The sequence below is a fragment of the Mustela lutreola genome, chromosome 2 (genome assembly GCF_030435805.1).
Source record: "Mustela lutreola isolate mMusLut2 chromosome 2, mMusLut2.pri, whole genome shotgun sequence".
NCBI lineage: Eukaryota > Metazoa > Chordata > Mammalia > Carnivora > Mustelidae > Mustela > Mustela lutreola.
Window position 1 is genome coordinate 219827876 of NC_081291.1, and position 1129233 is coordinate 220957108.

The 1129233-nt window shown below is 44.0% G+C and overlaps 1 protein-coding gene and 3 long non-coding RNA genes across 4 annotated transcripts; 1 reads left to right on the plus strand and 3 right to left on the minus strand.

Annotated features, from left to right (window-relative positions):
* Positions 1-91802: 91802 nt before the first annotated feature.
* DSCAM (DS cell adhesion molecule) lies at positions 91803-841464 on the minus strand. Its single transcript, XM_059165108.1, has 34 exons — positions 841356-841464; positions 840743-841039; positions 711040-711357; positions 693842-693988; positions 398638-398784; positions 389195-389473; positions 385460-385735; positions 380296-380592; positions 379267-379542; positions 351596-351874; positions 333132-333251; positions 315191-315364; positions 228346-228542; positions 227236-227332; positions 226470-226598; positions 219426-219593; positions 210728-210798; positions 191988-192228; positions 190360-190506; positions 184144-184299; positions 174031-174164; positions 154851-155004; positions 152339-152456; positions 150900-151063; positions 149157-149255; positions 144150-144338; positions 142618-142908; positions 139082-139258; positions 126046-126076; positions 120073-120188; positions 116611-116760; positions 108609-108806; positions 106764-107066; positions 91803-92775 (listed from the first exon to the last, which is right to left on the minus strand). Exons 1-34 carry the CDS (start codon positions 841462-841464, stop codon positions 92423-92425), a joined length of 6402 nt encoding a protein of 2133 aa, XP_059021091.1. The 3' UTR covers positions 91803-92422.
* Positions 841465-883811: 42347 nt separating this feature from the next.
* On the minus strand, positions 883812-886533 carry LOC131826003 (uncharacterized). Its single transcript, XR_009351391.1, has 4 exons — positions 886288-886533; positions 885444-885558; positions 885253-885347; positions 883812-884372 (listed from the first exon to the last, which is right to left on the minus strand). It is a non-coding gene; the product is annotated as an uncharacterized LOC131826003 (long non-coding RNA).
* A 150493-nt stretch (positions 886534-1037026) lies between these two features.
* LOC131826004 (uncharacterized) lies at positions 1037027-1040032 on the plus strand. The gene is made up of 4 exons (XR_009351392.1): positions 1037027-1037092; positions 1037125-1037243; positions 1039527-1039746; positions 1039942-1040032. It is a non-coding gene; the product is annotated as an uncharacterized LOC131826004 (long non-coding RNA).
* Positions 1040033-1109879: 69847 nt separating this feature from the next.
* Positions 1109880-1112273, minus strand: LOC131826005 (uncharacterized). Its single transcript, XR_009351393.1, has 3 exons — positions 1111934-1112273; positions 1111123-1111433; positions 1109880-1110688 (listed from the first exon to the last, which is right to left on the minus strand). It is a non-coding gene; the product is annotated as an uncharacterized LOC131826005 (long non-coding RNA).
* Between the last annotated feature and the right edge of the window lie 16960 nt (positions 1112274-1129233).

The following is a 1129233-nucleotide window of genomic DNA, read 5'->3' on the forward strand; positions in this document are numbered from 1 at the left end:
TGAAGGGATCCAGTAGTACTACGGGGTCCATAGCTGCTGGGACCAGACCACTGTGGCTGTGGCAGTGCCCTGCCTTGGAGGTGGGCCAACACTGGCTGTCACTGCCTGTTCTTTCAGGGTTCAGGTATAGCTCAGGCTTTTTTGTGTATTTTGTTTGCAACAAGCCAACAGGCTCTGCAGCACAGGGCCCTGAGCCAAGCTGATGAACATAGTGGCCACAGGAGTGGTTTTGCCACTGCAGTGCTGTGTGAAGAGAGGGAGCAATGCAGGCTCTGCACCACTTATAATATTCCTCCTGTGTTCCCATCCTCCCACAGAAGTGGAGCTCTGAGCAAAGAAAGATGCACATCTCCACCATCCTCCCAGTGTAGATTAACAGTGAGGCGAGACAACTTTATTAATTTGATAACCTCCTAGGTGGGCATTCAATGGTGTGGGACCTCCATGGAGCTGTTAACAGAGTGGCTGGCTTGGTTTTTATGACTGTCTGGGTCTAAATGAACAAAGGCATTCTCCCGTTCCCCGGGGGAATTGCCAGGATCTCCATCAACCTCTTACTTACTCACTATAGCCCCTTATTTGCTTCATGCTCATAAATCAAAGAGCATTCAGTGCTGCAAACCACTGTAGAGGTCTCATCTACCCTGAATTTTATAAACAAATAAAGCAAAGCTTGGAGTAATGGAGTGGCTTATCCGGGGCCTCAAGGCCAGACCCTGGCCCAGAGTCCTTCAGGGACAGTGTGTCCTTGCAAGTTTAGACCACAGAGAGCAGATGCAGCCCATCCCAACTTCCCATTTGACACATGAAGCTGTACCTGACTACATCCTGACCCTTATAGACCCCTTGCTGGCCAGGCTATACAACCTTCTGCTAACATTACCTAGAAGTGGAAGTAGAAGGAAGATCAGAAGCAAACAAATAGTGGGCTACCCCATAGCTATTTTAGTACAAATCTTGGGAGAGTGGAGAGGAGGTGGTGTGGAGAGGAGGAGTCAGGATAAGCCCAGCTGCTTTCACCAAATACCCCAAATAATAGTGGTTCCAATAAGAGGGCTGTCTCATGTGGGGCAGTCTGCATCAAGCATTCCAGGGATGTGTTGTACCTCCTGGTGTCAGGAACAGTGTTTCTACCCACTTGTTCCACCATCCTTAGGTCCTTCCTTTCCCTTCTAATCATTGTGGGTCCACATTCCAGTATTAGGAAGGGTACATGGAGATGGAAACCTGGGAGGGCGGATACAGAGGGATAGCACATGGTCTGTGCCACACGGGTCATCTTGTGGCTTAAACTATGGAGATGGGCATATGTATGGCCCAAGTTTTCCAGAAAGTTGTCATCAGTCCACTCTTCTCAGCAAGTGTGGTCTGGGGATACGTGACTGATGTGGTGTAGCATATGTTCTTATCACCTGCCCAGAACTCTCCAGTTAATGTGACAGTCTCCTCTTTTGAGCCTCTGTGACTCCCCTGAGGCTTCTCCTGGCTAGCATACAGGGCAACAAGGGAGTGACAGGGTGTTCCTGACACTCAGTGCAGTCCCCAGCTGATGCCTGATAGGGGTTGGAGGACAACTATACCAGTTTCCTCGCTCCTTGGGTGAGCTCATTCCAAGGCTGTTCTCTAAGCACAGAGCAACCTTGGTTGGCTTTGCTCCTTCCTGTGTCATGTCCTCACTTCCCTCCCCATGCTCCCTTAGATAACCTCCCAAATAAACCACTTACGTTTCAATCCTTACCTCAAAGTTTATTGGGGGAAACCAACTCTAGACATATGGTGAGGAAGACGTGTGGGCATTTTTAGCTAAAACTCCAGGTTCTAAGGATTCTGGACCATATGTTTTGTTTATATCCTATTTTTCACAACCTCTTTTTATTAAGAAATCAGCCTCTTAAGATGAAAACAGGCAAGAATTGGTTTAGTTTTTATCTATCAAGAGTAATTTCGTTACTTTACTTGAAGAAAAAGCTTGCCTTCAGGGAGAAGGAATTTTTTTTTTTTTTTTTTTGAGTGGGATAGTGTAACCAATCTGCTTTGTTTTTGGCTCTGGATGAGTCCTGTGGGAATGAAGGAAATGAAGGAAACATGGCCTCTCTGTCCCTCCGAAGGCTGCCTCCAGTGGGAGATTGAAGATGTAAGAATATAAGGAAGCAAGTAAGGCTGAGCATGCAAATGTGTCACATGGAGCTCATTAGTATGAGAGAGAGTGTGCTCATGCAATGGCAGGGTCTCCATGGCCAGGGTGAGGGGCAGAAGCTTCTTGGACTGGAAAGATGGAAAGTGGAGAGAGAAGAGCCCAACACTGGGGTCACAAGGTCTGTGACAAGACCACATGTTCTTGCATCAACTTCAACTATTTGATCACAGGAACTTCAGTCACAAAAACCTCCCTCTGGTTCCTTGGGCATTGCATATTAACATGCATTTCATGTCACCGCAGGGACACTGCTATCTTCATTGATTTGTTATGACGTGGTGCTCAGGTCCCTGGGATATGCTAACATCTTGGGTCTGCTTCAGCATCTCAGGTTAAAATAAGGATGATATTCTCTACACAGGCACCTCCATACTTTCTCCTGGTGGTGTTACTCTCTGCCCACTCTCTCTGTTCCTCGCAGAGGTTCACTCACCTATTCTTTGTTGAAGCGCTCTAGGGGCCTTATCCTCCAGACCATTTTCAAGAAGGTTCTTGCTCCCCAAGAACAATTCCTTGTGTGTGGTCCAGTCTTCGTTTCCTCAAGACCCTTTGCCTGAGGGGTGATGCTTACCAGGAGGCTCCTTGATGCCTCATGACAGCACATCCCTGATGCACACAAACACTCAATGTTCCTGGTTGCAGAGAAGCTTGAGCTAGTAGCCTGCACAGAGCTCAGCCTTTCTCCTGGCACCTCTGTTATTCTAGAACTATGAGAAGCTACTCCAGTTAAAATCAGTTTAGTTTGGAATGTGACCGATTGCACTGTGGCCCCTCAAGATCTTCTGAGACCTGTCTCTCTACTTTTTCTATAGTTTCTAAGCCTCAGACACTGACCTTCCAGTTTTCTTAAAGGGCAAACTAACAAACTGAATTGTCTCCCAGAAAGATTATATCATCTTTATCTTGCTTTAAACTAGATGCCTGACCTGGATTGAACCAGTCCCGGGTATGCCTCTTGGCTTCCTCTGGGACCGCACTGATTCTTAATGTGAGGTCTCCCTAGGAAATCGTGTCAATGTGCCTCTGTGGGGTTTGTGGACTTTAAAACCTGGCTTTGGATTAAGTGGTCTGACTTGGTGTCTGAGCTGAGAGTGACTCAAGTAGGTTTTAGGGATAAGGTGGGACTAGCAGGGGGTTGTGTGTTTCTGTTGTGTGAGTCATTCTATCCTGGGCCCAGATTCACTTGAAAGATCCAGAACTGGATATGCCATCATGGATGAGGAGGTAGACTGCCTTCCTCCTCTTCTTCCCACCTTTTTGGCATTCAGGTCACTCTTCCTTTCTATCTCTCTCGAGTCCCACTTTAGATCCCTTAATAATAGTAGCTATTACTCAGGATAATTAATGCTTAATAATTAAAACCACATCTCAATGGTTTGATGCACAAGAAGTGAGTATCTCATTCCTATGAGGTCTCATGAGCACTGTGTAGCTCTCCTGAGCAGCTCTCCACCCAGGGGGCCACTCACAGACTCAGTCTCCATCTCTTGGTGACTCTGCTCTCTTGGATCATTTGCTTCTGAGAGAAAGAGCCTGAGGGATTATATGGTGTATTGATTTTTTAAGGCTTCCATAGAAAATTGCTGCAAACTAGGGTTTGATGACAACAGATGTTTATCATCTCACGGTTCTAGAGGCCAGAGCCCAAAGTCAAGCTATTGAGAGGGTTGGTTCCTTCAGGGGACACTGAGGGAGAATCTGTTTCATGCCTCTCTCCTAGTGTCTTGTGCTTCCTTGATTTTCCTTGTCTTGTAGACACACAGCTTCAGTCTCTGCCTTCACTTGGACCTCTTCTATATGTATCTATCCCTCTCTCTCTTTGTTTCCTTTTAAAAAAGACACCTGTCATTTGATTTAGGGCCTCCTCTAAACCCAAGATTAGCTCATCTTATGGTCCTTGACTTAATTACATCCATAACTCCCCCCCCCCACCTTTTTCCCAAATAAGGTCACCTTCACAGGTTCTAGGGCTAGGACTTGGATATATCTTTTGGAGGACCACTACTCAACCTAGCATACGCAGTTTGTTTTATTGTCAGTCCTAGAAGGGTACACAAATCTACCTACATTCCACTGGCCAGAGCTAATCACGCAGCACAGCCATAGTTGTGGGGGAGGCTGGGAAGATAGTCTTCTAGTGTATCCAGAGAGAAGAAATGGAGGAGGGAGGCACCTGACCAGTTTCTGGCACCAGCAAACACTCAGGGGGTATTTACTCTGTGTCAGATGCCCTGCTAAGGACTTTGTAATGATAATTTCATTTTAATCATTTTTTATCCTCACAAGAAACTTTTACAGTAGATAGGTAGATACTCTCAGTTATCCAATTTCCAGATCAGTAAACAGAGGCAGAGAGCCCTTTGAATGATTTCCCAAGGTTATTTGTGGATGGTGGAAGCACTATTTTTGTCTAAGCAGACTGTTTTCAAAGCCTGTCCGTTTGGCCCCTGCATGACATGGCTCCTAACTGCACTGACCCCTTGGCTATTTGTCCCTGTGAAACACAGTTGTTACCCTTCCTTGCATGTCCTCAAGCCTGTACTCTGATCTTCTTTTACTCATCGCTGGGGACCGACCTAGCTGGAGCCAAGTGCTTTTTGGGTGTTGCCTTTCCTAGGAAATGCTCATCTCTTCTCCCTGGGAGGTCTCTCAGCTTTCTTTCCCTCACAGTGACTTGTTCAAGGACATTTCAATGGACACCAATATAGCAGCCAAAGTAGTTACCTGCCAGCCCAGTAACAGGATGGAACCTACTGGCAGGAAGGACAATGCAGATGTCCCAGATTGACTGAGGTAAATGCTGACAAGTTTATCTGCCAGAGAAGAGGAACTGGCAAGTAGAGCCTCAAGAGAGGCTTGCAAGCACAATTATTGACTTTTGAGCTAGAGGATACTGTCCATTTATATCTGTTTTGGCCGCCTGCAGGACAGCATTTCGGTAGCTCTCACATAACCTACATCAAGCTGCAGAACATCAATTGGCTGCTTGTTTGAAGTGGATCCAAACTACCTTGTCTGAATAGAGAACACAGCATATTTGTAAGCAGGAAAGCCTTGGATTCACGGCGTGTGGGGAGGAAGAGATCAGGGTTACTTTCCTTCTCCCTGCTGCCCCTTCTGTTCTGGAAAATTTTCTGCTGGCTCGCAGAAGTCCAAGGAAGAAAAGATGCTAGTGTAATTTTGGAATTCATTACTGATTATTGATCCAGATCTGGCTTGTACACATAACAGAAAACAATATTTCTGTGAAGAAATAAAGTCTAGGAGAGGAGTGAGGTTGGAGGAAGGGTAATAAGAAGGAAGAAAGGAATCAGAGAAAGAGAGAGAGGCAGAAAGAGAAGAAAAAAGATACACATAAGCAGGAAGAAAGATTTCCCTTTAGCTTGGTTTTGAGGTGAGAGAAAATGTTTCTTACCAAGTCCTTGGCAAGTGCATAGTCAGGGTACATCCATGCCCACTAAAAGTTCTGTGAGTTCTCTGTCAGTGTCTGCAGATGCACTAGGCTTCATTACAGAAGCTGGAGACCTGAGACCAATCCATGGATATGGGGTAAACCTGAAGTCATGAGCTGACGGCAGTTCACCTTGTACCTGCTATGTAAGAGGCATTGTACCAACTCCTTGGGACACAGAGTGAATGATGCGATTAGTTCTCACAGTTTGCAGTGGTTAGACACACTGCTAAGGCATGACCATCTGTCTGCAAGGAGCTTGCTTTTTAATGGAGGTGATAGACATACTTACAAAAAAGATAAAATGTCAAATTCTTTGGCAGATAGATGAAGAATGGAAAGGAGTGAGATCAATTTCAACAAGAGAAAACTTCCTGGAGAAGTGTGGGTCTTGAAAAAAGCATAGAGCTTAGATATGTGGGGATAGAAAAAGGGACATTCTTGGAGGGCCAGACATAGAGGCAAGAAAATACTTGTTTGGGAGAATAATAGCTATCACAATTTGGGGAAAGTGCAGGGAGATTTGGATGGTGGGGTGGAACCAAAGCCTGGAGAGGTAGTTTAAGGCAAGGCCAGATTACAGATGGCCTCTGTGGCAGAGATGGCTTGTAGTCCACCAGCCAGTCTTCTCCTTATCTTGGAGACAGCCATTTTACACATCCCAGCCTTCATCACCCTTATATGTGACTATGTGACATGTGAATCCCAACCAAGGGAACAGGGGCAGAAGCATCTGCAAGAAAAGAAGAGTGGACACCATGGGTGGGTAAAGGGTAAGTCTGTGCAACTGCACCCCCACTTCTTACCATGCCAGTTGTCACCACCACCACCACTATCAACACTACCACCACTGTTACCATCACTACCATCAGTATCACCACCATCAACACCAACACCAATGCCACCTCTACTATCACCATTACTACCATCAATACTATCAATACTACCACCACCACCACCATTACTATTACCACCACTATCACTACCACCACCATAAACACAACCACCACCATTACATTACCACCATCAATACCACCACCAATACCACCTCTACTATCACCATTAGCACCATCAACACCATCACTACCACCACCACCACCACCATCACCACCACCATCACCATCATCACTACCATTACCATCATCACAACCATCACTGTTAATGTCATAACCACCACCACCACCAATCACCACTACCATCTCCATCACTATCACCACCATCACCATCACTATCACCACCACCACCACTATGGCAGATCCACCCTTACATCACTATCATCATGATGCCTCTACTACTGCCATCACCACTGACAGGAGTTTCAAGTGCACATGCTATACCAGGTGTTGTTCTGAGTATTCTCACATCTTATCTATCTCATTTAACCTTGACATTGACCATGTGAGGTGGGCACTATGATAAGTCCATTTTGAAGATATCTTTAAAACCACTAGTTGTGTTCTAGATTTCAGAAATTTTAGCCCACCTATGCTTTGAACTTTTTTGAAATTAATTCTTTTTTTTTAAATTTATTTTTTATTTTCAGCATAACAGTATTCATTATTTTTGCACCACACCCACTGGGTGTGGTGCAGAAATTAATTCTTGAATCATAGTATTCAGGTCATGGCTTAGGTTTTGTTTTCATTTCATTTTCATTTATTTTTTAATTTCTTTTCAGTGTTCCAGAATTCATTGTTTATGCACCACACACAGTGCTCCATGCAATACGTGCCCTCCATAATACCCACCAGCAGGCTCACCCAACCTCCTACCCTCTCCCCTCCAAAATCCTCAGTTTGTTTCTCAGAAACCAGGCTTTGTTTTCTTAATAATGTTCACCATGAATCTTGTAGTCTTTTAGTTAATTAAATACTAGACCATGGTTTTCAAATAAAAGCACATTTAGCTGCAAATGGAAGAGTTTCTAGCAAAGTGCTGAAGCATATAAATGTTTAGTGTTGTATAACTCCTTAAAACTTAGTCAGCAACAGCCATTGCTTTGATAACTGTCCTTCACTCTTATGTCTCTTGCTCTTGATGAAATTATATAGGATAAATAAAATTAGGTGTTTAGAAACTTAACCTATGGTGGAACAGAAAAGTGAAGATGGTTTTTGAAACAAAATGTTCTGATGTGAGTGCCGAATTCCTCTGTAACCTCCATTAATTCCTTCTACCTCTCTACAGCTACCATCACTCTTCATTCATGCCTTGACCATTGTCTCTAATGTCTTTACTTTACTTTCTTTTTAGTCTCTTCCTGGATCAGCCATTTCTCAGGCTACACATTCCCTCCCCCTCTTTATGTGCTGCCTGTAGATTTTAGTTAAATTTAACCTTTAAAAATGTTGTATAGTTCTACAGTTCTTATTAAAAAAAAAAAAAACAGCAATGCTCTGCCTTACCCTTCCCATCTCTATGTCCTATTTCCCAAAGGAAATTTTTTCAACTTCTTCAGATGTTTCTTTGAGCATTTACCTCCATATTTCTAAAACAAGCTTACACAGCTCTTACTATTTCAGTTTCAGATATTCTGTGTGAACTTCCTAAATCAAACACAAGTATTTACCTCCCTCTCAATCTTTTTCTTCTATTCTCTCAATATAATTGTATTTTAATTGGGTTTGGCATTTTCATTATTATGTTAATAATATAATATATATGTTATATGTTATAACAATATATTATATAACATATAATATAGCTATATATTATATATAAGATATATTAAGTTACTATAATATTTAGCTGAATAATTTAATGTACCATCCATTGTATTTTCTTTCCTGAGTTCATAATTGTCTATCTTTTTCTGCTTATGTTTTATGTACTTACCACTACTGTAATCCCAAAATTTCCACCCAAAGTGTATATGTCCCCAGTCCATTCAAATACCTCAAGTAATCTGTAGCTTCCTTCATTCTTGACATATTTCTCAATCCTCTTGCCTCATTAGGATGGCAGCACAACTTTCACCCTAGAGTCTCCATCTATCCCTCAGGAAGGAACTTAATATGTCTCCTAAGTTAAAGTTACAAACTTTTGGGTCTTATATGGTCCTCTTTCTTGGTTAATTCCTTCAGGTTGATGGGACATATCTTTGGATTCCTACTAAGGAAGAATACCTGGAAGGCATATTTTTTTGAGATTGTGTATTTAAAAAAATTTACTGTGTTATGTTAGTCACCATACGATACATCATTAGTTTTTAATGTGGTGTGCCAAGATTCATTGTTTACATATAACAACCAGTGCTCCATGCAATACATGTCTTCTTTAATATCCATCATCAGGCAACCACCACTCCCCCAAAAAACCCTAGTTTGTTTCTCAGAGACCACAGTCTCTCATGGTTTGTCTTTCCTCGATTTTCCCCCTTCACTTTTCCCTTTCTTCTCCTAAAGTCCTCCATGCCATTCCTTATGTTCCATAAGTAAATGAAACGGTATAATAATTGACTTTCTCTGCTTGACTTTTTTCAGTCAGTATAATCTCCTTCAGTCCCATCCATGCTGATGCATAAGTTGGATATCCATCCTTTCTTTTTTTTTTTTTTTTGACCTACTATAGTTAAGATTTTTATTAAGGTATAGTACATATTACATATCATAGGATTCACACATTATAAGCATACAATTTGATGATTTTTAGTAAGTTTACAAAATTGTGCAACCATCACCACAATCCAATTTTAGAACATTTCTGTCACCCCAGAAAGAAACCTCCTGCCCATTTGCAGTCAATTTCTGTTCCAACCCCAGTCCTAGGCAACCACTAACTTACTTACTGTCTGTACTTGGATGAGTAATATTCCATTATATATATGGATCATCTCTTATTTATCTATTAATCTGTTTAAGGGCATCTTGGGTTATTTTTGAATAACCCAAACTGAGTGGCAGTTTGGCTAGGTATAAAAATCTAGGTTGTGAATAATTATTTTCAGCTTTCTTATATTTCTCATTATATTCCAATTTCTTATATTTTCAGATTTCTTATAAATGCATTTTCCCCAGCTTTTTTAATACATAATTTACAGATAATAAAATTTATTCTTGAAAAGTATATTTTTTTAATTTTGGTTATTATATATAATTATGTAACCACAGCTACATCAAGATATAGAATAGTTCTCACTCTAAAGATTACCCCTCTACAGTCAGTCCTCAGGAAACTACTGCTCAGTTTTGTGTCACAATAGTTTTGTCTTTTCCAAAATTTCATATGAATGGAATCATACAGTTTATAGACTTTTGTATTTATCCTTTTTCACTTAGCATGATATTTTCAGAACTACTATAGTATATTGTTTTTGTATTAATACGTTATTCCTTTTTTATGGCTGAAAAGTATCCCACAATATATATGTACTGCAATTTGTCCCTCCACCAGTTGATGGACATTTTGTTTGTATCAGTTTTAGGATTTTATTAATCATTCTGCAACAAACATTTGCATACAAGTCTTTGTGTGCACATATGTTTCTATTTCATTTCTTTCTCTGTGAGTGGGTGAGATTTCTGGGTCATATGATAGGTTTGTGTTTAGTTTGCTAAGAAATGGCTAAACTGTTTTCCAAAGTGGCTGTGCTATTTACATTCCCACCTGCAATGTATGGGAATTTGGCTAATCTCACATCTTTGTCAACACTTGGTATTGTTTCTTAAGGTTTTTTAAAGATGTTTTTCATTATGTTACTGTCTGTACTGTTGCTGAAGAGAAGTCACATACGATTTTGATTTTCAATCTTTTATCTGTGCCCTGGTATTTTTTGTTATGTATTAAGCTTTTTTAAAAATAATTAATTAATTAATTAATTAATTTATTTTAATTTATTTTTATAAACATGTATTTTTATCCCCAGGGGTACAGGTCTGTGAATCGCCAGGTTTACACACTTCACAGCACTCACCAAAGCACATACCCTCCCCAATGTCCATAACCCCACCCCCCCTTCTTCCAACTCCCCTCCCCCCAGCAACCCTCAGTTTGTTTTGTAAGATTAAGAGTCACTTATGGTTTGTCTCCCTCCCAATCCCATCTTGTTTCATTGATTCTTCTCCTACCCACTTAAGCCCCCATGTTGCATCACCACTTCCTCATATCAGGGAGATCATATGATAGCTGTCTTTCTCTGCTTGACTTATTTTGCTAAGCATGATATGCTCTAGTTCCATCCATGTTGTCGCAAATGGCAAGATTTCCTTTCTTTTGATGGCTGCATAGTATTCCATTGTGTATATATACCACATCTTCTTGATCCATTCATCTGTTGATGAACATCTAGGTTCTTTCCATAGTTTGGCTATTGTGGACATTGCTGCTATAAACATTCGGGCGCATCTGCCCCTTTGGACCACTACATTTGTATCTTTAAGCTTTTTTTAAAAAAAATTATTTATGTATTTTTTTCAGTGTAACAGTATTCATTGTTTTTGCACCACACCCACTGCTCTATGCAATCCATGCCCTCTCCCATACTCACCACCTGGTTCCACTAACCTTTCACCCCCCGCCCCTTCAAAACCCTCAGATTGTTTTTCAGAGTCAATAGTCTCTCATGGTTCACCTCCGCTTCCAATTTCCCTCAACTCCCTTCTCCTCTCCATCTCCCCTTGTCCTCCCTGCTATTTGTTATGCTCCACAAATAAGTGAAACCATATCATAATTGACTCTCTCTGCTTGACTTATTTCACTCAGCACAATCTCTTCCAGTCCCGTCCATGTTGCTACAAAAGTTGGGTATTCATCCTTTCTGATGGAGGCATAATACTCCTTAGTGTATATGGACCACATATTCCTTATCCATTCATCTGTTGAAGGGCATCTTGGTTCTTTTCACAGTTTGGCGACCGTGGCCATTGCTGCTATAAACATTGGGGTACAGATGGCCCTTCTTTTCATAACATCTGTATCTTTGGGGTAAATACCCATTAGTGCAATTGTATTAAGCTTTTATTTTTATACCAGTATAGTTAACATTCAGTGTTGTATTAATTTCAGGTGCACATGATAGTGGTTCAACTCTCCCATACAATACCTGGTGCACATCACAATAACTGCGGTCCTTAATCCCCATCACCTCTTTCACCCATCCCCTACCCAACCTCCCCTCTGTTGACCATCAGTTTGTTCTCTGTAGTTGAGTCTCTTTCTTATTTCTTTTTCTCTCTCTCTGTCTCTTTTTTCCTTTGCTCACTTGTTTTGTTTATTATATTCCATATATGAGTGAAATCATAGCATCTGTCTTTCTCTGATGGACTTATTTTGCTTAGAATAACACTCTCTAGATCCCTCCTTGTTGTTGCAATTGGCAAGATTTGCTCTGGAAACTTTAAGGTCCTTCTCTGTATCCCAGTTTTCTGAAAATTTACAGTGATGTGCTTTGAGATACGTGTCTTTCATCCTTCTTCTTCTTCTTCTTCTTCTTCTTCTTCTTCTTCTTCTTCTTTTTTTTTTTTGATTTCTTTTCAGCATAACAGTATTCATTGTTTTTTCATCCTTGTGTACCAGTTGTTTAAAGCAGACTTTCCAACTGGAGCCTCATGTCCTTTAGCTCCTGGAAATTTTCCTAAATTATTTTTTTAAATAATTTATTCCCTTCTGTTTCTCTCTGAACACATTTTTTAAAAGCCTCTATTGTGTGAGAATTGGCTTTCTAGAACAAGTCCTTCCATTTCATTTACTTTTCTTTCATACTTTCCATTTCTCTATCATTTTATCTTACTAGCTAAAAGATTTTTTCAATTCTGTCTTTCAGTATTTCTATTGTGCTCTCCATTTTGATGTCATATTTTTAGTTTCCAAGAGTTATTTTTTTGTTGTTTGAATGTAATTATTTTATAATCACAATCTATTGTTGATTTATTAAAACAGCATCTACCCATATCTATCAGGATATTAATTGCAGCTTCTTCCCCCAGAGATAGATTATTATCCTTGTGTCATCCTTATTTCCTTTTTGCTCTTTGTTTTGGAATTTGTCTTTTCTTTTCCTGCTAGATCATGATTCTCAACAGGGCATGTGTGGGCAGTGGAGGAAGAGGAGGGGCAGGAGAGGAGGAAGAAGAGAAGGGAATGAGGAAGAGGAGGAGGATTTTATTCTCAGGCATATTTGGCAATATCTAGAGATACTTTCAGTTGTTACAGCTGGAGTGGGTGCTACCCCTCTAATGAGTAGAGGTCAGGGATGTTGCTAAACATTTTACGGGATGACCACCCCCCCCCATCCGGAGGCAAAGAATTATTCAGCCCCAAATGTTAATGGTGCAGAAGTTGAGAGCTGCTGAATGCTTTTTTTAAATTTATTTTTTATTTTCAGCATAATGGTATTCATTATTTTTGCACCACACCCAGTGCTCCATGCAATCCATGCCCTCTCTAATACCCACCACCTGGTACCCCGATCTCCCACACCCCACCCCTTTAAAACCCTCAGATTGTTTTTCAGAGTCCATAGTCTCTCATGGTTCACCTCCCCTTCCAATTTCCCCCAACTCCCTTCTCTCTAACTCCCCATGTCCTCCATGCTATTTGTTATGCTCCACAAATAAGTGAAACCATATGATAATTGATTCTGCTGAATGCTTTTGTCAAATGTCTGGTGGTCCTTGGCTGTCAGTTCATATTTAAAGTCCAACACAGTACAAACTATTTATTGGCAGAGCTTGTTGACTGACGGATCCCGCATAGAGAAATGTGGCTGGGTATTTTCATTGTTGTGTAGGTCATTGGCAGAGCTGAAGAGAAATCCTTAACTCTCCCAAGTATGAATGTGTAGGAGGCAGAGGAAGAATAGCAACCCAGCTGAGGAGGGAGAGAGTCCCAGGGTCTCAGGACTGAGTGTGTGAACTTATTTAATTCTTGTGTTTCTATCTATTCCCTGACCTCAGCTCTGTATACCTTGCCTCTGTCTCAGTCTCTCCAGAGAATAAACATCAATCTTTTGCTGGGTCAAGGAAGATAACTTAGGACATAACACCTTTACATGGACTTTCAGCCCCTGTTTTGCTTTTGCTGATAACTGGATCCCCCATTGCTTCCCTGAGCTCTAACCTCAGCCCAGCCTCCCTGGGGTTCATCTGCTCTTTCAGAGTTGCCTCTGCTGCTTTTCCACAGCAGCTGTCATGCACCCTGGGAGTACTTCCTAAACACCCACCTCACTGCCAGCAGTGGTGGCTCATCCCACCTCCTGCCTGACTTCCCAGACTGAAGCCATTCCAATGTATACCCCTGACTCCATTCCCCTTAAGGACATTTCTAAGCTGCACCATATCTCTCACTCCTGTTTATGAAGAAATATCTATTTCCTTGAAAAGGCACACCATCAACCCTGTATGGGATTAACTCCTCTGGTCTCTTAGGAAAGGTGCCCCACATTTTCACTTTTTTCTTGAATCCTTAGTTTCTCTCTCATAGCCTCCCTTTTCCCTGAGATGACACAGTTAGGTTTAAAAATGACCCTGGTGTTTCCTAAGATTTCTCTCCTTCCCTTAATGACCAAATTTCTTTTTACAAGTTGTCTGCACTACTTAAAAACACTTAGCCAACTGGTATGTGCTGACTGGCCTTTACTTCTGTCCCTCCACATCACTGGGGATAGTTTTGCCTTGCACCTTCTGAGATAACCCCATGCTTCTCCTCCCTCTTGTCACTGATGCTTCTCCTTCTTTTTGCTGATTTTTTCTGTTTCCTCTACTGAGTCTTCCTCTTGCACTAGTACTAACCAAATACCTACACTAATGCTCAGAGCAACCTCAGGATAAACTTATTTATACCCATGGCTTCTCTCAGTTGACTTTCAAATCTCCATCACCAGCTTCTAGGTTTTCAATGCTCAGACTCTGTATAAAGCACATCTGAGAGAAGTAACCCTTTGACTTTAGATTATGTTGGGGGAGGAAAGATGGTAGCCCAAAATATTGCTATAATGGCTTGATCCATATGGCAGTATGCAGTGGGCCACCAACCTGCTGGGTTCATCCCATCAAGGGTGGAAGCAGCCTCCCACCTCAGCTAAAAAGCCAGTATTTTTGCTCTTCTTCCACTCTAAATCCTTATTTACCCTTTCTTAATTTGGGACCTTTTTTACTCCTAAACTATTCACATCTGTTTCCCAAATTACTCCGAAATTACTTTTCATAGTGCATCTATAGCTTGACCAAAGAAATATGTTCAATTCAAAATGAAAGCATAATTTTGTTTATTCTGTGACTTAGAGCACAAAGGAGTAAGGCAAACCTCCTCTGAAACCCACACTCGCTCACACACTCATTATGCTGACCCTGGATTGAGTCTTGTGGCTGAGGTTGTTGGCCCTGGCTCACACTGTAATCACCTGGGGAGCTCTTGAAGCATGACATTGTTCAGGCCCCACCCCAGATCAATTATGGGCCTTGGGCATCAGTCTTCTTACAAAGCTTGTTCATGTGATTCCAACGTGCTGCCAGAGCTGGGAAACATGGTTTCAGCTGGTTTTTTTTTTTTTTTTTTTCTTTGCCCAGCTTTTATTCTTTTTTGGTCAACACTCAAATCTTACTGTAGTGGCTCTCAAACTTGAGTGGATGTAAGACTCTCCTGGAGAACTTATTAAGCAAGATTTCTGAGCCTTGCCTTCAGAGTTTCTGATTCAGGAGATCTGGCTAGGCCTAAGAATTTCCATTTCTGACAAACTCCCAGGTGATGATGATGCTGGCCTGAGGATCACACTTTGAGAACCATTGCCTTACTCTGTCTAAGAACATGAGTCTTTTGGAGTCTGCTTCTCAGCATCAGGCTGATCCATAGTCTCTATGTCCCACATCTTGGAAAATCCCTCAGTCTCAGGAAAACTGAAACAAGGGGTTACCAAAAAGATATGTCCCCATCCTAACCCCCAGAACCCGTAACTATGATTTTATTTGGGAAAAAAAGAGGTTTTTTTGTAGATGTAATTAAAAAGAGTCTTGGGATGAGGAGATCATACTGGATTATCTGGGTGGGCCCCAAATCAATGACAAGTGTCTAAAATAACGAGGTGGAGGGAAATTACAGAGAGAAGAGAAGGACATGTGGCCACAGAGGCCTAGATTGGAGAAATCAGCCACAACCAAGGAATTTCCTGGGGCTATCAGAAGCTGGAAGAAGCAAGGAAAGGATTCTTCTAGAGAACTTTCTATGGAGGGAGAAAGTGTGGATTGGTTGGATCTTTGATTTTGGACTTCTCTGAAACTGTGAGGGAATACATTTCTCCTGTTCTTAAGCTACCAAATTCATGGTAAGTTATGACAATAGCTGCAGGACATTGACAGAGTGGCCTTCACCACCGTTCCTCTGCTGGGGGTGTTTCTTGTCTCTTGTGCCCATAAAAAGTGAGCTATTTTGGAAAATACATTGCCTCCACAAAGACTGGCTGATTGACTAATGAGTCTGTTAAAATGCTTCCCAGAAAGAACAGGCTAGAAGCCAATGGATTGCAGCTAATCTGATATATTAAAAAGTTCTGAAGATTATCTCTAGTAGGTCATTAAGCAGCAAATGATGTAAATAGAAAATCTAATAATACTAAATGTGCTACTTTGTTATGCAAGATATGGCAGCCCAACAATTGTGGGCATCCTGTCAGAAATGTTCTGGAGCAATTGTGCCTGGTAACAAAAAAGAGAAGCATGTGGAGAGCCTGGAGAGTGCCAGCATGTCCTCGACCAGTGGGAAAGTTCTTCCAGCCCAGAGTCAGGGATTTAAGGGTTTTCTGTGTTCAGGGAATGTATTGGCACCTTTGCATTATTAGGCCACATAGAGACAGAGCCCAAGAGAGAGGTCTGGGCCACTCTGAGGGGCATGACTTGTCAACTACATGTCACTTGTTAGGACTTTATTCATAGTGTTTGGAAGAGGAAGGTTAAGGTACATCCAGAAATCTCCAGGAAGGGCAGGTTTTCTTGCAATGGTCTTTGGATCCCATGCCCTGGGCTGGTTCTATCCTGGAAAACTGGTGTGGGTCTCTGTGGGGTCCACTGGCTTCTTCTGAGGGGTCTCTGGCTTCTACATCCTTGCTGAGGTCTGAGTCATGGTTTTCCCGATATTCACCTTCTGGACTGCCCTGTGAATGTATCACTGTATAAACTCACTTGTCCAGGTTGCCCATACTGGTATATGTCTGGCATATACTGAGATGTGTTATGCTTTTTCTGTTTTTTTTTTTTAAATTTTTTATTTTTTATAAACATATATTTTTATCCCCAGGGGTACAGGTCTGTGAATCACCAGGTTTACACACTTCACAGCACTCACCAAAGCACATACCCTCCCCAATGTCCATAATCCCACCCCCTTCTCCCAAACCCCCTCCCCCCAGCAACCCTCAGTTTGTTTTGTGAGATTAAGAGTCACTTATGGTTTGTCTCCCTCCCAATCCCATCTTGTTTCATTGATTCTTCTCCTACCCACTTAAGCCCCCATGTTGCATCACCACTTCCTCAAGATGTCCATCCATTGTCTCATGTACATTCTTCTGCATGCTGTGATTACTAATCATTTAAGGACAATAATCAGGCCACCTGATTTTTCTTACTTTCAAAACACCCAGATTTGGCACCAGCACACAGTGGGATTGTATCTGACATATATGTATTCACTGTTCCCACTATCTTTAAAATTATTTCTGTACATTGACTTTGTATCCTGCCACGTTACTGAATTGCTGTATGAGTTCTAGTAGCTTGGGGGTGGAGTCTTTTGGGTTTTCCATATAAAGAATCATGTCATCTACGAAGAGAGAGAGTTTGACTTCTTCATTGCCAATTTGGATACCTTTTATTTCTCTTTGTTATTACTAAATCTGGTTCAGCTGTGAATTGAATGGGGTCCCCTGGATGGGCCTCAAAATGTGGCTAAATGTTCTAGAACACAAGGGTAAAGGATCAACACAGCAGGTGAGGAAGAGGATGATAGAGCCAGGGGCAGAGTTCAGTACCCAGCCTCTTTGCAAACATTCAGTGACTACGTATTGAATGAATGCTGCCTAAGGGAATTAACAGTGTCTAACATATTGTAACAGAATACTTTGTGGGTGTTTTTGCATCCAGAGAGAATCTGTTTGGAAACTCTGCAATGCCTTTTCTTATGGGACTGACTTCTTTTCTAAGACCGCAGAGGAGAAACTCTCAGTTACGTTTAGCGTCATGTTCAGCCGAAGACATAATCAGCCCAAAGGCCCAAAATGTGTTTGAAAGCTGGTGTTCTAGCTTAAAAAATCACATGAATGCAACATGGGGGCTTAAGTGGGTACGAGAAGAATAAATGAAAGAAGATGGGATTGGGAGGGAGACAAACCATAAGTGACTCTTAATCTTACAAAACAAACTGAGGGTTGTTGGGGGGAGGGGGTTTGGCAGAAGGGGGTGGGATTATGGACATTGGGGAGGGTATGTGTTTTGGTGAGTGCTGTGAAGTGTGTAAACCTGGTGATTCACAGACCTGTACCCCTGGGGATAAAAATATATGTTTATAAAAAATAAAAAATTATATTAAAAAAAATCACATGAATGTCCATTCTAATCTCCAGTGTTTGCATTGTACATTGTGCAGGGAGGAAGGTAATCAGTCTTTAGGGAAGATGTGTCATGTGTATTTCATTACTTTATTTCCACCTCCTTCTAAATCTGGGGCTCAGGGTCTTCTTGCACTGCCCTCAAATATACTGGCCCAGAGCACAACTGTAAGGAGCTGTATTAAAATAGTGATTTTTTTTTCTTTTTTTTAAATTTTTTTTAAAATAATTTTTGTTTTTTATAAACATATATTTTTATCCCCAGGGGTACAGGTCTGTGAGTCACCAGGTTTACACACTTCACAGCACTCACCAAAGCACATACCCTCCCCAATGTCCATAATCCCACCCCCTTCTCCCAAACCCCCTCCCCCCAAGGAAGTGATGTGCATAGTTTGTAATGTAGAAAGATGTTAGATCTCATACTTAGCTCTCCCAAATAACTCTACAGCTAGTGTTGCAGCATGAACTCACAGAAAATATAAAGTGCTTCTTGCTAAATATAGAAGCAATTTGTCCAGTACAAAAGGCTAGTGTGACAGGCTTTGCAACATTTTTTCTCTCTCTCTTTTTTTTTTTTTTTTATCAAGAAAGAATTGTTAGTAAGCTACAATGCTGTGGGTTTTAATTCATAGGTTTGCTATTGAAGTTTTTAATTTGGGAAGGCTGACATTAAAAAAATGCTTGGCTTGCAAAGCTATTAGTAATTTAGGTAATGTTTTCTTTGGGATTTATTTACTGATTTCATTGAGAGTTTACAGTATGGGGAAGAGAAGGTGACTATTTTTTAATGTTGTAGAAGCTATGCTGTAGAAAGGTTCTAAACTGGAGAAATAAGATAGAACAAACTATCTCCTGTCAATGGGAAGATAATTATTTCAAATACCAACAATCTTGTATTAGTCACCTTGTGAAAAAATTAGAACAACTTTTATGTCAGTTCCTTGTAAATTTTAACTGGAATTGTTACAGTACTTTATCACGAAGTCCCAAATCCAACGTGAATTTTGTAAAACGAACTTCTTGTGCTAAAAAAGAAAATGTGTATCCAAGGATAGTCATGCTTCCTCCTGATAAACACTGGCCATGCTTTCTTAGCTATTGTTCTGTACTTCTGAGATACTCTTACAAGCTAACTAGTGCCTTGAATCTTGGAAACACAAGCCAATGTAATGTACATGAAATTAAACTCAGAAAAAAGTTTCATCCTGGTTTGAGCACTCTTGATAAACATTGGGAGGTTGGGGTACCAGGTGGTGGGTATTATAGAGGACACGGATTGCATGGAGCACTGGGTATGGTGAAAAAATAATGAATACTGTCATGCTGAAAATAAATAAATTTAATTAAAAAAACATTGAAAAATAGATTTTTAAAAATGAGTTCTGACCTTTAGAAGTTATAATATTTGATAGGATAAAGCCAAAGAGAAATAGCATCTAAAAATCATGTGAACCTGCTAACTCTGCCCTGGATTTTAAAAGTACATGTGGGCACTCACTTTATTTTATTTTACGTTTTTATTTTATTTTTTATTTTTACTGTGTTATGTTAGTCACCATACAGTACATCATTAGGTTTTTCTTTATTAATTTATTTATTTTCAGCATAAGAGTATTCATTATTTTTTCACCACACCCAGTGCTCCATGCAATCCGTGCCCTCTATAATACCCACCACCTGGTACCCCAACCTCCCACACCCCCACTTCAAACCCCTCAGATTGTTTTTCAGAGTCCATAGTCTCTCATGATTCACCTCCCCTTCCAATTTCCCCCAACTCCCTTCTCTCTAACTCCCTATGTCCTCCATGCTATTTGTTATGCTCCACAAATAAGTGAAACCATATCATAATTGACTCTCTCTGCTTGACTTATTTCACTCAGCATAATCTCTTCCAGTCCCGTCCATGTTGCTACAAAAATTGGGTATTCATCCTTTCTGATGGAGGCATCATACTCCATTGTGTATATGGACCACATCTTCCTTATCCATTCGTCTTGGTTCTTTCCACAGTTTGGCGACCGTGGCCATTGCTGCTATAAACATTGGGGTACAGATGGCTCTTCTTTTCATGACATCTGTATCTTTGGGGTAAATACCCAGGAGTGCAATTGCAGGGTCATAGGGAAGTTCTATTTTTAATTTCTTAAGGAATCTCCACACTGTTCTCCAAAGTGGCTGCACCAACTTGCATTCCCACCAACAGTGTAAGTGGGTTCCCCTTTTTCCACATCCCCTCCAACACATGTTGTTTCCCATCTTGCTAATTTTGGCCATTCTAACTGGTGTAAGGCCATATCTCAATGTAGTTTTAATTTGAATCTCCCTGATGGCTAGTGATGATGAACATTTTTTCGTGTGTCTGATAGCCATTTGTATGTTTTCATTGGAGAAGTGTCTGTTCATATCTTCTGCCCATTTTTTTATATGATTGACTGTTTTTTGTGTGTTGAGTTTGAGGACTTCTTTATAGATCCTGGATATCAACCTTTTGTCTGTACTGTCATTTGCAAATATCTTCTCCCATTCCGTGGGTTGCCTCTTTGTTTTTTTGATTGTTTTCTTTGCTGTGCAGAAGCTTTTGATTTTGATGAAGTCCCAAAAGTTTATTTTCACTTTTGTTTCCTTTGCTTTTGGAGACATATCTTGAAAGAAGTTGCTGTGGCTGATATCGAAGAGCTTACTGTCTATGTTCTCTTCCAGGATTCTGATGGATTCCTGTCTCACGTTGAGGTCTTTTATCCGTTTTGAGTTTATCTTTGTGTACAGTGTAAGAGAATGGTCGAGTTTCATTCTTCTACATATAGCTGTCCAGTTTTCCCAGCACCCTTTATTGAAGAGACTGTCTTTTTTCCACTGTATATTTTTTCCTGTTTTGTTGAAGATTAATTGACCATAGAGTTGAGAGTCCATATCTAGGCTCTCTACTCTGTTCCACTGGTCTATGTGTCTGTTTTTATGCCAGTACCATGCTGTCTTGGTGATTACAGCTTTGTAATAAAGCATGAAATCAGGTAACGTGATGCCCCCAGTTTTATTTTTGTTTTTCAACATTTCCTTAGCGATTCAGAGTCTCTTCTGATTCCATACAAATTTTTGGATTATTACATCATTAGTTTTTGATGCAGTGTTCCAAGATTCATTGTTTGCCTATAACACAGTGCTCCATGCATCCTGTGCCCTCCTTAATACCCACCACCAATCTCACCCATCCCTTTGCCCCCTCCCTTTTAAAACTCTCTGTTTCCTTCTCAGAGTCCATAGTCTCTCATGATTTGTCTCCCACTTCAAAGACCTTCCTGCTATGAAACTAAGTTTCATGAAAAAAAGTGGCATTTCCAAGTGTCTCAGAGTTAAGTTTGCCTGAGGAGGAAGACATTACCGTGTACGTGTGATTAAGTCAGAAGGCCCCATTTGGAAAGGCATTTACCATACCTTCCACTCGTTACCTGACTGTGCAAGTGCCATCCCTAGAATACTTGCATACTGAGTTTGCACAGACTGCCACCCATGGGTGTAGACCACCGTTGGGTGAACACATAACATGTTTAACTGCAAGATCCAGGTCAGGGGGATGTTGTGAGGTCATGGGTGGTGCTGCACAAGTATTCTTGTCGCATTTTCCAGGCCACCCTTCTTCCAAGTCATTCCCAAAACTTGCTTCTATCAATGTTGATGTTTATAGAGAAACTGAGCTGTCAAGTTGTGTTGGATGTTCTTACTTTCTTAGTTTTTTGAAATGTGTTGACCTGATGTTTTCCACCTTGAATTTCAAGAGCCATGTGGATTTTTTTAAGTTTTTTTAAAAAATTATTTAATTTATTTTCAGAAAAAACAGTATTCATTATTTTTTTCACCACACCCAGTGCTCCATGCAATCCGTGCCCTCTATTTTTTTTTTTTTTTTCAGAAGTTCAAATTCCCTAAGTGTGTATGTTATCTTTAGCTGGGGCTCAAAAAGAAAATAGGAAAGCATTTATAAAAGGGAGACTTTTCAAAGAATGTTATTTCTATACTTTTATTTTTAACAGTTTGAGTAGACATTTAAAGAGACTCTTTCATGTCAGCAAGGGAGCTTACAGAATAAAACTTTTCTTAAAAATTAGAACTTTTGTAAAAATCCCAGAAAAAAACCACAACAATTTCACTTAGGGCAGGAAACAGAGGAGCAGAGATGAAGTATAGGACAAAGTGTATGGTTCTGACCTGGGTTCTTTCCTCAGTTTGAGAGAAATCAGTAATTTTTGACTTTTGTCTTTTATCTTTTGATATCAGCAATCTTTATTTTCATTTCTTTTCGGAAACTGTCATTCATGGATCTTTTTCTGGATCTTACAACCTGAAGGAGGGCAAATTCTTCACCATGGCTACAAACTTTGGTCTTTCCCACTGCCTTCCTCAGAAGATTCTTTTTCTCTTTATCAAACCAGTAGTCCTGTAACTAGTAGACTATTTCTTCCCATTCCACCAGCAATCTCTCCCCCAAATCCCGCACTTGGTCTGGGTTAGATGGCCAGCCATTCCAACTGTTCTCTCACTAATGTCAGTTTCAGTATCTGCTTGAATTTCCTCATCACTCATGTGGTTTTTGGTCAACATGGATTAAATTCTCGTGCATACATGCATGTGTGTGTGTGTGTGTGCCTGTGAACATATATGTGTTTTTTTATAGCCTTGATGTTGAAATTTTAGATGCTACTGGAGAAAGATACTCAATACCACAAAATTGTCTTATGTAATCCTAGCTGAAGTCGATGGTTACCTGGTATTTCTTATCATTTCTTTTATTTTTATTTTTTTGAGATTTATTTACATTTTTTAGAGAGAAAGAAAGAGAGGGAGTGGTGCTTGAATGAGGGGAGGGGCAGAGGGAGAAGGAGAGAATCTCAAGTAGACTCCCCACTGACAGTGGAGCCCCACATAGGACTCAGTCTCACGACCATGAGATCATGACCTGAGCCAAAACCAAGAGTCAGACACTCAATGGACTGAGCCACCCAGGTGCCCTTTATCATTTATTTTGGTTAATTCCTTAGAGGATTGCTTACAGTGTCTTCAAGTCTCAGACTGACTCCTTAAACTTCATTCTCTGATGGTGAACTGTGTCCTGCCCTGCTGAGAAGATAGGGCTGTATAAACTCTCCCTTACTCTTGGCTTCTCCGACCTGCATATCAGAATTATATTTCATCTATTGCTCCCTTCTCTTTTGCTAATATGCCAGAAGATGGAATAAATCTCCCCCTTTTTCACTGATGGAAAATTCTCAGCCATTATTTCTTTGAGATGACTTCTGCTTAATTTCCCCTCTTCCTTCCCCTCTTTGGGACACAAGCACAGGTATGGTGGACTTTCTGATAGTAGCCACATGTCATTTAGGTTCTTAATGGTTTTTCCCACTATTTTTTTTTTTCTTTCCACAATTTGGGTGGGTTCTAGCTCTTCTCCCAATGAGTTAACACTTGTTCTGTGTGTCCAGTCTGCCATTAAACCTGTACACTATCCATCACAACTTCAGACATTCATTATGCTTTTTGCAATTTTAGATGTTCATTGATTATTGATGAACTTAAGTTCTCCTACAAAATTCTCCACCGTTTGGTCTATATTATTATTATTTTCTTCATTTTTTTTTTCACTTTTCCACATACTTTATTTGTTACAAACATACAATTTTTAAATACAGACTGTAAAACTCCATTTGTGGAGTCTGCAATGGTGAGGAGTGCACACCAGCAGTAAGGGCTCTTCAGCTCTGGGCTCTGTGTTTCTGTCAGTTTTGCTAATTAGTGGTCAGCACGGGACCCGGTCACAGGCCCGTCAGAACCTTCCGGCTGTGCCCACGTGGCATCCTCGCTGGCGTCCACACCAGCGGGTGCCCGAGCTTCCGCCTCTGGGTCGTGAGTGCAACAGCCCGTCTACACTCTGCTTCTGAACGGTTTCCAAGAAGTGCGATTTCTGAACGGCACTGCACCTCACGGGCTCTGAACTGCCCATGCAGCAGTTAAAGTGCATTCTTCTTTTAAAAAATAAGAGGAATAATCTTTACTCTTTAACCAAGGTACTTAAAAAATGAACTTTTTGGTCTCTCAGCAGATATTCCCAAGTTGATCCTATCACTACAAATTTCGGCGTTCTATTTACAAGTATTTATAGGGTTACGGGTGGAAGGGACCTTACAAAATTAAAGGTGCAGCTTCTCTTGAAGCAGAAATCAGTTCTATAAATTCACACATGGGAACACACACTTGGTTTACGACGCACAAGCATGTGGGTATTTACAGAGATGGAAGACACCCCCAGACCCCTTTTTAAGTACCTAGCTGTCTGTCTAGATCAGGAAGTTCGGTCTCCTGCCATCAAGATTTGGTTTTACATCATTTTGAACGACTTCTGCAGAGTCCCTGCGGGCAGGACCCCAGCCCCGACTTCGGAGTGAACCGTCTAGTGGAAGGAGGCCGGGGGCTGTGCCGACGCGGAGGGCTCCTGCAGGCGGGAAGCTGTGCCTCTGGAAATGGATCAGGAGACAAATGGACTCAGGAATGATCCTGGGAAATCATTTGCATGAAGGAGCAAAAGGAAGACTCAATCCCCACCAGCTGTTCAATTACACCGATGGTCTCGGTGATCCCCCCAGCAGTGAGGGTGGCTGCGGAAGACCCAGGGCAACAGCCTCCTGCTACCGTAGCCGGTGGGGCGAGGCTTGAGAAGCGCACCCTGTGCTCGGGCTTGCATACCCCCGTGAACTCCCCCGGGCTGGAAAGCCTTGGCGCGCGGGGTGCCCTGCGGGTCTAGGCCTCCCGTCGGAGCGATGTACAGCGAAAACCGCCTGACGCCTACGACACACGTGCTTTGTGAGAGTCTGGTCCTGCAGTGTTCTTGGGCCTCTCCCTGCAGTTGTGTCTCTGAAAACGGAATTTAAAAAAAGAAGGAACATCCCACTGCCATTGTTTCCAGCCAGGCCGTTCTGAATATCCCGATCTGCCGATACCAAGAACACCGGGGATACAGTCTGCCGCTGGACCTCCCGGAGGCAGGACAGACAGACACACTCGTGCACAGGCAGCACGAAGGGGCTCTCCCGCTTGCCCTCAGCAGGACCGCCCCCAGGTCACCCCCGACGGACACAGTGGACCCTCCTTAGTCGGGATCCGCAGACCTCTCACACACAGCCCCCCGAGATTCGCTCCTGGACTCCTGACCTCAAGCTCGCTTAAGTACAGCCAGGCCCCCTCATCAGACCGTCTGCTGGCACCTCCCACGGGGGAGAACCCCCTCTTGGCTTCAAATGAAGCTTCGTTTCCCCTGCGACGAGGGGCCTGCGGAGCAGGGGATGACCCATGCGGCAGCTGCGCTGTTAAGAGAGCGAAAATATTAATCAAGTTAAATCCTTGTTTTCTCTCCCTAGTGTGTAGCTTATCTGTGTTTCTATTTCTTTGAATGTTTTTTCTATTGATTATTGGTCATTCAATCTCCCCTCTTTGCATATCTAATTTTTAAATTCATACTGTATTATAAAAAAAGAGTACATACTACACTTGATGTTATCTTCCACTCAAAAGACTTGTTCTTTCTTTTTTGGGCAGGGAGGATGAGGGGTTGATAACTTTACACAGTCAGGATTGAGTCAATTGGGTGTTGAGTGGCAATTGTAGTTAAGACTCAGTTTACATCTGATTCATTACTATTTCAGGCTTTGACTGAGAACATAATTGTTCTTTTTCTCAGCCTTGAAAAACAAGAAAGTTCAGTTCTGCCCTTCAGAGATTTTCAACTTAGTTCTTTAACTTCACACACACACACACACACACACACGTATATATAATATATAACAAGTATAGTTACATATGTCATTTATACATAACATTTATAATATATATTATATAATTATACAATTATATATATGATTATATTATAATTATATAATATATAATATTATAAATGTATGTATTAAATAGTATTATATATGATTATAATATTATATATATCATATGTATTATTTATCTTTTTCTGCAAAACTCATCTCCTCAGACATAGAAACTTAAAACAAAAAACATTGTTACCTCAGTTTCTGTGAGACAAGAGTTTGGGAGCAGGTTAGCTGGGCAGTTTGGCTGAGGGTCTCTCATGAAGTTGCAGTCAAGGTGTTGGCTAGGACTGCCATCAGAATGAAGACTGGATCAGAGCTGGAAGATTCACCTGCAAGCTGTGGCTCACTTCACTTCACTTCACTTGGCTGTTGTGCCCTTTCCTCATGTTTGGATGTTGACCAGAAGCCTCATTTCCTCACCATGTGACCTCTTTAAGGGGCACTTATGTGTTGTTATGACATGTCAGGGCGTTTTCCCCAGAATGAATGATTCAACAGAAAGACGAAGGTGGAAGTCACATATCTTTATGACCTGGCCTCAAAAGCCATTCTCCATCACACCTACCACATTCTATTCCTTAGAAATGAGTTTCTAAACAGAGTCCACACTCAAGGAGAGGAAACTATCTCTACTGAAGGGAAGGGTATTGAAGCATTTGTGAACACACCTTAAACTACCACACCTCCACAAGCATCTTTAGAAACCTGGCACATATATTAAGGGATGATCTGCCTTTTGTTTGAGGAAGACTCTCTGAAACTCTTTGCTTTTTTAGCATCAAGAGAATGCAAGAGAATTTGTTTTTTTTGTCTAGAGTGTGTGGTCTGAAGTCTCCCACATGGTCCAAAACTCAGAGAATGTCCTGAGGCCCCTCTCCATTCCCATTTGTCACCCCACTCTGGTGTGCTGCTGGAAGCTCAGCTGTTTCTCTTTCTCCTGATGGAAACCCTCTGTGGATCCTGACCACCAGCAGCCACCAGGAATGGGAAATGCTCTGGGGGAATAGTGGATGGCCATCATCACATCATCTCTGAGTGACTAATCTGTGTTTGGAATCTTAGTTCATTAGTCCCTCATATTGCTTCCACAGTTCTCAGATGCTTTACAAACATAATTTTGTAATTTCTTCACTTTTTTGTGGTTGCTACAGTAGAAGCATTGGCTTGCCACGACTGCTACAACCCACCCTGAGGCAGAAGCTGTTCTCTTCCTTTAGAAGAAAAAGTCTCCATTTGTTTTCTTGTTTCTGTGTCCTCTGGGGTCTTGCTTCATGAAGTATATGCTCTCTCCCTGGAATTTCTCTTTGCGTCTGTTCTTTACAGACAAGCAGCTTTATGTCTTTGCTCTCTTGAGTGAATCTAGTGTTTGCAACCCTGACATCTCTTTGAAACCAACCTCCAACTTCCCTTCCGCTCTAGTGTTGGAGTTCCTTTGCTTCATCTCCCATTTGGGTCCTTACCCTCTGGTTTCTCAAAGCCCCCATATAAAGTCCTATAGTGACCCGGCCCCTCTAGTGACCTTGTGACAAAGCCCAGAGGCTTCTTCTCAGTTGGCCCCACACCCAAACATGCAGCAGTGTCTACTGTTAAAAACCGCTGTTCTGGGGCACCTGCGTGGCTCAGTGGGTTAAAGCCTCTGCCGTCAGCTCAGGTCATGATCCCAGGGTCCTGGGATCGAGCCCTGTGTTGGGCTCTCTGCTCAGCAGGGAGCCTGCTTCCTCCTCTCTCTCGCTGCCTGCCTCTCTGCCTACTTGTGATCTCTCTCTCTGTCAACTAAATAAATAAAACCTTAAAAAAACAAAACCTGCTGTTCTTTGGCATTTCCCTTGACGCACTCCATTTTGGTGCATCTTCTTCCCCCTGCTATACTCTTTTCTCTCATTGTTGGATGTTCCCTCTGAATTTCACTAAAACCCAGAGCTTTCCCTTCCATTTCTATTCCAGTGATCTGCCAATTTCACTTTTGTCAACTCTTACCTTTCGCATGGGACACAAACCAGGATTCAAGTGCTTATCAGACATCTCCATATGACTAGCCCAATATTACCTTAAATACAGTATTTTGACTTGAAAATTTATTTTCAGAATCTCTGTTTATTCTTCAAGACTCAGCTCATGCTTCCCTTTCACCTACATCCTTCTGTGGTCCCACAGGTTACAGGGTGTGGGGTGAGCAGCTTTGTCTGTGTCGCCCATGAGACTCTGGTGTGGCATTCACACTCCATGCTGCATTGCTTGTCCATCTTGCCTCCCTAGAGCACAGGTTCTCAACTTGGGGGTAGGATCACACTATTCCCCTGCCCCCTAAGGAATGTGACAATGTATGAAAATGTTGTATGTGTGACTCTTCGGACACTGCTATTGGCATCTAAAGAGTAAAGGGCAGGGTGTGCTGAGCATCTTCTATTACAAAAACCATCCTCACAACAAAGAAACCCAGTGTCTACAGCTGAGAAGCCACTCAACACTATCAGTCTTTTAGAAAATAGTGATAGGTTTTCCTATCTGTGAACCCACAGTGTCTGACTCACTGTGTGCACTCAATATATGTGTATGAAATGTTGGAAAGAAATGAAACTCATTAAATGCACTCTGATGAAGTGAATTGGGGAAATCGGAGGGGGAGATGAACCATGAGAGACTGTGGACTCTTAGAAACCAACCGAGGGTTTTAGAAAGGAGGGGGGTAGGGGGTTGGGTGAGCCTGGTGGTGGGTATTAAGGAGGGCACGTAGTCCACAGAGCACTGGGTATGGTGCATAAACAATGGATCTTGAAACATTGAAAAAATAAAATTAAATTAAAAAATACACTCTGCTGCTTTATCTTCTTTTCTACGTTCTGTAATACCTTATTCTCTTTTTGTTTTCTAAAATCTTTTTTTCCTTTTTGTTTACTAAAATCTTATACACGGTTCAACTCGAATACTAGGAGCAGTCCACGGGGTCTGTCACGGCCTCTGCAGGACTCCTCTCTCTTCTGCATGCTCCCAAAGCAATGCACCAGGAACATTTACACCTCTTCTGGAGAAGTACGTGTATTTACTTCCGTTGTCACCTCCCTCAGTGATTCCTAAGTTCTCTGGGAGCAGGGTTGGCTAACTGGTCTTTTTAGAGTGCTCCCAGCACAGTGCCTCTGGAGAATGGGGCTGTGTTTCATCCTGAATAAACTGACTCAGTCTCTCTCAATCCAGGAGTCCTTCCTGGGTACCATGCCACATCCCCTAAAATGATGCAGAAACCAATAGATTATTTGAACCTCCTGATCAGTGTCCTCTGTTTTCTGATAATAAATGCCTAATTTGGGGCACTTGTGTGGCTCAGTCAGTTAAGCATCTGCCTTTGGCACAGGTCATGGTCTCAGGGTCCTGGGATCCAGCCCTGCCTCAGGCTCCCTGCTCAGTGCGGAGCCTACTTCTCCTTCTCTCTCCCCCACTCATGTTCTTGCTCAATCTTCTCTCTCTCTTTAATAAATAAAAAAAAATCTTTAAAAAAGGTAGGTCGGTGATGCCTATTGTATTTATTAAATTCCAACAAAAGGACTTTAAAAACATCTTGTTTAACAACAGCATCACTGGAATTAATACATTGCCTTTCTGTAATGATGGACAGTTTTTATTTTAGTATATAAATATCTGTACATTTGCAGAAAGAAAATAAAACATACCACTAAACAGTCACACCTGGCTTACAGCCCTGAAGGTAGCATGATATTTTTGCCCCAAAATATGCCACTTTGGTATAGGGATTATTCTGAACTAAAGACAGAACAGATATAAGAAAAGCTCTCTGACCTTGCCCAGTTGTCTAAAAGGAAGACATAGATTTGTAAAGATGCCCCCTCCTGCATTTGCTACAAGGACAGAAGTTAATTCCTGGAGACAACTCTGGACATTTACTGACCCTATGATGGCCCCAGAGGAATCTACATAGCAGGTTTTCCCAGATAGACTTATTTTTCATTGGTTTCTCCATATATTTACCTTTCCAGAATTTGCCACCTCTAGAAGCTGACGTCCTTTTCCTATATCTTATCACTTCTCAGAGAATGTGTTGTTCTCTTGTTAAAATGCTATAGATGCCCAAGTTCTAATGATCCCTTTGAGTTCCTAATTGCTGGGTACCCTTCTGTGTACATACGTGGCATGTATTAATAAGTGTCTGTCTGTTTTTCTCCTGTTAGTATTTAGTATTTTTCTCTTTCTTTTTTCTTTTTCTTTTTCTTTCTTTTTTTTTTTTTTTTTTTTTGGTCAGTCTAATTTACAGCATTCCAGGAACCCAAGATAGGCAGAGGTGCCCTATTGTACCTCCAAACCATCATGAATCAGTTTGGAGATAAGGCCGCTTCTTTAAAAAGACCTATGGGCTGGCATGAGGCATAGAGCAGGGAGCAGCATGCTCTTTCAAAGACAGACCCGTTCTTCTTGTCGTTGCCAAATTCTTGCTCTTTGATGGCGGGTTTGAATTTCTGAAATTGTCTAAAACCATTCCGAGTTGAGAAGAGAGAGCAAAGAGAGCCATGTGCCCTCTCTAACCAATCCTCAAGCTAGAAATGGGGCTTAGGTAAAACACTGAAGCCTGAATTTCTGGAGCCACTTATAAACAAGTTCAGAAAGCCGTTCCAATGTTGCTTTATACATTCTAGCACCGCCGAACAGCTTCCAGTGACTCCAAGTAGCTACTCAGAGTCTCAAACTCATGTCGATATGTAAACACAGTTGGTGGAAATCTAAGCTCGTACAGGAACTCGGGGAAACAGTATGGAGGTTCCTCAAGAAGTTGGAAATAGAGCTACCCTAGGACCCAGAAATTGCATTACTGGGTATTTACCCCAAAGATACCGATGTAGTGAAACGAAGAGACACCTGAAGCCCAATATTCACAGCAGCAATGTCCACAATAGCCAAACTGTGGAAGGAGCAGAGATGTGCTTCAACTGATGAATAGATAAGGAAGATGTGATATTGCACACACACACACACACACACACACCCCACATTGGACTATTACTCAGCCATCAGAGACTATGAATACGTACCATTTGCATTGATGTGAAGGGAACTGGAGGGTATTACACTAAGTGAAATCAGTTGGTCAGAGAAAGACAGTTACATGGTTTCACTCCTGTGTAGAATATAAGAAATAGTACAGAGGATCATAGGGGAAGGGAGGAAAAACTGAATGGGAAGAAATCAGAGAGGGACACAAACCATGAGAGACTCTTGACTTTGTGAAACAAACAGGATTCTGGAAGGGGAGGTGGGTGTGGGGAATGGGGTAACTGGGCATTGGGTGTTATATGCAGCTGGGTGTTGCACTAGGTGTTATACGCAACTGATGAGTCATTGAACACTGTATCTGAAATGAATTACTCTATGTTGGCTAATTGAATTTAAATAAAAAAACAAATTCTGTCATGATCCTATTATCTGTTAATCACACCTTCTTTTGAAAGTGTGTTTAAAGACCTTGTGAAGAGACGATGGGTCCTACTTGATTAGAAAAGACTAGAATATTCAGAAGACTGGGGCAAAAGAACATTCAACATCCTTCTCCTGAATGACTCCTTGAAATACTTTTATTAATTTAAGTCATGGTGTCTCTGTTCTGCCTCTGGCTAGGAAACTTCCAGGCATCTTAGATTAGGTTTTCTGTGCTTCCAACACAAGCATATCATTGGGGAGCTAAATTACATTTAGAAGTTGCATTTTTATTTTGATCATATATAGTTGATTGACTTCGCACTCAATTTAATAGAGTAATCATCTTGCTCCCGAGTGGCTATGACATGCTCAGTGCCCGAGGCCACGAGCCAGAACCTAGATCTGTTATAAGAAAGTCATCAAGTTTTTTCACAGAGCAAAGAAAGAGAATAGATTCTCTGCTACACACCCTCCAGCCCTACCAGCTGTTTTGAACTCATTTTCACTGGGATTCCAAAATTAATGAATTATCTTTTTCAAAACAATAATATGTTTGTACAAATTGATGTGACCTGAGTGGACAAAATAGGTGTTTGTTTTGCCTTTGGGTAGGCATGGGGTGTAATGCTGCATACTTAGTTTCATCTTCATTTTCAAAATACACACACACATGCACACACACACATACACACACACATTGCAAATTGTGATGAAAAATTCTAGAACATCTAATTCCACAGTGATGAGGTTGGATTATAGTATATATTACAGTTCTGTCTTGACTTAAAATTTACAGCTCATATTTTGTGTTTTATTTTTCAAAACAATCACTGGGGGTGGAGGGAGTAACTCACTAGAGTTGAGAACATGACCAGGTTGGGCTTCAGGGTCAGTCTTTGACTAAGGTCATCCACCCACTTCATTATAAGAGTGTTTCTCAAACTCAAATACTGGACAGACCCCCGTATGATACTTGTACTGGAGAATCCTTCTTATAAGAAATGCACAAGTGAAATACTTCCATCTTGGTGATCACCTGGCCTAATAACATCATAAATCCAGAGACTAGCATGAGCATCTGGCTCTTGGACTATGATCATGCCTTTGAAGGTTAGCATCAAAGTGAGAACACACAACGGACAAGATACAAAGGATTATAACATTTGAGTGTGCCCTGTGAATCTGGGGACTCCAAGACTAAAAAAACAACATGACTTATGACAAAGAATTTTTTTAACTTTCTTGAGTGAAGATGTAGAATTTAAATTTGAATATGCAAGCTTTGGCAGAGAGTGTGAGCCTCAGTTCTCAAACTCAAACATGGAAAAAATGCAGCCCTGTTTCCATACGTTTATCCTAAGCCCATGAAGATGGTGGTAGTGGAAGGTCCTAGTTCATTAGACATAATCACTGCAAGGTCAGGGTTTCCTTTGGAGATTCAGGGTCTTCTCTTCTCTCTTAAGTGTGAGTCTATTTCAAAGGTGGTAGGTTTAGGAAGTTCCACAGGATAGGAGGAAAGGGGCATCTTGGTTTTGGGTGTCATGGTCTACTCTTGTGAGCATCTGAGATCTCCATGTTCCATTTGGTTAGGGGTCACTGGTCCACCTAGGTCTTTCTACAGGGAGCCCTTGGCAGGTGTTTTTGTGCTCTGTTTTGTCATTACCTAAGTGATCCTCAGCAAGAGTGTTATGATAGTTAATTTTGTGTCAACTTGACTGGGTTAAGGGTTGCCCAGATAGCTGGTAAAACATTATTTCTGGGTGTGTCTATGACGGTGTTTCCAGAAGAGACTAACATTTGAGTCAGTAGACTGAGTATAAAGATCTGCCCTCTCTAAGGTGGGGGGCACCACACAATCCACTGGCAGCCTAAATAGAATAAATAGAACCAAGGACAAATTCTGCCTCTTTTGGGGACATTCATTTTCTCTCATCCTTAAACATTAGTTCCCCTGGTTCTGTGGCCTTTGGACTCGGGGGTTTCTACCTGTGACCCCCGCCCTATCTGGTTAAGATTTGAACTGAATTATTCTACCTACTTTCCTGGGTCCCTGGCTTACAGGCAACAGATTGTGGAACTTTTTAGCCCTCATAACCACAGGAGCAAATTCCCATAATACATATGTTCTTATATATATATCTATTTATCTTATTCTCTGTAGAACCTGGCTATTATAGATGGGACACTCTCATCTTATGCAGAGGTTTGTGGGCCTATCCCAGCTGTCACTTCTTCTGCAATACACTACCTGGGATGGGCAAAAAGCTGCAGATGTTGGTCTCCAGAAGAAGCAAGGCATAGGACACCTCTGCTCCTGGGTTCCTAAACTTCTCCAGGTGGGGAAGGCACATTTGTCATTCTCCCCTTGTGTAGATCAGGGTTCTTCAAAGAAACAGAACCAGTAGAGTCTTCCATAGATAGAAGGGTAGATAGCTAGCTAGCTAGCTAGATAGAGATTTATTTGAAGGAATTGGTTCATGTCATTGCATAATTGTGAGGACTACAAAGTCTGAAATCTGTAGATTAGGTCAACAAACTGGAATTCAAGTGAGTTAATATTAGAGTCCTCAGTTCAAGTCACACAGGGAAGCAGGCTGAAATCTCAGGCCAAATTCCTAGGCTGCAGACTCAATTTTGATTTCCTTCCTCTCTGGGAAAGCCACAATATTTGCCTGGAAGATCTTCATCTGATTAGATGAGGCCAACCACATTGTTATTGGATTTATTCAAAGTCTATGATTTAGATGATATTCATATCTACAAAATATCATCACAGGAACATCTAGGCTGGTGTTTGACTGCAGAACTGTGCACCATGGTCCAGCCAAGTTCATACATAACATTAACTGTGACACCCTTTCTTGCATGACTTGGCTCTATAGAACAGACCAGCCTAGGTCTGGAGTATCTTTTCAGGACAGCCACTGACCTCAAATTATCAGACATCCTTTATTGCATGCCTTCTCTCCAGCCTGGGGACATTTAAAAATTCTCACATGGGGCAGGAAAAAACTGGCTTTCACCTTATCCTATGTTCTTCCAAATTTGTTGTTTATGGTGTAAAATGTGCTTCCTTGGGTCCTTTAGGATTGTGGTCTCTGTCACTCAAGTGGCTTTTTATGTCAACTATAGTTTCTTCAGTGACTTGGAAAGGTTGATTTTAGACTCAAAAGCTGAGTTGACACCCTGGTTCTGTTGTGTTATCACAGAGGGAATGGATCACACAACAAAGGACTCTGTGATGTTGCAGCTGCTGCCGGTCCCAGGGGGAGCAACATAGGGCACAAGCAGAATCTCTGGGGTTGGGAACCCTGGAGCCAGGCCATCAGCACAGCCATGGCTGCATTTCTACCACATCCGTCTAACGGCCCACATTGTTGATGAGATCGTGTATGTGTTCTCTGCCCCTGGAACAGAGCCTTCTCTGCAGCCGCCTCTGCTGGTCATTCATCGTGCATCTACCCTGTAGTTAGGTTTCACCAAAAAGAAGCTGAGTGGAATGGAAAAAGGCTTCTAATTTTTCTCTCATACTTGATGGCCGTCTGAGCGAGGCCAGGAAGAAGACCAAGGATACATGTCTGTAAAAGAGAACCAGAATCTCTTTGTCCTCTCTGGCTGGCACTGTTCTTTAAAGTAGTTGAACGTTTCCACAACCATGGAGACCCAGGGCTTTCTGAATTTGCAACTCTCTCCACAAAGCCCTTTCCTGTGGTTAGAGAATAAGGCCAAACCCATCTTTTTGGTCACTCAAGTCAGTTATTCTAGTTGGATTTTGGGAAGTAAGAAAGACATAGAAGGAAGATCTAACTGCATCATTTAGAGCTAGTCCTCTGTGTCCTTGAACACGTTTCTAGTATCTAGCAAGAAAAAGTTGGCTCTGTGAAATATGGCATATCTTTTACTTGCTGGTGAAGACCTACATAAATCTAAGGCTGTGTGTCTTTAAACAAAGACATACTATGAATGAAGTTGCTGTGGCTGATATCGAAGAGATTACTGCCTATGTTCTCCTCTAGGATTCTGATGGATTCCTGTCTCATGTTGAGGTCTTTTATCCATTTTGAGTTTACCTTTGTGTCCGGTGTGAGAGAATGGTCGAGTTTCATTCTTCTACATATAGCTGTCCAGTTTTCCCAGCACCATTTATTGAAGAGACTGTCTTTTTTCCAGTGTATATTTTTTCCTGTTTTGTTGAAGATTAATTGACCATAGAGTTGAGGGTCCATATCTGGGCTCTCTACTCTGTTCCACTGGTCTATGTGTCTGTTTTTATGCCAGTACCATGCTGTCTTGGTGATCACAGCTTTGTAATAAAGCTTGAAATCAGGTAATGTGATGCCCCCAGCTTTATTTTTGTTTTTCAACATTTCCTTAGCGATTCAGGGTCTCTTCTGATTCCATACAAATTTTTGGATTATTTGCTCCAGCTCTTTGAAGAATACTGGTGGAATTTTGATCAGAATGGCATTAAAAGTATAGATTGCTCTAGGCAGTATAGACATTTTAACAATGTTTATTCTTCTGATCCAAGAGCATGGAATGGTCTTCCATCTTTTTGTGTCTTCTTCAATTTCTTTCATGAGTGTTCTGTAGTTCCTTGAGTACAGATCCTTTACCTCTTTGTTAGGTTTATTCCCAGGTATCTTATGGTTCTTGGTGCTATAGTAAATGGAATCGATTCTCTAATTTCCCTTTCTGTATTTTCATTGTTAGTGTATAAGAAAGCCACTGATTTCTGCACATTGACTTTGTATCCTGCCACATTACTGAATTGCTGTATGAGTTCTAGTAGTTTGGGGGTGGAGTCTTTTGGGTTTTCCATATAAAGAATCATATCATCTGCAAAAAGAGAGAGTTTGACTTCTTCATTACCAATTTGGATACCTTTTATTTCTCTTTGTTGTCTGTTTGCTGTTGCTAGGATTTCTAATACTATGTTGAACAAGAGTGGTGAAAGTGGGCATCCTTGTCTTGTTCCTGATCTCAATGGGAAGGCTTCAAGCTTTTTCCCATTGAGGATGATATTTGCTGTGGGTCTTTCATAGATAGATTTGATGAGGTTCAGGAATGTTCCCTCTATCCTTATACTTTGAAGCATTTTAATCAGGAACGGATGCTGGATTTTGTCAAATGCTTTTTCTGCATCAATTGAGAGGACCATGTGGTTCTTCTCTCTTCTCATATTAATTTGTTGTATCACATTGATTGATTTGCAGATGTTGAACCATCCTTGTAGCCCAGGCATGAATCCCACCTGATCATGGTGGATAATCTTTTTAATGTGCTGTTGGATCCTGTTGGCTAGGATCTTGTTGAGAATCTTAGCATCCATATTCATCAGAGATTATGCTGAGTGAAATAAGTCAAGTAGAGAGAGTCAATTATCATATGGTTTCACTTATTTGTGGAACATAACAAATATCATGGAGGACAAGGGGTGTTAGAGAGGAGAAAGGAGTTGGGGGAAATTGGAAGGGGAGGTGAATCATAAGAGACTATGGACTCTGAAAAACAATCTGAGGGGTTTGAAGTTGTGGGGGTGTGGGAGGGTGGGGTGTCCGGTGGTGGGTATTATAGAGGGCACAGATTGCATGGAGCACTGGGTATGGTGAAAAAATAATGAATACTGTTTTTTTGAAAATAAATAAATTTAAAAAATTAAAAAAAAAGAATAACTTGCAAAAAAAAAGACATATTATGGTATATAACTAGCACAAAGGAGGCTCTCAGTATTATCTGTGCAATAAATGAATACATGTTAATAATACAGAGGCTCATATAAAATGTAAACTAGTTACTGAGCCGCAGGAAGGAGAATTGTCCATGTGACTTAAACTATTTGGCATTGTTGACCCAGATATTACCATGCTCATTTCCCATTCTGAGGGCCTTTTTGTCCGTGAATCAATTGTCAATACCTCGAGGGTGAACCAGAGAGGAATTCACTGGAAGCTTCCAGGAATGAAGGGAAGCCTGGAGAGTCCAGCTCAGAGAAGACAGGGACTAAGGTAGATTCAGCAGCAGTGCTGGAGTCCAGGGGGCTCCAGTCTGGATGTCCATGTTGATGCTGTCACCACTCCTGGATACCTAACGCCAGTCCTGACATGCCCTAGGGGCCGAGGCTTCCCTGGACACCTGTCTTCATCATCTTGCAGCCACCATGACCACTTATCTCCTCCATCCTAGCAGATCTCTGGGTCACCTTCCTGGATGCAAGGCTCAGGCAGGAACTTCTTGGTGGTCAAATGGAAGTCGGTAGCAGTCAGGGTGGCATGCACAGCATTGCTGTCCACCAAGATTCACACAATGTGGAGATTCCAGTGTCCAAAATCCTGGTGAGCAAAACCCCCAGTGATGCTCACTGCCATGTTGCAGCTGACTCGTGAGCACATGTGGTCTTATAGGAATGAAAGTGGTGTGGTACTAAGGAAGCAACCTTATGTTTCTGTGGAGCCACTTAGCAGAGTTGGGTTCATGATAGACATTGCTTATTATGGCTGATTTATTATTCATCATTAGTAGCAATAGGCATTTGCCCAGATTTTTCAAACAGTGCGTGATAACTAATGGTCCGTGGGCTGGTTGTCTGTGAAATTGTTCAGTAGGGGAATTTTGTCTCAGACACTGCCTGTCCTGCAGTTTCCACTCTCCCACCCACCTCCTTTCCATTCCCACTCTCTTTCCATGCTGTCTGATCCCCTTCCTCCATGCAGGGTCTTGTTCTTTGCTGGTGGTCAACTAATGTTTGCTAAAGGAGTTTACACTGAGAAGGGCTTACATGCGGAGCTATTTGTATTCATACCAAGAGCTTGCAAAGATCTTGCAGTTTGCAAGGCCCAGAGAATGCATCTTTAGTGGTGACACTTACTGCCACAGGAATAAGGAGAATGCAGTAAGTAAGCACATGTTACAGGAATACGTGTTGGGTGCAGAGGGAAATGCCTTGAATGTGCTATCTCCTCCTGGGCATGGAATTGTCACAATCTTTGCGCTGGCTATGACTATTATTATCCTCTTGATTTTCAGATGGGAAAACCAAGGCCTAGAGTCAAGGGTTGAACCCACTTTTGGCCAATCCCATAGCTCAGGCTGGGAGCTGTGGATCAAACTGTCCCACCTTCCGTCTTAGAGCGCCTTCTCCCAGTGCTCATTCTTGACACTGCTGCCCACTCCAATGATAAGGAGGAGTCCTGTGTTTGTCAGGGTTCTCCAGGGAAACAGAACCACTAGGATATGTAGATAATCAGCTCACGTCATCATGGAGGCTGCGAGTCTGAGATCTGCAGTCGGCAGGCTGGGCACCCAGAAGAGCTGATGGTGTAGTTCTACTCCGAGTCCAAATCTGAAGGTAGAAGACCGGCATCCCAGCTGCAGTCAGACAGAGAGTGAAGTTATGTGCTACATAGTCTTTTTGTTCTATCCAGGCCTTTAACTGGTTGGACCAGACCCACACACATGGGTAAGACAATGGGCTATACTCAGTCTGCCAATTCAAGTGTTGATTGCATCCAGAAGCATCCTGACAGACACACCCAGAATAACATTTGACTAAATGCAGGGCACCCATGACCCCAGTCAAGTTGACCCATAAAATTGGCTATCACAAGTGCAAATCTTCTAAAGTGTTTTGAGGAGAAGTGAGTTGGCGGAAACTGGAGGGAAAGACGAATTAGGAGACACTGTAGACTCTGAGAAACAAACTGAGCATTTGGGAGGGGAGGGGGATAAGAGGTTGGGTGAGCCTGGTGGTGGGTATTATGGAGGGCACATATTGCATGGAGCACTGTGTGTGGTGCATAAACAATGAATTTTGGAACACTGAAAATAAATTTTTAAAAAATTAAGAAAAAAACATTCTAAAGTATTTTGAGTTCCCTAAAGCCAAGAATTAATTTTTGCTCTTTTTTGAAGTATTTTGTTACCTGTGAATATTCAGGACTCAGCTAGTCAAGCTGAGTTGAGTAAGTCTTTATCAGACCTTAGTTTCAGTGCACGGTGGCTGCTGGGGATGGACAATCCCAGGGGCTATGGTGAGGGATCATGTGTCCAGCAAGCCCAGGACATCAGAGCCAGAAAAGCCTGGTTTTAAGCCTTGTGTCTGCAAATAAGTAATTCAAGGTCTCCAAGTCTGCAGATGGAGGAGGATACCATCTGCTTTCTGGAGCTGCTGTGAAGATTGGAGAGAGGGCTGGGGGCACAGTGGACACGTAGTGGCCCACCATAAGCGGGTGCTGTTATATTAAGTGAGGAGGAAAATGAAATCAGCTTTCGTGGCAAGGATCAAAGATGGCAGCTATATTACCAGCTGTGCCCAAAGTCATTTAGGGAGTTGGTCCTCCCCAAGCCGGCATCCATCAACTGACCATTTAAAGATATTTTCACAATCTCTTCTGGACTGCTTCATTTAAGAGACACCCAGCATGCCTCCTTTTAAGTCATAAAGTCACTGAAAATAAGTCACTGAAAATGTGACCTTTGTGTTCTAAAGCAGCTTTTATCTCGTGCAAACAGAATCTCTGAAATACCGAGAAAACCTTTCAAGTGAGGATGTTTGCTAAAGACTGGCATAGCCAGAATAGATGACCTTTTAATTGATGGTGTACCGAGCTCTCAGAAATCAAGTTCAAAGTTAATTTGTCAAACACTGTTTCTTTAAGAACTTGAGAGCCATGACTTCTTTCTTTCTAATGACAGCATAGGGGTTTTACTTTTTTAGCCAGTATTTGCTCCTTTTTAATATCCGCCCCCATCTCCAGCATCTCTGGACTTTGACATAGAAGTTCATTCTCTGTGGTCAGGGCCTCTGTTGAGAGAACCCAGGGAAACAGAGTAGGCTTCAAGACTCACAAAGACTTACAAAGAGTTCCCAAAGGTCTAGAAGGACAAATGTTGGGTCTGATATTGCAAGTCACTGAAAATCCATTTTGGAATTATGGCGCAATTGAGACTTTCTGCTGATTCTGTTCAATTTCCCCTTGCTTACCACGCAGTGGTAAGTTGTGGCTGTTAGTGGGAATGCTTGCCCCTTGGAGGAATGGATCTGGGTACTTCCTTAGACTTGAAATAGCCTTTAGCTCTTTTATACTTGGCCAAGCTACTCCTTTCAACTTGATAATTCTTTCATTTTGCAAATGTCCTTTCTGTTCTGGACTTTCCTGGGCACCACCGCTCAACTCAGCCATGCCGTGAACTGATTCCCAAGTAAACTCTTCTGATGGGGTAACTTCTGTTCCTTTCAGTCACCAATATCTTTGTAAAGATTCATATTTGCTTATTTATGTAGCATGTATTTGAAAAAAAAAATCCAATAGAATGTTTGGCTGTGTGGATTTCTAGAATGTTCCATGTACTCACAAGTTTGTTATCTACTCCCACTTTCTGGGAGCCTTGGTTTGTCTTGAGTACACCAAGGTCATGAATACAGATGGCCTGAGGTTTGGTCAGTAATTCCATGTCTGTCCAAAGGGTAAATCCTAAAATCTTGCCATGCTGGACCCCCTATAGCCTGGAGCCACACCTTTAATAAAGCCCAGACCAGGTCCACTTCTCCCAGGAGGGGGTCATCTTTTCTTCAGCCCCTTATCTCTCTCCCCTTGAGGTGGCCCATCAAGTCAGGATACACAAACACTCTTGGTGCCAGTGCTCCTGCCCCTCCCCACAAAGTGTTCCTGCCCAGAAGGCCATTCCTGAGGGTTCTACAGCTATTTGAAAGCATGTGCAATCAACTTCAGATGGAAGGAAACTGCTTCAGCCCAGCGTACTTTTAGCTCAGGGTAGCTAAGAGCCATGGAATGCTGATTTATTTTTCATTTTTTGCCAGCAGCACATAACTGCCTCTTTAAATTATTTCAGCTAACTTCCATTGATGGTCTGTGGATAAACAAGTGTCAGTTGCACTGAATTTGTGGGGTGGTTGGTTTCACATAAAAGAGGCATGTCCTAAGTAGGAGATCTGAGCTCCAGAGCATCTAATTAGGAAAACCCAAAGACAGCCTTGGTAAATGTCTCCCAGGGAGCTCGCAGCTGGGCTCAGGCATCAAATGCAAATTAAAGATTCATAGATTCTGAGTCATTAGAAACTATGTAACAATCATAAGGCCTACAGTCAGCTCTTGGGGAAAATAGAAGGCACCATTATGGATTTAAAAGTCATTTGTCCTAGTGTGTTTGTGTGTGTCTGCGTGTGTGTGATGCAAGAATGTTCAGTGGATGACCTTTGTTTCATAGGCCTCCTGTCTTGGCCTCCTCTAGGCCCCTGGCCTCCACCCTGTACTCTGTGTCTCCCCTATAGGCACCTATATGGAATTTAATGCCTCTAAGTTCTTGTTATTTTGCTGGTTGTCATATTTGGAAAACTAATTTCCACTAAGCATTTTAGTATTTTAAACGAACACATTTTAATGTTTCAAGACATACAAGGATTCATGTCCCATAGTGGCATGTAGGCTCTTAACGAGTTGATGGAAAAATGGTGGCCAGAGGTGTCTTTTGCTCACTCCATCAGTTAGTGACCTGGGCTGAGAACAAATGATCCCCGTTGTTGCTTATAAACTGCAACAATGTATCCTCTAGGTTCCTGGGAAGGTGGTTTATAACTGCAGCAGTGTATCCTCTCCTTTCTGTAGAAGTCCGGAGTCAAGGTGTCAGCACAGCCAGGCTCCCTCCCAAACTCCCTCCTAGGCTCCTTCCATGCCTCCTCCAGCTCCTGGTGGCCCCAGGTGTTCCTTGGCTTGTGGCTGCATCCCTCCAGTTTCTGTCTCTATGGCCACAAAGAGTCACATGCATTTTATTAGTCCACACATTGGCCATAAAAGACAGGGAAAATTCTTTGTATTGTGGTTAACCACGCTTATGCTTTGTCTCAGAGACCCCTTTCCTTGGTCTTTCTCCTCACCCTGCCAGGCTCTTCCTGGAACAACATAGCCAGATGGCATCAGTCAAAAGAAGTATGACAAGAAATCAGTGGTTATGGCCTGAGAGCCAACTTGGGAAATCTGTGCCCCTTCTCCAGGGGTTTCTGAATTTAATGTTTCTTGCTCAGTCTTTTTATGTTCTGCACTCGATGGCTGGCAATGATTTTCCTTTGAGACAGCTACAGCATGGAGTTTCTCTGGGCAGAAGTCATCTTTTGGAGCCATACAAATCTAGGCAGAATCCAAGAAACTCACTGGTGGTCCCAGTGCATCTCTAGGTGATCTCTACTGAATCACAGGAGACAGAAAATTAGGTCTAAGCTCCACTGACTGCTATTACAAAGTTGGGATTTATTACAGAGCTCAGAAGTCTAGCAATCCTGGGAAATCAGGGAGGAAAGAGGAAATTCCCAGCTCTTCAGCAGAACTACTCTAGTAAATAGATACAATCCTGTCTCTCATTGTGAGCTTAAAGGAAGGACTAACTTCAGAGATCTAGAAGATTCTGCTGTTGAGGCTACTTAAAAGTGGTTGGTTCCAAAATCCTCAAGTGTTCTGTTTGTAGAACAAATGAAGTTTCAACGGCCTGTAGTGCCATTTGAATATTCATGCTAATAGGTATTTTCCATTTAGGAAATAAGGAGAGTAACCAAGAATTAATTTCAACGGCTGGCAGTTGTTAAAGGCAACTAATTTACCCAGATTCTTGACTAGAAGAAGCAAATTGCCACATCCATTAAGGAAATTAAAGGAGGCCATTCTTTTCTCTTTCACCTGCACCAGCCCCAGGGCACCCTACATATGCTGAGCATCCAAATGTCTCCCAAATGTGTTTACCAGTTTTATTCCAACCATTAAGTGCTATTTTCCACTTACTGCTACTCAGTTAACCATAGAGGACCCCAATATGAAAACCTACATTAGGTTTGAAGAGTCCAATACTTACAGCACATTATTAGGTTCTTCAGAGAAGAATGAGGCCCTACAGATGGGCAGTAAATCTTGTAGGTCACGGTTGTGCAGATCAGAATCCTGATCACTGCTCCCAGTTAAGTATGTAGATTTCAGAATGTATAGACCTGACGGGGTGAGGAGTTTGGATGCTCTCCTTTGCGTAATTGGACAAGCCAAAAAGAAAGCATTTGCAAGAAAGAACCGGATGGTCTATTTCTTTTCCAGTCTTCTGTCAGGACCATAAGAATCATTCTTGACCCACCAGCCTTCTCCCCAAATCAACATGTTAGATGTCAGAACCTCTACTCATACAACTTGTCTGAAAATAGTGATTTTTCTTTTTGAGAATCATCCCTTGAGGGTTTCCTGCTTTCCTTTTTTTTTTTTTTTTTTTTCAACTGAGACTGGCAGTCTTAAATAAGACCACCTGGACTGAGAATCAGCCTCCCTGTCTCTTAGATCTGGTTCTGCCACTAACTAGGTTGGTGGACTGATGAAAGTTCTCTATTATGCTAAGTCTCAGTGTCCTCATATCTGCGGCACAGATGTTAGGCCAGACCATTTTCAGTGTTGTTTCTAGATATTTATTTATTTATTTATTTATGATATATATATTTATTTATTTTAAAAAAGATTTGTTGATTTATTTTAGAGAGAGAGAGAGAGCATGGAGGGGAGGGGCAGAGGGTGAGGAAAAGAGAGCTCCCAAGCAGACTCCTTACTGAGCATAGAGCCTGATGCTTGATCTCATGACCCTGAGATCATGACCTGAGCTGAAACCAAGAGTTAGGATGCCTCACTCAACTGAGTCACCCAGGCACCCCTGTCTGTTTCTATTTAATACTCACTTAGACAATGGTACTTCCCCACTAGTGGAAGCTCATACCATACCAAGTCCAAAAAGACCTTTAAGTACCCTAACAAAAGAAAACCAGAGAAGAGAAAGGTTCTAGGATCTTAAGGGGAACTGAAATATCCTAGACATGGAAGTATGCCTTATACACTTCAGTACAGAAAGTTTCCCCCAGTGGTCTTCCCTATGTCATATTCTGTTATATGGAGAGCCACGTCTTCCTACTTTGCCTGCAAATGCATACTGTTTAGATAAGTACGCACAGATTTCTCCAAAATGTTTGAACTATTTTTACTCACTGAACTTCTGACACCAAATCTGTGAGGTTTTCCACACCAAGCAATTCTTCAGTTTTATGAGAAAGCCAGCCAGGTGCCCTCAATTCTGTTCAGTTCTGACACTAACCATCCAGGGTTAGGGTCAGACCCCACAGCTAAGGGCTCAGGCCCACAAGGCTGCCCCCATTTCAATCAATCTCAAGTCCAGGCCATCTGCACTTCTGACTGACCATCTGTAAATTGAAGGTTCCTATGACACCTAGCTTAGGTCACAGAACTTAGGAAACCACTTCACTTCCATTTATTAGTTTGTTATAAAGGATACAACTCAAGAACAGCCAAATGGAAACCATGCACAGGGCCAAGAATGGGAAACTTATGTGAAGCTTCCAAGTCTTCTCCAGTATTTCTGCTCCCTGAGCACCTCAATGTGGATATGTTGACCCACCCAGAAGCTCATCATTCCCGAGTTCTTACAGAGCTTAATGTCCAACCCCTCTACCCTTTTCCCAGAAGTCTGTGTGTGGGACTGAAAGTTCCAACCCTCAAATCTCTTGATCTTCCTGGTGACCAGCCCTCATAAACTATTGGTGGGGACAGGTGCTGACCTAAGTCACCTCTTGAACATAATTTCTGATGTGATTCAAAGGGGTTTGTGATGAAAAAAAAAAAAGCTTCTTTCTCTCTTTTTAAAATTTTTTTAATTAAATTTATTTATTTTCAGCATAACAGTATTCATTATTTTTGCACCACACCCAGTGCTCCATGTAAACCATGCCCTCTCTAATACCCACCACCTGGTTTCCCCAACCTCCCACCCCCCGCCCCTTCAAAACCCTCAGACAGTTTTTCAGAGTCCATAGTCTCTCATGGTTCTCCTCCCCTTCCAATTTCCCTCAAATCCCTTCTCCTCTCCATCTCCCCTTGTCCTCCATGATATTTGATATGCTCCACAAATAAGTGAAACCATATGATAATTGACTCTCTCTGCTTGACTTATTTCACTCAGCATAATCTCTTCCAGTAACATCCATGTTGCTACAAAAGTTGGGTATTCATCCTTTCTGATGGAGGCATAATACTCCATCGTGTGTATATGGACCACATCTTCCTTATCCATTTATCTGTTGAAGGGCATCTTGGTTCTTTCCACAGTTTGGTGACCGTGGCCATTGCTGCTATAAAAATTGGGGTACAGATGGCCCTTCTTTTCACTACATCTGTATCTTTGGGGTAAATACCTAGTAGTGCAATGACAGGGTCATAGGGAAGCTCTACTTTAAATTTCTTGAGGAATCTCTACACTGTTTTCCAAAGTGGCTGCACCAAATTGCATTCCCACTAACAGTGTAAGAGGGTTCCCCTTTCTCCACATCCCCTCCAACACATGTTGTTTCCCATCTTGCTAATTTTGGCCATTCTAACTGGTGGAAGGTGGTATCTCAATGTGGTTTTAATTTGAATCTCCTGAGGGCTAGTGATGATGAACATTTTTTCATCATTTGTATGTTCATTGAAGAAGTCTCTGTTCATATCTTCTGCCCATTTTTTTAAATATGATTGTCTGTTTTGTGTGTGTTGAGTTTGAGGAGTTCTTTATAGATCCTGGATATCAACCTTTTGTCTGTACTGTCATTTGCAAATATCTTCTCCCATTCCATGGGTTGCCTCTTTGTTTTGTTGACTGTTTCCTTTGCTGTGCAGAAGAAAAAACTTCTCTTTTAACTCAGGAAATTCCCAAGTGTTTTGGGAGCCTTGTTGAGTGCCAACAATCTGTCGGGTTTGAAGTGCCGAGGCGGGGGTGGGAGGTTGGGGGAACCAGGTGGTGGGTATTAGAGAGGGCACAGATTGCATGGAGCACTGGGTGTGTGCAAAAATAATGAATACTGTTATGCTGAAAATAAATAAAAATAAATTAAAAAAAAAGAATGGGGGCAAAGACCAAATATATTTCTTATTGCTTATTATCTACACTTCTTAGCTACAAAGTTGGGGGTTCCTAAAATACCCTGTCCCTTTCTGGTTTAATGATTTCCTAGAATGACTCACAGAACTCAGGAAAAACACTTTTCTTACCATTACTAATTCCTTATAAAGGATACCACTCAGAAATAGCCAAACGGAAGAGATCCATAGAGCAAGGTATGGGGGTGGGGTGCACGAAGCTTCCATGTCCTTTCTTGGCATCTTTTTAGTACCTTGATGTGTTCCTCAACTTAGAAGTTCTCTGAACCCCATTGTTTAGTTTTTATGAAGGTTTTCTTACATAAGCATGATTGATAATGTCATTGGCTATTGGTGATCGAACTCAAACTCCAGACCCTTTCCCTTCTCTTAAGGTAGAAGTAGGATGGGGCTGAGCATTCCAACCCTCTAATCATGTCTTGGTAAGTAACTCTTTCAGCAGAAGAGTGTTACAGAATGCCTTCCAGTGCCACTAATGCTAATGGGGCTGGGGCCAATGGTGCCTCCAAAGGTACTTCAGGGATCATTCCGTCAGAGAACTTTGCTTTCACTCATCATTCCTATTTTTTTAATTAACATAATGTATTATTTGCCTCAGGGGTACAAGTCTGTGATTGATCAGTCTTACAGAATTCACAGCACTCACTATAGCACATGCCCTCACCAATGTCCATAACCCAGCCATCTTCTCCATACCCCCTTCCCACAGCAACCCTCTGTTTCTTGAGATTAAGAGTCTTTTATGGTTTGTCTCCCTCCTGATCCCATCTTGTTTCCTTTTTTCCCTCCCTGCTCCCCATAACTCCCTGCCCTGTCTCTTAAATTCCTCATATCAGGGAGATCATATGATAATTGTCTTTCTCTGATTGACTTATTTCACTCAACATAATATCCTCTGGTTCCATCCATGTCATTGAAAATGGCAAGATTTCATTTTTTTTTTAACACATTGTTCCTATTTCCTAGTAATATACGCAGCCTGGATTTTATGCAGTAAAGAATAGTATTTCATAAGATTTGGTTGATGAGACTCAGAACTTAACTATCATTCTTCTATTTAATTGATTTTTTGAGAGATTTTATTTATCCATTTTTGAAAGAGAGAGAGAGAGCACATAAGCAGGGGGATCAGCAGAGGGAGAGGGAGAAACAGACTCCCCACTGAGCAGGGAGCCTGTCCTGGGATCATGACCTGAGCTGAAGTCAGAGGCTTAAACAACAAAGCCACCCAGGCACCCCTCCACTTAACTGATTTTTTAAAAGAAATGTGTCTTTGTGTCAGGGACTATGTTGTATTCTGGGGATGAAATCATGATTAAGATAGGGTTCCTAATCTCAAGGTAGGAGAGGCCGCCCATTACATACCACTGTTTAAAGTGTCATGACACAAATGTCCACACTGTACTGTGGGAGTTTATCCTGAACTTCAGACTGAGGGCCTAAATCGTCTTGCACTGAGTCGTCAATATCTGTGACTCTCGACACCATGTCCCCTCCGTGCCCGTGGAGATACAGTAGATCTGCCAAGAGAGATCAGCAGCGGTCTCCAGATTTTCTGAGTGTTTTAATGCAGTGCTTACCAGGATGGGTCATGGGAAAATCTCTAATTAACAATGGTGCTTACTTCCTACACCAAATGACCCTTAACAAGTTCATTGAATAAAACATAAGGGAAAGAAGGGGGGCAAGATGTTGGAAACTCCCTAATTTCCCTATAAGAGCACACAGAGCATCTAGGGCAGCAAAACTAAAAACCCATGGGTGTCAACTACCCTGAAACTTGATGGGAAGATAAACCTACAAATTCTAACATCTAGTGAGTCAGAAGTCTGTGTCAACAGGTATAGTCACACCACCCTTTTCTTCATCGTGTGCTCTTCATGACTTGCCATGATCGTTGTATTCCTTCCTTCTTCACTTCTTTCCTTCCTTCTTTCTTTGTTTTCTTTTTTTTTAAGATTTTATTTATTTATTTGAGAGAGATAGAGCATGCACATGAGCAGAGAGAGAGGCAGACAGAGAAACAGACTCCCTGCAGGGCAAGGAGACTGATCTGACGCTGGATCTTGAAATTGTGACCTGAACTGAAGCCAGATGCTTAACCCACTGAGCCACCCAGGGGTCCCGTCCTCCTACTTTGTTTTCTGAAACTAAAGTCAAAACCCAAGAAGAGAAACTAATACGTATTGGGCTGCTATTCTCTGCCCATCAGGGGTATACGCTGGAGTCTTATCAAACCTCCCCAAACGCACATGTTATTTTCCAGAATCCTTATGTTTTCACGTAATTTTGCTCATTTCAATAAAGTCAGTTTGCTAAAAATACACAACCAAATGCTATTTTTGTATGCTTGTAAAACTTCTCATAAATAAATTCATAAATCATAAAAAATCTTGTTTCTAAATGTGTACGAAGATCTTGGTTTGGGAAATACAATTTTTAGAGATGACACAAGGGACAAATTTAAATTGGACAGCTGGGGAAACCAGTTAGAAAAAATTCAGCCTCTACGTAAGATGGAAGGGTTTGACGGTGAAGTGTAGTTCAACAAAAGTTGAAGTGAATGCATAGGACATTTCATAGTATTGGTTTGTGTTCCTGAGACATGGCCCAGCTATGGTGAAAATTCACTGTATGCAATGCTCTGTGATTGGGGGCTGCTTCTGCACTTTGCTGCCCCCTTCCCCAGCGGCCCCACTTGCCGTGGAGCGCGCACTTCCTTCAAGTTCCTGCTGAGCCTGCTGCACTTCCTGCTCCCTCTTATTCCTGGGGGATGTCTCCATTGTTCACAATTTGTGCAAAATACCTAGAGACTCCCAAGTGTCCTCCTTCAGTCCTGCCTAGCCTCTGGAATTGCAGACTCATATCCGCATGGAGACTGGAACTTCTCAGCCTGGGTGTGTGGGTACTTTCTGAGTCGAGGGATAACAACAGGACATCTGTCCGTGAGCATTTTTTTCTGGGAAGAGGGTACATAGGTTTTATCAAATTTTCAAAGTGCCTCCCTCCACCATGCCCCCTTCACTCATCACAGCTAACGTTCAGTGAGTGCTTTCCTCAGGCCTGGCATTGTTGAAAGTCCTTTGCTTGAGCTGTGGCCTGTCAGTATTGGAGTGGTGTGCTGGTCTGTGTCCGTGGCTCCCAGTTTTGTGTGTTGGGAACTGGGATAATAGTGAGATTGGTAAGTAGCCACGCTTCCATCTAATGGATGTTAAAGGCAAGGTCCAAACTCTGACATCCCCGTCCTCCGCCCACCAAAGATAAGAATCCTAACCCTAAAGCCACACTCTCTGCTGGGCACAGCTTCATATCACTATCACCAACCTAGTTCTCTCAACTTCCCTCTCTCCCTCCTCTGTCCGGGATTTTGTTTTTGTTCTCATAGTGTCTCCTCTAATCATATTCCAACCATGATATCTGAGTTAAGGCTCTCCCCACCTCAGATCTGATTATGGCCCCATAGGGTTCACCCCTTCCCCCCCATCCGTCTACCACCTGCTGCCCTCATTGTTCTCAGAGGTATTGATTGGCTTGACTGGATCACATTCCTCTGCTCAGACACCTTTGTGGGCCCATAAGATACAATCCAGCCCTTTAGCAAGAAGTCATGTTGCTTCATAATCAAGGTCACTCTGACCTTTTTAGCAACAGCTCTGACCGGTTCCCCCCGCCCACACACACACCATGCAGACACACACATCACACATACACATCCCACGTGTAGATACAGCACACACATCACACCACACACACATACAGATGCACAGACCTTATACCGTACAGGTATACATACAGCATATCACATAGATACATACATAGATACATACATAGATAATCACACCACACACAGGCATACACGTCCCACATGTAGACACATACATCACACACACACAGACACCACAGCATGCCGACACACACATCACACACATCACATCACACCACAAACAAGATACACACATCCCACATCAGATATGCACATCACACACACCGTATCACAGACATACACAGCACGCATTCTGGGAATGACCCAAGCCCTTGAACGACCTCTCTACTTGGAATGCGACCTCCTTTTTCTTTTAGGTGATGACTACATGGTGGGTGGGGTGGGTGGGAAAGGAATACTGAAAGGGGCTTGTGCCAACAGAAAGTTTGGGGACTCCGTCTGAGAAAGCAGAAACTCTACTACTTGCAGGTCCACTGAGGGAGGAAATAATCAGCTATGAGGGAGAGGAAGCAGCGGAAAGGGGTCGGGAGGCACTGGGCAGCCCCATGCATGAAGCACCCCAGGAGAATGTGGCCCCTGCATCTTCCTTGCCCCATGGTCAGGCAGTGACTGGCTCCATTCATTCCTTGGATGCTAGCCTGGGGAGCATTTGGTGGTCACTCGGCCACCTGTGCTGGCTCTCAGCACACCCGAGATTCTCACAGAAGGGCAGGAGGACATCACCTGGCACCACCTGGCCTTGCTTCTTGGTGACAATGAGTGATGGAAATGTTGCCTCTCTCGTTCCTCCACACCCCAGGGAGACCTGGACACCATCGGGCTGTGTCCTTTTGCCCCTCCATGATTCCTGCCTTCTTGCACCCTTTTTCAGTCAATTCCCCTTCTGTTGCTCACTGTTGCTTGCTGCAACACTGCCGTTTGCTTCTGGGAGTGGGAGGGCTTCGGAGAAACAGGTATGAGGAAGAGGGAATGGTAGGTACTCAAGTAGTCTCCCTGAGGGAAGGGGTCTGGACCTTCTCCACATGCTGCACTGGCCTGTCATTGGGCATGAACTGTCCCTGGGGAGGGACAGGACTCCTGGCAGGAGGGCGCTCATTAGCTGGACGCCTCTGAGACCTTCAGCCACTGTCACTCTAAGCAGCTGGGGGAGAGACGTTCTCAGTCCTGAAGGGGGTGACCCATAAGTCACCCACCACCCTTTATCATTAAAACCCTTTAAGACTCCAAATACAAGAATCTCACAGAACCAATACAGGAATGCCTTATTTCATTAGTCAGAAAAAAGGTACAAGGAGAGGTAAAATGTCCACCCAGCGTGTGGGGACTCAGCTCCCTTGTGGCTGAGAGAGGAAGCCCTGTAGCTACGTATAACAGTGGACATCCCTGCCCTGCCCAGAATGGATGCTTTAGTGGCTTTTGGCTGATGGGCGTAGTCTCACGTTGACTAGCCACAGGCAGCTGACTTGCACGTTCCTCGACAAATCTCTGCAAAGGAAAGACTACAGAAGCTCCCTTTGTGAAGGGTCACGACAGGCCAGCCGTGTTTGCAGGAGAAGCAGAAGACACTAGGATTTTGAACAGCCTCCAATCTTCTCTGACAGTGATGGCCAATGGCTTGCAAAGTCCTGCAGGACAAGAGCCCCCGCCCAGGTGACCCCCACCGAATCCCTAGCAAAGAGCTGGCGTATGGCAGGGCCCCCCACCTTGGGCTCTCCAAGCCTATAAACCTCTTCACAGCAGCTAACTTGGTCATCTAAACTGCTAACAGGTTTTCCTTCTCCAAAGTTCCCTCAGAAATTAGCATTACCTTCTCCATTCTTATATATATCTGAAATTTTTTTTTGCGGGGGGGGTGGACAAGCTCTAAAATGAATGATGATCCATTCTACACCCATTCGCCAATCTGCTGTCCTGCCACTGGGAATATCATAACTTCGCATCTAAGGAAATCCCTGGCCAACAGGTCTGATGGGAGGGGCATGCAGGAGGTTTGCTGGGGTGTGCTCTGAAAGGGAGGAGGGCAGAGGGAGATGACGCAGGAGATGAAACTGTAAGAGGCCTCAGCTGGACTCTGGGGGCTCCTGAACTGTGCTGCCCTTGGAGTCTTCCCAAGTCAGGGCTAAGCCTGAGGACTCTGTACCCGACTCAGTCCTCGGATGCGGGTTGGTGAGGGAGGGGGTGTCCTCACAGGCAGGGCACCACCTTCCCCAACCACGACCTGTGCTGGAGAGGGCCTCAGCTGTGAGCTGGGGCTTTGGTTCTCAAGGGGCATCGGGCGGGCACACCCGGGGTCCTCTGCACTCTGTCGTTGGTTAATCTGTACAGATATAGCAGACGCACCATGGGCCCAGCAACCATCAGACAAAACACACTCTTGCCAGCTGGTGTCGGGAGCTGTGGTGCAGCCTGTTCTGTGGATGTTTCTGGGAGATGCCTCCCTCTCGGCCCACCCTCAGTCTTTCCCGCATTCCTCTGGATATTTTCCAAGGGTCTGTTTGCAAGGTCAAGACTCCTGCCCCTCTAAAAAATTCCCTTTCCCAACGTCCATCACTCATAGCCAATTTCTCACTCTCCCATCTCATCCAAATGCCCTTCAGTAACAACCGGTGATTCTGGACTCCCCTTCGGCATGGACTCTCCCCTTAGCTATGAGAAGAGCCACCAGACGGAGAGGACTGGGGTGGGAGGACTCTTGTCCCCAAACACAGAAGGTCACAGCAAAAACCTGGTACAACCATACCAAGATGCTCCAATCACCTGTGGAGATTTTGAAACATGCATCAGGATCCAATTTCATGTTATCTTTCCAAAAAAATGACATCATTTTCATTTAGAACAAATGTGCATGCCTAGCACGCTTGCGGAATTGGGGCCCCCCAGATACTGGGGTCACACTGTACCTGGTCCCTGCCCACTGCTCTCTGGCTCCCGGTCATCACGTGACTGAGGGTCAGTTCTCTAGTGGCTCCCAGGTTGCTGTGTCCAGTGGACAGTCCCCTCCATTTCTTCTCAGTCCCTTTGCAGGACTCTTTTTGCTCCTTTGTTTAGAAGATCCCCATGGTGATTAGAGGCCAGACTCTGGTTCTCTTCGTACCTCACTTACCATTCTGTCTTTGGCTCTCGGATTTTTCTTTTCTGGTTGCCTATGAAAGCATCACCTCCCTTCTTGCTCATCTCCAGGATGGTCCTGTCCACCCCGAAGGCTTCAAACACTGTGTCCACGATGTTGAGGCTCAAATCCCATCTCCAGGCTGCACTTTTTAGCTCCAAACCCTGAGGTACCTCTGCCTCCTGCATCTAGAGGCACCTGGGGCCTTGGACAAATATGTCCAAACATGCACGTTCCGCTGCTGAAAATCCTCTCCATTCCTTTGAGTAACGTTCTAATCTAAGGCAACTTCGTGTGTAGCTCGTGTGCCTGGAGGAGGGCTGAGCTCACCAGGAGCTGCACAAATGCACTCAGGGAAGAGCTGAGGCTTGTGTGGCCATGCTCTGGGACTGGCCTCACACTGCGTTCTCCACACACCCATGCATGCACCCTCACAGACTCATGCACACTCTCATGGGCATGCAGTCCTAACACTGCAAGTTGGGAGGTCAGTGTTTCTGCTGAAGGCATCTCGGGGGACAAGGAGGATGCAGGTCACATGCCACACAACCCACCTTCTCTTTCAATTCCTCCTCTTCCCCAGCAGCTCCTCTCCCAGGACAGCCCACATCCCCTTTCTCCTCCTTGTTTGTCTCTCTTGTGCTTGTTCCTCCAGCCTTTTTCTCTTGGGGGTTTTTCATCTTTGCCAAGGAGGGACATCTGGTCTCTTCTGGTCTCCTGAATTTCTCCTCTGACCAATTTTTTCCTTCAGGGACACAGCATGAGTGAGAAAAGCAAAGGGCTACTCCTGTTTAGTAAATGCACTGAGGGGCACCTGTGGCTGCAGGAATGGGTACATCCTGTCATTTTTCATTAGTGGTCCTTCCTGGATCTACTGTCACTGAATGTCACAGAAGTTCTATCTCACAGTCCCGGAGGCCAGCATCTGAAATTGGGGTGTCTGCAGGGTGGGGTCCCTCTGAGGGCTGTGGAGAAGAATCCTCTCTGGGCCACTTCCATAGCTTTGGGGGTTTATGGGTAGACGTTGGCAGTCCTGGGCTTCTAGAAGCATCACATGGGGACTTCTTTCATCTTCATGTGGCGTTCTTCCCGTGTACCTGTCTGGGTCCTTTTTATGAGGACACCACTCATATTGCATTGGGGTCATTCTACTCCAGTGGGACCTCATTTTAACTAATTATATCTGCAATGGCCCTATTTCCAAATAAGATCATATTATGAGGTTCTGGGGGTTAGCACTTCAACACAGGAGCACAACTCAACCCATAACAAGTAGGGAGGGGAAAAGGCATTATAAACATTGTCCTTACAATTTCATACATTTTCTTCCACCTCCTGCTCAAGTGAAGAAGTCTCAGAATCCCACTTGGCCTGGGATATGAGCAATGTTGGAGAGTAGAGATTTCTGGTGGTGGCCTCACGGTCCCTGGGCCAAAACAGGGTTTCCAGCTTCTATAACGCAGTAAGTCCCGGAAACTTCTTTAAAGGACAGAGCTCTCTGGAGCAGACACAGGTTGGTTCCTGGGTCTCTTGATGCATGTCTGCTTTGTGGGTACAGCGTGTGATGGGCTGGAGGTCAACGGCTGCCTCGGGGCACCTGTGGCTGCAGGAGTGGATGCATCCTGTCATTTTTCATTAGTGGTCCTCAGTGACCATAATACCAGTCCTAACACTTATCACACTTTACCGTGTGCCGGGGGCCAGGCTGAGTACTGAACATGTGTGATGTCATCGATCTTAGTTGAGGAAAGCCCGGCTGGCAGGATGAGGACACGGGCCCCCGGTGGGCAACAGTGACGCACTGAGCGTCAGCTGAGCAGCAGTGGGAGGGGTTCCTGGAAAGACCAGGTTCACCCTGTGTGGGGACGGGCTGGCTGCAGAGAAGCAAGAAATGAAACCTGCCTCTATTCCATAAGGGCATGCACACCTGTCCTCAGGAGCCTCACAGGTGTCCCTGACCTGCTCCCGAGGGGACTCGTTTCCCACTTCCTCCCTCCGCCGCTACTACCCAAACCAGAGGTTCTCAAAGAGGGGTGCACGGGAAAGCTGTATCCACGTCACCCAAGCTCTTGTTAGCGATGTGGTCTCAGGCCCCACCCAGATGCTCTGGGCCCAGAAATCTGTGTTCTTTCAAGCCCTCCAGGTGATTCTCATCCACTGAGTCTGAGAAAAGCACTGAACTAAACTGCCAGGTTGGGGGCGCCTGGGTGGCTCAGTCGTTAAACTGCCAGGTTTACCAGGCCTCTACCAAGTGCTGGTTGAGAGGAATTGGGTTTTTGATGGGGACGCACTTCACCTTGAGCAAAGGACACCAGACACTCCTGCGGGAGGGGTGGCCCACCCCAGGATCCACACCCCATCTAACTCCTTTCTGCCCTCTTGTCTCACTTCTTTTATAGTTCATGCTTCTGCATTCTTATAGCCTGTCTGTTCAACAAACAGTTTTACTTTCCATCTGCAACTGCATCATAATTTCAGCTGTGAATTTCATTTTAATGAACGGAAACCCCCAAATGCCTTGTTATACCTGTGTTCAGGGTCCCAGATAAGTGTCAAATAGGAATGCTATGGGGAGTTAGCTACCATGTTGCAGCTAATCCAGAAACCCCAGGCTCTAAACCCCTGACTCTGCAGGATCTGAAACCATCCCTTTCGGTAATTTATCTGGAGGGAAGGGAAAACACTTAGACTTGTGTATTTTGTTTGGTCCCATGAGAAGCACCCCCAACTTGCAGCCCTGTGTCACCAGCTGCCCCCAACTGGGAATCCCTAGCTCACCTGAGCAGGTTCAGTTCTACATTCAGGACAGGAGGGGTGAGTGTGGGGCTGGGGGCGCTTTCCAGCTCTGTGTCCCAACAGAAGATCTTCCTTGTTCTCAGCCCACTCTGTAATTTGAGGAGTCAAAGAGAAAGGAGTCGGGGTCTCAAGCTCTTGCTTTGCTGCAATGCTGCCCTCCCACTGTGCTGGGGAAAAGGACCAATGTCAAGGGCTGCCCAACATTGGATGCTGGTGGTGATACTTTCATTTTGAAACCGGATGCTGTCAATTTAACTGCATTATTTGATTGCATTAGATGCTCTTTTCCCTGTGGGGTTTTTTTGAGTGACACAGGGTCTTATATTTCCCCAGACCTTCAAGCTGAATGCTGGGATCCATGTGGGGCAGGACTGGAGCTGATCGACCAGGTGGAGGGAAGTTTAAGAAAGACAGGGTAGCCTAGGAGTCAAGGCCATTGGTGCTGGTGCTGCTCCTGGGTGTACATGACATGTCTGTGTCCCTGGGCATCCTCCTTCTTCCTCTAGGACTTGGTTTGCTCACCCACACACTAGAGGTGACGACAGAAATCCTGCCTCACCTGGGAGCCCCGGGGAAGGCATGACTTAAACTTTATAGTGTTTGGAACAGTAACTTGTAGAACAAGAACCCTGTGTAAAAATAAAAGAGAAAATCAAGGATGTTAATACATTTTCATAGACATTTTTCCCCCTAAAAAAGTAAGACAGAAAAATCATTCTGGTTCATGGAAACAATCGAGGGTTCTGGAGAATTTATATTTATATCAGTTTCCTGGGGCCACTAAAGCAAAGTCCCACAAGCCTTTATGGTTTCACAGTTAGGGGGTCCAGAAGGCTGTGAGGGGGTGTCTGCTCCAGGACTCTTGGCTTGTAGGTAGATATCTTGTCCATGGTTTTGGTCACATCCTCTCTCCTCTATGAGTCTCTGTGTCCAAATGTTCCCTTCTACAAGGACACTGTCAGGTTGGATTAGGGTCACCCTAATGGTCTCATTTAAGTTGAATCCCTCTGTAAAGACCCGCTCTCCTAGTAAGGTTTATCCTCAGATACTGGGGACTAAGAATCCCACATTGTTTTCTTGGGGAGCCCACAACTCAATGCATAACAATATTTAGCCATTATTCTGGTCTCTGTGCTCATCTCAGATGATTAAGATTTGGATTTCCACACGGTACACAAAGATCAACTCAAAATGGATAAAAGACCTCAATGTGAGATAGGAATCCATCAGAATTCTAGAGGAGAACATAGGCAGTAACCTCTTCAATATCAGCCACAGCAACTTCTTTCAAGATACGGCTTCAAAGGCAAAGGAAACAAAAGTGAAGATGAACTTTTGGGGCTTCATCAACATCAAAAGCTTCTGCACAGCAAAGGAAACAGTTAACAAAACAAAGAGGCAGCCCACGGAATGGGAGAAGATATTTGCAAATGATAGTACCGACAAAAGGTTGATATCCAGGATCTATAAAGAACTCCTCAAACTCAACACACACAAAACAGACAATCGTATCAAAAAATGGGCAGAAGATATGAACAGACACTTCTCCAATAAAGACATACAAATGGCTATCAGATACATGAAAACATGGTCATCATCACTAGTCCTCAGGGAGATTCAAATTAAAACCACATTGAGATATCACCTTATACCAGTTAGAATGGCCAAAATTAGCAAGACAGGAAACAACATGTGTTGGAGAGGATGTGGAGAAAGGGGAACCCTCTTACACTGTTGGTGGGGATGCAAGTTGGTGCAGCCTTTTTGGAGAACAGTGTGGAGATTCCTCAAGAAATTAAAAATAGAACTTCCCTATGACCCTGAAATTGCACTCTTGGGTATTTACCCCAAAGATACAGATGTAGTGAAAAGAAGGGCCTTCTGTACCCCAATGTTTATAGCAGCAATGGCCACAGTCGCCAAACTGTGGAAAGAACCAAGATGACCTTCAACGGAAGAATGGATAAGGAAGATGTGGTCCATATACACTATGGAGTATTATGTCTCCATCAGAAAGGATGAATACCCAACTTTTGTAGCAACATGGACGGGACTGGAAGAGATTAATGCTGAGTGAAATAAGTAAAACAGAGAGAATCAATTATCATATGGTTTCACGTATTTGTGGAGCATAACAAATAGCATGGAGGATGAGGGGAGATGGAGAGGAGAAGGGAGTTGAGGGAAATTGGAAGGGGAGGTGAACCATGAGAGACTGTGGACTCTGAAAAACAATCTGAGGGTTTTGAAGGGGCGGGGGGTGGGAGGTTGGGGGAACCAGGTGGTGGGTATTAGAGAGGACACGGATTGCATGGAGCACTGGGTGTGATGCAAAAACAATGAATACAGTTATGCTGAAAAGAAATAAAAAATTAAAAAGAATAAAAAGATTTGGATTTCCATCAGCTCTTGCTTCTCCAATGTGGGTCATTTACATTTGCGTCTGTACTCGGACCCCCTTTGGCCTCCTGTGATGTGGAATCCTAAATGCAGCTGGCCACTCCTCACTGGCTTTTACAGGGCAGCTGTACTTCCAGTTTTGAGGTCGTCTCAGAGCGGTTGTGCTTTAATGGTTTTATTTCTTTCCTGTCCAGCCAGATTGCTACAAATGCTTGGCGTTCTGGATGAGGTTTTGGGATGCTCAGATGTAAGCAGCAGGCCAGGATCTGGCTCATGTGCAGGGTGTTACAGGCTTGGAGAGAAAGCCTGATGATTAATAACAATTATCACAGGGTGGATGCTCAGAGTCAATATTATCTCCAAAATCGTAATTCTCTACAGCATCTGCTCACTTGAAATACAGGCGTGGGATTTGTAAAGAACCAAATATTCAGAATATGCTTCTTTTCTCTCCTGGGTTCTGAGGATCTAGAGTTACTTTATTTGCTAGATGTAATGTGACTCCTTGTTTTTCATGTCATTTCATGGCAATGTGGCCATCTGACCTACTGGGGAATCAGGTGTAGTTATATTGGGGTACCTGGGGTCTGGAGAGGCTAGTTCATGGACAGATGCTCTGAGGGCAGCAAGGATGCGGAAAGAGGGATGCCAATGTTTCTGACTCTTGACCTTGTGTTCCAGCTTTTAGTCATACTCTGCCTAGGCTGACCAAATTTGGAGACACCTGTCACAGCAATTTCAGTGTACGTGCTCTGATATGTGTCTTGTACCAGGCCTTCAAGGACTTTTACTGGATGGGTTTTATATTATCCATTTTTGCCCTGGAACACACACACTGGGTTTTCAAAACCTTGACATTTTGGAGTGGTTCTGCTGTCGGCCTTGTAGGCAGGATCCAGCTGAGCAGAGGGCATGGTGGACCTGGATGCCCCTTCTCTTTCCAAATGAGACCCACTGCAGCCTTGAACTAAAGAAGACAAGATATGGAGCTGCTGGGAGCGCCTCAGGAATCACATTTTTCCCATGTATGAGCTTCTGCAAAGGAGACATGGATATGTCAGTGAGGTCTGCAGCCTCTTAAATATGTGCTTTCCAATGAGAAAAATTCAAAAACAAACAAACAAACAAAAAATAATCGAGAACCCATGTAATGCTGAATTCATATCCTGGGGCCGCTGGCAATAAGTACTATAAGCTGGGTGGTTTAAAAAACAGATAGTGGGGCACCTGGGTGGCTCAGTGGGTTAAGCCACTGCCTTCGGCTCAGGTCATGATCTCAGGGTCCTGGGATTGAGTCCCGTGTCAGGCTCTCTGCTCAGCAGGGAGCCTGCTTCCCTCTCTCTCTCTCTGCCTGCCTCTCCATCTACTTGTGATTTCTCTCTGTCAAATAAATACATAAAATCTTAAAAAAAAAACAAAAACAGATAGTGATTCTGGAGGCCAGAAGCCCGAGATCAAGGTCCTGGGCAGGGGGGCTCCTTCCTCTGAGACCCTGGGGGGCACTCTTCTTGCCTCTTCTCAGCTCCTGGTGCTGCTTGTTGCCTTCAGGATTGCTTGGCTTGGACCTGTGTCACTCCCAGTCTTTCCCAGTGTCTCGTGTCTGAATTTTGCTTTCCTTATCATGATGCAGGATGCCAATCATTGGATTCAGGGCCACTCCCCACTTAATCCAGTATGACCTGTTGTTATCTTGATTCCATTTGCAAAGACCCAACTTCCAGATAAGGCCACCTTCATGGGGATGGGGGTTTGTAACTTCAACATCTCATTTTGGAAGTCATAATTCAACCCAGGATATACTCTTTCATCCTCACCTGCACTAGTCTGTCTGCTTGGTTGTCAGAAGCATGATCACAAGAATGTTAAATTCTAGGATGTACTGAAAATGATCTGACCTTGGGATGTTGAGGTTGGATTTACAGTGACCACACATCTCCATGGAAGAGATTATGCTGAGTGAAATAAATCAAGCAGAGAGAGTCAATTATCATATGGTTTCACTTATTTGTGGAGCATAACAAATAACATGGAGGACATGGGGAGATGGAGAGGAGAAGGGAGTGGAGGGAAATTGGAACAGGAGGTGAACCATGAGTACTATGGACTCTGAAAAACAATCTGAGCGGTTTGAAGCAGCTGGGGGTGGGAAGTTGGGGGAACCAGGTGGTGGGTATTAGAGAGGGCACGGATTGCATGGAGCACTGGGTGTGGCACATAAATAATGAATACTATTATGCTGAAAATAAATTAAAAAAAAAGAAAATAAGTTTTACGGTGGGTTTTGGATTTTAGGGATTAGTCTAGGGGCCCAAGAGACAGCTTTGAGCTGATTCAGCTTACTGTTGCCATCAGGGCTGCTGAACACCAACTTCCGTGGTCCAGACCATCTCGTACCCACAGCCGTATTTCATCACAGGGGTGTGAAAGAGTTCTCTGTGTGTCTGTGTGTGATCAGGCAGTGTGGGCATGACCAACACTGAAGTTAAACAGCCGAGCAAAAAGCACTGATGTTTTGTTGACAACATACTTTAGCGTTCATTAGGAGTTAGGAGATTTCATACAGAAAAGATGGAATAACTTCCGTGGTGCTTCCCATCTATGGCTTGTAGGAAGTGACGGTCTAGGGTCCAGATTCACAGCCTTAGGCAAGGAGACCCCTCTGCATGGCTTCTCTATGCTCTTGCCATTGAAGGAGTAAGGGTGACGGCCTCTCATGACCCTCACAATGTTAAGATGGTCTCCATATGGATGTTAACCTGGCAGAATAGATAAAAACATGTCCACTTCATCTTTTGAAACATTTGCTTCATGACCTTGGGCAAAAGAATCACACTCCCTCTGACTTGCTTCTCTTGCTGTGAAGGGGAGCTCACACGCAAGAAGGAAATTCACACAAGCAAGGCTTCGCTGAAATAAGTCAATCAGAGAAAGACCATTATCATATGATCTTTCTGAAATGAGGAATTTCAGAGGCAGGGCGGGAGGTCATTGGGGTGTGGGGTAAATGATACAAGATGGGATCAGGAGGGAGACAAACCATAAGAGACTATTAATCTCATGAAACAAACTGAGTTTTGCTGGGGGTAGAGGAGGTAGAGTAGGGTGGTTGGGTCATGGACATTGGGGAGGGTATGTACTATGGTGAGTGCTGTGAAATGTGTAAGACTGATGATTCACAGACCTCTACCCCTGGGCAAATAATACATTATATGTTAATAAAAAAAAAGAGAGAAAGAAAAGAAAAGCTTCACTGTATGTCAAAAATAAATAGCTGAGCCCTCCTCACAATGAGCTTTCAAGAGTACTCATTAATGTTTTCAGGATGCCAGGGCATTATGGAGTAAATTGCAAATTAGACATAAAAAATAAAATACAACCAAAAAATTATATAGATCATAACTTTTTTGGGTCAACTTTTCTACAGGTAATTGGGACTTTCTGAATACGTGGGCCGTAATGATTCCTCCATTCAAGTAATTCTTTTATGATTAAAATACCTAAAATGACAAGTACTGGGACCAGCTTTGTAGGAAGTGGTTGCATTTAGAGGATGCTTATTTATATAAATGTGGCTTTTTACACATATATTTAATGTCTTTGTAAGGTAAAAGTCATGTTCACCGAAACAACCATTGTTTGAGAATTTTCTCTCAACTGAAATTGAGGTCGCTATGAATGAAGGAAAATGGCCTTTTTTGGGTCACTTTTGAACTTCTTAGAGACACAGCAGGAAAGGAAAATAGCGTCATGAATTATGAGTCTTAGGCTTCTATTGCTGAGGCAGTGATTTGTTACTTGTTCTTTATTATTCCTTGGTAAGACACATTTGTGGTAATACTAACTAAGCTTGAGCCATAGGTTTATGTACAAGTTCTAAATTATAACTTTCTGAAATCTGAACATATCAATTTACTCACATTTACAGTGGAATTGGCCTCTTGTGAAGTGTCAGTGTGTTGAGATGATGAATGAGAAATCTATAGTTTTATTTTTACCAATATGCACCCTTCTGAGCTCTCTCGTTCTCCAGGCACAGCTCCCTGAACAAAGCCTGAAGGTCTGTGTCAGCCCCTTCGGTTCTTAGAACAGTCTCACTCTGGTGCTCAAGGCTCAGTGTTGTGCCTTTGCAGACATCACATTCAAGCTGTATGACTTCTCTCTTCTCTTCCCCACAAAATGGGTCACATGTCCTCCCCACCTTCCTCTTCTTCATCTCCTTCTTCCCCTCATCTCAGCTGTAGACACTGGATCCTCTGATGATGGAGTGAGGAGGTTGACAGAAAAAGGGAACTCTCTCCTGGATTGACTGGCCGAAATGACAGTCTGCTTTGCTTGTTATGGTTGCCTCTCTGGTGGACAGTGGTGACTTTTGGGCTTTTCCTAAGAATCCAAATGCATAGGCTGTCATGGGGTGGACCCTTGGGTAGCTCTTTGGAGGATCTTAGGGATATTTCTTTCTCTTCAGCCCCCACTTCAGGAATTCTCACCCTCCATGGTTCGTGGAGGAAGGGTGCTGCTCTGCATGGGTTGGGAGAGTGAAGGTAGGTGACACAGTAGCTGTGCTCATGGTGGAGTCTATGGACTCCTCTCCCCAACCTGAGGAGAGTAGTGGGTAGAGTTGGTATGGTGCAGCCAGCAGGCTCCTTAGGAAAAGGAGGGAGGCTTCCAGGTGAAGCTCCTGACTGTTTGCAGACAGTCATCCTCATGTGAACTACATGGCTTCTGTGTCCATCATCAGCCTTGAGTGGAAACACACTGCCTACTTAAATTTGCTTCTCACAGGAATCTCATAAGGCTGATATGGCTGAGGTCCTCAAGGTAAGGATGAAACAACATCCCACACATTTTGTATCCTTGCACAGTATCCATCTATTCTCCTACTGAGACAGAAATAACTACTTCTCGAAACCTCCAGTGATTAGGCTGACCTTTATGGTCTTTCCTCCTGGATACTTAATTTGGCACTAAGTTTAATCTATTTTCATCCTATTTTATCTAACAAATGTATTTGTCTTCTTTACCTCACAAGATGGTGAAATATTTGAAGATGAGAATCACATCTTCTAAGACTTATGCTCTCCTTTTAATTGACTAGAAAATGCTGGACATTTATTAGGTATTTTAAAAATATTTCTTGATTGACTTGAAAAAAGCAGCTCACACTAGTTTTAGAAGCTCAGACTATTCAGGTAATTCCTTTATATCCTTTTTGTTGGCAACTTTTTGTACTGGAAGAGACCCATGATTGGTGGATCTCTCCATCTCCTTTTCATTCTATTGATAAATGAATGACCTTTGGTAGATGGAACCAAGGTGAGGCCCCATTCAAATGCACTAAGAGAGAAGATTCCCTGGCCTACATTTTCTGAGATCCATAACCTATAAATGGAGGCTGGGATCTTCTGTCCTACAACCCCCTAATCTCCCTGGGAAAGGATTTCTCATTGGTGCCTTACAGAGACATCCAAGGATGTAATTAAGATGAACCAAAACTGTAGTATGGAAAGTGTATATGTATTTTAATAAGCAGGAAATGTCAGTTTGATATGGGCATAAAACACTATGCGGTCATGCAGTATGTGCCCTCCTTAATACTCACCACCAGGCTTACCCATCCCCCTATCTCTCTCCCCTCCAAAACCCTCAATTTGTTTCTCAGGGTCCACAGTCTCTCATGCTTCATCTTCCCCTCCAATTTACCCCCATTCACTTTTCCTTTCCTTCCTGGTGGTGGGTATTAAGGAGGGCATGTATTGCATGGAGCACTAGGTGTGGTGCATAAACATTGGATTGGAACACTGAAAAAAAAATCCTAAGTCGTCATAAGAACAGTCTTTCTGGTACTAAGCACAAACAGATTCTTGCCTAAGCATTAGGAGAACCTGATGGGCTCCACCTCTGTCCCATTTATGCTTTTTCCCCTCATGCAGCTCAGTGGAGACCCTGATCCTCTTTCTGGCCCTTCACTGAACTACACTGGATGGGCAAATACTTGTGTTCTGGCTGATATAAAAATGGCAGCAAAGCCTTCATCTACCCAGGAATTATGGTTTAAGTTACTGTCTCTAAAATACAGAGTTTTCATAAATTAAATTTCCACCACCATTTATGCTAAGGCATTTGTGCTAAGGTAGAGATCCCTTGTAGAAGAACCTGGAAGATTCATAAATCCACCTCATGCCACCCCACCTTGGCCAGTGTAGGTTCCTCACAACTGGCTGCCTTACCTGACTACACCTTCCCAGGAATGGCTCTTGTTTTCTTATGATTTCAGTGGCTGGGTTCTATAATCCACTGTGGTTTGGGGGCAGACAAAAGCAAAAATTGGAATCAGCCAGACTTGGATTCCCATCTCTATGATTGGTTATTAGCGGTGCCTGAGCTCATCTTTGACCAACTCATCTAATCTCACAATGTTTTCACATGACTTATGCTATGGGATCCATTTGCATATGAGTGCTAAATTACCAAAGGTCCCCAGCCTGCAGGAGCCCAAGATTGAGGGAGGGGACAAAGACTATTGTTTTGTTTTGTTTTGTGCCCGTTTATGGTGACTCTCATCTGCACAACAAACCAAAAAGTCGTGTTGCCCCATCTGATGCATGCATCAAAATATTGATGTTGATGATAATAAAACCAGAACAAACAAAGAAACAAAACCCTGACATTTGTGCCTATCTTTTCCCATGTACCATTAATTGGATTCTTTTTTATTGTTACTGAGTTTTCCTGAAAGTATTTCAAAATGTTTCCACAAGAGCATTCTTATTGGTATTTATGAACTGGGACTTACTCCTCACTTGAGTTTGAAGGAAGGCAGGGATGAGGTATACCATGACCTCTCATTGTACCCAAGATGCCACGAGCCCTGCCTTTTTGCTGAATCTGGTGTGGGGACTGATTTCAGAGCACAAAGAGTGCTGAGTATTCAGAAAAGGAAACCGAGCCTTTGGGAGAACTTAATCCATCCCAGACCCAAGGTAAAAAAGAAAAAAAAAAAAACAACAAAAAAAGAAAAACATTTAAAAAGAACTCATTACCCACCTGGTGGTGGGTCTTAAGGAGGGCATGTATTCCACGGAGCACTGGGTGTGATGTGTAAACAAGGAATCTTGGAACACTGAAAAAAATTAAATTAAATAATAAAAAAAAGAACTCATTAAACCAGAGGCATTTAAACAAAGCAAATCTTAGTCTTTCAAAATTGCTCATTTAGGTCTCAATCTAAGAGCATCCTTTGGCTGCAAGTATCAACTTGAATAGTTACTTGAAAGTCATGAAACATTAGCAGGGAAACTTTGATTAAAAATAGCCATTGCTTACTGCTTTGAGAGAATTTTCCTCTTAGAGGAGGGTCTTCAAATTACTTGCAAACTGTTTGATTTGAACATGAACAGATACTTCTCCAAAAAAGACACAGAAATGGCTAAAGATACATGAAAAAATGTTCACCATCATTAGCCATCAGGGAGATTCAAATCAAAACCACATGGAGGTGATTATCTGTTTTGTGTGTGTTGAGTTTGAGGTGTTCTTTATAGGATCTTTACAGATCCTGCTCTTTGTCTGTAGTGTCATTTGAGAATATCTTTTCCCATTCCGTGGGTTGCCTCTTTGTTTTGCTGACTGTTTCATTTGCTGTGCAGAGCTTTTGATCTTGATTAATCCCAAAAGTTCATTTTTGATTTTGTTTCCTTTGCCTTTGGAGATACATCTTGAAAGAAGTTGCTGTGGCCGATGTTGAAGAGGTTAGCGCCTATGTTCTCCTCTCGGATTCTGAAGGAATCTGCCTCTGGATTCCTGCCTCAAAGAGACATACAAATGGCTAACAGACCCATGAAAAAATGTTCATCATCACTAGCCATCAGGGAGATTCAAATCAAAACCACATTCAGCTACCACCTTATACCAGTTAGAATGGCCAAAATTAACAAGACAGTACACAACATGTGTTGGAGAGGATGTGGAGAAAGGGGCTCCCTCTTACACTGTTGGTGGGAATGCAAGTTGGTGCAGCCACTTCGGAGAACAGTGTGGAGATTTCTTAAGAAATTAAAAATAGAACTTCCCTATGACCCTGCAATTGCACTCCTGGGTATTTAACTCAAAGATAGAGATATAGGGAAAAGAAGGGCCATCTGTACCCCAATGTTCATAGCAGCAATGGCCACAGTTGCCAAACTGTGGAGAGAACCAAGATGCCCTTCAACGGACGAATGGATAAGGAAGATGTGGTCCATATACACTATGGAGTATTATGCCTCCATCAGAAAGGATGAATACCCAACTTTTGTAGCAACATGGACGGGACTGGAAGAGATTATGCTGAGTGAAATAAGTCAGGCAGAGAGAAAGTCAATTATCATATGGTTTCGCTTATTTGTGGAGCATAAGGAATAACACGGAGGACACGGGGAGAGAGGAGAAGGGAGTTGGGGGAAATCGGAGGGGGAGATGAACCATGAGAGACTGTGGACTCTGAGGAACTAGCTGAGGGTTTTGGAGGGGAGGGGAGTGGGAGGTTGGGTGAGCCTGGTGGTGAGTATTAAGGAAGGCACGGATTGCATGGAGCACTGGGTGTGGGGCATAAACAATGAATTCTGGAACACTGAAAAGAAATATAAAAAAAATAAAAATACCTTTTTCGAGCCTGGCTAGAACCTTGAGAATTGTCATTCTGAACTCTAGATCTGACATATTACCAATGTCTGTATTGATTAGATCCCTAGCCTTCGGTACTGCCTCTTGTTCTTTTTTTTTGTGTTGAATTTTTCCGTCTTGTCATTTTGTCCAGATAAGAGTATATGAAGGAGCAAGTAAAATATTAAAAGGGTGGCAACAACCCCAGGAAAATATGCTTTAACCAAATTAGAAGAGATCCCAAATCGTGAGGGGGGAGAAAGGGGATAAAAAGAGGTTCAAAAAGGAAGAAAGAAAAAAAAAGAAAAAAGAAAAAAAAAAGAAATGAAAAGAATTAAAAAAAGAAAACACATTAGAAAAATATAAAAAAGAAAAAATATATATATTAGATAAAGTAGTTAAAAAACGTTAAAAAAGAAAAAGGTAAAAGTTAAAAAAAATTTTTTACCCGAAGGCGAGAAAAAAAAACAAAAAATGAAAAAGAAAAAAATTAAATTAACTGCAAGACTAAAAAAAATCACAGGGAAAAAGCCATGAGTTCCGTGCATGGCTTTCTCCTCCTCTGGAATTTTGCTGCTCTCCTTGGTATTGAGACCGCACTCCTTGGTAGGTGAACTTGGCCTCGGCTGGATTTCTTGGACCTCAATGTGCGAAAGGGATCCATCAAAATCCTTGAGGAGAACACAGGCAGCAACCTCTTCGACCTCAGCCGCAGCAACATCATCCTAGGAACAATGCCAAAGGCAAGGGAAGCAAGGGCAAAAATGAACTATTGGGATTTCATCAAGATCAAAAGCTTTTGCACAGCAAAGGAAACAGTTAACAAAATCAAAAGACAACTGACAGAATGGGAGAAGATATTTGCAAATGACATATCAGATAAAGGACTAGTGTCCAGAATCTATAAAGAACTTAGCAAACTCAACACCCAAAGAACAAATAATCCAATCAAGAAATGGGCAGAGGACATGAACAGACATTTCTGCAAAGAAGACATCCAGATGGCCAACAGACACATGAAAAAGTGCTCCATATCACTCGGCATCAGGGAAATACAAATCAAAACCACAATGCGATATCACCTCACACCAGTCAGAATGGCTAAAATCAACAAGTCAGGAAATGACAGATGCTGGCGAGGATGCAGAGAAAGGGGAACCCTCCTACACTATTGGTGGGAATGCAAGCTGGTGCAGCCACTCTGGAAAACAGCATGGAGGTTCCTCAAAATGTTGAAAATAGAACTGCCCTATGACCCAGCAATTGCACTATTGGGTATTTACCCTAAAGATACAAACGTAGTGATCCAAAGGGGCACGTGTACCCGAATGTTTATAGCAGCAATGTCCACAATAGCCAAACTATGGAAAGAACCTAGATGTCCATCAACAGATGAATGGATCAAGAAGATGTGGTATATATACACAATGGAATACTATGCAGCCATCAAAAGAAAGGAAATCTTGCCATTTGCGAAAACATGGATGGAACTAGAGCGTATCATGCTTAGCGAAATAAGTGAAGCGGGGAAAGACAACTATCATATGATCTCCCTGATATGAGGAAGTGGTGATGCAACATGGGGGCTTAAGTGGGTAGGAGAAGAATCAATGAAACAAGATGGGATTGGGAGGGAGACAAACCATAAGTGACTCTTAATCTCACAAAACAAACTGAGGGTTGCTGGGGGGAGGGGGTTTGGGAGAAGGGGGTGGGATTATGGACATTGGGGAGGGTATGTGCTTTGCTGAGTGCTGTGAAGTGTGTAAACCTGGTGATTCACAGACCTGTACCCCTGGGGATAAAAATATATGTTTATAAAAAATAAAAAAAATTTAAAAAAAATTAAAAAAAATAAAAACATGACTTTTCTCTTTGTCTGCATTAAAAATAAATCAAAACAAAACTAAAAAAGAAAAAAAAACACAACAACAACAACAACAACAACAACACATTGAGATGCCACCTTTCACCAGTTAGAATGCTTCCATGAAACTTTTGTTTAATCATATATTCCTCCCTCAGTAAAATGGTATGAGTATCTTTTCAATTAACCGTGGGCTCTTTGTTAAATATGCATGGTTTTTCCTTGTTCATTAAGGTTCATTGATCTTCTTCAAGGTTGAAGAGACAGACTCCCATGGACTCAAAAGCAGAGATAAGCTTTGCTGGCTTATTTCTATCATCCAAATCCTAAAAATGATCCCTTAGTAAATAACACCTTGCTGTCCTCAAAGAGCCTTCGAGAAGCTTATTTCAGGTGAGTTAACCCTGGCTTTGCTATAGATCTTGTTATCCAGCTCCCCCAACTGCTGAAGGTCCCTGTCAGCTGCTCCAGTCCCTGCACATCAGCTCAGGGACCAGCATGGTGGTCAGGATCCAAGCCATGGAGTCACAACTCCTGCTATGCCCACTCGTCAGCAGTGTTGCAGAAGTGACTGCAGCTCTCAATACCTCTGTTTCAACATCAGTAAAGCAAAGATTCCTATCTCCTATGGTTATCAGAAGGATCACAGGAAGTAATGCCTGGGAAAGCATTCTAAAGCCCTGGGAAGGGCTTTCTAGGTGTCAGGCACAGGAGAGGGGACTCCATCAGCAATAGCTATTTTATTGTTATTTTTATTACAGAAACATTTACTGAGACCCTACTATACTAGGTGCTGGTCTAGGTCACTTGGGATGTTGAAAGGATACAATGGGTCCCTTAGTCTCAGCAGCTTACGGTCTGAAAGGAGCAGATGAATATATGGACCATGAGAGTTCAGGGTGAGCCTGACCTTGAGGGAGGATTCCCTGGGTATTTGGAAGGATCTGCCCAGATGTGGGCTCTGCGGGAGACACCTATAGGGAATTCTGAAGGCGGGGTAAGAGTTGGCCATACCAAAGTGTTTTCATTGACAGGAGGAGCTTGAACAAAGGTCCTGAGGCACAGAGGGGCATGGAGGGGTCTGGAGTCACTGATACAAGGTGGGCAGTGAGCATGTCCGGTCAGAGGCACCTCTGAGATGGTATTGAGGGGCCATGGGAAGTCACCAAAAAAATTAAGTGAAGGAACTAGTGGATGTTCTTCTGTCCCCGGAGGATAGATTTTGCAGGAATATGAGGAAGAGACTGGCTCCCGGTGGCTGGTTCGAGCAACACACCATGGAGAGGGGAAGCCCCTCTTGTTTGTGTAAAGAAGGGATCCCTCTCCTATGGAGCCGTGATAGGAGGCACCCCCTGAAGGCGGGAGCTGAGGTGTCTGGGGGAGAGAAGGGTGAGGACAGGGCCACCAGAATCAGCTGGCAGCATGGAGTGAAACCCTCCCCCCACCTGTAAGAAACAGCTCTGAGGGGGATGAGGTATCCGGCTGCAGGGCCTGTGCACACCTGAAAAGGGAACGAGTGTGTAGAACACGGCACCGGGAGCCAGAGGCTTGGTCAGGGGACCCAGACGGAACATGTGGCAAGTGTCATCAGAAATGTGTGAGGCCGTGTAAATCTGGAGGGGTCTGATTCGGGGTTTCACCAATTGCAGTTCTGGCCCCAAATGGGTGCTGGGCTTTGCACCCAGGAAAAGGAGTCGAATGGATCCCAAGGGCATTTTTATCCTGTCCAAGATGCAGAACCAGTTGCTATAAACGTCACTCAGATAAAGCTCAGTCCCAGCGCAGGGAGCTGGGGGCTGAGTGGGGAGGAGACCAGGCTGGAATCAGAGAAGTCTGGCTGTGACACTCATCCCTGCTGCTCCTTCCTACTTCACCACCTTAGGGAAGTTTCTCACCTTCCCTGAGTTGTGTTTGCTCCCCTGCAAAATGGGGATGGTGATGCTTGCTTTCTGGGCCACTGGGGCGGGGATTAGGGGAGATCCATGGCAAGAAATTTCAAGCAGTGACTGTATTATCATTAGGGGTGATGCAGAATAATTACAAATAGTTTTGTAGCACAAAATCAGGAGCACTATTTGGGGAAGAACAAGGTATTTTGGAGGTGCCTAGGAGAAGGGGATCATTTTTAGCTGAGATAATCAGGAAAGCCTTTGCTTGGAGGATACGGGACTTGCCCTAGTCCTGGAGGAAGGTGCAGACTGAATGGTGGCTTCACCACCGTGACATGGCCAAGTAACAGCTACGTTTCCCAGGACCCAGCACCGTACATACGGTCCAGTTAGACTGGGCCATGGGGCATTTGCATGAGGTTTTGGAGGTGAAGGAGAAGGAGCAGCCATGTTCTTCAGCCCTTAGGAGGTCCGTGAAGAGTGTCCAGATACCATCATGTCTTTTACGCACTGTCCTCACCTGCTGGCTCAGTGGTGGTGGCTCCCACTGAAAGTCTCCTCTGCTTCTCCAACTCCTGGATGGTGGTGGGCTTGGCTTTATGAGCAAAAGTGCCACCTTCGTTTGCAGGACACCCCTCCACCTATCACAGACTGAGACACAACTAATCCCTCACTTCTGGGAAAACACAGGAGAGCGTCCAGTGGCCTCACCACGTCTGCCTCCCTGTTGTGTTCCTGTAGAAAATGTCCCCTAGCTAAACCACTCATCATGGGGAGCAGGCACAGGGCCTGCTCGTTGCTGACAGCAGGCCTCAGTTCCCGGCCAGACTGCAGAATTATTCAAACAAGCCAACAATGTCCTCCTGATCCTACAAAACCTGCTCCCACAGCTTTGGTGTCTTCCTTCCCTGGCCGTGGGGGTATGTGACCAACAAGCTGCTGCCAGTCTCACATGTCCACGGTCAGGTGCTAAGTGTTTGATCCTCCCACAACCCTATGGTTGTAGTCCTTCCCTCACCAGTGAGGTAAAGAGGCCATGTTCAAAAGAAAGCCACACAGGGCTTCCAGTTCTAGCCTGTGGGTTCCATGGGATCTTGCTCTCTCCCATCTGATACCAATCCTTCCTTTCCCACTGCCTTCCTTGTGGACCTGAAGCACTGGCATCAGACACAAAACCCTCCACTTTGCAGGGACTGGTTTCCAGAACTGCATGGATCCATGCCTGGGTCCTATAACTTACCTTGTTTCCCCAGAGGCCATTTTCTGCAAGTAGCAAAAGCACAATTTCCCTCATTCCCAGTAAAGACAGTGAATATTCAGTCTCCTTGCCCACTCCCCTTCTTCTCAGAGGTGAGGGCAAATTCATTCTAAGGACCAACATGATGGCTTCGCGGCAGGGGAGGAATCGGGCCTCACTTGGCATCTGGAGACACCAGACTCTGCGACACACATGCCCCGTTGGTGCTCCTCAGTTCTGGCTGGACCATGCCCCTATCCTCAGGACAGTGACACCTGCTCTGACCCTTCCTGCCACCTCATTTGATTCCTCTCCAATCTATTAGGGATGGGGGCTCTGTGAACCTATCTTGTGCCCTTGGACTCAGCATTTCATGCAGATGGGATCCCATATCTCCTCAATCCTCCAGTCCCCACCATATCAGAGCCAATATGGCTCTGGGACACCTTCCCCTCCCCTTGGGGCCAGTCCTGGGGTAGGTTCTTGGCTCCTTCTCAGAGACCTTATGACATCTAATTATTTTTCTTTCCCTGTCTCTCTTCTGGTTTAAAGAGGACTTTTCCCTCTTAGAAAAGCAAGTAGTTTTAAAATCATTTCCTTTTTTCCTGGGGCAATAGCTTTTTAAAAAACCCTTAGACATTAAAAACTTGACATCTTTCTTCCTTCTTTCCAACTGGCTTGATGACTTTGCTTTGGAGAAATGACAGCCTCTAGTTCCAATTAGAGAAGGCCATGGGGCCAGTGGGGGATGGGGTGACACAGCATACTCCAAAGTCCCAGACAGAGGGACAAGAGAGGTGCAGAGCCTAGTGTTATGGACTAAATGTCTGTGTCCCCCCCCCCCCATTCATATGTTAAAGCCCTAACTCCCAATATGATGACATTTGGAGATGGAGTTTAGGGAGATAATTAGGTTTGGGTGAGGTAATGAGTATGGAGCCTTATAGGGGGGGTTAGCACCTTTATAGGAAGATGAAGCGAATCCAGAGGCTCTCTACCCCCTCACCTGTGTCCACTCATTGAGGAAAGGCATGTGAGGACACAGCAAGAAGGTAGCCAGACACAGGCTTGCTTTGAAAAGTTTTACTATTAATTTAAAAGAACTTAGCATGATAGACAGTGAATTCTATAGCTAGGGACACATATAGGGTGCTTCCTGTTTGTCAGGCCCTACTCACAACATTCAGTGTATATTAATTTCCTCAGTTCATGTATTAAATGTCTTTCAACTTAATTCTCAAAGCAACAATGTGAGGTAATTACTTTTCTTATCTTCATTTTACAAATGAGGCACAGAGAGGTTGGTTACTCATCCAAGAACACAGAGAGAGCTAATGGTTGTCAGGGAGACTGGTTCCTAATCACCATGTAGCACTGTCTCATACCAAATGAGTTTTCAGGATTAAAATTGGCTATGCGGTTGATTGATTAGCTGGACAGAGAAAGAAAGGATAATTACTGGAAAAGAATAGCAAAGGATGAACAAAAGGGTGGGACCCATAGCCTAAGTAGAAAGGCTGAGCTTTGAAGGTTGAGGGACAAGAGGAATAACAGACAGAGCTGGAAGGTGATAGTAACAGTGTTTGAGCACCTGGACCCAGCTGCTCCTGAAGCTGATCAGATGCATTATGCAAATTTCAGCTTGAACCAACAAAATCCTTTTCTTACTTAAATCAGGATATGTTGCATATTCACTGACTTGCATCTGAAGCATGATAACTGATACATTCAAGGAATTTGGAGTCTGGTGGTAGAGAAGAGAGGTGGAGAGCTGTCACTGCATGGTCTGACCAGTCTCTGTCTAGCTGTCTGCATTGGTGTCCCTGGCCAGTCCTAATAAGTTATACCAGCAGGCTGGCTTACATCAACAGAAATATATTCTATCAAAGTTCTGGAGGTCAGAAGTCTGAAATCAAGGTGTTGGTAGGGTCATGTTCCCAGAAAGCTCTGGGGAGAATCTATTGTTTGCTCTTGATGCTGGTAATCCTTGGTGTTGTTTGGCTTATAGATGCATCACCCAATCTCTGTCTCCAGGATCACACAGTTATTTCCCTGTGTGTCAGTGTCTAGAGACACCAATCGTGTTGCAGTAGGGCTCACCTGGGTGGATTAGGACTTCATTTTAATTTGAGTCTATTTTGAAATAAGGTCACATTTAGGGTTAGGACTTCAACATATTTTGGGGGGAGGGGCATAATCTGCACACTGTACTCTTATACTTGGCTGTATGTGACATACGATTATCTTGATTGTGTCCCCTCCATTCCTCCTATCTTTCCACAAGTGTTCAGGCAGCTTTCTATCTCTCAGATCTCAAGGGAAGAGAGAGATGATACTGTCTAGAACAAAGGCCAAATTCTTGACTTGGAGTTCCAAAACTGGTACTTGAAATTCCCTGTAAAAATAACTGCCTAAAAGCCAAGTGAATTTTGATGTGTAAGAGTTGGACTTGGTTGAAAAACAAAAGGATTTGTGAGTTTTGGCAGGAAAGCTTGGAGGGCCGAGGACAGAGAGAATAAAATAAACTGGATTTCTGGAGAAGCCACAGAATGTAATGCAATGGCTGCTTTTCAGCTACTTGCAAAGGGAAATAAGGATTCAACAAGCAGTGTGCTTAGGAGGCAGGGAGGTTAGAACAGAGCTGCTAGTAGGTGTCTGAGAAGACTCCCAGAGGTAATTTTAAACTCTAAAGGGGCAAGAATCATGCCTAGAGGTTTGAGGAGCCCAATGAACACAATCTGGAAATACTTCAAGTCTCTTAGCATGACCGAAGCAGACCCTTAAGTAGATGACAGAGGCATTTAGCCAGACAGATTCCAAGGCAGCCTCAAGGTTCTGCACATCCTAGGGAGGACCAGGGCCCCAGAGGGACCAGAGCACCTGCTATATCAGAACAGGGGAACACAGTGACCACGGCAGGGGTCACAGACCTTAGCGCTCACTGGCTGTCAATATAGAATACCAACAGGTCGTGAGGGACAGCTTCACTGAGACCCAGGCTGTAGCAGGGGCTGGAGGCCAACCCTTACTCCAGGCAGCCTGTCTGGAACCATGTGACTGTTCCCCAGAGCATACCTCCTCCCAGAACTTAGTTTGCCACAAAGATACAAAAAAGGGGAAGGAAGGAATCCATCACTTGGATAACCACTTATCCCCAGCAGGCTGAGTCATAAAATGGAAGTGGCCAATTTTCTTGTATTAAATTTTAATTTTTTAAAAAAAAATTTCTTTATTCGAGAGAGAGAGATCATAAGCATGGGGGAAGGACAGGAGGCGAGGGAGAAGCAGGGTCTTTGCTGAACAGTGTGCCCAATGTGGGGTTTGATCCCACGACCTTCAGACCAAGACCCGAGTTGAAAGCAAATGCTTAATCACTGAGCCACCATGGTGCCCTTAAACCCCGGAGCAGGATAGTTACATCTGTATACATCTGAGGCTTCTATTTTTCTCCCCTTGAACTGTATTCTTTCTTCCCTAATTCTTTTTTCTTATTTTTTAAAAATTTCTTTTGAGGCTTCTTAATATATGTATTAGTTATTTATTCCTGTGTAGCTTAGTAGCTGAGGGCAATGCATGATCAGGTTCTCACAGTTCCTGTCAGTGAGGGTTTGGGGTGGGATGTACCTGGGTTCTCAGCTTCAGGGTCTCCCCATGCTGCTGTAAAGTAGTTGACAGAGACGGAGGTCTCATGAGAATGCCCTCTGGGGAGAAGAAACTGTTTCCAAATTTGTTCAGGTTATTGGCAGAATGTGTTTCCTTGTAGGTGCAAGACTGAGGACCGACAGCTGGCTGGAAGTTGCCCGAGCTTGCAGGGGCTCCCTCCAGTCTCCTTCCCCAAAGTCCTCCCCCTGGGTGGTTCACAGCATGGCATCTATACCTTGAAGGTCCCCAGGAAAGTGAAAGCAAGGTGTTTAGAAAGGTGAAGTCTTATGAGATGTCATCACAGGAGTGACAGATGGTCACGTATGCCTTGTTCTGTTTAAATAAAAAATAAATTAAAAAAAATAAATTTAAAAAAAGGAAGGTAAAAAATACATGTAATGTGTCTGATAGCCATTTGTATGTCTTTATTGGAGAACTGTCTGTCCATATCTTCAGCCCATTTTTTGATATGATTGTCTGTTTTGTGTGTGTTGAGTTTGAGGAGTTCTTTATAGATCCTGGATATCAACCTTTTGTCTGTACTGTCATGTGCAAATATCTTCTCCCATTCCGTGGGTTGCCTCTTTGTTTTCTTGTCTGTTTCCTTTGCTGTGCAGAAGATTTTGATTTTGATGAAGTCCCAAAAGTTCATCTTTGCTTTTGTTTCCTTTGCCTTTGGAGACATATCTTGAAAGAAGTTGCTGTGGCTGATATCGAAGAGATTACTGCCTATGTTCTCCTCTAGGATTCTGATGGATTCCTGTCTCACATTGAGGTCTTTTATCCATTTTGAGTTTATATTTGTGTACGGTGTAAGAGAATGGTCGAGTTTCATTCTTCTACATATAGCTGCCCAGTTTTCCAGCACCATTTATTGAAGAGACTGTCTTTTTTCCACTGTATATTTTTCCCTGTTTTGTCAAAGATTATTTGACCATAGAGTTGAGGGTCCATATCTGGGCTCTCTACTCTGTTCCACTGGTCTATGTGTCTGTTTTTATGCCAGTACCATGCTGTCTTGGTGATCACAGCTTTGTAGTAAAGCATGAAATCAGGTAACGTGATGCCCCCAGTTTTATTTTTGTTTTTCAACATTTCCTTAGTGATTTGGGGTCTCTTCTGATTCCATACAAATTTTAGGATTATTTGCTCTAGCTCTTTGAAGAATACCGGTGGAATTTGGATCAGAATAGCATTAAAAGTATAGATTGCTCTAGGCAGTATAGACATTTTAACAATATTTATTCTTCCAATCCAAGAGCATGGAATGGTCTTCCATCTTTTTGTGTCTTCAATTTCTTTCATGAGTGTTCTGTAGTTCCTCGAGTACAGATCCTTTACCTCTTTGGTTAGGTTTATTCCCAGGTATCTTATGGTTCTTGGTGCTATAGTAAATGGAATCGATTCTCTAATTTCCCTTTCTGTATTTTCATTGTTAGTGTATAAGAAAGCCACTGATTTCTGCACATTGACTTTGTATCCTGCCACATTACTGAATTGCTGTATGAGTTCTAGTAGTTTGGGAGTGGAGTCTTTTGGGTTTTGCATATAAAGAATCATGTCATCTGCAAAGAGAGAGAGTTTGACTTCTTCATTGCCATTTTGGATACCTTTTATTTCTCTTTGTTGTCTGATTGCTGTTGCTAGGACTTCTAATACTATGTTGAACAAGAGTGGTGAAAGTGGGCATCCTTGTCATGTTCCTGATCTCAGCGGGAAGGCTGCAAGCTTTTTCCCATTGAGGATGATATTTGCTGTGGGTCTTTCATAGATAGATTTTATGGAGTTCAGGAATGTTCCCTCTATCCCTATACTTTGAAGTGTTTTAATTAGGAACGGATGCTGGATTTTGTCAAATTCTTTTTCTGCATCAATTGAGAGAACCCTGTGGTTCTTCTCTCTTCTCTTATTAATTTGTTCTATCACATTGATTGATTTGCAGATGTTGAACCATCCTTGTAGCCCAGGGATGAATCCCACCTGGTCATGGTGGATAATCTTTTTAATGTTCTGTTGGAACAATTTCTTTTGAAGTTTAACTCATAAATGCTTTAAGAAGTAGCTTTAGTTAGCTCCTCTTTATCTCCCTCCCCTCTGCTTCTGCAGCCCTTCCCCCCTCCTGTAATATATATTAATATAGTTAGTTTTAAGAACAAACGTGGCTTACATCTCCAGAAGACATGATATAAAATCAAAGAGGCACTGCATAATTAAACATTTAAACATGATTAAACATGAATGGATAAGGAAGATGTGGTCCATATACACTATGGAGTATTATGCCTCCATCAGAAAGGACAAATACCCAACTTTTGTAGCAACTTGGAAGGGACTGGAAGAGATTATGCTGAGTGAAAGAAGTCAAGCAGAGAGAGTCAATTATCATATGGTTTCACTTATTTGTGGAGCATAACAAAAAGCATGGAGGACATGGGGAGTTAGAGAGAAGGGGGTTGGGGTAAATTGGAAGGGGAGGTGAACCATGAGAGACTATGGACTCTGAAAAACAATCTAAAGGATTTGAAGTGGTGGGGGTGTTGGGACGTCGAGGTACCAGGTGGTGGGTATTATAGAGGGCACGGATTGCATGGAGCCCTGGGTGTGGTGAAAAAATAATGATACTGTTTCATGCCAGCTCTTTCTGCTGAAAATAAATAAATGAAAAATAAATAAAAAAAAATAAATGTTGTGTAAAAGTAAAAAAAAAAAAAAAAAACCATGATTAAGCACACTTACATATATGCTCTTGGGCTAGGAATTGATTTCAGTACCATGGACATTTACCCAATCCAAAGCTCCTGGGGGTGTTTGCCTTATGCTAAATACAAACATAACAAGGCACCCGGGTGGTTCAGTGGGTTAAAGCCTCTGCCTTCACCTCAAGTCATGATCCCAGGGTTCTGGGATCAAGCCCTGCATAGGGCTCTCTGCTCAGCAGGGAACCTGCTTCTTTTTCTCTCTCTGCCTGCTTCTCTGCCTACTTGTGATCTCTGTCTGCATGGAGCACTGGGTGTGGTAAAAAAAAATAATGAATACTGTTATGCTGAAAAGAAATAAATTTAATTAAAAAATAAAAATATAACAAAATGACCCTTCTCACCCCAAATATTGAAGCAGTGTTTGTAAGTGAGTGGGGTGCTTTTTGGTACATTTTCCATTGACAGGTGTTACTCACCATGCACGGTCTTAAGTAATTGGATCAAAGGCATTGTTAACCACAATCATTAACATTTATTAATAATCTATATGTGCCAAACAGTTGTTCTGAGCTTTTTACATGCATCAACTCATTCCATACTCACAATATCCCTGGAAGAAATTAATATTATTTCTCATACTTTACCTATAATGAAATTTAGACACAAAAGTTACAAGATTATCCATGGTAGAGCCCAGAGTTGAATCCAGTAATCTGACTGTAGATCTCATACTCTTAGTCACTATATTTTAAGATTCTACAAAGTCAGTACAAAAGTCTTTGAAATGACCTAAAGAGAAGTAAGACTTCTTTGAGCTATTTCATTAAGTCTCAAGATGAATTGCTTGATGAAAAGACCCTGGTGTGTTGTGGGTTCAGGGTTCAGTGGTTTCCATCTGTATAATGGGGCAGGTTCTAGTGAAGCACATTCTCCTCTATTTATTACTTTTGTTCCAAAGACTAGCTCATGTGAACTTTGTGTGAAATGATATCTCTTTTTGGCCCTCTTTTAAAATATTGTGCTCAACTCAAGTCAACAATCTCTCACCCTGTGTGTTAGCAACATTGGGCTCCTCTTAGCAGGGAGCTAAGAGGATGAATCAGCCACAAAGTGGGGTATCACAAAAAAAGCTTAAAAGAAAACCAAAATCAGATTTCTGGAAATGTTGTTAAAGGTTCTACATGTATTTCAAGACCTATAAATATCTCATCTTCTATCTTTGAAAACCTTTACTGCTGGTCCAAATGTTAATCCACATTAGGTTATAAACCTGGAAAGGATTCTGTGGTCAAGGATAAAAGACAAAAGATAAAATTGGATGCTTCCTGGCTGAGTCCAACCCTGCTGAAGAAACCAATGACTTTCTTTCCTTGACTTCAAAGCCCTGACAGATTTACTTATTCCCCAAGCCTGTCAATCCAGACGAAAAAGTCCTTTGCAGAATCCCTGCTCTAATAGTGTCCAGCCAGTTCTTCATGATAAGAAGGCCTGGGAGGGAAAGTTAACCTAGAACAAGCTTCCGCCTCACTTTTTATTGGAGACAATGCCAGTGGTCTCTCATGTTGGTTTCCATTTGCCTTCCCCAGGCTAATAGGTCAGCTTTGGAACAGACTCACCAAAGCTGGCTTCTGTCACATCAAGAATGCAGAGGAGCATTTTACAATTCAAACAGAGTAAATATGGTGGCTACTAGGGGATGGAAAGTGAGGGGTTGAAACTGATGGCCTTTAAGGGTACAAACTTATAATAGATAATCAATAAGCCATAGAGAACTAATGCACAGTATACTGAATATAGGCAGTAATAGTAATGCTGTATTATAAGTATATAATGTGACAAATACCATTACAATGGTAATGTGAAGTACCAAATGTACAATATATAAATGTACCACATGCTGTACACCTTAAATTTACATGATGTTACTTGTAAAATTTATTCAATTAAAAAAAGAAAAGAAAAAATAAAACTAAGAGAATTTGTTCTTATGCTTTGTCCCTTACTTCTGACCAAGATATACTCACATCATACATGGAGGTCAGATATAAATCAGATTTTTTTTTCTAGGAAAAATCATAATAAGATTAATAATAATAATAATGTTCCCTAATGAAAATAGTAAGAGAAAAGATATTAACACTTTGATGCTACTTATTCAATTATGTCTTTATTGCCTAATGTTTATTAAACATCTAATACATGCCAGGCACTAGGATAGGTACAGGAATAGAGCAAAATGGGAGACCTGACATTAGGTATGCATCCCTAGAAATAGAACTTGAGATGTGATTTTATATGCAAATAGTTTATGGTAAGGCTACAACGCTACCAGGGGAAAACAAAACAGAAGTGGGGGAGGGAGGTTGGAAGAGAGAAGAAGCAAGGATGTGCTGCTCTCTGACAAAGTCCCAGGTTTAGGCTGGTCTCATGTTCTGAAGCGTAAACAGCAATTTGGATTTTGCTCCATAGAGAAGCAAGGGAGCTGAGCTCCCATACTCCTGTGCTCATTAGTCACTGGGTAAGCTCTCTCCAAGGGTATTAACTTCCGGGCATGCTGGCTCTATGCTTGTAGGAAAGGTAATCCCAGTAGCTCAGAAGCAGTGCACTGATGGCAGTTGTAGGGGCTGCCTCTTGGAGAGCAGCTCACCAAAGCTAGTGTGTGGGCCCTTGGAAGGATTAAGAAGATATCTGAAGGATCTGGGTGGGGCAACCAACAAGTTCATACAGTCCAGCCCACATTCTGTCTAGATTTACTTCCTTCTTACATTATATTCCCTCCAACCTGTCATGGCTTCTTCAAGATTGGGGTTGAGTTCAATCTCTGTGGAAAGCCATGTAAGAGGAGAGTTAGTGGGACAAAATATAGCCTCTGGTGCTCTAGTTGGTCCCAAAGCAGTATCTGATGTTCGTTATCTCTTTCTGCTGGCACCTATTCTAGACAACCTTCACCATTGGTAATCACTGCTGCTGGCCTTGTGGCTTGTTTAGCAAAGTCACCATGACCTTCATCCCTGAGAGATGACTATGCCTATGATGGCCATTGTTGTAACTGCCCATGCTCTTAAAAATGGACATGAGAGTGCCAAGAGATACCCCAGTGAATCAAATGCATGGTAATATATTCCTTTCTGCACCTAGGCCGTGGAAACCCTACTTTCTCATGGTAATCAAGGTCAAGTACTCCCTCCAGGATGATGATACCTTTATTTGCCTGCTGATATGCTGTTGGAGAGACCCCAAAATGACTGGGTAGCAGCTGTAGCTTTTAGTTTAATGTGACTTTTACTGTGTCTCCTGCTGGAAACAGTTATCCTCTGGTAAGTGGGCCTCTAAAATTGTGGGGATGAAATCACAAATTTCCTTGTGACTTGGTGTAGGTGAAGGTCGGTTATTGTCATTCTTGCTTTTAAAGTTTGATTTCTGGATCCATGTACTCTACCATGGGGACTTAGTACCTTATAATGGCTGTTGGTTTAAGATAAGTGCTGCATCCTGGGGGACCACAGTACCCCAACATCATGGGGTGTTGTCTCCATTCTGGGATCTTGACTATATCTTCAAGGAACCTTTATTGTGCTCTATTATTATAGACCTAATAGGGTGAGTAGACCCATCATCATGTGCCTAATGTCACACTTTCTTTGCCCTAAGTGGTCTCTTTGTTCTAGACAACATTTTGCTATAGGGGACCCCCGTCATGGTATGTTTGTTACTCCATGAGCTCTCTGGTGTGTGGGCCTTGGCAGTGGGGGAGGAATAAAATGATATAAGTGAATCTTGATCATTATTGCTGCTTTTTCCAAGCCAGAGAAGAATAAGGAAGATGTCAAACAGGAGATAACTTCAAAGTCCTGGGCTTAGACTTGTGTCTCAGGGAGAACTGGAGTAAGGTAGAGGTCAACAGGGTGGTTGCCCTGCTCATAGGCAAGGCATCTTGGGTTCCACACCTGTATCTGCCAGTCACTGGGAAGACCTCTTAATCCAGGCATAAACTTCCAGGCACCTCCTGCCTGGGAGGAGTTTTTCCCAAAAGAGTCACATGGACAGAGTTCATGGAAGTTTTTCCCAAAAGTTTTCCCTGGGAGTTTTTCCCAAAAGAGTCACATGGACAGACACTTGAAGCCAGAGGATGGGCACAGAGGAATTGGGTAAAACAGATGTGAGGAGTTCTAGATGAAGTGCAGACAACGTCCTCCACAGACTTACAGTTCATGGCTAGCTGTGGCAGATCCTAACCAAACTGTCATAATTCAGAACAGTAGGTGTCATAACTTACCCTACAATTCCAGGGTCCCTGAGCCTAAGTCTCCTTCTTGGGTTTAAGGATGTGAGAAGGGAGAAGGACAGCTATGCCCCAGGAAGTGACCTCTGAGCTGAGCTCAGAAAGGTGGATGAGGATTATTCAGACAAGTGGAATAGGGGATATGATGTTCCAGGTGGATGAACAGTCATGCGTAAAGTCACAAGGTGGGGAGACCAGGTACAAATATTGAAGAAACTGACAGGAACATTGAGTGTGTGTCTGTGTGGAAAGGATGATGGAGGATAAAGGCGTGTTGATAGGGATGAAAGAGTTGTCTAGTTTAGACAGAATACACCAGAAGAGAACCAGATCTTGAATGATCTTATATGTTATACTGAACAGCTTGTATAGTTTACTTAAGGCAATTGAAAACAATGAAAATTGTTAAGCAATAAATTACTCAGTGAGAATTGATTGCATGGTAAGAAGAGTAGTATGGCACTGGTGTAGAGAATGAGATTGGAAAGTGTATAATATTGGAGATACTAAGACCTATTCCAGGAAGTAATTGCAATAATCCATGTGAAGAAGGACTTGAGCCAGAGCAGTTGTTGAGAGATTAAGAAGCACAGGGAAAATTGTGAGAGGATAAGAGACATGGTTAATGACTGTGGAGGTGAAGGGGAGTCCTGGATTGGATGGTAAAGCCATCACTGGGATGGGGACTCAGGAAGGGGGAGCCAGGAGCAATGAGATCAAACACAGTCATCAGTGTTCTTTGTCTGAATTTGAGCTTTGCATGGGACATCCAAATGGAGATGTCCAAGAGGCTGTTGGATGTGGACTGATAGCTCAGAGCAGAAGTTCAGGCTAGAGATATAAATTAGAAATCAGCAGAATGCAGATGATAATTAAAGCTATGATGGCAGCTGCGACGCTTAAATTGTCCAGGGTGAGAAATAAATGCTCAAGAGTAAGGGGGGAACATATGGGAAAATACACATTTGAAAGGAGCTTTGAAGAATGAGAACCTTATCAATGAAATTGAAAAGAATTATCTCGAAGAGCAGAAGAACCAGAAACCAGGAAGAAGACAATTTCTCCAGTGCAGCAGAAGAGCAAACTGAGGGGGTCATGGGATCAGACCACAAGTAATTTCTCTGTGTCCTTCAGGAGGTCCACTTCAGGGGAAAGAGTAGGTGGGAGAAGGGTGGTGAGGGCGTGTGACCTTGAACGTGTGTACACGTGTGTACACGTATTCAAGATGCTTTGTTGTGAAAGAGAGTGGGGACAGGATAGTGTCCCTAGTGAGTGGAGGGTGGAAGGAGAGATTATTTTTTTCTTGATGTGAAAAAGTTGGGTATCTTTACGTGTGAATATGAGAGAAGATAGGAGTGGACAGGGGAGTGTGGGTCTTACAAAGGTGGGAGGAGTTGGGTCCCAGACTACAGATGGACAGATGAGCTGTGGGGAAGAAGGGGCCACTTTTTCTACTGCCCTAGGAAGGCAAGAATGAGAAAGGGTGTAGGCTCAGAAGAGTTTGGGGGGGGGTATACAGAAAAAGGAAGATGTTTTCTTGGTTGCTGTTTGCTGAAAGTGAGGGCAGGAGATGGGATGGTGGTTTGGAGAAAGACTTGACAGTGTAGTCTGACCCAGGTGGAGCTGGGATAGCATCAGCAGTGCTGGCCTCCTAGGAGCCTCAGCTGTGGAACACCGGTTTCCATTTCCAAGAGTGGGGAGTGTGATTTCCTGGCACATGAGGGCTACACCCACCGAGGACAGACATCAGCCTTGCTACCAACAGTGGCAACAACAAAAATCAGTTTTCTGTGACTCTCACAAGGGTTACCGGGACAAACTTAGAAATCTGCTGAATGTAATGTTTGGATAAAGCCTATGTAAATACAAGTCTTTATTTTGAAGGAATAGAGGGAAGGTCAATCTCTTCAATACCCGTATGTGAGATTTTACGCAACACGCAGTGAAGTCTCTATTACCCTAAACCTTCAAAAGTGAAAGTTTCAGTGAAACAGGCATGTTCTCTCGGCATGTGGCCAAGCAGTCAGAATCAGGTTTCCTTACACTCCCCTCCCTCAGGATAAAGAGTACACACGCACAGTAATTAGCTGAATTTAAGAGTTTATTAAAAAGGTTAAAATCTCTCTTATACCCCATGCTTAGGCATATTTAAGAGTATCCCTTTTTGCATTCTACAAAACATCTGCACACCTACATTCACTTCTTAACCATTATTTATTTATTTATTATCTATTATTTTTTATTTTTTTAAAGATTTTATTTATTTATTTGACAGAGGGAGAGATCACAAGTAGGCAGAGAGGCAGGCGGTGGGGGTGGGGGTGGCGGGAAACAGACTCCCTTCTGAGCAGAGAGCCAGATGCGGGCCTCGATCCCAGGACCCTGAGACCATGGCCTGAGCTGAAGGCAGAGGCTTAATCTGCTGAGCCACCCAGGCATCCCCTAACTATCATCTAAAAACATTTACCAGTTTTGGCTGGTGGAGGAATTTTAAAAAAAAGAAAAAAAAAAAAAGAATGTAGTGCAGTCCTCGCCTCTCACACACACTTCCAAGGAACTCGGATATTTACCCAATGAGGTTGACACCAAGAAGGATCATCCCCTCATTGAGCTGGAAGGGCCTTGGAGAGCAGATCTCATCAGGTCTGTTTGCAGATGTCCAAACCAAATGACCAAGCAAGAGATACCACGGTGAATTCCTGGGCTTGTTGGTGCTAGATCTGAGCCTCTCTGCACAATGTTCTTGCTATTATACCATGTGCCTTGCCAGCCTCAAATCCTCTATGGCCTAACATCATTAAACAGACAACATTTTTCATGTTCAGCAGAATGGGCACATCGGGAGGCAAACAGACAAAGACATCTTGAGAACAAGAATGGAAGCTGGAGGGTTTCCAGTTGGCTCTGTAGCCACTAGAATGTCCCCTTGCCGCTTGCTATGATAACCCTTGTTGCAAGCATCTTCATTATGCTTGGTTTGATACAAAAGACCCTTAACTACTCTTAATGAAATTATCATCTCTTCAATGGTTGAAGGTTAATTCTTGCTACATGATTGGGCTGAATATCTTCACCAAGGTCCACTATGCTGAAGGTCATGAAAGAAGATAAGTGGAAGTTTCAACAGAACAGGCATGCTCTCTTGTCATGTGGCCAAGCAGTCAGGAAAATAGGTAGCGCTGGGCTAACGGTATGACTTTACCAGGCTTGTGCTTTGCTCTGCAGGTGGAAAGTACATCTCTTTGGACTGTCGTCAGGATACCTTCCTAGTCAATGACGGAGCAACTTCCCACCTTGATGGGAACATAGATGTTGGAAGGTTGCTGATGTGGTGGGTGGGACGTGTTTCTTTTGTGTGTTAATGAGTGTGAGCACAGTGATTTCATGGAAGATTGTGCTTTTGCTCAGGTCAAAGGTCTTTTTGTTCCACATACCTAAAGCTAGACTAGCATGCTGGCACCATTATTGCTCCATCTTAGAATTTGAACCTTTGTAAGACAGTTAAAATTTTGGACTTGCCCTCCATAATACCCACCACTAGGCTCACCCAACCACCCTGGTGGTGGGTATTATGGAGGACACATATTGCATGGATCCCTGGGTGTGGTACATAAATGATGAATTCTGGAACACTGAAAAGAAATTTTAAAAAATTAAAAAAAATCTTGGAGGTAGAAACTGGAAGCAACTTTTTAATAGATTGCCAAATATTTCTGCATGGAGTGGGAAAAGGAGGTCTCCTCTCTTTACTGAGGCATTCAGCCCTTAGGGGAACCTCAGAGAATGATAGGTTAAGGCAAACACTGAATTAACTCTTTGAGAACATAATTTTTTGCTCATACACAGCATGGTTGGAAATGTTGCCCCTCATCCCACAACTGTGATATCCAGCTGGTCACTGTAACCCCTCTGTGGTAGTTTGGCCCTGGGCCCCACTGTCTCAAGAACATTTCTGAGCACCTTCCCTTCATTACACACATGAATGTATATCTCAGTTGTTTTCTCTCCATAGAAGGGTTATTTCTTTGAAGTAGAACACAACCCTCTCTGGGGAGGCACAATGCCAGTGACAATAAACATTGCCTTTTTTTCTTACAGTTGGCTTGAAGTTTCTGGAACACAAAGAGCTTTCCATCTTTGCCAAGTTTGTCTTGGGAGATGAAACAGACACTCCTTGCCATGGGCTCAAAGTCACTTTTTCCCAGCCTTTCCCCCTTTCTGAAAGTGAGAGATTGAGAAGCAAAACAACAATAACAACAACATTCCCATCAAATTGCAAAAGGTCTGTCAGTAGATTACATCAGAAGTCAAAGCTGCAGAGTCCCGCTTGAGAGTGGAGGGGGTGCTAGTGTTCCCCACATCTATTTCATCTTTGTCAGGATCTGTAGAAGGTCTGATTTGTACCATAGTCCAAAGCTAAGTAGTTGGTCTGCCACAGTTCCATGGGTGCTTAAAGAGGACACGAGTCTCCTAAATCAGAGACTCAGTTGTGGTATTACTTGCAGCACAGTGATTGACATGACTGCCATACTCCCATCAGTTCCTTTGTGCCCTCAAGGCCCATGGGGTGATGCACAGGAGCTTGGTAGACTCTGTGCACACAATAGGTTTGTGTCGCAGCTTATGAACCATGAAGTTAAGAAACACCAAACACCTTTTTCATTTCAACAAACATTTATAGGATGCCTCCTATGGACCAAGTGCTGACTTATGAATGGAGGACTCAATGAGAAAAATGGAACTCTGTCCTTGTGCAGCTGACTTTCTTTTCAGAAAATATAAAGAACGAAAAATAACCATTATAAATAAGTAAATTACATAGTAAGTCAGAAGAGGAGAAGTGGATAGACTGAGAGCTAGAGAAGATGTGGGAGCAGGAATGCTGGTGCTAAGAAGGGGCTAGATGTGGTAGGGAATAGGGTGTTCAGAGAAGTCTTCACTGAGAAGACGGAATTGGAGTGAAGATGGGAGAACACAAGGGAACATGCTTGAGGTCATGTAGATAGATGGGGAACCTGGAGGATGTGGATGCCTGCATCTGATGCTCAGGAAACTCCAAACTTAAAAGGGGGTTGCTGGCAAACCTGTCACATTTTGCCTTGGAGGGAGACATTGTTTTTATTATCTTGGTCAGAAAACACATCTGCCTTTTGCCCTGCAGGGAGACATCAGTCTATCTTCCAAAGCTATTTGTTAGGTAGCCATTCCTTGGAAAGATGGAACAGAATCTATTAATGCCTTCTCTCAAAAGACAGGCACGGATGCAAGAGACTCACAAAGGATTGTTTCTCAATAGTTATTCCCCAGTACTGACGCTTGAGTGACCCAGCTAACACTGAGGTCCTTCCAGTCTTCAATACCAATTTGCAGAGGGGAAAGGGACTCAGCCAGGAACCTGTCCTCAGTTACCATTTACCTCCATCCTAACCCTGGCTCGGCAGGTTCAGACATTCCTGCTGAGAGCTCAAGAGCTCTACCATCACAAAGCTCAAATATACAGCCCATAAGAGAAAACAGACAGAGTTCTGCCTAAACCTGAGGATTTCTTGAGTTATGCCCTTGTTAAGACCACAACAGCTTGGTTTCTAAGAGCAGAAGAAAACTTTTCCTTCACTCCAGCTTCATTCCTCTGGCTGTGTTGTTTGACAGGTCACCTTGAGCCAATGGGTGAAGAATAACATGGAGCACAGAACCCCTGGATACTAAATTTCTGATACTTAATCTTCCCTAGTGAACTTCAGAGTACTGGTGATACCCTACAGGACACATTCTTTAGGCAACTGAGGAAGGCTTTTGAACAGGGACATATCATCAGCTCCCATTGAACTTTTCAGGGTAGGTGACAAGTCTAATCAACCAAGCCTTGGATTTCTAGTACTAGTTCCTGCAAGCTGTCCACCTTGGCTAGAAATAGATTTGGTGCTCACAACTAGACCACAGCCATTTATTTAAAAACCATATTGAGACGCCACCTTATACCAGTTAGAATGGCCAAAATTAATAAGACAGGAAACAGTAAGCGTTGGAGAGGATGTAGAGAAAGGGGGACCCTCTCACACTGTTGGTGGGAATGCAAGTTGGTGTAGTCACTTTGGAAAACAGTGTGGAGATTCCTTAAGAAATTAAAAATAGAGCTTTCCTATGACCCTGCCATTGCACTCCTGGGTATTTACCCCAAAGATACAGATGTAGTGAAAAGAAGGGCCATCTGTATCCCAAGGTTCATAGCAGCAATGGCCACAGTTACCAAACTGTGGAAAGAGCCAAGATGCCCTTCAACGGATGAATGGATAAGAAAGATGTGGTCCATATATACTATGGAGTACTATGCCTCCATCAGAAAGGATGAATACCCAACTTTTGTATCAACATGGATGGGATTGGAGGAGGTTATGCTGAGTGAAATAAGTCAAGCAGAGAGAGTCAATTATCATATGGTTTCACTTACTTGTGGAGCATAAGGAATAACACGGAGGACATGGGGAGATGGAGAGGAGAAGGGAGTTGGGGGAAATTGGAGGGGGAGATGAAACATGAGAGACTGTGGACCTAGAAACAAACTGAGGGTTTTGGAGGGGAGGGGAGGGGGGATGGGTGAGCCTGGTGGTGGGTATTACGGAGGGCAACTATTGCATGGAGCACTGGGTGCAGTGCATAAACAATGAATCTTGGAACACTGAAAAGAAATTAAAAAAAAATCACATGAACCTTTTGGCTTATGGAGGATCAAGGTCCCAGACCAGAGGAACCTTAACTGAGTGTGATCTCTTGCTTATTTTAAGAGCAGTATGTTTTCTGTATCTTAAGTACTATCAAGATTGTTTGTGGCAAGGACACAGAGTCAATGGGATGAGAGCTTACCCATTCTCACTTGTGATAACCTTTGTATCATTTCATTCCTCCATCTTTCCCTATCTCCACTTCTCCATCCCCTTCTCCTCGTGGGTGGTCATGGCAGATATGGATGCAAGAAAGTGAGCAAGCTGACATGTGAGCCACATGGAAGCACTGGAGTTCCTATAGATGTATGTGCAGTGAGGGCTATGTGGTTTTCTGCCAATGTATTATGAGAAGGCCTTGCTCACTTCAGATAAATAGACATTTTTCAGACTGTCAGCTGGATGGATGCCTTAGAGGAAATCCAGCTCATTGATCCTATAGCTATTGTCCATTGACTCTAAACCTATTCTCCCTTAACCAAGAGCTATCATGCATTGACTATTCTCCATTGACCCAATGTCTATTGTTCATTGACCCTCTAGTTATTGGCAGAGGATAAAGAACTTATCAGAGTTCCAGTGCTCTAAGATACATCAGTCTGTGTTCAAACTTAGCCTAACAAGATGACCTCTCAAAGATGTTATAAATCTGGTTAGAGACAGGTAGAGTTCCAGAGGAAAATTAATTATTATCACCCAATAATGGCTGTTTTACTACACAGTGCCCCTTTTAATTTATGGATCTATAGAGCTTTATGGCCATCAAGAGTGGACCACTTCCTGAGAGGTAGGCAACTGGACTTTTTGATACAAAGCTTGTGTTTTGAACTCATTTTAATGAACATCATCAAGGCAGGATTATTGAAAGTAATCCATTACAGAAGCAGGTATGATGCAGAATTTTTATTTTTGCACAGCTTGAGAGAAAAAGAAAAAAATGCTAAACTTCTAAGTTTGGGGAATATAGAAGTTTTAAACTGATGAAAGATAGTTTTAATTTTCTCCTGGAAAGTAGCACTTAATTTCTTTTGCATACAAAAGCAGTCTGTGAGTATCTGTGACATGCATCGAATCCTGAAACCATGGCAAGAAACACACACACACACACACACACACACACACACACACACACTTCACAAGCATGGAGTCGTCTATGTTCATGTCAGCAGGTGGTCTTGACTGAGTCCTGGACCTATTCTGCAGGTGCTCTGTGTCGCCTATCTATGTAGGCAAATGTGCCTGCCTGGAAAATAAGTGGAAGGAAGCAGTGATGGAAAGGAGGAGGGAGAGAGAGAGGGAGAAGAAGATAACAGGAAATACATTTCTGAATGCTCCAGATAGTAATAACTGACACCAGTCTATGCTGGTGGCTTAAATGGGAGCCTGCAGAGAATACTAGGAGAGGAAGGTACTTGTGTAGTCTGTTACCTGGGCAACTGAGCTGCCATGGGCATATGATCAAGTTTTCTGGTCAGTTCCAAACTTCTGTCATGGAGACCTGAGAAAGTCTGAGATGGAATGTGGGTGCCATGGGAGGAGAGGTTCTCTTTCCTAAGCACATTGTGTAAGGGTCATGGGATGAAGAATGCACTTCAGAGTAGTTAAGAGTAAGTTCCCTGTTAGGATGAGCCATGTGGTAAATAATTTAAACTTGGAGGAAGAAGAAGAAAAAGTTAGATTTCAGAGGAACATAACTTACTATTGGCTTGTTTTCCTCTGGGTACAGAATGAACCAGAGACAACATACACCAAGATGGTCTGTTGCAAACTTAGATACTGGTCACGGTGGTGACAGGATAGGTCCTGGAGGGTAAGATGCTTCGAATTCCCTGGTCCTCTCTTTATTTCTCCAGCAAGCTGGTGTTAACTGTGGGACTCTAGAGTAGGGGTCTGCAAACTTTTTCTGTATTGGACCAGATGGTAAATATTTTCTGGTTTGCAGGCCGTACCATTTCTGTTGTAACTACTCATCTGTGCCATTGTGGCACAGAATAGCCATAGACAACATGCCAATGATGTGCATGGCTGTGTTCCAATAAAATGTTATTTATAAAAGCAGCAGTTGGCAGGATTTGGCCCCCAGACCATGGTTTGCTGACCCCTGGTCTAGCTAGGGCAAGAGGTTCTGTGGAGAGGCAAGGAAGGAGCAGAACATCTGGGAGTTTTAGAGTACCTGGCCCGTTCCTGACTGTGGTCGGGACCAGCTGCGTCTTCTGTGCTCTTCCCAGCCATCCCTGAGAGGCTGGAATGTTGGTGCCCTCTCTGGCTTATTGAATTGGACTCTGGGTTCAGCCCTGGTGTTTGCAAACACAAGCATCAAGAGGAAGAAGGATCCAGCAATCAGTAGGAGACAAGAGAGGTAGACATCGAAATAAAGGCAGACCACCTTTTCTTTTTTATTTCGCTTAGACAAAATGCAAAGAGTGTCTCATTAAATTAAAAAATAAACAGAAAAGAAAATCAAATTGATTCCCTCCACCCCTTCACTGACGGCACTCATCCTAATTCACAACAGAAGGAGGTCAAATTGAGGACCCAGTTTCTAATGGGAAAGAAAGGTGTGCAAACATGACTAAAGTCTCCCCCCTGCCCCCAAATCAATGTTCCTTTTAAATTCACAAAGAGGGTAATTTTTTCCCCGTTTTCATTCTTAAATCTTGTGTGATAGAACTTCCAGTCAGAAGGTTTAATTAGTCCCCCATGCACTTTGTAGAAAATCAGTAAAAATGCAATAACCTGTGAAGATCATAAAACTGGACTTCTTTCCCAAAAAATCAGATGCCCAGGCAGATGGAGCTCACACTCAGACAGAAAAAAAGCAGGAGAGTCTTTGCACTGTCTGTGGTTTCAGTATTTTCTCTTTTTTTTTTTTTAATATATTTTGGCAATTTTCTTTAATTATAAATATTGGAATTCCGTAAAAAAAAGGTAGCTTTGATTGAATTTTTAAATTGTATTTACAGCCGCTGTCCAGTCATGCTGTTTGTTATACCAGGGTGTAGGATTTTGCGTAGGGATTGTTTCCTTTCAAATGGCCCCGAGAGTCGAGCAGCGATTCTTGGGAGCTGCTCATCTTAGCTGCCTGTCCCAGCTCTGCTCCCTCTCGCTGAGGTAATGTGGCCACAGCCCCCTGCTGCCACTGCTGTCCCTCTCTTGTGGAGGACGTGGAAGAGGAGGCCTCCATGGGGATTGGCTCAAGGACCGTGGGGCGCTTCAGGGTCCGACTTTTCTGAGGTTCCAAGCACGCCTGCCCCAAACTCAGGTCCCTGCTTGTGCCTGCACCGCTTCGGTTTAACAAAAAGTCCATTCTAAGGTATGGAGGCAAATGTATGAGGTCACCTGCAAAGAAACACAGAGCAGTTAGTTGGCTTTTGCTAAGCAGGGGCCGAGTGCCTTTCGGGTGTCTGAGCTGGGCATGTCACCGTACCGGGCCGTGTTTGCAAGACCCCTTGTCAGAGGTCGCCACAGAGACAGGTGGGACCGTCCTCACCTCCCGCCCCGTGAGGCATAGGGCAAGCCGGCTTTTCTATGGCACATTAACTGAGAATCTTAAGCGTCATACTTCAGCCAGAGAAAGAGAGGTAACAGGATCCTTCAAAACCTCACGAGGGACAGAAAAATGTACATCAAAGGCCAACAGTGCATCCTAGGTTATAAAGCGTGATGGGCCGGACCCTGTATGTGATCGGGAGTGCTTGGTGGAGCATGGGGCTCAAGGAGAGAGGCACGGATGCCAAGGAAAGGCTCACTGGCTAGGCCCCTGCTTCTGTCTTTCCCACATGCAGACAAGGCGTGTTGATGGCAGCAAGCTGGGTGAATGCAAGGGGCTCCTCCTGGCTACCTGGGGCTGGAGGGGCTCACTACTTCGGCTCACTTGTAACTCCTTCATGGCACACTGTGTAGGGAGCTCTAGATAGAAAACAGGCTGGGAGTGGGCTGTCCTAAAGCTGAGACTCTAGGTAAGAGGATGCACAGGTTGAGGGAGGCATGGCGGTGGCCTGAGGTCAGAGGACATCCGCAGAATGTCAGGGGGATGTAATGGTGAGGCATAAAGCTAGGCATAAAGCATCGCCTACCTTCCAAATGGAGGATGGTGTGAGGGTGATGGGAAGGAGGTGTGGATTTTTATATATTCAATTTCCTAAAAGCAATGACCTGTCTTTTATTCTTAAGAGTTTAATGAGCAAATGACATGAATTTGCTCTTTTATTTACTTTCATGACAATGACTCTTTTATCATTTTGTTCACATACTTGAGAAAATGTGGAATTCATTTACCTCCAGGGTTATTTGAAAATGTAGGTCAAGAGGGCCTCATGCTGTTTCTGAGACCCAACTGAATTCTGAACACTTGACATATTTGTAATGTGTTGTCACAGATTTGGGAATGAGTCTCTGTCCCAGCTACTCCCCACTGAATGAACAGGGCTTATTAAGCTCTGGAAAAACAATAGGCTGTTGGTCCCAGCTGGATTGCAGGATGCTCAGGTCCTAGATTAGGTGGAACAAATGTGTTTGAAATTACAGACAAATCTCATGATAGCTGCCCTCTGCCTGCAGGGGCTTTCACACTAGGTTCAGTGATCAGGAGGGCTGGGGTAGCTGAAAAAGGTGGGTGAGAATTAGAAATCCTTAATAATGGAAACACTACGGTGCCCACATCACGTACGAGGGTTACTTGTGTTTGCTAACTTTACTGCAGGTCTGCCGACAACCTCTGAATATCCAATATCTCTGAGTGATCCAGGTTTTCAAGCAAAGCTTTACTAAGTTGCACGATGCTCTAATTAGCCCTTTCAACAGTGTGAATGCTGCAAATGTGTTCTCTTAATAATTCATGCACTTATGTGGAAAAAAGCACCAGAGTAATCTGTCATGAGCTTTGTTTATTAAAGGCATTTTATGTCCATTAAAATCCCAACCCATGTGCCGCTCCAAGGACCACTTGGGAAACTGGGATCTCTAATCACCCATACATCTTCCATGTTTTTCAGGTGCCTACAGATCTGAGGCAACACATGTGCTTATTACTCCAGCCAGAGAAGAGGAATGGAAACCGTGGCGACTGTCCTCTGGATGTTGGCACATCTGCTTTTCTCAGACTCCCACCCTCCATCTGCCTGTTTCCATGGGAGAAACTAAACAAGGATTCTAATGGTGCGGATTAGGAGGAGAGGTCTGGGAGGCATTGCCTGCATTTAATCTGGGCTCAGTCTCCTCACTCATAAAATGGGAATAATAGTAGAATCTACCACATACAGTTGTGGCGCAGGTCTAATTAGGTAATGCATGTGAAAGGTTTTCAGCCAGACATGTCCCTTCTCAGAAGGTCTGAAGTTAGGGACTGGAGACTGGCCAGGGGTTTCTACCTTGGTTTCTGTCTTCAGTGGGTTGATTAGTGTCCACCACTTCCAAAAGATAGGTCCATGTCCCAATCCTCAGAATCTGTGAGTGTGACCTTTGTAGGAGAAAGTCTTTGTAGATATAATTAAATTAAGGATCTGGAAATGATATCATCAGGACTGCAGGTGGGCCTAAATCCAGTGGCAGGTGTCCTTATAAGGAAAGACAGAAGGAGACTAGAGACAGAGAAGACGAGAAAAAACATGTGAAGAGGGAGGGAGAGATGTAGCCACAAGGCAAGGAATGCCTGGAGCCCCCAGGAGCTGGAGGAGGCATGGAAGGGATTCTTTCCTAGAGTCCCGGGAGGGAGCACAGTCCTGCTGACACTGGATTCTGGAATTCTGTCCTTAGAACTGTGAGAGAATAAATCCGTGTTGTTTGGAGCCACCCAGTTTTTGGCCCTTTGTTACGCCAGCTATGGGACACTCACATAGATGTCCTTTCTTCTTGGCTGGGAAAACTTCACTTGGGACCTCCTGGAATGCATCTACTGTATGGGAACCATGTCTGCTTACGTCAGTCACAGGAAAGGAGGGGGTTTCTCTTGAGAGACCAGTAACTGCAGCCAACAGAGTTGTGGTTTATGGGGTCTCCACCCTGTGCTCTGACCTGCCACCTGCCCTTCTTCCCTACAGAAGCCAAGGCAGCACCTCTTCCCCTGGTTCCTCTGCTCCCTGCGGAGGCAGACACCTGTCCAACTGACCCCCAAAGACCCCCTGAGGACTAGGTTGGAGGTAGCTTCCCTGAAGTCTCCTTCAGGAGGGAGTAGAAGCCTCTTCAAAGGCATCTGAACCCACAGGGAACAGGTGTCTTGGTTCCTCACTGCCAGCCACCCCCAGGTGACCCACTCCTGGCTGCTGAACCCTCTCCAACTCTGTGGGGCAACATGCCCTAAAGCTAATCTGCCAGGACCCTCTGGAGGCGTCCCATACTTGTGAAAGCAGCAGTGACCTAGGAGACATTCAAAGATCTTTTTTTTTTTTGCCTTAAACTCTATAATCACCTCTACCAGGCACACACAGCCCTTGGCATCCTGTGTGTTGACACACTATTGCCACAAACATAGGCAGAGCCAAACCCTGACCTTAGAGCATGTTCTGGAAAACCAGCTACAGTGGAGTTCACCTCTACTTTCAGCAAGGATTGAATCATTGAATCATCTGCGTTCCTCCTCTCTGCTTTACTCAGCCTTACCCCTCCCCTTTCTCTCTCTCTCCTTCTTGTTTTGTTTTCCTTACGCCGACACTCTCCTCCATGGAATGAAGGTAGAAGGAAGATGTGAGAGAGACAGTGCAAGCAGGTGGGGGGACGGAGCTGGCAGCCGTGTGCAACGCAGATGCCAGGGCACCATGTCAAGGAAAGTGTGTGGCATTTGTGTGTCTACACATGTGTATGCGTATCTGTTCATGTGTGTATGTGTTTGTGTGTCTATCTGTGTACACATGCATATGTGTTTCTGTGTATGTGCATATGTGTATTTGTGCATATGCACATGTAAATGTGTTCATGTGTAGGTGTCTCCATGCGCATGTGTGTGCACACATGTGCCATCTGTATGTGTGTTCATGTGTTTGTGTGTATATGATGTGTATATGATGTGTTCATGTGTTTGTGTGTGTAAGTATGTGTATATTGTATGTGTACATGTGCGTGTGTCCATGTGACTGTGTGTGTATGTGTGTGTGTGTGTGTGTGTGTGAGACTGTGTGTATGTCATGAGGATAGAGGGGAGGAGATCCTGGGGGGAGGGACAGATACCACAAGGAGAGAATGAGGCATCCAGGAGAAAGGGACAGGCGGCAGGAAGACCTAGTCTTACATTCTGACCGCTGGAAGGGAAAGGATCTGGGAACCACAATGCCTCCTTCCATGTTTTCCTTCTGCCCTATTTACCTAACTAACTACACTTCTAGCACTTTCCTAGTTAGCTAAACCCATTAGCTACTTTCCCAAACCCAGCATGAGTGCAAACGCAGTGACGGAGGCTAGGAGCCCCAGATGAGCCTTTGGGACACACTCCATCCACTGGTTTTTGTGATGCTTATTCATGCACTTGTGTGTCATGAACACCCCTCTGTGCTCTGCTCCTGAGGCCCACAGCCCTTGAGTCAGAGACATGGGGTGGCGGCACAGCTGGAGGGGCCGACATACCCTTGGGGAGAAGGGGCTCTGAGAGGCTGAGCTGAGGGGCCATGGACCTTGGGTACCACTAGTATCTCCGAAAGTTCACATGAAACAAGTGGCATCGATTTCTACCTCTGTCCCTAACTACGTTGCTCATGGGTACCTTCCTAACTCCTCACCCCCAGATGCCCTGACGGTCCCGCATCCACCAACAGGTAGGTGCTCAAAGCTTGCCATCCTCCCCGAGGGAGATTTCAAGCCACGGTTGGCCCCACCACATGAAAACTCACAGTAAACCAGCCTCACTCATCTGAAACCTTCCTATCTGGAGACCCAAATTTCCTAAACGTTCTCGGTAGCATCAGAGGCACACATGAAGTCTGAATGCACTTTAGCTTTGGAAGAAGGATGGTGAAAATCAATATTGAAAAAGAGCAAGAATGCATCCATTCAGAAAATCTATGATGGATGTGCGTTCCACGAATCTATTCTCAGATGGTGCTTCCTGCCATTCAGTGTGCACACACTTGGGAATGAAATGTCTAAAGTTGAGATCAGTGGTTCTCAGCAAAGAGGGACTCTGCCCCCAGGAGGTGTTTGGCCATGTCTGAAGACTATTTGGATATCACAGCTGGGGTGTGGCTGTCACTGGTTTTTCTTGGACACAGGCTAGGGATGCTGTCCAACATCCTACAAAGCATAGGATGCCACTGCCTGCCCCTCACCCCCATGCCTTTAGTGCTCACTGTGTTGACCCTGAGAAGCCATGGTTTAAAGGGGCTAAAGTTCACAATTCCATGTGGACCCTTATTTTGCTTTAATTTTATTAGAAAAACATTTCATTCTATCAAATAAGTAATTATACTGCTCAGTATCTACTAATCCAAAAGGAGTTATGGTCTCCATTCTTGGGAGAAAGTGAGGGATGGGTCTCACGCAACGGCAGTCACAAGGTCTCCCTCTTATTTGGTCTGAAGAGGTGGGAGCTTAGAATGGGATAAGAACATGAGCTGGAGAATTCTGAGCTTCCTGCTAAAATCCTGCCTTTACCTGTAGATGGTTCTGTGACACCCTTCAAGTTTTGCATCTTATCTTTAGGCAGGTGAAGGGGGCACGGTCATTTCTAAGGGCACTCTCAAGTCTGTAAGAGTCTTTCTTATGCTCTTTACTATCTAACCTGTGAAAATTGAGCAAGAACAATGCATTAGGAATTTGAGGATAAGTACAAAACAAATGAATGCATTTTGGGGAGCCTAAAATTCTGAGGCACATGGCAAAAGCTTTCTTCCCCTTCCAATGCAATACTTCATTAGCTCCTGTGAAAGCATGTATAAGTACGTGTAAAAGGAAAATGAATCAGAGTCTCTGGGTCTTAGCTCTCCTCTGAGGCCATATAAAAAGGAACTTTCATCCATTTCTAATAAGGCTTCATATCTGCCCTTGGATGGAGTTGGGTATTGATGCAAAGGTAAGAAGCAAAAGATGCTTACCTTGACTTCTAGCAATTTCAATAAGAACCACACAGATCAGACTTGTAATGATGACAGCATTAAACAGCTAGTTAAAAGGGGAGAGAGTATGGAGTCTTCCCATTCTGGAGGCAAAAGAGATCTAACACTTTTTTAGTTTAATATTAATGCTGCAAGGTAATGAAAACTTGTAAATGAATCTCTCTTGGTAAATGAATCTTCACTCCCAAATGGCCCCCAGGAAAACCCCTAAATAAATAATGAGAGATTGATACCAGAGGTCCATGTACGTGGATTGTGTTACCATTCTTGGCTTGTATTTAGGAGGCTTCATGCATTTTTAAGAGCTCATCAATATTGTGATCCTCCTACTCACTGGTGAACTTTAAAAACTACACTGAGATACAAAGTGGGGCTTTGAGTTTGTTGCTGCTCATGATTTTTCTGAAATAAAATAGTTCTGAATGAAGAGCAGGATTGGAAAACCTGACCCAGCGTGGAGACCAGGTCAGAATCCCTTAGCTGGGTGTTTGGAGCACCCAGTGAGAAAGGGTCCATGAGGTTCAAAGAAGCACCAGCTCCCACCTAAGATCTCTGAGGACCCACACACTGGGGACTACTGAGGAGGGAGCCTGCTAGGAGACCTGCCCCTGCTCCACTGTGGGGCTGGCAGACCTGTTTCAGCAATCCTGTGCACCTTGGGTCATCCTACGGAAGGACAAAGTTAACCTGGAAATGAGAGGATTCTAGGCAGATGGAATATACATTTGGGGAGTTTAGGAGTCCAGAGAGCAGGAGTCATGACCAGTGAGGAAGACAGGTCTGGTTTCTCAAAACCCTGTGAGTCTCTATCCTGAGCAATGGACAGCTACACAAGGGATTTCAACACCAGAATGTCACCACACACTGGAATTTAAAGCTCGTTGCTTCCTAGTTTGGGATATAGGATGCATTAGAAGCTGGTGCCAGCTGTGCCCACACAGGGCCCCATGGAAATATGATGGTCTTTGCTGTTTTCTTGCAGTTTTGTATATTCCCAGCACCTTCAGGTTATCATGACCTCTCACAGGAGAGTGTGTGTGTTTGTGTGTTGGGGGGTGTGTGTGGTCCCTGTCTTCCAGAAGCTGAATTTTGCCTTGTTTCTTAGATTTCCTTATTCATCTGTTTTGTATCTATAGGTCTCTGCTGTTTAGGATACTACCTGCTATTCTGACCAATTAAGGAAACTGTGGGAAGCATTGGTTTAATATTATTAACACTTTTATGTCTTAGGATAATACCTGATACAGTATCTTTTTATAGAGAAGATATTCAATAAATATAGGTTGCATAAATGAGTGTAATAGATTTCTGTTTTCACAGGGACTTTTTGGAGATGCACTTTCACTGTGATTAAGCCTTTTTGCTTGTCATCTGTGCCACTAGAATCTAGAAACTTTCTTCTGGCCACTCTGCAGGACACAGATGGGCTTCCTACCTCTCCCTTACAAGTTACCAGGCACAGACCTCCTCCTTACCTTGTACCACCCATGGGATCCCCAGCAACTAAAGCTGAACCCCAATAAACTAACCAAGAAAAACAGTGAGCTAAGGGGCTTGGAGTCGGAAAAAAGGCAGTCTGAACAAAACACACACTTAGGAATTGGAAGATATACATAAGCAGCAGTGTCTACGATAAAACCACAAGAGCTCTCAGAAAGTTGAGAAGACTTGGGCCCTTGAAACCAGAGGCAGAAAGAGGAGGAGGCCAGTGCAAAAGGCAAGTGGGCTTGGAGTTCCAAGTTTGGGACCCTGCATAAGGAGTCCTACCATCACTTCATGTGTCCTGGAGACATCAAACTAAAATAACAAGACAGTCTTGTCGAAGACAGTTGAAGAAGGTGAAATCGCCAATACGCGTTAAAGAGATCAGTGAGGAGAAGGGAGTTGAGGGAAATTGGAAGGGGAGGTGAACCATGAGAGACTATGGACTCTGAAAAACAATCTGAGGGTTTTGAAGGGGCAGGGGGTGGGAGGTTGGGGGAACCAGTTGGTGGGTATTAGAGAGGGCACGGATTGCACAGAGCACTGGGTGTGGTTTAAAAACAATGAATACTGTTACGCTGAAAAGAAATAAAAAAATTAAAAAAAAAAATCAGTGTCCTAGCAGTGAGCCAGGATGAGCATGGTGAAATATTTAGGTCCACCCATGGCAGGTATGCGGAGCAATATTCGGAGGTGCTGTTCATGGCCCCCAGGTCTTTCTAACTTTAAATATTATGGGAGTATTTGAAAGTTTGTCAGCTCAGAGCTAACTGTTGCTATGGGTGGTGAATGTGAGGCTCATTCCAATCTCCTGCCTTTGCTCTTCCTCTGTGCACACCACTGTCACCTTAGGATGTCTTCCGGAGTTTCTTTGCCCCATTCACCTTAGATCTCAGTTCACAACTCATTGCTCCAAGAGGACTTCCTGGACCATTCTCCCCAACCCCTAACCCCTGCCAGACTTGATCCCCTATCCCATTACTTCCCTTCCCAGCACTTATCATGATCTGAAACTGTGTTGTTTGCTTATTTGATCACTGTATGTCTTTCCAACCAGGAATATAAACTTGCTTAAGATGAGGTCTTTGTGCATCTTGTCTATCGTATCTCCAGCTCTGAAAGTGGGACCACCTATTGAGTGGGAGATCAAAAAAGACATGATGAAGTTAGAAAGGAAGCTGGAAGTCTGTGAGGGAAGAAGCAGGGGCATCTCTGGAAGGATGGAGGCCAGAGAAGCTCAGTGTGCGTGGCATGCGTGCATGCATGTATGGGGTGCACATCTGTTTGTGTCCATGTGGAAGTATCAAAGATACTTGCACTTGAAAGGAGACCCTTTCCATAGTTCTTAGAATAACATCCATAATAGAAATTTCAAAATCTCATTGTACTGAGTGCAAAAAAGAGGAGAAGATTGCAAACTTGAGACATAGGACCTCCCATTACCTAACCCAAAGGGGTGAGGGGAGGGGAGATACAGAACTGTTTGAGAGGAACCCACTGTGGTGCCTTGGGTCAGGAGGAGGGAGTCCGTGCCAGGTGACCTGCCGGGAGCAGAGCTCATTCTGCAGGTGGTGAGGTAGATGCAGGTAGAATGAGTCTGTGGAGAAGGATTTTTGGCAGTGAAGATCTCTGGAGTCTAATTCTGATTCAAGAGCCAGCATGAAAACCACATGGGCTTTGGAGGTGAAACAGCACAATCACAGAGACAGCTGAGAACAGGAAGATCAGCCTTCATTGGAGGGCGCTGCTGGAGCAGAGGTCGGCTTGTCCTTCAAGTAAGCACCTCTTACTCCATACTCTCCCTTTTGATTAAAGAAGGGTGTGAGGGACAGTGTGAATGGATACAAACACTGGAAGCCAAAAACTGCTTCAGGTACCTGGTTGTTTAGAGAACCAACAAGTTGGCAGCAGTCTGTGATCATCTGCGGCTGGAGAATGTCAAGTATGTCCATCATGGGAGGGGCCAATGAACATATATTTAAGGTTAGGACCCCAGAGTGTGAGTGCAGAGATATAAAGGGGCTGACACTTCTCTTGCTGCTCGTGGGGCCAGGATGCATTCGGTTGCATATGTGAAGCTTTAAATTGATTTAAGTAGCTTTGTGCAAGGGTATTTCTTGATTGCATAGGATAAACTCATAAATGGAGGTGCAGCCACAATCCCAAGAATGTTAGAAGCTGGCTCAGAGTGGTATCTGAACCCAAGAACAGGTACTGTAATCAGAGTATTGGAAGTAGTCTTGACCAAGAGAGAAATTTCTTAGAGGAAGATAGAGTTTTATTTGTTTGTTTGGTTTGTCTTTTGTTATTAAAGTTGGAAAAAAACATCCATTATTGTAGAAAATAAAACCATAGAATAATTGGCATTTTATTTAAAGTAAAAAAGTCCCCCAAATTCAGTAAATTCAAAATTCAGGTATAGTTAAACATCTAAAACGAGATTCTGATGTTTGCCTTCTCTGTGAGGTGTCACATGCCATGGGCAGCTCCCCTTTACCTGTAGAAGAGGTTTCCTCTTAATTTGTGAAGAGCAAGACTAGAAAATAAGTCACTTTATTTAAAGGTAAGCTGGAAGGTGGGGTTGACTTAAACGTTCTCTTTATTTTACTAAGAATTTCTAATAATTGTCACGTTTTAAAATTGGCCAGTCTTGTCATCAATACAACGGTGATAAATGCACTCCTTCAATATATTTATTAAGTACCTACTCTATGTATCAGACACAGTGATAGAAGCATATATTCAGTGCTTAAGTCATTTAAAATATTTCTTGAGTGCTGCCAAATTACCTGCTAGACACTGGAAGAGAAGTAAGAAAGCAATAAAGACACGTTTTCTGTCTTCCTAGAGCAAGCATCTGGCCATGTTGATTTAGCTTGATCCTAACTTGATTTGTGCAGTGTTTAAAAGCTTTGGACTACAAGTGGAAGAAAAGACCATCACACAAGAAGAGCTGATGGTGAGGAGAAAAATGCAGAGAGATTGGGAACTTCACTGAGGCACAGGCTGACTGATGCCATCTAGAGCCATGGTGACAAAGGTGGGAATGAGGTTTGAAAGTGCAGCTCAAGGAACTGATAAATTTGACACAGCCTCCAGTTAGCAGAATAATAAATTGTAGCCTTGGCTTTTGTGCCTGTTGTTGAATTTAGTCTCATTATAAGGAGACAATAGAAAGGCTTTCCAAAAAGCATATCAAATGTTCAATAATAGTAATACAGTAATCTAGAGTGGACAAAACCAAGTTTGTGGATATTTGGTCTTGCATTGACTTAAAAAAATGACTCATACCTAAAGTTATAAAATCATTTTAGTCTAAATAGCATTTTAAGACTATGCTACTTCAGTTAATTGTGATCTCTCAATTGTTCTGATGGATCCAGGCAACAATGTCATAACAAAATTTCAAACTTTTTTAAAAAATTGAATCTAACAAGAGGAACAACAAGACATTGAAAAAGAAACTCCACCAGAATCCTAGAAGCAAATATAGGCAGTAACCACTTCGACACTGGCCACAGCAACATCTTTCAAGATGTGTCTCCAAAGGCAAAGGGAACAAAAGGAAAAATGAACTTTTGGGATGTCATTAAGATCAAAAGCTTCTGCACTGCACAGGAAACAGTCAACAAAACAAAGAGGCAAATGACATTACACACAAAGGGCTGATATCCAGGATCTATAAAGAACACCTCAAACTCAACACACACAAAACAGATAATCATGTCAAAAAATGGGCACAAGACATGAACAGACACTTCTTCAATGAAGACATACAAATGGCTACCAGACACATGGAAAAAATGTTCATTATCACTAGCCATCAGGGAGATTCAAATCAAAACCACATTGAGATCCCTCCTTACACCAGTTAGAATGGCCAAAATTAATTAAGAGAGTACACAACATGAGTTGGAGAGGATGTGGAGAAAGGAGAACCTTCCTATACTCTTGGTGGGAATGCAAGTTGGTGCAGCCATTTTGGAAAACAGTGTGGAAATTCCTTAAGAAATTAAAAATAGTGCTTCCCTATGACCCTGCAATTGTACTACTGGGTATTTACCCCAAAGATACAGATGTAGTGAAAAGAAGGACCATTTATACCCCAATGTTCATAGTAGCAATGGCCACAGTCACCCAACTGCAGAAAGAACCAAGATGCCCTTCAACGGAAGAATGGATAAGGAAGATGTGGTCCATATACTCTATGGAGTATTATGCTTCCATCAGAAAAGATGAATACCCAACTTTTGTATCAACATGGACTGGAAGAGATTATGCTAAGTGAAGTAAGTCAAGCAGAGAGAGTCAATTATCATATAGTTTCACTTATTTGTGGAGCATAAGAAATAACATGGAGGACATGGGGAGATGGAGAGGAGAAGGGAGTTGGGGGGAATTGGAAGGGGAGACAAACCATGAGAGACTATGGACCTGAAAAAACAATCTGAGGGTTTTGGAGGTGAGGGGGCTGAGGGATGGCTGAGCCTGGTGGTATTATGGTATTGTGGTATTATGGTATTATGGAGGGCATGTATTATTGCATGGAACACTGGGTGTGGTGCATAAACAATGAATTCTGGAACAGTGAAAAGTAATTTAAAAAATAAATAAAAATTAAAAAAAAAAAAGAAACTCAAGCCTTTAATTAATTCAAAGTTTGCACAAGTAAGACCATCATTTCTCCCAGGAGCTACTGTATGCAAGGGAAGATGGCCGCCAATGGAAGCATGGCATATGTAACTGGGTGATACCCAAATGAGGCAGATGCTTCCCAGGGTGTCTGTGGCCACCGAAGAGAAGTAAACAAAAGAGGGAAGGAGGAGAGGAGCCAACGGCTCACCTGGAGACCACAATAGTGTCGCCATGAGAGTACTAACAACAGCATCAACAAGGCAACAACAAAAACAACAACTGCTAACCATTTTACCCAAATTAGGCTACACACATCTTACACCAAGGTCATGCCCATTTTACAGATGGGGCAACTGAAGCCCACCAAAGTTAAACAATGTGCCCAAATGAGGCACATTTTCTTCTTTCCTGTGTTCCTCTGTCTTGGGCTTAACGGCCACAAAGAGCTTATGTTTTTATCCTATGTTTTTCTGCATTTGCCTTGCAAATAAATGCCAACAACAAGAAATGCTTGAAATAAAAACACCCACAAATAACAGCTCATCTTCTCCCTGAGGAGGTAGACAGAATGAGAATAAATGAAGCCATCATTCTTTATTGTATGCTGGCATGAATTTTGACTCAGTTTGGAAGATTAGTTGCTGGATAGACAATTCTTATTTTATATATTTTTATGCATTTATAAGGCTCATTTCAGCTGGGCTATATGCCATAAACCTCAAAGGAATTGCAGTAATTTAAAAGCAAAGATAAATTTTTGAAATAGGACTAGTAGAATAGTTCAGAAAATGGGAAAAAGGGAAATAAAACTAGATTCAACAAGAAAGCATAGGCCAGTCCACAAAGAAAAGTCTACAGGCAGCTCTTTCAGGGTGAAGAGGAAGAGTCTTCAGATGAGAAGAACCACTGGCTGCCATGGTTGGATTCAGTATACAGACCTGTTTATTTGTCCTCTACAATGGTTTGCAGATATCTTGTTTTTATTTAAAAAAATATTTATTTATTTATTTAACAGAAATCACAAGTAGGCAGAGAGGCAGACAGAGAGAGAGGAGGAAGCAGGCTCCCTGCTGAGCAGAGACCCTGATGCGGGGCTCGATCCCAGGACCCTGGGATCATGACCTGAGCCAAGGGCAGAGGCTCTAACCTACTGAGCCTCCCAGGCGCCCCGGTTTGCAGATATCTTACCCAACACTTGAAAACTGCGGCTCTTCATAGGAAACCAAGATTTCTGGCTTCTCTTGAGAAAGTCACTTATCCTGGCCCCCCATTTTCACTTGAGATGAGTTGGCAGGAAGATGCTGGAGTCTCTCCCCTTTAGACAGTCTGTGAACTCAAACTGTCTTTCATGAATCATTTCCCTTCTTCATGCTCCCCATTTCTTCACTTATGCACATGATCTGCCAGGCCCTGGAGACCTTAGAACTCAGAGCTGCTATCTACACACCCAGTCCACTCCCACATACCCAGTCCACTCTCATGTGCTCAAGGCAAAGACCGAACAGTGGCTGACCAAACCCCAGGCAGTCATTGTCACTTTGGGTAGCTCGATGAAACCAAGGCCCAAGCACTAGCCCACCAGTGAGATCGCTCTCCTCCAAAGTCCTCAGAACAACAGCTTTAAAACTCAAGCCTCTTGTGTTTGAGCCTCCTCTCATCCCGTGGTGGTGACTCTCTCCAACCTGAGCTCCCTGGGCTCTTTGATTGCTTAAACAACAGAATATGACAGAAATGATGTGTCACTTTCCATGCCCAACCTTAAGAGACTGGCTATTTCTACTGTTTGTCTATAGGACCCCTGCTTAAGAACGAAGCTGCCATGATATGAAGAAGCTGGAGACACACTGGGGAGAAACCCACCCGGGGAAGACACGACCAGCACCAGGCTGCCAGGTGAGGAAGGTGTCTGGAAAGGCTCCTCCAGACCTGAGTGAGCGTCCCCAGTGACACAGCTGGGCAGCTGTCCCCGCCAAGCCCTGACTACATTGCAGATTTGTAAACAAAATAACTGACTGTCACTTTTGGAAACCCATAAGCTTTGGGGTGGTTCATTACACAGCAACCTGTAAACAGAGCCCCACGTCCAAACACCAGGACCTGCTTTCATAGGGGACGGGTGTGAATCAGGAAGACGCGTCTCCTCCCCAGTGGTCCATGCACTGCTTTGCTCACCTGGCCGATGTGCCTTTGGAACCGCCATGTTCATCACTCGACCTCCATCCTGAGGTTTGGGGGGAGATGCAGTGAACCTGCATATCCCCGATTCTGAAGGGGTGCTGGAGGTCAGACTGTCTGTGTACTCATTTGTCCCTGCCGTCAACTGCTCCGATGATGTGTCTGATATGAAGCATTCCGTGATGGTGAACTTGGCGTGCCTCAGTTGCTCTTCCATCTTGGCGTGCTCATAGGCCCTGGCCAGTTCTTCGTACGTGGAGGAGGCACTTTCTGTAGAGACCATGCTGCTTCGTGCTCGATCTGCCGTGTGAAAGAGAGAGAACAAGACGGGTCAGTGATGGCTTACGGGCACACCCACTGGACAGTCGTCTCTAGCTTGTGGCTGCTTTTCCCAGATCCTTGCACCACCTGGCTGGGGTCCTGAGGGGTCTTTGGCTGAGAACTGCCTTTGTCACTATGGGGCCTGCCCTGTGTGCCTTGGTAAATTGGGCTCATGGAACTTGGTTTCAGCTGAAATTTTCCCAGCCTGGGACACTGTCGTCAGCCAGCAACGCTTAAAAATTTCTGTGTTTCAGGGCGTCTGAGTGGCTCTGCCACTGAGTGGCCTGCCTTCGGCTCAGGTCATGATCATAGGGTCCTGGGATCGAGTCCCACATCAGGTTCCCTGTTCGGCAGGGAGTCCGCTTCTTGCTCTCCCTCTGCCCCTGCTTGTGCTCTCTCTCTCTCTCTCTCTGTCAAATAAATAAATAAATAACCTTTAAAAAATTCTGCATTTCGTTAAAATAATTGGGAACATGGTGAATAATTGGGAACATGGTGTACACGGACGGCAGTGTCCACCCCTGCTCTGACTTGTGAATCAGCCTGTCCCACAGAGATTTTAATTGACGTGAATGATTTGAGCTCTGTTGTTAGGCTCCTCCAGCCCCAGGCTGGCAAGGAGGGCGTGATGGTGGTTGGAAATGAAGCCCGTGACGCTGCACAAAACTGGCAGGTAGGAAGAATTGCCCCTGGTCCCTCAGACTCATCCTTTGTGATCACCACCCTTTATGGGGCCCAGAGAGCCATCAGGAGCAAAGGAGGAGTGTCTTGGTCAGAGGAATCTCTATTTTACACACTAAAAAGTTTTGTATCACCTCTGTGGAACTCTGAGACTCTTCTGAGAGAAATAACAGCCATAAAAATAAATGTACAGGGTAACACTCCACCTTTGGAACACTATTTTTAAAGTATATCAGCCAGAACAAAAGAAAATGAGTATGCAAATTTCCTACAGCTATTAGGTTTAGATATAATTTCTTTTCAAAAGTTAAGGTGGGGGGTGGGACAGGCCGGTGCTATTCTTAGGCCCTGTCTTCTCTCTGAAATGAAATCTTGGTGGTTGATGGCACAGACTGGATGACTTACCTTATAATCAGCCCCTGTTTAATTGTCAAGAGGATCAGCCTATGTTCCCTATAGAGGGTGCTATGACCTTGCCATGAAATTTCAAGTGAAGCCTCTTAAACCCAGAGATGGTAGTGGGTCATGTGTGCCCTCAGAATATAATCAGGAATTATTGCAATCGTGTGGGTGAAAATTTTAAAGTGTCTGTGTCTCTCAGTGGGGTAGGAACTTTCCTGAGATTCAGGACACCTGCAAAACAGATGCCTTTGGAGTTTGCTTTGCAGAAATCACCGGGCCTTGGGCATCATCAATGCTGCCTGGTTGTACTGGTACCTGTTACATAAGCAGCCTAACAATTTGAAAGTGACCTTGAAGGAGCATAAGTAGGAGTTTCTGAAGCCCATCTGTGGGCCATGCTCATCCGCAGGGTTGCGGAGGAGGTGTGCAGACTCCTACCTGTGTCTTGTGAGGGGCTGACACTGTAGCTGTCACTCTCCTTGTCCATTGATCCCGCAGCCCTGGGCGTCGGCAGCCTCCAGTCTGTGGTGAGGGTGTGTGCTGAAATGGTGGGGTGGGGTCTGTTAAGGGTCCACTGGCTGGCATACCGGTTTCTTGCTGTGGGTCCTGCCTTTGCATTCCTCCTGGTGGTGGGATCTGCAAAGAGCCAAGAATAACGTATTTCTTAGTGTCTAGGAGTATGCTCAGTCATGAACAAAGTGTTGAGCGTGGTTCTCTCCAGCCAGCTCTAAGAAACCCCTGCAGGACTCTTGCCTTCAGGAAGCCTTCCCTGACTGCCCCTGTCCAGAGAATCCATTTCCTTTCTCTTATGGACTGAGACATTAATGTGAAATGTAGACATTCTAAAGAGTCCTGCTGGATAGAGAACATTAGATCTGGACTCAGGAGTTACGGACTCAAACCTTCCTCTCAGTCCTTAATGTTTTTCTGGCTCAACACACATCACCCAAACTTCAAGAGAATAACCACCATCTTCCATGTTAGGCCAAATATGCTCCAAAATGGCCTCTTTTTTATAGTTCTCATACCTTAAGGGGTTGTTATGGGTTGAATCATGTCTCCTTAAAAGATATGTCCACATCCTAATCCCTAGGACCTCCAAATGTGACCTTATTTGGAAATAGGGTCACAGAAGATGTCATTAGTTATGATAAAGTCAGACTGGAGTAGGGCAGCCTTCAATCTAATAGAACTAGTGTCCTTCTAAGAACAGGAGACAGACACTCAGAGGGAAGACAACCATGGAACAAGGGAGGCAGAGATTGAGGTGCTGGGGTTGTAAGCCAAGGAATGTCAAAGGTTATCCACAGTGATCACCAGAAACTAGGCAGAAGTGAGGAAAGACCCTTCTCTACAGATTTCAGAAAAAGCGTAACTCTGCTGACATCTTGCACTTGGATTTCTGGGTCCCAGAACAGTGAGACAAAAAATTTCTGTTCTTTTAAGCCACCCTGGTTTGTGGTATGTTGTTACAGAAGCTCTAGGAAACAATATAGTTTTATTGTGGTTTTGCATTTACTCATTGCCTTGAGTAGGATTATTTTACTCATCAACTAAATTGCAACTTCCCAGAAGAGAAGAATGACACCTTCCCCTTAGTCCTTTGCATATGGTAACATCTTTTTAAGAGAATTGTCTGAACTTTGTCCAAGACATGGGACGTTCAATGCAGAGCATACACAGTTAATCGGTATCTGGATTTTGTAACTGCCACCAAGATGGTCTGGCCATCTCTCAAGACCACAGTCAATATTGACTAGTCAGCCCTAATGGAGCAGGACCAAAAGATCAACACTGAGATGGAAAACCCTTAGCATTGGGACAGTGACTTACTAATATGCCTTCGTGGACCTGGAGGTCTCTTTGGGGCAGGGGTAAGGGTGTTCATCCTCAGGTCCATTCACAGAGCCTACAATAATATCCGGTACACAGAGTCCCCTGGATGAACCCACAGAGCCCAAGATCATTTTATGGGTGAGGCAGTGGAGGCAGAGAGAAATGATACAGCTATTAAGTGGTAAATAGGGAGCCCAGGACGGCATGGGTTGGCTCAAAGATTGTCTACCACTTGACCACAGATATCCCCACCCTGGACATCTAAGTGTCTAATACAGTGTTCCTGTGACATTGCCTCCTTTGTAATGCCAGTTTGGATCATGGGAGGCAGACACTTAGAAGTGGTAAAAGGACTTTCCTTTTAAATGTAGGATTTTCCTCTTTGCGAATTCTAGTCATTGGACTTTGAATCTAATCCATCATTCTACAGTGCTGGAGAGAAGCATTAAGATGGCAGCCAAATCGATATATTTTAAGATTTCCTGGGTCATCAAAATGCTTCATCTCAGTGCATATTCTTTGGGGCATTGATTTTAAGACAGGTTTCATCCCTTCCTTGCAAAATTCCACAGAAGAATTTATTGGAAGATATATTTTTTTTTGCCTTGATTAGAATGTAAATGTGTTAGGCTCGAGTGCCAGGCTCTCTGGACAGCAAGGCATGAATGATAATTGTGCTTCTCCACTGAAATGCTGAGAGAGAGGTCCTCAAAGAGATAGAAAAATATTCTCATGGGTAGGAGGCTAAGTATCTTCCAGGTACGATGGACTTCCCAAGGAGAGCTTCAATAAATGAAGCTTGTTATTTAAATGCTAATGAAACTTTTCCAAAAAATTACCCTATCCCTTACATAAGACTTGAGGATTCTCATTTTTTAAAAAAATTTTTTGGAAGGTTCTCACTTTTGTTCTTTAAGTTTCTTGCAGCAACAGTCATGGATCAGATTTACTCCTGTCACGGATGCTTGGGTGGTGGGGTGGGTGGGTATCCGTTTGATCTTCCCACCTCAAGGACGCTGTTTTATCAAACCCCCAAACTCCCTCCTGTGTTTCCTCCCACTGACCTGCCCACCCATAGTGGGGCAGGACTGTAGCCTCTTTCTCACTGAGATCACCCTGTGTGGAAAATTCCATGGTCACGCTATACATGCCAACCTCTATTCAAAGCTGGAACTCTTTTCAAGTTAATTTTGTTCATTATCCTTTTTTTCTAGATGAGGACAGTTTTATCAGTGGCCTGATAATGCTGGAAATATAGGTCATGATATTACTTTCCCTAAATCACAGGCTGCAATTCTGTTCTTCTCTAAGCAACCATCCTAGAGGCAGAATGATCTCAGTAGGTAGAATATTGAGGTGGTTGACACACTTATTTTTTTTTTTTTTATAATCAGGTTTTGGGAGCTGTTTTGTACCTGAGCTGAACTCTTTGGTATGGTAGCTCCTAAGATAGCAGCTGAAGTGAAAATCTGACTTGGCATCTACTTGGTAGTCTCCTTTGTAGGCCCTACCAGGTAATCTACTAAAGAAATGTTGACATTTACTGCCCCTGCATGGAAAGCATTTTATTTGGCTCCCTACCATCCTGATACAAATGCAACTTAGTGATGAGCCATCATGCTTGCTCAACAGCCAACAAATTAGAAGATAAGTGACACAAATAACTCTTGGCCTTTCAAGACTGGGTCTGAACCTACATTAAGCTTTTCTGCCCAGTGAATCAAATTATTTTAATCATCCTGAATTTGGGATAAGAGAGGATTTTGTGGCTAATAGGGTTATAAAACATGTCATGTGTACTGTGATCTGGGTATTAATCTGCTTTTATTCTCTGGCATTTGCTGGCCTATCTTGTAGGGACTGTGGCCTCCGCTGCACGTGGTGATGACGCCGAGGGGCCTGAGCATTCCCATCACGTAAGGAACAAATATTTACCAAAAGCTCATTATATACGGGATTTCCTGGCCTATATCAGGTATTTTCCCGTAGTATGGTGTTGAGTACAGCTCTGGGTGATAGAGTGTGCATTGGTTTTCAAAGACTCAGTGAAAAAAGAGTCGATGCACGCCGGGACCTCTCCCTACTTCTATATGCAAATCTGCTCAGTCCCCAGATGTCCCCTAAGAAGCACCCACCCCCCTGAGACACAGAGCGGCTGAGTTAGGTTGCCTGCCTTTGACCCAGTTTCACTACTCACTGGCGGTGAGCTTCTCAGATGTGCCCACTTCCCTCATCTCGGAGAGCAGACTTATCACCTCACCTACCACAGGGCTGATGCGACACAAGGAGGGAGGAGCTCAATAGATCTCGGGGCCTGGCCTGATTCCTGGGTGACAAACACTTGGAAAGGGTTGGAGCACATCCTGCTTATTGGGAAAAGGGTGGGAAGAGATTCGGTGCATGGATCAGGAAGGTTAGAAACTCTGTTTAGAGAGGCTTTCGTAGAAAAAATACACTCATTAAAGAATCAGAACAAGGGGCACCTGGGCGGCTCACGGGTGAAGTGTCAGCCTTTGGCTCATGTCATGATCCCAGAGTCCTGGGATCAACCCCCCCAGCCCCCGCTGGGGTTCAGTGGGAAGACTGCTTCTCCCTCTCCTGCTCCCCCTGCTCATGATCTTTCTCTTTCTCTCTAAAAAATAAATAAAATCTTAAAAAAAAAGTCAAGACCAAATGCTGGAGAGTTCCCATGCTTCAGCTGAAGGGTAGAGCTGTTAAGGACAGGAGTGCGTCCTAGTCATTCCCAATCTAGCCCTCTTTGCATCAAGGGTGCTTGTACATGCTCTTGGTCCAGATGGGTGGGTGGTGACAAAGGGATGGCTTCCATGTAAATATGACCCCAAACCCCAGGTCAAGTCTAACACATTTCACTTCTTATGTCTTTGTACCCTTGCACAATTTGTTTGTGCCCAAGAGAGTTGATTCAAGTTCTCCTGTGATGATCTCATTGGTCGTCTCCATGGACTGCGCTGGGAGACCCTGCGTACATACCTGCAGCCTCCAATCGGCTGGGTCCAGACCTCCAGCCTATCAGATGTCTTACAAAATGGAGAACAGAGAGGCCAAGTGGACTGCCTGCGTACTGTCTAAAAGGTTAAACATCCTTTCTTTTCCATCCCTTTTACTCTGATTTCAGAACTTGACAGTGGGCTGATATTTAAGTCTGTTTACTGAGTGCCTACTGTGTGTCAGACCCTGCAGCTGGAGCTGGGGGCAGGGGACACAGACACAGACACCAAGAGACGCCCCTCTTTGTCCTGTACCCTAACCCACAGGGACAGACAGGGACACAAACAGAGCTGCAGACACAGCCAATTTCCTCTCATTGAAGAGTTACATAGCCCACTGTTGGGATTTCTCCCAACCTAATAATGAATCTTTATTGCAAGTTGGGAAAACTAAAAAAAAAAAAAAAAAAAAAAAAGCCTAGAAACATAGCTTCTACAATGAAGTCATGATAGTGTGCAAACAACATATCGTACATGCTCTTCTTTAAACTAGAGAGGCCTGACCTTGACCACGCCGTCCTAGAATCATTAGAACAGAGTAATAATGCCGCCTGCTGCTGAGGAAGCAGACTCTAGATCCTTCTCTGCACATGCGCTCAGCTGTGGTGTGGAGAACCAACCACATGGGACAGAGAGGAGAGGCGTCTGCATGTGGGCACCATGACAGACTCGGGGGCACAGGGCGCAAGCGGAGAGCTGGGGGTCATCTGTGGGTGTGGGAGGCGGATCCCCCACTGTTTCCACTTCTAAATGAAAAATGCGATTTCTTCGTCCCTCCTCATGTGGTTCTGGGAGGAATATTTAAGGAAAAGCTAATCCCGAAGATTGTTTATTGATAGAGAATGTTGTGCAGACGTTATGAAAGGAATAGCTCTGAAGTTGGTTGGTTGGTTGGTTGCTTTGGACTAGAGACTGAGGAATGCATTTGAGGAGCTCTGCCCAATGTTTGTAAACACTGCGGGATGAAGTTCATCCCAAAGGAAGGAAGCAGCGTTCTGGAAGCTGTGGTTGCTTCAAGGTGACGGGGTCATCAGGCTGAGCCCTGTGCAGAGCCTCCCAGGTCTCCCAGCACGACAAGCAAACTCCCGAGGTTGGCCCAGGAGGCCTGGCGACCAGGCCAGCTTTCTCGCTGGCGCCTCCCCTCCCACCTCCCCTGTGGCTCACTGCGTTCCTGGACGCCTCTGCCCCAACAGGCCTTAGGAGCTTTTCCTTCCCATTCCCTCTGCCTGGCAGGCTGCCTCCTGGCCATGACTCAGATTTTCTCCTCAATGGCGGGCTCCCCAGACTCGTGTTCAAAGCCGCCTCTCCCATCCTCTCCCCCACACACCCCCAACTCACTCTCTCACTGTCTCTTCCTCATATCCTGCTTTCCCCGAGTTCTCTCAGGTAAATGAAAAATGATGGTGTTCGTTGTTTGCGTCTGACTCCTGCACTAAGATGAAGTCAATGTCTCTTTGGGTCTCAGGACGTGTCCCCATCACTGGGCCATATGTCAAGTAAAATCTTAGTACGTAATTCTGGGTCTGAATGTCCGCATCCTTGTAGCTCCCCAGCTATGCTTCTGGGGTGACAGGTCTGAGAGTCGTGGACGTGCTGCCCATCTGCCTCCAGCTTTCCACTTGCCTCTTGCTGGTTCTAGTGTCTGCTTAGGACCGACATTCACATCTCTGCTGATATTTTAAATGTCCACGAGTCAATACGTCCATTAGTCAGGTGGGGGTGTGATCACGCAGCTGGGAGGTTCCCAGTGCTTTGGTATAAGTTCCCTCTCCTCTATCACGGCTGGCCTCTGTCGGCTCTGCCAGTCCCACATTGAAGGGGAGGTGGGAATGCTTCCTCGTTTTTCCCGGCAGAAAGAAATCAAGTGCTGTGAGTGTGGCAAGCTTGAGAGGTCCTGTACCATGGCATTAAAGGCCAGGGACACACACAGGTCTAACACTTGGGGAAGTATTTCTCTAGAGGGCTCTGGACAATCAGCATCAGAATCTCCCAGAATGTCCTTTACAATGCGGACTCCTGGGCCCAGTGGGTCAGAGCCTCTGGGGATGGAGCCCTGGAATGGGGTTTTGAACAGACATCCTGGGTGATCCTGATGCATTTAAGGGTCTGGGAACCACTACGTGGGCACCTGCCCTATTTCCTCTGCCTCTTTCCTATTTTCCTGCTAATGTCTCCGTCTGCTTCCATGCTGCCTGGCCGTGAACCTCTGAGGTCACGAATTCATCCATTTTAGTCCCCCGGGGTCTGTAGTCTTTCCTCCACTGCACAGCAGACAGTGGCTCAGAAACCCATCTGGGCAGCCTCCTGAAGTGTCCAGACCCTGGACCAGGCAAATGATGAGAGGGAAGCCAGTAGCTGGAGAGAATACCAAGGACCATGAAGCAGTTCCTAAGGGCAAGGCTCTCACTCCTACTCCCTTGCACAGTTAACTCTCTCTCATGGCTGCTCCGGTCTTCAGTGTGTGCGGATGTCATTAGGGAAAGAAGGGGGAGAGGTTAGACAAAAGAGGAAATAAAAGATATCTTTAGCATGTTCTTGAGGACAATTTTTCAAATGAATTTCAGTAACACTTCAAACCATTTTCAAATTATGATGTTATTAGAAACCAACTGGTTTCCTTCATGGTGCTTGATGCATTTCACAAATGCCTTTCGAGTCGGAACTTATGAAAAGTGGTTTTTAACATCGTAATATTTATTTTTCTAATTTTAACACTCTGAGAATCTAACTTTTTGCAGAGTGATTAGAGATTTAAAAGCTAGACATCAAAGCTTTCAAAAAGATAATAATCGGGACATCAATTTCTCAGTCCTTAAAGAGATTTAGAAACAATTTCAATTATGAAGGAGTGAGAATGTCTAATTAATAAGCTCTGGATACATATTAAGAGATTTAATTTCATTTCAGTAATTAATTCCCATATATTATGGATGCAGATATTAATAACTAAGTCAAACATAATCCCCGGATTAGCCAAGACTACAATTTTTCTGAAAAAGCATGTGCAGGAGGAAAGCACAAGGTCCAAAGACAGACCCACAGCTCAATCTTGGCTTCATTCTGCATTGTGTATACAACTTTGGGCTGTTTACCTAACTTCTCTGAGGATCCATTTTTTTTTTTTTACCTGTAAAAAGAGGCTATCATATCTATTCATATCCATTATAAGTAGGTACCTTGCAGGGCTGCCTTACAGATAACGTATAGGACATAAACTTTTAATCCCAATCCTGTCACAGAGTACATACTCACTAATGTTAATTACCTTCCTGTTTTCTAGTGTCATCCAAATTAAAAAAAAAAAAATACCTTGACCTGGAATTTCTAGCACTTTCATAGTAAATCACTACCAAGGGTTACTGGGTTCAACTGACACAATTTGGATACCAGCTCAGATCGGACAGTAAAAACACACTGTCCCAGTGAAAGCTACTATCATAGGTATTTATTTCTGAGACAAGGGGCCAGTGAGTCCCACCTCCATCGGACGGGGACAGAGCGTCCATATCTTGTCGGCACTGCCAGCACACACACACACACACACACACACACACACACACACACACACACACGGTCTGCGCCATCTGACCACTTACTCGTTCCTGGCCGCGCATCTGAAACGTCCACCAGGGGCCCAGTGGCTTGCGACACTGACTGGTAATGTACCGTGTGTGTCACCGTCAGGGACTTCTGCTTCGCTGCCTCCCCAAAGTCAGCATCCGTTAACAGGACCGTGGAGCGATCGTCTGCAGAATGGCAGGGACACAGGAAGCCAGACAGGTTTACCCTCTTTCCGCGTCTCCCTCGCCTTCCCTCCCCAGGCCCTTGTGTTATCGCTCATTACAACAACAGTTACGACCTCGGCTAAAATAGCAAAAACAAGTTAAAATGCAAGTGCTGCGTTAGAACCGCTGCAGAATACTGAAAGGAGGTTATCTGTAGGGGTTGGCTTTCTGAGCGTGGACGTGAGAGAGGCACGCACCTCAGAGGGCCTCCTCACGAGGCGAACACTGATTTGGGGAGGCTTCTTGTTGCTGTTGACTGTTTAACAGAGTTCGGGAATTCTGTGTTTGGCAAAGCCTCAGATGGAGCTGTCCGCAGAGAAGCCGGCACCACCCCATGATGGGGCTCCACTGCAAGTCAGCTCTGTCTGCAGGCTTAGAAGAACCCCACCATAGCTGTCTACACTCGAGGGGCTCTCACGCCCCCAGGTTGGGGGAGTGGAGGGGGAGAGAAGGGCTCTTCTTCCGAGTTTATTGATTCCTCCATTTGAGAGAGTCTGAGGTATGTTCCTTTCCTTCTCACCTCTTCTGAGCTTTAATTACTCTGGAACGTCCTTTAATTAACTTCTCGAAGTGACTCACTTGTCAGGTTTCCAACCCTAGTTGGCTTCCTAAGGTTAGGGAAGCAGGAGACTGGGTTCAGATGGATCGAGAGCATTTTAGTGCATGGAAAGGAAGCAGTTGGTTGAGCTGTGTGTCATTATTTGGTTGTCTCAAGATTTTCATTACTTTGTTGTGATACTTTCCACACTTCCTTGAGAGCTCTTTTACTCCAAGGGACGCTTCCGTTAGGATATGTGGATATATTCATACATTTTCAAGCACCGTAGCCCAGGATGTTGTTCATAGGAGTTTATCAGTCAGCTGGGACCACGCTGCGGCATGCCTTGAGACAGGAATGGTGATGTGAAAGTCATAAACAACACAGTTAGACTTCTGTGCCCAAAAAAGGCCCTGAACAGAATGAACCTTACAAAATCCAATTACTCAGGCTCTGGCAGGAGAGGAAAGCCTCTTGAAGTTAGAATAAAATTTTTTGGCAGGAAGACAGAGGAGAGACTGCCAAGGTGTCTGCTGGCATCCCAGCGTGGGGTGTGCAGTAGGAGCCACGACTCGGCGCAGGGGGTCACGCCGCAGCCTTCCCCTGGTCCCCACACTGGGTGGCCTTTCTCCAGAAACAGGTTCTGACAATTGGACCTGACAGCAGAAGCCCAATATCTACATTTGTTTTTCACTGATAATACTAATGTGCTCTGGTTGCCGACACGTAGCCCTGCAGAGAGCACCCCTGATTATCTGTGGCACTAGGGTATAAACTCTTAATGGGAAACTTTGGGTGCCTGTCAGTGGGTGAGGCTAACCTTTCCTTCTGGCTAGAAATTAATGGCACTCTCCTATTGGATTCTTGTAGTCAGAGCCCAGAGTGTTTTAAAGCATCACATTTCTACTTCCCAATAATTAGAAAATGCCATCGACCAACTGTCAAGCATCACCGGGAGGTCAACGATTCTTGGTGATCAATGATCCTGTAAATAATAGGACACATTTCAGGTGAAGGGAAGTGACTCTGGACAGAATTATGGGCAGACCTTTCTCTGGTATTGGGCTAGCAATGACTACCTATTTGAACCACCGTGGGACAAGGGTTAACAAATCTGATGAGGAAGATTTACCAAATGTTGTAACTATATTATAAGGTCAAAGGAATTATATTTTGATTTTTGAACTGATGTTTCAAAGGAAATTTTGGTTTTCGTGCCTAAACTGTTGAGTTCAATAAGAGAGATTCCAGCCATACTCCTGGAAGATAAAGATGGTCAGGAACAAAGCATGGTGCTTTGTCTTGACGTGAGCTAGCGAATAAAATCTTGTATATTTAGGATGAGTAGTGAGCACTCAGACGACACGGGTAGTATTCAACTGAATTTGGTTGACTGAGGGCCATACAGGGCTTGACCAACCTTCTTTAAGAGCTCTTATGCCTGGGCCAAACTTAAAGCCAGCAAGAGCAGCTCAGGCCTTAGGATTCAGGAGCCTTTAAGCTGAGGTGTCTCTGCTGTTCTATTAAAACATAATCATGCAGGAAGGGGGCAAAAAGCGATGGAGATGTTCTGCCAATCTGGCCATTTACTACTGTTTTCCTGGCAGGAGGCTTCTAGCATAGGTGCCAGGAGTGGGGTACTTTTAGCCAAACCACAGGATAGGGCTGCCCTGGGACCAAGTGCCAGCAAACACCTTCCAGAACAAACACAGAGTGAAGTTTCAAAAGGGCCAGATTGGGCAACCTGTCTCAGAATCTGTTTCCATGGATACTGGAAAGCTGAATGATATTTCTAAGGTGAGGGCTTCTGGGAAGTAGCTTATTGATACAGAATCAGGTGGTGACAGTCCAGGAGGCTAAGCTGGCGGCTGGGTGGGTGTCCTGCCTGGTTCTGCATAATCTCTCAATGTCCCAATTACAAAGTAGTATCTTTTTCCTACATTGATTGGGTGGGTTAAATGAAATGATGCACATAAAGTGCTTATAAAATAGATGACATTAGAGAGCCCTCAGCAAACGTTAGCTGTTCTGATCATTATTGCAATGGGAATATGAAGTCTCTGATTCTGGCTTGAATACATCTGAGGCAGAAGGCAATAGGGAATGGCAGATTTTGAATGGGATGGCTGGTAGGAGTCAGGACAGGGGGGTTCTGGGAGAGCTGGGGACGGCTGGAAGGAGTCAGGACAGGGGGTTACTGGGAGAGCCAGACATGGAAGTCCTCCAAGTGAAACACAGATCTGGGTGTTTCCCAAAGCACTGCCAAGGAACCCATTCCAGGGTGTCTGCAGGGTGTTGGAAGATGATGAAGAGGTGGCTCGTGCAAAGACACTTGTATGTTAAATGATAAGTAGAGTTTACATGTTTTCTTTAATGAAGGCCTGGGAGCTGAAGAAGGCACTGAGTGGATTTCCAGAGTGGGCTTTAATGTGTGGTCCTTCTAGGTTTATTTGATTACAGGTGTTTGTTCTTTGGAGGATCACCAATAGTGCCTCCAGGAAAGACCCAACATGGATCAAGGTTGGGGAACTCCTGTTTCAGGTGACCTCTGAGCCACGTGTGAGTTAATTTCCCCTCCACATTTGCTGGTATTTATTATTATCCTCAATAACAATCATCTTCCTTCTACTTTGCTCATGTAGCTCTCAAGATGTTCCCATAACTCCTGGGGTTTGGGCTGAGAGGGCATGGCTGTAGCAGACACATTGTGTGAAGCCATGAACAAGGCCCCTTACCGATGGTCTCCATTGTGTCTCTCTCTTCAATCAAAAGCTGAGCCCTGGGTATGTCAATGTGCATCCTCAAGGTCTGCTGTTGCTTGCTCAAGGTGTCCGAAGTCCGGGTATTCTTACTGGGGATAAAATAGAGGGGATTTATGAACAAACGCAGTTCAGACTTACATGATGCTGGAATGTGCTTATATATCAACTAGGTCTAGCATCACATTATTTGAATACCTTGTGGGAAGGGGAGGGGGAAAAAAGCAAGGAAGGAAAAGGAGGAAAGGAGAAGGAAAAAATATTTTCCCTCTTTCAAATGATATTTATAGTATGAACCTCAACAGTCAGTTGCAAGATTCAAAGAATGAAAACTGTCAATAGAAATTGGTTCCATTTTGATAGAACGTTTGGAATTTCCCCTTCTCATGTAACGCTAAGTAAAACAAACAAGAAAAAAAAAAAAGGTGATTTTTAAACCAGCAGCACTTCCATTTGTCAGACAGGAGATGTTCCAGTGGTGGCAAGGGCGAAAGCATGTGTGCTGGCTGCTGGTTGGGTGGGGTTTCGACTAATGGATTTGTATTTACATCTGGTGTCACTTTATTTTTGTTCCAGTGACAAATCTTAAACCGTGTTAACTTCCCTGATACTAGTTTATCCTAACTCATATCACATTTTAGAATTAAAAACAAAACCCAACTACTGTAAGAATTTGTGTACCAGAAAATTACTCTCAGAGTGAGCTGTCTTCTAGAAGTAAATGAAAACAGGTGGTAAAATGGCATGGGACAATCAGATTCAGTCAAAGCCTCCAGGAAAAGAAAATAATAATCTGCACGTTTCACAAAAACACACAAAAAAGTCAACAAAGGCTTTAATTAGAAATCTGCATCCCGGGAGGGATTGAGCAGTTTTACAGAGCTGTAAGGATTGAGAAGATTTCAAAATAATGTAGAGCTGACCCTTGAAGAGCACAGGTTTGAACTGGAGGGGCCCACGTACATGTGGATTTTTCTCCATAAACACAGGCTGGTACTGTAATATTTTCTCTTCCTTATGGTTTTCCTAAAAACATTTTTTTCTAGCTTATTTTATTGTAAGAATGCAGTATATAATACATAGAGTATGCAAAACATGTGTTAACTGAGTGTTTATGTTATGGGTCAGGCTTCGGTCAACAGTAGGCTACGAGCAGTTAAGTTTTGGGGAAATCGAGAGTTATGTGTGGATTTTCAACTGTATGCAGGGGTCAGCACCCGTAATGCCTGCATTATGTCACCTGTATATTCAAACAACTTCTAAGGAACAACAATCATTCAAATTAATTCATTGATGTGATAAAATATGGCATCCATAAATCTAAAATCGACTTTGAGAAAAATTTCTACTTCACTCCATGATTTACCTCTTCATTAGTTACTTTAGTAGAAAACAATAACAGGGTATCCGTACTACGTCTGAAATGTTTTTTTTTTTTTTTTCTCAACTAAGCGTTCGCCAGGAGTCCTGGATCCTTTCTTATTGACGACAACTCACCTACCTTTGAACCCTTTGAACCCTGTAGCTGAAGGAATGTTAATATTCTGAAGGTCAAGTTCACACAAGAACCCCTATAGACATTTGCATGTTGAAGACTGGGGTGATATTCTGAATATTTTGTAATGGCCTTTCCCTCATTTGAGTATAAACAAAAGAATCTATAGAAACGACATCTTCTGAAAGGTGCATCATTCCTACTTAGGACTTGATCTTGAACCAGATTTCTTGCTCTGCAGAAGAGTAACTGGGTTACGTAGCTAGCGCATGCTAATTATGCAGAGCCCAAATTCAAACGTTTGGCCTGAATTTCTCACATGGTCTATATGCTTTCTGAAATTATTTACTTAACTGCGCTTTCACTCTGGGTGTGTGTGTGTGTGTGTGTGTGTGTGTGTGTGTGTGTGTTTTACAGCATAGTTTCTAATACTTGTGTGAAATGAAGAACATTTTGGTGACTTGGGGGCTGCCATTTAGACAAGCTCTATTTCCACAAAAACAGATGGGGAACTGCTCCTCTGTGAGTATCTGAAAGGTCTGTTTAGAAACTCCACTAGGGACTTGAGCTTGCCTTGCACCAAAAATAGAAATGTGAGCTAGTTCCTTCTGCTCATCATGAATAATTATGAGGCAGTCCACGGCTGCTCTATTAAACACTATGAACCCAAGCGCAGACTGTACTTAACAATAAGGGGACCACTGTCAGACCCACACAGGGAGTATGCTAAATAGCCACTGTGCCCCACTGCGGTGGGCAGAGGACTTAGAATATGATTGAACTTCATAGACAAAGACAATCAAAGCTGGAAGTAAGTTTTTCCTCCTCCCTGAAGGAATGCATGCTGTCAAGTTCTGTAACAAAAGGCATAAACATGGCCCAACAAACCTTGAGCTTCAGAAGCTAATTCTTCCTCTCTCCCTTCGCACTATTGTCCCCTTTGCTTTGAGATAGTGGCCATGTGGCTCCTCCCTCCCTGGCTTCAGGGGTTGGTGCAGGTGCTGTCTTCTCAATAGAGCCAGGCTGGTCCAGCTCTGGGCACTGCTGATGCTGCCCCTCCCCGCCCTCTGTTGCATTTTGTTTCCTCAGTGCTGAAAACTCTTGAGCATATGTTTAATGAACTTATCTCATTTGTGATCTGTCTCTTCTGCTGGGATAGGAGCTCTTCAAGGGGTAGCCCCTTCCTTTCTGCGCCTATATATCCCTGCGACTTAGAGCAGTATGTGGTCGGAATAGGTGCTCAATAAGTGTGTTGAAGCTTGTTGAATAAATCCTGTTATTTGGGGGGGTACAGTGGGAGTGAGTGACAAGTCCGAGAGGCAGTAATATTCTTCTCATTTAATGGGTTATTAGGTCTCAGCTTTCTTAATGTGGCTGCCATAGTCTATAATCTATGGTTCTAGGAAGACTGAATCTCTAAAATTACAATAATTGGTCACTAAAACAGCAGCAAAACTTCTCTCCCACCCCCCCCCCCAAAAAAAACCACCACACACACACACAAAAACAAACAAACAAACAAACAAAAAAACCACTTATTTGAGGAAAACTCATTTGTGAAAAGATTCTGGATGTTTTCACTGTAGGAACAAAATTGCATCTTTTTATGATACGGGATCATGCCAAGTACGTTAGTTATTATTGAAATATAATCTTCCACTATCCATTTGCCCTCTGGTTGTCTGATTAAAATGACAGAGAGCTGACCCTCGTTCACCGAGTACGGTATTTCCGAGCTTAGCCAATAAATTACTTGCAGTTTTTAAAACTCTTTAAAGTCTTAATATTTCCTTAAGCTTTGTGAGGGAAAAAAAAAAAAAAAAAACTAGTGAAAAAGTCTGCACATCACCCACCTTCCCAAATATGATATGAAACATTCCATAAGTTTAGAATAACTAACTGTAGGGCTATCAGGAACTCATTATAATAGTTCAAATTTTTTTTTTAAACTCTGTGTCTTAAAATAGGAACATCAAAAAGGCTAAACTCATTTACATTCACAGTTTGAACCCTTCTCCAGGCTTTTCCACTTTCAGCTCTTTACAATACTGGTCTTTGGATGTTAACCACGTATGGGCTAATACTTCAGAGCAGCCTAGTCTTACCTCTTAGAAGGCTGGTATTTTGCTTTAAATTATATTCACGTCATCATAAAAGAAAGAAAGTCCTTTCTATCTTAGGCCTGGTGGATAAAGTCTCTCTTCTTCCTCTGTGGGGGGTGATTTGCTTGGATGAAACAGAGGCATATGCAGAAGCACGAAGCCCCGTGACAGGAGATGGGGGACGACACTGTGTGGGGGACACCCTGGCACCAGCTCATCTGTGTTTGTCCCACAGTAGCATCTGCCTTCCTGGACCTTGGACAGCTAATCCCACTAAAGTATGCAGATATACTTTTTGTGGAACATGGCTGAAGAATATGTTATCTTCACCAAGATCCCAGAATGGTAAAACTAGGAACAATTGCAAATTGTTAGCTTTAGATGTGGAAAGTAGAGCATACAGGGGGAAAACGACTGGCCCAAGATCACAGAACCAGCCCGTGGCAACATGAGGTCTACAACGCAGGCTTGCGGCTCTCTGTTCTCACTGCACCAGCCTGCCAAGTTCTCCATTTCCCACGCAAGCAGCGTGAAGATGAGAGACAGCAGTTCTGTAGCCTTCTCTACACCAAGAGATGTGACTTGCCTCGACTTTCTGGATCGCATTCAAAATATGGTTGGCCCTTCGATCTCCAGGTAGGTCACAGGGTCTTTTGATGCTTGGCCCCACCAACTTGCCAAACTCAGATTGAACTGACCCTTCATGATGAAAAGCATTGTGTTTACTTCTAAATTAATCCCATAAAAATCTACCTATTTGAGAAGCTTGGAAATTCTCTCCCTTTTCAATCGCTGTACCCTCTGGGGGAAAACCACCTCAACCTCCTTAAGTGGAAGTAATTATTAGCTTGAATGGTCCTAATTTCATGTTGGCAACTGTTAACCTCAAATACCACTATTAATTCCTGTTTTGTTCAGCAGGTGGTCTTTCAACCACACTGATTGACCTATTAATGAAGAAGATGCTTTTTGATGTCTTCCTTGGGTCTAATAAGAAGGGGGAGGGATGCATTCTAGGACATCAGAGAAGCTAATACCGACTCATCCTAACCAAACAGATGTTGAACATGTCAGAAACCACAGATTCCAGTGTCATGGGCTTTGGGAAGAAACATGATCTCTGGTTGAAGAGAGGCCTGGGAGGGCTGCAGGACGTAGGCTGTGGTACAAACCACCAGTGAAGTGGACTGGGGTAGAGACAGGGATGGTGACCTGTTACACAGAGCAGAAGTCATGCCCAGTCTACAGGGGTCACTTGATAACCTTCGGACAGCCTTAATCTCTACGCTGTGCCTAGTACGGCCAGAATATTTTCAACAGAAGTCAGAAAACCACAATTGTATATGAAATCTCTTAGGAGGTCAAGTGATGTGATGAGCACTGGGTGCTATACACAATTAATGAGTCACTGAACACTACATCCGAAACTAATGTGTTTCTAATATGTTAGCTAATTGAACATAATCATAAAAGAAAAGAAAGAGAAAAGAAATCTCTTGATTTCTAAACGTTATCAATGAGTTCATATTTTTAAGTCTACATTAGAAAGTTTATTTTGTTTGGTAAATAAGCTACTATAAATTGAATGATTGGCCTTTTTTGTTTATTCATTTTTCAGATGTTTTGTCAGATTTGCTCTGCACCAGGTGCATGTGTGTTTGGATGCCTCCCATGTGACCACAAAAAAATGTCCCAATACTTGCTTAGCAAACAAGTATAGACTTGCATTAGAGCAACTCAAGTCATTTTATATAGATTTTCATATTCTTCTCATGCAAATTTGATCTAGAAGGATGGGTCAAAGACCCATTATAAAAGATACATATCACAGGCCATTTGCATTTCTGAGTGCTCCTCTGACGTCTAGATTCCTGCTACCAGCTCTCTGACACTTTCACTGGACACTTGGGAAGCATCCCAAATTCAACATATCCTGTCCGAGCCTTTTCATTCCCATTAACATTCCCCTTTTCCTGTCCTAAAAAAAAAAAAAGAAAAAGAAAAAATGTCTCTACACTGCATCTATCTTCCTAATCCCTAACCTTAGCAAATGACACTTATATTTATTTAATTGTTCACTCCAAATATTTCAGAGTAATCCCGAGTCCTCCATATCAATATACAGTGCACGTAGTTTTAAAACACAGCAAGACCAGGGTGCTTGGGTGGCTCAATTAGTTAAGCAACTGCCTTTGGATCAGGTCATGATCCCGGAGTCCCGGGATCAAGTCCTGCATTGGGCTCCCTGCTTGGCGGGGAGCCTGCTTCTCCCTCGGACCCTTTCCTCTCTCACGATCTCTCTCTCTCACTACTTTTAAACATGATATCTGAGATGGTAGGTTTTGTTCTTACCTCATGAGCATTTCAGCTAAACTCTTTGCATCTGGGGAAAGAAAGTCAATATTAGTACATGATAAACAACTCATTAACATTCACTTAGGCACTATGACAAATATTTTACAGTCAGATGACAATAGCCATTTTTTGCCTATTGCTCTTTACAAAGTCTTGATGTTAACTGTAGAATTCAATAAACATGTAGTATTCAATAAACTGTAGTATTCAATAAAAATGTACCTGCATCACCACTTCCTCATATCAGGGAGATCATATGATAGTTGTCTTTCGCTGCTTGACTTACTTCGCTAAGCATGATCTCCCTGATATGAGGAAGTGGTGATGCAACATGGGGGCTTAAGTGGGTACGAGAAGAATAAATGAAACAAGATGGGATTGGGAGGGAGACAAACCAAAGTGACTCTTAATCTCACAAAACAAACTGAGGGTTGCTGGGGGGAGGGGGTTTGGGAGAAGGGGTGGTGGGGTTATGGACATTGGGGAGGGTGTGTGCTTTGGTGAGTGCTGTGAAATGTGTACACCTGGTGATTCACAGACCTGCACCCCTGGGGATAAAAATATATGTTTATAAAAAATAAAAAAATAAATAAAATAAAATAATTAAAAAAAAATGTACCTGCAAATCCATATACCACTAAGAACCAAAAGTTTAGTGGATTCCTGATTTCTTCGCCCTGAGAGAATATACTTAATATTTTTGATATATATATACTTGAAATATATATTTTTAAAGTATATACATATACATAAATATATATTTCCAAAAAAGTATAATACTTTAGGACCATAAAAATTCTCAGACACCTGCTAAAGTCTCTTTACAGTGTATTTATTTGCCAATTTTTTTTAGTAAATCATTTTATTTTATTTTATTTTTTTATTTCTTTTCAGCATAACAGTATTCATTGTTTTTGCACCATACCCATGCAATCCGTGCCCTCTCTAATACCCGATTTAATTTCAGTAGTCAGAAAATTAACATTTTCAAGCTAGTTTATTTATGTAGTACATATTCTACTCTTTTTGTTATCAAAAAATAAAAAATTAAAAATGTATGACACTATAGATCACTTTAAGAAAGCATTATTATAGAGATGTAAGTCCCTAAGGTTGATTAAAAAATTACATAAATGGCATATCTTGTGTCTAGATGTTTATTTCAAATTCCAAAATAAGAAATTTTCTCTATTTTTTTTTGTCTCTGAGGACACTATTTACTAAGATTTTTGGTTACCACTCTGACAAAAGAAATTCTGTCTAAAAATTATGTAGAAAAAAATTCTACATTTTTGGTGGCATTGCTTTGAAATTCTCATCTCCCTTAAAATATAATTTGTTTTTCTTTTTACACATTTTGTCCTGGCAAAAGATGAATGTTTCCTTTCTTAGAATATAAAAGCCCTCTTCTTGCTTTTTTTTTTTTTTTTTTCCTATTGCTCTTTAAAAAGTCTTGATGTTAACTGTAGTATTCAATAAACAGAACTTCCTGGAAATGGATTCAGCTATGTGACTGGCTCTATCGTGGAGAAATGCAAATGCTGGAGAATTTTCATTTCATCTTTCATCTTTGGGGGCTGACATTTAAGCGCAATCATTATCATGTTAGAGGAGCATGGGATTACTGAGGGGTGAGGGGCATGGGCAGTCAGGGGGATAACCACCCATGGGCTGGTGTCTCCACGAAGCCAGGCTCTGTCCTTCAAGTCGGCCATGCCAGCTGCCATCCAACCTCATGATGGGGCCCTGGTTTTGTGCACAGATGGGTTCAGTCTGGGAAATGAAACACTGCCTTCTACCCCACCCATATGGTGAAGCAAATAAAGCAAACCAGCTTTTAACTTCCTAGTTCATGTCTTTCTCTGCAAAGACCAAGCAGATATGAGTTTCTTCTCTTCCTGAATGATTTAACACTTGCAAAGTAAATATATATTATCATGCCAAAAGCGTGGGATTAATTAGCTCTATGTAACAGCCAAGCAGTGGCTAGCTCAACAGTCTAAAAAAGAGGGGGAAATGTAAGGAGTACACACTGTACTTCAGCTCGTGATTGGAAGGTAAGTTAATCTCCAGCATCTTCAGAATGGACCTGGTTTCCTCATCTTGCTCGTTGTCATCATGCTTTTTCTGTTCCTGAAGTCAGCACATTTTCTGTCCCATGATTTTTTTTTTTTTTTACATCCATGTGCTAAGGAATTGCAGCACCCGACATGTGGGTGAGAAGCAGCTCTCAAACACCACCTTGCTTTAACTGTAAGTTCTCTTTATCCACAACTAGCAGGCGTCTTCACTGTGGTTACACTGATCCACAGCTGCAGCCACCCTGAACCATTTTGGTCCATGCTTTCCTAAGCTTATCATCTTGCAACAAACCCCTTTCTCTTTCTGTCTGGTTACTACGTCCTCCTCCTGATTTCATCTGAAATTCTGAGAAAAATGCCATTATTTGAAATATACTTCTTCTGTGAGTTCACATTCGAATGTCACCGGTAGAATTTCACTCACAGTGATGGGGGTTCAACAGCACAAGGGGCACTGGGGACTGAGTGCGAATATCTCCTGGGAGTAGTAGACACAGGGTGGGCTGTGGTCAAAACAGAGCGTGCACTAGGAATTTGGATGTGTCAGTCTATGCCTGGGAATTACCATGCCCTCCTTCAGAAACCAGGAAATAGAGACCCAGATACATTCCATAATCTGCTGTAGGTGAGCGGGAATTCATAACCAATGTCTGTTGGTACAAACTATTTTTCCATCACTATCCTTAACTAGGGCCACATCCATCTAGTTCATGTCAACCTGAACATTGACACTCAACGTCAATCTGGAAAAATCCAAGACTGCCCCCACTTTAAAGGGACCACGGGACCCAGGGAGCATAGACTCCAATGGGAAGAGAGCTCCTTGGCACAAAATTCTGGAATTCGAGCTCCTTCAGGAAGCAAGGAGTAGGTCAGTTTGATTGGAGAGTGAAGTTTCCAAGCGTGGTTGTGAGTTGAGGTTGGTCAAGGCATAAGGAAATGAGGAGGTGTGACTCTGTGTTACTGGCCATAGTCTGGACCAAGAGGAGGAGTGGAAGGAGGGCAGAGGTGGTGATGGGTGGGTGTGGGTGCTGTGTACTAACACTGATCCATCCAGAGTGTGTGGCATGGGGCCTGGGGACAGGGACTTGGTAGTGAAGGTGAGAGGCTGGGAGGATTGGCAGCAGTGAGGATGGGGGTGGGGAGCATCTGACGCTTGAGCAGATGGATGGTGTCTGCAAGAATCGGGACTTGCTGGGTGTGGAGGGGACCACTGGAGAGGCTGTAGGGAGTCCAGGGAAATGGCGAGATTGAGGATATGCAGGGCTGGGTGTAGGGTCACACAAGCCACAGCACAGGAGTCTGGAAGGACATGGAAGCAGAAACGCGGTTGGAGCCGGAGAGTTTGGCTTCAATCCCACCACAGTACTCGACCATGTTAGTGTCGGTGGTGGGACAGGAGGGGAGGCTGTTCAAGGCAGAACTGGAATCGAGTTAGAAAGAGATGTCAGGACTGAGATGGAGCCCAGGGTCTTCATATTCAGGTAGGGACAGTGAAGGTGACAAAACATGGGACACATTTTTGTTTAGGGGTGAGAAGAGAGTCTGGGGCACGTGAAGAACACTGACAGTCATGAAATCATGAAATTGCAAGAGCACGAGACTCTTCCAGTCAACCCTGCAGTAAACATTTGCCTCTTGCCACTGTGTCTTGGGCAGATACTCAAATGAGCTGGGACACTGAACACTCCAGTGAGGGGGTCGATGCTGTCGCCCACCTCCCCTCTCAGGTCTGACTCACTATCAAGTCTATTGATCTGTCACCTCAACACGTCCCCGTGGGATATTTGCTTTTTTCTCTCTGCTCAGTTGGAATCTCACGACACGTTAGCAGCCTCCTCCCAAGCCTCCCCACCTCCAGTGTGTCAGTTCTCTGAGTGACATGAGCCTGCAGGAAGGGGGATGGACCTGAAACACACCCCTCATGTGTCACACTTGCGCTTTGCAACTCTCAAAGGGACCTCCCTGCCAATAGAACTCAGCACAGAGCAAGAGCCTTCGCGTGCTGGTCCCAAATGATCTTTCCAGCCCTGCTTCCCCTCACGTCCAGCCTTTAGCCCAAGGTTCTAACTCTTGCATTCTCTGCAGACTGCATAATGGGGCTCCTGGAAAGCTTCCTTCGTCACTGCATCATATTCAGATGTGACTTGCACTGTGAAGCCCCCCAAGCCCCTCCAGGTGAAGCTGGTGCCTTGGTTCTCCGGCCTTCAGGCACCCTTCTGCACTATGTCCAGCACAGCCTTTCCCACTTGACATGGTGGCCTCCTCTTCCCATGTCCTCTCTCCACTGGCTGAGTCATCTTCCTCTCCAGGCTCAGTCCAGTCCCTGCTAGGCACATCATGTTCTCCTGGGGATACGCTTCATTGTGAGACATATCTTTGTGCTCTTGTGCTGAGGTCCCTTGATGTAATTTCTACCTGGACATAACGAGGACACCTGGACCATTCACAAGCCATGGGAGTATCTCCAACAGCTGGGAGCCACCTGTCTCTTTTCCAAGTTGAAGTTTCTAATTTTCTCCGTCCCTTCTCAGGTGGCATAATTTCTAGCTAATTCTCTTCCTGAGACTCTCTTCTGTGAAAGACCTGTGATTTTTTTATTGTCCTTCATTAAATGAGGCCCAGTGAAGAAACTGGTCATTTTTTGAAATTCTCTTTCTCACACACCTGTGAGGATGCAGTGCTCATTATGTGGGTTGCAAATGAGTTTTTACAAGTTATGTAGATTTTACAATGATCCCTATTACATTTTATCTCTTTTTTTCCAGCCTTTCAAAAACTCTTCAAATTTGGAGTCTTCCCATTAATACATTCTCTTTCCCCCTTGGAGTTCTGCCACCTCTAAAATGGTCTCAGCCTGCCCAGATTTCAACCTGGCTCTCCCTAATTAGTCAGCCCCATCCCAATGCTAGTGGACTTTGTCTGGGCCTCTGCTGTTCCCTATAATTTCCTGATTGCTCACAAATCAGGCTTTCTATAACCTAGTCTACTTTATTTCAATCTGTAATTTCTAGAATTTACTGTTTTTGAAAATGGGTTTGGAGTATAACTAGTTTCCAACACCTTTAATTTGACTGTTCAAAGATTATCCAGAAATATTTTGGGATTATGTCGGGAAAATATTTGTCCAGAATCCTAAGTCATCATCCTTTGGGGTCTAGGGACCAGTATCACATGATATCCTTCCTAGTAATTCCTATGGGGAAAGAGTCTTCTCCTTCAGTGTATCATCATAGCATTTACTGGTGTCCACATTATGTTGCCCATCATTTAGAATTCTTGTGATAGTTTGTTGTAAACATGCCTTCCTTCCTACTAGCAAGAGATAAAAACTATTATTTTATGCAATTTCCCCTCTTTTGCTCCCATAATGACTAGAACATAGTAGGTTTTGAAAGAATAAGTCAATTTAAAGAGTCAGGGGCTCTATTTATTTTCTAAAGTTCCTTCCTTCCTACCTTCCTTTTGTCTTTTTCTTTCCCTCCCTCTCTCCCTCTTCTAACCTATCTTCCTTCCTGCTCCCTCTCTGTCCTTTTCTTCCTTTTTTATAATTCTTCTTCCACATTTTATGGTTTGAATAGCACTTCTCTTGGTGCATATCAAAGCGAAGCAGACATTGAGTCGTTCTTTCTACCTGCCATCTGTTAGTTAATATGAGAACATCATCTCAAGTCTTGTTCTTGCTAAACAGTCTCTTGTGTTGCCTGTCACATTTTTTCCCCACAAATTTCAGCTCAATCTGAGATTTAGACTTTGTGACACCTTTCCTAAAGTCCTTTGCTACTCCTACATATCCAGCCTTGGCTCTGTGTTTCCCCGTTAATCTTTTGGGCTTGGGCGTGATAGAGAAATATCACCAGGATATTTGGAAGGAAGGGGTTTCAAAAAATAACATTTGCAATGAGTCCTAGCAAACGGTATCTGGAAGGAGAATTTGGTGATTAGGAGGTAACTGGTCATCTGCCTTCAGGAGAACATGTGGAAGTGAGACCATGAGGGTTCAGGAGCTGGTTAGAAACAGTGCTGCTGAGTATAGAATCGTCTTCCAATAATCTAGTGAGGAGAAGCAGCAGACAGAAGGGCATCAGGCAGAAGACACGGAAGACAGACGTTTTGACGGTAGAAATAAAAAAATCCACAAATTATTTTCTATGGGAAAATAAAATTAGAAAGTAACTGTTGATTCTGTGTTGATACATCTTCTAACTTCAGGCTTCACTGACAACCCTTTCAAAGCCAACCCAGTTGATGGGACGTCCTGTTTCTTTTTTGACCGTTCTCAGATCTGAGGAAGTTTCATGGAAAGAGGGCTAGGATAGGGCAGTAGCAAGCTGGGTGCTCTCTCTAGCTCCGCCCTGATATGTGATTTTGGACAAGTTCCTTTAAGTTTCCATATCAGCAAAATAGGGCATAATATACTACCAAGTTTATACTCCACTTGTTTGCACTGCTATGGAGAGACTGAGACAAGGCAGCATCATGTAAAGCGTTACGGAGCTGGAGGAAGGGGAAAAAGTAGAAGATAGTCCTCTATTGATTACTGAGTGACTCAGTGGGCTCTTGGGAAGAGGCACCCCTGTTGGATTAAGAGTACTACAGTGTGGTCTTGCCCTGTTCCCGTATTTTTTTGTGGACCACTCTTCCCTTCGTGGGTCTGCACCCAGCACATAGGTTCTCGCCCACCAGGCAGCACCACTGCAGGGCGTCAGGGGAGCTCAAGGCAAGCCTCAAACACCACAGCTGTGCCAACCCAGAGTCTGGGCCGTCTCATACTTCATGGGCCCAAATGTTTCCTTAAAAAAGAGAAATCCCATTATTGCCACATGTCTACACTTTCATTCTGACATTCTGGTTAGGTAGACTGGGGCATGCTTAGCTTTACCCTGCTGTCAGGCAGGGGCTAGCACACCCCCCCGAAATGAACACCAGCGTGGGAGTAGCAGATTTTACCTAGATTTATGATCCTACCAAGAGTTCTTTGTAAGCTCCCTGACAACAGTCCCTGCTTTTCTGTGAAATTGAAATGGATCTCATCAAGTAGCTTTTTTCATAAGGGCTATGAGTCTGCATTTATATATTTTTTTAACCAGATGACAAATAGGACTTTTAATCATCAGTGTGCTATGAAAGCTAATCCAAAAACCACAACGAAATAAATATTCAATAAAGAAAACCATATATACTTGCAATCTGAGAAAACTGCAAGTACAAACATGGACCAACTAGAATACCCAGGTGGGGGAGGCGCCAGGTCCGACGCCAGCTCTCTCCCTCCTGACGGCCTGCTCTCTGTCCCTCACTCCGCTAGCTGCCCATGGCTAGGCCCTGCTGCCCTCCTAATGTTCTTTTAATCCCTACCCTCTGATACAGAAACTCCTTTTACAACATTCTCCCATTGAAAATTTGGAGTTTTGAAATAATAATTTTGTTAAGAAATTAAGGTTTAAAACAATCTGAGGGGTTTGAAGGGGCGGGGGCGGGGGCGTGGGAGGTTGGGGTACCGGGTGGTGGGTATTAGAGAGGGCACGGATTGCATGGAGCACTGGGTGTGGTGAAAAAATAATGAATACTGTTTTTCTGAAAATAAATAAATTGAAAAAAAAAAAGAAATTAAGGTTTAAAAAAAGAAAAAAAAAAAAGGAAGGAAGGAAAGGAAACTTTCAGAACACATGCTTCTGATCCCAGATAAACCACACTTGGACATTTATTAGCTTGGTGAAGTTGTGGTTTATTTGGGATCGGAAGCTTGAGCTGCTTCTTTAGATTATTGAAGTTCAAACACATTTTTGGTCCTACAATTAAGGAAAGCATTTAGCTCATTTGCAGACCAGATGAAAGGGATGTTGGAGCTTAGCAGACAATAGCCATCCCTCATGGCCTTCATCTGTGCCCATGTAGATCCACGAGGCCACATCCACATGTGGCCACATTCTCTCTGGGAATGGCCTTCCGGAACTGGTCTGTTTTTATAATATTAACCCATTTCAAAGCAAGCTTAAAATAACTAGGTTTCTCTTCACAGGATGAAAGGCATTTTGCCACAGAAGCGTGGACAAATTTTATACCCTCCATTGATTTTTATTTGTAGCTTATTTGAAGCTCCAAAAGTGGTTTTTAGGCTTGGCACGCCAGTAGACCCAACTGACTGGTGCCAACATAACTTTGCACCTTCTTGGGTAGACTCACACTAAAGGAGGAAGTTTTTAGTGATACTGGTGTTGATTACTTGACGTAGGAATCAAATTTTTACAAGGTTGGGGCTTCTAGGATTATGGACCCAGCCAGGGATTTGTTCTGTAAACTTACACTTGAAGGATTTAGTAGTGGGGAGAAATCAGGGCATGATTATAAGCAAAATGTTGCTTCTGGACTCCTGGATATGGTTACAGATTTTTTTTTTAAATGTAGCATTTGCAGATAATTCAGACTTTAGAAGATTCTATGCTCTAAAATTAGTGAAGTTCTCAGGAAGAAATAAATACAGATTGGCTAAATTGCTTGATTCCTTTCTTTCCTTCCTTCCTTCCTTCCTTCCTTCCTTCTTTTCATCATTTTTACCTAAAAGAATGTTGTGTTATATTCACCTAACTAGGTTGTTAGTCTACATGGTAAAACATACTTTGCTTATAAACATTTAGTAGTTTCTAACAATCAAACAATTAAAAAATATGAAGTTGACCTTAAATAGTAACTCTAACAGTGTCCATTAGGGATCCCACAATATTTTTATATAATCCAAATTTTATTTCCAGTTTTGATACTCATTGGTGTTGCTCAAGCAACATTGACATTTTATTAGAAATGTCCTTATTTGGGATGATAACAATATTATATGAAGCAACCCTATCTTTTGAATCTGTAAATATATTAGAACTCATTCTAATCCAGGTCCAGGATCTGTGCCTTACGTGGGTCAGGTTGAAACTGGGTGACTGACTCTACCACTGAGCTCTATTTTATATGGAAGCACCTACAACACTAAGTTTTGGCTACAGTTTTCCTCTATGAGTGAGTTGGGAAAAATTGATGTTATTAACCAACATTTTGGGGGCTCTGCTGGACTAAAAGAGAAATGTTTGGGGGAAAGTCCATCCCCCCTCCCTCCCCAATAACTCACATCACCTATCCTGTCCTTTCATGGTGCACTTTCACAGTTAGAGAAAGATGTCTGTCTCTTGTCAGCCTTCCTCACTGTTAATAGAACGTCAGCTTCTGTGGTTCTGGGACAGGGCTGTAGCCCTCATTTTTCTCTTTGGGACCTAGCCAAACACTTGTGATCAAATAGAAGTGGTTAATAAGAATATTTCACGTTTCACTTAAAAAATGGTGACGGCCAGCTCATGGCAGGTGATCGACAATGGTTTGTTGAATTGAATTCACTTCTGTGCCTCCACATTAAAATGTGCCCTTGGGAAGCAGCTGGAGTTGGGGCCCCCGTTCTTTGCACTCTCGCGACCATCTTGTCCGAAGCTTGGTTTGGAAGGCTTTGTGAAGCGCGTGCAAAACACAAGACGACAGACACTTTTGTACTCCAGCAAGCTACTTCCTGGGACTCTTTGCTCCCCAGCATCTCGCTTAAGTACACCTTCTTTCCCACAGTTCTTGTTTTCTTCCTGCTGAAACCTTTGTGCAGGCTCTGTCTTTCCTCAGTCACAAAGAAAACAAAACTGTTTCTGGGGCGGGAAAGGCTGTGCTCTCCGATGTGATGTATTGCTTTCTTTACCAAGAGCCACTACAAAATACCAGTGTCTAGGAGTAGAGATGTCCACAGTGACAATGCCAGTCCCAGGATATCGTCTGGTGGGAGCCCTTGCGAAGGAATCCCTGAGTGATAAGGCATTGCACTTGTGAGGAGCACCAGATGTTGTACAGAAGTGATAAATCACGTCATTCTACACTTGAAACTAATACACTATATGTTAACTAACCAGAATTTAAATAAAAACTAAAATAACAACAACAAAAGAATAATAATAAGGTGTGTGGGCCTGCTATCAGTACCCAACATGTTGGTAAGAGTTAGCAGCACCTTCAGCATCTTTAGAGACTGGGGAGCTCAGATTATGGGTAGAATGGGGCAAATTACTTTTGATGGCTGCATAGTATTCCATTGTGTATATATACCACATCTTCTTTATCCATTCATCTGTTGATGGACATCTAGGTTCTTTCCATAGTTTGGCTATTGTGGACATTGCTGCTATAAACATTCGGGTGCAAGTGCCCCTTTGGATCACTACGTTTGTATCTTTAGGGTAAATACCCAGTAGTGCAATTGCTGGGTCATAGGGCATTTGCGACAACATGGATGGAACTAGAGCGTATCATGCTGAGCGAAATAAGTCAAGCAGAGAAAGACAACTATCATATGATCTCCCTGATATGAGGAAGTGGTGATGCAACATGGGGGCTTAAGTGGGTAGGAGAAGAATCAATGAAACAAGATGGGATTGGGAGGGAGACAAACCATAAGTGACTCTTAATCTCACAAAACAAACTGAGGGTTGCCGGGGGGAGGGGGGTTGGGAGAAGGGGGGTGGGGTTATGGACATTGGGGAGGGTATGTGCTTTGGTGAGTGCTGTGAAGTGTGTAAACCTGGAGATTCACAGACCTGTACCCCTGGGGATAAAAATACATGTTTATAAAAAAATAAAAAATTAAAAAAAAAAAAGAATGGGGCAAATTAAACCACAGCTGGGAAGGAAGGAGTGATTCAACAGGGCTGGGGGCTGGGGGAGCGGACGACGATCTTGGCAGAGGGTGACAGAGTACCGGGAAGGAGTGCCTTCATTTTTAATGCACTTGCTGCCAAACCCTTGTGACCGAGTGGAAATGATTAAGACAAAAAACGAATTACTGTTGTTTTAGAAGATATTACGTGAGAAATTCATAGCCTTTGAAACGCAGCTAGTTAGATCTGGCCATCTAAATGTAACAAGGAGCTCATATGATAATTGTCTTTCTCTGATTGACTTATTCATGCAACATAACACCCTCGAGTTCCATCCACATTGTTGAGAGGCAGGGCAGGGGGTTGGGGGGGGTAGAGAAGGGAAAAATGAAGTAAGATGAGATCAGGAGGGAGACAAACCATAAGAGACTCTTAATCTCACAAAACAAACTGAGGGTTGCTGGGGGGTGGGAGGGCAGAATAGGGTGGCTGGGTTATGGACATTGGGGAGGGTATGTGCTATGGTGAGTGCTGTGAAATGTGTAAGCCTGACAGTTCACAGGCCTGTACTCCTGGGACAAATATTACATTATATGTTAATAAAAATAATTAAAAAAATAAAAATAAATGCAATAAGGACAGAACCTTGCTGGTCCGTCAGCTATTGGTTCCTCAATAATATTGTCTCTAAAGTCCAGAATGTAGGGTTCTGTTGTCTGTGAAAAGGTTAGAAAAACATCCTTTTGTTATCTTAGTGATGAGCACTTGTGAATGTAATCCAACACAGTTCGCCTTACACTGGGTTTCTCAACAGAGTAAGCAGTATGTGGCTCTTATGTAGCTCCAAGATGGCGTCCCCGTCTCTCCCCAGTTGGGATTAATTGCTCCCTCTTTTGTGGGTAAGTAGGATTTTTTGAAGCCCTATTTTGATATTCATGACATTTTTGTTCTTTTCCTGGTAGAAGTTCATGTCTCTGCCTCCTACACTAAACCCAAAGTTCAGAAGGCTCTTTCTCTTTCTGATGAAACAAAAAGCACAAAGTATGGTGCTTAGGATATATAGGATTTACCAAGGTAAGTCTCCAAAATTAAGTAAGTGGTTAACTGGATTTAGCAAGGATATTTCAGTGAGATCGACAGCCCATCTGAATCATGGGGCTGTGGGAAATTTAAACGGAAGGGCTATTAACATGTACAGAGCATGATGTACTTTCAGTATTCTAATTTTTCGGTCAAGTGGAAGCAAATTGATAGGAAAATGTGTTAGGGCCATGTAAAGAGAAATGCTTCTCAGAAATGCAGATGGGAGAAAGTACCACCATGTTCTGCTGCTCTCACGAGATGGCAGTGAACTGAAGTGTTTGCAGAAGATGTCCGTGTTTACTGTGTGTATCAGTGATGTCTGGGGATGTCCGAGATAAGTCCTGGGACTGGGTTCCCAGACTTGTTCCTCAGGTATAACTTTTAGAAATATGCAGAATGCTGGATGATTCTGTCCACACTGGACTAGTTAAATGAGAACATCGTGTCCATGCATTTTATCAAAAGAGGGACTTGGTGGAATACTGTGACAGGTGAAAAGTGAAGGGCTCAGAACCGTTCTTCCTGACGGGGTCATGTTGGAAAGAGCTCGTTTTCCTCACACTGTGGTGCAAAGGCAAGGAAGGGCTCTCGGCCAGAAGCTGGAAATAGCTTCATCACCGGGACCTCACAGAGCTGGACATGATAATAATGGTGCCTGCTCACAATAGTGCTCGTCTGGCCAAGGCTCTTGTCTTCCGTGGTGTTTTTGTTGTTTGAGTGAAACTCTTACACTGGGCTTTCGCTCACATATCTAATTTGGGGAAATGTGTGTTTTTTGCCTCACAATGCTTTACTATAAGCCCCCAATTTCCTCTTCCTGGCAATAAAATAGTTCTCATTGCCATAGCAAATGTGATTGGTCTTTTTAAAGGACACCATAATTGATGGCCTTGCTGAATAGCTGAGAAAGCGAGCAGAGTTGAAAGACCCATGAGAAAATAATTGTCTTTGCTTATTGATATCTATGGGTTAGGAAACTGGTGTGAGGCTGACTCTCTCTCAGTGTCTGACTGTGTTGGGTAGTAACATGGTATGACTCTTCCCCTAGGGCTGCAGCGCCGCTGAAGGCATATCATAGAGTCAGGCCATGGGGAGACCCGGCCTGGAGAATAAAAGACCTCTCCTGGGGAGTAGCTCCCGCCAGGCCGGCTGTCCATAGAGAGTGGTGCAAGCAGGTGACTGGGGGCCGCCACTCACCTCTCAGCCTCTTTAGCCTCTGCTCCCGCCTCCTCCGCCGCACCACCAGCAGGAGTACGAACAGCAACAAGACCCCCACCAGGATGCAGGAGATGGTCACAAGCATCTTGAGCCCCTCGTTGGTTGTCAGGCCTTCTTCGCTTTGCACAACTGACTTAATGAGTGGAGGGATTGTACCTGAAAGCAGGGCCATGGTGTTAGATGACTATTAATGAAGACGGCATGGTGGAGGGTTTAGGGATGACGGTTACAAGAGGCGCGCTGTGTGATCCAAGGGTGTCCAGGGTGATGAGAAATGAAAGGAGGTCTTTATCTAGGTCCTGACTCATTGATTTACTTTCTCATGCCCCTCCTCTGCCCAACTTGCAACTTACTTGACAAAACATCAAATCAGGATTTGCACCAAGGGTGAAGCCCATTTCTTTGAAAGGGACTTCATTTTGCACTGTACTGCTGGGTGCAGGCATTGAAAGCACAATGTCCAGGCTAGGTGCTTAAAAAAGCCACATGCGTTTCCCTGAAATGGTCACCCAGAGTACAACTGCTTGAAAACCCGTGCATCAAAGGAGGAACAATAGGTCTGGCCAGTGCACAGAAGTCTGCAGGGAGACTATACCAGTTATACTGGCTTAAAGAAGCTTTGCATCCCTTTTGGTCTGGCGACTCACTGGCTTTTTTTCTACTTTAGAAGCTCTCATTTTAGGGTTAAGAGCTGCAGACAACTTTTCAAAGAGGAAGCATCTAGGTCTCCAAACAAGCTCCTGAGTGATCAGGCATTATTATACAGCATCCAGAGATTCGGATTATATAGAATCATCAGGAAACACCTAAGCAGACTGAACTCTGAGCTTTCTGAAGCTGCTTTCTAGGCAGAGGCTGAAGACGGTGGGTGCGGAGACTCAGACATACACCCACACTATGTGGAGCGTGCATTCCAGCACCTTCCCTCATGTGAGATGCTCCATCCCACGGTATTTTCCACGTGAAACAAGGGCCAGGAAGTCAGTGGTTCAGGAAAAATGATGCAAAAATAATGCAATTTCCATCTGAGCAAAAATGATCTTTATCCTGCACTTAGTAAGTAGAGCAGGGATAATAGAATCCCAGTCCCCTATGTTATCGGCCCAGGTCAGGAAAAGTGTTCTTCTAACTGTGTCATATTTTTAGCTGGAAACCCACATCTGGGATGCTCAGAACCCATGTAATGGGATGCAGGTGAAGCTGGTCTGCAAAACCAAGGCAACACAGGGATATGTGCAAATGTTTGGCTAAGGAAATGGCAGAAGAAAAAGTCAAATACAGACATGGGAGAATCTGAGATCTGACTGGTGTAGGTGTGAGGCTAACCGTCAATGTTTGTTTCCCTCCAAATGAAAGGAAAATCTTCAGTCAGATATGACAAAAGAGATATTAAAGCTATATATCCATGAGATCAGTTCAAAGAAGTCCATAATCCTTTTCAAGGATCAAAAAATACATATTTTTATTTCCTAGTGTAATAAAATTATTTCAGACTTCAGGCACTTAAATGTAGCTCACAGAACCTTTGCATGGTTATAATCTAAGTTCATGGATAAAATGCAAACATAATTTTTTTTAAGAGGACAGCATTTAAATTCTTTGGTGTGCTCTGTAAGTTTGAATCACATTTCAAATTCTTCATGTGAGTGGTTTCTAGTTAAAAGATTATCATGACCATGTCACCAGTGTGCACACTAGAGCCCAGCACTCTGGTATCTAGAGATTATAGAGAAGCTCCGTGCCAGCATGTGATTATTTTAAGTCAATTAATGTAAGCCAATAAGCTAAAGTAAGAACTATGCTTCCTGCCCAAATGTGTACCTGCTAGCAGAGGACTTTGGGGAACACTTAAATGCAAAGTAAAGAGTTTGGTAAGTCAAAGTCCTTTATTCTGTAAGGTTAAAGAATTAAACCATGTTGAAGAGAAAGCCAGTGGGAGGGCTACTCTGCCTATGGGTGGTGCTTTGGGATGGGACACTTTGAGTGACATCACTTGTAACTGAAGGCTAGGAAATTAGACAGAGGGTGCCCACAAAAAGCATTGGTTCTTGAGTAGTAGGTTTGCATTCCAGAAGCTGGGCAAGCCATTCCAGGGCTATGGAGGTAGAGTGCACTGCAGAGGCAGGACTCCAGGCTGGTATCAACAATATCAAGAAAACTTCTACCTAAAGATCTTCCTACATGCAGGAGGTTGGAAATGCTGGAGGCCAGACAGGCTTCTGGCTGGGGAGGACTTCGTGGTGACATGGCCCTGGGCAGGAGACTTGGGGTGAGTTTCCAGTGTGCCAGAGCAGGAAGAACTTGTTCTGGGCCCTCCAGGAGAGTCCCAGAGAAAATGACCAAATGAGGATCCCAGTCTACATCACCTCATTAGCTCGAGTGTCTTTGGGTTCACAGACACTATCCTTGGGATAGTATAAACTGCACTCCCAGTGAGTGGGAGTTTGCTGGAGCCTTAATTAAGCAAGATCCCAAAGTACACACAAGCAGAGGAGGGAACCACTCTTTAGCATGCCTACAGATGAATACAGTAGGGTCTTTGCTTGGATGCAGACTTTCTAGACCAAGCCATCCAACACTGTGCTCTGACCTGGTCAGTGGAACTGGCCAGAAATCTTGGAAGGGTGGGGGCTGCTAAGCCAGGATCTCCCAACATCCTGAAAAATCGTGGCAGGTCCTACCTTGTGATTGAGTACCTAACTGAGTCACCACTTTACCCTGAGTGAAAGTCACTGCAAAGCTGTAGAAATCAGCACCAACATATAGTGCTTAAGACTTTCTAAAGCTCCCTAACCTCATAACAATCAATGGCCCTCTGTCTTTCAGCTTCACTGGGTTGGGCATTTATGCAGATATCAATCAATGGCCTTGATACTGGTTGTAGGAAAAAAAAGAGAAAATTTCCTATTGCTTATTTTTGGTGGGCTAAACAGCACAAGATACCTTGCCTGGTTTTCAGAAAGTCCAAGCAAATTGCACGTGTGGTGGGGGGAGGGGCAGGACGCACACCAACATCCTATGATATTATATTACTTTCATCAGTGTCTGCATTTCTGCTCAGGGACTACCAGAAGCTCTGGTACCATGAAGACTGTTTCTGCCCATGCAGTCTAAAGGCTAAATGAGAGCAAAGACGGAGTTATGTGGGTTGGGATGTGGTGGGGAACGGGTGGGGAGACAACAAAAGCAGTGTTAGCACAGAGTCATTGACGAACGCACAGAACCACGTGTTTGGTAAGGGAAGGTAAAGAATCCTTCAGCCCGAAGAGAAATCACTCCTGCACCACGATTCCCTAAGGAGATTCCCAGTGGCTCTCAGGGCCTTATTTCTGGAGCAGATCCATGGTCCCGTGAACACAGTGAACTAGGGAATCCCACAGGGAGCCAGCTGAGTGGCTCTGAAGCCTAAAGGGATCTGTGGGCACTGGTCACTCTGTGGCCAGCATGAATGTTGAATGGGAAAGGGGCTGTAAGCACATGCATGTGTGGGAGGGCCACAAAGCCAGCCAGCTTACTGCCATCGTAGTTGAGCGTGGCGAAGTTGGCCTGCTTCTCCGCACAGCCAGCACTGTTGCACACCCTCATCTGCAGCTCGTACCACGTGGCTTCCTGCAGGTCATACAGGATATAGGACTTGGAGAGAGAGGTCCGCTGAGCTGTGGTCCAGACCGTGGTCCCAAAGGGTCTGTACTCCAGTGTGAAGGAGGTGATTGGACAGCCACCGTCATTCCAACCGATGAGGTTTAGCCTCACGCGTGTGGTGTTGATGCTGGCGAAGAGTTCTTGCTCCTTGGAGAACTGGGGTTCTGTGGGAGAATGCACAGTCATTCAGCTCATGGGACCAGCTCATGGGATACGGGAATGCCGGTCATCAGTATTGTCATGCATTTCCCCTTGGCTGCTTTCCCCACCTGGGTGAGGAGCTCAGTTCAAATCTGGGTCATAGACCAGTCCCAATTTGTCCACTATCTATAGGGACCTATGGACCAGTGGGCTGTCTCCAACTATAATAACCTAGGTATGAGAGGGAAAATTGGGTGGGTAGAGGTTATGGTTATGCATGTCAGAGTTCCTAAAGAAAAATGTTATTTTCATATGTGTGTTTCCTTGAGTGATTCTGAAGGAACCGTACTATGTGCTGAGATGACCTATTTCCACTCTTGTGTGGAGGGACGTGACTCAAGATAAGCCTAATTGGATTTGAGAAGTTCCAACTTGTGTCTCTTGCGGCCCAAGCACTTCTTACTGGAGCCCAGGGACCTAAAGGATATATTTCTCCATAAATTAATCCCTCATCCTCTGAACCCTTGTTGAATCTTAACCAAAACTCAGGGGCCAGACCCAAGTAACACCTTTGCCTTCCCATCTCTGGCTCTTTTGCTATCCAGTGTGGCCCTGTGCACCAGATGAGAGTCAGATGTGAGGGGAAGCTCCAAAGACCCTCTCACTGCCTCACCTATACTTCCATGCCACTGTACCCCTTCCCTTACTGGTGCCCCCGGACTACAATTTCACTGCTGAGCACCATTTCTGCCTCCCACCTCGCACCACCCAGGAGTTTATCTCCTCAAAGATTTCATGTTTCAGATTAAAAAACCAACTCACATTAATGGTCGACAGTCTTTCCCATTCCATTACTACCTGAAAAGTGGGTCCTTGGAGACAATGGGAAAGTTATGGATAGTTGAAGCATGGGGTGACGGAGGGAGAAGCTCACACTAGAAGGTATGAAGGTAAGATGAGAGGGTAAATGACGTATTTCATGGTGACCCAGTCAGGGCAATTTATGTAGGCACCAAAGCCCTTGGTTTGCAAATGACACTCTCCATTCTTACTGTAAATGGGATAATGAAGGAAGAGAACCATGTACATCCTCTGAGGACCAGCTATCTCTCTCATTACACTGCAAACATCCAAACCCGTTTTGGGAATAACAAAGTTCAAACTCACAAACAAGCATGCAAATATATGATGCATTATCTGTGATTACAATGCCCCATTCAGTTAGGGAAGCAGAGGAAATGCAGACAGCAGAAGGCATACATACCTTTCCCCAACGTTTTCGCTTCTATGATTTCACTGATGCGTCCCGGTCCCACTCCATTTTGGGCAGTTAGAGTGAACTTATACCAAGTACCACACTTCAGATTTTCCAGGCGGTAAGAACGTTCACTTGGGCTGATTGGAAAACTTCCCCACTGTTCACTGTTATCCTCGGAGTACTGCAATATGTACCCTACAGAACACAAGAAATATTCAAAAGAATCTTATTTTCTTTCTACTAGGAGTTGGTGGATGTTGGCATTTTGTATGGAATGAGAGTTCTCAGCCTTGATGCATCTCTGGAAGAAAACATCTGAAGTCTCCCTGATGCCAAGAAGTTGAACCCAGGCTGGGAGGAGTGATGTGATGATGTTCTGATTAGTATTTAGTCCATGCCAGATATTACTATGGTGTATTGCTAATTGGTATGGTGAAAATAAAACATCTTTCCCTCATTTCCTTTTTTTTTTTTTATAATTTTTTTTATTTTTTATAAACATATATTTTTATCCCCAGGGGTACAGGTCTGTGAATCACCAGGTTTACACACTTCACAGCACTCACCAAATCACATGCCCTCCCCAATGTCCATAATCCCAACCCCTTCTCCCAAACCCCCTCCCCCCGGCAACCCTCAGTTTGTTTTGTGAGATTAAGAGTCACTTATGGTTTGTCTCCCTCCCAATCCCATCTTGTTTCATTTATTCTTCTTCTACCCACTTAAGCCTCCATGTTGCATCACCACTTCCTCATATCAGGGAGATCATATGATAGTTGTCTTTCTCTGCTTGACTTTTAAAAGGTGTAGCAAACAGCAGAGGATGGACACTAAGTCTCTAGAAATCTGCCCTGAGCCCACATGTTCCTGAATCTTTGGGTATCAACATGGTCAAAAGTGGAATTATTTTTTTTTAATTACATTTATTTATTTTCAGCATAACAGTATTCGTTATTTTTTCACCACACCCAGTGCTCCATGCAATCTGTGCCCTCTATAATACCCACCACCTGGTTCCCCCAACCTCCCACACCCCCCACTTCAAACCCCTCAGATTGTTTTTCAGAGTCCATAGTCTCTCATGATTCACCTCCCCTTCCAATTTCCCCCAACTCCCTTCTCCTCTCTAACTCCCCATGTCCTCCATGCTATTTGTTATGCTCCACAAATAAGTGAAACCATATGATAATTGACTCTCTCTGCTTGACTTATTTCACTCAGCATAATCTCTTCCAGTCCCGTCCATGTTGCTACAAAAGTTGGGTATTCATCCTTCCTGATGGAGGCATAATACTCCATAGTGTATATGGACCACAGTTTCCTTATCCATTCGTCTGTTGAAGGGCATCTTGGTTCTTTCCATAGTTTGGTGATCGTGGCCATTGCTGCTATAAAAATTGGGGTGCCAATGGCCCTTCTTTTCACTACATCTGTATCTTTGGGGTAAATACCCAGGAGTGCAATTGCAGGGTCATAGGGAAGTTCTATTTTTAATTTTTTGAGGAATCCCCACACTGTTTTCCAAAGAGGCTGCACCAACCTGCATTCCCACCAACAGTGTAAGAGGGTTCCCCTTTCTCCACATCCCCTCCAACACATGTTGTTTCCTGTCTTGCTAATTTTGGCCATTCTAACTGGTGTAAGGTGATATCTCAATGTGGCTTTAATTTGAATCTCCGTGAGGACTAGTGATGATGAACATTTTTTCGTGTGTCTGATAGCCATTTGTATGTCTTCATTGGAGAAGTCTCTGTTCATATCTTCTGCCCATTTTTTTTTATATGATTGCCTGTCTTGTGTGTGTTGAGTTTGAGGAGTTCATTATAGATCCTGGATATCAACCTTTTGTCTGTACTGTCATTTGCAAATATCTTCTCCCATTCCGTGGGTTGCCTCTTTGTTTTCTTGACTGTTTCCTTTGCTATGCAGAAGCTTTTGATTTTGATGAAGTCCCAAAAGTTTATTTTTGCTTTTGAAGTGGAATTATTTTTAAGAATACCAAAGCTCTGGAAAAGGGGTATGTTGTCAAGGGGGTAGGAATCTCCTCAACCAGAGTCTACACAGTCTGCAATCCCTAAGGGAACTGGCTTTAAATCCTATAGATATCCCAACATTTCTTTTTTTTTTTTTAATTTTTAAAAAATTTTTATTTATTTATTTTTTTCTTTTCAGTGTTCCAGAATTCATTGTTTATGCACCACACCCAGTGCTCTATGCAATACGTGCCCTCCATAATACCTACCACCAGGCTCACCCAGCCCCCCAACCCCTCCCCTCCAAAACCCTCAGTTTGCTACTCAGAGTCCACAGTCTCTCATGGCTCACGTACCCCTCCAATTTCCCCAAGTCACTTTTCCTCTCCATCTCCCCATGTCCTCCGTGTTATTCCTTACGCTCCACAAATTAGCGAAACCATATGATAATGAACTCTCTCTGCTTGACTTATTTCACTCAGCATAATCTAACATTTCAACAGTCACCTGACTTCTCCTTAGTCTGAAAAATCCCTCCAAAAGTTCGATTCGGTACATGATAACTGTCACCTATATTTACATGATCATGAACATCAAGTGTCCTTTTCTTGAGTGCTCACCAGGTGCCTGCTCTGTCCTTTGCCCGCTGCATTTATTACCTCACATAACCCCCTAGAAGATAATTATTATTGTTCCCATGGTGCAGAGCAAGACACTGATGTCCATATAGGTGAGATGACCATCCAAGGGCCCTGTAAGTCAGTGAGAGTCAAACCCCACCTTCAGAATCTGAAGCCAGCTCTCCTGGCCCTTGTGATGACTGGGACATTCCTCCTTGTTATAGTCACAATTCCTGTTAACTCAGTCACTTCCTGGGAGGGGGAAGATGGTCCAGTTTTCTCTGTCCCCATCTCCTCCATGTTCACACCCAGACAACCCAGGACCAGCCTGCCTGGTGCATGGTATCCTCATGCTGGTGGACTGCTAACATCCCTCTGGCCTTTGGGGCTATATTTTTTTAAACACAGGTAAACCGCTTCTCAGCTCCACACTGCAGAAGCTTTTAAGCCCACACTGGCAGCATCAAATGTTCTGCAGACCTCTCATATGAAGGTCACATATCCTCATTTCTTCTGTGGTCAGGGTGTGGATCTTCCCTACTCTTTGCTCCTTCTCACCCCTCTGGCCCTTTGCTACCTTGCGATCCCTCTTCTTTTCCAAACCTCATTTTCTATTTGAGTCTCCTTGATCTGTACTCCTCAAAGCTCCTGCAGTACCTGACAGGTGGGTGAGGGATCTGGGTACCCCATGCTCCCACTGTCATTACCTGGGTTTCACTTCAGCTCTGTCCAAACCACCTCCCTGCTGCCATGAACATCATGGGAAGAACACTTCCCTTCTGATTTCTTCCAACCAAATCACATCTGAGAAGTTCTTGTAACCCTTGGCAATAGGAGCACCCATGTCAATGGCTGTGGCTACCACGGTGTTTCAGGGACTCCTGGTTGTCTTTCCTTGGAAACTCTTCATTACTAAAATGGCTTCACCTTCAAGATCTTCTGCTCTGACACTTCCTGCACCACCTTTCCCAGGCTCTCACACTTACAGAATCCAAACTCTAGTTGAGTCTTGAATTCCAAAGTCCATTGAACTCTTGCCTCAATGCCCCATTTTTCTTTTCCATAATGATGTTCTCTAATCAGTCTAGAACCTTCTGTAGACTATTTCCACAAGGAGCCCATTTTCACACACTACTCTAACTCTAGTCACATTTTTTCTGCCAGTTAGCAGCTCTGGTAAGCAACAATCCACTCTTCCTCCTAGGTGCCCAGCACCACTTGACAAAGTCATGAGACTGTGAAATTGTGACCACCACAATTTGGGCTGTTTATACACAGCTGGGGCCTCACTCCCTCTTGACAATGGCTTTGTTGGTCTATTAATGACTTCCGGTGCATTTTACATGGTAGCTGTTACAAATCTTCCCCCACACTCCTCCAACCTACAAACACAACCTCTCATCCCCAATCAGCCAACTATTAAAAAAAAAAAAATCTTTTTTTCACTGTTTTCTTTAAAAAAAAAAAAAAAGGAAGATCCTCCCCTTTACTCAGACTGACAAATGTTTAACAACTGGCTGTACAAAAAAAAAAAAAAAAAAAAAAAAAAAAAAAAAAGCCTTGACTAGTAGTAGCATTTCTCATTCTGGGGGCATGTAACTATCCCCACCTTGTGTGTGTCACTGGGTATAAGGGGAGAAAGAGATCGGACAGCTAGCTTGCTCTCATGAGCTGTAAGGGGCTAGGTCTAGCACACTGCTGGCTTCACCCTGAAATGACCCCCTAATTCCAGTTGTCTGTTCAACCTCTCCACACAGAAGAAGGGATGTCCTCAGCTTTTGGAAGTCCCCTCCCATGTGCTCTAGGATCAGCCCCCAACTGCTGTGCATTTTTGGTATGTTCCTCTGGGTTCTCGTCCTTCCCTGTGGCCACAGCTAGCTCAGAATGAGGTTTCTCCAACTTTACACAGGCTAGTATTTTCACACTATGTTCTTTTCTGCTATGGACTAAATGTAAAACTTCGTGCAAATAGATCATTTCCTACCTAAACTCTAGGTTCCCCATCTTTTCGTGCTTTATAAATGAGAAAAATAACTGTTTAATTAGTAATTAAATTGTATTAGTAGTTACTAATTACTTGAATGAATGATTGAATACAGGGGTGAATGAATGATGGAGTACTAACAACACGGGGAAGGAACAGTATGCAGAATCATGGGGGATAGATTACCAAATTCCTTCTTTTCTGCCTTTGTTAATCTTTCACTCAGATTGGAGGAATGATGGCAATTTTGTGAATGAGATGTCTTGGCTGAATGATAGGCTTAAGTAAATACCATAAAAATAGATGTGTGGCTTGCTGTTTAAGTAGTGGGGAATTAATTATAATGAACACATAACAATTATTTTGTGGAGATGTGTCACTTATTAGCCTAGGGGCTGTTACAGTCAACTACTGTGGGCAATGTGTTGCTCATTACCTCTGATGGAACTGCCCCCATTGTCTCCAGGGAGCCACGAGAGTGTAATGGAAGAAGATGTCGTTTTGGACACGGTAAGTCGAGGCTGATCGGGTGGAACTGGATAGGAAACAGTTTTTAGAAAACAAGAATTAGTTTTTCACATCTTTAATCTGCTTGAACAGCCATTTACCAAATCATTTTTAACAGCCATTTATTAAATAAGTGTTTTAGGTTGCCAAAATATGCAATTCACTTCTGTCAAAATGTCTATTTAGTTGATGTCCTTGGTTAAAGAGATAGAGCAGAGTGAATCTATTATTTAATGAAAATTTAACCACATTTCTACTTGGATTTATATCTAACTCATTTCCTCACTGATCCCTTGAATTTCTGAGTCGTTCATCACTGATTTAAACTAACTAAGGATGCTTGCATTACTCTGAATTTCAGCCATGACCCAAGTGAGAAAGATAAATGGCATCCACTTAGCTGCTCTGTTCTTAGGGATGTGACAGGGGAAGGAGGAGTAGGGGAGAGGAGATTGGGTGAAGGAAGAGTAGGGCACGGAGGGGAGGAGGGGAGAGTGGCTAGTGCAAAAAAGAATTGCAAAAATTTCCACTTTTTTTAGCTACTCCCCCAAGATGCAACACACACACACACACACACACACACACACACCCTCAGCTCTGGAAATCAAAGGTGTGCCATTGAGAGGCTGTCCATGAACTTGCACACTTGTACAAGGTTTGAAGAGTACATGCTTCTAACCAGTGGGCTTCAATATTAGCTTGGATCAGCACCAAGGACAGAAACACTGAAGAAATGCATAATCACGTTATGCAAATTATACAGAAACTTCCCGTAAAATGTCCATCTCATTTTTATTGAGAGAGAGGCCCATATATATTAACCTAAAGGTATGAAAACCTGACCTATGTAGATTCACAATATCATGTCAATCTTCTGAAAAACCACAGAATTCTGTCGACTCCAATTTACTTGAAATTTCAGATCAATTCTGCATTATTATCTTTTTAAATATAGTTGTTCTCCTCCTGTTCCCCTCCACTAAGGACAACCTGATTTTATTTTTACTCACTGTGATTTATTAATGTGACAGCACTTAAATCCAAAGAAGCACACCCTTTGGTTTTTCTACTAATAAAATACCACTCTTCACCCAACCCTGAACCCAGTCAGTGGCCATTTGGGATTTTACACATGATTTTAATTTAATTATCTTGAATTTGTCACATACATTTTGTATTTGATGTCAAGAAAAACCACATATGCTGTATTAAAGATCCAACTAAATATTAGGGCAATATTCTTAGAGTTTCAGTTGGAGACTTTTTAACGTACATTGTATATAAAAGTTTAGTTAATTAACAGATAAAAGACCTCAATTCAGACTCATTTTTGGTTTGTGTTTTCCGGGTTCCCCTTACACATACATAGAATAAACCGTGCAATTAGCAGAAGTTATCAAGGAATTTCTCAGTGATGCACGCATCAAGAAAAATGAGAACAGCCTCTCTATATGCAAAACTGTAAATTGTGTTATCTTTGGGATTATAAGTGTTTTTATTTTCTTTGATTTGCTGCAGTACATTTTCCAAGATGAACGAGCATATCTTATGGCAATATGAAAATAGCAATTAGCTCTTTAGAAAGGCTGATCTTTAAGTTTGTTCAATTTTACTCTTTGCATATAGGCATACATATAAAAATATCATTTAAAAGAGCCTTCAAACTCTGTACCTTGCACTTGCAAATTTAAAATAATTTCATCCGATCCCCAGTTGTTATTGGCAATGCAGCTGTAGTAGCCAGAGTCCTCTGCCTTCACGGTGCGGATGACAAAGCTGCCGTTGCTGAAGACGCTCCTCCGGCCATCAATCGTTACTAGGCTGGGTGTCCCGTTACTACCTCACAGGAAGAAAAGGGCACAGATTAAAGAAATTACAATCCAAATTAGCTGAGGCTGGGGAAAAGCATGAAGACTCTCTCTGAGGTCAACCGCACACTTGGAACGAAATTATGATGACATGACAAAAACAATGAAGTAGCTGGATTTCATTCTGCGGAGGTCAGACCTGTGAGGGGGCTTGGGTTCTGCCTTTCCTTCCTCCACCGTGCAGGCACCGAGCCACCTCTTCTTGGGAATTCCTTCTGGGGCAGAAATGCCATTTTGACCCACTCACTTAGGGACAACTAAATGTGGGGGTCTCTTGTGGACTTGCTTAAATTTATAGTTGTTAATGATTTTGACCCCCCAAAAAGTGAACTGTGGTCTCTCAGGAGGGTGACGGCGTTGGTCCTACAATACAAAGAATTCCCTTGCCAGTATAACCGCTGCCATGGTGGCTGCTGTCCAGCCATCCCCAGAAGCAGAATGCCTCTTTACCCTGGGAGCTTATTTATTTCCTTGGATTAACTGATTTCAAAGGACGAAAAGTGGTCCCTGGACCAAGACCATTATTTCAATAGTTTATGTCTTGTAAGTGCTTTTGTTTAAAATAGGCACTCTTCTGAATCTATTTTATATCAAATCTCCATGCTCATTAGTGAATTGTCAGCTCTTTATTTATATCCTAATTTCATCCTCTGAACATAGGGAAAGCACTTAGAAAAGTTACAGGATAGAATACATCTCACCCACTTTCTGCCTCCTTTCTCGACTGCTATTATATTAATAATTACTACTGAGTATGGAAAACTAGATTTTATATTAGCTAAGTCCTACTGTGTTCCGTCTCTTAAAGTCATTTCTCAGAGCATTTGAGGTAGGGTTAGTTGAACCATCATGTTGGAAGGAGAAAGGCAGGTACAGGTCTCCTATGAAGTCTGGCGTGTTCATCTCAGTTATACAGGAAATTTACATGAAAAAGTGCAGAGATTATAGCTTGGTTAAACTATTTTCCCTGCAAGTATTCTGTTGTGAATGAAAGGTTCTGAATTTATGGAAGACAGACACAGCACACCAGGCCCCTTTTAGCACTAACTCTAAGATCCCACACCCCCACCCTGCCACCTCTCCCATCTCAGAAGAGTTGGTGTTTCCTGGAATTTTCATGAGTGGAAATGAATACAACGTTAGACACCAGACCCAACCTAGTATGTCTGATGTCTGATTACATACAACCTAGTATGTAATCTCTTAGAGTTTCACTAAAGGCATATATTAGGTTACTGGTTACCTGTCTTTCATCCATTTTACTGCAGGAGAAGGGTCCCCAACAGCTTTACAAGGCAAGGCAATGTCCTTCATCCATGGGGTAGTCACTGTGCCGCTGAAGGTCAGGATTCGTGCTGGAGCTGGAGCACCAAACATAGCAGAAGCCCCATCAAGCCACAGCCGCATCGACACAAAAGCCAAAATGACCATCCCCCATATAGGGACACCCCCCAAAAGGGTAAATGCAGCACAGCCAATGAATGACATGCCTGCCGACACTCCTCTTTGGTGTCGGGATGTGTATAAGGGATTTTTCTAGTAAGAACATACAAATAGTTGGGAATCCCTACGGCAGCGTTTCCCCCCTCCCTTGACTAAACATGAAGAGCCCAAATTAAATATCTGCATCTTCATATACCCAGCAGCCCCAACCTGTGTCTTCTATGAGCCCAGTTGTTTGTTGAGCCCTTTATTAAACAACTTATCTCAACACCAAGAACCTCCTGTTAAAATGCACTTTTAATATCTGAAAGAATAGACCTTTCAAGGCATAAAGTGCTAAAAGAAGGACGAGTAACATGGAACAACTTCTCTTTATCAATTTTGTGGTATGCTCCTGACTTTATTGTGTCAGCTTGATCTTCAGCACAGACGTTAAGGAAAATAAATGCTTTCCAAGAAGCTTTTCTTGAAGAACAACTGTTTGCTTGGGAGAGTGATTCAGAGGCTCCTATGAGAGCATTGGCCAGAGGCATCTGGCACCAGCACAGTCCCAAAGCAGCAGTAGTAGAGAGGAAAAATCTCAGGTGGACCTACAACAGCAGGGGCTTTCTTGAAGACTGAGGAGCCTGGCACTGAGAGATTCTTAGCCCTACCTTCCTGAGGGAGACAGAGAAGCTGACACCAAGACCCCAGCTTTCCAGAGGCAAAACAATGTGTCCCATCTTTGCCTCGCATTGGGATACTGTCTTCTGGGAAGCTCCCTCTGGGAGCTCAGCCAGGCCAGAGGAACAGTCACTGAAACCAGTTATGAAAGGCGGCCCCAATCTGATTCTGGAGCCATAAGGATGGGACCAGTGTTGGGACACTGAATCATCAGACCCCCAAGGGTTTGGATTGGCCAGTGGCCATAGATGGAGCCAAGTCATTACAGAGGCATTCTGACCTAGAACACAAGCCTTGGTCATTAAGGTCTACCACAAAACTCTTATTTCTGTTGTTCTAAGTACGTTGGACCAGAGCTGATACAGAAATGAAACACCATTGGGCTCAGAAGCTGGGTCCGTTTTGCGCAGCAAGCGTTACCACAGGATCTTCCTTCTCGGAGCAGAGTCTACAGAGATGGTTCATGGATGGCAAAGACCACGTTTTCAGTTATTGACCTTCTGATTTCTCATCATAACAAAAATACCCTGGCCAGGGAGCATCATATTTCTGCCATTGGTGGTTTGGCATCTTCCATTTCAAACCCTTCAGACCATCCTTCTATAGGATGAGGAATGTTTTTGCAACAAAACTGGCATGATTAGGAAACCCAGCTAGGGTTAGGGGCTTCTAAGCTTTTAGACATCCCCCTTCCTACACACTGAATCCAAAAAGCTATGCGCATGGTGGGTTGTGTGTGAGTGAAGACAGATGTATTTACTTTCTATCTGCAATTGTATTCAAAATGGGGCAGCATTCTCTTTTTCCCCTCGCTATTTTATTCTGTCTTTTTCTTAGCTATCACATTAATAAGAATGACATCAAGAGTTCTTAAAAGTAAAACTGGAATCTTGGAATGTTCTTTTACATTCTCTTTTAGACACCTAGCAGGCTTGTTAGTAATAAATTGCCAGTGTGGTATATTCCAAAATCAGGGGGCATTTCCTGCTGGCCTAGAATTGTGAGGTTAGTACACTTATTCATGAAAACTGCTAATTTAGTGGTACCCTAAACACTGAGTGGTAGCAATTATCAGAAGTAGAATAAGAATATTCTGTGCCTATATGTGCTTTTTAGGACCAGTATAACACCTCAACGTGCAGATTCTTTATTGGTTTTTAGGAACTTTTATTCTTTAGTGACTCTGACTTCCCACTGTTAATTAAGGCCTTTGTGTATAGTATTCTATCAATAGAAGAAGAAGTAAATATTTTATTATATTTATAAATTTCCAAATTCCATATTTTCTGCTTTAGAAGTTGGATGCTTACTTTTGATGTAAGAAGGACTTCCTTGGGAAGTTGCTATGTGGTGATTTTCACCTACCCAAGGGGTGAAGATAGGCTCATTTCCCTTACTTTCTTTAAGACTCTCTGAGTTGTAAACCACCCACACTTAGCACTGTGTTCACTTCTAGGAGGATTCTTTTCTGCTTTGCACAAGAGTTAGTGCCAGCTAGCAGCAACCTTATTTCTTAAGCTGAAATGTGATAGCACGTGTTCTGATTTTCTGGTGATTTTTAGGGCATCATAAGCTTTGTTTCTGGTAGAGGAGGGATTTAAAACAGTACAATGAGAGTGGGAAATGAGATCTTTCCTACAGTGGCGCACCTTTAGCTAATGGCTCCACCATGATGATTTCGCTGCTGTTGCCTCTCCCAGCTGAAGTCACAGCTACCACCCAGACACTGTACTGATGGTTCCGACTCAGGTTGGGAATTCTGTAGGAAAATGAGTCAGGAGAGGCTTCAAACTCGCTGATCACCTGTGAGAGGAGACATAAATGTTCCCACATTCAAGGAGGCAAATGGCACACATGGATTTCCTAAAGGCACAGTTATTAACATGTTATCTATCATAAGAAACAAAAGCTGCGGCTAATCCTTTTCTAAAAGGCTGGGATATAAGATATTGATATACGTGTAAAGAGCTTACGTTTCTCTATGCAGCAGCTTTCACAGCTACCAAGGAGAGATTTAAGCCATGAAATTACAGGTTATGGCACATCTGTTTTATGCTGTGATAGAATAATGAAAACAGATTTACCCTCCTACCCAAAACAACCTTAGAGCACTCAAGAGTATATGAAACCAGTCTCAAAACCATTGCACACCAGGTAATGAAGAACAGAGCTCTCTGAAATATGGGAAACAGAGAAAGTGATCCTACAATTGTGGGGTTTTACATTTTGGGAGAGTCTCCAGGCCATGGCACAGAGACGGAGCCCAGGAGGAGCCCAGAGGGTTCCCTGAATTGAGAATTTACATCTGAGAGACTGGGAAGAAGCTGGAACTCAGAGGACAGAGCTACATGCAGAGAGAACTTCGGGGATTGGAAGAGGGTCCCACATGGGTATTCAGCAGAGTAGATCTGTGCAGGTATGAGAGGAAACTACCAGAGACTAGAGAAAGAACTAACTGAACAGACTGGAGGTCACAGTGCCCAGCATTTACACAGGGCTGGGAATACTTCCTGTTCCACCAGGCACATTGGGAGACCTCAAGGTTCACTGGGCATTGGATACAATGCATCAGGGTCTTACCTTGGTGGTGGGGAATAGTTAGGCCTAGACTGAACACCAACTGGTACTGCCTAACAAATATTAAAAGCAAAATTTATATGGATGAAATTGTCATAAAGTAACTTAACTGCATCTCAGACCAAAAGTCAGAATATTTACAGCAGTAAAAATATCCAGTACTCAATAAGGTAAAATTCATAATATTTGACATCCAACAAAAATTTTCCAATAAGAATGACCCAAATACCCATCAATTGATGAGGGATAAACAAAATATGTGTTGTATCCATACTAAAGACTATTATTCAACAATAGAAAGAAGTGAAATACTAATACATGTTAACTTGGATAAATCTTAAAAATATTATACTAAGTGGAAGAAGACAATCACAAAATATAACATACTTTCCATTCCCTTTTAATGAAATTTCCAGAATAGGCAAATCTAGGAAGATAGAGAGTAGACTAGTGATTGCCAGGGGCAGAATGTGGAATGATTGCTATGGGGTATAAAATTTCTTTCTGGGATGATGGTGAATGTACTAAAATTAGATAATGGTGGGTAATTCTGTGAATATACTAAAAGCCACTGAATTACATACTTTTAAAAGATGACTTTCATGGTATGTGAATATTTCAAAAAAGCTGTTAGAAAAAAAATTCAGGAATGCAAAAAAAACATAGAGAAACATTTCTTTCATAAAGAAAATATGATTTAATCCTCACTGACCTATTATTGACACAGATATTAAATTTAACAGAAATGAGCATTATAATAGTTACTATAATTGTATTATAGCTGTATTTTAATTATAGATAATTAAGAATTTAAATAGGTACATGAATGATAAAAAAATACCCACATCAAACTTGAAGTGGATTTACAATATGTTAAATGAAAGATGCACTGGATTAGATTAATAGTAGATTAGATTTTCAGAAATAAAGGTCAGTGAACTTGTAGATATATCAATATATTAAAAAAAAAACAGAAAAAAAGAGGGTAAACACTTCACAAACTATCGTGAGTTATGGGACAACATTGAGCAGTGTAACACACATATAATTGGAATCACTAAAAGAGGGAAGGGAGGCACAATAGAAAAATGCTTGATGGAACAGAGGCTGAAATTTTTCCAAATTTGATGAAAAATATAAACACAGAAAGCCAAGAATCTCAGTGAACTCTAGACACAAAAATATGAAGAAAACCATACCAAGATGTAATCAAATTGCTCAAAACTAGTGATAGAAAATCTTAAAAGTAGTCAGAGAAAGGATATGTTTATGTGAAGGAATAAAAATTAAAATGTCAGCAGACTTCCTGTCAAAAAGGATCCAAATGTTTCCTGTCTTGCTAATTTTGGCCATTCTAACTGGTGTAAGGTGATATCTCAATGTGGTTTTAATTTGAATCTCCCTGAGGGCTAGTGATGATGAACATTTTTCCATGTGTCTGATAGCCATTTGTATGTCTTCACTGGAGAAGTGTCTGTTCATGTCTTCTGCCCATTTTTTTTTACATGATTATCTGTTTTGTGTGTGTTGAGTTTGAGAAGTTCTTTATAGATCCTGGATATCAGCCATTTGTCTGTACTGTCATTTGCAAATATCTTCTCCCGTTCTGTGGGTTGCCTCTTTATTTTGTTGACTGTTTCCATTGCTGTTCAGAAGCTTTTGATCTTGATGAAGTCCTAAAAGTTCATTTTTGCTTTTGTTTCCTTTGCCTTTGGAGACATATCTTGAAAGAAGTTGCTGGCCAAAAATTAGCAAGACAGGAAACAACGTGTGTTGGAGAGGATCTGGAGAAAGGGGAACCCTCTTATACTGTTGGTGGGAATGCAAGTTGGTGCAGCCACTTTGGAGAACAGTGTGGAGATTCCTTTAAAAAAATTAAAAATAGAGTTTCCCTATGACCCTGCCATTGCACTACTGGGTATTTATCCCAAAGATACAGATATAGTAAAAAGAAGAGCCACCTGTACCCCAATGTTTATAGGATCAATGGCCACGGTCCCCAAACTGGAAAGAACCAAGATGCCCTTCAATGGACAAATGGATAAGGAAGATGTGGTCCATATACACTATGGAGTATTATGCCTCCATCAGAAAGGATGTATACCCAACTTTTGTAGCAACATGGACAGGACTGGAAGAGATGATGCTGAGTGAAATAAGTCAAGCAGAGAGAGTCAATTATCATATGGTTTCACTTATTTGTGGAGCATAACAAATAGCATGGAGGACATAGAGGGATGGAGAGGAGAAGGGAGTTGAGGGAAACTGGAAGGGAGGTTGAACCACGAGAGACTATGGACTCTGAAAAATAATCTGAGGGTTTTGAAGGGGTGAGGGGTGGGAGGTTGGGAGAGCCACGTGGGGGATATTATGGGGAGCACGCATTGCATGGAGCAGTGGGTGTGGTGCATAAATGATGAATTCTGTTACGCTGAAAAAAAAAATCCAAATGCTAATGAATGTTTCTCCCAAATTTGTACACTGAAAGCTCATCCCCAAGGTGATGATATTAGGAGGTAAGGTCCTTGGGAGGTAATTAGGTCACGGGATTAGTGCCCTTATAAAAGAGACCCCAGGGAACTCCCTTGCTCCCTTCCACCATGTGAGAACACAATGAGAAATCTGCGATGCATAAGAAGTCCTTCACCATAACCCCACCATGATGGCAACATGATCTCAGATATCCAGCCCTTAGAACTGTGAGAAATAAATCTCGGTTATTTATGAGCTACCCAATCTATGGTACTTTTGTTATAGCAGTCTGAGCCGACTAAGACACCAAGGAAGAAGACAGTGGAACAGCATTTTTAAAGTATTGAAAGAAAAAAAGAAGTCAACCTAGAATTCTACACCCAACAAACAAATATTTTAAAACTAAAGAGAAATAAAGACTTCTTAAAAATTCTAAAAAGCTTAAAGAATTTATCATCAGTAGACATACACTATAAGAAATGTTAAAGAAAGTCCTTCAGTCAGAAGGGAAATGATACCAGATTGAGATATCAATGTACACAAAGGGATGTAAAGTACTAGAAGTGATAACTGCATAGGAAAACATATGATTTTTTTTCTTATTATCTAAAGCTCATTAAAAGATCATTGATAATCAAAAGATCATGATTTAGTGTGGGGTTTGTAACATAAAAGTAAAATATTGATAACAATTGTGCAAATATTGAGATGAAAAAAAAACAGAGGCACACTGTTATAAGGTCTTTATATATGCAGTGTATACTATCACTAGAAAGTAGAAAATGATAAGTTAAATGTATATGCTTTAATCCTAAAGGAATCAAGGAAATTACAAAATAAAGAAGAAAATAGATCTGAGCCAGTCAATTAAACAAAATGGAATTATAAAAAAGTATTCAATTAATTCAAAGGAGGCAAAAAAGCAGAAAGGAAACAAATAGGACAATACAAAACCAAATGGGAAGATTATAGACTTAAACTTATATTAATATATCAATTAATTATATTAAGGGTAAATGATCTAAAAATCTTAATTGATAGCAGCGATTATAAGAATGGATATAAAAGTAATACACAACAATAACCTGCCTACAATAAATCTTTTTCAAATATTTCTCAGATATTTCAAATACTGCTGACAATGCTGAATTGTGTTCATGTTTTAGTTTTTGTGGAAGGTAAAATACACAAGGGATGAAATTGGACATTTAGCTAAGATTTCTAAGGGAAGTATAGACGTTAACAACTGTGGTTCCTCCTGACTGCTTATGGTAAAATGCAAAAAGCAAGAAATGAATTGAAGAATAAATTGTTAAGTAAAGAGGAACCAGAACTTAAAGATTTGGGGAATTCTTAGCCTATCTATCACAAAAAGAGGAGAAAGTACATGGAGCACTGGGTGTGGTACAAAAACAATGAATACTGTTATGCTGAAAATAAATAAAAAGTAAATAAAGAAAAAAAAAAAAAGAGAAAGAGGAGAAAGTGTGTTGCGGATGAGAACATTAAGGGTGTGGAGCAGCAGCCATGCGAGAAGGAGATTGGCATGGGTGTGAGCCCTGGACTGAATGAGCTAAGGCCCAGGAACACTGCCAGTCTGCACTGAGATGAGATAGAGATAAAGAGAGTTGTCCAAGTTCTTTGGTTCTATAGGCCAGGATGATTGAGCCATTTGGCCCTGAACTTGTGCTGTTCTTTAAGAAAAGGGAAGAATGCCTCTGAAGGATATTCAGAGATCATCTGGGTCACTGCCTTGATTTCAACAGTCCAGAGAGTCTCTGTCTTAAGCCTTGAGGATAGGACCTCCCAGAACTGAGTTGGGGAGACCCCTGCCTGAAAGAGCCCTGGGGGTTCTACTCTGGCTTACAGAACTACAAAATGGACAAAGCCTCTGTAGAGAGCTGAAGTGTGGGCACAGCCCCACTGAGTAGTCAGGGAGGCATTATAATCCCCAGAGGTCTTGAGGGTAGAGCATTGAACTGAAGAGGATTATTCCTTTGCCTTAAGATCTAGTGGGGTAAATACCCAGTAGTGCAATCTGCAGGGTTATAAGGAAGCTCTCTGTACCCCAATGTTTATAGCAGCAATGGCCACGGTTGCCAAACTGTGGAAAGAACCAAGATGCCCTTCAGCAGACGAATGGATAAGGAAGATGTGGTCCATATACACTATGGAGTATTATGCCTCCATCAGAAAGGACGAATACCCAACTTTTGTAGCAACATGGATGGGACTGGAAGAGATTATGCTGAGTGAAATAAGTCAAGCAGAAAGAGTCAATTATCATATGGTTTCACTTATTTGTGGAGCATAACAAATAATATGGAGGACAAGGGGAGATGGAGAGGAGAAGGGAGTTGAGGGAAATTGGAAGGGGAGATGAACCCTGAGAGACTATGGACTCTGAAAAACAACCTGAGAGTTTTGAAGGGGCCGGGGGGTGGGGGGTTGGGTGAGCCTGGTGGTGGGTATTAAGGATACTCCATGTATTGCATGGAGCACTGGGTGTGGTGCAAAAACAATGAATACTGTTATGCTGAAAAGAAATTAAAAAAAAAAAAAAAAGATCTAGTCGGTTTGCACTGTGAAGTTTTGAGCTTACATGGGAGCCCAATCCTTCCTTCTTTGCTATTTCTTCCTTTTGGAATGGGAATATCTACCCTATGTGTGTCCTACCCTTATATTTTGGAAGCATATAACTTTTGTGGTTTCACATATTCACAGCTGGGGAGGATTTTGCCTCTGGATGAATGTACCTGCAGTCTGATCCATACCTGATTCAGGTGGTATGTAGGTAAGACTTCGGGCTTTACAGTAGCTGCTGGGATAACTTAACACTTATGAGGCTCTTGGGATGGAATGAGTATTTTGCACTTGTGAAGGACATGGTCTTTGTGAGGCCAGGGGGGAGAATGGATGGAATGTCTGTGTCCCCCCAAATCCGTATGTTGAAATCCTAATCCCAATATGATGATACTAGGAACTAGGTCATGAGTGTGCAGCCCTCATGAATGGGATTTATGCCCTTATAAGGAGACAAAGAGACCAGAGGTCAGTCTCTCTCTCTCTCTCTGCCATGTGAAGATACAATGAAAACCCAGGTAAAAGGCCCACACCAGACCCTGGATCTGAGGGTGCCTTGATCTTGGACCTCTTGGCCTCTTGAACTATGAGAAATAAGGACCTGCTGTTTATGCCACCCCATGTGGGATTTTGTTAACAAAGTGGACCCAGGCAAGAAAACTAAGGTACAGAGTAAGTGACTCACTGCAGTCAGAGTGGCAGACAGGCAGACAGAGGCTCAAGCTCAGTGCCTCTGGTCTGAGTCCCTGCTGCCATTACAAGCAACCAAACACTCAAAGGGCTTACTTTGACCCTTGCAAGCTGTTAAGTAGACCTCACGTAGGTCAGTAGGTTTCATGAGCTGCAATACCAGCTCTACAATTAATCAGTGCAAATGTTAATATGCCTCCTCCTCGTCACAGATCCCATGCTTACTCAATAAAAAATAGAGAAAGGATTTCCCCTGGTCGAATGTTTGACTACTGTACATGCAGTGTCCAATGAATAAAGGGACACTATAGGGCTCTTCCACAGTTTCCACAGATGTGGTGCATGTTTTCGTGGGCATGCGTCCTTGTCACCCTACCTTCCCCCTTCACCACCCTTCCTCTCACGCATGCCAGTCCTCTCTTGTGCTTAGAAAGTCACAGGAACATCGAATCCTTCTAGAATTTTAGAGGGAAATTGGCTTGCTTCCTAGCAATCTGAGGAGACAATCCCAAGACTGTGTGTATTTGTATTCTGTAATGCTCCAAGGCTCTGTTGTTGCCAAATTAATTCTAAAAAGCTTAATGATGTGCAAATTATAACAATCACTCCAATTGAACATTAAGCATCAACAGAGCATTAAAATATATTCAGAAAATAAGGATTTTCTGGGAAGAGAACATAGCTTTTAGTTAAAACTCAGTAAGCATCCTGTCTGTAAGGGACAATTGGTACTTAACTACCTCCAAAATAAACATTTTATTTAATTTTTTACCTGCAACCCAAGGTGCACCTAAAATCAATGATAAAAAAATATATAATTTCTAATGCAACAATATTTGTTTCACTGTTTATGTAGAAGATCGACCAAAAGCCAAAGTAAAAATGTTGATCTATAGAAACTTCTTCCTTTTGGAATGAAATTTCCCTATATGGATTGGAGTAAGAAATAGGAGTCAAACTGTCCAGGGGTTCCTGTTCTCTATTTGGGAAATTTAGTTGCACTGGTGTTATCGCCCTCTGATGCCACTCTATTCCCTGGATTGCTGCCATAATTAGGCACCATTTTTCGACTCTCAGAAGTGTAAGCAGAATGTTGCCAACCGACCCATTTAAACAATTTGAAGAGGTTTTTTTTTTTTTTTTTTCTTTATAACATGTGTAACTGGATATTAAATGTGACTTTTCCTGTTGTCTTAAAATTTTAGCAACTGTCTTAACAAGTGAGAGTAGTCCCCCAAATGCCAGTACCTTCTCTCCAAACAAAAAATGTGAGGGCCTACACAGGGCTTTCTGATATTTTGTCCATCTCCCATCTCTGAGCTCGAGTAGAGGCTAAGTCAGGAATAGGATATTCTTTTTTTTTTTTTAATTTTTTTTTTTTTTTTGAATAGGATATTCTTGTGGAGAGCAGTCTCTGTGCATTCCCACCTAGGGGTGCCAGGAATTTTGAGCTCCAAGCAAACCCCTCGGGGAGCTTGGAGTCTGGAAGCTTATAGAGATTGGTGAGTCACACCTGAGGCTACGCAGAGTGGCAAAGGCTATCCCTGCCCCCAGCGGGACAGCCGGCTGTGCTGGGGCTGGCTCTCACTTCCAGTGTGGTGGGTTAAGGATGCTTCTGTGTAGGCCCTGCAGAGGAGGGCAAGACTGATGTCTTGGGACTGGATGTCTCCGGAGGTGTGAGATGCCTCCCGCAGAGGGCTGTCCTGCGACTCTCATAATCACGCGTCCATAGATGGTGCAAAATTCAAATATTGTTAACAAGCTCAAGAGGTGGCAACAGGTAAGAGAAAAGGAGCTAAATGGAAAAAAAGAGCATCAGAAGTTCATGTGTAATAAAGAAGCAAATTTGTCTAAAGTCTCCCCTTAATGCTCAGTCAAAAACACTTGTTCTAAGAGGGAGGATGGGTATTGCTTACTTAGGAAACATTTTCCTCGATAGTTTTGATGAACTATAATAACTGATTATATTTACCTTCCATCAATTATGTCTTTATTGGATACCAAATTTCCAAACACAATGATCTAATTATGTTGGGGCTGACTTGTTAATTTCTTTTTTAAAAAATTTATTTTTTTAAATTTCTTTTTTAAAATTTCTTTTCAGCATTCCAGAATTCATTGTTTATGCACCACACCCAGTGCTCCATGCAGTACGTGCCCTCCTTAATACCCACCACCAGGCTCACCTCCTGGTTCACCACCGGGCTCACCTCCTCAACCTCCCACCTCCTCCCCTCCAAAACACTCAGTTTGTTTCTCAGAGTCCACAGTTTCTCATGGTTGGATTTGTTCATTTCTATGTGCATCCTGTTATGTGCCATTCCCTCCCAAACTCTGTTCAGTGAGGAGGGATCGATTTTATTTCCAGATTTCTCCTGCTATTTCCATTACATTAATGTAATGTTTCAGAGACTCTGGAACATTGAGAGTGTGCAGGGACTAGACCTTCAGGGGAAGCAAGACAGAAAGTTGTAACCTAAAGAAAAGCACACCCCAAAAGAAGGTTCCTAGGATTAATGAGTCAAAAGTGGCAAAAAGAGAAATTGTTGGGGAGGAGAGACAGACGCTTTTCTGAATATTTAAATATTTAAATCTCTAAATATTTAATTTTCTGCTGGCAGATCTATAACTCTGTCGTCTCATCTTCAAAGTTAAGACAGAGATATTAGCCACACTAGAAGATTTGATTATGCCTGCAGTGTGAATTGATCTTGAATGGATAGCTATAACTAAGCTGATAAGGGATGGCCAGAGCAATAGGACACCAGGGGACAACCATGAGAACTCACTGGACTAAAGATCTCTCCTTTGGATCTTGCAAAGAAAAGGTATGCGAGAGCTCTTAGCATGATGCCCATAATGGGAAAAACTAATAAAAAATAGTTACTGTTTGTATTCACAGGCATTTACTGAGTTCAAGTCCAGTGTGTAGACTGTAAGCTAAGTTCCTTCCCCAAAGGAACAAGAAATGATCATATCATAACCTGGCAAACAGAGGATTAACTGAATGAGGCATAGTAAGAACCTGACAGGTTCCTGCTAAAATGTAGAAATAAAAATAATTTCAATTCCCTTTCTAAAACTCCAGTCATAGTTGAGGATATGATTAATATATACATATAAAATGCCTAAGAAAATAAATAAAACTTTGTGTATTTGATTTTTAAAAATATTTATAGCAAGTTTCTTTTATAAACCTTCAGACATGTTGGCTTCCCAAAAATTGTACCAGGAGTGGAAATTGCAGCTCATGAGATAAACCTTGCAATATTGAGAACAGATAGTTCTCATTCACTTGTTCTGCCTTTCTTATTATGCTTTAGTTCTGATGCGTGGAGTCACAGAATTCTGAAGAACTCAACAGTTTGCTCCTTAAAAGAATGGAGAGGTTGCTGGAAGGTTGGTTTTCTCCCTGTGTCTCAGTGTCACTCGCGAAAAGCCCGAGTCTATGGCATCTAGTTTCACTACAGAATTATTTTTGCCTCGTGGTTTTGGTGCAATCATCTTCCTTTCATATTTAAGATACTTCTTAATGGTAAATAAGATAGAATAAATAAATAAATAAATAAATAAATAAATAATAAAAATAAATAAATTTTATTTTAAATAAAAATAAGAATTAAACACAATTAATTATTTTAAATGCTCTTTAGTGATTTCTATAAAGCTGGATATTTATCCAATAATTGCTGGATTCATTTCCAAATCCCTCATGCTATTTAGCTTGATGGATGACTTGCAAAGCCTGTAGCCTTTTCTCAGCCCCTCCACTGGCCACATCTGTCCTTGGTCTATACATCATGTATGGTCCTGATCTTTATTCTCCTTTGGATTACAGTCTCTCATGTCCTCACCATCTCTCCCATGCCGGATGGGTTTCAAGCTGCCTGAAGGTGGCCTGGCTGCACCCCTCCCTCTATGATTTCCTGGGGATCGTAGGTCCCAGCATTGCAGAGTCAGGACTCACCTGCTACTAACATAAAAGGAGGAAACATCTGTTGCATTAAGTTGACTAATGACCTAGAAATTATTTGAATACAATCGAGAATAACTATATAGAGAATGACTATGGATTCACAGGCAGCTCAGACCAAATTATTCAGCGTATCTCATGGATATAAAAAGAATTCCACTTAAAAAATTTCAATTAACTTTTTAATGAAAAACTAATTCTATCAAAGAAGTATGGTGCTTTAAAAAGCTCTGATATCTAATTGTTTTTTTTTTTTTAAGACTCGAATGTTCTGATTTTCTGGATAGTATGTTCACAGCAGTGATTTAAAAAGCCTCCCCCTGAGCAGAATAAGCAAAATAGGCAGCTCTTTTAATTATTGGACAATGACTCTTTGAGGACATATAAAATCTTTCTGTTTAGTGGCAGAGGAATGACCTGGATGACGTTATGAATAAGGAGTTAGCTGGATCAATTTAGGATTTGTCTTTGTTCTTTAAGTTCTCATGTATAATACATTCTGATCTGATTTTCCTTTTATTTCCCTATTTTCACCTCCAGAAGAAGATAATGGATCATGAAGGCTGCCCCATAGGGGTAAACTGGGAGGGTCTGTATGCGTAGTGGGGAGAGGGTTTTCAAGCTACTTGCTTCATCCATGTCAATTTTGATGGTTTTCTCTGAACTTTCCTGAGATGATTGTCATTGTTGTTATATCTGTGTCTGTTGGATACTTTTTAGAAAGTCTTCCAAACAACATATTTTGGCCTTCCAATAATAGAAATTATCATTTTGTAGGGGATTAAAGTTGATGTGCAGAAAAGCACAGAAGAAGCCAGAGTCTTCATATTACTGTTTTAGAATCAGCACCGTCCAATTAGCCAGACTGGCATCACAGGGTACTTTTTTTTCCCAGGCTCTTTTTTTTTTTTTTAAAGATTTTTTGTTTATTTATTTGACACAGAGAGATATCACAAGTATGCAGAGAGGCAGGCAGAGAGATGGGGGGGAAGCAGGCTCCCCCGTGAGCAGAAAGCCTGATGCAGGGCTTGATCCCAGAATCCTGAGATCATGACTCGAGCTGAAGGCAGAAGCTTAACCCACTGAGCCACTCAGGTACCCCTCCCAGGCTCTTTTTAAAAAAAATCTTCTTCATTCACTATAATTTTGCCTCATCTCTTCTCTGTGGTCACCCCACCTGCCATGCAAATGATCTATCTATAAAAATGTTTTATTAATCTGACTTGATCACTATCACTTATTTGATGATGAACAAGCAATTCATTGCATTCTTAGCCCTTGGATTCTTAGCCAACTTCTGGCTATTCCATAATTTCTAGCTTTGCCATCACAGAAAAGAGAGGGCCACCATTAGGTCTTTCAGACAGAACTATGGAAAGATAATTTCTATGTCAGTGATTTAAAAGCACAGCATTTTACCTAATTCCTTGTGAGATTGAAAGCATCTCCAAGTACATAAGATACTTTCCTGCCTTATGAACCAGAAATTTCATTATACAGTTTAACCTCTATTGGATGACCCATGGCCATTATCTATAAAATTTAATTCAACACAACATTTGCTGAACATCCACTATTTCAGAATAATACCAGGCTTTCTAAAGGCAGAACAGTGACTAGCTGGGGGACTGCCCTTCAGCTGACAAGCCACTCTGGGTGGCCCAGTACACCTCCATTAACAATAATGCAAAAGGTTGTAGTTATGCCAAAATGAGGCTGAAAAGCAGTGCTGGGGACCCCTCAGGTGAGACAGAGCCAGCTTCCCAGAAGGCCATCCGCTGTCAGGGTGAAGGGCCTGGACTCTGAGCTCAGACACCTGTGGGTTGCAACCCCTGTCTTTGCCTTGCAACATGCATGTCCTGGCCAGATGGCACATGCTCCACTTCAGTGTCACTATGGCGAGGTCCTAATAACCCCACCTGTATGTGGTAATCATGAAGATTAACTGATGAAAATAAGTATCATTTAAGATGTGGGTCATGGAAGCAATTTTGTGAGTTATGACAATCATTTACAAAATAAAATGGAAAAGGAAAAAAAAAAAACCTACCAGAAAGGGAAATATCAGAGTGCATCACATGGAGCAAGAGTAAACTCTGTTTATGAACCTTTTAGTGTGTGGGTGCTAGATTATGCTTGTAAGATGCATTTCTTGTTGTGAGCCATGAAGAAATACATTTAGAAATCCTAAGCATAAAATGTTTAGTGTATAGCAAATTCTCAAAAATGGTGGAATAAATAATATAGCATTTAAGTTAAAACTTCAGGATAAAGACTTTAAATGAGAGGAGGATGAAAGCGAAAAGGCAAGGAGGACCCAGGGCATGCACACACACGTGCACACGTGTACACACACACACACGTGCACACATGTGTACACACACACACGTGCGTGTGCAAGATCGGGGATGGCTCAAGAACTGGCTGGGTAGGGTAATGGAATAGGAGATAGGAGACTGGACAGGAGCTGGAGCTGGACTGTGGAAATCTGTTCAGGTCATCTTGAGGATTTATGCAAAATGGGAGAAGATCTAGAATGTGAACGAATGGTGATGACAGCAATGCGGACACCGGACTGGCCCTTGAGACTGGCAGTGGGAAGGCTTCTGACCTAGTTTGGTTCCCTAGGTGAGGACCTGAACCTGGGCAATGGTGGTGGACACGGGAGAAGGGAGAGGATTGAAAAGATACTGTGCAAACGACATTACAGATAAGGGGCTGATATTCAATATCTATAAAGAACTTCTCAAACTCAACACTCAAAAAACCAAAAACCTAGTCAAAAAATGGGTAGAAGACATGAACAGACACTTCTCCAAAAAAGACATAAAAATGGCTAACACACACATGAAATACATCACAAACCAAAACCACAATGAAATATCTCTTTACACCCATTAGAATGGCAAAAATTAACAAACAGGAAATAAATGTGGCAAGGATGTGGAGAAAGGGGAACCCTCTTACACTTTTGGTGGGAATGCAAGCTGGTGCAGCCACTCTGGAAAACAGTATGCCAGTTCCTCAAGAGGTTAAGAATAGAGCTATGCTATGACCGAGAAATTGCACTACTAGGTATTTACCTCAAAGATACAGATGTAGTGAAAAGAAGAGGCATGTGCACCCCAATGTTCATAACAGCAATGTCCACAATAGCCAAACTGTGGAAGGAGCTGAGATGTCCTTCAATAGATGAATGGATAAAGAAGATGTGGTTCATATACACAACGTAGTATTACTCAGCCATCAGAAATGATGAACACCCACTATTTGCATCAACATGGATGGACCTGGAGGGAGTTATGTTAAGTGAAGTAAGTCAAGCAGAGAAAGACAATTATCATATGGTTTCACTCATATGTGGAACGTAAGGAATAGCATAGATGACCATATTAGAAAGGAGGGAAATCCAAAGGAGGAGAAATCAGAGAGCTAGATGAACCATGAAAGAATATGGACACTGAGAAACAATCTGAGGGTTTCAGAGGGGAGGCGGATGGGGGAGGGGTAACAGGGTGATGGGTATTGAGGAAAACATGTGCTGTGGTGAGCACTGGGTGTTATACCTAACTAATGAATCACTGAACACTACACCAAGAACTATATACTATACAGTGGCTAACTGAATATAATAAAAAATAATGTAAAAATGGTTTAAAAAAAAAAGAAAAGATATTGTGGAGAGAGGATTCTCATGACACTTGTCACTTCACAGATGCTGTTCCCTCTGGTTGTAATACCCTTCTGTCCAGTAAAATGTCCCCCCTGCAAGCCAGGGTTATATGTACATCTCAAAAAAATGATTCTGATCCTACTGTTTGAGTGACAGCCCCTTGCCTGTGCTCCATGTCATTCTGTCCTCTGTATGTCCCGCTGTGTCCTTTGCCACATCACAGGAACAGTGACCATCTCTGGTATTTTCTGTCCTCCCGAGAACCAGGAACTCCTCAGAGAAAGGCAGACACTCTATTCTTTATCATGGCTGTCCCATGGTCGCCATTGGAGTTGTTCTACAAGCTGCTCTGGTTTTCCTGTCTTCTGGGTTTATGTTGGGATTGGATTCCTTGTTCTCTTGTGGTTGGGGGAAGCCCATGTTATGCCTCTGTCAGACCCTCTGGAGGAGTACTTCTCTCTGCCATAAAACCCGATGTGGACAATATAGAGGAGAACTACCACCAACTCACAATGGATGTGGATGTGAAAGACACATAAAGCTGTTTGTGTAAATCCCTGAGACTCGAGGCCTCTGGTCAGAGGTCAAAGGGTATCGTTACATCATTAGCTTAGCTGGGAAACAGGGAGAGAAGGGGAGCAAGAATGAATTTGGTTCTGGACACGTTGTATATGGTGGAGTCTTGACAGAGACATGGATGGAAGTAAGTAGGCAATATGGGACCAAGTGGTCCTCTAAGATGGTTGGGGTCGGAGAGAAACATTCTTGACCTTTGCAACTTTAGATGATAATTAAATTATAGGAACAGATTCAAGGATTCATGGAGATAATAAAGATTAAGAAAAGAGAATGAAGAGTGTTGAGAAATGTGTACATTTAAGTGTGAGTGTCGAGGGGGAGGGGTCAATGGCCTTGGACAGCCAGTGGAGGCTTCAGAGACAGGAGCAGTGTCCAGGGACACAGACAGTTATAAATAGGGACAGTCAGGAGACCCCACTTGACGGTTCCATCGTGGCACTCCTGTTTGACTTGAGACTACTCGACAATTCTGGGTTTCTGAAGCCACTGTCTCTTGTCTTCAGATCCATGATTTATTAAATCCAGGCCTTAGGGAGGGGATGGCAGGTATAGGGCAAATGCACATCTGCTACTTTGGCTCAGAAGTTACCTAGACCTGGCACAGGTTACTTTCTTTGCCTCCCTGAGACTTGCTTACGTCTATGTTGTAGGCTACACTGCGGGGAGTTTAGTTGCTGGAAGTCGTCTTCTGGATAAGAAGAGTCCAGAACGTTCTCCTCTGCTCAGGCAGCACCGTCAGCTGAACACCTGGGCGGTGCAGGGACTGGGTCACGTTAACCTCTGAATCCGGAGGAACTGATGTGGGGCACGGCTCGTTGATATCATTATTTCAGGCTTTCGGACTTCGTTCTTCAGTGCTGAGATGTTTGTGTGCCTGATTTCACTGTTTCGTCCGCTTAGCACTGTGAAAGAGACTCTTTCTCCATCCTCACGCTTAGCGAACACACGGGATTTCCCGCGGCTGCTTTCGTGCTAGAGAGCAGATCGGCCTCGCTCCTTTCTCTCTGGGACCTTCAAGTGTGTGAACTGATCATTCCAACCATCATCTATGAAAGAAAACTAATAGTCACGGCCCCAAAATTACATGGGTAAGTTCCTGCATCAAATGAATCTTAAGATTTTGCAGCTCGAATCTTCGCCTGGGAAAGAAGGTCGACGTGTCAGGCGCACCTGCTGGTCCCTCACAGTGAGCGTCCCAGCACCACCAGACTTGAGGTGAATTTGCAGCTTCTGTCTGCAATTTCCAATCTGAGTATCTTTGACTAAGCTGTCCGGAGAGGACACAACGATACCAGTGCCTGTGATTAGACAATAGGCTTTGCGCATTATGGAGAAGAGCCTGGAGCTTGTCACAGGTCCTTTCCCTGGGGTCTTTAGAGGACATTTGTATCAGCGAGGAGGTTAGCTGAGGGAGTCCCTTACAGGGCAACAAATTGCAGAGTGTGTGGTGTCCTCGTTCACCTCCCCATGTTCTACATTCAACTATGAGATCATGTCAAAGCACAGAACGCTGGAGAGATGAGCGAGAGAAATACACAGAGCTCACACTGCCCTCTGCTGTTTATGCGGCCACATAGCGGACGCGTCAAAGCGTCGCAGGGGGTGCCCCCAACCAGTCTTCGGACTTCTCAAACCACAGAAGCTCAGGAGGAAACAGTAATTTATACTCTTCCTAATTCCATGTGAAAAAAAAAAAATAATGGGTCGTATTCTCAAGTGTTTCCCTCCGAAGAGAAATGCATTAGTCCTCGCTGCTCTTTCCTTAGAATATATTATTTTATTTTAAAAATCGGTTTCCTATGGGAAATCTCGGTACCTCCCACTCAGTTTTTCTGTCACCCTGAAAGAGCTTTAAAAATAATGTCTATTAAAAGATCAGGGCCTTGCGGTCTTAAGCGAGGTTTGAAGTAGATGAACAGCCATGTGGCTCGAGAGACGGACTGCCTGATTCTGGTTCACTTCACATTACTGAGGTCCGCTCCGGGACTCTGGACCTTCCTCCAAAAACTTACATGCTGCTGCCTGGAAGACCACAGGCACCTCATAACGGTCCTATTTCTGGGTCCATAGTACTCTTTAATATTGTCAAAAGCAGCATAGAGACACCTAGCTCGTGGCAGTCAGATACTAAATAGATGAAAAGTCTAATTGTTCCTTCCCATCTTTTCTGGTTAGTTGGATCTTACGATGGTCGTTTTTGGAAGGGTCTTGTTGGGAAGGTCCTGGGTGGTCGAACTCCAATGTCCTGTGCTTGGAGAGACCATGGAAACCCCTTCCTTCTCCACCCTGCGGACAGTTTGATCATGGCTTCTTGCTAGTCTATGGTGCGGAATTCATTGGCTGGAGGACAAGGACTAACGTGGCACCCGGCATCCGCACGTGGGACTGTCTCCCCCATGCATCGGTCTGTCTGCACCAACTGCAAACGATCCAGGTGTGGTTGTTAGCGTAGAGATAAAAAGCAGATGTGGGGAGGTGCTGTTGGTGTTCTGGGTACCCTGCTGCTCTCTCTCTAGGCTGTTGGACTCAGAACAGCAGGTGTGGGTCCTACAGGAAGTAGATGGATGAACAAGCAAAGAGAGATAACGGAGCGTTCCAGATTCAAGTGGAACGCAGGTGAGGCTTACTCTAGCAATGGTTTTGTCTCTCTTTGGAAGAACAGTTCTATGTTGGGGCTGAGGAGAGAATCAGGGTCTGTGCAGGGGTCCTCCGTGAACCGCCTCTCTGAGTAGCAGACCACGACTGCCGGGCGCTGCCTTGCAGCACTGATTAGTGAGCATCTCCGCGCTGTGAGGGTAGGATGGCAGGTGGGAATTAACAGCATGTTTGAAACCAAAGAAGGAACCCGCAAGAAAGTCCTGGAGCCCATGTTCGACCATTTACATGTGGATTGTTACTTCAGCTCCAGAGGGGCTGCTGCTGACCGGCGTTCTCCAGCAGAGACGTGGGCCTCTGCGAGCTTAGCACACACTCTCCATCTCACCGCCGCTAGTTACACTCACTCTCTGGGGTGCTCCAAGGCCTGGGGGCTCCCGACAGACTCCAGACTTTGGAAACTGTATCACTTTAATTGGAGAATTAATTAATTAAATTAGTTGAGAATATGAGTCAGCCTTAAAAAGGAAGGCAGTCCTGACAGCTGCTACAGCATGATGACCCTTGGGGACACAGTGCTCAGTGAGGTGAGCCGGTTGCAGAAAGACAAGGGCTGTCGGGTTCACAGAGACAGAAAGCAGAGAGGTGGCTGACGGTGCTGGCGGGAGAGGACATGGGAAGTTCGTGGTTCAGGGGCACGGAGTTTCAGTTTGGGAAGATAAGAATGTTCTGGACGTGAACGGTGGGGACGGTCTCCTGATAGTGTGAATGTGCTTAACGCCACTGACCTGGGCGCTCAGAAATGATGAAGATGGCAAGTTGTATGTGAGGGAATTTTACCACAATACAAACCAAAGTTAGTTTGAGTATTCCTTCCACAAGTGCTTCCTGAATGACTGTGCATGTCAGGTTGTATGGCCCAGCGGAGGAGGGGTCAGCCATGGTGCCTACCTCTGAAAATGCCTTACATATTCCTATGTAGATATCACAAGTATTTTGTCCCATTTTGGCTTTCTTTTCTCTAAAATTTCCCATTTGGATCTGCTTTTGTATCTGGTCCGCAATATAGGTTAGGTCTATAATTATGACTCGGTAGTGATAATATTAATGAAAATAAATACAGCACTGGGAAGCATTAATTACCCTAACTTTTAATTCTGTCACAATGAATGAGGCGGACCACGTAATTGTCAGGGTCACAGATCCTCAGCAGAGGCCCCCATGTCTGACACAAGAGGGACTTTCTCGCTCTCCTTCAGTGGGGGATGGGGCTCGGCAGGAGGAAGGGGTGGGAGGTGGGAACACAGGAGGGAGGGCGGAGGGAAGGGGGGAAGCCCACGGGGGCCTGGGGTGCACATAATGACGAGTCCAACAGCAAAATCAATAGGTGCTGTCCACTGACTATCAATTAAGGCACAATTAAGACCTTCGGGTTTTGATTTTGAGAAGCCGGCTGGCAGTTTTGTGGGAAGTCACCAAATAAACAATAATTCTAGACAATTGTGTCCCTTATAATGATTCAGGCATAAATGAGGATGTTGCTTTGTGATGGAGACAACGGGAGAAAGAATAAAACCCCTGGAAGACCTAAGTAGGTGGAAACAAAGGAACGGAACTGTCCCCAGGGAGCCCTCGCAGCTCATTTCTGGAAGGTGCTGGAAAGGCACTTGGTTATTTACCAACTTACTGTGGGGTAGGGGTGGGAGCAGAACACGGTGTACTTCCGGATGATGCCGTTCAGCTTGAGAGGGGGAAGCCAGGACACAAACACCATGGAGGCTGAGGCTGCGGCTGCCTTCACTCCTGCAGGAGGACCTGGAACTAGAAGAGCAGTGCGTTTAGTCACGGTGACGGGGCTTCCCCTGGCGCTCACCTCACGCTGCCTGATAAGACCCTCGCTCCAGCTGGGCCCATGGTCAACTCTTCGAGGATCAGTGCTGATAGGAGACAGAGCTCCACCGGGTCCCCTCGGAATCCACATGCATAAATCCCAACCCCAGAAGCTCAGATTGTGACCTTATTTGGAGAAGGGGTCTGTTGAGAGATGATCTATTTAAATGGTGGTCTTTAGGTGGCCCTCACCTAGTAGGACTGGGATCCTTATGGAAAAAAGGGAAATGTGGACACAAAGATAAAACGATGACAGAGGAAGAAGTTGGGCATCAACAAGCCAAGAAGTCTGCAACAGACTCTGCCTCACAGCCCTCGAGGGAACCAACCTGGCTCATGCCTTGATTTTGGACTTCTGGCCTCCAAACTGTGAGACAATGCATCTCTGTTGTTGAAGCCCCCTGTCTGTGGTACTCTGTTCCAGCAGCCCTAGGCACTGACAGTCTCTCTCAGATGAGAGATAGGTGAGCCCCACTAGCTCTGTCCTCTGCCCAACTTTAAAAAGAATTCTGTTAAGTCAGTTCAGCCAGAATCCCCTCAATAATTGATCACTCTTGATACACAATCAACATCTTCATTCTCTACCATACCCCAGGTAATACCTGATCATCCTCGCGTGCCTTCAGCAAAACCCCTGCTCGGTCCATCTAGTCAGAATGCCCCTCATCTCCTGTCCATAATTTTCCACCCAGAGACCCTACTTCTTCCCTCCATCTCTTGGCTGTAAATTCCCCCTGTCATTTGCATTTGAAGTTGAGCCCAGTCTCTTTCTCCTACCAGGAATCACCACTAAGGTGATCCCCACAAGTATACCTCACAGCGGTTCCCCTGAATAAAGTCTGCCTTGCCACTCTTTAACAAGTGCCACGAATAACCACGTCTTCCACAGATCTCATACATTTGGTTGAAGACCCTGTCTTCCCAGGAGCCGTCCCTCCCCATTGTAGCCCCTTGTGATGTCCTGCCTCTGAACAGCTGGGTAATTTAACTTCTTGTGCTACTACAGAGTTTGGCCTTGAACGGGCTGGGGATGTACATCTTGCCTCCTGAGTTAGAGAGACATGAGGACAAACTTCCACAGTCATCATGGACCACTATTCCTTGCCCCATACACTTGGTAATGGCATCCTTTTGGGCTGAGGGAGGCATAGAAATACTTTTGATGAGGATAGACTTTTGTGTCGGAGATTCCCAGTTTGCGTAGACAACACACACTCTTCTGTAACCCATCTGAGAAGGCAGGATATGGTGTTAACAATATTAAGCATAATTTGGGAGCAAGCTTGAATGCCTGTACCCTCCCCCCATTGTTCTGTTTTCCAGATTGAAGAGGGAGGATGCAGTGAGGTAGGCAGACTATAGGGGGAGGGGGAAAGGGCATTAATGTTGCTACTAGATAAGCCTTGAAGATCTTGTTTTGTTCTTCACTGGCCTGAATATCCACGTGGAGAGTGGTTCCCACCTTGATAGCAGTGTTTAAATTCCAACCAACATACGTCCCTTGTGAGCCCTTGGAGGAGTCTTTGAGTCTCTTCCTGCTGCAGTAACAACATGACTGCTTGGTAAACATTTCTGGAGTTGAATGTGTGTCTCACGATGGGCATCTCAACTCTTCCAAGTCATAACAACAAAACCAGTGAACACAGTGAGAGCTAACTTGGGTTGAACATCGTCACCACTTAAAAATACGAAATTTCAGGAGCAGTTTTTGGCAAGCCCTGCTGATGGCAGAGGTCTAGAAAAGGGGACACGTGTAAGTGATGACACTCAAATTACTAAATCCTTAGGAACAAGGCACTGTTGTCCTGAGTAGGGAGGGCATTTGTGCTCAGGCTTCCTATTGGTGAGGGTAACAGCCAAGACATCCACCGGCCTGCAACCTGGATCAGAACCACAAGGGCTCCTCCTGAACACCAAGGATAGAGTGCACACTTTCTTGACTTTTTCATCCTAGTGGATGCCCCAGATTCACCAACACTCTCCATTCCTTCTGCAAAGCCACCACCTTGCTGGGGTTTGCCATGCCTAGCACTACCCCTGCCAGCTTCCTTCTAGAAGTCCAAGTGCTTGGGCAGCAACCACGGGAGGCTTCTTAGCAAAAAGTCAGTCATGCTTATTTCCACCTTGTTTGTGACAATTACCCTCATCATGGTAACGCGGTTTAATTCAGTATGTAAACCAATGAAATGTGAGTGCCAAAGAAAGCCATTTCCGTGACAATTAATAGGATTTCTTTGGAAAAGCTTTCTCAATGGTAAGTTAAAAAAAAAGAAGGTTTGGGTGCACCTGGGTGGCCCAGTCATTAAGCGTCTGCTTTCTGCTTAGGTCATGATCCCAGGGTCCTGGGATCGAGTCCTGCATTGGGCTCCTTGCTCAGTGGGAGGCCTGATTCTTCCTCTCCCTCTACCTGGTTGTGCTCTCTCTCCCTCTGTCAAATAAAAAAAAAAATCCTTAAAAAAAAAAAAAAGAAGGTTTGGCAAGTTTGGGGCCAAGATCACTGAGAAAAATGATACATATAGTGAAAATCAAGATGAACTGGTTAAAAAAAGTGTAGCAGAGAGATTGTTGGTGCACGGCGGCATGCTTTACTCCACTCTCAGGAAGCCTAAGCCGGAAATGGCAGGTGATCCACGCTGGAAACAGTCATGGAACTGATGACGTAGAGATCTCTTCACCCAAAACTTAAAGAAATGAGACCATGTTATTTAATTAAAGAATGAGCAAAGACAATCTGAGGGCTTTGGAGGGGTGGGGTTTGGGAGGTTGGGTGAGCCTGGTGGTAGGTACTATGGAGGGCATGTATTGCATGGAGCACTGGGTGTGGTACATAAACAATGAATTCTGGAACACTGAAAAGAAATTTAAAAATAAATAAAAATTTTTAAAAAAGGAATAAATAGAGAATAAATTTCTATTTGGATAAGTTAAAATAAATGTACATTAAATGTACCTTAAAGTATGTCTCTTGGTCACTGTAAACCTTAGTGACTCTTTGCTTTCTTTGATTATTTCCATTAACTCGTCTTGATTATATCATGTCAAAGGGTTTTCACTGTGTTTACTGTGTAAATCCCCATCTGACTCCTCATACACTGATGTATGATCTGTCTTGTGTAACCTTTCCTTCTAGGGTTGTTAGAATTTTACACAAAACAATTTTATATCACTGTGCAGGAAGGTGTGAATGCTGCATTCTCCCTGAGGGCTTCTGTTCAGTTCTACCTCTTAGTTCTCTGTCCTGGCCAAATTCATCATTTCTCCAACAAACCTTAGTCTCCTCATCTATGAAGTTGGAACAGTAATTGTACCTATTTACAGTTTTAGTGCTAGGATTATGAGAGATACTGCCTCTAAAGAATTTATATGGAGTTTTGCATACAGAAGACACCAAATAAATCCTAGTGATCATTTGTAAGGACAATCTTCATTTCCTTATGTTGCACATCACTAAAGGATCCCAGCCTTTACTAGGATGTGACCCAGTGTGGAACTATAAACACCAGATGTTGAGAGTTACAGAAAACAGATGGTGTAGGATGGTCTGTCTGGGACATATTTTCTTAAAACATTCTTAGTCATCAAGTTACATTTTGTTAATCTGCTCTTCAGTAAAGAATGCTGCTCCAGAGAACCTTTCTCCTGTGTTCTCCTGATTTGCCTATGCCTCCCTGCTGCATTCCAGAAGCTCTTACAGCTCACATAGTCAATCCCCATGGAGATCTCCACTCAGATTCACAGGCACCTTAGACCTATCATGTCCCAAACTGGGATCACCATCTCCCTTTCCAAATCTCCTCTCCTCCTGTACCCATGGCAGGAGATGGCACAGCGATGTGCCACTTCACAGTTGCAAAAGCCAGAACCTAGAATCTCCTCGCCTACCATCCCCCGCAGGATGTGGAAGGTTAGGGAACCCTTGAGACCTTCACGTGGACATGGTTAGTCACTGGCTCTCCTCCTGGCTTAGCGTTCTGCAGTATCAGACCACTGTTTAGGTCCCTGGAAGTGGTATGCTTGTCCCACCCCAGGACCTTGACACAGGATGATCTGGGGTCTTAGGTTCCTTCTGTTTAGAATCTTTTCCTACTCTTCTTCTTTTCCTTGGCAACTCTTATGCATCCAGCAGTTTCTACTAAATATTACTTCCTTGAGAAAACCTTCTCTGACCATGAGCCTAGATGCATTCAGGGCTCCCAGGCTATCTCTGAAGACCCTTCCCTGTGGAACATGTCAGGATCCACTCAAATCTCCTCCAGCAACCTGCAAGCCCTACCTGGCCCATCCTGTTTTCTATTGTATCTCCAGTGTCTGAGTCTGGAACATACTTAACTTCAACGCAGACTTTCAAAGTGAATAGAAAAATGATTTCATCGACTACAGTGTGGTAGGAAGAATTTTAAGATGGTACCCAAGATTCTCTTCCTCTGATAAACATGCCTGTAAAATTCCTTCCTATTGTATGTAGGTGGTAACTGTCACTATGATGGATGGGTTATTCCTGTGATCAGATTATGTTATGTGACAAAAGTGAAGGGATTTTGCAGATATAATTAATGTCCTAATCAGCTGACTTCAAGTTAAACAAGAGGAGAGTATTCTGGGTGGGCCTGACCTAATCAGAGAATTCTCTTACAAGAGGGTTTAGAGGTCAGAGACTGAAGAACTCAGAGAGATTTGAAGCAGTAGTGATACACTCCCATGGGTCTTGAAGAAGCAAACTGCCCCTCTGGGGAGGGCCTATGTGACAGGGAACAAAAGGTGGCCTCTGGGCACTGAATTGATGGTACCAGTCCCCCACACACAAGAAGCCCAACCCTGCCAACATCCAGTGAGCTTGGGAGAGGACCTGACCTCAGGTGAGCCCCTAGCCCCAACCAACACCTTGACTTCAGCCTGTGAGACCCTGAGCAGGGGACCCAATTGACCTGGACCTGGACCCCTAACCCATGGAAATGGTGAGATAATAAAGTTGTGTTATTTTAAGGTGCTAAATTTGAGGTGATCTGTTAGCATAAAAAGTGAGTCCGTACAGTTAAGGCCCCTGATGATGTGTTTTAATGTAAAATGTCAAAGCCAGTGCTTTGAAAAAATACTGTTGTGATTTGAAGTATAAGTCTGACTACGAACACAGATGCTTCAGCCAACTTCTTTATTGTCATGATCACTTCTCTGGCCTTGGTGATCAGGCAGAGGCAGGGAGTGTGTGTGTGTGTGTGTGTGTGTGTGTGTGTGTCACAGGTGGTGTCTGCATGTGCATGTGAGCCTGTGTTTATGTGATCTATCATGGCAGCCAGACCCACCTGAGCCCAGTGCTGCCGAGTTCCCCCCGAGCCAAGCGCAGACTGTCATCCATGACAGCCATCACGGTCATGCCACGCACACGTCTCTTTTCTAGTCTCATTTCCACAAGATGCTGCTGTTCCTGGCCTCTGCTCTTATAAGAGCGGTATTGTCTACACATTCTTTAAAGGAGACCAGTCCTTTCACAGTGGCATTGTGGGGGGAGCCAATACGCAAGCACAGGTGGACGTGAGTGGCCCTTCTTACATGAGAGTGGGCCGTGGGGCACTCCCCACGGGGTACCTCTGGGACATTGCCTGGTTATCGCTGCAGTGCAGGGAACTCGAAATCTGCGTGGGGGAGGCCTCCTGGGACACCCTGCTCTGTTGTGTTCTCGGGGCACCTACTGCACACGGAGCCCAGCACTGCTATGTGCTCAGTATCTGTTCATGCAGGAATGGCACTTCAGGTGGTCAGGCAAAGAGACACTCCACTGCTTTTCAGGCACAGCAAGGTGTGATCACACAATCACCCGAGAACAGATGACCCATGCCTTCAGGAGAACGTATAGCTCAAGATCTGGGGGCTCCAAGGGTTCAGAGAGAGCCTGATGCCTGTTGACTCTTCACTTGCTCTTAGCTCCGTTTTCCATGCACCACCCTTCCTGCAAGGAGAGTGGGAAGCATGGGGCGGGGAGCCCAGATCCCTACCGCACCTCCCGATGGCCTTCTTCCCATATAAAATGATTTACAGAGTTATGTGCATTAGTAATGTACTCAGCAAATATTTGAACTTAAACACAACCATCTCTATTTATACATATACAATGTTTACTTTTGCAGAAAAGGATCTGCGCTGTAAGTACCTTATGCCTGCAGAATAAAAATAACAATTGGAAAATTAATAGATTGTGTTTTGTTTGTGTTCTCTTTCCCCACAGCTTTGCTCAGATTATAGTCTCAGCAAATAAAACGGTATTAGGATTTCACAAACCCTTTAGAATTCAGAATTAGCTGTCTTGTGTTAAAAAAAAAAAAAAAAAAAAAGCAAGCCAGATCAGAATTCTTTTGCATTCTTGCAGAATAATAAAGGAGGTACAAGTTTTGATGGATAGAACAGTCCTGGGAAGGGAATCTGAAGCCTGAGCAGTTCTCACAGACCCTGAAAATATGTCCACAGACCCAACTGAGGCCATGTCTGTGAGCCTAAGAGTATGCTTATAGACCCAAGAATTTGTCCACAGATTTATGAATCTGTCTCCTGGCCCAGCAATCTTTATGGAAGCCATGAAACTTCTTAAGGCAAAGGTAATTTGTTCTCTGAGTAAACAGAATTATCCCTGGCAGAAGTAAACTTTTAAAAAAATGTTTTAATTTTTGATTTGACTTATTTATCTTATCTATTGTTAGTTACCACCTTATTCTATTTTTGTATACTTTATATGCAAGCGATATGCATCTTTCCTTCCTAAGATGATCAGTGACATAAGAACACAACTTAAGCCCTGGGCTTCCTGACACTGGGGGTTTAGGGACCTTGTTTAAGAAATGTATAGGGCACAGAGGACCAAACTGAATGTTTGGTGTCAGTGCACTAATATTTCTTTCCCCATGAGAATATCAATAAACACTGAAACTTCTCCCATGCCTGGACTAGTGCCTTACTGAGAAAGAACTTAATGAATGTTGTAAATTGTTATTTTACTTGAAGTTTATCCACAACCTTACATCATTTTAATTGAAACTGGCAGGTTAATTCAAACTTTCCAAACTCTACGATTTTGTAGCAGAAATTTAAATAGGATCTATATTCTCAATTTGACTAAGCATTCCTTCTCTGATAATTAGCCTTGCCCCTTCTTTCAATTAGACACAAAATTGCTTTCAGTTTTATAAACTGCTCAAATGCCTATTTCTGTAAGGTATTGAGTTCATAAAGGTGGCTGGCACAAGTCTTCACCCTCTCCAAGTCGTGAAGTTTTCATGTGTGTCTGGGGGAGAGAAGCTGATTGTTATGCCAGTTTTCCTCACATTGCTCTTGTGACACACACCAGCACGCGTGGGATTCTCCACCTCCTTCCTGGGGGAACGGCTAGACCCAAGGCAGGGTCTTTCACCATCAATGGCGTCTCCATACGCCATCGCATGGGATACAAAAGCAGAGAATAATTGATTGATAAATTAGACCTTAGGTGTCAGGGCCAATCTTTTTGTGAGAACCCCATGATTCCTAAAAGTAGAGGATTAATTAAAGATGATCCAGAGTCAGCAGTCAATACGCCGTGGGGGAGCCTTCCCTTCTTCGTGGATTTCCATACATTCTTCTGAAAAATGCAGGTGTCAAAATTCATGTTGCTAGTCAATTTGGTCTTTAAGTAATGATTCCCATGACATTCATGTTATTGCTTAGCAATGCAAAAGAATGTGTCACCCCTGCTCTGAATGAGTGGGGATCAAATAATCAAACATCCAGTGTCAGGAACCAGCCCACTACGTGTCAAGCTAGCTGTTTGCACACATCACTTGACTTTCTCTGTCTTAACTCTGTGCAGAGTGATCATAATGGCAATGTTGTACACGGGTTCAGTTCAGGGGGTAGGTGAGGTGCCCCAAGTCCCATGGACAAGTGACAGCCGACATCTAGACACAGCTTCTTGTCTATTGCATTTTCTTTTGTCTTAACAAATGAATGTTTTTATTTCTTATATAAAATATATATCTTTTGCTTTTTAAAGTTTCTTTTCAGTGTTCTAGAATTCATTATTTACGTACCACATCTAGTTCTCCATGCAATACGTGCCCTCCACAATACCCACCACCAGGCTCACCCAACCTCCTACCCCTCTCTCCTCCAAAACCTTCAGCTAGTTCCTCAGAGTCCACGGTCTCTCATGGTTCGTCTCCCCCTCCAATTGCCTCCAACTCCCTTCTCCTCTCCATCTCCCCATGTTCTCTGTGTTATTCCGTATGCTCCACAAGTAGGTAGAGCTGTATGATAATTGACTCTCTCTGCTTCACTTATTTCTCTCAGCATAATCTCCTCCAGTCCCGTCCATATACACTATGGAGTATTATGCCTCCATCAGAAAGGATGAATACAAACTCTCGTGTCTACCGCATTTTTAAAAAACTAAGTTATGACCACCTCCACTTAGGACATAGCTTTGTAGATCTCTCCGTTAATGTGTAACTTCCTAATGGCATTTCATTTTGCCCTAAGATTTCCCTAAATGATCCAGTTCCTTTGAGCAGAATTGGTTGATACCTGCACATTCCTGGGAAAACATTACCTGGGTGTTCTGGACAAGCTAAAGGTCATGATGCTAATTTTTGTGCATCCCCGGTGAAGCAAGAAGGACTCCAGAGATGGTGAGAAGACTGGGCGAGGGTAGATGGATGGGACAGGTTGGGGGAGTAAGGCTGGGCCTGCACAGGTGATGGCTGAGAGTAAGATGGGGTATGGTAGGCTGCTGGTGTCAGAGAAGCTTTGTAAGGGGGCAGAAAGGCTGAAGAAGGAGTGATCTGGACCTCAGAGCCTGAGTCCCCTGCCTTGCTTTCCCTGGATGGACTTGTGGGAAACTAATGTGTTTGGGATTCCACATAGAATAGGAGGGTGCATAAGCATCTAGCCTGCCAATGGGAGGTCATGTCCCCTACTACACTCTGCCCAGCTTCCTGGGAGCAGAGTCCTGGAAAGAAGACAAAGTTGTAGAGCCAAAATCTGTACTGAATTTTAGGACACTGGTGTCTCATTGCCACCCTATCTCTGGGACTGTTCTGGGCTCTGATCTGGGGAGTCCCACATGGGTATCGTCTGACAGAGTTGCTTCTTCCTTACTTAAGGTGGAGATGGCTTTTTCTCACTATTGCTGTGTTTATCAGAACTTTACATTTTAAATAGGCTCAGAGATGGTATCTCAGAGTTTCCCTTAAAATAATGCAAAAAGCACCCCCCCCAACACAAAAACAAAACCCACTTGCCATATCATTTTTGCAGGTTTGGGGAAGAGTCACACAACAAAGTCTACATTGAAGACAAGACATTGGAACAGCAAGAATTAATGGCCTGAACCAAAGGGAGCCGTAATTTAAAATTTTGCTAAATCATTATGAATTTCTCTAAGTAATTAAAAAATTAATAAGAAACTCTCAAACTAGAGATTTATTCTAAAGTGTTCTAAAACCGGCATAGAATAATATGGCTTCGACCGTTACATAATCTTCCAGGGGAAGGATGGAAATCATCTGAGCCTACACTACGAGTTGACGAGTCAAATGGAAATTCTCTGGATGGGATATAAAACAGGTGCAACGTGTTTTGCAGCTCTGGGATAAAAACCATTTTTGTGTAAAGAATACTCAGCCCACAGTTTGTAGAAAGATGACAAGTTCCAGGGGAGAGAAATGATGGACGCATCGAACAACAGTGACCTAAGACGGCGATGTCTGGACTGTGCTGGCATATTCGGGGAGGGCGGCAGGAGGCTTGCCGAGAGCAAAGTCAAGGACAGGCCCACGGAGGAACGTCGGGCTCTGGGACCAGCCCTCTCAACACCAGCTCCTGCCCGGGATGCTGTCACCCCAGGGAGCCTCGGGTGTCCCCTCACACCCACACCGGCCCCATCTCTCACCATCCTCTTTGGTCCGGGTGAAGATCTGCTCACTTCTGACGCCGTCCCCGGCGCGGGTGAAAGCCAGCACTTGGATGCTGTAGTTGGTGTACTTCTCCAGGCCGTCCAGCTCCAGGGAAGGCTGCGTCGTGGTGACGTTTTTAATCTCGCCCAGCTCTGGAGGACAAGAGAACACGACCTGGTGACTAGCGGTGGGCTCACTGGGCGTGCTGTCCAGCCCTGGGGCTCGCCCTCCAGCCGCCACCCCCTGAAATCCCTCTGAGGGGCTGTGCCCAGCCTCATCCACATGGGACTGCCCAGGACTCAGGGCGGATTGTCATTCAGGAAAACACAGTGACTCACTCCAGGTGAAGCGTTAGAGCCCAGTGCCCGCGGCCAGAGCCCAGCATCCCCCAGCAGCCAGTCAAGCGCGTCCCCCACAACGGACCCGCGGAGCCTGAGCCTGCATGTGGCTCCCTCCGTGCATACATTTCTAATTGCTCCTTAAGAAACTTCTGCAAGTCGAATTTCGTTTTTTGTGTATAAAGCAAACAAACTCAACTCTTACGGTCATGCATTTTTAAGGACCTAACTTCTCAGATGTTTGAACTGCCAGCTGCTCCTCTTACCTGGAGTGAACCACCCCCACCCCCAGCCTCCCTGCTGAAGTGACACACTTATGTGTCAGAAACGTGGCATTAGCTAAAAATGCTTCATCTCCTGGAGTGGGATCAGCTCATCGTATTCAAAGGTGGAATGTTATGCTCTCCCATCTCAGACATATTAGACAGGACAATTTGAGAAAACCTACAATGATGTGTTAGAGAGCTCCATGGGTGTTCTGGATTTTGCAATGAGCCACCTACAGAGCACTTGGAGCAGGAGAGAGAGGGCTGAGGACTGCTCACCCCCACACAGGACCCTCTGCAGTGTACTGGCCCTGCCTGCGAGCCTGTGTGCCCAGTTACTAAGAGGACGGGTGGGAACCAGCCTCGCTGGGTGGCTGGCTGTTGCGAAGGTCACCTGTGCATACGGCCGCTTGCAGGGCTGTCTGCCGGCTCCTCTCCCTCTTGCCTTGGCGATGACAGCCGCCATCCCTGCAGGCTCACTTACGGGTCAGCATCGTTCTGGGTTCAAAGCTAACCTATTTCACCCGTGCACCAATCCTATTATCTTCATGACCCTTTCAGGTTACAGGTAGGGAAACCAAGGCAGGGGCAGGGTCAGTGCCCTGCCTCAGGTCATGGTGTTTAGCAGAGTGGCCAAGACCATCGGCCGTGGAACCACAGTGCATGGCCTCATGTTCATGGGTCACGGTCTCAGCGTTCTGCTGTGGTCACTTGGTGAAACTGTCACACTGGCCAGATTAAACGAGCTTTCTCTTCCTGTCCTCTGTCTTTCTGTCCTCCTGTCCTTCCGGCATGTCACACAGATGGCTGCTTATTAATTAACAACATGGTTTTTTGTTGTTGTTGTTGTTCTTGTTTTGTTGTTGTTAGTGATGACTCCAGAATGTCTTTTTTTGTCTTTTTGGTTTTCATCAGAGCTGGACATAGGCGAAAAGTTGAAGCTCAAAAAGAACTGGAGTGGCCCAGGCTTGTCATACACCTGCCAGGACCCCTGGGTGGGATGCGGGGTGCGGGGGAAGGGGCATGGGAGGCAAGGTAGGTCATAGACTCAGCTGCAGGCCTGAGGGTGAGCCCAGGGCCCGTCACCACCTTGAGCAGATCCTGGGCCAGTCCTTTGGCCGGACTCTGTGCTGGGGAACAGTGAGCAAGGAAGGGAGTCCCCAGAAGGTGCCTTTGGCCTGGGGTCTCCTGGGGAGGCCAGCAGGGTGAACACTATTCGGGACCACAATCTGGAAGCCTCAAGAGATGGCTTTCGAGAGTGAGAGGATGTTTGCTCATGTGTGGGGTCGCTGCACATTCAGAGAGTGGACAGCCGTTAGGCCTGATGGGTCAGGAAGCCTCCCCTCGGAAGGGAGGGTCCGCTGGTGGCCACCAGAACGCGCCTCGTGTTCTATTAGTCACTTAAGATGCTTGTTTTCCTGAATGGATCTAATACGGGTCAAGTGGATGAGGATGAAGAAAAAACCCAAAAGCTAATGGGAAAAATGTAAGTGTAGTCTCATCAAGACCTCTTCAGATTAGGGACTTCCACACTGTGCCAAAGATGGATCTCTCTCTCTCACACACGGTTCCACAGAGCTGCAGGCCCGCAGCTCGCTATGAGACCTTGTCTATGTCACCGACCTCTGGGGACTTCGGGTTTTTGCATTTGTATTTAAGTTTTCATCTTTAAGAAGGGCCCGGGCTGTCTCCCTGCTGGTTGCAGGAGAAGGTGGCACGGATGCATCAGGGCCACTCCTGGGTAAGACGCCGTGATGGGGAGGGGGAGGGCCCCAAGGAACAAGGTGAAGTCGGCGCTCCCCATCTTTTTAAAGAAAGAAACAACTGAAGCAGAAAAATTCCATCTACCCATGAAGCGCAATGTGGATTAGAGTTAACACTTGGATGTTTACTTGTCTTGGGGTTCATATTGCTTTGACGAAATGATTTATTCAGAATCCTCATTCAAGATGGCCCCCAAGAGGTTCACGACACGGTCCGGGTGGCACACTGGGTGTTTTGCTGACTGGCAGGTGCTTGATGCTTAGGAGATGCGGAGAAAATAGAAAGGGAAATCATGACAAAAAGCCCAATCAAATCAGCATGCTTCATTTGTCATTTTTTCAAGCTTTTGTTCTTTTTTATGGTTTAAGCAGGATTTCTAACATCTCCTTCTGACAGACTCCATGGGGTTATTAAAAAGAAAAAAAAAAACCCAGGAACTAAAGGGTAACATTCTGCTGAAATCATGAATAAAATAATATGAGATGAATAAATAAAATACATTTAGACATATAAAAATTTTTAGCTGTTTTAAAACAAATTGTTTTATGTATTCATACCCTCCCTCCTACTCCAAGAGTCTCAAGGCAAAAAAGCAGGGGTGGAAATGACATTTCTGAAGTACCGCCAACTGAGCCGTTAGGGAAGCAAACATCCGGTCGGCACAAATGCCGCCTTGCCTCAGAAGCACCGTGTTGTCTCCGGCAATCGCAGACGAAATGACAGAGTTCAGACGCAGATGGAGATGGGACTTCAAAGCGTACAGCTTTTCTAGCAACTGCAGATGAATGGCCTTGTCACGTCTTGAAAAGTATCGAACTTTCAGATCATGATAACACTCCGAAGTTTCACCAGCTTACGGCACGGTTCGCCTCTCCTGTCACATGTACTCACCACTATTATCCGACCACACTAACAATAAAACGCCTTCCCGTATTGTATTTGAGGCAACTGCTAATCAGCGGTAGTAACAATCTGTGTCTCCCAGTCTGAGTGTACCTGTGTGCGTCTGTGTGAGAGGATGTATGTGAGTGTTGTGTGTGAGTTGTGAGTGTCTTGAGTGTGAACAGATGTATGTGTGGGCGTTGTGTGTGAGTCTGTGAGTGTGATGGGATGTATGTGTGGGTATTATGTGTGAGTCTGTCAGCGTGTGTGCCTGTGAATCTGTGTCTGTATGAGAGGATGTATGTGTAAGTGTTGAGTGTGAGTCTGTGAATGTGTGCCTGTGTGTGTTTGTGAATGTAAGTAGAGGAATGAGTGAGGGTTGTGAGTCTGTGAGTGAGCGTGAACAGATGTATGTGTGAAGGTTGTGTGCGTGCCTGTGAGTGTGCATCTGTGTGAGAGGATGTATGTGTGAGGGTCGTGTGTGGACCTGAGCGTGGGTGTCTGTGAGCATGAGTAGATAAATGTGTGAGGATTGTGTGAGTCTGTGAGTGTGCCTGTGAGTGTATACCTTTGAGTGTGAGTGGATGTGTGTATGTGAGGGTTGTGTGGGAGTCTGTATGAGGGAGTGTGTGTCTGAGTGTGTGTGAATGTGAGTGTGAGTGTGAGAGTGTGTGTGTGGTGTTTTCTTGGGGTTAGTGGGTCCGGCGCTTTACATGGTCACACGTTTTCCATCTGTGGGGACCTCGGGGCAGCAGCCTGAGGAGTGTCTGTGGAAGCATCCAGTAATCTCATGGAATTACCTGCTAACTCATACATGTCACCTCTTCCAAGTAGCAGGTGAAGAGAGAGTGTTCGTAGCAGGTTTACGTCTCTAAGGGTTTCCTTCTCATCTTCCGGAGATTAAGTGTAGACCTCTTACATTAGGCATTAAGCACACCACTTTGATCTTAATACAGTGAGCAAAAGCATCTCTAGGAACTGTAGGCATTTCCAAGCAGTCTTTATTTAAAGACTTTCATGTTTTTGAATATTCACGTTTTTCAAGCTTTAGAAGCATCAAGCCAAAAGAACCGTATTAACCACATCAGCCTTCGTGGAGCTGAGGTGCCGACCGACGGTATGAGTGATGAGGGGAAACGTGGATGACACGGACGAGGAGCCGTTTTTCCCGGATCCTGGGAATACTTCCAACAGGAGCAACAACAGAACCGTCTCAGTGCCACACTGCCTCCAGGTGGGTGTGCAAACGCATTTCGTTCCGTCTCATTCTGGACGAGGATGGGCACAAGTACCCACGATTGTATCATACGGCAGTGTGTCTATAAGATGGATACTTGTACACACGTCACTGCTCTGCACTTTACGTTATGGGATTTTTAAAAGCTTTTCTTGAGTCACGAGAGGGGGAAGTTGCTGCAGAGTCATCTGTGTCGATCTGTCCGTCTCTGGGGCTGGCTGAGCGTTACTGGGCTCCATGCTCCCTGGATTGTCCCCGGCTCACTGGTTTGGAACATCCAATATGGGAGACTCGGCCTTCCAGGAACCCATACAGAGGAGATGCTCAGCGAGCACCTCTGCCTTGGGTCAAGCAGGTGAATCTTTACAGAAGGGCTCTAGGGCTGGGTGCTGTGTGAGGTGTTATACCCAACAGCAGGAGGAACCAGCTCTGGTCCTCAGCCCCGAGAAGCAGGTCTGGCATAGACATAAGGAACTACGCCTCCCCAGACTGCTCTTTCTTTAGCAAGTGGTTCTTATTTAGCCAAGTGCCTTCATTCCTTTATTCTGGCACCAATATTAGCTCCCCCTGCAGCCTCTGAGGCCCTGTGTGTTCTGTTCATGGGGTGGGCACAGCCACCAGCTTGGCAGAGCAGCCCCAGGGGGCCTGAACAGGGGTGGGTTAGATCTGGCAGCGCCGGCTCTGTTTGCCCAAACTCAGAGGTGAGCTCGCACTTGGAGTCCACATGCAGGCAGAGGGGTTGAAAGAAGCCCCAGGCATTGTCCCTGGGGCAGGGGTGCGAGAGTCAGCTGGAGAGGAGGGAAGGGGAGGGCGCAGGTGTGGGCCACACGGGTCTTGGGCTGCAGGGATGAGCGGAGCTCAGCAGCTCCCCTGCGAATGCTGCAGGGTGGGTGCGTGCCGATCCTGCTGCTGACGGAGCGGGGCTCCGTCTGGTTCAGCTGCACCCACGCCACGAAAGCACCACCACACTGAGACGCGTGCTCCCCCAGAAACTTCTGGCTCCGATCTCGCCGCTACCTGAGGGGTCACGCTGTCATTCAGTCTTGGCCAAACACACAGACAGATTTTGTCCTATAATCTGAAATAAAGACACACACGCACACGCACGCACACGCACGCACACGCACGCACGCACACAGAAACCAGAAGAACGAAGGAAGAGAACAGGAGGAGGGGAAGGACAGTAACATGGGAGACAAAATGGAGAATTTGGGGTGGAACCGCTCCTCCTGAGAATGACAGTATTCCCGGCGAGGCGTCCGGCATTCCCTCTGAACCGTCTCATGGGTCAACTGCAGGGATTTAGGAAGTTCCCCTGCTGAGTCTTACTGGGAAATTGGAAGGGGCCAACCTTTTAGGATACACATCACATAGAACTTTCTAGAGCCAGATCACTGTCCTAGTGCTGCCTGCAGAGGCTTGGCATAGATACTCATCTAGGAAAGCACATCCAGGCCTACATTTCCCAAGGGCCAAAGGGCCATCCCCCCCCCCATACCTCAAACTGCTTCTTGAGGCTACATGTGGTTTCAAGCAGCTGTACACCCCTGTGCGCACTGAAGACGAGAGGTAAGAACAGAATGACGGGGGGGGGGGCGAGTGGACAGTGTCCACTGATAAAGATGCGCCCTCCATACCCTAAAACCCACACTAGGAGGTGGGTCGGCTAATACCATCACACATCCTCTGGGGCAAACTCACAGCCCTCGTTTTTAATCCTCTTACCTCCGTCCATCAGGTTGGCCCAGTAAATGACTCTGAACCCCTGGAGAATTCCATTCAAGGCTTCCTTGGAAAGTGTGGACCAGGATATTGATATGCTTTCTGGTGATGTTGCTATGGCTTGGACATTTTCAGGGGGGTAACTGGGCACTGAAATGAAATAATTAGAATCTGTAACAACCGTGGGTAGTTTAATTAGCAAAGCAATACGGAATAAACAACATTACTTTGACGTTTCAACATGCAAGCAAAAGAAAAAAAACACACTCAATCCACAAAAGTAAGGGGAAATATGAGTACCATTTCCCTTTTCAAATAGTACGATAACTTTCTCTCTACCCAACTGAACTGCCTCGTGTTGAAGAAGGTTGCCCCAGCACGGAAGGGCAGAGAACACTTCTGATCTTACTGCAAAAGTCAAAAGCCTTTGCTTCTCTAGTATATTTCCTCATCGCTCTCATGACAGAGGTTAGGGTTGCTTCACACAGCGCATGCCCTCCACAGTCCACAGGATCTGGCATACAAATGGGAAGCCTGGCTCCTGAGAGGTGCTGAAAAGCAGACACGTGGTCAGAGTGTCCTCACTGCCCCTCCCTGGCCAGCTGCCCTTGCAAAACTATAACGTGGCGTCGGAGGACAGAGAGTCAATGGTCTGAGATGTGGGCTCTTTGAAATGCTTTTCACGTGGTTTATCCAGACCTTAAACGCTGTGCCTGGGAGAAGGGACAAAATATCACCGGACCACGCACATCAGTGAAGCATTAGCATTGAGAGGGAAACCAAAAGGCATATGCAGTCATGACAGCAAAGATCGTGATCCTGGACAGAAAATCCCAGTCTCTGTGTTTCCGGTTTTCTAAGACGAGGATTCTCTCCCTATAGAAATGGTCAGAAATTATGGAGGCAAGTCACCCTGTGCCTCCTCACACCTGTGACCACGTGTCTAACTGCACAAGAGGCCATGGCGGTGCAAATTTCGTACCTTAAACTCTGCACTTACTGCTGCAATGAAGCCTGTGTCTTACACTGTCTCTAACGGGGGTCCCTGGACCCAGAGCTCTCCTTTGCTTTTCCAGCCCTCCTGACCGGTCAGGGGACAAGGCGAATTAACCCCTTGTGGTCAATAGGGGGCGCTCAGTCACCGTGAGATTTGTGCCAGGAAGGCTGCTCATTCCTTGCTCTGGTCCAAAGTGCTTGGGAAGAGGAAGCAATCATAAAGAGAAAGAAAAAGGAAGATGGGAAGGAAGGGAGGGAGAGAGGAAAGCTTCCTTAACACTGATTTGGAAGAAATTCTTAGGAAATCGGATTTCTGCATTCTGGTCAGGCTTCTGCAGTCCTAGTGAAAGCCTTCGATGCACCTGGGAAAAGCCCAGTTCTCGCGCCTGGAATGAATGAGATGCTGGAAAGGGAAGGATTTGGGCTTTGCATGCAAGCTCTGTCAAGGGCAAGACCCAGTGTGTGCAGCTGGTGAGCGAATGAAGGCAGACTTCCTGGAAACGGAGCCGCAGTCCCCCAGGCCTGGCACTGTTGTCACAGCAGGGCCGGCAGGAGCCAGGCTGTGGGGGGCCCGAGTGGCGACCAGAGCACACCCTTGAAGAAGGAAAGGCGCGCGCGGCAGCCTCCAGACCTACCGTCCTCGAGGGTGGTGGTGATGATTTCCTGAGAAGAAGGTCCTGTCCCGGCCCGGTTGCAGGCCTGCACCACCAGGCCGTACTGGGTGAACTTACTGAGGTTGTCCAGGGTGTAAATCTCACTGTCCCCAGTGGTGTCGATACTGATAATGTTGAACTGGAAGTTGCCCCCGGTGCTGTACTCGCGGTAACCTATTTGGTAGCCACGGATAATCCCATTTTGCAAATGTTTCTTGGGAGCCTAAAGAGGAAAGAAAAAGAAAACACTAAGGAACCCTGCAGGGACAAGAGGGAAGCCAGCGGCACCACCACCACCACCACCACCACCCCCCGTTTGGGAAAGCAGAAAACAGTCTGAAGGTCAGGGTAATAATAGCAGTAGGTGTCCTGGTGAGAGTGGTGTTGGAGTGAAGCAGCGAACCCTAGCTCTTGGCCGGGCCCCCTTCCTCCAGAAGTCGGAGACACTGGGCGCCTTCGCGGCGTCTCCACTGCGCCGACTGCCGTCGCGTGGGCACGCTGATCTCCACACCTTCACCAGGGGGGACCTACTGAGCTGGAGCTGCTCTGCCGGGCTGTCCAAGGCACTGGGGAGCGGAAATGCTTTTGTACAAAGTCCCCTGCCCTTGTAGGGACTATGGGAGCTTACACTCCCATAGAATGTTCCAGAATAATCAAGGTGTTTCCAGTAGGAAGCTGCGTGCGAAAGGAGTCCCCCACCGACATGAAGACACACATCATTTTGGAATCACTTCACGGTGATTTAAACCGGGCAGGGCTGAGGCGATAGTGAGCTACTCTCTGCTAATGACAGAGCATGTGCTGCCTTGAAGACAGAACATTTTTGCCAATACTGTGGGTTTTTATAAGAAACAAAACTCTTTTCAAGTATGTTATGAGAACAACACAACAGTGATGAAGTAAAGGTTCTGTAAAAATTTCAGGTAGTCAAGAGACGTGTGTGTGCATGTGTGAGGGTACTTGTGTGTTTGTATGTGAGTGTGTGTACACATGTGAGCGTGTGAACAAGTGTGCTATGTCTGTGTGTGCATGTGCGAGAGTATATGTGTGCATGTGTGTGTCATGTGTGTGCACACCAGGACACGTATGTGCCATGTCTATCTGCATGTGTGAGTACATGTGTGTATTGTGTTATGTTTCTGTGTATTGTGAGTACATGCGTGTATGTATGTGAGTGGGTGGGTGGGTGCAAGCATGTATGTGTGTATGTGTTATGTCCGTGTGCATCTGAGTACATATGTTATGTGTGTGATGTCTGTGTGTGCATGTGTTATGTTTATATGTACATACGTGAGTGTGTGGACAAGTGCGTATGTGTGTGATGTCTCTGTACATGTGTGTGAGTTCATGGTGGGTCTGTGTGTGCATGTGTGCAAGTACATGGTGTGTTTGTATGTGAGTGTGTGCAAGTGTGTCTGTCTGTGTATTTGTGGTATGTCTGTGTCTGTGTGAATACATGTGTGTATTCATGTGTGTGGTTGCAAGTGTGTACATGCATGTGTGTGAGCCCATATGTGTGTATGTATGTGTGTGTGTGTTTATATTTAACTAAAAACTGTAGATTTAGATTTGTCAGGACCATGAAAGGCTTTCTTTCTCTGTCCCCAAAGTGCTGACAGGCCAGTTGGAGAGAGAGAGTAAACACTTAAGAAACCACAGAGAATCTCAGATGTCTAAGCGCCGGGCACTGGAGGGCGAAGGCCAGTGCACATCCAGAAAGTGACAGACTCAGAGTGGTTTGAAGAGGCCAGCTGTCCCCCAACCCTCGGGGGCTTGGAAGGATGGCCAGGGTCTGGGACTGGAAGGGGAGGAGGTGATGCGTGCTGTATGAATTGCCTAATATGCCCCCTGCCCAGTGGAATTAGATGGCACTAAAATCACATTTTTAATCAAGTTTCCCCATTTTTCATTTTCTTGGATTGCAACGCCTTTGCTCAACAATGAGACTGACTTCATGCATACACACAGTTCCAATGGAGATCAAGGAAACATTCCTCGATATCATGATGTTCCTAGTCATGCTGGCACGGTTGGACCCTGACATGAGAGCTCATCCCTTTTTTACAAACAAATCTCTGGGCAATCTTATTTTTCCAGTGATGAGCTGTGACTTTTCACTTTGTATGAAATCAGATCTAAAGATTTTAGATTTGAGAATTTGGTTCCACAGAAATTGTCTTACCACAACCGCTGAATTTGCATTTATGTCATTTAATTAATGAATAAAATTATTTCCCTGTAAGAGTCATCTATAAGTCAAATTTAAAACATATACCTTTGCTGATTTCACAGAGTTTTTAAATGTTAAATATGGGACTGGAAGAGATCGTGGTGAAACAAATATAAATGATACATATATTTAAAGATTGGTTTATGCCCATTAAATATTCTTATTTTTCAACTGGTTCCCTGTGTAGGCTTAGGACCTCCTCAGATACGAAGTCGGGATCACAGTATGGTGGTTATGGCATCAGGTCAAGAAGCAAGTGAAGAGAGTAGAGACAAATGCCCATCAGAAAATGTTTACTAGAGAGGCAAACAATGTAGCTACATGTTCCAAAGCAAGGGGATCGGCTTGTTGACTTCCAGTTTCTTGGGTTTAGGATATGGTTGCACAGGTGGAGGAGTTTTTTTATTTTCCCCCTCCTGTAGATGAAAGTATGTTCCAACTAGCCTAACTTATGATGGCATTTTTAAAAGATTTTATTTATTTGAGAGAAAGAACATGAGCAATGGGGAGGGGCAGAGGGAGAGGGGGAACCAGGATCCCCACTGAGCAAGGAGCCCAATGTAGGGCTTGATCCCAGGACCCTGAGGTCATGACCTGAGCTAAATGCAGACGCTTAACCCACTGAGCCACCCAGGTACCATGTGATAGACATTTTGAATCAAAGAAACATTTAACAAATCACATGAAGAGAAAGTGCTGTTTTCATAAATAAAAGCCAAAATTCTAACTATGGCAGGCAAAGTTTATGTTTTATTATTACTTTGTAGGCTGGATGGCCCGATTTCCCCTTGGGGTATATTTACATTAAAGAAGTCCTTGAGAACATATTGAAAACTCAGATCTCTTTTTAAAGGTCCACAAACAGAGGGATCCTGTCCGTTCAGTCTAGGAAATTGTAGGGACTGTGGGGCAAGTTCCAAGGTTTACTGAAAGTGACCCTGAGACTTTCTGAGTTGAATGGACAATAAGCTGGTGGGGGCAGGGCATGTGGAACAGTCTGGCAACGGGCTTCATGTCATCCCAAGACAAATCAATGTATAATATTCTTTACTTTAAAATATGTTTTGGGTGGCACCTGGGTGGCACAGCCGGTTGAGCCTCTGCCTTCAGCTTAGCTCATGATCCCAAGGTCCTGGAATCGAGCTCCACATCGGGCTCTCTGCTCAGTGGGGAGCCTGTTTCGCCCTCTCCCTCTGACCCTCCCCTCTGCTCGTGCTTTCTCTCCTTCCCTCTCTCACATGAATAAATTTTTAAAAAAACTTAAAAAAATAAAAATATCTTTGGATGATGTTTTAAACATCCATGCATTGGAGCATGTGTTTACCTGGGATAAAGGTAGGTGTATGTAAGGGAGAAACCCTGATGGGGAAGGCAGTTTTAGAATATAATTCTCTGGCCACTAAATAGCATCAAATTGTGATTGACAAAATGGGTCAAAAATAATTATTTGTTTCATGAAACTAAATGAATGAAATTAATGGTGGTTTAGGAAGAAAAGAGAAAGAGGAAATCAGGTAGAGACCTTGAACATACTTTGAATCTGTGTTGCAGATACTGGAAAAGGAAAATTTCCCCAGATACCACTTTGATCATGTCCCTTTCTCCCCAGATCTCAGCAGTACCCGCAGTGAGATTCAAACCTGGTTGTAGTCTTTCCAGGCCAATGCCCCCTGGATGTTACCTGGTGACCTAGGATTCTCTCTAGTTGTTGGAACAAGCATGGGAATTCCAACTCTCTTGGGTTTTCCCATCTCACGAAAACCCTCATCAGAAACCACTCTTCTTCCTCCTCTATCAAAGCCCAACTCATTCTCCAAAGCCGGCTCAACTTCCGGCTCACCTGCTTCCTTCAACTGCCTCCGTCCAAGGGGTTCTCTCTCCTCTGGCCTCCACCCACATGCACCGATTCGCCTTCAGCTCCGCAAGAACTGATCAATTTCATCCCCTCCCGTGGCCTCTGTTCCATATCGAACGTCAGGTTTCCGAGGACTTGACTGTAAGCTCCAAGTGCCTAAGGATTCTCACAAACATGTTTGAAATCTCATCCACTCCCTTGTCCAAAACAGGGCTTCAGCAGAGCGGACATTCTCGGGCAATGTTACTGTCGACGCAGGAGAGAATGGTCTCGAGCACATGGGAGGCGCAAAGACATCTCTTGATGGTCCGGGATGACGTCATTGCAGGTGTGTAACCGGACTAGGTACAGGACCACCGAGGTTGGTTTGAAGACAGAAGAGATGCTTGGACTCCAGGTCCATGATGAAGCTGTCTGTCAGAGGCCTGGACGAGCCAGTAGAGAAGGGTCGCTCAGGACCACCGTGCAGTTGGATCCAGGTTGAAAGCCGGCTTCCCTGCGGTCTCTCAGCATGGCGGCTCATGCATCAGGATGAGGGGGGTCCAGCTTCCCTTCCCAGACCCATCAAGGGAGGAGATGAGCATCTGAGGAGCCAACTTGTTTGCACAAAGTCATCCTTTTTCTTTTCCTTATTAAAGCAGGGATCCTGGAGTTCGTTCACTTGTTGGGCCATCTCATGGGTGACATGTTTTTAGATCAAGAATAATTTACGGCAGACCCACAGATTCATAGCAAATCTCACCTGGCAACCCGTCCTCTTGCTATGTATTAAAGGAGGACTCTGGACAGTTAGTGAATGGAAAAATTAAAAGGAAAAAGGAAAAAAAGAAGAGACATCTAGGGCTCACTGCATATTGCAGAAGGCGACCGACGATGGCATTATTTACAGACGGCTCTGACTGACACGTGTCCTGTTTCTCCCTTCCCCCAGCCACGGTGAGTGTGCCACCATTCTGGAAGGATCCCTTCTCTCTTCATGGTTGTGCTTCTCATATGGGGTTAATTATTTCTCCGTGTTGACTACTATTCTTCCTTTCATTTACCTTAGGAGCAGGTAACGAGCCTGGGTTCTTTATCTGCCATCTGGGGAACTCTCTCCCTTTTCTAGCCCTGCAATTTTTCTCCTCCTCTAGTCCCCCCTAAACAGCTTTTTCTTTCATCCTTCCAAGTGTCCTTACTCTAGCCTCCGGCCCCCCCCCCCACCAACCCCCACTTCCTTAAGAAACTGTCTCTGTCCATCTCCATGACAACAGTAGCACGGTGTCAGTGTATCTGTGGTTTGCAAGCGTCTGCATTTTATGTGTCCGTCCAGAGGAGCCTGGGAGCTGCCTGCGGCAGATACAGAGGTCTTTGAAAAGCTAGCGAGCATAGGATGTGCAAATGCTCACAGCATCATCAAGGGTGTGGGTGATTAGAGCAGGCCTCTCTTCTCTAGAAAGCCACCAGCCAGGTCCTGTTCCTGCACGTGTCCCTTTCCCTTCCCAGCGCAGGTGAGCGGACTCGGCTCAATGCTAGGGTTCACCGGCCGACCAACTGGAGCGCGAAAGCCTCTGCTGCAGATTTCTGCATTCCAAGAACACCGTGTTACTGGGGCATGTTGAGGAACTCAGGTGAAAAATGAATTGAACGTTCTCCTTTTAGGATCTTCCAAATTCACTTGAAATGTAACTTGTCCTCATTTCCCTTTTCTTCCGCGGGCAGTGGACTGTCTTTCTTACCGTCATGTCCTCCTTCTAGTCCCCGCCCCTGTTCCCCAGCATCAATGGAAGCTACTCGGTAAGCTTGCGCGGTGAGTGGATGCATTCGCTGGAGCGGTAGGAACTGGGGCCCATCCTGCACAAGGGGAGACCGGCAAGGGAGCCCATGACGAGAGCAGTGTATGTGCTTGCAGTGCTGAGGGATGCCATGGGGTATCACGGAAGGGAAAGGGGGAGAGGTGCCTTTCCCCATTGTGGCAGAAAGACTCCCAGATTCCCAGAGAAGGCGCATATCATCTGAGCCTCTAGGAAGACCGACCAGCGCTGAAGAGGGACAGCCTTGCAGGAATACAACCAGCCTGCCCCTCTGCACCCGGGAGAGTAACCAGGGCTGGCCCTGGGAGGAACAGCTCCGAGTGACCCTTCGGAAGGGTTCTGTGCTGACTGTGCCGGTAGAGATGGCAGGAGCTACTCCGCGCAGGTCTGAGAAATTTAGGATGAGTGACACAACGATGAAGGAGGCACAGTATTGAGAAGCCAAGAAGTTTGACTTGAAGCTGATCGTCACTGAGTCCTCGTCAGTTCTGGCAGCTGGAGTGGAGGCGGCGGCCAAGTGTGCGATCAGGCTTGGGAAACACATGCAGAATTTTAGAAACAGGCTCTTACAGTTTTGCGGGATGAAATTGAGGTTAACTGTTGCATCACAGGACTTCATTAGTTTCTCAAGTGTGGGGCGGTTCTCGTTTCGTTCACCCACTCATTCATTCCTTCATCCAACCCATAAACATGTTGAAGAGCTGCTCTTGCTGGGTCCCCTCCTTTTTCTGAATCGCACTGTTGTCTGCACAGCACACTTTCTGGTAACCATACACAGCATTTCTCACCAGATTTAATGGCTTATCCAGGGGTTTCTGCCGGAGAACTAACAAAGGAAAGCATAGCACATCCGCAGACCCCAACTGGTGTTGGCTCTGAGAGCTGGTCTCCAGAATATCCCACATTGAATGTCAGGGCCTCTAGATGTCCCAATGTTTCTGGGAAACAGAGTTGGCCAGAGGGTGATTGGTGTCCCAGAGTCTGGGAGTGGAGTCCGTTGAAGAGAATGACAGAGCGGGAATCTGTCCAGGTTCAAACCAGGGAAAAAGCAGAGAGACATGGGAAGGGGCTGCAGGAGACAGGTCCATGGGCCACCAAGAGGCGAGGCCAGGGCCCAGCCAGGAAAGAGTGCACACTTAGAGACTCTGAGGCTTTGAGAGACAGATCTCACCTGTGCATCTAGACTTTGCACAGGCAGCGGAGATGCAGAGGATAAGGGGTTTGGGGTTGGATGCCAGGAGGGAGTGTGTACCAGTCTGTGAGCACATGACTGGGACCCCAACTATTCAGCAACAGCTGAGTGATCTCAAAAAGCTTGGCTCCTCCAGAGGGACCCAACCTGAAGTAGATCCCCTGTAGGTAGTGGGAGCCCCTGAGAATGGCTGGGTGGCTGTGGAGATCCGGGGGTCCCACTTGATCCAGATCTGCTCAACAAGAGAAAAGCCAGTATTTTCAAAGATATCAGAGTCTTTGTAAAGGAATGGCCTGCTTCAACCATAGGAAGAATTACTACTGTCCTAGTCTTTTTAACTTCTGCTTGAGTAAGTTCTGTCCAAAAGGACCACAGAAGATCCGCAGTTCAGAAGGAGATGCTGAATGGAAGGAAGGCTCTGACTTCACTCCTGGGAAGAGTCCGCTGGTCCTTCAGCTCTCTGCTGGGAGAGCCACGTAACAGGAAGCTATTCGTGACATATTCCAGCGGCCCATGTCTGTCTCCCAGGTGTAGTTGTGTTCAGTATGGCCTGGCTGACAAACTGTGGTCCTGTGGCCATATTTGGCTGTTCTTCTATATGGCCCTTAGCTAAGAACGCATATACTTTTTATGTATTGATATGTCTGCAGAATTCGAAGGAGGAAGAGTATTTCGTGACACATGAAGATTACATGCACTTCAAATGTCAGTTGCCTGAGTAAGTTTTACTGGCTGTCTGCCTCTGTGCTATAGTCAGTAGAGCTAGGAGTTAAGACAGAGACTCTGGAGCTCACAAGGCTGGAGATCTTTGCTCTCTGGCCCATGACAGAAAGTTTGCAGACCCCTGGGGGACTCAGTGTGTGGACTGAATCAGCGTGCAGGTTGGGGGGTAGAATTCACGGGGTGAGCTGGGATTGGAGGTGGGTGAGGATGGGAGGAGAGGCACCTTCATGAGAGGAAGGTTGGAGAGAGGCCAAGGCTTAGGGTGAGGGCTTGATGGAGTCAGTCCCCTTTCTTGCTGGGATGGAGAAGTCCTAACCCATGTTCTGTCAGAAGAAGACCAGTAATGTCTGCATCAACAGCAGACTTTTGGTCATGGATTTAATATCTACCATGGATACTTTATGTCATGATTGAAACATAGAGGGGCATTGCTTCCATAGAACTACCTACCTTTGTCTCTTATCTGTGCTTGGGTGATGAGAAGCATTAACCTCAACTGAAGGAATTTCAGGCATGAGCAGTCTTAAATGGTTAATGGAGGAGAAGAGCATGGAGAAAGTACTCAGTAGGATCATCTCTCCTGTCAGGAACATGCTATCCTGGGTGTGGGATTCCCCCAGGAACCACTCTGGTTCCCAGATGGGGGATGCACCTGACATGTGCCCAAATGCAGAGACAGCCCCAGGTCCTGTACAGAGCCTCCAGGAGTGACACTGCCCATTCTCTGGCTCATCCCTTACTTTTTGGGAATTCTGACCTCCACAAGTCAATTAGAATACACCTGAATTCTTCTGTTTAGATAAAAACAGGGCTTATTTCCAACTTTAGATTGTAACTTTCAGAAAAAAAAAAACAGAAATGATAATATATCTTTAAAAGATATATTATTTCATGTATTTCATTTCCTGTATTTCTATGATTACTCAAAGCATATAGCAGTTTTTACATCTCACGTTAAAATTTTCAAAAGAATGTGCTAATGGGAGGAATCTATCACAAGAGTTACAAGACCGTATCATGCTTAGCGAAATAAGTCAAGCAGAGAAAGACAACTATCATATGATCTCCCTGATATGAGGAAGTGGTGATGCAACATGGGGGCTTAAGTGGGTAGGAGAAGAATCAATGAAACAAGATGGGATTGGGAGGGAGACAAACCATAAGTGACTCTTAATCTCACAAAACAAACTGAGGGTTGCTGGGGGGAGGGGGTTTGGGAGAAGGGGGTGGGCTTATGGACATTGGGGAGGGTATGTGCTTTGGTGAGTGCTGTGAAGTGTGTAAATCTGGTAATTCACAGACCTGTACCCCTGGGGATAAAAATATATGTTTATAAAAAAAATAAAAAATTAAAATACAAAAAAATATATAAAAAAATAAAATAAAATATTGCCTTGTGATACAGTTAGTTGGGTACATCTTAGTGCATTAGGTTAAATGTATTTGTCCTGGCGAAATGAATCTGAAAGCATACGTGTGTTTTCCTGTTCTGTTTCGTATTACCATGAAAATGGAATGTGGAGACTAGATGCAGGGGAGTCTCCTGCAACCACTGGCTCACAGCTGTCCTGGCCAGAGTTCTTCCTGAAATAGACCACAGGGAACTTTGTCCAGCCTGGTTTTAAATCATGGAAAGAACATCAGATTTCTTCATTTGCCTTAGGAGACATGTCCATGACATAACAGGTGTCATCTGAATTCTTGGTTGTGCATGCTTTCGATTATTCCTTTGATTTTTCCTCCTAACATCTGTGTTCATTTACTAAATATCTACTTTATTTGATTTTTCTTTTTTTTTTTTTTTTTTGAATCTTCTCTTTATTTATTTGGCTGCCAATTACATTGGCTGCTTCTAATCCAGAAGTATCATTATTTAACATAAAATCCTAGTCCTAGAAAAACAGATATTGCTCAAAACTTAAAACTCTGCATCCTTATTCTAAGTAGGATGAGTGTCCAGGCCATTCTTTTGACAGTCAAAGCAGCATTCTGCTTTCCCCAGTAGCTGTACCTTGACATATCTGTTTCGTTTTAAAAATAAAAAAATAAAAAAATGTGTTCAGTAAAAGTTTTTGTCACCACTGCATCAACTTTGTGGATTATAAATTGGCTGCTATCCATGCAACATTAACAACACTGAATTCTGGGTGAAAGCAAAATATTTAAGAAGCTATTCCTACTGCTCTTACACATTTTTTTTTTTTTCCTACTAAGGACAGCAGGGAAAAGTTAAGTACCATGAGAAATTGAATTTCCACAAAGTCGATGCAGTTGTAACAAAAAGGCTTTTACTGAACACTTTTTTTTAAACAAAGTACTTTTTTTTTAACTTAATTTTATTTTTTCAGTGTTCCAAGATTCATTGTTTATGCACCACACCCCATGCTCCATGCAATCCGTGCCCTCCTTAATACCCACCACCAGGCTCACCCAACCTCCTACCCGCCTCCCGTCCAAAACCCTCAGTTTATTTCTCAGAGTCCACAGTATCTCATGGTTTGTCTCCTGCCTCCTAAGATGTGGTATATATACACAATGGAATACTATGCAGCCATCAAAAGAAATGAAATCTTGCCATTTGCGACAACATGGATGGAACTAGAGCGTATCATGCTTAGCGAAATAAGCCAAGCAGAGAAAGACAACTGTCATATGATCTCCCTGATATGAGGAAGTGGTGATGCAACATGGGGGCTTAAGTGGGTAGGAGAAGAATCAATGAAACAAGATGGGATTGGGAAGGAGACAAACCACAAGTGACTCTTAATCTCACAAAACAAACTGAGGGTTGCTGGGGGGAGGGGGGTTGGGAGAAGGGGGGTGGGGTTATGGACATTGGGGAGGGTATGTGCTTTGGTGAGTGCTGATTCACAGACCTGTACCCCTGGGGATAAAAATACATGTTTATAAAAAAAAATTATTTGATTTTTCTGATGAGAAATGTGTTATTAGCAACATGGCTTAATGAGTGCTCTCTAGGAAAACGAGGCACACAAAACAATGTATATTCATTTACTCACTCGCTTGATGGGTGCCAATCAGCGCATTTATAATACTTAGTTCCATATTCACTGTAACTTGAATTCTGATTTATTCTGTTAAAAGTAGAGTCAGTGTTTTATGAGAACCAGTAAAACTATACCCGAGACGGTCTTGTGAATATTTTTCTTAAAATCATTACCTATCCAGCAATTATTAGGTCATTTAAGATAAGTTTGTTTGTTTGTTTGTTTGTTTATTTATTTATTCAGGCAAATTTCAAAAGATTGACATTTACTGGGATGTACTGTCAGTAGAAAAGGCTGTGCTATCCAGAGCCACTAGGGGGCCAGCATCCAGGGAGGACACCAAAACCAAGTGTGTCCTTTCAGGCCATCCCTCAGGTTCCCAAGTGCCCTCACATCCTTCATCCTCCCTGTTATCAAGTGATGGAACTAGTGTAAATGTTGTGAGTTTCAGCAAAGACAAAGTAACTTGCTTGAGGCTATTAGGTATGGAAGTGGGAGTAATATCTAATTTTCCTGAAGTCTAATCCAATACTTTTTATATCATATCATATCATATCATCATATCATATTCTTATTATATGCAATTTACTTATTGTAGGTGGATTTAACTTATGTTAATCCTACTCTATGTCCAGTGATTTTTTTGTACATAGTCTTCAATCCCTGTAAGACTTCATAGCTAAAATTATGCACAGTGTACTTAATAGACAGTAATTTTCAATATTATTCAACCATGAGCAATTTTTAGTGGAATGTCCCCACTTTAGGACCTAATTCACTTACAAAATGTGATGTTGACGTATCAGACAAAGAAGACCTATGACTGGTCATCAACTCATGTCCAGAATGCTCTTTTAGTTATGACCTCGTGATTCTTACGCACTACTCATATTTGCATTTTTGACGATAGGTTCTCTCTCAAGGCAAAAATACCGCCCTTGCCTCCTGACTCACTGTACCCTAGCAGTTTATAATGTAACAGCTCTGAAAGAGAACAGCGGAAGTGCCTGCTCTCAGATGCCTTGTCTTGTCAGGGTCATCCAGGCTCAGTGTGAAGCATTCAGAATAAACCATCTGAAAGGACTGCCAGTTGATGAATGGAGATGGCCTTGGTTCTAGTTCTTAGTCCAAGCCCAATTAGCTGAAGAGGTACACTGGGATGGGCCTCCTTATACTGAGTCTGAGCCAACCTCTCCAGCATGCCTGGTGTCAGACCTGGACCCATGCTCCCGGCGGCTGAGCAGCCTTTGGGAATGTGGCCAGCATTTTTTTCACTACACCTGGGGGTTGGGAACTAGGAGAATTGCCTGCTTAGGTTGGGAGGCCAGCCAGGACCCCTTGGGCAGCTTGGCTTGAGGCTCTTCTCTGGAGCAGAGAACTGGGCTCACTGGGGAAGGCCAATCCCATGCCTAAACCAGGAAGGCTAATCCAAGGGATCAATGGGGAGAGATGCCAAATACATGCCAAGTGAGGCAAATGAGCAATGAGTGGTTTTATTAAAGGGATTTGTGTATTTTACACCTGCACACAAATAGTAAGATGTGCATATAGTCCAAGGGTTTCCAAACGAAAAGGTAGCCCCTATCGATACAAATATTTTAACAGGAATGTATACAATGGGAATGTCTCATGTATTATTTGACAAATATTTAAATATACTCCTACTGGGGATCTAGTGGACAAACAAAGTAAAAGTAAAACACACCCTCTACCCTCACAGAGCTAGTCAGCTGTAAGAAGTTGAGAGAGAAGAATCACAGGGTATGCAGACAACCGAAAGATTCTGAATTCAGTTCGGATTTTCCTCCTCTTGTTAGAGGGGGAAGAGGCTGACTCGCTAATATGAGAAGGGCAGACGGTTCCTTAAATATTTGTAAGGCATGTTGGTCATTGGGATTTTTAATAAAGCTGCTGTAAATCCAACTCTAGAACAAATTGATGAAGAAATGTAAATTTTGTAATTTTTCATACCCTGAGGATTAAAGTAACAGTCAAGGAATGAAGTAAAATTAATTTCAAGGCAACCCGTTTGAATGTCAGTGGATGTTAGGAAAAGGGGTGTTGACTTACTACTGCACATATGCTAGGCTAAGTTTACATTTGGAAAGAAAGAGGGATAAGGTTGAAATTACGTTTTTCTTATTTTCTGTAATATTAAGGTTGAGTAAAATTTATAACATGAAGTTGGAAGGAACAGGACAAGAAACTAATATTTGTAGAAACTTACTATGCACAAGACACCATCTTGGCACCCTGTGTACCTTAGCTTATCAGTTGCTTAGAAACCAGTTGGAAAACGTTGGTGAGGGTCCTCGACCTGACAGTCCCAAGCCCTCAGATTTTGGGCAAATCCCTTCTAGGTCAGGAGTTTGTATGAAGCCCGATATACCCAGTGCACAGATCTAACGGTCTAATGCACGCAAAGTTGAGCACAAAGCCTGGCTAACAGCAAGTGCTCGGAAAGACTGGTTTCCCAGGGACCCCAGCCAGGAAATCGCATTCTAGAAGACAGTCCTTTCCCAACATGGCGTGCCATTTCCTGGGTAGAGGGATTTAGATGCCGGAGTCAAGTGGAGGCTGCAGTTCATTAAACCATTATAATGAAGGTCACTGGCAATCAGGCGGCTCTGTTTTAAAAAGACAAGCTAAGCCATTTTCCCATTGTAAGAGCTCATCTGGGAAACATAACATATTGCAATGATGCCTCAATTAGTTGGAATTACTGGGGATTGTGCAGATGTGATGTTTTAGTTAAAAGTATTACTGAAATTTAATTAAATCCCTAAATACGAGATGTTCAAATTTTATGGAAATCAGGTAATCTCTTCTGCAACATTGTTCATTCTAAATGAAATTCAGCCAAAGGGTTGGATACAGAGGGGCAAGAAAGTGGCAAAATTATTCTAAAATGTTGTCCTGAGTTGTCAGTCTGGACAACCATTTTTAGTACTGTAACATTTAAACAATTGAAATATTCATATTTTTGGAATAGCATATGGCTCTGAAAAGACTTCTCATTCAAAACAAAAGAAAATATTTATATCAAGAGGAAAAAAAAATCTCTACCTTACATTGCATCCTCTGGAGAAATGTTTTGAGATACTTGTAAGAATTAAATATTTCAGATACTTAAGATTTTATGCTATGAACACATACAGATAGCAGGCAATCAAACTGCCCTTCATTTGCGATAAAATGGGACTGGTTGATTCTGAGACTGACCAGAAGAGAAGGTGACAGGTACTGTCAAAAGAGACTTATTCTGTCAGTATTTCGACACTTAGGGAGGTAGACTAGAACCATGATTTTCTGAAAAGCCAAAAAATTCTCCGTGAGGTTTATGATTTTGAGGTACTTAATTAAATATATTATCAATAATCAGTAGCTTTAAATATTCTGACTTTTTAAAAAGACTTTATTTATTTATTTGACAGAAAGACATCACAGGTAGGCAGAGAGGCAGGCGGGGGGTGCGGGGAGCAGGCTCCCTGCTGAGCAGAGAGCCCGATGCGGGGATCGATTCAGGACCCCGAGATCATGACCTGAGCCGAAGGCAGAGGCTTTAACCCATTGAGCCACCCAGGTGCCCCTCTTTCTGATTTTTTAAAGATTTTATTTATTTCTTTGTTTCAGAGGAGGGGTGTGGAGCTGTGGGAAAGGGGCAAGCGGACTCCAAGCTGAGCTCCAAGTCCGCCGTGGAGCCGGACCCCGCGACCCTGAGACTGTGACCTGAGCTGAAATCAAGAGTCAGGTGCTGAACTGACTGAGCCAGCCAGATGCCCCCATATTCTCTCTGATTCTGAATAACCCCAGCAAAAACGGCAAGAAACTGCATTTGCTTATGCAAACTCTTCTGTTTTTCAAAGGGGAGGAACAAGAGCTAGAAAATGAATCTTTATTATCATTTACTTCCTTTTTAGTTATTTGGAACCACTTATGCTATCTCTCGAGTTCCTGTCAAGGCACTGATCAGGGTTTTTATTTAACTCCAAATACTTAAAATTATTAAAAGCCCGATTTAATAGGGCACGGGTTCTTGGACATCTTCCTGAAGGCTGACATTTGATGTGATGTGCAGAGGGCCATTTCCTCTGACACTTATCACGGATTTTTTGAACCATTACTGTCATGTATTTTTTCAGTAAATTACAGGAGAAGCCCATTGGCAAAGTGGTGGGTCCCTGGGCTCCACGGAGCGGGATGGCAGTCTTGGGCACCCACTGTGGGGGGCTCAGGGAACTTCATGGCAGCGTGAATTAGACCCCACGATAGTACAGGCTGGAGCTCGGAGCTCCTCCCAGCTGGGGGTGTTCTCCGTGGCAGTTCCTGAAAGACGGAATGCTTGGGAGGCTGCTGTGATTGGAACACTAGGGCTGTGGACTCCTTTATTCCAACTCACAGATGTCCTCACCCAGTCATTTGTTCCCTCTCTCATTCATTCATGCAAGCGTGCCACCCACTGGGGACCAGAGGTGAACGAGGCCCTCCCTGACCTTAAACAGCTCTCTGAACCACAGAGGAGGTCCAGGCATGTGGAAGGTAGAACCTATGGGACGGGGCCTCACTGAGCTGTCACCAAGAGTGAGGGTCACATGGGGGCTCAGACAGTTCCTTCCAGAGTCATGCAGGTCTGGATGGGGTGGGGGGTGTGAGAAACAGTGTCATCGGTGACAGCGAAGGAGGAGGGAGAAGCTAGCTCTGGGCACGTGGATGGCCTGTTGGAATGGGGGCAAGGTGGGGAGGGACACCTGCAGCCAATGCTGAATGGCCTCTTGAGTCCAGTGGGTCTTGGTCTACATTCAGTGGGTCATGGGAAACCTTCACCAGGCTTGAAATTTTAAAAGCTTGGACCTTTTCCGTGGTCAAAGACATGGCTAAAATAAAAAGGGGAAGTTGTGCTGTTTATTTGGTTCAGTGGGAGGGATATGTCACAGAAGGGCTGCTTATACTATAATTAAACAACCAGGATCTAGCTCCAGTATTCAAGGCTGCCAGAGTGCCTGGGACCCGTCAGAGGTCAAGAGTCTAAAATGGCTGTTTTCCCACCAAAGCCATGGCACCATTCTCCCTCTGTCTCCTCTCTCCCGAGTGCAACTTTCACTTCTGTCTGTCATCCTGCGACCCTGAATGAGCGCCGAGCGCGCTGCCTCCTGACCGTGGTGTTGCTGTCCTGTCCACTGGGGCGCGACTCCCTCTCTGGGTTAATGTGATGCTTCCTTCTCCCCTTACTTCCTTCTGTCTTTCCCTCTCTGGTCAGTTTCCTTACACAAAATGCAAGTCTTTGGTGTTTACACCATAAAATCTAGGCACATTTCATGCAGGAAAATGTCCTTTACATATACTTTGGATTGTAGAGAAAAGTCCAGTTGAACCAGGGATGCGCTCTCATGATGTAATCAGGCCGATGTGCAATGACAAGCCAGAGAACGGGGGGGTCCTTACCTGGTTCAGTCTGCTAAGTCTCCCAGACACCTGTCCGTGCTGACAGGCCCCACAATACCCGCCCACAGCTCGGAGAGAAACCGCTGCTCCATGAACTGTGCATTGCCACTGGCTCATGTCTAGTGGGAGCAGGGCTTTCTTTCCATACGACATTAAGAAGAAATACTTTAACAGTGATTTACTGAATTTAGCTTTCTTTCTCTTCTGGAGACAGAAAAGACACCATGTCTGGAAAGTCTTGAAAGTTTCCATTTTTAGGTGCATGAGTTCTGCGAACAGACACCTTTCTCAGGCAGGACCCAGAAATCTTGAGGGGCCACAGGAGTAGCTGGCCTTCCTCACTGGCGACGTGTGAGACTGAGCAGAGCCAGGGCTGAGGACTCACAGAGCCGTTAACTGAGGCAGAGTGAGTCAGCATTCCATCTGCAGAGTGGCCAGGACGGGTCCAGGGTTATGGCTCGCTGAGGGCCTTTCACTGTCTGTTGTGTGATGCTCGAGCTGGCGGATACGCTTACAGACATGCCAGCACTTCCCACGCGCTCGGCCTGTGCTGTCTGTTTGGCCGAACACTCCGGCCTGCTGTCCTCCGGAGCCAACCACCGGCTGGGGTATAAGGGCTCGCACAAAGGGGCTGTGGCATCGGCACTGAAGATGGTGGCTACCCTGACAACGAGGAGTTTTTTGTTACAGAGGCAGCTCCCTTTACAAAATGGCTGGCACCAGAAGGAAAACACCAACAACAGGGGTGATGCGCTAGGCCTTTATGGTTTTAGGGGCGAGCCCCCCGAGGACCCCACTTGGGTGTTGGCTTCTGCTCTTGATGAGGGAGCAGGAGGCTGGCTGAGGACAAAGCAAGAGCTGGCGCCTTGCACCCCCCCTTTCATCCGCTCCCCTCCATAGGTGTAGCATTCCTCAGGCACCCCTGACTGCCATAAAATGATAAATAGTTAACTTGCTGAGATCACAATCCTACAAGAGAGGAGTCTCCCTTGGTTTGAAAATGTCCTTGAGATTACAACAAAGAAGTTACCTTATCAATAGCCCAATTTCCAAAGACACAGAACTCAGTTCCTCAAGCCCTAATGTCACCCTCCCCTCCATAAAAAACCGAAGGAGGTGGAGGTAGAAGGAAAAGTAAATAAAGTTAAATTTCTTCTAAACCTAAATCTCATTAACAAGGATGCTTGATAGCAGGAATGTAACATTCCACCAGGAGACTCTCAATTGTCCTTACTTGATAGCAACTAAGCCTTCAATATCCTGATAGTATTCTTTGCCCCAATAGCCCTTCTGAACACCCCTTTGTCCTCACCTACCCAACTCCTGTGTATATAACCAGCCACTCCTCACAACCCGGGGCAGCAGCAGCTCTTCCTGCCCACGGGTCCTGTCCCCGTGCTTTAATAAACCACCATTTTGCACCAAAGATGTCTCAAGAATTCTTTCTTTAGTCGTCAGCTCCGAACCTCACCCCACCGAACCTGACTTAGGTTCTGGGACTTCATCACTCTGAGGGAGGATGCGGGGAAAGAGAGACAACTTTCTATAAGAACAGGAATAGAGTGAGGCCATCAAGTTTCTGGGTCTTATTGCCAGCAGAGGAAGGGGACCTCAGAACTGGAAGAGCCGGTGCAGCCCACACAAGTGGGGACCCAACAAGAACATTCTAAGTAGAGTCCATAGTCACCGTCGGCAGGAGCCCATCCAGGGATGAGTGATTCCCAAGACAGCTTTCCCCGCTGGGTGAGTGACTTCAAGATCCCTAGGGCAGTGACCTGTGCCCAGCATGCTCCAACACGTAACCAACGCTTCCTTCACCAACGCCTTTCACAGTTTTTCAATGCTGTGAAAAACATGGCGGCCGTACTGGGCGTAACCATGCTGCCTGTGTATTTGTTTGCTCTGTCGCTCAAGCGTCTATCCCAGTGACCAGCCACAAGCCCTCGGCTGACCAGTGGCCAGCCCACATCTGCAGCCACATGTGGGCACCACTGCCTTGGATGGCAGCTGGCTCCACAGGCCACCATGCTGAGGAGGAAGGGAAGGGCATTCTCGAGGACATTGTTCGCTGGTGGCACAGTGAGGGTGACAGTCTTTTCTGCCAGTTCCGTGGGCTATCTGCCATGCTCGGATCTGCCACTTTGGAAAAGCACTTAGGAAAAAGCTTCCCCTGGACCAAAGCTAGGTGTGCCAAGCACATGTCTTCTCCTACTTGTGGAGCAGCCAGCTCTTGGGACCCCATCAGATTCAAAGAATGAAAACAAGACATGCCAACCCGCTCTCTCTGCAAACGAAATTGGCTGTAAAAGTATTCAGAATGTGGATACATATACTGGACATCAAGAAAAGAGCTTTTAATCTAATGTGGCAAAACCAAAGTTTCACACAATGTCACTGTCTTGGCATCCTCACACGGCATGTACGTGACGTGCTCACCCCGCAAACACCGTGCAGGAATACAAGGGTTGGCTCAGTTTACCTTCCAGGTGACCCTGATGCTCTGAGATGACAGGGGCTCCAGGTGCACCTCCTGAGGCGGGCCGTCGGGAGCTGTAAAGACCAGAACCCACAGGTTAGAGCCCATTTCTAGACAGGCTGGTATCTACACAACACGCCGGCCCAGGAGACAGGCCCCCGGCAGCACAGAGAAGTGTGTTTGCAGCTTTAGTGAGCAGACCAATCTGGCCAAGTTGTTGGTACTGAATTCACCCTGTGCGTCCTCGCTCCCACGAGAAATGAACCTTGAGGACCTGCCCTTGCATTCTTCCTCACCACACCTTTGACAACGTGATTAATCTACTCAAGTCGGAGCAAGTTCCCAGGTAAGACAGGAAGGGGTAAGACAACATGGCTTTTATGAAACCCTGTGGTGCGTATCAAAGACCCTTCTTTTTCCCTTGGAACTCATGTTTAGGGAAAATGGCATTGGGATCATGGGGGAAAAAAATCAGGATTCTTCTGCTTTTGAGTCCCTTTGATGGCTTTGGGTTTTCACGCTTTGTGCTTGAAAACTCTCATGAACCAGGAGTGGTAGCCTCAGAAAGCAGAAGCAGAGTTAAAGAGTCAAAGCATGCAACTCACACCACCCTATTTCCAAGACTTGTAGGATTCCAATTACCTGCCGGTTCCAGTCAGTCACTGGGTATCAGAAACGTGTGAGCACCAGGCACACAGTGTAGTACTAAGAGGCAGAACACGTTTTAGTCCACCGAGAGCTCACGTGTTACCAGAACAGCAGAATGCATGCACTGTGAGAGAGAAGAGTCTGCCAGCCTACAGCACGGAGGACATGGAAGCATCTTGCAAGAAGCAGAAGCAAGAGGGAACTCGGGACTCGGAGGGAGAGACCCCCTTTGGGGTCCTGTGGGATGGACGGTCCTGCTATCCCTGCTGAGCTGCGCAAGGGCCGTTTCTGTGGATGTGGAGATGCCCCTTGGCGGAAGAGGGAGGAGCACAGGGCAGATGAGAAAGTGGCAGTACTGATTGTGAGCTGGTTTGAAGGGTCTGGAAATCAGTGGAAGGGTAGAGGTGAAGGTCAGATTAGGGGAGAGGCAAGGTCAAGGGAAACATGATCTTGGTTCAGGAGAAGAAGTTTCGAGTAATAAAGTTGCTAGGCTGATGGGTGTTTCCATCTTTCTGAGTCCAAATTCTGGCTATCTCACTTAGCAGCTGTGTGGTTGCTTAATTCCTCTGTGTCTCGGTTTCCTTCTGTGTAGAACAGGACAATAAAATGCACGTCATAGGGTTGTTATGAAAATAATGTACTCAGTAAATACAAGCAATAATAATCATTATCATTGGGTGTTTGACACAAGGAGAGATGAATGAAAAGAAAAGGTATGCTTTTCTTTTTCTATTTCATAGAATGAAAAGAAAAGGTATGCTTGAAGGAGCAATGTCTGAACACAGAGGCAAGTGTACTGTCAGGAATGGAGATGGTGGGGTCCTGGGACACCAGAGTGACCATCTCTGCGGTGGGAGGAGGGGGGAAACAATGGGGGAACTTTGGGGGAACTTGCTGGTTGTGTTTTCTTAGCAAATAACAAGAGACAAGGTCAGGGGCGCCTGGGGGGCTCAGTTGGCTAAGCAGCTGCCTTCAGCTCACATCATGAGCTCAGGGGCCTGGGATCGAGCCCTGTGTTGGGCTTCTTGCTTTGCGGGGAGTCTGCTTCCCCATCTGCCCCTCATTCATCTGGCTCCTGCTCTGTCTCTCTCTCTCCCTTTCAAAGAAATAAACAAAATGTTTCAAAAAATAAAAATAAAATAACCTAAGAGGCAAAGGCAAGAAATCAGAAGGAGAAGGAAGGCGGGCCGTGACTTTAGGAACGCAAGGACTCAGGGAACGGTGGAGGCCGATGGAAACATGTGCCCTGCACAGCACAGGGAGCACGGAGCTCCTGTTTGACTTGTGAACATAACACAGGGAGAAGTTGTCTGTGGGCCTTCACGACGGCATCGACAGGTGCAGACGGAGTGTGCAGGTAGACTGGAGAAAGCATTGGCACTGGGCAGGAAGAAACAGGAGCCCAACTTCTTCTCCTGGGGGAGGGGCAATGGGACCCTCCCTCTGGCTCCCTACATGAGCAAGAAGGCAGGGGTTGGGGGCGCTGACTCCAGAAGCCCAGCCTGGCGGGACTCGGAGAGAGTGAGAAGACTAAGAGGAGAAGCTGGTTTGCCAGAAAAGATGGTTCATTCTTTTTTGCAAATATGAACTTGAAGGGAATTGCAGATATTGGGGCAGGAAGTGTTTCCAAGGGCCGGGAGAAAAAGAGAGGGAAGTCAGCTTCTTTCTCCACACCTCCTTCGTCCTGCTAACACCGGCCTGACCTCTCTTCTGTATGTCTCCTCTTTGTGCTTGGTCTGTCGGTGTCCCCACCGAGGCTCTCAGCCTCACTGGACAGCCTGCCCCAGTCTGGCATCCATGGCTGGTGCCAGTTTTTATTTGGGTCCTAAGCATTGATCTGGTTTCCGCTTTACCTCTTTTAAAGGGGACACGGGCCCAGAACACCCTTGAAGCCACTCGGTCATCACACTCACTTTCCTGTGTTCTTGCGTTCTGTGTCCTGCCTCCCTCTGCATGCTCCCTCTGCATGCTCTGTTCTCCACCCCACCCCCCATAAACCACACCCCCACCCCCGGGGCCCAGCCACGGTCAACATCTCAGTGGAACCCAAACACACCTGCCCTGGACAGATCTGACCTTCTGTCTTCCAGCTTTCTTTTCCCTCTACCAGCATTGCCTGCGCACATCTGGGCGTCACCCCCCCAGTCTCCCCCACCTCAGTGTGGGGACCATCACAATCACAGTAGCACTGGGCACTTGGTGCAGAGACACCTTTGCACCAGGCTGTCCTCCCCCAGCTGACTCCGAGCTGCATGGCCTCCCGATCTGGGTCCGGAGCAAGTCCCTGCTTTGAAGGGTAAAGCAACGTGCCAACCAGAATGCACAGCACACCTCTTTCACCCGGCAGGTCCTGGGGACAGCTGGTTTTCTGGGGGTGCTGCAGGCTCTTGGGTCTACCCATGAGTCCCCATGCGGGAAGGCAGTGTTAGCACTGACGCCGACTCCAGAGCAGGGACCAAGGGAGGGGCCAGCATCCAGTGATCTGCCATCATTGTTCTTATAGCTCTGTACCTAATTTCTTCTCCCAGGGTCATGCCCTTCAAGCAGGTCTGCCTTTGGATACAAGCTCCCATGGAGATCTGCAATTTCTCTCATGTTGATAATTCTGTGGTCATCGAGAAACATGGGGTTCATTCACAAAAATCCTTCTTGAGAAAATGATTCTGAGGTCTGACAGCTATATGGATGCTGCATTATTTTAATTTAATTGTGCTAAATCAGACTTAAAGATCTTGTCGGTGAGGAACGGCAGGTAAAGTGGGGACAGTACCTTATCCTGCTTCCTTTGGGTGCCTCTGGCTGTGGCCTTTGATGGGGCATTTTGGAGGCAGGGGGAGGCTGGGAACGTAGGCATTACAGCCTCAATATGATACAGTCACGCTTAAAAACAGAGACAGAAGGATAGTGTTTGCAAAATGACCTTGATCCTATCAGAAAATGTAAAGTCAATGATGCAGCCATGAATTGGGGAGAATTTGTTTTTCCGATCTAGTCCAGACCTCTCCCTCAAAAATAAAGGGATAGAAACAATGTCCAAGAGAAACTCCAAAAGATTTTAATCTATATGCATACATTAGAGTCATGCCCAATATAATTAGGAGGCGTTTTGTTTGGGAACTGAATTTTCCATTCCTCTAAAGCATTAGAGGAAAAACTTTTAAAAATTATATATATATATAATACTGCACGGAGCACTGAGTGTTATATGCAAACAATGAATCATGGAAACTACATCAAAAACTAATGATGTGGAGCACCTGGGTGGCTCAGTGGGTTAAGCCTCTGCCTTCAGCTCAGGTCACGATCTCAGGGTCCTGGGATCGAGCCCCGAATCGGGCTTTCTGCTCAGCAGGGAGCCTGCCTCCCCCGCCTCCGCTTGCCTGCCTCTCTGCTTACTTGTAATATCTCTCTCTGTCAAATAAATTTAAAAAAAAAATCTTAAAAAAAAACTAATGATGTACTGTATGCGACTAATGTAACACAATAAAAAAAAAATGAGTATGCTTTCAAAAATTTCATGCTTTCCTTAAAGCTCTTGAACTATAATTATTCCACAGGTCCTCATCTTCTGGCAAGTAGACAATTTCTGTAAAATTTAATCCAAGACAGACTGAATTCCCCAAAGCTGAAAGTATTCAAGATCAACCATTGGGTACTCACTTATTTAACTAACTTTGAAAATTGTGTTGACGTCTGACATTCAAGAATTTATTTTTATGTTCTTGAGCTGAAGCTTTACTATATATGGAAAGCGTAGTTTCTTCTTCTGTTTTTAAACCAGAATATTTCACTTTTTCTCGTGAGAGGAGAAGGATAGGAGGTAAGAATTAATAATGAAGGTGGTTTTCCAAAATAAATAATCTCTGCATTTCTGCAGAAGCCAAAATTGTTCAATCTGCAAAACAGGAATAACTGAAGATGATATGTGCTGTTCCTAACGCTCTTTCCAGGCAAGGCAACGTTTATAAATTCTGTTTGGTCAAGACAGTGCTGACGACCCTTCCTGAGTGCCCGACACGCAGACCTCGGCTCTTGTTTCTTCTCCCAAGTACCGGGCCTGGCTCTCCTCCCCACCTCCTCAGCGGGCTCCTCTCCTGCCTCCTGCTTCCCTGACAGTCACTCTTCACGGATGGTCCTCTCTCTCACTTCTAGTCGGTGAATGCAAGACCTCAGCCTCAGAACTCCCCTCTGCCCTTGAAATACCCTCCTCTCCACAAAGCCATCTCCTGGCTTCTGCAGAGTCTCGGTGCCAAATCCATCATTTACCCTGGCTGAACCATCGCCGTGGGAATCACTCCCAAATTTCTCTCTCTTATTGGGGGATTTACTGAGGGCTTACTCTTTTTTGAAGGTCCAAAAGTCGGCAAGGACTAGGCACAATCATGGGTTCCTCTGCTGGAGGCAGAGGGGTGAGAAGGATGCTCTTCACTGGGCAAAGGAGACCAAATGGTGTTTGATAAAAACCAGATTAAACAAAGAATAGTTGACCCCAGACAGGGAAAAGAGGACTTCATGTAATAACTATTTATCAAGTAAGTAGTTTATTAATTTAAACTATTTATCTGACACGTATTATGTGCCAAACACTGTTCTTGGTGTTTGGGTTACGGCAATGGACCAAACAGGCAACCATTCCTGACCTTGTGGGAGGGACCCAAAATAGACCTAAACAAAATAAATTGGTAAAGTATATGCAGGTTTTTACTCATTTTTTTCAGTTATTTTTATATAAATTATGTGGTATGTTGATGGTGATGTGATGTTATTCCTACAAAGGAGAATATTGAGGGAGAGAGGGTGTCCAGTGTGCCAGAGTGGGTAGTGGGTTGGACTTTAAATAGGGGGGTGGTCAAGGTAGGACTCATTGAGATGACCTTTGAGGAAACACCTGAAGAGGTGTGGGAAGAGGGGGAGGAATTCCAAAACATTCCAGAACATTCTTAGGTTAGCCAAGGAGTGTATACAGAGCATCAATGAGGGGCAGTAAGGCAGCCAGTGATTTGTTTGGTTTAATTTCCAAAGTCTCTAAATGGAAGCTGGAGAGAAACGATGACTATGGAGGCAGACTGCTGAAGGCTCAGGTGCAGGGCATGCCTGGTTCTTCCTGGTGGGCAGACCCTGTGCCTTTGACATCCCCTGGAGGAATACAGTTGATGCCACACCGGGCCCTACTGTGCGCCACACTTCACATTTACTGTTACATGTGGATGCCTTTTCTTCCTTAGGCCTCATCACATCCTGTCTCCCTCCTCCTCCCAGCTCAGCACAGAGAGGGGGCACTTCCTCTAGATTGGAGCTGCTGCTCTGGAATGTGATAAGGAAGGGTGCAAAAGAGATGTTAATTTAGTGCCGGATCCAACGGAAACCCGCAGACTCCATGTGGCGACTCTTCTGTAATTCCGACCTTCCACTCTGAGGCATCTGAAAATATTCAGTGCTTTCCCAGCGAGCTTCTGAAGAACTGAATGTCCAGGTTCTAGGGGCAGATTCGTAATGAAAGAGTGAAGGAATCAGCCATCCCAAACTTGGGCAGAGGCCATAGGTGACATGTGACCTTTAGGGGAAGTTGGTCTTGGTGACAGTCACCTGGGGATGGGACATGCTCATGGGTCTTGAATGAGCCTGGCAAGTCAGTGCATTTCTGGTCAGTTAGGGTCTAATCCTGTCGACTTCTGACAGTGTCTCCACTGTCTGATGAGGGGACCTGTGGCCAGGACAGTTGCCCTATCTTCATCATGAGTCACAAGTCAGAAAACTTGATTTCTGAATGTCAGCCACAAAGCCTATGCACCAAGACAAAGACAAATTCTGTTTTGGAGCTTCCCTTTGCTCTACCTGCTCCCCTCCTTGCATTTTCCTCTTGCTCATCTAAATAGCAAATCAGAGAGGCTCCATGGGACCCCCAGCAGCCCGTGCACAGGGCAAATCCCAGAGGTCATCCCTGGAAGCCAAGACACTGTCTGCAGAGGGCCTAGGGAATGGTCCTGCAGGCCAGGAACCTGGAGTGGCTATTCACCTGGCCTTCTGGCTGGGAGACAGATTTGCCATGGCAACTGTCAGATGCAGCAGAGGCCACAGAGAGCCCAAGAAAGAGCACCAGCAGCAGGACTCATTATGGCCATCTCGAAGGCCGCCACCAGAGGCAACATTGGAAAATACTGTTCTTTTGAGAAGGAAGTTCAGATGCGGCACAGTTAGAGCAAGGGTTAAGAAGGAGGAGACAGTTGAGCAGTGTATCCAAGATTACATTTGGGGTCAGCATCTCCTTCCTAAATACACAACGTGGTGAAATTCCAGGAAGTTCGGGGGCTGTTTAAATATTTAAAGAAGATTCTAGTTCTGCAGGAGCCCGTTGACGTTCACTTCTCACTTGTCTCTGAGAAATACGAAGTACTTTTAGAGCTTGCATTCCCCCTCTCCCCCTAATTACCCATCTGTTTGTGGTGAGGAGGAGAAAGGCATCATTATGTCCATTTTGCAGATGAGAAATCATGTAGAGTTCCTAAGCAGTAGAAATGGCTCATTCTCAGACACTCAAGAATAAAGCTGTCCTATCACCCACCCTTGAAAACAATTTTCCAGAGCCGGTGTGTTTCCAGGTGGAGAATGGAGGGCTCGTCCCACTGCTGGGAGAACCGTCCATGTCACCCATTTCTCATGGATGGTACTGACTACACGTAGCAGTAGAGTGGAATGTTTGCTTTTGTTTTGGCCCAGCAATCTCACTGCTTGGAACTTAACCTGAAAGCATAATCGTAAGTGTCAAAAAACAGGCCACAAAGGATGCTCATCACAGTGGCATTTGGAGTAATAAAAAATGGGAAACAACTGATATGTCTACTAGTATAGGATTTGTGAAATAGATGGTGGAAGGCATCTTTATGAATTGGAAGCAAGTACTTAAGGGGTCTATAGAGTGACATCATCTTAGAATGCCATCGATGAGGGTTAAAGAGAAGGGGATGGAGGGAAGACGTCCAGAACAACACTCATTCCCCAGCTGAACACTGAGACAATCTTCCTGTGCACTCACTCATCTGGGGAGGACCACCTTAAACCTGGTGATGAAGATGGGATCTGAGCCTAAGTTCTGATTTCACTGCAGTAGAAGGTAGTGGCTGATTGGCTCTGATTAGGGAATGGAAAGCCAGGTTTGAGGTTGGACACTCTTCCTCCCAAGATATGAGCCAGGCCTGGGTCCTTGCCTTTCCTTCTCCAGAGCTGCTCAATGGCAGCTGGCTTCCGCTTCTCCCGCCAGGACGTGGGTTGACAGCCAGCCTTCACTGGCACTGCCCAATGGCTCAGACCCCCACAAACTGGTCAGTTCACTCTTGGTAGCCATGTGCTACCATGTGGTGGACGGGGTGGGGTGGCGGACAGTATGTGCACGCATGCCTGTGTGAGAGTTTGTGTGTGTGTGCGATGAATGATTCAGTAGGTGATAGCGCCATGCCCACAGGTAGCCGTAGGTGGTGGGATTGGGAAAGTGGTTTTGCTTTCTTCAAAATGCTTATCTCTAACTTCTAAATTTTCAACACTGAATATGAACTTCTACATAATAGGAAGAACAATAAAGTTTACTATAGAAATATTGACATTTCTAGTCAATAAAATATCATCTACCGCTGTCTCCCCAACTCCTCACACACAGAATGTTCTTGTCATTTCCTAGTTAAACTACTGTCTCACACCTGGACTCCATCAGGCCTTGGGTAAGACATACACTCATGGTTTCCTGTCAACCCCGACTCCATGCACCCAAACAAAGGAAATGTAAAAATGGCTCAGCTCTTTAAATATCACCAGACTGGCAGTCTCCTATGTCTGTGTTTTAGTTCTTGTATGTGAGAACCCTGAACGAAGTTGCAAGAACAGTGTCTTCAAAGTAGAAGGCAGAGTGCTGTCTGAGTCTCTAACAGGGCCTGGTGCCACGGGGGCATTCTTCAAAAGGCCTCCATTAGGCACAGCCAATGGCCTGATTCTGTATTAGTCATCTGGGCCCAGGGGCCAGTACCAGGGCTCTGGGACGTGGGCCTCACCCACTCACACGCACCTGCCTCGTCCGCGGTGATGGAGAGCTCGTTGCTGGGCTCGCTCTTGCCAATCCGGTTCTTGGCGTACATGCGGATGCTGTAGGTGGAGGAAGGGTGGATATCAATGATGGTGGCCGAGTTCAGCTGAGGGGAAACATCTTTGGTTCTCTGAGCAGAATCCCAGGAGTCTTTTGGGTTTTGTTTTTCAAAAAAGAAGAGATAGAGACGTGAGTTTTTTTCCTCTGCCTCTGAAAGTTCACAAGTAGGAATTAAACACACGCACACACGTGCACACACACACACACAGAGGAAGGAAGAAGGAAAGAAAGAATAGTTACAACTCAAAGTGAATTCTCAAAGCAATGCTCCCAGTGCATTGGGGGGGGGGGGTCACCATCAGAGGGGGACACTACATACTCATTACCCATGCTAAGGGGGACAAGGGCCATGGGCAGCCAAGGGCTGGGGTGGGGAGGGAACGTTTGAGGCACTGGTAGATATCAAGGAGGAAGGTGCAAGAGATAGGATCATGCATCAGTGAACTAGGAAGTGGCCACATCAAGGCACTCATTGGATGAGACGGTAAAAGGAATTATGGTTTGGACATTGCCCCACACCATCCCCCCCCCACACAAAATCTCTGGGTCTCAAAGTTATTGGAAGACCAGTGAAACCTCTAGCCATGTCAGATCCTTCCTCCTCCAGAAGCACAGCAGTCAAAATGAAATTCTTACATAAAAACTAATCTCAGTCTCCAGCATAAACACTTAATCTCAAATACTCAATGGTGGGAATAATTTTCAGTCACGGCTAATTTTCACAAGAGCACAGACTCATAGGAAGAATTATCATTGAATAGGTGACAATTTGTACCTGCTGCATTTAGAATTTCAGCCCATAAGGAGTAAATGGTTCTCCTTTCAGAAAAGGTTCGGGCCATTGTTAATTGTGGGCTAAGGGTCAAGAGATGAAGTCAGTTGCGGGAGAATAAGAACTGAAGGTGGTGGACAGAGATGAGGCTTAGACAGCCCTGCAGTCCCCAGTGTCCTCTTGGGTGGTGCTCAGCACCCCGGTGGGAATCTCATTGAGGTACTGTGCTCCCTGCTGGGTTCTGAGCTCCGTGGCAGCAGATACCATGCTTGCCATGTTCACTGACACGTCCCCAGTGTTGGCACAGTGCCCGATGCCTAGCAGACAACACATCATATATGCTGTTTAACAGATGAATGCATAAAGGGCAAATACACAGACTTCTGAGCCCTGGGGATGGTTCATTTCCCCTTCCACATTCATGATGAGCATGGAAGCTTAGAGGACTGGTGTGCCTACTACAGGTAGCCATAAATGTTAAGAGGTCTTCTGGAATTGTACAAAAAATGTGTCTCTTCCAGGCTGCCTTGGAATGCTGTAACCAACCAGGGAACAGAACATAATCAAGACTAATGATGACTCTTCCACCTAAAAGGAAATGTATCACTTGGGTCAAGAAGATTGAAGGTGGGAAAACACTGATGTAGATAAAGAAGATGTAAAAATTCAAACGGTGGGAGAGGAGAAGACTATGACCCAACAAAGGACCCCGTAGTGGGGGTTTAGGACCAGTGGGAAGACACATAAACATGGACCCTGTCCCACGAGGAGAAAGCCAAGCCTTCTGGAGAAGATGTCTAGGACAAGAGAGGAACCCTCAGGAGCCATAAGGTGCAGAGGGGTGGCTAACCAGCCTGGGAGGAAGCAGGTACTTGTCGTGGTTGATGGCTCTGGCCATCTTCACTGAGGATATGTCTGGGAGATGGCAGAAAGGTCCGAGGAAGCCTGTGTGTCCACTCACTGCCTCCTTCTCCTGCCCGTCAACTCAAGAAGAGCCCATGGGGGCGTGGCCAAGGCAAGGGTTAAAGGGCAAAAGCGCAAGGTGCTTAAGAAGGGGTGGTGTTTTTAGCTTCTTTCCTGCGGTTACTACAGTTTGATTGAAAAAGATGATATCAACGATCAAGATTATTAGAATAAGGTTCAAAACAACACAGGATGGATTTTGAGTTAAAGTTTAAGAAGATGGGAAAGCATGCTTTATCCTGGAGGGTTTGAAAGTAACTGAATAGAGAGGGAGAAGCAAATCTTGTTAAATCCCCAGACACCTTCTGGCAAATGATACGGCATCGAAGGAGAAATAAAAACAAGGAGGTGACCACTCAGGAGAAGAGAGTCAGGACAGGGATTGGAAACACTGCTCTGATTGTAGATGCTGATGTGCAGGCAGGCAAGATGTGGATTATTAGCAAATTATGCCGAAAAACGTAACATGGGGCAGAGCGATCCTGACCCTCAAGAGGTTGGAAATGCAGATTGAAATACGAGTACACCTGGGAAGGGCAGACCACAGACAAAATAAACTCAGGCGTGAGTCCCGAGCAGAAATGCAAGCTTGCGAGTCCAAGAGCCGGAGGAAGCATGGGAGTGCTGGGAAGGGAATGACGGGAAGGGCAGGAAATGAAATTGTCAGGGGGATGTATCACATGTGTCCGTGCCCCGTGGAGGAGGGATGGTGCTTTCGGGGGTGCAGAGAACAGATGTAGTGTCAAGGAGGGCTCATAGTTCACCCTGGAAGGTCCTTCACAAGGGGACTAGTACAGAGGAACTTGCAGGGAATGCTAAGGCTCCCAGCATTTAGCAAGAGTGGGGAGCTGCTCCCTCTGGGGTCAGGAGAGTCAACGGGAGGGGACAGCATTGCCAGAGTCCAGACAGGGCTGGGACCTCAGAAGAGGGGCCCCTGACAGAACGTGACCACTGCCAGGATCCTTGTCTGAATCATTCTTTGTGCCTGCTCCTGGGTGAACCCAAGGGGAGGGCATAGGGGGAAAAAAGAAAAAAAAATCTGCATGTTGTAGCCGATGCGGTTCAGCTCCCAAAGAAGGGCAGACAGTGGGCTTGCGGGGAACGGCAAAGTGGCAGCCGGAGAAAACCCAGGACTGGAGGGAGCTCAGGCTTGCAGAGTTGTATCTGCTCTCCCGTTGCTGGGCTGGGCATTTTGTAAACGTGACTCCCGCGGTCCCCAAATGGGTACAGGGGAAACACCTCGGAGTTTTGTGACATCGGCACTTTCAGACCCACAGAAGCAGAATTACTACGTGACGGTGCCCAGACACCTGCACTTTGCAAAGCCTCTCTCTGGGCCATTCTGGTGCACAGGTAGAGTTCTGCAGGCTCTATCTGATGGAATTATTACAACATCCTGGTGACGTAGGGATTTTTATTTTCCTAAGAAACGCAGGCCTGTTACACGCCCGGCATGACATGGGGCTGGGGTTTGACCTCACCTGTGTTACCCTGAAGCTTAAGGTCATATTCTGGTAGCACGTGACCTCCACATAGTCCCTATGGGACCCCTAATGAGACAGGAGTTCAATCTCCCAGACATCTGGATGTCTCTACGTCGGGATCAGACTGACAAGGGCTTGATTTGGCTTACTGGCCAGGAATTCAGCCAAGTGCAAGGGAGGGGAGCAGAATTACTGCAACCCCTATGAGTGTATGGGGTGGGTGTGGGGAGACGTGTGCAAGGGTAGACGTGGCCCCTGGTTTAGCAAGAAGATGTCAGGGACGTTCCCTGAACCAGTGGGCGGGGTTCCCCGACATGCCCCAGAGAGATGGGTAGAGGAAGGGGATGGGGAAGTTCAGACTCACATTCCTGCTCTGAAAGGCTCAACAATCCCACGGGAGGTCTGAGTGAGCCCACAGGGACCAGGGTGCTTGTACTGGGTGCTCGCTGGGGATCCCTGCTTGGGGGCCCCTACCCTGAGTCAAGGGGGGCAGCAGATCACAAAGGACAAACATAAGAAGGGTAAATCTGATCTGAAGAAATGTTGTAGAGGCCAAAGACCAGGAGGAGTGAGGGTGACCAGAAGGATGTTCTGGAGACAAAATGACTCTGAATGTGGAAAATTTACGAGGCAGTTCGGAGAAGGACCACTTCTACGGCATCGGTTACTGGAAGGGAGGGACAGGGCACAGGTACAGCCCCTTTCCTCTGTCTGCTTCATAGAGGAGATATTCTCAGGGTGAGATGGGGAAGAGAGGTTTGAGAAAGAAGGTTCTGGAAGACGGCTCCTAGCTGCATAAGGGGGTCTGGGCTTCCTGGGCTGGATGGTTACATTCTAGGACAAGAGAAGTTCCGAAGGACTGGAGCCCCCTCAGCGATCTGTGGGGCACGGTGCAGGAGGAGACAGGGCCGGAAGGAGGACATGTGCACAAGGCAGGTTGCCTTCCAAAGAAGTGAGGGATGGATTTCCACAAAGGACCTGAGCAGCTGGAGGCACACACACGGCGAGACGCTGGGACTGGGTGGTGAAGGGGTTGTGTGTCCACTGAGAGGAGAAGCAATGCTCTCTTGGAACCTGGTCACATGGCAGCCAAAGCCACCAGTGGGACGGTGGCCTCCACGAGGCAAAGCTGATGATATGGGCAAGACGGGATCAGAGTGGGTCAGGGGGTGGTTATAGGAGATACACATAAAGGGACTTGGGATGTTTTATTTTTCCTGGCAAACAGGGAAGCAAGAGAGTCCTCTGCCTCCCAATCCTGGAAGGGGTCTCGTTTGACCAGAGGGGTGGGAAGAGTTCCACTGGACTCAGGGAGGTCTGTTCTGGTGCGAGAAATGTAAGAACTTGTGACCGTCACGGCCGGCCCAAGGCAGATGTGTGCTTTCCTGGGGCTAGTGAGTTTCCGTTGCGGGAGCTGTTCAAGCACAGACCGAGTGACCCCTGGTAGGGACACACTCTGTTACGAAGGCCAAGTACAGCAACACCTTACATTCTTGGCAAATTAACGAAGAGAAGTCCACAGGAGTCCCATGTGGGAAAAGACCCAGTGGGACCCATATCTCCCAGCATATATGAGAATCAAGTCGGAATGAATCAGAGATCTAAATGCAGGGGCGAGAGCAAGAAGCCATACAAGCAGAAAGCACGGGGGAGTTGTCCAGAGCCCGGCCATACAGAACAGCTTCTCTAACTTGGCTTAAATTCCAGATGCAACAAAAGAAAATGTTCATAAATTTGGGGGAAAACAACGACAATGACCCGTAATCACAGAAACAACTGTCTGACAGCCATGACGGCCCGGCCGGGAAAGAAAGCAGATGATGCTGTAGGCAGGCGTGACGGGAGGCCTGGCCTCAGGGCTGGGCCAGAGGTAACATGAGACGGGGGGTCCAGAGAGCAGGTGGGAGTAAGTGTAGGGGTTACGGGGTCCAGGGAAGGGGTGCTCTCGCCGAAGGGCAGCCTGTGGCCCCTGAGGGACTCTTGTCCCAGGAAGAGGCTTTGGTGTCCCATTCCACAGCAGGGAATGCTGAGAGCAGGGGGCAGTGAACGCACACTGCTGGGTGGAGACAGGCTTGGGGAGCCAAGGGATCATCACCAGCACCTGGAAACGGCCGATTCCCCTGAAGATAGGCAGGCACTGAACCGCTCCCCTGAGAGGCCCCGAGCACGCTCGCCTGGAGCACAGAAGCCAGCCGTCCTGTGGTGATGCTCAGCCAGAGAGACTTTCAGGGGCTGCCCCGCCTGGGGACGCTGCAGACTGTCCCCACGATGGGTGTCTGCCTTTCCCTGGAGTCTTCCTTGTGACCCTCCGTGTCTGGGCCGTTCTCTGCTGGAAGGCGCTTGCCTCACCTAAGAAGGGTTTCCTTGACTTCAAGATGAGTGTCTCGGAACTTGGCACCGAGACAATTCCTTGGCTCTTTCCTGGCTGCTGTGTCTACAACAAAGGCAGGTGTCTTCTCTTCCCTGTGGCCCCCAGGGGACCCCCTGTGTCCTAGCTCCTGAAAGAGCCCCATTTGGGCCAGTGCTGTCTTCCGCTAGCTCACCGCGGCCGCATCCCCCGCCGCCAGCCCAGGCCGGCTCTCCCGTTGCAGCCCCTTGGCTCCTCGCTGGAGCTCCCGCAGGCCTGGTGGCTGCATGCTACTGGGGCCCTGCCGTGACTCGGGGCCAGTAAGCCGCGCTTCTGGGCGTTCCCGACGCAGCTGCGTACGTACTGCAAGACTCAAGGGCTGTTTCTAAAACCACCGTTCTGGGTGGGAAGCATGCTCACGTGTTGCTGCTGGGACTCCCCCTCAGCCGCCCCCTCCAGCCCCTGCCAGGCCCTTGCTCTGCCCCTTACATGCGGGTCTGGAAACGTCCCTCACTCAGGGCCTGCCTCCAGCTGCCAAGCCTCGTTGGCACTACGGCCTCAGCCCAAATATCCTGAGTCGGTCAGCACTGTGCAACCCGGTGCAACCTGGTCACGAACGGAGCCCAGAAAGTGAAAAGTAAGGCTACGTGGGGGTCTGTGAGGATTTTGTTAACCCTACACATGCTAGTGCTGCTCTGACGCCTCCTCTCTTTTATAAGCCTCAAAGTCCCAAGAGGAGGCCACAGTGGCGACTTTCTACCCTCGGCGTGAGTGGCTCGAGCTCCAAGGGACGCAGGCGCCGTCACTCTAACCGGGTAAACAGACACACCTGCTGTGGTCTATTTTATTCACGGCCCTTCTGGCCCCAGGGAAACTGATGAGGCTCTGAGCAGGAGCAGGTGCCCCTGGCCCATCCCTGAGGCCCGTCCAGAACCTCCCTGCGGGTCCATGCGGGTCTCCACACGGAGCAGCTCTCCTGTCTCCGCACAGACCCCGCTTACAGACTCTGAGCACAGCGGACCTCCGGGCTCTGGCCGGAAGATCCTGTTTAGAGCAGCCCCCGGCTGGGGAAATGGGCCATGAAGGGGGTGGGGACAGAAAACAGAACACACAAGCTTGCAGGTTGGTACCACTAAGGGTTCAGGTGACGGCGGGCGGGGAACGAGCCTGGGGTCCGGAGGGAAAGAAGGGAGGGCGGAGGTAGAGTCAGCCCCGCACACGGACCCCACCCGCCAAGGGACCTCGTGTGCTCGGAGCAAGGCAAGACAAACTGGTGAAAAGAGCGTCCTGTGGTTTTCTCGAGTCGGGGCTTAGTCTTACAGGTAATCAGGAATAACCGAGGAAAACAATGAAAGGGTTTTTCAAAGTGGAAATGAAGCTGGAGGAAGTAAAGGACTTACCTGATTTATTCTTGCATTCAATGTCATAGCCCGTAATGGGGCTGTTGCCGTCAAACCCCATGGTCCACCTGAGGGTGATCGTGCGCGCCTTCACGTCTTTGATCTCAATTTCGGGAGGGTCTGGGGGCTCTGTGCAATCGACAGGAAAACCAGGCTTAGTTCAAACACGGCTCAGACAGAGACGCGGGTGGAAATGCTGAGGACCGCTCAGAAGAGCGTCAGCCTCTGACGGCGGCTGACACGCTTACTGGGAGCATTTTTTTCCCGAATTGCATTTCCGGGAGGAGAAATTCCACTTTCCCAAACAGCCCGGTGTTTACTGCAGGGTTCTATGGCAGCCTTGGACGGCAGTGCTGGGCCCAAGTGGGGTGTGGATTAAATGTCCCTCCTCTGGTTTAGAATCCAGAACTCAAAAAAAAAAAAATACTTCGGCTTTGAATGTGAAGGTTTCCTTCTCCTTTGGATCGCCTAGCACAAGCATTCCCACCACTTGGCTAAGCAGGTGCACTCCTGCATTCATGCCTTCAATGGGACTGCGGGGTCACCTGGCCCAATTCCTTTCAGGACTCTGTTCCCCGTGTTTTGGGGGCTGCACCGTGACACGATCATACACACGGCCAAATACTGTTTTAACACCAACTTGGAACATATTCAAAACTTCCTGGGAGTCAAGAGGTGTTACATAGCCACACACAGAGGTCCGAGCCTGGGCATACTCTTACTGTCCTAAAAGCGGTGTTTTCCCCCAATTAGGTCTCCTTCCTACCTTGTACTGTGAGCTGAATTATTCCACGGTCCTCCCCGTAAGAATTGATAGCATGACAGGAGAAGAATCCAGAATCTTCTCTAACAGTTGGCAAAATCTATGTGTAAAGCAGAAAGAAATCCATCTTATCCAGTAGCATGCAACCAGGACAACTAAAAGGGGTTTTGGCTGTAAAAAAATCTCTCCACTCCCACTCTTCCTACATCCCCAGCACGCGTGTGCACACACACACACACACACACACACACACGCAACCCTGACAGCAAATGATCTTCTTGCAATTGTGATGGACAGATGACAGGTTCGACGTACATCATCAGTGCCAGTTGCCAGCTCATTAAACTGGACGTGTAATTTATGCCGGGGCCATGGTCAGGTGGATGTGTATTCCACAGACGCATTTATTTTTTCGTGCTGTGCCTTTAGTGCATCCAAAACAACGTTGCCCGAAGAAGCGGATCTGTAAATCCTGCGGTAGATGTCTGGTGCTGCAGGACCCTCGTTAGAGCTCTCTCTAGAAGGACCCCAGGACTGGAGCTGCCCCGAATCAGTGTCAGTGGTTCAAAGACGGGGCATTCTTTTTCCCCGGGTAGCTACAGAGCCTCTTCTCCCCCAACTACAAACACCACTCAGTTAATTACTGACAGTACTAAAAAATATAAGGGGCTATCATACTTTTTGTAGCTTTTGTGATCCTCTATGGAGGAATGAAGTTTTTATGTTGGATTTTTCCCCAAACAGTAAAACATATTTCCTTATAAAGGCCATCTAACTTCTGTTTCTGCAGGACGTTAAAACGGAGCACAGGGTAGGCGGTCATTTCTCCAGGATGAACTGTCATTAAGAGACCCAATTCACCCCATTTTTTTATTCCAGTTGGGTTCCCTGGCATGTGTGTCATCATTCTATTCATAACACGTAAGGTCAAGCCCTAGTTTTGCAGGCGACTCAGTAATGTCGCTGTAAGGAAAGGGAGAGAAGTGGTGCGCTTCTGTAAGTACTGAAAGACTACTTGCTGTCTTTCCCCCACGTGCCCCCGCTTAGATGGAAGGACAGGACTATCCCGCCGGTGAAGGTGGACTCCGATCTCTCGCGTTCACCGTGTTTTACCTGCAGAGTGGAGATCACCTCCTCGCCCACCTCCTTGGTGGACACGAGGTAACGGGCCATCTCGGGGTTAATGATCCGGTCCTCCTTCTCCCAGCGCACTATGATGGGCTTCTCGCCGTGGGCTGCGCAGCTCATTTCTTTCTTCTGACCCTGAGTGGCCAGGGTTGTGTTTGGATAGGACGTTATCATCGCAGGAACTGAAAACCCAAGAGGGACACGACTTACTTGGCAAAGAGGCATTCCTGATTTCCCCACCGTAACACTCGGCGAAATCATGCTGAACAAGGGGTTTCTTTTAGAAATACAATGTATTCAAGAAACTGCGGAGCAAAAATCATGAACAGAAGAGAGTGGGGAGGTGCCAGAAAAATGAAACCTGGGGAAATGAACCGTCAGCTCACTTATTTAGAAGCTGCTGCAGGATTTCACATGGGGGGGGGGGCGCGTTTCCTCCCCAGCGCACTCTGTGGTCTCAGAGCACAGCCCATGTCCCCTCGGACACAAAGGGAAATGATTTTACTTCTGAATACACTGGAGAGGGGCCTTCCATTAGAGGACAGTTTCTAACTACCATTTTCAACCCTGGAACTCTGAATCTTACTAATCAACTTAGGTTGGAGCCCTGATCACTGCCGACCACTCCCTGAGGTGACTTCTAGCTAGCTCATCTCCCACAGTTGTTAGGAACTGTCACGGTCACCAGGAGACCTCAGACCCACCCCTGTCCCACCACATGACAGGGAATCTCATCTCCAGTTCACCAAGAATATATAAAGCTTTATTTGTGAACTTCTCAGGTTCCCCACTCCAACCTCAAAATTAATCTTAAGACCTCCATTCTTGGCACCATGCTGGGTGACTTAAGACCCTGTTCCCATTCTGCACACCAGCTAGAAATGCAGGGCAGCACAGAATGTGCATCGTTTTGAATGCATGCTGAGCTTATAAGAGAGCGAGAGAAATCCCAGGAGCTGGGGACAGAAGTGGACGTTGAAAGACCAGAAGTATTAGGATCCTGACTACCTGAGAGGCAGGGAGTTAAAAGTGGGCCCTTCAAACCAGGCTCCTCAAAGGGCTCTACCTTCAGAGCAAGTAACTGTAACAATGACAAGAGCCACACAGGCGAAGTGAGAAGGGAACTGCCTTGGCTCGTGTTACGAGTGAAGGAAACAAGTATCCCCTGAGAATCCATAGCTGGTCTGACTCTACGTGGGTTTGGAGTTGGAGTCATGCTGAGAGGCTGAGATGCTGGTGACCCTACTTTGGCCACAGGCCTGAAGATCCTAGCACAAGAAACACAAACACAGTCCAGAGGGAGGCTCCATCGCAGTTCCCCCAGATAAGCCTCTGCCGAACTTGAGCTAACAAACCAGAAGTATGAAACAGGTGAGACAATGACCCACCATCACTGAGAACCAGCCCAAGCATGTCTGATGCTAGACTGATCAGACACAGTTACATACAGAATGTTTAAGGATTTAAACACACACACACACACACACACACACACACACACGAAGGAAGAAATACACTCTGAAAAAAGGACCAGGAGGCTTGAAAAACAACCAAATAAAGCTGTATTTTTACATGGTTTTGGCCTCATTTCTAAGATCATGGGGAGAAAGGCCCTTCTTCCTTTCTAAGGTCAAGCTCACATTGAGTACTTTGTTGGCCACCTCAGAAGCCCTCCACTGCTCCTTGGGCAGGTGACCAGAGAAGCACTGTGTCTTCTTTTCAGACTGGCAGTACTGAGTCCCATCTTCCCCCACAGTGCACCGAGGTGGTTTGAGACGTACCACAACGTGTAAAAAGTCTCCCAGTTCTGTAGCCTGGATGCCTACAGAAGAGCCCACCCTCAGTCAGCATGTGTGTGGCAGAGAGGCAGAGGCACGGAGTGAACAGCACTGCGAGTCCCTCGTTTTAGCCACAGCTGCGGAGAGATCCCTCCTCAGCACACGTGTGTGGGAGCCAGCCTGCCTCCTGAGCCCCGGCCTTCTGTCCTGATCACCCACTTCCTCCAGCCTGTTCCAGAGAAAATTGAATTATCTCAACAGCTTTATTGAGGACTAATTTACCTACCATAGAAATCACCTGCTTTAAGTGTACAACTGAATGGGATTTCTTTTTTTTATTATTCAAAAATATTTTTTTAAATTTCTTTTCAGTGTACCAGAATTCATTGTTTAGTCACCACACCCAGTGCTCCATGCAATCCGTGCCCTCCTTAATACCCACCACCAGGCTCACTCAAAACCTCCACCCTCTCTCCTTCAAAACCCTCAGATTGTTTCTCAGAGTCCACAGTCTCTCATGGTTCGTCTCCCACTCCGATTTCCCCCAACTCCCTTCTCCTCTCCATCTCCCCATGTCCTCCGTGTTATTCCTTGTGCTCCACAAGTAGGTGAAACCGTATGATACGTGACTCTTTCTGTGCTTGACTTATTTCACTCAGCATCATCTCCTCCAGTCCCACCCATGTCAATACAAAAGTTGGGTATTCGTCCTTTCTAACAGAGGAATAGTACTCCATAGTGTACATGGATTTCTTTCATTTCCTAGGACAGCTGTAACTGACCACCAGGAGCTGGGGGGGCTTTCAACAGCAGAAATCTGTTCTCTCACAGGTCTGGAGGCCAGGCCAAATCAAAGTGCTCACAGGGCTACACTCCTTCTCGAGTTCTAGGGAAGAAGCTTTCCTTGCCTCTTCTGGCTTTTGGAGGCCTCTGCTCCTTGGCTTGTGACCGTATCACCTCATGTCTGCCCCCATTTTTCTGCCCCTATTTCCTATCATGCTCCCCCTTGAGGGTTTTGCTGTGTTTTCGTGTGCATTTCTTGAAAGGACACCAGTCACTAGATTTAGGACCCACCTTCAAACATTGTGATGTCATCTTAATTAATTAAGATATCTTCAAATAACTTATTTCTACATGAAGTCATATTCTGAGGTTCAGGTGAGTATGAATTTTGGAGGGCAACACAAGTATATTTACATTATCCAACACACACACACACACACACACACACACACATACAGTAACAGCTCAACACAAGTATATAGAGTTGTATATCACCACAACAAGTTTTAGAACATTTCCATAACCTTGAAAGGACTTCGCACCCCCACCCACTTATAGTCCTTTCCTACCCCAGTCCTAGGCAATCGCCAACTGACATTCATCCTTCTAGATTGGTCTTTTCTGGACATTTCCTGTACATGGGATCCCACAGTAGGTATTCTTCCGTGTCTAACTTTATGGCTTTTTCTCACTGAGCATATTTTCCAGATTCATCCATTCTGTAGTGTGTACCAGTTCTTTGTTCCTTTTTTGAGCTGGGTAATATTGCATTGCATGGGATTTCCACATTCGGTTCGCTCATCCACCGTTGATACACATTGGCATTGTTTCCACTTTGGGGATATTATGGACAATGCTGCTGTCGACATTTGGGTGCGGTTTCTTGCAAGAATCTATGGTTTCACTTTTCCCAGGTAGGTCCCTACGAGGAACTGCTGGGTCACATGGAAATTCTGTTTAACATTTTGAGAAACTGCCACCTGTCATTCCAAATGGCTGGCTTCACCATTTTCCCAATGTCTGTGTCAGAAGACAACACAGAAGAGGAAAGGGGGAGGTGGTTAGGATTCAGTTTATGATGCAGGGCAGGAATATTCCCCTTCAACCATATGCAGGGCAAAGCTGGGAGGTGAGCGCCAGCTTAATACTCACTGGCTGGAGAAACCCCAATGGCCAATACAGTGCTGCCCTGCAGAGGAGCTGAGGGTCGTGAGGAAGTTGTCAGCTGCCGGGAAAGGTCGACACATGCCACCTTAGAGAGTAAAGCAAATACAGAGGCTGAAGCTCCTCCTTCTCTGAGATCAGGCAGAAGGCAGAAGGCTTCCTGTGGCAGCCTGTGCAGCAGCATGAGAAAGGGGCTGCTGAGCTCTGAATCTGGGACACCAGATGGGGACCTTTGTAACCTATTCCACTTCTCCATCCCACTGGGAGAAGGACTAATGCCCCAGGAGTTCAAGGGCCCCTTAGATGGTCCCACTTCTCACAAGCTGAGGGGCCCTACCCAGAAAGGAGGCTGAATGGACACTCCACTGGGAGGGGCCAAAGGGAGACATGGAATCCTTCTCCAAGGATGTCCTCTGTAGGAGAGGAGGCCATAGGGAGGCTCTGGGGGAACAGGGGGCAGAGCAGACCACCCCCACCCCCATCAGATACTCTTGCTTGCCAATTTGCACCCTCCACCATCAAAGGGTTCTGAATATTACCGAAAAGCTTTGAATAGCAGGCATGGAACTTAAACATCTGGTGTGTGGAAGGACCAAGAGGCAACTGAACAGGAGCACTGAATATGTGTGCCCCAGGGGCAGTGGGGGCACATCTTCTTTCTTGCATGGAGCCTTATGTGTGATCCCGCCCTGTCTGGTACACTGTGATGCATGCTCATTATGGTGTTGGGGACTACTTCCCTGAACATAGTTATGGAGAGAGGCTGAACCAGCCTGTGTCTCCTTATCGCTTTCCCTTGAAACAGAAAGTGGGAATTGTCTTTAGAGTGTGGCATGATTTCAGCAAACCTCAACCATAGGAAACATGTATGGGAACTTCTCCAGGGGAAAAAATGAAGCAATCATAAATAGTGTCTAAGAACTCCTAAATAGCCCTAAGATAGTTACAAAATGCAAACATTCTAGCAGTGGGAGAAAACTCTAGATGCTCTAAGTCTTTTCTTGTTTATATGAAGGACAGAGGAGTATGGTTAAATGGTTTTCCTGCCTGAGCAACAGACTGTCCTCGTTGAGCCACTGAGAAGCTGAAGTGAGAGAAGATGGCGGAACAGCACACACCTCAAGACCATGGTGGCCACAGCCACTTGGGGTTGGTAAGCACAGTGTGCCTTCCCCCCTCACCCTGTACTCAACATTCCCCACACCCGGAAGACTGTCATCATGGGTTTTCAAATGTTGATCCTCAAACCACTGAAAAAAAATGTTAAATTGGTCTGGTGTGGTTTGTTTACTAAGAGACGGAACTACTTTCTTTCTTTCTTTCTTTCTTTTTTTTTTTTTTTCATTCCTTAAGATTTCTCTCCAGAATTGCTAGTGAAAAACATCTTATGTGTCTAGGAGGGTAGGAGAAGTGTGTTGTGTGGACATTTTATTCATGTGAAGGTAAGGACAGACTCAAAATCTCTCCATAAACATCACTTGATGTCATCCCTTGAAAATATACCAGAAGAAAGGTGGAAGTGCCACTTTCCCCCAAGAGATTTGGAGGAAGAATCAGGAGAACCTGTTGAATTCTGGTCATGCTAGCGGTGAGTGGACTCTTGGCACGTCCTCAATGGTGGAGGACTGGCTATTTAGGATGCATTCAGGTATGTTCAGTGTGTTAAGTCGGGGTCTTTCCTACTGGTGAAAAATTCTTTTCCACGGTAACAGTAAACTCCATATTTGTGTATAGTGTAAAATTAGTTACAAATCTGAAATGCAGTGGAGTTTCTATTTTTAAAAAGTATGTTTTAAGGAGCTAAATTATTTGAGAATCTCCTAAGATGTTTTCTTCTTTTCCTACAATTACTTGATCTTCTAAAGATAGGAATTGGTTGCCTATTGTAAGATTCACTGGATAAAACTGAGGGCAAAATGTGTGGATGAAAATAGGAAAAAAAAATTCAAGTATCCAAGATAGGGGCAATCTCTGTTATATTTAGCCCATAATTGTCAACTTATTGTTATAGAAGACCCTAGGAGCAAAATATTTATGCTTTCACTGGGATGTATGTCGATGTGTAGATTTACCTGAGTTTAAAGTGAGGAGTCACTCTCCTGCTTTGCCCCCACTGGGTCTGTGATGATGATTATGGACCTCACTCTAACCGACATTGAAAAATGGAGGTGTCTGGGGTGAGGGAGTAAGAGAAGGAGTACTGGGGGACATGTGTAATGCTGAATGCTGGCCCCGGGCCCCCAGGGATTTGGGGTCCTGGATGGCCTTGCCTGGCAACTCGGGGAGATACTGGTGGATTTGTGTAGAATCGACTGCCAGGGACCTGTGGGACTTAGGAGTTAATGAGTCAGTGTATGCTACACTTTTGTAGATGCTATGCATCAGGCTTGGTTTATTGTCTTGTGGATTGTCTGGATTTAAGAAAAAGATGGAGAAAAAGTTAATAACAAGACAAAGTGTCTGAAGCTATTGCATTTTATGTAGCTCCAAGTATTGAGACATGATTCTTCTAGTATGCAAGATTTAGCAAAGGAGTCTGGTTCATCTGATTCAGCAAACAATTCATTCACACCATTGATAAAGGAATGACATTGCCTAATTAGTCTTCCTGTTTCGCTTCCATCTTCCCTGTTACTCCAAACAAAAGCACTGAATGACCTTTGTGTTGGAACAACACTGGTTCAGAACAGCAGCCATATGGTGGTTCCAGACACGAGAATTCATACAAAGGCAACTGAAGTATTTTATAAGAAGAAATTTGCTCTACAGAAATGACAGTGCTGAATATGATATATTTTATTATTATTTGTACATGTTTTTGGAGATCTGGTGGTTAAATGTTTCCTAGCATACTGTTGGATGTATGCAGAAAAATTTTCAAACCAGAAATATAATAACAAGAACATCATTAAAAAACTGGGGCTCCAGCAGCCAAAATGGACCAGGTGGTTTTGGGGGGAAATGCTCCTCACTCATGCTTCCATGTGGGAGGATCGTTGATAAAAACAACACTCCTGACCCTTCTCCTGAATGGAAAGGAAGTGACTAACCTAACTTGAGAGGTGGAGAGGAACAGTTAAGTGTGATCAGTCCCTTCCAGTTATCTGTTGGCAGAGGCCACATGGTCTGATCTACAAACTTCCTGTAATGAAAGAGGTTGTGTCCAAGCAAGATGTGTATATGTCTCCAGCTCTGGCAGAGACTGGGTAGCTAAATCTCCCAAATTCTGAGTGTAGCATCTGCAAACACACATTCTCCAGAAAGCCAAGATCAAACCATCCTACTCCTGTTCCTTTCTCTTGCTCAATTTGGGCTCAGGGGTATTATTATGAGGACCAGTAGTAAGGACTGTGGACTGTGCAAAAATTTCCAGTTGCCTCTAGAAGCCCATTTTCCCTCTTTCCCCAGCTTTTATCAAGGGACATTATAAGGAACATTATTAAAAATACACCTGAATAAAAGAATGTGTTTCCAATTTTTTCCTACAGTTGGGTACTGCCACTTCAAGACAATGATGCATCTAGGTCTCCTGGGAGACGAGCTTTGCTGGTTGGAATCCCTTTGGGCTTTCTCTGTTTCCTCCTGTTCCAGCCTGACATCAGGATATAATACTTGGAGTGCCAGCTGTCATCTCGGACCATGAGATGATTCTGGAGATGGGAGCCTGGGTCCCTGATGACACCATGAAGCTATCATGTCCAAGCTAGCCTGCCTCACTCCAGAAAACATTCATATGAGAAAGAAGTATAAACCATTATATTTATTAATTATTATTATTTTGAGTGTTTCCACAATAGGAGACGAAGAACTGTTTTTGAGCTGACCTTAATCCTAGGTCTTGGCTCTTTGGGGGAAATATGGCAGATGTTCCATTTTGAAAGCAAACAAACAACATAATTTCTATTGGATGGCTTTGCAGAGAAAGATGTACTGTACAGCACATATAGTTTCCAAACTAACCCCCAGTTTCAAAATCGTTGTTATAGGTTGGGTAATCATCAGCCGGTACCACTTGGTGTTGCACAGGCTGAGTGTGACTCTCAGATGCACTCCTTGCACACTGTGTGGCCCCAGTCACTCATCTGCTCTGTGCCTCAGTTTTGTTCTTGTCACAGGGAGAAGATTATTGTTGAGAGGATTAGCAAAGCCGGCCCGCAGCACAGAGTCGGTGCCATAAAAGCATAGACTGATGGCTTCTCCATGCCTCTGGTGGCAGGCACTTACTTCTTCATGCCCTGAAGGGGGAGAGGTCTTCAGATGAGAAATGGATGCAGACTTTCGTTTGGGGTCTGCGGTCTGCTCAGGATTTGGGGCACATCTCCTTCCTAAAGCTTCTTTCCAAAGACATTTTCGGCTCAGGCTCCAATCCAGTAACCAAGGTTTTTCTTCTCACAAGAACGAAGTGCTAAGTCACGATAATTAAAGATCCTGCAGCCACCAACTGTGACCTTGCAAAACTGAGAACAAATCTGTTGTGTATCCAAGAAGCATATACTTACTTTTCATTCTTTCTCTCGGAGCTGGGAAACATGAGTCAGAAACTGTGAAACTCACACAGGATTGAGTTTGAAACGTGACCCCCTGGTCTCTCCAGTCGGGGGCCTGATTCCTGCAGCTCCCTGAGCAGAGCACAGGATGCAGGAGCTCTGGTGGCCGAGCTGGGTTCTAGAAATCAGTCCATGCTAGTGCCTCACAGTGTCAGGGGCATGTAAGCCCTACAATGGGGAGTGTTTGCTGCCAGACAGGAGGAAGAAGTTTGCAAAGTGGCAGAGAATGAAAACAGAGAGATTTCCCGTGAGGACACAGCAAGTCAAGGGTATTTTGTCATTTCTTCTTCTTCTTCTTAGGAGAGTGAACCAATTCTGAAATAATGGGTTTCTGTCCTACCTTATGAGCTTCTATGCAGGGGAGGAAAGGCACTCTGAAGATTGCTGTTACCAGAAGGTAATTTCCTATTTCTTTAAAACAATCCACTGGAAGAATGTACTATTGCTCCCTAAGAAAAAATGCAGCATTGCTCTGAGGACCTGTTTTCTGTTCTTTCCTTGTCCTAATAAAGAAAAGCTTAATTGCACTCCATGTGGGAGCCATGCCTTGCCGAAATCATCACCCTCTGGCTTGTTCGTGGTTTGTCCATCTTACTCTGCAAAAGATGTTTCTTTTTCTACTCACATACCTCCTTTGGAAGAGTGTCCCACCAAAACAGGTATTTTGGGTCTTGTGAATAAACTCAGTATTTGGTTTGAAATGTTCTGACCAGCCCACATTCTCCAATCCCACCCAAGTATTTGTAGCCCTGTAAAGAAATGGGCAAAAAGACTTTTTAAAAATGGATCATTATCATGGCTCTTTGCAATGCTAATGTTTGAAGTATGACCTTTCCGCCTGTCATGGTCATGGTTGCTGAGAGATGACAACATGTCAGCAGAGCAGTGCTTTTTGCAAGGATTTCTGAGGCATAATAAATGGAGGGGGTAATTTAGCAGGGACTGGTACCAAGCAGAGGCAGTGGGGGCAAAGGAAATCTAGACCAAGAGAGCTCTTGTTCAGAGACTGTGTGCTCGGTGCTTCTGAAAAGTTACCCATTAAGCAAGGTGCCATTTGACACCATGATGCATTGGTTTATCAGTGTCCATCATAAACCGTGGTATCACCTAACAACATCTCAATCTTCTGGAAGTTTGCATTCTTATGACACAAGGGAGTACCCTCTGACCTACTTTCTTGCAGCAGAAAGATGCAGTGGTGTAGTGGAGCCCCTTTCAGCAGCCAGGGAAAGTGGGACACCCTGTAGCTCAACTCACACTCGAGGGACGTGACCTACTTTACCTGAAATTGACAACAGTGGGAGGATTTACACCACCGACATTGGCAAACACTAGAAATCAGGGCTCTCTCCCCTGCCTCCACTGCCAACAGCTTTTGCTGTTTTACACTGACCAGAAGACTGCCTCGAGGAGTGAGTCACCATATTGATGCTTTTCAGGAGTGTTCCCACAATACAGGGACACTGAGGAGGTGGTGAGTTGACCTGAGAGCATTAGCTAATCTTATTCATAACAGTAAATCCTACGGATGTGAACTGCACATCACTCTGTGTTTGACAGGTGATTCAGCAAAGAGTTGATGCATATGTTGCTTTCTCAACTCAGGGATACAGGAGGGTGGACATTTCTATTAATAAACTGCTGATATTCAAGATTAGTTGCAAACATTACTCTCCTCTTTTAATGGCACAAAATGGATTTGAATACATTTTTATTTCTTTTTTCCCTCCTCGGCTCTGCTGAAACTAGCACTGAAAAAGAAACAAAACAAAACACCAAGAAGCCTGGATAATCTCTAACTAGACAACCTGCCCATCATGATCATCTGGTTTGATTCCTTCCTTTTAGAGAAGAAAGAGAAAACAAGAATAGAGAAGTGGGTGTCAAAGGCTTGGAGAGGAGTCAACCAGGATCTGACTTAAAAGAGTCCTATTCTCAAACCAACATTACTATCCTCAGTAGTGACCCCAGTAAAGAGTGGCCAACCTTCCTGGGTGCCTAGAACTCCCCATATTTGAGCAGGAAAGCCCTGCCTCACTCCTGATGGGGGAGTCCCTTGGTCCTTCACTTAGTCCAAACAGAGGTGGCAGAAGAGGGTGTGGTCCAAGATTGAGGCAACAAGGCTGGAAAACAGAGGCAGGGACAAAGGGTGGGAGAGCCACGGAGGCGGATATTTTCAGACGAGATGAAGACATATCTTAAGCCAGCTTCTTCAAGTACTTTCTTTTTTTCTTTCTTTTTTTTTTTTTTTTTTCTTTTTTTTTTTTTTTTGAGAGAGAGAGGAAGTGTGAATTTTGGGGGGTGGGGCAGAGAGAGAGAGGGAGAGAGAATCTTAAGCAGACTTGGTGCTGAGCACCGAGCCCAGTGCAGGGCTCAGTCTCACAACCCTGAGATCATAACCTGGGTCTAAATCAAGACTTTGATGCTTGGCTGAGCCACCCAGGTGCCCCTTTAAGTACTTTTTTTTTTTTTTTTAAATCCCCCTCCAACATTTGACTGGAAAAATTTCAAGCATATGGAAAGTTGAACAGCCATATACCCACTGCCTGGATTCCACAATGAATATTTCATGCACAGATTTGAATCTAAATTTATTTCAGTGTTACCTCATCAGCAAATCAAAATTTACTGAATATAGAATTTTCATTATTTTATTTTAAAATAGACTGGGTGAAAACATGAATCAGTGAGCATCTCAAAGATCACCAAGACATTAAGGCACTAAGATGGAAGCCCCCTTCTTGAATTCTGCTGCTCGGGGCTGAAATCCATTGCATGTGCCTTACTCTGGACTCTGTAGATATGATGGGGTGTCTGGTGCTGCTCTCACAAATGTCATATCGGAGGGTAAAGTGTGAAGGGGATTAGGAACACAGAGCCTGGGCCCTAACCTCACACCATCCAGGACAGGGAGTGGGCAAGACCACTGTCCTGATTCCTAGGGGTGCTGAATGGGACGGGACACTCTGAACCTGGGCTGCATCTCAGAAGCTGTAGTCACCTGAGTAGTTAATAGACTATTGCCCAGGCCCTATGCCAGACCAACAGAGGCAGGGTCTCTGGGGGTGGGGCTCAGGAATGGCTCTCTTTGAAGCTTTCCAAGTGATCCTAATATACAGCCTGGGCCATAACAACTCTATGGGTTGATCTCCTGGGCCATTGATAGCTTGAATGCTCCTTCACTTTCTCTGTCCTTTTCCTTCCCACTCTGCCCCTTTATTGTCTTTCTCTTCTTCCTTCCTTAATTTTTCCCCTTCTTCTCTCTCTCTCTTTCTCTCACAATTCAGCGACAACAATAGGAATACCAGTAACAACAATAGCTAACTTACTTGAGTGCGGATTCTGTGTTGGAAACTTTCTCATATGCCCCACATATATTTTACCCATAAAACAACCTGAGGGATAGACGTTCTGACCCTAGACCTACTGATAAATTCCACTTTAAATAAATTTTATGTTTTGCTACAAATATATGTGAGAGATGTAGAAATAATATTTTTAGCAGATTCATTGGATTTAAAATTTATATTAACATATGCCCATGCAGATGATCTGAGACAACCAGGTACTAAATACTTATCTTGAATTGGGGAAAAATGAAAAAGAGAGTGTAAGTAAATGCCCCGATTCATTTAATATCCGGCATCTTCTTCCCTTCTGCCTTATTTATAATCAAGGACCAGAGAACTAGAGGGTTTAAGACTGACTGCATTGGGACACATGCCCTTTATGCCATTTTCCTACCCCTAATTCAAAGATCTATCTCAACTTGTAGGATTTTTTTTTTCTTAAAAAGCATCTTTCTTTAAAATTTTTTTAAAATTTAAATTCAATTAACATACATGCATGCCAATGTTTATAGCAACAGTGTCCACATCTTGTAAGATTTTTAAAACATCCATTTCACTGTAAAAGTACTACATCAATGTTATCTTCTGACATGAACAGTTTTCCCTAACCTGTCCTCCCTGGAATTCTTCTTCTTCCTCATTTTTTAAGGGTTTTCATTTATTTTTGGGAGAGAAAAGAAGAGAGAGAGAGAGAGCAAGCACAAGCAGTGGAAGGGCCAGAGGGAAAAGCAGACTCCCCACTGAGCAGGAAGCCGGATCTGGGGCTCCATCTCAGGACCCTGGGATTATGACCTGAGCTGAAGGCAGACACCTACCAGACTGAGCTGCCCCTCCCCTGGAATCCTTAATTCCATTTACCCATCCTAAAAGAAGATCAGGGAAGTGAAGTAATAAGCCTAGAGCCATGCAACCAGGAAGTAAATGGAAAATCTAGAAGGAAGGAGATCGTAGATCTCCTGAATCCAAGTGCAAATCCTCTTTGTCCAACCATAATGGAGGACCAGGCACAGGCCCACCTCAGAACACAGGGCATGGGGCAGCCCAAGTATACTTGCATTCTCCTGGACCTGGGGCTGGATCCATTGGGGAGACTCCCCATGACATCTCTGATGGCCCCAGTTCCTCTGCTGCAAAATAACATCTCTCCTGTAAGCCTGCTGCATATTTGAGACTGCTTGGCAGGACCGGCTACGTGAATTCTGGACCCAGAGCAAAGCACAAATGTGAGGCCCTTTCTCCACATCCTCTCCAACACATGTTGTTTCCTGTCTTGCTAATTTTGGCCATTCTATGTGGTGTAAGGTGGTATCTCAATGTGTTTTTAATTTGAATCTCTCTGATGCCTAGGGATGATGAACATTATTTCATGTGTCTGATAGTCATTTGTATGTCTTCATTGGAGAAGTGTCTGTTCATATCTTCTGCCCATTTTTTGATATGATTATCTGTTTTGTGTGTGTTGAGTTTGAGAAGTTCTTTATAGATCTTAGATATCAATCTTTTGTCTGCACTGTCATTTGTGAATATCTTCTCCCATTCTGTGGGTTGTCTCTTTGTTTTGTTGACTGTTTCCTTTGCTGTGCAGAAGCTTTTGATCTTACACGATTGGTGGGAATGCAAGTTGGTGCAACCACATTGGAGAACAGTGTGGAGATTCCTTAAGAAATTAAAAATAGAGCTTGCCTATGACCCTGAAATTGCACTACTGGGTATTTACCCCAAAGATACAGATGTAGTGAAAACAAGGGCCATCTGTACTCCAATGTTTATAGCAGCTATGGCCACAGTCACCAAAGTGTGGAAAGAACCAAGATGCCCTTCAGCGGACGAATGGATAAGGAAGATGTGGTCCATATACACTATGGAGTATGATGCCTCCATCAGAAAGGACGAATACCCAACTTTTGTAGCAACATGGATGGGACTGGAAGAGATTATGCTGAATGAAATAAGTCAAGCAGAGAGAGTCAATTATCATATGGTTTCACTTATTTGTGGAGCATAACAAATAACATGGAGGACATAGGGAGATGGAAAGGAGAAGGGAGTTGGGGGAAATTGGAAGGGGAGATGAACCATGAGAGACTGTGGACTCTGAGAAACAATCTGAGGGTTTTGGAGGGGAGGGGTTGGGAGGTTGGGTGAGCCTGGTGGTGGGTATTATGGAGGGCATGTATTGCATGGAGCACTGGGTGTGGTGCAAAAACAATGAATTCTGTTATGCTGAAAAGAAATAAAAAAAGAAAAAAAGAAGATGTGGTATATATATACAATGGAATACTATGCAGCTATTAAAAAATCTTGCCATTTGCAATAACAACAACAACAAAAATGTGGGGCCCTTTGTTAAAAGAGCAGGAAAAAGATGCTGTTAAATTTCTAAAACATAAAGCTTTCTTCATTCTTTCGTGTCCTCTCTCTCTCTCCATGTGTAATAAGGGTTTATATTTTCTAATTAATTTTTCCCCTTTTTTAGAAATTTGAATTATATTAGCCAATATATAGTTCCTTGAATTTGGGGCTGGCCAAGTGCCAGCTTTCCCAGGCATCAGGACAAGGCCTGAAACTTGGCATGCATACGCATGTACCCCGACCACCTGCCAAGTCCCCCTTCCACAGAGTGACAGCCATAGCCAGCTCTTGGAAGGGTGACCCCAATGGTATTCTGAGCCACCTTCTGAAAGCTCCTGGCCAAGCATGGAGGTGCTTGGAGATGCTGTGTGGAGCCTGACTTTGATCTTCCAACACACCCTAAGGTCCACAGGCCAGGAGGACCTCAAGGATTGTTGAATGGGTGATTGCAGGAAAGGGGAGCCTGGGGCTCCAGGAGTGTTAGAACGGGGAGAGAGGTGGCAGTGGGAGGTGGAAGATACTGAGACGAGGTCCCAGCTCCCCAGTTCAAGCTCCACTGATCTGTCGGACTTCACTTACAAACACAAACTGAAGACAAAATTATTAAGAATTTCAAGGTGGTGGCTGAAGAACATTAAACTCCAAGCTCAGGGCTCTGGAGAACTCAGGGGCCCATGCCAGGGGGCAAAGAAGCTGGGAGGAGACAGTCTCTTGGACTGGAAGTCTGGAAGACGGAACAAGGAGCTGCAGCCTTCTTTTTCTCTACTGCCGTAATGAAGATGGTGCACACAGGGCAAATCCTAAGGAGCGCAGTGGTTAGTCTTTCTCATCTAGTAGAACCCGTCAACATTATTTCTCACGATAATGTGGTTCCTGTCCTGGCATCCTCTGGGGGCATCAAGGAGTGCACACTCCATCTCCCAGTCCCAGTGAACACACGTTCTCCCCAGCACACCTAACATCAAATTTACCATCTTAACCGTTCTTAAGGGTGCAGGTCAATGACATTAAGTACACTCCCGCTGTTGTGCAACCTTCCCCACCATCCGTCTCTAGAACATTTTCATCTCCCCAAACTAAAAGTGTGTCCCCGTTAAAACCCAATTGCAATCCTCTCTCTCTCAGCCACCATTCTACTTTCCATTTCCATGGATGTGATTTTTTTATGGACTTCACAGAAGAGGAATCCTGCAGTATGTGTCCCTCTGGGACAGGCTTATTTACTTAGCATCATGTCATCACGGCTCATTCATATTGTCGCATGTGCCAGGATACCCTTCCTTGCAGAGCCTGAGTAACATTCTATTGGGTGCTTATGCCACCTTTTCTTTATCCATTCCTCCATCCAGGGACCCTGGCATGGCTTCCACCTTTGGTTCACTGCAAATAATGCTATTTTGGACATTATTCTTGAGAACGTCTATGGCGCTTTGCTAGAGAAAACGGTTTCTAATTCTGGGCCCCCTTGTTCTCCAGGCATTCAAAGGCTGAGTGGCTTTTTCTCCGTCTGGGGTCCCTGCCTCTCAGCTTCATCTCCATTTCTTCATCTGTAAGAACAATGAGACCTCCAGCCTCCTGAGGCTGTGATCAGGATTAATGAGATTATGTTAGTGGAACCCACTGAGTGTGTTGGAAGAAAGGCCCCACAAAACACAAAGTGCTATTATCACTGCCGTGGAATCAAAAATTCCTCCTGTCCAAATACTTATTGTTCATAAAAGTTTTAGCAAGTGAGGCTACCTACTGGGCAGCTCTTATCCCCATAAAGAAAATGATTTCTCCAGCCAGGAATTAATAAGTTCTTAACACATACTAAAATATCTTCTTGGCTGGGTTATGATGCTTACATAATGAAGTTACTTTGATTATAACCATTAATCAAATCCATGTTTCTGAGCTACCGTGGGGTGTACTGGAGGTTGAACTTTAACAAGAGCGGCAGCAGCTCCACTTCCAGATAGCTCGGCTGGGGCCTCGTGACATGATTAAATGTGTCAAGGCAAAGACAGAAAACATTTAGGATTCATAGTATATTCACTCTGTACTTGTTTCAAGTGACATTATTAGAGGAGTGTTAGTTTATTTCACATGAAAAGTGTGACTATTAAGCAAAAGATATTCAAAACAGTATTTCCCCCCAATTCACAAAACATTTCTTCCTTCTTCTGCCCCCTGCCTGGCCATGTGCACAGAAGGTACATTCTGGCTAATAAGATTTCCTAACTATTAAGGTAGAAAGAAGGAAAATAGAAAATAAACTTTGATTTCCTTCTGACAGTGATGGTAAAAATAAATTTTAAAATGTAAAAAAATGGGCTATGTCATCATGAGAAATTGGATGAAGTCTATAATATTCATTAGAAAAAAGCAAACAAACAAAAAACCTACAGTGTTGGCCATCCCTTGGGGGGATTCCCAGTGGTCCTCACCTCCTGGTTTGCAAATCCTTGAACAGCTCCTCCCACATTTTACCAGAGTCCCCGGTCCACGTGACCAAGAGCATCTGGCAGAAGTGGTGGTAAATCACTCAGATTAGGTTATAGACTGCAGCTTCCATCTTGGGCACGGGAGCATCTCTGTGTGTGTGTGTGTGTTGCTCCAGGGAAGCCTGCCATTGTGTTGCCAGGACACGCAGGTGGCTGCTAGAGGACCGTGAGGACTGGAGGTTTCTGGCCAACAGTCTGTAAAGATCCCAGGTCCGCCTGTGTAGGATCTGGGAAGTGGATGCTCCTTCAGTCAAGCTTTCCCTCTTCGTATGCGGAAAGAGTTCTTGGAAGGCAAGAAGTTTCCATGGAAACAGAACTAGCAGCTTCCGGGGGTTGGGGGTGCACATGCAGATCAGTTGGGTCCAAAGCCATGTTCTAACTTTTGAGCATTTGCGCAGAAGCACACAGAGAGAAGATAAGCCATTATCCCCACTGACACTCGAGGTGGTGGACTCAGCCACATTCTGCTGCTTCAGCTGTGATCCGTATTGCCTTCTGGCCCCCGGCGATGCAGGCGGTGTCTCCTACAGCTGAGATCACACCACCTCCCTCCCTAGGGCACCCCAGAGTGCCGAGACAGGCTAGTGCCCAGGACCTTGAGCCTGCCTTTGACCCTGCAATCCCCACCCTATGTTTAATTTCCGATATGCTGCTTTTTCCCTAAAGCCATTTTGACCACCTGGTTTTTGTCCCGAGTCAATATCCATTCCCACAGAGCCCTCTTTCTTTGGCTCCTCATGTATGTTTCCGTTTGCTTGCATAAATGCACATATGTTTTTCTTAATTTGGTTATCTGGATTTGGTTATAACATTTGGTTTATTTTATTGAGTTATCATTCCCCACCCTCTCCACACACGCACATCCTTTTCATTTGTTTGTGCTAGTTTCAAGGACATAAAATGTCCTTTGAAAAACATCTGGTGTGATACAGATGATGATAATTATAGTTAACATGTATTAAGCCCTATGTTGAGAATTTTATCTGTTTTTCATTTTTATAGCAACCTTAGGAGGTAGATGCTATCTTTTCCCCGATTTAGGTGTGCAGAAATCGAGGCAGAGACACACTGAGTGACTCAGTCAAGGTCACACAGGCAGTAAGCAGTAAGCAGGAACAAGAATTATAACATAGACAGCCTAGACTACTCCCACCTGGTTCTGTATCGAGGAACTCCTGAATTAATCTTGCCTGTTCTTTTTTTTTTTTTTTAGGATTTTTTTTTTTTTTTAATTTATTTGAGAGGGAGAGAGCATAAGCAGGGGGAGTGGCAAGCAGAAGGAAGGAGAGGGAAAAGCAGACTCCCCACTGAGCACGAAGCTGATGTGGGGTTCCATGCCAGGACCCTGAGATCGTGACTTGCCCAAGGCAGATGCTTAACCCACTGAGCCACCCAGGTGCCCCATTCTTGCCTGTTCTCAAACTATATATCCAATAGGATCATACCGTCTGTACTGTTTGGTGTCTCCCTTCTTTTATTCGGTGTTAGTTTACATGATGTCTACAACATATACACAGAGCCTTCAAGTGTTTTCACTGCTGTATAATATTTTTTTGCATGAATTTACAATGGCTTATTATTTCAGAAGTTTCAGATTCCACACGACTACCAACATATCTTTACATGAACCCCAGAAACTTATACATGACTTTCTTTAGGGAACATATAAAAGAACATATAAAAGAGCTAAAGTATGTGTATTTCTTTAGACTTAAGAGAGAATACCAAGCAGCTCTGAAAACGAATTGTGCAAATTTACAACCTGACCACCAATTTTTGTGGTCAATTTGTCGACAACAGTGGTTCTTCAAGAGTGGCTCCTGAACCAGCTGTAGGAGCAGCACCTGGGAACTTGCTAGAAATGCAACCCTGGGGCTGGCTACCTCAAAAACCGTCCATGAGATCCTGGTGCATGCCAGAGCATGAGAACCATGGCTCTGGGGCTGTCCTGGGCATGGGCCCCGCCACCTGTCACCTGGAGCCTTGCTCTAAGGTCCTGTGAGAGTGTCGTGCAGGAACAGCGCAGAGATCAGAATCAGAAGGGTTGACCAGGTTCTGGCTCTGCCGATTAATGAACCATAAGCTTCAATGAGTATTTATACTCTGAGCCCAATTCCTCAGTGGGTACCATGGTGATGCCTCCTCAGTACAGAGGTGCGGCAAAGATCAAATATACAGGAAGGCCTTCCGAGACGGCACAGGCTTATAGTGTTAGTTACTTTTTCTCTGGCTGATATTTGCATCCATGACTTATTTTCCCGACTTTGATTTATATTCCACTAAGGCTGAAGAGCTTTCCATATATACATATATAGGCAAGGGCCAGAAGGAAAAAAAAAAAGAAAAAGAAGTCAGCATTAGGGTGATGGGATTATAGAGATTTTAAAGATCTAACCATGTCATGTGGTTTTCATAAGGTTTGAGCAATAAATAAAACATGTATAAAAGTGGATTTCACGTTTGTAGGTTCTAAATGAAATATTAATGGATTTGGTAAATAATATAATGGTTGTGAAATATTAATGGATTTGGTAAATAATATAATGGTTGTATCCATCTAAAACTGACATCATAAGTTAAAACAAAAAGGAAAAAGAGAGTGTTTTCTAAATTCTAAATTCTGGCCCCTTGATATGAAGAGAATGGGGTAAGGGCTTGCTTACTTTCCAAGAAGAAGGTTTTGAGTGTTATTCCCAAAGGGATTATTGCCGTAGGTTGCTAGAAGGGTCTGTCTGTGTACATGTGTGCATGCGTGTGCACGCAGGCCTGCCTGTGAGTGAGTGTGTGATGTGCATGCATTCTTCTACGTGTGCACGGTGTGCATGCGTGTATAGGCGCACAGGCGTGAGAGTACCTGAACCTCTGTGTGCTGGAGGCATACAGGGCAATTCCTGAGCCACTGGGGGACTTGAATCCTCTTAAATTCTTTTTCCAAATTTTATATGAAAGCCAAAATGACAATTTTTAACAACGTTTATCAGAAAATAAATATGCCATTACGTGTTTCTTTTTTAAGAACTTTATCTTTCAAAAGGAGAGAAAAAAATAAAAAAAACTAAAGTGCTTGGATGGTCTTTTGCCCTATTTTTTGGATTTGCTAAAGCCATGTCTGTTTGGAAAGGAGCTTATGGAGATACAGAATAGCACCAATGACTCTGCAGACAGAAAACCACCTTTCCTGAAGGACCAAGCGGCACCGTTAAACGGCCTGTGGGAGCCTGAGCCAGCTGCTTTGCTTTTCTTAGCTCAAGGTGAGGGAAATTCCCTTCACGCCCTGAACCACAGGGTTAATGATGCTGAAGGCTGGTGGTCACGTCCTCGCTCCCAAGTAAATGCCAGGATACGTGCGTGCACAGGCACACGCGCGCGCACACACACACACACACACACGCACTGACATGAACACACAACCAAGCAGCCCAAATCAGTGCTTCTCCCGACTTTGTGCTGTGGCCTTGTGAGTCGGATCCAGACGTAAAATCAGCGAGCCCTCCCAGGGCAAGCTTGGGGGATATTTTCCGTATAAGCGCTGGCAGGCGGCAGCTCTCGGGGTCTCCTGTTTATGGCAGCTGATAAATCTTACAAAGGAAGAAACAGAACAGAGCCAGGAATGCTTGGCAACAGGACTGTTAATCAGGAGACATTTTATGAGCGAGTGCCTCTCAGGGGGCTTTGAGATTTCAGAGGCTCGTGAAGTGAAATGTGGAACTGTCCCTCCCAGGGCAGGCGAGCAGGCACTAATTGAGGTATTGACGGCTCTAAATGAAGCAGAAACCCGCTAGGAAGACTCTGCTCGGGCGAGATGAGTGTTGCCAGCGGTGCATGCCGGGACATCAGTGGTTTTCACTCACTGCTCGTTCATGCAAGTAAGTGTGCGCTGAAGCACGGAGCCCTGGTCTCTTGGAGCACACAACCTGAGCTGCAAAGCCACGAGAAGCCATCCGCGTATTAAACACCTCTCCTTTAGGATTTCCCCAACTCGTTGTTTGTACAGATGAATGTTTATCTTGTGCATTTCCCCTAATTCCTATAGAAAGCAGGCATGGGAGGTATCTAAGTCTGTCACAAGACAGTCAGGCATATTAAAGAGTATTTAGTAGCTCCCATGAAGAAGGAGGGTAGCCGTGGTCTCTCCATCCCGTGTGGAGGGTATTTAAGCAACCTCATTTGACCTTTAATATTTAACACGGAAGTGTCATCCGCAGAGGCACCTGCTTCCTTCCCAGAGAGCCTTGGATGAGAGGAGGGATCCTAGGCTGCCTCAGCATTCAAACCGTGTCTTTCTGAAATCTGCTCGTTCCAAGAAAGAGTGACGTCAGCGTGCGTATGTAATGAGGGCTTTCACACACGGGTGTGTTTGTGTGTGCATGTGTCAATAGCCAAGGAGCAGTAAGGAAAATGCCCTCATCTGAGCCGACGTCTCCCTCATGACAGGGACAGTGGGTAAGGGTTAAGCCATTGGAAGCTGCTGAGGGGAAAGTGCACACAAAGTCCTGGGGGCAGCTCTGTCTGCAGCAGCCAGAGTAGTGGTGTTCAGACTGGATCCCGCCTCTGAATCAGTGGTGGGCCTATAGCACAGGTGACCTGGCCTTGCTTACTGTCTGGTCCTGCAGGTCTCGGGAAGGACCCTGGAGTCTGCATGTTCCACAAGTTCCCAGGGACCACACGCTGAGACCCACTGGGCCAGAGGAATGGGTAACTGGCTCCCAGTATGCCCTGCCCACTTTGACATGGGTAATTGGATATGCTCCATCAAAAAATATAAACACTGTTGTTTTTTAAATTCCACATCACAATGTAGCAAACATCCTTGACCTCTGCTTTCCCCTTGATATTTACTCTAAAGAAATTTAGGTAAACACTTTGGAATACTTTAAGAAGAAGAAAAAAATTCTGTGCATGATATCCAAGACAGAAACTGTGTAGTAAAGCTTAGTAGATCCCACGACATAACAATTTAAGATTTGTTTGTACTGGGTCACCTGGGTGTCTCTGTTGGTTGAGTAACTGCCTTTGGCTCAGGTCATGATCCTGGAGTCTCGGGATAGTGTCCCGCATTTGGCTCCCTGCTCGGAGGGGAGCCTGCTTCTCCCTCTGACCTCTCCCCTCTCCTGCTCTCTCTCTCTCCTTCTTTCTCTCTCAAATAAATAAATATTTTTTAAAGAATTATTTGTACTGATAAGCAAACCATGAAGCAAAACAAAATGACAAATGGGAAGAGATATCATAACACATACCAGAGAAAGGATCATCAGGTGATAAATATCTAGAGAAATGAAACATCGGAAAACAGTGAAGAAGGATTCAGAGGGGACGAGGTAACCGGGTGATGGACATTGACGAGGGCACGTGACGTAACAGGAACTAGGTATTGTTTAAGACTGATTGAGTCACTGACCTCTACCTCTGAAACCAATAATACATCATATGTTCATTAACTGAATTTAAATTAAAAAAATGAAAAAAAAAGAAGAAATGAAAATTTCAGGAAGCAACTATCAGGCTACTCAAATTCTTTGCTATGAAATTAAGTGATCGCTTTTGCCGACAAACGCAGAGCAGGTTAAAGACTGAAAGTGTCGGGTTGATCAGGAAGCAGAGGGACTGAAACCTAAGTCCCACAGTGGAAATGCCAGCCTGTTTGGCCACGTGTGCCGCAGTGTTGCACGAACACGTCTTTTGACCCTGCAAGTCCATTTCTCATACCTTACCCTGAAAAATGATTAGATTTATGCGCATGTATGAGGATGCTTCTTGCCAACTTGCTTATATTAAAAACCTTCAGGCACAGCATAAATACTCATGATTGTTTAAGTAAGTGATTACATAGTCATAGAACGGCATATGACTCAGCCATTGAAACAGTGAAAACATACCTGTACTAGTTTGTTTCGGCTGCTGTAAGAGCCCACCACAGACATGGGGACATAAGTCACAGACAACGTCCACACAGCTCTAGAGGCTGCTAGTCCAAGACAAAGTTGCCTGCAGGTTGGGTCCCTCCTTGGCTTGCCAATGGCCGCCTTCTCGCGGTCTTCACATGCTCCTAGTTCCACGTGTCACATCCGTGAGTCCCCCCGCTTCTTAAAAAGGACACCAGCCCTTTTGGATTAGGGCCTATCCTAAAGACATCATCTAAACTTAGTGATATTTTAAAGGCCTTATCCCAAATGCAGTCACACTGGGGGTTTAGGACTTCAAAACACGAATTACAGGAGCCTGGATTGCTCAGTTGGTTAAGTGTCTGCTTTTGGCTCAGGTCATAATCTCGGGGTCTTGGGACTGAGTCCCTCATTGGGCTCCCTGTGTCTCCCTCTCCCTCTGTTCCTTCCTCCGGCTTGTGCTCTCTCAAATAAATAAGTTAAAAATCTTAATTAAAAAAAATACAAATTGAATTGGGGGGGGCACAACTCAGTCCATAACAATACATTATCTATTGAATAAGAATGCCTAGAAGTCGTAATTAGTTTTTGTTCTTAAAAATGAATTTAGGGGGCGCCAGGGTGGCTCAGTGGGTTAAGTCTCTGCTTTTGGCTCAGGTCATGATCCCAGAGTCCTGGGATCGAGCCCTGCATCAGGCTCTCTGCTTGGCAGGGGGTCTGCTTCCTCCTCTCTCTCTGCCTGCCTCTCTGCCTACTTGTGATCTCTGTCAAATAAATAAATATAATCTTTAAAAAAATGAATTTAGGGGCACCTGGGTGTCTCAGTCAGGAACCTGACTGGATTTTGACTCAGGTCGTGATCTCAGGGTCGTGAGATTGTGCACCGTGTGGGGTTCCATGCTCAGAAGGGAGTCAGCTTGAGGCTCTCTCTCCCTCATCCACGGCCACTCTCCCTGCTTGCGTGCTGTCTCTCTCAGATACATAAATAAATGAAATCTTCCAAAAAATGTACTTAATAATCTCTCTTCTTTCTCACTCTCTCTTCTCCCCTCTTTGTATACAAACAAATCTACATATTTATATACAGGAATAAAAATTTAAAAGTCCTCAGAGATAATAAATTTATTAACCAGAAAAATGATAGGTATATTTGCTACACTTATCTCTTTATTATTTTCATTATTCATTTACTTCTTTAATTTGTCTGAATCTTTTTCAATAAATGTATTTTTTTGAGCAGAAAATGTATTGTTTTTTTGTTTTTTGTTTTTTAGAGTAAGTGATATCTTTTTTTTTTAAAGATTATTTATTTATTTATTTATTTGATAGAGAGAGATCACAAGTAGGCAGAGAGGCAGGCAGAGAGAGAGAGGAGGAAGCAGGCTCCCCGCTGAGCAGAGAGCCCGATGCGGGACTCGATCCCAGGACCCCGAGATCATGACCTGAGCCGAAGGCAGCGGCTTAACCCACTGAGCCACCCAGGCGCCCCGTATTCTTTTTTTTTTTTAACATAATATGAGCTTAATGACTTGAGTTTAAGTCCCATTAAAATATCTCAGATTCAAATGTGAGCAGCACAGAGACCTTTTAAAAAAAAAAAAAAAAAAAAAGGGTGCCTCAAAACACCTTTAAACCCTGGTGGAAGACTTCCAGAGGTGTCACCGCAGGGCTGAATCAGGCCACATTCCGTGTCAAACAAATGACAGAAAATCTCAAGAGGTCTCCGGCTGGACACACAGAGTGTCCCACAGAGCTGGGGTTTTGTGTCTTTTTTTCCAAGGAGCTCAAATTGTTCCATGTCCTCATGTTGCTAAATGGTCAGAGGTTCTCCTCCGGCTGGGAAAAAGTGGCACTGTCTCCTGTACATCTCACCTGCGAAGGAACGTTTCGAGCGTGGTGAGAACATGCAGGATGTTATCCCTAGATGACCACTCCCCATAGGAAGGTCCGATTTAGCTCCAAATGAAATTCTCTTCGGTCACACAGCCCAGATGTGGGTTAGGCAGCTGCGGCCTCCCGTTTGGAAACGTCCCCACCCGCCACCCCCCCCCCCCTTCTTAAAAACCAAACAGCAACATTAAACAGGCTGATCTGATCCTCTAGGGAGACCTAAGAAATGTTTGCTGGTGATGGGACGCATCCCTCTGCAACCAAGGAAAAAGCCCTCATAGCAAACAGCCCCCAGGAAGAGGACTGAACCACTGCGATTTCCTTCCGGAAGCTCTGAGTGCGAGGGAGCTGGCAGCTCAATGAAGGGGCACAATTCTGAGAACTTGCAATCAGGATTAATTGTGGAGATGAGGTTCTGTGGGTTTAGAGAGGCTGCCCGTAGCCACTTGGAGAAAGAGCGATTTCCCCCGCATCTCTCCTGCCAGGGGCACTCAGGGCTGGTTGCTAAGGCTGCTGACGTGCGCCTGACAACAGCCTGTGGCAGGAGCTTGTTAAGGAAGCCGTGGGGGCGAGTGAGCGGCTTGTGCAGGCTGTGCCGTAAGCCTGGACCTGTCTAGGATGATGTCAAGCTTTGAACAAAATGACAGAGGAAGGAGGAGGAGGAGGAGAAGGGGGACGGGAAGAAGGTCCTTTTTTTCTTTTTCTTTTCTAGATCCTGTAGCGGGATGTCTGCTCACACAGGGGCTTCTGACCCTCTCTCCTCCATCGCCCTCTCTCCTGTCTGGGCCTCGCCTTGCAGCTCGCATCTGCGTGGGCCGTAGCAATGCGTTATTCTGAAGGAGTGACCCACCCGTCTTTGGCTGCCATGTCACACCGCTGGAAGTCAGCCAGACATTGGCAAGTGGACGGCCTGGCCCGGTTTCCATGTGGCAACTCTCCCCCCGGATGCCCCCCCTCCATTCCTGCCTCCCAAGCTCAACCTCGGACTGACTTCCAGTCCCCGTGCTCGTCAGGGACAGGGGCCTGTTTGGCGAATGTTCGTGGAAACGTTCAGATCAGAGGTGTCCTTGGTCTCCCAACGGCCGCCGCAATCCAAGCCTCCATCTGGAAGCCTGTGCTGGGCTGGGACCAGTGTTCGCATCGCTTTGCTTGCCCCGTACTGTCTGCCCCAGTCCAATCTATTCCAAAGCTCTGCCTGGTTCATCGTCCTCAAATGTCACTTCTAGTATGACAGTGGCTTCTCGCTATCTGTTCTCTGTCTCTACAGCGTAAAGTCCAAGACACCTGGAATTTTGCTGCAGCCTGTGTTCCCATCGGCCTGTTAACCAAACATTCTGCTCTTGCACTCAAACCCACTTTGTGTGCTCCTCCATCTCCCCGATCCCCTATGGGAACGCTCTTTCCCATTTCCAGCACAGCTGGTTGGCCCTGCTCTACCTTTTCCACCTTTCCCAAAGCACCTCCGTCTTTCCAATCTGACTGCCGTCCACCCTTCTGTGTTAACTCACGTCCCATCCCGCACTGAAAACCTGCCCGGACCTCACCTCTCCAAGACGATCTGTCTTCTCCAAACTCCCACAACATGGCCATGTCTGTATCACGTGCACTCACCATAATCTACCTGCTGTCCTTCTGCATCTGGCATTGTTTGGGGGGATATTACTTATTAAAAACTCTTTAACTTGAAAAATAGACTCACAGGGATTTACAAGAATAGTGTTGTGTCCTCTGCACCCTTCACGCAGCTTCTACCAATGCTGAGATTTTACATAACTGTGGCACGATATCAAAACTGGGAAACTGGCATTAGAACAATTCTATTAACTGAAAAAAATACATATATTTATTCATTTTTCACCACTGTTAAACTCACATTTGTGTGTGTGTGTGTGTGTGTGTGTGTGTGTGTGTATGTGCACCCAAATGCCTGTGTGTCTATGTTACTTTATCTAATTACAGATCCAGACACCTGCCACCATGGTCACAATACAGAATGGTTCCCTCACGACAAAAGAAGTCCCTGTTGCTACCTTTTTGTGTTTGCACCTGGCCGCACCCCAACCTCTTTTCCTGTCCCCTATTAACCACTAAATCACTCTTCATCTCTGCAGTTTTGCCCTTTGAGAATGTTAAACAAGCAGAACCTTTTGAGACCAAGTGTTTTCACTAAGCTTACTCAGTTCATCTAGGTTGTCCTGTGTACACATAGTCCCTTTCCTGTTATTGCCGAGTATCTTCCACTGTCTGGTTGGACCAGAGATTTTTCAACCATTCACCTGTTGAAGGACATTTGGGTTTGTCCCAGAATTTGACTATTAGGAATAAAGATTCTATGAACGTTCACGAACAGAGATTTTTGTGAACATAAATTCTCATGTCTCTGGGATAGATGCCCCAAAATGTGATTGCTGGATCATATGGTCAGTACACATTTAGTTTTATGAGAAACTGGCAAACTATTTTCCAGAGCGGCTGCACCATTTCACACCTCCACCAGTAATGTGTGAGACATCCTGTTTCTCCACATCTTTGCCAGCATGCGGTATTATAACTTTTATTTATTTATTTATTTATCTATATATTTATTTGTGCTGCTTTTATAAATGTCTAGTGAGTCATTACATTTTGAATGTGCCAACAGATCTGCTCATAAATCAGGTGATGGGCTGAACATTTCCAAAGGCAGCACTATGCCCTATGCAGCTTACAGTACTCCCCAAATTTCTGTGCATTGACTTTAGTTTACCTGGAACTCCCGTCTCACCTTCCAGTTCATGCTCTATCATGGAAGCTTTTCATCTGTGCCTTACGCCTTTCTTGCCCCTCTACCCTCCAGACTGCAAACTCCTTGAGGTCAAAGATTATGTCTTAATTATGTATACTTCAATTATTGGCATCTAGTAGCTGCTACACAAATATAGCTATTTGTCATACGAGAATAAAATACTAGAACTTCCATCCAGTGGAAGGTGTTCAAGGCAGGGAGAGAAGGGAAGGGCATTCGAAGGCACAGAAGTGTCACCATGTGGCTCTGGTGAGCCATGGAAGGGGTTTCTCTGTCACCAGAGTGCAGAGTAAACATCAAGAAGGGGTCAGACTGAGGTGTAGGGCAGGCTACGAAGCACCTCCTAGCACGGGTCATGGAATTTGGATTTGACATGAAGGAAATGAAGATCTCCTTAAGCATACTGAGCAGGAGTCGACACACTGTCGTCAAAGAACATAGAGTGTATAATTTTACTTAATTTTTTAGTTTGAAATGGAGTTTCCTCTTAGACTTTGATATTCTGTTATGTATTCCATTATTTAAGTCCCCTATGCATTTATTTTATTTATATTAAGGGTTTTTGGTTTTGTTTGGTTTGGTTTGGTTGTTGGTGTTTTTTTTTTTTTTTAGGAGCATGGAGACTCTTCACAGACCTCCTGCCCCTTTCTTTGGTTCCACTTTGATGAGAGGCATGTGCTGAAACCCCTCGGCCCCTCGGCATTCTGATCCGGTTACTTCCTGCTATATTTCAGCTGCTTTTTCATGTTCAGATACAACAATTAGTGTATAAAGTCTCCCTCCTGCACTCTGTGAATTGTCGTCTGTCCATTTGGTCGATAAAGCATCATCTTATTTTTCTGGGTACGTGCTTTCTTCCTGGGTTCTATTTTGCTTGAGATAAAGGCGCTATTGTTTGCTTTTCGGTGTGCATCTCCCTGACATGTCTTTGCCACCGTTTCTGAGAAGCCGTTTTCTCCCCAAAGGCTTTCTGCTTCTGACATGGCAGAGTCTCTGAAGAAGAAAAGACATTGTACTTTGGATTCTTCCAAGCACTGAGGTTCTTCGAGATTTTTTTTTTTTTTACCAAAAGATGAAGACTGTCTTGTTCTGTCTTGTTTCTGCACCATGGGCATTAATGAATCGCCTTGCACTCTCAAATCTTAGAGATTTGATAAAATAGCTTTTGTTTTTTTTGTTTTTTTTTTTTTTTTAACAGCACAACTCCAGCCTTGTGAGATTCTATTTCCATCTGTGGGGCATTGGAATGAGTGTCCTTTCAGAGATGCCTATGGCTTTATTCCCTCATCAAACTTACCTGTCTCTTTTCCCCTAATGAGTCTGTGGTACAGAAGGACCTCCAGCAGATGTGCTCCATCAGGCTTGAATGTATCTGAATCCTAGCAGTTGACGTAGCAGGTCAATGTGACCTGCTATTGTGATTGTCTGCGAAGGCTTCAGAGTGCAGGGTATACCAGATGCCCATCTGTAAGCCAGCAGCTTTCCTACAGATCAGCTTTCGCTTCCTCCCTGGGAGTTATGGTGCGAACGTGGATGATCACATTTTCCATTAACAACATGAACACTCACCCAATTTGTCATATTTTTATACTGAATGCAGTTATCTGTACTCTTATAATTTATTAGGAAATACTTCATTATAAAGAGAAATAGAGACTCACAGATGAACATTCATATGCCTTCATGAATAAACACTGCCATCATGTGGCCCCAGGTTACTGCCCATCTCTACTCTCCTGACCCTCATTTTTTAACAGTACATCAGGGTCATTCAGTCTGGGCTATACAGGGAGAGGTAACAACAATTTTTTTTTTTATTGTTGCTATATTCTAATGTGCTAAGTTTTTAAAAGAAATTTTACTTTTTAGATCAGTTTTAGGTTTATGATATAATTGAGATCAAGGTACAGAGATTTCCCATATACTTCTTGCCCCGCAGTTGCACAATCTCCCCCATCATCAATATTACTCACCAAAATGGTGCGTTTTTTTTTTTTTTTTGCTGTTTTTTTTTTTTTTTAACAATGGTAGATCTACATTGACATATTGTAATCACCCAAAGTCCTTAGTTTACCTAAGGGTTTACTCTTGGCATTATATATTCAATGAGTTTGGACAAATGTAAAATGGTATCCATCCACCATTATAACATCATACAGAACACTTTCACTGCCCTAAAAATCCTCTGTGTTCTGCCTGTTCATCCCTCCCCCTGCCCAACCCTGGCAACCACTGAACTTCTTACTGTCTCCATAGCTTTGCCTTTTCCAGAATGCCATAGAGTTGGAATCATATAGTGTGAAGCTTTCCCATATTGGGTTCCTTCACCCTAAGTTTTTTCCATGTCTCTTCAGGGCTTGGTAGCTCATTTCTTTGTAGCACTGAATCAGATTCCCTTTTCTGGTTGTCACAGTGTATTTTTCCATTCACCTACTAAAAGGCATCTTGGTTGCTTTGGCAAGTTTTGGCAATTATGATTAAAGCTGTTCTACACATCCAAGTGCAGGTTTTATGTAGACATATATTTTTAGCTCCCTTGGGTAAAGACAAAGGAGGGATATTGCTGGATAGCACTGTGAAGGGGATGTTTAGTTTTGTATGAATATTTTATAGAAGGTATGAGAGTTTCTGTTGCTCCACATCTTTGTCAGCATTTGGAATTGTCAGTTTTCTGGATTTTGTCCATTCTAATAGGTGTGCAGTGGTATCTCGTTGTTTTAACTTACATTTCCCTGATGACACATGGTGTAGAACATCTTTTCATAGGTTTTATTACCCTCTGTATATCTTCTTTGGTGAGGTATCTGTTAAGATATTTGGCCCATTTTCAAAATGGTTGTTTGTTATCTCATTGTTGGTTTTTAAGAATTCTTTGTAGGGATGCCTGAGTGGTTCAGCTGGTTAAGCATCCAACTCTTGGTTTCAGCTCAGACCATGATCTCACCATGGTGGAATTGAGTCCCATGTCAGGCTCTGCCTTTAGCACAGAGTCTGTTTCGATTTTCTCCCTTTCCCTTCTGTGCTCTCTCTCTCTCAAAAAAAAAAAAAAATTGTGGGGCACCTGGGTGGCTCAGTGGGTTGAAGCCTCTGCCTTCGGCTCAGGTCATGATCCCAGGGTCCTGGGATCGAGCCCCATGTCAGGTTCTCTGCTTGGCGGGGAGCCTGCTTCCCTTCCTCTCTCTCTCTGCCTGCCTCTCTGCCTGCTTGTGATCTCTGTCTGTCAAATGAATAAATAAAATCTTTTAAAAAAATATACGTTTTTACTTTTTTTTTACTTTTTAAAAAAAATTTTTTTTCAGTGTTCCAAGATTGTTTATGTGCCACACCTTAAAAAATAATTTTTATATATTTTTGATAACAGTTCCTTATGAAATGTGACTTTCGCAAATACTTTCTCCCAATATGTGCCTTATCTCTTATTTTTATTTATATTGTTTACAGAAAATAAGAAGTTTTTAACTTTAATGAAGCCTCCCTTATCAATTAATCCCTTGCATCCCTTATCAATTAATCCCTTGCATGGATCATGCCTTTGGTCTTGTATCTAAAAAGGTATCACCATACCCAAGGTTATGTAGATCTTCTCCCATGTTATCTTCTAGGAATTTTATAGTTTTGCATTTTACATTCAGGTCTATGATCCATTTTGAGTTAATTTTTTGTGAAGGGTATATGACTTGTGTCTATATTCATTTTTTAGAAGTGGAAATATCCAGTTGTTCAGCACCATTTGTCAAAGGGCTATCTTGCTCCCTTGCATTGCCTTTGTTCCTTTGTCAAAGATTGGTTGACTATATTTATGTGGATCTATTTCTGGGTTCTCTATTCTGTTCCAGTGATCTAATTTTTGCCAGTACCACACTACTTGATTACTGTAACTTTATAGTACGTCTTGAAGTCAGGCAGTATTAGTCCTGAACCTTTTTTCTTCTCCTACAATCCTATGTTGGCTATTCTGGGTCTTTTTTCTATCTGTATACACTTTGGAATCAGTTTGTCAGTATCTATAAAATAACTTGTTGATATTTGTATTGGATTGCACTGAATCTATAAATGAACTTAAGAAGAAACTGACATTGCATCATCCTGTTCATGAACATAAAATATATCTCCATTTATTTATTTGGTTTAGTTTATCAGTTTTATAACTGACTTCATTATCATCTTGTATATATTTTGTGATATTTATACCTAAGTATTTCTCATTTTGCACACTTTGACAAAGTAATTTTTGCATCATTTAGTGGCATTGTGTTTTTAATTCTAAATTCTGGTTATTCATTGTCTGTATATCGGAAAGTAATGACTGTTGTTTAACAACATACTATTCGGAAATTCTGCTTTAAACACTTTTTAGTTTCAGGAGTCATTTTGTCCATTCTTTGAGATTTTCTACAGAGATGAACATGACACCTGCAAACAAGGGCAATTTTGTTTTTCTTCCCAATCCACATTCTCTTTATTTCCTTCTCTTATGTTACTGCATTATCAAGGACTTGCAGAACAATGTTGAAAAAGAGTGGTGAGAAAGAACATCCTTTGGTCCTGAGCTTAGGGGGAAATCGTCATGTTATCACCGTTAAGTATGGTGTTAGCTGAAAGTGTTATAGATAGTCTTTGCCAAGGGGCACCAGGATGGCTCAGTCGGTTAAACATCTCGCTTCTGCTTGGGTCATGATCTCAGAGTCCCAAGATGGAGCCCTGAATTGGGCTCCCTGCTTGGTAGCAAGTCAGCTTCTCCCTCCCCCTCTGGTCCTCCCCAAACTTGTCCTCCCTCTCTCGTGCTTACTTTCTCTCTCAAATAAAAAAAAAATCTTAAAAAAATTTCCCTCTATTTCTAGTGTATTGGTTTATTGAGAGTTTTACCATTACATGATGTTGAATTCTGTCATTTTTTCCCTACATCTGTTGATATGATCATGTGATTTTTCCTTTTAGCCTGTTGATGGGATAGAGTACATTAATTAATTTTCAAATGTTGAACCAGGGATAAATGTCACATGGTCATGGGGTATACGATTTTCTTTCAAACCTTTCGAGATCCGACTAGCTCATGTTCTTTTGATAGCCTTTGCATTTTTCATGAGACACATTGGTTGCGATTTTCTTTTCCTGGAATATCTTTGTCTGATTTTGGTATTTGGGTAATGCTGGCTTCATAGAAAGAGTTAAGAAGTATTCCCTCTGCCTCTATTCTCTGGAAAAGATTGTAGAGAATTGGTATAATTTACTCTTTAAATGTTTGATGTAATTCAACAGTGAAGCCCTCTGGACCTGGTACTGTCTGCTTTGGAAGGTTATTATTGATTCAATGTTGTTAATAGATACAGGCCTGTTCAGATAGTCTATTTCTTCTGAAGTGAATTTTGGCAGATTGTGTCTTTCAAGGACTTAGTCCATTCCATCTGGCTTGTCCAGATAGACCTAAACTAGGGTGGGTAGGAGCAGAGCGAACTGACCCTGCTCTGTAGCATATGCTCAGATCTCATGACCGGTCAGCCATGGCCAGAAGTATGATGCACGTGCCCTGCACCCTGATAATAAGCTTGATGAGGAAGTGTCCACACGTGTCCATTCAGAACCCTGTGGAAAGTGTTATTAACTCTCATGTTTCCAGAATGTCCTTTCCTAAAAGATTATCCAGCTCTTAGATTACCCTCTCAAAAAATAGTTTAAGTTTCCTTTCTTACCTCCCACATACAAAAGCAGACTGTGCACAAATAAATTTGTTAAGTGTGATTTATTTTAATTTATGTATGTAACAATTAAAAGGGAACTACTAGTTATAGTTCTTCAGCTTTGTCTACTGGTAGAGGGGGTGTGTTTCTGTTTCTAGTGCTCTCTGTTCTGATTCTAATCATGCCAACCCCTCTCTGGAAGCCCTTGGACTTCTTGTGTGTCTCCATCTACTGAAAGCGGGGACAGCTACACTTCCCATGAAGTAATCAGTCTCAGGTATTTGGCTGATTTGAGGACAAGCCCACCATCAATGTCCAAACGCAGTCCTGAACTGAGGATCGAGGGACACAGCAAGCTCACCCGGGCATTGAGTGATGCCCTGTGGGATTTCTTGTGAGGAGATACTACCTATAGTGCTTGGCATCACTGCGGAGTGGGCACCTCTTCTAGAAGCTCACTGACTGTGCAACAGCCAGGGCTGCTCTGTAGTGATAGTAATCTGTACTGCTCATAGATCTGACATTCACGGGGATCTTGTAATACATGACAATGGATTTCTGGAGATCAAAAACAGGGATGCCACCGTAAATGCACTGTAAGCCCTTCTGTCACTCTCTCCCAACAGTATCCTAAAGGCAAATCAGTCCTGCTCATTTTTCCAATGAACCTAATGAAGTTAAATTGTTCAGGCAGTCATCACGGTGCCAGAAAGGAAGAGACAGTGAACTAGGAAATAAGGCTTGAAAATGTTCCGCTCATTCCAGCATTCTGTGTGGAGTTTTTAGGGCACTATCCTTCCTGGGAAATATTTTCAAGACAACTACTATTGTTTTCTTCCTGAGCCACGAGAATGCGTATCACTCACAGCAACAGGATGACACACTCCTCCGCACATCGTAAGTTGCATCTCTGGTTTCCTACCAATGTCACACAAGACCACACATTCTCTTTGTGAGGCCTCACTGGGTTACGGTGACACCAAGGCATTTACATATTGGAGGATCAATATTTTCCATTTTAATTTTCAATCCCTGCAGTGGGTTGAATTGTGAGCCCCAAAATACATGTCTTCATCCTCAACCCTGGATCCCCAGAATGTGACCTTATTTGGGACAAGGGTCTTTGCAAACAAAAATAAAGTAAGGCTCTCCAGATCAGAACATCTGAGATTAGGGTAGGTCCTAAATGCAGAGAAGGGTGTCTTTACAAAAGACAGAAGAGGAAAAGGACACAGAGATGCAGGAAACAAAGCCACATGTGGTCAGAGACAGATACTGGGGTGTCACACCTATGGGCCAAGGACCACAAAGAATTGTAACAGCCTCCAGAAGCTAGGAGACTGGTAAGAATGAACTCTCCTTCAGAAGCTCCAGAAGAAACCAACTCTGGTGACATCTTGAGTTCAGACTTCTGGCCCCCTGAATTGTAAGAGATTTAATACCTTTCTGTTGTTGTAAGGCACTCATGTGTGGGAATTTGTTCTGGCAGCCCTAGGGAATAAATGCGATTCCCACATGATTTAAATAACACATGAAATTTCATGTCTTGAAAACTTTACTTACTATTTCATTTTTTTTAAATTTCATATTGTATGTATTGCTCTATTTTGTGAATCAAGATCTCTGAGATTTATTTTTCTCATCCTAGGATCATGAGTATAAACAGATGTGGCTAAAGAGTGCCCCCTGAGACCTACTGCTTCTTCATGGCCTCTGCTTCCCCATGTATCTCCCTGGTTTAGAGTCAGGCACTGCTGTTAAGAGGGCAATGAAAGTGCACATGGTAAGACATTTGTTTCCACCATATATTTCTACTCATCTATCTATCTATCTACCTACCTATCTATTATCTATCATCTATCTCTGTATAGATGATACTATATACAGAGATATCTATCTATCATTATCAGCTCTCTATATAGGGTAGACATGAGTAATATGTGATGGCTATAGAAAAACCCCATTTAACTCTGTAGTTTTCACTTGGATTCTATGCAGGAGGCATTTTAGATGGCCACTATAGATTATTTGTGGACACTATGGGACACTGGTAGTTTGCTGACTTGGAAATGGAGGGGAGGAGAAGGTAGGACAGAACTGGTTAAAGAAGACACGGAAGGATGATTCCTGCTCTTGAACATAAGCTGAGACAAAGCAGGCTCCTGGAAGAGGGGGTAAGGAGGCCAGCTCCAGCAGTGGCTCAGGGTTTCTCCCCTGAAAGGATAACGCCTGGGTCCCTAACTTTTGGCTTTTGCTCTCTAGTGGCACCTTAGGGCCTTCACCTGGTCAGTGATGGTCATTCCAGTTGGCAGCGAAGGGAGAGCAATGTTGGAAGACAAAGTCTCCTTAGCAAACTCTGACACTGCAGGCACCCAGACCCCAGCCTTCAACTAAATAGCACAATGCTCTTCCTTTTCCATTTTCTTTCCAGAACCTTCCTTTAGGCAGATGTAGGTGGAGGGAAGAGAGGGAAGCAATTCATGCTTCTTTTATTTCCATCCAATTAACTTCCAGTCCTTTCTTCCTGCAACTCACCTTGTGTGGGCCAGTAGGGTCTGGACACTCGGTTTGCTTTTGACTTTAGTCTGAGTTTGTTGGCTCCACAGCTGCTTTGCCCCTCGGGCCTAGCTATGATGTTCATCTGAGTCCTGATGGGGGACTCACTGTCCTCTTACTTTTCCCACAATCAGCCCTAATACATAAGGTTGTCCCTCCACAGACATCCACTTCCTCTCTCTCTGAGCTTCCTTTGAGACTGGACTGCAGATATGAAGATGCCACATGAGCCCCAAATACACTCTTGTCCTGATTAAACCACCACTGATTTAGGGTGTTTTTAATTGCTACCAAACCTGTGTTCTGATTTTTGTGCCACCACCTGTCTTTGTCTTGGTTTTGCCCCATTTTTCTATGGTTGGAGCAGGGAAGTTTTTCCTCTGAAGACATTATCCCTGTCTTCGGGGTCTCATGCCTCCCTGCATATGTCTTTCCCTTACAATGTACCGGAGCTCTGACCCTTTTCTGCTCACGGCCCCTGTCGACATTCTGGTTTTCTGATTTTGGTTTGGGTTCAAATGTTGGGCAGTTGCTAAGCCTCTGCCAGTATGTACGGGGTGGTGTGCACGGGCTACTTGGCATGCACTCCCTCCTTTTAGCTAGTTAGCTCAACCACTTAGTTCTTCATCCACTCCCTCATTCATTCCTTCAGTTTTACCAATATTTATCAAATGCCCACTGTGTCGGGCACTGCAGCAGGTGCTGGCCCCTGGGCAGTGGTCAAGGTCATCAGAGTCACTGTTTCTCTGCAGCTTCCCTCTCTAGACAGACAATGAAATAATCAATACACACAGGGTGAGGTGTCGGGCGATCAGTGACACCTGGGTTTGCAAAACCGTGCCTCCATTCCACTCCTGACGCTTTTCAGGTGGTTTGCTGCCCAGCCGATTTTGCCTGGACAAACACTGCCTTCTGCTCAGCCAGTCACGATGGTCAGCCAGCCTGGCCACCTCAGAGCCATCCTCCCACAGGGACTTCTAATTTAAATATTTGTGGCACAGTCTTTCACTATGGATTTTTAAGTCCCCCAGACTCCACATTTCATATGTTGTGTTGTCTACATACCCACCGTTTTGGATCTTGTCTACATACTTTTAGACTAAGAGTGTCCTCAGAACACGGGCTCCCTATTTCTATGAAGACTTCCAATGTTGGGTTTGTTTGTTTGTTTGTTTGTTTGTTTTCCTTACTGAGCCATCTTGAGTCTCAGCCTCCCATTTCCAGAGCCTCCAAAGCTCTGGTCCTTCATGATTCCCCCCACCCCCACCCGTCCGTATCCATACCACTTTCTCAAGAAACTGGCACTGTTGTTTCTCGTCCATGGTATTAGAGAGTAAAGGAGGCTCAGCTTTGTGCAATTCATCTTCCCAGACCCCAGCATCTGCCAAGGGGCTGCTCTCGACCTTGAAGACAGAGTGCCTATGGCTCAAAGGCAGCACCCATGGAACACAGCAATTCTGGCCAGAGGGACGCAACTCAGGGAAACTGACGCCCCATAAACTGGTCATAACTCCCCACCCCATTGGACACTGGATGAGAGTGAGTGGCTCCCCACCTCCTCTGCCATGGCCCAGCATCTAGAACAGAGCCAGGCTCACTACTCATGAATGCATGGGTGAGGAATGAATTCCTGGGGGCTAAGACACACAGACTGATGTATAGGCATGTTTGTTAACTTGAATCCAGGAGAATGTTATGGCAAAAACAGATCACTGGCTTCGGGGGTCCAGAGATCTGGGTTCTCTGTTAAGGCTGCCTCTCTGACTGTGGAAATAATTTATAAGGGGTCCCCTTCACCTCCCTCTGGTCATCTATATGATTTGGGGCTTGACTGTATGGTGTTAAGGCCCTTCCAGCTATGAGATGCTCAGACTCCACTGAACACTTAGAGCCTCCTGCCAGAAGGGACTCTGGAGGGAGTTGTTCCAAATCTGGGATAAGTAAGGCAACCATATTAGCAAAGGGAAAGGGAGCTGCCCACCCTCACATGGGCACAGAGCTGGGTCACACCTGGGAAAGAGGTAGGCACTAGAGTAATACAAACAGGAGAGAGGTCAGCACTCATTTCACCGAAGGTGACATGGCCTCACGGGACAGTCTCTGTAGAGCACAAACTCTGTTTAATATTGCTTCTTTTATTCTCAGACAAGAGTCCAGAGCTCTTTATAAGAAATTAGGTGGGGTTCCTCTCGTCTCTTCTGTGGTCAACAGCAGTCTATTAAAAACTCAGATGTATTGTTGAACACTATATGAAAAACTAATGATGTACTATATGCTGGCTAACTGAACATAATAATAATAATTAAAAAAAAAAAAAACTCAGATGTTGCAAACCTGAGCAAAAAGACCAAGTCAAGGATAAGTGATGACCATTTGTGTAAAGCTACCTATTTTCTTTCTTTTTTAAACTTAGATGTTCATATTTAAGACTTTCTAGACAGGGAACCAGACATTAAAATGTATTTCATTCCAACATTCCTTCTGCGGAATAAGTGATAAGTGGAAGAACATCAAGGTGTGCCATGATTTCTTCTGGTTTCCTATCAAACCCATGATCCATTTTTTAATGAAATTATATGAAATCAGGTCCTTCCTGAAAAGCTCTTAAAAATGTCCAGAGGGAAGGTTGGCTGACTTTAGACTGTCGCGGGAAATCACAGAGATTTCTACATGTGGATATTTATAATCCAGACTTTCTATCAATCTATAGTCTGATGTACCACCAGAGTGAGTGCCACTGGGGAGGAGGTAAGGGACCTGTCAATACACCATTGAGAGCTAGGTTTGCGTAGCCCTGAGCACACTCATGGAAAGAGCTCATCAGAGGATTGCAGAATTTTGCAACTGGCAAGCAGGACCTGGATAATAGCGCAGCATGGGTGACGCCCAGCTACGTGGATGGGGGACTACCTTCCAGATGACCAGAGTAGCCTGTGGATGAGAAGGTGGGATGATGTCTGGCGTCTCACCTGGAGCTGCTGTCCTGCAGTGATGACACCCCTCAGCGGGGCTAAAGGGCAAATGTCTCTCCCTGGCTGAGCATTTAATGTCATTTGCCTTATTTTTTCAAGTTAGTTTCCAATTTTGGAAAACAAAGATCACGGGATCTGAACTAACTGAACAGAACTGATTGACCAGAACGAATGACATCCCCCTCATGTGGCAAGAGGCCCAGTGGACAGATACCCTGACTTTCAACAAGAGAACATTTCTTGTCCCTTTTTAAAACTACATGGCAAAGATTTTTATCATTTCTAGAATCATTTCATTTTCAATGACTCCGAGGACAATGCATATTTCATATCATTTTATTATGTTTCTTGATTAATTGTCCCTGATGGTAAACTAGAAGCTTGATTTAGAAAATCTGGAAAATGCAGAAAAATATAAAGAAGTCTGTCATAGTTTGGGTTGTCATAAAAAAATTACCACAGACTGACTTTTTAAACAACAGAAATGCAATTTCTATAGTTCTGGAGATTGGGAGTTTGAGATCAGGGTGCCCACCAAGCTGAGTTCTGGTGAGGACCGCCTTCTTAACTGGCCCCTTTCTCACCACAACCCATCCCCCCACCATGGCAGACAGGGGGCCCTCTGGTCTGTTGCTCCTCTTACGGACACAAATTCCATCCTGGGGACCCCACTCTCCTAAACTCCTCCATACCTAATTACTTCCAACAGACCCTGCCTCCACATACCATCAGATTGCGGGGCGGGACTTTAACCTATGAATTTTGGGGAGACACGTTCAGTCCACAATGTAGCACCAAAATACACCATCCTTAATCATGACCCACAGAAGTGAGCATTTTTAACACCGGCATCTCCTGTTCATCTTTTTCATATGCTTCCCTCACACTGTCAAGATTATACCATTTATACATTCCAGATCCTGCTTTTTAATAATTTAACTATATCATATGACTCTTACCTGCATTAAGGTAACTTTGTAAAAGCATTATTTAAAATTACCACATACTGTTTACTTATGTTGAGGCACCATAAAATTCACATGTACATTCATTTAATTGGTTATGTATGCAAAGAGAAATTTTTTTATTATTATAAAGGACCATGTTGACTTATTTTACATAAATCTTTGTCCACTCTTTATTTCTTTGATATGGATAATTAAGGATGGAATTAGTGGATCCATAGAGATGAACATTTTTATGGCTTTTGATATATGTTAGAGAACCCATCCTGTCAAATGGTATATCAGAATACACATCTTTGTACATTTCTGCCAACATCCCACTTTACCAATTTTTTGTTTCTCTCCATGTTTTATTAATAAAGTCAATGCTCAATAAATTGTCAAATTAAGTAAATTTTAAAAAATAGTATTCTACTTCATAAATAATACACCTTTTGTGAATTAACACGTGTCGATAAACTAAAATTGGCCATTAGTTTTATATAGAAAATAACATTATTTGGATATGCTGGATGCAGATCAGACATAAATTTTCTTTCTCCCCATAAAAGATACTGAATAGTTCTGGGGAAATTAGTGTTAATCATCTATGGAACAAAATCTCTTAGAAAGTCTTTATAGGGTTAAAGCATTATCTCAGCATCTGTAAACTGTTTACAATAGTTGTTGAGTTTAGACTCTGTCTTTCTTCCCTCTGCCCCCTGGCTTGAAACACTGAGTGACATTAATTTGCTTTTGGTTTTGCCTCATTTTTTTACTGCTCTGGACTCTTGGGGACAGGTACCAGATGTGGACTCCATGCGCTCAAGCAAGAGCGGACGGATGTCTATTTATGTACAGTCATCTACCTTCTTTCTCTGCAACTGACCTCAGGCGGCTATTTTCAAAACATAACCAAGCCAAGAATCAGAAAATTCTAGAGTGAATTTAACTTAAATTAATTTAATTTTAAAAATGTAAAATAAAGATGCTGAACTGAATGCAGAATAAAATCTGAACGGAATTCACTCTTTTCTCTTGTCTAAAAACACTGTATTTGTAAGCACAGTTTGATCCTGAGTTTTGAGATTAACATATTTGGTATTCAACAGAGAATTTAGCTAATTCTACCTTTTAATTAAGATTATTTTTCCCCATGATGTATACATCGATTATAAAGGAACATGATGCCTTAGAAACTCTGCTGTGACAAACTCTAATACCTCAGAATTCTATTTATGAAAAATCTCCATAATCTTGGTACTGTGCAGTGACGAGAAGGTGATATGAGAGCTCTTCCCATGAGAGTTCACTGTTGTCACCAAGGAAACACCCAATTCTTCCCTCCCACATTAGAGTGGACAGGGGTGTTTGTACACTCATGGGGCACGCCCCACCACCCAGCCGGAAAGGAACCATCCTGCCTGTGTTCCTTTCTGTGGTCACTGGACCACGAGGCTGGAGACTATTTTTATGAGGAGTTTTCTGAAATCTCTCCCCAGAGGATCTTCCATCGCATTAATCTTCAAACAATCCTAGGACTGAACTTTGTATGATCTCCATTCCACAGATGCAGAAACTGAGAGGTTCAGACACGTGCGACACACAAATCACACAGCTGGTGAGGAGCAAAGTCAGGATTTCAGTGCGTTTGTGTCTGACTCCAGGGCCCCTGTTCATTATTATGCAAAAGGATGCAGCCTCATTAGTGTCACACAAATAACAGATCGCTTCCTCCAGCACCACACTATCTGCTTGGGCACTTCACCCTATGCCCTGCTGGGGACCTCAAAATTCAAACTGGTTGGAACACTCAGATTTGAAATTTGTATAACCTGAAAAGATATTTAAAGATATCTATAAACACACACACAAAAAGTCATCATGGAGTTATTCTCTATCAACTGTTCTCAGACCACCTTGGGTATAGTCAGCACATACCGGGCATCCCCAGGAATCTTTCAGGGGACCTGCGAGGTGAAAGCTGTTTTCAGGATAAAGCTAAGAAAGTATACACCTTTTAGAATGGACGGTGGCCACACTGCTGGGGTGTTGGTGTGATTCAGGTGGCAGTGGCCACCTGCCCCAGTGGCCTGTGTCCTCACCACCACACATTCCCAGTAAAAACAAACAAGTCAGTTGCCATCTCCACTTAAGTGTGTCCTTGACAAAATAGTAGAAGTCACTGCACATCATTCTATTTTGACCCTGGAGGACACGTCATTTTCATCTTTCGTGTGACAGAGAGGCAAGCATGTATGAAGCACACACACGTGCTCAAGAGAAGGCACTGGGATGTGACTCGTTAGCTGCTTTCCTCATGCAACACCATTTTTACTGAGAGAAAATTGACTGACCTTTTTGTTGGGGTATTGGACATTTTCTCTAAATGAATGAATTGAGCTGTCATGTCAAGGCAAACCAGAGAACGTGTTCGTTGCCAATGAGAAAAATCTGAGCTCTCAAGTCAAAATTTGATTCTGAAAGTCTTGCATTCTCCATCATGCACAAAATACAACTTCTTAGTATTTAAAGACTTTTGGGTGATTTTAGTGATCATATTAAAAACTTCGTTTTTTAAAAATTATTTTATGTTAGTCGTCACACAGTACATCATTAGTTTTTGATGCAGTGTTCCGTGATTCACTGTTTGTGTATGACACCCAGTGTTCTATGCAATCCTGCCCTCCTTCATACCCACCGCTAGGCTCACCTGTCCCCCCAAATTCCCTCTCCTCCAAAACCCTCAGTTTGTTTCCCAAAGTCCATAGTCTCTCATGGTTCACCTCCCGTTCCAATTTCTCCCTCTTCATTTTCCCCTTCCTTCTCCTAATGTCCTCCGTGTTATTCCTTATGCTCCACATCTAAGTGAAACCATATGATAACTTGACTCTCTCTGTTTGGCTTATTTCACTCAGCATAATCTCCTCCAGTCCCGCCAAGTTTATGCAAAAGTTGGGTATTCATCCTTTCTGATGGCTGCAGACACAAAAGAAGTTCTGAAAACTGATTTGAAATCACCGTTTTGTAAGAGACTTTTACACATGTAAGGTAAATCTCCATGTGTAAGGTGTTTCCCTCCCAGTACCAAGAAGGGAGAAATGACTAAACCTCTAGAAATTATTATCAGTGGAGTTGGCAGGGACCTAACTCTGCAAACAACCTTACCTTGCTCACTGTGCTTTCCTTGGTCACTTCCCATAACTGACCTCCCCACTGCCAAAATTTTGTCTTTAGTTGAAGATGGGTTAGAAGGCAATGGCCTCAGCCATTCCAGTGAGTCACTCAGTTTTCCTGGGTCTCTTCCATGTAACAAGGAGGAATGCAAGTTATCAAACTTCTGTTTGGTTTTCTCCTGTTAGTCTGTCTCATGTCAATTTGATTCTTAGACCAGCCAAAGAAACTTGAAGGGTAGAGGGAAAATTTCCCATGCCAGTACACACAAGTTCACTCTTTGGGTTTTGTGTCTGTGTGTGTGTGTGTGTCTGTGTGTGTGTGTGTCTGTGTGTGTGTGTAACTGGGGAGCAGTAAGGGAGATTAAGATAGAGAGATTAAAAATCAGTGAACCCTAAGATCTTTAATATGCAATTAATGCCACTCAGTCACATGTGAAGATCAGAAGGATTTCTGGCTATGAACATGACAACATCTATGTGAATACACCTAAAGACTTCTTTGCAACAGGTGGGACTCAGAGAAGTAGCACTTCCCACCTATTCCGATAGGCTGCGGACATGAAGGATGGAAAGTTTCAAGATGTACCTCCTCACCCCCAAACACACTGGAAGTCCCTGTGCATTTCCTAGATTTCAGGTTAAAGAAGAAAGAATGAGGGGCACCTAGATGGCTCAGTCAGTTAAATATCTGACTCTTGGTTTAGAGCAAACACCGTTTCAAACTAGATTTGGTTAAGTTACATATGGCACTGCATCTGGGGGACATAGATACATACATACGTATCTCTGGTAGCTTTGGGTTTTGTTAATAGTTTAAGTGATCTTTAATAAGAAAGGAAAGAAATAGATTTGATCCACTACAGAAACAACTACAATTACTTTGAAATAAATATGTTTATCATTTACAACAGTTTGTGAAAATGTTAGGTGTCAGGATGGAGGCCATGAAGACTCTTCTGATTGAGAAAAATGACCCAGAGAACCCAGCCTCCACTGTATACACCAAGATTATCTACAGCACCAATGAATGTGAGTCTAATTCCATATATAAATATTAATGTTTACATTTGCAAAGTGCCATATTTGGCAGCAAAGAAATCCCTCAAATTCTTATTGGAAGTTTTTATACAGTCACTAATTAAAAAGTTAAAAACTGATTTTTGGGGCACCTGGGTGGCTCAGTCAGTTAAGCATCTGCCTTTGGCTTAGGTCATGATCTCAGGGTTCTAAGATAGGGCCCTGCATCAGGCTCTCTGCTCAGCAGGGAGTCTGCTTCTCTCTCTGCTCCTCCCTCTGCTCATGCTCTCTCTCTCTCTCAAATAGATAAATAAAATCGTTCTTTAAAACTCCAAAACTGACTTTCATCTTTTCTGAAGTTGGTATTTGAGACTTCATATCACTTTGAGTGACAATAATTAGGACAACTCTCTGAGGGCTAGAGACAAACATACACAATCACACCAGAGAACTTCCAAACTAAAAATGCCACCAACTTCAAAAAGATACATGAGTAATGCCTCTGGCCTTCTATATATCATATTATATTATATATATTGTTGGTCCCTTTAATATTTGCTGTCTAGTGTTGTTGACCATGGGTTCTTGATAACAGGAGTCGGACTGGAGTAAAGACTACCTTTTTGAAACCATGCTGTACATGCTATCATGTGCTGGGCATGACATACACACGTAACACCCTCAGTTGGATTGTTGATAAATGATGCAAATTCTTAGTCCAAGGGAGTCTGGACAGGACAACTGACAACTTCATGAAAGACACTGCCTATTCTCTGACTCAGATCTTCCTTCCCACCATGCCCAGAAGAAATGGAAATGCATACATATACATACACATTTTTCTCTCCTGTCTGTTGTCTTTGTTCCCATTTACAAAAACTTCCCTCAATACATGACCTTCACTACCACCTGGGGGCGCTTTGGGTCTAGCCCGAGAAGCCCACCTTGGTTTGGAAGCTCATCTCCACTCAAGCCCCTAAACATCTCCCGGCCATTCCCAGTGTTGCTCTCCAGCACTCTACAAATTCTCATTTTCCCACCTTCCCATATCTTCAAAATTGCCTGAGACCTAGTCTCTGTGAAAGAAGCTGTGGCACCTTCTTTCCTGTGAGCCTGGCAACCATCTGCATGTCCCTCTGTTACAGGGCTACACATCAGCTCTGATAAAATGCAGAATGTGAGGGTACAATCTCTGCTGTGCTTAGGAGTCAAATTGCTTCTTCCTTCCCATTCCTTACCGCTGGGGCCTCTGGGGTCCACTTCATCTTCACCGGGAAAATGGAGAGAGAGATAGCTGCCTCCTTCATTGACCTCCTTAGTCTCTACTTGTGACAACACCTTCTTGGAATCAGAGACAAGTATGCTAGTGCCCCTCCACCAGCCATGTATCCTCAGTCCACTCACAACATCAATGTGTTCCACCTTTGAATGATTCTGATTCTAGCATGAAAATACAATCATTCTTGCCTGGGTGTGATAATAACCTCTTGTATGTTGGCAAAACCTACTATTAAGTTCTTAACATACATATTCTCTTGTACATCCACACATCAGTCCAGGGAGGTGGGGTCTCATCATCTCTGTGGTAGAATAGAGGAAACCGAGGCAGGGAAAGTTAATACGTGGTAGATACGACATCTAAACCCAGGTAGTCTGGCTCCTAGAATCTATGTCCTTGATTGTATCTCAAAATACTGGCTACCTGTGAAATTAAGCATGCACATAGAATGCACAGGGAACTGGGGGACAGAATGTCGACACATCATTTTGCTTACTCTTTGGTAAATAATTCTGTGTAATTCAGTGGGTTGTCAATGCTTTCGTGGGCTGAGACAGAGATTTTTGCCTTGAATACTGACTTTAGAATAGCTCAGTCCACTGTCTCACATTTCTTTAGGGAGCCATATTTCACTGCTGAGAGAGATAACAAGCAGCAGAAAAGATGTGATATTAGGATGACACTGATGATTCCACTTGGCTACACAATAAAAGAAAGACAGTTGTGTGCTGAGTGTAGGAAGCCTGCAGGCAACAAAATGTTCCAAAGCCATGCGTCCATCCACCAAGACCCAACTGTGCCAAGCTGTAACACATGAACCCAAATCATACTCAAATATCCTGAAGCCTCTGTGAAGTGTAGTAACATATTTTAAAAGGTGAATTTGGTATTTTTCTTTCTTATGTTTACACAGTCTCTCAGGCTTTTTGGAAGGGAAGAAATCACTTAGGGATCAAGCACCCAGGCTCATATGAGTCGTGGGCAATGAGTCACAGGACATGCAGAGGCTCCATCCTTAACGATGCAGCACTCGAGTGTGTGGGGGGCTTCCAAGCTTTCAGAGAAGACTGACAACCTCAGCATAAGAACATAGTCTCAAATTCCCACTTTCCAGAAGACAGTGTAGGGCAACTCAGATCATTTCAAGCAAGTCTTCAGAAAAGGACCATCTTTGCAACTCATCACAAACCTGAAGCTTATGGAAGGGAGTGCTTTATAATACTAAGCAACACGTAGGGCAAACTGTTTGCTAAATGTCCAGCATTTGTGACCAGGTCCTTCTGTCATTCTCTCAGAATTGGAAATGCCCCACCTCTATCCTGAGATCAGACAGATGTTTTAAAGACTGTAGCTAAAAGCATTTCTGCTTCCCCACTCCCACCTGACTCATCTACCTGGGGAGGATTCCTCTTCTTTGCTGGCTCCTTTTCTTTTTTTCATGTAAGTTCTATGCCTAGGTAGAACCCAATGTGGGGCTCGAATCCACAATCATGAGATCAAGACCTAAGTCAAGATTAAGAGTCAGGCATCCAACTGACTGAGCCACCCAGGTGTCCTTTTTTATGCTGGTTTTTTAAAAAAATAATAATAATAATTTTTACATTTTAGAGTGTACTTAGATTTACAGACACATTATGAAGATAATACAGGCTCCCCAGTTATATACCTCACACATTATACAATGATTAAATGGCTACTGACCCATGATTAACTGCTGTCCAAATTTTATTCAAATTTCCTTAACTTTAATTCACATTTTCTGTTACAAGATCTCATCCAGGAACATTATATCCAATCATTCCGTCTCCTTGAGCTCCTCTTGGTTATTAACAGTTTCTCGGATTTTCCTTCTTTCTGATGACTGACAGTTTTAAAGAGTACTGTTCAGGTATTTTGTAGAATGTCCCCCAGTTGGGGTTTGTCAACTGCTTTTCTCCTTATCAGATTGGGGTTCTGAGGTTTTTGGAGTAGGGGGCAGCAAAGGCATGGTGCCCTTTCACCACAGCATGTCATGTGTCCATGCTGTCAACACAACTCATAACAGTTGGTATTGACCTTGAACACCTGGCTGAGGTCCTGTGGGTTGGGTTTGCCCACTGCAAAGTTACTGTCCCCACTCCATGTTCCATCTTGAGTACTTTGGGAACACCCACCACCTACAGATTACACCTAGGGAGTGAGAGTCATGCAATGACTTTGAGGTGATGTAGCTACATAAATTATTTAGAATTCTCCTCCTGGGGAAATTTGTTGATGGCCTTATTTATTCATTCAATTTTTATTTATATAGGCATGGACTCACAGATATTTATTTTACACTTTGGATTATAATCCAAAACTACTTTAATTTCTTGACCAAATTGTTCCTCATTTAGCACTGGGTACTCTCTAGGTTGGTTCCTGAGTTCCTCTGACATACCAACATTACTCTTTTCCCTTTTTCTTTTCTTTCCTCCTTTAATGGTCTGCAATAGCACATGTTTACAGAATGGAATTTTCCCATTTTGTTGATCAACATATCTACACCCTGAATGGTAGCCAGACAAAGCCATGCATCATACACTAAGCACAGAATTATATTTGTTGTTACGACCCTAAAGACAGAAGGGATATGAAAAGAAGTAAAACATAATAGAGCCCAAAATGGATTTGTTGTGTCAAAGTAAGTGGTTTAGCAACCTAAGGAATGAAAACTTCCAGAGGAACCATGGAGTCAGGCAGTGAGTAACATGGCTTTAGGGTACATGGAGAATGACGAACACCATTTGAGGATCTTTGATGCAACAACCATAGGACAGTTCAGGATTGAGTTTCAGAAGCAGAACCAGCCACTGTCTCTATAAGGGGTTTCCCTGATTAAGAAAGATTAGTCCACTAGGGCGCCTGGCTGGCACAGTCGATTGAGCATCTGACTCTTAATTTCAGCTCAGGTCATTATCTCAGGGTCCTGAGATGGAGCCCCACATCAGTCTCCATGCTCAGCACAGAGTCCACTTCAAACTCTGTCTCCCTCTTCTCTACCCTCCCCCCGCCATGCTCATGCTATCTCTGTCTCTCTCCCTCTCTCTCTCTCTCTCTCTCTCTCTCTATATATATATATATATATATATATATATATATATGTTTTTTTTTTACACATATATTTTTTTAAAGGAAGTTTAGTCCACTGAGAAAATACCCCTGAAGATGCTGAGGAAACTGCCCCCTACAATCGTTGACATGTTATATTTTCTCAGCAGATAAATATCTCCTAGCTCCAGAAAGATTTAGAATATCGTACAGCAATGTTTTAGAGAAGAAAATTCAGTAATTATTTTTGTAAGAAGTACAGTTTAAATGTTTATTAGATGTATTAGTGTTCCACATCAGATTTGTAATTCTAATTTTAATGTATAATGGAGTAATTGATTTAGAATGGTAATAGTAGGTGGAACTCTTACTGAGGTAGGATACAATAATATAACATTTAAACAATTATGAGAATAGCTAAATTTACTTGTAAGTTTAATTTATTTGATTTATAAAAGTTATTTGGATGCCCAGCAAGCTTTAATCAGATAATTAGAGTACTTAAAAAAGGAAATCAAATGTATTTAATTTATAAATATAGTTTAGTCTACAAAGATGAAAAATGAACTAAGTTTATACATGGAACAAAACATTAATCAAGGGCCCCTTAAAAGTACTTGTTCAAATTTGCTAGATATATATACAATGAGATTTTTTAGTTGAATTAAAGTTAAAGGAAATTAGGGGCATTTGCATTTATAGCTTAAATAAATGGCCACATTAATTTTTAAGACAAAATAATAATATAAATATTTTTTTCTGCATTCAAAAGTAACTGAAGGCTGTGTATCATACGGTTTCACTCATATGAGGAATTTATGAAATGAAACAGAAGATCATAGGGAAAGGAGGGAAAAACTAAATAAGATGAAATCAGAGAGGGAGACAAACCACAAGAGACACTGAACTCTAGGAGACAAATTGGAGGGGAGGTGGGTGGGGGATGGTGTAACAGGGGGATGGGCATTCAGGAGGGCATGTGATGCAATGAGCACTGGGTGTTATATGCAACTGATGAATTATGGAACACTACATCTGAAACTAATGACACACTATGTGTTAACTAATTGACTTTAAAAAATAAGATATAAAAAGTACCTGAAGACTGCAAGAAACTTAAACAAATACACTTAAATTTGAAGACTAAAATAAAGACCATTTAAAATTCAGCCATCTCAAGTGTAAGAGGGTTCCCCTTTCTTTCTCCACATCCTAACCAACACCTGTTCTTTCCTGTGTTGTTAATTTTAGCTGTTGATGGGAATACAGATTAGGTGCAGCCACTCTGTAAAACAGTGTGGAGGCTCCTCAAAATGTTAAAAATAGAACTATCCTATGACCGAGGAATTACACTACTAGGTATTCACCCAAAGGATACAAAAATACAAATTCAAAAGGGAACATGCACCCCCATGTTTATGGTAGCAATGTCCACAACAGTCAAATTATGGGAAAAAAAACAGTGCTCATTGACAGATGAGTGGATGAAGAAGAAGTGGTGTACACACACACACATACACACAGGAATATTACTCAGCCATCAAAAAGAATGAAATCTGGCCATTTGCAACAATGTGGATGGAACTAGAGTGTATTAGGCTAAGTGAAATAAGATGGTCTGCGAACGACAAATACCACATGATTTCACTCATATGTGAAATTTAAGAAACAAACCAGGTGAACATAGGGGAAGGAAAAGAAAAGATGAAAACCAAAAGAAACTCTTAACTATAGAGAATGAACAGGATTGATGGAGGGAGGGGAGCGGGGGATGGGCTAGATGGGGGATGGGCATGAAGGAGAGCACTCGTGATGAGCACTGGGCTCTCACTGTAAGTGATGAATCACTGAATGTACATCTGAAGCTAATGCTCTTCTGTATGTTAACTACCTGGAATTTAAATAAAAATTAATTAAAATAAGACAAAATTCAGCTACTTGGAGACAATTACTGTCAAAATTGTGGGGACGGTATGTTTACTGCCCTCTTTACATATACAGGCACACATGTGCATGCACACGTTCATACGACTGCATAAATGGAGCTGCGCCTTGTATGCTGTTCATCTGATGACGGGCATTTCATTTCTCTCTCTCCCTTCCATAGGGACACTCTCTCTCATCCCTGCCCTCAGGAGACTCACAACCTCAAGTATGTCCTTCCACATTTTTCTTTGTATTCACACAATCTCCCTTCCCCAAACACATGCACAGCACACATGAGCACTTAGCATAGATTTTTGGTCATAGCTCATTTGATGATAGGGTGTCTACTACACATATTTCTCTGTGTATTACTCTTCTCACACAGCAATAGCTCCTGGAAATTCCATGTACCCCGGTATAGTTCCAATTCCCTTTTATTCACTGCTGTGTAATGTTCCTTACAGGTTCAGATGTCTCCAGAGGGGTCAACATCTGACAGCTCAGGGAAGGGCTGCACACTTGTCTCTCCCTCGCTGTGCCCCATCCACCTCTCCATGCCTCCTGTCTCAACTCCCGGGTGGCACACACTCACAGTCCATAACCAGAAGGCCCATGCTTAAATATCTGTGCAAAACAGCCCTTGTACAAAGTCTGCCTGCAGAGCTGGGGAGACCTGAATGTGACTGAGTTCCCATAAACTCATCCTTGTCTTATGATCTCCACTTGGCTTATTTTTCCCTTTTAGGGATGAAGTTATTGTTTGGATGACTTTGTGTTAGGTGTCAGGGCAAATTAAGTTGTCCTGCTGATTGGAACCCAGTCGAGTTAAATTGTCAAGGTGAGTGGCAAAGAGGCTGGACTAGATGGGGCTGGGCATGAAGGATGGCACTTGTGGTGAGCAAAGATGATAAGCCAAATCCCGTCTGCTGTACGGAACAGCTCTGTGGCTTTGGGCAAGTTGCTCAACATCTCTGAGCCACAGTTTCTTCATCTGTAAAATGGATGTCATGTTCATGTCCCACCCTGGAGGCTGAAGAAAGGATGCGCAGGTTAGAGGAGCAGAGCAGGTGCCACTGGGCCTGGCTCTCGCTGGACAATTAGCAAATCAAGCAATTATATGCTTTTCTGTTCTTGGTCATGTTGGTGTAAGATAGGGTTGATTTCTGAATTTTAATAAAATAAGGCAAATGAACAATTCTGTGACTGTCTAAATTCCTGTCTGCTGTGGCCTTGTTGCCTCCTGCTTCCTCTCTTTGCTTCTTGCTATTCAGGGATGTTTCTCTTGATCTGGCTCATTGCCTCACTCTTCTCTCAATTTTCTGCAATGTCATGGTCTTTGTCATCTTCCCGAGGCTTTTAAAAGCATTCAACTGGCAGTTCTTCAGGTGCATATGTGTTTCTATTTTTATACTGCCTCCCATATCCTGAACCACATGCCTGAACTGTTTCTCCTAAAGGGCAATGAGAATAAAATGTGTCCATAAAACTTGGGACTGACGGCAGGTCCTGACCCCCAAGTGAGGGTCTTCTCCCCTGTCTCAGATAAGAGGCTTCAATCTGCTCAACTTCTCAGTCCCCTTCCAGCTCCAAACCTTTATATAAACACCACAGATACCATGAATCCATTGTCTGAAGTCTACATCAATGGTCAATTTTGTTAATAAGATCACTAGTACCTGCCCATACCCTTATGAAACTAGCCTTTTCAGAAATGTGATGATGTTAGGGATAATTTCCACTTCTATGGGGCTGGAGAACCCCCTACAGACTGACTACACACAGCAGATTGGGTATTTTCACATTGCTCTGTAGCTGGGGTGACCTATTACTAGGTCACCTTCAGCCTACTGAGGCAGCAGGCCACTTTTGGGGGCCAACATACCTACAGAACCAAGACATACATGAGCCCTCAAAACAGCAAGCAGCCTTATCTTCCACCAAAACCATCTGCAAGAGCCCCAAAAGGTACACATTTTATTTATGAAGCAGGAAGACACAAGAGGAAAAAATGGCAGGCTTTCACAAATATGATGTATTTTCTCTCATATGTAATTTGGACAATGTTACAGAAATGCCAATAACTCTGACTAAAAGAGCTGCTACTTAAAACTCAGTAAGTTTCTTTCCAATCTCTTTGTTCGCCTTGTCCCTTTCAGTAAGAGAGCCCAGTTGATGGTACGAGAAATAGAACTGAGTCCGTTTGGAGAGAAGGAAATGGTACCACCTCCACGAGAGTCCACCACTTCCATTCAAATCTCACCTTTTCTTCCCCTGCTTAGGGGCCCTCTCATCTGTCACTCCTTCAAATGTATTCATTTGCAAGCAAATTCAGCTTCACTCTGGATAACAATGCAACCAAAAAGCTAAAAACAATACATCAGGCTTGTAGTATTTTTTTTTTTCAGGAAAAAGAAATCAGATCTATTTACACCACACTGGAGGCCACTACCATTATATTTAAGAGCTCTACCACTTTAGATAGGATAAACATATGTTTGTGTCATAAATGGAGCTAACAAAACAAAACAAAACAGAAAACTCACTACTGCATGAGTAATTTTTTCATCACTCACAAGGTAGTTTGTTTTGCTCAAATAAAAATTACCAAAGGGGGGAAAAAAAAATACCAAAGCCCTAGGTGAAGAGGTACCATTCCCAATATAGTGTTATTGGGAATGGAAACGGTGTCCTTCCTTTGGACATCTGCTCTGATCTACACACCTAAGTAGAAACTGACTTGTTTCTCCCTACACAACAGCATATATTACAAAGGGATTCTAAGCCTTGAACTTGGCTGCCATGTTTTCTATCCACATTCTAGAAATAGCTTCTCCTTCTTTATGGTATTCCAAACACAGAGCCCAGGGTTGGCCCAAAGTGGAGACTCAACCAGTATCTGATGAGTGGATAAATCAAAATGTGTTTCCCAAAGTCCCACTCTGAAGAGTACTTGAGCCTCCAGGTCTTTCAACTATGTTAGAAGGTCACCTTAGTTAATGGCTTTCTGGACCTTTTCTATTCCAATGATTGTCCATGCATGCAGGCTGATTTCTTCCTGTGGAACAAGCATGTGAAATAAGAACGTATACCTCTTGGTTCCTGAGGCTGAAGGGAGGAAATGCTGCAGCCCAGTGGGGTTGCAGCAAGTGAGGGTGTAGACCAGGACCGCTGGGAACACACTGCTTGGACACACATCCTGGCTCTGCTTCATACAAGCCCAGTGGTCTTAGGTAAGTTCTCTGGGTCTCAGTTCCCTCATTTTAAAAATGTGATTAACAACTGTACCTACAGGGATGCCTGGGTGACTCAGTTGGTTAAGTGTCTGCCTTCAGCTCAGGCCATGATCCCAAGGTCCTGGGATCAAGCCCTACATTCAGCTCTCTGCTCAGTAGGGAGTCTGCCTCTCCCTCACCCTCTCCCTCTGCCTCCCCGCCACTCCAGCTGTGTTCTCTTTGTCAAATAAATAAATAAAATCTTAAAAAAAAATACTACCTACAACATCATGAGAGAATAATGATTCAAAAAGTTCATATTGGGAGCACCGGTGTGGCTCAGTGGCTTAAGCCTCTGCCTTCGGCTCCGGTCATGATCTCAGGCTCCTGGGATCGAGCCCAGCATGGGGCTCTCTGCTCAGTGGGGAGCCTGCTTCCTCCCTCTCTCTCTGCCTGCCTCTCTGTCTACTTCTGATCTCTGTCTGTCAAATAAATACAATCTTAAAAAAAAGTTCATATTGTTAAAGAGCTTGGGGGAATGACTGGTACACAGTAGGCATTAAATAAGTGTCCACTGAATTACTATCAGATCAGTGTGTTACAGGTGCTCCATCTTAGCAATGCCTGAGAAGAACCAATGGCCACTGGTGTCACTGGGCTGGGCATCTGGAAGAACTGGATGGGAAGCCATGGGGAAGCTTTATTCTAGCGTTGTCATCAAACATGTCACACCAACTGGATACATGTCCAATTCTCCTGGCAATGCCTGGAGCAGCAGAGCCCCAGTGCCTATCACTCACCCCCAGAGCTTGCATGTTGTCTGATGCACAAAGACTGTTTATCCTGCTTTGCTAGAAACAGTGTTTCAAAAATGATGACGGGTTGTATTAGTTTCTACTGCTGCTATGACAGGTTACCACAAACTTAGTGATTTAACCCAAATGTACTCTCTTATGATTCTGGGTGTACAGAGTCTAAGATCAGGGTGCCAGCCTGGCTGTTTTCCTTCTGGAGGCTCTAAGGGAAAAATCTGTGTCCTCATCTCTTCCAAGCTTTAAAGGCTTCTGCAATCCTTGGGTCACAGCCCCTCCTCCACCTTCAAAATCCCCCACTCCAATTTTTGCTTCCATTGTCCCATCTCTTTCTTTGACTTTGGTCCTTCTACCTCTTCTACATAAAGAACGCTTGTGACTACCTTGGGTGCCCCAGATAATCCAGGAATTTCTCAATATCAAGACCTTTAACTTAATCACAAATGTAGGTTCCACATATTAAGGCATAGACATCTTTGGAAAGGCCATTACCACCAAGGTTTTAGAAGTTTGAGAGGAAAAAAAAAAAATTAAGGTTTGGGTCTGTGGGAGTAAAAATTGGAAAGCTGAGGTTTTGAGATAGGAATGATCCAGAGCTGAGTGGTCATAGAGAAAAATCATTTTTTCTGTAGATTTTATTGGTGGATCTGTGGGTGAAGGTCTACATCGGCATGAGGAGTGCAGTTTAACCCCAAAGCCAATATGATGACTGACAGCCAGGGTCCAGGCTTCTCTAGAAATACAAGACTTGAAAAATTAGAGATAATGAAGAAACTAGGGTCAAATAAGCAAAAACCGGCAGTGACCTCACGAGTCAGGTTCGATAGAGAAGCCAAATAATGAGAAGAAAGGAGAGATAAGGAGCAGCCAGGAGACATTTGTGATTGTTTAGGCAATGTATATCTGTGCACCTGTCATTAACTCAATCCTGAATGTATGGTTGCAGCCCCTTGAATATCTCCCCTTGCATGAAATAATGTAGTATCTTGAATGTATTTCATGCTGCAAATGCGGCAGGCACACCATAGAAGGGAGGTCACAGATCCTCACTGCAGCAAATCTGGAGATTAATGGGAAGGAAATGTAAGCAGGAGCCTACCACAGTGGAGCATGGTGGGTGGGAGAGCATATGTCAGAGAGCACTTTTTTTCAAGAATAACTCATAAGCATTAGGGGCAAGACCTAGAAAGGGTACTAGATTGATTTAAATACAGAGTTTCTCCTCTAGGAACAAGAGGACTTTGAGCAGTTGATACATTGGTCATCATGGAATTGCCTTCAATGAACCTTACCTGGAAACCGACTTTGATTCTTGGGCTGAGTGACTGGGAAAATCACATCTCCTCTCTGAGACCTGGTTTCAGGGTATGGCATGCAAGATGAGGCTAATCATACAATTCTTGTGGGTGTTTTTTTAATTATGAGAATAAAATGCCATCAATTTATAAAGTCTCATCTTAGAGATCAGTTGGGAGTGACAACTGCCCCTTACTTGTGTTTTGTGTTCATTTGGTCTTAGGGACACCTGACTCTCAGTGGTTCGAGGCTGTGGGTCTCCTGCGACCACAGTCTTCAAGGGCCTGACCCTCAGGGGATCCTCTTGCTTAAGTGGTAACCCATAGTCTCTGGGATTTGGAACCAGGTTGGTGGAAGAGATGGATTACTTTTGAGGACATTGGGTATAACAGTGAGGAAAGGGTAGTGGTGTTTGTCCCCCAAACTCCACATGGCAGCTTGAATAAACTTTAAACCGATGGACTTGGCCTGGGTGGCCTCTGGGGGAAGAAGAATGAACAAAATGCTTCAAGTGGGGAGACTTTGGTTTTCTCTCCTACACTCCATGAGATATTTTCATGGCTTCAGGAAGAAAGGAAAATCAACTAATTTGTGTGTTGTCTAAGTAAACAATGATGTCAGGTAGCATGTCCTTCCTTTTCCATGCCTTAACTAAATCTAATCTAACCACTGGCTTAGTATGGATGTAATGGGGATCCACCGTTCTTTTTTAGGACAGCCACCAGGAGTGACAGCACAGTGTCTGGGAAGAACTGGAAGATCTTCCATGATTTTCTAGAACCTTACCTTTTCCTTCTTTTTCTTTTCTCTTCTTCTTTTTCCTTTTCTTTTCCTCCTTTCCTCTCTTGCCCTTCCCTTTCTTCCCCTTTTCTTCCTTCCCTTTCCTTCCCTTTCCCCCCTCATCTCCTCTTCCCTTTGAGTACAGTTAACACACAATGTTACATTAGCGTCAGGTGTACACAGTGAGGTGACAAGTCTATACAGCATGCTACACTCACCGCAAGGGCAGCCACCATCTGTCATCATATACACCATTACTAGACCACAGACTAGTTTCCCTATGCTGGACCTTTCATCCCTGTAACTTAATCATTCCATAACTGGAAGCCTGTATCTTCATCACTCATCATCAGTGAAATGCAAATCAAAACCACAATGAGCTATCACCTCACACCTGTCAGAAGGGCTATACTAAGGAATGCAAGAAATAACAAGGGTTGGTGAGAATGTGGGGGAATAAAGGAGCCCTCGTGCACTGCTGGTGGGAATGCAAGCTGGTGCAGCCAATCTGGAAAACAGTATGGAGGTTCCTCAAAAAATCAAAAATATGACTACCATCTGATCCAGTAATTACACTACTATTTACCCAAAGAAATAGAACCTTACCACTTTCATTTAAGAATGATTGTGCCCTTCTCACCCGAGTCTCTGAAAGAGATATGAGCCTCCATACCAGGTGACTTTCCCACTTCCCTTGACTTGGGAAGAGTAGCAGGACCTTTCCAAAAAAGAGTGAGTTTTAATATGTTCATCACATGTGCCAGTCACTGTCTCATTTATAATCTTTTAAATTATACCCATGAATGACTTCAGATATGGAGAGCAGTTATGTGTCCAGAGGGGTATCAAGCAATTATGATGGTTTTCACTGATTTCCCCATCCTTAGAAGGTCTGTTTCAAAGCTCTTTTCTGCAGAGAAGAATGTGCAAAATTTCAGGAGGTCAAAATCCTAAATCCTATTAAGATAGTTAAGATACTGAAAGATCATTTTGGCTCTAGTAAAGGAGATAGAAATTAGTCTTTTTTCCAAACTGAGGAGAAATCACAACAGTATATATCAGAAACAGAATATTTGACATCACAAATCTCTGGATGAGAGCCTACAATGATTTTGCTTTAGATCACAAGATGAAGAAGGGGACATGTTTCATGTAAGTGTTTCAAAGACACATTTTCAAAATATGACTTAGTCAGCTTTTGTGCAGGATGAAACCAGCAAAAAGCAATGGTGAACTAAAGGATACCATCTACTTTTTTTTTTTTTTTTAAGATTTTATTTATTTATATGACAGACAGAGATCACAAGTAGGCAGAGAGGCAGGCAGAGAGAGAGAAGGAAGGAAGCAGGCTCCCCGCTGAGCAGAGAGCCTGATGTAGGACTCGATCCCAGGACCCTGAGATCATGATCTGAGCTGAAGGCAGAGGCTTTAACCCACTGAAGCACCCAGGCGTCCCCACCATTTAAGTGGGTAAATAGCCTATAGAGAAGAAACAAAATGTAGTGCCTTTTTCCAGCCTCAGGCGGATGGTACTGTTTAGATTAGATAGCTGCGCTATGCTGGTGAGAAGTTAACTAAACATAAATGCCTAATATCTTACAGAAAACTTACAAAAGCACTTGATGTAGGACAGGTGAGATTCAATATGGCTGCTTCCCTCGGAAGTGGCACAGCTAATGGGGGTAGTTATGTAATCCAGCTCTGAAAAGGCCCACAAAGCATTCAAAGTTGGTAATAGAAATTGGAGAAAGACTTAGATATTTGAAACATTTTAATAGTGACCTTAAGTGCTCTTATACTGGCCACTTTTTTAATGTGTTCAGTACTTGCCTAATCCCTGTCAATTTCAGAGGTCTGTCTGCAGAGTCCTGGTTGTACTTCCCCTAGGGTGATTGTATCAGGGCTCGTAGCCAAGTAAGGTTAAATGCAGTCATAAAGGTGGAGCTCCAAACTGATAGCATAGTGGTCTCATCGGCAGGGGAAGAGGAAGAGATTTCTCTCTTTCTCTTTCCCTATGTATGCACGAAGAAGGAGAAGGAGGAGGAGGAGGAGGAGAAGGAAGAAGCAGCCATGTGAGGACAAAGCAAGAAGATGGCTATGTGCAAACCAGGAAGAGGGCCCTTACTAGGAACGGAATTGGAGCACCTTGATCTTGGACTTGCAGCCTCTAGAAATAAATATCTGCAGTTTATGTCCTAGGCTACGGTATTTTGTTCCGGTGGACTCAGCACACTAACACACTATAGCTCCCCATACTTCAGTATGCACACAAATTGCCCAGGGATCTTGACAGAGTGCAAACTACTGAGCCCCACTCCAGGAGAATTTGCAGAGCCCAGTGATGCTGTGGGTCCCAAGACCCCACTTTACTCGATTATAAATGGGAGCCATCAGCATTAAGTCTCAACCTAAGGAGGGGAAAGTTTATCCTGTGGGATATGCCTACCCCCCAGAAACCTCCGTTCTTCAAGTTCTGTCTCTCTATTGACAGACACACCCTTCCTCCAGGGAGCCGTTCATCTCCTGTGATAGTTGGCCAACTTGGCCCATATCAAACATTGCCCAGATTAAACATTATTTCTGAGTGTATAATGCGGGGGGTTCCAAATGAGATTAGTATTTGAATCAGTGGGCTCAGGAAGCTAGATTCCCCCTGCAATGTGGGAGCCATCATTCTCTCCAGTGAGGGCCTAAGGAGAACAAAAATGTGGATGAAGAAGGAATCTGCCCCTCAGACTGGAATTGGTTTTCTGGCAGATGTCAGATAGTGGGAGTTCTCAGCCTCCATTATGTGAGCCAGTATTGCATTATCTGTCTGTCTGTCTCTCTGTCTATAGATACCCTATGAGATACAGATAGACTACATATCTAATCTGCATCGGTATCTCTATTTCCTATTGGATTGGTTTCTTGGGAACTTAGACTCCCTGTGCAGGTGATTACCTTTCTAGTGACTGCTATGTTTGAAGGTTCCAGGGGACCCATGACTGCTCCCTCTTTGTGAAAATTAAGAGTCCATGGGGTGCTCAGAGTTGCCCCATGCTGGACCTAGAACTGCTCTCCATGGGTGCTATCTTCTCCCCTTTCCCCCTTTCTTGTCTGGTCGTTGTCATTCCCGTTGACCTCCCCACCTGACACTCTTATCCTGCCCTGCCCTCCCTATTCCCACTTTACCTGTGGGGAGCAGACCTGCATTAGATTATTGCAACAGCCTCCTTACTGGCTTTCCCTCCACTTCTATTCCACTCACTCCAACTCTTCCAAACCATCTTGCATATAGACAGCTGTTAACTACTTTTCCATCAGAACTTCTCTGAGACCTTCTCTATTTTCACTAGTATTCAGCCTCTTCCAAAGGTTGACAGTAGAATATGTGTGCTCCTTTCCAAGCTTATTTCCCAGCTAAAATAGTTTATTTTCTAGACTCTAGGTTTTTGTTCTGGCAATTCCCAATGTCTGAAACACCTTCCCCATCTTTCTCCTTATCTCTGTTTATTGCAACTGCACACGTTCTTAATATGAAGCTCTGAAGCCATCTCCTCTATGACAAGTTCACTGATGTCCCTATGAAAAAGGTTCAACTTCCTCCCCTAAACTCCCATAGCAAATTGCCTACATGATAGTCATGACATCTGGGACACATGCCATGGACAGAGTATGTGTAGCTCCCCAACTGTAGCAACGTTTAGCAGGACCTCCTGCACATAGGAAATGACTCTTTGTTAGAGGAACTCTTGGAGTTATGGATGGAGGGTTGGGAAGACAGAGGGAGGAATGGAGGGATAGATGGATGGACAGATGATCAAAACACTCAAGCACTCAGGTAAAAACAACCATATTTTAGGCTGTGCAGGGGTCATGTATGCTGTTCACCAGAGTCCTCAGGTCTTCTACCTACTGAACATAAGCTCTCTATCCTCCCTGGTATCAGCCTCTGGGTCTCTCTTATTCCCTGCTCATTTCCATCTCCTGGTCAACCCTTCTAACCATAACCACATCCATCTTTCCCCCACCTCTGACCTTGGTGATGACCCTTCCTTACCATTGTTGTTTGGTAACCTGACAGCATGCCCTTGTGTCTCAGGCTTTGCATCTTATTTTCTGTTTACATCTAGTCACTTCTAGCCCTGTAGTTCACATCTGGGCTGCCTGGGGGCCCAAACTCTGGGGTCACCCCCAATTTCAATGTGCTGCATACAGCTGATGTTCTTGAATGTTCATGACTACTCTGAAACACTGCAGTTCGAGAGGAAAGGTCTTCCTGCAAGAGTCTTGTTACATTTTACAGTTTAGAATTAGAGCAAATGAATAAATCATAGAGAAAGAGAAAAATGTAGCAAAGTGCTTTTTTTCCCCCAGAAATAAAAATAAATCTTAGGGGGAGGAGATTTTGAGGATTGGTAGACACTGGGTTTTTTGGATCATTTGGCTCTGGTAAAAAGACCTGGGACTGTTTTTTTTTAAAGATTTTATTCGTTTATTTGACAGAGAGAGACTGCAGAGTCCTGGTTGTACTTCCCCCAGGGGAAGTGGTGGAAGAGAGGGAACACAAGCAGGGGGACTGGGAGAGGGAGAAGCAGGCTTCCCGCTGAGCAGGGAGCCTGATGTGGGGCTCAGTCCCAGGACCCCAGGATCCTGACCCAAGCCAAAGGCAGATACTTGATGACTGAGCCATTCAGGCACTGCTATTTTTTTCTTTTTTAACTAGTGAAAGGTAATTAAGAAAGAAAGAAATGAACATTTTTAAAAAGGCTAGTTTCATATCTACTGCCAAACAATGTGTGATATAATTTGCAGGACTCAGTGCAAAATGAAAATGTGGAACCTCTTTTCAAAAATTACTAATGATGAAAAATAAACATAAACAAATTTTCATCATAAACAGATGAACGAAGGGGAAAGGGAGCAAAAATAAAACAAGATGAAATCAGAGAGGGACACAAGCCATGAGAGACTCTTTTTTTTTTTTAACCATTGGATGATTATTTTATCTTCCCCATCTTTGTAGCACATTGTTGAATTGATATGAGAAATAATATTGTATCTCCATATATGCCCACAAAAGTAAAGTGTTACCCCTCCAGTTCTTCCAAAGTTTTAATTATGAGTGTAATTACATTGGCCTAATGTGCAAAATATTGTGACATTTCATTTTCAATTATTTAATTCTATTGGCAGACGAGGGACCACGATGCAGATATGCTACAGTACCCAAAGATACAGATGTAGTGAAAAGAAGGGCCATATGTACCCCAGTGTTCACAGCAGCAATGTCCACAGTCGCCAAGCTGTGGAAGGAGCTGAGATGGCCTTCAAGAGACTCTTAACCATAGGAAACAAACTGAGGGTGGCTGAAGGGAGGTGGGAGGGGGGAGGGGGTGACTGGGGGATGGGCATTAAGGAGGGCACGTGCTGGAACGAGCGTGCGATTGTATAAGACTGAAGGATCACTGACCTCTACCTCTGAAACTAATAGCACACTATGTTAACTAAAGTGAGGAAATAAAATAAAAAAAATAAAAGCCTTAGACCTATAGCCACATGAGGCTCGTAGACAATTGAAATACAGTTAGTCCAAATGAAGCTGTGCCAAACGTATAAAACACACATCAAATTTTGAAGAATTAGGACTCCCACAAATTAAAATAGTTCTGAAATAATGTTATTTCTGATTGCATATTGAAAGGATGGTATTTAGAATAAATTGAGTTAAATGATACAGATTACTAAAATTAACTCTATTTGCTTTTTTAACATTGCTATCAGAAATGTTTAAATTACACATGTGACTAACATGGTGTTTCTGCTGGACAGCGCTGCCGTAGAACATGAATGACGTCACGGATCATCGCACCCCTCTGGCTGGTGATAAGAAATCAATCCTGATGAAGTTGCTGTTAGTTTGTCAGGTTCTTGCAGGCAAAAGCATTCCTGACATACACAAGAACCTTAAAGTGGCATTTCAGGATGGCTGGGGCTGTAGGAAGGCCTTTAAACTTTGGGGAGCCATGAACGGAGATCTTTCAGTCAAGTGCAAGCTGAGGGGGCCCAGGAGCTCCTGACAGCCTCACTGGGCAGCAGTCGCAGAGAAGAGAGGAACATCTCCTTAGGAGAAGAGCCTACTGACCCCTGGATCTCCGTGGTTCCCAGATTGCCATGCACCAGTATCCAAAAGCCTCCCAGAACCCAAACGGTGCTTAGAAGGAAGCTGAGTGAGGAGAGGGACTGTCTGGACTATGAGATCATCCTCCAGCCTAGACAAGAAATCACTGCAATGAGAGATAGGACACAGACTCGCTGCCCTCGGGGAGTGCTGAGGATAAGACCACATCTCCAAAGTGCAGGAACAAGTTGGAGTCAAGCCAAGCAAGGCCTTAAGGCTGACACGTGGGCAGGGGGACATCAATGCAGAATGTCACGCACAAGATGAGTAGTGGGGACCCCCTTTTGCCCTGCCGCCAAAGAGGCGTTTACACAAGCTTCTGGCAAATTCATGAAACTAGGAGGTCGTTACACTGATGTTACACTGATGCGCCTACAGGAGCAAACCAGAACCTGAGCGTGGACATGGCCCAAGGTTACAAAATCAAAATGCTAAGGACAATCAAACACAGATAGCCATCTAGGCATTAAGCTGTAGACAATCCAAATCCAATACCTTCCTTTCTTTGCTTCTGCACCTTCCCTGTATGTGTTTCCCCTGATTCCTGTCCACAGAGTGCTCCTAACCACTTCTGGTTTGCCACTGCCCCCACTGGAATCAATTTTTGCTCAAATAAACTCTTAATTAAAAAAATAAACTAAATCAAAAAAGAATTCCAAACAGTAAGAGTAGAGCTTTGACTCAAGCATGAGACCTTTCTGGGCACTGAGCCCTTTCCTTGCAGAGTCAGCCCCTCCTGCAACACAGAAGCCTTGTATGACTCCAGGACCCATGTCGCTCTCACCCACTTTGTTCCTGCATTATCATCCATGAACAGAGAGGGTGGGACTGTGCAGCTGTTAGACCAGCACCTCTGGAGGAGAAAGGGATGATGCAAACAAGTGAGGAACCCCCTGTCCAGCAGCCACTAGTTCTTGTCCTCTCACTCATGCCCTGTGGTGACCCAGAAAAGGCCTCCTGTGACAACGGTCAACACAGGCAGCAAAGGGAAAGACATCTCAGGGGTCTACCCTGCAGTTCCCAGCTGGGATGTTGACCCCTGAATGCACAGCTAAAGGGAAAAGGAAATAAATGCTCCTCTGTGCCCAAATGAAGTCTTCTTTCGACATTGAGGCAGCATGTGGAGGAGGCCATTTCTCAGCCGGTATGCTGCTGTCTGGGCATGGACCGCTCTCACTGGGGTCTAATATCCCACCTCTTTTAACACCCGGGCTGCAGTCACACTGCTGTTCTCTGCTTAGTCAGTTTCTTAAGACCCCAGGCCTGTTTTGCCTCTCATGCTTCATGATGCAGAGCCAAGAGAGCTCCGAGATAGACTGCAAAGGAGTGGGGGCTGCAGGAAAGCTGCTAGAGGTGTGCTTTGTCAAATCTCGATAAGCAGGAGCGTGGGCTACAAAGGAGCAGCCCCAGGAGGTGGGAGCCTTGCTCAGAATCAGGTGCCAGAGGTGGGAAGTGCCAGGCGGAAACGCCCCAGTCGCCAGACATGCCTAGCTTTTCTCCAGCAGCCAGCAGTGGGGTGGACGGAGACAGTGTCTTAAAAAGCAAGCAAGCTCAGTGCTATGATGCCTGGCACGCAGAAGTGCTTGCATTTCTGTCCTGGAAATTACTTCACAAAACAGAGATTTTTCTGCTGTTTGCCAGCTCGACCCCATAAGAGTCTAGCCCACAGCAAGGAAACCAAGAGAGAGGAAGAGGGATACTCCTCCTTTCGACTGGCTCCTTGGAACCCACACCCTTCCTCCTAGCTGCAAAAGATGCTGTGCTGTCCTAACAATGGCCAGGCTGTGTGGAACAGCTGAGAGCAAATCAGCAGTGGGTTGCCCCAGCGGCTTTCCGTGCAATTTATTGGCACCTGTGTCGTGCGGCTGCTACTGCCTGTCAGGCTAATGACACATGATCGGTGATTAAAGTGTACGTCCTTAAATCAAAGCTGTGCCGATGGTCAGAGACGGCAACAAACAGCCCTGGGAGCTTGCTTACCCCTCTGAGCAGGAGGACCTCATTAGGAAAACAAAAAACAAAACAAACAAAAAAAGGGACTGCCACCCTAACAAGAGCAAGTTCTGCTCCTGGGAACCTTCTCCTTTTTGCAGATTTACCCGAGCTCCTCCCTAGCACCTGTGAGAAAGGGGGAGCTGTGGGCGGGCCCAATCAGCCACAGCCCGCTGGGCATTCGCCTGGTTTGGTGGACCCCCATCTTCACCTCTCCTGCAGGGAGACCCCAGAGGACAGGGGACACAGGACAGGAGCAGGCAGGGAGAATTCCCAGAGGAAATACAGCTGCCTCACTCTGTTTCCCTCCCTTTGGGGTTTGTGCTTGAACAAGCAGAGTTCATCATTTCCCCTTTCCCTTCCTCCCAGGGCTCCATGACTGAGGATGTCATATTCTGTAGGGCTCTCCGAGCTGGTAAGTGCACCTCTGGCATGCTATAGGCTCAGCACCTTGCAGCGCTCTAAAGCTGGACAGACCCCTGAGGTTTTCAGCTGCCATGCTGCTGCAGCCAGGGGCAGGAAAGGGGGACCCAGGCAGAAGGACAGGTGTGGCCCCATGAAGAACGGTCCCCGAGTTCCAGTGAGATCCAGGTTCCTGTTCCTTTATGTCTCATCAAGAAGCATGTCCAGGGGCCAGTGTGAGTATGAGCAAGAATCCCTGACCACTTCCCAAATACCCAGCAAAGACAGGGATGGCCAAAAACGGAGTTCCCGGCAGAACAGGACTCTGCCGTGGGTGATGCTTCATACTGAAGGACTGAAGGTCGATGAGAGCCAAGACGAAGGGAAAGCAGTAATAGTAAGACAGTCAAGAGAAGCATTAGAAGAACAGGCAGACACTGACAGTGTGTAGCCTGGAAGGCCAAAGGTTCATATCTCAGTTCCTTAATCCACCTGCATGAGGAATCCCCAAGATGCTGGATGCTTCATGCTAAAATTGAGAGTCCCAGGCACACCAGGATGGTTGATTGCCCTGTATGTTATCTTGAGCCCATCTTTGACCTTGATGAACCCAATCTCATCTGAAATATGACAAATGCAGTGATGCAAATTAGCATACAAGTGTACTGGAAGTGTCTGGTATGTTCCCTAAAACAACGAAGGGATTCAGCAGTAGTATTATAAAAATAGTATTCACGATATTTCAATTAGAATAAGATGTCTCTAAAAGTAGTGAGCTCTCTGTCAACAGGCGCATGTAAGCTGTGCCCAGAGCAGACCCTTCCTGGGTGGCTGAAGGGGTACAGGACCAGGGGACCCGCTGAGGTCCTGTCCCTCTGGGGAGTGCAGGGCTTCTAGGAGAGAGGGTCTGTGTGCTGTGAACAAGGATATGTATGCACTTTCTTAAAGTTTCGAGGAGGTTGTCTGAAGGCAGCTATTGCTCTGAAGTGTAAGATGAGCCAGGTTTCCAGGTTTCCAGGCACAGCCTGGATGCTGGGATTTAAGTCTAGGGAGCCCAGACTTGAGGTGGACATGACCTCCTGGGAAAACACTGTGCAGCCAGGAAGGTGGACAGCCAGCCCCAGCGATGATGCACGATGGAGAGGGGAGGTACACCACTCCAGGTTGTCTGCCATGGTGAGTGAGCCCAGGGATGGCTCTGGCTGGTGGGCAAGAGATTCCTCCCCTTCTGGAGGCTGCATCAAGGGGCTGTCCTCTGGGAGACAGACTGCCCTGGGGCAGGACCCTTGGGGTGAGAGGCCCCCACTATGACCTGGATCTCAGGCTTGGGTGGAAAGGTTTTAAATAAAGGCACTGGCCTCCTTGTTGTCTTTTAAGCCCCAGCACACCATCGCCTTGTGCAGTTTTTGAAGAGGTTCTGCTCATAGTGACCTTGACTTCACAACCTTTGAATTCAAATCCCAGAATGCTCCTGTCCTTGCTTGGGTCCTGCAGTTCCAAAGCTCAGGTGGGTTAGGACGCCCCCCTCTAGAAGGCTGGGGATTCATGGACTCTGTGGTGAGCTTAATCCAGGCAGCATCTTGGAATGTCTACAATATATTCCTACAAGGATAAGGCATTTTAAGGAAAAATCAGGGGCATGGGTCAGGAGCGTGGAAAAAGGGGGACAAGGGCCGTTGCATTTGAAGATATCAGGAGGATGGGAGAACCTAGGCCAAGGTAGGAAAACGGTGCTATATGGTGAGCTGGGAATGAAAATTTTAGGTTAGCTTGATGCATATTTTGTAGCTGGTTTCAAATTACTTTACCATCCCAGGTTCACAGTGGACATGCATGATGGAGGGCCAGCTAATCCAATGCAAACCGATGTTATTTGACATTTCCTTTGCATGGATCAACCCAGAATTTCTGAATCCCCAGACAGCCTCACTATGGCCTCCTTTTATCTCAGTGGCTGATCAGTGAAAGAGCAACACCCACATTGAGATACCTTTGCAACACCGGGGCCAGCTCAGTGATAGCTGCTGTGTTGTGCTGGGCGCGGCCAACGTGCCCAGCCTTGCTGCTGATGAGAGCATTTGAAAGACTCCTGACAGGTCATGATCCTGGAGTCTCAGGATCAAGTCCTGCATCGGGCTCCCTGCTTGGCAGGGAGTCAGCTTCTCCCTCTGACCCTACCCCTTCTCAAACTCTCTCTCAAATAAATAAATAAAATCTTAAAAGAAAGAAAGAAAGAGTCCTGACAGGCCATGTCCACAGAGGCTGCCAGAAGTAATTAGGTGCAGCTTCAATGACGGGCTCCATCCTCCACACATCTAAGACGAACGGAGGAAGAGTGAGGGTGTGACTGTGGCTGTGAGCGCTGTTACCTGCCCCAGCCTCTACAAGACCTTCTCCTTCCCGGTGCCCTTCCCTGCTCAACACGCCCATTCTGGGGATGCTGAGGCCACCGAGCACCTTGCTTTCCCTCTCGTGATGCCTTGAAAGGCAGTGCAGGCCTTTCTACCCATTTCTGGACCCCCACATCTTGTGGCTTATGGGAGTGGAATGTGCGCAGCATGCCAGGTTGTTGATGCAGCTTGGAAATGGTAAGAAGGTAGAGCTGGCTGCGGGGCCAAGTGGACACAGGGCCAGCCTGTGATGGTGGCCCCCACAAAGCACATATCAGAAGAATACTGAGTGAGAGAACAGTGTTGCCAGTATGTAGACGGAACTGGGTAGATGAACTGTCCTTTCCTCTGCCTTTTCTTGGGCGCCGGCAGCCCCTAGGAAACATGTGCCTGTGATGGGCAGATTCTGTGACAGCTCCCAGTGACCCTGCCTCTGGGGCTCATACCTCCATGGGATCCCTCCCTCTTGAGGGTGGGCAGGACCTGCGAGTCTAACCAATAGAGCATGGCGAATGTCATGGGATGTTGCTTCTGTGTGTAGGTTACATTTCCGTCTTGTGACTCTCTTGCATGTTTTGGTAAAGAAGCAGCCACAGTGGAGACATCTTCATTGCAAGGAATGGAGGGCAGGCTCTGGCCATAGGCCAAAAAGGATCTCAGGTCCTTAGTCCAAGTGCTGAGGAGCAATGGATCCTGACACCAGCTACATGAACTCGGAAGCAGGGCCTTCCCTAGGTGAGCCTTCAGATGAGACCTCAGCTGTGTCTCACACCTTGACTGTGGCCTTGATAGACACTTAAGATGGCTCAGATTAGCTGTGGTTGGCTGCCTGACCATGAATATTGGGAAATGATAAATGTACACTGCTTCAAGTTGCTGAGTCTTAACTGCCATGCAGTTAAGGTATGCATGGCAGGTCTATGCTTTGGTAAGGCAGAAAAGCTGTCAGGAATCTCCTTATGTTTAGGACTGACTGTGTAAGTCTGTTGAATTTTTGGCTCAAGTTAAGAAAGTCACTTGCCCATAGATATGAACAGCCTCATCTCATATGAGTTTTATCAGCAACAAATGAGAGGCTATTTTTTTGACTCCTTTGTTTCTTTAACATTTTTTCAGAGCTGGATCAGGACAAAGAGAAATACTGCTATGGGGTCTCCTTTAAAACACCGTATTTGAATACTGGGATCAGGGAAGATTTTTCTTTCACTTATCACTCCATTTTAAAAATATTTGGGAACAAGCACAATTAATATAATAAGAAAAAGTATTTTTACTTAAAAAGGCAAACTAAGTGGCCAAGAACATACCAGTGGGTGCTGAGAAGAACTTACACTCTTATCTCAGATTTCATTTCTATGACTCAAGGTTGAGGATCAAGGTGTCCTGTCCTTCAATTTTCAAAGGAATACCAGAACCAGTTTCCCACTATTTTGGTACTTACAACCATTATGCCAGACCCCTTTCCTTCCTAGTGCAGAAAATAAAATTGGGGAACATCAAGAAGGAAGACGAAATTGTCCCCAAGTTATAAGAGAGTGCGAAGACTTGTGTCATTTGCTGCCCACCCAAATCCAAGCAAAAGAGGCTACTAGAGAAACTTCTAGAGCTTGGGAGTGGAAACCAATAGGAGAATTAAATTCATACTCCCCCATTGCTACTTTCTGCCATACCTGAGTTTATGCTAATGACTGATGGTTCTCAGGTAGCCTGAAGTAGGGGCTGGCCATGCCAAGAGGACAGAGCATGTGATTAGAGGGTTGGAACTTTCAGTCCCACCCCCTGATCTCTGTGGAAGGAAGGGGACTAGAGTTTGAGATCCATCATGATAATCAGTCATGCCTCGGCAATGAAATTTCTAGAACAACCCTGAACAGCAAGGCTTGAAGAACTTCCTGGTTTTGAAAATATCTGTGTCCTGGAGTGACAATACATCTCAACTCTACAGGCACAGAAACTCCTGTACTCAGGGCTACCCCTGATCTTGCCTATGTACCCATTCACCTGGCAGTTAATTCCCATCCTTTTTAATAAAACATTAATTTTTAAGCATAGTGTTTTCATGAGCTCTGTGAGTCATTCCAGAGAACTCCTGAAATAGTGGGTCGATCATGGGAAACTCCTAATTCGTAGCTGGCCACACAGAAATAGGTGGCCTGGGGACCCCACTTAGTGCTAGGTTCTGAAGTTAGGACAGTCCTTCAGGACTGGGATGAGACACCAACTCGGTAATTAGCATTTGAATTGAACTGAATTACAGAGCACCCAGTTGGTGTCAGAGAAAGGGGTTGGAATGTAGGCTACAGGCTTTGATGGTTCAGGTATTAGAAAAATCACCATAGCTAAGATTACAAAGCCTCCTTTGTCCCTCACTCTCCCCTCTAATAGTCTGCCAAACAAAAGACCCAGCCCTCCATCCAGGGGCAGGATAGAATGCAATGGTTTAAGACTGACTGACCATTACCACATGAAGGAGTTAATAGAGAGCTCTGGGACCTGTCTGAGAAGTTGTCAGAGGAGCCTCAACAGAACCAGCTGAAGACCCTGATGGGAGAAAAGTAAAAACTGGTTCACTCTCCCACGTCCAGTAAAAACTGGTTACTTCTCCCACGTGCCCCCACCTCAAGACCAGAATTTTCAGTATGCTCATGACTAGAATATGTACAGCCGGCAATATTAAATGCTCTTAATTATTATAATCAGAAGGTTTTCTAACTACCTAGGGCAACATCAGACCTGCTTCCAAGGGATTTGAGGCACACTGCAACTTAACACAAGGACCAAGGCAACTGGCATAAGTCCCAGAAGTCCAGCCCCAACTTCAGATGACTCCTGATGACCTGTCCAGCTTCAGAGTGCTGTGCAGCACTAGCCGGGGCCTGCGTACAGCCACACCCCAACTTCTCCCTCTGTCCCTGCTCTCTCCTATCCCCCCAAGATGGCTCCTAATTGGTGTTGATCCCAAGACTCTCCCACCAGCTTTCTGCCCCCAAATTCTCATGTTAGAGTCTGTTGCCCCTGGAAGCCACCCTATGACACACTCTTTGTTTTTTTCATTTCCCATTGAAAAACCAGCTTCCTCAAAGTCTCCTCGCTTATGAAGCACATGCCAAGGGCAGAGTACCATTGGCTCAATTAGTACCTCCTCATGCCATTAATCCTTGCTTTTAACTACACCTGTTTGCCTCTGATTGTATTATCAGTGCCAGCCTGTTACCCGCACGAGGGTGAGGGCCCCCGGTTTACTCACCATCACATCTGTAGGGCCCTGCGTGGAATGACGTATAGAGCGCATTTTCAGGGAATGCACATGTCAGCAAAAGATGTTAAACCACGCTAAGCAGATGATTTCAGTAGATTTCATTTTTTGGCCCATATTCCCTTCTACCCACCCATTCACTCAATCACTGAGCACCTACTGTGTACAACATGCTATGCTGGGTATTATGGGTCAGGTGGCAACTGACCCATAATAATAAAATAAAAATGACCCAGGTGGCAAGTGACCCACTTAGCACTCTCTCATAATATTTATTTATAAAGTTATAAAGTTATAAAGTTGTTATAAAGTTATACTGTGTGATTTCAGAAGCAAGCTGCTACTCCGCACCTCGCTGTTTTGGTCTACAATGGTGTTATGACACATCTGTCATGAGTGTATGGCCCCTTCCTCCAGTGGGTCTGTCAGGGCTGTGAGGACATTCATAGTCCAGATCACAGCAAAGTCAACAGGCCCAATAATGGTGCCCCAAAGATGTCCACACCCTAAACTCTGGAGAATGTATGTTACGTTTCACGGCCAAAGATATTTTGCAGGTGTAATTAAGGTTGCTAATCAGATGACTTTAAAATAGAGAGAAAACTCAGAATTATCTGGGTGGTTCCAATGTAATCACATGGGTCCTGGGACCCTGGTCCATAAAAGTGGAAGAGGAGTCAGTTAATTAGATGTAGCTGCAGAAGAGGCAGGAAGAATGAGGTAGAAGGAGAGTCAGAGGGCTTTGAAGTATGAGAAGGACTCAACCCACACTTGCTAGTTCAGGGATGCAAGTGATTCTATGCATGGAACAAGAAGAGGCTCCTAGGGGCCAAGGGTGACACCAGGTGACAGTCATCACGGAAACAAGGGCATCAGTCCCACAGGCACATAGAGTGGAAATCTGCCAAGAGCCTGAATGAGCAGGTAAGCAGCTCCTGCCCCAGAGCCTCCAGGAAGCAGTGCACCCTGACACCTTCATTTTGGATCTGGGAGATACAGTGCAGAGACAATAGCTGAGCCCACCAGATTTCTAAACCTGCAAATCCTGAGATAATCAATGGGTATTTTTTTTTTTTTCTCTTGAGTTAAGTTTTTGGTAATTTATGATAGTGGCCAAAGAGAACAAAGACAGTAGGCATTCAATTGATATTTCTGACTTGAGCTTTTAAACCTGGATATTCCCAAATTAAAAGGCAGCAGACTCTGAGTATTTATAGAGAGAACATTCTCAGTTCCAACTCTTAGTAAACAATGTGGAATTCCCATGGAGCGTTAAAATGCATGATTTTGTGGAGGGAGATGTTTAGGTTATAAGTGCTGAAAAGCATGTGTGTGGAAATATAATCCTTCCTGAGCAGCCAGACCACCTGCTCCAAAATCTGTATCAGTCCGGGTCCTCCAGAGAAACAGAACCAATGGGACAGATACATGGATAGACAGATTGAGGTTAGGAATGGGCTCATGCAGTCCTGGGGACTAGAATCTGCAGGGCAGTCTGGAGGCCCAGGGGAGAGTCAACATTGTGGCTCAAGTCTAAAGGCAGCTTAGAGGTAGAAATCCTTCTTCCTGCAGAAAACTCTTTGTTTTCCTCTAAAAGTTTTCAATGGGTTGGGTGAGCCTATTCACACTATAGAAGGAAATCTGCTTTACTCAAACACTATGAATTTCAATGACAATCACATTTAAGAAATACCTTCACAGCCACATCTCTACTCATGGCCCAGCCAAACAGACATGTAGCATCAATCATCAAAGTCTACCACTTGTCAATGGCACCCACACACTTCCTTAAACCATACTTCATCTGCAAATAAAGGTAATAGCAAGGTCATACTTTCATCTAACATGATGCAACTATCCTGTATGAGAGCAAAAACGCTAATCCCTCCCCTCAAAGGGGATGCAAAGACAACTCAGGAAGCATTAATTTTCTTAGTGGTCATGCACGTCCCTAACATGGCCAAGGCAAGTCATTACTGACAGCATGGTGTGAGGACAGTGACAACAAGCAGGGCACTGTGTACTCACTAATGCAATTGAAGGACAGGGGATGCCCCTTCTCCTCATTCTCTTCACAGGGGGGTGCACCCTCCCCTTGGTGCTGATCACTTTTTACCTAAAAGTGCCTTTCTCTCCTCTCTACCATCCCGAACAAATGGCTACAGACTCAGAGCCCGCGGGGCATTCTGATTTGACCTGTTTCCATTTACCAGCGAGGTCTCGTTCAGTATCAAATCTATAATGAGCCACAGAAGATGGGGCATTTGTGTTGCATCTTTGGGGGAAAATATTGTTCTCTAGTACAACTCAACAGTATGCAAAATGCGCAGAAGGGGCATGTATTCTGAAACTTCCCCCTCAGGGTCTTCTGTGGTCCGGCCTCAGCTCTCCTGCTCCCTCTGTCCTGTAGGTTTCACACTGTAAGCAGTGGTAAGAACCTATGACCCAGGGCTCAGAATAGGCTATTCTCAAAGGACGTGAACCCACGAAATCATTTCCATGCTGAATGTCCAGTAAGAGATAAGCCAATCCACACAATGAAACCTGATGCACCATTAGAAAGAATAAACAGGAACTATGTGTATTTATGTAGAAAGACAATTAGGATAGGTTATCAACTACAAAAAAAAAAAAAAAATCGACCAAAATATGTTGTGTACTTTAATTTTTTTTTTTAAAGGAAAAGCTGACACATACTGATACACCCACTACGAGAAAAAAACAGAAGAGGCTGCACCATTAACCTGTACTGCAGTGCCACATCCTTGTCGCTCTGTAAGGACTTTGTCCCCTCTTCCTTGAACTCTACTGTTTCTCCCAGCAGCATCACTGAAGAACACACTATGTTTTTCTTCTGCCTTAGGGCCTTTGCACTGGCTATGCCTTCTTCCTGGAATGCATACTTCTTCCCTATTCAGTTAAGAGTCCATGCTGAGCAAATACAGAAGCTAAGTAATAAGCAGAAAACAAGATTGAGACTTCCCAGTAAAGACCAGATTCGACCAGACCAGTGATGAGAATCAGGTCAGGACAACAGGAAGTCGTGCCTCTGGCCCCTAAGTTAAGGGTTCTCTCCATTTCCTAAGAGAAAAGACTACAATTAGAATCAGATGCATTCCATATATCATTCTCTTTAGAGAGAACAAGATCATTGAGACAGCTGTTGTTGACCAATGTGTCTGCTGTGTGTATAAAATCATGTACGGTCCTTTGGTGTATAATATACAACCCTGACAATTACAGTTTTTCTCTTGGGCCCAGAATGAGCTAAAAATCATCAGAGGAGGTTCTTTTTGGCCTATGTGTATAGGGGCTGTCCTCCTCCATAATGGGCCTTAAAGTCAGCAGATAAGTGGGCAGGTACACATGGGACTACCTAGCTTGAGGGGATAGAATTAAATGTTAAAGCACGTGGGGATTTAAATATATTTAAATAGGTGGGGAAATAGTATATTGGAAGGCCAACAGCCAGCCTGGCTCCTTGTTTCGGCTGTAGTGGAACTGCAAAGAGCAGATGGCTGGTCACTGCCCTGGTGGCCATGGGCATCCCGCCATGACCTACCACGACATCACAAATGTTCATCAGCAAGCTCTTCTCTGAGGTTGTTGCCTTTGGATGTGTCCTAACATGAGGAGTTCGGATTGTCCCTGCAGAGGGTCAAACCTGGTGTCCCCAAGAGAAAAGTGAGCATCGCAGCCCAGACATCATATTCTACATAGAATAAATTATCCAAGGGAAATCTCCAAGCCTCACCATCTACAAGTTTATGTCTGTGCACCTGTTCACGAGGTCCATGGAAGGTCAGATGATTCCTAAGCTCGCTGCAGCTGAGCTTGCAAAAACAACAAACAAACCAACCAACCAAACAACAAAATTGGCCTGTACCCTTGGGGACATTCTGGAGCTGACTTTCTTTAGGTGTGACTAAACAAAATTATCCAATATCTTCTGCATCCTTTTTGAGATGAATTGGATTAAAACCATTGAGGTGGGAGGAATGATTCAGAGAAACGAGGAAGAAAAAGTAGCCCCTGACGTCCAGGGGTTGTCTGGGCGCTCCCAGGTGGGCCTCTGTGTTCTCTTGCTGAGAGTAAACGATTTCACACAATGCCGGCACCGGACCAGACCTCTCTGTGGCTGAGATGGATCGAGATAAAACACACCCGCCCCATCATGTCTGAACACAGGCAAGAGCATGAACATTGCCCAAATAAACCACAGCATGACGAAATATCCACTATTCTGCCTACTGTGAGAGGCTGCCGCATCTTTGCTAAGCTTTGGCCTGGGCCCACCCGTGCCCACGTATAGAAAAGCTTCATTAGAATGCCGGATCCAGGAATTGCCCCCTTTCTGGATAACATCCAATCTAGTGCCAAGCTCTGCTTCCCTGATCCTTTGCCCAAATCACCTCACACAGACCCAGCCACATAATGTATCTTTTCCAGCACCTTCTTATGGAGACACCCCACTGGCACCCCATGGCGTGCATTCTCCCTTATATCAACAATACACCCAACATGTTCCACTACCAGTGTGGCTGATTAGTTCTGGCTGCAGGGCATCGACAGAAAGGAGGTGGGAGGGAAGAGGTTTGGGGATCCAGCTCGGATGCTCGAGTGACTCCCTGGCACACGGCAGGAACTCAGCAAGTGTTTGTTGAATGAATGAAAGACCTAAGCAATGGCTTTTACTATACAGGTAACAAAGGAAGCCAAAATATAGATACAAAATGGCATATAGACTTCAAAATTCTGTTTGGGAAAAATAGTAAAATATGTCTGGGTCCCAAATGGAAAGAAAAAAAAAAAATGTGCGTCTCCAGTAAGGGACCTATACCTAGAGAGGAAGGAGGGCAGTCCCAAGTTTCTGCTTGTGAGGCCTCAATATTTTACAGATGTGGGTTCCTACCCCATGGAAAGATAAACACAAGGGCAGAACACAGACAATTTCAAGTAACGGCAAAGGGAAAGGGCTGGAAGTGGAGGGGTCAGAGAGAGGAAAGGCTGGTACTATGGCACATTTCACAGGTTATTAAGATATGATTATTTAACCAAGGGACATGGGTGTGGACATTAAAAAAAAAAAAAAAAAAAAGCTCAGGGTGTTTGGGTGGCAGTCAGTTAAGTGTCTGACTCGGTTTCAGCTCAGGTCATGATCTCAGGGTCCTGAGATCAAGGCCCATGTCAGGCTTTCGGCTCAGTGTGGAGTCTGCTTGAGACTCTCTCTCTGCCCCTTTCCCATTTCGTGCTCTCTCCCTTTAAAATAAAGAAATCTTTATTTTAAAAAAATGCAAAACTCGGGGCATCTGGGTGGCTCAGTGGGTTAAAACCTCTGCCTTCGGCTCAGGTCATGATCCCAGGGTCCTGGGATCAAGCCCCGTATCAGGCTCTCTGCCCAGCAGAGAGCCTGCTTCCTCCTCTCTCTCTGCCTGCCTCTCTGCCCACTTGTGATCTCTGTCTGTCAAATAAATAAATAAAATCTTTAAAAATAATGCAAAACTCTATGCACAAGTATCCACGAGCATTTAGGATATCAGCAGAATAGCTTCCACTAATTAGGAGTCCATCCTCACTCATTCTGTAGACATTCTACAGGGAAAATATTCTATCAACAAATGCCCACAGCTCTGGATAGTGCACGCAATGATTTCCGTCTTATAGATAAGGAACCTGGGCCTTGGAACACTTGGGGAACATAACTAAGAAGTAGTAGAACTGGGATTTGAAACCAAATTGTCCAGTTTCAAATACCAGACTCTGAACACCTGTTATGCCAGGATTTAAAAAAATATATATACCCTTATTGAGGCTCGATTCACATACCAAATGCACACTGTAAAACATGAGTTTCATGATATGTGAATTCTATCTCAATAAAAGTATAAATTTTTAAAAAATCCCAGGATACTTAACAACTTCTCATTGGCCTGCATAATAGTTCTGAAGAGTCTGGGTTTTGAAATTAGATAAATTAGAAATTCAGCAAAGAAACAGAATCTATATTTAAAAAGGAACTAAATAAAGTCCAAGAATTGAAGAGTACACTAACTAAAATGAAAACTTTAGTTCATGGGCTTCATATACACTGGAGAGAGCTGGAGAAAGAGTTAGTAATGATAAAATAGATTTAAAAATGGGCAGTATGGGGTGCCTAGGTGGTATAGTCATTTAAGCACCCACTTGGTTTCAGCTCAAGTCATGATCACAGGGTCATGAGATCAAGCCCTGCATCAGGCTCAGCACAGAGTCTGCTTAAGATTCTCTCTCGCTCCCTCTCCCTCTGTCTCTCCTCCACCCCCAAATAAATCTTTTTTTTTTTTTTAATAAGGAATGTTATGACAGAAGGAAAAAACTGAAGAAAAATGATTTAAGTATCAGAAAACTTAGTCCTGGGCCAATACCAAGCGGACTAACACATGCGTCCTAGAATGGCAGCCAAGAGAGAATAAAACAACAAAAAATTATGTGAAGAAATAATGGCTGAAACCTTCTCAGGTTTAAAGCAAATCCTTAAACCACATCAACATAAACACAAAGGAAACAACATATAGGTACATGACAAACTTTGAAATCCCAAGAGAATGAAAATCTTAAAAGCAGCCAGAGAAAAAGGACCCATCAAGTGTAGGAGGGGTCACCCTGAATTGACACAAATTCAAATTCTTAGAGAACTGAAGAATAGTTCTCCAACTGGTCCTCTAGTCAGGGGCTTCTATCAATCAGGGACATATCAATCAGGGACAATCAAGGCATATTGGCTTAGGACCTGTTTCCAGGAGATCTAGTGAGTTTTCAAATCTATCCCATGGTTATTTCCCCAGTTCTGGAATGTGGCACTCGGTAACAGCAGAATGCCCACATGGTTCTCCAACTGTTGAGTTAGGACTGTTATGCTAGGGAAGGCTGAGTGGAAGCTAGGAGAGCACAGTAAACCAAAAATAAAACCACATTCCTAGAAGGACTGCAGAGATTAGCACACTGGGGACATGGGTGGTGGTGGGAGGTGGAGATGGAGCATAGCAGGAGAGATAGTCCCTGAGGAAGGTCCCATCAAGGAGCCATGGGCTCAGCTCAACATGGGGGCTGGAGGGATCCTTCTGGGTTTCTATTAGGCAGCCTTTCTAAACAAAGGTCATGAGAAGCAGAATCCAGGCAAATCCCTGAGCCCCAGGGCAGATGCATTTCCTCCAGTCTCCTGGGACTGCAACAGGTCCACCACTCACTCTGCTAGCAGCTTCTCTTGCCTCCCTGAGAGTCTCCCATTAAGTCAGATGCAACTGAGGTATTTGAGTGTGTCAGAATCAGACAATACTTGTGTTTATAATAGATTAAAGCTGTCATTGTTCTAATACTTTTCCTCTGCTCAAAATCCTTCAGTAGTGTCTCATCATCATTGAAATTAAGCTCGAAGTCTGACCATGGGTCTAGCCCCTGCCTAGCTCTCTTGGTCTCAGTGTGTACCTTGCGTTCCAAGAACATGGACTCCTTGGGGATCCTCAAATGTAACCAGTTTCTACTGGAACCTTTGCATTTGCTATTCCATTTGCCTGGAATGCTCTCTCCAAGCATAGGCACACCTTATTCCTCCGTTCATTTTGTTCTCTGCTGCGCATTATGTTGTATACCTACATGCCTGCCATTTTCTCCATGGCAATGTAAGCTCCATGACAGTAATCTAGTTCTGTCTAGTTCTGTCACTCAGTATGCAGCATATAGGACAGTCCTGTATGCTAGTGGGAGCTCAGTGGGTACTGCTGACTGGACAAGTGGACAGATATGACAAAGGACAGCCAGAGGACCAAAGGAGGCAGCTAGGAAGTGACCCCATGACTAGAGACCAGATGGGAATGCAAGCATCTCAGTGGGTAACCGCATGGGGGGGTGACAGCTAACTGAAGACTCAGAACACTGATGCCAACACCCACAGCCTCCCATGGGGGAGGATCTTAAATCAACTGAGAAACCCTGAAATAGCTGAGATCACCCCTACAAGGCAAAAATAACTTTTCTGCTGCTGGGTAGAAAGGAGTCTCCAAACAGGAGGAGGAGGAAGAAGAAGCAAATAAGTAAAAGAGAAAAGTACACTTTCTTTTCCTCTGAGGAGTGCCAACCATTCCAAGAAACATTTTTAAAAGTGCTATTTGTAGTAGCCATTCTCTTTCCACCAGGCACTGCCCTCCTGACTTTGGGACACCAGGTGTTCCTCAGGCCTACACATTGTCATTGACCCTCAAACGCCATTCCTTCCCCAGACCTGTCCTACCCCAACCTAAAGCATCACGCTTTATGAATCCTTATAATAGTTCCTCAACCCAAAGAAGGCTCCTATTCCTTCAGAGATGTTCATTTCAGGCTGAATTAATTCCCGTGAATTGTTGATGATACTCTCTCTTACCTATTTCACTGGGATGTCTCCAGCTGCAAATGAGAAAACCCTGATCCACATTGTTTAGATGAAAGGCAACCAAGTAATTGGTTTTCTTATTCAACTATGAATTTGGAGGTTGAAGATTCTAGAAACAGTACGTTAGTGGTAAAACTCCACTTTTCCAGTTTTCTTGACTCTACCTTCCTCTGTGTATTGGTTTTATCCTCAAGATAATACCAAAATGGCTGCTACGGATCAAGACGCCCCTCCAGATAGGGTCAAGAATGAAAAGAAATGAGCATCTCTTACAGAGTTCCCTATTAAGAAAAAGGAAATCTTTTTCAGAAGATCTCTTCTTACCTTTCATTGGCCAAAACTGGGTCTCTGCACATCCTGAAATCAATTACCTACAAAGGGAATAGGCTGCTCCTGGGTTCTTCAGACTAGAATTCACATCCACTGACTTAGACAGATTAGGATTCACCTGCTGCAGTAGGTGTAGTGAGCGTGAGCTCCCCTCAAACACAAGACTTCCTGAAGATCTCTGTTATCACTGAGTGCTTTAGTGTTCTAGGCCTGCTGTAGCAAAGCACCACTAACTGGGTGGCTTAAAAATGGCATATATTTATTCTATCAGGGTTTGGAAAGCCCAAAATCTGAAATCAAGGTGTTGGAGGGTTGTTCTCCCTCTGAAGACTCTAGGGCAGTGTCCTTCCTGACCCCTTCCAGTTTCCTTTCGCATGTGGCAACAGCACTCCTATCTCTGCTTGTCCTCACGTTACCACATTTGGTCTGCGTCTGTGTCCACATTTCCTCTTTATGTAGGGATATCAGTCATACTAGATTAAAGGCCACTTCATTCCAATAAAATCTCATCCAAACTAATTTCATCTGCAAAGACTCTATTTCCCAATAAGGTTACATCCTAAGACACTGGGGGTCAGGATTTCAGTATATGAATTAGGGGGCATACAATACAACAATTAACACTGAGAGACAATACAGGGAGATTGAAACCGGAGTTGGCAACAAATTATAGCCTCTTGGTCCGTCTTCCCAATTTACAAATTCCTTATTGACCCCAAAGAATCTTCCACTGGTAGAATTTCAGACTCATTTTAGCAGTGAAATCCAAGTGTTAGGTGGAAATAAAATGCTCTACCTGGAAGGAGTCATCACCCATAGAGGGTCTTCTACCAGCTGACATTGCCCACAGCCCCCGAGTTTCCATTCTTACTCTCCCATGCTTCTTCCCATCCTCTAGATGGGAATGCTAGACATCTCCATGGAAACTGCAGATATGTTTGGCACTTGGACTTCAGAGGGGAAAGGACAAGGGATATGAGTGTGAGCGTATGTGTGGAATAAGTTGGAGTGGGGGCCAGTGGATGCTGAAGTCATGAAAATGTGTCAACTGGGGGTGTTTGAATCAGGGACACCTGATATTCTATCTCAGCACTAATTTGTCTTATTGGTGGGGAGTACTAGACTGGAATTCAGGAATGAGGGTGATAACTGTGACAATAGCACTAACATCAACCACAAAAGTGGCCGCCATTGCTCTGCCTCAACCAGACGTGAGGAATTTTGCCGAGTGCTTCACTGATGGCTCATGCCAGTCTTACAAGGACCCTACAAAAGACGTATGCTTGCTGTCTTTGGTCTAGGGAGGCTCCGTGAGAGGGTGAGTCTCTTGTCCCGGGTAAGGGAGCTGGGAAGGGGTGGAGCCCAGGCAGTGTGTGTCTGGAGCCTAACTGACAACCAGAGTTAACTCACTCTGATTCATTTGCATCACGGAGGGCGTCAGGCCACGGTAAGTGTGGTCATGAAGCAAAGGCAGTGCAATACCCAAACCTACTTTTCAATGGGACCCTGTCTTTTTCGTGACTCGTGGTTGCTGACTCCTCCTTAGGCCCCTATAAACTCTCATCGTGAGCCTGGTTGCTCGCAGTCCAGTGCTCTGAGAGGGACTGCTAGGAAGACACACCAAGGTCATCCAGGGTGAGACTTTCCAGAACAGTAGTTCTTGATGCTTTGTATCATGGATCCTTCTGAGGGTATCAGGAAGGTCACAGTGTTTCCTCTTAGAAAAAAGCATATATTTTTGCACATGATATCTAGGGATCCCAGAACCCTCTTGGGATTAGCCACAGCCTACAAGAGCCCATAAGTCAAAGCTTGATTTAGAAGCTCCTGAATTAAAATATTGGGGAAAACAGCATGGATTAAGACCCACTCCATTATCTTGGCAATTTAAGACATTTTTTTAAAAAATGTAGTTTAGTAATGCTCCATATTCAATCTCTCCTTCCCCTTCCTCTGTGAGGACAAAACAGACAAAACAAGCCTTCATCTTGTTCTTAAAGGAAAGGGTGTCCTGTCAGAGTGACTGTGAGGAGATCAGAGAGCATTCTGTGGCACTGATTAAGGCCATCAAAGCTTCATGGAGGGACAACTCGGGACCATGCTCCTTCCTTTTAGGCATCTCACAGAGCAATCACCAGGACTAGAGGAGATTTTTATATAGAAATCTAGTTATAAGGCAAAGATCTGAGTGTCTTGGGGACAGAGTGTAAAGACAGGAAGTCATGGAGATTGAGTGGAATATCCAGGGGTAGAAAAGGATTCTCAGAGGCAGGGGTAGATTAATGAATGCCATCTCCAATATCTCCCTGGCAATGGCAGAAATGAGTGGCCTGAGGTCCCACCCCATTACCAAGGTTTGTCCAGGAATGGCCAAGCTTCTGAAGACTGACCAGAGCTGACGTGAGCTGGTGGGTGTATACGCAGAGCAAGGCCCATGTACCTAAATTCTGGCAGCCAAGAGAGGTGGGCCCCGCACCCAGGGACATGTCCAGGATGAGCCTGGTGGAGGGAGGCCTGGGGGCCAAGGCCCCCTGGAGCCTGAGGGTCAGCTCTGGGAGGGGTGTTCACTGGATTCTGAGAGTAACCAGCTCTCCAGGGAAGCTCCTGCTCCTGTTCGATAAGGGATGCTCTTTTTCCGCTGCATGCGGAGACAGAAGAGGAGCAGACTGTGCACTGAGGCCTCAGATCCATACAGAAGTCAGCACTCCTGGGAGCGTGCCTGCCTGCAGGCAGAAAGCTGTGGAAGAGGGTGCAATTTTGGTAGCTGGGAGAAACATGAGGGACCCAGTGTTTGGGGCAGCTCTTTTCTTACAACAAAGACAAGATGCCCCAGACCTCACATGGTCTGGGTGTGGAGGGAAGAGGCTTTGCCGTCCCCAGTGGGCCTGGGGTGAGGTCTGTGGCATTGTCACCAGAGGCCAAATAGAGAGAGGATCCTGGTCCCTCTGTCTTTTCTGGCAAAGTCCTTAATAACGTCTGATGCTTTGAGTCCCTATTCGGGGATGAGTTTTGGTAAAAACCAAACTATAATTGAGATGGTAGTGAAGAATCAGAAACAGTAAGACCAACAAAGTTGAAAGGATTTGCTCTGCTTATCTTTCTATCGCACTGATTGCTGTCCCCAACTGTGCATCCCCCACGTGATTGCCTCATCTCTGCCCACAGACTGCTTTGCCTCATCTCTGCCCACAGACTCCTCCTCACCTCTGATTTCAAAAATGTGTGTGTGTGTTGAGGTGGGGCAAGGTTCACTGTGCAAACTATTGCAGGAAGCTCAGCCTGTACGGATCCCCACATGCCCTCTGAGCCCTCGACAGGATGCCCAGGAGAGAGAGTGAGTTCTGGTCTGTAAAATGTGTGTAAAACCCAGCACCAGCCATCCTGGGAATCCAGACTTCTCATCTGAGAACCTCCCTTCACGTCCTGACATCGCTTAACCAGGCAGAAAGTCCTCGCCTTTTAAATTCAGAAATACTTGCTGCTTACGTTTTTATATGACTTCTAGAAATGAGAGAGTACTTCACATTTTTTATTTAAATAGTGTAATTTCCTTTCTTTCAAAACATTTTTTTTTCAGTTTGAAATCTCCAAACTTTTTGAAGTCAACTGTGCACAAACTTCAAATCAACTTTTTGAAATCAACTTTTTGATGATTCGTCAACAACTGCAGTTAGGGAAGACAGTGGCCGTCAGAGTTTCCAGAGACACTACTCCTGGGGGTCAACGTCACACAGACAGTGAAAATACTTGCCCCTGGCTCTTGGAGGTCATCTTTCCTCTTCCTTCTTCCTACCCTCCAACTTTTAATGTTCTTCTTCAGAGTGACTTTCTGGAAATGTGCCAGTGCACAGCACCATCAGGCTCTATGTTTTCTCTCTCTCTCTCTGAACAACAGGATCACCTGTATTTGTGCATGCTGGCATACGCAGGCAGAGTACTTTCTGTGTTTTGCTGTATCTTCACAGATGTTATTCCATTTAATTTTCATAATAACCCCCTGAGGAAGGGGTGGTTCTTCCTATTTTACAGGCGCAGAGAAGTAAAGCAAATTGTCCAAGATCACTCATGAGAAATGGAGAATCAGAAGAACCAGACTGCTTTGGGGGTGCAAACCCAGAGGTTTCTGGGTCCCTATTGTTTAGACCATGTTCTTTCCTTTTTTTTTTTTTTTTTTAAAGCTTTTGTTTATTTATTTATTTGACACAGAGAGAGAGAGATATCACAAGTACACAGAGAGGCAGGCAGAGAGAGAGAAGGAAGCAGGCTCCCTGCCAAGCAGAGAGCCTGATACAGGACTCGATCCCAGGACCCTGAGATCGTGACCTGAGCCGAAGGCAGTGGTCCAACCCACTGAGCCACCCAAGCACCCTGATTACACCATGTTTCACCCCTCCATGCCCAACACACACAGGCTTTGAGGACTTTAGTCCTCAAATTTTGGCCCAGAACATAGGATTCCCTGTTTTTCCCCTATAAGGTTTTCATTTAGGGTCTCTTGCTTGAAGGGGGTCAAAATAGTGATTACCACCTCAAAGTAGACTTGTTGCCAGTTTTATGTGATAAATTCCAACAATACTGAGAAATTCTTTAGAGTCTGAAAGATTGTAGTCAACCGTTTGGGGAAAAGGGGAGAAAATTTCATCCCTTCTTTAGTGATCCCAGACCATGGTTTTCTCAGGGGGTGGCCAGTTGTGTCTCTGTTAGGATGTTAATACTGTCCTGCTACAGTTTGAAAGGGTAGTTAGTTCATTTGGGATTATTTTTCTGTGTCTGCATGGAATGTTGTGTGTGTGTGCGCGCGCGCGCGTGTGCGCGCGCACGCGCGTGACTTAGGTACATGCCATTTTTAGGGCCATATTCAGAGATTAAAAGAAGGGATGCCTCAGTGGCTCAGTCGGTTGAGCATCTGATTCTTGGTTTTGGCTCAGGTCATTATCTCAGGGTCCCAGCCCTTGCGGTGGGCCCCACACTGGGCATGGAGCCTGTTTGATTCTCTCTCTCCCCCTGCCCCATGCTGGCTCACTCTCTCTCTCTTTCTCAAAAAAAGAGAGAGATTAAAACAAAGGATGATGGGATGATGTTCTTCCTCTTCTTGCTTCTACCTGGAAGGCATCTGGGTCCGGTGGATGCACACTGTAGATGCACATATGCTTGTGGGTGCGTGTCTACATTTTAGCATACCCCTTCTCTCATCCATAGAAGTAATAGTAAAACAGTAAAGAATGCACCTGATGAAGGTCTGGTAGTTTCAGATAAGAAGGGCCTAGAACCTGCCTTTCTGCAGTGTCAGGTATAATCCTGTTCCCACCCAGAGAGACGTAAAATCAGCTGGCTGTGCTCTGTGCTCCAACGTCCTTTCTGTTTTCTTAGTAAACCAGCTGTACACCAAGCAGCAGTCCTCCCAATGCTACATGTGTTGCCTCCACATGTTTGTTTTAATTCACTTAATAGTCTTCTCAAACACACACACACAAATCCAGCTCACCCCTTTGTTTGTTGTTGTTTTCACAGTGTCATTTGAGAAACAGACCTACTTAATGGATATCTCCTGTCTCTGTGCTTTGATACCTCTTTCTTAAGTTTTTTTTTTTTTTTTTTACTTTTCAGAATTTAAATATTATGATTATAAAAAGTTAAAAATACCAGGCATTGAAGCTGAATTAATTTATAAAATCACCAAGGGCTATTAAAAATTGGTAAAATTAACTGTCACATAAATGCGCCTCTCTGCTAATAGATGGTATGGTTTGAGAGAATCTGAAACTGGCCAACTCTAAGAACCATTTCCCTTTGATGGGTGCTCTCTTTAAACATTTCACTGTCTAATCCCCTCCATGGACGAGGTACAACATTCAGACAGAGATCCCATACGGAAATGGGCAGCCTTGGGAGTTTCGTTTTTATGTACATATGAATGTATGCATTTTTAAGTAGGCTCCATGCCCAGTGTGGAGCCCAACACAGCACTTGAACTTACAACCCTTAGACCAAGATGTGAACTGAGACCAAGAGTCGGATGCCGCACCAGCTGTGCCACCCAGTGCCCTGCCTTGGGAATTTTAATTTTTTTCCTATCTCCTCTCAGTTCCCTCTCCTTCATGCACCTGTGTCTACACTCAGGGCCTGTACCTGTTGAAATCCTCTGCATCCTCTAGGACTGAACTTAAATGCTATGTGTTTTCATTCTCTTGTTGCTGATCTTATATAAATATATATAATAATATATATAATAATACAATATACAAATATAAATCACACCCTTGTCTGTGTGCCTCCATGTTCTGCACTTTTTTCTAGTGCATTCTACTAGACAGGAATTGTACACACCCATTCCTGATCATCCTACCAGCAAGAATGTTCACTAAGGGCAGAGAGACATCTTTGTGCCCCTCCCCTGCCAAGTTCCACTACCAGCATCACAGGTGTGGACAGAAGAAATATGGGGAAAATCAGATTCTGCATTTTTAAAATTCTACTCACTTGTAAAGATATTTTTCCCCATGAAGTTCTCCTTAATCCCCTCAAATGACAGTTCTATCCTTCTCTGAAATGCCCATCTGTAACACATATTATATTATTCTCCATCTTGCATTAATATTAGTAAGCTCTACATTCTTCCTTGTTATCTCCTCTTCCAAAACCTAAGCTCTTTCATTCATGAGGGTAAAGCCCATGGATGATGTATTTACATCCTCCATATCTTGTATCCTTGTATCTATTAGAGCACAAATACATACTTATGGAAGGGTAAGATTTTTATGATTTTAAAATATATTAAAGTTACAAAATATAACCAAATTTATAAAACAAATATATTTGACTAAATATAACCAGATTACAAAATATATTTCTTTTATTGAGGAAAGATGGATCAGTGTTGGTTCACATTGGTCCTCAGCTCTTGGTTTTCCTTAGTAGCTCATCCATTATTATTTTTGAATTACCATTCCAGCTTTGGACTTAGATGTTCTAACCATTTGTCTTCAGATTCTTGCAGATCAATTCCTCCATAGTATAAATTTAGAAGACAAATTTATATACTGGACATCTATAAAACATATTTTAAAGCAACCCTATTTCAGAACTGTAATTTTTTGATGATATAAAAGTATAGCAAATAAATGAATTCTGGAACATTAAAGAGAAATTTTTTAAAAAATTATATCAAATAAATAGCTTGATATTTTTATTGTTATGTTGGAAATAATAGACTAACTAGAATAAATTCTTACTGAAATAGGACAGAGACCAGTCTTTGTGCAACCAACTTAAATATATTACACACATACACAGACACACACACACACACACACTACTCAGTTTCACTTTTAAATTCAATCCCCCTTATAAGTGATATGGTAGAGGTCCTTTCCAGTCTATCCATAATACAATTAAAATTAAAAAAAGGAAAGGCTGATCAAAGCCTTGTCAGGATGAAATCACAATTTATCCAACAGAAAATTATATACATGGACAAAGATGTAAGTCATTCGCTATAAATTAGATGCACAACCATTTGTTAAAAAGCAGCACACAGTGAAAGTTGGCCCATTTAATGTCCTTTCTTTGATGGTTCAGTTACCAAAGTACAAAAATAATTTCATTATATGTTGCTTTCCCTATAAAATGGGTCAGCAACATGGACCCTAGGCAGGGTGTTACATGTGACCATCTCATAGTTGTGTGTCTTTGGTAATGAGGTTTCTGGTTGCTCGATTTCATAAGGATCTTTAAAAGGAAACGCATGGCCAAGGCAGTTTGCCAATGATAGAATGCTTGGAAACAGACCCTGATAAGAGCACATATGACACCATGCATTAGGCTCTTCTGCAATAAAATCAACAGAATAGGAATGTGGGTATTAAAGTCAGAGGCCCATTCACTTGTTGGGCTGCCCAGAGCCTGTACCCAAGGCCATGGCAACCAAAGGGGGAGGAACATGTGGCCCCAGACATGGGGTCACATGGTCAGGCTATTATGTCTGGCTGGATTTCTGCCCTCATCTTCAGTAGTGTTCCCAAGAGAGCAAAACCTCAAACCTCAGCTGGAGTGAACCAATGTTTTGTTTTGTTTCTAAACAAGTGGTATAGGAGACAATGGAAAATTGAGGCACAGAAAGACCTATTTAGGTAAAACAAAGCATTCTTCTTCCTTACTTTTGACCGTGAGGTACATGGACTTGCTGACGTCCGCGCCCACATCGTTGCTGACCTTGCACAGGTAGTAGCCGCTGTCTTCCTCCACGACGTGCTTGATCAGCAAGGACCCGTTGCTCAGGACCTGAATTCGGCCATTGAGGGCAATGGGTTGGAACTGGGGAACCCCAGCACCTGGAGGAGAAGGAAAGGAGGGAGAATGATGCAATGTGATGCACAGTGAGTTCAAGTTCACCCAGATGAGTCATGAGAAGGGAGGGGAATTTATATCCAGAGGGCAGTCATGGGATCCACCATTTCCCCCCCCTCCCAATGTGGACATCCCTGTTTGGAGAGAAACACACTTACTTCAAATGACACTAATTCAAACTCTGGGATAAAGAGGAAGAGAACTTACAGGTCATTTCTACACACACACACACACACACACCCCAAATTTGATGAGTGTTAAGTAGCTGATAAATTATTCAAAGACATCCCATGCAACAAGCACAGTGGTTGTCTCTCCTGAGACTCAACAGAAGCCTTGTGTGCCCAGGGAATTCATACATGGGTAAACAAGGGATTAACCTGCTACATTGCTTCCCCCTGTGTGAGGGGCATTGTTTGGGACTAGGAGGGTATGATTTAAGCTTTGAAGGGCTGACAGAGCTTCTCTATTTTGCGGCCTGAGTCTGTGGATTTGGGGAGAGGGTGCAAGGGTAGGGACCAATTGCATGTGTCTGGAGAAAGCCCACAGCATGAGCCATGCACATGCTCTAGAGAGGGCCTGCTGGTCTCTGTGGCCCCAGATCCTGTGTGGGAGCCGAGCACATGTGCCATCACCATACTACTCATGCAGGAAACGTCAGCCTTTATATCCGGGGATGGAGAAGGAAGATACTTCCTCCTCTTGTCTCTACGCCAAACTGATCACTTACCTATTGGCATCCCTCAGCCCACAGCGACAGGGACTGTGGCTGTGCCTTCCCTTCCTTCATTTCTACACCAAGTGTCTCAGCCCCACCAAAGGGATGAAGGAAATCTGTACTGTATCAATGGGACACTTCAGACTGAATAAGAAGGACAAGCAGAATCCCTACAACAGGTGGTTTCTGTCAAGCAGAAGCGCTACAGAGGACATATGAAAACGTGAACTTAAAAAAATAGAGTTCCCCGACGGCTAAGGATGGAGGAAGACACAAATGAATGCCACTTTCATTCTAACAACGAGAAAGAGAGGCTGTTAATCTACAAATCACTCTTCTCTGAGTAATTCAGAAGGTCACAGGTGAGTAGGTAAACTCAGTTGCAGAGAGTTAAAAGTCTGGCAAGGATGTGTGGGTCTATAAAGAGCTGCATCTTTGGCACAGAGTGGGCGGCCAAGGACCTCGGCATGAAAGCAGATGGGAAATAAAGAACTGGAAGTAAATGTGACCCACCACGGTCTCGACTTGAGTAAAATACGGAGACACGCACAAAAAAGCAAGAAAAAAGGACCAGAGAGATATGTATCAACAGAATTTGACATGGAGCTCCTCAGACAGGGCTTTTATGGTAATTATGATTAATATCCATAAACAGGTGGGGTGTTCAGAAAGAATCCTAAAACTATTAAACTATGAAAGAGACAAAAATGATGAAAACAAAAAACACAGTATTAGAGATGAAGAAATCCTTAAACAAGCTAATCACTGGGTTATACACAGTAGAGGAAAAAATTAGTGAATGTGAAGCTAGGTCAATGGAAAACACCCAAAGATAAAGTGCAAAAGAGTGAAAAATACAAAATGGATTGTCCTGGAGTTCTGAAACTATACCAAATCTTCTAACATTGAAAATTAGAGTCCCAAAAAGAGAAGAAAAAAAAAGAAAAGGCAGAAGAAATAAGACTTGAAGTACAGAAGACTTGAATACCATTATTAATCAAGTTGATTTAACCAACATCTACAGAACTCTGTATCCCACAATAGCAGAAGACATACTGTTTTGAGGGCATCTATTTTGACACTTACCAAAATAGATGATATTGTTAGTCATAATGCAAATGTCAATAGATGTTCTGGGGTAAAAATAATACATGTTATGTTCTCTTTCCACAGCCAAACTAAAATTGAAACCAGTAACACAAATACATCTGGAAAAACACCCAAATATTTGAAAATTAAACAACACATTTCTCAATAACTCATAAGTCAAAGAAGAAATTACCCGAGTAATGAGAAAAATACATATATTTGGAGTTGAACAAAGATATAAAATACCACAACAAAATTTGTGAGGTGCAGCTAAAAGCAATAGATAAAAGTTTGTAGAATTAAATTATGGTATTAGAAAAGGAGGGGGGAACAGATCTATCTAATTGTCCACTTTAAGAAGCTATTCTGAGACGGGCAAGGAAAACCCAAAGTAAGGAGAAAGAAGAGAATGATAAAGAGGACAACTGAAATCAGTAAAATACAAAACAGAAAAACAATAGAGATTATTGATTTTATAAAACGAAAAGCCAGTTTTTTTCTTTGGAAAATAAAAAACAAACAATATCATAACTAAGCCTCGAGAGGGACTGGTGAGAAGAGAGGACAAAATTTACAAATAACCATAATGAGAGAGGTCACTGCTACAGCCCTTGCTTGAATGGAAAGGATGACAGCAGCATATCAGGAATAACTTTGTGCCAGTGAATTTGAAAACTAGATTAAATAGATACATTTCTTGAAAGACACAAACTATCAAAGATCAATCAGGAAAAAGTGGATGAAGTTAATAGTCATATATCTACAAATTAATTTATACTTTAAAAACCTTCCACAAATAACACCAGTTTCAGTAGCCAATATTACCTAATACTTAAAGAAGAAATAAAACCAATTTTACACACTTACAGAAAACGCAAACTCACTTTACAACTGATTTTATAAGGCCAGCATCATCTTGATACCACAATCAGATGAAAAGCATATAAAACAACAACAACAACAACAACTAGGACCAATATTCCTAATGAACACAGACATAAAAAGCCTTAATAAAACAATACCAAATCAGATATATCAACATACACAAAACAATGCATCATGGCCAAATGAGATTTACTTCAAGAAGGCAAGTTTGGTTTACATTCAGAAATTAATCGGGCGCCTGGGTGGCTCAGTGGGTTAAGCCGCTGCCTTTGGCTCAGGTCATGATCTCAGGGTCCTGGGATCGAGTACCGCATCGGGCTCTCTGCTCAGCGGGGAGCCTGCTTCCTCCTCTCTCTCTGCCTGCCTCTCTGCCTACTTGTGATCTCTCTCTGTCTAATAAATAAATAAAATCTTAAAAAAAAAAAAAAAAAAAAGAAATTAATCAATGAAACTCATATCAACAGACCAAAATAAAAACACAAGATGACCTACTGAATAGATACATTTTTTTTTTTTTTACAGAATTCAACATCCTGAAAAAATCTCATAGCAAACTAGGAACAGAATGAATTAACCTGATAAAAGATTTCTATAGAAAACTCATAAAGAAATCATATATAGTCAAAAAGAACTTCCAAAAAATTGCTAGAATCATAGTGAGCTTAGCAAAGTCATGGCATATCAATATAAACAATTTAAAATTAATTTTATTTATACATATATTAGTTACAAGCAATTGGAAATGAAAAATTTAAAAAATACATTTCTAAACATGAAATGTTTAGAAATTCATTTGAAAAGATATGTGGGAGACGGGCCCACTAAGGACTACAAAAGTTCTTGCCAGCAATTAATGAAGACCAAAATAAACAGAGCATGACAACATGCTCCTGGATAAAAATTCGCAATATTTTTAGACAGCAGGAGGAAATCTTTTCTTATAAAGAGCCAAATAATAACTATTCTAGGCTTTGTAGGCCACACTGTTAAAACTACATACTTCTGCCACAAGAGTAGCCATAGAAAATACACAAATAAAGCTGCCTGATTGGGCCCCAATAACATCTATTCAGAAAGACTGCATGTGGGCAGGATTTGACTTGTGCCCCACATCTGGCTGATATCTGGTTTAAAGGTATGGAAGAAGTAAATGGCTATAATTATAAATTTGGAAGGCAGAGGGCATACACATTTGGATTCGTTTTATGTCAGGCATCTGATGTATGAAATAACATAACATTTTAAGTAGAAAACTTTAAATTTATCTTATTCATGAAGAATTCAAAAACAGGGATGAAAAGTTTTAAAGACATAATAGTATTTTTCTAATTGCAACACATCGGGGCATCTGGGTAGCTCAGTCAGTTAAGTGTCTGCCTTCGGCTCAGGTCGTGATCTCAGGGTCCTGGGATTGAGCCCTGCATCCAGGCTTTCTGCTCAGTGGGGAGCCAGCTTCTCTCTTTCCCTTACCCCTCTCTCTGCTCATGCTCTCTCTCTCTCTCAAATAAATAAATACATTATTTACTGCAATACATTACTTTCCACAGCATCAGCTACTATTTTCCAAAGTGAGACAAAATGAACGAAACCAATCTTATCCCTAAATCTGTTCACTCTTTGGGAATAAAGAAGTTGTCAGAATGTTGAAAACACAAATTTAGAAACATGTATAATATGGATCCTTTAAAACAATTCACGGAAGATTTTAACAAATGTTTGATGAATTATGAACATGGCAGAAAGTGAATGATTAGTTTTGAAAAATAATTAATGAAAGCTATCTGCCAGCTTGCTATGATGGTGCAAACTTGAGAATCCCATATCCGGCATCTGAGAATTTTTTCTAAAAAATAAATGTCCTCTTCTTTCTCAAGACCCAAATCCCATAATTTCCCTTCTTAATATTTTATAAGTTCATATAAAAATGTGCTTTGTTTTTACAAACAGTTACTGAGCAACCACTGGAGTGGCAGACACTGCACATAGCTATGATCACAAAAGACTACAGACCCTCTTTCAGTCATCTCTGAAGCTAGCGGTCTCACTGTGGGGAATGTGAGCTACCCTATGGAGAGGTACCTGTACGTATGTCCTCCAACCAGCACTCTGTGAGGACCTGAATCCTGACACACAAGAGTGAACTTGGGAGGAGACTCTTCTTGGGTTGATCCTTGGCATGACTGCATCCCTGACCAACACCTTAACGGCGATGCTGGGAGAGACCTTGTACCAGATGACTCAGCTAAGCCATACCCAGATGTCTAAACCCAGACATAAGGAGAGAATAAGTGTGCATTATTTCAAGCCACTAATTTGGGGATAATTTGTTACAGAGCAACAGATCACCCATACACTGAGAAACTAGGTAATAAGGTAATCTTAAACCATAGTGAGCCCACAATATTGCTTTTTAAGATTTCTGGTTATAATTATTTTATGATTAGTTGACTTTCTTTCTTATTCCACAAGATAGGACCATGTTGCAAGGAATATCTCCATTTATTAATCAAGGCACTAACAGAGTGGAAGGTGATCTCCTAGGTTAATGCTTGGAGTGAAAATCCGTACTTTTAGTGTAGAAATGCATGAGTAACATGCTTACTGAAGGACACATCAATTTCATTTCAATAAGTGCTGGCTGAGGGTTCATTTTTTCGTCACACATGTATGTGATTGATTGTTTTGACCTTCATCAATAAATTATATATCTCATTATTTTAATTTGCACATTTTAACTATTTTTTGCATATTTCTTTGTTTTTGAGCATTTTTTCCACAAATGTATTGGCAATTTTTATGTGTTTTCTTGGTGAACAGTCCATCCATAAGTTTGGCCTATGTATCTACCCAACTTTCTGTCTTTTCCTTCTTCATTTGCCAAAGCATTTTGGATCTTAAAAAGCATTTCTATACTCTTATTTTACACAAATCTAATATTTTTCTTTTTTTTTTTTTAAGTCATGAATAGATGTCAAATATTAGCAACTATTTTTCACTATCTGTTGAAAGGATCATATGCTTTTTCTCCTATAAAAGTTGACCATTTGTTTTAAAATTTTAGTTTTATACATTGTAAAATTCCTTTTCATGGATCACATGTTCCTTAGGGTGAAGATAAGAGGATATTATGGAACTTATAACCAAAGCAAAAGCCTTTAATTTTTTAAGTGCTTAAATTTGGTCCACATTTTGAAAACCTGTAAAGGCTATTGATGTCCTTCTCAACATTAACTTCAAGAAAGGAGCCAGATCTAGTCCAATGCACACAACCCAAAAATTCAGCCACATGTAGGATTTAAGCAATATATCCATAAGTCAGAAAACAGGAAATCTGAAGATGTAATAGGATTTATATAAATTACATAAAACCGTGTATAAAACTCTAAAAACTCTAATGGAATGTTGATAGAGTATGAGCCAGTTATAGGATCATTCATGTCAAAAACATGTATGTTTGCCTTTCCTTAAAGAATTTCCACCAAAAAAATACATGTAATATTTGACACATTTATACCAAAGAAATACAACATAGACTTTTACTGTGTTGCTAAACTGTCTCTATTAAATAGGGGAAAAGGATTATCTATTAATTCCTATCTAGAGTGAGAGAAGCCTCTTCATTCCTAAAAGGTCTTAACTAAGACAGAAATAAAGCATAAATGTATTTGGGAAAAAAAAATTAAATGTTTTTTTCATGAGGAAATGAACCTAACTTGAAGGGTCATACAACTTATAAATCTGATCATAGTTGCTAAACAGAATAATAGTGAACCAATTCATCTACCATAAGAACAGCAAGCCCAAGGGTTAGTATTTGTTTAATTTTGGGGAAGCAGACCTTGTCACAGTTTGATGCAATTATTGGTCATCCACTTTAGGTTCATCATTATTGTAAAGAGCAAAATTTAACATGGCGTGTACAATATTCAAAATTCTGTAATCTTGTTGGCATGAGGTAAAGCACTGTGGGTAATTAGCTAGAAGATATACTATAGCAGCCAGAAGTCATTAATTAAAAAGCTGTCGATTTTATGTGGATAGCTAGGGTCAAGTGGGGACAATTTTAATGCTCTATTACACGAATAGAAAATGTTAAAGCATTATGTAAGGCACATACTGAATTACTGGGTGTGTTAATGCTGTGTGACCTTTCTTATTTATGGAAAGATATGCTTAGCGGTGTCTCCAAGGACTGAAGGAGTGGTCACAAGGAAGAGAACAGCCAAGGGCCAGCAAGAGAACCCACTTGGAAGGCAGCAGTGAAGATGCTGATTGATTCATCTTTTCTTCCACTCTTGAGTCATTACTGGTCTTGAGTCATTACTAGCCAAGAGAGTACTTGGCTAAGAGTCAGAATTGGAACTTACAGACTATGCCCCTGAGAAAATAGCTTATTTTCTCTGCACCCTTAACTTCACTGGATATGAAACAGGAAGAACAATGCATTTGTATGCTCTGTCAGTTCTTGTTCACCAAAGGCAGCAAGGCTGTGTGAATGTGAGCATCCATGTCTACATTAAACGAAGAATTTGGCCAGCGACTACCTGCAGAGAGTCTCCAAATCTGTTTGATTTGAAGTCAAACAGAACAGTGCAAAGGAGACCTCTCTGTGCTCCCTGGGCTGCACCCAGATGTTTAGGCTGAGAGCACACCCCTCTCCTCACCAAGAAATGGAAGTCACAATCCCTTTTATCCTTCTGCGGGGGAGGGGTGGTGTTTCCCTGAGGAATGGGTTTGTTTTGCTTGCTCAGGGAAGTGGCTCTCCTCCTCCGGGAAGGGCGGGTGGGTGGCAGGGAGTGAGCAGCTCCACAGACAGATGTGGAGATGGAGGGGAGATGGAGAGCAGGCAGCAGCAGTGGCAGCCGCAGTGGCTCCAGGGGGAGTAGCTGCAAATGGAGCCGTTGCTCAGTGACCAAGTGCTGAGCTCTGGCGTCTCGCTCTGGGGAAGAGCCCGGAAGTGGACAGAGGCCGGCCGGAGGCTCTGGTCCAGACCCAGGCTCAAAGGAAGACGCTTCCAAGCTCCACAGCACGTGCGTGTGACATTTGTCCCTTTGCTCGCATGGGACATTCTGTGTCCATCCTCAGCCTCCTGATACTCTTCCGATCTCCTCCCTAGACTACAGGGACCTGAAGCCTGAAGAAAATTATTCCCCGCTGAATTGTCACCAGGCTCTGATTAGATTTCACCGGTGAGAGGTACTTGAATACAATTCGGAAGGAAAACCCGCCATTCTCCTCCAGAAGCAACAAGCCGGGGCAGAGGCTGATGCCAGACGTCACTTCCGGGATAACGTCACGTCCGCGATAACGTCACTTCCGGGATGACGCCACTCCCGGGATAACGCCACTCCCGGGATAACGTCACTTCCGGGATAACGTCACTTCCGGAAGAACGTTTTCCCTGCTCTTGAGCGCAGCGGTGGCTGCAGCCACAGACAGGAGTGGCGTCTCCTAGTTCCCGTGTTCTGGAGTTATAAGTGGCAGCTGGTTTTCTCCCACCCTTCCCCCAACTTTTCACGCCTCTAATTCCTGGTGTTGTCTTCTCACAAATGACCACACCCTAAGTGGGACAGCGTCAGGGTTTCCTGCTTTGTAAATCCGAGGACGCTCGCCCTGCAATTCTGTCCCCTCCAGTCCTTTAGGTCTGCACCGCTGGCCCCTCTCCTGCGAAGACCGCCTCGCTTGGGGGGAGCAGCTTCATGCCCGCCCCGGGCTGGCTACCGCTCCCAGCTCACTAGCTCGCACGCCAGCTTCGTGACTTTAACTCTACACCCCACTGGCAAGGATTCCTTTGTACCGTTCAGGTGGGACACCGGCCCCTCACTCACTCGCCAGAAAGTAGGGCCATGGACTGACACCGTCAGCAGGGAGCTCAAGTGACTCCCTCATGCTGATTCCACTGTCGCATTGCATGGCGACTGTGGGTCTCAGGGGCCCCTGCAGCTGCATCCGCCCCACGAGGCCTTCACCGTGTCCCTGGAGCTGGACATCCCCGAACATTTGCCCTCAGTGTGGTGAGAACAAGGAGAAAGAGAGCAGAGGGAGGAGCAGAGAAGAAGAGAGAAGGGCGGGCAAGATAGGCCTGGGGCCTCTGGTCCTGGGGACCCTACCAAGGCTCAGGGAAATTGCAGATTCTTTGGGTAGGGGTAGAGGTATCTTGGAGCTCCTCCCAGGGCCACTAGACGCCACTTATTTTAGCCCAGAGGAAGACCGGAGATTTTCATCCCTGGTGAATTTTACTCTACCATCAAAGGAAGAAAATAAGATAATATGTTGAGTATCCAGCCTTTATTTTCACCACTATGTCACAGAGAGGCGTTGTCTTCTTTTTTGGGTTCTTTGAGCTCTTCCTGGTTTTAATTCCAGATTATGGTGCTGTTGGGGACAGGGACACTGGATAACAGTTGGGCCCAAGAGCCTGGATGAATGGATGAGCCTGGCAGATGAGCTTGAAGCAGGTGTTGCTGGACCGACATAAGAGGTTTGCTATTGGTCCAGAAAATCAGTGGCTCAGAAGAGGTTGAATGTGAGGTTAGAGACTCAGGGCTCTCTGCCCACAAAAGGAACAGGGTAAGTGGTGAGCCCAGGAGTGCCTGCACACATGCACACGTGTTCTTCCTGTCATCCTGAGACACAGGCCTTGGGGACTGTGGACACTCCTGAGATATCACCTTGATCTTGGGAGAGAAAGGCTGAGCAGGGTCAAGGTGAGGCATTTCAGGAAAAGCCCCTGAAGTAGGAGGAGGCTCTCGAGGTGTCACCTGAGCAGTTGGATCAGATACTGAGCAGTGTTTGTGTCTTGGTCTGACACTGAACATGGCGCATGGAAGCAACCAGGGAACTGTCGCAAGCGTCTGTTTTTATTTCTACAGATTTCAAAACAAAAGAATTAAGGCCCTGTTGGCTCCTATAATGAGTCTGCAACAAGAGAGGAGGGTTTGGATAGGGGGTGCTGAAGCCAAGCGACACTTGGACACTTGGGGGACCTTGGTGGTAAGGGACAGTCAGGCTCTCTGATAGACTGCACCTATAGGTGCAGAAATGACCACTGTGAACGGCTTTCTGGGGACCATGGGTGTTGCCTGAACACAAGCAAAAGTGCCTTCCCTAAGCAGCAGCCGATGCTCAGACACCTCTGAGGAAAACTGGAACTGGGGGAGCGAAGCCTCTGCTGAGGAGGGAAGGACACAGGCAGGGGCGGGGCGGGGGGAGGCAATCTGAGAGAAACAGGCAGAACAAGGAGGGCCCCACCCCTACCGCAGGCCTCTCTGTGTCCTAGAGAGAAGAAGAAGACAGGAACTCTCCCAAATGAAGGGCAACCTGTCCCTCACTGGAAGAGGAGACATGGGTGGCCTCAGAGGATTGACAGACTGTGGTTATGGATGGGCCGCTTTCCACCCAGAAAACTGCAGAGAACCAAACACACTTGCAGGCAGAAGCTTAAAAATACTCATAGCTGCCGACACACAGAAAGAAAGCAATTAAATTATAATGGACGTTTTACAAAGATTTAAATAGGGTGCCTGGGTGGCTCATTGGTTAAGCATCTGCCTTTGGCTCAGGTCGTGATCCCATGACCCTGGCATCAAGTGGGGGTGAGGGGTCCTGCTCAGCAGGGAGCCTGCTTCTCCCCTCCCCCACTACTTGTGCTCTACCTCTTGCTATCTTGTGCTCTCTCAAATAAATAAATGAAATCTTAAAAAAAAAAATTCATTGGCTGGGAAGGCCTGATGTTTTAATGAGGTCCCTGTTCTCCACGTTAACCTTTAAATGTATTACAATCTCCCAAAGTTTTCAGAATAAATTTTTCTGGAACTTGGTACAATTATCCTGACATTCATCTAGAAGAACTAAACAGACAAAACTCCATGTGAGAAAGTCAGGATAATTTTAGGTGTGTGGGGGGATGGGGTGACTGGGGGCTGGGCATTGAGGAGGGCATGGGATGTGATGAGCACTGGGTGTTATGCACAACTAATGAATCACTGAGCAATACATAAAAATTGAATGATGTACTATATATTGGCTAATTGAATTTAAATTAAAAAAGGGAAAAAGAAAAAAATACAGGACATTTTTAGAAAATAAATAAAGACAGTGTCATTGTACTAGATATTAAAATATATTTGGAAGAGAGAACCCTCTAATATACATGGTCCCGATGCCAGTGGACAGATCAGAGTAAAAGAAAAGATACAAAACAGACTTCAGTGGACACATTTTTTCTTTCATGGACTATAAAGCGGTACATGTTCGTGGGGGAAGGTTGGGTTACCCATGGTTTTAAAACCACTGGTATCCATATAAGCTTAGGATGATGACCATTGATGTTACTGACTAATTGCTATGTGCCAGTCGCCAGGATTAATGCTTTCTATGCGCCATCTTACTAAATTATCCTATAATCCCCCTTATTTCATCTGCCAGACACATGAAGAAGCTGTGGTTCACACAGGTTAAATAATTCTGTGCAGTAACATAGCCAGACAATGCTGTGTCTGGGGTCTGAACTCAGCTGACTTTCTTAACAGATGGTTTCCTAACTACTTCTCCTAGATTCCCAACTTCATTTATTTTCTCTGGGGGGGGGAGCCCAAATTCAATACAGCTTAGTGTATAAACAATAGGGTTTGAGGTTCAAAGATGGCAGCATAAAACCAGCATTTCCTCTCTTCCTGAAAACCAACCTCATAAGCACAAATAGGAGAAAGAGCGATGGAATAGCTCAGCCACAAAGGAGGTAAATGGTCAACGAGCAGAAGTATGTGCAGAAAGACAGGGACAGACGACCGTGGGTGTGAATCTGAGCAAGCACCGACAGAGGATGTGTCGTCAGAGTTGGGGCACATCCAAGGGGCCCAACCAGCACCCAGGACCATAGGGTGCCCAGACTGGGTGGGGCTGGAGCTTCCCCTGCACCTGCTGTGGCTCTTAGAATCAGACCGACAGGATGAAGCGAGAAGCCACGTCCTTGGACAAAGTCATCTCTTTCTGGGGCTGTGAATTTTCCTCAATCGGGAGTTCTCGAAAGGAAGCCAGCATGTAGCAGCGACACTATGATAGAAACGGGAAAAGCAACCAGGTAATGGGATTGCACCAGAAAAACGTTGCCGTGAGTTAGATGAAAGCTGTGAACAAAACAGCCGCTTGTCTAAGAAGCCAGAGCTCAAGCAAGAGTGAAATATGAACCAGCAGAAGTGGTGAAAGGTGGAGGAAAAATAAAATCACCAACGTGAAGGAAAAACTGGAGCGAGTGTAAAGAAGAGCAGACTCGCTGGGGTGAAAGGTGGAGAAAATAAACATGGGAAAACCATACTGAGTCAACGGCTAAAAACCCAGAGAGAAAACAGCTCTTGCAACGGATGGGGACGCCACAGTGGGGAGCCTGCAGAAGAGAATGAAAAGCAGGGAAGGGAACCAATATTTACAGAAGCGATTTAAATCCTGTTTTCTTAAATTAAAGATGTTTAGAATCTGTTGTATTAAATGGCACACTGCCGTGGTGCAACACCAGGCCCAGACGACGCAACCGCCGGCTCTGAAATCAGCTCTTTGGTACATGCCGCAGAATGATTCAGTCCCTTCTATCGGGAAGTCAGGCAGGCCCCATTCCCTCCCAGGAAGTAATGTCAGCCCCCGTCTCCTACTGGCCCAGCCAGCTCTATGTGTGCAAAAGGAACAGACAAGCCATCGTGAACAGAGCAAAGCTTGGAATAGGGCTCACTGGGAAAGGGTGGCTAAGGACCAGTGGCAGCACAGGGTTGATGTCGCAGCAGAGGAAAATCCAGAGTTCGGCATCAGCGGCAGACCAGCAAGTGGAAGGTATGAGCTCTGACAGTGCAGAAATCATTTATCCAAAAAAAGAAGAAAGAAAGAAAGAAAAGAAAAAAAAAAAAAGAAAAAGAAAAGTATACTTGGGAAGTTCCTCTTTGCTTATCCTGGGGATTGAGGGCTGTGTCCACAGAGATGGAAGCCCGCACTTCTGAGCTGACTGCAGTCTGACTTGCCCTCCAGGGGTGGGAGTGTGCCATGTCTTCTCCTCTTGGCTCACAGCCACAGCCAGCCCAGCAGCCTGGCAGATTCTGAGCAGCTTCTCCTCCTGCCCTGCTGTCACCCAGACCCGAGCCCTGTTAAGGCTCGGGGGCTCCTTGCGGGCTCCAGCCGCAGGTCCTGTTTCCACATCCTGCTGATGCACAGACACCCCACCCTTCCCGGGTTGTTTCAGCAGCCTCCTAGTTTGGGGTCAGCATGGCAGCAGAAGAAAGGGGAGAGCGTCACTGTCCCAACTGTGACCCCCACTCACCCCCACCTTGGCATCACCACACCCTTGTGATGACTGAGGGACAGCTGACCTCTGGGAAACTCTCAGATCTCCTTTCACTCTGGCCTTCAAGGTCTTCCTCCATGTTTCTGGAACATTCTGGGCACAAACACATTTCTGCCCCTGCCTTTGGGACCAGCTGGATCCCTGACCTTCCCCGCTTGCCCTACAGACGTGCACAAATCTCGTGTCCCCTCTCTTTCAGGCTTCACTGACATTCCCTTCTCCCCGGCCTTCCCTAACAACTTGACCTGAAATGCACACTTCTCCCACTCCTCTCCAACCCTTACACACCCAGGCATGCTCTGACTCTTGCCCTTGAATGTTTCCATGACGATACTTTTCTGGGGTCAGAAGTACCCTTGTCCCTTGGCAGAGAGCAAAGGATGCCCCAGCAGACCATAGGCCAAGCACTGACTGATGCAGCCCCTCCTTGGGCCTGAGTGGCTAACAAGGGGAGGGCCCTCAAGACAGCAGCTGAAACTCATTCCTACCACCAAACATTTCTGGGAACACAGATGAGGCCCACTATGGTATTCAGCCCTGATTTAAAAAAAGAAAAATCTCTTTAGACAAGAAGTCTTGTTTGTCCATGTTAAAGGACAAAAATATCACAGACAGAATTGGATGTTTCAGACTTAGTGCATCCAGACCCAAGGTCCAAGGTCAAACTGTCAGATGCTGTCTTCCCACAAAGACTGCTTCCTTCCTGCACCAGACACCCTCAAGCCACTGCATTTACTCTGGAACTCTGCAGCTTCAGGGTTAAACTGTTACAGCTCTAAGACGAACAACCCAAGTCTCTTTTGTTTACATCTTTTTATTACACATAAGGAAGGTGCCCTCATGTTCTTAGTAAATATTTGATTATTGGGAACATGTTCCATAAGCAAGGCTAAATTTTTCCTAAGAAACTTCTTTATCACTTATATAATTAAAGTGATAATATACAATCTCCCTCTTTGCTATCAGAAGATATTTAAAAATAAGTATCGGGGCACCCGGGTGGCCCAGTCAGGTAAGCTGCCAACTCTGAGTTTAGGCTCAAGCCCTGATTTCAGGGTCCTGGGATCAAGCCCCACACCAGGCAATGCTCAGTAGGGAGTCTGCTTGCAATGTTCTCTCCCTCTTCCTCTGTCCCTCCCCTAGCTCATGTACTCTCTCCCTCTCTCTCTCTCAAATAAATCTTTAAAAATAAGCAGACCTAGGGCATCCGGGTGGCTCAGTTGGTTAAGTGTCTGTCTTCAGCTAGGATCATGATCCTGGGATCCTGGGATTGAGTCCTGTATCAGGCTCCCTGCTCCATGGGGAGCCTGCTTCTGCCTCTGCCTCTCTCTCTCTCTCTCTGTCTCTCATGAATAAAGAAATTAAATCTTTAAAAAAAATAAGTAGACCTCTTATTTAAAAAAAAAATAATAAAAATAAGTACAACCCCTGGTGTTATTTTCATTATAGGAAACAGGCAGTAGTGTGACCTGTGGAAGGTTGATACAGAAATCCAATTCTGGCCAGTGGCCAAGGGATTTTGAAAGTGATAGAAATTGCTTGCTCTGAGCCAGCAATTCTACTGGTAGAAATGTATCCCTGGGAAAGAATGCACACCTACAAAGTTCGGTGAGATAGAGTCACTGTGACATTTTTAGGATAGTGAAAAGGCAGAAGGAAGCTAACATACACTGTGCAGCAAAATGTCGGGCACACCCAGCTGCCAAGTGTCCATCCTGCCCTTTTATTTCATGAAATAGCCCAAGTTGTAAGCATGGCTGCCGTGTGCGCAGCTACAAAGCATCTGCAGACCTCTGGGGGTTGTTGTTTGTTTGTTTGTTTGTTTTGATGCTTATTACTTGGTTTGTTAGAGAGATCTCCCTTTGAAGTAAAACGAAGAGAGGGGCGGCAGGGCGGGTTTTCAACTATTCCCCGGGGCCAGCAGCAGCAACACAGAGAGGCCCTTGCCTCTGTGTTTAACCAGGACAGCTTTCTGTGCCTGATGAGGACTGTCACACGCCAGGCCACCGGGGCTGAGGACATGGAACCCACGGAATCGTGGTTTGCGGTTCCACCATAAAAATGAGTTGGAGGGGGGCGTGATGCCAAGGAGACACCAGAGAGAAGTGGGGGAGGGGCTGGCCCCCGGAGCAGACCAGCAGAACTGATTTACGGACATTCTGGAGAGGTTCCTGTGGGGGGATGACTCAAGTCGGGTGGCAGCTCTCTCCCTTCCGTGGAAAAGTTAGAAGTGGCCACGGAGCTCAGCAGGAGGAGCTGCTTGCCAACAGGGACAGAACAAAGGTGTAAGCAGTTTGGGTCCCTGATACCCTAGAGGAAAAAACAAACTGGTCTTGAACTGTCCAGACTCCTCATAAGAGAAAGAGTAAACCCTTGTGGCTTCAAGTCACTGAGCCCAATCCTTACAAAGGCAAAGTGATGGAGGGATCTATGGAAGTGTTAATGGGAACACTACACAGTGATTAAAAAGTCTTAGTGATCACCCATGCTTATTGAGACAGAAAGACATTAACAGCATATTGATAACTGAAGAAAGGAGATCATAAGTCTGGAAGAATCATGATCAATGAAAAAAGCCTGTAAAATTATATGAAAATATATATATATATATATATGTTTGTAGGGTGGCAGGTCTGAAGGCTAGCCAAAAACACTAAGAGTAGTTATCTTTACCTTTGAATGATGCTATTTGGAGGGAACTTAACTTTATAAAATATTTGTTGCAATTTGTTTATTTCTTGGTTGACTTCATATTGCACAAAAATGTTAAAAATAAAAAAAGGCTACGGTAACTTACTTTACCCATCAGTGATGGGAAGGAATAAGATGTCATCAGATCCATGACTGATGAAGCACTATGCGTGTATGAGAAACACTCTATCAAACAAATAAGACATGGAGAGAAGCAAGTAAGTAACACGAATAAGAAACTTCCCAAAAGGGAAGCAGAAGTGATCAGTCAACAGAGGATAACAATGTTTCAACATTGTTAGTAATCCAAACATGCAAATTAAAACAGAAAGTGCTTTCAACTATCACACTGTAAAGTTTAAGAATAAAAAGATACTTCCGAATTGGTGGGAGGCAGGGGCACACACGACTCACCCTGCAGTATTTTCCAAAGGGCCCTGGGCCAGCACAGATCGGAAAGGCATAAATGTGGTCATGCTACTGTGCTTCTGAGGACTTCCCTAAAGAAGACAATCACACAATGCCCCACATGCATATCCAAGGCTGTTTATCCCGTGGAGTTCATAGTACGGAGAAACTAAAAATAATCTCATGGGGAAAGGGGGAGACTTGCACAAGGGCAAATGTTAGAAATAATTCTGAAGAAGGTGAGTGTTGTGGGGAATGTTCGTAATACCAGACATGACATATATACAAACTAAGTTAAAGGCATGCTGTTTGTTTTCCTGTAATGTGTAACATGCGGCTTCAAATACAACCTAAAATAAAGTCCTGTGGGCAGATACTCTGAATAATAGGCATTAGCTTTTTGAATAAACTGCTTTCACATGGACAATGCATATGGCAGCCTATAGGGGAGTAGCCTCAGGGAATTCTAAAAAAATTTAATTGATTTCCTCCTGTAAGGAAGCAGCTTCTAGCACCCTCTTCCCCTGCTCCCTTCCCTCTCCCTCTGGAAGGAAATATATCGGAAAGGAGGTGTAAGTGGCCCATTTGTTTTGCTTTCCTTCTGTTATTTTCATAATAAGGAAATGCAACAGGTTACTTTAAAAAGCAACACCTGGAACACAAACCTTGATAAAGTGAACAAATAAATAGTACACTCAGAACAATTAAACACACATAATAGGTTTTAGATTGTTAAGAGACTGTGATTTATTTGCTTGTTTATCTCACACATGTGTGTTTGACCTTCAACCATTTGATCCATAAATTATTGAGAAAAGATGAGTGAATAAGAAAAGAGAGAGAACTCTAAAATGCTGGTGAGCCCAGGGAAGAACCCTTCCCTGGAGGAGACTGTAAGATGGACACAAATGATCTCTATGGTGTCTAGAATGTTCCCCATTAGCCTGCCTGTCACATGTTTCTATTTCTAGAACGTTTACAGCCTTACAGTAAAACTGGCGAGGCCACTTTGCTTTTGCAGAGAAAGCATGATTCAAATACGATATTTAAATATGACAGACACATTCAAGCAAAGAACACTGGATGCTCAACATGGGACACAGGTGTGAGTGTTTTGAAAAGACTGTACCAGACAAACAATATGGAATTTGTCTATTCTAAGATAACCAGGTAAATAAATCAATCAACAATTTTATTTTTAATCTTCTAAACCCGCTTAATGTCATATGTATACATTCTGGGGAAATGCTTTTCAAACAATGAGCAATTCTGACCATTGGTTCTTTCATCCGCATATGGAAGGGTGTGTGGTGCTCCCCCAGCAGATCACAGTCACACCATTCAAGCGGGCAACACAGACCTTTCCCGGGAGCTGAAATAACTTCCACTGACTCCCTGCCCCAGACGTGATCTTTCCCAGGGCAGGCTATACAAGACCAGGCAGGCACTCCTGGTCCAAACTAAAAACACTCAGATGGACCAGTAGGGGTAAGCTGAGAAGACAGAGTTGGTGAAGGTGGGAATGTATTTCCTTGCCAGAAGGAAGTCTGGAAGGATTTGAAATGTTCCTCTAAGTCTTTAGATTCAAACATAAACGTTTGGCAGGCAATGAGCAAACCAAGTAACGTCATACCTTTAGAGAACTTCCACACTATGGTGGGTACAGGGTAGCCCTCGGCAGAGCAGTTGAGGACGACAGCCTTGCCATAAATCCCGTCCTGGTCCCGTGGTTGAACCACAAATTTGGGAGGAACTGAAAAGAAAGAAATGTCACCTTTAGTTCAGACAACAACACAACTTATTTTAATACCTGTAGGTATGGATTTGAAGAATTCCAAGAATTTTAATGAACATTAAAATACAAACAATGTTTGTATGTTAAGATACATGAAAAATTGGAAAACAATATTTGTGAGCTAGAACAAATTAGGAAAATGACCTCATTTTTCCTAATGAGGAATAAATCATTTTCCTAATAAATCAATGAGATTCTTCAAATTGAAGTTACTTTGCACCTGGAAAAACTGGGCTCATGTGTGGAAGTTGACTAAGCCACAGGTATGTGACATTCTTTTTTATCTGTGTTACAGAAAATCTTCAGCAATCCAATCCATGGCAAATAGAATCAGGACCACAATTGGAAGAACAAAAAGTAATTATTGATAGTAAGTATTCCTCTTGGGTGTGCACTGCTCAAAGCATTTGTGTTTGTTCTTCTTCTAACAGAAGATGAAGGGAAAATTAATAGGCATCCCCTAAAGACAATAAAGAACATAGCATGGTATTGAACTTTGCCCCCAAATCTGATGAAGACACATAGACCATTATTCTTGATGTCAGCACTCTCCTGGGCCAATAGGTACAATGGAGGTTAACTAAAGTGAGGTACCATGATGACTTTATAATAAGTGTACTTATCCAAAAAAAAAAAAAAAAAAAAAAAAAAAAAACCAGATTAAATAACTGAGTATTTGGTAACTTTTGTGAGGAGCCGAAAAAAATGCATCCCTACCCAAAACATACACATGCCCTCTGTGTAGAACATACCTGTCAAGAGAAGGCAAATGCCTTGTTAAGTTATTGCTATTCTAAGAGTATTTGGGCTTCCTCTGAAAGAGATGGTACAGGTACTGCTAGAAAAGGCAGCATGTGAAGGTATTAGAATCTCAGAAACGTTTCCATCAAAATCAGAATCCCAGAAAATTCTTCATCCCAAAATGATTAATTATATGATGAACTTCCAAAAAAGCAATCACAGTACTATGTAAGAGGATATGGACTGTGTCCCCTGTATGTCAGACCCTTAACAAATATGAGTGTTCTTCCTCTCCTTTTCATAATTCATGGTAAAAGCTAATCTTGTCTGCTTTGCAGATTCCATAATTCTTGCTTTAGACAAAAATGGGCCTATGTGTTATAAATCAAAAGGGAGTCCAACCATCACATGAATGGACTGATAGAAAGATCAGAATCTAGGTGAGTTAGATGCTTAAAAGCATGTTGAAATGATATAAACCATAGTGAAGATCATTGTGGTCATAAAACACCCTAGGAAGAGGAAATGGTAGACATGAGAAGCAGCAGGAGATGGAACTCTCTGCTGTTTCTGAAAGAGATGACAGTGATGGCTAGGAGTACAGAGCCAAGGACTAAACACCAGTGCTTGAGCTCCAACTCTGTTTCTTCCAGTTGGATGATCTGGTGCAAGTTATCAAATATCTCTTGGCTTCAATTTCCTTATCTGTAAATTGGGAATAATTATAGCACTGATTTTATCAGACTGGTGTGGGGATCAAATGGATTATGATTGCAAATGTCTCAGAACAGTGCCTGGAAGTTATGGAGTACTCTAAGTGTGCTGGTTAATTTAATAAATGTGGGTATGTCCAGCTTTAACATATCCTTAACAAACACAAACCCCAACTTGCAAATTAAATAATTTATATGGCCAATAGGTCTCTTCAATATTATTCAATTTTATTTCATTTAGATGATATCCCGAGACACACATATTCAATAAAATGTAAATATATTTAAATTGGGTGATAAGGGATGACTCTTCCATGCTCAGAAAGTTATTTCTAGGAAAAATGCTGGAGATTATTAGAGCAAAGTTTCTAGTAAAATATAATCAACCTCAAGGATAGATTGCAAAGTTTGAGGCACCATACCAAAATCACTCTCGCCAGGTGGAAGGAAAATATACAGTCATCTATAGTCTATGCTCTGGCTCAAATTCTGCTGATAGAAGAAAACCCTTTGTCAAATGCGTAGGGTAACTAATTGCTTGCATTTCCTCTGGAAACATGTCTAATTATAATTGATCCATGACCCTCCCCTCAATTTGGTTCCAATCCAAAGGGACATTACTTAAAAACTGATCAAAAGGTTTACATGGGAAATAACCATTGACATATTGCAAGTGGAAGGTAATTATAGGTGGAAATGGCCCATAAAACCGCAAATTATCTTCCATATCTTCCTCTTTCATCTCCTTGTATCAAATGCTCATGGCTCTTCCTCCAAACTCTATCACATATCCTCAAATTCTCTTCATCTCTTCACTGCCATGCTCTCGTCACAATGGGCAGGCAGGGTGTGTGGTGAAGTGCCACACACGCTCCCTCCCTCTGGTTTCAGCACACCAAGGGCTGGACAGTTCCACACACCTGCCAGGGTGCTCACCAAGAGCACGAGTCTCTCTGCTGTCTGGGGCCTCCTCGGGAGTCATACATTCTTCCTCACTTTCACTGGTGCGACACAGAAATGTGGGAGACAAACATGTAACAATGAGAGGGCGGGGCGGGGAGTGCCCCTCTTCTCCAATCCATCCTGTGGAACAATTCTGAGGCACATTCTATGGCTGTGCTTCTCACACATTGGAGGGCATCACAATCACCTGAAGAGCTGGCTCAAACATGAGTTGCTGAACCCTATCTTCCAAAGTCCTGACTCAGTGGGTCTGAGGAGGGATCCAAGACACTGTCTTTCAAATAATCTACCAGTGACGCTGAGGCTGCTGGTCCAGAGACAACACTTTGAGAATCACTGTTCCATGGGTCTCCTCAGGATTCTTCAGAGTACCAATGAGTCCCAGAGGCCCACAGCATCAACCAGCTCATTAAAACAACTTTAACTGATATCTTCTCTCTCCTTCTGATCTCATTCTCACCGCCCCCATTTCTCACTCTCGAACCCAGGAATCACATCTCAATCATGGACAGCCAATCAGCAGCCAATCATGGACCTTGAACTCTGCTTTCAGAGGAACTCCCCTTCAACAAGGCCGATATTGGTTCTTAGCTGGTTCCTGGAGCAGCCTGCTAACAGATCTACTGGCACCTACAGGCCGACTTCAATCCGTTCCTCACACAGTGGCTGGAAGAATCCAAGACACGGACTGGATGAAGTGAATCCCTGCTTCAAACCAGCAGTGCATTCCCATTGTTCCTTGATACAATCCAGACTCTTACAACACTCTGAAGGCTCTTTATGACTTATTTGACACTCCCCTCTAGCTGTTGTAAGACCCCATCTATCCCCACCCCCATGACTGCTTTTGCTGCTGAGTCTTCACATAAGCTTCTTATGTCTTTGTTTAACAGATTCTCACTTATGGTTATTTACATCTCAGCGCAAAGTCCACTTTGTCTGGAGCCCCTTACCGATGCTGTGGATGAGATCAAGTGCCCCCAGAGAATGCTGTGTTACCTGCTGTTGCCTTTACTGAGCATGTCTGATATTGCTGCTCTCCCTCATCAGGCTCTGCCCTGCAGGAGAATAAGTACTGTCCCTTTCCCACAGACTATTGTACCCCAGCATGGCGCATAGCGATAGGACACAGAAAGCTCTCTGAAAACATCTGTGGAATGGACTGACAAATAGGTATTATTATTCCATTTTTACAGAATAGAGAAATAGATTTTGTCCAAAGTAGCATGGCTGAGTTAATACCACAGATCAGAGTGGCCCCAAACCCCAAAACCTTTGAGAATGACAGATCTACTTTCTTCTGATGGTGGAGAGTAGAAAGCATTCTAGGAGGATTCTGGGCAAGGAAACACATACCGAAAGTGGAACTGTTGCAATTTGAGCTAAAACTTATGATAGGACCTGAAGACATAACACTCTGTATAGTCTGGGTTATAGTTCCCCAAAGTTACTGGTTCCCTTTGTAAATATTATATTTGGGTTGTTTCTGGATGGTTCAATTCATTAAGTGGCTCTTGGCCACTGGCTCAGGTCAGGGTCTTGAGGTCAAGAGATCAAACCCCGCATCTGCCTCTGCGCTTAGTGAGAAATTTACTTCTCCCTCCGTCCCTCCCTCTACCTTGTGCTTTTTCTCTCCCTCTCTCTCAACTAGATAGATAAATAAATAAAATCTATCAAAAATAAAATTATATCTTGGTTTCCTTTTATTTGTATAACACTTTATTTGGTACATTGTAGTGAGCATATATGCCAATCTTGTTGACTTTTCAATAGAAAGTGGAGGAGAAGGGTGATTAAGGAAATAGAAGGGATAGATTTAACCAAATAATTATGTCACATTCCCAAAAGGTAACATAAGTCATTCTTGCCATATACCTTTGTATCATGAGACCCATGTAGTCTGACAGTATCTCAAGACCCCAGGGATTCCTTGGAGGGAGCTGAATACTGAAAATTATCTGGAATCTGTGCTTAAAAATGTGCAAAAATGGGATGCCTGGGTGGCTCAGTGGTTAAGTGCCTGCCTTTGCTCAGGTCATGATCCTGGGGTCCTGGCATCAAGCCCCACATGAGGCTCCTTGCTCTGTGAGAAGACTGCTTCTCCCTCTGCCTGCCTCTCCTCCTGCTTGTGTTCCCTCTCTCGCTGTGTCTCTCTCTGTCAAATAAACAAATAAAATCTTTTCAAAAAGTGTGCAGAAACTAAAATTTTTTTGAATGTTGTGTGTTGTGTTTTCAACTTGTAACTTTTACAAGTAATTCTGCCTTTTTAATAGTTTTACAAAAAAGTTCTGAAGAGGCTATAAATCTATTGAATAAATGAAAAAAATAAGGGCCATTTAAAATAAAGTGATCTTCAGCTTGGTCTGCTCAAGGAAGGAATTATTTTTGTAGTTTTTAAGAGAGGAAGAGTACTATGCTTCTAATAGAACAGGTATTTCTCGATGTTAGAGGCAATTTTTTTTTTTAATGTTTGAAATGCAAGGCCTCCAAGGAGCTATATATTTCCAAAGGATGTAAGCTTCCCTAAGCTGTCAACAGAGACAGGGATTCTGTTTTACTGAAGGCAAACCTGGAAGCTATTTGGTGGGGAGAATGGGGCAGGTACATAAATATTGCCGTTCTCTCCTGGATGGCATTTAGTCAAGATGGTAATTGGACAAAGCCTCGGTAAGATTTAATTTATGACACTAGAAACTAAAATCCAATGGCTTCCCATTACAACCAGAAAGATGGCCTAGCCTTTGCCCTCAATGTTTTCCCTCCTCCCTTGCAGAACACTGAGCCCACTGTTCTCTTGCCACTCTTTGAACACACAAAGCTCGTTCCTGACTTGGGTTCTTCATGCTTGGTCATTCTGCCTGGTGCTCGCTATGCCTTGTTCCCTCACCTTACTCAAGTCTGCTCCAAAATCCCTTGGAAAAGTCTTCCTCTGTCCACCTGACCCGACCCAACATACCTTTCCTATCCATATCACTCTCAACCCTCCAATTTCATAGAACATGTAGATACCTGACATAGTGTGTTATCTCTTTCACTGGAATGTGAGTTTTATGGGACAGGAACTTGGGATCACTATTTTGATCACCACTGTACCCCAGCACTCAGAATATCTGGTGTAAAATAGATGCTTAGTAAATATTTGTTGGAAGAATCAATGGATCAAGTAAAATGATAGCACAAATATGGTATCAAAAATTGGATCACTAAACATAGCAATAAGGTAGTGGCCTCATGTAACTTTTAGTTTCCTTGCCAAATAAAGGTCAGCTCAAAGTCTTTGGCATGATGTTTGTTTTCTGTGTGGCAGCTCATCATTAAAAGCCAGAAACAGCAGATACTTCATAGGACATAAAGAAGTGTGAGAACAGGGGCACCTGGGTGGCTCAGTGGGTTAAAGCCTCTGCCTTCGGCTCAGGTCAAGATCCCAGGGTCCTGGGATCGAGCCCCACATCAGGCTCTCTGCTAGGCAGGTAGCCTGCTTCCTTTCCTCTCTCTCTGCCACTCTCTCTGCCTGCTTGTGATCTCTCTCTCTCTCTCTCTCTCTCTCTGTCAAATAAATAAATAAAATCTTAAAAAAAAAAAAAAGTGTGAGAACACAAACCTCCTTTGGAATCACAGAAAATCATCGCATCAGGGGCTTTCTTCTCAGTGATGCAGAGCCAATAATAGGAAGCAAAGGGCACGTATGTTCTGTCATTAATTCTAGTACTTTCCCTCCAAAGGGCTTCATTAATGCCAAGGTCACCCAACTGAGCATGACATTAGGGAGATCATCGGTCCACAGCAAGTGTAAGCCATGGGGCACACACATAAAAGCTAAAGGTTGTTTGGTTCTTTTTTCTTTTAATTTCCCTTCTGATAACAGCTAATGTATTTTAAATTAAGTCTCTATAAATCTTCCCAATGACCCAAACAATCAAAAACTGTGCTAAGCTCTATAATGATCTGAGGTCATAAGACTGTGATAGAAGGGATGACTAAGAATTGGGCTCCAAAACTCCATTATTGTCATACACATTCACTCTGCATCTCAGCTAAATTATCTTAGTTGTCACCTTCATCTCCTATAAGCAATTTACCCCCAACTGCTATAGTTCCCTCAAAAAAAAAATGTACTTTTACCTTTAGACTACATTCCCAGACCTTCATTCTAATTAATCACCCAATGCACGGATTTCCCCCATGGTCTCTTCTGTGGAATGTGTCTTCAATCATGTTCCAAAATCATGTGGATGTGAGTGGCACGAAGAGACAGACAGAAAGTGCAGAAGGTGTCATTACTCACTGAGCGCTTAATATGTGCCAGGCACTGGGATAAATACAGGATTTAAGCCCCAGAAATTCCTAGTACGTATCATTCCATTTTATGAATCAGAGAATGGAGGTAAAGAGAGGTTAAGGAATTTACCCAAGGTCCCACAGCTAACAGGTGTCCCGATCATGATAGGACTGAAAGGAAGAAAAGAGGAAAGAAGAGATGCAGGGAAGAGTTCTGGGGATGCACGTTTGCAGGCTAGTGGGCTTTCCCTTGGCTCTCCTGTGCACACAGCACAGTCCATCACCTGCCTCCAGACTGGTCTTCCTGCCTCAAGGTAATCTGCTCAAAGACATTTGTAGTTCTCCATCACTTCCTCCATCAAGCCCATATTTGTTGATAATAGCAGGCAGATGGGTAAAACTCGGACCATGGCACAACCTCTCTATCTTAGCTGTCACTATCCCTCCCTGACCTCAGAACATATGCCTGGACACCTGTGTCCCCTCTACTCATTCATGGAGAGTCATCAGAGGCCTCTGTTGCCAGCCAGGAGCCAAGGTCATGCTGACTGTTACCTTGTTACCTAATTAAATTGTCTCAGCATCTCCAAGGCGTAAGTCTCACTGTTCCTATTTTACAGATTAGGAGATTAAGGATCAGAGAGATTCAGTCACGTTCTCAAAGTCACCTGAAAAATGAACAAGCAGAAATGTGGACCTTGATTTTCTTGCTGAGAGACTAAATGTTACATTTTTATTCTCTTTCTAAACCCTACTCACATCAAGGCTGACGGAGCTCACTCGTTCCATGAAAACTTCATGGAACATATCAAACACTGGTCTCTCCCTTATTAGAACTCATTCTGCTCTTGTAATTACTAGTCTGTCTCTTGAAGGCTTCCAAACCACCCTCTTTGTGACAAGGCGATTTCAAGGTCTCTAAGCTCCTCACTCTGATTCTGGTTTTTTCCAAACCACATCTCAAACCAAAAACTTTAAAACCTCCAAGAGAAAAAAACATTTCTAAACTCGAGTTAAAGATTTAAATAAAGACCTTTATAATTATTCTCTAATACTGATTGCTATTTTTGAGCGGGTTATGTTTCCCTAACTATAGCTTTGCTTTTTTTTTTTTTTTTTTTTTTTTTTTTGGTGAACCAAGTAACAACTGTGTTCCAAAGTTAATGTTAAGTCTACATTTTGCAATATGAATGCTCTCTCATTCTAAATGACATAAAATGATAAGATTCTTCATCTTACCTAAAACATCTATTCAGTTGATTCATAACAAGATCCAGCTGAAATGATGATAAAATTCAACTACTTGACCACTTAAATTAAAAGCTGAAATTAGAGCAGCTGCCTGATTCCTAGCCGTTGAAGACAAGAGGCTGTCACTCACAGCAGGCATTATCCATCCACAGAGAAAGCTCCCTGTCCCAACTATTATGTACTGAGGCCAGAGGGAGAATGGAGGAGACAATAAGATATCTCATTTCCCACTCCAACACCCAGCACAGTCTTCGGCCAGCTACTCTTGGGGAGAATGTCTGTCATCAAGGCTTCTCATACATTTTTCTCAATTACTTAGCCACAGATTTCTGCAAAGTATCTTCTGAGTTAACCCTAGCTTTGTCATCCCTGCTACCACCACCTTAACTCCAACCGTAACCACTTCTCATGTGGACCACAGAGCCTCCCCTCTGGGCTTCTGGACTCCTGGTCTCACTTTAATCTGTTGATTTTTTTTTTTCTTTTGTTTGGATCTCCTCATTCAATTCCCATGGCCTCTAGACCTCAGGACACAGAAACTTCCAGCTGTGAACCAAAGTTAGCTGTGTGTCTTACCCTCGTCCGTGCTGGTCTCTAGCCACTCCATCCTACCACATCAGGGAAATAAGTGTGTCTGCTGTCTAAAGCCTCCCCACCACCACAGGTGACAGACTTTCTTCCAGGAACCCATTACCTTCCTTTCTCTCTTTTGTAAGTCCCTGCTGTATTTTCTAATGGCTCAGGAACCCCACTCCCTCCCTCCGGGAACCTGCCTCATGTGTCTCCTAACCTAAATTTGGTTAAGTTTCCTTTCTTCTTCATAGTTGCCCTGCAGCTTGTCACACAGCCTGTGGGACTGTCACCTGTCTCTCTCCCACTACATGGGGAGCTCTCACTGTGAAGAAAGAAACATTCATCCTCTCAGGGACTATTACAGGGGAAGCTACTATTTATTGGTTTGAAGCCAGTCACTAACCTGTGACATCTACTGCTTTTCCATAGTCCCTTCCAAAACACCATCCCATTTTTAACAAAATTCTCTTAGTAGAAAGTTGTTATTTTGTAAAGTAAGTTTCTTAATTATTTCATTTCTGAGGAATTTTGAACCTTAGGAAGGTTATCTTTTAATATTAAAAAAAAACTGAAGTACAATTTATATACAGTAAAATACATAACTTTAAAGCATATAGTTTGATACATTTTGACAAGTGCATAAATGTACAAAACCCACATCCCATCAAGATTTAGAATATTTCGGGGCACCTGGGTGGCTCAGTGGGTTAAAGCCTCTGCCTTCGGCTCAGGTTATGATCTCAGGATCCTGGGATCGAGCCCCATATCCGGCTCTCTGCTCAGCAGGGAGCCTGCTTCCTCCTCTCTCTCTGCCTCCCTCTCTGACTACTTGTGATCTCTCTGTCTCTGTCAAGTAAATAAATAAAATCTTAAAAAAAAAAAAAAGATTTAGAATATTTCCATTCACCCCAAATGTTCTCTCCTTGTCAGTTCCCAAACCCCCTTCCTGCTGGCAACATTCTGATTTTTATCTCTATTGATTAATTTTCTATCTTGGAAGCTCTTGTAAATGAATATAAATTGAATACATGACAAATATGTTATGAATAGAATACAATACTCATTTCTATGTGTCTGGCTTCTTTTACTCAGTGTACTGTTCTTCAGAGTTGTCTGTATTTTGTGGGAATTCGTAGTGTATTCTATTTACATTTAAACTAATTATTATTGATAGGGAAGGACTTGTTCTGGACATAAACAAAATGTTTTCTCTGTCTTGTTCTTTTGTCTCATTTCTTCTGTTACAGTGTTCCTTTGTGTGTGTGTGTGTATGTGTGTCTCTCTCTCTCTCTCTCTCTCTCTCTCTTTTAATATTGACACACTTTAATTTTGCCTCCTTTCTCTTTTTCTTTTGTATACTGGTATATTTTTTTAATTTATTTTTTATTTGTTTTCAGCATAACAGTATTCATTATTTTTTCACCACACCCAGTGCTCCATGCAATCCGTGCCCTCTCTAATACCCATCACCTGGTACCCCAACCTCCCACCCCCCGCCACTTCAAACCCCTCAGATTGTTTCTGAGTCCATAGTCTCTCATGGTTCACCTCCCCTTCCAATTTCCCTCAACTCCCTTCTCCTCTCTAACACCCCTTGTCCTCCATGCTATTTGTTATGCTCCACAAATAAGTGAAACCATATGATAATTGACTCTCTCTGCTTGGCTTATTTCACTCAACATCATCTCTTCCAGTCCCGTCCATGTTGCTACAAAAGTTGGGTATTCGTCCTTTCTGATGGAGGCATCATATTCCATAGTGTAATGGACCACATCTTCCTTATCCATTCGTCTGTTGAAGGGCGTCTTGGTTCTTTCCACAGTTTGGCGACTGTGGCCATTGCTGCTATAAACATTGGGGTATAGGTACTGGTATATTTGTTAACATTTTTCTGTACACACCCATATCATCAGCACATGTAGGCACATTTTGTGCCTTCTATCACAAATGCCATGCCTTCTATTTCTTATTCTTGTCTAAGCACAAAGGCTATGACCAACTAAAGCAGTACTGATAGAAAAGCTGAGAGCAGACCTGCTTATCTCATTCCTAATCATGAGGATAAAGAATAAAAACACTATGGATTTTTCCTAGGTCCCTTTTATTCTAGTGAGAGAGTTACAATTTTTTGTTAACTGGGAGGTTTTTTTTTTCTTAAATTAAGAATAAATATTGAATTTTAGTAAATTCTTTTCATCTATTTTAATGTGTGATTTTTCTACTTTATTTTTTTAATATAATAATATTATAATATATAATAACCTATAGATTAATTTTGAATGTTAAACCAAGTTTTTATTCCTGTAATAAAGCCCACTTTGTCATGAGATGTTACATTTTCTTTTATTGCTGATTTGACATGGTAGTATTATGGTAGCAATATTATATTGAAATGTTATATTGACATAGTAGTATTACGCCACTATTTTTGCACCTATATGCATGAGCAGTAACAGTTTGTGAAATTTTTTGTGTGCCATGACTTTATCAACTTCTTTATCTTGAGGTGATGCTGTGTCTAAAAATTTGGGAACTCCTCCCTTTTCCTTGATTACCTGAAGGAGTTTGTATAAGGTGCTGTTTTCCTTAAATTCTATAAAAACTTACAAATTAAGCTCTCTCCATCTTCAGTTTTTGTTGGAAGGTTTTTATAATGAATCCAAACCTTACAACGGACATAGGGCAAGTCACATGTTCACTTTTGTATCTATTTGGATAATTTATATCTTTGAAATCATTGATCATTTGATCTAAATTATCAAATATGCTGGCATAAAATTGTCCAAAACAGTTCTTCACTGTCCTTTTAATTAATGGCTGTAGGAACTGCAGTTATGTTTGTCTTTGCATTAGTTTTCTATAACTGCTACAATAAATCACAACAAACTTAGTGGCTTTAAATAACAAAGCTTAAATTCTTATTGTTCAGGTGATCAGAATTCTAGAATGTGCATTCTGTAGTTGTTTGATATAATCTATAAATACCAACTAGGTTACTTGGGTTGTTGGTATAGTTTAAGTCTTTTTTTTTTTTTTTTTTTTTTTGCTGATTTTTTGGTGTTTGTACTATTAGTTAATAAGAAAGGAGGGTTGAAATCCCCCATTGTCATTGTTTATTTGTCTGTTATTCTTTTCAGTTCTATTCTGTAACTATGTGTTTGGATTTCTATTATTAGGAGTATCTGTATTTCAGATTTTTATGTCTTGATGAATTAACCCCCTTTATTATTTTAACATGTCCTTATTTGCCTAGAGTAATATTCCTTACCCTGAGATTTACATTTAATTTAATATTTTACTTAATATTAATACATTCAATTAAGCTTTCTGTGATTTGTGTTTTATACAATTTTAATTTTTACTACTTATGTCTTTATATTTAACAGGTACCATGCATTTGAATCTTGCTTTTTTTTTTTTTTTTTTTTTAAAGATTTTATTTATTTATTTGACAGAGAGAGATCACAAGTAGGCAGAGAGGCAGGCAGAGAGAGAGGAGGAAGCAGGCTCCCCACTGAGCAGAGAGCCCGATGCGGGACCCGATCCCAGGACCCTGAGATCATGACCTGAGCCGAAGGCAGCGGCTTAACCCACTGAGCCACCCAGGCGCCCTGAATCTTGCTTTTTAATCATGATTGATAATTTTTCCTTTTTAATTGGTATGTTTAGTCCATTTATACCCAATGAAAGATTGATATAGTTGTATTTAAGTTTTCCATCCATTTTCCATCTCTCCTTTGTATTTTGTCCCTCTTTTCCTACTTTTTTCCCCCAGCTAATTAAGTATATTTTAATGTTCACATATCTGTTTTGTTGGATTAATATCTATACCTATTTGTTTCATTTTTGATAATTGCTCAAGAGTTTGTATTGAACATATTTAGCTAACAACATCTATGTTCACATAGTATCATACCACTTCATGGATAACATAGGATAAATTTTACAAGACTAAAATTCCACTTTCCTTTTTCCTGTTCTTTGTGATATTATTTTCTATTTTATTTTTGCATGTTATAAATTATTATTGTTTAAACTCCTAAATATTTTAAAGGAAATGAAAATGATAAAAAGGTGTATCTTATCTTTAGCCATAAATTTATTATATCAAGAGAACTTCATTCCTCTTGTCCATCAGTTTCCATGGAATTATTTTCTTTTAGCTTCAAGAACATTCTTTAATATTTACTGTAGTAAAATCTAGCTGGTAATTAATTCTCTAAACTTTTGTCTAAACATTTATTTATTTCTCCATGTTTGAAGAACATATTTTGCTGGTTACAGAATCCTAGACTGATGCATGTTCCCTTCCATCGTCTCCTTTCAGCACGTTGAAGATACTGTCCCATTCTATCCTAGCTTGAATTGTTTCTGATGAGAAGCCTGAAGTTTTCGTACTTGGTCCTCTTGATGTGACTAGTCATAATTCTCTGGCTACTTTTGACATTTTATTATTAGTTTTGAACAATTTAATTAGAATGTGCCATGGAATGGTTTTTCTTTATGCTTATTTTTTGAGAGTTCTATTGTTCATTTTGATATGTAGATTTATATTTTTCTTCACATTTAGAAAATTTCCAATCATTATTATTCAAATGTCTTTTTTCCTTCCACCTCTTTTTAAGAGTCTATGTATATGTTGGAATATTGGACATTTTCCCAAGTTTAGTGAGCCACTGTTTACTTTTTTTCCATCTTTCACCTCTCCATGAAAATACCTGAATAATTTCTCTTGCCCTCTTTTTAAGTTCAGTAATCCTTTATTCTGCAGTATCTAATATCTTTTTTTTTTTAAGATTTTATTTATTTATTTGACAGACAGAGATCTCAAGTAGGCAGAGAGGCAGGCAGAGAGAGAGAGGAGGAAGCAGGCTCCCTGCTGAGCAGAGAGCCTGATGCGGGACTTGACCCCAGGACCCTGGGATCTTGACCTGAGCTGAAGGCAGAGGCTTTAACCCACTGAGCCATCCAGGCACCCCTGCAGTATCTAATATCTTATTAAATAGATCCAATGACTGTGGAAAGAGCTGAGATGCCCTTCAACAGACGAATGAATGAAGAAGACATAGCCCATATATACAGTGGAATATTATTCAGCCATCAGAAAGGATGAATACCCAACTTTTGCATCAACATGGGTGGGACTGGAGGAGATTATGCTAAGTGAAATAAGTCAAGCAGAGAGTTATCATATCATATCAGTATCATATCATATATCAGTCAATTATCATATGGTTTCACTTACTTGTGGAACATAAAGAATGACATGGAGGACATTAGGACAAGGAAAGGAAAAGTGAAGGAAGGGAAATCAGAGGGGAAGACGAACCATGAGAGACTGTGGACTTCGAGAAATATACTGAGGGTTTTAGAGGGGAGGGGGGTGGGTAGATGGGTGAGCCTCGTGGTGGTTATTAAGGAGGACACATATTGCATGGAGCATGGGGTGTAGGACATAAATAATGAATCTTGGAACATTGCATTAAAAACTAAAGATATATTATATGGTGACTAACATAAAACAATAAAAAAATTAGCCATTCAAAAAAAATAGATCCAGTGAATTTCTCATTTCAGATATTATGTCTTTCAGATTTAGAAATTCTTTCTGGTTCTTTTTTTTTTTTAATATTTTACATTTACCTTCTTGTATTCCATAAGTATTCACTTACTGCACATAACTTTTCTTTTGAATCCTTGAAATGAGATGATAGTTGCTTGAAAAACTTGTCTGCTAATTCCAACATCTGCATGTCCATTAGTCTGTTCCTTTGTTTTTTCTTGTGTTTACAACTCACATTTTCCTCCTTCTTCACATATCTAGTTACTATGTATTAACACATTATAAATACACTGTTGAGAGTAATGATTTTGTTGACTTCCTTTAAAGAGTAATGTCTTTAATGTCTTGAAGACATTTCATTTACTGGTGAAGCTTTATCTTGTCAATTCTCTCTTAAGGCCTTTGTAGGGCTTGTTTAGAGTAGTCCTTATTCCAGGGATAGATTAGCCCTCCTCTTAGTGGCCTCCCTAAGATTTTAATAGAATTTTCGTATGTTCTTTACTCTGGCTATTCAGAACTCCATTATACCCCAGCCCTGGGTAACCTCTGATGTCTTTATTGATCTCACATTTACCTGGTGTTTCTTCCCTGGTAGAGGTCATGCAGTCTCATCCTATGCACATGAAATGTATTCAGCTAAAGACTCAAAAGGAGATTTTTAGAAATCTTTCTCTGAACAGCTCCCTACTTCTCAGTATTCTGCCCTGCAAAATCCCACACCTCAATAGTTTCTAAATTTCTGTCAGTATTCTCCACCCAGAAAGATCACTGTTATCTATTTAGGCTCTGTATCCCTCTGCCATTGTTTGGAATGTGCCCCAGGCAGAAGTCTGGGGTAAATTTTGGAGCTCAATTTATATACTTCCACTTTTTCAAGAATCACAACCCTTTGCTTCCTGTTCCACTGCCTGGAAATTGTTGTTTTATAAATTTTTCCCCAGTTTTATAGTTTTTTTTTTTTTTTCATGATAGACATACAAATCCATTACCTGTTACTGTTTGATGGCCCCATTCAATAAATGTTATACTTTGTTTTTCAAGTTACTTGAACCAAAATCTGCCTCCCTGAAATTTCCAATCATTTCAGTTGGTTCTGTATTTTGGATTACCCCCACAATGGTTCTTACCATAGTGCTTTTAATATATGTTATTGATGCAAAGAATCCAATCCCAATTCATTAACTCAAGGACTTTGATCCTGTAATTATCTCCTCTTTATCTTTACCACATATTTCTCTCCTCTTTACTGACTAATTCCCATTGGATGTAAGTTTCTCTTGTCCCATGCCCTATGTCCTCTTCAACTCCCTCTCTCTGTTTTTCTGCCTCCCATCATAGCAATGTCTCTGAAAATATTAAAATAATTGTACATATTTCCTTGAATTCCCGCACATTAATTCGTCTCCCTTTTATGTTCATTAGCCACACTAATCAGACTTTCATTGCAACCATACCACTCTTCATGGTCATAAACAATGTCCATCTCCCTAAACCAAATAACCAGTTCTTATATTTCCTTTTTCTCTTTCCAGTGGGATTTTATACACATTATTACCTATGTTTCCTGATATATTTATTAATTTGCTTCCAGGGCACCACTTACTGGACATCTTTTTACTCTACAGCCTTCTCCTTTTCCCTGTTTCTTTTCCTGATTCCTAGAACTTCAAATGCTAGAATGTTTTGTTTTTCCCACATCATTGTTCACCATGTCACTGCTATTCTTTGTTTCTTCTCTACTTCTGTTAAAGACTTCTGTTTACCTTATTAAGCAATAAATGTTATTCCTCTTATTTGCAACATTCACTTTATAAACTTTTTATTTTTTTTATTTTTTTGCTTTGCCTCCAAAAGATATCTCAAACTCAGTTCCTTCCTCTTACTTTAACCATTGCCACCTTCATACCTTCATTAAGGGCACTTTTTTATCTTACTTGAACTTCCAAAATGGACTCTTAATAACTATCCCTACTATCTGGACCAGTCCATTCTTCAAACAACTGCTAGTGTTATAATTAAAAAGATAAATCAGGCCATGTCACTTACCTGGTTAAAGTCACTAAAGTCACTCTTCACATTTAGAAAAAATCCAGACTCCTAAAATAGCATATTCAAATAATTCAGAGTGTTAGGACTTGACTTTGCTGTATGCTAAGTCCACTTGGGCCATTCTACTAATGCCTGAGCCCCACCTCCAAAGATGGCTCTTTAGTTAGTTTGGGCTGCAACACAGACATTAAGAATTTTAAATATCCCCATGTAATTCTAAAGTGTGATTTGAGAAACACCAACAAGAGATTTTGGGGGGTAATCAAAAGAAATACCTCAGAGATCTGAAAGATGGATCTACTCCCAAAGATTATGTTTCAATTGGGCTTAACTGGGACCAGAAAAGAATTATCAGTGTTTTCTTAAATCTGTTAAGAGATTCTATGGTTAAATCTAGATTAAGGATTACTATTCCACAACATTTTGTCCTTGACTACTTCTCCAACCACTGACCTGCTCGTGAAGCACATTCCTTTTCTCAGAATTATCTTACCTCATTGGTGATTTAATGCTAAGCTCACAGAAGTTCATTTGCCATATTTGAAGAATAACCACATGGAGCCACTAATCAGATTGTGATCAAACACATCACCCCTGAAGCTGGGCTCAACTTCAGTTCATCTGACCTTTGCCCTTGGTTACCTTCCCTACAAGGGCAAGTGATACAAAACAACATTGTGTACATTTTTGTCCAACATTTTGTTTTCTGACTTGCATCCCTCAGATGGATTCTTCAGGAGACAGGCTGATGTACTGCTTTGCCCTTCACAAATACTAGTAAGAGTCAATTTCTCTTATAAGAAAACATTTGGGAAATGGATACCGCACTGGCTCCCATTTTTATTTATCTTCAAAAAATGAGAAAGAAATTCATGTATTACTATTCTTATACTCAAAAGCACAAGGTAGATAGAAAAAAAAATATCACTTGTATATTTAGCTTGTGTGTGACTGAAATATATTTTCTTGCTCAGGGAAAATCTTTTCTTTTCACAAATACAAAGTTGGTTTCTTCACATAAAATCTAAATATGCTTCAGTCTCTTTTGTTGGCAAGTACATAGAAAGTACATTACTCTTCAGCCAGAAAGGGAGAGATGTCATGAGAACACGGTCCAAAGATTAAGGAAGGACATAGGAATCTGTTGCTCAGAAAGAATCTGCTCAGATCAACTATCTGGAAAATAATGAAAATCAACGTCTTCTAAAAGTTACTCTGAGAGCCCAATATTTGGAGACTTAAAAATGCTTAATAATTAACATTAACATAAGCCTTTAATTTTACACAGTTGCTTTTGCAATGTGGGTAAGAACTATACTAGGGCATGAATGCATGTAGCACTTAGAGAATCATAAAACCACATGTCAGTGCCCAATGGACTTTACAGAATACTAGCTGCTCATTTTGCAGATGAAGAGTAAAGTGCTCCTGGGAATTTGGTGACAGGAATACAGATTTGAAATAAGACAAATGCTTACATTTTAGATGCATTGAGTCCCCTGTCAATATCTTCTACAAGCTAGACCCCCCCCCATTTTAATTTCTAAATAAATAATCCCCTGTTTTGTTTGATTTAATAAATGTTGTTATAGTCTCCTAAATTAATGAGAGGTATAATGCTAAACAGAAGAGAGGAGCAAAACATATTTCTAAATTGAAAGTAACTTCACATTTCTAAAGCTAAAACAAACAAACAAAAAATACAAGAAGCTACTTTTTGCTATGTGTCAACTGTACTTCAGTTAAACGAATAAAAAAGTTACTATTTTATTATTCTTTAGAAAAAATGTGATCTGGCAAAAAATATTTGAAGCTTTTAAAGCCATAACCTAAAACATAATATCATAAAAAGTGCTAAATAGAATAAACACAATACAGCAAGAGCTTATGACCTTTTGCGGCCAATGTAGGAAAAGCCTCGGTTGTTCATTAAACCCTAACCCCACCTCTTCCTACACACATTTCTTAGTTGCTAATTATTTGGAGCTTCATATTTTAGGTAAATAAAATCTTGATTTGGTGTTAGTGGAGTTTGTAGTGGGGTTTATTTTAGTGGGATGACAGCAAATTCTATGAATTCTTATTCTTTCCTGTTATTTCAAGCGAACGCTCTCTGAGCATCGTTGAACTTGGCTGCGTTGACGCCACGCGTCCTATGCCCTTGTCCTTACCTCTCACGATCAACTGGCTTTGGTGCTCCACTGCTGCGGCCTCATTCCGGGCGATGCAGGTGTAATTCCCATTGTGCATGAGGGAGAGATTGGAAATCCGCAAAGAGCTTGTGAAGTCAATGTTGTCGATGGTCACCCCGAGGCTCGCTGGGATTGGCCGGCCGTCCTTCTGCCAGGTGATCGTGATGGGCAAGTCCCCTGAGACCACAACACATGGGATAAAGACCCGCTGTCCAATGGAGAATCTTGGAAACTCAAAAGGTTGGATAAAAGGTGGAACTGAAAGAAAGAAGAGAAAACGTAAGAGAGGAAGGTGAGCAAGAAACCGCGGGCATGCTCTCCGCTCTCTCTTCCTCAGCCCTCTCGCATGGCACTGAAAGAGGAACAGAGTTGCTGCTGTGGGATGTAAATACAGAAGTAGGAGAAGAGTGAAATTGTGCTATCCCGCTACTTGATTTTTCTCATCGTTCTAAATGAAAATCATGGCCTAATTTGTACCTCGGCAAACACGCTTAATTTATTTCGATAAACTTTTTAGAAAATAATCATTTTTGAATGAAAATATTTCTGACTCTGCACTCTTCATGTAAATGCTGTGAAAGAGGCATTTGGATTTGGTTTTCCTTAGAAGCTTTTGAAAATTATACGTTCAAGAAAAGATTTCTTTCCTGTTTCTCTAATATTAGCACAATCATTACCATTCTCCCTTTAATGCATTCCATGCCTTGCTAATAGGCATACTTTAAGCCTGTTCAAGAAGGGATTCTAATTTCATTGTTAAACCTATTTTTTTTTTCCTTAGGACTAGCATCCAACAAATAGCAACTGTCAAATTAAAGAGACTTTTTTATTATGTTAGGATAATCACATCTCTACTCTGTACTCCTCAATTTTGCACATTCCACATTAAATGGTGAACTGATCCATGGTCAGTTTTCTGTGCTGTTATGTGTTGTCAATGAGGACAAGGTTATAGCCTTCAAACTGGCCATCCATGGACACAGCCAAGCTCAGTCTGGAAAGCTTTTTTTCTGATTTAATTTCCCTGATAAACTCCTCTTCATCTTCTCACCTCAGGACAGTTTTTCTCAGGAACTTCCTGGATGGTCTCACAGAATTTCAGAGTCATTTCATGCTTAAAATGGAGCCAAAGAAGCCAACTTTCCTGGTCACTTATGGCTGATGGGGTCATGAACAAGTTATCCATATGGTCTCCCTATCAACCCTATGGGGTTGTTATGCATAGTTTCACTTTGTAAAGGGGGAAACTGCTTCTTAAAGATACAACCTTACCCTTGGCCATAAATCTAGTTCACTAAAGAGTGACAGCTCAGACCTTATCAATTTTATTTTAGAGACCTGGAAATATGCAAGACTGTCAACTGCAATCATTAAGCATGCAATAACTTAATATAAACCAGTTACTGTACCAGATGATTCCATAAAATTAAATCAGTAAGTAGTAGGATATCTGAAGAATTTGTTCACTAATCAATTATAGGTACATTTCAATAATCAGCTTGGGGGAGATTTAAAGGATCAAGCTGAGAAACATCTGAATGAAGGGGTGCTTGTGTGGCTCAGTCGTTAAGCGTCTGTCTTCCATTTAGACCATGATCCCAGGTGCACTGGACTCCCTACTCGAAGGGATGTCTGCTTCTCCCTCTCCCACTCCCCCTGTTTGTGTTCCCACTCGTTCTGTCTCTTTCTCTCTGTCAATTAAATAAATAAATAAAATCTTAAAAAAAAATCTGAATGAAAACCATTCATTGAGCTCCTGGTACGTGTTTGACGACCCTGTGTGCTGGGCACACAGCAATAAACATAGTACACCAGCCTCTGTCTGGTGGAGTTTTCATATACAGTCATAGGGAGCAGAGGTCAACAGAGCAGAGCTGTGGTTACTCTGCTATTTAATATTATTATTACTACTATTATTACTATATGCTTTCAAAAGCATTTAGGAGTAAGAACGCAGAACTGCAAACACAGTCAGAGTTAGTCTAGCGAGTCAATGGCTCAAGTTAGGTCTGACCAGAGAAACAAACAAATAAACAAACAAACAATTTAAGGTGCCAGTGCATTTCATGTCAAAACTGCTGACTTCTGACAGTTTGCTGATTTTCAATGGAGAGTTAGAGTTCTGGATCTGCAGTGAGTTGATCTGACACTAGGAGAAAAAAATCTTGGGATGAGCTTCTACCTGGGGCTGATAGAAAAGATCAGTTTTGATTAGGCTATGATTATTCACAATTGATATTAGGCAGGAAAAGTGCCAACTTGTAGCAAAGGTGCTCGTATTTCTCTGTTGCCCCAAATGGCATAAATATTTACTATTGATGTACATATTATTAACGCTTAATAAACTACCTTTTCTTAAATAATTAAATACATTTCCTCTTGCTTGGTTCCATACACATCAAAACTTGGTCGTCAGTCTACTTAGACAAATCTAGGCACTCAGATAAACTAAGCTTGGTGCTTGTTATCTTAATTGCAGATCATTTTTGTTTTTAAGATGAGAACTCTGGACCCAGACCACCTGGGTTTAAATCCAGCTGTGCAACTAACTAACTCTTTCAACTCCACTCTGTGTCTCTGTTTCCTTATGTGTGGAAGGAAGGGGTTGTTGTGAAGCATGGATGAGTTATCAGGGGGTTCACAAACTTCCAAGGACACCCGAATCCCTTGTTTAGCACAGGTTCTAAATTGTGAGCCTTTAAGGAGAGGAAAAAACAAAACGGTCAAGTTGAAAGATCACTTGGCAAGGGAAAGGACTCCATTTCTACCAGTTATAGTAGGGAGACGAAAAATATAAGGATTTAGATCAAGAAAGAAAGTTAAGACGAAGCATACTCTCAATCTATTCAATGAGAACACAATATGTAGGATGTAGAATATCAATGCTTATTAAATATAAGAATGTCTGCTTCTGAGAGCAAAATAAAGTTGTAGAACAGAGAAAGAGCATGTGTATGTTATTTTCAAGAATGGAGGCAAGAAGTAACTACTGAGGAATCATTTATTTGTTTGATAGTTTAGAGGCAAGTGCACCCGAGTGGGGGGGGGAAGCAGAGAGAGAGAGAGAGAGGGAGAATCTTAAGCAGGCTCCACACTCAGCATGCAGCCAACCATGGGGCTCAGTCTCATGACCTTGAGATCATGACCTGAGCCTAAATCAAGAGTTGGGTGCTTAACTAACTGAGCCACACAGGTTCTCCAAGAAGAATCATCATTTAAAAAGAAAACAAAAACAAATTCTACCCTTTCAAAATTTCTGGAATTCATTGGTTTATAGAATTCTAAGGGATATAATCATAGTCCCAGGAGTAAATTTCAGAAACTTGAACCCCAGAGTAACACTCCTGATGACCCATGCCTAAAGACCTACACCTCCAACGCAGTGAAAACAAGCATCAGGAAGCCCATGTGCTCACTGTCAACTGTGAATTGAGAGTGACTCAACTCTCAACTCTCAAACAGGAATCCCTTCCTTTCAACACGGTGCTGTGGACTATCACAACACTCAGATGTCTCATTCTTAGCCTAAACCCAAGGCTGAGAATGCAGACATGCTCATGTGGGCTCAGTGAGAAGGCAGAGTTTACAAACAAGGAGACCAGACATAAATTTATAAAGAGTAGACACAAGAACACAACATGCACAGCAGCTGTGGGACACTGCCCTTCATTGCCAGTGTGTTCACAGCTAATACACAATCACAGTATATAATTAAAGAAAGTACTTTGTTACATACTCCAAATCACAAGTTAGAATTAATGTATTAAATGGAAAAAATTTGTATCAAAAACATTTTACAATACAGTCAGCCAAGGGATGCCTGGATGACTCAGTCAGCCAAAGTGTCTGCGGTCATGATCCTGGGGTCCCGGAGTCAAGCCCTGCGTTGGGATCCCTGCTCAATGGAGCACCTGCTTGTCCCTCTCCCTCTGACGCTCTCCTGTCTTGTGCTCTCTCTCCATATCTCTCTCTTTCTCTCTCTCACTCTTAAATAAACAAATAAATAATTAAACAAATGAATAAATAAAATCTTTTTGTAAAAGTTAAAAGAAAATACAGCCAGCCAAGAATGTTGCTCTCAGCAAAACTATAATTCAAAAAGAAGTTTTGGCCTATTACTGAGAGTGGTGTGTTAAGATCCCTTACTATTAATGTATTCATATCAATATGACTCTTTATCTTGATTAACAGTTGTCTTATGTAGTTGGATGCTCCCATATTGGGGGCATAAATATTTACAATTGTTAGATCTTCTTGGTGGATAGATTCTTTAAGAATGATGGAGTGTCCTTCTGTATCTCTGACTACAGTCTTTAGTTTAAAATCTAATTTATCTGATGTGAGAATCGCTACCCCGGCCGCCTTTTGAGGCCCATTGGCATGAGAGATGCTTCTCCATCCCTTCACTTTCAATCAGTTTTTTTAAACTTTTATTTTTTTTAATTTTATTTAATTTTTTCAATGTTCCAAGATCCATTGTTTATGCACCACACTAAGTGCTCCATGCAATACATATCTTCCTTAACACCCACCACCAGGCTCACCCAATCTCCCACCCTCCACCCCTCCAAAACCCTCAGTGTGTTCCTCAGAGCCCATCGTCACTCACGGTTCATTTTCCCCTCTGATTCCTCCCCCTTCACTTTTCCTTTCCTTCTCGTAATGTCCTTCATGTTATTTCTTATGCTCCACAAGTAAGTGAAACCATATGGTAATTGGCTTTGTTTGCCTGACTTATTTCACTCAGCATAATCTCCTCCAGTCCTGTCCATGTTGATGCAAAAGTTGGGTTTCACCCTTTCTGATGGCTGAGTAATATTTCATTGTATATATGCACTATGTCTTCTTTATCCCTTCGTCTGTTGAAGGGCATCTTGGTTCTTTCCTCAGTTTGATGATTGTGGCCATTGCTGCTATGAACACTGGGGTACAGATGACCCTTCTTTACACTCCATATCTTTGGGGTAAATACCCAGTAGTGCAATTTCAGGGTCATAGAGAAGCTCTATTTTTAATTTCTTAAGGAATCTCCACAGTTTTCCAAAGTGGCTGCACCAACTTGCATTCCCACCAACAGTGTAAGAGGATTCCCCTTTCTCCACATCCTCTCAAACACTTGTTATTTACTGTCTTGTTAATTTTGGGCATTCTAACTGAGAGACAGACTTTCCCAGATAAACGTAACATAAATTCACTTCTAGGACTGTCCTACAAGAGATATTAAAGGATTTAGTTCAGGTTGAAATGAAAGGACACTAGGCTATAACACAAGGCCATATGAAAGTATGCTGTTCTCTGGTAGAAGTAAAGGCAAATATAGAATATTGTATTATTGCAATTTTTATATGTAAATTCACTTTTAATTCTTGCATAGAATTTAAAAAACAAAAGCATAAACTCTACGAAACTGTTAATGGCTGTACAACATTCAGAAATGCAGGGCTGGACACCAGGACTCTGGGATCATGACCCGAGGTGGAGGCGGAAGCTTAAATGAGTGAGCCACCCAGGTGCCCCCTAAATTTTCATAAAGTACCCCAAATCTTATATTTTGCATGCCTAAGTTATAAAATTGAAGGCAAAAAGTAAACCAAGTGATTAAAAAATGTTCATAATGACTAGCTGCTAATGCCAAACAACCTGTTTGAGACACACTGCTGGCTTTATCTCGTTCATTAGTTCACTTCTTAAGGTAAATCCTCTGAATCTTGTTGACAGTGCAAGCTTGTAATATCAGAGGACAAAAATCTGGAGTGTGGCCTACAACAGGTTGGGACATAACCTTCCTACACGTAGCATGTAAATACCTGCTAAATGTCACTGATTACCAGGTCTGTTGATACCATTCTCTGTGCCAGTGGGGCTCCTCTCTCCTAGGCAGTTGGGAGCCAGTGAATCCAGCCAAATGTTCATTTCAACTCTTTCTCTTTCTAAACTCTTAACGAAAATGTTGAGTTAGGCTAAGACATTTCTATGTCTTGTCCCTCAAGAATTAATTGTATATTCTTCCCCACATGGGAAAAAGGGAGCTTTTATTTTTGTCCCAGAGAGAAGTATGACATAGGAAATGAAACATGAGTTGGGTGTCAGCCAAACTTGGGTAATTTGCAGTGTCTTCCTGGTCCACTTTCTCTATGCCTGTAATTCTGTTTTTTCATGCATAAAATAATGACAAGGAATACAATTCATGAGTGTTGGTGGGGGCTTCCTGTAACATGCAGGTAGAGGACCAGGGGTGCACAGAAGCTGCTCAGTTTGCAATGTTCTCTCTTTCCTTTCCCTAATTTCTCTCTCTCTCTCTCTCTCTTTTTTTTTTTTTTTTTTTTTTTTTTTTTTTTTTTTTTTTTTTTTTTTTTGACCCAGAGCCCACAGTTCACTGGGAAAAAAATCAAATACATTACATGGAGTTGAGACACGTGGAGGCTGTACTGACACTGTTGTGTACAATTTCATTAACTCCACATTCATCATCTCTTCTCTAGTGGTACCTTAATGCCCTGGTCCTCCATATAATCCCCAGGTTGACAGCTCCCGCTCTCAGACTGCTCAAAGAGCCTGCCTCAAGCCAGTGTTCTGGGCTATAGCAAAGGATATTCTCATCTTCCCAGCTCCTTTTCCCCATTCCATCCAACAAGCTCTCTCTTGTCCTTCAAGAAGTTTTCATGTTTTATACTTTGCATGCTTCATGAAATGTCTACAACTTGCATCTGCAAGTCCTGCCCATTATGGGAATGCAAATCCCACAGCTGATTTCTGAGAGTTCAGTCCCAATGACATCTTTGGTGCCTGTCTCCCACTAGGCATGCCCAGGACAGGCAGAGGCTCCCAGGCCCATACTGTCCCCTGAAATGAAAGCTGTGGCTCTCAAATCACAAGGTTGATGAGTGTGTGTGTGTGACTTGTGAGTTAAGTACATCACTCGACCGTCTCTCCACCCTTAAGACCTGTTATTTGTCCAATTCTGCTATTTGACAACATGTTTTGGATTCCAAAATTATAGATTACTGGCCCTATGCCACATAGTTCTCTACTCTGTTCAACAACATGATTAAACTCTTCACCACCCACTCCAAGAGTCTACTATTCAAGACTCTATAGTAGAAAGTATCCAGGATGGCACGTGAGTATAATGTGAGTACGGCAGTCTGTGCACATGTGTATTTCCTTAAGTAGAGTGACCCAGGAGGCAGAAGTCGTACTGAATTTATCTTTACTTCCCACAATTAGAGGAATAAATAGTGTCTTGTACATTTAACTGCATAATAGTTTTTGAAAATACAATGAGCGTGTGTTTACACTCTGGACATTAGACAAGCCTGAAGTTATGAGTGGAAAGGGAAATAGATCCAGAATATAATAATGTGATGATGATAAGGACAAAGGTAAGGCTGTGTTTCATGGTCTGATTAGTGTAAGGGCTCAGGACTTCTAACTTGAGGTTCCGCTGTGCTCACTATCTCCTACTGGTAGGGTGAGTTGGGGAGATAAATTCAAACCTATCCTTGCTTCTTCAGTATGGCCATCTGGGCCAACTGAGAACAGTTATGTGAGCTTGATCTCCTGAGCTAGAGCTGCTCCTAACTCACTATGAATTGTATTGCTAGTGCTGGGCCTGTGTCTGCTGGAGAATGATGGGTGTGAGGCCAAATTCAGGAGGGCATGATGTGGGAGTAAGAAGGTTATTGGGGTCAGAAGATGCTTAAGAAATCAGAGTCTTCCACATGTCCACATAAATGTGGGTTCCTGTAAAAGCCCTTCTAGGTGTATCTGTCTGTCTGTCTGTATCTCTCTCTCTCTATATATATATATATAAAATATATATTATGTTATGTATAATATATATTAATAATTATATAAAATTATTTATATATAATATTTACCATACTAATAATTGAACAACTTAATTCTAATTATATATATAGACACTGTTGTATGTAATTTCATTAACAATATATAACTTTATGTATATATAATCATATATATAATTAGAATTAAGTTTGTTCAATTATTAATATAGTAAATATAATTTGAAATTATTTCTAAGTTAATTAAAAAAACAATAATATGTTCTCAGGAATAATAAATGCCACCATCTCTCCTTCTTATTGGTGTTTATAAAACACACACAAGTGGCGTGCCTGGGTGGCTCAGTGGGTTGAAGCCTCTGCCTTCAGCTCAGGTTGTGATCTCAGGGTCCTGGGATTGAGCCCTGCATCAGGCCCTCTCCTCAGCAGGGAGCCTGCTTCCTCCTCTCTCTATCTTCCTGCTTCTCTGCCTATCTGTATGTCAAATAAATAAATAAGATCTTTAAACACACACACACACACACACACAAGTGTTTTATGAGACTATGAGTTCATAGATCCCATGGCAAAAGGACAATGAAGGTGGGTGCCTCATTCATCCAAAAATTTATACAACAAGCTATAAAGAGGTTAAAAACCTTAAATAAGTGGTTCAGCAATTCGCTGGAGGCCTACTGATCCTACACTGGTGGAAACCCCTTTCCCCGGTGCCCCATCCTGGCCTTGCTTCCTTCCTGTTTCTCTGATGACCTCATCTATCCCCCACTCCGGATGTAAGCTCCATGCCTCTGATTCCCCAATCTACATTTTCAACCAAACTCCTTCTCAAGTTTCAGGCCTGCTTGTTTAGTTGTCTGCTACTGTCATCATCTTGATGTCCCAGAAGCATCTCAACTCCCAAACCAAATGTACTGGGTTTCCCTTGAAGCTTCATCTTCCATGCTCTCTTCCTGTCACAAAACCTCCCAGCTGCAGGAAGCTCAGAATGAGAAAAGCCTTCTTAGTCATGCATTTCTCTTTTCTCCAGCTACCAACCGACCATGGACTGCTGTGTCTCTTCAAATTCCTCTCTCAGTATCTCCTGGTCTGGCTCCTTTTCTTCCAAATATACAACCATCACGTTTTATTAAAACTTTTTCAACTGTGCCATAATGGGGCTCTCTGATTTTTTAATCTTTCTGCATGGTAATCCATTTTAGATACGTCAACCAGATTAATGTCCTAAAACACAATTGTGAGCCTGTTCTTCTGCTTATATCCCTCTGCCTCACCATTTTAGGGTCAAATAGAAGTTAACAAACACTACAAGATCTGATGCCTGTCTCTGCGCTGACTCATGCTGCTTGTCTCTACTGGAGACTTTTTGTTTCAACCTTATTGACTCTGCATGTAGGGAACTATGCCCACCCCCTAGTTCTGCCCCCCAACCCACCTGGACACCATTCTCAGCCCTACCATCTTATGATGTGAGTACTCAACTCATTCGTTAGCTACTTCAGAGACCGTTTCAAGCTCCAGATCCCTTGGAGACTCCATTCCTTTGCTCTTGGAAGCTTTCCAAAATCCAGACTTCCGATCCTACCTCACCCCCAGAACTGGCTAGATGTCATCTTCCGTATTTCTAAAAGATCTCACACATGCATATTTCTCTGATGGTGTTATGTGGAAATCAGTGCTTTTCTTATTTGTCTATCCACTGCTCTCCCACAGTGAGCTGAAATATTTCTCACCTCGTGCTGCTTCCTTTTCAAGGCATCTGCTACCTGCTGCTGTGCCATAGTTATTGGTCTGTAGGTCCTCCCACTGACTCCAGCTCATTAACAGTAAAGGCACAGATATTACCCAAATAAATTAAAGAAATCACAGGAATCTAAAGAAGTTCTCTGGCTTACAAATTGTTTTGATGACAAAAGTCTAGTTCAATTAGACTATCATCATACACTGTGATCCTTTTCATTTCTTTTTTTTTAAAGGTTTTGTTTATTTGAGAGGGAGAGCAAAAGAAAGAGCATGAGGGGGAGGGGCGGAGGGAGAGGAAGAAGCAGGCTGCCCACTAAGCAGGGAGCCCAGTTGCAGAGCTCCATCCCAGGACCCCGCATCAGGATCTGAGCCAAAGACAGATGTTCAAATGACTGAGACACCCAGGCGCCCCCCTTTTTGTTTCTTATTTGAAATGTTGGACTAATGTCATTATGGAAAGAGGGATCAATGTAAGGAAGATATATTTTTAGGAAAAGTGTTTAAGATGCATATCTCTAACTGTTTGGCATCTATGTGAGTGGCAGAAACTGATGCATATGGAGACAAGTGGCCCAGATTCCTTTTCAGGAGAGGATGTGTCCCCCAGATTCTGGGAATGATGAAAGGTAGCACTCTTTAGTTATCAGCCACTCTGAAGACTGTTCCAGGTACAGAGAGCCGTCTCTGGAAGGACAGGCTCTTTCTGGGGTGGCTACATCTGATGACTGACTGAGGAGGGAAATTATGCTCACAACAGCTCTGAAGGAACCTTCTTTCTTGGGAGCTCCCTACAGGGATGCTATGGCTATCATCAGACTGTGTCATACTGCACCTCCTCCCTGTGCCCAGTCTTTCTTCCCTGCCCTCCTTCCACAGTGTTGATTGTTGGGTGTACTCTTAGATAAACACCTTGCACACCAAATTCTCTTTTAGAGACTGCTTCCTAGAGCGGAACCTGCAAGTTTGCCTCACCTAAAGATGAAATTCATCTACTGTCAATAACAAACCCAAATCTGTTTGTAACCCTGCCAGTACATGTTCCATCCATCCATCCATCCATCCATCCGTCTGTCCATCCATCCATCCACCATCTTGTTTTTATTCACTTCAAATTGTAACCAGAGGATAAACATCATGTGTGCTGGGTTCTCTTTTAATAAGAGCTCTCTGTATTTGATTAATAGTATTTTCCTATTATCCTGCAGAATAGAAATATTCTGTCATTGATAAAAGCCAGGAAAAAATAGTTTGAAAGTGTAATTTTAAGATTACTGGCGTGTATGTGGGGGTTCAGTCCATTGAGCATATAACTTTTGGTTTCAGCTGAGGTCATGATCTCAGGATTGTGAGAATGAGCCCTGCACTGGGCCCCATGCTCAGTGCGGAGTCTCTTTCTCTCTGTTTCTCTCTCCCTCTGCTTTGTCCCTCCCCACTCATGTGCACACTCGCTCTCTCTCTCCCTAAAATAAATAAATAAATCTCAGAAATAAGACTACTGCTCATTACCTTTAAAAAAAAAAGTCTGTGTTTATTTGGTGGTTTGTCTGTACTGATTTAGGTGTCCCAAATTTAGCCAGTGTCCAGTACTGAAATTTTGTCTTTCATATGAGGTTATGCATATTCATAAGCTCACTAAAATATGTCAAACAGAAATAAAGCAAGTAAGAATTCAGTGCTAATATTGGAATAAGAGCTCAAGAACTCCTAAAAGTGTCAGTTCAGAAATACTAAAGAGCATGGTAAATATAAATCAGAACACACATATGTCTGGGAGCCCAACCATATACACACCCTGCATGCGCCAGATAAAGGGTTCCCAGCAGATGAGGTCTGAAGCATAAGGTCCTTAACCTGAACACCAGCCAACAGAGTGGTTCAGCTGACACAAAAATAGTGTAACTTTGGAATAAATCAGAGGCAAGGGCAAGTAACTCTTCTATAATGATTTTCTGAACAAAGTACTTCGGACTTTACAGATTGTAAGAACCATAGAACCATAAATAGGACAACATAAGTAGAAAGGTAAGAAAAAATAACTTTTACCCCCAGAATGGTTAAAAATTATCAATTAAGCCCATGAGAGAAAATATAATTAAAGCATTTTAGGAAGAAAAAAATCCTAAGGCATAATGTAGAATTATAATGAGAAATAGGACCTGTTGTTCCCATCAGCTGGAAAGTTACAAGTCACACATAAAGAAGAGGAAAGACAAATTGCATGGAATTTGGGCAGGGAAAAACACTAAAACTATCTCTGAGAAGGATGACAGCATTTCCTTCAAAAGCACTTTCAGGAAGAACAGGTCATCTCTGCTCTTTTCACCAATGGCTACAACAGGCTGTGTGGAAGGATCTGGGTGGTTTGGGGAGAGATTCTACTCCCTAGTCATGGGAGATGTTTCTTCATAGAAGGTGTTTCATGGCCATAGCTATGTCATGATGAAATAAGTACTTTCTTTAACATTTAAAAATAACGAACAACTTAAGAATTCATGAGAATTTCTGTATTTAATAATTAGAGTCACCTTGGACTGAGGAGGAAGCTAGGTTACTTTTCCCCTGCTTCAGGGCAGTAACAAGTTTACACAGAACGACTTGGTAATAAAACCGAGTAGTTTTCTGATGAACCCAAACTAACCCGCATCTCTGAACGTTAAAGAAAAGCTATTTGAGTCATCATGGTGTCAAGAAAATGAAATCTAGGAAGTCAGAGAGGGAGACAAATCATGAGAAACTCAACTCTAGGGAACAAACTGAGGGTTGCTTTAAGGGAGGTGGGGAATGGGGTAACTAAATGATGGTCACTGAGGAGGGCATGTGATGTAATGGGCACTGGATATTATATAAGACTGATGAATCACTGACCTCTACTTCAGAAAATAATGATACACTATATATTAATTAATTAAATTTAAATAAGATATTTAAAAAGAAAATTTACCCCAAAGATACAGATGTGAAAAGAAGGGCCATCTGTACCTCAATGTTCATAGCAGCAATAGCCACAATCACCAAACTTAGAAAGAACCAAGATGCTCTTCAACAGACAAATGGATGAAGAAGATATGGTCCATACATGCAATGGAGTATTATGCCTCCATCAGAAGGGATGAATACTCAACTTTGGGTTTTTTTTTTCCATAAACATGGATGGGACTGGAGGAGATTATGCTGAGTGAAATAAGTCAAGTCAAGAGTCAATTATTATATGGTTTTCACTTATGGTTGAGCATAAGGAATAACATGGAGGACATGGGGAGATGGAGAGAAGTGAGTTGGAGGAAATCAGAGGGGGAGATGAATCATGAGAGACTGTAGACTCTGAGAAACAAATTGAGGGTTTTGGAGGGGAGGGGGATGGGGGGTTGGGTGAGCCTGGTGGTGGGTATTATGGAGGGCACATATTGCATGGAGCACTGGGTGTGGTGCATAAACAATGAATCTTGGAACACTGAAAAAAAATAAAATAAGGTTTAAAAATAAAATAAAATAAAACCCTAGAGCATGCTAAAAAGAAAAAAAAAAAAGGAAGAAAGAAAAGAGAATAAAAAGAAAGAAAGAAAATGAAACCTAGCTTGTGTTTCACTAATCTAGGTAGAGAAAATACTCACCTAGATGGGTTGCAATTATTTTACCTGTGTTTGTGTCGATGGAAGCAAAGCCAGGTGACTCTAACCAGAGAGAATGACAGAAAGGCTACATGAAAGAGATAGGCAAGGTTCATAAAAGGACTGGCATTCATTTTAAAACGTAGCTCCGCTTCCCAAGCAGCTTTTCTTACAAGGATTATCAGTGATAAAAGGTTATTTACTTGAGAATTATTTTCCATGACACTTAGAAAAGGTCATCCTTCTTTAGAAACTTGGTTATTAATTACAACTGACTTCAAGTTGCTGCATTTCTTGAGCAAAATGTTAAAATATGGGGCACTTGAGTGGCTCAGTTGGTTGAGAATCTGACTCTTAATTTCAGCTTAGGTCATAATCTCAAGGTCATGAGATGGAGCCCCACCCTCACCAGGCTCCACACTGGGCGTTCAGCCTGCTTGGGATTCTCTCTCCGTCCCTCTAAAATAATGCTGAACTATGTCATAGTGAAGCAAGGGGATAAAAAGGTAGATACACTATTTCAGTAAAGCTCTAAGTCAATTCAATTACTTTGATAAGTTTCAGGGCGCTGAGTTAGTGATATAATGAAGGAACAGTATTGTTCAGTGCCCGAAAACAGACAGATAGCATAATCATCCCTCTGTGTTCTATCTACATAATATTCACATCTGCATAATTTTGCAGAACTGGCTCTCCAGACAGTTAGGACAGCTGTGTGTCAGTGCACCACTCTCTGCTTCCTTTCAGTGTTTTCTTGGTGAGGACTCAGGCGAGGTGGGTTCAGCAGTTACAGGTTCTGAGTCCTTGAGTGAATGAAGGATACAGAGTGAAATCCTCCACATGTTGTCATCACTCCGAGACGACGTGAAAATTCGGGTCTGAAAAACCAAGGTGTTTTCTCTGCATGCCTAGATTAATATACATAAAAAATAAGTAATTCTTTCTGGAAAAAAATTAACAAATTCTGTGACTGAACTGAATAATTAGGGAAAAGAACTTCCTATGTATGAAAATACGATTGTAACATAGTTGTGACCATTTAGGATAAACAGATCATACTGTAAATCTAACTACCGGTACTTGAGTGAGTCTACCTGGTACAGGGTAAAGGCAGAGAACAGGAAAAAAAGAGTAAATGGAAAATATGGGACTATTTATAGATGTAAAATCTAACATAGCTTTGATAGAAGATTAATTTAAGTAAACACATAGGTGTTAATTATGTGTCAAATGTCACATACACACACCACTAAAAACTGGATCCATGCAACATCCTAAAACAAACGGCTACAGAAAAACAGGAGTTGAAGAAATGGGGAAAATCTACCAGGAAGATGTGAAAAGGTAGGCAAAAAGAGAAACTTTTCAATTATATAAGTCAAGACAAAAAAGTCAGAGATTATGGCAGAAAATAGGTAAATCAACAACTACATTTAGTTACATTAATACCTGTTTGATAATTGATCAATAAAGGAACTTAAAAAACATAGAGATGAGACATAACACAATTACTGAACATAATTGAACACATACAGACATATTTATCTGCCACAAATATAAGAAAATGACAAATATAAGAAAAAGACAAACTTTAAAAAAAATAGATAAAACATGCATCAAGAAAGTTTCAGTACCTTCCACAGAACTAGAATAATCTCTGAAGACACCTCCATAGAGTCTTGGTGGGTGACGAAGAGAGGGAAGTGTGGGTCATTTAATAAATGATATTAGGAAGATTGGCTCACTATATAGAGAAGGAAGAAATTGATGCCTACTTGTACTGTATCTCCCACCCTCGGTGTGGATGGAAGACCTGAATGTGGACAGCGGGAATATAAACGTAGAGTGAGTACAGAAAATACTGTTGGAGTAGACCTTCAAGGAACTCAGAGACTTCTTGATCCAGATCCCATGGAAGACAATCAAAGGTGAAGCGGAGAGCCCAGAGACAGTCTTGACAAAGATACTCACAACAATTTCTGTGTAAGAAGAGATACGTGAAGGAACCAAGCAAAGCAGGAAGAATGATGGTAAAACGAGCAAAGGAAATTCATAGATAAGACTCCCAAATATCTAATAAGAGTATGAAGAGGGTCATGCTCAAGCTCATTAGGAATGGAACAAAAGCAAATTAAAATAAAATCTACGCTCTTTAGATTTGCAGCACTTAGAAAGGCAGATGATATCCAGAGATATGGGGAGATGTGGAGCAGAGATACGGGGAAATGTGACCTCTCCTGGGTGGCTGGTGGCAGCATAAACTGGTATTTTGGAGAGCGCTCTGCCGTCACTGGGGACACTAAGTCAATATCACACATGGGCTCACCAACAAGGATCTTCATTGTGTACCACACACAGAGTCAAAGGGCTGGAGGAAAGCCTAAGGGTTTACTTTTCATGCTTTAGTACACATTTATATGTATATCTTCAGAAGGGCATAAAAAGTAGACTTGAAATAAACCTATTAAGGGCACCTGGGTGGCTCAGTAGGTTAGCCATCTGCCTTTGGCTCGGGTCATGATCCTGGGGCCTTGGGATTGAGCGTCCTCACCTTGGGCTCCCATTAGGGAGTCTGCTTCTCCTTTTCCCTCCCCCTGCTCAGCACCTCTTCTCTCTCTCAAATAAATAAATAAAATCTTTAAAAAAATAAAATATACATTTAAAAAATAAGCCTATTAATTATGCACATGAGGAAGTGTGGACAAGACCAGAAGGAATGATAGCAAAATTGGTGGGTAGTTAAAAAAAAAAAAGATAAATTCAAGTAAAGCAAAATGTGGAACATGTATAAATTGATGATAATTATAGGGCATAAAGCAAATACTGACAAAACCAAAGTTCTCAATGGGACAGTCAGCAGCACCTCTGGGGGATTTTGTTCACGAGCCCAAAGGAGTGACTTCACAGTAGGCTTCTGGTTATGTGAAAGAATGCTTATCTTCAGGATGGTGGTGACATTCCCATTCCCCTCTTCCGGGCATTAGAAAATGCCTGGAGGGCTAGGTTTCTCTGAGAGGAGGTGGCACATCCGTCCACCCTCACAGATACGTTTGAGACAGTTTGCTGGAAGCAAAGGCTCTGCATTGGCCTTCTTTAGCTGACGTGGAAGATGAGAGCTGATGTTCAGTGCTGCCCTGGAGAGGAAAATGGGACCAGAGAGAAAAGGAACCGCGAGAGAAGGCAGATTTGTATCCAGCAGGAGGAAGAACTGTGTGGAGCTCAGGGCTGCACAGAATCAGTACGGGTTCAGTGCCTGGAGTGGTTGCAGAGAAGAGTCTGGAAAAATGGGCAAGGTGAGTACCACATGGTTGTCTCATGCACGTGAACTCCACGTTCACGTACCTCCCAGTGGCTCTATCTTTCTACCATCTCTTAATGTTATGTAGGCATCTCTATATTTATTCATGTCTATCTATGTATGGATATAATACACTACTTATGCATGGCGTTAACCCATGAGTCTGTTTTATAGTTATATATAAATAAAACACACACATATTATTTATGTCATGTATCACGTGTGCACAGACTTACACAGTTGTGTTACATACCAATTTTTACACAAAAGATCCTACTGTATGATCTTGAATAATTGAGAAGTGTTTTTGCTGACTTGAAATATCATCAGAGCATTATTGGTTAAGCACTACCTGAGGGTCTTTTACAGTGTGTATGTGTGTGTGTAGGTACGCATACATTTGTGTATATTTGCAAAAAGACTGATTATGGGTTAGGCAGGGAAGGTGTAATAATTTTCCTGTCATTCTTTCTTTTTCTCATCTCTACTTAATTGTCTCCTTCTCCAAGTTTCCATGTTTAACAAGCACCAGTATAGCAAAACACGATTTCTCCTATAATCTTAATTTTCACTGAGTAGAAACTGCAATCTTTGACTTAAAAAAAAAAAAATCCAACACACAATCTTTTTCTTTTCTTCTACTTAGAGAAAAACAGTTTGAGATACTATTTCCAAAAAAAAAAAATAATAATAATAAAATTAATGAAGTATTTCCTTAAAGAAATGTATCAGCTTCATTTTTCTAGAGTGGAAGGGGAATTATAAGAGCTTCTACCCGCAGGACAAACCCATCTGAAGAAGACATGCCAGGGGATTTTGGAGCTCAATTCTGACCCCCTAACCTAAGGGGAGTAGTTCTCTCCTGCAGGAACTTGAGAGTGTGAATCCTCAGCCACGGGAGTGAGCCCATCAAGCAGGGATGCTCCTTGGTAGTTGCACAAGGAGGAGTGCTGAAAGCCCCCCACCTCATCAGCCTTCTTCTGTCACACTGGAATATTAAATTAACTAAGGGGCATCTGGGTGGCTCAGTCAGTGAAGCGTTGCCCTCCGGCTCAGGTCATGATCCTGGGTCCTAGGACCAAGTCCTGCATCAGGCTCCCTGCTCGACATGGAGTCTGCTTCTCCTCTCACTTCCCCCACTCATGTGTGCTTTCTCTCTCTTGCTCTCTTGCAAAAATACATAAATAAAATCTTAAAAAAAACTAACCAAAGGAATATAAATTCCCATTTGAAACCATAAAATCGCACAAAAGGATTATACATTTAATGTCTTCCCCTACATTCCTCTACCAGATCTAATTTCTCCCATATTATTCATAATAGAAACTACACCTTCCCTAAGGAGTTGCTGAAAATCCACATAAACATTTTGTGAATGACTACAACTTGGGCCACACCAGACCCAACAAACAAGACCCTAAATGAAACACTGCTCAATTTTAATGAGGCACCTGAAAGAGAAAACTAGCTTGAAACACCACATGTTCTACCAACAGATGTGTAAGTGACTCCAGTAGTCAGTGGAAGAGAGAAAGAAGAACTCCATCCTTGAGCGAGGTCGGTTCTGAGCCTGGTTGGAACAGGAGACACGTGGGAGGTCTCCAGCTGGAACAGCAAAGGGGCAAGCGTTGGGAACGGGAAGTGGGAGTGGGATCCGCTGCCCATGTTGTTTCTGCGCATGGACCTGTGCCTCTGCCCAGGCTGAGCGACATCAGCCATCAGGAGCTCCTGAAGAGCAATGTCATCAGCATACAGCACTCCTGGTTGCTCACTCAGAGATGGGAGCGGACCCCATGTTTAACTGGGCATTAACCTCCCCAGCTGCAGCCCCGGCAACACTGCCAGACCACTATGGTCACAGAGCAGGTGCTGCCTACAATAAAGTGCCGCGCTGGGGCAGAATCCGTAGGTCAGACTGCACAGAACCTGGTCCCTGCTGAACACAGAGGGTCACTAGTGTTCAGCTGGACATACTGCCTATGACACCTAATGCTTTCCTCGCTTCAGAGCAAGACACGAGAAAGGCGTGTGCTAAATCAGGAAGGGAAAGTGCTACAAAGACCGTGGTGAAAAAAAATAGGAAGGAGCTGATTGATGCTGGTGACCGCTCTTGCTGTGTGTCCAGCAGCAGCATCTTATCTGGTTATTGGCAAACGTTTATTTTAAAAACTCAGGAAAAATAATTCTGAAAGCTTGATGCTTCTCAGACACTCTTGACCACCTATGGTGCCAACTCTCTCTCTCTCTCCCCCTCTCTCTACTAATGTGAACCCTCCAAATCTGCATTTCAGAGTTCCTATGGTCTGAATCCAGGAGGCTGGTCCAGATGCTTTTAACCGAACCCTACCGTCTGTAAGCCTTGCCCAAGCCACTAACACTGCGGGTTCCCTGTCTCAGCCTCTCCGTCACCCAGACCAGAACTTCTGGAGTGGCCTGGGTCCAACCCCACCCTCACGTTCCAAATCCGTTCCCCCTTTTACTGCTTGTCCATGTAACTAGATCTCCTTCCCTCTCTTAAATCAAACCATCAACAATCACACCCCCCTCCTTTTTAAATCATCTCCTTAAACTTTAAATAGCTTCCTTCCCAGGTTCTTTGTCTTAATTCCTCCTGGCTTCCACCCTGGCTTCCGACTGCAACGTGGATCGCTTTTCTGAAACACACTACAGGGTGAACTGGAGTCCAAAGGCGTGTATTTGAATCCTGACGACATTACTGGACAGTTCTGAGCAAGCCTTCCGCTCACTCTCTGTTCTGTTTCTCTGCTTATGCTTCCTCTACATTACAGAGTCACAGTGAGCATTAATTAAGGTTACACATATGAAAGTGTTTGTAAACTATAAAGTTTTATATAAATATAAATAGAAGGTGACATTTTTATGTGGCAGCCAATTAACTTTCCTGGCAGTGCTGGTCCCTAGCAATTAAAACACTCAATTAGGCACCGTTCAAGTTCACTGTGGCACCTCAAATGAGAAAGAAAACGCTTTGAAATGTGTTAAATATAACCCTGCTTGTTAAATTGAAATGAAGTGAAAAAAGGGAATTTGACTTTCATTTCTCCCGACTTGTTCAAGAGCAGCAAATTGTGCTTCTGGTTGGCTAACAGAACCCAGAACTGCTTAAGTTTTAGGCATTATCAATAATTGACATGGTGTTTAAATTGATCTATGAAGTTTTTGGGTTTTTTTTCAAATTTTGTAAGTCAATGCTACAAAATAATCAAAGGTCCCAGACTATTAGCAAAAAGGACACAACTAAAAAATAGTATTGTTTAGGGGCACTTGAGTGGCTCAGGGGTTTAAGTATCTGCCTTGGGTTCAGGTCATGAACCTAGGGTCTTGGGATCAAGCCGCATGTCGGCCTCCCTGCTCAGCCAGGAGGCTGCTTCTCCCTCTGCCCTGCCCCCTGCTCGTGCTTACTTGTCTGTCTCTCTCTTAAATAAATAAATAAAATCTTAAAAGAGAGAGAAAGAGAAACTATTTTTTCCAAATGTCATCTAATACACACTCATACACACAAACAACATACACACAGTGCTGTGTTCAGTTAGCAGAGAATCCTTGGGCAGCAAGAGGAAAACAATGTGCTCCCCCCACTTGTGGAATTACTGACGGAAACAAGGGGCCCACTTTCCAAGGAAACCAACTTGTGAGTCAACATATTTGCTCCTCTGAAATTATCTGAGTAAAATATTCACTGTGCAGAAAGGTAATCGAACTGTATTTATGTAAATAAAATAAGAACAGACTGCTTTACAACCGATTCACAGAGAGAGTAAAAAATCAGTCTTTTCCTACAATTTAGTTGATTTCTTATTTTTTCCCATATCATAATATTTATCATAATTGAAATAAGCAAATGTTATTAATCTTTTAGAAGCATGTATGGACTACAATCCCGGCCACTGGACTGTGGCTGAATTTACATATTTCATTTTCCAAACATTTTAAAATTCAAATGTAAGTGTTCAGAAGTCAATCTGGTTACAACCTTTCTAATGACATCTGAGTAAAGGCTAAAACCGTTCGTGGCGTATAATTATTACTATATATTTAAAGTTAGAAGCCATCTTAAGCAAGAAGTGCAAGTGGCCTTTTAAACTGAACTATTGAATATCTTTGCTAGGGTGCAAAGTGGGTAACTATGACCAGTGAGTCAATAAATAAAAGGGGATGTCAGACAGTAATCTTTCACCTCGGATGTCCCGGGCTTACGTGGGGTTAACCCTGTTCACCCAGCCTGCAATTTCCTCTTTTGGGGACTACAGTTTCCTCTGTCAACACAGAAAAGATGGAATAAATGTAAGCTGGGGTAGCCAACAACCGTATTTCGTTTAGAAAATGTTCCTTTTAAATCGTGTTTTGAAGCAACGATTCACCAAAAGGATATGCTCTCTCCTCTGCCCAGACATCTGCATTAAAAAAAAAATTATAGACATCTCACCAACACCAATGAACACAGTTTTTAGCAAATTCAGTGTTCCAGGCTTCCTGGCAAACCCGCTGTTAAAGTCTTCCTGATCAAATTTGTGTTAGTGCGTGGTATTCCTATGGGGGGGGGGGCTCCACGGAGAGATGTAACCTGTCATCTAGAAGGCTACCATTAGAGACTGCCCGGGACGTCTCCAGCTTTGCTCTCTTGGCTATTATAGGTTTCGTAGGAATCTGCTTGGTTTCAGTGTCATCTTGCATCCAGAGGGCTTTCTACTTTCTTCGTCCCCTTGTCTGTCTGATTTGGTTTCGGCACCTGACATCCCCCTTCCATCTGGCTCCTTCCCTCACACTTCCTTTCCTTTCCCCCTTTCTTTAAATATTTTTATTTATTTATTTGAGAGAGAGCACAAGCAGTGGGAAGGGGCAGAGGGAGAGGCAGAACCAGACTCCCCACGGAGTGCGGAGCCTGATGCAGAGCTCAATCCCAGGACGCGAGGATCATGACTTGAGTCAAAGGCAGATGCTTAACCAGCTGAGCTACCCAGACGCCTCTCCCTCACACTTTCTATCACTGGTCTTTGCTTGGCTTCCATGACCTAACATGATTCTTCTGATCCCTGGGGTTCGTTTCTTTTGGGGACAATTCTTAACCACTGGATAGAATTTATTTTCTGAGGTTTTAACCCAGGTGGGGGCCTTTTTTTTTTTTTTTTTTTTTAATTGAGCACCCGTTACTAAGTAAAGTGAATACACAGTCAGGAGTCACTCTCAGCCCTGTTCATATTTTAATTTACTATCTTAAGACAGCTTGCTATGGCTATTATTTTCATTTTCCTCCTTCTTTCAATAGTTCAACCTTCTCCCTAGTAAGGGGGTATGGGTGGAAGCAGGCAACCTGTCCAGACACTGCATGGCTCTGGCCACAGTGATTGGTCCAGGAATGGATGGTGATCTGTAGAGAGACTCCCAGAGTCCCTTATTCTGATTTCCCTATGCAGAATCATGGGGAAAAGCTCACGTGAATCCAGAGATGATGAAAGTTTTCTTGCCAAATAGAGAGGGTGCTCTGAGTGAATGATGTGTAGAGGGAAACCAAAGGAACAAAGATAAGTTTCAGATGGTAATTAAATGGCCAACAGACACATGAAAAACTGCTCCACGTCACTCGGCATCAGGGAAATACAAATCAAAACCACAATGAGATCCTACCTCATACCAGTCAGAACGGCTAAAATTAACAAGTCAGGAAATGACAGATGCTGGCGAGGATGTGGAGAAAGAGGAGCCTCCTACACTGTTGGTGGGAATGCAAGCTGGTGCAGCCACTCTGGAAAACAGCATGGAGGGTCCTTGAGAAGTTGAAAGTAGAGTTTCCTTATGACCCAGCAATTGCACTACTAGGCATTTACCCCAAAGAATACAAATACAGTGATCTAAAGGGGCACCTGCCTCCCAATGTTTATAACAACAATGTCCACAACAGCCAAACTATGGAAGGACTCCAGATGTCCATTGACAGATGAGTGGATAAAGAAGATGTGGTGTATCTACACAGTGGAATACTAGTCAGACATCAAAAAAAATCTTTCCATTTGCAAGGAACTAGAGGGCATTATGTTAATGATCTCATTCATGTGGAATTTAAGAAACAAAACAGATGAACATAGGGGAAGGGAAGGAAAAATACAATAATATGAAAACAGAGAGGGGGGTAAGCCATAGGAGAAGCTGAACTCTAAGATACAATCTGAGGGTTGTTGGAGGGGAGGTGGGGGGGGATGGGGTAACTGGGAGATGGGCCTTAAGGAGAGCATGTGATGGATGACCACCAGGTGTTCTATGCAACTGATGAGTCACTAGATTCCACCCCCGAAACTAACAAATTTTTTAAAAATAATAATTTAAAAAAATATCTAGACCAGGCCTTTCTGAGACTTATGCTATCTGCCCCTCCCAAAGCTTAGTGTAATGCAACCTTGACCTCCATCCCGACCTCTCCCCTCCTCACACTGTTACAACTGCTATTGAACCAGTCCGATTGGAGTTTCTGCTCTTTGCAATCATAGGATCATGGTTGATCCATTGATCATCCCCTTCTAGGAAAGGCAGATTTGTATTTAAACAGTTCTTGTATAAATTTCATCAGACTTTATCTTCAGACACTTGGTGAATAGGTTTTAATGTGAGTCCGACGGAGGCATCGATGAACCTGCCTCTATGAATGAGAATCTGCAGTGAAGTCCACAGCTCCTGACGGTCACACATAGGCCTGTGACTTACACATTGTTTATTCACAATGCCTCCAAATCTACTGCTCAGATTCCACCATCCTGAATTCCACTCCTGTCTATCCAACTGCCTACTTAGTGGACCCATTTAATAGTTCGACCTCAATACATCAAAGAGTAGACTCCCGATTTCTTCCCTTAAATGGCTTCCTTGCATCTTCTGCTGACTCAACTAACGGGCGAGCTCTTCTTTCCATTGCTCAGGCTGAAATTTTACCCTCTTTCACCCACATCCAATCCATCAGGCAGTCCCACTGAGTAGAACCTGTCTGCTCCTCACCCCCTCATTGCACTCCTTGGCCTAAGCCCCGACCTCTCCCCTGCATGAGCTTTCTAGCTTGTCCTTTGTCTCAGCACAAGAGTCAGACATATCCTTTTGCAATCTAGTCAGGCCCTGTGACATCTCTGTTTAAAATCATCTGATCAACCCCTTCATCTCACTCAGGAAAAACTCAACCCCTTAGAGTTCATCCCTGCTGTACTGGGTCCTACATAAAAGGGTCCTGCTAATTCTGACCCCACCCTTCTTAATTTACCCTGTGTTCACTCTGTTCCAGCCACACAGCCTCTGTGCTGGCCCTCCAGGTGGCCAAGTCTGCCTCTTTATATTCCCTTTGTCTAGAATGTTCTTTCCCTTAGATACATGCTTGGCTCTCTTGCCCTCTTCTATGTCCTTGATCAAATGTCAGCTTCTCAAAGAAGCCTTTCCTGACTGCCCTGTTAAGCTCTGCAAATCCCAAATCCCTACAAGTGCCTTGCCCACCACCAGCCATTTCCTGCCAGGCAATTGTAATGAAACACTGTGCAAAATATTATTTTCCTTTTGTTTGACAATCCTTGCCAAGGACCTGAAAATGATTATTCTATATATTATATACCTAGAAGAAAATAAATTCCTTTTTTAAAAAGATTTTATTTATTTATTTGACAGATAGCACAAGCAGGGGGAGTGGCAAGCAGAGGGAGAAGGAGAAGCAGGTTCCCCACTTAGCAGGGAGCCAGATGCAGGGCTTGATCCTAAGATCCCAGGATCATGACCGGAGCCAAAGGCAGACACTTAATTGACTGAGCCACCCAGGTGCCCAAGAAAAGAAATTCCTGAAAACAAAACCATTTGATTCATTTGTTTCCTTAAATGATGGAAACTTTGGTGATAAAAGCCAATAAATTCTCCTTTTGGGTGTAAGCTAGTTGGAGTTGGTTTCTGTCACTGGAGGTTAAAAGAATCAAGTTAATACATTGATTTAGGCTAGTCTAGAAAATTTTAAGAAGAAAAGTGAGAATTCAGATGGTCTTTGTTTGAATTTATGTCTCCTAAAAATTGGTATTAAAATATCTGTATCCATTTATCCAACGGTCACACTTCTGGCAACTTTTCCTGAAAAGTTAACTCTACAAGGAGTTAAAGGCCAATGTGTGGAGAAGCTCATTTGACACATCATCCAAAACAGTTAAATATTAGAAATAAGTGAAATAGCACTGGAATAGATATTTTTTAAATGTAGTCTGAAGACCCCGAGGAACCCCTGAGAACATTTTTAGGGGGTTGCAAAAAGATAACCATTGTTATTTTAACACTAAGAAATTACTTAGTTTTCTCATTGGCTTGACCTCTGCATGGATACACAGAAGTCACAGTGGGTAAGACCACGGGGGCCTTAGCCCAAATCATGGCAGTGGCACCAAAATGCAGGAGTCGTCCTTCTGTTGTTTACTACCACCCAATTCTAATTGCTTTTGAAACTGGTTTCTCGGATGAATCCATAAAAATAATTTTAAATAAAACTTAAACCTTGAGTGGGTGTCATTTTCAGTGTTCTCTGCTCTGTGTCACGAAATGGAAGAAGGCACAAAGCATTGTCTGCCTGCTGCACAGGACAGTTGTCTTGAAGGAAAGCAATTGTGACTTAAATTACAAGCTCCTCTAAGCACTCTTTTCATGGAATTCTATTGTTTCCTCCAAGAATGGCTACCTAAAAGCTACAGTTATTCAGGCTTGTGCAACAGGCAGACACCGTCCTAGAGGGAAACAAAACAAAATAAAAAACCCCACAAGATATAGCCTGCCTCTCCTATGATCACAACTGACTGTATTTGCTGCAAATAATGAAATTCAAACTTTTAAGCAAAAAGATAGAATTCTGTAAAACTTGTACCTGTTGCTATGAGCCTTTAGCTTCCCAATACTTAAAGACTTTTCTGATGAGAATTTGATTTTATTCAACAAATTTGTTGATATTTCAAAGATCCATGTAACTCAGCAAACCAGTAATTTCCAAATGATCAATTTATCATGTTACAAAACAAGGTGTGGGTAAGACATTCGTTCGAAGGGCATGATAGACTGATGAATTTTAAGACACTAAAGTGCCAAACACTTACTGATACAGCTCCTAATTCTCCAGGGCAGCTAATCTTTAAGATACCACCATATTTTATTCCTCCTCATTGTATTGAGTATTATAAAGTGTTTTCTGGTTCATTCACTTGTTCTGTTTGCTTACTGTTCATCTCTCTTGATTGGAAGGGGAGTGCCACAGGGGACGAAGCTTGTCTATCTTTCATCCCTGCTTTCCTCAATGCCTAGAGTAAAACCTAGCATTGAGCAGATGTTTCATAAATGGTAAAGAAATAAATACAACCAAAAATGAACTTTTATGTAGCTATCATAGTCTGGTTTACTAAGAAATTCTAATGACTTGAGAAAATTCTAAAGATATCTGGCTCTTTTTAAAAGATTCAAAATTATTGGGGCACCTGAGTGGCTCAGTGGGTTAAAGCCTCTGCCTTCGGCTCCGGTCGTGATCTTAGGGTCCTGGGATCGAGCCCTGCGTCAGGCTCTCTGCTCAGCAGGGAGCCTACTTCCTTTCCTCTCTCTCTGCCTGCCTCTCTACCTACTTGTGATCTCTGTCTGTGAAATAAATAAATAAAATCTTTTAAAAAATAAATAAAATATTCAAAATTATTTATGTGCAATATATCTATTATATTATACATATAACATAGAATACATAAAATATTACATAGATTGTATGTACACACATGTGTATGTGTGTGTCTGTGTTTATATGTGTCATGAAGAGGTAAACTGAGGAGGTTTGCAGGGAGAAAAAAGGTTGGGTATGACCAAGGAAATCCTATGTAACTCTGTACCTATAACATTAGAAAACAATTATCGGTATGTAGGAATAACTCAGACAGATAGCTTAGCAGGCAGAAGGCTATTGTTTCGTAGCATTTTAGAGTTATTTTCATGACCTGCATCATGTGGATTATTTCCAGAATTGAAAATTTTCTTTTTATATTCAGCTGAAGAAACTGATTTAAGGGATAGAAGAAACAGCTTCCCTTAAGGGTCTGCCCCTACAGGGCTGTGTGTCCTGAGGTGGGTCTTGTCATTTTTGTGGTCTTTACTGATAAGAAGACTGAGATTGAGTTGCATGACCCCCAAATTCATCTGATGGTTAGATTCTGTGATGTAAAGCATCATTTAAAAGTCGAGGAATTTTTTGGTGGGTCCCTTTAATCACATAATTCCTATATTGTTGCTCTGATCATCTCAACTACTCAAGATGAGAAGTTTATCTGTAGCCCTTATCCATTAGAAAACCTCTTCTGGTTGGATTCTGAAAGAACTTACTTTTAGGAGTTTTTAGGAAAAGAAAGATTCAGATGGTTCCCAACTTAGGATGGTTCAACTTCCAATTTTTCCACTTAATAATGGTGATATGTGTATTCTGTAGAAACTGTGCTTTTGAATTTGAATCTCCAGAGCTAGTGACATGCAGGAGATATTCTCTTGTGATGCTGGGCGGCAGCAGCGGACCACAGCCCCCAGTCAGCCTTTGGTCAGGAGGGTAAACCTCCGATACTGACTACCATTCTTCATGCAGACAACTTTTCTGTTCTTCACTTTCAGAATGGTATTCAATAAATTACATGATATTCAACACTTTATTCTAAAGTCAGATTTGCTCTGGATGGTTTTGCCCAGCTATAGACTTATGGAAGGATTCTGAGCATGTTTCAGGTCGTCTAGACTAAGCTACGGTGTTTGGTAGGTGAGATGTATTAAACACATTTTTGACTTACTACCATTTTAACTTACCAAGACTGTATTGGCACATAATCCCATGGTAAGTGGAGGAACAGCTGTACGTGCTTTAAAATGATCTGTCAGACACTAGATAACAACGCCAGTGATGTCTATTTTTTTATGGTAATACTGACAACACATAACCTCTGGAAAACCAACCCAAAAATCCACTTGAAAAGAAAAAATTACACCAACTACAGGTCTTGTCCAGATGCAGGAATAAAGAGGTCAGCACCTCTGAGGGACCCTATCATCCCTGTCTTTGTGACTGTCCTACTGGAAATATGCATCCTCTAAGGACCCCACGCCCCTGAGCACGGTTCTGCTGGAAAAGCACGGTCATGACAGGCTGTGTGGTGACGGTAAGTGCAACCTTACCTTTGACGGTCACATGTACACTCTGGCTGGTGGAGAGCTGCGGTTGAACCAGCACGTTGCATGTGTACTCTCCCTCATCCACTTCCTTTTGCACGTCCGAGAGTTTCAGAGTGCCATTGTTCTCAAATGCCACTTGGCGATGGTTGAAAGGAAGCAGATTGGAGTTCTTGTACCATTTGATGGAGTAATAGGGATAGCCAATCACACGGCAGTGGATGTATGTGTCCCGCCCTGCTATTGCTGTGATATTTTTCATTGGTCGAATGCTTGCAGGCCCTAGAGAGACACAAAGATACTCTTGAAAATACTTTAAGGGTACATCTCATGTGTGGAAATGAGTACACTTTTCCTTGAGGGGAAAAAAAAATGTAGATTATTTTCATGGAAAACATCTTTTTCAATTAAACAATTTTTTCTGTGTTTAGATTTTTCTACTAAGAAGTTCTTTATTTTCTTCTAGTTTCACTACTTTCAATTGAATGAAGTGTTAAAAACGCACATTATCAACTACTTCTGTTAAAACATTTTGAATTACAAGATAAGAGGTGATTTAATCAAAAAAGTAACTAGTCTGCACTGAAGCGTCATGCTGTTTTTGTGAAAACATGGGTAACAATTCAATTTTTAAACTGTCTCTGTAAGTAGGTTATGAAGATGGAGGTTATGTCATGTCGCACTATGAATGTCAGTTAAAATACCATGTACACGAAGGTTTACTGTGACTGTAGTAGAACAGAAGGAGAGCAGGAAGGAAAGAGCATGCAGAGCATAAACCAGGAAAGGAAAGATCAAGTGGACATATCTGAGAGGAACCAAGAGAGCAAGCTGACTAGAGAAACCAAAATGCCATTTTTCCCCCCACATTAACCCAATCAGGGCCATACTGGAGTCAGAAGGAAAGGGGAGGAAATGGGAAGCAACAGTTGATCTGTTTTGGCATTCCAAGACTCAGCTCGGTGCATGCAAAAACCTTCTTCTCCACTACAATGAGTTATGTGTGTTTTTTTGAGGAGCTGATTTGACAAGCACCTCTTACGTTTATTCGAGCCTGGTACAGGACGACTCCCGCTGAGTTGTTGGCAGTGCAGCGGTATACGCCCCCGTCCCGGACCTGAGAGCTGGAGATGTTCAGGTAGCTGACCACGTTTCCCTCCGACGTGATCATCTGGCTGATGCGGTGGCTGCCCCCCTTGAGGATTGGGTCATCATCCAAGGTCCACGTGATGGTGGGCAAGGGTGTGCCCTTGACGTTGCACATGAGGGACACGGGTTCTGTTGGGCTCACCACTTTTTCACTAAAGGCAGAAATAATTTTGGGAGTGCCATCTGCGGGAAGACAAATTATGGAAGGAAGTGGCACATACAAATAATTAAACAACTTCCAAGTCTATTTGTTTAACAATTGGGAGGTGGGTGTAAGTGCTTATTAAACACTACAAAAAACAAGTCTGGCTTTAGAGATACAGCTAAATTCCAAGCAGAACAAGATTATATTTTCAAAATGGGCAAATACAGTATCAGCAAGCTTTAATTACTCATATATTTCCGGGTTGTCATAAGAAGAACAATTATGCAATCCAGACGCCCATGTTACACAGCGTCAGCTCCCAACAAGTCTACAATCCAGAACTGTTACATCCCCAATGGAAGTTTTAAGCACAGAGGAAATTCACCCCTCTAAATGGTCATGTTAACTTTCCACTTCTTTGATAATTAGGGCTTGCTCACCAGGGAATAAAGGAAAGACTGAGGGACTGATTATCTCACCTCATTCATTTTCTTGTAAGAAATCATCCTTTAATTATTGAACTCTACATCTGAAACTAAGGATGCACTATATGTTGGCTAATTGAATTTAAATAAAAAAAGAAATCATCCCTTATAGTTTTAATGATAAATGTTAAGTTCATGTAAAAGTCTATGAAAGTTCTGAGGGTGGGTAAAAGCCAAATAGACTTTGAGCCTTCCAGTGTGTATTAAATATCTCTGTAAGTATCTTAAGTTGATGGCTATACAATTGGTCATCCAACCTGGGACACTTCTGAGAATGAAACAGAGAGGAGGAGTAATTATGCCAGGAGGACAGGCACAGTCTCAGACTATCCCAGGCAAAGTAAGTTCTAGTCTTAGGGAATTTTCCGTAGGAATTTCCAATATTTTCAACAAAGATAAAATTTTCATACTCCATTGCTGATCTATCGTATATATGAACCATCTCCCTCACACTGTATGGTAGTAATCACAAATGCATCACTGACAAATTGGAAAGCCAAACAAATGAAGGAACACATCTGAAGCCTCCTCGCAGTGCCATCCCAGAAAGGTAACTGTTAACACTCCAAAGGAATCTGAAGAGTTTCTCCTCCCCAGACCCCCGGAAACTTGGAAGCCTAGTTCTGTGGCCAGTGAGGCCCGGTATGTAGGGTTCTCCTGATGGGGTGCGGTGCTGAGCCCTCTACCATCTTTCCTCTTGCAAATTCCTGAATGTCAACTCCATTCCAATTCCTGGGTGACTGGAGAAGGCCTCCAAACTATGCTTTTTGTTTGTTTGTTTGTTTGTTTTCCCTCATGGTAAGTGGAGTATTTCAGTGTTCTTGGACTGTAAGCCTCTTGCTTTAGTACAAAAGATGAAAACAAGGACTTCATAATATGGAAGAGAAGAACCTGTGCCTTTGCCCTTAGAACACTGTAAACACTGCTTCAGCATGTTCCGCCTTAATTCATGGAGAAGTTAGATGCTGCTGTGATTGTTATTCTTTGTACATAATCAGTCATTGATGCTTAGGAATATTATTTCATTTAATCTTAAAATTCACATTTTTTTCAGGATGTGCTAAGCTGTAAACTTCTCTGCACTGATTGTTACAACATACACTAAAAACTCGTCTTCTTTTATCTATTTTTACCTTTTTTATTGTTATCCTTATCTTTATTTTTTATCTATTTTTCATCTATTTAGTAAAGTTTTCTTCAGTTATTACTTTTTTCTCTGTAGATGAAGTTTACATACCGTGAAATGTACAAGCCTTAAGTGTAAGAATGAGTTTGTTAAATAATTAGACTGTGTAACCACTCACATGAGCACGATGTAAAGCATTTCATCACCCCAGAACATTCCTAGGGCTCCTTTCAATCAACCCCCTCTCATCAGACAGAGGCAGTCACTGTCCTGATTTCTTTCACCCTGCGTTAGCTTGCCTGTTCTCGAGCTACAAATCCGTGTAGTCATAAAGTAGTGAACTCTCTGTACAGCAGGTACTCGACCTTCACCACAGCAGTCAGCAAAACTAAGAAATGTGACTTCGGGAAAGTAGGACCGCGTACTGTGTTCGTATTGACAGTCTGCCAGCTGACTGACCGTGGCCTTCTCAGCGATTTCCCCTAGCCCAACCTGCACCATACACCCCATCTATGTGTCATGCTTCTCTAGTCTCCTTCAATCTGGATCATTCTTTTGCATTTCTTGACTTTGACATTTTTGAAGACGTATTCCATAGCCGGGTGCTCAAACTGGGTTTTTTCCTATTTCTGCATAATTAGATGCAGATTATACATTTTTGGCAGGAATATCATGGAAGTAATGTTGTCTTTATGTGATTATTGGCCATTGGTGTCTCTCCTTCTCTGAAATAGCTGCTCAAATCTTATTTTATTTTAAATAAAAACTTTTAAGCCTTTGCTCATTCATCAGGGTTCTCTCAAGGTCTATTTTTTCTATTGCCTACTTTGTCTTTTGACCCCTGCTAACAGTGGCCTTTTTTTTTTTTTTTGTATGTTAAGTTGTTTTTATTTTTTTTTAATTTTTTATTTTTACTGGATTCTTCTCCACATTTTCCAGTTCAGATTTTAACTAAGTTTGTCCAGGAATTTTATTTTTAGATTTTAGAACTCCCCACTGTTTGGGATTTCGGACCACCTTCCTTCCTAGAATTTCAACTTACTTCCCTCATTTGCAGGTGATTTGACAGTGCAGACTTCTGACCTTTTATACCTAAATCCCATAAGACTATAGCTATCTGCCTTTCTTCTAGTATTCTAGTACCTCCCTTCCCTATCTCACAAAGACTGGGGAATGTCCTCAAGGGAAAAGTGGTATCAGGGCAGATATCACCTAATCCTTTCCTCTTCTTTCAAGGGTCCAATCTTTTCTTCCTGCTTTTGGGTGTCTCTCCCAAGTTTTGTTTTTCCTCAAGTTCATAATTTTTAAGTGCTTGCAGTTTAGTTAGATAACATGCTATTCTATCATTTCCTAAAACAGGAATTTTTTTTTTTAATAGGACCTATTCTTACACTTTTCTGTGATTCCATTTTCCAGTTACTGTGGTTTGATCTTGAACCTAAAATTATTAGATTTCATTTTCCTTAGACTTCAATTCCAGTTTCTTTGGCTTCATAGAAAATATTTCCAGATTCTGCATTATATCCTTGGCCATTCTTAGCTCATGGTATTGTGAGTTTTTAAAATTTACACTAATCTAAAGCTATTTCAATGGGAATAATAGGAGGCTTTATCCAAGGATACTAGATAGACACCATCTTAAGGCAAATTCTAGATACGTATTTATAATTACACTTCTGCTCTCTTTTGCTACATTATCACTGTCATCTCTCAGATGAGGGGAAAAAAAAAAAAGGTGAAGCTTCTTGTCCTGAATGGAAACTGACATGCGGTAAATAAATCTGGGAGTATGCTCAGTAGGGTCCTCTGCCCCCTTTTTTCATTCAAGTGACAGGCTTTTTTGGTGATGAAAGCAGACATTATTTTCCCAGTGAGACCCGAGTGTCTTTGAAATCTTTCTTGCTGTCATTCTCTGGTAACCTGAAATCTTTTGACATCATTATGGATTATCAATATGCTCTTTAGGTTTCCTTAGTCACACAAGATAGTTGCCACGGTAACTAGGCCTAGACAGGTATTCTCTCCTTTTTCTGCAAAGAATCTAAAAATAGTGATGTGTAAGGACCACAGCGCATCAGCAGCAGCAAACCAGCTCTGTACGAATGGATCACTCTCTGCCCTTAATTATTATGGGGATCGCAGTGTCAGGCATTTAATATGGGTTCCATGCCTTCAGCTAATTTCACCTCTGCTTTAAGAAACTGTCTGCAAGGAAATGCTTGAATCAAAATAGGAATCTCATTGCTAAGCCTGCTTCTTCTTAAAATTAGTTAAGGTTAAAAAAATAATAGAAATATCCTTGAAGAGCATCAAGACATTTAAACTTATATTCATACATAAATATTTTTTTCTCTCTTGAGGCTATATGAAAGTCATGTAATTACTTTAATCAATGTACACCAAATGAATATTCAATTATACGTAAAGACATAATTTCCAACAAGATGCACACACATACAGGTAAAAGTCAGTTCAATTATCTGGTGATAAATGTATGTCTCCCTTGAATGTTACCTTGATAGCTTTTGTTCCCTGGCTGATTGATCAGCCTGCATATGTAAGCAGGCCATTAAGAAAAGAAAATGGCATTCCTAGGACCTATTTTAACAACCCGAGGTCCTTCCTTATGAATTTTGTTAATCTAAATTTGTGAATATCTGGACCCAACTGGGGACAACTATACACATCAGGTGCCACTTTTTCCTTTCCACCAAGGACGGTGCTGAAATTTTGCTCTACATTTTTTCTGCCAAATTGTATTTCTCAACTGGGGGCAATCCTCTCCCTACCCCACCCCCCACCCGCCATCCCCAGGACATTTGGCAATGTCTGGAGGTATTTTTGGTTGTCACAACTCTGAGGGAGCACTACTAGCATCTAATGGGCAGAGGCCAGAGATGCTGCCAACCCCCCCCACCCCAGCATATAAAGTGGCCCTTCAAACAAAGCATCACTGAGCAACTCCCGTCTATGGTAATGGATGTCAACCAAACTCGAAGTTGTAAGTTTTTGCGGTCTGTATCTTGACAAATAACTAAACACAAGAATGGGCAAATCTCCATTACTTAACTTAATGTGAAGTTACTTTTGTTATGTCTACCACTTACAACTTTACCAGTACTGGCTCTTTCATTAGCCTGATTTCTCCTGAAGCATTAGGGCAGAGTTATTAGCTAGCCAGACAGAGAGAAATCTTAGCCCTAGGACTTAGCAGTACTGCTTCAGTGTTCTTCTCTCTGAGTGCTCTGGGTTTGCATTCTGGTGTGGCCGAACCCTGTAATGAGGCCCACTGACCTTCAAGGACCACCTGCACAAAGTCTTGAGCGGACAGCTTATCCTTGCGCACAAAGCACTGGTATGCGCCCCCGTCACTTTTGACCATGTGATCCATTATAAGGTTTTCGTGGTTGATCCCTGTGATCCTCACATTTTTTCCAGGGTTGAGGATTTCACCGTTTCGGTACCAGGAGAGTTCCTGGTCCTCACTGCCTGTCACGCTGCAGGACAAGGAAACCTGGCTACCCACGCTGCTTTTAACTTTCCTGGGGCTGATGGTAGCTTTCAGTGGCTCTGGAAATTTTGGTAAGAGAAAGAAAAAGAAGGTAAAAAAAATCACATATGTAGACATCATTTCAACAACATGCTGAGCTTTTGACAAGGCACCTGCATCACGGTAAGCATACTCTCTACAGTTCTCATGTTTAGCATTATGTCATAGTGCACCGTTTTGTTCGGGAGCACCCTCTTCATTGTTTGCCTTTCCTTCTCTATGTAGCAAATAGACTGGCAACGGTCACCTTGCTTTCCCAATGAGCACATGAGTAGAAACACCATGTGCTGGTTACTAGTAAGGAAAGAGGTATTTGAATATTTAAATCCCATTGCCTTGTCCCAATATAGCAGCACAGATGGGTTTCTCTGAGACATTCTCTCACATTGCCACACTTGCTCACTGCCCACCCACCCCCATGTGGTTTAACCAGGGCCAGTCATACACAGCTGTACGAAAACAGGTAGATATTAGAATTCCTGGCCATGAAAACAGGGTTTTTCTTTAAAGTGAGGCTAATTGGTTTGGACAGGGATGGAAATTTCCCATTTGAGGTTCCACATTTTCGTTCAACAAACCCAAATGGATGTAACAAGCTCATTTATTGAGCATCTATTATAAGCCAAAAACAGCGTTAAACTTGCAAGTAAGACAAAGATGACTTTTATGGTATGACTGTCATATACCAAATAATTACTAATGTCTTTTGTACATTATTTAAGTCTTGCATATTTTATCTTATCATATCCATTTTACAGAAGAGGAAGTGGCTTTTTCAGAGAGCTTAATTAACTTCACCAAATCCACTCAATAGGTAAATGGCAACAACCATTTTTTTACCCCAATTATTCCTGACATCTTGTGTTACCACACCAGGACTCTCTGATTTCAAGTTCAAGCTTTTCATGGAGGAGACCAATATAAGAGTAGACACAGTAGCCAAGCAGTGATATAGGATCCATCAGAGATATCTAATATGTGGAAAGAGATCAAGAAAGTCCTTAGATGTCAAGGATGGATAGACCGAAGCCCAGATGCAATGAAGGGGCATTTTGTGTATTAGGTGGTGCAGGAAGACTGTGTCTGCTCACTGTGGATGAAACAGCCTCTCTGTGGAAAATTGTGGGAGAAAAATGACAAAGGCAACCTGGAACAAGATTACAAAAGGCCTCAAGATTTTGGAATTAATTCAGAGGAGACTAAAGGAAACATTCAAGTATTTTTAGCAAGTGAGTATACGGTCAAACACATTTTTAGGAGAATTGACTGATCATACTGTGTTAGACAAATTAGGGATGGGTACTTGGTTCGTAAGGGGGCATGGCAATTTCTAGCTGAGGTACAATTAAGACTCAGTCTGGGACAGATGGGGTTGGGGAGTGCGGCTGAGAAACTTTGAGTTGCAGTCTCTAGGACTTGGCAGGACTTGGATGCAGAAAGGAAAGGCTTATAGAGAATCCAAGATTTAAAGTCTGCATTTGGGGGGAGGGATCAGGGGGTGAGACATTTTGAATAAGAAGAGTCATTGGCAAGGTAGAGATGGCGGAGAGTTTGGTTTGGTTTGTGGTCTTGTTGTTTTGAAGTGCCTGCGAAACATCTGATCTAAAATTGAGAGATACACTCATCTGACACTCAAGAAGGAAGCCGAGGCAAAGCATGCAGATCCACAGTTATTCTCAAAGGGGAGGGCTCTGGAGCCATGTGAATGAAGAGAGTGTGAGGGCAAAGAGATGGAAGAGGAGAGGGTGTTGGATTTGGAACCCAAGAGAATGTTTTCTGTCTAGAGACAGAAAGACAAAAATGAAGTCAGAGAGAGGTGGGAAACATTCAAGAGGCATTTGAGGCTTGTCTGATGTGGCAAAGAAGCATAGTAGTGAAAATAAACACAGTCAGAATTAAGATCTTTCCATGGGTAAGTTTTAAAATGTAGACAGTGATTAAATGCCTTTATAGAGAAAGCAATAAATTAAACCCTGAGAGCTGAGCATCAGATGCGGGGGGTGGGGATGTCTCTGGGGAGGGCACTACACTGGGCTTTGAGAGATGGGATATTTGAGACCTTCAAGTCTTTGAAAGGCATCTTCCATGTGGAGGGAGCAATGTTCAGGATAGGAATGGGTTTGTACAGAGAATAGGAAAAAGTTAGATTTAATAGGAGTAGATTTCTTTGAAGCAAAACTATGGGCAATAGGACCAGACAGGTGTACTTGGGATGGTTTGATACTATCCTTAAATATAAATTTATTCAGCAGGAAATGGGGCACCATGAAAGGTATTTTAACATAGAGGAGATTCTGAGCTTGGGAGGATACTTCTTACCTGCTGTTAGTGCTGAATCATTGCATCTAGAAGTTTCTTCAACTACAGAAATAGAGTTGTGCATATCTTATTTCCATTCCTCTCTAATCCCAGCCTAAGCATGTTTATGTGATATTTGCAACACCCGTCCTAGGTAGCTGGTCCCAGGCAGTCTCTGGGATGTCTATGCTAACAACTTCTGTTGGTTTAGAATGGTCCATGCTCAGGGTGACATTGAAAAGATAGTTCCATAAACAGGCATGGGTTTGGCAAAAGGCCAGGATAACAGACCACTTCCTCTTTCATTGTCAACTCTTATGATTTAGCTTGTTGAATTAGTTCATCAAATTAAATATATATATATATATATATATATATATATATATATAATCTTATTTTATGTGATATGCAATATTATATATAATGAAAAGAATATTCCATTCACATCTAAGAGCCACCTATTTTGGCCAAAGTTCTGCCCATCAACTGTGGCCATGTGCTCTTGGATAAAATTGAGAGTGTCAGAATAAAGTGTTTCCCGTTGCAGTCATACCCCTCCTTCCTCTGAGGCTGGCTTCAGCATCCTTCTCAACACATTACTCAAGATAGTCACTATACATATATGAAACATATCCACCATATTTGAACTAAATGATATGCAATAGTGAGTCCAAGTCTAACATTTTTATCATAATAATGATATCATAATAATAAATAATAAAATCATTTATTATTTTATCATCTTCTGATAATAGCCCCATTCAGGAACATCAAAAAGCCTCTGAAAACCAGCCAAGGTCGCACACTGTGATCTGACTACTGTTGCTTGTATTGACATCACAAGTCCGCCCCTCTTCTGTCAGTGTTCAGACAAGGTGGGCATTATTAATTCAACAGTTAGGTAATGTGATCTCAGATGCATCTCCTGTGGCCTAATGGAAATCTTGCACGTTCAGACAGACCTGAATTCGAATCCTAAGTCCCAACCTCCCCAGCTGTGTAATCTTGAGCAATCTGTCTGAGCATTCATTTCCTCATCTGCAAAATGGGGTAATACTGGTCTCAACAGGACTGTTGTGAGGATTAATGGAAGGCTTTAGTGAGAGTCTGGAAGTTATCTTGTAATAAGAGCTCCATCAAAGGTGGTCAGCATCACCATTCCAAGCTACCATCCAACTTACGTTTCACGTACAGGCGGCCTATCACCTTAGCAGTGCCGTATCTGTTGGAAACTTCACACACATAGCTGCCTGAGTCTGAAGGACGAGTGTTCTCAATGAGCAGCCCCGTCACAGTCTTCTGGAACCTTCCAGAAAGTTCCAGAGGCATGTTGTCCTTCAGCCAGCGATAATCTGGCTCAGGATGCCCAAGCGCTTTGCAAGGCAACTCCACACGCTGCCCTGCCATGGCTTTGCGATGATCAAACCCATCCAGTATGGATGGGGCTGAGTTCGCTGGGTCTGAAGGAGAAAGAAAAACTCTTAGATGTGGTGAATGAGTTGAAGTGGTCATTTAGAATCATAGGACCTCGTGTATAAGTTAATCTATACATCATGCTAACTATTGACAACAGATCTTTAAGATTTTATTAAAGAACAGAAAGAAAAACCCTATTCATTGAAATTTCTTCTATTCAGAATTTTCAAAAAGCTAAAGCAGAAAAGGTTCTGCTTTTCATTTCCCACTAAATAACTAAGAACTCCAGAATCAGCAGGCCTCTACAGGAGCTGCTGGCCCAGGCCAAGAACTGAGTTGTCTTGTGACCAGAGAACATCAGGCTTCCCCTTTCAAAAGAACAACAGTAGCAGAGATAGTGGTTTGACATTAGTAAAATTTATTTCACACACACAAAAGAGAGTTTTATAGAGAGTTATTGAATTTGAAGTGTTTTATTTATTCATTTCACAATATTGTTGAGCCTCACATCCAAGGCCAGTATACAGTCCGGAATTAGAGACTCGGTGACAAATGAGACAGGAAACCCTCATGGAGACCCTCATGGAGCTTACAACCAATTCCATGAGTGGGGCTGGCAGGCAATGTGCAAGCACACGAACACATAAAGGTGGTGTGGCCTGTAGTAGGTACAATGAAGAATTGGAAAGCCTGACATAACAGTGAGTGAAGGTGGATGTGTCAGGAGTGGGGTGAGGGGGACTTAGGGGTGGTGATCATGGATGTCTTTCACGATCTCTGAGGACAGACAAAGTAATGAAGATGATGAAGGTGTGGCAAAAATCAAATAGTTATTACATATGACACAGCCTTGCTTTTACAACACAACGGTATATAGTTCACCTGTTCTCCCCAATGAGGTTTCCCTCGTATTGAGTTCTCAAGCCTGTTGAAGAAAAGGACCAACTGCTCTCAAGAACTGGGTCAGTGGAAACCATGCAGCTGCATGACCAAGCTTGCTTTGAGGAATCAACGTTCTCAGGGCATATTATGAAGAATGCAAAAACAGAGGTCCACTTTTGGATGCCCAACATAAAAGTCAGTAACCTTTCCTTAGCCTTTCTGTTACTCTTCCTGTTCAGAACTTGTGCTAGACCACACACATGAGTGGTAGCACTGATTTCCACATGTATATACAGAACAGATATGGGCTCCTGGCTCCCGAACTCTTCTTACCTTTGCCTTGGTTAGAAAAGCACCATGGCTGTTGTGATCTGCCTACAGTAAACCCAAAAACAAAGGACTGGATATCCTCTATCCTATCAAAGAACCTTCTGGAATGGTCTCTTAAAGTGCTGTGATTCCACAGTTAGCCACCGGGGGCAGTCAGGAGACCTGAGTGAAAGTGGCAAACCCACTGAGCAGAAGCTGCTCTTGCCGGAGCTTTCCTTGGTGATCAATGGAGATAAAATCCACAACATACCGCTGCCTGTATGTTGCTATAGAGCAACATACCTTCTTGGTGCTATATGAGAACAATGTGAATGTTCTCATGGGATATGACAACGGACTCTAAGAATCTCCTTTCTAGGACTCTTCTGCAGTTTCATTGTCCATTATAACTGAAGAATTCCATAGCCCATTATTATTCTCACTCACATGGCTGGGTGCAGGGCTCCAGAGGGATTACAGACCTAAGAAACCCACAACAACAGGTGCAGAGTCCTTGCCAGCGAAGGCCTTATTGCTTCAATCCTCTCCTGAAGGAAGTTAGACAGACTTTGGAAAGTGTTGAAGAGCAAGTGAGTTTTTTATGGACCACAGAGTTACAAAATTTAGTGCTTTGCCTAGAGTGGGAAGTAGCTCTGATGGTAGAGAAGGTGATCCAAAGAAGGTGTCACTCCTTTGGTGGGCATGGCTATTTATTTGTTTAGTTATTTTGTAGAACAGGTCTACAATCCAGGAAACAAACGGTGCCCATTTTTTTTTTTAAAGGTGCCCACTTCTAATGTGAGTCACACAAACGCAATACCTAATGATTTCACTTAAAATTTTTGTTCTGCAACTAATAGTTGATAGAAATTTCTCAAATATGCTTAAAGTAGTATTGTTTAAATCTGACTTTTTTTTTTTTTTTAGAAAGAATGCAACGATTGAATATCCATATCAAAAAGAACATTTTAGAAACCTTGCCTCACACCACCTACAAAAATTAACTTGAGGGGCGCCTGGGTGGCTCAGTGGGTTAAGCCGCTGCCTTCGGCTCAGGTCATGATCTCAGGGTCCTGGGATGGAGTCCCGCATCGGGCTCTCTGCTCAGCGGGGAGCCTGCTTCCTCCTCTCTCTCTCTCTCTCTCTCTCTCTCTCTCTGCCTGCCTCTCTGCCTACTTGTGATCTCTCTCTGTCAAATAAATAAATAAAATCTTAAAAAAAAAATTAACTTGAAACAGGTCATAGATTTAAATGTGTGAGTTAAAACTTTAGAACTTTCAGATGAAATGATAAGAAAAAGTCTTTATTACCTTGGGTCTGTCAGAGTTCTAAGATATGACACAAAGGACACAAGTGTCAAAAAATCAATATATTATACTTTATGACAATAAAAATAGTTGACATTTTTCAAGAAATCACTGAGGAAAAAATAAGGAGCAACTTACTGGGAGAACATATTTGCAAATAATATTTCTGATAAAGAACCTCTTTCCAAAAAATATAAATAGCTCTGAGATCTCTATGATAAGAAAAAAAAATCAAAATTTTGACAAAAGACAGAACGAATGCCCAGGCAGCTCAGTTGGTTAAGCATCTGCCTTCAGCTCAGGTCATGATCCCGGAGTCCTGGGATTGAGTCCCGCACTGGGCTCCCTGCTCAGTGGGGATTCTGCTTCTCCCTCTGCCTGCCACCCCCCACCCGCTTGTTCTCTCTCTCTCTGAGAAATAAATATATAAAATCTTTTTTTAAGGGGCACCTGGGTGGCTCAGTGGGTTAAGCCACTGCCTTCGGCTCAGGTCATGATCTCAGGGTCCTGGGATCAAGTCCCGTGTCGGGTTCTCTGCTCAGTGGGGAGCCTGCTTCTCTCTCTCTCTCTCTCTCTGCCTGCCTCTCTGTCTACTTGTGATCTCTCTCTGTCAAATAAATAAATAAAAATCCTTAAAAAAAAATCTTTTTTTTAAAAATAGGTAAAAGATCTGAATAGATCTATCGCCAAAGAAGACATACAAATGACAAATAAGCACATGGAAAGATGCTCAGTGTCATTAGCCACCAGGGAATTGCCAATTAAAACTATAATGAGATACTACTTCATACCCACTAGGATAGTTTTAATAAAAAACACAAACAAGAACTGGTGCTCATAAGAAGTGGGGAAGAAATGGGTCCCCTATACACTATTGATAAAAAAGTAAAGTGGTATGGCCACTTTGGAAATAGTTTAGCTATTTCTCAAAATGCTCAACTTCACTTTACTACAGTGCCCCAGAAGTCTACTGCTTAGGTATCCATCCCAGACAAGTGAAATTGTGTTGACTCAAAGACCTGTTTACAGATGTTCCTGGCAGAATTTTACATAATAGCCAATAAGCGGAAACAACCTGATGTCCATCAGTTAGAGAAGGGATAAATGAGATGTGTGTGTACATACAAAGCAATATTGTTCAGCAATCAAAAATGGTGAACTACTGATACATCTTACAACATAAATGAACCACAAAAGATTGAGGAAGTGGTGATGCAACATGGAGGCTTAAGTGGGTAGAAGAATAAATGAAACAAGATGGGATTGGGAGGGAGACAAACCATAAGTGACTCTTAATCTCACAAAACAAACTGAGGGTTGCCGGGGGGAGGGGGTTGGGGAGAAGGAGGTGGGATTATGGACATTGGGGAGGGTATGTGATTTGGTGAGTGCTGTGAAGTGTGTAAACCCGCTGATTCACAGACCTGGGGATAAAAATATATGTATATAAAAAATATATGTTTATAAAAAATAAAAAATTAAAAAAATATAAAATTAAAAAAAAAAAAAGATTATGCTAAATGAAAGAAGCTTGATACAAAGCCACATGTTGTGAGATGCGATTTATAGGGAATATTCAGAAGGTGCCCATCTGTAGAGACAGGCAGTAAATTAGTGGTTACCTGGGGCCAGAAATGGGAATTAGGATTGACTTCAAATGGGTCACAGGGAGTTTTCTGGATGGTGTAAATGTTCTAAACTTGGATGACATTGATGGTTGCTCCACTTTCTATGTTTACTAAAATCACTGACTTGGATAATTAACATGGGTGGAGTTGATGGACGGTAAATTAAATCTCAATAAAGCTACTTTGCAAAAAAAAAAAAAAAAGTGGCACATTTCTTTTCTATTTTAAATACACAATTTAAGCAATGCTTGAGACAGACTCTATGGGGGAAATTTGGTCATGTACAAAATTAGTACAACCAAACAGCACTGTATTTAATTTTCATCCCCTCATCTTCAATCTGTTTATCTAATTTAAAAATAAGTTTTGATCACAAAAACTTGCAAACTCACATATGAGTAGAAAAATAATATAATGCATCTCATATATTCATCACCCAGACACAAGAGGCATTAAAAATTCTTTTATCATGTATTTGTTTATTTCTTTATAGTCTTTGCCTTTGGTGCTATCATACTGAATCAAATTGTAGAACCTATGTCATCTTATCACTATATCATTAGTATGTTTCTCTAACAAAAATAAAAGTTTTCTTATAAAACTGCAATATGAAATAAGTCAAGCAGAGAAAGTCAATTATCATACGGTTTCACTTACTTGTGGAGCATAAGGAATGACATGGAGGACATTAGGGGAAGGAAGGGAAAAGTGAAGGAAAGGAAATCCGAGGGGGAGAGGAGCCACAAGAGACTGCGGACTCAGAAACAAACTGAAGGTTTTAGAGGGCAGGGGCGTAGAGGATGGATGAGCCCAGTGATGGGTATTAAGGATGGCACATATGGCATGGAGCAATGGGTGTTATACATAGTGAATCTTGGAACACTGAAAAAATAAAATAAAATAAAATAAGAATGAATGAATAAATAAAACCACAATATCAGTAACATACAAGAGTTATAATAACCTCTTGATACCATCTAGTATCCACACCATATTCACTTTTCCTGATGAGCTAAGAACACATCATTATTACATTATTAGTATTTGTAATTGTGCTTAGTATATCAGCCTTGTTGTACAGTTTACAGTTAATGACTCTCGATTCTCTTTTCATTCAAAGCAGGCTTCCCCTTTTATCTTTCATGTCTTTGACTTGTTGAAGAAGCCAGGTGAGTTGTTGTATAGGAAACCTCCAGTCTGAATTTCTTTCTTGATGGTGTCATTGAGCATGTTCCTCTGGCAGTATTTCTTATAAACTGCAATTTAGCTCTCATGAGCAATTAGATCAAACTCAGCCCCTTTCCTCTCTCTCTGCATGCATACAACATGAAGCTCTCCTGCACTCAGTGACGCTGAATTGATCAACAAGTTCGGGTGAAAAAGTTTATCTGAATCACTTATTTCATTAGGGATTGAAATCATTTTCTAAATGCCATAGCTCCTTCACACTCGGTAGATGTAATTATTCTGCAAATAAGAACTTTTCTCCCTTAAATAGGATTCTTCAGTTATTTTGAAGTACAATAGTCACAGGAAAGATAAAGAGAATTGCGGTTCTCTTTAACCTACCAAGTATCAAAATCAAGAGTTGGTGCCCTAGTTTCCCCTACGAAGGCTCATGAGATTCTTACTGTTGCTTTGGTTGTTATTAAATAGATATGTGTGTGTATCAAAGTATATACAAATATACAATATGCATATGTACATGACAAATATACAATATGCATATGCACATGTGTGTATTCATAATGAAATCAAAAGTTTTTAAAATGTTATATGGTTATCAATCAAACACAATCATTATTTTTGAAATTCATCTCATCAACTCTCAGCCAAGGAAAACCCCTTCAGAATTTGTCCCCTGTATCATTTTGACAAGACCCCATTAATGTTTCAGGCCCATTTATACGTTTCCTGTCCCAGACACTACAATCCACCACTCTTCCAAGGAGCCATGGTCCCTTTAGGGGGAGTACTATAAGGACACTAGGATCTAGACATTAGAGGTGCTTGCTGCTGTCCACTGCCCATTGCTTCCAGGCCTTTTCAACGTAAATACCTTGGGGACCCAGTCATAAGAATATAGCAAGTGTGCACTAATAGTTTCTATTGGACATTTTAAGAAATTTTGTAGTTTTATCTTTCCTCTTACACTGAAAGTCTTGGTTCCAAATAAGAGTAGCATAAGCATGATCATCCCCTCCACCCCGTTATCCATTATAGTATTTTATAGGATGGGGCCCTCCAGGGTCTCTCAGGGCTCGTGACCACCTCTGTCACCCTTAGTAATGCTGAGTCACTCGAGTCACTCTGGCTCAATTTGACTCCTAAGGCCAGCAGTTCCCTCGGGGTGACTCTGTTCTGCTGAAAGGAGTATTTGTTGGACACTTGGGAGACCTTCGAGGAGCTGGGCCACCACTGAGTGATATGGTCATCTCTGACTGCTCTCATGGCTGTTTGTACCCATCTTCCACTCTGAAGTCAGATCGGTCTACCCGAGGGTGGTGAATGCTCCTTGATACATTTCCCAGGGGCCACTCAAGGGCAGATTTTCTGCTTTGGAGAGGAGTATCTATTGACGATTCTGCAGTTCTGTGACCATGAGGAGTCCCAGCAGCTTGGACCCGTTTGGTGCCCCCCCGCTTCTGCTACACGGTGGCCATTCCTGCATGCCCCCACTGTGGTCAGCACTCTGTCCACACACCGACCCATGACCACATGCCACTGAGTGCTCCTAGGAGGCTTTGTTCCTGTGTGTTTTCTCTTTTGCCATTATATTTGGTCTACTTTCATTTCAGGAGTTTAAGAGCATTAGAAACCTTGTCACTAGCATGCCCCCACAAGACCCAACCCCATGTGTGCATTTTTAAATGCTTATAAATCTAAAGTAAAATTAATTTTTATTTTTCCTTCAAAGTTTAGATTCCTAGAATAGTCATCTGCACTCAGTGTTGATGGTCTATTTTCTAACAGTAACAATTTCCTCCCTCAACTACATTATTAACATTTCTGTGAAAAAAGGTCCTCACAGTCATGTGCTACATACACAGACTCTCTCAAGGATCTTTCCATGGCCCTTGACTCAGTTGACCCTACAGCTACACCTCTAACCCCAAATGCTCAGAATCTTGGCATGAGACATTCCTTCATGATATTGTGCCCTGAGGCTCCACACTTCCCATCACAAATGCCCACTGGGTGACCTCATGGACCCCACACCCTTCCACATGAGTCTTGCTGTCTATGCTTAAAACATTAGTAAGACATTCTATTCAACAACAACAACAACAACAAACTTGGAATTAAGAAAAGTAAATTTGCCTCTCCAACCCTAAGACTTAAATTTGAAAATTAGTATTTAATAATTAAGAATAGAGAGAAACAAGTCCACATTTCAGGGTTCTCTCTCTCTCTCCTTCTCTCTCTCTCTCTTTTTCTTCCCTAGTTCTCTCCTTCTTTTTAGATTTTCTATTCAGGTTTCTTTTTCAAGAAAGATGGGCTTTCAGGGATGCCTGGGTGTCTCAGTCGGTTAAGCATCTGTCTTCAATGAGGTCATGATCCCAGGGTCCTGGGATTGAGTCCCACATCAGGCTCTCTGCTCAGCGGGGAGCCTGCTTCCCTCTCTCTCTGCCTGCCTCTCTGCCTGCTTGTGATCTCTCTCTGTCAAGTAAATAAAATAAAATCTTAAGAAAAAAAAGATGGGCTCTCAAAATACCATCACTTATTTCATTTTGGGGGGATGGAAGATGTTTTTTTGCTTCTTTTGCTAAAATTCAATTTAATCTTGTACCCAGATCCACCCCGTAACACTTTCCCTTTCTTGTCTCGATACTATTATGACATTCCTCTTGACTGCACATGAGATCTTTTCGAGGATATTCTGAGCAAGTAGAACACCGAGCTGTCATTAAAGCCACACAGACAAAGATCACAGAGGCCATTCACTTTCTCACTTGTTTTTCTCCAGTCTTTTTTGTTTTTTTTAAATGGGGTATAATTTTACTGCACTGACTGCTCTTGCTCTTAACAGAAGTAACAATGTAGACCTATAAAGGGATAAAGTAACAACTGGCATGAAGAAGAAGAGGTAAAGAAAAAGTATTTTTGTGTGCAGAGAAAAAAAATCTCTTGATTCTGAGTTGTATTTGCAAAGCCCCTGGAAACATGGTGGACTCTGGCTCTTTTAAGGATGTGAATGCAGATGAGAAGCCCAGCAAAAGCACAGTGAGTGGGTGTTCGGGCAGTAATGTTTTTAATTATGCCAACGGTCAACAGCTTTCTGTCCCGTCTCCCTCACGAAGCATCACTACAAATAAGATAAAGATATTCAGGTCACAAAGCAGTTTTACCTCCTAAAGCTGCAAGGGCAAAGGCCAGATTTTGCACCAGATTTCTAGGACCGAGATGGACATCTCACATTCTAATTGGGCTCCTTGAAGAGCTAGCATATCACCGGGTGAGGGGGTTGCTTACTTGTCTGACAGATGGGCCAGTGGTGAAGATTATGCAAAAGGTGGATATTTTCTCAAAGCGTAAATGCTAGAAAGGAAGGCACAAAACTGACATATTACCAGCAGAGTGGAATCAACAGCCTTCAGGTTTTCCTCCCGTGGGAATAATTCTGGACAGAAGTGGAAGGAGTGACTATCCCTTTACCTTTCAATGTGGGTTTTTTCCCCAATATTGTTAGACATAATATGGGGAACAAGAGCCATGTTCTCTGCGTCCGTGCTCTTCTCCCTCAGAGCTATGTGTCACCGAAAGCCTCACAGTGCTGGTGGACAGGACACAAACACACAGGGCAAGGAGGCATTCCCCTCAAAGCAGAAGCCATATCGGGTCGCAGGACTGTGGAATTTTACAAAACCTGAAATGGCTTCTCTTGGAATACCTATATGGGTAATGTATAGTATTAGGATTGGTTTAAAAAGAAAAAAAATAAATAGCTTCAGTTGCTAAAATATTTTGAGGAAAAAAGAACTCTTTGTTTGAGTCATGAATTCTACAAGTTTGGTTGACTTGGGTCAGGACTCTCATGAAGGAAGAACAAAAATGGTAACCACGGTCTCAAAGGACTTTTACCTGATACAAAGAGTCGAGCGCTGTTACTCTGCCGGGTCTCCCCCGTGTATCTATGCCGCGTGATACAGCGGTAGTTATATAATCCATCTTCATTCTGTACATCTTTAATATACAAGGCTCCCGTGGATGTGATGAGAAATCTAGATCCTGCAACAGAAGAAAAGGACCACCCAATTAGAACAGAAGGAAAGCAACTCAAATCTCACCAACGGAGACAGTGTCTTCCCCAACTGAAGGAAGCCTAGGCAAAGGCTAATGATGGGAGTGTGTCGGTTACTCTGAGTCCAAGATATTTTAAATTTTCAATTACCCTAAAGTAGGAGTTTCGAGTAAGTATCCTACACAGTAAATATATACTTAGAAAACCTGATCTCATGAATGAAGTTTTAAGGTCATGTTTGCTCATCAGAGCGGAGAACGGGCGTACAATGATGTTCAGTGAGTTTAACAGATTTTTCTTGGTGACTACTTCTCTCTTACAACGTGATAAATCAAGGGACTGTTAACCTCATTCGGTGAACCTCACACGAGCATGAACTTTCACCTCAGTTTGACGTGTTTCCATGAAACTCACACACGTTAGGCAGGAAAGGAGTGAAATATCCACAAACTTCCCAGAAGGACTGTCTTACCTCCTCATAATAACAACCAACACTTAACACTTGATTCTGAGACTAAGACCAGTTCCCCATTATCAGTGTTCTGGAGGCCTGTGTGGTTTCTCAGTCACGACTCCGACCATGGTCAACTATCACTTTCCCTCTGGGATGCACGCCTTTTCTGGTCTCCCCATACCGAACTGTCCACACTAAGAGACCAGATGCCAGTGCTGCTCTAGGAAGGATGAAGATGATTCTTCCTTTGAAAATGTAAATAGCTGAAGACAGTTTTTACTGTTCAATTATAATTTGATGATAAACCAAAGGAAGGCAAAGGCATGAACCCCGAAGCGAGCTGTGACACCCAGATGGGGAGTGACTCAGGATCCCACTCGCTGAAGCTGTCTGATTGTCTTACAGAATATTTCTCTGCCTGCTACAGTTCTAGTTGGGGGATAATGCAATTTTGTGACTTTTGGTAAGTGCTAATATACCAATAATTCGCTTTATTTTATTGTTTGTTGTTTTTAGGTTCATTTGAAACTTCCTTTTTTTTTTTTTTTTTTTAATTTGAGTCAGAACTTACCAGGCATCTTGACTTTGATAATTTTAGGTCTCAAATAGTTAAGTTATGAACACAATTCCTACAGCCCTTGGTTGTATTTTTATAAAGACTACACTTTTTTCCTTAACCAGTTGTTCACATAAAATAAAAATGGTTTATGGTTTCTAACCCAAGTAAGAGCAATTCAAAAGGGCATGGATAAGAAAAAAATTCACAAAACAGATACCAATCTAGAATAATCTTTGTAAAAGAATGCAAATTAACAAAAAAAGTACAAAAATCTTTAAGTAAAAAAATTCACTTTTTAAACCATTTTAGTTATTTCAGGATATATTATAAATATGGTAGATATTAGAATAACTAGAAAAGCAAATGCTGTATATTCTAGATATTTTTGCTTTATCCTCCCCCAAAGAGAAAGCAACTAAAAATACCTTTTGCCACTTGTCATATGTCATCACACACCAGCATTTCTTACCAATACATACTCTGTATAATTGAAACATTCTTTCTTTCAATATATTTTGCAAACTTACATGATGTTTTAATAACCACCTCTTTTAAAGTACTGATCCACAGACAGTAAAGAGGAACAAAAAGATCATGTGTGTCATTCCTGGCACCTTCCATCGGCAGCAGTGATATGTAAGTGGAAGTGCTCTGCGTACCGCTTGCTTAAAAGCGCAGGGAAATGCACCGGGAGGAAGCAGCCGCACGCGCTCATTACTCTGCCGATTCTGAGAAGGCACTATTCTCCAGGCACATTTAATTTAACCACTTCTTGCTCCTGTAACATCTCACTTTTTTTTTTTTTTTCACCACTTAGTACGCCAAATAAGACCCTTAAGACATGTTGTTTCAGAAGAACTTGAACTTCATTTGTTTCAAATATTCCTGAGGGGTTCATAGGAAGAAGGAATTGGCCCAGCTACTGTACCACATTGAAACTATCTCGGTCTAGTGCCTCATTTCCCACTGAAACCCGTTTCAAAATCGACCAACATTTTAAATCAAAACAAAGATGGAGAACGGAAGCCTTTGACAAGGAGAGAACCCTGAAGACCCAGGGTCTGGGTTAGTCTGAACCCCCAGTGGAATTTTCAGGCTCAACAAGGACACAGAGTCTTTGGAGCACCAGATGTCTTGTCTCCATGGTGATAAGAAATCATCTTAACGGCTCCCTAACTTGCCACCACGTGCCATTTCCTGCCTTCTATCATCGGAGCCTTTTATAACACAGAGAAAAGAAGGTTCGTTCACATCCTGAAAGGGGTTTGAAGAATGTAGCTCTGTTCAAATAAGCAAACACTGAGATACAAAATATGAGTATTAGTAATCGAAGCACACACGAACTCTGTCTCTGTCTCACATACACATATACATGCACACACACACACACACACACACATACACCCCTTTGCTACTCACAACTATCTGGTAAGATACAACTGTGCAAAAAGCCAAAATTTTATAGGTGATTTTATTTCCCTTGGAAAGCCATTAGCACTTCAGATGAACACACGTCTCAAACACAGTGCATACTTGGTGTCATGTTAAACGTGGCAGATCAGTCAACTGAATGATAGTGAATGATTTGGGGGGCTCTGGGTCATCATTATGGATATCAATTATTGAGCTACACTGCTGAGTTATTACAGGGATGTCTCAGAAGCTATCTTGGGTTCTCAACATGCACTAAATGGTTCCCAGATATTGAAGTCCCAGTTCTGTTTTCAGCAGTGTATCTGCTCCTTCCTTTGCTCCCAAGCAAACCAAGAGTTCTTCTCTCTGCTGCCCATATCCCCATCAACACATCCACAAGGTGATACATTCAGTACTCTGAGAGGTGGAAACCAGACACAGCACAGTTGTTAGAGCATTGCATAAACTAAGAATCTGTGAGTCACGAGGAAGTGTTGGTGTGGTTCTCCAGTGTTATTGATGTGAGCTTGTATGCCAGTGCCACTAACAAGCCCACAGCTTGGGTCCAGGTCAGCCAGCTCAGCACAGGGGCTAGAGGGATATTTCTATCTAGAGACCTAAAGCTAGCAAAGAAAATGGAACATCCGCACAATTGAGAGTATTCTAGGAACACTCAGTGTTTAGGTCCCGCAGCTACACTCTTCCTGTTTCCTTTTCAAGTTTTTTATGCAATAGCATCAGAGCAGAAATTAAAACAGTGGCAGTCTTAGCCATCCATTTGCCCAGTTACATGTAGCTGAAGATCTGAGCTGCAGAAGGCAGGCATCAGAGATGTCCAGAAGGAAGCACATGGAAACTGATGCTAGGAAATCCAGAGTTGAAGGATATGCCATTTAGTGGGCCAGCAGTCTCCTGGGCTCTGGGAATCCAAAAAGGAATGAGACACAGCCTCTGTCTTCAGGGGGCTTATGACCTGAAGAGATTTCGGTCTTAGGGTAGGAGACACGGCATCAAAGAGAGGAAATGATATGGAAGGGAAAAAGCTAAAGTGTGATCAGGAAACCCTGTCTCACCTGGCTGAAGGGAACTGCTAATACCAGGGAGGAAAACTGTATTATTACCAAACCTGCCTATGTCCTTGCAGATGGCTCCAACATAAATAATTAAGTTTCTGTTTAAAGCCTCCTTCATTAATCTGCTTGTTCAGTCTACTCAGCTAATTTTTTTCTCATTCTTTTTTTTTTTTTTAAGATTTTATTTATTTATTTGACAGAGAGAGACACAGCAAGAGAGGGAGCACAAGCAGGGGGAGTAGGAGAGGGAGAATCAGGCTTCCTGCCAAACAGGGAGCTAGGGAGTCTGATGCGGGGCTTGATTCCAGGAAACTGGGATCATGACCAGAGCCCAAGGCAGATGCTTAACGACTGAGCCACCCAGACACCCCTTTTTTCTTATTCTTTTTTCTTTTTAAGATTATTTATTTATTAATTTATTTGACAGACAGATATGGCAAATAGGCAGGGAGGCAGGCAGGGGCGGGGCAGGGGGCACAGTAGGCTCCTCGCTGAGCAGAGAGCCCAATACGGGCCTCAATCCCAGGGCCATGAGATCATGACCTGAGCTTTAAGCCACTGAGCCCCCCAGGTGCCCCCTTTTTTCTCATTCTTATAAAGAATCAAGTTAAAAGATCTTTTCCTTGGTACCAGGTAGAACAAGCTTACCTGCCTGTAAGGATTTCTCATTGTGGGAGAAAGAGATGGGTTTTACTCATTTGTTAAGAAAAAAAAAAAAAATGAGCAAAGGAAAAAAAAGAGAGAGCGAGAAAGAGAGATAATAAGAAACAGACTCTTAACTACAGAAAATAAACTGATGGTCAGCAGGGGGAGGGTTGTGGGGGGGAAGTAGGTGATGGGGGATCCGGAGGGCACCTGTCCTGATGAGCACTGAGTGCTCATTGTTGGATCACTACTGTGCACCTGAAAAATGACATAACACTGTAAGTTAACTACACTTGAATTAAAGTTAAAACTTAACACAACACGAAAAAAGAGTAAAAAGTAAAAACAAAGGTAACCACAAAAACTGGGTTTTAGAATCCAGTGGCTCCAGATCCCCAACCTGTCAAAGTCACCTTCCAGACAAGACATTCAGCCTCTTTAAACTTGGGCTTGTGTTTGTAGGAAAGGCAGGTGGTGAAGAGCTTCCTCTTCATTCCGGTGTTGAAGCTCAGATTACTGCGTACCTGTCATGTCTCAGGTAGTCATGCATCAAGTGGGGGTATCTAGAGAAGCAGGCATGATGTGTTCTTTTGCTGTTCTGCTGGGCTTGGTCAGTGGTCTGCCAACCGCATGAGCACAAAGCTGGCCAGGGCCATCAGCCTGCCTGGGCCAGACAGAAAAGAGCCCACAGACACAGTATTGAATTGTTCAAGTATTTGCTGACTTCTCCGAAGCAGCCTCATGTAGCAGGAAAAGCACCTGAGTGGAAACAGCCCAGCTGAGTTTTACATCACATTCCTGCCACTTGAAGCTATGTCATCATGGGCAAAATATTTCCCAAACCCCCGTGAACCAGGATCACACAACAGGGAACTGGCAGGGTGCGGAGGGACTGAACAAGGCCTGCAGAGCAGCTTGCTAAATTCCAGGGTGCGGCTGGGGGCAGAGGACGGCCGTGCCTACAGCATCCTCAGACATCCTCCCCGCAGGGAGCTGGGACATTTGTGGAAACCCAAGGTCTTCCTCTACAATCATCATCATGTGATTTGACTAAGAATATTCCCTGTATATTGGTCAGTATCTAAACACAAGACAGATATTCTGAAGTTTTCCAAAGTAACCATTTCTCACCCTTTGTATCTCATCCAAAGCAAGGTCCTTCCGTTCCTCCTTCGAAGATACATTCAGAATGGTACGCTTCCCCATCTCTGCTACACGCCCAGGTCTGGAGGTCTCAGGCTTGTCTCACTCTGTTTCTACTGCTCCTCCCAGCCTGTTCCCCATCCAACAGCCGTGGTCATTCAGCGCAGTAGATCAGATAGATCATTTACCGTCCACTGGATCCCACTCAACTGAATTATTCTTGGTGGCCTACAATGGCTCAGGCTTTGACCATATTTCCAAAAGCCATTCACCCCCTCTCTCCCTTTGCCACCACAGTCCAGCCAACCTGTCCTCTTAATTGCTCTACCTGAGGAATCCTGAGCCCATCTCTCTGCCTGGCTGACTCCTTCTTATCTTTCTAGCCTCAGTTCCTAAATCAACTTCCCAGCAATGCCAACCCACATGAACGTACCCACGGTCACTCATGCTCACAGAGCTTGATTTTATTACATCTACGTGAGGTTGCCTCGTGTATGTTTAAGATTGGCATAACATCTCTCTCCTCCAACCAGAATAGCAGAAACTTGATTTGCCTTCTCGATTTTTCATCTCCGTTACTCAGAGCGGTGCCTAGCTGTGCTATCTAGAAATATTTGTTCAGGAGGCGGGCGGCTGAAATGGTCTATCATTGCTTGTATACAAATGTGTCTCTTCTTAAGTCTGGGTAAAAAGCAAGCAAGCTGAAATACCTCTTTTTAGGTTTCAACATGTAACTGTCTCATGTATAATACATAAATACTGTATTTTTTCCCCTCTAGGAGTGACTATAATATATTCTTTTATGAAAATGAGCATATTTTAAGATTTTGCTGTTAATTATTCTTTCATTATGCTCTCTGGCTTTTTCCCATGCAGCCGGGCTATAAGCTCTTCAATAGGGACAATACTATGTTCAGGAAGATTTTAAACGCATATTTGATTTTTCACTTAGTCAGAAATATATCTTAGGGGTTTTTTGCTTTTGCAATCTGAACTGAGTTAATAGTAATTAAAAGAACAGATGGTTCTTCTAATAGGATGCCAACTGGTAGCGTAACACAATGAAACTTTTATCAGCTGTGCCTGCCACCTCCAAGTGACAGCCGGCTGTGTCATGAAACTGAGCTTTGTCCCGGGCGCTTTCCATAACAGTCTCCAAGAAATAAGAGGAAGATTGAAAGCTAAGTTCTAAGTATACGGTGCCAGAAACAAGATGAGCTTCTGAATGGATATCTTAACACTTTGGGGGGTTTGAAAGCTGAATTAGCATTAACTAAAATAGAAGTGGAAGCAGATAAATATATATATATAGTATATATATATATATACTATATATATACACACACACACACACACACACACCCATATATATAAATATGCATGTTTTATATGCATATTTATATATATTTAAAATCTATGATAAAGTTAAAGTTATTGCCTTCTCTTAATTCAGATGTAGAGTAGAATGGAATTGAAGTATTCCTTTGGTTCTGAGGTAGATCTGTTGTGTGATGTGACAGTGGATGCCAAGCCACAGTTAGATATCTGTGTGAAGAAGCAGCTACAGAAACAACTTGGACAGGTGAGTGGCCTGATAAAAATGATTGTTCAAAGAAAATTATGTTGAAAGCTACATATAAGGGAGAGGAGTAGGTCCTCAAGATAAGACTTCTAACCTGGTGTTGTGGGTTGAAGTGGGTTCCCATCCCCCCAAATTCAGGAGTTAAGTTCTAACCCCCAAGACCACATTCCAAATATGTGGTCTTATTTGGAAATAGGTTCATCACAGGTGTAATTAGTTAAGATTAGGGTGCACCTCTAATTGAATGTGGTGGTTGTCAGAACAAGTGGAAATTTGGACACAGACATCTAGGTTTTGGCAGTAGTCCTAATCAGAGCTAACAGGTATTACCTGCTTAGTCTGAACATCCTGTGTTTTGACCCATTTGGTTCTCACAACAACCCCACGAGACAGGCACTGTTATTATTCCCACTTTATAGATGAGAACGATAAGGAACAGAAATTAAGTGACTTGCCCATGTTCCTACAACTTTTGGTATCCCCACCAGCATGTTACCCTGGTATCATGCCTGGGAGCTCACAGCCCCGCTCTGGGTTGTGTCCCAAGACACAAAGCACAGGAACAGGGATAGTAGAACCTAAGTGACACATCCAGAATCATTTAAGCCAAAGAATAAACAGAACTGGATTAGGAGAAGAGTGTTCCAAGTGCTCAGTCTGAAGAATGAACAGGACTGTGATGGTGCTGACAGGCAAAGAAGCTGGGGAAGGTGTCTGTTTTCATAGGGAAGGCATGCTTCCTTATGGTGTGTGATAAAAGTCAGGCTGGAGACAGAGCTCTGGGGATCAAACTCTGCATTCCACAAAGCCCTTCATGTGAACTGATGCCCAGGAACCCCTCAGGTCAGGAGTGGAGGAAAAGGGGTAGCAAGACATAGCAAGAAAAAGGAGGGACAGAGACCCAGGAGGGCATGGAATTCTGAAAACCAGGTGGGGAGGACTTCCAGAAAGGATGGTAGAGACATAAGCATTGCATCTCCCTATCAGCACAAACTAGAATTCACATGTGACCTAAAAGGGTCTCCGTGTCATCTTCTGTACAGTGGGGAGATATTACCTTCCAGAAAATACTGCAATGTTGAGTAAGAACATCCATGTGAGTGCCTGCTAGGGAAAGCCATTCTAAAATAGTTGTAATCTGCAATAAAATGCAATGATAAAGTATCCCAATTGGCTAGGTCAATAAAAATATTAAATATCTAGCTATAGACAGCTAGGCATGTCTGCAATGAGCTTAAAGATTGCTACAAATCATTACCAAAGGGCAAAATAGTGTAAGACTTGGGTAAATGAAGAGGTATGAATCCCAGAATTAGACAGCCTGATATTGCAAAAATGTCCACCATCCACAAATGAAATTAATTGTATTTTGATTGATTTCTGAATGGAATTTATCTAGAACTTGACAAAAGTCAATGTGGATTAAAACAAGATGTGATTTTTCACCCAGGAGATTAGGAAAACATTAAAATATGCAATAATATGTAGTCTTCACAGGGCATAGGGAATGCACACATACTGTAGGAACATAAATGGGGGACGTCTCGGTTTTTGGTGGGCTCTCCAGTGGCCCATTTCAAATATAGAAATTGCATACAGTTCCCTCTAGCTTGACCCTTCAAAGAGCCTGTCCTATGGAAAGACTCAAACATGTGCACACACCAATGCAAGCAGAAGAGGTACACCTTGGCCTGTGCAAATGTGAAAAACCATAAACAAACCTAAATGCCAATCAAAGGGTGAATAAATGAACTGCTGGTGTATCCATACTATGCAGCCCTTTAAAAGACAATAAGGTACAACACCCAGTGCACCATGCAATATGTAACAATGAGTCTTGGAACACTGAAAAAAATAAAATTAAAATAAAATAACAAAAATAAAATAAAATAATAAAATAGACAACAAGGTAAATGTAGGCAGGCTGCAATACTGCATGTGAAGATTTGCAAGACATCAAATACAGTGAGTATAGGACACTTCATAATGTCCTGTATGAAAGGCAATGGATGTGTGCCTGTGTATAAATTTGTGTAAATGAACAGAGAGCAAGGTGTCAGAAGATACCCACCAAAATGTCAGCTGTAGTCACCTCTGAAGTCACCAGCAGACTAGGGCAAGGGAAGGGAGAATTACAGGTTTTATTTCATAGTCTCGGGTGTTTGAGTATCTTAAAGGAAGACTCTATTAGTGCACTGCTTGTGCCGTTGAAATTTATTCTGAAGAAGGTGTCAGTGGGTGGTGAGCATATGGACGCAGCAGGCGTAGACCAAACTCATTTGAGCAACATGACAGAGAGGAAGGAGAAAAATCTAGGATAATATTTATATTGGAGTAAATGTGTCAAAGGATGGCCTTTTGTTAAGGTTGGTTTTCAATCTGATCACATTGACGCCTACCAAAAAGCATAAGGGAGGGGCTTTCAATATTTACCCTGATCTTTGAAACCGTCCCTCCAACAATCCAACCCCAATGTCTCAGCAGTGGGTATCGGATCTCCTATCTCCCAACCCTTCTTTGGTAACACAGGGCTTTACCCCTCATTGTATTGAATCTAGTCTGTTTGCATGTGTAACTCTGCCTCCCCCAATGTCAGCAACCTCTCCAAGGCAGGTCAATCCCCGGGTTTGCCTTACTTGCCTACTGTTTCCCCCCACCTCACTCAGTGTTGAATTAAATGCTCATTTGAATACTGATGACCTACTTATTTTGGATTTTTCCCGAAAATTGGCTCAGTACACAGGGCATCATATTTTCAGGATCTGCTGTGCTTACAAAAGTGTCACCAAGATATTCAAAGGAGTCCTGAAGCACCAGCCTAGATCTTGGGTTGCCTGGAGGAAATCACTTGCTCACAAAGCATGACGTTACCCCCGCACATGGGGCCTGAAGAATAAACTAGGAACCCTGGGCTAGATCTGATAAGTAAGGAGTGATTTGGTGTACATATGTTAAATTCTCTCAGAGCAATCTAAGACATTTTTCTTATGTAAATAAAATTCTCTCAGTGAAATTCTCCTGCAGTTAAATGAGGCTCAATTATACACTACTAATTTCAGCCTGCACACTGCATTCCAACTGTATACCTAATTACCCTATTTAGTCTCTTAATGATCAGATCTTCGTTCTTGAGCAGATAGTGCAGTCTGCCATTAATCTTTCCTCTAGTTAGATTCCAAGTTATTTAAATGGATAAATCCTTGGAAAGAATAGAATTTGATTTTCAAAGGAATTATTTTAAGGATTTTTTTTTTTTTAAAGAGCCGAAGAAACTTATAAAATTTAAATTGTTATGTCTTCATTTATATGATGAACAGAACGGTTTAGGGCCCTGATATCTAGGAACAAATATTTTGGTGGGGGAGAAAATCAAAGCAAGTAAATAGACAAAGAAAATAATTACAAAATGAGATAAGGGCTCTTAAGGGAATTAAGGCATGGAGGCTGAATCCACATGAATAGAATTGCTGTTTAGACAGGGTGGGGGAGGAAGGGTTTCTGTGCAGGGTACTTTTGGCAGGAGGCACAGTGGATGGGAGAGTAGGGCTGAGAGAAAGAAAGAAAAGAAAGCATGTGCCAAGGTCCTGAGGTGGGGAAATGGTGGCACATTCAAGCAGTTGAAATAAAATAAGTTTTGAAAGTAGAATTGACTGGATGTGGATTTGGCCTGGAGGCTGGGGTGAGGTCAAAGGCAACTTGTAGGTTTGGGGGAGGGGTGCTGGCAACTGGAGAGGAAAACATTCGCTGGAAAGGAGAAGCCTTGGGGCATGGCACTGGTTGTCCATGGGTGACTTATTTTGGACTTTTGGGCTTTAACAGATTGTGGGGAAGGTAAGAAAAAGAATGCCATGAGGGCTACTTGTCATATCGGGGTAACTCCCATCTGGAAAGACGCATCAACAGTATTCCCTGTCCCATGAGATTTCTGACTTTGAGGTAGGAAGAGCATACGTATTTCATGCTGATCACCTGTTCCAGTTGTGGCTGTGTGATACCGTACTCATTAAAAAGCAACCTTTTCAGAAAGGAAAAGAAAGAGGAGAAGAACAAAACACCGTTCTTCAATCTGCAATGCCTGTGCTTATGCTGGCTGACCATGCTGTGGACCCAAGAGGCACGGGAGCCCCTGGGCTTCTTTATGAAACACACTGAAAATTAATCATAAAGTTAGTCTGCCTCATGCATATGACATATGGCTATGGGAAAGAATTTAGAAAAATAGGAACCATTAAGGCTGAAAATAGACACAGTGGCCACTTAATATTACAGGATAATGGTTCTTCCCATGGTGGGCAGTGACCTATTAATGGGCTGTGAAATCAATTTCATGGATTGTAACTTTGTTTTTAAAAAATAAAATAGAGTCGATGGAGCGGATTGGCGTGCATCACAAATAGGACGGGTAGGTCTTCTGTGAAAGCTTTGTTTGAATTCACAGGAGCCCATACAGATTGTGGACCCTATGTCTATGTCTATGTCTATAGACCCTTTGTCTATGTCTGTGTGCATGCGTCTCTGTATACATATGTGCTTACTGGGTCCCTAAAAATGTCTTTTTCCCTATGTATTTCTTACTGTGAGTAAAGGAAAAAAGTTTGGAAGAGCACTGTTAAGCATCTGGCAATCTGGCTGTTCTTTTTCACTAGGTTTCCCACCTCCAGGCAAGTCTCATGGTCTTCATCTATCTGGAATACTTAAAGTCTTCCCTACAGACGCAGACTGGCAAGGCTCTAAGGCCGCAGATCGGGTGGTCCTTACAGTCACAGTGGCAGGTGAAGCCACTGACTTCTTTTCTCAGCTGCATCATTTGAAAGTCTTGGATTACCTCTGTTTCTTGACCATGCGAGAAAGTGTCTACAGGAATTACAGGGTATCTACTGAGCATTCGTGCAAATCTGCATGCAAGTATATAGTTACAAATCTCCCTCCCCCACAACAATGGTAGAAATCATGGTGGATACAGCTCCCAGAGATTGGATACCATATCCTCTTGTTTTCAAGTGGTCTGATCCAATGGGATTGGGTAGAATCCAGTTTCCATGTCCCAGAGCCTTAGGCTGTAAGAGTAACTCAATTTCCCAAATGGCTTCTCAGCACCTAGCTGACCATGAAACCTATCGCCTGGCAGAGTCTTTCCTAACAAAACATTACTAATACAGTCATATAGCAATTGTGGAGCTGGTAATGGGGTTGAAGGTAACCCCATGGCTAAAGGCTAATTTCTAATTATAGGGAAAGAAAACTCACCATAAGTGTATGAGACATACAAAGCATGATGAAACAGTGCCAGTTCAATATACATTTGTGTTGAGGTAAAGAAACACTGAAAGATAATATGTCCATGATGAATCAGGATGAGACAGGGCCACTGTTGGAACACAGGCTGATGAGATTTTACAAAGAAATGCCATGAGAACATACATTGAGAAGTTTTTACCCGACACGTGTCATCAGTGCTTCCAAGTCTTCCACAGGGAAAGCCTCTGGAGGGCGGCCCCCACCTACCCACCAGCTGTGTGCCTCTGTCTTCCTTTTGCTCTGATTCTCAGGATATTCTGTGAGGACAAATGATCTCTGCTCCTCCCCCAACACTTGTTGATCTCCTTTTTCTTTTTCCTTAATCACAGGAAAAGTAAGCCACTGGCTAAGAGCCCTTGGAGGGCAGCTGAATCTGGCCAGAATTTAATATTACTGTTTTGTTTTCACTATATTTGCATTGTTTTTAATTTAAGAATCTTTTTTATTAAGTTTTGTATTTTAATTCCAGTATAGTTAATGTATGGTGTGATATTAGCTTCAGGTATACAATACAGTGATTCATCTCTTCCATAGGACACCTGGCGCTCACCGCAGCAGGAGCCCTCCTTCATCCCCATCACCTTTTTGGGGAAGTGGCCATCTCCAACCCACCGCCCCTCTGGGGACCATCAGTGTGTTCTTTGTAGTTAAGAGGCTGGCTCTTGGTTTGTCTCTCTTTCTCTCTTTTCCCTTGGCTCATTTATTTTGGTTCTCAAATTCCACATATGAGTGAAATTTTTCACTATATTTGTATTTGATACACACAAACACACCTATACATAGCTAACCATACTACTTAAAGGCAGCAATGCACGTATTCTTTAAGATTATATTGACTTCAGACAATATGAGTCCTGTAGACAGATAAATAACAGAGAAGATGATATTCAGTGACTGCAGAAATCGTAAAGGTGGTTCATGAATGACCAAACTTTGAGATGCACTATGTGCATGATGCTTCCAAGGAGAGTGAATTATATACATTGTTGCTTGAAGAAAAGGAAGGCCAGACAGATCTGGACTCACAGAGGGCCCAGTCAGGACAAAGCTGGTGACCTGGGAAAGCACAGGACGCGCCGTCCGTGTGTTACACCACTGAGGACGTGAGCAGTACAGTAGGCTGCTGGGAGGCCCACGGCTTGGTGCCAGGATAGTGGCAGATAGTGGCAGATGATTTCCAGATTGCAAGTCAAGAGCTAAACCCAAGTGAAGCTAAACCCAATTATGGTTGGAGAGGGAGCAGAACCGAATGTAGACGATGTTTCCAAAGCCAGGCAACAAGACATTCAGTGGCAGCGGAAGCCACTGGGGCAGCACCAGGCCAGAGCAGAGAGAGACAGGGCAGAGGGCTCAGCATCACGACAAGGGGTCCCCAGTCCACAAGGGACCTGTGCTTTAGAGGAAGTTCCGGCCTTACAGCGATCTATGTCTTCTGACTTGCCCTGCTGCTATGTCCTCAGTCCCTCTTCCTCCTTCCCTTTTTCATGTAATTAAAGAAATACAAACCGCCACAGGCAGAAAATGTTCACCTGCGTGCCCACCACACAGAGCTGACCACTGTTGACATTCTTACGTGCTCTACTTATTCTAATGAAACAAATAACGCTTTACAAAAAAAGGATAAATTCCTCTCTTTGTTCCCTCTCCTCTCCTATCTTTTCCTCCTAAAATGCCATCATTATCAGGATTTTTTAAAAAATATTTTATTTATTTAGTTGACAGAGAAGGATCACAAGTAGGCAGAGAGGCAGGCAGAGGTGGGGGGAAGCAGGCTCCCCACTGAGCAGAGAGCTGGATGCAGGGCTAGATCCCAGGACCCTGAGATCATGACCTGAGCTGAAGGGAGAGACTCCACCTGCCCCACAGGATTTTATTATATGCATTCTGTTCTGTTTTTATTCCATTGCCCACACCTACGTGTCCACCTCCATGAAGTGGACATCTATTTTTCTGTATCTTCTTTCTTTTTTCAAATTTCTGTTTACTATGGGAAAACTTGCTTTTTCCACCCAACATTATGTTTTTTAAACTATACACGTTGATACAGAGAAATCAAATTCACTCTTTTTGATATAAGTATAGCATCATATTGTCTAAATAGGAATCATGCTAAGCACCACAAGGGAGCTCAGAGGAGGCACGTGTCTTTCTGGGTTGTTTTTTTTTTCATTGCTGTCGTCTCAGCACCTGGAACAGTGCAACACACACACACACACACACACACACACACACACACACAGTAGTTGCTCATTAAGTATGAACCCAAAAATGAACGTGTCCTTTCGTTCCATGACTGGTGGGCTTTGAGAATCCACTATAGACAGAGTCTCAGACAAGCTTTACCGAGAGGTAGTCCTGACGCAGACGCGTCTTCCTCCATATGTAATTACTGGGTCGAGAACTTCTGTTTGCAGTTTTCCTGGCTTCTCCACCTTGTGACTTCTGAAAGGTCTGCCGTCTCACACCATGGGTCAATGCTCTGGCTGTCCAGACTGGTGTTTGTGAGGCACTGACAACAGGGCCAGAGCGCATGCGGTTGGTTTTGCAATGCCTCTCCCTCCCCCGTGTACATTTTTAAATTGATAAACCTTGGGGCAGCGGGATGTCTCAGTCGGTTTTAGCATCCGACACTTGGTTTCAGCTCAGGTCTTGATGTCAGGGTCGTGAGTTTGGGCCCGTGCCCAGCTCCACGCTCAGTGCCAAGTCTGCTTGAGATTCTGTTCTCCATTGGCCCCTCCCGGCTGTGTGCTCTCTCTGTGTCCAAAATGAATACATGAATCCTTTTAAAAAGGTAAACCTTTATGGGAAAGGAGAAGTGGAATTACTCCAAGTAATGACATAATCCCAAATATAAAATAAGTGGGAATAATGATTCACAGCCGGGACAGGGCTCCTCCGGGGCCAACGCGGTATGGTTGTCAAGGCCAGGCTCACGGCCTTCCAGCAAGCCGAGTCCCTTTCTAACCAGGGCTGCCGGTGGCAACACGGAGTTCAGGGTCGCAGGCGGTCCGTCGTGCCAGGCCTTCCGGGAGGAGCGCCGCCGAGCAACCCTGTGTAAAGGCAGTCTCACGCTCCATTACACTACACCCCCTCCCCCACTCCCAGCAACGTACTAGCCTTTAGCTCCAACGCAGGGCTTGTACTTCCTGTTTCCCCGAGGCCACCTCCCCGGCAAATGTAAATGAAAGGAGGCCATTGAAAAGGAACGCTTGAGTCAAGCATATTTATTTTTCTTTGTCCAGCAACTCCTAACGGGTTCTGTCACTTCCTTGGAACAATTAAAAGAAAAACACTTGCACTGTCCTAAGTCTCGGCAAGACTTTAAAATTCTGAGCCCTCAGCTGAAGGCAGCTGTATGTAGAAAGGACAAGACTCTTCCGAGACTTGCTTTGAACATTCTACTCAAGGTGCAGGGACTGGGGTGGCTTGGGGGACACCCCACCCGGCCACCTCGCCAGGCCCTAGAGCGGCCACTTCTTGGAGAGCATTGGCATCCCCTGCTGGCCTGACTGAGGCCCCACAGACTCGCCCTGGGGGACAAGACTGAACCCGTGGTGGGAAACACAGGCTCAGAACTGCTATCAGAAATGAAATCGCTGAGTCCTGTGGGATCTGCGCAACCTTAAAATCTCCTCATAATGGCACGTGGTTCCCACTTTATTGATCTCTATCTAACCAATTCCTTTTCGCTCTTTATTGGGCCCAGAGAGAAACTAGTGATCAGCAGAATTCCGTTACAACGGTACCCTATCAGATAGATTACTTTTCAGTTTCAAATGTAAGCAATCATGATTCTCAATTCCACATGTATTTCTTAATTATTACTGTTATTACCTTAGGCTAATCAAGTGAAACAGTGGGAGTGGAGAAGGAGCAAAGAAATCTGTAGCTGGCTGTGATCAATTCATTGTAAACACCACTGCACTCAGACCAGCCTCTTAATTAATTATTACTTTTAACTGCATTCTTGCTAGAAAACCATCTAATGAATTTTCCTTTAAATATTGAAATAAAATTCCTCCTTGAGTTCCTTTTGGTCATTTATGTCACAAAAACACGGCATATTATTTAGAATCATATTTTCCTATTTTTCTTTCAAATAATTTAATAAGGTCAACAAGTCAAAAGTAGATTACAGCAACATTCATTTCTGACAACGTAAAAAAATAATTATTATGAAATGCTTGCACAGAAGAAACTAGAGATGGCGGGTCAACATAATAAACATCCATTTCAATGAGCATCTGAGCTGTTGGGTAAGGAAAATTCCTTAGGGACCTAGAAGTGAGAAAGAAATCAAACACTTTCAAACATTCTAGAACAAAGATCTCGTTGATGCTATGAGTGTCGTGGGACATCTGGTCTCCTAGGAAGCAATGAGGAAAGGAAAGAAAAGGCTTCAGTCCTGGAAGAGATGAGGAAGGATCTGCAGAAAGTCAAAACCTTCCCCAGGGCAGACCAGAAGAGAACAATTCTTACCAAACACCCTCGCTTGTCTCTGCCTGGGCTTTGGGTAGGAAACATGTCTGACCACAGCACAAGACTGGCTTAGCTTTGGGGTTTAGATGTACGCTACCTACAGGGCCTAAGAAACTTTATGCCAGGAAATTAGCATAGAGTAACCCACTTCCCAAGACCAAGGGACGGAAGCAAAGGTCAATCTCCCCTGGAGAAACAAGCTACCAGGGATGTTTAAGCCCAACACTGAGTTCCCAATCCTAAACCAAGAACATCGTAAAGAACAATTTACTCTAGAAAAATCAAAAGAAACAACAGAGACCTCAGATAATGGAATAACTTGGTACAGTTATTCCATTATCCATTATATTATATCATATTTTATATATGTTTTATATATATATATACATATTCCATTATCCATTATATTATGTATCCATTATATTAATGACTAAATTAATATATTTTTTAAGATTTTATTTATTTGACAGAGATCACAGGTAGGCAGAGAGGCTTCCTGCCAAGGAGAGGGCCAGATGCGGGGCTTGACCCCAGGAACCTGAGGTCATGACCTGAGCTGAAGGCAGAGGCTTAACCCACTGGGCCACCCAGGTGCCCCTCCACCTATGTCTTAAACTGGGAGGCATCTATTTCCTATTTGAAAAACCAAACCATGTGCTTTGCTGTTTACAAAGAAATTTTATGGCCATTACTATATTGAATCTCCATAGCAAAACTATGAACATAAAGGCCATTTTAAGACATAGACCCTCATTCTCCAACGATTCCTCAGATTGTGTTCTTTGAAAATATCTGACACAATTCTAAGAAATGTCAACTTTACATTTTGAGAGTTGTGTCCAATCTTAAGAAAGCCTATGAGAATGATGAGAATGCATTCCAATGCAAATGAGGTATGGTTACATGAATTCATTGCTCAAGGGTAAGCAAGTCTTTCTTTTTTCTTTTTTCTTAAATTCCTTATATTTTCTTCCCATATTTTCTCACCTAGGAATTGCTCACAAATTCTGTGTGGAACACATTCATTTCCTATTTGTTTACATAAACATTTCTCGCAGCAAATATGGTGGACAGTGTAAGGATCCTATACCATTCAGATGCTGGGGATATACAGCATGGCAAATTCACCTTTTCCTTCAATCTAATTCAACACGTGTTTAATCAAAGCAGGATAATCCTTTATAAAGGATGAATAAAATCCCTTGCATTTTAAGATAATTTGCTCTCTTCTTGAAAGACAGTACAAAAGGGCTTTTTCCAGCATACATTTTACTCATTTGATACCCTCTGATAAATTATTCTCTTGTCATGCTGAGAAAACTTCAACTTGTCATTTGAGCGAGGATATAATAAAGTCGTTATAAATGTCGAGCACTGAAACCATCTTTCTTTCATTTCTGGATATTAAATTTTAATTAGAGAACATCCCTTTAAATAACCAGTATTTTATAGAGAGAAATAGCATAAATGAAGGCCATAAGGAAAAAGCTAATATTTTAAAAACGACAACAGACTGGGTACTACTTTTTCGCGAACTCATTCTAAAGATATCCACTGTATGTTACAAACACCACGAAGGATGATACAAAAACAAGGGTGACCCCATCACAGATATTTTAGCATTAATACTTTACAGGCTTATTTACAAAGTGCTTTGTTAAATTCCACAAATCATTTCAACCATACGAACCAAGTTGACAGGGATCATACCATCGAAACCACAGCCAGTGTATTACATTTATATAATGAAATTTTTAAAATAATATAATAAAATTATTGATTTTACTTAAAAAAAATAGCTAAAGTGCAACAGAAATCTGGACTCAGCTGGCTTAGGTTAATGAAAGGCATGAGAACAGCGTACCTTTAACTTTTGTTCTAAAAAGAAAATACACTGTATTCTAATCACTAGGTGGATAAGCACTCTCCAAAAGATCTTCTTCATGTACCTTGGCCAACTGTTGTGTCTGCTCCAATTGCCCCCACACACCTGACCATACACAATGCTCAGTCAGCATGTAGAGGAAAACTTGAGAGTGGAGTTGTTGAGAGAATGAGGAAGTGAGAGAACATCTATGTAGCTGAGGAGAAGAGATGAAATAGGAGACAATGTACCTTCAAAGAAGGCAAGTTGACATGAACTTGGGCGTTAACTGCCCTGGGGATCACCACCGTGTATTACTGAGAACAAATCCCAATTGACTCTTGTTCCTGCCCTGTGGAAACCTCCTGGGGAGGAGAGCTGCAAGCAAACATGGGAAGGAGAGCATTTGTAGGATGGTGTTTCAGGTGAGTTTTGCATAACCACATTTCCTCTGACTTCTCTCACTCCATTTCAAATTCAGACCTTCTCTGGAGGCCTGTGAGCCTAATTTCAATATTCAGTCAAAACTCAGTTTTTGTTCATTTTTTTCTCTACTGCACAGAAGTAAAGAGCATGGAGTCTATCAGTCATCTGTTAGACAGCAACGAATTTAGAAGGATCTGTAATAGGCAACCAAGAAGGGGATTGTTCGTTTTCAAACTGACAGGTGCAAAAAGCAGATATGAATAACCCATGGTGGGAGACAGAAGGCCTTTGATGAGTTGATTGCCAGTACAACTTGTTCTGTGTCTTGCCTTTGGCTTCATCTTTCAATATGGCATCTGTATTAGTTTCTTAGGGCAGCTGTAACAAAGTCCCACCAACTGGATGCTTTAAACCACACAGATTTCTTCTCTCATATTTCTGGAGACCAGGAGTACGGAATCAAGTTGCCAGCAGGGCCATGTTCCCTCCAAAGCCTCTTTGGAGACTTCTTTACCTTTTCCAGGTTCTGATGGCCCCACACACTGCTTCACTTGTGGCCATATAACTGATCTCTACCAGTGTCTTCATGTGACCATGTCCCCTCTGTGCCTGTGTCCAGTTTTCCCTCTTCTTACAAGGACACCAGTCATATTGGATAAAGGGCCACTTTATTCCAGTCTGACATCTTCTTAACTGATTGATCTATTGTTAAATACAGTCACATTCTGGGTTACTGGCAGATGAGGGCTTCAACATATGATTTGATATATGATACCGTTTCACCTATAATGGTATCTCAAAGAGCTCACCTCTGCCCATCTCATGTAGAACAAGGTCAAAACAAGAGGGAGCAAACTATAGCCATAGTTCTTTGCAAGGGAGGGAAGGTGGAGAGAGAGTTTCTCCTAAGATAATGGCTTTATCATGGAAATCTATTTCAAAATATATAGCTATTCCTATCAGATGGCTCAAGTCTCATGAAATCACTGTAGTCTTGAACACCCTCCATGGAGCTGTGCACACACAGGCGCTCTTACCCCAGAATGAGCTCTGATGTGCATTTACTCATTCCAATGAGCTTTAAACACAAAGCCAACACTACAGTAAAAGGTCTACGGGTACATAAACACAAAGCACAGAAATCTTGATGGGTGCTGAATTTTAGACAATGTGCCCACTTCCTCTTTGAGAAAAGAATGCCATAATTCTTCAGACAAATTGCAGGCAAAACATGCAGAACATCAAAGAACGCCCAGCTCAGTCTAATCGAATGAAAGAATGTGCCGCCAGTGATTTAGAAGTACAACTCACAGTCTTTTAATTTTCTTTCTTCCGGGAAGAATACTTAATTTTATCAGCTTGTGCTGAGCTTTACCCCTCTGTCCAAGGCTCATCCTCACCACGGAGTTTTCTCCTAGGCAAGTGTGAGAGTGAGTGCCATGTCAATGCAGGACCCCCAGAATACATGTTCCTTGTGAACAGGTCCAAGCTGGCATCCCCACAGCACCCCGCAGAGCGCGGCACATACTCACTCACTAAATACGTGCTTACCGCAGTGTTTAGAGAAGTATCATGCCATTGATTTCACTGGAAGTTCCTTATCACAAAGGAATTGAAGAATTGCTACCTCCATAATGTCACTTGAATGGAGGATGTTACTACAGATTGTGTATCCTAGGACTTGGAATGTGGCCTGGGTTCTTGCAGAGGAAAGGAACTGTGGCCAGCCCCTTCTCTCTTCCCCCCTGAGGGGAGGTGAAGCTGCAGAGAAGGGAGTTTGGGCTGTGCAGACTATGCGTACCAAACAGGCCCCCGGGGTGAGCCCCCACTTCACCATCCCTCCTTCAAAAGTATTTTCTAATTACCCTCTTCTGCAGGACTATTCTGCATACCATCTTCAAACATTCCATCCATTTCTCAAATCTCATACTTGAACAGGGAATAAAGAACAGGAATTCCTGATAACCAGTGCCCCTTGTTTCCCATACATGTAATCCTATTAATCCCATAATCCTACTGATGCCATAAAAGTGTCCATAAGCAGTAAATGGTTATCCATATTTATCAAAACCGTAAAAATTATTCATTGTTTATTTATTCTTCCAGTGCAGGTTCTACCTTCAGAGAAATGTAATGTAGTGAATAAACTGGCTTCTCAGTCTTGCCCATTTTTGAAAGCCACACCCAAACCCCCCCTCAACATCTAAGAATCCCTCAGGACCAAAGCACACAAAGTCTGGCCCAGAGTGACAGTCTGTAAATATTAGTTAGAAGAAAAGTGAAAAATGGAGGGCATGTATTTCATGGAGCACAGGGTGTGGTGCATAAACAATGAATTCTGCAACACTAAAAAGAAATTTTAAAAATAAATAAAAATTTGAAAAAAAAATGAATGAATTTTCCCAAAGAAGTGAGCTGGGCTGTAGACATGAAAAGACATATGCCCAGCCCTGGGGAGTTTATATTTTTATAGGAGAAAACACAAAGAAAATTCTAGCTTCTCAATTTCTATGTTTATCAGTGTATATTTAAAAAATCAAGGTATATAGATGTCCGTATGTTCATGTTTATGAGGTTTTTCAATTACATTTTTTCTGATTACAAATATAATTGAGACATACTGAAAAATCTGAAAAATAAATAACAAAATATAAATCCCTCAGAATTCCCAGAGTGGACTAGCTCGCCGCTACAACTGACAAGCACTGACTGATAATAACATTTTTGTCTATTCCTTCTATGTTTCTTTCTACATGTATATGCATGTATATTTGGATAATTGAGATTATATTGTTATTTAAAAAGCTTTCATTTGGCTTATTTTACTCAATATTTTTATCATGTGTGCACTCCATATATATTGTATGAGTGTTGAGAAATGATTTCCTGTCACTAAAAGGTTTGAATACATAATTTTAATGCTGTGTACTAATCCATTGTGTGGATATACAATAATTTAATTAACTTATCTACTCTTGGGTGCTTCTAATATTTTACTGTTATAATTAAAATAGAATAAAATAAAACTCTCCACATAGATCTTTATCTGTATTTCTAATGATTTCCTTAATTAATTCCTCAAAGTAAAGTTTCTGGGGCCAAACCTACATTTTTCTAAAGAAAGACATTAAATTGATGAAGTTTTACAATAGTTAATGAGTAAATTCTACAATCTAGCTGTTGGGTGGTTTAACAGAAGGCCAATCTGTGAAGGTCTATCTACTGCAGCAAATCCATACCCTACTTCACTCATGTGAATGTGAGGGAGACCAAGGGGTCCTTACTGATTTCTAAGTCCCAGGCATTTTGCCTCTGTTATTCAAACCCCCAACACTCTTGTGAGTTGAATGAGCTATCTATCATTTAACAAAGTCATACAACAGGAGGACTGAGGTCACGTAAACCAGGTCTGCCTGACTCTCAGTGCCACATCCTTTCTGCTACAGCAAACCAGATGGCTTTCATACAGTTAAAGTGAAAAATTATAGAACATGGACCCACATCACCCCCATGCCCCTGATAGCACCCTATCCTCTCCCAGAGCCTCTGCAACAAAGGTATTTGGGACATGGGGATGCACTGCCAGTAATCCAAGCCCTTTTTCCGGACAGAAATATTTACAAAAGAAAGAGCACAGAGGACGGCAAAGATACCAATTTCCTAGAGGAGGACAGATTGGGAGAGCCTCTATCTTGTACTGAATTTTTGAAAAAATGGATGAATTTCACTCAAAGGACAGTGAGAGGAGGATTTTTAACACAAAACTGTGGGAACGAAGGCACATGTAGGGGAGCAAATTTTGCTACCCCAAGCTTTGCTTCTTTGGCATACTTTCTGATGGCTGAAGACACAAAAGAAGCTCTGAAAACTGAGTGGAAATCACCCTTTTGTAAGAGACATTTACATGTGTAAGGTAAATCTCCATGTGTAAAGTGTTTCCCTCCAAGTACTGGGAAGGGAGGAATGACTAAATCTCTAGAAACTGCTACCAGTGGAGTTGGCAGGGACTTAAATCTGCATAACCACCTTAGCCTGCTCACTGTGCTTTTCTTGGTCACTTCCCATTACTGACCTCCCCACTCCCTAAATCTTGTCTTTAGTTAAAGATGGAGTAGAAGGCAATGGCCTCCGCCATTACAGTGAGTTACTCAAGCTTTCCTGGGTCTCTCCCAAGTAACCAGGAGGAATGAAAGTTATCAAATTTCTGTTTGATTTTCTCCTGTTTTTCTGTCTAGTGTCAATGATTCTTAGATCAGCCAAAGAACCTTGAAAGGCAGAGGGAAATTTTCACATGTCAGTACATACTTCAGGTTTTTTGTGTGTAACTGGGGAGCCGTAGGAGAGATTAAGATAGAGAGATAGGCAGTCCTAGATAGGAGAGGGGTTTAAAAATCAATGAACCCCAGGATCTTTAATACATGTTACTCACTTCCCAAGGGCACTCTAAGGCAAATTTAAAAGAAAGGAAAAATAGAGTTAGATAGCATGCACAAACTAGGAATGAGAGGTCAAGGGATGGTCATTATTACAGGTGATACAACTACACTGCATCCAGGTAGTTTAATTTGCCAAAAGACTTGCAAAATTTTTATGAAAACTAATTCCAATAAGAAATGGTAATACATTATATTTGAACTTCTTCCTCCCTTTCCTTTCATGGCTAGTTCCAAAAATAATTTGATGTGGCTCCATATTTTTAACTTGGGAAGAGGCTATTCAGGGACATTCTTTTTTATTTTATGTTTATTTTTATTTTAATGGAAAAAAATGAAAGCCATTTTTGAAGGCAAGAAATTTCTCTCTTCAAAGGTCAGGCCTATTCTTACTTTCAGATTTTTTTTTTTTTAATAAAAAATTCAGTCTCTTTGGTATCCAGCTTTAAAATGAAGCAAGTTTTCTACCTGGAGACTGTAACATTTGTTCTATATTAGGTTGGAAAGGGTGAGAGCAATTTTTAAGTTCATATTTTAGGATCACTGAAATTAGTGAAGATTGGTTTAATAATATAATTTGGAGACTTCTGGGTAGGAGCCATAATTGTCTTTGCAAGGGATTTCTCTTTCTTTTTCTTAAATCACAAAACTTAAATAAAAAATACAACACAGAAATATTCAGACCTTGTTAATAGTTTTGTGTTCTCTCTAAACTAATGAACACAAAGAAACTGGACAATAAAGCAGTTCATAAAAGAATCACTCTATAAACAAAATTCTATTAAAGATTCTATGTGTTCGTGACTTATTTTATTTTATTTTATCTCACTTATTTTTTGCTCAGGGGCCCTCCTAAGAAATAGATGTGGGGGATATTGGATTTTGCTGTGTGATTGACTGTGTGTCCTGATCATTTGCCAAGTCTTATTAAAAGTCCCTGGGATCACTCCATACCTTGGCCCTTACACTCCATCAGCCATCAATTCAGAATGTCAAACCTGATTACCAGGACTCTCTCTGAAGCCCCTTCTAAGCCATTAGTGAGGGAAAGCTGTGTCTTGGTGCCTACGTGATGTAAATGCCCTCATCAAGCCTTCCAACTCAAGGACAACTCATTATGCTTCAGAATAGCATTGACAGTGTTAACCTCCTAAACCAACAGGATATTTGCAATTTTAAATTTGAACTTATTAGGAGGATGTTGTTTATTTTTGTCTTCATTGTTCCCACATCTTACCAAAAGACCCAAAAGAAGACTTCAATTCCAATTCTAAATGATATACTTAGTTCACAAAAACAGGTTAAAAGGATGTTTAGACAGCAAACAATAACGGAACAGCATTGCACTGAAAATCACTCATAATAGAGATTACATGAAGGGGATTCTTCACAATTTGCCTACTTTCCAAAAATTTTCTAACCTTGGGAATTAGCTAAATTTAGTTACATCAGATTTAGTGCTCATTAATCCACTATAATAAGAACAATTTCCAAATGCAAGGGTGGCGTTGATTGGTTTTGGTGGTTTCAGTCTAGTGATAAAGGAAATGTCAGTTGAAAATACAGTGTTTAGGAGCAACTTACATCTGTATCTGCTGGTATGTTCCAGAACTAGGTGCCTACCACCGGTAAAATACCCAACTTGAATTGGCTGCATCTCTTCACATGAAGAAAACATGGTGAATGAAGGCCCTTAACTCCCGCTACCACCCTTCGCAAGCCCTTTTAGCTCTGCTACTTCTGTAACATCAGTAGCAGCATTAGCAATGCAATATATCTTTATAACAAATTCAGTTTACAGTGATGTCACGTACAATGCCTACTGAGGATGTTGGTGTTCAGCTGGCTGTTACTGAACACACACCTACAAAAATTCCCTGGTATAGGTCCACAGGCAGCCTACAGAACCCCTGCCCTCTAGGCACTTGCCTACTCTTTGGTGATCTGCTTCTTTTGTGACTCAATTTTAATGGCCCTTCAGTGCTTCTGAGCAAAGTGCAAATGGTTATCCTGAAGTTCAAGGTCATCTTAAACTTGACCTTGTTCCAAATTCTAACCTTTTGCAGCTGCCTCCAAATGACTCCCCAACATACCCTGCACATTCTCGCCCTAAGCTAAAGCTTTCATTCTCATTAATCATTTCCTTTTCCTAAAAAGTCAGAAGCTACCCATTCCCCGTCTTGTGTTTAAATGGGAAATAATTTGTCCCTGGCAGCCAAGCTAAGAAATCCTTACAGCTGGACCTCAGTTAAACAACATCCATGTGCTATCTGCCATGTTTATTTTGGAATTATGCTTATGTATTAATGTCTGCTCTATAAGTATGGAGTTTCTCTCAAGAAAAGACAGTGTTTGGTTTTGCATCTCCCATAGTCAGCACTCACTGCTTGAGGAACGAAGGACTCAGGTGGGAAGCCAAGGATCCCATAGCTGGTAGGTGTTTTGCACAGCTTTAGGGTATAGGGATGGAGAGCTCTGTATTGGAAACTGAGTTTCTTCTAGTTTCTAGACAGAATTAGGGCTCTTGGGAGGACCAGCCCACTTAAACTGGACAGTCAGTGTTGCTAATTCCTTATGTGCCTGGTAGTTGATTAGCATGGCCTCTTATAGTCTTTATATGTCACCATGTTTATAAGAGAATGCCTTTTGAAACTCATACATCTAAAGATGTCCTCCCGTAACCTGCCTGGCTTGGACAAACTTCCTGAATCATCTCAACCTGGTTACCTGCCTGGTGATGCAACCTACAAATATATCATCACTTGATGTTTACCTATTCATTCATTTTTATTCAACAAATACTCATATAAACTTAGTAGTGACAAGTATGTTCTAAGTGCATTACCAACACTAACTCACATAAACTTGATGCTGCCCTTAGAAGGATGTGAAATGATTATACCCATTTTTTTGGTTAGACATGGCAAGCGAAATTAAGTAATGATTTTTTTTTCTGTTTCCAAATTTCTCTGGCTCTAGAGAACATATTTCTAAATCTTACATAGATGTGTAATGAATTCTTCCAGTGGGGGATCAACACAGAATCTCAGATAAAAAATAGTCAATAATCTGCTATGATTGAAGTGGGCATTGTGGGCCGGAGTTGCCCCATTCCAGAGGCACCTTCCTCTGATACCTCATGGAAAGGTGTAAGGACCACTCTATAGATGCTTACAAATTATTGAGGACCTCAAAGAGTCTTTCACTATATGACTTGCCGACTTTTAGTAAGGCAGAAAATTTTAAAGTTGTAAAATGTTTGTTTTTCTTTAAAAAATGAAATAGTACCCATTACATGTTAATATAAATAAACATTCTTTTAATAAAAATAACTATATTTTCTAAAACAAAACAAAACAAAAAAGTGGAGACAAGAGTGCACTGTTCCACTTTGTAAGTCTTTTTAAGTCTTTTGTAAGTCTCTGCCTAATAGAAGACTGTGCAATTCTCGTATCTGCTTCTGCATTCGTCCCCCATGTTAAGTCCGTCTGGTGGAAGTCTATCAGGATGAACCAGCTTCACACATGTGTAGCTGGAAAATAAAGGAGTGTTCTCATAGCTTTCATGGATCATTGTGGATATTCTTTGGTCATTTCTGAAAGGTTGGTTGCAATGGTCTTTTCATATTCTGTTATATTAAAATTCATCACCCAAAGTTCTACCTCAGATTTGAGTGGCTCTATCATTGATGCATGAGTTTGGTATCATCATATATTAGTCATTTAGAAAAAGTCATTTATAAATCATTATAAAATGATTTATATATCACTCACCAAATTATGCCGATCTTCTAGATGTTGACACATTTCGATATATAATATCAAAAAATCATACTTATGAATCTCATCACTGATCTTAACAGAAAAGTCTTTCTGAGATCAGAAGGCTGTCAAGCACACAATGGTGGATAAAGGTTTTCAAAAATTTTAATTTTTATTTAAAAGGTCAAATTTTACCACTGAACTAAACCCTGTCGGTTATTTTCCTTGAAGTGACAGGCTCACCTTGGTCCATTTTTAAGAAAATGTCTGCTCGATATTTATAGTCCAATAATCTTAGTTTTTCTAATCATTGTCATTTTAAGTAACAGAAGTTCCCATTAAAAAGGAAAACAAAACAAAATCTGATAATTCAGCTCGCAGCTCAACTGTACTGTGCTCTCCTTGATATAAACATCCTGTTTGTGTACGTTCCCAAGTATCTTGTGGAAACTTCCCATTTTTCACACAGAGCATTAAGAAGTCAGGTAGGTACTGAAGGATGAAGATTTCATAAAATTAAGGATTTTATGGCTACATAAGGGAAGTTCCCGTGAGTGTGTCAGTGAAAAACACAGCACAATACCTGCATGAAAGGTATGTGGCTGGTCTCGGTTTGTGCAAAGACACCAGCAGTTTACCTTCATTGCAAATATCAAAGTAGTGAAGCAGCCAAAGAGCATGTTGGGATTTTTGAGAAAACATTTGGGACATTGTAGGTCCCTACAAGAGTCTTGGAGACCCTCAGGGTCTAGGGCTACATACTGAGAATGGTTGCTCTTGGGCATCAGGATTCAATGTTTGTTATGGGATCACGTCATATTAGAAGACATGAGAAGAGCAGACAGAATGGTTCCATCAAGGTCACGTGCAGAGAGCAAAATCCAGCACTCCCAAGACCCACCCCATCTCCATCTCTGGTGACATACCAAAAGCCAGTCTTGCTGGCTCTTACTTCTGTCTACAGAGGCTATCCAGCCTTGCTGGCAGCATTTTACACAGAGTGGAACGGTGCTGGAAAAGAGACAATTGTTTCACCTTTTTTAAACTCCCAGTGTGGGTGACAGGACGCCATTATAACATCTCAGTGGTCATGTGAGTTTTATTCTTTCTAGGACAGATGGCATTTGGCTCCTAAAAAGTAGTTTTAGCTATCTCAGATTATTATAAAAAGTATCTGCTTGGAGAAAAAGAATATGTCTGGAGAGTTTAAATATGAAATATTTTCTAAATGGAGAAAAGATTATTTTTCCCAAGAGAGTGAAACATCTGTGTAGTTTTAAAGTGTACTGGTTTTCTTTACCTGAGGTTATGCAACTGTACTCCCTGCAAGCAACCGAGATAAATAAATAATGGAACTACCTCAACATTAGCATCAGATTTGTCCATTAGTGTTTAATAACTATTTCTTAAGGGGAAAGTTCTAAGTTCCATTAACTATATATGTACCTGAGTGTTAATTTTAGGAAAATAGGTCTTTATTATATTCATCTTCCTTCTTACCTTCTGAAGTACAAAAGTGTAAGGCTTGATTTTAATGAAATACTAAAACTCAGAGCAACCTAGTAGCAAGTAATAAATCATTTCTTCACATCACCTGAGAGCATTAAGTTGAAGAAAAAATGAATTAACAAATTTGAGAAAATTTGGAGAATATATTATGCCTCTGTCCTGCAATCATAGTCCTTCCCTATCATGGCCCATTTAATTATCTGTCCATCTCCTTCACCTAACTGCTGAAAAGAGCCACTTCCTATAATGCGCCCACCACTGTGTCAGGTCCATCAAGCTCACACCTGACACGTGCTGGGTAGATATGTACTTGATAAAGTGCTCAGTGATGCACAATCATCAGAATGGACACAATTTTATGTCTGTGTATATGAAATGGTATCTAGAAATCTCCATTGTATATTAGTCATGATCCTTTAAAATACCAAAAAGGAAAATGTATCAGTACATCAGCATGCTCTGAGAATGCACATTCATGTATTAACATAAAATTATAATAACTTTTAAAGTATAAGTTGTTAGTAAACCTATTTTCCAAAGAACAAACTAGAGACAATGCTCACTGGAATTTTTACTGGAATTTGATATCTTAAAAATCAGATCTGTAGTTTACCAAACTATGCCCTATACCATCCTGTTCTTACATGGATGGTTTGGAAGTCTGACGTTAATACAGTGGTGGCTGTCGATAGAAGAGGTTTGCCTCCAGCAGCAGGGAAGCCTTCCAGGTATGACTTGCCTTCCAGTGACATCCACTTTGTGCTGTGACACCAGTATCATTCTTATCAATGTACACACACACACACACACACACAGCCTATGCACATGTACTTCTACTCCTAGCAGGAGCCCAGGTGTAGTCATGACAAGGCCAATCACAAAGCAGGCAGAATTCACTGGAGCCCATAATGCTGATAGGGGACCCTAGATGTGAAAGTTAATAAGCATCATAGGATCTTTACCAAAGCTTGAGAAGTGGATGTTTTCTTAAATATTTCTCAAGGGAAAAGCAGTTACAGTCTTAAATGCACAGGAAATTTGACTAATAAAATATTTTAGAAAATACTATGAAGTGCAGGCATTTCTGTTTTATAACATTAACCATCATAATCATCTTCATCATGATGACTACAATTTATTGAACTACCAGAAAAACACTGTGCCAAGTTATGTGCATAGAATATCTAATTTAATTCCCTACTCTCTCAGTCTATTCAGATTGCTGTAGCCAAAATATCATACACTGGCTGGCTTATAAGCAACAACAATATATTTCTCATAGTTCTGGAGGCTGGAAGTCCAAGATCAAGGCATCTACTTACTCTGGTGAGGGCCTGCTTATCTGGCAAGGGCCTGCTTCCTGGTTCACCAACCACCATCTCACTGTTGTCCTCATGTAGCAGAGGCACAAGGGAACTCTACAGAGTTTCTTTTTTAAGAACACTGATCCCATTCCTGAGAGCTCCTCATGACCCAAACATCTCCTAAAGGCCCCACCTCCAAAGACTATTACACAGGGAGTTAGGTTCTAACATATGAATATGGGGGGCCACAAACCCTTGGTGTACAAAATCTCACAAACTAAGTAGAAAAAGCTCTGAGATGGGTGTGTTTCTCATGTTGACTCCCTCTTACATCAGACTTCTCTCTTACACCTTTCTTGTCTTCTGTGAATACTACTTCCTTGCCCATCACTGGACAACTGTCTCACTGAGGGTTCATTTCAAAGAAATCCATCTGTGACATAAGCAAAATGCTGCTGCAAAACCTTTTACATTTGCAGAATGTAATGGGAAATGTACACACATAGCAAAAGGGTAAGGATTTAGACACAATACCTACCTTAATCTTTTAGATTCTGTGAACAAAGGGAAGGTTGCAGATCTGTTCAATTAAAGGCTTTAGAGGAAGTTTGTGACATTGGGTAAAATTTCACAAATAAGCACCTCAGAAGCAGTCTCTTGACGAGAGACCATTGTGCGCTCACATGGCCTCTCAGGATTGGAGGCCAAAGGTTGCGCACAAGGCTGAGAGCGTTTCCTTGGAAACAAGGTGCTTCTTCAATACAGCAGAGACCCCTTTGGACGTCACATGTTTTCCAAGTGCCTGCTGTGTCTAGAAATCTGCTCTATGAATTGCACTTCATTTAGACAAATAAACAGGGGAGGAATTCAACTTTTAGATATTCTCTTTAGAATGTTCTAACACTGCTTAACCTCCATTCAGTAAATAGGGTCCTTCATCTACCAGCTCTGCGCCAGCAGCTGGGAATAGGATGAGCAGAGGAGGGTGTGGTCTCCTTTTGACTGGAGGTTATCATGTTATCACCGTCTGGGAAAGGTTCTTCAGCTAGTACTCTTGAATTGTCTGCTTTGGATTCATTTCCATTTTGATTCAATGAATGAGTCCTCTTTCCTGGAATGACTGATATTTATGAGATCTGCAGGCATACTCAGCACATATCATTATGCTTATTTTATATGGCAGAATAAAATCATTGAATGAAATTCTATTTCAGCCCCAATTGTCACTTAGATCAAGAGGAATCTTCTAAGAACCTTCTGAGTCATAGGAGACAAACCTCACTCTATGCAATATGAAGAAAACAGAACAAAATCTTAGCTGTGTTTAAAACATTATTTTTCATTCATGTCCTAGAATATTAGACATGAGATCTGGGATATTTGAAAAATAATCTAATCTGGGAACCATAGGATTTTAATTTATTTCCATGCAAAATATACATTATTCAAATACAGTCACTTACTTTCATTCAGTGAACAAGTAGGTTCTATATAAAGGGTGTCATGCCAACTTTGGGAGAGTCGAAGGAGCATAGGACACAGCCCATGGCCCCCAGAAACTGAGTCTAGTGGAGGAGACAGTCAAGTAAAAAGGCGATTCTTTGACTGAGTGATACTTATATTCTGGGGGCACTGAGCACAAGGGACACTGGGAAAATGTAACAGGAGCCCTTTGCCAATCTAAGTGGGACCAGAGAATCTATCTGATCATCTTATCCTTCTGAGACCATACATGTATAATAGTTATGTTTAAATTTAGAAGTTGTGCTATTTATCGTGACCTAGAATTATAATCACTGGTGCAGTCTTGGGACAAGCCTTAGTGATACACATTTAAAATGGTCCCAAATAAATCAGGCTTCTGTGTCAACACTCTGTGATGTGACTTTGCCTTGAATCCCAGATTCAAGGGGGAAGTCTATGCCCCTCACCCCCTGAATCTGGGACAGTCTTGTAACTTGCTTTGACCAAAAGAGTGCCACACAGGTGACATCATGGGATGGTTTCAAGCCATCCATTTAGAGGTCTTACAGCTTTCTCTTTGGTCCAGGTAGAATCCAGCAGCCATATGAAAGAGTCCAAGCTACCTTGATGGAAAGAGGCCATATGGAATGGGGAATCCTTGTAGGACAAGCCACTTCATATAAACAGAAAGGTGGACCAGAACAGTTTGAGCCATGTAAGCTAAGGCTTACTTAGGCAGGTGGGAAGACTACCTTTGACACCTCAACCTGACTTCAGCAGATACTATGAGGAGCAGAGACATGTGCCCACCTCAGTTTCCTGTCCCAAGGAATCATGAGCAATAGAGTAATGTTTATCGATGGCACTAAGTTTCAGACTGATTAGTAAGCATGTATTAATAACTCACATGACCCTCCTGTATAGGAACCAGATCCAAATGAACCACTTAACAGTATAATATTGTCTTTCAAGAACCCTATTCAAGGCACCCAGTTCCTTACAAGGCTCTTTGACTACTTAGTGGGTTTCTGCCCACTGAGTTATTAACCACAGAGACACAAGATGTTGCATATCACGCCTGTCAGAAGGCTTCCATTGCTACTAAGGGATGTGGAAGATTTTGAGCCCTAGGCCATTTGACACTTTGACTATCCAACCTGAGAGTAATAAATAGTTAAAAAAAAATAAAAGTAAAGAAATGCTAATAAGGAATAAGGAATATATTAAATGAGAAAAAAAAGTAAAGAACACCAAACCTGGACTCTAGGCTAAGACTGGCAATTCTCATCAGTGGTGTCGCTGAGGACAAAGAAAGAATGGTCCATACTAGGCAGATGGATGGTTGACTTTAAGGTCACTTAGCAAGAAGGACCGGAGTCAGAAGTAAAAGAAGTGATAAAATGGGAATGGCCAGGTTTCAGAGATTGCAAAGTATTTACAAATCATATGAAGGAAAGTATTAGTCATGCAATGTTTAACAGAAAAAGCTCTGGAACTTGGAGTGAAGGAGGACAGAAGGTCACCGCTGGACCTCACACCCAGTTTTGAAGACATAAAATGAGGGACACTGGCCACCGGAACACTGAATATTTTCCAGTTCTGCCAAAACAGCAGATGTTCCACAGTCTTAAGCTGGTATTAACGCTGACTGGACATTTCCTTTATCCTACAATTCAGCTAAATAATTTATGAAAATGGACATTTAGTCGGCTTTGCTCATCAGTTTCCTCTGTGTTTTCCTTTCCCAAGTCTATTTACTCACACGGGAAGGTTTGTACAGGAACCGCTCTGCAGCACATGCAGAGTGAGGGCCACCAGCTGCACTCACTCCTGCATCCAGCACAGTAAGCCCGGTGCTCTGTGATGTCACTCATCATCTTCAGTGACATTCCTAGCATGAGGTTGGTGCCATTTTGATTAATGAGGTATTGGTTCTCTATCAGGTAGCAATTTAAAGTAGCCCATTCTCTGTGACTTATGGGATTTGAATATTACCTTCTGACCTGTCTAGGTGTTTAGGTGATTTGTGGCTATTTTATTTTCACTGAGAAGTCACTTAATATTTCTTTGAATAGAAGTGTAATAGCCCAATATTAATACTTTAATATAGTTTTAAATACTACTTCCAGATGTCCAGTCATATAAAAGTTTTAGAGTGAATGCTGATAGTACTTTCAGTTCTTGGATATTGAGAAGTTTAGCATTAAGAAGTTATTTGGATGGGCATGTGGATGGCTCAGTCAGTTATACATCTGCCTTCTACTCAGATCATGATCCCAGAATCTTGGGATTGAGTCCATGTTGGGCTCCCTGCTCAGCGGGAAATCTGCTTCTCCCTCTACCTTTCCCTACTGTTTGTGCCTTCTTTCTCTCTCAAATAAATAAATAAAATATTTTTAAAAATTATTTGGACTTTCTAAGTTTTAAATTGTATAATAATCACTTCTACATTCAGCCATGACAGAGTAACAAGGTCCATATTTACCGTTTCATCTCAAAAACCTGTGAAAAGGACAAGATCTATAAAGCAATGGTTTACAGTGCTGAAAAGCAGACACCACAGCCCAGGGAGCCCCAAGAGAAGGAAGAGAAGGAACTCCAATGACGTGGTCTCTAAGACTGCCCTTGCCTTCTGCCTGACCACAATGCATGACACAATGCTCTTCCCTGGGTTGCAAGCATGTAGATCCCAGCTTGAGGAGGCCAAGACAGCTAGGAATTACAGGCAAAAACACCAGAGGAGGAATCTGTAGTGGAAGTACCTGACAAATAGCTTTTCTGATTACCATGGAAGTGCCTGACATTGAGCTTTTGATTGCCAAGTGTCCACATCAAAGACACATCAAAGACAAAGACATTGAATAAGCATGTTACCTGCTACACAACTAGAGAAAGAGCCAGGCTGCCCCACCCACAAAGTTCTCCTTTTAGAAAGCTGTGACTGACCTAGATAGCTGGCCTCAAGTGGACCAGACCTGCTTTTCACTTCTTGTGCTTTAATTCCTGCTCTTACATGTTAAAATTTTAAAATGAATGCCCCAAATCCTAGGCACCTTATCCTCAACCCCAATAAAGGCTGAACCCCAAGTCTCTGCTCTCTCTCTCTCTCTTTCTCTCTGTCTCCCTAAGGTCTTGCTGTGTGGCCCTGGGCATGCTGTGTACCCTCCAGGATTCGTGAATAATAAACCCTGTTCTTCAAAGTCCTCTGACTGTTGATACTGAGGGGCACCTTGGAGTCATAAGATCCTCAAGAGCCAGTCCAGCCACAGCACTGGCTCTGGCTAGGGAAATGTCTGTGGAAACTCACAAGTATGGGTACAAGTGAGTAGTCCTGGCATTTACAGTTCATAGCATGACTATATCAGATCTAGTCTGAAATCACACAAAGAAGACTTATAAATCAAGGTTTAACGAGAGCATAATGATGCCATGTAACTCAACTGCATCCCAGAAAAAGGCCGAGTGCTATTGAAAGGGAAGTTAAGTAACTAAACGTAAAATTTTAAACGTCTGGCACCCAATAAAAACTTAATGAATGTGCCAAAAGCAAAAATATTAACAGCCTAAGAATAGAGTAGATGAGGAAATTAAGATAATTATAAAAGGACACCATTTATTCAGGAAAGTAGATGAAAGGAAAGAAATGGAATATATAACTGAGACCCAAGTGAAACTTTAGGAAATAAGAAATACAATATTTGAAATAAAACATGATCACTGGATGGGATTAAGAGCTCATTGGATGGGGCACCTGGGTGGCTCAGTGGGTTAAGACCTCTGCCTTCAGCTCAGGTCATGATCTCAGGTCCTGGGATCGAACCTGCTCGGCAGGGAGCCTGCTTCCTCCTCTCTCTCTCTGCTGGCCTCTCTGCCTACTTGTGATCCCACTCTCTGTCAAATAAATAAAATCTTAAAAAAAAAAAAAAAAAGAATGCACTGGACAATGCCAAAGAAACCATCAAATAATTTGAAAACATAGCAGTAGAAACCATCCAAAGTGAAATACAGACAGGAGAAAAATGCTGAAAAGAATGGACAAAGTATCAATGACCTGTGGGACAATATGAAGGAGTACGGAATATGTGCAACTGAAGACCCAGAAGGAGAGGAAAAGCAGAAATGGGACAAAAAGAATATATATATATATATATATATATATATATATATATATATATATATTTGAAGCAAATAGGAAAAATAAAGAAATAGATCCAAATTTCACAAAACTCTAAAGCCATAAATACAAAAATCTCAATGAAATCTGAAGTTAAGGACCCATGAAGAAAACAAGATTAAGAAACAGCACTATCAAATTGCCGAAATTCAGTGGTAAAAAATAGAAGAGCCAGAGTTAGCAGCACACACAGGTGACTGTAAGGATGATAATAGACTTTCCACACAACCCAGAGACAATGAAGTCACATCTGTAAAGTTCTGAAAGAAACACTGTCAACATAGAATTCTCTATCTATTAAAAAAAAAAAAAAATCTCAGAAAAAAACGAAATGAGGATTTATTAAGACTAATGAAAACTGAGAGAATTCATTGCCAGCAAACCTGCACAAAAAAGACTGTCTTTCTGGCAGAAGGAAAAGGGAACCAGATGAAGACTTGTATCTACATGAATGAATGAAGTGCACCAGAGATGAAAAATATGAGGTTAAATACAAAATATTTTTTCCTTAACTTTAAAATTTCTTTAAAAGATACTTGGCCATTTAAAATAGAAATAAGAAGATGTTGTGAAGTTTATACTATACACAGAAATAAAATGCAGAACAACGAAAATGAAGAAGCCTAGGAAGGAAACAATGAACATATGCTGTCATGATATTCTTTTTTTAAGATTATATATTTATTTATTTGACAGAGAGAGAGAGAGAGCACAAGCAGGGGTTGCTGTAGAGGGAGAGGAAGAAGCAGATTCCTTGCTGAGCAAGGAGCCCAACTCAGGATTCGATCCCAGGACTCTGGGACTGTGATCTGAGCCAAAGGCAAATGTCTCATCAACTGAGTCACCCAGGCACCCCTGTCATAATATTCTTATAACATATATGACAAGGTATAATATTAGTTGAAGAGTGATGTGTTTAGCAGGTATATTTAAGTCATAGAGAAAACACCCAAAATAAATTAAAAAATTAAAAACAAATAAAATAAACAACAAAACAGAATAATCCAAGAGTAAAGATAAAATAAAATTTTATGCAGTTAATAAAATAGATACACACCTCATCCAGAATATTGCAATAAAAGAGGAAAGCACAAAGAATAAATGGGACATACAGAAAACAAACAGCTAAATGATAGATTTAGACCCAACACTGTCAATAGTCACATTAAATACAGACAGCGAAAATATTTCAGTTGAAAGGCAGATATTGTGAGATTGCATACACACACACACACACACACACATGCATGCACAAAACAAGACCCAGTTATGTGCTGTATAGAAGAAATGCACTTTAACTCGTAAGTCACGGAAAGATTGAAAGCAGTAAGATAATTTAAAATTAAACATGTAAACATTACTCCTCAGAAAACTCACCTAGCCCAAACTATTGATATCAAACAAAATTAATAATGTCATTGCAAGACTGACAAAATGATTAATAGAAGAGACACAAATTATCAATATCAGTAATAAAAAGGGGTATATCACTCAGACCTCCTAGATATTAAAAGGATAGTAAGAGTAATATGGACATCACCATGCACCTAATTTCATCAACTTAAATGAAATAGGTCAGTTTCTCAAAAAGCTACCAACTACCAGTATTTACTTAATATGAAATACATAACCTAAAGAATCCTGTAACTATTCAAGTACTGGAATTTACAATTAAAAACCCTACCCCAAAATGCCTAGGCAAAGGTGGTTTAATTATTGTACTCTACCAAGCCTTTAAGTAATAACACAATGCTATTCCAGGTCTTCCAGAAAATAGGAGAGGAGGAAACACCTATGAACTCATTTTATGAGCCCAATGGTAATTTTATTCCAAAACCAAAGACATTACAGGAAAAAAAAAATCCCCCCCCCCAAATATTAGAAAGTTGGATCCAAAGGTGTATATGCAAAGAATAATAAACCATACCCAAGAGAGATTTATCTTGGTTAGGAAAAATAGGTTTAACAGGTGAAAATTAACCAGTGTAATTTGTTAGGTTTGCAGTCTGACAATATCAGAGATGGGGCATGCCAGTCAGATCTTTTTTCAAGAGATTCTGTCATGGATGATGTAGCTCACTGACTGCCACCACCTGACATGACTTCAGATAGAGCATAGCAGTGATGCTGAAGCCACACTGTACTCAGACTGCTCCCAGTAAAGGAGTGGAGGTGGGGACACTAAATGGGTCATTCCTGCCAGATGTAGGACACTTCTGACAAGCCGTGTTTGTTCTGGGGCTCCTCATTGGCCTGACTGAGAATTTCTCAGATAAACACAGCCATCTGTGGTTCTTTCTTCTCCATCAATCCATTCACAGGTGCACTGTGATCTGAAAGCTTCTCCACTTCCTCCTATTCCTGATGTCCTATTTCTTTAACAAGCATTTCCCTTAATACATTTTTTTTTCAACCTGCTTCTCTTTTGGCAGCTACTTAGAAGACCCCAGATGATACACATTCTGAAGAAAAACCACATGATCATCTCAAAAGATGCAAAAACAGAAAAACTAAATGTCTTTGCCCTGAGATCAGGAGAAACAAGGATGTCTGCTATCAGCACTTCCATTCAACATTGTAATAGAGGTCCTAGCCAGAAATAAAATGCATCCAGATTGGCAAGTGAAACGTAAAACTATATTCATAGGTGACATGATGGTCTACATAAAAAACAAAACAAAACAAACAAACAAACAAAAAACCTTAAGCAATTTACCAGAGGAAATACCAGAACTACAAAGTGAGTGTCAATATACCAATATACCAATTGATATGCCAGAAAGTATAAACTTTAATTCTATATACTAGCAGCAAACAACCAGAAACTAAAATTTAAAAACAAGACCATTTATAACAGGATGAATAATTGGACATACTTAAGAAAAAAAAATTAAGTACACAAGAATTATACACTAAAATCTACAAATCATTGTTGAGAGATATGAAAATTGTCTTAAATAAATGGAAGGATAAATCCCAGTCATGAATAAGAACACTCATTTTTCTATAAAGGTGTCAATTCTTCTTAAATCAATCCTTAGATTTAACACAATCCCAATCATAAACCTGGAAGACAAGTGAATTCTAAAATCTATAAAGACATTAAGATAGAGAATAGCTAAAACAACTCTTAGTAATAACGTAGTTAAAGGACTTAGACTAGCTGGCTGCAGACTATTTATAGATTTGTGTAATCAAGATTACACAGATTTATTGTCATAAAAATAAAACAGGGCAATGGAACTGAATCCAGGACATCCCACATATATGGTCAGTTAAATTTTTACTGATATACTTAGGTAATTCAATAGGGAAAGAAAAGTTGTTTTCAGAAAATAGTGCTAAAAGATCTGGCTACTGATACAAAAATAAGGCAGATAGCCATATGCCAAAAATGGGCCTAAACACTTATTTCAGACCATACATAGAATTTACTTGAAGTGAATCACCAAACTAAATGGAAGGGCTGAAACTGTAGCACTTCTAGAAGAAGACATGGAAGACAACTAAAGTGACCTTGGGCTAAAAGATGTTTTATCGAGGACACAAAATAAATGAAAAATGAACAAATATTGATGAAACAAATTTCATCACAATTTCCAAATCCACTCTTGCAAAATCACTATTTAAAAAATGAAAATTTCAACCTCAGCTTAAGAGAAAATATTTACAAAGCATCTCTCTGATAAAGGACTTGTATCTACAATAATAAGGAATTCTTAGGACCTACAGTAAGAGGGCAAATATCTCAGTTAAACCTGTAGCATGAAATACACAGATCCAGTGAGCAATACAGCCATGTGTTGAAAATCACAGGTTATTATAATCACCGTGCAGGTTAGATCTCCAACAAATTACTCGCCTGCCAACACAAACCTGCCTGAGGATACGAAATACTCAGATGAAGCACCACGTAAATGCCAAGGCCTCAAAGCTAAAGGGGTTTATCAAGGCATAGAGGAAAGGAAGGAAGAAATATTTAATACTTAGTCTATACATATTCTTGAGTAACTGAGAGAAAATTTTCTCACCCTCAATAAAAAATATATATCCACAGTTACACATAGCAGGATTTGTGATATAGACCTGAAACTTCTCCAGGATTGAGTCTACAGACACAAGGTATGATTAGTGGAAGCAAAGGAAGAAATTACTCAGGAGAAAGAGAAAACACCTAGAACTTGATCTGGACATGTTTGCCTATGTTAGGCAATCAATGAAATGTGTTTATTAATACTAATACTAAAGATGGTTATAAAAAACAGATTGATTTTTTCCAATCAAAGGCACTTTATAATTGAAAGTAAATGAGATTCATTATTTTATAACCGTTATTATAAGAAAGAAGAGAACCCACATTCTAGTACAAAATAGCAACGCAAATGCCTGAATGCCAAAGGATATTGTTTCCTATGGTCTCCTCAGTAGAGCTCTCCAAGAGTTGGTAGCCCCGTGGTTAGACTGTTTACATTGCACATGAAGTTGCTATACTAAACTTCTAGACCTATTTGAAGAAGTGGAGAAATGGTGAAGAAACCAAAGAACTTCCGGGGACTGGATGACTACTTGCAAGATGCTGGGGGACTGACCTGGTGTTTGCAAGGAGCACAGTATGGTGGGCTGCGTTGAATAGGAGGCTGTGTGGAATACCAGAATAGAGGTCTAGCGTCCTGAGGGGACAAGGGAATAGACCCATGCCTGGACGGGGAAGATGTCCAGGACCCAGAAAAAGAAAGGAGCTCTGATTGGCACAATAGCCCATAACCTTGTAATCATTAAGAGGCACCTTTCCCAGAGGTTCCCTAGTGGGCAGGTGAGACTCACCCGGGAGGCCTTCTCATGCTCCATAGACCACTTCTTCTCTCTCTGCTCTTCTCACCCCCACCATCATTCTGATACACACCTCCACCCTACCCCAGCCTCAGGAGAACACAACCCTTTCATGCATCCCTGTCATCCTATCATCCTATCCACTTCCTGCCCCCACCAGCTTTATTGAGATATAACTGAGAAATAAAAATTGTATATATATATATATTTAAGTAATAGAGTCCCATCCAGTTTTATTAATGATTCGTGTGTTATTGCTTGGATTCTCCTTTTCTTTCTTTCTTTCTTTCTTCCTTCCTTCCTTCCTTCCTTCCTTCTTTCCTTCCTTCCTTCTTTTAGGAAGAAAGAAGGTTACAACCTTGTGGCATAAGGATTGCATTTGAACTCCTAAAACTGGCATAGGAGGCTGTTCACTATCCAAACCCCATCAAACTGAGCATGCAAATATTTCCTTTCAATGAGATGATCTGCACACTCTATTTCACTTATGAACTGAGAAGTCCTGCCTTGCCTGGACATTAGGATCATTCTTTTTCTGTATTGTGCATCTTTGATGTAAATTTTTTGATTCCTACATGTTGTTCTAGACTGGGATCTCTCTTACTTCCCTATTGCTCCTGTGGTATCTTCTCGGATTCCTCACTCTGTTCTGGATTCTTTCCTATCCCCAGTCCCTGGCTACCCTCTGCTCTGCCAAACTCTTGACCTGATGTTCTCAGCCCAAGGTCATTGCTTCATTTGTCTCTACATGCTTTATCAACTAAGGAGAGGAAGAATTGTAATTGTTTGTACACACACACACACACACACTAAGCAGTGCCCTGTGCCTGGTACGTTCTTGGTTTTTAACAGATACCCATTGAATTTACGTCTCGTAAACAAAACAGACATCCTTCTGATCATTTCTTGCATAAATTTTGTTTTTCCAAAATAAACAGACAAATATTATAGAGGCAGGACTGAAACATACACTTTATAATTCAAAACAAAGTAAGATCAAAATGAAAAAAATAACAATTTGGCCTACTTCAGAAGTTTTTGGGGGAAATCATATTCAGCTATTTGCAAAGAAAATTGTGGGGACTTACACTGAGGTCAACTGAAATGTTTGAACTCGTAAAATAAAAGAAAATAATGAAGACACCATATTGAAAAATTACAGTACTTTATGACTAACGGTGTCTAGGTATTACAGTACTCTCTAGTGGTCGGATTTAGAGCAAGATACTTGCAGGATAAATGCAGGATTTTTTTAGAAAGGCAAAGAGGGCAAGATACATAACAAAATATCTTTATTTAATGAACATTTTGTGAAAAATGCTGTACAATTTTAAAATTCAAGTACTTCTTACATAACTACTACTGTATGTGCAAATCAAAGGATGCTGAAATCCTTAATGTTCCTTCAGGATTTTTCCATCAAATATTTTGTCATCTGAAAAGGTGACATTGGTCTGAGTAGTTGAGTGTCTAATTATATATATAATGCTGGTGTCCATATTTTCATTTCCTATGTCACCATCCCTAATTGAATAGAAATTTCCAAAAATTATTATTTCAATAGCATTATAGAGCTGTAAGAATTGAGTGGATATCTCTATGTTTCATGCTTCCTCTTATTTTTATTGACAATATGTACTATTTCACACAAGTTTTGTTCCTTTTGCTCAAGATCCATCTTTAATACATAAGACAAAGGAAGTAAGTGATTTCTAAATAATCATAAGGATTTTTTAAAGAAATAGTGAATTTCTGAGTACAGTAGAAAACACTAGAATTCATTTCAGAAATACGACCACAAGTTAATAAAATATTTGATTTGATATTTGATAAAGACAAGAAAGATATAGAGATTTTAGAGCCATATATTATATTCACATTGGAGAGTAAATAACTTAAATTTTATCTTACTATTGTAGACTGAAATTTAGCTACAACCAACACTCAGATATTTCTGGTATGACTCTAGGTATATGAGGCATATTTAATTCAGTATAACTCAGTAAATAATAATCACTATGCTTAATAAATTTTAGTCATAAGAAAAAAATATTTTTGAAGAAAAAGTCCCATCAGACAATATATCACCCTATGTAATGGACATATAAATGATAACAAACTTTGTCATATATATTATGTCACTTAGTCTTAAGAAAATTCCTGTTCTCCATTATGATCCCTACCTACAAATAAGGAAGATGAGGCTCCAAATGAGAAAAATCTCTTGCTTAGAGTCATTCAGTGACTCAATGGCTTACACACACTGAAACCTAGACTTTTTATTTGACTGTGTGTGCTTTTCTTCCACAGAAGGGTTTCTCAATAAAAGATGAGAAGACTCCCTTGGGAATAGCCCCTGATGTAATGGCATCTTTCTATTATCTCTGTGAACATGCAGAGGTTAAATGAGACCAGACAATCAAGTGCATCAGTGGATTTTATGTTATCTACCTCACATTCTGAATTTGACATTCTGGCAAATTGTCCAGTTGGGAAGACAGGAAAGGAAGATTGACCAGAGCAAAGGAGTCCAGGAAATTCAGCTTTTGCATGCAACCTGAGCAAAAAACCCTATATAAAAGAGCTCATGTTTAATCCATCAGTCAGTTTTGATTAAAGCTCAGATTAAAGATAAAGAGGCTCAAATAAACAATATCTGTGAATCAATTTTACAGCTCCATAGCTGGGTATAGAATTTTGTACCATTCCCAGGAAGGTGAAGTGGGATTATGGCCACAGGAAAATGGGATTTTTTTCAGTGAAGACAAGCCCTGTCTTACTGAGGACTGCCAGCCCTGGAGGTCAAAGTATGAATGTTTTATCAGAACATACACACAGTACAGGGTTTTAGAAAATGTCTTACTAATCCCAGTATAAATAAAAAAGGCATCACATATACAAAACTAGACCAATCTGCTAAAATGAAGGGACAAGCTGGGATCAAATAAATTGATTTGTTGGTGATGAAAAAAAAATGATTTCTGAATTAAACACTGTTAACAGAAGATGAAATATTGCATAAAATGGTTTTGGTGGAATAACAGAAAAAAGTTAAATTCCACTGACAATAAATAGAAATTAAAACACTGTTATAATTTAAAAACTAAGAAGAATGGTTTAAAATGTTATTCAAGACCTGACAAAATCCTACACTTCCAGCTAGGAAGAGCTCATAAAGTACCAGGCAATTTTATTGGAAATAGAAGAATTATTAAACATATATTGAAGACATTTAAAAAAATAAGGAAAAAGAAAGTCTTCTAACTATACAGGTAGATAAAACACATTATCTTTAAATGGAGCAAAAATGGAGTAGCTCTGTGAGCAAACTTCTATACCCAGCTGTATTGTCTTTTGTTGTCCGCATTCAGGATCAAATTAGCTACTCCATCCACATACCTCCTCTAGAAAAATATTCATCATATTCCAGCCTATCAAAAGATGGAGGAAAACTCAGTATCATATGTCATGACTTATAATAAACTCAGTTAAATGTAAACTATGTCCAACTATATGTTTATATGTTATGGCAACAATTGATTCTGTTGTCATCACCATCATCGTAATGGAAAGTTCCAGACTGTTGCTATAAAAAAATGGCACAGGCAAGAGGAGAATAACAAACTTAAAAGCATATTAAATTACCTAACACCCAAAAAACATACAGACACTCATAACAATTTTTAGCATTTATAACCAGAAAAATATATTTGAATGCCTCTACATAAAATTTGGGAGAGTAACCTCACCTATTAGTAGAGTAAGTACAGAATGCATACCTTTCAAGTTTCTAGAGAAAAGGTGGTTATGAAAACTAGCAATATATAGAAAAAAAAAAATGAAGAAGGACACATGAAGGGAATGAAAACAGAAAATAACAAAAACATTCAGCAGAACTTGCAGAAACCACACTTTTTATGTTTTCCAAATGAGGCAGCTATGAAACCAAACTCTCATTGCTATAGGTTTTTCCAATAGTTAAAGGTGTTGCAGAAAAAGCAAACTTCCAATATGCCCTCAAAATAATATGTAATAAACCTCAATAAAATGTGCATCTATCGACATAGACTACTGCTGTCTAATAAGGTCTTTTAATAAGTAATTATAATGACACAATTTTATCAGTAAAGGCTAAGTATCTTTATCTGAGCAGAATCCGATGAAATTAGTCCTGATGTAATAAGTATCATCTGTCACTATTAGAACAAGAGCTGTTGACAGGACTTGGGTGTCTCCGTGGCAACCCCGGTGTTCCATTCCTTTTTTCTGTAACCTTAGACACTAACAAGGCATACAAGTCCAGAGGGCATAGAAGGCATTGCCTGGATAATTTATTTACCCTCTTCCGACTTTGCCAGGCAGCAGCATATACAAGAATCTGGAGGCATTTTACATCAAGTGGACATCTGCTGTCAATGTTGACTCCGCTGATGAATATTTTGAACAGACTATTATACACAGGTTTCCATTAACAAGAAAAAAATCACAATTTTTAATTGATTTATCATCCATAAGTCATGAGAGAGAGAGAGAGAAAAAGCAAACACATATGTAAACAGAATGTGGATTTTTCCATTTCAGAAACTTGTAAGAATAAATATCCCTAATCAATGTATTCCACTAAGTATATCTAAGTATTTCACTAGAATTAAGCAATGTTAATGAAGTGCTAGCTACAGCCCAGGCCTCAGATAACATTTTTGGAGTCAAGCATCCCAAAGGGGGCGTATTTACAGCTATGCTTGAACTGACAGGAATTTGCTCTAAGACCAGAACCAATACAAAAGCACCAGGGCTCCCCGTTACAGAAGAGCTCTTGGAATCAGCTGGATCTCAGTCTCCAGCCAGAATCACACCTGAAAACATGTACACACAATTTGACAGCCTCCATTTGGGCCACATTCCGTAGTAAAATAAAACGAATAATGACAATATGTAAATGTTCCTGCTATCAAGCTTATAGGGAAAACATCTAAGAGTGGAAGGTTCTGGGGGTAGGTGAGGTTAGGGTGTTGGGATAAAAATGGAGAAGAATGTTGTAAACAGAATTTCATATTTTACTTCTTCCCCATTGTTCTTTGTTTTTTTTTTTTTTTAAGGAATAACAAATACCAGTTTTCCCAGTTTAATGAACTTATATGAAAAATAATAATTTATTTTTAAAAACATGAAGTTAAAAATGTATTTAAAAATTCTCTAAAAAAGACAACCAGGCCTGGAGCCTTGTTCATGGGCAAATACCTCAGCGACATGACATATCTTTCAAACTATATTTATGTATTTATGCCATTTTTCCATTTAGAGTTTTTGTTGTAGGTTGAATTGTGTTCCTCTCCCCCCAAAACTATGTTAAAGTGCTAACCCCAGAACCTTAGAATGTGACCTTACTAGGAGATAAGTCTTTACTGGGGTTATCAGCTAGAGGTCATTGGGGGTTGGCTTTAATCCGTGGGACTCATGATTTTATAAAAAGGGGAAATTTGGACCCAGAGACACACGGAGGGAAACAAAGTGAAGATATAGGGAAGAGAAGGCTGCCTCGTGACCAGAGGGCCCAATCTTCAAGCCAGGGATTGCTGAGGCGGCTGGCAACACCAGGCACTAGGAGAGGCAAAGAGGTAGGAAGGTTCCCCCCCGCCCCCGACCTGCCATCCCCTGAGATCCATGAGGGGTGTGGCCCTGAAGACACCTGGATTTCAGACTCGGACTCCAGACTGTGAGAGAATAAATTCCTCCTGTTTTAAACTATGCAGTTTGTGGCGACTTGTTTTGGAAACTGCAGGACACCCATAGAATTTTCCAGGAATTCCAGATACAGTATCTACTTCCAGAATATAATGCCAGTTAAGTCTTCAACAGTGATGCCATCCTACTATGCAGTGGCAGTGGGTCACTTAAATGAATGTTAGGGTAATAAAGTTAATGCTGTCTATGAAATTAAAGTTCTCTTTCCCAAAGTTTCTTGTTCAAACATAAAAAAATGGGCGTACATACAGCATCTTCTTTCTGTTTTACTAAATTATAAGATACACCTTTCCTAAATTAAAAACTAAAAAAAAAAATAAAAAAAATATAAAAAAAAATAAAATTGAAAAAAAAAAAAAAGATATATAAAGATGTCAAATATAGTTAGCCTCCCTCTATCATATATAAATAAGAGGCCAAATGTATATAAACTTAAACTTGTGCTTAGTAATCTAATGTTTAATAGTTTCTCTTAGAAATTATCTCAAAATTTAATGAATATTTTCATATCATCTATCTAAGGTTGGAAGTTACAAAAAAGATTTTGGAAATTGTTTTTAGGCAAATATAACATTAAACAAAAAAAAAAAAATAAATTTTGTAGTTCCTAATCAACCTTTATGTGTGTGTGGATATATATCCACACATACACATATACACACACAGACATGCATATATACAAACACTGTAGGTCTATACAGTATGTTTGTAGGTTTTATGTATACATGTAAGCATATACATGTTATATATGTCAGCTCTATTATGTATAGATCCATGGATATATATTCGTATACACATATATACTGAGTTTCCAGCATAAGAAAGGATAAAGATGCTAGTTTTTTCAAATTGTTTGAGGTCTTCAGAAAGATCCTTTTGCCTGCTGGTCCCAAACAGCTTTTCTGAAACTTATAGTTGATTTTTATTTGTGTGGGCAGTCATGGGCCCAAGTGCAGGACTGGGGCAAGACCAGTTTTATGCTGCTGGCAGCCCTGGAAGGAGAGGAGGGCAGCCCCAGAGTGCATCTAGCAAAGCTGGTGCAGAGACTGGGACTCGTGGCGGGGGGCTGGTCCCTGAGAACCAGGTCTGCACTCCTGGTTTCAGCCACCGCCCAGACACATTTGCCTACAATAGTCATGCAGGTTCCCACCTCATAAGACCAATGGGCAGTTTTCTAGGAAACCTCTGACTCTTCCTTTTCTCTCTTCACCCCTGCAGTGGGCCTTGAGTATGTGGACTTCTCCAGGTGGAAATGACATATGGTAAAAACACAGGAAAAAAAACACACACACACACACACACACAGGAGAGTATTAACTACTTGTTACTACTTGCCAAAATATTTAGGCACTTGGCATCTTCTTTTTTTTCAAGATTTTATTTATTTATTTGACAGAGAGCGAGCACATGCAGGGGGGGTGGCAAAGGGCCAGGGATAAACAGACTCCCCACTGAGCAGGAATCCCAGGACCCTGAGATCACGACCTGAGCCGAAGGCAGACCTTTAACCAACTGAGCCACCCAGGTGTCCCTTGGCATCTTCTAATATATTGTAAATATTTAAAGAATAACCATTTAAATAGCATCATTGACATTTCCAAGGACCATGTTTCACAATTTAGTTTTTACATGTGGATACCGTTAAAGATAATTGTAGAGAGTACAACAACAAGAGAGAGCAACCAGATAGCCTCCCAGGGGCATGAGCTGGAAGCACTGGCCTCCAGAAGATGCTCAGAGCTTTGCTCTCTGTGCCCTGGAACCACCAGTCAATGTGACAACCAAAATGGCATGGGGGGTGCCTGAAGCAGCACAAATGGGAGAACCCCCACAGTTGTTCCCTCAGTCAAACCCCAACTGCCTTTTCAGCTCATGTTTGGTCTTCCTTCACCAGTGCTTAGCTGATCCTTTAGAAGAAATCCATTGTCCAAGTTCACCATGATATTTGGAGAGAAAAACATCACCAAGCTGCTACCGGGTGTGAGCCTTGGAACCCAGGGTCCTCTGCCATTTGAGAAAACAAGGAGCCCTTGTGTTGTAATTCCAGGCTTGCGGAGCGGCCTTCCTGCCCCATGGCTTCCGTGCAAGAAGTCCCCACGAGGAGCAGGAGTGGGCTTCTTTGCCCCCGCTGCCTACCAGCCTTGGATCCAACCTTCGTACACTGATGTGCTGGAGCGCTCACAGCTCCTGTCAGCTTGGTTACCATGAAGCAGAATTCCCAAATCCCTACAAACTTAGGGCATATCCGGATGGGTATCCTGATCCTCAAAGGGGGAGGTCAAGGCCTCGGGTACAAGAGATTTGTCAAATGCACTGGCCCGGAGCAGTGAGCACCAGGGCCACCCGAGCAACCAGTGTGGGGACGGAGACCCCTGCCCCCTTGTAGTGTCCTGTTCCACATCTCTTCAGTGCAAGAGACACAGGAAAGAAGGGAGGGGATGATCGATCACCCCATACCTGCTCCATCCCTGAAAGCATGTCACGGATGCTTGTCCCGCTGCATCGGATCAAACAAGACAAAGTTCCACCAGCCTAGCCTTGACTTTTGTCTGCTGTGTGCTGCCCTGAGTGCTGTTATTTTTCCGTGAGATTGGATTGGTGATGTGATTAAGTCAACCAAGCCATTGTATCTGGGCGAATATGGGCACTCCTTCTTCCATAGGAGTTCCCCAAATAATATGGACAAATCTGCTCAGTCTTGGTGCTAAATGGTTCTAGCCTTCTACCAGTGATGCCTCAAGCCACACGTTCTCATGCGTGCAGAGGAGGCACCTCCCTCATCTCGCTTACTTGCCTTCGCAGCTCCGGTTCCATCTGATGCATTATGAGGCGCACTGGCCTCCTAAACTCCTGAAATTCCCATGAGTCTCACTTTCTAGAGGTGGGCTTGGTACGTTCATCCATCTTACCCCCAAATACATATCTGCCCACAGATCGACTGATTCTCTGTTCTCCCCACAAGGGTGCCTTCAGCTGGGCCTACAAGGAGCACACGTGCACAAATATTACTTTTGGATCAATTATTAGGGTGTGGGTGGGTCTTTAATAGAGAGTCTAATTCACCTCAGCACTGAATGGGAGGCCAAACTGTCTCCAAACAGGCTAGGCGAATGCAAGTTCCCTCTAGAGAAAATACCCCTATTTTTTAAAAGATTTTATTTATTTATTTGAGGGACACAGAAAGAGTAAGAGACAGCATGAGAGGGGAGAAGGCCAAAGGGAGAAGCAGGCTCCCCGCATAGCTGGCAGCCCGATGCAGGACTCGATCCTGGGACTCCGGGATTATGACCTGAGCTGAAGGCAGTGGCTTAACCAACTGAGCCACCCAGGCACCCAAATACCCTTACTTAATTTTGGGAATATCATGACACTTCCCTTTTCATACAGTGGCCCAATACACACCACGGACACACACACACACACACACACACACTCAACCCTCTCCGCACCCACACATGCACACGTGCAGAGACACAACCTATATCATGTGAACCCTTCATTAGAAAGATAAAACATAACCCAGAAGTTACAACAGTGTGTTCAAAATCTTATTCTTAGGCACCTTCACAAGTATTGTTCAAACCCCTTGCAACATGATTTTCTTACAGTCAACACACATTTACTGAGCACCTACTATATACCAGTTTCCAGGTTACTAGATAAACCAGCTAACAAGACAAAATCTTTGCTCCTACGGAATTTACATTCTACCCAGACTTTAGATACTATTATATGACATCTGAGGAAAATTATCTCATTGCAAACAAAACGGCAGCTTTGCAAATTTTTGTGAAGTATCATGTGAAGTGTTAACATTTATAGACCTTAGAAAGGTGGTCTTATGCCCAGTTTAAAGTGCAAACTGTGGATGCAGATGGCCCAGACTTCCACCTCAAGGTTGCCGTCTACCTACCTCCCTGCACCAGTACCTGGCCCTCGTGATGCTGACGGGAGGATCCATGAGTTAATAAAAGAACGACACGTGGTTTCCTGCCAGCACACAGTAAGGGCTCAGCTGGCTACTGTGAAGGTCCACAGGGTATGTTAACTATTTTAGTTATTTGATAAACACTTTCTGGGATTTCCATGCTAGGCACTGTTCTGGATGCTGAAACATAGAAGACAATGAGCCATGAGCTCTGCCCCGAATGGAATTTCACCCTAGAACAATTAAAAGCACTAAAACCTAGTGAAGAATTGATGAACTCAGACCACAGTCATTAAGTATTTGTGCAAAACAGATGAACAAAAACTAATGTTTCCATCATGCCAAGAGTTTAAAGAATGCTTTCTCATGCTTGGAGGGGGGCATGGCTACTGCACCCCGACCTGCACCATAATTAAACAGCTCTGTACGTACGTATTTGAGAAAGAAGTAACCCTGTCCTCACTCACAGCCCAGCTCAGAGCTTCCAGGGACACCTCCATCCAGTCGACGTTGCTGGGAAGTGGATGTCAGAGGCAACGTTTCCAGCACTCTGGGTCATCTTCACCCTGGGGGTGTTCGTGCCTGCTTGCCTCTCTGGACCTCAGTTTCAGGATCAGTGAATAGGGTCAGAACAGCTCCCCCTGAAGGAGCCGCTGAAGGGTTAGATGAGATGAAGCGTGTGATGCGCTTGGGCAGAGCTCATGCTTATTCCTGCTCATTGGCTGGTCGTACATCCACAGGGGTTGATGGGCTGGGCTGGTGGTCAGCAAAGGCAGGCCTGAGAGGGTGGGGAAAGTACTACTCCAGGAAGGTCTCCCAAGGCAGGACTGCCAGCTCAAAACTCAACCCAATTATCTCTACATCACACAGAACCCGTGCAGAGGGAAATAGAACAAAAGTAGCTACCCTGCCATGCCTTCATCATTGTTTATATTACAAGGATAATATTGTGGGACGCCTGGGTGGCTCACTCAGTTAAGCATCTGCCTTCAGTTCAGGTCATGATCTCAGGGTCCTGTGATCAAGTCCTGCATGGGGCTGCCTGCTCCGTGGGGATCCTGCTTCTCCCTCTGTCTGCCACTCCCCCTGCTATGCTCTCTCTCTCCCCCTCTCTAACAAATAAATAAATAAAATCTTAAAAAAAAAATAAAAGGATGATACTGGAATCCCTGGATGGCTCAGATGGTTAAGTGTCTGCCTTCGGCTCAGGTCACGATCCCAGGGTCCTGGAATCGAGCCCGGCATTAGATTCTCTCCTCGGCAGGAGTCTGCTTCTCCTTCTGATTCTGCCTGCCCCTCCCCCTGCTTGTGCTCATTCTCTCTCTGGCAAACAAATAAATAAAACTTAAAAAAATTAAAAGACTTATATTATGCAATAACTTTCAGAAAAACTTCCATTCATACTACTTGAAATTGGATGCAGTAGGGTATATTTTTGTCCTCTTGCTTTGGTTACAAAACACCACATAGTGGCTTCACACAAGGCCAATTCTTTCTCCCTTGTAGATCTAAAGAACAAAAATCTAAAGTCAAGGTGTGGGCAGGTCTGGTTCTTCCTAGAGACTCTAGGGGAAGAGCTACTCTTGGCCTCTTCCCTTTGTGCCATGACATTCCTTGGCTCCTTGGCCATCATTCATCTCTCTTTCTGTCTTCACAACACTCTCTTTCTCACTGATTCTCCTGACCCAACCCCCATAATCCAGGATCATTATGGGATCATCAAGATTCTTAACTTAATCACATCAACAATGACCTCGTTGCCATACAAAGTAACATTTCACAGGTTCTTGGAATTTAGGATGTGGACCTATTTGGGGGGCCACTATTCAGTTGACCAGATAGGGCACAGCTGAATATCTTACCCTGAAGCAGAAGGCCCTTTTTCATCATGAGTCAGAAAATGAGCCCTGAGTAGGTACGGTTAAGAAAAACAATAGCAAATAACTTTCATCGGCTACACATCAACTGGATGAACCTCAAAGCAACCCTGTGGTTTAGATGTGGTCATCTCCATCATTCAGATGAAGAAACAGAGACCCAGAGGGGTAAGTCACTGGCCCAGGTTCCAAGTCTGCTAGACTGGGCTTTGTACGCAGGCCATGTCAGTGTGAAGCTTATTCTCATCAAGAAGACCAACACCCTGCCCTCTTGTTTATTCTTTGTTCCTGGTTATGAAGAGCACAATTTTTCCTGTAATCGCTATACACCTTCTGCTGGTTTCAAGTCACCAGCGCCTTACAGGTTCAACAAAAATCACATTTCTCCTTTGTTAATGCATCCATCAAAAAGAAGATGAGAGCCAATGGCATCCAAGGTGGTGGCCGCTCAAGGTGCCGTATGGCACTGTCAGAGACAGCCTGGCACCTGCTGGCTCCAGCATACTCCTGCTGGGACTATCCGTGTCTTTAAGCCCCGTATGCAATTTTAGTTTTCTCAGAGAAACTAGTTTTCTAAAATCTAATTGTCAATGAAGCAAAACGAAAACTGGTTTGTTCATGCTGCTGGCTGGTGGAAGAACAAGGATTCCTCTTTCTTACTGTCCCCCAGTCTAGGCAACTGGTTAGTAAAGACTGGAAGGTATCAGCTGAGCCAAAGCCATAGGATTCCACCCCAAGGGGCTGGCAACATCAGGATGCATGTGGACTGTCTTTCTCTACTTCCCAACTTGGTCATAAGTTCTAGCCTCTCCTTGGTCTCCTGTTCTAGCTACTGTATTACTCAGCCCACCCAATCCCACAATTTTCCTTACTTCATCACTGTGTTCCTTCTTAAGAGTGTTTGCACACACATAGTGTACTTATTCTTGAACGCCAATGCCATGCGATGTCCACCAGGAGATAATATATTTGTAGTCACACTGACGGATATGTGCAAGAAGAACTCTTCCCTTTCAGTATATGCGAACAAAGGACTCAAAAGCAGGGCAGAAGGTCAACACGTCTAACACTGGGTTGCAAAAGATGGGAAACCATCAGCGAATGCAAAACAGCTGATCGGCTTCCCAGCATTTTGGGGTGAACCAAAATACCTAGCTCAAAAAACGGATTATTGGAATTCAGATTCTTAAAATCAAGTGGTCAAACTCAAAAATCCTTCTGGAGGCTGGTGCTCACTTTGGGATGGTTGCTCAGCTGGAGCTTGGGACATAGGATATTCAGCAATTCTTTCTCATAATGGCACATTATGCAAGGAAAACAGTGTGAGCAATTTTGTTAATCAGGCCATCAAGTAGAAATAATTAAACAAACTAACACGGCAGTACCCCAATTATAATTACAAAAAGCAATTCCATTATGCCCTGTGAATGGAGAAGTGAAAGGATTTTTTTTTTTTAATTTGTGTCATTAGTTACTTTTCTCAATAAACTTATATTGATCATCAGGGATACACCAGGTATCACAAGGAACACCTGATTAGAAGCCATATCAAAACCTTCTGCAGAGCATAACCATTATAAATACTATCTGCAAGACCTATTCTGGCTATCAGTCACTGGGTTATTTTCTTATAATGTTGAAAAGAAGCCACCATTATTTTCATTTGTAAATTGGGGCTAGTAGGGCATAAGGAAATAGTCTGACCCTGATTACCTGTCTATAAAGACTCACATTCCACCCCCCCCCCCCATAATGCTCTAGAAAGCCTTCCAATAATGGGAGGGATCAGCAATCATAGAATGTCAAGGGCACAGACAAAAACTTTCCATTAGGCAGGAGACAGGGCAAGATGACTCCAGGATCTGTATTCTCTAGTTCTTAGATTTAGTTGCTCAGAAGGAGTTTACATAGTCTACTGGTGGCCTCACTTTATGCTCAGAGCTCAAACCCTGACTGGCAGAAGGCCCATGAGCCCACAGTTCCCTGTTCATAATTGCTGGGGTCAGAGTATAAGCTTGTGGCTAGATAATTTGTAAAGTCCTCTCGGGCTTTCAAATTCTACCCTTTTTGTTTAATTTAGTTGAGAACATGCATTTGCTCTTTATAATTAAGCCTGTGACCCACAGTGAGTTAATTTTTGTATAAGATAGGAGATTTAGACCAAGGTCGATTTTTTTTTTTTTTTCCCTACAGATGTCTAATTGCTCTTGGAACACTTGTTGAAAAAAAGACAATCTTCCTTCCATGGCGCTGCTTTTGCACCTTTGTCAGAAATCCAGTCAGGCATATATGCGTGGGTCTGTTTCCAGGTTCTGTGCCACTGATCTGTGCATCTAGCCTCTACCAACTTGTGGAAATTTTAAACTCACCTTTATGCCAATTTAAAGTGTTTTTTATATCAATTATAGGCAATGTATTTCTTCATGTAAAAATAGTATCATAGGGGCAGCTGGGTGGCTCAGTTGGTTTAAGCAACTGCCTTCAGCTCCAGTCATGATCCCAGGGTCCTGAGATCGAGCCCCGCATCAGGCTCCCTGCTCAGTGGAGAATCTGCTTCTCCCTTTCTCTCTCTCCCTGCTTTTCCCCCTGCTCATGCTCACACACTCTTTCTCAAATAGATAAAATCTCTTTAAAATAAAAACAGTGTTATAACTCGGCAATTCTGTAATGATAAATTCCAGGAACAACCCCCTTGAAGAGATTAGCTTGTACAGACGATGCTTAAATCATATTTGTCTGGTTTGAGTAACCACTTATAGTCCTTTAGGGAAGAGCCTGGAACTGGTTATCAAAACAAGGTTAAGCTGAATTCTATCCAGCTAGGCATTCAGTATCCTGGTTGGCATGTTGACATTTCCTGGTGTATACCTATATGTTTCAGATTTGGAAATCTGGTACATACTTTTAACAATCAAGGTAAAGTCCTGACTCTACATTGAGTTTGCCTCCCATATAGGACGCAGGAAGCAGTGCACACCAGGAGACCAGACAGAGGCAGTTTCCCCAAACAGAGGCAGACACGCGGGGGTCTCAGCAGAGACTGTTTGGCACAATGCCAGCTTTTGTGATCTGAATGGGGAGGTCAAGGAGAAAAGCATAACATGCACAATTCTGTGAAAAATAAAAATGAGTACCCTCTTGTTTAGAATTACTAAGAGATTCAAGATGACAATAGAGCATTAAGCCAAGAGCTGGGTCCTTTCAGGCATATGGTCTGTGTGACTGAACAGGTCACACGCCCAGTGAAGCTGGCCCTGAGGTATTCCTTGTTCAAATAAGCTGCAGAATTCAGTTTTTGTGCCCTCAGTGCCTTCCAGAGTTTTTAGTAAACTATTGTAAATTTTGATTTCCAGGAAGGGATTGTACTGTTTTTCAGACAGATTTGACTGTGTGTGTGTGTGTTTGTGACTGTATTGGGAAACACTGTATTGTAACTATTACAGATATACCCTATACCTGTGATAAAATATAGTACCAAGACACGGGAAGTGGATGACATTTGACAGAAAATTAGGAAATTATTTTCAGAAATCCTGAAAATGGTCAAAATCAGGAATGTGGATGGAAATAACAATTTTAATGAATGCTCTACAGATGGCTTTCCATGGGAGGGATACAAACAGGCTCTCCGACATGGTCACCAATATGTTCATGCTCAGGATGGATTTCAGACAGAGAGGTCTGCACTGGAAACTTCTGCCCTGAGAATCCCAAGAGGGAAGAACTCAAGCTCTAGACTATATGTGAGTGTTCACACAGTCACAGGGGCAATAATAATAATATTGGACAAGCTTCACCAAGTGCTGACTATGGGACAGGCATAAGGCTTCCCAGAACAATCTCATAACCTGGGTGATAATCTTTTCAGACAAACTCTATTCTTATCCCCACCTTAAAAGTGAGGAACAGAGGCACAGAGAGGCTGAGTAACCTTCCTAGGTTCCACACCTAGGAAGAAAAGCTTAGGCAGTCTGGCCTCCAAGTCCAAGATCTGATTAAATTTAAGTCTTTGGCAGTCATAACAAACCCAAGACCAGGAGTCTAAGAACAAAGGGTCTAATCTGTGTTCTGCCCAGACTGACTCTGTGACCCTAGGGAAGCCACTTGGTCACTGAGCTGAAAATGAGGAAGGGGGTGCCTGGGTGGCTCAGACAGCTAGGTGCCCAGCTCTTGGTTTCAGCCCAGGTTGTGATCTCCGGGTTATGGGCTCAAGACCTGTGTCAGGCTCAATGCAAGTGGGGAGTATGCTTGGGATTCTCTCTCTCTCAAATATAAGTTATCTCACTCTCTCTATTTCTCAAATAAATAAATAAATAAACACTTTTTAAAAATGAGGAAGACAAAATAATATCTGAGGTTCTTTTCAACTCTTATTAAACACAATAAGATATACTTTGTGATTTTGTCCAAGGAAAACTAGTTCTAGAATATAAATTTCTTGAGGGCAAACGTCATGCCTTGATGTTTATCTTGGTATCGGCAGTTTAGAATAATAGCACCTGACACATAGCAGACTCTCAAACGTGTACAGAGTTGAATGAATGAATGGTGAGTAAGTTAAATAAATATGAGAACTCAATAATCCAGCACACAGCAAAGCAACATTACATACTTTAAAAAGCCTTATAAATCATGACGCCAAATAGAATCCTGCAATTTTACTTGGTCTTGGTCAACTACAATGTCAAAAGTCCTACCAGCTTTTAGTCACTAGACGTTTTGCTGGAACAGGAACTCAAGAGCAAGATCCACACAGGGTCTCTGAGGTGAACGCTTTCCTGTCAGTCTAAGGGAAAGCTTCACTTGGCCTTCATCTGGTGTCAACAACAGAAGAAGTGAGGACTGATGGAGATGGCATATTTCTGCTTTCAAAATTAGTGTATCTTCTGGCACCTTTGATACTATGCAGACCTTTACTCTCTCATGAGTCACGTAATGTAGGTGCAGAGTGCAGGGCCGGTGGAGTTAAACTTCATAACTTTAAACCCTGCACGCTGTGGATGTTGACCTCCTAATATAGAGACGTTTAGTGACCTTTCTTCTGAAAGTTGGCAATAATGCAGCAGGTTCTAATAAAATCTGTGTATTCTGATAATTCTGTGACAGATGAAAGGGAGGTCTCCTGAAGTAGTAACACCTTTGCACATGTGGGTCCCCCCAGTGAAGTCACCACTGAGTTCCCTGGTAACCTGTCTGGAGTTTTTGTCCCCTCCCCACCCCTCCCCTGCCTGTGTTCTCTCTAGTTGGGCCCACATTATTTTGATCCATAACATTTAGCAAAATTTATAAATATGCATGAAATTGTTTAGTCATCAGTGACTGTCTTCTCCTCCAGACTGTAGGTACAGAAGATGGGGGCCATGAACACAACTGGGAGTGCATATTGAAAGGAACCAAAAAACATTTGCTGGAAGAGTGAGTTGATAAACAAATATATTTGTTAATAGAGGGAGGGGTGCATTAAACAAGAAAAACATGCAGCCAAGAATACTATATCCAGCTAGGCTATCATTGAAAATAGAAAGAGAGACAAAAAGCTTCCAGGACAAACAAAAGCTGAAAGAATTTGCGAATACCAAGCCAGCTCTACAGGAAATATTGAAAGGGGTCCTCTAAGCAAAGAGAGACCCTAAAAGTAGATCAGAAAGGAACAGAGACAATATACAGTAACAGTCACCCTATAGGCAATACAATGGCACTAAATTAATATCTCTCAATAGTTACCCTGAATGTAAGTGGGATAAATGTCCCAATCAAAAGACACAGGGTATCAGAATGGATTAAAAACAAAACAAAACAAAACAAACAAACAAAAAAACAAAAACAAACAAACAAAACCGCAAACCCATCAATATGCTGCCTACAATAAACTCATTTTAGACATAAAGACACCTCCAGATTTTCCAGGGGGTGGAAAACAATTTACCATGCTAATGGACATCAGAAGAAAGCTTGGGTGGCAATCCTTATGATCAATTAGATTTTAAGCCAAAGACTATAAGAGATGAGGAAGGACACTATATCATACTCAAAGGGTCTGCCCAACAAAAAGATTTAACAATTTTAAATATCTATGCCCCTAACATGGGAGCAGCCAACTATATAAACCAATTAATAACAAAGTCAAAGAAACACATCAACAATAATACAATAATAGTAGGGGACTTTAACACTCCCCTCACTGAAATGGAAAGATCATTCAAGCAAAAGATCAACAAGGAAATAAAGGCCTTAAATGACACACTGGACCAGATGGACATCACAGATATATTCAGAACATTCCACCCCAAAGCAACAGAATACACATGCTTCTCTAGTGCACATGGAATATTCTCTAGAATAGATCACATCCTGGGTCGTAGATCAGGTCTCAACTGGTATCAAAAGATTGGGATCATTCCTTGCATATTTTCAGACCACAGTGCTCTGAAGCTAGAACTCAATCACAAGAGGAAATTTGGAAAGAACCCAAATACATGGAGACTAAACAGCATCCTTCTAAAGAATGAATGGGTCAACCAGGAAATTAAGGAAGAATTGAAAAAAATTCATGGAAACAAATGATAATGAAAACACAACAGTTCAAAATCTGTGGGATACAGCAAAGGCAGTCCTGAGAGGAAAATATATAGTGATACAAGCCTTTCTCAGAAAACAAGAAAGGTCTCAAATACACAACCTAACCCTACGCCTAAAGGAGCTGGAGAAAGAACAACAAAGAAAGCCTAAATCCAGCAGGAGAAAAGAAATTATAAAGATCAGAGCAGAAATCAATGAAATAGAAACAAATAAACAAACAAACAAACAAACAAAAAACAATAGAACAAATCAATGAAACTAAGAGCTGGTTCTTTGAAAGAATTAATAAGATTGATAAACCCCTGGCCAGACTTATCAAAAAGAAAAGAGAAAGGACCCAAATAAATAAAATCATGAATAAAAGAGGAGAGATCACAACCAACACCAAAGAAATACAAACAACTATAAGAACATACTATAAGCAACTCTATGCCAACAAATTTGACAATTTGGAAGAAATGGATGCATTCCTAGAGACATATAAACGACCACAACTGAACCAGGAAAAAATAGAAAACCTGAACAGACCCATAGCCAGTAAGGAGATTGAAACAGTCATCAAAAATCTCCAAAGAAACAAAAGCCCAGGGCCAGATGGCTTCCCAGGGGAATTCTACCAAACATTTAAAGAATTAATTCCTATTCTCCTGAAACTGTTCCAAAAAATAGAAATGGAAGGAAAATTTCCAACTTATTTTATGAGGCCTGCATCAACTTAATCCCAAAACCAGACAATGATCCCATCAAAAAAGAGAATTACAGACCAATATCCTTGATGAACACAGATGCAAAAATTCTCACCAAAATACTAGCCAATAGGATTCAACAGTACATTAAAAGGATTATTCACCATGACCAAGTGGATTTATTCCAGGGCTACAAGGTTGGTTCAGCATCCACAAATCAATCAATGTGATACAATACATTAATAAAAGAAAGAACAAGAACCATATGATACTCTCAATAGATGCTGAAAAAGCATTTGACAAAGTACAGCATCCCTTCCTGATCAAAACTCTTCAAAGTGTAGGGATAGAGGGCACATACCTCAATATCATCAAAGCCATCTATGAAAAACCCACCGCAAATATCATTCTCAATGGAGAAAAACTGAAAGCTTTTCTGCTAAGGTCAGGAACACGGCAGGGATGTCCATTATCACCACTGCTATTCAACATAGTACTAGAGGTCCTAGCCTCAGCAATCAGACAACAAAAGGAAATTAAAGGCATCCAAATCGGCAAAGAAGAAGTCAAATTATCACTCTTCGCAGATGATATGATACTATATGTGGAAAACCCAAAAGACTCCACTCCAAAACTGCTAGAACTTATACAGGAATTCAGTAAAGTGTCAGGATATAAAATCAATGCACAGAAATCAGTTGCATTTCTCTACACCAACAGCAAGACAGAAGAAAGGGAAATTAAGGAGTCAATCCCATTTACAATTGCACCCAAAACCATAAGATACCTAGGAATAAACCTAACCAAAGGGGCAAATAATCTATACTCAGAAAACTATAAAGTACTTATGAAAGAAATTGAGGAATACACAAAGAAATGGAAAAATGTTTCATGCTCATGGCTTGGAAGAACAAATATTGTGAAAATGTGTATGCTACCTAAAGCAATCTACACATTTAATGCAATCCCTATCAAAATCCCATCCATTTTTTTAAAGAAATGGAATAAATAATTCTAAAATTTATATGGAACCAGAAAAGACCTCAGATAGCCAAAAGAATATTGAAAAAGAAAGCCAAAGTTGGTGACATCACAATTCTGGACTTCAAGCTCTATTACAAAGCTGTCATCATCAAGACAGTATGGTACTGGCACAAAAACAGACACATAGATCAATGGAACAGAATAGAGAACCCAGAAATATACCCTCAACTCTATGGTCAACTAATCTTTGACAAAGCAGAAAAGAATGTCCAGTGGAAAAAAAGACAGTTTCTTCAACAAATGGTGCTGGGAAAATTGGACAGCCACATTCAGAAAAATGAAACTGGACCATTTCCTTACACCACATGTGAAAGTAGACTCAAAATGGATGAAAGACCTCAATGTGAGACAGGAATCCATCAAAATCCTTGAGGAGAACACAGGCAGCAACCTCTTTGACCTCAGCCGCAGCAACTTCTTCTTAGGAACATTGCCAAAGGCAAGGAAAGCAAGGGCAAAAATGAACTATTGGGATTTCATCAAGATCAAATGCTTTTTCACAGTGAAGGAAACAGTTAACAAAACCAAACTGACAGAATGGGAGAATATATTTGCAAATGACATATCAGATAAAGGAATAGTATCCAAAATCTATAAAGAGCTTAGCAAACTGAACACCCAAAGAACAAATAATCCAATCAAAAAATGGGCAGAGGACATGAACAGACATTTCTGCAAAGAAGACATCCAGATGGCCAACAGACACATGGAAAAGTGCTCCACATCACTTGGTATCAGGGAAATACAAGTCAAAACCACAAAGAGATACCACCTCACACCAGTTAGAATGGCTAAAATCAACAAGTCAGGAAATGACTTGTTGAGGATGCAGAGAAAGGGGAACCCTCCTACACTGTTGGTGGGAATGCAAGCTGGTGCAACCACTGTGGAAAACAGCATGGAGGTTCCTCAAAAAGTTGAAAATAGAGCTACCCTATGATCCAGCAATTGCACTACTGGGTATTTACCCTAAAGATACAAATGTAGTGATCCAAAGGGGCACGTGCACCTGAATGTTTATAGCAGCAATGTTCACAATAGCCAAACTATGGAAAGGACCTAGATGTCCATCAACAGATGAATAGATAAAGATGATGTGGTATATATATACAATGGATTACTATGCAGCCATCAAAAGAAATGGAATCTTGCCATTTGTGATGACGTGGATGGAGCTAGAGGGTATATGCTTAGTGAAATAAGTCAATCAGAGAAAGACAACTATCATATGATCTCCCTGATATGAGGAAGTGGAGATGCAACATGGGGGGGTTAAGGGGGTAGGAAAAGAATAAATGAAACAAGATGGGATCAGGAGGGAGACAAACCATCAGAGACTCTTAATCTCACAAAACAAACTGAGGGTTGCTGGGGGGAGGGGGGTTGGGAGAGGGTGGTGAGGTTATGGACATTGGGGAGGGTATGTGCTATGGTGAGTGCTGTGAAGTGTGTAAACCTGATGATTCACAGATCTTTACCCCTGGGGCTAAAAATTCATTATATTTTTATATAAAAAATTTAAAAAAATAGAGGGAGGGGTACATAATATATTGTTGAATAAAAAGTGCATTATAAAAGGGCTTAGAGACTGTGTGATCCCTTTTAAAAGATATTTGTAAAATATCCATGTGTAGAACATTTACAGGCTGTTAGAGACACATTTGTGGAAAAAAAAAAAATAAGTCTAGATGGAGACACCAAAATCCAGCTTAGTTTGTTGGCATAGAGCAATCTTATTTTATTATTTTTTTTAAATTTACTACTCTGTACCTCTTCAGTTTTCTGTAATGGAGATGCACTATTCATGTATTAAATATGTTTTAAAGGACAAAATGCCACTTAAAATCCCTGAGTTACTGACGTTTTGATTCATGTCTAGACTTCTCAAATGGTATATGCACGTTTTAATGAAAGAAACCATACAGGTTACATCTACGAATCCCTTCCTTCTCCCTCAGTATATGTGGGTATGAGCCTGAAACAAAAGCTCATTAAACAGCAGAGAGGGTGCATAAGTCATATTATTGCAAACCAGGAGGTGCGGAAACACAGAGATACATCAATCCGAATGGCAGACTTCTCATTTCCTACTTTGTGTCTGCTCACACATGTGTGGGTCTAGTAGTGTCGTCCAAGACAGGAATCTGTCCTAATGGCAGGAAGACTGTGGCTCTTCCGAGTATTGGCTAATTTATGTACTTTATTTAATCAACTTCTTATGCTGCTATAAAATGCTAACTCATTTCAAAATAAAAATTTTAAACAGGGTTTTAATTAACACTTGTATTGCTATGGGCATAAATCCACATGATGTTCCTTTCTTGGTCAATGGATTTATACTGTACTAGATCAGTAAAGCTGTTGAGAATCCCTTCTTTACTTTGGCAATATCTCATGTCTGGGAATACTAGAACATCTTCTAATTAACAAGAATGTTCATACGGCCTCCATATAAATTAGAGGTTTGAAGCCACCAGTGGATTATAGGGCTCGACTCACGGAGTCTGTGTTTGCATCTCTGTCCCTGCTGGGGGAAGCTGGCTCCCCATGGTTTGACTTCTGATTACAAGGCTACTTTGTTGCCACAGTAAAATCCAATTTTATGTCATCACCTGAATGCCCATAAGGTGTTCAATATCATCTCTAAAAAGTACAATCACACTGGCAATCTATGACCTTTCCCTTGGGTGAACATAATTCCAGGAAGACTCAAGAATAAGGAAATGCAATGGCCTCATCACAAATAATAGTAGAAGAAAGGTGGGTACTGCCTGCACTGGCCTCATGTCAGTCCTGCTGTTGTAGCCATCACGAGTGAAAACAGCATGAAATACTTCAATGTTTTCATAATTCTACCAGATTTACAGTGGCTCCACATCCCGCTTCTCTTCCCAGTTACTTTACAAAATTGACAAACAGGTATTTGTGTCAAGCTCGCTGGCTATTAGCCTAATATTTTCATTGAGAATTTAGAAGTGGGTGAAAGAAAACCCTTGAATACCTTGACTTTGTATAGATTGATGATTTCCTTCAGACAAGAGATCATGTACAGAACTGGAGAAAAAAAAAATTTTTTTTCCTTTCCTTTTTCCCCTCCTGCCTTCATAATATCCACAGAAGCTGCTCTTTCCTTCTCAACTTTAAAATATGCCAAAATATGCTCATGGGTGGATTGATAGCTAAAGTAGGAGACTCAGGACACTAGACTGTTGGTTGATCCATTATTGTTTCCTTCCATTGTCAGCCAGTTGGGAGGAAGCATGCATTTCTCTGTGCCTCGAGAGGTAGGCTTGGAAATGTGACTTACAGCCAAGATCATGCCAGCAAAATGTCTGGAACAGAGGCTCTTATGTGCTTGCTGGTTTGTCATGCTCCTGAGGCTACTCTGACTTGCTCTGAGCAAAGCAAATCCCACAACCCTGTTGGTTCACAGAGGAACAGAATCGAGTGGAGCTGACCTGGCTCCATCTGGTACCTCAAGACAAGCCCTGCCCAGCCCAACCTAGCTGAGGTCAGCCAATATCCAGCCAACTAGAAATGCAAGGGAAAGAGAGATGGATAGTTTTAGGTTTGGGGGGACTATTTGTTATACTGCATTATTGGAGAAGTAGCTGACTAATATGTATCTGTTAAAAATAAACAGAGTTATAGCATAACTTTGTTCAAAGACTGAACAAGAACTGAATTGATGGTCAGGACCTGCTCTTCTCTTTTGATAGAGGACACTGAGGCTCAAACTTGGAGCTTGCTCCAAAGTAAAGAAGAGAGTAGGATCCGGGTCTCCTGATTCTCAAGGCTTTTGCTGACTGAGCAATGGCAGATTCCAAACCGGCATGGATTTTTGTTATGAGCCCTGGATTATACTCTCTATGTCCCTGCTTCATGGTACCTCTGTCCATCCCACTCTCTTCCCTCGCCTCCCTGTGCTTCCCCATCATAGAATGATCTATATTTGTCCTCAGAGTTTGCCGTGATTTCCACTAGGTCACCTCATAAGCCGCTGCTGTGTGTTGGCTTCTGGGCCATGAGGTGACTCAGCTCACTCTGGGATAACACAAAGATGGGTCTGTTCCAAGGCTACGACTTAATTGAACAGTCTCTTTCGATCCCGTTTGATTTTCATTTGTTTGTTCTTACCCTTACTAACTTTGCAGATCTCAGAGTTAGTTTTTAGAATTACAGAATCTCACAGTTCCATGGGGTTTAGAGAGCACATCATCCCACATGTTCCCCATTATTTTAGGGGAGAGGGAGAGAGAGAGTTCTTAACAAAGCTGAGGTCTGAGTCAAAATGTCTAGAAGTTGGTAAAAATCCAACACAAATAGATTTTTCTTTTGTAAGTATAGTGGTAGTGATACTGTTCACACCAGAGCCACTTCTCTCTCCCTTGCTTTGAAAGCTCAGTCCATTGAACATTTTTCTATCTCCTGAACAGCTTCTCTTTGATCCCCTCATTACTCTCTCTAGGGCTGAAGCTTATAGTTCAAGACCTTCAAGAATCTCCTCAGTGGGCTCCCCAAAATAAGTATTACTTCTCTTTAAAAAGGTACTCAGTGCAGCCAAAGTTTTACTCTGCACGTGGTGCCCCTGCTCATAAAATGCCTTGTGGAAGCTCCCTGACCTGTGCAGGAACAAAGCCACGTCATGCGTTGCATCTCTTAGGCCAGCTCCCGTCCCTTGAGTTGACCGACCCAGGTGTGCTGACCCCCGACAGAATCACCCAGTGATCTCATCAGTGAAGGACTCCACATGTGTCTCTAGCCCATTTCTCCCACATCATTCTGTGCACAGATCCTTTCCCTTTCTTGGTTTAATGAGGGTCTCAAATCCAACTTTGAACTTGAAACAATCCCCAAGCAAGAGAGAAACAATAGCACACACTACCTACCCTCCTACTTAAATATTTATTTTACTAGGTTTATTTTTTCATCAGCAACCTTCAGTTTTGGGTTTCCCAAATGTGGAAAGCAGCCAGTTAGAGAGGGCAGAAAGCCTTGTCTTTCACTCTCCTGTAACAGCAATATGATCTCGAGTATTTATTTACCCTCAGTTTCCTCCCTCTAACTGGGCATACATGTCTCATAGTGTTCCTGGAGAATTATTGGAGCTATGAGATTGCTCATGAGAGCCCCTAAGTCATTTGTGCTGTATTTATCAAAGTGATCATGATGTCAAACTTCTCGTATTTGTTCAAAATCTATGTCTTTCTGGCACACTCTCCCACACCTGTCTATATTGAGGCAGTTTTTGGAAGCATCCAAACCAGACAGCCTCATTGAGAGGTCAGTCACTAACAGGCATTCTCTTCCCCAATGGAAGCTGGCAGCCAGAAGCTCATGGTCCATCCTGGAACACTCAGCACCAGCTCCCATTTTTCGGTCCCCAATGCCCATGGTTTGCCAAGGGCCGTGACTCACTCCACTTTGGCTCACTTCTCTGAAATACCATAAGGTTGAATGATTTTGTCTGATTTCACATCTTTGCCTTTCTAAATGCAAATTTCCTTCCATCTTCCAGAAATCCTTCTCCAAGTTATCTGATTTGCCGCTGGTCTTTCACGTTATTTAAAGGCACAATGGAACACCCTTTTTGATAAGCAATTTACAGCACTGGTAGGAAAGCTTTGTTAAACCCTTTAGGGTATATTAGCTGTGAAGCCTGGGACTGGTCCTGTATACAGCATTACTACACAGCTGAATTTATATTTAGGTTGAATCTACAGTTCAGTACAAAAGTCTTTTCTTACGGGTGTGTCCTGTACTCTTCGACTCATTTCTAATAGATAAGGGAGAACAAAACTGAGCTATGTATGCCTGGCACACAAGGTCATATATAATATCTGCTGCCCCTGAGCATCCTCCAGAAATCCAGGCAGGATTTAGAACTGTGATGGGTTGTTTTTTTGATGTCAGCTAACTTAACCCTTACTTTGTAGAATCCCCATCTCCTTCACATAACCTTCACCGCACAGTAACTACAATACTTTGCGACTAAGAATATGTATAAAGTGCTTAATTTCTTGGAAAGAGTCTTGCTTTCTCTGATGATTCAGGTTGTGCAGCTCACGTCAAAAGGATATTATCAGACTCTATTACTAATTTTCTTTTTTTAATTGAGGTATCTTTAACATACAGTCTTATGTTAGTTTCAGGTGTACAATATAATGATGTAGCAATTCTATGCATTACTCAGTGATCACCACGGTATGTGTAGTCACCATCTGTCCCCAGACAGCGTTATTACCATCTTACTGAATATATTCCCTATGCTGTGCTTTTCATCTCTGTGACTTATTTATTTTGTAAGTGCAAAGCAATATCACCTTATACCTGTCAGAATGGCTAGAATCAAAAAGACAAAAAACAACTAATCACATTATTGCGAGGATGTCAAGAAAGAGGAACCCTCATATGCTTTTGGTGGGAATGTAAACAGATGCAGCCACTGTAGAAAACAGTGCGGAGATGCCTTAAAAATTAGAATTGCCATATGATTCAGTAATCACACTACTAGGTATTTACCCAAAGAAAACAAAAACACTAATTGGAAAAGATACACGTACCCCTACTTTTACTGAAGCATTATTTATAATAGTTATTATTTATAGCTATTATATATTATATTATATATAATATAATAACTATTATGGTTACAATAGTTATTACTTATAATAGCTAAGAAATCAAAGCAACCCGAGTGTCTATCAATAGATGAATGGATAAAGATGATGTGATATATATATCTACCATAAACTGTTGCCACAATCTATTTTTTTTAGTATTTTATTTATTTATTTGACAGACAGAGATCACAAGTTGGCAGAGAGTCAGGCAGAGAGAGAGAGGAGGAAGCAGGCTCCCCTCAGAGCAGAGAGCCCGTGTGGGGCTCGATCCCAGGACCCTGGGATCATGACCTGAGCCAAAGGCAGAGGCTTTAACCCACTGAGCCACCCAGGTGCCCCTTGCCAGACTCTACTACTTTAAATACAAAGATATCCAATTAGTCTAAGAAATTCATTCCTGTACTGGAGAAAAAATATATAAAAAATATATATTAAATACACGCAGTAAGATTATATATATATATATATATATATAGAGAGAGAGAGAGAGAGAGAGAGAGAGAGAAAGAGAAAGAAGTGTGAACACATTACTTAATGAAGAGTCAACTTGCCTGTCTCAGCAAAACACCTTCAGCCCTGGAGATGAGGGTTAGACAGAAGACTTAGCTTAGTATTCCAGTCCGGGAACTGATTACCCACAGGCACAGAGAAGAGGCACCAAGAATACTTCTAAGCTGCATACAGCTTTTTGCAATGCACCTGAAAGAGTATTCAATAGTCCAAATAATGAATATTGACGTTAAAAAATAAAGACAGTTTATCAAGGTTGTTAGTATTATTTATGTAAAAATTTTGAGGCTCAGCCCTTTAGATTCCTTAAGTTGCATTAATTATGACAATCTTTTTAATAGGATTCAAAAACTCCTCATGACTTTGCAAATGGCAAGATTTCAGTCTTTTTGATGGCTGACAAATATTCCATTCTATGTGTATGCCACATCTTGTTCATCCATTCACTGGTTGATGGACATCTGAGCTCTTTCCATAGTTTGGTATTGTGGACATTGCTGCTATAAACATTGGGGTGTACATGCCCCTTCGGATCACTACTTTTGTATCCTTTTGATAAATACCTAGTAGTGCAACTGCTGGGTCATAGGGTAGCTCTATTTTTATATGCAACTGATGAATCAGTAAATTATACTGCCAAAACTAATAATATAGTAAATGTTAACTAAATTTAATTTAACTAAAAATTAAAAAAAAATCTTCATGTCTTCGCTCTATGTGAACTTTTCTCAAGGAAATTTATAATGTACTATTCTTTTGTGGGCAGGACAGAACTGAGACATCCCAGTCTTACTTAAAGGCTCTTGGTGGTGGGGGTGCTGGGTAGCTCAGGTCATGATCCCAGGGTCCTGGGATTGAGTCCTGCATTGGGCTCCCCTTCTTCTTCCCCTCCCTCTGCCTGCTGCTCCCCCTGCTTGCGCACTCTATGTCAAATAAATAAATAAAATCTTAAGAAAAAAAAAAAAAAAAGGCCCCAGGGGGTAAAGTGGTTAAGGAGCAAAACCAGAAGCTCCTGCAGAAGTGGATCATTCAGGGCACCTGGGTGGCTCAGTGGGTTAAGCTGCTGCCTTCAGCTCAGGTCATGATCTCAAGGTCCTGGGATCGAGTCCCACATCGGGCTTTCTGCTCAACAGGGAGCCTGCTTCCTTCTCTCTCTCTGCCTGCCTCTCTGTCTACTGTGATCTCTGTCTGTCAAATAAACAAATAAAATCTTAAAAAAAAAAAAAAAAGAAGTGGACCATTCAGCCACCACCATTTTGGACACCTCCACAAGGGGCTCAGTGCCAAGGGGGCCCAGGTGCCTGTGCAGAGCTGATTTCACCCCATACCTCATATGTTTCAAGCACCTTGGCAAATAACAGCAAGCGTTTCTTTTTTCAATTTTATACCTCTCTGTCTGACTCTTTTTGCTAGTTCTTGCCTTTCGTCTCTAAATAAGCCTGTGTCCTAGATGATGTTAACAGCACACTAATCTACTAGATTTATTAGAGGAAAGGAAAATTCTGTGCATCAGGCATCAGCTGGTGCCTGTAGGAGTCCCCTACTGACTTGTGTGTTTCCCCAGGTGGATGCCAGATCTCTGGGGGCAGGCGTGGCTGATGTTCCCATGATGCCCTGCTGCCAGGGGCACCAACAAGTGCTTGCCTGGATGAGGACTTGCTGGGGGCCTTGGTGATGGATGAGGGGCCATCATGAGGACCTGGCCTCCCTCTCAGTTTCAGCCACCTGTGTCTGTTTGCCAAATCAGAGAAACATGCACTATGGTGGGGGTGTGGGTAACTTCAGGGCATGGCTTACACACTACTGTATATGGACACAGAAGGCAGATATGGGAGCTGGGACAGGTCAGGTAATACTCTCGGGAGTGCGAGAGAGGAAGGGAGTGGATGCAATGAACAAGTGAAGGAGGTAGACAGAGTGGTGGACAATGTGAGCACACTGCCAGCTACAGAGGCAAGACCTCCGTTCCTCTGCTTGTCTAGAGTCTTAGCTAGACTACGTGAAATTTGCCACCTATCATAAGTCTAAACGTATATGTTTCTAGGGTGTAGAAATACTTATTGCTGAGAAGTCACCAGAAGCTTACTCTGGCCAAAAGCTCATTTTAGCATGCTGTCCTCTGTGTGTGTTTAGTGTTCCTAGGTCAGGAGGATAGGACAGTCAAGGGCTAAGCAGGCCAAGTCTGGCTGGAGGTGATGGCACTGAAGGACACTACTGGAAGCCAAGGCGAGGGGAGAGGCACCAGATATGGTTCCTGGCAGATAAGGTCAACATCATAGCCATTCATGCGTGTGCTGTGCTGTTAGCAAAAAGGGGGATAGACACTTGGGTCTGTCCTCATGAGCATAGCATCTAACCAGGTTAGAATGTAAACATGCACTCGTGTACATTACTGCATCATTAGAGGTTCTGATACTGGCAAGAGGAAAATGCTGGGCTTCAGCGGTCACAGAAGGCCTTAGTCTCTGGGTCCTTCAGGCTGAGTGGAGCAGTTGGTTAGACAAAGATGGGTTTGGAGGGAAGGGGTGGAGGCACACTTGTGAAGACTGAGTCAAGGAAGAAGGTGTCAATTTGGAGATCTGAGAGTAAGGAGTGTAGATGGAACTGAGAGCCAAGTGTGGGGGACAGGAGAGAGGCTGCAGACACAGACGGGGCCAGTTAGGAATCCTGCTTGATCCTTTAACAGAGGAGGTGTCCATACTATCCATTTTCAGTCAAAGACAAATGAGTAATAAGAGAAAACTGAGTGTCCCCAGCAACATGCAAAGCAGTCAGGTCACATGAGGAAACTGGACCACCAGGTCACTATTGCCGCCCAGTCCTGGAGCACCTGTTCTTCCACGGACCTTGCTGAGGACCATCCCTCCTGTTCTGCCTTTTCTGTAGGCCATTTAGAGATGGTAACAAAAGATGCCAGTACTTCCATGCATTGTGTGGTCTACTTTGTCCTAGAAAGTGTGGTCAAAGTCACGGGTTTATACAAATTAGGGATCTCAAGTCTACTTCAGAGAGTCAGGTTGAGTCAACAGTCAGCATGCACTGAAATGACACGCCTGCCTATCTGCTCTACTTTTTTGACTACTTCATCAGACAGAGAAACATTCGAATCTGCTAAGGCCAAGATATGGAATCTGATAGGAGGCTCAGTTCTAAGGACACCAGGCCAAGGAATGTTGGCGGATCTTGGAGGTTCTCCCCAGAAATCTTTCCCACAAGCAGTGCCTTACTGTTCTCATACACAACAAAACGTCCTCCTGGTTCTCTTCCATTTAACATCCTGGGCCTCTGTGCAAGGTAGTGCATGCTCAGCTACATTAAGAAGGAACCATTCCCAGGGGCACCTGAATGGCTCAGTGGGTTAAGCCTCTGCCTTCGACTCAGGTCATGATCTCAGGGTCCTGGGATCGAGCCCCACATCGGGCTCTGCTCAGCGGGGAGTCTGCTCCCCTCTCTCTCTCTGCCTGCCTCTGCCTACTTGTGATCTCTCTCTCTCTGTCGGATGAATAAGTAAAATCTTAAAAAAAAAAAAAAAAGAAAAAAAGAAAAAAAAAAAGGAACCATTCCCAGTCAGCGGGGCTGCTGAGAAACAGTAAAATTGGCCCAAAAAGCAAATGTACTTGGTGTGTGGTTTCCAATGGCCAGAATGGACTCAGACCAAGTCACATAGTGAATCCTGTTTAAGAATCATCCTTAGCAAGTCATGGATATGGCATTTCCCAAAAGGATATACTTCCACTGACTACCTCAAAATGCATAATGTTCAGCTCCAACCAATGAGGTAGAGCATCTGAGTGTTACCATAGATACCTGGAAGTCTCATCTTGGAAATTGTAACTGAGAATGAAAATATAAATCCTTATGACTATGAAAATGCTGTTGGTAAATTCTGGTGACAGTAGCAGCCCTCAGTGTAGCAGGGACCACACTGCATGTCAGCACATGGCAAGGATGGAATGGTTCAAAAGACCTGGGGTCTTGTTCTCTGCCAGTCAGGAAACCCATCCATTAGGGATGCCCTCCTTTCATATCATCTCCTTGTACTCTTGTGTTATATTGACTTCTTCATGCTCTGGACAGGGCTAGTATGGAAGGCTGATGGGACCTCTTTCCAGGCTGCCTTAACAGTAACTCTATGGAACCCCTTATGACAATTCTTTCTTGGCATGGACAATCACTCATCAGGTCAAAGTTGGAAGGTAGGTGAATAAAGTCCTACCCCTTGACAAACGAGGCTCTCATACCCCCGTGGGGGCCACATCATGGAAGGCATGAAAAGCCTCCATATTACCAACACAAAACCTAAGACCCATAATTTCTTTCTAAAAGCCCTAGTTCCCGTTTTGGCTCTAAAAGGTCTAGGACAAGTAAAGATAAAGAACTGAAAATAAATAGTTGTTTTTTCTTTTTTTTTCCCACAGACCAGTGAAATACTTGTTCTTTCCCTATCACTTACTGCTTCATGTACTTTATAGTTTAAAAATCATTAACAACTTCTAAGTAAGAACAGAAGTCAGTAAGAAATAACCCATGATTACAAGAACACTGTTTACATTGGAAAAAATATATATATATTTGAGACATTCCAGAACTCCTGGAACCTCCACAGCTAAATGCCATGGTCAACTGTCCTCTTTCCTTTCTAGTCAAGGTCATACTCTTCATACAACACATCACTGTTGCTCATGGTTCACCCCAAATGCCATGTGTTTGTACTTCCAGGGGCAATAAGAATCCTGGAAAGGCTAACCACTTTCCTGTTCGTGTTAACTAACAGTTTTTTCCTCCTAAATTAAACTACTTATTTGTGACAAAATCTTTTCTCACATAAGATATTCCAAGCAAGTGTTTGATACTCATATCAACCAACCTCAACCTACCTGAAATTTTTAAGGGAGAAAACAAAACAAACTGAACACTAAATCTATGTGATTGCTCTCCTCTTAAAAACCCATCTGCTTTACCCCTCTACCCAATCATGTAGGCTTCTGTCCCTATGGTTGCTGGAATATTGGCCTAATAAAACTGAATGTTTCTTGCTTGTCTCAAACAAAAGACAGTATGAAGGCAAAGTTCCTTCATTCTCTCATCATGGAAACAACGGTGTTATAGTCTATTTACTTTGCAAACATAAAACCTGTTTCTCATGTTCTGAGGGGCTGTATGTCCCAACTATTCTCCATTGCAACTTTAAAACGCAGAGTTTTGTCTCAGGGTTGAAAGAGAAAAGGCTTAATCTTATTCACATCTGTATAGATTTCCTGTTGCTGATGTAACTAACCCATTACCACACACTTAGTGACTTAAAACAGCAGGAGTTAATTATCGTATGCTTCTGTATCTTAGAAGTTGGACATGAGTCTCACTGGGTCAAAAATCAAGATGGGCCAGGCTGTGTTCATTCTGGGGACTCTGAAGGGAGATTATGTTTTTTGCCTTTTCCAGCTTCTAGGGGTCACTCAAACTTCCTGGCTGTGGCCTTTTCCTGCATCGCCAAGTTCAGTCCCATTGCCTCTCTCTGACCCTTCGGTGCTCACACCTCCCTCTGACCATGCCTTGCTTATAAGGGCTTGTGTGATTAGATTGGACCCCTCTGGATAATCTAGGATAATCTCTCCATCTCAAGGTCTCTTAATTGCATCTGTAACCCCAATTCCCTTATGCCATGTAATGTTCCATATTCACAGGCTTAAGAGAATAAGATGTAGGCACTTTTAGGAAGCCGTTTTTCTTCCTACCACAATATCTTTATATATAATTACCTCCCTGAAATAATGCCCCACCTACAAAAACTGTGTATCCCACAATGCCCAATATTAGTTCATTATACCAAGTTGTATTGTTATAGTCTCAGATGTCAGAGATAGGAAAGAAAACATCAAGTCATCATAATCACTTTTTAGGAATCAAAATAAAATTTCACCTGCCACAGATTTTCATATGTGGAAAAAATAACTGATCTCATAAATCATCAATGATGTATTCTTTAATGTTACATTCTAAATAGTTGAACAGATTTTTTAAAAGGAATTATTACTGGAGAAGATTATTTCCAAATGACATATCTGATAAAGGATATTATTTAAAATATATAAAGAACTTATAAAACTCAACACCCAAAAAATGAATAATCCAATTAAAAATGGGCAGAAGACATGAATAGACATTTTTCCAAAGAAGACATCCAGATGGTCAACAGACACATGAAAAGATGTTCAACACCGTTCATCACCAGGAAAATGTAAATCAAAACCACAATGAAATACACCTCACACTGATCAGAATGGCTAAAATCAATAACACAAGAAAAAGCAAGTGTTGGCGAGGATGCAGAGAACAGGGAACCCTCTTACACTGTTCGTGAGAATGCTGGTGCAGTGACTCTGGAAAACAATATGGAGCTTCCTCAAAAACTTGAAAATAGAGCTACCCTACAACCCAGCAATTGTACTACTAGGAATTTACCCAAAGAATATAAAAACACTAACTCAAAGAGATACATGCACTCGGATGTTTATAGCAGCATTATCAACAATATCCAAATTATGGAAACAAGCCAAGTGTCCACTGACTGATGAGTGGATACAGAAGATGTGGCATATTCTGTATGCACATTCTGTACACATGCACATACATCTGTATGCACATTCTGTATTATGGAATATTACTCAACTGTACAAAGAATGCAATTTTGCATTTTCAGTGACATGGATGGAGCTAGAGGGTATTATGCTAAGAGAAGTAAGTCAGTCAGAGAAAGATAAATGCCATATGATCTCACTCATATGTAGAATTTAAGAAACAAAACAAATAAGCAAAAGGGAAAAAGAGAGAGAAGCCAAGAAACAGACTCCTAACTATCGAGAATGAACTGGTGGTCACCAGAGGGGACATGGGGGTGGAGGGATGGGGGGAAGACGTGATAGGGAGTCAGGAGGGCACTTGTCTTGATGAGCACCGGGTGATGTAGGGAAGTGTTGAATCACTGTATATTGTACACCTGAAACTAGTAATACACTGTGTACTGACTAACTGGAATTTAAGTAAATAAATAAAAGTAAGAGACAGTAAAGTAAAAAGAAAAGGCATTTTTAGTGACTCACTTAAGCTCATGTCCATATTCTTCTGTTGGTATTTTTCTTTGGAGACACAAAGACATGAAAGAGTTTGAGTTAGAATAACCCGTGTAGCTAAAATTTAATATCTTCTTTCCTATTCAAAGTTCCCTGATAAAAGGAGCTATTTTAAATTTCTTAATAAAGGTTAGGCTTCTGGAGCACCTGGGTGGCTCAGTCAGGTAAGCATGAGACTCAGGTCATGATCTCAGGGTCAGGGAATCAGACCCCACAACTGGCTTCACCCTCAGTGCTGAGTTGGTTTGGAATTCCCTCTCATTCTCCCTGGCCCCATGAGCTCCGTCCCCACTCTCTCCTTTAGAAAAAAATAAATAAATAAAGGTTGAGCTTGCCTTTCCTAGTGAGACTACTATTATATATTTGATTTAAACCTATTTTTATTATACATCTATGGTATCTATAGCAATTAGAATCATATCCCGTAAAGGCAGAAATAAAATTAAATACACTGTTTGATTTTTTTGTTTATTGGTTTCTTTTAAGCAAGTTCTGATTGGGATATACAGAACAACAAGCCAATGAAATGGTTAATGACATTTCTCTATGGACATCAACATAGATGTCAAAAAGTATTAGAAAGTTCTAGAATGCTATACAGGTTAACAAGTTACTCTGACTTCTTTTGGAGCTTTTAGTATTTATTTATTTATTTATTTATTTATTTATTTATTAGTATACATGGAACTCAGTACGTTTATAAACCAGACCAAACCAAACCAAACCACATAAAAACAATATTGTGAGGATTTCTCTTTGTTTTGAATACTGTTCCCAATACTGAGAAAACCAGCAGAACAAACCAGATTTGCTTTATTAAAGTGTGTGTAGAGTCCAAATCTTTTGACTGTCCTGAATCCAGACTAGCACTTGAAAACAGATCCCAAATGTCTTTGATACACCATTGTCTCTTCGAATTCTAGCCAGAATCTCATTTATTCATTCACAGTACATGATGATATTCAGTGCCTTCTTTTTGGTTAATGCAACAAATGTTATTTGCCAGAAAGGCAATCTTGATGGCCTTAAAAAAGAGTCCATTCAAAGATATAGCTCTGGATTTAACATTCCATGTGGTTTTCACAGACAATGACTTCCAAATATTTGATTATTTGTCCATATTTTTATCCAGGTTTTAATTCATAAATGAAGTTTATTTTAAAAAGAAAAAGAAATAAGAAATAAAGCTTTTTGTAAATTTTTGAGCTTTTGTCTTTCATATGTATTAGGTTTATCAAAGGTATCAGGGCTCACAAGTTCAGGTCATGCATAGTTTTTATGAAGCATATTGAAACTTGACAGAAGGTACGTTTTATTGCTACTGTTCTTTTATTGCCCACATCATTCAGGTATGAAGGGAAGTGTTTAGGATGCTGCTTGATTCATGTAGAGATCATATGGAAATTTCTGGCAACATCTGAACTACAGCTATATTTCCATATCTATCTATCGTCTTATCTATCATCTATCTATCTATCTATCTATCTATCTATCTATCATCTATCTATCATCTTTTGTTTTCCTTTCGCTTCTTGGGATTTCAACTGTATTTTGTAAATCTGTGAATCTTTTGTGGTTCAACTGTCTCCTTCTTAAGATTCTGTCCCACTGGTGGGTATTCTGGCCAGTTGGCTGAGTTGGACTATTCCAGGATACACGAAACTCTGTATGCCTTGTGTGTGGGTCCATAAATAATCCTTTGGTTTTCACACAGCACACCAGGGTACGGTGGGGGAGGCAGGAATGTGGCAGATTTCTGAGATGTTTAGCAAGGCATTCAGCCTCATCTAAAACCTGCCCAGTTGGAATTTGGGGCTCCCACTGAATAGTTGAGATTTAACTGTTCAAACTCCTGGCCAAGGTGAAAGAAAAAGCCAGGCTTCAGGGTTTGTAATAGGAAGCAGATGTTATTTTAATGAGAAGAGAGTATTATAGTCCAGCTCCCCATGATGGTTTCTACCAGCTTGGACATGCCTTCTTGTTGAAAGAGATGGGAATCTTCATAACAGATTAGTAGAGCTGCTTTCATGGTATAGTGAAAGTAACAGACTTGGGGCAACAAAGGAATTTCCACACCAAATGTGTGGAGAGCCATGAAATAGATGCAAGGAGTCACGTATGCGGAGGTGCCCAGGGATTGAGGAAGCGAGACTGATTGGCTGGCTGCAAGCATGGGTGAGCCCGTGCTCGCAGCGTGATCAGGGAGAGGGGCGTGGACTAGATTGGTGATTGGCCGAGGTAAAGGATATAAAGCGGAGAGACTGTCGGGACAGTGGGAGAACTAATAAAGAAGCTTGCCACCCATCACGTTTGCGGGTCGTTCTTGTCGGCGAGAGCGACAAGTGGTGCCGAGACCCGGGACTTCGCCCGCGTCGCAAAGAGGTGATCGAGGTAGAGCAACGATAAGGTAAGGAGTGCACCAATAACTGTCTATTGACAGGGAGGTTCCCTGAAGACGATCAGAGGTAAGGTTGCTTATAAGGCTCTTCAGGGACGATAGAGAGAAAGTTTTCCCAGGATGGGAAACGATATTGCTAGGTGCAGGATAGAGGACCCTCTAAAGGATATCCTCAAGGCTGGCACCCCCTTAAAGACGAATACAGCCCGCTCTTTCTTGAGAGAAGTAGGAGAAGTTGCCCCCTGGTTTATAGAGGAGGGGCTCCTGAATGTGCCACAGTGGGAGCACCTGGGGGAGGACTTGAAACGATGCCCATTTGTAACCTCGGGAACCCTTGCTGTGTGGTCCTTGGTGAGAGTGTGTTTACAATCTACTCGAGAGCCCTTGAAGCAAGCAGTGCAACAGGGAGGGGAGGTTCTGGAGCAGGTAAAGGAGGAGTCTCATAAAGGGTCTTCCCAAGACTCCGACTCTGAAAGTGAAAGTTCGGAAGGACTCTCAGATAGCGAGTTGCAGGAAATAGGGGAGAGAGAGGCAGATAAGAAGGAGAAATCTCCCAGTCTCCAGGCATTACAGGATTTGGAAGCCATAAGACAGCAATTCAAGAGTAAGGAGGTGGAGTTGCAGAAGGCATTAGAGGAATTAAGAATGCAAGGAGAAGTAATGGCGCAGCTGAAAGCAGAAGCGGAAGCTGCAGCTGTGGCGCAGATTGGGCCAACCTGGCCAGAGCGGTTTTAAGATCACGTAGGCTCTCGATTTGAAACAAATGTTACTTGCAATTGCACCTCAGCTAAGCACATAAGTTACTCACCAATGCCCGTCTGTGTTAGAGCTCCCTTTCTCTTCATAGTTTTTAATGCTTCTACTATTAACAAGTCATCTAGTCTCTCTTGTGAGTCCCAGAATTGTCTGCTATCAGAATGTTGGAATGCCACGGTGGGAGACTCGGCAGTAATAGCCAAGATACCGACGTATATCCCGATGCCAGTACAGGTGAACCCCGACAACCTGCCGGTGCTGCTTCGACATAAACGAGACTTTGGAATAACAGCAGCCATTATTGCAGCTATTGCAGCATCCGCCGCCGCTGCTACTGCTGCTGCAGTGGCGTTGACAACCTCGATACAGACTGCAGCAACACTCAACAATGTCACCGGGAGGGTAGCTGAAGCCCTTGCAACACAAAATCAGATTAATGGACTGTTGGGTGTATACAAAACCTGGCTGGACTCTGTGTCACCCCGGTAGCTTATAATAATTTGTCTCACGCCGCAAATTTATCCAAACAACTGAGTCGCATGCTCAATGGTTCCTGGAGCGTTGAATTCCAGAACCTGACCAAACAGTTGCGAGCCCAAATTGTTATCATAAACGCCACTAAGGTACCCATTGGCACTGTCCATGATTGGGTTGTCATGCTACAACAATCACTCTTGCTCCTCAAAAACTGGGCAGGCATAGGAGCCCTCGTTATATTAATGATTCTGGCTCAAGTGCTCCTACTAAGATGCATCTGTAGAGTTGCGCGATGGCAGCAACGGCAGCAACAAGTTTTGGTTCAAGCTATGATGGCTCTAGAGGCTGGTACCTCCCCCCAGATATGGCTTAATATGTTGGATCGGTAGTCAAAGACGGGTAAGACCGACCCCACCCTATAGCAACCTAAGACAGGGACCCCTCGGCCAGGAGGGACACCCGATGATGGGTAAGCGTAGGGAGTGAGGGCGGCAACCTAAGACAGGCACGATCCCCGCCATCATATATAAATAAAAAGGGGGAGCTGTGGAGAGCCATGAAATAGATGCAAGGAGTCACGTATGCGGAGGTGCCCAGGGATTGAGGAAGCGAGACTGATTGGCTGGCTGCAAGCATGGGTGAGCCCGTGCTCGCAGCGTGATCAGGGAGAGGGGCGTGGACTAGATCGGTGATTGGCCGAGGTAAAGGATATAAAGCGGAGAGACTGTCGGGACAGAGGGAGAACTAATAAAGAAGCTTGCCACCCATCACGTTTGCGGGTCGTTCTTGCCGGCGAGAGCGACACAAATGCATGAGACATTAAGTGTTTCTTGGTCCTTGTCCATGTGGTGTATTCATAAGAATCACGGGGGAGTAAGCATGTATGCCTTGAATTGTATTAAGTCTCTACCAGGTATAGAGGGTTGTCAGAATAAATTAAATTAAAATTGCTTTCTCAACTACATCAAACATCAATGTGGTAAAGCACAAAAATGATAGCAATTTAGCCACAAGTGTTTCCAGCGTAAACCACGAGCTGGACTTCATTCAAGTGTACAGATAAATCAAAATCACTACAGTTAAGAGGTTAGGGATAGCTACACTATGTGAGTGTACTGGAAGCTATCTAGAAGGTTATTACAACTGTGATATTTAACAAGGGATTACTGCTTCACTGTGCATTCTGGGTATGACAGCGAGGTCCCTAGTAGTGTTGCTACAATCATATTGCCTCCCGAGAGGACTTCATCTAGGCAAACTTCAAGGCTAAAATTTATTTACAGATTAGTTGTTTCTTGGGTGTTCAGTTGTATCAGTTCTTTGTAGATGTTGGATACTAGCCCTTTATCAGATTTGTCATTTGTAAGTATCTTCTCCCATTCCATAGGTTGCCTTTTAGTTTGGTTGTTTCCTTCTCTGTGCAGAAGCTTTTTTTTTTTTTTTAATTTTTTATTTTTTATAAACATATATTTTTATCCCCAGGGGTACAGGTCTGTGAATCACCAGGTTTACACACTTCACAGCACTCACCAAAGCACATACCCTCCCCAATGTCCATAATCCCACCCCCTTCTCCATGCGGGGAAAGGGGAACCCTCCTACACTGTTGGTGGGAATGAAAGCTGGTGCAGCCACTCTGGAAAACAGCATGGAGGTTCCTCAAAATGTTGAAAATAGAACTGCCCTATGACCCAGCAATTGCACTATTGGGTATTTACCCTAAAGATACAAACGTAGTGATCCAAAGGGGCACATGCACCCGAATGTTTATAGCAGCAATGTCCACAATAGCCAAACTATGGAAAGAACCTAGATGTCCATCAACAGATGAATGGATCAAGAAGCTTTTTATTTTGGTGAAGTCCCAATAGTTTATTTTTGCTTCTATTTCCTTTGCCTTAGGGGACATTTTTATTTTCTAGATAGAAAAATGTTGCTATGGCCAATATCAGAGAGATTACTGCCTGTGCTCTCTTCTAGGATTTTTATGTTTTCAGGTCTCACATTTAGGCCCTTAATTCATTTTGAGTTTATTTTTGTGTATGGTGTAAGAAAGTGATCCAGTTTCATTCTTTTGCATGGAGCTGACCGGTGTTCCCAAAAACATCTGTTGAAGAGACTGTCTTTTTCCCATTGTATACATTCTTTCCTCCTGTGTTGAAGATTAATTAGCCATAGAATTGTGGGTTTATTTCCAGGTTTTCTATCTTGTTCCATTGATCTATGTGCCTATTTTTGTGTCAGGACCATACTGTTTTCATTACTACAGCTTTGTAATATAACCTGAAGTCTGGAATTGTAACACCTCCAGTTTTGTCTTTCCTTTTCAAGATTGCTTTGGCTATTTGAGGTATTTTGTGTTTCCATACTAGTTTTGGAATTATTTGTTCAAGTATTCAGATGGTCAAAGACACATGAAAAGATGCTCAACATCACTCAACATCAGGGAAATATAATAATAATAAAAATGAGATATCACCTCATACTTGTCAGAATAACTAAAATCAAAAACGCAAGAAAAAACAGGTATTGACAAGGTTGCAGAAAAAGGGGAACCCTCGTGCACTGTGGGTGGGAATGCAAACTGGGACAATCACTCTGGAAAACAGTATGGAGGTTCCTCAAAAAGTTAAAAATATAACTATCCTACAACACAGTAAACACACTACTGGGTATTTACCCCCAAAATACAAAGACTCTAATTCAGAGGGATATATGCACTCTGATGTTTATTGCAGCCTTATTTACAATAGCCAAACTATGGAAGCAACCCTAGTGTCTATGTCTGTGTCTATATATTTATATATATGTGTATACACACACACACACACACACACACATGCACCACATCTTCTTTATCATATATATATATACCCCATTCTATATTTTAATATTATTTCATTATATATAATATACGTGATGGAATATTTTTCAGTCAAAGAAAGGAATTAAATCTTGCCATTTGCAACAACATGGAAGAAGCTAGAGCGTATTAGGCTAAATGAAATAAGTCAAAGAAAGAAAAACACCCTATGATCTCATTCATATGTAGAATTTAAGAAACAAAACAAATGAGGAAACGGAAAAAAAAGAAACAAAGAAAAAGAAAGAGGGAGAGAGAGTCAAACAAAGAAACAGACTCTTAGGTACTGAGAGCACACTGATGGTCCCCAGGGGGAGGGCGTGGGGGATGGGCGAAAGAGGTGATGGGGATGAAGCAGGGCTCCTGCCGTGGTGAGCACCGGGTATTGTGTGGAAGTGTTGGACCACTCTACCGTACACCTGAAATTAATATAACACTGTATGCTAACCATACTGGAATTAAAATTTAAAAACTTAATAAAATAAAAATAAATAGAATTTATTTTATCTATCTACACAAAATCAAGATGATTAAAATATGGGGAAAAATGCGGGAGAGATATAGATACAGAGCACTAAATAAATAAAAGGTTATCTCGGAACATGTCCTGTAAATGCATCAGTCTAACTTGTGAAGTAAATTCAATATTCTAAATGGATTTGAGAAAATCATTATCTTATGCAAGCTGGTTTCGGAGAGATGTGCACATAGACATAAATGCATTTAAAATATTTTAGTGACATTAAGATATGAAATGAATTAAATTGGTTAAGAGCAGTATCACTAGTAGTGCCTGTTTTACTGTGTAAACACATTTTTATATTAAAAAGTGACTTCAATAGTTACTCTAACAACCTATTACTATGATACAAAGTATGAAATATATGACCTGACTATGGGTAAAAGCAAGGCTTTATATTTTGTTGACATAAAGCACACAATATGGGATTTTGTGCTCAGGTAAGCAGTGGGATGCTAACAGGTTACGGGGTATCATTGTGTGTGGGAGCTCTCGACCAGCAGCAAAGAAGAAACTGGATCTGTCAGGACTGTTCTCCTGAGGCATGGTGCAAATAATTCTCCACCAAGGCTCATACTTAGTTATACAGCTGCAGAGAAGGTCTAATCTAGGATTTGTGCCAAATGTTATATTCTATACAGGAAAATGGGACAAATCTGCAAAATTCTAGATGCAGCTGAAATTAGTAATTTATGTCTCAGTTGTTCAATTAGATTTAATTTGATAATTCTTATTAAATTCAGAATGACATTTAAAAAGAGTTCTGGTTATTTCCAGTCTTTCTTTTTCTACTATGAGGCAGAAAGATGGCTGCCTCCATTGCTGAACTTGGTGGACGCGATATGTGAGCGTGTGTGTGTGTGTGTGTGTGCATGTATGTACATATACACTTACAAGAACTATCACATACACATGCATAAAAATGCATAAAATAGAGCTTAATCAATGTGTACTTTCCATCTGTTTTCTGAGCTCACGGGGTTGATATGTGATGAATATGGGCCTTTGTGTCTTTCAGAATACATTCCTTCTTCAGAGGATTAGGAGGACAGACAGACTTACTGAAAAAGTAATGCATGGTTTTCTGTCAGATTGTCTTTGTGTGACATAAAACTCCATGGCATGTGTGCTAGAAAAGGTCATGATGACAAGCTTATCGCTGCAACTCTGGAGGCTTCTGTAGGGTGAATGGCGAATGACTTTATATTCTCACTGTACAGAATGCTGGCAACAACAAAATGTATGTGTTCTTTGCATTTTTGCAAACATTTCCCACAGCTTCATCTGCCCCCCACCTTCCTCCAGCCATTCTTGGGGACCATCGCCCATCTTCTGATCGAGTACATTTGGAGGAGAAATGTGCCATCCATCTGAGCACTGGTTAGTACAACATCAATAAATATGTATTATTGATAATGAGGACATATAAATAAAGTAGAACATCAGAAGTGCCACACTCTTTCCGTAGGAACGGATAATGGTCAATCAAGAAACATTTATACAGCAGTTAAAATCTTGAAGCACTGAGGTGTGTAAAGAGCAAACAGACTTTGCCCTCCTGTAAAATTATCTTAACTGGAAAGATCAAGAGACAAACGATCCCTCGCTAATAAGACTGAAGAAAAAGGAAGAGCCTTGGTCCCTGGGTTAGCAAAGGCACTTATCATGTCTAAGTGCAGAAAGGGGGAGTCCTTGGCTGGGAATTTTCATGTCGCACAAAAGCCCTTCCACTTGCTGATGGGGCCGCACGGTGGAAACAAGGTCGGTAAGTGCCCTCGGATCCCTGCCCAGGGGGGATGGGGAGTGTTGCATGCTAATAAGTGGAATCATATACTGAAATGGAAAGATGTAGATGAGCCAATTAGACAGTCTGTCACCATAGCAAAGCCTGCTTGTGATAAATAAGCGCAATTTTCTATTTTCTCGAATCTATTTCAAATGCCAAAGCTCTCACCAAGTTCTGAGGGCTGTTTCTTGTGTGTGCGTTCAGTTCCCCGCTACGAGGGTCCGCGCGCCGGAGTGAAGGGGGCTGTCCGGGGCTCACTGTGCAGCGTCTGAGCTGGGGGACACTGGCCATGGCCGCTGCGTTCCCGGAGTCTCCTCCATTAGCCTCCAAATGAGGACGACGATGCCCACTTTGAAGGATTGTTGAAAAGAGGAACGCAAACTGCGTATATGGAAGTTTTCTCTAAAGGAAAACACCCCGTTTTCTATTACCCAAATGCCCTGCCTTTAAAAATGTAGGATTAAAACAGAAAAACCAGCATAACCACTTTAGAGACACTACAGAGAACAGAAGAGCTCTACCGGAAAGACCAGGAGGATGGTGTGCACACACTTCTCGAGAGGAGAAGAGTTTCCAAGTGGAATAAATTCACCAAAAGGCGCTTTCCACATATGATTTGTCTTAAAAAACAAAAAACAAAAAAACAAACAAAAAAAAAAACCCAAAGAGATTTCCATGAACTCAAAGGACTTTTCAAAAGCCGCCGGAGAGAGAGATGAAACTGTGGGAAGTGACCACAAAAAAGTTATCTGTAGCAACTCAGGAAGAGCTAACAAAGCATCCTTCTCAAAGAGTGGGACTTAGACTACAGGGATAATTAATGGCTTAACTAATCACTAACTTCAGTAAGAAGACAGTGGACGCTAATGGGAGCTTCTCCGGAGCTTGTCCAGCCCAGTGGGACAGCAAGAGAGGTGGGGCTGGATAACTTCTATCTCCATTCTTTAAAGGGTAGCCTGCATTAGAAGCAGCCCAGGGCCTGCTGACTTGCGTCAACTGGAGAGAAGTGAAGACAAAATAACCCACCTGTGAATACAAGCTGATGTCAGAAGTTGTTTCATTATAGAGTGGGAATAATTCTTGCTAATCCAGTTATGGTTGCATTCTTGAGTAAACCTCTCTTACAAGTACCTGATCTAGGAAGGTGTTCCATCAGAAGATATGAAATAAATCCAAAAGTTCCCAGCATGGAATACACACACACACACACACACACACACACACACACACACACAAAATACATAATATATATACATATGCATAATATGCTATACATATGCACATATAATATACATATATACATATATATGTATATATTTATTTATATAAATTATATACAATTTATATTGTATATAAATACAATACAAGACAAGTTTAGGAAAAGCACAGGAAAAACAAAACATCGACACTTCACCAGGAAAGGTAGTTACTGAGTCAAATCATTTAAACAAAACATACAACAATGGATGAAAATAACTAAAGGAAACACTAAGCTTTGAGCAGAGGTAAAACCTCAGCGAAGACAAGGAGATGAAATATAAGCTACTTAAAAGCAAAGGAGGGACGCCTGGGTGGCTCAGTGGGTTAAGCAGCTGCCTTCGGCTCAGGTCATGATCCCAGCGTCCTGGGATCGAGTCCCACATCGGGCTCCTTGCTCCACAGGGAGCCTGCTTCTCCCTCTGCCTCTGCCTGCCACTCTGTCTGCCTGTGCTCGCTCTCACTCGCTCTCTCTCTGACAAATAAATAAATAAAATCTTTAAAAAAATAAAAAATAAAAAAAATTTTAAAAAAAGCAAAGGAAAAGAAAAGGAAGAATTTTTTTTTTTTTTTTTAATCACAAACCGACTGTCAAGTCATGATCGCCACAAAGAAAGTAGACCTCGTGCGTAACAGGTAGGACTAGATTAGGAAAGTAGCCTAAGTGAGTAAGTAGATAAAGAGGTGATCGAAAGCACTCAAGATGGTCAAGGAAGAAGAGAAAAAGACCCGAAGTCCACTCGATCGGTGTGCCTGAGTAAGAGAGCACATACGTGCACGGAAGAGTATTAGAAGTGTCATTTAGGGGGCGCCTGGGTGGCTCAGAGGGTTAAGCCTCTGCCTTCAGCTCAGGTCATGATCTCAGGGTCCTGGGATCGAGCCCCACATTGGTGTCTCCGCTCAGCGGGGAGCCTGCTTCCCCCCCTCTCTCTGCCTGTCTCTCTGCCTACTTGTGACCTGTCTGTCAAATAAATAAATAAAATTTTTTAAACAAAATGTCATTTAGAAAATGACACAGAAATGACAGGAGGAGAAGACTTGAATATGTAGGTTAAAATGGTTCCATTGTCCTAAGAATATTTGATGTAGAGGGGGCGCCTGGGTGGCTCAGGTCATGATCCCAGGACCCTGGGATCAAGCCCCACATTGGGCTCTCTGCTCTGCAGGGAGCCTGCTTCCTCCTTTCTCTCTCTCTGCCTGCCTCTCTGCCTACTTGAGATCTCTGTCTGTCAAATAAATAAAAAATCTAAAAAAAAAAAAAAAAAAAGATGATGTAGAAAAGTCAACAGGAAACTGGTTTCTATTAAGATGTCACAGAACTTTTAAAGATAAACTTTTTTTTTTTTTGTAATTGGGTGAAAAGAAAAACAGAAAGTCACTTAGAAGAAGAATCTACACCATAATTACACTCATCTTTTTCACAATGACATTCCCCATTTGAAGAGAGTAGGACAGTGTAAAATATTCATGAAAATAAAAGGATACACCCAATCAAAAATAGCATTTCACTATAAAGACTTTAGAGCACATTTTCAAATGGAAACATAGTCAGAAATTAGAGTTGCTGTGAAATCGTTCTGACGATCAGAAAAAAAAATAGCTAATGGAAAAACTGAATGGAGACTATTAATATTGAGCTCTAGTTAATGATGTGTTGGCTGAACTGTTCAAGAGGCTACTGATACCTGCAAATGATCCTGAAATGCATTAAGAAAGAAGATGGAGCGATGGTAGAGGAGCCTCTACTGGAGAGTCAGACGCTGAAGCATAGAGAGCAAATGCCAATCGTAGAAGCTAGATAATGCTCAGTAAGTGTTAGCTACACAACTATTTTAATTTTTCTATATGTTTTAAAATGCTCATAGTAAAATGATGGGAAAATGAATCAAGAAATCATGGGAAAAGCACTGAGTCTGCATTAGTTCATTTAACCATAGGATGAGGAGTAAAACTGGGAATTTTTAGATTCTGATTTGCTAACCATACTCCCATATTGGATCACAAATTAAATTATGTACCATTTTGTTGAATTTCAGAGGGATTAAAAGTACTGAATATTAAAAATATGGAAAGGCATATTGGGCAAAGGCAAACAGGGAAGAGCTGGTCAAGTTCTCAAGTAACAGACAAAGGTAAAACTGGGGTAGTGAGCATTAGCGTTACAAAGAATGGCCCTTTATGATGGCAAGGGGTATAATCTGCAACAAACATACAGAGGTATGAATAGAGATACATAATGCAAATATCACATCAAAATTCGTAAAGCAAAATCCACAAGAAAAAAAAAAAGCAGGCAGAAATAGTAGAAGATTTTAATTTACCTCTCTCAGCCCATAACTGATCAAACATACATAAAAAGATAATGAAGATTCACACAACACATGGAGGACGTTAGCTCTATATGTAGTTTATTGAATTCTATAACCTGAAGACAGATACTCTGTTCTCCTCTCCATCGTCCACAGAAAACCATTACCAGTCCTGAAGACACATGACACCACAGAGAAAATCACTAAGTTTCTGTAAGTGGGAATGGTGCAGAAGAGAGCAGTCTCTGGACTTAGTACAGAACCGCAACTGAACAGGGTTTCCCACATGGAACCTTCCCCGAAGTACCCACAGAAACCAGCGCAGACACTGGAGAACATCTAAAACACGGTGGCGCTGGTGGTGAGCATTGAGTGATAATGTAAGTGATGAGTCCCTGAATTCCACTCCTGAAATCAATATTTCCTTATTTGTTAACTAACTAGAATTAAAATAAAAACTTGAAATAAAAAAGGAGTTAAAATAATCGTAATGAGTATAGTTCATATTGGAACCTGTGTAATGAGCCCAAAGCAACCTTCAAAAAAAATGTAAACCCTGTACACTTATATAAATAACAAGAAAGAATGAAAATACATGAATTTAGTATCCAGTGGAAAAAAAAATCAGAAAAAAGAGGAATAAGATATATACAAGTAAAGCAAGAAGAGGAAATGAGCTAGAAATCAATGCAGGAGTCAATGTACTCAGAGCAGACTGGTGTGAGAACTATTACACAGATCAAAAGTTTTAAAATAATAAATAAAATAGAAAAAAAAAGGGTTCAGCTAATCGGGAAAAGAAGGAAAATCACACAAAACTGACAATGGCACTGAGACAGACCTAGAGTGACAAGACTGGTTACAACGTGACGAGGGGAGGACATCAGAGCAGCGTCTACTCAGATGGAGAAAGGGCTCGGCATTGCTCGCACACGATACAATTGCACAACTGAAAAGTCCGTGGGGATCAATTGAAAAACCATTACAAACAGTAAAGATAACTCCGTGAAGTGACTGAGAAAAAAAAAAAAAAAAAAAAAAAAGCAAACAAAGCTGCCAGTCTGCCTCAGTGCCACAACTACCCTCCTGAGGCCTGGATCCTATTCACAATGGGGACAGGAAGAACAAAGGTAACAGATGTGTCTGAGCCCACAAACAACATGTTGAATTGCTTCTCTGATATTCAAAAGGACCTTTGGAGAAGTGCAATGGCAGACCCTATTTAAGATGAGAACACGATACCCTGAGAAGGGCAATTCTTGAATTAATCTATACATTTCAGGCCACACTCACGAAATACCAAACACATTTTTTTCCCAGATAGATAGATAATCTGATTTTAAAGCAATCATGCAAAAACAGGCGGGGGAAAAACCCTCAAAAAATGAGTAAATAAGGCAGAAGTAGTTCTCCCAGATATTCAAATGCATTTCGAGGCTTAGCCAGGTGTATGAGTAGACTGAAGCATGGGGGGAACCAAGGGGAGACCAGGGGGGGGGGAAATATCTATCTATCTATCTATCTATATATAGTAGCATGTGATAAAAATGGTGTTGTCTATCCTTAGAAAGAAAACAATCATTCAATACATGTTGTTGAGGTCCCATTTTTCTTCCAGAGAAAAAAAAAACAAAACAAAACAAAATAAAAACTGAATCCATATCCCTACTTTAATTCATTGAATCAAAACAAGTTTTGGAGATTTAAACAACACACAATAATGTAATTATTAGAGGAAAATTAGGAAGCCTTTGTCTTCTATAACCCAAGATAGGAAACATGTTTCTAAGTATGATACTAAATCAAATACTTCTGTAAGGCAAAAATGAAAAGCAAACAAAGTGAGAAAAAATTTTGTAATCCGTATCATGGAAAAAAGATAGTTCCTGAGCTGTGATGAAATCCTATCACTTAACCATTGAGGAATGCAATTTGACAGTCAAAAGAAATGGGGAGGAGGGACATAAATTGATGGGTAATTTAAAAAAAATATATGCTTGCAAAAGAATATATGAAAAGATGCTTGATTCAATCGTAATGAGTGATGTTAATGCAGTATATGGTACTGTTTTCACCTGTCACAGGGAAATAAAGATCCCTCATGATATAAGCCAGCCCAGAATGTGTAGATACACACACACACACACACACACACACACACACAGATGCACACACTGTGCTGGTGGGAACGAAAATGGATAAGAACTCTCCAGAGCCACATTTTGCAAGAGAGATAGGTACGTAGATAGGTATCTCAGATTTTAAAATGCACATGAATATCTTTGACTCAGAAGGTTCACTTCCAGGAATTCATATAACAGATATATGGATCATGTACAGACTGGTTCATTTATAAGAATATTAGCTCCAGCTCAATCCCTAATTGCCAAGAACTAAACAGCACTCCATGTTTGTCCATAAAGGACTGGCTGGGTCAACTGAAGCACATTCAGAAAACAGAAACGTCACAGCTCTTTAAAAAGCGAGGGAGGAGACGTTAACCAAATTATTATTCAGAAAATTTCCTTCTGGTCTACCACATTTGCAAATAAATTAGGCATCTGCATAGGTTTATAAATGCATACAACATCTCCGTAAGAATCCCCCAAGAACTGGTAATAGTATTCACCTATGAAGTGGGGACCTGGGTGACAGCAGGAAAGATGCAGAACTCTTAATAAAAATGATGACGATTAATACTTTTGTAATAAGTAAGAACAGCTAAGGTTTTCTAACATCCCTTTGTCAGCATTGCATATCTATCTCTATCTCTCCATCTGCCATCTAATTAAACATCCATATATTTAACAGCATCTCCATATTATGAGGTAAGCACTTTAATTCTTTTACTTCCATACATTTAGAGAAGTTCGATAGCCTGCCCCAGGTCACACACCCCTGGTTTCTGCTGGTTTCACACTAAAGCATCTGTCTCTGTCATCGGGTGTCCCCAGCACAGGGGAGACAACGTGATAAATGTCCCTGAAGGTTTTCATGCATTAACCCCAGAAGCTGTGACCCAGTCAGCTGATCTTAAAGGAGGAAGGTGATTCTGGATCATCCCAGTTCACCCGATGTAATCGCAAGTGGAAGGGAGAGGAGACGTCGGTGTCAGGGTGGCGTGAAGTTAGGAAGACCTTACCAGCACGGCTGGGTCTGAAGACGGAGGCGGCCATGGACTAAGGAATGCAGGTGGTCTGTAGAAGCTGCGAAAGGCAAGGAAAGGGATTTTCCTCCAGAGCCTCCAGCAGGAAACAGCCCTGCCAACTCCGTGATTCTGGCCCACTGAGACTCAGCTAGCTCCCGTCCACCACTGTGAGAGGGTAACTTTGTGTTGTCTTGAGCTTCTGAGATGGATGCTTATTTCTTAAAGCAATAGGGAGTTAATATAGTAGAGAACAGAAGAATGACCGCAGGAAGCTAAGAAGATGGGCAGGACAGATGGGATTCAAACCCATTTCTCCCCTCTTGGAAATCCCTTCCTGTGAGTTTCTATGAGATTTCATGCAGGACGCATGTGAGTCTCCAGCCAGGCCACCTGCAACCGCACACATGGGCCCCTATGAGCCAGGCACAGTGCTTGGTCCTCAAGGTATGGTCCCCCGACCAGCAGCGGTGGGGTCACCCAAGAACGGGTTACACGAACAAATTCTTGGACCCCTCGTCAGATGTCTGCAATCAGACACTCTAAAAGTGAAAACCAAAAATGTGGTTTAACAAGTCCTTGGAGTAATTTGGATGGGGTGGACGTTGGAGCACCACTGACTCAAGGCAGCTGTTGGTTTAGCCTGAGCCCTGGCTCCCAAAAGTCACAGGACATTGGAATCACTGTGGGCTTTGGATGAATTCTCAACACCCTGGTTGCACCTCAGACCAACTGAACTGGCATGATTCAATGTGGAAGGTAGGTATCAGCAAAATAAGCTGTTCAAATTGATACAGATTAACATCAGAAACTGTGTCCAATTGATGTGCCCAACTGTGTCCAAAATGATGAGTTGAGTTCACACATCCCCCTTCTAGAGAATAAAATTATGTTCTCTCTTCAAGGGCCATGACAGCTAACTCTTGAGATAGTTTAAGGAAGGAACAATGACCCCTTGCTGTACCAACTTGTGGGATTATAAACACATTTGTTGAAAAATATTTTCTGCAAGCTTGTCAAATTCTAAGGTCTGTTTGTTTTTGAAAGCATAAAAATAAAAAAAGGAGTCTATGCTTGCTGTTTTGGGTGACAGAATCATGCCTACGAGGATCTCAAAAAGGCTGTGAAATATGCAGATGTGGTCACAAGGAGTGCAGTGCAAGTAGAACTGTTGCTTCGAAAGAAATGCCAGCATCCTACAGACATATGCACAAGCCCATCTGTGATTCTAAATTCATGGCTCCTGAGTGGCTAGAGAGTTCCCAGAGATCAGGAGTGATGTGTGCGGTTACCCGTTCAGAAATACGGCAACACGGAGCCCGGATACATCTATGCTCCTGGAACTGGAAACAACTGACATTCACCCCTGCTGAGACCCACCACATGCACGGATACCTTCTTCCCGAAACTCCCAAAACTCCGATTTAAACAGAAAGCCTCCAATGCCTTCAGCTTCTCCCACATGGCTGTGGATTATTAACTAACGTGGTCCCAGGGTTGGAGGGTTTGAAAGGATCACGGAGTCCAGGATAATCCCTGGAAGCTCTGACAAGCAGGTCTCCATCCTCTGCTTGAAAACTCACAGTGATCAGGAACTCACTACTTCCCAAGGCAGCCCATTTACATTTTTTTTTGTTCTATTTATTATTTATTACATCATTATTGTTTCGTTATTACTGTTTTTAATAGGAAGTTCTTCCTTATATGGATCTGAAACTGCTTCCCCACACCCAGCTTCTACTTCTGCCTTCACCGGCCAGGTGAGGAGTGGAGTCAGTTGGACCAATACGTCCCTTGACAACCCAGCCGATAACTAACACAACCCTTTACTCCAGCTAACATTCCCTCACTTCCTTCAAGGCCAGGCAGTAGTAACTTCTTTGAGGCCATCTCAAAGGCCTTCGAACTGCTGAGAGTGGACAGCAAGACCCCAGAGACACTGGGGCTCCTCTGTGACCCAGCACATAGGCTTGATTTCTGTTGGCTTCCAGGAATGCCCAGAAGAACTTAGTTGAATTTAGATGATCATCGTCTTTAAAAATAATATTTTTCCCAATGCAGTTATATTCAAAAGTTTTAGTTAGCTTTGTTCATTTTTTGTTTTAATTTTTCCTACATTTTCAGGAACTTTAAAAGAACTAGATCGCATACATCTAGAATTTAAGCCTTAGGATAAGTACGAGTTGGTCTGTTTCTGAAGGTGTTTTCACCACATCCACCACCAGAGGGCTCCCATATTTTGGTCATTAGTGCTTGACTTATAATTGAAAGCATTAAGAAAATAAAGAAAATGTGTAGAAATAGTCATCAAATTTAAACGTAAGCTGTTACTGACACAGAGACCTCAAAAAATTTTAAATGATTGTTCCTTGTTTCCTCACCCCAACACGCCGTGTCCTCGTTGCGCACGTGTACATACACAGGCACAGATTTAATCCATAAAGGAACAAATACCTAATAGCTCTTTATCCATAAGTTTGCTTAAAATTATAGGATATGCTGTCTATATCTGTAGAAACTGCCACATGACTATTTTATGTGAAAGAGTGAATACTCTATTTTCAGAAACAGGCACCTATTGGGGGTCCCGTTCAGAAGTTCGAGTGATGACAATTTGGTGAAATGAATTTACCTATCCAACGGAAGACGATGAGTCCTTCCATCTGGGAAGCAAAGAGCAGAGGGAACACTCTTGTACATACTTGTGGAAAGTGAAATTCATAGATTATGAGAAAGTAGTTTTAAAAAAAAATGCAATCCTTTGGTGTGGGGGAGGGAGGGAGGGAGAGCCACAGGAGATGAGGAGAGGGAAGGCATCGCATGCAGAGACATGGAGTTCTGCAGAGGTGAGTGGAAGGTCCACACACACTGGGTCCACGCTGTAGGGCCAGAAGTAGATGCAAGGGCAGCGGGTGTGTACAAGGAAGGATGAGTGGGGTGGTGGAAGCTTCTCTGAGGAGACATTTCTTCACCCACACGGAACCCTGGAATGCCTCAGGAGTCCAAGACACCAGATCCTTCTTCGATGTGAAGTGAGGAGGGGCTCGCCCAGGAGACGCTGCCTGGAAACCTCCAGGTCCTCCCTCCTTGCCCTGCATCCTCTGACCTCTCCTCTCCCACCCGCTCGGGAGCCTAAAGGTGTGTTCTCTAGCCTATAAGCAGAAACAGAATTTGGGGGTCGTTAAATGCTAAGTGGGGAATTTCTTTTAAGAAGGAGAAGTTGGAAGAAATGTGTGGGATATCCAACCACTATGACAATAAAATCTGGACGGCAAAAGAATAAAGACTTAAAACATCATCATCTCCATCCCGAGGGTCTGACCCCTGGATGACAGGAGTCCCAGCGTGGCAGAAGGTGGAAGGAGCAGGGAGGGAACCATCGAAGAAGCTGTACAAGGCAGGTGCCCCACCATGAGGGACAGGAGTGTGGGCGCACGAGAGACCACTCGAAGACCAGCCCCACGGATAAGACAAAGGAGGAGCCAGACACATGCTGATAACATCATGGGATGTCAGGGAAGCGGAGAAGGGCCTAGATGTTTCCAAAGAGAAAAAAACAAAACAAAAAACTAATTTACACCCAAAGAATGACAACTACCCTGGAAGCTAAAAGACCATGGGGAAAATGAGTTCATATAAAAATTATTTTATATTTCTGAGAGAAAAAGTATTTTAGAACTTAAAGTCTTTTTTTTTTTTTTTTTTTTTTTTTTTTTTTTTTTTTTTTGCAAACAGCAGTTCTTCAAAGTGCACTTCTCATGCACCCTTTCTTGGAAATGACTGGTTGGAGGTTGTGCTTCATTGAAAGGAGAGAGAAAGAGACAGTGGACGAAGAGGTATGACTTAAGAAATGGGGAAGCAGCTTCTGGGGAGGTGCGGAGAACATAGGCAGATGCTGGCCGGGCTGCCCAAGGAAAGCGGCTCCGATGGGAAGCCAGTGGGGAAGCCAGGAGATGCCTCTGTGGGGGAAACAAGCCGGACTGGTCATCTACCTGCCAGATCTGACCAGGTGTGCTCCGGAGCGTGGAAGTCGTCACTGGGCAAAGCAGGGAGTTAATAATATATACAACGGATATGATGCCTCCATCAGGAAGGACGAATACCCAACTTTTGTATCAACATGGATGAGACCGAAGGAGAGGGTGCTGAGTGAAATAAGTCAAGCAGAGAGAGTCAATCATCATATGGTTTCACTTACTGTGGAGCATAAGGAATAACACGGAGGACAATGGGTGCAGGAAAGGAAAAGTGAATTGAGGGAAATCGGAGGGGGAGACGAGCCATGAGAGACTGTGGACTCCGAGAACCAAAATGAGCGTTTTGGAAGGGAGGGAGGTAGGGGGTTGGGAGAGCCTGGTGGTGGGTATTATGGAGGGTATGTATTGCATGGAGCACTGGGTGCGGTGCATAAATAATGAATTCTGGAACACTGAAAAAATAAAATTAAATTAAAAAAAAAAAACTTCAATACAAAAAAAAAATGTCCATGTCTATGATGCATTGGCTAAAACTTTTTAAAATACTAGAAGCAGTGACAGTGGTGGCCTCTATGGACAAAAATGGGGGGATGCTGTATATGAGCTCTTTATAATGGGGTGACACTGTAATTATTTGCATGTGGTATCTGATTCTGAAGATAGTAGTGAGGTGTGCCTGGGTGGCTCAGGGGGTTCAGGGGCCGACTCCTGATTGCAGCTCAAGTCATGATCCTGTGGTCATGGGTTCAAGCCCCACCTGGGGTTCTGGGCTCAGCAGAGAGTTTGCTTGGGATTCTCTCCCTCTGCCCCTCAGAGAGCTGCTCATGCTTGGAATGAATGAATGAATAAAATCTATTAAAAGAGCCTATTTATTTATTTGACACAGAGAGAGACAGTGAGAGAGAGAACACAAGCAGTGGGAGTGGGAGTAGGAGATGGAGAAGCAGGCTCCCTACCAAGTAGGGGGCCTGACGTGGAGCTTGATCCCAGGACCCAGAGATCATGACCTGAGCTGAAGGCAGATGCCCAACGACTGAGCCACTGAGGTGCCCCTAAAATCTTTTAAAAATATATTAGAAAATAAATATTTTAAAAAAACACAAGAAAAATAACACCACCAGTGAGGGGTATGTACTCTATGGAAAAGTGTTTTAATAGGTTCTGTAGGAAAAGAAAATGTTGTATAATAATGTAATCTCACTTGGGAGGGAGACAAACTATAAGTGACTCTTAATCTCACAAAACAAACTGAGGGTTGCTGGGGGGAGGGGGGTTGGGAGGAGGGGGGTGGGGTTATGGACATTGGGGAGGGTATGTGCTATGGTGAGTGCTGTGAAGTGTGTAAACCTGGCGATTCACAGACCTGTACCCCTGGGGATAAAAATATATTATATGTTTATAAAAAATTAAAAACAAATAATTTAATCTCACATATTATCATAGGAAGAAACCTGGATAAATTCACTCCAACATGTCTGAAAATGTTCATTTCTGAGAAACAGGATGGTAGGAATCCCTCACTTTTTAAACATCATTCCTGTTTCTAAATGTTTTGCAGTGCATCTACTTTTGTTTTTTGTTTGTTTTTTACCTAAAAATGACAGAATTAATATAAATGCTGCAATGAATAAAATAATGAAATCGATATATTTTATTTATTTCAGATTTTGCGGCTTTGTCACTTAATGCGGTATGGAGAGCTTTCCGATCAGTTAGAGTTTAGTAACTATGACAAAACTCCAGGGCTCTACCGGCCCGTGAAATCCATGTTTCTGCCTCATCAGAAAAACAACAACATGGAGCCGAATGTCTGAGAGCCCTGAACTCCACAGGTGATGCCTGGGATAGGCTTACAATTATGTCCCACCAAAGCCCCAGGCACCTTTGGTGCTTACGCCGGGGGCAGAGTTGGCTCCCTGAATGAAGGCGGTTGTCAGGATCCAAGAGCCTTCTGCTCCCTGGTCTCCATCAGGGTCAACCCCAATTTGGCCCTGCCTGTCAGGGTCCCGTCGACCCTTCTTAGGGGTACCACAGTTTGAGCCCAGCACTATGGTTCCTCCATGTCACGATGCCTGGGGAGTTTCGGTTCTCTTTTAATTGATAGGATTCATTTGAGGCCAACAAAAAGCTCATAATCTTAACAAGCAGCCTCAGAACCCCGCAGAGGTAAGAAATATCATTATGAATTATTTTGGTTTTGTTTAGCAACTCTGCTTTCATTACGGACATTCCATGGTTTTCCTTCCCTAGACTCTGGTTGTCATACTCGATTTTATCTCGCCATTTCATTCCTGGTATTTTCCCTTTTGATGCATCAGAGGGGCTAAAACGTAATTGGTAAAGATCTATAAATGGCAACTTTCTTTTCAGAGGTTTAGCTGAATCCACACAAACTCTGACCAATTAGCGGCAAATTACCCCAGCAATTGGAGCTCCTTGCTGAAGTTCTGACCTTACGTGCCCCAAAGCTAGTTTATTTCATGTGCCAGAGACCGGAGCTCCTGTCAATGCTGCAAAACCACTCTGTGCCACAAGCAGGGACCAGCTGACTTAATGAGGTCAGGGCCAGGAGCCACTCCCTGTGACACAACTGAGGACAGTCTGCCCTCTTGCCACTGGCTAGTGAGTGGCAGATCTCAGCTGCCGTGATTTTTAACCCAGTGTTGGTGAAACAACCACACGGCGACTGTGTATGACCAGGGTCCCGGTCCTGATCCAAGGGCTTCACGGGGATTAAATCATTAAAACAAACAGATGAACTGCGTGCTGTTTTTTCTTGCTGTTTCGATGGAGACACTGAGATCACACACTCCAGCTGCCCGAGGACACGCAGCTTAGCTTCCAGGTAACCTGGCCCCACAGCCCTGCAAAGCTACCCTCCCACCAGGTCCTGGGCTTAGAGAGAGAAGCGACCTGTCCCATCATTTCACCAACAGGGAAAGCTTGGAGGAGCAGAGACCGTCCAAGTCACGCCATGACCTGTGGTCTGGGGATAAAGCCGGATGGGAACTCGCTTTTCTGACCCTTACTCTCTGGGGCAGCTTTTAGTTCTGCGATGTCACTCAGATGGTGTCAAGGAAGTGAGTGTGTCTGTGCATAAATATGGGGACGCAGCACTCTTCCGTTCCGAGATTTAGAACACAAGATTACATCGTGTTTCAAAACATATGTTTCTGAGGAGAAGGGTGTGAATTTGTTTCATATTTTGCATTCACGAAGAGCTATTTCAAGCAATCCTGAAGTAAATCAGATTTTGAACTACAGGAAACTCTTGGGAAATCATCATCTTTTAAGCTATCAGGGTATCAGGTCTGATTTGCATCAGTATGTTTAAGTTAACTGGAGAGACGCACGTCTCTGGTTGTATTGGACATACTGCATCTCAAACAGGAAAAAAAAAAAAAAAAGAATGATAGAACTCTTGTATTTTGAAATACCAGGTCTGTGGGAACTGGAAGGTAGTTCCAAGTCAAACACAAGAATAGTGGATTGGGTTTCACTCATTAGTCTGTTTGGAAGGGGTGGTTTATTTGAGAAATGGTTAGTTTTTGTGTGTTGATGTGTTTTTGAATAAAAAACCAAAAAAACAGGAGCCCCTAGACCTCATTTCTCAAAGCAATTACATGCTATGCCTCCTATCCTGTCCCCGTCTAGAACTCGGGCTCTCCCCAGCTGTGTGCAGGAGGCGGAAGCTGGGTGCAGACTAATGTATGCCCCTGAGAAGCCCAGCTTCCCAATGCTGATTGGCATCAACACAGCAGTGAACCTGGTATTTTTGCTGCAAAGGTCATACCGGTCAGCCCTCACAGTGGGCTATGAGCCTATTTCCCAGCCAACCAGACCGTGCATATGGGGCACTAATTTATGGGAGCAGAAGTATCAGCGTCGTTCTGGGGGAACAAAGAGGCCATTCACCAAACTGGCAGAGACACTGCTTATAAAGCAGCCATAGTCACTCAGTTTCCCTGCCGGCAGGACCACCAGCTAAGCTCAGTTCATGGATGGGAAGTCGTCAGCCCACAGACACAGACACACAGAAGGACCTGTGCTCTCGTCAGAGAGGCGCGTTCTTGCAGAACTACCGGTGATGAAGATTATGTCAAATGTGCAATGTGAATGTAATGAGACAAATACTGGGATTCGCTGTGAAACTTACTGAGGATCTCCCGCCACCACCGAAGAAAGGGTGTTTGAGTAAGACGTCCTCTGACAACAGAGCAGACCAACTAAACAATAAGCTGGGGGTAAAACCTGACCAGAACGAGGGCCCTGAAGTGAGGCGGGGTCTCCGCTACGCAGATCACATATGGATCTCAGACAACTCTTTCAGGTGATGGGCTGAATTATATCCCCAAAAATTGTATGTGGAAGCCCTAATTCCCACTACCTCAGAATGCGACTGTATTTGGAAATAGGGTCCTGAAAGAGGTGATTAAAACAAGGTCTCTGGTGTGAGCCCTAATCCAAGGACCAGCGTCCTTCTAAGAAGAGGATGCTAGGACACAGACACGCACAGAGGGATGACCATGTGAGGACACAGGGAGAAATGGTGTCCACGAGCCAAGAAGAGAGGCCTCCGGAGAAAGCAGCCCTGCAGACACCTGGACTAGGGGATTCTGGCTGCCAGAACCGTGGGCAAGTACGTTTCTGTTGGTTCAGGCTCCGCCTGTGGTCCATCGTTATGGCAGCCTGAGCACACAAATATAGACACTCATCAAAGCAGACATACACACAAAGGTCCAGAAGATTCTAGAGAACAGCCTGAGGACTCCCTTCCTATGTTTCCAGGTAGCAGATACGACCCCATCCCATTGTTTTCTAACTTTTTTTTTAGTAGACAATGCTTACTTTTGTTCATCCCAAATATGAACAAACAGTTATAAACAAACATAAAATGGCTAAAAACAGAGCAGCAGCCACGGGAGCCGCCACCCCCTCCCCTTTCCACCAGGAGCCAGCGCAGCCCCTGGGGCTCTGGACGAGCAGCTCTTGAAAAATGCGGCTCCCATTCTGGTGCCTCACAAAGATCTAATATGTCAGCAAATTACCTCAGGTTTGCACATTATCATTAATCACAGTTGTCACGGGGGATGGTAGCATTCCCCCAGACATAATAAATAATGATGACCTTAAGGCTTGTGCAGCCAGAATGATGTGTGTGTGTGTGAGTGTGTGTGTGCGCGCGTGTGCATGCGTGCGTGTTAAGGGGGTCCAAGTCCACAGAGACAGAGGGAGAAGTGCCTCTTGACACGTCCGCTGAGGGTCCTTGCAAGGAGACCCCCTCCCCCCAGGAAGGCCTGCAAACCCCCAGCGCCCACGGGCCATGAGGACCCCAGCCCGGCAGCCTCCAGCTTCTCTCCGCAGATTCTCAAGGCCGTCTGAAAATCTGCGTCGCCACAGAGAAAAAATGCCCATCAGCCCAAAGAAAAGAGGGCTTCAGTTACCTCACCCGCCCAGGGTTCTGAGGAGCCTTGAAAGTTCTAGAAACGCCCACAGCAGGGAGTCATTTTGCATCCCTCCTCCAGCAGGCCATGCACAATTCATGACCTGCTTCCTGTCTTAGGGCGTGAGCTCTGCCATCAGCCCTTCTGGGATGCTCCTGAGTTCACTCTGTGTTTAAACCTTCCAACTCAGCTCTGACTTAGGTCTTAACATTCAGACCAGCGTCCTTCAGAGGACGCGAGGGTGGGGCACTGCATCTTTGAGGGCTGACTGGCCCAGCAAGCAGATCCTTCCCTTGGACACTCTTAATGAAACGTGGCAGGCAAAGCTCCGCTTAGGATAGGACTTGTGGTCACGGGCGTGAGTCAGAAGCTCCTTCTCCCGCCTTCTTGTTACTCCATTAACTATTTGGATCACGTTACCCTCAAGTGCATCATCGCGTGTTCATTAACGAATGTGCTCACCTTTACATACATACAACTGCCCATTCAATCTGGGGGAGTTGCAAGTTTCCTGGGTTTTTCATCCATTCCTGATTTTGTGGTGAAGTCCCACTATTCATTGTCAATTAATCACCGAACACCGTAGGCTGCTTTGTTCCAGATCAGGCTTTATCTTTGTGGAAATGCTGTTTCAATGCCCGACTGGATGAGGAACCTTATGGGGAGAAGGAACTGGCCCTGGGACTTCCTTCTATTTCTATTGAAGTGTCCTCAGTAGAAGGCACTTAGTCAAGATACATTAATAAATTTTAGAAAAACAATAGAGTATGGGGAAAGCAGTTGACTCTGAGTCTGAACATCAGCATGTGAAGCTGGATCTTTTTTTTTTTTTTTTTTTAAGATTTTTATTTATTTGACAGAGAGAGACACAGCGAGAAAGAGAACGCAAGCAGGGGGAGTGGGAGAGGGAGAAGCAGTTTTCCCACTGAGCAGGAGCCTGATGTGGGGCTCAATCCCAGGACCCTGGGATCATGACCTGAGCCTAAGGCGGCCACTTAACCGACTGAGCCACCCAGGCGTCCCAGCTTAAATATTTAGAAAATGCATCCAAAATGCCTAGCTAAGTGTGTGGCACAGAGTAATCAATGTAGAATGATAATATTGATGAAGTGCACTGTAACACTTAATGATGTTGGTAGACATGATGGTTGTAAACACTTAATAAAATGTGGGGTTAAATAGAGTTTACTCACAACTTTGTCAACTACAGTGTGTGTGGACTAACTGACCAAAGAGCTTTTAAGTGTTTACAGAGGTCAGATCTAGACCATCAATTAACCATGAACGGGGAAGCAAATTTGACGGGAAGTTTAGAGAGGGCAGAGGAAGTTCACTTCCTCACCTGCATCAGGGGCCAGCGTTTTGACAAACCTGGACCTCATAAAATCCATATTTGTTTGTTTGTTTATTTATTTACTTACTTATAAATATATTATCTTAAGTTTAAATCAAAAAGCAATATATTTTCATTGCAACTAGTGAATTGTTAAACACTACATCAGGATCTAATGATGTGCTATGTGTTGGCTAACTGAATGTAAAATATATATATCTATAAAATATATAAAAATATATACATGTATATATTCAAACCTCATTGACACATACAAATTAAAAGGAATATGAAAATAATCTCTTTCACTTAACAGTCGAAAAAAAATAAAATAGTTTACAGTCTGCCATGTGAAAAGCTCCAACCTGAACTAATGAAAGTTAAAACCAAAAAAGGAATGGGGGAAAAAAGGAATCCCGTACAAGGAGGAGGAAGAGAGCAGGCTTGGGGGGTCATGTTGGGGGAGGGGAAGGGGAAAGGGGCGAAGAAAGTTAAAAAACAAAACAAAACTTGATAATGGCTAAGACGGTATTTATCTGCTAGTTTTCTTTGCAACAGAACTTTGTACTTCCTCTGATGTTCAACACTGGCATTCCAAAGGAATTAAAGTTTAATTTTCGTTAATGCCTATGAATGGTCTAGGGTTATTTTCATCATATGTACTTACATCCTTTCCAACAAACTTACCCATTAGAAGGAGCATTCAAAACTTAATGTTTCACTTTTCTCTGTTTTGGAAGGAAATGATAACCCACCATACTTCGTCTGTTCAGTTAGAGCACAAATGTGTAACTATGTTAGAATTCTATCAAAATTGTATAATTAATTTAAAATCCAAACATATTTCCATTTAAACTGTTAAAACTGTATTTGGTATTTTTCTAATTTTTTTTTAGTTTTGCATGGAGCCTAATGTGGGGCTTGAACTTACAATCCTGAGATCAAGACCTATGCTGAGATCCAGCCTCAGACACTTAACCAACTGAGCCACCCAGCCTGCCCTATATTCAATATTTTAAAAGATACAAATGATCCATTTTCTACATTGATATTTTTCTGCATTATTTTTTAAACTTGCTAGTAAAGTGTAATACACTTAAAGAATACATTTCTTTCAAGTGAAGAGTTCAATGGGAATTTCACCAACTGACCCACCCATGTGAAAAATACTTAAGTCAAGAAGCAGTAGTGACCAGCACTCCTGAGGACCCCCTCCTCCAACCTTATGCCTTTGTGGGGGTCCCCCTCCAAGGTAACCCACTCCCTGACTTCTAACAACATAGGTTCATTTTGCCCATTTTTGAACTTTATATACATAGAACCACACAGTACGTATCCTTTTATGTCCTGCTTCCTTCACTCAGTATTGCCCTTGTGAGATTCATCCGCATTGTGTGTAGTTAGTTGGTGGCCACTCATCCTTGTTTCTTTGTTAAGCATTACGTATTGTGTGAACATGTCTCGATTCCTCTCCATTCAGCTTTTTGGGGAATTCAGGTGGCTTCCTGTTTGGGGGTCTTATGAAGAATACAGCTAAGAACATTCTAGTCCCTGTGCATGGCGAACAGAAGTGAGTATTTCTACTAGGGGTGTACTTTGATGGGGAATGGCTTTGTCAGAAGTCAGCATATGACCAGCTTTATATGATACTGATAGTTTTCCATAGTGGTTGCACTTGTTTTACTATTTATGTGCCAACTAAATGAGTAAATTACAAAAAATGTCCTTTTGTACTAAAATTATGGCCATTTCTTTGTTACATCTTAAAAAGTTAATTTGTGGCAATAAGGCAGATTTATAATTTCAGGTGTTAAACAGATTTTGAACAAAAACTATATATCTAAAAACACTGGTTATTACTATTTTACCATCACTTTCACAAAATACAACTAATATTTCCACAAAATACAACAACATAACACATAGTAGTGGAACCCCTTCTAGGCACCACTCCTCTGCTGCCTGCTTTACCACAATAATGTGTTATTCTCTCAGTAAGTGTTTGGTTTCTACTATTGTCCCCCCAAATTTCCCATGATGAAACCAGATTTACAGAAAGCAGTATGGAAGTTCTGCAAAAGAATAAAATAGAAATACTATATAACTCAGTCCACTACTGGGTAATTACCAGAAGAAATCAAGAGCACTGATTTGAAAAGATATAGGCACCCCTGTGTTTATTGCAGCATTATTTAAATTAGCTAAGATATGGATGCAACCCAATAAATATCCACTGATAGAGGAATGCATAAAGAAGATGTGATATATATAATGGAATATTACTCAGCCATAAAAAAGAAAAATGAGAGCTTGCCATTTGCAACGATGTGGATGGACCCAGAGGTGTCTTATGCTGAGTAAATCAGACAGAGAAAGACAGCATATGATTTCATTTAAATGTGGAGTATAAAAAACAAAACAAATAAATAAACAAAAAACTGAAACAGACTCATAAATATGGACAACAAACTGGTGGTTGCCAGAGGGGTAGGGGGCTGGGGGATTAAATGGGTGAAGGGAGAGTAATAGGTACAAACTTCCAGTTATAAAATAGGTAAATCATGGGGATGAAAAATACTGCATAGGACTATAGTCAGTAATACTGTAACAACGTTGTACGGTGACAGATGGTGACGATACTTATCATGGTGAGTGTAGCATAATGTATAGACTATCAAATCACTATGTTGCACACCTGAAACTAATATAACATTGTATGTCAACTACACTGCAACAGAAAATTTTTATTTATTTATTTATTTTTTTAAAGAATTTTTTCTGTTTTGTTTTTTTTTAAATAGTACATTTTTTTATTTGATTGGAAGCAACAAATTTCTTTAAAAAAATTCACTTAGTGAAAACCATAAAATCTAATGCGTATTTTTAATCACAAAACTTCCCATGCCATATATATTTGGGGAGATTGACAAGTTTTTATCAAGATGCCTGGTATTTCTTTTCTTTTTTTTTTATTTTATTGTGTCCTGTTAGTCCCCACACAGTTCATCATTAGTTTTTGATACAGTGTTCCACGATTCATTGTTTGCGTATAACACCCGGTGCTCCGTGCTATCCCAGCCCTCCTTAACACCCACCACCAGGCTCACCCATCCCGTCACCTCCCCTTCCTTCTAAAACTCTCCGTTTGTTTCCTGGAGTCCATCGTTTCTCATGCTTCATCTCCCCCACTAGTTTCCCCCTCTTCATTTTTCCCTTCTCCTAATGTCCTCCGTGTTATTCCTTATGCTCCACAACTAAGTGAAACCATATGGTAATTGACTCTCTCTGCTTGACTTACTTCACTCAGCATCATCTCCTCCAGTTCCATCCATGCTGATGCAAAAGTTGGGCATTCGTCCTTTCTGATGGCTGAGTAATGTTTTAAGAAGATGCATTTTTAGCTGTTAGAGAAATTCCTTCTCTCTCATATATCCCATATTAAAGCATGTCTGGTTATATAATACGTATAATTTTGATGGCAGGAATTTAGTACTGTTGTTGCTGAAAACAACTAAGGTAGGGTCCAGGGCTACACTGCGTTATTATTCCAGAACAATGTGCGTATATTTTGAGGGCAAAAATTTATAGCTATGCATACAGAGTGTGTACACTAGGAAGGCCACCACTAATCCGCACAAAGACTTTGGATAACTGGACCTTGAAGATGATATCGATTCGAGGACAGAGAACATTCTAGAAAGTAATATTTGTATATTTTTCCTCTAATACCATTGGAAAACGTTTTAGTCAACCTAGCACATATACAGATTTGGAAAGAGTTAACAATGTCTATTCACCAAAGAAAAAAAAAAGAAATTATTTTCAAGCTATCACATTCACTTTTAACAAAAGTCTTGCTCAGGAACATGGAAATATACTAAAATATCCAATATTACTCAGTATTGGTGAAAATGCCCAAAGTAATCCAACGAAACTACAAGAGTATGATTTTCTTCCATTTTAAAAAATGTACAATAGAACCAGAACCACATTCAGTAGTGCAAACAGTAAATTATGACAATAAGGACTATCCTAACTCATGTCACTTCTTTAGAATTGGGGCTTGGGGTCACCAAAACTGACTACCCCGAGAGGCTGACAGGACGGCAATCAGGTTCCTCGGAGGGAGGCAGCTGAGAGAGGAAACTGAGCAGCCGTGAAGCTGCCAGCAAATGATAACAGAACCAGAACCAGGAGCCACTGCCCTGACTTCTGATACAAAGCTGTCCCTCACCCAGTGTGTCCATTCCTGAGCCCCCCATTGAGCAGGAAACAAGAAATCTCAGAAGTCGCTGAAATTACTCTAATTATTATTATTAGAGCCACACAACTACCATGAGAAGAACAAGAAAGCCCTCTCTTCTGCCTGTGAGCCTATCTGATGAAGTCCCAGAACCTAAGTCAGGTTTGGTGGGGTGAGGAGGTTCGGAGCCGACGACTAAAGAAAGAATTCTTAAGACGTCATTGGTGCAAAATGGTGGTTTATTAAAGCACGGGGACAGGACCCGTGGGCAGGAAGAGCTGCTGCCCCGGGTTGTGAGGGTGGGCATGTTATATACCCCACGGTTGGGGGAGGTGGTGAAGGAATGGGAGGTTTCAACAGAGTTCTCACATGTTAGGGAGGGCCTACAAGGTGCCGGAGGGGGGGGGGGAAGTCTTTGCCCTTATGGCTTGATCAATGTCGTCTTTAGGTCAGGCACTAACATCAAGATAATGGGGGATTCTTGGTGGGGCATTATGATCTGGCTATCAGTTACATTCCTTTCTACCCCAGTCTCCTCCAGTTTATGGTGGGAGGGGGACATTAGGGCTTCAGGAACCAAGAGTTATTTGCCTCTGGAAATCTGTGCTATTGATAAGGTAACCTCCCTGTTCAGGTCTCTAGGACATCTTGTAGAGCAAGGGAGATTCCTGTTCTGCAGGATTGCGATCCCTGCAAGTTAACCATTTATCGTTTTATGGCAGTCAGGGGTGCCTGAGGAATGCCACACATATGGAGGGGAGCGGGAGAAGAGGGGGTGCAAGGCGCCAGCTTTTGCTTTGTCCTCAGCCAGCCTCCTGCTCCCTCATCATATCTATGGCTCACCACCACCCTTGGGTGGCCACGCTTCCATAGAAGTGAAGATCAGTCCTGGTCTCTTCATTCACATAAGTGAATTTCTTCCTATTCTCTCTTAATTTCATGTGGCATTCTCACCAGTATTCTACACATAACTACTGCATACATATCCACTCGGTGAAGCAGCTTTTCTAATAGATTCTTAATTTTACACACTTGGAGCTATAGGAGAACACCATTAAATTGGGCCCATTTTCTTTGAACACATTTAACTCCAAAATATTAAGACTAACAATTGCTTTTGTCACGTGTGAGTGCTTCACACTGGCCTTTCCTCTCTTTCTTCTCCAGGTTCAACTTTTTTTTTTCCTTCTGTTTTCTTTTCTTTTCTTTCTTTCATTTTTTTTTTTTTTTTAAGTAGAGAATTGCTCAGAATTTTCCCTCACTACAGCTCAAGCATCGCTTGAAACAATTTCATGTTTTTGAAATTGGAAGGAAGGAAAACTTTATTGGTTTTGAGAAGAAAGACCAGAGAAATCATGGCATTTTCCCATTCTCTGAAGCCACGTCAAAAAGAATTAGAGCAAAAAGTGTCCCAGGGTCCCAGAGGTTGGGTCCGACAGGCAGACAATCAATGACCTGCTTCTAGAATGTTTGATTCCCTTTGTTTACATCCTGTGTGAGGCCCCCCGTATTTTTTCCCAAAGCATTTTAGCAAGACAATATCCAAGCCTCAGCTTAGTGCCACAACACTTGCAGAGGTGTGAGGCAGAGAAGAATGGCGGCACGGGGTGCCTGGCTTCTAACAGACAGTGCTTGAAAATGAGGTGATGATACTCTGGATACTATCAGAGAGACTAATGACATGCAGCCTGCCTAATTGTGAAAATATAATTAAGGGAGCGCTGCTGTCCTGCAGATAGGATTATTTTCAAAAACACATCTGACTGACTTGTTACACATTGATCGACTCTGTCAGTGAAAGACAGCTCATAAAATTGGACAATGAATTAGTTGACTAAAACAACACATGATTCTTCTTTGTTTCTAGATTAGAAACATAATAAAATGTAGTGTTGTGGCAAAGCAAACACACATGTGCAGAAACACATAAAGAGAAATTCTGAAAGATTTTGTGTAACATAAAATCAATTATCTATCTAAAAATTTCCGAAAGTGTTTCACTGCTCTGAGGTTCTACTTTAATTCAATTTTGATTCTATTTGCAAAGTAAAAAGGGAAGAATAAACATTTATTAGGAACCTGTTCATATAAGCATGGTCTTAGCCATTTAAAATATTACCACTGTTTCTTGTTTTAAGAGAAAAATGAAGCTAAATGGGCCAAAGTGGTTTAAGAGTTAAGTGGGTTTGGTTTTACTGTCATTGACCTAAAGAGTTTGGCAAGAAATTACAATGGGAATTACATCTTTATCAGCTACTTTCCACAAATATTGTATTGTGTGAATTGACAAACCACGATGACTTTACCCAATTAAACAACTATGAAAATTTTATCCTTGATAACATGTTATTCTCCTACATAATAGAGGCATACTATAATTAAACATACACAATAAAACTGCTTAAGCTGTTTATCAGACACATTTTTATATAATTCATTTAGCAACTATGAATGTCCAAGAATAAATGCGGATTACTTTTTCCATTGAAAGTCTCATCTCTGGGTTGGGTATGAAAGCTTGCCTGCTTTCCTTATCATTTTAATAATAGAGCTGAAACACACTTCGGTCACCCTACCAAAGACAGGTCTTGAGTACCGGGAAGCTTTCTGTGAAAAGGAGTTCCATGACTGTGGTTCTTTTAAAATTTGAATGGGACATTTAAACATTAGGTATTTAAGCATGCATCCCTTTCCCTAATCAAGGCACCAAGCAAACACTTTTTATTTTTCCAGGAATCAGGCTATTTTAATCTCAATATTTCCGTAATTCCTCAATATTTATGAATTATTAATGCTATGGAGTAGGAGGGCTCCTAGTGGATGGTGGATTTGGCGTGATTCTTGCTTTTAAGAATTTCCCAACCCCACAAGGTCTTCTGACCTTCAGCAGGTGTCCTACCTGTTGGCAGACCAAATCTAATGGCACAATGAATGGTCAGGTCCAATATTTCATCAATTCAAGTATGCTGTCAGGAAAAATTGTGAGGAATTAAAATGGGCAAGAAATGATTAAATGGGCTTTGGATGTCTTATCTCATTCACCCACCTTGCCTGTCAGTAGGTTTCTACAACTCCAAAGAGGAAGACACAACTAGAAGATAGAAATACAAACATCCTCTGTCTGTTCATGGAGGTGCAGGAGAGTTTATTCTGTAGAAAATACAAATCCTGTGAGTCAAATTCCTAACTGAACCAGTTCACCCCTTACTGGTTCGCTCATTTATAAATACGTTAAGTAAAATCTCTGACTCATGTTCATGTTTGTGTGAATGCCATGATTTTACCTGCTAGAAAAAAAACTCTTTGATGGAGTTTGTGAGTAGTTTTTTGCTCTGCTTTCCTGCTGGCCACATCCCCTTTATAGCTGACCTTTCCCCATCTCATATGACACCAAGCGTGACACACAGATTTCCCTGAACACTACTCACAGAAGGCTACTGTGGTTACCTGGCTTTATTTGGGAGTCTGGAGATGCAGTATAAAAAGGGTCCTATGACTGTGTGAGATGACATTTTAAAGTTTATGTTTTTGCCTTGAAATGCACACAGAGATCTTGTGCTCTGGCTTATAATATGACAGAGTTTTAGCTTTAAAATAAACGCTTGCATTTCCATGGAGTACTGATATGCCAGGAGACCGGAGAGTTCTTCCTTTCCAGCTTCTTCTTCTTCTTCTTCTTCTTCTTCTTCTTCTTTTTAAAGATTTTATGTATTTACTTACTTGAGTGAGAGTGAGAGAAAGACAAAGAGAGAACAGGAGAGGGGGTGGAGGGCAGAGGGAGAGGGAGAAGCAGAATCCCTACTGAGCAGGGACCCTGATGCAGGGCTGGATCCCAGGACCCTGAGATCATGACCTAAGCCTAAGGTAGACACGTAACCCACTGACTCACCCAGGCGCCCCACCACCCCTCTTTCCAGCTTCTCACATCTGCTGAGCAGCACGAGCCTGCAGCCCTTGTGCTCTTGTGCTCAGTAGCAGTCATCAAACAGTGCTTGAAATAAGCTAACATCAGGGCAGACATCTGCGGAGCAGCTGCACCCCCGTGGGCGACTCTGAGCTCCTACTTTGCTCCTTACTGGGTTTCTGCTCCTTCTGAAGCACCTGACCCTGGCTTGATGGCATCAGCACTTGCTTTAGTGACCAGGCTTATCCTCACTTTCTGTTCATTTTCTGTTCCCAGGAGGAGGCAACTCAGGAGACGGGGAGGCTCCAAGTGCTTGCCACATGAGAGGATGAAGTCAGAGGGAACTCTCCCACGCCTAAGACGCAGGATCTTCAGCACAAAGTCTCAGTCCCTTCCATGTACCCTTTTGGGGGACTCTAATTCTTAGTTCTTGCCTTTCTACTGCCACCTGAAGAACTGTTGACGTGGGAGGTTGCAAGAAAGCACAAGCCAGAACCTACTCTCCACGTGCATTGAAGTAAGATCAAGTGTCCTGGAGTCCAAGAAACTGAGGAAATGCGTAGAGATTGGAATATTATTCAGCCTTAAAAGGAATGAAGCACAACATGGGTGAGTCTGGATGCTGGGTGCTGAGCAAAAGGAAGACACAGGAGAACAGACACTGTTCAACTCTGTGTAAAGGAAACCTCTAGGACAGATAAACCTATAAAGACAGAATACAGAACAGTGGTTGCCATGGCCGCCGTGGGGAGGGATGGGTGCCCAACATGATGGATATTCCAAATGCCTCTGCATTGTTTCGTTAAAAATGATCAATTGTGTGTCAGGTCAATTCCACCTCAATAATAAAAAATAAAGTGGAAAAAATCAAAATAATGTCAGGATGAGAGAGATCTCTCCATCTCCCCCTTCTTCTCTCCCTCCCATCTTTCCTCTGTCTCCCTGTCATGTGTCCACATGTGCGTCCTCTCTCTCTCTCTCTCTCTCTCTCTCTCTCTCTCTCCATGTAAAAGTAAGCATGCCAGGTAGCCTTATGACTTACCGGGTAAAGTGCCCTATGGTAGGTTTGGGTGTTTGGGGTGTTGCACGAGGCAAGGCTGGAGGGGAATAACAACCCTTGGAAACTGGAAGCCACCAGGCAGTGTGGACTTTCCTTCAGAGCTATGGGGAGCCTCCCAAATTTTTTTCAACAGAGGAATAACATGAACATATTTGAACTTCAGCAAAATCCAAATGACTGCAGAGTAGGGGCATCACTGGAAGGGAACCAGACTGGAGGCAAAGAGATGTGCGAAGGCTAATGATAGGAGACAGAGAACCAAGCCTGTGGCCATGAGGCTGGGCAGCTTCTGGAGATCTTCTAGACAGACCCCGTGGAGAGCTGTGAGGGAGGGGACAGAAGTTTCCAGAGAGCCACCCAGGCTCTGGGGACTGAGAAGAATGGATGCTGTAGGCATTCAAGGTGTGAGAAAATTGGGGGAGCAGGGTCTTGGGGAGCAGACGGGCTGCCACCGCCAATGTGGTCGAAGTCTGAAGTCCAAGCCCCTGTGCACCCTGGACCAGCACTTCTCAAACTCCTGCCCATGCACTCTTGCTCATCTCTTGAAACACAGACTCTGATTCAGGATGTCTGGAAGTTTCTGCCTCTTGAACTAGCTCCCAGGTGATGCTGATGCTGCTGATTCAGGGACCAGATTCAGATTAAAGCTCCAGATTCATCTAAACCTTCCTCTTGTTAGGCATCTGTGCTCAATGAACCTATCCTGCACCCCAAGTGTTTTCTCTCCCTCCCCACAGCTGGAACAGCAATAGAGGCCTGTGGTGGAGACACACAACTTTGTTGAGAGAACCAGGGCCTGGAACAAAGTCTTCCCTCCCTGTACTCCTGTTTCCACAGCGAGGGATACTGCTGCTGCTGAGGCAGAGCCAAAGGTGCTGAGAGGTCTCCATGGAGACCATGGCTCCTCCCCATCCTGGGGACCAGGGAGAAGGGGATTTGGCTGCTGTTAACTATTATTTGGACACTCAGTCTTGTCCAAGTTTCCCTATCAGCATGATTGCTTGACAGTTTGGGGGAAAATAAAAAACAAAAACAAAAACCCCTTGGCTCTCAGATTTGACTCTGCTGCATTAGACGGGGAGGGATAAGGTTTTTAATCCAATTCTGGCTTCATAGACACCGAAAATCATGTGCACATCAAGAAGAAGAGAAAGCCTTCAGCCCAAAAAGACAGGAAAGGTAAATTATCCTGCAACGGACACCATGCTGACGAGGGCTCCCTTCAAGGATTACTGCCCCAAAACCTCTAACCTGAAAGGAAGAGGGAATGATTCTGACTATAGCTTCAGCAGAGAAAAGGAAAGCCTTAATTTTATTATTCTCTGCTCCAACTCCCACGCACACCCAAAGATTAACAAGATGGTTTGTTTTTCCTTGATTTCATTTCCAGAATCATCCTCAGCAAACACAATTTAAATTCTATATATCTCCCCACCAAAAGGCAACAAAGACATGTTCAGGAGAGTTCACGAATATTTGAAAGAAAATTCAGAGAGATTTGCCAGCTATGTGCAGAGAATATTCTATGAGATTCTACCACACTATGCTATACTCACTGTAACTGGGTAGTCAAAAACCACAGCCCACTCTTCTCTAGATGTACACCTGAAAAAATAATGCCATAAAATATGCATAAAGAAAAAAAATTTTTCATCTCCTAAATTTTGGACATGTCAAAAAGATAGAAGAGGGCGCCTGGGTGGCTCAGTGGATTAAGCCGCTGCCTTCGGCTCAGGTCATGATCTCAGGATCCTGGGATCGAGTCCCGCATCGGGCTCTCTGCTCAGCAGGGAGCCTGCTTCCCTCTATCTCCCTCTCTGCCTGCCTCTCCATCTGCTTGTGATCTCTCTCTGTCAAATAAATAAATAAAATCTTTAAAAAAAAAAAAAAAAAAAAAAAAAAAAAAAAAAAAAGATAGAAGATACATTGTTTCAGCCAGGATACAATGTGAGATTCTGTAGGTCGGTCTGATTTGCTAAGAGCAATGTTGTGCATGATAAATGTAGCTTGCTTTAAAAAACAAAACAAAACAAAACAAAACAAAAATAACAACAAAAAAAACCCAACAGGTCTACAGTTGGAGTCTAGGCATTTTTATTTTTTACCTAACTAAGCCCCCATAATGTGGTTCCATTACATGGATCTTGACACCATGAATTTCCCACGTTGAGGCCAATGGTGCACCATCCAGCTCCTGGTCAGATGTACTGAGAATGGTGAGTGAAGAGGGAGGAAGGAAAGGGTAGGGTGTCCTTGGGCATGACCCCCCCCCCCCAATGCCCTGTCCCTCACTTTACCACCACCACATTGCTGAGAAAAGATCTGAGCTCTGTCTGGAATTCTTCATCTCCAGAGGAATACAACCATGTGGATGTCCCAGAGGAACTAGATGGGTGGACTAATGTAGGACTTGGAAGTGCCCTCAATCTCCTTTCTTTGCTCTCCTCTTGGCCCAGGACTCTTGGCCACAGCCCTGGGATTATGTACATTTCAAATGTAATTCTCTTTACAAGAATAGATATTTTCTAGTGAAAAATCTATTTTTCTACTCGTCAGTAAATGATTCAGAGCATCGGGAAGTCATTGTTCATTGAGAACTTTTTCTCACGTCTCATATCCAGGTCATCAGCAAATGCTATTCATTCAGAGTAAACCAGGAGCATGATCCCTTCTGCCCACTTCCTTTCTGGCCCTGCCATGCTGTCCTGTACTGCCAGAACCCTTCTCACAGTCTTCTTCCTTCTAGTCTTGACCACCCCCGTCCCTACCACGGTCTTTTCTCAACTCCACAGCTACGGTCGTTTCTAAAATGGAAGTCAACTCTCTGCTTGAATTCCTGCAGTGCCACAAAGATCCTACCTGCCATGCCCTATGAGGCCCGGCCCTCCCTTTCCTCTCTGAGCTACCTGTCACCCTCCTACTTCTGCCCCACTTATTCACCCCAGCCCCATGCTGGTGTCTGTCCTGTTTATGCAACATGCCTGTCACACCCTGGCTCTTAAATCTTGCCTTGATTTCTCTTTGCTCTCAACTACTTTTTGCCAGCTACCTCTCTTGGTACTTGTGTCTCAAGTACCACTTTCTCAGTGATGCCCATTGTGACCACCTTCCCTGTCCAACACAGCCACCTGCTGAGGTCTAGGGGTCATTCCAGCTCTCCTTCTCAGCTCTGTGCAGTTAATTCCCCTATACTACTTATCTCCTCCCAACACACAGCGTCATCTGCATGCCAATGGTGTTTCACGGAGATACCCTTTCTACAGGCAGAAGTCACAGGAGTGAAGATTTTTGTCTGTTTCATTCATTAAAGTGTCCCAGATAACTAGAACAGTGAATCATGTTTAATAGGCATTCAATAGTGTCTTTTGAATAAATCAAGGTTTTTAATTTTCATTAATTTAAGAAAAAATATTAATCCAGATCTTGAGTCATTGGTAAATTCCATTTTACAATGCATAAACTATTAGGTCTAGATTACACATAATGATGATCAGTTCCATTTAAATTAAAAACTTGGTTTGCTTTGTATTTGTATGCCTTGAATAAGCATGCAGGTCAGTGAAGGACAATTATATGAAAATAAGAATGGGAGAATAATTGAGCATAAGGCTTACTTCTCACGCCCAGAACTGAAGGCTCCCAGCTGCTCTGAGCCCTCACCTTTGTTTGCATGGCTTTTAATGCCAGGATATATTTTTCCTTCATGCCCTGCCATTGCATATCAGTGAGGGTCCCCCTTGCCACTCGCATAGGGTACGGAAGCTCAAACAGGCACAGTACAGGGTCCCCAAGTCAGCTGTCTTTAGATCAAAACCATGGGGCATCCAGTGCCCATGAGATAATAGTAATATTTCAATTAGAAGGCAATCATTCTCTTTACGTGGGAGCACATTTGAGTGGTGTACTTCCAACTGGTCTTTCTGCAGTGAGCGTTTAACTAATTTATTCTCCATGACTGAATAAACATAAACAATTCAAACTATGCTTTCAAAATTTGCTACAGTTAGCACTTATTACATATGTCACTCTTCTCTTTCACTCAGCAGAAATTCAACATTGCACACTTGTGCTCCAAGGAGCTCAGATCTAAAGATAATTAGGATATTTGCTTTCCATAAAAATCAGGTATATACATTTGCCTTTGCACCGCTCTGTGTCACTAAACAGAAGCTTATTTCTAACATGGATTTCCAGCTACTCTGGGGAAATTCCACCAAGCTCTGCCAACGTGCCGCTGATTTTCAAACTTCTGCACTTGTGAAACGTGAATGGATAGATCTTCAAGGAGAGAATCTGTGGTGTGTCATCCAATGTACTCATAAAGGGGAGCCCAGGGTAGGACAAATAACACAGTGTCAAGAACGTGTGTGGGCTTTGACATCAGTCTTGGGTTTGATCCAGCGGGACTCAAGCTTGTTTGGCCTCAGTTTGTAAAATGGGATTAATAGCAACACTTGGTTATTATTGGGTTTCCTAAATGCTCAGCACAGAGCCCATGTCCACAGTGGGAGTTTAGGAAATATCTGCTATGGTTATCACAAGGATGACTGTGACCACTATTAGATGGTGTTCTGATCCTACCATTATTGACATTGGAAAGCTGACCCTACCTCAGTGGGCCTCAGGTTTGTTTTGTTTTGTTTTGTTTATGTTCAGTTAGCCACCATAAAAAAGTAGAGATAATGCCCATCTGCTATGTAAGACGAAGATGAAGCAAACTAAGGCATATAAAGAGCTGAATGGAGTGAATGGCCCATGGTAGAACGTTCAGAGACAGAGGGTCTTGAATTCCCTAATTCTTTACACAAGGCTATTTTGGACACAATTTCTGTAAGACCAGAAGAAAATTCGTGAAAATTTATTGAGATGATCAAGAAACAGCTCTCCAGGGGCACCTGAGTGGCTCAGTGGGTTAAGCCTCTGCCTTCAGCTCAGGTCATGATCTCAGGATCCTGGGATCGAGCCCCGCATCGGGCTCTTTGCACAGTGGGGAGCCTGCTTCCCCCCTTCTCTTTCTGCCTGCCTCTCTGCCTACTTGTGATCTCTGTCAAATAAATAAATTAAAAAAAAAAAAAAGAAACAGCTCTCCACCATTGTTCAGAATCTATAAGCAGATCTCTAATAAATTATATTTTAAGATTATGCATACTTATATTGTAATATAAAATATTTTATATAGGTATCCATCACCAGTATTGAGAAAAGATAAATATTAAAAGGAGAATAAATAAACACTATAGCAATTCTCAAATAGAATTTTAGAATCAACATAATGCCCAAACCTGTCAAAAGAGGAGAGATTAATTAGAACACACGAGCACTTCTCATTGTAACAAGTTGATATGCACCAAGGAAGGAGCTAAGACTCTACACAGAACATCATTAGGATGTGTAATAATTCCAGGAAAAAATAGCTGGGACTAAAACAGATCAACTCAATTAAATGAGATCAAGTAAATGTACCTAAGCTAGAAAACAGACTACAGTGAAATTCACGTATAGATACTTGCAAACTATGAAAGATTGAGAAGAAATTCTTCTATGTGTTTATGTAATCATATGGCATGAGAGAGGCAAACACAATATGGCAGATCTGGAGAAAGCCGCTGAGGAATCCCGACCCAACAACACAAGTGATTCCAGGTCTAAATTTATCAGGGCTGAAAATTTTGACAATACCAGTTCACCTCTTTATTGACTGCTCTCCTGACCTTTAACCACCTTGTGGAATACTCAACATAAAACCAAATGCAACCAAACTCCTGGAGCCCTCCTACATATGTGATGATAGTAGCCAAAACCTTCTAATTTGGGCCAACTCTAAATAAAAGATCCTTGCTCTTAATTAAGAATCCACCCACTGGCCTGGTGTATTGGGATCAGCCATGCTTCAAGATGCCTGCTAATTCACCATGAAAGTTTAGAGAAATAATTTGGGGATTTAGCTATTTCTCTGTTGCTTTTCTCCCAACCACATCTGAAACAATTGTGTCAAAGGAGCAAAAATGCAATTAAAATTAGCAAATATTTCTTGAAAACCTCCTAGAGGCATCCAAGTTCTGAGCCAGGAGGAATTGCTGAGCACCATTTTGGGGAAAGAGAACTCTAGCACAGGGAGGGACAAGCAGGAAGGCGGGGTTGCAGGAAAGAACGGTCGAGCCAAGATGTGAGTTGTCTGTTAGTTTTTCCTTTTCACTTACTCAACATTTTGATTTCTGGATTTTCTGAAGAAACTCCCTTAAAAACACAGGTTCTATAAACACAGGATTTATGGTTTTGTTCTGTGGGGGACATGGGCATTCTAGTGATAAATTGCCCTTTTCCACAGAGCTTACTTTTTTTTCTGCCCCAGCTGGTTAAGATCCCTATTTCCATTAATTCTTCCAGGAAATTTTTGGGAGCAAATATCCATTTTATAATGCAGAGTAAGTGTCCACCAGGACCTCATCATTTGAATGGTGCAGCCAGAATGCCAACTCTGCCATTTTCTCCCCACATCTATTTTTTTTTTCTTTCTAATTCATGATTTCATGATCACACATCATACACTTGACCTTGGATATGTATCACATAGCCTTCACTGTATTAAGTTTCCATCAGGGAAGAGATGGCACCCTAAGCTCAGTAATTTGAAGAGAGTCTTAAAAAGGAGTTGTTGGGAGATAAAATACATTGTTGGCACTTTTCTGCCTTTCCATCTCCCACTGGTGCCTTGCATTAGCTGAATCCAAAGGGAAGCCAGTGGTCAGGGAGCCCATTGATGCATCTAGCCACTGGAGTCCCAAAGCAGGATGGAGACAGGTGACAGAGTGGACCCAGAGAGGCATATGGAAGGTGTGCAGCTAAGGATGCTCTTCCCAAGCAGAGCAAAGTCAAAGAGAATGGTGGTTGCAAGGACATTCTACACGACCTCTTGCTACTACTGCAGCAATGATTCTTCACAATCTAGAGATAAGGAGTCAATAGCCTCTTTTTTGTAGGACTGCCAGATTTCGCTAACAGAAATGCAGGGCACCAGTTAAACCTGAATTTTGGACACCATGTAATTTTGAGTGTAAGTATTTGGGATTTGCTTAGACTAACATTATTTACTAGTTGTCAGAAATTCATATTTAACTAGGCATCCTATATTTAATCTGACAGCCCTATGTCTTTGTGTAAAGTTATGACTTCTGTCCCAGAGGAGGAGGACAAATGATGAATTTCCATCAAGTGTGTTATATTTAGTATTAATCTTGTGAGTTTCATATTTTTGCTTCTCTTTCCAATTTAATTCTCGGGTTCTCCCTTTTAAAAAATTATGCTGTCTATTTTTACTCATTGTGATATATAAAGACTGTCTCCATTGAGAATGTACCAATTTTATTCTCATTGAGGTCATCCGTGAATTGCTTCTTTTCTCATGAGAATACATTTTTTTTTTTTTAAAGGCATTAAACTTAGTGTTCTCTTGCAAGGTAGTGAAGTTTTGTTATGTGTCTTCCGTGTGCAAGTGGGAAATATGGGTTTTAAAAATGAGTCCTCATTCAAGGATCTTCAGTATGCTTCCACTGATAAGAAACAGATGAATCTATAGAAACTAATATAGGAGCAAGCAAGACAGTGGTTCCACAGCTCCGAAGGCCATCTTCAGGATGGATTAGAGCATGACCATTCTAGAAACTCTTCCATGGTGCCAACACTGCTCCTACTTGTCCAGGGTGGGAGATGCTGAGGGAGAAGAGGAGACCCCATGACCAGACCTGGATGAAGGGTGAGAAGCCAGTGCAGTGGAAGGGCACACAGATGGTGTCTGCTTCTCCCTCCCATTTACCTCTTGGTAGCTCCCATCTGAATCCCATCTCACCCAGAGTCAATCCCAAAGTCCACAAAGGACTTCTCCTGACTTGGCCCAGTAATGCTCTGACCTCAACTCTTATGTCTTCATTTTCTTACCTGTTTTCCTTCAGTGACCTCCTTAAGGGTCCTGAATTTTCTAGGTATGAAATCATGACAGTGTTCCTGACGTGCTCTTTTTACTCCCTGATCCTCCATTTCCACAGGGTCCATTTCCTTGCTCTTTCATTTTTTATGGCCTTCCCTGGCCAGCCCCTTCAAAATACTCATTCCCTGACCCTTTACTTGTTTTATTTTTCTTCTGGGAATAGACCATTACCTCCCTGTGAGATAATCATTTGTTTATCTTCTTCTGTATCTAGTATAAGCTTCATGAGACCAGTTATTTTTGTCTTTTATTTTTCCTACCTCTGTATAACTAGTGTTTCCTCATACATGGAGACAGACCCCAACAAATTGGTGTAAGGTCTCTATTCTGAGTAATATCACACCACATATTTATTCTAAAGGTATGCAAGTTGTGTTCACCTTCTGGCTTTGCAAGTGTCCATCACTTGAAGAGTTCACCTCCATATAACCAAGAGAACCACACCTGTCCTTTTTGTTTGTTTATTTTTAATAAACGCTCAAATCAAATCAAGTTGCAGTTGGGTCCTACCATGATCAAAGCCTGGTATCTCACCATGTAGACATGTAACTAGTCCAACCAATTTTGTTGTTGTTGTTCATTTGATTTCACCTTTACTACACTGTATTACCCCTTTTGAGTTTTGCTGACGGTTTTGCTGATACTTCAACAATACAAACTCACTGTCTTCTTCAGAAGATGATTGGTTATATCATCCTATACTGAAAAGTGCTTTTGACCTCTATTGACCCCTTTACCAACAGGCCTCTAGATTTCTTAAGTCTTATCTTGGAGTCACTCTTATTTTCTCTGAAAATGTTTACACTAGTTGAAGCCTCAAGACTCTTGTTCTCAGTGTCTCATCCTCCTTGGTTAAGTTCATCATAAACTAAAGGGTCCTGAGCACAAGGGGTATCAGCTCCACTGGAAACCCCATCAATGTCTTTTGGGTCTATTTAGAAATGCTTAAAATAGTAATTCCTGACAGCCATGCAGCCCTTTCAAATTTATTTTAAAAAGTTTGGATCTGGGGCCCCTGGGTGGCTCAATGGGTTAAGCCTCTGCCTTCAGCTCAGGTCATGATCCCAGGGTCCTGGGATCCAGCCCTGCATCAGGCTTTCTGCTCGGTGGGGAGCCTGCTTCCTCCTCTCCCTCTGCCTGCCTCTCTGCCTAGTTGTGATCTCTGCCTGTCAAATAAAAAAAAATAAAGTCTTAAAAAAAAAAAAAAGTTTGGATCTGTATTATTGTATTCAGTCTTCACATAGACCCAAGATGAATTGTTTCCCCAATTTCACAGATGAGGTAACTTGCCAAGTTGGAAGGGATTGAAGCAGAGTCAATGGCTATACCCAACTCCAGGGGGCTCTTATCCCACACTGTGAGTGTGAGACTGTGTGTGTGATGAATCTGGTTTTAAGTGATTTGGTCACAAATTACTTCAGTGGGAAAGGCAGTGGCATATGATTATGGAATCTAATTTGAGGCATTTTTCCCAACTGTCCTAATTTCCTATACACACAATAAACCTATCCCTTAAGCAATTTGCCATGATCAAAGTGCCTTACTGGGGAGCCACCCAGCAGACACATACACTGCTTAGATACATATTTTTCACATGAGCTAGTGAAATAGTTTCAATGAGTGGTACTTTAATTTTATATTGACTCATTCTGGAAGTGCATATTTTGGCAATGACAAAGACAAAAGGGGACTCATTGGGGTCCTCACACACAGAGACACAATCTGGTCTTTAATGATGTAAGCCATACATGAACAGCCCCAGGAGTCCCGGGTTTTAGGGCTGGAAGGGACCACAGACAGCATAGCCTCGCTGTTTCCAGAGGTCCCAGTAACTGGGACATCTCATGGTGTGTAAAGCAATATGAGTCGTAACACTAATGCTTCAGTGATAAACAGTTTCAAATATTATTTAATATTAAGCCAAAAACATAATGTGGAAAAGAATTAAATCCGCATGAATGTTTAAGACTTAATACAGGTTTCACAGATGGTTTAAGCTGGTGGTGGGCTGCTCTGGGCAGATCCCAAACTCTTTGGGGTTTTATGCTCTATTGCCCTCGTGGGGAGGCAAATGGAAGGATTTCAGAAAAACTAAGCCCCCTCAATTAGCAGATGAATAAACCTTGAGCCCCAGACAAGCTAAATGATTAATAAAGGTGTTAGAATTAGCTGTTGCATGAGATGCCATGGCTTTCCTGTCTTTTTAATGGGATAACGTGCCAAGTGTCTGAATAGCTTGAGCACCTATGGGTTAAATTTGGCTGGAGCGCGCTGGAGGGGTGGTCTTGATTTTCTAGGGATGTCAGAACTAAGAATTGTAAACGGAGTGACCTAATAACAGTTCTGGAGGCTATAAGTCCAAGATCAAGGTGTCCGCAGGGCCATGCTCCCTTTGAAGTCTCTAGGGAAGGATCTGTTCCAGGACCTTCTCCTAAGTTGTGGTTCTTCCTTGGCTTATGGCAGCGAAACTCATCTTGACCTTACTTCACTGTATGTGTGTGTATGTGTGTCTGTCTGGCTGTCCAGATTTCCTTTTATAAGGGCATGAGTCATTTTAGATTAGAGGCCCACCTACCCCAATACACCTCATCTTAATTTAACCGATTACATCTATACTGACCCAATTTTCCAAATAAGGTCACATTCTGAGGTACTACTGGGGGTTAGGACTTCAATATATGAATTTGATGTGGGGATAGAATTCAACACACAGCACACATCAGGTCCATTATGGCCCAGACTTAATGAACCAGGTGGTTCTGGGAAGGGGTAGCCTAGCTCAAAGACCAAAATGAGACTTTCTAGTGTCCAACACTTAGGCCTCCTCAAGCTCAAAATTAAAGATTATCCTCATTTCCAGAATTCACTGGACACCCCAGTGTAAGATTTTCAACTTGGTGTCTTTTTTTGTTTTCTAAACATCTTAATTTATTTTATTTCTTCAGTGTTCCACAATTCACTGTCTCTGCACCACACCCAGTGCTCCATCAACTTGGTATCTTATGTGTGCCGTACTCAAGAGTCTGTTGAAAGTTTGCTGGTCTTAGGTCAAGATATACAGTAAGAAAAGCAATGGAGGCTTGAGTCAGCTGCCTCTGAGACAGCAGAGGTCTACTTGCTCCACTGATTTCTCAAAGGAGGCCTTTCTGAGATTCCCAACTAGTCCCTAACTGATCATCAAGAGATGGAGAAATCCATCACTTTTGAGTTAATTCATCTTTCATTTTAGTGGTCTAGATTTAGGCTTATTCTCCTATCTCGTGTATTTCTACATTTTTGTGGATGAGTCAGGGAATTTGCTATAACTAAATACACAAGCCCTGGTCTGGGGGAAGCACCCAGAGAGGTGCTCCATGTCCTGGATTTACCGACATTTAAGCTTCTGCTCATCTTCGTGTATGTAAGCGACATCTGGCTACCCTCCATGGACCACCTTTTTTTGTTGTTTTTGTTGCTTTTGTTAAAGATTTTATGTATTTATTTGAGAGAGAAAGGGAGAGCATGAGCAGGGGGAGAGAGAGAAACAGGTTCCCCTCCGAGCAGGGAGCCTGATGCAGGACCTAATCCCGTGGCCCGTAATTAACTGAGCCACCCAGGTGCCCTGCCTCCACGGCCCACCTCTACCTTCTCCCAACCTTAAAGTAATGAAGATCATCTAACAATTATTACATGTGCATATTTTGTGAGACTTTCCTCCTTTTATTAAAAGGACAGCTGATTTGCAATTCTAATTCGCTCTGCAACCTTTGTCCCCCCCTTGCCATGTGATGCAACATACTCATAGGTCACAGGGAGTAGGACCCAAGCGTCTTTGGGGGTCATTATTCTGTCTTCCATATTTATATTACTACAAACTTGGTAAGTGACTTCATTATAACACGATGTACTTCGTTCTACACATGGAGACTCAACACTGTGCTGAGGAGGGGTCCCTGGGCTTTGTCAGACCTCCGAAGAGCTCCGTGGCTCTCACCAGGTTAGGAACACCTGACCTCCAGACAGTGAAGTGAAGCTGACAACGATGACCACTACTTCCTCTAATGAAGCCACAGGAGATCTTGAACGTGGTCTACTTCACTCCTACCTCCCAGCAACCTTCCACATTCAGAGGCTTTTGTAGCACTTCACTGTCCCCTGAGCTGAGAATTCTCCTTCGAGTCTTTTTACACCACAATATATTCATTTACCAACTAAGGCTAAGTATCAGTATCAGCATACAGTGTTTTCCCTCTCTTCCTAATTCATCTGAACACACTTGGAAAAAAGCTTCAAAAAAAAAAAAAAAAACACACATTCCAGTCACTTTTGTCACCAGCTTTCTTGCATTATCAAAGAAGACCTTATAAGCATGAGTTTATGAGAAGACAGTACGTTTCCTTTGCTGAACGCCATAGTAGGAGTGAGCCAGCAAGCAGGTGTTAAGACTTTCAAGGGCCTGTGGCATGCCCCCTCCACTATCTATACCCACTGCTTTGGCAGGCTATTACCTCCCTTGGGAAGCTGTAAAATCTCCCCAACAAAGTACACTGGGATCTGGAACCGGCTCTTGGTCATTGATGACTGGTCTCATTCATTGAAGTATTTAATCAGGATTCTATTTCCTCTGGATTGTTCAAGCCACAGACATTAAGATCTGGCTCTGCCTTGTTGCTGTAATGCTGGGTAGCATTACACCATGTGACTTAGAGCCTGGTGGACACACTGAGATTCGGCTCTGAGTTCAGCTCTGACTTACTGCCATTGTGGACTGATTATCCTCCATTACCACTGCTGTTTACCATCACCATTGGGTCACTGACTAGTAGAACTTCTCTTCCAAGCTGTCAAAGGAAAGGTGTTATTGGATAGTCCATAACAGCTCAAGTTTCTCATTAGCATCTCTGAAGAGAGCTGGAAGAACCAGGCCCGGGACACAGACATCTTATGCTCATTTTCCCCTGTGGCCAGCTCTAGAAGCTCACGGGCCCCAGTCCTGGGGTAGTGAGGGAAGGAAAAGGAAGAGGAGAGGATAGACAGAAGAGGAAGGGAGAGAGAGGAGGGAAGACAAGAGAAATTGCTTTGTAGTTTTCAGATATGCGAATGACACATGTATTATTTTGTTACCAGACAAAAAATATTTAAACTATTTTTTTTAGAAATACAAAGCTAAAATAACAAGATCCTATTATGAAAAAAATAAAGATGTAGTGGAAGCCTTATGCTACACCAGCTCTCATGTTCTCCTCTGCAAGACAGGAGGTGAGGCCCTGTTCATGATTTGGCTCTGGGGTTGCAACTGTACCCCACCACCTGCTTCCCTTTGCACCAGCAGTTGATATACTGTGAAGGCTTTGAGACATCTGGAGAAGAAAGAGTTTGAGGATGAGTGGAAATGGATTTAGGCCATCATGCATGAAGGGCAGCGAGACCCAACCACTATGGGCAGGTAAATCCAGAATCCCTCAGAAATTCAGCCCCATTGTAAAACTGCAACTTTGCCTCATTTTACCTTGCAAAGATAGACACAGGGGATAGAGCTATTTCTGTGTGGGCAAGTATTCTCACAGGTTGAAACTTCCTTCCAGTTATTTTTAACAGGTTTCTTTGCCATTTGACTAGAATAAGGAAGTCTAGAGATGCTTGTAATATTCATTTATACCATTCTGAGAATAAGTCCGGCAAACACTAAGAAAAATTCTATTTCTCAGGCCTTTCTCAATTGCTCTAAAATCATCTGTTGTTTCCTTCAACTCCACCTTACAGAATTCAGAGAACGCCTGAACGCAGCAAATGCTGTTGTGCATTTTCTCCACTTGATGAACACTGGATCCCTTAATGTCTCCACCTGCTGAGGGGAATGGTCATGTCCTGAGATACCCGTCTGTGGCTAAGGGAGAAGGTGGCCATCAGAACCTTCTAGCTTGAGCTATGTTGGTTAAAGTGTTCTTTGGGGATCTTGGCTCATCACATAAATTCACACAGGGAGGTGCTTAGTGACTGTGACACGCAGCGCTCCTCACAGGACGTCCCACCGTGCTTCGTGGACCCCGTCCCTCCACATGTGGTGGGAACAGCATCTTCGTCCTTTAACACTTCTCCAATAACTCTATTAATCAAAGTGTATCTTTGAAGTGAGCAAAGTAGCTATAGGTGGCTCTTTTAAATTCAAGAAGATGCTTAAAATGATAATAAGAACCAGTAAAAATGAGAAAAATGAGAGACAAAATTATCCACCATAAAGTAAAAATGGAATATAATACTCTTGCACCAACTTGTGCTTCTTCTGAGGATCTTAAAGGCTTACTACAGAAGTTTCATTGCTAATGTATTGCATGTTTGCATTTCAAAAATATGTAACCAATTTTATAAGCTACCTTGTTAATCTCAAAGACAAATGAGCATTATCAAGGCTTCCTCACCACTGATCTCAACTGCCAAGCTTGCCTGCGCTGGGACAGCAACAATGCCTGTGGCATCTGGTTTCCAGATAAGCAATAAAAAAATGGGGATTCCAGCAAATCAGATTGTCCATTTTAAGGTCTGACACCGTTTCTCAGAACCCACAACTACCCATGGCTTCCCTGATAAACACAGAAAATGCCAGTGAGTACTACTAACCCATTGACCTCACAGGGGAAAGATGAACAAAGCGAAAGTGGTTTGACCACCTATTTTCTCATCTTGCTTAACTAGAAAATCCAAGTGGTTCAAAGTCTGCTTCATTCAAATATGAAGCAATAAACTGTATTTGAGCATCAATTACTGATGGAAAACAGCAAATATGGAAGCGTTAGTAGCCCTTTCCTCACTTCTGACACCATTCTGTTCACCAAAATGTCACATCCATATATACAGCCAAAGGAAGGGGTGATTATCTAGGGGGAAAAATACATTTTTGACCTTACTATATTAGCAAAATATTAACCCCAAGTATAATGTAGAAGATACTGATCTCGTAGTAGTCAAAGGAGGAAAAAAACCCTGTATTTTGCCCCACTGTTACTAAAACATTAACCACAAATAAAGAGCATATTATTAGATAAGCTAGACTTTTATTTTAAAATAGACTTTCCTTGTTAAGATGACATCAATCATTATTAAATACCACAGCCTGATTTCGACAATAGTCTTACGTGAAGACATGCAGCTCTGCTACTTGACTTACGGATGACAAACATCACACTCACATATTTCCATATATGTTGCTCTTTTTGCGCCACAAACTCCTGCATTTCTAGTATGCCTTCCCATTGTTTAAAATACCTTGCATTTATAGGAGTTGATCAGACGTGCCCTTTAGGCAGACCATTCTGTGCATCCTCAGAGAACTGCTCTATAAAAGCACCAACCCCTAGACCTTCATGGCCAGAAATCCACAGGAATTTGTTCAATGTAGTTGTGGAAATTGGACAGAGATAAATGTTTCACTTATTTTTTTTTTCCTACAGTGGAACAAGCCTCGCTTGAGAAATCCTATTTATTCTGGGTGTAGGGAAGTGTGTGTACTAGGATCACACTGCCAGGAATAGAAGGAGGCTTTTAACTTGGGGTATTCACCACTCTGAATCATTCAACTGTGAAAGCAAATGGACATTTGCTTTTGTAACTTTTGGAAAATCGATCAATGATGAAATTGATAAAATGAAATATGTTGAGGTTTATGCTTCACCCATACTTTAAACGAGAATTACCATGCTATCCCTAACCCCAAAGAGTTTCTGATCATTAGAATAACTTATTTATAATTATTACATGCAAACTAGTAATGATAAAGGAATGCCAAGTATGGATTGATTTAAGTCACAATTTAAAATATGTTAACTAGTTGGCATTTAAACATGCAGAAAAACAAGAGTTCACTAGAAAGATAATGGCAGAATTGTGAGTTTCTGAAATAAAGATTTGGTTACTGAGTTAAGTAAGAATCTGGTAAAAATGAAACAGGGCCTGAACACAGGTAAACTGCTTAATGTCTGAGGTACAGAGTTATCATGACTTCCTCTTCAAACAACAAATTTCCTTATGAATAATTGTTGCTCTCCACTCTCCTGAATTCTGCCTATTTTTGGAAGTCACTGTTGTCCAGTGAGAGTCGTGTGTGGCTTTTGTTCAACCCTCTGTTTCCAAGAGCACTGCCATCTGTAGCCACAGAAGCAAAGAAAATAAACTACTAAGTAAAACTTAAAATGAGTACAAAGTGATGGCTGAGATGATGCCAAACCTCGCCACCATTCCCTAGCCACCTCCTGATTAGCAAAGGGTCTTCCTCCAAGACTGGTACTCCTGTGCACTGGAGAAACAGCTGGGAGATGCCTGCCAACATGCAGGGGTCTAAAGAGATTGGATTTTCTGTTCTTCACTGGTGGGTGTTGAGTGGGGAAAGATGTCTGCCCTGTGTTAATTTCACCCAGAGCCAGATGCCTGTCCCTGATTTCCCAGGGGGCCTGCACATGCTCACCCCAGGGGCAAATGTCAACACGCAGTAGGAGCAGATTGATAAGGAAGACCAGACACAAACATGGACATGGTCAGTATGCAGAGCTCCACATACAGCAGCTAGCTGGTAAAAATTCTGTTGAACAAGCATAGAGGATCACAGTAAAATGCAGGAATAGAAGCTCCAGCACAATGACTTCATGCTTCATAAGGTTAAAAAAATTGCATATGTTCATCTTGAAGCCAAAAAAACCCCAACCAACCAAACAAACAAAACTAAACCATGAAGTGGATTTTATAAGAAATGGTTAGAGTTTTATTTTTTTTCCTGAAGGACTCCAAAATGAACTCCTGAGCGTTACTAAAAAAAAAAAAAAAAAAAATCACTATGAAATCACTAATGGGATACAGCTAAATCTAATATAGGAATAAACTCTATATGGGCTCCCACAAAATGGGAGAATATATTCACAAATGACAGTACCAAGGGCTGATATCCAAGATCTGTAAAGAACTTCTCAAACTCAACACACAAAAAACAAATGATCATGCCAAAAGATGGGCAGAAGACATGAGCAGACACTTCTCCAAAGAAGACATTTGGATGACCAATAGACACATGAAAACATGTTCATCATCATTCGCCATCAGGGAGATTCAAATCAAAACCACATTGAGATACCACCTTACACCAGTTAGAATGGCCAAAATTATCAAGGCAAGAAACAATAAGTGTTGGAGAGGATGTGGAGAAAGGGGAACCTTCTTACATTGTTGGTGGGAATGCAAATTGGTACAGCCACTTTGGAAAACAGTGTGGAGATTCCTTAAGAAATTAAAAATAGAGCTTCCCTATGACCCTGCAAATGCACTACTGGGTATTTACCCCAAAGATATAGATAGAGTGAAAAGAAGGGCCATCTGTACCCCAATGTTCATAGCAGCAATGGCCATGGTCGCCAAACTGTGGAAAGAGTCAAGAATGCCATTCAACAAATAAATAAATAAAGAAGATGTGGTCCATATATACAATGGAATATTACTCAGCCATCAGGAAGGATGAATACCAAAATTTTGCATCAACATGGATGGGACTGGAGGAGATTATGCTGAGTGAAAGAAGTCAGGCAAAGTCAATTATCATACGGTTTCACCTACTTATGGAACATAAGGAATAACATGGAGGACATTAGAAGAAGGAAAAGAAAAGTGAAGGGGGAAAAATTGGAGATGAACCACAAGAGACTGTGGACTCCAAGAAACAAACCGAGGGTTTTTAGAGGGGAAGGGGTAGGGGAATGGCTGAGCCTGGTGGTGGGTATGAAGGAAGGCATCTACTGCATGGAGCACTGATTGTTATACGTAAACAATGAATCATGGAACTCTACATCAAATACTAATGATGTACTGTGTGGTGACTAACATCACACAATTAAAAAACTTTTTAGGGGCTCTACTTCAATCACAGGCAATCAAATTAAGGGAAATATTTATTAATTTCAGTGGAGTTAGTACTTTTATCGCTGATATTCTAGCTGTGTAATCAAACATGACTAGATACCACTTTCTAATGAATCTCTCTTTTATGAACTAAATAATAGCTTAATTTTTAAAATAATACATTGTTTAAGAATTAGTATCATGCTTATTTACGTATTAGAATAGAAGCAAGGCATTTTTGTTTGATAATATCATGTCATGTTCTATAATCCAAAAAATTCTTCATAAAATCCTTATTTAAAAAATTATCAAAATAATTTTGTATTGTGCACACATGTGTTAATACAGATTGGGTTTAGTTGGGTGGATAATAAAATTCTATCAATTTCTGTAATTCTGCATGTGGCATTTTTCTTTATAGTTTATAAAATGTTTTCACAGTTTCTCAGTTACTCTTGAGAAAGGAGAATAGAATAGAACAAATAATCCTGTGCAATTTGACAGATAAAAAATTAGAAAGAAATTTCCTAACAGACCCCAAAGAAACTCAACTGTTAAGAACTGATGTTAACAAATATATTCTCATATAAATATAATTAAAAATAAAAAGAATTAAACAATATAAATCATTACATGAATTTCTTTATCAGATAACATAAGAGTTACCTTTGAAAAAGAAATGCTATAGATTTAATGCATGCTGCATAACAAAAATAGTTGAAATGAGCATGGTCTTGGTTGGGCAACTTTAGCACTTCTTCAAAGAAAAGCATTCTTCAACTACAAAAGAAATGGAAAGGACTGTACCATCACTGATGTCCCTTTCTGCTCAGTTTTATAACTCTCACTGAATAAAGTCAGGGTCCTGCACTTCCACCAAAACCAGCCCATCAGCCGCCATTTTGCTTCCTTGTGGGTATCAGATTGAGGTCTTGTTTCCACAGAAAAATCTTGCACACAGAAGTTATCCAGAATGAGAACAGAGAGGGAAACAGGCCACATGGTTTTGCAATAAGAGGGTGAATGTGTTTGAATCAACCTAACAATGATCTCCTTCCAACTGAACTCCATTCAGTGACTGCCAAGGAAAAGAAAGGCTTTTGTGTACGCTGAATGAGCCCCGTTCTTTCCCACACACAAAAATGAGTGAGTCTATTTTCCTTCTTATCTGTTCACAAGTGTTAATTTAACACCTACTCACTGTGGTCCCCCTGCTGCTCAGTGGGAGATACAACAGCAGTGGACAGGCATACCCACTGTCCTTCCCAGTCTTACATCTATTACTTCTGTCTGTTGGAAATATGGGCATCTTGTGATGTCAGAGACAGTAAAATTCAATAGTCGTCAAAGCTTGTAAAAGAAGGGGCAGAAGAGAGTGCGCCAGGCTTCCTTCACACCACATGACTCCATGCCATTGATTGCCAGTAACAAGTAGATCTCAGATGGGTTCCTGCAACTGGATAGTGTTTGGGAAGCATCAGCCTCTGACTACCTGGTTATCAATAATGGAAACAGGCATCAGTTTGCATCTTTGCACGTAACCTTCAAATCATACTGTATATTTTACATTTTTATAATGAATTTATATTATTTTTTAGTTATCAGCCTTGGGAGTAGTAGTCTTCAGCCTCTTTTGTTTATACCAGGACAGCACTATTAGCTCCATTAGTGCTGTTAACAGCGCCACACTGTCCCTGATGGCTGCCCTCAGAACTGCAGAGAGGGAACCTCAGAGCTGCCCTTTTTTTTTTTTTTTTTTTTTTTGAAAGATTTTATTTATTTATTTGACAGAGAGAGAAAGAGAGAGATCACAAGTAGGCAGAGAGGCAGGCCAGGGAAGCAAGCTCCCTGCTGAGCAGAGAGCCCAATGTGGGGCTCGATCCCAGGACTCCAAGATCATGACCTGAGCTGAAGGCAGAGGCTTAACCCGCTGAGCCACCAAGGTGCCCCAGATCTGTCCAATTTTGACTAATTTCTCCAAAACTTCTCTCTGACAGCAAGCCTAAGCAGGGCATCATTGGGACCCTCGTGTTCCTCTCCTCTACCTTTTTCTTACCATCTCTCCCCTCTCCCCCATTAGTTTGTCTGTCCTCTGGCACCCTATATTTTTTAAAGGATTTTATTTATTTATTTATTTATTTTTTTTGAGAGAGAGAGAGAGAACAAAAGCAGGGGAGAGGGCAGAGGGAAAGGGAGACGTCCTGAGCAGGAGCCCAATGTGAAACTTGATCCCAAGACCCTGGGGATCATGATCTAAGCCAAAGGCAGATGTTTCACCAACTGAGCTATCCAGGTGCCTGCATCCTTTCTTTTGCTACCTCCTCTCCTTCACTCAACCAGCCTTCTCTCCCTGTCTTTCTCCTCTTTGCCATGAATACCACAAAATCCTACCCTGCGCAGATAGGTGATTCCCAACAACAGAGAGCACACACCATAACAAGGGAGAGTGATGGTTTGTCGCTCAGGTCATGCATCATCTCTCAGGAGATGCTGTTTGCCCCTGGAAAGAAAGAGGTGGGTGTTTCAGGCCATCTTGCCAAGACTGGATGGAAATTACCACCCCAAAACATATGTGCACGCTATTTACATCAGAGTGCAGGAACCACAGTGGTTAAGAGAATAAACTCCATCTTGGGAACAAACAAAAATCTAAGAGCAAAAACACGCATATGGGTGTTGAACACATGGAGAGAATACAAGAAAAATAACATATTTAGAAGGAGAATTTAGAAAACTGGAAAATGCATGTAACAATGAAGAAAACATAAGTTCAGTTGAAAATAGTCAAACGATTTTCTGGAAACCAGATCATAGATTGGACGAGGAAACAGAAAGGCACTTCACAAATTTGCAACACTCTGCTCTCAGGACCACTAGGTAAACAGTGTGGTGATAGAGGGTATTCAGGATCCACAGGGAAAATCCAAGGACATTTGTGCAAACGGGGGCAGGCATCAGCTGGGTGGGAATGAGTAGGCATACATGTGTTTTCAAAAAATTTGCCTTTCAAAAAATGAAAGCAACCTTCTGAAATAATTTAAGAGAAAAAGGACAAGAACCTAAAAATATATGTTTATAAAAAATAAAAAATTAAAAAAAAAAAAAAAAAAAAGGACAAGAACCAAGAAAATCCAACATGGTCCAACCATATTCTTTGTTCCCAAAGAGTTATAGGGAAGCTCTTGCCTCGGTCCTCTGTGCTCCGTTTGCAATTCCTGAATCACCTTCTCTCTCACTCTATGTTGTCGCTGAAACGAGAAGCCATGTGATGCGTCATCGTCCCAGGGAAAATGAATAACTTTCCCTTATTAATTTTAGCGATACATACTTATTCCTCTTAAAATGTGGCTCATTGTTAAAACTCTGCATTATTAAGAAAATGCCCCAGGCTCCAACTCAATATGTCAGAACAGAAGAGATTGTCTCCCTATTCAAAGTAAACCATGGAAACCCTGGATCTTTGTTTTCCCTCTTGACGTTGCATAAAACCGGTAAGAGTTTTCAGTAAAGAACTGTCAGACAGCGAAGGCTGTGCCAGCGTATACTCTGAGGCTCTGTGGCAATCTCCAGCATTAAGATGAAAAATCCCAACCTGCATTTAATGTTCAAGTTTTTTTCTTCATGGGGCGTGGTGATAGCAAGCACGAATGGACCCTGCAGAAGAATTTGCTTTCATTCCTGTTTTCTGTCTCATGACATAAATATGTAATGTGTCTTGAGGTGTCTGGATGGCCCAGTCAGGTGACCCTCTGACTCCAGATCTCGTCTCAGGTCTTGGTCTCAAGACCTGAGGGTCGTGAGGGTTCAAGGGTTGTGGGTTTAAGCCCCGCACTGGGCTCCATACTGGGCATGGAGACTACTTAAAAAATGAATTAATAGGGTGCCTGGGTGGCTCAGTTGGTTGAGCAACTGCCTTAAGCTCAGGTCATGATCCTGGAGTCCTGCGATCGAGTCCCACATCGGGCTCCCTGCTCAGCAGGGAGTCTGCTTCTCCAGCTGACCTCTCCTCTCATGCTCGCTCTCTCTCTCTCTCTCTCTCTAATAAATAATAAAATCTTCAAAAAAATGAAATAATAAAAAAATTTCAGAAAATACATAATGTGTTAAATAACAGTGGTTGTCAAACCACGACTAATACAGGTTTATCGATGGAGCTTATGAAATCCCATCTCCAATGGGCCTTCTGAAGGGAATGACCCAACTTAGATAAGGAAATTTGAGTGAATCATCTGATCATTTGATTCCCAAACAGTGGCAAGGGTGAGGTCTGGGATGGCAGGGGGAAGAGATGGTGAAATTTTGTTTCCAAGAAGAGGCAACGTGCTGAAGGTATTTCTGTTTTTCCTTGAAGAGGGAGCTCCCAGCCTTTGTTAAAATCTAGAACATGAATACTTACAAATTCGTCACTCCTCGGGTTTTCAGAACACAGCAGTAACTACTCTGCTGTTCCTCTGAAATAAGAGAGAGCTTTCTCTGAAGGCATCCCATTTTCTGAAGTAGCTCCATTTCCAAGCAATGTTTTCTTCACTTTGTTTCTGCAACTCTGACTCCCCTGCTTGGTGGGGAGTCTGTCTATTCCTCTGAATCCTCACCCCCACTTGGGCACATTCTCTCTTGCTCTCGCTCTCTCTCAAATAAATGAAATCTTTTTTGAAAAAGTAAAAAAAAAAAAAAAATGCTGCATACCTGGTGCCCTTTTACCTCAAATACTTCAACATTATCTTCCAAGAGTAAGGACAGGCTTTTATATAGCTATGGAACAGTGAACAATTTCAGAAAATTAAGATGTTACTGTGAATGTCTTTGGTTTTAAGTGGTAGTGTCATCGAACTCCAATCAAAGTATAAAAATACTTTTCCTTCTTTATAAACCTAGTCTTTTCTGACTCCTCATGCCAAGGAACTAAGCAAGGTAAAAATTCCTGAGGGCAATGATCTGTCTTCCTTTTTCTTCCCGGGTGCCCAGGAGCCCTCGGGGACAGCCGTATACCTTGAACATGCATAGACAGTGTTTGCTGACTGCGGAAGTCACTCTTGAAACCGTGTTAATGCCTGCTGAGTATCTTGTGTGTCTAGAACAGGTATGCAAAACGATTCTCCATGATGCTTATGTCAGAAATGCTGATATAACCCATACGTTTGGGAAATTATATATATATATTTTTAAAGGATAATATTAAACATTTTTTTCCCCACAGATAACCCTCAAACATTACCCTAACTATTGACTTATTTTTAAATATGCTGGACATTTGTGCCATTGCTTTGGATTTTTAATATCCAGTGAGAGTTACCAACAGTAACTATCCACATATTTCCATTGGTAATACCCAGGGATAAGGGGAGTTGTTGGTTCAGGTTGATTGTGGAATTATTGAACGGTATTGTCCTTTGACTCCCCCTCATTGCCACAGAGATAGATAGATACATAGATAAATAAATAAATAAATCTATCCTTCAAAAGAAAAGCAAGACTCTCCAAACTGCTTCTATTAAAATTAATTTTTTAATAACTGCTTGGTTTTATCACTACTTCCCCAAATGCTAATTAATTCTAACTCTAAGCTATGTAATTATAATACTTCTTCTGAAATACAAAGTATCTGGTGCCCCTGGGGTGAACAAGCTAGAATGTATTTCATGTTTCATTCAGCGTTTCAGGGAGCTGGGAAACAATGGAGCAGACGCTGGCTGGTTCCCCTCCCCCAACACTGGCAAGCCCAGCTCCTCCCTCTTTAGCAGGGAGACAGGAGCCGAGCTGACAGCTGGCATCCCATCAGTTAATGCCCATCTCCGTGGGGCTGGGGAGAAACGGTGGCATGCCAAGTTATTTTTGGCCAGAATCTTCAGGAGCCTTCATTTAGTCCGTGGCCTAAGTGGCCGCGATATACCTGCAGAATGTGAATTGACGTTGCCATGGAAATAGAACAACTCTTCCTGGTTCTGTCAAAATCCATCTCTCTCTGCGACCAGGCAGGGGTCAGAGGAAAGAAATGCCAGCTCCAGGGAGAAAGCCGGGGAAGGGGAGGGACTCGCAGCGCCCTACGGTGTCTGAGAAACCCAAGTGGCTTTTTCTGCTAGGATTCGCACACATTATTGCCTTTACAATTCAAATCTCTCCCTCTCTTCTCTCCCTCACTCTCTCTCCTTATCTCTCTCTGCTTCTCTCTCTCTCTCTGCTTCTCTCTCTCTCTCTCCCTTTCTCTGTCTTTCCCTCTTCCTTTCTCTCTCTTTTCTGTTAGTAGTGAATTCAAGCATCCCCTCTCTCCAGAACCTAAAACCAACCTTTGCTCACCTGCTACATATCTTCAGGGGCCCATTTCCTCCGCTGTCACAGAAGGAAGGTGAGTGACCCAGATCAAACACTAAACCACCCCATTTGAACATTTCCACGTTGTCCTTTAATGTTCTGCTTTCAGTAAATAGACATTAGCCCGTTCAGCCTGGACCTAAACAGAAATGTCATGATGTGAGCACATGAACATAGGACCAGGGATGTCAGAATAACAAACCAGAAGGGAACTCCCCCTGCCTTCCTCCTGCCTAAGCGTTGTAGCTTTGTTGTGGTGCAGGGACCTGCAGCTCAGTGCTGGCAAAGCTTCAGCTCTTGAGACCCAGTAGGAAAGCTGGAGGTGTGTGGCCCATGTCACAGGACCCTCCATTCCCAGCCGCTGGGAACCTGGAGTGGATGCCTCCTCCTGCTTTCCTGGATCCAGCCCACTGGTCTCACTCTCAATCCCCTGTTTAGCCCTGCAGGTGCCCCTGACCATTAGCTAACACCCCAGCCTCTGGGCTGATAAACTCTCATTCGAAGAGATGCTGATACTTAACACAGAGGAGGGCGCACCCAGGATCTGGTGGTGCAGGTGCTTGTGCACACACACATACACACACATACACACACACAGCCTGTTGGTTCTGTTTCTCTGGAGAATCCTTAGAGGATACATTTTTTACTAATATTTGAACAACAACAACAAAACCCAAACAACAACAAATAGGCCCCTTTGAAGCTTAACCATCAACTGGGTAATTTAGATCACAAACCTTCCCGCACGTCTGGACCCCAGCATTTGTAGCCCCTGACCCGTAATATCAGCGCACACGCATTATTTCAGACTTCTCATCTATTAGAAGACACTGAAGGACTCTGAGCCAGTATGTTGTCTGTGTGACACCTGTCATTGACCCTATGCTAGGCACAAAGTGCATTAGGTCTCTGTACAGGGATACATTTCCATTAGAAAAAATTCTGTGAGCGAGAGCCCTATAAACTTCAAGTTGATTCGCAGGGGTGCCCCGAAACACCCACACATCAGCCCATGCATCAGGTTTGACAGTAGTCCTGCCTTACTCAAATCCTCTCCTGGATGAAATGATTCTCTATAATCATCACAAGTCAAGTGGGGGGAAAGGTTAAACGCGATGCTGCCATATCCCAGCAAACGTGTTTCCCATGAAACTATTTCACAAAATCAAAGATTGTCATCAACAATTTAAATGTTTTTATAAGTTCTTGAGGGGGCAAAACAAACACACTGACAAAAACACCAATGTTAAATGGAGACTGGATGAAGACATGCACGGTGCGTATGTAAATCCCAAATGATACATCCCAAATTTGAGTTAGTAGAGTTAGTACGTGAAAGCTTGTTTGCTTAGCTTCTAACAGACTCTAATAAGATTGCAAGAGATTCTAGAAGCACCTTCTCTCCCTGTGGTCTTACAAAACTCCTGCGATCCCTCCTTTACCTAGAACACTGGTTCTCAACTGGGGGGCAATTTTGCACTCCAGAGGACACTGGGTTAATATTTGGAGACATTTTTGGTCACAGCTGGGAGTTGGGACGATGGATGATACTGACATCTAGTGGGTAGAAGCCAGGGATGCGGCTGACGATCTTAAAATGCACAGGAGAGCCCCCCTCCCCCGAAAAGCAAGAATTATCTGGCCCCAATGCCAACAGTGCTGAGGTTGACAAGCACTCTAGAACAAAACCGGGCATAAAGTATGTGCTCTCCATTGGCATGTGTTGTAATTAAACTGAAGAGGGAGGCACAACTCTTGATTAAATCAAGGGCAGCACGTACTAGGCAGTTAGTAGACAGAGACCCACTATGAACTCAAGGTGCAAAATCCGTGCCGTTCTCCCTAGGAGGGGAGCCAAGCAAACGAAGCCCATTTCAGCTCAGCTATCGTGTGCTAGCTCAAATCAACAAGAAGGGATAATAGCAATGCAATTTGTTCCACTTGATTATAGTTCATTTCACTCAACAGGGAAGTCAGATTTGATGTTCGCGATCATCAAGCACAAATCCTACAAAATGTATTTAATAAGAAGGCAATGTAGTTTTCAATGCCTTCATTAATTTGATTTTCCCGCCTTTGAAACAATAAATATTGATAACTAAATCTAAGTCACGTTATCTCTTTGGGCTTCAGCTGCTCGGTTTGGAATCTGAACAGTTCTCCTTGGCGAGTCTTTTTGAACGGGACTGCGTGGGCCCTTACCGGTGTACAACAAACATCTTCCCTCCCATAAAACTGACCAGCTGACTGATGTTGATAGTCACAAGCACAGTGAATTTCATTTTAGGAAGGTATTAAATCTCTATCTACAGGGGGCTGTGTATTAGCTAGAAAAGGTATATGCACCCTTATGTTTCTTGCAACATTATTTGCAGTAGCCAAGATACGGAATAAACCCAAGTGTCCATGAGAAATGGGTGAATAAAGAAGATGTGGGATATATACGTACAATATACGATGTACGAATACACTCAGCTATAAAAAAGAAGGAAATTTGCCATTTGTGAAAACACTGATGGACCCAGAGGGTAATATAAAATAAGGTAGAAAACGACAAATATTAGTTCACTTATGTATGAAATCTAAAAACCAAGCCAGCCAACCAACCAACCAACCAAAGAAAGTCTCATAAATACAAAGAACAAACTGGCAGTTGTCGGGGCAGTGGCGGGAGGCCTGGGGGGCAGAGGAGATGGAGAACATAGGTGATGAGGATGAAGGGGCCCAAACTTCCAGCTATAAAACAAATATACCACATCGAAGAAGGGTATAGCGGAGGGAATAGAGCCAATGATACAGAGTGACTCAAGAACCTGAGTAAACATGGGAGCTTACTATGATGAAAGGAATTTGGTTTATGACAAAATGCCACATCTACTTAAAAAAAAAAAAAAATTAGTAGCAGCAGTTTGGGTCCCTAAGAAAATTTAGATCATGAGCAACTTAGAGTTTGAATTTTCATGAACGAATTTTCCAGGTTAAGCTTTTTAAAATTTTGGTATTTTCCAACACAACTTATAAAAAAAAAAAAAAAACCCTAAAATTTGGAAAAGTAAAAATAGACAGACATTCAAAAACTTGTATCGCTAGTGTGGTTATGAGAGAACACCACAGATGAGAAGTCCCTTTATCTTTTTCTTTTCTTTATTTCTATTTCTTTATTTCCTATTCTTTATTTTTAAACTTTTCCACCAATTTTGCTGGTGCAGACACTAAGTGCACAGAAGTAACACAATAAATATTTGTAGAGTCAAGTCTCCCCCCTTTTTCTTTTTTACTTTTTTGCTCTGATTGATGTACTATATGTCAGCTAATTTGTCATAATAAAATTAGGAAGTTTAAAATACTAGATTTTTTATAATTTTTCAATAATTGTAAAAATTGTATTGTAGATATATGCATTACATATACATATAAACCTTAACTTCTTTTTTTTTTTTTAAGATTGTATTTATTTATTTGACAGATCACAAGTAGGCAGAGAGGCAGGCAGAGAGAGAGGAGGAAGCAGGCTACACGCTGAGCAGAGAGCTCGATGCAGGACTCAATCCCAGGACCCTAAGATCATGATCTGAGCCCAAGGCAGAGGCTTAACCCACTGAGCCACCCAGGCGCCCAAACCTTAACTTCTATTAATATATAAAATCCTAACTCTACATAAAATTTTATATATACACATATGTAAATATAAACAATAAAATGCATACAAACATTTTACGTAGAGTTAAGCTTTTCCAGCATTTTTTGTGTTGCCATGTATTAACATTAGTGCAATCTCTTGGTATACAGTTGTCAGCTACACATATTACTTGGACTAGCGAAATTAACCATTCATTCTTTTTGCTGAAGTTTTCTGGTGAAAGATGAATCACTTGGTTGACTCAGGGGAAGAAAAATTCATAGATACCTGTAAAATTCAAAAACATCATGTTCATTCACATGAGGCTGATACCACCACTATGCTAGAGAGAGCTCAGGAAAGCTCATCATAGCTTCACAAATAAGTGTGCGTATTTCATACCAAGATTCCAAAGCGGATCGTTCCTTGTATTTATCTTATATGAGTAGATACATACTATAGAGCATTCGATAAATATACTTGGCCATGCAAGACCAGACTTAAGATTGACACCATGCCTCCAGTTTCTGGAGGAGCAAACTCCCTGTTCCCTATGTAGCGGCGAGCAGGGCGTAGTTAGAATGCATACGCAGGGATCATCACAGAACATGGGCTTTGTGCCGCAGGCCCCAGACTGCCATGCAGCAAACACGGTTTGGGTAAGAAGGTCAGTTGCTGATAAACCCTTCCTTGAATGTATCAGAGGTTTGCTAAGGTCGTAAAGCAGTCACTTTTTAGAGTGGATTTGCTTTTCATCACCAAGATTTCTGCACACCCAGGGACTCCCTTGGGTCCCCCAACAACAGCAGGTACATCACCATTTCTTCTCTCCCATCTTTTTCTGGTTTGCTGACTTGAACTCCATTTCCACAATGTCCACCTCCTCCATCCGTAGGGCCCTCAGCCCTGCCAAACTCACTGTCCCTTTGCACAGCACACTTTGTTCTCTGGTCTTTTCTTCTCCTCTGGGGACATTGCATTTTGTGGTTGGAATGGTGCCTAGTCCAGTAAAAAAAGAACGAGGACTTTAAAGTCAGATTTAGTTCCTGGCCATGTGGGCTCATGAAGTTCGCTGAATGCTTTGAGGCACCGATGTTCCAGTTCCAGCCCAGAGGGGTCCCAGTACACTCAGCTCCACTCTATACCTACCTCTAGCCAGCAAGCAGGACGGGGAGTGCTGGCGGATCAAAGTCCCCAGGAGCCCTCACCCACAGACACAGCAGGTCCTGCGTCCCTCAGGTAGGATCCTTCCTTAAGGACGCTCTGCCAGGCTTCTCAGTGTCCCAAGTGGGGCTCAGCCCCATTTCAAATGTCCAGTAACCCATTGGACAGCAATTATGTTATTGTCTTATTTCCTCCCTCTCTCCGTCTCTCCCCTAATTCCTTAGGGTACCTTCTGGGACTGCCTCTGAATTAAATTGCTTGCACTCAACTTCTTGTCTTGGGACTTCAGGGAGGCCCCATCAGCTGCTCAAATGGGAAATGGCCCCAAATGCAGAACTGTGACGTCCCCGGAGCTAGGTGGCTCTCACCTAGATGCCCCTGAGCACTTGGCAGGGACCAGGTTTTTCAGGAGAGTCCTGAGTGTGGAGGAGAGGGAGGGCTATTGTTCAGACTGTGTGTGGCTTAGCAAAGGGCCAAACTTCCAGGGAATTCAAAATATCTCTACCCCTGTTCTGGCTTGTTCAGGCTAGGGACAGAGCGGTTCCCCGGGGGTCGTGGCCTTGTGGACCCTGGTCTTGTGATGAGAATATGAAGCAGAATTGTTCCATTATTTCTCCTTTCTAGCTATATGGAAATGAGGCATCTTTGAGGAGAGAACTGGGGCGAGGGTCCTCAGCAGGTGGGCGGAGTTTGGGGTACGGAAGACAAGGAGAGTGGTCTAAGTGAGCACCTCCTCGAGAACCAGGAACTTTGCTGGTCAGACACTGAGACAGTTTGAAGAGAACGGTACACGGCGGCACCATGTGTGGCATTGACCTATATAATGAGGAAGAAGTCACCATGTGCCAGCCCCTGGCTGGGGTTTTAGAGATCTTAAGCACTTTCTCTCTCCCAGAACATGCTGAAATGCCTCACGGCCCGCCCGGGCCAGACTGCTGATGACGAGAGGCAGCCCGCACACCTTCTTCCATCACCCAGAAACACCGCTGGCCAACCCCAAAAGCAGAGTCACCTTCCTGACCAGCAGCTGGTCACAGAATCACGCCCAAGCCCAGCCAAGCCTAACCCAGCTGCTAACCTATGGAAGCATGAGCCGAATAAGTAGCTCTTGTACAAAGACACAGAGTTTTGAGGTGGTTTATCACACAGCCACGGATAACTGAAGTGCCCTGGAATAAGTCCAGCCTCCCCATCCTACAGTGCCTATCTTGGCTGTCATACCCCCACTTCAAAGGACACTTGGGGCCACCCTTGCCTCCCAGGGATGAATGAACACTGCCCAGGAGTCTGAGACAGGAGCCCTGCATGGGTTCTCCTTCCTCGCTTAAGAACGCTCTCCTCGGAGCTAAGAGAACATGAGAGCATCTCATCCGGACATCCCTAAGATTTCCAAAGGGTAAAGGGATACATGCTGGCCACCATCTTCATGTTCCAAAATATCAGGGCCCTGTTTTAAAATTCTAAGCCAAAAAGCAATCCTTCAGCACTCAGGATGGCCTGATAAATAAGCATCATTTCATTTCACAAAGATCTCCATGGTGTGGACGTGGCCGCAGACACACGTCCTGGGCCACAGTGAGTGGTGAATTCCAGAATTCCCTTCCATGTGGAGTTCTCTTTCCTGCACGTAGCTCAAATAAGATGTAAGACACAAGACGTGACTCACCACATTAATTTAAGGACTAAAGCAGCCCCTCTAAAAACATCACAGAAGCATTCTGCTATATTAATTCCCGGCCTCTGATATTTTATTATACATATTTAGGATGTGTAAAAAATAAACTTTTTTTTTTTTTTTACAAATAGAATATGCATAAACATTTGCTCTGGATTTTCTAGGACAGCCCTGATTTAAAATATCCCCTCCCAATATATACATAGCATTCTCTCTTGAACTAAAAGAAAGAATTGTTGTAAGTTGTTGGCACCGCTAACTCACATTACTGATAAACTGTGTGTGCTTGTGCCCCATCTTTTTAATTAAATGCTCTGTTCCTTAAGGCCCACAGGCTTGAGAAATACCCTCTCATGTCTCCCCCCCACCCCACATGCTGAGGGAAACTTCCTGTGTTTTTTGCCTTCGCCGAGTGGGTCTTGATAAATCACCTTGTAAACCAATGTCTCTGGTTTCCGAATCCCAGAAGACAAAGGGGGAATAGGGTCGGAGGATATTCATGGGTACAATTAAAGACATAGTTTGTTCTTAGCAATGTCAAGTCTTTCCATTTTGGGGCCTTCCTCTTTCTCAAAGCATGCCATGGCTCTCACCTTGGGGAGGGCTCTTAAGCGAGTCACCAGAGAGCACTCACCAACACCCTTCAGCACTAAAAGGCTCGGACATGCATCTGTCACGAACTTTGTGTGTTTCTATTACAGAACATGGTGGGGTTCCTCGGTGGCTGTTAAAATTGTTTTGTTTTGTTTTTTTCCTCTTGAATAGGAATTATGTTTGCAGAGATTTCACTCCAAGTTCTAATATTTGCTTGTGTTGATTAGGAGTAACCTTATCTTAAAAGTCTTGGATCTTTTCAAAGCCTTTCAAAGCCACATGGATCCCCTTAATACTAAATATTTAGCCGATCAAAGGTCTGCACGCTGATCCTCGGAGACTGGTGACCATGTCTGTCCATCACTGGGTATTTTACAATCATCTCCCACATCAGCTCCCACTGGACCCTAATCCGGTGGGATGAGAAGTATTCAAGGTAAATCCCTAAGCTTCGTAGCCGTTGAGGTTCAAAAGACTTTAAGAACATTGCAGACCTATCTTTGGGTTTGGAGGGATGTTCGTAATTACCTTAAAAATCTACCTTGCTTCTTAGAGAAAATAGTTTTTTGGTTTTTTTCTACTCTACAGTATCCACTTCCAGTGGATTAGAATGACACTTGGCCATCTCTCTCTCTGATACCTCCTCTTTCTTTATGAATGAAAAAACCAAAACAACAACAACAACAACAACAACAACAACAACTAAGAACTTGTATTTACCTGGAAAGCACAGTCACAGGAGTTGATAAGGGCTGTGGAAAACAGGTTTGCTATTGTTTACTTCCTGCTGCCCCCAAATTACTTTGAAGAGGCAATTTTTATATCAGAGAAATACTGTTTTAACTCTGAGGGTGCTGTCTATTTCAAAGGGGCACCTTACTGCAAGGATAAAGGACCCAGTTGCCCTGGGTCCACCTCTCAGCTCCACACTGCCCTCCAAGGGGCTGGACCAAATATGCACTAGAACACGGAATTCAGAGACAGCACCGCTGGTTCTCCCGATACGTTTATTTTTGTTGAAGACCTGGACTTGATCCTCCTCCTCTGTTTGTAAAGCCACATACAGACTTGGCCAGCTCCCTTCTCCACTGGACCCTTATCGGGAAATGAGAGTGTGGGCTAGAAAATGCTCTCACATGGTCAAGAGGAGAAAGAATGCCTGTCCCTCTGGTTGACCAGTTGTCCATGATTTATCCATTGGGAACTCTGATTTCAGGTGATCCTTCTAATTGTTTTTGCACTAAAAGTAAACCCTCTGCCCCCATTGGATGTCATGTTAGGAAATTTCTGAATTATCCCACATCTATCCTATAATAGGATCCAAGTGTCTGATTTACAACAACAAATAACCTATTTCCTAGAGGAAAATATTTTCTCATATACAGTCTCCCCTCCACCAAGAAATCCTGGCGACACTTCAAAATCAGCCTCTCCAGTAACCACACTCCTTCTTCTCTGCCCAGAACTCACACTTCACCTGTTTTCCTCCCCATGAGTGGAAAGTTCCACCACCCAACCTGTACCCCGTAAGGAGGTCACCTCACCCACCCTCTTTTCCTTCTCCCTCTGTGTCAGCAGATGTCACCAAGTCCATTCCACTCTCTGGCACATCATCTCTCAGCTCTGCCAGGGTCCTGTCCTCTGGATTAAGCTCCCCCTATCTGTGATCTGGATTAAGACCCAAGCGTCAGGCCACTTCCAGAACAGGTCAGTCCCTTTCCCCCAACCACCTGATACAGTGGAGGTAGAGTGAACATTTATACTGTGAGTTTGATGGTGTCTCGCCAGCAATGAAGTCTCTGGGGAGACTTCCTCCTCCATACCTCCAGGACCATTATCAGGGCTCACAGGACATCACGGGGTAAGTGCCTGCTGGCATCTGCCCCTCCCCCAGGCCCTTCCCCACCACAAGCACACTGTGCTCTCTCTGTCCCCAGGTCCCCTCTGCCTGACACACTTCCCCTGCTATTGTATCCATCTCACCCCACATCTCCCCCTGTGTGTCAGTGTGCTTGCCTTCTACAGCCGACATACCCGTGAAACCTGACCATTTCTTCTCCTAGCACCAGCACACCTCACTGTCCCCCTGCAGCCTTGTGGGTATCACCTCTGCAGCCTGGGGAGAGGGGCTCATGTTGGTGTCTCCCACTCCTGGGCCCCATGCCTGGCGGTTTCTGGCTCACCGAGGGGCTGCTCAGTAAGCATGGAGCAAACAAAGGACAAAGTGGATTCCACCAGGGAATCTCAACCCAAAATTCCAGGGAGGGCAGGGAAGCAGGCAGAGCTGTCCACCTTGATCCCTGAGCCCTCTCCACCAGAAGTGAAACCACACACAGGAGGGAGCAGGGCTCTGGTCCTTAGAATCTGAGCCCCATGGTAGACAATGCAGGTCCTGCCCCCTCCCTGCTTCATTCCACACAGAAACTCAACGAAACTGATGGACAACAAAGTGCAATTTGACACCCTACTCGGCCCTCCATACCACTGACATGGGTGTCACTCGACCACAGGCTGCTGGGCTAGGAGACACAAATGTGGAGTCCAAGACACAGAGCCACCAGGAGGCAGAGCTGGGGTCTAACCACCCCAGACTCCAAATCCTGGCAACCAAAACACCTGTAATACTTTTAAGGTGAACATTTTCAAATACTTGAGTTTTAGTAAACTCTTTTATACTGTCATTACTGCTTAAGGATAAAAGTCATGGGGCGCCTGGGTGGCTTAGTGGGTTAAAGCCTCTGCCTTTGGCTGGGGTCATGATCCCAGGGTCATGGGATGGAGCTCACATCGGGTTCTCTGCTCAGCGGGGAACCTGCTTCCTCCTCTCTCTCTCTGTCGGCCTCTCTGCCTACTTGTGATCTCTGTCTGTCAAATAAATAAAAAGAAAATCTTAAAAAAAAAAAAAAAGAGAGAGAAAGAATAAAGGTCATAAAAATCGAGAAGCTCCAAATCAGTGTTGTTAGATAAAAAAGGTTGTTGTAAATGCTTTACATAAGGAAATTCCTTCAGAATTCACAGCGGTGGGCAACACGGAGAATGAATGATGAAGCTGAAATACTAATGATTCTCAGGTAAGACAGTTTCATTTTCTAGGAAAATTAACAGTTAACCCCCTACCCACCCGCAAATCCCCTCAACTGTTATGAGGCAGAAATCTCTCTGGCTCTATTCTATGACTGGGGATACGTCACTGAAAGAGCAGGTGACATGCATGCCCTGGACGAGAGGGACAGAAGCACCAAACAAGATAAAGGAGTGTGAGGTAGCGTGAAGGCTGCAGAGAAAGAGAGAGAGGAGAAGAAATGTCTCATGCAGTCACGATTTTAAAAACAGCAGTCATCCAGTTTAGGTGGAGGGCCACGGAGGCTCTGGACCGAAGAAGAATCAGGGAAGGAAGGTTGAGGGTGATGGGGGTGTACTTTGGTACGAGATGGTGAGGGCCCTCCTGAGAAGGTGGCCCAGGAGCACAAACCCAAAGGAAAACAGAGAGAGACAGTGGTCACCGGGGAGAAAGCATCTTCAGCGGCAACACTTACAAACAGAATGACAATGAGGTAAAAGTGTGTGGGGAGTATTTGGAAACATCCAGAAGATTTTGTGGAGTGAGCCAAAGAGACAGGGACAGAGGGTGAGTCTAAGGGCAAGGGGTGATCTCCCAGTGCCCTGGGGACCACTGAGAGAGCCTCAGTTAAGGATGTGATGCTTAGACCCAAGCCTGGATATGTGTATCTGTAACAGAAAGAATATCGTTCAACTTAATGGCTTTACCAGTAGGACAGAGAATTATCTCACTTGTTGCTGATCAACAAGGGCAGGAAAGCTGAGTAAAAAAAAAAAAAAAAAAAAAAAAAAAAGTGATTTTAAGGATCCCTAAATTATTTCAGGACACTCTAAATACAAGGATACTTCATTATCAAAGGTTATAAAGGACCCAAACAACCCTCATCTCCTGTCTGTGAGTGTGATTTTACTTATGCATGTGTAAATGCATGTGAAAATTATTTCTTTTGTTATGCTATAAACATACACACATTTAACATTTAACCAATGTATAAGCATTGTTCAAAGAAATGAATCTACCTATTCATTCCCCATCCAGCCTTTCATCCATCCACCTTCTCACACCCCCATCCATCTACATATCCATGTACACATCCTCCACCCATCCGTCCACCTACCCACACACCCGTCCATCCATCCATCCATCCGTCCACCTACCCATACACCCATCCATCCATCCACCTAGCCACGTACCCATCCATACACACATCCATCCATCCATCCATCCATCTGTCCACCTACCCATACACCCATCCATCCATCCACCTAGCCACGTACCCATCCATACACATGTCCATCCATCCATCCATCCATCCACCCACACATACACATGTCCATCCATCTACCCATACCCCCATCTGTTCTACCCCCCACCTAGCCATGCACCCACCCACCCCCCATTGATCCATCCATCACCATACACCTATCCATCACTCTTACACCCATCTACCCATCTATCTATGTTCAAAGCATTATGAGTCATTATTTTGAAATTTACTTAAATAACTTTGCTTTGACTTTATTCCTATAGAAGATAAGAAGTTTATAAAGTAGATGATAAACTCTTAATACCAATGTTCTATATTTTAAAAAATGTAAATAGGCAACTATATGGTTTTTTATCCATTGAAATTAAGATACTCCCAAGTTATGGTATATGGAAAAATTTTCTATGAAAATTGACTTTTGTAACAGGAATAGAAAATTTCACCCCAGGTGGCAAAATCAATTCAGATTCTTTTTGACATTTTCTAACCTTCAGGTTTCTTTAGGAGCAAAGTAGTTGTATAAAGATTATATTCTTGGCTATTAATTATTTTGACTAGTTTCCACAGGGAAAAAAAAAAGTGTCATTGTGACAGTGCAGAAGAAAGTCAAGGTTTCACTGTCTGTCGTTTATAAAAAAAAAAAAAAAGAAAAGGAGGAAGATCAACGAGAAAACACATGCACCTTAAATGTAGCTGAAGGGGCCTTTGATACCTTGAGAGCTTTGACAGCGTAGGCCCTGTTTCCAGATGCCAACCTGAACTCTGCAGGCCAATGGCATTCATCACCAAGAGCTTGCTTTCATGAATGTGTTTCTTTCTTTCTTTCTTTTTTTTTTTTTAAGATTTTATTTATTTATTTGACAGACAGTTCACAAGTAGGTAGAGAGGCAGTCAGAGAGAGAGAGGAGGAAGCAGGCTCCCGGCTGAGCAGAGAGACTGATGTGGGCCTCGATCCCAGGACCCTGGGATCATGACCTGAGCCAAAGGCAGAGGCTTAACCCACTGAGCCACCCGTGCACCCCTCATGAACGTGTTTCTTGACCAATGTTATTTTTATTTGAGAAGTATTTAAAAAACAATATTATCCAGGACAACTATTTAGGAGTGGTATATGTTTCTTAATTTATTCATCATTTTCTTCAGTAGTTTTCTATAAGGTAATTAGCCCCATATAGTTTTCTGTATTATCTATTTTTTACATTATTCTCTGATTTGGAAATAATGTGTAGAAGAGCATCAGATAACAGGTGGTCGTGATGATCTCTGCCAGCGTTACCGCTAAAGCCATCATGGCATCACATCGAGTCTCTGAACGTATGTGGAGTCATCTAATATAGGACAAGAAAAGTAGAGAGTTCTAGTTTGGGGAGAGAGGATGGACTTCTGTGACAGACATGCCCCGGCTGGACCTGGTTCCCCAAGACATGGTCAGGGTTGAGAGTGTGACCTTTCACCCTGAGACACCGGGTTTTGATCATTGTCCGCCATTTATTCCAGTCTAATCTGCCCCTGTGCTTACACTGTCCTTGCTCAACTGGACTCACTTATAAAGGGAATGCAATAACTTCCTATCCAAAAGATTTTTGGGGGGTTAGATAATACATGTCAGAAGGTTTAGAACAGTGCTTCCTGCAGAGTGAGCACTAAAAAGAAATGTGTATTGTGTTTATTATAACATGTAGGAACGTGGGCAAATAAATTCCTTGGACGCCCGTTCTCATCCGTCGTCAGGATGAGAGCTAGGGTGAGGAGGTCAGCTGTAATAGCTCGTGATTCATTCCCAACAAATACTGGCCAATGCTAGTTTCATCTCCGCCAGCATCAGCTTCCCCTGCATTTGCTAATCAGGACAGATTATGATATTTGATTGGGTCAAAAACTAAATTTTTACCATAAATACTGTGGTAATTCAATTAACTTCAGGTATGAGAATATATTTTTCAAAACTTTGTTCATCTCAATTATTTTTTTTTGTTGTTGTTGTTCATCTCAATTCTTAACATTAATTGAACATGTACTATATCCTGGGCACTGAATACAGGGATATATAAGAGCAAAAATCTGAGCCTAAGATTCCATGCTATTAAAAAAAAAAAAAGTTTAATTTCCCTATGGGATTCTTTTGAGGATCAGAAGGATAATATATGCTTTTTAGATCATATGCATTGGCAAATATATTGATCAGAGGGACCTGTGTGCAAACAGTATAATCTGTTGTTATAGAGTGTATTGTTATCCAAGGTGGAGAAGAGTGGTGGGCACTCAGGAGCCCTGGTCTGTCCACAGCTTGTATCATTGGTGACAAAGTCCCATGGTGCAAACCTGAGCCCATAGCAAAGCTAACAGGCACCAGAGTTTAAACCAGACATCATATGATCACTATTCCTTTTTTTTTTTTTTTAATGCAAATTTTTAGAATTCTGATCTTAAAGGCAATTCATGTTCATGATAGAAAGCTTCAAAAGAAACAGAAAAGGAATAAAGATGTGATGACTTAGATGACTAAATCATCTAAGTTCTAAGATGAATTAGAGCTAAGATGACTGAGAACTTCACAATATTCATGACTCAACCTTCCCAAGGTTGAGTATCACTGTTGGTATCACTGTTGTCTCCACTTTCCAGATGAAGGCATGGAAGCCCAGAGGAATCAGCATGCCTATCACACAGGTGAGACGTGTGCTCTGCACATTAGTATGACTTGGTAAAACCCTTTCTGTGCAACCCACTTTGTAGTGCTTCTCACAGTCCATACATTGTCAATCTGTGTCCTTCCAGTTCCTAAGTCCTCGCTGCACTCACTGATACAGCAGCTACTTTTGAGGAAACACTCACTCCTGGCAAGATCTGCCCCACAGGCTGGGGCCAGAGCAGTAAACAGAACAGCCTGCCTTCAGGATGAGGAGGCAGGGAGGAAAGGAAGAAGGTGTACACTGGGTCCAGCAGTGTTAAGGTTCCATTCCAGGGTGTCAGGTGAGGGACACAGCTGAGGAAGAACTTTGTAGAACTCTGGCTTCTCCACTAATAAAAGAGAAAGCCATCAGAGAGCATGAGCCGAGAGTATGATCTGGCTTTTATTTTCACAAAATCACTCCGCCCGTTCTCAACATGTGAATTTGGAGGCCACAATTCGGTCTTTCACAGGGTAGCATTCACTTCCCTTAATTAATTTCTTCTTGTGACATTAGACCTGCCACAAGGGAAAGAACAATTTTAGTTTTCTCACAGTTCTTCAAAAATACTGCCCATTTCTGGAAACATTTGCAAGGACAAAAGGCGATAATCCCCATTCATAACTCAGCCTCCCTCCCTCTTCTCTCCTCTCTTTCTCACGCCCACTCCCCTTTTCTTTAGCACCTATTCACCATTTCATGTTCAGCAATATTCTATTTCCAATCTCCAGTAATTTAGACCATGGTTGGGAAGTAGGGTTGCCCAAGATGTCATCAGAAAGGATGTCCTCTGGATTAGGGTGGGCCCGGCTCCCCGTGAGGATGCTGGCAAAATGGGGTGATGCAGCTACAAGCCAAGGAACCCCCAAATGTCAGTGAGCACCAGAAGCCAGGGGAGAGCACGGAGCAGATGCTCCCTCCTCACCCTCAAGAGAAACCAGCCCTGCCCACACCTTGATCTTGGACTTTCGGCCTCCAGAATAGTGACATGAGACATTTCCATGGTGTAAGCCATCAGTTTGGGGGAATTTGTGGCAGCTGTCCTAGCTAACAGAAGCACTGTCCAAGCACTTTTCTTTCTTCCACCAGGCTTTAGAGGTCCTTGGAGTGGGGCCCAGGGCCATGAACCTTCGGGCCTCAGAGAAAATGCTCAGTCAATGCAGACTGCTAGGTGAGTAAGTGAGCTGGTGAGCAAGGGGATGGCTCCAGGGACAGAGGCAGGGCTTAGCTAACACTGGGACAGGGCAGGGGCTTCCCTCTGGGTAAAGAAAGGTCTACCTGCTCATTAAACAATGAGGGGTAACCCCTCCCCCCTTGGGTCACTCACCCCTTAGAAGCCTCTGCTTTCCGAAAGCCCAAGGATTTGGGCTTTGATAGAGAACAAGGATTTTAATGTCCCTTCATTTCTAGCCAAGAGAGATGGTGGAATCCTTACTAAGCCCAAGCGAATCACAAGGAATGGTGGAAGAAAAGTAACATAGATGCAGCTGGACCCCTGCATCCATCATTGTTGAGAAAAATTCCACCCTAATAAAAGATTCTCATTTCTCCACTGTGGTGACAAGTAGAATTTGGACCAAACCTAAAAAAGGAACAATCCCTTATCCATTCATCTGTTGAAGGGCATCTTGGTTCTTTCCATAGTTTGGCGACCGTGGCCATTGCTGCTATAAACACTGGGGTACAGATGGCCCTTCTTTTCTCTACACTATGGAGTATTATGCCTCCATCAGAAAGGATGAATACCCAACTGGAAGAGATTATGCTGAGGAAATAAGTCAAGCCGAAAGAGTCACAGAGAGAGACTCTCATATCATGAGAGTCTCATATCTCATGATAAGAGAGAGTCATATCACAAGGTTTCACTTATTTGTGGAGCATAACAAATAGCATGGAGGACATGGGGAGATGGAGAGGAGAAGGGAGTTGAGGGAAATTGGAAGGGGAGGTGACCATGAGAGACTATGGACTCTGAAAAACAATCTGAGGGGTTTGAAGGGGCAGAGGGTGGGAGGTGGGGGGAACCAGGTGGTGGGTATTAGGGAGGGCACTGTGGCATGGAGCACTGGGTGTGATGCATAAACAATGAATCCTGTTACACTGAAAAATTAAATAAAAATTAATTAATTAATTAATTAAAAAAGGAACAATTCCTATGTATGAAATGAAGATTCACTCTGATACTGTGCTTACTCTCTCTTTGCCATCCTGTGAATCCTACCAATGATCTTATTTTATTTTTTTGTTTATTTGTTTTTCTCCAAGTGGTCTCTGGACCACCTGCTACTAAACTCCTCAGGGGTACTGTTTTCAAATCAGATCTATGGCCTCTCAGCCTCACTTGCTTACTGAAACTGGGAAGCAAGGCATACAGAGGGAGAGAGAGGATAGCATCATGCATTTCAATGAACTATTCAAATGATTCTACGCAATAAAGGTTGAGATCTATTTCTCCGGGTTCCATCTTTCTTACACAGGCAAAGGGAGTGGAGGATCAAGATGGCATTAAGGTAAATTAACTCATATACTGAAAAGAAACACCTGCCGTTCATGAGGCAAAAAGAAATCCAAACACGGACTTCTTATAGATCAGGATTTAGGGCTAGGAAGGAGCTTCATGATCATAGCCCAGTGGCTGTTCAGGGAGCCCCACACAACAGGAGTTCCCAGGGATTCCCAGGGATAGAACAGGTTGTGGTGGGGTGGGGTGGGGTGGGGGTGTGGGGGGAAGGGGGGCTGAGCAGACTGGACTCTGGATCCCCAGACGTTCACATGGGCTCAACCAGAGCATCAGCTAGGGATTATCCGTTAGAAAGACTGAGATTTCAAATGAGATTTTATTTGAGAAAAAGATTTTATTGCTTAAGAACAAGGCTGCCATCCTATTACCTTTTGTAAATGAAATAAACAGAATCACAGCAAGATGGAATATAGCTAAAATCACCTATAATTAGTGGCCAAGCTAGAGCGAGAACTCTGTTTTCTTTCCTGTGCATGTGCTTTTTACCGTATGAGAATGGATATTGTCATAGGTAAATTCATAAAAATCAATTTGTGAGTTTTTTGAAAAACGGAAATACGGGATAGGCGTCTACATTTAGACTAAGGCATATTCTCTGTATCTGGACATAATCCAGAGCATTCCTGGTGTGTCTCATTTTACCTAATGGCTTTATTGAGGTTTTTTTTTTTTTTTTTTCTTTTTCTTAGCGCTATGGGAAAATACAATAAAGAAGAAACAGTCTTTAGGCTCATTGTACCTATAACTTTAGAATGGATAACTTTTTGCAAGTGTTTTTACACTGAGTTGCATTATTCCTTTAGGGATGCTTTATTTTCATGTATGATCCATCCTCAATATCCTGATTAGAATTCATGAATTCCTCACAAATATTGACTAATTATCAGCTGTCAGACTTACGGGCTGTTCCTTCTACATCCGAAGCCAACTCACCTCCCCTTTCCATGCACAACCAAAACACAGAGAAACAAAACACTTTCTATTCATTAATTCATTCACTAAACATTAATTAAGGCGCATTTAGATTCTCGAGTAGGTAGAGTAGAGATCAAACAGCAATTCCTCTAAGAAGCCTCCATTGATTTTCCTGATAGAACCAATCTCTCTCTCCCTGTTCCCCTGGGACTTGGAGACTCCACGCTAACACAGGGCACAATCTGCTTCCTGTCGATCTTAATTACCAAGTCTATCCACTCCACCACAGCCACACGGGACCGAGCTTCTGGAGCACTAGAACCTTGGTTTTATTTTCTTTGTGTGTTCCACTCTCATTAAATGTGGCCTTCATTCTCCCAGATTATATGAAGCTTGGTAAAGGAGCCAACAATAGAATTTTCTAGGTTACAAAAGCTGAAAAACGTTCATCAGAAAGAGACTGATAATAAACAAGTAGGAACTTGTATACCCTTCGATCCACCCCTCTCTACTGCACCTTCTTTCTCCCAAAATGTCGTAAGAGAGTCCTCCTCCTCCTCAGCTGTCCCTGGATGCACTCCAGTCTGTTTCAGTCACATTATCTCCAGCAACAAATAATACAGAGTGAACCACTGAGTCACCAAGAGAACATACCTTACAAAAGAAATCGTAAATATATGTGAAAAAGGAAACACAGAATGTTCTGGAAGAAAATGCAGCTGCATGTCAATATCACCGTGGCACGGGAGAGGCCTTTCTATACATTGAAATATTAACCAATGTCATTATTTTTACAGGCCACCATTATGTTTTATTTTTGTTTATCTGTGTCTTCTACATATTCCAGAAACAACACATATATACCTTCACTAAGAGAAAAGGCAATTCACGTGACTGCAGTCTAACGAACCCGAAAGTTCCTGCACTGAAGTCTATTTCAGAATCAATCTGTGCGTTCAGCATCTCAGATGGAAGGTGAACTTAAAAATGGAATAACCCACATCAAATAAGCATCAGATAATGTTCTAAATACATGAGAATAAACTGCAAAGCTTAAATGCAAGTATTTTCAGAGAGGAATCTTAAGTTCACAAACCGTTGTTTTTGCTATTCTTTTGGTCTATTTTCTTCATAAATTAAAAGTTGTTTTCTTGCTAATTAAATGAATAGAGGTATTTTCCAGATCTGAACTTTTAGCCATACTCGCTAAAAAATTTTGAAATGTGTGCTTATCATTATTAGGCAGTAGGTTTATATAATTTATAGGGATGGATTTTCCTTTCTGATAGGGTCTTAAGCCTGAGGCACTCTGCATAAATGAGTTTTGTGAAGTCCTAGAAAAGAATACAGGGGGCTAGGAATAATAAGGAAAATCTGGACATCGTTAAGGAGAAAGATACTTTGGGCTAACATCTGTAATCGTGCGTTTTCAGATACAGATAGGCATATATATATATGTATGCACAGAAATAGACGTGTTATAAGACCTAAGGCCAACTTTATGAAAGTTGTAGCGTTATTAAATCTATTAAAATGGGGGCACCTGGGAGGCTCAGTCTGTTAAGCATCTGCCTTCAGTTCAGGTCCTGATCCTCGGGTACTGGAATTGAGGCCCAAGTCAGGCTCTACACTGGGCATGGAGCCTGATTAAGATTCTCCCTCTCCCTCTGCCTCTGTGCCTCCCCCACTTCTCATGCTCCTTCTCTGTCTAAAATAAATAAATAAATAAACAAACATATTAAAAAAAAAATAAATCTATCAAATTGAACTTTAACAAGTAAAACAGTAGGACTCTCCTTAAGTCCAGCATATTAATGTCCAGAAATACTTGGAAGAGATGCATGTGATTTCAGCAACATTAACTGCCCTGAACTCAGGAGAGTACAGAACAGGCACTTGAGGTAAATCTAAAGGCATGTTTACTTCGGACCTGGACATCTCACAACAGACGACAACCGTTGCTGGCTGTGCATGCCTCTTCAAACAAGAGAAGTCTGTCTGCAATAACGTGGTGTCCCTGACGCTCAGGAAAAACACGGCCTATAGAGCTCAGTAGCCAGAAACAAAGAGGGAGCAGAGCAAACCACACAAAGACAGCAGAAGAAAAGGCACCGTGGCTCAGAGATTCAACGGTAGAAACCACTTTTCTAAAAACACATTTTTGTTTCCCTTCTTTCTCCCGGAGACCACCTCTCCAGAACTCTCGGATTGACTGACTGACTTTGGCAGTGGTGTTGGGAGGCTCAAGTTCTAGAAAACAGTGCAAAAATAGATAATCTCGAAAGATAAAAGTTAAAATGGCATTTGTGGACATGGGTAGAAATGGCCTATTTGCTGTGCATCGGAAGAAAATATTATCACCGTCAGCATCATCATTATTATAAGAGAAAATGTTTAGGGGAGTAAGGATGTCACAAGGAGCACGTTTGCTAGACTGGTGCCTTCCCTCCCACAAGGTAGAAGTTGTACCAACGGTTTTCAACTTGTGCTCCCAGGGGTCCCAGGAAAATGAGGAGGGTCTTTGGATGTGGGGGCTGTGGCAGGAAAATTCAATGAGATTCCGCCAGCTCTGTTCTTGGACATTTTATGTCCTTGGTGTGCACTGAAGAACAGAAAGCTTCACATAGCTTCTGGGTTATGGGCTTTTATTCCTTTGGAGGGAGGCTCTTCATTTTTCTTTAAATTGATTAATTTAATAGAAGGCTTTATAAAAAGAAAAGACACAGAGACACAGAGAGGAGGGCCACGTGATGACAGAGCAGACACGGCGGAACACGTCTACCAAGTCAAGGAATGCCAGTGATTGTGCAGCGCCAGAACCTGGACAGGGGAGGAAGGACGCTCGCTTGGTGCTTGTAGAGGGAGCCTGGCGCCTTGACGTTGGATCTCTGGACTTCACAGCTGTGAGTTCAAACAACATTTCTAATGCATTAAGGCAGCTGTGGGGAAACGGATAGAGTAGCCTTTACTGTGTGGCTGTGGAGCCATCCCAAATGAAAGGTATCTCTTGATTTGCATTTGATAGTTAAATTGAACTCGGGAAGTAGTGTCATTTTTTATGTTCCAAATAAAAGAAGTGAGGCATGTGCTCATAATCACTTCATGAAAAGAATGCAAAGCAAAGCAGATGGTGTGGGTGGGGGCTGCAGAATTCCAGACCGAGGAACCCACCCAATGATTGTTCTTCTTCACAGATCGGGTGAACTATTTCTTCCCTGAGATCCTCCGCTGGAGATCTTAGGTCCCGTGATTTCTGGAACTTCCTTCTTGCAAATGAAAAAGCCTGGCTTGCAAGTCCCACCTGTTCTCCAGAGTTTTTACAATAAAGACAGAGAACACCATGAGAAGTAGAGAGACTGTGGAGTAGCGGCCACAAGTATGGGTTGTGCACCTGTCCCCTACCCCAAGAAGCCTCCATCTCCTCTGCCGTGAGGGCTGTGCAGGGAGTGTGACCACACTGGACACAATGCACAGGTACACAGCCCACCCAGCATGGCAGGCAGGGCTGCAAAGTTGCAGAAGAAGGTCAGGCATCCGCTATCCACCCTTACTGTGTGCACGCAGGGGAGAGGAAGGTAAGTATGGTCAGAGAGCCGACTGCTTCTGTAATTTTTGGAATGACACTAGAAGCAATTCGGAGGCAGCACGTGTGTCTCTAGGCATCCACGGCATTACTGAATATTATTCCCATTTGTCCAATGCAGTGCTCTCAGACCCCCCCAACCCCTCATGTGATGGGTGAGCCTGTGGCCTCAGCAGCAAGTCAAGGGCTTTATGGGCTGAGAGGGGCTCCATCTGGGCCTCCCCGGTAGGCATAAGGCCTTGGAAGTCTTTCCTGGCCTTGCTAAGCCTGCGTCCTTCTTCTGTTAATGAAGATCATGATAATCCCCCGTAAGAGGGTCTTCAAACTTAAATGAGGGGATGCTGTACCGGGGCCCTGCACAGGAATGAGTGCTCATTGTGTCTTCCCTTCCAACACCTCCTGCATAAAACTCAGATTGGAGATCCTCTCTCTTCTAGGACACAAGCATTGAAGAGGGCCAGTGGTCAGGAAAAGTCTGTGTCCTGTGGTATGTGGATTTCAGGCATCTGCAGGACAGTGATTTGGAGTAGGAAACCATGGAAGGGAGCAGGGCATGGCTTCCAGGAGCCGCTTGTCACCGGGACAAACAGTATATCTAGTGCAGGGCGCTGGACCAGTTAGAACATCACCAACACGTTGGGCAAGCTCTAGCTGGAAGCGAAATGGAATGTGGCTAAGGGACTACAGGCTTTGGGTGGGACACACCTGGATCTGAATGACCGCCATCGTCCAGCCTCTTGACCTTGGGTAGGTTGCTGAGGCTTCTCTGGGCCTCAGTTTGCCCAGGCAGAGAGTGGGATGATCACACCTACACCACAGGGCTGGTCCTCAGGAGCACAGCTCCTGGCACCGGGAGGACAATAAATACATGGGATCCCCTTCCCCAGTGTCTGCACAGGCCCCAGGTTGGCCTTCGGTGTGCACATTAGTTTTGTTCAAGATGCAGCCTGTTCACTTAAAAAGATAAGTTGAATTTTTTTAGTCTGTAGATGGCATTCCCTAATGCTGGATTTGATTCATGTAATAGTTATTGGGATCAAGCCCCTGCCAGCCTCACCCCAAAACTCATCTAGAAAAAAGGCAAGTGTGAGTCTTTCTAAGGAAAGTCACATCTTGCACTCCCCCAGAGTATGTTTTCGGAACAACATTGGTGAGTGTGTGGCTTCGTTCTGGTGCCCAGGGCAGGGGTGGGGTCTGGAGGACATTTTAAGAAGACTGACACCCAGCTGTGGGGGAAGGATCACTGGTGAACATTTTTTCTTGAGGCCTAACCCAGGCCCTTCCACACTCCTCCAAAAGACCAAGTAAAATCACCAAAATGGTGCCCAAATGCAGCCAACTCTTGGTCAGAGAGGAATCCTACCATCTGCTCCGGGAGGACCCCCACCACCCCCAGGAGAACATGACATCATTGTCACCGGAGTGGAGGTCTGGCTGGACAGGAAGGTGGCTCCTGCCATTTCTGATGTGTCCCTGTGCCCTGCACACCACCCCTGCAGCTCCCTTTCCCTTCTCAAGCACTTGCGACTAGAAAGGTCTTGATCCTGGTGACAGAAGGAATCATGAAAAGGCAGCTCCAACTCCACACCCGAATGAAGCCCAGAAGCCACCCTGCACCCAAACCTATCACCTGGAGGGACCTGAAAGGGAATTCCTCAAAAGTCAAATACACTCATCTCATTTTCAAAGCCCTGGGATGCAGCTGTCAAACTGCATAAAAACCATTCTCCTCAAGGTTAAAATTTTAATGCACTGTTTACACATTGAGGCAAAAGAGGTTTGCATAATTAATAGAGCACAGAAAATGGAGAGCCAGAGCACAAAATATGTTTTACAGAAAAGCAGTCTGTGAAGGATAGAGGATGCCGTCCTGACGTGTCCTATACAGCTCCAAAGAAACCCCTGGAATCTGAGGCAGTTGCCTCTCCTACTTCGAAGGGTCACAGGGGACCCCATTCCCAATACTGCCACCCTCCATAGCAAGGAAGCCTGACAACGTTCAGGAGCAAAGCTTCCCCATGCTTCAGATGGGCATCAGATCCGTTAAGCAAACTCCCGAGGTCCCTGACACAGTCCCCGGGACAATGGGATGTCCTGGGGAAACTTGGGCAGGGAAGGAGGAGGGGGCAGAGCTCGCACTCCCTCTGCAGACTTCGCAAGGGGCTCCCACAGCAACCTGAGCCTGGGAGGAATTCCTAGGCGTGTCGTCAGAAGGGGCGCCCGGCAGAGGCAGCCTGGCATATGGTGCCTCCAATTTTTTCGTGACAAGTGGCGGGCTAGCAGAGCCGTGGAGGAACAGGCAGAGAGCCGGTTGGCTAATCACTCCCCGTTGCCTGCACCCTCAGGCAGAATCATATTGCTTTATGCAGATGAGCTCATCACAGTTTCTTCAATTTGGCTTTTATATAAAAAAGTGCCAGCTCCTCACACTGTGTCAACAGCCACCCGAGGGCCTACCACTTTACAACATGAGTGTATTACTATTTAAAGACAAGCTTTTAGCTGAACATCAGTGCTGCCTTCGGAGTTTAATTACCGCCCTCCCCATGGGGCCCAATGAGCCAGTGACTCTTCCCAAGGGGGTTCTGCTTGGTGATGATCTTTAACTAAGTAAGTAAATGCCAAACCGGCTTGGCTTAAAGTGCCTGCGTCTGATTTCCTGCTCTGCTGCAGGATTGTAGGTGACTGGTAATGAGCCATGAGCAGTTTAGCATCCTGGGGTAATTAATTTCCAATTGGAAAAAAAAAAAACACACAACTAGTAGAATGTATGTGTGTATGTATATGCATGTGCATAATATATATGCATATATATAAAGTATACTACTAGAATGTAATATATCTTATGTAAAAATACATATTATTTATAACATATACTAATATATATATATTAAACATTTATTATCTCTTCTGAAAGAGAAAGAAGTCCATAGCAGGAGCTAACTCCTGCAACCATTTCCAATTTTATTAGGACAGTCGTTTAATTCTGATGCCAAGAAGAGTTTCTTCTCTTAAAATCCTTTCTCAGTTTACTGAGTCGAATGAAGAGTTTAGAAAGGGTAAGGTCAAGAATGCTTCGTCAGAAGCAAGAATGCTTCACTTTCTATTCGGTGATCATCAAATTAGTCATTTCTTCCAAAGAACCATGGAATAGACACAACTTTGGGACATGTAATTGTCTTTTACAAGATAAATTAACATGTCAAGAGTGGTACACATTGAAATTTTACCTGGAAGTGGTTCAGACAGTTAAAAATCAAATGCATTTTCCAAAAGCCACCTAAGAGTTGAAATAAGGCAAAACAGAAAGAGCTACTTTTATCTTCTTGTTTTGGGAAAATACAAAGATGAATCAAGGCATAAACTCAATTTTTAATGAAACCACGCTTGGCAGAATCCTCGTAAGGGATTAACTGAGTTCCAAATAGGTATTAAGCATTCATTCTAGAAAATTCCAGCAGGTTCTTCGCTCCTTTTGTTGGGGATCACAAAATGGACCCAAGATTGTGAAGCTGGGCTGATGCACTGACAGCAGCTAAGGAGGATAGCGGTGGTCCTGAGGGACTGTCTCTCTAAATCAAATACAGCTCTCCACGATGCTTCTTTGTGGTCAATCCGGTCACGTGTTTGGAGAGACTGAGGTGGGTGGCAGTGTGGGAGGGCTCACCCCCAGGATGGGAAGGCCCAGCTTCCAGCCCTGTCCCATCCATAGATAAGGTCTGATACTTGGGGAGAGGTCATCTGGACGTTCCTTATTTAACAGAGACCATTGTATCTGTCATACTGAGGTTCTGAGCCTCCAGCCACACCCCTGGAGACAAGGGTGGGCTGAAGGGGGGGTACAGGAGACAAAGCCCTTGGAGTAGGTCTGCTGCACGAGATGCTGCTGACAGGTACTGACCGCCCAGGCTGACAAAGGTGCCCGCTAAGACAAGACTTGACTGTGCCCGCCATGTCGGCCATGCACGCACGTTAATGAACCAAGTACCGAAGGGGACGAAATGATGAGAAGTGAAGTGAAGAGCCTGGCTTTGTGGATGTCTAGGAAGCATCGAGCACTGAGCCTGGTTCTTTATTCTTCGTCTCACTGACCTGTGAACACAACCCCATCAGAGTCCCGGCCCCGTTCACAGGAAATGCCCACTACCAACCCGTTAATTGGGCATTAGGACCCCACTCCAGACCAACAAGTAGGCGTAGGCCTGACACTCAACCTGACTTCATACCCTTTCTCAGAGCTGCCCCGCCGGTGACTTCTACCTCTCATACACTGAAAAATAAAATAAAACTAAAAAATAAAATGAAATATTAAGTTAAATCAAAAAAATATTTTACCAAGTTTAATAAAATTTTCCACAGCCTTGTAAATCTCTTTGCATATAAAAATTGCTTTTTCATGAAGAGTCCTGCTAAGTAACAATGGACCCTTCTGCTCCCCCTTAGGATGCCGCTTCTTCCACTGGAGGAGACGTTCCCAACAGATACACATTCTCTGTGGGGAGCACTTCTGGAGAATACCAGCTGCCAGGATGCATGGCTGCTGCAGGCAGACCTCGAAGATGTGCTGAGAGGGTCCTTCTAGGCCAGCAGCTCAGGGGCCTGAGGGTTACCCAAATAGGTCAAACAAGGTAACTGATGGCAGCCGGGCTGTGGTGGGGGGGTCAGGGCTCCACGGCAGCTGATGCTGCCAGACAGACCTCAGATGTCTTACTCAGGGTTGCACAGATGAGACGGGAAATCAGGGCTACCACAGGGTTCATCAGAGTCTGCCCTTCTGAAAGGGAGGGCGCTTCCAACGATGTTCATCTGCAGAGCGCCTGGGCCGCTCAGCCAGTGGAGCATCTGCCTTCAGCTCCGGTCACGGTCCCGCGGTCCTGGGACCGAGCCCTCGACAGGCGCCCTGCTCAGCGGCAAGTCTGCTTCTCCTCGGCGCCTCGCCCCTGCGTGTGCTCCCTCTCTCTCTCTCTCTCAAATGAATAAAATCTTTAATAAAAAAACAAGCACCCTTTGACAGAAGGGCCAGCCACTGGAGGGGCAGTGGAGGTGAGCTGGCTCGGACGAGGGGGGCTCCTCGGCTCATAGCTGGCAGCTGTTTTCAACTCCCTCCCTTAGGTTTGCTTGCGGACTGCTCACCCCCAGGCCCCCTTCTCTGGGACGGCTGCATGTGTCACCAGCCGTGAGTATACGCTGCATCGGGGTGGCTGCATCGGGGTGGTCGCCAAGGGCGTGAGGTCCAGTGGGGTCAAACCCCTCTCCTCCCAAGGGTGCTGTGTGGCTCCTGGGGGCTTCGGGGTCCCTGCTTCCTGCCCACACACAGGGCCTCAGGAAGAGAGTAAAGAGTGGGTCCGTCAGGGCCGAGTCAGAACAACAAGAACCCCTCTGGGACCTTCACAGGAAGAACTGGACATGGCGAATTGTTGACCGGGTACTGAGAGCAGAAGGGCGCATGGGAGGTCCTGCACCTTCAGAGAGCTGGTGACCTTGGGGCGGAGAGAACAGAAGTGGACGGGTGGAGTTACTGGAACCTGGAGGCTTGGGGAAAGGGCCACAGAGACGGACTCCAGCCTCCAAGGAACGTATGAGGTGACATCTTGGTGGCTGGCAAATGTCTGAACCTCAGGAGCTCAGAAGAGGGACCTTATGAATTTGGACCTGGAAGTAGAAGATTCTGCCGGCTGGCGTTTGTGTCTGGGAGGGGTGCTCTAAGGCTGATTGTGCAGGTGCAGAAATGACAACGCTGCAAACTGAAACTGACCGTGGCTCCAGGAGCCCTCTGCCACTGCTGGGTCAAGTGTAGATGCCACCAAGACGAACGTGAGTCAATAGCTGGGAACCCGCCCTCCCCTCTCTGCCAGCCTCCAGACACCAGGGTCCTGGATGGAGGAGCCAGGAGCCAGAGCTGGTGAAGGAGAAGGTGGATTTGCAAACTATCTGCTTTAGGATCAGCACACAGAATAGAGAGGGTGTGGGTCAGAGCTGAAATCCTTAATCAAAGAAAGGAAAGTGTCCTACCGACTATAGTTGTGCCTGAGTGTTAGTTTTCTATCATGGTGGACACCCCCGACCTGTGCTCAGCAGCTTAAAACGATGATCCCTTATTAGTGCACAGATCTGTACATGAGATGCTCTGTGGGTCAAGGCTGCATTGTCTGCTCAGCATGTCACAAGCCTGGAATCAAGGTCAGCCAGGTGGGGGTTCTCATCAGGAGGCTCTGGGGGAAAATCTCCCAAGCTCAATCTTGTTTTCAGAATTCAGCCCCTAGTGGTTTGGGAACAGAGACCACTATTTTCTTGCCGGCTGCCCCCTGGAGGCCATCTAGCTCCTCTAGGCTGCTCCCTTCCCTCGTCACGTGTCCTCCTCAATTCCTTTTCATGCTCTGACCTCGGATTCAGATTTAACGGGATCATGTGTTTAGGTCTGGCCCACCCTGGTAATCTCCCTATCTTGAGGTCAGCTTATGCGGGACCTTAATCACATCCACAGAATCCCTCTTGCCATAAAATATAACATCATCCCTCGCGGGTTTCTCAACTCTCAATGGGAGGAAACTATACAAGGACAAGTGTCTTTGGAGGTCATCAAGAATTCTGCCAGGACGCAACTAATGAATTGTTGATCACAACAAAAACTTATGAGGTACCGTGTGCTGGCTAACTGAACACAACTTAAAAAATAAACAAAACAAAACAAAACAAAACACCAGAAGCAAACAACAACAAAATAAGCAAATAAATAAATAAATAAACAAACCATTTTGGGTAGGGAAAAAAAAAATTCTGCCTACCACAAACAGCATGTAGGGAATCCCTTCTGCTCTTTTAAAAGAACTTTGAGAATTCCCAGGGAATTTTGTCATGCACACAAGGTAGGCCCCAAGCTAAGTTCTGATAAAAGTTAAAGCTAAATTCTTAGAAGAAATGCAGTCAGATCAAAACTTTAACCTCTTAGGGGCACCTCGGGGACTCAGTCAGTTAAGCATCTGTCTTCGGCTCAGGTCATGGTCCCAGGATCCTGGGATCGAGCCCCACATCAGGCTCCCCCTGCTCAGCAGGGAGTCTGCTTCCTCCTCTCTCTGCCTCTCCACCTCGTTCATGCATGTTCTCTCTCTCAAATAAATAAATAAAATCTAAAACAAAAAACAAAAACAAACCAAAAAACAACTTTAACCTCTTAGAATATTTTGAATACAAAATTAAGTTGTGGGGTCAGGAAAACTCCAACCTCGTATATCTTGGTTCCCCAGTAACAGCAGCAGAGTCCGTGAAGTGCCAGCATGATCTGTGTGTACGAGAGCTGGGCAGACATCTTCGTCTCTGGTGGGGAACACTGTGCTACACCAGCTGATCCCTGGCCTGGTTCTAAAGGATGATTCTTCTCATCTACCTGTTAGATAGAGCTTGAGAGACACGGCTCAGGAGACAGGGACCAGCAGACACAGCTCTGCGGACCTGCCTTCAGCATCTGTCCTCGGAGAGGCATTAGGGCTCCAGAAGTGGAAACGCAAACAGCCAGAACAGAAAGTGGAAGTTCCGAAGCAAGAAAGCCAGAAAAACCAGAGCGCCCACCCCCACAGCCCCGGACCCATCCCGGCCTCACATCTGTGATAAGAATCAGGCTGGGTGCCTTCCTCAACTCCGATTCAACCAGAAACTCCCATCTCTGTGAAGCAACAGGTCCCCGAGGAACCTACGTGTATGTCCCCATTGCTCCCTGCGGGGACGACTCCGAGAACCCGCCACCATGTCCTGCCATCCTCTGTGTCCTTAGGATTTCTGTCTTCCTCCACAACCTGGCAGTCAGCCTCAGCAGTCCCTTCTGCACCCTGTTGCCCAAGGTCAACTACTCTGTCAACTTACCATGGGAGCCAGAGCTCAGACCGCATTTAAATCTATTCCAGCTGACCAGATTTGCGGGGAAAATTCTCTTGCTCTTTCTTATCTGGAGGAAGTGGGTCTTGCAGACCCTGGATCTTTCTTCACATTTTTATCTACCTCTGTGAGCTAATTTCATGATGATTTAAGCTGCGCAGTTTCGAGACTGCCATTCGATTAGTGTCTTTCTGTTCACCTGACCCCGTAAACGGGCATTATCTCCCACGCTCAAGGACTTCTGAAGCGAGTGTTGGGAAAGAACATTACAGATCATCTGGAAACAGTTTTCTAATTTTTTTTTTTTTTAAGTCTAGGATTAGGATTCAAATCCCACCCGGAAATTGAACCATCCCTAAACTGCGTCTTCTTTATCTGATTACTGCTCGAAACCATCTGCACTTAATTGTAAGAAGGCAAATCGTGTAGCTGTCAGCTAGGATTAAAGGACAAACCTTCTTAGGAGCCGTGTCTGTCGGTGGAACTCAAAAATTAAAGAAGAAAGAGCACACAACCCAACATTTCTTTCCCAATTTTAAAACCCCAAATCATGGAATACTGCATCAAAACCTAATGATGTATTATAGGCGGGCTAACTGAAGGTAAGTTTAAAAAAAGAAAAAAATATACATATAGATTAACACCACCAACAACAAAACACTCCATCCAAGGTTTTTGTTGGCTATATTTGAGTGACGTTTTTATTGAAAGTACTGAGGGGCTTATCTTTATTAAATACCTTAGAAAGGGCATATGCATTTGCACAGGCACTCACAATACGGGCTACTCCTAGGCCAAAATCTAGCAGACAGGCTAAAACATTTGACTACGACCACACACAGAAAAAGACATCGGACAACCGGAACGTTTATGCTTGCCAGCAGGAGTGTGGTCCTGACATGCTGTCAGAAAACCGTTGGATGGGACGAACTCAAGACGGTTACAGGTCCCCCCTCTGATCCAGAGACTACATTCCCAGGAAGATATGCAACAGAAATAAGCACAGATACACAAAAAGGCTGATAAAAGTGTTCATCAGCAGCAACACTCCCAGTAGCCTCAATGGAACAACTCAAATATCCACCAATAGCCAATGGATACGCTGTGGTGTGTTCACACACAGGAAAGCCAGGCAGCGGCGCCAACAAGTGAACTTATGTGTTGCAGCACGGATGGCCCCACAGGCATTGTACCCACTGGGAAAAGACCAGACATGGAAGAATGTGAACTACACAACATCACCCACATCAGGTTCAAAAAGGCAAAACTAAGGTATGATGGAAAGTCAGAAGAGCAGTACCCTCTGGGAAGAAGTGAGGGGGAAGAAGTCAGGAGAGGGTAAGGATAGGGAGGACAAGTCAGACATCCGGGTGCACATCTCTTCCCCTAGGTGCGGGTTCCATTGGTCCCTTGGTGGGAAGTCTATTCCTTTTGGCACTTGGTACACAAATGTGCTAGAGTCTAATAAAAAAAGTATCCTGAGTGACAAAAAAAAAAAAAAAAAAAAAGAAAGGGCATATGCACCTTCTGCGATGTGCTTCTCCCTTCTGATAATTTCCAGTGAGCTCCAGAGACCTGCACAAATACAAGCATGGCACCTGAACCACGTGGCAGGGCTGGTGGCAATAAGCCGGCCCATCAGGGCTCTGTGTGAGAGGGCCTCCCGGTGCTGAGTCGGGGGTTGGGCTGCATTCTAACAGCTAACACAGGGACAGGCCTATATTTCTTTTCTTTAACATTTTGCAAACAAATAAGAGATACTTTTGAGGTTATTAAACTGAACCCATAGTCACCTCTTCTCTGACCAGCCCCTCCTCTCTCAACAAGACTTGTGGTAGCATGTCGAAACAGTTCCCACTCCAGATTCTCAAGATGGGACACCGTTGGGCATCCAGACGTAACCTGCACACTCATGCCAGTGGCCCTGATTGCACTTTTCAAACCCAGCCCCACCTGCAGTGTTTTCCTTATGAGATATTTCTTTTCGCCATCGTAAATTATTACTAAAACATGACTTGAAAGTGGAAGTTTCCCACGAGAAAACGGAATCCCAAAAGGTGACCTGACTTGTCTAGGTGACAGAGCCAAGCCACAGGAAATTTTTAAAAATCCCAAATCCCACAGTAGGGTGCTTGTATTGTCACATTTTTAGGAATTAAGTTTGGGATTGTGTTTCTTAATTTGATTGTTGGTTTGGTTTTTTATGATACTTCAGATTGTTATATTGAACTAACTTAAGAAGTTCTAGACCATAATGCAAGCTGAACAGAACTGGACCCTTTTCTGGTGAATTCTGACTGAGATGCAAGATCCAGGGTAGCTGTCACTCTTATACAAGTGAAAACAGGATGGCTTAATGCACCTTGGAAATGTCTGCCGCCGGCTACGGGAACTTTTGCTCCCAGAGGGTCCCTGGGGTTTGTTGCTGCATAATCCCAGCCACTTAGGCCCCTCAAGGATCTCACCGTGTGGGCAACTCTGAAGAAATCAGACTAAGTTCGAGTCATGTGGCCAGTGGTAACTGGGATTCCATTGTGTGGCCAATGTGCTCTTCAGAATGTGCATGGCGATCCCCACTCAGAGAACTACACAGAGATGATGATTCTACTCACGTATGCACTCTCCTCACAGGCTGCAGTCCCCTGAATTATGTCTGTTAAGAATTACACAAGTCATTGCTATTTTTTAGGTTTTCTTAAAAGATGGTAGACCCAACTATATGAGAGGTATGAAGTGCATTTTAGTAAACTTCTGTAGGATGCCAAGCATGATTCCCCTACCCCCAAGATATGTCACGGCTTTTCCGCAGCCTCTAACACCTTGTGCTGAAGTTTATCACTCAACACATTGTGCTGGGATTGCATATTTACGTCCCAGTTCCCTCCGCGACACTTGAAACTCATTACAGGCATCTCATTTGTTTTTTAGTACCTAGAAGCAAGCCCAGATCCTAGTATGCAGAGGGCATTCAAAAAATGGTTGACGTAGGAAAGAATCAATGAATCTATTAATGAATCCATTAATGACTGAATGAAATGATAAATACCTTACACTTTAAAACACTATAAATTATTGACGTGTAGATTTTAAAATTCAATATTTAAGCCTTCCTGTCTCCATTTTCTCAGACAGACTATGAGGTTGAGTCCCTGGCTCAGTAGAGTCTCTACAAGAGAAACCCAAAGCGTGAATGCAGGTAACACTCTCTGCTCAGGGAGCCCCACAAAGATAAAAGTGTGCATGGTCTTGAGTGCTAAAACACACAGACCTTTGCTCAAGCAAATATTTTGCACATGGATAGAAAAATTTTTTGATGCTAAAACCCAAAGGTCAAAAGTAACCCTTTCTACTAGCAGAGACCTTTCACACACCACCAGCACAGGACTGAGTTACTGAAGGCCATTTAATCAGCTCCTGAAATCTGCTTTAAATTGCATAATACTTTTATTGACAACAAAATAAAAATCAGAATGAAAATGTGATCACCAACTCCTGAAATGTTTTACTGAGTTACAGAAGATGAAATATTAAACTTTCTTATATAAAATGATTTTTCTACATGTGAAGACAGGACACTCGGACAGATATGAAACTAACTTTTGTCCTGATAGTAGAAAATTCATTAGCTGGGTGAAAGAGGTACCAACTGGATAATACTGTTAGATACTAAAGAAATATTTTTGTGCTTAAGGAAAAAAAAAAAAAGGAATGTATAGAACTAAAAGTGATATGTAATATTTGCTTCCAATATTTGTTCCAAAGACATTTATTCTTTTCCTACCTCCAAATCAAGATCGTTATACAGAATCACAAGCTTTAAGGAAAGAGGTATGTTTGATGTTAACGACAATATAACACTCAGGACTTGACTACAAACACATGGGCATCTCACTGGAACACGTCAAAAAGATCCACCATGGACCCACACACTTTGACGGCCAAGTACTAGGAATGCCTGCTTCGTGATCTGAGAGCATTCTTATTTACAGCTGTATTTGATCTGCGTGCTTTGGGGCATATACCCAAGGACAATGTTTTAAAAAAATCTTGTGTCTTTGTATTGATGACATGAGTCTCCCTAAATGACTAGTATCCAAGGATCATTAGATAAATGAATGTGCATCCCTTTCTTCAGCCTCAGAAACTTTCCAGCATGCATTTCTTTTCTTTTCTTTCTTTCTCTCTTTCTTTCTTTCTTTCTTTCTTTTTTTTTTTTTTTTAAGATTTTACTTATTTATTTGACAGACAGAGATCACCAGTAGGCAGAGAGGCAGGCAGAGAGACAGGGGGAAGCAGGCTCCCTGCTGAGCAGAGAGCCCGATGCGGGGCTCGATCCCAGGACCCTGAGATCATGACCTGAGTTGAAGGCACAGGCTTAACCCACTGAGCCACCCAGGTGCTCCTCCAGCATACATTTCTATCAATAAAGAAATGATTCATCACCAGATTATACCTTTCTCATTTATCACTAAAATAGTCTAAGTTAATCATGTTGAAACAGTCCCCACTCCCCCCCAGTAGGATGAGACGGTAGCGGCATGGGATGGTGACTATGTCTGCAAGCACAGAGGCCAGACGGCAGGCCAACGACCAAATGGTCCTGGTCCCACCGGGCAGACCTCCCTTACAGCAAGACAGAAACACTGATGGTTCTCTTTGTAACTTAATCTAGATAAAAATGAATACTGGAGCCTTGCATAGCTACATTCTAACAGAGCCGGTCTTTCTCGCTCTATACTGTGAGGCACTTCATGCTACCTTTTATCAAGTTTCCATCCCTTTCCACAGACCATCCTGGTGATTTTATCACCTCTGAAAATGATTTTAAACCTTGATCGTTCCTGGCAGTACATGGAGAAATGTCCTTCACTAGGGACACCAGAATGAAGTGAATTTATGAGCCCATACCTAGATCTGATAAGCAGGCAGAAATCATTTTTATTATGCACATAAAACAGTGCCCGATTAAAGGACAGCCATATCGTCCCCTGACAACCTGTCCTATGTCACTCCAGAAAATAGGCTTTCTTTTTTAAGGTAACCTTATAAGAAAAAGCTTAAAATGGAAAGCCTTAAAATTTAAAGAGGTCCAATTAAGCAAAGCCACAAATGCCCAATGGGAATATCTAAAAAATAAACCCACCCAGTTCAGGACAGTACAAGTGTAGACAATTGATTATAAGCAGAATAAGAAAGTGACAGAAACATCCTTCCCTATTTGTGTTCCTCACAGGGTCCACAATCTTGTCAATTTGTAAGAGTGAATCCATACCTTCCTGAGTTAAACATAAGGTCAGTAGATTTAGAGTCAAAGTAATGTTTAGAATTCAAGGCTTATCATAAACAAATACCTTAATGAGTAAGACCATACCCTAGTGGAGATGACCAAGCTGGGTGCCCCTATCATACTTTCTGCTGTGGGAGGAAATAAAAGAGAGAGAGACAAAAAATGTGACATTGTGTTTCATTTCTTTTAGGAGTTAAGAAAATTTAGTAACAGAAAACTATATTTTAAAGCCAAACATTAACAAGAAAAAGAAAAAAAATACAGCTTTGGGAGAACTAGACAGCCCAGGAACATGAGTGGGAAGAAATTATTTACTCAATAATGGCAACCATGCGAATAAATGCATTGCAGCTGTTTTTGGTTATATTTTTAAGAAGCAGGTAGAGCTATCCACTGCTTACAAGCTCCCAAATCCCATATATGCATCTTTAAAAAAGACACATATTTTGTGTGAGCCTGGTGGTGGGTATTAGGGAGGCCACGTGTTGCACTGAGTGTGGTGGATAAACAATGAATGCTGGAACACTGAAAAGAAATAAAATAAAATGAAATGAAAGAAAAACATATATGTTTATGGATATAAACGTGCATAAATATACATGTGAGTTTAGTTTTTAAATGGTCCATGAGATGACATAAGAAAAAAGAAATCAAGTCCTAACCAGCAGACAAGATCAAGGGCAGAGTCTCGGTTTCAGCAGGGAGCCTGAATCCATGTTGCCAGTTCATTCTTAAGGCTCTCTGATTCTGTGCCTGGGCACCGCTGTATGTGTGCATGTGTGCGAATGTGTATGGTGTGTGGTGGGAGAGATCTAGATGTCTGCATCACTAGAGTTCACAAGGAACTTGGTATACACTTTGAAAAATCAATGTTTCAAGATGTCCATCATTCCACCTGAGCTTTGCCAAGACCCACATGCCCAGCAGCTTTCCACTTTAGAAGCACCAAGTTCCCCACCCACCAAGGCAAGTCAGGTTGCCTCACAGAAAGGGAAGCTCTATTCCAGACAACCCCCAAAGGGCTCCTTCTTTCTAGTGAGGATAATGCACTACCTGACCCTGAATTCCTGGCTGTGTTGTTCCTGCAAGTGATGGGGGGGGGGGCGTGGTCTGCAGGGACAAGTGAATGCAAGCTGTCCTCGGAGCAGACGTGAGCCTGGGATTTTAGCTACGGAGCACCTTCTGCTCAGTGCTTAGTGACATCTCCTGATGTCCTCTTCAGCAATTCTGGGGCACGAAATATAAAAGGGACGGTTTTGGACTTCCCCAGCAGCTGTTTTGAAGATTCCCAGTGTGACCCTTTCTCTGTTGGTGGGGTTGGGGAGTGAAAGTTTCCCAGTGGGAACATGAACTGGGTATCGTAGGGAGCCTCCCTCTTTATGTCTCTTCCTGCCAGTCAATTAAAGCAAATCAAATATTAGAATGGGTCCCATTTTCTTTGACATGAAGGCAACAACAAGCAATTTGTTACCCTTTGTTTTCTCTTGAGTATCAGCATATGGTCAAGAAGAGAGAATTATTTATTGTCTACCTGACACAGCCGAAACAAATTGGAATTGCTTGAACTACCAGTTTTGGGAAAGCATACTAAAAGATTGTTTTTAGTTATTATTTTTCCTTATTTCTCCTGTGGCACATTTGACTAGTTCATTGCTAACAGAATGAGTGCGTGCGTGTTCACCACTGAAATTGTCCTGCTTTTTTTCCACTTTGCATAGATGGAATTGTATGTTGATACCTCTTTCTTTGTGGACATCAGTAGGAAGTAGAAAGGAAATGATGAGTTTCCCCCATGTATGTAGAAACAACTTATGTATATAAAAAATATATGTTTATAAAAAATAAAAAATAAAAAAAAAAAAAAAATAAAAAAAAAAAAAAAAAAAAAAAAAAAAAAAAAAAAAAGAAGTTCATGTTGTAGTTCTGGGGCCTGATGGTCTCATTTACATAACAGACAAAAATTTGCAAGCACAAAATATGATTCAGGACATACAACTCATACAAAAGCCATTACGATATCTATTAAAATGGAGCAGCACAACAATATTTAAATACTTTGTTGACTACTTATTAAGGTCTTTTGTGCTGTCAAAAATTTCTGTGTTTTAAACTCAACAACTTGGGCACCTGGGTGGCTCAGTGGGCGAATCCTCTGCCTTCGGCTCAGGTCATGATGTCAGGGTCCTGGGATTGAGCCCACATCGGGCTCTTTGCTCAGCAGGGAGCCTGCTCCCCCCACCCCCGCGCCTCTTTCTCTGCTTACTTGTGATCTCTCTCTCTGTCAAATAAATAAATAAAATCTTAAAAAATTAAAAAATTATAAATAAATAAATAAATAAAGTCAACCACTGTCATCCACCACTGCTCTTAGCCCAGTAATATGAGAAGATGTCAGAGCCGCGTGGCAGATTTCACAGGGAACCCTCCCATGTTTCCTCAATACAAGGAAGGACCTTCTGTCACTTAATGGAATGAGCTCCCTGTGAAGTAAGATTTGCCTAGAAGATCTTGGAGCGTGACTAGAAGACAAGCAGTCAGGTAGGCCAGCGGCCTTGGGGAGACTCCAGGATTGGGTGGGGACGTGGGAGACATGATCTAGAAATTCCTGGCTAGCTGCACATTCGTGACCCCATGCTCCTGCTAATCTCCACAGCCACCTTGACACTGATGTCTACCCACACTGAACCAGGTGAAGACATGGATGTTTTAGTCAATCCATTGTTAACATTACACTAAGTCCTCTTTCTTTACGGTGATCACACCAGGGGTCACAAGTCAATGAACCTCAAGGGCTTAGCCTTTGGAGATGAGGAGCTGGACTAAAGCCTGGGAAGTGTCCCCTCCATTCCCACACCCATGCACTGACCTGGACTAACAGGGGTAACCAATCTGCAATGGAAAGCCGGTCATTCAGACTAAATGTGCACACATCCAGTGCCCCCTGGTGGCCACATATCCCTCATGCAACAGACCTCTTCAGGGGAACATAAACTCTTTCAAGGTGTAAACTACAAGAATGTGTTCAGGCACATATTTTGAATACATGTTGTTTCACCATTTTCTCATAGGAAGGGTGTCTTAGGAAGAACAGAAACAGCCTTGTTTTCATTTAAGTCTGTTTCTGGTAACTCTCTTTCCACTGTGATCAATCACGGCTTTCTGGGCTGCCATTTGAGACAATTTATATGGTCACTTTTCAGCTTTTTTTTTTTTTTTTTTTGGTGGAATAACACCTCCTTTCCTCTATGTTCCTCTGTATTTTCTTCAAATGGTTTACATCCTAATAAAATGGGGGTGTGAGGTTTTGTCACAGTGAGAAGGTTTTCTTTTCTCTTTCCGTTTCTCTCTCATTTACTTGTTTTTTTGGTTTTAAGATTAGCTCATATCCTAGATCCCCCGACAGTGATGGTATTCTTTTGTGAAACGTAATGATGACAAAAGCAAGTAGACAAAGTGGTTGTTTCTGTTTTTGGAGATGGGAAGACATATACAGGGAATTACTGATATTGCTTGGGGGAAACAGAACCAATGGAAAATGCATACCTTTATGCATTCCATACCTGGAATTTGAGACCTTTCGTGTACATTTCAAGTTTCATAACATTCAGGCATAGCTTGCTTTTAATGTTTCAATTCATGTTTTTTTTCATTATTTAAAAGTGACTTCAATCATAATCGCCATAACGTGGAAACACACGAGATGCCCTTCAGTGGCGAAAGGAGAGAAACGCTAGTGCAGCAGACAATGGGATAGGATTCAGCACTGCGGAGAAACAAACGCTCAAGCTAGGAAGAGACATGAAGGAAGCTGACACACATATCACCAAGCAAAAGGGGCCAAGGAGAAGTCTCCATGCTGTAGGATTCCAACATGACATTCTGGAAAAGGTAAAACTATGAAAAGTGAAAATACGCGTAGCTGCCAGCATTTGGAGTAGGTATAGAGGGATGAGAAGGGGGAGTACCGAGGATTTTTAAGGCAATACAACACTCAGGGTGATACTATCATGATGCGCACCAGTCATTACCCCTTTGTCCAAACCCACACAATGCACAACCCTAAGAATGAGCTTGATGTAAACTGTGGACTCTGGGTAGTGATGAGATGCCTGGGCCAGGTCATCACTGGTAACAAATGCGCCTTCTGGTGGGGCTGATAGTGGCTGAGAGAGGGGGAGGCTGTGTATCAGTAGGGGTAGGGGATATAAGAAATCTCTATACCTTTCTCTCAGTTTTGCTGTGAACCTAAAACTGTCTAAAAAAGAACAATGGCTTTGCTGACTTTTGCAAAGACTGAGCAATCCTAGCCATCTGTCCATTTTGCTAACTTTCTCCACATACTAGCCTCTCTTAGTAAGGTAGATTCAATACCTCTAGCATAAGCTCACACTTTCCAACATCCACGAACATGCAGCACCGCCCCCCAGATACCCAGACACTGTCCTTGCTCAGAGAAAGCACAGGCTTCCTCGCAAGTCACTTCTTCACATCCTCCTCTCTTCCTGAACTGATTTTTCTACTATCTCTGAAAATAACAGCTTTTTAGACAGTGATCAGAGGCTGAGCAAGCAATTGAATACAATTAGGCAAAATTATACCAGACTTAAACCAGGCGCTCAGTACTGTCCGAGCATGGGAAGCCAAAGCACTGTATTCTCCTACACAGCTCTGCTGGAAGTCACCTTGATGTCCTTAAAAGGGAAAAGGGGATAGGATCCTTCATTGAAATACACACAGAACCTCATTTTTTACTGCACACTTCCCTAGAAAAGGGACCATCAGAGGTCCCTGTGGTGGGACTTCTGCAACCCACATGCTAAACATCAACAGAGAGGGAGACAGGCTAAAATAAAGCATGTCATGAATCCGGCATATGAAGGCAGTGGCCAGTGGATGTTGGGCAGGCTGACTTATCATCAGGAAAAGCTTACAATAAAGTAGAAGATAATCTGCTGTCATGGGAGAGGAAGGGGCACAATGTCTTAAAAAGACGAAGCTTTCTGGGTACTCTTGCTCACCAAAACCATTTCTAATGTGACCGCCTGTCCAGGTTTGCCCAGAATTGTCCAGGTTTTTGCACAGCAAGTTATGCATCCTGGTTACCTCCTTAGTCTTGGTTAACCAGGATGGTTAGTCATCCTGTTTAAACTCACCCGAGACTATGAGACCTAGTAATACATGCTAGAAAAGCAGCAGAGGGCCATTCCAGGAATTGGCAAACTTCCACCAGATTGATGGATTTACATAAATTTGGGAGGAACTGTAACATAGATGTATTGTAAAATTTACCACTGGATGAACACCTCTGGCTGATTAGGTAACTCACGGTTTCCAGTTGCATGTTTAAAAGACTACAAAAATGGGAAAAGCAAAACAGAAAACCCTCCTGTGAAAGTGCATCCCACTGGAGAAGCCAGGAGCTGGAGAGAAGAGCTGAAGCTCTGATTCCGAGACCCAGACACGGCGTGAGACAATGACCGGCTGGACTGCCCTGATCCTCAGCCTTCCCATCTACCCAAATCTGCCCTGCTATCTCTTTTTAAATACCGAGCGTTTAATGATTACCACAATAAAAGTATTTGGTTAGGCGTCCCGAAGATGGGAAACAAAATCCCCCCAAACATCTTTGATAGGGTTTCCCCCTCTGAAACCTCACGTCAGAGGAAAATACACAGTTATACCAGAAACAAGGAGTCTCGGGATAGTTTTCAAACAGGCCATCCTCAGGGGGAAAAGAACGGTGAAGCATGAATTTCCCCATGAGGAAGAAAACGGAAAACCACAATAAGTTTGTCTCATCAAAGTTCTTCTCAGAAGCTGAGTAAGTCATCTTCAGAGTAAACTTGAGGAAACGGTTCTAGTCTTGCACACAGACAAGTGGGAGGGAAGGAGTGGGGTGACTTCCTCATTCAGCCTCCTGTCACCCTCTTCCTTCAGCACCCCTGCTTTCCTTTGTCCTGTAGTGGACACACTCTTGGAAATGGAGGTGGTGCCAAGTACGTCCCCTGCATCCTAGCAGCCCCGCCTTCTAAGACCCGGCTCCTTGGAGCCACTTTGCTCCTCTCTCTGTCTCTCTCTCTCTCTCTCTCTCTCTCTCTCTGGGACTACCCTAGTTCATGGGATTGTTGTCAAGACTAAAGGGAAGGAACATGTAGAGCATGAACATGGTGACTGGCTCATGATAAACAGTCAATAGATATCCGCACTTTTGAGTTCTATCAGTAAAATCTCAATGGGGCAGTATCATCCTGGGGGGTTTTCTGGAGATCTATAGGTGTTTCTGTTTGTGTTTCTGTTATTACTGGGGTACCAGTGGGCCTGCCCAGGTGAGCGAGAAGCAGGAATTCTCAGTGTTCTAATCGTGCAGGCCAATCCCACCTGGCAAATAATGGCACCAAGTCTCACAAGTCTTTCAATGACCTATTGTGCATTTATATGGATGAGCAGCCTGATGATCTCTATCAGAGGCTAGACTCTAACTCTCTTGGGTTTATAAACATGAGTATTTTGCACCCAGTTCTAATTTGTAGGGACTTTTTTCAAGAACGTGATCACGGTATCAACTAAAAGAAGTTTGTATGTTTTTCAGCTCAGAACTTTCCAAAAGGCCTTTCAATCTTTTAAACATACCAGTGGCACTTTTGAAAAGCAATAAATGATATTACCTTCCTACCCAAGTAATGCTTAAACACTTGTAAAAACTTTGTATAAGTGTTCATAGCATCACCATTTATAACTTGTGAAGAGATAAATGAAATGTAATATATCCACACAATGCAATACTATTTGACAATAAAAAGGAACAAAGTGTTGACTTCACCTCAAAAACACTACGAAAAGTAAAAACCAAGACATAAAAGACCAGGGGTATGATATGATTCCATTTGCATGACATGTCCAAAGAAGAGAAATCTATAGGATATAAAGTAGTTTAGTGGTTGCCTACAGCTGGCCGTGGGATGGGGAGAGATTGCTAATGCATTTGCGGTTTCCTTTGGGATTGATGGGAATGTTCTAAAATAAGTTTCTGGTTATGGTTTCACAACTCTGGAAATATAAACAGTATTGAGTTGAACACATAGAAGGAAGTGAAATGACAGGGGAATCATGCCTGAATAAACCTATTAAAAACTCAATATAATGAATTATAACCTAAAGACAAGATAACATGAATATTATTTCACGAAATACACATTTCATTATGTAGATGCTCAGACACAGGAGGCCTGAGGTTTGCCTCCGCATCGAATGGCTGTGCTTGTGAGGTCTAGGAACACAACGATGGTGCATGGGTCAGTAATGTTACTTAGAAATTTCATGCCAGGAAGTAGAGGGCTATTCTAAAATACTTGTTATCAGAAGGGAAGATGGACTTAGTATTAGAAGCCACGGGTAGTGTTATTTCTTTCAATCACCACACACAACCTTGTGTACAATGTTGTCTCTTACAAATCACCTCAGAGAGAGGTTGAATAAACTACCCAGGCTCAGGCCCATGTTGCAAGGCAGACATGGGTCCATTCCTGGTTTATCGGCCTCCAAGGGGAGATTCAGCACCGCGCTGTGCTAGGTTTCCCACATTACCCACTCGAGGACACATTCTAAAGCTTACATGCTTCCTAAAGCATGAAACTCTCTCTTGTTTTCTTGTGGGACAAAGGCATTTGGCTCTCAAGGCTTATTCAAGGGTGAGATTTGCAGCCTATGTTGGCAGGCGGAAACAGAGATTATACTAAAAATGGCACATAACACAGAGAGAGTAATAGCCCCTGGGAGGGAGAGGGGGGAATGAATGGAATCCAAAGTCTAATGGTCAGACTATGCATGTAGCCTCTATCTCCCTGGCCCCATCTGAGAAACTCAGAAAGGCTCCCTGATCTCCTAAGCCCCCAGTGTTTCCTTCAGGAAGGTCAGGCCTTGCACAATGGGACTCACTTCCTTGGCCATGGCTGTTCAGACCTGAGACAGGTCAGTGTGGAGGGGTGTGTGCTGTGTGGCAGGTTGAATAGCACACCCTCTGTCCCAGTGAGGCAGAATGGGTGGCCTGCAAAGGATATCAGCAGACACGGATCGGGCAGAAGCTGAAAGGCAGCCAGACAGAGGTCTGGGGTAGTAGAACCCTGATAGGAAAGAAAAGTAGAGAGCTGGCTTTGGCAGGAAGATAAGAGAGAGGTGTAAGAGTTGGAACCACCATGACAGACTCACAGGGCTCTGAGACAGGAATGGAAACTGCCAGAGAAAGAGGCTCCAGGGTTCCATCCTGGGTACCAAATTTCTCAGTTTTGTGTCTTGACTTAAAGATGATTGAGACCACATTTTGTTTAGTTTTATTTTTAAATATTTTATTTATTAATTTGAGAGAGAGAGAGAGAGAGAGAGAGCATGAGCAGGGGGGAACAGCAGACTCCCTGGTGAGCAGGGAGCCCAAGATATGGGCTTAGGCTCAGGACCCCAGGACCTGGGATCATGCCTAAGGCAAACACATAACCAACTGAGCCACCCAGATACCCCTACAAGACCACATTTCATGCATAATATATGCAAGCCTGCTTTGACACAGCATTAGGGGGAGCAATTGCTTGGCATTAAGATGTACCATATTGATTCAGTTGGTCCCCATGCCTCCAATCTGGGTACCTGGAAGCTGGAGGGGAGGGAGGCAGGGGTGGGATGAGCAGGGGCAGAATACAAGGTGAACGTTACTTCCCTAAAGCAAATTACACCAAAGTGGCACCTTTTCATTAATACTTAAGGTCATATGTTGTTGAGTCTATAACATGAAGACAAAAGACGAGGGAGCCAAGGGGTGTAGCCTTTGTACATGTGTTCTCTTCTGCCATCCAAGGTATGGGCTTCTCCTCCTGGGATACCTGATCTCATGTCCCAGGGCTACTTGGCATCTAGGACTAAATGACCCAATGTGCCCAATGAGGTTTATGTCATCTGAGAGTTTAGCAGCCAGCTGAGGAAATTAGATGAGATGATGCACCACTTGGAGAGGAGAACAAGGGAGAGGAGGTCCTATTCTCACAGGAAGGAGAAGAAGCTGCTCATAATCTAAGTAATAAACTCTCAGGGGCTGGTGGTGGGGCGGGAGGGTGACCACAGGCCTTCCACCCGTTTCTACACAATCCAGGATATCAGCCTGATGACAGTTCCCACCAAAAAAATGCTAAGATGCTAATGTGTTCATGGAGAAGTCTTGTGGCACTTGTCATAGAGATAAATCTCACATAAGGAACATCCTGGGATAAGGGACATAACTGATTTAAATTGGGATTTATTTCTACAAAGCTCAATTGCTGTCCCTACCTTGTAAATGGCTTCTGAATTATCATCAACAGCCATATGTTTGCAATCAGTGCCTTGGGGTCTTCAAGATGTACAAAAACACCAGCCAGATTTTCTTATCTGTGGAGGCTCATGGCTCCTTCACATTGTTATTTCACATTATATAAAAAGGAAAGGTTTAACTTTAAGAAAGGGAAAATACATTCTGCTGAATCACTTTCACCCACACTTAGGTCTTCCAGCAAAACCTCAGGCTCCAACCTTACCCTGAAAAATTAGACCATTAGACCCCCTGTCAGCTCCACACATGCATATCCCCATCCCCAGAACACACACCTACAACATGTGTCTTTTTAAGGGCACTTGGGGGGCTCAGTTGGTTAAGCATCTGCCTTTGGCTCAGGTCATGATCTCAGGGTCCTGAGATGGAGCCCCACATCTAGATCCCTGTTCAGCAGGGAGCCTGCCTCTCCATCTGCCCCTCCCCCTGCTCAGCTCTCTATCTCTCAAATAAATAAATAAATAAATACTCTTAAAAAAAAAAAAAGGTCCTTTTAGATAAAATTCACACCAACTGATAGATGCTGGGGTGGGGAGGGAAGATACATAAGTCTCCTAAATAAAGCTAAAATGTGAGTTCTCAAACAAAAATGGTAGACATAAAAGTCCAGATTTTCAACTCAGTTCCATTTCCCCTGCTAAATGGGTCCTTTGGCTTTCACCCTGTGACACACTCACATGTTATTATCACACTGAATTTCATGGCTCCTAATAAGCCTGCCATAAGCACGTGCCTCAGGAGACAGAGCAGAAGTGTGTGGGATGCTTTTGGAGCCTGGAGAGCACAGGGTCTGGGAGAATGTCCTGAGACGGTGGCAGGGCACCACAGCCCAACACCCAGCAGAGGGAGAAGGTCAAAAGTCATAAAAGGAAGTCTTACTAACACAACCAGGGGAAGTCCATGTAATCTGTTCTCCATGAAAAGACAGAAATGGCTGAACCCCTGACCCTGAATGGCTCCTGAACAGTTTAAGACCAGCAAGACTTAGGGGCTTCACAATTTGGCTCAACATCCACTCTTCACTGCTCAAGAGTAATTTACATTGATCATGCACTGGATTTAGCAAACTTATTTCGAACTGAGTTCCAAATGATTTCTTCAGTTCAAGGCAATATGCATTATGCGGCATAAGGCTTTTAAAATGTCTGAAACATTCAGAGAGTTTGATGCTACATTCTTCTGGGGGTGGGGGGAGTCAGTTAGGAAAAGAAGAAATATCACCAATGCGCCAACCCTGGCATCCCAGGTTTCACTCCCTCACATATGCATTCATGCAGTGATTCATTTACTTATTCATTTGCCTATCCATTTACACATTCATTTATTCATCAGAGCGTTCATTCACTATTTACTCTCCCATTTATTTTTACTTATTTAATAATTTAAAAAATATTTATTTGACAGAGATTATAAACATGAGTGGGGGGAGGGGTAGAAGAAGAAAATTTCAAGTAGACTCCCCTCTGCTGAGTATGGAACCCAACAAGGGGCTTGATCTCACAATCTTGAGATCATGGCCTGAGCTGAAACCAAGAGTCCGATGCCCAACCAACTGAGCCACCCAGGAACACCCTCACCCACTTAATAGACGATGTCACATGACTACCTAGAGCTGGGTACTGTGCAAGGTGACAGTCTTGGCCTCATTGCTCCTCTGTAGACATCCCTGGATGGCATACAAGGAGGTGTGCACATGAACATGGGTTGAAGATGCCCCCAATCTATACACATAAGCATCTTTCACTCAGTGTAGAGGAGAAATGCCAAACAATAACAAAACAAAAAGAGGGGGTGTTGCCCATCAAAGTGAAAGACATGGGGCTGTGGGCAGTGCCACATCAAAACATTCATAGGTCCTTTTTCCATAAAATATGGTTAGAATATTATATTTTATGACTGCATCAGTATAAAGACAACTATGGAAAACAGTGTGGAGATTCCTCAAAACATTAAAAATAGAGCTACCCTATGACCCGGCAATTGCACTACTGGGTATTTACACCAAAGATACAGATGTAGTGAAAAGAATGGCCATATGTACCCCAGTGTTCATAGCAGCAATGGCCACAAGAACCAAAGTGTGGAAAGAGCTGAGATGGCCTTCAACAGATGAATGGATAAAGAAGATACAATTCATATATACAATGAAATATTACTCAGCCATCAGAAAGGATGAATTCCCAACTTTTGCATCAACATGTATGGGACTGGAGGAGATTATGCTGAGTGAAATAAGTCAAGCAGAGAAAGTCAGTTATCATATGGTTTCACTTACTTGTGGAACATAAGGAATAACATGGAGGACATTGGGAGAAAGAAAGAAAAAGTTAATTGGAGGAAACTAGAGGGGGAAATAACCCATGGGAGGCTGTGGGCTCTGAGAAACAAACTGAATGTTTTTGAGGGGAGGGGTTGTGGGGATGGGTGAGCCTGGTGGTAGATATGGAGGGCATGTATTGCATGGAGCACTGGGTGTCATATGTAAACAATGAATCTTGGAACTCTACGTCAAATATTAATGATATATTGTGTGGTGACTAACATAACACAATAAAAAAAAGACAAACATGATCTTGGGGAGATTGTGTTCAATTTTTCTGGCTGGTTTTAAAGGAAATTAAAATATTTTCATTTATATTTATTTTCTTTCTTGAAATTGTCATGACCCCAGATGCTCTGCTTACTGTGCTTGGAAATAAGTTGGCCCTGGCTTTGGGGTCACATAAATGTCCCAGTCTTCTAGTACCACAATGCCCTTGCACACAACAGCTCACTTGTTCACATCCCCATCTCCACTGCTGAGACAGGAAATGGGAATGAGACCACGTGGCTTAATGCCGGGGACATAGCTAGGACTCTGCGTCTGCTTCCCCTTCCCCTCCAAAAAATAACAGTAACAATTCACTCTGAAAACTACTGAACACAAAGGGTGTCAAGATCATAGATGATCTCCCCTTCAGAACTCAGGAGACATGAGAACATTGAGACTAAATTAAAGTCCCATGAGAGTGAAGCCATTCTCATCAGTTACCCACCATTGAGTACACAAAACCAGCAGGATCCACTACATGGAATGTAATAAGTAGGATCTTTATTTCACTTCCTTAAAATAATTCTCACTTTATACCAAACTCCATACCGCCCTAGCTTTACCTCCCTCCCTTATTTCTTTAAAAATACTTTTTAAGTGATTTGTTGATCCTGCACATCATTTGTCTCTCCTCACTGGAGCATTAGCTCTGTAAGGGCAAGAGTCAGTGCATTTTGCTTCTTGCTGTATTATTATTCCTGACGCTTAGAGCAGTGTCAGTCACAACATATGCACTCAGTGAATATTACTTGTTAAATTGATTTGATTTGAAAATTACCAGAAACACTAGTTTCAAAATTGTGAAAATTTAGCCTTTCAGATATTTTTTGTTACTTTCTTTGAAAATTTCTTCTCTACAAACTGCAATGCTTGATCAAGTATTCCTAATAATGCAGAATAGTATTTTTTCTGTTTATTCTTCTTTCCATATTTCATACATTAACTATTTTTGACTGAAATGTTCAGCAAAGGATGCAGAATGCCTGTCTACCACCCTCTTCTTCCCTTGCCAAATTTTTCTTCATGTGCCAGAATTTCTTAGCTAAACTTTACACCAATTTGATATTTCCCCATAAAGCAAGAAGAACAAAGAGATCACATTAGCAAAATTAATAGGGTTAACTTTATTAAAGTACAAGGCATTTGAGAATATGGTTCTTTTAGGATGGCTGCTCTACTAAAAAAAAAAAGAAAGAAAGAAAGAAAAAAGAAAAAGAAAAAGAAAGAAAAGAAAACGACTTTGGATTAATTATTTCTAATATCCTGATCATAGAAAATGCCCTCATTTCCCACATGGGGGGCTCATTCAAGGTTTAGGGTGTCATTTGTCATCCCCGTGAGCCACTGCTACCACAAAGCACAATATAGTCATAGATGCTTATGATAATTATAGGTGGAGACTTAAAGAAAAAACAGAATATTAAGAATTCTGTTTTCTTCCTTATTGAATGTAAACTCATTTCCTTGTTTATCCAAAATGTTAACAGTTGTCTTCACTTCATTATAAAATTAAAATATGCATACTGTAAGAACTTCACTAAATACAGAAAGGTAGAAAAAAATGACCTATTATCACATAATGACATCTTGCAAAAACAAAATGCCTTCTGTTAACATTTTGATATGCACTCCAGAGGCTGGGTGCAATGAACAGAGTGATGTGAAGTGGCCTTGGGAGTTTGCTCAAGCTAGCCCGGATGGTAAGCCAACTGGAAGCAGGAACCCCCTTTCTGCTGGCATAAGGTGCTGCATCTGAATGAGACTTCATTATGCCTGACAAGAGGGATAGGACTTTCCCATGGGCCTCTGAGTCTCTAGGTGCTGGACAGCTGGCTGTCCCAGACAACTCCAGTAACAGCTGATGCCTAAAGGCAGATGGGATGCTTGTCTCCCTGTTTACTAGGATTTCTCTCAGGTTCATAGCAAAGGAGAATGGGGGGATGCAGAGGGGCCCCTCAACTTGATGCAAACCTACCCACTGTCCAGAATACCCAGCCCCAGCATGCCTCCCATGGGATGATGAATGAATTAAGATCCCTTTCATTTGTAAGCTTATTTTTATTTTCTTCCTTAAAAATTATTCGCTAGCATGTGCTGTGCCATATTGTACAATATGTCCTTTACCACAATGACAGTCCCTTTTATGCATCAACTATAACTAGGCAGTAGCACCAAGTTGTTTAGTCAAAACCTAGTCTAGATAGTGCTGTGAAATTATTCCAAAGATGTGGTTAAAATCAGAAATCAACTGATTTTAAGTAAAGGAGATGACCTTAAATAATCTGAGTTGACATTATCCAATCAGTTGAAAGGCCTTAAGAACAGAGCTGGGGTTTCCCTGCAGAAGAAATTCTAACTGTGGACCACATCAACTCTTACCCCAGAGCTTCTAGTCAGCCCTTGGCCTGCCCTATAGATTTCAGACTTGTTGATACCAGCCCCAACTTTTCTGTGTGAGCCAATACCTTGAAATCCATTAATCTATCATTTATTAACTTATCTATCTCTGTCTAGCCTACTGATTCTGTTTCTCTGCAGACCTCTAGTACACCACTTTGCATCAGTGCTGCATAATATTTTTCATAAGCTTATGTTCTGTATAAATGATAAATGACCTCTTTAGATAAAGTTTATGAAAGTTTTCTCTCATCCACCCATCACACACTTATTTGCTTCCTTTTTTTAGGTCCCCCTTTCCAATCCGGATTCAAGATATCAACATAAGAAGATATCATAAATTCAGAATATAAAATTAACACATAGAATATTTATTAATAAATAATTAACCAATATCAAAAGGAAGTTTATAGTAGGAAAACAAGGAGGTAAGAATATATTTATCAAACAAAATAAATGCCAAAACTGGGAGAATAGCAGGGGAATTGAGACAAATCCTGCAAAGATCCTAGACATACACCAAGTATGCTGAAATGGCTCTGTAAGGACTTAGAGCAGTACTATTAGGTAAAAAGAGATTTCCCCATACACACAAAGCCAGGAATGGGTCTACAGAGCAAAGAGAAAGCTCCAGAAACTCAAAAAGCTGGCAGGCAGGCTATAAAGCAGAAAGAGAATTCCCATAGTTTAGAAAGCTGGTGGCTGGCCCTGCAAAGCATGAAGAGATCTAAAGAATCTGGCTGATGCTCAGATCCCAGGCCCTTCTGAAGGCAGGTTTCAGCCCCACCTTCACAACAGGTGAACTGCATTATGTAAAGACTCCAGCTCTGCAGCAGAGTCCAGGACCAGCTCAGCTACCACTGCCCTGGCTCAGCCTCACACCATCAGCCTGGCAGAGTGGCAAGTCCTTCTCAGGAGGGAACTATCCCTTACCCCCAAACAATGTTTAATGTAAAATAAAAAATTAGACCACAAGATACACAAAGTTTAAAAGAAAATGGGGTCTGAATTTAAGAGGAAACAGGTCATAGTAGCAAATGTGGTAATGGACCAGATGTTTGAATTATCATTCAGGGATTTTAAAGTAACTATGACAAAGGATCTAGATGAAAATGTTGACAAGTGTGAACAGATAAGAAATTCCAACATGGAGAGGGGAATGGCAAAGACCAAGATCAAATGGAACTATTAGAGTGAAATTATATAATACCAGAGAGGAAGAATTCAATTGATGGGTTTACTAGCAGACTGGGTACAACAGAGGAAAGAATCAGTGAAATCAAAGGTGGGCCATCAGATACTATCCTGAAATATAATGAGAATGAAAAGTGAAAAAAAGAGAATAAAATGAAACAAAGCACCCAGGCCTTTTATAGACTATCAAACAGTATAAACAATTGGAATCCCAGATGGAGAGGAGAGAGATATAGAATAAAAAATATTTTCAGAAACAATTGTTCAATGATTTTCAAGTTGATGAAATACATCAGCATACATATCCAAAAAGACCAGCAAACCATGAACACAATTCTTTTAAAAATATTTTTAAAATTACAACTCGTACATCAGAGGCAAATTGGAAGATGAAAAGGAACTCTCAAAAGTAGCCCCAAAACATTCCAGGTCATCTGCAGAGGAAGCATGAAAAGAATGATGGTTTTATTTCTCACCATGGAATGGAATTTTCAAAGTGCCAAAAGAAAAAGAAAAAGCTGCCAATATAGAATTCTATATATAGCCAGAGTATGCATCAAACATGAGAGCTAAATAAAGACATTTTTGGCCATAGAAAAACTCAGAAATTTTTACAGCAAGAAAACCCGTGTTACAAAAAATACTAAAAGAATTTCCTCAGGGTGAAGGGATGTGATACCAGACAGAAGCTCCAGTCTGCATGAAAAAATGAAAATACAGGAAATGCAATATATGGTTAAAAACAAAGGACTCATTTATTATTTTTGATATGTGTGTTTATATGTATGCAATATATGTGTATATTTATATATTACATATGTATATAATCTATACTTAGCTATAATTGTTTAAAAAAAAATAGCAACATGTGGAGTTTATAAAACACAGAAGAATAAAAGAGCTCAGGGGTGAGGGGGAGGAAAGGAATTATATAACCATGAGGTTCTTACTTTTTAAAAAGAGTTTAACATAATTTGAATGAAATGATAACCCATTAAAGATATGTATTATAATTTTGACAAACCTCTAAAAAACACATAATAATGAATATTTAAAAATACATAAATTTCTAGCTGCTTTGACACAAAATAATGATATCTACAAACATAACACAAAACTCATGTCACTACAAGGACATCAGTGGAAAACTGAGTATTAAAAATTAGTAGTACAAGGAAATCTTGAAATCTCTTGAAATCTGATGGCTCGCTTAAGAAAAAACAACTTGACAGAAATAGTATCACATTTGATCACTGCCCTAACCACTCACTTGAAATTATATTAATTTAATTATAAATTGAAACTTTTTCTGATATCTTCAGTAGAAAAAAATAAATTTTGATTAACCAATCTAAACAACACCCCCAAAAGAGTTAAATAATTTCTTGATCATTCCAAAGTAAGGCAGAAATTAAGAAAGAGAAACATATACCAATATGAAAGACCTAAATACAATTGAATTGATAATTACATTAAGTATAAATGGACTAAGCACCACTTAAAGATCAGATTAAAAAAGCCAAACCCAAATGTATGCTTCTTATGAGAAACACACTTAGAACACACACATACAAAATAAATGGTTGAAAATAAAATATTGAAAAACAACCTACTACCGAATCACTATGCATCATTAATCTAAATGGCCATGTTTATATCAGACATAGAATAATTCAAGAAAATTGTAACACCAGAGATAAAAAGAAATATTTCTTAATGTTAAGACTAACTCTGTCAACTAAAAATAGAGCTTCCCTATGATCCTGCAATTGCACTACTGGGTATTTACCCCAAAGAAACAGATTTAGTGAAAAGAAGGGCCATCTGTACCCCAATGTTCATAGCAGCAATGGCCACAGTTGCCAAACTGGAAAGAACCAAGATGCCCTTCAATGGACGAATGGATAAGGAAGATGTGGTCCATATACACTATGGAGTATGATGCCTCCATCAGAAAGGATGAATACCCAACTTTTGTAGCAACATGGATGGGGCTGGAAGAGATTATGCTGAGTGAGATAAGTCAAGCAGAGAGAGTCAATTATCATATGGTTTTGCTTATGTGTGGAGCATAAGAAATAACATGGAGGACATGGGGAGATGGAGAGAAGGGAGTTGAGGGAAATTGGAGGGGGAGATGAACCATGAGAGACTGTGGACTCTGAGAAGCAATGTGAGGGTTTTGGAGGGGCGGGGGGTGGAGGTGGGTGACCCTGGTGGTGCGTAATTATGGAGGGCATGCATTACATGGAGCACTGGGTGTAATGCATAAACAATGAATTCTGGAACAATGAAATGAAATTTTAAAAATAAATAAAAATTTTTAAAAAAAGTCATTCTGTCAAGAATAAATAACAACCCTAAATTTGTCTGCACCTAATAAAAAAACCTTCAAAACATGCTGCAATAATCAACAGAACTAGGAGAAGAACTGCTTTCTAAGCTTACATTCATAGTGGAGAAATTATGCCTCTCCTTATGACTGATAAAATAAGTAGATCAAAAATTCAAAAAATATAGATTTGAGTAACACTTTCAACCAGTTAAACAAAATTAATATTCCACTTAAGATCTATATAATATTGAGTCTTGCCAAAAGCACATGAAACATTTGTCAAGATAAACCATATTCTTTTTTTAATAAACATTTTATTTAAAAACTCCTCAAATTTATAATAATTCACACAAAGTATGTTCTCTGACTACAAAGCACTAAAATTAAAACCAATAATAATAAGATAGCTTTAAAAATACTCAAATATTTGGAAGCTAAACAACATAGTTTTAAATGGGTGATGACTTAGAGAAAAACAGAAAATATTTTGAATTGAATGATAATGAATACAATATATCAAAATGTATGGAATGCAATGAAAGCAGTACTTAGAGGATGATACATAGCTTTAATTGCCTGTCCAAATAGGAAAAACATGTTCTAAAATAAAAAGCATAGGCTTCTAGCTTAATGAGCAACAAAAAGAATAAATTAAAATAAAACAGAGGTAAGAGAATAATAAAAACAATAGGACAGAAATTAATAAAATAAAAAAATATAGAAAATCAACAATGTAGAAAGTTGTTTTTTCTGAAAAGATTAATAAAACTTTTATGCCTCTAGCAAAACTATTAAAGAAAAACAGAAAAAATGCAAATTATCCATATTAGGAATAAAAGAGATAAAGACCTCTCCAGTTCCTACAGGTATTTAAAAGATAATACGAAGATACAATAAACAACTTATGCCAATAAATTCTACACTTACATGGCTGTAGAAGTACCTTGAGAAACACCATAACTGATACAAGAACCAAAAAACATCTAAGTAGCTCGATTCCTGCTAAAGAAACTCAACACCTTAAAAAAAAAATGAGCAGAGGACATGAACAGACACTTCCCCAATAAAGACATACAAATGGCTAGCAGACACATGAAAAAGTGTTTATCATCATTAGCTATCAGGGAGATTCAAATTAAAATCACATTGAGATATCACCTTATACCAGTTAGAATGGCAAATATTAACAGGGCAGGAAACAACAAATTTTGGAGAGGAAGTGGAGAAAGGGGAACCCTCTTACAGTGTTGGTGGGAATGCAAGTTGGTGCAGCCACTTCAGAAAACAGTGTGGAGATTCCTCAAAAAATTAAAAATAGAGCTACCCATGATCTGGCAATTGCATTATTGGGTAATTACCCCTAAGATACAGATGTAGTGACAAGAAGGGCCATAAGTACCCCGAAGTTCATAGAAGCAATGCCTATAATAGCCAAACTGTGGAAAGGGATGAGATGCCCTTCAACAGATGAATGGATAAAGAAGATTTGGTCCATATATACAATGGAATATTATTCAGCCATCAGAAAAGACGAATACCCAACTTTTGTATCAACATGGATGGGACTGGAGGAGATTCACTCAGTCCCATTGCTGAGTGAAATAAGTCAAGCAGACAAAGTCAATTATCATATGGTTTCACTTACTTGTGGACTATAAGAAATAACATGGAGGATATTATGAGACGGAAAGGAAAAGTGAAGGGGGAGAAATCGGAAGCAGAGATGAACCACGAGAACCTGTGGACTCTGAAAAACAAACTGAGTGTTTTAGAGGGGAGGGGTTGAGGGATGGGTGAGCCTGGTGGAGGGTATGAGGGAGAGCATGCATTTCTTGGAGCACTGGGTGTGGTACATAAACAATGAATCTTGGAACACTGCATTAAAAACTAATGATGTATTTTATGGTGACTAACATAACATGATAAAAAAATTAAAACAAACAAACAAAAAAAGAAATTGAATTTGCAATCAAAAGTCTTCCCATAAAATCAAAACTAAAAGAAAAAAAATCTTCAGGTAATATATCAACTTTAAGGAATAAGTGATAAGAGTCCTTCACAGATTTCTTTTAGACAACAGAGGAGGATGGATCATTTCCCAAATAATTTTTGACGCTGCATAATCCTGGCATTGAAACCTTGTGAAGACAGTATAAGACAAAAAATAATAAGCAAAATCCATCATGAGGATATATCCAAAAAATCATTAAAATATTTGCAATTGAATGCTAAGACATAAAAAACTGTAATACATTTTGACCAAGCAAAGTTTATCCTAGAAATACAAAATTGGTTTAAGATGTAAAAACCAATAAAAATAATACATTATAACAGAATAAAGAAATTTTCACATTATCTCAGTATATACAGAAAAATCATAGGACAAACTTTAACCCCATTCATGAGAAAAACCTCAGAAAACCAAGAATAGAAAAGAACTTCCACAATCTGATAAAGGGCATCTACAGGAATGATGCAAAGAACTTTGTATCTAATGCTGAAATAATATTGAATGCTTTCAACCTCTAGGATTGGAAACAATGCAAAGGAATCCAACCATTATTACTTTTATTCACTTCTAATCAACATTTGACATTATACTAGAAATCTTAGCTAGTGCAATACAGCAAGAAAATAAAATTTAAGAAGCCCAAATAAACTAAAAAAATCACTTAGAGTACATGATATTTAAGATTGCAAATAAATCTTTAGTAATCAAGACAGTATAGGCAAAACCACCTCCAAAAAAACTACATGGTTTGTTTTTTAGACTAATCGTATTTAATTAAAACAGTGAGGAGTTGGTGTAAATATGGGCAAAGATATTATTAGAACAGAATAAAGATACATAGATCAGCTATATGATTAATTAATTTTTTAAACCAAGGTGCAAAGTCAATTAAATGGTGATGGGGGTGGGAATAAAGTATTTTTTTCACAAATATTGTTGTAACAATAAGATAAACAGATGGGAAAAATTGATCCCCAAGACCTACCTCACTCTTTATTTAAAAATTAATTGAAGGTGAATCTTAAGATTTAAATGGAAAAGCTGGAACCACACATTTATGAACATAAAAATGCTATAGACATTTATAAAGGAAACACTTATAAAAGAAACACAAATAAACAATTATTTTTTAAAAGCCTTGGAAGATATCTTTACAACCTTGAAATAAGAAAATATTTTTTTAGGCACTAATTATAAAAAATTATGAATTAGACTTTATCAATGTTTTCTTAATTTGCTAATCGAGAAGTACCATTGACAAAATGCAGATACTACAACTAAGAAACAAAATATTATGTCACACAAATGATCCATATCCTAACTATAGGAAGAACTCTTACAACTCAGTTATAAGAAAACAAATAACCCAATTATAATTAGACAAAAAATTAAAATAGTCACTTCACAAAAGATATATGAGAGCAAATGAGCATATGAAACAGTATCATTAAATGATCAGGTAAATGCAAAGTAAAACCATAGTAAAATACTATTTCATATACATGGAAATGATTAAATTATAGTGCCATACTGAAAGTTGGGGAAAATGTAAAACAGTGAGAACTAGAATACATTTGTGGCAAAAGTTTAAATGGTATCTTTGAAGTTTCTTGTAAAGTGAAAAACGTGCACTCCCACTCCAAATATTTACCCCCCCAAATACTAATATATGTCCAAAAGACTTCTACAAAAATTTTCAATCAGCTTTTCTCATATTCGTCAAATACTAGGAATAACCCAAAAGTCTATCAACAGGAGAATGAAAAAAAAGAAATTGTTTTAGTAAAGGAACAAAGTTCTGAAACTGGAAATAATATGTATGAGTTTCACAATTATTATGCTGAGAAAAAGAACCCTGTATAAAAGAATGCATACATCTTTATTCTATTTATATAAAGTCTAAGAATAGGTAAACCATTCTGTTGATATAAATCAAAGAGGGCTTGCATTTGGCGACATGACTGTAATGGGCCCAAGCAAACCTTCGATGATGATACTTAATTAAAATGTTCTACGTCTTGTTTTGTTTGGATGGTGTTAATATAAGTGTATTCAAATGACATAACACACTAAATTGAAAAATTTTCATTAGTACATTTGATTGTATACAGATTACAACTCAAAAAATAAACTAAGAAAAAGTATGGGGTTCTGTTGAATGCAGGGGACCATGGGCAAAGTTAAAATAGTGACAGAAAGGGAGAAGATATTTTAGATGTCTTAAGTCAACAAAACCTAATATTACAATATACATAGAACTCCTGAAAATCAAAAAGAAAAAGACAGAAACCCCACTGGCAACACAGCAAAGAATATGAAAGGGCAATTTTTCAAAAAGAAAAGCTATAAGGCTCAAATGAATATTTTAAAAAAACTAAAGTTAATTAATAATCAGAAAAAATAAGAATTAAGATAATGAGATATTATTTTACAAGTTTTTCATCTATCAAAAATTAGAAAACCATATATATTCAAGAGTTGGCAAGGGTAGGAGAACATGGGAAACCCCATGCTTTGCAAGAAAGAGTACAGGCTAATCACAGCCATGGTGCAGAGCAATCTCGTGATATTCAGCTGAATCACTCTGTGTGTATATCCCCAAGAAACTGGCACAAGTCCAGAAAGGGAGCAATAAAAAGATATCGACTGTGGTAACATTTGTGGTGGTAGACTTGACGTTATACTGGGTGTCCATCCCTGGGGAAGTGGAGAAATGAAATGTGATGATTACTAAACCACAGAATGTGGAGAAATGAATGTGGTCACTAAACCACAGAATGCAATGCAGCTGTAAGGTGTAAGAAACTGAACTGAAGGGTGCCTGGGGAGCTCAGTCAGTTAAGTGTCTGCCTTTGGCTCAGTTCATGATGCCAGGCTCCTGGTATGGAGCCCCATGTCAGGCTCTCTGCTTAGTGAGGAGCCTGCTTCTCCCTCTCTCTCTGCCTGCCTCTCCCCCTGCTTGTGCTCTCTCTCTCTCTTTCTGTCAAATAAAAAAATAAAATCTTAAAAAAAAAAGAAAGAAACTCAATTTACACATAGCAACATGGAAGAACTCCAAATGTAGCATTGACAAAAATTACAAGATGTATTACGCCTTTTGGGGTGCCTTAGTGGATCAAGTTAGTTAAGCTTCCCACTCATGGTTTCAGTTTAAGTCATGATCTCAGGGATTGTGAGTTCGAGCCCCATGTTGGGCTCTATTCTCAGAGGGAAGTCTGCTTGAGGATTCTGTCCCTCTGCCCCTCTCCCCACTCTCTCTCTCAAATAAATTAATCTTTTTTATTTAATTTACTATATTAAAAATATTTTAGGGGTGCCTGGGTGGCTCAGTGGTTTGGGCTGCTGCCTTCGGCTTGGGTCATGATCTCAGGGTCCTGGGATGGAGCCCCGCATCGGGCTCTCTGCTCTGCAGGAAGCCTGCTTCCCTTTCTCTCTCTCTCTCTCTCTGCCTGACTCTCTGCCTACTTGTGATCTCTGTCTGTCAAATAAATAAATAAAATCTTAAAAAAAATATTTTAAAAGATGTATTACACCTTATGATTACACAAACTAAAACCAATATTTGCCCACAATAACATAGCACAGTCTACAGAAATACATATAAAAAGCTGCACTTTAAACATACAAGCACATTTCAAATGAGGGGGGAGCATAGAAGGAATTGGGTGATGGGAATAAAAGGAAATAAACAGCCAAAGAGACAAGACTCTGAGACCAATGAGCACAGGCTGCCACAGAATGACAGCAGAGTAGCTGAGTCCTCTGAAACCAAACCCAAACAGACAAAACTAAACACAATTTCATAAAAATGAACAGAGAACAATGGGGGAAAAGGTGGTGTGTTGAAATGGCCCAACAAACAGCACAGAGAGGTAAAGACTCAACACTGTGAAAGAGGAGCTAAACTGAAAAAGGATAACAAATTCTTTAATTTTTATCTTTAATAGGAATCTTGGAAAAAGACAAGAGAGAAAATATTCCTGAAGGAAATTCCACAATTATGAACCACATGAATCTTCAGATTCCAGAAATATTATAAGCCATGTGGAACAAATATTTTTATGAGTCTTTTACTTAAATCCAATTAATTAATATATAGTGTATTATTAGTTTCAGAGGTAGAGTTTAGAGATGAATCAGTTGCACACAACACCCAATTCTCATATCACATACCCTCCTTAATGCCCATCACCCAATTACCCCATCCCCACCCATCTCCTCTATAGCAACTCTCAGTTCGTTTCCTATAGTTAAAAGAGTCTCTTATGGTTTGTCTCCCTCTCTGATTTCATCTTATTTTATTTTTCCCTCCCTTTCCCTATGATCATCTGTTTTGTTTCTTAAATTCCACATATAAATAAAATCATATAATAATTGTCTTTCTCTGATTGACTCATTTCACTTAGCATAATACCTTCTGGTTCCATCCACATCATTGCAAATGGTAAGATTTCATTTCTTTTGGTGGCTAAGTAATAGTCATATGTATATATATACACATACACACACATACATATATAACCACACATACACATATATACACCACACCTTTATCCATTCTTCTGCTGATGGGCATCTGGCCCTTTCCAAGGCTATAGCCCACATCTGAGCTATTGTGGAACAAATTTATATATATATTTTTAAATTTATGTCTTAACTATATGAAACTATATATTATCACAAAACTAGGGAAAAATATTAAATCCTATCAGAAAATAAAACTAGCAAAGTAGGACAGATACATTGACAATAGACTGCTTATCAACAGTAAAATACATGGAGTGCCTAGTTGGCTCAGTCATTAAGTGTCTGCCTCCAGCTCAGGTCATAATCCCAGGGTCCTAGGATCGAGCCCCATATCAGGGTCCCTCCTTAGCAGGGAGCCTGCTTTTCCCTCTCCCACCCCCCATACTTATGTTCTCTCTCTCACTGTATCTTTCTCTGTCAAATAAAATATTTTTTAAATTATTACAATAATAAGAAAATCATGAAAAGATATTCACAAAAATTCTGAGGGAAAGTAGATGTCAATATAGAATTCTATTCCTAGCTATTTTATCAGTCCCAAATGAAGCAAAACAGAAATCTTTTGAGAGATTGCCACTAAGGAAGCTATTGGATATTATACCTCACTGAGAAGGAAATGAGACCCACAGTAACAGGTGGGTTTTCTGCTGCTCTGCCCAGCCTACTCAGCCACGCCTGCTCTGACTTGTCAGACCTCTGTCCCAACTGGCTAGACAATACGCCATGCCAGATCTCAACTATTCAGACCATCCCACTAGAAGCAATGATGAACAAAGAACTCCATGAATACATGGAAAAATTTAAATAAGAATTTGCTTTTAAAAAGATAAGTGAGCATTTTAAAAAGAAGGCAAAATTAAAATTTTAGACAAAACAATGTGGAAAGCAGGAGAAAGATGAGAGTAAACTCAAGTTCAGGAGAAAGATACATACGTTCACCAACTGCAAGCTTTGTACATGAGCTCTTGATGTCAAGGTCACTAGGTTACCAATGATACTAGACATGGATTTGCAACTTTCACACCAGTAGGAGAAACTGGGAGAACATGAGCAATCTAACAGCAGCAGAGAAGTTCAAGAAGGTAAGCAGAGAATCCGTGACAAAGTGTGACAAATGGAAAATGCTAATGTATCAGAAAATAAAGGAAATATAAAAGGGCTTAAGCGGTCTACTAAAAACACCTTTTTTTTAAAAAAAATCTTGTGAAGTAAAGCTATAGTTTTCATTGGAGATATGTATAATTTTAAACGTATTTCTCTTTGAAAAACAGAAAGACTGGAAACAGAGTAGCTGAATAGTCAATTCTCTAAGCTGGAAAAATAAAGGAAACTCAAAAAAGCTAAAAGAAAGATATAAAATACAAAACAAGAAACTAAACTAAAACAAAAGCTATGTTTTTAAAGAGACGAATAATAGAGAAAAATATTTCAACATGGCACAAGTAATAAATAGGGATGGAGGAGGAGGCTATGGGTCAACCAGTTCCTTTTCAATCATCAGCAAATACTTCAAAGGAGCAGATAACATTTTAGTCCTCTCCTGAAGTTCAGCAAGTGCCCTGGAGTGGCAGGAAATAAGGTTTTCTTCTTAACGCTGAGCCAGAAGTGTCCACTTATCACCTTTTTACACCTTTTTAAGTCTTTAGCAGCAGTGAGGTAAGCACTGTCACCCCGTTTTATAGGTGAAGACACAGGGGTTTGGGACATCAGAGAACACATCCACACTCACTCAGCTAGTTAGTGAAGAAGTCAGGTTGCAAACTCAGGTTTGTCTCATTTCAAAACTCATAATCCTAACACTGTAGCACTTTTCCCAGTTTCTCCCACAGGTGAGAGTAGGAGAGCTGGGATGGGGAGAGAAACAGGGGGGAAACGTAAGGTCAGGATGGAAGTTTTCCTTTACTCTTGACAAACTGTGACCTTCCCATTTTGTCAGCCTGGCACAGGATATTTTCCCACTGTTAGGTGTGCCCACCTGTACCCATACCTTCCAGAATGCACTAGAATCTGAAAACACTGGCCTCACCTGGAAACAGAAGAAGAGGCATTAAAGCTGATAACTTAAAACTAATGTGAATTCAGTCTTACTGTCTTTTAAAGCTTAACGATGACACCTTTATATTAGAATTCATTTACTGTAAGTCTTTAAAAAATATAAACAAATAACTGAGTCAGATGTATTTTCATTTCCAGAGTCTCATAATGTTCACTAAGGAAACTGCAGGATGTAATTTATTCCAACAGCATCTTATTTTTAATTCTCTGATCCCATATGCTAGTGAGAGGAACAAATCATAGGGAACTGTGCTTGAGTCGCAGGTAATTACCTTAGATCAATGTCATTTTGTGGTTTAGGATTCTGGTCCTAAGTTCAATGGTACCCAATTAAGACTTCCTTGGATTGGCCACAGAGTCCTGGGACTGTGTGTAACAAAACCCCACAAAGTGACTCATTCATAAGTCTGTTCTGATGCATCTATCAGAATATTCATGTCTGAATCCAAATCTTCATGTCAGACACCAGCAAAAAGAGCAGAACCAGCAGGCACAATTGTGTTTAAGTAATGATAATGCATACTTGAAAGACACATACCAATATGCAACTGTATCAAATGTTATCACTTTAACTTTCAGTTGATAGTTATTCTATTTTCTTTTAGTGCCAAAATGGGAAAAAACACACACAAAGAAACACATACTCATAACATACACTCTAGATTCACAAAGCAAGATAACATCCCCAACAAGAAGGAGTCAAAAGAAAATATTGCCAGGTTGTATATCATAAACATATATGTGTAGATATAGCCTTGGTGACAATTCTCAGAGAGTGTTTTTAAAAGACACCAGTAAGCAGAGGAAGAGAGGCAGGCATTTGGAGGAACAGATATGAAGACTCAGAATAAGTATTTTAGGGATTTCCTGTCACTGAGAGTCTGTAAGTAGCTCAGGCACATGAAGATAAGATCCAGGGAAAACGAAACTCTGGTTAGGTAACACGTGGCCTTACTCATAAATACTTACTAGACATTGAGGTGGTGTCATAACCATTGCATAACTAGGAACAAAATGCCAGTGTTAAGAACAAAGTACTCTAGATTCAGAAGGAAACGTAATGAGCAGAAGTCACAGCCTGGGTCAGAAGCCACACCAGTGAGAACAGGCAGAGACTGGCCATGAGTGGGCAAAGGTATGATCTTCATATAGACTGCACACTGGTCATGAAGCAACAGGAAGTAGTGCAGTATTTAAAACAGAGTACCCTGGTGAAGAAAACAATATCCTCAACAATGCAAATTTCCTTTTGGGAGGCCAACTGGCTCCAAAGGAAATCCTAGAGTCTTTCCAAAACTCTCTATGAAACCAATGTGACATTCAGACAGTCTCAGAAGCATATTGAAGAGTTGGGCTCTTGTACCTACATAATGAATGAATCTTGGTGATTCTGGTGATGCACAGAGAGAAAAAGACAGAAAGGGTCAGAGAGATGGGGCTTATCAGAGCCCACTGGACCCATGAGGAAAGACTATTAAATGTTTTTTAAAATGCTTTTTAAAAAACATATATTAAAAGACTTATATTTTTATTTTTTTATTGTGTTATATTAGTTAGATTTTTAAAAAAGTATTAATACAGTATAAAAGTATTAATACATCTATAGGTTTGTTTGCTTGTTTTTCAGTGTATCAATGCAACAGCAAGAAACACAGATGATTTTGAAGATGGTTTGTTTCCCCCTGTTTAGTACTAAAGGGAGAGTAACCCCGTGCACCTCCCATCAGTGGAGAACAATGAAAGGAGAGGGTTGTGTTGAATCATGGAACGATCCCAGAGAAGAACTGGTTAAGAATGTCCCAGAGCAGAACTGGTTAATGGAAAGCTGCACATGCTCAGAGGGAGTGTTCGGAAAGGCCCGGCCCAAGGCTGACTCCTAGGACAAGGACATCTCAGGCTCCAGTGTGTGTAAGGATTGCCAGAGGATTTGCTATCACGCACATCCTGATTCAGAAGCTCCAAGACTGGGCCTGAGACTCTGCATTTCCAATCCACTTCCAGGTGATGCCGACAGCCATAGACACCCTTTGAGGGAGAGAAATGTTTCTGGCAGCACAGCAGCAGATTATCTGCCAAGAAGGCAGGAGGAGGGTGGACAGAACCAGTGGGCGAAACTCCATGAGCCACTGCAGAATGGGGCACTCTCTCCTGATATCTACACAATCCTCAGTTTGTCTCCAAAGCAAATTTCTGTGTCTTGGCCCCATATTCTAATCATAAGAGCACATAGCTGAACCACAAAGGAAGTGTAGACCCCGAACAGCAGCAAGAATGACATCTGGGGCGGCCGCCACATGACATGGCGTCCAGAAAAAGGAGCCAGGCAATATTTCCTTGATGCAAAAATTAAAAAGAGCAGATAGGTGATTCGAAGGGCTCCCAGAGAATACAATCTTGTCCAAAATTAAGAAGAAATCTAATAAATCATTTTATCTTAAAAATACACCAAATACTAATGACACACACTTGAAGAAGAATGATAGCTTTGTGAGCAAATCAGTATTTTTTGATAACCCTGCCCACAGCAGAGGAAAGGCCAAGCGTCAGAGACTGCAGATTTCTAACTAAATTACCTTGAAATCCCACAACTTCTAATTACTCATTTTTTTTTTTTTTCTGACCAGAAAGTTAGGGCCATGGCCAGGCCTAAAGCTTATGATTCTTATGACAAAATCCAGGCTATGACTCACATAACTACATATTTTCGCCAACGTGAATACCAGTCTACACACTGATTTTTTTTAATTCTTTTTTTAAATTTATTTTTTATTTATTTTCAGCGTCACAGTATTCATTATTTTTGTACCACACCCAGTGCTCCATGCAATCCGTGCCCTCTCTAATACCCACCACCTGGTTCCCCCAACCTTCCACCCCCTGCCCCTTCAAAACCCTCAGATTGTTTTTCAGAGTCCACACTGATTTTTAATGCACTCACACTTCGTTATAACACATATCATTATAAGACATATTCATGTCAGAAAACATCTTCTCTGTTTATTAAGCTTTATACAATATTGATTAGTATCAGTTAATTAAAAGAAAGAGATGATGTGTAGTTCATACCTGGATGCATTACTAGTAGAATGAGAATGCAAGGTCTTTATCTCAAAGGGTTAAATTTGCCCTTGGGCAAGTTCTTCCCTTCCAAACCTTCATAAAGCCAAGCGTAACATTTTCTCTACTTCGTAGATATCTATCTTGAAATTGTATTAAAAGAACCATCAGCTATGTAATAACTTAAACAGATTTTTAAGGATGCCAGAATTTCCATTTTAGTCTGTTCAAGTTGGAATATGCTGTAAAAATCAACATGTTCTAATTTACAAACCAGGGTTTTCTTTTCACACACTTGCAAAGCCTTTGGGCAAGAGGTTGAGTTGAAAGTTAAACATCTATTTGCATTTGGTTTAGGAAATCCTTGTCACTTTCCCATGAAATTTCAGCTGTCTCAGTGGATTTGGCGGAGATCAAAGCTCCAATGCTCAGAGAGCCTCGGTTTTAATCCCTGCCAACAGTCAATCATTTGATTCTGGAGTATAAAGAGCACTCCTGGCACAGTGCTGCCCACATGGTTATGACTTCATACAGCCGTTTCCACCTGCCTGGGATGCATTAGGTTCCAGGTATGGCAGAGATTTTGCAAAATGGGTATGACAACAATCTAAAATGCAGACTTGTGCTCAGAAGGCTGTGCCAGGAAACACCGATGAAAGCCTTCCCTTCTCTTCCTGCCTAGTGAGAAAGCAACCTGGTGTGGGGCTGTCAGGTGTGGGCTGACATCATGGCTGAGCCACCGACCTGTGGTTTCTACTAGGGGACCCTGGCAGGCTGCATCAGACCTCAGAGTCCACTTTCTTTCAACCACATTGCATAATCTCATGATATTATATATGCTCAGGAAAAGAAATACTTTGTGACTATCACTCGGTTAATATCAGCATTTTATAGGACATGTTTAACTAGGACAATATTTGGGATGCCTGGGTGGCTCAGTCGGCACAGCGTCTGCCTTCGCTCAGGTCATGATCCCAGGGTCCTGGGATAGAGCCCTGTGTCGGGCTTCCTGCTCAGCAGGGAGCCTGCTTCTCCCTTTGCCCGTGCCCCTCTCCTTGCTTATGTGCTCTCTCTCTGACAAATATATAAGTGAAATCTTTAAAAAATAATATAAGTAAAAGATAAGAAAGAGGACATATCTGTAATCATTCTCGATTGGGGAACAGGATGGTGAAAGATTTTATAAGCATCAGTGGATGCCTGAGGTTTCAGCTTGTGGTGATGGAGGAAATTGTATTGAAACGGTCATTTTTAGAGCGATGGACTCTCCTAGTTGAAATCATGGAGGCTGAATCTTTATTTTTGTTTTATGGCAGGTTCATTAAAAATGATTGATAAAAATGTTTGATTAGTCAAGTAATAAATAATGATAATCTAATATATATAATTATAGTACCAAACACTCATAAATATTCTAGTCTTTCACTCTCTCATGACTTAGACAGAAGGATAAAAAAAAGGATTTTCTTTTTCTGGGTGTACTATTCAGTGGCGCTATTCCACATGTGGAAAAATGTTTAACAAGGAAAATAAGTGAATAAGAACAAAGAAGATTACTCTGACTGAGGAAAAGGAAAGAAAATCTTCATTCTCATAGAAAAGAAAGTGAAGCCATTGATGTGAAGAAAAAGAAATCGCAGTCAATTATCATTATTCTGTAGTAGTCATATTTGCAAGAGGAGAATTTTCCATCTTACTAATTAGGAACTCAGGACTGCATTTGTATGGAAAAAAAGAAGACCTGGGCAACTGATACCATGTGACCCATCACAGCTCTGCTAAGTGCAGCCTTTCTACTCCTCTGCATTGTTTCTCAAAGACCATGAAAGTAACGATTATTCACAATAGAATTGCAATCTATCAACAAGTCACTTTTTCCATAGAAATAATCAATGAAGAAACAACAACAGAGCCTGCGGCTCTTGCCTCCAAAATACAATTAATAAACTTTGGATTCATGTTTTATTCATGCTTCTTCGCCAAACAAAATGAAAAGAAAAAAATAAACAGAAATGAATTACCATCCTTTTAAGATAGAAGGTATTACACACAAGTTTAAAAAATATAAGCTTGTAATTTTTTAAATCATCTTCAGTAGCAAATATGACATCAAATGCATAGAAATGATGAAATAAAGAGCTTACAGCCTAGCACCTATAATCATAACAAAACTATTCTCATCACTAAATTTCTGAATACAAACTATTTAAAAAATAATAGATACATTGTGTTCTTTCATCCTCTGGTGGCTGATGTCTGGATAATACAGCCAAAAATTCTATACCAATGAATGGGCCTTTCCTTTAACCACTATTATAAATTAACCCCTTTCCCTTGAATGACCATTTTTTTTTTTTAAGGATGTACAAAAGGAAATCTAAACATGTAAGTCCTCTTCCCCAGAACTGAATTAATAGAGGCCGGCAGGTGGTTTCTGCCAACTCATTAGGAGCTCACACACTTGAAATGAAACTTCAGTGTACCTAAGAAATAGATCCAAGATGAACCAGTATTCATACCCAAAGCCTGTAGCCAAAAACCTAGATTCATTTACTGAATCTGCAGCTTACTCAGAAGTATGTGAATAGAAAATATTAACATAATGGAGAAAAAAAAAAAAAACCACAGTGTGAAAAATGTGAGTTTCTAATATCCCCTATTTGGTGCTATGCCATGATGCTCACTTTTTTTCACTCAAGCACAGGCACATTCACCATTCACGGAGGCTTTCACGGATACAAGGGGAAGGGGGAAGTCAGCGCACTGCTCCTACAGCAATAATAGTATCCTTTAATATCACCTTGCAGAAGATGTCCCAAAGTCAAAAATACTGAAAAACGACAAGAGGCTGGATCCAGTCCTCCTTTTTAAATACGAGTCTTTGGGTGTTCTCTTACTAGTAGAAGTCCTGTGCAACAGTGTCAGCCTCACTTCCAGACCAGAAATCGCCTTAGAGGGTTCACCTCTTGTCCAGGGGTGCAGGGCCCCTCTTGATCCCCAGGTCTGCCTCTGAGCAATGTATCGGCAACATCCTTCCACGAGGAGGGGGCGATGAAGTGAATTCTTCATCTGTCCGTCATGCAGCTGACAGAGCTCTGTGCAACCACTCTCCTGGGTGCTAGGGACACGGTGAGTGCTAAGCCAGCCGATCCCCACCCTCAGGAAGCGTCCCTTCTCGGGAGGATAAATGGACGCACTCGGAGATGTGGCATATCCACTGGGTAGTGATCACTCTGCAAAAAGGCGAGGAGCAGCATGAAGTATGATGGGGTGCTGGCAGGCAGGGCCGTGAGTGAGGGCTTCCTGGAGGGGACAACCAGTGACAGAGTGAGATGGGAATGAAGCAGGGGTTTTGCACTGTGTAAAGGGGAAATTTGGGGTTATTCCCCAGGTTTGTTTTATTTTTTTCCAATATCCCCTTTTATGTAAAGAGTTTTCTAACTTCACCAGTTCTTAAACACCCTGCTCGATGTGGGGAGGATTTGGGGAGTGTGATGTAGGGAAATTGAATCTCAGGTTTGACAAGCAGTTATTTGGGAAGAAAAGACGTGGCCGTCTTCCAGCCCAGCAGCAGCTCTTGTGGGTCAGGTGACTCCACAGGTGGAGAAGTAAAGTCAGTGCACATCTGCTGGGGCTGGACGCATCTGTCCCTGGATGCAGGGGCCAGAACTCAAGCTTCCCATTCCTGGCTGGTTCATGCTGCTTCTGCCCCATAAAGGTTGAGGTTTTCTCACTGACTGAAACCTCACAGAGGCAAGGAAGGAGAACATTTGTGAGATGTGGATTCCTCACACCTCAGGGGGAAACGAGCTGAAAGCCCAATTTCAACACAGGATTTTCAAAGGGAAAAAAAAAAAAAAAAACTACAAAATATTAAAGAAGGCCGATGTCACCAGGGGCTGACTGAATTCATGTGCATGGGACCCTGGGTAGGGGAACTTTCTGGCCAACTTCAAGAATTTTTGAAAGCTTTGCATCCAGTAGACCTGATAAAGGGTGACTGAGAAGAAACCACAGATCTTCCATAGTAAAATTTGTACCTCTGATGTCAACGAATAAGCGAAAGCCATTAGCTGCCATTGTCAGCAAAGAATGGGATCCCCACACACCACTCAGACACAACACAATCTGTACACTGTATCAGTTGTTAGAAGCCTCCTGTTAATTTGGGCCCATTCAATTTGGTCAAAGTTAGAGAATACTATTTAACTTATATTCTATGACAATACCTTAAACATGTGAGATGCATAAGGGGTTGTACTGGGAGAGAGGAGCAAGGGGCCCACCGGCTGAGGAATCCTGGAGTAATTCTCCTCCACATGAGTTCTGAGAGCACCAGGTCAGCTCACAGAGTGTGAACACTCATGAGCTCTAGAGTCATTCCACGGAGCCGTGCATAGCTACGGTAGTAGGAACACATTGAATTCTAATTTAACAATTTCCATTTCAATCCCTTAACCATACGCCAAGTACGTGTTGACAATATGAGTGGTCCAGGATATCTGGAGAAGAGGCCTTGGATTTGTATGCCATTTCACAGCTTACTAGTCGCTTCCCCATGTATTCGATTGCAGTTAAGTCCGTGAACCAGGGCTTAGCCCCACTGTGCAAATGAAGGCATCATATGCCAGAGAAATTACATGATCTTCCCCAGAAAGACACAGCAAGGAAGTGGCAGGATTTACACAGACCTCACTCAGCCAGGACCCTTCACAGCCCAGCTGCCCGACAGCATTTAGATCTGCTACAGATGCTTCAGTCAGGAAGATCTACGCCCTTCAGGAAGGGGGTGGCAGATATTCCAGTAGAGTTTTTGTACTAGATGTATTTTTTTTTAAATAGCTGACTATTATATACATTAATGTTATATTTGTCAGGCAAGGGGTCATGCTTAAAATACGATTGTTCCCCAAGGAATCCTGGTGTTTCTCCTAAGTCAAGGTCCTGATAAGGATATTTCAAAGTCTAGAAACCACCATCTTCGTAGGCAAAGAAACACCATTGGCCGAAGGTCTATCAGACATCCCATGGTTGCATGGTCTTGTGTATCTTAACAATATTTTTAATAAGCTGAAGACACTCCAGCTGTCCATGGAAAGGGCAAACTGCTAATACCTGGTTTTGGTCAATGGCTTCCTGTTGCCATTACAATGAGAAGTGAATACCCCACTTCAGCCCACATGGCACAGCTTGATTTCACCCCTGAGGTCCCTCCTACTTCACTTTGAACCATCCTCCTTCTCAACTGGTCTTTCCAAAACAAACATTCTTTCTGTCATCCAGTACATCTAGCCCCTCCTGCCTCTGTATTTGCTGATGCTGTTCCCTTTGGCTGGCTGGAAAGGAAGATCCCTTCCATTTGGGTCTTAAAGATGTCACTTGCTCAGGGAGCCCTTAGAGAGCTCTTGGTGACCATCTCTTCTATCAGGATACTCCAGGTCCTCTCTAATCCCACACCCTGGGTTATCTTCTATCTTCAGCACAATTTTCGCATCCCTTCTGATTGTGTATTAATGCCTTTCTCACAGAATGGAAGCCCCAGGAAGGCACATCCGTCATTCTAATACATCCGTGTCCCCAGCCCTAAGAAGGGGTCATAGGAACTCAACACAGGCACTCAATATGTGTTGACTAACAAACTGCAGATAATTTGTTAGCCGTTAAACTGAAATATGGTCAGAAAACATGTAAAACAAAATATGTTTGACTAATTTAAATGTTGTGAAAAAAAAAATAGGTCTTGAATTGTTGTTCCAAATTAGAACAAAAAATATTCTCTGCCCACAACTGAAGTTTAGAACTGCATGCCTTAGAAACATTTTAGTTAACTTAAACGACACTATTTATGAGTTAAAGTGGATGTTTTACATATTAGAATGTCATTAAAAAGTTACTTGTCATTTTAAATCTTATTGATAACTTTAGTGCTAACCCATGGAGTGAAGTCTGAACTCCTGGACTCAGTCGTGATTTGGCAACCTCACCTGTTGGTCTTTCAGTCTCCACCTTTGCCTGAGATGCTTCAACTTCACAAAACTATCTGAAAAGATCTGAAAGAATCATCCCATGCCATGCCTCCAGGAGAGCTCCAGCGGCACTCAGCCCGCTCAGCCAGGCTCACGACTGCATGTGTTCATGAGCCTTTGTAGTTGTCATTGAACTATGCTGAGCTAGAGGCCCTGGGGAGAGCAGCCTGAGCAGGTTAGCACCGGTGAACAGCTGACAGGTACACTGAGTTTCCAAGTGACCCATTTCAGACATCCAGCAGGAAGCTGAGCCGTCGATCTCACATAGCTGCTAACATCCAGTAGCTAAGCTGTGCATGTTTTCCATTGACTCTGACATTCTGAAACAGAATCCTAAAACTGCTCTGTGAACGCAAGTTGACCAGTAGAATATTGTGTCTGGTTTTGTCTTCAGCAAAGCATTTCAGTTCTTGCGCACCTCACACGACATTTAATACGAAACTCTGCTACTTCTCCCAAATCCTCTTTAAGTTGAACACAGGTGCTTTGGTATTGAAAACTGTGAATTATTTCCATCTGTAAAGGATGGTCTCTGCCCCTTTCCCCCCACATTATTAGAGTAAAGTCAAGAAGGGGTGGGGTGCTGACAGTTAGCAGGGAAGCAGGAGCCCATGCTGGGTTTGGAGCAAACAGCACCATGCAGTGCAGTCTGGAAATGTGTTGTTGGCAGAGATTCTGCAGAGCCACCAGTCAGTAGAAGGTGACCAGGACAGGCAACTGCGGTGCAGAGGGGCATAGCTTAGTGAAACATCATGGTAGGCAGAAGCCTGGGATTGAAGTCCACTCACGGGGGTGCCATTCCCAGTTCTGTCCTACCCAGAGGACAACCCTGGGCAAGACATCTCATTCTTTGAGACTCACTTCTTACCCTCTGAAAAATGAAAACACTGATGATGGTCTCATAAGATTATTGGGAGTATTGGGTGAAGTGACATTGTAAGGCTGTTGGCACGGTATCTGACATTGGGTGGGGGGTGAATAAATGCCAGCTTCTCTGCCAGTACTGGGGTCGATAACGTGAAGAGGCCATCGGAACACACCTAGTCACCACCGGAGGAGTGAGGCGTGTTGCCCTGAAACTACACTGTCTACACAAAAAGGATGTCTAGCCATCAGGGACAGCGATGGAAACCAAGGTGTGGGAGCAAGTCCCATGACGGGGGTGTTGTTCAGGGGCTGATGCCAAGAAGACAGCCACAGTCCTTCCGGAGGGACCCACATGTGCTCAAGGACCCTACCGGAGAATGTTTCATGCCCTTGCCTCTGACTCTGCGTGTTCTCTGCGAAGACCAGGTTAGGTAGGGTGGCTGTCATTCACCAACGCCTTCTCCCTGGGCACCTCTTGGAGTTGTTCCCATGCCAGGCAGCACCAATCAGGCCCTGTCTGGTGCCACCATCTGTCTCTTTGCTCACCTCTTACTTTCCCATCTCCCACCTTAGGCATTTCTTCCCATAACCACCCATCCACTTTGTAGGTACAAGAAACAGCTTCTCTTTAAAATTTAATCTGCAATAACACCTCGCCCATGGTTTGTCACAGAGGATGAATCGGTCATTATATGGCCTTCTCTGCATTCGGGACTTTCCAGGCAAGGGAGCATACTGAGGTCTGAAAGGACCATCTGCACTCAACAGCACACGGCAAGCTCACGCCGACAGAAGGGCTACCAAGCTCCACCGCGCAGGCCAGAGCTGGTAGGCTCTGCTTGGCTAAAGAATATGAATGTGCCCTCCTTAGCCAAGAGTCAGTAAATCCTCAGAAACTCCCCCACGTAATTTTTTCTTCCTAATGACTTTTTTTTTTCCTTAACCATAGATGGTGAAAGCTACTTTTTTTTTTTTTTTTTTTAATCCCTCAGTATTTGGCACAAGCTTTACTTTGGGGATAGCCCCGCTACACTGGCAAACATATGTGAAATTGTTGTGCAAGACCCTTGACTTTCATTGAATATCCTTTCATAATCATGGCGTACTGTTACTTTGACATACTGGGAAAGAGACTGAGTTGTTGAAAGGATCAAAACCACGCAGGTGCACACATCTGTGCACACATGCACTGATTTACATTCGAAGAGCAGCACAGACTTGCTAGGAGGCCTTTGTGATCCAGGGGAATTTTTTTTTTTTTTTTTTTGATTCGTTCACTTTCACTTTTTCCGTACAGCCTGTAAATGTTATAGGCACTTCTTGAGTGAAATGACTCCTTCCTTTCAGGAGGGGGGAAGCCTTCGATATTTTGCTTATCAGATCGATGAATGTTTAATTCATGACTTCCGCCTACTCCATCTAAAGAAGGTATGCTTATCAGCAGAAAAGGCAGAAGTCAAGCACCTTAGGGTTCCAGTTTATAAGAATTTGGGCCCGATCTAAATTCTGTTTAATGTTATACTGAAAAGAATGTCTGCCAGTGCGACATTTTCAAAAAGCAAGGCAGGAGGGACGGGGGGACGTGGGAAAGAAAGGAGGGAGTGAGGAAGAAAGGGCTTGAACACTTCTAATGCTCCCAGGATACAAACATCTCCAACAATAAATTCTTCCAGCAAAGTACAATGAACTTGAGTGTGCTAGCCTCTAATGTCAACCCCACCACGAATGGGATATAGGCTCAGCAAAATGTGGGCTCTTTGTTCTGGGTACCTGTGCATCTGACCTTCTTCTGACACCCCAGCTGGCCTCTGGTTTTACTTTTGGACAAAGGCTGACAAGGCAGGGTGCTCTGAGAACCCCGTGTTTCCTGCAGTGGTGGGCAGAGTGCCACCACAAGGGTAAGCCTTGGCATGGCGGAGTGCAGAGCTAGAAACCCCCTAATATTATCCTATGAATGCAGCTGATTCATTTCTTCTATGAAGAGACATAGTCACTACCTATGAAAGTGGGTGTTTTAGAAAAATGACCCAAAGAACACTCTATCCACAGGACTCATTACAACATCAAATGCTTGGATACTTTCAAATGTAAAACTGCTCCCCTGAATGATAACCTTTTGGGGAAGGATTGCTTTTAAAGCACAGTAGAGCCAATATCCTGATCTGCACTGAAGGATGGGAGCTGGAGAATCAGAGGTCTTCGTTCCCCATTCTTTGTCCAAGAGTTTCCTGAACTTTTCCATTATTAACTTCTTTGGTTCAGATAAAAAGAAGAAATCTCTTTCATATTCAGAGCTCTACAACACGAGGAAACAAAAAGCCTTCCCTGGACAGGTGGGGAAGACCGAACATGCTGTGTACTTGACAGGTATGCATCTTAGGGAGAAAAACAACAACAAAAGAAAACAGGGTAGACAATTGGGATAATTCCTCACAGCAAAAAAATATTCTTGAAACATTGGCCCTCCAAAACAACCTGGGCGATACAGACGTGTGCATTAAGAAAAACAGCTGAACTCTATTCATACCATTTTTAAGGCAAATATAATGTTTTTTTTCTGTGATGTAAGGCCTGGCTCACATGACGGTTTCATAGATGAAAATCACTCTTGAGGAAAAATGAAAGAGCTCATACATGCATCCTTTCCTGAATGCATTATATGAATATAAATATATGTAAATTATACACATAAATACATATAACTATGAATATATACCTCTGTTCATGTTGCCCCATCATAATAAGTAAGTCAATATGAGGCTTTGTTTTAAACAAAATAGGGGTCCTGGGAGTCTCAGTCGGTGAAGCCTCTGACTCCTGATTTTGGCTCTGCATGGCGCCCACCATCAGCGCGAGTGGGCCTAACATTCTCTCTCTCCCTCTGCCCCTTCCCCCCACCAAAATACCTTGTAATTAATTAGTTAATTAATTAAACAGTATTGTCTTCTGCATTTCTCTTTGCCCTCAAAACACATCACAGTTTTCTTTGTAATTAAGGTTCTGTGGGTTTTTTTTTTTTTCATATTATTTGCTAGTTTTTTTTTTTTTAAACCAATCTCAATACTTTAACATATTTTAAGAATCCACAATCAAATCACACAATGCTCCTTTAATAAACCATAGCACTCATGACACATAGAATATATTTATGCCCTGATGTCTCACCAGTTGGTCTCTTACTGGCTTAAACTAGCTTCTGCCTAAGAAGACATCACCATTGTGTCTCAAATGTAGAACAGCACATGGGGTAAATCAAAATAAGGTACTTTCCCAATGTAAAGTGACCTTGTATAGCTTACACTGAAGTCTGATCTCTTGGGAAAATGTCATCTGGGAACAAATGAAAGCTTTCCTCTGTTGGCATGATTATAGAAATGGGCTACCAAGCATCTCATAGAGTTCTAGGAGAGACGAGTTCATGGCTCCAGACCAAGACTGGCAAACTTGTTCTCTTTTCCACTTTTCTTTTGAGAATTAGCAGATTTCATTTTTTAGAACAGTTGTAAATTTATGTCAAAATTGAGCAGATCGCAAGAGAGTTTCCATATACTGCTCCCCCCGACCCCAACCTCCTAATTGCACCTCTTGTTAAAGTTTTGATTCAGTGTGGTAAATTTGTTACAGTTGTAGAAGTTCTACTGATACATTATTACTAAAGTCCATAGGTATATTAAGCTTCACTCTATCTTGTACATTTGATAGGTTTTTGCAGATGCATGAGTCCCTGTACTCACCATTATGGTATCACACAGAATAGTTTTACTGCCCTATGAATTCTCTGTATTTCACCTATTTATCTTTCTATGGTTCATACCCCCAAATCCCTGATCCCTTCTACTGTCTCTATAGTTTTGATTTTTCCAGAATGTCATATCATTGGAATCATATAGTATATAACCTTTTCAGACAGACTATCTTCACTTGACAATGTGCATTTAAGGTTCTTCCAAGTCTTTCCATAGTCTGATAGTTCATTTCTTGTTATCACTGTATAATATTCCATTGTCTGGATACACCACGAGAGGCTTATCTTTTCAATTTTAAAGGACATTTTGGTTGCTTCCAGTTTGGGGAAATAATGAATAAAGTTTCTATAAACATTTTTTGTAGGTTTTGTTAGGACATAAGTTTTCAACACATTGAGTAAGTACGTAGGAATGTGATTAATGGATTGTATGATAAAACTTCATGTAGTTTGAAAAAAAACGGACAGGCTATCTTTGAATGTAACTCTACCACTTTGTATTTCTACCACCAATGAAAGTTTCTTGTTGCTCCATCTCCTCATCAGCATTTGGTGTTGTCAGCGACTTGGATTCTAGCCATTTTAGTAGATATGTATCAGTATCTCTCTGCTGTTTTAATTTGCAATTCCCTAACGATGCATGATGATGAATATCTTCTCATATGCTTATTTACTATCTATATAGATCTTGTTTGGTGAAGTCTCTGTTTAGAACTTTTGTCCTTTTAAAAACTGAATTTTCTTATTGTTGAATTTTTAAAGTTCTTTGTATATTTTGGATACAAGTTTTTTTCAGATGTATTTTTGCAAAGATTTTCTCCCAGCCTGTGGCTTGTCTTTTGATGCTCTTAATCAGTGTCTTTTGCAGAGCACAACTTTTTAATTTTAATAAAGTCCACATCAGTTTTTTTTTCTTTAATGGATTGTGCTTGTATCTAAAATGTCCTAACTAAATCTGATGTCACTTAGATTTTCTCCTGTATTCTAAACATTGAACAGTTTTGTATTTTATATTTAAGTCTGTAATCCATTTTGAGTTAATTTTTGTGAAATTAAATTCTGTAATATTATTGTTAAAGTTTGTGTCTAGTTTTTGGTTTGGGGGTTTATTGTTACTGTGTGTGGATATCCAATTGTGTTCAGCACCATTTGTTGAAAAGACTGTATTTTCCTATTGAATCGCCTTTGTTCATTTGTCAGAATTCAGTTGGATGTATTTGTGTGGATCTACCTCTGGGGTCCTCATTCTGCTCCATTCAGGTATTTGACTTTCCCTTTGCCAATAGCACATTGTTGTGATTGTTGGAAGTCTTAATGTCAAGTAGTGGTAGTGCTCCGACTTTGTTCTTCTATGATATTTCATTGGCTCTTCTAAGTCTTTTGACTTTCCAAGGAAGCTTCAGAATCAGCTAGCTGATATGCAAAAATTGACTTGCTAAGATTTTGATTGCGATTGCATTGAATCCATAAGTCAAGTTGGGAAGAAATGGCATCTTTGCAATATTGAAACTTCTTATTCATGAACATGAGATATTTTTCCATTTATGTAGCTCTCTGATTTCTTTCATTGCAGTTTTATAGTTTTCTTCATATATATCTTGCACATATCCTGTTAGATTAATACTGAAGTGTGTGTGTTTTTTTTAATTTTCTTGCTAATATAAATGATGTGTTTTTAATTTCAAATTTCAGTTGTTTATTGCTGGTATAGAGGAAAGGAATTGACTATGTATATTAATCTTATATCCTGAAACCTTGCCACAAATACTTATTACTTTCAGGAGCTTCATTGTTGATTTTTTGAATTTTCTAAATAGACAGTTATGTCATCTGTGAACAAAGATATGTATACTTATTGTCTCCTTTTCTTGCCTTGCTGATGATGGTGAATAGACACGGTGAGAGGGGACATCCTTGTCTTGTTCCCAGTCTGACAGGGAAAGTGCTTACTTTCTTGACATTAAGTATGATGCTCACTGGTGTAACATTTTTTTGTGGATATTCTTTATGAGGATGAGAAAGTTCCCTTCTATTCCTAATTTGTTGAGAGCTTTTAATCATAAGTGAATGTTGGTTTTATCAAAAGTTTTTTCTGCACCTATTGTTATGATCAACTCGTGTTTTTTTTTTTTTTTCTTTAAATTGTTTATCATGATGGATTATATTTGTTGAATTTCAGATGTGGAACCAGTCTTCCAGACCTGGACTAAGTCAACTTGGTTGTGGTGTAGAATTCTTTTTATACATGATTGGATTGGATCTGCTAATATTTCATCAAGGACTTTTGTGATTATGTTCATGGGGAATGTTTTTCTGTAGTTTTCTTTTCTTATAATTTTTTTTAAATCAATTTCTTTTCAGCGTAACAGAATTCATTGTTTATGCAACACACCCAGTGCTCCATGCCATATGTGCACTCCATAATACTCACCACCTGGCTCCCCCAGCCTCCCAGCCCCCACCCCTTCAAAACCCTCAGATTGCTTTACAGAGTCTCTAGTCTCTCATGGTTCATTTTATTTGGTTTTGGTATTAGTCTCCTAGAATGAATTAGTCTCTTAGAATGAACTAGAAAATATTAGACTAATATTAGTCTCCTAGAATGAATTAGAAAAAATTTCCTCAGCTTTTAGTTTTACCTATTTCGTTTTAGGAAGAGATTATAGAAAATTTGTATCATTTCTTGCCCAAATGGTTGGTAGAATTCACCAGTGAAATCATCTGGGCTTGCAGTTGTCTTTTTTGGAAGGTTATTAATTACTGATTCCATTTCTCTAGTATATATAACCCCATTAAGATGATCTGTGTCTCCTTGCATGAATTTTGGTAGTTTGTGTCCTCCAGGAAATTACGTTTTTCAGGGGTTTTTTTGTTGTCATTGTTTTGTTTTTGTTTTTGTTTTCATTTAAGTTATCAAATTTGTGGGCATGGGTCTTTCATAATAGTACTTTATTATCATTTTAAGGTTCATGGAATCATTAGCGATGACCCCTCCTTCATTTCTGATGTAACTTATTTGCATCTTCTCTCTCTCTTTTTAATTTTTTTTTATTTTTTAATTTTTTTGGGTAACCTACTGAAGGTTTACCAGTTTTATTAATCTTTTCAAAGGACTAGATTTTAGTTTTGTTGATTTTTCTTATTGGCTTCCCACTTTCAATTTCATTGATTACTTTTCTGATTTTTATTATTATTTTTCTTGTGCTTGCTTTAGGCTTATATTTTACTTCCCTCTCTAGTTTTCAAATTTGGAAGCTTATATAATCGATTTCAGATATTCCCTCTTTAATAATGCACATATTAAATGCTGTAAGTTTCTGTGGAAGCAATGATCTCATTGCATTCTACAAATTTTTATGAATTGTATTTTCATTTTCACTTAATTCAAAATGTTTTTAAATTTCCCTTGAGACTTTTTCCTTGATTCATGTATTTAGAAGTGTTCTGATTTTACAAATATTTAGAGATTTTCTAACTATGTTTTTGTTATTGAACTAAATGTAATTCCACTGTAGTTTAATTCGGTTGTAGTGTGAGACCATGTTTTGTGTGATTCTATTATTTTAAATTTGTTGAAGTGTATTTTATGGCCCAGATTGTGATTTGGGTAAATATTCCACTTGAAAAGAACGGGTATTCTGCTGTTAATGAAGTGCTCTATAAATGTCAATTAGATTCAGTTGTTTGATGGTAGTGTTCAGGTCAACTATATCCTTACTCATTTTCTGTCTGTTGGCTCTATCACTTACTGAGAGGTGTTAACATCTCTATAATAGTGGATTTGTCTACTTTGCCTTGCAAATTTTATTCTACTATCATTAATCCCTTCTGTGATGTGCCCCCTTTCTGTATATGGATCTGAGTTTCTGAGTTTATTTTCCTTCTCTCTGAAGAATCTCTTTTAACATTTCTTACAAGGTTGGTCTACTGTTGACAAATTCCCTCAGCTTTTGCTTGTCTAAGAAAATATCTCTCTTTCACTTTTGAAGAATAATTATACTGGATATAGAAGTCTATGTTCATAGCTTTTGTTTTTTCTTTCCACACATTATATATTTCACTCCACTTTCTTCCTTGTGTTATTTGTAGCAAAAATTCCAATATAATTCTTATCCTAGTTTTGCTACAGGTCAGGTCCCTCTCACCCCCTGTGGACTTTTAATATTTTCTCATTTTCTTTGGTTTCTGCTGTTTGGATATGATAACATGATATGTTTAGGAGCAGAATTTGGAGGTGTTTATTACTCTTGGTGTTCTCTGAGCTTCTTGGATCTGTGGTTTGGTGTCTGTCAATTTTGGACAATTCTCAGCTCTCATTTCTTGAGATGTTTCTTCTGCACCATTTTATTTCTTCTCTGGCATTCACACTGCGCAGACCTTATATCTTTTATAATTTTTCCACAAGTCTTAGACATTCTGTCCCTCTTGATTTTTTTTTCTCTTTGCATTTCAATTTGAGATGCTTCTATTTACATATCTTCAGACTCACTGTTCTTTCTTGGTTGTGCCTAGTCTAGCAATAATTCCATCAAAGGCATCTTTCATTTCCATTAAACTTCTCTATTTTAGCATTTTTTTTTCTTCCTTAGAGTATTCATCTCTCTGCTTATCTTACCCATCTGTTCTTGCCTGTTGCCTACCTTTTCCACTAGACCCCTTAGCATATTACTCAAAGTTATTTTACATTCCAAGTCTGATAATTCTAACATCTGTGTCCTACCTGAGTCTGGTTCTGAGGCTTGCTTTATTTCCTCATATGTGTCCTTACTTGTATTGCATTCCTTGTAGATTTTTATTGAAAGACAGACATGATATATTGACTCATAGGAACTGGGATAATTAGATTCCTAGTTTGATGTCAATCTGAGCAGCACCTGGGCTATATTTAATGCTGTTGTAGCTGTGGGGGCCAGAGACTTCAGCTTTCTCTTGTTTTCTTTATTTTTTTTAATTTTTATCTCCTTATTTTTCTTTTATTTCTCTGTTTTTCTCTTTTGTTCTATGTGTTTCTGCAGGAACCCTTGGAGTCTGTGTCTTATGGTTCTCTCAGTTGTAATACACTGCTAGTACTTTGGAGTCCTGTTGGTGTGGTGAAAAGGGGCTGAGAGGGGGAAGCTTTCTATAATCTTGGGATTAAATCTCAGTTTTTAGTAACCTTGAGTCCCTGGGTTTTAACTTCCAAATGTGTGTTTGTTTGCTCATTTTTTTCTCCCTTTATGTGAGATAAGAAAGCTAGAAGGGGATGCTACTGGCTAAGTGCTCCTCCCCACATTAGAGAAGGCTCTAGCATAATAATTTCCCCTCAGAAGACAAGGCTTTTTTATAGAGAATGTGCTGGGTTTATTTCAAATTGTTGTTTTTCCATTCCCCATGCTCAAAAAAAGTGGGTTTTTCTCTGATCTCCGTGTGAGAATTTGATGAGACTCCTGGAGGTGAAGCCAAGGAAAGTATATGGAGCATTCAGGAAATGTTACCCCCTTAGCCATTCACACTTAGCTGCCAGCAGTTTGTCAAACTTACCACTTAAATATTCCAACCAGTTCTGCTCCCAGTAAACTGACCTTAGCTGTCATTATCTGTTTGGACCTATCTCTCCAGATTTCAGAGTGGCTGTTTGCCCTGTGACTTCAATTCTCTTATGGCTCTAAGAAAAGCCATCAATTTTCAGTTTGTTCAGCATTTTTCTTGTTGTAAAAAGTTGATGACTTCCAAGTGCTATATATTTCAGAGCTAAAGTTTCAAAAGAAAAAGTCATCAAACTTTTTCTAGAAAAGATCAAATAATAAATGTTGTGGCTTTGTAAAATATACAGTCCTTATTTTGGCTACTCAAGTCTATAGCTAAGATGTGAAAGCAATCATGGATAATACATGAATGAATAGGTAAGTAATGTTCCAATAAAACTTTATTTACAAAAGTAGGTGGATATGGCCTGTGGGCCACAGTTTAGCAACCCCTGCTCTAAATTAAAGGCCACAAGCTGAAGTGCCATCGAGGGCCAGGATGGTAGCAAACCTGAGCAAAGTTGGATGGGTTATCAATAAAAAATAAAATATACTTTGCCTTTATATTAAATACATACTCTTTACTTCCATGAGGTATAGGGTATATCTCATTTTTCTTGAAAACAAGTATTTTATTTTGGATAGAAATGTGGGTACCACCAATCACTTAATAATTCTAAATTACTATAAACAAATAGCACACATCATGAATATAATTGGTGACTGGCAGTTTGTGTCAGTGCCAAGGACACCGGGGGTAGTAGGGATATTGATGAACTGGAGAGCAGGGCACTGCAGCCACAGCCGGCTCCTGACCCATAGAAATAGGAGTCTGCAATGCCACAATTAGTTTTTTGAGAAGAGATGGGAATCTAGATTTTATGGTACTCTCACCATTTTAGATGTTGCCAATTATTCAAAATAGACTTTCAAGGATCATACAGGCCAATGGTGTGTACACTAAACACAAATATTCCAGCTGGCTGAACTTGGCTTTGGGTTGAATTCTTCCTCCCATCTAGGATGACTCCAAGTTAGGAGTTAAGAACTTTCCCAAGGTCACACAGCCTTGAGGTGGCTGGATGTGATGTGCACTGTAGCTTCAGAGGAGACCATTTCTCTGGGTCTGCTTATATCTCCTGTCAGATGCACCTTTAGCCTCCACAGGACTAATGTCCCTGCTCCGTGTTTGGTCTGGCACTGTGTCACTTTCTTCCACTTAGATGATATCAGTAATTCCCAAGCATGTTCCTAACGTAGCTTTTTAAATTAACCAGCTTCATAATTCTCTTCATTTTTTTCAGAGTATAATTATATTTCACTTAAATCAGCGAAGAACAACAATCACAATTATGTTGTGAAATCACAGCAAGATAAATGATTCCAATCAGTTACAGGAAGTCTGCAAAGAACATCGTATTCAAAAAATGTGTTTCAAGTTATTCATTAACTTACTTTCCTGTACAAAACAGTCCTGCTTAATTTTGAACTGCTCTAAGGAAAAAAAAAAAAAAAAAAAAAAACTTTCATCTTTCTAGGGATTTCAAGGGCAAAATGAGAGGAAGAGCATGGTTAGAATGTACCCCCGCCCCACACCATGTGCTCTCCCAGGTGGAGTAGGAAGTTGGCCCAAAGAGGTAAGGCCAAGATCACTTCATAGAGGCTGATGGTGGAGGGTGGAGGGGCAGGCAGGAAAGTAGAGATCTTACCCCCTGGGACTTGCAGAAAGCCCCGGGCTTGCATTTCTTGTTGCCCTCTAGCTAGAGCCTTTGACTGGGAGTTTTTCAAAAGAGAGAAGTAACAACTCTGAAAGGCACTACAACTGGTAGAGAGAGTGATTATGATATTAAAAAAAAAAAAAACATAATGAACTCAAGGGAAAGATTCTCATATCAACAGTAGAAAAAGAATTATCCTAAAAACCTGCTGACATTACAGTATATTTCATTGCTATAATTTTGGACTGCCATAGAATTACTTTGCAATGGAGTTAGATAGAAGGACTGGATATTTTAAAATATATTTCAGGTAGGAAAGGAAGACAAAATATTGCAATCCAATGTATTCAATAAAATTAGGGAGAAATAGTTGGGTCTACTGAAATGAGTAAGAAAAAGACACCAGCCCCCTCCCCCCCCACACACACCATCACTATATATTTTAGCATTTCTCAAGTTGATATTCTAAGGAAAAAATAAGAAATGTGGCTCAAAATAAATTGTTTTGTCCCCAAACATGTAGTGGAAAATACAAGTTAGATAAAGTGAAACAGGTGTTTTTACTACAAAATCTCAGTACTTTTACTACACTTGATGGATTGTATTCTCAGCAAGAGATCTCTGTTATGAAGTAGCTTTCAAAACTGTTGACCATCAAAGTCTGTAGTCAAGTCCACAAATTATAAATTCTCCCAAAGAAGGGTGCAATGGAACATAATTTGGGTAATACTGATTTATTTTATTTGTTGGCAAATTTTAATAACAACTTCACATATGAAGAATTTAAATTTGTGGTTTTCTTAAAAGATGCAACCATTTTGGTCATGAGAATACCAGGCCACCTTTTCTTCCCTCCTTCCTTAAACGGAGGCAACTAGTTCTAGAAGCTATGATGGGTTCCACACCCAGAGAAATTCTCATGTTCTTTCTGTATAAAATATTTTGAATATGATGAAATGCTTTGGATTTCTAAATCAGTGTTTTCTTTCCAGTTGGGTCTAGAATGAGTTAAATATGCACATCATATGGAATTTTCAATACCAGGAGAAGTATTTACACAAAATTGTTGTCATAAAACTCATACTGAAGCGAGATAGAACACCTGGTTAGTTATCAATTAATTCCTTTTTTATTATGTTCTTCCTGGCTTTCCTCCTTCTTATGTGGGATGAAACTTGGGCTAAGGTTATTTATGATTTATAGGAAGGATAGCAATAGACTTACACTTATAGGGAATGCTTTGTATCTCTGCTCCAGGTAGAATAACACAGTGCAATGTTCCTTCTAATCACACAATGGGGAGGAGAGCCAAACTTCCAAGAGAAAAAGAAAAATGAAAAAGAAAAATATTGGGGAAAAGGATGAAAATGACATTGGAGATGCTGAATGAAGAGGAGAGCTCTAAAATGGAAACATTTTGTTGAAATTAGGTAGACAAGAGAGGCCAGGATGGGCTCTGGCAAATGGCAGGCTGCCCCTGCTGTTAAAAACTAGTCCCAGGATGGGCAGAAAGTGGTGAGATTGTCCAGATTGTCTCAAACTCAGGTTGGAATTCTTGTCACTCTGTGCTCTTACATCAAGATCATTCTAGTAACAGTCCATCAAAGAGTGTCACAGTGCTCTGGGGATTAATTTATAAGAAGCTACAGTTCTTCCTTATGGGGAGATGGATGATTTCCCAGGTTCAGAGAGCTGCAGAACACAATTTCATGAGGCTTAAACATTTTTAAAACAAAAATGAGGCACAAGACCAGTCCAAATGGCAATCTTGAGAAATCTGTGACAAGAAACGGCACATTTACATCTCTTGTCTCTCCCGACAAGAACAAAATGTGAAATGCCCAGTGAGAAAATATCCATCATTGAGGACAGAATAAAATGCGCACATATCTGGCAGCCAGTTCAAGAAAACTACAGGACAATATGGCACTTTGACCATAATACTGTCTACATTTATTCCTTCTTCGCCCCATCCCTTGGATACACCTCTCCATACACATTATATATTGGAAGTTGTATGTTACAACTTAGGTTGCTTCTTCAGTGAACTAAAGCAAACTAAATAAAGAAAGAAAACAACAACAAAAAAAATAACCCAGACCTCTTCCAAGAGATCAGTGTGGGCTGTTCAAAACTCTGGGACTGGTAAGTCTCTGTCCATCTGAGTGGGCATGACTTCCACCACCCAGGGGAACATGCATGTTTTATGTGGCTTTATAAGAGGAGTTGTGCAATTCTGGGAGGGTCCCTAAATCTGGCTTTCTCTTGAACACCTCCTACCACCAATGTAGAGGCTCTCAGTAGGCTCTGCTTCTAATTTTTGCAATGAGGTTCAGTATTAGATGAACCACATCCATGATGGTAGTGTCAGGCATTCTGGTGACAGGTGCCTAAGCATCTTTCCCAAAGTGTGTTTCATGTAAGATGAATTTATGGAGTGCTAAAAAGAAATTACTTCCAAAAACATTGGCTTAAAGTAAACAGGTGTCTCCCTGCAGGGCTTCTCAGAAACTTTAATATATTCATTATAAACCTTCCAAAAGGGAGGACTTTTTGTAGCATTTCTTCAGGCATATTTCACTGCAGAACCTTCTGTCTTGGATAACCTTGTTCAATAGATACATGACATGATCCCCAATGGAGAGTCATGCATGTGATTTTAGATTTTAAGAAAGTCACCCTAAATATGTAAAAAGAAGCAGGTGGAATCAATTTTAGCAATATACTTCATTAACCCAAGATATCAAAACTATTATCATTTTAACATGTAGTCTGTATAAGATGTTATTAATGAGAACATTTACATTTTTTTTTTTTTTTACTGGGGAATGCAGTATGTAGTTCACTCTTTGGGCACTCTCAGTTCAGACTAGCCTCATGACCGGGGTCCTGCATGACATCACATGCACCCATGGCCACCCTACTTGGTGCAGGTCCAAGTATCTTAGCAGACAATTGTCTGATGGAATTGGTGTAATGTGGGATGTACAGCTAAGCACTATTTCTGAATTTAAACTCATATGATGTTGACTCACTTAATATTTATTAGATGTCTACTGTGTGCAAGACACTGGGCTAGGTGCTATAGAAATAGTGCAGAACAGTATTTAAAAAGACCCTAGTCTAATGAGGATTTCATTCCAGTGATGTATGCAAGTACCAGATTAACATTTAATACAATTAACATTTAATACTAACTGCTAAGAAAGGACAGGACAGAAGCATCTGACTACGCCAAGGGGTCAATGAAAACTTCCCCAACCAGGTGACATTTAAATAGATCCTGGAGGATACTGTAGCTTCAGCCAGACAATGTACAAAGAAGAACATGAGGTGGGAAAAAACCACTGTTGTTCAAGGAAATGCCAGAAATTTGATGTATTAAAATAGAACAGAGCCAGAGAGAGTCATGGTTAGATGAGCCTGGTCAACACAAACATATAGAGTGCTCCAAACCAGTACTGGATTTTATCTGAAAAATACTGGGAAGCCTTGGAGAGTTTTAAGCTGAACTAAAAAAATCCATTGTGTTTTTGTGAGGAACTAAAGACAAATCCAAATTCTTCGCTACACTTCTCATTGAAAACTGGAGTCTAATTCCTCTCTTTGGATCAAAGTTGAACTTTATGATATACGTAACCACAAGAATTTGGTAGATGCCAAGGTGTGGACTTTCCAAGGCCAGGTTATAAGAAGCCTTGCAGCTTCAGTCTAGTCCCTGGACTCACTCTCTCTAGGAGCCCTGAACCACTACATAAGAAGTCTAACTGCTGCAAGAGAGCCAGTTCAGGAGCCATACCATGGGGAGAGGGCCCAAGGCGATGAGCTCAAGAGAGAGGTCATCTGTGCATGAGAAAAGTCTCTGCTAGTTTCCAAATCACCCTTGCCCCAAGGAGAGAGTGGATTTCTGTCCTGCTGGTCATTCATGCCACCACAGCTAAAGTCCACACATCTAAAGGAGAAGTGAATTGTTCTACTGAGCCCTACCCCAAATCTCCTGTCCGTGAACAAAGTAAATGGTAGTTATGTTAAGCCACCAATTTGGAAATGTTTGTTTTATGGTAATGGATACTTTGAATGGTTCCTGATAATTCACCTTCAGCTCAGGGTGGAAGTGGCCTATAAGGGAACAAGGACATGTGGAAAATAGTCACTAAGCCAGAGCTTTGCTGTAGACAAGGAGGGAAATGATCAATCAGCAACACACAATATTGTCTTCATTTTACCTTTCTTATCTGTATTTTTTTTCCTAAAGATTTGTTGATTAATTTTAGAGAGGGGAGGAGGGGCAGTGGAGAGAGAGTCTTAACCAGACTCCCTGCTGAGCATGGAGACTGATGATGGGCTCAATCCCAGGACCCTCAGACCATGACCTGAGCTGAAATCAAGAATCAGACACTTAACAGGCTGAGCCACACAGGCACCCCTCATCCATAACTTTACTTACAGTATTGGAGAAATAAGATGAGGATGTTTAATTCTCTTTCCTTTGCCACCTTTCCCAATGTTTTCAGGGAGGGGTGGGGCTCTCAAGAGTGTCTGTGGCCCCATGGCCATGAAAGTAACTTAGATGTCACAGTAGATAAAATGCTTGTGAATCCATCCTTGGAAAGATGTTTGGATTTACTGGAAACTCTACTTCCATGGTCAGGTGGCTGAAGAAATGATAAAATTAATCTAGAAAAAACCTGAAAACATCGACCTTCACCCCACTGTAGCTAAGCAAAAACTATTACAATGTCTCTAAGTAATATTACTAGTGTCAAATGGCAAGAGGAAAGAGTCCCCAGCAACTGGCATCCCATTAGGTAAGTCTGTCTGGGGTCGGAGCACCAATGCAACACCATCTCCTAGAGCCATTTTGGAAATTAAATGTGGTGGAATTTTGCTTAATTGGGTTATTTAACAGGGAAATTTTCATTTGTATTTATCTACAGTAGTTTTATATTCTCAGTTCTTTTTTTTTTTTTTTAAATTTTTTATTTTTTATAAACATATATTTTTTATATACATATATTTTTATCCCCAGGTCTGTGAATCACCAGGTTTACACACTTCACAGCACTCACCAAATCACATACCCTCCCCAATGTCCATAATCCCACCCCCTTCTCCCCAACCCCCTCCCCCCGGCAACCCTCAGTTTGTTTTGTGAGATTAAGAGTCATTTATGGTTTGTCTCCCTCCCAATCCCATCTTGTTTCATTTATTCTTCTACCCACTTAAGCCTCCATGTTGCATCACCACTTCCTCATATCAGGGAGATCCAAAGGGACACATGCACCCGAATGTTTATAGCAGCAATGTCCACAATAGCCAAACTATGGAAAGAACCTAGATGTCCATCAACAGATGAATGGATCAAGAAGATGTGGTATATTCTCAGTTCTTAAAGAAGCTGTTTTTATTGTGAAATCCATGGCTCACGTAAATAAGAGATTTCTTGGATGTCCCTAAGAAAGCCTTCTGTGCATCAATGAAGGCCACAGTTTTTAATTCATCGGTGTATTGGAAAGTAATTGCAATCACATTTTTAAAGGGAAATTGTTAGAATAGAGATTGGGATGTAAAACTTGCCCTAGCATGTACACCGCTGAGAAGAGATATTACGGCCCACTTTTCCACTTTACATTTGGGGGATCCATAGCCATTATTTCTTATTTAGGAAGTAAAATTGGCTGCACCTGGGCATATTATTAGCTGTTCACCACAGGGAACCTCATGCTGATGGGCTATAATTTAGCAGAGAAGGAAAAAAAGCAAGCCAATTAAAATGAAGCACATCACTTGGTGCCCATTCGCTGATTGTTTGTCAGAATTTATTATCTTATATTGAACAAATAAGGGATAATTAGAAAAGGAATAAGTGTGACATAATCAAAATCTGGAGAACAAATTACTTCTCCTGCACATGAAGAAAAAGTCTCTGTGAGTTCTGAAAATCAGTCCTGCCTAGGGAGAAAAACACATCAACCAAGATGCCCCCTGAGATTCAGTGAGAACTTGAGAGGCACCCCATCAACCAGAACCCAACTCTAGTCCCAGGGGCTGGCCGTGTAGACCCTGCCTGAAGTGTGGCCCACACCTGGCCCACTTGGCCACAAGACCCAGGCTTCCAGCAGGAGTACCTGAGCCCTGGTCACAGAAGTCTGGGATGTTGGGTGATCATCCATGCTAACACCTTCTTTAGGGCCAAAAAACCATCTATTTTGTTTACTTCCTCATGTTATTTGGTAAATTTGAACAGGCTGACATCCTGATTGAAAGAGAAGCCAATGAAGTTCATGTAAGGGTCTTCTGGCGGTTCCTTACTAGTCAAAATTATTGTACATTTTAATTATAATGAGAAGCCATTTCTGCACACACATGCCCTAATCACTAAAATCAGGAAACAGGTGAGGAAAGGAGCCCTCTGTGAAATGTGGAATGACTTCTATGCAGGACAACTGGCCATAGGTTTCTATTGGAAAAAAGGTGCATATGTATTAATTCAGAAATTTCCCTAGTAAGAACATCATCTCGAGGGAACATCATATGTGCCCAAGGATTCGATGAAAGGTTGTCATCATGGCATGATATGTGACATAAAACATACAAATAGCTGTATGTCCAATACCAGGACTTCTAACTGTGACAGTCATGGGAGGGAGACTCCTGAGGCCAGGTAACATTCTTCAACAACGCAGATGAATACGGAATGTTCGTGAAATGAAAGGCATGTCACAGGACATCAACATGAGCCAAATGATATAAATGACATACAAAGTACAACCGTATGGACACACATCCCTAGGCACACATGTACACATATAGCATTCCCGTCTATACGCCTTCAAGGTAGGTGGGAATACCATACACCAAAATTGTAGCAATTCTCTGAATAATGGAATTACAAATTTTTTATGATCAACATTACATTTTTTGTGTTTTTATATTTTTAATAATTCTGAATTTCTTTTATAATCTGAAAAGAAGTGGGAAAAAGTATTTTCAGAGTAGTCTCCTCATCATCTTCAATGTCCTGGAAGGAGAGGACTCTCACTCAAATACAGCCCGGGCATGGTCAAACACCTCATACTGTACTCTTTCATTACTGTGAATGCTAATTCTGTTTTCCTCGGAGATTATGATATGCACTATACACATGGTTAGTATGCATACAAGAAAACCAGGTTGCCTCAGACCACAGCAATGGTAGACCTGTGAAGGAGCCTGGGACTTGTTCCAACACCCAGACACAAGAGCTAAAGGCATCCCAAGGCACAGGGCTGCACAATGACAAAGGTCTAAGTGGGATGTGAGCGATACCTGTGCAGGTCTGCTGGCTCTGGTCTATAGGGCACATGGGTGGCTAAGTGGGTTAAGCATCCAATTCTTGCCTTCGACTCAGGTCACGATCTCAGGGTTGTGGAATTGAGCCCTGTGTCAGGCTCTATTCTTGGTGAGGAGTCTCCTGAGATTCTCTCTCTCCCTTTCCCTCTGCCCCTTCCCCCACTCTCTCTCTAAAATAAATACATTTTTAAAAATCAAATTCTCTCTGCCCTTCCCCGTTCATGCTCTCTTTCTCCCTCTCCCTAAAAAAAGGAAAAGTCTTTTAAATACAAAATTTTAAAAGCCACAGGGAGGTGAATGTAATTCTCTACTCCACCTCCCCATTGACTCGTGTATGGTCCCAGCGGGGCCTTCAAAGAGCTCACTTTAGACGGAAGTGATAAAAGTATCAATTTGAAATAACACCACACACACACACACACACACACACACACAAAATCAGAGCAAACCACAAAAGTGGCCTTGGTGACTTTGTGGGTGACATCATGCACAAGCCAGCTCCTGCTCATTGGCTGCGGGCCCCAGCAGCCAACCCTGTCGGACTGAAACACAAGGGCTTGGCCTAGAGGCCATCGAGGACTGCAACGTGTGGGAAACAGAAGCCGATGTCACTTGTCTCCAGAATCTTCCAAGGGGCAGCCTGCTTGCATAACTGATCTTGGCCTTTGCCCTTGGAATCTTCCCTATGTGGCTCATTAATAAGGCTGCCTGTACACGGGAAACATGGTGCACATGCCCTCCTGGATTGTCTCTACTGTCAATGTGATCAAAGATGGTCACCAGCTCCCCTCTGGTCATGCGTGCCTATGTGCCCCCCAAAAAGCCATGGCCTCTAAGACTCAAGCAGACTGCTCCAGCCTGGGATGCTGCCCATCCACCACACAGATCAGAACTGGGTAGCATGAGTGGATTCTGAGCAATTACATGGGGAGGATTTTGGAAGCTGCGCCCCATCTCCTCCAGATTTTTCCTGGTGCCTCTTCCCCCTTCAGTAACTCTGCTAGATGTGTTTTCATTGTTACAAACTTCCCCTGAGTCCTAAGTCCTTTCCATGACTCACTTTACTTGAGGGACATCACAGGACACCAGAAACAGAGGGAGAAAAGGCAACAGAAGTCAAGACCCAGGGCAAAAGAAAGTCAGAGAACCAGTGCAGAGTGGATACCACGGCCAGCATCACTGAACACCCCTGCCAGTCCCCCTAACACCAGCACTGGACCCTAGAGACCAGGGGCCCTGATGCCATCGCTGCCCTGGACACCTGGTGACCTGCCATCAGAACGGACCTGAGATCCCCAATTTTTTACTTCACTGGCTCCCCGATACTTCAGGGATTCTCGATCTCAGCACTGTAGACACCTGGGGCCACATAATTCTTTGTTGTAGGGACGTTCTGAGCATCATAGTATGTTATCATCATTCTTGTCCTCTGTAAACCTCTAGTTCACTCTCTCACAGTGGTGACCATCAAGGGCCCACTGACATTGGCACAGAACTCATGGGGGCAAAATCGCCCCTGGTTGGGAATTACTGACTTAGAAGAAGCTAGGTCATGGGTCCAGAGGTGGCAACAGGTGCATCTGGAAACCGAGACTCTGCCGACTAAGCTTCTACAACTTCCTCCCTCCACCAAAATGCACATGACAGACAAATCCCCAGACTGAGGACGGGCATTTGGATGGGAGTCATCCGTCCACCTTAAAGCCCCCCTCAGGGTCTCCATCAATATGGCTGCCTTTGTTACAGAGAAGAGATGAAAGCAATAGAAATGTTCATGTCTGCTTTCCAAAGAACATTTTCCTTACTCACTTTCTGGCTCCTGAATTGGGAGCTGTGTGGAACTGATTAAAATATGGCATTGCTTTAAGAAATTAAAGCATCATGTTTCAATAAACATCTTTGATAAGAAGAAAATTGCTAGTTAGTGCACATAAAATCAATAGGCTTCTCAGTGCCTCTCATAATGCGTGCTACTTTTTTATAAAATCCAAATGAAGAGTGAATAAATGCATTTTAAAATGTTGCCCTGTGAAATCCACAGATATGAACTCTGCGTGGTCTGGGTGCTGCCCTTAAAAAGTGCTTGCACTGGACATGGTCTAGGAGGAATGGGGGGAGGGTGGCAGGGGGGCAGCAGCCCCAGTATGATCAGGATGAACTCAGGCTCTACATTAAGGCTCTCCTCCCAGTGAGCACGCACCCCCTTACCTTCACATTGGTGACCTGGGGAGGGCCGGAGGGGGGTGGTGGGAGGACCATAAATCCACATTCTGGACATCTGGGTTCATTCTGCTGAAGGGTTTCCTACACGTGTACGCTCTGTCAGGTATGATCTACACAGCACTTAATTTTGGATAACTTAACTTGAATATTACAGATAAGTAAGCTACAATGGACCAAGAACATCCCTCCAGGTGGACAGACTCAAAAAATATCAGTATCTTAGGGTAATATTTTTTCAATAGAACACAATTCACTTTACTCTTATTGTTATGCAGTCCACATTTCTCCATTTTGTTCACAAGCCTGAAATAAAATGTTAAATCTATGAAATTATTTTAATATCCAATTTAATTAACACATCAGAAAGAAAGGAAATCAGGTCCCTTTGGCATAACTTACTTTTAGTGAAGTCTTCTGTTGATTACGATTTTGTTTAATATCTACTCCTAAAGGATGTACAAAATAATATGTTCCCAGAAGCTTGCTTTCCCGTCGCGTCCATAGGCATTGTAAATATGCCAATCCATTGTTGGTAGACTCAGTGCCTTCTTGTTTGGTGAAAGATAAATTTTGATTGGGAACATGCTTTTTAAAAAAGCCCAGTTAGAAGGTTTGAATAGATATGTCAGAAAAGAAAATATACAAATAGTGAATAAGCGTTGGGATGGAAAAAGCCCCGATATATTCGTCATCATCGAGGAAAGGCAATTTAAATCACGTGAGACAACACTACACACCGATTGCACCTATTAGAACGGCAAAGTGAGAGAAGAATGAAGGGGGGAGGGTAATCTGACAGTATCAGGTGCTGGTGAGGATTTGAGGATAAGGAGCAAGGGGGGTTCTCGTCTGTTGCTGGTGAGAATCCAAGCTGTGTTAGCCATTCTGGAAAACTATTTTGATAGCTTTTTAAAAATATTTTATTTATTTATTTGGCAGAGAGAAACATAGTGAGACAGGGAACACAAGCAGGGAGAGAGGGAGAGGGGGAAGCAAGCTCCCTGCTGAGCAGGGAGCCTGATGCGGGGCTCGATCCCAGGACCCTGAGATCATGACCTGAGCGAAAGGCAGACACTTATGACTGAGCCACCCAGGTGCCCCAATCTGACAGTTTTTTACAAAGTTAAACATTCACCTACACTACCAACTCAGAAACGCTGCTCCTAGGTAGTTACCCAAGTGAAATGAAACCGATGATAACATGAAAACCTGTAAATGAGTGTTTATAATCGTTGTATTCATAATCTCCCATAACTAAAAAAAAACCCCAAGTGTCCCCCAGCAGCTGAGATCATGAACAAGCCCGTACAGTCATACAGTGGACTATTTCTCATCAGTGTAGAGTACTCTCCAGACTACGGAGTCACGAAGACAAATCTCAAGTGAAAGAAGCCAGGCTCAGAGGCCACAGAGCCGGCACCTGCCAGGGACCAGGGGGGTGGGGTGGGGAGGGATAAAGAGATGAGTATTGACTATACGGTGGTGCCAGGGTATTTGGGGGGCTTGATGCCAGTGTTCTCACTCTGATCGTGGTCATGGTTATATGATTCAATGCACCTGTCAAAACTTGTGGAACTGTATATTAAAAAGAGTGAATTTTTTATATGTAATTATATCTTCACAAAAAGAAAAAAAAAAAAAAAAAAGCCTGTATGCAATAGTGAAGCCAGCAATTCCGAAGCGAGGTGAGTTTAGGAAGAGTGACGTGGGGCGTTCTCCTCAGACCAGACACTCTTCTGGACCTCCTTTCCTTCAGTTCAGCCTTTGGGGTTCATGATCCGAGTCTCCAGGAGCCTTTCATAAAACCTGTCCTGGAGGTCAAGTCAACGTTATGCCGCCTGGGGTGACATTTCATTCCAGGCCACAGAAGAAAACGAAAATACCCAGTAGTGCAAATGCCAGGTCATAGGGAAACTCTATTTTTAGTTTTTTGAGGAACCTCCACTCTGTTTTCCGAAGTGGCTGCACCAACTTGCATTCCTACCAATGGTGTAAGAGGGTTCCCCTTTCTCCTCATCCTCTCCAACACACATTGTTTACTGTCTTGTTAATTTTGGCTGTTCTAACTGGTGTTAGGTGGTATCTCAATGTGGTTTTGATTCGAATTTCCCTGGTGGCTACTGATAACGAACATTTTTTCATGTGTCTGTTAGCCATTTGTATGTCTTCATCTGAGAAGGTCTGTTCATGTCTTCTGCCCATTTATTTTACTTGATTGCCCCGAAGATACAGATGTAATGAAAAGAAGGGCCATCTATATCCCAGTGTTCATTGCAGCAATGTCCGCAATAGCTAAACAGAGATGCCCTTCAATAGACGAATGGACAAGGAAAAGGTGGTCCATATACACAACAGAATATTACTCAGCCATCAGAAATGATGAATAGCCAACTTTTGCATCAACATGGATGGGACAGGAGGGAATTATGCTGACTGAAATAAGTCAAACAGGGAAAGTCAATTATGATATGGTTTCACTTACTTGTGGAGCATAAGGAATAACATGGAGGACATTCGGAGAAGAGGAAAATGAAGGGTGTGGGAATCAGAGGGGGAGAAAACCATGAAAGACTATAGACTCCAGGGAACAGACTGAGGGTTTTAGAAGGGAGGGGATAGGGGGATGGGTGAGCCTGGTGGCGGGTATTAAGGAGGGCACGGATTGCATGGAGCACTGGGTATTATATGCAAACAATGAATCATGGAACACTACATCAAAAAGAAATGATGTATTGTATGGTAACAAAACATTTAAAATAACAACAACAACAACAACAACAACAATAATAAAGAAGAAGAAAACAGCAAGGAGACAGGCATCCTAGGAAAGTTAATATCCCCAGGACTCTGCTGGAAGAGGCCCAAGGATCTTGGAGTAGGAAGTTCTAGTTTACAGAACAAGGATCCCTAGGTCCCTGGCCAGCAGGTGCCAGGCCTGGGCTGCCGAGCTCTCTTTGTGTGGTTCAGGTTGACAGGGAGGGAGGGACAGAGATTTTGCATCGATGGTATTTGGTAAATCTATTTGCAGGCAGGGCACAGAGATGGCCACAAGTGCCTATCCAACTGCACAATTCAGGTCTGCTTTTACGGAGAGGCAGAGAGGGATCATCGTGGAAGGGAGGGCATGCACGGAGTCCGGGATCAGCCACCGGAACAGTGCGAGAGACAGGAGAGAGGAATGAGGACAACCAGCTTTACATCAATTACCATTGCAATAAAAAGTCCCTAAGAGACACAAAAAAAAAAAAAAAAAAAAAAAAAAAAATTTAAATACTAAGTGGGATGCGTTGCTTATTTTAAGCCAAATTTCTTTCGCTCCCCACAATTACACCTTCCTGCCCTTTTCTCACTCCTTGACCTTCAGCTGGTCCCCTGAGTCAGGTGCTTTCCTAGTTTTAAAAACCAAATAAAGGATTTGAGTATCAGCCACCCTGTCAGAGGTACCAGGGGGGGAAAAAACTGTGCTTCAATGAAAAACTGCAAAATGCGGAGAACTTACCTGGGCTTTCATTACCTTGGAGCTATTTTACAATTTTGTAGTTTGTATGTAAGTGACGGACATAAAATCTGCCTTATCTGGGAGGAGTCTACCAGACATCCCCCTGGGGCATCCCCCTCCCCCATCCCCATGGGAAAGGCGGCTCTGACTGCATTGGCACACGGGTAATCCCGGTGAATATTGGAACTGGTCACAATATCTTCTTTGCTCCCTTATTCAGTAAGTTACATAAAACTTTCAACACATGTTCACTCCTCTGCCTGCCTGAGGTGTCTTCTGCAGATAGGTATGTCAGAGCTGCCCACCTAACCCAACACCTGGGACCCCGTCCATTCAGAGGAAGGCCTCGAGAGGTCCCTGATGCAATAAAGCTCCTTTTACCTGGGGACTAGACTGGATGAAACCCTACTCTGTCCTCCTGCTCCTGCTTTTGCCTGAGCTGGCTCTGAGCCTACCCTCAGGGAATATTTGTTTTTGAATTAAAAGAAGTTACCACTGATTTTTATGTATGTACCCCTTACAAAAAAATAAAATAAATAAAATAAAATAAAAGTGATACTGTACTCACAACTTATCACCTAATTGGACCTAATAAAGAAACATCACATTAGTTACCCAAATAAATTTTAATTTATTACTGAATTAATAGCCACCCTCACATACATCAAATGTTGTCGACACTTTCCTGGAAGCTGGTACCACCCATAAATGTAACCAATTAAGTAATTAATCGAAGTGAAATGACTCCTGTCCCACAGAAGGGACATCAGACACATTTGAAATTGTGTCTGAAATTGAAACACTCTATGAAATTCCCCCTTTTCTCTGTTGTACCATTTTCTGAGTAGCAGGGGATGGGGGGGTCAGCTAACTCTCCACTGAAGACTGCATCAAATATTTTGAAATGATTCAGAAGGATCGCATTAAAATCAACTTTCAGACCGGAGGTTAAGTGGCAGAAGTCTTTACAGAGAAGAAGTCCCTCTGTGCGGTACGCTACTTCCTGAGTGCAGCGAACTTATTAAACACTTTGATGTAGCAAAAATTGTGATGTGCATATGTACAAATGATCCAAACACAGCAAAAAGCAGCAAAAAAGAAAAAAAAAATCAATGAAGCGGCTTTTTAACAAATGCATTCCGAACTGGATCAAAGGGACGGCCTCCCAGCTACATGCTACCGATCTGACATTCTTTACATTTTCATTTCAAGGAAACATCTTTGGCAACAGAAAAGTGAAGGCTGTCTGTAATGAGCTTCTTCCAAGGCAAGAGGAAAGCTTCTTTTCCAATACGAGACTGAGTAAATAGAGGGCCTCGGAGGCTCGGCAAACACAGGGCTGCAGAGGGCTCACCTCGGTAACACGGGCCGCTTGAAAGCACCTGTGAGTCTCAGGACAGCTCTGCAATCATTTGTTGCCTTGTTCCTGCCCCGGAAGAGACCCATACGTGTGAATGTGTAGGTGGTCAAGACTGGCTGAGGCATGGCAGTGTTGTGGTTTGGTTTTGTTGTTGTTGTTTGAGGTATGATCCAGCACTGCAACTCTGTGCTCCAAAGAGCTCACCTCCAATGGGCTTGATCCTGACTTTGACCACTCATCCTACAGCCCAAGGGATGGCATCCTCTAAGGCATGGGATTTTTCCAATGAGTTATTCTTAGAGGGTTTGTTAGTTTCTCATTATTTGTGTGGGACTAGGCCTTGATGTTGACTTGGGGGCATGTTCTGAACACACACACACACCCCATTCCAAGCTTTGTCCCATGGGGGTGCCCGCCTATCCCAGGAACACAGCACCCCAATGGAGTGCTAGACTCACCAGCTTTCTGTCCAGACCCCGCTTTGCCCCTCAGCCTCCCTACTCATTGTCTGTCTCACTAACATAGAAACCTGTCTTTGCCTCTACCCTTGTGCTCACAGGGAACAAAACAGAAGTGGCTCGCCATTAGCCTCTGGGTAATACAAGTTAGAAACAGGTGAAGAAGGCACAGTGATCAAAAGTCCATTTTCAGATCTGCCTTATCTGAACATCTAACTATAATAATATGTCCCCAGTATTACTGGGAAATAATCTAAAAAAAAAACAAAAAAAAAAAACACTCGCAGGATTTTTCATTCCCCCCCCCCCCAGACCCTTAGAATGGAGGCAGAGGATTACAGAAAGTAAGGAAATAAAGCAGCCTCATCTCCAGATCGGTGATGGGCACCTGAACAGCATGGCCACCCTGGCAGATGCCCAGAGCAGAATCTGCAGAACACATGTCCAGAAAAAGGAGAGAAGCACAGAGGAAGATGACTGTCAGTGCTGGTGCCTTTTGTGTTCTTAAACATTGGCTTTTATTGACTCTAACAGGTAGCTAGTTATTCCAAGGAAATGTCAGAAGCAATCTTTGTGCATGCACACACACACACACACACACAGACAAACCAACTTTATAGGCAAACCCAAATTATAAAATATTTCAAATATATTTTGAAAAACTGAGATGGCAGAATGGAACAATTTTCCAAATGCCTTATTCATAGCAATCCTAGCAAAACAATGAGCTTTCATAATCTAACAATATTTTTACTGTGTTAGTTGTTAAGATATATATATATGTATATATATATAGTACAAATATATGTGTATTATAAAAGATGCAAATAATATATACGTCTTGAAGTCAGGTAAAGTTTTATTTTAAATCTTCATTTTTTTAGGTGCCCCAATTTAACAAAATGAACATTTATGCAATGTTTGAGAGAAAAATGAGTGTCCTGGAAAAATGAGAGACATTTATGAAATTTAACAGATACAAAACCCAAAATACAATTAACCTAAGAGTGGAAATACCACAGAGATAAATGTGGAGACCAATCTGTCCAGGTTCTCCAAAGGGAAATAAAAAAAAAAAAAAACCTTGGGAATGAGAGAAAGATATTACATAAAGATGCATGACAGTGCACAGTACAGTTACATTTATATCCTGACACCAACTCTCCCAGAGCCTTCCTTACCTGAAGCAGCCACTCAACAGTGGTCCACAATTCTGTGTTTGTTTCTCATCTTCACTTTCTCTCTTAAAAGCTCCCCCAAGGCCTTCCACACCCTTTCTCTGAACAGAAACCTTATCTTATACCTCGTCAGTTAGCATCCCCCTCAACTCTATACCCATCTCCAATTTACCTCCCAAGCCAGATCCCTCTGCTGGAGCTCTAAGAGCCCTCACCTTATGGGCTTATTGGAACCTAAGTCCTTCTGTTTTCTTCCTTCCATCGGAGCTGCCTGTCGCTATCCTGTCACCGTGCTCATCATGCCAAGATGCTTGCTTTTTGTTTTATGAAAACACATAAACAAGTAGCAGCAATAAAACCAAATTCCCTTCACTGGGTTTTCTCTATTACTACTCCACTCTCCCTTTCTGGTGTTTCTGGTTTTTGTTTTTTTGCTTCTAATGCACAACATTTTTCAAAGATGTATATCAAATATGCACAGTCTCACCAGCCATCTAGCTTCAACCTCTTCAATATGGCTTCTGCCACCTACCCACCCCCCACCAAGAAACTGGCCTTGTCCAGGTCTCTGATGATCTTGATGGTGTTAATCTGACAATATTTCGTGGATCTCAGCTTGACCTCTCAGCAGCATCTGATACAGTCAAAGCCTCCCTACCATTATTCTCTTGATTGATGCCCATGATACCCCCACATTCTTACATTTCCTCCCAGACCACTTGATATTACCATGAAGTCTCTTCTCTCTTTGTCTGATCTCTAAATGTTAGTATTCTTCTGGAATTCATAGAGCATCACATTCATCCAACGGCTTTAGATACAATTACATAGCTGATGACTCACAGATTTATGTGGCCACGTACCTAACTGCCAACTTGCCTCTTCTACATTAGTGTCTGTTACATTTAAAATGTAATCTGTTGAAAGGCATTCTTAATTTTCCCCCTACAACCTCTCACATTTCTTCTTCTTGGGGAAATGGATCACCGTTCACCTAATCCCTCAATCCAGGAATCATTCTTGATTTCACCATACTCCCGCCTCTGGGTTCCTTTCTTCCTTTCATCCTACCTCAACACATCCTTCAACAGAACCCATTCTTTCTATTTACAAAATATATCTCAGATCTCAGCCCATGTGTCTCTACTCCCAGTTCAAGTCAACATCTTCTCTTAGGTAAACATGTATCTCTCTGCTTTCACACTTTCTCTTCCACAACTTACTTCTCCTTGTCTTCATTAGTGAAAGTGACCTCTTTAACCCAACATCAAATCATGCTATGCTCCTTGTCAAAATCCATTGCTGCTTTCCCACTAACTTAAAATAAAATCAGAGCTCTCCCCACTGAGTCCCAGCCTCTGGGCCCCCTACATCAACTCTTCCCACTGAGTCCCAGCCTCTGGGCCCCCTACATCAACTCTCCCCACTGAGTCCCAGCCTCTGGACCCCCTACATCAACTCTCCCCACTGAGTCCCAGCCTCTGGGCTCCCTACATCAACTCTCTCTATGACCTTGTCTCCTTTCCAGTCTCACTCCGTTCCAGCCACACTGTCTCTTCACATTCTCCATTGACATCCCCTTATGCTCTTCAAGTGGCTGCTCCTTTCTCATTTTGCAGGACAGGGAAGGACCTTCCTGCGTCCCCAACTCAAAATAGGTGTTCTCCCACCCTCTGCCACCACTCTATCTCTCTTCGTCATTTGTTTCCTTTGGAATATTTATAATAATCCTTAATTACTTAATTGTTTTCTGGAAGTAGCTCTTCTGGCTGTGAAGTCATGTCTTTTACCTTTGTATTTGGAAAATTGTATGATTTCTATTCATTCTGCCTTAGCTACAAAAACCATCTGAGTAATCCCTTGCCTTGCCCTGTCTTTCTCCCCTCCAACTCATCCAGCACATTGATGGCATTATTTTTATTTATTATATGTTTCAGTTATTGGATTTTTTTCTCTTATCTTTGCTACTGGACTATAAGCTTCTTGAAGACAGGAGTTTATGATCAGAATATTCCATCATTTTCCCAAAGTGACCATCACATAGTAGGTGCTAAATAAGTATTTGCTGCTCAAATGATAAGGAATTTGGAAGCTAGTGGAAATAAAACTCTCAGTGAGGTCAGAACAGATTATACAAAGCCAACACTATGAAAATTAGAAATTTTATTCATAAAAAAATATCTTGAGTTCTTAGATTCTTGCTTTATAGACCAGGAAAACAATAACTACAATAAATTGGACATTTGGTTTCCAGATCCTCAGTAAAGTAGGAAGTGCCTGTTGTGCCAAATAATTCCAATTCTAGCTGGGAAGAGAAAGGTGTACTGAGGACAGGAGTCATTTCTATTTCATATTTCATTGCCTCTGTTTCCCAGTGGCTAGCATATTGCCTGACCCATAGCAGACAACTTCATATTTGTTGAATGAACAAACAAACAAATGTAACCCCTGGTAAATAGAGGCAACCTAGTAACCTCTCCTAAATAGAGGCTATTACAAAGGACAAGGTAAGAACAGAAGAATCAGTGACAAGTCAAGCCAAGAGCAAGCCAAGTCTTAAAAGTTATTAGGCACTAGAACACGCAGCAAAATGAAAAGAAAGCTGTCCACATAAAAGAAAAACCACAGGAGCAAAGCTGACAGCTTCTACCATTACTTATAAGAAAAGATACTCTAGAGATCCTGAACACTCTGACCTCTTCTAGGAAATCGCTTGAGATTTAAAGAGTTGGTTGTTTTCCTTAAATAAGTATGAACAAGTCGGAATTAAATGGCTCTCCACTGCACTGAGTACATGGTTGCAGCCTTCCCTCCGTAAACACAATCAAACTAGAACTAAAGCACAAGTAAAACCGTACGTGAAGACAGCAAAGATGGTGAGGATCCCTTACCTGTCTACGGAGTGTTATAATTCACCCAGCATTTGTGTTTATCTCAGCTACTTGGTTATCCCCAGCACACCAACAGGTAGATATCTTAGCTCTCCTGTTCAGAAGAGAAAACTCAGATTTCGAGAAGCACTGAGCTTTGAACAGTCCCACGGCAGAAAGACTGCCGGCCGCTCACCTCCAACCTCAGTTGCTTACTTACCACAATGACTCTTCCTCACTGCTGGATGGAGTTCCTCTACGGTGTTTTTGCCTTTTAATCTCCCCTTGTGGAGAGGCCCCAGAAAGAAACCTGAAGTTCCCCTAAGCTGTGTGTATGTGTGTGGTGGGAAACATTCAGAGGGTGCATTGCTACCTCTTTGTGTATTTCCCAGTTTTGTGCCTAGCCTGTTTGTGTTAACCAGGGCACACAACCCCAGCAAGAGGGAAGCTTGAATAACTCGTGTCTTTGTGTAGATAGCCAAAGAATCGCCTGTTAAAAGACCAAATTATTAAATACCTGGGAAGCCAACCCCTTTGTCTCTGATCTACCCTTCAGCAGCCTATCTGAATCCACCAGAGCAGTGGGTATCACAGAAAAGCAGTGCGTTCCAGTGGTCAGGAACATGGGCCTCGGAGCCGGGCTGCCCCACACAAACCTGGGTCCCCCACTTACCAGTTGGGTGACCTCTTATAAACTACTGTACCTCTATAAGTCTCTGTTTCTATATCTATAAAATGAGAACAACAATAAGGTTGTCATAAGGAAAAAATAAGCAAATGCCAGGGTTGACACACTATAGCCCAGGAGTCAAACCAGCTCACAGCCTGCTTCTGTACGTGGGTCTGAGCTGGAGTACTGCTATACTCATCCATTGATGGGGGTCTGTAGAGCTTTCTGCTCTCTCATGGCATAGTCCTGTAGTTAAGACATAGATCTCATGGCTCCAAAAACTAAAATATTTAGTATCTGTCCCTTCACAGAAAAATCTGGTTAACTCTTGAGTTAATATATGTGAAGCACTTGGAACAGTCAGCAGCACGGCCTAAGCACTATCTATGTATCTATCCAGCTAGCCAGTTAGCTAGTTAGCTGTATTCTGTTATCTATTTTCTATCCTCCTATAATCAATCTATCGGCCCGTATGCCTATCTGTGTGTGTGTGTGTGTGTGTGCACGCGCGCACGATACTAGTGAGTCTGTGGGAAGTACTAGGGTATATGCAGACCTGTTTGCTGTCTGCAATTATTCAGTCCCTGCCCCCACACAGAGGACCAGAGGTAGGGAACCATGGGTCAAACAGTCCCAGAACTGAATGAGATTATCCTTACACATTTCCTTGAGCCCTTTGATTCTGGGGGAATCAAAATTAGATTGAAATAAAATTAACAGAATTGACTTCTTCAGGATTAAGTCTCATGAAAATATGTAACCATGTGCCTTTTGTGTACGGACTGTATATTGAGCTAAATGACACCCAGCTAAACTTGGAGGTAAGTATTCCCCTGACCCTTAAACCAGAGACTTACCTGTTCTACTAGTTCACATTCCCTTCCCCAGCTTACAGATCACTTCCAGTAACGTGTCCCCACATTTAACTCATCGACCACTTTTGTTATTTCTTCTTAATGAAATTCATCAGCTTTTCCTGGGCATGGCTTTGTGGTGGGATCCTGGGCTCACACGATGGTCAAGTTGCTTATGAGGGTCATTCACGGTTTTCCTCCAACTGACTCTGCACCTTCATGACCCCAAAATAACTTTGCAACATCCTTTTTTTCTCTGTCCTCTTTCTCATGCCCCATGATAATGACAATGATGAGAAGGAGCTGAGACACGGGAATCTGTCATCTGAAGAATAATCTCTGTTCACTTGGGAATGAGGTAGGTGGTTTTCCATATTTACCCAAACGAAACTGAGTGACAGACTCAGAGCTGGGAGAGCAGGGAAGTCCCGATCATCATCTCTATTCTAAACCAGGAATTTCTGACAACATGTGGTCATTCAGCCTCTGTTGACCTCACTGTCCATGAGGCTTTGCAGTCTGACATGAAACACGGGCTTATGGTGCAGAAGAAGGAAAAGGACTGATGGGGACAGAAGCCCTGGTCTGGAAACTAAGATATGACCCAGCCCTGCAACTGTGATCAAACTCTCTTTTCCTCAATGTTTTGCTTGTAAAATAGGGAAGGCTCTGTAGGTGTGGGCGTTTGGAAGCATGTGTTCATGCAGAGGAAGTGGGCGTCCCTTTACAGGTTTGAGTTTGCAAGGGTAGCTCTGGCCCCACACACTAGGCCTCCAAGGAGCTGCGCCAGCATCTAGAACCGCTGACACCAGTGCTTCGGAAGTGCTCCTGGGTGAGGCCCTGGGACTGCAATAACCAGGCTTCAAAGGCCTTTTGGACACAGGAGGGCAGAAGCAATAACTGAAATCGCCCCCAAATGAGCCCAGCTACTGTAGCCTGTGGTAGAATTTGCCCATGCCTGCTTGTGTTAATATTTATTATTCACTCTGTATATACGAAGATGTAGAGAAAGCAGTTCACAAGATTAAAAGGAAGTGAGGGGTGGGGAGAGAGAGGGGAAGGGGGGCAGAAAGGAGGGAAAGAGAGGAGGGATGGAAAGAGAGAGGTTGTCAGTGGGAGTGGGGGCCCAGATGCCAGAGCTCCCTTGAAGACGTTGTCCAAGAAAGGGAGGAAAGCCAGGAGGAGCTTAGTAGGCAGACTTAGTGAGGAACTCCTAAAAGAGCATGGTTCCAATGTCTGGGAACAGTATGTCTTCCCATACTGGGAACGTGTGCCGCTCCTGCCCAAGGCCACCCAGGGAGCAGCTGCCCCTCCAGCACCGAGAGAGGGCTCCGCCTGTCAGCGACCCGCACAGCAGCCCAGAAGAAAGGCATTCTGTGTCACCCAACCGAGTCGGCTCATCTGGGTGCCCCCTGAGGGGACCTCCTCACCTCGCAGCTTCCCCCATGATGGCTGCCCCATCCAGTCATGCCCATCCTGAGCCACCCGAGCGCACCGATGGCCATGGACACCCCAGGGGACTTTGGTGCACTTGGCTCTCCTTGACTTGTCCCTGGCTTTGAAACTTGGCTGCTTTGCCTCAAAGCTAGAAGCTTCTTGGTGGTCTTTGTTTTTCTTTCAGTAGTGCTTCTCAGGCAGTCTATTCACCAGGTAGCTTTTCTCAATCTCAGTGCACCCCATCACAGGCATGGCAGGAAAGAAGGGCCCGGCCTGGCTTTCTACACATTCCTGCGTCGCAAGGTCTCTGCTAAACGTCCCCTCACTGTCTGCAGCATCGCTCACCTTGTGACAAAGACAGGGAAAGAAAAAAGGTGTGCAACAGTGCTGCTGCTGGTCTGAACAAAAACCTAAAGTCGGTGTTCATTTCCAAAAGAGCACACTTTGATACACTTCAGAGATTTCTAAATACCCCAGCCCGAACTCAGTTCACTTTAAACAAACATAAATAGTAAGTTTATAGGAAAACCAAGAAACCTACGTAAAGGTAAATGGCTCCTACAAAGCCTGAGACTCCATACTGAATCAAAATGCTTTTTAGAAGCACATTGGTTAAAGCAAATTCTGATGTGACTTGTGAAAATGAATAAAGGGAAACCTCACTAAAATGGAGTTAGAAGGCCAGAAGGGGAGGCCGGAGGGAAAGCTGCAGCACTCCTCATCAGTTACTGGAAGAACTGCCAATTACAGACTCCACAGAAGAATCCTCAAAAGGAAAGATTCATACATTATGGGTCCCAACAGGGAAAGATGTGCCCTGCATCTCCTACAAGCAACCAGCCACCCCTGTAACTCAGCCCATGAGAAACCATCATGACCCTGAACACTTGCTTTTCTCCAAACGAGTTTCACTCAGAGCAGCTTCCTCCTTCTTCCCCATGAAGCAGAATTCCTCTCCTTTGTTTGTTAGACTTGGTTATGGATTCGCCGTAGTTCGCACGTACCAAATTCCAATCCTCTGCTATTCCTGAATAAACTCATTTTTCTGGTAAGATAATTGGCTGGTTTTTTTTTTAATTTTTTTAATTTTTTTATAAACATATATTTTTATCCCCAGGGGTACAGGTCTGTGAATCACCAGGTTTACACACTTCACAGCACTGATAATTGGCTGTTTTATTTTTTAAGGCTAATAGACCCAATACTTCATTCCACAGACAAGCAATGGTCAGGGTCTGGAGGCGAATGAATAAGGCAAAGTTCTAATGGAATTAATTTATACTAAAAAATGTCACATGGCAATGAGAATGGAACCCAGAAAGTGAGAGAGCATAAGACTGTTACAGAGTTGTGGCAAAGAACAGAGATGTCAGAATCCGGTAGCAGGATTGTGGCAGAGATAAAAGGCCCAGAGAAATTCAGCATTTTAAAAAATGTATTGTATTTAAACTCAATTAGTTAGCATACAGGATATCATTAGTTTCGGATGCTGAGCTCAGTTCTTCATCCGGTGCTCATAGCCCCCAGTGCTCATCACGTCACATGCCCTCCTTAACGCTCATCACCCAGTTACCCCATCCTTCCACCCACCTCCCCTGTAGCAACCCTACAACATTTCCCAATGCCTTCCCTGCCTCCCCACGGGGGTGAGGGTGTGGCATGTGAGCTCCCCTCATGGCTTACTTTCCTCACCTCCCATACAAGTGACTTAGTAGTTTATTTTATAGTTAGTGAGTGCGTCCATTTTTCTATCTACCTAATTCTGATCTCCTTGAAGACAGGGACTAAGTTTTGTTCAGCTTTGTCACCCAAGTAAGTTTAGCACAAGGCCTTGCTGTTCAAAGTGAGCGCTCCTAAATTATCTTTGAAACAAAGAATGAATAAATATATCACTGTGCATTAACACACATGGCCCCATGAATCTGCATACAGCAGTGCTCTCACATCCCCAATGTCCTTCCCGCTCTGTCCTTCCTGCTTAACACATTGTTATCAGTAAGAGCTGGGCTCAGCAGTCACAAATGGCCATGTTCACAGGCCAAGTACACCCAGCATTGTGTGGTTGAAAGCAATTTGTCTCCTAGACCATAAGAACCATGAGGACCCTGGAACAGACTGCCATGCAGCAGACATTAAGGAAATGTTAACCAGAGACACCAAATAAAATATGTAAGGACAGAAGGGTTTATAGCTATTTGTAGTTGAGTCAGAAAAATCACATTAAATATAATGTCTTTTAAATCTCATTTGGTGTACAGACTTTATCACAAAAACATGATGAATAACAGACTGAGACTGGAACTATTAAGGAAAGAATAGCCCTAAATCTCCTTTAGGAACTGAAGGCTGCCCTTGAGGTCCTGACCTGGGGCAGGAGTGCAGGACGCTGAGTGATTGGAAGGGGTGGAACATGGCTCTTCTTTCTATCTCATCAGGACCATCTTGGGAATACTTCCAAGCATTGATCAGATAGACAGCCACATTTAACTAGACACCTATAAAGGATAATTAAAGAGAAAATCTACCCACTTACATAGTGGCCCATCAGACTTATCCATATAGAATGACCAAGTATGGTTCCTAGAGGCTAGGGATCCCTGGTGCTCCCACAGGTCCCTGTCTGGTAGACATGGGCCCCCCAGCAAGTGGGGTTGCCATCTGTAAAATGGGAAGAGTTACAATAGATATTTATCAGGATCACTTCACACATACACACACAGAGACTGCCTTAACTGTGTGCACATATATGTACATGCTTGCGTGCAAACATGAATACACGTTTGTGCATATACACCTAACAATGGGTTTACATACATACATACATAGAAAACACACATACTATATACAGACAATACAGATAGTCGAGTTGCCTTATATATACACATACATCAAAGGGTTGTTTCAGACACACAAATACACATAGTGAAGAGGTAAAATATATGAAGCGTCTAACAGTCCCTGCAAGTGCACCACAAGCATGGGATATCATAACCATCCTTAGTGTATCAGACACAAAGTCCAACATGAAGTCAGATGCGATGCCCACTGGGAGACACAACCCTTGGATAGCACTGAGGCCACTCACTTGGAACATACAAGTGCTTTCATTCCCACTCATTCTTCATTTCTAAACCTATAGTTTTTATTCAACCCTGACTTTGGACAGTGGTTTTAGAAAGGAGACACACAACTGCACTGGACTAACATGAAGCCCAGCAGCCTTGGATTTAAGATGAGAACGTGACCAGGTGTGAACCCCTTAGAGGGGGTGTGAATTCCATTTGCATATTCTGATCTACAAGTACTTGAATTGTTTTAGGTGCAATTACTTAGATCATTTGCATAAGGTTTTCACCCACATCACTTTTCCCTTCTATTTGTCCTAAGAGAATTTATTCCCAGGGATTTTGCAAAATAGCATGTAGGAGAGTTAATCTTCCATTTCCTAATATTGCTTACATTCATCGTTCTATGTCGATTTGTTATTCAAAATAGCCTTTAAATTGTTTATTGGTATCTTCCCAGTCTGTGGCTCCCTTATTTAATATATCATCACCAGAGAATTTTAAAAAATGCTGAATGACAATTACTTTAGTAGATTGCCCCTCTGAATGTAATACAGAGGCTGTGGAAGGAAAGAGCAACAGCCTCAAATGATTTTTTTCTATAGCATTGGTCACACAGTCATGAAGGAACACACAGCCCTCACCATCAAATGGTAGTGGCCCTGGGGGGCATGCAATGACCCCACAGGATGAGACAGCAACACCTGCTTCCACATCTCTTCTGCGAGGGCTAAGACCCACAGCTCAGGTGCAACAGGGCAACCATGATTTCAAACATGTCACCCACTATTCACTATCAATAGTCTTGGGAATAAAGTAGCATCTAAATAAATTACATAAGCAATCAATAAAATAAAATATGCGTCAGTAAAAAAATAATTAAAATAATTCTTTCAAAAACTCCCAATGTGTTTATTGCAGTATATTAGTTTGAAATCTTACATCCATCTTTATGTGTTTTGCAAGTCCACATACCGATTCTTCCATTTGGACAATAAGTGAGTGGGAAGAAAGGAGGAAACTAGTTAGAAATTGGGGATGAGATCATCACCCATAAAAGACATCAGTTAGGACAGTACGGTAAGAATGATTTGATGGGGACACACAGAGTAAAACCATGAGGCCTGAGTTGTAGGAGGGGATGTTCAACAGGAGAAGACCTTTGAGTGCATGTACTTTGGAAAGAACCATATCTGGAAAACACAAGGTTATTTCCTCCAAAGGAAGGACATGATGGATTTGCCCTCTTTTTCTTGACCCAAGAACAGAGACTAATAAAAAACAAAGAAAGAAAGAAAGAAAGAAAGAAAGAAAGAAAGAAAGAAAACCAGCAGCTATTTCTTCTCAAGTATATTGGCATACATTCCTTTAAAACGGTCTCAGAGATATAAAACGTGAGCTTCTCTCTTTAAAGATGCTTGGGGGGTGGCTGTTCTCCTTGGTCGGTGCACCACCTGTGGATCAACTCTCTGCACTGTGCACAGAGCTGTCCCTGCCTGTCTTTGCATGCGTGCTGGGACTGTGACTTCACAGTGACATTTTCATGGTCTTTGCTTCACAGCCACAGGGCCTTCTGTGGCTTCTGCAGTCAAAATAGGAGAACGCCAATTTTCTACTTTCAGCCTGCCCAGAAGGCTCTTCCTGCAAACATACTCACATCCTTTCCTTGCACATCTGCCTCAACATCTGTCTCTCCAAGAGGCCTTCACCCAACATCCTACTGAAAGTGTGAAACCGTCTCAGGCTTTGATCGCGGTCCCTCGATTTGCTGCTAGGGCACAGGTCAGCAAGTATACCACAGTCTACACGTTCTTCCTCATGATGGTCGATCTTCTGTCCCATGGGAAGCAAGCACCCTGCGGACAGGAACTTCATCCTTGGGGCTCTCTATTACATCAGCAGACCTCGGAACAGCCCCCAACACATGCAAGGAGCTCAGTATACATTTGGGAATGTAAGAATGAATGCTCTGGTGATGGCTCCCATAGAGGTCAGAAGCCAATGAGGAAGGGACGCAGGTGGTGGGCAGCCAGGGCAGGAGGATGGAGAGGAATCCCACGAAAGAAGGGATGATCCAGAAGATCAAGAGAAAGGGCAGAAGACAGCCGAGTCAGGAGGGCTTTCAGGAGAAGAAAGGTGGGACAGCAAACAAGCTCAATCGCTCGAGTGAGGTCCAACAGTGCGACCACTACCAGATCGCACAATTAAACAGGAATCAGTGACTATCAAGAGAGTGGTTTGGGCACAATGGTCCATCAAAACTGAAAAGTGCTAAGAAGTTAAAGGGACGATTTAGAAGACAGAGCTAATGAAAATAATCTGAGAAAGAGAGAGGGAGTGAGGGAGGCAGGCTGGCCAGGGGTGGCAGCCCGGAATCTAGAAACAAGGCTTACTGCCTTCAGAGTTGTGTGTTGGTGTGTGTGTCTGTGCTGTGTGTGTGTCTGTGCCAGTGCGTGTGCATCTGTATGTTTTGAGCGAGCATGCGTGTCTGAGTGTCTATTGGTGTGCATGTACTGGTGTGCGTGTCTAAGTGTGTGTGTGGGGGGGGTGCCTGTGTGTTTGAGTGTGTGCCTGACTGACAGGTTGATGGACAGCCCAGGAGGAGTCCTTTCAATTCCATTAAGAACTGACCCCACCAAGTTTTCTTCTCCGGAAAGGTGAGAAATTAACATGGAATTAAAACGCCTTTGACATGGTGAATTTTGGTTCCTCTATCTCAGTTCTAGGAGATAAGATACCATAATGCCCATACTTCCATTTATTTAGGACCTTTTCAGATAATAATTTTAAGACAGCTCAGAACTAAGTCTTCACATCAAAAGAATTGACCTAAATGTACTATTGACTCAAACAAAGAATAGTAGGGACAAAGCAGCAAAAAAAAAAAAAAAAAAAAAAAACCTGCATAAAAAATTAAAACAAATGAAAAGCCCTATAGGACCAAAGATGGAGGCAAAATAAATTCTCTGAAGAGGAAAATACATTTTGTTCTAATATTCTGTTAATAGATTTTTTAAAAAACACGATAAGAAGATGGAAAGAAAGCTGAGAAACTCTGATAGATTATGCAAATACTCATTTCATTTTGAAGCTTTTGGGTAAAGTATCAGCACCATTTTAAAGCTGTAAACCCCTAGCACTCCCTATCTCTGCTCCGCAGCTGGCAAGCACAGCCAACGGATTATGCGTAATGCACTCTGGATCCAGCAGCAAAGACATTTATGCGGAGCTCAGGAGGATCTGGGATACTGCAGGTCTCGGGGGCTTAGAATGAAGATTGTTAAAATACAGTTCCATGATTTTCACCAGCTTATCTCCACCAAGAGGTTAAATATTCTCTCCCTTCTGCAGAGAGGGGTGGGGGAGGGGGACTGGGATTTGCTGCTCCTGCAGCCAGGAAGGAAAATGACTTTGATTCTTTGATTTTAGGTTTTCTGACAACCACAAAGGCCCTTCCTCGCCCTCCCTCTTTCCCGAAGTGTGAGGTTTACACCGGGGAGCGTTCCACACCAAATCTCACCGTAGTGATTCTGTTTTTCAGAGTTGTATCTCTAACACAGACAAGTATGCCCTGTCTTTCGAGGCTCAGGGGGAGGAAATGAACGCCATGCGCTGCATCTCCATTGTCTCTTCCTCTGTAACTGGAATGACTTGCTAAGAAAAGAAATATTGCTCTGGTCTGAAGATTTTCCTCTAGGAATCTCATGGCTACTTTGCATAGCATCTCATTCCACAAATACTGCAGGGCTTGAGAATCCGCCCCTCCAATATATATATGTCCCTGTCATCCCTGTTCTCAGAAGCACGCTGCAGAGTCAGGTTTCATTAAGAATGCCCCAGGACCCCCGTGATCAATACAGATCAAGTCTATCTTCGTCACTCAAACATTGTCTTTGTCCGAAGGGAGTAATGATGCCCATTAAACCAAAAGAGGGATCCGGATAGAATTTACCCAGAAAAATCCGCTCTTGGATTTCGGACAATAGTCACAGGCAAAGGTGTCTGCAGCCTTCCTCTTTCTGATGAGAACATAATTGAGCTTAGTCTTTCCTACAGAGACCTCAGAGATAAGACAATGTTTTAGAAGAATAAAGAAATCGCAGCTCTATTTGCCTCCGTGCTCCAATGTGTATTAAACAGACATGATGGAGGAAGCGTCTTCTTTTCTCTAGGTGTTCTGCTGCGTAATCTGTACTATCAGGCCTTCCCACCCACATGGAATCCTGAACTTTCAAATGGAATTTCCTCGAGAGCGAGATGGGACTGTAACCCCATAATATAAATAAATTATGCACAACTCTAACACATACGATGCAAAAGGGGAAGTCGGCTTGGATCATCTCTAGCGACAATAACCTCGTGAGTTTGTCGCTGGAAATGGATTCAAGACGATTGGCCAAAAATAAATTGTAGTTCAGAACAGAATGACAAGCGCTGTGGTTTAATATTTGGGCGGCGAAGGAACCGGGAGTTTATCAAATTCAAATTAAACAGTCACAATGCTGTGCAAGCACTCAGGGTTAATTCGGGTCGTTCTCTCGGCTCTTGTGTTCCCTGATTTGAAACTCGGCAAAGCTGGGGTGTAATTAGGGAACGGGTAGTACCCACTGTACACCAGTTGGGTGTAAGCTTTAAACTAATAACTCGGCAATTACGAGAAAAATGAGCAGTAATTACACCCATTTTACTCGCGGCTAGACAGATGGAACATTCTCTCCTCGTTATTGGCAAACTGTCACCACATTTATTTCATTTTTACTGTTTACTATTTGTTGTACTTTGATTAAGAGTAATTACAGGCTAGAAAAATATGAAAAATATGAATGTTGGGTATTTTTTTTAAAAATAGAAGTAGGTCCTTCCTTCTGATCTATACTGATAGAACTCTCATTTTAGATGCTATTGAAAATATGTAAAGTATCCTCAAAATACTTGGAGGCAGCTTTCGTTTCTGCGACGGCTCTTTAGAAGGGGATCATGTGTGTCAATTATTTGGGGCCCCACAGGCGCCGTCTCCCTCACACCACTGCCCGGGGTGGTCAGTGAACCAGCTGAAGCAGAAATTCACCTGTGTCTGAGACAAAGCAAGTCATGCAAAACATACCATGGCTATTGTTTTCGTGGCTTTTAGGACCAAACGTCTACTTCCCTCCCACCCTTGTAAAATAACTTAATTGACATTGTCCAGTAAATAATAATATTGGGTTCCTTACTCAAATTTCCCTCTGAAGCCCTTCAGCCCCAGCGACATTTTAAGATCCTGTGATATTCACACGGTTGCTACTGTCCAGCCGTTAGCCGTATGGGTTACACCCGTGGGGAAATACACATGAACTCATTTTTCCAGCAACCTTGTTTCTAACCAGCATTATTAATTTTTAATTTATGCGGGCTACAAAATACTATTTTAAGAGAAATGTTAGCGACAGAAGAGCCCATGCTGATTTACCAACCTGCGAGCTCATCTTAAAAACAATGTCTAATTTAGCGTAAGCCCCCACGTGTAAATTAACACGCCCTCCTTTTGTACAGTTTGTGTGTGCGTGTGTGCATGTGAGGTTTTAAAAACATTTCATGAATTGTGACTGCCGAGGGTGCAGCTCCAAATTCTAAATCCTGGATGACACAGTCCCAGAGAAAAGAGAAACTATCAAGGCCCACCATCAGCCCACTCAAAAGCATGATTTTGCATGGGGGAAAAAAAAAAAGTGTTTTCCCCTTCCTACAAGACATACTCGAAAACATCTGAAAAGTTGTTCCTGTCGTCAGTGTTTCTTTTTCTTTTTTAAAAAATGCTTTTATTGTGTTATGCTAGTCACCACACAGTACATCACTAGTTTTTGAGGTCATATTCTGTGATTCACTGTTTGCATGTGACACCCAGTTGCATGGAGCACTGGCTTCAGTTTTTCTTAATGGGAAAAAAACCCCACACACGGCTTGTTCTACACGGGCTACATATTGATTCATGGAAATGCCATGTGTTAATGCACCGACTTGCTAATGGCTCTGCCCGTGTGGTGATCTGCTGTGCTGGTGCAGGGCACGGAATTGATTAGTTCCCTTAATGAGCCTCCGATGGTGCTGCTAGCAGTATGCAGAATGCAAAGCAGGGGTAAGCGTGCGACTCGAGCAAACCCGCCTCAGAGCGGCCATCAAGCGGGAAGCTGAGAAGTCCAAGTGGCAGAAGAATGTGGGAGGGGTGGGGCGGAGAGCAGAGCTGGCCGCCATGACGCCTTTGCTCTTGCAGGGGAGGCGGCAGCTTGCTATGTCCCAGGCTTCCTCCCCGGGTGAAGGGAGGACAGGGCAGGGTGATGGGAAGACCCCAGTCGGCCACAGTCCCCCTGAGAAGCTCCAGAACCAGCTGGAGTCCCCTCCGATGGGGAGTCCACTCTGGTCTCTGCACCCTGCACCTCCCCTCCCAGACTTGCAGCTTCCAGCGCGTCATAGCTTCAGCTGGGAATGGACCAGAGGAAGTAAATGATAGGAAGCTATGAGGAAAGTCAGTTCGGTTCATGGCTGGCCAATGACGGACGAGTGCCTCGGGGGAGCGCCGGGGACTGGGTCTTGGAGGAAGCCGGTTGTGCAGGCAAAGGGGAGCCCAAGAAAGAAGGAAGAAGGTGGGTGGGAGAGATTGTGTAGATACGTCTCTGTGGGCAAGGCCCCCACCTGCTCTTGGTCTTTGTATAAATTCCCAAAAAGCTTTACAGAGAAAGGAGGAGGTAGGAAAAAGACCAAGTCGCTCCTCCTTTTCTCTGTCTCTGCGTCCCTGCCTTCCCCTCGAAACACAGCACACACACACCACATGCTGCTACTCCCCGAAATACACACGAACCACATACACACATACCATGTGCATGCCACACACACTAGGCACACACCACAAACAGCACAGCACATCACAAACACCACACACCCACCACACACAGTGCACACATGCCACACACACCAATACACACATACTACATATACACACATTATCCACACACCACAAACACCGCAAACCACACCTCTCACACACATACTACACATACAACGCACACAAAATACACACACCACCCCACACACACACATGCCACACCCCACACCATGCAGAAAACACACACAGTGCATGCATGCCACACACACACACAATATGCACCACCCACACACATCTCACATACACAGCATGTGCATATCACACACGCACTATAAACATACACAGCATGAACACCACACACACATCTCACTAGACTACATCATATTATACACACTACATACACAACACACAAAATATATACATATACACCACGCCACCCACATGCACCACGCAGAGAACACACATACACAGAACACACATGTCACACACACACATCTCATACACACATTTCACACACTCACACACAATCTAGAAGAGACACATTTCACACACTCACACACAATCTAGAAGAGGAAATGTTGGATAAACTGTTAAGAACTCCTACAATGTTTCCAAACAATATATGAAAGCAATTTAGGAAAACACTTCCACTCCCTGAAAGAAGTAAAAATAGGCACTGTTCGCATCTCCACTGTACTCATGTGGGAAGAGCAGGAGAGCAGGAAGCCCCTAGGCTTGTGGAAGAGAGAAAGCCCATCCTCACCTAAAACACTGGCCTCCAGGAATATGTAAAGGAACTCAGCACAGAGCTGTATATGTGTAAGTCAGTGTCCAGTTCTCCTCTTGCCTTTATGGAACATGAAAGTGCCTTCCTCATCAGATGAACAGAGGGTGTGGCACATGGGTAAAATGCATCCAGGAACCCATGTTATTGTCTTGGTGGTAGCATCAGTGTGGACTGTGTGCTGGACATTTATGTTCATGTCACCACAACACCCCAGGTGCCAGACACAGGAAAGGGAAGACAGAGAAGACACAGAAGCTACTTGAGGAAAAGGCATCTCGATCAAGTATTCAAAGATGTGTCCTCTTCTCCAGATGATCGGTAGGGGCTCACGTCTCGTGTATTAACACCCACGGGACTGGCCCTGTTTAAGTCAGGGAGACAGTCACTCACTGGAAGCATCCAGAATTCTTCTCTCACTTGAGGTGTTTCATTTCGGTCATCAGAGGCCACTGGCCTTCCTTCCCTTCTTTTAAATAATGTATCACAGAAGATGAAATACAAATTGAAAATATCTAGAAGTGAAGTTCTAGAATAATCTTAAAATAATTCAGATAAGTAAATTCAGATAAGAATTTACTTGGTTCGGGGCAGCTGGGTAGCTCAGTGGGTTAAAGCCTCTGTCTTTAGCTCAGATCATGATCCCAGGGTCCTGGGATCGAGCCCCGCATCAGGCTCTCTGCTCCGCGGGGAGCCTGCTTCCTCCTCTCTCTGCTTGCCTCTCTACTTACTTGTGATTTCTCTCTGTCAAATAAATAAATAAAATCTTTCAAAATAAAAGAATTTACTTGGTTCTGGGGTACATGGGAGGTTCAGTCAGTTGAGTGTCCGCCTCTTGATTTTGGCTCAGGTCCTGGTCTCGGGCTCAAGGGACTGAGCCCCACATGGGGCTCAGCACTCACCCTGGAGTCTGCTTGAGATTATTCCCCCTCTCCCTCTGCTTTAGTCCCTCCCCCATGCTTCCTCTCTCTCAAATAAATAAATAAATAAACTCTTAAAAACAAAAGAATTTATTTGGTTCCAATTCAGTAGATTTTTCCGCTCTGAAACAGATACTTACAGATTCACAAAAGGCCAGTTAATATGTGTTTCAGGGATGCTCAGTAGTAAAATGCAATAATATAGTTGGGTCGCTACTGTGACCCTTGAAAAGGATAAGTAATAGCTTTCATTTCCAAAGCACGCCCGTATATTACACAGCATCAAGTGATGCAGGATGTTGTACGAAGTGAAACTGGAGAGGTGAGTGCAACCTGGGAATACACATTCCTGTGGCTCTGTCAGACTCATCACAGTGTGCTTCCAGGAGGAGCCCCTTGGATAACATACATTAACCATCTACCATATGCCAAATGCTTTGCCAGACCCTGTGAGAACAGAAACAAAGTCCAAAGTTGCTCCTTTGAATGAATTTATAGTGTACTTGGAGAAAAAAAGACCAGTGTTCTACAGGTTTTATTTATTTATTTTTTTGTTTTTTCTAAATGATTCCCCTTCTTTTTTTTTTTTTTTCTTTTTTGTTAATCCTTGTTGTTGTTGTGGTGATTCTAGTTCTTTTGACCGAGAGAATAATAGAAGGTAGCAAAACCCAATGCAGGCATACATCATGGGAGAGTGTACCATTTCCCATGTGCCTACAATGTGCCAATATTGCACATCCTGATATATACATGCCCTCTCAGTTATCTTTATGGGGTCTTTACAATATAATGATTGTTATTCAAACCTGGGCTCTTGGATGGGAATGTGGAGGCTCAGAGAGGTAGAATAATTTGCCCAGGGTCACACACGGTCTTGGAATGAACAGCTGAGCCCTAACTGTTGGAATCCACAACCCAGAAGGGACTCAGAGATGAAAATCTCTATATTGGCTTTAGCCACTAAGTGGGCTTCACAGTGGAGGAGAGGCCACTGATAGTCTACAGGATCAAGAGATGCCCTGGAGAACAGCACGGCAGCGGAGGCAGATGGCGGGGAAGGACTGACCCCAGGCCATGGAGGAAAGCTCACATTAGAAGCCATGAGAGTTGAAATTATAAACAGTGACAGTCTAGAACCCCAGTCTCCACCCTCACTCACAGGAGACATTGGTTCTGGAAGCGAATGACGAGTCCCAAAGGAAGCCTTTTCACAAGTTCTCCTGTGACCTTGGTACACTTGCCATGAGCCTAGGGTTCACGGTGCCAGAAGCACCCCAGAGAACCAGCAGGGGTTGTATTTGCTCTAGGCTTTGTGAGTTCATAGATTAGGGCTGTGTTGTGCTTCTGGAATGTAGCAAGATCTGGAGTAGAATAAAATGTTTTCCAGTGGATGGTGAGTAGATGCATGGGCAGATGGAGGACATGTAGGGAGGAATATAATAAAATTCTTCTTAAATGCAGCTCATATCTATATGAGTTGGATGTGCATGGCGGCTACAAAGAGATACTTAACATTTTTCAATGTCTTAAATTAAGTAAAACAAGTTGATAGTCTCACTGTTAACTCACACCTGGGTAGCCTTCAGTCAGGGGCCCAACTTCTTGTTTTATTTTCTCTAACTCAGAGAGAGAACATATTTTATAAGTGAGCAATGTGTTACCAACAGCAAGCTTGTCAACTCGGGAGCCTTCTGATCTGAGAGCTTGAGATACTCTGGGTTCAGTTCAGTTGTACAAGCCTCCCTGGGAGCAATTCTGAGAGCCTTAACAGAACCCTGAAGCTTTTGGGTAAGAAAACCATATCCCCAGACCATCTACTAGCATTCCACAGAGCAGATGAAAACACAAGCTAGGAACACAGCCAATTCAGCCAAGGGCAGGTGCTTCTGCCCTGTTGTGGACTGAACTATGTCCCCAAACCCTCATTTATATGTCAACATCCTGACCCCAACATCTCAGAAGGTGACGATCTGTGGAGATCTAGACTTCAAAGATTTTAGATAAAATGAGGCATTAGAGTTGGCCCTATTACAATCTGATCATATCCTTACAAGACGAGGTAATCTGAGCACATGGAGGGATGCCAGGGACATGTGGACAGAGGAAGAGGCAACAGGAAGGCGTCTGTCTACAAGCCAAGGAGAGAGCCCTCAGGAAGAACCAGCCCTGCCAACAACTTGATCTTGGACATCTAGCCTCAAGACCACAAGACAGTACAACTCCACTCTTTAAGCAAAAAGTCTGTGCTGTGTTGTTCTGACAGCCCAAGCAAACCAAAACACTCTCCCTTTGGTCCACATCCACTCTGCTGAGACTATGAGGCTTGCAGTGCATAGGAATAGTTGCAGGGGTGACGGAAGGGGGAACTGGAGGGAGGTTCCCCTGCAATGTACCTGTGGTCCACAGGTCCAGACTTACAATCATGACACAGATGTGTGCAGGGGATGCAATGCACAATGCAAAGACTATGTAACACCACTACACACCATACGAGAAAGCTGTGGAGAGAGCCTAAGAGTTCCCATCACAAGGAGACATCTTTCTTTCTCTTCTATTGCATCTGTGTGAGGTGATGGATGTTCGCAAAGCCCATGTGGTGATCATTTCACAATATATGTCCTCAAACCAAGATGCTGTCCACCTTAAACCAAGACACTGAAGTATGGCAATGATGTCTTAATCAAACTGGAAAAAAAAAAAGTAAAAAAAAAAAAATCATTGTGAACTTTCGACTTCGTTAAACTCCCAATTTCCCAAGGCCCAGCCCAGAGGTTCTGATTCAGCTGGTCCAAGACATGATTCAGAACAGGGTGGCCGCAGACCTCTGCTTTGATCTCACAGCCTGACAGAGGGAAGAAAGCCACCACGTAGCACACACTCCATGACTACTTTCTGAATATGAGCAAACCAACTCTTTCTGACAAGAGATGAAGCCAAACCCAGATTTTATGGCGTTTCTTGCTGCAACAAGGAGTGTTTGGGGCAAGACTGAGGCAATCTGTCTTAGGGAGGACCCTCGTGAGCACATGTACAAACGCAAAAATCTTGGAACGAATGGAGCACACGGTTTACAATCTGAGGGGATTAATGATATCTTTTCACTCAAAAATAAATGTTAAAAAACTTCAAGATGTTTCAAATTGTTTTTGAAGTAATGAAAAGCCAGGCCCTCACTTTCTTTTATTACATTTTACAAATAGGGATACCTGGTTGGGGAAGCTTCATTTTCTACTGGATCTGGCCACAGAAACACATGGTGGGAGCTGTCAAACCAATGACATTTTCCTAGGATAACAACATAATGGAGTCTTTCATGAAGAATTTATGTACTCTCTTTTTACAACTTCTCTCCCTAATCTCTCCCCCTTCTTCCTTCACCAGTAGGTTGTTTGATGTCCTGGAAGCTACAGCAATTAAGGACACTATCACGATCCACATGGTTTCTCCTGGATTGGGTGATTTAATACAGGCACAGGCATTCAGAGCCACAAAGACAAAGTTACTGAATATGAAGTCCCTGGTAAAAAGCCATGTAAATCAGGCACCAAGAGCAAAAGATTTTATTGGAGATGGTGATACACAAAGACAAAATTTGGCGGGAGTGTAGAAGGCCATCAGCGGAATTACGAGAAACAGTGGAGATGGAAACAGATCCATATTCACGGAATCCTGTGACGCTCCAAAGCTGTCCCTTTGAAGGCACTCACTCTGCTAGTTTACATCCCACAGAGAGAACAAGTAGCAGGGAGGAACCCCCAAACCTCACAGCCACTGGGCCAGACCACAAAGGGCCCCCCTTTCCTCTTTCATGAGGTAAATGTGTAGCCTTGTCACGGTCCAGGCAAAACATGGTCACAGTTGGTGGTATTAGGTCAAGGGCCTAAACACCCCATAGTGATCACATAGGTCATTTATCCCACTCAGTTTTTTTTTTTTTTTTTACCATTATTATTAATATATAATGTATTATCTGTTCATGGATACAGGTCTGTGAATCATTAGTCTTATGTAATTCACAGCACTCACCAGCATACACCCTACCCCATGTCTCCACCCCAGCCACCCCATCCCTCCCCACCCCTCCCTGCTGGCAACCTTCAGTTTGTTTCCTGCGATTAAGAGACAGACAAATGGATAAAGAAGATGTGGTCCATATCTATAGTGGAATATTACTCAACCATCAGAAAGGACAAATACCCAATTTTTGTACCAACATGGACGGGTCTGGAGGAGGTTATGCTGAGTGAAAGAAGTCAAGCAGAGAATGTCAATTATCACATGTTTCACTCACTTGTGGAGCATTAGGAATAACACAGAGACATTAGGAGAAGGAAAGGAAACGCGAATTGGGGGAAATCAGAGGGGGAGATGAAGCATGAGAGACTGTGGACTCTGAGAAACAAACTGAGGGTTTTGGAGGGGAGTGGGGTAGGGGGATGGGGGTTGGGTGAGCCTGGTGGTGGGTATTAAGGAGGGCACGGATTGCATGGAGCACTGGGAGTGGTGCATAAACAATGAATTTTGGAACACTGAAAGCATAAAATTTTAAAAAAAAGAGAATCTCATCCCATTCACTTTTACATCTCACTCAATTCGGCTTTTAAAAAAGGAACCATTTATGGGGCGCTTGGATGGCTCAGTGGGTAAGTCTCTGCCTTTGGCTCAGGTCATGATCTCAGGGTCCTGGGATCGAGCCCTGCATTGGGCTCTCTGCTCAGCGGGGAGCCTGCTTCCCCCTCTCTCTCTCTGCCTGCCTCTCTGCCTACTTGTGATCTGTTTGTGTGTGTCAAATAAATAAAAATAAAATCTTTTTTAAAAAGGAACAATTTAACATGAAAATGTATTTATCATGGTTTCTTGGTAAACTAAAGGTGATTCACGGGGAAGGGGGACAGGTGGAGGGAAGACGGAAAGAAAATGCCGCTTAAACTAAAAAATAAGTTGTCTTGTTCATGGGATATTCCAAAGCATGGATTATTTGCACAGCCTAACGACATGAAATATGTATCCTCCGCAGAGGATAACGGGTCCAGAGTGGATAACGTGTAATGAAACCCGCACGCCTGTTACAACCGTGTGTGCTGCGGGCCATGAAACTCACCGTGTTCACCACGGAGCGACCCTTGTCAAGGAGAAGGCCAGGAATCCCGCGCCGCCGCACCGTTCCCGCCAAGGGAGCAAGTCGGCTGGGAAAGCGTCACGGCCAAAGAGAGAGACATATGGCGGGGCAGAAGGCCAGAACTTAACCACCCTGCAAATCCCCGATGGCAGCAGGTGTTTCCCCGATACCCTGACTTCTGATTTCTTGTTCCCAAAGAGAAACGATGAGTCATTGGCTTGGTCTAGAGTCGGTCCTGTGCCCGCTGAACTTCCTCCAAACTCTGCTTCTTTCCTCTGAGTTCATCCTAGATTGTCCTCCTCAGATGAATTATTCGGAGGTGACAGAAATAGTGACCTTAGACGTAAAATATCCACAAGAAGAGGCGAAGAAGCAGATAGGATTACAGGGAAAATGGAACAGGAAACAGACACAGAACATGGCAAACTAGCAGGTGGCTGAACAGGACCTCTCAGAAGGCCAGAACGCACGAAAGCTTCGAGTCGCCCTTCCAGACTCTCCCGGTGAAACTGGGCAGTCCCATAGGCCCCACCAGGGCTTCTGAGCAGCTCAGTGTCCCCCTCCCCACTGCGTGCAGGCAAGCATCTGGGCACAAGCCTGCTGGTAGGAGGCTGTACTCCCAGCCAGGCCCTGGGTCTTCTTCCAAGCTTCTCTTTGCTCTTAGCTCTGCGCTAGAACACTTTAAAGACACGAAGTCATTTAAACTTTGCTCTGGCTTTTTAAAGGAGGAAAAGTTCAAGCCACTGAATATTCGCTGAGCGATGTTAATTTATCATTGTGAAGGTAAGTTTTCCAATCCTATAATTATCATTTTATTGGTTTCTGCACGGTAACAGTCCTTAAAATTCACAGGAATGACATCAGCCAAATGTTACTATAAAGATGCATACACTATAATTATAGCTTACGGAGGCCAATCAGTTTGCTCCAAAATTATAAACGCGACAATCTTTGACTTAGTACCTATGCGGATACGCACTGTTTCTGTGATAATCATACCCTCCTTTCTGCAAAGTAATTTTGAATCTTCTCTGTTTCTCTATCAGACATATTTGAGAAAATAGCCATACATAGCCCATTAAATGTTTCCAATCTAACAGTTCAAAAAAAAAAAATCTGATCTAACATCAGTTTTCAATTAATAATAAAGTAATATGTGATGTGTTATGGTGGATTTTTTAAAATTTATTTTCAGCATAACAGTATTCATTATTTTTGCACCATACCCAGTGCTCCAGGCAATCCGTGCCCTCTATAATACCCACCACCTGGTACCCCAACCTCATTATGTAAGTGTTTTTTTTTTTTTTTATTTGTAAATAAATTTGACTGACCTCTAAGAAATCCCAGTACATTGTCCAAGTTCTGGTTTCCTCACCTAAAATGGTAAAATTGCTAGGGTCCACATGAAGAATGAATAGTGCCAACCTAGTTCTGAGACAGAACCTTTGGCATAGTAAGAATGCATATATGTCACTTAACAAATCATGCCTCTTGATAATAATTCTTCTGAAACTTTTTACTTTCAAAAGTCATCAGATTAGACTAAGGGACAGTCTTTTTTCATTTCACAACTCAGAAACACTAGGACTTTCAACCCAACCATAAATGTGGCTGGCTTATAATATCTGACACATCTGCATGAAAAATAAGACACTGGGCGTTGTCCAGCTGTCTATAAACACCCAGACGCCCTGGAACAACCCACCCATGTGTCTTGTACCCTGAAAATGCCCGATAGTGATGTTTAGCGGACACTAATGTCCTACACGAGAAGAGGGAAAGACATCGACGTTACTAGAGAAGCAAGATGAGTTAAGCTGTATATGCAAGAGAACATATCTGCATTGAGGGAAAAAAATAATAATAAATGGAGAAACAACAATGTCAGAAGTGATATATTTCACATCTTTGCAGCAATTAAAAAAAAAAAAAAAAAGATTTTGAAAGAGGGGAGCCGAAGAGTCAGCAACAACTATACCGCTCAGATTCTCAGAGGGTGATGCTAATGTACTCAACAACCAGTCCAACAGCACAACTCAGTAGTTAGATGATGTCATTCAACATTTTCTCCCACCTTATTTCCCTGACTATATATGTCCGCACACCCTGGTCACAGACCACAACTACCCAGCAGGTGACCGAAACTGTAGCACCAAATGGTTCCTATAATTCAGATTTTAGGAATAGCTGGTGTGAGAGTTTGTTTGCTGCTTCAGTCACAACCGAATGATGAGCTGTGATTTGGCATCAGACACTTTCCAGACCTCCCCACAGGGTGGACAGACTTTGAGCCCCTGCCCCTGGTTTCAGAGGAGGTACCTGGGTGGGGCGTGCGCTGGGTGCCAGCAGTTTCTACACGGCCTGGACTTCATGAGTCAGCGTATTTTTTTTAAAAATATTTTATTTATCTATTCGACCGATAAAGATCACAAGTAGGCAGAGAGGCAGACAGAGAAAGAGGGGAAGCAGGCTCCCTGCCGAGCAGAGAGCCCAATGCAGGTCTCCGTCCCAGGACCCTGAGATCATGACCTGAGCCAAAGGCAGAAGCTTAACCCAATGAGTCACCCAGGTTTCCCCAATGGACACTGGTCTTGACCCCAATCCCAGTTCCTGTCCACACTTTCAGCCCCTCGCCCATTCACAGTCTTCACCGTCTCTGAACCAGCCCCAAGCAGCAGGGGCATCACATGTACCCCTGCCTCCAAACTCTACTCTGTCCACATCTAAAGCATCCCCACTGCCATGTCCTCCCCACCTCCATGGCCTCCACAAGACAATGCCATTAGATCCTTCATAGTCCTCATAAGCGGACTACTTCCATTTGCTCAATCGTATAGAAGACTTCCTATTCAGTTTTCCCTCCCTTCCCCTATGATTCCCTGTGCTATTTCTCATATTTCACATATGAGTGAAACCGTATAATTATCTTTCTCTGACTGACTTATTTCTCTCCACATAATCCCCTCCAGTTCTATCCATGTAGATGCAAATGGTAGGTATTCATCCTTTCTGATGGCTGCATAGTATTCCATTGTATATATGGACCACATCTTCTTTATCCATTCATCTGTTGATGGACATCTGGGCTCTTTCCATAGTTTGCTATTGTGAACATTGCTGCTATAAACATTCGGGCGCATGTGCCCCTTCAGATCACTACATTTGTATCTTTGGAGTAAATGCCCAGTAGTGTAGTTGTTGGGTCATAGGGTAGTTCTATTTTCAACTCTTCGAGGAACCTCCATACTGTTTTCCAGAGTGGCTGCACCAGCTTGCCTTCCCACCAACAGTGTGGGAGGGTTCCCTTTTCTCCACAAATTATAAATGCATACATACATACAAGTGGTATAGAAGAATTTTGAGAAGTATATTTAAGGGTGCTTAAGTGGCTCATTTGGTTAAGTGTCTGACTCTTGATCTCAGCTCAGGTCTCACTTTAAGGGTTGTGAGACCGAGCCCTGCATTGGGCATGGAGCCTACTTTAAAAAAAATAAAAAATAAAGCAAATTTTAAAAGTCAAAAGAAATAAATATGTATCATTTATTGTATATATAAATAGAACAACAGACGATGCCCCATGGTGGCGTATCAGCTGAATGCCTATTTGGAATATTCGGTCCCTTTGGCCCTGGCAGGGAAACCCCAGTAGAAGCCCCTGGAAATGAGAACGACGGCACACCAACAGTGCTCGGTAGTGGTAGCCAAGCACGTGACCCAGAAGCTCCACATGGGAGGTGGTCTAGGAGGGACTCTGAGAGTTGGCTGCCACCATTATGTCTCCAAAGAGAGTGGCTGTGAAGCCCAGGCCACTGCAGTCCAGGCCCGGTGTTCTCGGCAGGAGCAGTCCTGTTCCGCTTCGCACCTCACTTTGCCTCCCTGTGCTGCCTGATGGCTCTGCCTTCCAGAGCGGGAGCTGGAAAGGGAGACGCCATTTTTTCCACGTGCACACCTAGAGATTACAGAGGTAGCCTCATTCCGCTTCCAGCTCTCCAGGTCCCAGCAGCAGGGATGAATGGCCCAGAGGAGAAAGAATGTGACTCACTGGGGGCCCAGAGAAAGGGAGAGGCCAAGAAACATCTTATGTGATGCCACAAGGTCATGGCTGGGGCCTCTCTCTTCTTTTGACTGGAGCTGCTTCCAGAGGTCAAATACGGAAAACAAACCTTTGCTTTGGGGGAGCCCATATTTTCATCTGAGCTTCTCTGAGCATTTACCACACACGTGTCACACTTTGCACGACGCTAGAGGCGTCCTCACCACCCAAGTGCTTTGGCGAGACAGGCAAGGAGGCTTCTCACCTTGCAGAGCTGAAGGTACTTAGTCGAGGTTTACCTATGTCAGCATGCCCTGTCTCCCAGGAGGAAGTCACACATGCTCCAGACAGACTCAGGACACACATGAAGAGATGCTCGTTTTTTGACTAAGATTGGGAAAGATACGTTTTGTTTTTCCTTACACGTCGCATAGGCTGCCCCGGAGAGGGAAGGAACACAATAAGCAAGACAAAGGCCCATTTAACAGCTGTAGCAGACACGGGTTTCTAGACAGACGGCGGATGCGTGTTTCTGCCTTTCCAGTGTGGGCTCGGGGTCAAGGGCAGCATCCCCCCCGCATTGACCCGCTCCCGTGCCACCTGGGTTTCTCACTGTGTTTATTAGTTTCCTATGGAAGCTGCAACAAATTACCACAAACTGGGTGACTTAAAACAACACAAATTCACTGTCTTATAGAATTAGAGATCTGGTTCGTAATTGGGTCTCGCCGGCTCAAATCAAGGTGTTGGCGGGGATCTTCCTTCTGGGGATTCCTGGGGAAAGTCTGTCCCCTGCCTTTCCCAACCTCAAGGGGCTGTCCCCATTCCCCGGCTCGTGGCCCCATTCTCCATCCTTCAGAGCCCCCAATGGGGAGTAAAGTCCTCTCACCAAGGATCCCTCTGAGTCTGACCCTGCTGCTCCCTCTTTCCTCAGACCCTTGTGATTACACAGGACCACCAAGATACTCCAGGGTACGCTCTCCATCTCAAGAGAGCATATTTCCATCTTCAAAGTCCTTTTCAGTGTATAACCTAACAGTGTCCCAGGTCTTGGAAATGAGGACGTGGGCATCTCTAGGATCAATGACTCTGCAGACCACATTTAGTTAAGGACCAGAATCTGGTCCAGGGGTTAAGAAGCAACCTTAGGAAGGACATCATCATCTCTGCCACCGAGGTGCTCAGTCCAGACATGGATGTAGCCATAGGAATCCATGCTCATACTATGTGATCACTAGTATAAGCAGACTCGGAAGCTGGTGGAGGAGGACAGAATCTCGCTCCTGCGTTGATGCAGTGCACAACCCCAGACATCCCACATGCCTGTCGACATTCTGCTGACCCGGACACTTGAGGATTATGCCTCTCACTTGCTCCCTTCGTCAGGAAGGTAAAATATCACTCATTTCATTTGTCCTTTTGCCCCCTTGCAAAGGTTACCTTCTGTCCCTTTTTAGAGTTTTTATTCTATTTTCACACACAAACTCCAATGACTTCCAGGGTCCTCCCAAGTCCCTTGAAGATCCTAAGGTGAAAACGTCCCATCTATTTTGGCACAGCTCATTGCCAAGCCCCGCTGGGCCTGAGCGAAAGCTCTTTTCACTCGCCCCGTTAGAAGCTACGCTGTCACATGGGCTCTGGGTGTCCTTTCCTGGCCTCCAGTTGACAGGGAAAGCGGAAACATGCTGCTCCACGCTTCCATACAAGGACTGTCGGCACAGGCCCGCGGGAGCGCAAAACGGATCATTCTGTGGGCAACCCCTGCCGCGTGTGGGGTGGCTCCCACCTCGAGACAACGACGAGGCAAGCGTATAATTTTCCTTCCTAGCTGTCTTTGGGGCTGGCAATTTAAAAGCCGGAGTTTAATTACACGGGACATGGAGACAAAATGGCCAGCCTGGTCATTCCACACCCACAGTGAGGAAAGCAAGCAACAGGACCCTCTCGGCTCAGTTTACGTAAGGCGGGGAGGGTGGATGTCCCTTATGCTGTCTTACCCTAACCAGTGTAGAGCTGAGTTGAAAGTACTATGTGTCAGGGCCCTAGGAAATGCTGTTTTCTGTCACCCCTCAATGCAGGGATAGCCCCCCACCAAGTGCTATGCCTATCAAAAAAAAATAGAAGCTACTATTTTAAAAATTAAATAAAATCTTATTAGTAAAACTTGGTATTGCTTAATAAAACATTTTAAAGTTTTCTCAATGACTTTATTTTAGCCAAATCTTGCAATATAAGGAAGTTTTGTGCAGGAGTGGGTTGATTTGCAATCTACACATGGTGGTCATCTTTCTAAGCCACGGTGGAGGGTATATAAGTCACCTCCACAGGACCTTGGGTGGACCGAAGCCTCCAGAGTCTTGAAAAGCATCTGTCCCCCGCGGGGATGCTCCGCCTTGTCTTCTACCCCCAGAGGTTACTTTTGGACTGACGTGAGGAATGCATCAATAATTAGCCCTTAAGATGCAATTCTCTGTTGGCCTAATTATTTGGGCCACTTTTGCAGACAATAAAAGCAAAGAAACCAGAGAACAACTCTCTTTACAATGTAAGCGATGGTAAAAGCAACATCAGGGGGCTAGCTCAAGTGCTTTTCAAATGGCAAGGAAAAAAGTGAAGTGGATGAAGTCCAGGGTTTTATTTTTGGCTGAAAACAAGAGAGATGCAAAGAAGCGGCTGAGGATTTAACCTCCAACAGCACAGTCATGACTTCCTGGAGCTCCCACGGACTGACAGAAAGAGGCCTTCCCGAATGCGGCCGTTAGACTAGGGAGTGCCCCTCTGAGAGCCGCGCCATGCTGACGGGCACACTCTAGTGGGACGAAGCAATGCACGCGTATTTGTCCGTGTGTGCATGGGGACTTCTGGAAGGACAGAAAACAAATGAATGGAATCACAAGGGGTACCTAGTTGAGGGTGGGCATGCACACCTGGGAGTGGGAGTAAGGATCTGCAGCGGGGCTAGAATTTCCTCTAGATATGTTTTAAAATACTTTTTTGAGTTTGGGGTTATGAATGTATCACCTATTTGCAAAGTAAATAAAATAAAGGAACAAGCCGACCCCGATCAGGAGATGCTCCTTGCTGGGAACACACTGGTCGGGAGCTGTCACGAAGGAGCCATCCAGCAGCAAGAAGAGGCTTGCCACACTCCAGAGAAGCTGGCTTCTTCTGAGACCTTGCAGGGACAAAGCCAACCCCAGCAGCAGAAAACACAGCACAGGTTTGCGGAATGACCCATGTTACATTATTCCGTAACGGCGCCTCCTCCCAGTCCATAACGTCAACATTGAATTTCCAAATATCCCCAGATCTGTGAAGATACTGATCTTCTGGGGTTTTGCGGGGAGGGCTGTTTTGCTTTGTTTTGCCAAGCCCTCTGAACAAATGTGCCTCTCCGACCACTTCTGCCAAGGTTTAAAAATGATCTAATACGTGGTGTGCCCTTCCTAGGAGTAAACATCACATTGCCTCTGAGCCAAACTGACACTCTAATAGGGCACAGTGAGCTGAGAAGGAGTTTTATTGCAAATCCGCACCATGGGGCATCGTGGGAATTCTGCAAGAATCTTCATATTCATGAAGCTTAATTATAGCAAAATTGCCAATCTGTAAAATACGGCTGCATTTGAATACTACTTTCAAGTCTGGAACATGAACAAGGAGACGCCGGTCCCCCTGAGACACCCCAGCAGTGTGTGTACAGAAGGACCAGTGAAAGGGAATTCGGGGGGAAAGGGAAGACAACTAAAAACACATCAAGAGGCACTCTACTTACCCAGAAAAATGAAAATGCCAATCACAGAAAGGGTCTTATTATGTACTTGTAATCAACCATAACATTCAAATTGGCAAATAAAGAATCAAATAAAATCACAAATTTAAGACATTAGTCCTAAAGATAATACAGATTTTAGTTACAGACATGACTACGGAGTCGCCAAGGCTGCATGCACTCACCCCGTCTGTTCGGTAATAGGTCAAACGAGGCTCTGTCTTGAAGCCCCTGCAATAGCCAACTCGAGATCCTAAGTGCTCCTCTGGACAGGAGAGGAAGCATCTTAAAATAACGGAGCCAGGGGGCGGGGGGCCGGGGGGAAGCTTTAGCCGGAGAGGAAAAGAGCCATCAGCAGTGCGTGCCTGCAGAGATCTGCCAACGTGTCCTACAGGATTGAAAACACGTGTCTGGGTCTAACCATTGGACAAAAACGGAGGCAATTCATCTCTGGCAGGACTACGATCTTCAAGCAAAGAAATAACCTCTGCCAATGTGGATTCTTCCTTTCCCCTTTTGGAAAGGTTCTCTAGTGAGCTCCAGTTCAGAGGAAATAGACAATCCCCTGGTATGTCTTGGCATTTCCTGTTCACCAGCAGTGGGGATTCAGGTGAATTTCTGTCCATCTATCCACTCACCCATCACCTGGCTGCCACCCTTCCCTATCTATCATCTCTCCGTCCAGCTACCCATCTATCCACCCACCATCACTCATCAATCTTTCTATCTACCCATCACTTATTTATTATTTATCCACATCTATCCATCCATCCATCCATCCATCCATCCACCCATCCAACCATCCATAACTCACGGGCCATGGCAGCTCTGCACCCTTATGTGGTCAGTCATGGCTGTTTGCAATAACCTCTCACATCACATTTAAAGCTAAGGCTGATAAAGATAACCACTATGGATAATATTTTCAGAAAATATTTTCAAAATAATTTATATGTAAGCAAAGACCAAATTCATTTCAAAATTTAAAAAAAAGAAATCAACTGTGAGTAAATCCATTGCTTAACAGAAAAGAACAAATGTGATGTGATGTTGCATGGGGTGTGAGAACAAGAATGTTATTCACTGAGCACCAGCTGTATACTGGGAACCATTTTAAGCGTGAAGACACCCGTCACCTGGTTGTGTCTCCGCAATACCCCCAAGGAGAGAGCTGTGATGGGTATCTCAGGAAGCACGTCCTCAGGAGGCACAGGCAAGGAGTAGCAGAAACAGAATGGGGTCGCAGAGCTCTTTGACTGCAAACCTGAGTCCTTAAAGACCATATACACTGCTACCTTTCTCCAAATCTTAATAAAATAACCAGAGAGCGGGAAGGGAGGAAAAGAGGGGACGGATTGAAGGAAAGGGGAAGGAAGGAAGGAAGGAAGGGGTACGGAGTGGGGGGGGGGGTCTGGGGAGGGAGGGGGGAATCTGAAAATAATAGGGCATGAGGCCATCAACTGGCCAGAAAGGGTGTGAATTTATAATTAAATAATCATAATCACAATTGCAAACATCAACAATCTCTCATCTTCAATTCTACAGTGGAAAAATCTCCAAAAATGGAGAAAAGAATCCTCATGATTCACTTGCCAGCAAAACCGGGCCTGCATTGACGGGAGACTCCATTTGGCCCTTGTTTATCCCACTCAGAAAGAAAACTCCAGAGCTCCGCTGCACAGAAGTATTGGCAGTCTGGCCCCATGCTCCCCCAGGGGTCGGTGCGGGGGGTGTAGAAAACACTGGGGATGTGCACAGTGTTGCCTGTCTGAAATCCAAGAAACTCTGAAACACATTTAGCTCCCAAGGTTTGGACCGGGGCTAAGAACATGTACATAGTGTCCAGTGACCCAAAGAATCCCCCCGCCCTGAAATGTTCCCGATCAGAGGGACCACGAAAGAACTTGCTGTCAAAGCCAAACCAGCAAGGACAGAAACTTAACGACAGAAGGAAGACATCTCAATAACGGAGGGGCGGGGGGGAGGGGGGAAGGAGCCTGCTCTGTTGCCAGGAGAACTCATGGCAATGTTATCGCATTAGGATCTGACATCATCCTCTCTCCCCTCCAGGCTAATTTCATAACCCAGTGTAGTTTGAGCCCAAGGACAGACACTTCTGGACCCTGATTACATTTGTGCCCCCAGACTCACCAACCCTCTACTGGGAAGCACAATATTTTGGTTGCACAGTTTCTGTAGAAAAAATAGAGAGGGTTTAGAGAAATGATTTATAAGAAACCTAAGGGTGAGTCTTCATGTGTGTGATAGCATTTCTACACATTTTTAAGCCCAACACGTAATAGCTTCTGCGGTTTATGGACTCATAACTATATTGTGCAGTATGAAAATAAGCATAAAAATATCAGTGGGACCCTAGTTCTAACATTATTATTTATGAAAAGAATGAACAAAATGTGACAGAGGATAAACCTCTGTCTCAGAAAAGCCTGTTTTGTTATTCTCTTTTCTGTTTAGTTGCAATGTGTTTGTTCACTCGCTGTTTGTCTCATTGAAAACAGTCCTCACCGAATGCCAGTCCTGTGTCAGAAAATAGAGCGGACGAGGGGGAAGACAGATAAAATCCCAATTTGAAAGATTTTACGACTAATATGAAAAACTATATGAATTTACTGTGTCTTCTCAGGTCTAGAAAACAAATGCAGCTTTCTGAGTATAGATGGGAACAATGTTGATTTGCTTATTTGCTTTTACTGGAGTTTAGGCTGGTAAAATAATTAATGACAAGAGATTTTCCTAACAAAATGGACATATCCTCAAACTGTACGGAAACATTGGGGATTATCAGGCAGGAAGGGAGGGAGGGACGGGCAGGAGACCACGGGCACCTCTGCTGTAGCAAGATGTCTGCTCTAAATGTCCCCAAAGGGACAGAATGCAACATGAAAACAGACAGTGTCCTACGCCATTTTCCAAAACTGGGCCAATTCTCTGAGCAAAAATTCCTTGCCTGGTAAATAAGGGTAGACAACATAGTAAGTAAATAATGGAAGAAATAAAACAATCAGATTGAGATATTTATCACTCAGAATAGTCCAAGGAAGATAGTCTCATTTTATAGATTACTTATTCATATAGGATGAGAGCATAAAATCATGTCATCACTCCCTTGGGAGACCCTGCAAAGTAGTGCGAGGTACGTGTTATGGAGATATCCTAAGAATGTAAAGCTGACGGCATTAAGTTGTAAAAAAAAAAAATTGTAAAGAGACAAAAGCATTAGAATTTATGAGCACCTACAATTACATAAGAAACTAACATCAATAGGAAGTTCATGGCTGTCTCTTCCTTGAAAGGTATGGTCCTGGCTCCCTTTTATCCTTCAGTTCCTTGGCCTTTTCCCCTTTATTTATCATCTATCAAAATGAATTTGCTGACCATAGAGTTGAGGGTCTATTTCTGGGCTCTCTATTCTGTTCCATTGATCTATGGGTCTGTTTTTGTGCCAATACCATGCTGTCTTGATGATGACAGCTTTGTAATAGAGCTTGAAGTCCGGAATTGTGATGCCACCAACGTTGGCTTTCTTTTTCAATATCCCTTTTGCTATTCGAGGTCTTTTCTGGTTCCATATAAATTTTAGAATTATTTGTTCCATTTCTTTGAAAAAGATGGATGGTACTTTGATAGGAATTGCATTAAATGTGTAGATTGCTTTAGGTAGCATAGACATTTTCACAATATTTATTCTTCCAATCCAGGAGCATGGAACATTTTTCCATTTCTTTGTGTCTTCCTCAATTTCTTTCATGAGTACTTTATAGTTTTCTGAGTATAGATTCTGTGTCTCTTTGGTCCATCAACAGATGAATGGATCAAGAAGATGTGGTATATATACACAATGGAATACTATGCAGCCATCAAAAGAAATGAAATCTTGCCATTTGCGACAACATGGATGGAACTAGAGCGTATCATGCTTAGCGAAATAAGTCAAGCGGAGAAAGACAACTATCATATGATCTCCCTGATATGAGGAAGTGGTGATGCAACATGGGGGCTTAAGTGGGTAGGAGAAGAATAAATGAAAGAAGATGGGATTGGGAGGGAGACAAAACATAAGTGACTCTTAATCTCACAAAACAAACTGAGGGTTGCTGGGGGGAGGGGGTTTGGGATTATGGACATTGGGGAGGGTATGTGCTTTGGTGAGTGCTGTGAAGTGTGTAAACCTGGTGATTCACAGACCTGTACCCCTGGGGATAAAAATATATGTTTATAAAAAATAAAATAAAATTTAATAATGATGCTAAAAAAAAATGAATTTGCTGACAGATATGTCCATCTGAACATGTGTGTTTTTTAACTGAACGCGTTCCATGCTGTACCTGGAAAGTGGTGCATTTGAGCTTGAGAGCAGAGGAGAGCACTGTGTCTCTGTGAACACAAGTCCTACTCTTACCTCCAAATGCACAACCAGAGAACAGGTAGCAGGTCGAGTCGCCCCCGAGGTTTGTTTTACCCCAGAATATACCATTGGGATTGGCTTAGCTCCCTTCCCAGGCACGTAATGAAAGTGGGAGTAAATAGAAAAAAGAAAATAGACGCGGAGTGCCAAGGTACTCGTCAGAAGCCCATCTTCAGGGGGTTCAGGAACACATAGGGGCTGGCTTTGATTGTCAATGGTGTGTGTGTGTGTGTGTGTGTGTGTGTGTGTGTGTGTAGCCTGTCAGCACAAGTGCCCATGGCCACCTGGCCATGCGCGGGCCATCCCACACATCGTGGCCAACTCTCTCCTCCTCCTGTCCCTTAAACCCTGGTTTGTGGGCATCTTTCATTTTCTTTCAAGACATCCACCTGTCCCTCTCAAGGTAAGAGCATCTGGGCTTTCCTGTAAAGGGCTGTCCATCAGGGATGCAGGACCAACTCCACCACCATCTTGGGCCCACCCAGACGGGCACATGACGTGAGCCCATCTCAGCGACTAGAGAAAGAAGGATCTTTCCCTCAGGTGCTGAGATTCTTGTTGTTGGCAGGAAGGAGTGTGCTGCCCCAGCCTGCCGAGGGGCCAGTCGAGTTTGCTTCCCTGCATCTTACTGGCCTACGAGTGGAGGCATTTTTTTATGTTGCTGTGTTTCTGGAACTTTGGCCATCCTGGGAACCGTCACCCACTGTCACGTAAACGGGGAATGCTTAGTGCGTGCCGGGCAGTTTTAAGTACAGGGAGGAGCGCTGGGCACGGCAAGGGAGCTACCTCCAGGGGCTTTGCTTTTCACAAGAGTGAGCAAAGCAGTCAGCGGACAGCAGGCCTTCCACGGGGAGCAACTGCCGTGAAGACGAGGTGGTGTGTGGCTGGGGGAGGGGCGGCGGATGCAGGAGGAAGGCGTGTTCCCCACCACGACTTGGAGGGCAAGAATATCTGGCTCCGTGAATATCTGGGGACAGCATAGGCTGGTGAAAGACTACATGAGAAAAAAAAAAAAAAAATCCCAAAGCAGGAACAAGGGGACAAGACTGGACTCAGTGACCAGGAAAGGGACATGCCTCCTCCTTCACACGTCCTCCCTCAGGGCCCCAGACAGTCTGTTCCTGCTCTGTTCCCACCGTGTCGCTTACGTACCCAAATGACTACCTTTCTCAGGGACACGGTCCACATGTCCTACAGGTGTACCTGGAGAGCCGTCAAGGCGTTCCTGAGAACTCTGTGGTCGGCCAATTCTCTGTTTAACGGAATGTTCTCCGGCTCGCTGGCTTCCTTGGATTGGCCCCGTGTGAATAAACAGCAGGTGTTTTGCAAGAGGGGACACTGCAAAGCTCCTAGAGCAGCCTTCATATCTGTGGAGGCCACCTTCTGCAGTCACCCTCAAAGCCACACAGGCCAGGCATTATCTCACAAACCCTGCACCTGCCGGAGAAGCAGGCCTGCTGAGGAAAGCATTGCCTAACGTGTACCTCAGGAACGCCATCAGGAAGATAAAACCACGTGAAAGTCACTTCCCGCGTGGATCTGCCAATGCAGTCAAAGTAATAGCTCAGGACAAGGCCCGAAAGCGCGTTCTGGTCGGATGGAAAAGGACACGCCCCTGCCCCCAACCTGCAGGGTGAGGTCGTGCTTCTTGGAGACCTGGTCGCAGCTGGGAAGCGAATGGAGGGGACCTGAATAGTAGCCCTTAGCCAGAAAAACAGGCTTGGGTTCTACTTTTACTTAAACATATTACCATAAAGTAAGTGCGTGTTTCTATTGCTGAGTGTTTGCGGAAAGGACGCAGCTGCAGCACTGTCTGTTCTCCTGACTTCAGGGCCTGGCAAGTTGCCATGGATGCTGGCCCCTCCGTCCGGAGCTGTAGATCTTCGTCTCGTCTCTTTCTTATTTTGTTTCATCTATAACCTATAATCTATCCATCTATCCGTCTATCCGTCTATCCGTCTATCCGTCTATCCACCTATCCGTCTATCCGTCTATCCGTCTATCCGTCTATCCGTCTATCCGTCTATCCACCTATCCGTCTATCCGTCTATCCACCTATCCGTCTATCCGTCTATCCGTCTATCCACCTATCCGTCTATCCGTCTATCCGTCTATCCACCTATCCGTCTATCCGTCTATCCGTCTATCCATCTATCCACCTATCCGTCTATCCACCTATCCATCTATCCACCTATCCGTCTATCCGTCTATCCGTCTATCCGTCTATCCACCTATCCATCTATCCGTCTATCCGTCTATCCGTCTATCCACCTATCCGTCTATCCGTCTATCCGTCTATCCACCTATCCGTCTATCCGTCTATCCGTCTATCCACCTATCCGTCTATCCGTCTATCCACCTATCCGTCTATCCACCTATCCGTCTATCCGTCTATCCGTCTATCCGTCTATCCACCTATCCGTCTATCCGTCTATCCGTCTATCCACCTATCCATCTATCCGTCTATCCGTCTATCCATCTATCCGTCTATCCACCTATCCGTCTATCCGTCTATCCACCTATCCGTCTATCCGTCTATCCACCTATCCGTCTATCCATCTATCCGTCTATCCGTCTATCCACCTATCCGTCTATCCGTCTATCCGTCTATCTGTCTATCCGTCTATCCACCTTTCCCTCTTTCCTTCCCTTCTGCCTTCCGCCCGTCACCCATCCATCTATCCATCATCCACCTGCCCCAAATATAAACATTTTTCAACCACTTTCTTTCCAATACCTCTGCCAATGTTTATCCCAGAGTGCCAGACCTCCTTCTTCCTCCACGAAGTCAGGGGCTGGAGCACCAGACAGCAACCATAGGACCAAGACACCCACCGTAATCTACAACGTCTGAAAATGATCACTCACTTGCCCAGCAAAGCTACTTCTGCACACCTGTTCCTGGGCCGGGTGCTGGCTTACGATAATCCCCCCCACCTTCCTCAGGCCCCAGGCAATGCTGGTCTGCTCCAGATCTCATCGGTGGACTTGGTTACATGGGTGACAGGCAAGTGGCTCCTGGGCTTGTGCAGGACCGTGGTCTTCAAGACTGGCAGCTCATTAAAGTCACTAGATAAACTTTTAAACTACAGATGCTAGGGCCATGTCCAGACCACTTAAAGTGAGTCTCTAAGAACAGGGCACCAGTATTTATAAAAGGCCACCCGGCTGGTTCTCCTGTACAGTTAGGGCTGAGAACCTACAGTCCTACTACCCACAACGTGGTCCCTGGACAAGCAGATTCAGCAACACCTGGGAGTTCATTAGAAATTCAGAGTCTGGGCACACCTCGGTGGCTCAGTCAGTAACTTCTCTGCCTTCAGCTCGGGTCATGATCCCAGGGTCCTGGGATTGAGCCCCCCCATTGGCGTCCCTGCTCAGTGAGAGTCTGCTTATCCCTCTCCCTCTGCCTGCCCTCCTCCTGCATGTGCTCTCTCATTCTGTCAAATAAATAAATGAAATTTTTAAAAATTAAAAAAAAAAATTTTGAGTCTCAGACCCTGCCCTGATCAAGAGAATGAGAACCAACTTTAATAAGATTTCCCAGTGATTCGTGTGCACATAACAGTTTAAGAAACTTTGTTCTAGGATACGGCTTTAGGTAGAACTTCCCTGAGATAATAGACTGCCCTGAAGGAGGCTGCCTGTAAAATAAAGCACAAAACTGGTGCTAAGACAAGGCATTAAAGAAGAGGGTAGCCAGTATCAACCTCAGAAAGTAGTTCAATCCCCCTCCGCACACACGTCAAATTACACATTCCTTCAGCGTGGGGGCTGTGCATCTCTCTTAGTCCTAGCGACATTCAGAAAGCCACACATGCGGCTTGCACACAGGAAGTGCTCATTAAATACCACCTGATTCAGCATCCTGAACAGACAGGGTGCCTCTGTTACTCATCTATTTGGAGACAATACACAAATCTCTCTGCCCTTCTGCTTTTTAGTGTTTTTATCTGTATAATCTGCTTACCTTCTTCACTCTGAGACAGAAGATACTTAGCAACTGAAGCTCACCAATAAGTAATTACACACTAGACGCAGGAAATCTCCTCATCTGGGAAGTTCCATAGGACCAGCTGAGGAACCCACCAACCCAACGGAGCTTATACTCTGTGTAGGCTCCTATTCTAGACATTAACAAAACAGAACAAAAGCCCTGCTTTCTGTTAGCTTATTCCCCACTTCTATGCCCTTCAGGCAACCATGATGTTTAAAAAAAAAAAAAGGGACTTGTAAAATTACTACCATATTTTTCAACTGTTATTACAATTTATAAGTCTACCACTTACTTTTTTATCGGTATCTAAGGACTTTCTTCAACATATGGCTATAATTTTAAAAATCCAAATTCAATGTCATTGACCACACTCTTTTTAATAAATACTAGAACAAAATAATTCCTAGAATGATTTTCGAAGCTGTTTGTGAAATAGAGGGTTACGCATCGGTCCTCCTTAGTTGACTCAGCTAGGTCTCATCTATGAACAAAACCAATTTTCCCATTTGCCCCTGCAATTATTCAAAGGGAGAAGATGCAAGAATTCACTTTTTAATTTTTTAAATTGTGCTTAAATAGGTATCATATCAAATTTACAATCGTAACCACTTTTAAATATTTTTATTTATCTATTTATTTATTTGAGAGAAGGAGAAAAAGAAGGAGTCATGGGGAAGGGCAGAGGAAGAGGGAAAAGCAGACCCCCTGCTGATCAAGGGCCCCAGTGGAGGGCTCGATCCCAGCACCCTGGGATCATGACCTGAGCCAAAGGCATAGGCTTAACCGAATGAACCACCCAGGAGCCCCACTGTAACCATTTTCAGAGTACAGTTCAGAAGTGTTGAGTACATTTACATTACTGTGAAACCAACACTGTCACCCGTCTCCAGAACTTCTGATCTTGCGAAACTGAAGCAGCTCCCCTTTGTTTCCTTCTGCCCAGTCCCTTGCACCCCCACACTACTGTCTGCGTCTTTGAGAATTTGACTTCTCTAGGGAGCACACATGAATGGAATTCTGCAGTACTTGTCATGTTGTGACTGGCCTATTTCATTCAAAAGAATGTCCTCTCAATATCTATCTATGCTGTAGTATGGGTGCAGAATTGTCTCCTTTCCTAAGGCTGACTAATACTCTCTGCACGTACCACATTCCATTCCTCCAGTCATCCGTCAGTGGACACTTGAGCCACTCCCACAGTTTGTCTCTTATGGACAGTGCGGCTATGCACGTGGGTGTGCAAATATCACTGCCAAGATTTATTTTTCAAAATTAGTCTCCAAACACTTTTACACAAGATGGCACGTCTCCTCAAACCACCATCAGTTCAAACCAATAGAAGGTCAAGTCAAATGTATGTTTTCCAGATAACTCGTACCAGAGAAAATGCTAGGCTTTCATCGGGTAACACTGCTATCCCATTAGGACAGAGCACCTCCGGTTGATTTAAAATGGACGCCGAGAAGGGCATCTGCACAACAAGGCATGAAACAAGTTCTTCATGGAAAGGACATGATTTATATCCATGTTTTAATTAGAAACATGAGCACATAAAATTTCTACAAAGAAACACCAGGACAGTCTTTGACTGCATTTACTTTCTTAGAGAGATATAGAACTTTATTTTCCTCTCTGCATGAGTCTAGCAGAAAATTTACGCACTGCCCTTAATGAAGGAATATTCGGAGGAAGATCAAAGGCAGTGAAGAAAATGATCCAAAGGTTGGAAATTGTAAAACTTAGAAGAGGGTAAAAGAATGTCTCCTAAAGAAGAAAACACTAACAGAGTAGCCTGGAAAAGAAAAAGAAAAAGAAAAAGAAGAAGAAGTCTGCACACACTAAACAAACAAGAAGAGAGATGGTGATGACTATGGACAAAGCAGAAAAATAGACAAAAGAAGAAAACTAGCTCTGGGGTCTGGAGCAGGGCAGTTGAGAAGAAAGCCCATTACCTCCCTTTTTGTCTCCAATGCTGAAACCACTCATTGGCCTTTATTTGTACCAACCTGAATCCGTCAAGGAGAACAGAGTGAAGTCAGTGATGGGGTTGAGGTGCAGTAAGTCAGGTAGAGCCCATGGGGACAGGGAATAAAGGACACAGTGTGATCAAAACAAAGAGGCAGGAGTGAGCAACAGGCTTTGAGTCATCTTCCAGAAGATATTTTTGGGGAGCATAAGGGACTAACAGGCCTTCCCTCCCACCCCCACAATAAGGAGATTTCCTTATTAAAGCTAATCAATTTTTGAATGATGCCATTACATAATACAGTTTCTCTCCACCTTGTTCACCCTTGTTCATCCACTAAATTCCCTACACCAAGAACCGCAGTCATCCTTGAGGGTGGTCCTTCTTTCATCTGTTATCTGTCACATGCAGTCTACCCACCAACATAGCAAATCCTCCCCAAACATCTCCCAGATCTGTCTTCTTCTCTCTGTCCCCATGTCTACTGATCTGGTTGAGTCTCCAGTATGTCTCATACTCATTCATCCAATGATCCATCCAATGATCCAATGATCCTTTTGCACAGAACAGCCACAGTCACGCCATCCCCTGCCCAGATTACAACAGGTTCACATCATCCCAATAAAAAATCCAAACCCCTTGATGGGCTGAGAAGACCCTTTGTGCCCTGGCCCTGCTCACCTCCCAGGCTGGTCCTTCTAAGATGCCTTTGCCTCACTTGAGGACCCCATGTGGCTGGTCCCCTCATGCTCCTCCAGCCCAGCATAAACACACCCTCTCTTTCCCTCTCCATACTGGACTTCCTTTTCCTACCAGAGCTAACCACGATGGTGTCCTGCTTTCCAGTACAATGGACAAAAATGATGTCTAGAGAAGTACAAAATAGAATCCAAATCCAATAAAATCTGAGACACATATATGTTAGATTCTAGAAAAATAGAACTCTTAGATTTGTTCTACCCGTAGGTGATGCTTGGTCCTAGGACAACATCTGGCCCATAGTTAACCATTAATCACTGAACCTAAGGTCTAAAGGAACACAACTTTCATATAAATTAGCTTTAGTGGCCTTAAATTCTAACATACTGTTTCCCAAATTGTAATCTGAGGAATATCATGGATGGTCATGCAATGATCATTTGGGATTTGCGCTGCATGGCCGTATCGCAAAGAACCATGTTCCCATTGTTTAATATGTAGTTTCCTAATCCTCTAAAGCCCAGAATCCCCATGAGTGTCTTCTGTCCTCTTAACCTCTACATGGACGCAGCTTAGGAAATGCTGGTCAAAAATATCTCATCAACTGAGAATGAACACTCTCAACTAAGAGAAGCATCACTAATCTTAAAGAACATTTTTTTTTAAAGATTTTATTTATTTGACAGAGAGAGATCACAAGTAGGCAGAGAGGCAGGCAGAGAGAGAGAGAGGAGGAAACAGGCTCCCTGCTGAGCAGAGAGCCTGATGCGGGACTCGATCCCAGGACCCTGAGATCATGACCTGAGCCGAAGGCAGCGGCTTAAACCACTGAGCCACCCAGGCGCCCCAAGAACATTTTTTTTTAATGGTTCTAGTGTTGTCCCAGATTTTCAGAGCTCATAACCAGGAGGAATACAACACTTCACTTTATGGGTCATTAATTTTTAAAATATGACGTTCCCAATCTGCCTGTTTGTGGCTTGATGACGCGACAATCCGTCATGTTTAACTGTGTACTCCGAAGGTTCAAGTAAAAAGTGGTGTGGTTTGTTATCCAGGTGCTTTCCCTCTGACTTCTTGTTACGGAGAATCTCAGACGTGCACAACAGATACGTACGGTCCTGGTGAGGACCAGGTCCACCACCCGTCTCAGCAGCGATGCCCTCCTGCCACACCCACCCCCCACCCACACACACTAGGTTCATTTGAAGCCGATCCCAGGTATCCAAAAGGTACTTTTGAAGAATTAAATGCTGACTAATGTCTGTTGCAAAGAGTGAGAAAGCCATAGGTCTCACTCTGTTGTACAGCCATACACAAGCCTGCACACACACACACACACACACACACTCACATCCACATCCACACACACACACACACTGACATACACATACACGCACACACTTTACACGTTTACTAAACAAGCAGTCCCAGCTGCTTCTGATCGTAGGCTGCTGTCCCCAAATTCACATTATGGCATGGGAAGGTGCATTCACAGATCTCTCCCTCACTGTTGATGAGGACTACTAGGTATAAGATATTTGTCCCAGACCACAGGGACTAATCCACTAGCACAGTTTCGACCATCAGATCGGTCTGATCCACACAAACCTGTCAACAAAGCCGGTCAGCAGGCTAGCTCAGAGAAGAAAAAAATCAATATGCCTTTGAATGAATCACATGGCTGTCAGGGAGAATATAGGTGTGCAGGTTGAGACGCACACATCTGGCCAACTTGCCTTCCTCTCCCAGCCCTTCTCTCGTTTCTGCCCGGTGTGCCCACCGTCACAGGAGATGTCCACTCCAATGATAGAGCGCCAGTCACTGTCCCTAATTTATAGTTTCTGTGTCACATACTTCTCTTATAAAGGGATTTGAGACTGAGGATAAATGAGTCAAATTTAAATGAAAGGAAAAAGCACTTCATCCTAAATTGCTTTAAATTCTGGTCACATGCGATCATTATTAACAAATACACTTCTCTGTAAAACTGGGTTTTACAACCCACGTCACAACTTCATGTACACAGAGAATTCTACTGAACCTTTACAGAGGTTCAAGCTCCTATCACTTTCAGCATCCTGCTATTTATTACTTGCGGGGTTTAGGAGCATGGACGCTCATGCTATCACAATTTAACCACCCTCCGAAACAGACATACCCAACATCACACATCCCTGAGCCTTCCGATCTTACTTCTAAATAACTATCTCATGAGGGTACATACCAAAGATCTCTAAATCAATAGCCACTATGAGTAAGAAGTAATTCAATCTTGGACTCCAAATTGAAAACTGAAGCAACTGTGGGTATATATTTCTCCCACATACAGCAAACGGGTCTAAAACTTGATATTATCAGCGGTGAACGCAAGTACATGAAAGGGGCCGTCTGGCTCCATTGCTTTTCCTTGGAAGATGATCCTTACGTACACCCTTACCATCCGTGAAGGATTTCTTTTTGAAAACCTCAACATAAAATTAAAGATATTTACAATCAATGTTTTGGCAATTTTGGTAGAGGAAGAGAGGAGCATATACACACTCATCTTTTGCAGCAATGAATCAAATCTAGTAAACAAAGAGCCAGAGATCAGGAACAGAAACCCGGGCTCATGTGTTCAAGACCATAAATAAATTATGTAAGGGGACCCATGAAAGTCACTCATCAGGCCCCAAGGAAATCAGAGGTTCTGTGCATCTCGTGTGTAAAATTAACTTCGGAGTTCTGTGGAAACCTTTTGCTAGAGAGTCACTGAGGTCACGGCCAGCGATGGGGGGGCTCGGGCTCCCTACACTTGCTGATAGGATGGCACAGGAGTCCGCAGAAGAGGACACGGGTGAGACAGGCACTGTGATATTTTCTCCTCCCTCAGTGGCAGGAGACAGAGTGGACTTCAGCAGAAGAGGGGCGTCACTGGGACACAGATTGGGACAGAAAATAAAGACAATGCAAAGTGTACAGGCCGTGAATAATGTGTGTGGATCATTTGAAGGATGTATGTGAGGCCGAGATACAGTCCTCTCCAACGTTCGATTATTCATGGTGGGGATTTGCAACATAGATATATATATATATTTTTTAAGTCCTGAATCTTAGGATGATTTTTTAAAGAACAAATTACTTGAAACCAGAGCAGTAGAAACGTGCCACGTGCACCCAGATGGCGCGTTGATTTGGCTTCTGCAGAGGGCTCAAGTCTGGCTGCATTCCCTTTTGGGAAATGGCCCTCCTCAATTCCAAGTTCATTTGGCTTTTTCAATGATAGGGTTTCAATTCGAACAGATAACAATGCCAAGAACTAAAAATTTCACCATCTAATTAGGGAGGGGGAATCTCAGTACGGCCTTTCTTTCCTAATATCATCTGTAGTTTGAAAATGACTTGATGAAGGCTCTTTATAAAAAGCCCCTCACTTTTCCTGGTACGGGAACAATTGCAGTGAAAGCCACCGGTGCCATGGAGTGGGCACAGAAGCAGAGGAAATGTCTGCATGACAAAGCGGGCAGAAGGAGCAGGGACAAAGAAGAGATCAGAAAAAGGATGAGGCTGGAGATTTCAAGGTCAAACTTCATTAAAAAAAGAAAAAGAAAAAGAAAAAACACTACCTGATGTGTCTATCAGAAGGTTTCACCCGGGGGGGACACCCAGTTAGTCTGGGCGAGGGCATGTAAGGGTGGCATTGGGCGGGTGTAGATGGGTTGCAAGGTTGACAAGGAACCGAAAGGTTCCAGAATTCATGCAGGTTTGGGTGTGATGTGTTTCCTGGGGATCTACTGTTTCGTAGGTTTCATTACCTCCTCAGCTGGTCTCTGATCCAAAATAAAGTCTAGAAACATCAATCTAAGGACATTTCTACCTCTAGAGGAATATATTTATATTTTAGCAGCTACCAGCACACATTCCCAGATATGCAATATCTCGTTTGCATGAAAATGCATTTGAAGTATTCGATATTGAAATGAAACTCAAAAACTCATGATTTTAAGTCTTTTTCCAAGTGACTTATCCGGAGAAGCACAATTTTCAATGAACTCCTTTTGAATCAGTGGTTCCAAGCACGCAGCAGTGTGGGCGGGTCCTTCACTGCAGTCAAGTACTTCGATCTGAAGCCCTGACCAGGTCCCTCTGTCTCGTCAGTGCACTTCTCCCATGTGCCATATGATGCCGTGGGGCACCAGGGTGGCTCAGAGGGTTAAGCATCTGCCTCGGCTCAGATCATGATCCCAGGATTCTGGGATCGAGCCCCATGTTGGGCTCCCTGCTCAGTGGGGATCCGCTTCTCCATTTCCTTCTGCTCCTCCCCCTGCTTGTGCTCTCCCTCCTTATTTCAAATAAATAAACAAAGTATTTTAACAAATAAAAATAATGCTTTATTACAGTAAGGGCTTAAATGAAAGTAATAAAAGATCTTTAAGTTAGTAGTACAAAACAACCACCCCAAATCCCACCGAGTCCCCACTTCGCCACCTATACTGAGGTGACTGCTTCTTCCTCCATGAAATAATTTGCCAACACAAAATCTGAGCCAGAGATAGAGATGAATGAGGCTCTAAGAAACATTCCCATTGTCACCCAGACTCACATGGGTAAGCCCTCCTGCTAGGCAGCTGCCATTTCTGCTGTTGGTCATGTGACCTTTCTAAAGCCCCACCATCCACATCAGAAAGACACTCTGACCCTCCTCTACACAGAAATTCTGTAGTTTTCAGATGTAGCTTCATAAATTGGGGAAGCACACTGATCCATGTTTGGAACAGGTGCCTCTACACACAAAAGCTATATAGGAGAGTTGACTGTGTTTACTGAAGGGGTGTGTGTGTGTGTGTGCGCACGTGCACGTGCACTTCCCTTTAGAGAAGTGAGTAAAGTAAAAGGTAAGGAGTAACAGCTTGGCTGTGGACCTTGTGCATTAGAAAGTGTTCTAAAATGCCCTTTAAAGTCTTGACGTGGACAGATCTCCTTTGTCTTATACACTCACCCACACTATTCAGTGCTAAATTTTAACAAATATCACAGAACAAGACTGGAAGGTGACAAAAATAAAATCGTTTCATGAAAGTAATGGGAGACAGCTTTTGCTTTAGGACTAACAAGTATTGGGGATTTGGGAATAGCTATTTCCCTTAGAACATTGTCATTTTGTGAAAATCAGCTGTGAAATACCAGGTTGCATGGGATTTGACCTGCCCAGACACTTTGCACTGGGAGGAGAAGTTGATGTGAAGTTGTGCTTCAGAGTAGTAGAAAAAAATAGATAGGAAAGTAAAAGCTCTTTTTTTTTTTTTCTTAAATTTCTTTTCAGTGTAACAGTATTCATTGTTTTTGTACCACACCCAGTGCTCCATGCAATCTGTGCCCTCTCTTCTTAAAGCATTAAGAATAATTTGAAAGAAAATACCATAATTTTAATGGAACAGTTGCTCATTCAACATTCTTTCAATGAACATTTATCAAGCTACCTTTATATGCCGGGGACTATAATGTCATACTTGAGGTCAGTGGGAAGGTACGATTTTAAATAAAATCAAAATCAAGAAAGTATCCTAGACAGTTTCATGTATTTGGATTCTTCTCTAGTTGGGGAATAGTCTTTCAAAAAACATGAAGCGTATTGTCCCCAAACCACATGAAATGTCCTAGATATGTCAACTATCCAAAGTCATACCATATTTTAAAGTGTTTTTCTTGTTTAAGTAAGCTACGGCTGTTATAAGTTGTTTGTCATTCAGTTGAAAACTTTTGTTGACTCTCAGACACTTGGGTGTTATGGAAAACCAAAACTTTTCAAAAGGCAGAACTTCTACTTTCTAGAGAGGAAGAAGAGGTAGGAAGACCCCAGGTGAGGGTGTGAAACACGCTGGTCTCAGTATTCTTATTTGGGAAGTGGAGCTGCTGAAAATAACCACCTACAGGGCTGTTAGAAGTTGTTCAGTAGAACGTGACATAGGTCATCAGCCATACACTAACCCAAACGTTTTCCAAGTGTTTCAGTGGAAGCTCAAACCTTTCCTCAAACAGGTCTTCTGATTTCTCTCTGAGGGTAAAAGTAAAGAGCCTCTTAGTCTAGTTCATGGCTCATTAATCACTATCTGATTGCTGTTTAAGAAAAGTAAACATTTAATAAAGCAATTGTTTATTATGATAAACCCCAGAGATTATTAATTCAATAGCATTCTAATGCCTTTACATTGAAATTGCAGGACACCAGATCATTCAGTATACCTGGCATTTTAGTAATTCTTCTTAAATAAGACAATTTCTGCTTTTGCTCCCTAATAAGCTCACACAAGCAGTTTCTTATTTGCTTGGAAATCATGCAATCCCGAGCACCTGCTTTCTGGACCAGGAGTACTTCAGACAGAAGATGAATAACAACAACAACAACAACATTTCTGTCAAACACTGTTCTAAGCATTTTGAATAGATTAACTCTTTTAATCATTACAACCACCTTATGAGGTAGTTCCTGCTATTGTTGCTCTCATTTTCCAGTCGAGGAAACTGATACAAAGAAAAGTTACGTGATCAGCTCAAGACCCCGTGGGGGCTGTGGTGGATTGGGGATGTGGACCTAGACGTCAGCTCGGGGCCCATCCTCGTGCCTTCTGACTAGAGAGACAAATACATAGCTAGAGACCAGGAATTGGCTAGGTATTTATAATTCATGGAGCACCTCCCCAGGCATTTCTAATCTTCATCAAAACACTGTGTCCAATTCTACAGAGAGATAATCAATTGTTGACGTTCTCACAGCTGTGACATGGGGACCCAAAGCCAGGTCTAAGTTCAAACCCAAGATGTCACCCACACTGTTGGCAACAATGAAACGTGAACAGAAGCCTGAAGCCTTCCCTGGAAGAGTGACCCCGTCAGGAGATTTTGAAAAATATTTGTTTACTTACTGTACCTGCTTATTAGCTTCTCCACAAAAGACATCTTGACGACGCTCACACAGAGCAGCATGTGCAAGATTTTCAATTCTTCAAATTGAACAGTCAATAGTGTGCATTGTCACTATGTTTCCAGAAACCAAACAGACTAAAATATTCTATAACCTCCCCCTTTTTAAAGCTCAACACTCAATGTGGGGCTTGAACTCGAGACTTCGAGATCAAGAATCACATGTTCTACCAACTGAGCCAGCCAGGGGCCCCTGCAAATACTCTCATTCGTTTCCCACACATGGACACAGGATAGTCAGTGCAAACAGGGCTCAGCTGTAGATGTTTCAATCCTAAGTCATTGCTTATCCAACAAAAATACAGTTGCTTTCAGATTGACTTTTGAATTTGGGATACTTTGGTGGGAAATTTTTAATTTTTTTCTTGTTTTTTAGTTTTTTATTTAAATTCAATTAGCCGGGATGCCTGTGTGGCTCAGTTGATTAAGCCTTTGGCTCAGGTCATGATCCCAGGGTCCTGGGATCAAGTCCTGCATTGAGTTCCTTGCTTGGAAGGGAGCCTGCTTCTCTCGCTGCCTCTGCCTACGTCTCTGCCTGCTTGTGTGTGTTCTCTCTCTCTCTCTGACAAATGAATAAATAAATAAATTCAATTAGCCAACATATAGTACATCATTAGTTTCAGATGTAGTATTCAATAATTCATCAGTTGTGTATAACACCCAATGCTCATCACATAATTTTTTTTTCTAGTATAGTTGACACACAAGGTTACATTGGTTTCAAGTGTACAACACATACCATATGATTTCACTTGCATGGGAAATTTTGTATTGCATATAAGTTTTCAGATGGCTAGCCATTTGGGAAATTTATTATTCATTTTTCCAGTAATAAATGTCCCCCTTTCCCTTAGGGGAGGGAAGCCTAGGACTCTAAATTACAAAAATATCCACTGCTACTGAAAATGGGATCATTTATCAACAGCATGAGAGTTCACTTTAGCAACAGATGGCTTCATGTATGTTATCTACTAATGTGTCAGTGCAACCCAGAAAGCTGGGTGGGGGAGCAATGTAACATGCCGAGTTTTGAAGTGGCAGAATTCAGTTGAGAAAGTGAGTTTATATGCATTTCCTCTATATTAGTCAGCTCAGATTGCCATAACAAAATACCATGGACTGGGGGGCTTAAATAACAGAACGTACCTTCACAGTTCTGGAAGATGGAAATCAGAGATTAGGGTGCTGGTAGAGTTGGGTTTTGCTGAGAGCCCTCTTCCCTTTTCACTGGGTGTTTGCATGGCTCTGTACCTCTTCTTAAAAGGCAATAGTCCTACTAGAATAGAGCCCAACCTTTAAAACCTCATTTAACCTTAATTACCATTTAAAGACCCTATCTCCAAATATTGGGGGTTAGGGCTCACAAATGTAGAGACACAATTCAGGCCATAGCATGATCTGAAAATATAAGTCATGCAGTTCGCCTATAATCCCTGATGTCTTGGCTCTGGAACATCTTGCTTCTGTCCCCATCCTGGTTCCCAGCCCAGTCTGACACAAGGGCAGGCTATACACAGCTGAGGGGGAAGCAGCTGATGGTGTGGCTGCCAGCTGGCGTTCTAGCACAGCTGGGCAGGGCAAAGGAGTCAGCATGGGAACAGTCAATCAGGTATGGGCGCTCTGCACTGAAACCCTCTGTTTTTTGTTTCCTTCCTTTTGAAACGGTTTTTATTTCAGGATTTCATTTGATACATGTTTGTCAGCTGTCAAGCAGGCGATAGAAAAAGATGTGAAATAGGTATAATAGAGGATCAAAAGACATCAGAAAGATTTGTTAATATACTGGGAGCATCCTCCCAAAATTCATGTCCTTCCTGGAACCTCGAAACATGACCTCATTTGGAAATAGGGTCATCATAAATGTAATTAGTTAAGATGAGATCACAGTGGAGTAGGGTGGGCCCTTAGTCCTATCTGACTGATGCCCTTACAGATGAGAAGAGACACAGAGATATGCACAGGACAGAGGCCCTGTGACCAAAGAGGCAGATATTGTAGTGATGGTGTCTAGAAGCTGAGGAATACCAAGGACCAGCGAAACGGTGAGAAGCTCGGAGAAGTGCACAGAATAGACTGTCCCCCAGAGCCTTCAGGGAGAGCACGGCCCTGCTACATTTTGATTCTGTGCTTCTAGCTTCCAGAGCTGTGATGGCACACATTTCTGTTATTTTAAGGTATGCTGTTTAGCACCCATCCGGTGATACTTTGGAAACTAATAGTTAAAATCTGGAGGGGAAAAAAAAAAAATGGAGGAATTCAAAGGCAAATTCATTTGCAGTTGGAAGGCATGCTGAATTCTGCTTTAGTTATGCTCTGTTGGAGGCAGCAGGAGGGAGCAGACAGCGCAGAATTAGCAAGCCCAGGAGAGAAGACAGGCCCAACGTTAGGATCATCTACATAGACATGACGGACAAAGCCCCAGGGAAGAAATGAGATGACCCATAAAGAAAGTGGAGATGAAAGGAGCTAGGGGTGAAGACTGAGTTTGGGGGTCTATTTACATTTCTGAGCAGGGAGGAAAAGATAAGGAACGTGATAGTGCAGAAATAATCGAACAGGAGAAAGTCAACCAAAGGAGGGCAACCAATGGAGGAAGGTCAATGGTGTAGGTTCTTCAAGGAAGTCAGAGAACTTGCCATTGGAATATTGGAATTTGACATTAGGAAGTCCTAGGTGACCTTGGAAATAAAAATTTCAGTAGCATGCAAGTGGTAGAAACCAGACCATGCAAGATTAGGAAGAAGTTATTCACTTGCTTTCTCTAGCATTTGGTGCTAGGCACATTCAAAAAGTGATCGTCCTATGGGTGACAAGCAAGGGGCCACCATCACTGAGAAAATTGCCCTGTACAGAAACCAATTAACATAATAGGCCTAGAACTGCTTTCCTTAACAGGCCTGCTCGCAAGGCTGACCCTTGGCTGGTGTCTGGTAATTGGAATTTCAGGAGGATTCCTGCCATCTCACTGTGTCTAAACTATACAAACAATATGGTTTCTTGAACACCTAAATGACTGTCGCCCTTCTGAGAGTCTGGAATTATGGTACATGTCAGGCAAAGGATACCTACCTGATGGACCTCTAGTAAAACCCTTCAATACTGAATGTCTAATAAGTTCCCTGGTAGAGAACATTTTACACTTGTTGTCACTGTTCCCTGCTATGGAGATGAAGTGTGACCTATGTGATTCCATGAGGAAGAATGTCCTGGAAGCTTGCACCTGGTTTCCTCCAGACTTCCCCCCCACATACCTTTTCCCTTTGCAGATTTTGCTGTGTATCCTCTCACTGTAATAAATCTCAGAGGGGGGTAAAATTATATGCTGAGTCCTGGAAGTCTTCCTAGCAAATCAATGAGCCTCTGGCACATGCATAAACTAAAAATTCTATGAGATTAAATCTAAGACCAAAAAAAAAAAAAAAAAAAAAAAAAAAAAGCTGGATTGAGAAGTGAAATATTCAATTTGGAATTTTAATATTCTACCATTTTCTTAGGAGAGGGACCAGTAAAACCATTTTCTGTCCAAATATAAAGATGAGACAGGGTAAATAGACATTCGCTCTCCAGTTACCAGCTAACCTATGGGAGCTGCAATCAGCAGCCCAAATCCCCTGGTGATGCTTGATAGGAAACGAAGCAGTGTGTTAGGCTGACTGAATGACCCAGTGCCTTCATGGCAGAAGGGGTGTTTCATAAACACACACACACACACACACACGCACGCGCGCACACACACGCGCACGCACACACACGCACACACACATACTCTGACATGCTCCAGAATTAATCTGCTACCACATTTTCCTTCCTTCCTCTCTCTTTCTTCCTTTCTTTCTTTTTTAAGATATTATATTAACATGTCTTTAGCCATGTGTCTACTTGTCTCAGAAGTTCAAAACTCAAAAACTTTTTGTTGTTGTTGTTGTTTTGCACTATAATCTTGAATACAATTTCCAATTATGAGAATGGGAATGTGTCTTCTCTCTGAAGGCTGACACTTCACAGGCTTTCTGTTCACCCTGGACCATTCAGGATCTCACTAGTGGCTTATTTCTGAAATGCCAGACTTGAGCCATCCGACCAACCACTAACATCACCTTCATTCCCAGAGTTGGCAGTTTCTCTGCACTCCCCAGGCAGGTTTTAATGACATTCAGGGGGCAGTGGAGTAACACGTAAAAACTAATTTAATGAAAATAGACTTAAGCATGGAGCACTGGGTGTGGTGCAAAAAAAAAAAAATAATGAATACTGTTATGCTGAAAATAAAAAATAAATTAAAAAAAAAAAGAAAATAGACTTAATTGGCAAAAGTATGATCAAGTAATGGCTTTTAAAAAAGAAAGAGACCAGGACCCCCCCTTCCTGTGTGCATCACCATTTTTCAGTTATCCTGCTCGCCCAAAATATAGCGTGGTAAGAATATTCCATCTCTCCCGCTTTCTAATTCCAGCCTCCTGCATCCCTTCTGTGCTGACTTCCAGTGTTTATAAGGATGCTCCTACTTCCTGGAAATCAAGATAGGTAGATAGATAGATAGATAGATAGGACGGAGGAAGGAAGGAAGGAAGAGGCGAACTCCTTTAACAGTTTCCATTTCGATCTACAAATTTCTTTTTCAGTGACTGTGAAACCAAGACTTCTTTGTTCCTGCAGTTCCCTGGTGCTTGTATTTATTTATTTTTTTTTTAATTTACCAACATACAGTACATCATTAGTTTCAGATGTAGAGTTCAGTAATTCATCAGTTGCATAGAACCCAGGGCTCATCACCTCCCTGATACTTTTAAAATCCAAGACCAGGCTTTCAGATGGCAACAGGCCTGTCCCCTAAATCATTTTGATGTTGATCTCATTCTCTTTACTCACAAGCACCTTGAGGGCAGAGCTGGTTCTTATCACCATGGTAACCTGAGCAGCTTAGTGGCAGGTCGCCTTGAAAATGCTCAGTGACTATGAGTAAAATAAAAATATGAGTGCCTTAAGAGGCGAGGACGTGACCTCTCTTAGAGTCACAGGTTTCACGGACAGAGACAGCCAGCCACATACAGCCCTTCTTGCTCCCAGCAGCTGCGCCCCCCACTCCAAAAGCCAACAGAGCACATCAAACCTGATCTTAGTTTAAGTTTGCTGAAACGTGAAAACCTTGCCTCCCTGGAGTGACTGTGTCTACAGTGTGATTGCTTTCCCCATCCTAAAATGCAAAGCAGCATTTTCTTAAATGGCCACCGCTCCTGGGAAAGCTTCTGTTCCTCCCCAGGCAAAAAACACTGCAGGTGTGTGTTCCTGTGATGGCCGCAGCTCTGCCTGTCCCCATGGTCACACCACACACAATGAGGTAATCTCCCCCCTTAGCTCCCTGAGAGCAGAAGCCATCTTGGGGCAGAAGGGAGGGGGGCTTCTTCAAGTCCAAATCCTGCTTTATCTATGGTAACCAGACCCAAAGACTGCATCTCTAAACCACCACGAGTATTTCATGTGAAGTGCTGGGCTAATATCCTTTGATATTTAATGTGGGCAGAAAATTGTTCACTTTTACCCAAAATACAGGAAACCAAATAATCGTCCGTGGACTTGAACTCATTGATTCTAAGAGATAAAATTCTCGTTGAGTCATCACTAATAGAGGTGTTCAGATGGGAAATATCATAACAGAAAATTGGGCCAGTGCTAAAGAGGGAGACAGATTCTCTGGGAATAGTAAAATGTTCACTGTTTCCATTTTCCAAATCCAGTTACCCTTGGGCTGTGTCTTTGATGTTAATGTAGCTAAACCCCCGGTGAGATTCTCAGAATTTTATCAGAGGAAACAGACACAGAATGCTGGGCTCTCTCATTGCCAGCCTCCCTAATCGGAAAGAAACTCTCCACGGGCCACTGAGTGAAACCCAAATATAAAGCTGTCGATATTGTTCTTTGCCGGGATGGGGTCCTGTGTCTCCTATCAGCAGTACCTCCCAAGGCACATTGCTATCCACACTACTACACTTTTATGGGCTACATTAATATTCTAATATTTAAAGGGCTCTCATTTGTGCTTCAAGGAAGAGAAGTGATAAGGATGTTGGAAAACGAGTATGAACATCATTGGTCTTGCTTTTCCTGCTCCTTTCTGTTAGGTGAGAAGACAATAGATCTAGGTTCATCCCCTTCACGGAGGACAGTAAATGCACAGTGTGCACCTGTCCCTGAGATGCGTTCCCTCCACATATTCCCCATTTCCTATATCCATCGGCCAGAGGATGAGAGTGAAGGGGGACCACATGGCATCCCATGGTCAGGCGGAGAGCCCAGGGAGACAACAAAGCAGAGCACACGGCAGCACCAGACATTACGTGCCTCTCCTTCCCTGGGGGAATTAGGGGATGCTTACTTTTCACCCTGTGTTCATAGCTCCGGCTGCAATAAATGAATAAGTAAGTAAAATGTCACAGACCAGGTGGCTTCAACAAGAGGCATTTGTTTTTCACAGTTCTGGAGTCTGGTCATCCAAGAACAGGCTGCCTCAACAACTGGGTTGTGGTTACAGCCCTCTTCTGAGATTCAAATGGCTGCTTGCTCCCTGTCCTCATTCAGTGGAGAGGGAGAGCCCTGGTGTCACTCCTTTTTTTTTTTTTTTTTCTTTTTTAATTTTTTAAATTTATTTTCAGCATAACAGTATTCATTGTTTTTGCACCACGCCCAGTGCTCCATGCAATCCGTGCCCTCTCCAATACCCACAACCTGGTTCCCCCAATCTCCCACCCCCTGCCCCTTCAAACCCCTCAGATTGTTTTTCAGAGTCCATAGTCTCTCATGGTTCACCTCCACTTCCAATTTCCCTCAACTCCCTTCTCCTCTCTAACTCCCCATGTCCTCCATGCTATTTGTTATGCTCCACAAACAAGTGAAACCATATGATAACTGACTCTCTCTGCTTGACTTATTTCACTCAGCATAATCGCTTCCAGTCCCGTCCATGTTGCTACAAAAGTTGGGTATTCATCCTTTCTGATGGAGGCCTAATACTCCATAGTGTATATGGACCACATCTTCCTTATCCATTCGTCTGTTGAAGGGCATCTTGGTTCTTTCCACAGTTGGGTAACCGTGGCCATTGCTGCTATAAACATTGGGGTACAGATGGCCCTTCTTTTCACTACATCTGTATCTTTGTGGTAAATACTCAGTAGTGCAATGGCAGGGTCATAGGGAAGCTCTATTTTTAATTTCTTGAGGAATTGCCACACTGTTCTCCAAAGTGGCTGCACCAACTTTCATTCCCACCAACAGAAAGGGTTCCCCTTTCTCCACACCCCCTCCAACACATGTTGTTTCCTGTCTTGCTAATTTTGGCCATTCTAACTGGTGTAAGGTGGTATCTCAATGTGGTTTTAATTTGAATCTCCCTGATGGCTAGTGATGATGAACATTTTTTCATGTGTCTGATAGCCATTTGTATGTCTTCATTGGAGAAGTGTCTGTTCATATCTTCTGCCCATTTTTTGATATGCTTGTCTGTTTTGTGTGTGTTGAGTTTGAGGAGTTCTTTATAGATACTGGATATAGATACCTTTTGTCTGTACTGTCATTTGCAAATATCTTCTCCCATTCCATGGGTTACCTCTTTGTTTTGTTGACTATTTCCTTTGCTGTGCAGAAGCTTTTGATTTTGATGAAGTCCCAAATGTTCATTTTCACTTTTGTTTCCTTTGCCTTTGGAGACATATCTTGAAAGAAGTTGCTGTGGCTGATATTGAAGAGGTTACTGCCTATATTCTCCTCTAGGATTCTGATGGATTCCTGTCTCACATTGATGTCATTTATCCATTTTGAGTTTATCTTTGTGTACAATGTAAGAGAATGGTCAAGTTTCATTCTTCTACAAATAGCTGCCCAGTTTTCCCAGCACCATTTATTGAAGAGACTGTCTTTTTTCCACTGTATATTTTTCCTGTTTTGTCAAAGATTATTTGACCATAGAGTTGAAGGTCCATATCTGGGCTCTCTACTCTGTTCAACTGGTCTATGTGTCTGTTTTTATGCCAGTAGCATGCTGTCTTGGTGATCACAGCTTTGTAGTAAAGCATGGAATCAGGTAACGTGATGCCTCCAATTTTATTTTTGTTTTTCAACATTTCCTTAGTGACTCAGGGTCTCTTCTGATTGCATACAAATTTTTGGATTATTTGCTCCAGCTCTTTGAAAAATACCAGTGGAATTTTTATCAGAATAGCATTAAAAGTATAGATTTCTCTAGGCAGTATAGACATTTTAACAATGTTTATTCTTCCGATCCAAGAGCATGGAATGGTCTTCCGTCTTTTTGTGTCCTCTTCAACTTCTTTCATGACTGTTCTGTAGTTCCTCAAGTACAGATCCTTTACCTCTTTGGTTAGGGTTATTCCCAGGTATCTTATGGTTCTTGGTGCTATAGTAAATGAAATCTATTCTCTAATTTCCCTTTTTGTATTTTCATTGTTAGTGTATAAGAAAGCCGTTGATTTCTGTACATTGACTTTGTATCCTGCCACGTTGCTGAATTGTTGTATGAGTTCTAATAGTTTGGGTGTGGACTCTTTTGGGTTTTCCATATAAAGAATCATGCATGTCATCTGCGAAGAGAGAGAGTTTGACTTCTTCAATGCCAATTTGGATACCTTTTATTTCTCTTTGTTGTCTGATTGCTATTGCTAGGACTTCTAATACTATGTTGAACAAGAGTGGTGAGAGTGGGCATCCTTGTTGTGTTCCTGATCTCAAAGGGAAGGCTGCAAGCTTTTTCCCATTTAGAATGATATTTGCTGTGGGTCTTTCATATATAGATTTTATGAAGTTCAGGAATGTTCCCTCTATCCCTATACTTTGAAGTATTTTAATCAGGAAAGGATGCTGGATTTTGTCAAATGCTTTTTATTTTGCATCAGTTGAGAGGACCATGTGGTTCTTCTCTCTTCTCTTATTAATTTGTTCTATCACATTGATTGATTTGCAATTCTCACTTCAGACAAATTAGATTTTAAACTAAAGACTATAGTCAGAGATACAGAAGGACACTACACCATTCTTAAAGGGACTATCCACCAAGATGATCTAACAATTGTAAATATCTATGCCCCCAATATGGGAGCAGCCAATTACATAAGAAAACTGTTAATCAAGATAAACAGTCTTATTGATATGAATACATTAATAGTAGGAGATCTTAACACGCCTCTCTCAGAAATAGACAGGTCATCGAAGCAGAAAATCAATAAAGAAACAAGAGCATTGAATGACACATTGGACCAGATGGACCTCATAGATATATACAGAACATTCCACCCTAAAACAACAGAATACTCATTCTTCTCAAGTGCACATGGAACCTTCTCAAGAATAGACCACATACTGGGTCACAAATCAGGACTCAACCGATACCAAAAGACTGAGATTATTCCCTGCAAATTCTCAAATCACAGTGCTTTGAAACTGAAGCTCAATCACAAGGAAAAGTTTGGAAGGAACTCAAACACCTGGAAGCTAAAGACCACCTTGCTTAAGAATGCTTGGATCAACCAGGAGATCAAAGAAGAACTGAAACAATTCATGGAGACCAATGAGAATGAAGACACTTCGGCCCAAAACCTATGGGATACAGCAAAGGTGGTCCTAAGGGGGAAATACAGAGCCATCCAAGCCTCCCTCAAAAAAATTGAAAAATCCTTTCTGATGGAGGCATAATACTCCATAGTGTATATGAACCACATTTTCCTTATCCATTTGTCCGTTGAAGGGCATCTTGGTTCTACCAAACTTTTGTAGCAACATGGACGGGACTGGAAGAGATTATGCTGAGTGAAATAAGTCAAGCAGAGAGAGTAAATTATCATATGGTTTCACTTATTTGTGGAGCATAACAAATATCATAGAGGACAAGGGGTGTTAGAGAGGAGAAGGGAGTTGGGGTAAATTGGAAGGGGAGGTGAATCATGAGAGACTATGGACTCTGAAAAACAATCTGAGGGGTTTGAAGTGGTGGGGGGGTGGGAGGTTGGGGTACCAGGTGGTGGGTATTATAGAGGGCACGGATTGCATGGAGCACTGGGTGTGGTGAAAAAATAATGAATACTGTTATGCTGAAAATAAATAAATTTAATTTAAAAAATTGAAAAATCCAGAACACACCAGCTGTCTCTACACCTTAAAGAACTGGAGAATCAACAACAAATCAAACCAACCCACACATAAGAAGGGAAATAATCAATATTAGAGCTGAGATCAATGAGGTAGAAACCAGAGATACAGTAGAACATATCAATGAAACAAGAAGCTGGTTTTTTGAAAGAATCAATAAGATCAATAAACCATTGGCCACACTAATCCAAAAGAAAAGAGAGAAAACCCAAATTAATAAAATTATGAATGCAAAGGGAGAGATCACAACGAACACCAAGGAAGTAGAAACAATCATCAGAAGTTATTATCAACAGTTATATGTCAATAAGCTAAGCAACCTATATGAAATGGATGCATTCCTGGAAAACTATAAACTCCCAAAATTGAACCAGGAAGAAATTGACAATCTGAATAGACTGATATCTAATAACGAGATTGAAGCAGTGATCAAAAACCTCCCAAAAAACAAGAGCCCAGGACCTGATGGATTCCCCGGGGAATTCTACCAAACTTTCAAAAAAGAAATAACACCTATTCTCCTGAAGCTGTTTCAAAAAATTGAAGCAGAAGGAAAATTTCCAGACTTTTTCTATGAAGCCAGCATTACATTGATCCCCAAACCAGGCAAAAACCCTACCAAAAAGGAGAATTTTAGACCAATATCACTGATGAATATGAATGCTTAGATTCTCAACAAGATCCTAGCAAACAGGACCCAACAGCACATTAAAAAGATTATCCACCATGACAAGGTGGGATTCATTCCTGGGCTACAAGGATGGTGTCTCTCCTTTTAAGTACACTAATCCCATCATGGCAGGCTCCACCTTCACAGCCTCCTCAAATCCTAATTCTTCCAATGCCTCCACCTCCGAATACCATCATGTTGGGGGTTGGGACCTCAACATATGAATTTTAAGGGGATATGGACAGTCAATCCAGAATAAGACCATTGGAAGATTCTTTCCAAAGATCATTTAAAATAGATGAATTCATTTATGCTCTTAATTTGGTGATCTAATGACCTCATATGACAAGAGAAGCACAACTTGACTCCCGAGTCTAGAGAAAGGCCAACTTAAACCTCCCCTGGAAAGAAATCAATGCATGACCTCATGTATAATAAGCTAATGACACAACTGTTGGAATGGCTAATGAATCCATGCAAATCATGTTGAAACCCAGACAGACATGACCGGTGCTTCTTACCACTGCAAGAACATAGCCCAGTCATTGATTTCCTCAACCAAGGTAAAGGGCAAAAATTAGTAAGACATGCCCATATAAGCCCTTCATTTCTTTTTATAGGAATTCATTGATATTTACTTTTTTTTTTTCCATTAGAAGGATTTCCTAGGTGACATATAGTCACTCACCTTAGCCTAGATTTCCAAAGAGCCCTGGCCTAGAAGGTCTGCAGAAAGTGGATGCCTGCTGACCAGAATCAGGCCTTGCCTCTTTGGCCTCCCTCCAGGGAACTTGGACCTAGGAGGCTGAGTGCAGGGGCAAGAGTGGAGGCCCAGGGGACATACCTCTCCCTGAGCCAGTGACCTCTCACCATGAACCCTGTGCAAGCAGGGACAGTGGCCAAGGCCCTGTGTGGCCTGTGGGAGCTCCAGCTTTTTTGGATCAGTCCCACTCCCAGTCTTCTCTCCCCACTCTACCCACCACAGTGGAGTCTCACACAGCCTCGTTTTCATGGAGGATTGATTCACTGCCTTCTTCCATCAAAGGAAGTGACGTGTGCAGACCAGACATGTTTCCTGGGAACATTCCCAGTCAGATCCACTGAGGGCTGTGCTGTATTAGAATCCCAGAAAGACTTACATGAGGTCATGGCCCCTGCCAACCACCAAATCTAAATCAGTTTAGCAAGGAGGCGCCAGGGCTATCTGTTTATTTAAAGTCACAGACAAATTGACCTTTTAAGACCATCTGCTGTGCATCCCATCTGGAGGTCCTCCTGCTGTCTACAGGACGGAGGCGCCAGGCTCATCCTCTGAGCCTCGCAGCTTTCTATGTGTAGTCACCTGTGTCCCACCTCACTCAGGGCCTGGCCGCCAGCAAGAAATGCAATCTTTCTCCACCGAAACCATTCAGAAGCAGCTTATTAATTAAGATCCTCAGTGTCTCTTAACCATTTTATCACCTCCAATGACTTCATGATCTCCTTCCCTGGGCATTTTTGGCAGTCCTGATGGGTGGAGCTTGGGGGCTGGAAACAGGGCTCAACAGTAAGCCACTCTAAGTTGCATTATAAGGGTAATTTGAAGACTTCTTGTTCTCAGATCCTAACACCTCACCCGGGCACTGTTCTCAGGTTAAACTCCCTGAGAAGTCAAACAGCTTGGACTCACACTCTTTCTGGGTGTGTCTCGGTCTCTCTGTCTCTGTCTCTTTGTGTCTCTCTCCATCTCTCTGTGGACACACACACACATGCATGCACACACACATACACACCATGTGAGCCACATGGAGCATGCTTGCTTAAATGCCTACTTACAAACCAACAAAAGCTTCCTATTAAAGTATCCCTCAATGAGATCAAAGCCTACACTATATTGGTTTTCTGGATGCTTTTGTGCAAAAAAGGAAAGCCAAGTGCTTATCCCTGGCCCACATTGTTTTTAAGTTTTTGCCGAAGGGTAAAACTCCCATGCATAACTGAGGAGATGTGGGCATCATCAGAACCCAACAGCAAGACGCCAGTTCCGTGTCTGCATATCTGTACCCTCTCTGCTCACCAGATATAAAATTCCTTTTATTTTATTTAATTAGGTTCATGTTTGAAGAAAAAAGTCTTATTCACATCAATTGCAACAAGAAACATAAGAACGCACACAATGTATTTCTTAAATATAATAACCTCTATTGCGAACATACAAAGCATCTATGGATATAGATGTCCATATCGATAGGTATATAAAACCTTCAGTAGCTACTTCTTTTTCTCACCCAGATCTCCAGTGGTTCTCCCCTTCCAGGAACATCTCACTGAACAAAGGTGTACTATGTGACCTACCTTGGCCAATTAAATATTAACAGGAATGACATAGGTCTCCTCAAGTAGAAGCACATGGAGGCAGAATGTAATCCTCCCCTGTTCTCTCCCGCTCCACGGCAAACCCGGAGGCTGTATGATGTCTGTTCTACGATGGCCGAGCCTCCATCAGCCCAGGCTACTGAGTGTGGGAGACTGCAAATCCTGCCCCCCATCCTCCCGCTCAGTGCACCCACAAGCCCTCACTACGTGCGTGTGAATATCCTTCCCTTCTGGCCCTGGGCTCAGCCAGAGGGACTCGTCATCAGATTTCTCCATCTGCTATTAAGAAACTAAAGTGACCTCAGAAGACAAGTCCTTAAAACCATTAATCAAAGACAACAAGTAGGGGTGTCCAGCTGGCTCCATCAGGAGAGCACACGATGCTTAGTCATAAGTTCAAATTCCACACCAGGTCTAGAGATAACTAAAAATAAATAAATAAAATTTTTGAAAAAATACAACAAATACAAGTGTACAGGTGAGTCTATTATGATTATTTGCAATCACATTTCAGTCATTGAGCTCAGTATACTTTAAATTATGACGATTATCCAATATAACAGCAAGGCCTCTATCATTCACCAAAGTTCAAGGGGCTCTGACTGGACGGTGTTAAGAAAACCTGAAAATGTCTGTTACATGCCAGTTTACTGGATATATTTCAAAGATCAAAGATACAATTTTTTCAAATGAGTTAATGACTGCTTTAGTGGTCACTGTACAGGAACCTACACTGTCTAGAGAATCAATAAGCTGAAAAACAGAAATGTTATGTCACCATGAGAGCTTAGTTCCAATTTCACATGTCAATGAATGGATGGGCAAAATTTTGGTGGTATTCAAAAGTTGCATGAAAGCACGTGTGTGTGTGCACACTTGCACACACATCCACACAGATGTCTAGAAAAGCAGTCATTTATAACCTATTATAGCACATTGGGTGCTTATCACCACTGTTCTCCAAAAGCAGCCCAAGGTCACTCACTATCCAAAAATGAACAAAGTAAAAACACTGAACCCTTTCCAGGTAGACAGCAAGGGGGCAAGAAATCTACTTAAACACCATAAGACTAAACTATAATATCTTAGAAGAAAATATCAGTTGCATCATTTCCAGGTTCTGAAAACAAACCCATAAATTATACACACACACACACACACACACACACACACACACATACACACATATATATACATACAAAATATGTATGTATATATATGTATATATATATACATACACATATTCTGAGTAGAATCTTCAAGAAAGAGTTCAGAGACATCACATAGCTCTTCAGACATTTGAAAGGGTCACAGCAGACAAAACCAGAGCTTCTGTTTTCCAGATTATGGTTTCAGGCTATCAGTCCTAAGTATTAACACCGAAGATTCTCACAGATGCAAAAACCTTATTGCCCAATTTTCAGGAGCAGAAATAAGCCAAAATTGCCTCAGAGAAGTAGCATGATGGCTATATGTACAGTAACTTATTTCTATCTATCAGTCAATTCACAGAAGAATATCGCAATCGAGCCACAAAATCTAGCAACGCAATTCAACACCTGAAACAGCCTCGAAGAAGGTGAGCCCGGCACCCTGTGCCCCGGACACACCTCGCCTACCTGAGATGAGTGACACGGTGTCTTTCTCCCAGGAGACGACGGTGACGTACGCCTCCACTGAGGAGGGGATAATGCACTTGAAGACCGCAACATTGCCTCTCATGGTTTTCTGGTCCTCCACACGGACTGTATAGGGCTCCCGTAAAACTGGAAGGCAAGAAGACCCTTGGTAAGACACCCTGGCAGGAGTTCATTGTGGGAGAACCTCATTCAGATACATGTGCTGTGGCTTACATGAGGAATTGTACCACCTATAGTCATTGGGGGGAAGAAATCAAAGAAATCTGTGGTTCATGCCTTAAAGACTTTCATCCCATACACAAATAAACTACACTGTTTTCTAAAGGGCAAGAGTATATCTAAAAACAGCTATCTGCCTCCTCGGTGCTCCTGGAGGTAGGAAGTAGCTTCATAAAGAAGTTGTGATCATGGGATACTGCTCTTCCTGTCCCCCAAGGACAAAGGAAGAATTTTCTGACTATGAAGAAAGAGTTGGAAAAAATCAAGAAAGGCAACCTCTCCTGAGATTTCTTAAAAACTACGTGACAAAGTAACTCTGCATAAGTGATTTTTTTTTTTTTTGGCAGTTGCAAAACAGTCTTGGAAACAACTGTTCCTCTTCCCGTGACTTCAGAAGGATGTTGCTTAGCGAGCCTACCCCAGCACCTCCCAAAATAGGAGTATCCCTGAAAACTCTCTGCGGAGCCATCCATGAGCTGGCTGTCTGGGTGAGAGGCAGGGTGGCAGTGGATTTCAGAGCCTACCCTGCAAGCCCACCTGCCTGGGTTCATAGCCAAGTCCAAACACTCACACAATGAGTGAGTAGCCTTGCAACCTAGACAACAGGGATTTTGGTGATAAATCTACCACTGGGGGAATGTAAGGACTCAGTCAGGTAGTGTGGGTACAGCACTCAAGGTGGTGCTCGCCACGAGCAGGTGGGATACGGCTCTGTGTACCAGCAGCTAGAACCGGATCCACACCATAACCCGACATGAGGAAGACCTCTGTGTCCAGGAGAAGAAGAAATCAGGGCTGTAACCCAAACCATGCCTCACCCCAGCTGGTGAATATGGATGCAAGTCTCACTTCTCCACAGCTTTATTTTCCTCAAGCTTAAAATGAAGGGGTTGAGACAGGAAGATTCTCACAGTCTGAGTTTTAGGAGCCTGGTTTTCTATGATAGCCTCAGAGACAACTTCTCTCACCATCCATTCAGCTTTCCTCGAGTTTTAGTCATTTACTGGACAAGGATGTGTTGAGAAAACTGGCCGTGGAATTACTTTTTAAAGAAATTAGTATACCAACGAAAATAAGAATGAGTTTCTAAAGGGAACTCTCTTCATAGGCAGAGGTGAATGTTCTAGAAGAAGCATTTTTAAGATTGGCGCTGGTTTTGTGACAGGCTGAATATCTTAGTATAGAGTGCGGCCTTATTCAGAGTATTGCTCCCCAAAGCCCACTTTTAAAATCAATATTTAACATTTTCCCCACTTGGAGAATTTTTTTTCACTCCTGTCTCAAACCAGAGAGATTTTCGGAAGTCTGGGACTCTTCTGAGAACCCCCACCTCCACACTCCCCATTAGCAGTCTGACGCCATGTGCCAAATGGTGAGTCCACACCGCTTGTAAAATCTCCCCAGGGCGATAGCTCAGGGTGCCCAAGAGCCTGGCCTCGGGAACATCGCCATTAACACAGGGGCAGGAGCTGATTTTGCACAGGAAAATAACTCAGTCGGTAGCACTTCGGGAAGAGCGGTGGTCCACACTCTTGGTCGGAAAGAGGTGACAAAGAGGTAAAGAAGCCAAACTCCCTCATGAATGAGGATCGGATTGTGGTGGAGGGAAGACAGATGAGAGGATGGGGTCGAGAAGAGAAGAGGAAGGGGCTGGACAACATGGCCAAGGGCCAAAGAGTCCATCAGCACAGGGAGAAGGTCACTGGAGCAGGTGCAGGAATCCAGTGGAAGTCTCTTGTGTGATGCTGGTTGGGAACTATAAGATCACTTCATCTCCCCAAACTTCCAGGGCACTCTGCCTCACACGAATGGCTCAGGTGGCTTCACACGAATTTCATGGAAATTAAAGCCAAAGAAGACCAGGGCAAGAGTTGACGCCCATCCAGTGACAGAGGAAGCACTTTCCCAGAGGGCCTAAGTGCTGGTCACCGGAGCCAGAGAGAGGGGCCCAGTGGGGACTTGCCCTTTTGCACCCAAAGTCCTGCCCGCCCAGAACTCCTCAGTCCAGGCCTCTCACACATACCATGGGGCACCTTCTCCCCTTCAGCTGCCCATAGGTCTCACCTGCTCCCTCTATCTCCCATGTCAGCCCCAGGGAGCCCAGATCTTCTTGAAGCCGGGATACAACTAGGTGCACTGCATCCCACCCAGTGCATAAAGAATGGGGCAGGGAAAGAAACACTCCACTCCCTCCCTAGATTCTTCTACAAAGAGAGACCACTCAGGGAACCTTGAAAAAAATTAACTGTAGAACTTCTAACAATGCTTGGCACATAGTAAGTGCTGAATAAATGCTTGGAAGGTGAATAAATAAAAATCACAGAGCTTCCCTGTTGCAAGTACTTCTAACCCTACTGTAGAATAAAATATGTTTTTATTGTGTTATGTTAGTCCCCACACAGTACATCTTTAGTTTTTGAGGTAGTGTTCCAAGATGCAGTGTTTGTGTACGACACCCAGTGCTCCGTTCAATCCCAGCCCTCCTTTTGATGACTGAGTAATATTCCATTGTATATATGGACCACAACTTTATCAATTTGTCTGTTGAAGGGCATCTCAGTTCTTTCCACAGTTTGGCTGTTGTGGACATTCTGCTGTAAACACTGGGTTGCATGTGGCCCTTCTTTTCACTGCATCTGTACCTTTGGGGTAAATATGCAGTAGTGCAACTGTTGGGACACTATTATTTAAAAAAAAAAAAAAACAACTTGAGTTTTCATTATAGATCTCTTCCTTATTGATGAAAATAAGGTAGGCCCCTGAGGCCCCACCACTTAAGAAGCCAACACTGCTCTCTAACAGAATATACCTCTCATAACACAAGTCTCCCAGGATCACAGCAAGCCTCCCCAAGGTACTTGCTGCATCTAGTCCTTACTACCACCACTTAGGGGAACAGAGACTGAGTTACAGACATAAGACCCAGGCAAAAACTAAAACATGACTGACATCTGTATTACAGGGAAGGGTGAGCTAAGCCTTAGGACCTTGTGTCCTAAGATGGGCTCTCTTTGGAAGCAGGTCAGAGGTGAGGAACTGGGGGAAAGTGGCTGACTGTAGATATGGTCCCAGGAAGACCAGAGAGGGAGAGGCTGGGGATGTAGGGAAGGGCAAGACCTAAGCCAAGGTGTGATTTCAGGGCAGTTCCAGCCTCTACCTGAGCCTGAGGAGAGCTGTGAATGTGAGTTACACTTTGAGCTCCTCTCACTCCATACCTGGAGCTGGAACTTAATCCTTACAGCAGTCTGGCACTGGCTCAGGGCTGGTCTCAGGGCCCCGCATTCCCAGGCACTCCCCACTCTGTGTGTGTGAAGTGGCTCCAGGATACCAACCATCCTCTAAGGGCTCTCTGTGTGAGCTGTCAGCAACCAGCAGGCTCGCACAGGTGCCCTAGACCCCACTCCTCAGGCACACACAACCCACCAGCCGCAGGGCTCCCTCCTGCCACCATCAGGATGATGAACCATGCCATAGTTGGGGTGGAGGAAAGCAATCTCCCTTCCCTATTCCCCCTCCCATGGTGTTCAGGTGACCTCTAAGGGATTATAGCCTCCATGCTAGTTTGGGAAAGGGGTGGCTTCCACCATACCCCACTTTAGAGCATGTGCACCCACTCCTACCCACACTCCTGCCCTGGCCAGAATGGAGGCTGCCAGTCATTTCTAGACAGGGGCAGAGAGGAGAGGCCAGGCAGGGCCAGAGCACTCAGCATTAGAGGGCCAGTAGTGGTCACAGTGGGTTTAGGGAGGTGGAGGCTAAGTGGGGCTCTGGGCACCCAGAGACTGGAGAAGGGGTCACTGAGAACCTATCTGGGGGAGGTGGCATGAGGCAGAACCCTGCAAGAGCTGAGGCACTGAGCTCCCAGAGCACGTTCCATTGTCCCATTATCTTCAGTTATGAAATGCAAGTGGAAAGAGAAAAGCATTCATGTTTCAAGATGGCAACAGAAGAGCATTGAGCCAGAACTCCGGGACCTTCTCAGCACTGGGCCCTGTGAGACTGCTCCCATCCCGGGACATAAGTCCCATGTAGCAATCGGACAATGGGGGATGATGGGGTGGAAGTAAGTCAAAGGAGAGTCTGAAGAATTGGGCCCTGCAGGGGAGGCATGTCTGGGTGGCCCTCTTCTCCTGATGGGCTAGCCTCAGATTCTGCCTACCCCTCTGATTCCTATGTCCAATGTGAGAAAGCATCAGCAAATGCTCATGGGTTGGCTTTCTCTGGAACACCAGAGGACTTAAGGCTGGTCTTTCCTGTTTAGGAAATGGTCATCCGAGGCACATTGTGACCTAGAGGCACATTAGTTTTATATAAATCTGGTTTTGTTCTATTACATTTTGTAGCTGATAACTTAATAAATTGAGGTGTGCCTCAAATAATCAATTACATCTTGAACACACCCTCATGTCAAGCACTGACTCAGGGACTATGGAGATCACAACACTTATGGAATGATCATCTGAAGAAAGAAAATTCAGGAGGCAGAACAAGTAGAAGAAAAGAATAAAAGACGGACAGGCACAAGTGAGAAAGCAGGGTGGAACTGGCGAGCCTGAGTAGCTGGTACGGAAGGGGGCACTTGAGCTGGCACTGAAGGACCAGAGGACTTATAGGTGGAGAGGAAAGAGAGAGAAGAACAGTGGTGACACAAGCAGGGAATATTCCAGAGATTATGAGGTACTGAACCAGCACTTTTTAGCTACACTGGCTTCCAACCACAACTCCTATGCACAGGCAACAACAGGTTCACAGAAATCCCCTCTCCCTTGTCTGAAAATGGAGGTAAGATCAACCTCGCAAGACATGCCGATTAAAATACAGAAAGCCTTAAAGTACTTGGCACAATGTCCAGCACATAACCACTTTAGTCACTGAGTCTCTATGATTGCCGGCGAGAGGAGCTGATCCAAACTACCAGAAGCTGAAAGATGAGACCTCTTTGAAGCCACGGTTGCTTTGGAACCTGCAGCCAGAGCCCTGGGAAGGGCTCCGCAGCCTCTCTCTCTTTGATCCTGGCTTCACATTCTCTTTTCCCACAGACAGGTTTCCTCTGCTTTCCTGGTCTGCGTGGGAGGAGGGAGGATCCTCGACCCACAGTTCCCAGACATCCTGAGGAAAAATGGGTGATCTTCCAAGATTTCCGTTTCAAAATCACAAAGCAGAGAAACGGATGGAACAACCTGGTTAGTTGCTCTCCCTCAGTACCATCCACTTGGAGCAGAGGTTCCAGACTCTTGTGTGATGTGGCTGCAAGAGACGGCTAAGGTGCTTGCCGTGGGCTGGTCAGAGTGGCAGCGAGACGAGCAGCTACTGTACTCTGTGAACCTCAAGACAACCCTTGAGTGACTAGGTCAGCCCAATATTATTACTTGCTTTCTCTCAAGACAACTTTATCAAGATACTATTGATATACACTAAAATAACACATTTACTGGTGGTTTTCACATATGTAGACCCCCATGAGGTCACCACCACAATCAAGATAATGAACAGACCCATCAGCTGAAAAGTTGACTTGTCCTCTGTGACCCGTCCTTTGCACCCCCGTTCACAGGCAACAACTAACATGCTTTCCATAATTCTAGATTAATTTACACATTTTAGAGTCTTACATAAATGGGCATACATTTTTATGTGACGTATTTCACTCAGTATGGTTATTTTGAGATTCCTCCCTGCTACTGTGTTTACCAATACGCTATTCCCTTCTTATCTGTGGTTTTCCTTTTTGTGGTTTCAGTTACCCATAGTCAGCCGCGGTCTGGCAGCACCCGATCCTCCTTCTGACCGTACTATCAGAAGGTCAATACTACCCTCATTCCACATCACATTGCACATATCTTTCATCTCACTTTGTCTCATCCTGGAGGCATTTTATCATCTCACATCACCACAAGAAGAAGGCAATAAGCTACAGGTATTTGATATTTGGTATAAAAAGATATTTGGGGAGAGAGACACCATTCATATAACTTTTATTACAACACATTATTTTAATTTTATGATTGGTGTTTGTTGATGTCTTACTGTGCCTAATTTATAAATAAAACTTTACCATAGGAATGTATGTATAGGAAAACACACAGTACATGTAGACTTTATTACTATTCATGGTTTCAGGCATCCACTGTGTACGTCAGAACACATCGCCAGTGGATAAGAAGAGGGACACTGTAGTCCATTCTTTTTCATCCAATTTTATGGGTAAACCACAATTTGTTTACTCAGTTGTCTGTTGATGGGCTTTGACTCATTTTTAGCTGTTACAAAAACAGCTGCTATGAACATCCATGTAAAAGTCTTTGTATGGACATATGCTTTGGTTACATACCTAAGAATAGAATGGCTGGGATATATGGCAGATATTTATTCATGTTTTAAGGAGATTGCCAAACTATTTTCCAAAGTGGCTATATTATCTTACATTATCACCAGAAGTGCATGAGAGTCCCAGCTGATGTGTCTCCTCACTTACACTTGGTCTGGCCATTGTTCTTACTTTTAGATTGGTAGACATATCTATCTCACTGTGGTTTTAATCTGCATTTCCTCAAAGGTTGATGATGTTAAACGTCATTTCATGTGCTTCCTAGCCATTGTATATCACCTCTGTTACAGTGTCTCTCTAAAACTTTTAACTCAAGGGGCACCTGGGTGGTCTCTGCCTTCGGCTCAGGTCATGATCCCAGGGTCCTGGGAGTGAGCCCCACATTGGGCTTCCCTGCTCAGCGGGGAGCCTGCTTCCTCCTTTCTCTCTCTGCCTGCCTCTCTGACTACTTGTGATCTGTCAAATAAATAAATAAATAAATAAAAATCTTTAAAACTTTTAACTCAATTTTAAATAGATTATTTTCTTATGATTGAGTTTTTAGATTTCATTATATTTCTGGATAAAAGCCCTTTAACAGGTATATATATATATATAACAGGTATATTTTCTGCCAGGATGCAACCTGCCGTTTTATGCTAGTAGCAATTATTTTAGAGGAGCAAAAGTTCTAAATTTTGATAAAATCCAATATAGCAATTTGTTCTTTTATGGATTGTGCTTTGGGTATCATACCTAAAAAATCTTTATATAATCCAAGATTGCAAAGATTTTTTTTCTATCATTTCTTTCCAAAAGTTCATAGGTTTATATTTGTATTTATGATCCATGTTATGTTTTGTATATGATACAAAGTATGGATTGAAGATCACTTTATTTTTTCAATTTTTTGAAAATGGACATAGAGTGCTTCCAGCATCATTTGTTGAAACAACTATCCTTTCATTGAACTGTTTTGCACCTTTGTCCATATGTGTGCCAATTTCTAGACTCTGTTTCATATTACTTATGTTTAAATAAGTATTAAAAGTCAAGCAGTGTTAGTTTTCTTAAATTACCATCCATTTTTCAGGGCTCTTTTGGCAGGTCGAGGTACTTTGTATTTCCATATAAATTTTAGAATAAATTCATCAGTTTCTATTTGCAAAAAAAAAATAAGTCTGCTGAGGTTTTCTTTTCTTTTTTATTTTTTTAATTTATTTTCAGCATAACAGTATTCATTGTTTTTGTACCACACCCAGTGCTCCATGCAATCCGTGCCCTCTATAATACCCACCACCTGGTACCCCGACCTCCCACCCCCTGCTCCTTCAAAACCCTCAGATTGTTTTTCAGAGTCCATAGTCTCTCATGGTTCCTCCCCTTCCAATTTCCCTCAACTCCCTTCTCCTCTCTATCTCCCCATGTCCTCCATGCTATTTGTTATGCTCCACAAATAAGTGAAACCATATGATAATTGACTCTCTCTGCTTGACTTATTTCACTCAGCATAATAGTGCTTTTCTGATGGAGGCATAATACTCCATAGTGTATATGGACCACATCTTCCTTATCCATTCTCCCATTGAAGGGCATCTTGGTTCTTTCCACATTTGGGCGACCGTGGCCATTGCTGCTATAAACATTGGGGTACAGATGACCCTTCTTTTCACTACATCTGTATCTTTGGGGTAAATACCCAGTAGTGCAATGGTAGGGTCATAGGGAAGCTCTATTTTTAATTTCTTGAGGAGTCCCCACACTGTTCTCCAAAGTGGCTGCACCAACTTGCATTCCCACCAACAGTGTAAGAGGGTCCCCCTTTCTCCACATCCCCTCCAACACATGTTGTTTCCTGTCTTCCTAATTTTGGCCATTCTAACTGGTGTAAGGTGATATCTCAATGTGGTTTTAATTTGAATCTCCCTGATGGCTAGTGATGATGAACATTTTTTCATGTGTCTGATAGCCATTTGTATGTCTTCATTGGAGAAGTGTCTGTTCATATCTTCTGCCCATTTTTTGATATGCTTGTCTGTTTTGTGTGTGTTGAGTTTGAGGTGTTCTTTATAGATCCTGGATATCAACCTTTTGTCTGTACTGTCATTTGCAAATATCTTCTCCCATTTCGTGGGTTGCCTCTTTGTTTCTTGACTGTTTCCTTTGCTGCGCAGAAGCTTTTGATTTTGATGAAATCCCAAAAGTTCATTTTCACTTTTGTTTCCTTTGTCTTTGGAGACATATCTTGAAAGAAGTTGCTGTGGCTGATATAGAAGAGATTACTGCCTATGTGCTCCTCTAGGATTCTGATGGATTCCTGTCTCACATTGAGGTCTTTTATCCATCTTGAGTTTATCTTTGTGTACAGTGTAAGAGAATGGTCGAGTTTCATTCTTCTACATATAGCTGCCCAGTTTTCCCAGCACCATTTATTGAAGAGACTGTCTTTTTTCCACTGTATATTTTTTCCTGTTTTGTCAAAGATTGTTTGACCATAGAGTTGAGGGTCCATATCTGGGCTCTCTACTCTGTTCAACTGGTCTATGTGTCTGTTTTATGCCAGTACCATGCTGTCTTGGTGATCACAGGTTTGTAGTAAAGCTTGAAATCAGGTAACGTGATGCCCCCCGTTTTATTTTTGTTTTTCAACATTTCCTTAGCGATTTGGGGTCTCTTCCATTTGGATTGTATTGAATCTATAGACCATTTGAGAGAGAACTGACATCTTAATAACACTGAATCCTCCAAGTCATGAAAAATAATTTTCTCCCTTTACTTTCATCTTCTTTATTTTCATTAGGTAGTGCTTTATAATTTCCAGTGTACAGATCTTTCACATTTGGGATCAGATAGATCCATAAGTATTTCTTATTTTTTGATGCTATTTTAAATAGTATTTTTAAATTATCTACCAATTTGTGTGTGTGTGTGTGTGTGTGTTTATTTTACGTACTACTGTTTTGATAAACTCATGTATTACTTCCAGTAGCTTTTTTTTTGTAAATTCCATCAGATTCTCTACATATATAATTGTCATCTACAAATAAAAACAGATGGACATGTTTCTTTGCAATCACAATGTCTTTTATTTATTGTTCTTGCCTTATTAACTGGCTACCATTTCCAGTTCAATGCTGAAAAGAAGTGGTGAAAGCACACAGTCCACATCCTTGTGTCCTTCATCTTTAGAGGAAAAGCAATTTTTTACCACTAAGATGTTAGCCATATGAAGATTTCTATAGGTGCTTTATATTACCATAAGGAAACTAACTTTTATTCCTTGTTTTCTGAGAATTTTATCATAAGTGAATGATGTATTTTGTAAATGCTTTCTGCATCGATTGAAATGATCACATGGCTTTTATTTTAAATATGTTAATATGGTAAACTATCTGGATTAATTTTCAAATGTGAAAGTACTCTTACTCTGGAGATAAGGCCAACATGATCATGATGTATTATCCTTTTTCTTTGTTGTTGAACTCAGTTTGCTAAAACATTGTTTACAATTTTTACATCTATACTCACTAGATATATTTGTGCTTTTATTTTTCTCTTGTAGTGTCTTTATCTTATTTTAGTAGCAAGGTAGTGCTGATCTCATAAAATAATTCGGGAAGTATTTTCTCCTTGTTAGCTTTATGGGGAGTTTGTGTAGAATTTTTATAATTTCTTCCTTGTGTTTGCTAGAATTCAATACTAATTCCATTTGAGCCTGGAATTTCATTGTAGAAAAAAAAATTTTTTGCTACAAATTCAAATTCTTTAAAAGATACAAGTCTCTTCAATTCATCTATTTCTTCTTGAAAAAAAATTTGTATTTTATGTCTTTCAAGGAGTTTCTTATTTCATCTAAGTTGTTGAACTTATTGACATACACTTGTCCTTAATAGTTTATTATAATTTTGATATCTGTAAAATATATACTGATATCACCTTCCTCTTTCTTGACTTGGTAATTTATCTTCCTTCTTATCTTCTTCTTCAATCTGGCCAGATGTTTCTCAAGTTTATTATTTTGTTTTGTTTTGTTTTGTTTTTTCCAAAGAACTAAGTTTTTGGCTTCACTGATTTCCTATGTTTTATAATCTATTGATTTTTACTCTGATTATTATTCCTTCCTTTCTACCTATATTGGTTTTAATTTGTTCTTCTTTTCTAGTTTTAAGATGGAAGCTGAGTCCAGTATTTGAGACCATTTTTTATTTCTATTCAGGGTTTTTTAGACTAGAAATATTCCCCCAAGCACTGTTTCAATGGCCTCCCCAAAATTCTTACTTTGATATTGTGTTTTCATCTTCATTCCATTTAAAATATCTTCTAGGGGCACTTGGGTGGCTCAGTGGGTTAAGCTGCTGCCTTCAGCTCAGGTCATGATCTCAGGGTCCTGGGATCGAGCCCCACATTGGGTTCTCTACTCAGTGGGGAGCCTGCTTCCTTCCCTCTCTCTGCCTGCCTCTCTGTCTGCTTGTGATCTCTCTCTGTCAAATAAATAAATAAAATCTTTAAAAAAAAATAAAATATCTTCTAGTTTTCCTTCTATTTATCTTTTGCACAGACTATTTAATATCTCACTATTTGGGGATTTCCTGGAGTTAGTGATTATTATCTCAACTCCATTGCAGTCATAGGACATATTTTATATAATTTTAGTTTTTAAAAATTCATCTAAGACTTTCTTCATTCCCTATAATGTGGTTTATATTGGTAAATTTCTATTTTCTCCTGAAAATAATGTGTATTGTGCTATTGTTGGATTCTTTGTTCTTTATTTAAATGTTAATATGGTCAACTATTTAATAGTGTTGTTCAAATATTCTTTATCCTTGCCGCTTCTACCTACTGTTAATTAATAAAAAAGGAGTATTGAAATCTCCATTGATAAATTTTCATTTGTCTGTTTCTCTTCAAATTTCTATCAGCTTTTATTTCATGTATTTTGAATTTGCTGTTGTAGGGAGAATAAATATTTTGAGTAGTCATATCTTCTGAATTCAATGACTCCTTTGTATTATGTAATGAATCTTAGCCCTGGTATTATTATTTTTTCTGAAATATACTTTGATATTAATGTACTTACTCCAATTTTGTGATGTTTTTCATTAAACATATTTGATTTGCTAAGCATAGTACATATTTTCCCATCCTGTTACCTTTAACAAACCTGTATCTTTGTATTTAAAGTACATTTTTTAAGCAGTATTTGAAACTAATCTAGCAATTTCTGCCTTTTAAACCAGATAATTGGAGCATTTATATTTAATGTGTGTATCAGTAGGGTTAGGTTTAAAACCATCATCTTTTTTTTTTTAAGATTTTATTTATTTATTTGAGAGAGAGACAGTGAGAGAGAGCATGAGCGAGGAGAAGGTCAGAGGGAGAAGCAGACTCCCCATGGAGCTGGGAGCCCGATGCAGGACCCGATCCCAGGACTCCGGGATCATGACCTGAGCCAAAGGCAGTTGTCCACCCAGGCATCCCAATCATCTTGTTTTTTTAACTTCTATTTTTACCATCTATTCTTTGTTCATTTTTCCTATTTTTTATTCTATGTTTAGAATTGAGGATTCTTTTTAATTATTTCATTTCTTCTCCTTTATTATGAAGTTTATTATTCATAATTCTCTGTTTTGCTATAGTGATTGCTTTCCATTTTATAACATACATCTCTAACTTATCATAATCTATATTCAGGTGATATTATACCACCTCACTCTAAGGAGGAAAAAAATAAACCTTATAAGAGTATACTTCCACATCTTTACTCCAGACTTTAAGTGTTATTATTTTTATACACTTTACTCATATATATGTTTCAAGCCCCACAATACATTTTGTTGTTGTTGTTTAAACAGTCTTTTAAACAATGTTTTAAAAGACTATAAGTACCAAAAAATTATGGTTTAAAGAAATCTACAGATTTGATGTGAACCCCATCAAAATACTAATGGCATTTTCACAGAACTAATGACGTTTTTCACAGAATCCTAAAACTTTTATGGAACCACAAAAGACCATGAGTAGTCAAAGGAATTTGAGAAAGAGGAACAGAGTCAGAGGTATCATGCATCCTGATTTTAAACTATACTACAACACTATAGTAATCCAAAAATATGGTAATGACACAAAAACAGACACATAGATCAAAGGAACAGAAAAGAGAGCCCAGAAATAAACCCATGCATGTATGGTCAATTAATCTATGATAAAGGAGGCAAGAATATACAATGGGGAAAAACAGTCTTTTCAATAAATGGTGCTGGGAAAACTGGTGAGCCACATGCAAAAGAATGAAACTGGACCACTTTCTTACACAATATTAACAAACTGAAATCAACTCAAAATGGATTAAAAACTTGAATGTAAGACCTGAAACCATAAAACTAGAAGAAAACAGATAGTACTCCTAGAGAAAGAACAAAACAAATAAACAAACCATAAGCAGTAAGCTTTTTGATATTTGTCTTAGCAATACTTGTTTGGACCAGTTTCCTCATACAAGGAAGAAAAAAGCTAAAATAAACAAATGGTACACCAATGAACTAAAAAATTTTGCATAGTCAAATAACCATTAACAAAATGAAAAGGCAACTCATTCAATGGGAGACGATCTTTGCAAATCAAACATTTGATAAGTGTTAATATCCAAGATACATAACGAACTCACACAACTTAGTATCAGAACAACAATAAACACCAAAAAAATAATCTGAATAAAGATTGGGCAAAGGACTGGAAGAGACATTTTTCCAAGAATGCAGATGACCAACAGGTACACAAAAAGATGCTCAATATCATTAATCATCAGGGAAATAAGGTATCATTTCACACTGCTCAGATTTGCTATTATTAAAAAAAAAAAAGAAGAAAGAAAGAAGTGTTGGCAAAGATATAGAGAAAAGGGAAACCTCACATAATGTTGGTGGGAATGGAAAGTGGTGCAGCCACTATGGAGAACAACGTATGGAGGTGCCTCAAAAATTTTAAATACAATCCAGTACTTCTACTTCTGGGTATTTATCTGAAACAAAAACACCAATTCAAAGAGATATATGCACCCCCATTACCTGGAGTGTTATTTATGATAACCAAGATATGGAAGCAACTTATGGGTCTATAGATAAATGGATAAAGACTATATGGTGTGTGTGTGTGTGTGTGTGTGTGTGTGTGTGTAAAATAGATTATTACTCAGACATAAGAAAATTAAATTTTGTTACTTGTGACAACATGGATGGACCTAGATGGTATTTTGCTAAGTGAAATAAGTCAAAGAAAGGCAGACACCATATGATTTCAGTTACATGTAGAATCTAAAAAACAGAACAAATGTTCAAACAAAACAAGAATAGAGTTACAGAGAACAAACTGTTGGTTACCAGAGCAGGGATGCGAACTAGGTGAAAAGGATTAAGAAGTACACAATTTCAATAATATTGTAAAATGTTGTCTGGTGATGAATGGTAACAACATTTACCGGGGGGATCACTTTTTAATGCATGAAAGTATCAAATCACTATGATGTACACCTGAAAGGGATAGGATATTGTATGTCATAGTTATACCTTAACTTTAGAAAAATATAATTTACTGATCATGGTTACCACTGTCATTTTATTCTTCTCTTCAAGTAGAGCCCACACTCCATCAGGTGTCTTTTGTCTTCCAATTGTAGGACTTCCTTTAAGATTTTTACTAGTGCAGGTCCACAGCTGGTAAGTTCTTTCAGCTTTTGTGTGTTCGAAAAAAACCTTTATTTTTGAAATAAAAATATTCTACTTGATATCGATATACATTTCTAGATTTACAAATTCCATTTCCTTTCAGTACTTCAAAGATGTTTCCTCTCTGTTTTCTGACATTGATTCTGAAGGGAAATCTGCTGTCATCCTTGTTTTTGTTCCTCTCTGTGCAGTGTATCTTTTCCCTCTGGCTCTTTTTCATGTTCTGTCTTTAGACTGCTCCTGAGAAATCTGATTATGATGTGCCTTGATGTAGTTTTCTTCATGTGTCTTGTGCTTGGGAGTTGTAGATCTCCCTGGATCTGTGAGTTCATAGTATTCATCAGATTTGAAAATTTTCGACCAGTATTTCAACTGTGTATTTATTTTGTTTGTTTGTTTCACCATCCATTCCTCTGGGGACTCTATTTGTATATCAAGCTACTTGACATATTTTTTTTCCAATTTTCTTTGGAATAGATTTTATTTTTTAGGGCCATTTTAGGTTTACAGAAAACTTTTGCAGAAAGTACAGAGTGTTCCCCAAAGGGATACACTCCTTTTACCCACCCAGGCAGTCTATCTCATTATTAACATGTTCTTTAGTGTTACATCTTTCTTACAACTAAGGAGCCAGTATTTATATATTATTATGAAGTAAAGCTGACAGTTTACCTGGAGGTTCCTTCCATGCTCTGCCGTTCTATAAAGAGTGTTCTGTATCCAACATTAAGGTATTCTCCAGAAGTTCCACTGCTTAAAAATGTTCTGTGATCCATGCATTCATTCTTCCTCTCCTCCTCGCAGACCCTGGAAACCACTAATCTTTTTATTGTCTCTGTATAGTTTTGCTCTTTCCAGAAGGTCATAGAGTTGTAATCATACAGTTTATAGCCTTTCAAGGTTGGATTCTTTCACTTAGTGATATGCATTGATGGTCCAGATTTTCAAGCATCCAATCAAAAATCTATAAGATTATTAGTCATAACATCTTCACAACAAGAAGTAAAATTAAAACAGAAGACATGACTGTCCATCTTGTAGATTCTCATGGACATAGCAATTCTGTGTTTATTAGACATGCATAGGTAGGGTTTGGGGTCAGGAAAACCAGAACATTGATGAGAAGAACATATTTATGTGTACGTGGAAGGTGGAACAGCCACCAGATGAGAGGATGTCATCTCCACCTCCTAAAACATGCAGTGTCACACAAAAGCATTCAATTCCATGACAAATCTCCAAAATGGCACTTAAACAGGAGTAGGCATTGAATTCCTTTATTTGACAGGAAACCCAAGAAAGAAATAGCAGATTAACATGTACAAGCATAGCTGTTTGAAGTTTCAGGTTTTTCTGTAAGTGACACTTTGTAGATTATAAACATGTTTCTATAACACATCATTAACATTTCCAGCCTGCCAAGTAAAAGGCACTCACTCTTTCTGTTTGTCAGGCTTAGAGGTCTCTGTACAAATTTCATTTGCTTTATTTTAATTATTTGGGGTATCAACTTTTCATAGCTCTTGATTAAAGACGATCTTTCTCTTTCTTTCTTAAGTGTGTTCTTGCTCAGGTGCTGGAATTCATGAACGTGTCACAGAGATCAAAATATAGTTGGGAAAATGACTAGCTAGCAGAATGAACCGTACTCTAATGTTTGATTGCTTACATCAAAGAGATCATATGCAGGGATTCAGAAACATTTCATAATTTGCTCATGTTGTGAAGTCTTCAAGCAATACCTACTTGCTTGCTGCAGAAATTATTACAAAGATCCCACAGCTACCTAGTGCATAAGACAACAATCAAAGTCACATTCTCTTTGCCCTGGCATTGTATTGTGTCAGTCTACTGTAGCACTTACAAGGTGAAACGTAAAAAAATTTAAAACACTGTTTGCTAACTAGAGTCTAGCTGTGAGCTTGTTTTCCAGGGCTTTGTTAAATCTGTAAAATAACACAGTATGTCCTATATGTATACCTTTTTTTATGTCTATGAATCTCAGACTGTGTTCCTGAGTTGACATATAAGAATGTAATTTTTAAAATATATAATATGTCATTATAAAAGGGACACAACAAACTCGGGATTTTCTCTTTGGCAACATCCGAGCAATATGGGACACAGTCAAAACATTATAATATGTTAAAATGATCATTTTTTTTTTTTTTTACTTCACAAGGAAGACAAGAATATCAACTGATTCTGTTTCAGTTACATCACACTTTAATGCGAGGGTCGTATCCCACGTGACCTGTGTGTCCTCCTTCCTTCCCTTCTCCTCCCTCCTCCCCCACTGCCAGCCTCTAGGGTAGGTTACAAGAGTCGGGTGGAGGAGTAACAAGAACAGGAAGCAAACACACTGGGTTTGAGACGCTGGAAGTCTGAGTTAGAGTACTGATCAGTCAAAATACAGGGACACCTGGGTGACTCAGCTGGTTAAGTACCTGCCGTCAGCTCAGGTCATGATCTCAGGATCCTGGGATCCAGCCCCACATTGGGCTCCCTGTTCATCAGAGAGTCTGCTTCTCCCTCTGCCCCTCCCCTGCATTTGTACTCTTTCTCCCTGACAAATAAATAAGTAAAATCTTATTTTTTTTTAATCAAAACACAATACATTTGGGCTACAGTTAAATCTTACCCACTTGCTATCACTCATTTCATGTCTTAGCTCCCACTTGCTATCACTCATTTCATGTCTTAGCTCCAGCAACACAAGGCATTTTGAGACCCGGTAAAGGGATGCTCGAACTTCTCAAAGAATTCCCCGATGGTGTCAAAATGAAGTGACGATAGGGTTTTCATTGGTTCTCAGCTGATGGCACTTTGCCATTTGTCACTGTTCACCCCGTAACCCACTCCCACCCCAGACCCAACCCCAGCCCCAAGCAGGCATAGAGGGAACAAAGCAGAGGAACCGTACTCACCAGCCTTGATGTGGACATCCTGACTTCTAATTTTCCCTGAAGGATTTTCAGCTGTGCAATAATAAGTATTATCATGGATTAAGGTACTAAAGCTTGAAGGAGGGAAGGGAAAAATTTGGAGAGTGCCGTTGGGGTGGACGTGGCGGATCCCGGGGACATCGTAGATCTCCTCGCCCGTCGCTAGGTACCATCTGAGAGACACAGGAGGGACGCCTGCAGCGGGGCAGGGCACCAGGGTCCCCGTGGTGCTCGCAAACACTACCTCTTGCAGAGATGCATTGACAAAGTAGAGGCTGGAGTGAAGGTCCTCACTGAAAACTACAAGAAAACAAGACGAGAACTGGTCAGTAAGGCTCGTGTTCTGAACTTGGCCTTCAGTCACTCTGGCCCCACAAGGTTGTTTTGAGAAAACAATCACAAGGCTTGACTAAAATGAAATAATTCAAAATTGCTCAACTACTATGGACAGAGAAGCTGGTATTAAAAAATCAGCTACTATCCTCACTTCGTACCTTGTACACCAACTGATAAGTTATCCCTGACCTTAACTTGTAATGGATTACTTACCAGCCTGTTCCCCACATCCCCTTCTGCCTCCACAGTACTGACCATGACTGGGATTTAGGCTGTGTAATTTGTATTCATCTATTGTTTTTCTCCCCCTCTAGAGCCTGAGTCCCAGGAGAACAAGGTCACGATTTGTTCATGCTCTAACCCAGAGCCCAGAGCCCAACACCCTGCCAGTGTAGGGCGAACAGAAGCTAAAGGAATCAATGATGAGGTCCACTTGCTAGGACTAACTGGCTCTGGTTGGGAGGTACACTGAGAGATATTCTGGAATGAAATCAGTCACAACTTTGAAAAATTAAATCTATGTTTGTAGGTAAAACATTTTATTTATTTATTTTAAAAGATTTTATTTATTTATTTGACAGAGAGAGATCACAAGTAGGCAGAGAGGCAGACAAAGAGAGAGGAGGAAGCAGGCTCCCGGCTGAGCAGAGAGCCCTATGCGGGGCTCAATCCCAGGACTCTGGGATCATGATCTGAGCCGAAGGCAGAGGCTTTAACCGACTGAGCCACCCAGGCGCCCCCGTAGGTAAAACATTTTAAAAAGCACAATCAGTTTTCTAAAAACAGTATCAATCAATGATGCATTTTTTTTTTTTAAATTGAAAAGATGCAGCAATAATACAGGGAACTTTGATGGAAGTATCACTCAATTCCACTAGCCTATGACAGTTTCTGTTCTGATTTTTATACTTCCTCTCCTGGTCCACCGGCCTACATGCTGTACCCACATGATTATTTTATGTAATAACGTGTACATGCAAAATACGCAATTGTTATAGGCTGTGCTTCTTTCTCCTAACATTATCTCATATACCAAATTCCGTATTTCTATACAGACCTTGCAAGCAAATACTGGATCCACATTTTCCCTAATGATTTTCTAGACTATTCTCCTGATCTTAGTTATTTTTTTATTTTATTTTTTAAAAAATTTTTTGAATTTCTTTTCAGTGTTCCAAAATTCATTGTTCATGCACCACACCCAGTGCTCCATGCAATACATGCCCTCCACAACACCCACCACCAGGCTCACCCAACCACCCGCCCCCCTCCCCTCCAAAACCCTCAGTTAGTGGTCTTAGTTATTTAAATTGTTTCTGTTTTAATTGCTATAAATAAGCTATATACAAACCAGTTCAGACATATTTGGCTTTTTAATTCATTGACTGAGTGCCCATGTTGCACTCAGTAACAAATAGTCACGGAGAGTTATTTATGTGAACAAAGGGTACAATTTCTAGAATCCAAAAATTAACCCAAAGATTTTAAAATGTCATAAAGACCTACTTCTCAGATGTTACCACTTCTATTTGACTTCCTAAAAACAAATCCTCATCACATAGACATAAGAGAGAAAAGAAGCTCTCAATACTTGGAATTAATCTCATTGGGCAGAGATGAGAATATTAGGGAGAACCTGTACCATCCCAGGCCATGTTATGAAACTCAAGCTGTTATTCTATTCTTGTGAACAGCAAATCTGCCAGGAGTAAAACAGGCTCCCCTTGGCAGAAAAAGATGTGTCTCCTCAGAAGGGTTGTCACTTGACCAAGGATTCAGGTCTAGGAGGTCGCAGATACAGGATTCAATTTTTCTGATGAAGCTCGAACCTCATTATACAGTTGCCTTTACTCTATAAAGCCAATTCCCAGGGAAGCTCTGTTTATGTGATTCAGTGTCCCCTAGCCAGCTCCCATGAATATCCACCCACTTCCTCTTCTGTCTCTCTCTCGGGTGGCACTCACCAGTTTGCTCACCAGGGCCAGCACTGGCTATCTGTGAGCTGACAAACAGAAGGGATGCCATGGGTCAAAAGATGACAAAGAAAAATCCATTTTGTAAGTGATAGGTTTACTCAAAAAGAAGACAGGCAGGGGTGTTCATCAAGTAGTAATGGTTTGATGGCTTTTTCTGCCAACCATAACTAAAGACTTTAGCAATGCTCCATAAATCAGAATATGAAAATTATTGCTAACTAAGAAATTGGCTCTGATCGGAAGCACAGTTAATAGTTAAACATTACAGCTTTCAACTAAAATAAAAACGCTGATAGTGGCACCATGATTTTACATTTGAGCTTTCTAGGAAACTGACATCACCCCAAACACATTGTTAGGAGTGAGGTAACTGTCACTCTTCGAGGCTAATTAATTCCACCCAGATCCTTTTGTGTTCCCTCCTCACATGACTCTTCTGTCAACTGGATTTGGGTAATTCGAACTAAATAAAATTCAGTCATATTTGAATTCTTTCTCTTGTCTCATAAAAGTAGCCTTGTTAAGAATAGAAAGTCTTTGAAAACGTGAATGTATATAAGGAATATTTCATATATAAATGTGAAATTATTTAAATGACTGAAAGAAAAATGCAAAATAAATGTTTAATCCTAGTAGTTAAGAAGATAAGTGACCCACAGGGGATTACTGTCACTTCTCCTTACATTTTTTAAAGGTATTTCACATTAGTCTTTCTACTTCGCACCACTGGGTTTAATAATGTAACATAAACTCATTCTCTAAGATACACATCATATGGCTACAGGCAAGAGAAAACCCAAACTACATTCCAGCAGCTTCTGTTTCTTCCATCTAAGGGGCTATCCATCTGCTTAAATAATAGTACTTCATTTTATGGCATGCTGCATGCACTTTAAACATAGCAACACTTGCTCCCTCCAGTAAGGGCATGTGCAATCTCACTGTGAATTCCGTGTGTGTGAAATTTCCCTGAAACTAACTGCAGTTTAATAATAGAAAGCTAAACAAAACATTCAGAATTATCTTGCCACACAACATGGCGTATAAAATCCTGGGGTGTGGACACTAAGGACGCTGATGGAAGAGGCTTTGGAGAATTGTTCTTTCATCAGCAGATTTCTGCATGGTTTATACTGTTATAACAGATGGTATAAGCAGGGCTCCCGTGACAACGTAAAGAAGAACATTACACTAAAAAATAGAATAAGTCTATATTGCTTGCTTTAAATTCCAGATCTGGCCAGGTGAAGAGACATGAAAGAAATGTTAGAGAATGCAATGACCTGATCTCTCTTTCATGTGAGAGAATCTGCCCTATACCAGTCTTCAGGCAAGGTCCCAGGAATGAAAATTCACATGAGTCTGGGTACTGATCTCAAGGAATTTTTGGTCTAGAGGGTGCCACAGTCAGTAAAGAGATCACTGATTATTTTTCTCTGAGTGTTGTTGCAGAGTTATTCACAAAATTCTACAGGAGCATAAAGGAGAGAGACTACCCCAGCCTGGGGAGGAGGAGGGGAAATCTCCAGAGAGAAGAGGAAAGGAGATGCTAGGCAGAGGGCCTATAAGTGTTAGGACATGGAGTCATCACAGACAGGAGAGAAGCAAGAAGATTCTGGGTAACAGAAACTTCATGGCTGAACTAAGAGTGATGCATAATTTGAGAGAGGGAGCTTGAGGTTCTTTATACTACTTATTCTGACACACTTGCTCATCACCTACTATTGACCTGGCACTGTGCTAAGGGCTCAAAATACAAGAACAACCAAAACTTGGAGGGTGATCTCGGGAAGCTTCCATTTCAGATGCTTATAAGTTTGGATTATAAGCGGTAGCAGATCTCATGCTAAAAAGCATGAGCTTAATTCTGCGAGCAGCAGAAAGTCCCATCCATAAGTATATACCCAAGAGAAATGAACACACATTTCCATGAAAATGCCTGTACACAGTGTTTAAAGCAGCATCATTGACAATAGTCAGATGTGCAAACATCCACAGCGTCCATCAGCTGAAGAACCGACCAACAAAATCTGGTGTCTCCCATGAGTGGAGATGTATTCAGCAGCAATGAGAAATGAAATACTGATGCATGATACAGACACAGATGACCCTTGATAATATCGTGCTAAGTGAAAAAGTGCCAATCGCAAAAGACCACACACTCAACAATTATGTAAATTCACATGAAATGCCCCGAAGAGACAACTCTGTAGGAACAGAAAGGAATGGTTTCCTTAGAACTGTGGGTGAGGGTGAGGGGGTTATAGGGTGGTAGTTAAGGTAGTTAAGGGTGGTAGTTGAGATGATTAAAATGGTCTAAACTTGACCATGGTGAAGATTGTACAGATATATAAATTTACTAAAAACCACTGAATTGTACAAATGGGTAAATTTTATTGTACGTAAATGATATTTCAGCAAAGTTGTTTAAAAAAATAGAGAATCTGTAAGTTTTGATGCAGAAAAAAATTGACACTTTCCCAATTTGTAGTTTAAAAAAGTAAACAATGGATTTACAAGGAGTGGAGACTAGAGACAGGAATTCCGATTAGGCTGATATGGGCATGACTACTAACTGCCCGGTCATTGGCAAAGGGAAGAAAAAGGCTAACTATATGAACATGTCTGATGTGATCCTGCTGGAATGTGTGGGCAGGGCCTTAGAAAGAATGAGACTGAGGAAGAGGAAAAGTCATTATTGTCAAATTCAGTAGTTTTCATGCCTGGCTGTATCATTGCTATGTGAATGAATATAGAGAACATACAAGGCAGAGCTGGTTTGGCAGAGAAAACAATAGTGTCAGATTCACTAAGGTTAAGAGGGCACTGACTTTGGGACACCCACTAGTGAGGTGGGAAAAAGGGTCTAAGACCCCAGAGAGAGATGTCCTAATCAGGGAATCTGAAGCCCGCCATTCAGTAAGACATACAAAGGAGAGTGTAAAGAACAAGAAGAGACAAAAACCAGAGATGGGGTAGGTCGGAGACTAGATGAAATAGGTGAGGGGATTAAGAGTACAATTATCTTGTTGAGCACTGAGTAAACATATGGAAGTGTTGGATCACTATAATGTATATCTGAAACTAATATAACATTGTACATTATGCTGAAATCAAAATTTGAAAAGTAAAATCAAAGTTAAAAAGAAAACAGAAATGGGGGCATGCCTTGGATGGCTCAGTTAAGTGTCTGGCTTCTACTCAGGTCATGATCCCAGGGTCCTGGGAGTAGGCCCCACATTGGGCTGCCCACTAAGCAAGGAGTCTCCTTCTCCCTTTTCCTCTGCCCTTCCCTGCTGCTTATGCTTGCGCTCTCTCTCTCCCTCTCTCTCAAATAAATAAATAAAAATCTAAAAAAAAAAAAAAAAGCAGAGATGCATCTTCAGGGATACTTAATATATAAAAGATGAGCAAAAGAAGGAGCAAGATGGCAGAGAAGTAGGAGACTGAGATATCATCAGGTCCCAGGAGTTCCACTAGATAGTTATCAAACCATTCTGAAAACTTACAAAGTCAACAGGAGATAGAAGAGTAGAAGAGTAGCAATTCTAGGAACAGAAAATCGACCACTTTCTGGAAGATAAGACATGTGGAGAAGTGAATCCGAAGCAATATATGGGAATAGAGTTTGTGGGGAGAGGGGCTGGCTCTCAGCAAGTGATAGGGCAGTGGAGCACACAATCAGAACTTTTAGAAGTCCACTCAACTGAGGGAAATTGCTCCAGAGGCTAAGTGGGGGGTGAAGCATTCATAGGGACAGTGTGGTCTCAGGAGGACCCTCAAGGACACAAAAAGACTAGGGGTGCCTGAGTATGGCAGAGCCCCCATGTATTGGAGTGGGGATATTGGCTACAGAGACAGAGTTGGAGCCGAGGAGTGAGCTCTCAGCTCGGGGATACCTTAAACCATGATCCGAGGCACAGTGCCCGAGCAGGGACTCCACAAGTGGCAGATCCTGGGAGACCCCCTCCTCCTCCTCCAGGAGGAGCAGAGTGGGAGCGTGCTGCAGGAATCTGCTGCGTTTGGAGACTCCAAACAGGGCATGCACCAGAGATAGAAACACTCAGTCACAGGCCGGGTGAGCTCTGAGTGCAACCACTAAGGAGATGGGAGGGACTGACTGCTTTTCTCTGAGGGCACACAGAGGAGTGGGGCTCAGAGCTCTCAGCTCCACTGGCCAGAGATTGGGAGGCAACATTTTCATTCCCGTCCTTCAGATCAGGGAACAAAAGCTCCCGAGGGTGAACCCAAGCAGATTACTTAGCCTGGCCCCTGGCAAGGGTGGTAAAATTCCACCTCAGGCAAAGACATTTGAGAATCACAGCAATAGGCATATCTCCCAGAAGATCAGCAAGAACATCCAACCAAGAACAAACTCACCCACCAATGAGAACTGTGGAACTCCAGAGCTAAGGGAAATGCAGCGTATAGAATTCATGGCTATTTTCCCATGTTTCTTTAGTCTTTCAAAGTTAAAATTTTTAATTTTATTTTTTTCTTATTCTATTTTTTAAAATGTTTCCTCTTTCCTATTTTAATGTTTTTTTTAACTATTTTATCTTATCAATGCCTTTTTAAAAGTCTTTTTTAAATCTTCATTGTTAAAGTCATATTTTATCCCTTCATTGTATTTAACCTTATTTCTTGTATACATATAAGTTTTTTTTCTTTAAAATTTTGGGATACAATTTCTCCTAATAGATCAAAACATACCCTAAATCTAGTGCATATCCTTGTTCTAGTCTCCAGCATGCTCATGTCTTTCCTCTTTTTTTTCTTTTTTTTAAATGAATTTTTTATATTATCAATTACCTTTTTTAGAATTTTTAAATTTTCATCTTCACATTCATATTCCATCCCTTCATCATGTTTACCCATACATATATATATATATATATATATAATATATATGAAATATATAAATATTATTTAATATATATTTTATTTTGTGGTGAGTATGTGTGTGTGTATATATATATATATATATATATATATATACACACATTTTTTTTTCTATCTTTAAAATTTTGGGAGGTAGTTTCTTCTAACAGAGCAAAATATACCCAAAATCAAGTGTGTGGCTCTGTTCTATTCACCAGTCTAATATATATATTTTTTCTTTTTCCCCCTTTCTTCTTCCCCCTGTTTTGGGTCTTTTCTGATTTGGTTATTGTATATTTTTCTGGGGTTGTTGACACATTTTTAGTATTTTCTTCTGTCATTCATCTATTCTTACCTGGATAAAATGACAAGGCAGAAAAACTCACCACAAAAAACAAACAAACAAAGCAAACAAAAAACTAAGAGGGAGTACCAAAGGCTAGGGACCTAACCAATACAGACATTAGTAATATGTCAGAACTAGAGTTCAGAATGACAATTCTCAAGGTGCTAGCTGGGCTCAAAAAAAGCATGGAAAAATATTAGAGAATTCCTTTCTGGAGAAATAAAATCCCTTTCTAGAGAAATAAAAGAATTAAAATCTAACCAAGTTGAAATTTTAAAAAAGCTATTAATGGGGTGCAATAAAAAATGGAGGCACTTAGTGCTAGGATAAATGAGGGAGAAGAGAGAATCAGTGATATAGAAGACCAAATGACAGAGAATAAAGAAGCCGAGAAAAAGAGATAAACAGCTACTGGACCACAAGGGAAGAATTCAAGAGATAAATGATACCATAAGATGAAATAATATTAGAATAAAAGAGATCCCAGAAGAAGAAGGAAGAGAGGGACAAGAAGGCATATTGGAGCAAATTATAGCAGAGAATATCCCTAATTTGGTGAAGGGAACAAACATTAAAATTCAGGAGGCACAGAGAACCCCCCTCAAAATCAATAAAAATAGGTCCACACCACATCATATAATAGTAAAACTTACAAGTCTCACTGACAAAGAAAAAAATCCTGAAAGCAGCTTGGGACAAGAGGTCTGTAACATACAATGGTAGAAATATTAGGTTGGCATACCTACCCACAGAGACCTGGCAGGCAAGAAAGGACTGGCATGATATATTCAGAGCACTAAATGAGAAAAATATGCAACCAAGAATATTATATCCAGCTAGGCTGTCATTGAAAATAGAAGGAGAGATATAAAAGCTTCCAGAACAAACAAAATTAAATGAAATTTGCAAACATCAAACCAGAGACAATATACAGTAATAGTCACCTTGCAGGCAATACAATAGTACTAAATTCATATCTTTCAATAGTTAACCTGAATGTAAATAGGCTAAATGCCCCCAATCAAAAGACAAAGGGTATCAGAATGGATAAAAAAACAAGACCCATCGATATGCTGTCTACAAGAAACTCATTTTAGACCCCAAGATACCTCCAGATTTAAAGTGAGGGGGTGGAAAACAATTTAAAACCATGCTAATGGGCATCAAAAGAAAACTGGGGTGGCAATTCTTATATCAGATCAATTAGATTTTAAGCCAAAGACTATAATAAGAGATGAGAAAGGACACCATATCGTACTTAAAGGGTCTATCCAACAAGAAGTCCTAAGAATTTTAAATATATATGTGCCTAACATGGGAGCAGCCAATTATATAAACCAATTAATAACAAAATCAAAGAAACACATCAACAATATTACACTAATACAATAATAGTAGGGCACTTCAACACCCCCCTTACTGAAATGGACAGATCATCTAAGCACAATACCAATATAGAAATAAAGGCTTAAATGACACACTGGACCAGATGGACATCACAGATATATTCAGAACATCCCATCCCAAAACAACAGAATATATATTCTTCTCTAGTGCACATGGAACATTCTCCAGAATAGATCACATCCTGGGTCACAAATCAGGTCTCAACTGGTACCAAAAGATTGGGATCATTCCCTTCATATTTTCAGACCACAATGCTCTGAAACTAAAACTCAATCACAAGGGAAAATTTATTTTTTTTATTTTAATTTTTTTAAATTTATTTTATTTTTTCAGTGTTCCAAGATACATTGTTTTGTTTTGTTTTAAAGATTTTATTTATTTATTTGACAGACAGAGATCACAAGTAGGCAGAGAGATCACAAGTAGGGGTTGGGGAGCAGGCTCCCTGCTAAGCAGAGAACCTGATGTGGGGCTTGATCCCAGGTCCTGGGATCATGACCTGAGCTGGAAGCAGAAGCTTTAACCCATTGAGCCACCCAGGCACCCCCCAAGATGCATTGTTTATGCACCACACCCAGTGCTCCATGCAATACAGGCCCTCCTTAATACTCACCACCAGACTCATCCATTCCCCTTACCCTTCTCCCCTCCAGAACCCTCAGTTTGTTTCTCAGAGTCCACAGTCTCTCATGCTTCATCTCCCCCTCTGATTTCCCCCAATTCACTTTTCCTTTCCTTCTTCTAATGTCCTCCATGTTAATCCTTATGCTCCCCAAGTTAGTGAAGCCATATGATAATTTGTTGTTGTTGTTGTTGAACAAAATATTTTAATATAAACTATTAATATAGTTTAGGGGGCAATACATGGTATAATTCTTAATTGGTGATATTAAATAATATCTAGAATACCCACCACCTAGTACCCCAACCTCCCACCCCACCCCGCCACTTCAAACCCCTCAGATTGTTTTTCAGAGTCCATAGTCTCTCATGATTCACCTCCCCTTCCAATTTACCCCAGCTCCCTTCTCCTCTCTAACACCCCTTATCTTCCATGATATTTGTGGAGCATAACAAGGGGAAATTTATAAAGAACTCAAGTACATGGAAGCTAAAGAGAGTCCTACTAAAGAATGAGTGGATCAACCAGGAAATTAAAAAAAATAAATAAATAAAAAATCATGGAAACAAATGAAAATGAAAACACAAATGTTCAAAATCTTTGGGACACAAAAAAGCAGTCCTGAGAGGAAAGTATATAGCAATACAAACCTTTCTCAAGAAACAAGAAAGGTTTTAAGAAAACACCTAATCCTACACCTAAAGGAGTTGGAGAAAGAACAGCAAAGAGAACTTAAGCCCAGCAGGAGAAGAGAAATAATAAAGATCAGACCAAAAATCAATGAAATGGAAACCAAAAGAACAGTAGAACAGATCAACAAAACTGGGAGCTGGTTCTTTGATAGAATTAATAAGATTAATAAACCCCTGGCCAGACTGATCAAAAAGAAAAGAGAAAGGACCCAAATTGATAAAATCATGAATGAAAGAGGAGAGATCACAACTAACACCAAAGAAATACAAACAATTATAAGAACATATTATGAGCAACTATACATCAGCAAATTTGGCAATCTGGAAGAAATGGATACATTACTAGAGACATATAAACTATCAAAACTAAACAAGGAAGGAATAGAAAACCTGAACAGACCCATAATCAGTAAGGAGATTAAAGCAGTCATCAAAAATCTCCCAAAAACAAGAGCCCAGGGACAGTAGGCTTCCCAAAGGAATTCTAACAAATATTTAAAGGATGTCTATTCTAATGGAGGCATAGTACTCCATAGTGTATATGGACCACATCTTCCTTATCCATTCATCCTTTGAAGGGCATCTTGGTTCTTTCCACAATTTGGTGACCATGGCCATTGCTGCTATAAACATTGGAATACCCAACTTTTGTAGCAACATGGACAGGACTGGAAGAGATTATGCTGAGAGAAAGAAGTCAAGCAGAGTCAATTATCATATGGTCTCACTTATTTGTAGAGCATAACAAATAGCATGGAGGACATTGGGAGTTAGAGAGGAGAAGGGAGTTGGGGGAAATTGGAAGGGGAGGTGAACCATGAGAGACTATGGACCCTGAAAAACAATCTGAGGATTTTGAAGGGGCGGGGGTGGGAGGTCGGGGTACAAGGTGGTAGGCATTATAGAGGGCACGGATTGCATGGAGCACTGGGTATGGTGCAAAAATAATGAATACTGTTATGCTGAAAATAAATAAAAAATAAATTTAAAAATAAATTAATGTCTATTCTTCTGAAACTGAAACTTCCAAAAAATAGAAATGGAAGGAAAACTTCCAAACTCATTTTATGAGGCCAGTACTAACTTGATCCTAAAACCAGACAAAAACCCCATCAAAAAGGAGAATTACTGATCAATATCCTTGATGAATACAGAAGAAAAACTCTCACCAAAATACTAACCAATAGGATTATTATAAGGATTATAAGGATAATTATAAGAAATATAAGAATAATTATAAGAGGGGCGCCTGGGTGGCTCAGTGGGTTAAAGCCTCTGCCTTAGGCTCAGGTCATGATCCCAGGGTCCTGGGATCAAGCCCCACATCAGGCTCTCTGCTCAGCAGGGAGCCTGATTCCCCTCTCTCTCTCTCTGCCTGCCTCTCTGCCTGCTTGTGATCTCTGTCTGTCAAATGAATAAATAAAATATTTTTTTAAAAAGATTAAAAATAAGAATTATAAGAATTATAAGAATAATTATAAGAATTATAAGGATAATTCACCGGGACCAAGTGGGATTTGCTCCTGGGCTGCAAGGTTGGTTCAACTTCTGCCAATCAATCACTGTGATACAATACTTTAATAAAAGAAAGAACAAGAACCAGGTGATACTCTTGATAGATACTAAAAAAGCATTTAACAAAGTGCAGCATCCTTTCTTGATCAAAACTCTTCACATACCTCAATATCATCAAAGCCTTCTATGAAAAACCCATAGTGAATATCATTCTCAATGGAGAAAAATAGAGAGCTTTTCTGCTAAGGTCAGGAACATGGCAGGAATGTCCAATATCACCACTGTTGTTCAATATAGTACTAGAAGTCCTAGTCTCAGCAATCAGACAACAAAAAGAAATAAAATGCATCTGAATCAGTAAAGAAGAAGTCAAACTCTCTTTGCAGATGATATGATACTTTATGTGGAAAACCCCGAAGTCTCCACTCCAAAACTGCTAGAACTCATACAGGAATCCAGTATTAAATCAATGCATGGAAATCAGTTTCAATTCTAGACACCAAAAGCAAGACAGAAGAAAGATAATTTAAGGAGTTGGTCTCATTTACAATTGCACCCAAAACCATAAGATACCTAGGAATAAACCTAACCAAAGAGGCAAAGAATCTGTACTCAGAAAACAAAAATACTCATGAAAGAAATTGAAGAAGACACAAAGAAATGGAAAAGCATTACATGCTCATTGAGTGGAAGAACAAATATTGTGAAAATGTCTATGCTACCTAAAGTAAACTATGCATTTAACATTATCCTTATCAAAATACCATCAACTTTTTTCAAAGAAATGGAACAAATAATCCTAGAATTTATATGGAACCAGAAAAGTCCCCAAATAGTCAGAGGAATGCTGAAAAAGAAAGCCAAATTAGTGGCATCACAGTTCCAGACTTCAAGTTCTATTACAAAGCTGTCATCATCAATACAGTATGCTACTGGTGCAAAAAAACCCCAGACACATAGGTTAGTGGAACCGAATAGAGAGCCCAGGGGTGCCTGGGTGGCTCAGTGGGTTGGGCCTCTGCCTTCGGCTCAGGTCATGGTCTCGGGGTCCTGGGATTGGGCCCCACATTGGGCTCTCTGCTCTGCAGGGAGCCTGATTCCCCTCTCTCTCTTCCTGCCTCTGCCTATTTAGGAAAATTGGACAGCGACATGCAGAGGAATGAAACTGGACCATTTCCTTACACCACACATGAAAATAGCCTCAAAATGGATGAGAGACCTCAATGTGAGACAGGAATCCATCAAAATCCTTGAGGAGAACACAGGCAGCAGCCTGTTTGACCTCAGCCACAGCAACTTCTTCCTAGAAATACAGCCAAACACAAGGGAAACAGAGCAAAAATGAACTATTGGGACTTCATCAAGATCAAAAGCTTTTTTACAGCAAAAGAAACAGTCAATAAAACCAAAAGACAACTGACAGAATGGGAGAAGATATTCACAAATGGCATATCAGATAAAAGGCTAGTATCTAAAAACTATAAAGAAGTTATCAAACTTGACACCCAAAGAACAAATGATCCAGTCAAGAAATGGACAGAAGACATGAACAGACAATTTCAGGAAAGAAGACATCCAAATGGCCAACAGACACATGAAAAAGTGCTCCATATCACTCAGCATCAGGGAAATACAAATCAAAACCACAATGAGATACCACCTCACATGGGTCAGAAGGGCTAAAAATAACAAGTCAGGAAATGACAGATGCTGGAGAGGATGCAGAGAAAGGGGAATCCTCCTACACTGTTGGTGGGGATGCAAGCTGGTGCAGCTACTCACTAAAACAGTATGGACGTTCCTCAAAAACTTGAAAATAGAGCTTACCTACAACCCAGCAATCGCACTACTGGGTATTTACCCTAAAAATACAAATGTAGTGATCATGGGCATTTGAATATTTATAGCAGCAATGTTCACAATAGCCAAACTATGGAAAGAACCTAGATGTACATCCACAGATGAATGGATAAAGAAGATGTGGTCTATACATACAATGGAATACTATGAAGCCATCAAAATAAATGTAATCTTGCCATTTGTAATGATGTGGGTAGAACTAGAGGGTATCATGCTAAGTGAAATAAATCAATCAGAGAAAGACAGTTGTCATATGATCTCTCTGATATGAGGAATTTGAGAGACAGGGTAGGGGGCCATCAGGGTTAGGGAAGGAAAAAATGAAATAAAATAGGACTGGGAGGAAGGCAAACCATAAGAGGCTCTTAATCTCAGGAAACAAACTGATGATTGCTGGGGAATGGGGGAGTAGGGATAGGTTGGCTGGGTTATAGACATTTGAGGAGGGTATGTGCTATGGTGAGTGCTGTGAAATATGTAAGCCTGGTGATTCACAGACCTGTCCCCCTGGGACAAATACAGCATTATATGTTAATTTAAAAAAAAAAGTGAGGGGTGCCTGGATGGGTCAATGTGTTAAGCCTCTGCCTTCAGCTTGGGTCATGATCCCAGGGACCTAGGATTGAGCCCCATGTCAGGCTCTCTGCTCAGCGGGGGGTCTGCTTCTCCCTCTCTCTCCCTGCCTGCCTCTCTGCCTACTTGAGATCTCTCTCTCTCTGTCAAATAAATAAGTAATTTTTTTTTAAGGTGAGCAAAGGATATCTGACCAAAGACTGGCACCCCAATCCATAATGGACTCCTCCAAATTAATAAGAAAAAGAGAACTTGATTTTTTAAAAAATGTACAAAAACCATTATACAAGTTGTCAATGTGCACATGAAAAAATACTGAATGTAAATAGTAGTCATTAGAAAAGTCTAATTAAAAACATGAGGAGGGGTGCCTCCATGGCTCCATGGTTCAGTCAGTTAAGCATCAGCCTTCAGCTCATGTCATGATCCTGGGGTCCTGGGATGAAGCCCCACATCAGGTTCCCTGCTCAGTGGAAAGTCTTTCTCCCTCTCCCTCCGCCTCTCCACCCCTCCAGCTTATGCTTGCTCTCCCACTCTCAAAAATACATGACCCTAAAACAACAACAACAACAAAAAAAGAGTTACCATTGTGTCTCAAGGATTTGGAGCAAAAGGAACCTCATTTGCTGCAGGTGAAAGTATAAACTGATAAAATCAGTATGGAACACTGTTCACCAGTATCTTCTAAAGTGGGACATATGCATATCTTTTTTTGAAAGATTTTATTTGTTTATTTGACAGAGAAATCACAAGTAATCAGAGAGGCAGGCAGAGAGCGAGAGGAGGAAGCAGGCTCCCAACTGAGCAGAGAGCCTGATGCATAGCTTAATCCTGATACACGGGGATCGGGGATCGTAACCTGAGCCAAAGGAAGAGGCTTCAACCCACTGAGCCACCCAGGCGCCCCACATATGCATATCTTATGACTCAACAATTCACCTGCTAGGTATTTATCCAACAGAAATGTATGCACACACTCACCAAATCACAAATACTAGAATATTCATAGCAGTACTGTTTGTAAATGCCCCCAACTGGAAATTGCTCAAATATCCATCAGTAGTAAATAATATGATATATTTGTACTCTGCATCACTATATAATTGTAGGAATGAATAATCTGTAACTACAAAAAAAAATAATAAATCTCATAACCACAATGTTGAAGCAAAGCAAATAAAGACAAGAGTAAATAATATATTATTCCATTGATATCAAGCATAAAAACAGAAAACACTAATCAATGATGTTAAGAATCACAGGTTGGTGGGCACAAAGAATGAAAAGACATACGGGCAACCAGGCTGCCAGCTATGTTCATTTTCTTGATCTGGGGGCTGTGTACACTGATGTGCTAAGCTAATGAAAATTTCACTGAGCTATACACTATGATGTATACATGCTTATATACATATTCTATACTTCAATTAAGAAGCTAACTATTTTAAAGAAATGGAAAAATAAAAATCCATCCTGAAGATTAAGAGAAAATTATGAAATCAGGAGCCAAAATCTGAGAGAAAATGATGCCTTAGAAAGAAAAGCATAGCATTTGAGGAAGTCAGCCAGTGGTTTTCAACAGTGTCAATTGCTTCAGAGAGATCATAAAACATAAGAATCAAAACAGACCATTCGATTTGTAAATTGGGTATATTCATTTTGAATGGAAATGTCATTTAGAACTAAAATACTTTTATTGATTTTATAGGAATATGTGAGTGGATGTGCTTAGTAAAATGCATTGCTTTTCTAAAGGTATTCCAAAATGAAAAGGGATATAACTTCACCTTAGGTAAATATTGTCTAGAAAGCAAAACCCTTCACTGATTCAGACACTCCAAAATGTTTTTATATTTGAATAAATGCTTTGTAATTTAGTGTCATTTTGATCAGACGATCTGAAAGCAGATAAATGAATGGTCTCATAATGGCTTGGAAAGCATTCCAAACTTCTATAAAATAATTCCACAACAGGCTATAAAAATATGCTCATATGTTATGCATTTAACTCTAATATATTTCAATTATTCTATCTATTCCCCAGCACTGAAGAAATGGTGCAAATCCTCTTATGAATAACAACTGGATAGAACTTCTCATTGGCATAAAATTTTGAAATATGATATTCAGTTTCTGTCCATGATAAAACAAAACAAACAAACAAACAAACAAAACAGGAACTGGATTTATCCTCCCATAAGTAAACATTTCAAAGCAGAACAGTAAACCGTGAAAAGAAGGAGACAAATGAGCTGGGCCCTATATGTGCCCAGCTTACTGCCCAGAGAAAGTTTCCAAAGCCTTTTAAAAGGAAAAACCCAAGTAGAACATGGTGGAATTTATGAGCGGAGAGAGCCAAATGTGAGTTGTGGGGAAGCCAAGACTGATAGATGTACAAAGCAGAGAGAAGGAAGTTGCACAGATTTCCTCCAGGGAGCTCCAGAGACCAAAAGAAGACCCAAAGAGACCCTTTGATGAGTCTTTAGCTGTGTACAGATATTTGCATGTATGTGAGGAAACTGCTGGATAAGAAAAACCAGAAAAGGGCAGGTGGAAAATCCCTGAGACTCCCATGGAGAAGAGACTGGTTCATATTCTAGCTGGCTAGAGTGGAAAGAAGCAATGCTTGAGGTATCAGATAGAGTACTCCAAAGTGTAACAGCACAACACTGAGGGCCAAATGGATCATAACAAGGCCTAAAAGGGATTCCAGAATGGATCTCAGAAGGAATGGAATTGATTCCAAGTAACTTAACTGCCCAGAGAAACACATTTCAATACTAGTTAATGGAAAAGAATAAAATCTAATCATCAATAATGTAACATTTTCAATGTCTAGTAGTCAATTAAAAAATGAACATAAACAAGAAAATATGATCTATCATTGGGAATATATTCATTCAATAGAAACAGACAGAGAATGAGAGATGATAGACTTTGCAGGCATGAACCCTAAGTAGCTATTATAAGTAATCTCCCAATATCTTCAAAAGGGCAGAGAAAAGCAAAGGCACATTGATGAAAGAAATGAAGACCATGCAAATAACCAAGATAGAACATCTTGAGATTAAAAATACAGTATACACGGAATGGGAGAAGATATTTGCAAATGACAGTACAGACAAAAGGTTGATATCCCAGGATCTATAATGAACTCCTCAAATTCAACACACACAAAACAGACAAGCATATCAAAAAATGGGCAGAAGATATGAACAGACACTTCTCCGATGAAGACATACAAATGGCTATCAGACACATGAAAAAATGTTCCTCATCACTAGCCCTCAGGGAGATTCAAATTAAAACCACATTGAGATATCACCTTACACCAGTTAGAATGGCCAAACTTAGCAAGACAGGAAACAACATATGTTGGAGGGGATGTGGAGAAAGGGGGACCCTCTTACACTGTTGGTGGGAATGCAAGTTGGTGCAGCCACTTTGGAGAACAGTGTGGAGATTCCTCAAGAAATTAAAAATAGAACTTCCCTATGACCCTGCAATTGCACTTCTGGGTATTTACCCCAAAGATACAGATGTAGTGAAAATAAGGGCCATCTGTACCCCAATGTTTATAGCAGCAATGGTCACAGTCGCCCAAATGTGGAAAGAACCAAGATGCCCTTCAACGGAAGAATGGATAAGGAAGATGTGATCCATATACACTATGGAGTATTATGCCTCCATCAGAAAGGCACTATTATGCTGAGTGAAATAAGTCAAGCAGAGAGAGTCAATTATCATATGGTCTCACTTATTTGTGGAGCATAACAAAAAGCATGGAGGACATGGGGAGTTAGAGAGGAGAAGGGAGTTGGGGGAAGTTGGAGGGGGAGGTGAACCATGAGAGACTATGGACTCTAAAAAACAATCTGAGGGGTTTGAAGTGGTGGGGGTGTGGGAGGTTGGGGGAACCAGGTGGTGGGTATTATAGAGGGCACGGATTGCATGGAGCACTAGGTGTGGTGAAAAAATAATGAATACTGTTATGTCGAAAATAAATAAATAATTAAAAAATAATGCTTACTTTTGTAGATAAAAAAATATATAGTATACAAAATGAAAACATGCAAATGAAATTAACAGCAGACTAGACCTTGCTGAGGAAGGTATCAGTGAACCAGAAGATACAGCAGTAGAAACTTCACACACACACACACACACACAAAGTCTAAGACAGTAAAGAAAATATTAGTGAGGGGTGCCTAGGAGGCTCAGCTGGTTACATGTCTGACTGGTAATTTCAGATCAGGTCCTGATCTCAGGGTTGTGGGCTCAAGCCCCATGTCAGTTTCCATGCTCATGGGGACTCTGCTTGATATTTTCTCTCCCTCTGCCCCTCCCCACTGCCCATGCACATGCATGTATCCTCTCTCTCTCTCTCTATCCCTCTTTCAATAAGTAAATCTTAAAAAATATTAGCAAGATGGTGGGGGGCTATCTCACATGCCTAATATATGTATAATTGGAGTTCCAGAGGGACAAAGTGAGACAGAAAAATTTTAAATCCAAAATTTTCAATACTTAATGAGTATTGGAACTCCAAATATCCCATAAATTCAATGAACACCAAACAGAAGAAACATGAAAAAAAAAAAATTACACCACGATACATCATATTTACATTTCTGAAGGCTGATGATAAAAAGAAAAATCTTAAAGGTAGCCAGATTTTTAAGTAAAATACACATTATAGACAGAGAAATAAAGATAAAAACAATGGCTGACTTCTCAAAAACAACACAAACGAGAAGAGAGTAGAGCAAAAAATAAGCATGAGGGGAAAAAAACTTGCCAATCTAAAATTCTATACATAGCCAAAAAAAGAAGCATACTTTCATAATGAAGGTGAAATAATAATGACTTTTCACACATCCATAAGCTAAGAGAACTCAGTGGCAGTATAAGAAGTGTTAAAGGAAGTCTTTGGGCCAGAGGGAAAATACGAGATAGATATTTATGACCTCACAAAAGAAATGGAGAGTCCCAAAAAATGGTATGTATATAAGTAAACATAAAATGTATATTTCCCCATTTAAAACATTGTCAAAAGACAATTTATTGTTTACATCAAAAATGATAATAATGTGTTGGGGATTTATAACATATATAGAGATAAAATGAATGACAGTATTGGCACAAAGGCAGGCAAGAGAAGGGAAATGACAATCTACTGCTGTAACTTCTGTCTATTACACACTGAGTGTTCTAATACTGTTTGAAAGCAGGCCATGTTAATTTAAAGATGTATATTATAAACCCTAAAGTAATCACTTAAAAAAAAAAGGTAAAGCAAAACAGAAATTAGGCATTTTCCCCTTTAGGTAGAGAAAATTAATCGTTAAAAAAATGCTCCACTAATCCAAAAGGAGACAAGAAAAGAAAAAAAAAAAAAAAAAGAAAATTATGTGGAATAAATAGGACACAAGCATCAAGATGGCAGATTTAAATCCAAACAACTGATGTTCACATCACATGTAAATGGCTGAGCATGACAATTCAAAGGAACAAATTGTCAGAATGGGTGAAAAACCAAAACCTAACCATAATTATCTAGGAGAAATTCGCTTTAAAATATAAAGAAACAGGTAAACTAAAAGTAAAATGGTAGGGGCACCTGGGTGGCTTGGTAGGTTAAAGCCTCTGCCTTCGGCTCAGGTCATGATCTCAGGGTCCTGGGATTGAGGCCCGCGCTGGGCTCTGTGCTCAGCAGGGAGCCTGCTTCTCTCTCTCTTTCTCTCTGCCTGCCTCTCTGCCTACTTGTGATCTCTGTCTGTCAAGTAAATAATAAATAAAATCTTTTTTTTTTTTAAAAAGCAAAAAGATTAAAAAAAAAAAAAAGTCCCAATCTAACACTATTTCCACACCCCCCAAAAAAACTGGAACAACAGGTGTTGGTGAGGATGCAGAGAAAGGGGAACCCTTGTGCACTGTTGGTGGGAATGCAAACTGGTGCAGCTTTTACTCTGGAAAACGTATGGAGATCCTCAAAAAATTTAAAATAGTGGTGCCTGGCCAGTTCAGTCAGTAAGCATGTGATTTTTGTTCTTGGCATCACAGGTTCCAGCCCCATGTTGGGGATAGAGCTTATTTTAAAAATAACTTAAAGAGGGGCGCCTGGGTGGCTCAGTGGGTTAAGCCGCTGCCTTCGGCTCAGGTCATGATCTCAGGGTCCTGGAATCGAGTCCCGCATCGGGCTCTCTGCTCGGCAGGGAGCCTGCTTCCCTCTCTCTCTCTCTGCCTGCCTCTCCATTTACTTGTGATTTCTCTCTGTCAAATAAATAAATAAAATCTTTAAAAAAAAAATAAATAACTTAAAGAAAGTTAACAATAGAATTACCCTACAACCCAGCAATTTCACAATTGGTTATTTACCCAAAGAATACAAAAATGCTAATTCAAAAGGATACATGCACCCCAATGTTTACAGCAGCATTTCCTGCAACAGCCAAATTAATGGAAATAGCCCTTGTCCATTGATAGGTGAATGGATAAAGAAGAGGTGGCATATATACACAATGGAACATTACAGCCATAAAAAAGAATGAAATCTTGCCATTTGCAACAACATGGATGGAGCTAGAGAGTATTACATTAAGTGAAATAAATCAGAGAAAGAAAAATACTATATGATCTCAATCACATGTGGAATTTAAGAAACTAAACAAAGATGCAAGGATAAAGAGGCAAACCAAGAAACAGATTCTTAACTACAGGGAACACAGTGCTGGTCCCAGAAGGGAGGTCGGGGATTGAGGCAGGCACCTGTCGTGATGAGCACCAGGAAGGTATGGAAGTGTTGAATCCCTGTAGTGTATACAGTGTATACCTGAAACTAATATAACACTGTGTGTTAACTAACTGGAATTTAAGTAAAAACTTAAAAAAAAAAAGACAACACAAAATTTTGGTAGGATTTGGAGCAACTGAAACTCTCATATATAATGATGAGAATGTAAAACTACACACTTTGGAAAACAGTCTGGCAACTCCTAATAAAATTAAACACACAGCAACAAAATAAAATAAAATATAAAGAAACAGGCAGATTAAAAGTAAAAGGATTTTTAAAATTGTCTGCTAACACTACCAAAAACAAAAACAAAAACAAACAAACAAACAAAAGCCCTGAAAGGGCCACAATATCAATGGATATTGATATCAAAATATCAAAATAGATTTCAGGATAAAGAATATTACTAGGATGGCAATTTTCTAATGAGAAGGTGGTCAGTTCCTCAAAATGACATAATAATCCTTAATGTTTTGTACCTAATAAGAGAACTCCAGAATACGTGAAGGAATTCTCCTGGAATCACCGTGAGCTAAAGCAAATTAAAGGCTTCTTTTTTAGCACTAACTGCTCTAGGGGTGATTTATCGGTGTTTTTGATTGACAGGGAATCTGCCTTCTTGTATTTCGATGTTGGTAAAGTATGCATAGAAAAAAATCAATCCTACCTCATGCTGATGGTTGACTAGAGTCCAGCCACCCTGGACCCCCCAGCGCCGTGGGTCCCCAAATCTCTTCCCACTTCAGAGCCTGCACAAATACTGGGCCTTTTGCTGAAATGTTTCACCACCCTCTGCTCCATGTGCTACTACTCACTCTCTCGATCTCAGCTAACACATCAATCTTAGAAATGTCTTCCTGAAAAACAATCTGAGGGGTTTGAAGGGACGGGGGGTGGGAGGTTGGGGGAGCCAGGTGGTGGGTATTAGGGAGGGCACATATTGCAAGGAGCACTGGGTGTGATGCAAAAACAATGAATTCTGTTATGCTGAAAAATAATAATTAATAAATAAATAAATAAATAAATAAATGAAATTTTAAAAAACTAAAGAAAGAAATGTCTTCCTGGTCTTCCACCTCCCTGACTAGACCCCTTGTCCTACCTCTCAGCTTTCTGCATGATTCATTCATAACTCTCTTAGTTTTTTGGTGTGGACCCTCCACTGAACTGTAAATTTAGAGATGACACAGCTGTATTCCTGGCACCTCGTGTGCCGACTAGGACATATAGAAGCTCTCAAACTCTTACTGAATGAATAATTGTTCAAAAAATATATAATGGTTTTCATACTGTATATGGCCAAAAACTATCCTTTTAAGAAACCATATTTAATCTGTATTTCATATGCATCATCTATTATAATCAAAATTCCATTATATAGATGTCAAGGGACAGTGAGTAATTCCTCAGATATTATAAGAAGAACACATTTATGAGATTTAGCTACCATGTGTAAAAAATGTTCTTTTCATCCAATATTTGCACTGATTTTTCAACAAGGGAAAAAAGGTTCAATTTTGCTATGTGTTTTACAAATCTCTGGAGGAAAAAAAAGTAAGAAAAATGTTAATGTTTTTTGCTCAGAAAATGTCTAAGTATTGTTTGCAATATCCTTTCAGAGAATTATTTCCATATGTGTACAGGGAATTCATTTTAGAAATAAAGTCTCTCCATCCCTTTGGATGGATGAAAGTCACTCTCAGTAACATTGCTGGCGGTTAAGTGTACAGTTTTAGGGATGGATACAGACACTGTAATGAGTAATCTGCATGTAGTTTGCTATGTGCCAGCATTTACATTTTGGGTTCAAAGTTATTCAAAGGCTTGAGAGTGGCTGGGAATTTGGAAAGAGCAGAAGGCACTCTGGGAATTATGACCACACGCAATAAAGAACACGAATAAACCAAAATGATGTCAATGACTCCTTAACGTTCAGCAGCATCAGGGAACAAATTTGGGAACAAAAATAGGACAAATTAATCCCAACCCCTTCTCCCAAACCCCCTCCCCCCGGCAACCCTCAGTTTGTTTTGTGAGATTAAGAGTCACTTACAGACCTGTACCCCTGGGGATAAAAATATATGTTTATAAAAAATAAAAAAAATATAAAAAAAATAAAATAAAAATAAAAATAAAAATAATAAAAAAAAATAGGACAAATTAATGAAAAAAGCGTCGCAGCAGATTCACATGAGGAATTTCAAATTTTAAAAAATCATCAGGAAAAGAGAGTGGGAAATAAAGCTAAAAACATCATAATGTTGACAGCATTGTTTCCTGAAGATGAAAAGCCTTGGGGAGAGTGAAAATATTACAAGAACAAATGTCCAAAAACACAGCAAGGTGAACCAGGAACAGACAGAACCCTGCAGCAAAAAAATGAGACTCTCGAAGTGAGGGGCGGAAGGAGGTTAACTGAAGCCGAACCACCTGTCCTATGGTTAAAGAGCAAAACAAACTGAAATCTGAGGTTGCAGTGGGACCCCAATAGAAAGAAGTAAAGTCTAACTCCAGAAGTGAAATCTTAAGTTACAGTGTTCAGTGAAAGCACTAAAGTATAATGATGATAAAACAACAACACATGTTTCTTAGTCAATCTCATTGTTCAGCATCATTTTCTTTTGCTAGAACGTCGCTGAGCTCAGGGGCACTCAATTTTCCACTTTGCTCCAGCCTAAGGACTTCCATAAGCCTCCTTTTTTTTATGAATTTATTTTCAGCATAACAGTATTCATTATTTTTGCACCACACCCAGTGCTCCATGCAATCCGTGCCCTCTATAATACCCACGACCTCCCACTCCCCCGCCACTTCAAACCCCTCAGATTGTTTTTCAGAGTCCATAGTCTCTCATGATTCACCTCCCCTTCCAATTTCCCCCAACCCCCTTCTCCTCTCTACCACCCCTTGTTCTCCATGCTATTTGTTATGCTCCACAAATAAGTGAAACCATATGATAGTTGACTCTCTCTGCTTAAGGATGAATACCCAACTTTTGTAGCAACATGGACAGGACTGGGAGAGATTATGCTGAGTGAAATAAGTCAAGCCTACTTTTTAAAGTAATTTATTTTTCCAGGTAATGCACAGATTTTCCTTTGTGTTTCAGTAATAAAATGAGTGACCATCTGGATAACTGCAGAAATAGCCTAAGTGGTAAGTGATACAATCTTTTCAATTAAAAGGACTCTTAGAAGATTGACTCTAGTCTAAGCTGGTCCCTTCAGTTCACCAACCTGAGTGAGAGACCTGCTCATTGGCTTCCTCTTGTGTGACTTTCTTCAGCTTCCTCCAGTATATTAAATCACAGACAACTTATCTACCATCATTACCAACTCATGGCTGACACCATCTTACCCCACTTCCTCTTTCTCCTTAAGATTACGTACAAATGCCTTTACTACCATTTTTTTTTCAGTTTTTTTTATTAATTTATTTTTTTCAGGGTAACAGTATTCATTGTTTTTGCACCACACCCAGTGCTCCATGTAATCCGTGCCCTTTACTACCATTTGAATGGAGTTTCAGGGGGCAGGATGAATGAACAATGACAGAGTCTAGATGCTCAGGTCCCTTGTCTTACCAGCAGTACCCACTGTCTCCAAAGCAGTGACAGGAAGAAACTGTCTCTGCATTCCAGGTATGATACAACTCTCTGGAACACTGGGGAACATTGCACAGAACTCACCTGTCTCCACCATCATCTATATTCTTGTATCAACTGATCTAGTCTTTCACTTTTTTGCCCTTGCTTATCAAGATACTGTTCATTTATGGGACCTGATTCATTCTTTGCTCAAACATTTATACCATGGACACATTATCATCCTTGCACATCATCTGCTTGCACAGATCTGAGTAGACAGATAATGCATTGGACACTTACAGAGAATTCAGGCCAGATGTCCATGGACATAGAAAAGCATTTCTTTGGACAAAGGTGCCATCGTCCTTGGGGTTCTCCACACTCGAAAGCCGCTATCTGACATACAACAGTATGAAGGCCAAAGACCTGATATTTCACCTCTGAAAGCTGATGTGCTCTTCATAGAAAAAGTCATGGGGCTCACCTAGAAATCTACACCCAGAGCATCGAGCCAGTAACCAAAGACATTTTTAGATAACGCAAACCGCAAAATTTTACCTTTCACGCACCCTATTCAGAAAGCGACTGGAATGAATAAATAAGGCAACAAACCAAGGGAGAGGAGTCTACCACGTACAGAGGAGACAGAGACTCAGACACAGGTGAGGATTCCATGAAAGGAACTTCCAAGTGGCTGAAAGTTTCCAAGATAACAGCTGTAGAGTGGAAACTAGTCCAGGCAGGTGCAGAGAGAGGGCTCCCACAGATGTTTCAAAAAAAAAAAATTAAAAATAAACATTTAAAGACCCTGATGTATCTGAATGTATTAAAAGGAGTCCTTAGTCCTGTCAGAGAATTTAGGGGATGACTTAGTTACACATGTCATGGAGACTAAGTAAACAAAAAAGTCAGTGATTATTAATCCCAGGGAAAACACAAAGCTGTTATAGACAGGAAAAGCATTCATAATGTGCTAGGTGGCTCAGCTGTACCTAACACTTACATGATTATAATAATGTAAACCCAAAATATTGATTTAACCCAAAATGGTAATATAATTACATGAAAAAAAAGTAGTAGCAGATAAGGAAGGAAGGCACTCAGAGTGCATAAAATTAATGTAAGTAGGCATCTAACCCGCAAAAATGAAGAATTTCCGTGTAAACAGAGAATTTGAAAATATCGGTGTGAATAGGAAGAGAAAAAGCTTAAAAAGGAAAAAAAAATATAGAGAGAAAGCAAAGTCAGTAGATGAGTGTATTTCTAGAGAGGGTTTCATTCCAATCACACTAAGAAGCAGCTCTAACCAACCCTTAGGTAGAGCAGCACCCCCCACGTGTTGAATCACAGGGTGCCTGGTGTTCACCCCACATCAGCCAGCATTGAGCCTAACAGCAACCCATGGGCTTTGGGTGATGGACCACAGGATGTAGAAATCCCATCCATACAGCATTATTTGGGAGTCTCCAACACTGAAGACTTTAGAGGAAAAGATCAGTTGACTGGAACCCCGGTAAGCTGTTACTCTAATTTCCTAGTCCCCTCCATGACACCCGTTTTCCGGGATCCAGCATTCTGAACACATCACATTCATGCAATTCTCACCACCCTCCTCTTCCATGTGATTCTTTTTCATATTTGTTAACATTTCAGAAAGAGATCAATAAGAATCCCACAAGGTACAGACAAAAATATTGTGCCCATAAAATATCTGTTTGAACAGAAGAGCTAATAGCCATCCAGTCTTACACACCCTCTGCCCAAACGCTTCCGGCCCCCCTTGACACACCTTTTCCTCATCCTCTACATCCACGACACGAGGAAGTCCATCAGCTACACGTCCAAAACATGCTCAGTCAGCCACTTGCCATTTCTTCGGCCATTTCCCTGGTCCAAAGCACCCCCACATGCCCCTGGATTATCGCAGGGCAGAGAAGCCCCTCCGGCTGTCTGGCATCCACCACCCACCCTTCATCCCCTGCACACATACCCACTAATCCATCCCCCAGAGCAATCCAGGCACACATGCTACACTGTCTCTCTCCCCTGCTGAGAACCCTCCGAGGTCCCCTTCTCTGACATAAAAGCCATTGTTTTCATGTGGCCCATGCTTGCTGTTCCTTCTCTGCTATCACCTCCTACTCCTCACCTTGCTCCATCCACTCCAGCCACGGGGCCTTATTTTGGTCCCTCCAGCATCCCTGCAGTTTCCTCCCTCTACCTGGGATGCCCCTTCCCCGGAATGCACTTGGCCGTTTCCCCCATCTTCTCTAGTCTTTGCTGACCCCCTCCTTCTCCATAAGGCTTGCCCTCCACCACAGTGAGAAGCCCCAACTGCCCTCAGCAGTTGTCACTCTCCACAACACATCACTTTTTAGCATCCTATGTAGTTTACTTACTTGTTAGAGTTTTCGGATTTTCTTTCTCTCCCATTCCTTAAAGTTTAAGTTCCTAAATGGCAGACACTTAATTGGCTGAATTCCCTGACAGATCTCAAATTCCTCCAACCGTTCCTAGCATGCAGTAGAACCCCGAGAAATGCTTCTTGAACATACGGCTACTTGGTCAAAGTCCGCCAAACATAAAGGAATACATCTCAGTGAAATAGAACATTCTAAAACTAGCTTTCATGATAAGTGGTTAATTATTTGCCTGTACATGCATAGACCACGTCACCTATACCAATGCATTTTCTTCCACCCCTGCCTCCTTAAATCACCGGAGAGGGTACTGGTCCACACTGTACAAGATCAGAAGACAGAGGCCAAAGAGAAGGAAAGGCATCCATTACACAAAAGCTCACATCTGTGCTTGGCACAATGCGAGGATGAGAGCATGTCCCCTTTACTTAGTGGCTGCAACCATGTGAGACAGTACGGTCATCTTGACTTAACATGGCTTCTTACCCTCAGTTCCACCAAACAGAATCACCAAGTCCATAACTAAACTTCAAAATTTAGTTAAAGCTGCTATTACTACCCTCGTTCTGGGGTGTGGTTGAATGACTGCTATTTACTGAATATGTATTACATGGAATATTTTAGTATAAAACAGATCCACAGGGGTTCCCGGGTAGCTCAGTCAATTAAGCATCTGCCTTCGGCTCGGGTCATGATCCCAGGGTCCTGGGATCCAGTTCCACATCCGGCTCCCTGCTCAGCGGGGAGTCTGCTTCTCCCGCTCCCTCTACTCCCCCACCCCCGCTCTGCTCTCTTTCTCTGTCTCTCTCTCAACTAAATAAAATCTTTCAAAAAACAAGCAAACAAATCCTCAAAACCAATCTCACAGGCAGCTGTTGCTGCTATTTTCACGTTAGAGATGAGAAACCATATGAAGTTTGAACTCTGCAGCAAGACACACTGGGATTCACTCTCAGGAGTCATCTAAGCAGGGACCGTGGCTGGGCCCAGACTCCTCCAAGCACGAGGGGCACCTTCCGGGTATTTTCCCTCAGAAGGGAGGCAAAGGCACCTACTGATCCATGTTCAGCTCTACAAAGGCCAAAAATCCCCAAGTCGGACACCTTTGATCCAAAGATGGCTACAGAATAACAATGTGCAATTCCCATTATTGGGTGGGCCTGTCCCGGTGCCCTGCACTTGCTGGAGCTCGATCCAAAGCCTCCTCACCTGAGCCTGGGTCACCCACCATCTGTGGATTCCCAGCAATAATCTCCTTAACCTGGGGCCATACAAAAACCCCAAACAAACCTCGGCCACTGGAGCTTTGATGGTAGCTCTTCCTTCTTTTCTTCTTCCTCTTCTTCCTCTTCTTCTTTCTTCTTCTCCTCCTTCTCCTTTTTCTCTTTCTCCTTCTCCTTCTCCTTCTCCTTCTCCTTCTCCTTCTCCTTCTCCTTCTCCTTCTCCTTCTCCTTCTCCTTCTCCTTCTCCTTCTCCTTCTCCTTCTCCTTCTCCTTCTCCTTCTCCTTCTCCTTCTTCTTCTTCTTCTTCTTCTTCTTCTTCTTCTTTTTTCATTTGGTTTCTAGAAAATCTGAATTATCTACCTTGGTGTACTTCTTCTCCCCAAGGTTAAAACTGTGGTTACATATGGAAACAATCAAGCCAGAAAACATGCCTTTTAGAGTGGTTTCCTCTAATGATATCTGCTGGTCCTGAATCCGTAGTCCAACGTAGATTGTTCAGAATACATGGGGGTGTTACTGCTCACTTCCAGATGAGCCAGGGTCCTCCCTGTAGGGACCAAATATCAGCTGGCATTCATTAACTTTGATGGTTTGCCATCACCCTGGAATGGATTTGCTGAGTCACAGAAACTTCCTAAAAAGAGCAGAATCCCATCTGACTTGCTATTAAGTATTCATCACAGAATCGAGTTTGAGCATTCTCGGGGAAACCGAGGGCACTGCTAATAACCCCAGAACCTGTACGATGCGGCTCGGGCTTCACCAAGCAAAGAGCCCACAGCCACTCAAGTCCCTTTGCTAATAGACCTAATATATACCAACCAGCTGTGTAATGGGCCCAAGCACCCCCTGGGGCACAGAAGAAAGTCATAAAATAGAGTCCATTATCCTGCACTGGAAATTTGACTTGATTTGGATTTGACACTTCATTTAGAGAAATGTCCTGGAGGCATATCTTTTCTAGAAGGTTGGGGTTGGACTGGGTGGCTGGCTATTGCCACATTAATTCTGCAGAGCATTTTTAAACTTAAAGGAGTAAGACTTTTAAAATATTCCCTTCATGATGATTTCAGAAGATCAAATTGAGTTGTAACGTCTGGAAGTTATTACTGGAACATTTTAAATTAAACCAAGCCAGCTTCACTCATTTCCAAGAGGGAACATGAGGGCAGTGCCAATCCCAGCATTTCCAGGGTTGGATAAAAATCAGATCTTACCTATAAAGACAAGAGTTCTAACCTCAAAGGGTATGATATGGAAGAAATAAGACCCACCCAACCTATCAAAGCCCCCCCCCCTCCCAGGACCACAAGCCTGGCACATTCGGGATCCTGCTACATCTGCCACCACATGAGAACAACCTGGAGTGGGATGCGAGGAGGTTTCCAGTGCAACTCAAAGTTGCAAGAAAAGAGGAAAAGATGGAGCTAGAACCCAGACGAAACTCCTGCCTCTAAGTCGGTAGTGTCTTCGTTTGTCTATTTGGGGAGGGCTGTAGTATATTTACAACACGGTGCGTGCAACTCATTCATGATTACCGAAGCCCGATGTGGGTGCCATAATGAAATATTAAAAAGTGAGCCTATTACCACTAGGAAAATTTAAGCCAATGGAAAATAAACCCATTAAACCCATGATCCTAAATCTAAGTAACTACCACAAGAATAATTTTCATATTTGCATATTTGGACCAATATTATACACCTAAAAACAAAATCATTTAAAATTTTTAATTGCTTCTTTAAATCAGAAGAGGCCAGTGAACTGGGAAAACGTCAGAATCCCAATCGGGAATGTATGGACACTAGGAAGGGAGCCCTGAGAATAAACATCTGAGGAAACGTTCAGGAATGGGTCGAGGTCAACCTTACAGAGATCTTGAGGTTATCATGACACTAGATTTGTCCTAACCTTGACTTACTTAATATATTTATTACACAAACAAAGACAACATAACGCTAGGAATAATAATGTTAACAAGAAGAAATGTTCATCCAGCACTGCGCCAGGCAGGGTTCATTGTCTCCCGTAATCCCCCGCCAGTCCCCGGGGAGGGGTGCGACTGCTGTCTTGATGAGACAGAGGGAATGGGAGGCAGGACACTAAGGCCACACTCAGAGTGGGGTCAGGGGAAGAGCACGTGTAAGTCGCTCCAGCAGCCATAGCAAAATACAGACTTGGCAGCTTAACTAACACACGTCTATTCTCTGAGAGTCCAGAGGCTGGAAGTCCAAGATCAAGATCAAGGTGTCAGCAGCCCTGCTTTCTTCTGAGGCTTCTCTCCATGGCTTGTTCATGGCCAGCTTCTCTGTGTCCTTACATGGCCTTTCCTGGGCATGCCCATCCCTGCTGTCTCTCTGTGGGTCCCAATTTCCTCCTCTTACAAGGACACTAGTCATATTGGATTAAGGCCTCATGTCAACTTAACCACCTCTTTAAAGGATATATGTCTGATATAGCCACACTCTGAGATGTTAGACATTAAGGCTTCAGCATTTGAATTTGAAAAGAAGGGTCACAGTTCAGCCTGTGACAGGTGGAGGCACGAGGAGAGACAATTTGGGACAATGGGACAGAAGAATCCTAAATATTTTGTAACCACTGCTATGAACAAGAATATGAGATGGTCTCTGTGGCCCCAGGACCCTCCAGAAGGAGGCCCGAGGCAAAGATTTTGTCTCTGTGTAAAGTGGAATGTTCTGACAATTAGAGCTGTCGACTACTAAGGTTAGTGTTGCAATGTTTCAGAATGTGGGAGGTGGAGATGGTGTCTTGGTGAAGTGGAGGGTGATTAGACAATGTCCTGATTTTTACCCCTTTCTGTTAAGAAGCAAGAAATATGTTAAAAGATGCATATTCCTCTGCCTTGGAAAAGATATGTTGATTCCATAACTTGGTCCCTGTCAAAAAGAAAACCACGAGCCAAAATGAAATCACGTAGACCAAGTCGCCACGCCAGACTTCATCCCTAACCTAACTGCAGTTCCAACCTCCCCCGGAAATGCAGTCCTAATCACCCAGCGAGGGATGTTCTGATGGGGACCAAGGCGGTAACCTGTCCCATGGACCCTCTCCCTACCCACAAAAGAAGAGGAGGGAATCTGGGGATAAGATCCCGGCTCCTCCCCAGGAGGGAAGGTGACCCTGCCTGAAACAACCCTTTCTTTGGCTAATAATTTCCCCGTTTCACGCTCCTTCCTATAAAAACCTTCCACGTGTATAACTTGAATTCATGCCCAGATCATGAATTGGTTAATAAAACCAGTCAGATCTTCACATTTACCCAGCTGAATTTTTGTTATCGAACACCTTAGAAGCTTCTTTTCTGAGTGAAGGGAACAAGGTCCTGGAACTCGTTGCATATTAGCCTTCATTCCTAAAACAGTTCATAGAATTATTGACACCATTTCAAGTGAGCATGTTTTGCAAAATAAGTTACTTTTTTTGCCCCCAAACTAGGCCTAATCAGCTGTGTGTATCATATAAGCAGAGGATTATAGCTTGACTCCAAGGTAAAAACATTAAGAATGATGACTATAGAACACTTTTGGGGAGGAATCACATGTGAGGAAGGTAATCTGTGTGACTCTTATCACTATTTAACGGTACTCTGTGCTAGCGAGGACTGGGCTTGGGGCCAGCCCCACGGTTAAGGTTTACTATCATTTCCACTGTTTTAAGAGTCTCTCCTTTTTGTGCTGGCTGAGATCCATGGGTCTGGCAGGTCAGATGAATGCATTAAATGATTTGGAGGAATAACACTGGCAGCTAAATATTTATATGGAAAATGTTCACATCCATTTTTCTCCCAATATCCAAAAAACATTCTCTAAAATCAATACCACTGTCCACACGAGGCCCCACTGTGCCAAGGGACACAGAGCCAGGTCGCTGCTGCCCTTGCAATAACCCATAGGTGACAGTGATTACGAGAAGGGGGCAGGTGGAGAAAATGGGAGGGAGAAGGCCTACACAGGGAGCCCTGATGGGGGAGGGGAAGCAGTAGATCCTGCCTGCTGGGATTCGGGGGAGTCCTGGGGAGGATACTCTGCCCTTTCTTCCATTTGGAGGGTCCCTGCATTGCAGAAACGCTTCTCCACGGGGGGCAACTTGGCCATGCATGGAGACACCGTGGATCGTCACAGCAGGGAGCTGCGTGGTGTTCCAGAACCTACTGCATAGAGGACAGGCGTGCTGCTAAACAAAGCACAGGACAGGCCCCCACAATGAAGAGTTCCCCAGCCCCAGATCGCATGGTCCACAGGTGAAGAAGCCCGAAGTGGAGGGTTACACCCATGGACTTTCAGACCCTGCCTCCATCAGACAAGAGGTGAGTTTGGGAGCAGGAAGGAGCGTGTTACCTCTCGCTCCCCCGCCTGCTGGCCTCTGTTTGCCTGCAGAGAGCACTCCTCTGGGTCTGCACTCACCCCCATGGTGAACCGCCTGGTTCTGGGGTTCACACTGAAGACTGTCATAGGAAGATGCTATTTTGATCTCCATCTGACAGATCTCCCCCACAAATCCCTGGCCCCCTCACCATCTCTCTTAATTGGTTCCAGGTGTGGCAAGGGAACCAGGAGGTCTCCCTGGCTTCCTGAAAAAAATCTCGGTTATCTGTGACCCTCGAATCTAAAATGTATGGAGGGGCCTTGATGTACTGAGTGCTGCCTGTTATATGCAACAGATGAGTCACTAAATTCTACCCCTGAAACTAATAATGCAGTGTATGTTAATGAAATTGAATTTAAATAAAGAATCTTAAAAATATAAGAATCAATTAATTGATTTATTGATTAATTAATTAAAATGTATGACAATCCTCTGCTAAATTCTCCAAATGTCAGTGTGTAATACAAGATGAGTAGATGAAGCCTGGTGAGTACTCAGATGTACACAGACGTGAGGTCATCAGGAGACCACGTTAGTCGGCCTCAGAAATTCCAAAGTATGGCAGGGTGCCTGGGTGGCTCAGTGGGTTAAACCTCTGCCTTTGGCTCATGTCATGATCTCAGGGTCCTGGGATCGAGCCCCACATCGGGCTCTCTGCTCGGCAGGAAGCCTGCTTCCCTCTCTCTCTGCCTGCCTCTCTGCCTACTTGTGATCTCTCTGTGTATGTCAAATAAATAAATAAAATCTTAAAAAAAAAAAAAAAAAAAAGAATTCCAAAGGAGGCCTGAAGACAAAATCGAGGATCTCAAATACAAAGAAACCAATCCTAAGGAGAGGCTCTTGGCTTTAATAGCCACTAAAGAGCTGGTTCGACTACTGTAGAAACGTTTCCTCTGGAAATGTCTCCAGCCACGTGCTGGAGCAGCAGAACACAACCCAGACCAGATCTGTGAGCCTTTCCTGCTATATTGCACTGGATCGTTACCATCTTCAATAGCATATGTGTTTTCTGCACCAGCTGATTCATTTCCGTCTTACTTAAAATTTGACAAAGTTGGGCGCCTGGGTGGCTCAGTGGGTTAAGCCTCTGCCTTCGGCTCAGGTCATGATCTCAGGGTCCTGGGATTGAGCCCAACATTGGGCTTTCTGCTCGGCAGAAAGCCTGCTTCCCCCTCTCTCTCTCTGCCTGCCTCTCTGCCTACTTGTGATCTCTCTCTGTCAAATAAATAAATAAAATCTTTAAAAAAAATTTGACAAAGTTGGAAATTATCTAAATGAACCCCAGAAGGAAACAATTAATTGGGGAACGTGAGTTAACAGGGTACTGTGGATCAAAATTTGTATTTAAAAAGGCCATGAAATAACACAGAAACTGGTTTGCATTTGGATTTCAATTGAAACAAATAAGTTTGTATGTAGAAAAAATGCTGTAAGAGATATTCTAGAATTATGGGAACTAGTTTCCCTTATCCTGGTGTCTTGTCTTCACTAATGGATTTCTTGAATTTTGACTTTTCATTATAAAGGCAACTTTCGATTTCACAGTAAGGCAGAAATTAGGCATATTATAGGGTTACAGGATGCTTGTTAAAAACAGATAGCTTCATAAGGAAATACTTTTTTATCCCCGTTCCTGGAGTCGTTTGCACCTAAAAGCTCAGCAGTCTATCCAAGTGGTGGGTAATTCATATGTTGTGGATCAACTCCTAATCACAGGACTACGGCAGTAAGCAGAGAGGAGGCAGGAACAATCCTGGCTCGATCCTGCCATGGCATCGTCCTGGTCTCCCCTTCTGATGAACTGAAAAGCCAGGACTTACCAGGAAGAGAGAGCCTGGGGCAGCTGCTTCCCAGCTGCTTCAACTGACCTTTATGGCCCTCACCAACTGCTTTCTGGAGTTTTCTCTGTTATATGCAGGGCACACTCTGCTTGATCCCTGTCTAGCTTAATAGCCGTGGGATTGGGGTAGATTAATTTATCCAAGCCTCAATTTATTTATCATGAAAATGGGACTGATAGAAACTGGCTTAGATTTATGTTAGGTACATAGTGTTATTTCTGGCCAATAAATGTTTAATGAAGGGTAGTTACTATTATTAACATTAACACAATGGCGATGATAAAGAAAACTATGCTCCTAATAATATAGCCACCTGGTTAAAAATTAGCACATTTCAATGGGCCCAGTGTTGTTGATGGACGTTGTTTACCAGCAGGAATCTGTTTCCAGCTGTTTCTTCCCCACCCCTTCACTGGAAGAGCAGGGGATCTTTCTACCCATCTGTTCCTATCTTTGGCCACCCAAACACACACACACACACCCCTGATTCCTCCTACAAGATCGGTGAGGAACACTCCAGAATTAGACTTGGCTCCCCCACATTCCAAACACATGACTTCAGGCAATGTAAAGATCTTTGGGTGCCTCTCATTCCATGTCTTTGAGATCGAGCTCACTGCAGAGCTGACTTCGCGATCAGTAAGGTAGGCGCTCATGGTCACTGACTGTTGTCCTTTGTCTTCATCAAGAAGACAACCATCAAGATGCTGTTTTTTTATAACAGGGAGACAGGCTGTAGATACTGGAAAGGTTTCACTTAATCACCTTGACAACAAAAGGGAACAGAAATAAAAAGAATACAAGAAGCTTGCGATGACTAATTTTACATGTCAACTTGGCTGGGCCACAATACCCAGATATTTGCTTAAACTTTATTCTTTAAGGCAGGTTTTTTTTGAGGGTTTTGTTTGTTTGTTTGTTTGTTTGGATGAGGTTAATATTTAAATCTGTGGACTTTGAATCAAGCAGATTACACTCCCTTATGTGAATGGGCTTCAATCCAATCAGTTGAAAGACTTAATCATCCAAAAAGACTGACTTGCCCTAAGAAAGAAGGAATTCTATCAGCAGATGACATTTAGATTGAACTACAACTCTCCCCTGACCTCCAGCCTGCCAACCTACCCTGCATATGTACTTAGCAAGGCTCCACAATCACATGCACCAATTCCTTAAAACAAACCCCTATCTATACACACACACACATATCACATACACACACACTCTTGGTTCTGTTTCTCTGCATAAACCCAATACAATCTCAAAATCAGTGTGGTTTACAAAGGATAGGTACGTTCTTGTCCAATTCTGGCATGTTTACTCTGGGCCCTCAAACTCGCTCTTCTACACCTTGTCCCGGAGAACACTCCTCAAGGATTCGCACCTTGAAGGCAACAACAGTGTCTCACACTCTTCAGGTTTTCCAGAATTTTCTTGACGGTCCTTCACTCCTTAATCCAGTGGCTCTCAAACTAGAGGATGATCAGAATCCCCTGGAGGGCTTGGTAAGAGACTGCTGTGCCCTACCTGAGAGTATCTGATCCGGTCTATCAGGAGCAGGCCCTGAGCTCCCAAGTGATGCTGATACAGCTGTGAGGGGTCACACCTTGAGAATCCGAGCCCTAACTCCAGCTGGGGAGAAGCAACAGCACAGAGAAACACACCTCCTACTTAACTGAGGCCCAGGTATGACATCAGTTCAATTCAATTCAGTTCTGTAGGGACTAGTCACAGGGATCTCCAAGCCCTGCCCATGAGGGGCAGCACCAACTCTATCAGTCATGGCAGGGAGTGGGCCATCGCTGCCAGCATCTGGTCCTTCTTTTACAGAACTAGTGTTGTTGTTATGGGTCCTTCTGGAAGGCTGTGTTCTCTTTTTCCAGATCTTATGTCAATGGTGCTTGCTTTGCACATGTAGGCTGAGGATTCCCTCTTGTCACCTTCCTTTATTGGAGTCACTGATAAAGGGAAAGAAGGAGTGCTCAAAATCTAGGCAGGTGCCAACAGGAGGACCATGGTCTGTAGCAATGCCGGGAAGGAAAGGCTTGGTTCGGGGTCTGGCCGCTGAGGACCCTGACAGAAAACCTGCTCATGTGTGGAGAATGGTGACTGAAGGAAGCATGTTCACGAGCAACTTCTCCCTCTCTTCCATGAAGTTAAGTTGAGGGTATCGGTTTACAGGACACCATAACAAAGCACCACAAACTGGGGTCTTAAGCAGCAGAGATTTTCTTTCTCATGGTTCGAGGCCAAATGTCTTACACCAAGCGGTCTTCAAGGTGTTGGCAGGTTTGTTGACTCCCGAGGCTTCTCTCCGAGGTGTGTAGATGACGTCTCCCCATGTCCTCATCTGTTCGTCGCTCTGCATGTACCTGTGTCCTATTCCCCTTGACTTATAAGGACGCAAAGCATATCAGATTAGGGCCCAGCTTAGTGATATCATTTTAACGGACTGGCCTCTTTCAAGGCCTCTCTCCAAATTCAGTCACACTTTGAGGTGCTGGGGATTGGGATTTCCGTGTAAGAATTTGGGGGAGACACAACTCAGCCCATAACACTGAGGATAAGATACAGCTTGTACTTCCCACAATCACTGCTTCCCTTTCAATATGTGGATTCAAGTCTTTTCCAGCAAAGAAAATCTACATCTGACAGGTTAGTCTCATTTGCTTTCTTCGCCTCAGTTTACAGTTTTCAGACCTGGTTTTCAGCAGCCAGCCCACTGTCACAGGTGGAAACACTCATCAGGCAGATCATCTCTGAGGGAGATGTGCCCTCATCTTGCCATCATTTAAAGCAAGAGCCACAGTCACCCTGGGGTGCCTGGGGGCTCAGTCAGCTAAGCATCTGACCAATCTTGCTTTCTGCTCAAGTTGTGATCTCAGGGTCACAAGATCGAGCCCCACAGTCCACGCTCAGCAGGGAGTCTGTTTGGGATTCTCTCTCCCTCCACCCTTCCCCCCACTCATGGACACACTCTATCCCTCTAAAACAAATAAATAAGGGTGCCTGGGTGGCTCCATGGATTGGGCCTCTGCTTTTGGCCCAGGTCATGATCTCAGGGTTCTGGGATCAAGCCCCTAATCGGGCTCTCTGCTCAGCAGGGAGCCTGTTTCTCTTCTCTCTCTGCTCGCTTGTGATCTCTCTTTCTCTGTGTCAAATAAATAAAATAAAATCCTTGAAAATAATAATAAAAAATAAATAAATCTTGGGTGTGGGGGGAGCCAAAACCACAGCAATCCATGACTAAGCCAACACTTACCAGCCTCATACTTGAGAATAGCAGTAACCCACGTAGGTGAGCAGAGGTCACACTGCAGCCAACAACCCTTTAAAGTACCTGCTTGAAGCACCTGAAATAGTGCACTATAAATGTTGCTATCAAGGAAGCTGAAAGCCCTTATAGGGTGGAATGGTCCTTCCAGATCTGAGATGTGACGTTCCAAACATTCACCGTCAGCTCTCAGCTATGCCTGCATCTTGCAAAGCAGAAGGGCACTGTGGGGATGGTTTGGTCTGAACCCTCAAGCTGTGTGTTTCTTCCCAGCCAGGGTAAGGGGTAGCCCAGAGAAGAAAGTCAGGAAACTGCCCACAGCATTTTCTGTCCACAGATGCCCGCCTCTCCAATATTTTCCCTATACCCGAGAATCATTACAAGCTCCTCTTTGAACTTTGAGATGTCCGCGGGGCATCAAGCCTCACTTACATCTTGGTGTAAACTACTTTAATCCATCATCTTTTGCATTAGTTGATTGGCATTGAGTGTTTCAAAAATGGATGATTTCAGTTTGGATAAAGCAGATGGGAAGAATTTTTGGATCCATCTGGATGAAGTCAGTGTCTTTGACCCAAGCAAGGCAGGCTGGGGACCACAGACTTCTGGGTGGTAGGGACACCAGGGTAAGGGGAGGGCTCAGAGGGACAGGGAGGACAGCTGGCCAGGAACAACTCCCTTGAAATCTCAGCTGGAGGCTTTGGAAATAAGTGGAAAAATGTCTCGTGTGATGTACAAATTCCTAGTCCAAATATCTGATGTGGAGAATTGTGCAAAGGTGGGCAAATCTCAGGCTGGTGTCACTTTACAAGTCTGCACTGATCAGCGTGCAGCCTCCCTGTTCAAGTTAATACAAGCTATCTCAGTTAGGTAGGCACCTGGGGCCATGAAGGAGGACCAGGGCTATTCCCTTTGCACAGAAGTTAGCAGGGAAATCGGGCAGGAGCTCCAAGGACCCTGCTACACCTGTCATCTGAGGTCAGAGCAGGAAGAGCAATCAGAAAGGGAGAAAGGTGAGCACAAAATAGTGAGAGTGGCCTCCAGTTTCTCAGAGGGTGTGACATTGGGACACACTAGAAGACCAAGCATGGCTTGAGCAAAATTTTTCACCTGCTTGGCTTTTTAATTTTCTAGCTAAAAACAAAACAAAACAAAGCAAAACAAAAACACAAAGATTAAAAATATCTACCGTAAAAGGCTGTTGGATAGAAGGAATGATATTACTCATTTTAAATTCTGAAGTAGGTGATTAACACATCTTACATCTGCATAAAACACACACACACACACACACACACACACACACTTCTAAATTGATGTCCCCAACTATTTTGCTCCTGTGCATACCAAGGGGACCTACCTTCTCTACTAACTTCCAAAGCACTGAGTCTCAAAGTGTAGTTCCCCAGACCACCTGTGTCAGCCTTACCTGTGGCCCTGTTGGAAATGCCTGCCCCCACTGCAGACCTATGCAGTCAGCAAACTGCAGCCCTACAAGTTTCCTGGGTAGTTCTAATGCATACTGAAGTTTGAGAACTACAATGCTGGTTGCACAGTAGAATCACCTGGGATCCCTCGAAAAAGAGTCTTATACCAAGGCCCACCCGGACCAAATAAATCAGAATCTCTGTGAATAGGATCAAGGTCCAGAACTTTCTTTTTTAAGATCTCCCTCAGGTGAGCCTAATGTGTGGCCCATGCTGAGAAACCATTACTCTGGGCTCCATGAATGAGCCTTGGTGGCTCTCACACTCAAAACCTGTTCATTCCTTTGCTTCCTTAAATACCAATGCCTGCTCTATGCCCAGCGCTATAGCAGGTAGTAGGGATACAAGACAGACACGGACCATACACTTCTGGAGATTAGATAGAGTCTGGTGCCCTAGAAAGCCCACCATTTACAATCACACAAGTTATACACTGTACAACTCTGATGGGAACCCTTCACATCTTTATATACAACCTGTAAAGCCACACACAATATCCAAAATCGAAGCTCAAGGTCATCTTGGCACCATAACATGTACATGACATAAATTACAAGAGGTTTAGACTCAACTCCTGGCCAAGTCTTCAAAAGGAGTCCCAGCAGGATCAAGGCCAATGGATTGATTTCCCTCTGCTATGTACAACTCTTATATTTATTAATGGAGGAGGGACATTGTATGAAGTATGAGTTTACTGAGCATGATGGTTTTATTTTGTAGTAAACCAGCACCGATATAAAGTTTTTTCATTGGAATTAACTTTATTCTCATTGTGGTAGACTGAATAATGGCCCCCAAAGGCCTTAATCCCTGGAGCCAGTGAAATTTTTCTTACAAGATGACAAGTCTTCATAGATGTGATTAAGTTAAAGGTTGAGATTAGGAAAATGATGGGGTGGCCATAGATGTCATCACAACTATCCTTGTAAAAGAGAGACAGAGGTATATTTGATATAGAAGAACAAAACAATGTGACCACTGAAACAAGATGTTACACTGCTCACTTGAAAGATGGAGGAGGGAGCTGGGAGCCAAAGAACACACCCTAGCACATGCAATAAGACAACAGATTCTCTGGAGGGAACATGGTGCCCCCACCGCACTGATTTTGGCCTAGTGATTCTGATTTCAAAACTCTGACCTCCAGACTGCAAGAGAACAAATGTATGTATGATGTTTTAAGTCATCCAATTTATAATTATTTGATACAGCAGCAATATAAAACTGATATATTTATATGTACCCAAATAAAGAAAATCCACAAGAATAGAACAGAGTTTGGAAAGAAGTTCAGAGCAGCTGAAATTTATTGTATCCCCTTTAGTGGGCCAGGTTCTGTGCTGGTTATTTTATGTGGATTAGGTCTCAAACTCACAAAAAACACACAAGAAAGGTGGTATCATCACCATCACCACTACCATCATCACCATCACCATCACCATCATCACCATCACTATCACCACTATCATCACTATCATCATCACACCACCACCATCATTATCTTCATCATCACTACCACGACCACCACCACCATCACCACCATCATCACCAACTTCATCACCACCATCTTCATCTTCATCATCAACATCATCATCATTAATATTTATCAATATTTCTATTTCATATTTTTGCATCGAGTTATAAAATTCTACTCTAACTAGGACATACCAGGTTACCAATTAATGGTCTTTATGGCCTGAAAGCAAAGTGAAGCACTCACATTTGAAGAGCAAAAGAGCAGATGTTCTGGTAGCAACTTGAGAAGAGCAGCCCACAGATGAATGTGATGGGTGGTCCCACAGACACTATTCATACAGAAATTAACATGGTAAATGCTATTAATAACTCCCCATTCAGCACCATCTTGCCCAGAAGAAATTGTTTCTGCATCATCAACTCCTGGCAGCAACTTTGCTCTATCTAAGTTGCCATTTCTCAAAACAACGTCCTTTTATCCCACTTGGGACCTGACACCTGGAACAAATAAGGTCTTTATGAGTCCTGGAAAATGAGAGAATTTTCTCCACAAACTGTATCTTTCTGTACTTGTTCCCTACCCTGACATATAATACAGGAGATTAACCTACTAGAGAGGTTGAATTTCACATCTCCCCAAAAAGAAATGAGGATTTTCTCATATCAGAAGGGAAAAATGTAACTTACATAAAGAAGTAAAATCTGAGATAAAGAAAATTATTTTTTTTCAATAAGTAAGGCTTCAGGAATTTTATTTCAGAATTTACACTTTCATAAATAAGAATTCTTCATGACACTGAGAGGTAACCCAGATACAATGTTTCTGTGTGGTCAAAGTTCTCAAGATCTCTCACAAGTCCTGGATCTAAGGAACTCTCCCTCTCACCCCTCAAAATCTGTAGTTGCCCCTGTAATATAAAGAGGTAAAAGTTCCCTGAGTGGATTAATACATTAAAAGTTCCCTAAGTGGATTAATACATTAAAAATAAGTCCAATAAAAATAGCAATAGTTATGACACCTTACACTTATTTAGTAATTCTCATATACCAGGCATATTCTAGGCTTTTACCAATAGTAACTCCTTACTCTTCCCATTATATGGAACTACTTCTATCATCTCTGTTTTACAGATGTGGGAACTAAGGCACAGAGCTAATAAGAGGTATAATTCTACACTAAGGATATTGGCCCCAGAGTCTTATTACACAATGTTTTAATATCTCAACAAAGTTTTAAAAGCACTTTCAGAGAAATGTGGATATCTTACTTATCTTACAATTTACACAAAAGCCTAAAGAGCCAAGAGGGAAAGGACTCAACCTATCAGAAACACAGGCTAATTATTAAGCCATAGTCACAGAGTCAGAGGGGTGCTGAAGTAGGACCACACCAGTAAGCCTCTTGAACAAACTGGAGACACCAGAAAAGACCTGCTCATATGTGGATACCAACATGCACGAGGGAGGTTTGGAAAACCAAAGGAGGAGATGCCCACTGAATGATGCCGGGATGGTGTGTTACCCCAATGGGGCCAAAGAGATGGAATCTCAGTCTCTCACCAGACAAAAATCCAACCCAGATGAATTAAGGACTTAATGAAATGAAAGCCAATACAAACCATTCTAGGGGGGAAAAAAAAAGAAAGAAAGAAAGAAAGAAAGAAAAAGTACAGCAGGAAGCCATTTTTTAAGGTACAAAACACTCATCAAAAATTGTTAAATGACTCTGAGATCACCTATTCCTCAAGGAAAGAACTAAAAAGGTAAAATATAAGCCACAAATGGGAAAATACTTAAAGTACTTATAAACATATAACCAAGAAGGGACTAGCATAAACAATATATAATCAACTCAAAAAAAAAAAAAAAAAGAGAGAGAGAGAGAGAGAGAGAGAGAGAAGAACATAACCTACCCAGTAATAATACAAATGGTCTGAAGGCATCAGCAGGCATCTCATAGAACCGGCAACATGTATGGTCCACACACGTGAAAAGATTCTCAACCTCATTAATTAAAAGGGAAGTGTAGATTTCACATGAAATTGGAAAAAAAAAAAAATCGGAAATCTGACAATGCCAAGTGCTGCCCAGGACCTTGAGTAATGGGAAATGGAAAGAAGTCTCTGTAGTATATAATTGTACAAAACCCAAATCGGTTTTCTACACAACAGCCTGTCAACAACAGAATATATTGTTTACCGATTATCTACCCATATCTATCTGTTTATCTATCCATTTATCTATCCATTTATCTATCCAGCTATCTATCTATCAAATATCCTCTTACCTAGGGATACTATAGATCAAATTTTCCTTTTCTTTTTTAAATCATCAAATTTCCTTTCTCTACTAGATCATTCCAAAGTGCATATATACACGCAAAGTGTTGTTATTCCTCCTCTCGCTCCTATCTTGGCTTCACTTTCCCCTCCAGCCTCTTTGTCTCCCACTCTGAGCAGGTTTTGTCCCCACAACTCCACTGACACTGTCTCAGAAATCACCAGGGACTGCCCGTCCCCCTGGCAGGGATCCTGGCCACTACTATAGATGCCTGGTTCATGTTCCTTTCCTGACTCTGAACTTGAGAGTCCAGGCCCTCTGCTCTTGGACCTTTCTCTCCCATCTGTACACCTGCTCCCCTGATGCTCACACATGCTTAGGGTTTCTGTAGTGTCTCTAGCTTGGTGTCTCCTACATTTTCAGATTCTAGCCCAGACCTCTCCTATGAAGCCCCCTCCATGCTTCCCCACCTCCAAAGACATGGGAAATTCACATCCCAAGCTCACCTCTGCCATTCTACTGCTCAGCCTGCAGCATTCAGAAATGGGATTAGAATTAAAAAGCAATTTCTTTCTCTGTCAGCCCACATCCCACCATCAGAACAAGCCAACACACAACCCCTATATACGTACCCCAACAAGGTGACCCCCTCTCATGGGGTTGTGCCATCTCTCATTAGCGATGAGGGCCTCCTCCCTGAGGGCTGGCATGTCATCCTGTGTCTCTTCTCAACACAGACATGGTGTCAAAACGCCAGCCCACATTGTGACACCACATCGCGGCTCACACCCCTCTGGAGGCATCCATGTCCTGCTTCCTCTCTGTCCTTACCGCCTCCCTCTACACCCCCAGCTTACCCTGCTCCCCTTTATAGCACTGGAAACTCCAGACCCAAGGCTGCTGAAGAGCTGTTTGCTCTACCTACAGTGTTCTCCCCAATATCTCCAAATTCTCTCTCTTGCCCCAACGTAAGGTTCTCACTCAGAAGTCCCCCTTTTAGACTCCCTACCTGGGCCTCCATATGTCCCTAAAATGACCCTTCTTCACGGTTTCACTCTCTCCTTATACCAGTTATGTGCCACATAGTCTACTGACCTTGTGTCCTGCCCCACCTCTCCCCTTAGGATGAAGCTATGTCAGGACACGGCGTTTGCCTGTGGTGTTCGCTCTATTTCCCCAGCACCTAGAATCCATGTGCAGCATGTGTTAATTGCCCAGAAAATTATCTGTTACATGAATGGTCAAATGACACACATTATTTCAGAGCAAGAATGCAGCAGAGAACGAACCCCATCCCAGAAAGACACCTCCTCTTTCACTGCAATGGCATGAGGGTCACACACATCAGGACAAGATGTCACTTGGGGCTGTGAGCACACGTGATACCATGAGAGAGAAAAGCAGGGGCTCACTGACACCGAATTCAGGAGGGCGTCCCTCCTTGGGAAGAGAAGTGATCAAAGAGGGACACACGGGGGCTTTTCCAGGACACTCCTGGTTTTTGTTTGTTTGTTTGTTTTTTGCTCAATAACTTTTTATTACCTATCCACTCCTGTTTCTTGGTTCTATGCAAGCTTCCATTCTGTTAGGGTTACAAAATTTTAAGTCACATTTTAAAGAGACAAAAAAAGTCATTTAGAGTGCATCCAACCACATCACTTCTTGGGAATCTGATATTTGTAATACAACTGGCCCCACCACTGATCTGCTCTGTCGTTTATGGGGCTGCAATGCAAACTCACTGTGCAACCAAACCAGGCTCCTTGTCTTTAGTTCCATAGTCCAGCTGGATGACAAATCTCACCCCAGATGACTGACCTCCAAGAAGAGTCACAATAAGAAAGTGAAGGCTGTCTCTTGTTTTGAATCCCCCAACAATACTTTGTACATGTCAGTAGTGAAAAAAAATCTAGTGATTAATTATACAAATCATAGCTATGACTTAGTAGCATGAAGGTTATGAGAATGAGTTTCCAAAGCCTTTGTCAAGAGTGGGTGCTTCCTTTCTGCTGCATCCTCCACATTGTCTCAAAAGGCAGCACATCTTCCTCCTACCTGAGGCATCTGAGCCTCTCTCCCACATGAGCTCCTGCAACCAAAAACTGATCTATGAGGCAGAGACTCCCTCAAAATCTTCCTTAGGGAAATGACCTGTGGCTCCACTGATATCTGATAATTTGTCATGAAGACCAAGAAGATTATGAATCTGTACAAGTGGTTCTTCAGCCTCCACTGTGTGGCAAAGCTCAGGTGAATATACATTTTGCTTCTGTCTCCTGTATGACAGGACTATGCTCTTTTGGAAGCCAGCCTGTCTGTGCTCCTGTCCTATGGCAGATACTTGAGGAACAAGCTGTTTTACTTAATCAATATATATTTTAGGAAAGTATCTACAAAGATCCATCCAGTTTAGTGTATCAGGAGGTTTCCTTTGGTCTGTTAGGTCCCAGAAAATGACAATGCTCCATGGAAAATATGGTTGTAGCTGATGAGTCCAATGTGGCAAGGCTAATAAGACCTTTATTTCTGGACTACAAAGACTATGGGTTGGTCAAAACCTTCCAAGCTCAGCCACAACAGTTTTCTGTGTTCCAGAACTGTGTTCTCCAATATGGCAGCCACTGGCCACATATAACTATTGAATTAAAATTCACCAAAATTAAACAAAATTAGTAACTCCACTCCTCACTCATTCTATCCACATTTCAAGTTCTCCACAGTCAAATCTTCCCAGTGATTACCAGCCGCTAAATGGCTTAATGTTCTAGAACACTTCTAACACCATGGAAAGTTACATTGGAAAACACTGGTCTAGCATGTGATTTGATGCTAACAGTATCACCTTCACCAGGGATCACTGAGAATAAGCCATCTAAGGGTTTTTTTTAGAAAACCTTAAAACTACAGAAAGGGCTAAAATGATTTAATAAGGATTAAAGAATAGAGATGCAAATTATAGTTTAAGAAGCAAAAATATAAATGAAGTAACATTTGATGGGAAAGGGGATGAGTAAATTCTCTACTTAAAAATGAAACAACACAATTTTACAAAGGATAAACAGATAAAACTGACACTCTTTGGACCTATATTGTACTGAGTTTAAAGCAAATGCATTGGTCAAGAAATAGACTAATCCATTTATAAACTAATTGGATTGTTAGGTGGACATTACTATCAGAGTAGCCTGAGGTAGCACTTCCAACTAATGGTAGTAATTGCTTTTAAATAACCTTAAGATGAGTGCAGTCATCTCAAATGTCCCATTTAACTCCCTTTCCTATTGTAGAAATTATGCTATAGATCAACCTAATGGGGGACACATACCTAATATGCACACAAAGGATAAGTAGAAGAGTCAAGAAGTGAAAAGAGAAAAAAATGAAGCATTGTAGAATGAATTAAGACAAACAGAAATCTGAACTGCCCTTGGAGCAGAGCCCTAGTCATCACTTAATGGTTCGTGGCTCTGCAGTTTGCTAACTTTATAACCTTGAGCTTGCCGTTCCATCTCTCCACACTTCAAATACCCATCTGCAAATTGAAGGGAATTGTGTGAGTGTGGGCATAGAATCCATGAACATGGCAGGGACAAGAATGAAAAGAAAAAGTGGCCCAGACTTTCTGGCCATCAGGCCAGCTCCATGCTGCCGTGCTCAGCTCAACTGGAGAGAACAACATGTTCCCAATCACCTCACTCTTTGGACTCATGTCCCACCCTGCTGCTGCCCCACCACTATCCTGTCCTCCTGATGTCATCACCAGCCCCTGAATGCACAGGACCTACCACCAGAACCACCACAACAGTCTCCTCTTTGTTGCTTCTCTCCGGTCCATCCTCTACTGTACTAACAGGTACAGCAGCAAAAGCGTCCCATCTGACACGTTACAGTGTTTTACCCCCAGATTCCCTCAGAAGACCCTGAGACAGGGATTCAAGTGAAAGCAGTCTATTTGGGAGGCGTTTTCAGGAGCCTTAGGCACTGCATGGGCCGAAGGATTCAGAAGATGGAAGATGGCCAGGGAGGGTGAGTTTCCAGACAAGCCACCACTCAGAGCACCTGTAACCTCATCTTCAGGACACTGTAAGACCCAGAGTAGAATCACACCACAATTAGCCTGCCTGAGAGGCTCAGGCATGTGTCATTAACTTCTACAGTCACTCGTTGAAGGCCTCTCCTAGGAGTCAATCCCGAAGCATTCTTGCGGGAGCCATGAGGCAAAGTGTGGCCAGATATCTGACTATCTGCCAGGAAATGCTAATGTCTGAGAGGGTCTGGGCAGGCACCAACAGCATCTGCTACAAAACCATGCATTTTCATTTACTAATTGCCCCATGGCTCCTTCATCCAGCAAGGACATGGTGGCCACTGGGTCAGAGAGGACAGATATGCCTAGATTCATCTCTGAGCTCCTGGTTTTGTTTCTTGAGTCTGAAATAAGAGTTTGAAACCCAGGCTATATGGGGCAATTGAGAGAAAAAAGAATTTTTTAAATCCTAAAATCTTCATCCTATAGCAAGGAAAAGTAGAGCTTGGAGGTCCAGTGATAGAGTTCAGCTATAAAACACAGTGGGGAGAAGACCAAAGATATGACCACAGGATGGAGATCCAGCATCCTGAAGAGAGGTGAGAATGGCAGTATGCAGGAGGAGGAGAGACGTGGGGATAAGATGAAGTTCTTGAGAGAGAACTGGGTGGTTTGAGACAACAGACACTCTGAGTAGGTGGAGGAGGACACCAAAAGGAAAGGGAAGACCCCCATCTCCTGGGAGGCCAAAGCAGGGTGGAAATGGTGAAGGGAAGGACACAGCAGAGGAGGGTTATGGTAGCACCGTAGTTTGCCATGACCTGGGTGTGGTGTATAGGGGATCACCCAACACACACACACACACACACACACACACACACACACGTGCACTCACGTGCGCACATGCACCATATGCACATTAGCTGACATGCAAGTTTAAGAGCAAAACAGGATAGTAATTAAAACAAATAGCATCTGTGTAACACTTGCAATATTCTAGATACTGATAAACACTTTCCAAATTTTAACTCATTTGATCCTTACAACCTGCATCCCTAGGAAGGAAGTATTACCATTCCCATTTTTCAGGTAAGGAAACTGAGGCACAGAAAACCTGGTCACTGTGAATTATGTAAACCTGGCTATTCATAAACCTGTGCCCCTGGGGCTAGTAATACATTATATGTTAATACATTTTTTTTTTTATTTAAAAAAAAAAGGTGGTCAAAGTTCCTACCGTTTGTGTGTCCTGGAACTAAAATTACAACCTGGGCGATGTAGCCCATAAGCCTGTGCAACTGATTTCTAGAATATTCTGTAGCTTTGTTCTTACAAAGAACAGTTAACAAACTGATATATACATTATTTTTATTCCTCTACAAAGGCACAAGATCATGTCACTCAACTTCTGTGATAAATTACTTGTGAAAAATAGCTGTGGTGAGTTCAGCCATTCCTCTGTGCAAACAAATACTGTGGTCTTGACTGAGAAGAGTCTTGAGGCAAACAGCTCATTCAGGCCCTGAGCAAAGCACTGGCTTCTAAAAGGAGCATTAGACGCTCGGAGACACACCCTGGCAGCTCAAAGGCAAAAACACAAAACCTAGAAAGCTTTAGAACCTGCTCCCTCTTCTAGATCTAAGTGAAAAGGCTAATTTGAAAATGAAAAATGAAAGGACAGGAAGCATCCCCAAACTCTCACAGAAGTATTTAAGACATTCATACTTTCAAACTAACTAGCAGGCAGCACTAAGGTCCCATCAAGGAGAAAGCCACGATTGTCACCCAGAGGCACACAAAGCTCACCCAGTGAAACCACAGGAGAGCTGCATTTGAGAGGCTGGCTCAGCCCCAGCGATGGAGGGGGAACTGGAACACCCAGGGAGACTTTCCAAATGTGACTTTCCTATCCGTGTGACAGAGTATATTCACAATCCTTTGATTTAAACCCGGTGGGTCGAGAATGACCTGCGACGGTCTCTTCCCTTTGCCATCTCATGGCCGGTCTTGTGGGATTCGTCCAGTCCTCCCCATGTGCCTGGTACTGGTTTGTGTGAAAGACTCAGTAGACACAGCATTGTGGGCAGAACTGGGTCCCCCAGAAAGGTTTGTTCAAGCCCTGATCTCAGTACATGTGAATGTGTCCTTATACAGAATTAGGGTCTTTGTGGATGTCATCCAAGAGCCAGAAATGTGGGGACAGGGATGCCAGGAAGACACCATGTGTGACAGAGGCACACACTAGACTGAGGTGGCCACAAGCCATGGGCCACCATCAACCCCAGAAGCTGGGACACGTGGAACAGATTCTCATTCTGATTCTCCAGAAGGAACACATCCTCCCAACACCTCAATTCCAATTTTCAGCCACCAGAACTATGAGACCATCAATTTCTCTTGTGTAAAGCCACTCTGTAGTACTCTGTCACAGCCCTGGGAGATAGGTACATATATCTTCTGGGCAAGAAAGAAAGAAAAACACAAAGTAAGAAACCAAAACGAAAACACAGGAAGCAGGAAAGACAGTAACTTCTAGCATAAAACAAATGAATTATATTGGTCACACCTATTCTTCTTCAGAGCCAAATCTGCGCTTTTATGAGCTGCTTGTTTGGAAGACTGGGAGCACCCGCTCGGTGACCTTCGGAGAGCAAGGTGCTAAGCTAGCTCCTAAAAGAGGCTTGGCCCCAAGACTGTACATCACAAGTTGTCTGGTCTTCCTTCCATCCGAGACATACCTGGCAGAAATTCAGGAGAAACGGGCTTCTTCACAGGGCCTGACTGGGACACTCCCCCACCCAGCCAGTGATGTTAAGGGAAACTTTGGATCTGTAACTCTCCCTCTGGCTTGCATCCAAACACTTACCCTAGGGAATAAACTACCCCAAACAAAGAACCGGGATGTGCATTTGGGACATTACTCAGTGGAGCGGGGTCCAGGCTACACAGTACTTTCACAGCAGTGTTGGGAATGGGTGGGGGATGGAGCCATGTGGGAGAGAGAAGGGGGCAGGGAAAGGAATGGAGAGAGGGATGGGTCGAGGGAAAATGCTCCCCCCAGCGCAGGGCAGTCGCCTGTCCCACTTCCTCCACAGCGAGTCCTCCTGGAAGGGACCAAAACCAATAGCCTAGGTGGACCCCAGGCTCAGTTCTATGCTCCTCAGGCTCGCAAATTCTCCCATGCCTCATCCATCCTGCACGCCCCCCCAGCCCCCCCCAGCCCCACCACTGCCTAAAACCCCATTAGTCAGGTATCGCTCCTGCCCCTAATTCCTCCGAAATCAGGGACGCCTGTTAATGAACTCCATTCTGGCCTCCTCTTCACCCTTTGGAGTCTCTATGGGTTAGATTAGACTTTTCTTCTTTCTTTCTTTCTTTCTTTCTTTCTTTCTTTCTTTCTTTCTTTTTTTTTTGGAAGTCTGAGTAAAACAACCAGTTGAATAACCCTTAGCGTCCTTTAGGTTGTGTGTCTCCTCTCGGTCCTGCCGGTGTCTAGCAAATGTCCACGTCCTTGAGGGCAGCCTACGGTGGCCTGTCTCATCCTCTCCCTCCCCTGGTTAAGAGACACCAGGGGACACAGGTCCTTCTTCGTTCTTTTTAAGATTTTATTTATTTATTTAAGAAGAGAGCACACATAAGCAGGGGGGAGAGACTGCGGGAGAGGGACAAGCAGACTCTCCACTGAGCAGGGAGCCTGATGCGAGACTCGATCCCAGGACCCCGAGATCATGACCTGAGAGCAAAAGGCAGAGGCTCAACCCACTGAGCCACCCAGGTGCTCCAACACAGACCCTTCTATGCTGTCTTCAGCACAACCCCAGTCCTATTTGCAGATGGCTGGTTTAGTTGGTGAGGCTGGTGGACCCTAGGCCACTCGCTAAATGAGGGTGAGAACCAGCGAACCCTGCCTCTACTACTGGAGGCCCAAACTAGCCTACTTCCTCCTTCCTGGCCTCTCTGTGGGCCTGCTCCCTGGCTGAGGCCAGTCTGCAGCCCAGGGTGGCACCCCTGCCTTCAGTACCACCCCTCCCCCTGCACCCTCCATCTCAGCACTACCACCCCAGGCCTGCATGCACCTCTAGAAACCTGCAGAAAAGCAGGTACCAGGTTCCGTAAGTTCACATCCATCCACTCATCGATCCTTGCCTCCATCCTGCTCCAAACATTATAGCATCACTCCCATTTCTCAGATAGGAAACCTGAGGCTGAAAGGGGGCTGAGCTTGCACAAAACCTGCAGATCACGTAGAACAGAATCTGGATTTGCTTCCCACCACGCTTAACCCCAGAGACAATGCTCTTTTCACCAGAAGTCCCAGCAGCAGACCCTCCAAGAAGTGAGAAAAGGTCACTTCCAGATGCTCAGTGTCACCCGCAGTGTGGCTGCCACAGAGGTGGAGGCAGCTCGTTTCCCTGTGAGTCCGCTCCATCCCCATGACTGACGCCCGGCCTGGCTGTCCTCTGTGCCTGGGGAGCTGGGTGCGACTCTCCCAGCGGCCTCCGGGAGCTGCGCCCTAGCCCTCCCGCATCTCCACTGCCTGCCTGAACCCAAACTGCCCTTCCGTGCCTCCCTACCTCCTTCCAGCCTGTCTTTTCTGGCTCCTGAAGACTGCCTGTAAGGCATGGGTGTGGCCCCCCTCCACCCTCTCTCTAGCTTTCTCTCTTTCCCTCGATCCCTCTCTCCCTTCTGCTTGCCTCGTCAGGACCCAGATGATCTTCCCATCTCAACATCCTTAACTTAACTGCATCTGCGAAGTCCTCCTCGTGCTGTAAGTTGGTACTCCTCGGCTCCAGGATTGGGACGCTGTGTGACCATCACTCAGCCTACAACAGGACCCACCTGTGCCAGGCCCCAGGCCCCAGGCCGCAGGCCCCAGGGAGAGCTGTGCAGACTCACAGGGCAGGAGCCAGAGCTTCTAACGTTTTATATCCTGAAGGGCCTTCCTTGTCCTTGATGACACTTGATATGCATTCTTAGACAACTGAATGCTCAGTGTAGTGGCCCTTCAAAATTCATATATTGAAACCCTAAACCCCGTGAATACAGAATGTGACCTTATTTGGAGAAAGGATCTTCACAAAAATAATCAAGGTCAAATGAGATCTTTGGGGTATGCTGTCATCGCAGAAGACTGGTGCCTTTATAAAAAGGGGACATTTGGACCTGGACACGCACACAGGGAGAAGGCCGTGTGAACATGAAGATGGCCACCGACAAGTCAAGGGGAACGGCCTGGACCACAGCCTTTCCTCTGGGCGCAGAGAGAACCGACACCGTGAACGTCTGTTCTTGAAGACAACCAGCCCATGGGGCTTTTCTGCAACAGTCCCAGTGAACTAATGCCCAATAGTAAAGCTCCTAATTAAAGAGTGTCCTGGGACACTGCATATGGGATTTTTTGAGGACTTTATTTATTTATTTATTTATTTGTTAATTTATCTGAGAGCGAGAGCTCACAAGAGGGGGTGGGCAGAGGGAAAGGGACAAGCAGCCTCAGTACTGAGCACTGAACCCGCGTCGGGGCTCCATCTCACAACTCTGAGATCATGACCTGAGCTGAAATCACAACTCGGACGCTCCACCAAATGAACCACCCAGGTGCCCCACAAATAAGACTGAAATAAAACAAACTTGTCAGAAAGTTCTATGCCACCACAAATATTTCACTCCTTGGCGATGCAGAGGAGGTAGGTGGCGTGGAAGTCCTCAGGGCACCACTTCCTACCCAACGTTCTCAGTGCACGGAGACAAGCAAAGGTCGGACCCTCCCGCAGCAAGGCGGTCTGGGGTCAGCAAAGGCAGTCGCCCTCAGGACCCCCAGCTCCCTCCCGCACAGAGCACAGCCAGGTGGCAAACTGAAGGGACAGTCAGGTCCCTCCCTTGTGCCTGGTCTGCCGTCCCGCTGCTGGGACCCCCAGTCCACCATGTCCCACCTGGCATCTTTATTACTTACTCTCCAGGGTGTCCGTGGTCACGAGTGATCTCTCCAATTAAGAACAACCGCAAAAATGTCCCCTGAGAACGAAATCAGAGGCACCAAGACAGGTGCTGAGAGGAGGACTTGGGGGTATCAAGACACTGCAGGTAGGATACAGCCACTTGACAAGACCATCCCTGACACCTTGTGAGATTTGCAAAAAGCCTTTTTCTCCGGAGGTGGGGGGCACTTAATTCAGGACCATTTTGCTAGATGTGTCTAACAAAGAGTCTCTGGAAGCCACCAGTGAGCTGGGTGTTTATGTACTTTGATGTCCATACCCAAAGCGGACCGCCCCCCCCCCTGCCCTGCCAGCGCATTTTATTAAAGGCAGGCAAAGGTCTTAATTTCTCACTCCGCATTTTCTTCTCCAGATGCCCCTCATTTCTCATCTTACACACCACTGGCCAATTGTGGGGAAAATAATTAGCTTCCCTCTACCCTGCACTAATTACGAAAGCATCATTTACCCAACCCCAAGCCCGCTCGCAGGGCAGCCCACCCCCACCCTGCTTCCCAGACCCGCGGGGAGGCCAACAGCGAGCTCGTTCCGGTGACAGCCGGCAAGCCGGCCTCTGGGAATAAAACATTTTAGCACTTCATAAATTTCTAACAAGGTTTCAAATTGCTGCCGCTTCCCTCCTCTCAGCTCTGTCAACTAGCGAAAGGGAGGGGGACTAATTAAATCTACGATGGGAAGTACTACGGGTAAGATCGCTACTGATTAAAAATAATGAACTGGTAGGACCAAATCGCAAGACAAGGGGACATTCTCCGCATTTCTCCCATATATGAAAATATGAAGGACACTTTCGCTACTTTCTTTATGTTTCGTATTTATGGATCACAGCAAAGAACTCCATAAATACCAGAACAGAGGATCTGCTGTACCACATGCTTATACTCGATGGAAGGTGAGACCACAGGCACCAACACTGCGTATGAGCAGTAAGGCTTGATCTCATTGATAAAGTAGGTCATTTCAAATCCTTTTCCCATATGATCTTTACTGCGAGTAAATGATTGCTGGTGAGGCATCAAACAGAGAGAAACATAACCTTGAAAACCTCACGGAAATGACAGTTTCCAGGTTTTAATCACCATCGCTCATTTTTTGAAAATATCAACAAAAATAAAAGAGTCTTCGTTCTTTGGCACTCTTAAAAGCACAGATACTCGACCGGGACTATGAAGGCTTTCAGTAGAGGCCGTGCTGGAGAGGGAAGGGAAAGGAACACACAGCGGGGTTTCACTGTCACCTCAAGCACATCAGCAGCCCGGAGGGAGGGGTGAGTTCAGGCCAAACTCGGGGGCGGACAGCTCCTGCCGGTAACTCGGTAACTCGGGGTTCACATCCCTGAGAGCAGGTGCACAGCCAAGCCCAGAGCCATGGCCAGGCGGGGGATGACTGCGACTCCCTGCACCCACAGAGGTGCACCTGACTCTCACTCCCCACACACAGCAGCCCCGTCTGCCTGCTTCACCCATGCCGGTTTTCTTCCTCGGCCTGAAAGTGTTGCCCTTTTGGATGACGTATAGACGCAAGCTTCTGCAGCTAGGAAAATGCACAGAGCATGTGCCCTACCTACATATGAGAACATAAACGATCTCTCGAGTATCAGCCTAGCTGAGGTTCAGCACAGAGACCTCGGGACTGGCTATCTCACAATGGCTCCCGACCACATTTCAAATGCAAATGACCACTGGGTATTAATTCCGGCCTTGCTAATACTTGGTCCTGGACGTCATGGGTAATTGACAGGAAGAACTGCCAGTTCTGCTGGCGGCGGCCCCATGGGACATTCGGGATCTTACGAGCGATGGATCCCACAGTGACGTGCCGTTGCTGGTTTGCCAGTTGTGGTCTTCGGTACATTCCTCACTGTCAACTCTTCCCTCCCTCTTCCCACGCCCCTGCTCACTCTCTCGCTCTGTACTTCCACCAAGAGATGTATCAAATTGTATGTTCCCCACATACGCAGAGGTTTGGCGACAGGGACAGAAAAGAAAATAACAAGAATAACGAAGAATGTGGCTAAGAGGAAACGACTCAGAGAACATTTTGCTGCTGACTAATGATGGCACGCAACAGAGAGGTGGATTTTAGAAATCCAACCCGGCTTTCGGCACATAGGCTGTGTCTCCACTAACGGAAATGAGGTCACCCCAGGTCCACTTTGCACCCCAGACTGAAGCTCCAGACCACTAGAGGGGACCGCCCACCTGCTCCATCAGTTTACGGTGACCCTCTCTTTCAGGACTGCAGTGTGATCATTCTGAGAACGGCATCATGGTACATACTTGTCCTGCATTTTTATGCAAGTTTCCCCGCGGTTTTATGGGCATCGTCTGACCTAACGCTGCTCACCATGACATCCCGTCTCCACCAGTGGAAATGGCTGCTCTCCACCCCTCCCTGCCATTCCTGCAGCACATGCCTGGTGAGGACAAGGAGGGCCCAGCCACTGTCTTGGGCTTAATGGATGCATTCAAACTGGGTTTATTCACATCATACACAACTTCCACCTCCTGGCGTTTGCCAGGTTCATAGAACATCACAGGACAGTCTTTCCCTGCTCAATGTAGAAACCCATCAGCTGCAGCAGCTCTGCTGCTCCTTGATCACCCAGGCTGGAAGTGCTTCAAGGTAGAAGCAGGCTTCCTGAGGAACGAGGAACCAGGATCCGTGCTAATTGTAATCAAAGTGAAGCCAGCAGGGGAGCCCCGAACCACAGCACTGCCTGGGGATGGAGGGCTTATGGCGAAGGAGCGAAGTAGAGCTTCTCCTTGGAAGGGACAGTGACGCCTTCGTGGGGTATGGCCGAAGTTACTCCAAATGGGGAGGTTGTCGTGGGAGTTGATTTTTTTTTAAAAAGATTTTATTTATTTATTTGACAGAGAGAGAGATCACAAGTAGGCAGAGACGCAGGCAGAGAGAGAGAGAAGGAGAAGCAGACTCCCTGCTGAGCAGAGAGCCCAATGCGGGCCTCAATCCCAGGACCCTGAGATCATGACCCGAGCCGAAGGCAGAGGCTTTAACCCACTGAGCCACCCAGACATCCCCGGGGGGTTGGTATTAAATATGGAAGTTAGAGATCTCCTTCAATGTCAGGGTGAAGTACTTTGGGCCCTAAAAAATTATATCCATCTCTAGAGGCAGCTGGGGGATGTTTGCTCATATGATTAACTCACTGGAGTTGACATCTTAGAATCTTGGGGGTCCTTCTCCCTGTCCCCTGCAATCTCCACCAAGGCTCTGAGTGGTCCTATGGTTCCAGATCCCCCCCCCAGGAATATTCCTGAAACAGAGTGACATTTATACTCTGTGATAAACTATTTGTTGCCCCATAACTATTCTTTTTTTAAAAAAGATTTTATTTATTTATTTGTGAAAGAGACTGAGTGAGCAAGAGAAAGAGCATGCGTGCACACAAGCTGGGGTTTGGGAGGGAAAGGCAGGGAGAGAAGCAGACTCCCTGCTGGGCAGGGAGCCCAACTCTGGGCTCCATCTCAAGACCCTGAGATTATGACACTTAATCGACTGAGCCTTGCAGACACCCCCAAAATATTCTCAATTGTTTAGATTTTCTAAGCAGTCTTCTAGAAAGGATGGGGTAACCCCTTGGATGCCCAGACCCTATTTTCCTCTCAGGAAATGTGGGGTGTCCTGACCAGAGACTCAAAGATGACCTCGGATACTGAGACTGGCCTGTTGTGTTGCATCCACTGGGCAGAGAAAGTGAGTCCCCCCAACACTCACCCCAGAACGAAGTAAGAGTTGCTAATACTGATGTCATCACAGCAAGACCCCACAGAAAGCCCTGAATCCTAAGCCACCTCCCATTCAAGCACATTCAGACCATCTTGTGTTCAGTCCCAGAGAGCCCTGAGTTCATTCTCAAGTCAAACCTAGGAACATCCTCTAAATTACATCCTCCTAAAAATAAAAAGGAGGTATTATGTAACTGATCTTCATTATCCCTGGAATACAAGAAGTTGCCTTTCATGGTTTTTTAAAGGAGACTTTTCCCTCAGTGCACGAAGCCACACCAACCTTGCGGGAGATAGATGTTATCACCATCCCCACTATCCAGACGAGGAAACAGAGGCACAGAACAGTTAGGGAAGCTGCTGGAACCACACAGCTGGTATGAGGAGAAACAGAACTTCCAACCCTCAGATATTTTAACCCAAGGAGGAAACCTTTTAGCAGTTCCCAAGCAAAAGCAAAAGCATATTGAGGGCATGAGGAGAGTGTGAAAAATAAAAGAAGAGGACAAAAGTTGCCGAGTTGAGGAGCACATCAGGACCTAGGGAGGCTTTTCTTCTGGAAACTCACAGAAAGACTTAGCATGTCTAGAAAGAAGAAACGCAGCCATGGAAGGCAAGGGAGTGGGTTGAAAAGTGTCGAGGGGCATAAGGCGGCTCGGGAGGGGGCATGGCCGTGAACTTAGCATATGGTCCCAGACAGGCCAGCCTCAGACGCACCTGCTGCGAGCTGCAGAGCATCAGTGGTAAATGGGGCTGGGCAGACAGAGGTTTAGGCTCTAGGTAGTAGGAAAGAGCCTGGCTAGATGTGCTGAGTGCAGGAGGGATAGACGGGCTGCGAGTTCATTCTACCAGGCATCCTCTTTGAGCTGACACAGGTCTAGGTGTCCTCCAAGGACTTCGGTCCTGCTCAGGCTGCTGAGATGGAGGGAACAGGGTGCAGGGGAGTACTACTGGAATGGAAAAGCATGAAGGTCATCTCAAAGAGCATTGTGCCTTCGACAGCTTTTTTTTTTTTTTTTTTTTTTTAAATGGGGAGTTTTGAGAGCAGAACTCCTTGAAAGTGTGTTTATCACGTGTGCCCCTACCTAGGCCCATGAGAAAGCTATCTCTTGGCATCTGCACAGGGTAAGACAGGGCAAACCCTTGACCGCATCTCCACATGGCATATTTGCACAGTGAGTGGAAGTGAACACCGGGACCAGCTCAGTCCGCCTTTTCTGTCCCTCGGCGCGGGGCTGGTTTCTGCCTAAACTGCACCTCTAAGGAATCAAGCACAGGCGACAGGAAGGATGAAGATATCACGGGGAACCCTGAACAATACACTGTTTGCTCTCAATTACTGCAGACAAAACTCTGAAACCATCTCTTTGATTTGTGGTGCTTTTGTTACTGCCTCTAGAACTGTTTTTGACTTAGAAAGGCATTCTAAGTGGGCACACAGGGAATGCCACTGAAAATAGTCAGCTAATTTCATTTCACATGTATGTTTTATGTCCAGGGAAAATGCACATGTTACACCCAGTGGAGAGGAGGGGGAAAAAATTGGTAGACCAGATTAGGGTGTCAGCTTTATGGGAGTGTTTTTTTATTATTTTGTAAACTATGACTCTGTTCGTATTAAAGAGGCCATGAAAAATAGTCATTTTTGCTACATGTGCTGATAACAGCAAAATAAGATGGACAGAAATTGATACAGAATTTTTTTAATAAGGATTGATACAATGTCCTGCTGCATCAACAGCAAATTTGATTCCTAGTTTTTGTTACTGAATGCTTTGTGAGTAACAGATGAAAAAGCAATTCAATGATCCACAGCCTCTTACTTTCCTTTGTCCTAAGGGTGTCTCAGACCTCGGTCCTACACCTCCAGCTGCTCCTGGCTGTGCAGGGAGCTTAAGTGGTTTTTGGAGGTGCCCAAGTGCTACCCCTGCATCCATCCCAGTGTCTCTGTTGCTGATCCTGGCACCTGGTACTTCTCTGTTGCAGGTGAAGGCGACGTCCCCCTCCCGACTATGGACACCAGGAAGAATGGTGGGCATCTCAAGTGCTGTGCAACATGGTACCCTTGGGGGAGTTTCCTGCTAGGCAATGTGGTTGCCACTTGTCACACATCAGGATTTAGATAAGGAAGTTATCGTTGACATGATCAAAGATGTGGTAACCAGAGGGAACCCGTCTTCCAGCTGAGTGTCAGCAGCTACTACCCCCTCAACTTCACCCAGACACCCTTCACCCCAAAGAAGTGCCTCCATTTCTTTGAGAACCAGTGTCCCCTGGAGGACGCCCCCACTCCTCCCTGGCAGCCTGAGGTCCATAGCAGGCTGACCTGGGGTTCAGGGGTGACCCCACTGCCACAGCCAAACAAATGCTGCAGACACTTTGTGCTCCAGGGCTCTCCTGGGAGGTCAGGCTGAGGCCAGCTGGAACCCCAGCACCGGCGCACCTGCTCCTTGTGCTGCCTTTGCTCAGCAGCCCTTCCGTAACCTGCACGAGAAACCCCTTCTCAGTCTCTGCTTCTTGGAAACCAACGGTATTGGGTCCCTGCAGCAGCTATGACAAGTCCCCACAAAGGGAGTGGCTTAAAACAGCTGGAATTTGTTCTCTCACCATCGTGGGAGCTGGAAGTCTGACACTGAGGTGGAGGTGGAGCTGGGGTTTTGCAGGCTCTGAGAACAATCCCCCCACTTCTGGTTCTGGTTCTCTCTCGGCTTCTGGTTCTGTCTGCAATCCTTGGTGCACCCTGGCTTGTAGGTATCTCAGCCCCATAGATGCCCCCACCTTTGCAAGGCCTTCTCCCTGTGTTTCTGTCTAATTCCACCCCTGCCTCCAGCTTTCTCTTCTAAGGACACCAGTTAATGAATTTAGAGGCCACCGAAGATCCAAGATGGTTTCCTCTCTAAATCATCACTCCATCTGGAGACTTTATTTTCAAGTCAGGTCACATCCTGAGGTTCCAGGTGAACACAAATTTGGGGGGATATTCTTTAACCCGTTTCACCCACTCAGACAACTGAGCAAAGTACCTATAAGCCAGGGTCAGCAAGAGAAAGCACAGGTCCCTGATCTTTGCCCCGACCCCACAGCAAGTCACACAGGACCAGGACACTGTGACAGACATGAAGTGTGTGAGTTTCAGGGGTGTTCCCCTCCACTGTGCTGCTCTCCCTGACAAGGTAAGAGTGACACTGATCTTATAAGCAAGGGAAAAGTTGGGTCCCCAGGCCACCATCAGTGTGAGTTTGCAGCAGCATCTAGGAATCTCGGCGAGCCTCTGGAAGCTGAGTTCCCCATAGGAAGGAAGCCACCAGTCCCAGGGGAAGCTGAAACTTGTTTGAACCCCCCACCACTGGCAACAGAGAGCAAACACAAGCAGAGACACTGTCAAGAATGCCAGAGGCAGATCCCAGAGTTCCTTTAGACCCCCGTGGTTGGCCCACCACTTTCTGTAAGGACAGTCAGTCTGTGACTTGCTTACTGTGACAGCTTGGCTCTAAGACGCATCTTTTCTCTCTGAAAGTCTGATGTAAAACACAGAGGCAAAGAGCAACAAAGCGACGGGCAGGAAGAACCCACATACTTCCCAGCGGGCAGTGAAATGTGAGACCCACGGACAAAAGCCGCTGCGCCCAGAACTGCACTGAGGTTGGTGGTGGGAACCACAGTGAAGACCCATGGCCCTCACACCGCCATTGACGTGAGTCAGTCTTGGGCCAGCGTGTGATAATGAACCAGTGGAGTACCCTACAGAGCCCAGAAGATGCCCGGCACTCTACTAAGAACCTTAGGCATCAGTAAAGTGTCTTCATACCACAGCCGCGTGGATTCTGACCGAGTCTCACTTGTTTCTCCAACGAATCTCAGTCCAGTTTAGGTGGCGTCTTGCCATGATCCCTCAATGAGCTCACCTTGGACCTCCTAAAAGGTCTCGAAAGACAGGCTGAGGTATCCCATCCAAAGTCCCTCGCAGCTGTCACTGGCCTGCCGCTCCTTCACGTGTCTGCTCACTTGATAGAGACTGGGGAGGAAGCTGGTAAGCGAAGCCGGTTGTATCTCCTGTCCTCACAGTGCCTCCGTGGGTGAGGCCATTGAAGCAGAAGTAAAATTACACTTCTGGTAAGTGCCGCAAAGGATCCGCAGGGATGGGTGATGCTAGGACGCTATTCACCAGGACAATTTTATCTATTCAGGGGTCAGAGGAGAGGGTCAGGGGGCCGAGAGGGCCCAAGGGGAAAGGTCCTTCATTTAGAGAGAATGGGATGTATGCAGATCCCTGAGAGGCCACAGGAAGCCAAAAGAACAGTAGAATCAAGATGGAGCATGACTTCAGATGAGGCTGGAAACCTGAATGAGGGCAGAACAACTTAGAACCTTGGAGACCAAGGCAAGGACCCTAGTCTGTGTTCTATGGACAATGAGCATGCTTTCTAGAGGGGTTAACGTGGTGAGAATGTTAGAAGAAGCAGACTGGGCTATGTTTCATGGAGGACAGGAGAGTGGTGTCTTAAATCTAGAAAACAAACTAAGGGTCACTAGAGGGGAGAGGGTGGGGGATGGGATAAACTGAATGATGGGTATTAAGGAGGCTTGTGATGTAATGAGCCCTGGGTGTTGTGTGCAAGTGATGAATCCCTGAACTCTGTCTCTGAAACTAATGATACACCATACGGTAATTACTAAATCAAAACAATAAAATTAAAAAATAAAATAGACATATAGAAATAGAAAACATAAACCCTAAACAAGCAGAGAAAAAAGAACAAAAATTCATGACACAAAGAAAGACAAGAGAAAGTCTGGAGACAATAAAGTCAAAAACAAGTAAGGTAGGAGAAAGAAGTCCCATGTGCCAATTGTGACAATGAATGGGATGAAGCTAGAGTGCACAGTCCTCTCTAGAAGGGCCCAGGAGACCCGGACAGCAAACCAATGGTTTCCAGTACACCAGACTTTAACTTTTTAACCAGGATCATTTCGATAAACACATGTTATATTCAACTGATGAATCACTAAACCCTACCCCTGAAACTAATAATACAGAATATGTTAACTAAACTGAATTTAAATTAAAAAAAAAAAAAAACTTTCAAAAGGGCGTCTGCGTGGCTCAGTTGGTTGAGCGACTGTCTTCGGCTCAGGTCATGATCCCGGACTTCCAGGATCGAGTCCCGCATCAGGCTCCCAGCTCCTTGGGGAGTCTGCTTCTCCCTCTGACCTTCTCCTCTCTCATGCTCTCACTCATTCATTCTCTCTCAAATAAATAAATAAAAATCTTTAAAAATTTTTCTTAAAAAAAAGTTTCAAAAAATTTTTTAAAAAAAAGAAGCTTTCTAAAAAAAATCATAGGTAGAAGTTAAATGAAGCAACAAATATAAAATATATAATCTGATTATTGACCCATATTAAGTAGTGAATAAAAGTACTATTTATTTAAAAAGAGAGGAGAGGAAGAAACTAGTCTTGGCTTAAGTATGAAAAAAGAGAATGGAGAGACACCAGGCTAGTATCAAGAGTCATTATGGCGGCCTATGGGAGTGACGACAGACACACCTAGAGTCCGTTTTTCCAGGACATCCTCAACTGTGTCCACGGAACAAATTCTGAAGAAGAGAAATTGAGGCCAAAGAGTTTATCATTTTCTCTCTCTCTCTTTTTTTTTATTTTATTTTTTCAGTGTTCCAGGAATCATTGTTTATCATTTTCAGTAGGTAGTGTTCCAGGTTCTCTCCAGGAAGTCTACTCCCTTCAACGGTACCACGTTATTTATAAATAGTCTCGCTGAATCCCTGTGGCATATGAACCAAGGGCAGGCACTGTTTTGGATCACATGAGGGAGTGACACAGACAAAACTCCTGTCCTGGTGGATCTATCCTTCCACACCAGGAGGGGAAGAAGGCAGATGACATGAAAATTAAATCAAGAAATAATCATTTCTGGCAACAAAATACTTTGGGAAAAATAAAATAGGTGAATGATGGGCAGGGACTTCAGGGTCTGCATCAGTGAAGGTCTCCTGTGCCAGGACTAGAGGGACCCGGCAGAAGAACCTCCCTGCTAGGACTTGAGGGACCTGGTAGAGGAATGGCCTTGAGCAGGCTATGAAGAGAAACTCCCAGGACACAGTCCAGTGGCCGAAAGATGCCCATGCTTCCAGTGTATGATAAGTGAGGGACTGAGTGGGCTCTTTCCAAAGAAACTGCTCAGACTCACATACACACCTATGTCCGTGGGGAAGGGAGAGGCAACAAAGACACATGTGAACATGTCAAACCCGTAAGTGTGTCTTCCTACCCAGGAGGCAGGGATCTCACCTTGAGTAAGCGTCATTATGTGTGCTGGACTTCATACACACCACCTCTCTGAGCATGACAATGAACAGCAGATGGAAACAACGTCACCTCCATTGTCAAATTTGGGAGCAGAGTCTGAGCAAGACAAGTCACACAGCTTACAGTTTCCAAGAAGCAGAGTCTGGCTTTAACCCCACACTGCTGCTGTTTTTGCCACCATGAGCCAAGGGACATCGACTTGCACACTAAGGTTGGGATGGGGCTTTAGGAACCAACAAGCAGCCTCTCAAGCAAGTGTGTAAAACTAACACAGGGACAAGGTTTTCATGACTTAAACTGACCATAGGATTTTCTGAGTCACCTACTCCCAAATTATATGTACATTATTTATTACACATCGTAGATATAAGATAAAAATAATTATTTTTAAGGTTTTATTTACTTATTTGACAGAGAGAGAGGTGCAGGCAGAGGGAGCAGCAGGCAGAGGGAGAGGGAGAAGCAGGCTGTGCACGGAGCAGGGAGCCCAGTGCAGGACTCAATCCCAGGACTCTGGGATCATGACCTGAGCCGAAGGCAGATGCTTAACTGCCTGAGCCACTGAGGTGTCTAAGCTAAAAATAATGATTAAGAGAAAGTAGAGAGCAGAGAAAATTTAGTATGGCAGCATCCTATGTTGAAGAAGCGCATTACTGGTAAGAATTAAATTTTAATTAAGTAATCACTGCTACATCTACATTCAGACTAGAAACTGTTGTGTCTGACAGTCTTGCTACCTCATGTAATAATAAATTCTGATTCTACAAATTACCAACTCGTCTTTCAATTGAGAGTGATAATACTTGTAGGGACCATTTCACAGTAAGTTTTTAAAAGAGGAAATGGGGCTTATAAAAGCACTTTGGGGTCCCTCTGGGATACACAAGCCAAAAGTAGGTGAGTTCAAAGGCTTTGGAATGTCTTCAAATGAGCTGGAAGAGGGAAGTGAGTGGGGACCACCAGTGCACGACACTCTGAAGGATCCTCACACAACATGGGAGCCATAACTATTTGAAAAGAAGACTCAAGAAAACATTTGAAAGGAAACTCCAACCAACTGCGGGTATGTGATATCAGGCCGTGCAAAGGTTTCCATTTTGAACGCAGAGTTGACTACACTGGGAGTCACATCAAAGGAATAATGTTTGCATAATTAAACAGAGAAAATTTTTCAACAAAGATCTGGGCCCATTGTTGACTAGAATTAGCAAATTTCAATGAAAAGAAATCTCCTCAGCCCTTGTCTTTGGCTGTAGGAGGTAGATTTGAATTTTGGACTCTGCAGGATCATAGAGGCACAGCTGGAACAAATTCTGGAGACAGAACAGAGACAGAGCCATGATGGGATGCATACTGCCTCTCCCTAGCAGCACTGGGGCATAGTCCCCAAAAGCCACCCCAGCCAAGGTCAAGATCACCCTCAACATGTATGGATGAACTTGAAATCTCTTACTAGCAGCCGTTAAAATGCATTCATTCATGCTTTTGAAAGTGGTAATTTACTTTTTTAATGCTCACAATAAAATATTTTTTAAAGTATGGAAAGGCATAAATTAAGAGCCAATTTACCTTTACAAAACTCCCAACCTCAAATACAAAAGGAGAAAACCATAGGTAATATTTTCCTATGAATCTTTCCAGATCAGAAGTATACAGGTATGGGGCGCCTGGGTGGCTCAGTGGGTTAAGCCGCTGCCTTCGGCTCAGGTCATGATCTCAGGGTCCTGGGATCGAGTCCCGCATCGGGCTCTCTGCACAGCGGGGAGCCTGCTTCCCTCTCTCTCTCTCTCTCTCTCTGGCTGCCTCTCCGTCTATTTGTGATTTCTCTCTGTCAAATTAATAAATAAAATCTTTAAAAAAAAAAAAAGAAGTATACAGGTATGTTAAAAGTACATAATATGCATGTACATTTGAAATACACAAATGAGATTAAAATATTCATGCTATTATAACAGCACCTCACTTTTGTCATTTGAAGATCCACTGTTTTATATCAGTGCCCATAGGTCTATCTCATTCCACTAATTTTAAAGGCAGTATATTTTATTTTATCAAATTGTTGCTTCCTGTTTAATTGTGACCAATATTGTTGCATGAATAATGTTGTACACATCTCTCGTGTGAGAACAGCACAGAGCATTCCAAGCAGAGAGCATGCTGGGTGCTTCCATTTCCCATTGCCTGTCCCCATATCCATGCTAATGCAATGGCAAATTTCCATTTTTACCCATCTGGTAAATAAAAAGATGGCATGGTGTTGATTTAATTTGCAATTCTTTAACGTGAGAGTCCATGTTCATGTCTTTCCTGGACATCCAGATTTCATCTGGTGTTATCTGCCCATTCATATACTTTGCTCACTTTTCTATGGGGCTAGTAATCATAACCTTACTCATTTTAAGCATTCCTTATGAGAGAAGAAGTTCTCTTTTTTTTGTTATATCTTTTTTGTTATATTTCTATATTTTTTATTTGTTATATTTATCATTTTTTGTTATATTTCTTTCTTGTTACCATCACAAATATTTTCCCAGAATTTCAAGTGTCTACGGATTTTATAGCATTTACTGAATACAAGCGGTCTTCAAATGTTCATCACGCCTAGAAAGTTCTTCCCATTCCAAGACTTTTTTTTTTATTCAAATATATTTTCTATCCCTTTTTGGTTCATATACATCTGTAAATATTTATTTCATTTATTACTGATTTGGATATCAGAACTGAGGTACAGACTCAGCTTTACTTTTTTTCCTAAATAATAGCTAGTTGCTCCATTTGTATTCACAATAGAAGCACCCTTCCCTCCCTGATTTGAGCCACCTTTGTCATATAGTAAGTCCCCACACATCAATAGGCCTATTCCAGACTTGTTTCTCTTCTATTCACCTGCCTCTGCACCTAAGACAAGCTGAATAGTAGGTATCAATCATGTAATGCCCACCTCACTCTTCTTTTACAAAACCTTCCTGTCTTCTCCCCAAAGGCTTGGATGCTGGTTTAAATCCCAGCTCTTCTGCGTCTACTCAAGTGTAGGTTCCTAAAGCTCTCTTTCCCCTACTGTTCTCATCTGTGCAGTAGTAACACGCAGAGAACCTGTTACATCAGATTCTTTCTTTTGTGGAGTGAATGTTTTAAAGCTACAAGCACATAGTGGATGTTACAAGAACCCCAACTGTGAGAGTCATCATCACTGTTATTTTTTTCTCTATATAGATGGATGGTGCTTTGTTGTGTGCATTTTACTTTTGGTAATTTTGAGGTTTTATATTTAGCATTATCCCTTCTAGTGATTACAATATTAAACATGCATTACCTTGCTTGGTGGCTTCAAGCAGAGTCTATCAGCTCTCGCTTATCTACCTTTCCTCATCCTTCCTCATCCCCAGTGTAATATACATCAGTCCACATTTTCGTGTTTAATAACACTGAAATTCTATACCCATAACTCTGTAGCTGTGTAGCCTTAAAAGCTCAACAGCACCCCTTTGGCCACTTCTCCTCCATTCCTGAGTTCTTTTGGAGGCTAATTTGGGTGACTAGATTTTACCATCAGTCTGCTTCTTTCCAAATCAGGTGGGGACGTGTATGCTCTTGAAGTTTTCCAGAAAACTTTGTCTATTCTCCTTCCCTGGCCCTACTGCTCAAGGGATGAAGGCTGGGATTAGCTGCTACTTCCTGAGTTTGCCTGCCTCCTGTTACCTAAGAGAAGACCCATTTCTTGAAAGTCAGACATCACATCCTGCCCCATTCTTAGCTTCTGTGCACATTCACCTTGCTATGCTTTACTTTGGGGCAGAATGTTCTGTGACCCAGACTCCCATTTTACCCAGGATCTCACCTCCAGTTTAATTTCTCAAAGTGTTAGTGAAATTTAATAAGCATATGTGTGCACACACAGTTGGAACTGAGCTCTGGCTGCATTCTTCCAGTGTGTTTCTAAAGGTCGTCCCAGCCACATTCATCCAAACAAGGGATAAAGATGCCTGTCCCCCATGTGCACAGACTCAGTGAAGTAAGTTAATGACAAAGATTCATTACTTGTAGGGCATAAAATCCCAAAAGGTGATCCTCACAAGTCAGGAAACATTGATAGGAATAATCCTTCTTGAAGGACTTGTCACACACTATCTATATGAGCACTAGAATGATCCAGAAAGTCTGGGCATCAAGGTGAGACATGCTTACAGTTGTGATAGTGGTCAATATTTATGTACATTTTACTATGTGCCAGGTACTATTCTAAGTATTACATATCTTCATGAAGCTAGGGGCCTACTCTCTACCCCTAGGCTATAATGCCTCCTGAGTGACTGGGGGGAGGGGCATTAAAAGAATGACCTCAGCATGTTCTGACTACAGCTTCCACTCACCATCTACCTCAAGTCCTCCGTGGGCCCATTCATTGAATGATTGTGGAATACTGTAATCTGCCTCTAGATCAGACTGGAAAGACTTCCAAGCATCTTCTGTCATCCATCTGCATTTCTTATGTAAAAAGTCAGTGGCCTCAGTTTAAATTTATATCATGCATTATTTATACCAAATGTCCACATTAACCCAATAGAGTTGAAGAAACAGCAAAATGGGAGGATATCAAATCACCAAATTTGCTACCAACTCCCTGTGAACAGGCAAGTGATTTATCTTTCCTCTGCCACCACTTGGGCTGCTTGGAGGAAAAAGGCACCAGTGAGCAGAGTATTCTATTTTATAATATTTTGGATAGATGGCTTCCCTTACTTAGAAAGACTGAGCTCAAAAAATGTTCTTTAGCCTTGTGAAAAAAATGAAACCGTGGTTTCTAGCTTCACATGTTACTATTGCAGACTGAAAGGAAAGAGGCACAGTTGATTTTTTTTCTCTCTTTGAAAGGAGATTAAGGAGCAGAGCAGAGAGAGGGTGGGACGGAGGGAGGGGAGAGGGAATCGACATGCATGACTTGAGTTTATAACAGTCTGTTTTTCCTATGCATTTGCTGTTTGTTGTGGACCCAGCTTCTCAGGGGTAACAACAAGGAGAGAGTTGGTGGTTATCAATCACTACCGAATGGCTAAGTTCAAGGCAGCCTGGAGATGGATGACCAGGGCTGGGAGCTCTGATTGAATAGCACGCTGAGTAAAATATTGGTAGCACCAGGTGCCCTTTAAAGAGTTCCTCCAGAGGAGGACATCACAATCAGAAAGTCAAGGAATTATGTCCATTATCCCAAAGAAGGATCAAGGATATCACCTCCAAGGACAGAACAAATTTCAGATCCCTATCTTTAGACGATGACCTTCAGAGAGAGGACCCTTCCCCTGAGATGACTGCTGTGAATTTGACAGTCACAGTCCAAGCCAACAATTTGCAAGGTCCACCACTCCAACTGCTCCTTCTTAGCAACAGCCCCCTCTTCTGTCTTAACACTTCAGGCAATGGAAAGCCAGACAGGTGCAGTGTCATGGACCGATCGGTGTTCTCCCAATGTGTATATATTGAAGTCCTGACCCTCAGTACCTTGGGCTGTAACTGTATTTGTAGATAAAGCCTTGAAAGAGGTAATTAAGGTAAAATGAATTACTAGACAACTTGACCTCAGACTTCCAGCCTCTAGGACTATGAGTCACATAAAACACAAAGAGCAAATTGTAAAAAAAAAACCACTGCAATTATACTTCAAGTTGGAGCAATGGAATGCATGCATGAACCTGGATGGTATTTTAAACTCACCACACTTCGACTTGCTTAAAAATGTCTGCCCTATATCCACAAGCATGAAACTATTGAGAGCAAGTGATCGTTGCACTTGGACAATTCCTACTTTGAAGAACCTATTGCTTTCCACAGACCTCTGTTTGGGATCACAGCCCAAAGTAGTGCCAAAATGGATTTCCCTCTTTCTTCTCACATCCACCTTTAAAATACTGGAAAAGTCAAATTTGATTCTGTACAATCTAATGAACCTGCAGTGTTTCAGGAGGTAAGGAAAAACTTTGTTTAAAGGCAGGGTTTTTTTTTTTTTAAGTAATTCATGTGCTATATTTTATTAGAGGATATATAAAACATCTTCATATTCATTTCTAGAAATAAGTCAATATTCATTAGCATCACCTGTGTGTTAACAGTCATTCTAGATAAGGATATACCATGGCATACTGTATTAACTCCATGCTTTTGGTTACCCTCTTAAAATACACCAGCTAGTCCTCTTGCTCATAAAGTCTCAAAACACAAAAAATTTCCAAATATAATGAATGATCCCACACTAAAAAAATTTTTTTTGGAAGTAGAGACCAGTATGATTAAAGTAGAAATCAATTCACATTAGGGCAAAGCTTTTTGTTTTGAACTACAAACATCAGCCATTTCTGACGAAGTTCAAAGCTGTCAACAGGAACCAGCACATACACAGGAACAAGTCCGTGGGACACCTCAACTCTGCCACCTTCCCAATTGATTGCTCACTGCCCTCCAGGAGTAGTGATGACACACCAGCAAGAAGGCACTCTCGCACAGAGGACTCGAGGGGGTGAAGAAATAAAGGGACCCATCCATGCACCTCCAGTGGCCTCACCACAAAATTACTCTTATGGTCCCACCTGCCTCTGGGACTCCGGAAGTTTCTAAAATAAGGGGAAGGAATGGTCTCCCCTGGCCAGCACACTTACCAGAAGAATATTAGTGAAGGCCTCTAACTGATGGAAAATAGAACATGCTATCAGTAAATGATATACATAATTGATGTTTTTATACGTCACTTGAATCCTGGTCTCACCTGTGTCTTCCCATTACCATCATCTAGCTTCCCCCAAACTCTTGGGTGTGGTATCTGATGAGGTGTCCATGGAAAATAAAACTCAGAGTCCATTCATTCATTCATTCATTCAGTCAGTCATGGAATATGTGATGATCTACCCATGTAATGCCAAGAGAAGCAGGGAGCTTAGTGGAAGGGGAGAGACCTCCCATCACCCACACCTCACCCAAAGAGTACGCTCGGTGTTTCTCTCCTGTGCACACATTCCTTAGTGTCTTCCACTGAGATGATACCCTGTCCCTACTGCCGATACAGGATTGTCTCATCTAAAAAAAACACTTAGGTGTGATGAACCCTGGGTGTTACACACAAATGATGAATCATTGAACACCATATCTGAAACTAATGAGGTACTATAAGTTGGCTAAGTGGATTTAAATTAAAATACATAGATGATAGATGATAGATAGATAGATAGATAACACTTAGATGGAAACTGCCAACACACAGTTGCCACACTCCCAGGCTCTACAACCTTGACCCCTGAGTGAAGTCTGTGAACTAGCAGCAGCAACATCTCAGGGAACTTCTCAGAAACACAGTCCTGAGCCCCACCCCCGGCCCAAATACATCAGGGTGTATGTTCCAGCCAGATCCCCAGGAGACCTATACGCCCACTGAACTTTGTGAGCACCGCACTCAGATGCTATACCCAAAGTGTAAGTGCTTTCCTGGGAACTCTGCATCTCAGTGCTATGTGAACAAGAGGGACGTTTGGTCAAATCTTGTAGAGAACCACTGGTTAAAGCAAGTCACCATTTTCTTCACCATGGGAATTTTCTAAGTCTTTGATGCTCATTTTAAATACTCAAAGGAAAGAAATCACTAGTAATTATAAGAAGAAGAAGAATGATAACTAGTATTTGTTCAGTCCTTATTATAAGCTCTGCTCTAGATAGAACTATAAATATGACTATAGAGAAAGAATCATTTTACTCTTCAAAGGAACCTAAAAATTAGGTATTATTGTTCTCATTGTTCAAATTAGGAATCTGAAGCTCAAAGTGGCTAATCAATTTTCCCAAGATGGCACTACTAGCAATTCACCAACTGGGTTGAGAACCTAGCCCCACCTGATTCCAAAGCCCTAGGGCTCGATTCGAAATTTGTGGCAGTTTATGTATTTTCACTGAACTTCCCCCAATGTGGATATAGGTTTCTTTTTCTATTTTATAAAGATCATATATGACTAGTCCATAAAACACAGTTTGGAAAAGTCTTTCCCAGACACAAAATTTTCCGTAGTGCCTCAGACCCACACTCCAGGGGCAGAAGTCCTCAGCAGCATGATGCCAGGGCACCATCAAAGGTGATGGTGTTTTAAAGGTAATTTAAAAGGTAAGACTTGTATTCTGGACATTTAGGGGGTCACAAAACTATGTAAGGGTTTTCTCTAGACCCAGTGCACTGATCCCATCCTGTTCAGTTATCTGTGTTTATCAGCATGGCACAATCATACATGACCTCACTGCCATTCTGAACCTATATACTGAGCCCCTGATGAGTGCCAGGAGTTATTCACTGTCATAGGAAGCTCTTCACACGTACAATTATGATCTTCTCAAGCCAAAAGTAATGTGACTCAGCCACAGCAGCCACTCAAGCACTTGTTGATACAACATTCTCTCTGTGGTTAGCCTAAGGGAAGTGGAGGGATCAGAATTCAAGGTTGGATCCAGAAGATACAGAGGAAAACAGACTATGATCTTCATCTTCTCCACTGCACCCCCAATTTTATACTGAGGAGAACAGTATTAAATGATCATTAGTGGAAAACCTCAAGTAGGAAAAGTAGTTACAGAAAAATGGACATTATTGTTCATAAACAGGAGGGAAGATGCCCTCCGCTAGCCAGCAGAGTCAACCCGGAGTGAAGGATTGGGTCTGCTCTACAGAAAGCTGACTGTCCATCTGTGTGTACCACCAAGCAATCTGACACCAGAATCATTTTTTTTTCCTTCCTTCGCCTCTCCTCCAAGAATTCCTAAAAGATTCGCAATAAACTAAATGTATTTAGCTCTAACATGAATGCAGGTTAATTTCCCAAGCAAATGACATTACACAAATTGATCTGAATTTTTTTCTACATCTGTATTTCTGAGTTCAGAATAAAAACAAATGTTTAACCAGCACACATTTCTTTTTAACCAAAAATTCAGGCACTGGGGATGTGACACAGCCTATCCTATCTGTTTATAAATAAATATGGTTCTCCTTGGGGCAAAAGGGTAACTTTGATGTGGGGCATGAAGAACTTTCATTTCATGGCTTCTCTAGGGGACATACTATATCTTGGCAGTCCCAGGCACAACAGAAGTCAAACCATGTACTTGTAAACACAGCACAGCTCTTACCCACATCAACCCACTCCTGTTTCATTTTGAATCATAATCACTGATTCTGGTCTCCAACTTCCCTGTCCTAGAGCTCATCACATTAAGTGATTTCTGCCAATGGCTATTTTTAAACACTTTCTCCAAACTGCAGTGTCCTATAAATTCAGCGATTTGGACACAAACAATACATCTAACTCCCTAAAGACTGCATGTGGATTTTGTTTTCATACCAGAATCCCTTTACTGTAAAAACATACGGAGGGGAATCTATGATGATTTAAATCTAAAGCCATAATCCAACTTATTTTTTAAAGCAGATTATTGAGGAAGGCATGAGTCATCGATCAAAAATGTCTCTTTTTTTACATGATTTTATGGTGTAATGGAACAATACAACAGCCCCTTAGTTTGAGATTTTACCATTAAAAGAATTATTTTCTACTCAATAATCAGAATGTTTCTACTCAACAATCTAGAATTCCCACTAGAAAAACACTAATACTTTAAGGTCACTGCTTGGCACATAGTTGACACTCATTAAATCTGAAACAACAACACATTGTTAAGAACTTGCAAAGAAAAAAAGAAAAAGAAAGGAAAAAAAAAAAAGAACCCGCAAAAAGCATTTTACTGTAAATGCTTCATCTTACCCCTGGGGATCATTTGCGTACCCCCATACCTGCTGTAAGTATACAGACAGACCTGCTGAGGCTGAGGATACTTTCAAAAGACAGAACAAAATCAGAGAAGCACTGAGACAACCCAAAACAGGAGGGAAGATTACCCATAGACATTCATGATAAAAATGAATCACACTTCTAGAGAATCAAGTCAAATCTGCGTCCTTTGGCTCAAAAAAAAAAAAAAAAATGGAATAATTAACTGAGGTGGACAATAAATCAGGTTTAACACCAACTCAAAAACCTAACATGCTAGATGTGACAGCAATGACATTTAAGTGGCTGTGTGGCTTTGTAAATAATTGGGACAAAATTTCATAATCATAGCAGCTGCTTCATTATGTCCTGATAAGCTGCCTAGGTAATTAAAATGTCACACATGATGCAGAAGAGTAGATTGATTTTTTCTGCTCCACTTCTTAAAGTCAGATGTTCCTTCCCAGCCTCAGTGCTCCCTACTTGGTCTGTGGTCTGCGTGGCTTTGATGGGCTCCTCGGTCGGCCGAGCATCACTGGTTCTTGTCTGTCCCTCCCAACTGGAGCCGAGCCTTTGCTTTTAAGATTTGATACCGGGATGCATGATTCATGTTTTTCCCAATATCAGAGGTTCACAAGGCACTGTCCAGAACTCACAGGACCCTCAGCCCTTATAGTTAAAAAGTACCCCCAGGAGATGAATGTTTACCTTGATAGCGCTTGGCATAGGTGGGCTCACCCCTAGGCCCTGATTAAAGTCCAGTTTCTCTTATACATAATGAATCCCATACTGGTCCTTACAACTTGTGTTGCTCTTTTTCACAATTCCTCACCCTTCCAGATGCTTGAAATTTAAACACTGTATTGGGTAAACTCAAGTAAATGATTTTCATCGTGGCCTTCTGAGACTCATACTCCCATCATCCTGTTGTATATGATGAATAGGCCATTTGGGGTTGGTGGGTTCTTGAAGAAAATCATGTGTGTGTGTATGCATACATGTGTGCATGTACACAACTGGCTAAGTGCATTCTCATGCAATGAAACACTGAAGATGCTTGGGATGCTATAGGATAAAGTATAACAAATAACTTAAATGATGATAGATAGATAGATAGATAGATAACACTTAGATGGGTTTCTAGGGATCCTTTAACAAATGAATAGTAAATATTCCACTCTTCTTTGTCATTAGCCCAGAACATATACCTGATGCTTCGTGTAATGGCAAGAACATCTTAGGGAAATATGTTTCACACCAACCGGCTGTTGGAAGCAGAAGCCTTTACAAGCACTCGCATAGAGGGATGGAGGCTGGGATGCATTTACATCTCTCTCCTAAGAGGCCCGAATAAATCAAGGAGGGAAATAGATAACACGCAGGACTGTGACAATATCCTCTTAAGTAGTCATAGTCTTGCTAGTTGTTTGTATAATAAATGGAACAATAAAGTATCAATATATGCCATTTTCATTCTTAAGAGTCAGGATATAGTGAAATAGTTTCTTGTCCTGCTCCTAAGGGACCACATAACTCTTTGCACTAGAAATAAACGTGCTTCTGCTCACATTGTCTTAAACCCAAGCTCAGGAACCAGGGCCACGAAGCCCAAAACCACAGGGATCTCCTCAAGCTTGTGGAGTGACCAAGGCGTGTTTCCCACGTGTATCCTGTCCCTTCTCCCCTCACACTGCCAGCAAAGGAAACTGAAAGATGCATACTTCAAGAACACAAATCAGAAAGGGAAAAAAAAATACTCATTATTTCCTTAGAGGTCTATTTGATTTTCTTTAGATGTGAAAATCCTCATTTAACAGCTGTTAGGCAGACAGAGGACCTTGTGCTGTGGGTGGAATTATGTCTCCTCAAAACTTTATGTTGAAGTCCTGACCCCCAGGACCTCAGAAATGACCTTGTTTGGCCATAAGATTATTGCAAGTATAATTTCTCTGGAGTAGGGTGGGACCCTAGGTAAGGATGAGTGGTATCCTGACAAAAAGGGGAAATTTCCACATGGAGACAGGCAAACAGGGAGAAAGCCGTGCAAAGATAAGCCAAGGATTGCCAAAATTGCCAGCAAACCACCAGAAGCCGGGAGAGGGGCTTGAAACAGATCGTCCCTTCCAGCCTAGGAAAGAGCCAACCCTGCTCTGGTCCTTGATGTGGGACTTTGGCCTCCAGATGGAGGAGACAGAGTCTGATTTAAACCTCAGTCTGTGGTGTTTTGCTAGGGCAGCCCTGACAAACTGACAGTGCACCATAAGCCAAAAAACTTTTAACTTTGTATAGAGATGGTTACAAACGTGCATGTATGTGTGCATATGCTGCCATGTACGTGCGCACAAACACATATGCGCATGCACACACACACACACATGTGTAACCTGCTAAGATGCCATCACATGAGGAGGAGCAGAGAAATCCCAACACACATTTTAGGCTGACTTAACGATGTGGGATATTGACTACCCATTTAAATGGATTTGTTTACTCATTTACATTAATGAGCATTTAAATGCAACAGATATAATTTCAGGTGACTTAATGTGAATGAATAAAAATCAGTCATATTGGGAAAAAAATTTTAAAAAAGAATAAAAAAAAAAAAACAGCAGGCTGACTGACAAAGACAATTTGGGTAAAATTAAATTTGTAAGAAATCTCTGGGAGCACACCAAAGGGCAAGTGAGCTCATTATGCAAAGTCAAAGTGACTTAGAGTTCTCATTCTCCCCAGTAGAAACACACATACCTATGCACGTGCACCCATGCACACGTGTGTACACACAGGTACACACCCACACATGCCCAAGTGCACACACAGGCACACCTGCATGGACCTAGGCTGACCTGCCAGATTCCCCTCCCATCACCTTCAAGTTCTCCAAACACATGGTCTCTAACTAGGCCAGGGGGGCCACCGTGTGCACCTCTCTCCCTTTCCTACAGGGATTCTCCTTTCCCCGACAGCTCTCTGCCCTTCCCATGAGAGAACACCTTAGTTGTCTGGCTTCTCTAACTTTTGCTTCACTTGTCCATACCTCCCTAGAAAGTCACTATCTTCCTGTCCAACACAGGCATCTTCTCAGCAGGTGGAGATAGGAGGCAAGAATGCAATTAATTTTTATGTCTTTATCTTTTCCTTCTACCTTGCCAATGTTTCCAAGTTAAAAAAAAAAAAAATCACCCTTTAAAAAAAAAAAATCAGTTTTCTTGTAAGAAGCCCTGAGGTGTTTTGCAGTTTCTGGTGTCCCTGCTTGCTCAGGGCTCAAAGTGGTTCTTCAGACCCACCGAAAGAGAGAAACATGAAGAATTCCAAGGGATTCCTTGGGGCCAAAGCACCTGATTTGGGCCCCAAATCAGCTCTGGGCTGAGACTACCACAGTCCCACCCACAGTTTCGGGAATAGGGGAGGTCTCTCAGTCTCCTCCAATAAACACAGTGGTTGGCTTATCCAGTTCTGGAAACCGGATGTCCAGCAGCTTTGGGTTCCTCTGAGCCGTGTCCCCTTGCCTTGTGGATGGCCAGTTCTCACCGTATCCTCACACGGCCTCTACTCTGTGCACACTCCTCCCTAGTATCTCATCCTCTTCTTATAAGGACACCAGCTCTATTGACTTAGGACCCCATCCATGACCTCTTTAACTTCCAGTACCCCTTTCAAGGCCCCATCCAAATACGATCACACCAGAGGATTCAGGACTTCGATGCATGAATCTGGGGAGGACACATTTCAATCCAGGACAGGAAGCATGGACAAATGTGTGACTGAGAAAAAGGAAGGACAGAGTCTGCTGCCAAGAGTCACAAGATCAGTTATCTTCAGGCAGCAGCAAGACCAGGCAACGGGTACTATAAGGACCCACACACAGGGCAAATCAAAAAACATCGCATCGGCCAAACAAAACACATCCGTGGACTGAAGACAATCAGTTTTCAATCCCTGTTGTACAATTTCTGGCAACTGTCTTTCTTTCATTGAAGAATAATTGGCATCCAGTAATTGCATTAGTTTCAGGTGTATAACATAGTGCTGTGACAGTTATCTACATTACACAATGCTCACCATGACAAGTCTAGTTGCCTTCTGTCACCACACAAAATGATTGCAACATTATTAGCTAGGTTCCCTTTGCTGTACCTCACATCCCTGTGTCTTATTTATCTTAGCTCTAGAAGATTCTACTTCTCAGTCCCCTTCATCTACCTTACTCAGCCCCCCACCTGCCTACCCTCCAACAACCACCACTTTGTTCTCTGTTTCTAGGAGTCTATTTCTGTCTTGTTTTCTGTGTGTGTTTCCTTTATTTTTGTTTTTTGTTTTTTTAGATTCCACATATAAGTGAAATCCTATGGTATTTGCCTTTCTCTGTCTTATTCCACTTTGTGTAATACTCTCTAGGTCCATCCAGGTCATTGCTTCTGGCAGGATTTCATTCTTCATACAGCTACACAGTATTCTATTGTACATATATATTGCATCTTCTTTATCCATTCAGCTATCAACAGTCATACAGTTTATTTGCAAATCCTATTATAAATAATACTGCGATTTTTTCAGTGTTGTCATTTTCTTCAGATAAATGCATAGAAGTGGAATTGCTAGACTATATGATACCTCTATTTTTAGTTTTTCTGAGGAATATACTGTCTTCCATAACCGCAGCAATTTACATTCCCAGCAACAGTATACAACGGCTCCCTTTTCTCTACATCTTCACCAACACTTACTATTTCTTGCCTTTTTGATCCTAGCCATTCTGACTGGTGTGAAGTGACCTCTCACTGTGGTTTTGATGTGTATTTCCCTTATGATTAGTGATGGTGAGGACCTTTACAAGTGCCTGTATGTTCTCTTTGTAAAAATGTTTATTTGGGTCCTCTGCCCATTTTTCAATCAGATTATTTTTTGATACTAAGTTTTATGAGTTCTTTATATATTTTGGGTGTTAACCCCTTACTGAATATATCATTTATGGATACCTTCTCTCATTCAGTGGGTTGCCTTTTTGTTTTGTTGATGGTTACTTTCACTGTGCAAAAACCTTTCAGTATGACATAGTCGTGTATGTTTATTTTTCCTTTTGCTACCCTCACCTGAGGAGACAGATCCAGAAGCAGAAAAAAAAAAAAAAAAAAAAAAAAAAGTAAGTCCAATGTCAATTAGTTTATTGTCTATGGTTTTCTTCTAGAAGTTTTACTGTTTCCAGTCTTCCATTTAAGTCTTTAATCCATTTTGAGTTTATTATTGTGTATGGTGTGAGAAAGTGGTCCGGTTTCATTCTTTGGCATGGAGCTGCCCAGCTTTCCCAGCACCGTTTAGAGAAGAGAGTGTCTTCTCCCCATTGCATAGTCTTGCCTCTTTTGTCATAGATTAAATGACCATATCGGTGTGAGTGAGCTTATTTCCAGTTCTTTATTCTGTCCCATAGATCCATGCATCTGTCCCATAGATCCATGTGTCTGTCCCATGCCAGCACCTTACTGTTCTGATTACTACAGATCTGTAGTATAATTTGAAATCTGGAGGTTGGATACCTCCAGCTTTGTTCCTTCTCAAGATTATTTTGGTTACTGGTGGTCTTTTGTGGTTCCAAACAAATTTTAGAATTACTTGTTCTAGTTCTGTGAAATGCTGTTGATATTTTAACGGGAATGCATTGAATCCATAGATTTCTTTGAGTGTAGGAATATTTCAACAAAATTATCTTTTTTAAATCCATGAGCACAGTATATCTTATCACTTATTTGGGTCATCTTCAATTATTTTCATCAATGTCTTATAATTTCCAAAGTACAGGTCTTTTACCTCCTGGTTACATTTATTCCCTGGTATTTTATTCTTTTTGATGCGATTGTAAATGGGACTTAATTTCTAACAGTTCACTATTACAGTATAGAAATGCAACCAATCTTTCATGCTCATTTTTTTTTGTCTTGTGACTTTCTGAATTCATTTATCAGTTCTAATAGGTTTTTTTTAAATTTATTTTTTTCTTTATTTTCGGCATAACAGTATTCATTATTTTTTCACCATACCCAGTGCTCCATGCAATCTAAGAGGTTTTTTAGTGGAGGATTTAGGGTTTTCTTTTTTAAAATTTTTATTTATTTTTTAAATTTCTTTTCAGTGTCCCAGAATTCATTGTTTATGCACCACACCCAGTGCTCCATGCAATACATACCCTCCATAATACCCACCACCAGGGTCTCCCAAGCCCCCACTCCCCTCCCCTCCAAAACCTTCAGATTGTTCCTCAGAGTCCACAGTCTCTCATGGTTCATCTCCCACTCCAATTTCCCCCAGCTCACTTCTCCTCTTCTTCTCCCAATGTTCTCCATGTTATTTCTTATGCTCCACAAGTAAGTGAAACCATATGATAATTGACTCTGCTTGACTTATTTCACTCAGCTTTAGGGCTTTCTATATACAAATAGTGATAGTTTTGCTTTTTTTCTTTCTAATTTGGACACCTTTCATTTCTTTTTCCTGACTAATTGCTGTGGTTAGGACTTCTAATGCTGTGTTGAATAAAAATGGCAATAGTGGTTGTAATTGTCTTGTTCCTGATCTTAGAAAAAAGGTTTTCAGTTTTTCACCATTAAGTGAAATGTTACCTGTGGGTTTGTCATATATGGCCTTTATGACATTGAGGCCCATTCCTACTATATCCACTTTGTTGATAGTTTTTATCATCAGTAACTGTTGAATTCTGTCAAATACCTTTTCTGCATCTATTAAAATGATAATATGATTTTAATCCACTGCTTTGTTAATGTGGTGTCTCATGGTGATGGACTTATGGATATTGAACCATCCCTGCATCCCTGGAATAAATCCCACTTAACCATGGTGTATAATCCTTTCAAGGTATTGTTGAATATATTGTTCAAATATTCACTAATACTGAGGATTTTTGAGGATTTTTGTATCACTGTTCATCAGAGATATTGGCCTGTAATTTTTTATTTTGTAGTATCTTTTGTTTAGGTATCAGAGCAATGCTGACCTCACAGAATAAGCTCGGAAACATTCCTCCCTCTTCAATTTTTTTTTTTTTTTTGGAATAGTTGAGGGGAATAAGTATTATTTTAAATTTTTTTTAAAGATTTAATTGACTTATTCGACAGAGAGAGATCACAAGTAGGCAGAGAGGCAGGCAGAGAGAGAGGAAGGGAAGTGGGCTCCCTGCTGAACAGAAAGCCCGATGCGGGACTCGATCCCAGGGCCCTGAGATCATTAACCCACGAGCCACCCAGGCACCCCGAAGGGAATAAGTACTAACTCTTTTTTAAATGTTTGATAGAATTCACCTGTGAAGCTCTTGGTGTTGGGCTTTTGTTTATTGGGATTTTTCTTTTATTTTGCCTTGGGGGGAGTGTTAATTACTGATTCAATGTCATTACCAGTAATTAATCTGTTCAACTTGTCTATTTATTGTCGATTCAGTTTTGGAAAATTGCATGATTCTGGGAACGTATCCATTTCTTTCTAGATTGTCCAATTTGTTGGCATATAGTTGTTTGTAGTAGTACTTTATGATCCTTTGCATTTCTGTGGTATTAATTGTAACTTCTCCTCATTTCTGACTTTGTTTGAGTCACTTTTTTTTTTCTTGATAAGTCTTGCTAAAGTTCACAGATTTGTGCTTATCTTTTCAAAGAACCAGTTCTTGGTTTCAGTGATCCTTTCTAGTTTTCTTTTTAGTTTCTATCTCATTTATTCCCACTCTTGTCTTTATTATTTATTCCTCCTGCTAACTTTGGGCTTTGTTTGTTCTTCATTCTCTAGTTACTTTAGGTGTAAGGTTAGATTGAGGTTTTTCTTGTTTCTTGAGGTGGGTCTGTATCACTGTGAACTTCCCATATAGAACCTCTTTCACTATGTCCCGAAGATGTTGGAACATTTGTTTTTGTTTTCATTTGTCTCGGGGTATTTTTTATTTCCTCTTTGAATTATTTTTTTGACCCATTGCTTATTTAGTAGAAAGTGTTTCAGTCTTCATGTGTTTGTGGGGCATTCCCCCAGTTTTCTTCCTATTATGGATTTCTAGTTTCATACGATTGTGGCTGGAAAAGATGGTTGATATGATTTCGATCTTCTTAAATTTATCGAGACTTGTTTTGTGGGCCAACATGTGATCCATCCTGGAGAATGCACCACATGCACTTGATAAGAATGTGTATTCTGTTGTTTTTGGATGGAATGTTCTGTATATATCTGTTGAGTCATCTCATCTAATGTGTCATTTAAGGTCAATGTTTCCTTATTGATTTTATGTCTGTCGGCATATCCATCGATCTAAGTTGGGTGTTAATGTATCCTACTATTGTTGTATTTGAATTTCTAACTTTAAGTCTGTTAATATTTGCTTTGTATGTTTAGGTGCTCCTATGATGACAACATAAATATTTATAAGTGTTAAACCTTTTGTTAGATTGATCCCTTTATCATCACGCAATGCCTTTTTTTTCTCTCGATATGGCCTTTGGGTTTTTTATTGTTTCTTGGGGTGTTTGTTTGTTGTTGTTATCATTGGGTTATTGTTGTTTTTTTTTTCTTTTGCTTTCTTTTTTCCTCAAATTTTTATTTAAATTCTAGTTAGTTAACACATAGGGTAATATTGGTTTCATAGTAGAGTTTAGTGATTCATCCCTTACATATAACACCCAGTGCTCAACACAAGTGCCCCCCCTTAATGCCCATCACACATTTACAGCATCCCCCACCTCCTCTCATCAATGGTCAGTTTATTCTCCATCATTAAGGGTCTTTCTCTTTTTTTTCCCTTTCCCATATGTTCATCTGTTTCATTTCTTAAATTCCACATGTGAGTGAAATCATATGGTATTTGTCTTTCTATGATTGATTTATTTTGCTTAGCATAATATAATCTAGCTCCATCTACGTCACTGCAAATGGCAAGATTCCATTCCTTTAGATGCTGAATAATATTCTATCATATATAGATATGTATGTGTGTGTATATATATGTGTATATATATACACATATTATATGTATGTATATGTATATATATGTGTGTGTGTGTGTGTGTGTGTATACACACATAAAATTTCTATCCCTTACATACAAACACACACACACACTACACATATCACATCTTTATCCATTCATCAGTCAACAGACATTCGGGCTGTTTCCGTAGTTTGGTTATTGTTGATAATTACAGACTTTGTTTTAAAGTCTACATTGTCTGATATAAGTATTGCTACCCCAGCTTTCTTTACATTTTATTTTTCATGGTATATGTTTTTCCTTTTCTTCATCATCAGTCTGTGTATATCTGAAGTGAGTCTCTTGTAAGTAATACATAAATGAATCTGGTTTTGCAATCCATTCTGCCATGCTGTGTCTTTGACTTGAACATTTAGTCTATTTATATAAAGTAATTATTGAGAGATATGTACTTATTGCCATTTTGTTAATTGTTTTCTGATTGTTTTTATAGTTCTTCTCTGTTTTTTTTTTTTCTTCTCTTGCTCTCTTCCCTTGTGATTTGATTACTTTATTCCATGTTGTGTTTGGGATTCCTTATCTTCTTGTGTATTTATTATAGGCTTTTGTTTGTGATTACTACTAGGTTCATATATAACAACCTATATATATATCATTCTATTTTAAGTTGGTGCTCATTCAAATGATTTCCAAAAGCACTACATTCTTTTTCTTTCCCCACCCCAAGTTCTAGGTTTCTAACATCATATTTGAGATATTTTTCCTTTATGTACACCTTAATTATTATAGATATAGTTGATTTACTTCTTTTGTTTTTTTAATCTTTATAACATGTTTATAAGTGGTTTATCCACCCCACTTACTATATATTTGTCTTTACTGGTGAGTTTTTCCTTCATGTATTTTCTTTTTTAAAAAAGAAAAATATTTTATCTATTCATTTGAGAGAGAGACAGGGTGTGCACAAGCAGTGGGACAGGCAGAGGAAGAGAGAGAAGTGGACTCTGACATGCTGAGCTGGGAAACCGACATGGGGCTCGATTCCAGAACCTGGAGATCAGGACCTAAGCCAAAGGCAGACACTTAACCATCTGAGCCACCCAAGCACCCCTCCTTCATGTATTTTCTTATTCCTGGTTATAGTCTTTTCTTTTTCACTTAAAGAAGCCCCTTTAATATATCTTGTAAAGCTTGTTTCATTGTGAATTCCTTTAGCTTTGGCTTGTCTCGAGATATTTCACCTCCCCTTCAATTCTGAATGATAACTTTTCTGGGTAAGAGTATTCTTGCTTGCAAGTTTCTTCCTTTCGGCACTTTGAATACATCATTCCATGCCCTTCTATCCTGTAAGGTTTCTGCTGAAAAACCCACTTATGCTCTTACGGGCATCCCTTTATATTAATTAACTGCTTTCTCTTGTTGCTTTTAAGATTCTTTGTTTATTTTTAAAGTTTGGCATTTCAATTATTGTAATGTTTCTTGGTGTGGATCTCTTTTGGTTGACTTTGTTTGGGATTCTCTGTGCTTCCTGGAGCTGGATGTCTGTTTCCTTTCCCAAGTTTGGGAGGTTTTCAACTATTATTTCTTCAAATAAGTTTTCTGCCTTTTCTCTCTCCCTTCTTCTTCTGAGACACCTATGATGTCCATGTTAGTAACTTAGTTTTGTCACAGAGTTCGCTTAAACTACCTTCATTTTTTAAAATTCTTCCTTCCTTTTACTGTTCAGTTTGGGTGATTTCCACTACCCTATTTTCCAGATCACTGACGTTATCTTCTGTATCACCTAATCTGGTCTTTATTCCCTCTAGTGTATTTTTCATTTCTGCTCTTGTATTCTTCAGCTCTGACTGGTATTTTCTTATATTTTCTATCTTTTTGATGCAGTTTTAACTGTGTTCATCCAGTCTTCATACCAGTTCAATAAGCATCTATATGTCCATTACCTTGAATTCTTTATAATATAGATTGCCTATCTCCATTTCATTCAGATCTTTTCCTGGGGTTTTGCCTTGTTTTTTCACTTGGAAAATATTCTTCTTTCTACTCATTTTGTGCAACTCTGTTTGTTTCTACACATTAGGTAGTTCAACTATGTTTCCTATCTTAAACAAGTGGCCTTATGTGGGAGATGTCCTGTGGAACCCAGAAGTACAATCTCCCCTGACCATCATGGCCAGGAGCTTGAGAGGTGTCCCCTGTGTGGACAGCACGTGCCTCCTGTCATGAAAGGACATGACTGTTATGTGTGTGCTGGTGGGTGGGGTTATTGTTCCTTCAGCTGTGAGGCCAAACTGAGATGCATGGTTGTGCTAGGATCTCAGTGAGACACACCCTCTGGCATGAACAACCTAGAGGGAGGATTTCAAAATGGTGTCTACCAGCCTTGGGATCAGCTGGCAGAAAGAGATAGCAAAAATGGCTGCCAACAGTCTTAGTCCCCAGGCAGAGGCATGGCTTCCTCCCACTTCTCTGTAAGGAGCTCCAACATTATTAAGTAGGTCTTTTAACCTATGGTCTATGTGCTTTTTGTTCTGGCATTTTTGTGCTGATTTCCAGTTTGACTGAGTCTGCACTGAGCCCTCTAAGAGTGAGCTTTCCTTTCCCTGTAGTTCTATACTTCTCCTGGACATATTCCCTTGCAAACATACTCCCTGGTTTTCAAACCAGGTGTTTGGTGGCTCACCTCTCTATCAAAGCATCTATGGATTGGATGCCTGATGTAGAAATCAAATCTCTTCCTTCTCAGTGAAAAGTTCCATACCTTCGAGACCCTTCACAGCCATGGAATACCATGTCTGGAGTGTAGTTTTCTCCTTAGGCGGTCTGTATCTCTGACTCTTTTAGCTGTTTCAGTTCTGTCCCCTCTCATAGAAGCTCTGTTCATCCAGTTTCTACACACCCTTCTGAGAGAATTATTGCAGTTGTAGATTTGTTGTGTCCATGGAAGGAAGTGAGTTCAGAATCTTCCTACACTGTCATCTGGCAACTTTCAAAATCAGTTGAAAACTGTCTGGACTAGCACTGGTGACCCAGTGGTTGTTCACTCATTTTGTGTTTACTCTTTGTTGAGTAATGAGTATTCCATTTCTTATGGAATGGGGACTAGAGTGGGGAGGAGAAGCTGATTCTTAGCACATATTTAGTTCTTTCAGATGTATATGTAGGTACAAAGGATAAAGTACATATATCATTCAACTGTCTTCAAAGTTTATTGCTAACCCTTACTGTCCATATATAGTATAGAAAGAACTCATCTCTACAGGTTGAACTAAAGCATAAGGTGACAGATGTTTGCATGTAGTTAACAAATCTGACAAATTGTTAATGTGCTAGATAAATATTACCAAATTCTTAGATCCTCACACAGATGGCAGGTAGGTTTCATGCCACATGCCTATTCTGATCAACGAGAAGTAACTGCCTTAAGTCTTGTGATGAGAAGAATTCTAAGGTTTAGACTGAACATACAAAAATAGTGCTTCATCAATTCACCATACCTATCAGAATGGCAGAAGCACAACTTTGCAGCACCAGATCATGGAAGCACAGGGATCAAACCAACTTTCTAGGATACTCTTTTCTTGATAAGGATTCAGTGGCTTCAACCAGACAAATCTCTTGCTTGGCAGGTGCAACAAATGGAAGAGTGGTCTCCTGTGCTTTATGAAGCCACCAAACACAGAGAATACAAATTGTTTCCTTGGGCATAGAAGAAAATTAAGATCATGTGTAATATAAGTAGCACATCCCCTCTATGATGTTAATGTGAAGCCCAGAGAAACAAATGCTTATTAGTTTTGTTGTGAGGTTGTACTTAGGATTTTGTAGTTTTGTTTTTTTAATTATCTCTGCAATAAGCATATTGATTTTTTTCCTCTTTAAATAAGCAATACTCTGTGTGAAGAAGCCAACCTTTCTTGGCACTACCTTTTTTTTCTGGAGATTATTAATTTCTTTTTAATAGACCTCATACTGAAAATCAAATTTTTATATCACAAAAGGATTTACATTTATCTTGAGCTGCACACTCTTTGTCGTCTATCAAACTGAGTTTAAATTTCTAATTGAAATAATTTTTCAAGTGTTGAGCAATAAAGAGGCAATAAGTGATATACTTAAATTATTTATTCATCTTATTTATAATTAATTCGGTTTTGTTCCTTGCTGCACAGTGAGGCTAACCCAATGCCTTTGATTTTCAAATCTTCTCTATCATTAGGACAATAGAAGTGGCTGCTTTTCCCACCCTACTTGTGTTTCATTGGTCCCTAGGGACTTAGGCAACATCAATTTAAATCACAGTTAAATTTAACACTTTGTTTTGCAACATGCTGCTCCAAAAGTAGAGTCCTGAATACAGTGTGCCTATTATTCTTAGTCAAACTGGGGGGGGGGGGGTGTTGGGGAATTACCCACCTGGTATGATGAGCCATTGCATTAACAAAGATCTTTCCCTTCAGCATTCAAGTACAGCATATGCCGTTGTCTACACTCTTCCTTCTAAACACTGAGACTGAAATGTCTTTAACATATATTATGCAATGGATCTTCAGCTAGTTAATCTGGCTAGCTAGTTTGTAGACAGTCACCAATTCTTTTTCAATCTCTTTGTCTGGTTCTCCCTCTGGCAACATAGATTCATGCTCCACATTGAATTCATAAATTCCTGCCTCACCTAAACCATTTTCATAATCACAGTTCCTCTTTTTTTAGAAGATTTTAAAAATTTATTTATTAAAGAGAGAGAGAGAGAGAGAGCACAAACGGGGGGAAAGGCAGAAGGAGAGGGAAAGCAGACTCCCAACTGAGAGTGGAACCCCACATAGGGCTCGTATCTACAATTCTATGATCATGACCTGAGCCAAAGTCAGACATTTAACCAACTGAGCCATCCAGCCACTCCACAATTCCTCTTTCTGATTATAATTGTTACTACCCAAAACTTAGCAGTGACAGAGCCAGGATTCATACCCAGAGTCTTCACGATTATCCAGTACACTCTCCTGCCCCCTAAGCACATGCCCTGTTATTAGAAGAGGCCCTAAATCTATTTGGTGGGACTCTGTCCCCTTTGCCCTCAAACTGGAATGAACATACTACTCAGCGCAGTCCGTGGGTCTGCCACAACAGTATGAACATAACCTGGGAGACAGGTAAAAATGGCCTCTTTCTCCAGAATCTGCATTGTAACAAAATCATCAGGTGATGTATGTTCACACTAAAGTGTGAGAAATGCTGGTTTAATATACCCGCAGGAATATCACCCTTCATGAAAAGGCCAGATCAAAGGGCCATGAACGGGAAATGAAAGGGCAGAAGCATCACCTTATTTCCCTCTGTGGTTAGAGATCGGGGGAGGGGTCTGTGCAATAACTGCATGATAGCACTTGGATACCTTCTGGTACCTGCTCAAGCACCAAATAACACTCTCAGATGAAGCAGCTCCCACCTCACTGCTGGCTCCGCTGACCTCTTTTTCACAACTCAATGGCTTATTTACTGAACAAATAAACATGAGGGCCTATTAGTCCTCATTAGGGATTGTTAGCAAGTGAGGAAAAAAATGATACATTGTGCTTACCTTACTCTGCTGTTCTAAGATCCCATTATTGGTTATCACCCTTTTGATGAGTGACATTGACCATATCAGTACACACCACAGCTTCCCAAACACAAGTTATTATAATAATCAGAAGAGGAATATAGTCCTTACCAGGTGGTACACAGCTGAAAACTCAGCCATGATCTCTTCTCCACACATCCTAAAACCCAGTGGCAGTGAGCCAGAACATTCAAGTAGTCATGGAAATGAATAATAATCTTTCAAGATGGCGGATGACAGAGGCAGAACAAGTACCCATGCATCAGAGACATGTTCTCCCCGGTGAAAGTTAAGGGTTTTGACAGGCTGGTTTATGAATAAATTCATGACATGAGACATTTCCAAAATGTCTGTTAAGAACCGTTTCAAAATGAAGTCATCAAAATTACTGCAAAATGTATACTTGAAATTCAAACAGCCGGGGGGAAAAGTGTGCTTGTTATGTAGAATTCATTATCAGTATTTCAGAGTGCAGCCTCTATAAACATTTGTTTAGGATTGCTTTTATGCAATTGTTTGGAACATAAGCAGAGAAAGAGCTGAATGGGAAATTCCAGAAGCCCAGAGCTTATTCAGCTTGGGTTTTTTCCTGCCTTGTTAGAAAGAAATCATTTCTTTTTCTTCAAATTTTAATACAATTGGAGAAATCTGATTTTTTTCTAATTTATCTGTTTATGTTATTAAGAGTAGGGACATCACTTTAATGTGGAAAATGGAAGCCATATACTAGGTATTTTCTCTTTCATTATTACCTGGAGGGGAAAAGGCTATCATTAGACGCAAATTACTTTTCACAGTGTTTAACTCACAACATAAATGTGTGCACATTCACAGACTCACATAACACTGATTCCCTGTGTATTCTGAACTCAGCCTAGAGCTGCTAAAATATGAGATTACAAAGTCAAACAATCAAATTAGCCAACAGAGGAAATTAAGGGTCAAAATATGCTAAAAGAAAAAAAAAAAAACACTATCCTTAACGTAGAATGAATTAAGTGGTTGATTATGGATTAGAAACACCACTGCTCCACCATGAGGAAGGAAATTTGCATTTGCTGAAGAAAAGCACCATCTTCCCACATACCATCATCACTCAAGAAAATAAATCTGTAAATAATAGAGAACTAAAATCACCACAGACACAGCCAGGAGAAGCCAAATAGTTTAGGGTACATAAAATTTAAAAATACATAAATGTCAAAAAAAAAGTGCTCACTATTAAAAAAATAGAATGTAAATGATGACCTTAAAAATTGTTTGTATATGTTTAAAAATTAATATACATACAACCATAAAAGCTTGCAAATCCATTTTTCAAATAACATATCAAAAAAGAAATGGGCAATGCACATGAACAGGCAGAAATAAAATTCCAGGGACAATGTAAATGACCATTAGGGGGACTAGCTAAGTAACTGTGGAAGATACATATAATAAAATGGAATGCTGCTATTATAACGCCACATTACAGAAGAATTTATATTGGTGTGGGGAAATATTCAGAAAATAGAATAATCAGACAAGCACCTGATTATTAATATCTGCGTAAAGTACCCTACATATTAACAGAATCAATTTCCACATAGTATAACTATGTTTTCCTGCCTTTTTGGCTTGTATTCAAGTGTTTCACGAATTTTACCCATTCATCAGATATTGTTCTCCAGTTAGAAAAAATTAATAATAAACATTAAAAAATTAAAAGAATTTAAAACTGAAGCAGTTCGAATAAAACATTTTAGCATACATGATGGGGAAAATACTTCCCAATCATATTAAAGTATATCTAAACCATTGATATATCTTCCTTTTAAGTGTAGACTGGTATATTTTAGACAAATATCATTGGCCCACATGGATATTTTTAGATATCAGCAGCTATGTTGAGGACAAAGTTGAGTTATACATGTATGGAGATAGACCAAAAGGATAATTACATTTTCTAAATTCAGAGTCTGTGTGTGCAAGGTCAGTCTCCTGTCAGAACACCAGCTGTAGCCTGGAGCATGCTGGATTGATGGGATCAGACCTCTGGTACTTTATGTTGGATCTACATCTACATCTACAGGCTGCTGATGGGTTGAGATGGGAACTATCACATCAACTCAAGTTCACTGCCCACATCACCTCCTCTGATCCAAGAAAACCAATCATGCAAATTCATCAGCGTAACTGATCAGTGAAACATAAGGGGAAAAAAACTAAAAATAAATTATTCTATATTATTGTTTTGTCACCAATGTTTTACACCAACACAAATTTGGTGGCTTCACACAACACAAATTTATTCTCTTATAGCGCTGGAGGCCAGAAGTCCAAGATCAGTTTCACAGGGCTAAAGAGAAGGTGTCAACAGACCTGTGCTTCTTCTGGTAGCTCTAGGGGAGAATATATTCCCTTGACTTCTCCCATGTTCTGAGGCTGCCTGCACGCCTTCGCTCATAGACCCACCTCACATCCCTCCACCCTCTTGTTTCACCATCACATCTCCTCCCGTCCCTCTGATTATCTGTCTCCCTCCTAAAAGGATCCTTGTGAATACATCAAACCTTCTAGATAATCCAGCTAACTTCCCCATGTCCAGAACCTGACTTTAAATACACTTGCAGGAGTGCTTAGGTGGCTCAGTCAGTCAAGCATCTGCCTTCAGCTTAGGTCATGATCTTGGGGTCCTGGGATTGAGCCCTCCATCAGGCTTCCCTGCTCAGCAGGGAGTCACTTCTCCCTCTCCCTACCCCTCTCCTCTGCTCATGCAAATAAATAAATAAAATCTTTTTTTTTTTTTTAAATAAAGAAATAAATACATTTGCAAAATCTCTTTGGCCACATAATAACCACAGGTTCTGGGGGTCAGCACACAGCTGTCCTGGCAGATGTGGCCATACAATTCAGGCCACACCTGCCTGGCAGCGAGGCAAGGCCCAACCTACAGAATCCCTCTTCTTAGAGGAATGGCTTGGTACACATCATCGAAATGCTAGAATTATGACAAACTATGCTTCTCTTCAGAAGCACTAAATTGAAGGTAAGTCACATGAGTGGGTTTCTAAGAGGGAGAGGAATATTCATTCTTAAATTTCCTGCTCTTTCTCCAAGTCTCTGCTGAGTGCCTCACAGCTGAAAACCCGTGTTTTAAAAACAATTATGGCACGTTCGCCATATGGCAGATACAGATGTGAGCGGCAGCTTTGGCTTCACAAATGCAAATGATGCCTTTGACTTTCTGATGGCCTCTCTGCTGAGATGCAGAGAGACTGGGAGAGCACAGTCTGGCCCCCCTGCCGTGTGAGCACCCATGAGCCACCCCAGTCACCCATCCCAAGCTGGAGAAAACAAGGACAACCAAAGCAATCAACGGCAGTGGCTGAAACACCAGTAGAGAAAAATCTAAAACCTCTGGGGCGCCTGGGTGGCTCAGTGGGTTAAGCCGCTGCCTTCGGCTCAGGTCATGATCTCAGGGTCCTGGGATCGAGTCCCGCATCGGGCTCTCTGCTCAGCGGGGAGCCTGCTTCCTCCTCTCTCTCTCTGCCTGCCTCTCTGCCTACTTGTGATCTCCCTCTGTCAAATAAATAAATAAAATCTTTAAAAAAAAAAAAATCTAAAACCTCTAGGCTCTTCACTATGGCGGTGCCACCACGCGGAGGACGTCCAATCATGAGATGCTTCTGCCTTCACAATACTTACCCGCAACCGACCTCAAGCCTCTGCCTTCTACCTTATTTCTCCCCATGAGTTCATCCCCTACAAAGGGAACACTCTGTGTCTCCATGATCACCAGCCATCTGAGTTGTTTAGTGATGTGGTTGTTGTTACTGAACTCCAATTTGGACAGCGTAGGAAGGAATGAAGGGAGAGAAAAAGGGAAAAAGCCAACTTCCCACCTGTAGGTATCTAGACCCTGAGTGTTGCTGGAGAAAATCACACCACTGGGCAGACTTGTGTCATAACAAACATGTGGTCACTAACCTACACAGGCCCCTCTGTGTCCCCAAGGAGAGGTCCCTCTCCCACTCTCCAAAATGGCCCCTTTGCCTTCCATAACCTCTTTAAGCCTCAAATTCCTCATTCTCAGGAACCAGTCTTCCCTCCCTCTATAAAAAGAAAAGTGGGAAATATCTTTAAAAAAAAAATCCCTTTCATGGCTTCACCAAGCCCCCCGATAGATGCTGCAGTGTCTGGTCCATTCTTCCTCACGGGGGTTTGGAAGGACAGGATGACATGTCCAGTACAAGCCAACCTCCTTCGACTGTGTCCACATAGAGATGGGGGACCTGCTCCTGCCGTTCAGAGAGCGGGCGAGGCCTTCCTGATGCTTGGTTTGGTTTAGAATCAGGAGGGAGCCCTGTGTGTAAACCTTCCTTCACAGAGGCTGACAAAGCCTGGGGTTAGATGTAGTGTGGGGTGATGAAGTCTCACATTGGCTTCTCCCTTTCTCTTGACTATCTGGCTCCTCGCCTCTCCATCACCGCTGACTCTCTGCTGACTCAGGTCACCTTCTAGTATGTCCAGGTGGAGTGCTCCCTCTACCCCCACCCCTCTCCACTACTGACTGCTTTCTCTTGCCCGCATCCCCAACAAGCATTCCCTGGGGAGATGCAAACATCCCAGGCTCCGTGTCTTCACTTCTTCGTCACTCCACAGCACAGTCTGACCCTCTCCACCTGTCCTATTCCTCTTGATTTTCCACCATCCGTGGAAGCTGCTTCTCAGTCTTCTTTACTGGGTCACCTTTCTCTGTCCAATCCCCAAATGCTAGTGCTCTTAGGGATTCTAACCCAGGCCCTCTTCTCAGTTCACCCTACACGTGCTCTTTGGAGACCTCAGGCATGCCCCTTGCCTAAATTACCATGTACAAGCCAACTGTCTACTCCACTCCTGTGTGTCTCTTGAGTTCCAGACCTGCCCCTCCAGCTACTACTTAACAGCCTGCTTGAAGGAACTCATAGGCATTTCTACTGACCAGGACCCCACTGGAACTCACACTCTCTCCTTACTCCCAAACTGCTCTGACTCCAATGTTTCCTGCACCAGGGCCACGGATGTCCACCCCGCTGTCCAAACCAGACTCTTCTAAATACATTTCGAATTGGCTCACTCCTCCCCAGCCGCACTGCTCAGCTCATCCAAGCCCACACTGTCTCTCCTCATGAGTTGTAACTGCCTCCTAAATGGCCTTCCAGAATCCATTCTTGCTCCTTGCAAGTCCATCCTCTACTCTGCTACCTCCTGTAATAACCTGATCACCTTATTTCCTTGCCTAACTCCTTGAGTTACTACCTGGTTGCGTTTGACCAAAACTTCATCCTTGATATGAGCTTTACAATTTGTCCAATGCCCACGCCTCCATTCCTATCTGCGTCCCTCTCCTTCTCGGGAAGGTTCCTTCTGTTTGTTCATGCACATCTCCTCCCCAACCTGGTTCTCCAAACAGTATTGACTGTGTCAATGAAATGCCTGTGCCACCTGACCTCTGATGGGCTCAGGGCAATGGGAGCCCCCACAGAGTTCAGATCTCCACTAGGAGCATGGACTCACTTATGAACCCCTGGCTCACTCCCCGAGGGGTTTCCTAAGCTTGTTACCTCCATCAACCAAATGTCACCTGCCCTGTCAAAGGGGCCCTCTCCTTCCAGGTCCTGGGAACTGGTCCATCACGCTCTGACCCCACCAAGCATCCAAGACAAGTTGGCCATTTCAGGACCCAGGGGACTCCACCATCATTTGTGTACTCCGGAGACCCAGCCCACACCTTCATATGTGGTCCCTCTGTTAAACATTCCTGGTGCTTTCTCATCTTAGAGTGCCATTACATTCCTGTTGGGACCTACTGGTCTATCTCATCCTCTGAATCCAGGCCTGCTGACCTTTCCTCAGATCCTTCAGCATGCCATGTTTCGTATCCCTGGAGACCGTGCCACAATGGGGGTTGATCTTTCTGCCCTGCCTGATCCACAGGCTAGATTAAGTCCCTCACTACATGCTCCCAAACTGCAGTTGACTTTGGTGCTAATGCCTTCTGAAACACTACCATTCCTGAGCGTCTCTTGAACATCATCCCCACAGGGACAGGGACCATGTGGATGGCACCCAACTCACTCAGCACCCAGTACCCTCTAGGAACTCGATAAATAGTGTTGACCGACAAACTCATCTCTCCAAGTTTACCATCCTCTGGTGAACATCTGATAATATTTAAAGTTCCATTCTAGCTCTTGTAGAATATATGTAGCATTGCTACATAAACAGCTTTGGATATCCTCGGGTAAAAAGCAACATCGTTTACTTCTAAATCCAGGAGGTATTACACTCAACCTTCATTTTGGACCTGTCATGAGGTCCAAAACATTTATGAAAGTTACAATATGTACAGACATATTTAAAGGCTGGATCCCATTAGTTTTGCATAGTAGACTCCAGGTAATATATAATGAAAAGCATCAGAAATATATGATTAGTGACTCATAAGTATTGAGCTCTCTTGCTGGATGACCACCTAACTATATGATGTCCAAAATTTCCTCATGATAAGGACACATCTATGCCCTATAAACCTGGAGGCTAAACATAGGTTCTCATACCTGCTTTCTTCCAGGCCAACCTTTGGATGAGCCTTTCTATGGCCTCTTAGGAACCGATTCTTGTCACTGGTCTTCTGAGTACTCATCACAATTATCAACCAAATTGCAGGCTCTTGGTCTTCCCACACACACACACTCACACCTCTCTGGGGGATGATTCTTCTTTCCCCTCCTCTACCAAAAATCTTTGGTCCACTCCTTAGACCTGCTCTCTCCAGAGATGTGGCCACAACACTCACAACTCTTTGCCAGCACATCAAGAAGGGGAAAACTTTGGCTTGCTCACAGACATGACACATCAGGATCTGAAGGTAACAACAAAAGTAAAGTGGCCATCTTGCCAGTGGATAGTGAAGGACCGCGAAACCAGGGCCACAGTGACCATGATACCAGGACACAAGCGAAGAGGGAAGAGAAAAAACAGGCTGGAAAAGATAGGGGTGGTGATGAGGTGGGGACAAAAGCCTGGATTCTATCCAGCTTCCCTCACATCCACAAGAGGGACCCTAGTACACTCTGTATGACTGGATTTTGTTGTCTGTAGTAGATGCTGTGATCTGCTGCCCAGATTCACACTTCAGGATTTGGGTGCTTGGCCCCTGCTTCCCAGGCACATCGCCTGGGATGTGAACACCTGAGAGCTCACAGCAGAATCCCTTCAGGGAACTGACCTCATCCAAAGGAAGACATCACTTATTCGGCGATTGGTCCAAGACAGTGCAGGAGCCCAGCCCAATCCTGGACGACTCTGAGGGTCTCCTCAGCTGCAGATTGATTCACGGGATCAACTCAGTCTTCTCCTTTGCCCAATCCTCATGGCCCCATTTCCTCACAGGTGTGGCTCCCGAGAACATTTCCCCCAAATATCCTGCATGCAGATCTTCCCAGGATCTGTCTCCCTGGACCCGAACTAAAACATAAACAGAACTAAGAAATAAACCTCGTTGCTAAAAGACTGAAGCAATGGAGGCTCCGTCCTATCGTCCTTCATCAGCATTCCGACTTACCAGGCCTCAGAGAGACCAGCAGGCCCAAATATGCTTATTAAAGCTGATTTTTGACCTTGAGATCCCAGGCAGGCCCAGCTTTTATACAAGAACTGCTATAATATTAAAGTTGAAAAAGTCTTCGGGGGGTCACACATTCACCTGCTGCTCGGCGTGGGCTGAATCATGCCTAGAGCCCATGCTGTCCGCAGACGGCAGGCCCTCTGCCTTGTGGAGTGGTGTTACCCATCCAGACCATCGAGTCCACCCTCCTCAACCTGAGTCTAGCCTCTAACTTCCATCTCAGAGATTGCTCTAGCCGCCTTTCCCACTGACCATTCCCAGGGACACCGGAGTGTCCCTGAATGATCTCTGATGTTACTTCTCTCACTGGTGAGAGCCCTGCCCCTCCCTAACAGTCTGTTGGCATCCAGCCAGCTCTGGTTAGTTGGGATCCAGACCAAAATGCTCAGGGGGGCCCAGGAGAGCACAAATGCCACCATAGCAGAGGCAAAAAGAAGCAGGTGTCCCCTTGTCCCAGGGCAGGACCAGTGGCTCAAAAGACTAGACAAGGGGCAGTGTCAGTATGGGTTCTCCAGAGGCAGATCCTAATTCAAGAGTTCAAGTGCAACATAGCTACCGTCCCTGCCACCCAGGGAGATATACTGTCAAGTCTTCCATCAGAGTGAGTCTAGAGCTTTGTCCTGCAGGACAGCTCTGAGCCAGTACAAATCACACACTCAGAACTCTTACTTGGGGTTGAAGGGCATCAGATTATTTATACACCTGCCATGGACTGGGTATTTGAGCTGCCCCCCCCCCAATTCATATGCTGAAATCCTAACCCCCAGTGTGATGGCATTAGGAGGCAGGGCCTTTGGGAGGTGATTAGGTCATAAGGGTAGGACCCTCATGAATGGGATCAGTGTCCTTATACAAGAGGCCCCAGAGAGCTCCATCTCCCTCTTCTCCTGCCATATGGGAGCCCTCAGCAGAACCTGACCATGCTGGCCTCCCAGTCTTGGATTCCCCACTCCAGAACCAGGAGAAACAGGTTCTTTCTGCTGATGAGCCACTGTGTCTGTAGCACTTTGTTTTAGAAACCTGAACTGCCTACGACCTGGCACAAGTCATTGCTTGCTGGTGCAGGGCTGCTAGGTGGGTGCTAATTCTCTGAAACTCCTGGCCTGCCCTATATGGATGATCAGCCTTGCGGGCCAAGCCCATGGGCCGCAGGAAGCAGATGCTGGCAGTCGGAAATCTTCAGACTACACTGACACAGTAAGACCTGGACACATGGGTGGGTGTCAGTCTAGCATCTGCTAGGGCAGGCAGCCCTTTAGATGACCAGCATGTCCCACATCCTGTCCATTGTGCCCCTCCCCTCCTGCAATGGTGTAGACCAAGCCAGCTCCCTTCTATGGCTGTCGGAGTCTGGAGGTACTATGATGGACGTCAACACCCAGACAGAATATGCCGGCAGGTAGGGCTAGTCCTATCAGTGCTGATTTCTAAATCTGACCACCCACCTCTGCTCAACTTTCTCTGCACTTTGCTTAAAAAACGACAGGAAAAAATGAGCCACTGGTTTGAGTGAACCTGTGACCTCAAATGTGTACACAAGCAACTAATGAGCAGAAGAGAAGATGTTCCACGCTCTGCCTTTGGGGACATGCAAACGACAACCACCACGAGCTACCACTTCGCACGCAGTCGGATGCTGTAACGGAAAAGATAAACAAAACCAGCGCGACAAAGAGGGAAAGGGGCCTGAACCCTCCCACACTGGCCCTGGGAACACAGAACGGCGCACCCATTTGGGAAAACAGCTTGGTAGTTTCCCCAAAAATTTCAACATACGTTTACCACTTGACCCGGATAGCCTGGCCCAGTACACACCAGAGAGAAAAGGAAACATATGTGCACACAAAAGCTGCCACATGGATTTCATAGCACCACGTTCCTCATAGTGGCCCAAAAGCATAAACCACGTGAATGTCCCTCCGCCGGAGAATGCGTAAACAAAATGTGCCCGTCCATATGATGGGATACTATCTGGCAGTAAAAGGGAATGAAGCAGTGGCATGTGCCACCACACGGATGAACGTCAGCGTGGAAAGTGACAGAGGCCAGTCCGTGGACCAGAGATTGATATGAAATGAGCAGAAAAGGCCTATCTGCACTGAAGGCGAAGGAGAGATGGCTGCAAGGCTGGGCTACAGGTGGGAGCGGCCAACGCCTGCAAGTGAGAGCGCAGCATATCTGGGGTGATGCAGGAGTATTCTGGGGTGATTCTAAAATGGTATTGTGGTGTCATCTGTACAACCCTATAAACCTACTAAAAAAATCTGTGGATTGCACACTGCAAACAAGTGAATCCTATGCCACATAAATTATACAATTATATCAATAAAGATGCTAAAAATAAGGGGCGCCTGGGTGGCTCAGTGGGTTAAATCCTCTGCCTTTGGCTCAGGTCATGATCCCAGGGTCCTGGGATCCAGCTCCGCATCAGGCTCTCTGCTCAGAAGGGAGCCTGCGTACCCCCCTCTCTCTGCCTGCCTCTCTGCCTACTTGCGATCTCTCTCTCTGTCAAAAAGGTAAATAAAATCTTTTTAAAAATCTTTAAAAAATCTATATATATCCAGAAGTAGGTAAGTTATAAATAAACTGAGCCTGTGGTCACCCAGCACACACCCCCACCCCACCTCAGACTACGTCTGGGTCCCCAGTGAGATTTCAGGCTCCTTGTCAACTGGCATTTTCATCTTTGTTATCTTCGGCACAGAGTTCCTTGCCTATAGCGACCCCGCAACAATTATTTGTTGAACGGAACCCTAGCGGAGCAGGGCAGAGGCTTTTTTTTCTGGACATTGGAGTAATGCTTTAAATAAAGATTCTACAAAATCCTTTCCCCAAATGGCCCCTTGTAAGTGACTCACTGCATCTAGGAAAAGTGCAATGATGTGAGCATGAGAAGCAGGCGTGACATTTAGCTAAGGACCCAGCAAATCAGTCTTTGGCGGGGGGGAATCCAACAGCCATCAGCAGTGAATACGGTGTTGCCTCCTGATTCTGGGCCAGCTCACCCCAAAAGGGACGGCCAGGCATCTGCCAATGCTCAGTGCCAGAGGCTGTTGGCTCATCCACTGTAACCATCAGATTACTGCCCACACAGCTGAACCTGGGGGCAAGGAACACAGCTGAAGCTGTTTTGCATTTTTATCTAAAGGTTGCTGTGCATGTCCTTGCAGACAACAGCGACACACAGAACCTCCATCCTGATGAATCTGTCCCCAGAATCTGACCCCTCAGAGGCTCCCAAGTAGCAAATAGTCTGCACCCGGGAGTGCACACAGTAATATTCTGGGGATTGGAGGGGAGAGTCCTCCTAGAGGAACATAAATTGCTGGGCTTTCTCAGCAAAGGGACGTATACTAAAAGAGAAGGATTCGTTGGCCCGGGAGGCCCCGCCTATTCCTGATGGGGAGCTTCTGATCGGAATATAGGTGGGCGGGTAGAGTGTCTAGCCTGTGGGTGTCAGATCTGGGCTTGGGTCCTGGCCCCATCAGTCACCAGCTGCCCACCCGCAGCCTCCCTGGACCTATTGTTCCACTTGTGCACAAGGCCATTGCTGGTTGGCAACGAGCTGTACAGTGACCAAGGATTTCGTATGGGAAATATTCAGCTAGGTGCTGGGAACCCCCAGGGAAAAGCAGGTCATTAAGTTAAACGAACAGAGACGCTGGTGCAGCCAGTCATCAAAGGTGTGCCCCTGGCTGGGGTTTCAAAACTCTTTTCCAACAAGCGTCTGCCAGAGAGGAGAGAGTCTGATTCATCTTTGCGTATTGAACATACAGTCTCAGAAAGGAAGAAAGAGAGCCCTGTATAATATTTGAAACTCAGACTGATTTTTGGGGGGGATTATGTCTTAGCCAGGACCCCAAAATTAGTACCTGCTGCTGTGTGTTTTAGAAAGCCGTCACTTCATATGAGACTCTCTTCTTCAAACTTTTACCCTCCAAGAATGAATTCTGACTTCACTCAGCCACATGTCAGATACCTACCAACTGCTCAATCCTGCTCGCTGAATTTTAATGTACTTCATTGTTCCCACAAGTTCACCAATATGCATCATGAAGAGAAACCGTGTTAGAAAAATATGAATTCACCCAAAGATGGGCCTAACCAGGGACAGATTCTTTCCTCCAGGCACTGGAAAGGGAGCCCCAGGATGACAGAGCCTGTGGTCCAGGGTTGGGGAAGCAGATTAAGGAAATCTTCAGGCAGGGGATGAATCCCAACCTCCAAGAGAAATAGGGTAAAACTCGGTGAGCCTTGAGACCAAGACAGACTGCTAGTCAGTTCTAAGTCTCTTCTCTGGTCTGGTCTTACTTTCTCGTCTCAGATACATCTGAACCATCTTCCCCCACATCTTACGGCATGGCAATCTGTGGCGGATGGAGGAAGAAGACAGCATTTGGTTGGGACGAAGGACTATTCACTTTAGAAGTGACTCTGAGTTCCAAGTGGACGTGTCTTGACAATGGAGCACACTGATCTGAGACTCAGAATAGAACAGGAATTAGTAAGTCATGGGCGTGCATCTTATCATCTAAGAAAAGAGCAGGGGGGTAAAGACAGAGTGGTTGAGCACTCAGGGATCTTAATGCTGAAAGACCAAGCATGAGCTGGCAAAGACTAGAGAGAAAAGAGAAAGCCAGAGAGTGAGGGAGCCTGGGAGCCAGGGAAGAGGTTGTCACAGTGAGGAAGGGGTACTCGCCTGTGCTGAAAAGGACTGTGAGGACTGCGTGTCAGCCAGCTATGGAATGTGGCACGATGGCAGTCCCCGAGGGCCTGGGGGCAGTCTGTCTTAGTGAAGGGACAGGGCTGCGTAGAGCTGACAGATGGGGCGCTGAGTGAGTACAAGGTAAGGACATGGAGGCAATGAGTGTCGACGTGCTTAGAGAAAGTGTGCTACTCGTGCAAGGAGAGGTAAGGGGGTAGGCACAAAGGGAGTAAACAGCGAAGAGCAAACCTGCATGAAAATGCAGCCAAATATATAGTCAAGAACGTAAGAGGTGAGGCTTTCATCCCACAAAAGGCTAGGGGATGAACTGGTTGAATTTGCAGCTACATTGCTTTGACCCAAAGACCATCACTCGGCAAAAGGACAGAAGCCAATGAGACCAAACACTCAGCTATCAATCTAAGTAACTAAAACAGGAGCACAGGGGCGTGAAGCAGGCCTGATTCACTAGATCTTCTGGTCACTGCAATTTTCCAGCGGTCACGTAGACACAGCTGAAATCCACTTCTCCAGCCAAGCGACCACATTAATACCCAAGAGGAAGTGGAAAGCAAAGGCACTAATAAGCCTGTGTGACCAGAATGCAACTGAAACATTCTGAAACATGGCTTTTCTTGGGCCCCAGACCAGGGTCTAGGTGTGCCAAGCGCACAGTTTCCCTGCACATGGAGAGCCACAAGACCATGACACCTCTCCAGCTGTGTCCACATCCAGGTGCCCCTCTAAGACCCTTTTTAGAAAACAGGCTCAGTGTTCAACCGGAGGCTATCCCACTTGAAGGTTTACCAGAGTTGTCGCTGAAGTCTTAAGAATGATCCATGTGGGAGCCCCACCTCCCAGCGTAGTAGAGAAAGGATCAAAGTTAGGAATGTTGGAATCTCTCATGAAAAGACTTGCTATGAAAAGAAGTACTGCTTTTGCTCCGTTACATCTAAGAACTGTTTTAAAAGCTCACATGAAGATGGGCCATGATGAGCAAGGACACTGTTTATCTCTACTATGCTGGTGCTAAAGGCTTAGCAGCAGCATTGACAAATAGCCCACAAGATGTCGAGAGATTTTAGTCAGTCTTAGGGTAAAGAGAGAAGAAGATATAACAGAAGAACAAGAAGAAATGTTGACTGGGGACTGATTGACTGATTGACTGATCCACTAGAAGCAACTAGGCCATCCAGCTAACAGGAGGTAGACCAAATAACTGAAATGCCCGGGAGCTTCATACACTGACCTTTTATGAGTAAAAGGGAGCACTGTAAAGGCCTATTTATCTCATAGGAGCAAAAAAAAAACCCCAATCACAATGTTTAAAAACATCACTGCAATTTACAAGTTTAAAAGAAGCACAAATTAAAAGCCAGCATTTGAGAAGAGTCACATATCAAATCTTTGAAACGTGAATTGACCTGCTCCTGCAGGAAATGTTCAAATACTACAGCAGCGTGAGGGGACAGAATGTTAGAGCTGACTGGAGAAAAGGGACCAACTGTCACCAATCTCGACCTTCCCACTGCTGCCATGCTGTTTATTTCTGGTTGCCGAAAACAAAAAGAAGTCTACATCTTAGAAAGCAGCCCTCATCTGAACTATTTATACACTGTGAGGGGCCCATCCTTCGGTGCTTGGTAACTTCCTCAGGACAAAGAGGAAGGAACAGACACCATGAGGTAAGGCTCTTTCTACCCGCCAATTGGAGCTCAGTGATTTCAGTCTGCAGGCTCCAGTCCTGGGGCCCACAACCCAGGCTGACACAGATAGTGCCTCCTGGAGACCCAAGAACCTATTCAGAAAATCTGAGCAAATGGGGGGAGGTCCCTTTATCTCCCAGGATACAGCTGGCACCAACCTCTGCTGGAAAAATTACAAGATGACATTTTCCAACTCTCATCAAGTCTCCTCCACTTAATGAGTACCAGTGTCTTCTGAGCCAGCTGAGATTGTATCTGCTTCACAGAAGAGAAAGTGGTACCAAGAACAGCATGACCAATGCCAGGATAACACCCTTTCTCAAAGTATTTCACTTTTCTCAAAGTATTTTCACTGGGTTACTAACCCTGGGCAAAGTTCCAACCTTCCTTGATTCGGTTTGCTCCTGAATAAGGGCCGAGAGCAATAAAAGAAAGGATTGCCAACGAGAGCAAAACACAAGCGTCCTAGTACAGTGCCTGATATTTAGCAAGCACTCAGCAGACCATCACTCTCGTTATTATATTTGTCACTGGTGTTGTTACCCCACAGATAAGGAACTTGCTGAGATCCTTCTAAGACCCTAAAGGCAAAGACTCACCAGAAACAGAAGGAGCCAAAAGTTAGAGACACAGCCATAGCTCTTACTCTCAGTCTAGCACTTCTTCTGATCTTGGAAAGATGGTGGAAAGATCTTGGAGAGAAAGATCATGGAAAAATCTTCTGATCGTGGAAACAGCTTTTCAAAAAACAACAAGTTTTATTAAAGGATAGAAGCTTTGTGTTACACGTGTAATTTACATAAATGGAAGCTAGAGTCCTATAGAAAGAGAAGTCTGGTTTGAAGCTTGGGCAAAGGCTTAAAAAAAAAAAAAAAAAAGTGGTTTGTACTTAGCTCTGTCCCGGACTATGTGAGGATGAAGTCAAAATTCTGCAGAGCTACAAGCCTTCCAGCCTCCCTAATGGAAAGGGAGGGGCGATGACCCACATCAAGAAGTGAGTGACAAGAGGGAATGTGGTCACCCTCTGCATCAGAGACCATCAGCACCTCCACAGGAACCAAAGTCCTCATCCAGGGGACCACATTTTATGATTTTTAAAGCAGCATAAGAGGATTGTCCTCAAAACAAACCTATTTTCCTGAGACCATACACCTTGAATCTCGAGAATAGGGACCCATAATTATTTTCTTTGTCCAATACTCATACTCAAATAACATCACCAAGGCCTCGAACACACTAAAATTCTTCCAGGATACAAGCAGAATGTTTCCAAAAGAAAATTCAGAATCAAAATCTATACATGCTTTCCAGCTCTGCTCCCTTTCCAGTGTGTCTGTGACGTCAGATGCTGAGCACCGGAGGCGGGTCCCACAGCCTTCAAAGTCATTCCCGTCACCTGTGCAACAGGGAAGCCTTGAAATCTCACACGGCAGCAGAATGGGTTACCCTTATTTAAAGATATGCAGTAAATTAGATTTTTTTTTTCCTGGTGCCAACAATTAGGAATACATACTTCCCGTTTCTAAGCAATTTGAGGTTTAATTAGGATTCTCCAAGCCCCATTTGTCTTAACAATGTGACAGCTCCCTTCCCCTTGCACACCCACACTCTTCCTTCCTTCCCAGTCCTTCCCTTTTGTAGCATTTTATTCCGTAGAAATGCCAGGAGGGAAAAGGAAGCAAGCGTAAGTGCAAATGAGAGCACTTGTTTCTTCTCTGAACACGCCACTTTCAAGGCACCTTTGATAAAAGGTTATTTTCCCTTGACTGACAATTATCTCTAAGCTAATTATTAAAGTGTCTTATTAAAATGTGCATGTTTGAGGGGCTTCCGTGGGAAGCAGTGACAAAACCCCCCCAGAAGAAGATGACATCACAGGAGTAGTGTGCAGGAGAGTGCCCTGTTTGTCCATTTAAATTAGTTTCATCATCCATAACAAATGTTTAAAAAGCAGAAAAGCAAGGGTGATGCATAATGCATTGTGTCATGATGCATAATAATTAGGCCTGCTCCCAGCCACCCCGGCTCCCAATACTTAAAAATCTCTCTGAGTAAGCATTTTGTTCTACAGGCTTTGACAAAAATGCCATTTAGGGACTTTCAAATTTACAGCCAGGCAATTTGTCATCATTTACAGGAGAGGAAAGAAGGTGACGGGACTGGAACGCCAAGCACATCACCACTCACAACCTCCTGGTGACGAAGTCTCCCCGGGCCCCAGATCGGAAGAGAGGCAGAGGGCTGTCCCCACGGACCCGCGCACACACGGACCTCCCGGGGCCACACGTGGCTCTTCTGTTAACAAAACAACAGAGCCACAGCCCACATCTCGCTCTGGGCTCACGCAGGAGCAGAAGGATTTGCTCCTGGAAGAGCCAATGGACTCTTGGTCGGTGACTCAACGTTTGAAGAGCCCCGACGTCCTCCCTGCCTTTCCAGTTCTCCACCCAGATGGGCTGAGGATGGCCTGGCCTCGGAAACATTCTTTATCCCAAAACTTTCTTTTGAGGTGCTATGATCATCCCTAAGAGGACACCAAATTTATGTAACAACCGAAACTCCTTGGAAACAAGAAATGGATGTATGAAAAAGAAAACAGATGTTTTTGGTTTTCTTTGTTTTTTTTGTTTTTTTGTTTTTTGGTTTTTTGTTTTTTTGCAATGAGACATTGTTACTTTAAAATGACCAATTATTTTATAAGAAAGGGCTTCTTCAAGATTTAAAATAACACTTAGATCTGAAGGGCACCTGTGCTATTTCTCACTGAAGTAGGAAAAGAAATCAGAATGTGGGATCTCATCAGCTGTACGTGGCCCATTTTTGCTTTTACCCATTCATTCGACACTGAGCACCTTCCTGTGTGTGGGATTCTTTTCCAAAGCCCAAGGCTACTCGTCCACAAAAGGCTGGGTGAGGAATAAGAGAACAGTAAGCCGCCTAAAGGCTGATTATTTTCAGATGACTAAAGAGTTAATGTAAACGATTTAATCAGTGAATAATTAATGGAGTCCAAAAGGCGAACTCAAGTAACCAGAAAAATTTTCTTTCAGCTAATTTAACATTGTATCATAACTGAACACAGATCGCCTTGAGCCACAGCATTGTACTGGCCTGAGCCCAGGGACGGGCGCCTTCTGTCCCCGTGTTCATTCCTCCCAGACAAGAGGGGGACTGTCCCCATCACTAGAACCTCTTTCTGGATCTTCACAAAAGACAGGCAGTCCTGGGAGAAAAACGCAAGGACCAAACACATAGTGACCGTGGACATGTTTCTCACCATAGCCAAATTTAGCTTTCGTTAAGCCATGCATGTAGGAACACAGAGCTGATGCCACGTAATTACTAACCCTGATGAATTTCTAGTACAAAGAAGCCATCTCAGTCACCCCAGGAGAGCATAATGGACTAAGTAGCCAGGACAGAGTGCCTACATACGGATCTGCTTCGACCTACACGTGACTTCCCAGTTTCTTCTCTCCGTCCCCTTCATGCATTCAGCATGATGAAAATTACCTGCAACCAGGAGGCAGGTCAGCTGGCTGGATCCTAGCTCTGTCCAAACCCTAAGGTGTCTTAGGAGAGCGGTCCACTACATCCCTTCGGTCCCCTCCCCTCTAGCCTCTCAAACAGAAGCTGGAGGGGTGGCCACTGGAGTCCCTTCTGTGTCTCACTGTCCAGGGCTCTAAGGACTCTGAGGCATTCACGCCTCATTCGAGAAGTAGGGTGACACTCTCAGGACTGTGATAAGGTGGAAATTTGTGGAGAAAGAGAGTGCCCGTGAGGATCTATGAATGGAGGCTTTCTGCAGGAGACCATCAGGGTAAAAAACCACCTGGGTAAAAGGTGAGAGTCACATCTGTATAGTGAGAAAAAACAAAAACAAAAACAAAAAACATTACGTTCAAGTTGAAGTCCAGAGGTAGGAGAAAAGAAGGAACCTCCCAGTTTTGATGTAGGAAGTAACATCCATTGCCTCACGAAACCAAGAACTTCTCCAAAGTAGAATGACTGACTTTATTCTATTTGTCTTCCACTAAGCAAATGGCTTTAAACTCCACTATCAATAATCGGAGAAATATCTTCTCCCCAACATGGCAAACATGTTGACTCTAATTTCTCAAAACGTCACCAAGTTTTGATTTTGCCAAGCTGCAATTTTTTATTCTTCCCATACTAGAAGCCGGGGTATTGTCAGGGCCATCGTCCACCTCCCTCCAGGGCTCACCCCTCAGTCCGGGACCACTACGCACGCCCAGCTCCCTGTCCCCCCCATGTCTCCCCAAACTCTGCCTCTCCTGTGCACCACGTGCAGAAGGATCTTGCAAAGACACCATTCCATGAGTCACTGCAGTAGCAATTTAAAAAACAGAATCACTCTCCTTAAAGAGGGGAAATAGGAAGTTAAAAATGTAAGTCTCTCTTTAGGAAGGGTGTCTCATCAAAGGGAAATGATAGCAAGCCCCCTGGACATTCCAATGTGCTGAAGGGAAGCTAAGACCCATCGTGAAACGGAGTCAGAGAACTAGCATACAAATCCAATTTATATCCTAAAAGGTTAAGGGGAAGGTCTCAAATAAGACTAAATTTGATTAGGTTATAACTTTGATGAATAATTAAACTTCTTCTTTTTTTTTTTTTTTTTTCCCCTAACACACCTCATAGAGTGGTAAAGATCCTCTTCTGGGCAAATAATCTTAGCACAGACTTTGCCTTGACTCATTCTGTGTACAGCGTCCACCCGTCTGTGTGTGCAGACAGCAAGACAAGATATTTTAGATAATTATAAGATCATAAAACATGGCTAGTGTTAGCATACAGAGAAGTCGTAAATTCTACCTTTTGTAAAGCTCTTCGTTTATGAGTGATGGGGAATTCCCTGCGTTTTCCTTAATTTATTTCTTCCTATTCATCTTTTCCGGCCTTAAACAAAAATCCTCTCCTGTCCATGATGCAAAAACTTAGTGCCCGTTCTGGGATTCGGGAAGGAGCTGCAGCCATTGCTGCCTTCAGACCACAGCTGTTGGCCACAAGTCTGAGTCGGGCACACACGCTTCGGACCATTTCTAAATGGCTCGCTATGGTGGGGAACTCGGGGTCCCCCACACGGCCCTATGCCCAGAGTCTTTCAGATCTTCTCGTGGAAGCCTGAAGTCTGCTCCTCTGCCTCCCGCAGAACCATGAATCAGTCTCCAGATTTATAATGCTCACCCCAACGTCCAAACCTCCAATCTACGTGCACACATACGCGTGCGCCCACACACACACACACACACACACACACACACACACACATACCATTGCTGTCAGTGTCCCCCTTCCTCAAATTGCTGTCCAGCCCTGATCCATGCCCCACGAGATTCGGCTAATGCTGCTCTTCTTCCATGAAGCCTTCCCTGACTTCACCGCACAAAGCAAGCTCCCTCCTTTTTATTAAATGTACTAAAGGCATTCCTTTTCAGGACCATCAACAACTCATTTTTAAATCTAACTAAACTACATTACCCAGGTAATTTTCTTATCAGTTTATGATACCTTCATTTTTTTTTTAAAGATTTTATTTATTTACTTGAGAGAGAATGAGTGAGAGAGAGCATGAATGAGGAGAAGGTCAGAGGGAGAAGCAGACTCCCCAAGGAGCTGGGAGTCCGATGCGGGACTCGATCCTGGGACTCCAGGACCATGACCTGAGCCGAAGGCAGTCATTCAACCAACTGAGCCACCCAGGCGCCCAATACCTTCATTTTAAAAAGATCTTGTTTCCTTATTTATATATCATGATTTCCCAACAAAATGGCCAGTTCTCCAAGGGCAGGAATCTTTTTTCTTTTTTTCTTCTTTTATTTTATACTCCCAATGGGCATAAGATACGCACAGTACATATTTTCTGGTTACATAAGAAATCTCTTCCTAAGAAAACCCATTGGTAAGTTCATGTTGGTTTCATGATCAAACATTAGTAACATTAGTAACATTTAGTCCCTTGAGATAATCACAACTCATCACAATCTGTAGCATAAATCATATATACGTATGATTTTCAGCAGTCACTTTGTGTGTGGAGATTCCTTAAGAAACTAAAAATAGATCTTCCCTATGACCCTGCAATTGCACTACCGGATATTTACCCCAAAGACATAGATGTAGTGAAAAGAAGGGTCATGTGTACCCCAATGTTCATAGTAGCAATGGCCACAGTCACCAAACTGTGGGAAGAGCCAAGATGCCCTTCAACGCATGAATGGATAAGGAAGATGTGGTCCATATACACTATGGAGTATTATGCCTCCATCAGAAAGGATGAATACCCAACTTTTGTAGCAACATGGATGGGACTGGAAGAGATGAGTGAAATAAGTCAAGCAGAGAGAGTCAATGATCCTACGGTTTCACTTACTTGTGGAGCATAAGGAATAACATGGATGACATGGGGAGATGGAGAGGAGAAGGGAGTTGGAGGAAATCGGAGGGGAAGACAAAGCATAAGAGACTGTGGACTCTAAGAAACAAACTGAGGGTTTTGGAGGGCAGAGGGTTGGGGGTTTGGTGAGCCTGGTGGTGAGTATTAAGGAGGGCACATATTGCATGGAGCACTGTGTATGGTGCATAAACAATGACTCTTGGAACACTGAAAAGATAAAATAATTTTTTTTAAGACTGAGTTTTTCAATTTTCAGTGCTGAAAGCACAACTCTTTATCAGTAAATACAAAAGCAAAGGAGTTTTTAATAAATGCATTGTAAGAAATACTGCTTAATGGGGCACCTGGGTGGCTCAGTGGGTTAAGCCTCTGCCTTTGGCTCAGGTCATGATCTCAGGGTCCTGGAATCGAGCCCTGCAAATGGTTCTCTGCTCATCAGGGAGCCTGCTTCCTCCCTGCTCTGCCTGCCTCTCTGCCTACTTGTGATCTCTGTCAAATAAATAAATAAATAAATAAATCTTTAAAAAAAAAAAAAAAAAGGAAAGAAATACTGCTTAATCTAAGGACACACACAGCATATGTGAGGAAGTGTGAACACGTGTGGAAGGCACGGAGAGAAAGGAAGAAAGGAAAGGAGTTGACAAAAGAGATAAACCAAAAAAGAGACCCTGTAAGTCACACAAGAAATGAGACCACGAGTGTGGATTATGAACCGAGCCATAAATTATTTTGAGGTTGAAGTTATACTAAGTTGAATTCTGCTGGATCTAAATTTGACTCATTTAAGAGTGGAGAGATTTTGAAAAACGCACAACGTGGAATAAAATTTTTAACTTAGAATTTTTTAACCCTATCATAGATTTCTGTGGCGCACAGTATACAAATAGGAGAAAATGGATGTTTGGGTGCCAACGTTCTGATCTGGTGCCTCTTAAGGTTAATCTAGTTAGGTCACACAACAGAAACATGGAGGTCGCCTCCGCTTGACCCTTCCTTCACCGGTGACTACAGAATCCAAACAGGTTCACAAGAAAGGGAACCAAAATGTATCTAGTTATCAACAACTAACAGGCGGTGGTTGCCACAGTGACATTGCAACCCAGACTCATGGTCAATGTTAAACTTTCAAATGCTTTACTTTCAGGAGAAATGGGAGAACTAAATGAAATGAAGATTGTGGGTCTTTCACTGGTTCAAGTGTATTCGTTCCCCTCTCGGGGTGAACCCTTGACCTGTACCAACTACTGTCCAATTTCCAGGCTCTCTCAGGTTGTAACCAAATCATGCAATGCCTCTCGTTGGACACTATAAAACTCCACCAATGACATATAGCTCTCAGGCAGGCAAATTCCATATAGTACCCCCACTAAAAGAAAACAAAAAGAAATATTCAAGGGAAGGAATCTGGGCAGCAATGATTTTACAAGACTACAAACCTACTCGTCATTCATGCCTTTAGGTTGCCAGCAACTCCACATAGTGAGATGGTCCACGGGGATAATCTAGATCCCACCTCTCCAGCAGCCACACTCAGATTCTCACTACCAATTTTCCTGTTCGACCCTCCTCCCTCTCTGTCAGCACCCAGCCCCCACCACCATCCCAGTGCCTGACTGTCCCCTTTCTGGGCAGCCAACACAGGCTGCTTGGCCACCCTTCCATCAGGGTTGCCAGCTCTGCCTTCCTGGGCACCCCAGCCAACACATGGCACTGATCAGTCATATGACTCAGACTATGACTTTTACACAAAAGCCTTAGATACAAATTTAATTTGATTCCAATCCTCCATGTTCTGCTCCTTGTCCCATTTTATTTTTTTAAAAGATTTTATTTTTATTTATTTATTTCACAGAGAAAGAGAGAGCAGAAGAGGGGAAAGGTCAGAGGGAGAAGCAGACTCCCCACTGAGCACGGAGCCCAATGTGGGACTCGATCCCAGGACCCTGAGATCATGACCTGAGCCGATGCTCAACCAACTGAGGCACTCGGGCACCCCTATCCTGTCCCATTTTAGATGTATCTTCTCCTCCGACCTTGCACAGAAGCTGAATGGAGCTCCTGCCCTCCTCCATCCAGAACTTTCCTGCTTTCCCCCTTTGCACCTGCCATCTCTTTCCGGCCCACCTTGTCCAGTGAAAATATGCACCTTCTTGAAAGGCAAGTCTTGAAACCTCCTTCTCCGCAAAGCACTTTTTAAACAGGCATATCAGAAGTTGTTTCTGCCTCCACAAACCCTGCAGAACCTTCTCCACGTGTCCGACATGGTGATCATTACCGCAACCAGCCTTTTCCGCAGTCGGGAATTATCCTCTCTTCCCTGGGATTTTGCCAGGACCCACGGAAAACCTACAGAAGTGGTCTTCTTTCTTGTACCATTCTCACTCAGTCTGGTGGTGACAATGATTTTTTTTTTAATTAAGGTATTTTTTATTGTTCTGCCTCTGAGAATGGGTCAGAGTTGAAAAACGTAGGGTGTGATGCTTGCTGAGCTTCCTATCAGTATGCATGTCCAAATCTTCCACAGGGAGAAGCTCCTAGTATGCAGAGATGCTGTCACCCCATCAGGGGAAAAACAGTATAGAATTAAAGAGAGCACTATCAAGCCCCTTAGAGCTAGAGCCTGTAAAGAACATTCACTGACTCAGTCAGTCAGTCAGCAAACACTCGCTGGGCACCTGCAGGGTTCAGGAGCTCTCCTGGGGCCCAAGACCCAGGCAAGGCCCCTGCTTCTCCGGTGAGAGGAAAGAGGTCACCACATTATCGCGAGCACCCATAACTGCTCGGAGGAAACACAGAGTGAGGCAAAGAAAGCCACTCTATTTCAACTCGTAGAGGCCGCTCCTAGGAGACGGCATGCGGGCAGAGGACGGAGTGAAGTGGAAAAGCAGACAGTGGGAAGTTCAAGAGTAGGTCATCCCAGGACGAAGGGGCAGGGAGTGGGAAGCCGAGTCGCTGAGCACGGACGACTTCAGCCTGTTGGAGCAATGCCCAGAAGTCCCTCGTGGCTGAAGACGAGGTGGCGTGGGGTGTCCAGCCTGAGCCATGTCCTGGAGGCCCTTTGGGTTACAGGAAGGAATGCTGGGCTTACTTTAGGGGTGATGGGAGATGTCCCTACTGGCTTTAAACAGAAAGGTACTGCGGTCACATTTATAATTTAAGCAGGTCCTGTGGACACCGGATGGAAATCCAGCGGCAAGGGGGGAGCGCACGAGGACAGACCCCTTGTCCGGTTCCTGCCGAGCCTCCCACAGAGGACAGCAGCCCGACCTGGATGTGGAAGTGGAGGACACGGTCATATTCTGAAAGTCAGGTCCCTGGGACCTGCTGGTGGTGTCCTTGAGTCGGGAAGGGACGGGGCCACCAAGGGTGACGCCAAGGCTCTATCCTGGGCAGGGGGTGAACAGCAATTCTCACCGAGGACGACAAAGACCTGGGACAGGAGCAGATGTGGGGAGAAAAGTCCGGAAACTCTGTGTTAGGTCCAAGTGTGAGATGCCTACAGGGCTTCCAAGGGGAGATGTGCAGTCGGCAGAGGATTGAAGGGTCTGAGTGGGGGCGCGGAGGGGAAGCCGTGGATGGAGAGACGAATGTGGACGTCATCAGCACACACATGGCATTTCACGCCGCAGCCTAAACTAAATTACAGGAAGAGTAAGTAGGGGAGGGTCTGTGACCTGAGCCCTGGGGTGCCACATCCCTTCTTCGCATCTGACCGCAGAAGAGACTCTGCACAGACGACAGGAAGCAGGAGCCAGAGAGGCAGAAGACAAGCTCACAGTCGACGCCACCCAGGATCCCAGGGAAGGTGTTTCAGGAGGGACAGTGACCGGACCTCCTGTGTCGAAAGCATCTGGGATCTTAGAAGTTGAAGACTAGGGACATGGGGGTGACACTGACCAGCAGTGTCAGTGGAGCCGGACAGACGACCCTGGACACAAACCCTCACCTCACTGCGTGAGCAGTGCCACTGGGTGCCACTCTTGTGAGGAGTTTTGCTCTAAACGGTGTCAGAGAAGGGAGGGGGGTGAGGGGAGCACTGAAGGGTGGGTTTTCTGGGGAGCGTGTTCTGTGTGTCAGTGTGTGCTACATGTCCGTGCCTTTACGTGTTCGTAGTATCGGTCCGCATGTTGGTGTGCCGATGGGCGAGAGAAGGTCCTGTGGTGCGTTACCCACAAGACAGGGAAATCGGGACATGCCTGAGAGCGGGAACACAGACATGAGGCCAGACCCTTATGTGGACAGGAGGCAGTGCGCTTCTGCCCGTGGATGGAGGCCTCAGCCTGTGAGGGGCGAGGCAGGTGCCTCCGCAGTCAGGGGCGGAGGGCAGCATACATGGGTGTTATGGTGCTGAACCTGAAATGAACGCTCATGTTCAGTGTTGCCTCCATGTCCGGTAAAATCGCAAGGGCTCCAAACGGCCAGGCCCCTAGTCCTCCTTTCTCGCTCTGCTCCCCCAGACATAGACCCCCAGCCTCATCAGCCTCCTCGTCGGAGGACCAGGCTCAGTCCCCGTTCACCCTTGAGCCCAGGGTCCATGCCTTCCGCCACGTGGGCCTGCAGAGTTATGGCGACAAGCCAACCACATCCTCTGTGTGAAGCAAGGGGCTCTCACCCTCAACAAAGCGAAGCCTCCTCTGTGGCTCCCTCCGTTCCTGACTGTGGCCTTGCACCGGGTGGACGTCTCCATCTCGTGGGCAGTGAGCCTCCACGACTAAAATCTGGCTGTCCACCTGCTCTGTTCAGGGTCCAGAGTCAGGGTCCCATCATCTGCATAACTGAGCCCCTCCCTCACTCCCGGGGTGAAGGGAAATGATCACACCTGGGCAAGACACCACGACATGACACCGTGATAAACGGGGGGCCCTGGGGGGGAGTCCAAGCAGTTCCCTGGCTGCTTCTAGGTTCTCAGTAAAAGAACTGAGGTCATCAACTGCAAGTAGACAACAAAGGGCAGTTTGAGGTTTGCAGAGGAAGGAGAAGATGGAAAACCGTTTACCCACAGAAACAGGAAGCTACAGGCGCCCATGCAGGACTGAGGGTTGACCTAAGGGCCCACTTGAGGTGTGCAGCCTCTACCTCGGACCTGTGAGAACAGCAGGGCGGGTCTCTCCAGGCCGGCTCAGCTGCTCTGCTGTGGCAGCATCGTGGTTGGCTTGGGTCTCATCAGGTGTTTCCTAAAGTCTCTGAGACAAGGGGAACTCAGGGTAGGCGCAAGCACCAGGATGAAAGGGACCGGAGGAACCGTTGTTAGAGTAAAAGCAGCAGCACCAGCTGTCAGGTGATGCACCAGACAAGACTTCAGGCACCGTCTACCGGAATCTGGAGGGTTTAGTTTTCAACCTAAGCACCATGGGAACAGACCTGGGAAGACAAGGGACACGTGCCACAGGCTGCGACGCGGTGATGACCGGCACTGGGCAGCAAGGGACAGGCAGCATGGGCTTGGCCGTCCCTCGTCAACTGAGCATCCTAGTTCAGGAAAGAGCTGAGACCCTAGAAAGGTTGTGACGGGGACAGACCAACCTTGAAAGTCCCAAACTGGACCCACACTGCCCCATTTTTCCATCATCTTCCTCCAAGAAAATGCTAAGAAAATGGTCTGGCCCAACCCAAGCCCCCGGCATACCCCGTATTCCCAGCTCTCCAGACAAGTGTCGCCACTCCCACCAGTGTGCGTGCTCATGACCCAGCCCAGATATCCGGGGCTCCCTAATGGGCAAGCTGAGGCAGGGAGTCGACACGGGCCTTCTGGAATGAGATTGCCCGGGTTCTGATCTTGCTTTCACCGCTAGCTGGACAGATGACTTCAGAAAGCCTCTCGACCTTCCTACGAGGTGATGCACTTTGATTCCCCCCAAGCATAACATGCGTAAGTATCTCAAAGACCTGACTGAAAATTAAATGAGATGATACAGTGAAGCACTTAGTGTAGCCCCTGCTGAGTGGTCAGCGTTCCGGAAGTATCAGCGATGACTATAAATAGGTACAGTCAGCACGCCACCCAACAGTGACCCTACAGGCAAACGCCCGATATCTTCTCACCTCTCTGTGGTCGGGGCTTCTGTGATTTGCGTGGTGGCTGAGCGGACAGAAATGCAGGCAAACTTTGTGACAGGAGTCCAGCTGGGGGATCCCGGCCTTGACTCCATTAGCACCTCCCACCAATGACCTCAAGCCGTGACCCCAAGATGCCACGCAGTCAATAAACAGCTCCCCCATCTAAGGGACGCTTGGGTCATTCAAGCTTTGAGCACTGATGGGGCTGGCTATTTTCATCATATCTGGGCCCTGGATCTTCCTACAAGTCCTGTTTGAATGTCACGTAAACATTGAACAAGAAGACCATTGCCACGGCATGGCAGGTGTGTTCACAGGCACGCACACCCATCCACCGTCCTCACTTACTGTGAGTGTGAATGTCCAGCTTGTGTTTTTTCAGCTCTTTGGGATACTTGCCCCATGGACATACCAGTGAAATAATTCAGCTGCACTGATAAGATTCAGACTTGTGGGCACAAAACTAATCTGTATCTTTCTTTCCTAACAGCCCCGTTGAGGCTAAACCAACACCTGGTTACTAGTCTTCAATGACCAGCTTCAAAAACTAGTTTCAGTCCAACATTCTGACCTGTGAGAATGGACGGTCTGTTCAGGACAAATGAAATCTGATGTACTTAAAAGCAGGTACACAGGGGCGCCTGGGTGGCTCAGTGGGTTAAGCCGCTGCCTTCGGCTCAGGTCATGATCTCAGCATCCTGGGATCGAGTCCCGCATCAGGCTCTCTGCTCAGCGGGGAGCCTGCTTCCCCCTCTCTCTGCCTGCCTCTCTGCCTACTTATGATCTCTCTCATTCAAATAAATACATAAAATCTTAAAAATAAATAAATAAATGAAAAGCAGGCACACAATTTAAATCTGGGGGCTCGGGAAGGTCCCACCACGAAACATGAACGGAATATAAATGTCACTCTTAAGCTCACCGACAGCAGGACTGGACGCCACGCAATAGCTCTGCCATGAAGTGGATGGAAGTTAATTAACCTGTCCGTTACCCGCCTACCTCAGCACACGTGCGTAAGCCACGCTGACAAGGAAAAGCAAATGAATTGTCCCCATTCCTACACTCATTCTTCAGAGATGATATTCCACTTTCTCAAGACAACTTTTTATGGCTCAACTTTTAAAGTAAATTTAACATCATCATTTTCAAAGTTTAAAAAAAAAAAAAAAAGTTAAACGAGTCAACAGGGTTTTGTCGGGAGGATCAGGAGCAGCTCACAATGCAGAGATAACAGGGACCCGGAAAGACAGGCTCCATCTGACCACAGCCCTCGTCCAACATCCGCAAACCCTGGTGTCTTATTCTGCGAAACTGACGCTGGAGGCGCTTTCCCACCGCACACCTGAGAAGGCAGGGACACCAAGCAGCGCCCAGGCCCGGGTCTGCCATTTGACGACCGTGCACCGCAGCACACCGTCTAACCTCACCTGACGGTGGTAACGGAGGCAAGAACGCCTACCTTCCAGCTTCGGGCATTGCAGGCCCTACCGTAAACTCTCCAAGTCATACCTCGGATCTCAGCAATCAGCAACACCCGTGATTGCCACCGACATCATCATCACTCTTATTACCAACACGACAATGTGCCTAAGACAGTAAGCAAGTGCCTGCATGCCTCAGATGCTTGGTAAATGTGAGTTCCTCTTCCTCTCATTTTTTTCTTTTTTATGGGAAGAATTTTTATGGGAAGAATTACAAGTAGAATGCTATTCTTCAAAGAAAATCAAGAGCTTGTACTCTCTTACAAATGATTCGGCACACGAGACCCCGGGGTGGCTTGGTCGGTTGAGAGTCCAGCTCCTGATTTCGGCTCAGGTCATGACCTCAGGGTCATGAGTGAGGTGACCACAGGGTCATGACGGAAATGGAGCCCTGCATTGGGCTCCACACTCATTGGAGTTGGGAGTGGGGGGGTGTCTGCTTGAGATTCTCCCTCTTCCTCTGCCCCTCACCCCACTTGTGCTCTCTAATTAAATAAATAAATAAACTCCTTTGGAAGTGATAGTGTCTACTTCTCAGAGTAGGGGAGATGGGAAAATCTAAGTAGGTGTTTAGACCCTATGTTGTTAGTTCTGTGGGCCCAGCAGTTCTCAGGACAAGGTATGTGGGACAGATGACACAGGGGTCATCTTCTGGTCTGTTCTTAAACGCAAATGTCACAATATCCAGCCAGATCCAAACACAGGTATTTTGAAGAGAGAGAAAAAAAAAAAAAAAAAGAAAAAGCATATCCTAAATAGTGATGTTTCTAGTAACCAGACAACCAGCAATACGAAAACGTGAAGGGAGACGGAAAGGACAAGTAAAGCGAGATCCCACCACCGCTGCGCTCCTGGATCCACAAAGTGACCCATGAGAACCTCTCGTCCCGGAGGCGAAATCCGTTCACGTGGTTTCCAACACATCTCAAGTTCCTCCCAGCACAGGGCATCTCGCAAGCCTTCACTCAGCACACCTCCAAGTCAGCTACACGGAAGTCCGGGCATGGAAAAGCAGGCCGTGATGAACACCACCACCTTAAGCCATATTAAAAACGGAAACACACAACACCGTTTTCAGGAAATACACACTTGAAATAAACACAGCGAACACGGCTCCACGACCAGTGTACATACAGGCAGCTCACGTGCCCCTCAGACTGGGAGGAAGGCAGCAGGGAAGGTGCCTTCTGGGGCCAAAGGCGGGCCTAGTGGCCTTGAGAGCCCCCATAGACCTCTCCGGGCGGGCAGGGGTGCTCCCTGCCCTCCGAGGGTTTCTCCACATCCTATGTCTTCAAATAATTGGTGCTTCCTAAGTAGGATTTCCACGTTTCCCAGAGTCTTCTGCAGCCCAGCCCCTGCCTGGGACAGTGGGTTACAGAAATATCCCCTGTCCCTGGTATCATGCAACAAAGGCTCTGCAAGGCTTTGAAAACAGAAATCCACATCTTCAGGAAGAGCGGGCCTCCGTCAGCCCGCAGAACAGGGCGCTCCGGGCACGGCGTAACCAGGCGAGAGAAATGCATTCCGAGCGCTTTGCACGCAGGATTAATCGAATTATAATTTAATCATCTGATCAAACACTGATCAGCATAATCACTTGAAGGGGGAAGAGGCCCGGAGGAACACCTCGGCACTCCTGCTCTCAGTGACTTGGCCTGAAAGGGGATACGGTTTGGATTTCCTCTTTTGCTGTGTGAAAAAATTAGAAGCAAATAGTAAATCAAGCTTCATCAACGGCAAGTATCAGCAGCGATGAATTTAGCAGCCCAGGAGTTACAACTGAGATTCAGAGCGTCTTCCTCTGCCATCTCTCCCGGGCCGCTGCAGCACCCACAGAGAAGCACAAACCTGACATTCCTGTGTAGGAACTGAGCCCCACACTATTTAATTCAGGGTCACTCAACCCCTGCACGACTGACATCTTGGACCAGATAACTGTTTATCATTGGGGAAGAGGGGTATCTGTCCCCACATTGGGGGACGGTGGGCGATATCCCTGGTCTCCAGGGCCCACGGCACCCCTCCCCTACGAGAACTGTGACAACTGAAAATGTCTGCAGACGGGGCCCATTGTCACCATGGGGGGGGGGTGCCGTGAAATTGCCCTTGGTTAGAACCACTAAATTCACAGAAGACCACCATTTGTCAAGATCCTACCCTTTTTCAAAATGATCAGATCATAAGAGGGCGCGGGGGAGGGGAAGTCTTTTACTTCCATCTGCCAAAAATAATGAGCCTCAAATAATAGCTGCACTGTTTCCTTTCTGTCTCATGGCTCTTTTTAGAGCTCACAAGAACCCAGGATACCAATGCCTGGACCCTCCAGACAATTATCTAAACACCAGCTTCCCCCCACGCAAAGATCTCCAGACTTCCATGGGCACCACCGAGGGGGTCCCCCACAGGCTGAAAGGACCCTGTCCCTTGCATCCAGACTTCAGCTGAAGGATCACCACAGGTGCCTCCACCTGCCCATGTAAGAACCCCCCTCCCCTGCCCCCACCCTGGGGAATCAGTGGGGCGGAGGAGGCCTCGGACCCTGGGGCCATACAGCTCTCTTCCCTCTCCTGAGCGCATGGAGGTTCAGATATTTGCTCCGGTTTCCAAGGAAAGAGAAAGGAAGGTGAAAAGAATGACAAGAGACAAGGGCAGAAAGCCACTGTGCTCCCAGCAAACCCATCTCCACTGCAGGGGGGACTCCCCACATGGCCCTGGGCAGCTGGGCCATTAGACACCCCGGCTTGAAGGATGCTCACACTTGCGGGGGAGGCAGGTGCCAGGAACCGAAGGGGGAAACACTCCACACTTAACTGCGGCATGTAATAAATATTTTCTACGGGTTAAGGTGATTTACTCTAATAATAAATTTGAGTCACACGAGCTCTCATTTATATTTCTTCTAAGGAAAGTGTTTAACCGTTTACAATGACTCGTGCGTCTCTTGCAGGTCATTAAACTTGATGATGGAAATATTTATGCTCTTCCCGTGGGGGAGAGATCAAAAGAGAGTGACCTACGCCGGAGCAAAATTTTAAAGAGAACAGTCTGTACAAACTGCAGCGGTTTTGAGAACTCCAGATCAGAGAGGGACTAGGAGCTATTTTCGACGAGATCTTCTGCGAACTCCCTCGGCAGAGCGGCTGACTTCCTAGCACAATGCCCCCCTTTTAAAGGGACGTAGGAGTAGGAGCCTATTGTTGCAAAGAAACGGGGTCTCCCCTAATTCCTGGAGTTCTGAGTAAGCAGAAATCACATTTCTTCAGCCTGCAATGCCTTTCATACCGTTTTCTTCTAAAGCTAAATATCAAAACAGCCGCTCTGAAAGATGATCTCTGCGGTGAATCACAATAAAATCGCCAAAGCATTATAACATCAAACTTGTTTAAGATGCCTGGGAGGGAAAGTTATTTTTAATATTATCTAAAATAAGATCTCAGGACACAAAAGGATATTTTTTAAGGCTCTGAATTTAGGCCTCTCTCCAGCACATATTCAAGTCTATTTTAGTTCAAAAATCAAGGACACGGTGTTTTGAAAGGATTATTCTGCCACTAGTAATTGTCCTCGATTTTAGCATACATGTGACAAGGTCTAAAAATGCACGTATGTCCTGATCCACCATTTTCTCTTTTCGTGACAACGTGGGAGGATGGCACTCGCTTCATGTGATAAACACAGTCAGTTTGAGGTCATCGCCTCGAAGAAGGAGGCAGAGACCAAGAAAACCCAAAAGAGCAAAAGATCCCCAAGTGGTTTTATCTGACTTTGGAAGGAGCTTGAGCACCGATATTTGAATGAAGGCGTATGTCATGTTCCTGGGTTGGGACCAAAGCAAAACCTCACGCTGCCAACAGATCCGTTTTCCTCTCCTGTCTCAATCTGCCCTCGCTCATCTCCCAAGATAGATGGGCGCTCTATATATATGTCACCCACTCGGGTCCGCGCTATCGGCTTCCTGCTTGGAGCCATGGCACCACATTTAGGTGTCCAAGGGCTTCTCTGCTAGGACTCCAGCTGCTGGCAAGGAAGGGTTCAATGTGACAAAACAAAAGGGAACCAGGCCCCAAAGCAAAGCACATGTTGGCAATAAACCAGAACACCCAAGAAACTCCAGTAAGAAAAAAATGGCATGCACAGACATGCAAACATATATATGTTTAGATGCAAATGATTCCCAAGCTATTAGCATCCCAATTAGGAGTGCCCCTGATGGGGTCACACACACCCCCCCACTAAGTAAGGGTCTTCCGTGTTTCCAGCTTTTCCTCCCCCAACCTGCCCAAACCCATATGATCCATAGTCAGTGACTCCCTAGCCCCACACATGTTCATCCCGCCAGTAAATTGCTGCTCAGTACAGAGTTCACCAAGAACTGAAGTTCACTTGAAACTAAACCGGGTTGGCTCTCTAGCCAGTGTCTGGCCCTCTATGTCCAACAGGGGCCAGGAAGCTCCTTTCCAATGTGTGTGTTTCCAGAGGTGGCTTAGAAAACTGAGACTGTTTCCTCAACCGTGCGGACCTCAGAGCTGCAAAACCAGAGCTTCTGGGGGTCAGAGGCAGGAAACTAGACAACTCTGAGCTCAGTCTTCCGCACAAAGTTGGGGGCCTCTGGAGGCAGGAAGGAGATGTCAAAGGCACACGGTGGAAGGGGCCGGAGGAACTTCTTCCGAGTAGAGCCCTTTCCCAAAACGCTGCCGGCCTCGGAATCTCCAGTGTGCGACTCATGGGGGGACCGACGCTCCAAAAAATTTCCTTATCTTCTTCTCCCCTGCCCCAGCCTACATGGCACTGAGAACCAGTGCCCTTGATCCGTAGCTGAGAAGGTCCAGAAAGAGGCACATTACCAAAACAGGGCCCAAGGCGTCAACGGACTATGTCTAGAGGCAGGCTGGCCTCTCCTTCCTCCTCGTCTGTTCCTGTCACCCTGATGTGGGGGCTGGTGCAGCCCCTTTCTCCGTATCTTTGGTCTTCCCATAGGCCCTACTCCCACTGCCTCCAAGCACCTGGCACCACCAAAGCCCACAGCCTTTTCTCCCACCCCCATCATCAGTGATGGGGCAAAAGGGAGAATGAGAGGTCTCTTGGGACCATAAATAATAAGAGGGGGTGGTGACGTGAGACGCCACAAGACACAAATGAACCACAGATCAAAGTAATTGCCCAAGACAAATACCAACGTCACGTGTAGGTCAAAATTTTTCTTCCCAGCTTTCTATGTAAATAGCCATCAGGTCTATGCAAAACAGCAGGCACGGAAGATATAATAGGTGTTGATCCGGAGGAGTCCGAACACGCACGCACGTGTGGGTAACTAACCATCCCACTTGCTTTCCATGCTCACGTCAAGGCACCTGATGGGAGCTGCTAACCTGGGCTTCACCAGCCTGAATAATTTATGAAAGAATAATTCTTTCCCTTAGGGAGCATTTCACATTTGCTATGCATTTCTTGTCCAATGGCCAGAGTGGCCAGCGACCACCCTTTCCAGGAACTGCAATGACCAGCGATAGGATAAGTGGAAAATCACTCAGGGACACACCCCCCCCGGTGGTGTCAAGTTACCCATGTTGCAGTCAGGGGTCTTCAGCTCACCCCTGAAGTCTCACATGTAATATTACAAAGCATTGTTCTTTCTTCCCCGGGCAGCTACAAATCGGTTATTAAAAATGCTCCACAGCCAATATTAAGAAATAAACAGTGTAATTAAGCAGACTGGGATTTGGAGTTTCTGAGGTCCTGTGGGAACCCACGATCAAGTCAGGCCACAGTGGAGAGAAGAGATGAATCTCGGGTCTCTCTAATGAGAAAATGTGTTTACTCAAAAGTTTCCACAGCATAACTCAGGTCCTTTATGTAGAAAAAAAAATGGGAGGGGGGATAAAATTTAAAAAACACACAGGACTGCAGTGGTTCTAATTATCTTCTGACTTTGTTTCTGTCCTAGGACATAATCACAGAAATCTTGCCATTGCCCTGAAGGTCCATCAGTGAGTGAGGAAGCAGGGGTTTCATGAGGAACGTCCACGCTTTGCTCACTGTTAGGAGAAGGTGTGGATGGTGAGGGTCTCCGCTGCCATCGGCCATTTCACACAGCCCGGCTCCTCAGTGTGTGACACAGGTCACCTCGGCAAGCATCCTGCCTGCTGGGGGTTACAGTTCCAGCTGGACGTGATCCTCACGGAGGTCCCTGAGGGTGTGGAGGGCCCCTGGAGACCCCGAGGTCATCGGGATCTTCAGAGAGTATTATCACCGCTGTAGGTTTTATAGAAATGTCGAGTAATTTGAGAGTTCAGGTGCCTAGAAAAAAGATCTCTAAACTTTCAATGTGTTTGTGCACAGCAGATAAGAATTGTTTAAATTCTGTGTAAAATGAAGCTAAAACTATTTCCTGGTCTCTCATTTCAATATGAAAAGAGGTAAGGTTCAGGACACCTGGGTGGCTCAGTCATTCAAACGTCTGCCTTCAGCTCAGGTCATGATCCCAGGGTTCTGGGTTCGAGCCCTGCATCAGGCTCCCTGCTCAGTGGGAAGCCTACTCCTCCCTCTATTTGTGCACTATCTCTTTCTTTCTGGCAAATAAATAAATAAAATTAAAAAAAAAAAAAAGAGGCAAGGCTCACGTCAATCAAACTCAGTAATTAAATAGTTTACAACGCCTTCCGCCACCTCAGCAAACGTGTGCATTCCAGTCTGGAGAGGCTGGCCACAAAATGGCCCATTTTACAGATGCATCCTCACAAGACAAAAGGCAAATGCTTTTCACAGCGTCTGTGCTCAGAGGTAGGTTAGGACATGGCTTTTGTTCAGATCTCCAACCGGTATACCAGCATACAATTCATTCGATTCCATACAAATTCAAGAGTCCTACTCTCAGTAGAAAATAAGGCCCACTTGAGACTAGTAAACCAAAGTGTAACAAGGAACAGATGCAGTGCTAGCTAGGAAGGGAAACTAGTTCATTGTTAAGAGCAGGTGTGTTCTCTTTTCTTTGTCCGGTAGCATTTACGTCAATCAAGCAGCCTGTGGTGACTTGGCCCGCCCATCTGGCCTGCCTGTCTAGAAGAGTGGATGGAACAAGTTAAATCTACAGAACTTAGTCACCGATTAACATGGAGGAGACTGTGATCTTACAAGAGCCTAAGTTTGAAACCCTCTCTCAGTACTTGCTCTGCTGCAAACGTGCGGGCGGCCTCGGCCCTCCCACTGTCTGTGGCTGACCTCCCAAAGCAGCGGTGGGTGCTGCCCAGCGAGGCTCTGTGGCCACGCAGCACGCTCCACACCCTCCCCAGACCTACCCAGGTCCAGTTTCCAAACAATACATACACCAGCTCCCTACCCTACCTCCAAGTCAGACACAGACTTCAACTCAAGAGAGTATTTCTAGAACATTCTGCAGTGTCCCCAGCGATTTCCCAGGACCTCAGGAAGGGTTGGTATGCCTTTTTTGTCTCCTTCAAAAGTTCTGTATGGTGCCAGGGAGTTAGGGGAAGCCAGCATTCGTTATGGAGGTGATCTCTCGCATTTTCCCATTCTTTCTTTCACTGTCTCAACCGCTGCATTTAAAAACGGCGTTCTATAAATAGCACTGCTTGCTCACTCTTAAATCTTACTCACTGTTGTCTGTGTAAAAATAACTTTAATAGGGATGCGGGTAAGATTTATTAATGTCCGTCACTCTGTCTGTCTGAGCAGGAGAGCCTTCCTTCCTCTACTTTCAACAAATATCTTGTCAACTCTGCTCCTCCCCTCGCTGCTAAACCAAAGCATATATTTACACATTCCAGGGGGCTTCGAGACCAAAAATTCACCCAGCCGAGTGACTTTTTTAAAAATACCATAATTATTTTGAAAATAAATAAATAAATATATCGTAATTATTGAAAATCAACACAGAAATACAGATCATCAAATATCAAAAGATAGTAAATATTATAAATTTTGACACCTAATCTGATTTTTGTATTGAAACAAAAGTTGAAATTTCAATGATGAATAAAACATTCCTTTCATGGTACTTTGATGAAGGAACCAACTTTTACATTTGGTTCCACTTTGTTGCAAAATGAGAAAGAAAGAGATAACGCTGAGAAACTCATAAATCAATGGGATACTTAAGAAAAAATATAGTAATGCGATTTTTTTTTTTTAAGACAATTAAGGCCTAAGAAACTGAGCTTTGTTTTGATGTCCCGGGTGACTCTTTGATAAAGAAATGAATTTCCAAGAATCCCCAGGGAAACCTCTGTGTCGATTTCATGTTTCTGACTGGTTTTCGGAACACGGCAGGGCGGTGATTGTAGAGGATTTCTGAGTCCTGCGCTTAGCACGTACTTGAGAACACGGGGGTTGGTGCGCTTGTGGACTTACTTTCGGTGACATTTGACCCAGTCCACATCAGGAAGAGCACCCAAAGCGACTGTACCACCGTAATGGCCCAGTGTGGAGTCCCAGCGCTTATTCCAAATGTGAATCCCTTTGGGGAAAGAGAGGAAAATGCCCCAGAAGCATTTCTAGCAAATAAACGCTTGTACAGCCATCAAGTCCGTGAGTCAGAACGAGACGGCAGGAGACAAGGAATCTAACATTCCCTTGTGTTCCTTCCTCACCATGGTCTCAGGGATGGGGGAGGTGGGGGTGGGAGAGAGGAGCCCCGGGGGCGGGGGGGGGGGGCTGTCCCTCATCCGCATCCGTCTTCATCCACTGGGTCAGCCAACATCCCTCTCCCCTTACTCCATGCATGCGCTCTGCACAGTGGGTCTAAACGGTGGACCTTCCCTTCTAGAGAGGGGGCAGCCAGCAGTCAAATAAGCGCCAAAGAAATGAACAGTGATGGACTGCCCTAGACACTGCCAAACAATGGCCACGGTTCCATGACAGAGCATAACGCGGGGGCCTAATCTGGGGGAGCAGGTCTCTGAATCCAGCCCTGCCCAGCGTCCTGACGGGAAGCTAGCTAACCTCTGAGCCACGGAACAGTGATCTGATCTTTCTGCCCCACGGTACTTCCCTCCGGCCCCCCTGGTGGAGAGTGTCGCCTGCAGAAGTCGTGCTCCAGAACTGAGTACAAGTCGGGCTGCTGGAATCTTCCATTCCCACCGTCTTATCTTAACCCATAAATTCAGGGAGGGAAAGCCAACTTCGAATTTTCTTCTATTTTCGAAACATTAACAAGAACACAAATATTGGGGGGGGGGGCGTAGAAGATGGGAATTTCTGTGCCCATTACTCCCGGAGGGGAAACGTTAACACCGGCCAGGGGAACAGGTGCTGGCCAATCTGCCTGGGGGAGCGGGGAGGGGACCCCTGGCCCCAGAGCCCTGCGTGGCAGGGAGACAGACGGACTGCAGAGGCCCGGGAGCGGCAGCATCACCCCTGTCACCATCAGCAGGAGGAGAAGCCAGCAGCGCCTCTTGGAATGACATTGGAAGGTCAGCCAATCAGGCGCGGGGCTGCTCCTGGAGCTGCCACCTCCAAGAGGAGACGCACACGCGCCTGGGCCGGGCTCCCCCGCCAGTTTGGAAGGGGCTATGCAAATGCACCTTCCTTTCTGTGCACCTTCTAGGTCTCAAAACAGTGCTGCGAGCCGGGTCCTCCGTCGTAAAATTGAAAACAAAGACGGCCGGCTGCCCCCGGCCTTCGCGCCGCTCCCGGACCCGCGCACGGAGCCACCGCCGAGTCTGGGCCCTGGGACTGGAGCGGTCGCGGGGAGGCGAGCCTCGGATCGCCGCACGCAGCACAGCCGCGCTTCCCGGAGGCGGGGGCTCGCCTGCTCTGCTGAAGGCTGGCTGCACCAGTCTGGCGAGGTTTGCCGCCCACTAGTGTCCTACGGCAGGGACACAATTGACATGCAGGTAGCACCACCTCTCCGTCTCCTAGGCCGGCGACGGAGCCGGCCTCCGAGGGCCAGTGTGCGGCCCGGCAGCCGGGAAAATGCCCCGACGCGGCTGTCCTGGAGAACGCCCCGGCCCCGCCAGCTCTGCCCGGGCACCCGACCCCCGGACAAACCAAGGAAACCAAGGAAATGCTACTCAATACCCTGCCTGAGCCGAGCCTCAATGTCTCGTTCCCCCGCCTGTCCGTTACTGATGAGGCACGTTCAAACCTCACCCCTAGAATTCAGCTAATTTGGGGAAACTTCGATGCCATCGATTTTGCAAATGCAGCCACTGAGAAATCCAACCTTTAATTTTTCAGACAGAAATACCTCGCCTCCTGCAGTGCTCATAGGTCTTTCCTCATAAAACGACCTTCTCCATCTCTCTCTCTTTCTCTTCTCTCTCTTAGCCCAAAATTCTACACCGAGTCTCGATGCACACTGCATGAGTCCCTTCAGGAAATCGTGATCGCATCTCATCCCAGACACGTCCTTGATAAAACACTTGGAGAGCTACGTGGAGGCCCAGGAATTAGGCATTTAGATTGGCAATTTGTGGGGGTCAAAATTGCTTCCCCCACCAGCACGCCGTGTATTGTCCCCATTCTGCCCAGCGGGTCCCTGATTCCCCGAGGCAGCACTGAACGGTGGTCACGCCAAGGAGCCTACAGGAGGGAGTCAAGAAGTAGAGCTCTTCTTGGCATTTATTAAAGGTCTGCGTGGCATTTTGTTTTCCTACAGAGGGCATCTGGCAGGGGCACACAGCTTAAGAGAGCTAGAAATTTCAGGTGAGCTCTGAAATGTTGAGATAGAATTGGAATCTGCTTAATAAAAACAGGGGAGGGAGAGGAGGGCAGGAGGCCCTGAAATTATTCGCCTCATGATCCTGTTCACTTGTGTGTATGTACAGGAATAAAATAAGTCATTTTAAAAGCCCTCAAGGTGCATTTGTACCCACCAAGGTCTACTCCTAAATTTAAATAAAACATCCAGTTTGCAGTGTGGGACACCCTGCCGAGATGAACTGGTGAGGCCTGAAAGGGGCTGACACCCCACCTCCACCCTGAGGAACACCTGTCTCCCTCCCACCTCCCACCTTCACTAAGCCCCACGAGCTTCAGGAAAACAGCAAAGCAGCGAAGGTCACGATCCCATGGCTCAGGAGAAGAGGTCGGGGACACATGCATACATAGAGATGCAAAGATGCCATCAAAAAATGTATTCCGTGTAACAAATATGCTTATTGTTCCTCATTCTGCTTATCCAGAGGCCTGTCTATGCTTTTAACAGAATCTTAGACTCGAATGTGCTCAGTGGGGTCAAAACCAGGAGAAATTGTGCTTAAACACAATGCAGCCTGATCCTGCCCTGAAGAGCCATCCAGGGACATGTGTGTGGATATGTGTCTCTACATTCATGGACCCCGATTCCTTGCACTGTAACTGAAGGTCTCCCGTGAATATTTCCAGAACGCTGCAGAACACGTTGACTGCTTTAAACATGATGACAAGACCTGATCAGGTGAGGTAATTCATTCAAGGGTTTAACCCATGAAGGGACGGTCTTCTCACTTCTATTTGTCACCCAAAACCCTGTCTCTAGCCTGTCCAGCAACCATGCTCTTATTAAGAAATAAATGTACATCCCCTTACATCATTGGGAAAAAATGCTCTTGCGCACTATGAAAACGCAGATGCCCAAGTGTGGTTCTTATTTTGTTAGCACCCCCAGATATCAAACTGCCTAATCTGTTACAAATAGATTTTTTTAAAAAAATCATGTCAGACATTTTTGCTGTTTGAGGCCTAGCGGTCATCAGCTTAGGTATTAGAACTCATAGATCTTTCATCACACACATTCGGGAATTTTTCAAAATTAAGGTAGACCAAACTATGACAGTTGTTGAAATATTTTTTCCCCCCAAGTCTCATTCAGATAGGTAAGAACCATCTGATTTCACATTTTTGAAATGTGGTCCTATGAACAGACAGCATTCCAAATTGGACCCTTAGTCTATTTTCACATGACCATATATTTTATGATCCTTTGCACGGCAGGCAGTGAACATCATTCATTGAGAAACTCTTTAAAGCTAATTCCCTCCCCTCCAAAATGAAAGAGCCCAGAGCTCTACAGTCAAGCCTTTCTTTTTTTAATTTTTTTTTTTTTTTTAACGCTTGGTCATATAAAGAGAGGGCCATTTTTATATAAAAGAGTTCCATAGCCTTCTGTTAGATAGCATCAGGCCACACAACACAGCCACGTAAAATATGCATTTGCATATCAGCTTATACTGTAACATCTACCTGTGTTCATTGCAGTCCCAATAATAGTGCTTATCAATCAACTTTCAAGGTCTTGAAAAAGGTGTAAGAAGATGATGCTCAAGGGAAAAAAGGAGAGAGTGCTCATAAATATGCACAGACATATTCTTTGCATATATTTTCCATGTAGAATATTTGAGGTTTTACACAATTTCTCACTCTCTGATTCCCTTATGATTCTTTTAGTATGAAAATTATTATTTTTTTTAAGTCACACACACTCACAGCATCCTGGATCAGAGACAGTACCAGAAATTCTCCCATACGATTTTTGTCACCTCTAACCGTAAAACTGTAAAATGGGAACTGATTCCATCATCCTGAAACACGGACTTCCCAACAGGATGGAGATTTCATTTCCTCCTGTGATCCCGGCCTTTCCAAGGAGTCCAGAGACGTATGCCCTGACAGGTGAGACAGGCCATGAAGGCTTGGGGGCACGGGAGAGATGGATGTGATTTTTGCGTCTTCTCCAAGCTCACATTAGTAGAGCAGCGTAAAGGGCCAACCTTCCTGGTGCATCACCACCCATTAGCTACGGCAGATCTCTCCCCCAAGGTAAATCCCCAGGAGGCTGCGGAAGAGGTAGAGTGCCCTCTGGGAAAGATGGGGTCATGTCAGAACTTGTTGCGAATCTCTCCTGCTGGGAAACCTCCAAATGAAAGTTCTGAACACTCCCTTTAGGTTATATTAGAGAGCGAAGCATCACTGCCATGCTAATTTCAGGAGCGCCTCCTTTCAGCTCCACCTTTTCTTAGTCATCATTTTTTTTTTTTTGAATTTTACAAAGTTTATGCGTTTCCTTTGGCCTGTCAGTGTGATGATTCTGAGGATGCTATCTAGATAGGCAAAGAAAATGCACCCCTGTGAAGCTAACACTCAGAGCTTCCCTGTGCATCTTCCAAGAAAATCTCAGAGCCTCCCCTTGGCTTCTGGCATTTTCTCACCAGGGCGAGATTTCCTCCTTCCCACCCCCACCCACACACACGCTCTCTCTCTCTCTCTCTCTCTCTCTCTCCTGGGTAGGGGATTCTGCTTAATGGTTTAATTTTAACTGTCAGCAAGTCATACATTTCATGCAGATTGGTGATCCAAAATTTGAATTGGGAATTCAGGCTGCAGCTAGCTACTCCCAGGCAATGCCGAACGATGACAATTCCCCCCTCCAGTTCCCAAATGAGAAGAAGCCATTCATACATGTGAGTTCATATGTACGCCGTGACAGGCGACCTAAGGTGCAATCACACTTACTAATTGGGTCTGACTCAGGCAAGAGCGATAGCTTTCCACATCCCCAGGAAGAAAGCATTTCAAAATGCAATATTGCCAGGCGCGAGGAAAGGAATGCTATTTACGATAGTCACTGATGTCATGTGTACAACTGTACAGGTGTTTTTAAAAATTTGTCAACATCTCAGATGATGTCATGCTTAGGAGTGCATATTTTTACATAAATGACTGTGAGGAATATGTAGTACCCCGGAAGGCTGGGGAGAGGGGAGGGGAAGGACGGAGCTTTCTTGAAGGCTTCATTGCTGCCGGGGATGAATTGTAGCAGATCTAAAGCCCAGCTTTTACAAGCCCACAGCGCTCTGAATGCGAAAGCAAGTGTTCCTAACTGACCCTCCACCTGCCCACACGCGGAATGTCGTGTCCCTTTGAGGTTGTGATGTGTCAAAGCAAGCGGCGATCTCCCCAGGTTCTCCTCCTCTCGCCAAACCTGGTTTATTCTCAATGAGGTAGCTGTCTAGTACTGGAGTTAGCTCCGAGCCGTCACTTTGCTAGGTAAGCTCCTTTAAATGATTACAGAGCAATTTTTCCCTCCCGGCCTCTCGACATTGCCTCCTGTCCTCCCCAAAGAAATAAAAATAATATTTAAAAAAAAGGCAGAAAGAAACGCATGACGATTTAAGCCCAGATGGGGGGCGCAGAAGGGAATGACTTCACCCATGCACCCAATGCCCCCACACTCCGGTCCGTACAAGCCATGAAATTCAGCACAAACCGAAAGGCTCACCATTCGCGAAGCTCTGGAACAAGGAGAGAGCCAGTATCCACATGCCCCTGCTGCTCCCCGGCCTCCCGCGAGCGACGCGCCGGCCTCGCCCCCCGCGCTCCGCCCGGCTCCGCTCGCTCGCCACCTGCCCGGGGGCCGCCGCCCGCCCGCCGCCGCCGCCGCCGCTGCTGCCGAGCCGCCCGGGCACGCGGCGCGGCCGGGCTCCGGGGCGAGGGCTGCGCTCGCCGCGCGCTGCGCTCCTGCACACCTGCTCCCGGGCGCCGCGCCCAACGCTGCGGCCAGAGCGGGCCGGCGGGGCTGCAGCCCAGGTGCGCCGTCAGCTCAGGGGGCCGCCGGCAGGTCGGCAGGTGGACAGAGCCGCAGACGCGGGCGTGAGCTCATCCCGGGCACCCGGCGCCCCGAATGCGCAGCAAGCGGCCTCCCGTGCGCCAGCCCTCAGCCTCCACATCCAGGCAGCAGGCGGGCGGGCAGGCTCATCTTTCCTCTGGCGCGGCCCGAGTCGCAGTGATCCTCGCTAACCTTCCCTGCCTGGGAGGCGGGCGGGCGGGCGGGCGCGGGGCGAGCGAGCGAGCGAGCGAGCGGCGCGGAGGCGAGCGGGGACCCCCTCCCCTGCCTCTGGCCGCTGGGGCGCTCTGCGGTCTTAAAGCAGCAGCCGAGAAGTGGAGCCGGGCTGGAGGCAGGACGGAGGAGAGCGCAGCCAGCACACAGTCACGCACAGTCATCAGGATGCATTTCTTAGAGGCTTAAATAATCATTTCAACAGCCGATTATTTTTAGTTATTTTCTTGCAGGTTGCTAATAAGATACGGCCAGGGGTGACTATTCCGGAAGGCGGCCGGCTAAGCAGAGGTGACCATGAAACGTTAGCAGTTTTAATAAAATGTGCAGCTGGAATCAGATTTCGTATTTACTCTCATAAAAGTCCAGTTCATTTGCCTGGAGGGAAAGGCTGCCTCCAAATCCTTCCTGCTCCTCTAAAGATCTCTATGGTTTCACAGGCTAATTTTTAATTATCTCAAATACACTGTCAAACAGAAACACAGGCAATTCTAATTTTGCTCTCTGAATGGTGAAAAAAAAAAAAAAAACCTGATTAAAATTGCTGATAATTTGAGTTAATTCCAAACATATAACCCCTTCCACATTACTGTGAAAAGTCAGCATGATTATATTTCCTGAATGTTCTGTATGGTTCTGGAAGTCATAATAATATTAAAATAAAGGCTTTAAAAAGGGCACGCATCCATATTTTATCACTTTGGAAAAAAAAAAAAAGCTGGAAGGCACCCCAATTTAGGATCCAAGGTAGAATGCTCAGAGACAGGGCAAGAAAGACTGAGGAGAAGCATCTGGGGCGGTCTCGTGGGAAATGTGAGAGGGCTTCCGGGGCATTGGCCCCCTATTTCCCTCCGGAGCCAAAGGGGAATATGCCCACCTACAACAGCTCGCAAAAGAACAGGAAAAGCAAATGGTGAGGCAGAAACAAAATGGTGCTTTACCAGAGTTGGGCACAAGATGGCCAGGCCCTGCGTGGGAGGAAGGGCCAGCTGAGCCGGGGAGGCTGCGCTCGCCACTGCTCTGCAGCGGCAGGTGGTCACGTGCTGCCGCCCACTCAGGACCGCAGGCCCAGCCCTGCCAGACCACGTACCCCCGTGTCCTCTGGCCCTGCTCGAGTCCGGCGCTCACGCTCGGCTCTTTCCTGAATGCAGTCCCGGAAGGCAGGTGATGGCGTGATTTCTGCTCCCACATCCAGCTTCTCCACCCGTGCATTCAGTCCACAAAATCTTAACTGCACACCAGCCTGCGCCAGGCTCCTCTCAGCCTTCATGGCCAGGGGCTCGAGGACCAGGGTCAGACAACACTCACATCAGGGCTCGATTTGGTCACTTACCGGAGGCACAGCTTGGGCCTCATAGGCAGGATGGAAATGATCAAGGTTCCTCACCGGTGTGGTTGGGAAGATCTGATGGCAAATCCCTAGCACGTGTGGTCCCTGTGATCAGCCCCTGCATGGCTGTCGACCTGTCCGGAAGCAGGGCTGGCCACAGGATCCTGAGCAAAATGAGAATGGGGAGCTCCAAAAGGAAAAAGCACTTTTAAAGCTCCTAAAATATGAAACTTTGCCCTTTCATTCTCAGTTTGTCTCAACTCGTCATGGTGGTTTTTATTTCCTATTTAATGCCACACTCCCCTGGGCATGGGAATGGTTCCCAGCAAGTGCCTGAGACTCAATACAGCACCAAGAGGTCGCATATGACCCCCTCCATGGGCCAATGCACTGCGCCTCCACCCGGCTTCCCCTTCCCCACAGGCTTCTAAGGCAATGCACACGGGCCAGGAGATCCTCAAGGAGGTTCCATCTCCAAGCTGGGAGGCAGTTGCATAAGGATGAGAAAGGGTAAGGGTCTGGCCCTACTCAAGTGTCTCAAAGAATAGATCACCACCACAAGGGCATCCTAGGGCAGGAACCGTGGAGACTCGGCCCTGCACTAAAACACCAGGCCATGTGCATATGGAATCTCAACACTCATTGTGAGCACACCCGGGCCCCTACCAGGCCGACTGAGGGCAACGGCAGAATCCGGGCCTCTTCTTCCAACATTACCTAGATGCTGTCCAATGGGAGAGTGGCGTGATTGCAGGACGCGGGTAGGGGTGGCCTGGTCATGACCCAGGGCACCATGGAGGGAGGGGGCAGGTAAGAACCCTTCCTGAGAAGCTGGCAGAAGGCAGGACAGTGCAGGAACCACAAACACAGGATTTTTTTTTTTTTTTTTTTTAAGGAATGAAAGTAATTTTTTAAAGTAGTAAATTTTTAAAAGTAATAAAATTTTCAAGATGGCAGCAGCAGAACTTTTGACCCCAAAGGCAGGTCCTTCCAGGAGGCAGGATCCCAGGGCAAACCCCCATGAAGCCAGCCTAACGCATCTGCCACAGACTGAGGAGGTGAACAATGACCTAGAATGTGCCTAACATGGTACTCTTTTCACAGATACTTCCAGCGCAAATTCCAATATAAAAGCACACAAAACTGTGGGCTCCATGAAGTCAGGCACTCTATCTGTGCTGCTCAAAAAGCGGCCCCCGAGATCTGGCACAGTGCCTGGCCTGCAGGCACTCTCAGTAAACAGCTGGGGAATGGAACGTGGGTCTGTAATGTGGGGAGAAAGCAAAACCCACTCTAGGGTGTGTGCACAGAACATCATGGGGAAATTCAGAGAAAGAGAGTGCTTCCCACCCACCCTCCAAGAAGACTTTGGAGGAAATCGCAACCTAGCTGAGCCTTCAGGTTCAGTTAAGGTGTCAACACGCAGGGGTCCCTGGGGGGCTCAGTCAGTCAAACATCTGCCTTTGGTTCAGGTCATGATCCTGGAATCCTGGAATCGAATACCATGTGTCGGGCTTCTTGCTCAGCGGAGAGTCTGCTTCTCCCTATGCCTGCTGCTCCCCCTGTCCCCTTCTCTCTATTTCTGACAAATAAATAAACAAAATATTTTTAAAAAGATGTTGGGGCACCTGGGTGGCTCAGTTGATGAAGCAGCTGCCTTTGGCTCAGGTCATGATACCAGGATCCTGGGGTGGAATCCTGCATCGGGCTCCTTGCTCAGGGGGGATCCTGATTCTCCCTTTCCCACTGTCCCCTGACTGTTTGTGCGAGCTCTCTCCTTCTCTCTCTCGCTCTCAAATAAATACATAAAATCTTTAAAAAATATATCAATGTACAAAACTGAGTCAAGGCAAGGGGAAGTTCCCCTCTGATCAAGCAGACACCAGGAACTTTATCAAATACATTTAGGTTTTAGCTCTAATTTTAAAACTCCCTCGGAAGTTCTGGGGATTCTGCAGGTAAAATTTGAAACTGGCCCTAAGCAGGTGGAGGGGCAGAAGAAACAGAAGAAATGGGGATCCCTGGCCCCCCACTGTCTTCCTATCGATCTGGGTCAGCCTCCCCAGCAGAAGAGAAGCAAAGTCAAGGAGGCTACTCTCCGCCCCCTTGAATTATGCTAAGTAAGAAACAACAGATATCCGTGGAGCAGCAGCATCTGAATTCTGAGGTCTACTCTTCCATGTTCTCTGGGATCAAGAAGAGCATCTCTGAATTGGTGGCATTTGAGCCATGTTCTAAAGGACGGATTGGGTTGCCCATAGATGGGATGGCTGAAGAGGAACTTCACGTGCAAATGTCAACCAAGGCTTACTCCTCCTTCCTGACCAAGAGGACAAGTAGTTGCCCAAATGGGACCTGGGGTCCTCCTCAGGCTGTTGAAACAAGTACCACAAAGCAGATGATGTAAAACCACGGAAATTTTCTACCTCATGGTCCTAGAGGCCAGAAGTCCAAAATCACAGCATTGGTAGGGCCATCCTTCGAAGCACATAGGAGAATCCTTCCTGCCTCTCCAGCCTCTAGTGGCCCCCAGTCCTCAGTCTCCTTAGCTTGTAGATGCCCCACTGCAATCTATAGCTTCACGTGGCTTCTCCCTCTGCATATGTGTGTCTCTCCTGCTGTTCTTATAAGGACACCAGTCATATTCAATGAGGAACTCACCATGACCCAGTATGGCCTCATCTTACTCACATCTTACTCACATCTGCAACTTGCTGCTGAACAAGGCTGCATTCAGATATACTGGGGGTTAGAGGTTCAACACGTGGTTTGGGGGAGACACAAGTGACCCCATAACAGGACCCAAGAAGCCTGAAATCAAAAAACAGAAGGCATGGGCAACGTGTCCCAACAGAAATGGCCGAGCACCATAGGCACCAAAAGCCCCTCTGGGGCTGGTATGCCCAGAGGAGTTCAGACTATCTGGCATCTCAGTTTCTTGCCTTGGAACATGAAAAATCATGCCTGCTCTTCTTACCTTACAGATCATTGAGGTGATAAAATGAAGCATGGAGCTGGTGTGACAAGGATTGCACAGAGAACCACTTCTGCCATCGCTACGGTCTGCAGCCGGACCTGTGGAAACATTTTGAATAAACTCATTATCATGGTGGCCAGTACTTTGATTAAATTGAAGTTGGGCATTATTATACCTCTGGTCTGAGAACTGCAAAGGGCATAGATGGTCAAGAGTGTCAGTGGACCATCCCTTTTCTCCTCTAGTGAACTGATGGAGACCATCCACAAATATTCAGACCAGGTCTGCTGTACCAAGGGCAGCTATGATAGTCCTCCTGGAGCTTAAAGAGGATTAAGTATGGACCAGGAGGTGGGGGGCGCTCAGAAGCCTCTGGGCTGCTTGACGTGTTCTCTATTTGGATCCGGGTAAAAGTCACAAGGACACATACACATATAGAAATTCATCAAGCTGTACACTTATGATTACTGCATTTATACACTTCACTGTGTATTTACAAAAAAAAAAAAAAAAAAAAAGTGGCTAGACAGTCCCTACTGACCTCACAGTTCAGTAGGGGATTCAAATAATAGTTGCAGTAATTTGATGAAATAAACCCCTTAATTGGGGGGCGGCACATCTAAGTCAGCCAGTGTGTGTGGGGGTGTGTGTGTGTGTGTGCGTGTGTGCGTGTTTGTGTGTGTGTGTGCTGGGAACAGGTGTGCAGGAAGCAGGACAGGAACAGAAGAACTGGAGCAAGGAGGTGTTTGGACTTCATCCTGAAGGCACAGGAAGCCACTGACGTATGGTAAGCAGGAAGTGATATGATCAGATTTATGTTTTGGAAACATTCCCTGCCAGGGACCCAGTGGAGAATGACCAGGGGATTTGAGAAGGTCACAGGGAGACTATTAGAAAATTAGCCTGAGTCCAGATGGAAAACAACTGAGACCCGAGGAAAGCCATGGTCCAGGAATGGAGATGTTTGCATCTTATAATATTGGGAGATAGTAGGACGGTGAGACCAAGGGAACTTAGTAATACCACTAACAGTGATGACAGCTGCGGTCACCGTCCGTGCGGCGTCCTCTACTTCATCACTGACCTTTAGTCGGCCCTGGCATGTGCTGTGGATGCTGACCAAATTCAGTTCTCGTCAGTGAGAAGTGCTATTACTGTCGTTCCCATTTTTCAGATGGGGAAGCCTCCACTCAGAACGTCCGGAAATGTGCACTGTAGTGCCCAGCCAGTCAGCTAGGGACAGAGCCTGACTGAAGCACAACCCCCACAGGTCTGGTAAGGATCAGTCTCCCTGAGCAGGGAAGAGATGGCAGGAAGTGGTAAGAGAGACAGAGGAGGAAGTAGTGAGGGCTGGTGGGAGGAAGTGGTAAGAGAGAGAAGAGGAAGTGGTGAGGGAGAGAGGGAGGAAGTGGTGAGGGAGACAGGGAGGAAGTGGTGAGGGAGAGATGAGGAAGTGGTGAGGGAGAGATGAGGAAGTGGTGAGGGAAGGAGGAAGTGGTGAGGGAGAGAGGGAGGAAGTGGTGCAGGAGAGATGAGGAAGTGGGGCGGGAGAGATGAGGAAGTGGTGCGGGAGAGAGGGAGGAAGTGGTGAGGGAGAGAGGGAGGAAGTGGTGAGGGAGAGATGAGGAAGTGGTGCAGGAGAGATGAGGAAGTGGTGAGGGAGACAGGGAGGAAGTGGTGAGGGAGAGATGAGGAAGTGGTGAGGGAGAGGCAAGGGACTAGAAAGACACCAAGATGACTCTCAGGGTTACTTCTGGGATGCCCGTGTGGGCAGAAAATCCACCGCCCAAAAATAGGGCCACCATCATCTTTCGGGAACTTTTAATGTTTCTCTTGTCTTCCACCCTTGCACCCACGGCCTGTTCTCTGTAAAGCAGGCAGGGGGTCTTTTAAACACAGGGAGGAAGTGATGAGGGAGATCCCGTCCCCGGATCCCAGGAAGCTCTGCTCACATCCCCCACTGCCTTCTGATCTTTCACGCAGTGCGCACCATGGCTGCAGACCCTGAGCTGTCCGCAACCACCACCTCCCTCCTCTGGCGTACAGGTCTCTGGCTGCATCCCCACTCCCACCCTCCCCGTGGGTTCCTTGACCTTCCTCAAACACACCTGCAAGCCCCCACCCTCCATATAGACACTGCTCAGTCACCTGCCCCCAGGGCTCACTCTCTCCTCAAATGTCCTCTCCTTAGACAGGCCTTATCTGACAACCCCCATGCCACAGCTTTCCTGGCCCATCTGTCTTCATCGCCCGTAGTTACCCATAACTGTAGGTATTGATTACTGGTGTGTCCACCTCCGTGACGGCTGGCACCCTGTCTTTGTCTTCCCTGTTGCACTCAGCATGCCGGCAGAAAAGCTAAGCGTGTGGTAAGAGCTCAGGAGCACCCGCTGAATGACGACAGAGACTGGGTTTTTGAGAGAAAGTGCCCAGGAGGCCCGCCCCAGGAGCCCTTAGGTGTATCCCTTCCACACCACTTGCCAGGAGGCAGAGAGAGGGTGACCAGAGTGGAAAAGGACACCCAGAGGGAAGGGTGCCCCATAACTTCCATCCGCATAAACAGTCATCAAAACAAGTATTTCTTTACTCCCCACCAGGCAGGTGGCTTGCTGACGGTGCTCTAGGTTATTTTTCAGAGGGCGTTCTGGAGCTGGGGATGTGAATTGTTAAGAGAAGGTCAAAGCAGGTGCACACCAGGAGCATCTGGGAAGTGGAGATCACCGCACAGGGCGGCATGGGCCCGTGGGAGCAGCTCCCCGAGCCACCCCATCTGTGGGGAGGGTGCCGGCTTGGAGGAGGGGGAGATGGGAGAGCAGAACTGAATCCGCCAGGGGGATGGAGCCCCTACGAGCTGGCCTGGGTCCAGAACCAGGGGACGCTCACACAAAATTCCCGGAGACATGAGAAGTTCAGGGCACCTGGGTTTGGACCTCACTGCAGGCAATGTCTCAGTTCTGGGTGAAGAGAAGGAATCAGACGTGGGGTTAGCCCATGGCTGGGCCATCGGGTGACCCCCCCCGCCCCGTCCCCAGCCACAGCTCAGCTCTGTGGCTTCAGCACATCAGACAACACTGGACAGGTGCTGATGGAAGGTCTAAGAGCCACCATCATTACTGGGGGGACAGGACAGGGATGAGCAGGAGCCAACCACAAGTGGGAAGTGTGAGGGGACAAGCCTGGCTTCTTGGGGTGTGTTAAGATGGGGACTGTGGTGTCGGACCCCATGCAGTGCAAATGAAATGTGACCCTGGGAGGTGGCTTCCCTATGCCACGGGGCTGCCATGGCAACGGAGGGAGTTAAAACCAGCAAAGTGCCAAGAACAGTGCCTGGCATGCAGAGAGCAAACAATCCGGTCAGCGTAAGCACCACTGGTATTTTTGCTTGAGGCAGAAAAAAAGGTTAAGTACCAGCCACAGGACAGGTCAGGAACACGGGCAAAAGGGAGATACAGAAAGCACTAGTGGGTGGAATTACAAGAACCAAAACTGATTTCTTCCAAAAGATTTATTTATTAATTTATTTGAGAGAGAGGGGCAGAGAGAGCATGACCTGGGGTGGACAGAGGGAGAGGAAGGGAGAAAAAAATCTCAAGCAAACTCTCTGCTGAGCACAGAGCCCGACACAGGACCCCAAGGTCATGACCCATGTTGCAATCCAGAGTCAGATCCTCACCCCACTGAGCCAGCCAGGTACCCCAAAACTGAATGTCTTTAGAGAAGTCAAACAGGATACCATAAAATTAGACTTTTACCTCATTTCAGGCATATTTCAATGCTTGATTTAAAAACGAAACAAACAAACCAAAAAAGTCTCCATATTTGAAAGGTTAAAAAAAAAAAAAAATGTTTTTTGAACCAAGCAGCTCAGATAGTAGAATATCCTGGAGAGCGTATGTGTCTGGGGGACCCGGGAGACACCTGTAAACATGACAGAAAGCCCAGAAGCTATAGAATAAAAGAGAATCAGCTGTAAGCATTCGTGGGACAGCATAAGAGAACGAAGCCATGTGGAAGACAGATGCAGGCTGGGGCAGGGGCACAGTCACCCCCCATGGGACAGCTCAGGTCCTGGCATCAACAGAGGACAGAACACTGACTGCTCAGGAGCAAAAGGACCATCAAGCAGGACTCGAATATGACCATTCACAGAAGAAAGAAACAAACGATGCAGCCAGTAAACCTGAGGAGAGGCCCAGCCACGTTCACAGCCACAAAACATGAATGTAAATAGCAATCAGATATCGCTTCTCACCACAAAATGGAAAAGTGAGCAAGCGGGATTCTAAGGTCGGCAGGTTGCAGGGAGGAAGACACTGCTGGTGGCCCTGTGATGTGTATTTCCCTTCAACCTAGCTATCCTACTCTTGGGAATCTCTCCCATTGACGTGAAAAACAACCAGTACTTAAAGCGATTTGTACAATGTTATCCACTGCAGCGTTGTTTGCTGAGACAATAGGCAGAAAAAAAAAGAAAAAAATGAAGAAGAAATAAAATCACTAGAGTGCCCATCAAGGAGGGATGCTGAATAAATTTTGGAACATGCAAATGTTGGAAGGTCACAGTCAAAAAATAAGGAAACAGAGCAGTGATGTGAGGACATTTCCATCACGTTTAATTGAGAAAAGAAAGATACAGAGGAATACAGAAAATATCTCATTTGTGGGGCTCCTGGGTGGCTGAGTCAGTTAAGCATCCGCCTTCCACACAGGTCATGATCCCAGGGTTCCTGGGATCGAGTCCCTAATCGGGCTCCCTGCTCAGTGGAAAACCTGCTTCTCTCTCTGCCTCTCCCCTCACTCATTCTCTCTCTCTCAAATAAACAAAATATTTTTAAAGTTTTTTTTAACAAAATAAAATATCCCATATCTGTGTGAATGTAAGGTATGCATGTGTGCAAGCAACCTCATAAGGGTGGGGAAATATTACAGAGCAAAGGTAGACATCGGTCACCTGAGGGGGCTGAGGGAGGAAGTGAGCCAGAGAGAGAGAGGGAGAAAGTTACGGTAAGAACTAAAGGTTGACCTAGAAAAACCCAGCACGTACAACGACGTATAACATAAGCCCTTTTATGTGAAATACGTTACAATGAAAGTAGCAATGGTAGTCATCTACGTAGCAGGAGATCCATGTTTTCCTGTTTTCTTACCTTTTCTGGGCTGTTTGATACTTTTCATTTTCTTTCTTTCTTTTTTTTATTTATTTCTTTTCAGCGTAACAGAATTCATGGTTTATGCACCACACCCAGTGCTCCATGATACTTTACATTTTCTTGATAAGAACACTGAGGGGCGCCTGGGTGGCATTGTTGGTAAAGCATGGACTCTCCATTTTTTAAAAATTTTTAATTTCTTTTTAATTTTTTATTTTCAGCGTAACAGTATTCATTGTTTTTGCACCACACCCAGTGCTCCATGCAATCCGTGCCCTCTCTAATACCCACCACCTGGTACCCCGACCTCCCACTCCCCTGCCCCTTCAAACCCCTCAGATTGTTGAGGGAAATTGGAAGGGGAGGTGAACCATGAGAGACTATAGACTCTGAAAAACAATCTGAGGGGACTCTCCGTTTCAACTCAGGTTGTGATCTCGGGGTCAGCGGTTCGAGGCCCCTGGTGGGCTCTTCCCTCAGTGCGGTCGCTTGTCCCTCACCCTTCCCTCTGCCCTTCTCCGCACTCGTGCTCTCTCTCTCTCTCTCTCAAATAAATTAAATTTTAAGAAGAATATCTGGAATTAAAAGACGATAATGAAAGAAAATAAAGTCAGCTAGGAAGCCTAATATGAGGGGCTCATGGGGAGGACACATGCTGACCCTAAAGGTCAAAATTTGCTGGTCTCCTTCTCGCCTGACCTTTCTGGTCCTGTCTCGAACCGAATTATGGAGTCAGGAGTCTCTTCTGCCTGTTTTGTTGGTCCTTCTTCTTCTTGTTTTCCACAGCCTCGAATCCATGGATGAGGTTCACTTCCCTGCTCCCCAGGCGGGCTGAGCCACAGAGTTGAAGAGGAGTCAGAAGGCAACAGCCAGAGAAGGTGACAGAGGAAAGGTGGTCTGTCTCCAGGGCTCCCCTGGCACAAGCCTCTGCACAGGCGAGTGGCTCTGGGGAACGGGAAGGAGCTTGGGTGCTTATGGAAGGACAGCGGAGGGCTCGTGGAGCTCCTTGCTGGGGAAAGCTGAAAAGGAGAAGCCAGATCTTGGAAATCACACCCAAGACCAACCATGCAACCTCAGCTTCCTCTTCTTTGCCACGGCTCCTGTTCACCACCTTGCAGGAACGTGGCCTGGGCTTCCCTGAAAGGGCAGGGCCCTTTCAGCCAAGGGAGACCCAAGGGAGCATCTGAGCAGAACTCGTCGTCCACAAATGGGCAATGACATCTTCATCCATACCAATGTTCATAGGATTTTACCAAATGTTAAGCAAATTTCTGAAGAACAACTCTCAGTATTTTAGCTCCTTTATTCCTTTCTTTAGGGGTTATTATTCCAGGAATGGGTATGAAGTAATTAAAAAATAAATAACATTCGATGGCCAGAGCTATGGATAGCCTAGGCTCTCTATGACAAAGGGAACCCGTTCAATCTTCAGTCAATGTTTTCCAAAGTAGAAGAAAGACCTCGGAGTATGATTTACACCTGGAGCATCTCCTCACTCATTTGACAAAGATCTGCTGAGCTCCTGCTGAGGGCTAGGACTGTGGGCACAAGTGAACAAAACAGGCAGCAACCGCTTCCGATCAGTAGAGAGTCACGACGACAATGTGACAATCAGCGTGACACCCATCACTTGAAAACTATGCTCACTCTGGCTTATCTTGGAGAGCGACACAAGGACGATCACTTCTTAAACCTTCACTGACCTGTTGTTGTCTTCGAGGCTTTTCTTCTCAAGCAATTTGCTATCACAGAAAAGACCCGCCAACACACAGGTGCAAAGATGTAAGGATGTATGGTCGTCAAATTGATACTTGCAATGGCAATGGGAAATAAAATAAAATAAAATATCCGTTATTGGGTTCAGTTAAATATGGTACAACTAGCTAATGAAATACTAGGCAGCCGTTAAAAAAAGTCGAGGCAACTTTACAGCCCATACACCAAGATTACGATGTTTTGAAGTAAAAGAGGTAGGGTGGGGAAAATAGTGGGTACTGCGTACTCTCACTTCCATAATGAAATGTGTAAACATTTACATGTTTATACGTGCTTAGACAAGCAACAGAGAGTGATGAAAGAGGCTTTTGTCCATAGTTGCTTCTCAGAGCGGGGAACTGAAGTAAAACACGGGATACGTAATTTCACGAAGCCATCTCTTCGTATCAAACAAATGCTTTCCTATTCATTTTATATCATCCTACCACGCATCTTTGTACTTTATCAATTAGAAGTCATTAGCATAAAAAAGATATAAATGAGCATTAGGAAATTATTCTCTATACCTCTGTCCAATATGCCAGAACCAATATCTCAGCCACTAGCTATTTATATTTAAAGGTGAATTAATTAAAATAAAACAAAATTTTACTTTCTCAGTTGCACTGCCCATGTTTCAAGTAGTCGTGTGTGGCTGGTGGCTAGTCCACTGATGGTGAAAATATAGAACATTTCCATTATTGCAGGGATGCCTGGAGGGCTCAGCCATTAAGCACCTGCCTTCAGCTCAGGTCATGATCCCAGGGTCCTGGGATGGAGCCCAATAGCAGGCTCCCTGCTCACCGGGCAGCCTGCTTCTCCCTCTGCTGCTCCCCTGCTTGTGTTCCCTCTCTCCTCGTGTCTCTGTCAAATAAATAAATAAAATCTTTAAAATAAAAAAAGAACATTTCCATTATCACAGACAGTTATATTGGAGAGTGCTGGATACTCTTCACAGAGCTCAAGCCAGAGAATTGATCCTGAAATATCTCGGTCTTTGCTCTTCCTAGTAGAATTGATGCAAAGGAGAAATACAGAAAAGATTTTGCATTATAGAAAAAAAACAGGCATCGATGTGCATCTCTCCCCCTCTCACCCCTTGCTAAAAAGCTTGAACTTGAGAAACTCATCTCTTCAACTTTTTACAGTGTCATGAAGTATCACAATATCTGGATGTTTTTGCCCCCTGGAAACCTAAATGAGTCAATATTTATGGATGTTATTTGCAAGTACAAAGTAACACAAAGAAATGACAGCCCAGATTTATCCTATTTTTTCACTACTGTATAAACTATAGAACCTTTTCCCCTTCTCGGATCTTTCATACTTCTTTAGGCTTCTGAGGACCCTCCCCACTCTGAGAAGCCCAACTTCTCCCAGCTAAAGGTTAATCTTGAGTCAAGATGGATCCCTAAGGGTTGTTAGTATATCTGGTTCAATAAAACACAGAGAGCCAACAAATCAGGAAGAGATTGCCCACCCATGTCTACTCTGAAAACTGCATTTGTGATTCTTAATCAGCCCAGTAGGAATTTAAATATCTTCTAGCTAATCACACTGGGGTCTTGGTCGGTCAAATGCCAAGGAAGCAACATTTAAGACGTTAAAAGTGTTCGTCCACTTAGGGAAAAGGTAAGTGCAGAATCAGTTCTTATCCTTGCCCTTCAGAGAGAACGCAGCTTACTCTAGAACTCTCTCCTCTGTGCAGAGCTGCCTTAGTTCTGGATAATAAAATATCAGAGCATCATCTGGCTGAAGAACTGGCTTCCTAGGACTCTCTACAGAGGCCATGTGTTAATAACAGTACCTTTAATGCATCCATTAATAACATCCATTATTAACAGTATCTTTAATGCAGCCCCACACCCAACCGTCTGTTTGGCTGGGGGTTTCCATAATCAAGCACGAGGGGAGGAAGTGGTGATGAATACAAAATGCTCTTTCACTCAGTTTTCTTTTTCTACCCTTGGACTTCCTATTAGAAACTGTGGTGACCTCTCTCAGAGGACAGAACTTGGAAGCTGCAGAGAAAACCCAAAGCCATGGACTTCCCTGCACACAGGTTCCCAGAACGAGCTTCTCACTACCAGGAGAAGAATGCAAATCTCCCAGTGCTGGAAGTTCTCTTTTCTGCTTTCATGAGAGTTAGCTTATCACAGCAACCTGCTCTGAGCTCACCACGTGGGACAGCCCAGCAGACGGAAGATGCAGTAAACCAGCACTTCTCTGAGGTTCAGTGTGACTCAGACTCCGAATTTTAGCAAACAGACCTCCGGTGTGGATCTGCCACAATGTAGAATGTGCAAAGGAGTGAAACATGAGCGTTCTAGGCTTCTCTTCATCTACCAAACTGCTCTGATTGTAAGTTAAATAAGGGATGAACACTGCATGTTTCTCAACCATTATCCAATCCATTCCTATGGGTAATTTTTAAGTAAACGTAATAATGGTTCATTAACATGATGCTGTTAAGTCATGACATGTTCTTCATAAATTAATTTTCTTAACAAATTTGGTCTTTTATATGAGCAAAAGGAACTTTTTCAAAGGGACCTTAAGCAGCTCACTCCATCTCTCAAGGGCTCAGCTACCTCACCTGTAAAGTGGGAACATCAACAGAACATAATCTGTAAGGTTCTTTTGAGGTTTAAACAGAGCATCCTCGCTGCTCAGAGGTGTGCTTGAAATGTCAGAAATGCTTGACATGGCAATATGGTGATGGTGATTTGTTGCATCCTGACTTTTTTTTTTTTTTTTTTTTTTTTTTACTTGAGAGAGAAAGCATGTCTGTGAGAGACAACACGCATGGGGTGAGAGGCAGAGGGAAAAGCATACTCCCCGCTGAGTAGGAAGTCCAATGTGGGGACTTGATCCCAGGACTCCAGGATCATGACCTGAGCCAAAGGCAGACAGCCCACTGAGCCACCCAGGTGCCCCACATCCTGACTTCTTATGGAACACATGTGGAGGTATAACATTTTTCCTGATGACTTAAACCCATCATTATGAACCCCATCATGTAGGTCAGAGGTCTGTGTGTCCCTATACTTGCCGATCCTGTTGCATTTGGGGAACTTCATGTTGTTTGGTGTTTGGGTCCAGTTTCTGGTAAATCTCCCCTTCCATACTCATTTATTTCAATCTGCTATGAGACAGGAATCCAGGGGACCAAATACATTACTATTCTTCTTAAGGCAGTTGTAAACAGTCTTGGTTCTCAGTCAATGGTTCTCATTGATGGAAGGTTGGTCGGGAATGGGATCGAGGCTCCAGCAACCCCAACATAAGTTGCCCAGAGGAGGCCAATGGGCCAGTGGAGCTCGCTGTGTCAGAGAAGGTCAGTTCCCTCCTTCTCTGTTGGCAGCCCAGCAGGTGCAGTAGAGGACTGACCCACCTGCAGTAAGGGTGTTCAGAGGGCAGGTTCAGGTCATCCCATCCAACAGACAGGCCACGGTCACAGACTCCCAGGGGAGGCAGAAGGTAGAAAAAAGACAAATTCAGTCCTTTATCCAGCACTCGCCAAGGTTACCGTGTGCTGGTGGACACTTGGGACATGTTAGTGACTAGGACAGATGTTGCCTCCATCTCCTGTATGCAAGAGACCCATGTGGAGCAAATAAAACCAATAACTGAACAAAAATTAAGTAATTGAATATTTAACTCAATCACAATTAAATAATTGTACTAAGGGAAGTACTTTGGTGAAAAAGCCTAAGTTGGAGATATACCAAAGGATTCCTTAACTAAGGGTGGAATTGCTGAACAGGCATTGCTGAGGAGGACCACAGAGTAGCACATCAGTCACTAGGACTATTGTGAGAAAGTACCACAACCTGGGCAACACAGACAACAGAAACTTGTTCTCCTCCAGTGCTAGAGGCCAGACGTCCAAGGTCAAGGTGTCAGCAGGGTTGGTTTTCTCTGAGGGACATGAGGTAGTCTGTGTTCCAGGTCTCTCTCCCAGCTTTTAATAGTTTTCTGGTGATCCTCGATGTTCCTTGGCTTGGAGAAGCATTACTCGAATGTCTACCTTCATGTTCACATGGTGATCTCTCTATGTGCAATCCTGTCTCTGACCAAATCGCCCCATTTTATTGGATTATTGATTCAGGCCACCCAAATGATTTCATCTTAACTTTATCATCTGCAAAGACCTTATTTCTAATTAAGTCACATTCACAGATGCTGAGGGTTAGGACCTTGATATCTTTGGGGGGTGCATATTTGAACCCATTACATGTGGCAAGCAGTTAGACTAGGAGAAGAAGGATGGAGAGAGAAAGTATCAGTAGAGAAGAAGCTTATGCCAAGGCTCCTGGCCAGGAGGGTGCTATGATGGCAGAACAGCTGGAAGCCGCTGGTGCAGGCATGTGGTGAGCATGGGGAAGAGGGATGGGGGTGGGGAGCAGCCCAGTCCTATAAGGCTCTGGCTTTATTTGGAATGTGGGAGCCAAGATGGGAAGTTGGAAGCCAGGGTCATGGAAGGTGAAGTGTAGCAGAACCAGCAAGACAGGCTAGAGGGACAAGCCCTTCTGCCACACAAGTGGAGACTGGAGGCTTAATTCTAGAGAAGGATACAGCCTCTCTGGGCTGGGTGGCAGCAAACACTCTGTTGGAGAACTAGGTACAAATTGGGAATAAATTGAGAATTAAAAAACTGTTGGTGCCCTGAATGATGACTTCCCAAGCTTCTCCCTACTCAGGCTTTCCAAAGTTTGGCACCGAAAGATCAGCCTGGGATTGCTGGTCAGTCTAAGAAAAGGGGCATAAAGACACTGACATGCAGAATTCCTCCAATGAAATCATCCAGGCTGACCACCCAACACTATTCAGTGCTTCTCAAACTTCAACATGAATAAAAACTAGGGGGAGGGCATTAAAATACAGACTCCTGGCCCTGCCACCAGAAATTTAGGAGTATGGCTGGGACTATACTCCTAGGTATTGCAGAGGCTCGAGGACCTGTATGTCTAACAAGCATCTGGGAATGTTGGCATTGCTGGTCCACCAACCACACTTCGAGCATCATAGCTCTAGATGAGAGTTGATTAATTTCCAACTGAAATTTTAGAATTCTGCCCTTAAATACAATTCAGAAAGACCAAAACATGTGAAAAGAACACTAATCATGAGACAGAGTAACCAAAACAAATAGGGAAAAGAAATAATGACTTAGAGAAAAGAGATTCTTTAGCAAGAAAACTTTGTTAAATCAAGAATATTCTCAGAGAAGAAATATAAAAGATCCATAGAAAAGATCTATGCTATTTTTAAAAGATTATTTACTCGAGAGAAAGAGTAGGGGTGGAGAGGAAAAGGGAGAAGAAGAGAGAGAATCTCAAGCAGACTCCCTGCTGAGCACAGAGCCCAGTGAGGGGCTGGATCCCATGACCCATGATATCACAAGCTGAGTCGAAACCCAAGTCAGATACTTAACCAACCGAGCCATCCAGGTGCCCTGAAGTGCTGTTTTTTCAAAAAGGAAAGTTGGGGTGCCTGAGTGGTACAGTCAGTTGAGCACCCGATTTTTGTTTGGGTTGAGGTCCTGATCTCAGGGTTGTGTGATCCAGCCCGGAATCCAGCTCTGTACTCAGTGGGGAGTCTGCTTGGGATTCTTTCTCTGTTCCACTCACTTGTGCTCTCTCTCAAATAAATAAATAAATAAATAAATAAATAAATCTTTAAGAGAGTAAAAGAAGGGAAAGTCAAAACCAAAGTTCTTAACAATGTTTATTCTTCCATGTTTATTCTTCCCATCCATGAGCATGGAATGGTTTTCCATCTTTTTGTTTCTTCAATTTCTTTCATGAGTGTTCTGTAGTTCCTCAAGTACAGATCCTTTACCTTTTTGGTTAGGTTTATTCCCAGGTATCTTATCTTGGTGCTATAGTAAATGGAATCGATTCTCTAATTTCCCTTTCTGTATTTTCATTGCTAGTGTATAAGAAAGCCACTGATTTCTGTACATTGACTTTGTATCCTGCCACGTTACTGAATTGCTGTATAGTTCTAGTAGTTTGGGGGTGGAGTCTTTTTGGTTTTCCATATAAAGAATCATGTCATCTGCAAAGAGAGAGAGTTTGCCTTCTTCATTGCCAATTTGGATACCTTTATTTCTCTTTGTTGTCTGATTGCTGTTGCTAGGACTTCTAATACTATGTTGAACAAGAGTGGTGTAAGTGGGCATCCTTGTCGTGTTCCTGATCTCAACGGGAAGGCTGCAAGCTTTTTCCCATTGAGGATGATATTTGCTGTGGGTCTTTCATAGATAGATTTGATGAAGTTCAGGAATGTTCCCTCTATCCCTATACTTTGAAGCGTTTTAATCAGGAACGGATGCTGGATTTTGTCAAATGCTTTTTCTGCATCAATTGAGAAGACCATGTGGTTCTTCTCTCTTCTCATAGTAATTTGTTTTATCACATTGATTGATTTGTGAATGTTGAACCATCCTTGTAACCCAGGAATGAATCCCACCTGGTCATGGTGGATAAACTTTTTAATGTGCTGTTGGATTCTGTTTGCTAGGATCTTGTTGAGAATCTTAGCATCATATTCATCAGTGATATTGGTCTGAAATTCTCCTTTTTGGTAGGGTCTTTGCCTAGTTTGGGGATCAGGGTAATGCTGGCTTCGTAGAAAGAGTCTGGAAGTTTTCCTTCTGCTTCAATTTTTTGAAACAACTTCAGGAGAATAGGTGTTATTTCTTCTTTGAAAGTTCTTAGAAATTAAAATATGATAGAGAATTAAAAAACTAAATAGAGGAGCTAGAAAGCATGATGTAGAAAGCAAAACAAAAACTTAGAGAAAAAGAGAGATTTTTGTAACTTAGAGTACTGGTCCATGGAGACTGACATCTGAATTAAGGAGATATAGAGGGAGGAAAATCATATGGAAGGAAGAAAGTCATCAAAGATATAATTCAGGAATATTTTTTAGATCCAAAGGACAAGACATGATCTTCTAGACTGAAGGGAACCATCAGATATTCAGCACAAGAGATAAAAACAGACCTACAGCTAAGCATACTGTAAAATTTTAGAGCATGGCACTAAAGATACTATAAACTCCAAGTCAAAACAAAACAAAACAAGAAAACCATCAGGTTTAATACATAGGGTTAAGAATCAGCACAGCATTGGATTTCTCAAAACTAGTGTTAGAAGTTAGCAAACAGAAGCATATGTCACACAAAACCATAGATAAAATAATTTCCAATCTACAATCCCATATCCTGGTAAACCAGCTATTAATAACTAGCACCAATAGGTTTTCATAATACAAGGCTTCAAAAAATACACCTCTCCTTCACTCTTTATCAAGAAGATACTGAAGGATGAGGTCCACTAAAATAAAATTGGAAACCAAGAAAGAAGACATGACATACAGGAAATAGGAGGTATAAAACAAGACAGAGATGCAGGCAGTCTCCACGATGATGGTGAGAGCCCTAGGAAGCAGCCATATTCCAAACCTGAAGAGCAAAGAGCTCAGACAGTATCTGGTCAGAGGCTCTTGTAGAGACGTCTTAGAGAGATAAAACTGGTAGAACTTCCGGGTGTTTGAATGTACTAAGAGGAGAATTACACAAATGGAAGAGGGTTTGGAGTCAGTAGTAAGCACGTGGGAAACCAAGCAAACAAAAGACCCAAAGGAATATTAATTCTAAGGGGAAAATATGTTTAAAAATGGGCAGGAAAATAAAAGCAGTGTCCTGTGTAACTCAGTTGTGAATATTGATGGCACTTCAAGATCGTGGATATTGAAAACATAAACATGGAATGTCGGTCTAATCAATATTATAACTATCTTGAAAGAGGCGTGATGGAAGAACACATGTATTTCCAATGTCAGAGTTCAGTCCTCATCTATCACGGGAAGTTAATAGATAATGCCTTAAACTGGATTTTTTCAAATTTAAATTCAAGTAATTAACATTATTAGTTTCAGAGGTAGAGTTTAGTGATTCATTGGTTGTATATAGTACAACTTTGTATTTGATACAAGGGGTTGTATATAATATACCTTCTTCCCTCCAGCAACCCTCAGTCTGTTTCCTAGAGTTGAGAGTCTCTTATGGTTTGTTGACCTCTCTGATTTTGTCTTATTTTATTTTTCCCTCCCTCCTCTTATGCTCCTGTTTTGTTTCTCAAATTCCATATGAAATCATATGATATTTGCTTTTCTCTGATTGACTTATTTTGCTTAGCATAATACCCTCTAGTTCCATCCATGTTGTTATAAATGTAAGATTTCATTTCTTGATGGTTGAGTAATATTCCATTCTACATATACATATATGTATACATATACATATATGAATCTATATCCCATCTTCTTTATCCATTCATCTATCAAAAGACATCTGGGATCTTGACATATTTTGGCTATTGTGGACTCTGCTTCTATAAACATTGTGATGCAGGTACCCCTTTAGATCACTATGTTTGTATCCTTTGGGAAAATAAAACTGGAATATCTTTTAAAGTTGGTCTATAAACATGTTACTTCTAAACAAGGAGATAATTTTTTTAAGTGAATTAAAAAGAGTTGAGTGATTTTCTCTAGGGAGAAGAAAAGAAAGGGATGGGGATAGTGTTATTGTAGCAAACCCTGTAAACTATATGACTCTTCAAATTTCATACATGTATAAGTCTGAGAAAAAATATTAAATATTTAAAAATCAAAACAAAAATTGACAAATAACATATAAAGGAACACCTCTGGAATGGTGACATGAGGAGCTACATATACTCTCTCCCCAGTGAAATAAGCATAATTGCCAAACATTATTTTTAAAAAGCAAGTCTTTGGAAATTGTCCTTAAAGCACTACAGCAGACATATATGAAATGAAGAAACACTTATTTAAGAAAATAATGTTTTTACCCAGATGTGGAACCAGTGAATGTCTGTAGCATCGGAGCCACAATTTGCTCACTCCCCACCCCACTTACATCAGTGTGATAGAAGCTCTACTCCAGGCAGGTACAGCCAAGAACATGATGCTCACATTTCCCACCCCAATTTTGGATTTAGCAGATAATGACTTCAAAGCATGTCTTATAAATATGTTCAAAGAGTTAAAGGTTGCCTTGCTTCAAGGATCAAAAGATGGTATGATAACAATGTCTCATCAAATAGAGAATATTAACAAAGAGACAGAAATCATAAAAACAAACAAACTGAGCATTCTTGAGTCAAAAACTTTAATAATCAAAAACCTCACTAGAGTTGCTCAACAGTAGATATGAGCTGGCAGAAGAAAGTACCAATGAATTTAAGCACAGGTCAATAGAGATCATACAATTTGAAGAATGGAGAAAAAAGAATGAGAAAAATAAACAGAGCCTCCATAAATGTGGTAAATTATTAAGCCCACAAATGTAAGGGTAGTTAATACAACAGAAGAAGAGAGAGAAAGGAACACAAAAAAGATATTTAAAAACAATGGTTGACTGGGTGTGGTGCATAAACAATGAATCTTGGAACACTGAAAAAGTTTTTAAAATTAAAAAAAAAAAAGATTGATGAATTATAGACCTATACCTCTGAAATAAATAATACCTTATATGTTAATTAATTGAATTTAAATAAAATAAATAAGTAAATAAAAGTTTCACTGAAAAAGAAAAACTAATGATGTACTGTATGGTGACTAACATAACACAATAAAATAATAAATAAACACATAAATAAATATTTTAAGAGAAAAAATAAGGGAAAAAATGGCTGAACATGTTCAGATTTGATGAAAATTTTTAATCTACATATTTCAGAAGTTCAGTGAACTCCAAGATAAATTCTAGAGATCTAAACCCCTATCTGTTATACAGAAGATTCTGAGTGCCAAAAAAAAGATAAATATTGAAAATAACAAGAGAGGGCGCCTGGGTGGCTCAGTGGGTTAAGCCGCTGCCTTCGGCTCAGGTCATGATCTCAGGGTCCTGGGATCGAGGCCCGCATCGGGCTCTCTGCTCAGCAGGGAGCCTGCTTCCCTCTCTCTCTCTCTGCCTGCCTCTCCGTCTACTTGTGATCTCTCTCTCTGTCAAATAAATAAATAAAATATTAAAAAAAAAAAAAGAAAATAACAAGAGAAAAATCACACCTAAAGGAACCCCCAAAATATTAGCAGCTGATTATCAGCTACCATAGAGGTCAAAGCAGTGGGATGACGTATTCAAATTGCTAAGTGGGAAAAAACTATTGTCAATCAAAGATCTTATATCCACCAAGTCTATCTTTCTAAAGTGAAAGTGCTGAAATTACATTCCTAGAAAGAAAAGGAAAAAAAAAACAGAAAATTTATTGCTATCAGACTTGACTTATAAAAAATAATACTAAAAGAAGTTCTTCAGACTGAGAAAAATTGACACAAGTCATTTGAGGAAACAAGAGTACCAATAAAGGTAATCATTTATGTTAAATGTTTTATATATACATATATATGTATATGTATATATTTCTTAATTTCCTATGTCTTCTCCTTTCTTCTCCTTACTGGTTAAAAATCAATTTCATGAAATATTATGCATATAATTGCATTGTTGTTCTTATAACCTATAAAATTATAATGCATTTGACAATAGCAACACAAAGGAGACAGGAAAAAATAAAATTTTATGGGAGGAAGAAAATGACACAAGATGATACAACTGAAAGCCATATAAACAAATGAAGAAAACCAGGAATAGTGACTAAAAAGGTTGACATAACAAACCTCTAATTACATAAAGAAGAGGAGCAAGAAATGGAGTTATGTAGGAATACCATTTCTATAATCTCACTTGAATTGCATTAGTCTAAATCTAAACTACACTCTGATAAGATGTGTATTGTAAATCTAGAGCAATCAATAAGAAAAAAATCTAAGATAATATATAATAAAAGTTGTTAAAGAAAGAACATAAGAAAATGTTCAGTTAATGCAAAAGAAATCAGCAAATAAGGAAAAAAGAAACCGAAAAAGAAAAAAAAAAAAGACAGGAGATATATAGAAAACAAAGTAAAAGGGCAGATAAATTCAACCATATCAATAATAACACTAAATGTGAGTGGATTAAGCAATCTAACCAAAGGCAGATATTATTAGACTAAACAAAACAGAAACAAGGCCTAACTACATATCTATAGAAGTCACACTTTAAATGCACAGATGGGAACAGGTTGATAGTAAAAGGGTTGAAAAGATGTACAACAACCATAATAGAAATGGAGCTGCTATATAAATATAATATTAAAAAGTGTAAAAGTGTTTCTAGAGATAAAGAGGCAAATTTTATAATGATAAAACATCAATTCCACAATAATTATAACAGTTAAAAACACACCACTAAGGAGGAAAAAAAAAAAAAAAAACTAAGCAAACCTAACTCAAGCAGATGGAAGGAAATAATTAAAGATTAGAGAGAAAATAATGAAATAGAAAATTGAAAAACATTAAAGTGGATAAAACAAAAATTCCCTGAAAAGATCAACAAAATTGACATGCTTTTTTTAGATTGACTAAGAGAAAAAGAGAAATGATTCAAATTACTAAAATTAGGAAGTAAATGGGAAATTATTGATCTAAAAATTATTGTGATGGGTTACAATGAACAAATATATAGCAATAAATTATATAACTTATACCAAATGGACAAATTCCTAGAAAAAAAATCCCTGACACTCTCAAAAAGAAATAGAAAATCTGAAGAGAACTATAACAAAGAGACTGAGCCAGTATACTACAAAAAATGCTTGGACCCAGGTGGCTTTACTGGTTAATTCTACCAAGCATCTAAAGAGTAAATAATACTAACTTTTCATAAAGTCTTCCAAAATATAGAAGAGGCATTTTCAACTCACATTAGGCCAATATTAAACTGATGTTAAAAACAGCCAAAAATATTACAAGAAAAGAAGCTGCAGATCCAAAATAAAGAAAGAAAGAAAGAGCACATCCAAATGCCAGACACTGAATCCAGCAACATATAAAATGAACTATACACCATAACCAAACAGCATTTATCCCAGGAATGCAAGGTTGGTTTAACATCTAAAAATCAACTAATGTAACACATGTCAATAGAATAAAGGACAAAAACCACAGGATCACCTCAACAGATGCAGAGAAAGCATATGACAAAATTCAACACCCTTCCATGATGAAAGCACTTAGCAAACTAGGAACAAAAGTGAGCTTTCTTAGTCTGATAAAATGCACCTATAAAAACCACAGTTTAACATCATAATTAAATCTGAAATATTGAATACTTTTCCTCCAAGATCAACATGGCAAGGATATATGTTCTCACCACTGTTGTTCAATGCAGTTTTGGAAATTCTACCCATGAAACTGAGCAAGAGAAGAAATACAAGGCATCCAGGCTATAAAGGAAAATAATAAAACTACCTCTATTTACAAGTTGCATAACCTTATATAGATAAAATCCTAATGAATCCACTAAAAAAAACTATTAGAAAAAGTAAACAGTTTGAGCAAGTTTCAGGATAGGGGGTCATTATACAAAAATCAACTGAGTTCTATATAGTTTCAATAAACAATCTGAACATGAAATAAAGAAAACAATTAGATTTACAATAGCATCAAAAAGAATGAAATACTTGGTAATGTATTTAAAAGAAATGCTGAGGTGTCTGGCTGGCTCAGTCAGTGGAACACACTACTCTAGATTTTGAGGTCTTGAGTTCAAACCTCACGTTGGCATAGAGCTTCTTTTTTTTTTTTTTTTAATTAAAAGTAAAAACTAAAATGTCATTTTAAAATGAAAAGTAAAATGTTCATTCTGAAAACTATAAAATATTGTTTAAAAAGGTAAAGAAGAAAATATCCCATGTTCATAAATCAGAAGATAATATCATTTTTAAAAGATTTTATTTATTTATCCAACAAAATCGCACATAGGCAGAGAGGCAGGCGGGGGGGGGGGGGCAGGCTCCTCATGGAACAGAGAGCCCAATGTAGCGCTCGATCCCAGGACCCTGGGATCATGACCTGAGCTGAAGGCAGAGGCTTTAATCCACTGAGCCAACAAGGTGCCCAGAAGACAATATCAAGGTAATCTCTGTCAAGATGCTGGCTTTTTTGCAGAAATTAACAAACTAACCGTAAAATTTATATGTAAATGTATAGCCAAAATAATCTTACTAAGAATAAGTTGGAGGAGTCACATTTCCAATTCAAAGACTTACTACAAAGAGAGTAGATCTTAAAAGTTCTTATCACTGGGGCACCTGAATGGCTCAGTCATTAAGTGTCTGCCTTTGGCTCAGGTCATGACCCCAGGGTCCTGGGATCTAGCCCCACATCCAGCCCCAATCAGGCTCCGTGCTCAGCGGAGAGCCTGCTTCTCCCTCTCCCACTTCCCCTGCTTGTGTTTCTTCTCTCACTGTCAAATAAATAAATAAAATCTTAAGAAAAAAAAAAAAAGTTCTTATCACAAGGGGAAAAATACTGTAACTATGTAAAGTAATGGAGGTTAACTAAAATTATTGGGGTCGTCACTTTACAATATACAAATATGTCAAATCATTTTGTTATATACTTTAACTTATACAATGTCTATACATCAATTATGTTGCAATAAAACTGGGGGGAGGAGCTTATAACAAAGTTTCAGTTATGAAGGCATTGTGGTCTGGAAATCAGTGGAATGGAACTGAGTCCAGAAATAAACTCTTGCATTTTCAACAGGGATGCTAAGACAATTCAAGGGGAAAAGAATCATCTTTTCAACAAATGGTATGAGACAACTGGATATCTCCATACAAAAGAATAAAACTGGACCCCTACCTCACATCACACACAAAAACTAACTCAAAATAATCACAGTCCAAAGTAAATGCAGGAGCTACAACTATAAACTCTTAGAAGAAAACAGAAGAATAAATCTTTGTGACCATGCACTAGGCAAAGCCTTATTAGATACACCATGAAAAGCACAATGGACAAAAGAAAAATTCGTAAGTCAGACTATATCAAAACTAAAAGGTTTTGTTCTGCAAATGATACCATCAAAAAAATGAAAACACAAGCCATGGAATGGGAGAATATTTCCAAATCATATAGCTGATAAGGTACTTATAACCAAAATAGATTTAAAAAAAAGAAACCTCTTACAACACCATAATTTAAAAATAAATAACCCAATTAAATTAATGAGATCTTAATTAGATGTTCTTCCAAAGAAGATATGCAGAAAGACAATAACACATGAAAATACAGTCAACATCATTAGTTATCAAGAAAATAGAAATCAAAACCTCAATGAGAAACCATTTCACTAAGTATCAGAAAGAGATAATAACAAAAGTTTCAATAACAAAAGCAAATTTCAAGAAAATGAAACCCTCATTCACTGTTGCTAGAAATGTAAAATTGTACAGCCACTTTGGAAAACAGTCTGTGAGTTTCTTAAAAAATAAATAAATAAAAAATAAAAAATAAAAATAAAATAAAATAAACAGAGTTACCGTCTGACCTAGAAATTCCACTCCTAGGTATCTCCTCAACAGATATGCAAACTTAAGTCTACACAAGAACTTGTACATAAACATTTCAGAGATGTTATTTATAATCACTTATAATTACCCTAATGAATAGATAGATAAAATATGGTATATCCATTTGATAAAATATTACTCAAAAATAAAAAGGCACGAACCACTGATGCATGCTACAACATAGGTGAAAAAACACTGGGCTAAGTGAGGGAAGCCTAACACAAAGGACTACGTGCTGTATGATTCCATTTCTGTAAAATGTCTCTTCCTGGAAAGAGAATAAGTGAGTGGTTGCCTCTGGCTGGGGAGCTGTTGTAAGGAAAGGGGAACTGACTTGTAATGGGTAAGTTGTTTCTTTTGGGAGTGACAAAAATGTCCTGAAATTAGATAAGATAATGGATGTGTATTTCTGTAAATATCCTAAAAGCCATTGAATTTTACACCTTATGTGTGTAGATGGCATGGTATGTGGTTTATACGTCATTATATATATATACATATATATATATATATTTCTTTTTTTAATTCATAAGCAGGAGTCAGGTAAACTGCTTCAGACTATTTTTACCAGAATTTCTCAGCGAGAGTAAATACTCTTTGCTTATTACATGTGTTTTATTTTTTCACCTTGAAGTCATGCTATTCTTCATGAGAGAATTATGAAATGTTTCATAAAAATAGCTCATTATCTCTTAAAAATACAAATTTAACAGGGGGCCTGGCTGTCTCAATCAGTAGAGCATGTGACTCTTAATCTTGGGGTCATGATTTCGAGCCCCACATTTGGTGTCGAGATTATTAAAAAAAAAAAAAAAGTAAACATTAAAGAAATAATGGGGCACCTGGCTGGCTCAGTTGGTAAAGCATGCAACTCTTGATCTCAGGGCTATAAGTTCAAGCCCTAGTTGAGTGTAGAGACTAAAAAATTAAAAATTAAAATTTTAAATTTAAAAAATTAAAAATTTTAAAAAATTTAAAAATTTATAAATTAAACCTCAAAAAGATACAAGCTTAGAAATATAATTAAAATGTGGGGCACCTGGGTAGCTCAGTGTGTTAAGCCTCTGCCTTCAGCTCAGGTCACGATCTCAGGGTTCTGGGATCAAGCCCTGCATCGGGCACTCTGCTCAGCAGGGAGCCTGCTTCCCCCTCTCTCTCTCTGCCTGCCTTTCTGCCTACTTATGATTTTTCTCTCTCTCATATAAATGAATAAAATCTTAAAAAAAAAAAAAAAAGACTATGGACTCTGAAAACAATCTGAGGGTTTTGAAGGGGCGGGGGGCGGGAGGTCGGGGTACCAGGTGGTGGGTATTACAGAGGGCACGGATTGCATGGAGCACTGGGTGTGGTGCAAAAATAATGAATACTGTTATGCTAAAAATAAAAAATAAATTTAAAAAATAACAAAAAAATAAATAAACTTTAATTGGGAAATTAAAAAAAAGAAATATAATTAAAATGTAGTTCTCATTTTTATTTAAAACTTTAAATATGTAATGAGGATCCAGATTGATGACCGTCTCCCAGGTAGGGCGTATGTTGGTTGGTCTCCACTTACTCCTTCAGCCTTCCCACCCCCTGTGCCTCAAGCAGGTAACCATGGTGGACTAAACCATCCAGACTCCATGGGCTCAGCCAGCAGACATAGGAGGAGACGAAAGGGAGTGAGAGGTCTGATTCGGCATCTCCTCCCTGCCTCACCATGATTTTTCCATAGTGGAGTTCCTTGTGACCAGAACCTCTGTTCCCCACCATCTTGTCCTCCACAGTTCTGTCTCGGGGTCCTATCACACCCGCTAGCTCTCTGGCCCCTTCATGCTTAGAAGAGCAAAAGCTTTACACTGGGGCCATGTCTTGGTCATCTCCGCATCCCCCATTGGGGCCCCCTCCTAAGTCCCCTGTCCTTCACGGTGCCTGCCTGCTTTTTCCCACTGGTGCCTCAGTGGAGACACGACACATCACAGCCCTTCCTTCCTCCACATGAACCCTCTGGGTTGTCAAAGGAAGAATTAGTTCCACCGTTCAGACACATCACATCACATCTGGCCTTTGGCACTTGTGTGACTGCAAACACCAAGTTGCCCTTGGCCTCGCAGATTCACATTGGCCGACCAGGATGTGGTCTAATGGGGTTCCACCTGCCGGCCTTCCCTTCGAGTCTGCCGTGAGAGCTGCTCTTATAAACAGCAGAATTGTATTTTAAAAGTCCGGTTTTTCCTCCCAAATGAATGAACTGGAAATATGGTCCATGTGCCCCTTTTCCTCCAGGTTGTATAGTAGCAGATCTCATCATTAACATGCTGGCTGAAGATGTATTCAGAAGCTTTTTCTCTAGAGCCCCCGAAAGGTTCTCACTGTGACCTCTGCAAAGGCTGACTTTAAGAGAAGCCAGTACGGGCACAGGGTAATCAAGGGGCCTCAAGGAAGAGCCCTTATCTGAGAAGAGCAACTCCCGCCCCACCGGTCACTCTGCTATGAAAGGGTCATCCCTCTGATCAGGGGTTTCTCCAAGTGTGTGTCCACACGTGCATGAGTGTGCAGGACACCGGCAAGCCGACCACATCTGTGATCTCAGAGGAAGAAGCTGAAGGGGACTGGGCAGGGGAGAGATTATGAACATTGTACATCATTTTACTTGTTGCCTCAAGAGGTACTACTTAGGTGATTTGTTTTGGTTTTTTTTTAATATTTTATTTATTTATTTGACAGAGATCACAAGTAGGCAGAGAGGCAGGTAGAGAGTGAGGAGGAAGCAGGCTCTCCGCGGAGCAGAGAGCCCGATGCGGGGCTTGATCCCAGGACCCTGGGATCATGACCTGAGCCGAAGGCAGAGGCTTTAACCCACTGAGCCACCCAGGCACCCTTATTTTAAGACATTTAATACCAAGCATTTATAAGGTAAAAAGCAGTCCTATAGAATTAGTTTGCTGGGAACACATTTTGGGAATTCTGCTTTAAACCCATTTCCCACTGACAAAGTCCAGGCTCCCTCGCATAGCATCAAAGGCCCTTGGACGGCTCACTCGGCCTGGACACTAGGCTTTCTCATGTCGCATGTGCACAGGCACGCTAGGAGTCAGCATCACCAGATATCCAGAGCTCTCCAAACACACCAAACGCATCATGCTGGTCTCTCTGCCAAAAATTCCCTTCTTTCCTGTTCTGGGGAGAGACCACCCTTAACCCTGCTGGACCCAGTCAAATGTCACCACCTGTCCCCCAGACTGAGATCTAGCGCCCTCTCTGGTCTCCCACATCTTCCACACAGCTGGCTGCGTGCCCACCACATGTCTTGGGGGTGATGAAGGTGTCAGTCAGCTCGTTACTGAGCCCTCCTGGCCCCTCCCATGTAAAGCTTTTTACAAACACGCTCATGCCCTAGGAGGTAGAGAAAACCCCCTCCCCATTGTACTGACCAAGAACCCAAAATGCAGAAAAGTTACAGAATTTGCCCAAAGTCACATGGCTAGTGGTCCCCGGAGCCAAGGCACTGACCCTGCCGGCCAGCTGGGGTGCCCACACTCACCCTGGGAGGCTGACATTAAATCATGCACTGCTCACGAGACTCACAGTCTGAGCCTCTTATCTCTGGGCCCCCCAGGGAGCTGGCAGGACTGCCACTTGGTTTAATAAAGCTTAATCCCTGACCAAGTTACCTGATGTACCCTCCATTATCAACCCCGTAGCCACGGTGACCAGATGTCAGCTGAGTGCCGGAAACTCAGTAGACTCGCCAAATGCCTTCCTTCTTCCCCAAGTCAGAAGGAAAGAAGCTGGATGTGGGAGACTGGGTAGGTCACTGTGTACCAGAAGGACACGGACACAGGGACATCCGGGGTAAGCCTCGCCCCTCCACCACTCTGGTTAGCCCCAGGCTGTGCACATTATTCAAATCACAGAAAATGCCAACCCCGGGTTCACTAGCCAGAATGTCTGTTGGGTATGTTTTGCTTTAGAGTTAACGAACCACCTTCCCGGGCCCTGCCTCCGGTCAGACCCTCGGCAAGCCAGCTCTCCCTGGTAGGCGCAAACAACCCGCGAACCAACAGGGGTTCGCTTGAGATGACAGCCAGATGGCAAGGGGGCTCAGATCAAATTGAGGTGTCTTGACCCCAGAGCACACCCCCCACACACACACACAGAGAACCTCCTCTCTGCATGTGGGGCTTACAGCCCAACATGCTCATGAACAGAGACGGGGTCTGACGTTGCTTATTCCCTTTTAAAGTTCTTCTCTTTGTCATCTCAGACCCTTAGGATCCCGCAGAGGCAACCTATTCACCAGGCTCAGAAATGGGGCAGGGCCAGGGTGTTCCACAGGGACCTACTTTATCCAGGAGCACTTGATTTTTAGGAGCAGGAATGCATATATAAATTGAGGACTAGGATCAGAGAGGGGACTTGAAATATAAAGCAATCTCCCTGTAAGGCTCATTGGCCATAAGGATGAGGAAACAAAGTCACCCCTCTGCGTTAAAATGACGCAGCCCAGTTTGATAGAGCAGGGGAGTGGTACCCTGGATTTTACGCTCACCTCGGCAAACTGACTAAGCATACATCACTCAACCTCTCTAACCCTCGATATTAACCACCTGTCAAAGGGGAATAATATCGCTCGTGCTATTTTTCTCATATATTTTTAAATGAATATCTCATATATTTTTAAAGTTAAAAATTGAATATTAAAAATGTTCAAGAACCTATGAAAGCCTATAGAAATGTCAGATTACTGTTATTAACTCTCTACTTTTATTTCTATGAATGAAGAAACAGAAAGCAGGGAATATGTTTTACCTACTAAATTTAAATGCTGAGAGTTAACGTTTTCTTCAAACACGGAAGGTGTTTCTCATTCCATGGCGTTCCAGGAGCAGCTGTTTCCTCATTGAACCAAATCAAGAAGCAAATAGTGTGGCTTGATTATTGCCCATTTGTTCAAGCAAACACGGATTAATATTTTACTCAGGAAAGAAAATCCGTATTTCTATGTCAATAAATCCACAAAATACATCTGAAATTCCAAAAGGGCAACACTTTTTCTGCCCCTCCCTTTTCAGGACAAGGACTTTTTTTCCCCCCAAGCCGTAAGTCATTCACAGTTGTTTCTCCCCTTCTTCTGTCTTCTTCCTGGGAACCACCCCGCCTTCTCAGGAATGTATGGATAGAGAAGAACATGATCTATGTATGGTTCAGTACTACTTGCAGTTTCGGGCAACAGCTGGGGGTCTTGGAACAGATCCCCACAGATAAGGGGGGACCCTACGCCCAAATGACTGTGACCCACAGAGCTGGTATTTTATGTAGCTGCATTATTGAGAGATAATTCATATCTTACACTTGACCCACTTACGCTAGACAATTCAGTAATTTGGTACATAGATAGAGTTGAGCAAACATCATCAAATCTAATTTTAGAAGATATTTGTCACCCCAGAAAGAAGCCTTGCACCCAGGAGCCACCTCTCCCCATCCCCCTCCCCACCCAGCCATAGACAAGCCCCATTCTATTTGCTTTCTCTATGGATTTGCCTATGAGGGCATTTCATGTAAGTAGAACCAGACAGGATGTGCTTTTGTGACCAGCTCCTTTCATTTAGTACAGTGATTTCCAGGATTCCCCCGTGTTGTAAGGTGTGCTAGTTCTTCATCCTCTTGATGGCTCCATAATGTTCCATTGTTTTGATGGTCCACATTTGGTTTATCTGTTTATCAGTTGATGGACACTGGAGTTGTTTCCACTTAGAGTTGCTCTCGAGAACACCGCTCTGAACATTCACGTGCAAGATTCAGTGCAGAGACTCTTTTTAATTTCTTTGGTGGATATCCAGGAATGGAAGTGCCAGGTCATAGGGTAACGCTTTTTCTAACCTTTTCGGGACCCCAAAGACTTCCCGAACCACTGGCTACAGCATTGCACATTTCCACCTACAAGGTATGAGGGTCAGGGCTGATTTTTGAACATCGGTAAGCCCCTCTCTGAGATTACATATGTTCAGAACCTACAGCTCTGTGATCTTGGACATGTTACTTGCCAACAGCAGTGCTGGATCCAGACCTTGGGGAGAATAGTGTCTGCCTAATATGGTCCATGTGTGGATCAACCAAACTGATCCCTTCAGCATACCAGCCCGGGGCTCAGAGTACACAGCAGGTGCTCAAGCAGAGCCTGCAGGCCTGCCATGGCTGGTCATCGTAGGAAGACAACCAAAGTAACCAAAACATATGAATCACAAGACACTCATCGTTATCCATAACCACAAGAGGTCAGGTCCACTGCCAGAGTATCAGGAAGTTAGGGCAGACAGGGGGTGGTCAGACAGAAGCAGCTTCTGGATGAGGACAAGAACCTGCTTCTCTTCTCAGAACCAGGCACATGAAGGGAACAGCGTGAGTCATTTAGGAATGGCAAGTTTGTCCATAGATATCAGTGAGGGAAAGAGCATAGGGAAAACTGTCCGCAAAGGACAACTGTACCAGGAGGGGGACCAGAGAGGGAGTACTCTGGCACACCTGGAAACACCTGGTTCATCAGGGTGCCTTTCCCAGACTTGGCGTTAAGACAGCAAAGACCCCAAACTGGTGGCATTGTGTTTTTCATAAAAATCAGCATTAGTGGAGAATGACCAGAAATAGCCCCTTTCACTTCCTGTTCTGTCCGGGAAAGATGCTCCCAGGCCAGCTGAATAACACAACCAAAAAATGAGTTAAATCAGCAATAGGCGGTGTCAGTCCTAATTCAAGCCCAACACGAATGAAAACATCAGCATCGGGCTGGTCCCTTAACGGGATTCTACCCCAAGCTGTTTCAACAACATATACCAGAGCGCGTCTATTGAGCACAACTCCAGAGTCTGTCCCTATAGAGCCACCGCGAGAAGGAACCTGGCACGTAACCGAGACTCCTCCGAAATGTTAGGAAAGAGAGGGGACAGGTGCGGTTGGGGGCGAAGGGCAGCAGTGTTGGGAAAGTCAAAGGGCCATTCACAGAAAGTTAGATTCGCTGCGGCTTTGCTAGGAGTCTAGCTTGAAAGGGGACACAGCCCTTGGCTGTCTCTCAGCTGGTAACACAAAACAGGGCAAATACGGGCAAAGCTGTTTCGAAGGTCGCTGTCCATTTTAGGACACTCCAGAATTTCGGGAAAACTGAAACCGAGCCACACCAGCAGGGAGATCGCGGCTCACAGGGGCGAAGGTCTGGACGAGAGCCAGTGTCCACACTCCCCCTCCTCCACCCCCGACCTCGCCCCCCACGGTCTGCCCAGCCCCGCTCGCTCACTCGCCACCTGCCCGGGCACGCGGCGCGGCCGGGCTCCGGGGCGCGGGCTGCGCTCGCCGCGCGCTGCGCTCCTGCACACCTGCTCCCGGGCGCCGCGCCCAACGCTGCGGCCAGAGCGGGCCGGCGGGGCTGCAGCCCAGGTGCGCCGTCAGCTCAGGGGGCCGCCGGCAGGTCGGCAGGTGGACAGAGCCGCAGACGCGGGCGTGAGCTCATCCCGGGCACCCGGCGCCCCGAATGCACAGCAAGCGGCCTCCCGTGCGCCAGCCCTCAGCCTCCACATCCAGGCAGCAGGCGGGCGGGCAGGCTCATCTTTCCTCTGGCGCGGCCCGAGTCGCAGTGATCCTCGCTAACCTTCCCTGCCTAGGAGGCGGGCGGGCGGGCGGGCGCGGGGCGAGCGAGCGAGCGAGCGAGCGGCGCGGAGGCGAGCGGGGACCCCCTCCCCTGCCTCTGGCCGCTGGGGCGCTCTGCGGTCTTAAAGCAGCCACCCAGAACCCAGAGCGCCCGGAAGGCCTGGACAGCTGGGAGCTGTAGGCTCAATCTAGAAAACTTTAGAAGTGCACCCGTCTGCTCCTATGTGCAGTCCGCGATCTTTACCACAATCTAGCCTTACATCATTGTTTCTATATTGCAAATACTATATTGCACTCATAAGCATCCCATCTTTAAGATAAAAGATAAAGATCAAATGGGCTGCTTATGCTAAAACACTTCTGATTTTTCAGAGAGCATTAGCATTCCGGGTTTCTCCTCATCCCCGAGGGTAGCTGTATAATGCAGGTACTAGTAGATCAGTCTCATTTTCCAGAGGATGAAACAGACTCCGAGAAACGGGACTTGTTCACAGATAAGCAAGTAGTTGACAAGCAAAGTTCAGCCTCTCCAAATGTTGACTAGTGTTCTGTGGCTTGCTTACATTGTCCTCGTGTTCCCTCACTTTTTTAAGGAGCATCTCCTATAAATTCTTTGTGGATTCACTCTCTAAAGGCCTAAAAACGTGCAATATATGATGGACGCTAAGGGATTTCCAGTAACCGTGGAGAGCTGGACACAAGCACCTCCAGGAACCCCACTCCAATGACAGTACACAAACGAAGAATTCAAAAGGGCAAAATGAATGGAAAGAGACGTCCATGGGCAAAAGATGCCCATATAATTGGAACAGGCATGGAAGGGCAGGTTTGTGTGCTGACTGATGGCACCGGAAGAAGCTGGCTTGGCTCTTTTGTCTGTGCGGGAGGGGGTCAACATGAGGCAAGGCAGTTCTGCTCTAGGGCCCCCGAATGACTGAGGGGCCTGGAGACTCAGATGCCCTGAGGTAGAGTCTTCAGGGATCAGATAGATATCCCAGGGACCCCCTTCTCCAGGCAGCCTGATGTAGGTGTCTCCCAGAGGCTGACAGAAACTCAGGCTGACCTCTAGAGAGCCTCTGGAAGTCACCAGGAATCCTGTGGACCAAGGTGGTTCTTCCCTCTAGAAAGAGGAAATTCATTTGAAATCCAAATCTGTAATCTGGGATCCTCCGTTCTGCTTGCCCATGCTCCAGAATGCAGGCAGCATGCCTGCCCCCTCCACTCCCTGCACGAGACTCAGACCACTCTTTGGGGAAGTAACCTTCACAGTTGCGAAGACCCACAGATATTGGCGTTACAGCTCCCAGTGGTAAAGCCAATGCGTGCCTCAAGAGAGAGAAGTCCACTAACGAGCAGGACCCTCCATCCTACCCCATACACCTGATACACAGAGTTTCCTCTCGACATCTAGATTCTCTTTCTGAAATATAAATATACATCAGAGAATTAACAGATATTTTTAGGCGATTTCCAGCACAAAAGACAGACAAGTGGAAAGAAACAGAAACAAAAAATGGACCAGAAGGGAATGTAAAACCAAAACAAAATTCTACGATGAATGACCCCAGAGAAATAACCAAAACATTTTCAGCCATAAAACAAGAATACCGTGTTGTGAGAAAAATTCTTAAAAAGTAAAAATGAGCTCCTGAGGACTGAACTATGATGGAGAAATGTTTTCACAAGGTCGATACGATGATCAGAAGATAAAAAGTTGTGAGGAAATTTCCCAGAAAGCAGAACAAAAATGAAAAGGATAGAAAATGGGGAAGGAAAACAGATACTTAGAAAATGGATCAGGGAGATCCAATATCTGAATCATAGGAATTTCCCAAAAAAGAAATAAAGAATTTAGAAGTAAGAATATTATCAAGGAAATTATCCAAGAAAGTGTCCCAGCACTGAAGCATGTGATCTTTTGGAATAAAAAGGCACTCCGAGTACCCTGAACATACATACAGAAATAAATATATAGAAAATAAATAAATAATTCCAAAATGCTCATTATCAGATTTCTGACTGCTAGGGATAAAGAGAATATAATAAAATGTCCTACAATCATCCACATGAAAGGATCGTAGTTCAGAAGGGCACGCACCCTAACAGATCGATGTTTAAAAATCTGAGGAGAGGGGCACCTGCATGGCTCAGTCAGTTCAATGTCTGACTCCTGATTTCCGTTCAGAGTCATGGGATTGAATCCCACATTGGGAAGCCCACTAGATGTGGATCCTGCTTAAGATGCTCTCTCTAGAGCGCATGGGTGGCTCAGTCATTAAGCATCTGCCTTTGGCTCAGGTCATGATCCCAGAGTCCTGGGATCGAGCCCCGCATCAGGCTCCCTACTTGGCAGGAGGCCTGCTTTCCCTCTCCCACTCTCCCTGCTCGTGTTCCCACTCTTGCTGTATCTCTCTGTCAAATAAACAAATAAAGTTCTTTTTTAAAAAAAGATTTTATTTATTTATTTGAGCCTTTCTCCACCAAAACCAGGGAGTGAAGCATGGAAGAGAGAGATATCCCCCGCACCCTCCTGAGCCTTCGGCAAGAAGGCAAGATCCCTACAAGACAGAGAACAAGGTGGCCCGGGGAAAGACTGATAGGGAAACCCGGGGACAAAAGTGTTAAGTGCTGGTGAGTACAGCCCATCCATCCTGGAGTAGGGCACACAACATTCCAGAGCAAGGTTCCGGGGAGAAACAGTTACACATGCCAGACGGTTCTGTGCGCATGGAGAGAATTTGTTCTGTTTGAAGGTCTGGGACTGATTAATGACAGTGAGGGGGAAAAAAATGCCAATGGGAGAAACAGAGCACCCCTTATCTCCGGAATAACCAAACTGATAGAAGAATGGAAATGTAATCGTGGCCTTGGATGGGCTCAACTGTGATGTCCACAGCAGGTACGTGAACTGTGGAACTGAATTACCCGAAATCATCACCCAGCCTACTGCAAGGAAGCAGAGAAGGAAAGTGTCCCTTAGGTGGTAGAAGGAGGTGTCGGAGAACCCAAACCCTGTTATCCATAGTAAGGAAGTCAATAAACAATCTCTACTCCAGAACAAAATGGAGAAAGCACAATATTTTAAATCCAGGAATGCCAGAGTAATGTGCCATTTTTTAAAAAAATGGTACTTAAAATAAATCAATGGTGTCAACTCGGGGTGGCATTCTTTCAGGGCTGATGAGTAACCAAGGCCAGCTCACCTGTCCAGGGTTTCTGGGCACGTGGCCAGATCCATGCTGGTCCTCTGAGCGGTTGGGCACCACCCGGTGGCCAATGTCTGCACAGGACTGCCTACTGACTGGACAGCTGGGGTTTGCAGCGTTCTTCAGGACTCCCAGGAAAGTAGCAGGAATCCCCGGGTTCTCCTGGTGACTAGTCACATGCTTAATGGAGTTTGATCCAAGGAAGGTGAGCAAGGAAAACCCTGGGAATGAGGTGGCCCATCCGTTACCTTCCCACTTTTTAATTGGGTGTCCTGACATTTTCCCTCCTGGCCTCAACCTTCCCCCCCAGTCCTTCCTCCAAGGGACAGGCAATCAGGGTTGCCCACCACTCCCGTCATATCTGAATTTTCTATAATCACTCTTCACTGCTAGCACACAACAGGAGGATTACCGTTTTCACTTTAAACGACTCACAGTAACTGCATTACTTCTTAAAATAATAAAAAATAATAAAACTTGGGCGTCTGAGTGGCTCAGTGGGTTAAAGCCTCTGCCTTCGGCTCAGGTCATGATCCCAGGGTCCTGGGATCGAGCCCCACCCACACTGGGCTCTCTGCTGGGCCGGGAGCCTGCTTCCTCCTCTCTCTATGCCTGCTTCTCTGCCTACTTGTGATCTCTGTCAAATAAATAAATAAAATCTTAAAAAACAAACAAACCAAAACAACAACAACAACAGCAACAAAACAAAGAGGCAACCCACGGAATGGGAAAAGATATTTGCAAATGACAATAACAGACAAAAGGCTGGTATCTAAGATCTATAAAGAACTCCTCAAACTCAACACACACAAAACAGGTAAACACGTCAAAAAATGGGCAGAGGACATGAACAGACACTTCTCCCATGAAGACAATCAAATGGCTAACAGACACATGGAAAAATGCTCATCATCACTAGCCCTCAGGGAGATTCAAATCAAAACCACATTGAGATACCACCTTACACCAGTTAGAACAAATTTTTTCTTACAGAAAAAAAAAAAAAAAAAAGTTTTGTCTCTTTTCTTCCCTTAGCTCCTTGTCACAATCTGCTTTCATTTACTCAGCAAGATTCTAAAATAGGCACCATTGTCCATAAAATGCCCTTGATGCCCCCGGGGACAGTGTTCAAGTCTCCTGTCAATCTTCTCCTCAGTGTCACAATCCACGTACACTTTCTGCTTGGATAATCTTGTCTCAGATCTTGGGCATTTTGCTTGATTCCTCTGGCCCGAACTTCAAGCCTGCCCATGCCCTTTGGGGCTGCCAATCCCAACAGCCTGGGAATGTTTGCCCATTATTGGAAAGGGTAGATCCGACCCCCCACTTGCTGGAAGCCCCCATGAGCAGGAAGTGGCCCCTTTGCAGGGTCGGTGGAGGGAGTGACTCAGTTCCATCCCAGACCCCTTCTGGTCAGGCTAGACCTTCTCCCATGCTACATCTATAATACCAATACCACCAAAGGACAGTATAAACCATTTCACTGAGCCACGTGTCTGACAGTGTTACTGAATTTAACTTTTTCTTCCTCGTCCAGTCAAACCATTCTGGGCACACTAACAGTCTAGTTTTTGTTTCACTGTTGGTAAAAATCTGTATTTTGCACTCCGTTTTGTTTTTAGATTTTTTTTTTCAAGTTTCTTTCCAGTAGATCTCTTTTCTTCTTTCTTTTTTTTAAGATCTTGGTTCTATTCCATATGTAAAACTGTTGTGTGTGCACACGGTTACAAGGAACACTTTTTCGAAAGTTGTAGAATCCAGAGCCAGGGAAGAATTGGGGGATCTGCAGGGAGGCTGGGCGAGGTCAGGGCTTCAGAAGGTCCTGGCACAGTTGGGACTCAAAGCCCGACCAGAGCCCAAATCTCCAAACTTTCTGCCTGTGTCTCTCTGGGGTCCAGCACTCTGTTCTTTCTTTCTTTCTTTCTTTTCTTTTTTTTTTTTTTTTTTTAGATTTTATTTATTTATTTGACAGAGATCACAAGTAGGCAGAGAGAGAGAGGAAGAGAAGCAGTCTCCCCTCTGAGCAGAGAGTCTGATGTGGGGCTTGATCCCAGAACCCTGGGACCATGACCTGAGCCAAAGGCAGAGGCTTTTACCCACTGAGCCACCCAGCCCTCCCCCTCACTCTGGTTTCTCGACATGTGCAGAGCTGCCCAGCAGCATTGCTCAGGGGCAGGAGCCCAGGCCCCTGACAGGAGAGTGGGGTTTGATCCCACTTCTACCACCCACTAGCTGCAGGACTGTGGCCCCATGACCTAGCTCCTCGGCCCCGGTCCCCTCCTCTGCAGAACAATGGTAGTGATAACACCTGCCTCAAAGGGATGCTTTTAGCAATAAAGGAGATCTAGACAAAGCTCATGGAACAGTCCTTGACTCAGTACATACAATCTACATACCATAATGATTATTATTATCATTACACACTTGTGCCCCCAGAAAACTGTTCTGTGAGTACAGCCAACTAATGAAAGGTCCACCCTGTAACTTCATGAACCACCACCTGTATGCTGATGAACCAGCAGCACGTGAAGACCAGGCACTGTGAAGGAGAAAACCCAGGACCCCACTTGCAAGCCAACACCCCAACCTGCTCCTGGTTCATGGGAGCTGGTACAAGACACCAGACTCACGGCCTGGGGTCTGCAGCAGGTGCCTCTCCTAACAGTGTAGACCAACATCAAAGCTGCTGGACACATCACTGTGAAAACTGTGATATAACTAAACACTGTAACTAGTGGAGATAGTTCATTTAAAATCAAGAATAAACATCGCTGGGCACTGGGACGTGTTATAAAGCCCATAACTCATTGAAATTTGACCATCACATTGTACATGAGATCCACCAGACACACCAAGCTTATGTGGAAACTCTTATGGATACTCTTACGTGGAAACTCTTCTCATGCTCCCAAAAAGGTTGAGGACTTGTCCAAGGTCGCACAGCTAATCCCTGGGGGAGCAAGGATTTGAGCTTGTGTTTGATTTTGCAACAAAGTTTGGAAACAACAGGGCAAAGAGGCTTGGATTGCAGTCTCTAGAGCCGGTTGATTTGATTCCAAAGCCAACCTCCACAACTGCCTAGCTAACCTGGAAATTGCTTACACAGTCTGTGCCTGAACTTTCTCATCTGTAAAATGGTTACAATAAGACTTTCCGAGCAGGACCCAAGTGACGATTAAATGAGATAGTTGTAGAGAGTTTAGGTCCTAGGCTGCACAAAGTAAATGAAGCCAGTTTTATGAACCGCTTTGGCACACATTCCAGTATTGACGCGGATCCTGACCGTCCACTCTGAATCGTGCATTTCTCTTGTAATGCCTCCTATGAACCCAGGCCAAAGCACATGTTCCTTTTTATGCTTCTCAGTGTGTGAGAAAGTCAGTAAGAATTCAAGGTGTGAACTGAGAGGTTGAGGGCCTAGGGGAGTGAAGGTCCAGGGCCGGGATCCGCACACTCCTTTGGGAAGGATCTGAGAGTAAATATGTCAGGTTTAAGGGCCACACTGTCCCCGTCTCAATAACTCAATATAAAAGCAGACACAGACCATGACGTGAATGAATATGACGCTGTTCCAACGAAACGTCATTCACAGACACAAATCTAAATTTCACACAATTTTCACATGTCACAAATATGTCTCTTTGGGTTTTCTAAACCGGTTGAAGATCTTAAAGTCCTTCTAGTGGCTGGCTGGATTTGGCCCAGGGGCAGTGGTTTGCTAAGCCTTGGACTAACATACGAAACCACAAGTGGCATGCTATCCGTGGCGCTGAGGATCACGGGGGCAGGAGAGGTCAGGAAAAGGGTCACTGAAGGTCCAGAGGGAGTTGGGGAGGGGAGTGCTTAGGTCTGAGGAGGTGCCAGAGGTGCCAGAGTTGCATGAGACAACACACGTGCAAAGACTCAGCATGATGCCTTCAACTCCATGGATTCAGACTCTTAAAAACCTTAGAATCTTGTATAAGTGGATGATGTTTTTTATAAACGCAGGAAACTGTGCTTAAGTACCTTACATCGCAACCACCAGATAGAATTTGGTCTTCCTGAGTCCAAGGGCATTTTCAAATGGGACAGCAGTCTCGGAATAGTTTCAGGGATGCCATATTGTATTTCTGGGTTGCCCCCACCCAACCCCGCCAAATAGGTTTCCAACCATTCAGCATGTAGAATTTTATTTTCCGTCAGTATTTCATTTCTGTGATTTGAGCTCCTGCTAGCAGATAGATCTTGGTGACACCAGAAAGCAGGGGCACATAGTGTCTCCTTAAGCATGTGTACCCACTGATATAAAACCAGAACTTCACTGGGAAAGAAAAAAGTCTTAAGTTCTGAGGAGAGGGGGGAAAAATGAAACACCATCCTGAAAAATCCAGAAGGTCAGGCCAGAGCCCTCCAAGTCAAATTCAACCCACGTCACCTGTCCCCCTCCAAGGTCATTACTCCGGACATTAATTTTCATAGTGGAGAGATTCATGGTTTTTTTTAAGCTAACAGAATTCTAGATAAAAGGGTGTTGGATAGGAGTTTAAAACTCCAGTGCTTCATAAAGCCAAGGCTGAAGATTTGGGGGTCTCATGACAAAAATTTAAAATCCTATCTAAATTATTTGAAATAATTGATTCATTATCCGTGATTCTCAAACCTAAAAATATTTAGCTCAAAGCACTCATAATTGGACATGTAATTAAGATTACTGACTTCTATATTAAGTGATTGAATAAGATATTTTAGGCTCCTGAATGACATAATATTAACAGGAAAGATTTGTACCCTGTCCCTACCCAAGCTGATTATGAAAATCATCTTAAACTCATCCATTGCTCAGTAATTAGCCTTAAATATATCCTGGAAATAGGGTGCTTAGCGTCTTGCTGTCTCAATCAGTATTCTAGAATCTCCTTCCATGATCCCATTCATTTCGGGTCACAGCACCCTCCATCTGGAAGCGGTCTGTTTCTAAAGCAGAAAGAGTTGCACAAAGAATCGCACACGGCTTCTATTTGATTTGGAAGCAAAGCGGGCTCAAACCCATAAGCCACAGAATGGCCGACCTCTCCAGCAGCCGAGTGTGGAGTTCACAGGCTTCTCCTAACAGCAACTGTCATCAGCATGCTGAGACACACCCCAGGCTCTCAATCTCCTAACACATCTTTACGAGCTACCTTTGAAAGTGACCTCTAGGCTGCCACTCCTTCCTGAAACTCCATGCCCGAGGGTGAGGAACGTCAAATCCGGCTGTCAGCTGTGGGCTCCATCCCCGGAGCTCTCTGGGGTGTGAGGCCAGCCACCTCCCTGGCCAGTATGCGACCAGGGCTTCAGGACCGCACCCTGACACTCTGGGTTAGATCATGGAAGATGCCATTCTCATGTTACCTTGAAACTTTGGTTATTCACTGATACACTTAGTAGTAATTTGTTCCATTTTGCTCTAGTCAGGAAGTTTTGCTCAAAGACATGAACCTTTTATTTTATCTTTCTTGCGGGCATGTGGACTCACGTATATGAGCCCGAATGAAAAAGAAACAGGATAAGGGAACTTGATGCTCATAGTCGGTCTTCCATTCTGCGCTTCCATACTCTCTTTCTCGTATTTCATTCTGACAAAGCTCTGACGCACGCTGGTTTATATTATACCGTATTGTGTTTTCTTATACGTTCAAGTTGTGGGCTTTTTAGCATGCCCACATGGTTGCTGTACTTAGGGTCGTGGGCTGGTTCTGTGGGATGAAGTCATGAGATTTCCAGCAGGGATCTGATCGGGAGAGAAGCTCAGACATTCTGGTGGCTGGGGTCACTTACAATGTAGTGGTTAGCAGTAGTGACAACTGGCACCTGGGGTGTGATCTTTTAGGGTGATTAGGAATGCAAACAGGAAAACTGCTGAAGGCCGAGAGGGGAAACTAAGGTATGCAGGCAGCTGGGCATGAGGGGACCCCCCGCTGGCTTGCGGAGTATGCCCGAGTCACTCGTCAGCAGATGCTGGAAAGCGAGGGCTGTCATGACCCTCAGTGGTGGCAAGGACTTCACTGGGCGGCTTCCTGTCTGTGACCTGAAGCGTCAGCATTCAGGAGTGGCCGGTTCCCACCTGGGCACCCTCCCGCATGACCCTGAGTCTGCCGTGAGTATCTCTCCCCTCTTGTGCTCCCCGCAATTCCTCTTCTTCCCCCGCCAATCACTGATCCCCAAGGCATTCTTGGCTGCCCATGTCAGTCACGTAGGCCGGGTTCCTCTCATGCCAAGTAATAAAACACCTCTGTAATGCCCTTCTGAATAAATCCACGTCAGATGGGGCATTAATAGTTCCTTAGACTTGGTTCTTTACCAAATACCACAATGAGTGGCTGCTTCACCAGAATATTAAGGATCCATTAACTACACACCAGTGTTACCGTAAGGAGGGGTCTGATGGCTTCCACGAGGCTTTATTCAACACCATCACCAGGGGTCCAGCATCGAGCCAGGAACGAACTCTCTCAGGAGACATCAGCACTCACGACTTCAGGCAGCCTCTGTCCAGCTGAACCCTGCAAATCCAGGGGCTTATCTGTGTCTCAGTCCAGTCAGTTAAGGCTCCAAACCTTGGTTTTCTCGTCTGCAAACTGGGAATAACAATGTCACACCTCCAAATGTTTTGGGGCTTGAGGTGATGATGTCCACGCAACCGGCGTATGGAAAGGGGGTGAACTGGGAGGGTTGGGGGTCATCCGGAAAGAGTCCTACAGCTTCCGTGGCATCATCATCCTTGAACCCACTTCCAGACCCCTATTCCGCACAGAGGGTGATGCCCCTGGGAAGTCCACAGCTTCTCCATTCTCTTCACGTATTCATAAGGCTTAGTTTCCAGATACTAAAGAGTCAGCCTTGGGGCGCCTGGGTGGCTCAGTGGGTTAAGCCTCTGCCTTTGGCTCAGGTCATGATCCCAGGGTCCCGGGATCGAGTCCCACATCGGGCTCCCTGCTCCACGGGGAGCCTGCTTCTCCCTCCCCCTCTTCCTGCCTCTCTGCCTACTTGCAATCTCTGTCAAATAAATAAATAAAATAAAAAATTAAAAATTTAAAAAAAAAAAAGATCAGCCTCATCTAATTCCTTAATCCTAGTATGTTCCTGATTTTCCCCCAGTGCAGCCGCAACTTCAGTTTGAAAGTTGGCCAGGAATCTGCAGGGTGTCTCTTCATCCCTCCTTGAACATTCTCCCACCACCGCCTCCCTGAGGCCTCCGCGACTGGGCAAGAGGGAAGCATGAGGGTTGGAGACACAAGCCTGTCTCTCAAGTCTGCTGGTGCCGTCCGCAGCTCTGCATGAGGGCAGACACTCCACGGCCAGGTCTTTCCCTTGCTGCCATTCTTGTGGGTTTTTCAGGAATGTGCCTCACACCCGCTGTGACCGACACACGCCATGGCTTACCTCCTCTGTGGCTGCTCGAGCCACACCAGCCCTCTCCATGACAGCAAAAGCCCTTTCTTTGCAGCCTTGGCCCAACCTCCTTCTGGAGCGTCAGCCTAGAGAGGAGAAGGACACGGATGGGCTCCTGCCATCGCTGTCAGGAAGCCGCCACACGCTCAGGTGAGCCCACGCCTCCAGGGGTATCTCCTGACCTCTTCAGTGGGGACAGCCACAGGTTCTATCTTATGCTGTCCCCTCATCGGCTGCCCTAAGGATGACATGAAGAGGCCGCAGACGTCCTGGCCACAGCAGCTGCTCACGTGGCATCTAGCGGAAAGACAGCATGGTCAAGGTGGCTAAGGATACGGGCCACACAGCTGGGTCCCTGGGTGTGGCTGCCACTTCCTGATTATACACCTTGGACAAGAGAGTTGATCTCTCTGTGCCTGAGTTTCACATCTGTCCACGGAGACCACAGCAGTACCACCGGGACCTGGACGTTCCGTGCTGACATTTAGTACCAGGATGCCCTCAGAATTCTCCCCTTCTCCCTAGGGATGAAGCCTGGAGAGTCCCTCTCCACCTGCTCTGCCTGGGGGTTCCTGTTAGATTCTGCCCCGGAGAGGCTGTCCAGAACCGAAAGGGGGCCCAAGGCAGGGCAGCTACATCTGGCATGGAGGCCGGTCAGCAGCCGCCACTCATCCCTCCGAGAATTAGGCACTTCACTGAGGCAGGCACGTGAGAGCTCTGCACCGTCCTGGCCAACCCCCACTGGCTACTGGCCTCCCGGGGCTGCTGTGATGATGAAGTGACCCTGCACGCAGCAGCGCTAGGCACAGCTCTGCATACAGTCGGTGCCTGGTACATGCCAGCGGCGAGGATCTACTCGTCAGGGTCCTCAGCTCGGCTGGTCAGTGAGTGCAGGACACTCCACCACGGCTTCGCACTCACCAGTGGAAGAGGTGTCAAAGCAGCGCAGCCTCCCCAAGGTCTGGACTGAGGCTGCTGTGCCCACCCCACCTGCTCAGGGGCATGGCAGGCCCTGCGGACGCTCACCCAGGCGCGGCGTGTGGAGGGTCACAGCAGGACTACGCGCACTGTGCACAGATGCAGCCACAGAAAAGTCAGCAGAGATTCACCTTGTCTGTCTCACTTCAGCTGCTCAAGAGGGAAGGTCAGTCACCAAAGGCAGAGGGCCATTTCCGAAGACCCCTCAGCATTTCATACCCAAACAGACACGCGCATGGGGGGCAAGGGTCCAAAATTAGCGTGCTGTTGAAACGCGTCTGAGATTTAATCGGAAGTCACTGTACATTGGCAAAAATAGAGACGTCCGGGTGAAATCAGGTGACTCCAGCCAACGCAGAGCCAGGCTCCAAGAGCTGCTGTGGTCACCGACTCTGGGCTCAAGGTCCAGCTGCACCTGCCTTCGTGGCCAGGACAGGACACCAGAGCGTTTGCCGGCCGCATGGCTTGCAAAACCCCAAACCGACCGCATTTACTTCTGCTCGCAGGGAGCCTTCAAAGGATGTCTATTTGAGCGCCGTGGTGATTACATATTTGTTTGCACCTGTAAGAGGACAAACCCACATAAAGGCTAGACTATAAGGAAGAACAAACAATCAGACACAAAGCCTTTCGCGCCACCTGGGTTTTTCCGCTGGCAGAGAAAAGAACGGCTCTTTTCAATGAAGTTCGTCTAGGGTCCGCCCTCCAAACTTTGAGTCCCATTGATATGTCAGAGCTTCCTCTTGGGGCCCTAAACCATCTGGGCTTTGTGTCTTCTCTCCCTAACGTCTCCTATATATTGTTACAACAGCCTCCCTCCTGATCTCTAAAACTAGAATCAAAATAATCCTTTTTATTTTTTGTACACCCTTCTGGTCCCTCTAATGATCTCTCTGTGTATAAGTGATCTAGGTCATCGCCCCCTTCAGCCCCAGGCGTGACAAGGGCTCACAGCCACAGAGGCTGCTCCCTCTCCAGAATTACCATCTCCAGGAAACGGATGCCTCCTTAGTCGCCAGGCACAGGGGTCCATCGTGTCTCGTGCTTTTTTTCCCCATGAAGACACGCAGCTTAACCATCACAAGCGATTTGACAGCAACTGGAATTCTTCCCTCCCTCATCTCTCTAGGTTTTTAGGATAGGATGAGAAGGCTGTGGGTTCACTAGTTGAATGCTTGAGAAAAGTAACGTAAATGTGCAAAGTGTGTGTGTGTGTAAATATTCTGTTTTTCCCCTCTAAAAATAGGTATGATTTCCTTTTTACCTGTCTTTGTTCAGAGATTTCCATTCCACTGTCTAACCCACCTGTATTCAAAGTGCAGGAAACCAGAAAGAATACAAGGTATGTGTATGTGTTGTTCTGGGAAAGAAGGCCAAGCCCAGAGTAGAAACAAAAGATTCAAACTCCAGACATTCAAATCCAAGAGCTGGACCAAAGACAGGCCAATCACTGGCATGTTTTTTCTGCTAATTTTTGTGTAGTAGTAGCTGGTGGGGTGACATCCTGTCCTGCCTTCTTTCGTTCAGGGACATGGGAGTACCTGCCAGTGATTACATCATTCCTTCATCCCGTCTGCACAGAGCCCTTCCTGGGTCCTGGACATGCCACGGTCAACCAGAAAGAGAGGTTTCTGCTCTTGTGGCTCTCCTTTGCTGGTAGAGAAAACACAAATAAATAGATAGACAAAAATGATTTAAGGTGACTTTGTGGTAGGATCCCCAAGGAAGACCTCAGGCTGCCATCACTTGGGGGGGTTGGCCAGTTCAGACCAGGTAGGAAGCACAATGTTCGGAGAGCAGCATATAAGACAGAACAGGGTAATGGGGATACAGAACTATCAGAAAGTACAAATCCAAAAAAGTTGACCCAATGCTAGCTCCAAACACCAAGACTGCCAGCAACTTGACCTGCTCCCAAACTGGGCTCTGATGTTCCTGTCCCCGCAGCATTTGGGAATCACGTGATGTCCACGGCAGCCCACGAAGTCCAGCTGATCCCATCAGATTGTCTGAGCAGTCACTTCCTCATCAATGGTGACTGGGAAGCTTTTTGGTTTTACACAAATATGGGTTTTTTCCACGGTGCATTCATCCCTGGGCCTGGAGTCGGAGTTTCCAGGAAGTGCTGATGAAGACAGCTAAGGAGAGATGCCAGATCGGATTCTCTCCTGTGCTCTGTCCCCGGGGACAGGGCTTATCTCCTCCTGCCAATGGGGCTAGGATTGAACCTTGCCAAGGCACATAAGGCATTGCCAAGACCAGTACCAATAGACCATTCACTGTTGGCTAAATCTGAAAAAGAAGACGATGACAAAGTAACCAATGTCCTAAATCGGGCTTTGTGCAACAGGGAAATCACGCCTTCTGCATGGTTATGAGAGCTATCCAAAGATGAGTCTTCAAAATGCGTTCCTTGTACCAGGGCCATACAGGACTGTGTCTTAGCATTTTGATGTATAATACTGAACAAGAAAGAAAACATTTAATATAAAAAAAGAAATAATGTGGGGGGATGGTGATGAGACAGGAAACTAGGATCCCTCATACTGTGGCTGAATGTCAGGTGTTAAATGTGCCTGCAATTCTGATAGTTTTCCTATCCCCTTGGTTCTGCTTCCTTTCTTGTCATTTTGCTTCCACTCTCTGATTCCCCCTCCCCAGCGCTGCTCCCTCTCACTCAAGAGTACCCAGCAGCCCCCTCATCAGGCTGAATGCCATTGGCAGGACCGTGATGCCTGCATCCCACTGACACCAGCATCCAGAGGATGACTCCGGGAGGGAAGTGGACACCTCAGGAGGTCCAGGCTGATGTCTTCAACCTTCCCACCTCGTTTCCTTTAAAAATTCTCCCCACGAGGCTCCCTACTGGTCACCCATGGCCCAGCACACCTTCGCCGTGTGCTCCATCCTCCACGATGAAGACCTCGTCGCTCCCATGCTCAGACCACAGCCACACATCAGGTTCTTTCAGAGCCTTCCAGCTCACTCCAGCCGAGCCCATCGCACCTCTCCAGCCTAGAGCCCTCTGGGTTGGCCAAGCTCTGTTGCTTTTGTACCCGAGGGAGTCCACATCTCATTTCCTAGTCCAAACTTTGAGGTCCTTAGAAGCGATCTCCCCGTGGGACAACTTTTTTTTTTTTCTCCCACAACACTAGACAGCCCTGTTTCCATGGTACGGGCTCGTTCTGTCATACCCACCGAGCAGCATGGCCCAGGGGTAAGACAATGATGCTGACAGGCTCTCACTTCTCAAGGAACTCTGCCCAGTGCTGAGCCAAACATTCATCACCAGGCATTAAAAACCACATCTACTGCTCCTTGATATTTATCCAGAGGAGCTGAAAACTTGGGTCCATGCAAAAACTTGCACACAGCATTTATAGAAGTTGTATTTATAACCGTCACACTTGCAAGCAACCACCATGTCCTTCGGTAGGTGAAGGGACAAGCAAACCAGTAATTCCAGGCAACAGAAAAGTACTCAGTGCTAGAAAGAAATGAGCTATCAAGCCATGAGAAGACATGGAGGAACCAAATCCATGTCACTCCGTGAACAAAGCCAGTCTGAAAATGCCACATACCGTGTGACTCCAGCTACACAACTTTCTAGAAGAAGCAAGACTATGGAGACAGGAAAAGATCAGTGGTTGCAGGGGTTGGGGGAAGGAGGAACAATGAGGCAGAACACAGAGGGGTTTTAGGACAGGGAAAGAATTCTGTATGATAAGAATCACGGCATTATGCATTTCTCAAAACTAGAGGAAGATGCACCACCCGGAGGGATTTCCAGTATAAATAATGATGAACTCTGGGTGACAAAGACAAGTGGGTTCATCGACTGGAACAAAGGCAAACACCTGGGGTGGGACAATGACCTAAAAGAACCTAAAACCGTTCTTTTTTTTTTTTTTTTTTAAGACTTTATTTATTTGACAGAGAGAGAGATCACAAGTAGGCAGAGAGGGAGGCAGAGAGAGAGGGGAGGAAGCAGGCTTCCCGCTGAACAAGGAACCCTATGCAGGGCTCGATCTCAGGACCCTGGAACCACGACCTGAGCCAAAGGCAGAGGCTTTAACCCGCTGAGCCACCCAGGTGCCCCCCTAAAACCGTTCTTAAAAATAGTTTCTTATGGGGAGAAAAAACCCACATCAGTGTGTCTAAGAGGGCTGGGGACAGGAGGAAGAGGTCAGTCTCACCCTGTTTGAATCCAACCACAGAAGATCTGGCAGAACTTGTTTCTGAGACGCTTGAAACCCAACTTTTTAAGAGACAAGTGGAATACAGCAACCCAGAATGGCAAAGAGGTTAATCCATGTGGTACACATGAATATTTTCATTCTGGCAGCTTAGAAGCATAGATTACTGATCCAAGAAGTGAACTCACAGATCATTCATGGAAACCTCCAGCTGCATGAAGAGACCACATCTGGTGGAGACTCGTGATTTTCCCAAAGTATAGCGAGAGTGATCCAGAGCTCACCAAACTCTCTGAGCCCCTGGCCGTTGAAAAAGTCTACTTTGGTACGATCCCCACATATGGACGAGCATCTCTAACCTTCATTTGTGAATCCTGAAAGGGCCATGGTGACACTCAACTCTCCGAGCTGCTGGGAGTGCAATTAACAAGTTTCAGGGTTCATAAAGCTCTACTCCACAAGAATCTCTTCTGTTCCAGGAATTCTCTTTTGGGGGAAGTCCAAGGCAGGTAAACATTCTTCAGGAAGCATCCATTTATGACAAATCTCACATAAAGGAAATCAGAAGGGCCACATTCATTCTAATAGTGGCTTCTGAGTGCACGAACATGAGTAATAAAAATTTAAGCTACTCATGTTATAAAGACAGGAAATACCTTATTATCAAGAAGTGTCTGGTTTCCTGAAGCTTTGTGTTTCGGTCCAGGCTTTCTCAGAGCCAAGACTGAAAGACTTACGAGGTTTTTAAAACTTGAGTAATTTTAACTCACTAAAAATCTCTCTGGATTGTTGCATTTATGCAGTAAGTATCTACGTCGATCTTCTTTTTACTGGGATCACTTCTTAAAGAGACTGGATTTCAGAGCCTTTTGACTTAAGCAGCCATTTAAGCTTATTGAAGAAAAAATAAATTGCTTAAAAAATGCACCTGGTGTAAGTTAAAATTCTCTGGGGAATAATTTCTAGGGAAAAAAAAATAATATTGAGAGGGTTTATGCCTCAGTTGTTGCTACAACTTTACAGATGAGTTGAGAGTTGCAGATTGTATCCACGGCAATCCCGTGATGTAGCTCCGTTACTTCCACCAGCCTGCGTCCGAGGCGGAAGTATAGGGCAGACAGATGGGAGCAGCTCCAGGCATTACATCAGGAGCACTTACAATTTTAGACCAAAGATGTGACTGCTTCTCCTTGGGGTCTTGTGACTCTTGCTGGCACTTTATTCCTTTCCAAACTCAGTATTTTATTGAGAAGATCAAGTTGCGGCACTCTCTGCCCAGAGGACAACTGACTATCTGAAGGATCCAAGTGTGATTCTACAGTGAAGAGCTTGTTGCAGAGGAGCCAGGAGGGACCCCCCTGAAAAGGGTCAGAGGAAAGCACCGTCCATACTACTGTGTGACCACAGTGCTGGGGGTTTCCATCATGTGAGCATCTGAAGGAAGTCCCATTCACCTAAGTGACAGCATCACCCACATCCTTGGCTTGCCAGGAAGGCTAAAAACTGTATCTCAGAAGCCGTAAGAAGAGACAGGAGACATGGAATTCAAACGCCAGCAGAGAACTGGTCTGTTCGGGAGTCCCGGCAGAGCGCAGGCTGAGGCAGGGACACTGGAGCCTCACGTGGTCCCAGTTCTTGGGCAGTTCTCAGTCTTCCCGCCATCAATGCCTCACCTGAAGAGGAAGGTTATGAATAGTACTTAGTCCAAAAGATTGCTAGGACGATTGAAAGTTTTCAACAGTGTGTGCCAAGTGGCAGGTTCTGGGAGACTAAGCAGACACAAATCTGGCCAAAGGGTGCTGAATCTGAGCTACCCAGGAAATTCAGAAGGAATGCCATCACAGGAGAATGGCAGGGGAGGTGGCATCTGGGAGGATCCCAAGATGCCTAATGGTCTTGCAGGTGGCCCAGGGGGTGTCAGGCAGTGCCGGGGTACGGAGGGGGTGATGGGCAGTGACGGGGGGAAGGGCGTGTCTCAGACAGTGGCAGGCCGTGGGCAGTGTTGGAGGAGGTGTCCGGCCCAGACCCTGTCTCTAGTAATGAAGATGACATCAGACCTGTCATTTTCCAGCACGCACAAATGATTCCCCTCTAACTCCCTGACGAAAACAACTGAGCAGGCTGAATTAGAGACTCTGCAGATGTGTGTATAAGCAAAAGACAGTGATTAAGAGCCAGCATGGAGTCATGAAGAGGATGTCTTGCCAAAAGCATCTTTAAAAAAATAAAAAGATTGTATTTATTTATTATTTGAGGGAGGTAGAGAAAGAGATTGAAAGAACGAGTGAGGGGAGGAGCAGACGGAGAAACAGGCTCTCCACCGAGCAGGGAGCCCAACACGGGACTCAGTCCCAGGACCCTGGGATCATGATCTGAGCTGAAGGCAGACACTTAAACAGCTGAGCCACCCAGGTGCCCCAAAAACAGCTTTAAGAAAAAAAAAAAAAGTAAGATTACTTGTCTATTAGATCAGGAGACACTGTTGGATCTCAGGGATCAAGATCACAAGGGGATGTTCGGTGGATTTCAGCAAGTCCTTTGACAAAGACATGATATTCTTGTGACACAGCAGAGCTCTATGAACAGAAAGACGCCTTGACCAGTTCAAAGGTAGCCAGGTGTCCACGGGCTCTGGAGGGCTGCGTTACAGGTTGTCACAGGGAAGGGCGGATTCTCTACCGACATATTAAAGGACCATCATTTTGACTTCCCACACTCATATTTCATCAGCAGGTTGGACGAGAACAGTGTGCTGTCGACTTGACACATGCTGTTACAGGTGACCCTGCGCCCAATGCAGAATCAAGCTTTTAAAGGGCTGCTGCCCCCCAGGAGTGGAGCTTCAGCAGGGGCAGAGGGAGGTCTGCAGGTGGGCAGTGCTGTTGGTCACAGGGCAGAGGGCATATACTTAATCCCACGGACCTGTTCACCCAAAGTGGTTACAAGGGCATATTTTTTTTTACTCTTTTTATTATATATATATATATATATATATATATATATATATATATATATATAAATCTTTTAAAAGGACTTTTTTTTAGATTTTTATTTATTTATTTTTTAATTTATTTTTTAATTTATTTTCAGCATAACAGTATTCATTATTTTTTCACCACACCCAGTGCTCCATGCAATCCGTGCCCTCTATAATACCCACCACCTGGTTCCCCAACCTCCCACCCCCCCACCCCCCGCCTCTTCAAACCCCTCAGATTGCTTTTCAAAGTCCATAGTCTCTCACTGTTCACCTCCCCTTCCAATTTCTTCCAACTCCCTTCTCCTCTCTAACTCCCCATGTCCTCCATGCTATTTGTTATGCTCCACAAAAGGACATATTTTTATTACGTATATTTCACCACAATAAATAATGCAAGACAAAAAACAGAAAGGTTGACGGTGAAGTCAAACAGGCTTATTACATGTAAATTCGTTTTGTTGGCCGAGTCAAAAGCCAAGGTGCAGTGCTGCACCTTTCGCCATGCTGTGACAGATTTTTGGTGGTAAGTGTCCTTTCAGTCAAGATGGGTTTGAAAACAAGGACACATTTAGAGAAGGTATTAGGGAGATTTCATTTCCTCTTTATGTTGGTTTCAAGTTCTCGGGAGGTGACCTGTGAAAAGGGAAATGTGAACCATCATTTCAATAGAAATAACCCTTTCAAGTAAGAACCCAATATTACCCAAAAATAGTGTTATCTTTTAATATGAAAGAATAGAAATAAATATCTTTTGTTTAAACCAAAAAGAGAACCCAGTGTTAAAAACATTAATGACTGACCAATTTATTGATAAAAATAATTTTCATAAATAAATTATACCAACAAATTGTATGCGTAAGTCAGTTTACAAGATTGCCCACATGTGTGGCGTAGTATGCATGTATTTCATTTGATATCATATTTTGAATCTGTTTAGTTAACTTCATGTAACAACTTTTCATCAAATGCCTCCATGAGATTTAGAAATGCTACCTTGTTATTTGTTTGCAACATCACAGAAGGAAGTCTGCTACTGTGACAAATGAGGCAGAGTCCTTTGAACAATTTAACATGAAAGTTAACAGAATTGAGAAACTCGTGAATAAAGGATCAAAGTGGTATTTTTGTTCCACATATCTGAACTGGAATAAATACGTCAATATTTCAAAATGATGTCCACATAGCTATTACTGGATATGAAGAAAATGGGAAATCTCATGGAGGAAACCAAGAAAACTCAGGACAAGAAAGGACTGTAGAGGGAAGCGCAGATATAGCTGGGTGGGATCTGCAGAACCCGAGACCCTGGGTTTTGGGGTCCGCTGCCATCTTAACCAAATGGCCTCAGGACCCAAGGGGTAGCTAAGAGAAGGAAATAAGGCAATGTGAGTGATGCTGAGGAGCTTACTGCTTGGAACCCAATCTGTGGCACATGGAAAAGATTGGCTCTTTCTATTGGAAGTCCCTCCCCACTCAAGACTGAGGGTCTTCCATTTCTCTTAGGTCTCTTGGAAGAGGGTTCAATAGAAGAACCAGCTTCTGAGATGCAGCCAGCCAAGGTGGAGGATGAGTACACTGGAAGCCATTTCCAACTCTCTCCTTCTACCTTCAAGTCTCTCACCCTGCTTCCCACTGTGACCCCCTCGAAAGCCAGAGGGCAAGGGTGCTGGGGAGATGCACCATGGAGGTCAGCCTCTGGATGCAACAGAGCAAAGAGCGCCCATCTCCAGTCACGCCCTCGGGGCACATGGATGCACTCTCACTCCCCAGCTGGACGTGATCAGAGGAGCAGGTGCCACACCTGAGCTTCTAACAGTGTTGCATCCACTTCCTCATCAAATTGTCGTGAGGCAAGACCTTGTAGGAAATGAAACCAATCTGCCAAACAAAATGGCTTTTCCGGCGACTCGCTTGAATTCTGTTATGGTCAAAATGAGAATAAGAGGAAGTGGAAGAGTTCAGGAAAGGAAATCACCTTAACACGTGGCAGGACGAGAACCACAAGCTCGGCAATAATAGCCAGCTCGGTCTGCTTTCATCCAGACATTTGTGTCCAGACAAAATTTGTAGCTGCCGTCCCTCTGCTCAGTGTGGTGGTTTCTGGGGGTGGTGTCTCTGAGGCATGATCAGGTCACGGGGGTGGAGCCTTGGGGCGATGCAAGCTCTTACAAAAGACGTCCCGCAGATTCCCCTCCCTCTCCTGCTCTGTGAGCACACAGAGGAGTGGATCACCCGAGAGCACCCTCATCCCTCCACACGGGCACCCGGATCCCCCACCTCCCAACTCCAGCACTGAGGGCAGTAGACCTCTGTTGATTTAAGACCCCCACGCTCTTCTATTCTCTCACCACAGTCTGAACAGACTAAGACACGGACTTCAGAAGATCCTTATAGAACGGAATCTCATGCCCAGCGTGTATTAATCCTTTTGAGCCCTGAGTGTCCTGGGCTCAGGCTGTACACGCCTCTAGGACAAGCATGTTTTCCCATTAGCCACCACCTCTCATTTTTGGCTGAAAACGTGGGTCACTGTAACTCCAAATCAAAGGAGCAGTGCGCACATCGGATTATAACTTTTTGCATAAAATTATGGCAGAGACCCTAAAAAGTCACGGAATATGGCCACCTTTGCTGAAATGCAGCACACTACCTGGAGAATTTATTGTTCATCTTAGAACTAGCAGCTCTGAGGCATCTGTCTTAATTTCCAGATTCATTTCTCACCACCCCACCTTAATGAACCTTTTGCTTCCACCAGATGGGCCGGAGCCCCATCCTCGGCCACCCGGCCCCTCTCTGTGTGGTTCCCTGCAGAGTTTCATGTTGCTCCTTCTCTCTTCCTCACAGGGAGCCCTTGCCCACAATCCTCCACTCAGACACTGTCACAGTAATTAAATATCATTAGTGCAATTTCTGCTACGTGAGGAGGATCCACAAGCCAGATGTAACGTTGCCGGAGACTCACCCCTCTTGCACTGAGTTTAATGTCATTGCCTCTCATTTTGCATCTAATTGGTCTATATATTTCGTAATGCTTGTGTCTCCCCACTGACCAAGCTGTAGGCATCTGGGGGATGAAAATCTTCCTGGAACATTTTCAGTTCCCATTTGTTCCTAATCACAGAGACTCTATGCAGAGGTGTTTAACCAGGAGTCCCCTCCGTCCCCCGCACCATGATTTAACCCCAGTAGTGGAACTGTGAGAGACATGCACATCAAAGGTCGCTCGTCGTGATAAACAGCTTACCTCCAGCTTGCAAGAAAAAGATATGCCACCATCGGGTAAGTAAGCTTCACAATGCACATTTTGGTTCTAGAACCCTCCCAGGCTCAAACCCTACAGCCACTGTAGGAAGCACTCTGTGCTGCATCGGGAGAGCGGATGTGCTCAGAACATTCCTAGGAAACAGCAAACCTGTCTTAAGGTGAAATTATGTTTCAAATGCAAATTAAGTAAACATTGGAGCCTCAGTAAATTTAAATAAATAAATTTGAGCTGAATAAATACACATCTTTAGGTAAATACATAAGTGAACATATATTGAATATATATGTATTTAGAAAGAGAGCTAGATGGAGATTTACAGAGATATCTCCGAGAATTATATATCTACAGCAAATGACAGAGAAATCTACGGGAAAGGCTATATAAAGATTGCCACAGGTGAGGGAAGATCCAGGTGGTCCATGAACCAGGGCAGAGCCAGATGTAAGGGCAAAGTCCAAGTGGGAATGTAGAGCCCAGTAGGGCCGAACGTAATGGTAGCATCCAGGACCCCAAAATAGATGAAAGCCCAGGAGCTAAGAGTCAACGGCAGAGGACAGCCCAGGGTATGTAAACACTGTAGGTTTACCTGTGTAAGGCTACCTCCCTTTTCTAGAAAGATCCAGAAGCTGTCATGGCTCTCAGTATGTGTCCTCACCTTCATAGCTAAAGATGTGCCCATAGCTGCGACTGCTAACCTCAGCTCCGGCCCCAGCTGCCCATGGCCTGGTACAGCAGGGCACAGTGCTTCAGGTAGTACACTGCACACTTGCAGCAGGAAGTACAGTATAAAGTGGTGGGCCATGCCTCAGCCCAGCCAGCATTGAAGAACTGCCTTTCTGTGCAAGGCAGTAAAAATTTGACCAGTGCCCTTGAAGAAGAAAACCAACAAAAGCTATTAGCCATATATAATGATTCACCCAGCAGTGGATGTTCAATCATGCCAGGTCTACCCACCTGGGGTTTCGTGTCCCCTCCTCCACGTGTCTCGTTTGCCAGCCCTGTTACGGCTTGCTTCCAAGGACTCACTCTCCCTCAGTCACTCACTTATGGTCTGAGGTCCTTCTCCGGTAACGGAGTGTTTGAAAATAATGTCACGATAACATGCTTTCCTCCCTGGCACCTTTCTGGTGATTCTACTTTTCCCTCAGCCACCTCTTCTTTCTCACCATAGCCCCTTCTCTGATCTGGTCCAGAACACTCCTGGGAGAGGCTGGACAGAATCTGCACACACCCAGAGGGCCGGCATATGATGACAGCTCAGGAGGAGTCAGAGGGGAGGGAGGGAGGGTCACTGCTGAGCTCCACCTGCCCAGGGCACCTATGCCTGTAAGGGGACACAGGGCCACAGGGGTGTGGGGGGGTGCCACCGGCATTCCCCACTCAGCTCAGACTTTAGGAGAAACTGACAGCGAGGACAGCAAGGAGTGTAGGTGGCTTGCAAAGCTCAGCCACCCCAAATTTGGGGTCGGCTGTGGTGCTGGCCCCAAGGGTTCCCTGGGGCAGCCCCAGTCAAGGGCGAAAGCCAGGCCATTTCTGCTCAAATACAGGGCTGCTCTAAGGCTATCCCCGCACCAGGGCGTCCTGTCAGCCTGGCCAAGACTTGCTTGGTGCCATGTCTCAGTGTGAGGCCCTTCCCACACAGCCCTCTGTCCTCCTGCTTTGTGTGCACGGGGGGGGGGGGGGGGGGGGGGGGTGTCAGCCCTGCCCTACATTGGGGAGGCCCACCCTGTCTGTCTGTGCTCCTTCTCCCACTCATCCCCCCACAGGCGTCCCCCAGCAAGCCGTTTGCTCTTCTAACTTCGCTAGACACAGCTTCCTGGAGGAACACGAACCATACAAGGACTAGGGAGGACTGGATGCTTCGGGGCGTCCAGCTGTGCCAAGCACCCCGCAGGTGGGATCCGCACTTCGCCTAAAACAGAGAGGCCGCTCTTTCTCTATGTAGGCGTCAGGCTCCCAGAAGCCATCCCCTCCCCTGGCAATGTTTGAAACCATCTTCCTTTCTGGCTGCTGTTCCTCTCCTGTTCCCGTTCTGATAAAGGCGCTCTTTCTTTGAAAATGCCAATACCGCCATTCAAGGCTCGGTATGAATTAAAGCAAGGATTTATGCACAGCTGATGAATAACCATGAAGATGGAGTCAGATGGACAGTCCTCGGCCGGTCCTCACTGCACCTGTGGCTTGGCCACGCACCCCCCCACCTCCAGGCACAGGTTTGTCCTTGGTGGGCCCAAGTGCTCCTCAGACATCACAGGAAATGCCCTTACAATGCTAATAGGTTTTCTGGCCCGTTCTTTTCCGCTGGGTATGCGAGAAGCCCTTTGCCAACTGTACTCTTCAGGAACATTCGTTGGTAACGATGATCTCACATCGGATTGGAAGCTGCCGCTGCCGAGACACAAGCACTGGGGAGGAGGCAGCCGAGGGCACGGGGGTGGGGGAGGCGGGCGAACCACAAACTGCAGGAGCAAACCCGAGGAAGCGCAGCTGGGTGGGGAAGTGTCGCCCGGAACCATGCAAAAAGCTTAAGGCAGCATCGCTTTGCAGAAGTTTGAGGCAAACTTAACCATTTTCGTGTATTTGTTAAATTCACAAGGTGCCCGACCATAAGCCATGTGCTCTTCGAGACCCTGGGGATATTGGGACGACCAAATCCCTGCCCTGCAGAAGTGGAATTGGAGCACAGTTCCCATCCGAAGTGGCCACACGCGCTCTAGGTGAGCGCAGCCAAAGGAGCGCGCGGCCGCTACCTGCAACGCGCACGCGCACAGCCCACGCCGGTCCTGGAGGTTGCGCAGCCGGCGAGGTCATAGTGCGCATGCTCTTCCGAAGGGGGCGGGGACCGAAGTAGCATCTCCCGCCTTCCCGGGCCTCTGCGCCTCACCCTCACCCGTGGGGCTGCTCAGGCCTGGGGTGGGTCGGCGCTGCGCGGTCGCTGCACGACGGCGAGGGAACGAGCTCTGGCTTCGCGGCCGTCCGTGCTGGCGCGCGCTCCTACGCGCACGGGGCTCTAACAGCGGCCCGGAAAGAGCAAACGCACGGAGGCCGTCGGGGGTGCGGGTCAGAGCCGCGTGCTGCTCCTCCGCGCCCTGTCCCGGTCCCGGTCCCCGTCCCGATGCCCGTCTCCGTCCCGGTCCGCGTCCCCGTCCCCGTGGAGCTGGAGCGCCGAGGTGGGGGCTTCTGTGGAGGCCCGGGGGTGGGCTCGCGCCGCGAGGTTCCACGCGGAGGGCCAGGGAGGGGTTCGGCGCAGCCAGGGAGCCGCGATACATCCGTGGGGAAGTGCCCTAAAGATCGTACGCCGGAATTGACTCCCCGACCTGCTCTCTTACTGTCAGGTCATGTGAAGAGCACAGACTCTGGAGCCGAAATTCAGGTTCAAATCCCACCTCTCTGCCTGGTTGGCTGTGTGAGCTCAGGCAAATGACTTAACTTCTCTGTGTCTGCATTTCCCCATCATAAAAAAAGAAAAAGAAAAAGGAGATTAATAACAGTATTTATTTATGCGGTTGTTAGGAAGAAACCTCTTAACATAGTGTCCAGCACAGGGTAAGCATTACTTAAGTGCTTATCGTATAAAATCAATCATAAAATTAAAATTAAATTATTTCCCAAAGTTTCTGAGATATGCATGCATTGCTGTCATCCTTAAAATAAAAATAATTGCTTAAACTTTGGAATTAAAATCCTGATAAATTATAAAACACCTCCTGCCCCCTCCCTTCCCTGCTTCCTCCGCAGGCACCGACCTGAGAATTTCCAAATGCAGGAACTGGGGTTGTCTCGGACTTGAATGAATGAACTTGAGCCCATGTCACCCTGAAATAAAACAGTCAAATGTGCTGACCCCCTCTCTACCTCCCCGCAAAGAGACAGGAATCAGTCCAGTGGGGTTGTGCGGGTTGGGAGAGAAAGGGGGAAGGTGGCCATCTACACATGAGAGAGTTCTTTTTCTTCCTTCACTTTAAAAGGCATGTTCAAAAGACCCACGCTTGTACATGGAGAGGAAAGAGTAGACCATGTGAGCAAATTCAGATTCAACGAGCATTTCCTGAGCCCCTACTCTGCACCAGACACTAAGCAGAGGAAGCTATGAATGAAACAGGCAAATGCCTGCACTCACTGGGCTCACCCTCTAGTGGAGGAGGGAGAGAATGAATCAGGAAAAGTGCATGGGAAGCCTGACGACACGCAAGGACTCTATGAAAGGAGGCGAGAGCAAATAGCAAATGGCCATGTGTCCCTTACACAGGGGTCAGGGAAGGTCTCAGAGATGGGGATACATGGGGACGGGAGTGAGAGCCGGAGCCCTGCATGGACAGGATGGTCCTAGCAGATGAAACAAGCCGGAAGGTCCTGAGCTGGATTCACGTGTGTCCAGCCGGAGGAAGGGTTGTTAGAGGTCTGAAGGGCCTGCAGGGCAGGCTGGCCTGGGACTAGAGATCCCAGCAAGGTCAGCAGAGAGGTGATGATGAAAAGAATAGGAGGGCGCCTGGGTGGCTCAGTGGGTTAAGCCTTCGGCTCAGGTCATGATCTCAGGGTCCTGGGATCGGGTCCCACATCGGGCTCTCTGCTCAGCGGGGGGCCTGCTTCCCTTCCTCTCTCTCTGCCTGCCTCTCTGCCTACCTGTGATCTCTGTCTGTCCAATAAATAAATAAAATCTTAAAGAAAAAAGAAAAGAATAGGAAAGGGTGAGGCTGTCCAGGAAAGGGACCGAGGGTACGAGGCATGGTGGGAAGGTGCCACAGATGTGGCATGGCATACGTTGATTGCAACCAGCCGGGCAAAGAAGGTACAGCCTCCAAGAGTAGGGCTGCCGATGGGGCAAAGTGAGTTGTTGTGGGAGCCAAAGTAAGAAATCCAGGAGGGGGGCACCTGGGTGGCTCAGTGGGTTAAAGCCTCTGCCTTCGGCTCAGGTCATGATCTCAGGGTCCTGGGATCGAGCCCCACATGGGGCTCTCTGCTCCGCAGGGAGCCTGCTTTCTCCTCTCTCTCTGCCTGCCTCTCTGCCTACTTGTGATCTCTGTCTGTCAAATAAATAAATAAAATATTAAAAAAAAAAAAAGAAATCCAGGAGATTCCAGGGTAAGTATGGCTAGAAAGAGGTAGGAGGGACATAAAATGCAGATGCTTTATATTGATTATAGGGCTCTGTGGCAAGGATGGAAAGGATTCTGGAATCTTCCTGCCTGCCCGTCAGTGTCGGGTGGACAAGCGCCACTGACTGGCATGGGAAGCACCGTCTCAGCAGTGACTTCAGCTCCCGGCATATGCCGCTGTTGCGACCTGATCTCCAGGAAGACCTTTTTTGGAACATCCCCTCAAATTTCCAGCTGAACACAGGACATCTCTGCATGGATATCACACACCCCTGAGACGAAACTTGCCCTATGTTGAACTTATAATTTCCCCCTCGAACATGTCTCTTCCTCCATTATTCATGCCATGGAGCCACCAACTAGCCAGCACGTGAGTCCATGCAGGAATCGGGGACCACTAAGACACACATTCCTTCCCTACCTATCATTCACTATCAGCTGGCTTCCAAGCTCTACGAAGGCAGACTGTGAAGGGTCTTCCAACCGTGCCTACCCATGCCCAAGTAAAGGAACCCCTCCTCCCTCATTATTCCATACCAAAATGAAAGATGGGCTATGTAGAGCGATGCCCTGGGTGGATGCAGGATGGAGGACAACTGAACCATGGACACTTATCCTTGACCTTTCAGTGGGGTCACTCTCTAATAGCCACTGCAACCCTTGCACTGGCTCTCAAGGGACACAAGTGTACCCCCACCATCCTCCCACTTCACATGGGCACAGAGTCTTCTGCGTGATTCCACATAGCTCAGTTGATTACAAACTGAAACTCAGTAACAAGAGAAACACAAAGGGACAGTCACAGGAAGTAACAGGACACCAAATCTGTCTTACGAGGCAGACCAGCTCCCTGAGGCTCAGAGACCCTCTACCATACTTAGCCCAAAGCAAGTAGGCACAGCCTTGCCCTCTGACAGTCTCCCTTCTCCGGAAAGGATGCTGAGACACAAATGCGCCCCAGAGACGTAGTCCATACCCCACGATCTTATCCCCCCACACCTTTGTCTTTAAATGATCCATCCAGGGATTGCCATCAGACCTAAACAGGGCAAATCAAATTTTTCTCTAGAATTTTTCAAACTAGAGCTATGGAAGCATTGTCTAGCATGGTGAGTGATGGGCTGTCAGCAGCCATGTGGGCACAGTGTGAAGAAAGCCAGCAGGGAAGGAAGACCGGCAGGAAGATGACACTGTGCACAGGGAGAGGCAGAGACAACACACAGGAGCCAGTGGCTGTGTGAAACATCATTTCCATGGCTCCCGGAGACTCAGATGTTCTCTAGCCTTTCCTGGGATCTGATAAAAGGACAACCCAACATCCTCTCTGAGAACATTCTCCCTGGCCTGAACCACGTCTCGTTCACATTATGCTTCTTGTGACAGTCCTGAGTGGTACATCTTAGGACCTGATTGATCTTCTCCTGCGAGGGACTCTTCACCCTACAGTCCTGTCCCAGGAGTGATGCCATCCCTTCCCTGCAGGGCTGCGATCAGAAGCAGTGGCCTTGCTGTGCTCAGTTACACCGAAATCCATGGACCTCCTACACGCTCTTGCAACATCATGCACTGGTCACTAGAAAATGCCACTTCCCCAAAGGACGCATTAGACATTAAAAAGTCACAAGTGCTAATATAACATTAGGAAAGTTTTTATATATTGGGAAAGTGTTAAGCTCCCATTTTTTTTCATGCTCACTTTTTTTTTTTTTTATTTTATTATTATTATTTTTTTTTATTTTTTATTTTTTATAAACATATATTTTTTATATACATATATTTTTATCCCCAGGTCTGTGAATCACCAGGTTTACACACTTCACAGCACTCACCAAATCACATACCCTCCCCAATGTCCATAATCCCACCCCCTTCTCCCCAACCCCCTCCCCCCGGCAACCCTCAGTTTGTTTTGTGAGATTAAGAGTCACTTATGGTTTGTCTCCCTCCCAATCCCATCTTGTTTCATTTATTCTTCTACCCACTTAAGCCTCCATGTTGCATCACCACTTCCTCATATCAGGGAGATCATATGATAGTTGTCTTTCTCTGCTTGACTTATTTCGCTAAGCATGATACGCTCTAGTTCCATCCATGTTGTTGCAAATGGCAAGATTTCATTTCTTTTGATGGCTGCATAGTATTCCATTGTGTATATATACCACATCTTCTTGATCCATTCATCTGTTGATGGACATCTAGGTTCTTTCCATAGTTTGGCTATTGTGGACATTGCTGCTATAAACATTCGGGTGCATGTGTCCCTTTGGATCACTACATTTGTATCTTTAGGGTAAATACCCAATAGTGCAATTGCTGGGTCATAGGGCAGTTCTATTTTCAACATTTTGAGGAACCTCCATGCTGTTTTCCAGAGTGGCTGCACCAGCTTGCATTCCCACCAACAGTGTAGGAGGGTTCCCCTTTCTCCGCATCCTCGCCAGCATCTGTCATTTCCTGACTTGTTGATTTTAGCCATTCTGACTGGTGTGAGGTGATATCTCATTGTGGTTTTGATTTGTATTTCCCTGATGCCAAGTGATATGGAGCACTTTTTCATGTGTCTGTTGGCCATCTGGATGTCTTCTTTGCAGAAATGTCTGTTCATGTCTTCTGCCCATTTCTTGATTGGATTATTTGTTCTTTGGGTGTTGAGTTTGCTAAGTTCTTTATAGATTCTGGACACTAGTCCTTTATCTGATATGTCGTTTGCAAATATCTTCTCCCATTCTGTCAGTTGTCTTTTGATTTTGTTAACTGTTTCCTTTGCTGTGCAAAAGCTTTTGATCTTGATGAAATCCCAGTAGTTCATTTTTTCCCTTGCTTCCCTTGCCTTTTGCGTTGTTCCTAGGAAGATGTTGCTGCGGCAGAGGTCGAAGAGGTTGCTGCCCGTGTTCTCCTCAAGGATTTTGATGGATTCCTTTCGTACATTGAGGTCCTTCATCCATTTTGAGTCTATTTTTGTGTGTGGTGTAAGGAAATGGTCCAATTTCATTTTTCTGCATGTGGCTGTCCAATTTTCCCAGCACCATTTATTGAAAAGGCTGTCTTTTTTCCATTGGACATTCTTTCCTGCTTTGTCGAAGATTAGTTGACCATAGAGTTGAGGGTCTATTTCTGGGCTCTCTATTCTGTTCCATTGATCTATGTGTCTGTTTTTGTGCCAGTACCATGCTGTCTTGATGATGACAGCTTTGTAATAGAGCTTGAAGTCCGGAATTGTGATGCCACCAACGTTGGCTTTCTTTTTCAATATCCCTTTGGCTATTCGAGGTCTTTTCTGGTTCCATATAAATTTTAGAATTATTTGTTCCATTTCTTTGAAAAAGATGGATGGTACTTTGATAGGAATTGCATTAAATGTGTAGATTGCTTTAGGTAGCATAGACATTTTCACAATATTTATTCTTCCAATCCAGGAGCATGGAACATTTTTCCATTTCTTTGTGTCTTCCTCAATTTCTTTCATGAGTACTTTATAGTTTTCTGAGTATAGATTCTGTGTCTCTTTGGTTAGGTTTATTCCTAGGTATCTTATGGTTTTGGATGCAATTGTAAATGGGATTGACTCCTTAATATCTCTTTCTTCTGTCTTGCTGTTGGTGTAGAGAAATGCAACTGATTTCTGTGCATTGATTTTATATCCTGACACTTTACTGAATTCCTGTATAAGTTCTAGCAGTTTTGGAGTGGAGTCTTTTGGGTTTTCCACATATAGTATCATATCATCTGCGAAGAGTGATAATTTGACTTCTTCTTTGCCGATTTGGATGCCTTTAATTTCCTTTTGTTGTCTGATTGCTGAGGCTAGGACCTCTAGTACGATGTTGAATAGCAGTGGTGATAATGGACATCCCTGCCGTGTTCCTGACCTTAGCGGAAAAGCTTTCAGTTTTTCTCCATTGAGAATGATATTTGCGGTGGGTTTTTCATAGATGGCTTTGATGATATTGAGGTATGTGCCCTCTATCCCTACACTTTGAAGAGTTTTGATCAGGAAGGGATGTTGTACTTTGTCAAATGCTTTTTCAGCATCTATTGAGAGTATCATATGGTTCTTGTTCTTACTTTTATTGATGTGTTGTATCACATTGACTGATTTGCGGATGTTGAACCAACCTTGCAGCCCTGGAATAAATCCCACTTGGTCGTGGTGAATAATCTTTTTAATGTACTGTTGAATCCGATTGGCTAGTATTTTGTTGAGTATTTTCGCATCTGTGTTCATCAAGGATATCGGTCTATAGCTCTCTTTTTTGGTGGGATCCTTGTCTGGTTTTGGGATCAAGGTGATGCTGGCCTCATAAAATGAGTTTGGAAGTTTTCCTTCCATTTCTATTTTTTGGAACAGTTTCAGGAGAATAGGAATTAGTTCTTCTTTAAATGTTTGGTAGAATTCCCCCGGGAAGCCGTCTGGCCCTGGGCTTTTGTTTGTTTGGAGATTTTTAATGACTGTTTCAATCTCCTTACTGGTTATGGGTCTGTTCAGGCTTTCTATTTCTTCATGGTTCAGTTGTGGTAGTTTATATGTTTCTAGGAATGCATCCATTTCTTCCAGATTGTCAAATTTATTGCCGTAGAGTTGCTCATAGTATGTTCTTATAATAGTTTGTATTTCCTTGGTGTTAGTTGTGATCTCTCCTCTTTCATTCATGATTTTATTTATTTGGGTCCTTTCTCTTTTCTTTTTGATAAGTCGGGCCAGGGGTTTATCAATTTTATTAATTCTTTCAAAGAACCAGCTCCTAGTTTCGTTGATTTGTTCTATTGTTTTTTTGGTTTCTATTTCATTGATTTCTGCTCTGATCTTTATGATTTCTCTTCTCCTGCTGGGCTTAGGGTTTCTTTCTTGTTCCTTCTCCAGCTCCTTTAGGTGTAGGGTTAGGTTGTGTACCTGAGACCTTTCTTGTTTCTTGAGAAAGGCTTGTACCGCTATATATTTTCCTCTCAGGACTGCCTTTGTTGTGTCCCACAGATTTTGAACCGTTGTATTTTCATTATCATTTGTTTCCATGATTTTTTTCAATTCTTCTTTAATTTCCCGGTTGACCCATTCATTCTTTAGAAGGATACTGTTTAGTCTCCATGTATTTGGGTTCTTTCCAAACTTCCTTTTGTGGTTGAGTTCTAGCTTTAGAGCATTGTGGTCTGAAAATATGCAGGGAATGATCCCAATCTTTTGATACCGGTTGAGTCCTGATTTAGGACCGAGGATGTGATCTATTCTGGAGAATGTACCATGTGCACTAGAGAAGAATGTGTATTCTGTTGCTTTGGGATGAAATATTCTGAATATATCTGTGATGTCCATCTGGTCCAGTGTGTCATTTAAGGCCTTTATTTCCTTGCTGATCTTTTGCTTGGATGACCTGTCCATTTCAGTGAGGGGAATATTAAAGTCCCCTACTATTATTGTATTGTTGTTTATGTGTTTCTTTGATTTTGTTATTAATTGGTTTATATAGTTGGCTGCTCCCACGTTGGGGGCATAGATATTTAAAATTGTTAAATCTTCTTGTTGGACAGACCCTTTGAGTATGATATAGTGTCCTTCCTCATCTCTTATTACAGTCTTTGGCTTAAAATCTAATTGATCTGATATAAGGATTGCCACTCCTGCTTTCTTCTGATGTCCATTAGCATGGTAAATTCTTTTCCACCCCCTCACTTTAAATCTGGAGGTGTCTTCGGGCTTAAAATGTGTTTCTTGGAGGCAACATATAGATGGGTTTTGTTTTTTTATCCATTCTGATACCCTGTGTCTTTTGACAGGGGCATTTAGCCCATTCACATTCAGGGTAACTATTGAGAGATATGAATTTAGTGCCATTGTATTGCCTGTAAGGTGACTGTTACTGTATATGGTCTCTGTTCCTTTCTGATCTACCACTTGTAGGCTCTCTCTTTGCTTAGAGGACCCCTTTCAATATTTCCTGTAGAGCTGGTTTGGTATTTGCAAATTCTTTCAGTTGTTGTTTGTCCTGGAAGCTTTTAATCTCTCCTTCTATTTTCAATGATAGCCTAGCTGGATATAGTATTCTTGGCTGCATGTTTTTCTCGTTTAGTGCTCTGAAAATATCATGCCAGCTCTTTCTGGCCTGCCAGGTCTCTGTGGATAAGTCAGCTGCCAATCTAATATTTTTACCATTGTATGTTACAGACTTCTTTTCCCGGGCTGCTTTCAGGATTTTCTCTTTGTCATTGAGACTTGTAAATTTTACTATTATGTGACGGGGTGTGGGCCTATTCTTATTTATTTTGAGGGGCATTCTCTGAACCTCCTGAATTTTGATGCTTGTTCCCTTTGCCATATTGGGGAAATTCTCCCCAATAATTCTCTCCAGTATACCTTCTGCTCCCCTCTCACTTTCTTCTTCTTCTGGAATCCCAATTATTCTAATGTTGTTTCGTCTTATGGTGTCACTTATTTCTCGAATTCTCCCCTCGTGGTCCAGTAGCTGTTTGTCCCTCTTTTGATCAGCTTCTTTATTCTCTGTCATTTGGTCTTCTATATCACTAATTCTTTCTTCTGCCTCATTTATCCTAGCAGTGAGAGCCTCCATTTTTGATTGCACCTCATTAATAGCTTTTTTGATTTCAACTTGGTTAGATTTTAGTTCTTTTATTTCTCCAGAAAGGGCTTTTATATCTCTCGAGAGGGTTTCTCTAATATCTTCCATGCCTTTTTCGAGCCCGGCTAGAACCTTGAGAATTGTCATTCTGAACTCTAGATCTGACATATTACCGATGTCTGTATTGATTAGGTCCCTAGCCTTCGGTACTGCCTCTTGTTCTTTTTTTTGTGGTGAATTTTTACGTCTTGTCATTTTGTCCAGATAAGAGTAAATGAAGGGGCAAGTAAAATACTAAAAGGGTGGCAACAACCCCAGGAAAATATGCTTTAGCCAAATTAGAAGAGATCCAAAATCGTGAGTGGGGAGAAAGGGGATAAAAAGAGGTTCAAAAAGGAAGAAAGAAAAAAGAAAAAAAAAAAAAAAAAAAGAAAAGAATTTTTTTTTAAAAAAGAAAACACCTAAGAAAAATGTAAAAAAAAATATATATATATTAGATAAACTAGTAAAAAATCGTTAAAAAAGAAAAAGGTAACAGTTAAAAAAAAAAAAAATTTTACCCGAAGGCGAGAAAAAAAAAAAAAAATGAAAAAGAAAAAATTAAATTAACTGCAAGACTAAAAAAAATCACAGGAAAAAAGCCATGAGTTCCGTGCTTGGCTTTCTCCTCCTCTGGAATTCTGCTGCTCTCCTTGGTATTGAAACCGCACTCCTTGGTAGGTGAGCTTGGTCTCGGCTGGATTTCTTGTTGATCTTCTGGGGGAGGGGCCTGTTGTAGTGATTTTCAAGTGTCTTTGCCCCAGGCGGAATTACACCGCCCTTACCCGGGGCCGGGGTGAGTAATCCGCTCGGGTTTGCTTTCAGGAGCTTTTGTTCCCTGAGCGCTTTCCGTAGAGTTCCAGAGGACGGGAATACAAATGGCGGCCTCCTGGTCTCCGGCCCGGAGGAGCCGAGAGCCCAGGGCCCCACTCCTCAGTGCGCCCTCAGAGAACAGCGCCCAGTTACTCCCGTCTGCCTGACCTCCGGCCGCGCTCCGAGCTCACCGAGCCTGCGACCGGTTCAAGGTAACACGGAGCTGCGAGCTTACTGTCGGCTCTGTCTCTGTAGCCGGCTTTCCCGTTCCAATACCCGCAAGCTCTGCGACACTCAGACACCCCCGATCCTTCTGTGACCCTGCGGGACCTGAGGCCACGCTGACCCCGCGTGGGCTTCGCTCCGGTTTAGCCTCTGGAGCGATGTCCCTCCGCGGAACAGACTTTTAAAAGTCCTGATTTTGTGCGCGGTTGCTCCGCCGCTTGCCGGGAGCCGGCCCCTCCCCCCGGGGTCTATCTTCCCGTCGCTTTGGATTCACTTCTCCGCCGGTCCTACCTTTCAGAAAGTGGTTGTTTTTCTGTTTCCAGAATTGCTGTTCTTCTTCTCTTCGATCTGCCGATGGATTTTCAGGTGTTTGCAATCTTTAGATAAGCTATCTAGCTGATCTCCGGCTAGCTGAAGCAGTCTCAGCTTGCTACTTCTCCGCCATCTTGACTCCTCCTCATGCTCACTTTTTACTCAAAAGTGAATTTTATGATTTGCAACAAATACTGTCAGTTTTTCTTTGGAATGACAAGGCTCAGTGTGTCCATTTTTATGACAGGGTTTTCTGAACACCCAAGTCTGAAAGACTTGTGCCTGGCAGGTGTTCCTTCAGCCGGAAATAGCATCCAGTGAAAAGCCAAGCTTGCTGTTCCAGCTCGAAGCTCGATCACACAAGTGCTGTTCTGGAGACAAGCATCATGCTTGGGCATGTAGCAGGGAGGTTTCTGTATGTTCTACCCACCCTGTCCCACAGAACAATAAGAGATGTGAACTCCAATGTTGGGATTTAATAAAATTAAGTATTGTCATTATTCCATCAAGGATATTCTTAAATGAAACTCACTCTTTCTTTCTTTCTTTCTTTCTCTCTTTCTCTCTTTCTCTCTTTCTTTCTTTCTTTCCTGTGAGTGCACAATACAGAAGGAGCCAAGGACTCCTGGCCAGTTTGACATCATGATCTTGACTCAGCTCAGGCACCAGTAGTTTTACCCACCTGTGATGGTTAATTTTATGTGTCAATTTGGCTAGACTATGTTTCCCAGTTGCCCCATCAAACACCAGTCTAGAGATTATTTTTCTCAAGATTTTATTTATTTGAGAGAGAGCAAAGAGGGAAAGAGAGAAGTAGACTCCCTGCTGAGCAGGGAGCCCGACACAGGGCTTGATCCCAGGATCCTGAGACCATGACCTAAACCAAAGGCAGATGCTTAACTGACTGAGCCACCCAGGCTCCCCAAGAGAGTATTTAAATGAGATTAATGTTAAATTGGTGAACAATGAGTAAAGCACTTTACCCTCTATGATGTGGGTGGGCCTTATCCAATCAGTTGAAGGTTTATAAGAGAGAAGACTGCAATCCCCTGAGGAAGAGTAAATTCTGCCTCCAGACAGCATTCAGACACAAGCTGCAACATTCACTCTTCTCTGGGTCTCCAGCCTACTGATCTGACCTACAGATTTTGAACATGTTAATTCCCACAATCATGTAAGCCAATTCCTTAAAATAGCTCTCTCTCTCTCTCTCTCTCTCTCTCTCTCTCTGTGTGTGTGTGTGTGTTCTCTATATGCATCTATCTAATCTATATTACATATACCTGTGCTATCCCACCAAACAGCACTGCTTCTCCCTTTTTCTCTCTGCACACATGCACACACACACACACACACACATACTCACTCACTCACATGCACACATACCCTATTGGTTCTGTTTCTCTGGAGGCATTAATATGCCTATTAATGCTTCTGGATCATTAAAGTCAACTCGGTGAAAAAAGGCAAATAGTATCTTTGTGTTGCATTAAGAAAGTCCTTCTGATGGTGTGATACCGTACTGTGAAAGTATTTTGGGTTCTGCTATTCCCAGAGGTCCATAGCCCACACCTGGAGAACTGCTGTTCTCATACCTTCCCCCCAACTTCTCTATAGTCTCAAACCTTCAGGACAAGACAGATAAATGGACTTACTATCAAACCTGATCAGCAGGAGGAGATTGGAATTTGGGAGAAGGAGACAGGAGGACCATCCTGGTTGGGTCCCTGAGTGCTTAGGAGAAGCCATTCCCAGAGCCTGGTGCTGCTCAGACTCAGTTGTCTTCCTGACATCAGGTCCCGCAGGGGCCCTTGGTTCAGAAGCTTTCTCTGATGATTCTACTGAGGAGAAGTTGCTAATGATTCATGTTCCTCCTCTTCAGGTATCACAGCCATGCATATTTTATACCCACAAATTATGAGAATAGAGCCATCACAAAACAGGATGTGTTCTTTATCCCCTTTTTGTCTCCTCAACACTCATCGGGTGCAGGACGAAGCCTGGGCCTTGCTGGGAAGCGTCTGAGCAGGTATTGCTCCTGCGGGCTGAGATCTCGGGAGAGTCTGGACCGCAGCCAGGCCACCTCAGGACAAAGGAAAAAGGGGAAGAATGCCACAGCTGGTGGCAAAACTGCCTCCTTGCCCGAGGGGACTTAGCATTCAAGTTATTAAATAAAGCAGCCCGGCTGGCAGTTGGCTAGGAGAAGCAATTCACACCACTGTAAATGGATTCGTGCAATGTAACGCCTTCCACATTTCAATTTCAATTATTCCAAACGGGTGCACGATATTTAACATTCACAAATTGTTTTGAATGTCTCTAGAAATGCAAACAGTAAATATGTTCCTTGCTTTGGGCTCTGAAGAATGTTTCCTGTGCTCATTATTTTACCTCTTTGCCTTAACCTGCCTTTAGTCAGGTTGACCAGCTGCCTTGTTTTTGTACGAGAAAGGGGATGTAGTATATGCTCGTTGGGAAATAAAGATGAAAACAACAGGAAGACCCAAGGTGGAGGGTCTCTGGCTGTCCTTGTCTGACACTCCCAGCTGGTTAGTTCTGAAGGAAGCCTGGTGTGAGGGGGCGGGAACCCCTGCCCCTGGAGCCTGCAGGGAGAACTTCCTGGGGGAAGTATGATTGACATGCACAGGGATAGCTTTGCAGCACGCTTGCTCCCCACTTGATTCTTTCTGTAATTAAGTGGCATAACACGACATAGAATCTGGGGCCTAATTCTAGGAATAATAATGGATTTGGTGTATAACTGCTTATCAACCATGGGTGCAACACTACTGGATGGCCCTGCCCACTTGAGGTGCCATTTTGCTGTGGTGCACTGGTGCAATTTTATGCATACACTATCCTGTAGCTCGGTTTCTGAGCGACCATCACTTGCTGCCTTTTCACACTAGGAGACTTTGAAGTGCAGCAGACAGGCCAGCTATAAAAGTCAAGTCCATTCTATGAATTGGAACTGGGAGAAGAAAGTCTGCCCTTCAAATGTGATGTTGGGAGTGGAAGAGGAATTTCCACTTGCTCCAGAAGATCATGAACTCACAAACTTCATTCATTAGAAGTGTTAGGGGGCAAGAAGATTTGGACCCTATAGGAAAAAAAGGAAGGCAACAAGTTAAAGTGCCTGTTAAGTTGCAAAGGCAGAGAGGGGAGGTAGCAGGCACTGGTGAAGTTCATCCCTGTGTGAGGTCAAACAATGCCATCTGGGTCTTACTGAGGAAGCTACAGCAGCAGGGGCAGTGGAAGCAGCAGAGGGGCCAACCAGAACAAGTGATGGAGCTAGATGCTTGACTGGCAGTCCTCTGGTTGTTTGTGCAAATGACTGCAAGAAACATAGTCCCCGGGTGAGAGTGCCTGAGACCTGCCAACCCCTTCTCACTTGCACCTTACTTATTTATTCCTCTTGCATTTGTCTTGCTAGTCCTCACCACTGAATAAACCTAAAAAGCCAGAGTTAAGGCAGTGTACTGGAAACGAGAGCACAGAACCTGCAGCCTCAGTCTCTTTGGGCTCCTCAAGGAAGTATCTGGCTCTGAGCCTGTTGAAAACCTCAGATGCTCCACGTATAAAGAGATTCACATATGGTTGTGGGGGGTGAGAGGGACACGGTCTGCGGAAAAGCGATCTCCCTCTAATTCATAGGCTGCGTCCTTGAGTTAAACAGAGTTTGTTCTTCTAACCAGTCGGGAAACAGCTCTCCAAGTTGGAAGCAGAAACGAGGATGTTCGCCCCACTCCCCACTTCACCCTACACTCTGAATAATAAAAACAAGACACTTTTACTAATTTCCTGGCTCTGGTCAAAGGACAAAATGGAAAGGGTGTTACGAGATTATATTTTCACATTTTTTTAAATTCTTACCCCTCTTGAATGAATGTCATGTTGGACAGTAAGGAGGTTCCCACACTCACCTGTGTGGACAGGTAGAGGAGCACTCCTTCTTTCCTGTCTGCATGAGACTATGAGACTATGCAGAAGCATCTCAGGTGGGGTTTTTATATTTACAATTCAAGTTTAGACAAGGGCTTATATTTAGGAAGAAAGGTGAGGTGTGCCTGACTGATTTTGTTGTGTGTCAAAGAGCCCACAACTTTCTAAGAAGAAAACAGGGTGCCGGGAAGGAAAAAGCTGAGCCTTTTAGGGCTAATACAATATTCTTGAGTTGAATTGCAATTATCCATGATTTTATAGTAATGGAAATAATAGGTGTGAGGGGAGAGAGAGTGAGAGATCCTCAGACATAGAGTGAGTCATTTAAGGTCAGGGCAGAGAAAAAGTCCTTAAGATTGTATGCTGTCTTATAAATATTATTGTATGATAATAATAAAAATAAGATATGCCAATATTGATAATAATAAGGTATAAAGACAATAATTTATTTTATATGCCAATCACAACTGTTGTTAGGATTCATTGTTAGTGTGTATTTAACTGCTAACAGAGTGGGGTTTGCCATAATCATCCCCATAATCACATTATGATAAATTATCTATTCAGGAATAGAAATGATGCAGATTAGCTGTCTAAAACTGTCCAAAGTCACTTTCTTTCCCTTTTTTGTACATTGACTCTGTGTAGGTATGTGTGTTTTCTGTGTGTGTGTGTGTGTGTGTGTGTGTGTGTGTGTGTTTCTCTGAGCAGCAATTCTCTCCCATGAGTGAATCCAGGCTAAAATCTTTGAGTGTTTTAAAGAAAAAGGTAATTCATGTTCTCCAGACATCTTTTAAATTTTTTATGTTATTAATATGCTAAACAAATATGTTATACAAATATTCCTGAAAACTGGAAAGAATCTACAACAAATCTGATGTGGCAGGAGAAGGAATTTATCTAGTCAAGTATTGTGGTAAAGGATGAGTTATCAAATTTACACCCTATAAAATTATCAACTTTTAGAAAACTCATATAATTTTCCAATAATGTAAGCACATTAACATTCAGCTGTAACTCCATGAAATCTAAATTCTTCACAATGCTATAGAAAACAAATTAACCTCTCCTTATCTCTTCTTGGCCTCACTAAAGTCCTAGTTCTCAACCTTGCTTGAATCTGGGACCCATGTGAGCATCTTGTAAAATCTATGAGCCCTCTTCCCATAAACCCAATTCAGGCACAAATTTGGAAAGTCTGTGAGTTTGTGAATCCCTTAAAGCCGATCCACTGATAATTTAGAGGGTTAGGAATCCTCGACTTATTCTTTGGTCAAACATTTATCAAATACCTACCATGTCCCAATCCATTTCCAGGTGCTAACTATTCCCAAGTCTGGGATAAAGTGGTCCCTACCTTCAGGGAGGAGAACAAGGACAGTACTTGGATAAGCAACTAAGAAACAAGGTCACTTATGATCATGATGGGTGCTTAAGAAAGTCACCCACTCCTAGGTGACTCATGTCCTAGGAACATGCTATGATAGGAGAGTTGTCTAACTTTTATAATTAACAAGAGTGTTGTTGGATGAAAGCAGTGTTTAAATACCGGAGTTGTCTCCACACCAGCATGCAATTATTATTCTAGGTTAATAAACTCTTTGGACTGAGAATGACCCCATCTCTCCCGCAAATGAGAGACCACCCCACCCTGCTTCTCTCCATTACTCAAAGGGTGTCCAGCCCTCTTGAACTCCTTCAGAAAATAACCAAGAAGAGCAGCTCTAGATATAGCAACCTACACCACTTTGAACACTCCTGATTGTTAGATGGACATCTTTACTTACAACAACCTGACATTTGACTTTCTGTACTTCTGAACAATGAAATTATTTGCAACCTACTGAACAAGTTGAGTCTAATCCACCCTCCTATAAATCCCCCCATAGATCTTTTATCCAGGTTAAACATTCCCAGTTTCCATGGTAATTCCCAAACAATTCACCATTCTTCATGAGCCAATATATTAACTGTAGATGAACGGAGGAATACAGAATAGTGTGTGGCAATCACTGACTTTGACATATAGCACTTTATTTATATTAATCTTCAGATTGCATTTGTTTAATTCAGTACCCACTATGGCAATGGAGATTTCCATTAACTAAAACCACCTAGGCCTTCCTAGTAATCAAAATGTTCTCTATTTTACTTATTTATTTTTCTTTGTTTTTCTTTGTCTAGCTTCTTTAATTGAATACTTCATTCATGTTTATTGGTCTTATTTTCAATATAAGTATTTAAGGCTATGAATGTTCACCTACATACTGCTTTAGCTGCATTCTGCCAATCATATCAAGTAGAGTTCTCTTGTTGTTCTAACTACTTCATAATTTCCACTGAGATTTTTCCATTAGCAAAAATATTATTTAGGAAAAGTATAATGTATGTTTGCTGTGTTAGCTGAAATTATGCAATTCTTCTATAAAGAAAACAATCAGACTCTGTGTGTGTGTTTGTGTGTGTGTGTGTGTGTTTCTATGAGCAGTAATGGGGTCCCTTGAGAGAGTGTGTGTGTGTGTGTGTGTGTGTGTGTGTGTGTTTCTATGAGCAGTAATGGAGTGCCTTGAGTCTGTACCCATACTAAAACCTCTGAGTTCTTTGAAGAAAGGAATAATTTAGGTAATCCAGAGACCATGTGACTTTTTCTATGAAACTCACAAAAAGAGTTAGGCATAGAATTAAGCTATTAGTTTATGAGATTTAGTAAAACCATAGAATGGGTTTAATATAGATGATAAAATAAAATTTTTAACAATGAAATTTCATTTTAACTCTAACAGAGTATAAGGATTAGTCTTTCCTATTTCAGTAGCTCTACCACATCCCTTCATACAACGAAGGTGATTTTCTCTTACTCTTTTATTTATTTATTTTTTATTTATTTTCAGCATAACAGTGTTCATTGTTTTTGTACCACATCCAGTGCTCCATGCAATCCGTGCCCTCTCTAATACCCACCACCTCATTCCCCCAACCTCCCACCCCCCCACCACTTAAAACCCCTCAGATTGTTTTTCAGAGTCCATAGTCTCTCATGGTTCACCTCCCCTTCCAATTTCCCCCAACTCCCTTCTCCTCTCTAACTCCCCATGTTCTCTGTGTTATTTGTTATGCTCCACAAATAAGTGAAACCATATGATAATTGACTCTCTCTGCTTGACTTATTTCACTCTTACTCTTGTTGCTGAGTTTCAATTCCACATTGATCAACTTTAAAAAAAAAAAAAGGTGGTTTTTGCAACTCAGTGTGAATTTGGTGTAGGCATGCATTGTTGCCCTCTCTGTGCCCACCATCCTTTCTTTGCATCCCAGTCTCTCCCAGATGACTTTTGTTTTGCCAAATACATTTCATTGTTGGCCTTTCAGCCAGGGTCCACAGGGTGCATGGGGGTATGGGGGTCAGTGGGGGAGACACTTCCTTTGGGTAATGGGTACACCCATGTCACAGCAGCCAGAAATGGGTACACCTTCATTTTGCAAGGGAGACTGAGAAATGTGGAATGTAGTCTTTCTTCAGGACACCATGCACCCAACTGCCCCCTGAGGAAGATGAGGAGGGTTCTGGGAAGTGGCCTGCAAAACCATCCCAACCCCGCCATATCAGTGCAGCTAATGGAAGGACAGTAATGTCCATTCTGGAGAAAGAAATGAACATTTTTTTTAAGATTTTATTTATTTATCTGAAAGAGAGAGATCACAAGTAGAGAGGCAGGCAGAGAGAGTGGGGAAGCAGACTCCCTGCTGAGCAGAGAGCCCAATGTGGGGTTCGATCCCAGGACCCTGTGACCTTGACCTGAGCTGAAGGCAGAGGCTTTACCCACTGAGCCACCCAGATGCCCCAAGAAATGGATATCTTGAGATTGTTGTCCTGTTCCTCTGAACAAACGAAGAACAAAAGCCATAAGAGCTGAATATTTGTCTGGGAACAACACCAAAGGAGCAGGTTTGGGGGTCACAGAGCAAGCTGCTTGGGAAGAAGAGGAGAGTGAGCAGCATCGAGCAGGACAGCTGCTCCTGCCTCGGGTTTAGAGGCTGGACCTCCACACCACTCCCGTAAATGTGTATGTTGAAATCCTAATCCCCAGGATGGCTGCACTTGGAGACAGGGCCTCAAAGGAAGTAACTAAAATTGCATGAGGTCCTGGGGTGGCCCTGATTCCATAGGATGAGTGTCCTGATGCAGGAGGACACCAGGAAGCTGGCTCGCTCTCCGTCTGTGTGACACGCACTAAGGAAAGGCCACGTGAAGATGGAACGGGAAGGTGGCCATGTGCAAGCCAAGTAAAGAAGCCTCACCAGGAATCGAACCAGCTAGTGCCTTGATCTTGAACTTCTATTGTCTGGCACTCAGGTGAAATAAATGCCTGTTGTTGAAGCCCACAGGCCACGTATTTTGTCACAGCAGCCCGAGAACCCTGATGCCTCGCATCACTGCAGCCTCAGCTAGAAACCTCTGGAGGGCACCGGGACCAGGGCCTGATGGCAGAGGCACAGCCTGGCCTCCCTCTGCCAAGAGCATCTCTGAAAGCAGGCCTCAGCCACAATGCTTCCTGTGCATGTCGGGAGCAAGCTGAGGTTCCATGAGCCGGGGAGATGGATCTGGGGGCCCTTGTGGGGCCACGTTTTATTTGGCTGGGAATATGGCATGCAGCGCAGTACCCCATGCTCGGCAAGAGAACGAATAAATGTTAGAATCGACAAATAATGACTGACGGATCATCCCGAGGTTAGCAGGAAAACGGTCTCTAGCCCGTTGCGATACCTGTGCGTACTCGGGTAGCTTCCCCAAGATCCCAGAGCTGGAGAGCAGCCTTCGGGATTACACTCTAGATCTCTGTTAACTTTCCTTCTCTATGCTGTGATGGGGTGGGGGTGTGTCATCTGGAAGAACAAGTGCCTGGGAAAGGGACATCCAGCGCCTGTGTCCCCTGTCCCCTTGATGAGCTGAGTCACCTTGAGTGATTCACCTGTTCCTGCACCCATGGGCTCTTGCCTGTAGAGAGTAGCATGACTGCACCGGTGATGGCCAAGGCTCCTTCCGGCATGGATATCACTGGTCTTCACCCAAATATAAGCTGGTGAATTTCCCTGGGATGTGCTTTCCACAGCAGATTCTGTTAGACAAACCCTCCCCAGATGTGGGGTCCATGTACAACTGCATGGGGCTTTGGTGGAAAGGATCATGCATTTTCTGTCTTTGATGTGAGTTCCATCTTCTTGGCTTGGAAATCAGAGCTCCTTGAACCACCAACTCTACCCCCTCCTTTTGGGATCCGACAAGTATTTGAAGTGCTCCCATCATGGAGGAAAGCGTCCCTCAGTGTATGCAGGGGAGGTGGGCTGGTAGCTGGCTCACATTTGCGTCAGGCTTGGTCCTGTGATGTTAGCAGAGGGTCCCCCTGGGTTTTGTCCTAAGGGAAGAGAATCGGAGGGAGGAGGGAGTCACAGGAAGATAATTGCAATCTTGTGTTTTTCACTCGCTCTCTCTGCTCGCTGCCTCATTAAAATGAAATGAGGAGGCATTGGCTAGATGAAGAGGAAAGGAGAGAGCTCTTCTGTTGGAGAAAAACCTTGCAATAAAGAGGCGAGTAGCAGCATCCCCTAAACAGGGGATAGAAGGTGAGTAGTGGAGTATCTGAGTGGGTGCACAGGGTCGTCACCCGCATTGTCGGAAATGAAAGTGGGCGGGGCTCAGCCCCTGCAGCCTGCTCCAAGGGACCAGCCTTCCCTTTGGCTTGTGGGCAGCCCCAGGCCCGCAGCAGATTCGCATTCAGGAAAAATCACTATGGCTGCTCTGGGGAGTTTAGGGATATGAGACAAAGGGGAAGGAATCATTTAGGAGATGGTTGAGCAATCCCCATGAGAGATGGTGAGTTTTAAGGTGAGGGAACATGCTCTGAGCAAGAGGAAGGCATTGGGGTGACCCTGGAGCTGGCTGGAAAGCTGGGGGGCTTAGCAGGGTCATTTCAATGCCAAGCTGGGCAGGTAGGGGGTTCTGTTTCAGAGAAGGCGAATTGCAGGTGGGGGCAGGACAGGTAGGAAGCACAGCTTAGCAGACTGGAGAGCCACCAGCAGGCAGATGGAGAGATGGTGGGCGAGGGCACAGAGAGCACATGAGAGTGGCCGGGGGAGCAGAACCAGCAGGTGAAGGAGTAGATGGGAGGGGAAGAGAGAGGGTGGGCAGGGGGGGGACAGCAAGGGTACGCGAGTTGTATCCTAAGAGGAAGAGAGACACGTAGACGTGTGCGGCTGGGGGAAAGTCGCTCTTTGGTTTTATTTTGACTAATAAAGACAAGACTGGGGTGGTTGGAATGTTCATGGAAATGTGCCAGCCGACAAGAGTTTCCTTGTGTTCCTGCCCCAGTAAAACCATAGGCTGTCACCGAATACACATGCCTCACCGAGGCACTGGGGGAGCTCCGTCAACTGCATTGTGGACTGAATTGTGTCCCCTGCAAAGTACGGGGAAGCCCTGACCCCCAGTATTTGTGGGTGTGATATTGTTTAGAAATGCACTTGCCCTTTGAACAGCCCCCAGACCCCTCGTGCAGCCAACATTCCAAGCCTAACTTTTTTTCCCCAAAACTTCTCTACTAAGAGCCTACTGTTGACCTTACAGATAACATAAGAAGTCGATTAGCACATATTTTGTATGTTATATGCATTATACGCTGTATTCTTACAATAAAGTAAGCTAGAGAAAAGACAACATTATTAAGAAAATCAGAAGGAAAATACATTTATTGTGCTGTACCGTATTTATGCAAAAATTTAAAAAATTCTTCATCTAAGTGGACCCATGAATTTTAAACCTGGGAGGCTCAAAGGTCAACTTTCCCGTTGTCGTGCAGTCAGCGGGAGGTCAGCCTGGGGTGGTCCTGACTGCGGTGACTGGTGTCCTCATGAGAAGCGAGGTACATGTGCAGTAACAGAGAGACATGCGCTGGGGGCCCCTGTGCCAGCCCAGGCAGAGACTCAAGAGAGGCAGCCACAAGGCAGGGGACCCTAAGTGGTGCCGGCAGCTACCAGAAGCTGGAAAAGCTCTCAGAGTACTCAAATATGGGACTCTGGCTGTCAGAAATGTGAGACAATAGGTTTCTGTTGTTGTTGTTGTTTAACTTTTTGTCTTATATTATATTAGTCCCCACACAGTCCATTATTAGTTTTTTTTTTTAATTTTATTTTTTTATTTGACAGACAGAGATTACAAGTAGGCAGAGAGGCAGGCAGAGAGAGAGGAGGAAGCAGGCTCCCCTCTTGAGCAGAGAGCCCGATGCGGGGCTCGATTCCAGGACCCTGAGATCATGACCTGAGCCGAAGGCAGAGGCTTTAACCCACTGAGCCACCCAGGTGCCCCCCATTATTAGTTTCTGATGCAGTGTCCATGATTCACTGTTTGTGTACGACACCCAGTGCTGCAGGCAATCCCTGCCCTCCTTAACACCCATCACCGGGCTCACCCACCTCCTCCTCTCTGAAACCCTCAGTTCGTTTCCCGGAGTCCACAGTCTCTCGTGGCTCTTCTCCCACTCTGATATCTCCCCTTCGTTTTTCCCTTCCTTTTCCATGCTATTCCTTATGCTCCACAAGTAAGTGAGACCATATGATAATTGTCTTTCTCAGCCTGAATTATCTCACTCAGCATAATCTCCACCAGTCCCATCCAGGATGATGCAAAGGTTGGATATTCGTCCTTTCTGATGGCTGAGTAATATTCCATTGTAGATATGGACCACATCTTCTTTATCCATTCGTCTGCTGAAGAGCATCTCAGCTCCTTCCGCAGTCGTGAAAAGAAGGGCCACAAGCACCCCAATGTTCATAGCAGCAATGTCCACAGTAGCCAAACTCTGGAAGTTTCTGTTGTTTTAAAACCACTGGATTTGTGGGGCACCTGGGTGGCTCAGTGGGTTAAGCCGCTGCCTTCAGCTCAGGTCGTGATCTCAGAGTCCTGGGATCGAGTCCCATATCGGGCTCTCTGCTCGGCGGAGAGCCTGCTTCCCTCTCTCTCTCTCTGCCTGCCTCTCCATCTACTTGTGATTTCTCTCTGTCAAATGAATAAATAAAATCTTAAAAAAAAAAAATCACTGGATTTGTGCTGACTTCCTGCTGCAGCCCCAGGACAGTGACCGACAACCCTGCGACCTTCCCCAGCCACTTCCATCCCACGCCCTCACTAAGGGTGCGGGCGGCCCCTAGCCATGCTGGACACCTCTCCACTCCCCTCTGCCCCTGCCTGGTCAGGCCTCTGTGCTCCTGCGGATTTCCTCCTTCCTCCTGAAATGTCCTACCCACTTTATTGTCACGAAGTCCCCCCACCTTGAAAACCAAATGTCTGTTAAGCTTTGCGTCTCCAGAGGGTCCCATCTCTACACGCCAGTGTCTCATAGATGCACAACTGTGGCCTCCCTCGCCCCATGTTGCACAACACCATTTGTCCCACGTGTCCTCGGCCACACGGTCAAGCAAAGGTCAAGTCACTTTTTAATCTCTCCCTCCCCCATACTGTGGAAATACTGTGCGCATCAGGGTCCGGCCAGTAAAGCAGAATCTCTGTCAGATAAATGAAATAGAGGGACTATAACTTGGGGAATTAAATACAAAGGTGCTTGGAAGAAAGGGGGACTGAGGCGCCCCAGAGATCAGCAGCACAACAGAGCCCCCTCTGACCCCTGGGGCTGGCAGGGCAAGGGTAGGGAACAAAGGCAGGAGTGGGGCCACCAGCTGGAGGGAAACCCTGGAGGGCGTGAAGCTGATGCCAGGAGCTTCAGCTACCCTGAGAGAGATGGGAAATGCCCTGGCTTCTCCCTCCTCCACCCTGCAGGAGCCCAGCCCGAAACCAGCAGAAGGCCTGGGAGTCTGGTTAAGGGGCCAGCCCTCCCCCCACCCCGCCATGAGCAGCAGAGAATGGCCAGCACCCATCGTGGGGGGCTGGAACTTCTCAGGCAGACATTAAATCACAGCGGCTGGAGGGGACAGGACACGCTTTGTGGTGGAGAATGGTGAGCCCTGGAAGATGTCCGCACCCTGACCCCTGGGGCCAGCGATGATGTTACCTTGCTGGGTGAAGAAACTTGTGGACGGGGTTAAATTTGTGATGGGGAGGTTATCCTGGATTATCCGGGTGGATCCAAGGTAAGCACAAGGAGGCAGGACAGAGGGGAGCAGAGGTCAGGTCATGTGAGGAGGGGGACCCTAGCCAAAGAATGTGGGTGACTTCTGGAAGCTGAGAAAGACCAGAGATTTCGTCAGTTCGAGCTGCTGTAACAGAGCTCCACAGACTTGAGAACCCACACCACAAATGTGCATTCCTCACCATTGTAGAGGCCGGTCATATTGGGTGCCTGAACAGTGGGTGTCTGGGCAGTGTCCTCTTGTGGGTTGCAGAGGATAGACGTCTCCCTGTGTTCCCCTGTTATGGCAGAGAAGGCGAGAACACTTGGGGTTCCCCTTCCTAAAGGCACTGATCCCATCACGAGGCCCCACACTCCTGATTAATCACCTCTCAAAGGGCCTACTTCCCAACGCCATCACACTGGGTGTTGGGACTTGAACGTGTGAATCTGAAGGGAACAGCAAACATTCAAACCGGAACAGCAGCCAAGAGACTTCAGGAGCAACCAGGCCTGGTGACATCTTGACTTTAGCCCCGTAAGACCCCGCTTGGATGCCTGCCTTCCAGAACTGTGGGAGAACAAATTCTGGCTGTCTGGAGATACCGCGTCTGTGGTCATTATTTACAACAAATTGGGGGGGGGGGTGGTCGGACTCATAAAGAGAGGACGGGGCTTTTCAGATCCAATCAGAGCCAAGGACTCCTGGTCTTCATGAATGTGGTGGGTGCCGGGGGCCGAGGAAAGACAGAAGGTCCAGGAAAAAGGGAAGTAGCAGGAGGGAGCCTCACCGTCGGCGATCTGCAGGCTGGAGGAGACAACCGGCCACGGGAGGCCAGGTGTGAGCAGGGGGCTACGGGGCAGAAGTGCAGGCGGGGAAGGGCAGACCCGAGAACTGAAGTCGGTGTAAAGAGCCGGCCTCGCCGTCAAGACCTCGCAGGTGCCGTGCAGGAGGCAGGGACCCCCGGGGAGGACGGTACCTATCTTTAGTCTCCACATTATGGACAGAAGGACCCCCTTTTGTTTCCCTATCAGGCTGGTTTTTGTTTTCTTTCAGAGACGTCTTCTGTCTTCTTCTCCTCGAGCTGCCTCGGCCTGAGGCTGGCTTTGACCTTCCACCAGAAACCGGGGGCGAATTCATCTTTGTCTACTGGTATTAGGCAATTTCAGTCAAAGGCATGAAACTGCTTTAAGCACTCGAGGTCCAGTCTGTACCTGTTGATTTCCCTTGGCCTTAAGAAGTCATTTATTATCGTTCTGAGCAGGTCCCGTCTGAGGTCATTCTTTCATCCTGTCCCCAGGAGGCCAGCGGGGAACTCCCACCTCCTGGCATGTTGTGTTTAACTTTCAAAACTACTGGGGGGAGCCTCTCCTGAAGCTCACCTTGTTTCATCTAAAATTACAGCTAAATCCACCTAATCCACATGGTTCTGGTAAAGCCATTGTCTCTGACTTATTTTAATGTTTCTAAAGTGCATTTGCTTTATTTTAAAAGCACAGGCCTAACCAAGTATTTCTCTAAGGCTTCAGTTTGGAACCACGGTGGAAGGAGCTGCATGAAGGATAATTTTCCCATCACAACCTTCTGCGCGCCACCAGCACACAATGTCACCATTGTTAACACGGAACCGATGTGTGGCTGATGGACGTCAGGTTGGTTCATTACTGCAAATGGGTCCCATTGTTACAACCGCATATGATTTTTTTTTTTAAAATGTCTCCCTCCAACCATTTATTCTAGCCTTTCAAAATGTAAGAGACTATTTATGACAGGCTCCCAAGGTCATTGATGGGCACAATGTACCTGAGTTTTCTGTTTTTCTTGTCACACTTAACCCTTTTTATATGAGTGGCTTCAGATCCGCTGGCACTGAAACTGGCTAGCAAGTTAATATTTTACTACATGAAATCGGCTTGACCTCCTCTGACGGTGATCATTATTACTACGGCTTTAGAAAAGTGGGAGAAGGGAATTCAGGTTTTAACAATATACTTTTTGAGAAATGGGAAGGTTCAGCGGCCAGAAGCATGAGCGAGAACGCGTTGGGTCCACAGCTCAGCACCCAGTAGGGATTCAAGAAATACTGGCTGAACGGGTGCATGAAAACCAGTTCCGTTAAAACTGGGAGGGATACGGAATAGCTTATCCACGAGATAAATTTCTAATCATTATTCTTCTACGCAATATTTGCTCTAATGCAGAAAAATAAAATAAAAGTAAGGACCCCTTCAGACATCGTGATTGCACTCCAGTTCCATACGCACGAGAAAATTATTTGCAATGCAGCTGCAACTGACATGGGGTTTCCTCTTTGCTACTCAGGTCGTGGCTCTCCAGGCCGGCTCGTGCCCTCCCCTCAGGTATAAACTGGATTGATTGAAGGGGGTTTCCAAATGAGAATCAGGGACGGCCAAACATGGGGGCTCATCAGAAGAAAGCAGGTGATGGAAGCTTGCGTCTTCCGAAAAATGCGTTTCTGCGTATGAATAGACACCAGCAGGTGCAGTGCGGTGGTCCAGACACAGAGGAGGCGGGGGCAGGATCTTCCTAGCTCAATAATCTTCACCGTCCAGAGACTCTGGGTTATTGGGCAACTTGACCTCTTGACTCTTTGGAATGAACTCTTGCTGCCCTGTAGGGAAATCGCACGTAAGTCCATACAAGGCTGTTACAATACAACCCCCGGGCAGGGTAGGGGGGTAGGAAGGCCATCTCTCTGTGGCGACAATGTCAAAGAATTCTCAGTCTGGCTACCAGATGATTGTTGAAATGCAATTTAAATCTTTTTTTTTTCTTTCTTTCTTTCTTTTTTTTTTTTTTTAAGATTTTATTTATTTACTTGAGAGAGAGACAGTGAGAGAGAGCATGAGCGAGGAGAAGGTCAGAGAGAGAAGCAGACTCCCCATGGAGCTGGGAGCCCGATGCGGGACTCCATCCCCGGACTCCAGGATCATGACCTGAGCCGAAGGCAGTCGTCCAACCAACTGAGCCACCCAGGCATCCCTCTTTCTTTCTTTTTAAAGATTTTATTTATTTGTTTATTTGACAGAGAGAGAGAGAGAGAGATCACAAGTAGGCAGAGAGAGAGGGGGCAGGCAGAAAGAGATGCAGGGCTTGATCCTAGGACCCTGAGATCATGACCTGAGCCAAAGGCAGAGGCTTGACCCACTGAGCCACCCAGGCTCCCCTGCAATTTAAATCTTTAAGGAAGTTTTTGAAATTGACCACGGAAGATTCCCCTCGAGGAAGTCAGGGCACAAATTTGCTGTTTTAAAATCCCCCCTTTCCCCGAGGAGCTTTCCGTATTTCTCACCCCAGATCTCTCAATGTCGTCGCCCCTCGTCCCTCCGGGCTCTCTGAAGCCTGGCACTGTGGGGCTTGTCCTGCGCTCCCCCCAGACCTGCTCCCGGCCACTCATGTTTGCCCTGTTGAGGAGGCAGGCCAGAGTGGGAATCAGGGCAGGGTACTGGGCTCCAATGCTACCCCAGCAAAGGTTGGCTAACTTCATTCCCTTGGAGGATACGTATATAGAAATCGAGTTTTTGCAGACATAATTGAATTAAGGATCTTGAGATGAAGTCATCCTGAATGAGGGAGGACCCTAACTTCAAGGCCCGGCCTCCTCAGAGGCAGATGTTCCCCAAGGAAGACGCCATGTGGAGATGGGGCAGAGATGAAACGATCCATCTGCCGGCTCGGGAACCCCGGGGACTGCCTGGAGCCAGAAGCTGGGAGAGCAGCCTGGGACCGTTCCCTCTCCGAACCCCCCAGAAGGAGCTGACCTTGCCAACACCGTGATTTCCAACTGCTGGTCCCCTGAAGTGAGAGAAAAAATTCCTGTTGTTTCAGACCACCCCATTTTGGCAATTTCTTTCTTTTTTCTTTTTTTTAAGATGTTATTTATTTATTTGACAAAGAGGGGAACACAAGCAGGGGGAGCAGCAGGAGGAGAAGCAGGCTCCCAGCTGAGCAGGGAGCCCAAGTGAAGCTCGATCCCAGGACCCTGAGATCATGACCTGAGCCGAAGGCAGAGGCTTAACGACTGAGCCACCAGGTGCACCGGTTTGCGGTAATTTCTTAGAGCAGTCCAAGCAGACGAGGGCAAGCAGCCCGTGGGATTCGAGGGGAGGTCTCAATGGATTCGGAAAACTTGGGTTGGAGACCTTCCAGGTGTCACCTGACCCTGGGTGTCCCATGTTCCCGGTGATCGGGGCCAGTCCTGTGCCTCCCCGTCCTGAACCCTCTCGGTCTGGTGGTGTCTCCCGGGTAATCACAGACTCTCCCCACCTTCGGCTGTTCCTGGCAGGGACGCCATCCTCTATGGCTCTGAGTCCACGAGTAGCCCCTCCTGGGGCCCCCGCTCCCCTAATTCAACCAGTCTCCCACCTCTGCTTCCACGATGCTCACAAGCATCTCGTCCCAGGGGGTTTACAGCCCCTGCTCGGAGCCTTGTCTGTGGGGGATTCCATGGGAGAAAACCCAGCCTTGGTCCCTGTGGGGCTCCTCCCTCTGCCCAGAAAAGTCTCTGATTTCTCAAGGAATTGGCTGGCCACGGAGACTAGGTTACCCACTAATTCCAGCCAGCAATTTCACAAGGAAGTTTCTCAACCCTCCGCAACTCAGGGAGTTCCTAAAACACAGTGTTGTGTTCAGATACGGCCCAGGCACCCTCTGGGGCATTGCCATGACTGCCTCAAGCCCTTCCACGGTTTTCTGCTAGTTGTGCTGAGAGACACCGACCTCCACCACAGACCCTGCCAGCCTGTGTCGGGCGGGCTCAGCAGCCCACACCCCACGTCCCCCTTGCCCTCACTCTCCCCCTGCCCCCACCCCATGCATCACGGTGCACTGGTTTCCAGGAGCTGCTGAAACAGTTTACTGCAAGCGGCGTGGCTTACAACAGGAGAAATGTATTCTCCCACAGTTCTGGAGGGCACAAGTCTGAAATCAAGGTGGGCAGGGTTGGTTCCTTCCACCGGCTGTGAGGAGAATCTGGTCCAGGGCTCTAGCAGCTTCCGGCAGCTGTGGCTGTCCACGCTGTTTTTTCATTTGTAGCCAAATCCCTCATCTCTCCTCCTTCATCACCATCTCCCTGTCCCTTTCCTCTCTTCCGCTCTCTGATAAGGACACTTGTCATTCACCTGAGCTCCACTCTAAGCCAGGGTGATCTTATCCGAGATCCTGAATTTCATCCCCAAAGACCCCTTTCCCAAGTAAGTCCTCGATCACAGGTTTCTGTTAGACGTATCATTTGGGGGTCGACACAAAGCCCACCACATCTGATACCATCAGACACATCGAGCACATCCCTAACTTGCCTCCATGACACCCCCAGATCCCTCCAACACGACGCTCACTGGTTCCTTTTTCTTTCTTCTTTTTCTCTTCACCAGCTAATCCTGTTTTCTGTCTTAGAGGAATTGTTGCCGAGCATCTGGACCCCTGACAATTGTCCCTCTTCCTCGGCAGGCTTGAAAAGAAATCTGCTTCACAGGCCGGCGAAAGGAAAGGTGACAGAAACCCATTTTATGCTGCCAGTGACATTTTTTCCCACATGAACTGATAAATAAGTAATTCAGAAGAGTATCTTTTCTTATACTGAGGACAGGAAATGCTCCTCTCTAACCTGACAGACTTTATATTTTCCCTGTGTTACCAAGGCTGAGAACGTCTACGTTTGAATAATAGGAACTTCTTAGGAATTATCATCTTTGGGGTGGTCCTAGGGCTTTAATCCGAAAGCCTTCCCTGATTCTTGAAATACAGAGATGAATGTCCAACCTGATAAACAACAGATTTTCCTGTATTTTGTGGCCATGTTCAGATTTCAGCTCAGGTGCACAAGAGAAATAGCAGAATCAGACATTTGGGGGGGGGGGTGTCCATAAACAGTCCACCCCATATGAAATGATGTAAAACAAAGGAGCAATCGCCACCAGTTTACATGGAAGATTTGAGCATTCCCAGACCCCCCAAAATATTATATCTCTTAAGCTTTTTTGATCCCCAGGACACGTTTAGCTAATGGACACACAAAATCAGTTGAGATGAAGCCCTGATGTTCAGGGATGCAGTTCAGAACCCGGGCAACCAGCAGGTAAGATGCTGCAGGTGGTTGGTGGGGCAGGAGGGGTGGGGCGGGGGAGTCCCACTCACTGCTCGTGTTGCACCCCTACCTCCCCTGTGGCTCACGGCAAACCTGCAGCTGGACACCATTTTTTCGCTTTTCACTGTTTTTGCTTTTTGCCATTTTCATAAAAGTCAAAAACCACTTTGGATTTCTCTTGGCTAGTGAGAACAGCTCCTAATGTAGGTCTTTTGTACAAGCAAAGTTGTTTAACTTAACCTTTTTTAAAATGGGAGATACTGGTGTAAACACACACAGACAGACACAGAGGACATTCCCAGAAATCCCAACACTTGTTCTTGAATGTTTTCTGTATCTGGGCTTATATTCTGTTAGTCTTCCAACTACTTCCTTCTCAAATCTTCTCCACCATCAAAGAGTCTCATTAAGGGTCAGACTGAGGAGTCAGACACTCTTTAAACGTCTATGCCCTCAGCCTAATCAAGATGCTTCTGTAATGTTTGCTGTCCTGTTTCCTCCTTCTCCATTAATTTTGTTTAATTCTGACTGCTTTATTCTTGAAGGTGTCAGTGTGCTTCCTTGAATCCAGGTGCCTCTCAACAGGTTGTGTGTCATGCACAATCTTCTGGGCTTCGTGGGTGGCTCGGCGGCTCCCTATGCCAGATTACCTGCCTTTACAAGGGACAACCATGAATACATCTAATTTGTGCCTACTCATTTACATCTGTGGCACTTTATTGTTTATCTCCAAACAGGCGTTCTCACGGTACAGTTTGGACTGCTATTTTGTAACATTCTTATTCGTGATATGAAACAATCCACAGTTGCCGAAAGCAAAGAGCAAATCAGCCCCAGGGGTTCATGCCTATAGCGGTGCCAAATTCCGGAACCACAGGACTCAAGAGAAACGAATTACTTCCCCACTTCTTATTTTCCTAAAATCAGATTTCCAGACATCAAGTGTACCTAAAACAAATGAACACCACGCTCTTGTCTCACTCCCTGATTTATTTGGCAAAATTTGGGGGTGGGGCGGTGGAATGGAGACATTCTAAACAGGAAATTCCATCATGACGATTTTGCGATGACACTGGCATTTTAGGACAAAGGGCCCATGAGTGCGGCTTTTGTCCAATGGCATGAACAAGCATGTCCCACACACATCTGGAGAATTCGAGACCAGCGGAGGGGCTTCCAGTCTGGACCAGAAGGGACGGGGAGAGGATGGAATGGAAGGAGGTTCTTGGACCCTCCCCGCCAACTCTACTAGCAGGAAGTAGGCTGATAGAATTGGGCTGAAAGCATGCTGGCTTTCATGAAAAAGGAAAGGGGACTCCGAGCAAGATGGAGAGCCCAGAGGCAGAGCTGAGAGCCCCAGACGATTATCCCCAGGCTTGGAAATCTAAGAGCGTTCATCTGGCTGGGTTTCCAAATTGCTTCAGACCAGCGACTTCACCTTACTGTCCGTGTTGCGTGATTTTGAAGGGGAGTATCTGCGACTGTTAACCTACGCCTGTGCCCCGACTTGTCTCTGCAGTCACCAGCCTGTAGAGGGCGGGGAGTAGGCCCAGGAGCTTCACCCAGTTCAGAAGATGAGGGCTGGTCTCTAGAACTGACGAGACTTAGATGAGATTTTGGACTCTGGGTTGATGCTGTGATGGGATGGAGCCTTTGTGGACTTCAGGAAGCATGAGGACTGGGTGAGGGTCTTGGGAAAGGAGGCCGACCGGAGTGGCTGATTTTTGTCCCCATGACTCAGACCCCCTGGTGCTATGTCCATGAGTATGTGATGAAATGGCAAAAGGGACTTTCCAGATGGAATTAAGGCTACTAATAAGAAGACCTTAAGAGAGAAGATGGTGTTGCATTATCGTCATGGGCCCAATGTCATCACATCAGCCCTTAAAAGATGAAGACGAAGAAGAAGAAGCAGAAATATTTGCATCGGGAGAAGTAGTTGATAGACCATCGCTGGCTTTGAAGAGGGAAGGGACAGGGGCCAAGAATGTAGAGGCTGCCACACAGCAAGGGATCGGGGAATTGTGTCTTGCAAATGCATGGAGCTGAATTCTTGCCACACCTGAGAGAATCTGCAAGCGGATTCTTCCACAGTCTCCAAACAAAAGCCCAGCCTGGCCAACGCCTCGATTCCGGCCTTGTGAGGCCCCAGGAAGAGAATCCAGCCACACCGCGCAGGGCCTCCGATCCACATGACTGTGACACAAGAGCTTTGTGTTACAAGCCATGAGTTAGAGGTGATTTGTTACAGCAGGAATAGGAAACAAATGCACCCGCTCAGCCACTGTGAAGGAAAAGACCCTTCTTCCCACTTGGCAAGACAGGTGCGGGTGCCCTGGTCAGTGCTCCCCGCTGACAGCAGGTGGATCCTGGGAAGAAAGTCTCTTCTGCAGAGGACACAGCTTCTATGACACAACCTTCCCGCAGCACAATGGGATTCTACCTCCTTCAATGCAAATGTGTGTGCCTCCAAAGACATTTTCATCCACCCCAGACGTTCCCCCCCAAGCAATCACTGCTCGGTAACAAATCATACTTGAAATAAGAGTAAGGCTTCAGATTGTTATTCCAGTTCTTTTCTCAAGCCAACTCTAAGCCCAAGGCTTCCATTGGGTGGCTTCTCAGGGGTTCAGTGGGAACAGGGACGAGGGAAAGCTCCCTCATTGGGTGGGGTTGGGGGAGAGTTGCGCCAGGGCCAAGCCAGATGGTACAGTGGCCTTCAGGGTCCACACCAGGGCAGAGCCTGAGCAGGTTCCTGGGCCACGTGTTGTGTGATTCTCCTTATTTTTGCTACACACCTGCTATAAGTCGTCTCTCGTGGTCAGCCCTGCTTGATTTTTCTCTATAGCACTTGCTAAATTCTAGTTCTCCAGAGTATGGAGAGGGAAAGGGACATGAGGAAAGGGACTGATGTCTGCTTTATAAACTGTTGTTTGTGCCCAGAGGAGACACATAGTGGGTTCCCAGGAAAGTACTCCCTGCTAGAAAGGTGATCATGTTTGGATTTCAAGAAGAATGGAGGGGGCAAAAGTGACTGCCAGGGGCCTTGGGGTCCAACGCTGTAATTTACCTGGGAGGAGATGGACCAAGGCAGGGAAATTTACTGTCATAAAAGACAGCAGCACACAATTTACAACTAACAACAATGTACATGATATTCTTTATTGTCAATTCCACGTAGCAAAGAAATTCTCACAATATGTTTCATTTAGTTTGGCAGAACTCTAAAATCTCGAGAGAAGCCACGTTCCAACTGATACAGTTTCTGATACGAATACTGGTTGCTATTTTGGTTGACAAGAAACACAAAGTGGAATAATGACCATGTAGACCACAACTTCAAACACTGGCCTGACCTAGTTCTTTGCCTGTTAGGCTAGTAATTTTTAAATACTGAAAAATGATTTCCTCAAATGTTTGCATTGTCTGCATCATAATGGTCTAAAGGCCTGTCACCCAAAGTATAATTCACATCAATGATGTTTCCTCCAACACTTGAAGTCTACACAACTAACAAAGCAATAAGTCCAGCTCTGTTTGGTAGCGTTTGCCAATTTCCATGGTGAAAATACTCTCACCATCAATATGACATCACTGAAGGCAGGGTTGGGAAGAGGTACCTGAGAGTGAGAATTCCCACCAAGCAGATACCACAAAGGAAAAAGAATCTCAAGAGCAAAGATCACCTTAAAATGCAATCAAACACAGTTTCAAATATTTATTAACGTTGTTTCGGTACAGATTGCTTACTTGTAAGTTAATACATTTATTTTTAATAATTAAATTTTTATAATTTGCTATTTAACAGCCAGCTCACAAAATTCTGGAAAATGTAACAATCAACGGTAATGAGCCAAATACAAGCCAACTCAGCACACAACTAGCACAGAAAGTCACTCCAGGAAGGATGCTAGAAGCTTGGCTTGCACAATTGGATAGATCGTCTGTCGCTCACTCGGAGAGGGCACACCGTGGAGGCCACTTCAGCATGGACAGTGCAGCCCAGTGGTTGGGATCATGAAATTAGTGTCAAAAAAAATTCCACATGGAGATGCCCAGTTGGCAACTGGAAACACAAGTCCAAAGCGCAAAGGAACACTGGGGGTGGAGAAAGAGAGGAATGGGAGAGATCCCCTTTCTCCTCATCCTCTCCAACCATTGTTGTTTCTTGCCTTGTCAATTTTTGCCATTCTAACTGCTGTAAGGTGGTATCTCAAAGTGTTGTTGTTGTTGTTGTTGTTGTTTTTCAATGTGGCTTTGATTTGAATTTCCCTGATGGCTAACGATGATGAACACTTTTTCATGTGTCTGTGAGCCATTTGTATGTCTTCTTTGGACAAGTGTCTGCTCAGGTCTTCTGCCCAATTTTTGACACGATTATCTGTTTTTTGGGTATTGAGTTTGAGAAGTTCTTTATAGATCTTGGATATCAGCCCTTTATCTGTAGTGTCATTTGTAAATTATCTACTCCCAGTTGGCAGGTTGTCTCTTTGTTTTGTGAATGTTTCCTTTGCTGTGCAGAAGCTTTTTATCTTGATGAAGTCCCAAAAGTTCATTTTCACTTTTGTTTCCCTTGCTTTTGGAAACATATCTTGAAAGAACTTGCTGTGGCCCATTGAGATGCCACCCAGTTAGAATGGCCATAATTAACAAGTGTTGGAGAGGATGTGGAGAAAGGGGAACCCTCTTACACTGTTGGTGGGAATGAAAATTGGTGCAACCACTTTGGAAAACAGTGTGGAGATTCCTTAAGAAATTAAAAATAGAGCTACCCTATGAGCCTGCAATTGCACTACTGGGTATTTACCCCAAAGATACAGATGGAGTGAAAAGAAGGGCTATCTGTACCCCCAATGTTCGTAGCAGCAATGGCCACAGTCGCCAAACTGTGCAAAGAACCAAGATGCCCTTCGACAGGGAAATGGATAAAGATGTGGTCCATATACACCAAGGAGTATTATGCCTCCATCAGAAAGGATGAATACCCAACTTTTGTATCAACATGGACGGGACTGGAAGAGATTATGCTGTGTGAAATAAGTCAAGCAGAGAGAGTCAATTATTGTATGGTTTCACTTACTTGTGGAGCATAAGGAATAACATGGAGGACATGGGGAGATGGAGAGGAGAAGGGAGCTGGGGGAAATCGGAGGGGGAGACAAACCATGAGAGACTGTGGACTCTGAGAAACAAATTGAGGGGTTTGGAGGGGACAGGGGTGGGGGATTGGGTGAGCCTGGTAGTGGGTATTATGGAGGGCATGTATTGCATGGAGCACTGGGTGTGGTGCATAAACAATGAATTGTGGTACACTGAAAAGAAATTTTAAAAATAAATAAAAATTTTAAAAAATAATAAAAAGCATAGACTCTGATGTAGGGTAATGTTGTGTTAAGAGAGGGAAATAAAAAACCCTGTTCAACTCCAAAATCCCAAGAATAGAATCCAGTAGAAAGGCACAAAAGTCAAGAGAGATTGGAAGTGATAATGTCATAAGAACTTGGGAGGATTCCAAAACAGATCCAAAAGCACAGGGGATTTTGTTACATGTTTAGGGCGGCATTTCATGTCCCTGGGATAACTTGATCGTCAATCGGAAAAAAAGATATTATGAATTTACACTTAAAACCATAAATCTAAACAAATTCCAGGAAAAATTTTTAAATAGAAATTATAAAAGTATCACAAAGAAGTATGGATAAATTGTGCTTAATTATCTTACAATTCGAAAGGCCTCTGAGTGTGACATAAAACCTAGAAGCCACAAAAGAGAAGAAACATGAGAAATTAAAAAAAAAAAAAATCTGCAAGGCAGGAGCTCCTGGGTGGTTCTTTTTTTTTTTTTTTTTAGTAGTTTCTTAGGATATTATATTTTTCTTTATTTTATTTTATTTTATTTTATTAGTGTTCCAAGATTCATTATTCATGCCCCACAACCAGTGCTCCATGTAATACCATGCTTAGCAAGTAGTCTACTTGAAATTCGCCCTCTTGCTCTGCCCCACTTTTCTCTCAAAAAAAAAAAAAAAAAATCTGCAAAACAAAATACCGTAATTAATGTAAAAAGTGAGACAGGGATATGTGGCGCATATCACAAAGGGTTAACCTCCTAAAAATAGAAAAACACCTAGAAAGCCATATGAAAAGCAACCAGTCAATAGAAAAATTAGTAAAGAATCTAACGGCTCTCAGAACAGAAAACTCAAACGTCCGTAAGGGAAGATCAATATCACATATAAGAAAAAAGAGCAAAACAAAATACCATTTTTTAATCTATCATATTGAAAAAAAAAAATTCAAACCTTGTTGAGAGACCAGTTTTAAGAAGAAGCGGGCAATCGAGAATTTTCACACATTCAACTTCGATTAGATTAGCTGATGTCAGTTTGTAGATTACTGGTTACAGAGGGATTTGGTTCCAGAAGCACTGAAAGCAAAGCAGGAAACAATGTGTAGAGTTGCTACAATTCATGTACAAACATGTCTTCTCTACCTGTGGGTATCCTACATCTCTGTTAGGGATGCATATGTTATATGTGTACATGTGCATATGTATGTCTGTAGATCCATGTGTCTGTGCCCACTCACGTGTAACTGTTGGCTGGCGTATGTGCGCATCTGCTCTGGTCTCTGGCAGGATTCTGAAACCTCTGTTGCTTCTAGGAAAGAGAACTGAGTGGCCAGAGGATAGAACTGGAGGAAAATTTCACTTCTTTTGTATTTTGTAAACATCACGCAAATAAATGTATCATCTAAAAGTTGTAAAAATCTATCATCTAAAAGAGAATGTTACTAAAAGCAGAAACAACCAGTCATCTGCTCTGCAGACCCTGCTCTGTGTTGGCTTACAATGCCTTCTCCTCTTGACTGACTACACCTGCTTTAGCCACTGGGCTGATGAGAAAGAAGGAAGGGAAATCAGTGCCACAAATTTACTCTTTATTCTGAGTCTAGCTATAGCAGGAAATCCTCAATTCAGTAACTGAATGTCCTTTCTGTACTCTCTATGATATATTTACCATCATAAAATCCCTTTATAATGTGGAGTACCTGGGTGGCTCAGTGGTTAAAGCCTCTGCCTTCAGCTCAGGTCATGATCCCAGGGTCCTGGGATGGAGCCCCACATTGGGCTCTCTGCTCAGCGGGGAGCCTGTCTCCTCCTCCTCTCTCTCTCTCTCTCTGCCTGCCTCTCTGCCTACTTGTGATCTGTCTGTCAAATAAATAAATAAAAATCTTAAAAAAAAAATAAAACCCTTTATAATGTATGATTTGGGACAACTGAGCTTAAAAGTGTGTCTAGTTCTAATAAACGTTGAAAAAATCCTTACTACTTTTCTGATCATAAGAGCAATACCTTGTTAGGGGAAAAAGAAAGAGAGAGACAAGAATGCTATAGAAATTGCTACCATTTCAAATGGAAACAAATTCCCGCAAGGGTGGGAGTAAGGAAGCAAGTCCCTAGAATGCCTGCTGCAAGCAGTGTCTCAGTATTTGAAGGAGCAGTGATTTTACATGTGGGCAGGGTCATCACGACCCCAGCCAACATCAGCCAGGGGCATCGAAACGGCCCGCAAGTGAAACACGTACTTAACAGAGGAAAGAACCAAGATGCCCTTCAGCGGATGAATGGATAAGGAAGATGTGGTCCATATACACTATGGAGTATGATGCCTCCATCAGAAAGGATGAATACCCAACTTTTGTAGCAACATGGACGGGACTGGAAGAGATGATGCTGAGTGAAATAAGTCAAGCAGAGAGAGTCAATTATCATATGGTTTCACTTATTTGTGGAGCATAACAAATAGCATGGAGGACAAGGGGAGTTAGAGAGGAGAAGGGAGTCGGGGGACATTGGAAGGGGAGGTGAACCATGAGAGACTATGGACCTGAAAAACAATCTGAAGGGTTTGAAGGGGCGGGGGATGGGAGGTTGGGGTACCAGGTGGTGGATATTATAGAGGGCACGGATTGCATGGAGCACTGGGTGTGGTGAAAAAAATAATGAATACTGTTACGCTGAAAATAAATAAATTAATAAAAAATTAAATTAAATTAAATTAAATTAAAAAAAAAAAAGAGTTCTGCTTCCTACCTCCCGAGGTGCTGCGGGAAGTACCCCGTGGAAGGGTGGAGTTTCCCCAGCTGGTCCATGAGTTCCTCGAGGCCATCTCTATATTCCCACCATCAAACTGGGTGCCTGGCACACATGGGTGGTCAATATACAGTTATGAGTGAATGAAGAGGAGGCCTGGAATGGTGGAAACCCAGCCCCCCTGGATGCCAGACACACATCAGACTCAAACCTTGAAGCCTGCAAGCTAAGGGGTCTGAGTAGGTCGCCCACCACCTCTGAGTCTCAGCCATCGTCCCCACAGTGGCTGTGGAACTGTGATAATGCTTTTCTTGCTGCGGAAATCAAAAAGCCACCTATGCAAACAAGGATGCTTGCGCGGCTGCAGAAACACAGTGAAGGCACAAGGTATTTTTCTTTCAAGTATGGTGGTAACTGCTGGGAAGGAATCCAGATGACAGGCAGAGTGGGGGTGCAGCAGCCCCCTGGGAGCATGGGGCTGGCAATGCCTGTGTTATCAGGGCACGGTTCCCCCCTGCCCCTACCTCCCTGCCCTGGGGGCGTCCCTGCAAACAAGCCCTGTCCACCTCAGGGGACACACAACATTCAGGAAGTGAGGGAAAGTCCTGCATTCTCAGCGCTTCTATTTAAAACCAGGAGGAGATACTCCTACACCTTGTCTGCTGAGGCTGCTGGGGAAACCACACATCTTCGAAGACTGGTGTCCTACAAGCCTTAGGATGCTAACTGCTCCTGAGCCCCCAGCCGGCAGCCTTGTCTCCTCTGTTCACAGGTCAGAGTCCCCACTTGTACCCACTAAAGCTGTTTCAAGCCTTGTTTGTAAGGCTGCTTCCCCACTGCCTGCCCAGACAGCCTCACTAACTAGTTCACAGAGAAATGAGAAACCACCTAATAGAGATGTGGTCCACATACTGCCCAATCCCACTTTGACATGTACAACTCTATGGCTTCACTATATTCAAAGAATTGGGCAACTGTCAAATCGGTCAATAACAGAACCTTTTCATCAGCCCCAAAGAAACCCTCTACGTGTGAAACACTCACTTCCTATTCTTCCTTGTCCTTGTCCTCAGCTGAGGCAGCCACTCGTCTACTGTATGTCTCTACATATTTGCCTATTCTGGACATTTCATCAAAATGGAGTAGCATAACACGTGGCCTTTGTAACAGGCTGTTTTTCACTTGACAGAACGTTTTCAAGGTGCCCCCATGTTGTGCCAGGTTTCGATGACTCCATCATGGGGATGGAGTCACACTTTAGCAATTCCCAGTTGACGGACGTTTGGGTTATTTCACTTTGGGGCTCTTAAGGGCTACCATGGGGGTGGGGGAGCCTGCTATGAACATTCTTGTGCCAATGTTTGCAAGAATACGTGTTTTTATCTGCCTTGCGTCTACACCTGGGAGTCAATAACTGGGTCATAGGATAACTGTGTGTTTAGCCATTTGAGAAACTACCAGACTGTTTTCCAAAGGGGCTGCTGCACCATTTTACACTCCCACCTGCAGGGACAAGCTTCCAGGTTCTCCCCATCCTGGCCCACACCCATCATTGTCTACCTTTGGGATTCTAGCTATCCTGGTTGGGGGGAATCTTCCTCTCATTGTGGCTTTGACGTTCATGGCTAATCTTCAGGTTCTTGAACCCCCTTGTCTCACTACTGATTTCAGGTAATCATATACATATACTGTGATTATATTTATATGTATATATAACACAGAACATGAATGAAAATATTATAGAGATATACAATAGAAACTATAATAGAATAAAACTATAGTAGAATGCAAACAAAGAACCCTAAATACCTACATTACAAAACGTGTAAATCCATCACGATGCCTCTATGTAACATCTATGTTGTTTCAAGGGACGGAATAGGTCACTGGTGCTGACCCTGAAGGCGTTGACCACCAGCCATGCAAATCACATGCTGATGGCAACAGTCCTTACCAGACCCTTCCATTCTCAAAAGAGCAGGATCCTCCTGTCCGAGCCAGCTACCTCCATCCAGAGTTGGGTCTGGACCCCATCCACTCACACCTCTGGAAAAGGGGCTTCTTTTCCGTCCTCTAACTGCTTTCTTACCAGTGTCACCAACCACAGGAAAATCCCCTTTCTACGGGCTCCCTCCACAAACAGCTGGTGCAGCAGACACTCCAAGGCGAGGATCCCAGGGTCACTGCTCCCCTGAGCCAGGCACACCTAGCACCCCATTCATCGTCTGTTATAGCTGCATCTGTCTCCTGCGGAGGTGAGGAGGGTGCGGCCGCAGACGTGGAAGCCCCTCGGAGGGGTGCCTGGCTCGCGGCCAACGTGCCTGCTTGCTTTTACTGTCTTCAAAACCGCGGTCATGATTTGAATAAATACTATGTGCAGATGACCCCGAGGAGAGGATGACAGTGTTGTACGGCCGGCTGGAAGTTTCTCAGCAATCCCCTTTCCACAGCCTGACCCCCGAGGCGAGCACCGCTACCGGCTGCTTGCGGACCCTCACAGAGATGGGTGTCCTGTATGCAGGCAAGACAGTCGTGGGAGTGGAGAAGATACACAAAAGAGCCTCCTGAGCACCCTGTTCTGGCGTGTGCTGTTTTTCACTTTGTATTCATTCTTTTGGAGATGCTTCAAGGTCAGCCCCCAAGACTTACTTCATCCTTTGTAACAGCTGCCACTAAATGAGGCCATAATGGATTTGCAGGTTTCCTGATAAAGACACTCTGTATTATCAGTACCTAATGTTATTGCCATATCATCAAATACTGTACATCTATAACGATAAAGAAATATGATGATTAATTAAACCTCATTAAAATCCATAATAAAAATTGCCAAATTTACCTAGGAGGTGTACCAAGTGACAATTTCCAGCCCCAAAACAAGAGCATGTCTCTCTCTGCCTATCACCCCCAAAGGCTGCTGTCTTTGCTCCGTGTCAACTTGACAGGTGAACGACAGAGTCAGTACATCATTTAAGTATGCTTGAATCCAAATAAATAGATACATAAGCACGAGTCCTAACCTGAGTGAGGCAGAACACATCTCCAAGTGTCCAGCAGCTTTTTGTATTTGCCTTGGGTGGAAGGGTAGAAACTATCTGTGTCTTCTCTCCACTCAATTTCTATTTTATTTTAAATGTTTTCTTATTGGTTGGTTAGAAAAATTAACCTTTTGATCATGATAAAAACTGCAAAATTTTGGCAGGGTTGTCTTTTTTGTTTTGAATTTCTTTGCGATATTTTTTTTCCCCAATTCAGGGCTATATGCAGTCAGATTTATCAGTCCAGGTCCAGTTTATTAGCTAAAGAGAAATTCTTCATTCCTATGTGTATGTACACACAAACACACATACACACACATATATGTATACACACACATACACACTGTCTGACAAATAAATAAATAAATAAATACACACACATATATTCTTTATAGAGAGAAGTATTCTTTATATATATTGATAGTTTGAGCTGTTGAAAATCTGTTTTATACAATTTATTTATTTTTTCCAAATGTTATCTAGCTATTTTTTCAAAATGCAATCCTTACTTAATAATATTTTTTTGTCTAATTTAAAATGACATCTTCAAATTCTTTACCTAATTGGGTCTGTATATGTGTCTCTTCTCCATTTGTCTGTCTTTTCTAATGCTAGCATGCCACTGCTATAATTATTCTAATTTCATCTAAGAATTTTTTTTTCAGAAAGCTTGCTTATTCCTCCCTTCAAAAAATGCTATTAGGTTTTTTACTGCAATTATATTAAATGTATAGATTCACCAAGGGAGACTTGGTAATTCCATGAAGCCAAGTCTTGTCCAAGCCGGGTATGACTTCTCATTTATCAAGTCTGTCAAGTCCTTTCATACTGTTTTAGTGTTTTCTTCATCACGATCTCCACCATTTCCTGGTAAGCTCATCCCAAGAAATGTCATGTTTTTTGTAGATGTTATAAATGGCTTTTTTCTTCCACCATAACCTTCCTCTGCTGGGTGTAAGACAGCAGTTAGTATCTGTATATTAATTGTTCTATTCTGACCCTTTCTGGATTCTCTCATGTATAATTGCTTTTCAATGGTTTCCTCTTGGTTTTTCCACTTCTTTCCATGGTGACAACGGTATTTCATTCATCCACTCTAATTTCCTTTTCCTTTCTAGTTGCATCAACTATCCCGATTAAGATCAGTAAGAGTAGTAACATTTCCTGTCCTTTTGTCTTACTCGTGACTTTATGGGGATGATTTCACTGTTTCCCTATGAAGCATCAAAGTGCCCTTAGTAGAGAGGACTAGTTAAAAGTAGAGATGATTGCTTTAAAAAGCTGGCAATAACTACTTAGAAAATATTTTATTGTGAACATTTAAAACAAATAAAATTAGAAAGTACAGATGTTTACTAGAAAATAAACATCCTAAATCAAATAACCTATATTCAATATTGCTAACATCCTATTGTACTTGTTTTATACACACTAACACACTCCATATGGATATATACACTTTGATGACTGATTTCATGTAAGTAACAGAAATCATGGATCTCCTAAAATGTAAGCTATTCCTCGACATGGACACAAATCACTATTAAACAAAACAAAATTAATATTTAGTATAATACCCCACTTTTTATAATAATACACACATTTTCAAATGTGCCCGAATGACCACAAAATAGATTTTATGGCAGGAAATAGAAATCACAATCATCCATCACAAATTTCATTTGCTTTGTTACATCTTGTGTTGGATATATTTCACATTGCTGAGAAAAAAATATTCTTTTTTATTCGTAACTTAGATGCAGTCCTTAACTGTTTTCCAGCACCTAATGGGAACTTTTTCTCTTCTGCTCCATTACTGGGGTGAACTATTACTAAAAGTTTCCTAATATTGAAGGCAGTTTATATTCTGGGAATAAAATTTTCTTGATATTATTTTTCCAATGTGTTACTGGATACTGTTATTAAGTGAGACTTGCCCATGGTTTTTGCTTTTCACAGTTTTTTTTTTTAAGTTTGATAACAAAGCTATATTTTCTTCATTTTTTCAAGATTTATTTATTTACTTGAGAGAAAGCGTGCACACGCATGTGAGTGGGAGAAGGGGCAGAGCAAAAGGAGGAATGTCAAGCAGACTTTGTGCTGAGCTCAGAGCCCGACGCGGGGCTCCATCTACGACCCTGAGATCACAACCTGAGCGGAAACCAAATGTCTGATGCCTTACCGACTGTGCCACCCAGGTGCCCCTTTGCCACAATTTTTTTTTAAAGATTTATTTATTTATTTGACAGACAGAGATCACAAGTAGGCAGAGAGGCAGGCAGAGAGAGAGAGGAGGAAGCAGGCTCCCTGCTGAGCAGAGAGCCCGATGCGGGACTCGATCCCAGGACCCTGAGACCATGACCTGAGCCGAAGGCAGCGGCTTAACCCATTGAGCCACCCAGGCGCCCCTGCCACAATTTTTTTTAAAGTAAGATGTTCTTTTTTTTTTTTTTTTTTTTTTTTTTTTTCCTCGTATGCCCTGAAATAGTCTAAATAGCACTGGAGGCAGTTCTGCTAGCGAGGATGACGTCGTCCCCCCACACCAGCTCTCCCGCTGTGACCTCTGACTCACTGGGGCTGTAACTCTGGTTACTCTCCCCTCCACATCACTTCCATCTTTCACTTTCTCTCTCTCTCCTACCAGCTTTCCCCTGAGCTCTGGAATATGGGGTTGGGGTGGGGGGGGGGTTCTTTTTCACTACATAGTTTGATGGTGATAACTTAATTAGGATTTTGAAGATTTTCTGAAGCTATGTGGAGCCTGTTCCATGGTCATGTTATTCTAGTGAGAACTCTTGACCAGCCAAGAACTCTTGACCACGTTTTCCTTGAAGGGCCTTTAGATAGATCTCAGCATGGTTTATTTTTGACGAGTCATTCTGAAGGAGGTGAGTTCTTCCTGAACCATCCAGGAACGGTCTGTGGAGGAAGGGTCCAGACCATGTTCCAAGCAGGAGGAATGTCCTTCTTATCTAGGAACAAGGATTAATTATTTTAGCCTTTGCTTCTCCCCAGTCAATGGAGAGCAAAAGCTGTAGACTGCTCAAGGAAAATGTGTTTCTTCTTACCTGGACCTGACCCCTGTTGAGCAGGTCTCTGAATGTGCCATGGGAATCAATAGATGGAAAGTCAATGCTCTGTGAGTGACATTCATTGATAACTTCTAGATGAGAAGGCTCTCCTTGCCCCTCAGGACAACAGGCCAGTGGGGAGGGTGGTCTCCACAGGTGGAGTCTCATCTGAATCCCAACACCTCTTCCTGCCTATGTGAGCCTCAGACCCTCCAGCTGTAAAATCCAAATTAGCCTCTGTATCTGAGATAAAGATGAAGGGAGGTGACCCCATGATGCTCATCCTAAGGTTGACCAATGAACATCAACCATTATTATCACTGTGTTCAGCTGAACTCAGTCAATTGATAGAATCAGAAGGAAAGCCTGAAAAGAATGGCGTAGAGACCCCTCTCTCCCACTACCAGGCGAGGTCTCCAACCATGCAGGTCCAGAATCTTATCCTTAATGGACTCATTTTCACTAATTAAATTGGCAGGCGATCAGTTCAAAACCAAGATGTGAAACTCTTCATCAGCCATGGAGATTAACCTAGGGCCACACTCAGTGATGCCGTGTGAGCATGCTTCAGGCACACAGGCTACTCAGCAGGAAGAGAGGGTGGGCATGAGGCTGGTGGAACACTGGACACTGGACGCTGGCAAGAGAAGAAAGGAAAACGACTTCAGTGAAATGAAAATATTCCCCCTGAAAACTAGAGGACCAAGTTCCCAAAACGCATATCCAAGAGACACGCACCAACCTTCATGTGCCCTTGACCACCAGCTCTCGCCTCTGTCCAACACTGCTCCCAACTTCACATTCAGGTTTTCACCATTTCATTCCAGTTTTTGGTCATTCACAGTCATTTAGGAACCATTTTGCAGAAGTCTCTAAGAATGATGCAATTTCCAGGTGTCTTGATGTTTAACTGCCCTGCGGGTCCCTGAGATCCACCTTGGTTATAGCAAGAGAAAGACACCCCCTGTTTTTGGAACTCCTTTGTTCTTTCTCTGACTCTTGCACACATCAGTAATTTACTCCCATTTTTTTTTTTTTCTAAGAACACTTCACAGTATAAATTGTGGCCTGGAAAATGGTGTGTTTCCTCTGCTTCCAGACAAGGAAAGCTGTAAATAATTTAAAGTTCCTGCTGTGCAAAATTACCCAAACAGAAAGTGCATTTTTTATGCTTGGCACTGAGGATGGTAAAATAAGAAATTGTGCCAATTTTCCTACAGGTGCAATTTTAGCTTCTTTATAACATAAGCACTTTGACTCTGAAATAAGTAATGTAATGAGATTTCTTGCAAGGTGTGCCAGCATTAAGGTAGGTCCATAGAAATAATGGTCCACATTAACCTTTTTCAAAAAAAAAACTCACAAAATTACTGATTTTAAGTCTGAGCCTGGGCCCATTAAGTCACACCTCAGGGCTCAAAGACTGCACTCACTCCTAACATTCATGTCACCATTACTGTCCCAGGTCTGCACACTCAACTTACAAGAAAAGATTATTTTGTAGCACAAGATTCTGATTTGTACTTTATTTGAATTTCCATAAGCCACCATATTTTGAAACATCAATGTGACCTATTTTTCATCCCCTAATAAATGAATCATGATAAAATGGTACCCTGTCTTGTTTCACCTGATGTCCCAACATCATGAGCACCTCCAGGGATGTCCTGCTGTCCCTGCAAGGACTGTAGGACTTTCTTCCTTCATGTCCAAGAGCAAGAAGAAGAGAGAGGCCATCTTGCTCAATCCCTTCTCCTCAGGAAACCCATGCTGGGAGCGCAGGATGGAAAGATGGACAGTCTCTTGATCATCTGCTCAGGCGCCATTTTGCAATGAGGGCTGCTTCCCTGGGTACCAGACCAGTGGCTCTCACACCAACTAAGCAGCCCCAGTTCTCATTCTGCATGAATGGGGAAGGGTTGAGTCATCCAATTTCATGAACACAAAGCACAAGCATGACACAGAAGAGCCAAATATACACCAAAGATCATGGGGCACCTGGGTGGCCTAGTCAGTTAAGCGTCTACTCATGATCTCAAGGTCGTGAGATCGAGCCCCACGTTGGGCTCCATGCTTGGCAGGGAGTCTGCTTGCGATGCTCTCTCTCCCTCTCCTGGTGCCCCTCCCTCCACATGCTCTCTTTCTGGAATAGATAAATCTTTTTAAAAAGGATCATAATAGAAATTATTGACCAATGGCTGCTAAGTGCCATCAAAGGCATGCACAACCAGAGTTTGCTTCTGGGGGTAGCTGTCTGTCCCTCTCACCCACTGGTTTCACCCTTCCGTGCAGAAGTTCAGTCCCTGTATGTCTCTACACCCTTTCTCTTGCAGAACGTCTGGGTGCTGAGCCGTTCTGAGCAGATGCTGAAATGCCAGGGAGATGAGTCCTCACGCGTATGAGTGAACTTGGCTTATATTTTCTACAACGACACAGGAAAGAAGGAATGAGAAGGGAGGGAGGCTGGAAGACAGAAATTTAAAAAAAAAAAAAACACCACTGCTTCCTGTAAAATGGTCCCCAGGGTTGCAGCAGGAGGGGCTCTGTGGGGCTCCTTGACTATAGGATACTGAGGAATAAATCCTCAGCTATGTTACCTGAAGAGTCCTGTTTGCTCAGGACCCTGCTTCTGCCGGGCATGTCCCAGTGCAACAGCCAGCATTGCAGGGTCTGCACCCACCTCCACCCACCTGGAGGGTCTGCCCCAGCCTCACGCTGCTTTCTGGAGCTGTTCCTTCAGGGGACACGTCCCGCAACCCCTGAAGCAGGCTGGCTTTCTCCCTCAGGGGCTCATCCCACACTGGGGCTGCCGCCTTCTTTCAGCTTATTTCTTCTCTACTAAATTATAAACTCTGTGGGGAAAAGGATTGCACCTGCCATGGTCCTGATCTCATTCCCTGAGCCACCTGGCCAACAGTCAACAGTCAATCAGTGAGCTCAGGGTGTCTCATTAAACACTTTCCCACTCACTTACATGAGGTGACAGATTCTGTATCTTCTGAGACCCGAGGACATTGTGCCCTTTCTTACATTCCTCCTGGGTTGACCATGTACTGCGCTCTTGCCAGCATGTCTTGGTTGGCCTCGGGGATCTTGAGGAAAGAGGAGTGACCAACCAACCCAGGAGGAGCTTCCTTGGCTCCCCGGCCCCAACAGTCTTCTGAACCTTGGGCTCAAAGTGACAAACACTTAACTCAGGAGAAATGGAAGGGCTTGAAACCATCTCATCTAACAGTGATTTCACAAAGGGTCCTGTTGACTCTGCTCTTGGAGAAATGGGACCATTAGCCTGTTAAACTTTTCCAGAGAATACACCTCACCCTCCAAACTGAAACAAGGGATGCTCTCTAGTTGGAGATAAACACACAGGCATATCAGCAATTTCCTGTTCAGTAGCTCTTGTGCACACTATGGATTGCAAGTTCTGGGAGATAGGACTCAGTTGCGCTCAACTTTGTCATCCCAGGACAATTACAAGCAGAACAGATACCTTTGGGTGGCAGCTGCTATATGTCTTCCCTGAGCTTCCGCACAAACTGGATTCTGTTTGAAAATATCTATTTATTACTTAAAAAAAAAAAAAAAAAACTACCCAGAATGAGTTTCTTGTCACATGATGGAATCACAGAATACAGAGCTTGACAGCTCATCTTCACAACTCACTGCCATGGTCTCTGTTACTCTCTGGGGAAAAGAGGCCTGGTGCACTGCTGGCATCAGACAGCCTGCTTGGTGACCGACCCCCTGAAAATGAACCTGAGCTGAACAGCCCCTCACACTTAGGATGTCCAGCACGGATGACAGGACCATGCTGCACTTCTGGCTTCTCAGCAATTTCTCCCCAGTGAATACTGAAACCTCCAAAGCAAAGTACGAGTAATATATTTAATGTTTCACCTTCAAGCTTTATTTCATAACCTAGAAGCTCCTGCTTCCTAGTATGTCCTTATTCAGTCTCCTGGATTCCAGGTGTGGAGTAGCAACTTAACAACATTGTTTTTCTACCTTGGGAATAATTTAGAGCACATTTACCCCCAAATGGCAAAATTTGAAGGAATCTTAAAGTGACTTTCCCTTCATTTTAAGCACTGTTTCTAATAATCCCCAAAGGCCAAGAGTGTGTTATGACTGCCCTCGAGCGGGGCTGCTGACTGTGTGAGCTATGTGCACTGCAACAGCAGAGAGAATCCAGAAAAGGCCAGTCACTTGGGTGCAACTCCCTTAGACTGATCTCACGGGGACTAAGAAGCATTCCCAACACTAAGTCCAAGGGCCGATTTCCCACCCTGACATAATCTTTGGGTGGAGTATTATCTCCACAAGACCCCCCTCTCCACTGTAAATATACTGTCTGCAGAAAGGTCGGTGTTCTACTAACTCAGCGGAATTTTCTGATCAGGTTTGTGGGGAGAACCTTCATGGGATGTGACTCAGGAGGACTCTGCCCAAGTGTGCTGGTCTTCTTCTGTGTGACAGGAGAACCTACTCTAAATGGGACTATTCCAAAAGGAAGAGCGGCTTGTCCAGATCCTTAAGTCCCCAGAGGTCCTGGAAATGGCCAGGTGTGAAGACACTATGTACGTGTTCCGGTAGTACGTGTACCGGAACTTTGTCTGAGAGCAGGGGATCCTGGGCTCAGAGAAAGTTCAGGAAGTTCACATACAACCGCAGCGAGTGAGAGAACCCCGGAGAGATGCTCTAACTCTGGCCGGATGTTGACATTTCAAGTCTAGAAACAAAAAAACATCTCTAGGTCTTGAAAAACAGACACCAGAGCTCACCTGGCCTTGGAAGGGATGTATTCGCTCACCTGGCCTTGGAAGGGATGTATTCGCTCACCTGGCCTTGGAAGGGATGCATTCACACTCCGAACAGTTAGGATGAGAACCTAAGATCCTTTCCCTTCCACCTCTGGGGAGCAAGGGTTTTTCCCCTCTCCTCCTGGGAGGGGACAGGAGGCAGCTGCCTCTGTCTCCCCAGCATCAGGAGAGAAAATTTATTCTTCGCGCAGATGCAGGCTTGTGTTTGTGGACGTGTGTGGCATTGGCCTACTTCTTGCCACGTCACCCCAGGGGTGAGAATCAAAGCATGGGGAACCCTGCAGACACTATTTGCTTTCTAAATGAATAATGATCATCTGTCTTTAATCCAGAGTACACAGTCTCATGTACACATTCAGGATAAAGTTAATAAAGATAACTATGAAATCCTAACAGCAATTCAAAGGGGAAAAAATAGCTTACTTTGTGTCCCTTTGCGCTTCACTAGTGGCTAGTCAAGGGGAGGGAAGGACTGTTCTGAAGGGTAAAAACAGGGTGAGGGCAGAGAATTCTTACGTTATATTTGTGGCCGTTGCTTTTTTCTCTGCCAAATACGTAGTGTCAAATCAGAGGTTCCCGACCTCAACCCTGCTAGAAAGAATAGATGGGTCTTTATCGTGAGGACTGTCTTGTGGTTTTGAGGACATTGGAGGAGATTTTGCAGCAATCCTAGCCTCTAAGAACGGTGCCAATGGAAACATCCACTCCCCCTGAGCTGCGAGGATCCAAAATGCCCCGAGACATTGCCAAATGCCCAGTAGGGGGCAGAATCGCTCTGGCTGAGAACCACTGTTGTATGTGCACACATGGCACCATACAACCATGCATTTCGCATGGTACTGGTCACGGTGAGATGGGAAGAACAGTTTTCTGCACAAGCCAAGGGGTCTTCTTAGCCATCCCCACAATTAACCCATTCAGATGGTAACCAACCCTTTTCATCCACAATGATTAAGCTGAGTCTGCAAAGACCCCCTGGGCACGGTGCCACCTCTGCACAGACCTGCTTGGAAGGGCTGCCAGGCTGGATGGCCAACAGCAAATGCTCTTTTAGGGATCAGCACTTGATAGAGGGGAAGGATCCGAGTCCTGTGAGGGAAGGAGAGACTAACAACACAGACAAGGGATGTGGAAACGGAAGAGCAGCAGGACTAAAGACTCGACTCACCCCCTACAAAATTTTTTGAAGAATGAGCACCACTGAATACAGAGTCATCTGGAAAGCAAAATGCACGACATTTGAGAATATCATAAAAGTCAGTGGCGAGGCCATGGGAAGTGAGTGCCCCCTTTGTGCCCCCTTTGTTAGAACAGGAGGGAATGGGCAAAGAAGCAGCTCAAATGAGAACATGTGGTGGCAGATTGGGGGAGAAAATGCTCAGGGAGGGGGGTTCATATCTTCCTTATGATTGCCTTATTGCCTGGACAACAGATGTACCTTAAATTGAGGTTATTTACCTAAATACTCCTCTCCTTCACCGGGCTCTAGATTTTTGTAGGCAGTCTGGGTCTTCACCATGAATATTTCTGCTGAGGTGCCTAGCCCAGGACCTGACACAGTAAGAAAGTCAGAAGATGGGGAACCCATGCCAAAGGGAGGGACTACACTACTTGAGCTTTGTTTAGTACATCTGCCACTGTTGGTGACCGTGGCTCACCATTAGAGATGTGTTTCAGAAGGACATCCAATCATAGAGAGCCACTCACAGCCTTCAGTGTAGACAGTCTACAGAAGGGGAGGCCTGGGTACCATCACCTGAAGCCTCAAGAACTCTCAACATGAAACTCAAAATGCCAGGGCAGAACATGGTCTGGCAGGTCATATTCATTTTCTGTGGTGCATGACAGATTACCACAACCTTAATGGCTTCAAACAACACCTATTTATCATCTCCGTTTCTGTTGTTCGGGACTTCCAAGCACAACTTACCTGGTCCTTGGCTCAGGGTCTCCCAAGGTTAAGGTGTTGCTGGGCTGTGTTCTCATCTGGAAGCTCAGTTGAGGACAAATTCACTTCCAAGCTTGCATGGGAGATTGGCAGAATTCCTTGACGGCTCTTGGTCAGAGGCTGTCCATGGCTCCTACAGGTACCCAAGGTCCTCTTCACAGGCAGTCCACAGCATGGCATATTGCTTCCCCAAGGTCCACAGGACAGCAAGAATAGCTGCTAGTGAAACGGATTCTTACACAACACAGTGCAAGGGAAACACCTCCTGACACATTTGCCATAGTCTATTGATTAGAAGTAAGTTGCAGGTCCCACCTAAACTCAGTGAAAGGAACATTTCACAAAGCCATGAGCACCAGGAGGCAGAGCTCACTGGGGATCACCTTAGTATCTGTTCACCACAGGAAGGAATAAAATAAAAAAAAAAAAAAAAAGAATTTGTAACAGGGGCACCTGGGTGGCTCATCAGTTAAGCCTCTGCCTTCAGCTCAGGTCATGATCCTGGGGTCCTGGGATTGAGTCCTGTGTTGGCCTCCCTGCTCAAAAGGGAACCTGCTTCTCCCTCTCCCTCTACTCCTCCCCACCCCATGTTTGCACTTGCCCATGCTCTCTCCCTCCCTCTTTCTCTCACAAGGGAAAGAAATAAAATCTTCTTTAAAAGAATTGTAACAATTCTCCCCTGCATAGCTTCCCAAGAGCTGTTCACCAACAACATGGTTACCATCACTTTGTTAAAATTCCAAAATTCCCCACTGATGGGAAAGTTTAGGGGAAAACTGGACTGCGGGGTGAGTTTCCTCTTTCATGCAGTGGCTCTCACTGTGACAGGTTTCTGGTCCCTTCCCATTCATGATTGTGACCAGCTGCCTACACATTGTGGGGCTGGGGGAAGGGGAAGAAAGTCCCTCACTTTAGAAACCTTGGTTTGAAATGATGACTTATAAATTCACAAACTTTTAGTGCACTGTTCCATGGCAGGAAAACTGAGATCACACTGATCCCCCTCTTTCCCATCCCTGGACAGGAACAGAGCCCTTCACCTGAAGCTTGGTCACAGCCAACATCTTTTGTAATGAGGGGCCACATACACAATCTTCTGCTCCCAGAAAATCAGATTGGTCTTTCCCTCGTCCATTCTGGCCAATTTCTCTTGAATGTTCCTTATTCTTTGCTGACCTCATTAGAAGTAGGTCTGTTCCATCCTGATGGGGTGTTTCCAGACCCAGTCCTTATTTACTGTTTGACTAAGCACAAAATGTTTCCTTCATCAGATAAATTAGTTAAGAAGCCAGTCACTCAGTAAGCCCAATCATGCCTGGGCTGAAGGCTAAAAATAGAAGGAGAGAGAGTCCTTCCAGCCACGGAAGCAAAAATGAATCACACTCTAAACCTTTCTACGGATGACTCCTCTCCAAGGAGGAGGTAGTCTCTATTTCTCTACCTGGAGCACTGGGGTCTGCGGAGGATGATTTGAGCAGATCATACGCATTGGAATTGCTCCTTCTCGACCTCCACTGCCCCTGATTACCCTCTGTTCTCCAGAAGGGCCACAAATAAAGATGCGTGTGCAGCTTGTACCCCACAATGGCCTCTAATTCCCATAGAAGTCATTTGCAGTTTGTTTTACCTCTTGTATATTGCACTTGCACACTTCTTTTCTTATTTTGATCTTAAAAAAAAAAATTACAAGGTATTTCTTCAACTTATATGTCATGGGTTTCAGCTTTGTAAAAACCTTCAACCATATCAACACCTTGTCCTACAAATGAAGCTAGTGGGAACAGTGCAATTTAGGGGCCCCATGGTGCATTTACTGAGAGCAGAATCAGATCACACAGGAGTCCTGAAATTACTATACACTATACTAGCTGCATGGGGGCACCACGGAGACGTGGTCACAGTGTAGGATCCCTGGATTACCAGATTGGCTGTAACCTCAAGGTGACAGGTTCATGTGACTGAACCACAGCTCAAAAGAACCTAGAAGAGGTCACACTCAGGATATTGAGTCTGGGGGCTTCCCACCTATGTCCTGCATGTTCCATCATTTTTCTTTCTTGCCTTCCTAGAACTCATTTTTCTGGTAAGACCAGCACCAAAGTCCTTCACCCATGCCTCTTCTCCACCACCTCACATCTTCTGGTGACTTCATTTAGGACACAGCCACCACTGTCCCCTCCCCCTCAACCTGAAATGTCCCTTCTACTCATGTCCCTGTCACCACAACTTGATCTTTCCTCTTCCATGGGCACCACGTCGTCATGAGGGCTATCATTTCTGGGATGTCTGTCTGGTACCGAGCGCTGTACTGGCACTCACCAGGCATCGCTTCATCTAAGCATCACAGAAAGTAGTGGAACGGGTGGAAGGGGGCTGTTATGTCCACTCATGTGAAGACACTGGAGCACAGAGAGGTTAATGACCTTCTCGTGCTCTCTTATTAGTTCAGGGTGGTGTCAGGATCTGCACCCGAGTCTGAGTTCAGAATCCATGCCCTCTCTCCTGCTCCAGCACAGCACCCCAACATGCCCTCAGCTTTACAGAACATCATTGATTTTAGATACTCTGCTCCTTGGGAGCCCTCGGTACACATGCACATATGCCAGATTGTTTCTTTTTGCTTGTACTTGGAAAGGGCAGTTCTCATACATCTGTGAGAAACTAGTGACACACAATTCTTCAGCCGTTGCTACAGTGCACACAAGTGTACACACACACACACACACACACACACACCACAGATACACATGTATAATGCACCTCTACATTTTGAGGCAGACATTTCAATCCTAGGGAACACCAGAAGTGAACGAAGGTCTCTCTCTACTTAGAAACTTGTACGCTCACTTATCTCCTCCATCTATCCAGCACTCCAACCAAGTCAAAGTCAATGGAGATTATCTGTTTCACATTTTTCCCAAGGACTTGACAGTTCACATCCTGGCCAGAGACATGAGAAATTAATGTGGCAGTTTTCTGGTTTTTCTGCAGCACACTGACCTCATTGGCATTATACGAGGCTGAAACTCTTTGGGATTTTTTTTTTCTTTTGGAAGCTCATGTTTCTTTTTCTTTCATTTCTTTAATTTCTAAGGTCCCCTCCCCTGTTCATCTTTTCCAGTATAATTTTTTTGATATACCTCTAAGTAGTCCTTTGTGAATCTATACTGGATGTTTCCTGTTTTTGGTGTTGTTTCTAAAAGAAATTACAATTTTCTGGGCTTTAATTATAGTGTCCCACAGGATACCTCCGTTTTCTTCTGCTTCATGTAATATTGTGCAATTTTGTCTATTATGCCTTCTGCTCCTCTTTACAGATACAGAACGGTCCTCCTCTGGCTGCCTTGAATTCCCGCAAGAAACATACGTGTATGGTTATCATACTTCTCAAAGTTTGAGACACAGATACTGGATGCCTCCTCTTGTCGACAGTCCAACACTAAACATGGGGAGATGGTTGCAGATACCAGCTAATTTGTGAGTCAATGCATAGAATTCGGTAGCTTGACTCATATCTACTACCAGCGTGGAATATACAGACAAAGACCAAATGAAAGAAATCTAATTTTTCCTATGAAAAAAATAATGATCTACATCATCTGATTCAGGATAGGTACAATAGGACATGCAGACCTATATTACCACTGTAATCTTTTTTAAAACTGGATAAATGATATAGCTCGTATTTTTAAAGGATTGGAGAGGTACAGAAGTGATGAAGACCAAAAGAACTCAAGCCAGAGAGATAAAAGAGCTTTCCCTAGGTGAGATGCTGATTGCTGAGTGTTTTCTTTTCTTTGTGTATTGGCCAGTTCCAATTCTGAACATGACTTGAAGATTATGCTTGGCCCAAACTGAAGGATGCTACCAGAAGACTCTGGGCAGTCATCTGTGGGTGGAGTGATGGATTGAAAGGATAGGCCCTGACAACCATGTCCTCCCCTTGAGACGTTTGCTGAGCTTTGCTGCAGCACTGAAATTTCATACGGCACTTAAGAAACGAAGTCCATTAGAGAGAGAAGCTCTGCAGCAAACACAAAGACCGTCCTTGTCATACTGACTTTCCAAGTCATTAACTGTACTTGAACTTGTGCAAGGAAGAAGCTAAGCCCAAAATCTCCAAAGGGCAGGACATTCTGCTGAGGGTGAAGAGAAAAAGCAAAAGCTTAGGAACACCGCCTTCAAGAAACAAGGATTTACCAGATATGAACAAATCCTGCCAAAATTACATTCCAGCCCCAACCCAAAATAATCTCCATTGGATTGAAGTGATCAGCTCCTCATTCTACATGCCCACAAGAGGAAAACGGAGCCCTCATTGGCTGACGATATTCCCTAAAGCACACGTGAGCTATTTACATGTGATATATGGTGTCTAAAAAAAATCAATGGATAATCAACTGGATCTTCAATCAAGAAAAGAATATTTAATTAGAGGTATATAATTTCAGCTCTGGCATGTACAGAACTTGGAAGTCATCATTCTATACTTATCAACAAGAACAAAAATCTGAACAAGCTGAAAATCAATGACTTTCCTTGAACTGATCAGAAAATTGAGGTCACAAGTTAAACCACCACCTCAACATCTAGAAAGACAGGGAAATACAGAGAATCACAGCCCAAATATGCTTATCTGGAGCAGAAACCACTGTGCTACAGACTTGTAGGAATGTTTAAATGACAATCTTGATGAGTTGCTAGAGGCTCAAGTACATGCTAGCACAAGACAGAGAAACTCCTGGGGCCATCATCTTAGTGGGCATGTTGGGATTGGAGGGGGCACATCTGCAGGCTTTATTTCCAGGAAACGCACCATGTTCTCATGGTGAAGACTTGAGAATGATGTCCTCCTGGCCCTGGGAGGGAAAGGCAATCATTGTGAAATACAGCAGTCTTCTCCACAACACAGGACGGCTCTCCAGGAGGAAAGAATTTGTCAGAATCTTAGCTGAGCTGCGAGAAGGGCCTTCCTCCCTGCCGGGCTCCGCGCAGCCTCCCTCCCTGTCGGGCCCCAGGCAGCCTTCCTGTCCCAGCCGAGCAAAGAAACATGGTCATCAAAGGTCAAGGCTGCAAGGAGGTAGACTGGGAATGCTGCGGCCAGGGAACAGAGCTGGAAGCAAGGGCCAAAGGGAAAAGCGAGGCTTCTGCAAAAACACCTGTGGAGGTCAGAGCCCCAAGGCACAGCCCCACTAAACAGTGAAGCTGAACTGTAAGATGGTAAAATGCTTCCCCTCCCCAACACCTTACCACCACAGCAGCTGGGCTGCAGTATGAAAAACAATAAATTAAAGCTGAAAAGGCTGCAGAACATAGACTTTATATCAGGAAGAATACCTAGGGAAGCTCTAAGTCAACAGGAGAGGGAAAAAACAATGACGCTGAAGGAGTCGGAAATTTCTGGCATCTACAGCACCAACAAGTATCAAGCGCTCTTGGCCAGATTAACATAAACCCTAGCACCAGAGCCCTATCTACTTTAGGACCTGTTACAGCCAGCTGAAATGCCACATCCAGCTCTGATCAAAAAATTACGAGGCATCCAAAGAAGCAAGAAGAAGCAAAATCTGAAAAGTTGGATATTTTAAATAACTATGATTACTCTGCTAATGTGTACAGGAGAAAATGCAGACAACATGCAAAAACAGATGAGTAATGGGAGCAGAGAGTTGGAAACTCTAAGAATAAAAAGACCAATGCTAGGAATAATACTGTGAGAGAAATTAAGGTTATTTCCATGGGCTCATCTGCCAATGCAAGAGAGCCAAGGCACTGGTGAACTTGAAGATAGTTCAAGAAAAACTTCCCAAACTGAAATTCAAGGAGGAAAAAAGAGAAAAAAAAAAAAAGCAATCCAGAAATAGAATATCCAAAAGCTGTGGAACAATTTCAAAGCTGCACCATATGTGCAAATGGTGCACCAGAAGAGAAAGAGAATGGTGCGTAAGAAACATTTGACACAACAATGGCCAAGAATTTTCCAATATGAATAACAGATGCTAAACCACAGACCTAGGAAGGTCAGAGAACACCAAACGAAATAAATACTAACGCTTTCTCCAAAATACCAAGGCACACTAAATTCAAACTATAGAAAACCAAAGACAGAGAAAAAAAGTCTTAAAAAAAAAAAAAAAACCTAGAGGAAAAGAAACCATCTAACTCATAGGGCAGAAAGGACAAGAATTACATCAAAAACATTGTAAGTAAGAAGACACTGAAGTGAAATATTAAAATTTTTAAAAGTAAGGGGCACCTCAGTGGCTTGGTCTGTTAAATGGCTGCCTTCCGCTCAGGTCTTGATCCCGGGGTCCTGGGATTGAGCCCCACGTGGGGGTCCTTGCTCGGGGGAGAGTCTACTTCTCCCTTCCCCTCTATCCCTCCCCGCAACTCATGTTCTCTCTCTCTCTCTCTCTCTCTCTCAGATAAATATTTTTTTTGAAAAATAAAGAGAATTAACTTATAATTATTCTTTAAAAGTGAAAGACAGGATGAGATAAGGTATTTTATAGGTTTCAAAAAAGACATAAAGAAATACCAGTCTGGGGGCGCCTGGGTGGCTCAGTGGGTTAAGCCGCTGCCTTCGGCTCAGGTCATGATCTCAGGGTCCTGGGATCGAGTCCTGCATTGGGCTCTCTGATCAGCAGGGAGCCTGCTTCCCTCTCTCTCTCTCTCTCTCTGCCTGCCTCTCCATCTACTTGTGATCTCTCTCTGTCAAATAAATAAATAAAAAATCTTTAAAAAAAAAAAAAAAAGAAATACCAGTCTGGAAGGGGCACCTAGGAATGTTACACATGCTGTGTCCTTAAGCAGAGCTGGCCATGATGAAAGCCAACATACAGTAGACTATAGACGGAGGAGTCCTGCACCTGGACTTGGTGACACGATTCCGTCTGATCCCTTATTGTTGGATACACAGCGCTATGCACTTGCCAAAGCCCGCTGAACTTTATAGCACAAAGAGGGAATCTTAATGTATACAAAATTTAAGTCACTTAGGAGTTCATGGATCCCAGCTTAGAATATAAAACAAAAGGCTCGAACTGTATTAAACTGTATTAAACAACCTCAGTGAAAAGAGGGATGAAAAGTATACTGACTTAAGTAGCTTTGGAAATGACTGAAACCTGTAAGACTACAAGTAAAAGAAGCAGCCCCTAAGCCAAGAGCTCTAGTAGGTAATCTTGTCCCCCCAGGACTATGGGCTGATTCTGAAACTACACACAGGTGCGTACTAGACTTAACACAACTGAGCAAGCCTGGCAGGTGGTGGAAACTGGATGTTTCACTGTTGCAGTGGGAGGTTACACAGAAACAGTGGGGGGCTAGAATGATTCAGGAGGTAATGGATTAGAGTTAGAGCCCCATCATGATAAACTTAGTTTGGCTGCATACAAATACAGATGGTTGCCTGTGGAAATGTTTGTCAGTATGTGATCAAGAAGCACATCTAGCCCCAAAACTTGGTGTCTAATACAACTTTCTAATCAAAAGAACTAGGGCTCCTTGGAGAAATGTCTGATTCTAGGACCAGACCAGAAAATATACAAGATGAGCCTGCAGCTTTTTGTGTTACCAGAATGTAAAGAAATGCTCCAAAACAAGAGATTGTAGGATATGTCGAAGGAACACAAGAGTCAACTGGGAGTTTCCTGCAGTCAAAGCTAGAAAAATTTGAGCAAAAAAATAAAGTAATATTGGATTATAACCTAAAATATAACCCATATATCCATTAACCCATATCAAATATTAATAAATAATTGAGAAAGTGAATAAATGGAGAAAAGACAAATGTCCCACGAAGAAGAATCCTAGTTAATTTATGTAGACACTTCATCTTTAGGAAACAGCATAACTCCCCACTCAAGTGTGGACTGCACTTAGGTATTTCCTTCCAAAGAGTGCAATATGGAGGAACTTGTAGATCACTAGTTCAGGATTCAAGTTCACTTCAATCGTGATAAACCATGTTGATAATATGTATCCTAGATACGCAGATGAGAAGAACACTGTATCGGTCCTTCCCTCAAACTTGCACGTCTGGTCTCCTCATGAGAAAAACATCAGACAGATCAACAGAAGCTGGAGGGATATTCTACAAAATACCTGACCAAAACTCCTCAAAACTGTAAAGGTCATCAAACACAAGGGAAGTCTAAGAAATTACCACAACAAGAAGGAGCCTACAGAGACATGATGACTAATAGAATGCAGAATCCTAGAACAGAAAAAGGACCTTCCATAAAAACTAAAGGAATCTGAACAAAATATGGACTTATGTTAATGATGTATCTGTATTGGTTGCTTAATTATGAAAAATACACCATACTGATATATTAATAATAAGGGAGGGATGCCTCAGTCAGTTAAGTGTCCAACTCTTGATTTCAACTCTGGTCATAATCTCAGGGCTGTGAGATCGAGCCCTCCATGAGGCTCTGCACTCAGCATGGAGTCTGCTTGGGATTCTTCCGCTCTCCCTCTGCTGCTCCCCCTGCTTGTGTTCTCTCTCCCTCTAAAAAAATAAATAAATAAATAAGTAAAATCTTTAAAAATAATAATAATAATAATAATAAGGGAAACTGGATTCTGAGGACATAGAAATTGTGCTTATCTTCATACTTTTTTGTAAATATAAAACTATTCTAAAATAAAAAGTTTATCTTAAAGATTTTAGTTATTTACTTGTCAGAGAGAAAGAGAGAGAGAACACAAGCAGGGAGAGTGATAGGCAGAAGGAGAAGCAGGCTCCCTACTGAGCAAGGAGTCTGATGCCAGGACCCTTGGATTGTGACCTGAGCTGAAGGTAGGGGCTTAACCAACTGAGCCACCCAGGCGTCCCTAAAAAGTTTGTTTTTTAAAAGACCATAAATATTCAAAAATAGGCCTACAGGAGATCCAGATATTGAAGACAGTTGACAAGAACTTTAAAAATATAATTCATATGTTAAATAATAGAAAGAAAAATATTAGTAAAATTAATGAAGAAGTAGAGTGTCTTGCTGTAAAGAAGTGTAAAACATAATTGAGTGGACATTCTGGAATTTTTTAGATATCTGAGGTTAAGAACATGTTGTACGGATTTAACAGAAGATTTGACACAGCAGTAATGAACTCAGAGATGATACATGAAAAATATCCAATGGAGGGGCACCTGGGTGGCTCAGTGGGTTAAAGCCTCTGCCTTCATCTCAGGTCATGATCTCAGGGTCCTGGGATCAAGCCCCGCATCCGGCTCTCTGCTCAGTAGGGAGCCTGCTTCCCCCTCTCTCTGCCTGCCTCTCTGCCTACTTGTGATCTCCCTCTGTCAAATAAATAAATAAAATCTTAAAAAATAAAATAAAATAAAATAATGGAAAAACAATTCAAAGCATAAAGACAAATCAGGACATAGTTCAAAGTTCTAATAAATGTGTAATTGAAGATTCAGAAAGCAAAGAGGAGAGAGGATGGGCAGAAAAAATATTTGAAGGGATAATGGCTAAGAATTTCTGAAAACTGGTAAAAGATCTCAAACTATATGTTTAGAAACTCAGCAAGACAGAAGCAGGATAATTACTTCCTCCAAAAAATCACACCAAATCAGTTTTATTTAAAATGTTGAAAATATGGGGCGCCTGGGTGGCTCAGTGGGTTAAGCCTCTGCCTTTGGCTCAGGTCGTGGTCTCGGGGTCCTGGGATCGAGTCCCGCATCGGGCTCTCCACTCAGCAGGGAGCCTGCTTCCTCCTCTCTCTCTGCCTGCCTCTCTGCCTACTTGATCTCTCTCTGTCAAATAAATAAATAAAATCTTTATAAAAAAAAAAAAAGGCACATAATCTCTAAAACACAACAATGTCTAGAAGCCAGAAACAACAGGTGATGTCTTTAAATTGCTGAGAGAAGAAAAAAAGAACCTTCCAGCCTAGAATGTTATTCCTTCATAAATGCATAAATGTCCTTCAAAAATGCATGAAATAAAGATATACTTAGGAAAGTCAATGCTAATTTAATTTGCTGCTGGAGATTGAAATGATAAATAACAGTAGTAAAGGAAGTTCTTCAGGCTGAAGGTAAATGATCCTCAATAAAGGATAGAACTTTGAAAGGAAGAGTTCTGGCAGGAGTCGATACAGAGGTAAAATCAAATGATGCTAATTATTAATGAAAATGACTTAATCTTAATAATGAATTAATCCATAAAGTGATAATAGTGTCTCATGTGGTTTATAGCAAATGCAGAAGTACACATTCATGACGGCGACCGTGCAGGTGCTGAGTGGACAGAGTCACACTGGGGTAGGACTCTTCCATTATTCCAGAAGTGGTGAAGGTAAACACTACTCTGGGATGAGCATAGATTTCCTAAAGTGCCACTATAATAATAAGAATATATAAAAAATAGAACTTCCCTATGACCCTGCAATTGCACTCCTGGGTATTTACCCCAAAGATACAGATATAGTGAAAAGAGGGGCCATCTGTACCCCAATGTTTATAGCAGCAATGGCCACGGTTGCCAAACTGTGGAAAGAACCAAGATGCCCTTCAATGGACGAATGGATAAGGAAGATGTGGTCCATATACACTATGGAGTATTATGCCTCCATCAGAAAGGAAGAATACCCAACTTTTGTAGCAACATGGACGGGACTGGAAGAGATTCTGCTGAGTGAAATAAGTCAAGCAGAGAGTCAATTATCATATGGTTTCACTTATTTGTGGAGCATAACAAATAGCATGGAGGACAAGGGGATTTAGAGAGGAGAAGGGAGTTGGGGGAAATTGGAAGGGGAGGTGAACCATGAGAGACTATGGACTCTGAAAAACAATCTGAAGGTTTTGAAGGGGGGGGTGGGAAGTCGGGGTACCAGGTGGTGGGTAATTTAGAGGGCACGGATTACATGGAGCACTGGGTGTGGTGAAAAAATAATGAATACTGTTATGCTGAAAATAAATAAATCTAATTTTTAAAAAAGTAGAGGATTGCAAAACAAACAAACAAACAAAAAAGAACATATAAACAAAAGTCTGAGAGTGAAAAACTTTGAAAACAATGTACTCAACCAGAGGAAGTCAGGAAAGGATAAATAAAAGAACCAACAGCAGATGGAATGGATAAAGAACAAAGGAAAGAGGAGAAAATCAAAATCAATCATATTATTAGTTGCATTCCCTATAAATTAACTATGCAACCTATAAAAGACGAATAACTTATTAAAATAAACTCCAATAATTTAATGCTTGCGAAAGACAATAATATATGAATATTGTCGTGGAAAAATACAAGGATGAAGTGTATATGACCCTCAAACAGACCCAGGAGACCCTGTTGTGGCCATATTCAATATTAATACCATTCTCGTAAGGCAACAGTTATAACCAAAGACTGGGAAGAACCTCTCATAATAACACAAGGACCCATTGAGCCAGAGGATGAAACTAATCCTTAATGTGTATGCCTTTAATGACATAACTAAAATGCACTTAAAACAGACATTTGTAGAATGAAAAAGGAAAATAAACAGTCCAGTATCAAATCTGGAGATTTTAACCAAACCTCCCCTGGCAACTGACAGAATATACAACAAATATGAAAAAAAGTACAAAACTTATAGAAGAATTAAACAATAAGATTAACTAAGTTGACCCAACTGACATTATGGAAAACCAGTCCTAACATACCAAATACAGGTTTCCAGCTCACATGGGTCATTATCCAAAATAGATGATAGGACGGGCCATAAAGTCGACCTCAGCAAATTCCAAAGAATCCAAATCATACAAAACACACTCTCTGACCTCCATGGGATTAAACTGACATCAATAATAGGTGACTAAAATATTCTCAAGTACTTGAAAATTAAACAGCACATGTCTAAATAACACCGAGTCAAATAAGGAGTCACAATGGAAATTAGGACATCTTTTCAACTAAATAAGAATGAAAACTTAACATTTCCAGTCTTGTAGAATGAAGCCAAAGAAGCAGGAGAAAATGTATGGCTTTGAATAAAGGTGTTTAAAAATAAAGTTAATTAATTATCTAAAACTCTATCTGAAGAAGCTAGAAAAAAGAAAAGCAAATTAAACCCAACGAAAATCAAAAGACAGAATTCATAAAATTAAGAACAGAAATCAATGTAATAGAAAGCAAACATTTAATGTGGAAAATCAACAAAGCCAAAAATAGATACTTTGCAAAGACCAATGGTATTATTAAACTACCTATAAGACCATCCAAGAAAAATGAAAAAAGACAAAAATTACCAATATCATTATTTTTATTTTTTTATTTTTTTTATTATTTTTTTAAAGATTTTATTTATTTGTCAGAGAGAGCGAGCGAGAGCGAGCACAGGCAGACAGAGTGGAAGGCAGAGTCAGAGGGAGAAGCAGGCTCCCTGCGGAGCAAGGAGCCCAATGTGGGACTCGATCCCAGGACGCTGGGATCATGACCTGAGCCAAAGGCAGCTGCTTAACCAATTGAGCCACCCAGGCGTCCCCAATATCATTATTTTTAAAACAACATTACTATAAACCCTGTGGTCATTAAAAATTAAGAAAAAAGTACTATTACTGATTTTATGCCAGTTCTTCAAAAAATTAAATGGACAAGATTTTAAAAACACATACTACTAGAACTGTCTTCAGAAAACCTGAAGAATTTGATATTTTCTAAAGAGTTGACCCCATTAAAAAGTTTCCACCAAATATTCCAGACTAAGACGGCCTCACTGTTGAATTCTTCCAAATATTTAAAGAATAAATAGTGGCAATTTTTACAAACAACTTTCAGAAAATAGAAGACTGAGGAACTCTTCCCAAATAATTTTATAACCTCTTTTTTAAAGATTTATTTATTTATTTTTAGAAAGAGAGTGAACGTTGGGGTGAGGCAGAGTGAGGGAGGAAGGGGAAAAGGGAGAGGGAGAGTCTTTTTTTTTTTTTTTTAATTTATTTATCAGAGAGAGAGGGGGAGAGAGTGAGCACAGGCAGGCAGAGTGGCAGGCAGAGGCAGAGGGAGAAGCAGGCTCCCCGCCGAGCAAGGAGCCGGATGTGGGACTCGATCCCAGGACACTGGGATCATGACCTGAGTCGAAGGCAGCCGCTTAACCAACTGAGCCACCCAGGTGTCCCAGGAGAGGGAGAGTCTTAAGCAGGCTCCATGCTGAGCACGGAGCCCAACACAAGGCTGTCTCACGACCCTGAGATCACCACCTGAGCCAACACCAAGAGTCAGACACTTAGCCAACTGCACCACTGAGGCCCCCCAAATCTTGACAACAAAACCTGACATGGTCATTTCAAGAAAGGAAAAATTGGGGCCAACTTTTCTTATGTCTATAGATGCAAAAGTCTTTTCTAAAATTACCACATTGACTCCAGAAGCAAGTATTCCACTGTATGTTAACTAAATGGAATTTAAGTTTAAAAACTTGTAATAAAATAAAACAGTAAAGTAAAATAAAATAAAATGCCAAATTGAATCCAGCCCTATATATAAAGGACAAAATATCATGGTCTTAAGAAACTTATTCTGGATGGGTTAACATTGAAAATTGACCAGCTTGATGCAGCACATTAGTAGGATAAAAGAGACAAATCCTATCTCTGTGGATACAGAAAAAACATTGGTAGACTCCAACATCATTCATGATATTGAAACAAAAATTTTCCGTAAGCTAGAAATGGAAGGAATCTTCTTTAGTCTGTTGAAGATGTTCACCAAAAACAAAACAAAACAAAACAAAAAACCCAACAGCTAGTATAATACTTAGTGATAAAATACGTAATTTTCCTCTGGGGGGTAGGGAGAGGGTGCTTGGGTTATGGACACTGGGGGAGGGCATGTGCTATGCTGAGTGCTGTGAATTGTGTAAGACTGATGATTCATAGACCTGTACCCATGGGGAAAATAATACATTATATGCTAATTTTTAAAATAATGAAATAATTTAAATTTTTTTTCTCTAAAATTTAGAAAAAATACAAGGGTTCTACTGCCATTGCTTCCATTCAACATTGTGCTTGAGGCCCTACACAGTGCAAAAAGTCATGAAAAATAATAAAATGTCCAAATGAAGAAATCAAATAAAGCTGTAATTCCTCACAGACGACATGATTGTATATTGAAAAAGCAAAGCACATCTGCAGAGGAGGTAAGAGTGTTAAAATGTGAATTTACCAAGTTTGCTGGACATATGGTAAACGTACAAGTATCAAATGTTTGTCTAGATACTATCAACAAGGAATTACCACACGCAAAACTTAAATATCATTGCAAATCGTGTTAGAAAACAGCAATGTTTGAGAATAAATCCAACAAAAGATACCCACAAACTCCACACATACGTAACTCGGTTGGAGTAGTCAATATTGTTCAGGTTCTCCAAATTTTCTAGTAACATCGATAAAATTCCTATTAAAATCCCAGCAGATTTATTTTACTTAGAAAACTGAATTTAAAATTTACTTGGACCTAGAAATTCCAAGGGCCCAGAATATTGAAGAAAATCGTGAAAAAGAAGAGCGAAGTTGGAAGATGACACTACGATATTTTAAGCTTTACGATAAGCTACAGGATATCAGAGAGTGGGACAGCACATCCAGGGTAGACCAGTTCAGCATCACCCACCAGAACTGAACATATTTGCAGAATTTGTAAATGAGAATTAGACAGAAGCTGGTCTTCTGGAGCCCATGCCCTTCCCTTTCTTTCTTCAGGCCTCCACTTCAGGATCTCCTACCCTCCTTCTAAACATAGTATGATTGGGGCACCTGGGTGGCTCAGAGATTAAGTGTCTGCCATGGGCTCACGTCATGATCTTGGGGTCTTGGGATCAAGCTGAGCTTTGGGCTCCCTGCTCAAGGGGATGTCTGCTTCTCCCTCTCCCCCTGTGCTCTCTCTCTTAAATAAAGAATAAAGTCTTTTGAAAAATAAGCATAATAAGTCAGAAATTAACTCCTCTAATTTGTGGCTTTTATTTTTATCTTTTTTTTTTTTTAATTTATTTGAAAGAGAGAGAAAGCACAAGCAGGGGGAGCAGCAGAGGGAGAGGAAGAAACAAATTCTCCACCGAGCAAGGAGCCCGAAGCAGGGCTCGATCCCAGAACCCCGGGATCATGACCTGAGCTGAAGGCAGACACTTAACAGACTGAGCCACCCCGGTGCACCTCTTGCTTTCATTAAGTAGAATTTATGTATTCGACTTGAAATTTTTGTAGTGCAACATCAGGATTTTTTCTCTAATAAAAAGAGACATAATTGCTTTTTCATTCACGTGATCCTTGATCGAATGTGTATGTTGTCAGTGTGATTTTGTAGGAAAATCTTCCCTTCTGTGATTACAAGACAATTTGAATGATCAGCCTCAGATCCGGGGCACACAAAGTATTTGGGGAAAAGAAAGCTCTTCCTGGGCTCTGTCACTAGCCTCGGCTCAGTTTCCCAGAACATGCGAGCTATTCGCTTGAAGCCCCTACCCTCACCAGCGGAGGGCAAAAGCACAAACACACACATAACACACACAGCACACATCACACATGTTACACACCACACACACACATCACAGATACACCAAACACCGCAACACACACTCATCCATGAAGAATGAAAAGAAACGAAAATGAAAACACGCTGGTTCAGAACCTTTGGGCTGCCGCAAAGGCTGTCGGAAGAGGGGACGGCCGTGGCCACACAGATCTTCCTCCAGACGCGAGCAAAGTCTCAAATCCACAACCTAACCCACCTAACCTTACACGTGAAGGAGCTGGAAAAAGGAACAAAAAGGAAAAGTGATGCCGAGTCCTGGCCGTTGCGCGGGTGTATCCCCCTTCCCCTGCCTTGCTGCCGGAGGACACTACAGCAGAGAAGGAGGAGGAGGAGGGCCGGGTCCCTCAGGGAACATTCAGGAGCCCCCAGCAACAGTAGCTCTAGAATAAGGGGCTTCTGCCCTGGGGAGGGACCGTGGCAGAGACAGCAGGAAATGTCTGGGAGGGTCGAGGCCAGGAGAGGCCTCTGCTGCTCGGAGGAACAGCGGTGGGAACAGCAAGCCCCCCCAGGAATGTGCTGGGGACTCCAGCCCCCCCATTCCTGGCTGCAGAACCTCCCCACATGTCCATTGTCTGGACTGCAAGAACACATCTCCAGGATGAGGTGAGACCGTGTGGGACGGAGTGAGACGCAGGCTGGAAGATCCAACTCGGCCGGAAGGGTCCCCACCCACTTTTCTTGGGGAAAACATGGAGGGGCAAAGGTCACAGGAAGGGCTGTCTACATGCAGGTAGAAAAGAGGTCGTCTCGGAGCCCCCTCAGGAGGGCTCCAGACTCAACATGACATCTAAGGAGCTCTTTCCATAACTGTAACAAGGGAGGAATTTGAAGGCCTGGCATTGCTTTAAACCTCGCACGGCTCCTCGCACACCAGAATCTCCTGACTGTGAGGCCAACCATCCTTCCGGCCCAGAGTGGGCACTGACGTCCAGCCTGCTGAGAGAATGGGGGCTGGACGTGAAGACAGACAGCCCCTCTGTGGTGGGGACCACACCCACGCATGGAGAGAGTCTGGAAGTGATTCCTGTTGACCTCCATTGTTTTTCTTAGAAAGAACCTCACTATTCCAGGCCCACTCTGTCGGGGTTCCAGGGGTCCCCTTGTCCAGATGAAACATCGCTCCCAGCTTGTCATAGACCACACATACAACCTTGCCTAAGTATTCACAGAGTGTCCTCTTGGGGGCTTTATTATGGGGAAAACATGTGTTTGCCAGAGTATTCCAAACTGTGGGATATATAACAAGAGGCATAGGCATATCAGAAGACTCAGCTTTTGCAGATTGCCCTGAAAAAACTAATTTTCTTCTGAAAAGAGCCATATCGGGGCAGTCCTGTACGTCCTGCTTTTCTTGGAGAGACTGGCAGAGGGGTGCTGACGCTTGTCTGTCAGACCCTCAGATCTTCATCAGCGGGAAGGAGACAGAAGCTGCCCATGAAACACAGCAATAAAATAAAAACACTTCCTTCCTATTCCACATTGGTGATATTTTACATAGACGCATTGGAATGAATGCACAGATTGGAATGAACGGAATGACTCAGTTTTGTTCATGTAGGAGAACAGTGGGTATCGTCTTCTCCTTTTGCAAGTGTGCATAACATGTTGTCTTTACTGTGAAAAGCAATACTGTGATGACAGCTGTTTCCTGGAAGGGTATGGGCCCACCACACACCCCGTTCTCGCTCCTGCCTAGGCTCTTGCACTTTCTCCACATTATTGTGGCAAATGTAGTCCTAGCCGCGTCACCCAGCAGTGATGTGACCTCCAGAGAACGAGAAAGATACCTGCGCAGACAACAAAACACAGGGGTCCTGCTGGGGGAGCATCCACAAGGACGGGGAACTGTCTTTGCTGAGCGGAAAGTAATATAAAGTGGAATTCGTCAGGAAAATGATGTCAAAACCCACTCCTGAGCCAAACAGCCAGAACCGGCTCTTTGAACAGCAGGCACTGTGGTTCACCTATAACTACCCTACGCACATATTACATTTTCTTGTTAAATATTCACAATGATCTTATGACTCTCCCCCCTCGTATATTAGCAAGTTTCAAAAAAGGGGCATAACAGATCAATGCCAAGAGGAAGAAGGGCAGATCTAAATGTGGAGTGTAAACACACACACCTGGGGTTCGCTGCTGAGAAATGATGGCCACAGCTCTGTCTGTGGAAGGGACGGCTGTGGTGGCGGGGAATGGGGATTGCGTGCTTCATGAAGGCAAAGTGCTTGATCCAATAAGTTTATATTCTGAGAGGGCCTTGGACCAGAGAGGTGGGTTTTGCACACACACACACACACACACACACACACACACACAGACTGTCCAGATACTGACAGAACACTCCTCAGCTGGGATTTGTAACTGTGGGGTCTAGAACATTCTCTCACAGTTGGACTGGGGTTATGGGTTTGAGGCAGATCACAGAGATAAAGGGCCATTTGCGTCATATCAAGGACACATACTATCAGCATGAAGTATCACTGTTGATGTTGACCTTGGTCACCTGATGGAGGTCATGTTCATCAGCTGCCTTCCCTGTGCGCTTCTTCTCCGCCTTCCACTACAGTCCTCTTTTGACAGAAGTTGCCATGTATAGCCCACACCTAAGGAGTAATTATGCTCCATCTCCTTGAGGATGTGGTAGCCACATAAATCATTTGTACTTCTTCTCCATAAAAGACTTCTCCTTAAGTGCCCTTGATTGACTGATTGATTGATTGACACATTTATGTCAATATGGACAGTATGGGTATTTACTTTATACTCTGAGTTATAACCCAATGCTTTGGTGTTCAGTTGGTTCCACCTTTGGTCACTGGGAGTATTTCCAGCTGGTTCCTGTGCCCCTTTGATAAACCCACAGCAGCGTATGTGTCTTACTTGTCGGCACCACAAGAGGTTCCCAGGTCCGTCTCCATATTTGCTGTCCTTGTCATAGAATTATTCATTTCTCCAGGGAGCCTGGCTTCTTTCACTGGAGAATGGCACGAGGAAGCGAGTGCCGAACCGTGGGCGGGCTCCTTGCTTCTGTGGTGAGAGGATCCTCCGTGGCTCTTCAGTGTGACAACAGGTGACGTGCCAGAAGTGGGTCCCCAAAGACCACTGCTCCCAGGACTTTCTTTACCTCATACTATCCACATTCAGTCTCCGGCAATTCCTCCAAACAACCGTACAAGTATTCCTGCCCAAGGACGGCCGCGGCCATGCTCTTCCAGTGAGCAGACCTCCGCGGCTTTCTCTCTCCCGAAAGGCGTCTGTCTCTCCAGCCTCTGCAGTGCCTGTTTTCCCTTCTCTGATGGGGACAAAGACGGGTGTCGGTTGTTAGTGTTTTTTCTTATTGTAAGGATGCGAGTATCGACTTGCAAGCTCTTTGCATATTGAAGGAGATATATATATATATATATATATATGTGTATATATATATATATATACACATATATATATATATATATATATATATATAAAATATATACATACACCTAGGCTTCCTGTCAGCTGGATATGGAGGTGGGGAAAACACACGGGTTGGGAGTCGGTTAGCCGATGAGGAACAAAAGTTGTGTTCACTGTTATTCTTGGCTCGTTAAACATCACCTCATGTTAGAAAAACAGTCTATGACACACACCCCTTCACTTGATTTTGAAGTCAGAGGCCCCAGTCAGGTAAGCTGGTATTGTTTACATTACAAGGTAGCACAGTCAACACCTTGGGCTTCTGGGTTCAAAACGACTTTGCCCTTCAGGATTATCCAAGGGAAATCTCCAAGGGATTATCCAAGGGAAAAATTACCCCTTTAGAAGGAAACACCTTCTAAAGGGGTAATTTTTATAGTGCTGCATCGTAAACATATCTTTAGCTCTGGGTAGGGTGTCCTGCAGCCGTCAGAAGCTACTGGGTCTGGAGCGTTCTCTCAGCTGCTCTCCGGGGCCCACTTTCCACATGTCTGATGGTACCGGGTAGCCCCAGGGGATCAATGTTTGGGGAATGAACCTTCAGTGAAGGATGCTTACACTCAGCCCTGTCCCATTGATGGGGCAATGGGGGAAGTGGATCTAGATTTTAATCCAGACTCTGGACTAGGATATGACTCCTCTCCTGTGTTTTGCATCTGTAAAATGGGAATAGGGATAACTGACTCGTGATGCCCACGGAATTAGCCCTAATAGGTGCAGCACAAGTGCCCAACCAAAGTGAACTCACATTTGGGTGCTTGGTGTCACCTGCTCTGTGATTTGCTGAGATTTCTGCCAAGTAGTATAAACGTTGGTTATTCTTCTGATTCGCAATCTCTGGGAGATTTCCTGATTAAAGCGGAAGGTTTCCATCCCGTGTGTTGGGGCCCACGATCAGGAACGGTTTTTGGCATACGGATGGTTTCGATTGCCTGCGTTCCTCAAGGCTCCTTCTCTCACACATGAAGTTGCTGTCTTCGGTGGGAGATGGCATTCAAATCCTCAGCCGTGGCCTCTGTCAACACCTCTATGTTGTGCTGGGTGTTGCTGATATAATGGTGAGGAACATGGATTTGAATCCCCTACCCCGACCGGTACTCACCGTAGCAGGTGTCAGGACGGGAAGGCAGAGTGCAGGTGGGGGAGGGGGAGGGGGTCACAGGAAAATATGGAAGAGGGACCTTCCATAAGGTAAGCAAGCAGGGAATTGGGGACTTCCTGGAAGCAATGACAGTGACCCTGAGATGCTGAAGGATAGAAGAGCTCGGGTGACAGGCAGGCGAGGGGAAAACCTTGTCGAGTATCCCCACATAAGCCAGGTGCTAGCGAACGCTCCTTACAAAGGACCACCTGGAAAATTTGTTCAGTTTTACAGGTCCTATCCGTCCCAACGACTCAACTGTATTGTTACAACACAAGTCACAGACAGTAAGCAAACAAAAGAGAGAATGTTTCCCCCCCCCCAAATGTATTTATGGATGCTGAAATCTGAATTTCATAGAATTTTTATGTCTTAAAAAGTATTCCTCCTTCAATGCTTTTCTTTCCCACCAACTGAAAATATAAAACCCATCCTTGGCTCATAGATTACACAAAAACAAACAGCAGACCATATTTAGCCCGTGAGCTGGAGTTTACAGATTGCTGGGGTGAGTCAAGAAGGAGGTAGTGGACACCAGTGGTCAGCAGGGTCAAAGACCCCCAAGAATGAGTCGTAGATACAGTGAGATTTGCACAAGAACGCTTACTCCCAGGAACACCTGCTGCAAAGTGAAATTGTCCTTTTGTAAACAAGGATCAAAGACATTCTCTTACCATTGTTGATAGTCTCATCAAATGTTAAGGCTGGGCCCAGAAAAGGGGATCTGTGACCTCATTTGCATATGTGATAATTCACAACTGCCCAAGGTCAAGGGAGCTCACTGTCTAAGAGCAAATCATTCTTAGGAGACCTCATTCAGGACTAGAAGGAGTCATTCCTCCCATCTGGTGATGAATACACCCTCCAGTTCGAACTACTTGAAAACTCATTCCAGCTGCTAATAAGAGTTGGGTAGCAAAATATGGAGTAACCCAAGATAACATTCTTCTCCTAAAGAAGAAAGGCTTGGGAAGTCTGTACGCACTTCGTTGTTCACACAGAAGTTGGGTCCCAGGTAACTGTCCTGTGTTTCGTTAATTCCTATATTCAAGAAGCAGGTGGTGAGACCACAATGGTGGACATTAGTTCAGAGGGAACCTGAGCAACATAGATGGGCCCCTCCTTCATGCTACTTACAGCTTAGAGGAGGTAAGTATTCCATGATAACACAAAATTAAACATTTTCATAACTAAGACAGGTGACATAAAGGAAAAGAAAAAGAAACCATAAAGCAATTGAACCGGGCTCATGGTTCAGGTTGGAAGGTTGGAGCGATCTCTCTCTCTGTTCTCTCTGTGGGCAGAATAACTCTGAAGCTGGAAAGGGGTCAGACCATGTGCAAAGCTTGACAGCAGTCCTCAGCACCACTAGGTTAAGGACAAATGGTCTGAGTCAAGGCTAAGACACCCACAAGGGTGAGTCCCTCAGGATCTCCTTGGCCCTGTTGAAGAATCTGGATTTTACTCTCTGTGCAAAAGAGAGTCTCCGAGAACTTCAAACAGGATGGCATTGCACTATGATTTCCATTTTCATGGGAAGATAAGTGCAGGACAGGCATCAGTAATGAGCTTGGGTTTCTAAGGGCGACCAGACACAATGGTGTTCCATCTCATGCACGACGAGGCTCAAACCTCTGGATTCTTCCTGCAGCTGCTCTGCTTGTCGGCATGTTCAGGACAGTAAGAAAATGAAAGCCCCCGACCTCATTCACGTACCACCCAGAAACGAGCATGTGAGTGTGGAGGACCCACACTATGTGTACAGCACTCAAGAGGGGGATGTTGTCTGTTTGCCCAACTTGTCCAGAGCCGTAGGAAAGTCAGGAAACAAAGCCATGTCTGGAGGTTTGAACAGAAGTATGCAGCCTGGAAACGTGTGTCATGCTTCGGGATAACCCAGCGGGGTGATCTATAGGAAGGGATGTCTTCTCAGATAAAGGAAATCAATGTGGTGTCACAGGGTTCCTTTTTTTTTTTTTTTTTAAATCTGTGTGGGCACCTGGGTGGCTCAGTGGGTTAAGCATCTGATTCTTGGTTTCGGCTCAGGTCATGATCTCAGGATCATGAGATCAAACCCCACATCAGGCTCTGAGCTCACCACAGAGTTTGCTTGGGATTCTCTCTCCCTCCCCTCCTCTCTCTGTCCCTCCCACACGTGCTTTCTGTCTAAAATAAATAAATAAATAAATAAAATCTTTTAAAATAACAATAAAATGAAAAAAAAAACATGAATGTTAAAGAAACCTTCCTTCTGGCCCCAGTTGTCTTCCGTACACCTCTTTCCTCTGGTTAATTCATTCTCAAAAGACAGGACATGAGGTCTCAATACACCAGCTAAGAAATAATTTTCTTTGAATTCAATGGGGGTTCTTATCATTTATTCCCAGAACTCCGAATATCACTCTTACTTTGCTCAAAAAAAAAAAAAAAAAAAAAAGAGTGAAAATGCCTAATTATGGAAAAGGAAACACTATTTTATTAAAATCGTCTGTCTAAATGTGACTGTCGTTATGTAATTAGGAGTGTAAGGGTCAGTCACTCAGTGTGAGAATATTCTGGGTCCGTGGCTGTACTTTTGTCCGTCCCGTGAGACCCCTTGATGGACAGAATCCACGTGGATCCAGGCACGGAGAAGACGTCTACAGAGGGCTCCGGATTTGTTGCTCTGCTTGTGGACGGCCGTCTCCTCTCTGTGCTTCAGGGGTTGTCCCTGCCTGTGACTGTGTCTTCATCTGCTCTTTCTCGAGGGACCCCAGTCCTATTGAATTAAGGCCCAGCCTCATGAGCTCATCTTACCTTAGCTACCTCTGTAAAAACCCCAGTTTCCAAATACAGTCACTGTCAGGGTTCGGGTCTCAGCATATGCATTTTGGGGGGGGGGGGGGACAACTCGGCACATAATAGTGCCCAACAAAGACGGAGGCATGTGGGCCTGAAAGCTGGAGGTTCGTGGAACGAGGGATGCTCCCGAGAGCCTGGCCTAAGAAAAGGCAGAAGAGACACAACATGAATCTTCTTCTCACTGATGTGGGCTCCTGGACGCACCACAAGGGTGGACACCAGCAGGGCTGGGAGGTTGGGGGCAGGAGAACAAGGTCCTCATGACCGTAAGGACCTTGCAGGGTCTTAAACACACCGGGGTAATTAGAGAGCGTTGAGACCCACCGAGCTCTCTCTGGAGACAGACGATGAGGAATTAACGAGTCACCGAGGGGTTCTTGCTGCAGGCGGGACCCAAGAGACAGGGCGGCCCAGACACAAGTGAGACTCCCCAGACACACCCAGGAGACCCCGTGTTGCCAGCTTCCTCCCTCTGAACCCTAAGCTTAGCCTGGCCGTCAGGCGTCTCTCCACCCAAGGGGAAGCTTGCTTAAGATTCCAGCTGAAAAATAAATGCATCTATATGTTTTCAGTGGTTCACCTCCAGAAAGTTTCTTTTCTAATTTTTCTGTGAATGAGGGATAGCAAATGCAGCTTGGTTTATCATGAGGCAAAAGAAGCGTTTGTTTTTTTAACAGAAGCTTAAGTTTTTCATGTGAGTTTCGAAGTTTTGTGTTGGTCTTGGCTTTGGTTTTGGTTTCTGCAAGAGCTCGCAAGACGGGAGCCTCTCCTCAGAGCTGGCAGGCGCCGTGGCTCTGCTTAGGCCTTGCTCCTGATGAGGGTCCACAGTCCTGCCCAAGGGGGCCGACCTCGAATCGGAAGCACGTGGAGGAGCAGGACTCACCCCTGAATGAAGGGCAGAACCGTCTCCACGTGGGTTTTCTGCAGCAGGAGAATGAGTCCTGATGCCTGGAGGGAAAGAGCCTAAAAGCTAATGTATAGACACAGATATAAATCGAGTCTAGAGCGTAGGGGTGTGGGTGCAACTATGTGTGCGAGTGTGTGCATATGTGTATAGAGGTTAAAATACATGTGTGGGTGTACCCACCTGCACGTGTGTGCATCAACCCACTGCCTGTGTGCTTATGTAAATGTATGTGTGGACATGTACGTGCATGTGTGGATGGGAGGTTGGATGGGTGGGTGGGTGCATGAATGACTGATAATAGGTGCAAAGTAGGTTGATGAATGGATGGAGGGATGGATAGACAGACAGACATACAGATACAAACCATAAAACTTGTATTTTGAGAAGCTGGGAACACAGGAACCTCAGTCTACTGAGTCTAAAGGCAGAAACCACGTAGAGCAGACCTAGGTTTAAGCCAAATCAAAGTTCAGGAGAGGTTCAGGTAAAGACTCAGCCCAGAAACCTGCAAAGAGCCCTAGTGCAGGGGCTAAAATCGAGGGTACATGGGGCGGAGGTGCCTGTGTGAAGCCCATGGCAGGCTTTCAGACTCGGGGGGGGGGGGGGCTGGCCTGGGTAGGGGGTTCGGACCCGAGAGGGAGGGATTCAGTTGCTCCAGCAAGGCCACTGTGGCCACGGGGCTGCCGGCACACACTGCCAGACCTTGCCCTTTTTAAAGCGAATTTTTCATCTACGAGTTTTAAATTTGGCCCAACTTATTAAGCAGGGGACAAATAAAACTCTTCCGTGGCGACATATATCCCCCACGTGACAGCGGAGTTCATGGAGCTCCCTGCGTTGTCTTGGCACTAAATGCTGAGAAGCCATCGGCTCTATTCCCCAGTTTCTAGAAGCTTCTAGAGCTTCTAGTCTAGAGAGGAGAAAGACACTCATCACTGCAGGAAAATGTCGGGAACTGGCCCAGACACCTGGCAGGGGGGCAGGATGGCCTCCCTGAGGGAAAGCAGGAGCCATGAGGCAGGGGTGCTGCAGCACTGAGCGTGGTTTGGAGACCTGAAAGGACTTCCTGAAGCGAGTAGCGATGCTGTCCACCGTGAGCCCCGCTGCGCAAGCCTCCTCTTGCCTCGTCCTGCTTCCGGGGACTCGGTCTTCTTGTTCCAGCCCAGCCCTTGTCCTGTGGCTTTGGTCCAGTTTCTCTTTTCCTTTTTATAAAACACCAGAGCGTCACTGAGCATCTCCACGTGAAGCACACTTTTCCAAATGATTCGGTTTTTGTTGTTTGTGGCACCTTCCTACCATATGAGTCTTCATATGGAAACATAGGAGTATCTCTCTTCCAGAGCTGTTCTGTTTTCTCCGTTAACAAAGTGTCTCTACCCTTAGAATTCCTTTCACAGTTTTTGCTGGGTTTTTAAAAAACGTATTTCCTTAATCAATCTACAGTTTACTGCTGGGTCTAATCTGACGTAGGGGTCCAATGTTATTTTTTTGTAGATGGATGGTCAATAAGTTATTCCAGAATCATTTTTTGAGTAGGCCAACTTTTCCAAATAAAAGTCAGTTCTATCTTCATCATAAATCAAATTTTCCTGCCTATTAGAATTGACCTGGAGATCCTCTGTTCTACTACAATAATTCACATGTCCCTACACTAAAACAGTATTGACTTGATCACACTGAATAAATGTAGTGAGTTTCCCCCACTACTGTTGTAATCATTTTCCAGGTAATTTTCAGGCTTTTTCTCCCCCAGGTAATCATTTAAGTTTGCCACACCATGACCATCGCACAGGTGAACACACAAACACACACACAGACAGGCTGAATCCTGGAATTAAAAATCAGGCACCTATTCCTTTGTCTTCAAGCTATTATCCCCTTTTACAAAGGTGAAAATTCCCTGATTGGGCAGTATTTCCCTGTGCATTTTTTTCATCTGAAGGTGAATGAAATCCCGAGTCCCCGTGTGAGAGGAACTTTCTAGAAGTGCAGAAAGGGAGGCAAGGAGTGAGGGTGTGGGGTCCCTGCAGGATGTTTAAGGCAGAAGCTGGAAGCCCCAAGCCTACAGTGTCTGGGACAAATCCACTTTGCTCCATGGTTTGAGAGGCTCCATCCTGTTCCCTGGACACTTCCCCTCACTTATTACAACCATTCTTTTTTTTTTTTAATATTTTATTTATTTATTTGACGAACAGATCACAAGTAGGCAGAGAGGCAGGCAGAGAGAGAGGGAAGCAGGCTCCCTGCCGAGCAGAGAGCCCGATGCGGGACTCGATCCCAGGACCCCGAGATCATGACCTGAGCCGAAGGCAGCGGCTTAACCCACTGAGCCACCCAGGTGCCCCTACAACCATTCTTATAGAAAGGGGTCAACATACTTTTTTTTTTTTTTTAAAGGCCAGATAGTAAGTATTTTAGGCTTGTGGGCCAAAACGGAATATGGAATATATCATGTAAGAACTTATGTAATCATTTCAAATTTAACTACTGAAAAATGTAGAAACTGGGACGCCTGGGTGGCTCAGCCCTTTAAGCGTCTGCCTTAGGCTCAGCTCATGATCTCAGGGTCCTGGGATCAAGTCCCACACCGGGCCCCTAGCTCAGGGGGAGCCTGCTTCCACTCTGCCTCCACTCCCACTGCTTGTGTTCTTTCTCTCTCACACACACACATACACACACACAGATACATAAAAATAAAATCTGAAAAAAGCTGTTAAAACCATTCTTAGTCTGTGGGCTCCAAGGATTTTCAATGAGCCTCACTCTAGAACCTTCCGCAAAATTTGTTCACAAAATTCCAGAATCTAATGTTACTGTCCCACTAAACATTGATAGGTGGTTATGCACCTAAAAATATTGCTTCCATAAACAGTTACAGACACACACTACACGTGGAAGGTACACACTGAAGCTGACAATATTGTGTCTGACCATATTGACCCAGAACCACCAAGACACAGCCTATCCAACCAAGATTACCTAATGTTAAAATGTATGGCATGGTCAGTTGGGTGTCCAGCTTTTGTTTTGGCTCAGGCCATGACTCAGGGTCATGAGATCGAGCCCTGCATTGGGCTCTGTACTCAGCTTGGAGTCGGCTTGAGATTCTCTTTCCCTGTCTTCTGCCCCTCCCCCACCTCGCACACTAGTGTGTGTGCTCTCTCAAATAAATAAATAAATCTTTAAACAAAAGTTATTTGGAAAATTTAAATAAATAAATAGCTATTTGGGCATCTAGGCAAAAAGAACAAATACTTTATAAGGGGAAAAATAAGATTATCAGGCTTTTTGAGAGCAACGTCTTATGCCATAATGAAATGGCATAACATTTAAGATTTAAAAAAAAGTGAGCCCAATATTTATAGTCAGGAAGCTGACTTCCAAGTATAAAAGGCAAAGAAACACTGTTTTCGGCATGCATGAGCTCTCCTTAAGGAACTCGCTCAGGAAACAACTCAGAAACCAAAGTGACGACTTGAGGCAACTGCTGTTGAGAAGCAGGAGACGTAGCGTGACTCCCAGAGCCAAGTCTTCATGTGGGCTCAGGGGAGCCCGTGTGGCACGTCCGGGCTGCTCGGACCACGCAGACCTAGTATCAAAGACAAATGGAAGAACCCGTGCACGCAAGACGTTTCGCGCTCCCAGCAATCGTACAGACGGTGCTGGTACTCGAGGTGCTGTGCTGAGATTTTGCGTGTGCAAAGTGGGACAAACAATGACGGGTATCCCAAGCCTGTCATTCCTCTTGTCATGGAGAACTAGTAGTCTTAGGTTGGAAGAAAGAAGACACCGATGTGGTATCGGGGAGGTTAGGGGGTCTCCTTTTCACTTATTCCTTTGCTTATACTTTTTAAGACTTTTTGGGGGGAGGAGCAGTTTTAGCAAAACTGAGGGGAAGACACAGGAGTTCACCTGCCCCCCACGACCTCCCTGCTCACCAACGTTCTCCACCAGAATGGTACGACCATCAGAATCAAGGAACTGAAGCCCAGCTTCACCTTCACATCACTCTTGATGTTGTAAATGTCATAAGTCTGGATACGTGCCCTAACAATACATTTGTCCCTTCCCTCCCCAACTCTGGCAAGCCACTGATCTTTTTTATCATCTCCATGGTTTTTCCCAGAATGCCACATAGTTGGAGTGAGAGATGGCCTTTTCAGTGAGTCATCAGCCTTTTCAGATGGCTTCTTTCACCTCGTAATATGCACTTAGAACTCCTCTATGTCCTTTCGCGGCTCATTTCTTCCTATCACTGAGTAAGAGTCCACTGTCTCGATGGACCACAGTTTATTCATTCACCTCCTGAGGACATTTTGGTTTCTTCCAAGTTTTGACAACTCTGAATAAAGCTGCTACAAGCATCCATGTGCCAGTTTTTGTGTGGACGTTAAGTTTTCAACTCCTTTGGGTAAATACCAAAAGTGTGATTCCTGGATCATAAGAGCACATTGTAGTTTTGTTTTGAATAAAAGTGTCTGATCATATTCATAAGATTGTGTGTGTGGGAGTGTGTGTGTGTCCTATACGTTTTGACTAAAACGACCTGAAGGCTTGAAACAATGAGCAACCCCAGTAGCATCCACGTACCTCAAACCAGATTGCTGTATTGTGATGAGAAATAACATTGACCCCTAAAAGAAACAAAGACTTCTTTTAAGAAAATGGCTGGTGCAGTTTGGGCCCAGGAAATGTACAAGATGAGGCTGAAATTTTTTCACATCAAAAGGCACAGATCACGTCAAACAAAGAGTAACTTGAAGAGCTCCCACTGACCAAAGATGGAACAATTTCAACTTCAATTAAAAAAAAAAATTGCCATGGATCAAACCTAGTAAATGTACTAAAATCTATTGTTTTCTAATGCTACTTTTCATAAAGCTAGTTGGTCACCTTTGAACAATGACAGGGAACCAATTAATTATTTTTATAACTGGCAAAGAAGGAGGGAGAACACAGCATTTATCTTGAACTGGTAAATAAAGGGAAAAGCAAGGTATTTATTGCTGCTTCTGTATCAACTAAACTATCAGCTAACAAATAGGAGAGTAGGGAAGTATCTCTTTATAAAAGTATCCAGGCTAACAAATGAAAAAGAAGTCACCAATTAGCAAACTTCTCCCACCACAAAACGAAATAAAACAAACAAAAGCCATGAAATAACAGATGGACACAACTAACACCAGTGACCACGATCCTTTATAACAAAGGAAAAGATAACCAGACACCATGTGCCCCCAAAGAAAGAACGTTCCTTCGCTTCTTCCCATCACGCCAAAGAAACCAAATCTGAAAGTCTGTGTCTGGTCAAACCTCAGCATCCAGGTCCCCAAGGGCAGGAAGAATGAGGGACGCACGGCACGCAGGACCGTGCTGCGCGTGTCCGTCCCGCAAGATGGAGGCTGGGGGTCACTGTAGTTCGAGCAGCTCTGCTGGCCCAGCAGGTGAATCAGAAGGACAAGACAGGGGAAGGAAGGCATGAGGGAGGAAACTGTACATTACTAGAGTCTGTCAAAGCAGAGGAAAATGAGTGAAATGAAATGATGCTGCTGCCTAGGGAATCACAAACTACAGAGAAATGCCAGAACGTTATCAAGGCAGAAGTTGGGATAGCAGTCATGTGTGGGGATTTGGTGTGACGGGAATGGGGCCCATGGAAAAATGCTATTTTTGATGTGGGTGTTGGTTAGGACTACGTGCACATCCTAGTGAGGGATTAGCGATGCGGGTGTCTTATGGGGCTTCCTGTATCGCCCACGTTTTATGACTCCAGATTTTAAAAAGCAAAGAAACCGACAAGCTGGGTGATCTCCAAAGCTATCTTCCCCTTTCCAGAAGCAAATTTGTTTTCATGGGCAGGGTTAAGTCCGTAGAGGAAAAAAACGATAAAAGTTCAGGATGCGGCTTGGGGAGGGGGGATATAAAAAGCAAGAATTATGGTGCTACTCATGCAAGGCCATGTCAAGAGAATTTCTTATGAAATCAGTTTCTGGATACAGAGGGTTAAGACGCCTGCTTGGTTAATGAGAGGTGTAAACAGCCAAAGCTCTTAAGTTAAACAGAAAGAATATTAGTGGGAAGCTGTGTGTGTGTTTTCTAACCAAACCGAGGTCATGCATTGCAATGTCAGATCCCAGCACCTTTAAAGTCAGACTACATGTCTCAGGAATTTGGACTTTGGACAAGAATTGCTGATAGATTTGCAGATCCTTGGCTGGACCCTTGCAAGCGGGGCATCATAGAGCTTAGTCTGGCTGGATGATTGAATTAGGTCTGTCTTTTGGGTGTGGCCAAGGCTCTTCGGATGTTGGGTACTGTCAGTCTTTTTTTTTTTTTTTTAATATTTTATTTATTTTTTTGAGAGAGAGACAGAGAGAGAGAGCATGAGAGGGGAGAAGGTCAGAGGGACTAGCAGACTCCCCATAGAGCTGAAGCCCAATGTGGGACTCGATCCTGGGACTCCAGGATCATGACCTGAGCCAAAGGCAGTTGCTTAACCAACTGAGCCACCCAGGTGCCCCGGTACTGTCAGTCTTGACAATCAATGTTTTTGTCACATACGTCGTATTTGAAATATTTATATAAGAGGTCACGTACAATAATACTTTATTCTACATGTCTTTGCCCACGGTTAGATCTATTTCTCTATTAATCAAGCAGGTGGTGCACTCATGGCTGAAGTTGAAAGGTTTGCATTATCTGTTGTCCTTTGAGAGAAGCAGGTCAGCAGGACAGGAAGTGGGATCTAGCTCTGAGCCATCCAGTTTTACTCTGTGGTCTCCTTGGATTAAGCGCTAGTTCAGCTAAGCCCAGGCACACATTTGAATTGAATTAACCAAGTTATTCAAAGCCAGAAATCACTGTGATAGAGGAATGTTATTCATAGGATAACCTTATTCTTTATTTTCACTTAGATTTTTTTTTGTTGTTTTCTTCAGAGGAAATTAAAGTCCTTTATTAGAATAAATAAAACTTTCTTAAGAAACTCTTTGGTCTACAAACACATAACAGACCTGGCTCTCTGGCTGTCTGTCCGAAGCCCAAGCAGAGACACTAGGCCATGGATTTCTAGAGTCCTTGCTGCTGAGAACGGTCGTGTTGCTTCTGAGATTCCAGATGAATGGCACAACATAATTTGGGGGTGGAAGCGAGGACTCAGAGTTATAAGAGGAAGATGTGGAAACAGGCCAGATGAAATTAGATCATCCAGACAGAGGACAATCCTGGAGACGCTTGAAATAAACCCTTCATATGTTCAAGCCAAAAGATATGCAGGAAGATGTACTTATGGGATTTTTCAACTTTGTAGGGCTGGCTGGAAATAACATTTCTGAAGAGAAGCAGCAAAAGTAAGCAGAAAGGTGAAGGCCCTCTGAAGTCAGGAGATGCTGGAAGGTCACCCAGGCCGCCCAGCCCCAGCCCACCACTCACACAGCACACATAAATTCCTGACACAGCATCTCTGATGAACCGTTACCCAGCGGCGGCGTAAGGACCCAGAGGACACCTGCTGATAACCTCTGAGCCTGAGCAGGTGCTGGGGAAGATGCTCGATGATGTCCATCTTCATGTTCCCAAGTTCCCTGCTCTACACCCTCCCTCCCCAGCAGGAAGTCGTCATTGTCTTTCGGATCCGCCGGTGTCCTGGCTGGGGAAATCCGCAGTTGAGTTCCAGAATGGGAGCTGCCTTGTGTGACAGGAAGCTCCCTGTTACGGGAAGCAACAGAACTGAAGCCGCATGACCACGAGCCGGGGCACTGGGAAGACCACTGGGAGGGGCAGCAGGACAGAGAGCCGCCAGCCACACAGAAGCTGAGGCCCTTGTGACAGCAACGGTAGGTACTGATATCACCTCCACAAGCCGTGATTTACCTTTCAGACCAGGCACTGGGTTGGGCATTGGACACTGTGTCCAGGAAATCACAAGCTTGGTGAGAGAAAGAGGGGGGCAGTTGAGAAAGAAACCCATGAATATATGGTGAACTGACTTTCCAAAAGGCATCGAGACGATTCCCTGAAGAAGCAAACGTCTTGCAACAGTTGGCACTTGAACCTCTGGGTCTCCACAATGTGGTAAGCTCAACCCTTACCTAAAGCATATCCGGAAGGAGTTTGCAACAGATTATAGGCTGAAGCCTAAAAACTAAAATTTTAAATCTTGTACAAGAATATGGGGGGGGGGGGGTTCATGTTCTTTTGGTGTGTTTTTGTTGTTGTTGTTGTTTTATTTTTGGGTTTTTTTAGCCAAGCAGGAAAAGCTTGGCTTTTATAAACTGGACTTAATCAATTTAAAATCTTCTGTTCTTGTTCAGAAAATGAATAGGAGTGCCTGGGGGGTGCCAGGGGGTACCATTAAGTGAATGACTCTTGATTTCAGCTCAGGTCATGATCTCAGGGCTGGGAGCTCGAGTCCAGCACCCGGCTCCGCACTCAACACAGAGTCTGCTTGAGATTCTCTCCCTCTTCCTCTGCCCCCTCACTCATGTGCTGTCTTACTCTCGGATCAAGTAAATAAATCTTTAAAAAAAAAATGAAAAGATAAATCATAGTTGGGGAGTAAGTACTCATAACACATATATCTGGTGAAGAGTTTGTATCCAGAAAGTATAAAGGAAGCACACAAATCGATAACAAGGCAAACACCACATAAAGCATGACCAAAGGCTTTGATATAGGGATGGCCAACAAACACATTCAACACGTTGAAAGATGTTCAAGAGCATTAGCCATTAGGAACATGTAATTAAAACCACACTGAGATACCACAGCAGATCCAATAACGTCCAAAAGTAAAAAGACAGACAATGCCAATTTGGCAAGGATATAAAGCATGTGGAACTCTCCCACACTGCTGATGGTAAAGTAAAAGGGTTCTACCGCTTTTGAAAACAGTTTTGCTATTTCATGCAAAGTTAAACATATATTTAGCACACAACCCACAATTCCAATCCTAAGTATTTATCCAGATAAAAATGTGTGTCCACACAAAATCTTGTACGTGGACGTTTACAGCAGCTTTATTCATAGTAGCTGAAAACTGGAAACAACTCAAATGTCCAAAATAAGTGGTTAGATAAACCAATTATAGCATACTTACACAGTGGATATGACTCAGTAAGAAGGGAGGGGTGGGAGAGAGGAGAAAGGAACGGAATGGCTTTCTGGAACATTCAGCCTCATGGATGAATCTAAGAGGTATGCTAAGCAAAAGAAGTGAAACCCAGAAGAGTACATACTGATAAACGCATACATCTGAGTTTCTAGAAAAGCAAACCTCATTTACAGGAATCAAAGGCTGGTCATTGCCCACCTGGGCTACAACAGGCAGAGAGAACTTTCAGAAATGATGAAAATGTTCTGTATCAGGATTGTGGTGGCGGAGACACAACTGAAAAACCCGTCGAATCTCCTGAATGAGGGGCACCTAGGTGGCTTGGTCAGTTAAGTGCCAGACTCTTGATTTCAGCTCAGGTCCTGATAACAGGGTTGTGGGATCAACTGAACCCCCACAGTGGGCTCTGCGCTCAGAGGGAGTCTGCTTGTCCCTCCCTCTCCCCCTCTGGGCCTCCCCCATCTAAAATAAATAAATAAATAAAATCTTTTTTAAAATCTCTTGAGAGACTGTGGACTCTGAGAAACTAACTGAGGGTTTGGGGGGGTGAGCCTGGTGGTGGGTATTATGGAGGGCACATATTGCATGGGCATTGGGTATAGTGCATAAACAATGAATTCTGGAAAACTGAAAAAAATAAAATAAAATTCAAAAAAAAAAAGAATATCACAAAAAAAAAGAAGAAAAAAGCCTCTTGAACTTCAAGTATATTTTATTGGATATAAGTTATACCTCAGTATACTTGATTTTAAAAATATGTATAAAGCACTTACCTTTGCACCTTCCACATAGCAAATGCCTAACGAGTGAGGAGATGGGGAAGAGGGAAAGAGGAGGAGGAGAAAAAGAAGAGGAAGAAGAAGTTATGATTGTTCAATTTACTTCCTAAAAGTTGGTGCAGTGGGGGCACCTGGGGGCTCAGTGGGTTAAGCCTCTGCCTTCGGCTCAGGTCATGATCCCAGGGTCCTGGAATCGAGTCCAGCATTGAGCTCTCTGCTCAGCAGGGAGCCTGCTTCCTCCTCTCTCTCTCTCTGCCTGCCTCTCTGCCTACTTGTGATCTCTGTCTGTCAAATAAGTAAATAAAATCTTAAAAAAAAAAAAAAAAGTTGGTGCAGTGCCTGGCTGGCTCAGTGAGAAGAGCATATGATTCTTGCGGTCGTGATTTCGAATCCCATGCTGGGTGTAGAGATGATTAAATAACTAAAGAAGCTTTTATAAAAGTATTTATTTGACAGCAAAACTTATTTAATAACAACGTAAGATCAAGAAGACATCACAGTTGTTGTTGACACCATTGGGGCATTGGTTGGCTCCCAGCGAGTTCATAAACAACCAAAGGAAAGGAACGTCCAATACTATACACAGATACTCATCTTCTATCCTGCCCTAACTGTCTGTACTGTGCTAACACAGAGGCACATGCTTCAGTGCAGGAATTCCTTCCTAAGATTTCTCTGGAAATTTGTTTTCTAAATCTCCAAGTTCAGGAAAAATGGGTCAAGAAATAGGAAAACAGGAAAAAAAGAATCAGAATTTTCCTGAGACTATAAGTTGAAGCACCAGCATCAAATGGTTCAAAGGCATCTCCTGACGTCCCACTGAAGGCAGGAGCAGGAACCCCCGACACGTGGAGGAGACAGCTAGGAGGCCCATTTCTGGTAACTGGGGCAGGGGCAGGGGCAGGCAGGAGAGAAATGGTCATGTTCTCAGCGGTCCCTCAAGCCTACACTCGCTGCCCTTGTGTGGCACCCTGTGCTCCAGGAGGCTAATGGTGAGGCGCTCCTGGACACTGGCTTGTCACATATTTACTTTCCACAAACCTTACAAGCGGTGTGCCAAGGAATAATAAATGCAGAAAGCAGAATACGTCCTTATGTTGTCCATTCGATAAAGTACTACCAACCTGGATAGAAGATGGACATTTTCCGTAGATTTACTTATCTTCACCAACATTTCCTGGTGTCTAAATATAGGCTGTAGACTGCGGTGCTTTGAAAATACTGCTGAATTTGATATTTCTTTTTTTTTAAGATTTTATTTATTTGAAAGAGAGAGGGTGAAGAAATGAGCAAGGGGAGGGGCAGAGAGAGAGGGAGAAACAGAAACAGACTCCCTCACTGAGCAGGTAGCCCGGTGTGTGACTCGATGTCAGGACCTTGAGATGGTGACCTAGCTGAAAGCAGATGCTTAACTGACTGAGCCACCCAGGCGCGCCTGATATTTCTTATTTATGAAAATTTTTAAAGTATCGTTAACAGCGAGCAAAGAGTATGAAGAATATTGTTAAGTTTTTTTAAGAATGACTTATGATCATGATCATTCCCGGGGAAGTCCCCCAAATTGAGATCCCTCATTCTCAAATCCCAAAGATTAACTTCCATTAGGAAGTTTGGAACAACTGCAAATAACAGCTATGGAGACAACTAGGATGAAGGAACTGCATGGGCTTCATAATTTGGGTGGCATCTGAGCAAAGGATTGAGGAATGAGCCTTGGGTGTAGGAAGGAACATCAAGAACCATGCAGGACGAAAGGGAAGGGACCCAGCAGGAGTGCTCACCGCCCCAGCAAGTCGGGAAGAGTGCTGAGGGTTTGTAAACCCGCAGTCGGGGAGGTCCAAACTACCAGGCAGGCCAACTCATAGTCCGACCAAGGTGACACCATTCATCAGCCTCTCAAGCAAGCCATTGCCCATGAAGACTAGACACATATAAGGATTGGACACAACGATGGAGAAATCTTGCCCCTGGCCCGGGAACCATGATTCTCCTCATCAGGGATTTAAGGAACTCATGGATTGCAGGTGAGCACCATTGGCCTTCCTATTGTTCTAGTGGACCCTACACCTCCATTTTACTGGCTAGAGCTTCTGACCAAGTCCCCTTCGTATGCCCCAGGTCCAGGGTTTAGGTCTCAGGGAGCCCAGTTCCTGCTGGGTCTCCCACTAGGCACCCAAGCCCAACCTTCTTCCATCCAACCCTCTCGGGAACTCAAGTCCTGCACTATATGGCCTCTGAGCACTCAGCCTAGACGGCTGGCCCTGCCCCACTAACTCCCCTCACCCCACCCTACCCCATCCTGCCGTCATTGGGGCTGGAACTGCCGGCCTGCCCCTCTGACACACTCACCAGCCCACCACGTCCATCTTGTGGCAGAATCACTTGAATTGTAAACCTGGATTTTTGTCTCCCCTTCCCCTCCGCTGTTTCAGGAAGACGACTGCGATCAGTACTTCCTTGTCTCCGTCAGAAGACAGAAGCTACTGAAAGTTACAACTTGTTCTGTCTTTGATGAGAACCTAAGTTCCTTCGAGAGTTCACGCGGGGCAACCAAGGAGAGCAGGACATTCATCCACATTACAGGGCTGGAGGCTGTGGCTTGGGGCAGGTTTGGGGAGAGTGGGGACCCTCACAAACTGGCAGCAGCAACCAGAAGAGGGACTGTCAGAGGGGAGGGCGGGTGGGCCCCTCCCCAGGATGCACTGGGAGGGGGGGACACCAGGTGGAAATTCCTGCGCCTCCTACGCTGGGCAAAAGGAGCAGAGACCACACCTGGGGAGTCAGATCACGGAGAAGGAAAAAGAGGCCCCTTAACAGAAGCCAGAGTGTCTCCCCGCGCCCCGGCCCAGCCCTGAAGAAAGTAGAGCCCGAGTCTCCGGAGTAGCCTCTTGCGTATCTGTCTGCAGACTATAATCCATGCTGCGTCCACACCGGCGTGGGCCCTTCTGATTCCAGCTCGTGTCTGCTGTGCTGAGCCCCAGCGCAGGCAGCTCGGGGAGGGTATTCAACACAAATCTCTTCTCTCCCACTGCAGGATCTTTTAAAGAGGATTCATTGAGTTTACTGAGTTGGTTAAAATTGTTTCATGCCGCAGAAAGCAGCTGTGTTGATTGCCTAGACGGGCCCATTCAGGGAGCCTTCTGTTTCTGTTATCAAGCACAGAGGAGCCGCAAGAAGCCCCACAAAGAGGTCCGGGAGCATCCTTCCCCCCTGAGGGCACCTGCTTGTGTGACAGGCCAGACTCCACACTCAGCGATTCCAGGTAAGTCCTGATTACATACCTGAGCCCGCGGCTGGTGAACACAGCCACACCTCTCTCGCTGTTCTGTTGAGAAGTGATTCGCGCTCGGGGGATAGGCAACAGCAGACAAGAGCGCAGAATCCATGGGAGTGCCCTCTGCTGTGACCGGGTCACTGAGCTTCCAGATCAGACTTCCTGATCCCAGAGGAGGAATTCTGAAAAGAAAAAACAATGCAGGCATCACTTTGCTCGCGCCTGCCTCGGGAGCCAGAGAGGCTGGACGCCCATGCACATGTTCCCACGTGCTGTGCTGAGATGAACGTCGCCTGTGTCGAGAGAGAGTTGGTCGGGCGTCTGTAATTTACACAGAAGCAAAGCTAGTATGCAGGTTAGAAATTATTTACTTTTTAATGACAGCATCGATGCTCTGTGTTCTCTTCAAAATATCGGAGGGTTTTGCAGGTGCTGTCTTCAGGGTGAAAGCACGTCATCGGGGCGTGATCCCAGCAGGGAGCTCAGCCCCTGGAAGCACAAGCTGGCTGCATCTCAGCCAGGCTGCTTAGCCCTGCTGGGATCGGGCCACCAGGGACCTCCCTGACCCTTAGGGTATTGGCAGAATGATGGGCCCCTGGAGACGCTCACGTCCTAATCCCTGGGGCCTGGAGCACAGCAGAAGGGACTGGCAGATGTGATTAAGGACGTTGAGATGAGAAGACTTTCCTTCGTAATCCAAGCTGGCCCGATGTAATCATAGCAATGGCTACGAGAGAGACGGGGGGTCACGGACACAGAGGAAGGGGCCAATGGAAGCAGAGGTCCGGGTCAGAGAGAGGGAAGAGAGCCCAGAAGATCGTACACGGGGGCTTCAAAGGTGGAGAGAAAAGCCATGGGGCTGGAATGCAAGAGACTCCTAGAAGCTGGGGAAGGCACAGAAACGGTTCCCCTGAGTCCTGAGAAGGAGCCAGCTTGCGGACACCCTGCTTTGAGGACTTCTGACCCCCTACATTTAAGGTGGGAAGTGTGTGGGGTTGAAAGCCACTAGCTTGTGCCACCATGCTGTATAGACAGGAGGGAAATGCTCTCTCCCCCATGGGCTGCCGTGAGGCCCTATGCCTTCCCAGACTTCCAGTTTTTCACCCCAAACAATACGATCTTGAAGTGGGATCAGTATCCTGCAGGCCCCCGTTCCATTCCTGGCAGCGGTATCATCAGATAGAAACTAAAGTCGAGGATAATTTTAAGCTCCTAACAGACCGTGTTCTAGACATCACATGTGTGTCTGACTGGGGGAGGTATTTGGCCCCAACTTTCCAGTGTCTGTGCAAACGGGAAGCAAACTTTGAAGCGTGTCCAAACCACTTCACGAGGCCAGGCGTGTCTCTTGCCAAAGCAAGAGGAGAATTTTTCTTTCCAAGGACTCAAGTTCTAGAACGTATTTTTTTAAGACTTGAGGGATCATCCAGGTGAGGACAGATAAGAAAAATCCCTCTTTTCTGACCCAAGTTTAGTGTGCAGACACCAGCCGTGCGTAATGAGGGAAGGAAACAAGAATCCTCACGCGTCGACAGGTCACAGAGCTCCTCAACCAGGGTATTTTTCTCTCTGTCCCCAGGCCTCTGACCAGTGGGTATTCCACAGCTGGGTTAAGGGAAGGTTAGCAGGAGGGTATCTTGTCCATCACCAGCTTCCTTCCCATGCACAGGGCAGGTGTTGCTGGTGGATCACGATCCCGCTCCCCTCTAAGCCTCCTCCCAGAGAAGCATGTGGGCTTCTCCCTCTCGATACTGTCACCAACGATCCAGGCTGGATCTCGGCTCCCAAAGAAACCTATTGGCCAACGCTGGGGTGTAGCAGCCTACGAGTGCAAAATATTGGCAAGGATATCCCGCTGATAGATATTTGCCCTCCACGGTCTGTCGCACAGTAGGGCTTCCAGCTCAGCTCCCCGAGCACAGAGAAACAGCCTGGGTCAGTAAGGAAGGACAGACAGGCTGCCCGAGGCAGGCTCCCTCGCTCAGGGGCCAGGTGGAGATTCCTGAGACGCTCAAACAGGATGGGGCTGAGAGAGGATGAGGGGCGACAGAAGTCAGCGGAAAGCCTTGAAGACAAACTTCCCAGCTTGACCACGTGGCCCAGCACCTCTGACACGGGCAAGGCCGGGGGTGTCCTGCCTCCAGACCTTATCCTTCCTCCTCTCTGGTTCATGCACCTGTGAGACAGCCCCTTGTAAGGGCACACCTAGCATTTCAGTTGCCATGGAAACCTCCGGACTCATCTAGTGATATCGTGAGGGTTTTATGGAGCAACACGTCACAGCTGTGGATCTGCACGGGCTATGTAACGTTAGGGTATCCCAGGGCTCAAAGTCTCCACTGAAGTCGTGATTTTTCATGAAGACGTGTTTGCTCCGCTCCTGGGGAAGGTTGCTCTTGGATTCTGGCTGAGAGTTGGTGTTGCCCTAACACTGTCTCCTGTAGCCGGGAACCTGACTGTGGGTTTCTGGAAAGCGAACCTCTGACACAGTCTGACGGGCACTTCCCTGTGGCGCCCCCTGCAGGCCGGACAGAACAGCCAGTGGCCAGGGAACTGGCCCTTAGACCTGGCCATGCTGGAGGGGAACCTAAACCACTTAACCCAGAAAAGAGGCTGCACAAGACATCCTTTTTTTCCCTTCCCCATTGGAGTCATTAAAGTCAAAGCAGAATTCAGGCTGGATCTTTCCTAAAACGGTAATAACACTTACCTAATTCATTTCTCACATTAAAAAAAAATAAAATAAAAAACTAAACATCAGACGAAGGAAGTAATTAAATTATGGACTGCCCCTGAGATGATTGCAGATCTCACCACGGTGGTAGACCAACATCCAGGGACACCAGTGGGCCAATTTTAAGTGAAAAAACAGCCTACAAAACTACACACTGGGATGCAGCTTTTCATGATTCGTAAGTATGCATGGAAGTTGAGAATTCTATAAACACAAGTGCCTAAGGATGGGGGAGGCAATGAGAGTTTTGTTTCATTTTGTCTTTCTTCTCTGGTCTTTTTTCCTGTTAAAAAATGGATTGTTTTTGTAGAAGGGGAAACACCAATTTCTTTAATGTTCAAAAAAAAAAAAAAAATGTAGCCCATCTAATAAGCCTGTTGACAATGGTACATGTGTTCAACTACACTAGGAGGCAGGAAAAATGTGACAGAGCAGGTTCTTGGCTCTTCTTTATGACCTGAATGCTCACCATGAGGAACGAAAGGAAAACCTGCTCCTAGCAGACTCAGAGGTGTGTGTGCCCCTTCATCCACTTCCTCACGTGCCAGAGGTAACCGCCATCACCACGGTCATCACAGCATCACCACTGTGACCTCCAAGCCCACCGTGGTCAATTATCTTAACAACGGCACTCACTGAACATGAACCCACCGCTGGGCACTCTTGCATCCAGAGCAGTTGGCTGGCTAACGCCTCACGTGTTAAACCCTGTCAGCTGGAGAAAAGCAGCTTTTCCCAGAAACTGGTAAGGATCACATTGTTGAGCCCAAATCAGCTACCCCTCTATGTAGATGAAAAGCAGTTACATTTGCCCTATGCCTCCCAGCATTTATTGTCCATACAAAGGGGAGGAGAGGAAAAAGAAAGAGCTGCATCTCCATAAATGGTGATGCTCTGCGAGTGAGGCACAGACAGACGTCCTCAGTCTAGCGACCATAGGACAAGTGTGGGCACGCTGGAGACTAAGAATCAAATGTGGGACATTCTACGAAGGGTTAGGTATTTTGGAAATCAAGTGAGCATCTGGCTTAAGCATAAATGTATGAGATTTGTAACCCCCATAAGCCATCCGAGACCTCAGTATTTAGTGAGCTGGTGCCTTTCCTCAGAAGTGTCTGTGTTTGTATGTAAGTGAAATTCTATTTTAAATGTTTCCAAACTCATCATATAAATGCACACACAGACACGTGCACCACAGCCTCCTTCTTCTGAGAAAGCTGATGCAAGGAAATTATTCTGTGTGGTTTGAATCCTGGGCAGCAGGACAATGAGCCGCCCACAGCGAGGTAACCAGATGTCCCCTTTGGGCACAGCCCCGCACACTGCTAATTGTGGTGGATGGCTGGGGTGCCAGCCAGAGCTCAGGAGCAATGGGACACAGCGCTGAAGGACCATGCAGGTTGCTGGCAGCAGTAGCTAAACAGAGAGGCAGTCTTCAGCATGCATGGAAAAAATGCTGGGGACAAGACACCTTCAGGTGTAGACATGTTTGTCAATGGCAGGAATGCTCCAGGACCAAAAAAAAAAAAAAAAAAAAGGAAGTTTCAGAATGAGAAGATCATCAAACCATCCAGGGGAGATACGCTGACCTCCTGTGCATGGCATTCAAATGTACCTCTGATGGGTTTGTACTTTTTACAGTGAACATACATATTTTGAAAATTAATAGAAAAAATATATTTAGATGCATATAATGAGGTCCAAGCTACACCCTGCCCCCAGTTCATCAAGAGACCTTCCGCACATCCCTTGTGCACCTGAACATTGGGGCTTGTGCCCAGACAGCAGGAAGAGGAAGGGAGGGGGATGCTGCTCCAGGTTCCAAGGTCCCCCCAGTTGTTGTGTGAGCACTAACCAGACTGACCCATCTCCACCTTCACCAAGAGAGGAAGGGGCACAGTCTGCATCAGTCAGTAGGAGACTGCCCCTCCTCCTGAAGGTCCAACCAAGTGCCACTTAAGGGACATGAAGTCTTTGACGCCCTCCTCTCCCCCATGCTCCTACCAGGGTCATGTCCTTGATGGCAAGTTGAACAAACAGAAACAAATCCCCACAGTCTGGATGAATGAATGTAGAGATGCCCATCTTTACTACTTGTAGAAAATAGAAATATGCACATGCTGTTTTGTGCTATAGGCATACACATTTTTTAGCTTAGCGAACACCAGCTTCAAACACCAAGAAAAAACATCAATAATGCAGATGAATGAAATAGAGAGGTAGTAAAACCCAAGAACATCCCGCCAGCCCCGTTACCACTGCAGGAATACCACTGCATTCCTCATTCAGTACACCTGGATAATCACCTCTTTAATCATTACCATCTTGAATGTGCTATCTCCCAGAAAGAACGATAGTAGAGGGGTGAGTGGGTGGCTCAGTCCGTTAAGTGTCCAACTCTTGATTTCAACTCAGGTCATGATCTCAGGCGTGAGATTGAGCTCCATGTTGGGCTCCCCACTGTGTCTGCTTGAGATTCTGTCTCTCTGTCTCCCTTTGGTCCTCCACCCCCCCCCTCAAGAGAGAGAGAGAGAGAGAAAGGCAGTGTAAGTGCAAGTGCATATACCTTCATCATACAACATTTGTTGGTACACAATAGAAACCTCCAAGAAAATGCAGTGGTCAGAACACCTCATCTCCTTACTCTGAAATACTAAGAGGGAAAATGAAGAATCAAGTGATTAGTTTTAAATCCAGGTTTAAACACTTCCTAGACTGTTAAACTTTTCCTGGTTAACGATCTTTTCAAGGTTAACGATCTATACATTTCCTTCTGTAACCATTATTGTGATTGGTCTCTGGTCTGGGGATTGATCTTCTAAGAGGTAAAAATCAATAACATCAAAAAAACGTTGTAAGTAATTTCCCCTTTTCTATGGATTTTATTTTTCCTGAGATACTGATCCTCTATCTATCCATCAACTGTCCTTTAATGTCTGCTTTTATCATACCCCTACCATTATCTGTTCAAGGACATTTTCAGATGTACAAAACCCTCCTTCCTCCCTTATCCTTACTGAGCCCTTTGGCCTTAGACTAATCTCTCTTTACTTCTGTTGTGGAGCTATCATCCTGGACAAAATCTATTCTTTTTGGACTTTAAATCCTACTCTTTTGGTTCAGTCCCTTGTTTTGCTGGAGTACATCCTCAAATAACTTTGTCACCACGGTTGCCTTGGGGGAAAAAATCTGGGTTCTTGCACAATCTGTCTTCACACTTAGTAAATAACTTTGTTGCATATATAATTCCCGGCTATAAATCACTTAGAACTGAGAAGACAGTCCTCCTTGTCTTGTAACACTGAGCTTGTAAGAAGTCCACAAGCAGTGTGACTCTGAGCCTTGGCAAAGAAACAGTTTCATACTTGCTGGAAGCTTCCAGAACCTTCTACTGATTGGGGTATTTGGCTTTTGACACAATGTGCCTCAAAGTCTGCTTCCTCATGGGTTCTGCTGGGATCAGAAGATGATTTCCATCCAGGGACATGTGCTTTCTTCAGCTTGAGGAAATATTCTTGTACTATTCTTTTAAAGACTGTGTTTTCTCTGCTCTCTCTTTCTAGAAATTCCCTTGATTATCTTGGACTTTTATTATTTTCATTGTGTTATAAGAGTCACAATAAAATACATCATTAGTTTTTGATGCAGTGTTCGATGGTTCTTTGTTTATGTACAACACCATGCAATACGTGCACTCCGTAATACCTACCACCAGGCTGATATCCAAGATCTAGCCAAGATCTATAAAACTCAACACCCAAAAAACAGATAGTCAAGTCAAAAAATGGGCCGAGGACACAAACAGACACTTCTCTAATGAAGACACACAAATGGCTAACAAACACATGAAAAAATGTTCATCATCACTAGCCATCAGGGAGATTCAAATCAAAAGCACACTGAGATACCACCTTATACCGGTTAGAATGGCCAAAATTAACAAGACAGGAAATAATGGGTGTTGGAGAGGATGTGGAGAAAAAGGAAAATTAAAAATAGAGCTATGTCAGAATCCTAGAGGAGAACATAGGCGGTAACCTCCTCGACATCAGCCACAGCAACTTCTTTCAAGACATGTCTCCAAAGGCAAAGGAAACGAAAGCAAAAATGAAGCTTTGGGACTTTACCTCGGACGTCCACACTGATGCTTGTCACCCGGGAGCTCACACATGTCTCTGCCACTGTGTTGTGTTGTGTTTCTGTTTCATTTTATTTCATTGTGGAAATGTCTGTTGAGTTTTGTAGTTCGAAAATGATTTTTAGCTTTATAGGAGATCACTCTTATTCTCTAAGAGTCTTTCTTTGTTAAATCCTGTTGCCGTATTAGGGATTTTGTATCTTCTCAAATTGCTATCTCTGAAGACACCAATTAGGATTTTTTTAATTTATTTTTTATTTAATATCAGCATAACAGTATTCATTATTTTTGCACCACACCCAGTGCTCCATACAATCTGTGCCCTCTATAATACCCACCACCTGGTACCCCAACCTCCTACCCCTTCCCCCTTCAAAACCTTCAGATTGTTTTTCAGAGTCCATAGTCTCTCATGGTTCACCTTCCCTTCCAATTTCCCCCAACTCCCTTCTCCTCTCTAACTCCCCATGTCCTCCATGCTATTTGTTATGCTCCACAAATAAGTGAAACCATATGATAATTGACTCTCTCTGCTTGGCTTATTTCACTCAGCATAATCTCTTCCAGTCCCGTCCATGTTGCTACAAAAGTTGGGTATTCATCCTTTCTGATGGAGGCATAATACTCCATAGCATATATGGACCACATCTTCCTTATCCATTCGTCCATTGAAGGGCATCTTGGTTCTTTCCACAGTTTGGCAACTGTGGCCATTGCTGCTATAAACATTGGGGTACAGATGGCCCTTCTTTTCACTACATCTGTATCTTTGGAGTAAATACCCAGGAGTGCAATGGCAGAGTCATAGGGAAGCTCTATTTTTAATTTCTTGAGGAATCTCCACACTGTTCTCCAAAGAGGCTGCACCAACTTGCATTCCCACCAACAGTGTAAGAGGGTTCCCCTTTCTCCACATGCCCTCCAACATCTGTTGTTTCCTGTCTTGCTAATTTTGGCCATTCTAACTGGTGTAAGGTGATATCTCAATGTGATTTTAATTTGAATCTCCCTGAGGGCTACTGATGATGAACATTTTTTCATGTGTCTGGTAGCCATTTGTATGTCTTCATTGGAGAAATGTCTGTTCATATCTTCTGCCCATTTTTTGATATGATTGTCTGTTTTGTGTGTGTTGAGTTTGAGGAGTTCTTTTTTTTTTTTAATATTTTACCTCTTTATATTTATATATAGGAGAAAACACTAAATAGAAACATTAAAAGCCCCTCAGAAGAGGGGTTTCCCAATGCAGTTAGAGATCCAGTTTTTTTTTTTTTTTATAAACATATATTTTTATCCCCAGGGGTACAGGTCTGTGAATCACCAGGTTTACACACTTCACAGCACTCACCAAATCACATACCCTCCCCAATGTCCATAATCCCACCCCCTTCTCCCAAACCCCCTCCCCCCGGCAACCCTCAGTTTGTTTCGTGAGATTAAGAGTCACTTATGGTTTGTCTCCCTCCCAATCCCATCTTGTTTCATTTATTCTTCTTCTACCCACTTAAGCCTCCATGTTGTATCACAACATGGATGGAACTAGAGCGTATCATGCTTAGCGAAATAAGTCAAGCAGAGAAAGACAACTATCATATGATCTCCCTGATATGAGGAAGTGGTGATAAAACGAGGAGTTCTTTATAGATCCTGGATATCAACCTTTTGTCTGTACTGTCATTTGCAAATATCTTCTCCCATTCCATGGGTTGCCTCTTTGTTTTCTTGACTGTTTCCTTTGCTGTGCAGAAGCTTTTGATTTTGATGAAGTCCCAAAAGTTTATTTTGGCTTTTGTTTCCTTTGCCTTTGGAGACATATCTTGAAAGAAGTTGCTGTGGCTGATATCGAAGAGATTACTGCCTATGTTCTCCTCTAGGATTCTGATGGATTCCTGTCTCACATTGAGGTCTTTTATCCATTTTGAGTTTATCTTTGTACGGTATAAGAGAATGGTCAAGTTTCATTCTTCTACATATAGCTGTCCAGTTTTCCAGCACCATTTATTGAAGAGACTGTCTTTTTTCCACTGTATATTTTTTCCCATTTTGTCAAAAATTATTTGACCATAGAGTTGAGGGTCCATATCTGGGCTCTATACTCTGTTCCACTGGTCTATGTGTCTGTTTTTATGCCAGTACCATGCTGTCTTGGTGATCACAGCTTTATAGTAAAGCTTAAAATCAGGTAGCATGATGCCCCCTGTTTTATTTTTGTTTTTCAACATTTCCTTAGCAATTTGGGGTCTCTTCTGATTCCATAAAAATTTTTGGATTATTTGCTCCAGATCTTTGAAAAATACCAGGGGAGTTTTGATCAGAATGGCATTAAAAGTATAGATTGCTCTAGGCAGTATAGACATTTTAACAATGTTTATTCTTCCGATCCAAGAGCATGGAATGGTCTTCCATCTTTCTGTGTCTTCTTCAATTTCTTTCATGACTGTTCTGTAGTTCCTCGAATACAGATCCTTTACCTCTTTGGTTAGGCTTATTCCCAGGTATCTTATGGTTCTTGGTGCTATAGTAAATCCTGTCTCTAATTTCCCTTTCTGTATTTTCATTGTTAGTGTACAAGAAAGCCACTGATTTCTGTACATTGACTTTGTATCCTGCCACGTTGCTGAATTGCTGTATGAGTTCTAGTAGTTTAGGGGTGGAGTCTTTTGGGTTTTCCATATATAGAATCATATCATCTGCAAAGAGAGAGAGTTTGCCTTCTTCATTGCCAATTTGGATACCTTTTATTTCTCTTTGTTGTCTGATTGCTGTTGCTAGGACTTCTAATACTATATTGAACAAGAGTGGTGAGAGTGGGCATCCTTGTCGTGTTCCTGATCTCAACGGGAAGGCTGTGAGCTTTTTCCCATTGAGGATGATATTTGCTGTGGGTCTTTCATAGATAGTTTTGATGAAGTTCAGGAATGTTCCCTCTATCCCTATACTTTAAAGCATTTTAATCAGGAACGGATGCTGGACTTTGTCAAATGCTTTTTCTGCATCGATTGAGAGGACCATGTGGTTCTTCTCTCTTCTCATATTAACCAATTAGGATTTTTAAAAATGCCATTTTGCTTGTTGAATTATTCGTTTCCTCCTGGGTCACTTTCTTCTGCCTCTTCATCTTTGCCTTTCTCCCCTACATTACAGGCTACCTCAAATGTCCATGACCCCCTGCTGTCCATTTATATTTTATTTATTTAAAGATTTATATACTTATCAGAGACGGAGAGAGAACAGGCAAGCATGAGCAGCAGGAGAGGCAGAGAGAGAACCTCAAGCAGACTCCCTGCTGACCAAGGAGACAAACACGGGGCTCGATCTCACGACCATGGGATCATGACGTGAGCGGAAATCAAGAGTCAGATTCTTCACCGACTGAGCCATGCAGGTGCCCCTATTTATATTTTAAATACTGCAACAGCCGGGAGCTCAGTGTCTGCCAGCGAGGTCCCTCATGGAAGGTGTCACTGCAGCCTGAGCAGGACAGGAATGGCCTGGAAACAGCCTACTACCCGGGGCCCCAGAGCTCGCTACTCCCAGTGCCAGCCTTCTCTGGCTATACCTGCTACCACTCAATTTGCTGTTTCTTTAGCAGAGAATCCTTTGCTTTTTTGCCTGAGGCATAAACATTGGCCTGTTGGCTGTTCTGTGCTCAAAGGTGAAGAAGGGGGTTGTCAGGGCTCAGGTCCTGGTTCGTCCCTCCCACCCCACGTCTCACTCCCACCTTCCCAAGTGTCTCTGAGTTACAAGCCTCTGTGGGGCTCTGCAGGGTGCCGGGCAGGTGTACAGTGGGGTCTCTTCCAATTGTGTTCCCCTCTGGACCCTCTGCCCCAGATTCATCAGCGGTCACCGCGACTCCACCTGCTTTTACCTGCAGGAAATACAGAGCGAGCTGTCATTCAGCATCGGCTCTCTTCCAAGTCTCTTTAAGGTGTAAGCTGATCCATTTTTCATTCCCTAACTCTCTTTTCCATAAGGTTTTGAGAGTAAGAAGAAAGAAACATACGTGAATTGTCAGGGGGAAAAAACAATGGCCAAAAGGCCAGAAAGGAAGAGAGGCAGGCTTCCAGGGGTAGAGGCCTTGAACTCTGAGTAAGCCATGGGATTTCACAGCCTTTAAATGAGTCCAGAACGATGTGAGGGAGGTAGTGTGTCTACGTTTAGTTGTGGTTTTGCAGCCAAATTAAACTGTTGTGCTAAAACCCAAACCTGGGTGCATTCCGATGTAATTGCTCATTCTTAAAATCCACACACAAACGCACATTATCATCCTCTTCTGTGGAAAATGTGCTTTCATTGGTAAAGGTCAAAACACCTACCAAAAAATTAGTCTATAATGTGACTTAGCAGCAGTAATGACTGACGGGGGCACAAACGAAGCGCAATGCCCGATATTTTACTTCTTGTTCTGGGTGCTGTTTACAGGGGTGCCTTTAGGAAATGTCCTCCCTCTGGATTCATGGGGTTCGTGGTATAGAGCATTCAAAACGTATCAATTGTTCAAATATGAAGAAATAAAAAGGGGGACAAAATACTTCAAAGATCTTTGTTTAAAAAAAAAAAAGATTTTATGTATGTATTTGAGAGAGAGAGCATGAGAGAGGGGAGGGTCGGGGAGAAGCAGACTTCCCACCCAGCGGGCAGCCGACACGGGCTCAATCCTGGGACTCCAGGATCATGACCTGAGCCAAAGGCAGTTGCTCAACTAACTGAGCCTCCCAAGCGCCTGGAGATCCTTCTTCAAGCCGTATCAGATGCTATAACACAGATACCCATGGACAGCACACGCCCCTCCTTCCTCGTAGGGCGAACTTCTTGATGACGAGGGGGTGTCCTCCTGCCTTAAACCGTTCTTCAGTGGCTAAGTCGGGAAGATGAAAAGCACAGCGCGGGCGATGCAGTCGACAACCGAGCAGCGCGCAGTGTGCGGTGATGGGTGGTGACCACACCCACGGCGAGAGCGCGTGTAAGGCGCGGAATCGCCCATCACCGTGCCGAACCCTTGAAGCTGACACAACGCTGTGTGTCCCTTACACTTCAGTTAACAGTGAAGAAAAGCCCAGTTTCTGGCTCACAGCAGGCGCTCATCAAGTGTGTGTGAGGATGCCCTGGCTCGCCGCCCTGTGCCGAGCCACAGTCGTGCAGGGCAGGCCCTGAACCAGCATGCAGGTCCATGGATGGCTGCAGGAAGTGCCTGCCAAGAGGTTAGGAGCAGGACTGACCCATCACAGGGCAGCTTCTTCCAGTTTTGCTGCAACCCCATAAAAAACCTCAGCAAATCTAATGTGCCTTCCGTAAGCACGTGGGGGAAGCCTCCCCCAGTACTTGGTCTCTGTTTCTCCCCTGGCAGTACATCTTGTAGCAAAGGCTACCTTGCAAAACACCCGGTCTTTGAGGTCAGGACAATGAGTAGGGAGCGACTCCATCACTCCCATATGATGAGCTTTCCTCATGCCTCCCAAAAGGAAAGTGAATTCCACTCTGCGGGGCTTGCCTAGCCATGGCAACGTCGCAGGCTGCCACACAGTCCGCTCCGAAGTGTCGGGAGCTGCCTTCCTGCCTGCTCACAGGGAAACAGAGAAGGCCACTCAGAGAGCGAGCAGCTGGGATGGTCCCCCCAAGGGGATAGCCTCCCTAGGCCTGCAGAGAATTTTGCAGCTTTTCTTTATGCATTTTTAATCAATTCTAAGCTTCTTACAAATATGTGCAATTACGTTCTGCACTTCGCTTTGTAATAAGAGTTAATGACTGCTGCAGTCCTCTGGGTGAACAGTGATAATCTGACGCTACGATCTAAAATTTAGTGTTAGCAAAAAAAAAGGAGAGTATAGACTGAGATGAAGGGTCTTTTAATTTTGTTTTTTTTTTCCTTAAAGGAAATCAAAAGTTGGAATTCTGTTAGCTTTCAAAATATCCCTAATGTGAAAGAACAGAACGTTTCATTTACTTGCCACATAGCTTCTGATTCAAAATATAGATATTGAAAATCCCTGACATAAGCTCTCCCTCCTTGAAACATTTTACAGATTATCTTAAACAGAAAGACCCAGAGAGGTCACGTCCCAATTGCAAGCATTTAGAGATGGGACGTCTTCCAAGCGTCCTTGACAAAGAGAACGTCTCCGACCCTCCCAACAGGGGTGAGACCCCTGTTGCCACGGTCCTGCTACATGCCAGCCAAGTGGCTCTATAACCAACAAGACCAAACAGCTCAAACCTGCCAAGTGTGTGCTCTGTACCAGCCACGCGTCCGTACTTCCGTACAAACACCCAGTGAGCAGGTGCTCACGTCATCCCCATAGTGGGTAAAGACACGGAGGCATGAGGAAGCCTTTTTACAAAGTCTTTTCTCTTTGGAGGTACTGGGGAGCCACAGTACCCCTGTTTATCGAAAAGGGACCCATGGACACCCATGGTCCTGTGAACATTGCCACAAACCCTTCAGGCTAACTTCCTGCTGAGAACTCAGCCCCCCCACCCTGCTCCAGCGCTGGTGCTGGGGGGCCCTTCCTGCTCTCCCATACAAAGTGAGTGAGCACAAAAAGTGTGCAGGAGACAGGGCCCCTCCTGGGCCATCCCTCACTGACCTCGTTCTGAGACTCTACGAGCCTACATGGCCTCGCTGGGAAAGTGGGGACATGCGGGCAGGAGACCAGAAGCTGAGACGTCACGGCTGACCTGCTGTGCAGCCACATGGCCAACTTGAGGCTCACGTGCTTATCCAGAAACCAGCCTCAAAGAGCCCCTTTCGGCTCCTGCCCATGTGATTTCATTCAGCAACCATTTAGAGGGTCAGCCAACGGGGTGCTAGGAATTAAAGACAATCAAGTTTTCTTCTGGTACAAAGAAGTCAAAACACTTCTCAGGGTGTCCCTGCGACGGAAGAGTCAGGCTCGGAGCTCCTGAGATAGGGCCGATTTCTCGCTCTCCTGTTAGCAAGAGAACGAACATTCTACTCCCAGAGCCTCCTTCTTCTCACCCATGATTCTGACGCTCCAGGGAAAATGTGGAGATGCTTTTCGGTGAGGATCCGGACTAGCCCAGGGATCGCAAGTGACCGGAACAGCTCGAGTCCCCCTCAGGGCTCTTGGGTTGTTGGGACACCAGGCATAGGGAACCATGCCTTCCTGAGCCATAGTGTGAGACTCCCGGCTGGCACGCCGCCATCCCCGTCACCGACCACGAACCGCAGACTCAAAGCATGGGGCAAAGAGCAGCTGGTTTCAGAAACGGACCAGCAGGGCACGCCCCATACCCCCAGGAGTGCAGGGATCCAGCCGCCCCTGGAACTTCGGCAACTCTAGGTTTTACCGTTAACAAGGACCATCTTCTAATTGTGCTCTTTTCTAGAAATGAGGCAAGTGTACTGTGATTGACATAGTCCGCGTCGTCCGACTTTGACTTTCAACATTCACCTCTCCTCTGTTGACGTCTAAGTTAACAACCAGAAGGTGGGACCCCAGACTGACACCAGAATGGTGTTCGTCAGCGGTGCCCGTACAAGGGGGGGATGAGGCGGTGTGGCTGGAGCGGCAGTAAGGGCTGTCAGGGCACTGGATGCAAGGGGACGAAGAGAACGGGAGATGAGGCGCGTTCCATCAAGCCCAAGGCAGGGGCCTCTGCCTGTGCCTAAGCTGCCTTCTGGCCTTCTGGAGCGGGCTCTGGGGACAGGGGCTTCTGTGGCCGAGGGGATCTCCCAGCGGCAAGGCCGATCTGAGTGCAGACAGGGGGAGAATACCCCTGGGAGGGGGAAGATGTAGGTCTTCATAGGCTGTCCCCCCAGCGGACTGCACGTCCCGAATGGTACCCACGGAAGTTAGTGCCCAACAGACATGGCAGAGAAGGGGGAGGGAAGCAGCGAGGGCCCCGCAAGATCTGGACAAAACTACAGGTAGTGGGGGACCCAGTGGCAGCCAAGCTGGCGAACCTAATTGCAGGAAGCTTATCTCCCATAACTGAGAATCCACCAAGGAAGCAGAGCCTCTCAGATAATTCCCCCTGCTCTGCACACTTCTCCAGAAACCCCTTCAGGGGTTGGAGTTTCAATTACTGTGATCAAAAGGAAACCATGTACTTAGGAAAATCACTCATGCAGAACATTTGCTTGGTACATTTGGGCACTAAGTATGTTCTAAATGGTGGTCATGAAGCAGGATGCTCTGCAGAAGGCCACAAGTGAGCTCTTCAAACGGCATCCTTGCGAGGAATTGAGAAAAAGATAAACCAAGAAAATGGGTCCCCCCTTCCAAAAATTCAAATACTTAAACCAGTAGCGTATACCCATTCACACACCACAAAGGCAGGGCTTCTCCCACTTTAAAGATCTGACAACTTTATTCACTCGTGGGAAGAGAATCTCTCAATTTACAAGGGAACGTGCGGAAAGGAGCTTGGAATTCTTGAGTTTTGCTAGGGCTTAGACCTCAAAAAGGCCCACAATCAACTTGCCCAGCAGTTCTTCCAAGCAGAGCAGGGTATGAGTATCTCTTGGTCTGACACTGACATCTTAGTGGATCCTCGTGAAAAATCAGTGATGGAGGAAGCTTTATAATTCATTTATAAGTGGGGAAACTGAGGTAGAAGAAGAAAAATGCCTGAAGACTCAAAGCCCGCAAATGGGAAAATCTGAACTCAAGTCTCACCTTCTTCTTTTTTGAAATAATTAAACAGTATGTGTTTATTTATTTATTTATTTGCCAATTTTTTTATTAACATATTATAATGTATTATTTGCCCCAGGGGTACAGGTCTGTGAATCGTCAGGCTTACAGATTTCACAGCACTCCCCATAGCACATACCCTCCCTAATGTCAAGTCTCGCCTTCTAAAGCAAAAATTAATTTTAAAATAATTTTTTAAAAAATACTACTTACAAGAACATTTGAAAAAATCAAATGCTCAGGAATAAATCTAACCAAATCTAGGCAAAACCATTGATGTGAAAGCTAAAATACATCACTCGGACATTGAAGAAGACCGAAGTAAGTGGAGAAATACACCGTGATCACAGACGGGAAAGCTTAATATCGTTAAGGTGTGCTTCTCCCCAAACTTAATCCACAAATTCAGCACAAGATCAGTTAATCCCAACAGGGGTGTGTGTGTGTGTGTGTGTGTGTGTGTGTGTGTAGTTGACAAAGGGCTTCTAAAAAGTATGTGGACAAGCCAAGGACCAAGAGTGGTCCACACAAATTTGGAGAACAAAATCAGGACTCCCATCATCAGATTTCAAGACTTACTACAAAACCTCATTAATTGGGGCATTTTGGTACTGGCCAAAGAGAGACAAATAGACCCATGCTCAAAAAGGGACATACACATGTAGGCGCCCATGCAGTTCAGGCAAGAAATGACAATCTTCTCAGTAAATGGTGCTGGGGTGACAGGATATCCACGTCGTGGGGAGATGAGCCTCGACCTCCGACCTCTTATTATACATAGACTCTAATCTGAGATGGGAAATTATGAAAGTGAAAACACTAAGGCTTCTAGAAGAAAACATACAAGAAGATCTTCATAACTTTGGCAAAAAATTTCTGATATGTGACCCAGTGGGCACTAACAAAATAAACCAGTGGTACACACGACTTCATTTTAAATCGAGAATTTCTGTCCATCAGATGACTTCACTTAAAGAACGAAAAACACACTGCAGGGTAGGAGGCAATATTCACGAGGTATGTGTCCGACAAAGGACCCATGTCGGGGCATCTACAAGTCATCTTAAAAAGACAGAGTATCCGGTTTAAGAAGTGGGGAAATGCCTTTAACAGGCCCTTCACAACAGAGGACGTCAAGCCCACCAAAAAGCGCACGGAAGTGTGCGAAGCACGATTATTTCTCAGGAATATAAAACTTCAAAGAGATACCACAACACCTCCACCGGAAAGTCTAAAATGAAAAAAGAAATAAAGGAAGGAAGGAAGGAAGAGAGAGAAAAATCTGTCAAGGGAATATTGGTGAGGGTACGGTACAACAGGGTCTCTCCTATGCTGCTAATGAGGGTGTAAATGCACAGCCTGGACGGCCTGGTCGGTTAAGTGCCCGATTCTTGGTTTTGGCTCAGGTCCTGATCTCAGGGAGGTGGGATCGAGCCTTGTGTTGGGCTCCGCATTCAGCTCAGAGTCTGTTTGAAGTTTCTCTCTCTCCCTCTGCCCCTCCCCTCCTTAAATAAATAAATGAATAAATAAATAAATGTTTTTTTGAAAAAAGGAAATGGTGTGGCATTTTCTGCTGTAGGTAAACATATACCTACTCATTGATAAGCCAGTCATCCCATTCCTGGGTTTATACCAAGAGTAAAGGAGTGCTAATGTCCTCACAAACACAGGCGTGTACACAAATATTCATTACAGGTTTATGTAGAGTAGTCCCAAACTGGAAACACCCCTAATGCTCACCAGCAGGGGAATGGACAAAATGAACTGTGGCCCATCCATTCACGGGAACACAGTTCCATAAGCAAGAATCAATTTACTGATATACAAAAAAAGCCTGGAAAGAGCTCATAGACATTACAGTGACTGGGAAAAAAGTCATAGTCAAAAGAGGGGCCACCCCACAATTCCACTCATTTAAAAGTTGGCCGACAGACGACACTAATCCAGCGTGTTTGAATTCCCCGTCGTGGTTATCTCTTGGGAGAGGACTGACTGGGATGGGTCATTCTGGAGCCTTCTGGGGCCATGTGCGTATGCTCTACGGCAACCTTGATGAGTCTACGCGGTTTACAGTTGTGTCAAGTTTCATCTCGTTATTCGCACAGTATTCGTGCAATTTACATGCTTCACTCTTTGTGTTTTTCATCCCGAGTATAAAAACCTGCGCTTTCCGAGGGCTGGGGGTGGGGGAGCTCTCATGTAGCTGCTACAGAGTTTTCATTTTGCAAGATGACGGATGGTGGGGATGGTTGCACGGTAGTGTGAATGTACTCGACGTCGCTGACCTGTATGCTTAAAACGGTTGAAACGGTAAAAATGTACATATATAGTTTATTTACCACAATGTAAAAATAGGTGTTATATCAAAGCAAAGGACTATCACATGAGACGTTATACGGTGTGTGCAGAGGAGGAAACCAGCTGGGGCATGAAATGACACGCCCCCCCCCCATCCATGCCAGCCCTGGCATGACATTGTTCCAGGTCATTGGTGCCTTCTCCCAGCCCCGCCTACATGGCTCCTTGTCTTGTAGCCCTACTGTGTGTCCCAACATCAGACGCATGAAAGGACAGCTGGTGGGGGGCATTTGCGCTCTTAAAGGGTGTGAGGTTGTGGCAGAAACAGACACACGTACAAGTAAGTATGGCAGGGGGTGCCTATGGGCACACGGGGTGCTAAGGGATTAGGGGGACAGCTACGGATGGAGCCGTCTGAATCTCAGAGAGGCATTTTGCAGATGGAGCAGGATCCACACTGATTTCCGTGAGGAAATTCAGCATGAACGGCATGTGGTACACAGGCTCACTTGCCTGGCAAGCTCCCCCTTGAGTATATTTTTGGGACTCCTGTTATTTTCATCTCCTTTTTCAGATGTGGCGGGGGAGCGCCTGGCTCAAAGGCAGCCCTCACGCCCCACGAAACTCCCCTCTCGCCCAGTACACAGGGTCCTGCGCACAGTAGGTGCCTTACAGACACTGGCTAGATCACATTCCTCTGTCTTCCTGCTACAGCCACGAGCCTTGAGTCCAGAAACACCCTGCTCCCTATCCCATCTCCGTGCTGTCCAGGACGCCTCCCTGGCACCCAGTCCTGTGCAGAAAGGACCATCCGTTCCTCTGTTGACCTGCTCGTGAATTAATTCCGCGTCTCTTATTAAGCACCCACAGCTTACTTGGCTAACCATGCATCATTGCAACTCCTCGTGGGTTTATACACACTCTCGAACTCCTCCAGTTACCATCCTTGATCTGATCCTCATGGAGACGCTGCTGGAGGCATATTGTCCTCCCGCTCCTTATTTTACAGAAAAGGTAGGACTCGAGGAGAAGATAGGATTTGCCGACATCGCGCAGCCACCATGTCCAGAGCCAGAATGAGCGCCCCTGAGCACATCACCCCAAGACTCTGAAGCTCCACTGGGCATCTGGGGGGGGTCGCTTTCCAGTTCTCCCCCGGCTCACAAAAAGCTTGACACACCTGTGGCTGCCAGCCTTCACATCATCACATTACTCACGTAGGCTTCTAACTGGTCATTATTGACCTTTATGCCTAGAGAGAAATCTGAGGGGAAAAAACAAAATAGCAAGGAAAAGTTCCACATTCTAGTCAAGTTAGATGACCCAGAGCCAGGCTGGAAACGGAAACATTCGAGCAGACGGGGGTGAGTGTGTGTGCACTGAACCCGATTTATGGAAGTCTCAGGACTGGGTTGAAGTAAAGAGCCACCACTAGGGTTCTCTCTCCAATATGCCTCCACCAGTGCAGGTCAAGGTAGAAAAGAACCTTCCAGAACCCAGCACACTGTGGCTTCCAAGGGGATCCTTTAACATGCAAAGAAGGATCTGTCACTAGATCCTTGAAATGTCCTCATTCTCTTTCAGGAGGGGCTAACAACCAACCAGAGTCCCCAACTTAGGGTGAGAATCCATAAACCATGTGTAGCAAAGGATAGTTCTGAACTCTGATGACTACCTAGCTGAAGCATGCTGAAGGTTTCAAAATGACTTGGCAAAAATGAGGAGTTCTGTTGACAAGGTAAAGACTGGTCCAAGCTGTGAAGTGGAAAATATCCTTTTGGTGATACCACGGAAACTCACCGACTACTCCAAGAGAACAGTTTTCACATTGGGGTAAGAAGACCGTAATCATGGGAACAACACTCCTTTCGAGAAGGTCATACCTTCCAGGCTCATCCTGCTTTCACACCCATTAGGAGGTATCACAGATGATCAGCTCCGCACTCATATGCTACAGAAGCACTGAGGGGAAGCTTGGTCACACCATCCCTTATCCCCAGCCCCTGTGATCAGCTCGGCAGAGCTCTGCCAACTCTGTCCCACGGGGCTTGTGGAATTTCCAGACCTGATTCCATCATAAGCCCGTATTTTGAATTATTGAAAACCTTCCGACACATTTACCTTTAGACGATAAATTTTTAAAATCTGGTGCTTATCCTAAAGGGAATGTTTCCAAAGTGAACTCAGACAAGAAGAAACTTGATAAAGGCAGACTAACCACCAAGTCCTATTCCTTACTTAGTCACCCAAGATCACAGACACCTCTGAATATATTTGCACCAAAGAAGGGAACTTTGTATTCATGGCTCACGGCACCTCGTTATTTTTCCAGCATACACTTGTTCGCTGCAGCTATGAAGGGATATGAAATGTCACGAGCGCAGCGAACAGGGCCTATGAGACACATCGCGTCTCCTAAGATGGGTTCACACGAAAGGACGGAGTCCAAGTGAAGACAGAGCTGATCAGTGACAAACTGAACCCGAACTCTGTTCCTTAGTGCACAGACTATTCAGACAATCTCTGCTGCTGTTTTGGAGAATTCTTACCAACTCTTTATATTTTTTTAAGATTTTATTTTTTTATTGCACAGAAAGAGCACAAGCCGGGGGTAGGGGGCAGAGGGAGAGGGACAAGCAGGCTCCCTGGCTGAACCGGGAGCCTGGCAGGGGGCTCCATCCCAGGACCCCGGGATCATGACCTGAGCCAAAGTCAGGCATCTAACCAACTGAGCCACCAGGCGTCCCTTATCGACTCTATAAGTGAGCCCTTTCGAATAGCCAGATTTGACGGTGAAACAGTTTTACAATCAGCCAGTGCGCAGGCCGGAATGTTGGGATCACACATGGGGGCTATTTCGTTCAGGGCTGCGACTGGGAAAGCTGTGATCCAGACAGAGACAAAAATGGTGCATACGGAGGAGGGCGCCTGGGGGGCTCCGTGGGTTAAGCATCTGCCTTCGGCTCAGGTCATGACCCAGGCTCCCAGGATTGAGCCCCACGTCAGGCTCCCTGCTCCGCAGGGACTCTGGTTTTCCCTCTGCCTCTCTCCCTGCTTATGCTCACTCTGTCTCTAATAAACAAATAAAATTCTTTAAAAAAAATTTAAAAAAAGATCGTAAGGTCTGCTAGGACATCACTTACGTACGATCACGCATACTCTCACGGCAGCAGTGGCCCGGAAGGTGAGGCTTAATGATCCCCAGCGCTGTGGCTTCAAACCACACGGCCACCCACACCTTCCCCTGCTGCTGGCCTGTCTCCTCCAGCTGCAAATCCTGATCTCGGGGAGAATCTGCCTGTTCTTGGACGCAGTGGGTAGGACTGATCTCCCCAAAAGAGCTGAACTCCTGACGCCCCAGTCCCTGTCAACAAGTTCTTACTTGGAAATAGGGTCTTTGCCGAGGCAATCAAGTCAGGATCAGGTCACCCCAGGTTAGGGTGAGCCTTAAATCCAGGGACTAGTGTCTTTGTAAGAAGCAGCAAATTGGATACAGACCTGGAGCGGGGAATGAAACACGGGGAGACTGTCAGGTGATTGAAGCAATGTGCCCGTAAGCCAAGGAATTTCAGAGGCTGCGTCTACCCCACGGGCTAGGAAAGCAAGGAAGTCCCCTCCCCTGGGGCCTTCAGAGGGAACACGGCCTGGCTGTCACATTGATTTTGGACTTCTGGCCTGAATTACAAGAAAATGCATATTGCTGTTATTTTAAGGCATCCAGTTTGGGTAATTGGTGACGGCCACGCTAGGAAACTAAACCAGCATATGACCATAGTATCGCAGCACGCGGCATCCTTTGCTCCGAAAGATGACAAGGCTCCATTCCGAAACCCCTGCCTTGTCCTGTCCCCACTCCACTCCCCAGATCATGACCCCACGGGCTGGGACACGTCCTTCCCCCTCGCTGAGTCTTGGCTTCTTCCCGCTGAACTGGAAATAATCATCTCCATGTACGGGTCTGTGCACGGCATTGGACGAGAAGTTGGAAGAAAATGCTCAGACACAGTAGAAGGCCCCTCCTCTTCCTCATCAGAATCCTTCACAAAATGTGATCTGGGCCGTAATCATTGCCAATGATCCTAGAATTTCCCAGTTTGCTGTTTTAATCTGATGGCTGTGATGGTTGGTTTCACATGGCGGTTCCAGTGGGCCCGGGGTGCCCAGATATGTGGGCACATGCTCTGGGGAAGCCTGCGGGTGTGTCTCAGGAGGACACCAACCTTGAACAAAGCAGGGTGCCCTCCTCAGGGCAGGTGGGCCCCATCGAAGCAACTGAGAGCCTGGATAGGAGGAATGCTGACCTTCTCCCAGCTGCTCTGGTGCCACAGCCGCGTCCAGCCTTCCGACGCCAACCGCGACCCCAGCTCCACAGACATGGGACTGGCCAGGCTCCAAAATCACATGAGCCTTTTCGTTATACTCAGTCTCTCTCTCTCCCCCTCCCACTCTCTCTCTCTGTCTCTCTCTCCCTCCCTCTGTCTCATAGACAGATGATTGCACACTTACCACAAAATTCTGCTCCCAAGAACTTTTTTGGGTGGGGGGAGGTTTTGCAATAATGTAGTATTTTCCTTATCCTGCACCTCCTGAGGAAGGGGTGGCAGACTGTGCTGTCCTATAGCTTCCGAGTCCGAATGTGGTGCATCCCCAAGAGGACCTCTCAGAGATCTCATCGCTTGTCCCCGGACCCGGGGAGCCTGGTGTCTGGGAGCTGGGAGCTCCGTGGGCGGGACGCTCTGGCAGCGGAACAAAATGACCACTGTGGGAGCTGATCACACTTCCACCAAAGAGGGGTGTCGATGTATCTCCTCTTCGGTTAAGGCTCCCCCAGAGTGGGCCCAGAGACACAGAGCTGAGGGCAAGTGTTGTGCGAGAGGTAACTATGGGGTGTGCAGGAAAGGGAGGAGACCACCACCAAATGGGCAGAGGGGCAGGGGGTCTGAACAGCTCCCTTCTGCAGGTGCCTGCTGGGGATCCTCAGCGAGATGGTGAGGAGCTCACCACTCCAGCTGCCCACCTGCGGAACGAGGAAGCATGGGTATTTGTCATCCAGCCACCATGGGACAGAGTCACAGGTGCTGCTACCATGATGAGGACCCAAGAGACATGGTCAGGGTGCTAGGAGTTAGTCGTAGCATCTTTTCAAATGACCGCCCCCCGCAAGAGTGCCCCCAGCCAGGAGTGAGACGAAGCCAGCAGTGGCGGGCAGAGGGTGTCTGAGGGGCTCATGAGGGAACCCACAGCCTGAGACCAGCATGTCGGTGTTCCCAGCAGAGAGTCCGAGGAACCCCACAAGAGACAATCTCAACGAGGACCACAGGCAGAGCACAGGGAGCACCAGACCCACATCGGAGCCGTCTCAGTGGGCGACTTTCCTGCCCTTCCCTGCCTCCCACCACACCTGTCTCAGCTCTAGCCTTGGAGGGGCCAACGTGGTGGGGTGGAGAAGGCAGCAGAAGAGCAGAGGGGAGAACAGGAAACAGTGGTTAGATCCCACCACCCCACCCCAGGGCTTTCCGGTTTAAGACTTTCCTAGTCAGAGGTGGGAAGACCCCCCCTTCCCAGTTCTGAATACAATTTGGGTTTGGGGGCCGCTAAAATAGATTGGACAAGACTGTTTAGGGACCTAAAATTGTCTAGAACAGCTTCTTATTCTCCGTCAAAGATTTCAGGAGTTACTGTCTTGCTCAAGATTTTATCCAAGACCCGGATGGAGGGAAGGAGGCGACATTGAACAGTGAGGGAAACGGTCAATGTATTACAGAGTTTGCTTGTTCAAAGAAATAGTTACACGTCTTGGCAGGTAGGCAAGGATAGAAACCTCCGACTTCCCAGACCCGAGCAGCCGCTGAACCGCAGCCACACAGCCACAACGCTGTAATCACAAGGACCAGGACGACTGAACCGGCGCACATCGCTCACCTGCACCCCAAGTCACTTGCAAGACACAGAGCACGGGGAAGGGGGTCTGGGCGCAGGGCGGGCGGAGTCCGTGAGGTCACGGTGGGTCCCCTGAGCAGTCTGTCGGACAGAACCTACTCCTCTAGTCACCGCGGTGGTAGGGCCTTAATTCAGTCAAATGCAGTATATTTGGGATTCTCCAAAAATATTTCTACTTTAATCATTCGTTCTGCAGTACAGGCTTTCCCAAAGAATAAGAAAGAATAATGGTAAACATTTTATTTAAAAGCACGTTAACAAAGCACCTGGCTGGCTGAGCTGCTTCAGCGTCCCACTCTTGGTTTTGGCTCAGGTTGTGATCTCAGGGTCATGGCATCGGGCTTGCAATGGGCCCTGTGCTCGGGGCGGGGGGAGGGGGTCTGCTTGAGATTCTCTCTCTCTCCTTCTGCCCCTCCCACTCATGCACTCTCTCTCTAAAATAAGTAAGTAAATCTTTTTTTTAAAAAAAAAGCACATACCATTGCAAGTAACCCCCAAATAAGTCCAATATTGAGATTTCTATGATACACAGTGATGCTCTATATACATGTAAAGCTTTTATAAGAAAATAAAATTGAAGGTGGTACTACGTGTATGTCTACGTGTGTATATGTGCCCATATGTATGCGCAAATGTGTCTACGTGTGTATATGTGCACATACGTATGCACACGTGTGTCTGCTTGAAGTGTATGTCATTCTGACCAGCCATGCTTTTACGTCACTCGCACCTCTACTCCCCCTTCTTCTTGTTTCGTCTTTGTCTCCTTCTTCACCGTCACCATCACCATCGCCATCACCACCATCCATAGAGTAAACATGAAATGAGCATCTATTATGTGCCTAGCGCTGAGCTAAAAGCTTTACTCCTATCAACTCATTTGATCTTCCCGACCACCCCACTGAACAGGTGGGAAGACTGAGTCACCTGCCAGACTTCTGTTTCTACGAACTACACAATCCTTGCATTGTGCTTATGTGTTTACTGACTGATTGGTTATGAAGGTTAGGTCAGTCGTTGCATCAAGGTCAAGGGAGGGGAGATTATAAGTGGGCAAAACTAGGCAGAGAGGCACCTGCCAGGAAGAAAAAAAAGGACAAGCCATTCAAACAGGCCACATCCCAGCTCCACACACATCAGCGGAGGTAGGGTATGCACTTCAGGCCGGAGAAGGAAAGTTATGTGCTCTGTTCCGTAATTTAGGATTATCCTATGTTCCTGAAGCCTGGCCCTTGCTAGATCCAGTGTAGCCCTCCTGATGTTAAGAAACTTGCAAATAATGTACAAAGAAAGCAGCAATTCCTGTGAATCGTGGCCAGAACAAGGACTCTGTCCTTTGTCTTTCTCCAGGCAGCGCACTGTGACCAGGCGCCCCTTCCTCTTGCGCTAGCGTAGTTCCCCACGCCACAGTTCGGTAGGAGCATCCTTGAGGGTGTAGATCGCCTCAACCCACGGCCCCTGAGCTGAAAGTGATCACCCTGAAGGGACTCCGTGGAAAGAGAAAGAGCCCAGAAGCCCCAGCTGCATGGTCTAGATGCAGGTGCACACGAGCCAGTGAGCGGGAAGCTCCGCCCACCCCAGCCCCTGCACCTGTGGGAGAGGACACGGGATCTCAAGGCCCCATTTCTAAGGCATTTTCTAAGGGATCCTTGGTCCTTGTTAGGTATCCGTCTCTGGGGCCGCTCCCTTCTCTCTCCTGTGGCTGTGAAGTTGCTTTGTCCATCTCTTTCCCTTCTTATTTTATTTTTGTTTTTAAGTAGAATCATCCAGCCTTTGCCCTGTGGAACTTTCTTAGGGCAAGCAGCTCTTTGAGCCAAGGAGCTCCAATCACTCCCGAAAGGAAGACATGACTAGTTAGAACAGGTAAACCCACTAGTGGAGAGAATTGGCCATCAGTTCTGCCGTGTGGGGGCGGAGAAGGCCTCACGGAGGCAGTGGCTTTCACCATGAACCTCAAGCAGGAGTTGATCAGATGGAGAAAGGGACAGAGCCAGGGAAATCGTTGGAGAAGCGGAAAGGTATGGGCAGCAGAGGACGTAGGTGAAAATGACGCGCAGAGGGAGGCCCGTGTGTAGAACGTGTCTGAATTTCACAACCAGGTGTGTGAGGCTCGGGAATGGAGCAAATTGGGGGGAGAAGACGGGAAAGGTCGCAAACCACCTGCTGATGGGGAAAGAGGAACCGAAACCCAATTCCAGCAACCTCCACCCACAGATCGAGGCAGAGCACAGACCAGGACCTCCCGTCTGCGTTTCTCCGGAAATTAAATGTGTCGGGAGAAGGCAGTAATTGAATCCTCAAAACCCTTAGGTTTATCCCAGATTTTAAAAGTTGCTCACGTCCCCTTACCGGTCTTCTATTTAATAAAGTCAAAAATGCTTTAACTCTCCAAAGCAAGCCCGCCACATAAGGGACTCTGGGAATGGAGTGGAACCTCACCAGATTTTGTTTTGTTTTGTTTTTTTGTTTTTAAAGACCAATTCCTGCCCATATAGTCAGGCAGTTACACAATCCTAATTGTGCAAACTCTAGCTGGGGTTTGCTTTCTAAGACTCATGGGAGGCAGGGCAGCTGGCTGGAGCCTGAGCGGGGGTGGGGGGTTGGGGGAGGAAGAGACACTCTCGTAAGCATGAATAATGGGAGGCATCCGGTAGCAATAAATTTTTAATCATTTCATGCCCCTATTAAAAAAAAATGACTGCTTTGACCCACAGGTTTCTAAAAGACCAGCATTTACAAAATTAAACTCGAAGGATGCAAAAATTGTGGCCAATTATATCACAGCCCAGATTTGGTGACCATGACTGGCTGGCAGGGTCAGCCCCTTGGAAAGGGTCATCATCATTGGAGGCACGGACAGACCCTAACTAGGACAACACCTCGAGGTAACTTTGCAACAAGGCACATGCTAATTCTGCTTGTGCTGGTGTTCATTTGGTGGTGCTGGTCGGGCTCAGGGTCCCTTCCTAATGATCCCATGACTACGAGTCAGGTACAAATAAAACCTCAGTCGCAATACCCTCCCTCCTAAAGGCAGTGTATTATTTTGTGGATATTTTAATACTTAAATTTTAATGAAGGTGGAATCAGGATTTACTATGGACAGAAGCAGGATGAACAGAAAGACCGTATTCTGTTATACACAGGTCGGCTGGAAGGAGGGGAGGCTCTGGGGGACAGTGGCAGGGCAGGACAGAGCCTCATGTGGATGGATGGACAGTATACCTGGCACACTACAGGCCTGGGGCTGGCAGTCAGAGCCACTAGAGTATCATGGGGGGCGGGAGGGACAGGAGCCTCACGGGAAGTCACCCCTCCGCACCTACCCAGCAATACTGTCTGCATCTCCCCAGCAGCGGCAGCGCGATTCTCCCTGGGTGCGTGCTGATCTCTGACTCTGGGAGGGAGCCACGCTGTCCTCCCCCTGGCTGGCACTTGCCCAAAATGCCGGGCACACCTGGCCATCAGCAGGGTGTGGAAGCCCAAATTCCACTCTGCTTCCTCCCATTTGTAAGCCAAAATGTGGCCCACAAATGACTCCAAGTTGGGCTAAATATTTCATATTCCATCCTTCTTCCTTAAAATTATCTATGTCTCTACAGGTAGTTCTGGGTGTATGCAAGAGCAGAAGGTTATGGAACTGATGTAAATATTTCATGATGTTGGGGCTGTGGTGATTCCAAATTCCAGAAATAAAATTCCTTTCTAGAAACAACAGAAAGAGCCCCTGTTGTCTGGGTTGGGGAATGTTTTCATGTCCAAAGCCTCACCGTTTCAGTCGCTCACAGACCATTCTTAAAACTGGAGGGATCTTAGCCAAAGAAGAGCCCTCTGGCCTAACACTGACCCTTCAGGTTAGCCGCTGTATGTTCCAGAAACAGGGAGCAGGATGGGTGGTTTGAGAAGGCAGGAGAGCTTGCCCCCTCCCCCACACATCAGTGGACTCCTAGACCAGAGAAATTACGCTTCGAGTCTATCCAAACAATTAAGCTCACCAATCTTGCTTGCTGTGTCTTGACCAGAAAGTCCGTGGAATTAGCTGTTTTGAGAAGGAGGGAGGGTCCAGCCTGGGGGGGACTGGGAGAGAGATTGATTGGGTTTGAATCCATCCGTCAACACCTTGAATCTGGAAATAAAATGTGACAAAATGAGAAATCAAAGGCAATAATGAGCTTTACTGTTATATTCTAACATAAGAGGAAAGTTCAATCATCAGCACTGACCCAGGAAGGGCCACTGAATAAGAAACTCCGGGTGACACCCTGCAACCTGGGTTTTAACAAGCTCTCCAGGTGACTTGGAGGTCCTCAAGTCCAGTGACCACTGAGCAGGCACCTGTGGTCCTAGCAACTGCTGCTTTAGGGGAAAACAGCTACCGGGTTTTATCGCCCGTTCCCACTGTGCAGCACTGACACCCCCCACAGAGAAAACAGAGAAAAGATGCTGCAAACAGTCTTTTTGTTCTTCGAGGGCAAGCCTTTGTCCAGGAGAAATATCCAATGAGTAGCTTCGCCCCCACTATTGAAATGCCTTACTTGTTCCCTAGAAACAGAGGCTAGGATGGCCACATGCTTGGCAGAGAAGTGTAGGCTGCCTCCGGAGTGCACCTGCTTCCCCTGCTATCTCCCGTCCATCCTTTAGGAAGAGGCCCCATCTGCGGGGCCCCATCTCCCCGGGAGCCCTGAACCCCCACTTCACTGAACCCCATCGAGGTGGCTTCTGAGGGCAAGCGACCTGTCCACATTGGCCTGAGTTGGCAAGCAGGGAGCGGGAGCAGGTGGAAAGGGGGAGCAATTGGGGCTGTTTAGATGGTGGAGGCAGAGGCCCGGGAAAGAAAGGGGAGCAGGTGTATGGCTCAGACCTCCCTCCAGCGAGACATTTCCCAAGGAGCCCGTGAGCAGCCAGCCCTTGGCCACTGCACCTGCAGGACCCATCAGTTGACGCCAGCTCTCCGGGGCTCCTCCTGAACCCTGAGCTTCGCAGGAGTTTCAGAGCTGGCCTTTCCGCCCAATGCAGCCCTCCTGTGCAGGCATCTCTGCCCTGGGGCTCCGTGTCACCTGGCCACCCAGGCTGCCTCTTAGGGGCGGCAGTCTGAGGCTCTCGCCAGCCCAATCCTCCCGGGTGCCTCCCTCCCTTCCCAGCTCTGGGGTCCCAAGAGACTCCGGAGCACCTTCCCCAACCCCGCCCCTCCCCCGACTTCCCATAACCCTCTTGCCCTTTCCAGTCCACCTTGGTGCCCGCTTCCCAGAAGGCTGAAGGGACACACCTGCCCCAGAGAAGGGGCTGAGAACCACCATACACCCAGCAGCAAGGTCCGCATGCTGCACGCCTGGCCACCCCCTTCCGACTGGGAACAAACAGAGAGAGCCTTGCTCAGCTGTCCGATGATACCCAAACCTCTAAGTGCTGTCCCTCGTTAAATTCTTGCCATGACCCAGTGAAGGAGGAATGTTCTCTCCATCTTACGGATGAGAAAACTGACATACGAGGAGACACACCAACCTTCCCACTGTCAGGCAGCAGCTCCATACTGGGAGAGCTGCCCCTGCCCGGCACTGGACCCCCAGCCTCTCACTGGCTCGCACGCGTCCACCTGCAGGCAAGAACCGGCTCTCGGCCATCTGTTTACCCTCAGGGCCGAGGAAATCACTGGGAGCCAGTAAGCAGTGAATAAATAAACAAAATGTTACATCTCATGGGTGCACTGGTTCCCAGCCCATGGGCAGCTGCCGCTGGGCTGTGACATGTCCTTGGGTCCATGTTGGCCCACAAACGGGAAACATGATTCTTCGTATATGCATGTGCAACATTTTAAAAATGCAGATAGAAACCACTGTGATGACCTAAGTAATATTCATTACAAGAGGTTGTTGAGTGCATCCGTGTTTCCTGGACGCTCCATTTCTACCACGTCAGATTCCAGAAGTACGAGGGCCTCGGTGAGACTCGGTGACATTCTGTCTCATTAAAAAGAACCATGGGGCGCCTAGGTGGCTCCATCAGTGAAGAGCCTGCCTTCGGCTCAGGTCATGACCCCAGCGAGCCCCGCATCGAGCCCCGCGTCAGGATCCCTGCTCAGCGGGGAGTCTGCTTCTCCCTCTCCCTTGGCTTGTGCTCTCTCACACTCTCTGTGTCAAATAAATAAATAAAATCTAAAAAAAAAAGCTGTAATTTTGGAACATGAGACAGAAAGAGGACAAGGAAGAGAAGAAAAGCCACAGAGGAAGAAGGGTTTGGAGAAGAAAATGACAGGAGAGGACACAGAGAACCAGTCTTTGGGGCAAGAACCATCATGAGGGTTCTATCCCTCCCTCGTACGTGATACCCCACTTCCGATGTTTTTACCCCAACAGGGCTCACAAAAGAAAATCTTAATTTGAATTGCCTAAGGATTGGCATCCTGATTGGCCAGCACGGAAGTGCAGCTTGAATTGTTCTGGAAAGCTTTGAGAACCACACTCTGTGTTAAAAATGATCAGACTTGACTCAAGTGATTTTTAGACATAACAAATGAAATCAGCAAGAATGGAAGTTCACACCACCCGCCACAGAAAATCCAGGCAGAAGCAGAAATGCAATTTGCTTCCTGCATTACCAGCAATAAACAATCTTTTATATCATAATGTAAGATCTAAAAATAGTTCACTTTAAATTTTGAGCCCTTGTAACATAATGAAAGGAGTCTGTGCATAAAAGCCTGTTATTCATTTATTCCCTGCATTAAAGGCTTCAACCGTAAGAGCCCAATTAACAAAAAAGACCAGTGGGAAATTATACACAATACTTTTTGTTTATTACAGAGGGATTTTCATTCATATCTTACTGAAGGGAAATTCTGCACTGAGTTACATCACTCATCCATGACATGATTCCCTCCAAAGATAGGGCTCTCACAAATGACTATGCAGAAAGAAACAAAATAGAAAAATAGTGATTTTTAGAATGATAATGCCCCCATGTCCTTAAGCGTTGTAGACAGCATTTCCGTGGCATGGGTCAAGCCTGTATCTTTGGACAGATGGCAACACCACAGCTGTGGCTTGGAAGAAGCTCCAGGATCATGACTCTGGGAATCTGGATTTTAATCCTGGTGGAGGAGGGATCATTGCTATACATGGACTTCTTAATGCTGGGCACATTATGCAAATTACCTCTAACCCCCTCCCCACCGTGCCATTGTGCAGGGGGGGGGGGTGGACAATTCGCGAGCTGCAGGTTGGGGTTCGTCTACTATGACAACCTCCCTCCCAGAATTCCTCTTCTACCAGATGAGGTGGCCAAGAAGATCACTTTTAAGATACCTTAAGACTCTGCTACTGTAGGGCCAGTTCTCAAGAAGCTGAGGACACTCCCAGGCTATCAGATAACCAAGGAGACACAGCAGGGATCACACTAGTCCTTCCGCATTCAAGAATGTTGTCCGCTGTTCCTCCCAGTCCCCGGCGTTCGTGGCATGCGACCGTCTGTGACTTTGCTAAGGCCTGTGTCTGGGTGCCAGTCAGGAAGCTGGTCTGTTGGAGCAAATCATTTGGGAAGGGAAGGAGCCTGCTGACACCCCAGCATCCCTGTTTGCAGAAGCCCAGGTGGTTCTCTGCTTCCTGTCACAGCGAGTAGCTCTGATGCGTCGATGGAACCCTTCCTCTTCCTAGAGGAATAAACGAGTCCAAAAGCAGGCCACTGGCTCATCCTGGAGACAGGACTGAGGGAAGCGATCATTCTTTCTCAGACTGTGGACACGGCACACACTGAGGAGCGAGGTGGCAAGTCAGCAGCTTGGGTCCCCGGCAAGCCCACCATCTGCTTCTCCATGGGTGGAATTATGTGTTCTCACTGGGTTTGAGAAATGGAGTATGTATCGAGATCTCACAATGTATATCTTAAGAATATCAAAGGCCTTTCGTATCACTTCCCCCATCCTTACTGTGTCTAAAATTTCCAGGAATGAGAATGTGATACTTTTAGAGCAGTGTCTCGATCACGGAGACGGGGCAGGATGGGGCGTGCTAACGTGAGTGATTGGCTGACTGGGGACACCTTGACAGCTCTGACTGAGCCCAGTTGGCCTTCTGGATGTCAAGAATGGAGGACCAAGCCTCCTCCTCATGTTCTGGCAACACGAGGATACAAGGTAAGTTTCACGCAGTACACACATGGGACGGTCACAGAGGAGGTAAAAAGGTACAGAGAAAGGGATGAACAGGACACATTTCCCTGGTGCCAGAACACAGGGACTTTCAATGACCCATGGGGTCTCAAGTCTCTGACAGAGCCGCTAAGCGGACCCCCAGGGTCCCACACAATGGTCATTAATAAGAGTGACCTATTATCTGGGATGCCCAGAGCAAGCCACCACACTACCCTAGATACATGATTTCCAACACGGACATATATTACGAGACGTTAATATACGTTCATATATTACTACAGTTACATGATGTAATTAGGCATGTGTATGTATATGTATATATGTGTGTATACGTGTATATAATGGGTAAAAACAATCGTGCATAGAGGTAAGATACATTCCTATAGTTGCATCTGTGTAACTAATAAATATGCACAAAAATATAGTCTACTAAAGCACATACTCAAAATTGCTTCCAAATAGTAGTATATGATCAGGGCGCCTGGGTGGCTCAGTCGTTAAACGTCTGCCTTCGGCTCAGGTCATGATCCCAGGGTCCTGGGTTCGAGCTCTGTATCAAGCTCCCTGCTCAGCAGAACGCCTGCTTTTTCCTCTCTCATTCTCCTGCTTGTGTTCCCTCTCGCTGTGTCTCTCTTTGTCAAATAAGTAAATAAAAATCTTTAAAAATAAATAAATAAATAAAAATAAATAGTAGTATACAATCAAAAATGCCTTAGCTTATCTCCATTTATCTGGATACAGTACTTCCTTCAGTTAATTTTAAGATTATGTTGACCATATTTCCCCATATCCAGTTTGTGGTCAACTAAAAAAAAATATTTCTGCCCTTAAACTTATGTGAAGCCGGGTCTCCCTACCCTTGTATCTCTAAAAACACTTACTGAACAAAATATCAGAATTCCCATTCATCCATATTTGAATTTCTTTTATTGGTTTCTGCCCACTACTTTTGCCTGTGAGGATTAATTTCTACTTTTTTTTTTTAATCTCAACCATATTAAGAAGGAAAAAAAACTATAAAAACCTGCTGGAAAGAAATATTCAAAATGTCGACAGAGGTTGTTCCAAGGTGGTGGGTTTCTGGTGACTTATGAAACATTCTGCAATGGTCATGTATTTTGATGGCCATAAAAAAGAATAAACATTTATAAAGCAAGTGTTTCGATTTCCATTCTCTTCACTGTCTCTCCAGACCCCAAGCCAATGGGACATGCTCTAAGCTCGGGTTTTAAAGCACAACACAGGATTTGATTTATAGTTTGGGCTTGGTTTTAATTATTAATTTCCATTAAATTGTCACAATTCCAAATCCTAATAGCACTTAACAGAAATATGTGCAATGACATTTAACCAAAGTAGACATAGTGTAGGAGGAAGGAGGGACCCAGAACGTGGTTTGCATGTCCTGTGCTGTGCCCGGCTAACAGGTGTCCCTCCTTGGGCTGTACTGGAGTAAATCCATTTAGCTTCTGGGGATGGACTCTCCTTTTTCTTTTTCTTTTTTTAAGATTTTATTTATTTATTTGACAGAGAGATCACAAGTAAGCAGAGAGGCAGACAGAGAGAGCGAGGGAGGGAAGCAGGCTCCCTTGCTGAACAGAGAGCCCGATGCGGGGCTCGATCCCAGGACCCTAGGATCATGACCTGAGCCGAAGGCAGAGGGTTAACCCACTGAGCCACCCAGGTGCCCCAGACACTCCTTTTTCAACATTATCTGCACACCAGCTGTTAGCCGACTCTTACATAAGCTCTTGCCATTTTCTGATCAATGGCTAATTAGCTTCATAAAAACGGTTAGCTAAACCCAGATTTTTTACTGATGTCTGTGCTTTTTTTTCTTAAAGATATCAAAATGTTATCTTCACAAACATTTTATACCAATTTTGAGTAGAACAAAATAGTAACCACAATTATAGGGGGTTTTTTGTGTTTTTTTGTTTGTTTGTTTGTTTTTATGACTCAAGGTGTGACTGGTGAAATCAGCCAGTGCAAATGGGACAAGGGCAGCTGCCCCCCTGCCATCCGAGAGCCAGCGAGCCAGCCATGCTCACCACTACGCTCCTGGATGGAACCAAGAATAATCAGACCATGACGGCTCAGCCCAAATCAGCAGGACGACCAGGGCGTTCCCCTGCCCATGAACAGGCATGTCACCTCCTTTGAGCTGAGGGAAAGCACCAGGCATTCTATTTAAAAAAACAAAAAACAAAAACAAACACTTTAGGGGCACCTCGGTGGCTTAGCCCATTAAGCATCTGTCTTTGGCTCAGGTCACAATCCCAGGGTTCTGGGATCGAGCCCCTCAGGCTCCCTGCTCAGCAGAGAGCCTGCTTCTCCTTCTCCCACTGCCCCTGCTTGTGTGCTTGCTCGCGCGCGCTCTCTCTCTCTGTCAAATAAGTAAATAAAATCTTAAAAAAAAAAAAAAAAAACTTTAGAGGCCTAATAAGCAGAAAGTGGACTGTGAATTTTTTAATTCCAAGAATTTGAATGTACAGGATAAAACCAGAGGCACTGGAGTGTGTCCTGAACGAGCAGGTGCTGAATCAGCGAAAGGACATCAATGACATTGGAAGAGATGGAGGCAAAATGCTGCCGGTGTGCTGGGGAGAGGCTAAAGGGGTGTCCCCGGCAGCACCAGGACAGATGACGGCCGCGGTAGCAGCAAGACGAAACCAGCTGCTGAGAAGACTAGATCACGCAGGGAGTGTATGAGAATTGTATGAGAAATACGCTATCGCGTTTCAAAAGACGAGAGCGTTCGCAGCATGGATTATCAACACACAGCTATTATCCATGACTCTGTACAAAGCGTGCTATTATCTAGATTATTAAACTAGCAGCTTCGATGCAACCATTATGGAATGATTGTGCAGAAGGCATGTTGCAGGATCGGAGCCTAATTAGACAGGATACGGGAGCCTGATGGGTATCTGACGCTAACCGACGGAGCTAGGGGAGGGGTTTGGGTTCAGAGCAGAGCCCCAGGCTTGGTTCTCTGCCTGACCATGAACCCGCGTGATGAAGACCACGTTTCTGAGCTCATTACAGGGCCTGCTGATCACCTTGTGCAAGCAGAGTAGGTACATTGACTGCATTTCTGAGAAATGTGTGCAAATAATTCTTTATGGAAAAACAACTTATGCTCTAAATGTACCCGGAGAGAAAATGCATATGTGAATGTTTAGAAAAATTTTAAAGCACAAAGATAGCAGTGGTTAGCGATAACAAGGTCTTCATAGCTTGTCGGTGACTGTGGCTCTACCTTGTCTGTTTTTAAACTCAGTATGTAAAATCCCAATGATAGTAAAATAAATAAGGATTATCTCTTGTGTAAATGAAGGGGCCTCATGCACGGTGATGACTTCTCTCGAGTTATGTGATTTGTGTGTCTGGGCTGTGGAAGTGTTACCCGGCTGTGTCCAGGATATGCAGGCCTGACCCAGGTCCCGAGACTGTGGGAGCCAAGAGGATGAGCAGAGACGTGGGGTTCTAGGAAGAAGCCGTGAGCTCATCACACAGGTGGGTGGCAGACCTTATTCAGAAGATGAAGACCTCAGGCATCAGGAACCAACCGAAGTGAGCCTGGAAGACTAAAGGATGCTGCTGTCCTTGCCAAAAAAAAAAAAAAAAAAAAATAGGTAGGAAAGAGGGGAGGCCCGGTGAGGGTGTATGGGCAGTGGGACAAGGGACTGTAACCAGTTCCATCTCCTTGGAAGAGCACAAGTGCTAGGATCATGGAAATCATTGTCTTGGCCTTGGAGTCATACAGTTCAGCACGTGTGAGGAAGGTTTCCAGGGGCCCGAGGGTTGCCACACTGATGCAGCTGAGCTTCTAGATCCAAAAGGGTGGGCAACAGAGCTGGGGTGGCGCCACCAGCCTCACATGTGGCTACTTGCAAGAGGAGAGAACCGGGCCTCGCATGAGCAGGGGCCTCCTTCCGAACGTCAAGCTGGCCCACAGGCAGGTGGACACGCATGCCGAGCCCGGATGCTGCACTTAGACTGAGCAGCCCCCCAGCGTCCGGCCAGAGTGCCACCCCACGCCCAGACCCGCTCTGTAGCGTCCCTAAGTTGCTGCGAGACATGAAGATGAAGGAGACAAGAAATCCAGTGCAAAATAAACCACTGTCAGAAAACATACTCATTTAAATAATTATTAAAAACTGTGAGTTCAGGTTGTTATTTTGGAAGATGCGCAAGGCACACAATGATGGGGACGGTGTCAGGGCTGAGCATTAGAGGGGAATGTACAGCTTTAAGGATTCTTTGTTTTTTAAATATTTTATTTATTTATTTGACAGAGAGAGAGACAGCGAGAGCGGGAACACAGCTGGGGGAGTGGGAGAGGGGGAAGCAGGCTCCCCTGCTGAGCAGGGAGCACCATGTGGGGCTCGATCCCAGGACCCTGAGACCATGACCTGAGCCAAAGGGACACGGTTCACCAGCTGAGCCACGCAGGCGCTCCCAGCCTTAAGAATTCTAATGGGAAAATGAGATCTATATTTGAGGGATGGGGAGGATTTAATCCAGATAGGAACAGTGAAAGGTATGGGAAGAGAAATTCTATTCTGTTGGTACAAGAGATAGAATATTCCCCGCCATTGAGAACACGCAGGCCTTCCAACAACCCAACAACCTGAATGTTTCTGAACCTGAATGTTTCTCAGAGACAGAAAAATCAGGTAACCACTCTCAATATGGTGATTCACCACTGCTGTTCAAGCCCTTTCTGTATGTTCTTACCTAAAATTCATCTAAAAACACGACCATATGAAAGCGTGGGGTCCGGGTCAAGAGCCAACAGTGTGCCTGATTCCTGTGCCACCTCTTCTTTAGACATATGTCACCCATGTGTAGCCGTCACCGTGACGTGACTCATCTATTTTCCACAGTAGCGATGACACACACCAGAAGCACTGGATCGCTTACACGTTAATTGCAATTACATAGCAAAACATAATGTGCTGCCAAAATATTCACACGATAATTGCCCTGTGATGACAAGATAATTCTTCCTATTCTCCCAAAACAGAATGGAGATGCCCCATCTAATTACTTTGCAATCTTCCAGGCAAAAAAAAAAAAAAAAAAATTCACTCGTCCCCAGCCAAGCATGTGCCTTTCCACATACAACTCCCCGCCCAGTGTCTTTCATCGTGTCAGAGGAAGCATGGGAGCGCGCCAGGCCTGTGATCAGAGTTCTCAACCTCAGCATATGCAGCCAGACGATTTTTGGCTGTGTGTGTGTGTGTGTGTGTGTGTGTGCGCGTGCACGTGTGTGCGTGTGTGTAGGGGTGGAGGGGAGGGTCTTCCCTGTGCATTGTAGAATCTTTAGCAGCCTCCCTGGTTTCTCCTCACTAGGCGACAAGAGCACTGGCCCACCTACAGTTTTGACAATCTGAATGTTCCCAGACATGGCCAAATGTGTCCCAGAGGGGAGGATCAAGCCCTATTAGGAGCCAGGGGATTGGCCGTCTTTGCCCAGCTGAAAAAAGTCCATTCACAGCCGTTAGTGCAGGGTACACGCAGGAAAGAGAGCAATGCGTATCATGACATGTCCCTTGCCCCCCAGTCCCCCTCTGCATGCCTCCCCCGCCCTCCGCTCCAGGCCCCCAGCACCTGCTGTCCTCGCTTCATTCCAAGTCCCCACTTCAAGGAACTGCTCAGGCCCTTCTCCCTCCAGAGATCCCGGCTCCAAAGTGACTCTGCCATCCTCCTCGGTTCTCGGCACCCCCTCCCTGACCAGAACCACTCATACGCCTCTCAGAGCATACATTTCACCGTGTTACTGACCTCAGACCAGAGCGGAGAGGAAAGCCCTTGGCCTGAAAATAAAACATCAAACAATAGTGCCCTTAATACTCACAGGGGTGTTTGATGAAATTTTAGATTGTGTGTACAAGCGGATGAGGAAATAATTTAGGGCCACAAAGCTGCTTTCAGGATTTCCTGTAGGAGACTAGCCCTGAGGAGCCCTCCCAAGGCCTCGGGGGGCAGGAAGTCCTTCAGATTCCAACGATAGTACATCCTGAACAGAGGAAAGGCTTTGTGTTCATTCTCAACCCTAACTATATGGGGCCTAGGCTGTCTCTGGTCCGTTGCAGGAACAAATCAGGAGAGTTACAAAAGGTTCTCAGTATATCATTGTAATTTGCTTTAAGATGTTACCACCAAGGGTGCCTGGGTGGCTCAGTGGTTAAGCCGCTGCCTTCGGCTCAGGTCATGATCTCAGGGTCCTGGGATCGAGTCCCGCATCGGGCTCTCTGCTCAGCAGGGAGCCTGCTTCCTCCTCTCTCTCTCTCTCTCTCTCTCTGCCTGCCTCTCTGTCAAATAAATAAATAAAATCTTAAAAAAAAAAAAAAAAAAAAGATGTTACCACCAAGAGAAGACACAGTTGCCCTAGAACGTAGGTCAGCAAACAGTTCCCGTGAAGGACCAGACAGCAAATATCTTGGGCGTTGTGGGTGATAGGGCAGCACCTACTCAACACTGCTGTCGTAGAGTGCCATGGACAAAATGTAAATGCATGAGTACAGTTGTGTTCCAATAAAACTTTATTTACAAAAGCAGACTAGAGGCCAGATTTGATCCAAGGCCCATAGCATACCAACCCTTGACTTAGAGGATCCTCCTTGTTCATGAAACAACTTTTCCTGAGCATCAGCCTATGAGCCAGACTTGGGAGGCATGCTGTGGATACGGGATTTATAACACACTGACCCAGGACTTGCAAAGTTTGTCCTCTAATGAGGACAGCAACGTTCAAACAGCAGATCCAGGGATGCGTGAGAGGGGTACCATGGAAACCCAGAAGCAGTGATCAGCTCCTCCCCTGGGGGGTAGGAGCACAGACTGTTTAAAAAAGTCTTCACTGAAGAGGTACCCAAAATGCTGATCCACTGAAAAAGACATGGTTTTTGGCAGGGGCTACACCCATGTTTTGCCAAGAATCCTGGGGAGCCCATCTTGTCTCCCACAATTGGGGTTTCCCACCATGGTTGTATCCAGAAGTTATCCATCCCTCTTCTAGAGCTCCTGTGCACATAGACAAAGAAGGCTGCAATTCTGAAATGCCTCATCTTCAATGACATGAGCCACCAGCCTTGGCCACCTCACCCAGCCACAGCCCGCCCAAGTGAAGGATATGGATTTAGCTGACCAGAGTTCTGTCCTCCTCTGTCTCCAAACACCTGACTCTTCAGTTACGCGGAATCATCTTCACGTTCTCTCATATTGCACACACGCTGTTTGCTTTAAGCTATGGACTCTTCTGGAGCACTCTAGAGTTGTAATTCAGATTGCAAATGTACCTCATTTCATAATATTTAGTGACGTCTCATGACTGGCTGAGCTACGATTGGACAAGAGTTTAATTCTCAACTTTAGGACTATAGCTTCTTGTCCAACTCATGAGTGAGAGAACATGGAATGATACAGCTTTCCTGTTTCTAACCACAAAGGGTAGTAGCACTGGAATTGGAAAGTTCATAGAGAGAATGAAAACCCCCACTCCTGAACAATTATGGGAAACATTGCTTTGGCTCCACATCCAGATGGCTCCCTCCCCCGTTGATTATCACAATACACATGAACCTCTGATTTCTAAGATTCCACCCAAGTCAAACTCATCCAAGGGTACATACGGAGAAAATTAACACATGAATTTTAGTAACAAAAACATCAGGGAAGGATGTCAATTAACAATCTAGTTTGAGAATGGCAGTGGTGACGTACAGTCACCCAATGGCCACCTTCTTGAGATTGCCTTGGAAAAGTCCTAACTTTATGAAGAGAGAAAAATGCTGTAAATCTCCATGAGCTGAAGTGGGGAGACTTTCATCGGTAACTCTGAGGTCTAAGTCAGTCCCACAAACCCTACAGACCTTCTGTTTGTGAAAGGGCCAGAAAGATGGGGTCAGTGCCTTGGCTTCTGGGGCACAGGGCAGAGTGCAGAGTTGAGACCATTCCTTTCCTCTTGTTGTCATGGCCATGATGACTTGCTTTACTGTGAGCGTTGTCCAAGCAGAAGTCACTGATGGGGCCAGCATAGCTAAGCCTGTGGCCTGCCCCGCCGCTGATGCGATGGATGCCAGAGGCTGCGCACCCACCATTGCTCTCTCACCAGCCCGTCCTCCTCTCCAAAAGGGGAGTACCATCCATAGGCTCAATGCCTTCACAAGGATTAGTGCACCACAGGCAGAGGAACGGGGCTCCAAAAGTGTGTAACCACCAGTACGTTCTCATAAATGGTCTATTAGCATCCTGTCACCGCTGTAAACATATGACCATAGACTTTGTGGCTAACAACAACACAAATTAATTCTCTTTCTGTTCTAGAGGTCAGAAGTCTGAAAGAGTTTTGTGGGACTAAAGTGGAGGTCTCTGCAGGACTGTGTTCCTTCTGGACTTTCCAGAGGAAAATCCATTTCCTTGCCTTGTCCAAGGTTCTGAAGTCAGCTCGTTCTCATTGGTTTGTGGTCCGGTCCTGACTTCAAGGCCCAACCACCCAACTTCTGCTTCTTGTTATGTCTTCTTCTCTGGCTCTGACCCTCTGGCTTGCCTCCTGAAAGGACTCTGAGTCTGCTCACCCAGACAATCCAGGATAGTCTCCCCATCTCAAGCTCCTTAACTCAATCATATTTGCAGAGTGCCTTTTGTCACTTTTGTCACTTTGTCACTTGTCACAGCGGTCTCAGCTCTGCACTCTGCCCTGTGCCCCTTTTGTCACTAATATTTATTGGTGTTAGGGACTGGGATGCGGATGCGGATGCTTTTGAGGGGCCATTGCTCTGCCTTACACACACACACACACACACACACACACACACACACACCCCAAGGGCTTTAACTGAAGGGCAAGAATGAAAATTCCATCAAAGACAAATTATAGGGCACATGGACGTGGGGGCTGCGTAAAAGTCCTCCTGTCCTGGAGAAGAGGGAGAGTAGAGGCCACCAGCCTTGGCAGCAGAGAGCACTTGAACGAGGAGTGCCGGCCTGGAGCCAGGAGATGCAGGCTGTAGGTAGGTGGCTTGGCTGCGACTTTCCTGTGTGACTCTGAGTGAGTGGTCTCGGGTCACCCACCCTTCTGAGCTTGCTTCTGCTCTCTTCCCAGCCTCAGCTTCCCCCATGTATGACATGCTCTGTCTCCCTGGCCACGCAAGCTGCCCCTGCTCATGATTCCTCGGGGGCTCACCCAGCCTCTGGAGCTCACCTGCTCACCCTGTTCATTGTCCAGTCCCCCCTTCTCCAAGGAGCAACTTCTTCAATCCACAGATGTCTGCAATGCCCTTCCCTTTAGAAGATCTCCTTCGGTCCCACGTCCACCTCCATCTATCACCTCACACCTCTCTTCCTCATCATAGGAAAACTCCCCAAAAGGGCGGTGGGCCCCGGCCATCTCCACCACCTCCCTCCATTCTGTGTAGCTTCTCTATTTAGATTTCTGTTCCCAAACATGCCCCTGAATCCTCACTGTCAGGAACGACAGTGATGTCCATCTCGCCAAGCCTAGCGGGCAGTTTGCTCCTCCTCCTCCTCGGCCTCTGGACATTTCACATGGGTGGTCATCTTCTTCCCTTTGGACACTTCCTTCCCTTGCCCCCCTTGACATCAGGCCCTCCTAGTTTTCTTCCTCTCTCTCCGTCTGCCTCTTCCCAGCCTCATTTGCTGAATTCTGCTCTTCCTCCTCTTGCCAGCATGTCAAAGCTGTGGGCTCCTGGCCCTCAGACCCTTGTCTTCCTGCACCTACCCCCTTGCTGAGCTCATCCAGTCTTGCTGGCATCTAGGCATTGCCTAGATGCCTCCCACATGCTAACAGTTCCCTATTTATATCACCAGCTAAGTTCCCTCCCCAACTCTAGACTCACGTGTCCAGCTGCCTATTCAGTATCTCTACTTGGAAGCCAACCAGACATCCCAGACACAGCATCCCCAAGAATGAATCCTGGTTCATCATCTCCAACCTCGCCATTCCCAAAGCCTTCCCCACTTGACCAAATCCATTCTTCTGGTGGCTCAGGCCAAAATCCTAGCTGCCGTCTTTGCCTCCTTCACTCTCTGCCCCCTTCCACCCAACTCAGCACTGGCTGTATATTCAAGACCTATCAAGGAGACTTTGTGCTTTGCGCAGTCCCTCCGCAACCACTCCAACCTAAGCGGCCAGCTTCCTTCACCTGGAACGCTCTCCAGGCCAGCCTTGGCATCCTCTCTTGACCTTCCTTCAGTGTGGTTTTAATGTGAGAGCCGAAGGTGGTACTTTGCTTTTTAGAAAGAAAAGTCATATCTTGTCTGATCCTTGCACAAAATCTTCCCATGACTTCCTATCCCACGCAAAAACAAACAGACAAAAAAACGACAAATAAAAACCAGAGTTCCCGGCCGTGGCCACGTGGCCACATGTGCTGATACGCAGCCTCTTTGTGGCCTCACTTCTAGTGGCATGCTTCCTGGTTCACTGCGCTCCAGCCTCCCCTCTCTTCAAGAAAACAATCTCCTCTGTTTTGGCACTTTGGGATCCCACCTCAGAGACTGGCTCCTTCACATCTCCACAAGGTTCATGCCCCAACTTTATGTACGTCTCTGCTCCAATGTCACTTTCTTAGACAAAGCTTTCCAAGAGCACCGTATCCAGCACCAGCTTCCTTTCCCCTTCCTTCCCCCCATCCCTTTGTAGAACATGGCGTTGTCTGCAAATGGCGCCCATTTTCACTTGTCGACCTGTTTGTTTTCTATCTCTCTACTAACATCTACTCAGATGATACGAAACTCATTCTTCGTTGTATCTCCATGACTGAGAATGGTGCCCAGCACATATGAGGTCCTTGGCACATGTAGAGCATTTGCAGAATAGAACATCTGCTTTTGCTATCAAGCCCCTCTTTTGGATCTGATCGCTGTTGCCCCCCTGCCTCCCTAAAGGGGCAGTGGTGACTTCAGGAGCAGTGGCTTATCTTCTTTATCCCAGCATCTAGGCAGTCCCTACAGATAAGATATTTTGATAGCTGAACGGAGAAATGGATTTCTCAGATTAGGTGAATAAGAATTATGTCCATGGCTGGCCCTGGAGCCCACGCTTTGACAGGTAAGAGGATTTGCTTTTGAAGATTAATTCCTCACTCATCTCAATATAAATGCAAAAAGAGCTGGTCACACAGACAGGAACAAGCAAAATGATTTTTTTAAAAAATCGTGTGTTGACCCTTCCCTCTTCTCGTAGGTTATAATTAGCACTGGGCTTGTTTTCACTTTCTTAAAGCTTCATACGAGTGCCCTGGTCTATCCCTCTAACTTGTGCCTTAAAGAGACGGAATGTCCCCTGGGGACACTCTCCCAAGGCCACCCTCACCTTCACAGCAGAAAATATAAAAGACCCAAATCAACCATATTCCCTCCCAAAGCTAATTCTGATATAATGAGAAGTAGAGACAAATGTAGCTGTTTTCTTGGGATTCATGACCTGATTTCCACCAGACTTCAACAGACTCTTCAAAGACCCCAACCCAGTGCTCATCTGTGTGGATAATTTAACTTTTGTTGTTATTTTTTTTATGCCTCAAAAGTTTTGTTAATAATGCGGGGCTCCTTCACAAAATTTTAGCAATAATACTTTCTTTGGTCTAAGAAAGAAAAAAAAAAAGATTAATTAAACGAGATGGGTTATTTGAAGAAGAGGAAGGGAGATTATGAAGAAAGCATTTAAAATACAGATATTTTTAAAGTACGGTTGAGAAAACTAGCATCCAAACCATTCTTATCAGAATTATAGTATTTTCCATTTAGGGAAGTGGGACAAGTTAATTGCATAGTTACCATGAAATAAACTACATGGTAATTACACAGATACGCCTTCAGAAGCTGTAGTAATTACACTGAACTAAAGCATTCTAAAATAGACCAAGAGTTGCCAAGTTCACACACAATGAAAAGATGTTTAACCCGGACTCCAGCTACTTGATGTGAAGATGGCACCGTCAGTGACCCCGGACTCCAGCTACTTGATGTGAAGACGGCACCGTCAACGCTTCCTGATGCCAATTTTCGAAGATAATGACTTTTAAATATAGACGTATTTCTAGAAATGGTCCTTGGCACAATATTTCCTTTGAGAAAGCTCCGTTAACTACCGCCAGGCAGCAAGAAAGTTGACAGTAATTCCTTGCCAAAGAGAGGTGATGATCTTCAAAGGAAAATATTAACAGTTTCCGCTTTAGAAAGGAGATTTGCGTTCTTGGCTCCCCTTAGCATACTGGATGCGAGATCAGAAAGGAGGTGGTATCAGAACAGAAACGGCTAAGTTGACAAGCGAACAGGGCCGTGTATTTTGCAGAGAACAAGCTATGTTCTTGGGAATTGAAAGGCTTGTTGTGTAGCTCATCCCCCAAAATGCTCAACGCCATCACCTTTCGTGCCTCTGTTTTATACCAAATCGTTCAGCTAGGAAAAGGAGGCAGGGGACAATATATGGATGGTGGAGATTGTCCAGCTCTAAGTAACATGATCATGGATATAGCTCCTGCGATCCTGGGTTCCTAACACACTGGGTGTCTTGAAGCAACTTACTAACCTTTGGGCCTGACTTGATGAAAAGTCTCTCTTCCTTACTTAAGACGAGGGACTTAAAGTTCCAGAAGAAGGAATCTGAGGGCTTCCAACGATGCACAGAGTTTCTCTGTGCATCCCCTCGCCTCCTGCTCCCCTCCCCACCCAGAACCCCACCCCAAAGTTCACATGAGGGTCCACAGATGGGGGCTGGCCCCCTGCCCTGCATCCGCATCATCAGGGCTGAAATATATCAGAATAAGCTGCCAAGACCTTTGTGAATTTAATTTCATGGACATTGTTCTGCTAAGCTGATGCCAGGGTAGATGATGGCCATGAGAGCAAGAAACAAGATTCGATGAGGACAAAGCCAGACGGAGGGGAGGGAAGCTTCTAATTGCACATAATTCAGACCTTGTTTGTGCTCAGCTCTGGCTGGGCCAGGACAGCCCCAAAGCCATGGTGAAATGAATTTAGTCTAAAAATGAATTTAATCTGTTAAACCCTGACCCGAGCTGCCTCTCAGCCTCACACACAAATGCATATGCACACACACATGCACACACAGGTATACACAAATGCACACATACACACAGAGAAATTATTTTGATGGCTGTGAGTGTCTCCACTGGGTTGTGAGATTCTGGAGGGCAGAGAAGTATCTTCTGCTCCCTGTTTGCATTTCAATAAATGTTTGTCAACTGAGTAAACAGGAGCTTAGATCCCACCAGAGACGGACCTCTGTACAGAGCACCAGGGAATGTTCTTGCCTTCAGCCAAAAAGACTTTGCACAACATGTGGAAGAAAAAATAGCTAGGGAGTGTCGTGTTTTTTTTTTTTTTTTTAATGTACAATGATCAAAAGAAAACAAAGTTGTTAGGATTAGTTTGATTTAGTCTAGGAAACATTTTGGAGTTGCTGTAATCATCGAAAGTCTCACAGTGACTAACAATGGCTGGAGCTCGCAATTCCAGGACCCTCTTTCAAAGTTGTTTGACCGTGTGGCTTTAGGGCTTGATCAGTTTTGAGATCCCACTGCTGTTTCAAACATGACATGTCTAAAGTCAACCGAGCTGTACCTTTCAAAGAACCTGTGTTTTTAGGGTCAGGTGGTTCTGTGTTGACAACAAAGATGAACTTGATTTTACTGTTACTGTTCTAGAGCGGTTACTAATTAAAATTATTGATGTGGAACTTCGTCAAACCTACCAGCAGGGAAATATTTCATACCCACCACTGCTATGGACCAAATCTTATGTTTCCCCAAAATTCATCTGTTGATACCAGGATCCCAGTATCATGGTATTTGGAGGTGGCCTCTGGGAGGTAATGAGGCCAGAGATGGCCTCATTATATGGCACTTGTGCCCATATAAAAAGGGGCCAGAGAAGGGGGGCTGGGTGCCTCAGTGGGTTAAGCCTCTGCCTTCAGCTCAGGTCGTGATCTCAGGGTCCTGGGATCGAGTCCCCCATTGGGCTCCCTGCTGAGCCTAATGAGCGAGAGAGCCCTCTCTGCCTGCTTCTCTGCCTACTTGTGATCTCTCTGCAAATAAATAAATGAAATATTTTTTAAAAGGGGGGCAGGGGCAGAGAGCTGGCTAGCTCCCCTCTCTGGCATGTGAGGACACAGGAAGAAGCCGTCCATCTGTAAACCAAAGGAGGGCCCCGACCAAGAACCTGCCCATGCTGGCACCCGGATCTCACACTCCCAGACTCCAGAACTGTGAGAGATAAATTTGTGTTGTTTACAAGCTACCCAGTCTGTGGTATTTTGGTAAAGTAACTCAAGCTGACTGAGAAGACAGCCACACTCTTGAATATGGATATAAGTCAGTCAACATACCACCTACTCCGGGCGCATATGGGCTAAACCTTAGCACGAACGTAGCGTCAAGCTTCTGCCACCAGGGAAATAATGAAGAGCCAGGATCTTGGAGTCCTTCCCAGCATGCCCCAGCCCCCAGCCCCACTCCCAGCTTGGCCATGGCCATGGCAGAGTCCCGTTTGGTATATCCTCCTTGGCCTATGGGAAGGCCCTTGTCACTCCCACCCACACAGGCCAGCTGGACACCAGAACAACAGGAAGAGACCACAGTCAAAGACACTGGACAGACCGTGGCTGTGTCCACGCAGATCCTGAAAGGAGGCAGCTTCTCGCCCCACCCAGGAGGACCCAAATGTAGGGACTCTACCTCAAGAACTAACATGGTAAATAAATTGTAAATAGCTAATCTCGCTATGCCATTTCATTCCTGTCCAAGGTCCCCTCCAATGCCATTGACTTTTTAAGCCCACACATCCCTGTGGGGTGTTCTGTGACCCATCTACCCATCTGAAGGCGCAGCCCAGCCTGATGGTGGAGGCGTGGGTTCTGGAGGCCCCTGGACTCCTCATTGCCGGCAGCTTCTCCAGATCACCTGGTCACTCTGTGCCTCTTTTTTCCCATCTGGAAAATGGGGACAGTAGCAGAACCTGCCTCATGGGCTGGGTGTAGGATTGGCAGGGACAATGGTTAGCAGGTCTGGAACACGGTGAGTGCTCAGGGAATCTTGGCTCTCACACAGATGAATCATGGCTGGAGAATCTGTTTCAGAAAGGTCCCTGAAGTGAGTAGCCACAGTAACAAGGTCTCCTGGTTTCTGAGTCTGAGCCCTGTGGATAATCCCCTCTGTTTTCTACGCAGCTGAGGTCACTGCTCAAGATAGATTTTTCTTTTTTTTTACTTCTCCCTTGAATAAATAGATTTATGTGGTAATAACTCATTTTTACAAAGAGAACCACACTTCCGACGCAAACCCCTGGACAAAACACGCACATAAACATAATTTACTTACGTACAAGCTTACATGTCTGTATTTGCTAGTATAAAGGTAACATTGATAGTAGAACATTTGAAAAATATAGAAAAGCATACAAATAATCGAGAGTTCTTTATAATCCCATAATGTCTACACCAGTCACCATCACAGTTGATATCCAGGATATAGTTTTTATGGTCTGGGAGGTTTTTTTCCTGAGCCCACAGACATGTTCAGGTATCTGTCTGAGGTATCTACATGTATATCTATCTGATATGACATCTGATCTATCTGCATATATAAATACGACTTAGCGTGATGGTCTTTAGCTCTGGGCCACTCTTGATATGCCACATTAAGAAGTTATTTGGTTTACAGGACATCTTCTGGTGCTGTACTCTTTCCTCTCAGGGGTTGTGCTGTCTGAATCACAAAACCTGTCAATCAGGACGACCCACCACCCCTGGCAGTGCATGGGGTCGGTCTCGATGAACAGGTGGTGTCTCCTCCCAGGACCGAGATCTTTGAGCAGCCGTGATGCTGAGTGAAACAAGCCAGTCACAGAAGGACAAATGCAGCACGACTGCCCTTGTGCATGGGAGCTAAGGTGGTCAGACTCACAGAAGCAGAGAGAACACGGTGGTTGCCAGGAGCCGGGGGAGGGAGAGTGGGGAGCTGCTGGGTCACGTGCACCGTGACAATTAGGCAAGAAAACATTCCAGGGATGGGCCCTGCAACACGGTCCTTACAGTAACAACACTGTACCTGACACTTAAATATTTGTCAAGAGGGTAGATCTCATGTTTCGTGTGTGGGCGTTTATCATAACAGAATAAGTAAATAACTCAATAACCATTGCAAAGCCTTCACTGAATTCTGCACACGGGCTGGTAGGTGAAGAGCAGGCAAACAGGGACCGGTGGTGGGCAGGCTGGCATCCCATCGGCGCCATGCCTGGGGACAGTGGAGGTGAGCTGGCCCCTGACTGTGTCAGCCACCATGGCAGGGATCACCACCCCTGCGTCTGGTGCACACTCTTCCGGAAGTGGACTCCATCCCTCCACCGAGTCTGCCCAGGACTCTCTGCTCCTGGGTCATCCGACTTGCCGTTGCTTGGTAACTGGAGCACCTAATTATTCCACTAGCAGGTCAGAGAAATGTCAGCAACCCCATTACATGGACCCAAGACCGTCAGGCAGAGGGCTATCATTTGCATAGAGAACTTCATTTCCCAGGGAGGGATAAGAAAGCCAGAGAATCGCCAAGTTCAGTGCGTGTTGGCTGACAGCACAGCGAGATGGTCTGGAAAACAATTGCAGTTGAAACCGGCATGATGAGAAGCAACTCAGACAAGGTTTTCGGTGTTGGCTGCTGCTTGTTTTGTTTTGTTGCCCTTAGCTCTGAGAGTGTCCGTAGATAAGGAACAGTGAATGCGCGAGGAGAAATGGACTTCTTCATCTGTTATGGTAATGAGGCTTTCCTAGGAAAGGTATGTTAAGGATTGTGCCCTTTTGGGGGGGTGGATTTTTTTTTTTTTTTTGCTTTGTGTTGTATTTTCTTGTCAACAAATTCTAGGTGATCAGGTTTTAAAATAATTAGGTTGTCTTTTTTACCTTTTTTTGTTGACAATCCCCATCCGTTTGTATTTGTCTGTGGCTATAATTGTCAGGGTTCTTTTTTCGGAAAAAGTTCTTCCATGTACCTTGGGCGATGGGCTAAAAACATTCCAGCTGCCCATGGACTGTGGGACGTGGCTGCCCATACAGACGCTCCGTGCAGATGGACTGGCCCTCTGTTCCTCACAACCGACTTCACTTTGGAACAAGGAGCTTGGGAGTCCGGATTTCTTTGTCTCCTGTAATGAGAATAGTGAGCGGCTGTGTGTCACAGAGAGACACTGAGTGGCAGTGACCCCCGGCGTTTGTGGACATGACCCCTTCCAGACACAAGAAGTTCGCTCCATGTCTTCACTTTCTCTAGCTCACATTAAATTTCACACCAGGATTGGCAAGCCAGCACGGATCTTTCTCCCTGACTTGGGTGGCTCTCAACACCCAGGAACTGCCCACCCAGTTTAAAATACCCAAATAGGGGTGCCTGGGTGGCTCAGTCATTAAACGTGTGCCTTTGACTCAGGTCATGATCCCAGGGTCCTGGCATCGAGCCCCGCATCAGGCTCCCTGCTCAGTGGGAAGCCTGCTTCTCCCTCTCCCACTCCCCCTGCTTGTGTTCCCTCTCTCGTTGTGTCTCTCTGTCAAATAAACAAATAAAATATTACAAATAAAATAAAATTAGGGTGCTTGGGTGGCTCAGTGGGTTAAGCCTCTGCCTTTGACTCGGGTCATGATCTCAGGGTCCTGGGATCGAGTCCCGCATCGGACTCTCTGCTCAGCGGGGAGCCTGCTTCCCTTCCTCTCTCTCCGCCCGCCTCTCTGCCTACTTGTGATCTCTGTCTGTCAAATAAATAAACAAAATCTTTTTTTAAAAATTACATTACATTACATTACATTAAATACCCCAATAATGCTACTAACTATCCTCTGGGGCAAAAAGCCTCGGAATCAAAGAAAGGAGCCTTCCCAAAGGGAGGGAAGAACTGTTCTTCCTTGATTTTTTTCCCCAGTAAATATGGGTGGGAGAAGTTAACTTTGAACAGGTAAAACATTGCTTGGCTCAGCCTTCCTGACATAGTGTGGAGCTTCTGCTGGGTAAATGCTGCCCCGCTCGCAGGCCCCGGCCGCCCCTGCCTCCTCCTCGGCTTCGGGGCGGTGATGCGCAGGGAAGAGGGATCCGCGAGGCTTGGCCCACCGGCGCCCTCTGCCGGCCCTGAGCGGTAAGGGAGCCGGTGCCATCAGCCCCGGAGAGCTCGGGGGCTCGGCCAGTTTCCCGCAGAGCCGTGGTCTGGAGCCTCTCCTGCGGTTTGAGTCCCGTCGCGGACGGACAGAGAGCAGGAAAGATCCCGTCGCGGACGGACAGAGAGCAGGAAAGAACGCATGGGGAGGCCTGTGTGGACAGCGGCTCACACACGACGGTGTGACGGTTGCACGACACGCATGTCCTCGGGGCCGCTGAACGGTAATTGAAAAATGGCTCAAATGGTACATTTTACGTAATGCGTATTTTCCCACAATAACAGAAATAACAGCCACAAGGGAGATGGCGCCAGTGAGGACAAGCGACGGGAAGAGCACATCACGGGCCGGTCGCGTGTTCCCTGGTCAACCTGGCACATTCGCGCTGTCGGCGGGGTCCACGGGCCCTGGCCACAGAGGGGCCACAGCTGCCACCCACGGGTGGCTGTGGGCTGGGGAGGGGACAAGGCCAGGCTCCAGAGGGGTTGGGGCGGCCTTGGGGGGGGGGGGCCGGGGGCCCAGCAGAAACGGTCCCTCGCGCCTTCCTCTCCATCTGCCGCTCACCCCCTCCAGAGCCGAAGAGAGATTCACGGCGTTCCCAGGAATGAAGGGACCACGGTCTTTGAGGGACCCTCCGTATCCAACCCCATTATCTTCACAGCTCCGAGGGGGACAAGGGCTGAGGTGCTCCAAGCAGGGGAGAAAGGAGGCGTGGGCGCACAGGGGACACCCTCCCGCAAAGTCCCCTATAGAAGTTCACTCAAACAATGGGGGGCCAAGTCCCCACAAAAAACGGGGCTTGGAGCATACCCCGAGGAAAGGCGCGCCTCTCCTCTCCTTCTGAACTTCTGGAAGGAAGGAAGCTCAGGGAGAGCACGGGAAGTGGGGGGGTGGGGAAGAGGGAGAGAAGGAGAGAAGCGAGAAATCAAAGCACAAAAGGACCCAGAGAGGAGCACGAGGGGCTGCAGCTCCACCTGGAAGCCCGCGCTCAGCGGGGGAGCCCTGGGGTGCAGTCGTCCAGCTGAGCTTGGGGCCAGGAGCCCATGTGGACCTTTGTGTCAGCAGAAGGTGGGCCTGTGGGGGCAGATTCAGCAGGGAGACTGGGCTTAGGTTGCTGGAAGGGCATGAGCGTGTGTATGTGTGTGTGTGTGCACAAGTGTGTGCCTGCATGTGTATGCATGTGTGTGTGCCCCTGTGTGCATGTGTACACGTGCCTTGTGCACCTTGTGTGTGCACTGTGTGCACTATGTAAGCATGACTGAGTGTGTGTGTGTGCCGCCTTCATGTGCATGAGTGCATGTGTGCCCCTGTGTGCGTGTGTGTGCCCCTGTGTGCATGTGTGTACGTGTGTGTGCACATGCGTGCGTGTGCATCTGTGTGTGTGCCCCTGTGTGCATGTGTGTACATGTGTGTGCATGTCCACATCTGCCTTCTGCACATTGTGTGTGCACGTGTGCATTGTGTGTGCATGAGTGGGTGTGTGGGTGGTGTCTGCATGTGCACATGTGCGTGTGGGTACAGCTATGCACATGTGTGTACACCAACGCATGTGCCTATGCTTTGAGATGTGCACTTACACATATGTGCACATCTGCATTCAGGTGTGCGTGTGCACATGTGTGCATGTGTGGGTGTGGGTGCCTTTGAACATGGGTGAGTGGGCATATGTGGGAGTGTGTGGGCATGTATGTGCACCTGTGCCTGTGCACTCGTGTGTGTGAGTGTAAATGTGCACGTGTGTGTGCACGCATTGAGCAAACCATTAGCTTTTCTAGCCGGTATCACATACCAATGGAAAAAAAATCACCAAACCATCCCTTGGTTCAGTTTTTCACTACAGCCTTTCCTTTCAACTCTAAATTTAACATGTAGCCCCCAACTATGTATTATGTATTCTTTAAAAAGAGGTGTTGTTTTTTAATGCAGGAGAATAGAGGGGATCATGAGAAATTTGGCAAGGTCCTGGCAAATTTACATCTTACGTGCAAATTCATATTTGACACCTGCTAACGGCACAGCCTGCAGCACCCATAAAAACTAGGCTAAAGACATACATTAACCAGAAGCGATAGGTCGTGTGGCGTGTCAGTGCCCATGTCCTCATGCAGAAAGTGCCACCAGAGTCACAGCGGCCACGCTTCAGGCTCCCCTTCATATGGGTTGCCTGGACACTGGGTCTCTAGCTCCTACGAAGACAGTAGAGCGTCCCCAAGCCTTCCCACACGTGGACGCTGGCAGACCCGACCATTCCTATTTACTAACACAGTCACCACTCCAGTTACATGCGGGCTGCACACGTTCCATGTCCCCTCCCGTGAGCTACCGACCCTTTGCAAACTTTACGGTAACAGAGAAGCATCCCTTGTAACATGTTTGCAGTCATGTTTTCTGCATTTAATTTAGAAGAATTTATGTGACATAAAGAAGCCTCAGAAGTAATTTATGAAGCCTGTGATTCTGGAGAGCACTGAAGAACTGTATTCTTACCAATACTCTTTCATTCAAGGATCACCTACTGAGAACGGGCCACGCCCAGGCACCTGCTCTGCTACCTGTTTCGGGTTGCTAGAACTGTTAATGCAAACCATTGCTGGCAAAGAAAAAGCCACCTTAGTGACCCACCTGCTGTCAGCCCTTGTTCCAGACTGTCCTGAGGTGGGCGTGACCAATGTCAGCTGCTCCGTCCAGCTAACGGGAAGCCCTTTCCAGGGGACACCTCACACGGCGTAAGGAATCTCACCAGCTAACTGCAGTCTATCAAGAAAATAGTACTTATATTCCCATTTTTCAAGTTTTTTTTAATTTATTTTAGATGTTTTTATTTACATATATTTTAAATGTTTATTGAAAAAATCATAAAAAGTCTTTAATGATTCCTAAGGTATATTTTGATAACATACTTCAGGCTTCCATTCATGCAGCAAACATTTCAAGAACCTGCTATCCATGCAGCGAGAGAAGACAGAGTCCCTGACTTCACGGAGCTGGGAAAGAAAAACACCATAAGCATATGTTGCGGCCATGTTAGGATTTTGGAGGAAAATAAAGGTGAAAAGGCAGTGTTGAGTGGGGAAGCATCCTGGTCTTACTTTCAGAGGGACATCCCCAGGAGACCTCACTCCTAAAGGGACATTTGTGTGAGGACACGAAGGAGTGAGTGACTGAGCCATGAGCTTTGCCTCTGATCGTCCTTGTCCTACATCTCTCCGTCCCCGGGGACACCCCGGATACATGCATGTTTATCACTGTCAATCACATATTGAAAGATATGGGAACACAACAGTAAATGATGGCCAGGCCTGCCCTCAGAGGAGCTCGGGATGCACCGGGGAGGGGGCCGGTGAGCAGGTGATCCCGGTGTGAGTGGGCGCCATGCCAGGGAGAGCTCCGGGTGCACAGTGGACCCACAGGTGGGTGTTTAACTCAGGACAGGTGCATTCTAGATGCTGGGAATGCTGCAGGGCTCAGAGCAGACAGCGTTCTCTGTCCTCACGGGGCACACGTTCTACTGAAGAGGGATATCTGTACCTGTACCTGTGTTTGTGTCTATTTCTGTATCTTTTTCTATATTTCTATCTCCATCCATCCGTCGTCTATCTATCTTTAACAGTCATAGTCTTCAAAGATTATAATTTATCAAAAGCAACAGAAATGTATCTCTATAGAAACATATCTATAATTCAAAATGGAAATGTGAGGGGCGTCTGGGTGGCTCAGTCAGTGAAGAGTCTTCCTGCAGCTCAGGTCATGATCCCGGGATCCTGGGATCAAACCCGCATCGGGCTTCTTGTTGAGCAGGAAACCTGCTTCTCCCTTTCCCATTCCTCCTGCTTGTGTTCTCTCTCGCTGTCTCTCTCTGTCTGTCAAATAAACAAATAAAATCTTTTTTTTTTAAGATTTTATTAATTTATTTGACAGAGAGAAAGATCACAAGTAGGCGGAGAGTCAGGCAGAGACAGAGGAGGAAGCAGGCTCCCTGCTGAGCAAAGAGCCCGATGCGGGGCTCGATCCCAGGACACTGAGACCATGACCCGAGCCGAAGGCAGCGGCTCAATCCACTGAGCCACCCAGGCGCCCCTAAAATCTTTTTTTAAAAGTGGAAATATGTTTGCTCAAAAGAAAATTTAAAACGTATGACTAGGGGCGGCCTGGGTGGCTCAGTGGGTTGGGCGTCTGCCTTCAGCTCAAGTCCCGATCGCAGGATCCTGAGATCGAGCCCCGAGTAGGGCTCCTGCTCGGCGGGGCGCTTGCTTCTCCCTCCCCTTCGGTCCACCCGCCACCTGCTCCTGCAGTTCTCTCTCTCTCTCAAAATAAGTAAATAATATCTTTGTTTTAATGCAATGAATACACAAAGGCAGGTTAAATTCATTTAACACAATGAATACACAAACATATTTGGTGAGGGCCTCAGGGCAGACTGTAAAATCCGCAGAAAGGGAATGGAAGAATGCAGAAAATTCGAGGCTGTGCTGGGAAAAGGCGGGAGGCTCAGCGGCCTCTGACACAGGCACGTGGAGTCAGACACATGAGCGGGGTGAGGGAGGCTGGGAACGTGGGTCAGGGCTACATCCGCGGAGTTCCCCGGCCCTGGGACCCTGAAACACAACGTCAATGATGAGTATTTATAACAGAAAAGGTCACGACCATTCCAGAAACTTGAGATAGTTGTGCTTAATTCTCTGAGTGAAAAATCAGAAACTGGAGACTCTTCAAAAAAGACTTAATTTTTCTGCAAAAGAATAGAAACAGTCACAATCCTAATGTAGAATAAGAAAGCACCTGTATTTACTAAGCTGTTTTGAAGTCAACTTGTAATACCATTTATGGCAGGAGTATGAAATGTTCTATTTGGTCCAGAATTAGATAATTAGATTATTTACTAAATCCGTGTGAGATTTGTAGATATCGACTTAATAATAAAGAGAATGAAAAAAAATCCTAAAAACGCTGAATCATACAAGCACCATCTCTTCTTAAAATAACCCTGGAAGTCAGTATGCTTCTCACTCACCAGCCCTTAGCAGAGGGGGCCTTCCAGAAATGTTTGTTGTAAATGCAATGATCCAATTAGAAATGTTACAGCAATCTTTGAGACAAGTGTAAAAAGACTGAGAAATTCTGAAGAAAGCAGAAAATTTTAGAAACCATCTGGAAATCTTAAATAGACGACAGTAATTATTCAGCTGTTTAGAAACAAGCCCTTAACAAGAAAACTTGAAGCTGGTCTCTCATTTTCTGCTAAAATAATTGTTTGTTTTCAAATCTTACAGTTTCGGGTTTTGTAATATTGCTGACAGCCTCCTGTCTCCCTGTGGACGGAACCCACACGTCCCGTCGCGCTGCCCGCCCCGAGGGGCACCTCCACAAGGGAGCAGAGTCCCCCCTGCAAATCCCCCCAAAACTGTTAGCAGCTCCGTCCGTGTCTGGCCTCCTGCTGTCCTCTCCCTGACCCCTCGCCGTCCAGAAGCAGACTCTGCTCCCCACATCTGCCGGCCAGGCCCCACCCAAGCGCCCAGAGCAGCTCTGTGTCCAGGAAAGGCAGCGTGAACACGTCCCAGATCAGTGGTTGATGTGACTGGACCAGGGCTCGGTGTCCCGTCTGGAACCTTCCCCAGGGCCTCAGTCAGGAGGAAGCCCTCTTCAAGGTTGCTGAAAAAGCAGGAACAGGTGAGCCGATGTCCTGCATGGCTCAAGTGACTTCTCTGCTTCCTAGGAGCTGAGACAGGAGCTCAGTCAGGTTCCTGCACCTGCGGCTCAGCCCTCCGACCAGCAGACCCCAGACCCCAGACCCCACACCAAACAGGCTCCCGGTAACCCATGCCTAGCCTCTTCTCCAGCCTGTGCTTCCTCCGTGCTGCGAAATCCATCTTTCACTGAACCTCCCTGCTCTCAGATGGGAGGCCTGGGCTCTGCTCTGCCCCAGCCAGCTTCCCTGGGACCTGCTGTGCTGCCCACAGGTCCTGTCTACCACCCAGACCCTGGCACCACCGTAATGACCCTTCCTGTGTCCTACACGAATCCTCCAAATATGGTCCTGGTGGGAGCAGTGCACCCTCTTTCCTCAGAATTCTCTAGAAAGTCACCACTTACCCTCTAGATAGAAGAAGCCCTCTTCAAGTTTGCTGGAAAAGCAGGAGCAGGTGAGCCGATGTCTAGATAGATAGAGCTCCTGGGTCCCCATTATCGTGCACCCCGGACCACCCACTAGTCCTCCTTCCTCGGACCCACACCAATCTCTTTACTCTCTTTAAAGATTTATTTATTTATTTGACAGACAGAGATCACAAGTAGGCAGAGAGGCAGGCAGAGAGAGAGGAGGAAGCAGGCTCCCTGCTGAGCAGAGAGCCCGATGCGGGACTCGATCCCAGGACCCTGAGATCATGACCTGAGCCGAAGGCAGCAGCTTAACCCACTGAGCCACCCAGGCGCCCCTCTTTACTCTCTTTATTTACACCAAGAGCCCAGGGGTTTGCAGAAGGACCAGACAAAGACAGAGAACCACCAGGTTGCAGACACAGCTCGTAAAAATCTAAACTGACCCATATTCCTGTAACTCTGTGGTCCTTCTCCATACGGGCAGCCAGGCGGCTCAGGAGGCCATAGCAAACACCACAGACTGGGGGCTCACACAGGGGTTTTTCCACAGTCCTGGATGCCGCATGTCCAAGGTCAAGGCATGGGCAGGGCTGGTTCCTCCTGAGGTCTCTCGCCTGGGCGCGTAGAGTCCATCTCTCCCTGTGTCCTCACAGGGTCCCTGTGTGCATCCATGTTCTTCTCTTCTCCTAAGGATCCAGTCAGAAAGGATTAGGGCCCGTTCTCATGACGTCATTTTAACTGATCACCTCCATAAAGGCCTCGTGTCCAAATAGGGTCCCATCCTGAGGTACCAGGGATCAGAGCTTCAACATATGAATTTGGGGGGACACAATTCACCTCTTAACAACCCCTAAGCCGAATCTAACCAAAAAATTTGAGTGCCATTCCCTTCAAATTGGGCCCCTGGATAGTAGGGTCGGAAGTATGTAAAGTCACAGGTCAAGTGTGGCCCAACTTCCCAGAGTTCACTTTACTGCAGACTGTGTTATGCCTAGAAAAATACTGTCACCCTGTACCCCTGGGGCTAATAATACATTATATGTTTATAAAAAAAAATTTAAAAAAGAAAAATATTGTCATCAACATATGTTGGAGAAGAATAAAATTTTATTGAATTAAATTTTATTGTTCTTCATGAACACAGGCATTCAGGACAAAATCTGCAGCAGCCTCCCACCATCCTTGGCTGGACCTGGACTCACTTGTGGTATACGTTCTCCTTTCTCTGCTGCAGAATTGGGCTGGTGGAGAAGTTTCAGGAGTTCCGAGTCTTGCTCCAAAAGAGCACTCACTGCAGCCTTCTTGTTTCCAGACGCGTTATTCTGATAAGCACAGCAAAGGTTTCAGAGCTGCCTGGAGTGTTAATAGTGTGGGAGCCTTGTCAGGCTGCAAACATGCTGCAATGTTTCCACTCAGGCAGAGTTCATGTCTTAAATCATATCCTCAGGATGCAATTAATTTATTTGAATTGATTGGCGCTTTTAAACGTTCTGAAGAGCTCCATCTAAGGGGAAGGTTGGAGATGGAAGTAGGGCATGCCAACCCCGGCTGAGAGGGACACGCTTCTACAGACACTGGGGATGGAACCTGACAGAAGCTCCTCACGTGAATGTGTCCCCAGCTGAATTTTGTTGAAGGGGTACCCATTCTTTAAAACACTAGCTTGAGTGAAGACAAGATGCCTTTATGGAAAACATTTCATCTAATCATCTGAAGAAATGCTATGCCATGTTTCTGGTATAAATTAGCACAATGCAGTTCACCTAATATAGTAAATATAGCAATTAACCAATTCAATAGGGTAGCTATACCAATTATCCCTAAATTCATATGTATATTCAGTGCAATCCTAATCAACATTCCAACTAGATTTTTTATGTCCAACGTAAGAACTCTAACATTTATACGAAGGGATAAAGATCCATGAATTGACAAAATGCTTCTTGAAAATGAAGAGCGAGGTAAGGAGCAGGACAGACTGGACTGGAGAAAACCATTGTAACAAAAACAAGATGGTTTTGGTACAGATTTGGACAGATAGACCAATGGAACATCTGAAGGAGCTCAGGGATGGCCCCATGCCAGCTTTATGCACGACAAAGACAGCACCACAGAGCGATGGGGGGAGAAGAACTCTTTAGCAGATGACTTGCAAGAAATCGAATTGCTGTGGAGAAAATAAAGCTGTATTCCCAGCTGATCCCCTATAAAAATGTCATCCCCAGACACTTTAACATCTTAAAAGTTAAAAATAATTGCTAAGATACATGAATGTATCTTCATGACTCAAAATTAGCACAAGAGGAACCAAAAAGAATAAACTACAAAGTAATGTGTTAATGGATCAAGGTGATGACATCAGAATTAAAGCTTCTCGATTAGTGACGAGCACCACAAAGTTCCCGGGGGAAAACAGGCTAAGAGGAAACACTTGCTGCATCAAAAGTCAATGGCATATTAGTGTCTAGAATACATATGGACTGTTATAAACCAATTTTTAAAAACCATAGAAAAAGACACTGAGCGGCTCAGTCAGTCAGATATCTGCCTTTCGCTCGGGTCCTGATCCTGGGATCCTGGAATCGAGTCCAGCATCAGGTTCTCGGCTCAGCGGGGAGCTTGCTTCTCCCTCTGTTTGCTTCTCTCTCTCTCTCTCTCTCTCTCTCTCTCTCTCTCTCTGACAAGTAAATAAATAAAATCATTCAAAAAAAATAAAATAAAAAGCCATAGGAAGCGGCGGGGGGTGGGAGGTTGGGGAAACCAGGTGGTGGGTATTAGAGAGGGCACGGATTGCATGGAGCACTGGGTGTGGTGCAAAAATAATGAATATTGTTATACTGAAAATAAATTTTTAAAAAGCCATAGGAAATTAAGACCCTGTAGAAAAAATGAAGAAGCAATTATAGATTAATATATGCAAGAGGGTATCAAAATCACGAGCAGTCAAAGTAACACAAACCACAAGGAGAGACCACAGGTGAAATGCAGTGAATACTGAAAGCAAGGGTTGGGGAAGATGTCCCACACTGCTTGTTCTACAGGATACACGAATACCCAAGGACGTACGGTAGACACACTGAAGTGGGCAGCTACCAGCGAGAGAGGAAGAAGAGGAGCTGACGTGACGGGGGTGGGGACCAATGAAGATGAGCCTCACACACAGCAATGACGAGCGTGCACCATGACCTGTATCGTGACCCCATCTCTGCCCTAGAGGAACAAAAGAACAGCATGCATGCTGCCCTGTGGGAGTTACACACGTGACTGATCATCATCAATGACATAAAAGCCTCCTTAATTACGAAAGCCAGAAACTAGCTGGCTGCACACGAAGTCCCAAGATACCTTCCTGGGCACATGGAAGTCTACAACTTCCAACCTGCTTTGCAGTCTGGTTGGGACTACCCGAATGGGTCTGGCCAACTAAAGACGGTGCAATGCGCCTTCCTTCTGGTCCTGGAGCAGAGCCGCATAACGGTCCACATTCCACCTCTCCCAGCCATGGCATCAAACGTGAAGGACTCTGAGAGTCACTTGATGATAGAAACCTGTATCCTTTAGCTAGCCTCTGGAGGAGAAACCCGCCAGGAAAACCAGGGAACCCCATCAGACTCACATGAGCTAGAAATAAACCTGTGTTAAGTCATTGGGAAGTGGGAGTTAATTTGTTTAAACAGTTAGCTTATCCAGATAGAATACTATTCTATCAAGCCTACCTTCATCCTCTCTGTTGAAAATAAATGGGGAAAAAAGCATATATGCTTTGTACCAGGTAAGTATGAAATCGTAAGACTCCAATTCAGAAATGGTTGAAATTGAGGAGAAATTAGCGTTATGATAGCTCAGTTCTTAGGAAGCAACTTAGAAACGTTCCTTTCTTGGCTCCACAGCAACACGCCAGCATGCCGGACGTCCTCACGGATGGAACCCACGCCTCTGAAGTTGAACACAACGCAAACGCATCTGCTAAACTGGCCTTCCTCGGGAATTCCTCTCACTGTCGCCAGAGAAGAACTCCCAAAGAAACATCAGAAATAGAAGATACTCAAAGTTTACTTTTCCGTGCCTTAAACGTGTTTCCCTTAACGGAGTCGGTGTTCATTTCGAAAATGAAATGCATGATGGTATGAAGATGGAACTATTTCTTCATACTTGATAGTAATCAGAGACTGAGCCTTGGGACTGGTGCATATTAATCCCAACCCTCCTCTTCAGATTCCTGCAAATAAGTGACCTTCCCTTGAACTTCAAAGGGCAGTGTGGAATTTCCAGACAATACTGTAAGGCAGAATGGGAAAGCTTATATGTGTTAAACTTACAGTTCACTCTTCAACAAGCCATACCTTTCCCCTTCTCATCTCACCAACCAGAGGTCCTCTTTCCCATCATTCCCACAGCCAAGCAGTGCCCAGTCCCAGCTAGCCTCTCCACCCTGTCTCCTGAGGCACAGCAGTTCTGCCTGCTCACCACAATTCTAGACCCCAGGTGAGTCCAGGAACTGGTCAGTTGCGTAAATACCATGATGATTAAAATAAGTCAAAGTGAGTCAGAGGAGTGCGCCATTCATTCATATTGACCTACTTACTGAAGGGAGTATCTACTGCTGAAACTCTGCTCTTCCTTCAAGTGATTGGTGCTTCCTACTTAAAGCCTAACCCAAAATTTCAAGCCCCCACTAGTGACAAGGCCTGTCCTCTTTTCATTTCAATCATAGACCTTTTGCATTTTATCTGTGTCAAAAATTGTGTCTTGCAAAGGAAACGGTCAACAAAAGCAAAAGACAGCCAACTGAATGGGAGAAGGTATTTGCAAATGACATATCAGATAAGGGGCTAGTATTCAAAATCTGTAAAGAACTTATCAAACTCAACACCCAAAAAACAAATAATCCAATGAAGAAATGGGCAGAAGGCTTGAACAGACATCTCTGCAGAGGAGACTTCCAAATGGCCAACAGACACATGAAAAAGTGCCCAACATCACCTGGCATCAGGGAAATACAAATCATAAACCACAATGGCACACCACCTCATGCCAGTCAGAATTGCTAAAATTAAAAAGTCAAGAAATGGCAAATGTTGGCAAGGATGCAGAGAAAGGGGAGCCTCCTGCACTGTTGGTGGGAATGCAGTCTGATGAAGCCACTCTGGAAGACAGTGTGAAAATTTCAAAAAGTTGAAAATAGATACCCCACAAGCCAGCAATCACATTAGTGGGTATTTATCCTAAAGATACAAACGTAGTGATCCAAAGGGGCACGTGTACCTGAATGTTTACAGCAGCAATGTCCACAATAGCCAAACTGTGGAAAGAACCTAGATGTCCATCAACAGATGAATGGATAAAGCAGATGTGGTGTATATGTATGTGTGTGTGTGTGTGTGTGTGTGTGTACATATATATATATATATATATATATATATATATATGCATGCAATGGAATACTATGCAGCCATCAAAAAGACACACAAAAAATCCTGCCATTTGCAATGACATGGATGGAACTAGAGGGTGTTATGCTAAATGAAATAAGTCAATCAGAGAAAGATAATTATCATATGAACTCTCTGATATGATAAATTTGAAAGGCAGTGCAGGGGGGCATGAGAGTAGGGAGGGAATAAATGAAACAAGATGGGATCGGGAGGGAAACAAAGCATAAGAGACTCTTAATCTTAAGAAACAAACTGAGGGTTGATGGGGGGTGGGGGATCAGGAATTGGGTGGCTGGGTGAGGGACACTAGGGAAGGTGTGTGGTGTGGTGTGTGCTTGGATTGTATAAGACTGATGAATCACAGACCTGTACCCCTGAAGCAAATAATACATTATATGTTAATTTTAAAAATTGAGTCTTGCCTACTGAAATTCACTCTTTCTTTGCCCATAGAAACAAAGTTATAGGGGGCAGTGGAGGCCAAGCTAGAAGTTATTATGCCCAATTTACTTTGCAGCTGGGTGTGGCTCTGTGCATCTATGAGCAAAACGAATATGTAACTTTTACCTCATTTGGTTGAAAAGAATCAGCTAGCCCCTTTCTCTCTCTCTCCCCTTGAGCTGAGACATGATTGAACTGCAGGTCCTTGGGAATGGTGGAACAAGATAAAAGAAACTTCCAGGAACGATCACACAGAGAAAAGCTACTCCATGTCTTTGACTGTTATGTGAGAGGGAAGCCAACTTCTATTCTCTTTAAGCCATTGTATTTGGGGATTTCCTTGTTATGACTGCTTATACTGCTCATTACCTAATACTGCCTCTCATTTGTGATATCCATTTCATCCCTGAAATCGTAAGATCTTTGATGCCAAAGGAAGGAGAACCAGGATAGTAAGAGTTGTTCTATATAAGCATACTCCTAGATGTTTTTATTCTCATTTTCTCCATTCTTATGCAACATAAAACAGTATTGTGGACATACTTCCTTTTTTCTCATTAAAAAAAAAAAAAAAGGCTGTTTTGTGATCTGTTGCTGTGTAACAAATCATCCCCGAATTTTACAGCTTAAAGAAATCATTTTATCAGGCTTACACATTCTTGAGTCAAGAAGTAAGGAGGGATAGAGCATGGGTAGAGCATCCAGGGTCCCGAATGTTTGGGTCTCATCTGGACAACTGGAAGGTCAGGTGTGACTCAACATCTGGTAGCAGGATTCTTCTGAGACCTCTTCACTCATGTGTCTGTGTGTTACTATTTACTGTCGCCTGGGACCTGAGCTGGAGATATTGGCCAGAACACCTACAAGTGGTTTCCCTGTAGCATGGCAGCCTCAGACTTTGTACATGTTGTACAGATCTACAAAGTAAATATCTAAGATAACTGGGTGGTGACTGCATGGCCTCTGATAATTTAGTCTTGAAAACTACCCCTTTGTAGGTCAAAATGATTGAATATAATTTAATATGATTCAACACATTATTTGTTTTATGCCATTTTATGCCTCTCCACCCCCCAGTGTTTTTAGCCCATACTAGACTCTCAATTTATGTTCTATAGAAAAGCCAAATGGCCAAATGGGTGATATAAGAAAAGAAAAAAATAACACCCGAGTCCCTTGACCTCTTGTTAGTCAGAACATCACTTCTTGTGGCTATCATAACAAATTGCCAAAAGCTCGGTGGCTTTAAAGAGCAGAAATTTATCTTCTCCCAATTCTAGAGGCCAGAAGTCTGGACTCAGCATCACTGGGCTGAAACCAGGGTGTGACACAGGGGTGTGCTCTTCCTCTAGAATATCTAGAGTAGAATCTATTTCTTGCTTCTTCCAGTCTCTGGTGGCCACCAGCATGCCTTGGTTGGTGGCCACATCATTCTTATTTCTGACTCCATGGTTACATGGGCCTCTCCTCTTTCCTGTCTGTCAAATTCCCCTTGGCCTCTTTCTTATAAAGGCACTTGTTATTGTTATTGCATTTAGGGACCACCCAGATAATCCGGGATAATCTCAAAATACTTAATTGATTTACCTCTGCAAAGTCTGCCACCTAAGGTAACAGTCACAGGTTCTAGAGATTAGGAGATGGACATCTTGAGGGACCATTGTGCAGCCTACCAGAGTCAGACCAGAAGCTTCCAAGGACATAGGTGAGGCCATTTTTTGTGGCAATAGGCAGAGTCCAATAAGCTGGGACTGAAATCCTGTCATGGCAAGAGCCTACAGGACAAGCTCAGAGACAGGGTTCCAAAGAGCTCTGGATACTCCTGTTTAGCCTGTGACACCTAGTGCCCTGGCTCATGTCCCCAGTGTTCACCTCAGGAGCTCAAGAAGTGCAAGGAGAACCAAGTAATGGTCCAGTCTACTTACAATTTTGTGGATGCTTGTTTCATTACTCTATTTTCCCAGCATCTCTGTTCCATATAAAGGCTGGGAGTGTTAGTGAAAAACAAGAATTATCATTAATCTTTGTTACTTGAGGACTGACATGTCGAGTTCTTGGCCACCAGACTCCCCAGTGACAAGGACATGTAGTGTAATGGGAAAAAGTCAGAGGACATGGGTGTAAGTCTCTGCTTTGCTGGCTCACATTCTTCTACCTACCTTTATTTCCTAAAGTAACTGTTTGCACTCCAGACTCTCATGCTCACACCCCTATAATAGCCACCACTGGTAAGCTCCACCATGTGCTAAGAACAGCTCTACGAAGATGACTCAGAGGTATTTATGAAGTTAGGACATCTAATAGAGCACCTGGTGACTTGTATGCACCCTTTGGCTTTCGACCTGATGGGAGTATCACTTAAAACTAGGTAGCTCCAATATCTTCAGCCCAAAACATATGGCTTATGTCTGGCTCTGAAAACTCCTAACAGCCATCCACCCACTCAGCGTCCAGGAAGACATTCAAAGTTATCTGAGGAAGATCTGTCTGCATATGAGGTAGCACTCACTGCAACAAAGCAGAACTGGTACTTTTTCCCAAGGAGACTTCATAAATTGTGAGATTCCTCACTTTCTAGGTCAAGATCATACTGCTTAGATTAATGAACTTGAGAACAGGGCATGGAAATACAAGAGACAGTGAAATCAGAACTACTTGAGTACTGGAAGGCAAGAGACAGCCTGTCTTTAAACTGCAAACCTCCAAGGGACAGGCTTCAGAAGCAGCCACGAGATGCTTCCAATGCACCCAGGTGCAAGAGAGAGGGAGAAGAGGTTAAATGGGAACATATGGTGGGAGATTAAACAACATCCCTTTAATCCCCAACTGTCCCACTACCCCTGCTGTAATTACATGCCATCAAATTCAAAGGCCACCAGATGTTCAAAGCCTAAACCAGGAATTACCCACTTGGCCACTATCTTAGGGAATGAGCACTCTGACTCGAAGAGGAGGGCCGCATTTAAATTAGACAAGATGAAAGCATTTTTACATTTGTTCACTAAGAGTGGGTGGATAGACGTAAACCAAAACATTAACCATTTTCTTCCCAACAGAGGACCACAACCGCTAGGCTGGTGAGCACAAATTAACTTCTAGTGAGGGCACCTATTAGAACCTATACAGCAAACTCACTGCTCTTTTGAGCTCAGAGGATTCACACCCCTGTTATCTTGGGGAACAAAATCTTTCACAAAAGTTATTTTCCCTTGATGCTCCAATAAATCAATAACTTCTTCCAAAGAAGTAAAAAAAAAAAAAGTTAATTTCTTCTCTCCTTACTTTAAAGAGAAGAATAATATAAGAGATAGTCAATAAAAAGAGACTTTCTTACTTGTGTCTCATTATGTTCATTATTAGGTTCAGGAGATGACTTACTCCAGATTGTGGAGAGAGGAGACATCTCCCTAAACTAAGAGTGACTAACTGAGATGGATAAATCTGTCTGTATTCCACTGGATTTCATGTTTCATGTTTCATGTTATCATGAATCCGTATTAAGTTATATGTAGATATCTATCTATCTATCTATCTACATGTATAGATAGATAGATAGCTATATAAGGGCTAACTCTGATTAATTCAGTACAAAACTCCATTAACTAAATGGTCTTTCCAGGAGACAGCTTAGATCCTCAATATTGACTGTTCCTGACTCAGGCTCTTCTCATGTTTACTTCCAGAGTACCAGGGACCCAGCATAAAACAATGGCATATCTCCATGTGAGAACAGAACCTCTCTTTTACTGACAATATGTTATTAAACATATTTCCCCTATATCTATTATAACAGTTACCAAAGTATAAGACTCAAAATTTTGGGGTGCTTAATCCAGGCCTGTAGAATTCTGATAAGTATCCAAGAGATTCCAATGTAAGTCAGGTTTATGAATCAACGATCTAATCCAATGTTACTTGAATATATATTATGAGACTTGTGCAGTCTGAGTGAATGACCCCAGCTGACCAAGCTTATGTCCAGTGATCTATCAGTTTCAGGTCAGAAGTTGAGGCAGAAGAGTCCAGTGGTTACGAATGAGCCAAGAACTGGAGTCTACTAGACTTGAATCTGGCTACTTTGCCAACACATCATCATAACCCAGTTACTTAACTTTATCCTCTGTGCAAGAACTTCCTGGATTATTAAATGGGATAAAGATTGTGAAGCCCCTCCTCTTCCTGTTACACAGTAAGGGTTCAATAAATGGTAGTTATTGCCATTCTCAGTTTCAAAATAATATTTACCCGGTCCTAATTCCAGTGCCCACATTGGCTACTTAGGCTTTTGTTCTTGCCACAGAGACATTTTATAAAATTTGGGGGTGAAGCAGTGATTGAGGTCTTGCCTTGGGGTGATGTCTCCACATGGTACCTGCCTCTGGCTTTGTTCATATTCCCAACTCTCCCGGTATTCAGATGGGGTCATTGCTCTATGTTTTTGTGTTTTTTTTTTTTTAATGTTATGTTAGTCACCACACAGTACATCATTAGTTTCTGGTATAGTGTACCATGATTCATTGTTTGCATATAACACTCCGTGCTCCATGCAATATGTGCCCTCCTTAATACCCATCACCAGGCTAACCCATCCGTGCTCCCCACTCTCCCTGAAACCCTCAGATTGTTTCCCAGAGTCCATAGTCTCTCATGGTTCATCTCCCACTCTGCTCTCTCTCCCTTCATTTTTCCCTTCGTTCTTCTAACGTCATCTGCTCTATTCCTTACACTCCACATATGAGTGAAACCATATGATAATTGTCTTTCTCTGCTTGACTCATTTCACATAGCATAAACCACCTCCAGTTCCATCCATATATGCTTTTTTTTTTAAAGATTTTATTTATTTATTTGAGAGAGAGGAGTGAGCATGAGTGGGAGAGGGGCAGAGGGAGAGAATCTCAGACAGACTCCATGCTGAGCATGGAGCCCAATGCCAGGTTTGACCTAGCAACCCTGAGATCACGACCTGAGCCAAATCCAAGAGTTGTATGCTTAACTGACTGAGCCCCAGGTGCCCCATCATTGCTCTGCTTTTATCCTTATCCTTCCCTCCTATCCATCAGGTCCTGATTTTAGCTTGTCTAAGTGCTTTTAACCCACAATGTCACCCTAGTTTTCACTCTAAGGGCACAGCCCCATTCAAATGTATTAAAGGATACATTTATACAGCTCCAACCTCAGGTGCTGCCATGATCCCCAACTTGGAAAACTGGCCTTGAATCTGATCCATGCCCACCAACTCTTGACTCAGCCCACACAGCCCTGGTTCCTCTCCCAACCATATAGATCTCAAACTAAAAGGTGGGGAACCTATGTACACCCACATTCCTAGGTGCATTATTCACAGTAGCCAAAAGTGGAAACAACCCAAGCATCCTTTGAGGAGAAACAGATACATAAAATGTGATCTATCCACCCAGTGGAATATTACTGAGTCTTAAAAAGGAGAAAAATTCTTGCCCCTGCTAAAACATGGATTAATTTTGAAGACATGATGCTAAGTAAAATAAACCAGTCACAAAAAGACAAATACCATATGATTCCACTTACATGAGGTCCCCAGCATAGTCAAATTCATAGAAACAGAGGCCAGAATGGTAGTTCCCAAGGGGTGGGGGAGGGCATGGAGAGATAGTATTTGATAGGGACAGTATTCCAGCAGGGGAAGACATAGAGTCCTGGAGGTGGACGGTGCAGATTGTTGCTCAACTGTATGAATGTGCTTGACGCCACTGATCTGTACGCTTAAAAATGGTTAAAATGGCAATTTTAGGTCATATTTTACCAAGCCACATATTTTTTTTTTAAGTCAAGAAATGCTTAGAAGTGTTCCCTTTAACTTAGGGATGTGGCAGTGATTCTCACCATAACCACTATTATTTAGCTTTGATCTAGAAATATTGATCAATGCAATGAGAGGAATAAAAAGATCAATATTGTAAATGAGGAGACATATTTATGATTATGGTTGAGTATTATTTTGCACAGAGAAAAATCAAAAGAAAAAACTAAAGAGAAAATTAAAGTATTAAAGAGAAACTAGAAAAAGACCCCAAGTTGATCTGCAAACTTAATAGCTTTCCTATATACATTTTCTACATACTACTAGAAAATATCAAAAAAAGGAAAAATTTTGTTTATAATTTTTACCTAAAAGAATGGCACACCTAGACAGAAACATTACAAGTAACATGCTGAACGTACATGAAAAAAATTTAAATTCTAAGGATCATAAAAATTACTTTAGTGACTTGAAAACAACAACAAAACATTTTTCAGATAAAATGATGGAATGCTAAAAAGTTATCAGTTTCCCTAAATTAATCTATAAATTCAATGAAGTGTCAATTAAAATGCTAAAAACAATTTTTTTGACTTGATAAATGACATTGAATTTCATCTGAAAGAGTAAATGCTCCAGAAGAGCCAAAAAGTTTGCAATAATTTTTGCACTATCATACTTCCAAAGCACTTCACTTGTCCGGTTTCATAACTGAGGAGGAATGTGCCTTGGGGTGATTTTTACCTTCATCTCACCCATATCTGGCTTGGATGATGTTTAGAAGACTCTGGACTTCAGAGTTGATGATGTCATGAGTTGAGACTTTCAGGGAGTGGGTAGACTATTGGAGGAGGGTGAATGTATTCTCCATGGGAGAAAGACATGAATTTGGGGGACCAGAAGTGGAATGCTATGGACAGAATTGTGCCCCCTACAAATTCATATATTGAAGCCCTAATCCCCCATGTGACTATATTTGGAGAATGGGCCTTCAAGGGGTGATAAAGGTTACATGAGATCATAATGGTGGGGCTGTAATCTGATAGGGTTGGTGCCCTTGTAAGAAGAGGAAGAAACACCAGAGCTCTTCCTCTCTTAGACATGCATGGGCACCGTGAGAAGACTATCATCTGCAAGCCAAGAAGAAAACTGAAATCAAGCAAACATCTTGAATTTGGACTTCTCACATCCAGAACTGTGAGAAAAAATTTTGTTTTTTAAACTACCCAGTTTGTGGGATTTCACTGTGGTGGCCTGACCTGAACAGTACAGCTACTTTGTTCACGAGCCATTGGATGATGGCGGGGTGGATGAGGAGAGAGAATGACTCCTATTCACAGAATGGGTCATCCTACCCACTTGATCATTAAAATCCTCTTTGGCTGAACTCACCCTTTAGCAAGCATTCACATGGGTCATTAAGATTCTCATAGTTTTTGCCCACTCAGAGAGGTCTATCCAAACTTCTCTTCCCCAATTTTCCTTGTCACCAATTTTCTAATCACATTCCTTCCAAGTCCCTGACCACTCCACCAAACCACAGATTACAGCCCCCCCATTATGATATCATGTAACTTTTATCACCCCTTGAAGGCCCATTCTCCAAATATAGTCACATGGGGGATTAGCCAATGAATAGCATATAATCACATCTGCCATTTCTTCTTGGAAGAAGATAACAAGTAAGTACATTTCTCTAGGTTCTGCCCATTGGGTGGATTTCCCTTCAATACTACTCTTCAAGGATGTCCCATATAAGGGGGCTACAGTGTTGGAGTTATCCACCTTCATATGGTACCTGCATATCATATAGAATGGCCTGAAAACCAGACCCAAGTTTTCTCTTCCTCTGTCAGTTGATTACAGGGAACTCACCACGAGGCCATAGATACAGACTGGAAGAGAGAACACAGTGTAGCTGGAGTGGGGACCATGGGCACTTGGGCCACTTCTTCATGTAGCTTCCTGTGCTTTCAGCCTGCTGGGCCCCAACAGGTGTATATACCATGTTCATTGATGATGGAGTGCTGTTGCACATCCCCAAGTCTATGGCTTGGGGCTGGGGATGGGGTCATGTTGGCCCCATCATTACCAATTCAGTTTCTACTAAGACCTACTAGGAGGCCAGCAGCTGTTTCTCAAAAGGAGAGTAGTTATCAATAGACGATGGCAAGACTTTGCTCCAAAATCCTAAGGTTCTGCCCTGATTCACATGTAGGGTCCTGACAAAGTCTATAAACAGCACCTCTGTCTGATAATTCAACCACCATTGAATCTGCTGGGTCACACGGCCCAAGTGGCAGAGCAGCTTAGACCCACCGCAGAACTTTTTCTTGTGCTGGGCCCACTCAAAACTAGCAACACTTTGGGTCACATGGTACATGGGCCAGAGTAGCACTTTTTTTTTAAAAAGATTTATTTATTTATTTGACACTCAGAGATCACAAGTAGACAGAGAGGCAGGCAGAGAGAGAGGAGGAAGCAGGCTCCCCGCTGAGCAGACAGTGTGATGCGGGGCTCGATCCCAGGACCCTGGGATCATGACCTGAGCCGAAGGCAGAGGCTTTAACCCACTGAGCCACTCAGGCACCCCCAGAGTAGCACTTCTAAACCAGGAATATATTGTCTCCAGAATCCAAAGAGACCCACTAAGGGTTGCGCCTCTTTTTTTAGTTATAAGAGGGGCCAGTTGCAACAGTGAATACTTCACCTAGAAGGGATAGTTTGGTGTGCCCTATATCACCCCTAGAAATTTCACTGAGGTAGAAGGCCCACGAATTTTTGTCCTATTTATTTCCTACCCTCAATTACGCAAATGTCTACTAAGTCTAGAGAAGTTGCTACTTCTTGCTCTCTAGGTCCAGTCAGCACAATGTCATCAATGAAATGGACCAGTGTGATATTTTGTGGAAGGGAGAGGTGCTTAAGATCCCTGAGAACCAAGTCATGACATAGATCTGAAGAGCTGATGGATCCATGAAGTAGGTCAGTGAGGGAGCACTGCTGGCCTTGCCAGCTTCTGGTGGGTCTTACGAAGAAGTATGAAGAAAAGAAGCATTTTCCAGATCAGTAGCTGTATACCCAGTACCAGGAGCTGTGTTAATTTGCTCATGCAATGACACCGCTTCTGGTACAGGAGTTGCCATTGGAGTCTCCACTTGGTTTAGTGTATGGTCATCCACTGCCATCTCTAGGACCCATCTGTCTTTTGCACAGGCCAAGTAGGCCAGCTGAATGGGGATGTCATGGGAATCATCAACCCTGAATCCTTTAAGTCCTTAGTTGTGGCCCTAACCCCCCTTAGTCCCTAGGTCAGGGAACCAATGTGGGGATTCTGGAAGCTGCTGAGTATATCTGTTCTAATTATGCATACCAGAACTGGAGAACAAAACTACAGGATGGGTTCAGAGACACACAGGCCTGCTGTGAGATGGATCCAAACTGAAACTCCATTGATCACCTGACCTCCACAAGTCCCTACTCTAACTGGTGGGCCACAGTCTCATTTTAAATGGTCTTCTGGAATCAGTGTCAGATCAGAGACAGTGTCCTGGAGTCCCAGAAAGACCTAATTATACCCTCTTGACTGATGCACAGCTACCAGAGTTAAAGACTGTCAATCTCTTCGGGAAAGGCTAGGAGAAAGATGAGTAGTACACATTTTTTGAATCTGTAAATGTGCTAATGTGGGGGAGTTGACTGAGGGGCTATCTCTGCTTTTATGATTCAAGTTAGGCTTTTGTTCACTTAACCTAGAACTTTTCTGCTGATGCAGACTAAGTAAGAGTGCATAGGATTTGTATTTCAGTTTTGGAAACATGATCAATGGCAAACACCCATGAGAGTCAAACTACTGTGATTGCTACTTTGACTCACCTGTCCATTATGGTCCCTGCCCACCTTGCCTTTGGCCGCTGAGAGCCATCTCTTGGCCCTTGCCTCTCTGGGATGCAATTGCTTACACTGCATTCAATTCTCCTAATCCTGTGACTGCTCTTCTCACTGTAAGGTCTGGGCTGCATGTAAGAGCAATCACAGAGCTCTTCAAGGATGCTGTGACCCCCTCACAAATTTATTTCTCACAGCTGTGACAAAAACTATGTCCCCAAGGGTAGATGAATGGGTCTTCAATAACAAATCCATTCCAACACTCCAATCTCCTAAGTCTTTGTATCCCTTCCTCTACATCAAGCCAAGGTAGGCCATCCGTTTCTGACTTTCTCACTGTGGACCACCTTTTGGTCCATTTCAGCCAACTAAACAAATGATTTGGTTTGAAAAGCAAATCTTTTCTAACTCCCTAAGCTGCAACATTAACTGTAGAATCTCTGCTTGGTGAGCTCCTGTCGATAAATTTGATCTGATCCAAATTTACGTTCCATTCACCAGTAGACACAGTAATGATTCCACTGAACCAGAAGTTAAGTCTGCTACCCAGCCACAGTGGGCTCTTGATGCCTCTGAGTCAGCGGTCAAAGAGGAGAATTCCTCTGCTGCTGGGGTAACTGATCCTGCCTACCAAGGGCAGATTGGCCTACTTGTCCACAATGGAGGGAAGGAAGAATATGTCGGGATTACAGGCAATGCCCTAGGGCATTTCTTGGTATTACCACGCCCTGTGATTGAAGTGAGTGGAAAACCACAACAACGTAATCCAGGAGGATCACTAATGGCCCAGACCTCTCAGGAATGAAGGTTTGGGTCACCCACCAGGCAAAGAAAGAACCACGACTAGTTGAGATGCTTGATGAGAGCAAAAGCAAGAGAGAAAGCGTAGTGGCAGAAGGTTGTCGTAAATACCAGGTAAGACCATGTGAGCAGTTACAGAAATGAGGATTGCAACTCTCATGAGGATTTCCTCTTCATTACATTAATTAATATCATTAATAATGAATGTCATTAATATGTGTGTGTGTTTATATTTATATCTGGAGATTAAGTAAGTATGGTTTAAGGAGATGCCCATGGGTGCCAAGTTGACAAGGGGGGGACTTTGGATGATCAGTTTCACCTGTCCACTTGACGGGGCCACAGGCTGTCTAAATATTTCCTCAAACACTAATCTAGGTGTGTCTGTGGGAGGGTTTCTGGATGGGAGGGACTCTCCTGGTCGCCGGCTTGCCACCTGCAGATCTTGGGACCTTTCCGTCTCTATAATCATAGGAGCCAATTCCAATAAATAATCAACTAATTTTTTAAAATATCCAATTTTTCCTGGGAGGCCTGGGTGGCTCAGTTGGTTAAGTGTCTGCCTTCGGCTCAGGTCATGATCCCAGGGTCCTGGGATCGAGTCCTGCATCAGGATCCTTGCTCAGTGGTGAGCCTGCTTCTCCCTCTGCTGCTGATCCCCCTGCTTGTGCTCACTCACACGTTCTCTCTCTCTTTCTCTGACAAATAAATAAACAAAATCTTTTTGAAAAAAATTAAAAATCAAATTTAAAAAATTTAAAAAATAAAAATGAAAATATCCTATAGGTTCTAGTTCTCTGGAGAAGCCTGACTAATGCAGGTACCTTTAAGAAGGGAAGAGTAAGGCAGAGAGCCTTGTGATTCCGCTGGTAGACCTGGGAGCTAGACTCAGGACTCAGTGCTACCACCACGCTCCCTGCCTGTACTGGTCTTTCCTACCTGCTGGTCTTCCCTGGGCTCTGTCTGCAATCTCCTTTCCCACGGCAGAGAGTTGTGGCCATGATACCAGAACAACATTCTTCCAGTTCATGAACCAAAAGGAAGAGAAAGCTATTCGACCCGACTCCACCCTCTGCCTTTGGTCCAGAGAATCCCCAGAACGCTAACTGCATCAGCCTCAGTGAAGAGCTCACCCCCTTCCAGTAATCCCTGCATCCAGAAAGGGACAGTGGGTGACCAACTCAGTACGGGCAACACGGCGCATTCTGGCCAAAGGGGGCCGTGTCATATGATATAATAATACGATTAATCATAAAGGAGCAAGTCTCTCGCAAAGCAGGAGTTCGAGGCAGACACGGCTGGATTCAGCCTCCCTGAACTCCCACCTCGCTGCCCACCTCACCCAGCCCTACACATCTGCTCCATCAGGAAGGAAATCCGATTCTCATCCCAGATGCTAGTCCAGGGCCCTGACCCCGGAGGCTGGGAGTCCCCTTTGCTCCCAGGAAAGGGGGTAAAAATTCTAAGAAGCATAATAGAATTCAAGCTGTCCTTTTGGGAGCTTCCAACCAAGGGGAGAAAGACCCTCAGCTTTCCCCCAAATCCAGTGAGTGAAGTTCAGATCCCAGGACCTAGAGTTGTTTATTGTCTTCCACTGAAAGAAGAAACACCATCATTTCCTGTCTGAACGGTCCCTTCATGCTTCTGGCACACATTTTTCTCCTGTGATGGAAAACTTCCTGTTCTTTCGTGTGGGAGTCATTTCATGACATGACTCATCGCAAGGAGCCCAGCTGTGTGTCTACACCGTGTTTCTCGGTCTGCAGGTCTGGGCTGAGTTCCCACAACCTCTCCCTCTGGAGTTCCTTTCCCAGGAAGGGCATGGCAGAGACCACTCCAAAACCACTAGGTTTTCTCTGGGATCCCATGTCCTTTGCCCACACCTACACTCCCCCAGTGTCAGGACAAACAGAAAGACAACATATTTAATTAACGACAGGATGTCTTAGGGGTGGGGGGGGGGGTTCAGTCATTTAAGTGTCTGCCTTCAGCTCTGGTCTTGATCCCAGGGTCCTGGGATTGAGTCCCACACCCCTCTTCCTGCTCAGCGGGGAGTCTGCTTCTCCCTCTCCCTCTGCCCTCTCCCCTTCTCATGCTCTCGCTCTCTCTCAGTATCTCTCTCTCTCTCAAATAAATAAATAAAACCCTTTAAAAAAAAAAAAAAAGCAGGGCATCTGGGTGGTTCAGTCATTAAATGTCTGCCTTTGCCTTGGGTCATGATCCTGGGATCCTGGGATCCAGCCCTGCATCAAGCTCCCTGATCAGCGGGAGCCTGCTTCTCCCTCTCCCATTCCCCCTGCTTGTGCTCCCTCTCTCACTGTGTCTCTCTCTGTCAAATAAATAAAATCTTTAAAGACAAAAAAAGGACACATACTCAACACCTGCCACTTAGCAGGCATGTGTGAGAGAGAGATTGCCCACATTGCAACAGTGAACACATCACATAATGTGTGCACAGCCCAGAGCATAACCTTTGGGCTGCGTCCAACCACTCAGTTGCCCCTGGTGTCCAGCAGTTCTGCTGTAGAAATGCCTACATGGGCTCCATCCTGAGGTACAAAGACCCAAGCAGCATAGCTCATGGGCAGAGCTCCGATGAAGAAAACACAGAGTGCCCCAGGGCCCAGACGAGGGCGATGCAGCTCACCTGAGGCTGGGGGAGGGGCACACATGACCAGGAATGATGTCTCCCAGAACATCTGCATGAGCTGAATTTACATCTGGTCCAGTGTCCAAAGTAGGGAAGGTGCTCACTCCTTAGGAAAGGGCCAGAAAAATCTGTGGGAACTGGGCAGAAATGAGGGTGCACATGGGGTCTAGAGCACAGAGCATGGCCTCAGTTTCCCTGTGAGCCATCTGCTGGACTTGACCAGGGCTCCCAAGAGTTGTCAATGAGCCCCTGGCAATTTCCAGGAAAAGACGCCTGGCTTCACAGGCATTCCTAGACTCACCTGTGCCATGGCCCCCTGCCGCCAGGCTCAGCCCTCCATGAAGGCTGGTATTTCTGGTCCCTCCTACACCAAGCTCAGAACACACACCGCATTGGGGCCCTTCCGCTGGTCCCACTGGAAGAGATGAGGACCACGTGAGACTCTCTGGGGACCCATGCGTAGCATCTATGGACATGCCCACTTCCAAAAAAAAAAAAAAATGTGTATGATGTGGAAAGGCAGTGACACTTCTCTCTAAACTGACTGAGAGTGTCAGATAAGTGCTCTGGTGTCTTTCTCTTTCTCCACTGATGTTCTGTTGTTTTGCTTTCACTTGTAACTTCCAGACATTCAGTAAGACCAAAAAACCCTCATAGGTAATCCCTTTTATGTAGTAATTCTCTTATCAGCCAGACCAGTCACTTCTTTTTTTTTTTTTTTTTTTTAAGATTTTATTTATTTATTTGACTGAGAGAGAGCACTGCAGGGGGAGCAGAGAGAGAGAGAAGCAGGCTTCCCACTGAGCAGGGAGCCCAAGGTGGGGCTCCATCCCAGGACCCTGAGATCATGACCTGAGCCAAAGGCAGACACTCAACTGACTGAGCCACCAAAGTATCCTTAGACTAGTGACTTATTTTTACTTCTGTGAGATGCTGAGTCCCTTGTGTTCAGAGCCAGTGAGCGCCACCACCCACCCAACAACTCGCTGCAGATACACAACACACGACCAGCATGAGCTCCCTGGAAAGTCACAGACTCTGATCTTTCAGCTCTCTGAAAACGAGCCAGGTAAATGGGCAGGTGATCTCTGACACGTGGGCCTGTCTGAAGCCAAAAAACCAAAGACAAGAAAATCCCCTTCGTGCCTGGCTTTGCTGCCGCGAACCCGGGGAGACCGAATCCAGCCCTGTTTCGTTTGGTTTTTACCCAGGAACGCGAGGAGCCATTGCAAGTCCTCATTGTCTCTCTGTCTCACTGTCTTTCTGCCAAGGAGCCATATTGTTCTTGGCACAGAAAGAGGGGACCCTTTTGAGTCAGGGCCTTAATGAGCTGGAGGGGATCTGGTCCATGGACGCAAGCCACCCCTCTCCAGAACACACACACACACACACACACACACACACACACACACAGGGTGGGAAGCACCGCCGCCATCAAATTCCACAGACTTGCCAATCTTGAGAGGAGACGCTGGGGCCACGGAGCACACCTGGCCTCTGGCAAGGCTGGGGAGGATCCTTATCAGGGCACTGCTGGACCAAGAGAATGCAGTGGTATTTTACCTTTGTGCTATGTCCACTCTCGCATTGCTGCAAACCAACCTTGTTTTATAAGACTGGGACTCACTATTTATAGAAAATCACTGTTTTTATAGTAAGTCAACTTTTCAGATGCAAATTAAAAATCATCAGGAACACATTAGCCTTCTACATATGTGTCTAACAGATACAATGTATAATAGATAATCAAATCCACACAAAGAATATTGCACTCAATCCACCAAGTCTAACCCACACTCCAGATCCCATGGTGATAGGATCATACCAGGTCTGCAAGTATAGAAAAAAACGTTAATTAGTAGATTCATATGCATCCTGAGAGCAGAAAAGAGGCACCCAAGTTTGTAATTCTAAGGTCAACATTAAATATGATACTTTTCAGACAATGAGTAGAAACAGGATTATAGGGCATCTCCTTTTCGTCTTCCAAGAAGAAAACATTTTCTGAAATAAAATGTTTTTCCAGAAGCATTGACATAGCTTTTATAGCTTTTGGCTATCAATCCAGGCTTCTTGGCAAGCCTAATGAATGCATAGTTTCCAAAATCTGGTTGTAATCAGTCTAGCTGACTTCAATGACACACATCCGTCAAAAGCCAGCTGATAACAGAAGAACCATCCTCATGTCAGCCAGCAGACGCTCACAGAATAATATGGAAGGTTCTCTTTCTTCTCCTGGGTGCACACTCTCTCTCTCTCTCTCCATGCACACATTGTAATTATAAATATGACAATCTCAGCAGAGTGACTTCAATGAAGTGAAATGATGTAATGTGTTACTGTAGAAATACTTGCTTAGGAAAGCAAACTAAGCAGCACAGAGGGCAAAAAGGACACAGACCCAGCCTTCTCTGTAGATGCTTCCCCGTCAACAACATACGTAGCCCAGGTGCCAGCTCCCTGTGCTTGACCCTGTCCTCGCTCATACCCATCAGCGTCTCGGAATTTGACTCAGCTCCAGCTCACCAGAAAAGGTGCTATCTGGGTGTATGGTGTGGATCAGATCACGAAGACACACGTGAAACATGATGGGGCAAAGCGAGTGAATGAGATGCATGGCCACATGTGTCCCTGGCTGTGGAGAAGGCTACCGTGTTGAGAGAACCCTTCCTTAACAACAAAGCATTCACATGTGCCCCACAGTCCTCAGATAGGAGAATTGCATCATATGCATAAACACTCTAGTGGAAGGTTGAAGTGATCATTCTGATCAGACAATGGCTAAGAAAACTCCATCTGGGAATTTAAGAAGGGAGAGATGACATCCACTCTGGGACAGTGATTCTCTATTATAGGACCCCACCACGAGGCCAAATCCGAATCATCTGGAAACAACTAGGACCATGACTGGCTGAACTATTTATCAAAGCGATGTCTCTCTCCTTCTAACCACACAAGAGGGCTGTGTTTCCCACCCTCTGTTTCTAATGGTGCTGTACCACACAGTTCAAGTGCATTAGAGGCAAAATATATCTGAGACCCTTCAAGGAAGACATCATGGGGGGAGGGGAGGACTGGGGCTGAGTTCTGAAGGAAGGGTAGAATTTGGCATGGAAAAGAGGAATCATGAAAATTCTTGACAGAAGGAACTATATGGATAGAGATGTGAAAATGAAGGGGTTACGGGAAAGTACACAATACATCTTTTTTGGAGTAGCAGTCCTCAAACTTTGTCCCATGGAATACTGCAGACTTCTGAGCTGAACTGAATGGAAATCTTTAAGGGCAATTGTAATAGCATTTCTCCTAATTCAAAGGGGAAAAAAATGCTTAACTAGCAAATAATTTTTAAAGACTTTCCTCCTGTTTATTTTCCTTTCTTCCTGTCTTTCACGTATGCATGGCCATACCTTCGGCAGACACTGTGCCTTGTGCTAAGTTCTATGAACCCCAGCAACAGACAGATGTTACCTTTGCCTTTATGGTAGTTAGAAGCACAGACATTGAATCACTTCTTATAATCACGGTCATGCTTAAGCAGAAGACTAGTTTGACAGAGAAACCTGTAAAGGGTATGTTACTTTCCCAGAGTTCTGAACAGGACAGCAAGCTGAATGACTTAACCAACCGCAGTGTGTCATCTCTCAGCTCTGGAGGCTGGAAGACAAGGTAAGGGCAGGGCTAGCTCCTCTTGAGGATGTGAGGGACACCCCTTCCCCAGCTTCTGGAAATTGCCCGCATCTTTGATGTTCCCTGACTTGCAGACCCACCATCCCATCTCTGCCTGCCTCTTCATATGACATTCTCTATCACTCCATGTGCCTGTGTCCACACTTCCTTTTTTTTTATAAGGGCCCCAGTCATATGGTGGATTAGGGACCCAACTGATTCCAGCATGAGCTCATCTTAACTAATGCAATGACCCTCTTTCTAAATAAGATCACATTCTGAGGTAGAGGGGTGAGGACTCCAATATATGCCTTATGGGGGGGGTTACAACTCAACTCCTAACATGTGGGGGACCCAATAATCTGGGAAGACTGCTCTCAGGAAATGAGTGAGGTAAGAGAGGGGGGACAAAAGTGTTCCAAGCAGAGAAAACAGCATGTGCAAAGTTCCTGGGGCAGAAGGGAACACGGTGCATCAAACACAAGTGTGGTTCAGTTGAAGAGGCCACATGGAGAGGGAAAGCAATCATTACAGAAGAAATTATGAATTGTCCTGGCAAGAGTATGCCAGAACCAGAATGATGGAAGGAGCCATGGCCATTGGACAGTCAGCCATATCAGGCCTTGGTGATTTCTTCCTGTACACAAGAGAGACACAGAGTCATGAGTGAGGTTATAAGAGGATGGAGAGCAGAAATGCCACAAAAGTTCAGAGAAAAGCTTCCTGAGAGATGAAGAGATTGAATGAAGTAGCCACAGATCATCCCCTTGGGAGCAAGAGGCATGTTGATCATGGTCCTCCAGGTTCTTGGATAAAGAGACTGTGAAAGCCGCATCCACAGATAAAGAGGCCATCCCAAACCAGATCAGGAAAGTCCACAACTGTGACACATGTGGGCAAGAGTGTTGTCCCAGAGACAACAGTGCAGAACGAGCACTTGCGACCACTATGAGGATGGCCGCTGTTTCTCATACAGCCATGGTAGTCAAGGAGAAAATCCAGGAGGGGTAGGCAATGCTGGTGCTGACTCTGTAGAGAGCACTGAGTACACGCACAAGGAACAGCAAGTCGGTGCATGCTGCATGGGTAAGAGAGGACAGAGCAAAAAATACAGTTAATCAATGTCGGCTTTCCTTGTGGGTGGAGCTCCAAGGAGAATCAATATTTGCAACCAGTAAAGACACAAGTGCATGCACTGTTGGGAGCTCAGCTCTGCTCCTTCCACTGAGTTAAGGCAAGGCATGGCTCTGTTTGGATCTCATGTTCTCATCTTCACACCACGGCCAATTAACAGGACCTACACCATAAAATGTGTGGGGAGGGTTTTATGAGAGAATTTGCTCTGGTGGAGCCCACAAGAGCAGCCACCACAGTTAGCTGTGACTGCGGCCAAACCAGAACAGCAGGCTAAAGACACTCAGGGAGTGAGAGCCCAGAGGAGGTAGGGTTCAGTGAGAGACTCTGAACTCCCCAAATGGGCCCCATCCCCAAGCCGATCCAGTGTCCACCCAGGATCCTGACACTGAGGTGAAGTCACAGGGCATCGGTACTAGTCAGCTTGAGTCGCCATAACAAGTACCACAGACTGGGGGCTTCACCAAGAGATTTCTGTTCTAATTACAGTCCTGAGGCTGGATGTCTGAGGCCGGGGGGTCAGCAAGGCTGGCTCCTCCCAAGGCCTCTTCTGGGGGTGTAGACGCTGTCCTCTCCCTCTTCACACAGTCTCCTTCTGCACTTGCCTGTGTCTTGATCTCTGCCGATAAGGACGCCGATCAGATTGAAGTAGGCTCCCCTGGCGACCTCGTTTACCTCTCTAGAGACCCCATCTCCAAACACAGTCATCTCGGAAGTCCTTGGAGTGAGGACTCCAACATGTAAACCTGAGGGACACAATTCAGCCCATCATGGCCCCATGGCTACTTGAGTGAACCCAGTGAGCCCGGTGACACCAGGAGACAGACCATGGCAGCTAGGAGCTACAGATCAGTGAGGTCATCTCTGACCGCTCAACATTAGAGGAGGCACAGATACACTGGCTTTGAGGGAGCTTAGGAAAGAGCCCTGGTCCCCTGGGGTCAACATGAGTTCAAAGGAATCATGCCAAAGCCCCCTTTGTTATCTTTTTCAATCAAGTTCTCAAATGCACAATTGTTTGTTGACTGCCCATCATGTGCCAAGCATTGTGCTCAAGCACAGCCTCCGCTTAAAGGAGTCGCCATTCCCATTCCCATGGGGGGAACCAGCAGCCAAGCCAGTGAATTAACACACACTGTGAGCCATCCAACAAAGGAAGGAAATGCACATCACAGAGAGTGCTCGGAGGAGAATCATTCATTTTATCTGAAGGCCTGGGTGGGGTGGCTGGTCAAAGGAAGCTTCATAAAGAAGACACTGGAGCCAGGGTTTGAAGAAATAATGATTTGCCACAGAGGAAAGGGGCCTGTGAGCTCCGCCCGCAGAAGGTAGGGGTGGTGAGAAAGGGACCAGCAGGCGGGAAGAGAGCACTGGCAAAGGCTCAGACGTGAGGCAACACCCATCACCTGCTTGTGTTTCTTCCTCAGATGCAAAGTAAAAGTAGATGGGGAAGGACGCCCACATGGAGAGGAAGTCAGAGGTCAAGAAAAAGCTAGGCCAACTAGCTAGAACCTTCTCTCCTAGTAATGGGGAACAGAGGGGCTGTTTAGAAATGATGAGGGGACAGCCAAACCAATACTGGGACAGAAGCACCAATGAAACTCTTGCGAGACATGGTGGATGTATCTGCTCACGTGGAAAGGAAGAACGAAGACACAGCCATGACATCAACACCTGGGGACTCCAGACCCGGGTGCCCCAGACCCCCTCTCTGGGTCCTCAGGCTTCAGTTTCTATCCCAGAGTCAGCTCTGGCCCATGGCATTGTCCCCCTGCTTTTGCAGGGGCTGGAATAACGGCTGTCCATGTCCCCTGGGCTTGCGTCTTACAAGCCCGGCCATGCAGTAAAACGACACTCACCCACCCGTTCAAATGCAGAAAGCATCCGGAGTGTGCTCTCACCAGTTCACATCCATGGGTCCAGAGTCAGACGATGGGCTGCCCCACTGGAACCAAGAATGGCAGTGGGCAGAGACAAGAAGCTGCAGGAGCAGAATGGGGACTGCTGGGGACATCTGGTGACTGACACTGAGCAGGGGTGCATCCGGGCAAGACAGGTGAAGATGGGAACAAAGGCCATGGTGATGAGGAAGGAGGAGCTCAGAATCAAGAGCATTTAAGAACCAGAATTAGCGGTACCTGGGGCTGATCGAACACACTGCATGAAAGAGAAAGGGAGACTGAGCCAGTGTGCAGCTTTCTAATGTGGAAGTTCCTGTGGGTGGAGAAGTCACTAAGGAGAAATTAGGGGACAACGGTGAGAGCAGATTTCAGGGGAAGGTGACATGTGAAGGTTGGGGACACCTCAAACGTGAGTGGCATCCTCTCGTCTCCAGGTGGAGATTTGGCAGGTCATGCAGGTCTATGCTGGCACCAGAGCTAGAGCAACTACAAGGACAGGAGGAGACAGTAGAGTGTGGGGGACAGACGGGGGCAGTATGGGGGGTACCTGTTTCCATTCACCCAACCAACACAGTGTAAGGACCTATTTAGAAACTGTCCCTGCTCCCCTTCCCCCAGGGAATTTACTTGGAGACAAGTCCCGGAAACCAGCTTCAGGTAACAAAGCCCAGATACAAGGGTGGGTCAGGCCAGGTAGAGACATCCGGTCAGTGGGGGATGCATACTGTCTCCCTGGTTACCAAGGAGTATGAGCCCTGCCCTTTGGGCACCAATCACAATCAAGGTGTAATAGGCTGGTTCAAATGTCTACTAGGATAAATTGTAACTCAGTTGGTCACCTAGCATCACTGTGGAGTTTCCTGTGTGTGTTAAAATATCATTGGTCACCTGTGCATGGCCAGGCCCGACTGCATGGCCTTTGCCCTTAAAAGCTAGACTGTGAAACAGAGAAACAGAGAAGGGTTGCCCTCTCTTGTAAGAAGTGTGTCCCTGAACGTTTGGTTAGATTCTTGATGCTTGGCGCAAAATAAAGCTTTGCTTGACCTTAGCTTTGTATCAGTCTCGCTCCCTTAATCACGGATCCATTATTGTGGCATAACAACAGGAGTTGTAAGCTTGACTACAATCTTGGGAATCAGTTGGACTGGCACTTAGGGAGGCATGACAGGAAAGTTTGCAAAACACACCATTCATGCAGAGATGAACACCAGCAAGGTGGCTCTCCAGGCCAAACACAGGAGTGTTTGTTTGAGGGACTCGAGGCCCACTTCCCTGCCTTCCAAATCCCCACTTAATAGTCATTACCAAATTACACTATCTTCCTTTCTTGAGATCCATGACTAAAGTGTTCTTGTTTACTGTATGGGAGACCTTCAGTACTTTGACCAGAGCATCTATTCCTGACAGAGGAAATGCCTAGAGAAGTCCAATATTCCAGGAGCTTAAGATAACACTCCTTTCTTTTAAAATAATGATTCTTGCTTTCTAAGGTTGACAGTAGGGTCTGGATGCAGAGTGCTGTTTCCTCCAAAATCCCATTGGCTTAGCTATATCGCACTCATTTGTACTGCTGCACCTTACAGGGGCTTCCCGCCTTATGCAGAATGAAATCTGGACCCTTTCACCAGGAGCCTGCCCTGCTTCCTAATCTCACACCACACAGCCCCCTGTTTTATCATTACAGTTCTGTTATAGTGAAAATTACATTGACCCCCCCCCATCCCAGTGTCCCTAAAAGTCTCAACCCATTTCAGAATCAGCTCAAGTCCAAAACCCTGTTGAACTCTCATCAGACTGAAAGTCCCAAATATCATCATCTAAATAAAGTGTGGGTGAGACTCTGGGTGCAATTCATCTTGGAGCAAAATTCCCCTCCATCTGCAGATCTACAAAACCAGAGAACAAGTTATCTGCTCCAGCAGACAACGACGGGACGCACAAGAATGCCAGCGGTTGACACTGAGGTCAGAGGGGAGAAAATGAAGGGAACAGAAGAAGTCACAGGTCCCAATCAACTTGGAAATCCAGTCAGACAAACTCCATTGGGTATGAGGCCTGGAATTAATCGTGCATGGCTCTTGGATCTGCCTTGGTTCCACCCCTGTGACATTCTTCTTTTTCATGAAAAGCAGCATGAGTGGTTTTAGCAAGCTGTCCCCGACCTGTACACTTTTGCAGGACCAGCAACAGTGCTTTCATCCTGTCTTTCCTTTTAAGTCCAAACTGGCAGTGTTTTTACTCCCATAAAGTTCTCAAGAACTTTGTGGGCCTCTCGTTTATATCATGGGGACTTATCCCATGAGACAAAAGGCTCACCCACAGGTCTCTCCTGAATAATCCCACCCCCCAGTTCTCTTGAGATGGTGTGAGGCCATGATCTCAAGCTTCCCAGAAGTCCTCTGATTTATCTAGGGAAACTGCGAGTCACACTCATAATCTCTTCAAAGAAATGTTTGTGGGATTGAATACTCAGATCTTTTGATTTTTGGAAGACATCTTTCAGCCACTCCTGAGCTTTCTCTGGAGCATGTTTTCCTGATGGTCAATCTCTTCATTTTGGCATCGTCTGCATTGTGGAGGGGATGGGAAGGTTCAAAACAGATGAGTCTTGTTCCTTTCTAACATTTCTTCTCTCCATTTCTCTCATTCATCTTGAATTTGACAATAAGCAGCAAGAAGAAGCCAGGCTGCACCTTCACCTTCGATGCTCTGCCCGTCGATATCCTCCGCTAGAGCAACAAGGTCATTCTTTACTAGTTCTGCTTTTCACACAAAAGTCTCTGTTATGGGAAACAGGTTCCACAGAGCTTTGTGCCACCACACAGCAAGGCTCTCCTTCCCTCCTTTTTCCTGGGACAGGCTCCTCATTTCCTTCTGAGACCTCCCTGGCAGCACGTGTAGCATCTGTATTTCTACCAACCGTCCATTTGCGATGATTTATGCTTCTTCTCCACCATGTTTCTCAGTCCTTTATGAGCCCTCGATGATGCTCTGAAACACCCATATCTCTAGGAATGGGGTATCATATTCTTCAGAATTCTTCAAGGCTCTGACCCCTGCAAATTCCAAAGCCTTTACAGTTGTTAAAAAAAAAAAATGATTTTGACATCAGCATCACATTCCTGATATGAAAGTCTGTATTAGTTTGCTATCACTGCTATTAACAAATTAGCTCAAATTTAGGGACTTCAAACAGTTCTTAGCTAATAGTTCTGGAGGCCAGAAGTCCTAAATGGGTCTCACTGAACTGAAAATCAAGGTATCTGCAGGGCTGATTGCCTCCTAGAAGGTCAGAGGGAGAATCTGTTTTCTCTTCAGTTTTTAGAGGACATCAGCATTCCTTGGTTCATGACCCACTCCTTCCCCTTCAAGGACAGCAAGCACATGACTCTGACCTTGAGGTCATTATCACAACTTCTTCTCTGACTCTGACTCTCTTCCGGTTTTAAAGAGTCCTGTGATTACATTGGGTTCCCGTTGGTAATCCAGGGTAGTTTTAAGGTCAATCGTCGCAACCACAATTCCATCTACAGCTTCGGGGCTCCTTTGCTGTGTTAGGTAACGTATTTGTGGTTTCCAGGGAGCACGTGCAGGTTTTGGAGGGCCATTATTCTGCCAACCACAAGTTCAGTCATGTTTGAGGTGGAGGCTGCTGCCCTGAGCTCTGGATGACGAGTTGGACCGAAGGGAGCACTCTGTCCAAAATAACAACGGTTATGCTCCCAAATTCTTGGTGTTTTAAAATGAGATTGAGATAATATGCAGGCTCAAAGCAAACAATTACTTGTTTAGAGCATCCCTCTTCTCACCCTGGGACTCAAAAATATAGAAAGATAACAACTGTTTGGTACACAGGGACAAAAAAAAAAAAAAATGCCTTTGAGCCTGCATACATTGATATTCTGTTTAAATAGCACAGGACCATCTCATGACTGCGATTCCAGCAATGCATTGCTCATTCTTTGACAGTGACCAAGCAGTGGCTCCATGCTATGTGGTACTGCAGGCGACCTTGGGCTTGTCATCAACCTCAACGATTTTAAAGGAAAAGAAACTTCAAGGAATTCAGGCCGAGGTAAAGTTAGGAATTCCAAAGCAAATGTTCAAATTTGAAAACATTAATATGTTCATAACCATGACCAAAGTTTTACATTCACCAAGTAAGGTCTAATTTCTCTCTTATTTAGCACAACCTTCGCAGGTGAGGATATCCACACAGAACAATCTGTTGGCGTGTGTCTGGCTCTGGGCTAAACTGAGAACTCCAGTCAGAGGAGACCCAGATGTCCCTGACTGATAATATCAGGCGCAAAAGAAAGGGTTCCCTAAAAGAAAGAAACTGACACTCTGGGTGCCCCGTGTTTAGATGTCACCTTATATAATCCCTTCCACAGCACTGTGAAATAGCACTGGTGGTGTTGGCGAGTCGGCAGACCCAGTGAAGGAAAGCAGCTTCTCCAAGTTCCCACAGCCAGATGAGGGCAAAGTCGGGGACAGACTTAAAGATTGACTTCCCAGCACACTGACTGTGATCTACAGCCTGATGTCCTCTCAGAGGTGCAAACCCGGTTCCGTGCAGAACCCAAGGAGGACGCTGTCACTGTGTGGGGCTAACGAGAGTCACGGGAGGAGCGGGAGAGTCAGGAGAATGGAGAGCGGAGGAAGGGTGCTCCTGGTGAACAACGCACAGATGAGGAGAGTTTGAGTGTGACCAGGAGAACAGGGAGGAGTCTGTCTAGCTGGACCACAGTCCTGGGAAGGAAGAGCTTGGACTCAGCCATCGCTTCCCATCCAGAAGACCTGAATGGAAAGGTGTGCAATGTAGCCACTTCCAGGAGCCAAGAAAACCCACTAGAAATCCATGAGCAAGGCCTGGATACACCCCGAGCTGGACTTCACAAAGATTCACATCTGCAGTGGGCAGCAGAGCGGGGAGAAAGAGACAGGGGCGCTGGGCCAAAGACACAGGCAGCTGCCAGCGTCCGCGTGCGGGGTGATGAGGGTCTGCGCTAGAGGGATGGGAATGGGAATGGAAACGAGAGGCCAGATGCCGCAGCTGAGGGGAGAGGCAGCCGAATCTGGCCTGCCAGGAGGTGACAGCTGAGGGAACGTGGACAAAGGGAGAAGCCGAGTGTGTCTGACTCAGAGGTTTCCAGCCGGGGAAAGCAGAAGGAGGCTGGTCCCAGATCGCAGGAGTGGAGGCACCAGGCAGGAAAGTGGCCCCGAGGCTCTGGACCGGGGGAAAGTCAGAACCACAGACACCCGCTGGCAGTCCTCCAACAATGGGCACGAGTTACAACAGTGAACGGGAGACCCCTGGCAAGGGCAGGGGTCCGGGCACATCTTCACAGAGGCTGCTGTCAGAGGCCCGGAGAAGTAGCAGGACCAGCAAAGGACATGGGAGAGAGCGCCACGGGGGCGGGAGAGCCGGGAAAGCGCGTCCTGGATGTGGGAGACGTTCCCAGGGAGGAGCTGCCGGAAGCGCTCGGTGCCTCGGGGAGGTCGAGGAAGACGCACCTGGTCAAGGGAATTAGTGTCAACAACGTACGGAGTCCTCAGCTGGGCACTACCGCACACACACTTCATGCAAGGCGTCCTCGCCTCAGTGCCACGAGGTGCAGATCCTTACAGGTGGGAAGACTCAGGCTCAGGACCCTCCGCCGCTCCCACAGCCTGTGCACAACAGACCATGCCACGCTGTTCCGCTCAGTCCCTACCTGACCTGTTGACTGGTTCTTGGCTTTCTCAGCTCCGCAGAGCCTTGCCGTCCTGAAGAAGGGCACCGCTCGCCAGGCACTACAGGTGTGCACCCAGCAGCTGGCAGAGATGGCCCGTCCGGCATGCGGCGCCTGCAACATGGCTGTGTGCTGAAGGCAGGCTCCGTTCCCTCCTCGCTAGTCTTCTCGCTACCGCCGAGCAGGGAGCACAGGGGAAAGTGACACATGCCTGGGAAAAGCAGGTACCGCCCCCACACGGCCCCAGTCTGTGCCCTCCTTCAGTGTCCGGCTCCAGGAACGTTGATGTGAGCTGAGAACCTGCACTTCAGAAAGAAGCGAGGGGGAAGGAGACGGCTGAGGCCTTGGCTCTGGAGGTGACACTGACCAGGCTCTCTGTCTCACAGCTGTCCAACCCCCGCGCGAGGGGAAGCTCCGATGGGCTCATCTTCCGGATCTCCTGTTTCCTCCTTGCTTCTTCCTTTCCTTTCGTGTCCAGAAGGAAGGCTATCTACGAAGAGAGCTCACAGATTTCCGAACAGCAGAAATCTTACCTGAGCATGATCTCTGACTTCAATGGTTCTAACCCTAACCCTAACCCTAATTAACATCCCCCCAAAGTCTAGTCACTGGACATCTTAAAAGCAGTTTGCTAGAGCACTCTTGTGTTATAGGGGAAACTGAGGTGAGCCTTAGCTCTCAACACCTATAGGATGCAGCGAATTAGTAACTCACAGAACAATTATAGCTTTATTGGAGAACAATAGAGACTAAGAATAAATGAGCTAAGTATTTAATCGAAGAACTCAAAAAACAATAGTAAGCCTAAAGAAAAGAATTAATGAAGATAAGAAAAAAAGAAATAGAAGCCCCCCCCCACCTTGAAAAGTTAGCAGGTTGATAAATAAAATCAAGAGCTAAATCTTTGCAAAGACCAACGAAATAGACTAAGCTTGAGGAAGTCTGGCTACATTGTAACATCAAGGATGATAAAGGAGGAATAATTTCTGGCAATATGGATAATTGCCCCCACACATTATACAAAAACACAGAGAAATGCTAGATTAAATATGACAAAATTTGGGGTTTTTTTGGTTTTAAAGACACAGCAATCTTGGGAGGTCTGGCTGGCGTCCAAAGATGAGGGTGGAGATTACTGAAAAATAAAATCTTTAAACAAAGAAAGAAAGAAATACATGGAAATCTCAAAATAAAGAGGGAGAAACCATCAGTGTCCAGAAACGAAGGGAAATTGTAAGCCAGAGTACTAAGCATGAGCTGATCCTATTGTGGTCACCAGGACCCAAGATCAGCCCCGGGATGGGAGCCCAGGGACCAACCACAAGCTGAGCCGAGGGAGGTGGATACCTGATGGCTGTGTGGGGTGAGGAGCGAGAACTGAGATCCCTGCACATGCTGGAGCCTCAGGAGCCTCTTGGCCTGGGAAAATGGAATTGCAGAGGCTCTGGCCCCTTCTTCTGAGGAGCAACGAAGCAAACACCAGTCCAGTGTTCTGGGTGGCCCTGTGACACACTTAAAAAAAAAAAAAAAAAAAAAAAACTCATGCCTATGCTTCTCACAGTTGTGGGGTCCAAATTCACACCATCTTTGCGGTACAGAAACATATAGGCCGGGAAAGAAACCACCAGGAGGGAGAGTCAGCTGTGTAAACTTTAACTTTTATTATTTAAAGTTAAATATAGGGACAACTGGGTGGCAGAGTCCAGTAACGGCCCCAACGTACAAATGAGAAAGCTAAGACAAGGTAAGCGGCAGAGCAGGGCTTTGGATGAAGGCTCGCAACTCACATTAGTAGGGAAAGAATGCATCATTTGTTAAATGTTTTAGAAAAATTGGTTTATCATGTAGATAAAATGAGTTGAAACTCTGCCTCCTATCATAGGCTGATGTTCTACCTGAACTGGCGATCTGCATATTTTCACAAATTATGAAAGTACTAGAAAAAAATATGAAAATACTTTTTTCTAGAATCGTAGAGTGTAGGAGATCTTTTGCAGCAAGAGACAAGCCAGAAATCATACAGGAAAGTGACAAAGCCGAGTATCGAAAAATGCAAGATCCCACGTGGCAGAAGACCCATGACCCAAGTGACAAAGATGGTGCGGGCATGGCAACGGAGTCATTCGTGTGCATTTTGGGGTCCGGCGTTTGCGGTGGGATGCAGGCTACATGGTCAGGGAGAAGCCGGAGGAGCAAACGAATCTGCCTCCAGCCTCTCTGACCAGCTGAGCACCTCCAGCTAGCTCCACAGTTGGGCTGAGAAAGGAAGGTTCATGCCACGTTGTGTGGTCAGCCCACCAGTGGAGACCAGCTGAACCAGGAGCAGAGGAGAGCAACCTCTGCCTCCACTGCTTCTGTCTGCCTCTGGTCTACAGAAACAGCCTTTACAGAGAATCATACTGATGCTTCCTTTCTTCTCCCACCACTCAAATAAACTCCCTTGGTGAATTCTATTTGGTATCATACACGGATGAATTTGGGGATATAGAGTTCCAACTTAGCCAAGTTGACAAATGGTGGGCTGGAAGAAAATATTTGCACATCTTTACCAAAAAAGCAAACAAACACATGATGGAAGCCATACTAAAATGAAAAAAAAAATTGCTCATGGGATTGACATAAAATTTAAAGATTGAAAATAATTGCTTGTGATGCTCTAAGGAAATTATCATTTTCACATATTACTGGTGAAAGTAGAAACAGATGCAAACATTTCAGAGAGGAAAAATGTGTTGGTTCCAAAATTTAAAACATGCACACACTTTGTCAGAGAAATGTCATTTCTATCCTAGAAAAATAGCAACACAAATGAGCAAAGATAGGTTGTATGAGGTCATTCTTTGCAGCTTTGTTTGCAACAGTTAATACCAACACTAATAATGGGAATACCCTGTATTTGTACCAGGAACAAAAATGCAATTGTTTTCAAAATGATATGTATGCAATGATGTAGAAAGATTCCAATATATTATTAATGAAAGAAAATTGTCTGGGTGCCAGGGTGGCTCAGTTGGTTAAGCATCCAACCCTTGATCTCAGGGTCAGGTGTTCAAGCCCTGCATTGAGGAGTGGGGGCAAAAGAGAGAAACAGCTAGAAAAGTGACTATGGCCAGGGGAATGGAGACCTAGGAGGGACCTGGGAAGTCAGAGAATAAATGGGTTAGGATACTTAACTGTGAATTTGCTTTAATTCATTAGAACAATTGTTTTAAATCTGTTAAAACAATCATGTATTTAATTTACATACCATTTTAAATTATGTATCTAACTTTTTAAAATGACTGTTTTTTTCCTGTGTCAGAGTAAAAGAATAAAGGGGAAAAAAGCAAAGAAGTGGGAGAGAGAAGAGGAGATTTCTCTAAAGCTCAGATGCAAATGGATGGCTTTCATGTAATGACCTACCTCCAAGGCAACGTTTTTACAAAATACATTTGCAGTAAGATAACACAAAATCACATTTATGTAAGTAAAACAACCACTGCCTTCGAGTAAGGAAACAACTACCAGAATGTAGAATTTCAGCATCCATGTAATCACTTGTTGTCAAAATCACATCTTTCAGGGTACAGCATTTCTTTTCCAAAGTTTTGAAAGCTTGGGACTCAGAAATGCAACTGAGGTCACAGCCTCAAATCCTGATGCTTGGGTTTCCTGAACAAGAATTTCCTACAAGTCTCTTGCTCTTTTACTGCTGGACTTGGAGTCTCAGAGTCTCCTGCCACACAACATTTGAGTCAGTTCTTATCTTGTGTGACTAATCACAGAGACCTTTAAATCATCACTCTGCTTTTCAGTGATTTATTAACCTTACTTTAAGTCCCAAGGAAACAGTCACAGCAAGCAACATGAAGATGATTCTGTGGTTATAGGAAACCAACAGGCTATTGATAAGCTAGATTTCCTCACCCTTCCACTGATGATGATGATGATGATGTTTATGAGGAAGGTGATGATGATGGTGGTGATGATGATGGTGGTGATGATGGTGATGGTGGTGGTGATGATGATGGTGGTGATGGTGGTGATGATGGTGATGGTGATGGTGGTGATGATGATGGTGGTGATGATGGTGATGGTGATGGTGATGGTGGTGATGATGGTGGTGATAATGAAGATGGTAATGATGGTGGTGAAGATAATTGATGGTAGTGATGTTGGTGATGGTTGTGGTGATGATAATGGTGGTGATGGTGATGATGATGATGATGAAGATGATAATGAAGGCAATGATATGGCAATGATAACTGATGATGGTGATGGTGATGATAGTGGTGATGGTGGTGATTGATGATGGTGATGGTGGTGATGGTGGTGATGGTGGTAGTGATGATGATGATGGTGGTGAAGTTAGCGATGATGATGACAGCTATGACGGTGATGGTCATGATGAAGGTAATGGCGTTGGTGATGATGATTGTGGCAATGATGGTGATGGTGATGATGGTGATGAGGGTGGTGATGGTGATAATAATTGATGGTGGTGATGAGGGTGATGGTGATGATGGTGGTGGTGATGATGATGATGGTGAAGGTGATGGTGATGATGGTGGTGATGGGATGGTGATGATGGTGATGAGGATGATGGTGGTCATGATGGGGATAACAACTAGCATCGACCACATGCTAATCTTGAGCCAGTCTGTGTTCCAAGAGCCCTACATATATTAATTCATCAAACCTCATAACTACTTCATGGGGTCAAAATGATTACCTCTCCAGTTTGCAGATAAGGAAACTGCTTCACACTGCTTAACCACAGCAGGAAATACAGAGAGTCATGGAGCCCCAGCAACCTGGTTCCAGAGTCTGCAACCTGCCTCTGTGGGGCAAATCTCCTTACTGCCAATTAATTCAACAGCCTAGGTACAAGTTGGTCTTCAACCTATTTCATCCTTCCTTTTGTGACCCAAACCACAAGCTAAGATACTCCGCATATCAAAGAGGTGTCTGGCCCAGGTGCCCCCTGCAAGCAGGATACCACCTGGGACTCTGTACACTTGTGGGCTTCATCACCAGTGCTGAGCTCTTCTGCAGTTACTGTGAAAGAGCTAGGTGCCCAGCACAAGTCAATATGAGGGACACGGTGTCCTTCCATTCCCTGTACTCTGGAGGGTGCCCTTCTGAGATGAACACAGACTGCCTCACCTTACAGGTAAGGAAACTGGGTATGAAAAAGGATAAGAAATCTGTCTAAGATCAGATACACTATTTCTACAAGTCAACCAAACAGAATCATGGGGCATCAATAAACAATGTCTTTAAAATGCTTCAGTATGTCTTTAAATTCCCTAAAAGTAAATTTCAGCATTCTTCATTTTCTACCTAAATAGCCCCCACAGGCCACAGCACCATCTGAAGGTGACAAGGTCAGATCTTCACTGGGGCCAAGACCAAGTCTTCTCTTATGCCTCATTCCCTTCCCAGAGCTGGTGCTGCAGGGCTCCAAACATCTCCCTGAGCAGTGGCTGGCACATGCTTTGATGTGAAACAAGGTGACATTTCCCATGAGGGACAGGAAACTGTATCCAGCTACGACTTGAACCATTTCTTCAGGCAACTGAGCTATTGCAGACTCTGATTCTTGTCCTGGAACAGCAGCCCCCAGGCAGAGTCCTGATGTGACCTTCGTGTACCCACCAAGCACCATAGCAAGGGTGCACTGACCTCCATGTGCACAGGCTTAGAATTACCACTCAGTAATAATACTGTCACTGGGTTTTTATTTTTAAAACCACTTGATTGAGATAGGAGTGACTTACAAAGAGCTGTACATATTTAACACATACCTTAATGTTAGGACATAAGTAAATACCCACAAACATATCAGCATAATCAATGTCATGAACACATCCATCACCTCCAAAAGTTTCCTCCTGCCCTCTCTCTTTTTGTAAGAACACTTAACATAAGATCTGCCCCTTAGTAAATTAGTATCCTGTAGTATGCAATACATAATTACTCACTGTAGGCACTGTGCTGTACAGTGGGTCTCTAGGACTTGTATAACTAAAGTTTGTACCTTTAGCTAAACATCTTCCATCCCCCTCTCCCAGACCCTGGCAACCATCACCCTACTTTCAGCTTTCAGAGAGAAGGGAATCCTGCCATATGTGACCAAATGGTTGAGCCTGGAGGATGTTTATGTTAAGTAAAATATTCCAGACACAGAAGGACAACTATTGCATGATTCCACTTCTGTGAAGAATCTAAGAGTCAAACTGTCTACCTGGCTCTGAATGAGCTGGATATGAGCCCCATGCAGTATCCTGCCCATATAACTCACATTTATTCATGAACAAATACTTCCTAAAGCCCTGTGATATACAAATCACCCAAGACAGAACAGTGAACAAAACTGGTGCAGAGTAGAGCTGACAGATTGGAGGGGACACAGCAGGGGACGAGGCACTGTGAACTATATGCGAGGGTCACAAAAAAGCTAAGGGGGACCATGTCCCCCGAGGGATTGGGGACCATTTCAGAGAGAGGGGGAAGTCAGTCCTGATGATTGGATGATAAGAGTTGGCTTGGTCAAGAGGTGATGGAGGCGGAGGGAGGACCAGGTAGCCCCGACGGGAGGAAATCTAAGGACAGAGGCTCAGGTCAGCAGTTGGAGAGACAAGGTGAGGAAGGGAAGAAGAATGGCCGCCATGTCCATGTTCTGTGAGCGACACACCGTGACGGGCTCAGAGTTCTAGAGACCACAGAGGCGCTGGGCAGGAAGGCATCCAAAGGATTTCAGCAAATTGAGACATGATCATTTTCAACAGAATATTCTGGCTGCAGTTTGGAGGGCATTGGGAAGGCTCATGTCTGCAAACACGATCAGGGACTGTGGCAGTCTTCCAGCTCCAAGGTGGCTGGAGAGGGTAGCTGCTGAGGACATGGAGAGAACGGGATGCTTCTAGAGATACTTCTAGAGGCAACGTGAGGTGAGGACTGGATGTGGGAAGTTTGGGGGAGAGAGAATAGTCCAGAAAAACACCAGGTCTCTGGCTTGGGGGACTTGCTAGAAGACCTTACCGTATTCCCAGAGACAGAAATTCTAGAAGGTAAAATACCTTTAGGAAACCAGAATTCATGTTCATTTGAGGTCACACACATGAATTGGAGCGACCCAAGGAACAAGCACACGGAGCTGTGGGGGAGGGTGGCTCCCAGGAGCAGGAGCTCAGGACAGGGGTCTGGAGCGCAGGCGCACTTTGGGGAGTTAGTAGGCTGGGTTGTTGCTGAAACGACAGACATGCCTGAGACGGGTCGGGAGCGTGTGCGACTTGAACATGGGTCCTTGGGCCAACCCTGAGGAGCTCCAACATTCAGCATCTGAGGACAGGAGGATGAAGTCCCACAAGGAGGGGCAGCAGGGGACAGGGAGACAGGGACCAGCCGGGAGTGAGAAGACCAAGAACCTGAGATGAGCGTCTTCTAAGGAGAGTGAGGTCCACGGTCGCCCAGGGTGGAGGGCAGACAGCTGAGCAAGGCCTGGCCAGGATTCACTGGATTTAGTTGCTATTTGGGGGCATGACAGATGCACAGTTATAGGGGGCTGGGAGCTGGCGGAGACGGAAGCCATGGGTATTGGCAGTTGTTTGAGTTTGGCTGTGAAGAACTGGGAGTGTTCTGGAATGACAACCTCTGAGAGGGAAGATGGGCATGGGGTTGAGAGAAAGGCCACGAGAGCCGGGGGTCGTAGGCGGACGGTTAGCCTGAGGGGGGCTGCCAGGCTGCAGAGCACAAAGGAAGACCATGCATCCAGGACTGAGGCCCTCCACCTCCCCGACAAGGGGCATGGCCCAGAGGAGAGCAGGGGACGGCGGGAGAAGCGATGGGTGAGGGTGACGGAAGGAGGCGAGAGCCTCCTAAGCCTCAGGGCTTGTGCGCTGGGACTCGTGCTGTCCTGGGGTCCGGAGCAGAGGGGAGGAATGGCCTCCCTGCGAAAGGGCCACAGGACACTTGTTTTCAGCTGGAAGCAGGTTCCAGCAGAGCTGAGAGGGGCAAGACTCGAAGGAGAGGGAGACGGTACACGGAGTAGTTGGCTGGTGTGTGGACCAGCAGAGGCCACACAATGCGCACTCGGGAGGGCGGAGGGGGGGGTGGGGGGCACCTGTCCAGGTCGGGGAAGGAGGCGGGCCCCTGTCCAGCCAGGGGTGGGAGGGAGGCAGTAGAGGCGGCTGGAACAAGCACAGAGCAGGGAACCCCAAGGAGGCTCTGGAATTTTCTCTGCGAAGAGCACCGGCTGGGGAAGAAGGGCTTCCCCATTTCCCACAGGGGAAACTCCATGGCTGGAGAACAAAAGTCACTCCCCCCTCATCAAAGCAGCGGCATGGCACGTTGTCTTTGAAGACTTTGGTTTTATCCAAAAACCACATGAGAATCTTGTATCTTGCTTCTCTCCATTTCCTCGGGCGGCCAGCCAAGAGCTGCCAAAATCTGGGGGACGTATGACCCCGGAACTTGATTCTCTCGCAGCTCTGGAGGCCAGGAGTCCGATGGCAAAGTGTCGGACCTTCCCGGCATCTGGAGGGAACAAGCCGTCCCCTGCTCTTCTCCCGGCCTCTGGTGTGTGGGCAATCCTGGGAGTTACTGTCAGACCAGGAGGACGTCCAGACCCCCTAACATGGTCACTGACCGCGGCGCTGGCATCGTGAACATGAAGCAGAAGTGTGTCGCATGTGAACGCCTGAGACCAGGCGCTCCGGGCGAGAGGAGCTAGGACTGGCCAGGGAGAGGCCAGAGAGGCTGTCTCCTGGCGCGGACAGCACGTGCTCCCTGAGTCATCTCTGGGGACAGCAACGTCACACGGTGGGCCGGGTTCATTATCGCTGGGAGATGTGTGCTCGCCAAAGCCTTGGTCCTTGTGGATTCCATCTCCTCACCAGTGAAGTGGGACAGTAACATCCCACTCACCTGGCTCTTCGCTGCCCGGGGGGGAGGAGAGGTGGGGGGAGCTTTGGAGCCGAGACCTGAGTCATCAGATGGAGCCTTTGGGACAAATGCTTTGTGTCCGGCTGCATCCAAGACTCAGCAGGGGAGCTGGTGTTTAGGAAAGAGCCCAGCCTGTTACCGTCAGAGCAGACATTCACGGGGTGTAGGTGTGGCCAAGGGACCTCCTCTGAGGGAGCGGACAGGAAACAGGTCACTGCTGAGGACACAGGTTTCTGGTTTGACAACGACTGACACTCGCTCAAACCTACGGCTCTGACTGCCAGCTGGGTAACGTGGCTTTCCAGGAAATTTCATCAGTTAATGTGACATCTAACTGGTGTCACAGCTTCCCTGCCCTGCTCTCAGTCATCCCACGTGCAGATGTGGATTCATAGTCCAAACATTCGCCTTTTAGGTGAAATCAACCCTCTACCAGAAAATCTTCAACGTCTTGACGTGGTATTCACAGCTCCACAGCCCAGGGACGATCTGATGTCTCAACGTTATCTCCCACAGCCTGTGCTGTGGAAGGAAGGATCCTTCCTTACAGCCAGCTAGCTAAGGCAGGGCTGCCGAATACAATTGTGCAGGTCTTGCACTGCACATCTAGGGTGCACAGGTGGTAGACTGCACAAGGCATATGCTGATACATGTTCTCTATTCACTCCCCTCCCATCACCACCCACGACCACACATGACCACCCAGCATGCTTTGTGCCTTTCTCATTCTAGGCTTCAGGTGTTGAATTTTGGGGGTTGTAGTTCCGTGGATATTTTTTAATTTACAGCAAAAAATATATAATATGACAAATTCCCCCATGGTCTATTACCAAGACTTAAACAATATTTATCGTATTACTTTTGATGTTTCATAAGAAGTCTGGTCAAAATAGACCAAATGGAACAGAAGCCCACTTCGTAGCAACCCTCTCGATGGCTGCTTGCCTCCCTGAAGGCAGATGCTGCTGTGAATCTGGTGCGCATTTTTCTGACTGGCCTTTCAGTGCCTCCCAGTTCTGTGCGTCTGTACACAATATTGCATGAGTCAGAGACCAGTAGCCCTCTGGCTAGGAAATAAAGCTGGAAATAAATGTACAAGGATATAAGGCTGATCTCGCCGGATTCAGGAAGCAAGCTTGGAAGAACAGCCCAGTCACGTCCCGAGCTGCCCTGTGGGGAAAGCACGGCTCCCCTGCAATGCACAAACCCCAGCTCAGGCTCTGCCCCCACCCAAACCCTCCCAAAACGCTGTCCCAGGGCCTAGACCCACATGCCACCCCCCCACCGGCAGAGGCGTGATGCCAGCAGCAGGTGGTGACCCGATTCGGCCAAACCCAAGGGCTGACTCCAAGCCCGACAGGATGAATTGGAAGGAAGAGCTGTGGTTTCAGGGGCTTTTTTTTTTTTTTTTTTAATAAATTCTATTAAGGTAGAAAAGCAAACAAGAGGAATGTGTGTGATCCATGACGGGCCAACGACAGTAGCCCAGTGGCTCATTCCAGAGTGCACCTCTGCTCTGAAACCAGAGGGAGCAGGGACACGTGAAGCACCAGCTTCCAGACTGATTTTCTGGAGCACACCCCAGCCAGCGCCGGAGAGGGCGTCCAGCCAGAGTTACTAGAGTTCTTGAGAGTTTTTACGTTCGTTGGGCTTTTCCAAAATACCCCAGCAACGTGCCCATGTCAAAGACTTGTGACTTGGGGCTGTTTCTTCCTCCAGAGGTTCCAGGAGTCCACATCCTTCTAGGAGCACAGAGACTGCCGAGGAAACCAGTGTCTGCACAGAACAAACACGAAACCATCTGCTGAGTCAGAGTCAGTGGCAATCCGCACCCCAGTGAAACGCGGTCTTTGGAATGGTTTCAGTCCATCAGACCCTGAAGATTTGGCCACGCACCTAGGGCTTGTTGACTGGTAAATTTGCATTTCCTAGATGTTAGGGAGGGAGGCAGTTATAGGGAATAGCCATAGCTTGATGTACATTCTGGGAAATGGCAGAAACCCAGGCCAGTCTTCTGGGGGGAGGCATTTTGAAACGTGCTCAGGACTCAGCCAAATTACAGCCCCGAGACACATCCAGTAAGAGAACCAGTCAGTCAAAAACGCCCATTTACGTTTGCAAAACGTTCTTCAGAACCACAGATCATGAAGGAAGAACCCCGGGACGGCGCATCATGAAGGAAGGACCCCAGGCAAGCGCCAGGGACTGGAACGGGTTCGCCTGCCTTGATGACGGTGCAGGAGGCACAGGCGTCGGCAGCGTCTGCTTCCTCTGGCAGCGTCTCCCGCGTCAAGTGTCCAGCTCCCCTGCCGCCAAAATCTGGGCCGGAAGGACTTTCGTGGCCTCTTCCTAGCAGAAGAGGAGCTCTGGGCTCGGAAGGCACCGGGATGACGGCCTGACGAAAGCCCTTTGCAGAAATGACGCAGGCCAGAGTGGGCTAAAAAGAAGTGGTACTCCACCCCCCACCCCCACCGGAGAAGGAGCTACCGCGGAAAGCCTCAGGCTGTCCCAGTCGGTAGGACACCAGCTACCTTCCCCTCTTCTTCCCGTGGAAACCAGCCGTCTGCAGCCTCAGGACATAGGCCTTTCCCATTTTATTCTGACTGTGATGAAATACACAGAACATAAAATCTACCGTCTTCATCACTTCAAGTGTAGAGTATTATTAAGAAACTCACACTGCGGGAGCTCCTGGGAGGCTCAGTCCGTTGGGCGTCTGCCTTCAGCTCAGGTCATGATCCCAGGGTCCTGGGATCGAGTCCCACATCAAGCTCCCTTCTCAGCAGGGAGCCTGCCTCTCCCTCTCCCTGCCCCTTGCTTGCACTCTCTCGCGCTCTGACAAATAAATGAATACGATCGTCTTCTATGCAGCCATCCCCACCACCCAGCGCCGGGACACTTCATCTCCCCCAAACCGACACTCGGTCTCCATGCAGCACGGACTCCCCATGTCTCCCCTCCACCCCAGCACCTCCGGTTTCACTCTCTGCCTCTGTGGACCTGACTACATTCCAGAGACCTCATTGAGGTGGAATCAGCCAATAATCGTCTTTGTGCCTCGCTTTTCAAGACCGAGGACTACTCCTCCGGAGGTGTAGACCACATTTCATTTCTCCGTTCATCCATTGCTCTTTATGCTTTGTGTTAACAAGTAAGTCCCGTGGGAACAGAAAACAAAATGAGATCGTGGGATCTCACACACGTGCAAGAAGCAACAATGGCCTCGTTTCGCTTTCTCTTGGACCAGCCTTGAGCAGACACAGAGGGGTAAATGCCCTACCTGGATCCACAAATTTCTCTCCCATGTGCCTGCAGCTTATGCCAAGGCAGCAGTGTAGGAAAGGCTCTCTCTGTCCCAGATACGCCTGGGAGTAAGTCACACATTAAACTGTGTGGTCCTCTCACTGGTGGCCTGGAAAGTGCACCAGCATCTGTGACCGTGTCTCCGAAGCAGCGGTCATTGATTGCATCCAAGATCTGACGGCAGAGATGGAAGGAGCATGAGGGAGAGCTTTTACTCATGCACTCTTCCTAGGAGAAAAGTACTGATCGGAGGCGTGTGTCAGCAGAGTGCAAGGGCACAGGTGTCCCCGGAGGCAGATCCCCACAGAAAGCCTACAGGAGGAAGACAGAAGGAAAGGCAATGTCTGTCTCTGAGAACTCAGCACTGGGCTTGGTGCACATCCTAAAATGCACCCCTCGTTTCTTACCCCAGACCCCCATGCGGGCAGACCCAGCAACTGAACCACAAATAAACTTTCATCCGGAAAAAATCTAAGAATCTCTAACGAAATACAGCAACATGCTACAGGTGGGTTTTCTTTAACTCACATCAAAATAAAACACAAATACATGTAAAGGACTAAAGATTCCACTACCAGGTCATACTTATAATTTTCTTACCTACAAAATGGGAGTGGGTGGACATTAGGAAGGTTTGGAGTTCTGGGGTGTGTTTTAGCATTTCCGGCTGAGCTCCTGCCCCGGGATGCCTTTCCTCCTCACCTCCCCGCGGGTGTCCCTTCCTGCCGTTTACACCTCAGGTTCAATGTCGCCCCTCGGGGAGTACTTCCTTGACCAGCCCACGTCCTGCGATCATTACCCAATACCTGCTTGTGCATTAGTTCATCTGCTTCCCTCCATCGAATGCGGGCCCCCGAGCACGAGACCTTTCCCATCTCTACCATGGCCCCCTCAGCATCAGAACAGTGCCTGGCACATAGTCAACACTCAAAAAATACCAGATGAGGGGCGCCTGGGTGGCTCAGTGGGTTAAGCCGCTGCCTTCAGCTCAGGTCATGATTTCAGGGTCCTGGGATCGAGTCCCGCGTCGGGCTCTCTGCTCAGCGGGGAGCCTGCTTCCCTCTCTCTCTCTGCATGCCTCTCCGTCTACTTGTGATCTCTTTCAAATAAAGAAATAAAATCTTTTAAAAATAATATTGGATGAATTCTAGCCATTTTTCCGAAAAGGCCAAACGCCGATGCAGATGGACGATTCTGCCCATGACTTAGCCTGGCGGTGTTTTCTGTGACGAGCAGAGCGTGGAGAGGTCAACAACTTCAGCAGCAATGTCATTGTCACTCAGAGACGCACATACCCTTCCTTCCGTGTACTGGGCGCTGGGACCGCCCTGGGATCTCTCCAGGCATCTTCCTGAGTAAGCGCTGTGTTACAGTTCCTCAGTAGAGGGCGCTGGAGGGACGCGGAGAAGGAAGATGCTTCTGGCTGCTTCCAGTGGGGAAGGGGTCTAGATGGAGGGAGGGCCTCCCGTGGGGTTGTTCCCGCTGAGATCCTCCCGCCTCTGCCCGTGCCAGCCTTCCTGCAGCCTTCTCCCGCAGCTCCTTGCCCAGAAGGGCTCCACTCCCGCCACAGGCAGAGACCTGTGCTCCTGGGGGTGACCGCTGGCTGGCCCAGCAGCCCCCCTCCCCCGGCGGGTGGCCGAACCACAGCTTCTCTGGCAGGATCTTGAACTCCTGAGCCTGTCCTTCCTTGGGTCTGCGTCTGGACCTCCTTAGGACTTACCACAGCCGGCATTCTTGATTTTAGATTCACCCTCTTTCGCCCACCGTGTGGCTTCTATCACTTCCCTGGACTCAGACTTCTTCTAACCACCAAGGTCCTGCCCCACTGCCCTGCTCCGCAAATGCCACTGAGCTGTTCTCTGGGCTGAGCCCCTGACCGCACAGCCACCCACACATCAGCTGGTGAGAAACCACGAGGGCCTGATGAACACGTATCAATCCACTAAATGAACCAAATTCTCTCTCCGGCATCCGGTGGGAAACACGAAGAGCAGCCTGTGTTTAAAGAGAGTCTAGTAATGATGGTCGCCAACCCCCGCAGAGGGGGGACCACCCACCAGACTCTAAGGACCTCCTTTGTTTGCACTAACTTAACCATCGCAGGAATCCGGGGGTGCAGGTTCCTGGCACCAGTTCCATGCTGCGGATGACGAAACAGATCCCCACGGATAATACACCTAAGTCCAGGTCAGCGGAGGGTACGTGGCAGGGTGCCGGTTGGAACCCAAACTGTCTGGCTCACGAGGCCACCTTCATCGTTTACATAAAATTCAGACACGCAGCCATCAGACAGGAGTACCGCTTGTCAACAGATCACCTTCAATTAAGCATCCCCGTGAAGCCCGCGAGTTTGATCGGACTGGCTGTGGAGGAGCGGTAGACAGAGACCGCGACAAAGACGAGCACGACGGAACACATCTGTAAAGAGACAACGAAGACGACCAGGGGCTTCCAAACCAGGAGGCACGCAGCCAGGCCCGCGGCACACCCAGCCGTGCGCACACGCCCGCAGCACGCGCCCGAGGCTCACGACGGCCGGACGGGGACGGCGGGTTCACACAGGAGGGACAGGGGAGTCACACCCCGGAGCGTATGTGGCGCGAGGCGTTTCGGCCCGACGAAGGGATGCAAACTTCTTGCTGTCGTCCAGACAGAACCACGGGAACGCCCGCTCCACGGGGGCGGGGAGCTCGGTCCGTCACCCTGAACGCAGCGTGGCACCCAACAGACTCTGGGCGCCCACGGGATGACCGAAGTAATGAGCGCGGAGCACTTGTCCCCCCGGGAGTCCCTGCGAGGTGGGGCGGCTGAACACCGGCTGCCGGGAGACCCCCAGCAGGCGTGGAGGTGGCGCTCCCAGTGCGTAAAGAGAGACGCATTTCTGTCATCCACAGGGGCAAGAGGCGCTTCCTTTTTTTTTTTTTTTTTTTTTTTAAATTTCAAGGGGTGACGGAGTGGCTTAGCCCGTTAAGCATCCGATCTTGATTTTGGCTCTGGTCATGATCTCAGGGTTGTGAGATGGAGCCCATGGCGGGCTCACTGTTGCTGCGTGTGGAGCCTGTGGGATTCTCTCTCTCTCTCTCCCCCCCACCCCACTCCACTCACACAAGAACACGCTCTCTAAAATAAATAAATAAATAAATAAATAAATAAATAGAATTTTTAAATGTAAATCTTGAAAGAGCACATGCATTACCCAATCATGTTTTCACATTAAATTTAGGAATGAGCCCTTCAGGTGTTCAAGTAAGCTGTGTCCCATGCCCCTCGGGGGGACCCAATATTTAACACCAAATCAGAGAAAGGAATTGATTCTAAATGCTAACAAGAAATTTGCATGAATCAAGCAAAGGTGATCGTCTTAGAAACAGCTCTATCTGCTTTTCACTTTTTAGTCAGAAATACGCCCTAGGACCTGGCCAGCACCGGGCCGCTGGAACCAGGACTAAAGGAATACGGGTCCCCATACGACGGCCTTACTAGAATCTCCAGCGAAGCGTTTACAAGCCGGGCACATGGGAACATGAATGTTGCCGTCCACCGTCGAAGCACGTGACAAGCTTTCTGAAGTTAGTGTGACACCTGGCACAGTGAGCCACATCGAGACATCCTGACACACCCAGCGCTGATTTCATCCGCGTGACATAAAGGGAAATACTCGCCCCCCCCCCACCCTCTCCTATTTTCAGTTACATCAGAAAAGATCAACTTCCAATATACCAAAAGGTGTCGCCTAGTTTTTCCAAGTGGCATTTTTGAATTCGACGTGCAATTGTCCACAGCCGCTGAACATCTGGCCTGACACCAGTTTCTTGGGGGATGAGAAGAAACACCAGTGCCTGAGCCAAGGGACCTGCCTTGAGCATCAGCAAGCTGATAATCATCACTTCACTTTAAAACGCGGGCGTCGCACACAGATGTGAGGATATAATTACCAGCATATGGCAAAACCAGAGTGTGAGTCTGGACTGACTCGTCCTGGAGCAGATAGTTATTTATAATCACACTGAGGCTGGGGAGTCAAGTCATTGTGGGCACAGACGAATTTGTAGCCCAGGCACAGAGATGAAAAGGGGCAGCGGCCAGTTACGGGGAGAAGAGCCCGCACCACCCACAGCCTACGGGGCAGGGTTCGTGGAGGTGTGGCCTTGCAGAAGGGGACAGGCCTTCGCAGGGAACTGGGCAGGGTCTGGCTTTCAGCCGCAAATCACAGCTATCCTGGCAGAGAGAAGTACGCCTGGAAAGAGCCCCGAAGCCTCTTTTCTTGGATTCACTCCCTGCGTTGAGTATCTTAGCTCCTTACAGAAGAGTGGATACCCAAAGAGAAATTTTGGAGAAGGCAGAGGCTGGAAGAAAATCTCTCTTTTCCTATTAACAGAGCTGGGCCGTACTTCCAAGGAGGCAGAACTGAGAAGCGTACTAGGCGAGTGGATCATTGCTCCACGTAAAGACTTGGGATGAATGGAAAGACTCCATTCAGCAACTGATCAGGCAAAGCTGGAGTAATGTCCCCAGGAGGCCCTGTGGGCTCGGTTCTCTGGGGAGGCAAAATTGCATGGTGGTTTGGGCCTTGAGCTCTGGAGTCAGAAGGGCCTGTGTTTGGAGCCCGTCTCCGTGAGAGCTGATTCCAGTCGCGTAAGTGTATCTCTGAATTGCTATGTATCTGGAGATGGCTTCCAGGGTCACTGACGAGCAGAACAGGGCTCCCCTCCCTAACACTACTGTGTCAAGGGAAGGGCCTCACTCCTCCCAGACCCTGTTGCCCAGCGTTGACATGCGGGACCCTTTCCTCCACTTCTCGGCTCTCATCTCGTGGGGGGTCCCTTGTTTTGTTCCTTACCTGACTTGTCTGCGAACAGTGGAGAGGACTGAGACTGACTACCCCCAGGCATTTGTGTGCACAGCCTCCATGTCCTCTGGACCTTTTCCCCTTAAGTCCATTGAACAAGTATCTGTGAGGCACTGGATCGCTCTCCCATCGCTGCTTTGACAGATGGCCATGACTTTGTGGACTAAAACAATGCAAATTTGTTCTCACAGGTCCAGGAGTCAGAAGTCTAAAATCAACACATCCACAGGGCTGCATTCCTTCTGGAAGCTCTGGGGTGGGGGAAAATCTGTTTTCCTGCCTTCTCTGGGATCAGTTGGTGCCCACATTCCTTGGCTTGTGGCGCCTTCCTCCCTCCTCAGAGTGCCTCGTGCCAACCTCTGCTTCCCTCATCACTTCTGCGTCTGCACCAGCCCTCCTGCCTCCCTCTTGTAAGGCCCTTGAGATGACGCTGACACACCCCAAACAGTTCAGAGCCACCCCCCATCTTGATTTAATCCCATCGGCAAAGTCCCTTTACCATCGGAGGTAACATATTCATGGGTTCGGGAGACTGGCCTGTGGACATCTGTAGACGGGGCCATTATTCACCCTCACACAGGTGTCAGTGGGGAACAGGTGCTTGGTAAGAGCTGGGGGTGCACAGATTTGAGATCCCTGTCACTGTCTCCTGAACAATTCTCCGAACATGCAGAGGGGTCAGAGAGAGTCCGTGGGACCCGACGAGCCCTCCCACCAGAACCAACTACAAGAAGAGACAAAGCATAGGAGACAGCAGTTTGCAGAGAGTGGACAGCAGACCCAGCAGGACTGGGGTCTCTGAGAGAGGGAGGTGAGGCCCTGCGACTTCCCCAGTTTTCTGCCTTAAGGCACTATTCGGATAGTGGCCCAGAAAGGTGAGCCCAAGCAGGGCACAGTCATCTCTTGCAGCGGTCAGGCTGCTAAGATGATGAGAATGCACAGCACAGAGCAAAAGGCGGGCGGGAACTTCAGGAAAGGGCTCCGGGAATCTGCAGAGGAACCCTTCGAGTCCAGCTGAATGCCAAGCTGTGGGTGTGTCAAGGCCAGGGTGCTGTGAGCCAAACAGAGATTCCAGAACTTGTGAAAAGGGGGAGACAGGTGTTCCAGGTTGCCAGAATTCCTAGATCTCAGGGAACACCCTGGGAACTCTGCTGACACCTCAGAAAGAGTGTGTCTCAGGAGCTGCGGATCTCTAGCCCTGGAGTAAAAGCTACTCTGTACCCACCCTACCAGGCTTAAAGACAAGCCTTGAAAGCATCGTGCTGAACTACAAGTAAATCAGCCACAGCCACTTGCCAGAACAAAGCTCAGCCCTGCTGAAGGAAGACGAGACAGTCTGAGCCCTTGACAAGCTAGGGTCCCACGCTCAGCACAAAATGTAATCGTTACCAGGCATGCAAACGGGGGGGGGGGGGGGGGGTAATGTGGCCTGTTACCTGGGGGAGGGGGAGAAAGTGAATCGTCAGGAAAAGACCGAGACATCCCAGAATTACAGAATTAGTCCACAACATCTCTAAAACAACTGTTATAATTATGGTCACAGACTTAGAGCAAAAACATGAGCATAATGATGGAACATATGAGAGATCTCAGTAGAGAAGTGGAAACTATAAAAAAAAAAAAAAAAAGAAGAAGAAAGAAAGAAAAAACACAGTGGAAATTTTAGAACAGAAAAAAGCAGTGTGTAGGATGAAATACTCACTGGCTGGGTCTGGCTGAAGGAAACTGAGGAGACCCCCGGGAGCCTATGGGACAAAATAAAGTGGCCTAATAAACAAGTAATTAGAGTCTCAAAGGAAGAGAAAAGAGATATTAGAGCATAAAAAACGTTTGAAGAAATAATGGCCAAATACTCAGCCATGAAAAGGAATAAAATCTTGCCATTTACACCAACATGGGTGGCCGTAGAGGTTGTTGTGCTGAGGGCGATAAGTCGGACAGAGAGAGACATAAACCAAGATCTCATTTGTATGTGGAATTTCAGCAACTGATGAACTAAGAAAAATGAGAGAGAGAAACCAAGAAACAGGCTCTTCGGGGGCACGTGGCTGGCTCAGCCCGTAGAGTGAGCAGCTCTTGGTCTGGGGGTGATAAGTTTGAGCCCGACATGGAGTGGAGATTAGTTAAAAATAACATCTTTTAAAGAAAAACAGATTCTTAACTCTAGAGAACACACGGATGGTCCCCAGAGGGGAGGTGGGCGGTGGCGCAGGAAATGGGGGTGGGGATATAGGACACCTGCCCTGAGGAGCCCCAGGTGTCGCGGAAGCGCGGAAGCACGTGCGCACTCCTGAAACTAACGCGGCGCTGTGTTAATTACCCTCCAATACGAAGAGAAAGAGAAAGACAAGAAATAATGGCCAAAATATTTCCAGATTCAAAGAGAAGCAGAAACTCACCAACCCTCAGGAAAAACATGAAGAAAGTCACCCCAAGGTACATGATATCAAATTGCTGAGAACTAGTGAAAAATAAGTCATCTTAAAAAGAGTCAGAAAGGGGCGTCTCAGTCAGTTGAGTGTCTGACTCTTGATTTTAGCTCAGGTCAGGATCTCAGGGTCATGGGATCTGACTGAGACCTGCTTCGGGCTCCAGGCACAGTGGGAAGTCTGCTAGAGCTTCTCTCTCCCTCTGCCCTCCCCACCCCCACCTCACACAAGCATGTGCGCCCTGTCTCTAAATAAACAAATTAATAAAATACTTAAAAACTAAAAAAAAAAAAAAAAGCCAGAGAAAGAGAGACATCCCATACAGCCCCTACAGGGGAGCATGGATACGATGTATGAACTCTTTCTTTCTCATCACAAATAAAGGAGGCCTTATGCTAATGGAACAACATCTTTGGAAAAAAAAAAAAAAAAAAAAAAAAAAACAGAAGAATCTGTCAACCTAGGATTTCACATCCAGAGAAAATATCATTAAGAAAAATGAAATAAGGGGCGCCTGGGTGGCTCAGTGGGTTAAAGCCTCTGCCTTCGGCTCAGGTCATGATCTCCTCCACAAGGATCCTGCTTCCTCCTCTCTCTGCCTGCCTCTCTGCCTACTTGTGATCTCTGCCTGTCAAATAAATAAATAAAATCTTAAAAAAAAAAATAAAAGAAAAATGAAATCAGAGCATGTTTGTTTGGACAAACAGAAGCTGAGAGAACGTGTCGCCAGCCACACCCAAACAACCTGAAATATTACGGGAAGTTTTTCAGAAAATGAAAAGTTTCCAGGCATAAACAGCTGTGCCCGAAGGAACGCGGAATTCCAGAAATAGAAAATGGGTCAAGAATGAAGGTAGGTGTTAACATTTTTCTTTTTTAAAAAAATAATACCTTTAAGAGCTAATGATCAGTGAAAAGCAACAAGTTGTAACTGTGAGGCTGGTAACATTTGAAGAAATAAAATGGAGGAATTGTGCTGCTGAGAGGGGGTTATTGTAAACTCCGAGCAAGGACCAAGAGGGAAAGGGAAACCACACGGTGGGAAAGGCAGAGAAGACGCTCATGGTTAACGCAAGGGGTCAAGGTCCAGGTCAGCAACCAGGTCAGGACTGCCCAGGGAACAGGGAACAGAAGGAACAGTATATGCCCAGGGACCAAGTGCAGAGAGAAGCTCCTACAGAAGGGAGAGGGGCTGGTCTAACCGCAGACACCTGGCCACCCACTGGAGTAAAGAATGTGGGGAAAAGCCTCACGTGAAAAATGTGCACATTCTGAGGGCGCCTGGCAGACTTCCTCCGTGGGGTGGAGCACGTGACTCTAGATCTCAGGGTTGTGGTTCGAGGCCCATGTTGGGGGTAGAGATCACTTAAAAATAAAAGAAAAAAAAAAAATGTTTCTTTTAGCTGTGTGCTAAATGTGTGCATTACACGAGTTCACCCACGTTCATTTCACTTTTGGGTCAGTATATTTTCACTTCACAGGGCACCATCTCAGACCACAACACCCTTTCCTGTCCAGGCCCCCAGAATTTTGGATTCTTAGCTATAAGGAGAACTGGACAAAATCTTCACACTAAAGGGAAACTTCTGCAAAAATGCACCTGGCTCTTCCTCCTGCATCATGAAAAAATAATGCAATAGCCGAGGTCTACCGAGTGTTTTCTGGGCTGGGCTCCGTGCCACGTGCTTCATAGGCGCTGGTCTGCGACCTCATCCCGCGACAGCCCACCCTGCTCTGCGGGAGGATACGGTGTTGTCTTCAACTTCAAATAAAGAAACTGTGGTCTGGGGAGGTTAAGTACCTTGCTGGAGGCACACAGCGCAGGGGTGGTGGGGCGGAGATGAGGACCTCAGCCGTCTGGCCGCAGGGTCCTGTCCTTAGCCATCGGGTCCTGGCACTGTCCTCGCTGACCTTAGCGAAAGAGTGCTGCTGTTCGAGCTGTAGCAGACACCACCAGCATCTGCGGAAGCCGCGCAGCAACATCTGCCTGGGGGTAAAGGGAAGCTTTTCATAGAAAATGATGCTCTGGGTCGGGAAGGATGAACCGGAGTCGGTGGAGGCCGGAAGGAGCGCGTGGGGAAGGGGGTGGGGGGAGGGGCATTCCCGGCGGGAGGAACAGGAGCTTTTTGGACAGACGCAGCAGTGGGGGAAGCCCGCTCCTATGGGAGACCTGTGCAGGGATCAGTATCCAAACCCAGAGGAGGGAGGATTTGGGGTGGGATAAGCAGAAGAACGTAAGGGAAGGGGGGGAGGGGAGGAAGGAGGCAGAGGAAGGAAGGGAGGGAAGAAGGAAGGAGGAGAAAACAACTCTAATAGGTCACGGACTGAATCAAATCTAGAATTTGTTGGCCTCTTCTGCTCAGGGGTGGATTTTGAGCAAAACTAGTCTCCAATTAGTTAGGCAAAGAAGAGTCTGGAAGCAACAAGCTCCCCTTCTTTCAAGCCAATAACTATAAAGTGAATTCTGGAGAGACTCAAGAGGTCCCTAAAAAACATTACTGAGAAGCTGTTATGCTCCAGGGACGGAGCTGGACCTAGACATGGCCACTGTTGTCACAGAGCGCACAGCCTGGGGAGCACACAGACCAGAAAACGGGCAGATCTAATGCAGTGTGTGCTGGGGTAGGAGAGTTCCCGGCTCTAGGCTTCATTTCTCCAGGGGCAACCCTTGAGACAAGAAGTTGATCTAATGGTCTATTTGGGAGGTGACCCCAAGTAGCACTGGTAGGGGATGGAGAGATGCAACAGAGGAGAGAAGGAGCCCATTGGTGGTGCCTGGTTGCCACTGTCGAGGCTCTAGCCCCCCCCACCCCGGGCATGTCTGGGGGACCTAGGGTCCTGCCAAGGGAAAGGACCTGGATGTTTAGCTCCGTCTCCCATCCACCGCCGATGAGGGCTGCTCTGCACAGGCCTATTTTCTGGAACATTCAGATAGCCTGGAATGTTCAAAGAGCCCTATGCTCTGGCTGTGCAAAGGTCCTGGGACTGCAACATGAATGGTGTCCCTAGGCAACAGGAAGAACTCAAGAAGGCCTCCTGGGTGGCTCAGTGGGTTAAGCCTCTGCCTTCGGCTCAGGCCATGATCTCGGAGTCCTGGGATCGGGCCCCGCAACAGGCTCTCTGCTCAGCGGGGGGCCTGCTTCCCTTCCTCTCTCTCTGCCTGCCTCGGCCTACTTGTGATCTCTCTCTGTGTCAAATTAATTAATTAATTAATTTTTTAAAAAAAGAAGAAGAAGAAGAAGGCCTCCTGGAGATACTAGTGCATAAGCATAAGTCAATCTAACTAAGCAGGAGGAGGGAGCAGAGCATCCCTGGCAAAAGAACAATACTAACCATACTTATTAGAAGTGTGTGTGTGTGTGTGTGTGTGTGTGTGTGTCTTAGTCCCCGCTCCACGTAAGTGTCTGTGGGATGTGGTTAAATCTCATTGATCTCTTTATTTAATTCATATTTCTTAAGCAACTGTTCCTTGTGTGCTGGACTCGGAAAAACTAAGGTCAAAAAAATACAGGACAAGGTATAAAGGGGACACCTGGTCTACCCCCGTTCTAGCCCCAGAAAGACATACCCCCCATGGAAGGACAACCTGAAACGCCCGTCAGCACAGAGAAAGTTTAAAAATGTTTCCATGGGTATAACTTTGTGTGAAAGAAGCCACGCGGTTTGCTTCCTCAAAAACTTCATTATTTGTGTACCAAAGAAAATATTTTTTTTAATTAAAATGTATAGAATGTACATTTTATAAAAGGATCACATTACACATGTTAATTTAACCTATTTTTTAAAAATATCAACAACATGCTATAGACACCGTTTATAGCCCCAAACATCTTTCTAGAAGGTTCTGGAACACCAGATCATGTCAGATTTCTTTGCCTTTTCTTAAGCCTATACTTACTTTGAGGCCTTCCACTGAGGTCAACAGAGGTAAATTTTTGCTTTCTGCTTTCTTCAATCCTTTGGAGATCTCGTGAATGTTCTCGAGACTAGGAAGCAAGTTCCCCCAAACACTTGCTCGCGCTCTGGCAAAGGCAGGAATACAGGCCGCCATGATTTTGCAGGTGTGGACCCGTCGTTTATTCCTGGGGCTTTGGACATGCGAGAGCAGCTCTCCCGGAGCCCTTGGCTTTGTCTGGCCACCGGTCCTGCTGGACCTGCACTATACTGACATCTGGTGGCCGCCGAGAGGTCGCGGTTGGTAACGGCTACTCAGAATCAAGAAGGAAGCCTCGTTGCTTTTCCTGAGTATGCGGAACTTAATTTTTATCCAGTTCTCGGGGCTTCAGTTAGCATCTGTACCAGTCTCCGCGCGCAGCTACGCCTGTAATTGAAGGCTGCTTCTGAATGCAATCGGTGGGACCAGCCAAGGTCGCTCAGCCACCACCCGAGAGTGTTTGTGGTGGAAACCGTGGACAGAGGGAAAACTTCCACAGGCTGTTACCGATGTACCTTATTTTCACGAGCTCTTCAGAGCCCAAGCTCGTGGGTCTGCCGCAGAGGAGGTGGGGCAAGGGGGTTGGAGGCTGCATGGGTTGAGTTTACGATTTATTATCCAGCTTCAGGCACATCTTCTAAATGCGGCACGCCCCTGAAAACACAGGCAGGCCACCACTTTTGCTCATCAACATCTCTGCTGCTTGTCCCTCTGACCGTTCCCCCAGTCATCCCTCTCCAAGTGTGGGTCAGGAGGCCTCTGGAAGGAGCTCCTGCATCGCCTGCCGCAGAGTCCTGGGAGGTCACGGTCAACACAGAGAACCCTGAGCTCCAGAACTGGACCTTGGAACCACACTTCCTGGGGTTGGGCTGTCCGTCTACACTCCCTGAGCTGTTGCCCACCCTGGGCGGTTCTTTTTTTAAAATTTATTTATTTATGAGAGAGAGAGAGAGAGAGAATGAGTGGGGGGAGGGGCAGAGGGAAAGGGAGAGACTCTCCAGCAGGCCCCCCACTGAGCGCGGAGCTGGAGTCGGGGCTCGATCCCGCAACCCTGAGATCAGGAGCTGAGCAGAAATTCAAAGCCTCCTGCCCAGCCAGCTGAGCCACGCAGGCCCCTCTCCCTCCCCCTGGTTGATTCTTAAGTTCATTAGAAAGTGAGAACTACCAGACTAGGGCCTCTAACTCGGGACATTGGACGGTGCATTCTGGAAAACGGGGAGACAATCAGCAGAAACCCTTCCTCAGTCTGGGGATCCGGAAGGCCGATGGCCCAGGCTGGCCTTCCCCTGGGCATGCCTGCGCACTGACTCCCGCGTCACCCAGAGCGCCCACTGCCCTGTAAGGGCAGCTCGGCGGTGCCGGGCATCTGCACGTGACCCCAGCAGCAGGTGAAGGAGCCCCGCCTCCTGCCTCGAGCTGCTGCTGCAGGAACAGCAGGTCCGGGCCACACTGGGTCCCCTGCCGCCTCTCCACCTCCATACCCGGGAACTGGCAGCACCCCCACACGGCCTGCGGCACACCAGCTCCCAGAGAGCACCGCCTGAGGGAAGGGGGTGCGACAGAGGTGGTGCAGGGGGGGCCAGAGGTGATGGAGCAGGGACAGAGGAGACGCAGGCCTGGACAGAGCACCAGGGAGTGTGAGGCCCTCCGGGCCAAGCGGTGGCCCCCGCAGGAGCGCCTCTCCTCCCTTCAGGCAGGCTGGGACCCTGCGGGGCAGCCCCATCCACCTCGCCCCCAGCTCCACCTGATTCTGACTTTTCCAGGCATTCGGGGCTTCCAGTGGCAGGCCCTGAGCTCTGCTGTCAGGCCTTTGGGGCGGAGTCATGGCTTCACCACCTACTGCCTAGCTGAATGGCCTTCTGCAGGCGGGTATGGCCTGACTCGACGGTCCTCCAAGTTGGGGACTAACTGCAGGAGTGTCCCTGGGCTCTTGTCAGACGGAGGTACCCAGCTTTAAGGTGGGCCTGTAGTGTCCCCATAAACCAATCAATCCAGAAAGGCAGGCAGTCCCTTCCCTCTGTGGAACGCTCTCTGCAGGCCACCTCCCCACCCCCCAACCTCCCCCTGCCCAGGCCCGCTATGAGCTGAACCCAAAGGCAGGCAGGTGGGTGTCCGGTGGCCTCTGCACTCAGGCTCTTCCCGGGTCAGAGATGGTGGACCCCAGTGCCCCTGGCAGCTCAGGACTTCTAGACCCTCCCCAGGACAGAAGGGCCAGCTGGAACACAGAGACCCAGACCCAGACACAGACGTGACAGCCAGTTGTCCAACAAAAGAAGGGTCTCCACCCCCTGGCGAGCTAAGAAAACCCTGGGATCTCCTCACGCCTCACGCTGACCTCTCCCAGCCAGCCTGGTCTGTGGGGCAACCCCTTCCCCCGCAGGCTCTGGGCACAGCCCCCTCACTGCTGCCACGCTTCCAGACGGTGGGCAGCGACCACAGCTCCGGCCCTCTGTTTCTGGCTTCCAGGCAAACGACAGGCACCTGGGCACCCAGGACTTTGGCGAGCCCCCTGGAGAGGGAGGCCCTCGCAGCAGCCGGAGCCGGAGCTTTCCCCTAGAGCTCCTCGGGTCTGAGATGCCAAGAAAAACTGTAAGCCTGGTAGGCCCTCGCTGGACAGTAACTCTGTCCCTGTTCTCATGCCATCTCTGTGGAAAGGTGTCAGCGCCGTCTGACGTATGTGGAGACTGAGTCTCAGAGGGGATTGAGCTGACCCAGGGCCACCAGCGATCGGCGGCACAGCCTCAGTCGGAAGCCAACTGTATCTGTTTTCCCAAAAGAAGGCGGAGCTGGGGGTTCTTGTCTGCACGGGGGAGCCAGGGGTGCGGAGCCAGAGACAGAACGAGGAAGTCAGAAGCACGACGGGAGAGTCCCAGACAGGTCCCTGGACCCCCGCCACGGGTGATAGACCGTGGTTGTGGCTGCCTGCAGTGGGGCATCTCCTGGGCCTCCACTCTCCACCCCTGCCCAAAAGGTCAGTTACCCACAGCCACGCTTTTTTCCTGCATTTTGAGTGCTGGATTCCCAGCGCCTCAACCGCCGTCTGGCTAGAGGGGGCGCTCAGCAGGAGTGGAACGCATCCGTCTGTCAGTTGGCCGAACGCATCCGTCTGTCAGTTGGCCGGTGGCTGACCCGGCCGGGCAGAGAACTGAGCTGGCTAAGAACTCGGGACTCTGCCTCTTGACTCTCACAGAATTAATCCCAACTGGTGTTCACTGCAGGTCTCTTGAACACCCCTACATAGCATGTCTTACCCGCGCGCGCGCACACACACTCCTTAGCAAAAACCCCATCCGCGCACTTCTTGAATTATGGGCGGTGAAAAGCACAGGGAGGGTGTGGTCTGCGCTTTGGGGAGAGAAATCCCTCAAGAAATAGTTCCTTCCCATTCCTGCTCCACCACCTCAAACACCTCGCTGGAAGGGGAGAGGGGAAGATTTAAAATTGTGTCTGCATACGAAACCTCTCAAAACAGAAAAGGTAAAACAAGGGGCGTTTTTTTCCTCTCTGTGTACTTCCAAATTGGCTCCGAAGGAAGTTTGAGAAAAATCTCTGTCCATCTGCCGCCCAGACTTCACTCCTCGGAACACGGCTCAGTCAGGGTTACGCGGAGCTGGAGAAATAATGGAAATGCACAGAAAGCCTCATGCCAACCCACACTGCTGATCGTTTTCCAAAACAGCATTCTTGCCAAATGGGCTTTTGGCTTTATTCACTCAAACGACTTTCTTGTTCACTGCTCAGAAGAGGCGTTTTGGCAGGAAAAGGAACCCACCGTGTGAGTCTGACATGACATTTCCATTCTGATCGAGAGAACCAAGGTAGGAAACAAATACTGTGAAGCAGGTAGGGTTTATCTAGCGTTCCCTTTGCGGGGCTCTGCTCCCCGGAATGCCTGTCCTCTTGTCACTCAGGGGCCCCGGGCAGCTGCCCCTCCCCCGCCGCTGCCCACAGCCAGCTGCTGGTGTATGCGTTGGCCTCACAGATATACCTGCTTAGGACTTACGGTCAGTCTATTCTGATCGCCGCTATACAAACTGGAAGGTCGAGATCATTCTCATACCCATTTTACAGATGAGGACACTGAGGCTCAAAGAGTTCAGGAACTTGCCTGAGGCCACACAGCTGGCAGAGGGCAGAGCCAGGCTCTACCAAGGCCCCTGTTCCAGATCCTCTTCTTGCTCCGCCAGCCCTGGAGCCCCTCCAGCTTTGAGGTGGACCGGCCTGGATCTCATCCCAGCAGAGCCCAGCGTGGTCAGGGAGTTGGTCTGATCGACCTTCTACTCTGGGCGGGGGTGGGAGGGGGGAGTTAAAAGATCATCTCCAGAAGAGTTTCCACCACTCAGAGGCCATTTGTCCTTCGAACTGAGGGGCAGGGCTCCCCCACGAGACTTGTCGGACCACCTTAGATCAACCGCTCATGCACTGGGACCCCTGTGGGCAGGTTCTTCCACACTCTTCATTCCAGAAAATCCCAGACAACTCTCCCGTCCTTGCTTTGCTCAGAGGACCGTTTGAGAGACAAGGCTGGGAGCAGGCGGCACATGTTTGGGGACGTGTTTTTCAAGTGCTGTGCAGACTCTAGCGTTTGGCAGCAGATCTTGTATGAAACATCAGGAAGGCACAGTTTCCAATGTCCTTGGTTTTATTGCTGTTGGTCACCATTGGCGTTTGCTTTGTGGATAATTTCAGTATTCATTTGGTTATAAATGCCAATCTGCCTTCCAAATAGCTCGATATCGGCCCCGGGGGCACTAGCATCTCAGAAACACTGGGGGCTCGATGTAGGAAAGCCAGCCAGGGGAAAATGTTTAGCTATGTCCACTATGTCCTCATCGGGAGAAAAGAGAAGAGGAATTGGTAACACAGACGCATCCAAGTCCTGAGCGGGAAGGAAGGGTCGGATCTGAGCGTGGACGTGCATCTGCCCAGGAAGGGCGGAGGGGGTGCTGGCTGTACCCGCTTGGACAGCTAGAGCAGACGTCCACGAGAACCAGCCGCCACAGCACAGGACAGAGAAAGCCCCGGATGAGGGTGGAGGTGGCAGGTGCCCAGGCATGTCCCAGCCCCTGGGTCAGAGGGGAACGGCTTGAATCAGCTGTGCCAAGTTTCTTCCTTGAATCAGCTGTGCCAAGTTTCTTCCTTTTAGAGACCTTCCTGGGAACACGGTGTTCTACCAGCCAGCAGGAGGAGGGATGCTCCTCAATGGCTAGAAGTTTCAGGACCAGAAGCCACCCTGGGGGCCTCCGGCTTCCGCCATACGGGAGTCCTGTCTGTCCCAGCGGCTCAGGAAACCCTGCCCGACCCAGAGTCTGGGGTCAGCTGTCAAAGGGGCAGAAGCGTGTGGCACACGGGGTGAAGCCCGGGGACAGGGGGTCCAGCTCGGAGGCAGTGGGGCTTTTCCCCGAGCAAGCTTGTCCCCGGGACAGAAACCAGGGCACAGAACTGGTCTCTGGGCATGATCCTTATACAAAGGTCCTAGGGCTGCCGTGACAAGGCACCCCCAGAGGCTTAAAACAACAGAAACACACGACCTCTCAGTGCGGGAGGCCAGAAGTCTGAGATGAAGGGGTCCGCAGGGCTGGGTGCCTCTGAGAGAGGGAGAATCTGCTCCAGGCTCTGCCCCAGATTCTGGGGCTTTGCTGACAGTCTTTGGCCCCATAGCTTGCGCCGCATCTTTGCCTGAAGCGCCCGACCAGGGAATAATCCTGTGCCTCCCACCCAGCCCCATGCAAACCTCACCAGCCCCAGGGGCAGCCGGGCTTCATTTGCCTGGAAGGATGTCACAAAGCAGGTCCCCACCGCCGGAGCATGGAGGGCCTCACGGGGCCCCTTCAGGGGTCGAGATGCCCCCACCCAGCCTGCTATAGCCTCCCCCCTCTGTCACGGCCTGCACCCCGAACTCCAGGGGGCAGCAGCACAGGCTGGGACAGCAGGGCCCAGCCCCGCAGGAGGGAGGAGCGCTGGGCTCATGTCCCCATTGTGCTCCGCGGAAGGGCTTGGCCTGGTGTCTGGAGCCCTCCTGGACCTGAGCAACTTCTGTGCAAGGCGGGGCTTCTGGGAACGGCGCAGTCCGGCCGGTTAGACAAAGCAGGTGCAGGTGCAGGTGACGGGAAAGGGCTCCCTGCGTGTACGTTAGCCAAGCCCGGACGTGCCTTCTCTGGGGGGAACCCGACCACCTCACCGCGTGCCCGGAAATTGCACATCAAGTCACTGTCCTGGGATTCCACGCTGCCACCATCACCTGGCGGACCCGACTTCAGAAGAGAGGGCGGAAGCTCTCCTGCGTCAGCAGAAACCAGCCGCAGGAAGGAGGCGGTGAAGGAGCCTTGTCTGTCCCGGAGAGCGCACAGGCCCGCAGGTCCAGTCGCCTCCCCACACAGACAACTGGGCTCGGTGCGCAGGAGTGCCAGCGGACGTTTTAGCAAGCCTCCCTCTCCCTCTGCCTCTCTCTGTCTCTCCCTCAAATACATAAAAAATAAAATAAAATAAAACAAAACAAAATGTGAAGCTGTTCTGCATTTGTCCTGTGTACACAGGAAGGACAGAGCAGACCTGTGTTCTGGTTTTAAGTCGTGTCGTCACTGATGATTCTCAAATGACTCCCAAGAATAAACTGCGCGTGTTCCCAGTGCCCTTGGTCCCTGGGCTGGCAAGGTAGGAAGAGGCAGGGAAATGAGGTCCCCTTGTGGGGAAGCCGCGTGCCCAGCTCTGGGTACCAGCCGAGCTTGGCGCCAGGATGGCCAAAGTCTCGTTTGCCTTCCTGGTCCGTGCTCTTCCTAGACAAGAAAAAGGGCCGTTGGGAACACGATGCCGAGCTCATCTGCCCCACCGACCTTTACAGAAACGAATGCCACACATCAGCCGAGTCTCCAGAAACCAGGGCTCGGCGTTCACATCCAACGAGGCGGGAACGGAAAGCAAACACGTTTCGGGAATTGTGATAAGATGGAGGTGGCTTCTTCCCTGACGAACGTGACTGCTGGATGTTCGCCCTGAAAAGGAAACAAGAGAGGACAGCCGAGTTCAAAACATCCTCGCGCGCCCCGTTCAGAGAGGGGCCTGGGACCACCAGCAGGACCCAGCCGACCCGGGCATGGCGCCGAGGGCCTGCTGCTTTGTGCCAAGGGGTGGAGAGACCTCGGAGTTTCCTGCAGCAAAGCATGCAGAGTTCAGTTGGAAAAGTACAAACAAGAAGAAAGCAGTGTATCAGGTCACAAAACTAGTTTTTCTGGTTTTTTCTTCCATCTCAGAGTGAGCTCGGAGTGAGCTCAGTAGCCCGGGGATCAGCAGCGCCCCCTCATTCAGCCAGGACCGACCGGCCGCAGGCTAGCCCTTGGCCACCTGCTCTGCCAAGACTCCAGCTGAAGCCTCCTCCTACGGCCCCCCTCTTCTTCCCCAGGCCCAGGGGTGTCTCTGACCCAACAGCCCCCCCCCCCTTGCTCTGGCCTTCAGTCCCTACCGGAGCTAACCCTGCAGGTGCCATCTCTCGAGGCCCCCTTCCTGGGCTCCCCGGGCCCCGTGTCCACGGAGCCCAGGGCAGACACCCTGTCCCTCCCCCACAAGCTCGCAGCACAGGGGGCTCGGCGGCCCTCAGGGCGGAAAAGACGTCCCTCTGCTCACCGTCCCGTAACAGGGTCATCCCACTGGGACCATCCTGCAGTGGCCAGGATTTTCTTCAATCACCCACTTACCCAGCTGCCCTCGCTTACTGCCCAGGAAAATTTTCCAGAAAGACGCCATTTCCAGCTCCGAAGGCGAGTCCAGCCAGGCCACGTTCTGCCACCCGTGGGGCGACAGCTCCGTCCTCGGGCCCCTGCCCGGGAGCCTGGGGCCACCCCAGACTGAGTGTGTATCAGGGTATCAGCTTCCGCGTGTTAGCAAGAAAACCACAGGCCCACAGTGGAATCGCTTAGGCCAAGCCACTGAACGGGGCTCCATCCCCAACTAACTTCAGTCCCAGTCTCCCCCAGAATGCAGCCGGGGAGGATGCTCCGTCCTCTCCAATGAGGTAAGCCTTCCCCTGGGGTCTCTCCCTCCACACTCCTCCCACCCAAGGATAAGACCCCCTGGTCTTCCCTCGGAGGGAAGGTGACCCCGCCTGAAATGATCCTTTCTTTTCTTTTGCTAATTACGTCCTTGACTCCAGGGCCTTCCTATAAAAACCTTCCGTTTAGTCACAGTTTCCCAGAGCTCCCTTTCACTCACTGGATGGGATGCTCCCTAATTCATGAGCCGCTTAATAAAGCCGATTAGACCTTCCAAAGGACTCGGGTGAATTTTGTTTTTTAACCCGAGACAAAGCGTGAGGGTAGAGTGTGCTCGGGGCACGGGCACTTGCGTTTTCGTAACTACACCCAGAAACCGCAGTTTTAGGAAAGAAATTAGGTCTTTAGTAGAAAGAGTCAGAATATCCAAATTAAATGTTGGCTGTGGCAGCTCCTCGTTATTTGGGAGTTCAGACGGATCATCTGGGCTTACGCAAGCCCTAGGGAACTCCGTGTGGAAGCCGGAGGGGCTCCTCAGCTCCAGAGACTGCGAAGAAAATCCAGTTACATTGCGAAGTGAATATGGGTTTGTTTTTAATGTAAAGACCTGCAAACGTGCGCGGTGTTTATTCTTGCCCCGCAGTAAAAACAGAATTAATGTGATGGGTGTTACAGCCCCAATCTCCCAGGTTTTGTAACAGTAAAGACAGGATGAGGATCATGTAACCCCGGAGGAGCTTTCCTCTATCTTGACCGATGACAACAACAGACCGTTTTTCAAATACGTGATTAAAACCTCATAGGGGCGCCTGGGTGGCTGTCGGTTAAGTGTCTGCTTTCAGCTCAAGTCATGGTCTTGGGGTCCGGGGATCGAGTCCTCACTGGGGCTCTCTGCTCAGCGGGGAGTCTGCTTCTCCCTCACCAAATGCCCTCATGCTCTCTCTCTCTCTCTCTCTCTCTCTCATAAATCGATAAAATATTTTTAAATCAATCAATCAATCAATAGGGCACCTGGCCAGCTCCGTCCAAGGGAAATGCCACTCTTGAGCTCAGGGTTGTGAATTCGAGTCTCACATTGGTGGGTAGGGATTACCTAAAAATAAAATCTGTAAAGATTAATTAATTAATTCCTTAATCTTAAAAAAACAAAACCAAAAACGAATAAATGCCTCTCTAAGAAAACAATCTAGAGCTACCCATTTCCACATGGCTATCGTGAGGAACAAAGGGTATCGTGCAGGGACAGCTTCTTGTGATCTCTGAAGAGCGGTCTGTATGTCCCTGGTGGCGGAGGCTGGGGGCTGCTGCCGTGACCTGTCCGAGAGCCACCAGCCACTGGAGGAGAAGGGAAGATGGGGTGGCTGGGGGATGATAACCATGAGAGGGAGGAAGGTGGACAAGAGTGCAGAGGGCAGTGCAGAGTCCCCTGGGAGGGGGAGAGCCCTCACTGGCCCCAGACGGATACTGTTACCTCCCTCCCAAGACTGGCCTAGAAGCCCGTTAGCCGGGGACAGCCCTAGGCAGAGGACAGGACTATCCAGAGCCCCTGGCTCAGGGAAAGTCAGCAAACAGATCAAGTCCTGAAACCCCTGCCTTACCTCAGTGAACACCATCAAACCATGAGGCTCGAAAATTCTAAGACTAGGTACTTGCCCCCTTCTTCCCTGATCTGTGAGCCGACAGCTGCCCAACCTCGTCACCTCTCACTACTGAGCTCTCGGATCCCGTTCTGCTGCAGGAGCACAATTACGGTGTCACCTTTGCATCCCAGAACACCTGCCAGGAGGGGCTAATGAAGCAGGTGACACCTGAGAGGGTCACCGAGCCAGCTGACAGTCCCCCCAGGAGCGAATGACTTTTGGGCACATTCCTGGGGGTGGAGGCAGGATGGGCAGCTCGGGGTTCCCGGAGGAGCTGTCCACGCTCAGCCGGGTGGTCAGAGCAAACGCCGAAGGCCAGTGGATCATTAACCTAATTAGCATGACAAACGGGTGTTTTCCTGCGGCTCGGAGCCAGGAGTTAAAGCAGATGCGGCCCCCTGAGGAAGAGGGTGTGCACTGGGCTGGCCCAAGCGTCCCCATTCCAATGGAAATTGCTCCCCGGGGCTCCCCTGGGCCACCATCCAGAGCCGGGTCTAGAACGTGGCTTCTAGACGCTCAGGTCGCTCAGGATGAGGAATGACCCCATGCCAGAGACTACTGTCTGGGGAGGAAAGAAAATAAGCAGCTGAGTACAATGGCTTGCAGCTTCTTAGCTCAGCTTTGCTTTCCAGGATTCACAGTGCTTGGCCACTTGCTTCTGGGAACTCACTCGCTTCGAAATAGCCCCTCTCTGTGGTTCCTTGGAAACAAAGAACAGAAACATTAGAAAAACCCCTTCGTTACCTGGTACAGTGCTGCACATGGACACAACCATGGGGGAGAGAAAAGCCTTGGCTTGTAGCCGGGAACAAAGAGGGATTCATCGACCCTGCTGAAAGAAACGCATACAGCAGACAAACCAATGCACCCTCCCCCCACCCCACCGCACCCCAGCCCCACCCCCCCACCCCCCCACCCCGCCAATATATTTTAGCTGGAAGAAAAAGCTTAATTTGGGAGAGGAAAAATCAGTTGGGGACCAAACTTAATCAAACCAATTGGATATCCACATCCATATTTTAAAAAGGAACCCCATGGACAAGCACCCTGCCCAATGAGGCAGGGGACCCTGGAGAGAGCAAACATTGGCCATAATAAAAGTGATTTCCCAAGACGGACCTGCTTACAAACTGGTGCTGGGGTCACAGGAGCTTATTTCCACTGTGTCTGCAGACAAGACCCAGCTGATCCCTTCAGCCCCAGAGCCGGGGTGGCAGGCCAAAGAGAAAGTGCCAGAGCTACAGAGGACTGCATGGCCAGCTCAGCCCAGGAAGTGATTGGGAAGTGGGGAGAAGTACTTGCAGACAGAGTGGGGTCTGGGTTTATAAACCCCTGCCGCGGGTAGAGGCATCTTGGGTATGCACACACTTAACTTTCCTCAACACAAGGCATTTCCTGGGAGTTAAGTGCCTGAGTGGCTGGTGCTGAGCTGGGGGGTGGGGAACGTGTGGAGGGTGGGCCTGGACACAGCAGGTGAGTGGAGGGAGCAGTGGTGGCACAGCCTCTCATGGAGTACACTGTGGTGTTCCCTGAGAACAGTGACCCTGAGTTCCAAACTGTGACCCTACATGCCCAGAGAAAGTCAGACCAACTTGTTCCTGCTGCTGCCCTTGGCAGACTGGCCTTTCTTCATTCTAGAGACACCTGCCCCATGTCAGAGCACACCGAGAGCAGAGTCCCAGGGGCAGAGGGCTTACATTCAACCCTGATTGTCTGCTCCTGGGCAGGGTGTGTTTGTGTGTGTGTGTGTGTGTGTGTGTGTGAGAGAGAGAGAGAGAGAGAGAGAGAGAGAGATGAAGGACAGCAGAGGCCACTGTGCACCAGGTGGCTGAGAAGCCTTCCAAGGGCATGAGTACAAACAGAGTTAAGCATCCCCAGAAAAAGAAAGACTTGAGATGCAGCTTTCTTGACATAAGAAAGGCCATTTTAGGCCCCGGCCACCCTGGGATGTGTACCTGACCAGCACTACTTGCCCAGAGCACATTTCTTGCAGAACCTCTGGAGATATGACGAAATTGCAGAAGAACAGAGCCCAGTAGTTAAGAATTTTAAGGGAAGAGAAGAACGTGAGGACGAGCGTCCACTGGCAGGCCAGGAGAGAGCGCAATGGTATCGGGGACAATCCATCAGTGATGAAACTCCCAGGGCTGGTTCAAAAGTAAAGATTGGCCCAGCATGTTATGATTGTTTTTTTTTAAATTTTATTTATTTATTTGACACAACAAGAGACACAGCTAGAGAGGGAACACAAGCAAGGGGAGCAGGAGAGGGAGAAGCAAGCTTCCCACCGAGCAGGGAGCCTGATGCAGGGCTGATCCCAGGACCCCAGGATTATGACCTGAGCCAAAGGCAGATGCTCAACTGCTGAGCCACCCAGACACCTCCCAACACATTATTATTTTTAAAAATATTTTTTTTTTTTTTAAGGAATCCCTGAACCCAGGATGGGGCTCGAACTCACAACCCTGAGATCGGGAGTTGAACGCTGCCCCTGCAGAGCCATCCGGGCATCTGGTCCAACACACTCTCGAGATACCACTGCGGGATCTCAACCCCGAGAGCACGCAGACCCCAGAGCAACCGGACCCAGAGAACTGACGCTGTCGCCCCGGGCAGCCCTTGGCTTCCATCACTCAGGACCTGGACTCTGTCCCTTAAGATGGCTTTGCCCCAAGTCCATGCTGCCGTCCCGCTGCCCGAGGCCCACCACGAATACGCTCTCTCCCTTAGCGCTTGGGGAAATAGCCCCGGTGTGTTCTTCGCTTGCCCCAAGCACCACCTTCCTCGTCCTGTTCTTGGGCTGGTTTGGTTGTGCCTTTTGGCTCAAGACAGCCAACAAAAGGCGAACCCAGTTTAGGGTACCGTAAGGACTTGGTAGTGCTTTTCGGACGGGGATAGACAGAGCCAGGTTGGAGCTGCCGTCTGGGAGGAGCGCGTCATAGATGGCTTGCTCAAGCAGCTGTGGTCCTGGCCCGCAGGAGGACAGGATACCCCGCAGAACGGACTGAGCCCCAGTGCGGGATCTCCTCGCCTCTACAGCCATAGTGAAGGGACCTCGGGATTGTTGTGACCTTGGGGAGATACAGAAAGCTCTTGTTACAGAGGAAGACCCCAGAGTTGCTAGCAAAGCCCTTAAGGATACCATTCATCATACCCGGCAATACTGTTTGTTGTTGTTGTTGTTGTTGTTTATTGTTTTCTTTTATTTTTTTTAATATTGTAAAACACTCATGCAGCAAAATATTTTATTCAGGCATTGGAATCATCTATTCTTCCTACCCTCTAGAGAGGGACAAGCAGCAAATCCCGGATGCCGTTTTTAAATTTGTGTGGGATCTCACATTTTGCCAAGCATTGTCAATACAGAATCACCATGTACCAATACCCCGCGGGTCGTTGACAGAACCCCCTGCCCCACCGTCCAGGACGCACCACGAAGGTGGCCCCGCCAGCTGTGTCTTTCCGCAACGCCAGCTGCCGCAATCAGGAAGCCAGGTGCACTCACAGTTAGGAAGCAGGTTCAGGATTCCCCGGGCTCTCGGTGGCAAGTGCCCCTGTGATTACACGTGGCTTCTTACGCGGCACCCAGGGCAGGACAGAAGACAGGCCACACCAGGAACGAGACGACAGAAGGGAGCAGGCGGCGAGCAAAGCAAACGTGGTGTCGGTCCATGGGTCCGTGGTGCGCGCTTGAGATAAGGCCTCAGTCCGCCTTGGTCAGCTCTGGGCGATTCTGCTGCGCACGGTCCACCGCAGGAGAATCTCTGCGCCTCTTGGGGACCAGTCCGGCAGAGTGTCCGGTGGCAGCTGCCCTGTCTGGGTGGTCAGACATGGAGGCATGGAGGGGTCAGTCTGAAAAGTCTGACAGTTTGCTGTCAGACTATTTGCTGTCAGACTATTTATTTTTAAGATTTTGGTTATTTACTTGAGAGAGAGCACACGGGTGAGGCCAAGGGGGAAGCACGGAGCCTGACGTGGGACTCCATCCCAGACTCTGGGATCATGACCTGAGCCGATGATAGACACTCAACTCAGCAAGACACCCATAGGCGTGTAGTCCTTCCCTTTTTATTTATTTATTTTTAAAGATTTTATGTATTTATTTGACAGAGATCACAAGTAGGCAGAGAGGCAGGCAGAGAGAGAGGAGGAAGCAGGCTCCCTGCCAAGCAGAGAGCCCGATGCGGGGCTCAATTCCAGGACCCTAAGATCAATGACCTGAGCCGAAGGCAGAGGCTTTAACCCACTCAGCCACCCAGACACCCCAGTCCTTCCTTTTTTAAAGAGATTTAAGCAGTTTCGGGGTCTCTGCAAACCCCTTCTGTTTCTGCTGGGGTATCAGCCGAGGCTGGTCCCAGGAGTATCTTGTTGCTGCAGGACCTTAACTCCTTGCGTCATTGCTTGTCATGGGTTCCCGCTTGACATTAGAGCCTCTGTGTCCCTCTCCACACCCATGGTTTCCTCTTCTGTGAAACCCGGGTGCTGGTTTATAAATGACTTAGTGAAGGTGGGGCGTTCATACCTGTGTACCAACCGAGGGCCAGCCCCTGCACCCCCAAGCTGGTCTCGGGCAAGTTCTCTGCTTTATTTCTGATGCTAAGTTCCAGGACCTGTCGGCCTGGGGGTAGAAGACCCCCATGGACGTGAGGCCCAGGACGTGTCAAGGAGCAAAAAGGAAGGAGGAAGAGAGAAAGAGCCCGGCTGAGCCAAGTACAGGAAAGATAAGCAGACTGGGCGTGGACCCAGATACAAGTGAGTACGTCTCTACACTCCTGCCCGCTTCCCAGCAGGATTTCCAAGCACATAGAAGTCTGGCCACATCCCGCACCATCCCCGGTCCTTGTCCACTAGAGGTACAATTGAAAACCATTCCCCCGAAAGCCCGTATCCAGACCTGCTCACATTAACAGCATTTTTCAGAGATTGTATATCTTATTTCTAGAAGAACACAAGGACATTGTTTTTTAAGATTTTTTATTCATTGGGGACGCCTGGGTGGCTCAGTTGGTGAAGCGTCTGCCTTTGATACAGATCATGATCCCAGGGTCCTGGGATTGAGCTCCGTGTTGGGCTCTGTGGCTTCTCCTTCTGCCCCTCCCTGCCACCTGTGCAGGCTCGCTCTTTCTCTCTCTCTCTCTCTCTCAAATAAATATTTGATCAAGAGAACACGAGCAGAGGGGAGGGGCAGAGGGAGAGGGAGAAGCAGGATCCCAGCTGAGCAGGGGCCTGACACAGGGATCTATCCCAGGATCCTGGGATCATGACCTGAGCCGAAGGCAGATGCTTCACCAAGTGAGCCACCCAGGAACCCCTTACTAGGATATTCTCATTAATATCTGCAGAATCCAAGCAAGAGTTTTTGTTTCTAGGGGCGCCTGGGTGGCTCAGTCAGTTAAGTGTCCAACTCTTCAAGTCATGATCTCAGGCTTGTGAGATCAAGCCCCACCTCCGGCTCCACACGGGGCATGCAGGCTGTAAGAGTCTCCCTCTCCCTCTGCCCTCCCCCTTTTAACAAAAAAAGAAAGAAAGAAAGAAAGAAAGAAAGAAAGAGAGAGAGAGAGAGAGAGAGAGAGAGAAAGAGAAAGGAAGGAAGGAAGGAACAAGACTTCTGGTGCCCTCAGCTTGCTCTTTTTAGTCTCTCCTTGACAGAGCTTTCTTTCTGTCCATACTTGGAGTCTCTCCTGCCCAGAAGATGAAGAGTGGGTTCCCACCACAGGTGTTGGGCCCAAGGCACTGCCATTGTCCTAGTCTAGTGGATGGTCCCACTCAACCTGAGAGCGGCACAGCCTCCCACGCACGAGAGCAGCGTGGCTGGGCTTACCCCGGCGATGCTTCGAGGGCTGCCCGTGGTGGCGACGATGTGCTAGGAGCAGCGTTGATGGGGTCTGGAGACCCCAGCCAGGAAAGAATTGTTGAGACCTCTTCGGGGGACAGGACCGGTGAGCAGAAAGAGCTTCTGCGGGAGACTGATTATATACTCTGGGGTTGGAAGAAGTCGAGGTAAAGGAAATCCCAAAAGGACTTTCATAGGCTAAAGAAGACTCGCAGGAGACACGTGGCCCTGCCTTTGTCACATCCAAGTGGTTTGAGCCTCTGGCCAGGCGTTCCCATGAAGAGAGTCACTCTGCCCACCTCAAGTATTTGTCAACGAGCTGCAGGTCATAAGGACATTTAATGTTATCTCCGTTTCCTTCGGACTTTGTTTCCCAAGTCAGTGGCAGGAACCACAGGGGCCAAAAGAACTTTGAAGGAGCACCCAGGCTGTAGGACACACTGGGACTCTAGGAAGGAAGAGGAGCCTGGGGGCAACTTTGGGACCCAGCAACTCCTTCCTTCCTTCATTAGTTAAATATGTGCTGAGCCCCTCCGCCTGCCAACCTCTGTCCTAGGCATTTGGCGTGTGTCAATACGCAAGACCTGCCCAGACGTGGGGGAGGGCGGCTGGAGGGCAAAATGGCAGAGGAGCATAAGGGCAGGGAAGCATCTGTGCAGGGGTCCCTGGGCAGGGCAGGGAGAGCGCGGCCGGCTGGGGCTGGAAACAGAGGGGTCACCTCTGAGCAGGATCTGAGGGAGGCTGGGGGTGCAGTGCACAGCAAATGCAGTGGAGGGAGTGGGCAGCAAAGAGGCCTTGGGCGGGGAAGGGCTCCCCTGAACCCCAGAACAGTTGGAGGCTGAGCCCGAGAGGAGAGAGAGAAGGGCCTCCCCGTCCCTGGAGAATGTGGATCCCACAGAAACCACCGCAGGGGTCGGACGGAGAGGCCCTGAGGAGCAGCACGTTTTAACAGGACCGCTGCGGTGGCTGGGCAGAGAACAGACCCCAGGGACAGAGGTGCCGGCCGGGAGCCCCGCTGGGAGCCTAGGGCAGGTGGGCTCAGCGGTGGCACTGAGAGGCAGCGGAGGAGCCGGAAGCGAACGGCCTGTTTCCGCTGAGTTTTGCAGGTAGAGTCGACCTGATCGCCGACGCCTGTGGGACGTGTGCGGGGAGGAAGGGTCCCGAGGCCGCCCGCACCTGTGATCTGAACGGCCTGGGTGAGTGCGATGTTCACGGAGGTGGAGAAGACAGGATACCGGGAGAAAGGCAGGCAGAAGCCCCACGCTGACCCTGATGAATCTGAGCTGTCCCCGTGGAGAAAGAGGCCGCAGTGTCGTGGTGCTGGGAGCTGAGGAGGGAGGGGGCTGGGTGGGTCACGGTTCTGGGTGAGCCCCCCAGGGCAAGGGAGAGGACCCCGTACTGCAAGCCGAGCCGGCATCTCCTGCAGCAAGGGCTCCAGGAGGAGGAACCAGAGCCCGAGGAGGGCCTGGAGAGGCCTGAGGGAACAGAGGGGCAGAGGTGGCAGAGAAGTCAGGAGAAAAAAGATTGAAGACAGAACGGTCATCTCTGGCTGGAATGCTGCCCAGGGCTCGGCGCAGACGGGAATGCCCGACTCCTTTCTGGGGCTTGGAGCCAAGGATAATGTCTGTAACCTTGATTTCCCTTCCCTGGGCTGTGCAGGCCCATCCCCAGGGGTCACACTTGGTTTCCATCAAGGAACTCCATCAAGTTCAATGTCCAAAGTGGTGACAACAGGTTCTCAAGGATAGAAGCTTCTTTATTTAGCCTCCAGCTATGGGTACAAAAACACCCAGCCAAGGTTACCTCGAAGAAGCTGGAGAAGTAGAAACACTGCAGCCAGCACTTTCCAGGGAGAGAGGCAAGCTCACCGCCCAATGGCCACATTCTAGTAGAACACCGCCCGCCTTCCAGAACCGGTGGGCAAGACTGCGTTGCGTGCATGGAATACTGTTTGGCCTACACCCTTGTAAAGGGCAGACACATCAGAGTGTTTCCTTTCAAAAACAAACAAAACCTTCCCCCAAATGGAAACACTCTTAAAATATTGATGAAGGGAAGACCCTCAAATTCTTCCTGAAGTTATTGGGGGATCCGGGACTAGGGTCGGGCATCCCCTCCACCCAGTATGGGGCAAGCACTGACCTCTCCAGGCCCCAGTGGCCTGGCCTGTAAATTGAGGATGGTAATACTCACTGCCCACCACTGCTTACGGAGTAGATGAGAGAAAGCATGTGAGAGCCGGCCTGTGGCACTGACGGGTATGAACGGCTAGAGACTGGCCAGCTTTAAACACGGCCCAAGAAGATAAACTTGTTTTTTTAAGAAGATAAACTTTGACCAGAGGGATTCTCCCCCAAGCCCCCAAGAAGCCCCCCCAAAGTCCAGTCCTGACAGCGGCAGCCCCAAGTGACCCTTAAGGGAGGGATGTCCTGGTAGAGCCTTTGGTGCCCAGGCCTTGGGGACAGGCCATTCAGGACCTTTCCCCAGCCACCTGGAAGGGTGTATGGCCCTTTGCCAGAGTTTGGACGGCTGAAGGGAGCTGCTGAGGACAGAGCTGATTTCTCATTCAAATCCTATGACTGTGATTTAACATCGAATAGTCAGGGATGCCTGGGTGGCCCCGTGGGTTAAGGGTCTGCCTTCAGCTCCGCTCATGGTCTCAGGATCCAGCCCTGTGGCGGGCTCCCTGCCCAGAGAGCAGCTTCTTCCTCGCCCTCTCCCCCTCCCTGCTGCTCGTGTTCTCTAATACATAAATAAAATTAAAAAAAAAAAAAAAGTTGCCATCCCGCTGCGTACACAGGCCTACATCCAGCTCTTGGCACGAAGCAGAACTTTCCCGTGACTTTCTTATTGGCTCTGGACTCGGCTCCCACCCACCTGGGGAAACAGCCCGAACCTCCCAGAGAAAAGCAAACACGTATCCAGCCTCCAAAGCCGACCCCACCCAGGGCTGGGCTGCTAGACGCCTCGCCACGGGCTTAGTCAGGGACCAGCACACCCCACCGGCCGCTTCCTGGGCTTCCGGAAAGTGTTTCATGCCCCAGGCCTCAGCAGGGGCACCCGTTTTGTCCATGGGGCAGGGAAGCCAATATCCCACACCCAGAATGGTACTCGGAAAGGGTCTCTGGTAACTTTTTTTTTTTTTTTTTTCAAGTGAGCTGTGGACAGGACACGGGGCTGAACTCATGCCCTGGAGACAAAGAGTCACATGCTCCGCCAACTGAGCGCCCGAGCTGCTGGTCCCGTTTTATAACGGCATCGCTGAAATCCTAGGATTTTAAATTTTAAGAAACTTAAAAATACACTTTAACCTCTCTTTTCCTATCACCGTCAATAATGATAATTGCTATTCAATTAATAGCTAAAGCCCTTAAAACGTGCCCGTTCTGTGCGAGGCGATTGGGCTGTATGTGTCTACGTCTCTCGGTGTCCGACGAAGAAGGCTTTAGCTCCCACATTACAGACGGGGAAGCCAAGGCAGCGTGAGGAGGCACAGCAGATGGTGTCAGGATTCAGCCTTCGTGTGTGTGTGCGTGTGAGAGAGAGAGAGAGGGAGAGGGAGGGAGAGGGAGAGAGGCACAGAGTGTCTCCCTCTTCAGATAACCCTCCCCTACCTCCCCCCTCCCCCCCACCCCCGCCAGCCCCATCCAGCCCCCCCCACCCCAGGCCGATCCTGGGCTCTTCCTCCTCATTCCTCCTTGTCCTCACCCCTCCCGCCCAACTAGAAGAGTGGGTGAAATCTGGAGTTCTGTTCTCCACCAGCCTCTTCTGTTTCAAGAATTCATTCTTTTTTTTTTTTTTATTTAAATTCAATTAGTTAACATAAAGTTCTAGAGGCAGAGGTCAGTGGTTCATCGATTGTATACACTGTATACAGCACCCAGGGCTCATCACATCAGGTGCCCTCCTTAATGCCCATCACCCACCCCCCACCTCCCCTCCAGAAACCCTGTTTATTTCCTGGAGTTTAGCATCTCTTACGGTTTGTTTCCCTCTCTGGTTTCCATCTTGTTTTGTTTTTTCCTCTCTTCCTCTATGATCCTCTGTTTTGTTTCTTTAATTCCTCGTATCAGAGAGATCGTAGGATAATTGCCTTTCTCTGATTGACTTATTTCACTTTGCATAATACCCTCTAGTCCCATTCACATTGTTGCAAATGACAAGATTTCATTTTTTTAAAGTTTTCATTTACTTATTTGAGACAGAGAGAGAGAGAGATCACAGACGGAGAGGGAGAAGCAGACTTGCCACTGAGCAGGAAGCCTGAAGAGGGACTCTGAGATCAAGACCTGAGCCGAAGGCAGACACTGCGTTGACAGCCATCCAGGCACTGCCAAGATTTCATTCTTTGTGAAGGCTAGGTAGTATTCATTGTCTCCATATCCCACAACTTCTTTATCCATTCATCTATTGATGGACATCTGGGCTCTTTCCATAGTTTGGCTATTGTGGACATTGCTGCTATAAACATTCAGGTGCACATGCCCCTTCGGATCACTACATTTGTATCTCTGGGGTAAATAACCAGTAGTAGAATTCCTGGGTTGTGGGATAGCTCTATTTTCAGCTTTTTGAGGACCCTCCATGCTGTTTTCCAGAGTGGTTGCACCAGCTTGCATTCCCACCAATAGTGCAGGAGGCTCCCCTTTCTCCGCATCCTCGCCAGCATCTGTTGTTTCCTGACTTGTTGATTTTAGCCATTCTGACTGGTGTGAGGTGGTATCTCACTGTGGTTTTGATTTGTATTTCCCTGATGCCAAGTGATATGGAGCCCTTTTTCATGTGTCTGTTGTCCATCTGGATAGCTTCTTTGCAGAAATGTCTGTTCATGTCCTCTGCCCATTTCTTTTTTTTTTTTTTTAAATATTTTATTTATTTATTTGACCAAGAGAGACACAGCGAGAGAGGGAACACAAGCAGTGGGAGGGGCAGAGGGAGAGAGAGAAGCAGGCTTCCAGCTGAGCAGGGAGTCCAATGTGTGGCTTAATCCCAGGACTCTGGGATCATGAACTGAGCTGAAGACAGATGCTTAATAACTAAGCCACCCAGGTGTCCCTCTTCTGCCCATTTCTTGACTGGATTATTTGTTCTTTGGGTGTTGAGTTTAATAAGTTCTTTATAGATTTTAGATACTGGAGTTTTATCTGATATGTCATTTGAAAATATCTTCTTCCATTCTGTCAGTTGTCTTTTAGTTTTGTTGACTGTTTCCTTCACTATTTTTTTTATTTTGATGAAGTCCCAATAGTTCAATTTTGTCAAGAATTTGTTCTTAATTGTACTGCTTACATCTCTCGGTCATACTGTCAAAAGCCAATGAAATTCAGCTGCCATCTTTACTGCTGTCCTTTGTCACTGTTGCTTACACACCACATCTTCACTGTCTGGAATGCCTCCTCCTGGTTCATTTCTTTTTCATTTGGTTGGTGTGTGTCTTGAGGAAGAGCTTTGCCTGGCATGGCCCATTTCTGTACCCCATGCTCCCTTCACACAGGGAAGATGGAGTCGGGGACCAATCCTTTCATCTCAGACCTGCTGTGCTCCTGTCTTCTGCTCTTCAGGATCTTAGAGATGAGCCCATGTCACCCAGCACACAGGGCAAATGATTTTTATCTTTGGAATTCCTAAGTGCCTTCAAAATAATCCCATCCAGCCTTGGTGAGCCTTTGTGATCCCACATCTTCAGCCCAGCTAACGCTTGTTTCTCCGATCACCTCTCCCTTCTCTGTTCTCCCTTCCTAGGCTCAAGCGATGTGAAAGACAAGATCTCATGGGTTTCCCTTGGTTGTAAATACTGCCTTTCATGGTTCTCCCCCCACTCGGTCCTTTTGCTTTGGGGTGGCACCAACTCCTTGACTTATGTCGAGCCGCTTTCTGCCGTTTGCTGTCTCTCCTCAGTTTTTCTTTTATTTTCAAAAATTATGGCCTTTTCTCCAAGAATTCTTCTTTGAGCTCCAATTGCTCATTTCTTTTTAAACAGTAAAATCTCTTCTTTCCTTCACATAATAGCTTCTGAAATTTCCCTAAGGGAGGAAAAAAATAGCTCAAAATTAGTTCAAAAATCTTGGCTCAGTGGCCTTTTTCAGGCACTGACTCTCCTCATGTGTCTGGGAGCTTCTTGTTGTCTGTGCATACTTAGAAGCCGAAGCTAAGCCGATGAATTCTGGTGGCTGGCATGGGCTCTTTCTGCAACTAGTTGAGTGGGAGTCTTCGGGAGAGTAGAGACTGAAATTGGAGGTGGGGGTGAGCTGACATGCTTCCTCTTGGAAATGGTGCAGAGGCAGGATGGGGACAGGTGGGCAAGAGCTAAGACACCCGCTTGCAGGGGGTGGCTGCCATTTTGAGCCAAGTGGGTGGCTGTGAGCCCTTGAGTCTGCAGGCAAAGGCTGACGGTCACTCCGCATGCGACGCTCTGACGGAATTTCTCATGTTTCTCATGAGTATTCCCATAACTCCTCCAGGTTTGCCCACCCACCCTTCCAGCCTCTGTGTTGATAGGACATCTCTAAGAAATCAGAGGGGAAGCCAGAGAAGCTCATGGTCGGTCCGAGCATGCTTGGGCAATTTAGGGCTGCCTGAGCCTCCCTCCCCTTCCTTTTCATTGTGGTATCCTAAAGGGATCTGCAGCCCTACCCTCTCCCCTCTGGGTCCTTGCCTTTCTCTAAGGGCCGTGCCAGACCAGAAGTCCCACACACTCAACAGGCAGTCCATAGGGGCAATCAGGTCAAACACTAGGTCTCGTTACTGTCTCAGGAGCATTTTTGCTCTCGGGGCCTCCTCCAAGCCCACCCAGATGATCCACTGTGGGCTGCTGCATGCTGAGCTTGTTGGCTGGGGTGGGGCTCTGTATGCAAGTTTGATGGGCATGTAGTTTCCTGGCCCACGTTGCTACTTTCTCAAGCAGAGATGAGAGATCTGAGCTGCAGAAGACCAGCTTGGGGGCTCTGAAACCCCACTGAGCCCAAGACCCACAGGAACAGGGGTGACAGCACAGAGACTGGCAATTTCTCTGCACTTTCTTCTTTGTCTCCTCCCCTGCGTCTGTTCTGCACTCTGTGTGCCTCCAACAAACTCATAAATCCCCACAGAGGACAGGCCCATTCCCCAAATGGCCCCTGTCCAAACAGATGCTTGAATTTGTCTTCCTCCAGACTTTTACCAGGAAAGGGACACCATCAAGCCTTTCCAAAGGTGACCAGAATAAATACGGCACATTAAAGAAGACGTGTGTGCCACTGAAGGCACTGTCTACAGCCACGGAGCCACTCCTGGTTTTGGCCACTCGGGGCTCCACCTGCCTTGGTGTTAGTATCAGTTAGTTCTGACGATACGAAGATGGAAGGCCACCGGACAGCTGTGAACTCCAGAAGGACGCTGACTCGGGTAAAGAGGACCGCCCCTCCGCCAACCTGCGGGATCCTAGCCTAATGAGTCCTAGGCTCCAAGATGAGGATGGGAAGTGGTTCCCAGAGCAATGGGAATGGCCCAGCAGCTAGGTTACAGATGGGGGGAGACCATTCAGACAGATCCCTAGAACCGAGAAAAGATGACACTGAGGTAGGCCCTCCAAATTCTTGGAAACACACAGCCAAGGGGCCAAGTCTTACCATCCAAGACATTTTCAGGGAAGCAAGTGTTAGCCCAGTGACTCCTATGTAAAAAGCAAGCCCACGTGGGTTACACTATGTCACTGACTATTGGGAAGGTAAAGTACACACCAGGGGCATCTGGGTGGCTCAGTCGGTTGAGCGTCTGACTCTTGGATCCAGCTCAGGTCACGATCTCATGGTCATGAGATCGAGCCTCCCGTCAGGCTCCACACTCGGTGGGGAGTCAGCCTGAGAATCTCTCTCTCCCTCACCCTCTGTGCCCCCATCTAAAACAATTAATTAAAAAAAATACATGCCTAAGCCGAAAGAACCCTTATTTCATGAACCACTAAGAAAAGGATACATTACCATTAACCCATGACAAGATACTTTCTTATCACTTGGGATTTCTGTTTCATACCTATGAAAGAGGATTGGAGCCCTATGTAGACATTCCTGTGTGGACGTAAAACACAGGTGAACAGACTGGGTAAGTCATTCTTAACATTCTTCATGTTCCGGCACATTCTTCAAACCATCCTGGACTCGGTGGTCAATATCTGTGTTTTTCCGTATAACATCACCCCGTGTGCCAGGAAGGTGTGAGGGGATGGTCTCCTGGAAAGGGATGTCTTGGTTTCCGCTTGCTGGTGTCATAAACCGCCACAGACTTTGTGGTTGGAACACACGAATTTTATCCTCTGACCCTTGTATGACACGAGGTCAGAGGTCTCACCTGGGCCTCTCTGGGCCAAGGTCAATGAGTAGATGGGGGGGCTTTGTTTCCCGGTGGCTCTGGGGACAGTGGCTTTTCTCACCCTTGCAAGTTTCTGAGGCCACCTGCGTTTCATGACTTGTGGCCCCTTCCTCCTTCAAACCTAGCCACACCGTATCCCTCTAACCACAGCTGGGAACGGTTCTCTGGTTTTGAAGATGCACAAGAATAGACTGGGCCCCACTGGGTAACCCAGGATGCCTTGTTCATCCCAAGGGCCTTAACTTAGTCACATCTCAGAGTCCCTCCTGGCACAGAAGGTAATGACTTGCAGACCCTGGGGGTTTGGATGTGGGCATTCTAGGAGGCCACTATCCCGCTTCCCACAGGAGATTCCCAGCTCTGGTCTCCAGGGGACTCCCAGCCCCAGACGCCTTCTTGTAAGCATTCATGGTGGGCTTTCTTGGCACTGCCTGCAAGCTCAGCAGAAAGTTTCAGACAAGCCCCAAACTCACACACCTTTCACAAATGATGCTTCAGTTGTCTGGTAACTGGAATGCGGAGGGGAGTGGTCTTCCATCATGGCAACAGGAGTCCAGACCGAATTCGTCCCTTCACAGGTAATGGCGTCTGTGCCCCCGCTTCGGAGAGCTTAAAATGTGGATAGAATCAAGAGGTTATGGGATATGATTTAATTCTAACAAGGAGCCCCCCAAAGCAAGTAGGTAATCCATATAGCTGAACAATGTCCGGGGACCCCATCCATGCTGGATCTCTGAGAATGCGCAGCGGAGGCGGGCACCCGACACACATGGAAGGAAATCCGAGTCTGGGAGCAATAGAGAGGTCCTGGGCACAATCCCAGGGCTAAGGCCAAATCAGAAGTTGATCCCAGGTCTCGGGGCTCGGGACTCAGGACTATGCACTTGCCTTTGGTCTTTCTCTCCACACCGGCTGCAAGAGCGGGGTTGCTGGTGGAGAAACACGTGGGAACCTCCGTGGTTGGGGAGCCCATCTCTCCCGGCAGAGCCTTCCCTGGTGGGTCCCAGCTGATGGAGTGTTGTCCTGATGGGCCCTAAATACCCAGCCGCTGTGTTGCAGAGAGTGGACAGGCTTCTTGGTTGGGGGTACCTATTTCACACGCATGAGAGGTAGTTGGTATTTAAGGGAAGTTGGAGGTGAGTCTTATCTCCCTCTGTCCTAAATAAAATGTGCCTGCTTAGTCATTTTAAGAAGGCAGCTTGCTTCAGGTGAAAGAACACAGCTTCGGGGGCTGACTCACCGGGGGCGAATCTGGCTCATCACCACCTGCTGGGATCTCAGGCCCATCTTCAGGGCTCTGGGCCCTGACGTTCTCCCGTGTGCCATGGGCACAGGGAGCAGGCCCCGGAGTGGCAGAGAAGCCAGCAGCGTCCGTGGGAGCTCGGGGTTGCTGACCTTGACTGTCCTCCTAAGTGGGGACACCCGCCATCCCTGTTCTCACTGTCCAAGAGTCAGAATGAGGCCGGGTGTGTGACCGCACGGTAGGGCTGGGCCAGCCCCAAGCCCATGGAAGGAATGCCCATGTCTGTCTAGCGCTCATGAGACCCCTCTGTCTACACTCGATGCTAACTTCTCCCTTTCTGTGCTGCCTGTCACCTCAGGGATTCCTGTGGCGGCCTACTACTTGTCTCCCAGTCTCTGGGCTCACCCCCACCCATCTCTCCTCCACCCAAGCTGGAGTGCTGTTTCCATAATAAACATAAACCTGTGGCTTGTCCTGCTATGCTGTCACCTCTCATGGAAGGGGCTACTCGAGAGGCAGCTCTAACTTGGTCAGTGGCACAGGAGGGGGGCCTTGGCTTCTCCATTAAATGAGCCGCGGGGATGCTGCCTACGGGATCTCCTGGGGGCTTCACCTTCTGGATGCTCCCCAGGCAGGGGTTCTGGGATCCTCTCCAGCTAGACCATCTTGTGATCCTTCAGAAAGGCCACATGGCAGGGGAGGTAAGGAGCACGGGCTCTGAAGTCTCCAGAATCGGAATCCCAGTCCCACCACTCAGCAGTCAGGTATCAGTTCTGTGCCTCAGTTTCTCATCTGTAAAATGGGAATAATAACGGTGCCTGCTAACAGAGTTATTAGTAAGATTGTATGTTTCACGGAGAATACTGACTGGCATGTTTTCTATCAACCCATATTGTTTTGAAAGAAATCTCATTTCATTCATAAATACCAGCATGTCTACCCTAAATTATACCTCTTCCACACACACACTCAATACCATTATTACACCTAAACATTATTAATAATAATTCCATAACATCATCCAACCAGTGTTCAAATTTCCCCCAATTGTCTTATAACTAACTTTTCCTTTCTGTTCAATCAGAATTCAAGTGAGATCCCAATATGACGACTCATTGATAAGAGTTTTGGGACTCTCTTGATCTATAGCAAAAGGCTGGCAAACTTTTTCTGTGAAGAATTAGACAGTAAATATTTTAGTTCTACAAGCCGAATTGTCTCTCTTGCCACTACTTCAACACATGTGCATGGCTGTGTTTCAATAAAGCTTTATTCGCAAAAACAGGCAGCAGGGCTGAGCTGGCCCCCAGGATGTACTGTAGAGCCTTAGTCAGATTCAGGTTTGATTTTCTGGTGAGAACATTTCACTGGTAGCTCTGTGGACTTCCATCAGGAAGCACAGAACGTTGGTGGTCTCTGTTTTGTGTGTAAAGTTATCAGCCATGTACGCTCAATGCCCCGATCTCTGAACTCATTAGGGTCTGCTCAGTGGCGACGTTGCAGTCCCATTTCTTCTTTATTTATTAGTGGCAATCCTCCTATAAAGAGAAATTTCCCCTCATCAATTATTTGGTTATACTGAGGTAGAGCTTGTTGAGGGAAGTCAAGAGAATAAATGCTTGATTCTTTTCCTTTCTCTGCCAGTTTTTAAAAATAATGCGTTGGGCTCCCTCTCCGTCTTCAAAAATAATCGGTGTACTTTCTCAAAGAACATTATGAACGAATAGGTTTCAACATAATTGAAGTGTTTTGAACCCTTATTGTTACTCCTTTTAATGGTGTTTGAATTGTCCTGATTCTGTCCCAGCCCTGGACAGGGCCTCCAGAGTCTTTGGTCACATTCTTGCTTTCGGGGATGACAAAATGCTCCTGGGTGACCTTGCCCCGTTTCTTCCCCAGACCTGGAATCAGCCTTCTTGAGAGGAGGGGCACAGTTTGCTTTACAGGGAAGTGATATTTAGAAGCCCTAATGTAGGATCTGTGGGTGTTCATTGCATGTAGCCCTTTCCAGTAGACACAGCAAGGCTTATTACTATTTTTTTAAAAGACTTGATTTATTCATCTGAGAGAGAGAGAGAACACAAACAGGGAGAGGAGCAGAAAGAGAGGGAAAAAGAATGGGAGAAAATCTCCACAGACTCAGTACTGGGTGCCGAGCCCAACGTGGGGCTCGATCCCACCATCCCAAGATCACGACCCAAGCCCAAACGGAGAGTCAGAGCTCAACCAACGGAGACATCCAGGCACTCCAAAGCTTGTTTTTTAAAATATGAATGATCTCAGGGCACCTGGGGGGCTCCATCGGTGAAGCGTCTGCCTTCGGCTCAAGACACGGTCCCGGGGTTCTGGGAACAAGTCCCACATTGGGCTCCCTGCTCAGCGGGGAGCGTGCTTCTCCCTCTCCCTGAGTGCCAGCCCCTCTCCCCTGCCCCGCGCTCATGTGCTCTCTCTCCCTCTCTTTCTTTATCTCAAATACATAAAATCTCTCATTAAAAAAAAAAAAGAGGGGTGCCTGGGTGGCTCAGTGGGTTAAGCCTCTGCCATTGGCTCAGGTCATGATCCCAGGGTCCTGGGATCGAGTCCTGCATCGGGCTCTCTGCTCAGCGGGGAGCCTGCTTCCTCCTCTCTCTCTTTCTCTCTGCCTACTTGTCTGTCAAATAAATAAATAAAATCTTCAAAAAAAAAAAAAAAAGGATCTCGGGAATATCTTCTGACATTTCCAAATCAATTCAGGACCACGTGGCTCCTGCATCTCTTCCGTCTGATACCTGCTCCCTTTCTCCCGTGCTCTACTTCTGGTTCACCGGGGGAGCTTTTAAAACTCGCAGTGCTGGAGGCTGGTTCCAAACCAGCCGAAGGGGAAGGATCCCCCAGGTGACTCGCTCAGCAGCCAGGCTTGGCTCGGAGGAACCAGCATGGAGTGCTGCCTAGGGGCCGGGTGGGGATGCGGACGGAGAAATGCTGAGCGGCCCGTCCCTTTGGGAGTGGAGGTCTGCAGGGTTAGGAGTGGCTGTCGTCGGAGGAAGAGGAGGAAAGGAGCCCAAGCAGCTCTTCCACCGCGTGCGGCTCGAAGGGGAGGGAGATAAGGGCCGGTAACCGGCAGAAGTGGGATGAAGATGGGTTTAAAAAAAGAGAAGTGGGGGCTGCAGGCGTGTTTGGAAGTTTCTGAGAAGGAAGCAGGCGGCAGGCAGAAAATGAAGCTACGGGAGAATAAAGAGATGAGCTGACGGGCTCTCAGGGGCCTCGGTGGCTTCCTCTTGCTGAGTGCAGGAGGCGCTCAGGGAGAGAAGGAGCCCCTGACTGAGTCTGCAGTCAGGGCAAGGACCAGACCTTCCTCCGCTGTTCTCTCCCAGTAGCCCGACACCGTACCTGACCCCGAGCAGTCATTACATGCGGAAAATGGAGATGCAAACGTAGAAACCGAAGACAGGACCAAACAGCAGGGGGCCGAGTCCGCTCTGACTCTTGCGCAGGGCCTCCCAGCTCAGAACTGTTTTTATCATGATTCTGAAGTGTTGTCTTTTTCACTTTTGTTCGGTTCTATGTGCTGGATAGAATTTTCCAGAGGCTTCCAAACAGACTGAATGCAGAAGCCTATAGGAGAACCCAGCTGCCTTCCATTAAGCCGGATAAAGAGACTTGCAAAAATGCAAAATAACCATTCTTCTCGCTTTTTGAATAGATTAGTTTTCATTAAAATGTTATTTTATGTTGTTGTATAATGGGTTTATTGCATTATTTTTAAATACACTGTTACATATTGTTAAAATGTCTGTTTTAACACCTAATTTGGTAACTACTGATAGATATGATCTATATAAATAAAAACTCCTTGGGGTCCTCCGCCTTTAAGTAATCTCTATATCCTACGTTGGGCTTGAACTCATGACCCTGATATCAAGACCTGAGCTGAGATCAAGAGTGGGATGCTTAACCCACTGAGACACCCAGGGGCCCCATGGGGGGTCCCCAATTTTTGAAGGGTTCTGAGACCCCAAATTTGAGGATTGCTGGTGTAAGAAGATCTCAAAGCTAGCAGGGAGAGCTGGTGACAGCCAACACATGGGTGACAATCTTCCCAGCCACGCAGCACGTACTTCTGGAAGGATTCCCTGGTTGGCTGCTTGGACAGGACGTAAGAACCATGCTCACCATCTGCTGTCCAGGACAGTTCTTTTTTTTTTCTTTTTTTTTTTTTAAGATTTTATTTATTTATTTGACAGAGAGAGAGAGAGAGAGATTGATCATAAGCAGGCAGAGAGGCAGGCAGAGAGAGAGGGGGAAGCAGGCTCCCTCCTGAGCAGAGAGCCCGATGCAGCGGGGCTCCATCGCAGGACCCTGAGATCATGACCTGAGTCAAAGGCAGAGGATTAACCCACTGAGCCACCCAGGTGCCCCCAGGACAGTTCTTGGTCAGGAGGTTTGCTCTTTCCAAGGAGGATGGGCCAGTCTCACTTGTAGGCCCTGGTTTTTCTGAGTGGCCCAGGAAGTGCGTGGCTGGGGGCCTCAGGGCATGGAGGGGGAAGGGGGCAGTTTGAAGAGGGTGTGGGGCGTGAGGGGTCCCCCTTCTCCCCCTGTCCCCCTCCCCATGCTCACCCATGCAATGGGAAGTGGCTTCTTTCTTAGAGAAGCTTCTGGAAGGATAAAAAGACTCTCTAATCCTGCCCCCTGAGAGGCCTGCCCCAGAGGGTCTGTCTTCCTTCCTTCTCTCTCTCTCTCTCTTTTCTTCCTTCCTTCCTCTCTTTCTTTCTTTCATGTTAGTCACCATACAGTACATCATTGGTTTTTGATGTCATGTTCAGTGATTCATTGTTTGCGTGTGACCCCCGATGCTCCCTGCAGTCTGTGCCCTCCCTAACCCCCACCGCCGGGCTCAGCATCTCCCTGCCCCCCTCAAAGAGAACACCTGGCAGGTGAAATGATTGTTTCCCAGACACAAGCAGAGCCATTGCTCTGAGGGGTTAAGAACCACCATCCACGAACCCATTCATAAAATGAAGACGGCCAAGGGCAAGGTCATCTGAGGCTGTCGCTTCAGCCCACGTTCTTTTCTGACGAGAGAGCTCTCCGTCCATTAAAACTGCATCAGCTCCTCTGCGACTGGACTTGAATGCATCCGTTTTCCCGTAAACCTAAACTAGCCCTTTCAAAATGAAAAGTTCACAACGACTCCTCACACTGGGTGGAGTCAGGAGCCCCGTGAAGGACAAACCTTAATTAGACTTGATTTTTAAAGTTTTCCCTCGTGGTTTTTAATTATTAGAGCAAATGTCTCTGTTGTTGAACTTCACGTCAGGGAGCCCCAATGCCAAGGCCTTTAATAAATTCCATGCACTTTTTACAAGGTTATGTTCTTCCGAGAACTGTCTGCACGTCTTTCCAAACCCCTCAAGACTGGACACTAAGGAGTATAAATAATCATTCTTTAAAAATTATACTTCCTCTACAACCTTGAATTTGAAATGTGAATATATGAATATAATAGGTCTGGAATTACTATGCAGATTTATGGGGATATCAATTTAGGTTATATCACAGGCCCAACTAGGCCTTTCATTTTGAGGCTGGGGATTTGTTAAATCTGGGATAGAGTTTGGGGAAAACGTGATTCTCACAGACGCGACTGAAGCTCTCTGACATGGGGGTCCTTTGCAGAGTTAGACCTGATTCTGAAACTGAGAAGACAGGAATAAAAATCAAATCTTGAACAGAAGTAGCTGGAAATTACAGGGAGGAGTGACGCTTCGCTCCAACCTTCCCAGTGTTTCGAAGATGGGTTTGTTTGTTTTTTAAAACAGCCAGCATAATTCAGCTGGAGGAGGTAGAGAGATTTTTCTGCTCCTTGTTTCAGTAGAAATCGATGGGCTCTAGCAGGTGCAGCTGTCCCCCCTGCGTTTAGTACCTCAAATAAAATCACCCTCCTTGTTGGCACGACTGATACTTCTTTGGTCTTCGTGTCCGCGGCTAAACAAGTATTAATTAGATAATCCGCCGAGGGCTGGCGGAGGGGGAGGAGACGAGGGAAGGCAGCGGCCCAGACTTGGCCGCCCTGATTTGTGCATCGTGACTGCGAGTTGCTCGGTGGACGGAGGGAGTCCTGGGGGAGCTGAAGGAGCGGCTCCGGGCAGCTTCTCACCTGCATTACGGACGGTCCTGGGGAGGAGAAGCCCAAGTTCAAAGCCAGCGGCGAACAC

What these genes read in the sequence shown, in the direction of transcription:
- DSCAM (XM_059165108.1), bottom strand. Translation starts at nt 841,464, where the DNA reads ATGACTGTGCGTGACTGTGTGCTGGCTGCGCTCTCCTCCGTCCTGCCT. An exon ending in TGTACATGTGACCGTCAAAG is followed by an intron (nt 351,875 to 379,266) that starts GTAAGGTTGCAC and finishes TCTTTCTTTCAG; the next exon opens with TTCCACCTTTTATCCAACCT. An exon ending in AGCGAAAACGTTGGGGAAAG is followed by an intron (nt 142,909 to 144,149) that starts GTATGTATGCCT and finishes ATTCTCCCACAG; the next exon opens with AACCCCAGTTCTCCAAGGAG.